General features: G+C 38.6%; 2 protein-coding genes, 2 long non-coding RNA genes and 2 other non-coding genes across 21 annotated transcripts; 1 reads left to right on the top strand and 5 right to left on the bottom strand.

Annotated features, from left to right (window-relative positions):
- Window positions 1–57969: 57969 nt before the first annotated feature.
- Window positions 57970–725236, bottom strand: LOC105081429 (uncharacterized). Its single transcript, XR_012499887.1, has 18 exons — window positions 719673–725236; window positions 708687–716983; window positions 706323–706421; window positions 700024–700169; window positions 699091–699167; window positions 698507–698661; window positions 695413–695507; window positions 690714–690772; window positions 663152–663236; window positions 643301–643490; window positions 539627–539757; window positions 418121–418205; window positions 343342–343460; window positions 108867–108921; window positions 78833–78889; window positions 72196–72293; window positions 59227–59328; window positions 57970–58941 (listed from the first exon to the last, which is right to left on the bottom strand). It is a non-coding gene; the product is annotated as an uncharacterized LOC105081429 (long non-coding RNA).
- LOC123617642 (U7 small nuclear RNA) lies at window positions 456528–456590 on the bottom strand. Its single transcript, XR_006725801.1, has one exon. It is a non-coding gene; the product is annotated as a U7 small nuclear RNA (small nuclear RNA).
- Window positions 459159–552664, top strand: MDFIC2 (MyoD family inhibitor domain containing 2). Its single transcript, XM_074344469.1, has 4 exons — window positions 459159–459644; window positions 460225–460312; window positions 544500–544721; window positions 551895–552664. Exons 2-4 carry the CDS (start codon window positions 460225–460227, stop codon window positions 552152–552154), a joined length of 570 nt encoding a protein of 189 aa, XP_074200570.1. The 5' UTR covers window positions 459159–459644; the 3' UTR covers window positions 552155–552664.
- A 2723-nt stretch (window positions 725237–727959) lies between the features above and the next one.
- MITF (melanocyte inducing transcription factor) lies at window positions 727960–937257 on the bottom strand. Of its 15 annotated transcripts, none has more exons than XM_074344476.1 (11): window positions 936980–937257; window positions 810211–810460; window positions 759229–759288; window positions 759061–759153; window positions 757935–758018; window positions 755718–755813; window positions 748008–748125; window positions 745119–745193; window positions 739756–739831; window positions 736256–736403; window positions 727960–731529 (listed from the first exon to the last, which is right to left on the bottom strand). In XM_074344476.1, the coding sequence occupies exons 1-11, from the start codon at window positions 937081–937083 to the stop codon at window positions 731128–731130; spliced, it is 1506 nt and encodes a 501-aa protein (XP_074200577.1). In that variant the 5' UTR covers window positions 937084–937257; the 3' UTR covers window positions 727960–731127. The 15 variants fall into 15 exon arrangements, with proteins under 15 accessions (XP_074200577.1, XP_074200578.1, XP_074200571.1 ...); XM_074344477.1 differs by lacking the exon at window positions 936980–937257 and adding exons at window positions 820068–820151; window positions 822096–822229 and having other exon boundaries at window positions 759061–759288; XM_074344470.1 differs by having other exon boundaries at window positions 759061–759288; window positions 810211–810457.
- Window positions 937258–956371: 19114 nt separating this feature from the next.
- On the bottom strand, window positions 956372–956478 carry LOC123615970 (U6 spliceosomal RNA). Its single transcript, XR_006723828.2, has one exon. It is a non-coding gene; the product is annotated as a U6 spliceosomal RNA (small nuclear RNA).
- A 24094-nt stretch (window positions 956479–980572) lies between these two features.
- Window positions 980573–1036419, bottom strand: LOC123615958 (uncharacterized). 2 transcript variants are annotated; one of them, XR_006723777.2, is made up of 3 exons: window positions 1036296–1036419; window positions 1002751–1002973; window positions 980573–982077 (listed from the first exon to the last, which is right to left on the bottom strand). It is a non-coding gene; the product is annotated as an uncharacterized LOC123615958 (long non-coding RNA). The 2 variants fall into 2 exon arrangements; XR_006723776.2 differs by lacking the exon at window positions 980573–982077 and adding an exon at window positions 998294–998559.
- Window positions 1036420–1089748: the final 53329 nt, after the last annotated feature.

The raw sequence follows: 1089748 nt of genomic DNA on the forward strand, positions 1-1089748 counted from the left end.
TTTTTTTTTTTAATTGAAGTACGGTTGATTTACAATGTTGTGTTAGTTTCTGGTGTACAGCCCAGTGATTTGACTTTTTGATCCCTTCCATAAATCCTGTCTTGCAGTTCCCCTTCCCAAGTATGAGTCCATCCAAAGAAAGAGGCAATAAATATTTGAGCATTTTGAGACGTCATTAAGTGGGGACATTAGCATGAGAGCTGGCATGAACAGCAGAACATCCAAGAATTACAAAAACCAAGCCCTTACCGCTGCTCCGCCTTGTCAGCCTCATGGCAGACATCACAGCCATCCTTCCTTCCCCACGGATCCCAAGGTGGCCCCAGAATTCTCAGCATCAGATTCCAAACACTTACTCACAACCCAACCGTGCTGACGGGTGAGTTATGACCGCTTTGCAAGCTCAGTTCTTGAGTTTACTGTCCTTAGCCACACCTCTGCCAGTGGGTTCAGGACTGCCGATCAGCCCACTCAGAAAAGGCTGGAAAAAGTCCTTTCCAGGTCAGGTGATCAACACTGCGGAGGCCTGTGGTTTTAACCTAAGTCTCCCGACCTATCCTCACTTGAATTTATGTAATGGAAACAAACCTGCTTCTTGTGCTAACCGACTTCCATACATAATATTTGTTTTGGGCCTGAGGACTCCATTAGCATTTAAAAGGGAGAAATCAAATACATAAGATTCCTGCTTTTTTTTTTTTTTTTTTTTGTTCAGGTGAATCAGAGAGGCCCTTTTTAGTTGCTGAAGTTCTTTATGTGTGACACAATTCTCTCAGTGGGGTGGAAGGGATTTTTTTTTTTTTTTGATTCAGAATTTATGGGAAGTAGGCGGGAGCTGTGAGGGACCATTTTCTTCCTCTCCTGTCATCAGTGCAAGTCTGTGAAATGGGGAAGATAAACTCACTCGGAACTGCTGAGAAGGAACTGGTCTTTACCCCGTTCCTCACTTGCTTCTCCCTCTCAGTTTCTGTTGAGTGGCTGTTTCTGTGACATCCATCACCCATTGGTCTGCAATTCTCTCCCATATATGGCTACTGTATTCACTTTTGCTGCACACAGGTGGCCTGTCTTTTGGGCATCGAAGCCACCGTGAGAAATTACCTCACACCTTGTATTTGGCTATTATCAAAAAAGACAAGAAAAAAACTAGCGTTGGTGAGGATGTGGAAAAAAGGGAACCCTTGTGCACTGCTGAGGGAATGAACACTGGCACAGCCACTGTGGAAACAGGATGGAGGTTCCTCAAGGAATTAACAGTAAATCTACCATATGACCCAGTATTTTCACTTCTGGGTATATGTCCCAAGGATATGAAATCATTACATTAAAGGGATATGTGTACTGTCATGTTCAGAGCAGCATTATTCACAATAGCCAAGGCACGGTAACAATCTCAATGTCTGCTGACAAATAAATGGATAAAGAAGATGTGATACACACAAACACACACACACACACACACACAAATATTATTCAGCCTTAAGAAAGAAGGAAATCTTTTCACTTGTGACAATGTGGATGGAACTCGAGGGCATTATGTTAAATGAGTTAGTCAAAAGTATATACCGCATAATCTCAGTTATATGTGAAATCTTGAAAGGAAGAAAGAGAGACGGGGAGGGAAGGGAAGGGGAAGAGAAGGGAAGGGAAAGAACAAAGCTAAAAACTAAGCTCACACGTACAGAGAACAGACTGGTGGTTGCCAGAGGCGTGGTGTTGGGAGGGGGAGCAAAATGAGCGAAGGGGGTCAAGAGGTGCAACCTTCCTCCCAGTTATAAAGTGAAGACGTCATGGGGCTGTAATGTACACGATGGTAACTATGGCTGATAATATTGTCTTGCATGTTTGAAAGTTTCTAAGATAGTAAGTCTTAGATGTTCTCATCCCAAGAAAGGGAAATTAAAAAAAAAAAGAAAAAGGAAATTCTGTCATTGGTGACAACATGGATGAACCTGAAGGGTAGTAGTATGATAAGAGAAAAGAGAAAGACAAATACTGCATGCTATGACTAATATGCAGAATCTTAAGGGAAAAAGCAAACTCAGAAACAGAGAGTAGAGAAGTGGTTGCTAGGGGTGGGGTACACAGGGAGAGGGTGGTCAAAGTGTACAAACTTTCAGTTATTAAGATAAGTAATGTCTAACATGGTAACTATAGTTGATAACATTGTATCATATAACCACAATTTTTTAAAAGGGAGTAGAACATGTAACATTCTTACACACACAAAAAAATGGCGACTATGAGGTGATGGATGTGTTAATGAACTGAATGGGTAATCCTTTCACAATGTGTATGTATATCAAACCATTACACCGTACACTTTAAATATCCTAAAATTTTATTTGTCAATTATACCGCAATAAAGGAAGGGGGAAGGGTATGGAGAAAAATATGAGTTAAAATAAATAACAGAGTATTACATTGTAACTCAAAATGTAAAAATAATATGCAAGGGGGAGGGTATAGCTCAGAGGTAGAGTGCATGCTTAGCATGCAGGAGGTCACAGGTTTGATCCCCAGTAGTTCGTCAAATAAAAAATTTTAAAATAAACAAATAAACCTAATTACCCCCCCTTAAAAAACAAAAACAAAATAAATATGCATAGGTCCATACTGATATAAATAAAATATTGAATAGACAAACAGATGGGAGAGAAGAGACAAATACTTCTTACAGAAGAATTCCAGGAGTAACCACTATCCTGTTTTCTAACAGCATAGACTAGTTTTGCCTATTTTTGTACTTCATATGAACGGAAGCAATTGTATCATCTTTGAATGTTTTTAAATAGGTCTATTACCTGCTTGGTACAAATGAGACTCAAGTGAAATACAAGAAATGGAAGGAGAAGGGCTCTGAGTTTTCATCACCTCTGGAAGATTTTATGTTTTCTTTTTCTCTTACAATGCCCATTAACCTCTGACTTGCAAATTTAACTAGTACCTAACAAAATACATCAGAGTTCCCTCTTGTTCATAAATGTGACGTTTCTATGAGATTTACAAAACTGCAAGCTGAAAACGGATTGGTGGTTTATGATGTAACAACTTTCATATTCATGGACAAAGGCTCCCCATGATTTAAGTTCTGTAAGGGACCAGGTTTGCACAAAAAACAGATGTCATTGTAACAGGTATTGTTAATAACTGCTTATCAGATTTGTCTCCACTCAGCTATCTCTTTCCACTTAGCACTAACCACTGCTTCTAAGCCTTTGTCGTCACTCTCATCGATACTTTGAAACACCCAACAGAATAATTCAAATTTGCTGAAAAGTCAAAATGTTCATCTTGGAAAAAGGAACAGTATTTCATCAAATTAATGAAAGTGATGTTGGAAAACTGCATTTTAGGGAGTCTGGAGGGATTCACTATGAGAACTGCTTTTGCACCACAAGCAAAGCCCTGGAAAGAACAGAATCTGGCAGAATTCGGTCAGTTAACAAGAAAAGGGGAGAAAATCAGCATGGGCGGGCATTCCAGAACAGAGAGATGTGTATATCCAGGACTCAGGGGAGGACTCTGGGATAAAAAGTTTGATGAAACTCTGGAATATTCTTGTAAAATATTTATGGCTGTGATACAAAAGTCAGTCGTGGAGTTAAGAGCCCTGTTTGGTGCTACCATAGAATAATATCTCCCCAAAGTACATCCTGTTAATAATTATAACCTAAATTTAGTTAAATACAGAAACTTAAGTTTGTACTATTAATTTCTTCTTTCAAAATAAAATCCCCATCTCACCCCTTCCTTTCCCTCCTATTTACTATAACGTTTAACATTTTGACTTTTTTACATTATATATCATACTGAAATTATGAGAAACTCTTCTTTAGATAGAACGAAGCTGTTCTGAAGGCTTGGTCTGGAAAAGGAGGGTCTCCTTAGGTAAGAGAGAAATTCTGATTTAGCTGACGGGACAGGAGAGTTTCCAGGTTTGGGAAAAGAACCAGAGTAACTGCCCAGCAAGAATGAAAAGCCAGGCTGTGAAGGGGGGGTGCTGGGTCCTGCGGCAAGAGCAGCAAGACCGTTTCCAGGAAGAGAGGATTCCTGCTTTAGAATGGCTGCCTGGACCACCCCTGCTCTGAACCAGGCAGCTAACTTGGCTGAAGAAGGAAACCCTATCTTGGAAAACGTACCGGAAAACTTCTTGCGGAAAATGGTGGCACAAAGGGGCTTACTTTACAAGACTACACTTTTCTGTTTATTGCACATTATCCACAAAGAAGAAAAAAATAGCGCTAAGAAAAAATAAAATAAAATAAATAGCACTGCATTTCTAAGAGTTGTAGGCTTTTTCTTTTGGCAATTCATTTGCCAAAGTCATGTTAAATGCTGCAAAAGAATCAGACACATAAGGGATTGTAGCCGATATTTTATGATAACTATAAACAGAGTAATAATCTGTAAAAACTGGAAGCACTGCATTCTATACTTACAACGTACACAATATCATACATCAACCATACCTCAATAAATTAATTAATTAGTGTACCTATGAGAAAGGCCAAAATCTAAAACACTAACACCCCCAGTTGCTGGTGAGGATGTGGAGCAACAGGAATTCTCATTCATTGCTGACAGGACTGCACGATGGTCCAGCCATTTTGGGAGATGGTTTGGCAGTTTCTTTGAAAACTAAGCGTACTTTTACCATATGATCCAGCAATCATGCTCCGTGGTATTTAGCCAAAGGAGTTGAAAACATTAAAAAAAAAAAAAAAAAAGGAATTAGACACAAAAGGCCCTTGAACCTATTTCAAAATCTTTCTGGGGAGTCTCTCTGACTTCAGCCACAAACATCTTTGCAGCGTTCTTGAAAATTTGTTCTTTAAAGTACTTGCCCATTAAGAAACTCCATGAAAATAGGATTCTCTTGTCAAATAAGGTTGGGAAATGTAAGCCCCATCTTCCTGTGTGAGATTCACAATGTATATTAGAATTAGGAAGGCTCCCATTCCTCTCCCATGAGAAATAAAAACTGATACTGTTAAACTGGCACATCTGAAGGGAGTTTCCCACACAACCTTGTTGCGCAGGCTGACCACGAACGGCCTGTCACAGGGCTGTTCTGGGACCACACTTTGAGAAACAGAGCCGAAACTCAAGATGCGTTCCTTGCTACTAAGCACTCCCAGCCTACCAGCCCCATGTCTCCACAGCAGGCAGCTCTGGGAACGCTCCGTCGGATACTCTGGACTCGCTCTGCTGCCCTAGAGGAGCACGCAGCGACACTGTGGGTGACAGCGCGCACCACACCAGGCTTCTGCTGCGCTAGTGGGCGGCAGGGATGAACGGAATCACAGGGGGGCTCTTTCACAGACAGCTGTTATCCCCGTAGCATAAAGGGCAGCTTTGGCTGAATGGAATGTCAGCGAACCTTTCGTTTCTTCTAGCCTGTTGGCTCTGGGTATCCTTCTATCCCACAAACTACAGTAGCTGAGTTTTCTGCTTCCTTTCTTCTGGCGTATCAGACCTCAAAGGAGCTGCAGGTGACGGGCTGCCGGGGACCCACTGCATATTCATGCGGCCGCCTCCCCACTCCACCCAGGTAAGGAGCTGCTCTCACCCTCCTCGGAGAGGAAGGAGGTGGGAGGCCAGCACGGCAGCGAGGGGTCTTTATGCTTCTACGTTGAGCAAAATCCTCCCAGAAGGGACACAGATCAGGGAGGAGGAGAAGAAAGAGGAAGGAGAAAAGGCAAAAACAGGGTCAGAGGAAGTGAGTGGTAACAAACACGTCTAAAATGCAGACAGCCTACTTGCTCTTGGTAATAAAGGTCACAGACACTCAGCAAATTAAAGCAATTTTTAAAAATCCCCAGAATGTCCAGACCATCCATAGGCAACCACTGTAAATACTTAGTGAATAATATTCCAGGTAAGTTATGTATCACATGCCCGCAGCACATAATACACACATGTTCCTGCTTTACATCCATCAGGGCACTGAGCAGCCACATGGGACAGACATTTCTCTTTCAGGTTACCTTTCCTCCCTAAACCTGAAGAAAGGCTGAGAATCCTTAGAGACACTACCTATAGAGTGGATTTGTCACCCTAACTATCCATGCTATTTATAATTGGCATTTTTTCCTTGTGTACTTGATATAGATTCACTTCTTTTTTCATTCGTGCGTGTGCATGGCAAATCTGAAGAGATCCGAATGAGTGCTCATTAAGTATCGGGCATTCGGCGAGATGATGCAAGTACAATGATCAGCTTAAGGATCTGTGGTTCTTATCCTCATGGTAGTTACGGTCTAATGGGGGAGACACAGGCATGATTCCACCCATCACACCACATACTGACATCCAACCATAGAATCATATCCAAAAATGTGATGGGCGCTACAGAGAAGGGCAAGGAACTGTGAGTACCTGTGGGTGAGAATTTAACCCAGTCCCAGAAAGCAGGCTTTGATTCATACCCTATCCAGAAGATCTGCTTTATCTTCTCATACGACTATATTCTATGTTATCCTGTGGACAGACCATAAACAATTATTTCCCTACCATTTTGCATTTTTTTCCAGCATTAGAAACAACGCTACAAAGAAATCTCAGTATTCATCTAGTTACCTGGATACACCAGGCCACTTCTTGACTCCAGACCTGCCCCATGCTGGTACTTCACCCCCACTGTCTGCATCTGGCCACTTTCTTCAAAAGCCAACTTAAATGCCACTTTGCTCACCGTTATCAGCCGACAGGTGCTCCTCCCTGAACACCTGACACCCTCCTGCTGAGCGCTTCTCTGGGTATGCTACTATAGGTGCCTTTGGTTTATACCTTTCCTGTCCCTGCCTCGTCCCAGTTAGACTGGATGCTGTGGATGGGGGCAACAGTGATGTAGAAGGCGTTTGATTCACATCTCCCTCGTATAATGTATATGACAACGATGAAAGCCATTCTGTGGAAGACACCACATCGAGGGAGAGGGGTGCGCTCTCATTCCCCCACAGATCCTCCCTGTGAGCTGGCACTATAACCCTCATTGCACAGATCGTAACAGACTGGCTACAATACTAATGGTATTGTTCCACGATGTTAACATATAATATGTTATACATGTATTAACATATGAATTGTTAATGCACGGTATTTATAATGGTCACAGAATAAGGAATTAGGTACGCAGCCCAAGGTTACATGACTAGCTGGGCCTGGAGTCAGACAAACCTGGGTTCCAATTCCAGCTGTCACTTACAAGCTGTTACTGTTGGTTCCCTGAAGTCTCCCGATCTCAGTTTCTTCATCTTTAAAATGAAGTTACTGACGATGCCTACGTCACAGGGTTACAGTGAGAGTTAAGTAAGAGGGCACATGCCAAGGGCAGCCACATCATTACACCTGGAGAAGTTACTGGAATCAAGACCTGCGTGCTTGGCAAAGGAAAGAGAGATGGAGAGAGAACTGAAGAGCACTGTCTGTCCTGCTCCCCATTCCAGACAAGGAGCGCCTGGTGCAGGGCAAACACGGAGCAAGAGAAAAAGCATCTCTCAGATTCTGTTCTCCAGTGTCTCTTATGCTTGAGCCAGCTGCCAAAACAAGTGTGATTAGGATGGTAAAGGGTTGATATCCTCCATACATTCAGTTCCTAAAACATTCAGTGACTTCCTCATACACTCAAGTGGAAAAAAAAAAAAAAAAAGCAGCAATCTGTTTCAATTTTGTGAGAAAACCTAGCCACCCTGGGCATAGTGAGAACCCAATGGCAGTCCCCACTGTGGGACCTTCCTAAGGATGAGCAAGGCTGATGACGACCCTACACTTCTTGCCTGAGGAGCCACCTTCAGTACCAAATGCTCCCATGAGACGTCATGGTACTAAAGCTTAACTGGTAGAGCTGGGGCGCCAACTGTATACTGTGCTGAGATCTGATCAAGTATTTCAGATTTCAAAAGAAGAAACTCAAGCTGGGGAAGAGGGCAGAGGAGGAGACATACCAGCACTAGGATGGTCAGGTTCTGGCCCAAAGACTTTTTTCTCAAAACTGTTGAAGATACGGGTCTATTAAACACCCAGAATACATCCTCACCTCCCCAGCCAGTCATTTACAGTCATGGAAAATATGGTCTCAGCCCACCCTACAGTTTCCCCTCTGGTATCCAGTGTCTGTAGACCTGCCCCGTCAGCAAGGCTGAGGAACTCATGGCCCACCTTCTCCCTCAATACACCTTTTTCTTCCCCACTTCTTTGCATTTGCTTGTATTTTCCCTACCACTAAAATGCAGTTTCTTGCCTCCTTACCAAGTTCAGTCCCACCCATGCTGTGGAATCCAGTTCAGACTGGGCCTCATGTGTGAACTTTTCCTATGGGTGCAGGCATCACTCCCAGTCATGCCCACTGAGCACTGAATATTCTCTGACCTGGGGAAGCCTCACTGGCTTTTCCCATCACTGCTTCCTCAAGGAGCAAGACCATATTACTGAGAGATCGATGGATAAACAAAATATCCATTCACTTATCCATTCATCCATCCACCTATCTATCCATCCACCCACCCACCCACCCATCCACCCATCCATCCACGTACCTACTTAACGTCTCTTGCCTTGTTGATAAAAGGCTGTCAGTTGGAGACCACATCTTGTCATTTCTCTACCCCTGACCCTGCCGCTTCTAGCAGATATTAAAAGACCCTAGTATGTTTGGTGGTTCAATGAGTGATTTTAAACACGGTCTTTGCCCTGTCCCCACACTCTCGCAGCTGGAAATCTCACGGCAGTGAGGTATTCACTATAGGCTAGAAGAGTAGGTTGGTCTCTAACTAGTTTCAAGGATTAAGAGTTTATTTTGAAAATTAACAGCTTTTAAGTAAGTGCCCCTCTCCTGGGGAAATGACTGACACGTGGTGGGGGTGCCCTGGTGCTCTGGGATGCCTTCCTAGAACCCCTATGCTTGGCCTGGCCGTCCAGAGACGGATGAGGGCAGTCTGCGGATCCTTCAGAACCAAGGTCTATCTGATCCCTAGGTGATGCAGCAGCCTTAGTTTTGGAGAAGAAAACATTTTAATCTACTTATAACTTACGAAACACTTACGCTGTGCCTAGCATCTTAATAATTTATGTAAGTTTTAAAGTTTAATCTAAGAACTCTTTGAGGTAGGCAGTGCCTGCTCCATTTTACAGATGAGAAAACTGATACTTGGGAAGTTTCAGTCCCCAGCAAGGCCACGCAACTCAAAGGGGCCAGGGAGAAAAAAATCCATCTTACCCTAACTACCTCACCGCCTTGGTCCCTACATGTGACTGGCATAGCACAGAGCTCTTTGGAAAAGACTGTCTTAAAGGCATCAAGGTGAGTATCAGGCCCTTATAATAAATTGTTTCCTTTTTTATTGACTTGAAAGAAAATGCAACTGTGAATGCTGTACATTAATAGGTTTTCTGTGTAACTAATGGTCTGATGGGCTGCTCCAATGTGTAGTACTACAGCAAGCAATCATTAGATTCTAAGAAGGGGAAAATGGGCTTCATTGTTAGAAAATGGAATCCTTTCTACAAGGTAAAGGTAGATTCAGAAGATTGATTTGGAAGGTCAGGGTTAACAAGCTCATTAATGGCTGGGTTAAAATCCAGCCCAATCTTTCCTTTTTTTTAAAAAAAGATGAATCAATCATTTAGCAAAGTGATGCCCTTTGCTGGTAGCCTGAGGCTTTTCTTCTAGTCCCAGCAGGAATCCAGTGAAGTCTGGTGCTGCGGAGAACCTGAGCCGAGAGGCTGAAGCTAGCTCCGCTCCTCACCGTCTGGGTAACCTCGGCTGCACCGCACACCCTCTTTGTGTCGCGCTTTTCTTAACCGAAGAAAACCAAGATAAAACCTACTTCTTCGAACTGCTGGGAGAACAACATGAGACAATTCATGGACCCCAAGGGGTCCAATTTCATGTATGCTCTCAAAATAAACATTAGCGAATATTATCTTCTAAACTCCAGGTCTGCAAACTCATTTTTGGAAAGGATCAGCTCGCAGATATTTCAGTCTTTGCAGGCTGATAGTCTGTCTCGGTTGCGACTCTTCAAATCTGCTCCTATAGCCTGAAAGCCACATATAAACAAATGGGCATGGCTATGTCCCCATAAAGCTTTATTTACGTAAGCAGGCTGCTAGCCAGATTTGACCTCTGGGTCATCCTTCGATGACCCCTGTTCTAATCTAAACTAGGTAGGAATACACTTTCCGACTGGATCATAGGTCCCCCGAAGATGGGCTATAACTGCCATGCGGGCGACACTTACAAGACAGGGCTCATCCCCACGCTCAGCTTGGAGAACCAAAGGACGGAGTCATGGCGAGTTAAGTGGGCCCAAATCAGGAGCTTTGAAGGGAGTTTTAAAAATACAAATTCCAAGAGCCCACCCAGAGTGTGACCTGGGAGTCTACTGGAGGAGCAACTGTGACGGGCAGCATCTTGAATCTTCAGGCACTGGGTACCGCAGCCCCCAGGGGAAGAACGACGGGGCTCCGTCGACCGTATTTTTCAAGCTTAACTGTCTCTTGGGGGTGAAGCTACCTTAAGGCACCCTGAGCTCTCAGGTAACCATGCAAAGGGTGTCAGATCTTTCCTTTGAACAGATCCCAAATCATCCCAGAGGTAAACTGAGCTCTAACTCGATCTGAGATCTTGAGATTCCTGAGGCAGTCTCCACGTGGGCAAGACGCATGTCAGCAGTGAATCTCCAACACCACCACGGCAAACTTCTTGTTACAAAACTGACAAAACGACTTTTAGCCACGTGGCCATGGTCTTCTGCAAAGAGCTTGATAAGGCTTTCTGACAATGTGCCGAAAGCCAAGTTGTTTGCAAACTTTTCCTCTGCCCATAATTTTATTTTTTAAACCATTGGCCCTTCGGGGTTTCTTACCTGACTGATGCTGCAAACCATGCTTTGAAGTACTTTTAAAGACTTCTATGTTTGGCATCCGCTCTTTCCTTTATTTGGGATGCTGAAGTAAATATGACCCTGTCACCCCATTTTCTGCTTTTTTATATACTAGATCTTATATGTTTATTTCATGTTCCCATTCGCCAGCATGTCACTTTGCTCCTAGGGATGGTTAGAGTCAAGGTTTAACTGCTACCCCAAATGAAGAGGGTGTGGCCCAGCCTCTTACCCTGGACTTTTACCTGGGACAACATCACCACCATCTTGGATTAGCTTGGGTCACAGAAAGCAAGAGGATTTTCCCATCTACCTTTGCAGCCCACGTAGATTAGAGGATTATTTGGGCCCTCCACTCTTCTGCTGTGGAACCCTAGAATAATCCACGACTGAGTATAAATGAGATTTCCTTTTCTTCAATGTCTAGAAATTAGATTTTTAAAATGTATTTCTCAATCTCTTACAGCAAAACAATTCTTTGTTGCTCAAGTGAGCTTTTTGAGTGAGGACAAAAGTGACATTAATCTAACCACAAATTGCTTAGCTTCATGATTTTAATGGAGCAAAGAAAACTGATTTATTAATAAAGTGTATTGTTGAAAGAGAATCTTCGTGGAATTTCAGACTGTGCAACGCATCCATTTTTATTGGCTTCGCTTTGTTATGCTTTCAGAGCTATTTATAATGTTATTTCACTGAAAATTCCTTTCTATATTGTCATTTGTCTTCCATCTCCAGAAAGCTTCCCATCTAAATTAAAAAGAAAAAAAAAGTGAGTCTTTCTTCTTTCTTCTACACCTCCTTAAAATGAATTGAATGTGGCATCTCCTGGGAATGGGTCCATCTCCTGTCCACGTCTGAAGAGTCTCCTGCTCCCAGCAGGGGAAAAAAGTGGAACTTCCTTTTCAAATGTTTGCTCCTTCCAAGAAACACACCTTGGGCAAAGGCTCTCACTCCCTCCTTACCCAGAAGTGATCTGCTTTAACATTCTCTTCTTCTAGCAAAAGAAATATGAGAATCAGAGCCGTCTTCTGGGGGGTGGGGCCTGAGCCATCACACAAGGTGCTGAGAAGGACCCCACACACTTGGTTTAATGCTCTGAGGCATCGTGAGCCTTACCAGTCTTTGAACAAGGGTCCTCGTGTTCTCATTTTGCACTGGTCCCTGAGTGTGACGTAGCCACTGTGGACACTTGTTCTAGGAGACAAAGTTGAAGGCATTCTCTCTCTCTACACTGATTTCTCAACTCCATTTCCACCACATTTCTGGCTTTGGAGGCACCTCCTGGCTGGAAGACTGCTCCTTCTTCCACTTTCACAAAACTCCTTGTCTTTTCTTTTTTAATTCTGTATTTAAAATGTCATGGAAAGCCCATTCAAAACTGTGTATTTGGTATGCTTTGTTTCTCTCAGCCCGATATGTCTTTCCCAGATGACACCTCCTTCTCAGTCTTCGTCCTTGTTATCCTAGTGGAAGTGCTCTCCACCCATCCCAGACAATCAAAATAACCCATGTTTGAATAACAGCATCCCAAAGAATTTTATGATAGATTCAGGGATGGGCAACTTTGTGGGAATCATCGTGAAAGAGAAGCATTTTTTTTTCCCTGCTGTGCTGGAAAATGTGTAGTTGGAACTCCTTGGGTCTTCAAATTCAATCAGAACCAAGAGATGGAGGAAGAAGTATTCATGAAACACTTGAACTCCTTGATCCATTCACATTCATTCTCTGGACAACTTGACTTCATAATCCAAGAAAATATTTCGCTTAAGTCACTTTGTTGAGATTCTGTCACTTGCAACCAAGTGAGTTCTGGTTTGTTAACAGCAAATAGTGACTGCACTTGTCAAAGAGAAAGTTTTCTCAACATTTGTGTGGAGGACTTGGTAAACTAGGGACCATCCATACAATCTCAACCTGTGCTTCTTCTTTAATAAATGGGAATAAGGATGGGCTCTGAGGTTAGGAAGCAGACACACTGAGAGCTGAAAACATTCTCAAATTCAAAGATCACGTGCTAAAGAATCTCTATAAATTTTCTTCCCTGATGTTTCTTGTTATTTCTTGTCAGTGTAAAAAGTAGTTTTTTTTTTGTCTTTTTCCAATTGTAGTACAGAATTTGTCAATATTTTAGGAAAGGTATTTACACGCTCCTTAAGGGAAGGGTCTAAACTGTCTTGGGTCATTTTGTTTTCCTGGTGCCTGGCTGGTTCCCACTATGTTGTACATGGCCCCTTTTTCTCTCTTTCTCACCCACACATGCGCGCACGCACGCACAAATTGCCCCATGAATGAAAGACCTATCAGAATTCCCTTTCCGCAGCCAGAAGGGTGATCACTGTCATCAGTGGGCTGAGCTGGTTTTCGAGTTCAGTATCAATCTGCATTTGGATGGAAGACATGAGAGCCTCTTCTAAACTGTCTGCTTCAAGTGAATGAATGGATACTCAGAAGTTGAAATTGCTAATGGCATTTGGGAGAACTTCAAACAAAATTACAAGAGTTTTTCTTCATTTCTTATCTATCAGAAGAGACTTTGCCCCGGGTACTTCATTTTTCAGATTCTGTCAAACACAAAGATTCTATTCTCAAAATAAATATGGAAAAATCCATACAGTACATTTGGCTCCAACAGAGCTGCAGTGAACGAACTTTTGTGCGGGTGTCATTTTGGTGACTCTGCACATATTTTCCTACAGGTCACATGGCTGACTTTGTCAGGCCAGGAATCATGGAGGGGGCACTCCCCTCACTCGCTAAGTGCAGTGCTGGCAGCCATCCAGTGAACGCAGGGTGTGCAGACCAGCAACCAAGATTATTTTTTGCTTTGGGATATCTAGACATTTGTTGCCTACATGTTTAAACCTCCAGAAGGCCAGCCCATACTTCAACTTTACTGTATGGACCTGAGTCATTTAAAGAGAAATGTCTCTTGCCCAGATACTCCCAGGAAACAGTGCGCCATCTTTGTACACCTCATGAATCCTTCCGGGCAGAGGGTCTTAACAAGATACTCTGAAGTAACAGGTGACGGCCTAGAGTGCAGACCTGTGTTGGGAACTTCAACTCTATTATAACTTCCTGTCTGTTGTGTCCTTGGCCAGGTACTTAGTGAATTGGATTCACAATTTTCCTTTCTGTAAAATGGAGGTAACAACACTGACCTAGCCGAATTGTTGCACAGATGAGAGCTGATGCAACACACAACTTAGTGTGGCTGGACACACAGGAGGTGCTCAGCATTTTCTCCTCATGTCATGTTCCTTGGATGCCCATGAACTACGTGGCACTCACTTCTATTCCTGGGCTCTGCCTACTTCTCCAGAGTAAGTTGAAGAACATGGACTTGGCAGCTGGAAAACATGGGCTTGAATCACAGTAACACTCCTTACGGACCAGGGAGCTAGATTTAGCAAATGGAAACCCAGGATGCCCCCTTCAAATGGAACTTCAGAGAAAAGACAATTTTTTTTTTTTTTAGTTTTAAGTATATCCTATGAAATATTTGGGATATACTTATACTAAAAAACTTTTTTATTTAAAATTCCATTTTAATGGGACATTCCATATTTTATCTGGAAACATTACCCATAGGCTATGCGACCCCTCAGCAAATCATGCAGTATTTTGACTTTCATCTTACATGAGGGTAACATTCACATCAATTGTTATATGCCACATAGTTTTCCAATCATTTTATCCTCAGAGAAGATTTATGAGCTAATTTTGTTATTTTTATCTTGTAGATGTTCAACAGCGGCACTGGGAGGCGAAGTAAACCACGTCCACACAGCTAGTAAGCAGTTGGACCAATTTTGAATCCAGTTGGCACAAGAGAGTCCACTGTGTCCTCCTGCCTCTCTAAAATGCAGAATATATCCACTAACTACTGACACCACATGAGAAGAGCAGGTCATACGTACTGGTTTAAGACTCATAAATCCAAGGTTCCCACATAGAGCAGTCTTGGGGAATCAAATTTTAAGGAGCAGGGTTCAACTGCCAAAAAACAGTTTTTAAAAATTTCATTAAAGAAGGCCCCGATATTTTAATAACACGGGTCAAAATTCTCTTCCATTTCCTCCCACTTCACTTGTGCTCTGCCAATCCTCAGGGACTTCTCGGCATCTCTTGGAGAAAAATCCTTCACCCCTTCTCTGAGACTTATTTTTCCTCCTCTTCTCCCCTCTTCTATTTCTCAGCCCTTTATTATGTAGATGCACTTGGCCCCTCTCCTAGAAGAAAGAGTCCATATTCCTTAGAAGAAAGAAGGAAGACATTTAGACTGGCAAGTTGAGAATTGTCTTTGGCAGGCTGGGGAGCTGCTCAAGTTCACGTACCTCCCCATGTTAGTAGTTTCTTGTTCTTTTATACTAGGGACTCATTAAATGTTAACTTCCTTCTGCTTTCCTTCGTTACTTGTTCATTTTTGCCCACTATTATGAGAGATCGCCCCAAGATCCAGCTCAGTATTCCGCACATGGCTTGACAGGTACCCGAGGCTCTTGGAAACAGATGGGCACTGAGGCCCAGCGTACCGCTGAGATTACTAGGTAAGAGAAGAGTGAGAAAAAGGCAGCCCAGAGAATAAAGGCACATCTCAAGACAGTGTGTTTCTAGGGAACCAAGGGGCAGCATAGGGTGAGAACGGAGTCCAAGAAAATGCCCTTCCTAAGTAGGAAGCCTCTGCAAGCCTAGGGTGATCTGTCTCTATTATTCCTTCTACAGCCTTCTACGTTGTTCTGTGTGATAAAGGGACAGCTAACCAAGGAATTTATTTGTAGCCAATTGGCTCATTCCACCTTCCCCCATATATGGCCCAGCCCTGTCCCCAGCAAGGGCTACGCCTGGCCTGTACGCTGGAGGTGTGTTTATGTACCCTCTAGTCACCATGCATTCTAGAGCATCTGGTACAATTACCTCTCAGTTCACTATGGCCTCTAATTCCAACAAAAAGAAGTTTCACTTTAGGTCTTGATAATCATAAGCATTTAAAAAAAAAAAAACACCACCACAAGATCTAGTGCAAGCATTTATGTGTCGAGGGGAACACTGAAACAATCCCTTATACTGCTTCTTTTGTAACTTTTATCAGCTTGTAGGTAAATCCTTGTGTAATTTTATTATTTTGCTATTGGAAGCTTTTCTCTGTCTCCTTTTCATGTGTCAATAATGCAGCAAAAAAAAAAAATCGTCTCCTTAGCACATGGGAAACAATGGTAACAGACTGTAATTTGTATAGAATATTACTTATTTTATTCCAAAAAACCCACTGCAGGGTTGTTCTGCTCTTGTTATTTTGCAGCTGGGAAAATGGTAAAGGTCTTGTCTGAAGTCACACAGCTAAGAGGCTCTAGCACTGAGACGAGAGCCCACGGCTTTCTGGCTTCAAAAACTGTGTCCTTCTCTTGACGCAGAGTATGACTCAAAACACATGACAAGGACTAGAATAGACATTTCTCCAAAGAATATATACAAATAGCCACTAAGCACATGGAAAGATGTGCAACATCACTAAAGCATTAGAAATTCAAATCAAACCACAATAAGACGCCACTTTCCACCCATCAGGAGGACTATTATAAAGATTATATACATAGTCTATATCTGCATAGAACAAAATAACAAGCGTTGGTGAAGACAGGCAGACCCCGGACCCCTTGCACATTGCTGGTGGGAATGTCAAATGGTGGAGCCACTGTACAAAATGATGTAACAATTTCTCAAAATTTTAAACCCAGAATCACCATCTGATTTAGCAATGCCACTTGTGGGATACACCCCAAAGAAGTGAATGCAGCACTCCCGCAGGTATCTGTAAGCCCACGTTCACAGTGGCAGCGTTCACAACAGCCAAAAGGTGGAAGCAGCCCGGATGTGCCAACCTCTCAGAACCAGAAGGTGGGAGATGTGGGATTCGTTCTCAGACTATCTGACTTCAGAGTCTACTCTTTCAAGCACCACTATGGGAAACCTAACAATATACATTTAAAAATTGTACTCAGGGTGTTTTCTGGTGCCCAAAATACATGATATAAGCTTCTGGAAGCTGGGAAAGTGGATTTTCCTAAGTGTTGTTGGAGATCTGTGCTTCTCGACCGGGGGGTGACTCCTTGTGCCCCCCCTCCCCGTGGACATTTGGCAAAACCTGGACACAGTTTTGGTTGTCAAAACTGCGACTGCTACATCATGCACTTGTACCTCATGGGCAGATACCAGAGATGCTACTTAAACATCCTACAATGTGCAGGACAGCCTCCATCCTTGCAACAAAGAATGATCTGCTTCAACATGTCAACAGAGCCGAGGTTGGCAAACTTTGGTGTGGAATACGCACTCAGACCTTCTTTCATGGAATTTCATTACAATCTCTTTTGGTAGCTGAACTATCCTTCTTCAAATTTCACTCCATTAAACTGAGTTGGGTAAGAAGCCCAGATAGTTTAAATTTGACCTTGACATCGTCCTTGAAGTCCGCTGGATTTTGCCGGTGACGTATTACGTATTCACAGCATACCTCTGTATTACTTATTTAATTTCTCTTAATCCAGTTGTTGTAGGATCTTTACACAGAGATCACATGTAACTTGGGGCAAAACATCATGCATCAATTTCCCCTTAATCAATACGTAAAAATCTTAGTGTTCAGCAACCTGCCTGTATCACGAAGTCTTCACAATGCACTCGTCCCTTTGGACTTGGCATGTTCTTTCCCTCCAAGTCAGTTTGCTTTTAGAGGTTAATTCCAGTGTAAGGACGACTTCATAACATGTGTGATGTCCTAACATTCTCACTGCCCTCCCCCCCCCGGGGTCTACTTTGGAACACCAATTTTCATCACTGAAGCTGAACTTACTCATTCAGGTGATCCTGAGGAAAACACATCTCTATGATTCCTACATCAAGTCGGAAGTTTTACTGGCTGTTGATCAGCAAAAGTGATCTGAGCTCCCCTTGGAGATATAATCAAAATTCTTCCAATGAAGTTAAACCACAGACTGGGGAGGAATGAGTTTCACAACCCAAACTCTACCAATCTCGGTCAGCTGTACCCCGAATCAGTCTTGCCATCAACAAAAGGAGAACAAGCAGAAACCATGTGCATCCTGATATAACTCAAGAGGAAACAGACAGCCCCGCCCCTGAAGGATTCTTGCCAAAAACATAATTTAACCAGAGCGTAATCAAGTCTCTAGATCTAACGATGCACTTACAGGAAACGAGGGAGATGGAGGAACAAATGAAATTACACGATCAGAAAACGAGCAGCCAGAATCAGAATGCGGGAAACCCACCAAAGGCAACGGACCTTGTTTGGATTCTGAGTCATACAAAGCAAGTACAAAGAGACACGTGAGACAAGAAGGAAAATCTGAACATGCGCTGGGCATTAGATGATGTTAAGGAATCACTGTTCATTTTGTCAGAGATGATAATGACCCTGCAGTTATGTTAAAAATAAGTTAGGCACGCCTAATGCTAACAATAAAGTTTTTCCAGACGTGAGACTCCACTGTCTTACATCAGATGTTCAGGATTAACTATGTTTTTAAACTGGGACAACACGAGCCCTGCCACACCCCTTGGCAGTAACATTTAACCATGGGTTACCTTCTAGTCATGAACTGCAAAGTGGGTGATGATGGTCTAACTGAGATGACAGGCAGATCGAAATGTTCATAGCATAAAGCACCTCGATAGAGGCAAAAGCAGGCTTTCAACACATTAACTGAATTAGCTACAATCGAAAGTAACATTCCGATGGGGCATGATGAAGAGAGAAGGAGAGCCAAATGCTGTTGAGGGCATGCGATGAAGCTGTTGGAGCCAAATCGTGTCAATGGGCACTGAAAGTCCCTGAGATGTGCTTGAGAGCATCTCCCCGATCTGTGTCTCCATCAAGACGTTGGAGCCGGAAAAAGGGCACTTCTGCTTACAGATCTTTTGGATGTAAAACATGACAAAAGGAATGCAACCCACCAGTGAATTAGTCAATATTTAATGATTTTCAGTTTAATAACTTGCCATTTAGTTGCATAAAAGAATTGCTCACGCTTTTCTTTTTTAAACGATACTCTTCTTTGGTTGGATTTGTGCCAATATCATTTTGGAAGCATGAATGACGTCATTTTCATCCTCAATAGGGTTAAAACTACTAGCAGAACCCCCTTCAGCCAACACTGTGACTTGGCCTCAAATATCTGACTTTAATCCAAGCCATGGGGATGAAGGCATCTAGGGGAGGAATCAAAATTTAGGCAGAGGGTGAACTCAATCACTTTGGGCTTTGAGGCTATAACATCAGTGTATCAACACACCTGCTCAAGGGCAACAAAGAAATGAGGACTCCCACGGGTTACCCAGCCTTAATAATTCAGTACAACATCACGTCTAATTTTCCTACTCAACTGAAAGTTTTGGGGAATGATTTAACACGTGGTTTCACATCAAACAGAACAAGAGCATGTAGCATGTCTTTTCTTGAGTTCGTCTTCAGTCCTTCTCCATGCTTCCAACCTGACTGAGTTCACTCCACCATGAGACAAGAGTGGTGGATGGCTGAAGAGGAGAAAGAAACTCTAATCCTGACTTGGCAAAACATCCATCTCACTGTTGACTGCATCTTTACCACTCAGTAAAAGAAAAAAAAAATCTAGAAAGGAGGTATAGATTCAAAGTGGGTTTTGGCTTTATTTTCTGATCCAGCACAGTCAACGGCTAGGACAACCCCTGATCAGTGATGGAGGAGCTCACTTCTGTAGTGCTGTGGGGAGGGGCTCACGCTCTGGCGTTAATCTGTTGTTATGAATACTTGCTGCTCCTCTCCGAGGAGGCGTATCTTTCCCCCTCCCACTGCAGCCAGGCTGGGCCACCTTTTGTGGTCAGTGACATGTGACTGGAGATGATGTGGCCCCTGTGGTTAGAAGCTTAGAAGCCTAAGTGCAACTTGCTGTGTTGCCCTTTTATTCTCTCGCGAGACAGGTAACGCTTTGGATAGAGACCTCTCCTTTAGCGTGGGTCCCGGAAGGAAGATGCTACGGGGCAGAGCTGCAGTCAGCACATGATGGGCAGGCAACACGAGTGGACAATACACCTGTGTTGCTGTAAGCCGCCAGTACTGGGGGTGGGGGGTGGTTGTTTTGTTTTACTAAAGCACAACCTGTCCCATCCTGAGGTATTCTCCCTGAGCAGCAAACCAGATTCGCGGTGGGGTGGTGAGAGGAGGGTAGCATCGCTTGAAAAGCCTCTCAGGTGATTCCAAGGAGCCCTACTGATCACGTCGAGGTAAAGACTGTTTCATCGAGGAGATGATCTTTTCCATGAACTATCAGCACGAGCACTGTGGTCTCAGACTTGTATCAGGCTTCGGCAATACGGGTTAGCTGCTCATCTACCGTTCAACTAGAAAGCGATCTTCCAACATATCGAGGACCTAGCTATTGATGATAAATGAGCCTAGTTCTTGGGGTTTTGTTTCAGCTTTATTCCCTCTTTTACTTTTTTGAATCTTAGGCAGTTTAACTGCCTTTTCATCATTATTGGGCTTTCTGGTCTTACAGCCAGTCTGGACTGCTTAGTTCTGAAAATAAAGTAACACAAGGTAGGTAAACAGCATATTCTGAGGTCCATTTACGTTCCCGGCCTTTGTATTGGATGCTGTAAGATACCACAATTGCTCTCACTTAACAAAAGAGGACATTGAGACTCAGAAGTGGTTAGGTTCTTTGCCTACAGTCTATCACCTGAGAAATGGAAGATCAGGCATATGAATACAGCCTAATTCAACCATCCATTCCCCCAGCGTGTGGCTCCCTTTACACACTGCTCTTTTTGAATGATCTAATCCAAAGAATTTCTTAGTAGGCATGGGTTCCTCCTTCATTTCCTTTACATTCTTTATTTCAGAGGGTTTCAAATTTGGCTCAGGATCAGGCAGAATATGCTAGTTTATGCTGCAATAAAAAAAACTCCTCGAGATCTGTGGCTTAGGGGAACATGACTTTAAACGCCACTCATGCTACATGACCAATGTAGGACCGCAGGCTCCCGGCTCCTAGTCACCCAACTGGGTCAATGCGTCTTGCCCCAGCATTCCATGATGGCCAGTCAGGGAAAAAAGAAATGCAATGCACCATGCACAGGCTTACTATTAAAGGTTCCCACTAGAAATAGCACGTATCACTTACATGTACATTTTATTGGTTAAAGCAAGACATGTGCCCTACCTTCAAAGGCAGTGGGAAACCAGTCCTGTCACACACATAGAAGGAGGGGAGAACTGGGATATTCATTAATACTAAAACATTTTTGAGGTACAATGCGTATCCAGTGGTGTTTCGTCATGAAACAAATAAAACGTCCTTTACTAAAACATAATATAGTAGCTACTGTGGGTATCAAGAAATTCTTGATGCTCCTGGGTTAGAATCGGTCAGACAACAGTGACTATCCAACTTACTCTGGGTGTGTTTTTCAGCACAGCTTCGATTTTTCAGATCTTCTCAATTACAGTCTCTCAAATCGGGAACTCATTCCTGTCTAAGCTTAAAGGCAGCATTTGATGGGCAGGAGTGAAATTCCTGTGCTGGGCTAGTCAGTGGGTCCTGACTTCAAGAACTGGTTCTACCCCACGGTCTTAAAACACTGTCTGTTTGTAAACAGGTTCAGAGTTTGGCCAATGCCGGTAAATGAACGAGATAGGCACACATTATAAATTATCTTATTAAAAATTAAAGCCAGATAAAATTGTATACATTTCACTAAATTACCTTTCTAGGCTTTGCAAATATTCTGAGGGCAGCTAATCTCTCCATTTTAATTAGATTGCACATCTTTTTCAAACGCTACTTACTGTCCTGATGTTTTAATATAAAAAGACCGTTCCTGTTTAAGGCAGAAATCTGGAGAGTTGAGAATTAACATTTACTGTTAACCTTTTCTTAAGGGGAATGATTTAACTTCAAGTGAGGAAGACCCTCTAGATTTGAACCACATTTCTGATTTTTAGAACAGAGTAGTAGCAAATGATACCGTCTGTCTGGGATGCAACCGAACTAAAATTAAACTCTCACCCTCTTCCTTTGCCCCTCCCCTAGTTCATTTTTACCCTGAGCTTTTATCATTACTCAACATGTTTTATGTTTTGCTTCTTTTTAAATTGTCCCTCTCCCTCACGGATTCAGGGATTTTTTTCTGGTTCATGGCTTTATCTTCAATGCCAAGTCAAATGCCTGGAACATAGTAGATACTTAACTAAATTTGTTGGCATGGAAGAAGGAATAAATGAAATTGCAGACCGTCACCATTAAGGAACACCTGCCACTTGAACATAAACTCTCCAAGAGGAGAACCTTGGTCAGTCTTTTCCTCCAACTCTATCTCTGGTACCAGAACACCTCCTGGGCTCCAGCAGGCTCTCGATAAATGTTAGTGAACCAAGGCACTAATGTACTCTGACAACAAATACAGCACAGGCTCATCTGGATGGCAGGCAGGAAGAAAGGAGGCCTGACACTTACAAACAACTTGAGCGCCACGTGGCACACTTTGCTCACAATGCACCGGCCACGCTGAGTGGCTTTCCCTGCCTTGTTGGTTCAGTTGTCCCCTAGCTTTGGGCTCGCACCCGTGTCCAGGCTAGGTGGGACTACCTTCCAGCCACTCATTTTGTGGGTGATTTTTTTCCTCCAGGACTCAGCTTAGACATCACTTTCTATAACCCAGGGAAATTCACACAAAATACTTGCTGAATGTATTAAGTCTTCAGCTTCAGGCCGCAAATCCTTGAATGATCTCTAACATCTGTCTCTCATCCTTTCATTAGATCCACTGGCAAATCCTGTCCAATCACTTCAAAAATACACTGAGGACTTGACCTCATTCATCTTCCATACTTCACGGCCACCTTACCGCTTGCCAGGGCTATCACCGTGACTTCCGGACGGGGCTTCCTGATTCAGCCACTGTCTCCTAACCAGAGTGATTCTTTCGAAAGAGAAACTGCCTTTCTGTCCTTCCACTCAGTACCCACCAGGGACTTTCTAACTCCAAGCCACGCAAGCTTCCTTGCAGTTTGTCAAACCCACCAAGCACAGCCCCACTTGGATGGTCTTCGACCAGCTATTTCCACTCCCCAGAATGTTTTTCTCCCAAACACTTGCATGACTTTCCTTTTGGTCTGAGCTCAGAAGTGCCTTTATAAGAACATCCTTCCGTGGTCATTCACTATGAAACAGCATCCTCAACCCACCTCTCACCCCAACGCCCTCAACTCACCTCCCACACTGTATTTACCTGCTCATCATTTGTCATCTTTTCTTCCCTCTAGAATGCAAGCTCCGGGTGACCCCAGTATTACCAATGCTTTGTGTTTTACAGAGAATATAAATTCAGTGAGTATTTTTTAATTGAACTGTTGAAATAGAATTAACAGATGTAGAAATTTTTTTTTTCCTGAGGATTTATCCAGCCTACAGAAACACTACTATCTGATGATGGGTTCTCTAGAAAGAATCCAGACCTTGTCAAGGGCAGTCACGTCCATGGTGATACAACTTGGCAGGGAGATTTTAAACCAATCCTAGAGAGGAGGCGGCACTGAACCTGTCTTCAATATGTAAGAATCTTCCTCATCATTTAGAGCTTGTTAAATTGACATCATCATTCAGAAACTATTTCAAAGTAAAGGACATTTTAGAAAAGCAGATGGTTGAGAAGCTCCCTTAGAAGGCATGCAGACAGCCTATCATGGTGGTCAAACGCATGGGTTTTTAAAATTTCAGCCATGCTCTTTCCTAGCTATGTGGCTGTGCACCACACACTTTGCCTTTAGAAGTTCAAGTTCCCTCACCCTGAAAGTATCACAATGGTTCCCGATGGGTGGGAACACACAAGACAGGCATCGCGCAGTGGCTGATGCCACGTGTGAACTAAACGTGACCTGCCTTTACAGTTACTGTCCTCACTGGTCAGGGCACTTCTGGTGCCCACCCAGCCATACTTAGTTCTACGCTCGACACGGAGAGATAGAAGACTTTCCATGGGACTCAAATAATGTCTTTTTTTACCCTACCCTTTATTTGCATCTACCCCCAAAGCAAACTTGAATAGCTCCCTCACTGGGTCTGGGTCTGTGGCCATTTGTGTGGGTGGGTGAAGGGCGGTCAAGGTCAACCCAGCCCAGTGCCAGGCCCATGGTTGCAGGCACGCTATAAATACCCACCCAAAGAACATCAAGAGCAGTTTGACCAGGAAAGAATGGAGTCTTCTCTCTAACGGTCAGATGCAGAGACACTGCGGCCTGAAGTTACAGCCAGATTCTCAATGTCAAAACTTTCGCATATACCCTTTATATGAAGAACACAGAGGAGAGTCATTTTTATCAATTCGTGCCTGAATATACAAATGCTATGCCTGAATATACAAATGTTAAGTGGATAGTAAATATTTTTGTAGGATGACCGCATGGTTCACGTATGCATTTTTGGTTTGACCAGGGAGAGATTTGAATCACATCACCACAAGCAGCAAACTGAGAGGGAGGGCTGAGAAGTTTAAACAATTCCTGAAGCACATGACGTTCAGGCTAGAGTTTTAAACGGGATACCCCTCAGATATAAAATTGCCATAATGACCCATAAGATCTTATCTTATATTGGTCCTAATTTTATCAAAGATCTTCTACTTAATTTCTCCTTTTTCAATTCCTAAATTCCCATTAATGCAGGGCCTTCTAAACTCTTACTTTCCAATTGTCTTTCTTTTTTCATTGATGTTCATTTTGAGGGAACTGTAAATTCACTGTGGTCTTAAGAAACAGCAGAGAGAGAGCCCTCATACACTTAGCTTTGTCTTCCCAATGGCAAAATTTTGCAAAATTATAGTATAGTTATTCAGTACAGTAGACTATCACCACCAGGATGCTCACATTGTTAGGATCCAGTGATTTTAGTCAGATTTTCTCAGTTGCACTCACATACGTGTGGGCGGGGATTAACTTCTAAACATTATTATCATCTGAGTACGTTCTCTGTATCCACCACCCCACCAATATACTGAATAGTTTCAACACTACAAGGATCTTGCCTGCTGTCTTTTTCACAGCCACATCCACTTCCCTCCCACCCTGGTGCCCAAGTCCTGGCAAACTGTTTTCTACTCCTAAAATTCTGTCATTTCAAAAGTGTTATAAATATAAACATGTCGTATGAAGCCTGTGGGATTGACATTTTTCACTCAGCCTAATTCCACAGAGAGCCATCCATGTGCTGCGTGTATCTATCCATCATTCGTCCCGATCGATGGCTGAGAAGTGTTCCACTCTATGCATGTGTCACACAGTTGGTGTATACTTGGAGAGCTGAGCTGAGCCCAGTTTGGGGCTACTCCAACAGAGCTGCCATGAACATTTGTGTACAGGTAACTGTGTGAACACGAATTTCATTTGGGGTGATAACGCCCAGGGGAGCAACTGATGGCTTGTCTGATGGTCGCGTGTTTAGTGTCTTCAGGAACTGAAAAATGGTTTTCTAGGGTGTCTGCACCATTTTACATTCTCACCAATAATCTGACGTGTAAGTGACCTGGTTTCTCCACGTATTCACCAGCATTTGGTACCGCCACTCCTATTCTCTTTCAGCCTGTCTGCTATCTGTGATCTCTTGTATCTGTATGCTGTGGTATCTGGCGGTGGTTATTTGCATTTCCTTAGTGGTGAGTCACATTGAACATCTTTCTATTTGCTCATTATCTTCTTCAGTAAAATGTCTGTTTATATCTTTTGTCAATTTTGAAATTTTATTGTTTGTTGCTTCACTGTTGACTTCTGAGAGTTCCTGACAGATACCAGAGAACCACCATCTTTTGCTGGATACAGGGTTTGCAAATACTTTTTCCTCTTCTGTAGCTTGTCATTCATTCCCTTCCCCTAAGCTTTTTCAAGGAACAAAAGGTTTACGTTTTGCTGCAGTGTTACTTACTAGTTTTTTCCCTTTAGGGGATTATACGTTTGGTGCCAAGCTCCTGAAGGTTTTCTCCTCTGTGTTTTTCTCAGTTTTACAGCTTTACATTTTTCAGTGAAGCATACACTCTATTTTGAGTTAACTTCCGTATAAGATGTGAAGATTAGGTTCCTGTCAGGGTTAGGTTCACTTTTTTTTTTTTGGTCTGAAAATGTCCCATTGCTCCAGCAACAAACTCATCTTTCCTTTACTGAAATGGTTTTGCACTTTTGTCACAGTCAGTGGGACGTATTTGTATGTCTTTTTTTCTTCCATTGCTCTGCAAGTGTACTCCTTCACCAACACCATGACTTCCTGATTACTGGGCTGTCTGTATCAGGCAAGCAATTCCTTTCACTGTCTTCTTCTTCGCAATTTAGTTATTTCAGGGTCTGTGCTTGACCATTTACATTTTAGAATAAGCTGGCCTATGTCCATGAGAATTCCAGGAGGTTCTTCACAGGAATTACACAATATATAGGTCAATTTGCGAAGAACTGCATCATTACTATGTTGAGTTCTCCAATTCATGAACACAGTACATCTCCCCATTATTTAGGTTTTCTTTGATTTCATCCACCAGCATTCTGATTTTTTTTTCATTGAAGTATAGTCAGTTTACAATGTTGTATCAGTTTCCGGTGTATGGCATAATCTTTTAGTCATACATATACATACATATATTCCTTTTCATGTTCTTTTTCATTCTAGGGTATTATAAGATACTGAATATAGTTCCCTGTGCCATACAGTAGAAAGTTGTTTAGCATTCTGATTTTTAAGCATACAAATACTGTAGATGTCTGCTGAGTGCTGGTTATTATACAGACATGTGACAGATTTTTTGGCATGTTGATTTCGTATGCTGCGACCTTGAACTCATTCAGCAAATAAAATTATTTTCAGACTCTGCTCTGGTCACCATATAGCTGAAATACAAAATGCTCAGGCAAAAGCCTGTGGTCCTTGGGGTTACTTATTTTGAAAGGGACCCAAAGACATTGTCTGCTTATTCATTCTTTTAGCCCTTCAGCCAACAACTGAGAGACGCTGCCCCAGAAGAGGTTTTTATCTGTTTTAACTTATCTGTGATCTGTTTTAACTGGCCTACTTTTTGCGGAGAACAGATCGAGCCTAATGACAGAGAAATGATCCCAGGTCAGCATTTTGGAGGGAAATTCATTTTCATTCTGGACTGACTTGTTAAGAAATCCTTGGTTTACTAGCTCACAGAAAATTAAGTGGTTTGGGGCTTAGAACCCACATTTAAGTTTTAAGTGATCTCAGAAGTTATAGAATGTGTCAAAGCCATCTTCTCCAGAAAATGTGTGGCCAAAGCAATGCTTTCCAGCCACTAGCCCTAAATAGCCCAAGAAGAAAGCGGATCCTGGTGTATCTTTCTTTCTTATGCTCTTTCCCCTCTAAAGAGTTTCCTATAAGAAATTCAACAAGACCAAATCCTCAACTTAATTTTTTTTTTCCCGCCAGGTCCCTAATTTTGATTCAGAACCACATCTTTGTTTAAGGGTTTATGTAGATAAACCTCAATTTGGTCAATCTCAATTTTGTCTAAGAAGTAGGATCAACTTCTAATTTTCAGTGTTAAATACTGCACTCTGCTTTCTCCTGCAATATTCTCAAGATGATTGCGCCAGGTTATGTCCCATCCTGGGCCAGACGTTCTCAGTAAACCAAGTCACTGTTCCTGCAGGTGCTGGGTGGCATCAAACGCTGGCAAGAACAGAGGGGAAGCCTGGACATGCTTATTGTCTGTGCTCTTCTCTGCCCATCTCCCGGAGGCATGTGGAGTTCTCCTGGGATAGCCAGAGGCTTCTCTGGTCAGACTCTGACTTAAGTAAAATTAATCTACCTGGTCATATTTGAAGGAGATGTGAAGCTTTATCCATACAGTGAGATCTAATACCTCAATGCTAGATGAAACTGGCCCCTTTGACTAATTGGTAAAGAATCCATTGAACCCAGAGGAAAAAAACTCAGATGCCTGGGGATGGATGGACAGGAAATGTACATCAACAAAACAAGTCTGCATAGAATAGGAGAGAACACTGGGGACCGAGGAAAACTTACAATACAACCTTGCCTAAGGTCAGCCCCCAATTTTTAAGGTATCGAGTAAGACTAGAAAACAAAATAAAACAAAACAAAATGCACCCGCCATCTAAATCTGCTTGCAAGACCGCCTAGTATAATATCTCTAGGTGGTGGTACAAACTCTGTAGGGGAGAAAGATACTTAAGACTTCAAATATCATTTCTTTGCAGGTATGCAAATATAACCAAATCTCAGACTGGTGGACTGGTGACTAGTTACTACTTAGCCTTACGAAAGACAGTTTCATGACTCCCTTTACTTTGGGTGGTACCCAAACTTCCAATACTACATTAGGAGCTGAATTCAAAGGATTGCCTTTTAATTCAAGCAAACAGACATTTATTAAAATGACTTTTCTGAGAAACATATTTATATGCATTATAAACAAGAACACTTTTTAACATTAAAAAATTTGAACTTTAAAAAATATGTAAAATGTTCGAGAGATGTAAACAGGAATTTTCATCTCGTTTTTCCATATGGTTATGTAAGCACCTTAAATATCAACACAGATCACAGACAGGCCCATTTACATTCATAGGAATTTTCTAAATAAGAAAAAATGGAAAAATTGTTTCCAAAATTAAATGTTATTTTTTGGCAGCTGAAGTAATACTTGTAATCACAAAGACTGAAGGATCATATGTGCTACATGTAAGTAAAATGTCCACGAAATTGAAGGGTTTTTCCCCCTTAAGAAGCTACTTTAAAATGTTTTAACATTTTCCGACAGGTTTCTGACTTTTTCTATTCGAAGATATGGAACATGAAATTAGATCGGCTTGATAATCCATGTTCTCATTAGAAACATCTCGAATTGGTCAGCATGTCTTTTCAGTTTTTATTTTCTTCATCCTCAATGACACTTGTTTATAGAAATTTATGCATTTATTTTATCTTCCCTGATTATCTCTACCAGTTCTAATAAAACTTCTCCACTGCAACAGGCAAAGAACCTGGACTGTTAGCAATATTTCTTAAATAAAAGTAATCACTGAATGAGATTTTAATCAATGAGGAAGTTTTGTTTTATTTTTTGCTGTTGTTAGTCAGATTTTTGGTTAGGGATTATGTTCTAGGTTGCTCAAGGAGGAACTCTTAGAATGACAGCTTTCAAAAGGACAATGACATTACATAGCTTTTGATGAAAGAAATCAACTTCTGTAAGTTAAGACCGAATGAAATCTCTGCTTTTGTGTATGGTCTCACATGTATTTTAAAACCTTATTTTAGCATGGGATAAGGTTTTAGGTTTTTTCTAACCACAACACAAACTTAAACTTATTTTGAATGAAAATGCTCAATACAGAACTGAAAAAGATGTGTGTGAGTCTTAGTTTCTAGGGCTGATGCAACAAATTACCACAAACTAAGTGGCTTCTAACGACAAAATTTGTTCCCTCGCAGTTCAGGAGGCTGGAAGCCCAACATCGAGGCATCATCATGGCTGACACCTTCCAGAGACTCAGAGGGAAGCTGCTCCCTGCCTTTCCCCTAGCTTTTGGGGCTTGTCAGAAACCCCTGGCCTCCCCTGACTTACAGCTGCCATCACGCCAGTCTTTTCCTCCACCTTCACACAGTATTTGTGTGTGTGTGTAAGTCCCGTTTCTTCTTCCTATAAGGACAGCAGTCATAGGACCCACCCTAAGAAGGAAAACTCCACCTTAATTTGATTACATCTGTAAAGACCCTATTTCCAAGTGAGGTCACAGTCACAGGTACCAAGGGTTAGAACTTGAACCCATCTTTTTTGGGGACCCAATTTAACCCACTTGATATGGATACATGTTAACTATTTAATATGTTCTACAGAATATACAATGTATACATAAATTACAAACTCTCATGATAAGTGATTTTACAGATACACAGGAGATAATCAACTGCAGATCGATTTTTAAATGGCATAACTTAAAAGTAAAGATCTCAGTGCCCTTCTTGGATAAAGCATGTAATCTTCCAAGCCAAAGAATCAAGTCAAAGTAAGTTCCAACACTAGGACACTCTCCATGCCGGTCACTCTATCTAGATTCGAAGTGAACACACTAATTAGAACCAACCCTCATAATTACTTTTATATTAATAGCATTATAAGATAAGCGTTCTTCTATCTGGGTTTTATCTCTCCGCTATAAACTGCATTGCTACTTTCTATCATGCCTCTTACATTATCAATGATTGGAGTCGCTTTTTAGACGGAACTGGGGCCGTGAGTAATTGTAGAAGCATCTGGTGGAGAGGGGGAGCTTTTTCCTTTTCCTTGTAAAGCTAGATCTCTGTAATGTGGCTATGAGAACACTGGTATCGGACAACCCTTATTCATTCCGGTAGTTTCTGGAACGCCAGTATAAAACCTATTGGACAGGGAAGGGGATTCCTAACAGTCTCTCCGGCTTCTGTTTAGCTTTTTCCCTGATGTCCTGCAAAGAAAGCACACATGTGCTTACTAACACGAGGAGTGTCTACGTCTAGGTGACTCCCTGGAATCCAGCGACAGCCACCGTCAAACTAGAACAAGAAACAAAGTTTATGCTTTTAGGGAACAAACCTCTCTTTACACACTTTTAAGTTCAACTCAGATTGGTGACCTTGAGGAAGACGACATCTGAGGCCCTCAAAATCCCCAGATTCTCCCATAAATCCAGCTTGATTCATTTGCACTCTTCCTAGCGGTCTGATTTATGCCGGCGGATCGTTTTTATGGGTATCAGGTTAGCTTTCTCACAAGCCTTTTTAATTTGCACCATTATCTAGTGATAATGGTGTAATGGGCCTGCGTCCTCTGAAAAACACCAAAGTGTGCTTCGCCACAAAACACTCCGAAGACTTCACGGGTGGAGGGGGAGCTCTGCTGGAGGCTCTTAATGGGATGGTGGCTGACAAAAATGTCAAAGACCTAAGTTATTGTTCCAGTCCACTTGAAACCTTAGAATATGTTCCCCCAGTCACCCTATTAATGGAGATATATTATCTCTCTGAGAATTTCCTGTCAAACTCTGTTAAGTAAATAAAGGATAGGTGAAATATCAGAAACAGAGCTAACAAATGGAGTGGAGGCCTCCGCTTGAAAGAGGAAAGCCAGCTGTTTACTGTGCTAATTCGAAACAAAATGAAAATGTATGTTTTTCATCTTGCTGGAATATAATTTTCAAACACAGATTGAACATTGGCTTTAGAAAAGATTTTTTTTTTTAAAGGGATATTCAGCGGTCTGGTTTCTGTGTGACAAATGTGACTAGGCTCTGACATAAGACAAATGCTTGGTTGAGCCTTGCATATTGCCTCTAAATTGAACTCAAACCACAAAGTAATGTTGGAATCGTTTAGCCGAGTTAGTCTCAATGTGTCAAGATCAGAATAGACTAGATTTTTTCTTCCCCTACATGGGGAAAAATATGGGACCCATGTTCATCACCACCAATGGCCAGGCAGGCCCCAGGAAGAGGGGTGTAAGTGAGCAAAGGCCCCCAGCTCTCTGGATCTGGTGATGCTCGCAGATCTCAACCCACAGAACACACACTCGGGATTTCGTCCTGGAGGTCAAGAGTTCACCTGGGAGTGAGTATTTTCCTCCCAGGGGACACTGGGCAATGTCTGGAGACATTTCTGGTTGTCTCAAGTGGGGAGGTCACTTCTGGTATCTGGGCCGAGGCCAGGGATGCCGTTGGACATGCCGAAGTGCACAGGACCGCCCTCCACTGCAGAGAGGCATCAGGCCTACCACGTCTACAGGGTCAAGGTGGAGAAACTCCACTGCAGGATAGTGGTCCTCACACCAGGACGTCTGCCAGAATCACCTGATAAACTCACAAGGAAGAGGCAGGCCCAGCCTCATTCAAGGAGGTGAGGGCCTATTTTTTGCCAGCTTTCCAGGTGATTCCCACCACAGTTTGAGAATCATTGCTGGGGGGTATTAATTTGGCTCAGAAGTTGGACGGGAATCATTATTCACAACCTTTGGGGGAGTTGGTCTACATCTCTTGCACAGGAAAGAACTCAATCCTATGACAAATGCTTAATCATTTCTTCTCTAGACCAGTATTTCCCAATCTGTAGGTTGTGAAGTTATGAAGTCTGTGAGCAAGCATGTGTGCAAGCACTGCTAATAGAATCGAAAAAATATTCTCTTATACACATAAATAGAAGAGCATTTTCCAGATCGCATAGATGATCTGATTAATAATGTGCACGTTCATTTAGAAGCATTACTCACCAAGAGCTTTCTGTTTTCTTTCAAGCAGATGAACACTAATACATAGCTACTGCCACATGTGGGTTCATGAAATTTTTGATATTTTGCAAGATGTCCTCTGAACTGACCATTACCTGCAGACTGCATTTCAGGATTTTTCCAAAAATCTCTTTTTTTTTGCCCAAGTATCAGTGATCCCAGTTTCTTATGAGATGCCAAGTTTTGTACCTCTAATACTAGGTTTAGAGCAGTATCTTGCCATGCTGAATTTTGCAAATATATCACCCAGGAACCTTGTTATCCTACAGATTCTAATTGGGTTTCTCTGGGCCTGAGATTCTGCATTTGTGAAAGGCTCCCAAGGAAATGCAGATTTCCCTGGTCCTCAGTCCACGATCTGAGCAGTGGGGATTCAGGCATGGCCAGTTCTTGATATGTATGCACTCTGTATACCACACGTCTTAAAATGCTTCGAGCGGATCTCAGTAAAACAGGAAAAGAGAAAAAAATACGTATCCACTAAATGAAATATCATGACTCACATTTAGCTTGTATAAACTTTACTGAAAGTCCTTCTTCATGAACTGAATTTTAATTTTTCCAACACAATAAGAACAATGGAAGAAAATTCAGGTGAGAACAAAAGCCCATACACGAGGCTTGGGCCACGAGAGGGCTCTATACACGGATACTGGATACGAACCACATTTCATTCCCAGTCAACTCTGGCATCACTAATTCTATCAGCACAGCCAGGGACAAACGTGCACAATTTGATGACAAGCAGGTGGCACTACTAGGGTCACTGTAGAGTCTACCCCGCCTCTTGGTAAAAGCTCCTAAATGTTCCTCCTTGAAGTTCTGCAGCTTTTATTTTGTTTTCCTACATGAACTTCAGTAAACTAGCAATTGTGACATCGCTTAGATTCTGGCTAAACGTTTTAATAGATTTTAAAAAAATGCAATCAGGTGAGCTTCCAGGACAATTAACTGACTTGTTTTTCTGCGGTGGAAATAAGACATTTGCAGAAGAAAATAGACATAGGAGAGGTAATCTGGTGAATAAAATAAGTTAAAGCCTCTGTAGAAGTAAAGGGCAGTGAACTGAAATACAGATGTTAATTGACAGGTGTACTTGGAAGTCCTGGGCTTGGGGGTACAAATTCTGTCTCCCCTCCAAGAGCCAGACAGAGAAGAAGCCATCAAATTAGGGGTACTATCCCCTCACTCCATCTAATGGGTATGCCAAAGGAATGTGACTTTCCACCCTCTCAATTTTTGAAGGTGGAAATCTGGATGTGTGTGTGGAGTCTTTCTGACTTGTAAGAGTGGAAAAAATAACTTGGAAAATTTAAGCCGCTACAGGGGAGACAGTCAAGTGAGACCAGAAGCTGAATTCGGTTTTCAGACCCCGGGTTGCAATCTTGGCCTCTCCAAGTGTGGTTCACAGACCAGCAGCACCCACATCGCCTGGGAACTTGTCAGAAATGCACACGCTCAGGCCCCACTCAGCATCCGCCCAGTGGGGCCCAGCAATCTGTCTCAATAAGCCCTCTACGGGACTCAGATACAAGTTCAAGTTTGCCCATCACTCATCTGGAGCTTTTCTGGTGCGCCTGCTCAGTTCCTTCCTGCCGTGAGCCAGAGCTTCTCCCTCAGTTTACCGTTCAGGGCTACCGTTCCAGGAGCTTTGAGGTACAGGCTGGTTCTCTGATACCCGAGCTGTCACCCCCGTGGGGCTGCCCCCACCTTCCCCATCCAGTCACTGGCTTGGACCCTACTTTAACCTGCCTCCTACCTGCCCACATCTCTAGCTGTAAACCCTTTGGTCCTTTTCCCGTCATGCCATGTGAATCATATGGAAATCTGTTTTTGGAGGTGAAAATCTGTTTCTGATGAACATATTTGGTAATATTTTTGTTTATGATGTACCTGCTTTCCACCATGCATATCCATCATCTCAGAGAGTTGTAAACAGGAAATAAAATGCATAAAATAACTAGGGTAAACCTGGCGCAGAGTGAGCGCACAGTAAACACTAGCGGTTACGACTTTCCGGTCCAAAATGGGAACAATCAGCAAGACAGTTCTCTCCTTTTTTAGGGGAATATATCAAGGCTCAAGGAATTATGTTGTCTGAGAGTTAGTCCTACAGCTAGAAAGAGGCAAGTGCTGGACTTGAACTTACACGTTTCTGCTCCCAAACCCTGTGCTTTATTTACCATGTAATATGGTCCTTCAGTCTGTCTCGGTGGGTAGTGCCACTGGGTTTGCTGCTTTGTGGACCTGGCATTGGACTTGTCAGACCCCCTTGTCCAGTCCTTGCCCCTCTGTCAGCCTATGATATAGATTATTTCTTTTCTCTTTTTTGTTTTTTTTAATGGCGGTACCAAGGATTGAACCCAGGACCCTGCGCACGCTAAGCACACACTCTATCACTGAGCTATACCCTCCCCCAAGTCCAGGATGTACTGGTAACAGCACTTCTGCCTCAAGGCATTGGGAAGGCTGGGGCGATGCCAGCTCTGAAGGCTACCTGTCTATTCCAGAGTGATTCCAGAGTGATTCCAGAGATAAAGAGGTCAAGGGGTAGAAGAGAGTCCCCAGATCTGACATCTTCTGGTTACACTGATGGGGCTGCTATGAGAAATGTTAGTTCTAGTGACTAACAGAACATCTGGGTTTCTGCAGCCAATAACCAGGAACCCAGCAAGGGTGGGTTATGCCAAGGGCTTCGGTAGGAAGCCCGGGGTCAGATGAGCTGGCCAGCAGAGGGCAGCATGCGTAACTGGGCTGTGTCAGTGAAGGCACTGCCCCAAAACAATATAGATGACCCAGCCACGACGAAGGTTTACATCTACCATTAACAGTGGTCCTCACCAAGGAGGCAAGAGACAGCCAAATTCTTGACTTAAACTCTGCCTGCCAAGCCAAGTTCCCATGGACTATCTCACCTTGAGGAGGGACCTTTCCCTATTTCTCTCAAAGACAGAAATGGGTTCACGCCAGTCCTGAGTCAAGTCAGTAGGGACAGGATAGGGAACAGGTGGAGACGTGGGTGATTTCAAACGTAACAGAGAAAGAATCCTAGAGGACCTTTGAAATTAGATGGCAGGGAGGAATCATAAAATGCTGGCACTCGCTGTATTGAAAACCATGGAACCTCTATTTATTCACTCATTCAGCACTTTGGAGGTTTGAACAAATTATGAATAGACTTCAGTTTTTAGAGCAGTTTTAGGTTTACCTGAAAAAAAAAAAAAAAGCGAACGCACAGAGTTCTCATGTACTGTCTCCCCTCCCCCTTCATCTTCATCTCCCTCCAGGTTCCATATTATCAACTTCTTGCAGGGACGCAGTACACCTGTTACAACTGAGGAACCAATGCTGATACACCATTACTAACTGAAGTCTACAGTTCACAATAGGTTTCATGCTCTGCGTTGCACATTCTATGGGCTTCCACCAATGTATCATGATGTGTATCTGCTGTTACAGTATCATACCGAAAACTTTCACTGCCCCCAAAATTTCCTGTGCTCCAACTGGGCATCCCTTCCTCCAGGCACTGACTGCTGCTCTTTTTGCTATGCTCAGTTTCACCCTTCTTGGAATGTAATTCAGCTGAAATCATGAAATCAGACTGGCTTCCTTCATTTAGCAGTATTTATTTAAATTTACTTAATATCTTTTCTCAGGAGCTCATTTCTTTTAATACTGTATCATATTTCATTGTGTGGGTATCACTTGAAAGCTTTTGATCTACAAAATAATGTGCTAAGTACCTGCAAAGACACAAACCTCACCTGAAGTTTTAGCCAATCAACCTTATGACCAGTGTTTTGCATGGTCATTTTAAAGCAGTAACTCATCTAATTCTCATCAAGTCCCTGTGAGGTATGCAATAGTTTCTCTATTTTCCATGTGGAAACAGAAGCTGAGCTAAGTTAGTTAACTTTTTCAACAACTGCATGTGGTGGAGAGCAACCGAACCAAGGACTTTTACTCCAGTATCGCCCACTTGTTTCAATATAAATCTATGTATATATATGGACTGTCATTGGGAGAGTATAGTTCAGTGGGAAATAAGAACTTTGCATTGCATGCCTCAGATTCCCCAGTCAATATTTGTTTACTTAAGCAAAGTTATCTTTCCTACCTCTTGTTTCTTGTCCCATCACTCCATCATAAACATCCTCTAAAAATCATGCCTAGTATGCCAAGCAATTCAGATCTTGCCCTCAGCTTGCATTCCCTGCCAGAAAAACAAAACCCCAGTAGCTAAGTAAATGGGACCCTTCCACCACATGAAACTCTCTCTGGCTCTAAAAGCCGTAATTTGCTCACTGTACCACAGTCCACAACTCTGAGAAAAGACCCAGGGACAGCTGGTAAACCAGACTCCATCTTCCTTAATTTGCCATTCTTAGCAACTCCGCTGTCATCGTGGCCAGATGGTTTGTTCCTAGTATACTCAGGAGGTCCCCTAAGAAGCGTTGGCAAGCTTACCGACTGGAGTTCAAGGTTGGAAGAGTAAGACAATGTATTTCCTCCTTTCCAAAAGACACCACCAGCTTACAGCTGCATGGGCCCCACTCTATGCTGGATACCCAGCCCCGGCCCTAACTAATCCCTTCTCTAATTCATTCACCTGAGGCAACAATATATCCAGTTTTCCCTAACCACTACTTTCAATTCTTTACTCCTCACTCAAAGATTGCCAGTGAAAGGAAACAAGGAAGTATTTTTACAGGGGAGAAGCCTGACAGATACTCTCTTAACCCAGTAATCAGAGTTCATATCACCAGGAATGAGACAAATGAAACTTCAAGCCACCCGAGAAGATGTCATGAGAACAACACAGCATCACTTCTGTGACATACTTGCCAAAGCTCAACTCCCCGAATCTAAGTCATGAAGGGTCAAAGGACAAACCTAAATGGAGGGACATTCTACAAAGATACTGGCCTGCAATCTTTAAAAGAATCCAGTCATGGAAGTCAAGAAAATGGCTGTAGACTGAAGAAGGCCAAAGAATCATGACAACATATGTACCACATGATTTGAAACTAGACAATTTTGATGTTAACGCATTTTGATGTTAAGATGTTAGTGCCAACTGGCAAATCCAGAAAGGGGTAAAGATGAAATAGACTGTGTTAACGCAACAATGTTAATTTCCAAACTTCAATTATTTGTATGTTGGTTATGTGGAGGAACGTTCTTGTTTGTAGGAAATATTTTACAAGCAGTAGGGGTGGTGGGGCCAACCATGTCAGCAACTTCATCTTTGAAATGTTCCTGCACCTTTGTTCTAAGTTTGAGGTTTTTTCAAAAAACAGTACCAAAAGATAACTCCCGGGAATGCATCCTTATCCATAATGCCTTCGGCTGATGTATGTCAGGACCTCTGTTATGTGATTCCACCCTCCTTTTATCCCGTGTGGCTCCCCAGGCTGCTGGCCATCTCTTTAGGGTTCCAGGGGAAGGAGGCTCCATTCCTGCCTAAGGCTTCCCTCAGCAGTCAAAAATTTCCCTCTCCTCCTCCCCTCAGTCCATCATCATCCTATCTGTTAGCCCAAGTCCAAGGTGATCACACCTTGTTAGACAGCCTTCCTGTCACATCAGCCCTTTGCATTACCATTTTTCTGATGAACTGTATCCTTAGCTTCGAGCATCCAATTTAGCATCTAGTTGTGTTGTTAGCTTCTAGCATCCAATTTAGCAGCTAGGTGTACAAAGATGTCTGTTACCTGCTAACTCTAAAGTACCCCTTTGGGAAGCAGTGTTCATTTCAGATAATTCCACGAATACTTTCTTCTTAGTATGTGCTCAATAAACACCTGGTCTCTGTCTGAACACTGCCTGATCAGATGTTCATTATAATGATATAAAGACCTATTTATGACTCATTCCTCTGAAAAAGTCATCACTTGACTAATACAAAGGATTCCTACTCTTCTTGGGCTTGACAGAAAATTTAAACCATGTGGCAGCAAAGATTCCAGAGCCAACTTTCTCAAGCCTAAGAAAACTTAGTAGTAGCCTCTTTGAAATATTCTCTAACAAACTACTAGAGCTTTGTGTCCATCTGAGACTTTTTCCATCTTTCTGCTTACTTTCCTCCTTGATTTTTATCTTTCCACTGACATTTGCAGGCATCAGTGTGTTCAGCAAATGCAGAACCTGAGAAGTAATAGAGCTATAGAATTCAGCCCACAGGCTGGGATCTTCCAAGAATACTAGACCCAACTATTTGCCACATAACAGATAAACACACACGCATGCCTGCTTACTGAAAACGATTCTGATCTTTTAAACATACATTGTCTTTAAGCAAAAAATCATCACAAAAAAAAAAATCAAGAGAATGGAGGTGGGGTGGTACTTGAGGCGTACAGAAGTCTCCACAGTATAAAACACCGGCACGTACTTCCGGGTGCACTGGACGTAACTGCACGTCCAATGGCATTTCTGCACATCTCACTTTCTATTTTGTGTCTCCAAACTCTGCTTGGCTGTGAAGACAGAGAAAGTCTCTGGCACTTACCGTATGTCTCTCTCTTTTTGTGGATACACTTACTCAACCCAATTTTGGAAATCTGGGCTTCGGTGGGTGGCTCATTTTTGTGTGATTGGTGCATAATGATACTCATCAGTAGCTTATTGCTATGTAATCAAAACCACTCAAGGTTTCAATGCTGCACTAATATTAACTTCAACCATTTACTCTTTTAATGAAGTGAGTGTTGATATAAACATTTGCATACTTATTTGTCAATACAAACAGATTTGATGTTGAGTAATAAGGTCATTAAAAGTAATCACATATTTACATCTTTTAATCCCCATTTCCCTCCACCTCCGGCTCCAATTCCTCTCCTCTGCACCACCGCACTCAAAACATTAACGACGTAACACTGGAACCACAGTCCAGGACCACCGTGAGCTTTTCCATTCCAGAATCTGTCACTATCATTCAAGAAACTGCCAGCGGGTACCAGCTACACAGAGGAAGGTCACATTCTCTAGACAGATCCCTATAAGAGGCTCAGAAGCCGCTGTGCTGAGCTGTGATTCATTTCAGGAATTTGATGCACTGGGTAAGTCCAGATGAGACAGGAAAAAAAAAAAAAAAAAAAGACTTACCAATAACCTGCACCTGGGTTGAGGCTACAAGCTCAAGCTATTTAGATGTATGCACCCTGCACCAACCTCCTACTCAAACCTGTTACCCTCCTTCTCCTTCTCACTATCAAGACAGCCCAGATAGAGGCGAGGGAGGTGTGGACTGGGGAGATGAAATAAACTGGGGCATGTAGATAGGAGGACAGAGGAAGCTGGAGACTCTTTTTGAAAGCCAAGGTACTGAGTGTTAGAGCCAGAAGGGATCTTTGAGATCCTTTAACTACAACCCTTGTTTTAGACATAAGTAGTGAGAGGCTCAGAGAGGTCATGTGACTTGCCTGAGGTCACACAGCAACTCTGGACTGTTCCTCGAAAGTACTCTTCAGAAGAATCTTTTGTCAAATGACTACGAGGTACTCAGCCATGAGATGCAGGATCAGTGGTCCAAAGTTGCTTCCGTATATGCACGTGTATACAGATATACTCAGACTAGCATTCATTCCTGCCCCACCCCCACCAGCCCCACTTGCCTTCAGGTCATAGCTCCTAGGATCTACTCCTTTTGCACGACAGTCTTGGGAGGACACTCAGTCAAGGTGCTTTGTCCTTCTTTCACAGACGATGGGCTATAACCCTGGGCCAATCCCTTTCTCTTCTTGGGATTTCTGTCTTGAGCCTTAAGAGACTTAAAGCTATTAGAAGATTCATGCTGAGGTAACGAACTGTCTATGAAAGATGGTCTTCTGGTCCTGCTCCCTAGAACCCAGGAACTACTCCAGCTCTCTATCTTTGGACCTGGGAGTGGCTCTATGCTGTGGGTAGATTCATTCAGAGGTTCTCAACTAGGGGTGATTTGGCCCCCAGGGGATATTTGGTACCTTGATACACGCTTGGTTGTTACAAGTGGGGAGGGGGAGCTACTGGCACCTAGTAGGGAGAAGCCAGATGTGTTCCTAAAGAGCCTTCAAGGAACAGGGCAGCCTCCGCAACAAGGAATTACCTGCCCTCAAATGTCCACGCGGGTGAGGTTGAGAACTCCTGGGCTAAGCCCACTCCCTTCTCTCTAGCCTGCTTTCTTTCAAAGGGTGAAAGTTATTCTTTCCAACCCTCTCTCATAGCTAAAGATGAGGAGTCCAAGTCATAGTTTTGACCAGTGAGATTTGAGCAGAATCTGGTTTCCTACTTAGAGAAACAGGAGCAGCTGTTCTCATCATCCTATTTAGAAGGGAGATAAAGCTTGGTGCACTGGCAGCCACTGTACGAACATGAGGCAAAGGCCAAGAAAATCATAGGTACCATCACCAATTCCAATGGTTATCTCCTTTCAAGACTTTTTTTTTTTCCTTTTTTAATTTGGAGAGGGGGGTAATTCAGTTTGTTTCTTTAGTTATTTTAAAGGAGGTAACACGGGGATTGAATCCAGGACCCAATGTATGCTAAGCACATGCTCTACCACTGAGCTCTACCCTCCCTGCTCGACTTCTTGCTGTTGAAGAAAAACCGAATCCTCATTTGTTTAAAACTATTCATCAACAAGTATTCCTCGATGTTCAGTTGAGAGCATTTCAGTGGTTATTCCTCCCCACAAATGGTTTCTCTGCTTATGTCCACGAGAGTCCATTTTTGTGTTTTTGCAAGGAAAGAACTGTACTTGATGTAGCACACTGCACACAAGCCTTTGTGGATTATGCACTGCAGCCAGCACAGAGCTGGTCCCTGTCTTATTATTCTCGCTGCTGGCTGAAATGTGGGCTCCACGCAGCAAGTGAACGTGGGCAACTCTTCACTAGCATCCAGCAGTATTTTTGGATCTGTGCTTTGGGATAAGATTTGTGATAAAAATGACTTTCTGCCTTTTAACTCTAGGTCACAAAAGATTTCTGCCTTGGAACTCTAGGTCAGAAAAATCCTGTCAGCTGTAGGGTCAGCGAGACGTGTTCAGGAAGCCCTTTCCAAGTCGGGATGAGAGAGGAGAGCTGAGGAAATGTGTTTTCTGCTCCTCTGTGGAGTGAGGACGAGGACACAGCAGCAGGCATTTCAGGAGAAAGGGAACCAGCGTATGTGGGTGGAGCAGAGGAAGGCGGGCAAGAGAGACCCACCCTCCCCCACTGCCCATCCCCCCTCCCTCCCAGTCCTGCTTCACAAGGTTCTCCCAGGAGCTGGGGGTGAAGGCACTGCTGGAGAGCATCCTCCGACCAACGCTCAAAGGCTGCTCAACCTGCATTTTTATTGTTGGTTCCAGGGAGTAAGTCAAAGAGGCAGAAGCCATCGTCCCTGATTCAGACAGGCACTGTCGCTGTCCCCTTGCCCAACGTCACAGCGGAGGCTCAGTCCCTCCCACAGTGCAGGGCTTCCTCGCCCTCCTCTCCCCTCCCCCACCGGGACCTGCCCATCAGAGCAGGGTCCCCTCAGCCCTCCTGGCTCACTCTCAGCACAGCTCCTTCAGACGCAAGGGGACTGGCTTATCTTCTCTGCTGACTCACTAAGGGCACTTGGGGTCTTAACTGCTGTTGGCTCCCTGGCTGTCTCCTGATTAGGGGGTGGTCAACGTTCAGTCATCTCTCAGGACTGCAGCATTTCTTGGAGGCAGCACGTGTGCAGAGGTGAGGAGCCCAGGTTCTGGAGCCTGCCCCGGTGTGTACACGGTAATGGCAGCAACAGCAGGTGATGTTAATAATTGACCGTATGTAACACTGAGCTAAGTGCTTGACATACATTATCCCGCTTCGGAGCGGTTTGACTTTCATCAAGTTGCTGGACATCTTTGAGCATCAGGTGACTCAGGCAAAACGAGGATAATAAGAGAACCCAATCTGGATGATTACAGGACCAAAAGGAGCAACACAGCAGAGCGCCTGACACCTAGTGAGCCGTCTTTTGATGTCAGCTCCTAACATTCGAGGTGACAGATCTTGACTGGTTGAAAGCTACCTGAAATTCCTATTGAAATGAGACACTGTAAAGCCAACGATCCGGTATGACTTATTTTGACTTTTAGAACAGAGAATCAGGAGCTAAAGTCTGGAACATCTCTCCTGCACATTCACCACCAACTCGCACAGCGTGGGTGCACAACCAGGACTCGAACCCCGGGGCCCTGGGGAGGCTACTAGCTTCCTTCTTGCCCCTGGAAACCTGTAAAGCTTGTCTTTGAGGCTGGATGGCTGGAATTAATAGGATTGATTGGAGTGTCTGAAGGCTCCTGATCCAACTGTTTCCTTCCTTTGCTTGCTAGAACAAGCTTCCGGTGGATAATTTAGAAACTGTTTGGCAAAAGCGCCCATTCCAGTGATCTGCTGAAGTTGGAGGGAAAGTGGGCTTCTGAACTGCGATGAGGTGACATAAATGATAATGATGAGGACAATTATTATGGAAGATATGGATGCTGGGTTATTACGGAGTGTCACTCACCACACCCCAGCTCTCATCAAGTCCAAATCCCCGGGAGAAAGACACAACCCTACTATGCTCAGGAAGAGTAAATGACTTACCCACAGACCCCCCAGCGAGGAATCAGGAAAGCTAGGACTTAAACCCAAGGCTTCTCCAAGTCTGGGTCTCAGAACCAGCTTGCTACAAACCAAGACAGAGGGTTCTACAGCTGCTCTGGGAAACCCCACTGCACAGGGGAGAAACTGCCCCACTCATCCCCAGTGGATGAGGCTGTGTGACCTTCTGGGATGTTAGCGCTGGCTGGGATGTAATGGGAGGCCCAGTCTGACTTCCTTTGGGCACAACCTGAGCTCTGAGAAGCCTTAACCAGGGATCTTTCACCTCGTAAATCAAAGGGATGAAAATCAAGTTACCCTCTGATATTAGAGTAGATCAACTTGGGAAAATGCCATCTCTTGTTCTACATCTGTGTCTGAAACACTGGGTAGGAAGCTCCTAGGGTCCTGCCAGGACTGGTGATCTCCAAGTACCTCCCTATGAGCTATGTTCTTGGTATAAAATGTATCTCATTACAGGTTATTACAAACTATTGAATATAGTTCCCTGTGCTATACAATAACCCATAATGAAAAAGAATATGAACAAGAATGTATAATTAAGTCACTGTCTATGATTATATGCTGAACACCAGAAACTAACACAACATTGCTAGTCAACTGTACATCAAAGAAAATACACTAATAAATAAATGTATTAATATATTAATAAAATAAATTAAAAATAAATTAGTTTGAAAAGGCAATGAAATAAGTGTATCCCAATAATCTCACGCAATGTGCTGGTATTTACCTGAATTTAGAAAAACGGTTGTATAGCAAGGCACACCGCACAGCTGTCTGGCCTCTTCGGCGTGTGCTTTGCAGAATCTGTGCTCCTTCATAAACAACCTGTCAGCGAGGTTCCGGCCAACCTCACCGGACGTGGATGCACTCAGCGCTGAACCTGCAACCCTCTCACTTCATTAGCCATACCTTTCTGGCCGCTGTTTATTATTCCTTGAGATAAATGAAAGTTTTCTATTTCTTGCCAAGGCTCCAGCAGAGAAACCTGGCTTTTTTTTCCTTTTTTTTCCCCCTTTCTTTGAATTGTCCTTCTTCAGGCTCAAGTATAAAATGAGTCAGAACTCTCAAAAAATTTTCAAATCAAGTCCAATTTACGAAAAGTGCCTTAGACTGTTAATTAAGTGAATTAAGTGAAAGAAATTTTTTATGAAGGGCTTACTAAAGGACCTTCAAATAGGAGAAGACATGCTTTTAGCTGGCAGTGATAAGAGGACCTGTAAGAGAGGCCAGCTGGTCATTAGACAAGACAGTAGATCTGTAGACAATTCATTTAGGTCTATGGGGACCCACAGATACCCGTCTCTCTCTTTTTCCTCCTTCTCCCTCCCCTGCTCTCTAGGAATCAGCTCTATTTGTCAAGTAGGGCAACCATGACATGCATGGTTGTGCAGGCTGTGCACTGCACAGTCTCACCACGTCAACAAGGTTACTGAGCAAAGCCAAAAAACCACGTTCTCAGTGTGACTGGAGACAGTTCATGTGGGGCCTATATTTTAAGGGGTCAGCAGGTTCTTTGACTTTCTGGGGCCACGACAACTTTTGAGACCCAGATGACAATGCTGGATCTTCTCTTCTGGAAAAAGGCACAAACCCTCAAATAGTTTGAATACAATTTAAAGGGATTCATCGGTTCTCAAAACCCATCCACAAGCTCTAGTACTTGGGCCAAGAAAGCCAAGTTCTGATAGAATCAGTTGAGAAGCCAAATGTGAATGAGAAGCTTGCCTGGTGAACAAATATTCCGATATTTAATGGTGTCAGACTAAGAAAACACGGTACATCTAACTCCATGCTGGGAAAAGCCTTACTTTGGCGCAGGATGACCCTCAGTCACAGGGAGGCTCCCTCCATGCCTTTGAGCATGGCTGGGGTGGGCAACGTCAACTCTGGATTTCCAGATGCTCGTCTTTTCTTGGCTTGGATGTCAGATCCACACTTACGCAAACCCTCTGCTTCCTGACGGACACATCCTTCCTTTAAATATGTTGATCCGTTTGGGCCTCACTGGCTGAGGGTCACTGGACTCTTCAAGAGATCTGCCTCATCTCTGTCCTCACCTCCTCTGTTTATCTTGCCTTTTAACCTCACAGATCAATGTCTTATTTCTACATCCAAATTCTCCAAGGAACCCCCTCACTCTAGTTTAATACCAGACACCACGCCAGACCCAAGACCTAACAACAAGAATGGTACCAATTAACCTATTTTGTTCCTCCTGTGCATTAAGCCCTCTGGCTATGACCTGACTCCTTTTAATCTCATAACCACACTTCACAGTAGGCACCAACTACTATTATCCATCCCAATCCACAGGTAAGGAAACTGAGGCCGAGAGCAGTTATGTTAGTTGTCCAAAGTCACAATGTAAACTGCAGCTTTGGAAATCAAACATGATCACCTGTACCTACCAGGGATTCGAAAACTTTTTGCTGTGAAGGGTCAGATGGGAAATATTTTAGACTTCATGGACCATATGATCTGTTTCAACTACTCTGCTCTGCCTTTGCGGTGGGGAAGAAGTCGCAGAAGCATGGAAAATGGGCACGGTCTTGTCCTCTAGGCCTTGGTCTGCCACCCCCTGCTCCACACCACACTTCAAGCTCCAAGTCTCAGGATGTGGTTACCTTGGAGCATGAAATAATCACAACTTGAACACGTAGAGCTTGTTACGCTTTTAAAGCAAATCTGAATTCTTACAGTTAAAAGAAAAAAAACTTAGGATAGTAAAATACCGATAGTCATAAATTTGAAAGTAACGTGCATCTTACTTATTGTTTTAGCAAATTTTGTATTTCAAGTCATGCCAGGCTTCTGAAACCCTCAGTTCTTGTTTTCTGGAGATGTGGGTTAGATCGGACACAGAACAAACAGTGAAAATAAAAGAACACCGAGTTCTCCAACTTCCTGGAAGACTTTGGTCAGGCAAGAAAGCAAGCTCCTTATTAAATACTCCTTTGCATGCTAGGTCTGGGGAAATAACATTTTTGTTTATAATAAATACCATTCCAAAAAGGATTGATTAAACTAGACACAGACGCTAACCAGAAAAGTGAGTGTTCATGTTTTCAAATCACACTTGGTCTGATTTTTCGTGTCTGCCTATTTGCTCTTCAGAAGCTCTGCCTTTCTATGTCTGCCTGGGGAAACTTGTCTTGAATTTAATTAGAGAGAACATTGTGACAGATCAAAGATGTGGTCTGCAGTCCCTCTCTCATGTTTACTGCCTCTGTTAGCAGAAGGTGACGAAGGCAGAAGAAGGCAAAGTAAATGGAGAAGAGATGATTAAAGCTGAGATGTTTGGAACTGGGTACGGAGATATTGAGCTATCCTTGCCTCTCCTCAAGGGAATGCCAGCGGTAGTGGGGTAGCCTTGGAACTATCAGAAGAGAAGGTGTATCACCCCAAACCATCACGTACCTACCTGGGTGAGGAAAAGGAGATGAGCAGGACGGGCTGGGGAATTCACCCTAGGAAATCTCTTCCCCAACATTTGGGCTAATTCCTTCCTAAGCCTTGAAAACTTTATTTAGGTTAAATGATATGAATAAATCCCTTTCTTTTCCCAGTATTTAAAGATAGTTCCACTTTACAGAATGGTGTGTCCTCTACCTTCCTGAAACAATCACACAAGCTCTAATAAAGCAGCAACAACACCACAGTAACTATGACGATAGCAACGGCCAGCTCTTATGAAGTGTTTCCTATGCACCAAGTACTGCTCTTAAAACTCCATGAGGTACAATTGTTATCTCCACTTTACAGAGGGAAGAACTGAGGTTAGAGTTTTCATTTCCCAAAGTTTCACAGATAGGAAGCCCATGTAGAATTAGACTGTATCGGGTCAAGAGAGCTGTCAGTGTTTCTCAAACTGCTTTCACTGTGATTCCCACAAATGCACAGGACAGATCGGAGGTTTTGAGGAAAAGCCAGAGATGAAGAGGTAAGAGCGATGCACTGTCATTCTTCTATCTTTGCCTTTTTTCCCTCCTGTATTTCAGATGGTGTTTAATTTTGTAGCTGTGTTGATATTAATATAAAAACAAGATTCATAACTGAGGGTACGAGAGGATGTTCCACCATGGCTTCAGGCACTCCCAGGGCGCACCTTTATCAGTGCGGGAAATGCAGCTTGAGTTATCACTTCCCAGCAAGGGAACAGACCCAAAGGCCAGGAGGGTCTGAAAGCAGCACTCACCATGTCCAGCCACACAAACTCAAGTACTTATTTATTCATCAGTGCTTTTACAAATAAATGGAAAATAGTTTTTTTAGGGGTGGAAGGTTATCAAATATAACTCCCTCTGTAGATTCCTTAAAAAACTAAAAAGAGTTACTACATGATCCAGCAATCCTACTGCTGGGCATATATCCAGAAAAGACAAAAACTCTAATTTGAATGGATATACACACCCCACTGTTCACAGCAGCACTATTTACAATAGCCAGAACATGGAAGCAACCAAGTGTCCATCGACAGATGAACAGATAAAGAAGACAGATAAAGAAGAAGAACAGATAAAGAAGACAGATGAACAGATAAAGATACACACACACACACAATGGAATATTACTCAGACATAAAAAAGAAAGAAACAATGCCATTTGCAGCAACAGTGATGGACCTAGAGATTATCATACTAAGTAGAAAAAAACCAGACAAAAAAAGTATCTTATCACTTACATGTAGAATCTAAAAAAATGTTACCAATGAACCTATTTATAAAGCAGAAATAGACTCACGGATATAGAAAATAAATTCATGGTTACCAAAGAGGAAAAGGTGGGAAGGGATAAATTAAGAGTTTGAGGATTAACAGGTACACATGACTAAGTACACATTACTGTACATAAAATAGATAAACAACGAGGATAGCACAGGGGGCCATATTCAATACCTTATAATAACTGATAATGGAAAAGAAATGGAAAAAGAATATACATACATATATCCTTATGTATATATTACTGAATCACTTTGTTGTATACCTGAACCCTTGTAAATTATACTTCAATAAAAATATACAATACAAGAGGAATTGAAAAAAGCAATCTAGGTCCTTCTCTCAGGGCACATCACCTGAATGCCCAGATGACACAGATCCATCCACTTCCTCATTCAACAGAATGTATGGAGTTCCAACACTTGTAACAGGCACTGGGGCCATCATGATTTGACCTCCAAGGAGTTTGGGGGTTATAGGCTTTGTGGATGCCAGACATCAGAATAGAGCAAGGCCAGGTGGTCCTGGAAATGGAACCCAGTCTTGACTCTGAAATGCCCCTTTCTCCTCACCAACTTTCCTCAAGGTAGTCTTGAAAGGCTGACAGTGTCTACCCACATTTGCTAAGTGTCTCATGAAAAAGGGGAAAAAAAAAAATCTAGTTTCTAAGAAACCCCCCTTTGAATGCAGCCTAAAGTCTCCATTTTGTTTTGAGAAACAAATGCTTCCTAATGGCCAAAATATTTATGTTTGAAAGCCACATAATGAAAATACACAATAGTTGCTACCCTCAACTTTTTTTTTTTATTCCAGCACTAATTTCCTTGTCACCTGAATGTGACTCTCGATTGTCACAATGACTCTGAGACAATGATTCGGTGCTGCCTGATGGCACAAAGTGAAGTTGTGAAGCTGATGCCAAAACTGTGTCAGCTTAACTCAGGAGAATGACAAAAGCTGTGAGCAATCTTGCCTATTTAGAAAGCGGCGGGGCCACCAAAGCAGCACTCAGGTTAGCTCCATCCAGTAACTTGCCTTTTTTGTTCAGTACCTGGATTGGGTGCCCCTCCCATCTCTTCACTGCGAAGGCGTCTCCATTTGATACAAACTGCTCTCTGAGATTCCTGAATCCAGGACTATGGAAGGCAAGTAAGCCAGGCACAGTCCCAATGGGAATTACTCTCCCCTCCCCCAACTCCCCTGGGGGGGGGGAATCTCACTCAAGTATTTTTAATGAGAGAATAAGATAATTTAGATTGTTTAAACTATTAAAGCCAAAAGTCAAAAGGCTACCCGGGCCTTTGTTTTTTCAGTCAGTTGATGGCCCAGAGGCTGCCATTCTCCACCACTAAGGCCCTTCTTGCCCGAGGACCCTGGATGTGACTTCACAGTCTTTCCCAACACAGTACCAGCCCCACAGGCTTCAAGAGCAAGAGACACAGCAACGCTCTCCTAGGGCAGTCTACCCAGGCATTAGAAATAAAAGGCAAAATATACATACGGGATCTCATTAAACTTGCAAGCTTTTGCACAGCAAAGAAAACCATAAGCAAAACAAAAAGACAAACTACAGAATGGGAGAAAATATTTCCATAAGATGAGACTGACAAGGGCTTAAACTCCAGAATATATAAACAGCTCATACAATTTAACAACAACAACAATAAAAAACTCCCCCAATCTAAAAATGGCAGAAGACTTAAACAAGCAATTCTCCAGTGAAGACATACAAATGACCAATAGGCATATGAAAAAAAAAAAAAGCTCAATATTGCTAATTATCAAAGAAACGCACATCAAAACTACAACGAGGTTTCACCTCACACCACTCAGAATGGCCATCATTCAAAAGTCCATGAACAATAAATCCTGGAAAGGGGGTCGAGAAAAGGGAACCCTCCTACACTGCTGGTGGGAATGTAGTTTGGTGCAGCTGTTAGGGAAAACAGTATGGAGATTCCTCAAAAAACTAAAAACAGACTTATCATATGACCCAGCAATCCCACTCCTAGACATATATCCAGAGGGAACCTTAATTCAAAAAGATACATGCACCCCAATGTTCACAGAAGCACTATTTACAATAGCTAAGACAAGGAAACAACCTAAATATACACTGACAGATGACTGGATAAAGAAGTTGTGGTATATTTATACAATGGGATACTACTCAGCCATAAAAAATAATAAAACAATGGCATTTGCAGTAACATGGATGGACCTGGAGAATGTCATTCTAAGTGAAGTAAGCCAGAAAGAGAAAGGAAAATACCATATAATATCACTTATAATGTGGAATCTTAAAAAAAAAAAAAAAGGACAAACAAACTTGTTTATAAAACAGAAACAGACTCACAGACGTAGAAAACAAACTTATGGTTACCGGTGGGGGGAAGGGGGTGGGAAGGAGTAAATTGGGAGTTTGAGATTTGCAGATACTAACTAATACACATAAAATAGATCAACAACAAGTTTATACTGTACAGCACAGGGAATGATATATATTCAATATCTTATAGTAACCTATGGTGAAAAAGAATATGAAAATGAACATATGTTCCTATATGACTGAAGTATTGTGCTGTACACCAGAAACTGACACATTGTAAACTGACTATACTTCAATTAAAATATATATATATAGATAGCAAGAGACAGAAGCTGCTCTGCTACATCAACAGTCCAAATTTTGGCCCCGTGGGATCTTTAGCAAATCTCATTCATTGTGTCATTCAGGACATATATGTGAAGTCCCTGCTCTGGGCCTCATAAAATGGGAGTAAAGAGCAGACTGACTTACAGTCCCACGGAACTGATAGTCTAAAGAGAATGCTGCACACAGGAAAAGCAGTTACACTAAGGGATGCTAGACTTTACAATGTGTAAGGAAGTTATCTTTGAAATTAAATCTAGAAAAAGAAGAAGTGACACTGCGGACAAGGACTGCAAGGGCTGAGGGGTGGGGGGCTGAGGAGGAATTCAGTAAGTACAAAGTCTGAGCAATCGATAGAAACAGAATCCACAGGAAGGGAGTGTAGCTACAAAGCTTGCAGCAGGAATTACACAGAGGAAGAGGCTGCAAGGTCAGGAAAAAGGAGTGAACCACCATCTTTCCCATTGTCACCTTCTGTTGAGATCTTATTCATGCTAGAAGGCCCTGCTAAAATGTCCCTTTCTTTCCTCTTCTCCTGGACTGTTGTACCAAGAGCAATGCTGCTGTAACATCTGACTTTATCACGTTAAAGGAGAGTTTGTTTTTCAAGTAAGTAATTAGGGAGAAAATTATACACAGTAAAAAACAAACTGCCCATCAACATGAATTTTAATCATCAGGATGGGGTTCCTTGCAAGCCCCAAAGCCAAATATTAACTTCCTCAAGATTCTCTTGCTTTCCACCTTTTGTTTTCACTAAGGCAGGAGAGTGCAAGGTCAAGTTGAAACAGGAAAGGGTTAAAGATGATTTCCTCCCCCTCTTTTCTCCTTTCTTGCTAAGCCTCAGAATCCCATTGCTTTTGCTTTGCTGAGTAATGTATGCTACCTGAGGGCACAGAGCTCCTATTGAGGAAAGTCAAGGTTTTTAGAGGAAATCTGGAGGAAGGAGGTTGGAGGAGAGAGAGAGGCTACAATGGGTAAATAGAATTAAGTTTTTCTCAGATGGTTCAGAACATAATCCTCTCATTTGCCTCATTAGGAAAGCATCCATAAAAATGACATTCATAAGCGATGCTTTAGGTATTTGGATTATGTACTGTGTGTGCTCTTGATGCATTAAGGACGGTGGATGGCCTTAAGGTAGGGATACAAAGAGCAAAGGCGGAGGCTGCCGGGAGCCGCACCAGCCCACCTCCATGACATTTGTTCTCAAAGACCGTTGCGTCACTGAGAGATTATGGGAAACGCGCGCCTCAGTCCGCCCACACAGTTGAACACAGTTCACTGGAAATCCTAAAAACAAAACCAACCTCTAACCAGCTTGGGTCCTGAACAGAAATCAGTACACTCCCGAACTTCAGCAAAAACAAAAGCCCCAAGCAGTGATACAAATTGCAACCAGTGTGAATAACACGTCTTTTACGGAATATTTAACCCGACCGCTTAGGCTGGATGAGAACTTTTATTCTAGAGAATTCTCCCCCTATCTTTCCGGATTCTTCTCTCGGAATCGCAGCATATCGGCAATCACTTGCTTTTGCCTGAATCCACGAGACTCTGAAATTAGGATTTCTGGCTCTTGTCTTGTTCACCAACAAATCCTTACCTAACACGCACTCACTGCTTTCCTCATTCCATAAACAGCGCACGAGCACCTATGCGTGGGTTGCCCACGGCTGCTGTAAGGAGCTGCCACAAAAGCAACGACTTAAAATAACACGAATGTGTAAGCTTACGGTTTGGGCGGTCATGAAGTCTCAAGTCCAAAATCCACCTCACGGGGCTTAAACCACGGTGATGGCGAGGGAGCCTTCCTCCTGCACGCTCTAGAGAAGAATCCACTGCCCTTCGTCGCCCACGCGCACAGCGCCCGGCCCTCCTCGGCTCGCGGCCCCCCGCACGCCGCCCCCCCGCACGCCCGCCCCCCTCGCCGCCTCTCCGCCTCGGACGCTGACCCGCCCTCCCGCCCCTTTATAAGAGCCCTTGATTACATTGGCCTCACCTGGCTGATCCACGCCGCCGCGCTCTCCGACTCAACAGGCTTCATTTAATCACACCGCAGCGTCCCTCTGCCAAGTAAGGAAACCTGTTCACAGGTTTTGAGGATTAGAACACAGCCGTCCTCAGGTCAAGAAAGGGGCAGTTACTATTCATCTTTCTACAACCTCCTACGTGTCAGGCATTATGCTAATACTACGAAGAACAAAACCAGATATAGGTCCTGTCTTCATGACGCTGTGGCCTAGACGGGGATACTTCTGAGAGACAGAATCTCATGAACAAAGGCTCTCGAGCAGGACTCAGAAGCTGAACTGTGAACTTGGGGGACCACGGACGTCTGTAGACCAGCGTGGGATGGAGCACTTGCTGCAGAGAGTGACAGCAGGAATGACCAGGGGTACAACCAGCAGGATTTGAGGTTTATAATTACCAGAGCAAAAGAAGCCAATGCAGCTTTTTAAACAGGTGTGTTGGCGGTGTGATGCCTGGGGAAACAACTCACTGCCTGGCGGATGTGTGGACACTAAACTGCATGGACCCAAGAATGCCATTAGTGGGGAGACTACTGCAATAATCCAGACAAGCAGAAGTGCTAGTGGGAATCAGGATGGAAAACAAAGATGGAGAGGAGTCACAGGACGGGGGATAGGAGACCATGGCCTGAAGGCCACATCTGGTTCACACCCAGTGCTGTAAATAAAGTTTTATTGAAACACAGCTACACCCCCTTGTTTACTGATTGTCTATGACTGCTTTAGCCTACAAAGGCAGAGTTGAATATTTGTGACCAAGACCATGAAGAACGGCAGAGCCTAAAACACTATCTGGCTATTTACAAAAACAGTTCACCAACCCCTAATATATAAGGTTAAACTAACATGACTGACAAAAGTTGGGGACCAGAGGTTTCCAAGAGAGGCAGGTTTCTTCACTGAGGATGGTACCCACTTGGAGGAGGTCCTGGTTTGGAGGGTGGAGAGAAGTGGTGGTGTTGAAGACCAGGAATTAATTTAAAAAAACTAGGTTAGGTTTGAGTTGACTTTGAGATTTCTTAAGGGCAATAGTCAGTAGATATGTGGGTCTGAAGCTCTGAGGATATATTCACAAGCTGTAGTATCCTGCCTACTTGGTGCTCAAAGACATATTGAAATTTTGGACTAAATCCCATAATAAAATTTCATTTAAGCTCTGTTTTAGAACTCTTACTGTGTTCATATTAATGGAAAAGACAACGCCAGCAACACTGGTTGAACCAGTGTGTCTGTGAGAGTGAGTGGATGTGCGTATTTGTGTAAATCAATTTGCAATTATTGAAAGACATTAACATTTTCATTCAGCTCACTGTGATTCTTGGTCATAATCTAAACTTCATAGCCAAAGAGTAGCCAATTCATATTTTAACCTTTTCTCAAATTTGAGAACTGTGAAAATCTATATTTTGTTATTTATGAGACTTAATATTAATGCGTGAGAAGTGAATGTCAGGAAGAGCCCATAAAGGGTACTTTTTATCCAAGCAACTGTCAAAGAACCAAGGGGATGGCAGTGACATTTCTCCTTCCAGTTAACTGCTCAAGATGTCAACTCTCCTTGACGCTGGTCAGTGTGTGAAACCAACTCAGCATGCAAAAAGTGGATGGTGACTCAATGGTTTTACCTGCTTTAGTTACAGGATTCACCAACTTATCTGTGTACGACCCTTCCCTTTTGGTCCTAAAATAACCTTACGTTTCTGATCAAACATTTCCACTGTAATGTTCCTGAAGGTGTCTCCCTCCCCTCCCCCCAACATGAGCACATACTCTGGTAAGTGATTCCCATTTCTAAACTAATCAAACTGCACCCTCGATCCTCCTCCTCCCCAGACAGAAGGACATATAGCCCTCTGATTTATTCCTCACCATTGTCCTGAACACCATTTAACAGTCTATATTTTACTTCTTTCATTAATTGCTTGCCTCTTCCCATTAGAATGGAAGCTAACCAACAGTAGAGAATTTTATCTTTCTTTGTTCTCTCTGTTCTAGTACCTAGAACAGTGCTTGGATTATAGCAGAAATTCTGTAAATATTTGTTGAATTGGTGAATGAATAGGCAATAGTTGCTTGAGATTCAAGTTTCATAAAAATCTGTATCTGTTTGATCAACACTCAACCATTATCCCCTCTTTTTAAACTGGGTAGGTTTTTATTAAAAAAAAAAAAAAGATTCTGGCACATTGTTGCTTAGTATGAAATAGAGTTGAAAATAAACTGTAGTGTTGACAAGACGGCTTGCCAAGGATCTTAAGCCTAGCACTTCTTTATTGAGCTGCAAGATTCCTGACCTTCATTATCAGTTTGGTAATCAGCCTACTACTTCCTTCTCATCTTCCTGAACTGCTCAAGATTTCAACTCGATGAGTCATAAGTCAAGGCCAATTTCTCTCCATTTTCAGATTGAACAATTCAAGATGAAAAATTTATTTTGAGTCACATGCTCATTCCTGGCCAACCAACATGGCAAGGTGAATGGGCTATGGTGAATGGCTGGTCTTGAGCCATGTATCCTTCCTCTTTTCCAGGAAAGCAACAGCCCCAGTGACCCTTCCAAGCTCCTGACTGTAGTCATGGTAAGTAGATTCCCAAAGGAAGAGTCAAGGAGGTGCTGGACAGGCAAAAACTAGCATCTCTCCGTGGTGCCTTTCTCACCCTCACTTGGACGTCTGCCAACCAGCCTCTCTGCCTATTTTCCTACTTTTTTCTGGGTTAGTCATTCTTTCCCTAACAGGTAGTATGATTAAAGCATAGATGAGATCACATCACTTCTCCCCTACATACTCCCCGATAGGCTGAATAATGCCTCCCCACCAAATACGTCCACGTACTGGTCCCCAAACCTCGACTGTGTTTACCTTTCATGGCAAAACAGAGTTTGTACATAAGTTTAAGTTAAGGATCCAGAGACAGATCCTACCCTGGACTATCTGAGTGGGCTCAAGGCAATCACAAGGGTCCTTATAAGACAGAGGCAGAAGGGTCAGATAGCTAGAAGGAGGCAATGCAACAACTGAAGCAGCCTTGGAATGACTGTGAGCCCAGGAATGTTAGCAACCTCTAGAAACGGGAAGAACCCAGGAACAAATTCTCTCTTGGAGCGTCCAGAAGGAACCAACTCTGCTGACACCTAAGCCTCATTTCAGACTTTTGACGTCCAGAATGGCCAGATAATAAATCTGCGTCCTTTTAAGTCACTGAGTTTGTAGTAGTTTGTCACAACTGGGTTAGGAAACAAACACAACTCTAATAGTTATTTATTACACTTCAAATAAAACCCAAATTCCCAGTTCCTTACCATCTGCTGAGAAGACTTACCTTCCTGGATCTTCCCTCCTCACTCCATCTATCTCAGCTCTCCCGAACTCCTCGTCCTCTGACTCCGCCCTGTCCAAAATGGTAGCCACGAGCCAACTCAGTTGCCGAGCACTTGCAGTAGAGCTGGTGCAATCCAGGAGCTGAATTTTTAAATCCAGTTACATTTTCATTCATTTACATTTTAATTTAAACACTGAAGCAGTGTAAGGGCTGTTTTTCCTTAAAACACAACTTTATTGTTCAGCAGGATTACACTTATCTATTGAAAACTTTGCATCCAAATTGAGATGTGCTTTACGTATAAAATGCGCACTGGATTTTGAAGACAGTATAAAACACATAAAAGATCTCATTAATAATTTTTATACAGATTACATGTTGAAATGAAATGACAACACGCTGCATATGCGAGGCTAAATGAAATACATTCAATTTAATTTCATCTGTTCTTTTTGCTTTTTTGGATGTCACAACTAGAAAATTTAAAAATTACATATGTGGCTTGTACTCTGTGTGTCCTGGACAGTGGGCTCTACTCTTCCGGCTTTTGACTTGTTTCTTTGGCTTGCAAAGCCATTCCCCTAGGTTTTGTAGGACTCACAGCTCCAGCCTCTTTCAGTTCACTTAAAGTTCAATGCCAGTGTCACCTAGTCAAGAATGCTCTCCCCAGTGCAAGAAGCCCCCCCACCCCCACTCTCTCTTTGCCAAATTCCAGCACTCTTATCCTATTTTGCATAATACATCCTGATTTATCTTCTTCCTAGCAACTAATAGCATTTGGCGTCCTTATTTACTTGCTTGTGTTTCTGTTGTCTGTCTCCCCCAGCTGGAATGCAAGCCCATGGGAGCAGGGTCTCTGGTGTTCCTTTTCACCCCTGCTCCCCAGCAGGTAGAATGAAGCCTGGCAAATTTCAGGTACACAATCATTATTTCTTGACAAGAACCAATCATACTTCCCAATGTCAAGTTCCCAGTGATTCACCTGGAAACTTTTAAATAAAAGTCCCTTGTTTTGTTTGAGTACCTTTCAAAAGGTTTCTATTACCAGCAAGCAAAGGGGCTTTGACCACGTGCAGTGGGTGCCATAAAGGGAGTGAAGACGTTTCTTCACTCTGTTTTTACACTTGGAGCAGTTTTGCAGCCCTGTTCAAAAATTAATGTGTAAATCAGGCAAATGATGAGGCAAAAGAGAGTAGTAACTGGCCTTCTTTTCCTTTCTCTCTCCCCCTTAAAGGGCAGGAAAGAAACGTTTTCACTTTATACTTGTTTTTTCTTGAGTGATGTAAGAGTTTGCTTTGAAAGGTTCTCCTCCAGGCTCCTTGATGCAATAACTTTGAACGAAAACCAAATTTGGGAAGGAGACAGAGGGCAGCCAACCTTCCTAAATCTACTTGCAGCAACTTGAATTCCTTCTTTGGTTCTTCCTGGGATTGCTAGCTTCCTTTTATTAGTTAACATGTGCTGTTATTTACACAGCTGTTAATAGAGCATTTTTTTCCTCATGTTATTTTTGTTTTTTTCCAGTTCTGTTTGTCTGGGCAAATTTGGAGGCTGACAGTTTATGTACAGCCTGGGATTTAAATCTGCAGTTGTCAGTTATTAAAAGCTACAGAAGTAACAGTTCATCCTCTTAAGATAGAGTCTCTGGGATGCAACTTTTTGAAAACAGGACTTGAATGACACAAGCAACATAAGCAACTTGGATTTTATATTATTAGTCAAAAGGGACATCTAGTCTCTCTGTACCTTTAATTTGAAGATAAAGTAGATTGCAAAGATAAGGTCTCCTTTATGATGAGATCTCCAATTATGGAAGGAAGTTCTTTGGTTTTTCCAATTTACATATTTTACTCTAATTTTACATTTTTCCCACTTCTCTTTTATCTGCCTATCTTTTCTTACTCCCAGTGCTCATAAAATACAGAAAGCAGAAGTTGGGGGGGGATCTGTCTGACATGGTAACACCAGGAACCGACCTATACAACGGATGCAGATTGACATCTTTTTAGCGATAAGTGGCAGTAAGTGAACAAGTTTATCTCCTTTTTTTTTTTTTTTAAAGTTTGACAAGTGATTTAATTTCAGCTGCAGAAAATAAATAGCCAGGCAGTCAGGAAATTTTCATGTCCCATTTTTCTCTGGGCAGGAATAAATGGGTTTTGTAGGAAGAGATAAAATTAATGAGGACCAGAGTTTCTGAGGAGGTGTCTACAAGGCCCCAGCTGAGATAGTGGACAATTATTTCATTAGACTGCAGTACAGGGAGGACTACTGTCTGCCTGACAAGTTCTGTGGGATTGTGAGCAGCCACCTTACCATGAACTTCTCCCCTCAGCCCTCTCTGTATAGGCTGCGTCCTCCAGGATGTATGTGGTCACATATGTGTTTTGACAACATTTTTCTTTCTTTCTTTTTTTTTTTTTTTTTACTGTGAAAGACAAAATGCACAAGACCCTCAAGGAAATCATTTTATTCAGTGCACTGCAATCAGGATAATGCTCTCAATCAGAAACATCTCAAAGAAAAGGAAGGAGCCATCGGGTCTTACAGAGACAAGCAAACAAGGGAGTTACCCCTAGTCTTATGGGAATCACGAGGAAGGATGGAGATGAGTCTTATCTGAGTCACTGAGGCAGGATGAAGGTAAGTCTTAGCTCAGAATAGGTGAGGTCCTAAGGCTGAGAGTGGTCCTTGAGGACAGCTCTTTCTCAGAACCCCAAAGGGTAGGGAGGAATTTTCAACTGTGTCTGGTTTTTTGGAGCACAAGACTCAGGCAAAGTTCAACACTGTCAGTCTTCCCTTTTGTTCAAGATGAATGAGTATAATTTGTCACTGAACATTTCAGAGGTGATCAAAAACAGGGTCTAGGAAATCGTGTCTTGAAGGATTCTTGTTTGCATTTCTTCAAACCCAGTTGAACCATCTGTTGAGAGGTGGTGGCAAACGTCAGTTTTCTTAGAGTTTGGAAATCAGGCATCTTAAAAGAGGAATGCATAAAATGAAGAAAAATTAATATAAAAGGTTGTATTCCAATAGAAAGCCAGGAATGGAACCATGAGGATAACTAGTTCACTGGATTCCGAGAACTCTGTGGAGGAAAATCTTCCGATTGTGCAGTTATGCATTTCTTGATGCCCTTGAGCTAGAACACTGATGCTCTGGGTGATGTTGTCCACAGCACTGGTTACCTCTAGTACAAGTGCATGCATGACTGGACTACCTTAATGGTCCAGACTGTTGACCAGAGAGAATTCAGGTCCTTGCACAAATGGCTGCATAAAGAGTCCTTTGAGGTTAATATCAAGTCTCTGGGCTTCAGCTTGCAGGACTTCTTTAGATTTTGGAGTGTGAGAGGGATCTGGGCAGTAGACTCTAGTTCTTGATGATGCCAAAGCAAAGGGAAGAAAAATTGGAAACACTAGTTTGGAGAACTGTAGCCAGATATCAAAGGAAATGGGAAGAACTGAAAATTTTGTATGGATTGACAATTTGAGCAAGGCAAAAACTGCAGTGCAATTTACAAGTAGGTACCAACAGAGATAAGATTTCTAGAACCCATTAATCTGTTTGAAGAAATCACCAAATAGTCCGGCCATGAAACCAAAAGAAGTCAGCACCTGAAATCAAGCAAGTACTCAAAGAGAATAAAAATCACATCCTTACCTTGTTGCCAAGGGGTAAGTGTCCAGAGGACAAGATCAGGAATCGGACTCAATGTTGGCTCCCCAGTTCGCCAGCCAGGGAAGGACTGCCTGTGCTACCTAGCTGGAAAAAGCAGAAATCTAAAGATGAGGTCTAATCCTACCCAAGCCACATCCCCAAACTGAAAGACAAAACACACAGGCCAAATCAGGAGATGATTCTATTCAGGCTATTACAATAGGGAGAACTTATTAATGAGGACAATTTCCAAGAAAAGAAGTGAGTCGAAGGTTTGAGAGAGGCAGGTAAACAAGAAACAAGGAGTCTTCTGGGAGTCAGGAGGAAGAATGGAGACAGATCTTATTTGGGAGGCAAGATAGAGGTTGGTGTTTTCTTGGAATATGGGAAAGCAGGGTAGTCCTTTGCGTTTAGCTGTTTCTCAGAATGCAAAGGAATAGCCGAGGTGTTGGTGGGGCTGTATGGAACTCTCAGCCATCATCTCCGCTTTGGGGAGCTCAGACTCAGATCAAGATCAACACTGTCTCCATTTTTCAAAGCGTTACTTCAATATTTACATTAACAGGAACATACACATGACTACTCAGGGAACAAACAATTGGTATGTAGTAGACTAGGTACAGTGTTAGGTCTAACCACTAGTCTAATACTTGACCTTCCCCAAGTGTTCTCCAGCTTTTTCTTGGACTCTTTTATTGACAAGGAAACCCATGTACCTGAGGAGGCAACTGATTCTACTTTGACTCACCTCTGTTACAAAGGTTTTGGGTTTTTTTCCCCCTCTCAATTTTGAAAATAACTTTTATCTACATGTCAGTTCTAACCACTGGGAAGTATACAATATTAGACCATAGAAACATTATCAATATGATACTGGAAAATACAAAATTTAGTTGGAAAACTATGATTGATTCCTATTTTTAAAAACCCTGCTCAGACTTCATAGTAGACACTTTGAAATTGCTAGCAAAATGGTAGCAATTTGGATTAATTAGCAAAAAGGTAATTTACAATTAATGAAAATTCTGAATTAGAGAATACAGTATTTAAAAGAAACTCTGGTTTATTACTTTCCACCACATTCTGTGACTCAAATTCACTAAGGGAACTTGCCTAGAAGATCATCTTAGGAGACCTACTTTAATAAGAATTACTTATAATTAGCATAATAATTTCATATGCAAATAGTACTTCTAAAGTACTTTAAATTTACTCTTAAGTATTTTATACATTGCCATTTGCAGTCTTATTTACACCTTTAATTTGAGCTTTCTATGAAGAATGACTTTTCCCTAATGAAGAGTCAACTTAAAGCCAGCTCCACAAACTCTGAGCTAGCAAACCCAAATCAATGAGATTTTACTTCATATATGTTAAATAGTACTATATATAACAAAAATACTGATTCTTAGTGATGTACAATTATAATAAAACTCTACTCCTATTTAAATTCTGTAGTGTTTATATATACATGATTTATGGTAGGTTGGGAAAGAAACTAACTTATTGCAAGTAATTGGATGTGAAAGGCTTTAAAATTCATACTGTAACTGCCGGTACTATATACCGTATATCTTCATCTGGTACTTTTAAAGAAATAGCACTTTTGAACACTATTTTCAGAAAATAGTTCTGCGATGCCCAAAATCTTAGCTCATCTGTAGAATCAATAGGAGAAAACTGTAACCAACAGCACATTAATAGGTCTTTAAAACAAATATAAACTAAAATGAAAAAAATACGTGTTTCCCCAAATTTACATCTAAAGGGTGAAAAAATATGCAAAATAGTTTCTAACTTTAGCTACCTGGGACACTATCTTTAATTTAACTCTGAGAGAAAATGCTTTGGACTGCTTTGAGGTTTAAATCCCCCCCCCCCCCCGTTTGGCAAGCATCATGGGCCACAATTTTAAAATCTGATTCTCAATCTACCTTTTGCAGTTTCCAACTCTCCCATCTATCTCTCGGGGCTTGCAGGCTGTGTTTACGTTATGCCAAAGAGCTGAAGCAAAAGTGGAATTCCAATTCATCACCCAGATGTTTCCAAACTCCATGGAGCCGTATTTGGAATTGTATATATAAAATATCCCTATAATTTATTAATTTTTCTTCCCCACCTGGATGTTTTGGCATCAAGTCACTTTATGTCTGGCAACTCCTGGGAATTTCATATGAAGGCCTGGGATGGGGGTTTCTTGCTCATCAGTCTGCTTTCATCTTGAAGTCCAGCCAGATTGGTGGGGGCGGGAGGGGCCAGACATTCCCCAAATGCCCGATGCTTAGAATTCAGGTATTTTTTTTTAAGAAGAGTGGGAATGCAAAACCAGGATCAGTAAAAAGTATGCTTACTGCTCCTGAATAGTGATCAAGATAGAAAGCTAATTTGCTTTTCATTACTTAAAAATAAAATGTGTATGCGTAAGTGTATACATGGTATACGTGTGTGTGTGTACATATACATATGGTGTCACTTTTGTCATCAGAATAAAAAAGTTCCTTCTTCTTAAAAGAAGTTAATAAGGTAGTTCTCGTCTTGGAGCTAGAAGCTCCAAGAAATTCGAGTCTGCTTCATTCCTTTCACAGATAAATAAACTATGGCCGAGACAGGTGAGGTGACTTCTCCAGGCGGGCAGAGTGCACTGAAAAGGAACTGAGACCAGAACCCAGGTCCAAACAAGCCGTGCACGGAATGTTGACGCGGTAGGTTTCTTTATTTTGCCACTGGGAACAACTATTAGGATAAATAAGGCTTTTATTACTTTAAATGCCAAATCATATCAGGATAATTCTCATATCGAAATGGGCTTAGAAAGCTTTCATGTTGTTTAAATGATACAAGCACTGAATCAAATCCTGCCTTTGGACTGTCACATGTCATTTATACTAGGGTCACATGGCAGTTAATAGGAACCTAGCCTCTGAGCCTCAGTTTCTCCTTCTGATAAACCAGAAGACGAATACCAGCCTCACAGAGTGGATGCAGAGGTGAACCAAATGTGTGTAAAGTCCCTGCCCTGGCACAAAGTTAAGTATTGAATAAATGGTCACGTGATGATGGTGACCTGTAAATTTCACCCTGGAAGGGACAGTAATGTTTCCATGAACATCTAGACGGAAGACCAAAGTGTAGGCTATCAATCTTCCACCACAGCAAAGTATGCAGTATCACACAGATTTGCTGAATAATGTGTCACATCTGGAAGAAACCAGCTCATGAATCATAGAAGAAGCTGCTGTGGTTAAAAAAAAACAAAAACATAAGCTCAACCGTGATAAAGAAATTGCTTTTACAATGCGGTGCAAGAGTGAGGTTTTTGTTTTTTTTTTTTAAATATACGAAGTTAGTATTCAAAAGACCTTTGCTAGACCTTGAGAGACTGCTTCTAACGCTGACAAAAAAAAAAAAAAAAAATGCACATTGCACCAAACAATCTAAGCTAACCAACCCACCAAAACTCTTCTGTCCTGGAGTAGAAATACAGTACATGGCACTAACAAGGCATTAGCACTGTACCCATATGTCTAATCACTGAACCCTAAGATCGTTTTGCAATCTCTTTCAGCTGCATCTTCTTAAGCAGCTGACCTACCGACTGTCTTTTATGAGAAAGTTAAAAATCATCCCCTTCTAGGTGAAGTGATGAAATGTCTATGCCGGGCAGAGGAGACTTTTTGTGAAAAGATCTCATCTGTCCTACAACGTAGCAGATGCTTGCCATTTAGGGGGGAATATATCTAGAGACCATTGCAAATACAATTTTGCTTAAAAACTGCAGTCAAGTACCACTGAAAAGATTTCAGAATGCCTTTGCATCCTTAGTAAGAATTTTGGCATTTGTGTAAAACAAAGTGTAAAGACAGTATTGTGCTATCATGATACTCATTCATGAATCAAGTGATGAGTTCTTGAACTCTAAGCTTGCTATACATAAAATTAATATTAGTACCTGTATTAGTCATACTGCTGCGTAACAAATCACCACAAACTTATAGCTTAAGCAACACACCTTTATCACCTCCCAGTTTCAGGCTGCAATCAAGGTGTCAGAGGAGGCTTGACTAGCAACAGTCTGCTTTCCTGTTCTGAGACTGTGGGGAGATTCAGTTCCTGGTGGTCGTAGGATTGAGAGCTTCATTTTTTTTTTCTGACTGTTTGTTGGAAGCCACACTCAGCAATTGGAGGCTGCCTACAGTTCCTTGTCACACGGGCTTCCCCAACAAGCCACTCATGGCAATGTGCTTCCTAGACAAACACAGCAAGCGAGCAAGCGACAGACATCCTAGCAAAGATGGGCACCGCAATCTTAATGCAATCACGTACATGTAAACACACGCAGCCCATCACCTTGGCTATATCCCACTGGTTAGAAGCAAGACACATCCCTTGCACACTCAAGAGGGGACTGCGCCAAAGTGTGAATAACCAGGGTGTGGGGCTGATGGGGGTCACCTTAAGAATCTGCCCATCACAGCATGTCTGCACAATTACAACTACCGGAATTACAGTATTTATCTCTTGAATAGTCAAAATTGCCAACGTTAATTCTGTCAATACCAGAGGCTTGCATTTGTGTAGCTCTGAGTGTCTATCCTGTAGAGTCAATCCACAACTTCTCTTGAGCAACAGCAGCCCCACCCTCCCAGAACTACAAATGGCTGGCCTATTGGTAGGCACACACACTCCCTCTTTTCTTCAAGATACTGTAGCGGGAGAGGATTTTCTGCTTGCTCCCTTCACTTGCCTTCTTATCCCTGCCATTTTCTTCCCCAGATCTGTGAGGGGAGCAAGTGCCCAAAGGCTGGGATATTCTTAGCTTAATAGCACACTAAAATGATGCTATGAGAGGTCATATGAGAGGTAAGAAAGCATAAACTTTGATACTCAAGTTTCCTCACAGCTAATTGAGTCCCTGGAAATGAGGAGGGATGGAAAATGCTAATGGGATGGTGAGCTATACAAGACGGATGATGCTTAAAGAGAGGAGAGCAACTTAATGGTACCCATGGACGTCGGGAGCAGGCTCATCTGATGTGCGACTTGATGAGGAAAGTGATGACCTGCCTTGCACCCTGCACCTTCCTCAGGACCTGCTCACAGGCGATGAGTTTGGCCTAGAGGTCTTGGGTATGTGGGCATCAGTAACGTTTAAAGTTCTAATTTCCCCCAAGTGAATGTGAGTAACAACTCCTTCTCCCTTAAAGGAACAAAGAAGGTTTGAACACGACATAGTTACAGCTGCACCCTAGATGATTTGGGAACATCCTTCAGGATGAGAGAAAACTCAGCCTCGTTACAAAGTCTCTTAATGTCCTCTCAGCAGAGAAAAAGACTCCTTGGGAGCAACTCTCACAGCAGAAGGAAGGTAAACTGTTTACATTTTCTCCGTGCCCTGCTCCCCTTGGAGCACAGCAAGTGCTATCTCGTTAGCAAAAACAAAGGAGTGGGTATCTTCTCTGCTCAGTACGTGGGGATTCAGACAGGCAGCGCGCATTAGTGTTAATGGGTGTTAGACGCGTAAAACCCAGCCCTTCAACATGATAATACATAATACACCCCTTAATTTTTAATTCACTCGGGTCTCAATTTTAAAGCATTTTCTTGTAGTTTGTCCTAATTATAATCATTTTTAATGACAGCTTAAAAATTTCATCCAACTGTCTTATCACATACGGTACTTAATTTCTCAAGTGAACAGTTTTACTGTACACCATTCTGGGAATTTTAAGAACTAAAACATAAAAGGAGAGAAAGTCCTTTGTATGGTGAAACTAGATGTTAATTGTTCTAATATACATAAAGAGACCAAAGCAGTTTCTTTGGAAGCGCGGGGCCGGCCTTCCCGCGGAGTTTACTCCCACCCCTTTCAAGGGAGATGCGCAAAACCCCAGGGAAAAACGAGAAGAAAAGGATTCCACTCCCCCTCCCGCTCCCCCCAACCCCGGTTTGGCTGGGTTCTGCCAAAAACCAGAACTGGGATTGAATATTCATCATATTCTACACGTTGAATAGATTGCCCTTGTTTGCTGAGAGCAAAGTGGAAACTTCCCAGTTAGAAAGAATCACAAGCAGACTCCCTCAGCCGACCAGCCTCGGCCAGGCTGTTTGTCGGGTCGTTTGAGGCACAAGGAGTTTTCTAACATCTGCTTGCCACTCTTTGGGTGAGTGGACTCCCTGGTATGTTCGCTAGCTTACTGGCACCTGGAAAAACAGCGGATCCCAGAGCTGTTACATGCTTCGCTGTCGTTAACCATGAGCCCCAGGTACGATGTAGGAGGGTCAGACACGCGCACACACACATACACACATACAGACATATTTTAAACCGACAAGAGAGAGCTGGGGGCCATCGTGTCTTCCCCATCTTCTGTGATGTTAACACGCCAGACCAGGGCTTCCTCCACTGTTTCCTGGGGTCCTTGATTTCACTGCCCTGATAAGTCTGACCTTCAGTGTTATCCTAAGGTCCTTGGACTGTGCTGTTCTCTCTGGCTCTGCTCTCTTCCTCCACAAACTGAGGTCTCTGCTCAAAGTGCTACCCTGCAAACAGGCTTCCCCTGACTGTGTTGGATCCATCTCCCCTATAAGCCTTACCCTTTTTACCCTTCTACAGACCCCTTGTTACCACCTGAAATTATGTTCAATGCTGTAAAGGGAAAATGCCCCCCGTTTTAGCAGCACAAGCCTAGAGGACACCACCGCTGAAGCGCCATGACCTTCACCTTGTGTGGCCCCAGTTCACCAGCCCTAGTGAGTCCTGGTCCAAGACTCTTCCCTCAACGCCAACAAAGGGCTTGTTTGGTCTTTGGACTATCACTTGTGAATAGCTCACCATTTACTTAGTTACTGTGTTTCTTCCACAGACTGTAAGCTTCACGAAAGCAGGCATTTTACTGTTCTACTTACTGCTGTGTTTAGAGCAGTGCCTGGCATGTGCCAAGCTCAGCGAGCCTGTGGAATGACTTTGTCTGTTGGATTGTGGACTGTCCTTACCTATGGTCTCAGCTGAGACACACCGATGGACCAGAGCAATTAAACCACACTCAAGCCTATTTCTAGGGTATAAAGGCAAGTGAGAACCGAGGAAAGGTTCTTTTTGAGATTTTGATACTATATAAATGACATAATTATTTGAACTGTCCATTTTCAATGTGATTTTGGGGGGAGGGGGTAAGCATTACATATATACAGAAAAGCGCCAAATTGTCAACGTATCACTGGATGCATTTTTACAAAGTGAGCACATCTCTGAGATCAGCACCCAGATCACGACACAGAACATTACCAGGATCCCAGAGCCCTTTGCTCCTCTGGACCCATTCGCCCCGAGTCACCAGAGTAACTGGGATGTTCTCCCCAGTGCAGATCAGTTCCCTAGGCCATGGCTGTATCGTAATTAGAACATATGGCTATTTAATATGCTAAATTAACTGCTGAGTTTGGAGGAAACTTTGCATCTTCTGCTTTTTTTTGTTAATATCCTAGGGCTCGAGTTTTGTTATGCTTCAGTCACAGATTTTTGGAGAAGCTGGAAATCTCCCGTGAATGCCTACCGAGCTGGCAGAAGTTTTCTGTGCTTCTCTCTGTCTCTAAGAAGCTGCACTGAGGGCTCTTTCTTTTCAGTTTAGTTGGGTCAGTCTGTTAGAGCAGGCAGATAGCTAGATATGAGCAGAGAAAGGGGGGTCCGGGCCAAATGACAGGAAACCATAAATCTTGTGAACAACGGGGGGGGGGGGGGTCCTTGGACAACCAGAGGAAAGCAAGAATCTCGGCACTGATAAGAGATCACACATTTTGGGATGACAAGTGTCCTGGAGGCAGGAAAAGAAAGGTGGGAAAATGGAGGCAGGAATCTCCAGTGTACCAATGTGACCCTTTGCTCATTATGCTATCATTACAATAAAATTAACCTTGTAGATAAGAAGTACCCGTCAGGCACCGAAGCCATCACACTTTGGATCAAAACTAAATAAGGACAAAAATCCCTCTTCCCCTCAGGAAGGTGGAGCTGGGATGAAAATCGGGGAATACAACCCCAAACCATCGCCTCCCCAGTGAACACTCCACCCATTCATTTTTATACCCTATGTAACCAACTTGCCAAAGAAACTCAGGGCAGCTGCTCACCTGAGTCTGCCCGCTTTCCCCCTGACAGTGTCCTACCTATTGCTTAATAAATCTTTACTTTACTTTCCTGAACTCCATGTCTTATCTCTGAATTCTTCCTGCAGTGAGACAAGAACTTAATTGCTAGCAACATCTTCTCAGATGACCACTAACTGGACTGGGGAAACTCCCCTTTATTTGTTGTGATTAACCCTGAGAACAATTCGAAAGAACACAGGAGAAACTCAAAAGCTGTGACATTTAAATTATTTAAGCTGTGCTACAGAACAAGCCACGCTCTACTCAATCTCCACACCATCTGTAAGGCAGGGGCTCATGACAGCCAGTGAGTACTGGAATCACTGAGCTACACTGAGGTGGGGTGGGATGCTGACTAAAAATGCACGTTCCTATGAATCATTTCCAAAGACCCAGATTTGGTGGTCCTGTGGGAGGTTTATTTCTATTAAGAACCTCGTGTGATTCTAAAGTAAGATGCTGTAAAGAGTGACTTGGGGACCTAGTTTCTTTGGTAGGACTTGGGCTGTGGTCAAAACAAACAAAAAAAAAAAACCAAAAAAAAAAAAACAAACCCCCACAATAAAAAGCAAAAACAAAACAAATCAAAACAAAACCCAATAACAACAATAAAAAAATTCCCCAATAAATGCTTTTAACTCTTCATCGGCAGGCAATTTCCTTTTCCTGTGAGAGAAACAACCACAATAACAGAGGCCCTACACACTCACACACAAACGAATTCTACACACCCACAACCATTTTAAGCTTAGCAACCACTTGCCAGCAGGCATTACCACAAGTTTTTATCAGGAGCGGGATATCAAAAGTGACATTTAGAGGGAAGTCTGCCTGGGGTTTGACCCTCTGTAGTTTGGGTACATCCAGATCTAACATAACTATTGGGAAAAAGCCGCACTTCCCCCCCATCAGTTTACTCCTGCCGGGCTCCTGTTCCAGATGGCAGGAAGGCACACACGCTATTTCCGTGCGTGTGGGTCTGTCTTCACTTCCTTTCGGGGAAGGCCCAGGTTTTTCTGGGTGGTGTGTACAGAGTTCATATTCAGCTATGTGTGTTCATTCCCCTGTGCACGGTTCATCGCTGCAGCGATGGTGGCCATGACCCTCTTTGAAACGGCTCTAGGGTTTGCAGTGTAATGATCAGAACCCAACGTTCGCCCAAATACGTTTACTCCCATCATGTGCCAGATGGAATGAAGCAGGCAGGCACAAACATTTCTCTCTCTCTTTTTTTTTTTTTTTGGATGCATCTCTCCCATCTATGTGCCTGTGCAGTCTGTTTTGACTTCTTTTTGAGAGAAAAAAAAAAAAAAACAGGTTTTTCCCATGTGTTTTATGCAGGGCCAATATTAAGACCAAGAGTGGAGCTCTCCCAATGGCACACATCAGTCTTCTGCTAGTACCAGCCACACCCCCCCCAACTCAAGCAGCCCCTGATACTGTTCCAGGGGTGCAGGTGGGTGGCAGAGCGGCTGTCCCTTCTTCTTTGGCCCAGCACACCCAGGGAGTGAAATCGAAAGCCACTGGCCACCCCGGCAGGTGAGCTCGTGACCACCAAGGCGGTGCACGAGAAAGCTAATCTCCCTTCTCCGGCGTGGCTGGGATGAGGGATTCCGTGGCCCTCCAAGCGGAAGGGGAAGTTGCACTCAGTGTAAATGCCTGCGGGTAAAAATCACCGCCAAATTAGTAGCTTCCAAATATCATTTTCAATAAAAACTTCACGATAAAAAGCATGTTAATACCCAATGGTTAGTGGTTTTTATGACGGTGTTAAACCATTTGTACTGAGGCTCTCCTGCTGGTGCCGTTCCCCTCGCCGAAGAAAGAAATTGGCTGTTCGTGCAACGTTGGTGCGCCTTCACTGTTGCTATAAAATCAGCCCCCAGGAGAATTTTAAGTCTTGAATTGCTTTTTAGCACAGACTAAGGAAGTAAAAGTTCTAAAACTGCCTGGTTACAGACAAATCACTTAAAAAGCCAGCTCTGTACTGGCAAAGTCTTGCTGCAGGAAATGTTTCAAAAGGCAGAAGATAACAATATGAAAGCTAAGTATTGTTATTTATTTAACAAACGAAGCCGGCTGTCATGGAAAACTAAGCCTCTGGGAGGAAACTCTTTAAGGTCATGTGAAATGCCAGATCCTTGTAACAGACGTCCTGCTATAACATGTGATGATGTTTACACACGTATGTCTTGGCTGCTGGACTTGTTTATAAATACACACACAGGCACATACACTCTATTCGATGAAAGTTCATTAATCCACTGCACGGTGATTCAAAATAGTACCTTTGGTGAAGCCTTTCTCCAGATGGCCAGAATCACTGCATCTTCCAATGAGAAATACAGACTAATCTAGGGTAGCAGAATTCAAATCTGATAGACCGAGAGGGAAACTAACCAGATTTTGTTGTACGTTACATACACCCAGTGTGCACAGTGTTTTTAAGAAATGGAGTGAGGCCGGATGGAAGGAGCCACTGTGGAAGGTGGGTGGCGTTCCAAAGGTGGGAGGACGTGACCTGATTTAAGTGTTGAGTGTTATCTATTCCTCTCACTGCAGGGTGAGCCCCTCCAGGACCGACACTGTGTGAATTCATCTTTCTCTTCCCGGTTCCTCGGCACCCATGGTGGTATTCTGCATCTAAACGTGTTCAATAAGCATTTCAGGTCAGAAAATAGATGTGGTGATATATTTTCTACTTCACTGGAAGGAGATTATTTCATTCCATTCATTGGCCAAGAATACAAAGATCATAATTCAACAAAATAATTCTATCAAACAAAATGAAACATCTAGGCTGGTTTTCATTGATTGGCAGTGAGATCCTCAGCCCAGAAATCCGCTTAAAAGTGGCCCAATGTAAGCCACCAGGCACTCTGCCGCATGCTGGAATGTTCCCTGGCTTACATGCCACGACCTTTGGGTTGGCCATCCACGCATATTCCAAACAACTTATCCTCCTCAAACGTAACAAAGAACTAGGGTGTTAAAATCCAGGGAAGACATTTGAGAAATGATAAACAACCCTGAGGATTTGAGTATTTATTCTAGGCTGCTTATGATGACATATTTTTATAACACTTGTCTGGGTGCCAGGTAATGGCAGGATGGAAAATTCACATTCCCCAAATAAGTGAAGGGTGTGTCACCCCAAACTGTTTCCATCTCTAGCAGACTCTCTGATAGCTGAAAAAGAGAGTTTAAAGGTGCAAGAGAGATTTAATTCCTCTCAAAATGTCTTTTAAGAACCTTATGTTCGGAGAAGCCTTCTTTTCCTCCCTTTTTCTTTCTCTTTCTTTCTTTCTTTCTTTTTTTTTTTACAGCCCACTCTCAGTGTTTGCTAATTTGTGATCTTTAGAAATGTCTAATGTGTTTTCAGGCCTTCTGTGTACCTTCAGTGAGAAAGGTTTCTCTGCTTAATTAATTTGCATTCTTTTTTTTTTTTTTTTTTGCCAGATAGGGTATTCTGTTAATTTTTTTTTTTTCCTCTAGGAAGCAAAGAAGGAACTGGAATCATTTTGCATTTCAGTTTTGGAACATTTCATTTGAGTAATTTGGGTATTAAGCTGATGAGAAGAGACATACAAATCAGATTCCTCTCAATTTTGTATGTCTGTGTTTCTGAAAGTCTTCACTGAAAGGTTAACTTAGTCTTTTTTTTTTTTTTTTGTTAGAGTAGGACTTGAAATTGGGATTCCAGCAGGAACCATGTATACCTTTTCAGTACACTGACACTTCTCATTGTAAAATAATCCATGTAAAGTTCCAAACACTATATAAGTTAGGGATGGTCATTACAAGATTTACCCAAGATGCTTGGATGGTTTCCTGTCAAGTAATTAAATTTACACATGCAAGTTAAAAGCTACCACTGAAAGAAAAACACAATTTGTGTAAAAACCAGGGCTGGGAAGTCGACCTTCCTGACTGAAAATTAGAATTCTCATAGCATGTGGAACTATCATACTTAACTTCACGCTGGTCAAGTAAGAGACTATTATTAGTGACAAGTAAAACCAGGAGATTTGCAATTATGACTTTGTCTAGTTAGGGGTTGAAAAGGGCAGACAATTTATGCCCAATACATCTGATTTTCTGCATTTTTGGATGTTAATAGTAAACTTGGCTTCCACATTTGCTGAAATTTGCATGAGGTCTGCCATAGCGCTCCAGAACAGAGTAAAAACTGCATTTCAATGACCAGAGCTAAGCTCATAACCTCCAAAGAACATGGAAAACAGGTTCCTTTGGGGGCTAAGGAAGATCATTTGAGTGTTTCTTAGAGATGTAGCACAAAAGAAGGCCATTTTCAGCCTTTTTTGAAGATCCAATACTGAGCATCTGAAGAAGACGTGGAGGTGTTTCAGGATGGACACAGGTGGACTGTGCCCATTTTGTGGGAATGTGACTTGCGTAGGCGCACTGGGCCCTCAACTCAGAAGGACCTGTAATTGTTCTGAGACTCTGTTGTCTCCACCTTGAAATTTTAAATCATTTTACCTTTGAATCTGTGCTTTGTAAGTGAAGTCCTACAAGATGACAGATCATGCGTGTGAACAGAGGAGGTAACGCGTAATACGTGTTCATCCTTCCTTGCCACCTTGTTTGCATATAACCTGCACGAAGCCCCTTGAACACAGGATTTTGGACGATCCATAGCGCATGGGGGTTGAGACTCAAAGTGCGTACGATGGGAACCTGTTAAGAAAGCCTAGAGATCCGCAGAGTATTGGTAGAACGTGGATGAATCAAGAAGTGAAATAAAAACAGGAGAGGTCATTTGGGGCAGTGTTTCTACTGCTCTGGTAAGAATGAAATACATACCCATACAAGAGCGATGAAAAACAAATTGTGTAACTGTAACGATTTCACGCATGAGTTGAATGTTCTTGCGTCTGCATTGAAGTCTAGCACTGGACAATCTGAAGATGAATGATAAAAATCATGCCAATATTTTACAGTTTTACTTTTTCGTAGAACAACATTAAATGGCAAATAAAAACCATGATGACAAGTTGAGAGAAAAAGGCCACGGGAGAAAGGAAAAAAACCCCACCACCACATTTTAGTGCCCATAATGGCACTTCACCTCTACTTTTTGAGCAAGAGGTCTTAACTTTCATTCCGCCCTGAGCCCTGTAAATTACGTATCTGGGGTTGATTAGGAAGACAGATACCATGTTAGCCATTTTGATGGAGACAATTTAATACGGGGAGTTAGATAAATACGTATTGATGGGCTAAATAGGCAAAAAGAGAACATGGAGGTAACTCAGATGGTAAATGTGGGCAACAGTCAGCACTCCAACGGCAGGGAGAACAGGGGGAGGAGCTGGGGTTATCAACGCCCAGAAGCTCAGAAGAGAAGCCTTGTAGAGCTGGGGCCCAGATGGCCAAGGAAGGGGCATTGACTGGCTGGTGCTGGTACCTTGAGAACTCAGAGGAGCAACCCCACAGAGACAGGACTCAGACCTCTGAGCAGGGGACAATGCTTCTTGTGCTGGTACCTCCGGTGGAGTGCACTGAGGCTGGTTCTAGAAACTGGATCAACACTGCTAGAGCCAGTTACTGTACAGGAATGGTCCATGGAAAAGGAGCAAGGCCCTCTCCTCCCTTCTGCCTTCCAAGTTACTTTTAGTGCTCCCCACCCTGGCCCATCTAGTACGGATTCAGCTGGGAAAGGAGAAACCTAGTCCGCAGAGTCCCCGTGCCAGCATCACAAAGCAGAGCATGGAAGGGTAGGATTGGGGCTGAGACACTTGCTTAATAACCAGCACATAAATGAACCACGTTGAAACCTCTAGGATATTAACCATTTGTTACAAAAGCTAAGTTTTCACTGGTGGCCATACACAACATTCATCCTGCCTGCATGACTTCTCTTCCTCATCACCAATTTGAAGGCTACCTGCTACTGTCCCTGTACTGAATAATCACATGAATCATACTTCTTTTATAATTTCTATATTCCCATGATTTTTTCTTAATCTAAAATCTATTAGCATCTCCACATTCCACTATTTACACATTATTTTATAATTGTTGCCTTAAATTGTCAGAAACGCTGACTCTCACGTTCGTGAGCGTGTACATCCATTTGTCCCCTAGGCGTTTCTAAGACTTAGATGAGATTCATGTTTTCATTTTTGTTTTCCTCGAATGTACATAGTAGGCATTTAATGAATGTCTATTAAACTCAAATAGGAAAATACGCCTTTAAGTGACAATCCTAAAGAAATTATGGACAGCAGAGTTGACATCTAATTCATTCTTCCTTAAAGGAAATTCCTGTTTGATGTATCTGAACAAACAACAGAAGTAGGGGTCAGAGGAAGCACAGAGAGAACAGGAAGCTACCTGCTTGAGATGAAAGGGTTTCCAGAAGGGTCCGCAGAGCTGAATTTTCAGCATTAGTGATTCGAACAAGGGAATAAAGAAGGAAAGGAAGGAAGAAAAGCAAGAAAGATAAAAGAATGGATTGCAAATTAAATCCATTTTTAATTTAAAAGAGACATGGAAATAAACAGAACTAAGAATTAGGGAATTCAATATTTTAAAATTATGAGCACAGTAGCCACAGTTCTTTTTAACGACATATTTCGAATCTCCTAGCTTTTAGAAGTTAACTACAACATAATTCCCCAAGAAGAAGGAAGATGGCAAAAACCAGGGTTCGGAGTCATCTTAAGCACCAGGGAGCACACACACATGTGATCTTAGTAACCGTTCCCAGCGTCCCTGGGCCCATTTCAGAGCATCGAGCAACCCTTTGCCCCTCAGAAAGTGAAACAAAGACAAGAAACTGCAGCACAGGACAGCGGTTAAGAGTTTAAGGTGGGAAATCGGACTGCCATTGAGTCAGACAGCTGGTGTCAAATATCTGCTTCCCCTCTTCCTAGCTGTGGGCCTTAGGCAACTTAGGGAAGGCTCCCGGGTGTGAGTCTAATAGTATCTCTTAGGTGGTTGGGAAGATTAAAGAAGCTACAGCATGGGAAACTCTTAGCACACGGTTTGGCAAGTAATAAACACTCAGTAAATGCTATGGACCGTACAAAGCAGCAGCCCTTTTGTCTAACCACCAGATGACATTTCCTTCCTTTTGGGGTTGCAGATTCCCCTATCAGGTGGTTATAAAGTTATCTGCTATCTCACGGTGGAGGGAGGCCTGCCTTCACATTTCAGTTTTATGAGTTTCCTGGCTGCCTGAGTGCTGGGAAACCCTTCATGTGCCCAACGTGCCAAACCCATCTCCCTGCAAACAAACAAAACGATGACAGTGTCCTGCTCCAAAAACAAAACAAATCCAGAGCCTGAGAACTAAGGCATTTCCACGGTAAAGAATAATGAGCGCACCGAGAATGTAATTTCTGCCACAGTCCAGGTGGCCTTCGAGGCAGGTGACAGCAGAGGCCAGGATGGTATTAACTTCATCAGAGTAGATAAGTCAGCGGGAGCTACTCAATCACTTGACAGAAGTCAATTCAGAAGGCATCTGAAATGCCTGGCTTTAAAGATAATCATGTTACGAATCAAAAAGGGGTCTTATGTTTGAGTCATGCCTTTCAAATGCAACAAATCATTATACCTGTCAAGATTTATGGACAGATGTATTTATGTTGACACTGGACCACTAATGCTTTGACAAATGAGGGGCCTTGACATACACAACAGATATGTCCAAGTCTATTTCCTGATTCAAAAAAAGGGATGCAGTAGAGAATGATGACAAGCTAGCGATGTGGGCTGGCCTGGCTCTGGGGGGCTTCTGCTGTCTGGCCACCCCCACTATGGCCCCTCGCCCATTACAGCAGGCCCAACGACGTTAAGCACAAAGGGCCCCTCTCGCCAATGAGTAAGACTAGAAATGGCTGATGTGAAAGTTGAATAAAGAATAGATTCCCCTGGAGGTTACCCCCACACAGAAATGAGTCTGATTCCTCAGGCCTCAAAGGACTTGTGGCCCTCTGTGAAGGAAGTGAGGAGAATTGGATTAGCTGCTGAGAAACTGAGTGTGGTGATGCAGCGGTGGCCTCAGCTCCTGATTAAGTTTATTAAGGACGCTAATTCCTGTCAGTGAATTAAAGTCAGGGCTGGATGCAGACCCAAACACCTGGAAGAAATTTGTTTTGGAAAGAAAAGAAAAGCCTGTAAAGAGGCAATTAGATTTATCATCTATCATCAGGAATTTGATAAACTCACGATGGTCAAAAGGGACTTTAGATGAGATTCATTAATGTAACAGGATCTGGAGCATTAATAAGAGGGGCCTTTGCAGATGGAATTGTATTTCTACCTGTGTGTTTTTGGATATCATCCCCTGAATTTTTTTTTACCAACTCACACCTAAGGCAACTAACTTCCTAAGGCCAGACTTAGGAAAATCCAATCTATAATAACATAGTCCCTGGATTAAAAGAAGGGATTTCTTTATTACAGGAGAATGCAACACACACCAAAGCTTTCTGGGAAGGAAACAAGAGCCTGGAATGACAACAGTGAGCTTCTATATAGGGTCAGAGATTGGGCGGTGGCCATTACTCCAGAGGCAGAAGGTAGCATCACTAAGAGGTCCCCATGAGACACAGCAGGTAGCTTCAGCCCACGTGTCTCCATGCCTGTGCACAAACACACACACACACCCCTCCTGAATTCCGTTGTGATGATGGAAGGCAGAAGGATTAAGAGGAGTTCCGTGTGGTAGAACAACCACTATCCCAACAGTCATTCATTCATTCATTCAGAAAATATTTATGAACACTTCCTGTGCTCTGGACACCAAGTCCTGAAGATACACCAGTGGAAGATCGCAGATAACACGCCTGCTCTCAGGCGCTGACAGTCCAGTGGTGGGTGGTGTGAGGGGAGAAGCATCAGCAAGGCAGATTAAAAGATAAATGCAGGGTGAGACAGATGCTGTAAAGCAAAGAACTTGTGGGATGAAGAGTAACGTGGAGGAGGGCACCTGAAGAAGACTTTATGGGAGGATGGCTGAGAGAGAAGATAGGAAGGAAGAGGATGGAACAGCCACACCGAGACCTGATGTGCAGTGAGCTGAAAACTCCTGAGGGAGGCAAACTCTTGGCTTGTTGGAGGAAAAGACAGAGAGTTGAGCATGAGAGAGAAGACAGAGTAAGTTACGGCAAAGAGTGAAGAAGAACCAGTCAAGTTTTATCATCAGATTTCACTCGAAAAAAATACATCTGATTGATCTGTCAGTAACCTACTGTAGAGAGGTAAGAAGGTGCGCAGGGATATGTACTAAGGCTGTTTAGTAATTCAGGCGAAATGATGGCTGTGTGGACCATATGGATGCCATGCGGATGGAGAGAAGTAGATGGATTTGGGATTTATTTTGGAGTCAAAACAGACTGTAATTGCACAGTCAGTTTCTTCTAAGGTTAGAACTTTTTTTTCTTCCAACCATGCACCTAAGATTTATATGGAGATTAATAAAATGGTATCCACACAGTGCTTTGAATTCCTTGGAGGGAAGCAAAGCATTATTATTATTTTCTTTACTCATATTATGAATTTATTAAGTTTTAACTCCTATACAGAGGTAGGCATTTCACTGACAGCTGGGGTCTCATTTAGCTAACCAGGTGCCCAAGTTAAACAAAGGTTATATTATTATTGAAGTTATTATTGGAAAAACATAATAGCTCATGTTGAATACCAATAACAAAATCTAATTTCATATAACTCCAGCAGGCAGCTTAGTTATGGGGCATGGGTAAGGGTACTCAGTGATCAGGTTTCTGATACTCAATGTTCTCTTTTTCTTACCAGCTTTAAGGGGGTTTGGGGTCTTGAATGGTTCCAGCCCAGTTCATTCTAAATGATAGTTTTGCACAGTGGTCAAAACCAAAAATTTCTCCAGAATTTTAAATTAATCTCTTAAGGAAGTAAAGGCCAGCATGTTGACAGGGCAAAGGAAAAAAAAAAAAAAAAACCCAAATTAACTGGTCCTTAAGAAGTAATTAAACCCAGGAAATTTGGTTATAGGAGGAAGGGAATTTTAGAATAGGCTTATGATTAAATTAAACAAAGCATAATAAATGTAGTAAGAATACACAGTAATATATTTTTCATAGTTTGGATGTGAACAAAATCAGAGCTAATATATTGCCTGAGACCATTCTAGTCTCCCCTCCCCCGCAAGGCCCTCCTCCTCCAAAATTAGATTGTACCAGGCATAAACTGCATAGTTAGTTGTGAGCTCCATCACTTAATAGCTGTTTTTTTTTCTAAAAAAGATTAGAGCTTGCAAACTAAATAATATGGCTTAAATGAGGCAACTGTGTGCAGAAATACTGGTTAATGGCTATGTTAACCAGGGTAAAAAATGTCCTTTAATATGGACTGGGCACCTACTGAGGACATAGTCGCTGCTGTTAGCATTGGTGTGTGTCAGTGAAGTACACTATTAGAGCCTGAAATGAGGGCTCTCTGAGAGTCAGGACATCAATATATGTATAGTTGGAAGATGGCCATTACCAACAGCATTAATCCACATCATAAGTCAAATGGGCAGAAGGAGAGTTTCCTCTAACTGAGTGCTAAGTTGTGAACTCCTCATACTCCTTCTCTAGGTCCAGGCCCTTGCTCTCATGTTTCGTGCTCCCTTCCACCATAGAAGACATTAGTCTTCCGTCAGCTGCCTACCCAATTTCCATTTCCCTTTTCTTCTTTGTTAACAGAGCCCTGATTTTGACTGAGGTTGTCATGTGCCTGGGCAAAGTGTCCAGCTTCCCCGATTCCCTTGCAGCTAGGGTTGGCTCCGCGAGTCACTTCTGGCTAAGGAGATGTAAGTGGAAATCTGTTGGATCAGGCTTCCCGGAAAGCCATTGTTTTCCTAATCGTAAGAGGCCAGACTTGACTGGCAGGTCTTTTTAAAATTTTAGCCAACTACCCTTTGTTTCTTTCTCTTCTTTGTGCCAGAAACAAGGACATGATACCTGGAGATGCAGCAGACACACTGACCACATAAGTTGTCAAGCAGAAGGATAAAAGCTAACTCACTAAGGATAGGGGAGAAGTGAGAATGAGTGAGCCTGGGCCCTGCCAGAATTGTTGAGCAGTGATAAAAATCCTGGACTGCCTACTTCCAGATTTGCTAATACATTTCTAAGCGACAGTTGGCTGCACTCTTACATACTATCCTGAAACACTGAGGTGGACCATCAGCTTTTACCTGATTTGCAGAGCAATGCCCCCCACTTCACTCTAAGTTTCCTGAGGGCAGGAACAAAGCTTTCTTTATCTAAGCATTCCCTATGGTGCCTAGCTAAGAGCTAAAGACCTAGGGAACCCTGAACTAATTTGAAACCTTAAAAGGGATGCAAGAAACCTAAGGCTTCCTTTATACGAGTGATTCTCAACCAGGAATCACACATCAGATTCACTATGTGTGTGTATATATGTGTAAAAAGAGAGACACAATCATATACAACATAACTACCTGGGCTCCATCTCCAAGCATTCAGATTTAGAAGGTCCTGATTGGAACTTCTGGCATCTGTAAAGAAACAAAACAAAACAAATGAACACACAAACAAGAAAACCTCTATAGGTGCAATTGAAATCCTTTCTTCACACAACTGCCAGGACACGGAGCTTTAACTTCATGTACTTTATGTACACATCCACCCATCTATGTATCTCACATACTCCCTTCCAGAAAAGTCCACCATTCGTGGGTTTCCAAATTTTTTTGCTCATACTTGGAACTTTAGTGGCAAGAATTCCTCCCCTCCCCCCACTTATGAAACATGGTATATTATAATATCCTTTTCTCTTTTAGCCATTTGAGAGGAACAGAAATTAGAATGGTCAAGAGCTAAACCAGGGCTAGTTAGTCCAGAGCTTCTCCAAAGAGAAAGCTTCAAGATTGTGCCTGGTAAGGAGCTACAATGATCATATCTCTTAGCAATTAAACAAGCTCAAGCTGGCTAAATAGTGACTGTCTCTGGAATGGCTGAGGTAAGAACATGGTGGCATCCAATCAGGTAGGGACGCTCTAGGGCTTCAGAGGGGGACTGTTTCTAAAAGTGGGGGGTTGATCCAGGCACATTTGCTACCTATATACCTTATGAGTGCATTAGAGACACGCTTATGAGTATAAAATATTTTGTAAAAAATACGGAGAAATTCAGGCAAAGGATATTGTAAGTCTTCTTTGATCAAAGAATATAGAAACAAACAAAAGGCAAACAACCAACCAAACAAAGATTTGTGTTTCATGCAAATTTTCCCCATCAGTGGATGATGCCAGTTTCCAGCCTTGGCAATTTTCTTTTCTACTACCTTAGTACACAAATTTTCCTGATTAAGGAAGTCCCCCATCATCAAATGTAAACCCTGGTCACACTGAAGAACTCATCTCTAAAGTAAGGAGTGTTTTATTTAGAGCAATAAGGGTATAATTACTTTCCATTGACCTTCAACTTATGGAAAAAGGGCAGGTCATGGAAGGCTGTAGATCTATCTTGTTTTATTTCAAAACAAATTCTATTTTTATTTTTTTCCCTCTTGGACCAGACTTTCCATGATCTGCACTGCGGGAGAGAGATGCAGAAGTATATAGATCCCCACAGAACAGGCAAACTCGCAATGGTATAATTTCAAAAACTGCTTACTTCCTGGCCAACCCTGAACCCCCTTTGGAGCAGAGCAGGACATTGTGTGCATTCCTTTCCTTCCTTCCTGAAAGTGATGGAGGCTAATGCAAGGCCGTGACGGGAAGTAAGCTGTAAAGGGTGTGCTACTCCCGATGGAGAGTCCATGGCTAACATTGCTAACTGATTGCAAAACTCTTCCCTACTGAGCCAAATGGAAGCAGAATCTACAACGCAGGGCCTCAAACAGTCCCCTCCAGTCTGTTGGAGATGGCATAAGCACATGGACCTGGTTGCCATCACCGGTGAAACTGAAGACCAATGCCCTGAGTGAGTGGGGATACTGAATTTCCCAGCGACCTATTCATACTTCTGCTTTATGACTCTCCCCTTGGCAATGCCAGCTCTCTAGCTGGTAGGTTTTTGAGATGTTACAGACCAAGTCCATCACACTGAGTGAGATGACTTCTTCAAATCATTCAGACCAATAGTTCTCCAAATGAGCGCGCATTAGAAACTCTTGGTGCTCGCCCACGCCCCTTGCCATAGATTAAGGTAAGTCCAAGGTAGAGTGCAGGTGATTCTGGCACAGGTAGTCCACACTTTTAAAAACACAATCCAAAACATAACCCAAAACCAAAAAACAATGTTATTTACTTTATGAACTCCTGTGGTTTTTTTTTAAAGGAGGAAAGGGAAGAAGGGTGTTTACTAGTTTGACACATATCTCTTCTTAAAGGATCTTATTGAGACTCTAAGTCTAAGGAAAATATCTTGGAAAAAGATGAGCAATAAAAGAGCAAGCCAATAGCAGCAGCAACCTGCCACGACCTTAGACCTAGGAGCTGGAGAGAGCAAGACACCCACTGGGGTGATGGCTACCACCTGGGCGAATGAGAGAAGCGGTCACTGCTGCTCACTGTGTCTCACCCCATACTAGGCTAACATTTTAAAGCCTCATTTAAAAGATGTATCTCAAGATAAACCTGTGCTAAATTTAAAAAAAAAATTAAAAATGAAAGACCAACAAAAAACCCCACCACCTTTGGACTGGTCTAATTTCTCTTCGGAGCGAGACTCTTTTCTGGTGGTTCTGGGGACTTAGAGGAGTGCCACGTATGGGGGGACAGTAGATACAGCTTCCAGTCCTGTTGCCCCACCCATTTGTTCAGACCTGAAAAGTGACACAGATGGAAGTCCTAATTATTTGTCCTATTTGTCTGGCCACTGATCTACCCAAGCCCACCTCTACCCCCTCAAACAATAAACTATGAAACAGTAGATTCTCAAAAACATGTTGAGTGGATGGACACATGAATCCAATTTTACTTCAGGAAAGAGCTCCCAGAGGTCTCCTGACATGGATTTGAGGGTCTTTTAAGGCCTCTGATTGCATCACCTGCACCACCTTTTAAAATATTTTTGCACGAAAAAAATTCTCTTCTCGGGAGCCCACTCCAAAGCCAATGCTGTCAGTTGGAATGCGCGTGGAGTGGCTTGATCAGGGAGCACTTCGGCTACGAATAATTGAGTAGAGCCTGGCTGCCAACGGACCCAGGGGCACAACCACTGTCTGACAACTTCCTCTGGTTCACAAGCTGCCCACTATGTATAAAAGAACAAAGGTTGGAGCAGATGTTTGCATGAAAGTTGTCCAGTTGAAAAATTGGCTCTAAGTCAAATTAAAAATAGGACTTCATAAAATAGATCACACTTGTTCGGTGACAGTCATTCACCTGTCTCTGCATTACTCAAGGTCAATGCTGCCGGCTGCTTTTTATATAGGGAAAGAATTGGCTACTGTTTCTCATTATGTCTTCTTAAATTTTAATGCCATCTTCTCAGCAAGACTGAATTCCACATAACTCTAGGACACCTAGCGTTGGAATGTAAGCCAGCCACAACCACGGGGGTCCATCTTCTCCTCCAGGGAACAAGTGAATTGTCCAGATTCATGGGGTGTGTACTTCCAAATAATGCCAGATTAAAATCTGTTTAGCTTTCATCTCAGTTCAGTTCAGTACATATTTACCGAGCCCCTACAATTTGCCAGGCTTTGTGTAAGGCCCTGAGGATCCGGTGGTGAATCAGTCAGACATGCTCTGGCCTCACCAGAGGAGCTCTGAGTCAAATGCAGGAATTCTTATCTCTTGGGAGCTACAGAGCCCTTCTGCAGTTTGGGGAAACCTATGAACCCTTTCGTGGGATAATATTCTTAAATATAATAAATACAGAGGGCTATAAAAAAATCAATGATAATAAAATTATCTCAATAATTTAAAAACCTGATATAATAATATATGTGCTTCTTTATTAATGTATTAAATAAATTCCTGTGTATTAAAGAAGTTCCTCTGATAGTGATGAGCATAAATATTTCAAGAGGTCAGTGATAACTGTGTTATGAAATATCTGCTCCATTGTTGACGAAGTCATAGCAACTGCTAACACTACTGGGTTCTGCTGCCTCCACACACACTGGAAGGAAATGATGAATTTCAGTTTGAAGTTAGTGAAAAAAAAAAAAAAAGATGTAATTTTTTCCACAGCTAAGTCCATAACCACCCCTGGAGCCCCCCTGAATTTCTATCTGTGGATCACTTGGAGATTTGTCTAGTCAGGTTAAGTCAGATTTCCTGGTAGTGGATTAGATGATGAATTCGGTAATTATTCCTCTATAGCATATCTGTATCTTTATATCTAAATAGAAATAAAATATAATGTGTGGCAGATGGTGTGATTGGAGAGTATAGGGCTATTGTAATATCTAATCGAGGAAGGCTGGGACATCTGGAAGAAGTCTGCCACTTCCATGGACGTTGGGACATAAAATACAAGTAGAATTAAACCAACGGAAGGAGTATAAGGAGGCGGAATGAAGCGCTGTTTCAGACAAAACAAACCATATATGCAAACTCTAAAGCAAAATGGAGCATGCAAGGAAGGGGTGAGAGAAGTTTCCAGAGCTGGACTGTGGAATGGTGACGCGCGTGTGGCTGGGGAGGGCTAAGAGCTGGCACTGGACTGGGGAAGATACCAGGTCATTAGGGAAGATAAGCCATGCTAAGGAGTTTGGCCTCTGTCCTAAGGCTGGCGAGAAACCACGGTTGGTTTTTAGGAAGTGTGTTAATTTCGAGATCACTTGGACTACTATGTGGAAAGCAGATCATGAGGGGAAAAGAAAACCGGCAGAGAGACCGCTGGAAGGCTGCTGAGCCAATCTGGCCACTGACCCGATGTGGAAGTGAGCAGGACTCTGCGCTTACCATGGCACCTTCCCTGAAATTGAGATTTCAAAAAGAGATGTGGGTTTAGGGTAAGGGAGAAATACTGAATTTGGTTTTGAGTGTGGTCAGTTTCATGTGTCTGTGAGAAATCCAAGTGGCCATAACCAGTGTGCTGGTGTATATCTGCATGCAGTCTGATGCACAGAAATAAAATATGGGCTGGAGATGTAAATTAAGATAATCTTTTTCTTGTTGGAAACCAAACCAAAGATTCTAAAATTGGTGACAAACTATACTGAATCACATATTACATAATTATTTTTAAAAAACTACCATTTAATGCTATGTTTCGGCACCATAATATATAATTTGTATATATTTTTTCAGTCTTTGAAAAATTGTATGATCTAGGTATATTTGTGCTAACTTCACAGACAGGGAACATCAATACTGACAGAGGCTAAGTGATCTGTAGGTCATATGATGAGTAAAAGACAGAACCAGACTTTAAACCAGGCCATCTGATGCCCAAATCCATGCTCTTAAATACCACGTTCTAGGGTTTCCCTAACTAATTGCCCTCCGTGAGAAAAAAGCATAACACTGCATTTACAGAAAAGACAATAGAAATTTCAGATTTTTTTCTTTCTCTCTTCCTGAAAATTCCACTAATCTCTATAAAATTTTCTGCACATTTTTGTTTGAAGTCACGGATTACATCTAATAAAATCTTTTTATCCACTTCATTGGTTTGTGTTGTATTTATGAAATAAATGGAAATACAAGTTTCACTTGAATTAGATTCATTAGGGAAGAAGAATATGCAGGAAAATGTTGTGAATCAGGTAGAATTATGTTAGTTGCAAGAGACGTACACCAAACCTGCTTCAAACTAGTTTAAAGAGGACAGAAAGATTCTCTTTAGGATGACTGGATTCAGGTATTGTTCAAGTGACGTCACTAGATTTGGTCTCCGTCGTTCCTTTACTGTGCTGGTCTTGTCACAAGGCTCCCTCCCAGTAGCTCCAGGTTGACATCTTCTTAGATTCATTTCCAGGAAAAAGAGCTTCTTTATTCCAGGCATTCCAGTATGATTCCCTGAATTGCATCTCTTTGGTCTGGCTGGGATCACACGTTCATTTGGAGCCAATCTCTGTGGCCAAGAGGAAAGATTCCAACGTCTGGCCGGGTCTGAGTCACAGGTCCACCCTTCAAGTGTGGGTGAGGACGAGGGTCCTCCCAAAACCATATTCACTAAGGGGATGATAGGGGTGGGATCTCCCCCCAAATGCAGCCCCTGTTAATACTAAAGGGAGGAATATGCGCTGGGCAGGCAACAAACAACAGATGTCCATTGCATTTGGCCACAGCAAAATAAGATTCTAGTTTGTCACAAAGAATGCAGTTTTTATATAAATATCTCTGTGTCTAGAGATAAGAATATTTCAACAACAGTAAGTTCCACAGTTAACTATTCAATCACCAGGTGTTATTTTATGAGTCGCTTTGTGATTTTTTAACTTGACTCAAATAACATCACTAAGACATAAAATTTTAAGGGCACCTAGCTGCAAAAAATGAAAACCACCATCAGCAATGTCATCTGGCCTCCTGTCAGGAATTTCTAAAGCTATATATTCTGTGATTTGAAGGAAAAAAATCATCCCGGACACCGGCGGAACTTCTGTGCCAAGAATAAGTGACTCATCTTAGAGCAAAATAAGAAAACTAGCTCTCATTATCTAAGATCTATTTGGTTCCTGGGTTCAGATCGCTTGAGTTATCACTGTGAGGGTCACTTATAATAATTTTACGCTAATAATTCTCCGTACTTGAGGTACTTAGGATAACTTTTACTTTGTGATGTTATCCTTATACACATCAATGACATACACAATTATGTAAATGTAACATTTAACAAAATAAGAACAAAATTCCATCCGTTAAAGATGAACTATAGCATTCTGAAGATGTGTGACAGTGTTAGTTTTGACTATAAGTAAAGGAAAAGCAAAAGGAAGAATAACTTAGTTACCTAATTGAACTCATTAGACACATACACTGTCTGCATTAACGTTGTATTTCTGTAGTGCCAATGTTAGGATGCCCGAGATGATAGATGTCTAGACATTTCTTAAAGAATAAGTTCATCTCACAACAAAGCAGAGCAAAATTAGATAAAGGCTTTTCTTCAGTATTTTTTTTTTTTTCTTTTCTCCCTCTCCCTTTTTTGTTCTTGGTACCCAGAGAGAGATTAATTAAAGGAGGAACAATAGGAAATTGTCTCAGGAAACTGATCAACATAAATATTTCAAGATCAAGAGAGGAAAATTAACAGGATGAAACTAACATTCACTGAACACCTACTACGTGCATGAAAATTTCCAACTAAGATAAAAACCTTTTTATTTTAAAGTAATTTTAGACTTACAAAAGAGTTGTAAAGAAAGTATAGAGAATTCTTATTTGTTCCTGAGCTACCCTCCACCTATGCTAACATTTTACACAATCGTAGAATGTTTATCAAAATTGAGAGATTAATTTCAGAACAGTATTATTAATGAAACTACAGACTTTATTTGGATTTAACCATTTTTTTCACTGATTATTTTTTCATATTCCAGGATCCAACCAAGGATTCCACATTGCATTTTAGTACAGTTCTTATAGATACTTATATATATGTCCTTTAGTCTGCATAACTTTCATACATGTTAAACAACAGAACTTAAGACTCCTGGTGGCAAGAACTCTGACAGCAAATGCTGTAACTTTTTATCCCTATACTTCACACTTAGCTTATAAATGAATAAACTTAGAAATTACATTAGGAATATTTTTGCTTAAATTCTTACTAATTAAAGAATTTTATATTCATACATTCAGAAATTTCCCCTTTAAAGAGTATGATACAGACAACTTCACATCCTGTATTGATCCAAAACTAGACAGTCAGGAAGATCAATATAGCACTTTAAGAAAACTATTAGTGTTTGATTAATTCAAAAGATAGGCATTTCTTTTCTAAGACTCTGAACAAATAAGCAAGAGGTGGTCAAGCAGATCTTGTGGTCAATTGCAGCCTCACATGCATTCCCGCTTTTTGATGTACCTTCATTTTTTTTGTTGTTGTTGTTGGGGGTGATTATAATCACCTCTTCCTACGCAATTCCTTATGATGGTTTCACACTGCAGAAGGTGAGGGATGACCTTCATCTTCCTCCCACCTGGAGACAGCCCAGCAGTAGCTACAAGACCGAAGCTCAACCAGCTACAAATTGCTTCCCAGAACTTTGGATCTTGAGCAGACAACATAAGGATAAAAAGACCAGCCAGAATTCAACAGCCATCTCACCATTCTATTTCTACCATTAAACTCCGGTTTCTGCTCTCCAGGGCTCTCTTCCTGCCGATTTCTAAGCCAAATTCTCTAGTGGCCCATTAATTCTGAGTCTCCACCTCACCTTTCCTTCCAATAAATTCCTTTTTACTTAGGTTAACAGAATTGTTTTCTGTTGCTTGCAACCATGTGCTCTAAGTAAAACATACGAGATACCCTCTGGAGACACTGCTAATTCCTCACACAATTAGAATGCTTTGGAAGGCTTCCGAACTCTTTCTTATCCAATCCTTCCTTAGTTTATAACCTGAATGTTTAAAAGCCCAGAATCCAGTACTCCCTGTTTGGTCATATTCATCACACTTAGTTTTCGCTGTCTGATTTCTGTCCTAAATGACTCTTGCCACGCAGGCAGGGCCTCGGCCCTCAGCATCTAACACTGCATCAGACACATGGCAGGCACTCATTAGACAAGAGGGAAAGAAATGCATGATTATGAAACAAATCTCTCCCAGTCAATAGACATCATTTACCGCTATTCACGGGAAGTCCCATTTGTACCTTTGTGATTCTGGTGAAGAGCCAACATTTGTGTCCAACCCCAACTTAGCAAAAGCAGATACAATTTCGCCAAACATTGAAGAAGATCCCTTTAAAGGGGCCAGAAACATTTTCGTCGTGTACATTGGAAAGTTGTTTACCAACTTTGACTTCACCAAATAGGCCCATATTATTACTTGGCCTAGGATACTTGAGAAAGAAACCACTTCCATATGCTATGCTGAATCTCATGATAGATCATTAAAACTCTTAAGGGAGACGTTATTTTTCTCTAGAGTTAAGACATATTCAGAATCATGGGCTTACAAGTTGGGGAAAAGCTACAGCCAACCAAAGCCATAACAACAATGTTTAGCAAATGAGCGTGATGTTTACAACAGGACCGAATGTGACAGCTTTCAAAGCATTATGTATATTTCCAGGCAGACACATGTAGAGCTCTGACAGCATGTCACTTACAATTTTTGGAATAACGTGGATATAATTTATTAGAGTTCAAATATAGAATAAACTGAGCACACACTTCAGCCCAAAGTACTAATTTGTCTATTGCTGACAGTTTTGTGTGTGTTTTAAGGAGAAATAAAGACATTCTAATTGAATAAACGTTTTCCCTTTGCTAACCATGCCCTCTCAGGGTTAACAGCAAGCAAATGGAATAATGTGGATTCCTTGCAAAAGTAACCACAAATAAGACAACTATGGGGGAGAGGTGGGTTTCAGCTTTCCTGGTCGCCTGCCCTAGAAGTTTGCTCATATGTGATTGATTGCCCTGGTGAGTAATACTAGTTGGCAGACATTAGTAACACTTTGTCTTACTTTTGGTACAGTTGTTAGCTTTTCTATGTTTAGCATGTTTTCATATTTTAATAAGAATTCTGAAGCTGTGTATATATATATATTCAGCATTAGCCTGAAACTTGACACTTTTGATTCTGGGGTAATTTATAGCTTCATCTGTATTTGACATAACTACAAGATGCTTTCAACATATGGAATTATGCTTGTAAAATTTAACCTTATTACATTCCTTTTCCAGCCCCTGTGCATTTTTTTACACACATTTTACTTTGCATTTTCAACATTTTGATTAGATATTGTTAGTGCGCTTGGCACGGTTTTGCAGGAGGCACGGAGGATGGGAGAAAAGTAGGGGCTACGTGGAGTTGTTTTTTTTTTGTTGTTGTTTTTTTGACAGTTGACCAGGAGGCTCCATTTCATTTACGACGCGAGATGGATGAGGTACCAGCCTGAAATCCTTTGTGATGTGGCCAACAACACGAGTACCAGGAATGTTTTTACCCCTGCCCTTAAGTATCGGATGAGGTGTTGGAAACATGCGGGCTCTTCCAGTATTTTGCGTGGTGCACTTGCTCCCTTCTGGGAGTTGGATCACATCCACCAGGCGAACCATGTGAAAGGCATGAGCCTTCAACAATGGTGTGATGGAAATTTAAATAGGCAAGGACCGGCGCCAAGTTTGCGGAGTATTGTTTCAGGCTGACTTTAAGCTCCAGCCAATGAGTGGCTTGGCTTGCCTACTTTGAGGCAGAAGTTGAAAATGGCTTATGGTTGTTTTGAAAGTCCTGGGAGTTTCCAGATACTTAATAGCACCCCGCTCCAACCCCCCCCCCCTTCTTCAACCTGAGATAGTTCTAAGGGCTAGCTTGATCTAGGAAATGGCACAAAATACCCCCAAGAAAGAAGGCTCTGAATGGTTTTAATTCACAACGACAAACTACAACCAAAATTAAGTGGATGATAATCCATTCTGTATTTGCTTTATTTCAGTTTATTGCAATGGAGAAGTGCATTTTAAATGCTTTATTATGTTCTTTCTATGGAGTTCAGTTAACACTGCCTCGGGCTCAAGAGGAGGGGAAACTTAGAGGTTTTTCTTAAACAAAAGAGAGGAGTGCTTGCTCCTGAAGCAGGTTTCCCAAGGTCATGGCCACTTCTAATTACGATTCTAATGAAACATAAGGAGATCTTCCCAGGAGATCATTACTTGGTAATTTTTCAACAATAGCTATACCATCTTCTTCCCTATTTGGAAAATACAGAAAAATGGCCCATCAGCGTCCCTACCATAGATTTCATTTTCATACTGGGTATTTCTGAATCCCTGATTAGTTCTCTGACAAGCAGCACATTTATATACAGTATGAAATATGAGCGTTATCTGTGCCTCAGTCTTAATTTAAAATTTGCATTATACAGTATTTATGTAGACCTTCTCTGCAACCTTTCAAGTACTCAAACAAATGATTCTCCATTAACAGAGTTTATCTTGAAATATCTGTCTGAGCATTGTAAATAGCATGTTACGGATCACGCGTTTATTTAGCCAAGTGAAATACAACATCAAAAGCTATAGTGGAAAAACTAGGCCAACATGGGCATTAAAAATATAGCACCATATATCTCGGGCAGGAAAGTTCTCCAGATCCCACATGCGATGAAGGGGAATATTTAGACTCCCTAGCAAAGATTACATGTTTCTTGATTCATCTCACAGCGCAAGTCTACTTCATTTGCAAAGTGATAACCTATTACCATAACTAAACCGCCTATTGCATGGAGGCTCAGATATAAAATAAAAAGATTAGCCAGTTATCTTATTTACATATATTGAATTGCAGTAATACAGCCCGATCTCTGCCTCTCATTTGATTCTAATTAAAGCGTAGCAGAGAAACTGCAATCCACACAAGAGCTTATTTTAATAGTCAGAGCTGGCAAAGTCCCAATATCACAATGTAGCAATTAACAGCACGGCTGTATTTGCTATTCATGGTTTGATGTAAAAACTTGTTTATTAAGATGGGCTGGAGGCGCTGGTGTGCAATAGACCTGCATGTAATTAGATTCCAATTATTTGTCTGTTTCTGATATTGTAAACTGGCACTTAGCACATCAGTTAAATTGACACACGGCGCTGCATGGTTTACTCGGTAATTAAAACATGTTCTGTTAATTAGATGATGACCACTTTATTTCAGGGCTCTTGTGTTTGGGTTTTCTAGTGTGCTCTGTTTGTATCATGAGCCACCAGACGCTCCTCTAATGAGTCCTTGTTTTGTTTCAATTACCACCTGCTGTTCAAAAGCAAAGCTTGTTTTAACTAAACAAAATTAATGCTTGTCTCTTCCTTTGTAAGAACTTAAACGTTAGACAAATTAATACGCTTATTATCGAAGTGCTAAGCTCTGGTTTTAAAGACTGCTAAGGCAATTAGAAGAAAGTTATAAAATGTTGTCGAGCGCGGCATAAATATTGTTTAGCGTATTAAGAGGCATTACAAACAATGAAATATTTGCTGGAGTTGAAAGGGAGCAGAGAGACTTAGCCTCCCCATCCCCAAATTAAATTAGCTCTTGCAACTGGCAAAGGGATCCAGAAACTAAAGATACCAGAGACTTTCGAAGAGAAGGAATCGAATGAAGTTAGACGTGAAGGTATGTGGCGTGGCTATAAATAAATCCATGAATGATACTGGATCATCCTGGATGGTTTCCCAAACTACATGTTTGCTGCATGTTCTCTCCCATGATACGTGCTCTTTCCATGCTAAACAATCAACGGAGCTGTTTCTTCAAGCTTTTACTGCAAACATTGGCAGGAAAGCCACTCTGTATTTTCTGGGGGAGTTAGGGCTTGTCTTATTAACTAAGCTTCTTATTCCACAGTCACCTCCAGCCACATCAGCACCTCTCCCACGGGACCACCAGAGCACAGTAGATCTTTATAACATTTCCACAGCCCTTCCATCCGAACAGCTTCTCAATGCACACCATGACATCATGACTACTGTTGGGAGTGGAGAATTATGGTGGTGTAAGGGTAGGAACAAAGGATAACTACTGATTTCCCACAATACCTTCCTCATCTGCTTTGGAGAACTCATTAATGAGACCAATAAAGTGATGTCAGGCAAGTAAGACACTGTTTAAGAAGCTACTCCAAATAGATCAGGCATTTTAGAATGGCTTGTAAAACTACCAGTTTGTTCCCCTCCACTGGCACCAACCAGACAAATCAGGAAGTAGAGTTGTCCTATATAAGATAGCTGAGACATAAGATGACTTCCAATGCACTCTTTTTAAGTTGCAATTCAGTTATTCAGGGTTCACGTCTCAGTGCTTTAGAGTTAGTATCTGTCATCTTTAGGGAAATGCACCAGCAAATTTGGAATGGCATATTCACGATGTGGTTCCCTGGAAAGGTATTTGAATTCCAAGGCAAATCATGTTCTTCTGTTGCAAGAATTGTTCTGACAGGTGTATCCTGGAATCATTTACACCAGATATCCAACAATAGCGATGTCACAACATGGAATGCAAATGTGAGTTTGTGGACATCAGCCCCCAAGACCACAGCTCCAACAGTGAAGGTGATACACGTGTGTACAAAAAGGAAATGCTGCACTTCCTCCTGGAACTTTAATTAAAAAAAAATTCACAGTAGCTGTTTTCTATCCTTAGGGGTACATTTCCAAAGCAATGGGCGGCAAGTGAGCTGCAAGACTTCTTTTGATATTAATGGCAGTCACAGAGCTAAATCACTGAGCACCACTTGGCAAACTTACTCCTTAATGCTGCGGTTGCCTTAAATTAATATTTTACAAAGACCTAAAGTAATTAGACTGTGTCTCACTAAATGCCCCATTTACTCATTAGGTATTTCAAAATGCATCTTTTGCTGCAGGCCCATCGGGGCACATTAACTACTCTAAAATATATAAATGACTTCATTGGGACCTTTTTAAAAATACTGGTACAGGGGAGGCGCACAGGCTCTTCACCGGTGACCAGTTAACATTGGCCCATTAAGGTACACACTGTTGGGGCTCAGGGGACATGACTTGATCCTGACTATCCAGATCCAGGAAGCCATGAGGTCAACTATGTCTCATGCATACATTTTAAAAGTAAGCCCTAACTGACAACCTTGTGGTAGACATTTGCTGGTTGTGGCCTTCCAGGCTCTATTCCCTTTGGACTAATTTTTCATTTGGGTTCTTTTCTTTGCCAATTTACACCTAGGGAAGCTGATTCTACTCTGGAATGAGAAGGCCAGGTTGAGACCACCCCTCTTGGCTGCAGTGATGGGTTCATAAATGGGATCTTAACCAGGATGGTCCAATCCCTGAAGCCAAGGATGTTCATTCAATAGGCGAAGAAAGAAATATTTTCTTTTCTGCTGGCTGGGGGCCTGGAGGGAAAAAGCCCCAGTAGTTGCTGGCTGACATCTTTAACTACATCTTTGGAGCAAAGAGTCAACCCAGAGGAAGCAGAGGCAATAGACAGAACGTGATCAAATCTTCCATGACCTGTATCAAACCGTGTCTGTCATCAGTGCCAGCCCTAGATTTATGTGAGCCATTATCTCCTCCACTACCTTCGCTACCATTGTTTTTGTTTTGCTTTGTTTTAGCATCTAAGCCAGTGAAGGATGGGTTTTTTTTCACTTGCACATAGGAAAATTCCCAACTGATACAATCCAACCTTTCTCATCACGCCATCAGTCTGTTTTACTCACTTGGCACGTGAAGCTCAAGAGAAGAATCCCTAAAGGCAGAGACTTCACCTGGGGGTCCAGGGATGGATTTCAGAGGATTAATCAATTCCCTGAAATCATAAGCAACATTTCATGCTATGTGCATTTCTCCTGGGAGTCAAAATGACAAAATAGTCCCATCTCAAGAAAGTTCAAGAATCCCCATTACCAGTAGCAAAAGTCCTGGAAGGTCAGCATCAGGAGGCACAACAGGAAGGAGGATTTTATATCAAGGTGTCAATTTTGTCTGACATCAAAAATTCAAGAGAACACATGGGGTCCTCTGAAGAAAACTGCATAGCTGAATACTAGAGTTTTTTAGAAAGTGGAAGTGGTTTCCCTGGAAGATAAAAGATGCAAATTGGGATTGCACAGGAATGAATAAAGTGGTTTTTTTAAACCCTTAATGATTGGCTTGACTTTTCTGCATCTATATATGTGATGTGTATAGAATATACTACATATATATGTATCTATATATATCTATATATTTTCCCCCCACATAAGTCCACACCAAAACGTCTACAGCAAGAAACAGGTATTTCTAGTGCACGGCAGTCTTCAAATGCACTTCGGGAAGGAGCTCACCACCAGGTTCTGTACTCAAAGAATAACACCAGAACAAGGCCTGAAATGGTTGTAACGCCACAGGCGTGGAGGAAATGTCTATTACAACACCTTCCCATCTTCTCTCAGATGTTCATCAACACCTGTTCCAGCTGATCTAAATGAAAAGAGATCCCTGCTACTCAGGGATGATAGGACAAGAAAAGCAAAGCAAAGAAAAACCAAACTAAGCGTAAGAACAAAACAGACCCAGTCCTGCTAAACTTATCATCACGTACACTTCGGAGTTCTGCCTGATGATTGTGTCAGAGTGATCAAAAGCCTGGACTCTGAAGGCAGATTGTGAATTCAAATTCTGGCTCTACCATTATCTGATAGGAGACTTTGAACGTAGCAATGAACATGTCTGTAACTTAGCTCACCGTCTAAAAAGTACCTGTAGGCTCAATCACATGAAATGGCTTGATCTTCATCTGCGTTTAGAGAATGAGCAGTTTTGTACGGTTCAGACCCATATCTCTACTGAAGGGCTGCCATAATAAAGTACCAAAAATGGAAGAGCTTAAAATAGCAGGGATTTATTCTTTCACAGTTCTGGAGACTTGACGTCCAAAATCAAGACGTCTGCAGAGCCATGATCCCTCTGAAGTTTCTAGGGAAGAACCCTTCCTTGCCTCTTTCTAGCTTCTGGTGACTGCTGGCCGTCCCTGGCGTTCCTTGGCTTATAGCTGCTTCACTCTAATCTCTGCCTCTATCTTTACATGGCTCTGTGTCTCTCCTTATAAGGAAACCAGCCTCATCCAGGATGACTCATCTTGATTACATCTGAAAGACCCTACTTCCAAATATGGTCACATTCACAGGTACTAGGGGTTAAGACTTAAACCTCTCTTTTCGGAGGATATAACTGAACCCACCATACTATCCTAGGGTTATTATAAGGATTAAAGAAATTAATGTATGCAAAGTATTGAGAGCAGTGTCTGGAACATAGGAAGTACTCAGTGTTGCTATAATCATTTCATCCTCTTCCACTCTGCCTGCATTTGACAAAGCTCTGACTCTCTTAGACCCTGGATACCTCCATGTCTGCACCAGAATCAAACAAGCTATTTTCTGTCTTCTCAAGGGAATTCCTTATGTACCCTGACTGACCCAGCTGTATAATCTCTCATCATAAAGATTTTCAAAAGATTTAGTAACAGAACTCTTTCTTCAAAGGGAGCGTTATTGGAAGACCACTTCTTAAACCACATGAAAGGGGAATTGCTCTTTGAGAAGAAGGTGGGAACTCGCAAGCTGGTGTGTTAACCACCACCGCCACCACTGTGTATCTGTTGCCTTATGCCCCTCCCCCAGTAGCCCCCAAGACATTTCTTTGGAATATAGAAGGGCCAGGAAACTACTTTTCAATCATAAATAAGCTCATTTCAAACATGTGGGAAGAGGTGGTCTTTGGACCCTCATCCTCTCTTTCAGCATCCCACCCCCCCATCCACCCCCTGCCCCTGACTCACCCCCAGCTCCTGTACCCCAACCAGGCCAAGGAAGCAAAGGTTGTCACTCTGGGCAGAATCTAGGGTATTTATTGTGCCATATTCACCAGCGTCACTCATACTACTGGTTCTGTAACAAGGCTGTGTTTATCACACAAGCCTGTGCTTCTATGTATTGGACTTGGCTTGGGATTTCCCTAGCAAGGATCATCCAACGGAGAAGGATGTCCAAGATCTAGATACAGCTGGGCAGAGAGGGGTAGCCTCGCTCATACCTTGGAGCCAAGTCATATGCTTCCCCATAGGGCACTGTGTTAGTTCATTCTGGCTGCTGCAACAAATAACCACAGACTGTGAGCTTATAAACAACAGAAACTTATTTCTCGCAGCTCTAAAGGCTGAGAAGTCTAAGATCAAGGCATGACCATGTTTTGGTAAAGGCCCTCTTCCTGGTTCATAGCTGGTGCCTTCTCACTGTATCCTCACGTGGTGGATGAGGGGAAAGAGCTCTGTGGGGTCTCCTTTGTAAGAATACTAATCCCACTCATGAGGGCTCCACTTGCATGACTTTAGCAACTCTCAAAGGCCTCACCTCCAAGTACCTTCTCAACAGGCATTAGCATCTCAACACTTGAAACTGGCGGAGAAAAACATTCAAACCACACCAGGCACTTAGGAAGAAGCCCAGCTGACTTAACAAGGGCAAAGTCTTTCTCATTTGGGTATTATTCCTGGTATATAAACCTCCTGTGGGGACCTCGGGGGAGAAGGGATAACTTCCCGGCCTGAGTTGGAATATTCCTGTGAGGACTAGCCAGTGTCGTCAACTCTATTTAAAGAATCCTTCCTCCTGTCTCTTCCAAATGAAATCTGGGTTCCTCCAGGGGATACTACTTGACCACAGGCTGCTTTTGTGCTGGAAGCTGCTTTTCCAGTACCCTGTATCCACTGTAGGTGTGAGCAACCATTAGGACCCACTGTTTATTCCATATTCTGACTCGTCAACTCGTTCAAAAATACCCACCATGTTATAAGATCTTTCCTCCCTCTCTGCTTTGTTTTCTTCTTTCATCCTCATCCTCATTCTTACCCCCAAATTCCTGTTCATGGCTAAGTTAGACAACTTGAGTTATAACTTTGTCTCACTCCTACTTTTGCTAACCATCTGCTCAGGCATTTCTTTCCCAAACCAAAGTGGTCCCAAGCGAAACATTGACACGTACTAGTCAGGGAGACCCAGAGAAACACAACCAGTAGGAAGTATATATTGACAGAAAGAGATTTGTTATAAGGAATTGGCTTATATAGAGGCTGAGAAGCCCTGAGATCTGAGGATGGCAAGCTGGGGACGCTGGATTGCCAACTTGTGGTTCCCATCTGAGTCCAAAGTCCTGAGGACCAGGACAGCCAATGGTGGAAGTTCCAGTCCAAAAGCCAGGAGGCTCAAGACCCAAGAGGAGCTGATGTTTCGGGTTGAGTCTGGAAAAGACTGATGTTCCTGCTCAAGACAGTCAGGCAGGAGGAATTTTTTCTTACTTGTATAAAGTCAGCATTTTAAATTCTGTTCAGGCTTTCAACCAACTGTACGAGGACCATTCACATTCAGCACATAAATCTGCTTCACTCAGTCTCCTGCTGATTTAAATGTTAGTTTCATCCAGAAACACCCTCTCGGATATACCCAAAGTAATGTTTGACCGAATATGTGGGCACCTTACGGTCCAGTCAAGTTGACACATAAAATTAATCACGACGAAGAAGGTTCTCTCCTCTGAGAGAATTTCTGCAGACAACCCTCATATTTAATGTTTCTTGCCACTCTCATCAGATTATTTTAAGTTTTCTAATTGGTTGCCCATTACCAATTGTCCCTTACCAGTTAATTTTCCATATAACTGGCAGACTACACTTTCTTAAAAAGCTGACCAAACCCTGTCTCATTCCTGTCTACTGTACCATTTCTTTTTGCAAAAAAAAGGAGGGGGAAGAAAATGAAAAAGAAAAAATAACTCAAAATTCTTAGTTTGACATACCAAATTAGTATATATATATACACACACACACACTAATATGTATAATATATATATATGATATATATATAATATAAATATATATATATAATATGTATATAATATGTATATATATACTTTTTTTTTTAGTCATTTTTCCATGCATCCTGCCCTCCTACCATTTTGAGTTTAAATTTTTTCCTTAGAAGCCCTTTTGGTCTTTTACTCCGACAGAAGGCTTTCCACTTACCTAGAATATTCTTATCCTCTTGCTTACTTGTTCTAAACTACTTGCTGTTTTATTTGCTGTATTTGTGAAACATGTTCTCCACATCATTATAACAAAACTTCCAATTTTTTGTTTATATATCTCTCCCTACCACTAGGCCAGCATTTTCCAAAATATGTACCTGACTATGGTAGCCCCAGAAAAATACTCCCTCTTAAAAAAGGATTTCCTATTAAAAATTGCAAAATGTGTCTATTATATTCTCTTGTAGGAATTTTGTAATGTATATGCTAGTGACTGTTAAGAAATTCTTCAGAAAAGAAGCCTATTTAACTTGGTCTACTTTAATATTTAGTCTACTTTAATATTTGATTTATTTTCTCCTAAGGGTGATTTATTTTGCATTTATACTAGCTAGAGGTTTATGGAGTCTCTTGGATCTATGGGATGAAATTTTTCACTTCATTTGGAAAAAAATTCAACATCATTTCTTCAAATGTTTTTCTGCTCTAATATCTTTTCCTTTCAGGGCTCCAGTTACACAGTTAGACTATTTGGTATTTTCCCATAGTTCATTGATGCTCTCTATATGTATTTAATTTTTCAACTTCTCTCTGCCCCTGGCTTCAGTTTGAATACTTTCTACTGACTAGTTTTTCTTTCTCTCTTCCTTGGTGTCCAATTTGCTACCAAGCTTCTCCTATGAACTTTTAAAAGTAAGAGATATTGTATGATTTGGGGTGCTAGATTTTTCATTTGTTCTCTGGAATTTCCATTTTCTTGCCAGAAATAACCTCATTATATCCACTTTTTCCTATAAGTCATTTCATGTATTTACATGAGTTTTTTTTTTTTTAAAGCCTCACTAATTTCAATAACTGAGTCATCTACTGATCTGCTTCTATTGACTGTGTTTTCCTTTGATTATGTATCACATTTTCTTACTTCTTCTCATATCTCATAATTTAAAATCTCATACTTGATTATATATAAAATGTAAAGGGTCTGAAAGATGAAAGGTACAGAGAACACAGTTGTGGCTATTCTTCTTCCCTTATTGTAGACAATGAAAATGGATGTTCCATTCTCCTAATCAAGTGTGGGGACTTCTAGAGATGTACTTGTAGAGATGATGTGTATTCAGGAAGTAAGGCGGGGAGCCCATTTCCTGGTTGGGCATTTGATTGTACGTTACCTTTGCTGATCTTTCTCCCGCTTTGAGCATGAGAAAATCAACAGGGGAGAGACAACAAACTAAAGAGAGAACATCAATGAAATTGCCTATTCTGCTACACTCAAGGCAACAGGAACATGTGAATTCTGTGTAGGTCAAGTGGACCAGTCAGGCTTGCACTGTCTTGTCATCTCACCCCTTTGGAGGGTTGCCTGCCAAGAGGCTGGGGTTAGGGACTTAGGATGGAAACTGAGGCATCAGAAATGCTTATGCCACATTGGGGAACTCTCAGTGAGATAGACTCTTGTAGGGCTTTCTGGAGAACTCATACATGGGTACCACTGATCCTTAAGGGACAGGACAGGAAACCAGATATGGTAAGAGTTATACCATTTCATGACTGTAGTACTTGTCAGGGTTTGGAAATGCTTAATAAACTAGTTATATTAAGTGTCTGTCTCCTATGATGAGCCATATGCCAGGGCTTGTGTCTGTCTTGCCTGCTGCCTTGTACAGAGACTCACATATAGTGGGTGCTCAGTGTGTTCCAAAAATATATCTTGAATAAATGAGCAAATGAAGTAGAGTGTCCCCACTTTTCCCTTACCCTCTCATTACTTTATTTTTATTCTTAGCATTTATCACATCTGACACATTATATGTTTATTTATGTACTTGGCTACTGCTTATCTTCCCCACAGAATGTAAGTCCTACGGAGATGGGGGGGGAGAGGGCTGTTTTGTTCACTGTGTGTCCCCAGGCCCTACAACAGTGACGAGCACCTAGCATGTGTTCAATAAAAAATTTTTGAATGGGTGCTTTGCTGTACATCACTTTCAGAACATAGATATTACGGGTGGGGTAGCTAAAAAGGTACTCTCAGGGCAAACATGTGACATGTATTTCAGTAGCAGAGATAAAAACTGAGGCAGGAGAGAATTTTTATACTAAAATAGATTTTGGAAATGAAGTATAAAGCTACTCCAAAGGACCTTTTTTATTAAAAAAAAAATTCCTCAAGTTTCAATATGTATCTTTAAACAGTCACCTTTGCTCAAACCTTTTACAAATTGTAACATTTTAATGATATATTGTATGCCAAGGATAAAGAAAGAAACAATTTCTGATTGATAGGATTACAATCTAAGAAGTTAGCTGAAGACTAAATATTTAAAAAACCAGTTGAAAAGACATGTGAATACTGGTTAACGTGAGGCTTCATACAGTAAGTACTGAATATACTTAAGCAGATACAGTGAATATTAGCTTTGGAGAGAAGATTTAAACAAAGGTTTAAATGCAAAAAGGAAACAATCTTATATTGAAACTAGAGAATTGTTTTAATCTAATAATGTACTTGTGATATGTATTTTGCTTAGAATATTTCTTGACTTACCGCCCTTTATCCTGCTAGTAGGAAGGGCACCAAATCGTAACCCAGGTGAGAAAGGAATCAAATCTTGGGTAGTCTGTGACTGTCAGAATGTCTAGTTCTAGAGTGTTTGTAAACAGAGCTTTGGCTGACCTCTACCAGGGTCACTGGCAGACGTATCATGGATAAGGAAGATTTTTTTCCCCCAGTATGAAATTGTTTTAGTGTTGGTATCTGTACAGCATGTGATGTCAAGATTGGAAGAAGAGCAAACGCACACTCAGTGAGACATGGCTATCTGAGACAAGCTGTGAGTGAATGGAGAAGAGTTCACATGGCTTCCATGCTTTCCTGGGTACCAGACAGCTCCAGGCCACCTCCTCCCCTGCCTCCTCTATGAATGTCTGTCTGCTAGACGGCAAAAAGAGAGGGGTTAGGCTTTTGTCTTAGGAGCCTAATCTTTCTGTCACAAATATCTCCCCTAAGTAAGCAACTGACAGTGTGGGGAGCCCGTGAGCTAGCTCTTTACTTCCCTATGTCATCATCTGATTGAGCTGCAGCTGTCCCTGATAGCAGGGTGGAGGCTTACTAAGTGAAGCCAGAAAAAGAAAGCAAAATACCCTATGATATCACTTACACGTGGAATCTAAAAAAAAAAAAAAAGACACAAATGAACTTATCTACAAAACAGAAATAGACTCACAGACATAGAGAACAAACTTAGGGTTACTGTACCCTGTAGGGGGTACAGGGGGTGGGAATGGGTAAATCAGGAGTTCGAATTTTTCCCCTCTTGGGGGAGTGATGGAAATGTTAGCTATCTTGATGGTGATGGTGGTTTCATAGGTGTATATACATCTATCAGAATTCATCAAATTATACATTTGAAACATATGTAGTTTACTGTATAGAAATTATACCACAATAAAGGTATTTAAAATATTAGAAAAAAAAATTTAAAGCCAAAAAAAAAAAAGGTAGGGTCATGGCAAAAGCACCAATCATAATACTATATTTCTTTCAGTCAAAGATTGTGGGTAAGTGGAAGAAACATCTTTGAGATTTCACTTGATATTCTTTATGCTTAGTGATAAACGTCAGGCCAACACTGGGACTTCAGAAAACCTATTTTAATAACCACACTTCCTAAAAACATGCTCTCTGATGTCGGTAAGGTGTTGTTTCACCACACAGGAAATTACCTAGAAAAAGAATCTGCAAGTGGCAATTTCTACAGTAATAGATGTTAATGAATATTTTTTCAAAATGTTCTGCTGATGCTTGACATCGTAATGAATCATGCCAGATTACATCAATCATGTTGTGTCACTTAAAAAAAACCAAAACAACCCCTAAACCACAATGTATCTGGTAAAGATGGAGTTTTAATGGGTCATAGTTAGGAGGTACCAATTTTTAGAAAGAAAAATATACTGTAAATACTTAATATGTAGTGCCTGATAACCAAATTAAGAAAGGCTTGAAAATTTTCTCTGAAAAGCAGAGAACAGTGTAAGGCTTCATTTTTAAAGATGAGATATACATTAAAGAAAAAAAGGATCATCTGGAAATAAATATTCTAAATACTACCAATTCACAAACTCACACTGATTGGGACCATTCTCAAAAGATGATTCAGTTCTCTCCAACTAGAACACAATTCGTAGTTTATCAACCAAATGGGGCTTCTAGAAACATTCCCAGGTAGAAGATAGCTGTCATCAAACAAGACCACTTGGGGCTGGATACAGGTGAGGATGAGGAAGATGAGATTATCCTGAAAGGTTCTGTATCACCCATCAAGTTCCTAGGGAAGGTCTTTCTTCATTTGACTCACTTAAGTAGTATTTCTGTAGGTTGTCAGTGCTCTCAGAATCAAGAAGTGTTTCCTTCTAAATCTTTCCTTCAATTGAAATTTAACTCTGCTTCCTTTTTACTTGTCCCTATAGAAACAGGATGGCATCAACTATATCATATATATTTTTTTGAGATGCAAAAATTGCACCTTTTTCTTCTTCTCTAAAACTATTATTTTCCAACTGCTCTATCCTAAGAAATCTCTCTTCCAATAAAGTTTTAGTATAAAATAGAGCAAAACTGCTTAGGCTGAAAGGGGTAGAGGATGTCCTTAAATCCTTCTTTCAGGAAATATTCCATTGACCCAGTCAGGTCTACATGGAATACGTACAGTGTGGCATGACAATTGTTTCATCCACCTTTGCATGTTCAGAGCCAAGTTCCCAATGTTAAGCATTTTTGTTACTCTTTTCTGCACACACACCCCCACCTTTACATATTCATACGAAAGCCTAAAACTAAAAAGTTTTGAAAAAATCATGCTGAAATTTTGGTGCAAAAAAAATAAATTCCATGGATGAACAATCTGATTAGGTTTAGCATGACTGGTTTCTTCCTTATTTTGCAGATGTATTTCTTAATACTCTGGGGGGCATAAATATCTCCACTGGTATATATTTCCCTGTTTCCAAAATTTGTGATTAGGTGAAAAGTTTTGGAAGTCTATTAAATATTTTTTTCTATGTTTTTTAAACTCTAAGCCGATAGATCAAATTCTTAGATTTTATACCCAGTAGCAACCATCCTAATATGTTCAGGAGGGGGAAAAAAATGAGAAAAGCACCCTATGGGGTGTTAATTTGACAAGAAGACTTCACATATCGGGGTCAGTACTGGAGGGGAGATGGATTCAATGAGATGTCTATACTCAGTCTGCCTGGAGTTCAAATCTTCACACTAACTACTAGTGGTAGAACTTTGGTAAATTATTTTATCTCCCAAAACCTGTTTTTCATCTGTAAAATGAGAATTTTACTAGTGGCTGCCAGTCAGAGGTACTGTGAGGAGAACATGACCTAGCACACACAAGACATTTGATATGGAGGTCTCACTCTTAGCCAGTGTACTTTTTTGGGGAAAACAATTATCTATTGTAATTTTTGCATGTCACTTTACATTTCTGAAGGTTCAAGACTATTATGAAATATTTTTTCTAATCTTCCTTGAGATGAAAAAATTCAATCTTAATCACAGACTTTTACTAGAGGATACAGTTGACCACCAAGGATTAATATTCCCATTCTAACAGGCAGAGAGGCAATGTAGTCTGAACGCAAGTCAAGGTTAGAAAATGCCTGATTCTTCATACCTCTCCTTTTAACCACGAGACAATATTTACCCTGCAAAAGAGTTCTCCCTTGTTATTGAATCTCTTGCAGCTTTGACCTTTGGGCACTGGCCGGTATATATTTGGATTTTCTTCAAATGACTGGAATAAATTCTTGGTTGAAACTGAAAGTTGGAGAAACCAGAAATCCTTCACGGTGCATTGTGGCCTGAGGCCCTTGGAAAACTCAAAAAGCATCACAATTTACCACCTGTTCTTACTTTCCTGCTTCATGAAAAGTGATGGTTTGTTGGGTGGGGGTGGCTTGGGACCGGTGATTTACAAAGAGCTGCTTCCCCTACCCAAGTTTTGCAGCATGTGAGAGCAAGTCACGTGGGAGGGACAGAGGACGTGGACTGCTTTGATGACGGTTGGCCATCGCCAAGGAAACTGCTCCCTTGGCAACTGTGGTCAGTACATCTGTCTAGTTGCATTTCTAAGACTCAAATAGTCACTACCATGGAAAATATGTTTTAAGACACAAACACATGAAAAAACAAATAAAAAGTAATGGAGTTGATAAGGAATTCTTTGCTTTTATGGCAAAGTAGTTTGGATGGAGTTACAGTGGTGCTCAGCAGAACACATTCAGGGGTGTTAACTCATAAATGGAAAACACGATGTCCCCAATTTAAGCCAGCCCATAAAACAAAACAAATCTAAACCAGATAATCATTGGGTTTACTATTCACAATACACATGGGTTTAAGACTTCACAAAATTGTTTGTAGGGAGCTTATTTGCAACGTTAAGTGCTTCCAAGTACAGTTAAACTAAAGTTTGTATAACGTTATCTTAAAAAGAGACGTAGGCAAGAAAGAGGGAGATAAAGATTGAACTAGGGTAGGGTAGAATGATAAGATCTGGCAAAAATGAAGAAAAGCAATTCTGAAGTAAAAAATCTAAGGTGGTAGAAAACCTGATTCTATTTAAAACCCCTTGATTTATTCACAGATCTTCAGGAATATAATCATGCAATATGGGAGGAATGCCTACATAGAAATGCCACTGACTAGAGACTAGACTAGGTTAGAGAGAGTTAAGTTTTGAACTTACAAAGTTTGAGTAAGAATAGAAACAAAGATTTTAATATATATTACCTACACGAATTTCATGGGAAGTATATTGTTTCTACAAAAATAACTTGTGAATTATAATTAAGCTCTTCATAGAAAACATAATTTGAAGAATTTACACCATGAAGGATGGGTATAAATTCCATAGGAGTGTTCTTTACAAGTCCTCATTTATACCAATGTAAAAAGCTAAAGAAATAAAAGATACGTTATGTGGGTTATATTTTATATTCTTCAAAAATTTTTTTAATATAATTTAATTTATTTTTACGGGAGAGATCATTAAGTCTATTTATTTACTGTTAGTTTTTTCTTTTTGGATGGGGGTAACTGGGGATTGAACCCAGGACCTAGTGCATGCTAAGCATGTGCTCTACAACTTGAGCTATAGCCTCTCCCCTGTATTTTATATTCTGAAAACACTAGACAACATTAGGGAATTAAGAAAAGTTGTTGGGCTTTGTTTTCACCTGCATGATCAACAAAAATTGTATTTAACAAATTCTTGATGTACTTTTCTCACATCTTATTGGGAAGTATTTTAACATGCTGCTGACCGGGCAGTGATGGTGACAGGGTTATCACCACCTGTGCTTGCTAATGAAAACTTTTTGCACGAGAGGGTGTCAGCAGCTTGGAGGAAAGTTTGGGGGACAACAGCGGCACGTTCTTTTAGGGATGCTAATGCTCATGATGGTGCAGAAGACAAGAGTAGATGGAAAAACACAAACATCAACAACTGCGTCAAGCGAATTCAGAAAAGTTGGACTATAAATGTGCAGAAATTTTAGGAACACTTTAACCAATTTATTTTACTTATGTTTTACTTTTTATGTTTGCACAAGTGTGAAATATGATAAAAAATGTGTCTAAGTCTAAAACTGTTCTTTTGGTAAGTATAGAATAAAAATTCTAGGTGATAGGAAAGCATTACATTATAGTTTAAGCAGTACTGTTTTTCCTTTCTTGGTAAATTAAAAAATGGCGCATCTTACAATGAACAGGACCTTAGATTCAATGAAATAGGGGCCTAAGTTTTGACATCACCCTTCACTGTCTAAGAAGTGAGGCAAAAAGAGAGTGAGAGAGACTGAGATGGAAATACTGATCAAGAAGGATACCACTCACTTCTCTCCTCCTCCCCAATAAATGGAAAAAAGCAAAGATAGTAAAAGGTATTCACTGCATTGCTGATTAGCAAAGACAAAAATATAAAGTTGGTAAGCATTTCTCTGTGCCAAAGCATGTCACAATTAAACAAATGATTAAATCAATTTCATAGATGACCTTGATGTTTAATCTTAGTCTGCTGCTGTCACTTAATCTGAAATCCAATTTAATGTCGGCTTTGTACATCAAAGAGCAACACCGGTCCATGCTACGTATTTTCTCAAAGGAAAAAGTTAAATTAAAAGAGAAAAAGTTTCCCAAATAGCAAGGTCGATGTAGATACGTTCGGTGGAGTACCACTAAATTTGGCAGTTCTATAGAAACTCTATCTGATTTTCTCCCAGATAAATTATTCTTCCAGAATATCTTCAATGTCAAGCCTAAAAAGTTGTCTTTACAATACTGCCAGTCAGTTATTGTACATGTTCTCTTTCAACTGATTTATCTAGCAGGGTCTTTGTGTGTCTATTGATTAAGAAGTCAACCCTGCATACATTTCGTTTTCCTGATCTATTTGACAGAATCTTGGGGAAACATTGAAGGAGAGAATCCTGCTTCCACAGTTACATCACTCTGAGATTCCATTGAAATTCAGCAATAGATAATACCAATTCCAACTTTATAGTATAACTTCCATTTAGTGGAAAGCTATTTTCATTTTGGCACATTAACTAGCAAGATATGAAAATGAAAAATCCGAAAGTGACTATGAAAATCTGTATACCCTCCAGCTGATCCTTCAAAGTTCATTTTCAAAATGTACTTGTTTTGAGATTCTCTGCCATAGGGACACTGTATTTACCAAACCACGTAGCGCATTCCTAGACAGACACAATACCACTAAATCAGTCCATTTAATGTTGGCACTTGCCTTCCTTGAGAGTTTGGTTTTTTGAGCATGGTTCTCCTGTTCTCACTGATAATACAATTTCTGGAGCATCTGGAAACTACTGGCAAATTTTAGTAAGACCTAACTGTAGCAGAAACAAAACCATCTGTGGCACTGGGAAGGCCACATTTCCTAGCCTTCTTTGCAGTCAGGTGTGATGGGGAACTCTATTCCAGTCAACAGAATGTGGACAGAACTGACAGATCCAGTTCCGGGCCTCATTCTTTTGTTTCTATGCTTGTTGGACGATAGGTCCCAATAATCCAGGGAGGACTCTTGAGATTTTAGAAAGGGATGAGCAGCAGGAGGAAGGAGCCTGGGTCCATGTCCACCTGTGTGCAGGAGACCAAGCCCCCATTCCCAAATCACTTCTGACCATGCCAAGAGTAAAACCTCAACTCCTGTTATGTCAAACTGCTGAAATGCTGGGACTGTTTGTTACAGCAGTGAGAGTTACATAACCTGACTAGAAATGATAATATAATAGACATAGAGAAGTCCCAACCTATATTCCTTAGTAACTCCACCAGATATTGTATAATATAGGTATAGGGCCTTTGTAACATGGGGAAACATTACCAAAGTGTTCAGTAACAGTTCTGGACACTTATGCCCTCACCTTGGAGATATGTTTGGGTGACTGTGTCTCAAGCATCGGGAGGAGTTCAGGGGATGTCCTAATGAGCTAAACAGACGTCATGCTCTTCCTCATGAAACTTATAATCCAGGAGGTAGACCCATCATGGCAATGGATCAAACATACTAATGTAAGATTATAACCATGATCATTTCCAGGACAGGAGAATCATAATCTTATCCAACATAAAAATCAAATTATTTGCCATAATGAGGGAGGCACCCATGAGGAAGGATTCCACGTCCAGGAGGACAGATATGCGATTGTCATGGGGAATTCAGACGGCAGGAGACAACGTGAAAGAGAGCCAGATGAGGTGGGGTAAAGAGATGAAGGGAATTAGCATAAGATGAGCCTAGACGAGAACGCAGGGGCCAAACCACGCTAGAATAAGGATGTTCCTTTTTGTTCAGATACTACATGATCAGATCTGCCTTTTGTCTTTTGAAAAACCCACTCTGGCTACACTGTAGAAGAATAGAAAGCACATGAACAGGTGCCTAGAGTTACATGAAGACAGTAGAGAGTATGTGATAACATGAGTATCACCTATCAATATACATATCCCCAGAAAGAAAAGGAAATAAAATAGTTCAGCATCAGAAATGCTTTTGGGATTGGATGGTTGTTAGGAAAATTTTTAGTTATTTTTAATTTTGTGCTTTTTTTTTTTTTTTAACAGTTAAGATCCTCTAGTAGTTCAGTCTGGTGAGTTTGAGGTAGGAGACATTTGCCTTAGGCCACTGGCAACATCCAAAGCAAACAAAATTGCAGTAAAATATGAGGCTGCTTTGAGTGAGATTTTTGTCTTCAGTGACTCCATCACTCAATACTCTTGGGAAATCTGTAAGTCACTCTCCCATACCAGCCACTGAGGGGGACTCCCTAGAAGAGACACTGGGATTTCCTGACTTTCATTATTGGGGTGTCATTATGACATATCAGTCTCTCCACATAATTTATAAAGAATTATGCTGAAAACATGAAGGAGAAAGACATCTTCAGCTTCCGTGATTCATGCAGATTTCTAGTATGGATTTCCATTTTTCTTAGACAATCTCCCAATTCCTGGGAGAATTTACAGGTTGATGTCTCCAATTTTTTCTCCTAATTTTTTTCCTCTCTGTATATGCAAACCACTGCTATAGAAGCTTGCAATTAAATAATCATCTTGAGATGTTCTCTGTTGGATTCTGGGCCCCAGTCTGATTTCTTGCTCTTGTGATTCAGGTGGTGAAACCTGGCAATCACCCCTTCCCAACCACATAAACATCAGAGCAAGTTCCTACTGGCCCTCTCCCCTCCATGCATGGGAGATCTGCATGCCCAGCCCTATGTTGCTTTTTGTTTTTAGACACACTACACCTTTCCAGAAGCAATATACACAGAGAATTCTAAATAGGCTCCCCTGCATTGAGTTGCATCTAAAAGATGTTGTTTCCCTGTAAGAAAGGATGATTAATTCCAAGTAGTTATTTTCTAAGGTACAACTGTAGACCTTCAAAGTCAGGCTGTTAATTTGGTGTTATTAACTTTTGAGTCACTTGACGAGTCAGTTTAGGAAGCAACAATTCTCTTAAAACTCTCATAATTACATTTGGACAAGTTTGCGCGTAGGACCGCAAGTCCATCAGCTTATTATAACCATGGCGCATTTCACACACCATCTTCATTATCTTGTGCTAAAGAAGAGAGCGCACACTCTTCTGTGGGTAATTTTAGATTGGCCACTGACACACTCCACAGTGTTTATAAAGAAAACAAAACTTGGATGTTGGCCCTTTTAATTATAACTGGCAGAATCGCTACACCCAAAAATCACATAATCTCTTCACCATATTATATCTTTGAAGACATCTGCTTACAAAGCAGTAACAAGGAACTCGAAATCTAAAAACAAACTTTGTACTAGATTGATTGGTTTGGCGAGCCATGCTTTTGAAGCACTGGCGGATTCTGAAAAGATGCATTCCTGAAGTTCAAAAAAAGCTTAAAATATGCTACGATGGAGCTACAGCAACTTGTCCTCAGTCTGGACAGGCGGATTGGAGTCTGTTATTAGGGTGCCGATCAACTGGCCCAGCTGAAGATGCCGTAAATTTCACCAGCCATTTTTGCTGTTTCGCAGTTTCCAAACAAACGTCTAGCTGATGAAACATTTTGGTAAGTTCGGGGTACTGTTTCACCTGAGAAATAATCACCCTTAAGGTGCTGTTATCTAGGTGTTTTATATAATATTTTGAGGACAACTGAGAACCCTAGACATTCACCAAAGAATGAAGGCTGATCTATGACATCATCTTGACTATTCGTCAGATACGTGCCTCTCTTCACACGGATTTGGACGTGATTTGCACTCGTCTTTGAGTTACTACCAAGTCACTTACCTTTGGGCGGATGATTTCACAGCCTGCAGAGTTCCTCAACTCATGGTACTGTAACCTGAAAGATAAAATGGAACAATTATTTATTAGTTAATCTGTGCTCTGCAGATGGGTAGGAATCTTTCTTTCTGTAGGTGACTTGCGGACACGTATTTGAATTAAGAGTATTAACCCCCCCCAAAAAAAAAAACCCAAACCCAATGCACAAGCCTGAATTTGTTGCCAAAATAAAACTGCCTACATCTTATGCAGTCATCTAATTCATAAGGTCCCACCCTCCTTCCACAACTCCAGCCAAACAGTCTGTTTTTCCTTCCCTAACAGTATTTTCTGGAACTCAGGACTAGTTGTTAAACACTAACGTGACTTAAGACAGCGGCTGGAAAAGTGAAAGTAATCTCATTGTGCTGCATTATTTCAACCAAAATGACTAACAAGTTTCAACATTTAGATATCCAATTGGACAAATATTTACTGCTCAGTTAGTAAGTTTATTTTAAGAATCTTAATCCAAAATCACTTTGCTGGTAGTAATGCCGTGAACACTGCCTATACTTTAATCAAACTGATTTTTATTCCCGATGTTAAAAATTACAGTTATAAATAGGTACACTGCCTAAAAATTACAAAACAGTGTGCTTAATTTTTTAAATGTCAAAACTGCTCAAAAAGCTTCAAAGATGCTGACATTTGTTGTCATTCTAATACTGATTTTATTAGTCAAAAGTATTTTTTCCCAAATGTTTTTTCTGAGATGCGCAGAGCACCAAACTATTAACTGTTAACAGCAGGGGAGTTTTCAGGCTCCAACATTTTAGTGCATGCTTGGATGTAAGCATTTTACTCATACATCTCCCTCTTGCAAATATGTAAGCCAAGACAGTTAGTAATTTTGATGTGAATTAAAAACTCCTGAAAGTCTTCATAAATGTAGCACAGACTTGGGAAACATTATTAGGACTAGCAAACTGCTAGGAGCATAGAAAGTGAGAAAATAAAACGAACGATTACAGTACAAATAATGATTTATTTTAATGGAGCCGGGTCAGCATTTCCATTTTAGTTATTTATAGTACCATTATCCAATATATTTTCTTTCTTTCTTTCTTTCTTTTTTTTTTTTTTTTTGGTAGCTCAAGTATGGAAGATTTCAGCTGAAGAAAATCAGAACAGATAAGAAATAATGCAAGAGAAAAAATTAAAACTATCCCATGAGGATGTCATTCTAGAACTTTCTGTCTCCCAGGGAGTGAGGCCATAATGTTTGGAGCTAGGTACATCTGGAGAGAGCTTTGGGTTCTCAGGACTTCCACAGAACACAGTAGGGGTAAAAAGACCAGCAGAGGCTTCTAATTAGAAGAGCTATAAGGCATGTGGTGATCTTTTCTTGCTTTACAGTGTGTGTGGTTTTGTGCCCGCAGATAGATGCCCCAGTTATAAGTTGTAGGTGATTTTTATGCAAGTCTGCTTTGCAGGACTAGTCTTCCAAGGTGTTTTCCGGGGGTAAGTAAAATCGTGATCATCGAAAAAGGATGAATGCATACGTCCCCACTCCAAGTTAATTTGCCCCACAGGCTGCTAACACACAAAATTCCTCTCAGGAGGAGAGAATCTAGAAAAGCCTGTGACTTCTGCACGGCCCTCTCAGATGTGAAGGGAGAAAGCACGGCTGCTTTCCGATTCTCATAGGAAATGTAATTTCTGCAGTGAGTAATGGTACAAATAAAATTATGTTTATTATTATTTCATTCAAGGCATTTAATTACAGAGGGAGATGGGTAGTCAGATAACAGAACAGCCATAAACAAGGGAAAGTCCCCTTCTCTCTTTTTAAATCAGGGCTCTAAAACAATTGGGAAGAGTGTTAATAGAATGTCCAGTGAGAGACAGACTCCACAGGTCTAAGTGTTCACTTGGGGTTCATCAAGTGATGGACTGTCAGCCTATTTTTCAAGCCATTTCTCTGCAGTAACTTGACATTTGATAGGATTACCTCTGGATTTTGGTCTGAGTCTCCGCTGTGCCTGAGAAGATTGTCATCTTTTGATTTAAAGATAACAGAGCCGATCACGTGAAAAGGTTCTGTACAGTCAGCCTGTGACTCATAACCAAATAGCAAAAAAGATTTTGTCTACAGTTTGCTTTCTTACCTCACTGTTGTAACTGGATCAAACTACCAGTTTCCATTATAAACACCATATATTCATTTTCTAAAAAAGCCTGACATTCTTCTGAGATGAAATCTAAGAGGATCATAAAACTCAGGGGCGATTCTTTTCCCCAGAAGACTCGGAGCATTTGCTGATTATAATTTCAATTTCAAAGTTTTACCAAGAAAAATGAATCAATTTTGCTTCAGCAGAACATCGAACAATTAAAAGAAAAATCTGCACGGGTCAGACATAGAGAAAACCAAATTACGAGGCAATGGAATTATATACAGGAGAACAAACAAAACACACCTAAACACTGGCAATGCAATTGACCATTCAAAATAGAGTTAATAAGTTCCCAAACATGCAAGTCTGAATTTTAAAATTAAGCCTCCCAATTGCCAATTTCAAAAAGTGTAATGAGTTTAGAGTGGCCTTTTTATTATGCATGGTTTTATGTCTTTAGATTTCAAAATTACCTAGCATGCATTTTCAACTTTGCTACAATTTCCGGGCTGTTTTCATTTCTATTTAAAAAAGGCTAAACAGTAAGATGTGCCTCTGCTTTGCATTCTAATTGCACGTAACTGATTTGCACTGCAGAACAAAAAACTCATTTTCAGATTAAGAATCGTGCACCAAGAAATAATTATTGTTCCACCAGAAAAAAAAAATTTCCCACTTCCTTCTCTCATTTACAGGAATTGTTTTCTAGGTTCCCCCCGGTTGATCTCTTTTATAGACCACCATGCATTGCTCTTTGGGGACGAAAATAATGCAAATAGAAACAAGGAACATACAACTGTTTTGAGTACATTCTTCTACTTGCAACATAACACTTGCCTTTTATTATTTTATCTTCAACAATCAAGGGGTGACTAAATGGTTGCAGGTGGTGATGAAAATAAAAGTCATCCATCATTATTTATTAGGCATGAAAAAGATACACAATAATGTAATTTAATCTCAGAGCAGACAATTATTTCCACATATCGATAATACAATGTGAAAACTGTCATGAATTCTAATATGATATTTCGGCTTTATTGGTGCACCACGGCCAGCATGGCAAATAATGAAACTGCATCAAAAAGAAAAAAACAAGGTAATTATGAGCGTATGTCAATATCATGGGTGGAAAACATATCACCAAATTTTTAAAGCTTCTTCATTACAACTTGAACAAGCCAGAAGTTTGATGTGGAAAAAAAGAAGCACATTTTCTGTTTTCGCTATTTAAAACACAATCTATTACATTCATACCACAATCTATAATCTGAATAAACACTGACTATGTAAGTGTTTTATCATATAAAAGTTTTGAAGACCAGCCAGTCTGCTAAAATATTTGCAAGAAGTATATATACACCATAGGGTCAAATTTCTAACATATTCTTTGTTTCACTGTAGTCTGGTAAAAATCTGCAGATGAAAACTCTGTGATCTCTACTTTGGGTAGCATACACATGGCTATTAAATGTAGCAAAGAACATACCTTTTAGCCAAATAAAGCAAGAAATGGTTGAAAATAAACATCTTTGGTAGGAAAAATCCTGACTGATGAAATGCTTGGTCAAAAAAAGTGAAAGCTAGTTTTTCGTTATGTTAAACGATTCCTATTTCTCCTTGGCAGTTAAACTCTAGCTCCAAATAGGACTTGGAAGGTGAAAATATGACAAAAAAGAAACAAACTATCATTTCATCTCTGTAGAGGGGAAGCAAAAACATCTTACGACTTATATTTGAATAGATTTTGGTTTCGGCCAGGAGAGTGATCACAATTAGAGACTTTCCTAGTTAGAAATAAATTAGAAGCTTTTTTATAACACACATTTATTCTACAGCACATATATACAGCTACGCTTTCTCAGGGTCTAATTTATTCACAGTTCACGTATATATTAGAAATATGAATGTAAGCTTATTGGATAAGATAAATGACCTTCTCTTAGAAAAATGCCTTTTTAGAATTATTAAGGAAGGAAAATATTTTAGACTTGGATTGAGTGGTGGACAAGACCTGGAAGAAAAAGTGTTTCTGAGTGATCACAACACTGTGACCATTCTGGGCTGGGAGAGAAAATTTATATATCATGCGGTTACTCAATTTTATAAAGGGAACCTAAGAACAAGTGTAGGCACTGGGTAGGAAAAACAAATGAAAGGAATAATTTAAAAAGTCAATAAGCCACAGGAAATCTGGAGACTGTTTAAAAACACCTTATTGGAAGCCTAGCAAAAGTATGTGCCAGAGATCAAAGGGACACTTGGAAATGTGGCCCAAGTAAGGAAACCAGGGAGCTCCGCAAACTGTGGCAGGTCAGGTGCGAACAAGAATGCGGACGAGCCAAAAGAGAATTCAAGAGTCCCTTGCAAGTGACTCCAAAGCTAATAAAAATGTTCTTCAAAATATATCCATGGCAGAAAACCAAGTAAAGAACTAATGGGCCAATCAAGTGACCCACTCTGGGCAAAAGAGATATTCTTCTTAGAGGATATAAACTCTTCTGACTATACTGAAGAACATTCATTCATTCATTCATTCATTCATACATTCATTCATACATTCACTTTTGTCCACTCATTCAATCATCCACCCATCTGATCATCTATTAATTAAAAAAAAGTACAGATTGCCTACCATGAACCAGACTTTGGGTTCAATACTAGGGATATAAAACTATTAAGTCATTCATTCATTCATTCTTTCTTCTCACTCAGTCACCAATTCATCCAACCATCATGTGTTTGATTACCCATTTATTTCACAAAAAAGTTACAGAACATGTATCATGAGACAGACTCTGGGTTAAACACTGTATCAATTCTTAAAACATCCATTCAGTCAGTCAACAAATACTTGAGAGTCTGCCATGTGCCCAGCCCTGATCTAATTCTTTGAGACAGATCAGTGAACAGCAGAGACAACAGCCCTGCCTGAATTGAGCTTCTTTTCTCATGGGGCGTAGCAGTGGAGGTAGGCAACGACACAACAAACAACTCATCACAAAATCAAAAGCAATCATTTAGAATGACAGGTATAGTGAAGGACAAGTTCAGGCAGTTGTCAGGGCCCAATGGTGGGGGAGGGGTGGGGTGGCAGGAAACAGCACCCTTTTGACAGACCTGAAGGAACAAGAGCAGGGAAGTCGCAGGAGGTGAGGATGAGGAGAAGGCAGAGAGGTCACATTATCTGGGACTTGGTACTCCACATAAAGAACTCTGGACTTAATCTGAAGAGCAAGGGAGGCAGTTGAAGGCTTTTAAGCAAGTACGATTTACGTAGGAAGTTTGACAATTCTTCTGTTCAAAACCCAGCAAAGGCTGCCCCCTACAAGCAGAGTACAGGTTGATGTACTTCCAGTGACCTACCAGACCCTCTATCTTCTGTCCTCTGTTAGATCTCTGGCTTCATTTTTTACCACTCTGCCCCGCTCACTTGACTCTAGCTACATGGGGCTCCTTGTGGCCACTGGCTAGTTCCTTCTCACCCAAACCAAATGGACGCATGCTTACCTTCTTCAAGTCCATGCTCAAACCTCACCTTGTCTACGGGGCATGACCTGAGGACTGGACTTAATACTGTAACTTTCCTGCCATCTCTACTTCTACCCTGCTTCGCATTTCCCCCCTGGAGCATTCATTCCCTTCTGATGGACAGTACACTTTATTTATTTATTACGTTTTGCATACAGTTAACCCTCTGTATCCTCAGGTTCTCCATCTGTGGATTCAACCAACTGCAGACTGAAAATGTTCAGAAAAAAGAATTCCAGAAAGTTCTGGAAAGCAAAACTTGAATTTGCCCCACTAGTTACACATTGTATTTGCAACAACTTACAAAGAATTTACATTATATTAGGTGGTACGCTAGAGATGACTTAAATTATACAGAAGGATGTGCATAGATTATATGCAAATACTACACCCTTTTATATAAAGGGCTTGAGCATCCATGGATGTGGGTACCAGCAGGCAGTCCTGAAACAAATGTACCACAGACACTAAGGGACAACTGCACAGACCTGCCTCACTCTCATTTTATTCTGCTCTGCTTTATTGCACTTCACAGAGACTGTTTTGTTTTTTTTTTTACACAAATTGAAGGTTTGTGGCAACTCTGTCGAGCAAGTCTACCTGTGTCATTTTTCCAACAGCATTATTTTTCCATTAAGGGATGCACACTGCTTTAAGACATACTACTATTACACACAATAGACTACAGTATAGTTTTAGTTTTAAACATAACTTTCATATGCACTGAGAAACAAAGAAACTCGTGTGACTCACTTTGTTGCGGTATTCACATTATTGCAGTGGTATGGAACTGAAACTGCAGTATCTCTGACGTCTGCTAATACTGTCTACCTCCCCCCACAGGAGAATGGAGTTTTCATGAGGCCGGAGTTTTTGACTTGTGTTCACATTTAGCCTTGTCGACTGAAAACTGAAATAGTGCTTGGGACATAGAACTCAACAGTCATTTGTTGAACAGATAAATTAATGAATGCATTGGATAATAAAACCATATTGGCATTTGAGATAATTACTCTAGTTAAGCTTGACGAATACGTTGAAAAGAGCTAAGTGCAGATGCAGAAAAACAAGAGGCTATGCTGAGTGTCTAATAAAAAAAGCAATGGCAATTTAGGCGAGGGTGATGATGCTAGAAGCGGAGAAAAGTAAACTGGTTTAAAGGGTTTTTTTAGTAGAATCATCAGGGCCTGCTTACAGTGGTGTGCTGGAGTTGGTGTGCAATGGCCTGCAAGAGTCGATAATTACTCTTCAGGAATTTTGTTAGGTGGTTGTTAAGCACAGATGTTATTAAAAATTAAATTATATAAACCTTCAATTAATTATATTAAAATAAAGCTAATAAATATTCAAAAGTAATTAATTCCTAATTATTTTACTATTATCTATGCTCACGAGGCTATTTACGTCTATTGTGTTTCTACGGGAAATATTACCTGACGCTGTGTTACTGTGCAACATTTTCCTACTCCACATTCAGTTATGTCACACTGGTAGCTTGAAATCAGTCATAGTGGGAGTATTTATTCCTTGGTAATTGTCAAATGCTATAAATCAGAGCTTGCTTTATTATCTTGTTGACTTAGTAGACTAAGAAAGTGATGGAGAAGGCGTTAATAATACAGATTAATTTAAAAAGTATGTCATGTCTGCAGATATTTCACTGTTTTTTTTAAACATTTTTTATTGATTTATAATCATTTTACAATGTTGTGTCAAATTCCAGTGTTCAGCACAATTTTTCAGTCATTCATGGACATATACACACTCATTGTCACATTTTTCACTGTTAACATCACACAAAACTGAGGAACTATTTCTCCAGTGCGTGAAAACAATGATCTGATTCAGCAAAGAAGTCATTCACATCATTGTTAAAAGAACGAAATTCTGACATACATCTATGTTGTGTCACCCTTGTCCTAGCTTTTAATGTAAAGAAAACTACCAATTAACATATACATCGGAAATACACTCACTTGTTAGTTGCAATCAACTATGGATCCAAGAGTTTTGCAAAAATCAATGAAAGCGTTCTATGAGAATCGATTGGCTATGTGAAATTTATAGCAAAAAATATTGTATACTTTACTATCATTGTAAACTGTGTACCACATGTCCTTTATATCAATAAAATATGGGATAAATTTAAATATGTATGTATACATTTTCTTTCTGGAGAACTGCCTTTTAAACAGCAAACCACTGGGTATATATGGGTCAAGAGAAAAAGAAGCACCAAAAATGCTGCCAGTTTCTGTCTTGTTCAACTGTCTAAATGACGACACCCATGCTCTTACACAGGGAACATTAGAAAAGGACTAGGCTTGCTGGGCTGGAATAGGGAAGGCAGTAGCATGGGTTAGTTTGGGTGATACTGAGTTCGAATAGACAGGCAGACACGGTCAGGAGGCCAGTTGTAGCCAAAGCTCTGCAGTTCTGAAAATAATTTGAAGCTGGAGCCATCATTTGGGTGATATTTGTGAAGATCAATTACTCAAAGACCTGAGAGTAGATGAAGCTATTCTGAGTGTGTCTTCCAAATTAACTTCCAAAGCAGAAGTTTGGAGGCATTTAGATTAAAATGGCAAGTGCTGAATGTTCTAGTACTGACAGGCAAATTAATAGTACACACATCATCAAGGCTAAACAATGTCCTCTAAGAATATTGGTTTCCATCAGGGATGTACAGTTCCATGACCAAAGACATGTCCTCCTTTATTAGAGAAGGATGTCTCAGTTAAATGGGTAGGGTCAAAAACACAGATCCCTGTTGGGAACCTGTGATGAGTACAAGATTACAGGGGGTGCCATATGTAAGTGGACTTGGGTTATTTTCTTGTTAGTTCCCAATGATTCTGTGCACTGTGAGTAGGATTAGTTAATTACTAAATAATAGGAAATTTGGGGGTCAGATTCTCAAAAACAAGACCTTTATTTGAGGGCTTTATATTACCTATAAAAAAATAGAATCATGGACACCCATTTCTGAGAAGATGTGGTTTTTCCCAATTTTCTCACTTTACACATAAAAGCCCTGGACAGTATATGTAACGTGTATGCTTCATCTCTGAAAGACAGAGAAAAGAAGGCAGATCAGCTAGGGTCTTTGGTACTCAAGGAACAAGGTAGAATTCAGTTTTCTGGGTTTTCCCTTTGTTTCATATATCCCAAACTCGGAGCTGAAGAAGCCAGCAATTCAGAAACACCAACAGGCACAGACCCTCCCACGCTGCCCCCTCCCCTCGCCCCAAATAAACCAACAACGAAACAAGAAACAGCTGCACCAAACAAAAGCCTACTCTCTCTAGTTAAAGAAGCAAGAAAGGGGCAACTTAAACAGGTAGAAAGCTTTGAGAAAATAACCACTCTACTCCAGCCAAACACTCCAGAAAAAAATGTGGTTCCACCCCATTCACATCAGCAAAAACCAAGAGGGGAGCATAGACATACACCTTTGTTGGACTGTAACAAGGCTCCCCAGCATCACTGTTGGGATGGTGTTAGAGAAGTTCAAGTAGGAAGTGCAGACTTTCATCTCCACCTATGGTAACAGACACCCCACCCCTCCCCACACTTATCCCCTGTGGTATTGGTGGAGACCACAAATGGACCTTAGAATTCCATCTTCGCCCAGCAATAATGTGGACCCCACCACCAATGCTGGTGTCAACAAAGGCTGAGTGCGGAGCCTGGACTTCTACCTCCAGTCGGCAATAGAGAGGGACTGCTTCCTTCCTTCTCTTGTTGGAGTCATACAAGAAGTAAGCTAAAACAGAGGTCTAAATAAAATTGAAACATAATACAAAAATGTCTAGATTTCAACTGAAAATCACTCATCGTACCACAAACCAAAAAGATCTAAATCAGAACAAAAGAAGACAATAAATTTTAACACCAAGATGGCAGAGATGTTAAAAACATCAGACCAAGATTTAAAAATAGCCATGATAAAAATGCTTCAATGGGCAATTAAAATATGTGCGAAACAAACGAAAAACATATAATAGCTCAGAAAATAAATAGAAAATACCTGCAAAGAGATAGAAGGTTAAAAAAAAAAAAAGAACCAAGTGGAAGTTTTCCAACTAAATTATACAATAACCCACATGAAAAGATAAGTGGATGGGTGCAACAGCAGAATGGGAAAAACAGAGAGGAGAATCAATGAATGGTAACACAGAATGACAGGAACGATCCAATCTGAACAATAGAAATAAAATATACTGAAAAAATTTGAGTCTCAGGAGCCTTTTGCTCATTTCTGTATCATTGCTGCCTCCAGTTACTATTGTGGGGTCCTCATTTCCAAAAAGAACCCTGTTTTGAGTTCTTGCTATGACAAGTTGATCTAGTCTAGTGAATGAGGCAAGTAACGAGGATGGGGATCAGGAAACTCAAGTTAAATTTTGATTTCTGCTCATAACATTAAGTAAATCTTTGCATTTACTTTTAAACCTTGTACCTCCAGGTATTGATTTCTCACAGTCCAGAGGGATGAGTGATGGGTTTGTTCATTTCATTTTCACTTGCAGATTGGACACTTTTGATGGAAAAAAGACAGAACAAATATTTTATTCCACAGGATGGCCAAATTTTAGATCCCTTAGGGCAAAAATATGTTTGCTAATGTTTCTATTGAGGGACCACAGTTATAGCTGCTTCGATTTTGTTTTTATATGTATAAAGAATTTTTAAATGTTGAGAATATATTTTTTAACACTGTGAACATTTATTATTTGTTGTCCACCATAAACAAATCTGTCAAAATGAAAACCTGTACTACTGAAGTCTGGGAGATTTACTGTACTTCAGGACTTTTATTTTGACTCTCTCTGCTGATTCATTTTAAAGTTTAATTTACTTCTCAGTCATCTACTTCTTCCCAATAATGTACATACCATTTCAACGGTTATTAAATGTGAACACAAATGAACCATTCTTATTTTTATTAATAATGTAGCTACATTTGGGCCAAATCATTGTTTGATAGGAGAACTGATGGACTTTGAATGGAAGACTACAAATTCATGAGAGTTTATTGTTTAAAATAAAAACAAAAAAGAAAAGAGCCTAAAATTTCTTTTGGTTGTAACCACAAAATATCTTGAAATTTTATGAAATTCAAAGGTAAAATACGGGAAATGTTGGCAAATTGTTCAGAGTAGCTGAAATTATGTATTATAAATATTTGTGTGTGTGTGTGAAATAACTGACATTTTGTGAGGATCAAAATTACCACAGAAATTTGGCCAAGTCAGCATCAAGTGATTTCACACAATTATTGAACTTTTCTCTGTTGGAGATGTTCCCGGCCAAATCCTTCCTTTTTGGAAATTTCCTGGAGCTCCCTCGTCTGCCACAGAATAGCACTGAATGTTTCTCATCCAACAACTGAGCAAGACATGAGTGGCTCCCTTTAGTTTTCAGCCAAGCCTTTGTCTTTTACCTCAGGAGAAGCTACTTATTTATTTTTTTTCTACTCTTGATTTTTGCCCGTTTGTACAGCTTTTTGAAGCGGCGCCTAGGATTGACCTTTCTCACTTATCTGCTTGGCTAATTCTGTATCTCAAACTCTAGAACAGCACTTTCCAATAAAACCTTCATGATGATGGAAATGTTCTACATCTTGCATTGTCCAACATGGTAGCCACCAGCTCCATGAGACTCTTGAGCCCTTAAAATGCTAGTGCATCGGAGAACTGAGGATTTGAATTTATTCAATTTTAAATTACTCTTAATTGAAATAATCACATGCTTCTACATTGGACAGCACAGCTCTACATGGTCTCTTTTCATAAAGACTTTGCAAAACTAAAGACTTTTAAAAACTAGATTATAAATTCCATGAATACAGGTCTACGCTCTCTCTGTTTTATGCACTGTTCCATCAATAACATATAATACTGGGTTTAGCATACAGCAGGCACTCAAATGTTTTCGTTAAATGTATGACTGACTGCATGAATGAATATAGGAACTTTAAGCATAAAGGTAAAATTCAAATGGGGAAGACAAAAAGGTCTATGTGTGCCCTTTAATCTTAGAATGTATTAAATCCATTCCTTTTTAAAGGTGATCTCCTCAAGATAATATTGCTGGTTAAACTAAACTGTGGGACACAAAGAAATGATGAATTTCCACTCATTGCGGGTTACCTTCTGAGCTCTATATAGTCCCTTAACTTAAAGGGACTGTGCCCAGTATGTACGAAGTTTTCACGGATCAGTCCTGCTCACAGGGTTGTTTTTATTAGTGGCTGGCACATACTCCTCTCAATAAATATAAATTCCTGGGAGATCTGTTGTGGCACCTGTAGACTGAAGCTTTCTTGACATCTGCAAGTATGAAAAAGACAGTGGGGAAGTGCAGGAGAGGCACAGGGCATGGTTTTCACGCATTAGCTCACTGAGTTCAATATTGCCACTTTCCACCTCGTGCTTCAGTACTAATGACCTACCATGACCAAATGTCAAAGAACACAACCGTAAATACAGAGTGAGCTCTCAGGCTGCGGAGTTCTACTTTGTTATAAGATAGGACAGTGCTATCCAACCCAAAACAGTTGTATTTGGGAGATAAGTCATATTCCAGATAAGACTAAAGAGATCAGTCCCTATGCAGTAAAGCCAAACAATTTTTAAAGAGTCTAATAGTGAAGGGAGGAGTGTACAGCAGGTAAACTGAGATTTGAGGGAGGCCAAAGATGATCTGACTCACTGAAACTACCTGAAATATAAACTTCAATTCCGCATTCTCCACAAGAATGATGCCAGGACATTTGAGAATGACATTTGATAAAAAAGCTGAAAATCTGGCAGAGATGAATAGGCTCTTACGGTACAAAGTTTAGAAATACCAGCTTCCTTTCAGAGAGCATTTATGGGCCAGACCTGGTTCTAGGTGAGTTGCATTTTTAATTCACAGATAATATTTTAATATCCATTATGCAGATGAGAAAACTAAGACCCATCCGTCCATAATCACCCAGCTGTTGAGTGGCAGAGCCAACAGGCAAACCCAGGGTTGTTGGATTACAAATGGCTATTCTTCCATCATTCCACAAGACCACTAAAACCTTGTGAATAATAGGTATGTTTTCATGTCAATATAGGTATGTTTCAATGCCATTTCCTGGTCTCCTTAGAATGGGTAGTTCTGGGTTTCATACTATCTGAACTCCTTCCATCAAATAAATATACTTCTAAGGCACTTTGGGTATTATCTCTTAAGACAGTTCTCATCTATAGGAGAGCTTCTCTCACTGAGTAAGCAGAATAGCTTCTGTACTCATTGACTATCTGTTATCACACTTTCTATCTAAATAATGAATAGGTTCCTTGTTCCATAGGCTAGAACTCTCAAACTCTAAATAAAAAGAAAAAGAAAGAAAATAAAAAGAAAGGAAGGTTGTTTACTACATCTGCAGGTCTGTTTCTGTTTTGTAGATGAGTTCATTAGTCTTTTTTTTCCTTTTTTTAGATTCCACATATGAGTGATATCATATGGTATTTTTCTTCCTCTTTCTGGCTTACTTCACTTACAATGACAATTTCCAGGTCCATCCATGTTACTGTAAATGACATTATTTTACTTTTTTATTGCTGAGTAGTATTCCATTGTATAAATATACCACAACTTCTTTATCCAGTCATCTGCTGATGGACATTTAGGTTGTTTTCATGTTTTGGGTATGGTATATAGTGCTGGTATAAACACTGGGGTGCATGTATCTTTTCAAATCTGAGTTCCCTCCAGATATATGTCCCCAGGAGTGGGATTGCTAGATCATACGGTAAATCTATTTTTAGTTTTTTGAGGAATCTCCATACTGTTTTCCCTAATGGCTGCACCAAACTACATTCCCACCAACAGTGTAGGAGGGTTCCCTTTTCTCCACACCCTCTCCAGCATTTGTTGTTACAGTTACCAGAGGGGGAAGAGGGTGGGAAGGGATAAATTTGGGAGTTTGAGATTTGCAAATATTAAGTACTATATATAAAAAAAGATTAACAAATTCTGCATATCACAGGGAACTATATTCAATATCTTGTAATAACCTTTAATGAAAAAGAATCTGAAAATGAATATATGTATGTATATGTATGACTGGGACATTATGCGTACAGCAGAGACTGACACATTGTAACTGACTGTACTTCAATTAAAAAAAAGAAAGGAAGAAAGAAAGAAAAAAAGAAAAAGTGAAAACTTCCAATTAGTTTCTTTCCACTTATTGTTCTTTGGCCTGCCAACAGTTTTAGCTAATCATATGCCTTTACTCAAAATGGCTTTTACAGGGAACATCTCCAAATCTATAACCAGTTACTGAATTTATCAAACCATGAAGGAGTGGCAGAGAAGACAAGAGTAGAAGAAAAACATATACAAACATGCACACAAGAGCATATACACTTTAATGGCCTCTCCAGGACCACACCCATCTATCATTTGGCCTTTCTACAAAAGATCTCAACTTATTTTTGCAAATGTTAGATCAAAAAAAAAAAATCCATCAACAACCTCATTTCTTTAACGCTAATCACTTGGAAAGTTCTATTGACATTATATGGTTATATTCTCAGAGGAATTTTCCCGTTCTCCAAGATTAATTTTCATTTTTCTCAGATGTATTTTCTGCATAGACCCAGGCAAAACAACATTCTAGATGCTCATGGAAAATTCTCTTTTTCCCTCTGCAAATATTATGCTGAAATCTGTCATTCATTCTATGTCCCAAATCAACAAATGGTAAATATTTCAATATAGTTGTCTGATATATTTTGGTATCTTCCTCTCTAAATTCTTTTTAAAGAAAAAGTATGCCCTTCACTTAACTAATGTATCTGCAAAGAAACTAAAAACCAGTCTGGGGGAAAAAAAAGTCTTTGTTCTCCTTTATTGTCTCATACAAGGACCTTTGTACTTACAATAATGCTGTGAAAAATGTCTCCGTGTTCTATCAATAATACATTGAGGTTCAGTTTATTTCATTTCATGTTGTTTTTACTCTGCTTGGCAAATAACGCTTTCTGGACTTTCTCATTCTAATCAAACTGTAGAATGTTAATAAAACAAACCCAAACCAATAAAGCCCATTTTCTCTATATTAATCCTCTTAAGGTTATCAGGGACTCACATCTCTATGTATGAATAGTACAATCAGACATAGAGTAGGCAGATAAAACATGGATAAAGGAACTATTAACATACAAGGGTAAGACAAAAACATAGTGACAAAGGCTGTACTGAACTTGTTGATGTAAGACATGTGCTGGGGACAGAGTCCAGTCTACAGGAAACATCTAACACTGTTGCACCCCCCATCACCTCTGCATGAGAATTAGTTCAGCGTTCAGAAAAAAATTTAATTTTTGTTTTTACACTGATCAATTTCTTTTGAAAAAGATTTCTGCCTGCAAACCACACATTTGATAATTGTTTTCCTCAGTGCTTAGGACTATTGAGATTCTTTGCTTTTCACAAAGAAGAATTTCCTCTAAAATCTAGTTTAGTTTAATTATAGCAGTCTGGGTGTGATTTCTGTTTATATCCCTCCGGTTGAATCTGCTCTGGTTGGGTTTGGGTCAGAGCTATTTCTAGGAAATGCTTGCTACTTCTTCTCAAACTAAAACTTCTCTGTGTTTTTCTTTTTTCCTGCTTGATGTATTTCTTACTTTGATAAGAGAACAGGTGATTCACATGCATGTCTATAACGAGGCATGTGGACCTGATACCTGACGCAGCTAATTCTAAAGGAGGCTGGTGAGTCTGTGGATATGGTAAGTATTTTCCTTGAACTATTAAAACCACTCCATTATTTAAGGCTCTTCAGTTCCAGGTAATAGCAACCAAGCTTGATTTCAGCAAAATGAACCAACCAACAAACCAAATGAAAAGCAAAGAAAGAACAACGCATGCTAACAATACAGAGGTGCCCTGTGCGTTCCTTGGCAGGAAATCTATTGGGTTTCAGGAAGCACTGGACCCAGGACCTCACAGGCAGCCTGGAATCTGTGGAGTACTCTCTCCCCTTCTCATGGATGACTGGCTCTATGTCTATTTAAATTTCTTCCCTGTCAGAACAGCTTTATCTGCAGACATAAGATGGTCCCCAACAACTCCCAATTTTACAGGTAACAGTAACTTTCCCACAGAGAAGTGAACTTTTCCTTCTTCCCACTTCCAAATTCCTAGGAAAGGAATCTGATGGGAGGCAAATTTGGTACAAATTCCCACTCCTTACAGTCTAGTTGTCCAAGCCACTGTGGCTAAGAGATCTAGGGACTCACCAGAAGAGATTCATAGGGGTAGATTAAGGTGACAGTTAAGAGTATTCGCTGAGAGTTTGGCAGTTGCTCTATAAAGTTTCCCTGTCACTAAGATGAGGAGAGAAAAAAAATCAAACATGCGACAGAGTAGTAAGGCTGACATGAGGCACACGCCCACTGGCCTGTGACCACAGAGTATTGTGAGCTTTAAGAATAACTCGGCTGCCATCTTGAGATGTTCAGCCCAACAACTGTCGTGCCTGAAGCAGTTCATAGTTCTTTTCAAAAGGTGGGATTTGGTCAGCATGTCCCAGTTTCGATGCTCAGCTGTACTGGTATTACATTCTGCCCCGATCTGAGATGTCAACTTGGCCCCCTGCCAGCTGACAAGACACTGCACTCTGAACACTGCATTTCTCTAAAGCCCAGTGAACTTTATTCAAGAAATGACACTGAATCTGATCCCATAAAGGAGATTTCATAAGGAAAATTTTCACACATCAGTGCCCCCCAAAATCATATAAAAAATAGAAACTTAAAAAAAAAAAAGATGTGGATTTAACAGTTCACATTGTCCCACCCATATAAGGCGGCTCCCAATTAAGAGATATTTTTCCTTTCTCTGCTAAATAATAAGAGCAAAATAAAAAAAAAATCCCTTTGGACTACACTATCAAAATTCATACACCTGTATCAATGAAAACCCACAAAAAATTTAAATTACACTTATTCCTTATGTTGTGATTTCATCTTTTCCTCACCCAAAGGAGGCACTGGGAACTTATGAAGGTGGTGGGTGACATTGGCAGCTGACTACAGAGCAACCAAGAATGACAGACACTTCTGTACAAATGCACATTTTCTCCTTGACTCTTTCTGAAGGAAGAAATGAGTCCCTATGCCACCAAGACGTCACTAGCTTTGGTCTGTAACAATCAGTGAGGGTGGGGAGATTTTCCTTCTCGCACAGTATTCAGTGAGTTACACCACGATTCTATGTAATTGCTGTGATGAGGAAGACATGGGAACCTGGAGAGGTGTCCTGTAATTTACCAGGATGCAAGAGCCTCGTTTCACACAGATACACTTTCTCCACGTTTTCCTTCGTAGGTTTATTAGGTTTTTTTTTTTACCATGCATTTTTTACCATGATTACTGGATTGATGTCTGTCTTTTCACAAGACTGCATGTTCCCTGAGGGCAGGGACTTAATACATCTTGCTGTTTAGTAGCAAGTCAAACCAAGAGCGTAGTGCAGTGGCAACTTAGTTTGGAGCTAGGAACATGGTCTTTGGAGGCCAAAGGTTTGAATCTCAGCCTTGCCATTTGTCAGCTGTGGGACTTTTGGCCAACTACGTGGCCTCCTGTGTCTAAGTATCTCACCTATAGAAGAGAAATACATCTATGTCATAAAGATGCTATGAGGATTGAAATGAGTTACATATAAAGCACTTACAAACTGCTGGCACACAGTAAGTGCTTGTGAGTGTTTGTTAAATGAATAACAGAGCCTCAAATATTTATTAAACAACTATTTAACAAATTACACAGAGAAAGGAATGAGAGGGGCAATTTTAACAATTTTACAAGCTCTGAGCTCTGGCATATGGTTTTATATTTTGTCTCCAAAACCCAATCAGTTCTTTTCCTGCATATTATTTTTATAATTATATTTAAATTGAAGGCATTATTTTTTTATCCCCAAAGTGGCTCAAGAAGCTTTGAGCTCTGATACAGGTGGATCTTAGTTTGTCTGTTCTGTGCCACCTATGGGTAGGGAATGGAGAGCATCTCTATTAAAAGAAAAAACATTATTTGTTTTCAATCACCAATTCTCTCTAGACACAAGAATTATTGTGTCTTAGTAAATTTAATTTTAGTTTCATCATAAAAAGAATACATGTTCATTATATAAATACTTAAAAGTAAGAAATGTTCATAGAGAAATAAAACAAAACACTCGTATTAATCACACTACATTGAGAGAATCACTGTTTTGTAAAAATGTTATGATATATCCCAGGTTATAAATTAAAAGTGTATTCACTTAAAAGTTGAGGTTATAGTAAACATTTTATTCTACTAGTTTCTTCGTTTATATCATGAACATTCCTTTATGTTATTAATAGTTTTCAAAAAGAGAATTTTTAAATGGGTGTGGATTTTCCCTCATATGGATAATTTATTTTATGATTCCAACATTTTTGGAAATATAGGATGCTTGTGACTTTTCTATTACAAATGATGCTGTGATCAGCATTCTCAAAAGAGGGCAAAACAGACTTTCCCTGAAAATATTAAGAAACAGGCAGGAAAAGAAATGCCCACAGAAAAGAACTGCTATCTCCTTTGCAATCAATCTTGAAGCCCAAGGAATATTTATTTCTGGTTTCTGACTTGCCTATCAAATTTAATTTAAATTTAAATTTAATCTTTTAACCTTCATATGCCTGCAAAATATTCCAGAAATACTGAAAAGAAGTTCACAGTGCCAGGATCACTATCTCTGCTCAAGAAATACATGCTGAATGATTAACCACTCTCTGTTTTCTCTGTGAAGTTTTAGAGTTGAATCCATAAAACAAGATCCAGAAAGAGGACAATTCGAAGATCAAGATATTGAAGCAAAGTTGAAAGCCATTCAAAAAAAGATAAAGGGAAAATGCATGGATGAGAAATTTCACTTTTCAACAAAAGTTTAACAATCAGGATATATGAGCTGGTAGTTTAATGAACACTTAACAATTAATTCTCTCTTTTACAGAGTCAAGAATTTTGGAGTTAAAAGGTTATGGATTCTTATTTGTCAGAAGAGGAACACAGAGGTGTGGAGTTTAAGTAATTTTTCTAAGGGTACATTTGGAATAAAATCTAAACTCTTCACCCAGCTTTGCCAAACCCTACTTGACCTGATCCGTGCTACTCCCTGCCACCCCCATCCCCATGCTCCTCTTCCCATTAAAGGCTACGTTCCAGTCACGATAGCTTCCAGGAAACCAGGAGCCCCAGATGGGCCCTTCCAGCTGGTAAGCAATCTCAAGGAACCTCACTGTCCACATACTCTGCCACCATCGCACCTTCCCTCCCCTCTAGCCCCCAGCATCCCTTCCCAGCCCCTCCTCCCTCTACTTGCTTTCTTTCTACAAGAAAAGCAGTAGTAATAAGAGGTGAAATTAACAGCTGCCTACTAGCCCAGGCACTCACTTATCAGACTCTGTACCCACATACCTTGCCTACTGGTCTGTAACCGCTCTGCACATTCCCTTTTTCTGGAATATTCTTTGTTCATTGTCACACAGTGGCTCACTCAGATACCAAAGACCTCAATGGGGTCTTTCCTAACAGCACAATCTAAAAGAGTCCCCAATTATTTGCCACCACTCACCCTATTTTCATAGTTCTTGTCATTTATATCTTATTTGTTACTTTATTTTTTATTGAAGTATAGTCAATTTTCAATGTTGTGTTAATTTCTGGAGTACAGCATAGTGATTCATTTATATATATATATACACACACACACATATACACATATGTGATTCATTTATATACATAAACACACATACACACACATACATATACCTTTTTATATTCCTTGTTGTTATAGGCCATTACAAGGTACTGAATATAGTTTCTTGTGCTATACAGTAGGATCTTGTTTATCTATTTGATATAGTAGTTAGTATCTACAAATCCCAAACTCCCAATTTATCCCTCCCTACCCTCCTTCCTTGCTGGTAACCAAAAGTTTGTTTCCTGTGTCTGTGAGTCTGTCTTTATTTTTACATATTCCTGGTCCCCAACCCCATTCATTCATATTCACCTCTGAATTTCTAGGACCTAGAACATTGCCTGGTATATATCATGCACAGTTTTATGATACGAAGAAAAATCACACAGTTAGTGTACCATCTGGAAGGTATTACACAAATCATATGTTAATGGCAGAATACAAGGGCAGAACTTTTTCCTACTGCAGGTCAAAACCTCCTTAATAGGTGTTCTGCCAACTTAGCAATCAAAAGAAAGCTAAACAAGAGGATAAAATATGATATTCCTATTTTTAGTAGGCTTTGCCATCATGATTTATCTGAGTCACGACCTAGTTTTCACACAAGGGGCTCAAACCCATGGAGTGTTGCACAGCTTCAGCTGAGCTCCTCTCCCGCTTCCTAGGATCTCTATTTCCCTGACAGGTCAATCATGTCCTTCATCGACATGTCCCTTACTGTTTACAAACACACTTTCTTTCGCTTCATTTCATCTGAACAAACATCTAGAGGATATAACCCATTGCCATTTAACCCCTGTTTCAATGCCTATAGACTTAGTAGGCAGTGAGGGAGCGTCCATTTTCCCATGCAGAGTTAAAGCCACGAAAGAATGGACAGTGACAGCATTCCACGCTTAACCACACCCTTCTTGGTATTGTATTATAGGCAAAGATGCTCACATTGGAGCTACACGTGTCCCATGATGAACACAGGAAAGTTGATGGGTCTCCATAAACGTGTAGGGGTTATGAACTCAGAGAAAAGTGCTCAAATGAGCCGAATGAGAGTGAAAGCAGAACAGATCTTCAGTTGGATGACAATGGATATATTGTAGGCGTGGATCCCCCATAAATCTCCCTTTTAGTAATAGTGCAAAGTTATGAGCATCTTGGTCCACTGAAAACATGGTGGTCTGTCACAGGGTAATTTGGAGGACTTGGCAAAGCCTCAGGATCTTTTGCTGAGTCACTGGAAGGCAGCATGCAGGCTAACATTGCTCATGGAAAGCGGCCTCTGCCCCACTCCCTGTCATTCCAAGCTAACGGGGCTGTCAGAGGGCTCACCTAAATGGCCCCTGTGGCATAGCTTCCACATGACCCTCAGGCATGTCCCCAATGCTGTTCCATTTCCTCTTCATGGAGTTGCCCCAGGTCAGCACTCTCCTCTCTGACACCTCTATGCCTGGCCTTCAATGTCACGGTCTCATCACGCCTCTGTCTCCCTTTAACCAATGTGACCCTCCTCTAATTGCTAGGGTTTTAGCCAGGAACACCATACATGTGTGAGACCAAATTGGAGGGGAGGAAAGTTTATTTGTTAAAATCCATGTGAAATTACCCATCTGAAGCAACACAGGAGGAGGCTGTGGCAATGGTTCTGAGCAGGTGAGGGAGGGTGGCAGTGAGGATTCCCAGCAGAGGGGAAGAAGGCAGGGCTGAGAGAAACTAGGGTTGTGGAGAGTCCCATGGATAGAGGCAGGAGACAAGGGTGGCCATAGCCCTCAATCCATAGTTAACCACTGGTCAACCCATCAGCTGTTCTGCTAAGTTGCTTTAAAAGAATAGAAAGGGGGCGGGGCAGACACTCTGTGAGCAGTTAGGTTTTAGAGAAGTGTATGCACCATTTAATAAAAGTCATTTAAATAAGTCAACACTTACTCCATAGTAAAAAGCACTTGGAATTGACTTGCCCCTGTAGTGAATGGCCCTTGTTACTGCTTATCACACCAGAAACCACCGTAGAGGGAGATCTGCCACAGGTGGGAAAATGATTTTAGCATGTGTGGTACAAAGTCATGGTTTGCCAGCCTGGCATCCTGTCCCTCTTCCTTTGGCCAAAGACCCATATTTCAGGAATGACCACCCAACACCGCTACTCTCAGCCCAGGGAGCTTTTACCCCCTGGTTTCTGTAAATGACAGTGACACGGGATGCAGGAGTGGTTTGAGTACCTTCATTCTCATAGTGAAGACCCCAGAGGTGGTCATGTGACTCAAGTCTATGAAACACACCCCCTGGGAGTTTTGTAAGGGCTGTAGGAAAGGGGGCTCTCTTTTCTACTGGAGTTAAAGCTGGACACCTATGATCACTTGGGGAGGTGGGGGCCACAGGGATAGGATTTGTCTGAGAAAGAAGCCGACACAGAGAAAGGCAGGAGGAAAAGCACATGAGGATGGAACATCATCTCTCAGGGCGGTGTTCAGTGTCAGACCTCCTAATGGGGTCAGTGAATAACACTCACTGCTGGCATTTTATTTGCATTAGTGAATGAGTGAAGGACTATAACCATAATCTGTTCACTACTTGCTATTGGTTTTGTTTTAATATTCAACTATAGTAGTGTTTTAAAAGTTAAACGAAGAATAAACTTGAATATAAAAGCTCAAAAAAAAAAAAAAGAGAGAAAGACAGAGAGATCTGAAGAAATAATTTGCACACTTGGATCCAGTTGTGTCTTGGTGATTTTTTAAGTTCATTGAGTCAATGAACCCCTATTGCTTTTGACTTGGGTTTCTGTCACTTGCAGTCAGAAGAGTCTGACAAATAATAGTATCAGCAGACACTCACACAGTGCTTACCATGTGCCGTCACACAACCTTTTATGTACGAACTCATTTAATCCTCTAAGAACCCTATGAGGTTGATGCTGGTACATCTCCATCTTATAGATGGGGAAGCTATGTGATCTCAAGATCCAGTAAATAAGCAATGACTCAGCCTAGCTTCAGAACCGGTACCCTTGAGCACTGCATCCCACTAGTCTAGTTGAGCACAGAATCAATTTGAAGAGCATTTATGGTATCCAGAGTGACTAGCCTAGGTCCAGCTTAACCAGGGCTGGAAAATTTCTTCGGGATTTTGACTTCAATAGAGTGGAACTTCCCACAGGGCAAGAATAACATTTCATTCTCTAAACCCCAGTGTCCAGCACGTGCTTGGCTCTTGACTATACCATCATGATGGATGCCGAACTGAAATGGAAGGCAAGATACTTTAAAAACAGCTCTATAGTTTGCCTCTAGGATAGAGAAAAAAGATCTAGAACCATGAAGCCAGGTAAAAGTGTGCCACACTCTTACACACACTTGACCATATGAGCAGTCTTGCCCAGGGACAGAGCTGTAGGAAGAACTGCATATAGGACTTCATAATGAATTGGAATTCACTTCCAAACACTGAACATTTTCTCTTTCTCTCTTATAATAGCCAGGGCTGCTGCTTAAGCCATAAAGGAAATCAATTTTCTGAACTGTCTCTCGGAGCCCCACGCAGGTTTCAACCGCACCCTCTGTCTGCTTGGCAAGTTCTATTCACTTTGCTGCCTCTACCCCGTGGATTCCAAGCACGGGTTTTCTTCTCTTTTGCTGCCCGTCCTCCCCCTGTTCCCCCTCCTTCCAAACGTCCGTTCTGATCAGATGGACAAGTCAGGCTTTGCCCAATTAGTCCACTTTAAGTAGCTTACCCTGTACTTTATTAAAAGCAAAATCCACATTGGGTTGACAAGATTAGAGGAAAATATAAAAATAAATTACTGTATTAAAATTAATTAAATGAAAAGCTGTATCTAATACCAGGAAATGATGGACTTCACAGGAGCAGTGAAGCCCTTAGTTCAACAAATGATTTTTTAAAAATCCTAAAAACTCCCAACCCAGGCCTGAATTAAATAGGCTACACCAAATGCAAAGGCAAAAAGATGTTAATTTTGGCTTTCTGCACAAAGTGAATCAAAAGTTCATTCTGCTCTTTGCTCTGCAGGAAAATTCTTTTGATTGCAACACCATTCCACAGGCTGGGTGTTATAAATGCACTACCTCAGACTTAAAGAGAGCAACTTTGATTTGAGGATCTCTAAGAATTTTGAAAATAGTTATCTAAGTGCACTGACAAACAAATAAATAAGACTAGAGGTTCAATTACTCAATTTAATATCGACTGCACCATTCAGGAGCCAGGTTCTGTGCAGAGTGATGGGCATGCTTGAAGCTGGAAACTAGAAAAGAGCAGTTAGAGAATCAGGATTAGAATCCAACACCAAAAGCCAAATGGTTTGAATTTTTATACCCTGTCATCAATTATTTTTATAGCTTAGTTCTTGATAAGATCAAATTCCTTCATTCATTCATCAACAGTAGAAGGAACTGAAGAAGGATTTTAATGAGTATGGAATAAACCGGGGGAAAAAATCAAGTCCAACATGGAATATAATAGAAATATTCAGATGTTCTTATTCTTCATTCATATTTTGGATTTCTGAAACTACATTTTCCCGTTTCTTTTCTATGTGTTAGTGCAACAGGGGTGAAGAAGTCAAATAATGGAATCGGTTTTCTTGGCTGCCTCTTCCTCTTCTAAAGCAAGTCCTCACCAAACGCCCCACACCCCAGGAAGGGAATGGAAAGCTGAGTGGAACTCAGAACCAAACACGGGGTTCGGGCAGCTCAGGTGGACTCCGGCCTTCCCACCACCTGCACCACTTACGAGCCCTGTGAGAGACCCCAAGGACTCAGTGCCTCTGAGACTTCGCTTCCGCTTTTGTTAAAAGAGGACAGATCATCAGAGCCTCTGCCTCCCACGCTGGCTGTGCCGGTACCACGGGTCTTGGAATATGTGAAAGTTCCAACACTGTGCTTGGCACGTGGTAAGAGCTTGACATATTTTAGGTCCCCAGCTGAGCTGGTACTGCTGTATTTTCTGGGCCTCCACTGAATTTCATAGAAATTCTCTTTTTCTTCTGGAATTTCCATAGAATGTCCTCTTTTCCTCTCCAGGAGAGGCCCGATCACTGTCTACTCCACAATCTCCCCAGTCTCCATCACTCTCTATCCCTGCACTCTGCCATATTTTTCCCCAAAGAACACACCACCAAGAACATACAAGTATTTGTATGTTTACTTCCCCACCTCCACCTCCCTGATGTAGTTACTATGACTCTTACAAATGAGGAAACAGTTGGTTTTTCACCCCCTGCCACCAGACCCTCAGTTCTGGGAGAGTAAGGATTGGTTTGTTCTTTTCCTGATGCATGCCCAGATTCTAGAACAGCACCTCGCAGTAGGCCCCCCATAAATATTCTGAGACTAAATGAATAAGCTAGTTGTTCTCAAGGGCATAATACTTCCTGGCACAAATCTGACCCACAGTCCCTTCTTCTGTGAATCTGAACCCACCTTGGAAAGGCTACATGTGTTCTATACTGCATTTGAGGAGATCTAAACACAGGAAATGCTGGATTCCTGATGGTGCAGTTTCCCTGGTGTACATGGTACCTTTTAATTCCATCAGAACATTCTCCTATAATCCCATGCCCTGGGAAGTGATCAGAAACTATCCACCATAGAAACTAGCCACCTGGGCTCAAAAATATGTGTGTGCGTGTCTGTGTGTGGGCATACGCACACTCACACGTATGTGTGTATTACTTAACGATTTCAGCAAATACATAAAAACTGGGAGATTTCAGGTTCCCTTTAAGAGGTCCAGAGCTGTGTAACACAGTCCCGGGTATCATTCCCTGGCTCAGAGTGGCTGTACCTTCATTTAGATGGAGCATGTGTCTCTGGTTTGCTACAGTCTTTGCCAATCCTTATTGAGTTTCTGCCATTGTGGGTAAGTGTCACAACCAAGGAACACTTCCTAAAATAGATAAATCTTCTGATCAAAAGTGAAAAAACAAGAAGACTTGGTGCTTCAGAAAATGGGAGAAAGAATTTTTTTTTAAGTAAAGAATGGATTGTTCTGATATGTTTGCTACTGAACTGCCCAGCAGGCTTGACTCTTTATGTCACGTGGCCCCTTTCAGTGCTTGTGTTTGCCATCATACCCTACAGAGTGAGGCCTATGGTGTGGACCACTCAGCCATCTTGGGGTTCTGCTAAATTGATGAATATTTAGTGTTTTTTTCTTGCAAAACATGTTTGGATATCAACTTACATTGTCATTTAACTTTATGCAAGCAATAGTTTGGGTAATACTGCAGAATATTAATTCACAAAGTCTCAAGAAATGGCTGTTCCTCCAGGATCAGCAATGATAATCTGATCTGAATGCATTAGAGCATTTTATTTCTAATTTTACTCATATACTGGGATATGTTTCAGTAAGTCTCTATTGGTAAGAGGCATTATAGGAAAAATAGGTTTGTGGTTAAATAAGACTAGAAAACATAAGATGAAATCAGATACTATGGATTCCTTTCTGTGAATTACTTTTGCTTTTTTTTTAAAAACAGACATTGTGAATCTCAAAGACTGAGGACTCAGAGGGATGAGGGATGGGAAGGGCTAGGGGCTGGTATGTATTATTTTCTAAACTTGTTTTATTTGGTTATAGACCTCCCTCCACACTTTTTAAAATCACAAAAGATCAGTTGGCAAGAACTACAGTTTTTGATCTACTCAGCATCAAGCATATTCTCTATGTTTTCCAGGTCAGTATTAACTGGATCCATGAAGATAACAATACAGAGACATCACTCACATCCTGGATTCCCAAGGACTTAACTAAAACATGCTACTCAACCTTCAGATAACTAATGTTTCACATTTATTAGGATCTTATTACTGCCGGACATTGTGCCAGGCTCGCACTCTCTCAGTCTTTACAACAACCCCTGCCCCGCCCCACTTCCAAGGCAGGTAAATACCATTCCCATTTTACATATGTGGAAACCAAGGCTTTGGGACATTAAGTAATTTACCCAAGGTCCCACCTAGAAGGAGTGAAGTTAAAGCATCAGGGAATGTTTTAGGTAGCTATGTTTCTGAACATCTATGCTCTTTAGTGATGAATAGCTAGCATTTGTTTAAATGCTTAAGATGAGTCTGGCACAGATGGATTTTATATGTATTATTTAGTTTAATTCTCCCCCTATAAAGTAAGTGCTACTAGAATTCTCACTTTCACAGATTAGAAATTAAGGTTGAGGGGAAACCTCATAAAAGACGTATCATCACAAAATCAGTAAGTTGTGGGGCCAACTCCACACACATCTGGAAGGATGCTGACATCCACATGCTTAATTGCTATTCTGGACGCTCCAGAGATATTCCTTACGCATCTGGGCCTTACAAAGTTCCACAATAAATACTGATACTTAGTCAGGGTTTAAAAGCACAGAGGAAAAGAGAAGGGTGCTTATCTAAAGTATCAGAAGTGTATCTCTAAGAAACGGCAAAAATTCTAGTCAATCTGCTTAACGACGTCATTGAAGTGTTTTCTAGTCTTTCAGTGTGTTTCTGAATCTCTGTTTTATTCTTTGTGTGCAAACTTTAGCCTAGTAGCTTTCGCTTATTAGAAAAAAACCCACAAAACTTGTCTTAATGAATTCCAAGTGAGAAATTGTATAACCCACTGCTCACACCTGCTCTCCAACAGGTGGCTGCTGCCGCCGGGGGAAGGTGGGTGTCTTGGCCTTGTCAATGTCTTCCCACACATGGAAGGGGGTGTCCTGGCTGTTAGGTGCACCCACCGCTGTCCTAAAGACGTTGACAGATTCCCCAAGAATGTAACAAAGAGCTAGAGGAAGGCACACTCGCAGAGGAAATTGGAAGCGAACGCCAGAGCTACAAAGAGTTCCCAAAGTAGGTCCTTGTAAAAGTGAATAATGAGCTGCATAGACTAGTTTCTTCACGCTGAGCTCAACACACATCTTTAAACATAAGATTGTTGAGGAAGCAGATACTCGGAAACCCTTTCATCTTAATTAAAGTTATGTGGGCTATGAAATACTTTCCCTTTACATTAAGCTCTTATTCCTGTGGAGAAATTTCTATTTGTTTTTATCTAATTTGAGCTTCAAGGTTAATCTTGGTTTAAGACTTTCACTCACTGGGAGAGACGGCCCATCCTGTTCGCCCCTGATCCCATGTATATGCATGTATCCACCAGGACCCTGCTGGGCTCCAAAGCCTCTTGCCTGTGATGCATTCTTTACACTGTTCCCTTCAACGGAAAGAACAAGCTGCGGATCCGGGAAGGATATAACGGAATGGGGAGGATTTTGCAAAAGGTCACACCACTTTCTATTTTAGGGAACCACATGCCACAATCCTTAAATGTGGAGTTTCTGATAAAAACTTACTCTGAGATACAGAGTCCAAGGTTTTTACAGTGGGGGAAGCAGGAGGACGCGGGAGACACTGGAGACAAAGAAGGGGAATGTATTTTCTTCCAGAAGTGGGTTTCTGTAGACTTTCAGACAACTGATAGATCGGATTCCTTGGCACACCACGCTTCCTAATTTTCTTCAATAAATAATATGTTGGGTTGAATTAAACTGATGATGGAAGTGACTTGTGCTTTTGGTTTCAAAGAGAAAGTAAGAACTCATAAATAAGTTGCAGAAGATCGAATGAACGATCTAATTGGAAGTTCTTGGAATTTTCTCTTTGAGGGTCTGCCTTCCCTATATGATGGTAAGTTATCTTAAATGCCATTATGCCTTTAGTGCCTGAGAAATACTATGTTCTGAAAAGTTGGTGAAACAAATGAGGGCAGATTCTGATGTACAGTGAGTGTTCAGCCACAACCTGAGACTGTGCCCAGGACAGACATCATTAACTAAGGATACTAATCATTAATCAATCATGATATTCTTTCCACCTGCAGCTAGATGAAACCTCAAAACCCTTGACAATGACCTTCAGTTCCCAGAATGAAGCAATTAACGGCAGCATAAGTCATGAAGTCTATTTATCACTGTAGGCCCCACATTTCATTTTCCCAAAGTATTTCAGAAATATTTGGCCTTTATGGAATATGCACAATTCACTTTCCTACTGAGCTGACCTCATTCTCGTCTCCTCCTTCCACTTCATTTTGCCTTTCTTTTCTTTTTGTTTTTTTAATTTTTTTTTTCTTTCTTTCTTTTCTCCTCCCAGTTTTATACAAAGCCCCCATCAGCCGGCTTGGAGTCCCATTCTCAGTACATCCTGCCATCCAGCTATTTTTACATAAGCCCATGAAACTCCAGACCACTGACCCAGGAGAAGACAGAATTTTCATCGAGACGTTCACATTTCTATATTATGATTCAGAATGGTACTGAAAGGATTTCTGCAGTTAGTGCATAAAGATTTATCTCCAGCAAACGCACTTCATCTGAGAGAACCAGGCTTGCTACACACACAATAACGTACTTGGAATCAGAAAACCCAGATGCATGTCCTGGATGAGATACCACATGTTGTGACCTTGGATAAATTACCACACAGATCAGGGCTTTGGTTTGCCCCATTTATGATGTGAATGGGCTTTATGTTTGCCAAGGTCTTTTCTTGGGTCTCCTTGGAGAAGATGTGAGAAGTCAGCTCCTCAAGCACATTTCCATGGCATCCCCTTTGCTATAGGGAACCACCTCTTCTCTGACCATGTTTCTGAAAGAGAACTTAGATGGTGATATCTAGATTTGGAGAGAAACTGGAGGGATTCCAGAGAGCTGTGCTTCATGGCTCATCTTCAGGAAGGTTAAGTTATAAGTAATAAATTTTTTTAGTTCTTTTGCATTTTTTTCTATTTTGAATGGTAATATACCCTGCAACATTAATTTCACCACATTTGAAATCTTTTTTTTAACTTTTTAATTATTTAAAATTCATTTTTTGTAAAGGAAATTTATTTAGTAGTTCAAAAATAGGTAAATTACTAATAAAATCACCTTCCTCACCTTCTTGTATGCCCTTGAATATAAATATAATTCCTCTCCTTTTAAAAACTAGACATATTACCCATGACATTTTTCACCAAAATAGAACAAATAATCCTAAAATTTATATAGAATCAAAAGAGACCTAGAATTGCCAAAAAATAGTGGTAAAAATAAAAAAGAACAAAGTTGGAGGCATAACCCTCCCAGACTTCAGACAATACTACAGAGCTACAGTAATTAAAACAGTGTGGTATTGGCACAACAGACATATGGATCAATGGAACAGAACAGAGAGCCCAGAAATAAGCCCACACACCTATGGTCAATTAAACTTCAACAAAAGAGGCAAGAATATACAATGTAGAAAAGACAGTCTCTTCAGCAAGTGTATTGGGAAAGCTAGACAGCCATATATAAAGCAATAAAGTTAGAATGCTCTCTCACACCATGCACAAAAATAAACTCAAAATGGCTAAAAGAATTAAACATAAGGCAGGATACCATAAATCTCCTAGAAGAGAACATAGGCAAAACATTCTCTAACATAAATTGTACCAATGTTTTATTAGGTCAATCACCCTAGGCAAAATAAATAAATAAATAACAAGTGGGATCTAATCAAACTTATAAGCTTTTGTACAGCAAAGGAAACCATAAATAAAATGAAAAGACAACCTATGGAATGGGAGAAAATATTTGCAAACTATTTGGCTGACTAGGGTTTAACTTCCAGAATATATAAACAGCTCATACAACTCAATAACAAACAAACAAATTGAAAAATGGGCAGAAGACAGACATTTTTTCAGTGAAGACACATAGATGGCCAATAGGCACATGAAAAGATGCTCAACATCACTAATTATCAGAGAAATGGAAATCAAAACTACAAGGAGGTATCACCTCACACCAGTCATAAAGGCCATCATTAAAAATTCACAAGTGATAAATGTTGGAGAGGGTGTGGAAAAAAGGGAACCTTCTTACTCTGCTGGTCGGAATGTAATTTGGTACAGCCACTATGGAAAACAGGATGGGGATTCCTTAAAAAGCTGAAAATAGAGTTACCATCTGATCCTGCAATTCCATTCCTGGGCATACACCTGGTGAAAATTCTAATTTGAAAAGATACATGTACCACAATGTTCACAGCAGTACTACTTACAATAGCCAAGACATGGAAACAACCTAAATGTCCACTGACAGATAGATAGATAAAGAAGTTGTGGTATATACATACAACGAAATACTACTCAGTCATAAAAAAGAATGAAATAATGCCATTTGCAGCAACATGGATGGATTTGGAGATTGTCATACTAAATGGAGTAAGTCAGACAGAGAAAGACAAATATACGATATCACTTATATGTGGAATCTAAAAAAATGACACAAATGAACTTATTTACAAAACAGGAACAGAATCACAGACAGAAAATAAACTATGGTTACCAGGAGGAAAGATGGGGAGGGAGGGAGTCAGGCATTGGCAGATACAAATTACTATGTGCAAAACAGATAGGCAACAAGATCCTACTGTATAGCACAGGGAACTATATTCAGTGATTTGTAGTAATCTGTAATGAAAAGAATTTTATATATCTCTCTCTTTATAAATATCTGAATCACTACACTGCATACTAGGAACTAATACAACATTGTAAGTCAACTATACGTCAATCTAAAAAACCCAAAAAACTAGACACACATACTTTTTGCACCTTGCTTTTTTTTTTTTTTTTGCTAAATATGCTTATCTTTCTAAAGCAGTACATGGGAAATTTCTTATTTTTATTTAAACTTTTTTAAACACTGGCACAGCATCTCATTATATAGATGTGTTATTCTTTAATTGGTCCTACTGGTGGCCATTTAGGTTGTTTCTGATTTTTTGGTGCCACAAACAATGCTGCAATGAATATTCTTAGTCATATATCATTTTTCATGTGGGCAACTTATTTGTCGGAAAAATTCATAAAAGGAAAATTACTAAATTGAACAACACATGCATTAATAATTTTGATATTGCCAGATTGCTTCCAGAGGGGCTATCCCAATGGACAATTTGACCAGAAATATATGAAATTTCCTATGTTTCCTGGCTTTCCAAGAGTAACTTTATAAAAACCTTTTTAACATACAGATAGAAAAGTACCAAATCCATAAGTGCATAGCATGATGAATTTTCATAAACCTGAGACACATAGTAATCCACAACCAGATTAAGAAACAGAACTGTCTCATGACCCCAGAAGCCTCCCTTCCAGCTCCAGCCATCATCCCCAACCCCAAGGGAATTTCTTTTCTGAACTTTAACAGCAGAGATTAGTTTTATAACAGTTGGTAAATTTTAAAGTGCTTACATCAATGGTGGTTTGCCCTAAAAATAGTCTTTGCTTCACTATGCATACTATACGTCTTGGCTCTAAGTACAAAAAATTTAGTCAGACCACTGTCCCACCCAACACGTGCTTTTTTGTCTAACAGGTCCAGTAAAGAGTTTCCCATTCTTTTATAAGATTGTTTGAGATGCTATCCAACCCAGCCCACTGTATTTGGGCCATCTCTTGTTGTAAAGCATTTGTGTCTTCCTCAAGCTGGAAAACTAAGCTGTTATAAAATGATGTTCACCAAGTTTAGCCAAGTATTTGGAATGATTTCTGATTTAAAATATAGAGTATATGGAGTAAATGGGATTCATTATTTTAGCAGGAGAATCTCAGAGAAATCCAAAGAAAAAGCCACCCATACTTCAGAGTACCTTAAACTGAAGTAGAAGAAAAGTAACTCTTGTTTGAGGGAGACTGAACACATATAATAAAGTGCTGGGGACCAGGCAGGTAAGTGCGGTTTTCAGTATGAACCCAAATCAAAGTCAGAGCATACGTGCTCCATGTTGCAGGTGTTGAGTTGTGTCCGAGAACTTTTACACAGGGGCAGTTCTACTGAGTATCCTCCAGAGTGACTAGCAATAGGAATTTATTGAAGGATGCCTAGTGATTTTCTTAAGGTTCACTGAGGCTGCTCAGTGATCTCTGGAGCAACAGAGGGGAGCCCATCTGTAATAAACATGATGCTGCTCTAGGCTACTTCCTTTCTGAAATCTCCACACTGGTATTATTGTATATTCTTGGCTCCAGACCTTCAGGTTTCCATGACTTTTCTAAGAACATCCTGCTTTGCTCTTTTGAGTCCTTCCTTTCTTGGTATTTCCAGTTTTCCCTTTCTCCTTTTCTATTCAGCCAACTTACCGTAGTCAAGAGGAGTCAACTGGATTGGTGGCATGATGCCTCATAAAGAAATTGTAAGGAATTCACAAACAAACCATAAAAACATGATATAACCTGCCCATCTGATTTCTCTGAAGACTTGCCTGGTTTATCAGTTAATATGAAAAAACCAGACTGCAAGGTCTCTAAACTAAAGTAATTTCATTTTATGTATTATATCTACTGGATTGTCTGAAGGATTTAGGATGACTTACAAAAACACATTATAGAGAAAGATAAGCTATGTTTGAATACGAAAGATCAGGAAAAGAAACAACATGGGTAGTGATACTAAATGAAATGAAAAAGGCAATTTGAACTGGAAATGTTTATCATTAAGTCCTTTGCACTTTGTGGATAACAATTTTGACCTTAAAATTTCTGGAAGTTAACAGCAATAGGAGAACATGAAAAGCTACAGAACTGGCTATTGTCCAGAAGATAAAAAAGCAAACCAGCTCTTTAGAAGAGGCACTATTCTTGTTACTAAAATAAGAAATAGAAGTCTGAAAGGGTTCTCATAAAGAAGATACTTAGTAATATGAATTACAAGGTCAATGTAGCAGGTGTAACAAAGCACTTCTAAAGGCTCTCGATCATCATCATCGTTAGATGGTACTTTACCAAAGAATAGAGTGGCTCAGGTCACAGATTTCCAACCAGCGGTGGTAAACATGAGCTGTTCCAGAAAAAAACACCTGAATCACATGTGCACCATCAGAAAATGGTTCAAAATTATTTTGACCTGGATGGTGATTTATCTGGGTTTCTACCTAGGGTTGGAGACGTAAGTTTTAATAGTCTGTTGAGCTGATAAAAAAAATGGTTGATATCTTTTTATTAAAGAAAGGGGCACTTAAGATGTTCACATAATTTCCCTGAAGGCAACTCAGCTGCTACTCAGAAGTAATCAGGAGCCTGGATTTTCCTGGGACCATGATTAAGATTGTCCTTAGGAAATAATTTTAGATCTACTCTACTGTACTGAAAAATGGGCAATGGAAAGGTCCAAAGATGCCCACTCTCGAGCCTGAGAACCATTAGAATCCACCTTACATTTAAAAGCAAGAAATCTCAACAAAGCCCCCAGGGGACGTCTGCTGTCCACCATGAGATCTCTGATGGGTTCTCTGAGACAGACTATTTGCCCAGCTTATGTTACTCTGAGGACAGAAATAAAATCTATAAAGTACTTAATCCGTACAATCATGCATTCTCCTAATGGCCAAGTCCCAAATTAGACACAATAAAAACCTCTTTCTACTAATTGCAGAATCTTTTCTGCTGAGAAGAAAATGCCATATAGGCACTGAACCCCTAACTATAGAAAAAATATTCCTTAGCAGAACGAAATATAAAATATAGATCTACTATTCTCTCTGCATTTGATCTTTTGTGTTTGATCATAAATGCACATTGTGAGGAGATGTCTCATCCCTCCAAGCTAAACACTGTTTGCTACTCATTAGTGATTTATAAATGATATTTTCTCCCTGGTGACATATCTTTTGATATGATTCTCTAATAATAACATCCACCAATATTAAAATAAGAACATCCCCATGTATTGTGATCATCTTCAACCACATTTCCTCACGAAAATTAAATTTTAGCACACCAACTGATATTGTATGCATATATTTGTCTACCGTCATTATAAATCTCCTAAGGGTCTCTATAAAATGATAGTTTTGCCTCTTTGCAGTAATTCTACCTAATGCTCCAAAGCAAGAAACTAATTACATGCTGACTTTTCACTAACTTTGATCTTTCAAATACCATGCTATGGAGGTTCTATAGGTAATCATATAATTACAATTCACTAAATGAGTTGAAATTAGCCATAAACCTTTTTATTTAAATTGTATTAACTGTTTCTTCAGTAACACTGTCGGCAATTCTACTTTTTCCTACATAAGTTCGCCAATATAAGGTTTCAAACTAAAATCTGATTATGGTCACTAATGTTTATAACAAATGCCTCATTATAACACCAGAAGCACCAATGAAGATGAATATGTGAAGAATTTCTTAAAATATGCTTCAGGAAAGGCCAAGGATAAACTGTAGTGCTATAAGGAAATGACTGAAATTTCTCAGGGGAATTTTCTAGTCGGCAAGAAAAAAAAATGACCTCACTTGTGTTTTCCCATTGAGTTGGTGCGGTATTTCCTGAAAGAAAAATTAAAGACAATTGTTCCTTTCAGTATACCACAGAGCTATGTATAGAAAGAGAAAAAAATTCCGGATTTCACTTTTGGAAAATATCAGTTTAGACTGATGAGACTATTGGCTAAGGATTGCCTTTAAAAAAAAAAAAAAAAAGGTTATTTAATTAAATTTCATTTATTCACAATAGTCATTTTTGTGGGGAATGTTTAAGTTCCTATTGCTATTTATTTAACAATACATATAATACTGTTTTTCTGGGTTGCTTTCACTTGGCACTGAAACTTTCTTCTCTCGTTAGTAACACTGGACCAGTGTCTCACAACTGGGATTGCTTTTGTCCCTCAAAGGACATGTGACAATGTCTGGAGACACTTCTGGTTGTCATAATTTAGGGGGTTCCACTAGCATCTAGCATGTAGAAGCCAAGGACACTGCTAAACGTCCCACAATACACAGAACGGCTCCCACAACAAAGAATCTCTAGCCCCAAATGTCAATAGCGCTGAGGCTGAGAAACCCTGTCTTTGACCACATAAAATAAAGCCAGTACAGATTAGTAAGTATTTTGAAAAGCCTTAAAAGGAAAGAAACAAAACAAAACAAAACTCAAGCCTTTTGAGTAATCAAACTGGTCATGAATTTCCTCTTGAAAGTTGACCCTCGACAGGTACAGAAAGGCAATGTTCCATTGTTTGGAAAACAGACCTCTACCGTTAACGTATTTATGGACCTTATTTACCTAACAACATTCAGAACTGCACAGAACCCTGACCACCACATTCTCGTTAGAGCTGAGTAAACAAAGCATGTTTTGACTTGTCATGAATCATGACATGTGATCACAGGGAATGTTGTGTGCAAGAGGCAGTTGTCTTATCTGGAGTCTCAGCCTTGAAAAAATCCAAAACAGTGAGGTTGTTTATCTGACACCGCTCTTGACCTGACGGCAGTGCTTCATTTTAAGAGAAAGTAAAACACACACTACTTTTTGATGATTTGTAATTACGTAGGAAGTCTATTTCCCTGGCGAATATTGCTGTGGTCTTAGGACTAGAAAGAAACAGGAAAAGCTTAAAAAACAAAAACCAAAAAACCTTCATGAAAAATGGGGTGAGCGTTAATTGTTATCTCCAAGCCACGTGTGGAACCGAGGAGGACTCACTTTTTTATAAGTTTTCAGAAGTATTAGAGTATTAGTATAAGAGTATTGGTACTAGTATTAGAGTGTTAGTGTGCATTTAGCTCTAGGAATTGCATGCTTTCAGCGCCCTTTGTTCCAAAGGATGAAATTACATACACAAGTATGATAACCTGACCACCCAGCCTCTGAGACCCACCTATAAACCCAACGACACATGCTGGGCTTCGTGCAGGTGGACAGCCAGCACTGTTTCAGACACATACTTGACTTAATTTCCAAATCTTACTTTCTCTGACCAGACTCACCTCTAATATCAGCTCCTTCCATTCTGTATGAAGATTGTCTTTTACTAACTTTGGCTGCCTAGGAAAGAAGTGTTTGTATCCTGGGGCATGCACTGACCTCGCAATACAGAGCTGAGCCACCTGACCCAGCGGAAACAAGACTGTGCCTTAATCGTGATTCTCCTACCTACCGGATGAGCAACTAACTTTAGCCACTTGGCTCTTCCAGTCAGTAATTCTCAGGATACCATCCAAAGCCCTCTTGGGCTGTTATTTGCCTTGATTCTTTTGGACAAATGACATACAAATTCATTTATTTCTTATTCAGGTCATTACAATTACTTACAACATTCTAATAAGTTATTGAGCAAAACCAAAACTTGGTTTTCAAGAGCTAAAAAGACCATGTAATGAAACTATCACTAGCATTCAAAGACGTAGGATTTTGAGACATCGGACTACAAAGCCTTTCCCCACACCACACGTGCCCACAGAAGAAATCCTAGCGGGCTCTGATGAGTGGGTGCCAGGGCCACGTTTTTTGTTTGCTTGTTTTCTTTTAATCATTTAGGTAGGATGTAGTCAAAAAACATACAGAGTCACCGTTCCAGTATCTGTTTCCTCGTCTTCAATTTAGGACAATTGGACTAGCAGATTTCCAAGCTACATTCCAATGATTTGAGCGGAAGCACACCTACAAATTCAGGTTTACCTTACTTCCTCTTGGGTCAAGCATACCTCGTCACTGGGTTGGGAAGGAGAGACATAAAACAGCAAAATGGGCATTCCATATTACATTAAAAAAGGCAATACTTGAGATGTAAGGATAGTCGACATATTTATTTTAATTCAGCGAATTTCTTTGATCTTACTGGCCCAAGGAACTTGACTCTTCCTTTCTCTGCTTAGAATGTGTTACCTGTGTCCACCCTGTCCAACACTGCTTAGTTTTGGGGACTTAGCTCAGCATCCCGTCCTCTGTAAAACTTCCTTCTGTACCACTCAGTCACTCCTTCCTCTTTTGGGAACCACAGCCCTTAGCATATATCTGCATCCATACATCCACACTATCATGCTATTCTCTATTTTTAACAGCTTTATTGAGGTATTTTTGTGTCATATCATAAAGTCACCATTGAAACACACAATTCAATGATTGTTAGTAAATCTGCAGAGCTGTGCAATCGTCACCACAATCCAATTTTAGGACATTTTCATCACACCAAAAAACAGCTTTCATAACCATTTCAGTCGTTCTCCATTCCTACCCCACCCTCAGACTACCACTAATCTGCTTTCTGCTTCTACAGATTTCATCATGTCCCTTGTACTTCCACTGTGCTTTTCCTTGAGAAGATTCTAAGCTCCCGGAAGACATGGATCGTGATTTTCTTTCTTAGCCTTTTCTTCCCAATTCTTAGCACAACTTCCAGAACACAGGTGATAAATAATAGTGTGTAATATTTATCAAAACTCCATAGAAAATAAACTTACGGTTACTGGGGGGGAAGGGTGTGGGAAGAGATTAATTGGGAACTCGAGACTAGCAGATACTATTATATATAAAACAGATATACAATAAGTTTCTTCTGTATAGCATAGGGAACTATATATTCAATACCTTGTAGTAACCTATAATGAAAAAGAATATGAAAACAAATATATGTATGTATCTGTATGAGTGAAATATTATGCTGTACACCAGAAATCGACACATTGTAAACTGACTATATCACAATAAAAAATTCAAAAATAAAAAAAATAGAGTTCTTGTGTAAAAAAAAACCTACAAACTTCCGTTAAGAGCATTATAAATTCTAATTTAATTCCTAAAACAGTCATTGGGTAGGTACTACTTTTATCCCCTTCAGAGATAAGGATATAATCTTAGTGTTAAATAACATACCCAGAGTCATGTCAAGATTTGAAGCCCAAGTTGTCTGACTACAAATGAATGAATGAATGAATGAATGCATTAATGAATAATGAGGATAGGAGATCTTAATCTGGAATAGAGTTTGGTCATTCTAGAGAGAATTCTGAGAGAAAACTCTAGAATGTGTTTGCAGGGTTTTAGGTGCATTATAGTATACATTGCTGATGTGATGTGCACAGATTTCAGTATTATTAGTATTTTTCATGATTATTTTAAAGGCAGCCATGGTCCAAAAAGTGACAGCGCCCCAAGTGTAGGTACTGAGAGGAGCCAGAATAATGGTGGGTCTTTGTCCCTCAACGTGCTTCGATCCTATCAGGATAAAAAGGTAGATGCAATCCTTACGCTTTGTGTGATGCGGATCACTATTTGAGCAAGGTTTTCTAAGAACTTGTCCCAAACCTTATTTTATGTTCATAATAAGGAAGTTAACCTTACCTCACGCGTATCAAAGGAAACACCTTCCCACTCTTTGTCCTTCCTTTGTTTCCAGCTGCCTGTCACGTCAATAAAGTTGTTGGGGGAAAAAAAAATTCAAATGGGAGAAAGACTATTAATGGAGAACCCCTTAGATCCTTTCTTCTCCCTGGCGTAAACTCTTCCTTTTCCCCCAGAGCAGGGGTAAGTTAATTGTATTTGAATGAATAATTCTAATAAAGCAGTGACCTTTAATGCCAACTGGTGTTTTTAATTTTGATTCACTGTCAGTCACTCCAGTGTGAGCCACCCCAGGATGTGAGCAGTGGAAAGGCCAGTATGTACAGAGAGGAGAAAAACAAACACGCAGAGCTGGGTGCTGCCCACAGGTAAACACGGAGATGGCAGATCTTACAAAGAGATGTGGCCTGGAGACTCCTCACAAAGGACTCAGGAAAATGGTGGAAATTAATCAGAACCACAAGCATAGTGAAGTCCAATTGGAAAATTTTCCTCCTTTCGAGAAGGTAACAATTCCTTACTCACTGTGTAAAATTTAGAAGAGACAGGAAAAAAAAAAAAAAAAGAGTGAGAGAGAGAGAAGTGAAAAAATAAAATAGAAAAAAAAAAGCCATCTGAAATCGCATCATTTAGAGACAACTACTGCTATGACTACTGAATATTCTCAAGTATATCCTTTCAGCCTTTTCCCAACATTTATATACATATATAAAATATATGTATACCCACACATCTATAGATTTGAAAACTGAATTATTCTGTGCATATTGTTTTATTGCTTACCTGAGAATCATTTTTCACTTTTTTCTTGTGACTTAAAATTGAGTTTTAAAATTCCTCAGTCATAGGAAAATAGTAGATGTCACTATCTGAAGGAAGAAAAGAGTTCAAGAGTATAGAATCACCTACAGAAGATTTCAGAACTCACATACTTAAAGGAGTTGGACTGGCATTTAACTGATGATAGAGACCCAGGTTGGTGCTCTGTCTCACTGAGACAGACCCTACTAGGGCACAGTAAGAATTTGGGCTCATTTTTGCCCATACATTGACGTCAAGTCAGAAATTCATTATTCTGAGAAATCTTCCCATTTGAAAAATAATAGCAACTAATTTAAATAAAAAAGTTGGACACTGACCAAATGAATCCTATCTCCAGGCTGGACTTGGCGGAGGGACTGACAGTTGTCAATTCCATTCTAAAGTAACACGCATAGTTCCTCCACCCCCAGCCCACCCCTCCACTCCACTCCACCATCACAGCCAGTCCAACCATCCAGCATTCATCCTTTCATAGAAGCTGGCTGATCTTACACAGTGTATACTAAAATTTAAACAGAATATAATTTAATATGCCATTTTAATTCCTTTTTTCTTTCATGGCTTCTCTGTAGTAATCTAGAACAAAAATGGATATGGTGTCTTCCTTCTGAGGGTCTTTTTCAAGAGGTGTTAGAGGCTTTACCATGGGAGAGGACTCCATACCAATATATTTATGTATATATTAATGACATCATTACAAGCATTTTATTTCAATCCAATGAACATTTCTTAGGCATCTACTATATTTAGAAATAAAAGAAACCACCCATTATTTCACATGCAAAAGTGTGTATATTTAATTATCTGTCCAATATGTCACTGAATTTCTACTGTGGTGACACTGCTCTCAGCACTGGGTAGAGAGAAGTAAATGGACAAAACTGTAAGTGTGTGTGTTCAAATACTGAATAAATGTCATAAATTTATGGGAAATAAAATAGTTTAGGACCTGTAGGCATCTTGATCCTATGGTACAATCCTTTCCTCTTAGGCGCAAGAATACGTAGTTCACAGAGGTAAAATCAGTTGCTCAAATCACACAGGTATGTCAATTTAAATGCATCTCAAAGATATTTCAATGAGGAAAAAGAAAATTAATAAACATGATTCCAGATATAGAAGGTGAAGGTGGACACCGTGGAAACAACAGCCAATAGCAGTGGCTGTTGTGAGCTACCTACATGTACTTGCCTGAACTCAGATGGGTTAATATGAAACATATCTGAAATCTGAGTGGCAAATATTCATGATTTCTTAGGTGACAATATACAAGTACAGCATCCTCAATGTTAGAAATTAAAACAAAATGAAACAGAAAACCCACATGGTATAGCATTAAATTCAAGAAGGTGTTTAATTTTTATCTCTGTTGGCAACAATGATTAGAATATGGTTTTAATGTCTAATCTGATTCCAAATGTATTTCTTAGTGAGAATCAAAAATGATTCACTAGATATGGTTTTGACTAAAATAATATTTTGTTAGACTCTAATAGGATGTTAATATCCCTATGAGCCAGGCTGGCTCCATTCAGTGTTCATCTTAATTAGCTAACATTAACCATCATTAGGATTTTATATGGTACAATGCACATTACTTCATAACTTCCACCCAGATCACATGGCGCTAGATCATAATACATGTTATCAATCATCAAGTTCCTGGGCTTTCTTAACACCTAGCTTTTATTTTAAAAGTTAAGGTCAATGTTAAGTGTTACACTTCAGCTGAAAAAGTTAAAAAAAAATCAATGTTAATTAACAATGTTAATTAAATGTTAATCATGTAAATGAAAGCATTTTCCATTCACTTGCCTAGTAAATTATACTCAGGTAGTGGCCCATGTATTATTTGAGATGACGTAGGAAAATGACACTCACGAAGAGGGAATGGGGAAGGAAACTGCATAAAATAAAACAAAAATTAACACACAGGAAGTAGGGTTTTGTTTTTTTTTTTTGACCTAAAGAAAATCTACCTTTATTTCCAGAGACCTCATTGAGTGATATACGGGAAGGGTATAGAAAAAATAAAGATGAAGCTTTTGAATAGTGTGATATTTGGAAGGTCTTTTTCCGACTAAACCTATCCTCGCCTGACACAAGACGCAGACCATATACACTTGGCTTCAGAATTTTGAGTTAATGAAAATAAGGTATTTTTAAACAGTATTTTAATATCTAAGAGTCTTACAAAGCAGGTAGGGGCCCTACAACCAAAAAGCCCATTTGGAAAGTTTCAACATTCCTCACGTGCAGGCCTGTTTTATCCTTGTCCTATCAGCAGCAATAATTGCTCCCAAAAACTTTGGTCTTCTTTGGTTTTGCAAACTGTGTTGTGGTTCTGAATTCTAAAGCTCCCAGGGAGAACTTTACATAATGACACTGATCTCAATGGGTAAATGCCTACTCTGTGTCAAATCCTGTAAATATATGGATGGGAATTTCATGGATGTGCAATCCTTTCTTATTCAGGTCCTACTAGTTAAAATATAAGACATCAGACTCTGAATACACACACACACAAACACACCCCCACACACAGAATTCAGGGGTCACTGAAGCTAAGTTAATTTCATAGGTAAGAAAGAGGAGACCCAGAGACGCTGAAGGGTGTAGCAAAAATCAGAGCTATGGAAGGCTGGACCCCAACAGTTCCCTGTGTGTATTTTTACCACGTAATTATTGGGTGTCATCTGAAAGGAGGCTTGCATTTGTTTGCTTATTTGAGCAGAAGGCAAAGGCCACTTGTCCAGGTTGTTTGTCAACATGGCCAATGGGAGAGATGACGAGAGTGGATGTTATAAAATGACAACAATACACATGTGAGGGTCATTTCTTTCACTAGGATTCTTCGATTGCAATCAACAGAAACAGTCTCTGACTTAAGCAGAGACAAGATTGGTTGAGGTTTAGAAGTTCCCAGGACAGGACCTTGCTCCCTACCAGCCTGTACTGGAGGGAAAGGGATGGAGAAGGATGGATTCCGTGTAGGTAAGATGTCTCTGCTCCACTCACCAAAGTAGATAAATTACTCACAGACTTTTACATTGTGATCATCATTAGCAAAATCGCCTGCATTGCACCTTATTTGAGACAAATTTATGTCGTGTCACCTCTCTAATCATTATGTGATTTTATGCTTTAGGCTTTGATTTCTAGGGTTAGAAAGTGGAAATGATGCCTCTCTCCCAGAAATGACCAAGGTGAATGATTTCCAAAAGAAAAATACTTGAAAGAGGGTATCTCTTCTTTTGACTGAAACTGGTTGTGAAGTCATTTCAGAAAAATTGAAATATCTAAGTCCTGTTAGAGGTTTTCTCCATTTGGAGGTTCTAATCCTACGGCAGAAAAGTGAGTGGGAGAAGCTATCCCTATTCCAAAACTTTTCACTTCTTTCTCATCACTCTTCCTACCTGGAAAACACACACACACACATACATGGATTCCAAGAGGAAATTACTTTAACTCCTGCTTTTTCAAAATCCAGTAACTTTCTCTGATCATAATTGCCTCCTGAAACATCTGGACATATCTGGTTCCATTATAAGAAAATAGGTTATTTAAGAGAAATTTTAGCCTTCAAGGGACTTTTCAATGCCTTCTCTTTAATAGTCAGATGGCAACACCATTTAATTTGCCAAACTACCCTGCAAATCAAATATAAGTCACTATGATTGGTGATAGCAATGCACCCACTCAGCTTTTGACTTTCCCCCACTTGGCCTGGGTAGATATATCAGTTCTTGACATAGTAACTTGAAATTTGTGTATTTGTTGTCAAAATGTCAGCTGTGGAAGACAGTATCTTAGGGTGATTTTTATTTGCAGAGTTCTGCACCCAGATTGGCAGCAGGTTTCTCAGGGCAGTTAACAGAAGTTGTTGGTGGGGTTCAGGTGGCAGCGGCTGGAGCAGAGGACTACCAGTTGGCAAGGATGAAGGTCTTGGGGACATGGGGTTAGCTCTGTGATTATTAACGGAAGGCACACATCCCAGACAGAACAGAAACTGGAACCCTCTGTTGTGCTGGGGACCAGAGAAGTGAGCAAGAGGTAATTTTTTGGTTTTGAAATTAGCTACGTGATGTAAGAAACCCTGGCATCCTCAGAAGCCTCGGGAGCAGAAGAGTCAAACGTTAAATTAATTTTTGCCTTAATCAAGAAATTAAGTCATGATCACAATGAAACCAGGGGAAAGGACATCTAGAAATTCTTAATTTTGTTCATTTGACAGACTTGTGTCATGGAGGCTCACACAGAATCAGAGACACACAGTCACAAGCAGCAGTTCTGATGCTGTGATTCACCACTTGCGGCTGAGCTTCTGAGATGGGATTCTATGTGGCAAATCTGTTTTTAAGAGGCCCACATAATTTGTCTTTGGAATTTTGATTCAAAAATGAGATAAGAGAAAGTTCCTCTTGGGAAATCTGTGTGTCTGAAATTGTTTCTCCTTCCCACACTGTGGCCCCAAGATAAACACAACCATCTAAAAGCAGTTCACTTCATTTTGGAAGCATGTTTACTTCTATAAACAAAATTCTAAACTAGAAAAAAAGAGAATGACTATCCACTGAGTGAGTCACCAGGAAATTTTAACCTGAGAGCATTTTGAAACAGAAGAAAAAACTTGCAAAATAAGAAAACAGCAAACTTCTTAACTGTATGTTATGCAGATGGGAACTGAACACATTAGAATTTTCTTCTTGGTCACTAATCAAATTCTTTGGTCATCAAAGCATTTTGGTGTTTGATTTGAAATATACTTTCTTTATGAATAAACTATTCCCATGTCATCAGAATCTCTCTCCTCAACCCCATCTTTCTCCATTCAGTCATTTAAAAACCCTTCTTTTTGACGGAAACTCTGGCCACACCCATCTTATAATAATAGAAAAGCATATAAAAACGTCTCAAGCATCTTTTACAGTGAAGAATAAACAATACAGGATTTCTCCTCTGTCACTCACTCATCAAAAAAATATCTGAATGAAAATTTTTCAATTCAAAGGCCTACATTTTAACTTAGGATTTTTCAACCCCAGCTTTGATATCATAAAAGAATGATGCACAAAAAGAAAACTCAGTTATTTTGAGTGATTTCTCCCTCTTCTTATTATTTCTTTTCTTTCTTTCTTTCTTTCTTTTTTAACTATTTGGCACAACTGGCAGTATAAATCTGTACTGTAATTTTGGTCTACAATGTATAAAATGTTGGCTAAAGAAGGATGACTTTCAGTTTGATGCCACGGGTTTTTGTTAAGGGAATAAACTTAATCATGTTGTCTTGAATCGCTGCTGTAAAACACCCAAAGTTTTGCAATCCCAGGGGAAAAGCTGTGGCCTGGTTAGAGTCTGAGCAAATACTGTTCTCTTTTTCTTTTTCAAAGACTTAGGCAGTTGTTTGCTTGTAGATTTAACTCAGTCGTAATTTGATTTCTTGTGCTTTTCTGATTTGCTCTGTTAAGTTACCAAATCCTTAATATCAAAGCATTAAATGAAAGTCTTAGAAGACCCAATTCTGAAAAGCAACAAAATACTGCATCCTTCCCTTTTCCCTAACTGTGTTTAGTCTTACATTGTCTGTATTGGCATCAACTTTTAAAAGCCAAGAACAGTAGACACTGGAAGTAACACAAATGTGAAGAAACTGTTCACATGTGCCATGTTTCCATTTTCATAGGACTGTTGAATGGCCACCCCTCCCCCAAAAAAAGGATTTCTCACAGGAAGACAAAAATCAGTAGGCAGATTAAGGAAAAGAGATGCTCTAAAACTGCAGGATATACTACAGCCTTCCAAGAGATCAGTCTTTGCAAATGCTGGCCTTAAGAGGGAAGAGAATGAACTCATTTTGGACAATGCAGCATTCCACAAGCTTAGTCATTCTTAGAAATACTGGCTATCGCCTTGGTGCAGACACAGGGGGAGCTAGTGCCTGGATTCCATAACAGAATGGAACCAGAGAGAATGATATAAAACATATCAACCCCCCAAGAGCCTCATGTAAAATTCTTCTTCCCTGATTTTTTTCTTTGCAGCATCTTAATAGTGTTTATTTCTACATCTGAGGCATAGAGAACTTTATTCTTCAAGTGGCAGCAGCTTAAACACAGAAATCAGAACTGCCACGAATAAGCCCTGCTCCAGAGTGTGCAATGCTTTACTCCAACCATAAAAACGGAGTGTTTGTTTTGATAACTCTTGAAATATTTTTTCTTTATTTTCACTCTGAGTCTGAGAACTTTGGCATTGGCCTAATTTACCATGCATTTAAGGCTGGTAGCAATATCGGGAAAGAAATATGATAATCACTTGCTGCCACAAAGTATTCTGTATACTGTTCTCTCTTTCAGCTCTGGTTTCACATGTGTTGGTTCAATGGAATATTCAATAGACATTTATAGGAAATAAATTGAGAGATGAATGTAAACCATATGGCATCTGGAGGTTTATTTGCAAAGTCCCTGCATCAAAGCTTTCTCCAGATCACACCATATTAGCTATGTTTTTCCAGTCCAGCAGAATCAGGAAGGTAACCACAGACTTCCTTGATGGAAAACACATGAAAAACAGAGCAAATCTTAATATGTAGCTTGAGTTGCTGGTCAAGGAGCATCCCTTAAAATAATTTTATTACCAGTGTTTTCAGCACATTGTTTAGAACTGCATTAAAAACACGAAGCACGCCGCTCTTGCCTACGATTTTCTTCAAAATTATAGGACACATTTCTATTTATTTATGCCCATAAAATTAAATCTCTATAGTAGCATTTTATTAAAACCTCAGGACTATTTTTTTTTTTGGCTTGGATATGTAAAGCTAAATTCCAATCAAAGAGAAACTCAACATTTAAATATAGCACATATACAACTGGCCATTAGAATTTTTATGAAAAGAAACAGTTGTATATGAATACTCTCGCCTATACAAAGGCCACCATGCTAAACTTTGTAGAATCACATTATTATAAGTAATAGTTTAAAAACACAGATTGGACAGAATGAGAAATGGTCCTCAAACTTAATTTCTATATATAAAAAATTTCCTCAACCTTGAATGCTCTCTGCTGGGTGCAGTAGGTTACAGCTAGCGTCACATCTGCTATCGAATTAATTTTCATGCAGCCTGTTATATAAATCATTATGAAATGTCAAAAGCTTGTACATATATATTTTTTAAGTTTTCACTTACTTTCCAAATAGTTTCCATTTTTCAGTGTCACCGGCTTTGCAACCACTCAGTCAATTTTAATGATTTTTTTTTATCACTCTAAAATGTTTCTCCCATTTACAGTCCATTTGTGCAAGCCTACGTATGTACATGCACGTGTTACACCAGAGGATGCGGGTGACATGCACAACAGGAAATCTGAAAAATTCTTCATTCTTTTCTTCAGTTCGTATTGAATGGTCAAATGATCGGCACAGGCAAAGAAGAAAATGTTTTGATATTGAAATATGCAACAGCTTCTGACTGCCCGTGATAAATAAATATTAAAGATGAAAACAACAGTAAATTGACTCCTTGACCCCTGTTACCCATCATTCCCATTTTCTAACAGTTGCTAAGGAAAATGGTGCTTTGCACTTTGTGGCGATTAACTCAATTACACATCTCAATGAAGGTCTCCTCCCTCTACAGGTTAAGCTTTGAAATTTATGGCAGTCAGTTAATGCCACTCACAACTTAAAAAAGAAAAAGTATATGAGCAACATCACTTAAAAAATATGTGGCTAACTGCTGGAAGCTATTAAAAACCAAATAAACAAAAGAGATTACACTTCAAAGAAATGTCAACAGTTTTTCCTCTCTCAGAACAGACGAGTTTTCTTTACTTATATTCACATCCACATCTGGAAAATGCTTATGGCTTTATACATCTTTTATGGTAAAATGAATTTATTGAGTTTCAAAATTTTCGTGATGGATTAATGCAATCTTCATAAAAGGTAAACCCACACCCTAGTAAGAATCTGTCTTAACGGTGAAAAATGATTTCCACAATAAATTAATGGTCCAATGTTCATTTCAAGGAACAAAATAATTTTGAGAAAGCATTTGGTTAACTAGATTTTATATTTTTTATATTACTACATGGAAATGAAAAGGCAATATCTTGTTCCTTATGACCTATCTTTATGCTGGCACAATTAATTCTTAGGTTGAGGGAGAAATAAAAGAAGCAGTGTGCAAAGCCAACTCAAAAGTTTAACTGAATATACCTTCTCCAATTAACTAACAATAGACTTAAAGAACACAGTAAATTTACCGATAGCAAGATCTCCAAGGGAAGATTTCAAAACAATTAATTTCCACAGTTCTTCACAAAATTATACAGCGTCGCTTTTGTGTATTTAAAAGGTGAGATATAGTTTCCCCAAAAATCTGTGCCTGTTCAGAGGGCCCAAACAATTGACTTCATATGCTACACAACATTCTCTTGTGGCCCCAAGGTGACAGCTTTCATTTGATGTTGTTTTACAATTAACTAGGTAGTAGCAACTTGCCCTCTGCGCAAGCTTGCCAAAAAAAATATCACCTTGGATATACAATCCAATATCCACATGTGGACAACTGACTTAAATGGAGTAATTTACAGTTTTGATGGGGGCACGGGGAAAGACGTGAAATATGGGAGAAAGTGTCATCTTTATAAGTCAGGCCAAGAATTAAGGAGGGGAGAAAAAAAAAAAACCAAACTAGAAGAATGTTTAAAATGGAAGAACATTATTTGGACATAAAGTAAGTGGTCTGTAGTCAATAAAAAAAAAAGAGAAAGAAAAAGAAAAATAAACTCCAACAGGCCGGCTGCAGAATAGGAAAGCAGATCTATTTTGTTTATTTTTAAGTGAGTAGCAAGTCGATTCTTTCACACTAACTAAACCAGACAGTAATTATAAACACAGGTTGGTTAAATTCCGTGCACCCCTATCAAAGGAAACAAGCTCCTTTCTTTTCCAAACATTGTCCTTTGTTTATTGAGCCTCTTTGGGGCTTGGCTTCATTTAAAACTATGTAAGCACACATCTGTTACCCCCAAACAATGTCAACCTTTTTAAGCCGAACCTGAATACTCATTATCCAAAAATTTGCAAGTAACCTAACAGCAATTCCTCGAGTAGCCAGTTAGCATACTGAGTAAAGAATTTGGATTATTTTGTTCCATTACAGAAAAACCTTACATTATAGTGTAATCATACAGGAAGCAAACAGTCACTGCCTCAGTAGTTTCGGATAATTAGTTACCTAAATTTTCTGAGGTGAATTCAATGTACTTAGATGGAGGAACATTACTGCTTATATTCTGCAATACCGCAATACAATCTTGGTTAACAATGAAATTATATAAATATTGGAGTAAAACGTCATTTTAGAAATCATTAGGTTTTATCAGTACAGTACAACTGAGTCCCTCATTTAAGCAACTGTTTTATTAAAAAAAAAATAAAGGGGGGAGCCTGTGATATTGCTTATATTAGCTCATGTAAGATATCAGATTTCAAAAAACTTTAACACGGTAGACACTATTAAAACATCATTATTAGAGTTGTCACGCTTGGGTGGTTTGAACTAAAGTGAATTTCATGTATTTGCTGGGAGACAGCACTAATAAATCCTGGAGTCTGCATTTCTAAGTTGTGACCTAGAGTCTTAGGGAATTGACTTAATGAACAGGACAACTGGATGAGTCCAGGGGGTGGGGGGCACTGTGGAGAGGGGCGGAATCTGACCAAAGCTCACATGGAAGTACACATGTCACCCCAACTCCCTCCGGCAATCACTCTAAACGGGATAATCTGTGCCTACTTTGACTTTTGTGCCACTCACAGAATCCACATAAGTGGCGATGATCTCAGCGTATCTAGTACTGCCTGCCTACCCTACTTCCGTCCCCCATGCAGACATACCTAGTTGATCACCAAACTCTCCCTGGAGTCTGAATGGAGAGTCTTGATCTTTCTCAATGCAACACACTAGTCAGCCACCTCCAATCAATCCATCTGCCAGCCCAGTGTTAGATGAGGAGTGAGAGTTTACAGAGCAACCCCTAGACTTTGCACCCCACCTGGAGCCTGTGGGAGGTACACAAATGTCTGTTCAGGAAATGATGACTTAACTTGCCTCAAATGGAAGAACAGAATAGTTGAGAGTACTGGCTGGTGCCAAACTGGGTTCAAATCCTACCTCTCCCACCTCCTTTTTCCTGTAACTTTGAGCAAATTACTCAACCTTTCTGTTTCTGTTTTCTCATCTATATAATATGAGGAATTAAGGAGTTAACATAGATAGAGTGCACAGAAGAGTGTCTGATATGTAATAATCTATTGTTCTTGGCTGCAATCACTACTTTACTTCTTATTGTTTATTGAAAGGTCTTGTCTAGGTGACAAAATTCCATGTAGCTCGTCCCTGCTCCTGTTCGCATTTAGTACACATTTGCTAACTCATCACATAAATGCTAGAGACATCCTTCTAAAACACAGATCACAGGACATTCATTTCTTTAAAAGCCTGAAGTGACTTCCCATTGGCGATGATACAACATAGTCCAAAGCAACCTATTTCACCTTCTAAAAGGTGAGGCCAACCTATACTTTCAAACCTACTTTTGGCTCCCAGACATCACCACCTCCCATCTCCCTACCAACCCTGCACCCCTATTCCTGGGTCATGCCTAAGTCCTTGCTCTGCGGATGAGCTACGAGCTCTCATTCATGTCTTCTGTTGAACCACTGTACTTTCTGTTCAGTTCTACATGGGCAGTTCCCTTGTGTAGCTGACAAACACAGACTTGTCTTTTGAGACACAATTCAAACACTCCCTCCTATGTGAAATATTCCCCAAATCCCTCAATGAACTGCTTGATTCTCAGCACATTTTGTTTATCTCATTATTTTACACTGCCTGCCGTTGGCTTCTTGCACTGACTTGTGAGTTTCTACCGTCCTGCTTACGTATGTGTTCCTTGCACTTAACACAAAAATTATTCAAATATTTTAAAATGAATAAATAACCCCAATCCCCAAATAATAAATTTTCTAAGGCTATTTTTTCCCTTTGTTTGTACTTAAATTGTTATATTTCAAGTACTCCTGACTGGTTGTGAAAACTTACAGGATTAATACATGACTACGTTGAAAAAAAAAAAGTGTAACATAGTCCAGAGCCATTCAGTCCTGCTCTCTGACCGAACCAACAGTAACAGAGCAGTGTACATCCTCACCTTGCTTTTTGCTTATGGGAATATATACAATCATACATACCAGGGGCCAACATTTTCTGTAAAAATCTAGATAGCAAGTATTTCAGTCTTCGCTGATAATATGGTCTTGGCGACAATTTCTCAAATCTGTCCGTGTAGCGTGAAAGCAATATAGAGGAGTCATCAATAGTTGTGGCTAAGTCCCTCAACTTTGCAAAAACAGACAACCAGCTGAATTTGGTCTAAAAGGCCCACTTGGCCACCCTGTGATTGAATATTTTCTCTGTTCATTTGCCTTTAAGCAACATAGCACCAAACCATACAAATCACACTGCAATTTGCTGTATTACATACTCTGTTAACTTCCAGTAAGTTAATGGAGTCAAACAGAATTCTTTTTTCCTCTAATTTCTTCGGCCATATATAAAACATATACAAAGTATACATTTATCATAGCTTTAAAAAAATGGGACATATCATTCCCATTTCTGAGGTGTGCGAATGTGTATTATTTTCTTTTTGGTGTGCTTCTTTTTTTTTTTTTTTTTTTTTTTTGCTTGCCTCTTGCATGCCATAGATCCTCTTAACACTCACATGCATTCTTCTTTATTTTCCTTAATGCTCATTTATCTGAGTATAAAACACACACACAGACTTCTATGCATATTGTTAGTGTTACTAAAACCGTATGGCATACCTGTTTCTACACCTTACTCTTTCGGTTCAAAGCACTCATGGAAACTCTCCCAAGTCAACTAGAAGAGGACTAATCCATTTCTTTAACAGACACGTTACGTGGTATACTTGTACCATAAATATTAATACCTATTCATTGGTTCTAGGTTTTTGATGCTATGAACAACACTCCAATGTATGTCTTTGTGCTTACAGATAAGATAGAGTCCCAGAAATGGGTTTGTTGATTTGAACCACGTACACAACTTATTTTCCATGAATGTTATGAGAACTACATTTCCACTTAAAACGTATCAGGCGGCTATTTTCGGTGCAACCCTACAAGCAATTGGTATTATCATTTTAAATAATTCCTGGGACAATCTGTTAGGTAGTGTAGTATCTCACAGTTACTTTGACATTTCTGAACACACATGATCTGGGATATCTTTTCATGGTGGCTGATCATACAGATATGCTCTTCTTCAACTGTCCACTCAGTTTTTGAAACCATAGCTTTTTATTAACAATAAGCTAGAATCACATTGTCTTCAGTTATCTTGATGTTTTATCTTTATCACTGTTAACTCCAGATAAGGTGAACAGCCTGGCTCTGTTTTTTTTTCTTCTCTCTCTTTTTGTAATCCTGCTATCTGGTATCTTGGTAGACGTACCCAAATTCTATTCACCAAGTGACCAAGGTACACCTTACTTTAACCATTGCTCATGTGGCCTAAATTCTCTGTAATATTTTCTTTCTTAAGTCTCAATTTAAAATTTTCACAGCCATTGTGAGTTTTAAAGGTGCACTGGCTGAGGTATAAATCTAACAGAAATGTTTAGGTTCACCCTTAAAAACTGTATTTAATCAGGAGTATTTATTGAGTTTTTGCTTCATAACAGACACCATGCTGAGCACTTTCTGTACAAGATCTTATTTAATACTCACAACAATCCTATGAGGTAGAGGTTTCTATCACCTACATTATGGTGATGGGCTGTTGAGGTCATGAGACTGTGAACAACTCGCCCAGGTTCACACCAATAATCTGATTCACTCCAAAGGTTCTGCCCTTCACACTATGTGATCCCACCAAATTTAAGACATCCAACAGACAGAAAGCATGGACATATTTTAAGTTTTTGTTGGAAAACGGGGACATAGCTTAAGTTTTGCCTTGGATAATTTGATTAGTCCAGCCTTTCTACTTGAGAGTAAAATTTTTGTCAATCCAGATGTTAGACGATTAGGTCCATAACTCAAATGTTCAATTGAGAATCGCACAGTAATTGTCAGGGAGCAACCTGTTACAATTAACAAGGAGAAAAAAAGCACTAGATTTGGAATTGGAAAACCTGAACTCGGGTCCTGACCAAATCAGCTATTAGCCACGCGACTTGGAACAGTTGACCTTGACTCCTTAGTCACATTATCCTCCTCTGCAAAATAAGGACATTGCTTTTTGTTGTTGCAACTTCACAAGGTTTTCATGAAGCCCCAACGAGATGAACTATAAGGAAGCACTTTTTGGTGTTTTTTCTTCTTTTTTGGGAGATTTAACAATTGGTTATCTTTTGCATATTTGCATTGTTATTTTTGATGAATTCTTTTAAAGAAATTATTATTTATTGAAGCATGATTTATTATTACAACATTATTACATGCTTCTTAACTACATCAGAATATATCTCTAAAAAAATAAGGACAGTAGGAACCACTTTTTAAACTCAAAATCATGAGTTCCGAAATAAGGTACTATTATGATTACTATACATAATGCATCTTGAAGAATCTACTTAACTTCCCTGTACCACTGAATTCCACCTGTGTCGTAAAGGCTCTGTCAAGAGGAATGTCAAATTCTTAGGCTGCTGAAGAGCTTCAGAAAAAAAAACAAACCCACAGTACTTATATAATCACCATCTATTCTTTCCATCTAACGACTGTAAAAAGAGAATCCCTCTCAATTATACTTCAGAAGTAGAGCACTACATTAAAAGCAGGACACATTCAATAACTCAAGTTAATAACGCATTCGTCTGTCTGTCCTTTCAAACACAGAAGAGGGAATTTAAAGTAAGCACAAGTAAAAGATTCTGCCACTTCAAAACATCTGAAGAAACGAAATAAGATGTAGACTCCTGGATCATAGGGGGGAAAAATTATTTCCACATCTTTGAATCTGCCCTATGTAAGCCCACGACACCTAGGGACAGCCCATGCTCCCTAGAGGAGCTCAACAAACATTTCTTGATGAAGATAAACACCTGCTGTATTTAAATACGAGATGAAGAAGTCAGAGCGTAAATGAATCTAAGAATAAACTGGGTGTGTATGCGCACACAGCTCCTATTAGCATTATGGGAAATTACATTCCTGCTATTATTATGATTATCATTCTAATGACAAAGGGCTACATACTGAGACAGGGAAAATTATCAAGAAGAAAGGAATAAATCAGTTAAAGAGGAGAGTGAGTTTAAAGCACACATATACTCTTACACCCAAGGACCCCCAAATAAGGCAAAAAGATGGGAGTTTTCTAATAGAAATGATGGCAGGGGCGGAAACAGCGGTAAACACCACGCGATCACAGTCGGAAAGAGCTAGAAACTGCGGGAAGAAAACGTACAGCATCTTCTCCACTAGGCTTCGATCCTCTCTCCCACCCGAAAAGCCTTTGTCCAGCATCTTCTGTTTAGCAGATGCTTCACTGCCATATTTTCTTTGTGGTTTGTTCATACCAATAATGACTCGAATCAGATTGTTCAAACCCGAGCGAAAGCAGGGTGGCACAAAGGTTTGCGTCGGCAGACAAGACACAAGAGACAGCACGGACTGAAGGGTGGCTAGGAACAATGAAACTTAAAAACCGCACTGGCTTGTCTAGCAGTAGGGTCAACTTTATCTGCTTCGGAAGCCCACTGTGAGCTGGAGTTCGAATTAATTAGACTGTTTTCTCATGCTAAGCAGTCACCGTTTCCACAAATAACCTCTTTTCTCAATAATATATTCCAAGCGAACACCATGATCTGAGAATCGAACTCTGGGGGATGACACTGTGAAATTTCCAGGACCTTGGTGCTTACATGTAGGTGCTTGAATGCACTGCATGTCGGGCAGACTTCCAAAATCCAGTCCAGGGGTGAGTCTACCTAGAATACTGTAGTATAATTCAGCCTTTCCTGGAGAGGGTAGATCTTTCTCAAAGTGACAACCACTTACAAACAGTACTTGAGGAGAAAACAAAATTACCTGCTTTCTTGCAACTGAAATGGCTCCCCAGTCAAAGCTTCCGGAAACACTTCCAGGGCAGGGGTCTGACAGGAGTCAGCAGGTCTGCAGATCTACTCTGACCCTTCTGGGTTAGGATGGTCAGACAAAACCAAACAAAGCGCTGCTCAGCACACAACTGAGTGGGGCCTAACGCCGGGAGGAAAGAAAACAGACAGGGGTACTGGGAAATCTAAGGCCTCTTATTTTTTAAATGCCCAAATGTTTACCAGCTGACCTTCCTCTTTACTGCGGTCTGGGAAGCAAGGTGCATACAATAAAGTTCAAACCAATCAACTGCTTTCAGCTGTTCTTGTGCAATGAATTTTTAAACATGTGGTCATTAAGCCCAATATATATGCAGGTCAGTTTTTGAACAGGATGGGAACAGTTTGGGAGCAGATGCCACGGTGCTGCCTGGTGGAAAGGGGATAGTAAGGGAGCACAGAGGATATTTGCGTGGCTCCGCCCATCAGGTTCAATGTCTCCCCGTTCTTTTGCCCCCCAGCCACCTCTCTACATTGCTTCAATGATCAGGAATAGTTATTAACTTCTGTTGTCACTTCTTTTCATTAACTGAATGGCAGCCTGAAGACCATAAAGAGGAGACCCTGGGTCAGTCTTCTCTTAAACTGAACCCTCCACGAGTAGTCTGAAGGTGGTGGAGCTGCAAACTGGCCCTGTGTGTTGGGTGGGTGGCACACTGATTTGTTAGTCTCTGAGCCATCTGTGCTAGGTTCTTCAACTTATTTTTGAACATCAATGGGCTGAAAGCTTTCAGGGGTAAAGAATTTAAATCACTTAACCATTTCCCTTTGTTGCATTCTGGTGGCCATATGTATGGGGGTAGCTTTAATGCCAATAGCATGGGGGTCAAACACAAGATTATACTGAAGATGGCAAAAAAAGAAAAAAAAAGAGAAGACACAGTATCCTACAAGTCAGTTTAAAAGGTTATCCTTGTTAGCTCAGACCAGCAGCCTATGGTTGCATTCCTCACAAGGATCTTCTAACAGCAGCATTCACCAAATTTTATAATACGCGTTGCCCCTCCACGCCCCCAAACCAGGCAGGAGGGGAGGTTGCTGGGGTTGATGTTAGATTAGGACATATATAAAATCTCATTTAGAAGTACCCCAACAAATAGAAGTCCAGCGTGGCCAGGTATGTTTGGATGGTGGAAAGACAACCAACCACAGCTTGCTGATAAAATTTTCAGAAGTAGTGTTGGGGAAAAGGCAACAACTTGCTTTATAAGGCACAGCTGGTAATGCACAGGGCTTTTTGTCTGACTATAGCAGCTGGCCATTCGGTTTAAATAATATCTGAATAGCTAGTAATCTTGATACTATCAAAACTGTAACAAAGCAATAAAGTCAGGGTGTTAAACCTTTTTGTGTGTGTGTGTGTGATAGCAAAATTCTGTACTCCACACAAACTATCAGAGACATAGAGTATTATTCAAAAGTGATTATTTAAGTAACACAAATATCATTTCTAGTCTTTTAAAAGTATTCAAGCCTGAAGATTTGTATCAAGAAAAGTCAAGGTGTTTTACTAGGGGAGAACCATTATGGACATATATCTTTGCAGAACAACTGTGGGAAGGGAGGTATGGGAAGAATTATCTATATTTTAGATAACCAAATATCTATAATGTGTTAATAGGCTGGTAGCGTGTGTGTCGACATTTGTAGGCACTCAACTATCAAAGTTTTCCCCTGTAAAATCAAGGAGAACTGGTCAGTCAGCAGCCTCAGGACACTCTAAATACAAGAAGGTTCATTGTGAAGTTCTCATTTGAGAAGCCAAATAATAGAAAACGTTGATAGGCAAAATCATTGAGCGGTCTCTGGGTTTTTCCTGGAAGAGAAATCTGGATGTATGAGAAAAAGAGTCTTTCAGTTTAGAAAAAGATATTGCAGATTTAAGACCAAAATTTCTAAGGAATGATGCCATACAACTGCTCCTCCCTGCCCCCTCACCCTCCACCACAACACCCACCCCCCAGGTGCTGATGCTCCTACCTGCTTGAAAAGAGAGAACCACCAAAGAACCAGAGCAAGGGGCACTGCAAGGGCCTTTGCTAAAACTTCATCAATACAAGGAGGGAAGCCGAGAACAACCATCAGGCCAGCTCACTTCTCCCTATCATCCAAATATTTTTCCTCACTCATTACTCTGTTTCTGACAGAAGGGTAAATCAGAAGACAGGACTCATTTCCACAGTTATTATCTGATCAGTGACTTTCAAAATCTAGCTACACAGATTTTTTTTTTTAATCTTATGTTATGCCACCTGAAAAGTTTATTTTAATACCCGCTTTTTATGTGTCACAAAAAAACAATGGTTTGTGCTCCCTCTGTTGGCTTTTCAGTAGCAGTTAATTCATAAATTCCGTTCCTGGAGGTCCCCTGGTATCGCTGGGCACTCCTGCAGCTGCCGCAAGGGACAGGATGTGTCAGTAATTGAACTTTATGTTCCCTTTAAACAGAAAGTCATTCTAATTTCATTTCTTGCAAATAACGCAGCAAGCTGAAGATACTTGGTAATGGAGCAGAGTTATTTCACAACCAAAGAAGAGTATGGATGCCCTGAAAGTATCAGGTCAGATTTTTTAAAATGTATAGAAAAATAGTTCTTCTAACCATTGGAGTTGGTGAGCAAACATATTAATGGAATAATTGATTTTCCATTCATTCTCTTAATTGTTTTTGTCCCCGTAAGAGCTGCACGCTTAACATAAAAGGACAGAGAGTACTAAAATAAGAAACAAATCATTTTCACACCCCAGTCAGGGTAATTTGAATGGAGAAAAAAACCTAGAACTTCACTTAATTTAACTTATCTTCCTATTAAAAAAAAGTAAGTTTCAGACCAAAATTATTCTATGTAATTCATTACTATTCACCTTCATTTAGCCTGGCAAGGCCTCCTAAGGCTCTTAACTTACTGAGAAAAACCCATTCACGATGAGTATGCTAGTCTAAGGTTTTGGGGTTTTTTTGTTGTTGTTCTTGTTTTTGTGGCTGTTGTCTAATTGTGGGTCTTACGCTTTAAAAGCTAGAATATTTACTTGGGAATGCCAAATCTCGAGTACACTGATATTTCAGGCTCCTGTATTTGTGGTTTAAATGATCTAATTATGTATCATGCAAGCCTGTTGGCCTTTGGAGAGAGCTTCTCAATGTTAGACAAGGGAGTTCTTTTTAAAGAGGATCAGAAAATCATCAGAGCACTACTAAGTGAGTATTTGCTATGTGCCAGGCACCATGCTAAGCTCTGCAGATGCGTTATCTCATGTCATCTTCAGAACAATTTTGCAGGGATTATCAGAGACATTACCATCAGACTCATCTGGCAGGAGTGGATGGACACTGAGGATGAGAGAGATCAAATGTCTCGGCTGAACTCACAAGCCTGCTGAGAAATTGGGCTGGGCTTCAAACCCAGGGAAAGTGATTCCAAATCGTTGCTATAGAACAGTGGTTCTCCAACTTGAGCAATCAAACAATTCACCTGGGGAGGTGGTTAAAACGCAGACTCCGTCTCAGTAGGGTGGGACCTGAGATTCTGCATTCCTAATGAGCTCCCTAATGATGCTGATGCTGGAGATCCTCCCAGCATAATTTGCATGACCAGGCTCAAGGTCGGCAGTTCTCAAACTTTAGTAACCTCAGAATCATCTGGAGGGCTTGTTAAAACCCAAGATTGTGGAGCCCCATGCCCCAGAGTTTTTGATTCAACAAATCTGGCGTAGACTGTGCTAGTTTGCATTTTGAACAATTCTTAGGTGATGCTGATGCTGCTGGCCTGGGTACCACACTTAGAGACTAACTGTCATAAAAGATGAAGTCCTGCCCATGAGATTTTAATTTTGTGGGCATTGAGAGGAGCTGGGAAGAAGTGTCTTCTCCACTCCTGCAGGTGATTTTTTGGGGGGAGTGGAAGTAATTAGGTTTTTAAATTTATTTATCTTTAATGGAGGTACTGGGGATTGAACCCAGGACCTTGTGCATGCTAGGCAGGAACTGCACTTCTGAGCTATACCCTCCCTGCCAGATGATTTTTAAAATCAGGTAAATTTGTGAAATACAGCTCTAATGTAGAATATACAAGTAGTTTGTTACATTAGAGTGTAGTATTCTATAGTAGGGCTGTCATAATACAGCATCCTTTATTACTCACCAAATATAATAATGCTTTATATTATTCAAAGAATATATGTACCACAGAGACACCCCCCCCCCACATTAAAAACAATGATTTCCTCTCCTTTTGGTTGGAGTGTCTTTGAAGTTGTGCAAGATTCCCAGAGCAGTTCTTGATGTGGAAGTTTGACATCTGGTGGGTTTTTCAAATTTTTGTTTAGTGTCAATGTGTCAATGTAGTCAGTAGTATACATTTCTCAAAATGCCGACTATTGAGCAAACATCCACTTAACCCTGCTTTTTGGTGGATTTCAGTCTGATAGCTGTGACACTGCAATTAACTTTGATGGAGCGTGTGAGATCTGTGTATGTGTTTGCTGCTCTGTCCAAGCTTGAACAATTAGAACGGGAACCCAAGTTGGAAAATCCTTTTCAGAATCATCAGCTGAGTCAAGGAGGCAGGAGATGCTCATCTGACTTTTCTGCCAACAAGCCCTGTCTGCATATGTGCCCGCGGCAAAGCACAGCTGCCCTCAACACTTGAGAAATCTTCCAGTTGGTAGGGCCTCTATCCTCTTCCTTGCCTCTAGCTTTGTGCTGGGCTTTGCTGCCCAGAGATTAAGTAACTTGGTCTCTCATTTAAACAGGCAGAAACCAAACTTTACTGCAAGAGGGGCACTGCAGGAAAAGTGGAGACAGAACGAATGTTCCTTCTGAAAACTATTTAAATGTCTACTCTGTATTAAAAAACAACAGGAAATAAGCCCCATAGCCCTGAGTATAAGCCTTATTCTCATTGATTAGAAAATCGGACATTTGGCAAACATTCTAAAATATTTCAGATATACAGTAAGTACGTAGAGCAATATGACAAATACAAGTGTATATACCACCTCAGTTAGAAAATAAATCATCACCAGTACAGCTGAAGCCCTTGGTGTCCTGCTCCTCGTTTACTTCCCCGAGCCCTCCTTGGTAAACAGTATCATGCAGAATTGATACTTGTTATGTTTTTATATTCCTGTATGCTATTATTCTACTTGTATGAATACTGAAGGAGCGGGTAACATTGCCTTGGAGGTATTTTAACTTTACTTTGCAGGTATTTTGAAAATATGCATTTTTCTGCAGTTTGTCTTTATCACACAATCTATTTTTATGGCAACTATGGCTCTTGCTCCTTTCTTTTCACACGCTTCGTCGTACTGTATGAGACGGCTAGACCGTAATTCATAAACCTATTCTTTTGTTGATGGACATTTGCATTGTTTCCATTTAAAAATTTTTGTAAGAAGGCTGCAATCACTGTTCTTCGAACTCCTGGTATAAATTTGCGGTGGGCTTCTTATACGGATTTTACTGGCTGTGGACTTGTGCTCACTGTCCAGTATGGTCGCTGCTTACGACATGTGGCCATGGAGTTCCTGAACTGTGCCTAGTCTGAATTGCAACGTCCTGTGAGTGTAAAACACACAATGGGTTTCTGAGACAGCATAAGAAAAATGAGGTAAAATATCGCGAATAATGCCTGAGATTGATTATATGCTGAAATGATAATATTTTGGACAGGTAAGTCTAAATAAAATGTTATTGAAATTAACTTGACCTGTTTTCTTTTACCTTTTTAAAATGTGGCTGCTGGAAAGTCTCTCTTCCATTTGTGGCTCACATTTTATTTTTATTAGGCAGAGCTGGCCCAGATGATTTCCAAAGTAGTTATACCAATTTAGCCTCCCACGAAGGATGTTAAGAACTCCCTCATACATAGTCTTGCTTACACATGGTACTGTTAAACTCTCATTTTTGCTATTTTAGCTGTGGAATAAGATCTATTCGGGGTAAGATTCTGCATTTAACTCATTATTTATGAGGTTGAGAATCATACGTATTAATCATCTATCTTGGTTTCTTCCTCCATTGATGTCTTTTGATCATTTTTCTATGGGGCTATTTTTTATTTTCTTAATGACTTGGAGGAGTTCTTTATGTTCTCCCAGTGTAGGTCTTAAAAGCTTTTTTTTAATTGTCTTTTTTGATATCTAGAAATGTTTCATTTAATGTATCCATTTACTGACTTTTCGAACTTGAGCTTCTCAGTAAATAACATTTTGAAATGTTTTAACAGGGGTAGAGATTTTTCAATTTGTTTTAATAACTGCTTTATTGCCAGCACCTAGAATGGGGCCTGGCATGAATAGGCCCTCAATAAATATTTCTTGAAGTTACATCGCCTTCTGTGGCTTTCTGAAGCCCATACTAAGCCTTTGTCATCAGATTCCTTCCCCAGGATCTAGAGTTGCTTTTCTGTGTAGCTTAATGGAGCTTGCTTTCATTCCCTTTGAAGCTTATTGGTTTCATATTTTTCACTCTGCTGACCATTTGTACTTATAGAGTGTTTCTCAAAGTGCATTGCTTCCAACAGCAGCTCCAGAGAATGTTAAAATGTTACGTGAAAAATAGATTCTCATAGACAAGTAGTGTCTGGCAACTAAGACGGACAGTTTCTGGCATTACAGTTCTTCTGGAGCCTTTGATATGCGAATATGATCGTGAACATCTAAGTGTGGGGTGGATACAGGTTACAGCGTTGCCCAAACCCATTCTACCAAGGGCATGCATGTTAAAAAAAATGTTATTGTGTATCTCCTGCTCCAAAGAATATGCTTTTTCAAAAAGCTATGGATGGACCTACTGGAGGACTGAATTAAAAACCCCAAGACGGCGATTACACACAGAGCAAAATATTGAATATGGTCAATAATTTGGAAATAACAAGTTTTGAAATTAACACACATTTAACTCAAAAATCTGAATTTTTCCATGTTAAGTTGTTTTCTTAATACTTTTAGATCACTAACCCTTCACAGTGTCTGGGTGAACATGTCAGCCATGTTAGGGGCTGTACTTTAAATGAACATAACCAATAGAACATACTAAAAGTTAGCTTTTTTTCAAATTAGAAAGGCTATTTTTGAAATAAGTGCTTTCTAATATGAAAGGTATTTCTGTACCTTTTGAGACTTCACTTGCATCAATAACTATTCTTAGTCCTTTTAAAGTATTTTTTCCTTTTTATTCTAAATTTAGCATTTGCCTTAAGAAGACGTTTTCCCTTTTAATATTATAGACACCAGGTTGGACAGAAAAGCATATGCTATGAACCTGGACACAATGGGCAGAATACGTTAAGTTTATAAAATTCTTTTTCATTTGTTTCTGGTTTCAGGCTGTTAATTTTCAGTTTGGAGAGGGTTAGAGATGGTATGATCAAAAAGCAGATCCAGAAGAAAAGAGATCAAATTGGTAGAGCCAGTTTGGAAGGCAAGTTGGCAATACTTATGAAAACTAAAAATGGACATTCCCTTTGGTCCAGTAATTTCATTTTTTTGTATCTACCTTAGGAAAAAAAGGAAATCAATGATGTGTTAGACTAGATATTCAGAAATATTCATTGAAATATTATTCATAATAGTGAAAAATAGAAAAAAATTATAGACTATTTAAATGTTACTAGGGGAACACTTGAAAACACTTGACAAAGACATACTATGGAATAATATGAAACAGTAAAAAAATTACAGCTGTATCTAATAGTAAGGAAAGACCTCTAAGATGTATTTTGAGTTGTAGAAGAAAGCATACAAAATGATCCCATTTTGTTTGAAAAAACACAAAACTCATGTATTTCTATAGTCACATGTGATCTAAATGTAGTCAGTAAATATGGTATGAAAAAGCAGTAGTGAAAAAAAAAAAAAAAACCAGAAAAGAAAAGCAGTAGTTATATCTGGTGACGTTAAATCTGCCTGAGTTGGAGAAGATGGTCAAGGGAGATGCAAAAATAATCCTTGTGTTGCTTTTGTAGTTATACATTAATGAAAAAATAAAAATATTACTTATTAAAATTTTTTTAGCCTCTTACACATTTAACTGTACTGCAGCTCAAATTTCGTAAAAGCAACTCTTGTTACCCGTCTTCGCTCAGTACAAAAAGGCACAATTGATCCTTCTATGTCTGTCATTGGGATATGCAGACTCATATTATTTTAAGGACTATTTCCTGATGATAAGGGGCAGAAATGAGGGAGAAAATGGAGAAGAAAAGCCTTTCTGTCTGCGAGACAGCAGGAGCACATTGTAAAGATTCTCCACTTGACAATTTTTCCCCAGGACAGGACATGTAGAAACGGATTTGCCAACAACAAAGCCACATCTGGCTTTTAGAAACAGAGAAAAATAAAAGCGGCCCTGAGAGAAATGCCTTTGAAGACGACCTGTTGTCCATTGTCGACGTTCTTCCCTTGGAAAAGAATCAGCAAATATATATGCGGTGGCTGCATCCCCAAACTGGGCACTAGATTAAAAACATGCCAGAGCAAAGGCACGAGACGCATGCCAAGATGGGGATACCTTGGGCTGTAAAAACAGGTAGAGAGGTCTGCTCAGTTGAAACCTGCAATTGGGTATTAGGGAGAGCAGAGCGGTGTTATGGGGGAATTTATGAACCTATTTGAACATCATAAGTTTGAAATTTCCAGACGAAATTGAGCCTGGTACGGTTCCATTTATCACACTTTCCATTTCAGGCTGGCGGAGATGGAAGGAGTTTAAGTGACAGCTGGCTCACCCTCACCCCCAGGCCACCTGATGAAATTGTGGAGCGGAGTCGGCCTGGCAAGTAGGAGGCAGAAGGGATGGAGCAGCAGGGGAATGTGGAATAAGGGAGCGCGTAGGGGTGGCACCGAGCAGGTCGAGGGCTTGATGAGAGATGGGGAGCGAGGACGGGGAGGAGTCTGCTAGGAAGACCTGACAAGGAGAAGGAGCAGAAGGCTTACAACTGAAGTCTTTGTGCCTAGAGAAGGATAAAAAGGGATGGAGGGGGAAGGCAGGAAGGAAAAACTAGCCCAGCTGTTCAAGCACCTTTAAAGTGACGAGGATGGTGATGGAGAACAGTCATCAGTCACAAAGGCCAGGACAACAAAAGAAACACAGAAAGGGACTGACTGCCTGGAGGAAGAAAGTCTCTTGCATTTTTATTACTGCTTTTAAAATGAGGGAGAACTGTCAAGGTGGGTGGAATGATTTCAGCATCTCCAAACATGTTGAGACCTGCCTGGCTATGGCCAGGATGTTTGCTTGGCCGCCTCTCATCTCTTGTTTCCTTAGAAAGTTGGAGAGTTAGCTTATCCATTCCCCTCAGACAGGTGGAAACTGTCCTTGATACAGAGGTAGCTCTCTGTGCTTCACCGGACAAGAAAAAGGGACAAAGAGTAAGAAAGTTCTAGCTTAGCGATTCACAGCATTTTTCCCCTTCTGTTTTACCCCCAGGCTACTATTTCTCTCTCCGCTTTGAATTTCTCTTAGTGTTTAACACACTAAGTATTTTTACTGTGTTTTTGTTGTATTTTTCAAAACCGCCCTCTCTCCCCCCAGAATAGTTACCTTTGGGAAGAAGGGATCATGGACTCCTAGAAATTCCAAACTGGCTTGTGTTAATCCAAGGCACATGAAAAAAATTTTTTTTCGGAGGGTCACTTGAGACACATCAATAGTACCAGTTTGTTTTGGAATCACATTTAGCAGAATTTTTTTTAAACCATGAATAAGTCTGTGTTTTTCATGAAAACAAAGAGCAGATTTTGCAAACAAAGGAGGTCATTTCTCCCCCAAATGAAAGTGTTTTGTATGTAAACAATATGACACTTTACCCGAGAAAATTAGTGATGAATTAATGACAGTAGATTCTACTTCTATCCACCCTCCCTATCTACTGGTGGTAAAAAAATTTGCCCATGAAAGAAACTGTAGTCCTTTCTCCTCACAGAGTCACAGAGATACCAGTCACTTTGTGAAATGAAAATTGATGGTTTGATAAGCAATTAACACGTGCTTCTTTCAGATACAGCCAAATGTTTCATTAGATTTTTAGATAACGGCATTTTGAGCCTTTTATTCAAGCTCACGTGTCGTGTCTTAGAAATGGTCCCATTTGAAGCTGTTGCTGAGACTACAAAGGAAGAACATCACTCTCTCCAGCAAAGCCCAACAATCTGCCCTTTTCACTTGCACTTTTGCACTAAAACTCCAGGTCACAGTCAACAACAATCGAGGTCTCATGGGACGGCGCAAGTTGAAGTGCTATCTGTTGGGTGAGGTGGTCGTGCAGAGCTGTGAGTTGCTTTCAGGTGCATCACAGAGGATGCACGCTCCCAAGAAAGTGAAAGGAGAATCTGGTTCAGGAGTGCAACTGATTTGAAAGTGACCTAACAATCTGAGTCACTCTACAGACTTGAGGCTAGCCCGTTGTTCTCTGAAATTCAGAGGGGGAGACAATAAAATCAGATGCTCCTTTGGAATTGAGTGTGCTGATTCAGCACTTCCCTTGGCTCCCTACCAAGAGCATAAAATCTGTGCTTTAAAAATGTAAGAGGCAATACCCTGATTGGATGGGATGCTGTAAGATACTCCGATGGCTTACACTTCACTTGGGATCAACTGGAAAATGTGTGTTAAGAATCTCTTTCACAATTACGAAATTTCACTTCCAACGCAAAAATATCTTGCCGGGCTAAATGAGAAGTAATACCACTCCAGAGAAAAGCATTGGCTGTCTCCCAGATTAATATGGGGTTATGATCCATGATTGGGTTAGATGAGGTAAAACTTTCCCACCACTCTTCCAGATAGACAGGAAATTGTTGTGCTTGAAATAGATTTGGGCTAAGCAACTAATTAAAAGAATTTGGATCAAGAAATGTGACATGGAATGTGATGTCGATATTTCCAGTTCTTATGCAGGAAACCTTATTGCAAAAAGGTTGAAAGATAATTGAGAAAATAATTTATATGGTGGTGAGAGTTATTTGTGTGAAGATAAAATACAGAGTCCTTTTCATTGAGATGGAGAAGCTGCCAAATAGCTCTTGGTGATAATTCTATGCGCAAAATTTTCATAGTGGGCTTCAATACCTTGCCAGATGAAAGCTTTTGCTCAGTTTAAAGTTGGAAAAGAGATTTGAGTCTCCACCAAGGATAATGTGTTAAGCTTGGTAATTAAAGACTGTTTTTCATAAATAATGCCAAAAGCACACTGGGAACATTGGGCTCATATATTACTGTACTTTAAAGAAATCTAGGGCCTAATAAATTCTTGATAGGATCACAGACACACATACACACACATACCCCATTAACATCAGGATATGAGATGAAATGACATAATTTTTCTAACTAAATACTATTAAAGGACATTAAAGGGAAACACACCTATGGTGTTTGTAAATAACAACCAGTTTTAAAAATACAAACTTTCAGCTGCAGGGTCCTGTACTACACAAATTGTTTTCAATGATCTGGGGCCAGTTCATAATCAGTCCACAAAAGATAAACACAGAAATGGAGTGTAATCATTTACAAACAGTTACAGCAATCAGACAATGACTGCTGAACGTCATAATTTAAAAATGATCTTGTGCTTCCTATCCTTTTCATTTTCTATTTTGCATCTATTCTATTTTATAAATGCCTTGGTCCACCATGCTAAAAAATATTTTCTTCCTCCACAGACAATTTGAGAAACAGTGACCTTAACTGTTCTTTTAAGAATCTCCATACAATTATTTGAATTCACAATACCTTTGTATTTACAGAAGGTGCATGATTTAACCTCAGTTTAATGAGGACAACCAGGCACGCAGGTGGGATCTGATCCAGACCCCTGCCACCCTCCCCCTCACTTACTCTAACCCCAGGCCCTTCTCTCTGTCCCTCAAGTACGTCAAATTCCTTCCTGTCTTTCAGTCTTCGCACTTATACTCCCCTTTGCCTGTAAGGCTTTTTTCCCTCTCTTTCTTCCACAAGCCAGATCTTTGCAATGTACATCTCAGCTCCCATGTCACCTGCTTAGGCTGGGGCCTCCCTAACTCTAAATGAAGTTACTTCCCTCCAAGTCATCTTGAATGATTCTTTCAGTGCCACCATCGTGACTACTATATATTTTTAAATTGTCTGTTGTCAGTTTTGCCACACTAGATTGTTAAGCCAGAAGAGCAGGGAACTTGACTGTTTTTCTTTTCATTGCCGTGTCCTCAAAGCCTAGGGCAACACAGAACACACAGGCATATTGGTTCACTGAAGGACTAATAGACCCTCTGAACATCTACAGTCTTCTAGTAGAGTGTAAGCCCCTCAAGGACAGGTTTTGTTTTATTCATGTATGTATTCCTAGCATTTGAACACAGTGCCTAGCACAGAGGAACTACCTGAAAAATGTCTTCTGAGGATGTAAGTGAATAATACCCCTCCTGGGAACATCCATCTGGGGGTCCCACGGGACTCAACGATTTGCATCTAAACTCATCGCCCACCTTTGCAGTCTTCAGTTTTCATTACCATTCACCCAGGCAAGGAACCAGTGTCAAAGCTGACTGTGCCCTCACCCTCATTCCTGATTAGCAAATTAAGGACAAATGAAACTTAATTGAAATTCCAATACTTCTTTTACCTTTGACTATATTCTTATTTTTGTTCTTGAGAACTTTTTTTTTTTTTGACGTAGGCAGAGGTACAATTTTTTTTCTTTATGACTTGGGCTTTTCACATCTTGTACAGAAAGTCCTACTTATTGTTTGTAGTGGCAGTTGCACTAGGGTGCTTTGCCTAGTTCCTTGGGTCCTTCTTCCTGCCTACCTCCCTGCTTCTGTATGCTTTGCTTCCAGGGGCTCCCACTTGCAACTTTGCTCAGAGAGCTGTGCAGGGGTTACTGGAGATGCTTGTACCCCATGTGCAAAAAGTCAGCAGGCCCTGGAAGTCTCTCCATCTCCTGTATGGCATCAATACATGCCTTCTATCGATGCATGTCAGCCCAGCATCCTTGCCTCGAGATGGGACAAACTCTGAGGGGTAGTTTATTCTCTAGAGCTCCCTAGGGATCGGACTAAGGCTGAGACTTCATTGAGGCTAGTTTTACATTTCACTAACTGAAGCTAAGCACATTAAGGAATCAGCAACAGAGTTACTTTTTTCCCCCCTAACCAATAGCTTATGAAGGGAATTACTTTTCATATTTCTTAAGGATACTAATGCTGTGGGGTGGAAAGAACAAAATAACAACCTAAATCTGTAAGTCGAAGCTTCCTATATACCCATGTTTCATGAAGCAATTCATTAAAATCTCTGCAAGAGAGAGAGAGGGGGTCACCTGCCATTGGTAAGGCAGGTAGGGTTTGAGGAAAAAGATGACAGAGAGCATCATACAATGGATTTGTCCTACAAAGCTGAGTGGGAAAATTCAGTTAAAGGAAAACAGACAATAAGATGTTACGGAGATAGAGGAAAGCTTCTAACCCACATATCTCCACTTAACTATATATATCTCTACTTAACTTAAAAGCCTTTGATACTGTATCCAGAACTGTACCTTACATAAGAAACAGAATCTAAAGTCAGTGTATATGGTACATGTTGTTCAAATATAAATAATAAAACAATCATTGTGGGGAGATAATGTTCCTACAAAAAGCACCCAAGAACTGAAGGCCGCAAATGGAACAACAGATTCGTGTTTCTCATCTAATATTCGCGCTAGGGTAGAAGCATATTGCGTGGATGATAAGCAGAATCGTGACATTTTTTAAGTTGTTAGTTTTCTTTGTAACACTTTGTTTCACTCTTGCTGACCTTCCTCTCATGATGAAACAAAACCATATACATTTAAGTAGATGAAACGTTTACATATTATACTATATTAGTAAAGTAAGACAATTCTATTCTAAGAAAATCAAATGGGTTAAAAATGAAGAAACTAAAGCGGCGGGCGGAAGAGTTCATGAAAGCAATTTTAGGAGAGAAAGGTCTTCCTGTGTCCACCAGAATCCCCCTTCCTGGGAAAGCGATTAAGACAACCCTGAAGGAAATAAAAGTTTTTCATTGTATGCTGCAAGGTCTAGAATTGCTTCTTAATTAGAAGAACCCGTTTAATTAACTTTTTAATTAAGGATTTTTAGCAGTAGGAAAAATTTGCACACATACAGGAAATGGATAATTATTTTAACATTTGGTGGCCTTTTATTAAATATTCTGAAAAATATAAACTCTGTAGATGCCAAATTTTGCAACATGATCTTCTTCAGTCTGTTCCTGTACAGAAGTAGGCAGCTGAGTGGAAAGAAAAGCAAAGTTTCTCTGCTCAGAAGAAAGATGGCTTTTGTTTATCTGGCCTCTCGTGCTTTTCCACTCACGGCTATTTTAGAAAGATTACACTTGTGAAAGGTTTACTCATGGCACAATCTTGGACCAGACGTATTAATAGATGTCTTTTAAAAAAATGATAAAAAATGAATAAACTAAACAACAATAAAAACACAATGCAGTTGGGTTTAATACATGTTTATCTTTATCAAAAATTAATATCTCCTGTACTGTTGATTAAAATTTCATCAGCTATGTTTCTGCATAGAAACTCAGTGGTTATTTTGATTTTTTTCAAAGAGAGAATAAAAATATACAAAATAATAGTACTGGACAGGAAACCCAATATAAAGCCCTATGATTGGAATGAAAAGCAGGAGTCTGCATTCACTTCTAGTCAAACCCGGCAACGTGGAAAGATAAGAGTCCGCAGGCATCCGACGTAGAGATACTGCCTGCCGACTTTGGAAGCTCTAGGTGGTCTAATGGTGTTCCTTACTACCTGGGCCAGAATTCTAATGTCTCTGAGCCTAGTCTGTAGGATGGGGATGCTACAGTGCAGGACCACTGTGAGGATCAAAAGCCGTGATGTGTGCCAAGCACTTGGCAGTATCTGATGTTGTATATACTTAATATAGGTTAGCTATTGTCAGTGCAGTGGTACAACTTCGGAAAATACTTTCCTTGTCAGGTATGTCTCCCCACCATTAAAATAAGATGGCTGAGCAAGATCTATGATTCCCAAAGAACAGGTTTGCAAAGCACTGGTATTAAAATCAAGACAATGTAAGGTGTTAGAGGACACAATACTGAATAAACTTGAATCTCAATATGAAAATGATGTTCCCATTGCAAATCTCATCCAAATCTTCTCATTAAGTCAAAGAGAACATCTTTGTTTAGTGTTAGAATGACTTAACAACTCCTTGTAATCTGGGAGGAAAAACAAGCCTTAATCCTTTGACAGGCAGTGACAAGAATTTGGTACCATGCTTTATTTTTTTTTTCATCATATTTATTGTTGATTACATTCTATTCATGATAATTGATACTAGTTTTATATTTACAATAATACTATAACATTTTCTTTTTAAAGTGTTATTTCAATAGCCACTGTTGAGAAAGGCAGTCTTGTGAATGCCACCTTTTGACCCCTATTCAGGTCTGTAAGCATAAGCCTTGAGTCTGGAGCAATTCCTTATTGATAGAGTCCTCACTGCCTGTGCCAGGTTTGTAAGCCTGTGTGGGAGTATCTGTCCCTGTTTCAGATTCAGTGTGTGCTTCTTTGTTCTGCTTGAGTGTGTGCATCATATGGTACCTGGCCAACCTCACTCCTGTATCTGTGTCCTGCAGGGAGAGGATGGGGTCCTTCATGCAGTGGCACAAGAGGGGTATGTGCAGGCCAGCTGCCCTGTATCAGCCGCCGGCAGGGCCTCTTTGGTCATGATGGACAAATGCCCATGACTGAAACAGACTGTCTTCTGCCTCTTCTCTGAGTCAAGCATTATTTCATCCAGTGCTTAACTGTACGTTTTCCTTGCTGACTCTAATGCCCAGATGCAATGTGCCTAGACTTCTATTATTGGCGATAGGTGATAGATTTTATTTGCTTCCCTCCAGACCCCAAATGATGAGTGATTTAAAGAAAAATAAAGTAAAATAATACAGGCAATGTGCCAATAGAGCAAAAATCTTAACCTTGGCTTGCTAGAGACTAAAGTTTGGAAAATGCTGGATTGATCTAACATTTTATATTTCTATGGGGAAGAACTAATTCTCTCTGGTGACTGTCTTGGCAAGACTGGCTTTAGGGTCAAGTGTATGCTGATGGCTTTACTTTATCAGTCCAGAGCTTAGTTGAGGGTGGAGGCTGGGTGTTTCTTTGTAGGGATCAGATAGGTAGAGAGTGACTTGGGGATCTTAAAGGGAAAGGGCAATTCTACTTACTGGTGCTTAAAAAAAAAAAAGCAAACGAACACACAGAGATAAACACAATCCGATCAATGCACTACACCGCTCCATGTACCACCAAGGAAGAGTGGGAAGATACCTAACCCCTCTACTTATTGGCTTTGATTGTGACCAAATATACCAAAAATTACCATCTTAATTATTTTTAAGTGTACAATTCAGTGGCATTAAGTAATTTACAACACCGTACAACCACCCCCTCCGGAACTTTTCATCATCCCAAATGGAACCTCTGTACCCATCAAGCCAATAACTTCCCATCACCCCGCCCTCCAGCACCGGGTAACCTCTATTCCACTTTCCATTCCTATGGATTTGCGTATTCTAGGTACATCATAAAAGTGGAATCATGTATTATTTGTTCTTTTCTGTCTGGCTTATTTTACTTAGTGTGTTTCCAAGGGTCATCCATGTTGTATCATGTATCAGAACTTCACTCTTTTTTATTCCATTGCATGTATATTCCACATTTTATTGTTAATGGACACTTGGGTTATTTCCACCTTTTGGCTATTGTAAGTAATGCTGCTAATGAACAATGCCCCTTCTATTTAACACTTAGATAATATGTTCTTCTTTTAAATACCACCCTTGAGCATTAGTCAAGGTGCTGGCAGGGCTGATTTCTTTTGGAGGCTCTGAAAGAGAATCTACTTCCTTGCCTTCTTTCGCTTCTCAAGGCCCCCTGCATTCCTTGGCCAGTTGCCCCTTTTTCATTCTTTTAAGTGCATCACTCCAATCTCTGACCCTCCTGTCTCCCTCTTATAAGGCCCCTTGTAATTACACTGGGTTTACAGAACAATTGAGAATAATCTCCACCATTTCAACCTCTTTAATCACATTTGCAAAATCCTTTCCACAATGGAAGGCAACATATTCCCAGGTTCTAGGGGTTAGGACCGGACACTTTGGGGACACAATGACCAACTTTATTACTCAGCCTATCACAGTGATTTTGACCACTAACAAAATGGAAAGAGGGATCTAGTAGGGGCAGTGATATTTTCTCATTACTTACTTGGGAGGAACTCAGGGAACCAATTTCCCTAAGGATGGCCCCCTGCATGAGCCAAGCAATTTCAGAATGTGGAGCAGAGAACGTCACACTTAAGCAGACCCACCTGGAACACCATCTCAAGGATAATTTGTTTAGGCCACTGAACAGATCGGAAACAAAGAGAGCAGATCAAGTATTTCTTCACTGCTTATTAGGTGCCTGGCTTGTGCTGTCTCATTAATCCACGCAGCACGACCCTAAGGTCACAGCAAGTACACAGTGAAGCTGCAGATTCAAATACATGGTATCTGACCCTGCTCAGCTTCTCTGTAGCTCCGCTATGACTGGGTTTATGTCACTTTAACTGGTATCAGCAAAGAGGGTTGTCGGTTCCTCAGAGCTCCGAAGTGTGGCAGAGACACACCAGGGATCATTAGTGTCTATACCTAGACGAGGCCTTCAACTGACCGTTAGGTTCCACAATCTCTTACCTACAATTTCAAAATGCAATGCTCTGAAAACGAAAAAATTATTTTCTTATCTCTGTTGGAAGCAAAAACATCACCAAGCTAAAAATAAGGTAATTCATAGATGTCATTTATCCCACTTGGTATGAATATTCTTACAATTTGCCGAGGAAATGCCTACAAGATTATGGTGTGCTGCTCCGAACCCCAGATCCTGAGATGTTCGTTTCATAAGGTATGGTATATGCAATTTTGTACCTTCCTGAAATCCAAACAGTTCTGAAGTTTGAAATATATTTGACCTAAAGGCTTTTGGAGAGAGGATGGTGGACTTGTACTTCTCATGAACGTCTCATAGTCAACTTTGAGACACAACGTGTGACTGCATTAGACTCTCTCAGCTCTAAGTGCTACAGACCCAACCCAAACTGCCTTAAGCACAACAACAACAACAACAACAACAACAACAACAACAACAATAAAGGAATCTGACTGGTTGTCATAACTGAAAGGTACACGTCAGGTATGGTGGGCTCCAGAGACTCAAACGATGTTTTTCCGGTGTTCCCCTACTAAGCCTGTTGACTTTATTCTTGAGGATATTCCTGTACCACAAGGCACGAATAGTAGCACCCCCAAATTCACATCCTTAGAGCTTATGATCCAAAAGGAAAACATTCCTCCCCTCAAAATCAAATATCAAATTTCAGGGAGTATCTGATGGACTTGATTACACATGCTGATCCCTAAACCAGTGACTCTGGAGGGACATGGTTTTCTGTCCGGCACCTGTCACGTGTGCCACCTGGTTACTGAAAAGCATAGGGAAGGGGCATGTGACTGACCCTATCACCAGGACTTCAGGGAGTAAGGAAAACTCATGAGCTCATAGAAAAGTGAGGCAGTGCTATAAGAAGAGGGAGGAGAGATGCTGGGCAGGCAAACTACATAAATAAACGAACAGATATCACTACTTTCTCTGTTTCACCATACAGTGTTTCTACAGGTTTACTTGCCACCAAATAAGGGACTACTGAAGCAAACTACTCTATTTTAAACAATAATTTGTGCAAAAAGTAGGTATTTTGTATTTTTCTCTCAACTCACAATGACCAACTTTATTAAGAAAGTTTCTTACTTTCCTAAGCTAGGCCCCTGGCAACCAAATTTGTGCTAAGGTCTCTTAAACATGTGATCCAGGATGAAGCAATCATGTTCTTTCTGTTAGAATCAGGAATGAGACCGAGAGGATATTCAGCATCTCGGCAAACTTCTTGAATGGAGAATGTATTCTCAGGAGTCTTTCTTCTTTCACACGCACAGAGAAGTTGAGAAAGTTGATGTGCAGCAAGAGGAGATTCAAGCAGCAGAGAAGAGAAAAGAAGAGACAAGAAAAAGAGAGAATGCTGCCTGGGTCTCTTGAATATTCAGTTCCTTACTCTGGTCCCTTCCAGAACCTCAGACTTTGCTGCCCTTGGAATTCATGAAGCCGTCCCGCATTTGTACAACAATCCCACTTACTGCTGAAGCTGGTTCTTGTTCTTCATAATAAAATAATCTTAATTTTATTAAGCTGATTTTTTTCAGTTTCTTAGATCTGAAATATTCTGGAAATAAATGATAGAAGTACTATATATATATTCCAAAACAAGTCAACTGCTAATCACAAGGATTCCATTTGTATCACACGAGGACATTTGCTTTAACTACTATCTAATTCAATATAAAGTAACCGGAGTTCACCATTATACAACACATTTAAGAAGACCCCTTCTTAATTTGATCAATAATTTTAGGAAAAAGAATCTTACCTTTGAGTAAGATACTAACTAGAGGATGATTTGATGCTAACTAACTAGACTGATGGCAAATAACTAGAGAGTGATTTGACCACTGTTAGGTGATCACATTAGTTCTCATAAGATGACATCATAACTTATCAGAGAAATGGAACATGCAGAACATAATTACACATTTTGCTACTCAGTACACTGCACACAGCATCTCTGGCCCAGGCTGTATGTGATCTTCCTGATCTTGAGGCTGGTAGAAAAACTCAATACAATAATGAAAGAGAAAAGCTGTCCTTAAGGTAATAAAGCCTCATAGGGCAAATTTATTACCAACCCACCCATATAGCTGCAGAGAAAGGAGAAAAATCAAGTTTAAAATGAAACTAGGAGCTTACAGAGAGCTTTTTATTCATGTGACATGATTTTGTGATAAATTACTTTAATGCTTTCTGAACCCTAGTAAATGGATTGACATGATAACAGATTTTGTTTGGTGGCTTATTTACTCCCTAAAATTAAATTATGAAGTGGGAAGGACATCAACTCTTTTATACCAATAGAAAATCATTTAGGGCACTGGGCTGGGGAAAGTACTAGGAATAAGGGCTTGAGGGAGGATTTCTAAGCCTCTTTATATACCTGATGACCTTACTAGAATGCAAAAATCACAAAGACAAGGGATGAGGAAACAAACACACAAATAAAGAACAGTTAACACTTGCACATATGAAGATTATGCTAAAATTCTGCATGCACGGTAACTGAAAATGTAAACCGGTGGATCTCAGCATATGGTCCTCACACCAGCAGCAGGGACATCACCAGAAAACTTGTTAGTTCTGCAAACTCTCAGGCCAAACCCAGGTCTACTGAATCCATAGTGCTGAATTATGTTTTAACAAAGCCTCCAGGTGATTCTGATGTACACCAAAGTTTCAGATTCACTTGAACACAGGTGAAAATGAAGGGCTTTATAGTTGGGCCAGTGTGGGTTGCAATTAGCTTTTCTTCTTACTCATCGTATTATTTTGGCCATTTACATGATCTCTGAGAGCCTAAATGTCCTCATCTGTGAAATGTGAAAAAGGATCCCTATTTCACACTCATGTACCGTTTATGAAAAGGCATGTCAAAACACCTGATACATTCAAATAACGGTACCATGTTATTAGTTCCATTTTACAGCAGTGGTATCTGGTGGACCCAGGCCATAAGTCTAGGTCAGCTGAGCCCACAATCCATGGTTCTCGGCTACAAAATGGATTGCTTCTCCTAGTGCTGAAATACTGTTTCCTCTTGCCACTCCACAAGAATCAACTTAATGGATTTATTTATTCTCTCCAATATATATAAGAAATATATGTCTAATGCAGGAGAGGACAGAAAAACAAAAAATGCAGACTTCAAGAAAAAGTCATCATAATTTTACAACTCAGAGATTACCACTACAGATTACAAACAAATCTTCTGTTATAAAATATCTTAACTGCTGTTTTTCTCCCACTCAAAATATTAATAATAATTAAGAGCCTCTCTGTCATCTTGATAAATGTACCTACGAAAGGATCAAAAGCAATCTGTGCTGTATGAAACGTTTTAGCATATATGCTGTATACAGAAAATAGTATACTTCCAAAGTTTTGAGTGTAACTAGAATGGGCATTATAGCTGTCATCCTGATATCCACTGCACTCCTCCTCAATTATGCCGCTGCCCAGAGATTAGAATGCTGCTGACACCAGGCCCAGCACTAGGAATGAGCCCTAATTAGTATAAAGCAATAGAAGTTACCACGTTTCCCTGGTCACATGATTCGTTTAGAGAAGTGCACTAATCAAGGCTTTTCTTGTAATTAGTGTGCTACTAATTCAAAGTTGGCTCATGAATGAACATGAGATCCAAGTTGGCCCAGTCAGAGGGAAGCTATGGACTTTTGCTTGAGAGCAAAAGGACTTCCCTCTGGACTTAAATGACAAAGGTGTGACCAGGAGGCACTGACAGTCACTATGTGACTTGGAGGAGAATCAGACTTAGATTAAAACTGAATCAAGAGATTGGAAGATGAATCTCACAGAATCCCTGGATCAATTAGTACTGAAGCTACAATACCACTAATTAGTTTCCTTATAGCTTAATTCAGTTTTATCTTTTCTATTACTTGTAACCTCAAGTATCCTAATGTATATAGTAAGTATAGAAGTAGAATCTAGAATTTGAGAAGAACCTAAGAATTTATCTAATCCAAGTTCCTTCTTTCCAGAGCCAGCCTAATTTTATACCCACACAATTCTCTTTCATCAGCTGGAGTAATTTAATTGTCCTCTTAACTTTAGCCCCGTAAGAGGTTCTGGGACCAAATTTATCTACATACAGATGAGATATTAAAAGACTGTGTTTGGTCATGACAGGGTAACTACACTGAACCAGCACTCTCCTCCTGTGTACAAGTATAAAATGGAATAAAGTGTATATAATAACTATTTTCAGATGTTGGAAAAAATGCAACACAGAACTAAACTGTGATCTTTTAGAGAATGCAAGTAAACAAGGTGAGACCCATAATCACCCTCTCTGCATAAAGATGTTTGCAGATTGTGGCACAGGGTGAGGAAACCCAGAGTATGGCAGTTATGCTGGATTGAGGAGACAGAGAACCAAGCTTGAGGCTCTAAGGTGACTTGAATTCGTTGGGGCGAGATTCCTAACAAAAGAGTTGGGCAAAGCAGAAGCTCTTAAAATCTGTGTAGGGGTCCCCCTGCGCCAATGACCAAATACTAAACACGTATTCACTCAATAAAATAGCATCTCATGTCCAGCATAAAGAAAAAAATTAGTAGACATAGGAATGGATGGGAAAATGCTACTCATAATGAGAAGAAACATAACTGAATTGAAAAACCTAGAAATGATAGAACTAAGGAACTTGCCAGAGAAGGATTTTAAAATAGCAATTATAAATATTTCAAGGATTTAAAAGAAATTATGAATATAATGAGGGGACAATAAAGACTCTCAGTAGGGAAATGGGAACTATGAAAAGAACCAAAGAGGACTTGTAGAAATGAAATTACAGTATCTGAAACTTAAAAAATTAACAGACAAGCCTAACAGCAGATTAGATGCTAAAGAAGAAAAGATCAATGGATGTGAAGACATAGTAATATAATCTAAGTATATATATATAAGCTGAAGCACATGGTGGGGAAAAGAGGCAAAACAAAATACCACACCAGAGCCTAAGGGAATTGTGGAATAATATCCAATTGACTAACATACATGTAACCAGATTCCCAGAAAGAGGTTGGAGAGGAAGTTTTTTTTTGAAAGAAACATCGTCCAAACTTTCCAAATTTGATAAATAATATTAACTCACATTTCCAAAACATTCAGTGAATCCCAGCAGGACAGAAAAAGAAAACTACACCTCAGAATACTTATGATTAAATTGTTGAAATCCAATGATAAAGAGAAAACCATTAAGAGATGTCAGAGGAAAAATATGTACTGGAGAACAATGGATAAGGATTTCTGTTGACTTCTTATTAGAAACAATGCAAATCAGATGGCCATAAAAATATTTCCTTAAAAATAATTGAAAGCCAAATTCTCTTAATGGTGGAAAAGTGAAATGTTTATGTTCACTCTTTCAGATAAGAACTATAATATGTCATATTTTAAATCTATTTAAAGGCATTAAAAACATCTAAGAGCAGACAGAAACCAAAGGAACGTTTAACTTAAAATACTGCTACCATAAGAGATAAGAATTTGAGTTTAAGAGTTTCCAGTTTAACAATATTGCTTAACTCTCACGGCTATGGCTGGCAACAAGGCACGGCAAAAAATGTAGCACATTGGCTAAAGATATTGGAGATCAGACTATACGTCTAGGAAAGAAGCTGGAAATTTAAAGGGAAAAATGAGACTTGTGAGAATCTAAGAAAATATGAGGCCCACACTTCAGAGTATAAACAATCCAACTCACTTGTAGCTAAACCATGGGAAAGTCTGAGAGTAGGGAATGCTTAAGAAAGCAGGTAGAGACTAGAGAGAAATAGTCTTAAAAGATAATACTACGTGGAACCTGATCTGGGAGTTTGACACTTAACTGGGTGTGTAACGAATGTGAAATGGATGGGCTTGAGATTTAGAGTTGGAGATGACTGAGTAGCTGAGAAATAGGGATCAATTCTTAGCAGCAGGGGACTACAGAGAGAACTATCCTTATTTCTAGTGAACTCCTTGGTTTTAGCCACATTTTGCAGGTACTGAGAAAAGATTTTAAAAAGCAACAATGAAGTCATAAAGTGGATATTATCAATTGTACATTTACTAAGAGTCAAAGTGTGCAATTTGAATCTAGGCAATTTTAATGTCTACTTCCACAAAGACACAAAACAACTTTCATTAATCCTCAAAATAAGATGCCAATTAGAACCATATATTGTAAACAATGTTCAGTTTTCAACCAAAATTTATCAGACATGAAAACAAACAGAAAAGCAAGGTCCAATATCAAGGAAAAAAAAAGCAGTTGAAAAAAATACTGACTCTGAATAGGCTCAGATGTTGGATTTACTAGATAATACTTCAAATCAGCTATTACAACCATCCTGTAAGTATGAAAATACTTTTAATGATTAAAGGAAAATATGATATTAGTAAATGAACAGATGGGGAATCTAAATATAAACTTGGAATCAATAAAATAAAAAGGGGGGTGGGGTAAACTTAGTGGTATAATGCATACTTAATATGCATGTGGTCCTGGGATCAATCCCCAGTATCTTCACTAACCAACCAACCAACCAATAAATAAAATTAAAAATAAAATAAAATAAATAGAAATTCTGGAGCAGACAAGCACAATAAATGCAATAAAAATTTGCTAGCTAATCTCAACAGCAGCAAAATAAATATTCCATAAACTTAAGACAGAGCAATAGAAATTACCAAGTCTGAAGAAAAGAGAAAAACAGGGTTAAAGAAAAAAAATGAACAGAACCTTAAATTCTTTCTCACACACACACACACACACACACACACACAGAGGACTATATATAGTGGGGCTTTACATATATATGATATATGTGTGTGTGTGTGTGTGTATCTCTCTACCTTATTTTTTAATGTAATGGCTTCCTTGCTGCTTTTGTTAGTCTGTTCCTTTGTGTCTGCAAAATATGGATACAACCAAGGAGTTGGATAGGGATGAGGACTGCACTCTCTGTAGTTTCCTGCTTTCAAGGAATTCCCCAAATATACAATTATCTGTATAATATACATAATTACTAATGTTTATAATTTCATACATATATGTACATAGTCTCAGAAAAGGAGAGAGGAAAAAGGCAGAAAAATATTTCAAGAAATTATGGCTTAAAACATCACACATTTTTTGAGAAACATTAGTTTACAGTTTGAGAAGTGCAATGGATATAATCAGGTTAAGTTAAAAGAAAAGTACTCCTACATATGTAATAGCCAAATTGTTGACAGCCAAATGTAAAGAGAAAATGTTAAAAGCAGCTACAGAAAAAGGATACCTTATATGCAAGAAGACAATAGTGTGATTAATGGATAGCTTCTCACTAGAAACACAGAAGTCGGAAAGCAATGTAATGACATATTCACAGTGCTGAATTAAAAGTTAAAATGGCAGTAAAGAATTATATATCCTACACAAGCAACCTTCAGAAATGAAGGCAAAAGAAATACATTTTAGAAAATAAAAATCCGTAAGCATTTATCACCATCAGACTGGCAATATAAGTAACACTAAAAGAAATCCTTAAATCTGAAAGGAAATCAAACCATAAATATATATATATATATATATATATCTCCATCTATAGCTGTATCTATGTCTGTATCTATATATCTATATGACTAGAGCTCTAGAAATAATAAATATGTTGGTATATATAAAAGATCATTTTTCTTGTCTTTTGTTAATCTACTTAAAACACACATGCCTTATTAAAGCAAAAATAATTCACATTGTATAGGTGGGTTTACAGTGTTCGTAATAACAACAGCTCCAAGACTGGAGGCTTCATAACAAATCCTCACAACTTGGTGGCTTAAAACGATTCCGTTTATTACCTCACAGTTCTGTAGGTCCTAAGCCTGAACTGGGATCTCTGTTTAGGGTTTCAAAAGTTGAAATCAAGGTGTCAGATGTGTTGTGCTCCTTTCTAGAGTTCAGAGTTTTCTTTCTAGCTTACATGGCTGTTGACAGAATTCAATTCCTTGCAGCTCGAAGACTGAGGGCCCTGTTCTCTCACTGGCAGTTGGCCAGGAGCCACTCTGAGCTCCTATGCATCTTTGCCATGTGGCCTTCTCTGTAGACCCTCTCTTGTTTTGAATCTCTCTGACTTCATGAAGGGTCCAGTCCCTTTTAAGGGTACATCTGATTATGCCAGGCCCACCCAAATAATCATCCTTTTGATGAAATCAGATTCAACTGAGTAATAATCTCATCATGAGAGTGGTATTCTATCATATTCAAAGGTTCTACCCTCATTCATGGAGAGGGGAATATACAATGTACGTACATTAGTGGACAATAATTTCAGGGGCCATCTTAGACTTCTGCCTACTAAAAAATATAATACAAATTAAAACCATTGTAAGTTTTTCATATTTTACCTTTGATAGTTATATCTTAGCATTAAGTACATTGGAATAAATTTAAAAGGCATATTGTAATCTCTATAGAGATTACATGCAAGCTTTTGGTGGTCTCTACAGAGATTACGTGTAAGCTAGACCAATCACGTAAGCTAGAAAGAAAACCCTAAACTCTAGACAAACTAAAATAAAATACTAAGAAGTATTCAAAAGAAGACAAGAAAGGAGTAAAAGAAGCAAGAAAAGAAATAAGACAAATAAAAAGCAAAATTAGAAAATGTTAGAACCGAATACAACCATATCAATAATTACATTAAATATAAACAGATTAAACACAAATAAAAAGGCAGAGATTATTCAGGCTGGACTGAGTAAAAAACAAGAAACAACTCTATACTATCTGTAAGAGATACACTTTAAATAAAAAGACACAAACAGATTGAAGGAAATCAGAGAAATAGATGTACAATGGAAATAATATGTATAGGAAACCTGGAGAGGCTATATTAGTATCAGACAAAGTATATTTTACTTTAGTGAGGTGATTTTATTAGATATAAAAAATAGATAGTTCATAATAATCAAAGAGTCAATAAATAAAGAAGAGTGTATGGTAAAAATATATTATGATATAAACACAAAATAACACACCTGATTTCACATCCCTTCCTCAATCCAAACTCTACTGAGCAGCCAAAGTTATTAAAATCAAAATCAGATTATGAGAGCCAAATAGACTGAAGCCTAACATAAAATAGAATTTATGCCTAGAATGCAAGACTGGTTCAACACGAGAGAAGCCATTTTGTAAATAACACGAGAGAAGCCATTTTGTAAATAGCCATTTTGAAGGAGAAAAACGATATGATTACCTTGATAGATGCAGAAAAAGCATTTGCCAGAGACTACTACCAGTTACTTATAATATAAACCATTAGTAAGTTAGGAATTGAAGAGAATTTTCTTGACAGCTATTCGTAATACCAAAAACCTTCATGAAACTTTATACAAAATGAATAAACTTTAGCTGCATTCCTATCAGGAATGGGAATAAGACTTAGATGTCCATTACCACTAATGTTTAATATTTTTTTAGATGTGCCAGCCAGCATATTTCTTTCCCTATATAAAGAGAATGAAAAAAAATATGAGGACTCAAAGGAAGAAATAATAGTGACTATCATTATATACAGATGTTTGCTCATTTCTATCAGCACTGTCCAAGAGAAATGCAATGTGAGCCATATTCTACACCATTACTAATGAACTAGAACATATAATCAAATACAGAATTATACATAATGGGCAAAAGAACCTACAAAACCATCTAAGAGTTAACAAAAATTAGTCTAGATCTTTTCAGAGTAAAGTTCCACACTAAATTTAAAAATATGCAAAAAGAACTGAATAACTGGTGAGACAGTTCTTCCTAATTTAATCTTTGAAGTTAATGGAATGTTAATCAAAATTTCAGAAAAAAATTCTTGCTTTAGGAACTCAATAAGCTTATTCAAAATTTAGGAAACCAAAATAGAACAGTGAATAATGGCATGCCCTACAGAGTAAGTCATGTTTTAAATCTTTACAAGACTGTTACCAGAATAGACAAACTGACCCATGGAACAGATAGGTGAGCTCAGCAAACTTAACATTTGATTGCGAGCATCATAAATCAATAGAGACAGCTTATTGAATAATGTTAGGAAATCCAGATCAGGTACATGGAATAAATAAAACTAGGTCCCTTTGTAACCCTACATGAAAATGTGGACCCTGGATGGATTAAAGATGGGAGTGTGAAAGGTAAACACGTAAAGTCAGTAGAAAATCATGTAGGAGAATAACTTTAGGACCAAATTAGGTAAAGATTTCTAAAATAAGTGCTCCAAAGTGCAAGCCATACATAAAAGAAAGCATAAATTTGATTGTAACAAAATCAAAATATTTGTTCAAATGAAAGTTACAATGGGTAAAGTTAATAGAGAGGTGGCAGATTGGAAAAATAAGTTTTCAATGTCCAAAACTGGTAAGAGAGTAATATTGCGGTATATTAAGTAGAATTTCTGCAAATCGAGAAATAGAATTACCAATGGAAAAGTAGGTAAAGGCTATGAACAGGTGTTACACAAAATCAAACACTCAAAAAATTGATAAACATATGTCAAGATACCGATATTCATTACTATTTAGAAAAATGCTTCTTAAAACAATAATGAATTATCAGTTTATATCTATCATATTGACAAGAATTAGACAGCTAAGTAATGCAAATTACTGGCAGAAGTCTGGGAATACGAGAGCCTTCAGACACCTCCCTTGAGAGTGTAAACAGGAGGAATCTTTCTTGGGGGGCATTTTGGAGTTGTTAGTTAAATACATTTACACCCTATAAAGGGACAATTCCACTTCTAGGTCTATATACCAGAGAGCATCTCAACACAGCTTGATAAGAGAACAGCTTGTATGAGAATGGTCCTCTTAGCTTTATGGCAGTGGAGAGTTGAAAGCAATCTACTTGTTCACTGCCCAATTAAAGGATATAAAAATTACCGTGGGTTCATGCTTCAGAATGTCATCAAAATCAACCAGCCAAAGGCGCTACAAACTGGCAAATATTAAGAAAATGGTGCTGAGTAAAAAGAAAACCTAAAGAAGTTATGTAACATGGTACTATATAAAACTACATGTAAAGAAAATGAACAACGCATGCTTTATAAGAAACACATGCTAATAAAAAACAAAAGAGGTATCAAACATATTACAATGACTATCTGTGGTGGAGGGCAGGGTGGGAGTGAGTTCTGTGACTAAAAGGGAACATAAATGTAAATGAAGAAAATGACTCACACGGGCCAAGATGGCAGTGTGTGATGGTCTGGGAAACACGATTAACTCGACCCTCTGCCCCTTTGGTCCAGCCTGCCTTATTCCCCTTTGTGTGCAGAAATACAAATCAGATTTTGTCAATTATAATTGTTCAATGACTTCCCATGATTCTTCAAACTAAATCTAGACACTAATCTGGACTGTAAAGCCCACTTTTTACACCCCAGTGCTTAGAACAGTGACTGGAATTACAGAAGCTCTCTATAAACATGCATTGTATATAAACAGTGAAGGAACAGTAACTCTCACTGGCCTCTTACCATATAATGTCTTATTTCACAAGCTGATTTGTAAGCCCAGGAAAAGCTAAGAGCTACCTACTTACTTGCCTTTTTGTGTTCCCAGGCAGTAGAATTGCTCATACTAAGTCAGTGAATGGCTTTTTCAGCATAGTAATCATAAGTAAAATTATACAGAACTACAATCGGTTCAGGAAAAAGCCTCAAAGTTGAAAATATTCATTAATGTTCAAAAATGTTACATGGTGATAATCACAATCACTCTTATTTATTCATTTAAAGGAGTTTTCCAAAGCGTTCTCTACTTGGCAACAGTTTATGCCCTCTGGTCCATTACAGCTCGAGAAGTATTCTGAATTACCAAATATGTCAGAAAGTTAGGATATATAATTTCTTTAAAAATATTCTATAATTCCTACTTTTCTACCAGTTAAGTTTCGTTTTTCCACCAGTTGGTCTAAATTAGATTTTACTGTATTTGGCAGTTCCTTCATGTTATATAAATCACTCTCTTATTAACATCCTCTCACTGCTAATTAGTTAAGGGACTTTAACCACTGCACACGTGGAACTCCCACTACCTTCATAAGGATTAAACATTCATACCTTAGGGCAGAATTGGCATTTAACAAGAGAAATTGTTTCATGTGAATTAACCTTGAGGATGGGAGATAAATAATCCAGAAGGTACATGAAGATTCCCAAGGGTCCTCACTGGGGATTCCATAATCTTAGACTGGCCCAAATACCAGTGGCATATTGAGAAATTTAAACCACCTGAACTGGCATACAGTCTTGTGCTATTTATGTTAAATTTTTCAAGTATCCAATATTTAAAGAATACCTGGTTATTAGAGTACATAGCTTGGTGGAATCCATACTGTAACTACAAGTGCAAAGCATATTCACATGTGACAAAAACTCTTTAATTTCATGCATTTTAAATTGTTCCAATTATATGTTGATGATCTGGATGTCTGGTTAATATTGAAGAAACTGGCACAAGTTGTTTTTTTTTTTAAAGCAGAAAATAAATTTACTTTGGGTAATTTTGTCAAAGTTTAGAAAGTGATGGATTTTGGAAACTTGCACATAGAGAATTCTTATTAATACTCTGTGCGAGGCATTATGTTGCGAGTTGTAGAAAAGCAGTCTCTAACCACAAAGTGTTATAGGATACACGCAGTGAGCAATGGAATGAGAGTCGTATCAGACCACTAGTTTGAAGAGAAATTCTGTCTGTGAGGGAGGGGATAGGGCAGGCAGTTCAGAAAGAATAAAAAAAAAGGTAATGTTTAAGCTTGATTTTAAATGGAAGAAGGAGGGGTGGAGGCGGGAACAGAAATTCCACATGGGAGAACAAGAAGAAGAAAGCCATAGAGTCATGGAGGAATAGAATAGGAGAATACTGGCAGTGAGGGGGGTTATGTGTCGGTAAGGCTCCTGCACAGAGACGGCGCGCCTAGGATATGTATACAATTCTGAGTCTGTACTATGAGGAACAGAAAACTAGTTTTAAAAATCACATGAACATTTTTTACCTCAGAATCTACTTCAGGGAACCGAACCTAAGCCAGATGGTTTAGATCTAAGATGCCTATTTGCTACCAAAGTGAAGATGTCAAGTATATAGTTGATTACATGAGTTTAGAAATCAGAGGAGAGCTCACGGCTGGATGAGAAAAACTGAGGAGTCATTAGTGTGTAGATGGTATTTAAAACCATGGCCATGGAAGGGATCATGACACATTAGAGGAATAGAAAGGAAGACCACTGTGACCAGAGTGCAGATGGAGGAGATAAGAGGAGACAAGAGAAGAAAGTAAGGGCCAGAGTGACGCAGCACGTTTTAAGTTTTGTAGGACTTGAGTCTTGTTCTGGAGAGTAAAACCAAAGGCAGCTTTCGAAGCACTATTCAGACAGCAACATGTTAACTTCTTATTTATACTCTCTTTACAGCTCAGGAAACACTACACAGAGAGGTAAAGTCACTTGTCTAAGATCACAGAGCTAGGAAGTAGCAGAACATGGCTGTAAACCCTAGCAGTCTGACTTCAATGTTTCCGTACGTATGCAGTTAATAGATTAATTCAAAATGTGATGATATTTCACATACGCAATGGTGGATTAGAGATAATCTGTTCCATGGCAATTCAGAGTCAAAAACTTCAGTAACTTGCAAATAGTTCATGGAGACAGAACAGGGACTCATGCTGGGGTGTCTCGACCCCTGGTCTGGTGTTTTTTGTCTAAATTTGATTGAGGTATAACTTTCATGCAAAAATTGCACCTACTTCAAGTATACAATTTGTTGACTTTTGAAAGATGTGTATATTCATGAAACACAGAGATACTCAAGAGACAGAACATTTCTACCATCACAAAATACTCTTTTGGTCTCTTTGGAGTCCATCCTTCCTTCCAGCTTCAGCATTCAATATCATGATGAAAATACTACAAAAATTTGTGTTGCAAGTTTTTGTGTGGACGTACACTTTTATTTCTTGGGTAAATACCTAGGAATGGAATGGGTGGATAAAATGGTGGGTGTTACATTGGACTTTCTAAGAAACTAAAGAATCATTTTTCACAGTTGTACAATTTTACGTTCCCATCAGTGATGAATGAAAGTTTTAGTTGCTCCACATTCTCTCCAACGTGTACTACTGTCAGGCTTTTCACTTCAGCCAACTGACAGATCCTCACTATGGGTTTAATTTTCATTTCCCTGATGCTAATGATGTTAAGTGTCTTTTAATTTCTTTATTTGCCATTTATTGTGTTCAACTCTTTTGCCCTTTGAAAAAACTCAACTGTCACCTATTTCTTGAGTTGTAAGAATTCCTTATATATTCTGGATATGAATCTCTTATCAGATAGGCATTTTGCAAATATACTTTTCCAGTCTGTAATTTGCTTTTCATTTTCTTCAGAGTATCTTTTGAAGAGCACAAGTTTTTAACTTTTGAAAAAAATCTAATTTATCATTTTTTTCTTTTTGGTTTGTACTTTTGGTGTACAACCCAAAAATCTTTGTATAACCCTAAGTATCACAGATTTGTGATTTTTTCAAAAGAAGTCATTGTTTTGGGGTTTTCTATGTCTATGATTAATTTTAAATTTATTTTTGTATATTTATATATTTTCTATATTTTTGTGTATTAGATGTTTACTTTGGGTGCATGCTGTGTTAAGCATATAATACACATTATTTTATTTAATCCTCAAAAAACTCATATATGATTGATACTATTATCTCCATCCTACTGATGTAGATACTGAGGCTTCGAGAGGCTAGGAAACTTACCCAGGGTCATTACTCTAATTATTTGAGGACCAGGAATTCAAATACAGATATTTTTATTTTGGAGTCTGGCTTTAACCCACTAAACTCTACCTACAGTGTAACCATATCAGTAAAATAATGAGGCCCTTCTAGATGGGTTTCTAGCCTGTTGTGCCTCTTAGTAATTCCAAGTACTTCCTAATGACTTATTCTGAACTATTATGGAGAAGGATTCATACTAAAACGTCTTAGTACTGTAGGTATTTATTCAGGAGTTGAGATGGGGATGCTTATCAATTACACAGAATAGAAAATCTTTTTAGCATAGAAAACAACTATATTTAGATTATCCTAATAAACCAGAGGCATAGCATTTTTTCCTATTTTTGTAACTATTTATACAATTTGACAAAAGGCATTTCAAACTTCATAAGTGAGTGATATCATAGAGTGGAAAAAATATAATCCCAAAAGATCAGTAAATCTGTTCCCATTCGAATACATACAACCCTTTAAAGTACAGTGGATTAGGAGAAACTTTGAAGATCCCACTTCTGGTTCTACCATTAGTTAAGTAACGTGGATTTATTGCTTGTATTAGTTTGCTAGAGCTGCCAAAACAAAGAACCCCAGACTGGGTGGCTTAAACAACAGAACTAAATTTTCTTACAGTTCTGGAGCCTAGAAGCCAAAGATCAAGGTGTTGGCAGGGCTGGTTTCTTCTGAGGCCTGACTTCTAGAAGGCTGCCTGCCCCCTGTATCTTCATGCTATCTTCTTCTGTACAGGTCTGTGTCCGAAGTTCCACTTCTTCTAAGGATTAAGGCCAACCTAATGACTTCATTTTAACTTTATTACCCCTTTAAAGACCCTACCTTCAAATAGAGTTACATTCTGAGGTACTGGGGGTTAAGACTTCAACATATAAATCTGGAGATGGTGGGGGGGCACACACTTAAGCCTATAACACAATCTAACCTCTGGGCTTCAGTTTATTTATCCATACAATGGGAATATTGAATGAGATCAAGAATTCATAACCTTGAGTTTTAGTTGGGTTAAGGAGGGTGTGCACAAACCCTGTGGAAATATTATACCACATTTTGTATGTAAATGTTTTCTAAGGAGGAAAGTCTACAGTGTTAATTAGATTCTAAAAGGGTTAGATGAGCACTCAAAAGATTAAGAGGCAATGTATGAGATAATCTGTACAGTTCTCCTCAGTTCTTAAATTGTAAGAGTCTACTCCATGTAAAGAGAAGACAGTATTTTATTCTTTCATAAGACTCAGAGCAGGAAATTCTCTGTAATGCCTTTAATAAACACTTTCCATTATAAATACAATTTACTGCATTTTGGACTGATTCTAGAACAAATGTAGTCAAGAGAGGTCACTGGTACATTTCTATTCTTTCAGAGTTTTATGAATAACGTCTCTGGTCATCAATGGAATATTGAAATCTAATTCCTTTGCTGTTCTGCTTGGAGCTGAACTCACTAATCTGCCAACAATTTTTGTTGTCCTTCTCTAGTCATTATTCCTGCTCTTTAGAAAGTTAATGTCTGATGAACTGTCATTCGTCCATGCACACCCCCCAACACACGTACCAATGGCCCAGCTTGAACAAAGACAAAATGAATAGAATGCTATGCTGAACATAGTAAAAGTTTAGCAACATTTGTTAAATAAAAAAATAAATGAATGAGTTGAATCCTAGGGAGAATAAATTAAACTTCAATTCTGTTAATCATTGAATAACTACTTTCAAAGCCCAGAAATAACACGACTGTACTAGTTAGACTTTTGATTATGAGTAATCACTTCATAGATCATTTCAGGCAGAAAACAAAAACCTAGAAAGATGATTAAACAGATAGAAAACAACAACCTAGAAAGATTATCAAAAGACTACGTGTGGATGTGTATGTACTAGATCTGCATGTACATGTATTTATGTATTACTTATTTAATATTTAGAAACGTGTGTGTGTATGTGAGTGGGTAATGTAATTAAAGAAAGAGCAGTGCAAACTGCATCTCTCTCACTGGTGTAACTTGTGCAGTGAAGCCAACTTGTTTATTTCCTCACCCCCAATCTAGGGCAAGCTGGCTGGATTTTTGTTTCACTGTAATCCCATGTTTACTGAGTAACATGTTAGGAAACAATGTACCGCATTGACATTTTTACACCTCTTGCGCAAGCCTTAGCTCCCCATGCTTGCCTGGGTGCGTCTGTGCGTCGTGGTCAAGGTGGGTATCACAAAAGGGACATAGAATCAAAAGAGAGGGCGGAGGCTGGTTTACGATGTTGACTTGCACCATTTACACAGGGGCTACATTTCCATAACACACGTATTTCTTACACTTTCCCAGCATATTTTACTGTCTGCTTCAGAATATGTAATGTCCAAAGGCCCAGGATTTGACTAACACTGGTGAGAAGGCTGGAGGTCTGGATGCTGTCATGGCTCCCAGCAGACTTGACTCCCATTACACCTGCTTCAGATCTTCCAGTGTTTGGCACAATGTGTCTTTTTCAACATGTTGAACCTCCCCCTCTATCATAAACATTCTCTCATGTATTTGGGGTTAGAGGACTAATGAGAAATATGCTTTGGATTCTGTGGTCTATTTTATTTGGGGATCATTAATGTCCAGAGAAAAGTTAAGCTTTCAAGGGTTTTGCTGAAAGATCACTGCCCTGTCAGGGCTGCATCACAGGCACTCAATTTATCAGCCTTCCGCTGGGGTGACCCGGCTCGGATTTGAACCTCCGGCTCCAGGGAGTCTAGGTTGAACTACGGTGATGGGGAGGCCACTCAGCCACTGCCTCCAGCCAAAAAAGATTAGTGTCATCAAAAATAGATTAGCGAGTCAGTTAAAAAAATTAAGTAACCCCTTTGTTCTAAAATATTTGTCAGAGTAAGCAAAGAAATTAGCTTTCATTTCAGATTAACTACAGAGTAAATTAGGATTTGAGGCAAGAACACTGTAGATTTTTTTTCCTCCTTCAACTATGGACATGGAGAAATGTGTAACATTTATAATAACTATCTTTGAAGGCACGAGCATCTATGCAAAAGCCTGACGCAGCTTACTGGAGCTCCTGCCTGTAAACTTTTGGTCACTGGAGAATTCCTGCAATGTAGACTCTGCCCTTACCATTAAGGAAAGAAAAATGTTTCAAAGGAAAGAAATGAAAAACTCACCTTTGGTTTCTTCTGATTCTGACTCCTAGAACCATGCGATCTCATCCCAGCTCCCCCACCCCACCCCACCCAGGATCCTTGACACAGAGTGAATTGGGGTCCCATCCCCACAAAAGGATAATGATACATCTGGACATTTAGTCAGTACAGCCTGGATGTCAGACAGGAAGAGAAGTGAAGTACCGACTTGCTCTTTTCAGGGAAGAATCTGGGAAATGAACCAAGACATCTCTCTCAACAGTGGGCTGTGCTGGCTTGGGCAAACAGAAAGGCGGTGCATTGCTCAGCTGCCTGACTTTGAAGAGAGAAACTTAGTCAGTCAGCATTCATTTATTCATTCATGAACAAATATTTACCAGGCATCCATTATACACCAGGCACTGTGCTAAGAGTTGAAAACATTCAGATGATCAAAAATAGAATAGGAACTTTAGAGCAGAAAAACTGAGATGATCACCTTCACCAAGTGATTAAACTGAACATCACCAGTCAATGAGAGACATGGACATCCTGTACCCCTGAAGAGACGCACTGATAAGGTATGGCATCACTTCTGTGGTATCCTTGCCAAAAATGGAACTCTAATTTTGAGAGAATGCCAGACAAATCCAAATAGAGAGTATATTAAAAACTGGTACCCTTCTAAAGTATCAACGTCATGAAAGACACAGGATGACTGAGGAGCTGTCACAGTTTGAGGAAATAGGTCAACCAAAGGCAATGGAGGAGCCTGGACTGGAGCCTGACCTAGGAAGAGGACACAGGTGGGGAAACTGGAAATCCAAGTAAGGTGTATGGTTCAGTAAAGAACATTGCTTATTGGGCTTAATTTTTTGGTTTTAATCACTGCAATCTGGTTATATGAGATGTTAACCTTAGGGGAAGGCGGGGGAAGAATATACACGAATTCTCTGTACAAGTTTTGCAACTTTTCTGAAAGTCTAAAATTATTTCTAAAGTAAGAAAAATTTTTTTCTCAATTCCAAAACTAAGACACATGTGGCCCCTGGCCTCAAGTTTGCCCTCTAATGGGGAAGATCTTCAATCATTCAAACACACAACTGAAAATGTATTTACAAACTTCAGCGCTTCCAAGGAAAGAAATTTCATGAGAGTATAACGAGAGTAATCACGAAGAGACAGCATTTATTTAGAGCTTACTATGAGCCAGAAATATCAAGTATTCATCAGATAGTAATCACTTCATTTGCCCCTTCACGTTAACTGCTATCATCTCAGTTCTGATGAAGCCCTCAGTCAATATTGCCTGTATTTTCCTGTGATATTTTTCACATGTAGACTCAACCACTGCCGAATGCCTCTGCATGGATATTCTAAGGATACTTCAAATTTGCCAGCTCCAAAGTGAACCATTACCTCCCCTCTAAAGAAACCTACTCTTCCTATCAAAGACCTTGGGTGACATCACTGTTCACGTGATCGCTCCAGTTAGAAACATCTCTGTTTTTCCCTTTCTTTAATTATGCTCTGAGAAAGTTATCTGGCAAATGCCAAACTTTCTAAAAAGCAAATCTGATCACACCCTTTGTTTGCTTGCTTGTTTTACTTCTGCAGTTTATTTCTATTACCTATAGGATAAATTCTAAGCTTTCTCATATGCAAATTACATCCTCTATTGTCTGCCCTTTGCAGACACCACTCCAGCCTCTTGTCTCTGCCCTCCTCAGTGGCCATCTCGTCTACCTTTGGGGTGGAGAGCAATGCCCTTCAGGCACTCACCTTCCATCCCTAGCTCACCTTCCTCACATTCTGAACGTCTTTTCTCAGGCTTCAAACAAGTACCTTAATTTTGTGTACATCAAAGTCATTTTCATTCCAGTTTATGAATGTGTCACAATTACACTTTAAATAATTGCTTTGTTTACCGGTAGGTGATTTTATATTCGGATCTTGGGTATAACTTTTTCAAAGCGTGAGGACAAACATATGTGGTCTAAAAACTCCTGAAGAGTATTTTTTTGTTGTTGTACATGTGTGTATGCCTGATTGGCCCCACTACCCTACAAGAGTCTGGTTTTTAAACATGTCCCATAAAAACCTTCATAGAAAATGAAAACCAACCACCACCATGGAGTTTTCTCAACAGTAGAGTCAGGTTCCCGTAACCACATCTTACTATTGAGATTTCCACCTGCTTGTGTCTGAACTGCAATCTGACTTTAAAATACTCAGATGAGAGATGAGGACAATGTTGCTTCTGTGAGCCACAGCTCCGAGCATCCAGAACCATTTCATCACTGATAGCCAAGCCACATTTAGTAAGAATTTCACGACTTTAATCTTGGTAGGAAACTTCTGCAGCTGCAGTGGGGGGCGGAGGGGGTGACTGACTCTTAAATACTCCATCATTGTAACATGTCAGATTTGTCCAAAAGAAACATTTTTCTGTCTCTGATTATTGTATCATGAGTTTAAGGTTTTGAGCTCCCAGGAAAGCCACGAGGGAGGGCGATGCACGCACACATCTATTCGATGGCTAATGCCTCCCAGACACTGAGCACACTGAGACAAACAAGGGATCCCCAGAGTGCTCATCTGCTACAGGACTTATTTCATACTGGATCAATTATGCAAATTGAGATGTGAAGATAGCTCCCTCTTTTAGCAAGGCGTGATTACTCCTGCACTCACAATTCTAACACAGCCTCACCGGAAATACCAGTCAGATTCTGAACCACCTGGTTCCATCTGGAGAATGTGCTTTCTTAATCGAGGGGAAGGGGAAAAGGATTTTTTTTTCTAATTTCCACAGCATTACTATTCATATACATTTAACATCATAAAATGTTTGCCATTAAGTGATCCAAGTAAAGATATTTACATATGTGTGAGTTTTGATTTTGTGATGAAAACTATAGAGGATAATGAATACTTATTTTTAAAAGTTTAACAATCTTAACTCTTAGGCATCATTTCAGAGACTTGAAAGCTAGAGTAATATGACAGGTTTATCCTTTCAGATACTCTTCTAAAAACCCCTTTAAGGAACTGCTATATGGAAAATGTTTAAAATGCCAAAGAGTAATTTATTGGGGCTGGGAAAATTAATAACGGTGGTGAATCAGAAAATAATGAGATGAGAGTTAGTAACTGGAGAAATGAAATCTGGTTAGAAAACCTTTTGACAATTATTATCGCTAGAAATGCGAATTATTCCTCTCCCTTTTCTCTGTGTATCCAATACTCACACTTCCCACCTTCCCTGTCCTCTATCCACATACTCCCCTCTTCATGGAATGCTTGTCTTGGGGGTGAAAACCTTCTTTTATTTTTATTATACTACCTAGTTGGTCACTTCTATGTCTTCTTTTCTGGGCAAGCCTCTAAAACTAAAAAAAGTAAGTTTAAGAAAACTAGGCACGTGCATTCTTGTACTGGGAAATGGCAGAGAAATCTGTAAACCTCCAAGGTACTGGTTTGACAGAATTCCGGTGGTTTGTCGTGGGTAAGATGTAGCCATTTTTAAGAAGATAATTATGACTCACAGTAGAGACCTACCATAGGGGGGCCCAAATGGCCCTCTTTTGTCCTGCTTTGATGCAAACCAGTCGCTCAGAGAAATCGGGACTATTTACCCACTTGAATAATTGCGTACTTACCTCATTTTCAAAATGACACACCCACATACAAAATTGACAAGTCACAGATATAAATCTCAACTAGTTGAAAGTCCTTTTATTTCAAGGCACATAAATCTTTCTAAGTCCATCCATTAATTTTATGTAGTTTTAATTACAGCTTCTAACCTCTGCAATTATGACAAGCCTGGATGTTTCCCCTTAAGTCAACAGATGGTAATGAGAAGTCTGCACGACGTAGCAACTTTGGCTCAGCTGAATAGAGATCCCTTGCCCTTCAAATTCCTCTGTGTTTACAGTTCATCTCCAGTCCCCTGCCTCAGTTTCCTTGCACAAAAGCTGCAAGTTCTGAAGCTTCTACTTGTCTCCCAGGGACATGAAAATTATTTTAGGTTTATAAGCTTTTTAAAAGATCTTTTTTTTTTAAAAAGCTCTTTCTGTAAGTGCTACCTATTGCTTTCAGAACTAACCTATATTTTATCAAATATAATGGAGTCAATTATTTAAAAATGTAGACTAAAACTTGTCTACGGCTGACTAAAATGAAAGGAATTAAAATATAAACCTTTTAGGGGTGTGTGTTTTATAGAGCTCCTAAAACACATGCCACCTGAAGTCACAATAGTAGAATTTTCCTGAAAGTTACCGCTGAACGTGAAAGTCACTTATACGGGAAGAATTTGTATTGCATTTGTGAAAGCAAAATTACAATAGCTGACAAAACATGAAAGTTTCATCATGGTGGATAAGAACGTTGCAAAGAACTCAAAGGAATTTATCGTTATTCAACATTTCAGCTAACATTCTTGTAACGTCTCTTCTGGGAGTAGATTTGTCTCCTCACTCTGTAGGAAGCCCATACACATAAAAAGGTTAGATTAGCGACACATAGTAAATAATATAACAAACAGTTCCTATCATGTTAGACTCCACTCAGCACAGAGCAGGCAGGCAAGCAAATATGTAATGTTCAGATCCCTGCTCTGCTGGCTGGTCTGTCGCCCACGCGGCGGGACGGCTCCCCAGTGTCTCACAAAGCTCAGCCTTGGATGAGGCACTGCCTTTCAATATTGTCGAGGACTGATGCCACTTTCTCCCTCATCAAACATAAATAATGCTCGCAAATTTCCTCTGTCCTCTGCTGAGGGTTTGACTTTAGGAAATGACATTAGGGGAAGAGAAAAGACTGAAAATGTTAGAAGATTTGGGTTAAGTGCTTCTCTTTGTTTTTTTACTTGGTGAAGTCTTTTTGTTTTTTTTGTTTTTTTGTTTGTTTGTTTGTTTTATGGTACTGACTGGATGTCACTTCCACTTTCCTTACAAATTCCTTCCCCTTCCCCAGGTGTCTTCTTATGCCCCCCATGCCCATCTCTTTAAAAGAGTACTGACCACACAGGGAGAGATTTGAAGTTTCTAGCTTGACTGTCTGCCACTAGACTACTGATTTTCTCATCTCTTGGGCTCATGAGTTCTGTCTTAGTTTGGGTTCCCCCAGAAACAGACCCAGAGACAAGGATTCCAGAGGGGAGTGGTTGACTTGGAAAAGGGTCCTAGGAAAGATGGTGGGAAAGAGGATGGAAGAGAGACAGGGACGAGGAGGTAGGCAGCAGAGTGGACCTTATCAAGCAGTTACCACTATGGGTAACTGGAGCTTAATCCCACTGGGGAACCCTCGGAGTCACTGCAGAACTGAATTGGGGGAAGGGCATAATTTTTACTTCCTGTCTGCCCTGTGCACGGTCGGAGAGGTGAGATCCAAGGGGTGGGAAGAAGAGGGGAACCAAGACAATTTGAGTAACTAATAGAAACGTGTGAGATCTCTACCCACTCCTCCCACCTCAATGTATACTGACTGAAGGAAAGATAGGAAAAAATAAAAACTAAACAAACACTTAAAATAGACCAGAAACACCTTGTAGGTAGAGTATACAGACCTAAGCATTGTTATATTTTTACTACCTGATATAATTTCTGGTTTGCAACAGGCTCTCCAAAACATTTGCTCGATGAATAAATAAATAGGAAAGGTGCAGAGATGGTATTTTCAAATTATTCACATAGAGAACATTTAAAATTAAGCAGAATTTTCAATTGCGATGGGAATGATCTTGGTTTTTGGAAACTCTGATGACTGAGATAGCCTTTAATTTATTCTAAAGCATGCAAAGATTCTTAGAGCTGGGTAGTTTGCCTTCCCAAGGCTAGAAAGATTATGGGGTTAGCAGTTTAGCAAGTAACTGTACAGAATATCAGTTCCCCATTCCAAAGATTTTGGAAAACTTTATATTTTAATTCACTTCCACTAGGAAAAACATGAATGAAATTCTAAGAATCCAAGGTTTGTGTGATTCTAAAAATTCTGGTTCTACATGGTCTTTGGGGACTGTGTATTCTGGGCCTCTCGGTCAGGTAATAGGGGTCCACAGTAGACAACTCTACTATATATAGAGAGAGTCTGGCCCCCTACTCTTCAGCTGCTGGAACTTGAGGATTCTAGCTAGGTCTGGTCAACTGGATGCTTTCTCTTGGAACATTGAATCTTGAGTGAGTGATGGATACTTCAAAATTATTCATGGGATCTCACAGAGCTGAGAGTTCATCAGTGACAGTGATGAGTGTCCAGGACCAGGGGGAGCGTCATGGAGCGTGACTTCAGATGTGTGCTCTGAATAGGCTCCCTTAGTTCCTCAACTTCTTGTTGGCCTCTTTTTCTTCTGGTTGACTCTATGAGCTATCTGATATCCTTCCAATGACTTTTTTTTTTTTTCCTGATCAAGTCATTCCACAGTTGATTTGTTTGTTTGTGTGTTTGTTTTAAATCAAGAGCTCTGATAAGTGTCCTCAAGAGATTGCTTCCTGGAAAAGAGTTTTTAAGAAGGAGATTGAAGAAAAGAACATAAGAACAATGGGTACCTCAGACTTAGAGAAAGAGACCTCCACCTGAGGGTTCAAATGCACAGAAAGACAGTTCTGGGGATACATGTGCCCTTTTTAGCAACTGAGAAAAATGGGTATTCCTGTGAGAGTTGCCAAATGAGATACCTTATGCTTGCTGCTGTTTTAAATTCATTTAAATTGCATCTGATATGCGTTAGTACAGTGGTTTTCAGAATCACGTAGGGTGTACAGAATCTCTCAAAGCATTTGTTAAAAAAGATTCCTGGGCCCCATCCTCAGAATTTCTGATATACAAGGTTAGGGTGGTGCCTGAGAACGTGCAATTCTAACAAGTTTCCAAGTGATGCACTTTGAGAACCACTGCTTAAGTAAACTCAGACGCCCACGGTCAAGGCAACCTAAGACTCCAATCAGCTAAAAGATGCAAAGGAATCCTGGAAGAACCTGGCCAGAGTTGGCATGGGTTGGAATGCTGGTTCTTTTACTTTATACTAGTTAGGTGACCTTGGGAAGTTCTCTCTGGACCATAGTTTCCTCGTCTATGACATTAGAAACACCCACAGATCATTCTGGAGATCAGCTAAATCTGAATTCCCTGAGACTCATATTAAAAGGCACGTTCTGGGGCACATCCAGCCCAGACCCCCTGAACCAGAATATTGTAGGCCGTTCTGATATTCAGCCAGGTCTGGGGATTCCTGGTACATGATCCTTCTTTCTTAAGCAGAGCAGAAGAGCATAATTTAGCTTTCCCTGGTGACTCAGGCTCATCTTAATGACCATCAATTACCATACAGCAGTTTTATTGCTTTGTCTTGTTGCTGTCTCTCCCATCTGCAGCTTTGTCCTTGCCTCTGGGGCGCCCCCACCCCCCACTTCTAATTTGCACTGACTAATGTGCCGTGGGATGATTAATCAGACTGCCAGCACTGTCAGTACTGGGGGTAAAATCTGAATCAGGAAGCTTTGCCTCCTGCCTGATGACCGCCTCTGGAACCCACCAGCTAAAGTGCAGGACTGAGGCTTTCTGGTTTAGAGCTAGGTTTTTGGAAAGGCGATGGTGTCCAAAGCCTGGCCTCCTAAAAACCACAGTCACATTGCCTCTGTAGAAGGCTGAGCCTCACCATTAGAGAGGCACTGCTTCTAGATCTGGTCCAAAGAACCACACCTCTCTTGAGGCAGACAGTGTATTGTCAATACTTCAATCCCCATACAAATATGTTCTATCATCACACGTTTACTGTCACCTTCTTATTAATAGCTTCCATTAAAGACACAGTAAGTTTAAAGATCATTTTTAATATTAGCATAATCTGAAATATTTCAATATTAAAGTATTCTCATGATGGAAACATATTTGGTTTTCACTGGGAGACTGATTTCTAGGTACGGAGGCTACCATGAGGGGGATGTCATAATCTTTCAGGTGTTGTAAACTCCAGTGCCTCGATTTCCTACATTTACAAAGTCCTGCACTCAATCTTTCATCACACAAAGTGACATTTACCTCTGCCACAGTCAACTGAGTGAAGGGAAGCACCAAGAGAATCCATTTTAAACTCTATTTCCTGTGGTTTTTATATACTATTCAGATTAAAAAATGTCTTCCCAAAACTCTAAAATCTGTAACAATATTTACTTTACATATGTTCTTTGTTCCCACAGTAAAATGATATTCTTGGTAATTTTACAAGAGCAACTACAGACCCCACAGAGCAATGACACTGTTTTGTCTCTTGCAATATGCTGCTAATTATTGCTCTCAGACAAAATGGTTCAGAAACAGACTTAGGTTCCTAGGCTGGGGGAAAAAAAAAACCCAGAAATGCATTATGAAAATGATGTATTTGCCCTCTGGGGACCCCACCCCCTCTATGAAAACTCTTGCCAATCAGTCCACAGAACAGAATCTGACTCAATTCTGGGGCAAACATTTGCCTGCTGCTGCAGCTCAGAAGAAAAGAAAGATGTTTCGTGTTCTAGTGCCAAGGAAGGTGGGAGAAAATGGGACTTAAATCTAGGGGGCAAATAAAGAAATATGTACATGTGTATTTCTGTGTTCTGTATTTTGGCTCTAATTGCTTCAAAGATTATTTATTTTTCAATTTTTTTCCTTTCATTTTTAAAAAAATACCTTCCAGCTTCTTAACATATTTTTCAAAGTAGGAGCTGGAAGGCATAATAAAAAGCAAGCAGGGATATGCTTTTTGAATAGAGTGAAATAATTAATGTAAGAATGCTTTCGTTTGGGCATTTTTTTATGAAGTGAAATATATTATTTTTCTTTTAAAATGGAGGTAATTTGTTACACAAAAGTGGTGTTTTCTTTAATCTGAAAATAATACTAATTATAACACTATTTGGGAGCCAGAGTTTTGAAGCCTAAAATTCCTTTTGTAGTTTGAAATTACTTAGCTGCCATAACTCTACTGGCCCAGCTTCCTGAATATTGTCATTTCTTTTGGCATTGTCCCTTTCCCGCCACCCGGCCACTCTCCTCCCTACATTTTCTATGGAATGCCTCCGAGCTCCCCAGGCTTTGGGCTACTGGTGTTTATTCTCTTTAATTTAATTTATTCCCTTTGCAGTTGGTACTGTTCTTTAAGCTATCCACAGCGCTTCATTGTTCAACACAAGAAGGGTTGTGTGGCAGGACTTCTGGTCAGAGAGTGGGGGAGTTCTGCGCTCAGAACCTTTCCGGACTTTGTCCTGTGTGTCTCTTCATCTGGCTGTTCACCTGTATCCTGTATCATATCCTTTATTAGACAACAATTTGGTAAATGTGTTTCCCTGAGTTCTGTGAGCTATTCTAGCAAATGACTGAATCCAAGGAGGCGGTCATGGGAATCTCCGATTTGTAGCCAAATCAGACAGCATTTGCGGGTAACTTGGGGACCTACTGTTTGTGATTGGTGTCTGATGTTGGGGAAGCAATCTGGCGGAACTGAACCCTTAACCAGTGGGGCCTGCATTAATTCCATTTAGTGGCAGAATTGAGTTACAGGATACTCAGCTGGTGTTGCAGAGAATTTCTTGATGTGTAGAAAACTGACACATCTTGTGTCGGAAGTATTGGGAGAGTGTTAAGTGAAGGAAAAAAAAACATAAGGAATATGTTTTTCCTAAAGAAGGGTCATTTTTGAGGATCGAATGAAAAGTACACACATAGACACACACGTAAAAATCTGTGAATCTTTAAAGGGATTCAGAGGTATTTCCCACCCAGAACCAAAGTTCCTCCAAAGGTTTCTTGGTTAAGAAGAACTGTTTATTGAACACCAGAGAGCCCTCCCTGTTGCATTCTTCTCTGTCCTCATTTTGCACTGTGCTCCCCACCACTCATAGTACCTCATAGTTTCCCTGCAATGGTACATGCTTGTTCCTGCCCAGTCTTTGAATTAGCTATTCTTAAAAAAAGAAAAAATTAATGAAGAACAGTTGATTTACAATGTTTCAGGTATACAGCAAAGTGATTCAGTTATACATATACATGTATTCTTTTTCAGATTATTTTCCATTGTAGGTTATTACAAGATATTGAATATAGTTCCCTGTGCTATATAGTAGGTCCTTGTTGTTCATCTACTTTAGATATACTAGTGTGTATATGTTAATCCCAAATTCCAAATTCATCTCTTTCTCCCCCTTTCCCCTTTGGTAACCAGAAGTTTGTTTTCTATGTCTGTGAGTCTTCCTGTGTCTGACTTACTTTACTTACTATGATAATCTCTAGGTCCATCCATGTTGTTGCAAATGGCATTCTTTTTTAATGAATGAGTAAGAAAGCTATTCTCACTTCCTAGAATGCCCTTTCCCCAGAAAGGCTCCACATTATCCTTTGGGTCTGACCAGTCACTGCTTCTTCAGAGAGGCCTTCCTTGACCATTCTAACACAAAGTGATGACAACCTTTCTTTTTACCACATCACTCTTCTTTATTGTCTTAGCAAGTATTTTATGTAACAGGAGGGCTCAAAACACTAAAGCAGAGTGATGTCTGTTTACTTCTTTAGTGTCTAAATACCTCCCCTGTCCTGTCTCTTTAATGTGTAAACTCCATGAGAACTGCTGTATCCCATTCCTGATAATGGTGCCTGACCCTCAGTAAGCAAATTAAGCAGAGTAGGAATGGATATTTAAATTACTAGATTGTGTGCATGGTCTAATCATGACTATCTGAGCTTTCACTGAGGGAAGCTTCGGCCCACTGATTAAATTTAAGGAGGCAGCAGGACACAAAAATAAATTTGGTTTATGAATAAATCCTATGAATTGTGCTTGTTTGACCTCTAGGTTTGTCTCTAGGCTCCTAATGCCTGGCACATAATAGAAAATACATATTCACATCATTAGATGCTTCAAAACTAATCTGTCCAAACTTCTGTATATTTGGGGCGTTATCTGCCATGTGTACAAAAGGAGATGAATTTTCTGTTTCATTCAAGTCACCAAAGAATGGGATGGCTTGCAGCTTCAAAAGTCTTTGAAACTCTTATAAATCATTTTCCTTAGGTTTGATTAGATTATAAGCTTTTCTACTCAAGATCAGAGCACAATACTTTTCACTTTCTCTTCTTCCGTGTGGCCGGTCATCTCCTCTATCAGTCACTTCCCATTGGCAACTCTGACACTACGCAGCAATTTACACAGCTCAGCTCAGCTTTGGTCTCCCACCAGGGCTTGTAAGGTAAAACACTGTAATCATTAGGTCCTGCTCTAAACTGGCAGGATGTGACAGAGAATCTACGATCCGGGATAAGGCCAGTGTCAACTAACTGTGACATTCTATCAAATAGAGCATCCTTAATGTCATGGAGAGTTACTCTCTGCATGGGTGATAAACTATGGGCACGCTGACAGGCTCTTGCTTAACTGTACTCATTGGCCTTGGTATGTTCATGCCAATTCATTGTTTTATAACAGATTGGCTCACATTGAAGATGAGCATTCAATTTGAGATTTTATTGTTAACCTTTAAGGTCCTTGGAGGCACTGTTGGGCTCCTCCGCCGACAGGAGCTAACTGGAGTTTATGCTCCCATTCGTCTGTGTCTATCAACCATGATTTTACGTTGACACGTCCACATCAGTCTCTCAAGCCTCTCTAACAACACTTAACACAAAAATTACTTATTTTCAGATTTGAATAAAATTTGGTGACTGGTATCCCATACTTGCTGTACTTTCTAGCAGACTTCATTTTTGGATATCAACCTACTTGACTTTTATTTTTATGCCTGACGATATTTTTCCCATTTAGGATTGGGACTTCAATCTGAACGGAAGTAGAGCAAGGCCTTATGAAGGGTGACTTGAAATACCACTCCCAAGCCACATCATGGAAGGAACCGCCACATTTCTTTTCGAGCATTCAACCTACCAGTTCTAAGGTCCATGGACTTTGTTAGAATAAATGATCACTACAAGTCTGAAATGAGTTGCAGGAGAGAAGAGAAAACAGGACACATTTGTTTTGAGGGACCACTAGGAGCTACTAAGCATGGGTTTTGAACAAAGTGCACCTAGAATTGAAGTATTTATTTTAGACCTGGAAGTGCTCACAATTCACTCGGCAACAATGGCATCGAGGCCCCTCAGGAATGATGACAACTATTCCAGCCAAATCTCAGCAACCCTGTACAAGTAAATAGGATGATACATGCAAAGCAGTCCCAGTTTCTTTGATGGAATGTTTTCTTCTTTTTAAAGCACTACAATAGTTACACAAGGTTCACTGGATTATTTCATTTTGCTTTATTTATGCTCTTTGGAGGCAAATGGATGGGCAAGAAAAGAGCACATATTCCTATAAATGAGTCAACTTATAAATAATGATCTTGGTTGTATAAAAAAAACACCTCTATTTAGAGAGATGGGTTTTTTTTAAATAAATGCAAATATTTCTAGTTTTTTATGTGCCCAGCCTAGATTTCTTAAGCTTTGGGCTGTTATCCAGCACAGCATCAGGTATGCAACGAGGTCTATTGTATTACATATTGGCAAAAAGCTTACTAAAGCAAAGCTAAAAGAGTGATGGCATGTAGCCAATTCTACTGTCAATTCTCCAGCTTGTTTCTCTGTTCCTCCCTTGGAACCCAACCATTTCCTCCCTTTCATTTCTATAAAGAACAAAGCAACCTGCCTCTATTAGGAGTTTTCGGGGTTTTTTTTAGTACTGTTTGTTATAATAGGCAGGATCAATGGCTGTGATAGCCCACCATGCTCAGAATCTGAAATGCCACTTTTCACCAGGAGGCTAAATTTCATTATGGGACACCCAAGAAGTTTAAGTATGTGAAATGTCAGAAACATCACAACAATATAAACGTGAGTTCTGAATTATGATTACTTTCGGCAAGTCCTACTATATGACTAGACTTCTAATAAGTGGGGAAAGAAATGAACTGTTTGTTGCTTAGCAGGAAGCCAACAATGTACATCTCTTTGAGTGACACCACTGGCTGAAAGATTCAGATCACCTCATAGCAGAGCAGAAGATTTTATTTTGGTGGTGGATACCTACAAAAATATTCTGCAATGTGTTAGACAGCTTCCATTTCTTTCTCTAGTTCCTCCTCTCCACTCTGTACTCTTTGCTCTGAGAGTTTGGTCTTTTGGCTTCTGGCTGGGTTCAGCCAATGGGGACACCCCTCCAGATGCTTGGTGGAAGTGAGAAGAGTAGGGTCATGTATCAGTTTTTGATTTCCTGGTTCCCTCTGTACGAGTCGCCTTGAGCGGGCAGTGTGCCTTTACAGAAGGTAACTACTTCTTTTAAAGTGGTCCATTCTATACAATTCTCTCCATCCACATTCCAATACCCAGGTTCTCTGCCTGTTTCCTCAGACCCAGCATGGGACTAGGTAGCAAGCTACCAGTCCCGGTTACTGTTGTTCTACACACATCCCTTTGAAAATTCCCTTGTTAATTAAACCTTCCTTAAATTATCCTATGTTAAGTGTCCCATCTGTTTCCTAATCTTACAATTTTGCAGATACACAGGGCAACAAAAAACTGGAAAGATGTTAAATACATATCTGAGAAATCAGGAATAATAAATTTGAAAGTAACGCTAATCAAAAGGGTGACTAGTAGATGGGGTGAAGAATAAGGTCCAAGTACAACTCTATCATTAGACAAAAGAAAATAAAATTTGTAGAAAAGGTAATGAATATATTTAAATGTCTGAAGAACTATTATATGAAGAATGGATTAAACCGAAGTGCCACTATACAGAACAGGATCTGTAGCATATTTGTGGAAGTAAGGGAGGTACTGAATTTTGATTCAATATAATAAAGCATTTACTTTTGTTTAGGACTGAAATAATCTGCCTCATCAGGAAATAAATATTTTACTATAAAACTCATTAAAAGAATACATTCTCATATTGGGAGAGGTACTGGACTGCTTATCTTTAAGATTTTCTCCAACTCTAAGATTCCAGAAGTGTTGTTATAATCTCATTGTAACCCAAATAAAACACAGGGCCTATTTTGGCTCATTTTAGGGCCACAATGAAAGAAAAAAGAGACCATAAATAGCAATGCAAGTAAAAAGTAAATATAATCTTTTTTTGAATTGCTTGGACACCATTAAATGGATTCAATAAATTATTTACACCAAAGACTTCTAAGTTCTTGTTCTTCCATTTCTGTTGTTTCTTCCTTCCCACTCAAAGCTGCTTCTATTAACTCTCTTTTTGTCTATTCTCAAATCTTTCCATCAACATTCTCCTAGAATACCTCCTCCCAAAGCATTTTCTTCTACTCCCCCACCCAACCTTTGTTCCTTATTTCTTTCTCTCTGTACTGAGATAATTCCTTACATCTTCCTCTTGATTTTGCTTTCCACTGACTACTTTGAGATACACAATAGGATGGACACAGCAGTGTAAAGTCCTGTTTTAGCAATGACTATGTGGGTGAGGAAAAGAGTAGTAGTACTGGAAAGAGAGGAAGAATAGGAAGTTTTGATTCATTACAAATTTTTGTTCCCATCACATGAGCTTCTTTCTCAAACAAATAAGCAATCGAGAATAGAAAAGTAAATTACTGCTAGTGTATTGTGTTTATATAACAATCTGTTTAGGAAGATTTTTGGACACAAGAAAAAATATTGATAAGAATAAAAGTTGAAGCGGATAATCACAAAGCCTTAGTTAAATCATTTTTAGGCTGAATTGCAGTGGCAAATTTCCACGCATTTAAGTCCTCCCATTTTATTTACTGTCTGCATCATCCACCACTTTGGGCCAGTTAGCTGATTTCTCCTCTACCTCAATTTCTCCACCTAAGTAACAGTGACAATAATAATAGTATCTGCTTTATGGGGGATACTATCAAGTTTAAGGGATATATTTCTCTATAGTACTTAGTATTATAGGAATGACTCATCAAAGGTCACCATAATTATTGCTATCACTTACAATTTTTATAAGTAGTATTATATAGCTACAAAGCTCTATATGATATACATATTAAGTTTGAGCTTGAAATTTTTTTAGGGAAATAAAGTTAATGTAAAAGTTCTGATTGTACATATGGTAAAGACTGGCTGGTTGGACATTCAACTAATTTTCTCTTCTTCTTAGACAATATTTCCAACATCTTCTGAAGTTAGGTGTGATCATACAGCTGAGATCGTTCCAATGGAATGAGATAGGAAGTAATACGTGTCCTCCTGGGACTGGCCCATAAAACTCCTCTGATACGCACGGCTCCAGGATTATTACCCTTCTGTGACATGACGGACCTGAGACGGCAACGTTGGCAGCTACATCTTGAAGGTGACAACCACGGGTGGAAGGAGCCTTGGGTCTTTGAATCACTGCTTGGAACAAAGTCACTTTGCCAGTCTGAGACACTTGTTTTAGACTTTATATGAGGATGAAATAGACTTCTATTATCTTCAAGGCCATTCATTTCTTAGGTTGGTTGGTTGGTTTGTTTTGCGGTAATACCTAGGGTTACCTAGCTAGCTCAGTAATATATTGAGCATAGTGATTATTTTCTTTGGCCTAAGTACCTTGTAAAAATCTCACCAAAATAATCTTATTAGAGTAAAAAGTCTTCGACACAATTAAGTTAAATCAACAAATTTAAACATTTTCATTTGTGTATCTTCCTTGTACCCTAAACATTTCTCTCAGTGTATTATTCAAGGCTTCTCCTCTTTCAAGTGTTTTAACCCTTTGCTTGAATATTATGTCAATATTTTACTTCTGCCAGAACTGCAGCTAATTTTTTCTTCTTGTATTTTTGATCATAAATATTTACAGCTGGTGGCTGTGCTTGGTGTGCACTAAAATGTCTTACAAGGAGGTATCAAATAATTTTGTTTAGTAATAAAGGCAAGGAAGAGGTAAGTGGAAAACAATGACAGAAATTTTTCCCCAAAGTCCATAAACTCAGTAAGAGGCACTAGTGGAAATGGTTTTGGCATTAAGTCAATGGGGAAAACACATGTTAATAAAAATATTTCTTTTTAGGACACTATGAACTCATCTACAAAACAGAAATAGACTCGCAGACATAGTAAACAATCTTACGGTTACTGGGGAGAGGGGGTGGGAAGGGATAAATTTGGGAGTTTGAGATTTGTAAATGTTAGTTACTATATATAAAAATAGATTAAAAAAACAAGTTTCTTCTGTATAGCACAGGGATCTATATTCAATATCTTATAATAACCCTTTATGAAAACAAATACATGTATGTATATGCATGACTGAGACACTGTGCTGCACACCAGAGATTCACACATTGTAACTGACTATGCTTCAATTAAAAAAATTATTTTTAAATTTGGTTGTAAAGGCATTATATATATTTAGTTTCTCCGTTCCAAGTGTTGTAAACTGAGTCACAGTCTTAGAAAGAGTACATGACCAGTTAGCATGATTATGATGTAACTTTGAAAGCAAACTCGTTCCACATTAAGAGAAATGAGGGCAGTAATAACATTCTCTAGGCTGCTTTGGGCACATGGGAGACACATTGCTAACACAGATACAGTGCTCTTAATTGTTGAGTAGTTGGGTGGTGTGACACTGTGATTTATAGTAAGAAATTTATATTTGGTTTTCAACCCCATTCCTGGCCAGAGCTCCTAAAACCCTTAGAATTTCCTAAGTGGTGACTGCTACTAAGATATCTTTTGTTATGTTAATGAAGTGACTTCTGGACCATCCCGAAGGATGGGGACTGGTTGCCAGGAGGACCAACCAGGTGACTGGAACTTTCAGTTTCACCCTTACCTCAGCTCTTCCACATATACCTCCTGGGAGGGGAGAGGGGCTGAAGGTTGGATCAATCTCCAATGGCAAATAATTTAATCAACCATGCTTTTGTAATCACGTCTCCACAAAAAACTTACAAGGATGGGATTTGGAGAGTTCCTGGGCTGATGAACACGTGGAGGTTCTGCTGGCATGGTGGACCAGGAGAGAGCATAAAAGTTCTCTACCCTTTCCCCACACACTGCCCTAGGCATCTCTTCCATCTGCCTGAGTCATACCCTTTGATAATAAACTGGTGACCTAGGAGGTAAAGTGTTTCTCTGTGTCCTGTGAGCCACACTAGCAAACTGATGGAACCCAAGAAGGGGACCATGTGAACCTTCAATCTATAAGTGGTCAGTCTGTCAGAGGCACAGGTGACCACCTGAACTGGGGATTGGTGTTGGAAGTTGTATGGGGTAGGGCAGTCTAGTAGGACTGAACCTTTAACCTGTGGAATCGGATGCTATCTCCAGGTAGACAGTGTCACAAACTGAGCTGAATTGTAGGACACCAAGCTGGTGGCTGAGAATTGCTTGTTGGTTCCCCGCTCCAACATACACATGCACACGAATTGGCTCCAGAACTTAGCTGGAGATGCTAAAAATATCTGAGAGAGAAATAGAGACCTGGAGGGGTTCAGGGGTGGGATTTGGACTACTGAGTATATAATTTTGGTTCCAAGTGCAGATTTCCATATGCTAATAATAAAAATAGCATCATCATTATCAATAACAATAGTTGTACTACTCCCACTATGCTTCAGAGTTAGGAAAATATTTTCATATTAGCTTGTTAAGTAACTTTGGGTAATAGCACTTACACAATTTTATGACTGTGGCTGACACTGGTTGTTTTCCTGGCTTCTTCCTTGTAACACAACTCTGATTTTGTTCTGTTAGTGGGTGATTCTACCTTGACCTCGGAAAAGCCGGCCTCTCCTTCAGCCTCTCAGGATGGATCATGGCTCTACTTCCATCATAGGAATTCCCTTCTCCTGTGATTGGGCTCGGGGTGGGTTTAAGTCTCAGCTTTGACCAATGAAATATAAGGAGAAGTGTGTAATCTGTTTCTAGAAAGGAACTGCAATGGAAAGACCAACGGAATCATAGAGGACCCAGAGCTTTGAATGAACCTTGGACCACTGAAGGAACAGGTTTCCTGTAATATAAGAAAAATAACTCCATTTTGGTCACTAGTACTTGAGAATCCTAACTGATATGGTGACATGGGCAGGTATAATTATCCATATTTTTGTTAAAGTCATTATATTAGGCTCAAGATGGAGCCACGTATGGGAAGCCCTATGTCAGCACACCAGAAATAACTAAGTCTGCACGCTGAGCTCTCCCAGGAAAGGAAGGTGTAGGTCAACCAACCAGTGCTGGGCTGCTAACCCTAGCTGCATGACCCGGCGACTAGACTTCCCTTTAACCCATGTAAGCAAAGCGATCCTGCTTTAACCAGACAGAACATGCCCAGTATAACTTCCTTGACCCTGCCCACTTTGGTCTAGAAAAATCTCTCACCTTGTACAGATCTTCAGAGCTTCCTTCTATCTGCTAGACTGGCTGCTGCCCTATTCATGAGCTGCTAAGTCAAATCAATTAGATCTTTAAAATGTATTCCGTTGACTTTATTCTATATCAGTGTAAAAGTGAGGAATCTAAGACTCAGAGAGGCCAAGTAACTTGTTAATTCTCATGCCTTAAAATGTAGGAATCCTGCCCTCATAAATTCTCAATGGTAGGGAGAATGTTTTTTATTCTTTTATTCCTCACCCACAGATGTGAACTTAATGCTAAGCCTTTAACTGATTATTTAACTTACATCTATTAAATACATGGAAATCTCACTCTTATTCTACACAGAATATGTTGAAGAAGAAAAAATAATATATCTTCCTAAGGACAAGCCATCTTGTACATAAAAAGCTATTTGTGCCAGTAAAGTTTTATTTTCATTTACTTAGCATTTTTTTCACTATTGAAGTTAAATGTGTTTAATGTCTTCTGTGTTTTTAGAAGTGTTTTCCTTTCTAATGCCCTTCAAGTGGATATGCACCAAGTCCTAAGAATTCTTCATGAGTTCCCATTAATTAGAAAAGAGAAGTTTGTTGGTGATCTGCTCTGCTACACTGTGAATAAGATATTACAATAGAAGTTATCTGACTTAAATCAGGTAATTTCATCCTAAACAAAGATAACTTTTTTTCTAGTGTGGAGTTTTAAAGTAAAAGTCTCATGATTTCAATTTCCTGCAACTCGGAACATTTCTCAGATTTTAATATATTTCAAACTGTCTATCAGAGTAGAAAGAGGAGGACTTTGGGCAGGGGACAGGAGAGGATTTGTATCCACCTTGCAGCTGGGGAAAGCAGGGCAGAAGAAAGTTAATCAACGTGACTCAAGTACACACAGAAAATCACAAAGCAAAGCTCTGAGAAACCGTGCCACACTTTTCCATTAAATGCTCACACTCTGTAAAGCTGCCACAGATATACACATCTTTTCAGAGAAAAGAGGTACTCTTACTATTTTTAAAAGTCTTTTAAAGTAGGGGGGTGGGTGTAGTCCAGCAGTAGAACTCATGCTTAGCATGCACGAGGTCCTGCATTCAATCCCCAGTACTTCCACTTAAAATAATTTTAAATAGAAAATCTTTTAAAATAAACATAGCCTTAATACTAAGTCGTTAATATTTTCAAAGACGCAACAATCTAGATGAATGTTAATGAACTTTATATAAATCTCTCTATACAATTTTATTGTAGTTTACTTAGTTAAATCGTAGTGTTTATTGTTCCTGCAGCCCCAAGTAATATACTCAGATTTCTTGCACTCTACCTCCAGCATAAATAAATCACCATCATTTTCACTTATACTGTTTTCTAAAACCTCATTCTTTTTTTTTTTAACAGTTTTGTTGTGGTATGATTTCTGTACAGTAAAACTACACATATTTCAGATGTACAATTTGATGAATTTTGATAGATGTATACCCCAATGAACACACCATCACAATAGCTAACATTTCCATCACTCCTCAGGAGGTACAAATTTCAAATTCCCAGTTTATCCCTTCCCACCCTCTTTACCCCGTGGTAACCGTAAGTTTGTTCTCCACATCTGTGAGTCTGTTTCTATAAAAACTAATTCTTAATTTATTTTTCAACTGCACATCAGCTCCGTCATGTCTATCAGTTTATCTTATGTCTGAGCATTCTGATTAAACTTTGATTTCCATCATCCTCCCCTCCCCCTCCCAAGGCATCCTCACTTCCACAGTGCCCTGCCCTCTTGCTCTAAACAGGATTCTCATTTTCTGGACTTGCAGCACCAATTCTATAATTTGATACAAAAATTACCTCATAAACGAAGATTATTTCTGTGAAACTTAAGGAGGCAGAAAGGGTATTACCCTAACAGCTGTCTAACTCAACACTTGTCTTTCCTTGGGGCTACACAAAGCTAAACATCCAGATGTAATGCGATCATTTCAGACAATCAGCTGGATGCCTCAGCACGGGAGAAGTGTGGTAGCTGAGAAACAAAGCAGCCTGACTGCGTGGCTTTTTCCCATTTGCATCTGGATATTCTGACACGATCCAGACGTCATCTTTATCATAACACGACCAAAAATGAACGCAAGATCTGGGTCCAATGACTGGAGGTGAGCACAATGTGCAACCTTATTCTCATTTATGGTGATTCCTTGACAGTGCTCATCCTGATTTTTTAGAAATTTCGCACCATGTTTAAAAAAACCTTGAGTGCTTATGTACTTGAAGAAAAATACTTTTAATTTGATAAAAACATTCACGCTAGGTTTGTTTTTTTTTTTTTTGCAAGGAGTACATCTCTTGAAAATTTTACCAACACCCATCTTGCCTTCAAAAATTTAGGTGTCATATTTTGTTGGGCAAATCCAGTTCTACTGTCAGGAAATGGAAAGAACTCCTTTATTCTTATTTATTCTTACTCCAAAGTTTCATTTCTCAGCATTTAGCCACAGGCTGAATAAAGTATATTATATTTACAATCATAATGGATTTTAAACACACTCTTAGCCAAAGCTTTCAACATTAAAAAAAAAAAAAAGAAATTAAAAAAAAATTAGCTTTGTCCAAAAACTGTTCTCTTTCCCTGATAGAACCGCCCAGCAGTGGTACCGTGGCATCCCGCTTAGTCTTGGAGTAAGAAAGAGAGGACTGAGATGTGAGTTACAGAGAGAAGGGCACCAGGATTAATGAAGCAGATCTTCAAACAGTATTTTCTAGCATTAAATTTGTAATTTTACAGTATCAGATGGAATTATATTCTGCCCCCTTTTTGGGGGGCAGTATTCCTTTAAGAAACTATTTTGATCTACTCTTCCTTAACCAGTTGGACACTCAGGAGAGCCAGATTTTATTGTCTCTCTATCCAGTACTGTACCTAGATGATAGTCAAAGAGGACGTTAACTTCCAGTAATCTTAACCCTTTTACGAGTGCAAATTGATCGCTTAACATTTTTTAAAAAGTCCATTTGGTATCTGACCTGGTAACCTTCATATGACGCCATGACATCTTAAAATCAGAGAAACTATTAGAAAAATTATGTCTTAAATATGGGCCTTTGTATCTTTCACACATTCTCTTCTCTAGTGGTTATTACCTAATAATTTTTGACACTGGTGATTAAACACAAAGTTTTACATTTTACGATTCTCTTTCAAACACACAATTGCTAACATATATATCAAGGCAAAAATTAAGCATTCTTAAAGAGTCTGTAATTATATTTATACATTAAAATGTCAACTGGGTAAAATGAATAACTTCAAACAATATTTTAATCTAATTGTTTTAAAACAAAACAATTAATCAGTATTTTATCATCACTCCTAAATAATCTCATGTTTAAAGAAATAGAAAGGGAGACTGATACCCTTTTTCATTAATTGGAGAGGTGATTATGATTAGGAAAAATTCAGTTAATTATCGGATATTTTCATAACCACATCCTATCTGATTAGAGAGTAATTTCTAATCCTTTACAACTTGATTACTGAAACATTCATTGTTCTATCATTTATTCCTGAATCTTCATATTTGAGGCTCCTTTTAAGGCTTAAGTCAGTGGTAAAGGTTTCATGTCTTAAAAGAAAAATTTCTGTTCAGATTGTCACATATGCCAGTAGTCTTGTTTGTACTCAGCTGGGAAACTCAGAGTAGGGAGGGACCTTCTGGGGTGGAAGCCTTGTTTTAGAATAGGAATTCTTTGGACAAAGTTAATCTTCCAGAACACCCAGCATTCATTTTCTGCACTTTCTTCCTTTTTTTGGTGGTGGTGATGGTGGTGGTGGGGGTGATTACATTTATTTATTTATTTTCAGTGGGGACTGAACCCAGGACCTGGTGCATGCTAAGCATGCGGTCTACCACGGAGCTATACCCTCACCCCCTTCTTCCTTTCTTGAGGATAAATAACATCCCTAGGTGCTGAGTGTGTTCATGATTGCTTTCTACTCTGATAACTTGTTTGCTGTATATATCTGCCCACTCCAAGGAAGATGGCTAATGGACTCATTCATACTGAGATGCAAATGGCTAATATTAAAAAGTTACCATTTGCCCTTTGGACAAACCAAACAACTTCAGCTACAGTTAGGGATATCCCAGCATTAGCAAGTCTGATTAAGCTCCTCTATTCAACAGGCAAACGTTAAGAGTCTAATATTCTTGGCAGAGTAGGAGATTAAAAAAAAAAAAGATGAACAAGACATTTCTGTGGACTTCAAGGAACTTATACTCTAGTTAGACTGATGAAACGGTAAAATAAATGAGATTAGATGCTTCATCCTTCTTTGAAAGTCTTTTTGCCCCTTGGGTAGCTCAGAAACTGCTCCTATAAGATCAATCTTGCCTGCTAGCCAGTGTTTATCTTCATCAGAGCCCTTAAAATACTTCACATGTCTGTTGATTGTGAAATCATGGACTCCTTGAGGTCAATGACTTTTTTATTTCTGAATATCTAGTATGTTATAGTAGGTTTTAAATAAGTGTTTTTAAATGGCTGGACATATAAATAAATTAATTAGCTATTCAATTACTTTGTTTTCTGGATGCTGTCTGTAGGAGGCAGTAATTGAAGCTGTCGAGGGCAGAAAGAAGAGGCTCAAGAAAAGAAAAGAGGACGATCTGCATATAAGGGACAAGAGGAAGTGGAGAAACTTGGACAACGGAAGCCCACAGTCCCCTCAGAGACATAGAACTCCTTTTACACAGCTTGAAATACCTGCTCATAGAACTGATTTTGAAACAGACATTTACCCTATTACCAAAGGGTTTGTAAATATTTCTTTAGAAAAGGTAAATCCCCAAACATGTAATGTAATAGGTGGCAATAAAGAGAATTATTCAAAGCAGCCAAATTTTAAAAATTGAAGAATTATCTCTGAGCTCAGAATTATGCATAACAAGCTAATTCATTTGCAGAAAAAGACAAATACTATATAATATCACTTACATGTGGAATCCAAAAAAGCAGAACTAGTGAAAACAGAGGGGAGAATGTTGGTTACCACGGGCTGAGGGATGGGGGAAATGGAGAGATGTTATTCATGCGTATAAACTTGCAACTAGTAGATAAGTAAGTCCTGTAGATGTAATATACAGCATAATGATTACAGGCGACAATACTGTAGTACAGACTTCAAGGTTGCAAAGAGACTAGATCTTGCTCTTACCACAAAAAAGAAATAATACGACATGACAGAGATGCCAACTGTACATAGCTAACACCAGGATGGTAATCATACCGCAGAAGATAAATGTATCAAATCAACACGTTGTACACCATAAACCTACACAATCTTATGTTTATTACATCTCCATAGAAAAAAAGGATTTTCCCATATATTTGGGAAATGATCAAAGAAAATATGCTCTGAAAAGCCAGACTCTTAAGTTTTTTTGCTACTTAGTTCTGGTGCTATTCATTTAGATAAATTACATTACCAAATAATAAAACTTGCTAGCATTATTTAATTATCCCATATTCATAAATTAAAAGCAACTCAATATTTGGGAACCATGTTTAGTCTTGACAATATTTAATTTTCTGGTGTTCTCTGCCTCTATGCTTCTCTCCTCCCCTCCCTCCCTCCCTCCCCACAGCAGAGACTGCTAGCTGCCCGCCCCACCCCTACTCTTCCCTTTCACCTCTGCAGGTTCATTTCCATCCAGCTAAAATACCATTATTTCCATGTCTCTCTTACAATCAGGGTGGCTGTGCATTTATGATTTGGTCAATGAGATGCAAGCAGGCATGCTGTATGAGGCATTCTAGGAATCTCCTTAAACAGGAGAGGGCTTGTTGGTCTTCTCTTCCTCCCTTCTACTGCTTGGAGCTCTGATGTGATGGCTGAGGATTAAACAGCCACATTCTGCAACGAGGACAAAGGTGATGCCTAGCCAGAGCGAATCAGGGTTCTAAGTGATTTGGAGGAGCTGCTGTTTCAGTCCAAGGCTGCTGAGAGAAATAAACTTACATCTTGTTTTTATCATTATTATTCTAGATTTTGTTCTGTTTTGTTAGAAGCAGCCTGAAACTAATCTTACCCGTAACTACTAATTATCTCCACATTCTGACTTAAAAATTAGCACATATTAAATATACATATATATACGGAAATATTGTCCTACTTCCTTAGAATAAAGGTAAAATTTTGGTAACATTGCCAAACTCCTTTATATTCTAATTTGGGTTTCTTCTCAACAATCTCCTTTCATCACATTCTTATGGAAAGGTGGAATGTGCTTGATACCTTCTTTGAAATTAGATGTGAGATAATGCATGTGAAAATGCTGGTAAATTATGTGGTGTTACACAGAGTTTCTGGGTTGTTATTTATATAAGTCCCTTTCCCACACACTGCAGTTCGAGAACATCTGACTGCATCCTAAAGTCTATCCAACTTCTAGAAGGGAATGAGTTAGATGTACAGGTTTAGGGCCAAATTTCTCATTAGTACCTCATGAATAGCTGTGGCAAAAGGCAAAAGAATTCTAGTCAAATTATACTCATGCTCTAATGGGAACCAGAAATCTTTTACTCCTATCAACTTATGATTTTGCTTATTTATGGTCTATGTGCCCAAGGGCTAGACAAGAAAGACATTTTATTAATCTACAAAATGAGCAAGTTCAATGGAGTTTAGTTAATATTTTGTACCGTATCAAACGATGACACAAACAAAATTTTGGCTACCTCACCGCCTATAAATAGGAAAATATACATACAGAGAGACTGAATGCTGGAATATATGACCATGTGGATAGCCAATGTTAAATTGTAAATGGAAAATCAATGGCCAGGTATCACCAAGAAGAAAATCAATAAATCATTCATGTTAAAGTGACAACCATTGTGACCACAGTGTCAAGGGCTCATTCCCTGAGATGCTTCTGAATTTTTAGACTTAAATTTGGAAATATACATCTAAAAGGGGTATAAAATCTTCATCAAGGTCTAACTGCCAAAGAGAGAACAAAATACATCTCAGGACCCTGCTTTACGTTGGCAAAGTGTAAACGGTCTTTGCAAATTGTAGAGATAATTCTATTTAAAAATTTTTTTAGTTAAGTTCTTTGGATTTGCACAGGAAATTCTGAATCATGTTAGAAAATAAGATAGGCAGAGGGGAAATAAGGAAAGCATAAGAAGAGACCCAGGAAGCAAGAGGAAAGAAAGAAAAGAAAATATAGAAACTTATTAGAGTTTCTAATAAGACATACAAAAAATAAAATTGCAAAAAAGGAAGGGGAGAATAAAGAATTATATGATGTACGTCCTGCACGGGAACGTGTAACCAGTTTCATCATTTCCAACAGATTACCATTTGATCCACGTATATTTGGGGGTTTCTTTCTCTCCCTTTTGAAACAAAAACACATCTGGCAAGAGCATTTTTACATATTATTTTCATCACCCGGCAAATGCTTAAAGGTTTAATGTTAAAGGAAAAAGAACAAAAGACTAGACCAGGGGCTAATTAAGTGTAGGTGGAAAGAAAGAGTGAAGAATGGGAGAAAAGGTCTGTAAGAACAAACATAAGATTTTTCTCCATTACTTATCATTATTGGCCCCATATTCTTTACGGCGCTAATGCTTTCAGTACTTATTGATTTACTGTACTGGTAATTACACTAACATCGACCTGCAGTTTCCCTTCCTGCATAAATGTTGAATTTGTTTAAAAACTGGTGTGATCAGGGAACTGCAATGCCCAAATATAAGTCAGTGGACATACTGAAGTCCTACTGTGTGCGAGGCTCAGCACTGGCACTGGGGAACTCAGCCTCAATTCTTAATTTGAGGAAGCTATCTGACCTACTTTAGAGATTAATTTTATTTTCAACGAAATGATCATCCAGCATATAGAGAATCATAAAAATATGAACACCGGCTGTTGGGGGTTTCAAAGAAAAGAGAGAGGGTTTGTTATAGACCAGAATATTTTAAAAGCACAACTTGTAAAATAGATGGCATCAAAACCGTATGACCTTCACCAAACTGCCTCCGCTCAGGAAACCTCAGTTTCCTGCTCCCTAGGATTGAGATAATAATAACACCTACTTCATGAGACTGTTTTTAAAGAATTAAGTAAAATACAAAGTACCCCAAACAGTGCCGGCACATAATAAACCCTGTATAATAAATGTTAGCTCTTAACGATCTATAATTATTATATTTATTGCTATTATTAAGCTTGAACAGGTAATCTCAGAATTCTAACAAGACCCAAGCTATTTTCATTCTATTTTTTTCATGCGCCTAATACATTAACAAAGAAAGGACAAATAGGGTTGTTAAAGGATGGAGGTGTATTTTAAACATTCACATATAAGAAATAAATGTTTTTTTTTTAACACCAAGACATATAATCACTTTCTCTACTTGACCATAATTGAAGGGAAATTTGAGGGGTTTTTGCGCGTGTAAGCCCTCAGGTAAATGGTCCTCCTCCCCATCCCATCATAAGCCCTGATACTGAAAAATGGACATCAGTAAGAATGTAGAGATGAAGAAGGGGCATTTCAGGTGGAAGAAACAACGGGAACAGAGGTTTGGAAGTAAAAGACACAGGGAGAGCCTGGGGAAGGATGAATTGTTTATTTTACTTGGGGCATAGGTAATACCTAAGAAAGCAAGATAGATAATTTTGGAGCACAAGGTGGTAGATGTCAAAGTACTCAATTCAAGAGGGAATGAGATCAGTTTCTTTAGTCTCTGTGTGTATGTGTATGTGTCTGCACGCCTGTGTGTGTGTGTGTGTGTGTGTGTATCTTTGTATTGGTAATGATAGTTATGTAATTAAAATTGTATTTTAAAGGGATTAATTTGCAATTGTATATAGTGTGTATCTGATAGAGATGGGTGGCAGTTAAAGTGTCAGGCAGAAAATTGGAGTGAGGACGTGGAAATGACACTGGCAAGAAAAAGGGACTTGTTTCACTAATGGATAAAGGAGATGTGGTATACATACACAATGGAGTATTACTCAGCCACAAAAAAGAAATTCGGCCATTTGTGACAATGTGGATGGATGTAGAGGATGTTATGTTCAGCATCTTAAAACTTTTGATTTAATTATCTTTTTTTTTTTTTTTAAAGATAGGAAAATTTATCCAAGTATCTGGAATTCTAGCTCCTTTAAAAAAATTGGAGCAGCTTAGTACAATGAGGCCCCATATCCGTATGGAAACAATAGCTAGGTCTGAGGTGATTCCCACACAGAGTTCTTCCACTTCTCACAGTGTCCATCCAGCCTGCTTTCCCCATTCGAGATGCCTGATAGGCTTTGGTGGGCATTTCAGTCTAGGGCCCCTGCAGCTTCTTTGGGAAACTAAAATGTGTTTAAAAGGGCTTTCCTGGGACACCAGCACTGTTGAGGGCTATGTTGCTGTGAGAATTTTCCCTTCTCAGTTAAGAATTGATCTCTGCCCTCGTATATCATGAATAATGTGCTAAAATTTAAAAAACCATCTGGGTAAAGCATTTGTTATATATTATGCTGTAATGGTCACTGTCTACTAAGGGTGCAGGCGATTAACTTTTACTTGGTGATTTCTTCAATTTTAGGGAAACGTTTTTGATTTGGTCTTGATGTAGTTTAAATGCATTGTATGAACTTCCTTTTTTTCTGAAAGAATATAATTTGGTTCATAAATTGCAGATGGTGGAATCATGCTAAATGAATATCCTCATTGCTCAGAAAATTAATTCTTTTGACAGAATCATTCACTTAAAATGGAGTGAATATTTAACTTTACATATTAAGAGGTCTGGATGAAGTATCAATGCCTTCATTTTCATATACTGCCTCCCTCCATAATTTCATAGTTCATTTCCCTTTTATTGAAGTTAGGGGTATTTGAGCCATATTTGTAAGTTCTCATTGCCAAACATTTTTCTTTCATTCATTTTCTCTTTATTTTTTTTCTTTTTTGTGTGATGTTTCTGGTTCCCCTGCATTTGCTGTCTGATGGAAATGGTCATAATCAATACATGTACCTTTAACAATTGACTTAGGCTGTACAGTGATTAAGAAAAGGGGCCTGGAATCAGACTGGTTGAGATTTAAATCCAGGAGTCTCCACCTTTTGCTATGTGACGTTGAACAGTCAGCTAACCCTCTCCGAATGAATTTCAGTTTCTTCATGTATATGGTGAAGACAATTGGCTGTTCAAAAGAAGAAATCAGGTAATACACAGATACAGATGGATATCTCTATCTATATAATACTTGGCCACTATTATTAAGATGATACTCATTGCAATTTCTGTATGCTGCTGCCAGCTTCAACGTGCTAAGGCAAATGACCCTGTATGCATTCAAATCTTCCAGGTCAAAGCCTTTTCACCATCACTGCCCACAAAATGGAATCCAGAATCCAGTTACTTTTCTAGTTAAGGTCTTCCACATTCTAAACTGCTCTTTGAAATTCTCTTCCACTTACTCCAGGCTCCCTGATTTTTGCTTTGTTTTGGTTTTGCTTCTGATCATCCTATGTGTCTGCCTTCCCTTATCCCTCTGCTTTTGCCATTTTCCTTGACTATAATAATTTTCTTAATCCTCATAATTATCAGAATTCTTTTTGTCCTTGAAGGTCTGGCTCAAATAACACCTTTTCTCTTAGACTCCTTCTCTCAAACGTAGAAGTCTTAATTTTGGAACTGTAAATTTGGCACTTGTATGTCATTTATCTTTTTTATAGTTTCTGTTAATGGAAGCAAATGGGGGGAGATGTGTGCAGATAGAAATAGATGGCCTAAATTTGGATAAAAGAAAATAGATGGATTTGAATTGTACAGGATCAGATTAACCATGGTTTAGCAGGTGCCTGGGAGTTAGTTATCTCCAAGCAGGTCTTGGCTGTAATAGCAGAAGTCAATTCTTAAGTTAGGGCTACCCTGGAGTGAGACTGAGATGGTGAGTCGGATGCAGGGGAAACTGGAAGACAAGAAAATGGGTGAATTTTCAGAGAAAAATAGGAGGAAATAAGGACAATCTAGATTCCTGACAACTTTTAACCTTAGTTGATTATGGTAATCAACCCATGAATGACTTACAGGGATCAGCAAACATTTTCTGGAAAGGTCCAGAAAGGAAATATTTTCAGCCATATCTTCTATGTTGCAACTAGTTAACTCTGTAATTTTAGCACAAAAGCAGCCGTAGACAATATGTAAAGAGATAGGTGTGGCTCTGTTCCAATAAATTTTATTTAGATATCTGGAGGCAGGCTGGACTGGGGTTGAATTTGTTGACCCCTATACTTATGAACAAAATATAGATCTTCAAGGACAGGGTTGTCTCTCTCTCTCTCTCTCCCGAACCTCTGTGAGTATAATTCTGATATATTTTATATATTCAATAAAGATGTATTATTCATTAAGGGTGAAGATTATTTGCGGCATAACACATCTCATTTATAATCTATATATGTTAATCCACTCTGATACCTGGAACGTTTTCCTCCATTACCATATTTGTGTTGACATTTACTATTTTGGGGGTAACAGTTTTACTTCCTAAATATGTTCTCCTACTACATTTTCTGAATGTTTCATTAGTTAAAAATAATATAATTCTTTTTATCTGAGTTTTATAAAAGTGCTTCTCCTGCTGATTTTTATTTCCAAAGACTCTGAAAAACAAATGAACATTATTTACTAACTTTAAAAAAGCAACAAGAGACCATCAATTTAGGTACCAACTAACTCCAAGTGGCTGATCCTTGTTGTCTGTCATTTTCTGATGATATGACATGAAGCTACTAGTCCCAGGGGTTGGAAAGCAGTAATTGATTGATACTGTTTGTCACAAGTGGGTGAAGAAGGTAGTGGTGATAACATTTAATTTATATATCTGGCATCCTTGATCCAAATACCATAATAAATTCTGCTGATCAACAAAAATATAATTATATTTATATTCTATGACTATGTGTTTATATTTGAAAGAAACTCACCAAATTATTAACGAGGGTAGTCTGGATGGCAGAGGATGCCATTTTTGATTTTGACTTTTATAGATTTTTCCAAATGTTCTACCATGAAAAATGTTACTTTTGGGATTTCTGCTTCAGGTAGTAAGATGGACTAGATACCCAGAAGAGCCTAAGATAATGCACCTCTAGAGTATTTTTAATGCATTACTGGGTTCTCAGGAAAGTTGGAAAAATAAACTAATCAGTTAAACTATTTGATCTCACTAGCCTAGAGAAGTCCTAGAAGTAAATGTCAACACCAGTGTTGGGACCAGAAGGCTTAACTGGGGGCTGCTACATGTTGATGGGGCTAAGTCTCTGACTCCTACACTAGGGCAGAAAACTGAAAAGTGCTAAAGTGGTCCCAGGGCAAAACTGCAAATTCCCTCTAGAATAACGAGTCCAAAATGTATGTCATCACTATTTCAACAGGTAAAATTCAACAAATTTTTAGCTCACAATAAAAAGAAAATCACCAAACACAAAATGAAATAAAACCACAAGTGAGAGGCAGCACAAACAATAAAGATTTAGGTCCTTACCTGGAGAGTACAGCTAATGGAATTATCAAACATAGAATATAAAATAGTATATAATACAGTATAAGTTTAAATAAATAAGAGGTAGAAGAAAAAATGAGCAATCAACAAAAAGTTACCAAGAATGACCAACCAATTGAATTTTTAGAAATACGAAAGGTAACTATTGACAATTAAACTCAATAGATGGCTTAAAAATAGATTAGACACTATCAAAGTGAGAACTAGGGAAACAAAAGGCATATCCAAGGTAACTACTCAAATATATTAGAGTGAGACAGAGATGCAAAATGCAAAAGGCTAAGATATATGGACATTAGAATTAGAAAGTTGAATACACTTTCAGTGAAAGTCCCAGAAAAAACAGACTAGAGATAACTGTGGAGAAGAGAAAAATGTCTGAGACTTTATGACAACTTAGGAAAGATAGGAACTCACAAACATAAGAAGTACAATATATAAAATACAGAGAAAAAAAAAAAACCTAGACAACTGTGGTCAGACTACAGAACACAATGTCAAAAGAAAAGATCTTAAAAGAGCCCAAGAGAAAGAATAGATCAAATGAATGTAAATTAGACTGGCAACAGAGTTCTTAGCAAGAACAATAGAGGCATGAAGGTGAACTACATTCAGTTCTAAGAGAAATGACTGTTGAACTAGAATTATGAACCCAGCAAAACTATCTTTTAAGAAAAAAAGTGAGATGAGAACAAACTGATTCTCTGGGGGAGTTTATTTAAAATCATATTTCTTCTTCAAATACAACTAGTGGCTTTATTTTAGCTTGGAATTTTCTTCGTTGCAAGTTTTATTTACATATTCAATCTTTAAAATAGATATTAAACTTTCAATTTCTTCTTGTATAACAAAAATTAGCTCTACTTCTCTGAGAATTAAAAAAATCTCATTTGAAGTTTCAAATTTATTAGCATATGATTTTCCAAAACATTATTATCTTTTGGGATATATAGTGATAATTATTTTTTCACTTCTGATATTGATTATTTACTTCTCTTTTTTTGTTTTTCTGATTCACTGAGGTTTCATCAACTTTTCTTTTTTTAAAAAAACTTCTTTGTGCCTGTTGAACCTCACTATTTCACTTTTCTTTTCTATGTTTAAGTTCATTTCTGCTCTTAGCCTTATTCTTCTTTCTCTGATTTTCTTTTTTAAGTTGCTGTTTCTTTTTATAATTCTTTTAGATGGGCGCTGAGAATGGATTTCACATCTTTTTGATGTTCTAACATGTATCATTTGACTCCACAGTTTTCAAAGTCAGTCCCTGGATTGGCAGCATTAGTGTTACCCAGGAATTTGTTAGAAATGCAATTTGTTGGGCCTAACCTCAAATCTATCACAAAGAGAATCCTGAGGGATAGGACCCAGCAATCTGTATTCTAGAAAGTTTGCATTTAATAACAGAACACTGTTCATGTTAGTTAATCGTTGTAAAGGGTAGACAATTAGACTAATAAGGTTAAAACTAGGCTTAAAAAAAAGTAAATGTAGGTGAAATCATTCTTTTTCTATCAGAAAAAATATTATTACAGAAATACATCCTGAACTAAATGTGGTTATGGAAACCCCAGCAACATCAATACCAAAACCAAACCAAACACAACACAAAATTCCTAACACAAAATTGAATGGCTGATCACGCTAATATTAAATAAGGCTCATAATTCAATCACAATTTTAAATCAACCCTGCTTTCTTATACCAAATGCTCTTCCTCCTAAACAATGGAAGAAAAATGTTCTTAGCCATTGCTATATATTTCAAATTACATAGAAGAAATTTCCTCATGATAATGAGGCACTAAGTTCCTTAAAAGGGTAATACTCAAAGAAGCAACATTTTAAGCTCTTTCATTAAATTATTAAAAAAAATAATTTTGACTGAACATTAACAAAAGGAAAAAAAGCCACCAGGAACATCATCTCAAACAGATGGTTTCAAATAGTTGGAATGCTATTCTTCGCCTGCTTCAGTAGCTCCTGAAATAACATGTAAATCCATAAATAAAGAGAAAAAAGCAAGCAGACAAATCAGATAGTACTGAACTTCACTTAGAATTGGTACGGAGAATGCCCTATTTTCAAAAGGAATGCCCACAACCAACAGCACATTATGCACTGTTAGGTTTAATATGCAGTCTTTATGAAGAAGAAAATACACCAGAACAGCAACACCAGCAGATAAAGACAAAACATTTGGTCACTTCAACTTTAAAGAAAAGGGTATCAGTGAGAGAAAACTATATATGGAATCTCAAAGTCCTATTAAAATCTGGAGCAAAAACATTGTAATTCACTTATCACCACTGAGTAATTCAGGCAAAAACTACTTGTTTGATTATTAAAACTGTATCTTGATTATCAATAACTCTTATCAAGATATTTTGTCAGTATACCTAAATTGACAACTTCTGAACTTTTTTTTTTACCAGAAAATCAAGTGAGTTTATACTTTACTATGGGGAAAAAAGTCTGACCAAGTCTTTAAATAAAGCAACTGTTTTAATTTTTAAGCTAAAATAAAGCAAAAGAAATCTTCTAATCTGTAAATCGTTCCTAGTTTGACTGTACAATTGTTGGCATTTGTCAATCAGTTCAGAAATGGTTTTTTTCCTCTTTTCTATCAAATCACTGAAGATTGAGTCATATTTCCCTTTTTTTTTTAACTTCTTCCTTTAAAAATATCTTTCCTTAAAATAGTTCTGAGACACTCAAAAGGGTAAGCAATGGAAGAATAGTAAGAAAGCAAAATTATCTGGATGACCTAGAAAATGGTAACAAGTTTTGAATTTATGTGGAAAGTTTAAATTCTATATTCTATATATTACCAATCACTAAGGAGATTATTAAAATCACACTTTTCTGCAAAGGAATTATATAGTATTTTATACCTTAGTAAGCCATTAATATTTCTACATACTAATACTTTGTGTGTGTGACAATAACAGTTTTATTCAAGATTCTGTGGATGTTTATTTCAATTACTGACATAGTAAAATAAGAGTATTTTATACATTTTACCAGTTGTATTAATGTTGTTTTATATTCAGTGCATATTTTGAAATAAAATGAAGGAACTTATCAAATGTCTTTGTTCATTTGTGCCTTAGTTATTAAATGAAGTTGCCCAAAGTAGATCTAAGTAAAAACTTTTATTATTCCTTTTATTCACCTAAATTTAATGACATGTAAATTTACACTATACATATTGAATTTTATTTGCCAAGTTTCTGCAGAATGAAGAAAAACCTTGAAAGATAACTAACACAACAAGGGACCTTTACCACTGCATGTATCCATTCTACCTAAAGAACTCTTATGGTCACTACGTTTGGGAAAACAGTTATACAGACTGATTTAAAATTCATTAACAGTGGTTTCATGGATAGAATATTTTGGTTGTTGAGAATACCAGACGGCACAATGAGTGTAAACCACGTTAAATGTTTGAGTATTAGCTTTGAGTTGGGCCAGTAAAGTAATTTGCTTCCTAAACTGTGTCAAGGTTGACAACAGCAGAGAGTGAATAAAACAGAAAGTAAACCATGTGTTAAAATAGAACAGAAACCAAGGAAAACAATGTGAGCTATCAAGGCAAATAAATAAATATAAACAGTGACTGTGGTGGACTACAGAGTCTTACTGTTTGTTCTTTGTCTAGGTCATCAGGTGAAGGAAACTCTAGTTGCAATCTATTCATTTATGGTAGAGGTGTGTGTATAGTTTGTCCCAGGGCACTGATAAACCCTCAGAGCCTCCAGGCCAAGGATTTTACGCTCCAATGGAGACATTTTTTGCCAGGTACGTATTTTTGATGCTATCACACCCTAAATGTTACTTCAAAGCCAATCACAGTCTGTAGAATTTATTTCCTTCCAAGATGGACAACTCTGTTAGTTATTATCAGTGTTTATATAATAAAGACTTTGGGACTTGGCATTTTAAAGAAGCTTAAAATACAAAACAGAAGTATGCTATTAAACCTGCCAGCCCTACTTCTTTTTAGTGCTGGCATGTTATTTGAAAAGAAATAGAGATATGGGAGATAAGAAACTTAGAAAAAAATCCATCATTGATAAAAGAAAGATGACTAGATTTGGAATCAGAGTAACTTTCTCTAATTTTTGAGAAAGGTCTTTAAATTTTCTGACTCTTAGATTCCTTATCTGTAAAATCAGAATAAGGATATGAGTAAAACATATGTGAAAGATATCTTAGGAAGTATAAATTGATAGAAAAATAAGAATTTTTGTTGACATACTATGTTAAATCTCTCTTGTTATTTATACATTATTTTTAAAATTCTATTTTAAATGCTTAAAAATTTATAATGTATGACATTATTTAAAAATTTTCTTTCTAGTTATCTCTCAAGACTTTTTTTTTCTTATTTTTATGGGTTTATTTTTGATACCAATCAGAGATAGGACAATTTTTATTTAACTAACTGCATCTGTTTGAGTTAAAAAAAATTCAAGATAAAAAATTAACAAAGCCATGTATTTTCAACTTCCATTAATAAATTCTTAAAAAGCAGCTTAACTTCTCTACTCACATATGTTTGAGGACTGAGTGTTGCCCCAAAATGTTAAACACACAGTGATGAGTATGACATGGCTCCTTCCCTTAGAGATCTCATAGTCTCACAGAGGAGACAAACCTATAATCATAATAACCACAAAAATTATAACATAAACATAGTCTCATGGATAAAGATGTACTTTTCATTTAGCCTAGTGGGTGGCAGGTAAAGAAAAGTTGGTTCACTTACTTGCTTACTCTGTACAAAGCATAATCTTGCTATGTGCCTAGTGCACAAAGCTTTAGTTTCTACAATAGAAAATCTAGGACAACAGTGGACGTGTAGCAGGGGTTTGGTTTGGGGCATGAATTAAAATGAAAGCAATCTTACCCACCCATTCTTCAGTAGATATATTTTATGTCAACTAACTATATGTAATTTATCCATGCTTCTCAGAATACTCAGAATTTACTGGGAGTTAAAGCAATCGAATCGCCCTTGATCATAGGACATAGAGTAAGGCTTTCTATCCTGGACTGATTAGGGCATGAAAGTTATGCGTTTCTGCATCAGTTTAAACATGACGTTTTGGATAACAAAATTCATTCTGAGTGAAAGAAAATAAATAACTTGGGATTTTATCCCAATTTTGTGTTACTAAAAATGGGTAAAACTGCATGGACTTCATGGACATTACTTTATACAGTTCTTTGTATATTAAATGAAAATGTTCATCTATTTTAGTATGTGTGTGAACAAGAATAGGTACTGATAAAAACATCTTAGTTCACTGCAAATATAAACAGTAAAAAACAGCATGTGCAAAGATTAAACAATATCCTATGTAAGCAAAAATCACTCTTTATTTCTTATCATGTTATGACATAAGGAGAGAAAAAATGTTTTGATTTAAAAATCTGTCAGCTATCATGTAATTTAATATGTAGTGACATATACTGCTAAAAGGTATATATTAACATTAAAGACCTAAACTCCAATGATTAATATTATAGTGATGACAGAATGAGAGTGCCTAATTTTAATCCACTGTTTATCTATGTGAGGTAATTTATAGATCACTCGACATGTTTTAATAGTAGACATAAAAAGATATCCTCTAATACCCACTTGCTTTCAAGATCTGACATTTGCAATTACAAATACAAAGAAATACCAGGGGTTGCCTTCATTGGATATGTATACAAATAGCTAGTCATCCCATACACAGTTTATAAAAAGTGATCTATTAATAACAAAACTGCTCCAAAGACCCAGGGTCTCTTAATATTCTAGTTGAATAGCAAGGGGTTGACTTAAAATGAGGGCAGAAACACAAAGAGTGGACAACACATTGATTTGCCTGCCAAATATAGTTTTACCATCATAAATCTCAGGCTGACAACTGCACAAAGCTTTCTTCACCCAAACACTGCCAAGTAAGGGCGTTTATTCACTGATTGGCTGATAGTTGCCATGACAACAGATGCCACAATTAGACAAGTACAATCCCACTTTCAAACATGCACACAATTCATTAATTCAGCAGGACTTTGTTGATGATACATTATGAAGGAAATATTTAATACTATTCAGGGACTGGGACATTTGTCCCTTATCTAGGGTAAAATAAAGTATAAGGAGTGATGAAAACAACCATTTAATTAGACCAAAGTGAGTCTGATGAGCAATTCAGTGAATTTAAATGTTTTTAATAATTCTGTACGTGTTTCATTCTGTAAACTTCCTATGGGCCCTTTTAAAAAAAGAGGTTGGAAAGAAGGTAAGCCTAATTTTCTACATACTAAATAAGATAACAAGAAATATTTCTTTGGCATGTGAGAGGAAATAATTTTACTCAATGTTGACTGATTATTGAATTTAACAGATATTCATCTGGAGAAACCCCAATGAAAATTGCAAAAGGAATTATTTCCTTATCCTTTGTCTACACAGAAACCATATTTACCAGAATCCTAAGGCAGATTAACCATGTAAATTCAGAATCTAAGTACTAGTAAGAGTAGTCTAATGAGACTAATGTACGTGAAAACTGTGTTTGTCAACTTTTATTTAATTTTAACTCAGCCAGTCTTATCAAACTATTGGAAGTGAAATGCTGAGATTTCTAAATTCAGTTCCTCATATTGAGATCCAACGTGAAGATGTGTTAATGTGAAGATGCAGTTAATGAGTTAAAACCCTATACATATATGTGTTAAAAGTTTGTGTTTCAGTTTCTTTACGTCTCTAAGAATACACAGTGAAAGGTGAAGAAAGCTAGATACCAAGTCGTTAATGATGTTTATTATTTCAGAGATGTGGGTTAGGAGAGGGAGCGGAAATAATTTTTCTTTATATATATCTTTAGTGATTAATTTAATTACAATGAAGTTTAATTCTTAACTTTCTAAGTACAAAATCCAATAAAGTACTGAAAAAGTGATCATGATATCATTAAAAACCTGGGTACCAAAGTATTATGTTTAATATGTGTGATCTCATTTTATTATATATGTACTATATATGTCAGTTTACATCTCTGTGTGTGTGGAGTGTATATTTGAGTATAAAATGGAAAAAAAAAGCCTAGAAGAATGTATACTACACATTTACCATTGATTATCCCTGGATAGTAGGATTACCTTTTATTTTCTTCTTTTTAATTATTTGTATTGTTTGTGATAAGAATGATTTAATTCTTTTATTAAGAAGAGTTATTATGTTATAATCTAGAAAAGTGAGTAAAGGAAACATCTGTTTTTTACTTTCTATGGGTAATGCTCATTATTAGGAACCAAAGGAGATGCCGAGAAGAGTCTCTGTTTTCAAGATCATTACCGTTTAATGCAGAAACACAGGACAACTATGAAAAATTGTAACACATTAGAGGAAGAATACAGACGATGACTGTATAGCAGCTAAAAATCGTGACCATACACCTTTTTCAAGATAAATATTTGCCACACTTATACTACCATTTTTGGTGAAGTGTTAAGGTTAAGTCATTTGATCCATGGATAATCTGAAAATGCATTTAAAGTAACTACCAAAATTAATTTGCTTAGGCAATACAAGAAGAAATGTAATTCTAAAACCACTTAGAAGTAGGACAACAATCTCTAAAAATTTAAACTTTTTAAAAAACCAGTCCTTAAAAAAATGAGACTGACTAAATAGACAAAGTTAAGAAATATCCAAGTGCAAAATATTTTATCTTTTTCTTTGACTCTGGGTGCAACCTAGAAGCTCATTTAAAAAAAAAATGGCTCAGGCTTTAATGAGGTTGTATAAATTAATACCCATATTTACTATCAGCTTAGCATGCTTTCATCCAACCAGAGATTCTCCTGAGTTCTAAACTAGTGACACAGAATATGGGAATGCTTGGAGTCATATTTGTGAATGATGTTGGGCAGGTCTAATTGTTCTTTGGTGTGAATATTTTCTGTAGTTCTTGCTGTAGGACCAAATAGAGGGTTATAGATTCATGCCTGCTTTCCAAGAAGGGTCCTCCTGGTTTCCATTAATTTTTCTGAGCCCCTTAGAGCCTGACAATAAATTGTATCTTGCCTAAGATTTACCAGAATCAGTTTCTGTTGCTTACAACTCAGAACCTGACCAAACTGCTACATCCCAAATTATATGATGCATCGTAACAGCATCCAAAATGCCTAACTTCCACATGGTTTTAAGTTCCATGTGGCTTATATGTGGTCATATTTCACCAAAATATAGGTTTAAAATTTATACTGTGCCTAAAAAAATTTTGAAATCCACATATTTAATGGAATTAATTAAAAATAAAATCTCAAGAGATTTCTTTTTCAGACAGTTGTGTGATTTTTATTCAATGGGAAGATTTACATAAAGGGTATCAAATCTGAAACTTCTTGTAGAGTCCATTTTTATGACATTTTCCCCTTAGAATCAGCAACTTAGAAGATGTAGTTAGCTTTTTGCAACGAGCAAACATCTTTGTGTAATAATGAGGGAGAAACATAACCTTTACTCTGAATGTTCACTCAACACACTACTTGCTTGGTTTGTGGCATCCTGAAAAACACTGCCTCAAAAACATTGCCTTTGCACACCTTCCAAATGCTTCTTTTTGTCATCTTCTGTTTCAGTTTCTAAGTGTTTAAGGGGGATACTTTCTGAGGCAACAGTCAGAAAAACAGCCCTCCAGCTTATCTTTTCTTTTTCTCTTGCTAAACACTTTGGTTCAAAACTGTAATGTCTTACACACCATGTAAAAAATAATACTAGTCTTTTCCTTGATGAGTTGTACTCTGTTTTAGGAAGCAAGTAGAGGACATTAAACAGCAATCCTTATTTACTTTCTTGTGTTTGCCTTAGCTGGACCTTAGAGTAGTTTAAAGTGAAACTCTTTGATTCAACAGCAAAAAATTAGAAAAAATCAAAACACCTCTCTGCTCGCTAACAGGATGAACTTGGGCTAGTTACTGATTTTCTCTGAACCTCACTTGTTTCAGTTTTAAGTAGAGAATTAATACCTGATGTTGCCTACATCAAAAGGCTGTTGTAAGACTCAGATGAGGTAATTATGTATGTGACAGCACATTATAAATTAAAAGTTTTTTTTTTAAATAAGGCTGATGTTTAGATAGTCAGAGACAACAGTGTCTGTGTAAGGCCAGCCCTGTCTGTAGCAATTTAATAGTTCCCACAAAAGCAAAGGCTTACATGAAAAAAATATTCATCACTACCACCTATAAAAGAAATGTACTTTCAAACCAAAGAATTATCACTTGGCTCTATTCCTTACTGTCCCTTACTCAACAAACTCAGAGAGCATACAGAATTTCCATGATGCTACTAAGTTTTCAGATAGTCCAAAGAATCTTGGTCTCAAGCAAGTCTTGGGAAATGCTATACTTCTTTAAAAGTCTGTCTGGAAAAGTTCCTAGTTTATACATCTTTGCATCTAATTTATATTTCAGAGGGGACAATCTCACTGCAAGCAACCCAGGAAGCTCTCTGCTTTCATGCCTCCGATGGAAAGAGGTCCACCTCAGAGACATGGGTGTTTTTAAGAGATAACACCATTATACTTCAGTCCCTTAGTGTAAGGTGTCCATTTCAGCCCTACCATAACATCACTCAGGGGAACAGTTTGCTGGCTACCATACCTGGCATGACATTATAGGCACGAGAGAGAGAGAGATGACACAAAAAGAGCGTTTCATCTAGTTGTGACATATGTAAACTAGCATGCTGGAATAAATTCTTCATAATTTCATTATTTGGAAGTCACACAATTTCACTAAATTCAGTGCTGTGTATTTTATTTTTCTATTTCAGGCTTCAAAGAGAATAGTAATGTCTGAATGTCTTCCAGAAATACAGAGATTACATATTTAAATTATTTTTTTGTCCATTTTGTAGAATATACACATTCAAAAAAAAATAGTGCTATGTGGGTCATGTGAAGAATCTCTCCAAGAAATCTGTTTAAGTGGCACAGCCATTATAAGGGGAAATCGGTTAACATGGCAATTTTCTGCTTAGTGTTGCTAACCAATGTCTACTCAAGTCATGGCACTGGAAAATGGGCCACATCAGCAAATGGACCACTAGATCTCTTCCTCTTCTTGAGGCTCACTCCCTCAGACGTTTCCACAATGTTTTTTGCCAACAAGGGAAATGGTGGTGATAATGGGGTGCATTCAGCTCCCAAACTCTAGAGGGACAACAACTGAAGAAGTGGTCAGCTTGGGCTGCAGTGACAAAGCTGGGATAACTAACGGTGCAAAGAAAGCATTTTCATTTTGGGTGGACAATGGCAGATCATTAAGAAAAAGAGGTTTAATGAGGAATTTCCAATGTGGAAGTGAGATTGGGTCTATGATAATCAAATAAGATGCACATGATAGGAAAGAGTAATAAAAATAACTGGGGCCAATTAAATGGAACTGATAATTCATTTAGTGCAGCTTTAAGGACATGGGAGAATTGAAAACTTTTGCAGTCAGATACCTAAATGATAGCAGGAGAGGAGAAAAAACTAGATGGTGGAGGTGGCAGACACTGGGGGAAATTTTGTAATTTTCTAAGTGAACTTGGAATGCAGCAAAAAGGCTTTTCTGTGCTGCCACAATACGTTTTGTGCCAACTGTTTAAAATTGAGGTTGCAAAGCTAAAATCCAGTGAGGGTGAGGTGGGGATGTAAACAAGAGATGACTATTATGTGTGCGAATAGGGAACCAGGAAGAACCTGGTGCACCAAAAGAAGGATGAGCCTTCCAACTAGAAGACAGGTCAGTACTCGGTGGAAGTCGTCACCATGCGAAAGCATCACACTGACATGATTTTTAAGAGAAGCTGAAAAGCAGGAATGTATGATTTTTTTTTTTGATATTTAAAACAGTGGATTGTGGGCCACAGTTTGTAACTTCCAACTTAAAGATAGAAAAGACATTTCTGAATAACATTTTAGTCATTTAAAAAACATGAGGTAACTGGTATGGAAGAGTGGCTATAATACATTGTTTCATGCAAAAAGCCAGTTACAATTCAAAATATACTGAATGGTTCCGTCTTATAAAAAACTGCATATGCATTTATGGGAGAGGCAGAACCAACTATTAACAGAGGTTTGGGAACAGATAATACCTACATAGATGTGTGCTGTTTGCTTTTTCCCAACATACATCACTTGTAATTACCAAACCTCACTGATTCTAAAACACATTTTTTTACATTTCTCAAAATTTATTTTTTCACATTTCTCAAAATTGAGGTTAGTCTTGTAATTCCAACTCACAACAGTCCATGAAGTAATAGTGAGTTATATAATCAATGCAGGTTAGATTCAGTGAAATATGATTTAAAAAGTTAAAAACAAAAAAAAATTTAAAAAGAAAATTCATTTAACTCCATTTCTTTGACATCTGATGCTTGAGGAAAATAATCTGGTACTTAGGTTTCTTAGAATTTATGTTTACATAAAAAACCAAAAATAATCAGATAGCAACCGGACATTCAGGTAACTCCTTGGATGACACATTTCTCCCTTTTGGAATGTATCTGAGTTACTACACTTTTTATTTTAATGGTTGAGGTGTCAAGGATCAAAACCCCAAATCTTCAAGACCCACACCATCTCAGGAGCAGATTCTGGTATATGTAAAAATTCTTGCTTCCAAAGAAGTTATGGCCCAAACTGTTGAAGACTTTAATTGTCAGAACCTCTAATTACCCCAGAAAGCAAAGAGATCTTTATTGCAGGTTTCAGATCAGAGGCATTATGTACTCCAAGTGGCTAACAGCATTACGGAGCTGGGCAGTTCCACTGAGCACCAGCTGAAGCATCCACGAGGTCTAGGGGTTGTCATGTTGCTAGATGAAATTATGAATAATTCGTAGGAAATACTTAATGAATAATTTCTCTTGCCCCCCTCCTATGTGCCATTATGGTCTAGATCCTAAAGAAATTTCTAATAAAAGTGTATCACATTTCTTCATTAGTAACCACAGTATGTATGCCATTGATGTCACGGGAGTTCAGTGTACATTTGCAATGAGGTATATTATGCAAGGTATCACAACAGCCAATATTAAAGTACAGCACACCCGGATCCAGTGATGTGATATATTTTTTTATGCTATAGACCATGAAATTATAGAATCTCCCATAGTTCTGACACATTATTTCTCCTCCTAAATCATTATAATCACCAGACCCATCTCATGCCTCAATCTCTAAATGATAATGGAAGCAGAATCACAGTATAATCAAGGAAGTTCTCAAGATTCATTTTCAGAAAAATATGATGCTCACCCTCACTAAGTAGAATTCTTCATTAATTAATAGTGTCATGGACGGTGTTATGTTACCCACCACCAAGTTTCTGAAAATCTCACTTTATGGCACCATAAAAATCAGAATCTGTGGAAAGTACTGTATGAATAAATAGTTATAGTATAGTCAAACAGGAACAACTGCTTGAAGAGATTCTGGAAAAACTCCTCCATCCTCCCTGTTTTCAGGAAATGGTTTGAACTAAATGCATAGACTGAATTGTGGCCCTTAGATTTTTACCAAATGGTGCCATGGAGAGGCTTATGGGAGGGATATGTACTCTAGACTCTGTAAGAGGAGGGTTATATGAACTTCACCTTCCCTGTCCCCTGCATGCTCAACGCGACTACCTTAGTCTCAGCTATTATCAGCTCACTCCTCGATTGTGGCTTGGGTACCGATGAAGCAAACTCATAATGCTTCTAGATTAATTACAGAGCAAGAATGAGACACAAATGCACAGAAGAGTGGTGCCTGGCCATAGCAGATATATAATAATTATCTGTTAAATCAATGATTTTTAGACATTGTAAATATAATACATACTCATTTGAGAGACAGATTAAGAAAAGCAAGTATAATCCTGTCAACTGTAACTCCACCCCACAATCTCCTCCTCCTTTATAGGTCCTACTTTCAACCATGTGTACAGTTGTGACTCTGTCCAACATATGCACATCTATACACACTTCATTCTATATCCTGTTTTTATCTTCATAACAAAGGTGACATCTTTCTAAGTACAGAGACCTGCTTCATTAACTGCAATGGCTGTATATGTGATTTGATATTATTTATCTGATCCCCTATTGATGGTCATAAAAATTGATCCCCGTGATACACTGTGGTAAACAATGAACAATATGTATGTTACAGAATACTTGAGCTTTTGTTGGGAGTTGAGTTCACTCCCATTTCTGTCCATACAACCTTGATGAAGTTTTCTCCTGATTGCTCACAGATGGTCTTTCACAGTGGGAAAGAGTTCAAGTTTTGGAGTTAGACATGTTTGTGGCTGAATCCCAGATCTGCTACTTACTACCTTGGTGGCCAAACCTCCCTGAGTCTTGATACCTCAAACCTCATTCCATCAAGGGAGGATTAGAGAATGAACTGCATGTGAAACACTTAGGACAGTGCCCGGCACAGAGAAATTCTCCCTATCGAAGAGGCTGCTGTTGGCAAAGCAACTTCTGCTACAAAATGGCTTGCTTCATGACCTGATAATAGCATATTAGAGCACTATCTTAGAATAAAGTAATTCCTTCATCAAATAGGAATTAACCCTGCCTGCCAGCCAATAGTACCAAAGGGTAATATACAACCAGCTGAATCCCATGACAATATCCCATGCAAGGAGACTCTAATCATTATTACTACAAAATAAGTGCATTTTAGATACATAATTTTCCCCTATTTATTTACTTTAATCCTAATTTATAGTCCAAGAAACTGAGGGTCAGTGAGGATTTAAAATCATATTTGTCTGACTTCATAGTCACTGCTCTCAATTAAAATGCTAACCGTTTTTCTTTATCGTCAACTTAAGAAAGAAGAATTTACATGAAAATGTGAGAAACTGCAAATACTGTATGTATAAAAAGTAAAATGATTATTGTGTTTTGTAAGAACTTTTTAGAGATAATAACTCACATACTGCATAATTCACTCAATTGAGCACTGTGTTTTAAACAAAATTTCCTGTTGAATAGATTAGTAACTTCATAGTAATGCTCAGTCTTTAGTACGTATTTGCTGAGAGCCTACTGTGTGGCAGGTCTTGTTCTGGGCCCTGGGGATAAGGCTTAACGCTGCAAATCAGGGATTATCAAGCTCAGCACTATTGGCATTTTGGGCTAGAGTTCTTTGTTGCAAGGCTGTCCTGTGCATTGTAAGGTACTGAGCAGAATCCCTGGCCTCTACCAGGTAGATGCCGGTAGTCCCTCCTCCTTAACTGTGGTAACCACCAACATCTCGCAACATTTACAAATGTCCCTTCAGGAGCAAAGTTATCCCCGTTGAGAACCACTGCTCTAAACCATACGGTCAAGCTCTACACAGGCTCATGGAGGCTTGGTTATGAGCACACTTTTCATACCATTCTTTGATTTAAACCAATGTATACAAATTACATACACATATTAACTTTCAGATATATTCTTGCATCCACACAGCACCAAACACAGCCTGCACCACTATGTGATGATGCAAATATTTGTTGACTCCCATGGCAATGAGGTTTCAGTCAGTTCTTTATCAAGTGGTTCCAATCACTACTTTGTTACACAACCTGCAGTATATTAGGCAATATATTCAAAGCCTATGATAATGTCAGAAATAAACAAAAAATTAAATTTCTTCTTTTGTATAGTTTGTGCTGTATCTCACACCAGTGAATTTATTTCTCAAGCATGAATTTATTTCTCGTTACATTTTGAATATTTGTATCAGAAGGTGCCTGTAGAGCTCCCCTACTCAGCATTCATGCAAAAGAAACAACAAACGAGTCAATAATTCAAAAAATAAAAGCTACTCTGTCCAGATAATTTTTCTTGTCCATATGCTGGATGGCACTGATTAATGCCTGCCTGCTGGCATTGTTTAGACAGCTCAAAATTTAAGGCCATTTTGTGGCCTCTGCCATGTCATTCCTAGTTTTAAATTCCTGAGCAGACCCCACTTCCCTCACATGGCTGTGCCGTCTGTCTTCAAAAGTCCCTACTTCCCTTACTGCCCACAATTCATGGCCATCTTTCTCTTCTGACTCCATGTAGTCAAAGGAGTAGAACGTGGCCAGAAATGATTGCTACATCCCTGTTTAACTTGAGACCCAGTGATAAAAGCCAAGAAAGGAAATTCTCTTTAAAGCGTGGCAGAGGAAAACTACATTATTCATTATTGGATAGTTGGAAAGGCCCCCGGTGGTATTTCACACAACTATGTGAGTACTCGGATATTGCATACCCAGTGCGCGGGATTCCCATTGGACATCCTTGATAATAATTCCTATCTGGAAATTACACAAGAACTATAATGAGACACCATTACCTAACAGCAACTTGACTAAATGATTGCATTAGTGAGGTGTAAATCAATAAATGGTGATTAATGAGGTTACATTTCATTTGTGTTATTTCAGTGGTGCTCAGTAAAATAAACCTGAGTTGCTTATACTAGGTAAAACAGAAACGTAACCATCAAAATGTTTCTTTCTCTTGTTTCACTAACATTTTCTTTTATGATTTGTTTAGTTGCCCATTTTTTTGTTTGGGGTTTTTTGTTTTGTTTTGTTTTTAATTTTTATATTATTTATTTATTTATTTACTTATTTATTTATTTCTGTAGCAACCCAAAGAGGAAAAGAAAAATGACTATTAAAAAGTAGGAATATGCCATATTGAGATCCTGCCATGGTCCTTCATTGCAATCAAATAGGCAAAGGTATATTAATAAGAATGTCTAGCTTCAGTGAGCACTTGCTATGTATGAGATATTCTGCAAAGAGCTTGGCATATAATTTATCTTTTAATTCTCACAACAGCCATATGAGATCATGTGAAAGGCACTCCACTGCATTAGTCATTAGAAAAAGGAATATTAAAGCTACAAGATAATACTTCAACCTATCAGAATGGCTAAAATTTAAAAAAAAAAAAAAAGGCAATGCTAACCATCATTGGTGATGTGAAATGCCTGGAAATCTCATATGCTGTTGGGAGAGTAAATTGGTAGAACCACATTGGACAGTTGTTCAGCAGGTCAACCAAAGTTAAATATACAAATACTCTCTGATCCAGCAGTTCCATTCCTAAGTATATACCCAACAGAAATGCATACATATATTTATTAAAGACACTCACAGAATATTTATGGTAAAATATTCAAAATAGTCCCAAACTAGAGCTCCAAATTTCTATCAATAATAGAATAGATAATACATTATGGTACATCCACAAAAAGAAACACTATGCAAGAATGATAATGAACCAACTATAGCTACACGGAATAACAAGGAAGATCTTCCCAAATGTAATATTGAAAGAAAGAAGCCAGACCCAAAGAAGTCCATATTGAATGATATTTTTATATATAAAGTTAAAAAAAAAAACTAGGTAATGCTGATCTACGATGCTAGAAGTTGTGAGAGTGGTAAATTTCGGTGAGATGGTATTGACCCAAAAAAGGTAAGAGGAGGACTTAAGAGATTTTGTTTCTTAATCTGGAAGCTGGGTACATGAGTGTGTTCACTTTGTAAAACATTGATTTAGCTCTATATTTTTAATCTGTGGATGTTTCTGTACGTGTGATACTTCAATAAAACAGTTTACTAAGACAATTTGAGGGGTCAGGGACTAACATTATTCCCCATTTTATAGATGTGAATATGGAGGGCTGATGAAGTTAAGTAACCTGTCTGAGGCTACAAAGAGAGATTGTGAGTTTAGGCAGTTTTTACCTCAAATCCCTTGCTCTTCACTGCTGCTCTGGAGGCTAGACAGGAGAGGTTCAGTTTTGTCCCTCTCTTCAGGACTCATCCCTTGTCTCTGATTATCCAGAGTTGAAGGAGTGGGGAGAATCAGACGGGTTCACTAGGGATGCCTCATACTGTGTCATGAGATTTCTACTTGATGAGTCCTCGGAAAAGACCTGATTCCGACCGCACACCAGCGATACCACAAGCCATTGTGTATTCAGTTGGTAAATGACATGTCCAGTTTTAGGTAATGCATTCTCCTCCAAGTTTGATCCCAAGTGGAGAAATTTAAAGCTGAAGACCTAGACAGATATCACTGAATACCCTGGAATATGGAATAAGAAAGATAAGAACTCTAAAAGCTTCTAGTGAAATCTGCATACCCCAAAATGAGTAGGTGATGGGACAGGGGCCCTCTAGGGAAGAATATAGGGAGGAAGAAGGAAATACGGCAGGTTCCTTGCCAGTATGAATAGAGGAAGCTGCTAAGGGCATTATGATGGGAAGCAGGGTAATGCTCCTTACGTGAATAATAGTCGGCGGTGATGCTGTCTGATGCTATCTGTATGGAATAGTCACAGGGTCATGGCGTTCAGCTACAGTATGAGTCAATGTGCAAATAAAATGCAGATTTGGGGACCTATCCTCGGTGATTCCTGTCTGAGGTAGAACTCAAGAATCTGAATATGCTTAATAATGATCTGATGCAGTCATGACACACTGAGCAATACTGGTTTGGTGAACTGCTACCTGAAAGAAAAATGCCTTGAATGGGTCTTCAGTGGGTTTCAGGTCCTTGAGGTAAAAGGGCAAGAGAGAAAATGGAAAGCAGAGAGAGTTAATTCTTTTCTCAAGCATCCCTTTTACATGTTAAGTTTTAATCTAGATTTAAATTGCTTGACAAATATAACTCTGATTAAATATAAGAAAATCAAGAACAAAAGAAAGAATAAAATAAATCCCCAGTAATCCAAGGTATGCAAACCAAATTCATTTCTTAAGTACACTCTAAACGCACACATACACACAATTTCTTAAGCCCTCCAGGCTTCCTAAATTTTAGCATGATGGATATCTTGGAGTTAATTGAAGAAGTAATTTAAAATGAGTGTTGATATATTCTGGGAGCTGAAAAAAATGACAGTAGTACCACTGACTTAGAATTTCAAAGCATGTTATGTATGTGACAATAGTTCTCATGTTCTGTATGCATATATACCGATAGAAAATACCAGTCCCCACCCAAGGTACTACTCACGATTACTGTGTGACAGCCTAGAAAATCAGCATCTGACTTAAAGTTTTGTTTAACTTTATCCTATGTGATTATTCTTACAAAACCTTAAGCTGTAATGTGTTTTAAAGAATTCTGCTTTTCCTGACTGAAGTGCCTAGTTAGTATTGTGTATGTACAAGAAATTTTAGTCCGAGTTATTAGTATATTTGTCATGGCAACTTACACAACCAGAGATCATTCCATACTTTTACAAAGCATGAGAGCATGAATAGTATGACATACATAAAAATGTTATCTTGTATTGCTTAGATTTTAAAGTTCCTGAAAATCTGGATCATGAGAGTCTGTTTCTGAGTAGGATGTAGTAGGTTACTACAGATGGATGGATGGCACTGACAGACATAACTGGGTAAATTGCAATAATCATGATTTTATAGGCAAGAGAAAACAAGAAAAACCAGACAGACTGCAATGTAAGAGAGAGGAGAACCAGTAGGTGGTAAGTCGATAGTTGATGAGTGGCTTTATCCTGGGGATACTCGTCATACTAGGCACATGATGAGATCCTGGTGCTGGTGGATGGTCACCATAGAAAGAAGGAGAAAAAGCAACGTTTTTAGTCGTATGATGAAGTCAAAATAATAGAATTTGGTAATGTGAGGGCTTTCATTGAGACAGCCCATTTTTACATGAGTTGATTAATCTAAGACTGTGTGAAAGGCTAAAGAAACACACCAAGAGATTCTGAAAGAGAGAATAAAAAAATTCCACAATCTTCCAGATTCAAGAAACAAAGACCTTCTCGGGGAGAATGACTGAAAACAAACTGAACAATATGGAAACCTTAAAGAAGGGTTGAGTTAGCACCAAAGATTTGCAACTAATGTTACCTGGGCACACTGATTCCAGATTCATCTGAAACTGAGGATTAAGGACAAAGGGGATAAGAAACTATGATGTTTTTGATATTTGTGTGGGACTGACACATAAGGTTAGATGCTTAAGACCTCTAATACATGGACTTAATATATTTACTCAGTTTTGAAGCTGCATGAGGTCAAAGATGAAACAGCTAAGCTGAAACTGAGTTTGCAAAAGTTACAGCTCAGCCACAATACAGCACAATCCCTGATTCCATGTAGCCAATCAGCCCCTCACATCATCTGCTAAAGCAAAGAGGAGACTTCTTTTGTGGAAGTTAACAACATTTGAAGTCTGTACAGACTTTTATACACAATGTCTCACATACAGTAAAAAAAAAAAAAAAAAAAAAAAAAGATTAAACACAAGAAGTGGAACAGCCATAAGCAACAACCAAGAGCAAAAAGAGACAATAGAAACAAACCTACAGATAATGCAGATGCTGACATTAGCCAACCAAGTCTTTTTAATAGTTATGATTAACATGCTCAAAGAAATAGAGAAAAAGATGGATAAAATAAAGGACAAAGAATTTCAAAATGCCTATCTAAATCTATAAAAACTGATTCAAATGAACAATTTAGCATTAAAAATACAATATATGAATTTAGGAAAGGGGATTCGTAAGCTAATGATAAGTCAATAAAAGACATTCAAATTGAAACTCCGTAAGAAAAAAGGACAGCAAGAAGAAAAAAAGAGTCCAAGAGACATGCAAGACAGTCAACAGTACTATGGTCGGTGGAACTGGAGTCTCAGGAAGAGAGCAGGAAGACAATGGAAAAGTCCCCGAACAAACAAAAGAAATCAACGTAAATATTAAAGAAGCTTAGAGAACCCTAAACAGATTTTAAAAATCCAATAGATTGTAAGAACCAGAGAGGGCAGGACAATACTCCAGCCAGCTTTGTATCTGTAGGGGGTCCAAGCACAGAAAAATGAACCTCTGTCGAAGTAATTACTCCCCGAACAGCCTCACATTACTACCATTATTTTTTCAACCATTTCTATAGAAATTTCACAACATGATTAAACCTGTGAATCAATTACCTCCTAGAATTGTGACTGTTCTTATGAAAAGACACCTTAGGAATCCCCTAGTAAATAGCTTTAAATTAAACTTTGCTGATTCCCAAGGCTTTAATTTAGTTCCACTGAAGAGGACCACAATGGGAAAAAAAGATATTGTGCAGGAGGGCTCTGAGGCACCCATCCCTGCTTTGTACAAAGTTTCCCTGCTTTTATCTGTGTTACTGGTTTGCACTCACATTTCATTTGGAAAAAAAAAATCTTCACATTAAAAAAAAAAAAGATTGTGGAATCATGAATCTATTGCACAAACCCCCACCCCCTTATATAAGAGACAATAAAATTGAGGCGTGGAGATACCATGTGACCTTCTCAAGGTTACATTGCTAATTAATGGCAGAATAGGTACTAGACTAAATGTCTCCTGAATTCTAATTCATGGCCATTTGTAATACATCACACCACTTCTCCTTATCTAAAAAATTATACAAAAAAGGGTACTTTTGCAACATATTCATTAAGACCATGGTACTTTCTACTATATTATTTGGACATTTGTTCTGAACTCCTATAAACTCATTATTTCACTTTCACTGCAAAATAGACTTAACCTAATTGCTCCTTCCATTCTTTATCTTTATTTCTATAATTTCTGCCTCTTTTTATCCTCCACCTTATCTTACACTTCCTTGAATGATGTGGCCATCAGCTTGCACCATGAGGATATGATTACGCCCACCATGTTAATACTTCCTGATCTCATGTTTAGTTTCAAGTCTAGCTCAAGACCTATTTAGTCTAAACCTTTTCTAAACAGCATCATAGGGTGGTCAGTTGTCATTTAAAATTTCCCTAGCATTAAACATGTCTTTTTGTATTTGTTCTTATATTGTCTTAAAGTAACACCTATTTTTTAAAAGTTAATTATACAGGCACAATAAATGCTTGGACAAAATTCAAAATATACAAAAGGATATAGAGTGATTAAAAAAAAAGTTGTAATCCCGTCCCTGTCCTATAGACAATGGACTCACCATCTCTTCAGGGATAACAAGTGTTCTTGTGTGTACCTCTAGTGATAACCTATGCAGATGGTAGCATATAGGTATGTATTTCACTTTTTTTTTTCATACAATGGGAATATACAGTAACACTCATCTGTACATTGCTGTTTTCATTTAAAAATATTCTTACACATAATTCTTACTTGTACTCACAGAGATGCTTCGTGTTTTTAATGTCTGTGTAGAGCTACACTGTATGAATGTACAGAAATACATTTATTGGGTTCTCTACACTTAGGTTGTTTCCATGGTTTTTATACAGCAAGCAGTGCTACAGTAAGTAACCTGCATTTTGCCCATATGTGAGAATGCCCTAGAAATAAAATTATGTGTATTTTGGGGATAGATATTGCTAAATTGTTCTCCAAGAGGATCATAATAAATTCAACTTCTACTTTTACAGTGCTTATAACAATTTATACTTACACCCTTGCTAACAAGCTGGTTGTAAAACTTTAAAAATTTTTACCAATATTCTAAATGGTATCTCGTTAAGTTGCATTTATCTTATAAAGAGTGTAGATGAACATTTTTCAAATATGTTAGTGCTAGTATATTTCCTTTTCTTTTGTCCATTTTCCTATTATGCTGCAGATTTTTTAACTGATTTGTAAGAATATTATATGTATTAAAAATCAGTCCTTTACTAAGATATGAGTTGGAAAAATATTTCCCCATGTGTTGTTTGTCTTTTGACATTACTATGATACTCTGTGGCTGTGTGGATTTTTTTCATGTTTATGCAACAGATTTTGTCATTTTAAAAATAGATTGAGTTTTCAGTTACACATAGACAGGCCTTCCCCTATCTAACACTAAGATTACATAAATATTTTAGAAGGTCCTTGTTTTCATTTAGTATGTTGATTTCATTTTGCAGATTTTAGTCTGATCAATCTAGAATTTGTTTTGCTGTAAGCTCTGACATAGGCATACAGCTTTTATTTTTTTCCAGAAACTATACTTAATTTTAATAGATTTTTCTCAATTTTATCATGACTTTTCTAATAGGATGTGACTTAAAGTCAGAGATCTATTTTTTAAATTGGCACAATACTGTGCATAAAGTTAGCTCTCAGCAAATGTTTATTAAACTGAAATGATGCAGACAGTATAGTACTATAATAATAATACACATATTATACATGTATCATAATAATCAGCTTCAGTAAAATATGTGGATGCCAGATCAATTTCATGTTGTATTTCTTCCCTTTTTAAAGCTCAAATGAATGATTTGATTCAATTTCTTTTTTCTTTCTAGTTTGTTGGAATACCTATTTTCACAAATTGCTTCTCAAATGTGAATAATACAGTTTTATTTGTATTTGTTATTTCCTCATCAGTATTATATATTTTAAACACAGAACATAAATCACTGTCAGTAGCTTGTGAAAATGAGTCATAAAGTGGAAAGTCAACCCACGACCAAGCAAATCACATACATTCTCTTAGAAAATGTAGAAAACATCTAAAAATTTTATTTCTGTGCTCATGTTAAAACCTCAGCATTCTCCCCAATATATATACTACAAGATGGGGTTTGGAAACCATAGTAAAAAGCAAACTTTATGCATTAGGTGAAGAATAAAGAAATCATAGTAAAAATATGCTGTCGTTAGAAAAATGGCTGCAAGAGTTAAAAAAGAAACGATAGTGACCATAAGTTACTAAAGTCCGGACAGCAGACCCAACACCCATCAATATTTTATGTATGTTTTATTTGCCTATTTATTTCACAGTTCAATAAAAATTACATGTTGCTATGGAAACATAAAAAAACCCATAGATACCTGCTGTACTCAGAGGTACGGCTTTTCACTTTCTTAATGAAACACACATATCATAGGGGCTTAAGCTCTGTATTTGGTCATAACTTTTGGAAAGTAAAATTTTTTACAGAATGAACAGTTATTTTTGGTACTGGCACTGATTTAGCAGAAGAGCTAGAAATATTCCACAAAAAATAAAAGATAAAATAGTATACATCTAAAACAAGGTAAGTAAGATCTCTGGGTTCCTTGAAAGCCTGAAAAAAATTTTTTTTAACAAATTTAAAAATAGTCTCTAGGTAAGACCCACCTGTGGGTCACCTAAGATTGTTTTTAAAAGGGAAAGCAACTGGTTATTCATTTCCATTCCTAGAAGGGGCCAGAAGAGCAATTGCCAAAAACACAAAGCCCCACCCTTTTTAAGCAGGCATACTTGAACTCTCCTGTATTTTCAGAATCCATTCCAGGGGGACGAAAAATTCCACACCAAGATTTCCTGGTGCCCACCACTGGTGCAAACAGTACCTAGTGATGTCTGCACAAGTGTCAGAGAGGTGGAGAAATCCTTCAAATCTGTTAAATGTGGAATAAAGAGGAGAATAACTTGAATTAAATTCCTGTCCCCACTTGAAATAGACTCTGACTGTGCCTCTGTACCTGGCCCTGATTTTTGCATGAAAATATTCCTTTTGTCCCTATCTGGTGCTAGCCTTCAAAAAGGAACAGGGTTTAAAAAGCAGGAAATAATGTGAGATTTTAAGCAAACAGTTCAATATTCTTTTAGAATGCTCTCTGTATTCAAAAGCACTTTGATTTATATCTTTAGGAGTCTTTGAAATTGTACCTCTTTTAAAAGACCATCCCTGATTTTGGGTCTTTGTTCTTTTATGAGCTTTGTCCCTGATTTCTAATATAGAGACCCGAGAGCATGTTGTTAAAGGAAGGAAAAATAATTTTTTAAAAAGCCTGGCAAACTGTGTTAAATATGCTTTTGAAAATTAAGTTTAATATAAAGTTCAGTATAACCGTCACCATTGAACATATTGTCTGTGCCAAGTAACTCTTCTGATAAAAACATCCTTTGTTTTCCTGTAATGTAATTAAAAGTGAGCCCAAAAGGGCAGCCATAAATCAAGGTGCACAAAAGCAGAAAAATATTATAATTAATATTTAACATAAGTTTTGATTGCTTTTAGAGTAAGTATTAAAAATATCAATTAGAATATATATTCAAAGTTTTCTTCCTTTCCCATTACACAGTGGAAGGGGCTATTTTTAATTCTGGATACTACAAACCAAATAATACATAGTCCCTAATTAAATAAAAGGCTACAATTGAACTGAGAGTTTCTGCTGATGTCATACATAATGAGAGCACAGCTCGAGGTATGAATGAATGGCAGCCGAACCCTGAGAATGAATTACAATGTTAGCATTCAATCAGGGACTAGGTATTGTTATTCGTAATAGATGTAAAATGATTATTATTATTTTTAAATACAGACAAAGGGAAGGAAATTTGAATTCAAAAATCTGAGACTAGGAGGCAGAAAGATTAGAAAGTATGTGATTAAAGTGAATATGCTGTATTGGAAAATGAAATGTACAAATTTACCAGTGAATAATTGCTTTATATATTATATATAGATAAATAGCTAGGTATAACCATATCCATATCTATGTGGGGATAGATGCGTGCAGAAAGCCTCTAAATAGAATAAGACTTTTAGTTTGCAGGCACTTATTTGAAAATACTAAAAAGAAACTTATGACATAATGAAAGGGTAAAATGGTATATATTTAACTTATCTAAGATTCTGCATAAAATGCTATGATTTACAGTCTTTATCAGAACATATCAAAGACTCTCTTTCAGAACCTTATCTGCAGAGGCACATTTTAATCTCTACATATGGTGAATTAAGCATGTAAAGCCAATATGGCCAATTATTTATTGTTGAGTATTTACTCAGCATAAGGCAGGGAAAATAAAGTGTCTTCTACCCTAAGGGGTTTCAGACAACGAGTTCTACCTCTTCTCTCTTCTCCCTCCTCCTGCTTCCTAAGTCAGATGATCACTGTAATACAAGTGCGCAAGAATGTCGTTCTCAGTCTGTCACTTTTTCCTTCCCTCAAATTTCGCTGGCCCCTCCTTCTGTCTTATTGCCAGATGAACAAAACTAGACTATAATCCATATAAGATGAATTCAACTCTAAAACGAAAGTATGGAAATTGTACTTAAAGTACCAAGACAGACAGAAAGTCTGAAAGTTTTGAGAGAAACAAGCAGAAGATCTAGGGAGCTTAGAAAAAAATTCAGAAAATTAAAATGTCAAAGCCCTGATTGATACCAATGAGGAAAAGTAATACAACAAAAGGATAATTCTATAGAAAAACTCCATTAGTCCTGTAGAACCAGTGTTCTCTTGTAATATACCTCAGTTGAAAATATTACTAGTGTAACAACTTGGCTTGCTTGTGTTCAGTGACTTGTCAATGTCACCTGTCTAGAACACAGCCAGTAATAGTGTTCCTGAGTAGTCAAATGCTCTACCACAACTGAGCGGTGAAATTCATGCCGTATGTTCTCAAACTTTGATGTGCAAGACAATCACCTCGAATAGTTGTCGACAACAGAACCCAGACTTCAACAGTCTTCACAGCTGTGTGACCTTAGCCATGTCCTATCCTCTCTACGCTTCCATGTCTGTAAAATGGAGATCATAATAGATAGTCCCCATCACTAGAGCGGTACGGTTTAAATTAATTAATATACGTGGAGCTTTAGAGCAGTGTCTAGTCCATGTTAAGTGTTAAATAAGTGTTAATTATTCATTACCATTAAATGATGAAAGAAATGAAGTGGGCTCTCTTTGATTTATCTTTACTGCTTAATTTTTTATTTTGAAATAATTTCAGACTCAAAAAGAGTTGCAAAAAACACAAAGAATTTCCCATACTATCTATCCTGTTTCTCTTAGTAGTGCCATCTCACATAACCATAATACAATGATCAAAATTAGGAAATTAACATAAAACTGTTGACTAATCTAAAATTTTTACTCAAATCTTCCCAATTGTTCCACGAACACCCTTTTTCTCTCATCCAGGATCCCCTGCTCCATTTAGCTGTCATGTTTCCTTAAGCCTCTCCCAATCTGGGACAGTTCTCCAGTCTTTGTTTTTCATGACTTAGACATTTTTGAGGAGTCTAGTTAGAATTTCTTTTTTGTTTAGTTTTTTACTGAAGTGTAGTTGATTTACAATATTGTGTTAGTTTCAAGTGCATAGCATAGGACTCGGTTTTTTTCAGATTATACTCTGTTATGGGTTATCACGAGATATTGAATATAATTTCCTGTGCTAGACAGTAAATCCTTATTGCTTATATATTTAATGTATAGTACTTTGTATCTGTTAATCTCATACTCTTAATTTGTCCCTCTCTACCTCTCCCCTTTGGTAACCATAAATTTCTTTTCTATGTGAGTCTGTTTCTGTTTTGTATACAGATTCATTTGTATTATTTTTCAGATTCTACATGTAAGTGATATCATATAGTATTTGTCTTTCTGTCTGACTTCACTAAGCATAATAATCTCTAGGTCCATCCATGTTGCTGCAAATGGCAGTATTTCACTTTTTTATGGCTGAGTAATACTCGATTGTGTGTGTGTGTGTGTGTGTGTGTGTGTATTATATCTTCTTAAGCTAACCATCTGCAGTTGAGTGGTTTCATGTCTTGGCTATTGTAAATAGTGCTGCAATGAACACTGGGGGTGCATGTATCTTTCTGAATTAGAATTTTCTTTTTTTTCTGTATATAAACCTAGGAGTGGGGAGGCTGGATCATTGGTAGCTCTATTTTTAGTTTTTTAAGGAAACTTTATACTGTTTAGCGTAATGGCTGCACCAACTTACTTTCCCACCAATAGTGTAGGAGGGTTCCCTTTTCTTTACACCCTATCCAGAATTTATTATTTGTAGACTTTTTAAAGATTGCCATTCTGGCCAATGCGAGGTGATAATTCATTTTGGTTGTGATTTGCATTTCTCTAATAATTAGCAATGTTGATAATCTTTTCTTGTGCCTGTTAGTCACCTGCAAGTCTTCTTTGGAAAAATATCTATTTAGACCTTTTATCCATTTTTGATTGGACTGTTTGTTTTTTTGATATTGAGTTGTATGAGCTGTTTGCATATTTTGGAATATTAGCCCCTTTTTGGTTGCATCATTTGTAAATTTCAGAAGCTGTCTTTTCATTTTGTTGATGTTTTCCTTTGCCGGGCAAAACCTTTTAAGTTTGATTAGGTCCCATTTGTTTCTTTTTGCCTTTATTTCTTTTGCCTTGGGAGACTGCTCTGAGAAAATACTGCTATGATTTCAGTCAGAGAATGGTTTGCCTATGTTCTCTTTGAGGAGTTTCATGGTGTCTTATCTTATATTTAGGTCTTTAAACCATTTTGAGGGTTTTTCTTTTTTTTTTTTTTGCATATGGTGTGAGGGAGTATTTTTATTTCATTGATTTACATGTGGCTGTCCAATTTTCCCAACACCACTTCTTGAGGAGACTGTCTTTTCTCCATTGTGTATTCATACTTCCTTTGTCATAGATTAACTGACTGTAGGTGTATGGGATTAGAATTTCTTTATATTGGTTTCCTATTGTAACAAATTACCACAAATCTGGTGGCTTGAAACAACACAAATCTATTATCTTACAGTTCTAAGGATCAGAAGCCCCTAATGGGGCTTAGAGGGCCAAACCAAGGAGTCGGCAGGGCTGAGTTCCCACTGGAGGCTCTAGGCAAGCGTCTGTTCCCTGCATCTTTCTAGCCGCTAGAGGCTACCCAGGCTTTGGCATGTGGCCTTGCAGCACTGCAGTCTCTGCTTCTGTGGTCACGTCTCCACCTCTGACTCTGAACCCCTGCCCACCTTTAGTAAGACCCCGTGATTACATCAGCCCACATGGAGACCCAGAATACTCTTCCCGTATCAAAATCCTTCACATAATCTTCTCTGCAAAGTCTCTTTGCCATGGAAAGTGACATGTTCACAGGTCCCAGGGATTAGGATGTAAGCATTTGGGGAGGAACATTATTCCATCTACCTCAGTCTCTACTGAATTTTTCTAATATCTGTTCATGTTTCAAGTCAATGGATGTGTTTTCTGGCATAACAACAGAAATGGGGTTGTGTCCTCCTCAGGACATCTCGCTGCTTTGCTTTTGTGAAAAAAAAAAAAAAAAGAAAGAAACAATTAAGAAAGATCTGTAATCACTTTGCTGTACACCAGAAACTAACACAACACTGTAAATCAACTATACTTCAATTTTAAAAAATTTGGATAAAAATTTATAAGAAAAAACGAAAAAGATCTACAACTCCTTAATCTACGATTCTAAAATTGAAAAAGCTTTGAAAATCCATTTTTCCCCTTGCCAAGTTCTGCACAAACTCATTAGGCAGGAAAACCTGACCCGAGTCAACAAAATTCTATGTACAGTTTTTATTTATTCCACTCAATGAGAATACCTATACATTTTCTCACAGAATTATTAACATGTTTGATTATGAGGTGCTGCCCTCAACCCTGCTTGGGGGTGGGAGATGTTATGTAATGTATAGTTCTGCACTAAATTACTTTGGTAAAATCTTAAGAATTCTAAAACATATATTGCCTCTAGGGTTTTATGCACAGATTGTGAACCTGTATATTTAAGCACAATTTAAATAAGAAAAGCTTTGTTGGAAAGAAACTATCATATACTCCCATAACTTAGAACATTGACTCTTGTCCCCTTGAAAAAAAAAATGCAACAAAAAGAATATATATGATATTCAAATTGTAATAACTAAGTGAATTGCTAAAATGACTTTTGTTACTCGTACCCTTTTGACATTGAGATAGTGATTACTACTTCAAAAAAATGTACCAAATGTTTTTCTTTTGGGGAGGTAATTAGGTTTATTTATTTATTATTACTTTTTTAAAAAATGGAGGTACTGGGGATTGAACCCAGGACCTTGTGCATGCTAAAAGCATGCATGTGCTCTACCACTGAGCTATTCCTACCCTCCTAAATTCTAAGCATACATATAGCATATAAACCACTATGTCAGTGACTTGATGGTTTCTTTTGGAAAAACAATTATGACAGATGAAATATACAGTAGATATGTCATAATTTAGTTTTGTGAATTTCCAATAATTTTTAAATTTGAATTTTTGTTCCCATTCCTCTGATTGAACTCCACAAATGCTGAGTTAAATAAAAAGTTAAAATTAAATACTTAACTTCTTCTAAGTTTATTTTAAAATTTGTAGATGCAATGATTTCAATTCTGTTAATCCTAAAATGCAACTGTGAAGAAGATTAAAGGTAACTTTATGGAATATTAAAAATCATAAGAGCATATTTAAAAAAATACAGTTTTCAGAAAATATCAATGAACTATTGTATTTTACTTTCCTTCCTTAGGCCTTGAATCAGCCATATTTCCCCAAGAAGCCCCAGTTTCTTTTAATAGGAAATAGTATTTCAGGACCATATAGCTACTTATTGTTCCTAGAGCTTTCCAGCACAGCCAGGAAATACTATATATATTTACACACACACACACACACACACACACACACACAGAATAGCTAAGATAGAATGCCTCATGATTTCCTACTGATATTTCCAATTCAAATTCAGGGTTACAGATTTTCTTAACCTCTGGTATATTTTATCTTACATGCTGAGAATCCTGGTTCTCAAAGACACAGAGACAGAATGACAGAAGTAACTCACAATCACTCATTGGCTTTATCTTGTACTACAAACACAACTATCTTAGAATAATAATACGAACACTATCGTCACCAGTTGGGTTCCTGAAATCAGATAAGTATATTTTTTTCTAATCGTTCTCCTGCTCGTCTGTCATTTGTTTTAGAGTTATACTATGTCTACATGGAAAGACCGTATAAGCTTAGTTTTATATATATGTATATGTTCACAAAAGTCGTGGGTTGATGTCTGGTCATTTTGGTTGTCAGAAATTCCCTCAGCTCTGCACAGATACCACTAGCAGGCAGATACGGTGGTTTCTGTTGTTCTGTCCTCAGCCTACTGCACTTTGGGGCTCGTGGCAACATCTCGTCACTTTCTCTTATTGCAAACATGGTCTACAGTGTTCTGATGTGGCTCTCTAGTTGCTGTCCTGTTTCTATGTGGGGACTGAGGAACATCTAAACACTAGACTGCACTACAGTCACCATCTTTCCAAAATTCTATCCTAAATGTTTTTGATGCATTAACTCACTTAATGTTTATAACATGTCTAGATATTAGTCTTTTAAAAAAATCAGTTTTAATGTCTCCATTTTACAATAATAAAAGCAGAAGTCTCAAAAATGATAAATACTTATCTAAGACCAAATAGCTAATTGATGATGGAAAGCCATTTGAACTCAGGTCTACCTGACAACTCAGGAGTGCATATTCTTTGCCCCAACATCACACCGCAGTAATTTCAAAACGAAACATTTTCTTAATATCAGACAAACTAGAGCCTTGAGACTTCTAAACAAGATAAACTTTCAGTGGAAAATTTCAATGCATTTCAAACTGTAATAATCTTACCATAACACAAAAAAATACTGCATAGAGAGCTGTACACGCACACAATTTTCTTTTAGAAATTCTATATAATCACCAAAGAAACTTCCATTGGATTATTTTTAAAAACTCCTTCATGAATGCTCTATGTTACCAGTAAAGACAGCTTTCAGCAAGTCTTTACTAAATACTAAGATGAGGCAGTATCAGTTGTGGACAGAACACAAGACACATGGTCAGAATTCCTAGGTTTCATTCTTGATTCTGTCATCAGCATACTGTGTGGCCTCCTGAAAGCCCATTTAGCCATATGATTATAGGCTCCTTCAACACTCCTGCAAAGTTGGTCTCTGGTATCTAATGTCCTTCGACATCATCTGGGGACAATAGTTGGAGCAAATACGATAAGAGGCACATAATGGATTATGTATCGATGACATAAAGGAGGCACGCATAATGCAGAGTGGAAAATAAACTCTAAGCAAGTAGGACAGTGAGGGGATTGTTTCATTCTCTTCAGGAAGAGAAAAAAAGGCTTTTTTATTTTCAAAAAGCCATTCATAGACAAGAGTTTCATCAATAAACTAATTTCTCTGATTGCCCTGGTCAGAATCTGAGATGGATTTTTATACATGAGAAACTTCCACAGAAAATAGCCTGTTCTCAACTTCAAATCTGTGGCTTGGCAACAACAGTGCCAAAGAAAACCCAAGGTGACTGAGGAGGAAACAGTTTTAGACATACGTATATTTTAATATTTTGCTTGCTAAGAGCTAAATACTGGGTTACATGTTGAGGGCTAAGAGTAAAACCATAGGGACAGCAGAGAGTGGTGGTGGGAATTCTTGGGGACTCTGACTTCAAAGCCTTGAATTTTCACACAGTTGCTCTACATATATGTAATGAGAATTATAAGGTAAATCCCTGCTCTGAAATCTTTTCTTTCTCCTTCTCCCTTTCAGAAACATCTTCCTTGAAGTCTGTTTAGAAACAAATTTAGAATTATTGTGTAATTCTTTTAGTACTAACATCTGTCTCTGCCAAGTGATAGAGAACATGGAAACAAATAAATCTCTCTGGTTTGGATTATTTCAAAATGACTCAAAAGCTTTACCATGCTTGGGGATTTTCTATGTATTCACAGGGAGGAGACACAGTGAAGGAGACAGCTAACAGGTGCAACGCTTTGGAGAAAGCAAAGGATCTAGGAATTATTTGAACTGTTCCCCATAACTCTGGTGATCTGGTTACCTAGAGTCATCCTTGACTACCTCTCCATCACAGTGAGCTGACATTTTAGAGAGAATTTTGCCTAATAGGAGAAAGTTTCCAAGTGTTTTTATTTTAAATATGTGAGAGGAAAAAAAAAAAAACAGTAATAGAATCACTTCACTTCATGAACAGGGCAAACTATGTTAATTCATTTTAATTTGAGGCTAATTATGTGTGGATGACATTGAATAGTAGTAATTATTTTAGATCCAAATCACAGTGTCTTCAAGCTATAAGACAAGTAGGGAGGATATAACCTATACCGAGACTTCCAAGTGATTCATTCAGACAGTTCAGAGCTCCTTTGAGACCACTTTTCAGTATCTAAAAGTTTAGATGCTCTAGAGATGAAGTGTGGTGGGGGATGTGTGCAGGAATAAGAAATTCTCCTGACTCCTCCCCACCCCTCAAAATCTATCCCATCCTTCTGCACCCTGGCATTTCTTCTGTTCATTTCATTCCTTAATCTCACTTTAAAAATATCTGCACCTTAACCATTTAATGGTTGAAGTTTTAACATTTTCGGGCAACATTACAAATGAGGAAATTCCAACTTCAGCCACATAACTGCATTAAACCCAGAACCAACAAGTTATATGGAAGAGAACAAGCAAAACCCAAGAGCATAATGTAAGTTTTGATGCAAATGGGAGCTTGGGTAGAGTTTTAAACACTGAATCTGCTCCCAAAGCAGCTAAAAGGGTATTATGAAGTTCCCTTGGAGCCACATGTTCAGCAGGATGAAAGATGATGATGATGATAATGGTGACAGTGATGACGAAAGATAATGCAAGAGAGGAAGAGTGAAATCACTTTTCTTAAATCCGGTCATTGTTTGTAAAGTCTAGTGTCCTCCACTAACATTCTGGTATCATATTTCTATTGGAGATAAACATCATTATTTTTATTTTTAAAGTGGCCTTCTTCCCATTGGGACACTGCCCCTAATCCATGATGCTCTGTTATTGTGGGACTGTCAGTTATAGAGCCCAGTGCACACAGCGTTGAGCATGTGACCCAGGGTGGATCAACTCTTTGGCATTTCATCTTTTTGGCCAAGGTGACTGATCCAAGGGCTAGCATATGAGTAAAGGTGGGACAGCCCTCTTACAGATTTAATATATAAATACCAGGAGAGAGAAGTTTCTCTTTCTTTTGGATGACATGTTACATAGGACTAGTTGCTGAAGCTAGCAGCAACCTTCTTCAACGTGAGAGGATCTGGACCATCTAAAGCAAAAGAAAAAAGCAAAATGCAAAAAGAATCTAGGTGCACCAAGAGTTGGTGAGAGAGCTCTGACACCATCTTTGAGCCCCTGAATCCAGCCCTTCCTGAAGCAAGATCAACATTCAACTTCTTGGTTGCATGAGGCAGTCAAGTTCTCTTCCAACCACTTCAGGTTTTTTGTTTTTTTTGTTTAATTTAAAGGTGGCTAGCTTGAGTCTGTCTTTGGTTACATAAAGCTAGAAGTTTTGACTAGTATGTTTTGACTAACATGACATGGAGGAGCAAAACTATTTTTTTCTAATTGCATAGTTAAAAACCCAGAAGATGATAAAAAATAATCAATTATGGTGTGTAAATTAATTTCATATCTACTTGAAATGACTCATATGACTATTTACCAATAACTTAAACATAAGTGGCAAATTTGCTTAATGAAATGGTAACAGACTTGAAAGTAATCCAGTTACAACAAAAACGCACATCACTAAAATATTTATGTGTATTCATTCACCTGGGGTTTAGATCACAGATTGATAAACTTTTTCCATAATAGGTCAGATAGCAAATACTTTTGGCTTTGCACCATACAATCTCTGTTACAACTAATCAAATCTGCCATCAGAGTTTAAAAAGAGCTATAGACAATACATTAAAAAGTAGTATGGCTGTATGCCAATAAAACTTTATTTATAAAAACAAGTGGTGAGCTGGATTTGGCCCATGGGCTGTAGTTTGTCAACCTTTATGTATTTATTTATGTATTTATGTATTTATTTATTTATTTATTTATTTATTTATTTATTTATGTATGTTAATTATTATTAGTTCTATTATCATCTCATATCACACAAAATACAAGTTTGTATTATCAAATTTTTTCATCTTTGCTGTCAACCTCTACTTAGAAGATCCACTTTGGACTCCTCTAAATTCACTTCACCATGAATTCCTAGAATAGCTACATGATATGAGGTGACATATTCAGCTCTACAAAAAAATCAAAAATCAGAGATATGTATGGAAAAGTTCCGACCTTCAAAGAACCTGCAATATAATAGGAAAGGTAGGCAAGTTTACTACTAAAGTATCATTCATACCAAGTATCGTGTGTCTTATAAATAAGATAAAACAAAATTATATGAAAGCCCAGAGATGAAGATTAAGTCTACGGAGGGCATCCCCCTGACCCCCAATGGCCTGGAAAGATATTATTTGCTCAGCACGACACTTAATCCCATGTCACTCTGTGTTGCCACAGGATAGGGAAAAAACATAATAACTGTACCCCTTTTCTCTTTCCTTGTCCTGAAAGGTAATTCTTTGCCCTGCTCAGAGAAAGAGATTGTGTGTGTGTGTGTGTGTGTTGATCTGAAATTAATGTTGGAAATATGGAATTAAAGTTGGACAACAATGACTGGTGGGCAGGAAGATATACAAGGAAAGTTTTCTTAGACAGTATACATTATAGTCGGCTCTCTACTCCCTGGAACTTCTCGTTTCCTGATCCAGATTTAGAACAAGATCACTGGGAAGAGACTATTTGTCTAAAAATCTCCTCTATCACTGCTGAATGTCTGGAGTCGGATATTTGTTGCTTTTGAGTGATAACGTGACAGAGGGCATTTAGATGAGAGAGAGAAAGCCCAGACTAAATGGATGTTGAATATATAAATGACACTGGATGTTCAGAGTCAGAAGTGTCTTTGGAAGCACAGGCAATATGTTCTTTTTCAAAGTGTTTTCTGCAGAATCCTCACGTTGAAGGCAGGTCATGAGCAAGTGGGCAAAGACATAAGCGGGAGGCTCTGTAGGTTGGACACTGGGACCCTTGCCCTGAACCAGAGCTAATGGGTTTGTTTTAATCTGCTTTATGTGCTAGGGTTTCAGGTAAGACAGTTGAAAAGAAATGGTCTAAGGCTGGAAGAAGAAATGCTTCTTCTTGAGAGAGGAGAGAGGAGAGAGGAGAGAGGAGAGCAGAGGAGATACTATTTATTTCTCTGATCAGTTTCTCCTCTCTCCTCTCTCCTCTCACCACTATCAAGTTGAACCAGAGGTGTCACGCAGGTTGAGCCAGAGCTGGGACGAGATCTCACAGTTTCCTTTTGACTCCCTGGCACTGCTCTTTCATGTGTATTCTCAAATAAGAAGGTGACTTTCCTGAAGACATAAAGGGACTGGGTTCAAATGATCATCTCTTGATTCACTTATTATATGTTGAGTATTAGAATCCCTGCTATGACCAAGCACTGTTCCCTGTTTACTTCGACCACAGGGCTATACACATATTTGTTGAACCAAACTGACAGTGTTTGTGCCTCCATACCTGATAAATTAAATGTACAAGTCTGTCTTCCTTTGAGATTCATCCCCTTGGAACTGGGCTTCACCTCTGCCTCTTGAATAACTGCTTCTACATTTTCAGCAAGAGGTCTTGGATGGCCTGCTGGCCATCTGGGAGGGGAGCCAGACTGACCTTCTTTTCTGTAGTACTGAGTCTTGGGACAAATGGCTCCAAGTGGATCTAGTTAGTCCCTGGGGCCATTTATAACTTGATCCTTTCACAGTATGGTTTGCTTTTTCTTTACTACCATGTTTTCATTCTGCCTTACAGAGTCAATCAAAGAGTCTCATGTGTTTATATTCACTTCTAGAATTAACCATACAAAATTATTCTGTCTTATATGAACTCTAGACTAACTTGCATTGATAATTTCCACCTGAAAAATTCTGCGAGTGGTTTTTGGTAACATTCCCTGATTCAGAGGAAGTAAAAGACGTCAACTCAATGAAGTGATACTATTTATTTCTCTGATCAGTTAGATATCTAATTGAGGAATAAAGCATGATTGTCCCCCTCTCCTGCCCCATCATAGAGGAATAAAGCAAGATCCTGGACCTCATCAACACAAATGCTAAAACAGTTATAAAGAAGAAGATGGCTAAGAGAAGAACAGTAGTGGTGAAAAGATTGGAAGGAGGAGGAGTGATTAGATTTGGCTGTCCACAAGTTCTCGCTCCTAAGACACATACCCAGAGATAAAAACCATAATGTCCAGGTCCTACTGATGTATTTTTTCCACTGTTTCATTAAACAGTCACCTTCAGGCATGCCTACCAAGAACATTAATCCAAAATCATTTGGTAATCTCCTTAGGGTTGACGAACAACAGTCCCCACAACTATAACCGCAGTAACATCAACAACCAATAATTCGACAGGCTGGCTGAGGTTCAGGCACTGTTCTAAGCACTTCAAGTTCAGTATCTACCAAGTGCCAAAGGAGAAGAATCAGCTCCCATCCGTCTCTCTTCAAGCTTGCCCTTCAGATGAAGAGCACAAAAAGGATGAGAAAGTAGTTCTCTAATCTCGGGTTCCATAGATCTTAGGAAAAACATGACCCACAGAAACTGAAGAGTACTGTGCTAGCCTCCAGGAAATTAACCAGTTTGAAGGAAAGACCACCACACTGAAGAACTGAATGGACAGTATCATGAAAGAGTCAATGGTGTATCTGTCCCTCTATTCTCTTTAAAGTTTCACCATTTTGAGCATTTGATGAATTTTATCAAGCACTTACTGCACTTTAAGTTTCACATGTTTTGTGTAACTATTCAAAAAGGTCTGTGTGATGTGTTAGCCACAAACCATTTACTGAATTCAGGGTAGATTAGAAACACTATGAATTAGATGACATGGGCCTTCAAGTAAACGAATTAAGTATGCATATTTAATTCTTGATGACTTTCAGAGGTGACGCTTACCTAAAAACAGGATAACATACTTGAAGAACAAAACTCTTTCATCAACAGTCATTTGCAGCTATAATCTTTAAACATTCAGGTTGCGGCAGGAAATACAAAAGTTTTAAGATTTCACTGAAAGACAAATGATTCTAAATGATTTTTTTTTTACATAAATATTTAGTTGTTGGCATAAAGGCTAAAGTATCAGAAGCCAGGGGGAAGGAAACTGTAACAGCTATAAAGGTAACAATAGGCTCAAAATATAAAAAGGACCAATTCAGCTGGTTTAAAAAAAGAAAAGAAAGCACAATAGCACACCAGTAAGTTCACCTATTATATAATTACGGGTTTTGTATACAAGTGCAGACAAGCAGACAGAATAAAAACCTCCTCTAGGAAATCCAAAAAACTTGGCATCTCTGGCCAGGTGGGATGTGATGCTGGTACCAACAACAAAAAGAAACAGACTGCAACTAGGGTTTGGCCTAAGTCTGAATTTGGCTTCTCTCTGCTAAACAGCAGTTTGCTGCAAAACTCGGGGAAACAAAGGGAAAAATGGAAAGTACTAGAGAATTAAGGCATAGAGATCGGGTAACGAAAAGAAGATGTTGTCAGTCACAGGCTTTGCCAGGCAATGCTTTTGCCTTCATTTATGAGAACAACTCACTTGAGATCTTTTAAGAACTTCAGAAGACAGGCATTTCATAAACAAAGCTCTTCAGCAGAAGGCAAAGGAGGAGACAAAGACAAGTGTTTTTAGAACATGAAGCTGTGGTGATGATATACAATAATACACAGATGCGTTTTAGATTCAAAGCAGCTCAGATTTGACTGGGGTTATGGCAACTGATGATTCCAGATTTGGGAAACCTCCAGGCAATTTACTTCCTTTCCTAGCGTGCATATTTTTTTGCCCAATTGCTTTCCACCCTGTGTTTACTTGTTATATAGGGCACTCAAAAGATAATCAATCCAGCATATCTATCTCTGGGTGTATACCCAAAGAACTCAGAGCAGGAACTTCAAGAAATATTTGCATCCCCATGTTCACAGCAGTACGATTCATAACAACTACAAAGTAGAAGCAGCCCACATGTCCAGTGATAGATGACTGGATACACACAACATATAATACATACAATGGAATATTAATCAGCCTTAAAAAGAAAGGAAATTCTGACATATGCTACAACATGGATGAGCCTTGAGGACATCATGCTAAATGAAAGAAGCCAGTCACAAAAGGATAAAGATTGTATGATCCCTCTTAAATGAGGTTCCCAGAGTAGTCAAATTCATAGAGACAGACGGTAGAACTGAGGTCACCAGCGGCCGTGGAGAAGGGAGAGTGGGGAGTTAGCGTTTAATGGGCAGAGTTTTAGTTTTGTCAGGTAAGAAAGACTGGATGGACGGTGGTGACGGTAGCACAACAATGTAATGTATTTAAAGCCAGTGAACTATACCCTTTCAAAATGGTTCAGATGGTATATGTTATGTTATGTGTATTTTAATGCAATTTAAAAAATATCAAGTATCTGAGGGTGTGGAGAGGAGAGGCCAATAAGTGATGACAGTAATGCCACTGAAGAAGATCCTAACAGCCAGAGACTGGGACCAACTGACGATGGACGGCTCCCAAACTGCAGCAGGTGCTGCCGGTGCATTACCCACACTGCCTCACTTACCACTAAAATGAGAAAGGGGGATGCTGCTGAACTAGGAAGAAGTTCCAGAATCAGGATCACTAAAAGTCTATACAACAAACAAACACAAAATCTTAAATTCTTGCAGATGAGAGGTGCAAGGCTATTAGAGGGCCACGCGTATATCAACTGAGGGTGTCTCTTCCCTTTACATTGGCTATGTCACAAAATGGGAACAAAACCTCTGTGGGGTCAATCCTCACACACAGAAATCAACATTAAAGAAAGGCCTAGCCAATAGAAATAAAAGCAAAAATGAACAAATGGGACCTATTTAAACTTAGAAGCTTTTGCACAGCAAAGGAAACTTTAAACAAAATAAAAAGACAACCAAACGAATGGGAGAAAATGTTTACAAATGATGCAACTGACAAGGACTTAAGTTCCAGAATATACAAACAGCTCATACAACTCAATAACAAAAAAACAAACAACCCAATCCAAAAATGGGCAGAAGACCTAAACAGATATTTCTCCAGTGAAGCCATACAGATGGCCAATAGGTACATGAAAAGATGCTCAGTACCACTAATTATCAGAGAAATGCAGATCAAAACTATAGCGAGATATCACCTCACACCACTCAGAATGTCCATCATTAAAAAGTCCACAAACAGTAAATGCTGGAGAAGATGTGGAGAAAAGGGAACTCTCCTACACTGTTGGTGGGAATGTAATTTGGTGCAGCCACTATGGGAAACAGTAGTATGGAAATTCCTTAAAAAACTACAAACAGATTTACCATATGATCCAGTAAATCTCAGTCCTGGGAAAATATCCAGAGGAAACTAATTCAAAAAGATACATGCACCCCAATGTTCATAGAAGCATTATATACAATAGCCAAGACCTGAAAGCAACCTAAATGTCCGTTAACAGGTGATTGCATCAAGAAGTTGTGGTATACATATGCAATGGAATACTACTTAGCCACAAAAAGGATGAGATCACATCATTTACAGCAACATGGAGGGACCTAGAGATTTTCATACTAAGTGAAGTAAGGCAGGTAGAGAAAGAAAAGTACCACATAGTATCACTTATATGTGGAATCGAAAAGAAAAATGACATAAATGAACTTATTTACAAAATAGAAACAAACTCACAGGCACAGAAAACAAACTTATGGTTACTGGGGTCAGGGAAGAGGGGGAGGGATAAATTGGGAGTTGGGGATTTGAAGTTAATAAACAAGATCCCACTGTAGGGCACAGGGAACTCTAGTCAATATCTTGTAGGAACCTATAATGAAAAAGAATATGAAAAAGAATATAAAAAAAAGAAAGGCCTAGCAACATGGTTGATGGCTGACAGAGATTCCTCCTGAGTGCTCCCAGTGCTGTACTAATGCACAAAATGACTTGTGTCCTGGTCAAACTCACCTAGCATGGAATTCAAATTTATGTCTCGGCAAAAAGACAAATTATTTAATATCGCTGAACTTTGGGGAGGCCCTCAAACGGTCACCCTTGCCATGGCTGACACTCTGAATTCCCTGGGCCTCCTGGGCTGGGATTTCGGGCTCTATGAAAAACACGATTGGTTGTCATCTGCATTGACTCATTTTCCTTCACTGGAACTTTTTTCTTGGCCACATTAAGCAGTGAGCCTGTCAACACTTACAAATGCTCTCCAGGAAGAACGGTCACTCCCTCTCAGCCTGCCTCGCCAGAAAAATCTTTCAGGGCTACCTGTCCAGTTCCTTGTTCCTCTTGGGAGACTCCGTTTGCTTCTATCACCCGGGTTGTTTGAGTTCTCTGCGAGCGTGACGTTAACAGGCACTGCAGGGTGTTACACTATCTGTTCCTCTCTCTCTCTCTCTCTGTTGTTCATTTCCAGACAATCCAATCACAGAGCTTTGCCTTGGCGTCTCTGATAATGGGGTTGGTTCCAGGGCAAAAAAAGTGGGGCCAGCAGTTGGTGAGAAAATAAGTGAGAGTCAAAAAGAAGACTCCAAGAAATCATTTCTGGCTTCTTTTCTAATGCTTGGATTGATCTGACGCAAAGATATCCTTGGAGAGGGTTGATTATTAATGTGTCTTAATCCTGCAGCTTCCATGTAGAATTCCACAAAGATTCCCAGGGGTGGGATCGATGGTAGTTCAGCCTCTGGCCCCAGTAATATGTTGACCAGACACCTATGATTAAAGCTTCGATTGTACCACTGAAAACGCCAGACTCTATTGTGGGGCTTTAACAATAGCTTCTGCGGCACCCGATTCTATTCCAACATGAGAAGAGCACAGAAGACTATCAGAACCTGTAGTTTTATAGACATAATTTGAAAAACCGTATGAGAGGGAAACAGTCACACATGATGTTTAGCTTTGAAGACGAGGAGCTAAGACCCTTTTGTACTGAAAACCAATGGGCATGAATTCTCACTCTATCCCTGCTATGAACTACAGCCTTGGAAGAGTTGCTTAATTCCACTGGGCATTAGTTTTTCCTGCCTTGTCAAATAAGGGGGTGCGCAAGACTTTGTCCAAGAACCCTCCCAGCTCAAGCATTCTATGATATCTCAGCAAAAATGAGAAAATATCACAAATATTATTTGCACAGAATGGGTTAGCCTAGTCCCCAATCACTTGATCAATGGCAAAAACACTGCTGATAGAGACCAAAAAAAGAAAAAAGTGGAAGAGATGACTTGCATACATGGGGTTGATTTGAGTGTGAATCGATAAATACCTTGTGAAAAAAACATTAGATAAATAGTTTTCATAAGCCAGTAAAATATACTGAAGTGTATGAAAAATGATTGACATGATTCTAAGTGGGAAGGGGGAAATTTTTAGGGGAGGAATTCTCTCTCATCAGATGTTCCACCATTTCACATGCAGAGTCGTATACAGTGAGACCGTTTGAGATCCAGAGAGCATATAGTTTTATTTACGAACATCAAACTGTTAATACGTGAAAATCATAAATTGATCATTGTTTTCATTAGAATGCTCTTCCAGGTGGACTCTGAGACAAAGATTTTGGTGCAGGTAGCTTATTTGGGAGGTGCTACTGGGAGGCTGAAGAAGGGGAGAGGGAAAAGTGAGAAGGGAAGAGAAAAGGGAAGAGAGAGCATGAATCAGTGGGTTGCCACGCTACCACAGTAACGAAGTTTCGCTCAACAGCACCGGCATTATTTTGAGGAATGGCACAAGAGTGATCCTCCTCAGTGACTCACTGAAGGACAGGAAGCACTGGGTGTTTATCCACTCACCCCCATTTCCCTTTGGTTAAAGGCTGTTGGAGGGGACAATCCTGGGGTGTGGCTGTCTGCTACCTTGTTCTGTCACCCTCTCGCAGCTTCAGGAAAAGCAAAATGGAGGGAGCCTCAGCCCCACTGCTTGCAGACCATTTGACAGGTACAAAGAACTGCCCACCACACCTGCCTTGACATCAGCTAGGCCAACTGGATGTGGCAAGGTACATCACAAGAGCCACAGTTATGTTAATCAGATGTGGTATATTTACATCTGAATTCAGTTAATGGGAAAAAGCACATGTGCTCAAGATTTTTAAAATCTACTGTAACAGTTGAGCTGGGGACTTGAAAAAAAATTATCTTTAATCCTAAATTAGAAATATCTTTCAAGGAAGTGGGCTTAGAGAAGAGGGGTGGAAGGTGCCCATGGTGGATGCGGATGTCTGTACTGAGCACTGAGGCCGACAGCTGAGGATGACAGTCTGGGTGTCTGCACTCCTTTTTACATCACAACTGCATCAACTCTGAGAGCTAGAGAGGCATAAGCCAGCACCAAACAGCTGACTGCCTACCCTTTCACCCTTCCTTCTAGACACATATTTGCCCCTCTGGATTTAAAACACTTGAAAAGAGGGAGGGACAATAAAAATGACTTAGAAAAGCTCTAAGCCCCATTCTTTGTACATCTTTATTTAGTATTGGTCAACCTTATCTGCTGAAGAATAAACTTAGGAAGCCTTGATTTGGAGTTTGATTTTCCAACCCTGCTGGTTTCCAGAAGGAGAGAGAGGGAAGATCTTTATCCAGCTGAAAATAAAGAGGATACTTCATAACTTCATGGGCTAAATAAGCTCCTTGTGGTTCAAGGATCAGAGTCCCCACTCAAGCTCAGATGAAACAAAGTGGGATTTATTTTAATGACACAACACAGATGTGGAGAGACTCACACATAGCACACATGGGCTTCTCAAGGACTAGAATCAGAAACTGAAAACTCTATGCTATCACTTATATGTGGGATCTAAAAAAAAATGACACACATGAACTTATCTACAAGACACAAACAGACTCATAGGCAAAGAAAACAAATTTATGGTTACCAAAGGGGAAAGAGGGATGGGGAGAAAGGATAAATTAGGAGTTGAGGATTAGCAGTTACAAACTACTGTATGTAAAACAGATAAACAACAAGGTCCTACCATATAGCACAGGGAACTATATTCAATACTTTGTAATACCCTATAATGAAAGAGGATATGAAAATATATATATATATATGTATAACTGAATCACTACGCTGTACACCAGAAACTAACATAAGATTGTAAATCAACTATTCTTCAATTAAAAAAAAAAGAAATGGAAATGAAGTCCTTCTCCATTTATTAAGGGCTGTGGTTTTCTCTCTCTCACACACACACTCTTCACCCCTCAACCACCAACTTCCTCTACTGATTCTTATTCTAGTGCCTCAAATAACCTCCACTCATAACCTTCCAGTTCTAGAAACCCTTTCCAATCAAGAATTTCCTGTTTCTCTAACACCAAGTTCCCGAGAGAAGAATCCACTGGAACCATTCCAAGTCACACTAGACCAGACAAGTCATAAATTGTTAGAAACTATACAGTTAGGTCAAGTTCCCATCTTCTGTTCAATCAGCTATTGCAAGGGCCAGGGTCACAGAGACCACACACACTCAGGAGGGCTGCGGGTGGGACAGGTCCCCCCAGAAGAGGGCATGTGTACGGTAAGCAGTAAGTCACATATCTAAGGCTTCCAGAATAGCCCATTAGAAAGTAAAGGAATAAATTACTTTATTTTCTATACTACTGTAGTTTATTGATATATTTTAAAATAAATTTAACTAGTGCTCATTAAAAGTCACAGTCCATCACTTACTTATGAGACCTAAGTAAATAAAACAACCTTTTGGAGTTTCACTTCTGTCTCCTACTCGTGGCAGAAATAATATTTATCCCCAGATCAAGGGTTGGCAAACCAGGACCGGGTGGGCCAATTCCTGCCAGTTGCCTGCTTTTGTAAATGATGCTTTAATGGCACATAGTCATGCCCTTTTTTTTTAAAATAAATTATAAGGTAACAATGGCAGAGCTGAGTACTGGGACAAAAACCTTCTGTCCCATAAAGCCTAAAATATTTGCTATCTGCTCTGAACTGAACTGTGTCCCTCCCAAATTCAAATGCGGAAGCTGTAGTCGCCCACATGATGGTATCTGGAGGTGGGGCCTTTGGGAGGCCTTTAGATTTCCTGAGGTGACGAGGGTGGGATGTTCATGATGGGACAAGTACCCTTAGAAGAAGAGGAGAGAGATCTCTCTCATTGTGCACGCACAGAGGAGAGACCCAGTGAACGCAGAGCAAGAAGGCAGCCGTACACAAGCCAGAAAGAGGGCCCTCTTCAAGACTCCAATCATCTAGCACCTTGATCTTGGACCTCAGCCTCCAGAACCGTGAGAAATAAATGTCTGTGGTTTAAGCCACCCTGACTATGGTAGTTTGTTACGGCAGCCCAAAGACACAATCTATCCTCTTACAGATAAAGTTTGTTGACCACAGCCTAAATTACCGGGAGATTAATTGTGACAGTGCCTCCCTAAGCACATATCCTGGAGACCACACACTTTCTCAATGTGTATCACATTCCTTGTGTTGCACTCGGAACACATTCAGGGTTCTAAGATCACATACCTTTGGAGGGAGAAAAGTAGCCTACAAATTCAAGATCAAAGAAATGGTTGTTATGCATTTAGTATACTCTTGAAATCTTTGCAGGTTTTCAGTTAATCTGTTAAATGTAGCAGTGTGTTCATAACTTAATTTGTGTATTTTAGCCATTTGCTTTAATGCAAGTAATTGGCAGGTACCGCATTAACACACAAAGGTATTTAATGCCACGTACAAAAAAAAAAAGTGTATTTAGTTCTTTATTATTTCTGCTAAATAATATAATGCACGAATCATAGAACTGAAGGGCCTGAAATGAAGTGTGAAGGTGGATTCATTCATCCCTCAGCTTCTGGGCAGCACTTCACATCAATTATTCTACAAAAATCATCGCACGTTAGTCATTAAAATCACCAGATAATGAGATTCCACAGAATCCCTTGGTAACATGCACCAGGGCCTCACAATTCCTTTCTTGGGGTATTTTCCTGAAATGGAGCCCCAATTCTTCCTGCTGCTAGGTCTTTCATGCTGTTCTCAAAGGTCTGGGCTGCTCTACCTGAGGTGGGATGTGGCGTACAGTCACTGAAATGCCTGCTTCATTCCTTCCCTCCCTGTGAACAGGAGTAACAGCCACGTTGTCCTCATAACCCCCTGGACCTTGAAGATGATGCTCGTACAGTCAGGGCCACGTTCGAGTCAGCGAAGAAGAATAAAGCCACTCCTCAGGAGCCTGAAGAGGGGAGGCAGGGAGGCTTCTGGGACAAAGAACATATTTTTCCTCTGTCTTGGACACAGGGACCATTGCCGTTTGTCTAACGATAAGGCAAGAAGGTCGTCTTTGTTAGAGTGTTATAAACAACACCACCTTTTCCACGGAAAGCGAGGCATCCCTTTGGGATGGTCTGTGATCTCTTAACATTTGAAATACATTTTCTTAAACCTGTATCCTCGATAGGCAGAGAAACTCCAGTTTCTGACAGTAAGATGCTTAAAAGTTTGAGAAAAATTAACTGCCTCAGGACCAGAGAGGGTGATCTATCAACCCTATCACACGAGAAGTTTGCTTTCCTGCAAACGCTTTCCAAGAGCATTAGGCTAGCTGAAGATATACTCAAATGCATCTTCATGAAAACATGGTAGCTAAAAGTAAAATAATCTAAGTGAAGGCATGATTAAAACTATATTTCTGTTGTCCTCTCTATTCTTAAGAAAGCATTTTTTTAAAAAAACAGGCATAAAAGCATACATTCATGATTTGAAATTCTTCTCATTTTAATTATTCAATTAAAATGCAGTGTTGGGGGTTTACCTGCCATTCCTTATGCCTCCCCTTTCCCGTGTTCCTGTAACCACACCCTATCAGAATCTCACCGCAGAGAGGCTGCTTCATTAGACTTGGCGACAAGAGGAGTGACCCACAGAATTCCCAGTTGAAGATGCACCTCTATGTAAAGGCAGAGAAGGAAATAAGAGTTTCTAGGAAGCAAGAAAGTTGCTGAAGGGGAGAGACCAGTGACATTATTTGATAAGACTGGTTCCCTAAAATCTGAGATATATCCACGCACCTCTATCACGGGGACTTTTAAATAGACAGTGGTGAAAGATGCAAACCATTTGGAGCATATTGACTGACACGGAAACAAACCAGTAAAAACTGGAATGTGTCTTGGCAACTAGGTCATATAAGCTAAACCACACTTTGTCAATATTTCTTTCCAGACATAAATAATTGTAAGATAGTCACTACATTCCCAGAAATATATGTGATTTTCAAACAGATATTTTTCTGATAACTTTAGGCCATACTTCACTCCTACTTAAGAATGTGTTTGTAGGTTCAGCCACTGGATAGTTCATACGAATGTTTAAATCACCGACCTAATGTATAGTTATCACCCAAAATGGGTCAGATCACTTTTACAACTGAGCCACAAGCTTGTATTTACTATATCAAGGAACTTCTAAGAAATAAATGAAAACAGCTTCATTTTGATCCAGGTAGAATTTTGAAACTTGAAGTTAGTCTCTTTAAATCTGTTTCCAATTTTAGAATGCTATCAACATCTGTGCCAAGACGTCTTCTTAGAGAAGAACCTAGGAGGACTTTTTAGGTTGGACAGATTCAACTTTCAAATTTGATTAATGAAATACGTTATATGTGAAAGGCTACTGATTTTTTAATTTTGTTCCCCATCACATACTCCCCAGAACACTGTGAGAGGCACCTTTAATCATGCTAATTTAGGCAGGTTCATAATGTCCTGGAGATTCGTATATTTTAAATTGAATTAATCATCACCTCCCCTCTACCCACCCTCTTAGCAAGCAGCCCCCTTTTCTATTTTTTTCCCCCCTATTACTGGCACCACCATCCTCCCAGCCACCCAGACTCAAAACCTCACAATGATTATCACATTTCTTTTCATGCCTAATATTTAACCAAATGACAAGATCATTGATGCTACCTTTATAACATTTCTTACATCTGCTCTTCCTCTTTACTGCTTCCTTTCAGTAATTCAGAGACTTACTCCCTTTGGCTCAAACCAGAGGTTTGTTCTGAAGCCCCCAAAGTTCTGATAACCCAAAGGTTTTTTATTTTCTGTTTTTAGTTTATTTGTTTTTAAATAATTTGTGACCTGAACTGACATGAGGCTTTTTATAGACACCATTTATAATATTTAGTTTGAGTTTATCTGGAAAAATATTAAAGAGAGCTTCGCTAGACCCCATTGTTGTCCAATATAAGGTATATGCCTTGTAGCACTTTTCTAAAATCTGGAAAATTCTGAATCCAAAATAGATCTGGCCTCAGGGGTTTCAAAGGACAAAATGTGGATTTTAATTAACACAATAACCTCTTGAAGAAAACTCTAATTATTATTTTTTCCTTTCTTTAATCCATTCTATACATTTCTACCAAAGGAACCTTTCTGAATATATTTAATCCAAAACTGTAGCTTTTATCAGATACTTCCACCTCCACATTTTGGCATTCAGGCCCTTTGTGATCTGGTCTATCTTTTCTGCTCACAGAAGGTGGGGCCTACAGGACTTCAGATTACATACTGACTAGCTTTGAGAAATACAAGACGTCCGAAGTTAAGCACCAAGCCCAATTCACTTTGTATACCCGTAGGTTGGCTGTTGAGTCCATGAGTACTCAATAAACATCTGTTGAATAAATAAAAGAATGAATAACTGGCTGAGAAAAGAAAGGCTGAATGAAAGAATGAACAAGTATTGATCAGAAAAAGTATGAATGATAATTGAAAGCGGCAGGTTTTTGTCCATATGTCACTGCTCAGGTTCTATTTAGGGTCAACTTTGGAATTCCTTAACTCAAGAGAGACAATGCAATTTTAGAAAAGATCTAAAGAAGAGGCAGCTAAATAGTGAAGTATTCTTAAGAAAATCTAAATAGGCTGGGTTTGGTTTTGTTTTGTTTTGAGTGAGGAAAACAAATGAAGGGAGTTGTAAGACAGGCAGTTGTGATGGCCCGTACTTACTAACTGCCCACGTGACTAGCTATAGAAAAGACGCAGCATCAGGGGACAGGGAGGGCCCACAGCCTGACACGCCCAGCAAGCATGTGCAGACACGGTCAGGGCCCATGGCAGGCTGTCTCTCTCAACGTGGATGCAAATTGTTTCAAACACAGTAAGAGGGATTTGGTTCTTACTAAACCAAAGTGAATACACGTGGACTGAAATTTGAAGGATTTCAGCTACACCTATTGAAGAAACCACCTCAAACTGATATAATATATAGAACAGAAAATATCAGAGTGACATATATTTGAGCAACCAATATATTTGAGTAATAAGTCAATAAGAACTTCATGAAGTGGGTTAAAGACATCGAAAGGAGTATGACAATTTTATTTTATTTTTATCGAGACTGCTAAAAGAAAAATAAAGACACATATCTTCTTGGAACTGTGTCGTTCATTCCAGTTTGGGAACAGACAAGTGAACCCCAGAGCTTTTTCCCTACCTACCTAGTGTTTTGTAATGTAGGAGTCTGAAGGGCTATATTCAAAGGGCATCAGAAGGGAAAAAAAATTTAAAAAGGCAAGCAAGCTACTGGTGACAGAAATAGAAGCAGTGGAGGGGTTTGTGATCCTTTTGACAATTCATAAGGGAAGCTTCATCTGCCATAACCTTAAGCGCAGTAGAGTATCTGTGAATACTCCAATAACGCTGGCTTATATCTGAATCACCTAGTCAGCAGCTCTGGTAGTATCAATATGACATATATGAATGGACCCACTCAACCTGCATTCCAATCATTCACTTCACTCCTAACCCAGGACTTTAATGACTGCCAAACCTCAGCATTCACTTGCATGCACTCATCACAGTCACGCTCTTCTGACAGCTCATTCAAATAAGAGGAATATGACTCAACTCCCAAAGCAGGACATAGGGAGTTCTAGCGCTGAAAAGCAAGCCAAATTTACCATTCAAAAAATAAATTCCAGCCATGTTCAATAAATTACATATTGCATACTCTAAGAATTACATTATGATTGCCATAATAATATATGGCTGTTATTAGAATTACAGCAGTAACATATGCAACTGCTAATGGACTTATAATGTAGCACGCCATTGGGAAATAAAAACGAACTATATTTTTTCCTGTTACCAAACAAATGTTGCCATAATCTATATAGTAATTTGAAACTGAATAGTTCTAAGTAGAAGTTTATACCCGTATTTGCTATGCATATATGGGCCTCTGTCACATAATTTTCAACTAAAGTTAAATAAGAGGAAAATATTACACACAGACTACTTCAGATACTCAAACTGTTGTGATTATTTTGATTGACTAAACTGGCTAAGTCAAGTGTTAAAAAGTTGAACTCAACCAAAAAGAGTCAGAGAGGTCAAAACAATAATCAAGTCAATCAAAAACTGAATTTTAAGTTCTTTCCCCCTGCTACCCTTGAAGAGATTGATTTGACTGGTCAAATCAGTCAAAAGAGTCAACCCAGTTTGTGTGTACAGACATAACCATAGCATTTAATCATACCTAGCTCAATGGAAAAAATAGCAACGATACTTTACATTTATTAGCTAAGTTGATATTCTTATAAACTCACTGAGATGGGTAGGACAAATGTTTCCACTCCTAGTTTTAAGCTGAAGAGTTTCAGAGAAAAGTGGCTGGCATGTGTCATCTACAACTGCCCTAAAACATAGTGACTGAAAATGATTTATTATTTTTCACAATTCTATGAGTTGAATGGATTCAGCTGGACAGTTCATTTGCTCCACTTGGTATATAGACTGAGGTCATTCATGTAGTTGCATTTAGGTGGGAGCTTGGCTGGAGATGGAATATCCAAGGTGACCTCTCATCCACCAAGATTTCTCCCCTTCTAGCTACTCACTATTTCGTATAGCTTAACCTCAGTTTCCTTCTAACAAGACGGTTGACTTCCAAGTGGAAACATTCCAAGAAGACAAGCCCCAGCGTGCAAGCATTAACTGAGTCTCTGATTGCTTCACACTTGCTAACATCCTGCTGTCAAAGCAAACCCAGAGACTGGGTGGGACGGGACTCCAGAAGGGCATGAACACCAGGAGACGTGATTCCTTGGGGGTCACCCATGTAACATTCTACCACAACGTGGCTATTGAGCTTGCAGAGCAAGGACTACAATTCTGGCCTCCTTAATGTGGTTTTCTTCCCATCAGACTAAGTTGACTTCCCAGTGTCACATTTGACCTTTCTTTTAACTCATGGTCTCTTGGGAACATATGTGCATAAACCTTAGAACGTATTAACATGGAGCTTCTCTACCTGCTGAGAGTTTATAGCACAGATTGATGGTGGTGTCTACGTGAGCATTTGAGGAGTTCCATGTCTTGTAGCACAAAGGACACCCCAAACCAGCTTCCTGGTCTCAAAAATCCCTTTAATTTCTAAAAATTATTAAGAACCCCAAAAAGCTTTTGCTATACAAATACACCTGTCAATATTTACTGTATTATAAACTGAAACTGAGAATTTTCTTCAGTCATAAGAACATAAAAGTATATATTCTGTTCACTGTCAGAGTGATGACATCACCACATCTCATGTGACTTCTGTACACTCCACTGTACCCTCTGAAGGGAATGGGAGGAAAGAAAAGGCAAATCCTATCTTGTTTATTATTATGGACATAGTTTTGACTCTGAAAGGGTCTCAGAGGCACTCAGACGCTCCTACATCACATTTTAAGGACTGCTGTTCTAAAACAATTTTCTCCCTGAAAATAATAAATGGCACTAAGCAGGAAATTACTAAACCTCTCTTTATTTTCTCTCCTAAACTGACAAGAAATTAAAAGCTATCCTTAGAGAATAAACCTGAAGTGACAGCACAAATGCAGAGCGGAAAGGGAAAACTGAGCCTGGGGTCCATCTTTTGTGACCATCAAATTTGACATGGAAAGATATGTTTGGTGGAGAAGTCAAAAGCACGGCTCAAAGCTGGCCCAAAGTGCTTGTTTCAATAGGTGGCAGCTCCACTGGGCTTTCAGTTTTATGCCAAGATCCCAAAGGGATATTGTATCTCAGCAAAAGGGTGAATGAAGGAGAAGACCTGCTCCTCAGAAAGGGACATGAGGAAATCTTCTCTCATTACAATCTTGGATGGAAGGAAAAAAATTCCTCTGAAAATTCATAACCATAGGTTTGCCCTTTTCTGGGTTTTCAGCCCATTTTTTATTACAAAGTTATCCCAGGTTGGTGGTGCTTCCAGGCACTTGGCAAGCACAAAAGCAAACTGGACCTGGAGGAATACACTTTTAACCCGGGCTTCAAAATATTCTCACACACAAGTGCCATTAAAAAATAAGCTCGTAATTAAAAAAAAAAAACCATGAAACACAAATTGCTGAGTTAGATGGGCAAAAACCACACTAAAAAGAGTATAAAATAAGAATGTTTACCATGCCTATTAGAAAAAAAAAAGTATGTCAAAGGACGAGTCTAATCTGAAAAGGAATAAAATCAAATTTCTAGATGAAATAATCAAATCACTTTGAGAAATGATAATATTTGAAGTTAAATAGCGCATAAGGCCACAGAGCAACTAGACTTCTCACATACTGCTGAGAGGAGGGTAAATTGGTAAAACCACTTTGGAAAACTGTTTGGCAGTATTCACTGGAGCTAAATGACATATACTTCACAACAAAGCAATTCTTCCTAATATAAACTCAGTAAAAATGCTCAACACATTCTCACCTCAAGAACTACGCAGTAAAGTGTACAGCAACTCTATTCATCACTGGTATAAGTGTGCATTTGCTCTATAAAAATTCATCTAGCTCTACATTTAGGATGTGTATATTTTTCTATATGTACGTAGTGACTGAATGAAAATTAACACATATACGTGTGTGCACGTACACACACACACACACACACTGAACAAAAATTCCTTAATGTCCAAAGAAGAGGACATTCCTGATAAATCAGAGCAAATACCACTCTGAAATGGATTTACTGCACAAAATAGAAAAAAGTCAACAAATGAATCAAAAAGTAAATCTGATACTTCTAAAGAAAAGAAAATCAGAAGTTACATCTAAAGGAATTATAAAATACGGTCCAAAGAGAGCATGAGAGACAGTATTTGAAATAAAGACTAAGAATCTCCCACAACTGATGCAAGACCTGATGCAAGAACGCGGAAGAAGATAATTTCCAAGGCTCGGCCAGATAAGGAAACACACACCAAAATGCATCGTAGAAAGCTGTAGAACAGCAAAGAAAAAAGGGAGGTCCTAAAGGCAGCAAGAAGAAGCAGGGCAGAATTTATGCAAAAAAAAAAAAATTTTTTTTTCTTTTTTTAGGCTGGCAGCAACAATGGAAGTCAGAATATCACAGAATGATGATTTCAAAAGTTCAAAGAGAAAATCATTATCAATCTAAAAATAGTCTAATTTGGGAGAGAGTTATGCAGAATTTGCAGAATTAAAGCATGTAAGTACTGTGTGTTGCCTAAAAAGATACTACATCGAGGTACTGTTCTTTTCACCATGAACTGCTGCAGAAAAGAGCATGGTATACTCTCTGGTTGTTTGTGAAATTTAAACATGCAGTTAATAAATTGCTCTGTTAATGAAATGTGCTTGGTCACCTACAATGAGCCAGATAGATGTGATCCATATAGTCTAAAAGTCCTTTCATTTTCCTGGTACTCAGCATTAGGCTACGTATGAAATAGATGCTCAGGTAATATACAAACAGAGGAAAGGATAAATGGATGAATGGCTGTTAGATGGATGAATGGATAGACAGACAGACGGATGGATGGACACATAGATGGACGGATAGACAGAGATATATATATACAGGCAGACAGGACATACATTTTGTGGACTAATTTTATCATCTGTATCTGACTCTCACCCTGAATATCTCTTAGGCAGAGTCTGATAGAACACAGAATCCTAAATGCTAATTTTCTGAATTTTCAGCTCCCGGATCTGATTAGTGTTTCTTGGACTAAAGGAAATGCAGGGAAACAGCTTTGTGTGTCCATAATGGAGAGCATTTGTCTCTATGAACACTCGCTGGGCGCCACCATTATGTTTTCCAGTGAAATCAGCTGATGAAAGATCTCTGCCAGGGTGGAGGTCAGGGTCTTTCCCTGAGTGAAATGTGACAGATGTTGGGCCAGTTGTGAATATCTTTGTCCGTGGCCCAGAACTTATTTATCTTCTCTGGACACTGACAAACACACACACACACAGTATGGCACACTTTTAAAAAAGTGTGTCACCGTTTCCTGAGAGAAATGATCTCCTCTCTAGGATGTGACTGAAAATCATGGGCAACTGGAAGTCTGGTGTACCCCTGTGGACTATTAGTCACCCTATAAAAGTTAATTTAAAACAAATTAATCCATAAATCTCCACATTGTCTGCAAATACCTACCACTATAAAAAACCTAATTTAAGCCCTTTCCCCTCTATTCTAAATTAGGGTTGCACTGCATTTTAGAAAATGTCTTCCCGACTCGGAATAAATTACCAGTTATTTCCTCTTATTGACGACGGTGTAAGTTCTAAGGGTGGTAGTAGGTCCAACATCACAATCCCTTCATACTCAAAGAGAAAGAATGCACAGTATTTTACAGGAGTCTTAATACAGAAACTTTATATATTGGAGAAGTTTAATTTTAAATGCAGTTCCTCAGGCCGTTCCTCCTGAAAGTCACTTAATAGAGTTTCTTAGTTAACACTTTAGTCACACTTAGCATGTGGAAGAAGATGAAATCAGAGAGGTAGATCTTTGACAGAGATAGAATTTTTACTTTTATCAGGATCTTTAATTACGGAGTCTCAAAGCAGAATAAATAAGAGTGGCCCACCCTTAGGGAAAAGGCTAAAAATGGCAACCTGAACCATTAAATGGTTCAGATTTCTACTGAAAAGCCAAAATACAGACTTTCTAAACTTTAGAAAACTGTTTAAAAATATTTGTGGAGCAAGGTGAATGACCAGGTTAAAAAAAATGTTTTTTATCTTTTCTAAGTTGATGAGATAGTAACTAGAAACACAGTCATTTAAAACACTAATTTATAATCCCTCCCACCCCCATCTTGAGGGACAGCGTGTTTAAAAAGGAACATTGCCCCCTCTGGTACTTTGGAACTTTTAGAAATGCAATTTTTGCATAGAAAAATCCTATTCTTGATGCTAAGTGGTTTTTATCCTGAATATTTGGGGAAAAAATGGCTACCTTCTAAGCCAGAGGAAGACTCAGGTGGCGAGTTCGTCAATTAAATCTAAATGTCCCCAATTCCATTGTCTATAGCCAATGAGAATAAACAAGAGGGTATTTAGCACATTGAGACATTTCACAGAAAGGTGTTCCAGGGCTGTCATTCCATAATCTAAAAAAAGGCACTTAGCGAACTGCTAATTATCAGGCTCCCCCACACCACTGTACTGATGTTAAATGGCACTGTTCCATTAGCTGTAATTATTCCATTTGTAATAAATAAGCATTAACCATTTTCAAGCATACACTCACAAATCATTTTTAAAGGATGAGTTTCATGCATTTAAAATCATATATTTCAAAACAGCCTCAGCGGCAAATCTACGTGAAGGCCTAAATTCAAATGAGAAGAGCATTTAAGAAATTAAAATAAAATATATTCAGTAACAGAAATTATTACAGCCTGCAACACCTTCAAAAGAGAGAGAGAGAGAAAGAGAGAATACTGCCACCAAGTTAAGGAGAAAAATGTTTCAATGTTCAACGGGGTGGATATAATAATTCTTCAAAAGGCCCAGATTTCTTTATATAAGACAGCATCTGGAACCTAGGAAGTGATTTGTATGAAAACAGACTGATAGTGGAAGATCAGATGTGGTCACATTAATACACAAATGTCTTTGACCTCTATTCGGGGAAATGGGATGTAAGCGACCACTTGCAAATGCGGAGATACAGATGTGGGCGGGCGTGACTTGGGGGGAGGAAAGGAGGAGACATAACAGACTTAGACCTTGCCCACAACTGCTACCTGGAGGTCATCTGAAGGAGCACAAGACTTACTGCATTCACCAGTCTTTAGACGTTTACCCACCTTGCTTACACTGAGAACAAAACAATTAATTAGCAGTACTATAAAAAGTCACGGAACCATATAGGTATGATGTGTGCACCTTTTCTGACGTATGCCTTCTTGCAATGAAATTTACAAAGCAAAGCAAAAACTGAATGAATAAATTATAAAGTGACTGTTACAAATTGGTAAAATCTATGTGTGGGTAACCAAAAGGCTGATGTGGATGTAGAAGATAAACCCTAACATTATTTTTTCAAAGCAAATAAAAAATAAGCGCTTACTTTATTAATGAACTTGGAGAGTCAAAGTTCTGTTTGCTATGAGTCTTGTACGGAAAGGAGGTACCTACATATTGGTCCAAGAGTCCTCAAAGTAGTTCTAGGTGTGGACTCCCTCAAAGACTCAGAGCTTTTAATACTAGAGTGGAAACTATTCAAAGGATTTTATGAACACTGAATATGACTTGCAGAAAATATGACTTGTTATGTATCCACAATATATGTAATACATATTCCCAATCATGAAAAAAAGATCGGTTACCAATAATACCAACACACAGGATTAACCTGCTTGCTATCGTGAGCGATGGCTTAGTATCGTGCACTGTCCAACGGAGCACTAACGTGGAGATTTAAATTTAAATTAATTCAAATTAAACAAAATTAAAAACTTAGTTCCCCTGTTGCACTGGCTACATTTCAAGTGCTCAACAGCCACCCATCGCTAGTGGCTATGACTTGGGGCAACACAGACACAGAGCGTTTCCATCGCGGAAGAAAGCTCTCACGGACAGCACTTTCGCCAAGCACTTTGTAACAGTCGGCTAAAAAGGATAGGCCCAGACAATTCATAGTTTTCTAACCAACAAAAGATGCTAATGAGTTGCTTTTACTGCTTAGGTTTTCTGCAACAAACACGCTTTTCAAATTTTGCAGTCAATCTATGCCCTTGAAGTTAAAGTTTATATTCCCAAGAAATGAAATCAAAACTTCAAATCTGAAGTTAAATGTCGTGGGGGGCCTTAGGCACATTTTCTGTAAACACTGGGAAGAAGAACTGTGATTTTTCTGATGACAAGAAACAGAACCTGTATAAATTCAAACTTAAACAGACTCTTTACCCCACTTTGCCTGTGCTGTCTGCTCACTGTGCTTCTGCACTCACTGAAATGTAAATATTTTCTAAATGTCTCTTTCTTATCTTTGCCTATAGGGTGAATAGCACCTTGTATTTTCAAATACAGGACCATGAGATCATTTTATTTCAAGTATTCTCATCAAATGCTACTGTCAACTCAAAGTCTTGATGCCTTAAGTTTTCTTCCACACTGTGAACATCAGTTTTCTTCTTCGTTTGCTGAAAGCACTTGGTTAACAATTTAGCACCCTGAGATAGCACTAAGTCACAGGACAGAATTTTTAACAGGAGCTGTTGAACTGATTTTCCACAACACGGTACCCAAATACTGACTCATAATTAAGCAGGGTCCACTCTGTCTAAAATACACTATATACAAACTGATATATTAATACATATGTTATATATTATATCATATATTAACCTATCTATATATGTATATAATATAATGTATCTCATATATTATAAAATGATAACTCAAAACATTTGTTTCGTTCCAATTTTTTAGCTGAACCCATAGTGATCCAGAAAATTGGCATAGAGTTTACTCTTTCAATTTATGGACTCTGAGTGCTAAGGAATGTACAGTGACTTTCTTCTGAGATCTGTTCTCCAGTCATAGGACTTGGGAAAGTCACTTAGTGTTATGCAGGAGAACTGTCACTGGCTGGTCTGGTCTAGTCGCCCTTCTACAGACCAAGCTGTGCTGGTGCCACATGTTCATTTGGTCCGTCCTGGAAAAACCCTGTTCTCACTTCAAGGCCTTCATTAGAAGATTTTATCCCTTTTTATACACTTGTCCAAAATAAGATGTTTATATTCTGAGTATTTAATCAGTTGATATCTTCTGAAGGCTTTATTTCCTTAAATTAAAAAAAAAAATTGTCTCTTTCGATAGCTGTGTTCCTTTTCCTCTCCCATTCTTTACTAAAATATGATTTTATCTACTCCTACGCAATTAAATCAGAATCCCTAGGGGTAGAGACCAGGCAAAAGCATTTTGGAAAAGTTCCTAGGGCAATTCTAAGTCACACTGATGGGTGAGAAGCTGTTCCAAACGGAGTGTGATTAATTTTACTCCTCAGTATGTGGGTGCACATACTGGTCCTGTCACTCATGATTTGTGCCAAGAGATCCCCCAACCTTCCTGTGCCTCACTGTCATCATCCATAAAAGGGGAATGACAGTGGTTTCCGATAATTGTTGAGAGACTTGAATGAGGTAAAACTTGCATTGTCTTCATGGAAATTGTACTTCTCATTCCCCTGTTTTTGGTAATGAGAAGGCACTTTCTAAGCTGATTTTGGGGAAGAGGTATATTCCTTCTTGGGGTTCAACGTGAAAGTGGGTTCCTGGTTGGAGAACGCCATCAAATGGCCCCGTTCACGTGCCACTCCCACTTGGAGAAACACAACTCTCTGCGGTTAATATTAATTACTTTCTGCCCAGTCTTGCAGTGGTTGCAAACTCAGTTCGTTTTATAAATTTCTTATCAGCATTCAGAGAGGTTCTGGTCATTTAAGAAAACCACGGGAAAGAAAAGGTTTCACTTGAGACAATTTGATGCATTTGCTTAATTTGATTTCGTGAACTCTGAAAAGACGATTATTCTATTTTAGTGTCAAGAGTACATTTCTTCTGCAAAAGAGCCTGGTTTGAGGACCACTGAGGCAACCTACCACATTTTCTGAGCTACTTAACTGTAGAAGAACAGAGGTCACATATAATTCATACTGGGGTCTCTAATATGCTTTGCAAAAAGAAAACACTTGGTAAATATTTAGGGACTTACAATTGAGAAAAACAAGCAGGTTTCAGATTTCAAATAGTAGATAGTCTGAAATTATTAAAAAAAAAAAACACTGGAATACACCTTCCATTTCACCTTCTAGTTATGATGGGCTCGAAAGGTTCTGGCTTCACTATGTATTACCTAAGCCCAAACCAGCTCAGAAAGAAGATGACCAAGAGAGGGGAAGATGCCTAGGGGTCGCAGTCTTCCTGGAACAATCCACGAGTCTTTTCTAATATTTCAAGCATTTATAAAGGAAAATCTCAGTGCACTGGCAGAACTGCTTATATGACAGCCTTGACAGACAGATCAATTTGACTCCTGACAGTGTGAGGGGGGGTCTGCTCATTTTTAGTGGAGTTACATGTAGCTCTGAAGGTGAAAACTTAGAATTACCCCAGATGACTTCCCCAGGATTCCACAGTGGGTCCAACCACAATCTAGCTAAACGACCAGGAGGGGTGACTGTCAACCCTGGTTGAGGGTTTTTTGTTTTTGTTTTTGTTTTTGTTTTTTTAAGAGAATCATGAGATGAAGACAAGATCCTCTATTTCAAAAACACTCTAGGAGCAAATTCTGTAACAAGCCAACATTTAAAAACAAATCTTCACAAATCCTAGAAATAGAGTGGCCTCGACTCATTTTCCAAATAAAATCAAAAGGGATGAGCCTCGGAAAACTGTGAAAGACATGAAATGTGCCTTCTTGCCTCTAACCTTTCTCACCCCACCCCACCCACCTCTCAGTGGGGCTCCCCACCCCAATGCCAGGAGCCCCCTGATTTCGTGTCAATCATTTGTGATGGCTGAGTGACTGGCACTCTCAGAATGAAACTCATTCACACCCAAGTGCCACCTTGAGCGCTCATGTGCATTTGAACTCTTTTTTCTTTGGAGTTGCCAGCATTTTGTTTTTGTTTTTGTTTTGTTTTCCCTTCCTCAAAAGATTTTCAAAAAATTTCAAGCAGAAGACAAAAGAGATCTGCTGTGGGGACTAGGGTTTATCGTCACCCCAGGTTTATTTTCCCAGGTCTGAAAGCAAAGCTCAGAGCACCTTTTATGTTTGGGGAAAACAAGAGGACTGGAAGGATGGAGAGATGAAAGAAGAGAGAGATGAAAGAAGGTAGGAAAGCTGGAAAGAAGAAAGGGAAGGAAGAAGGGGAGGAGAGAGATGATTTTGGCTTTTATTCTAGAGTTGAAGATTTCCTGTCTGATGTCCCTTTAGGGGTAGTCTTGGAAGTTAGAGAAGATGGGGGGTGGGTTCTCTTGGCAATGATTCCTCTAGAGCTTATCTGCCTTCCCCTCTCTATTCAAGTGACTTGGGATCTGGTAACTCTCCGGATTCCCACAATTTTAAAACAATCCATCTTATTCCACTCCTTTGACCCACGATATGACATATATGCATTTTGTTTGTGACATTTCTGCTAGGTGTTTTCCTGTGCATATATATTTGAATGATTTAAAATAATCCCTGTATATTATTGTTCCAGCCTCTGTTTCTGACAAAATAAGCCATTTTCTTCCCCTTCACAGCATCACAGGTATCATCACAGAGCATGCTGTCGTCAGTTCCTTCGAGCTCATCCACTTGGCTGAGCACTGGAGGGGGAAATGGCTTAAGACTAGGAAGACCAGAATGAAACCTCGCGTGGAAAGGCTGGCTCTCACACGCACGTCTCTAAAGGTGGGTTATGAATGGTCTGCCCAGCCCTGCATGATTAGCAGGAAAAACTGAGTAGCGATGTCTGTCTTGGGCCCAGGGTGACTGCAGGACACTTATTTGCCTCTTTCGTCTAAGCTTCTCTCAACAGTCTTGGCTCTGTCCCATCAGTGCCCAGGCACTTTGTGACTTTGTGGCTCTAGTTGCCTCTCCCTCTCTCACATTCATTTTGTGAAATCTTACTTGATTAGACTTCTGTCTGTTGTTAGTTAGGTGGCCTGAGTGAATAAAGATGACATTCAAATGCTCCAAGCATAGCATCCCAAGACATCAACTTCCCAGGGACAACTAACTGTAAACATTTGATCTAGCCTTTGGAGAGGTAAAGACGTAATGCAAAGTCCAGCAAAGGAGTTATTATGGAATTGCCAAATATCTCATGCTTCTAGTTCTGTGGTGGTGTTAAAATCGCAAATGTTTTATATCAAGATAATATTAATGAAGATGATGATGATGGCTAAATACTTATCTTTAAACAACAGACTCACAAAGCAAGACAGCCAAGACTGGCTGAGGGAACAGCAGATTGCCACCTCCCACCGCACTCTCACGCCAGCATGGAGTGGCAGGTAGAAAGACTGGCACTATTGAAATTAATTCCCCCATGCCTTTTTGGGGGGTTGTTGTTGCCAATCTTGTAAAGTTGAAGTTATCTAAGTTAGATGTTCTTACTGTGAATGTGTACTGTTTTCCCAGCTACACCCTGAGAACAACCATGGCATTGTCTTATGATAGACAAAAACAGGACATCAGTGAGCACATGTTAGTCTGCCAGTACATCCCCAGTCCTGGATGGCTTCCCTAAACATGTGCTTTGCTAATTAGAAGCGGAAGGGTCTGCATGGAGGAGTGATTGCCTCAATCAACAACAAAGTTAAAACACAAGCTATGAAGTAGGACAGATACGAGGTAGCATCCCAGCCCTGCCACCTATTAGTTTGTGGCGTTACATGGCTACTTCACATCTCTGAGTTCTTTTTTCATCTGTGAAATGGGTATAATGACACCTACCTCAGGGACACATTGTATAGTAGGTGGAAGGTACTTTTTTTTTTTTTGCATATGGATTCCAAAAATAACTGCATTCTGGTCATTTCAATGAGAGAAGTTGTTCTGGTGTAAGAATAACATTGGGCTGGTAGGGACAGTCATGACAGGGAAAAAAACAGGGACATCAAAAGGAGGGACGCTCATGATGCACAGCAGCCAACTTCTGTTTGGCTGGAATCTAGCTTAGTATTTCCAGATTTTCTAATTTTTCAAGGGGATTTTTTTTCCCCAAGGAAAATAAAAAAAATACACATTTTCATGTGAAAAAGTTCCCAGTAATTTGTATTTTAGAACCATACCAGATCAACTGGCTAGTCTAGAGAGAACCTGTGCTAGGATGTGATTTGGCCCTTGGTCTGTCTCTTTCCACCTCCAGTCTAAAAAAAATCACACTTAACATAAAACAGTGATTATTATTATCATTAGCCTCCACACCAGTAGAAAAACAACTCAAATTGGAAATTTCTTAACAAGTGTATGACAATTATCTGGTCATATAGTAACGCTGATGTTGGAATCTTCAAAATGAACTGAGGACCTGATGGCTAGAGGTCCTGTCTGTTCAGAGCTAACTATGAATTTATCAGTTACTACCTGAAAACTACAAGCTCAATCTCATCTAAGCTTAAGGAGACGCAGCCAAACCCAACTGGAAATTTGGTACCATCCTATGAACATAATAATAAAATGCAACACACATGCCAGCGTATGAAGAATGCATTCTACTTGGAAAGCAGGAGAGAAAATGAGAAGTGCCTATTTCTATGTATAAAGCATATCCTATAAGTGCTAAACGCAGTTTTACATTATAATAGTACATAAGCAAACTGCTTAGGATATATTTATAAACTTCCAGAGAGAGAGATTTGGGGAAAAAGAAGCAGTTGTGTTCAGTCACGATGAATTTTCATCCCCTGAAATGCTGAAGAGGCTTGTTAAGTGCTCAGAGGTACACTCAGAATTTATTGTGTCAAAGCTCTTCCCTTCTTTGCTGCGTGACAAGAGGTCAAAGTGACTCAATCTCTCTGAGCCTCATCTGTTAAACGGAAATAAATATTAGGTTCTACTTCAGAGGCTGACTTAAAACAATAAAGAAATTTAATGTAAAGCTGTTTATTTAGCACAATGCCCAGAACATAGTAAACGCTCAGAAGGTTAGCTGTTAGGATGAAATGACTCAAGTTTAACTAGTGAAATTCGTATATGGATAACTCGGCTTTTTTAATGGGCTAACATTTTTATTATGGTATCTCTCTGGGAGCAAATTACAAAAATAAAGACTTTTGGCATTTTCTAAGAGTAACGTCTATAAGGTACGATTTAAAAGCCTTTATCTAGGACGAACTGTTGGAATAGAGAGATTCTAATGCAACGTTTCAGTGTTATGAACAAGGAGCTTTTGCCTGGTAAACTCATGGGGTGAAATCCCATCCCCTGATCTTCAAAATGTGACAAAGAGCTATTGATTGAGAGCATATTGTCATTTAAATTACAATTAGGGATGGGTGAAAGGTGGTTATTCAACAATTCAAACCTTTCTTTTAATACTGTCAAGGACGACTTAACCTTCACCCAAACACACTTCTAAAACTTTTGAGTTTCAACATGTCTAAAATCAATTGCTCTTTTCTTAAAGTAAGAGAATCCTGTCATTACTCTCAAATGTCGAATTCGGTAGTTTTGAATCTGGTGGTGAAAATCTTTCAGAAAGCTTTGCTTGCAGTCACAAAACACGTGTGTCTCAACACAAAACCAGTACTACATTTGCACCTTAATATGAAATTAAATCATTCAGCACATTTTCCTAGAGGAGCTAGTTACAAAAGTATATGTATTTTCAAAAATCAAGCGTTCTGTGGGTGATGTATGTTTTAATTCAGAGTGTTTTAAATAGAAAACCATCCTTCTGAAGGCACAAATCGCTATGAACTTCATGTCTTTTATGATGGGCAAAACAATGCTCAATTCTAAAGGCATTAGGCAGTGCATATGTTAAATGAGCCAGTGGACAGAACGGAACCTGTGTGTGCGTGTCTGAGTATTTACGCTCTATGACCGACTTCCTTGCATTTTTGCAATATGAAGACACTTCATACATAATTTGCTTTGGTACTGCAAACACACACACAGACACACACGCTAACATGCTATGCCTGCATTGCAAAATGCGGGACTCAATCTTACAGTCTTGCCCCGGCCAAGTTCCCTGCAGCTTTCACAGGCATGCAGACAGCATGAAGACTGCAGCTCTGATCTCCTACACTGAAGTACATTTAGAATTTATTTCGTGAAAGCATCTCCTCTCTTTCTCTCTTTCTCTTTCTTCTCCTCTCTTTCTGTGATGCATGCACACCTGTCTGTTTCTCAGGAATGGTAGGCATTTACTCAGATGACTTATTATTCCAGAGATGCCTTTGGCAGCCTCTCATCCTCAGGGCAACCATTGTTCTGGCAGCAGTAGGTCAGTGAACAGTGCAAGGTCACCCAGCCCCACAGTCCTCCATCTCCTTTCTCCTGTATGCGGCACGAGCTCCAAGGTATCCTTCACTTGCTTGACACGTGAGGTCATGGAAGATAGTCTCCAACCCAGGAAAACACCAAGTAAGCCACAGCACTCACTGACAAGAGAGTTGGCGGTACCCATAAAGGGTAGGAAACTTACTACAGCAGTTCCGACTGAGCTTTCCATGCTATCATTAGATGATATCATCTCACTTGTAAAGGAAACCCATTAAAAGTGTATTTTTTTCCTGTACTTCAATGATTTGTCGGGCATCTGCTAAACAAGAGGGAGCATCCAATTTTACATTTTATTTGAAAACTCTGAGCAGAAAAATCACATGCGAATGCCATCATCACATAATATGATTAGGAAGAGAAAAAAATACATCAAACTTATTAACGTTGCTCAAATAGAACTTCTCTTATTAGAAAATTTACACGGACTCACTGTAACCTTGAAAAACAGGAAAGGAGTACTGCTTGTCAATATAAATAGGCAATTTATGTTATCAAAACTTTCAGGATTTTGATTCATCTATTTTAAGGAAAATTAATTGAGTATCATTAGGACCAGCTCATATTTACTAATGCATTCTGTTTGAATGGTGAAGCATCAACTTGAAGGTAGAAGAGTTTTTAGTGTTATTCAGGCAAATATAAAATCTAAATATTTAGAAAATGAAGACTTAGGAATTCAAGATATTGGGGGGAAGCAAGATGTTTTACTGCCGCCTTGTGGACAATTTAAAAGAACTGCGTATTTATTTAAACCAGTGGTTAATACACGAATCTTGGCCAGTAACAGAACCAGACAAAAACGGGTACAGGATAGATGTGGGTCAGAAACACATATCAATTAATCAAGTCTAGTCAGAGTAATATTTTCTTTTGTTTTTTAAACCCAAGGAGATCTGTAAGGTCTTCAAGTGACTATTTCACTATAGTTTGAGAAATTCCTGACAACCACAAATAGAAGATGGAGAAAAAAACGAGATAGTATTAAACATTGGTTAATAGAGTTTAATCAGAGTAACACCGTTCTGTTTTTTTTTTTTTAATCAAAGGCGTTTCATAGATTTTTGAATTTTGCCACTGCATCTCAAGAAAATTTACCAAATCCCAGTTCGTTACCATTGAATTAAATGCAGCACCAGAAAGCAGCGATAAGAAAAACTGGACATATTCTAGGGTTCAGTCCAGCAATTTAGCTTAGAATGTTTATTTAAATATAACTTGAGTTTATAAACTTGTTTTCTAGGGAGATTTATAGTGCTTTCTGATTTTGGCTGGACTGAAGAAGTCCAGCTTGACTTCCTGCAAAGAACACACTTGTATAAACCACCTTCTTACATTTTGACATGAAAATTTTTCATTAGATACATTTCTAATTACAAACAAATGCCCAGGTGGATGGTTAATTTAAATCTAGCTACCGATATCACAGAAGTAGCATCCTGAAACTTTTAGCATTCTAGTACCACATAAATCCTTGTTGACAAAACATCTAATAATATATTCTAATTTCCAGTTTCCCCTTGTTCATCTGTTGGATAAATATTTGATACGTCTAACTTATCCATTAAGAAAAAAGGTGCCTTAGCACTTGTGAGTTGTGAATCTAATTTAAAACTGAAAGAACAAATTAATAGGTTTTTAATTAAAATGTTTTTAAGCATATCAAGTTACACAATAAATGCTTTAAACTTCAGAATATGATTTTCAATGACTTTGCCACTATTGAATTATATTTTTTTCACTGGGGAGGAGAGGGGAGAAGTATCTTCAGTGAAACAATCTGAAGATCAAACAACAGGGTAATCTAAATTTTGCTAAATCATCGAAAATTCAAATTATTCATTTTTTAATGATTAAACTATCTTGATTTAAGTGAGAAGTGGGTATAGGAAAATTATTTAAATAAAATAACACATATTCTCTACTTAACAACAGTGAACACTTCATAAGCTACAGATCTGGGTGTAGTAATAGTCAATCTTTATCTTAGTACTGAGCATGACAAAACTTAAGTAAAGGACATTTTCAAAACTTCTGACCCATTTTTCTTACAGTAGAGAATGATTTCAGATGATTGATGAATATGCTCATCTCTATTATTAAAATAAGGGTTCTGTTTTAAATTATTTTACAAACATGTTCTTGCCTATTATTAGTAGACTATTAATCACTTATTTTTCAATGTCATGGAGTCTTCATTATATGCTGTATACCTTGGCTGCATTCTCATTACAGCCTCATTATGACCCATAAACAAATTATCTTCTTTTTAACAGATCAGAAAGTAAAGACTCAGAAAATAAAGGCTCAGAGAGGTTAAGCAGACTACCCATGGTCACACAGCCTTTCAGTGGTACTTCTAGCAGCATCAATGACTTTATGTACCTCTCTACTTCCACCAATCTTTGGGGAACCAACATCACCCATTTTTTCAGTAGGGTTTGGCAGTGCTTTGGAGTTTGGCTCTGGCTCATGATCAAAGGCCATCCAAAAATGTTCAGCTTTTGCAAGAGCAAAAGCTGTTTATTATCTACTAGTTAATTCATTTAATAAATATTTATTTAATGTTTCATGCTGGGTAAAGTGCCAGGAACAGGGGTGCAATAATGCCACACCCAGAACGGGAACTGGATTTTTGGAGCTTAACAGTTTAGACACTGAGGACGTTTGAGAAATGGAGAATGAGTAGGACCCAGTCCTTCATGATGAAGGGAAAAAAGCAGTAGTTCTGGAATCAAGTGAACTTCAAGCTACTCTGCTATCTTCTGTTTCTGAGAAAGTGAGAAGCCATTTGTCTTTCGTCGCTGCTTCCTCTTCTGTACGAACAGGTGCATTCAGAGGCTTAGCATACAACATATAATGTTCCTGGCCAAAAATAGTGTTCCATACACAGTGACAGTTATTACAACACGTGAGGGGGAGAAGGAGCTGTGTAAACAATTTAGTGAGAAGTCCCAGCCTAATGGTATTGACAAAGTTTTCTGGTAACCCAGGGGGCAAGGTGCTGGAGAAGGTTGATGGAAATGTCACATCAGAAGTGATACATGATGTGGGTCTATGAGGATAAGAAGAGGTCTGCTGGACACAGGAAGTTTCACGTACAAAGATGTAGATGCGTGACTATTTCGATGGGACCAGAAAGTTTGGATTGGGAAAAGAAGATGGGGAAAAGACTGCAGTCAGTTCTTGAAAGCTCTTAACTTCACAGTTTAAGGACTGTACCCTGCAAAGAACTCTGGAACATATTCTTCCTGTATCTTTTAGGAATCTTTGACTTCAAGTACAAGTAAATGAAACTCAGGTGAAGTTAAATAAATAAGGAATTTCTTGGTTCAGGTAAGTGGAAATTCAAAAGTTATGGTGGTTTCAGGTGAGGTTTGATCCAGATGTTATCATGCCCTGTTCTGCTATCCTCTCAGCTCTTCTGTCTTCCACGTGACATCATCTTCAGACGAGGCTTCACTCCTGGCACCAACAGTATCTGCAAGCAGTGAAGTCATGTCTCCTGGCCCTAAAAGGGTCATGTGCTCACCCTCTTACCAAACACTGAGTCCTAGCAGGAAGATGTGCTGATTGGCATAAGCACTCTCCAAGAGTGGGACCACTCCCACCTAAACCACGACGCTGTGAATGAGAGAGGTACAATTTGGGAGCTGTTCGCCAAAGAGAAAAATGAAACCAACCAACATCTAATACTCTCCTCTTATATGATGGCGTCTCAGTTGGAGCTGACCCCTGGAAAGGCTGGCATCCAAGTCTCCTCAGAATGATTAAATTAAACAAAAACAAGAAGAAATGGCTAAGTATATTTTCCTATTTTTACACAAGGAATTTATTATTGACACATGTTTGAGACGGCAATGAATGATATAGCTAAAGAGAATTCCAAAAAAATTTACTCTCCAATTCATCAACGTGTATCCACAAAGGCAGGGCTTAAGTCTGAATCAAGTACATTTCAAGGCCCTTAGAAGCACGTACTCCTTGAATTCCTTTTTAGTTCATATTTCTTTAGAGTCCACTTTTTTTTTCATGTTAACAGAGGCCAGAATGAGTTTAAATATGAGGGCAACAAGAAAATTGAAATAAAACATTTATTGTATTTTTTACTTTGTGTTTCCCCAAATGTTTCCCTTGCGTAAGCTTCTAATATCTATAGCTGTAGATGTGTCATCATTACTTAGCTGGAATGTTTGCATTATTAGAACCACATTAGGCAGTAAGCAAAAACACATGCCCGGGAGTCTAGTTATGAGATTTGTGCATGTTTTCTTTGAGTTGAAACAAAAGAATAATGACCAGCAGCATTCAGCAACTTAGCCTTGTCTCTATCCTATTAGGACCATATTCCCAGGAGAGAGCTCTGGTTTTAAAAGCTATTTGCAAATGTAGGGCGACTTTCTTGTAATTTTTCACCAAGCAGCTGCAGAATGGAGCACAAGGAGACACAAAACGTCATAACTTGAGGAGTTCCTTTTTTTTTTTTGAAATGACTACTGAATGATCAGAATACTAAGGAAAAATCATGATTTGTGTTTCTTATTTAGTCACGGAGGGGGACTGTTCCATTTTAGCTTGTAGAGAATCATCTTGGAACATTCAGACTGATGATGTATCTTGATTCACTGGGATTATAAAACAGTGCTTAAAATCACGCCATAGTTTCTTTTCATTCCTAAAACAGTAAACACGTACATTATTTTATGTGAAGTTCATAAATTAAGTCCACTGAAAAAGAACTTCATAATGTCCCTCTACGCAATGCTGTTTTCAATGTATCTTAGTAGAGATAGTCCCTAAAATTCTAACACTTTGAGACATCTATTCATTTATTGTACATTTATTGAGTCTTACTGTGTGTTGGGCATGGTTTTAGGGCTCTGCAGATGTGGAGATCAACACCACATCTCTATCTTCATTGAAATAACAGCAAAAGATAGTCAAGGAATAATTAATCACAAGTTTGAGGAACATTTTAAAAAACAACAAAGAGATGAGTAGAGGTATGAGAACACATGAGAAGTGGATTTCAGTGTCTGTGGGGCAAGTGCTCACAGAAGATGTCCCTGAGGAAGTAGCTTTTAAGCTAAGATCAGAGAGATGATGACTGAATTAAGAAGATGTGATGTGTATGTATATATGTATCTGTGTGTATGTATACACACACATATCCATATACTCACACAATGGAATATTACTTGGCCATAAAAAGGAATGAAAGTCTATAGCATGCAGCAATGAGGAAGGACCTAGAGAATATTATGCTTTGTGAAATGTCAGAAAAAAAAAACCCACTGTATGGTATCATTTATATATGAAATCTAAAAAAAAAAAAAAAAGTATATGCAAAACAGAAACAGACTCACAGATCTAGAAAACAAACTTGTGATTACCAAAGGGGGAGGAAGGGACAAATTAGGGGTGTAGGATTAACAGATACAAACCACTATGTATAAAATAGATAAGCAACAAGGATGTACTGTATAGCATAGGGAATTACAGCCATTACTGTGTAATAAATTGTAATGCAGTATAGCTGCAAAAAAACCGGAATTGCTATGCTGTATGCCTAAAACTAACACAATACTGTAAATCAACTAGACTTCAAAAAAAAGAAAAAAAATGGATGAATAAGAAGCACCTAGATCAAGCCTCTGAGTTAAGAGAGAACAGGATTCAAATCCGGATTCACAGAAGAGAGCGGAGCACCTGCAAGGATGTTCATGCTAGCTATGACCCTAGAGTGGTGTAAGATGGATCCCAGAGGGCCTTGAAATACAGGTTGTGTTGGTAATTTATCTTATAGGCAATTGGGAGCCACCATTAGATTCTAATTTGGTGGGTGATGTGAACAGATCTGAACTGTACATGGCCCCTCTGGCTGCTTTCTAGGGAATGACTTTCCACATGTGTATCGATTATAAGTGGAATATTTTCATTCTTGGTGTAAAACTCTATTTCTTTCTCCTTATTTGCTTCAAGATGGCAACAAGGACTCCTGACTTAACGCCTTCAGTTAGCAGAACAACAACCAGCAGATTCATCCCGACAACTGATTTCAACCAAACGTCTCATGGACTTGGGCAGTTTGGGGCTTTACGTGCTTTTTTTCCCAGACGCTATCTAAGTAGTCTGGTTATTGCCAAATTTAAGAACACATAAGGGATTTAACTGTGAAAGTTCTTTTTTGGAAACAGCCAAAATTAAAGCCAACAATTTCCAGCCTTTAATTTGGTCCCACTAAATTATCTTCTTTTAATTATGTCCCCCCAACCCCTATCATTGCCCCATAAGATTTTCATCATATGATATACAAAATCATCAAAAGACTGATTTTCTAATTTTCCCTCTCAAGAAGTCTATGCCTCTCAGTATATGTAATTATGAGAGAACATATACGCCTCCAGCAAGAGACAGAAGATTATACAGTGTAGAAGAATAGAAATGTTCCTCTTAATTCAACAATTCTGTCATTAACAGAAAATCAAATACGTTGGGCCTGATTATATAGACAAAAAGACAGAACTTCCCAGTTTTGGGGTGAATTATCTTTCCAGGGTGCAATTCCCTTTTTGCTGTGGCTGCTAGGCAACCCAAGGCCAGATTCAAGCTCATCTCTGCTATTGTAAATGACATGTAATATGCATTCAACAACCTCATACACCTAGAATTCACTTATATCAACTTTTCATCCTTTTGTCCAAGTTTTCTCTTTATTTACCTATTTCTATAAGTAACCTCAAGGAATTTTTTTTAACAAGGCGGAGGTATAAATAAAGATTTGAATGTCTTAAATTCTCCTAACAAAAAATGCCCTTCTACCAGGCCCTTTTAGGTGTATCAAAATATGTGTTAAGTAAAATTTCAAAATCATGTTTCCTACTTTAAAACAACTGTGGGATTGCAATGCTCCAAGGCAACCCAAAGAAATTATCTGCAGTAATTGCCCCCCTTCCCCAAATTCTCCCTGCATGCAGCCAACAAGACAGCGGACAGTGGAACTGGGACCCAGCCTTCTCAATAATTGATCTAAATGGGCTGTGTATCTGATCAGACCTTGGGGCCTCAAGGTCAGACTGAAGGAATTGACCTTGGTGAACTAGGCTGGAGAATATTTCCCTGCTGTGGCCACCCCTTCTGTGAGTATAAACAGGACTTCAAAGGGAAGGAAAAGGTCAGCCGGAAAGGGTGTTTGGCCACTGCCACTGTCAGCAGCCCCCTTTCCCTACCATCAGTTGAAATCCTATGGGCCCAGCAGTGTTTTTTAACTAGAAAGGAAATATTTTTGTCCTGCGGTCATTACAACCACTGAAGAGAAAGAGAGGCCATCCAGTTTTTATTCTTTCTTCTGTAATCAACAGGTCTTTTAAAGAGATAATATTCAATTAATCTTCCTTTTCTTTCTTTTTTTTTTTTTTTTTAAAAACATTAAACATTTTGGTAGTTTAAATGGGTTGAGTCAGTTCCAAGCCATGGCTAGTTACGGCGTCAGCAGGGCCCCCCAACCTAACGTCACGAAATGTTCAACAATGACTTTAAAATAAGTAGCTTTTTGGAAGTTATGTCTTTGAAGTTTCATTAATTAGTCATATCATCGGGAATGTATGGCTAAAGTAAATTACAGTGTTTAAAATATCTACTCTTTCAGTGTGAAAAATGAAAGGATCCCACTACCTTGTCTTTACACTAATGAAGATATTATTAATTGGTTTAGCAAAAACATAGATCTAACCATAATGTGCAACAGTTATTAAAGATAATTAACTACAGATCATTGGTTTGAAACATCTAGTCCAAAATGATTTCTGAAGGGCACATTATTCTACGAGATAAAATAATTAAATTTCTAACTGCTGCATGAGACAACTGTGGCATAGCTAGCGTTTTAATTTCTTTTGTTCTATTCTCAGGGTACTCTTACAGTTTCAGGTTTTGAAAAAGCTACCCGTGTTTCACAGTGAGCTCTCTGTACAGCGTGTTTTGCCGAACTCTTTCATGTCTATGGAAAAATTATGATTGAAAGAAAAGGATTACAATGACACTAGACCTCATAAAAAGCCCACATAAATTCAGCTTCTTTTTACTGGAGAGGGGAGTAATGGTAAATCAAACAAATAGAAAACTAAACAAGTTACTTAAATGAAATACCTTTCAAACACATCCCTCACTGAGTCTGTTTTTTAAAAATGGAAAAGTCTCACGTTTGCAAAATAAATAAGGGAAAATACAAGTACGAACAAATGCCAGGTATTTGTGGATTAATTCATAGCATCATTATGTGCATACACATAAAATTAAACAATTACAGTGAAAACAACTGAGGCACTGGAACAGAAGGTTGTTTATTAAAAGCTGTAAGATTAGAAGCAAAAAAATTCTGACCATATTTCTAAAAAATTGTTTTACTTGGTTCTTACCATTTGAAGAGCAGTAAAATTAAAGTGAAAAAAAAAATTAAGACTCAGATGCCAATCATAGCGGTTTTAGGAATCTTAAACAAAATTATGATAATACTTAACATCACTAGCACATTCAGATGTTCACTGATGATCATGTTTAAAAGGTCTGAAAAACATATTGCTCTGAATATGAGATGTCCGAATTTCAAAATATTTATTGTATTATCTTGTGACCGCAAACTTGCTTTGTATTAAAAGCCAACAGTGAAAAATAACAGGAGTGTACTTTCTCTTTAGAAATAATTCAGATTTATGTTGTCTAAATTCATAAACCGTGTCTTAATTTGTGGGAGGCCTGGAAAAAGCAATGTGTTTTGAGGCACAGCTGAAGGCTTAGGTATAAGTTATTATTCTGAGAAATATTAATATCTTTAATCCAGTAAGGGTACACCTGGTAAAATAGTTTTTAAAAACCATAAAAATAAAGACATTTCTTGCTAGGACTGAAGTTTAGAGACATGACTGAATATAAAGATTTTCAACTTGTGAAGTTTATGTTGATACTGATAATTGGAAAGAACAAAACCAAAATATTTAGTGCATTTTTTGGTCGATCATACAAAAAAAAAAAAAAAAAATTCCTTGGAAAAAAAAAAGTAACACATGGAGGGAAGTAGGTTGAGGCTAAAAATGAGTAAAGTCATTACAAGTTCCCTACTATAGATTAAAGTTTCTGAAAATGTGTGCTGTGGGCCACTAGTCCCCTAAAAAGAAGGAAAAAATGTTCTTTGGTGAAAGGTTTGAAAATACAGCATACGAAATGCCCCTTTTATAGATTTGCAGGGCACATGAGCAAAATCAAAGGTTCTGAAAAGTCCTGCAATGACAATATTCACTTAACCTAGCTCTCAAATGCTTATTTTCCTGAACACTGATTCACAGGGAATTAGTATTCTTTATAACACTTTAAAAGACGGGGCTTTAAGGTCCCTTGTGAAGGTAAGTTTGGTTTGATTTCAGGGCGTCCCAAGTCCCATTTTGTATTCCTCTGGTGTCACATTCTTTCACCTTCAGCCACTGATTTCATCTCTTCTTCTCACTTAAACTCATTTTAAAAAGGTTTTTGTTCACTATTTGCAACTCAGTGAATATTTAAGTTGCATTATTATGCTTCCTACAGATATTTACTTTTAAATGTCTTGTTCTAATTGCAGAACAAAAGATTTTAAAAATAAAAGACTCACCTGTCATTGCAGAGTTTGGGGTAGGGGATTTTTAAGTCTCCCAGACATTGTAACACACAGGTCACAGCACCTTCCTTAGATGGGGAGGCAGAAGGTCCTGTGAACAACAGTCTTGCCCTAGGACACGTGGCCACTGACGTCCAAAGCTGAGGCGTGACCCTCTGTCCTCTTACTGGCAAATTCAAGGCTGCTTCTCTCATATTTTCATATGTACATCTAGAGGTAAGTATCTTAAATGTACCCAGAAGTCCCAAACTTGTAGACTCCAAGCTGCATTTAGCATGTGGATGTATTTGTCCTCCTGGTGCTTCATTCAATAATTACAGAGAATGAGTTGGGAACAGTTAAAATTCAGCAGATACCATGTAATAACCAAGATTCCACCTTCTGAGGAAGTAGAGGATCTTGGGATGTCAGACCCACTGGCTGGAGCTGTGATGGTCCTCCAACTTAGAAAGGGCAGCCGCTCTGCTCTCCCTTGAGCCCTGGTCCCTACCAATCCTTAAAGCCCCACCTGGGCATAAAGCGAGAGTAGGCTGCCATTTATTACTGCCTTACTCATGTTGTTCATTTATACCAGGATTGCTTCATTGATTTACATTTTAGGACTTCCCCCTTTTATTTTCAATTCCTGCTCTCAACAACCTTATATGTATCACCTTTCTATTTGGCTCTTTTCTGTCTGAAAATCCTCTTCATTTCCCTAATAGGGGAAGTAATTTAAGTTGGTCACCAGAATGTTACCTTTAGATAAATAAGTGGAACCCAACTGCACTAGGTGAGATCAAGGGCTCACCCACTACTTTGGGTGACCCTGATTAAAACCTTTGTGTCAAAGGTAGCCTCCTCAGACTGCTGACTGTCACCCCCACCGACACCGTGGCAGGTGCGTGGCACTCACTCCACGTGGGGCAGGGAAGGCAAGGGTAATTTTAACCAGTGCCCCGACAGTGATTCAATCAGAAGACTGTCTTTCCCCTTAATATGTGACACATCCTTCATCTTTTCATCAGGAAGATATCCCAAGTAACTGGAAGAAGGGCTCGCTGGTTCATGACAAGTGAAGAATGCGGATGTCTCCTCCTCCAAGAGATTTCCCTTTATACAACCTATAAAGAATGTGCAGTGTATGTTTTCAGCTACAACAAGACAACCTTCCATGGGTCACATATTCCTGTTGCTGGCTCACCAGCAACTGATGAGTCTGAGTGAGGAAGGCAGCCTGCTTCTCGTGCATTCCTGAAAATCAGAAAACTGAGCGGTCAAGAGACGCATGATTAATAGCCCTTGAAATGCAGCCTGAGCTTTGAAACCCGAGCTGTGGCTTTCCCTGCCTCCTCTTTGGGGCGTCAGCCATACGTTCACTGCCTGTCGTCCTGTGTGGCTGCAGGAGCGAGTGGAGGGGAGGTTATGGATGTGCTGTAATCAGATGGAGAGGTGGAGCCATCTGCTCCAACTTTGCCAGTTATTGTTGGCTCAGAGGCTGCAGCTTTGGTTTGGGTCTTTTAACAGTTCATTTAACTGAAGAGGAGGGAGTGGATTCCGAATAGGAGGCCCTGGGCATCGGTGAAGTTTCGTTGCAGATTTTCTGCTCCTCTTTCTAAATGGCCCCTTCAAATTCCTTCTCTTCTCTCAAACCCACTCTTTTTCTCTTTCTTTCTTGGCAAGGAACTGCTACTCCAGGATGCTCACTGAGTCAGTTCTTCCCAGCACTGACCCCAAGACACTCACCACCAACTATCACTTACTCACGATATTTAAAATGCTGGGTACACAGTGTCTTCTCGGGTATTTTTGTTGCATTTGAATGACATCCAATAATACTGGTTCTTACCAAACTGTCAATACCACAGATGTGTCTTGTTAACTCAGGTTTTCTAGAGGTTTTAAAAAAAAGACTACCGAGCATTATTTCTATTGAACTATTTTCATAGCTTATATTCTGGGTGGAGGGAAGGTTACGTGAAAACTTTCATTTTTCAGCCCCCATAATTTGTCTTTCCCTTAAAATTTGTTCTGTATCCTCTCTCTCGCTCCCATGTCAGACACTTCACCTTCAGGAAAATGACAACTGTGTTTAAATGAAATCACAGTGACTCCAACCCATTCTGAATGTTACCTTGCTTTTGAACAGTGCAAGTGAATCCCCCCCCAACACACAAAATATTTGACTAGCTTCTGGGTCAGGGTCGTAACTGTACAAAGATCTCCCTCCCCTTTACCTTAGTAAAAAATTTTTTCTGGCAGTTTCCTTTTAAAATTTAAGGAAGCAGCAAGAGCAAAAGACAAAGAAAGAGGCTTGCAATTTGAAAATTAAGAGTCAGAAAATAAAGCATGCTGAGTGGATATTATTTCTTTTGTTATTAATTTACTATAGAAAACAATGTAAGAAAAGTCAATGCCGAAAGAGAAAGTACATACAATTGGAAATTCCTTCCAAGAGGAAGCTTATGTTACCAAGAAGAAAAACAGAAAAAAATGTGTCCTGACTCAAGTCACTGTTTAAAAAAATACATTATCACACAGGCCACCATGTTCTCCCTTCTTAGCTACAGTTTCTCGCCACTCAGCTCAAAACATCCTCAGATTCCTTCTTACCTCTGGTCACCTAGGCAGACAAAGGCAAAAGAACTACATGGACTGGGGAGATGGAATCCCTTTGACATTCCTGTGCTCTTTGCTATGACTTCTGATATCTTGACTCCCTAACCAACCAGTCAGTATCTGTGGATGGGAATCATATCTACATTGTCTGCTGTGTAGGTTCAACAACTATACCTTTATTTATTTATTTCATTTCAAATTTATTTCATTTCAAATGAACAGTGCCTTCTGCCATATGAAGGATCAAGGGTAAGAATTATGAAGACTGATGATGCTTTAAAAAGAACATTCAAATCAAGAGATTCGAATCTCAATCCTGCCTCTGGCAGTTACCAACTAACTGTCTGACTCCAGGGAGTCACCAGCATTATCTTGTCCCCAGTTTCCTGCCAAACAGTAGTAACAAAACAATGTTCACCTCACAAGGCAGGTTGTGGGAACTGAAGGAGACAATGAATACTAGGGTTGAAAACTCAAATAGGAGCTGGGCAGGTAACTCAAACGAGTAAAGTGGGCTGGGTGTAAGACACACAGCAAGTGAGAGTCTCTGATTCTGAGAGAGCGGTGCAGCCTGTAAAAATCTCAAGACTTTCTGTTCCTCTAAAGGGGCAGCTGTTTTATTGGGCTCCAGCCAGTTTTTGAAATGGAAAAAATGAAGGCCTGGTATTGCCAGATTTTTCCGGGAAGCTGGAAGTCCGGACTTTTCTGTGAAACCTCCCAACTTTTAGTTGCTGGCAATCAATTCAAATTTAGAGTGCTGGGAAAGCCAAACAAAACACATCTGCAGGGCCCAAAAGCCCAGGGAGCCTCCAAGTTGTGACCTCTGATAGGCATGAACGTGTCTGTAACAGAACCTGCCTCATTACGGATATTCCATAAATATTTGCCTCCTCTTTTCCTCGTGACATCCCGCATGAGAAAACAAAACAAAACAAAACAATTCATTTGGTCTTTCTAGAAAGGTATTAGGATGCCCATTCTTAAGGCTCAGATTTATTATTTAAGTCATAAAGTGACATGTTTACTGAAATCTTACTGACCAGGAAAACACTTAACCAGGGTATATAGCTTGTGCTTTGGAAAATTTAATCGGGTCCCCTGACTTTGTGACGGAAGTTTAATTTTTGTTAGAAAACACACACTTAAGAGACAGCCGAGACACTGCTAAATCACAGCAAGGAAAATTCACCCTTTCAGATGCTGAGTTCCTTTGGAATCTAGTAAATGAGCTGTTCCCATCTGGACATTTCTTTGTCTTCAGAGGAGCAGGACCTGGTTTTAACTGGTACATCTTCGTGTCACTCACTCCTTAAGTAGTTTAACTTACTTTTTAACTGTTACATGCCAACAAAACAGGTTGCTTAATTGGTTTGACCTTTCACAGTATTTTTTAATTTTTCAATCTTAGTTTCATAGTTCCATCTGGCCCTTTAAAACGACATCTGGTTAACTGTACTTAACCAGCTGATCACTGTACAGTTATTTTTAAATGTAATGTATGCTTAAACAGATGTTATTTTTATAGATGTGGATCTAAACTGCACTTGTGTACGTGCTATGTCTGCATAAACTCTTTCTGCAATTCAAATGTTGACACCCAAAATTACAAGCCAGAATGCTTATGAACTCCACTATTATGGTACTGCACTTTTGTGCTGCTTGTTAGGTAAACATCAATTCAGTTCTTTTTTTCTCTCTTCATTGCACATAAATAAAACATTAGCATTTAGTTTATAAAGTGATGAACATTTTGCTGTGTTGGATTTAGCTTTATAAATACAACTGCTGTCAGCAAGAAAAAAGGATTTATTGAATAAATAATAAGAAAGCTAAGGGAAAATGAAAATATATATATTATGCAAAACATGGTGTCTGTCAACAGGTCACAAAGGAGCCTCAGTGCTTTTGGTTTTGCTGTCGGAGATAATTCCATTGGTGGTACACTGCATCTGAAGTATTCCGTACCTTTCTCTCATGGTATGGGTCTTAGATTTAATCCAGAAAGCACACTAGAGGAAATAAATTTATTTTGTAGAACTCTGAAGGCTTGACTGTCCAGGGTGCAATTAACACTTAGAACAATTTAAATGTCTTCTTACTGAAGCAGGGAAGATGCTCAGAAATCTTGTTTAAAAAAAATCTGCCCATTCAATTCTACAGTTCTATTTTTGTGTTTTTTCTACCACAAAAGAAAAAAAATGATGATGACAGTAATTTGTGCATAGGTGGAAAGGTCTTCCAATCATGAAAGCACCGTAACATGCAGGGTACCTGGTTTCAGGGGGAGCGCAAGCTCACCAGGCTGAGAGCTCGGTAGACCGTTAGTGTGGGGAGTCTGCATGCGACACAAGGTTGAGTCTTACTTGAGACAAAGAAAGTGGTCGCTGTTGGAAATATTCTACCGAGAACTTGAAAAGTTTCATTCTCAAGGTTAAAAATTGCTGTTATACATAATACCCCAGTAATTGATAGACATTTTCTCTCTCCAGAGTCCATTTTCTCTGAAAAACACCGCATAACATCTGTTCACAAACAGTCCTTCTGTGAAAACACTGACACAGGTCTTGAGCTTCCACGGGCTCAATTCCCCCGCCACGTGCAGATGGCACGATGTATTTATACAGCTGAAGCCTGGGTAACAGAAGCCTGGCCGGATCTCCAGGTAAGACTTCAGGCAAACACGTGAGGCTCTTCTATGGCCTCACCCCAAGTTGTTCAAGGGGTTCCTTCTGACACAAAGACAAATTGTTTCCCCCTGATGTGTGAGATTGGTCGGAAAAATGACCTTCGGCAATCAACGTCTAACTCTACAGAGAAAAGGGCATTTCCAGTCTTTTAAAAAAGATTCCACGGAACACATTAATGAAAAACTAATTAGGTTACAGAGGTATTTGGGAAACTAAATAGGGATCTGATTATTCCGTTGCCTTTTTTTTTCCTTTTCCTTTTTTTTTTTTTTTTTTGGCCTCTATGCTTGATGTGTGATGTTTAACTGGAATTAATTATTACAACTAAAAGCAAAAAGTTTGGGGTCAAGGGTATAAATAATTCATGTTCAACATTTCAATAATGACCACAAGGGGGGAAGATGTCATTCCAATGAAAGGAATTATTTCCTGTGAAACTTCCTTTAGCTTCTCCTGATACACATGAAGTGGAGATGGGTACAAAGATAGAGCTTTTCCACTGAATGTTGACTGAGAAACATTTGAGAGACTTGCAAACCCAAGTGAACTTCCATTGCTTTTCAAATCTGGTTTCCCTATTGATTACTGTGATGTTGGTCCTTTGGCATCGAAAATTGTCCTTTCTTGCTCCAAATTCCAAGGACAGGCAGAGCCCACTTCTCAGGACCTGGAGAAACACTGATTCTAAGTAAAAGCAGGATGCCAGAGCTTTCAAAGGGTTGAGCGGCCTCAGAGATCACCCAAATAAACAGAACAAGGAGGCTGCACACACGCATAACCTGGGTTTATTTGTACCTGTCTTCGTGACACAGCTGCATTGCACGTGAGAGTCAGGATCAGAAAAACATATCTATGGTACCTTAATATAGTATAAACTGTTCACATGTTATTCTCCATGAACACCACAGGCAAATTTTTGTTATATTTGACCAGCTGGGATCAAAAATGTTATGCAGGGTTTGAAGGATTTTTGCCTTAGCTACACTCTCTAAGTCACCCACCAGCTTTCTGGTTTGCACATTTCAAAGATGTCTTCACAGCATTTATGAACCCACTACTTTATTCAGTAATCTTCAGAGTGGCTTAGTCCAGGCTACAGACTCAACTCTGGTCAAGATTTGCAAGAGAAAAAAAAAATTAGCCATTTGAGAATATGACGCTGAGGTGTCGTGTCTCACTAGAGGAAGGCAGATGAACTCAAGAACATCTGGAAAATTCTTTTAGGGGGACAATTGTAGGAGTCTGTTTCTATATGATGGAAAAAACTCAAGAGACATTTCCCGTTCACCCTTCTCTGGTTATTCCTCAAAATAAACCTCAGTGAAAAGAGAAGCAATCACTGAGACGAAAATCAAGTTTTACCTCCACATCATCCACCAAGACTGCTTTTCACTCAGTACTGAGCTGCATGATTATTCCAGTGAAATTATATAGTTAGGAGAAGTAGAAGAGATCAAACACAAACCACGTTTTACATTGAAGAAAACACGCATTACATTAGGCTAAATTTTTCTGGGCTTAGTTATTAAGTTCTTTTACTGATACTTCATTTTTTCCCCCAGGAAAATTGGAAGTTGTGGGAATGTACCTTCACTTCTACCTGATGTATGCACAAATAATAGAAGCTTAAATTTTTTGGAAATATTTTTTATCATATTCTATGTTCCCATAGTATAATAGGATCATTATGGCATTATTTATAATAGAGGAAAAAAATGGAAAGAACCCTAAGATCAAATAATAGAGGCCTGATTAAGTAACTATTGACATGGGAAAATTATGTCATACATTAAGTGGAAAATAGAAAAGTAACAAATTGCATATACACTCTGGAATCTCAACTAGGAATATGACAGACAGGTATGAGAAAGAAAATCTGGAAAAATATGCCAATGTTTTAAAAATTACTATTTCTGGGGGGTAGGTTTATGGATTAATTTTCATCTTTTTATATAGGTATTTCCTAAATGTTTTACACTGGACATGTATTACTTTAATAATCAGAAAAATGCAATGAAAAGCTTAATAAAAACATTTTCTCCTAAGAAAAACATTTGTTATCATAACAATAGGAGTTTTAGCATCTTTGGGCAAGAATATAAGTAGATATGGATTACACTGAGTAATAGAAAGAAATTTATGAAATTCAGGAAGAGATGATTTACGGAACTCTTCTTCCCAGTAAGGTACCTTTGGATACAATCATAATTTGCTGCCTGGATACTGAAATGATGCCCTAGGTCGTGACCTCCCTGACTTTACTAACCTCTCCCTCCTTCACTCCCTCCTTTCCTTCCTTCCTTAATAAATACTTATTGATTACTAACTCTGTGCCTGGTACTCAGGATGTGGGTTGATACCTAGGAATTTGTAGCCGAGGAAGTAAGATAGTCAGTGAACAAGCAACAGACTATACAATGAATACATGAATAACAGCATCACAACTGCGAGAGGCAGGTGCACCTGGGGAAAGCAGGGGTGAGCAGCCCTGCCATTTGCAGAGTGGGAGGGAAGTCCTTATATATGGCAGCAACATTTGTGCTGAAAACTAAAACACAAGAAAGAACTAACTTGTTGTACCCAGTGTGGGAGGATGCTAGCAGGAGTGTGCTGGTCTCATACTGAGTAGTTGGCATCCTTGTCTTACACCGTCTCAGCATCCTTGTCTTAAACCCTCTCAAATATTTATTGATAGGCTTGATTTGGAAGATAAGCCATGGAAGTCTTCAATTCAGTAGGACCAAGGCAGAATGAATCAAAATCCTACCAGTCTGTGGATAACCTTAATTCCACCTCTAAAAAGGCCTGCCTTCCATGAGGTCCATCTTACAACCAAAGATGCAATGACTCACTGCTCCTAGCTATGGAAGGCTTTCCTGGTAGACACATGGAGACTTTGGATAGTTTAAAATGCATTCTCCATTTAAGTGGAGTGAAAGGTTTTCTCTATACTGAGCCTTGATGTAAAGTCAGTGGTAAATATGAATATCAAACTGTGCAAAATTATTACCGAATTTCTGGAGTGTTCTAATCAAGTTTCTAACCATTATAACGTAAGTGCCAAAGAACCAGTTAGTACTGTCAGCACATGTGGCTAGCTGCTTATAATTCTTAATATTTTTCCTCAATAAAAATATTTGGCTTAATATCAAAATCACCAAAAGGACTAGACACAGGTTGGCCCAAATCATTCATTCTTTCTGAATTTGTACCAACTGCTTTCCACAAAGAAGATGCCCACTCAGCTGGAAGAAAGCTGGAAGAATGAAAGAATTTTTGCTCTGTCAGATGCCAAGAGTGGCTCTGACTGACTTCCTCACTGGGTTGATCAAATCAAGCATTTGCCTCCTTAAAAATATAAAGAGTTTTATGTCCCTCAGCTTGTTGAGGGCAATGATTTATCTACTACTAATGAGGGAACATCATACCCTCAAATAAGATCAAATTCAAGAACTAAGGAAAAATGTACTTTCTGATCATGAGAGAGAACACATTTTTCATAGAAGAATATCTGGTTAGAGAAGGGAGGTGATGATAAACGTGGGAAACGATTAACCTTCCAGCTCCAATGAAAACAAGATGTTGATCACGAAACTAAAATTTCTAGTGCCTAGTACTTAAAAATCTATCACAAATAACTATTGCCTTCCAGACATGTATAATTGATCCTGTCTGTATCAACAGTAAGTTACTTTTCAGTTTTTTCTTCTGTTAACTTTTTTTCTTCACAGGGTATTATTTTCCTTAAATGGCATTTCCACTGACAACCACACCGAATGCACTGTATAATTATCATGTCTTCAGTTTCTTTTTCTACACTTCTTTTTAATTACAAAATAATACCCTTTTGAAGCACGCATCTCTGATATCTTAACCATCGTTGGGTCAATACAGCAGCGTGCTCATTATCAATATATTTTAATTATTTCATTCTCTCTAATGCCTCGTTTTTGTTTTCCATGAACTGCCAGGTAATTATGTTTGTATCGGGATAAATAATTAACGTTCTCTGAAGCAGAACGGCTATTATTTTCCTTTCTCTCTCTCTCTTTTTTTTTTTTTCTTCAGCCATGGCAATGGAAGAAATAGGCATTTACCTGGATTGACTAAATGTGGTCTTTTCTGGGGGCAAAAGTAACTTACTGGTGATTCAAGAACTGGTTCTGGTGAAGCTCTGAACTACTTAGAGCCTCCTAACTTCTCTAAACAGAACAAAGCTGCCTTCATTACACAGTGAAATTCTCTTCTGTCCTACTTCATGCATTAAGTCATCCTCTCAAAACAGGATGCAGGGTGTCACGGCTGTACGTGCAAAGGCTATTTATATGCATAAAATTAATATATAGTCCTATTCAAAATAATACGCCTTTAAAATAAACTCTAAATATGTAAGGCAACAAAAACATGAGCATTTTCAAAAATACTTACTGAGAAGAACTTGTGTGTGAGTGACAAGGTCAAAGACAAAGTAAAATGAAGGTGATGTTCAGTAGGTGAGGCTTGAGAGAAAGACCACAAGGCAGATGAATGGAGCAAAGCCAAGCTGTGGCATTGATCATAGTTAATGCCATTTCCTCATTGAGTGAAAATTGCTTCTCAGTAACTTGGAGTATCCATTCCTCGAAGGTGCTATTCCAGAAGGAAGGAAAAGGTAGTCTAGTGCTATCTGTGTGACCTTCTGCAAGTTACTTAACCTCTCTTGCTGGCAGCTTTCTCACCTGTGAAGTAAGGCTAATAAGAGTGTCTGAGCACACTTTTAGAATGCCAGTTTTGTAATGCAGGTTGTTATCTAAAGACACCTTTCAAATTCCTACAGTCCTTCAAGCTAAACATCCCAACAGCTTCAAATCAGATGCTTTCAAAGATCCTCACCATTTTGGTCACTCTCCTTTTGTCTGTGCTCAAGTTTGAAGTTCTCCAATCAACTATGGATGCTCCAGAAAGAGTCTGAACTCACATACCAAGAGAAGATAACAATCCTCTCCGCTTTCATCCAACTATAAAATTTAAATACTCAAATATTCAGCTTTCTGGTTTTCTCTGTTTTTCTCCTTCCCTTTGTATTATTAAGTCTGACAAATGTGTTGTTGGTTCTTTTCAACGTCCCCACATCTGCCAATTACTGGGCTGAGCGCCAGTGGCACAATGTGGGAGCGCCTGTTCTAATCCCTACCTTTATGACAGTGTTAAACTAGAGAGAGCCAAGGGTTCACCTTTAATTTTGATAAGTCAATATTCTCATAGAAGGTGCAGTGATACGGTAAGTCAAATCCCTCACTAGGAATGAAAACATTCAGAAGAACCAGATTTTCCCTTTAAATAATAAGTGAGATGCAAGAGGAGAAGAACTGTTGATGGACTTTAAAGACCATGATCTGGGAGAGGGGGACAGCTTACTTCAGGCATCTCTAAACTGCTAATCTTGGACTGGTTGGTCAAAGTCACCATTATCACAAATACTGTAGAAAAAGACACTTCAATAAAAAAATTGAATTTTATGACTCCTACGGAACGATTCTGCCCCAGACTTATGTGCTAAGTAAGTATGGTCATCCCTAAATGATATGACAAACAATACTAACGCATTTTATACTCTGAACCCTAGAACTGGATTAAGCATTGAACACTTCCTAATCCTCACACGTCTTTCACTAAATTCATGCTTATGTATTTTCAGAATCTTACCTGTCCTAAAACCACATTCATTCTTTTATAACTCATACAAAAAAATATAACTGAGCAGCTACTGAGTGCAAGGGAATGGTGGTTTCTGATCAGGGCTTTTGTAAAAGCACTTAGTCAGTATAATGTCCAACATTATTATGTCATCTTTCATTAGGAATATGCAACACTGCATCCTTCACGTCCAAATATCTGCATTCTTTCTATGACCCTGAAAATGAGTTCAGACTCCACTCCTACCATTTTGCTATATTTAAAGAAGAGACAAAAAAAGAAAAAAATAACAACAACAAATAACTATGAAATAATTTCATGCTCAGTGAGATAAAAAGTGCTTCAGTTTTCACAGAAAGGGTTTTACGCTGGGATTTAGGTAAACTCCAGCGTAACAAGATAGCTGTTCCTCCATGCTCTAGCCATATGCAAATACAAAATTTTCAAATACTCATTTCTGAGGCAAGATATTAAACAAATCTTTAAAATTCATAGTTAATTTAATTATTATCATTTGAACTTTCTTAAGCAACCCATTCCTAATAAAAGCATTTAACAAGAGGAAATAGAAAGCATTACTAGGATTTTCAAGCTTTAAATCTGACAATTCATGTATTTAAGACAGCCTAGAGGGGAGAAGGCACAGCTCAGGGGTAGAGGGCGTGCTTAGCATGCACAAGGTCCTGGGTTCAATCCCCTCACTAACCAAACAAACAAACAAGCAAACAAATAAATAAATGTAATGACCCCTTCCCTCCTTCAAAAGGCAGCCTGAACCTCCTAAGTGTTGCCATTTGGAGGCTGACTACAATGTAAACGAATATTTAAGCAAGATTAGGCAACATAATTTTGATCTTTGTATGTTCATAAAATCACAGAGACTAATACAATTCAGGAAAATTAGACTTCTAAGGGAAAAGTTTAAAAATCCTAGTAGTAACATGATTTTAATAAAACGCCCTTCTATGTAAAAGCTGTGTACGATAAATAATATTTAGACAACACGGCATCCATTTTAAGAACTGGCTAAAATCCTCTAGCCACATAAAGAGTGTCGTTTATCTTGTAAAATCAACTTCAGAGCAGCAAGATAATGCTTAGTTTTACAAGATTCTTGCCTCAGTGATGGGTGTTTATAACCAAACAGCAGATCTAGGGCAAGATACCTACACAGTCAAACTAAACAGCTAAGAAATTTGATGGAAACAAAGGGAGAGTTGCACAAATAAGTTTTAAGCTTTGTATCTTGGAAATCAAATGACTCTGCAGTACTGCAGAAAGAGTCATCACGGAGCTGCCTTCGAACGGGTTCAGCTGTATCCAGCGTTTACACAGAGCCGCTCTGCTTTCACTATCCCCTGCCTTGTTTTCTCACTTTGTCTGGGACTTTATTTGAAAAACTGAGCTTCAGTGATGCTTGGAAATAAGCATTTTAAGCACCCCCCAAAGAAATAACTCCAACTAAAGAAAGACTTTAAAATATTTTTCAAAAAATCTTTGAACTTACAGGGCATAACATTTTTTCCTGTTTTCCAATAATATGAGGTTACAAATACAGTAATATACTTTCTCCAAAACTGTTCTTAGAAAACAACAAAAACTATACATGTACACCTTTTGGGGAAAAAAGGTGGAGAGTTCTGCCTTTAGCAGACAAACAGAAGGGAAAAATCTGTCTGAATAAACTTTTTAAAAATTGCTTCTTTTATGTTATTAAGTAAGTCTGTCCATACTGGTTCAACACAGAGAAGTTAATAACCTTGCACAGTACAACAGTGGTAGCAATTCACTAACTGAATAAATATTCCCAATAGAAGGATGCATTTTCTGTCAGAAATAATAAAACATGTTAAAGTAATTTTCATTGCAAAAAAAAAAAAAATAGAATTGCTTGTATGTATCTAAAGTGACAAAAAGGCAAATCAAGTGATGACCAGAAACAGAACTGAGAACAGTAAGTAAAAGTGGTGATCTTATCTCTCTCCACTTTCTGAACCAGTGACAATGGGGCAAAGGGGAACATCAGTATTCTGGATTCTGCCTGGCTCCCAGTTTTTGGAAATTTTTGGAAATTAGAGAGTATGTTGTCACAGACTACCAACCTTCATTTTTAAATGTAAAATTCGACAATAAATTTTTTCACAGTCTAAGAAGATGGAAGATGTCATTACATTATCTTCTCAGTAAGTTAATACCATGGAAGTTATCAGGGTACCAAAAAAGTAATGGAGTCCTCTATTTTCCAGTATTTTCTAACTTTTTCAAATAGAGAAAGAACACAGAAAAAAAATTAGCACATAAAGAGAAATTTAATGTCGAACGTGATAAAACAGAAAATTCTTTTCAAACTATAGTTTTCAAAATATTTGCCCCCCCCAAACTCTTCCTCTGTGCCCATCTATTTATTATTCATATTTAACTTTCACTTTGCTCAGACTATAGACCCTGGTATCAGAAGTTCTAAGTTTGAATTTTGGCTCCACTATTCACCAGCTTTAAAATCTTGTGCAAGGTATTTTTTCTCTTAAGGCTCAGCTCTACCTCTATAAAAATGGAAATCACAACCATATACTACTTTATGAAAAATGATCAATAAATGTGGTTGCTATTTTATCTTTTTATTACTATTATCATTACTCCTCCTCCTCCAATTATTAATCCTAAAATTCCCATTAAAATACTTTTCTGAAAGTAACAGATGGAATACTTTTAAATGTGAACAATAGCATAGTTATTTGAATGATTTTAATCTGTGTCCCAGCTATGTGAGGTATTCCATTTGTGATTAAAAAAAAAAACAAAAAACACAATTCCTAAATGAACATTTGGTTTCCTTTCTGTAAAAAGGGGATACGAATGTTTGCCTCTGGGTTTTGAGCGAATTAAGTAAGATTATGTATGGAAATCATAAACACCCTGCAAAGGCTAATAACTGTGAGGAAAGTAAGCAACTGCAACTTTTGAAAGAAAAGATATCACCATTAAAGGTCTATAAATACTGTGGCGGGGAAGCAATTTTTATGATTTATGTGGGTTTTATCTGCCGACTTCTCTTGACACACTGTGGTATTAAACGTATTACATTAAGTAGTTGAAATCAGATTGAATACAATTCATTCTGGTCCACTTGCTGAAACATGCCAATCGAATGTTTTCCAATTTTCTCACATAATATTCCTCTTGTCCTTTGGGGTCATGTGGTAATTTCTGCAGGGAAAACAGTCTTATCACTGTTAAACTGATCAAAGTGTGACTACGAATACTGCCTTAGGACAAATGATGTGAACCTTTCTATCATCAAAACATCTGCAAATTTCTCTCTTATATATGTGTCAATAAGGGAACGTATGCTGGTTGAATTTCCTTCCCCCTAAAACACCTGATATACACCTGGCATGTATAATTGAATTCAAGAAAAATTGGTGATGGGAACTTTTAGGAATTAATTAACAAATTCATGTAATAAGACAACGCCCAAATCTTACAAAGCCATAAATCATTTTCCAAAGTCTTAACTGTAAATCCATTTTGCAAATGTGAGTTAATATGCTGGTTCCTAAAATATTACTCTACATAAATATTGCTTTTGTACCTTTTCCAGAATTATGTGTGGTAGCCCAGAAACCTCCCCATGATATAGGCCACTCAAGGTCATTTACAGGCAGTTTAAAATAATCTCAGCCTGATTTTTGTCATGTACTGGTATAGTTCATGTTTTGTAGACATGTTTTTAGTTTAAAAGAAGACATATCTTATTTTGCTAAATGGGACCCTGATGAAAAAACTTAGTAAAATATTTGCTTTGGCAGTAATGAAGGCATTATATGTTTCTTTGTGTAAGCACGTGCACACACACCTGTGTGGAATACATATCTCTACCTGAAAATTAAGCTTTAAAAAAATAACATAATTGAAAATGGGATGATGTTAATTTTTGCCATCTTTTTGTTTTAATTGATTGTCATAAGCTAAGTCACTGTTTGATGCTTTGCACATACATTTGAAAGATTACAAATGAGGAGATTGGTCCTGGCCCATTCCATGTGTACATGTCATTTAAGTGGAGCTGCAGTCAAGAAATATGTAATAAAAATGACAGCTTCCTTTTGAAAATCTAAATGTGAAGCTATGCATGCCAACATAATTTTCAAAATGGCAAATAAGAATAAAAATAATGGATTGCAATTAGTCATAAAATAGAAAAATGTATGCATTCTTTCATTGGCAGGAGGTTGACTGCGCCCATTGAGTTAATTTGGCTGAATAGCTGGTTGGGTGAGTGCTCCCTTCCCCTCTCCTGATATGAGGGTTTCCACTGTCCCATCTAAGTTTCAGAACAATAGGAACCTAGGCCTTAGTGCAATGATCTTCCCTATTATGAGTTTTATTATCATTAAAAATATTCTGAAATCCAAATGGAATATATTCCAGAATGTCAGATAATATGGTCCATGTATATAACACATACACTGAGGGCTCCTTCTTTATTTAAATATCCAACATGTCATCTTAACATTCTGTTTAACCTAATGTTAATGCTCACAGTTCTAGGTTTTCAGCTCCTGTGGTTTTACTTCCACCGATTTATTACTGTTTTTATTTTTCTATATCAAGTTTCTTATTAAATTATAAATAAAAGTATATGTTGATGGTGGTATTCTAAACATATTACCTTGAATAATAGGAGTGTTTATTGCCTTTAAACTCTAAATGACATACTTTGTACTAGGTTAAATGTTCTCCAACAATATAACAAAATATAAATCATCTGGTGGAACCCACATCCTAAAATATAACCAAGTCTATATTCATATTAACTCATGGAAAATTCTTTTCTGCACTGTTTGAGAGTGTATGCTTAATGTTTTACTATTGTTTATTCTTCAATAACTAATCACCCTTCTTGGTCTTCCAAAGGTTCCTGGTATTTCACTAGTTTACACACTGATTGAATACTGTTCCCAGAATTGCTTGTGGCATAAGGCCAACAGCTGTGATAATCAGCTATAAGATTTATTCCAGGAGAGAAGAGTTGTAAACATAAGGCGGCACGCTAAAAATGAATACTGATGCTTTCTTTGAGATGGTTAAAAACTTTTGTGCCTTCAATGAGCACTAATGCCAGTCTTTACACTCTTAAACTACATGTGAGCTTTGATTGTGTGGGAAAAAGGCATGTTCATTAGATTTGGCGATTTGATTTTTCTATTAATCATTATTAGCCAGTGTAGCAAATTGAAATGATTTCTTTTCACAAAGGCAAATGCAGAAAAAATCACAGAGAATACTTTCAAAGCTCCCCCCCTTTATGGAAATTAAGGGATTAACTGTTATACATGATCTGACACATTTACTGCTATAGGATATGTTATATTGGTTGATGGGTGGAGTAAAAGTACAAAGGAAGCCAAAAAAATTCAAAGGGAAACAGTTGGCAGGTAAATGCACTGAGCTAGAAAAGAATAATAAGGAGAAATGAGGTGTGAGTGGGAAACAGGACACAATTATTTCTTAAATAAAAGAAATAAAAGCAGAGAAAAGTAACTTACAGTTTACAGAATGTTGAGAAGAAAAGGTTGCAGAATATTAATCTTAAGCAGGGGGAAAGAAAATAGATAACCACTGAAACATGGGAAAGGTAAAGAAATAGAATTCAATGAATTTGGGAGTTTGAGATTTACAAATGTTACCACTAAATGTAAAAACAGATTTAAAAAAAACCCGAATTTCTTCTGTATAGCACAGGGAACTATATTCAATGTCTTGTCATAATGTTTAATGAAAATGAATATATGTATGTATATGCATGACTGGGACATTGAGCCATACACCAGAAATTGATACACTGTAAGTGACTATATTTCAGTTAAAAAAAAAAATGAAGGTAATTCATGACTACATAAAGACAGGTGTTTGGGTGGATTTGAGGGGTTGCAGAAGAGTTAAGGAATAAGAGAATCTAGAAAGCCCGGAGTCAAAACGACAAGAGTACTATGATTCCCACAGGATCTGGTGGGCCCTATGGGTACTCTGAGTTCATCCAGAGGTCACCAAAACTTCCTCAAGAAAACATCCTCAGATTTGCCAAACATGTGTTGAAAGAGCTCCCTTTATTTTTCCTTTTGAGAATGTATCACCACTTCTAATTATTTACCTGTGTCACTGTCTAATTTTCTCTCACAGGGGAAGAGACACCACAGAAATCCTGGTAGGGCAACCTCACCACGACAGCAGCAAGCTTACTGCGGCGCCCAAACAACAGTAGGCATTCAGGAACGCTGTTTGAATGAAAAAACACACGAATGGACTAGCTACCCTGTGTGCAGAAATCCTGCTTGAAATTAGGAATTAGAGTAACAGGAAGAGAAATAACAGTTCAATACAAAGAAAGAATTCTTAGGAAGGGCTTGCAAATAAATGGGGAGGAGGCAAAAGAAGAAACCTAGGGGAAAGAGAGTTTTGGAGGTTGAAAAACATAAAACTAGACAGTGAGGGAGGTGTGAAATGAAGGAGGTAAACATGGAAATTAGAGTTTAAATCTAATTTCATGCCCAAAGAGGCATCTAACAAAACATGTGGCAACCCTTACATGTTCTGAATATGAAAATCTAAGATACTGGTAAATATTGAAAATATAAATGGTAAAATCATAAACTCTTATACATGAGGCTTTTCTCCAGAATACAGTAATTTTTTTTCATTCAAATATCTAATGAAATAATAACAGTAATTTTTATTTATTGAGCGCATATTCTGTGCCAGCTACTGCCTGATTCTCGCATGTGTTTTGTCTTCAAACACATGGGTGAGACTTACTATTGTGATCTATCTATTCCAGCTTCACTAGCTCACTTCTCTCTCACTCTCAAACTACCTACATCCCATATCCTACCCACCCCGCCCCATTCCTCTGAAATTCCTTTTTATGAAGGTTGCTGTGTCCCACCTGTTGCCAACTCTTCAAAGACCTTCTTCTACCTGCTCACAGTCTACAGAACAAGTGTGAAGGGAATCAGGCTTAGAACGGCACTGCCCGCATACTGCCTCCCTCAGGACATCTCTGGGGCCTTTCTCTGCAGAATGATTCCAAAGAGAAAGCGACTTATGTGCACAGCTGTGCTGGCCAGGTGCATCCGCATTTAGACTACAGTTGCTAAAAGCAGAAGTGGTAGGTGGCATGAAACGGTTGTGTGTGATGACTTCCTCTCTGCCTATCCGGTTAAGCCACTCTCCAGGCTCTACAGAGCGCCATAACACAACACTCCACCAAGAAGGGGAGACGTGAACACGGTCCCAGCCAGATGGACGTGAGTTCCAATCCTAGCTGCAATTTACACTGGCCGTAGGAGCTTGGAGAGGAGGTTTTTTGTTTTTTTTTTAAATTGAAGTATAGTCAGTTACAACGTGTTTTCCTTTGGGAAATAGAAATAAGGTCTCTTTAGCACCTACGTTGGTGCTTGTTAAGTTCTGAACAAAGGCTTGCCACGTCCTTAGCTGAGTGGGCCATTTAGCAAGTTCACGAAGCTGGGTTCTTTTTATACTTCTGTTACAAAAGGTGATATGTTAGTTTAAATGAGGGAAACCTTAACTGCTGTTCAAAAGTGTTAGCACACAGAGGATGCAACTCAACGTTTTCTGCATGTAGGAAAGGTTCATGCGAAATAGATCTGCCTTTTTACAATTCATGTACTAGAAGAGAATAATGACTATGATCACAGGAGTATCTTCACTGGCAGTGGAAGAATAAATGAAGTGCTCACTAAGGAATCTGCCTCCTGGATTTTCTTTCCTGGTTGTTTCCTGGCTCTGAATAATACTTTAAAGATACTGTCCCCCACATTCCCTAGTAGCTTCTCCTGTTGTGTGGGCCTTCTCTCTTTTCTTTTCTAAATGATCTATATTTTATTGTGCCATGGAAGGGATGACACACCCAGAAATATCAGAATGAGCAAAGGGGATTATAGCTGGATTTTGAGATTTTGAAAGCTTAATTTCCAGGTCAATGGGAAAGACTCACGTGCACAGCTAAGAGACTTGGGAGAAGGTAAGTGGGTAAAAACAAAAATTTCCACCTCACTCCTGAGAATACACAAGATTTCCTCAGTTGTAGGGCACTGGGAACAGATGCTGTGGGAACAGAGTAAGGGCCAGAGATGTCGTGAAGGGCCCCTCTCTCAGGAGTAGAGTTACTATCCAGCTACCCAGCCTTCATATGAACAAGCAATGCCCTGGAATCAACCGAGAGCTAACTTGGTGCCCTCAGAACCACACAGCTGCCATCCAAGTGAACGTCATTTATGCCACCTCAGAAAAGCCATGTTACTCACTGAAATTTAATTATTTAAAGTCTGTTCGCCACATGCAGAAAACACTGGAAGAGATTTATTAAGAATATATAAGATCTGAATGAAACAGATGTATCAAGCATGAAACACTACAAAATTATTGAATATATATTTACATAAATACATACCTCATATGTAGGTACTAGATATATACTGCACTTGAATTAGGGATCGCCTAGTAGAAAAGCCTTAAAATCACAAAAACGCCCATTTTTTTCATTTTAAGTCTAATACAAATATAATCAAAACTGTAATGGAAATTGGAGGAGTCGACAAAAACATCCTAAACTTCAGTAACTCTTCACACTCTCAGGTTTCTGTTCTCCTTTCCCAATCCTAACACACACAGGGGAGTGACAAAGGACTTTTCAATGTTCCCTGAATAAATGCTGTCCCCTTTCTTCCTGACCAGTAGTGAACTTCAATTCATTCCTCCAGACCTCTTTCATACATAAGTGCCACAGCCCAGCATTGAGAACAAGGGCTCCAAGAAACAGGCACCTGGGTTTATGCCTGGTTCTTCTTTCCAGATGTTGCGAAGTTGGACAATTAACTCACCTTCTCTAAGGCTAGTTAAGCCCAATTCTAAAGTGGGCAAATATCTACACCATCTACATCCAGACAGTAGACAGAAGAAAGCCTAGCAAAGTCCTCTGGAATGTCCACTGAACATATCCAGTCATGTTACCTGTCCCTGTCCACTTTCTTTTGAAAGGAAAGGCAACCAGTGCCCTGACTGCTCACTGACAGAGCAGATGCTGTCCTGGTTCAGGCTGTCTCTGGGTGGCCAATTAGATATGCCATGGCCCTGAGAGGAAAGATGACCTGTGAGACAATCGGATTCCACTTCTCAGGAAACTGAAGTGAAGGGACTGAAAGAATTCCCCTGGTGGGAACAGGAAGAGTAAAAGGAGAGTACGACGTGGAGACGGTCAATCGGCGTTAACAGAGGATCACCAGAACAAAGTCTTCGTACATCCTGATGCCCAATAACGTAGATGGGTGAGATCATTCAGACCCATCCTTCTGCAAGAAACAACTGAAAATACTGAAATAAATTTTAAAACACCTTCTTAGTCACAGGAACTTGCTGACTGTGTAGCAAGGAATTATCACAGCAGTATCTGAGTGGCAGTGGGAAGCCAGAAAAGTGGATCCTCACAGACCTTACAGAGCCAGGAGAACCTAACTGACTTTGGAGATGTCACAGAATGCAGAGAATTCAAAGCCGAGCCCACCCAGGGTAGGATGTCTAAGATGACAGCCTCCACCCATGCCACTGGGTCCCAGCAAGGCTTCATACTCTAGGTAAGGACAAATCAAAGGTACACTCACCACATCCCTGCTAAGCCCAAAGGTCTTACGTGAAGTTCTCTACCTGCTGAGCAGAGCAGGAACATAAAAAAAATCTCTGAGAAATTATAACAAGCCCCTTCTTGCTAGGATATTCCAGACAAAATATTAATACCTGGGTGGTCCAAAAATGTTCTTGCCCCAAAGTCCTCACCCCTTGAACTGTTTGTTATTATTATTATGACAAAAAAAAACATAGAACATAAAAATTTACTATTATAACTATTTGAAAGTGTACAATTAGTGGCATTAATAATATTGTGACTACAAGTCACAATATTATGTATCTATTACCACTATCTAGTTCCAAAATATTTTCATCACCTCAAATGGAAACCCCAAACCCATTCACTCCCCCTTCCCCCCTCTTATCAGTCCCTAGCCATTACTAACCTGCTTCCCATCTCCATGGATCTGCCTATTCTGGGTATTTCATATGAATGGGATCATATAATATGTGGTCATCCATGTTCAATTTATTTCAGTTAGTGTAACGTTTTCAGCGTTCATTCAGTTTGTAGCAAGCATCAGTACTTCATTCCTTTTAACGGCTGAATGATACGCCATTGTATGGATTTAGTATATTTTGTTTATCCATTCATTCATTGTTGAATATTTGAATTTTTTTCCCATCTTCCTTGAACTATTTTAAAAAGGTCTTACACTGGTAGTGGTCATGACTCTGGGCACTTGGCAGAAACAAAAGAAATCTGAGAAAGACATCTTGATCCAAAGAATTCAAGTAACTTAGGAAAATGAGCAGGTCATTAAAAAATAACCAACTATGTAAGGAAACAAAGCATCATGACTGAGCACCAGCATAATAAGCAACAGATAGCAGTAACAGAACTGCGAAGTTTCAGATCCTAGAATGAGCAAGTGGAGATTATAAAATAATAAAGATTTTTAAAAATTATATACAAGTTGGATTAACACAAAGATCTAAATAAATAATAATAGAGTTGAAAAGTAGATATGGAAAACAATGGGAAATTTGAATGAAAATGCATAAAGTTGGAGACACCAAAAATTAGACAATATCAGGTACCTGAATAACCATTCTATGCCTTGGCAAATGTATTTATTATTTTTAATTCCCTGAGATTCTACATCTGATCTTTCTCAAAATATTATTACTCAATATAATGTGTTTGATATTGAGTTCCTGGCCAATTATAACATTGTTCTTAGCTGAAAATATTATCAACTTTATGATATTCAGCACCTCAAACATTTCTGGAATGTGTTATGATAAAAGACAAACACTATTTGTGTATTTCATTCTGGAAACTCGAAGATGCATAGAAGGATTTGACAGTGGAGTGAAATCCACTATGTAGGGCCAAAAAGCAGTCATGAAATGTTAAAATCTGGGAAGTCAGGTAGTTATTAAAGCTTACTTTCCTTTAAATACAAACATGGACTCAAAAATAGGGGAATGAAATTTAACAGACAAGCAAATAATAGTAATTCAGGACGTTTTAAAAATTATGAGAAATATCTTGAGATGTTTTATTTGACTAAAATTTAAGAATTCTTACCAAATATAACTTAATTCCTGATCTCTTCCTGATAATTGTATGCAAAAGACCAAATCATACGAACGAAAAATGAAAACTTTAACCCATCACTAGATTGCCTCCAGAATGCTAAACATCCAGATGACTGATGTCAGCAAAGCTTTTATCCTGTTATATACCCACACTCAATGAGGAATTAGGTAAGCATTAAAGATTTCAAGGAAAAAAAATTTCACCATCCATATTAACATAGCGAGATACTCTGTAACACGACAAAAGCTTAGGCAAAACTGGTTCTGACTCCCACCCACCTAAAGAAAGAAGTATCAATTTCTTATCACCTCTAACCAAAACTATACAGAATTTTACATTCAAAACTCCAGACACATAACAGAAATTCAACAAAAATATTTGAATGCAGGCAATCCTTGCTTTGCATGGCATCGAGTTAACTGAAACTCCTGCACTGCGTCCTCTCTAAAGCAAGGACTGTCTGTATTCTAAACAGCTCACTATTTTGCACAAACACAAGCAAATGCAACTGTCTCACTACATGGGTGAGATATAGAACTCTTTGAGCTATTTAAAATATACTTTGTTTTCCCAATTACCATTCTGTTTCTATAAAATAGGGAGGGAGGAAGGGAATTTGATTTGCACAAAGTTACACTGATTAATAAAAAATTCTGTATTTATCTGAGAATATTATTCTGGGGTCTATTTAATGTGACTGAACAGACACAGATTACCATATATAACCTTAAGTGAAACTTAAAATGCTCATTCCCGCGAGCTTTATTTTATGCTCTGCATTCAGTTAAGTACATTCTATTCTGAAATGCGCTCTTTTAAAAAGGACTCTACAAGCACAAACAGACAGATGGATTAATTACATTAAAAACTGACATGTTAAATATAAAGTTAAAGAAGCCAAACTTATGCAAATAGAAAATTTATCATTTAATACCCAATTGAATCTAAATGAATTCTTTCTTACTGTCATCAGATTTCAAAACATTTCAGGCATGGGATAAGAGGTAATTTATCTGGCATCACAGAAATCTGAGAAAATAATTTCCCTTTCCTTTTAGATTTTGAGAAGAATCAACTATTTATAGACTAATATTAAAAATAATAATAAACCTTTAGGATAGAGACTTTTTTTTTAGAGAGAGTAGGTCAATGTAAGAAAAATATAGACCCTTCATTTCCCCAAATCAGCATTTTCTTTTCCAAACCTCATTGTCCTTATCTCATATTGCTAGAAAAATAGCAATTACTGAGTAACAGAAGGTTCACTTTTCTCCAGAGCACTTTCATGGGCAGAGTCACCAATTAAAAGTATTGCCAGATTTCAAACGATATCATAAAAGACACATAATTTTTTCTCTCGTTTTTATAAATCAAAAGGAAGGAACGTAACTATCTATAATAGCTGTAAATTTATTAAATTTCTCTACTTATAACTCACTTATTTGCCAAACTATAACTGTAACTACCCCCACCAGATACTTAGTGTAGGGGTTAAGAACACTGCCTCCACTTACGTCCCAGCTCTGTGACTACTACATATTCTCCTTGAGCAATGTTACTGAACTGCTTCCCACCTCAGTTTATGCATCAGTTAAATGGAATAATAATAGTTAATATCTACCCCATAGTTAAGAGGATTAAATGAGTTAAACCCCAAAGCATTCAGAGGAACATAATAAATGCTCAGTAAATACTGCAAAAATAGAAATAAAACATAATCACGGAAATCTGGGTGATGATAAAAATGATTGTAAATGGATAGATTTCCAGTCTGACGTAAGTTTTAGAAACTTCCTATTTATTTCTCATTCTATTTCTAATCTTCCTCCTCCAAAGTATCCTATTTGTATAACAACAGGGCAGGTCCATATTTTACCTTATCTTCCAAACTTTCTAAGTTAGTATTTCTCTGTTACAGCAGGAGGGGAATATGAGAGGAAAGGCAGGGTACACATCAGTATCTGCAGGGAGTAGGCTGATTTGTAGATGAGTTATCTGAAAGGGTTGGATGGTGATATTAATTCAAAGATGAGTCCTCATACACTGACCCCACCCCTTCTCTCTCCTTAGACCCAAAGAAGCAATTAGTTCCTCACAAAACAGCAGCATCAACAGTTTAGCAGGGGTCACGGGAAATGGAACTATTTTTAAAGCCAAGTCTACAATTGTAAGTCTTATAAAAAATCAATTAAAACAAGACTTGGAAAATTATTTCAACACATTTATCAGTAAGTATCTCACATTTGCACGTGCAAATCTGAAATCTCCCTTAGGAACATATGAAATGCGAACTTGTTTTATTTGCAATAATAACTTAATAATAATGGCTGCAAATTAATATACAGCAGCACTGTGATAAATCTGCTATATGGATTATGTCATTTCATTCATATCTCTGAGGGACAGTAACTATTAAACCTTATGGCATAAAGATTTTAAGTTACTCATCAAGTGGCCAGAGTCCACTTGATGGAAAATCAGATTCTTCTGACTTCAGAGTGCATGCTCTCAAGCTCTTTCCTATAGTCATGAATTTTTGTAAATTATTTGCTTGGTCAGATTCTCCTTGCTGCAGAAATGATCATGGCACTCTCTAACCTTGCTGAGAGGAGAGAATTCAGCTTTCTTTGGGAGAGGTACATCCACCTGAGGATTCTTCAGAGCACATCTCTGTCCCACCTGGAACCTAAATTCCCCCGAATTGGGTTTATTGTTACTCTAATTTTATTCTTCAGATGTCAGCCATGTCTTTGGACATAAAAGAGAATGAACTTTTGAAGTCATTTCCAAGGACTTCCGATCCTTTTCGCCTGCTAGAACTTTCAAGTACTAAGATTTGAATTCTTGCATCAAATTCTCAAATCAGATGTAAAAGCTCTGAAAGACTTAAACAGCTTTCATGTTGAGAGACTAGATATATTTGAAGGGGAAATGACATGTATTCAATTTTAATGTTAGAATTCAAGTTATTTAAACTGAGCTGAGGTGGTTAGCCCCAAGGTTTGTGTGTGGAAAACAGACGAAAATATTGAATCCATTTTAATAGTGTGAACATACGGACTAGATGGAAAATTTAATGGAGGCATCTTTCTCCTGGTTTCCTTCCTTGTTATTATATTTCAGGCAACAGCTCCATCCTGCCAAGTCATCATACTACACTGAATTTAGAACTCTTATGGGCACATGCTTTCAAAAGGAAGATTCCCTTACCATAATATTAGTAATTTCAGGCAGCTTATTTGAAAGTCAGTGGAAATTTAGGGTGCCCCAACAATATACTGACTTCCAAAAGTAGAAATGTGGTTCTAATATAAATGCTTGCAAATATTACTGTCGTCCTCTCTTGGGCTATATTTACTTCTGAAAAAATGAAAATGATAGTTTTATTTTAGCAAGAGCAAGTATGGAAATCTTTAATTTAAAAGACATTGGTAAATCTTGTGTAACTGTCGCAGCATTGAATTTAACACTGAATTTTCCTTGTAAACTCATGTATTCAAAGAGATGGGTAGAGTAAGACTCTCAGTGACAGTTTTTAAAGATTAACCATTTTGTCCCCATTGACCTAGTAAGGTATGGGGAATTCACGGTAGGTATAGGAAGGGCTGTTGTATGTACATACTTGGCTCAGAAGACAGAGTTCTCATGCCATGAAGGGAGACATTCAGAAACTAAGTGCACAAAGTATTTGTTGCCGAGGAAAAGGAGAGAGGTCTAAAAGTGATTGTTCTCTGAGCCTTTGCTCTATAGCTCATCTCAGACAGATAATACCAGTTGCAAAACTGGTAAAGGAATAAATAGTCGTATAAGGCAGGGTAGTTTTGTATTCTGATGTGCCTAGGAAGTTTTATTGCGCTACAAAGTAAGATACCTTTTGAAATGGGCATACACTTTTAAAAATAATTCATTATTTTAAAAAATTATTTTCCTTTTATTAATAAAAGTCTTTTCATAGTAGGAAATGTAGAAATACATACAAGAAGAAATAAAAACTGTAAAAACCACTTACAAAAGTACTTTCAGAGATAACTAGTATGAAGAATTTCATGCATCCTCTAAAATATCTGCATGCACGTGTGTGTATGTTTGTTTGTTTATATAAAGTATGAATGGAAACAGAAATACACACAATATTTTGTAATCTGCCGTCTGTATGTATGTTAGGAGCATTTTTCACAGAGATTAATTTTTTTTCTTTAAAACTTAATGTCTATCTGTAGGGCAAATAAGAAGAATTCAAATTCTGGACTTAATACTGGACCATCTTTCTTCCAGAACAACAAAGTGGCTGGAGATGTTGAAAAGCCATCAACTTTAAGGGGAAGAAATCTTGCTATACTAGATTTGCTGTAATCCAAAGAAAGGAATGCTGGGCAGGACCAGAAATATATTATTCATATGCTAGATACTGACAAAACTCCAGAGATGATAATGCTAAGATGTGCTACCAAATCTAAAAAGGATAATGACTCATGTTATTTCTAAATCTTCTTATCCACAGATTTATCTAAAGCATTCTTTTCTTTAATAAAAGTACAAATAGAAGTCAGGCTGCCTGGGTTTGAATCCTGAGTCCTAAGCCTCAGGGTGCTCTTCTGTAAAATGGGTATGAGTAATAGGTTGCTGTGAGAACAAATGAGACGGGGGCTCGGAACAGTGCCTAGTGCAATCCACGAAGTCCGTAAGTTAGGCTGTTGCTGTTACTGTTTGGTTAGGCTACTCTCCTTTGATTACTGGAAACTCCCCGACAGAATTTTTGAAGTAGAATTACCTTCCTCAAAGATAGGAAGTATAACTTGCTTACCATTGTATGGCTGGCTCCTATCACAGCTGACTTATAATGGGGTACAAAAATAAACAAATAGGCAAAACAAATCAAGCAAAGAAGAGCTCTCCTTGGACCTTACTTGCCCTGCAGGCTTTAATCCATCTTATGAGCTACCTGGTAAAATCTCTGATTAAATTTTAAAACTTAAGTTCGCCAGTATTGGTTTCTGCTGTTAGCAATTAGAGATTACCACTTCTTAAACTGACTCAGATGCTCCCAAGGCCAGCATAGATCTGTGTTCACTGGGGACAAATGTTTAGAGGCAAAGTTATTTTGTTAGTTGGCCAGTCCATAGGGAATCTTTTCATGTAATGACAATGTTTCCCTCAATATATGACCTCAACAGTGGGAAAGTGAAAAATTAAAATTGATGTAAGGAATCATTGCAATTAGAACCAAGCCTCTAGACTTGGTATCTGGGTTCTAAATCCTGCTTTACCCTGCACTTGTTGTGTATTCTGCAGCAAATTATGGAAATTCTCAGTGCTCTATTTCCTTACCTATAAAAGTGGGGATATGGTAATTCCAAACTTATAGGGTATTGTAAGTATACCATGTGCTTAGAGGGTTGTCAAACACAAGAACTCAATAAATGCTAGGAATAATAATATAAATAATGGTTAATAAGAAGAACAGCCTAGAACCAGCTCTATGTTGAGTTGGTTCTTTAAAGAATGATAGTGAAGTCCAGTGAGGGCCCTTAGTAAGTGGGAGTGGTACTAAACCCAACACTAATCTGATTGCATTCTCTGCATTACCAATACACTTAAACTGATGCTTAGTTTTGGAGGAAACAAAATTAAATATAGTAGTCATTAAATTAAATGTGAATGATTGACTTTTCCTATCAAAGGGCAGAGATTACGTCACTGGATTAAAAGAACCCTAGTTATATACTAGTTCTCATTTAAGACAGGAAATGTTAAACAAAAATAAAGAATGCTACACCAGAAATTAACACAACACTATAAATTGACTATACTTCAATAAAAATAAATCAGTTTTTTAAAGGATGTGCAAAGAATGCCCATGAATACATACAAAAGGCAAGTATTGTAGTAGTAATACACACAGCAGACAGGAATTCAGGGGTGAAAGCAGGAAGAAGGATAAAGAGGGACATTATGAAACGTAAAGAGGGACAATTTATGATGCACTTGTAACACATTTGCATTTCCAAACAAGCTAACAACTAACACTTACAGCAAAAACTATTTGCTATGCAAGATTTTTATAAAAATAAAATAGAATTTTCAATAGACCTCAAAGAATTGAATAGATCTACTAAATTAAAAATAAGTAAAGACATAGAGGACTTGATTAATAAATTGATTTAATAAATATACAGAGATATTTTCATCCATCAAATAGAGAATATGTTTTTGTATGTCCATGTACTATTTATAAAAATTAACCATTAAAAATATTTACTACATTTTTTTCAACTAGAGTTATATTTTCAGGCTATGCTTTTTAAAAATCATAAACCAATACAAATGTCTAATGCAATTAGATATAGACAAAAGATGATCAAAATAATTTTATATTTAAAAATAAATTTTCTAGATATTTCCTAGAAAATGAAATTAAATACAATCTAAAAAATACTGAGCTGGAGACTATTTCATCCCAAATTTAGTGGGTTCAGTGAAAACCATACTATTAGGACTAGTTCTAATTTTAAAAGTCTTCATTATTAGAGAAGACAAAAAATAAAACTATTATGTAGTACCTTAAGAAATAGTAAAAGAACAAGATAAACAAAAAGAAACCAAGATACACTTAAAATTAAGGACATAGAAAGTGAATATGAAGTAGAATGAATAAATAAAATTGAAAATTGAGTCTTGTAAAATGGCTAGTGAAATAGATGGCCTTCTTGTAATTATGATTGGTACAAAAAGAAAAAATATAAAAATAGATACAAGTAAGAATGAGAAGTGGGGCATACAACCCAGACATTCAGGAGAAATGAAACAAATCTTGAGGCTCTTCTGCCTGAAACTTTATGGCAACTAATTAGAAAACCTAGAGAAAATGGGTGACTACCTGGCCCAACACATTTTAACAAAATTACTTCTCAAAGAAAAGGATAATCTGGGTAGACCATTTATCCTTTAAGACATTAGATGGTGATTAGAAATGTGCCATGAAAAAGATTCTAGTTCCAGATGCTCTCAAAGCTGACTCTTTTCAATCTTTAAGGACATATACATTGTTACACAAACTTTTAAAAAAAATATGAAAATTCTTCCCCAGCCATTTTATGGAACCGAGTTTGTGTTAATACCAAAACCTCGCAAAGACATCACAAAAGAAACAAGACTACAATATTAACTCACTTTTAAAGACAGATGCAAAATTCTAAATAAAATGTTTAAAATGAAATCCAACAGTGTATCCGAGACTACCGCATGTGACTGACCAAGTGATGTAGTATCAGCAAAGTCTATCAAATAGTCCCTTAATAAATTAAAGGAGGAAAACAGATTTATGATAACGTTCATGGACTACAAGAAGATATTTGTTAACATCAACAGCCATTTCTAATGAAAACGCTAAGTCAAGCAGGAATAGAAAGTTACTAATTTAAATAAAACTCAATAGATTTACCATGAACCAATACAAGTGTTATCTGCAAATCATTTCACCTTCAAGTTTTGCTATTTTATTTCTAACCTATCCCACTGTATCTCTCCATTCCTTTCTCCTGTGAAGGAAAAATACTGCAAACCATATCAGTAAACAAAGAATGCTGAAACCATCAAGTTATCAGTGGCTGCCCACACCCCCCAGTGAAGACAAGCCTGCAGCCCAGCCTCTGCAGCCACTCACGAAGGTGCACCCTAAGGGGACTCAGAATAATAAAGGACAAGATACTGGTCCTAAATAGCTAGGTGCTTGTCAAAGGAATGAATTCAATGAGCCCAAATGTTTGCTTCCTCTCATACACAGAAAAGCACTAAATTCTTTAACTTGAGATGCCTGCTCTTAAAGAAGATAAATAACAAGTAATCTTTATTGTTCCAACTACCTGGTCTTTGTTGTAAAGCTCCTATATATCCTAGCTCCTCCCCTACCTCTTCTGAGCGGTCCCTCAGAATCCTCCCGCCTCGAGTCCTCCAGCCAAATAAAACATAACTCTCAACTTTTAGGCTGTGCATTTATTTCAGTTGACACTCCCTTCCATGAGCAAACATTGATTGTATGCCTGTATATTTCAGGCACTGTGCTGGGCCACAATGGAAAGAAATTAAATATATAATCCAAAAAGAAATATGAAAAATTAGCATCAAATGAAAACAATACAAAGTGACACACTAGGGGCAAGTTAAAAAACTGACTCCCTACTGACCAAGTTGACCTCAATTTCCCTCTTCTGAATTGGACAAGGATTGAAAATTAGCTTTTAGCATACAAGTTAAGACATTTTCTACAAATGGGGTCCATGATCGGATAACAGTGAAATAACTTCTGTTTTTCTCATATATTGTAACAGTCTGAACCAAACTAAAAACAAAAGCAAAATAGCAATAGCATTTTACCAAAGGGAAGAGTGTGCATTTCTCTAGCATTTCCATGGTCCCTGCACTTCTCTGGGATTTTCCAAAGTTTGCATTTAATCAGAGCACCCTGAAGTGACTGCAGGCAGGAGAAACCACTATTATGCTGCAGGGGTTGCTGACAGACAGCTTCAGGAGCGTTTAGTTAACAAATCATTACTTAGTGTTTGTAAGACTTCTACCTGAACCCAAACAGAGCGTGTAACTGTCTTGGAAGAACAAAGCCATCAATTGTAAAACAAACCTTGGTAAAGGCAGCTAGGATCAGCAGGGAGGGGAAATAAAGTAATTTATTCAAATTGTATATTTGAATAGTAAGAATTTTTTTTCTAAAAGTAACATAGATTTGGCATCATTTAAAAAATGTGAACGATAGGTCTTTGCTTTAAGGACAAAGAGTGTATTTGTTAAGTTGAAGGAGAGTGAAAATGAAATGAGAAAAGAATACTAATAAACCACTCAAGTAAGAAATGACCACGTGTACATTCTCCAACTTTTGTGCAAAGCATGTGGCAATGTTGGGTTTAGTTTTGTCACGGAAAAGAGAAAGGCAAAGTTTTAACGCTAACCTGTCATTGTGATATCCTAACTTCTGCCCTATTCAAGACACTTAATCATCTTCTAATTGCCAAGGCCACACATAGGCAGGGAAGAGGGGGCAGGGCTGAACCAAATGCAGAAGAGGAAAAAAAAGAAAAGAACAAAGCTCAAAGCAGCAGAGGTAACTATTATTTTTCAAAGACTACGCGAAGCATTGAAATTCTGATACCTCATTCCTGTGACAAAAATTGTAATGAGAACAGGAAATGGTACCCCATGAATCCACTGTCCTGACAATGATTTAATGAGAATGGGAAATGGTGAGAGCATAACTAATTCGCATTATGATCCTAAAGTTGTCATCTTGTGGTTCTGCTCAGATGCTGCGAAATGAAGGATGTCGGACATCAGCTGGGAGAGTGCGAGGAAAAGCATGAAGACGGTGACACTGCGTGGCCTGAAAGTAATAGCGGCATGTGTTAGTGATGGAGGGGTGCCGCGCGGGAGGGGCAGGAGGGAGAGATGAAGCCTGGCGTTGGTCTGCTGAATGACAAACTAGGAATCCACTTAAAGGCGGCAAGGGTGCGAACTGGAAGGGAGAGACCAGCAGGTAAGGCAAAGGCTGTGATGTAAAAGTGAGCGAGGAAGTAACCAAAAGGTCAAATGAGACTGCATAAATGGGGGAAATCTGCCGAGTCTGGATGTTTTGCATTTTATCTTCTCTTGGAGTTAGTCAAGTCTGTTAAAAAGCAATTGATTTTGTGGTTTTAATGTAAAGCCTCTTTTCCTCCTTTAGCAAATAAAGTTTTGCATTCAAATCTCTAAACTGTGCATTTTATAAGGGAAGCAATCAAAGGTACCCCATCTCAGCTGCAAAAGCTCTGGAATACAGTGGTCAGTGGGAGAAAGAATGTCATTCAGCTCGATTGTGCTGGTGGAAACCAGCTCTCAGGACATCAAGATTACTTAGAATCCAAATTCCACAGATGACAGAAAGTAATTTATTTCTTGTAAACAAATAAATTTTGACCATTTCTCTAAATAGCAACTCAGGTTCTAGACAGTTTTGAGGGCCAGATTATTCCAAAACTTCTAGACTTCACTGAGCATGCCAAGGCAATGTTCATCGTCTGCTTACATTTTGGGAAATATGTTACCATACATGGCATGGTTAAAAAATCAGCAGGTAAATGGAGAAATAAAACATCCTAACTATGCAAATTATGCATTTTCAAACATGACTTGCTCCTCAAAGAACTAGCCATTTAAAGTTGTTGCTTAAAATTTCGTCTGTAAGGCTGCCTTAACATTTAGAATGCTTCTCACAGGTGAATCCTCCAAGAATAAAGAAAACAGAGAGTCATGATGGAGATCAAATACTAAAAACCTCTGGGAAAAGAAACTGTATTTTACTGATTACAATACCAAAGCAGCATAGTGATCATGTTCCAGATTCATTCTACAAAATAACAAAAACAATAATAAAGAGTGGCATTTTTCCATGCAGTTTTCTCTTAGCACCTTTTATTTAAATACAACAATAAAGAGATGTTTTTGAAGATGAAAAGCAACTTAGAGAAAAAATGAAAATGACTGATTCTCTCACCACTAGTCAAAAACCTTTCAGACTAAGATAAATGACTCAAAGCCATTAGAAAAAAATTATTGCAAACTTACGTGTGCCTAAGCTCCCCCCTGCTTTGCATTTTGATTCATATTTAAAATATTGATTCCATCAAATGGAGGAACAGTTAGTGTCAGCAAGATGATGATGGAGAAAATGAAGTCAAAGGTGAACAATGTAAACAGTGGATTTATTTATTTATGCGCAGGTGAAGGTGCCAGATTTCACTTATATTGAAGACTTACTCAATTTATTAATTTAATCCTCCTAAAGCACCACTTTACAAAGCGATGCAATTTCAGATCAAACAGATCACTGCGTACTTGTTGAATTCACGGTTAATGATACACGAATTTGTAATCCAGAATGATACATAACTGAGTGAGCTACCTTATTTTCCTCCCCTACTACAGGAGAGGTGCACAACGAAAGATGATCATGTTCAAGGAAGAAATGTGAATGACATTCTCAAAAGTTGAACTATACTGAACAATAATAATGTCTAATGAAAATGAAATATTTAATGTCCATATTGAGGTCCTCAATCATGGATTATGTGGTCACGTAAGGGGTGTCAAATGCCAATGAGAATTTCAATCTGACCCAGCAAAAATGAAGTAAGCAACATCCAGTATTTCATCTGTTATGTCCATTTTCACAGTGAAGGATTGGTTCCATCATGCTTATTACTCAATCCAATGTCAAGGTCTTAAAAACAAATTTTGAAAGCACTTAAGAGGTTCTTTTAGCAGCTGTATTTAGTAACAAATGGCAGATATCTATTAATGCAAGTACATCTTATATAAAATATTTTAATATGGATTTTTGGTGAGAGTATATTCTTATTAACATCAGGTGGAAATTGACACATCACAGCAGCTCTTTGAGATGAAAGATCCATTTAGTCCCATCTTCAAATTATGGATTGATACAATATTCTATGCCATAATGGTTCCAAAAGCATTGTTAGTGCTATGTATTATTCATGTTTTTGGGTACCATTGTTTCAGCTCATAATAGAGTGTCTCACAGTTGTGAGTGAGGCTTATAATGAACTGAAGAAAATGATCTAACTCTAGTATTTTAACAGGTCACCTAGTTGGTGCAGAGGACATCCGGGCACTATATTTGTATCAGTACTTGGCACTGGACTCAAACTTGAGAAAAGAAGGATTTTAAGTTCTGAATGATCTACTTCCTCCCACAAGCACAATATGTTTACGAGGGTATTTTTAAAGATGCATATAGTTGTCAGGTATGATGGCTAGGGTGGGGAATTCAGTTTGAAAATAAATACGGTTTAAACATAGTCCAATATATGTCCATTAGGAATAAAACAAATTGTACTACTTAGCTATGGAATCGAAACATTGTAAAACTTGCTTCCCAAACTTTACCGGGCATACAAAATCACCTGGGCATCTTGTTCCCATGCAGATTCTAATTCAGGAAAGCGGAAGCAGGGCCTGAGATTTTGCATTTCTAACCAACTGTCAGAAGGTGCTGCTCACTGGACCAATGAGGAAGAGGATCACTGTGGATATCTAAACCACTACCCGCTAGTCTGGGATTTGCCACTCTGTGGACCTAGGATCCCAGTACTAACCACTTCATAAGGATGTTATACTGAGAGAATTAAATCAGAAATACACGCAAAGGGTTTAGCATAACAAACAACTACATCCTCACTGGCCGCTTTTGGAGGTTACCTACCTTGTTTATTCCTCAGGCTTAACACCAAAAATAAATGTTAATTTAAAAGCCAACTCTTGGGCAAGCTCTATTCTCTGATTATATGAGTCCGGTGACAGGTAATTATCAAGACCTTATAAGGCAGTAGATCTAATTATTAGAAAGCACTTCCTACTTTATCTGATATATCTGCTATTCTATGATAAGAAATACAACTTTTAGTTTTGTGTTTCGGAAACTGACCAAAAATAAATCGAATCCCTTTCTGTATGTCAGTAGCACTAATATTTTATGATATGCGGTTATTTTATTTTCCCCAAAATTTGAATTTTCAAAATATTTTTTGGAACAGAATACCTTCTCTTGGTTCAAAAATCAAAAAAGCAGCAGAAGGTATTGAAACAGATGCTGTGGGTACAAGGTCTACTACTCCATGCCTGCGACTGAGAGCAGGTGCAGCTGTGCCGGAGGGCTCCGCATCTCCAAGCAGTCATCAATCAGTGAGGTGCCCTTGCCCACTGCTGGGGTCACTCTGATGTGCAGTTCACACGGTTTGCCAGAGGTTGCCAGTGGGATAAAGCTCCAGTTGCTCATGGTGGTCACCTGTTTCATCATTCATCATCTACTGCTTCCTTCCCTTCCCTGCTGCCCTGCTACGCTTCCTAGGATCACCTCCTAAAATGCTACTTGGATGAAAATTGTCAGCTCAGGGTCTGCTTCTATGGGAGCCACATCAAGTCAGGGATGAAGTAGAAAGTTTCCCTCTAGTCCCTTTTCTATCCTCCCTCTGCCCAGTTCTCACCCCCAATAGAGAAGTTATTTCCTTCGTTTCTTTCTAAGTTTTAACTCTGTGAATCTCCAAGCAAGTTAAGATGCTTATTCCTTTCTATTTAAATAAAATATAACAAATATACTCACACTATGCTGCACCTGGTTTTTTGACTTAATATATCTTGGACATCTTTCAATATCAGTGTACATGGAGCCTTTATTCCTTTGCACGACTGTGTGGTATTCCACTGTATGTAAATGACCAGCTGGTCCAAACCCCTTTTGCCATTTCTTCTCCAGCGTCTACATCTCCATTTTATTTGATTACTGATTGAATGACAAGGTTTAATCATCTTAACGACCTCCTCTGGCCACAAACCTATATTTACGATGTCCTTTTCAAAATATTATCCCTCATAATAAACAATTCTCTTACAAGAGATCATCTCTAGCACAAGAGAAGTAGGATACTGTTCCTCCTACCCGAGACAAAAATAAAGTTGCAGACAGCTTGCTCACTGTGGTACCTGGGAGGCTGACACTGAATTTGTAAACAGGTAAAGCTCTTGAGACTTCTCCACACATAAGTTCTCAGCCTGTATTTATATAATTAACTTCTTTTAAACACAGGTCTGGAACTTTACCTTCTGGGTATATTATATGTCCACTGTTTTAGCTCCTTGTCCTAGACCATATTTCTAACACAATCATTAGCTTCCAATTATTGGACATTTAAAATTGCCAAGCCCTCTCATGTGTACTTTATACGTATCATTTTTTTTATCAGTTTATTAATTATCTTATAAGTTAATTATTGTCCCCATTTACAGAAGAGGAAATGGATGCTCAGAGAAGGTAAGTCACTTGTCAGAGTCAAGTAATCAGCAAGTGGTAAAACTCAGGATTGAGATGCTTCAGTCTTCATCCTATTGTCTAATGAACAAACTGTCCTTCCCAGCTTTCTGTCAAGGGCATAGAACAATCACTGCCCTCAGTTAAGTAGTTGATAAAATTACAAATTATAATATGACTAGGGAATGAGTCATGAATGGATTTCTATAGAGAACACTTTCCTGTTACACTAGCTAAAGTTCTCCAGAGAAGCAGAACCAATGGGAGAACCATACAGTTCTCTTATGACACATCGTATATATTTGTGTACAAACGTATACATATGTATAAGAGGGAATTTATTATAGAAATTGTCTCACACAGTTATGGAAGCTGGTTAAGTCCCATAATCTGCCATCTACAAGCTGAAGAACTGGGAAAGCCAGTGGTGTAACTCCCACTCTGGGACTGAAGTCTCAAGTCCAAGGTTCCAAGAAACCTGAAATCCAACATCAGAGGGCAGAAGGAAGAGGACATCCCAGCTCAAGAAGAAAGGGAATTCACCCTTCCTCCACATTTTTGTTCTACTGGGGCCATCGAGAGATTGGCTGGCGACCACCCACACAGGTGTGGGCAAATCTTCTCTACTCAGTGTATGGACTCTTTGACTGATTCAAATACTCAATCTCTTTCAGAAACAACCTCACAGACACACCCAGAAATAATGTTTTACCAGCTATCTGTGCATCCCTTAGACCAGGTGACATATAAAATTAGCCATCACACCTCTTTTAGTACTGATCAGTAATCAATACGCTTTAGATTCTGTCTTTCAAAAAGTTAATACGCTTCTACAGATATTATAATATATCCTTTTACCATTGCCCAGAAGAATATCATGGTTGTTACAGATTTAAAAACAGTAACATAACAACAACAAAACCCCAAACCCTTTACTACATTAACTTTTTCTCCTTTATCAGGTAAGGAAAAGGGATTTGTTTGGTATGACTTGTTTTTAGAACCTCTACTGTGGGTTGCAGAAAAAACGCTTTGCTTTCCAAGCCTCCCAATCTGCCACTTAAAGAACGAGTCAGCTGATTTTGCTAGGAATTAATGCAAACTTATTAGGCTGTCTCTTCCAGAATCTGAATTTTTCTACACTTTGGAGAATTTTAACAGGGTTTACTCAGTTCTCATTTTCTAACACGTCTCCCATCCTCCAGAATTCCTTGTAGATGACTGGGATACATTCTAGAATTATAACCACAACTGGCACCCTGGACAGAAGCCATCTGAAGCTTTAGGAAAATCTACTTTAAGGAGCCCCACACAGTCAGTTTACTCCCTCCCCTGGGCATCCTGCTTCCTCCTTCCATTTCAGTTTGAAGACAATTTCTGGTGGAGGAAGAAAGAGAGGTGGCATCCAGTAAGCTTCTTCCTCACTGTCATTAGTTATCGATACACCATCAGCCTCATCTCTTCCCAGTGCTTCCTTTTCCTCCTAACAATCCATAAAACCTTCTTTACAAAAATTATTTTTAGAGCATTTTGAAAGCTGCAGATCATTTTAGACACTGGCCTTTTATATATTGCTTTTCTGTTCCATATCATCATTTGTTCAAACTCTTTTTTTTCCCCCAGTGACTACATCATTGCAGGTCATTCTTTATAGACCCATTATTTCTATTTGATATCTTGTAAGAATTTAATTTATAAGAGCCTTCCATCTTGGAGTCACCTTTTTCTTCTGCTGTCATTGGCCATGGAATTTTCTGCATCATTTCCAACAAACTTAAACTTTGGTGGGGTCTAGGTTTATGGTTTTTAAAATGCCCCTTTATAATTTTGTGAGGAAAATGGTCAACTGCTACAAAGTAGGAAGCAGAATGATTTCTAGCAAATAGCACTGTGTTTTCCTTAATTGGGTATGTGCGTCAAAGTAAAACAAACACATAGTTTTAATATCTAATATTGTGTGATCTAGTGTTATACACTGAAAGTGCTAAGTGGAAGTAGTGCAACATAATAGTATTAATAATGTTTCACTTTATGGCAAAAAATTGAAATAACAGAAATTCTCTCCGATTTTAAAATTTAATCAGGGGCTGCAGTTAAAAGCAGGTAGTCTCAGTAAATTATGCTTACAATACTCTCATAAAAGATTCTTCACCCCCTTTGATGCTATCATTTGAAACAAAGAGTGGTTTATGTGCATCTTTAATGACTACTGTGCTCCTTTACAGCACTCTATACTGACTATTATACAAAAACACTTTAAGGCATCTTATAATAATCCACATATCTTTAATTAGCCCCCTATCTTTATCTACACATCTTTATTTCAAGTGTCTGAAGCATCTGTATTCTCATCTATTTCCCTGCACCCTCCTTGGTACTGGAGATCTCCCCATCTCTGAGGCTCTCCATCCTTTGTCCTACCCTCTTGCCCTGCTAGACCAGCAAGCATCTTTACATCTGTTTGTTCTACATGATGGTCCCTGCTTCAAAAGGCATTTGAATAACGGCTTTATGACTAACGAAATTTGAATACCAACTACCTAAAATCCTGGTGTAACTAAACTGAGTACTTTCTTCCTGAACTAGTTTAAACTACAATGAGACATAATGGAAATATGTGTTTTGACGATGTAGTTGAACAAATTTGCTTCATCAATCCACCCATAAAAATGTCGAAGGAGATAAACATGAAGACACAGCTATCCCAAGCCCAAGTAGAATTTACAGTAATTCCATCTTTTAGGGAGGCAAGTGGCTAAGCAAATTCTTGCTCTGTGAACCTGGTGTAAAAACAAAGTCCTCACTAACAGCATCTTACATCAGAGACAGAAGCTGTGCTGGCCAGACAAGTTAAGAGCCCATCTCTTAACTCTTTGCTGATCAAGTAGAACCAGAATCCTTCTACCTTCAATAGGTCCTCTTGGTAAATTCATTGTAAGGCCACAGAAAAAAAATTTTGATCTACAAAGATAAATGGATGTATATATATGGTCTTGTGGGATGTTCCCACACATTACTGTCTGTCTAGGATAGATCAGTCATTTTAAAATAAATAAGGACTAAATGACATAATAATTTTGAGTTAAAAACCATGTACTAATGTTCATCTGCTACATAAAGCCATTCTTTTTAAGCATTAATGAGCTCTATTTGAAAGTATACACAGAAAACCACAGAATAGTAAACATGTTCTCTAACAATACAGAATATAGCCTCTGAGCATGATAAACAAAATTATATTAAAATTAATCAACATTATAAAAACTAGACATTAAAGAGCTATCTCCATAAGCCGCCTAAAACTATTGGTCTCAAACAAAGCAAATACATAATTATAAACTATTTTGGAGACAACAAAAGTGAAACTTATTTACAGCATTTTGTGAGATTCCACCAAATACAAGTTGAGGAACAAATTCAAAATGTGGCATTTTATATTTAAAATATAAAAACAGGCAAATGGACCAGATTTAACCTGCCAGCCATAGTTTGCCTACTTCTGTTCTAAGAGATGGCACTGTTAAGAGGCATATGAAAAATTTAACAGGTGCTTTACTGTTAGCGAGAAGAAGTAAAAATGTGCAGGGGATGGGAGAGCTGAACTCTTCTGCCAGCACTGTACATCACCTTTGTCACTCAATCTTGAACATATATTAATGATAATGTATTATCTCTGGACAGATAAACTCAGCGCCATTTCTCAATGGGCCTGAATAAGGCCTCAGAATCCTTCTTAACCCATTTCTCTAGGCAGTCACAAACAATTAGAACTGACAGAAAACATAAAACCTTTTTGCCACTCCTAATCTTCTATACTCTTATTAGTGTATGTTATTGAGAATTTGACCCAGAACTTTGGCTTGACAGAATAGAGAGGAATCATCACCTTGCCTGACCTAAACTGTTGTAGCCTATGATCACAAACACTTTTGCAACCTCATCATGCCACTGACACACATTAAGCTAACAATCAACTAAAACCTTGAAGCCTTCTCCAAACCAGCTGCTGTTAAGTCATGCCTTAAATGCCTTCTATGTTAGATTCGAATGTATAATCTCCCAGCTTCAACTAAGTCAAATCAGCATGCCTTTGAACTTTATGCCATTTCAACATAAGACAATGGTCACAAACAGAATTCCTTAACACACCATTTGAAACTCTCTTCTTGATAACCGAAATAACCATGTTTTAAATTACTCTACCCATCAGGTGTAAAAATCTTTGTGGTAATATTTATATTCACACCATACATAATATCTACACACAAAAAATACTTTTTTGAGCATATAGGAAAATTTTTTTCAAAACCATATCATTGGTTTACTAAATTAAGCAATAAAGATAACTTCAAGACTGTTCTCCTACCTTTGAGCCTCAAGCACGGACTCCAGCTAGAAAAAGCTTTAGGCAAGTAGTGATTCCAGGAATTTCTTGTTTTCCAACTAAGTCTCTTGGTTGAGCAACAGAACAGAATACCTGTCATCCTGAAAGATAAAGAATGTACACAAAATTGAGTTTCACAGTGCTAAACAATAAAAAAAAAAAAGTGAGTTGTGTTACAGTACAGCTATCAAACATTAAATACTATCATGGAAGAGCTTTGAAAAGTTACAGGTGTTATACAAACATCAGGAATCACTTTTTTGGTATGTATTTTGTTGCCTTAAGGTGGACAGTGTTATTCCACCTGCATTTCTAGAAAAGAGATAGTAGAGTAGCATCCTGTAGTCTTAATTTATCATCCCGACTATATTTTCTTCATTTTAAGTTTATTTTCTCAAGATATAATTATTTTCCTTTTAGGTCTGATTTTCTTGGTGAAAAATGTAGCAACCCATTTGGTTAACACTGATTTCTTGGGATAACAGAATGCTTTTAATAGAGAAGATTATTTGGATGTATTCTTATACAGGGATCAGCACACTTTCGCTATAGTCCAGAAAGTAAACATTTTCAGCTTGGCAGGCTACGAAGCTGTGTCCTCAACTCTCCCTGAAATACTCACAGTCTTTTTTACGTTCTACATTTAAATATGTAAAAACCACACTTGGCTCACAGACTGTACAAAAACAGGTGGTAGGCCAGATTCGGCCATTATTTGGTGACGCCTGCTCCAGAATATTGCCTGTTAAACAAAAGTAAGACCACAGTTGCCTGGACATCCATCAAAACCTGAAACTTAGTCATTTCCTTTTGTGTGTTTATGGGACAAGACAGATGACACAGTTCAAAAATTACCTCCATTTCGATCAAAGAAATTCCATGAGACAAGTTTTGAATTCTTTCAATTGAGAAAATAGGACCCAAAGAATCCTAAAGTTTCTCTTTCAATAAACAAATATTAAATACTTATTGCCATTTGCCAAACCGTGTGCTGTGAAATGAAAAACAAAATCAAACCAAACCAACACCACGAACCCAAATAGATCCCAAGCCCCTTCCACTGAAACAGTACAGCATTTATAGATGACATCTTCCTACTTTACCTAGAGATACACGTCAGAAAGGACTATATAAAAGGCTTAAACATAGTTTTCACCAAAAACCATGAATGAAACTTGAAATCCTTTCTTTAAATTTTTCAAACCTGTTTCTTCTCCTACTCAAATAATTTCAATATAAATATCTTTAAAGACTTTGTAATAAATAATTACATAGCCAAAAGCTGAACACACACAGCTCTTTAGTCTGATAATAAACTGTAAAGTCAACGTCCACCAACGATGAGGAAGAGTAAGTCAAACTGCATGTTAAGTAAGTATAAAGAATTACAACAAGCTTCCCAAGTCAAAATTGTTTATTTCTTCTTTTTCAAAAAAGAATTAAACTTATATCTAACAACACAGAGAAACTTCTATGCATCCTCAGGCATTCTAGCTTGTCGCTGAGTAGAACCGTAGGGGTGTTCTGTCACCTTCTCTGCCTACAGTGCGCATTTTGAACATTCCTCCCATCCTAGAAGAATTCCTCATCTTAAGAGTCCTGCATCCCCATGATAGAAGCTGAAAACCCTGCTTTCAGAACTGGACTTTGCCCGCCTGAGATTTCACTTTGAAAGAAGCAACATGGAGAAGCTGGGGCCAGGTACACAGAGTTCACATCTGCCTGAGCGCAGAAGGGCTTGGCTCTCAATGGCAGGAAGGCAGACGTTCTACAATCTCATACACGCAGCAGCAGCGGCCACTGAAGCTGTGGTGTCCGTATGAAGCAGGAGTGGCTCTTCTTGGGAACCATCCCTTTGTGGTTGGGCGGTGTTCCTTGCTGTGCAGTCTCCAAGACTCATCCTCTGGCCCTCCCTGTGAGCTCCCTGACTTCGTGTGTCTCAGGTTCCTGCAGCGGGTTGATTTACGTCCCCCAGAAAAGACATGTGGGAAAGCTTAACTATTGGTACCTGTGAATGTGAATTTATTTGTGAAGTAGGGTCCTTGCAGATGTACAGAAGTCATGGGTCAGAATCCAGTATGGCGGGTGTCCTTATAAGGAGAGAAAATAAAAGACACACAGGGAAAATGCCATGTGACAATAGAAGCAGAGATTAGAGTGAGGCAGCTGCCAGCCAAGAAATGCCACGGATTGATGGCAACCACCAGAAGCTGAAAAGAGGCAAGAAAATACTTACCCAGAGTCTAAGAGGGAACATAACCCTACTGGCACCTTGATTTTGGCCTTTGAGCCTCCATGACGGTAAGAGAATACATTTCTGTTAAGCCACCCAAGTTGTGATATTTTGTTATGGCAGCCCTAGCAACCTAATAACAGTTGGCGTCCTCAGAAGGGGACCCTGAGACAAGGATTTAGTGCAAGTGACTCTTCAGAAAATGCTCCCAGGAGAAACTAGTAAGAAAGCAGAGAGAGCAGGACAGGGAAGGATTTAGGAGCCAAGTATGTACGAGATCTTAGGCAAACTCCCAGGAGTTTAAATTATACCCAAAGTTTGTCCTAATTGGAGGCAACCGAGCCGATTTTCGTACCTGGGAGCCAGTCAGTCATTGGCTGCCCCTCCAGACCTAATTTCCCTGGCACCTGGGGCTCTCTGTGCTGGGCAGGTATCTGAAGAAAGTTGCAGGTGCCAATCTGGGAAGAAAATTACTGGAAAATCTGGGTGTGAAGCACACAACACAGTAAAAGAATTTAGTGGTATTTGGGTGGAGAACGAGTTGCATTAGTATATTCATTAGTAGATTTCTTTACTGCTCAAATTTCCTAGTGTGAAGTCTGTTGTTTGCAACTAAGAACAAGAGTTGATATGCCACCCCAAAGAAGAAAATTATCTGTTATTTTTACACCTACAAAAATAGTTCAAAGTCATTCACCTTTTAAAATGTGGATGGGTTCCTAAAAATGTGGAAAGGTCCAGTTTTTATAAAGCAAGTCACATTTTAAGTGCATTAAGGGAAACTTGATATTGAAAGAAAAACTTGTGAAATATTGAGTAAAGTGAAGACTATTTCTATAAATATGCAAGCGTATCAGTTTTGTTATTACATATTTCTACAAGCTACTATTGTCTACAAATATGTTACAAGTGCCTCTCAGTTACAGAGTGCTACTTTGGGGACAATAAAAATATATGCTGTGCTTACTCTTTTCAAAGGTTCATACATCAGTATCCATATAGTCTTTGGTTAAGTCACTCAACACTTTTGAGCCTCAGTTTCCCTCCTTGTGAAATGCAGATGATAATGTTAATATGAACTGCAATGGAGATCATGATATAACTTATGTAAATACTTTTTTTGTGAGAATAAAAGATTACATAAATATAACGATATTGAGAAACATAAAAATATGGTATAAATACAAAGTCCCACAGGAATTCAAGTGAAGAATAATATCAAGTCCATGGGACCTGGGAAGTCCTAGTGGCAAGCAGATTTCTCTCAAAGATGTAGGTGCACTGGACAATTGTCAATGCATTCTAGAAAACCCTTGATGGGGGGGAGGGTATAGCTTAAGTGGTAGAGTGTATGCTTAGCACGCACAAGGTCCTGGGTTCAATCCCCAGTATCTCCTCCAAAAATAACTAAATTAATTATCTCCCCCTGCCAAAATAAAATAATTAAATAATATAATAGATAAAATATTAAAAAGATAAATAAAAATAAAAATATTAAAAAAAATCCAAACACTTGAGCCCTACATATCACTCTGCTGGCTCTAATTCCAAATACATCAGGTAAAATTCTAGTTACAATTTATCATCCCACAGAGCTTGCCTGCAAGGAGACAAAGTATCAAGCAGAGGACACATATGTCTGGGGCCTTGACAATTACATTTCTCAATGTACTCTGAGAAGTTCATACTCTAGTAAATAAGTTTGTGTGTTATCAGTTTGGTTAATGTGAGTTTGGCTTAAGAGATGACTCTGCTATTAAGGCACAAAGTCAAGTTTGAGAGACTTCAAAGTGCTAACCAGATAACTGAAACTTTTTCAATTCACCAAGATGTCCTATGTCTTGCCTTGGCAAGTAGCTATTATCCTCTTCCTTGAAATTTCCACTCTCTAGTACATTTTAAACATACTAAATGTTATAATTCTCTTTAGATTCTTGAGATTCCCTTTATTGAAACCTGCAGGATGCCTAGAGGACTCAAAAAGCTTTAATAGTCTGCAGAAAAATGTTCATCAGTTCTGAGAGCTAGTTTGAATACAGATAGTCGTTTCATGGACTTCTGGTTTCCAAAACAGAAACTACACAAACCCCCTGTATTATTTTCCCCCTCTGGATATAATCCCTTGTTCAATGATATTTGAAGTATGTTTATGGTAATTTGATTCTTGTTTGTTTTTTCAATCTATTCTTAGTGTAGAGGAATGGCAGGAATTTAAACAATCCTCTACTTTTACATCTAGGAAAACACCATTGAAATAATACCCGTTCAAGTTCAGTTCAGATTTTATGTTGAGATCCTGGTCTGGCCCCTCTAGCCTCAGAGAGAGTATTAAGTTTTCTTTCTTTCTGTCTGTTTTTCTCTCTCCTATCTTTTCTTTCCTTCGTTTCTTTCTCTTTCTAATATCTGGGTCATTGTTTTTCTTTCTGTATCACTTTTATTCTCTTTCTCTACCTAGGTTCTTCAATCTCTACTAATTTCACACACATCTTTCTTTACACATGCATGCACAGGCCTCCTCTGTTAGAAAGGAAAGAAAAATGAAGTGAAAGTGGAAGGTGGGGAAAAATAGAAGACAGGGAAAGAAGAAAGGATGGAAGAAACAAAGGGAGAAAATGAAGAGAAAACAACTGGATACATTTATCTTTTAGTCAAGCATGAATACATTACTACATTAATTTTTTTTTTTTATTAAATGCCTGTTATATGTAAGACCTTGGGCTAGGTGGTAGGAAAGTAAAGCTAAATTAGCCATGAATTTACCATCTAATAGAGCAGACATCATATCATTGTAAATAACCTAACAAAAGGCAAAAGGTAAATGAATAAGTTCCCTCAGAGACTCATAACTAAGTGACCGTTGACAGTGGAAAAGAAGGAGAGATGGCATTCAATTAGGTGGAGGATGGAGAGAGCAGAAAGGTCTCTTGGAAAGATGGCACTTGAGATGGGCCCTTGAGGATAAGATTTGCTTTCCCTTCAAATTTCTCCCATCAGTTTCACTACAAAACCCCTCAAGCAAGTTCTGTGGAGCCCCTTTCTCATCACTCCTTCACCTCCTAGCTAATCTGCCTTCTACTCTTATTCCATCCTCAAAATGGACCTTTCCAAGGATACCCACAACACTTTTACATTGAAACCCCACATCTTGGAGATTTTGATTTAAAAAACAAAACAAAATCATTTTTTTCAGAACAAAACTTGCTCTCTTCTTAACTTTTCTAACAGCAGTATTCCAAGTGTATTATCTTTGACTCAGACCAGATTCTCTAATGGAACTGATTTGGGGATTCCATCACCATCAGTATCAGGGATTTACCCTCGTACACAACCCTGAAAGACCTACTCAAAGATATAATTCAAGACTTAATGTCTACACTCTTCTGACCTAAGTGTGATGGCATCACCTTTGAAAACCTTGTTTTTTGATCCATGCTCACCTTTGACCAAGATTCAGCACATGAAGTCATCTCTGAAAAGCATATTCTATTCCAAACTACATTAACAATTAATCAGTATTTTACTAAAGATGTTGAAGGAAGACAAGAAATAGGATTTACATTACCTACCACTCAGGAGTATTGTACCACCACTGTGTGCTACCATTCTTCCTATAAAATGTCTTCCATTGGCTGCCCATGCCCCCTTCTCTATAGATGAAAATAGAAGGCTAAATTATCTTTGTCAAACAGAATGAAAATCATATACTCAAGTTGAGATGTGATATTATAACTAGGAGTATAAATTAGGAAGAGAAACATGGTGGAGAGAATAGGTAGAGAGAAAAGGAGGGTCGTAATATTTTCATCTTATATAGTATGGTGTTGAGAGTAGTCAGTGACCATGAAATGGCAGTTTAAACACATAATTTAAAGGTATAAAGTTTTTTAGAAGGCCAAAAATATCTATCAAAAATTGGTAGTAAATGGGGATACATGTGGGCAGGGCAGAACAAATGTGGTGGTATAAGCCTCTCATCTTTTATGTCCAGTATTTAACATTCAATTCTGATAAACTGAGACCTATTAATTAAGCATATTATTTAGTTTTTGGAGATAATCACTCCAAAGAACTGCATAGGAAACCATTAAAAGTGATTTCCTCCGTGTGCTAGCCTGAAGATACTGAGGAATGAGATGGCCAACTGCTACTTTAATTATAAGCCTTTTGTCCCATTTGTTTTTTTCAAACTATATACACAGATTCATATATTAAAATTTTGCAAAGGGAAAACATATTGGGAAGAATATTTTTAACATCAATTATTTGGTTGAAGGTCCTACCTGAAAATTACAGAGCTTTTTATTCTTAATAAAATTAAACATGTATTTTCATGCTAAACCTAGGTACCAGTAGATAAGCAGATTCAGACGTAAAGGTTTAATTCAGAAATATTGGGAGAACAATCTTGAGAGGGAGATGGTCTTATTGATGAAATATTCTTTTTCAGTACGAATTAGATCATTTAAAATTATTCAACTTCAAAAAATAATATTCAGCTTCAAATGCCTAGTCCAAGGGCATCATTTGAGAATCAATGTCCTAAATATTCACAGTTGGGTATATCTCACCTAAAAATAGACAGCTCCTATTTTATCAAAATAGAAGCCCCTGTAGGCAGTGGTTTGTGTCAGCCTCCCTCTGCTTTTCCTCTTTTCTTTCCCTTCTCTGTAGGGTGTCCCTAGTCTGTTGGGTGGTTTTCGCTCTCATTGATTGCCTGTACCTGTTCTCTTTTTTGTTTCGTTTTGTTGTTCAATTAATCTTCTTCTATTTGCCAATACACTCAAACCCTTAAAATTTTCTAATCTAAATGTCGCCAACAATGATTATGCCTCTGTGGGTTGCTTAACAGACGACCATATAAGTACATTAACGAATGCAAAGATTGACCCTCAAATCATCACCATTATCACTAGGTGATATTAAGTAGCTCTTCATAGTTAATAAAGTCTATAACATCAGATTTTTTGGCATTATACAACAAACTTGTCAATTTCAACATCAAACGAGATTGCAATCGGTGTGGATATGACCTCAGAAACCGAATGAGACATGTATGCAATTGTGATCATCAACTGTCTGGTTTAAATCCATGGAGGCAAAAAATCCTGTCTCTTCTAGGATGTGGACACTCCCTTACACAGCTTTCTTAAAGCTGGCGGGTTCTCCGGACAGGCAGGAGTACTTCAGTCTCATCTGTTCTAAGATTGTTTTAACAAAACTGGGTGCTTATCACAGATCACTGTCTTTTCAGATTAGAAGGCTTTTAGACCTAGACGAGTTATTTTCATGGTAATGTAATCATTAAATGTTATTAAGCAGGGGTTATAAAACAGCAATTGTTTCTCAGGACCTTGAAATTTAGGATTCTCTTTTGAGCTGCCCCTGATTCCTCTTTTTGTTGTGATCTTGGGATTAGTTATTTAGCTATTCTATATTCTAGCTTTTTATGCAAAATGAGAAAAATGCCACTTCTACGAGTAGGCTGTAAATTCCTAATGCTTAAAGCACACTTTAGTTCCTTTCATCTGAGAAAATTAAAGTAAATGAAAATATTTCATTATTAATAATCTAATTCTCTTTGAATCTCTGATTAATACCATTTTAATATATGAGATTTTCAAAATTGGGTCATATCCTATATAAATTTTTGAAAGTGGAAGCTATATACAAATAGAAAAATTTGAGTTAAAACTAATTCCCCTAAGAAGATCTAAAATGGACATAATACCTCATGAATTAAGCATAAAATAGCAGATTCAGGTACAGTTTCCTTCAAAACCCAGTAGTATATTGCTACTTTTAAGTATTTTATTTTCATTAGTGGTGAGATAAGCACTTTCACAACTTTGAATTTTTTGATAATATAAAAATTACATACTCTCTAATGAATATCTTTTAAATATAAGTCGAGTTTGTGTCAAAGTGGCACAGCACACCCGATGGAAACGGTACGTTCAGAATGTCATTTTGGATTGGCGAAATATTTTTCTTTCCCCACTAAATTGCTAACTGGAGTATATTGTGAAGTATTTCTCACCACTACACTCTTCTTCATGACGTTCTGTGTTAAGGCTTCAAAAATACGACACTTCAACATGAATGGATGTTTTCAGGGACTCTTAAGGAATATTGACATTTCAGTTGGAGCTCATTTGGTTAGTTTAAACTTTCTTAACATCCTTCTACGAAATGTGTAAACGTACTAAAATGTAAGGCACATTCCAAAGGAAGGGTTTGAAAGTGTTAAAGCAAAGTGTCAAATATGTTATAAAGTCCTACCACTGAACTCTGCATTACCCTTTCCCTTTCATATTTAACATGCACGCAGCTGCTCATGCCATGTAATCAACTGATTGTTACACAAGCATTTTCTAAAGCTATGACAATCTCAGATTTATGAGGTCAAGAAGTGCAGACTTAATCCATTCAATAGCTGCAATTTATCGTCTGATTATAATTGTATACACAAACACAGTAATGATTTAGATGACATAGTGTAAAGATGAAATCCGTTTATTTTAAAAGGGTTTCTAACCTTTAAAATATGTTGCCATGAACACCTTTCGATGTCCGCTTTTAACAACACAATTATTATTGTTTTATTGATCAGGGTTTTATTACGGATTTGACACTTATATTTCACACTAATCGAAAAAGGTGTAATTTTTCTGAGCAATTTTAACAAGGATATGACTGTAATTAATTATATCACTATTATGTTTTCAGTGTCAAGAAAGAAGTGCTTAATTTATCACACATGTCTTCTACAGCATATGGAAACCTCTTTTAAAAAGACAGGGTGCGTGCTCCTTCCTGAGATGATAGGATATGACATAGGCACTATATTTATAGATTTCTGTTGCCATGCTGACCTGGTTTTATAGTGACAGCTTCTCTGGAATGGGATTTGTACATTAGCAACTTAGCCAGCCTGGGTGGCACCCAATATTACCACCGTTTGGTCTTATAACACTAATTAGTGGTCACTCCCTAATGCCTTCATAGATCAAGAAAACAATCCACAAAGCCAAAGTGGTCTGGTTAAATAACACAACCATATATATTTCAGATTTTTTTTTCCAGTTTGCAAGTTGTAACAAATGACGAAATACCATTGCCAAGTTGCATGGCTATATATGGCAGTTTTGTTCACTTAATATTTACTGTTGTACATCAGCGGTTTTAAGCTATACCTACGGCATACACACACTATTATGTATGTAATATTTATACTGCTCTTTATTTTATTGTTAATGATCTTATTACTTTTCTAAAATATCATGGCTCTATCACACAAGAGAATTAGAACCCTTATATATAGCAGTATAATTTATGTTTCAAATGAAATTTTTAAAATAATTCGTATCCCCTGCTAATAAAGCCCACCTTTTTCCTGTTCAATTTTTATATGTTGTTCAATAATAACCTTATTAAATCACATAAATTTACATTTCACTTTCCATATCACCTACATATATGAATTGCATTTCATTACATGCTGCTGGGCATTCTTCAGAATTTTTATTATACGAATCCATAAATTCTAATTAATACATATAATTTGGCACATTAATATTTAGATACATAGCCTTGTATTTTCTAAACATGCTTAAAATCCTTATATATCAAAGGTTTGATCTATCCCCATATCTTTTTCCTAAATTTTCACTATGATGCTGATTATTTTAGTCTATTAGAAAATATTTGATTTAAGAACCTAAATGGGAAGGCATTAAAAATTAAAATAATTTATAAATATGAAATTCTATACTGAACATTATGTAGAATGGATGAAAAAGTATATAATATATTATAAGATGGCAAATGAAGTAAAATCAATAGCTGAATTGGTAGCAGGTTCTACTGTAATTAAACAGTCATGCTCACTTGCTTTTCTGCTGTTTTAAATAGAACAGTCCCAGTGGAGAAACACAGGCTAAGAGTTTTTCTTCACTCTTTGAAAGAACTGAATCAATATTATTATAATCAATATATCTTTATCTTTAATAGAATGGTCAGGGAAAAATACCACAAATAAAAATAATTATTTCCAGTAATTCAAATGTAAAAAGACAAATTATATGTGTTCCTGCCACATGTCATCGTACCATTAATAGATTTTTAAATTTTTGCTTTTATGTAAAAAGTCCCAATCTGAGCATTTTCATCATGGAAACCATAGTCTTAGTGTTAGGGTCTGGGCTGACTTGAAGCTTTGCTTTCCATTTTATCATTATCCTTCTAGTTTTAAGCCCACAATGTTGACAGTGAACTTTGAAATCATCAGAAACCCACTGCCAAGAGACTGGAAGGATGCGTCAAGTGCTGATTAATGGTCTTAATCACTCACTAGTATTTACTGGGCACCCACTATATTCCTGGCACTATTTTAAGCCCTGGCAACACATCCGTGAGCAAAACACATAAAGATCTCTGTCCTTGTAGAGTTTATGTTTTAGAATGGGAAAGCTGGGCAGTTAGCATACAGTGAGTAAGTTAACTACACAGTCGGTGAGAAAGTGAAAGTGGTAGGGCCAAGAAAAGGGGAAGAGGCCAGGGAAGTGCAGGCTGACATTTTAAATAGCATGGTCTGCACAGGGATTATGAAGAAGGTGTCATCTGAAGGAAGAGTCTAAGGAGGTGAGGGAGAGAGCCCTTTAGTATCTGCTGGGGGTGCTCCAAGCAGAGATGGTGCACAGAAAATATGGAAGTTCTTCTGATAGGTAGGAGGGACACCAAGTGTTGAGGCTGGAGCAGAGCTGAGAGTTGGGGGTAGGGGAGAGAGGAAAAGATGTGGGGAGAGGTCGAAGAGGTAAGAAGGACCCAGAGCAACGTCAGGAAAGGTCACTGGCTTTCCACTCCAAGCAAGATGGCACACTACGGCAGGGCACTATGTAGGAAGAAGCCTGATGTCATCTAACTCACATTTTAAGAGGATCATTTAAAGAAGGTGCTGTCTTGAGACTAGGCTGTCAGGACATATGCGTGGAGCAGGAGTAGATGGCAGGAATCCAGTGGAGAGAGGAGGGAGACCCAACTCCAGGTATAAGCAGCAACAATGGGATGGCAACACAACATGGGCTTAATTTAATACCATTCCTAACTGTTTACACATACTTAAGTATCTTTCCTAGGTAAAGCTAGTTGGAAAACAGAAACTTATGTCGGGTCAGACTTTCATTTTCAGGCCACGATCAAATTCAAGAATTTCTTAAAAGGCATAATTTATGCAAGATTCTTATAGATTCCTTTTTCCCCCCTCCTAACCAAAATGATTGTTTCCATATTATTCTTGTTTTACTATTTGTAAGTGATACTACCGTAATACATAGAATTATTTATTAACTATTTTCTTATCTCTGAACTTCCATATTAACTGATTATTCAAACAGATCTATGTGCTATCAACGACCTTCATAACCATTCATTCTTTCATTATATATTCTGAGTACACACTATCACAAGCACTGTGCTTGGCAGTTTCACAGGTGCTTTCATCCTAGTTCACCAAAGATGACCTGTTAGACCCTTTATTTGTAGCATGAAGTCTCATTCCATGCAAAGTATTCCTTAGGATTCACACCTTGAAACAAGTTGTAACAGCAAACAAAAAGAGTTCCTGCTCTTGGCCTGTCGTATAGGAAGGAGGACATGTATCTCAGCATCACACAAAGCAGAGGGAGAAATGCCAAGGTTAAGCCACGAGCATTATCCAGTGGCAGCACAGTGGCAGCTTTTAAAGAATGAGGAGGACTTTCTCTTTCCTACTGCCACAAGACAGAAGTGGTAATACATACTTGCAGAATCATACACACCTCTCCTTTTCTACCTTGGGATGATTTCTGCTATGTTGGGTTTGGACTATGTTTGGGAAATAGCTTTTTCATGAGTGAAACGAAATACATCAATTCTGCTATAATGCAACGTAGGCGTTGCATTATAAAAATCACCACATTATGCCAATGCACACAATAAAGACTTCAAGGCTTATATGGAAAATGGGGTTAGGGTGCAACACTCAAAAACTGTGACACATAAAAATAAAAAACTTTAAAAGGAACCTAATAAAAGCAGCAACGTAAGTGTACACATTTAAGAAATACAGAAATACGACAATAAATGTAGCATTTTACAATGGAAAAAAATGAAAGATTGCTCTTAGAAGTGGGTATTAGAAGACTTGCAGCTTTTATGTTATTGTGAATGGTAGAAAGAGGGTTGTGGGGAATCGGTTGAAAGGGTGTAACACCAGAGGTGAGTGGGTGTGGTGTATACAGCACGTGGGGAACTGGAGTAGATGTTTAAGTAAGTTTGTGTGTGTATTCTGTACGTAGCTTTGGGACTGGGTTTAGCTAGGGGCATTTCCTGCATTTATCAAGTGTTTCTTGTAGACAAAATCACATGTATGCAAAAGCAAAATTCCTATTTTGCTTGGATGTTCCCCAGTATATCATTCCTGTTGTAACAAATCATATTCTCAAAACAAGCATTACAGCAGAACTGCTATAGTTTGCACTCATTTTGAATTTAAGATTTAATAGAGATATACGGAGACAACTGACTTTTAAATGGCTTGAATAAACCCCTTCTGAACTGATGCAATCTCACTAGCAGGTTTTTTTGAGGGATGGTACCTCTGGTTGTAGAAAATAATGTTCATCCCTCTGGGGGCGCTGCCTGCTGAATACAGGGGAGGCTGTTCACATTTCAGGTTTACTTGCTTTCTCACCCAGGCCGATGTTATGCTAAACTAAGGTGAACTTTGAAGGGTTAATAAGCTAAAAGAATCACTGATTCCTTTGCCAGAAGTTCTAGGGTTTAATGTCAATGTTCTATTTCTTTACAAGTGTTATAGTTGTTTGTTGTAATAGCTTATAAAATAATTTATTCTGTGTAATTTTTAATGACTCCAAATTGTTAAGGTCCTAACCTATTTACTATTTCATTATCAAATGATGCAAAAGAATCCCATTAAAAAGAAGCCCAGATAAGACACAAAAAAACAAGAACCATAAAAGAAAAAAAAGTCAATGAGACTTTATCAAAGATAAAATTTCTCCTCATCAAAAAATAGCTTAATTTAAAATTGATTAATGTACAACTTTCACATCAACATGCTAAAAAAGAAAAATCATATGATATCAGTAAATGCAGAAAACATTTGACAAAATCCAATATCCAGTCATAATTAAAAAAACTCTCAGCAAACTATGAATAGGGGTAACTTCCTCAACTTGGTAAAGAAAATCTACAAAATACCAACAGTTGATATCACACTTAGTAGTGAGAAACTAAATACTTTTTTGCTAAGTTGAGGGACAAAGGTTTTCCTGCTAACCACTGCTATTCATCATCCTGGATGTCCCTACTAATACAGTAAGATAAGAAAAATAAACGGTATATGTATTTGGAAGAAAAAAATAAAACTGTCTTCATTCACAGATGACATGGTCGTCTATGAAGAAAATCTTAATCACCAAAAAAACTCCTGGAACTAATCAACAATTATAGCAAGGTTGCAGGATACAAGGTTAACATGCAAAAATCAACTGCCCTTTTACATACCAGCAATGAACAACTGAAATTTGAAATTAAAAACATAATATCATTTACATTGGCACCCAAAAAAGACATATGCAGGTACAAATCTAACATAATATGTACAAGATCCACATGAGGAAAACTGCAAAGTTTTGACTAAACAAATCAAACAACAGCTAAATAAATGAAGAATATTTCATGTCATGGATAGGAAGACCCAATACTGTCAACATACCAGTCCTTACAATTTGATCTATAGATAGAGTCAACGCAATCTTAATAAAAATCCCAGGAAATTATTTTGTGGGTATCTACAAACTGATTCCAAAAGGAAAAGAAGACCCAGAATAGCCAACACAGTATTAAAAGAGAAGAATGAAGTTGGAGGGCTGACACTACCAGACTTTAAGACTTAATATCAGGCTACAGTAATCAAGACATTGTGGTGCTGGTGAAAGAACAGATGAACAGGTCACCAGAACAGCCTGAAGAGCCCAGAATTAGACTCAAACCCACGGAGTCAAGTAGTATTTGGCATAGCAGCAAAAGCAGTTCAATGGAAAAAGAATAATGTTTTCAACAAATGGTGCTTTGCAACAAACTGGACATTCACATGCCCCCTCCCCACCCCCAAAAAATCTAGATACAGATCTTACAACTTTCACAAAAATTAACCCAATATGGATCACAGACTAACTTCAAAACTGTAAAACTCCTAGATGATAACACAGAAGAAAATTTAGGTGACCTTGGAGTTGGTAGTAACTTTTTAGATAGACGAAAAGCGTAATTCATGAAGGAAACTGTTAAGTCAGATATGATTAAAATTAAAAACACGTTCTCTGCAAAAGACACAGGTAAGAGAATAAAAAGATAAGCCACAGACATGGAAAAAATCTTTGCAAAGCATATATCTGATAAAGGATTGGTATCAAAAATATACAAAAAATTCTTAAAACTCAACAATAAGAAAAAGGCAACCCTATTAAAAAAACGGGCAAAGGATCTCAACAGACACTTCAACAAAGATGCAAATATGGATGGCAAGTAAGCATATGAAAAGATGCTCCACATTATGTATCATCAGAGACTTGCAAATTAAAATAACAAGTTATCAATACACACCTACTACAATGGCTGCAATCTGAAACACTGACAATACCAAATGCTGGCAAGGATGTGAAGCAAGAGGAATTCTCATTGCTGGTAGGTAAGCAAAACAGAACAACCACTTTGGAAGACAGCTCAGCAGCTTCTCATGAAACTAAACATACTCTTACTGTATGATCCAGCAATTGCACTCTCTTCTATTTAGCCAAAGGAGTTGAAAGCTTATGTCCACACACAAACCTGAACACATATATGTCTACATCAGTTTTACTCATAACTGAAAGCAATGAAAATGTCCTTCAATAGGCATATGAATTAACTGGTACATATATACAAATGAATATTTTTCAGTGATAAAAAAGAAATGAGCTATCAAGCCGCAAAAAGACGGAGGAACTTTAAATGCATATTGCTAAGTGAAAGGAGCCAATCTGAAAAGGCAACATACTCTATGATTCCAACTGTATGACATTCTGAACAAGGCAAAACTACAGAGACAGTAAAAAGATCAGTGGTTGTCAGGAATTTGAGGTGAAGGAAGAATGAATGGTCCCACTTAGCCTCAGTTTTGTTTTTATGGTTTTAGTTACCTATAGTCAATTGTAGTCTAAAAATGGAGAATTCCAGAATAAAGAATTCATAATTTAAACTGCACACCATTGTGAGTAGTGTGATGAATCCTGGGCTGTGCACTCCATCCTGCCCAAGATCTCCAACCATAGACATCATCTGCCCCTGACATCCAACTGCTGACAACATCACAGCTGGATGATGCAGGATCACCCAAAGGAGATGACACTCCTTCTGACATATCATCAGAAGGCTACGAATAGCCTAACACTACATCACAATGCCTGTATCATTCGCCTCACTTCCTCTCATCACGTGGCCATTGTATCATCTCACATCATCACAAGGAGAAAGGTGAGTACAGTATAATACGGTATTTTGAGAGAGAGGCCACATTCACATAATTTTAATGTAGTGTATTGTTATAAATGTTCTGTTTTATTTTTCATTATTGTTATTGATACTATGACTAATTTATAAATTAAAATTGATCATAGGCACATATGTACAGTAAAAATGATAGTATATATAGGGTTTGCTACTATCAGCAGTTTGGTTTATAATAACGTATCAGTACTGGGTCAGTAAGTGTAACTGTACCACATTAATTCAAGATATTAATAAAAGAGGAAATTGTGTTTGAGAGGCTGAGGGGTTATATGGGAACTCTTTGTACTTTGTGCTCAATTTTCCTATAAATCTAAAAAAAAGTCTATTAATCAAAAAAGAAAAAGTTAAAGAAAATTGAGTAGACAGGCTACATATTGGAATGTATATACATATATGTCTATGTGCACACATATTTTTGTTAAATATTTGGCAATTCCTGTGAATATACATTCACAGTACATTATATGCCTTAATATTTTTTTTAATGAGTTTTCTACTGTTTGTTTATTAGGCTCTTTCTCATTTACTTTGTTCTTGATGTTTCAGAGTTCTTTATATACCTAGATACAATCCCTTTATTAACTAGATACACTGTGAATATATTTATGTATGTACATGTGAGTTCATATGTATAAAAACACATAAATATATACACATGTATATGTGAATTCATATATATAAAAATATGTGAACATATATATTCACAGTACATACACTTGACAAAGGAACTGTATCTAGATATATAAAAAAAAACTCCTAAAGATGAACAATAAAAGAAAAATAGCCTAAAAACAATGAGCAAAAAAACCTGTAACAGACACCTCATAACAATATATATTAAGGGACAACAGGCACATGAAAAAACCCACAGTGAGTTAACACTTCACATCCACTAGAAGAACTAAAATAAAAAAGACTGATAAAACCAATTATTAAGAATATGGAATGAATGGAACCCTCCAGCACTGCTGGCAGAAATGTAAAATGAACCAACCTCACTGGCAAACTGGCTGTTTTTTACAAACATTCTCACCCCATGCCACCATGACCAAATAATTCTATCCTTTGATATTTACACAAAAGAAGTAAAAACATACGTTCACACAAAGACTTATGTCTGAAGCTTCCTGGCAGCATTATTCATAAGAGTGGAAAAGTGGAAACCATTGTGGTATATCTATACAATGTATAACCACTCAGCAATAAAGGATGAATGAACTACTTACATATGCAAAAATATGCAAAAACATCAAAAACATTCTGTTCAGCAAAAGAAGCCAGAACCTAAAGAACACATATTGTGTGATCTATTTATATGAAATCTAAAAACAAGTAAAACTATTTCTTTGTGATAGAAATTAGATAAATAGTTGCAATTGACATTGCCTGGAAAAGGGCATCAGGTGACTTTCTGAGACACATTCTTCATCTTGTTTGAGGTGATCATTATACAGGTTTATACAATTGTCAGAAATGAACTGAACATTCAAGACCTATGTACTTTACAGTATGTTAATTACAGCTAAATATAAATGCCCAGATGCCAGCACAATAAAATATATACACATGAATTAAAATGTTTCCTACTATAGAATCTGGGCAGACCCTGTTCCCAAGCTAATCATCTTGGAGACAGATTGAAATATTTTATTATATTCCTATTACTCCCAGGGATTCTTATCCTAGGAGAGTTTCATTCTATACTAAAGCAAAACTGAATGTCCCCAAAGAGAATCATGCAACATTTCAAAGTGTAAGAGACTAAGGAATGTTTTACTTAATCAGGTGTCTCAGAATTTTGTTTCACCCTAAACTAGAAAAGTTGATGAACTTCTATAATTATTATACCATATTTCTAACCAATATCATCACCTTAACATTGGAAATTTAAAACTTGCAAGAATCAACAGTTTAGTAAGGGCTTTCTTTCACTGAAAATGGATACTTCTTCAGACTTTAAAGCATTCTGAGCTTTTCTGAGGACTGCTCTATTTTTGTAAATGTTGCTTTTACAAATAACAAAAAATCTATTTTTGTAAATGTTCTTCTCATTTGAGCTTTTTCAGTGAGTTTCTACTCTTTTCAACAAATAAGTCCATAGGTTGTCCAAACTATTCTCTAAGAAACCAGGAGCTCAAAGAAAAATTCAGTGATCACTCGTCCATATCAAACCACTAAACAGTTGAAACATATTAATTTCTCAAGTGAAAAAAAAATGAAGTGAGGGCCCAAGTATTGAATTGAATGAAATATCCTCTTTGTTCAAAATCCTGGTAGAATTATCTCAAAACTAAAATGGAAAAATAAAATAAGACTGAGTAGAAATTATAACCTTATTGTGATAAGGTACAAATGCAAAACCACATCCAAAGTATATGTCAATCAATTTCTTGATGAATTTGATGAGATTAAGGACACCTTTCAAATCTGATCTTGTCTGAGTTTGTGCTTAATGGATAGCCATTGGTGCTGCTATGAACAACAAAAATAATGGACTTCATTCTAATGATTTCAAGGTTACATGTATACAGTTTAGGATGTGCGTTGCTTCTTTGGTTCTATCATCTCAAGGATTCCAGTTATGATCTTCCATATATTCTTTGCCTGGTTTAGACAAAAACTTAATGGCTAAGAACAACTCAGGTCTCAAACTAAACTTTTCTTTTTCTAAGAAATTCTTCCTAACTGCTCCCCCCTACTCTTTCTACTGGGTTAATCTCAAGTCACATGCTCTTCTAACAACATGGAATGTGTAATCAAACATAATATGAGTTTTACATAACCAGCATTGTAATGATTCTTTTATTGTGTTTCCATCACTTACTATCTTCAAAGGTCCATCAGGACAGGGATCATGCTTATCTTATTCTTCATGGTAGCTCCAATCTCTTTGATGAATAAGTGAATCATCATGATAAAAAGGAGGATGACATTTAAAAAGCACTCACCAGCCTAGGTGTCCATCAATAGATGATTGGATAAAGAAGATTATATATATTATCTCTATATGTCTATAGAGAGATATATACACACAGAAACACACAACTGAATACTATTCAGCCACAAAAATGAATGAAATAATACCATTTACAGCAACATAGATGGATGTAGAGACTATCATATTAAGTGAAGTAAGCCAGACAAAGACAAAAATCATATAATATCACTTATATGTGGAATCTAAAAAAAATGACACAAATGAACTTATTTACAAAACAGAAACAGACTCACAGACACAGAAAACAAACTTATGGTTACCAAAGGGGAAAAGAAGGGAGGGATAAGTTAGCAGTTTGGGATTAGCAGATACAAACTACTATATGTAGAATAAATAAACAACTAGGTCCTACTGTGTAGCACAAGGAACTATGTTTAATAGGTTGTAATAACCTATTGTGAAAGAGTATCAAAATGAAAATGTATATCTATAACTGAATCACTGTGCTGTACACCAGAAACTAACACACTGTAAATCAACTATACTTCAATAAAAAAAAAAAAAAGAAGCAGCCTTCACAAATCCTACACTAGTGACCTGTATCAAGTATCAAAGTAAGAAGAGAGAAATTACATTTGTAGACCGTAATATCCTCACTGGTGATACTCAATAGATTGCAAGTTTAATTTTTTGCCCATAGTATCCAATTGTTCCTGTACCATTTGTAAAATCACATTCTACTACATTGCCTTCGCACCTTTGTCAAAGGTCTGCGGTTTATCTATATGTGGGTTTATTTTTGAATTTTATTCTTTCCACTAATTTACAAATCTGCCTTAAAGCCAATTCTATATTATGTTGACTACTGATTCTTGAAATCAGGAAGTTTTAATCCCCCAACTTTTTCTGTACAATCTTTTTTTTTTTTTTAGCTATTTTAGGCCCTTTGCATTTCCACATAAAGTTGAGAATCAGCTGGCAATTTCTACCCAAGCCTGCTGACATTGTGTAAAGATTGTATACAACCTAAAGATCAATTTGGGGAGAAGTAATCTTGGTAATATTGAGTCTTCTGATTCATAAACAAACTATATATCTCCAGTCCTTTAGATTTTCATCAATTTCTCTCAGCAATATTTTACAGTATTCAATGTCATGATCTTTCACATATTTTGTCAGATTTATCCCTCAGTAATCTATATAGTTTTATACTATTTTAAAACAGTATAAAATTTTATTTCCTGATTGTTGGTTGCTAGTTCATAGAAACACAATTTATTTTAAATATTGATATTATCTCTTTCAACCTTGGAGGGAAAAAGGATTCTACACTGATTAAGATACCCTTGAAGTTACCAATGAAAGCAAGACATTCCAAAAATACCTCCAAAGGCCAGACTTTACAATTTGTGTGATGAGTAGAGATTGCTGACACATTTTTATGAGGATAGTTTCAAGTCACTACTACACTTGTATAGAACATTATGTTTAGTACTTTTACCTAAGTGAGAAAATATGGAAGAAATGCACACTGTGAACTTCAAAACTTTATACACATGCCAATTAGTACACATCATTAAGAAATCACACTTGAACGAACGAATGAACAGATGACTACAACGATGAAAGCTTGGAAGATCAACCCTGAACAGAGAAAAATTTTGTTTGCCATCACAGACTTTAGAATTTGCCGAACCATCTTAGTGGAAATGCAAATATCAAAAGGCTTTCCTTACCCATCTCTTCAATCTGATCACATTTTATGATTAACAACATGTGTCATATGATTCATCTTTGTTTTAAACCACATGTAGACTGAGGAGCCAGTGGTAACTTTTTGAAGAATTTACACTGTTCACCTACTATTAATATTTTACCATATATACCTTTTAAGCAGAAGTTAAAGTTTTATTCCGTCATTACCTTGGACAACCTGAATATAACCTATTTGGGAAATTTTGAATGTGAAGGTGACCAGATGTGAAATCAGTTGCTAAACTAATATGAGCATTCTTCTGGATGACCCAGCTAGTTAGGCAGGTTCAATTTTCTTCATAGTTTCACACTCATCCTTTCTATATCTAAGTTCTCAAAGATGCCAAGAATCCTAACAGACTTGTGTGGTTCAGGGCATACAAATAACTGTACTATCTTGTGAAAACTTTAGTCTGGGAAAGGCTAAAAGCTCTGTCTACTGGCATGGAAGTGATTCTGATATTTAAAAAGCTATTAGCGGGAGGGGAATTTAAACCATATCTTTTCTCACAGTTACTGGAAGAAGAAAGAGAAGGAGGGAGAGGGGAGAAGGGGGAGGGGAAGAAAGCAAAGAACAAAATCCTTGCCTTTTCATATTAAGCATCTAAGTTTAACAGCCTTAGAATTCTCAACCCAGGAGTCCTTGCAGACAATGAAGAATTTCACAGGGGAGAATTTCTTGATTAGAGTAGGTCACCTCCTCAAAATGATTTAGTGTGTGCAGTTCCTCTTCAAATCTCTGCTTCAGTTATCATAGTGTTTGTTAGCAATTCACTGTGGTTTCTAATAACAGATCTGCTCTGTTGAGTTTAAGGAATCCGGGGACAGGAACCTCATCCAAGCTGTCACATTTGGTCTCTTCACTGTCAGGCAAATGGTCAAGAACAAAGGACTCAGCCTCAAGAAACAGCCTATTGGATGACATAGGACAACAGACTTGCCAAGATTCTTAATATTTGTCATACTGTTCCATTTTCAGTAAAAAGACCCAGTGCTACTGAACTACTAAGTGATTTATCAAGCTTTAAGCAAACAGTTACCAAGCAAGAAAATATCCCAGAGGCTACATATCTCAACCTTTCCTTCAAATCCACATGACTTCTGTTACATTTTCAACAGGAACTACACATTGAGAACAACATAGGCCCTGACAATACCGCTAAGTTTAAAGAGTCACGGATGCAGATGCTACAAAAGTAACTTCAGAAATACTGATCTCTGCTGAACTTGATCCCTTACAGAATTACTAGAAATATTTCCTTTCAACTAACGTACAACAAAATTTTAGAGGTTACTCATCCTGAGTCCTCACATGGGCCTCAAATAAGAAGTAATTCTTGTCAGTACACAGCAGTTGCTAAAATTAGTGTTCCTAGGAATTTCCATGTATTAATATAGGAAATAGAATAAGCCATGAGTCCGCTGGTTAACAGAGTATACAAGCAAAATTTGAAGGCATGACAGGGAGCTTCTCAGTTCAATTTTCCTTTGTGTTACACATAGAGAAAGGTAGTGCTAAAGTGAGGTGGGAGAGCTTTAAGTCCAACACTCTTACTTGACAAACAGAGAAGCTGAGAACCAAGGAGATTAAGTGATGTGACCATATTCTCATGGCTCCTTCCAAACAGGAGAGAGATGAGAACACACATCTCTTGACCCATGGACTAGAGCCTATTAAGTCAAACTGCCTCCTACAAATCTTCTTTGTTCTTCTCTTCCTCTTTCTCCATCTTCCCCTCCTCCTTTCTCTTCTTCACTCCTTTAGTTCACTTCTTCTCTATTGGGGGCAATTTTGTTCCTCTGGGACAATGTCTGCAGACATTCTGGGTTGTCAAAACTGGGGAGGCAGTGCTACTGGCATCTTGTGGGTACAACCAAGGAATGCTGCTACACACCCTAAAAGGTACAGGACAGCCTTCCTCCACCCCAACAGCAACAAAAAAGATCACTCTGGAAGATCAAAATGTCTACAGTGCTCAAAGTGATAAACCCTGCCCTAGTTACATTGTGTAGTTATTAAAGATAGGTATAATTTAGAAGAGGTTTTTTTTTTTAAGGGTAGGATCTTCCATATTCTTAATGATCTCTTATGCATAACTCTAGTATGCAAATAAAAGCAGTTTTTGATTTGCATGGGTTTATTTGACGAGCACACACCCACAATTTTTACATACTACGGAGGCATTCAATGGAAGCTCGCAGTTACTGTGTCAGTGACATCCAGCGTGAAAAAACTTGCTATTTAACACATTTTAGTCCATTTGTTGTTTTTCATTATCATTTGAAAAAATATGTGAGAATGTGTTTAAAGCAAGATCTGAATCAAACATTTTTAAGATTCTTGAATTACCTCTACAAAGCATGAGAGTTCTGTGGACTACCTTTTGCTCTGATTTGTGTGTTATAACCCCCAAATAATATATTCCAAGGGTTAAGGACTGATTTTTCAAAGCAAAATATATAATACATGACTTTTATACAAATACAAAATTAACATGTCAAAAAAGTAATCAATTAATGAGGGAACCAGTAAAATTATCAAAACTGGTTCAAAGAGGATTCTGAATAACAGAAATTAATACACACAAACACAACAGTCAGAAATGTTGATGTGGCAGAACTAGTTACTAATTCATTGGGCAATAAAATGTAACATTTGGGGTTATCTTTTCTACAGGATGGGAATTAACTGCATATCTACTGGAAAAATTCATTTACTTTATTATGAACAGAATCACTGCAATTTAACCTCTCCTCCAGCAGAGCTGGAGACAAAGACCATCAAAGGTGCATATTCCTGTAGAATCTGATAATCCCAGACCAGGACGGTCTGCTAAAGAATGCCCAGTACTCCAATGAAAGAGTGTAGTCATCTTTTTTTGCCCATTTCCAAGTCACTGATACCTTTCCTTGGCACAAGCCAGTCCAGAAGTTTCTGTATTATGAAGAACCCTTGAAAGTATTTAGTCATTTCTAGGTTTTATTTATAAACATTCTACCCCCATCTAACCCCCGAACACATGGAGTTCTAAGAAGTCCTACACAATTAGGTCAGCTGACTCTGTACTTTTTAGACCTCATGTTAGTTAGAGAGGAAAATGTTAATTACTTAATGTAAAAATAAACCAGGAGAACACGTTTTTCTCACTGATTGCCTGACTGTTTTCTGGTACTTACAGCTGAGAGGGAAATTAAATTATCATCACTGATTGGAAGTTCAATGCTTGTTTTTATTTGGGGAGCAATCTGGAAACGGAGATGCTATTAGGTAGAAAGGTAAAATGTGATCTCCATGTTGAGTGCTCCGCATGCCTACCTGGGAGGATGCAGCAGTATTTCAGAAACTGAAATTGTTACAGGTAAGAAAACCATGTTGGTCCTATTTCTCTGTGGAAAGGCAAGGCAAATGGCCATTTTTTATAACATTTTATATGATTAAAAGAGAAACACATTCCTTCTAGAAAATTTGTAAAATATAGAAAAGCACAAAGAAGAACACAAAATACTCCTGTAATCCCCAGACCGACAGGTAAACATTGCTAACACATTAATATAAATTATATCTTTCCTTCTCTTTCTCTGACGATATATCTTTCTCTTTCAGTCTATTGTTTCTTTTTAAAATACACATAGCTATTCATGCAGACAAACTTCATTTTTAGTATACCTTGTATATACCGTTTTTAGTAACTTACTCTTTCATGTAATGGTATATTTTTCCCATATTCCTAAAAATTTTTGCAACTTCATTATAAGTGAGTGTGCGAATTTTATTACAAATAAAACATGCATTTTATTAAAATTATATAAAACTTATAATTGCTTGCTTTTATGTCAAATTTTAGGATGTACAAAAAGATTAAAATTTTAATTTTAATTATTATTTATATAGGTACCAACAGAAGAAAAAGTATACAGTATGTTAATCAAATTTCAAAAATCATTTTTATTTTAAGTTTTCTGAAATGAATTCTTGGCTTTATGATCATCCTTATTAGTTTTCATAGGTGTATCTAACAAATGAAATGAGAAAGCTTTAAGTTTGTTACATAATTTACAGGAATGGTTAGGTAAGGTTCAGAGTATAATGTGGATATTATTTAATTTTCTGAATTCAGGTACTATCACACAATATATTTGTGCCAAATAACTCAAACTGTTTTTCTGTGTTCTTCTAGTTCAAATTCCATTAACTCAGAGAGTGTTATAAATCAGAGATTATCAAATAATATGTTGTATAGAATAATCTATTGATTCATATGAAAAAAGGAAAGCAATTATATAATTAACGTGTGATAGTCAAAGATATAAACTATTCTCAGATTCTAAAACAATAGTTAGTGCTGACTGTTTTTTAGAGGTAAATCTGAAAAATTTCAGAAGTTGGGGGGATGAGGGGTGAGGCAAATGGGAACTGAAGAAGCTAATCTAAGAATAACAATCCATATTTTCCTCATTTTATTCCTCTGTCATCTTTTTTTGGTGTGACTTTTCCCTCTTACACTATTCAGTAGACAAAGTGCCTCTAATTTCTTTTTAACTCAGTTGAACATCATACCTCATCTAACACAGTATTTTTTAAAATTACAGTTTTATAATTTTTAACATACTAAATACAAGGTTCTTAAGTAGCTTATACTGACTTTCTCTCTTATGATATTTGTGGTTTGTTTTTTTTTTTTAACAGACCATGGATGAGTCAATTCCATCTACATTTTTTACTGGTGTAAAATACCAGCATAATTTATTTTAATCAATGTAGCCCTCAGCCATTTCATTTTCTTAAGGGAAAGGAATGGAAATCTCTAGAGTACGAGAAAACTGGAAAGTGTGAATCACCTACATTTCTCATTTACCCATGCTAATTAAGACCAGGCATATGAAAGTTACCATCTGAAGGAAAATTAAGCCAATTAACCCACTGATGAAGATAATTTTCAATATTCTATCAGGAGGCAAAACTCTTCACCAGCCCTTCTTATTCCTACTGTGGAGATAATTTTCATACTGTCTTTGAGCACTAAGAACTCAAATGAGTGTCACACCAGTTCTGTGGGTTCTAATTGCAACTTTTATTTAAATTCTGATTTTCTGCCCCACAGCTCGATTTCTGATTGGCTGGACCTGATTGCTTTCAGACCTGATTAGATTTTATTTGCAGACCCTTGGAAACTTGCATGGGTGAACATTCTTTGAGTTGAGAGGGAAATCCTCCTAAGATCTAGCTTTCCGTTTCAATTGGAGCATAAGAACCACTAGAGGTTCTTTAGGAAAAGAATTAATTTGGGAGCATTAATTACCAAATAATTATAGCCTATGTATAAGTCACTCATGAAGATGTTTTTCTAGATCTAAAGCTGTTTCTCAGATGAATTTATTCCTTTTTAATTTCAGCATATGCATTTCATCTTTTATTGTTTTTCTTTATGCCTGGAGTCTGTGGCTAGCATAAAAAAGACATTAAAGTAAAAATGCCTTTGCTAACTGAAATTGAGCAAGTAACTGAGCCTATTTCTTTGTAAAATCTTTCCTTGTTTTGATGAGGGGAGATTGAAAGATTAAAATGAGATAAATATATATGATTTAAAAATCCTGGAACTTTTTAGATATAAATGAAAGTTGTAATTATTATTTATCTAAATATTTAAACACATTTAGTATTCCAAACAACAATGAACTAACTTGCACAGAAAAAAAAATGTAAATTAAATTAAAATTGTTATTTTTACGTGTGGCCCTGTTCATGCTTTTACATTATCTGCAGGGTCATTCTAGGCTTTGAGTTTATGATACTTGCTCTGGGTTCTCAATCAGTGGCATATACTTCCACTCAGTCTTCCTGGTTTCCAGCTCAAAAACTTTTGGAAAAAGGTGCTCAATGAGGAAAATACACCAAAGCTCCCACAATCTCCTCCTGCACATTATTTCTGAAACTAGACCATTTTAAACTGCCCTAAATGCAAGCAAGAAGAGATAATAATGCTATGAATCTCTTCGGAGATAAGAGCTTGACATTTTATGATTTTTTTTTATACAGCAGAAATTTGGTTTTTATTTGTTTAGTATTTTTATAATAAACTTTTAAACATAAAAAGTTTAAGCAATTTGACTAGAATATGACTACATTTGAGACATTCAAATAGCCTTTAGGGAAATTCTGCTTTTTCCTAATCAATCATTATGATTATCTGTCAATGAAAATAACATTCAGCTATATTGACTACTAATGATAATTTATGAAAATAGTGGTTCTCACTGTACATTGATCCTTGGAAAATATACAGTCAGAGACCGTCACTCTCCACTTCAATCAGAGCAAAATCAAATAGTGGCCCCATGAGCTACCAGTACATTTCTTGAAACAAATGGTTCTTTCTTCTAAACACATGCAATGAACTCCTTTGGCATTGTGGTGAGTTTGGAAATGTCTACATGTGTGTCTCTCCTGCTTTGGGCTTAATGAGTTTTGTGACACTGAGTAGAAACAATTTTGAAAGTACACCAAAAACCACCAGGTAGGTAAGGGGACACATTGGGCAACTTACCATTCTATTGTTGGTTTGCTACAAGCCAGTTAGCCTATACGGCCGAGGCCATGGACAGTGAGTCATAAAATTGGGGGGGGGGGGGTCTTTCGCCAGAAAGGCTCTTCATACAGGGCATGTGTCTCTCTTCTGTCTCTTCTCTCTCAAAGAAGTTTTAGAAAACTGTTAGTTCCTTTCTTCAACAAGAAATCTGACAATAAACCAAGAGAAGGGAACAAGCTCTATCCATGTGTAATACCATTTCACAGAGAGGATAATTGTGGTGGGGTTTTCACATGCGGGGGAATCTGTTTTCATTTCCTATATAATCTATATCCTAGAATTGACTTTCTCAAACCCTTCTTCCCATCAGTGGCAGGTCAGCAGATATAGAAACACCTAGCACAGCACTAACCTGAAGGATTCATCCAACAGAAAGGGAACCATTTGAGGGCAATAACTATGTGGTAGGAATAACAGTGGATATCTTAAGGGAGACTTGCTACTGCCATGCATTACCTCATTGACTCAATGGAGAAGTTAAATAGACCAAAGAAAACAGAAGTCAACTTTCGGGTTTTAAGTTCCATCACAATTTTTTGATATTTAAAAGAAAGAAGATTATAGTTCACTGGTAAGAGTCGGCCATGGTAAAGTCTAGAAATTTGCTGTATTACAAAATTTTAATGGTGAACATCAAAAGCATCTTCTGAAAAATCCGACCATGTCTTTTATGAGGTTCCCTGGAAACGAACTCCCAGTCAGAAAGCTGCCTGAGGAAGGTTCACTGGGAAGCGCTCCTGACAGACACACTTGTAAAGCAGTAAGGAAAGCAGGACTAGCCTGACAGGCTGACCTGCAATGTGGTTGAGACCAGCCGAGACCGCACTGCTCCCACGGGGAGTTCTTCAGCTGGGGAGGCCCTCCAGAGTGGCCCCAGTCTGAGGTGAACTTTCTGTGCCTATGTACCCTTTTATTGGTCAGCTGCAGGCTGAGGGACACTCCCTGGGAGGGAAGGTAACCTTGGGGAGGCAGTTCACCACTGCAGGGAAACACCACTGCAGGTAAGCCATCTGCAGCCAATACCTGCAACGGGTGGAAGATGGATGCATTGGGCCCTGAACGGATGACCAGGTAAAACAGGGGCATAAAATTTTATAAATACTGGAAGAGGATGACATTAGCCGACCACCTCTCTTCCAGATAAAGCTGGCCTGGATTAGAGAGGAACAGTTGGAAAGAAAGGGAGAGAGCTGTATCCTACTGGGTTTCCAAGAATGGGTCTTACAGTCTGCCATGTTTCTGGGCTAAAACCCCCAGAGGGAAAGAAGGGAGGTGGATGAAGGAGGAGCTGAACTTCCTTATCCCCTGAGGGAGACTGAGAAGTTGGCTGAGAAATGGCTATTGGATTTCAAGGGGTCTGATGAATGGGAATGCGAGAAGACAAAGAAGGAGACCGTCCATCAAAGCCATTGGGAGGCACAGATGCCCCAGCCATTGCTAGCCTGGCAGGGTATTAATGCCAAGAACCTCAGGAGAAGGGCTGGATCTAAGCAGAGGCAAAAGGAGGAGAGCTGGGCCAGGGGGTAGATGCCCCAATACCCATCCCCATTCAAAAATAATACAGGAGCAACACCCCAGGAAGGTAGGAGGGTGGAGAGGGGAGAGCCACAACTGACAAAATGTAAACTCTAAGCAGTGAGTACATAAAGGTGATGGGGTTTACCTGGAACTTCCTAGATTAAGTTGTGTAATATCAGGTGCTTGACCAGACTTTTAGTTATAAGGGAAGGTACACTCATTGTACCTGAATTTGTTCACTTTCTCTGAAACAGAAGAATCCTTGTGATGTCAGCATGAGTGAGTACTATCAAAGACAGAAATACCTGAGGTGAGTAGTAAGATATGCTGAGGTCCTGGGACCAGAAGGGTGATGGACTACCTAACCCAGATGGACAAAAGGTGGCAAAGTTTTCCCAGCATCTCTTTTCTTTCTGTTATTTAGAGAACCTTCTATTTCTTAACAGTCTGGCCCTATCCCATCAGGATAAGGTAGATGAGGGCAGCTGTTCATCACATGTCCTTTTGTTCTTTCAATACATACTGGGGGCAAATGACTCAGTCTGGCTTTAAACCAAGTGTCATGTAAGCTGGAAGCAGGAATGTGATCAACTGGAACCAATCAGAATTCTCATCTGGGACAAAGAGCACCTCTACCCTTTGATAATCTAAGTCAGTGTAAATCCTAAACCTAAAGCCTTCCAGTTACTGGTCTTTACTGCCATGGGGAAAACAGGCTTCCTGAGAAGGAAGCTATCACAGAGAAAGTCAAAGAATAGGACACAGTGAGGAGAAGAGATGATACTTCTGACTGAGCCCCTGGATCCAGCCATGCTTGAAGTCAAGATCATTTTTTTTCCCATGAGGAAATAAAATTCCCATTTTTTTCAGTTGAGTAAGTTGGAGTTTATCTCTCATTTGCGACCTGATGACTAAATCTTCCTAAAACTCTAAATTTAAGAAAGGATTTAAGGTAGTATTATAAAGAGAAAGCTAAGGGAACCTCAAATTGACCATTGCCCTGAGGAGGACTATGGAAAGATACTTTGAATGATTTTACACTTTGTTCTGCTGAGGGCTCCTTAAGTTAATAATGACACTGATATTAAATGAGTCCTAAATCAATTTTACCTGATAAATGTTTTGGTTCTAGGAAGTAGGCTCACAAAGTCCAACGATGATTGCCTTTAGCAAAGGGGTGAAATATTCTGAGGAGTAAAGACTCTCTATTCAGAACAGGATGCTGGGTTTCACTCCTGTGCCAAGCTATTAGATAGCTCTGTTCCAGGTGGCTGCCTGGAACAGCATGTTTGAAAGTATTCTGAGGCTGGGTCTTGGCTCAATAGAAAAGTGGTCTCAGCCAATTACTGCTATCTGTCAGAAGAGTTGGAGGGAGAAATGGTATGATCGTGCTAGGTGTTTTTGCTATTTCTGTGTGGCTATAGAGTCTTATTCTCAAAAGCACAGCCCTTGAGCAATGGCTTATTCTAGCATGAATTTCCTGGGTCAGTGAAAAAATTCAGCAGCTTCTGTTAGCTTCTACTAAGTAAATTTGCAATAGCAAACATTACAACTAAAAAAATTTAATCCTTGCCCTGTAACTTTCCCATGGAAAATTCTTACAAATTTCACTAAATTGAAAGGGATGCTTCCTGGTGATACATATCCCTTTAAATAGTTTAAAGTGAGGGTGAAAGGTATGTGCAAGGAGAGGGTTTATATACCACACAGATGAGTAGTGATTCTGTTTAAATTAGCCATAAAATTATGTGGCTGATTAAAAAAAGGAGAAACTGACCAAAGTCTGCACAATACATGCAGAAAAATCACTTCATATTGTATTTAGATTGATTTGGATGACAACAGAAGGAGAAATGTAATGTAAAATACCATGACTTTTACCACCCATCCATGAGTAATACACTGCTAAAATATAGCATATTTACAGTAGAAAGAAGGAGTCCAGATTTGTCCCAATTAACCTTGTAACTAGATGTACTCCAGTGCTTATTAATGACAGTAATGAGATGCAGACAAGACAATGCATTAAACATCATTGGCATATAAATTAAATTTACATACAGTTTAAAAGGAATAGATACCTTTATGTACTGGACATGAAAAGAAATTATTAAGAAGCTATTTCATAAGAAAAAGCTAATTAGAAAGAAAATTCAATACTTTCTCTAGAGTTCATCTCCATCAGTGTTGGAAACAAGTCTGACCACGAACTAAGAAATTGTCCCCATTGAAATTACTGTGCAAGGTATGAAATTAATTTTATGATTGTCCCAATGGATGCTACAGTAGCTACAAATACTTATATGCCCATTATCATTTTCCTCTATATTGGCCTACATTTTAATTTGCTTAGGTTTCTATCCAAAGCTTATGAATAATTTAAAATAGATATTCTGCTGTCTTTACAGCAAAATAATGATAGATAGAAGAACAAGATAAGACATTTTGCTGTACACAGAATCCAAATTCAACAGCAAAAAAAAAAAAACAAAAAAAAAACCTGAACTATATACTGGAAGATTGTTTTAAAAGGCCATTTACAGGGCTATATAATTAAAGGTAGCTCAATATGCAACATTTTACAGCATGACTCTTTCAGTGTATGTGATAATTAGCTAGAAAGAATTCAGATGGAATTCAGGTGTTCTATGGTTTACTCTTTACAACACTGTGTCTCATATTTTAGAAGAAGCATCTCAAATTTTTTCAGAGCTAAGGACAGTGAAATTTGATTATGACACTGACCTCTCCTGACAAGTCTTTAGAAAATATCACCACAGTGAAAGGCTGAAAAAACTGGGTCTTCCCAATTGTCACAGGCTAATAGCTACTGCCTTTTTCCCCCGAGATCTAGCTAAAAATGGGATCCAGTCTTAGAACAATAGCAGCAACCAAAAAGGAGGGGGAACTCCTCCCACTCACCTATGTAGTAAACATCAGACAATCAAGTTGGCACTGACATTAAGTACAATCGTGTCAGAGCCCCCATCAGAAATCAATCAAAGACATTTTTCTTTTGTGTTGTTGTTTTTTTAAATTCACAGCAACTCAGAGCACCAAAGAAGAAAGGCAAGCTTCTAAACAAAAAATAAAATTAGTAACAGCAGACCCATTGCCAAGGGCAACATGCGTTTGACAGAAGATGCAATGATGACAGATGAGTCCTCATTCCCAGTCTAAATTTTGTCTACAAAATGAATTTATAATATCTTAAATATTATCAGCCATGCTTCACTCACCTTTGTTCTATAGAATGGAAGGGGGCTGTGTTGGCAGAAGTCAACAGAGATGTAATTTCCTCCATTTCCCCCTTCTGATCCTCCCTACTTACAGTTGACAGTAATTGTTATAGTTTGTCCTCCCCACCCCCGGCTCCCCTGCTCCCATTCTCTTCATTTTTTTCTCTATATTCATGGATCTTTTCCCTCTCCTCACCTCTTCTCTTACAAAGTTGCCGTTGTCTAGTTTCTGCCACTGGGACCATCCATTTTTTAACTGATTTGAAATACTCATAAGTAAAATGTTTCATTCTGAAATTTCTTTCTTTGAAAAATACTACTTTTCCTAGAATGCAATTCAAATAAATTTTTGTTGTTGTTGTTTTAAATACTAAAAGCTGTCAGCGTTCACCTAGGGCAGCTTCATTTTACAAATGAGAAAACAAGGATCCAAAAAGGTCACATTCAACACCTAATATTGGCATAGCCTCAAAAATTGTTTAGCAAACTGTTTTCAGTTGTGTTTTGCTCTCCGATTTGGATGATCTCCAAATCTCACGGGAAAATCAGGTCTCAGTCATTGCCACTTCATAAAGAAGTGTAGGCTCAGGGAAGATAATTAATTCATCCAGGGTCACAAACTAAGTGACAGCCTTGCTGACTCCAAGTGTGGACACCTCCCCGTGGGGTTCCCCCCTTACTGTGATGCCGTAGTAGGCAAGTTATTTCTAAAAATATAAATTCCCATTTTTATATTTCATATTAGAGTTTTTACTTTCATTTTCAGTACTTTCCCCCAACTCCAAAATTAATACATTAAGCATTTTTATAAACACTATCATCTCCTTGTATTTACAAAGCTCTAGGAATTCAGTTAGAAATGGGCCAGAGGTTGTTTCTCAATACTTACGTCAAGGGATGAGCTGAAATGACCCCATGATAATGGGGGTTTACATGTTAAAGACCAGAGCAAATCAGTTTTTTTTTTTTTTTTTTTACTTGTCAAAATCTATGCCCCTCACACAAGCCTTTACAAACTGTCTAATGATCAGAAACCAGAGATTTTCAGAGAGCTCTCAATAGAACAAAACTATCTAAGACAAATGTAGGACAGATATCAAAATTACTCTGGTATTCTATTTATTAAGCTCTTTCCTCCAAAAGACTGGATTCTCCCTCCTCCTCCTTTTTCTTTGCCTGATAAGCTTTAGAACAGTTGCTATAAAGGACTTTCAAGCTTTCAAGCACACTATGTTTAGACAGACGGTAAAGGTAACAAAAGGTACAATTAACCAGAAGCCACTGCAAACTAATCATGGCAAAGCTATTTATTATTGAATCATTTTCCTCTAATTTTAGAAACTGAAGAACTTTCCTTCTATTGTCCATATTTTAATTACTGCCTATTATTTTCCCTAAATAGTGTCCTCTTTTGACACGCTATTTATACACACAGTTTCTGAAAATATACAGAATATGCCTGGCAAGCAGAATCTCCACAAAATGTTTTGTGAGAAGTATTTGGGTCCCTTTTGTCTCAGGAATGTCTGGAGGACAAATTTGTAATGGTGCCCTCCTGGGAGTATTCCAGCTTTCAGCTGCTTTTTATGTAATTTTAATATATTTGATGTTGTATTTTGATTACTCTGCATACATTTCCAGCTTTTAATGATGAATTTGGTTTCCATAGGACGGGCTGACAATAAGCACTTCTGACTTTTTCTGGTCCTTTTCAGGGTGACTTTGCAGAAGCCCACTTGTGCTATCACGCATAGAAAGTGTTTTTAGAAAGCTTATTTACATGGAACAAATGACACAGGAATATTTGTCCAGCCTGAATGAAGTATAGCCGAAATGTCTTTTGAAGCAATAGAGTGCAGCTTGATAGAGAGAAAGAATAAAATGGAACACTGGAATGGATTACTAAAGAAGAAAGCAGCTCTCTATTGGGGGAAATCTAGAATTACAGTGCTTAAAGAGGATTTTCAGGAGAGAAGATTTGGAACTCACCAAATAGTTGACATCTTCTCCATCTGTTTAATATTTTGATTCCTTCTTTTCTCCATTTTCTTAAATTAGGAAAAGCAGGTTTTAAAAGACTTATTTTTAGGATACTTTCTGAAGAATGGCAGATTCTATGTTTTAAAAACATAGGCCTCCATTCTGAGGTGAAATGTCTTATCTTGTGGTAGGGCAAGTTAAGAATATATTTTTTTTGCAATCTCGAGAACTAAAACACTGGAATATTGGTGAAATGTTAAAAACACCTTTATTCAGCATAGTAATTTAAGCCCCTCACTTCCTTCAGGATGTCACCAGTTGCTTGATTCTAGGTGTATAAATGAGTTCCCCTGGGCTTCTTAGACGAATCAAGCCTCCCAACTATATTCTGTTTAATCTCTGCCATGTCACAGCAGGTGCATTATGCTGACATCGATGCAGGCAAAGGAGATACCGTGTTTAAACACCATGAACGTGCTGTTGGGCTGTGCTATTCAAGTCCTAGTCAGAACCCAGCAAGGACATCTACTCGTACCTTACTTTACAGCAAACACTTCTGCAGATTTCTTACTATAGGAACAGAGCCATCACTTAGTAAATTCACAACTCTTTATACATTTTTAAATGGGCTTTTGGCTCTATCACTTTGCATACCTCAAATCTTTTCCCCAGTTTAAAAGAAAAAGTGTGCCTCTAGGCATTTTACTCTTCGCTTTGTTTCAAAAATGATTTTAATGATCAAATAGTTTGTTACATGTACCATGCATTAAGACAATATGAAACATCTAATTACAGAATGGTCACAGGTCTGATAGGTTTAAACTAGGATGGATGTATAACCTCGGCTTCAGTCCCACATCACATCACATTTAAAGAAGTCTGTCTGATTGCTCTGGTAAGATAAGTCCATCACAGTTAATATGTTTTTACATATTCAATTCATGAAGTTTAACTGCTTTCTTTTAATTTCATCAGCATTGAATTAGTCCTTTAAAAGCTTCCCCTCATTAACGTGAAAGGAAATTGAAAGGAAGAGTGAAAAGAATGGGTTGTAAGATCGTTAAAATTATTCAAAACCAGGAGGAAATGTCCTTCTTGCTTCTAAACATCCAAAGTACTTTTTGTTAAGTACTTCATGGGTATATACATTTTCCTTCATTATAAGGCATAAGCAAAATCATTCTCATCATTATACACATACTATATCCACTTAGCATCAGAACCAAAAATTTAATTGTCTAGAAATAAACAGTGTTTTTGATTCTGTTATCATGAACCAACATGTTGAATGTTTCTCATCTAAGAGGTGGAGGAAAGCTCTGAATTGAAATATTCAAGAAGATTCTTCTACAAAATGCAATTTCTATCCACAAAGCAAGAATTCGTTCACTGATATAAAATCTTTCTCTCTAGAAAGATTCAAAGCTAAGCCAGCTAAAACAGATCAAATCTGACAAATAAAATGCAAACACTTTATTCGGAAATGAACCCTAAATCTCAATAAATCTGCCTTCATGTTAGCCTAAACAATTCTTCAAAATTCTTGTCTCTGTTGGCATCATTCAAGTACAACCACTGTACCATCCTTCCCGTCCATACTTGTGCTACTTTAAGTAGATCATTGGTAGACTTCAAAGGAATGGAAATCCAACTGGGGAGGTGGAATAGAGGGAGGTTCCAAGGTGATAGATGATATCAATTCCCCTGACTTCTTAGATGTGATGGTGAATGAGATAGCATTCTGGCCCTCAGTAAGTGTGCAGCCTGGGGAATGGCTACAATACAAAGAGGCATGAAGGGAGAAAATAAAGTCCAAATTTCTCTGGACCTTCTGAGAAAAGAGACATTATTATCTGTTAAGTCATTCCTAGGCCTTGTTCTTCTGAAAATGAGCCCTTGTAAAAAATCTTCAACCTTGATTTCACAGTAACTACTTTTTCTTTCTTTTTATGACAGTAAGGACAGGGTTGAAATGTAAGTTCATTTGGTTGCTTTGTTTTAAGCTACAGCCTCACCAAGCTTAGGTGACAGTAACAAATTACAAAACGGTGGAGCTTCTGTTTTATTGCCCTTTCACAATTTTCATCACCTCATGGAAGGTTCAAAAAAGTCCTGCAGGAAAGAAATTTGTTTTGTCTTCATCACCCCCGTGTCTCTCTCACTTGTTTGTAGTTGGTCCCCTTTTTTCCCTTCTCAAGTACCTTATATTTAGACATCCTGGGGGTCAGGGTCACAGTCTAAATACATCTTGGAAAGTAGACCTGATATTTGCTTTCTGTGTTCCCACTGTTGACTGTCAATGTCTTGTATCTGTTTTTTTTTTTTTTTAATCCTAGCCAATGATAAATCCAGGGGAATGACTAAAGAGTAGCCGTGAGTAACAATTTAAGCATCAAAACCAAGGGCTGTGCCATCTTCATTTCTGTCGATACAGAAGGAACAGAGTACCTAGTTTACCAGAATAGTACACTTAGCTTGGTGGGGGACAGGCTGTACAACAGAATCACAGGCAGAATCTAGTGAGGAGGTCAAACATGAATGCGAATTGCACAAGGCAAATGGAGAGGTAAAAAGATACTGGAAAATCAGCTGAAGAACAGTTCAGGGAGAAAAGCTTTGTGTTCAAAAGCCTGAGTCTTGAGGATCACAAGCCAAGTCTCCAAATGACGCCACAATTAAATATATCTCATTCTATGAGACTTTCTTTTTCTAATTTGTGAAGCCACGAAGTTTAATAAAAGTAGGAGTACGTTTAAAAAATTAGATAATTACTGATATGTTAACTGTACCTTAATTTGATTTTTGGTCCCAAAGCACCTTAATGATACAGACTCTCCTCCCTCTTTTTTCATAGAAGAGGAAACCAAATATCACAAAGGTTAAATGACATGGATAAGGTCACACAGATACCTGGGGACAATGTTGCAACCAGAATACATATCTACATCTTTCAAAGTCAGCAACTAAGTATTTAAATTTTTTCTTCAGTTCTTTTCTTCTAGGAAAAGCATCTTATTTTTCTGAGAGTTTGTTCTCCTCCTTAAATGATTTTGGTTTTGTCAAATTTGGTTACGTGTGATGATTTTAAAAATTTAATTCCTATTTCAAGAAATTAACCACCAAGAAAATTAAACACCTCACTCCCCAATTATTGTGCCCTTATGTAATTCCATTCATCTGTTACAACAAAATATATTTTGGGGAAAACGTCACAAAGGAAAATAATGACTGGTTACCAATAATCATGTTGGATCATCAGTACAAGCTCACAGCAAGACCCTCAGTTATCTGACCATTTAGTGTTACAAAGCTGCACTGAGTCTGTCATTTACTCATTGTTTTCTGCTTGTCAGTTCTGTTCTTTGTTCTCTTCTTCCTCATTTCCTGTCTTCTTTTGGATTGATTTTCTTTTTAGAATTCCAATTATTCTCCTCTCTCAGCCTGTAAGATTTCATAGCTGCACTTACTGGCTTTGTTTCTTAGTGGCTGCTCTAAGGTTACAGTATACATCTTTAACTTGTCACCATCTACCTTCAAATAATGTATTTTATATTATATACAATGTAACACCTTCCATTTCCCTCTATCATCCTTTGTGCTCCTGTTGTCACAAATTTTACTTTTACATATTCTCTCATTTTCTACACACTCTCTCAATACATTATTGCTATTTTTAAGTGGTTGACTGTCTTAAAGGCATTTTAAAAAGAAAGCAAAGTCTTAAATTTGCTCCACATATATTCCGTTTCTGGACTCCTTTAACATGTTTTGAAATACAAGTCTGTGGGCAACAAATCCTCTCAGATTTCATCTGTCTAAAAATTATTTTTATTTTTTAAAGAATAACTTCATTGGATATAGAGTTCTAGGGTAACTGTTTATTTTTGCTTTCAGCACTTCAGTGATGTTTTGCTGTCTTCTGGTAAGAATGTCTTTTAATGAGAACTTAGTAGTGATTCTTATTTTTACTTTCCTGTATTTAATATGCCTTTTCTTCTGGCTACTTTTAAGATTTTTCTATTTATCATTAGTTTCTAAAATTTTATTATGATGTGCCTGGGTATACAGTTCTTTGTGTTAAACCTATCATAGTTCATTGAGCTTCTTGGCTCTTTGGGTTTAAACCTCTGTGAAAATGTGAACAAATGTTGCCCAATATTTTTTCAGATTTTTTTTCTGCTTCCTGTTCAGCCCTTTCCTTCTGAACTCCAAGTGCATACACATTAGATTGCTTGATATTGTCGAAAAAATCACAGTCTGCATTCATTATTTTCATGTTTTTTTTTTTCCTTTGTGCTAAAGTTTGGATAGTTTCTATTCTATTGCTATATATATAACCTTTTGATTATTTTTTCTGCAGTATCTCATCTATTAAACACAGTTATTGTATTTTCATCTCTAGAATTTACATTTGGTTATCCTTTGATATCCATGTATCTACTTTTATGTTCATGTTCTCCTTTAAGTCATTTAACATGTTCATAATAGTTATCTTCAAATCCTATCATCTCTGTGTCTGTTTTTATTGCATGATCTTTCTTCTGGCTATGGGTCACATTTTTTTTCTGCTCCCTCTACCATGCTATGTATTTGCAGTAATTTTTTTTTCAAATTCTGATAATTTTAAATATTGTTGAGTATTCTGCTGAGTGTATGGTTTCTATCTGTTTAAAAAGTGTCAAGGATTTTATTTTATTGTTTTTCTTGTCAGCAGTTAAGCTTCATCATTTTTGTTTTATTTTAAAACTCTGCTAGGGTAAATCTAGAATAACCTTTATTAGGACTTGCTTAGCTTGCCTACTACTGTGGTGTGATCCTTCGATACCTAACGAGTGTCCCATTGTTAAATGAGGTTTTGGCACTTCAGTTGGTTGGAATTTGAACATCTCCCAGCCTTATGAGAGCTCTGAACTGTTCCACTTACAACTACCTGACAGTTATTTTTTTACTGGTGTTTTTCTTTTGCTAGCTTCATGGATTCTCACCCTGCACACTGACAGCTAGGTACTATGCCAAAGGCTCAAGGGAACCCTATACAGATTTCTGGGTCTCTTTCTCAGGATAGTTTCCTTCCCTCCTATGCTTTGCCCATCAATCTCTGGCTACTTCAGGTTCACCCAAACTCTGAACTCTGTGTCCTCAACTTAGGGAAACTGTTGTGCTTTGCTTATGGTTCCCATCCTACACTGTTCTCTGGAAGGGGCCTCATATAGAAATCTAGGGCAAGCCTAGGGTGTGCTTTTCTGTTTCCCCTCCCTTATGAATCACAGTCTTCTCCTGCATTTATCTGATTTCATTTTTTATATTTTGCTCAGATTCTGGTTGTTTATGACAGGCATGCAAATCTGGTATCATTCCTCCATCATATTCAGAAGCAGAATAGAATCATACTTTATTCAAAAAGACATCTAAACTAATTCAAACTATATACCATCCTTACTGTGGTTTTTATTCTTATGCTTGAATCCCAAGAAGATTAATTATATCAAGTCAGCATAGCTCCTTCCCATCTGGTCTTCCATGTCTACTGGGTATCTCTGAATCTTGACAAGATCAAAACTGCCATATGGAAGGATATCTACATGGGTCCAGGTCAATATAAGGTTCAAAAATGTCTTATATGTGTTAAATTTGATGCACAACATTCCTTGGTCTCAAAGTCATAGAAAATGAGTTACTTCTCAATTGCATGATCTTAAGTATCAACAAATCCTCCCAAAAGAATGTAAGTAAACATTGTGATAGGGATAGTAATGGTATCTGGAAACTAAGAAACTATATGACGATGTAAGAAAATACTAAATTGTATGAGAATAAGAAATCATGATGACAGCATGCTAAATTAGCTTAAATGTAATAGCAGAAAAAAAGTTTTAATCACTCAGCTATGCAAGATATTAAAGATCGAATCAAAAATCCATTCACAACTCATTTGAATGTTTCAATATAATCACTATCTTGAAAGTTGATGAAAAAAAACATTTGAGACTGCTTCCAAACATGGACCTTGTATTTTGAAAACTATAAGCTCTTTGTCAAAACCTGGTAATTTTATGTAGATACTAAAAGTGAAATTTGATAGAAAGCACAATATCTGTTCTGCATCAAGGTTTTTTTTCTAGCAAATATAAGTTTCTGCTAAAATACACACACATATACATACATATTACATATATACACACACATCCATATATCTGTACCTATGATCAGAAGATCAAAATGAGGACGTCTGGTATCGTATTATGATTTATTTACAGCAGGAGTCAGCAAACATTGGATGTTAAGAACCCTCTTGTGAATATTTTAGACTTTGTGGCCATGGAGTCTGTTACAAGTGCTCCACTGTGCAACTGTAATGTGAAAGCAGCCACAGAACATAAGTAAATGAATGTAAGTGACTGTGTTCCAATAAAACTTTACGCAAAAGGTGGTGAACCAGGTTTGGCCTGTGAGTCATGGTTTGCCTGTATAGCACAAAAATACCCAGAAGTCCTAAAGCCACTTGAAGACAGACGCATTATCTACAATAAGCTTTGAACCATTAAGACAGTCAAACTTGGGTACCCATCTCTTGCGTGAATGCCAAGCACAGGGTATGGATAACACTCAAGGGTTAGAAATCAACCCAGACACTTTCCTATCTGTTCTTATTCTAATTCATTTTTCTGCTTGTTTCCATCTTCCTTTCTGGCCCTGACTCCTGGCTCTGGGTATTTGTTTGGTCACTTCAGTAATTCTCCAGGGGGACAAAAAAAGTGACTGGGCCTCTTGTCTCCAGCTTTTCCTGCTCTGGACTGACTGCTTGAGGCAGGATAACCAAATATGATTTTGTCTCTGTCTTCAACCTTGGATGGGTCTACTCAGAGCAAGGTGAGGGGGAGGCCTGTGAGCTCTTAAGATCATACTTTGAATTTCATAGATTATTATGCAAAATAATGGTACCCAAACCATCTCTTTTTTCTATACCTCCTTAAATTAACTTCAGTGGCAAAATGATTTATGAACTGGCCATCTGTGACTATAAATTAGTAGTCTTGGCTACTAATACCAGGTTGATTCAGGGAAAATGTCCAGCATATACATAATTTTTAATTGTGAAATAAACACTCCTATAAGACTATATTCTATACTCCACCCATTTTGTTAAATATTTTTTAAAGTTTTCAGAAAAATATGCCAACTTAACCCATGTATGTTGAACTTCATAAAACAACATAGAATTGTTGTGATGTTTTAACTAAGAAAACATACAGAAAGTGCCCATGACAGTACATAGCATGTGGGAGGCATTCCAACATTAATTTCTTTACTCTAATGTATCAGATATAGAAGAAAATACCAATGGGACCAATTCCACTTACGAAAGTAAATGTGTATTTTCAGATGATGTTTCCGTAAGAAATTCCCTAAGCCTAGTTCAATTATTTCAGAATGAATAACAACTGAAATTATAAAGGAACCAAGATTCTGCCAATAACCATACATCGCCATAGAAGGTACTCTATATAAATATACACGTTACCACTGCAGAACAGATTTGAGATGATGGATAATATTGAAAGAAAAGGACATAACAGAGTAAGATTTTAGCACAGTATAAAAGGTCACACTTTTATGTAACCTGGAAAAATGAGGCTGGTTAATTATCTGTTGAATTTTAGTGAGCACTAAAGACATACTAAAGAAATATGATTAGGAAGAACAAGTAATGCTTTAGCCAAGGTTTATAAAAGTAAACTTCAGTATAAAGAAGAACCTTGTAGATGTTTGCTCATGACTTTTTTCAAAAAAGCAAAATAAAATATTTAATAATCTCTTTCATATGGCATAATTTAGCTTGTTTTTGCCTTAGGCAAAAGGGAGATTTTTGCCAATAAATTTGCTTTGAGCTTTTTCAAAGAGGAAACCTAAGCTAAAAGCTATTTCAGCAAGTAATAGATCCTCAGAATAAATCTTAACCACATTTTCAATAATTTTTTAAATTGCAAAAAGTGAAAATAAATAGGAAAAAAATTCCAGAAAAAGGTAGAGCAAATTTTTGAAAAATCAGAAGTGGTCATTTAGCAAGAATTTTTTTTTCTCAAAAAATAATCAGATTTGTACCTAGATTTCATTTTTGTACTATTTTGAGAAACAATAAACAATAAACTGTATGACTGAATTATTTTATCCCAATCACTAGGGATTATATTTGATCCAATGGACATTAATGGGAATTCTTTAACCTGAAGTACTAGAAACTGCCTAATCTGAGAGGAAGGTGAGGACCTAAGCTGAAATTTATATTCTGGGAAGGCCTAGAATTTCTGCAGCATCGCCAACTCCAGTATTTACCCAAGTTACTGCCTAATATAGAAAGTGAGTTGTAGCTCTTCATTTGGACTTTCCTATCTTTGATTATATAGCATTATGAAGACTATCCAGAAAAACCCTTGTTCACTGGACTCTACCAAACTTGTAAATGGGGAGAAAGAAAATATTTATTCTATAAGTTGCCAGGACAAAGTGGAAAAGAATTTGGCTTTAAAAAGGAAGGAACAACAGAGTTCAAGAAAAAGAATAAAGGCTAATTGAACAGTTTGAAACAATGGTGGACCATATTTCGATGTTAATCCTCAACTGTAATAGAAAATGATTATATATTCTCTTTTGAGATTCTCAGTGATGAGCAACTCTAACTCCACTCACATGAGTTTCTCTAGGTTAATGTTTTCCAAATCACAGTGACTCATGTACCACATTCAAAATTCTTGCCATGTTTGTATGCAAGGTCTACTATTATTTACTAATTGTTTTTCATCAACCTGATTTTTTCTTCATTAAATACATTTTCAAAGAAAATCTAGTATCACCATGAAATCAAGGGTTTGGTGTTCCAGAAATATTCTGAATACATATGAAAACAAAAACAGTATTATTTTTAAATGTTGTAACTATTATCACATAAAATTATCATACACTTTGCCTACCTGACTTAAAGAAAAACTACCCTATATTAGAAATAGTATACCTCACATAAATGAGAAAAACTGATATCCATGAAAGTGTTTTTATAATTGTGAACATTTTGGTAAAACGATATCAATAGATACATTTGTTGGGGCTTTCTTTTACTTGTATGGATTTCTAGTTGGTCTATAGCCTGAGGGAAATTTAATGGTGAATAATCAACTTTTTATTAACTACTATCATATTTACTGGCATTATATCACGCTCTGGACCGAAATACAATTTATTCACATGACAACTCAAGGAATTTGGTACTTCTGTCACTCCCATCCTCATTTTACAGATGAGAAAACTTTAAACAATTCATTTAAACAATTCACTTAGGAGTTTATAATCGGAATTTGCCCACGAGGCTGTCCTGTTACCAAGACTCCCCCTAAGAAGTAAAACAAGGATGTTGTGGAATGTGAGTGGGTGGCCCTGACAACCAGCAAAAGGAGAAAAAAGAGAGGGAGTGAAAGTGGGCTGGCTGCTTACTCCAAGTAAAAACATTTCTGTCTCTATTTCCATTGTAAATATCTTGGAGACTAAAACCACAAGATTCATGTATCGTCCTTCAGATGTTTCTAGCTCTAAAACAGAATGAGTCGAAGACTCACATTTTCAAATGATGGCCTAACGATGAATTAAGGTATACTTCTCATTTGGCCAAGTCTATTTTTTCCATCTATCACCTTGTCTCTATGGAGGCTCTCGTTTCGCAAAGCCATATAAATGGGATTTTGTCACATGCTCTTAATTTCGGAATTAGGAAATTTTGGCTCCAAAAGCCATAAGGCTGACAGATAGCTGTAGTAATTCCAACAAATCTATATTTATGTGTGTCTCAGCTGAGCATTGAGCATTTACATTTTCTACCACACTGCCTATGTTGTTGATGAAGTGAAAAGTCAAATTTGAAGGGATGAGGATAAAATTTACAGGACATTTTTAGGATCCCCAAAATTATGAAGAATAACTTTGGGTCATATAAAAGCCACTGTATAGTGTGTTATTTTTACATAAAAAAATGCTTCAGAAACATCTTCTATCTACTTCAATTGGTCAAACCAACAGTTTGATTAAGGATCACAAGGACATATGCTGTTGAGAAGGCAACTAGTAATACAAGACTGTGCTATGTTTATTTGGATTGTTAAAGAATACACAGCTTTTGAAATTTCTCTGTTGATTTGTCGAAGAAATAAGGCTTCGTAAATTATGGAAACAGCGAGAGATACATGTTAAGGTATGATCTACAAAATTATTTTGAATTCATTTTGGATGAAAAGCCTTTAATTTGACTTAGTCCAAAATATGTAAGAAACCTCATTCATTCTTTACTGAGATCAGTAAACACGATTCCAGGATAAGACCAACATGAGTAAATATCTTTCTTTTCAAGTGATAAACATGTTTAAACCACCTGTAGATACACATAATTTTGTATTTTTCTTTCAATATCTGCTCTGCTTTGTAACTCATGTAACTTGTTTCCACGTTGCCCTGGCATAGTTTTTGTGTAGCACAGATTTGCTTCCAGACATTTTGTTTTCAGACTCTGGCCACTATGATCACTGTTACTTAACACTGTTTTGGAAATTATAAATAGTTCAATAAGGAAAAATATATAACCATTAGAAATGAGGGTATAAAATCATAAATATTTGCTGAGCTACTGGAAAAGCTAAGAAAATCAGAACAATCACATTCAACATTATTCATAAAAAAAAATCCAAAAAAAGACTGCGATATTATATCTTGTCTAATATATCAGCAAGTAATAACCAAATATTCTCGTGTGGGTACTGTGAAATGAACTCGTTTTTCTCTGACGTTGAAAGTGTAAATGATATAATTTTTCTCAAAGGTATTTGATCATTCATAGTAAGATATTTATACCTTTTCATGCAGTAATTTCACTTTTACAATTTTTTCTAAAAAAACTGAAGTCAAATACACGTGTGTGTATATATATATATATCTGTATACATACATATATACACATGCATACCATTAATTGAGAAGTGGAGATGACTTTAGGAACTGAGGAATCTCTAGCAGATTCTCCTACATCCCCTCCATCAAATATTTATCTAACATTACAAATAATTTTTTCTAAACACTGTTAGAGAACAAAGGCTGAAAAATCAGAGGATCGTCTAAGAGTAAACTAAAAATGGAATACTAAACTCAAAACAGAGCAATGCTCAAATCTTGATTTAAAATTATATATATATATGTCACTTATAAAAAACTGAGAAAAATCTATTAATGCTGTAATGGTGACAATCTTTTAGTGGTGAGATTTGGGGTGAATGCTGTTTTCTTCTTTATCACATTATCTACTAAAGTGTATATATGACAATTTGGAGTACTTTTTCATTATTTTATGATTTTATGTAAAAAAAACCCACAATCCATATAAATGACTCATTAAGCATTAGCTAACTTCATGAAATTTTCTTTTCCACTCAAAGCCAAATTAAAAATTAGAAAGAAAAGCCAATTCATGGAAGCAACCTAAATGTCCATCGACAGGTAACTGGATAAAGCAGCTGTGGTGTATTTATACAATGGAATACTTCTCAGCCATAAAAAAATAATAAAATAATGCCATTTGCAGCAACATGAATGGGCCTGGAGAATGTCATTCTAAGTGAAGTATGCCAGAAAGAGAAAGAAAAATACCATATGATATCACTCATATGTGGAATCTAAAAAAAAAAAAAAAAGACAAACTTATTTACAAAACAGAAACAGACTCACAGACATAGAAAACTAACTTACAGTTACCAGGGAGGTAAGGAGGTGGGAAGGGATAAATTGGGAGTTCGAGATCTGCAGATACTAACTACTATATATATACATAAAATAAAAAGTTTATACTTTTTATGGCACAGGGAACTATATTCAATATCTTGTAGTAACTTTTGGTTAAAAAGAACATGAAAATGAATATATGTATGTTCCTATATGATTGAAGTATTGTGCCATACACCAGAAATTGACACAACATTGTAAACTGACTATACCTCAATAAAAATATATTAAAAATAAATAAAATTAAATTAAAAAAAAGAAGTCCAACTTCCAAAGATTCTCAGGTTTCTGACCAGGATCACTGCTGCTACTTGAACCCAAGCCATCAGCATCCTTTATCTCCACTCACTTGCAAGTGCCTCCTGTCTCAGCACCTTTGCACAGGTCTCCCTCTAATCCATTTTCCACATAGCTACCAAAGGCATCTTTAAAAAGTATTGGCTTGTACCACCTTCCAGCTTAAAACTCCTAAGTTGTTATTCGGCATATGCAGAATAAATCCAACGCCTCAGCAAACCTTGCTCTGCAGCCCCTGTCCACGTCTCTGAGCTCAGCCCCTACTTCTCTGTCTCATATTTTCGCTTTGCTCAGAGACAGAAGAGTAAAGCTTGTTCCCTCTTCCAGACCTGTGCATTGGTGGTCCCTCTGCTCTCTGCCTGTCTTACTAGTTCCCATTCCTCAAACTGCTGCCTAAGTCTCACCTCTTTAGAGAAGAGCACTAAATTATTCTTTTACAGCTAGTTTTTTTAAAAGACGCTTTTATCACAAACCTTCTGTAATTATATCATTCTATATAGGGGATTATATGCTTATTTTTCTCCACCTCCAGAAAGCAAGTGCTCCTAATTAAGGAACCACACTCTTGGCAACATTTAGCATTGCTTACGGCATACAGTAGGTGCTCGAACAACTTGCTGAATGAACAAACAAGTGATAGACCTTTTATGAAAAATGGTAAAACGGCCACCATTAGTTTCAATCAAGTGAGTACTAAGCATTGCACAAAGCATTTTACATATACAATCCCCTATTATGTCCCAGTTTAATGTGAGAAAAACGGAGGCTCAAAGAGTTTTATGGACATGCCTGAAGCCCAAAACACTGCAAGTTGAGCTTTGTGAATTAAACACCAGTGCATCAGTCTTTGAGAACCCAGAAAACATGTCAAGATTGAATATAAAAATTTGCCACAAGTATTCACTGTACAAGCCATAAAATGGCATACCATGGAAGAATGTATCAAAATCATACTCAGATATCCAAGCTTTTTATCAAAAGTATTCCCGTCTGTCCCTGCTCTGTTCCTGCTTGAATCACATTTCTTTGAAAGAGGTAAGAATTACCTTTTCTGAGCAAAATCTTCAGTGGAGATCCCCAAACAGCAAAATCAGCTCTGTGACGCAAACGAAAGCCTGCTCCTCTCCAAAGTCCGTACTTTCCCATGATCCCATGCTGCCCGGAGCTTCTGCCACGTGAATCCTCAGCTTGTTAAATACATTCACCTGTCCTGAGTCAGTTCTCCTCATTCCACCCCTATGGAATGAACAACCCACAGGTTTCCTATGGAATTAACAACACTAATGAGGTAAATACCCTCATTAGGTCCACTCTACAGCTGGCGTTACTGGGAATCAAATCTTTCAGTCAGAATCATGAAGCCAGTTGTAGAGGCAGCATTCAAACACAGGTGTGACTTTGCTAGAGCCTCCACTTTTAACTCTTTGGCATCCCTTTAAACATTCTTCGTATCGGCTCTGTTGCATGGCTCTTCAGAAAGGACCATGGTCTTCCAAAGAAGCATGGGCTAGAGTGAGTCTTACAACCTATCTGATTGAGCTCCAGATGTCTGCCGTTAGTGAATCCTTCTTCCGAAGAGGCCAAGTGTACATTATTTACTTGCAGGGGATCTGAAGTCAGGTAAGCCTTGTTGTCTGCTGCAAATTCCTGCGTGACCCCCGGTTAAGTTCCATAACCTCTCTGAGCCTCAAATTTATGTAAAGAAAATAGCACCTACCCCTCTATGGGATGGTGAGATTTTAAATGAGATAGAGAATGAAAAACAATTTGTATGGTGTTTGTCAGGGAGTAAGTGTCCAAAAATCAGAGGATTATTGTGATTCAGATCTTCAACCTTTTTTTTCCAGTCCTCGATTTGTATTTTCAAAACGAAGAAAAAAGCTTCCAAACGCAAAATCACGTCGACTTCCAATCTGTCTCAGGCTAGCCTAGGTAGTGCTGTACCCACTTCTTTCTATCGCTGGACACAGGAAGCTTGGTATTTGTGAGCAGACGGGCTTATCACTCATAGAGATAAATAGCAGGGTGTTCCTGATGCAACAGGAGACTATTTGGCATGCAGTAAGAACTAACAAATCAATCTTGTAAACATTGTTTTATGGATCTATTTGAAAGTGACAAGACTTCATTATTTTATACAAAATTTATCAAATTCTTACTATAGATATTGGCCACGATGGGTCAGTAAAGTTGCCTTGGTGTAACAAAAGCAAAGAGCAACTTCAGTTAATACAATTAAAAGTCTCATTCTTTTCAAAGGGATACATTTTAGCTTCACACCAGGAAATTGAAACAAATGAGCCTAAAAAAAAAAAAAAAAGTATGAAATTCCATTCCAAATCCCCTTTATTAGAAGAAAATAAAATTATTAAAATAAAAAGGAACCAAAACATAATCCTCAATACTGCTGAAAATCAAAGTTTGGCTATAGTGAACACAGACAATTATGCACATATCATTGGATTACAGACAACTTCCTCCTTGCAATTACAAGAATTTCCCTACAAATACCACGAAAGACACCATACAAAAACATTACTGGCACTACCCTAAAACACATGTTGTGCCATTGAGAACCCAGAAAGCAGGTGCCAAAGTGAAATGAACCTGAAATTGTACACAAAATACTATAAAATATTATGCCAAAAAGGGCATACTCCTAAGAATGCATCAACATGATTATAAATATTTATCCAGTTAATTTGAATCTTTTAAGTCCAAAATATTCCACTCATTTATCCATTCCTGCTTTAATTACATTTTTGTCAAAAGAGCAATAGGGATTTACTTTTCTAAACTTGTTTTTCTAAGAGTTGATCTCAAACAAAACAGAAACATCTTACATACATGTAATTCAAAATAAATAATTTCAGCTGCAGAGGTGAGGGGATTCTTTTTCTGCAATAGCTCTTAGCCTTTCTAGTCTAAATTACCACCAACCTACCCAAGACATGGCCTGACTGTAGTAACACATGGTAACATATTTTTTACAGATTGTAACAACACAATCGGGTCTAAACTTAACACAAATTTATTAACAGAATATCTTGCTGAATACACTAAACAATACATACTTTTATAATTTTGTATATAATATTTTTCATCTCCTGCATATACTCCTCCCACTTTTTAACTTCTATATTCCTCCAAAATTTGAAGAAATCCTAAGAATGAAGAATTATTTTTTATTTGGTACCTTGCTTCATTACACAGAGACAAAATACCTTATTTATTAAAATAATGTTTCTTGACATCAGCTTTTATATTTTATACCACATTCAAATAGACTAATCTGAAACAATGAGAACTATCAAATTTAAAACCACAAATGAAGAAATTTTATCAGGGCAATTACTCTAAAAGTGGATCATTTTTATTCATGTTACAAGTGCAGAAATTGAAATACATGGAAGATAATCTGCCAAGATATTATGTGTCAAGCATTAACCTTGCTTTCAGGAATCCTGTTTTTACAGTGAGTCCACACTGTCTTTAAACTGTAGGTTAAACCTAAGAATCGTATTACAGGACTCATAAACTGACATCATTTTTGCCATCTTGAAAAATTGTTCTGGTTATTTATTATCATCCCTCCTTCAGTTGCTCTTGGATTTTCAGGAAGAGATGAAAGTTATTAGTACTCATTTATACTCATTTTTTTCTTTCCAATTTAAAAAAAAAATACAATGTTCAGCCAGAACATTGCTCTGAACACTCTGTAGAGATTGCCATAATCTGGGTCATGAATGATATCCACCTTACTATACCTAAAGATCATTCCTGGTCCTCCTCCTGTGTGAACTGTCGGCAGCATTTGACACAGTTAATTACCCCTTTCTCCTTGGAGTCACTTTCTTGTCTTGGCTTCTAGAAAAATCTGCCAGTCCTCTTAACACCCAGATATCCCAGAATGTCACTTCTGCTGCATTTAACTGGTCAAAGCAAGTCACAAGGCCAGCCTAGATTCCAGGGGAGGGAGCAGACACCCCAGTGCAGAGAGCATGGGGAGGGGAGGGCTTGTTGGGAGCCATGCTTAGGGACTGCAGCACAGACCTCAAACATAAATAGAAATTAAACAGGTGGATGAAGGAAGAAGAGGATAGGAAGAGATACAGAGAACTATGTCCCATTTGGAGAGTAGTTATAATTTAATACAATATGTTTATAAATCAGACAGCCTATTTTTACTTTAGATTGAATTTGTAGCAACCCTACCTCCACATTTTCTTTCTTGCTACCCCCAACACTTGAGATTTGTAAGATTTTGAATTACAATTTTATATTAGATAGGCTAATTTATACTGTGATTCACAAAAATCAAAGATAATCAGGACTGGGGCTTTCACTCTTTCTTGGGGGTTTCTCACCTGCTCAGCACAGCCACACTGACTCTCCGCGTTCACACTCAGGACAAGAACGCGAGCAAGGGGTGGTGCTGGCTACGGTGGTTTCAGAATCTCCCAGCCACCCTTCATTCCTACATCAAGGACTAGAACTGAGTCATATGGTTGCCTTTAAGTATAAAGAAAATTGGAAAGTGAGTGTGTAGAATTCCCCAGTCTGTATTTTAGAGATAGCCGTGGAGAAAGAAGGTTGGGCTGACTTTTGAATCTACAGTGATTACTACACGTAAAAGAAGAAAACTGAAGGCAGAATATAAAGAAACAAAAAACTGTCTTTTACAGTGTGAGTTGGATAACCTTTTCTGTAAAGGAACATATAGTAAACATTTTAGGCTTTGAAGGTCATATATCTCTGCTGAAATGACTCAATTCTGCCACTGCAGTGCAAAAACAGACAGACACAATATGCAAAATATGTTGCAATAAAACTTTATTTATAAAAATAAGCGGTGGGCCAGAGCTGGCCCCTTGGGTCAGTCAGCTCACCTCTACTTTAGAACAATAACTTGAACAAACATTTGTCTAAATCATGTATATTCCCAGAATCCTACACCTCTACTCAAAGGATTTGCACAGTTACTAAGAACCACACTCCCTATTTGTACCAAAAAAAAAGCCTTCATCACTTCACTGCTCTGGGGGACCGGGAACTAACAAACCAGCAAAAACCAAACAAACAGAAACAGACTCAACTGTAGCAAATGTTAAGTTGGGATGTCATTAGAGGAATAATATATATTTTCATAATACATTTTAGTCATGTTCTGCAATAAAATTTCATGTACACACTTCAAATAACTCCTGTATCTTGATGACAGTCATTTGAGAGGTAGACAGAAGCCATGAACACAGCCCCTGTATGATTTACATCAACACAGCCACAGATAAGAAGGAGCATATCTATATGAACTGTGTACTCAAAAAACTGATCCTCAATAAAAAAAATTTCACTCTCCATTTTGAAGTTCTTCATGTGCCCCAATGGTTACATTTTGCCCTTTGCTATTCAGAATCTCTTAATTTCAACTCAACAGTATTTTTCCCAAGTATGGTATCATCATAATAGCTGAAAATGAAAACGATTCCAAAAATAACTTCAAGTTAATTGTGCAGGTGAGAAAATACATCCACCCACACATCCACCAGTGCCAAATTGTCTGAGTAAAGAAATTAAAGTCTGGAAAGAGAGCAACTAAGCCCCGATTCAAAAATATGCCATAATATATTTAGCACCACTTACTATTACAAACACCATTATTTAAAGCGTTCTATGGGACAGAGTTTCCTTCACAAAAATTTTTATCAGAAAAGTTCTTTTTAAAGAGTATGCAATGAGCAAAATTATTTGTACACCCTCTTCTATTCATCAGATTATTTCCAGGGGTTTCCATATATGGTATGTGGCAGTCATGATTCTACTTTGTCTTACATCAACATTCTACACTGTGACAATAACTGCTGAAATCTTTTTTTTTTAAGAGTTTAATTCTTGTGCTAAAAAGAGCTCTTTTGGTGATCTCATGAGACCAACTTCTGGCCAAGAGTTAGATATAGTCTCTCTCCTATTTCCTCTCCTTGCCATGCCCCCCTACTTGTTTCCAGAAAATCTATAATATGTAATGATTTAGAATTAATACCCCAATTCCCTAGATCTTTTAATGAATTCACTTACACTTGGGTATCTGACCAAGGCATCTGTTCATGAATAGTGGAATGATTACCAAGTCCTGATGGGGAAGGCACAATGCCATCTTTTCCTGAAATACATCCCAACTGAGAAATCAACTGCTTCATGCCTGGATTTCTGTGTGTGTGTCATTATTATTTTTTTTAACTAACTATAAAACTCGTTTGGAGATTTTCTTCCAAGCTATCTCCCTTTATCCTACTGTATCCAATACAAGGTAGAGAAAAAGATCCAGCATGTGAAACTTCCCTCATGCCTCTACACCAGGACTTTGAGAATGTAGCAGCCGAATCAATTAGTAGCCACTGTGACTCTAAATTTCAGAAATCATTTTTTAATGACATTGGGCTTAATTGACACCTCCAAATCTGCCATCTGCCAAACCCTGAACATGAGATGAATCATAGTCTAATGCCTGCAGTATTCCTAGTGAAAGCAGTTGATATTAGAGGGCAATATGCAATCTCTACTTCATTGGTTTGTTCCTTGCTTATCAAATAGTTCAAGCATTAAAGTTCAAGTAGATTTAGTGTTTTCATTTTATATACTTAAAAACTGAGTCAATTCCCTTCATAAACTGGATATAATCTCCACAGCTCATGTGTTTGACTCCAGCTGCCTCAAACCACCTGGGGAGGAATGGTGGCCACTAACCTAACTCCCCCAGAGACCACAGAGTCAGGCAGAGCTGTTGACTCTGAGATGAGGGACAAGGTCATGGGAGGGACCTGGATAATCAGTGGAGCTTCTGTCATTGTACGTCTGGTGTGAATTGAGATTGCTGACCTGGTAGCATAAGCCTGAGACTTTCACTCACCTTGTCCAGGCTGCTTCAAAACTCTCTTGCCAATGGTATTGGACAGTCTTGCTCCCTAAGCAGGGAGGCAAGCAGCCAGGGAGATTTCCCATGGCTAATAAATTTTCTAACTCTTGCAGATTTGTGACCCCGAGTTTGGATGTTTGTTCAAAAGCTTACCTCATTTGTCCTGGGCATTACACTGCTAGTTCAAAACTCATGGTGGAAAAGCACAGCTGAAAAGAGACTATTAATAGTGTTCTTCAAGCATTGTTTGACACTGGTTAATCTTTACCATCATCCATTGGAATTTTTTGAAAAACAGATGGTGAACTCTGCCACTATGTAAATCAAGTTAAGACAGCATATTTGTCCTTTAGGAGTATAAAATCAATAACAGACAAGAGAGAGGGAAAAAAAGAGATATATTGAATTACTGCCACTAACCAGGTAATTCTGTTTTTGACATCCGTCACCACATAGCTTAGGTCATTAGTCAAAATTTCTACTAATGATAAACCATTGCCCCAACCTCCCACCTCACATAATCACAGACTGTCCTGAACGACACACTCTAAGAACTCAAGAGCTGAGGGTACTCCTGGTATCTCCTCGCCACCCTCACAGTGCCTAGCAGAGTGCTGTGTCTGACCTGGTGCTAAAATGTACGTTGAATGAGGGGATGGAATACATCTAACCTCTGAATGAATTTACACATTTTGGCTGGTTTCCCAGGAATCCACCCACACCTACAATAATTAAAACTGGGTAACAGCTAAGCCCAATGTAGGCCTAGGTCTTCAATCACCAACGTATTTATAATGATTAAGAGGAAGTATTAACATGTGATTGAGCATCTCTTATAAGGCAAGACCTTTTTGTTAGTTGTCCTAAGAATATTTGCTTAGTTCTTCACAACAAACGAACAAAGTATTGTTACTCGTATTTCACAGAAAGTTAGCCTTAAAGAAAACTTGTCCAAAGGGCAAAATACCAGGACTGGAACCCAGATGCCCGAACTCCATCACCCTTGCTCTTTCTTCTACCTGGCCTGGCCTGTCAGAGTGCACAGGCCCACCTTTCCTCAGTGACAGTGGCTACATTCTGGGTTGGAGATGCCTACTATTTTGACTAAGTCATTCCCCTGACGCCTAGGCTGTATAATCCTATATGTTGACCCCTTAGCACATGTGGCCATTAAAATTAATTGAAATTACATAAAATTAATTTCAGAAGCAATCAATAGCCACCTGTGGCTAGTGCCTACCTTTACTGGGACAACACAGAATAGTTCCATCAGCACAGGATACTTCTATCAGGTAATACTTTCTTAGAAGAAAAATTCCTGACTTTCTAGAACTCTAACTAGAAAACCTGAATTCTACCACCTTTAGATGAGAGAGGAAAGGTAATTTATAGTAAGTTTGTTCTTTATTCTGACAGGGAGTAGGACGCTTCTGATTTGCACTATTGATTAAAGTGTGTATTTTTTGTTTACAGGTGTTGCTGGCCCCTTACTAGGTCAGATGCACGAGCGCTTCCCCTTGCTGGTGACAATGGAAAGGGATTTACAGTAACTTGTGCTCAAGCCCTTCTCTTGGCCCCTTACTTCTAACTTGAGAGTGAACTGAATAGTTTTGTGTCCAGAGGAGAACAAAACTCTTTCATCCACTCCAAGATCAAAGTAAAAAATACCTCAAATAAAGAGCTGACCCAAGGTCATGAAAATCACCCATATTTATCCCTCTGTTTCCAAGGAGGACAGCACCAAAGTTTTCTATATTATAATAAACATACAGAACTGCAAACAGACCTTGATGCAGTCATCCCATTTGGTTTTCCTTTTTCAGGAGGTTTTAAAAGGCGCACTGGCTGCCTTCAGATCATTTTCATTTCCCGTTAAGAAAAAAAAATTCCAATGTGTTTTATTAAAATTTTTCATCACACAGATTACACTCCAATTTCTATTTTTTAACTGAAAAGGACTGATTAAATCAGCAGGTAGCAACTGAATCGTGTTTAAGACTCAGTGTGACTGGAGTAGATTATTTTTTCCTTTTTTTTTAAAAAACAAAAAAAAACCAAAAAAACCCCAAAAAAACCTTGGGCAAGACTGGCTTTCTGCTCCTTTATTTAGTGGTACTGAAATGTTGCAGCTTTAACCGAGGGTTTTGTTGTCATTTCCCTCCCCACCAAGGACATGTAGAGTAAAAAAATTCAAAGTGCCTCTAATGACTTGGCTTAATAAAAACTGACAGGTAGTGTGGATACAAGAGAAACAAACTGTTAGAGGTGAAGCGGACAAGGCAACAACCATGCCTCGCTGCAGTACTGATGGGCAGATTTAAAGGCTTGCTGTAACTTGTAGCAAAGTTAAAATAATGCTTTCAGAGTAATAATACCTTACATATCTACAGTGTTTTTCATCTACAGTTAGCCTAAGGCTTTTTACATTCTATATATAGATTCTGCTTCAACCTCCCCTGAAATCCAGCTACCTTTGGGGTGGAACCCCACATCTTCTCTCTGCCAGCAAGATTACACAACAGTTTGCAGGAGGGAAAATGAGGAATAATTTCTCCTGTTGAAGCTGCAGGAGGAATTTCTGAGTGGGAAGAATGTAATTTCTAAGTTAGAATTGGCACTGACACTAGGACTTAACGCCCCGATTCATACGGAAAGTGGGCGTGGAAACATCAAAGAACACAAGGGGTCACCGCCAATAGTTTTAGTTCTCAAAAGATTAATTATAGCATTTATGAAAATGAAAGCTATTTCCCAATATGACTTCTAGATTTTACCTGTTAGGCTTGAGAGGACCATACGTTGTTTTTTTCTTTTATTTTTCTCCTGTTTTTAAGGGAAAACAACTATAAGAACACACCTACACTTTTAACCATGCTTCTAGAATGGTCAGCAAGGGTAGCAAATGTATATTAAGCCCTGCTAGGCACTGGTGGAGTGATAAATCTTTTCGCATATAGTTAATTATTTTGTAGGTTTGTGAATTTCAGAAAAGTATGAAAATTAAACGTAAAAATTGCAAATGAAAACTATGGAAAAACAGAGTAGAGATTTATGCTATCTAATCTCCCACAGAAAGGCCTTATCAACAGAAGTTACCTAATGGAAAATAAGCATGGACAAGAGGGTAAGGGGATGAAGAGAAAATGAAAAGGCAGGAAGGAACAATTTTCACTTGCTCAGAAGTAAAAACATAAACCAACATAAAAAACAACAGCAACCTTCACCTTCCAAACTAGAGAATGACTGAAATACTCTCTAATTTTCTCTCAAATTAGTTTTTTTTCAAATTAATCTTTTCAAGGCCTGCAAAGGAAAGGGCTTAGACATTTATCCAATTTACACCAAGAGCTTTGAATGAGGACCATATTTGAGTACTCATTACAGAAATTTTAAAAGTTGGCTTGACTAAAAACTAAGAATAAAAATGAAATAAAACTTGAGAGCTGAGAATCCCAGCATTTTTGATCTGTGATACAGCCATTACAACATAAAAGCCTCACCCTCTCAAACTCCTATTTTAATACAAATTACTGTACAAAAGTCCACCTGCTAACATACGAAACTGCCACCCCCTCAAAAAAAATTCTGATAAAAATTTTTAGAGTCATCAGAGAGCCATGATCTATCAAAGGTTTCTTAAAAATGTTTAGAGTCATCAGAGAGCCATGATCTATCAAAGGTTTCTTGGTTCAGCGTACCAGATTATTCCCATTTTCCTTCATTCATTAGTTTATTAATTAATTTAATAATTATTCACTAAATGCCAGTAGCACCTTCCAGTTGTAACAACTACAAATATCTCCAGATAATGCCAAGAATGCTCCCAGTTGAGAATCACTGATCTAATCTATGCGAGTTTAAGAAATCAATTTCTTTGAGAAAAAGCATCTCAAAGAGAAAACTAAAAATTAAAAGATAATATGCCAAAGTTTAAAGAAAGTGAAAAGAAATACACATATTAAAATAAAATTTCAGGTAGGTTTTCTTTTTAGCTTTCACTAAATTTTTTGGAAAAATATAAAAGTAGAGAAAATAAGAAAAAGAACCTTACATATCTATTATTATTATTATATACCTATTATTGAGATTGAAATTTATTTATATCTTCTATGTAAGATGTGTTCATCTATCACTTTTTAAAAAACAAACCTTAACTGTCATATTTTATCTAAATATTCACTATGTAATCCTAAAACATGAGGATATGTTCACACATAATCACAATACCAGCATTCCCTCTAACAAAACTGACAGTAATTACTTAGCATCATCTAATATAGTACATATTTGTACTCTCCCAATTGTCCCCAGAATGTCTTTTTTATAGTTTTTCATTTGATTCAGTATCCAAATAATATCAACAAATTGACTTAGTTGTTCATATCTTATAATTGCCTCCCTCCTTTTCCCCCACAATGCTATTGACCTGAAGAAACAGGATCTGTCTCCTCCTGTTTCTTTTGAAATGTTCCACATTCTGGATTGGTCCAGTTTCTGCTTTATGGTGCCATTTACCTTGCTTATCTCTCCCCTTTCTTCTTGTGATCTGTCTGTTACATCCAGGTACTTGGTTAGACTCAGGTGCAACTTAATTCATGCACAATATGTACTCCATATTGTCTCCCATCGGGGTGTACAGAATCTGGCTATTCCTTTTAGTAACACTAAAATTCATCAATGGGTACATAAGGGTTCATGTGGCAATAGCCTAAAAGCTCCACTGTGAGGCTGCATTTTGCCCCTTAGAGTTATCTGCAGTGGGGTTCTTTGGCAGCCTGCAAACAATCAGTTCTCCATTAGTCTTTCACACTTCATAGTTTTAGAATCAGTTGATTGCCTGAATTACTTCATTAAGAATTGCAAATTGGTGATTTTTAAAAATTTTATCATTCACTCTCCATTCTTTTCTTCACCAACCAGTCTTTATTTGGTTACCCTGGATCCATTTCAGAGGGGGAAGGCGGGATAAATGCTTACTCTCCAGTATTCAGAATGAAAAATCAGTTCCTACATCCTCTTAACACAACCAGATCAGTTTTTGAAAAGTACTCTGAATTCTCACACAACAGATTCTTCCAGGAGCCCCAAGTTCCTTTTAGAAAAGAATGGTATTTAGAGACCATAATCTGAGCAGTTTGTGCTCTTGGCAACCAGGTTGTTTCTAGAGCTTTTTAGTGTACAAAAAAACTAGAAAATATTCCTGTTTTAAAATGAGTCATTCTGATATTTCCATTTCAAATAAATGTTGCAAGATTTTTACTTAAGTTCTCTGATTTTTGTATCTGTATCTCTCTCTGCTAAAAATTCAAGTTTTCAACAATATTAGCATAATTATTTATTTATCCTACAATATACATACTACAGTCTCAAAATAATAATACTAATAATAAAGAAGTTTAAAATATTTTGTAGCCCTTACATTTTTTACCTTAGAATATATCCAACTAAGGTTACATGATCAAAACCCTTTTCTAGAATTACCTGATATTTTTTCTCTGAATTGTTAGGTCATAAATGCTTTGCAGAGACTTACTTATTTCAGTTTAACTTTTAGGGCCATTTTTTTTTCATCTTGGCTTTAATTTTATTTTTGTTAAGATAAAAAATTTACATCCAAAGTCAAAACTACTGAACAAAGTATATTCAAAGATATCTCACTTCCATTGCTCTATACTCTTTGCCATTGTTAACCATTTTTATTACTGTTAACTTATATTTAGTGTTTACTGTTACAAATATAAGCAAGGGCACCATATATTTTATCGTATTTTATGCAAATATGTATTTTATGAAAATCAAAGGCATAAAATACATCATACACTTCTCAGCACTCTGCTTTCTTCACTGTGAGGGATACAGAAGTTAGTCATCTGAGTTTTCTTTTGGAAAAGGACTTTTTGATCAGCTGCTGGGAATGGCATAAAGCAAATGGTCTTCAGCTGTCAGCCCCTTCAGGGGTGCTTCAGCCACAGAGAGCCACCTTGACCGCAACCAATGACTGACTGAGGAAGAAGCTGTAAATGCCCAGCCATTTAGGCCCAGTGGGGGACACTCTGACAGACTATTTCCTCCCTAGAGCTTGTGGGATCACCTAGGGTTGTCATTTGGCCTTTCACTCCAATATAACTTCTCCCTCTGCTCAGTCTTCTTCTGCATGATGGGTGTTGATACCAGGGACACTGCCATAAACATCCTGCACATTAAACTCCATCTCAGGGTGTTCTTCTCAAACATGGCTATCAAATCTAGCAGATAAAATTACAGAATGTCCAGCTAAATCTAAACTTAAAATAAACAATGATTTTTTTTTTTAGTATAAGTGTGTCCCCAGCAGTATCTGGAACATATACTTTAAAGAATACAAAACCCACTTAACAAGATATTCTACAGATGACTCTGCACTTGTGTATATATCTTTTCTTCATTTCTTTCTGCTGCTTATTATGAGAATATACTGGTACACATTTGAGTCACAAGTTTTGCTGTTATGTACAATGTCACAATGAATAACCTTATGCATATATTTTTTCAAACTTTTTACCCATGTACTTTAAGGAATATCCTTAGAAAGGGAACTGCCATGTTTACAAAGTAAATGCATATGCAATTTTGTTAATATATTGCCAATTCCCTTCGATAAGGATTACCAGCATGGTATGATGGGAAAGAATGAGAGAAAAACGTTAGCAATGCTTTTCTCCAGATCGGGTGGTTATGGATTAGCCTGATTACAGCCTATCTTGTTTTTTCAATGCACTGCGTATTTTAAATGATTATAGTTGTTTTTAAGTGCATATACAATATAGTTTTAGTTTTAAAACTGAAAAACTCTCCAAAGGAATGAAATTTCATGATTAAGTGAGAAACTAATAGAGGAGTAGAAGCAGGTAGAAGTTGGAAGTATTATTCTCTTAAAACTTGAATAGTGTATGGTAGGAATAATTTTTAAAAAGCATTTGGTAACAGATACCAGGCCCTCTTAAAGTACTTGTATATTTTAGTCTTCTGCTTTTGAAATGCCTTTTAAGAAGATACTCTGAAATATAGATGATTTACAAACAAAGTTGTTCATAGCCCAAGTTTTGGACCCTTAAGTAAAATATCATGCAGTTATAAAAACGAATGCTATTTTTAAATAATTTAATTCAAACTCACTGTGAAAATAACAATGACAACCCAAAGGAAAATCCTCTGGAATTTCATCACCCAATACATGTTTCCATTTTTATGGAGAACCCTTTAATATTTATGCATATACATGCAACTTGTGCAAAGTTACAATAAATTACAACTTGATATTCTACATTTTACAAAACATATCACTATGTTTCTATTTGCTACCGCCTTGATATTTCTTACCTCATTCTGACGCCATTAAGATTATCCTATTTATCAGTGGGTTTGCATCCTTCATCACCTTTCTCCAGGCTCAGATAATCCATATACACAAATTCAATTCACATGCAGAGGACATTTTTGTCTTTGCTTACTTTTATATAAATATGATCATTCTATAGACACTTCTTAATAACTAACTTTTCTCACTCAACATCATACATCATGGACATTGTTGTGGATGACCAGATATAGTTCTAAATCATTCTTTTTTACTAGCTGAATGATATTTCCTAATATGAATGAAACATGCTTTATTTCAACCATTCTCCTATTTATCGGCATTCAGGGTAAATGGGTTTTTGTTTTGCCACTCTATGCTGAAATAAACGTCCTTATACATATTTCTAGACATGAACAATTTGCTTTTGATAGAAAAGTTTCTTAGAAGTGGAGTTGCTAGGTCAAAGGGGATGGACTTCTTAATTTGAAATGCATATTTCCATACAGTACATTTTTAAGGTTTATACCAATAAATATTCCCACCAGTAGCGTATGAGAGTGCCCTGCCTCCACGTACTCACAAGCATTTTAATAAAATTTTTGCCAATCTCATGGGTGAGAAGTAGTATCTCATTGTTACTAATGAAACAAAGCATTCTTTCATGTTTATTGGTCTTTTGAATTTCTCCTTCTATTAACTGCTTATTCATATCCTCTGAACATTTTTCTATTGGGGCTCCTAGCTTTTGCTCAGATAATGAACTTTATATTATTATGGCTAACATTCTTTTCCTGTCATATGTGTTGCAACATTTACCTCCAGTTTCTCATTTGTCTTTTGATTTGGTATTTGGTAGACTTTCACATACCAAAGATACTTTATGGATTTAAATATCTCTTCTTTATGCCTCTGAACTTTTTGTCTTGCTCAAATTGCTTTCCTTTACCCTAAAGTTATCCAAAACATTCACTTAAATTCTCTTAGCAGGTTTTTAGTTGGATTTAAAAAAGCATATAACCTTTTTATTCACCTGGAATTTCTTTGTTTATTGTGTGAGGTGGGGAGTCCAAGAATACTGTTTATCCAGGTGGACAGCCAGTTGTGAAAACACATTTAATAAATAAATAAACCACTCTTTCTCTACTGAATCAAAGTATCATATTTATTATACTTTAATTTTCTAAGTATACTGAGCTATGTCTTTTCCACAGATATATTTCTCTGTTCCTCTGCTAATATCTTAGTATCTTGATTATCAAACTAAAATATAGGTTTTAATTTCTATTAAAATCTAGAAGTTAATAACTCCATATAATTTTTAAAATACAACTGTTAGAATTCTGAACATTTATTATTTTACAGAGATATTAGGATCATTTCACCTTTTTCACTCTCTTTCCAAAAACAATTTAAAAGAACTTTTGTACTTCTAATTGAGATGGTAATTTACTTATATATTAACATATTAATGTTTAGATCCTTGACATTTTTATGATAAATCTTTCGTACAGAATGATATGCCTTTCCTTTCTTGTAGTCTGTTTTTATGTACTTGAACAAGATTGAATAAGAATATTCAATGATTAGAATGATATTTGTGAAGACTTTCAATGACATCAAATAACATTTAATATTAAACCAAATAAAAGTAAAGAAATAAAATTACACGGACAGCATGATGCCAACTGAGTTAAAATGCATAGAAAAAGACTGACAGGAAATATTCTAGAACATTAACAACGTGACATGTCTGCGTGGAAAATCTGTATATGACCTTTATTTACCACGTATAATTTTCCATAGTTTTAAAATTTCTACAGTGGGCTGGACCCAGAGCAATACTCGGGCTAATAAAACGTATATAAATGCTCCTATCTGCCTCCTGAAAGAGGCAGTGACTCAATACTTGAAAACAAGCAGCACCCTTTGCCGTGTGCCAGAGTCCCATTCTGTCACAGAAGGACCTATAAAAACCTTCCATGACAAGGTGTCTGATGGATTCAGTCAAATTACACAGTACCGCTATATGTGTAGAATGTTCCTTTCCTTAGAAAACAGAAATTCTAAAATAAGCATACTAGTTCACTCTTCCAACATAAGCACGATGTTGGAGTTCATGGGAAGTAATGGCAATTAGTGTATCAGGCATTTATAATTCCATTCCAACATATAATAAATGCTTCATGAAGAAATTTTGAAAGCACTTTATCTGAAATCACCAACCAGTCAAAGAATGCACCGGATACAATGCTTAGTTAACTCAAAAGAAATTTCTGTGAAGTCTCTAGGAAGTATTTTGGTGAAGGCTAAACTGTCAATTGAAAATTGTTACCCCTTGAATAAACCTTACCAACATGTTCTTTCTTGTTTCATCTTTCAATATGTGTCCTTTTTGATTCTTCTGAAGTATGAAAATGAAAGACTGAAACATTAGGTAGTCAATAATATGCAGGTTAAAAATTTCCACTACAAAAGTGTTTCCCTAAGTCAGCAGTTTTTTTTTTAACCTTCTTCTCTTAGAAATCACATAACAGCAACAAGAAGACAAAGAAAGTCTGCAAACTCCATTTACAATGAAGCTAAGGTATGGATATAACCTAGAGACATGTATATGACCTGTCAGAAACAGCTTAGACTGAGAAAATGTGAGGAGAATTTTTTTTTAATGAGATTTTTGAAAAGGCCCAGCCACAGGGAATATCAGAAACAGTCAGCAACAACACACTTCCTGGAGGTGAGAGCCTCATCCTGTGCTGAAGAATTAAATTCACTGTTGGCAATAAGGGGTCAGAAAATAATGTAGACAGGACTGGAAACAGAAAAACTCTTTGACTTGGTTCAATTGAGAAAAGCAGATGAGGCGGGCTAGACTAATAATCACATTGACGGCAATATTTTTAGGAATGCTGTATTTACATATTAGTCCCTGTGGTAACAGAGAAGGAGAGAGTTTTCAGGCTGTGAACCTGGAAGACTTCCCCTTCTCTTCCCAGTTCTGAACCCCCTACACCACAACAAATCTCCTGCAAGTAGCCAGCTCACTCAGTGATGAGTAATAAGAAAATTCCAGAACAGTATCAACACAAAGATCTAACTTGAAAGCTGTAGCAAAGAACAGAGAACTGTTAGAAGATTCAAAAAACGTGTTTACCATAAAATATTTGTCATGACGCAGAAAAAAAGTTACAACTAAAAATATCATGGAGTATTCTGAAAATGTGAGGTAGCAACCACCTCTAGAAAGACCACAAAGGAAAATGCAAGAACACCTGCACAAATGCAAGAATTTAGGGAAGACACCGAGGGATAAAAAGAAGATATAAAATGTGATGAGTGTGAATAGAACATAGAATAGAAGTGGAACACAAAAACAAAAATTTGGGATAGACTTCACTTATAGCAAGATGAAGCAGATGTACTTTTCAATATTCCTCCCACTAAGTACAAATAAAAACTATATATAAATACACACACACAGACACACACATATATATGTGTGTGTATATATATACACATATATAAAAAACAATCACAGGAAGACTCTGAAAGTTGAAGAGAAGAAAGCAGACCTATTAGGGACCTTAGGACTCAAGGAATAACACAGTGGTGAGCTTCCTGGCTGATTTTTTGTTTGTTGATTTGTTTGTTTTATCTCATCTATATCAGACTGAATATTGGAAAGCCAGCAACCCAGAAACGCCAAAGGGTGCAGACAAAATAGTACCTAACAAAACCCTGCTCTCTCTAGCCACAGGATCAGGAAAAGGGACAACAAACATTTAAACAATGGCCACTTTACTCCAGTCAAATAACAGGAAAAAACTGTGGCCCTCACCCCAGCCATGACGGCAAAGGCAAGCGAGAGGCAACCCAATGTCCCTGATGGGTTAGTATTACAGAAGAGTCAGGACTTTCACCCCTTTTAGGCAACAATGATGCTTCTCTCTACCTTGTGGTATCAGTGGAGGTCACACAGAGAGAAATAACAAGGTACCCTCTGAACCAGGATTTTACCATCAAAAGTCTAGTGAGGAACTTGAAATCCTACTACCACTTAGCAGCAATGAGAAGCTCTCCCCACCCTGAATGTCAATAGACAAAGAGAGGAACCTGGACTTCTACCCCCGATCCCCAGCAGTAATGAGGCATCTCTCACTCCCTTATTGGAATGGAGCCACAAAAGACCAGACAAAAGACAGGTTTAAAAAAGATCCAGTCACCTAATACTTCAAATGTCTAGGTTTCAATAAAAATAAATCACTCATTGTACCACGAACAAGAAAAATCTTATCTTAAATGGAAAAGGGCAATCAATAAACACAATACTGGGGTAACAGCAGTGCTAGAATTATCTGGCAAAGATTTTAAAGCAGTCATCATAAAAATGCTTCAATAAGCAATTATTAACACAGAAGAAACAATTCTAAAAAGTAGAAAGTCTCAGCAAAACTGAAAGAAACAAAAGATACAGAGAAGGCTCAAATAAAAACATCTGAACTTGAAAGGATAACAACTGAAAAAAAAAATTAAATAACTCACTGGATAGGCTCAAAAGAAGAATGAAAGGAAAAGAGGAATTAGTGAACTTGAAGATACAGCAAGAGAAACTAACTGGTCTGAAAAATGACTGGAAAAAAGAATAGAGCTAAAGGACTTGAGGGACTATTACAAAAGAACTAGCCTGTTTGACATCAGAAACTCGTAAGGATAAGAGAAAGAGAGTGGGGCTGAAGAGATACTCAAAGAAATAATGAACCAAGTTCCCAGTTTGATAAAAGACATGAAACTTAAAGAAGCTTAGTAAAAGTCCAAAGGATAAATCCAAAGAAATACACACCAAGACATATCATAGTCAAACTTGTAAAATCAAAAACAAAGAAAAGAACTGAAGGCAGCAAGAAAGAAACAATACCTTACTTGTAGGAGATAAATAGTTCAAATGCAGGGATTCATCACCAGAAACTGAGGCCAGAAAAATGCGGCACAACATTTTCAAGAACTGAAAGAAGAGAACTGTTAATCCAGAATTCTATAAAACTATCCAGTGAAAATATCCCCAGGAATAAAGAGGAAACCCAAAAGGTATGCACACCAAACAAGGCAAAAATTGGTAGAACTAAAGTAAGAAATATTTATATCCAAAAAGAAGATGTGTTATATTTATACAATGGAATACTACTCAGCCATAAAAACTGACAACATAACGCCATTTGCAGCAACATGGATGCTCCTGGAGAATGTCATTCTAAGTGAAATAAGCCAGAAAGAGAAAGAAAACTACCATATGAGATCACTCATATGTGGAATCTAAAAAAAAACCAAAACAAAACAAACAAACAAATCATAAATACAAAACAGAAACAGGCTCATAGACATAAAACACAAACTTGTGGTTGCCAAGGGGGCGGGGAGTGAGAAGGGATAGACTGGGATTTCAAAATGTAGAATAGATAAACAAGATTATACTGTATAGCACAGGGAAATATATACAAGATCTTATGGTAGCTCAGAGAAAAAAATGTGACAATGAATATATATATGTTCATGTATAACTGAAAAATTATGCTCTACACTGGAATTTGACACAATGTTGTAAAATGTTTATAAATCAATAAAAATGTTTAAAAAATACATAAATGTTTATATCCAAAATTAACAGTTTGATATTTCAACAGCTCCCTCTTTCTCTCAACGATTGATAGACTAGACAGAAAATCAGCAAGGATATAGAATAAAATAACAACACTATCAACCAACAAGATCTAGTTCACATTTGTTGAACACTCCATCCATTAACAGCAGAATACATAGTCTTTTCAAGAGCCCATGAAATACATGCATTTACCAAAACAGGCCAAGTATTTCTCATGAAACAAATGTTAACAAATTAAAAAAAAAAAAGTTAAACCACTATGTTTCCTGACTACAATGAAGTCAAAATAGAAATAAATAATAGGTAACAGGAAAGTCTCAAAACACGTGGGAAACTAAAACCATACTCCTTTGACAAAATCCAATAACCATCATGATAAAAACTCAGCAAAATAGCAATGGAGTGTTAAAGGAAGTATTAAAACAACTTCCTCAATTTGATAAAGAACATCTACAAAATCAATGAAGACTGTAGCAAAACAATCTGAGTGCATTACAGATGTATAAAGCAACTCACTGAAGGAGTCAGGCAGAAGGTCCTGATCTAGGTGACTGTAACTGAGTAAATTTTTTCATCTGAAAAACTATATTCCTGTTGATAAAGTTATTTCCTACAGGGGTACTGGTTAGTAACTCTCATAACTTATCAATTCTTACTGGAATTAATAATAAAGTAAATGAATGGCAAATGGTAGGATTCAAGTTTCTCACTATTGTAGGGTGACTTTAGAGATAAGGAAGGGGAGGAGGCTCTACTGATATATGTGGTAATGAATTAGAGGTGGACACATTACTATGAATGCATGTTTAGTCTAATATAGATACAGTGGTTACATACAGAAATATTCATTACTATGAATTCATGTTTAGTCTAATATGGATACAAATAGTTACATATAGAAAAATTTCAGGTATGTATACATACAGGCATTAGTATATACACAAATATTTCCTTGGTCTGTCAGCTAGAAAAAAATACCCCCGTAGCAATGAGCCCACCTAGTTCCCAGATCTTGGTTTTTAATACCATTCTCCGGTAAAAGGAACAAGGGATCCTTGGAGAAGTGGCTCATTCTAGAACTCTGATGGAAAACATGTAAGATGAGCTTGGAGCAACTTGAAATGCCAGAAAGTAAGTAAGTGTTAAAACAAGCAAACAAAACAAAAGGAACCAGGATGATGGAAGTTATGTCAAATGGATACGAGAGGTAATTGAAAGAGCCCAATGGCCAGAGCATCAAAATCAAGTCAGAATGAGACTGTAGCCCAAAAAATAACATGAATACCTTGAGTCCACACTGTTATAAGTCAGTCACTGAATATGTAAATAAATAAACACACAAATAAGGGAAAAAAGACAGAGCTCCCATGCAGAATTCACAATAGTTTGTGCAGATACTTGGCCTTCAAGGAGGTGGCAATAACTTCCCATTTCTTGTGTACGGGCTGTGCATAGTGATTTCCTTCCTAATGATACAGTATAATAAAGGAGTAAAAAAGACTGACTTTATAGTCAAGAAAACTAACAATTGCTACCTCAGCCAGGTGCTCAAGGTCAACATCTACCTGTTGATCGTATGTACCCTTGACAATGATGTGGTAAAAATGACACCTTTACCTCTGTGATCTTCTTCCCCAAAACCCACAACCACAGTCCAATCTAAGAAAAGTATCAGATACATTCTAGTTGTGGAATATTCTATAAAATACTTGACCAGCCTTCTTTAAAACTGTCAAAGTCATCAAAAACAAGGAAATCCTGAGAAATTGTCCCACTCAAGAGAAGCCTAAGGAGACATAAGGACTAAATGTGGTATCCAAGATCAGATTCTGGAATAGAAAAGTGGCATTAGGTATAAGCTAAGGAAATATTAATAAAGTATAGACTTCCAGTTACTAACAATGTATCAAATTTATTCCTAATGAATGTTACTGATAATGAGAAAAACTGGGCATATGGTATACGGAAACTCTCTGTAGTATCTTTGCAATTTTCCCATAAATTTGAAACTGTCTTAAAATAGAAAGTTTATCTAAGAAATTGCTTTAAGGGGAAAATAATCAAACAATACAATTTTAAAAATGAGTGAAAGACATAAACAGAGATTATAATGAAAAGGATATACAAATGGCAAATAAGCACATGAAAAAATGTTTGATCTCATCTATTAGGGAAATGCAAAATAAAATAACAATTAGACATAACTACACACCTCTTAGAATGGCTACAATAAAAAATATTGATAACATCCAGTGCTGGGGAGGATACAGAGAAACTGGGTCTCTCAGATATTACTAGTGGGAATGTGAAATGTTACAGCCCTCCTGGGAAATGGGTCTCTCTGCATTATTTCTTACAGTTGCCTGTGAATTTACAATTATCTCAAAATGAAAAGTTTAATATACAACAACAACAAAAAACCCTCCAAAATGACCAGTGAGATGAGTATAAAACTGGAAGGAATACAAGAGAAAATCAGCCACTGTGGAAAGCATGGTAGGAGATACAGAGCATAGAGGTAGAAAACACATTAAGACTAGGACAAAATGAAGTTTAGTTAAAACCAAAAAAGCTACAGGATGTAGGGAAAGGAGATGCAACATCTATATTGTTAGAGTCCTCCAAAGAAGATCAGAATAAGGGGAAATTAACATACTTCAAGATTTGATGCAAAAAAAAAAGTCCTGGATAGAATATGACCTGAATCTTCTTAAAGGAAGATTATAACACGAACCACAGAAAACTGGCCAGAAAGTCAACACCAAAACACATCTTTGTAAATTTTTTTAATTTTAGAGCTAGAATTTAAAAAGCGAATCTTTGGGGATAGTAAGACAAAAAAGGTCAAGCTGTTAGTTAATGGGAGTAGAAATAAAGTTGACCTCAAATTTATTCGTGTTGACATTTTTAACCAGAAGAGGGATTAGCAGCATCTACAAAATACTCAAGGACATAAAGAGCGATTCCAAGACTGTATATCCCGCCAAGAACAAGGCTGTTAAAACAGACACACATAATATACACAGTTTTGAATACTAAGGAACATGGAGACGATGTTTCCCAGAAGCCCTTCTTGATGAAACTAGCAGAGGACAAACTTCCTCTAAAAAGAGATAATTAAGGAACTATGGTAAAGAGGCACTAGTCGGCCCTGAATAGATCTAACTGTAGAAATAAAATGTAAATGAAAACAGAAATTAATCATAAACATGTATGCTCTGCATAATAGGAATGATAGAAATAATAAGCATTAGGAAGGAAAGGAGGAGGGAGGACTGAGATACTGAGATAAGACCTCAAGAAAATGGAAAACATTTTCACGGATTTTAAAACCCAGAGTCAAACTAAATAGAAAAAATGTTAGCAGTATAATTTGCAGCTCATAATGGCCTGTGTAAAACAAGAAAATATTAAAATCTCAAAAAATATACCAGACTAGGTCACAGATAAATCTCTCTCTCACACATACACACGTGCATATAATGCAATAATGCAATAGACACTCTCAAACATGCTAGTGTCCATTTCACTGACCCCCAATTGGACAATTTCCTTTAATTGAAAATTAGAATGACTCTTTGAAAAGCAATGTATCAAATATTTAAAAAAAAAACTTGTACTACGACCTTCAAATGTTTATACAAAAAGAAAATATCTACACCCAGTAACTTCTTTTGGTTCTCTATAAAAAGATAATTCTAAACTTAGAAAAGGGCATATAAGAACACTGTAATTTATGAAATAGTAACTGTGCACTAAATATTTTAATCCTAATACCTCTGTGGTATTACAGTACATACCAGATACACAAAAAGATACATAACAATACAGAAATGCTTATACAATAATGTTAAGAGACAAAGCAGGAATATATCAAACATATACAGATATATTCTATTCTTTCTCCTGCATAAAAACATTTAGCAAAGGCACATGTAGTACTAAAACTCTGGAATATGTTTCCCAAAAACTTTGCCAAGTAATTTCTTTTATTTCTTTATTTTTTATTTTTAAGGGTTATTAGCTTTATTAGTCTTTTTAAACAATAAACTTTGGGTTTTGTTATTCTTTCTGTTACATTAATTTCTGTTATATATTTTTCTTTTATTCTTCTTTGATTTAACTTTTTTACTGAAGTATAGTTAGTTACAATGTGTCAATTGCTGAGTAATTTCTTTTAAAACACAGCTAGAGAAATAAGTAGGAGGAGGGGAAAGGAAAAACAGAGAGAGAAAGATGAAATTTGGAAAAACATATCTAGGGGACTTTATTTTTTTTTGTTTTTTTTTTTTTTAATTATTGTTCTATAGCAGAAGTAGCAAACTGGCTTCAATTTCACCATGTGGCCCACTAGTCAATTTTCATTGGCATTCTGTAATTAACATATGCTTCTCTATTTCTCCCTTTCCTACTCTTCTTTTCCTTTCAATTTATTATTTTATTCTTTCAATCCTCTTTTCCTCTACTGTGGTCTACACTTTAGCTCATATGCCTGATAGACCACTATGTTAGAATTACCTGGAGTGCAACCAACACCCAGAGAGATGCCTAGGCTCTGCCCCGGACCTGAGGTATCAATATTATTGGAGGTGGTCCAGGAATCTGCATCTAACATGTTTTGTGGGGGATTACTGCTCAGACTACACTTTGAAAACGACTCTTCAATACAGTTTTTTTCTTTTTATAACCAAGTTCAGGGACTTCAAACAATAATACCACATCAGTATTTTTTCCTATTCCTTACTTCAACCAGACTAGCTCTCTGCCTTTATCTGTTTCACACTTAGTGTTCCATGAAATTTTTCATTTAATAAAATGTTCTGCTTCTCAAGGAAAAGGCCTGAAAAACTATCGGTAAGGTTCTACCACAGACCTCTTAAACTGATTTGCCATATCCACAGTCCACAGAAATAGAAGGTCAAAGATAGACATGTTAAGGGCTTTAGTAAAGGAAAGAAAAGCAAATCATCTGCTCCCTCCTAGTTTTCTGAAATGTAGGACTGATTCCTGTTGAGAAATCCAAACATCACAGACTTTATTTCTTAGATCAATTAATTTCTTCTGTTTGATTTTAAACTTGATCTGTTAGGTCAACTGATTGCTAACTCCTCTAATGTTTGACACAAAAGAAAATCCAAACATCTACTCATCCTCCAAGAGTCAATTCAAATATTATATCCCCAAGTGAAGATTCACTAACTTCTTCAGTCATATTTAAAGAATCCTTCCTTTTTTTGCTACTGTACTTCACAGGCATTTAACACAGAATTGTAAATGATGGTTTACATAGCTATCTCCCCTTAGACAACGGGCAAGGTGTAAACATTCATCTTGGGAAATCCTGGCATAATAGGTACATTAAAATGATTGCATAAATCTAATTACAGAGTAAGAGATTCAGTCCTCTGCTCTAGATATAATTCAATAGTCCCTTCAGAACATATTAGGAAAGTGTTACCCATTTAAAATTTGTCTTCTATTTTTGGATTTATTTTCTTGCTTTTTGATCTTCATTTGTGGTGAAAATGTTAGGAGAATGATGTTGTCTGCTGCCGAGTTCATGTTGAAAAAGGCACTATATTGAGGTGCAGTTTGAAACGTGACAGCATATGTAAATGTGTTGGTGATGCTAAAAATATATGGATAAATGATGCATGACATCCACAGAGTATGCACAACTTTGTATTTATATAGTACCTACATGTAGACATTAGGATTCTATTTATGCATTTGCCAAGAAAGGGAAAAGTGTCTACATATGTCTCGTAAATATGGATCCGGGCTCATGCCCAATGCAGATGCTGCAGAGAGACGAGAGTGGGGAAAGGGGCGTGCTGCTCTGGGAGCAGCCTGTCTGTCAGATCATTTCCCCAGAATAGGTTTCTGGAAACATGAACAGAGATGATGGCCTGTAGACAACGGAAATTTATCCAAAGAGGATGAAAATTTTCTTCCATAGTGTTTCAGTCTTGCACATGATTTCTTATAATTCTTTGAAACTTGGTAATCTAGAAATGTCCCATGTGGTTGGTTTTAGTTAAAAGAACCCAAGCATCCTCGTTTCCCAAGTATGTAGACATGGGAGTTCTGCCTATTCCTTGTTTATAATCAGGATAGTGACTTGTAAGGAGACAAAGATTTTCCAAGAAAGAATGATGATATCGCTAGTGCATTATGCGTTTAAGACTTTTGCCCTTAGTCAGAAAAACCAGGTTTAGACTCTCAGTTTCAGCACTTAGTGTCTCTGTGACCTTGGGCCTGTGAGCCTGAGTCTTCTTATCTATAATAGGGGCATGATTAAGTACCCACCTCAGAGTGGAGTTTTTAAAACTCAAATGATGTAATGCTGGTAAAATGATGAGCACAATGACAGAACATTTTAAAATGTGAAACACTGTAGCTATTCATTATTTTATCTTCTACTAATCTTTCTCTTTGAAGAAAATAGGGTTTACTTCTTCATTTAGAATGACATTAGACTAAATTGTCACCCTGAAATATGAATGTATAATTTCAACAAAGTTTAGAACACACAGGTTTTCCCCCAAATCCGAATTTTTTTTCCACTTATATTTTTAAGTTTTATCATGTCTTACTCTGAAAAGATCTGGATTGTTTTATTCCATTCAAAACTTCCATGAGTAAGAGTTCGTCTTTTGACACTCAAAAAGTTACATCAAATTCCAGGTCTGCCATCCTACTCTGCTTTAAATCTTCCTTTCAAATGAGTCTGGGAAATGTGCTAGATGCGCCATTGCTGGTGGGGGCGGTAGAGTAGAGTGCATTTGGTCTGGTGAAGTGAAGGAGTTTCTATAATCCCCCTCCTTCCCTCCACAGCCTCAGTTTAAAGTAACATAACTGTCATTTTTACAACAGGAAACATGACTTACTTCTGTGGTATTGGCTTTTACTGCAAAAGAATTAACATCCATGACCACTTGATTAGCATTGTTTCCAAGAAGGTCTTGTCCTTATTGTATACTTAAGTCATAATGTTCAATGATGCAGAGTCCATGTCTTGAATTTGGAAAACTTGGCTTTTTACAGAGTCTAATCCGCATGAGGGACAAGAATGAAACACAATGGTGTGGGTAGAGGAGGGATCTCTTACTCTTCTCTTTTCTATTTATTCTTTGACTTGGATTTTTCTGTCACCCTCTCCCCTCCCTCCCTTCCTCTCTAATCCTCTTGTTGATTTCTTACATTGACGATGACATAAGCCGAATATAGTGCAGGAAATGAAGGCTCAGACATTAAACAGCAAATACACTGATGGAATTCTGTTTCATTTACTGGCTCAAATTCCACAGAGGAAAGTTTGATCTTTATAGTAAAAATATTTCAGCACAATACCATTCAAGGGTGAATCCCACAGTGCCAATTCACCACCTCCTCAACCTACCTGACAGCAGATCTCTAGTCTTCTAACTCCAGAGTGATTTACCAATATAGAAGTAGGTATATGCTGAACTAGTACATTATAAGGTCTGATATACCACAATCATTATTCTCTCTCAAAGAATTTTCTCTAAATATTACAAGAAATATATTCTTATTAAGTATACAAAAGCAGTATCTTTATATCAAAATTAGTGATAAACAAGTAATCTAATTATTTTAAACAAATAAATGGATATTCTTAAATGGGGTGGCTTAACTTACAGAACAGACAAAAGGCTCACTGTAGTTTTAAATAATAGCAATACAATTTTAATAAGGTTGCATTTTTTTTATTAGGTACATTTAAACTCTCCTTCTGATCTCTCATACTCAGCAGTTAAGCAGCTTTATTTGTGGAGCTTCTGTAACCACCTCATTTAACATTAGGTATATCTTTTACTTTAATTAAAGCATTCCTCTCCTTCAGTAATAGTCAATTGTTTTCAGTTCACCCATTATGTATAATTGTTTTCTTTGATCCATTCAAAACCTGGCTATTTTTCATGGCTAATTAAATCAACACTTGACCACTGCATTTAATGCTTAACTCAGTTTTATTTCTAATCTTGCATACCTGGGCTTCTGCACATAATATGCCTCAAAAAGATTGCGCACATTATATTAAGTTGCATACCGCCTGCAACTCATCCCTGGAAGTAGAGGCAAAGTGTATATTTCAGCAATTCCAGCAGAGGGCAGTCAAGCAAGAATAATCACTTTTGCAAGAGGAAAAATTGATGATGATGTTTCCTGATATTTTTTCAAATCAAATTAACATCAGGGTATGTGTGTGTGAGTGTATATGTGTGTTGGGGGTTGGGGGTGCGTGGAGAAAAAATGTATCCTTGGCGAGCCAACTCATTTCTCACTTAACCTCTTTCTCAGCTGAATAAGAGCCACTGTGTGCACAAGATAAGAGACAAGATATTTTCAAAACACTCCTAGTATTAAAACCAAAGCCATAAATTCTGTTGCGACAACTGACATTTTTATCACTCTACTTTGGCGTCTTTTACATTTTGTGGATTTTAAGACTAAGTTCACATCACTGAAGAAAGTAATCAAACTTTTGAAGAACATGATTCCTGGCCCAGAAATTATTGAAATAAACACATTTTATTTTAAAAGTAATAAGAGAAACAAGAGGAAGCTGGATTCAGCTTTCAGAAGAAAAAAATTAGAAGATATATTCTCTAGCAAGAGGTGGGATTTCTCACCCACAAATTACTCACAACAAGATTAACAACTCCTACCTGCCATCCTTGGTAGGTTTGTTCTCAATTACTTAACATCTATTTCTTTTCAAGGAGATCTTCCACCACCAATTAGAAACACTGAACCAGCAATCATCTGGCTAGGGATGTGGAAGTTCAGTTCCTTTTACTCTCAGACCCAATGAGACCAATAAACATTTAATAATCTCCTCTCGAAGAGGAAAAGGTCTTACTTTGTTGCTTCTGCCAATTTCCACAGTGTAAATACTCCAGCCTGGTCACCTCTGAGCTGCCAACATGAAGTCACTGAACACCAAGCTGGTAAGAGATGCAGGGAAGCACACTGTTAGATCACATCTCCAACCTACAGACACAGTAGATGTAAATAACTTCAATAACAAAGAAAATAGTAAAATGTAGTAAAATAATTAGGAAGTGATGAGTTTTGAGTATTTCTTACCTTTGTTTATAATTTATTTAATTATAAGTTTATACAATTTAATCTTTGATAATGGCTATGTTTAATAACTAGCTCACAAAATTACTGAAAATTTAACAGTCAGCTCTTGGGAGCTGATATGAACTGATCAGATCTGTCTGGTTCTTAGACCAAGAGAAGCAAGACAAGAAAACACAAGGCTGTCAAAAATGAGAATCAGTGTCCTTTTCACTTAGAGCATTTCATCATCCCTTACACCCAAGTTCTCTAGGCATGGAAAATCCTATCCCCTTAATGGATTATACCCTAACTTTTAAATTTAACTTTTTTTCCTACTAGAAGCATATTTTCATATTTAATAATTTATAGGCCACCTTCATGGTTTTTTCTGCCAGGCTATGAATGTAGGTTGTTACTTGACTCAAAAAAAAAAAAAGAAAGAAAGAAAAAAGAAAGAAAGAAAAAAAAAAAAACCTCTCAACTTTTAAACTTTAAATAATTTTATTTAGAAAGAAAAACATCAAAGGAAAAATCCTAATTATTTTTTATAAACAGGCATTAACCTAACAAATAAACGATGAAAGCAAACTGTTAGTAAATTCTAGCTAGACACTACTATGAACTGAAAGCTTTATATCTGAGGCTTGCCTCTTTTTATCAAAAAGATACTACAGCATGTTTTAATAAGTGTTAAAAACACATTAGCACTGAGACTTTCGCCTTGACATAACCAGAAAAACTGAAGCTTTTTCAAGGCTCATTATGTAATTCAACGTTGTTTGCTTTTATATCCATGTCCTTGTACATAAAATCCTTTAGAGTAGACTCTAAAACCATCTTGCCTTCCACTAGGAGTGCATATCCCTAGCTCAGGAGAACAATGATTCTACCAGTCATGTAGGCCTCAAATCCCCAGAATATAACTTTCCTCCTCTAGATTTGAGGCTTTTCAATTCTACCTCAAAAGTCAGTGTCTTTAGGCTGCATGTTATATATGAAAGTTGTTAAGAGAGTAAATCCTAAGGGTTCCCATGACGAGGAGAAAAATTTCTTTTTCTTTTTATTTGGTATCTGTATGTTTGGTGGATGTTTACTCAATTTATTGTGGTGATCATTTCACGATATATGTTAAGTCTGATCATCACGCTGAACGCCTTAAACTTATACAAGGCTGTAGGTCAATTATATCTCAAAAAAATGGAAGAAAAAATAAATACACATATGCTAAAGTTTCATTTCAAAATAAAACAGTGTCTCTGTATGAATTTGGGCAAATGACTTAATCTCTGAAAATCCTGAGTTTCCCAGTCAGTTGTTACGAAGATTAAAAGCACTTATCATACAAATTGCCCAGGAAGAAGTGTTCAAAAAAAGGAAAAAAGAAAAACACTAGCTATACTTACTGCTCTGGGCGGAGTTATGATTATTAATAAACTTAGCTATTTAGTTCCCAGTCTATAGCACATTAGATACATTAAATTAGAAATAGACATTACCCAGGATAACTATTCTTAAGGCAGAAAAAAAATCAGTTAATTCCTGATCATTCATGAGAAAACAACCCACTGGAAAAAAAAAAACAGAATCATGAACAGTTTGTTTGTTTGTCTGTTTGTTTGTTTTAAGAGCGAGCAGTAAAGTGGTCTGTGGAGCACCAAAGGCAGGGGCTGACACCTCTCTCAAAAGATCTTGAGAATGTCATTAAACAACAGTTGGGACCAGGACTCAGAGTTAGCAAGGAAAGTTTAAAATACATTCAATTATCTGTTTATTTAGCAGGTTAGTGTATAGCACATTTTGGAATTCTTATTAACCTGTTTACATTTACTAAAGTTGGTTAATGAAAATACAGTTCAATGATTTTGTTCTGTAGGCATAGACAAAAATTGGAAAAACATGTACTAGAAATCTTAGTATTTGTTATTTCTGAATTTGGGATTATGGGTGCTTTTTAATGTTCTTTTGTGTGATAATCTCCAAGTTTTTAAAAAAGAATATATGCTATTATACAATCCATAAAAAAAACCCTATGTGTACTGTTAAAAAAAAATTAAGGAATCAGTTCTTCTGAAACTTTGGTTAACATTGTATATGTTTCCCTTAATGTCACTGATTGAGTCATTACTGTTAGATCTTCAATCAGGTGTTAGTAATTCAGATTCATAATCAAAGAACATGTCATTTCAGATCTATTCCTGTCAATGAACATGGACTTAAAAGTCTCTGTAACGATTATGACAAATTTATGTCTTTTTTGGGCTTTATTTGCTGAGTGTTCTTCTGTTGAGCTTTTCTTACAACATGTGAAGAACTGTAAATCAAATGTAGTAAGAAAACCTGGATTACATAACTCAAAAACTGTTGAAGGAACAAGTGAAATTATGCCTGTGAATGTGATTCACAAACACGATCATAAAAACAATGCCATTTTATATTAGTATTATCATATACTAGGCTCAGCTCTAAAAGCCTCCAATTTTCATTTTCGGGTTTGTGAATGTGTTCTGAATAGAAGAGACTGTCAGACAAAGCTCTTTAGATAAATGAGGTTTTAATGGTATAGCCCAAATCAAATAATTGAGTTAACAAGTAAAAAGCAAATAATGTAAATCTGAGATATAATTTCAGGAATATTTAAGATTCCTCTCTAATTGTGGTTTCTTCATTTTATTTATTTATCTGTCTGCCTATTTATCTATCCATTCATCTATTTCTGTACCTATTTGCCTATCATCTACCCTTCCGTGCATCTATCCATGGATACATTCATCCATCTATCTATTCCTTTACATCACTCATCAGGAAAGTTTCTGAAAGCTCTGACTTTCCCTAAATAATGCACATTTATATAAAAGCTTATGAAACATGTCAAACGGTTCACAAACTAGCTATGCATCTGAAGAATCCCTGCTCTGTATCACGTAGTTTTCCATTTTTTAGACATTATCTCCTGTTTGGATATTTTAAGCATTAAAAAATGATATTGATTCTGTTTCATATGAAAGACTTACAGATATTCCACTACTGGTTTGCTGGAATTTCACAACAATGCGTGGTGTTTACTACTCTCCCCCTCTACCATTCCATACACTGAGCACTCAGTAGGCAGATTTAATTTGCACATTCTGGAAAATTATGTTGTATTATTTATTTAATCTTTTTTGGCCTCTTTTATCCTCTCTTCTCTCCTTTAAAGATATGTTGAGATAAATCTTAGAAATTTTTTTTCCTCTTATTTTTCTATTTCTTTCCTTCTTTTGTTCTCCTTTCTGGAAAATATCCACATCTTCATCTTCCAGTTTTAAAAATGATTTCTTTGCAAGCATTTTTCTTTTCTTTTCCAAGAGCTCTATTTTAATTTTTGGTTATTTATTTTTAAAAACAGCATCCTGTTTTATGGAAGTAATGTCATATATATGTTTGAGAGTTAGAAAGAGTTTCCTTTTTAAGTTCTTTTTTCCTGTTCCTACCTTATCCATACAAGCTACAGTTGGCTCTTTCCATTTATTGATTTCAGTATCTTTCTTCTTTGTTGGAAGCTTTCCCCAAGAGCTGGTGATCTTTGGTCCATTCATATGTCAGAATTAGTTATGAAAGAACTGACTGGAAACTTAGTCATGTTTGTTGACAGTTGGGCATGGAGCACCATAAGCAGATCTGGACATTACATATATTTAAAAGCCTAATAAGAAAGGTGGGAAAAAGAGGGAAGTGGGGCTAGAGGTCAGGGGCACTGAGGAAGTACATGGTTGTCAGTTTCCAGTTTTGTTTTCACCTCCTAATTCTACACTTGGAGCTTAAGAAAGTGACCAGTGAGAAATGCTTAATAGGAACAGACACACATTACATCAGAAGCCTGCTTTCTCTAACCCCAGGAAAGGGGAAATAGAGGAAGACAGAAACTTTTAGATGATATCATCAGTCTACTGCAGAAAAACACCACAGAAAAACTGTGACTCCATTTCCCTTCCAGGTCAGCGAAGATTCAGTAGGGAGTCCAGACTTCCTCTCTCACTAGGCTGTAATGAAGATCCCAAGTGAATTATAGGACATTAGAAATTATCTCAACAACAGACAGAAAATAGACTAAAGAAAAATTAATAGAACTTCAAGGGCCCTTGGGACTATGGCAAAAGATCTAGAATTCATGTCTTTGGAATCCTGGAAGGAGAGGACAAAGATGGAAGAAATGAAAAAGTAGTGAAAGAAATAATGATCCAGCTTCTCAATTTGCAAAGACATGAATCTACAGATTCAAGAAGCTGAGAGAAACACAAACAAGAAACCCTAATAAATGCAGACAAAGAACTATCATAGCCAAACTTCTGAGAATGAAAGAAAAAAATTCTATAAGCAATGAAAGAAATAAAATCTTATTGACAGAGGGAATATAATTCAAATGTAAGCAGATTTCTCTGGAGAAACCATGGAGGAATAGAGAAAAGAAATGTAAGAAGTATTTCTTTAAATTATAAAACATTTTTGAAACATATTTTCATTCCATGCCTCAAATCTTTTCTGCTATGGAACCTTGTAAAAAGCCCATACTCTTTTTTTTCCCCCTGATTACTTATCATTAAAGAAGACAAGCTCTGTCCAGGTATTTGGTCATGAAATTTTTAACCATTTTTAATTTCTCTTTTATACCCTGAGTATCAACTGATGTATTCTTAGAATTCTTCTCTGTTTTTGGGTTAGGGGAATTGTTAATATGAACCATACCTGACCAATTTTCCTATGTTTTCAGGTTTTATATGAGGAATTATTTTTTTTATCAATGATATTCAAATTTGTCCTCAGAGTACAATTTTACAATCACAGATTAATCACAATACCTGAAATGGAATATATTTTAGGTACGTATTTGGAGCAGTATGACATTGCTACTCTAGTCTTTCTGACCCTTCAGTATAACAAACTCACTCCAACTTAGGGGCTGCCTTACTATTCCTACTGTCTGAAGTGCTCTTTAATTATACCCCGAAAAGACTGGCTGTTGCTCACCATTCAGGTCTCAAACCAATGTCACCGTCTTAGAAATACTGTTCCTGACCTCCCAACCTAAAGTAGCCCAACCATTCCATCGTATTCCTGACTTCATAATGCTACATTATTTTCTTCATAGCATGTCTCAATATTTGAAATTATCTTGCTAATTAATTTACAATTTTACATTTGTATTCTATCTTCTCCCTCTAAAACATAAATTTAATGAGGAAGAGACTTTTAATTTTAATGAATGAATGAATAGCTAGTATGACACATTATAGAACAGTTTTATATTTATAACTCGTTTCAAGATTTTGAATTTGCATGAGGAAACAGTGAAAAAATATATGTGGGATTATCTTTCATATATAATTCTTAGCTCATTGTACAATGGGATCATGATATTTCAATATGATAACCTATTTAAATACACATTAAGAAAAAAACTCAGATCATAGAAACCATCACTGCTATTTAAAAAAAAAGAAAAAGGGGAATCTCTCTATAACTTCGGTAGCAAATCCTGAGGTAAATTATTTTACATATTTTGTTCAAACAGAAGAGCCAAAAAGATGACTGCTTTTTAGAATTTCAATGTAACTCTAAGGAAGAAAATTTTATCTATCTGTCTCTCTGTCTATCTATCTACCTATCTATTTATAGCCCCCCCTCCCCCCGCAAACCAGTAACTTTAGTACAGACTCTTGGGGAGATCAAAAAAAGTTAGAACAAAAAAACAGAACTATATTTTTAAATAATAACTTTGGGGAATAAGTTTAACATTCTGGAGATTTTAGTTATCCAGAGGATTTCTCTCTAGTTTTTTTACATAGATAACTTTGTTTAAATGCCTCTAGTGTCTTTTTTGGAATTTAGACCATAGCACATGGCCAGAACTGCTGTTCAAGATTAAGCACCCAAAGGAAAGAAATTTAAGTGGAAATTTTCCTATTTGTTTAATCACTGCCTATAGACTTTCTAATAGACAGTTGTTTTGAAGCAGCTCAGTGAAGTACTTGTGTTCATAAAAATGTATTCCGCATTGACATTTGTTCTTAATACCTTCTCCTGTTAAGTGTCTGTTGGGGTGCATGAGTGAAAGGAGGATGCGTTTGCTAAGCCAATTACCCATTATCGCTGAGCAGCCTCCCGAGTAAACACATGCATAATTTGTTCATAAGATACTGTGCAGGACTTTACCCATCCTGCCTGGGGGAGGGGACCTGTGGCCCTTCTCACTCACATTGTTTCTTTCCCATTACCTGATCTCTTCTCCCACCTCTACCTCCACTCCCATCTTCATATGGCCAAATCCAAACTGTCTTTCCAGCTCAAGTGTCTTAACGACCCACTTAAAAAGTTATTTTTCCTCCTCTCAACCCCTTCAGACTTTACCCAGACCCCACTTACCACAGTTATCTATAATCTGGGTGAGAAGATACTTATGAATACATTTTATTCTGTAGATTGTAAGTGACAGGAGGTGAACAACTAATGGGTTGCCAGCTTCCTTACACTCCTCCCACCAAATGCACCCACTTTCTGTTATTTGAAACACTCAACATGCATATGGTCACAATCTACACATATTTATATCTACATATATCTAGTTTTATTACTATAAGAATTGGTGGTTAATATGAAATGTTGCCTTTTAACAGACTGTTTTTAAAAACTGAAAATGTACAGGTTTTAAAACTTCTTTTAAAGGGGGGAAAAAGCCTGTTAAAAGGAGGCTATTTGGTAACATATAACACTTGACTATTTCATGCCTCATTCTGCTCGCCAGTTTTAGCAATCTGTTTAAATGTGTCTTAGAAGTCATAGATAGTAAATTTGAATTTATCTTTGATCAGAATATATGCCACTGTACATACAGATATTATTTAAATTTGTAAACACACAGTTCTCTGTGTAAGGTACTGTATATAAAACTCTTAATTGAAACTATTTCACATAGCAAAAAAAAAAAAAGTAAGGAAGTACGCTCCAGCAACCAAACTCAGCTACCAAACGGCAGCTCCTCAGGAAGCAATGCTTGGCTTGGGGTGGGCATGTGACCTCTCCTGTCTGTAACAGAGACTAAAAAGAAGGAGTGGGGGAAGAGACTGATTGCTTGGCTAATCTGTCTCCAGGTACCTCAGACAGTCAGACCTGACCTTGAAAGTGAATCAGATGATACTAACTACTATACATAAAACAGATAAACAACAGCTCATACTGTATGCCACAGGGAACTGTATTCAATATCTTGTAGTAACCTATGATGAGAAATATGAAAATGAATATATGTATGTAAATGTATGTACACCAGAAATTACATTGTACACCAGAAATTGACACAACATTGTAAACTATGCTTCAATTTAAAAAAGGGGGTGGGGGAATGAAGCAAAAAAAACAAACAAACAAAAAAAAACCTCTCTTGGCTCCCATGTTCCTTAGGGGAAAAAAAATAAAACTCAGTTCTTCTCACAGTCTGCAAAGTTCTACCTGACCTGTGGCCCTGTCACGTCTCTCCCCTTACCTCTAAATCCCCCCACTCTGCTCCATGCACTCTGGTTTCTGTGCTGCATCCCCGCACGCTCCACCTCGGGACTTTTGTACTGATCAATTCCTCTGCCCCTGATGCTCTTCGCCCAGATACCTGCCTGGCCCAAAACTCGCTTCGCTTTCAGTCTCTCTGGGCAAATGTAGCCCCATCACTGAAGCCGAGCCTGACACTCCGCCTACAACTGCAACCTCCCTTCCCTCTTCCCCACACACGGAGACCCCCTCAGCCTGTTATAATTCTTTCTACCTTTAGAATTGATCACCTTCTACCATGTTTTTTGTATCTAATTTTTCATGTTTATTGTTAAGGGTGTATCTCCACACACGAGGGTGGAAACTCTACGAGGACAGGTGTTTTTAGTCTCTTCTTTATTGCTGTCTGTTTTCAGGTACCTAGCACAAGGCGTAGAATGGTGAGTGCTCAATAAATATTTGTTGGATGAGTAAATCTACAACTGTTTCCTAGTAATATGCACAGGGAGTGGAAGAGGCCGGAGGGTAAAGAGAAGCATGAAATACACATACAAGAAGAGAGTCAGAGACGACAGGCAGAGGGAGAGAGCTTGCTGTGCCCTTTAGTGCCCAAGTTCATGGCTCCATGGCCTTTCTGGGGTCCTTCTCCACTCTTCCTCTTGTTATGTAAGATGCTCCTATAAAATAATGTTCCTCTCCTATTTAACCCAGTTCCAAAAAAATCACTATGGCTTGAATCAACAGTTTAATAAATTTAAGAAGGCAAAAGCCAAGTTCATTTATTTCCATTTTTTTAACCACTCTCCCTGGATTTGTCACAATGCCTTACATACAATGCACACGTTTGTGTTAAAGAAATAAATGCAACCTGGCTTAAATGAAATCTAACTTTCTAAGGTGTCTGCTGCACAGTAAGGAAGTCTTATATTGCCACTGTTTACAGTCAGAAATTCAGACTGATGATGTATTTACTTTCCTGTGTTATCTTAGGTTCACTGTTAAAGTAATTTCCGTACATGGCAGGTCAGTGTTTGTGTACCTTATTTTAGCACAGGGCAATCCACCTAATGACCCAATTCACGTGTTGGGCGGTGATCTCCATTTCTCTTCTGCTAAGATCTGTAATCAATATAACATCAGTGTGTAATCAGCATATGTCTTTGCGTAATAGTTGTGCATTAATTTCACTGCAAGATCTATTTGTGCATTCCTGAAAGGAGTCAACAGCTCAAGCTTAAGTGTAACACACCAGAGATTATCATTTCGCCCTTGGAAAAGGGATGTTCTTTGACTGGATTACAAGTACACAAAACACTAACAGCACATTTACAATGTCCAATTGTGTTCTTGAAAAAAAAAGACTATAAAACATATTCTGTAGGAAGTCTAGGATTAAAAATTGTATTATAAAAAAGATAGTTGTTAGTCCATCAAAGTGAAGACTTGGAACACTGAATCAACTCTGAAAGAGTTGTACCATCTTCCCTAAGTTTTAAATGCCTTCCTAGAAATTTTTGTTTGAGAAATGTTTTTTTTTCCTGAAATAAATGTATTAGACAACTTTTTCCTGTTCTTTCAGTGTACCTAGTACAGAGGAAAGTTTAAATGTAGTTGCACTGATAGTTTTTGAACAAAAAAGACTACAGAGGAAACAAAAGAGAAAACTGAAAAAGAATATTTTGGGGTTTTTTTCCTGTTATATTCTAGGACTTCTTGATTTTCTGTTGTTAAAAAGTCATGAAGAGAAGAAATAAAAACTGTCTTACTCACAGATGACGTGACTACTGATCTAGAAAATCCCAAAGATTTTACCCAAAAACTTCTGGAATGAATAACAAAAGAATAGCAAGGTTTTAGAATACAAAATCAACATGCAAAGTCAATTGTGCTCTTAGATAAAGGCAATGGCTATCAAATAGCTGGAATCAGAAATATAACAACAATATAATTTATATTTATGATAGACATTTGTAACAGCACCAAAAATACAATAATGAAGAATCAATTTTTAAAATATCTATAAGCCTTCTGAATGTGGAAAATTATAGCAAAATAATCAAGGATCAAAGTAAGACTCAAGGTCAATTCTTCCCAACTTGATCTACAGATTCAACATAACTCCATTCAAAATTACAGTGAGATATTTTCTAGATATTTGCATTAATTCTAAAGTTTATATAGAAAAGCAAAAGTTCTAGAGTAGCCAATAAACTACTGAAGAAGAGGAACGACGTTGGAAGACTCACACTATTCGATTTCAAGACTTAGTACAAAACTACAATAACCAAAAAATGATGGTTTTGGTGAAAGAAGAGACATTCAGCTCAAAAGAATAGAATAGAGAGCTCAGAAATGGATCACATAAACATAATCAATGGATATTTGACAAAGGAGCAAAGGCAATAAATGGACAAATGTAGACCTATCAGCAAATAATGTTAAAAATGGTACATTTACACGACAATAAATAAAACCTAGACCTTAATGAAAATTCACTCAAACTGTATCATACACCTTAACGTAAAATGGAAAACTACAAAATTTTTATAAAAGGACACAGGAGAAAATCAATGTGACTTTAGGTTTGATGATGGGTTTTTATACACAACAACAACAAAAAAAAAGTAAAAAAACCCTATTTAAAAATGAGCAAAAGGTCTGAAAAGTTACCTCTCCACAGAAGATATACAGCTGGAAAATAAGCATATGAAAATATGCACAATATCATTTTTCATTATGGATTGATAAATGAAAACAGTAATAAAAACAACATCCCTATTAGAATAGCTAAAAATCTTTTTAAAATACAATACCAATTGTTGGTAAGGAGACAGAGCAACAGGAATTCCAGTTCATTGCTGGGGGGATGGAAAATGATACAGCTATTCTCAGTGACAGTTTGGCAGTCTATAACAAAGCTAAACAGAGTCTTATCATACGATGCAGTAATTATTCCCCCTGATGTTTATCTAATTTATTTGAAAACTTATATTCACATGAAAACTTGCACAACAAAAATCTGCGATATTTATGGCAGCTTTATTCAAAATCACCAAAACCAAGATATCCTTCAAAAGGTGAATGGATAATCAAACTGTAGTACAGCCTTATAACAGAAAAATATTATGTGATAAAAAAAAAATGAGCTGTCAAGCCATGCGAAGTTGTGGACCAATGTAAATTGCTATTGCTATGTGAAAGAAGCCAGTGGGAAAGGGCTACATACTGTATGAATCCAATCATATTACATTCTGAAATAGATAAAATAGCAGAGATGGTAAAGTGATCAGTGGTTACCAGAGGTTCCGGAGAGTATGAAGGTAGGTGTTCAATAAATAAAGTAAAGGACACATAGATACTCTACCTTCCAGGAGGTGAAGCCTAATTCCTCACCCTTTAAGTGCCGGATTGGCATTATGACTTCCTTCCAAAGGGTACAGCAAGGAAAGGGGGGAGAAAAGAGTAATTTTATGGTGGAAACTTGACAAACATGACCACATCCAGGTAATCAAAGTTAACCTCAACAATGAAAAGCCATATTGGGAGTGTGTACCCTGGATATGACATGATGAGAATCAGACTTCACCCCTGTGGTCTTCTTTCCCAAAACTTATTAATGAGAAAAATGTAAGACAAATCCAGTTGAGGGCATTCTTCAAAATAAATGTGTCAAGGTCATCCAAACCAAAAAAAAAGTTTGAGAAACGGTCACAGCGAAGAGAGGCCTAAGGGGACATTACAAGTAAATGTTATGAGATATCCTGGATGGGAGTCTGGAACATAAAAAGGACATTAGGTAAAAACTAAGATATCTAAAGAAAGCATGAAGTTTGGTTAATAATAATGTACTAATATTGGTCATTCACCATGACAAATGTACCACACAACATAAGCTGTTAATAGTAAGGGAAATTAAGAGTGGAATTTGGGAACTCTATATTATCTTCTTAATGTTTCTAAAAAACTATCACTACCCTAGAATAAAAAGCTTATTTTTAAAAAGTAATAGGAATTGGCCTTAAGTACAAAGCTGTCTTGAAACAGTAACAGCTCCAGTTCCCTCTTGCTTGGAAGTTGTAATTCTTTCAGCAATTTACCCTCACCGCTGACTTTCAGTACCTACCACTCCCATTTGCCACATGCTGAATGGCTTAAACTATGTAATGTAACAGAAATTAGCCACCTCTTTACTCCAAATTGCCACAGTACACAAAAACTGGCCAAAGAAAAAGGGAAAGGGAGAAAAATATGAAAATGAAAGAGATAGAGGAAAAAAGAAATACAAGCACCTTTATGTCAAAAGTGCCAGGGTCATCAGCAGGGACCTTCCACAGTGCTGACCTCAGTCACTGGTTGTTTACTCCTGTCTAAAGATGTTTCTGGAAAGAAAGGGCGTACATCTCATAAACTCCCTGTTATATTCTATAGCAGAGTTTATAAAAGACCACAGGACGTTTGGGATTTCTTTGGAAAATGTAGCTTACAGTTATCCATTAATCAATCAATTTAGTGAAAGAAAAGTAGCATTTGGTTCCTTGGAAATTAATCAGACACTAAGATGAACACTCTGGAAAGAGGATGGTGGAGAGCCAACTATGCTGGTGTGCACCATCAATACATCGCAACTCAAAATTGTCATCAATTATTCACGAATTCTAAGCCAGCTAAGCAGTTATGCTAAGATACAGAGTCTTTAAAATTTTTCCACTTATTAACAAGCAGTGTCAAATATGACAGCAGGTGTTTACTGAAGCTACTGAAGAGATGAGTTTGAAGTGAGTCACCTAAAATTTCTTATTATAGACACCATGTGATCTTCTTCCCAGTTTTTGTAAAGAAAAAAAAAAAAAAAGAGGGCTGTCATCACTCTTTCGGCCTCAAATAAACTGACCCCCAAACACTCAATGGTAACAGTATTTTATAAATAAAAATGGTACATACAGAATAAAGCATTTCTATTAAAGGCTATATTTCAGAATGCACTTTGTGACTATTTTTCTAAAAGTGTTTGTTTCCTTGTAATAATCCACCAAGAAACCCATTCTGGGGATTTAGAACAAGGGTAGTTTTAAGCCAGTCTCCAGTAACCATGTATGCAAATGTTTGCTTTGAATTTGCCACATTCATTTATTCACAGGGATATCTATTAACAGACTGATATATACATATATATATTACTGATATATTTTAATATTGTATGCATCAAATATTAATAAAGCAATATTTTTACAGTTGCTCTTATTGGAGTCCCTGTTAGACATTGTGTCTCAATGAGGAAACACTGTGATGCACCATGACACCATTAAAGGCAAAGGTCTTTCTGTCTTTCTGCTCTGACATTCTTTAATAGCCTGTGTCCTCATGGACACAAAATGACCACTGTGCCTCCAGTTATCACATTCATGTTCTTGACAAGAAAGAGGAAAGAGGAAAGAGGGAAAGGGCTTTTGCCCCATGAGGCTTTGTCTTTTTATATTGGAAGGGAAATATTCCCCATTAGTCTTATTCTTCCATCTCATAAATCAGAAGATCGTCACCTGTCTACTGTTAGACCAATCAGTGGTCAAGGGGAATGAGATTATTTTATCACAATCTGTTTTTATTAACCAGGATTCATCCTCTGGGCTAGGGTAGGCACCTACCTTCACTGAGATGAAACAGTCCTACTCTCCCCATGAAAAAAAATATCAGGTTTCTGATGGTTATTAGCTGTCTGCTCAGCAGGAAAAAACCACCACCACAACAATAACAAGAACAGTGTTACTACATAGTTCTAGATTCCAGTTGGAAAGAACTGGTCACAGCGTATGCAAGTCCTTTCAGCTCTACCTTGGTTTCTTATGGGCTAGTGGAGGAATCACAGCAGGGCCAAGCTGAGAAAGAGGGGTGTCTTGGATGCCTTGCCCCACCTCCCACCCCCACTGCATCAAGAAAGCATATCCCAAAGTACCTGAAAAAGGTCTAACTTATAGGACAATAATTCAAAATAAAATAATAATAATAAAAATCATCAGAATGACAATAACTCATGCATGTATGACACTTTGCAGATACACACAAAGACATTTTAACTTGACAGCCACCCTGCATGGGACATGTCAGAATCATACACGTTTAACAGAGGTGTATTACCCTGCTCTAGATCGCAGTGTCAGCAGTCCCCAAACCACCCTAGGTTTAACAATTTGCTAGAAGGACTTCCAGGACTATGTAAGAGCATATGGTCACACTCAAGGCTATGGGTTTTTTTGTTGTTTTTTGTTTTTTGTTTTTACAGGGAGGAGATACAAAGCAAAATTAGCAAAGAAAAAGGCAAAGGAGAGAAATGGGGAGGAAACCAGGTGCATGCTTCCCAGAGTTCTCTCCTGTGAAATCACACAATGTGTGTTCTATTCCCCGAGTTGTGGCAACACATGTGAAACATGCACTTCTGGGGCAGTTCTTTAGAGATTCAGTGCCTGGAGTTTTTCCCGGGGGTTAGTTACAGAGACAATCTTTGCCTAGCACATCTTAAAATTCCAGATTCGCTGAAGAAAAGCAGCATAAACCACATTGTTTATGCAAACAATCTCGGCACATGCAGCCACTCTTATCAGTTAGGGTGCTGGGAACCCTCCCCAAATCCAAGTTCCCACACAACAGCCAAAGTCCAACATTTCAAGCAGAGCTTTCTACGGATAGCAGTCTCAGGCTTGCTACTGACTCTTTTCTGCACACTCACCTATCTAGAATACTCTACAAAAACCGGGGGCTAGGATCTGGGTGGGTCTTCTGTATCTATATCCTATCATCTCCCTTTTTCCTTTTTGAATATAATAAAGGGAATTTATACTATTAAAAACAAAAGGAGTAGATATCAGGATATTTGTACCTAGTTATGACTGAGAAAGTAAAGGATCAGACTTCCTACATCTTGCCCAGGGTGAAAAAGTAATCTTTGTGAGGGAGCTACAGAATGGGGATTTGAACACAGATTTGTCCAAATGTTAAGGTCAAATTTCGCCCCATGAAAACACACTGCGCTTTATGAAACTGATCATATAATAAATATATTGTACATTTTGATGACTGAGTAATAAAAATATATGACTATAATCTTTACATATTGGGATATATACAATCAAAAGGGTTTACTATTTTAACTATAATTTTTGATATCTACAAATTTATACATTTCAAAGGAACCAGAGAAATAAAATGAAACTGAATTTTAAATAAAAACCAGTCAATATCTCACAGTAACCTATAATGAAAAAGAATATGAAAACAAATATATGTATGTATACATACGCCTGAACTATTATACTGTACACCAGAAATTAACAACACTGTAAACTGACTATGCTTCAATAAAAAAGCAGAGATTAACTAACAGTACACAATGTACTTTATGGAGAAAAAATATAAAAAAACAAAGTCACTACTAAATAAAAGATAATATGAAAAATGTTAATGCTTTGATTTTTATTTATACAAATTTTCATTCAGAGAAACACATTTTTAAGATCAGTTTATGAATTGCACAATCATTACTTCAGTCCATATTCTAGGAGGAATAGAGGCACCTTTAAATATTAGTTATGGCATATGGTCATGCCAGGCAATAATAAAATCTCCCTAAATAAAGCTTGCAAAATGTCTATCATCACTGTAAGAAATTATAACAAACTCTGGACATTCAAGATGTTGAGCATTTATTTATTCCTATTCTTTGCTTGCTGCTATTTCCTGGGGGAAAATGAGCAGCTGAAATGTAGCCACAGTGCAGAATCTACAAGATGGAAAACAAGCACTTAACAGGGCAACTGCATTCCAACCCTGCTGGCCCGCTGTTAGGGCAGGAAGCTCTGACTCTGAGAGGAGTTAGTACTCTCTTTATGGTTCTAAGTCCTGGAATACCAGAGCAATTATTTTTAAATTAAATACCTAAGAGCATGAAATACAAAATTCCCTATTAAGTGTAGATATTATTATTAACTCACTCTAATTTTCTGTAACATGAGGAAGTATATTTGATTCACTGGTAGTGGTCTGGGAATAGCTAGCAATAGATAAACTACTATCTTTTGGTAAGGAATCTGCTCTTCAATGAAAGTAGTACTCTTCTCACCCCCCACCCCCCACTTACACACAAACACACACACACACACACACACACACACACGGACGCACACAAAGAACAGCAAGAACAACAAAACTGTCCATTATGTTTAACTCCTGCAACAAAACATTCCAAAGGAAAGAGGATGATTCGCCATGAAGAAAGGATTCATTGGGTACAGACATCAAAGAAAATAAAACGTTGCTAGGAAACTCAACTACTGAATTCTTCTATCAAGTCCCATCTCAGGCATCATACTGCTGTGGTTTCCTTATATGTTACAAGACTGATGAAGAACAAAAGTTGTTCATAGGTAAGGAGATGTCCATACCAATCAAAAGAACCAGAAAATGTTAGTTTCCTGAAGCTTGACTTTTTCTTATTCCTACAAGTTTCTCCCGCAAACCTCCCTAAGTAACAGGTATGTCTTTGAGTGGGAAAGGGGAACTCTATGTAACACGGAAAGATCTGGAAAAGAAGTAAACCCTTGCATAACCTTAGAGAGTCACATCACTACACTGATAACTCTTGTCTTAAAATTGCCAGTAGAAAAGTGTACTTGGGAAGGACTCAGTTTCCAAAGAAACTGTGATACAATTTGAAGAAAGTCATCAAATTGTTCTTGCCTTCAAAAACTCAGGCTCTACTTACTTTTTTCTCTTTTATATAACTTGCTATGCAGTTCTTAGAATTGACCCCAATTTTCAAGTGTGTGTGTATACACACACAAGTTATATATCTGAATCAAGTTATATGATTGAAAGATTTCCAAGTTCACGTGTTCGAGGGCTACTGTGTACAGTGAATCTTTTAAATATTAAAGACACTGATTGGAGATGTATTAATTTAAAACTTGAGGCTCTCTTCTTAGGAAGAACTTTCAGTCTCGTGGTGATGCCAATTCCTAACTTCAGTCTGAAACTGTTACACAGGAAGAATGCCTAGACTCTAATACCCTCTAGCCATGGAATTCTCTTTGGTTTTCCAAGGTGCAACTCTCTGTTTTGAAACAGTTATAATAACATAGTGGGGAAGATAAATTTGAGACTAACAATGCACTTCAAATATATTATTTGAGGAGGTGGAAGATTATGATCCCTAGTTTTAAGAAATCCAAATAAGCCCCTTTACTCTTTGCTGATGCTATAACGAAACTGTTTTTTCATTGGTGAAGTGAATTTAACTTGTGTACTTCACAAGCATCGTCTAAACCTAGGATATTGACTAAAAATTATCCAGACAGGAGCAGGCCCAAGTTTAAGGATTATAACCCTGGACAGTCCCACAGTGACTAAGTAAATAGACTGTCTATATTTCAAAGCAGCTACTTTGTTATTCAAGTTCAGAACAGTCAATTTTAACTGAGCTCTCTCTGTCTTAGAAATATTTTGTATGGAATTAAGAAAAAAATACTTAGATAAAATTCTGATAAAAACTGTAAGAAATATGACCATGTACTAGTCAAAAGGGACAAAAGCTGAACATATACATATCTTGTCCTGCTTACCACAATCATTCTCAAACAAAACAATGTTTAGAGATCTGAGGAATCCAGAAGCTAGCTACAGTGTTGCATCAACATGTACCATGTACATAATAACCTCAAAGAAACGAAATAGGAAAACAACCACACGTTACCCTCAAAGGACTTGCAGTCTAGTTGGAAACAAGATACACCCACCAGGTGAGAAAATTACAGTAACTGAACATTCATGTGTGTTCACGGCATTAGGTGTTTACTTATCCGAAGGATGACTTCGATGCCCATTCTAAATATAAAGGAACTACAGTTTCTTCCCTTTTATGGGTAAGGTACCAAGATTAGATTCTAGGTCAGCCTGAAATCAAATCAATTTTTCCCCATTACATCACACTGGCTCTGATGAGTAAAATTACATACCAAAAATATGTCACAAGGAAGGACACAGTTAATTTCCAAAGAAAAAGTAGATATTGTTTGTGCAAAACTTTCAGAAGGAAGAAAGATTACAGTAGGATGGCAGGTACTGCAGTTTCTTCATCAGAAATAAACAAGGAAGAATTCCAGCTGGTTAACAGGGTTACTGAAAATGTTTTTTAAAAAAATGTTTAAAATATCTAGCATGCTCTCTAATACATATTATATGCTTAGTTTTACATACTTATTTTTGTTGGTTGGTTTTTTTTTGCAAATCCCAGGGAAACATAGGAGTTGAGATTGGAAAAAGTGATACTTTAAAGTAGTATTTAAGGTTTAATATAACCTGGACCCCAGTTCTTTAACTTATTAACAGGATAGCTCTGAGGTTTTTCAAATCTTAGTTCCTTCACCTTTAAATATGGGAGAAAATATTTAGATTATAAGGTTGTTCACAAGGGACAGTGAACAAAATAAATGTCATCACACATAGTGCTTAGCACATTGTCAGGCACACATCGGTAAATGGGAGCACTTATTTATAATCATTTTACAACATCAAAGTAGGATCAGGATTTAGCTGAGTAGTAAAAGGAAGATGTTATCCTATAGGTCACAGGTGTCCAATTTATTTTCATTGAAAGCTGTACTCAGGAAACACAACCTTGAGCCTGGGCCCCTGATGCACATATGTTTACTTATATATTGTATCTGTATACTTCTTTTATTTGTTTATTTTTTTAGTAAAGGACTGTTCATTTACAGGGCTCTGTTAATTTGTGTTATACAGCATAGTGATTCAGTTATACTTACACATATTCTTTTTCATTAAAGGTTATTACAAGATATTGAATATAGTTCCCTGTGCTATACAGTAGGGCCTTGTTGTTTATCTATTTCATAGATAGTAGTTTGTATCTGCTAGTCCCAAACTCCCAATTTATCCATCCTCCCACTTTCCCCTTTGGTAACCATAGTTTCCTTTCTATGAGAGTCTGTTTCTGTTTTGTAAATAAATTCATTTGTATCATGTTTTAGATTCCACATATGTGATATCATATTTGTGTTTGATTCACTTCACTTAATATGATCATCTCTAGGTTCATCCACATTGCTTAAAATAGCATTACTTCACATTTCATTCTTTTTTTATGGCTGAGTAACATTCCATTATCTATCTATCTATCTATCTATCTATCTATCTATCTATCTATCTATCTATCTATCATCTTCTTTATCCATTCATCTGTTAATGGACATTTAGGTTGCTTCCATGTCTTAGCTGTTGTAAACAGTGCTGCTATGAACATTGGAGTGCACATTATCTTTTCAAATTAGACTTCCCCAGATGTATGCCCAGGAGTGGGATTGCTGGATTATATGGTTAAGTCTATTTTTAGTTTTGTAAGGAACCTCCATACTGTTTTCCACAGTGGTTGCACCTACATTTCCACCCACAGTATAGGAGGATCCACTTTTCTCCACACCCTCTCCAGCAATTATTGCTTGTGGACATTTTTATGACAGCCATTCTGACCAGTGTGAGGTGATATCTCATTGTAGTTTTGATTTACATTTCTGTGATAATTAGCAATGTTGAGCACATTTTCATGTGCTTATCGGCCATCTGTATGTCTTCAATGGGGAAATTTTTGTTTAGGTCTTCTGCCCATTTTTTAAATCTGGTTGTTTGGTTGTTTTTTGTTTTGTTTTGTTTTGTTTTGAGTTGTATGAACTGTTTGTATATTTTGGGAAATAAGTCCTTGTCAGTTGCATCATTTGCAAATATTTTCTCTCTGTCTGTAGGTTATCTTTTCATTTTGTTTATGGTTTCCTTTCCTGTGCAAAAGCTTGTAAGTTTGACTAGGTCTCATTTGTTTATTTTTGCTTATTTTGCTTTTGTTTCTATTGCCTGGGTAGACTGTCCTAGGAGAACACTACAATTTATGTTAGAGGATGTTTTGCCAATGTTCTCTTCTAGGAGTTTTATAGTATCATGTTTTATATTTAAGTCTTTAAGCAATTTTGAGCTTATTTTTGTGTAGGGTGTGAGGGAGTGTTCTAACTCCATTGATTTACTTTGTCCAGCTTTCCCAAAACCACCTGCTGAAGAGACTGTCTTTTCTCCACTGTATATTCTTGCCTCCTTTGTCGAAGATTAATTAACTGTACGTGTGTTCGTTTATTTCTGTTCTCCATTCTGCTCCATGGATCCAATGTCTGTTTTTGTGCCGGTATCACACTGTTTTGATTACAGATGATGAATAGCATTTTTAAGCAATAAGATATTTTAAAATTAAGGTATGTACACTGTTTTTTGACATAATGCTATTGCATACTTAGTAGGCTATAGTATACTATAAACATAATTTTTATATGCACTGGGAAACAAAAAAAAATTGGTGTGACTCACGATATTTACTTTACTGTAGTCATCTGGAACCAAATCTGAATTATCTCCAAGGTATGTCTGTACAAGGCATTTCAGTCTCCAAAGTGGGAAACAGACTCTTTCTACAAGGAAGGAGTAGGGATTACCTATTGGAAGCACAGTAACAAGAGAAAAGAAATTCGAAAAGATATAAAGTAGAGGAATTTGTGACCAAGTAGGACAGCCTGAGTGAGGACAACAAAGGACAAAAAATGACTTCAAGTTTTTTAAGGTTAAGCAGCCAAGGAAAGCTAATAACATGGGTATAATAGAAAACACAGAAGGACCCACGATGGCAAGAATACTGTCGCTCATAATAGCATCAGCTAGGAACTTACACAGTGCCCAACATTGTGCTGAGACCCTGCTCTCACTTAATTCTCACTGTAACCTTTTGACGAAATATTTTACACAACTTCTTCCCATAGAAGGTAATGAGCTCAGTTTAGGGAACACTAGGTCTGAGATGACACCTAGGCACCCAGGAGGAAGGTGAAGACAGGAGCTGAGTCTTGCTTGTAGCCAGAATGTGCCTAGGAGTCATTCAGAAGGAGCTTAACCTAGGGAAGGCCTGCTGGGCTGGAGTGCCAAAGAGGGAAAGAGAGTCAGTTCAACGTCATGAAGAAACTTACCAGAGTCAGCCTGTTTATGAGAAGGTTTTAGTAAAGAGAAAACAAAACACCAATCTGAAGTGAGCTTCGGGTCCTAGGACTTGTATTTCCAAATATATCTTTTCTTGAATCAAAGAAAGCCATCCTGAAATGTCAACTTGGTTGACTTCCATGACGGTGTCCTTCGAGTATTTGTACAGTGAAAGAGCAAGCAGCCCTCCAGAAAAAGTCTCGTTTATCTGAACAATGGAGCTTTTCATTTCTATATCATTCATAAGATGCATCAATACTGAATTCGCAAGTGCCTCACTTCCCTTTGTCTGCACAGACAGTAGTGAAACAGTAATTTAATTGTGAAGTTACTGTACCAATTCTCATGAGATTTTCCCCAAATCTCACACTCATACCATTTTGTTCCATTAACTTTTATAATCTCCTGGCATTTGATAAATTCTGAATTGTGCCATTATCTGAATATGACAGTTGACTGTGAAGAGAAGCAAGTGGGACTTCATTCATTCTGCTAATATTTCAATACTAGTAAAGACAAAGGACAGGGATGCAAATGATCTGACAATTTTTTAGAAACAAAAACAAGTACGCTTTATTCTATCATTTATATCAACAAGCTGCTTAGAAAAGTTTAAGTGAATTTCCTATCTGAAAAGAGTTAAGTGCACTTCTCTGGTAAGATTTCTGTGTGCAGACTTTGTTGTTTTATTTTCATCAACAGCATCTTGAATTTCCCACCTTATCTATCATAAAGTACAGTGCGGTGTCAACGGCTATGTGGAATGCTTAAGTCTAAAATAGATTGAATAAATTGGATTTGTGGGGGAGGTAAAATCTAGGGTCTGATATCAGGTGGCCCCAAGTCTTGTTCTGATAAGAAGGAAACAGAAAACACACATTTCTCCCCCTGGAGTCCCGTGATGTGATAAGCTGCACATAAGCTCTAGCTGTCCACGATATTAGAACATCCATCCACCAGCACCAATTAACTTCGTGGGACTAAGTTTTGATTGGGCCAAGTAGGAGGGTTCACGGTAGCAGAAAATCATGCACTGAAGAGAAAAAAATACATATAGAAGACTGATGGAAATAAACACAGTGCTACAGAAGCCATTCCTGACAAGTAGGATGAGAATCACTGGGCACATTTAAACAATCTTCAGGGTTCATGCTTTGAAGGATTTGTGCTTTGTCCACAAGGAGAAAAAGCTTCAATTTGGGGATCTTAATTTTCCCAAGGTTCATATCCCCAGAGGATATGTATATATATTTTTATCAACAGAAGTAAAACTAAATCAAGATACAGAAAATTTTAACTCAGCCTCATTTAAAAGGAATTATGCTTCCTTTTCACCTGTAAGTGTATAAAATCGTATGTAACAAATTGCCTGTAATTTATTTTCTATCACTACAATCATTCTGACTTTATATAATAAATATCTTTTGTAGAATTTTCTACACAAATTCAAATAATTTTTATTGTATTTGAAATATTTAATATGTGAGAAAATTATGGCATTAAATTAACCACTCACTATAACTTACTATGGTTTTTATATTTAACTAAAACCCCCAAACATCCTTCCCTTACAATTGACCTAATTTCCCAGTTTTAAACAAGCAGCACTGACTTGAATAGCATACTATCAGAGTACATAATTATCAAGCATGGCACATAAACAATTCTTTTTTCAGTGGTATGAAAACATTATAAATATGAGAATGATTGAATTAATAACTAAGCAAATACTGTAATACAGAAAAACAATGAATACTGTTTTTTTTTTCTTCCTTTGGTTATTTTATAGTACTCCTATAAAAAAATCTCAGGAAATCTAAATGTTGTATTCAATGGTGTTATATAGTGACAAATACAGTTAAACCATAGAGATAAAGATAGCTTGTCTGAAGATATTTAATGTTAATTGTTCATTTCACATCAGACTACTGATAAGTTCTCAAAGTTCTATAAGTAATTACAGAAAAAGGTATGTGGGTTTTGAAAGATTTAGATCAGTTCATCATTAAGATTTTTAAATGATTTGATTTTTTAAATGTAGAAATACATTTAAAAATATTAATATTATTAGTTATTCCTTGTATCACTTTTGAAGTTTCTCTTAAAGTTTGTATACCCTTTCTGAATCAGGCATATGATCAGTTATTATTAATTGTCAAATTTGTATAATTATTTACAGATTACAGATTACTCACTCTTTTTTTCAACAGAGAGTTAGTGTCCTTTTTCACACTGGAATCAAGTATTACAGTTGTCTTGTTATATAAACTTTGATTATGTTTTTCCCGAATTTTTAAAATTTAAATACCTAATAACTTTCTATTACATATAAAATCATCTCATGTTCCACCAATACTTCATAGGTATATGAAGTACAGCCAGGTATTTTTTGATAATTTACAAAATACAAAGATAAAAAGTCTCTATTAAAAATATTTATTATTCAATTAAGCTTTTTATTTCAATTAAGTTTTGAGAAACCTCAAGAAAGCAAACCATGAAATATAATGATCTTATTTGTTTCTTCAGAATTTAAAATAAAGTAAAACTTTAAAATTCTCTCAAGCATGTGATTTTCCTTTTATCCCAGATAATGCATCTACAAATGAGTTTTGTGAGACAAGCTAAAATTCATAATATCATTTTTTCTTGTAGACAATGTTTTCTAGTCTCTCTAGCATATCAGAATCACTTGAAAATTCTCCATTAAAACGGAAAAGTTTTTCTGTGAAAGTTAAACTTTCAGTAATATAAGCCCATGGATTTTTTTCTACTATGCAATACTTTAATACTAATTTTGCACAAATTCTCACTGAGATTCACTAGGTAGAATCAAGTTATTATTAACTGACTAAGACAGCCAAGCATAAATTTAATTACAAATCTCTTATAGCACTCCCAACTCAATAGTGTTTAGAAAAATTGAGTAAAATAACAGTACAACAGCTTATCCATTAATTTGTTCACAGATAGCATTTTTAGAATTTTTAAAATGAGAAAGTAAGGGTAAATGTTAAAATAGCTTTTAAAATCTCGTAACTTTTTAAAGATATAAGGTTAACCTTTCATTTTTATTCAGAAAGTTTCTGCCAAAAAGCTTAAGTTCTATGATTCTTATTTCTTCTTTAATTCTAGCTAATTTAGAAAGTTTATTGCTACTGTTATTTTAATAAGATGAATAACTATGATTGAATATATGAAGTAATTGATTGTCTAAAATTTTGTGCTGTGTTGCCTAAATTTTGCTTTGTATCATTTGAGTGCCCAAGGATTGTAAGATTGTAATTTCTTTAAATCTTTCTTGTAACAAACATTATTTGTAAGTATGATCCCTCTTCAAAATGATAATAACATTGATAGCTTAACCATTAAAAATATTTTTTGGACACCTGATTTCAGTTGAGACAGCCCCACTACCTGCAAAATGCTGAAACATGATATTCCCTGGCTGTAAATTAAGTCTTAGACTAGTGAAACAAATATAAAGATAGTAAAGTTTTTACATTAAGACTCTATTTCTTTAGAGCAGTTTAAGGTTCACAGCCAAACTGAGTAAAAGGTAAGTATTTTCTATATAATCGCTGCCCCCACACATGTGTAGCCTTCCCCATCATCTACAACCCCCACCAGAGCAGTACATTGGTTACAACTGATGAACCTACAGTGATACATTACAATCACTCCAAACCTATAGTTTACATTACAGTTCACTCTTGGTGTTGTATAATGTGTATGTTTGGATGAATGTATAAGAACATGTATCTATATTATAGAATCATATAGAGTATTTTCAATGACCTAAAAATCCTCTGTGATCTCCCTTGTTTTTCCCAACTCTATACCCTCACAACTTCTGATCTTTTTACAGTCTCTACAGTTTTGCTTTTTCGAGAGTATCATACAGCTGGATGCATATAACCTACAGCCTTTTCATATTGGCTTGAAGTATGTGAGTGCAAGATCTGTAGTCTGGTAGTCTGGCTACACCACAGCTGTGCTTCTTTGAAATCTCACAAACTTAACTTCCCACTCCATAAGGTAACGATGCCAATAGCACATATCTATAAGGTTTGGAAAAGGATGAGATAAAGAAAAGCATGTGAAATGCTTAACATATTGCTCTGTTAAATATTTGTAATGATGATCTGCTGATGATGAATTTACTCAGCTTTTTATGTCTGAAAAGGTCTTTATTTCACCTTTATTTCTGAAAAAGATTTTCACTGGGTATAGAATTTGAGGTTGATTTTTTTCCCCTCTCAATACTGAAAAAACTTGCACCACTGTTTTCCGTCTCGCATTATTTTAAATGAGATGTCTCATGTCCATTGTCTTTCATTCCTAGATGATTTTAAGATTTTCTATTTGTACTTTTTTTTGTCTTTTTTTGTCTTTTTTCCTATTTGTCTTTTTTCCTAGATGATTTTAAGATTTTCTCTTAACATTAACTTAAGAAACTTGATGTGCTTTGGGGTAGTTTTCTTTCTGTTTCTTGTTCTTGAGATTCACTGAGCTTCTTCAACCTGTGGGTTGATCTTTTTCATCAAATTTGGAAATTCAATTTCCAAAAAACTGGATTTCCAGCCATATTTCTTCAAATATAATATTTTCTGTCTCCCACTTCTCCATCTTCTTCTAAGCCCCAAGTATACATAAACAATACTGATTATATTGTTCCACAGCTCACTGATGTTTTTTCCCCCTAGTTTTTCCCCTTTGTGCTTTATTTTGCATAATATCTATTGCTATGTCTTTACGGTCACTAATATTTTCTTCTTCAGTATTTAATATGCTTTTAATTCTATTTAGTACAAAAATTTTCATCTCCAGAAGCTCAAATAGGTTATTTTTTAGATCTTCCATGTCTCTCCTTAGTGCATGCTTTCCTCTATCTTTTGCAACATGTAAAGTATAGATCTAATAGCTGTCTTGAAGTTCTTGTCTACTAACTCCATTATCCAATTCTAGGTCTACTTCTAATGATTGATTTCTTTTCCTATTTACTGCCAAGTATCTTCTCTTGCATCTTGGTGGGCCCAGTAATTTTTTAAATTAAATGTCAGACATTGTCTGTTGAGTGTTGAAGATTTCTTTATCCCTAGAAATAATTTGTTTCATTTTTGTTATGGGACACAAGTTATTTGGAAACCAGTTTTTCCTTTTGTGATTTACCTCTACACTTGTTAGGCTGAAGACTGACTCGATGCCCAGTGTGCTAGGTCTTTTTACTCTAGCTAGTGGGAATATAAACTTTTCCTGGCACTGTGTGAGCTCTAAGTATTGTTCTGCCTGCACTTTCCTGGATTCTGGTAGTTTCCTCACTTGTAGGTACTGAGCCATATTCAGCTGAAAACTTGAGAAGAATCATTCACTCTGTGCGTAGCTCTCTCCTCCCCAGGATTCTTCTATATGAATTCTATCTGCTTTGTTTTTCCTCATCTCTGAACTCTATCTCCTAAACTCTGGGAGACTTCCAGGCTTTGTTTGGGCTCTTCCACCCTGAAATGAACCTGTAAAATCTTCCTAGGCAGCAAGCTGGGGCAATCATAGGGCTCATCTTGTTTGTTTTCCTTCTTTCAAGGACCACATCATGCTCTGCACTGCCTGTTGTTCAGTGTCTGACTACTGTTGGTTATACGTTTGTCTAATTTTTTTCAGCTGTTTAAAACAGAAGGGTAAATTTGGTTCTTCTTATTCCGTTACGGCTGGAAGCAGAAGCCTTTTATAATATACTTATTGAATGTTAATACTAGTATAGTAGTAATCATCATCATCATTAAATATGTACAAAGATGCCAAAAACTAGTAAAATAACTTTCACCCACAATGGTCTTTCCATCATGACATAAACTATAGGTACATGAAATATATACTTACAGGGTAATTAAATAATGAGAATGAAGGAAAGGTAATATATATGAAATTGGAAAAATATCCAAAATTTGCTAAGACATGGAGGAAGAAGGCATGGAAGGATGATACCTCTAGTATAACTCTTTAGACCTTCCAAGCGTCTCCTCAGAACACAAGAGATAACCACTGCACTGAACTGCACGTCTAAGTGCCATGGACGTCTGCACTGACAAATAAAAAGAAAGTTCGTTGTCCTACAAAGAGGAAGAGAAGTTTGCCTAACAATAACAATAGCTATGAACATTTATACAGTATTTACTAAGTTCTAGTAATTGTTCTAAGCACTTAACATTTAGCAATCATTTAATCCTACAATGACACTATGAGATGGATATGGTTATTAATCCCCATTTAAAAGATGAGAAAAGTACAACACAAAGTGGTTGAATAACTTGTCCCAAATCAGAAAACATTAATAAGTGTCATAGCTGAGGAGTCACACTTGTCATTTGGGAACTATATTAAGAATCCCCATTAAATGTTACACTATGAGTGTAGATAAGAAAGACACAATGACAGAAAAAAACAACAGAAGGAAAGGAAAGGAGAGGGAAGGAGAGGAGAGAGGAGAGGAAGAAGGGATGGAGGGAGAAAGGAAGAAAGATGGACAAAAAGAGGGAGGGAGGAGAGAGGGTGTGTGTTAGAAATGAGATCACAAAGTCACATAATTCAGAAGTGCTCTGCAATTGTCCTGATCCCAAGAACATCAGGGTTGAGCTGAAAGCGAATCAAATTTGCTAGGATACGGAGAAAGGTACTAGGAAAGCAAACGTGAAAAGAAAAGGTGATATACAAAAAAATGTTGTAACAGTCAACCAGATTGTAAATATATGAGGGAAAAAAATTCAGCATAAGGAAAAAATATCCGTAGTGTTCTAGAGGAAGGTAAACCCAAGTGATTTATCCAATATTTTAGGTCTCTTCAGGCTATGCCAAGGCAGCAATGACAGCTTGGTCTTTTTGTGGAAATAGAAGCTAAGAGCTAGCATAGATGGTTACATGTCCTTGGTGGAGCTTCAGTTATTTTTGCTAAAGTTACATGCTCACCATTCATTTCTTCATTCACTCATCCACCCAGTCTTTTAGAGTCTCACTACTCAAAAGTATGGTCTGTGGAGCAGCAGCCTGGCCGTTACCTAGGAGCTTGCTAGAAATACAGAATCCAGACCTCTTGAATCAGAAATTGCATTTCAACAAGATGCGCAGGTGATTCTGCAGGCATAAGAAATGTTGAGGCCAGAGGGTAGAAAAGGGTCACAAGACAGGCAAAATCTTTGTCCCTCTCTCCGTCTTCTTCACCGTTATATTTCCAGAGCCTAGTTCAGGTCTACACATGATAAATGCTCACCATGAATTTTTAAGGAATAAACTGTGGCTACGCTTAGTAATACTTCAAGTGTGTGAAAACCCGCCTGGCTTCTTCCTTTACTACCTCAACTCAGTAAGATGAAGTGATAAGCACTACAGAAACTCTACAGAAATACAATTACCTCAGTTCATAGTGAGCTCCTTTGTGCTTTAATCCTACGGAGTTATTGAATGTGCATCTCAAGTTGGCACCAGTGAATATCATGCCATGTTTTGCTGGCTGCGTTTCCACATGCATGAGCCATTGCACGTGTGACACTCCTCCATCTAGAGTGGAAGCTCCCTGATGGTAGGGATTATTTATATTCCCTTAGAGTAGCCTGTTAAATAGCTGGTTATATTCAAAGATATCTAGAACACGCATACTCAAGTAGGAGAGCCTCCAAAACAAACTAGAGCCTCCAAAACAAACTAAAAAGACCTGTATACTGTAGGGTATAGTAGTAAAGCATGAGCTTAGATACTAAGCTGGGGTCACTTCTGACTTTCACTATTTCTCAGCATTAAATACATTAGATATTTAAGTCTTCTGAGCCTCAGGTTCTTATCTTTAGGATAGAGATAATGGCAGATTTCAGAGTGGAGAACTTCCAAACTGACATACAGCTCATGCTATAACTCATCAGCTCATCCTATTCTTCTATCTTTGGAGCTCTTAGTCCACAGAGATATGAAATGATACTGCAGAAAGGGACTATTACACCATTAACCAAGCAAGAATATTAAATATTTTTGCTTTGGTCATGTGTAGACAAGAAGCAAAAATAGGAAGCTGCCATTTTGTCTGATTACCTATTTTCATAGACAGTTTAATAGTTCAGACAAGACTTCCTTTGACAGAGACATGGTTTACAATCTGATGTACCTACTAGTTCTCTCCAAGTGCTGGCCCTTTGTTTTTATAAACCTGTATTTACAAAGATTAAATGTTGATGTTGCACATATTAGCCACTCTCATTTCTTGGAAAGGGTATATTGTGAGTAGAGGGACAGAGAGGGAGACAGTAGAATTTGAAATGAGCAAACTGCAAACCAAGAAGTATCTTAAAATTTCTCTCCATATAAGAGGATCACACTGCTATTCTAATAAAATGTTTTAATATATATTATATATATACATATTTCCCCCCTCACAACATCAATTAGTTAAGAGACTCTTTGGAGTTATTTCCTCTTTTGAAATGTAAATGAACACTTGAAAGTTGAGTCTTATTCAATCTTCCTGCAATAACTTTTATCAGCTAATCCACACCTAGCTGAGATACATACATAGTGAAGTGACTGGAATAGGAAAGAAAATAGCCAGAGCCAGACAAAGTACTTGCAGTGTGACTCAACCACGACACAACTCGTTTTGGGTAGGTCATTTCTTTATTGTGTGGGATCCTCCTGGCCTAACAGGATGTTCAGTATCCTAGGCACCTGTCCTTAATATGCCAGTGATGTTTCCCAGTGTTTCTGGCAACCCAAAGGACTCCTTCTGGGAACGGCTGCTTACTTCACCAAGAGAAAACAAGTGCATCAGAAATTAACCTTGTCTATTTTACAATTTTATGTTAGTTGGACCCACAACAATTAGTGTGCCACTGAAATGTCTCATCTACATGTAAACAGCTGAGCAGCTGAGTTAAGACACAAATGAAGTGTATGGACTGCTGTTAAGCAAGACTTCTCTCCATTTCACTGAAGGCTGACCCGGTTCCACCTTTCAATATCTGAAGCCTTTTCTTCATTATCTCTTTGTCATTTCTGCCATTCACATATTCATCGTCTAGCTCATCACTAAGAGGAAAGTGGAATGGAGATAGGAGAAGAAGTGTTATTCCCTCTATCACCTCTTTTCACTGTCAAAGTGTACTGTGCCTTTCCTATGCCAGCATGTGTTTTCTGCCACCAGACTGTCTCTTGTGGTTCAAGATCTCCCAAAAGAGGCTGGAATGAGTCACACTGCATGTCATCCAGCATTGTTCTTCATTGCATTCTTATGATAACACTCCTGAATGCATTTAATTTTGACTGCCTAAATGGGATTTTGAGTTACATCAACTCTGTACTTAGATAGCACTTAGAAATGATGAGAATCAAATGTTAAATGACTGAGCTTATCACAATGTATTCCAGTGTCTCTCAAAGTGTGTTTTATAACCACTGGTTCAAGGGCTGTTAACTGGTGCTACTTAAAAGCTGATTTCATGGTCAAACAAGACTGGAGAAGGTGGGACCAAACAAATTACTGTAGCGCATGGATTTACAGAACATTTACTGTGTTAAGGTGATACGATGTCAGTGCAGTGGTCAGAAATGATTTCAGGGTTTTCCAAATGCATTTGGCTATGAAGTCAATTTTCCCACCTACTGCTGGAGCAATAAACAAGAAACAAATGATTCTAGTCTTCGTGCCACTTAAGCTATGGCAATACAGACTTTCAAGCCTACTGATTCGGCCCCTAGGCAGTGTGCTGCAGGACATCAGTGGGTGCTGTCATTTACACGGTGCAATATCAACGGTGCACTTTATCAGTCAGAGTTCAATCAGAGAAGCAGAACCACTAGGAAGTTTATATAGTAAGGGATCAGTCACAGGGATTTGACCTCACACAATCTAGGAAGTCAATTAATCTCTATAAAGCTGTTGCTTTTGCTTATAATGCTGTAGCTTCAAGTTGGCAGAGCCAGTCATCAGAAAGACAAGAAGGCATTTAAAGTGGAGGATAAAAAGGGTAAATTGACACTCAGTAGCTGAAGCTGGAATCCTTAAGTCTGGAGTGGAAACTGTTGGTTCCTACTACTTCCAAACCTGAGGAAGTGGATATCCTGCAGGAGAAGCTGGTGCCCTTCATCACAGAGTTAAACATACAATCATCCCAGGAGACAGAGAAGATGGAAGAGGATCAGGGGAAGATGGAAAGTTGTGAATTGACTGCTGCCCACACCAAGAGTGACCCAGCAGATAAGGAACAATACGCAGAACTACAGAAGTGGCTATCCAAATCTTCTTAGTGTAAATAACAATAGAGCTGCTGCTACACTTGCCGTTCAAGTCTCCCACCAAAATATCCTTTGTGACCCACCCTAACTGGAAATATACAAGGGAAGGAATTCTGGAAAACAGTTCAGCCTCACTAAGCTGACATGTCATGTACCCTGAAGTTCTGCAGTGTACAGCCTAAGCAACTGCATGTGTCAGCCTGAAAGCATTAACAAAGAAATCACTGTGACGTTCCTACTGTGATAAGGAATGCAAAGAAGAAGTACATGGTGACATAAGAGATGACCCTAGTGACACCCTGCAGTCACACCAGAGCAACAGACAATTGAAAGAAATGAGCTAGTGGTGTTGAAAATTTCCCTTTGAATGGTATTAATTTAAGACTGGTAAAGCCTGCATGGAAATCCCAGTTTTGTCACTTGTTAGTATGAAATGAATACATTCAAAGTGATTTTGCTTCTTTCCACCTTTTACAGTAACAAAAAATCTTGGGGTAATCTTACATTTGTCTTAACTTCAACCAAGATTTATGAGAGAAGAGGCAGCTTTTCTTTCTCTTTTTCTTGCATCCTAAAGGAGATTTACAATTCAAGAAAAAGGACCTGCTACTTTTCATATATTAAAAAAACAAAGAAAATGACATTCTCAATCTAATGTATGGAAGGAGAAATTCGCCCTTTTATCATCTGTACCCTGTCCTTATTCCCATATTTAACTATTATTTTTTAAAACTCTGTCCACTAAAATTTTTTCATATCTTCTACAGAAAACCCAGTTTTTCCCCTTAGAATTTGTACATTAACAACTGTGTATTCTTCGATCACTGTGGCTTACCTATGTAGGTCCTATGTGGTTTTAACTTTATTAATTTCATAATTTACAGATATACTGATATTCTTTTCCAATTAGTCTCTACAGCTCTTCAAAGAATTATTTTATCTCAAATAACATCAAATAAAACAGCTTACAATTTTTTATTTGCTTTATAGTTTTTTAAAGGATACAAAGACATCATTTGTGAATAGCTGATCAAATGTTAGAATTTCTCTTTGAATCTGAAAGTCCTGTTAAACTGAAATTGTATTTGAAGTTCAATTTATCTGAATGTCCTGCTTTAAGACTGACCCATGAGAGGTGGTCTAGAGAAAAGACTGATCAAGATAACATATTTTATTTTCTTTCTCTCCAGGGTTAAAAAAAAAATGTATTCCACATTGATGTAGGTAGAAGACCAAGTACTGTATGAAAGAAATATTATGATTGTCCATTCTACTTGGCAAAAGAGATCTTGGAACTAAAATAACAAAGACGTAGCCAAGAAGATGACAAAGAACTTGAAGTGAGGAAACTCAAACAGGAGGAAAATAATGACACGTAGTCAAGAAATGCCTCTCCTCCAAAGAGAGAGACATTTCCAGATTTTAACATTTTAGGGTAAATTTTAATGACATATCATATCGATTATAGAGGACTTTGTTTTAAGCATTACCATACCACCATCAATAATATCTATTAGTTTACATAATTATTTAAAATAATTATTAAGAATTTAGCAAAAGGTACTCCAATGTAAAAAATCCAATAAATCAATACCTTCTTATTAATAAATAATTTAAAGTAATTCCTAATACAATCTCAGTAAGCAACGTTCTATACTGCTGTAATCACTATCGTCCAAATATTTCAAAATATCTAGGGTTTGAATGAGAAAGCAAGTTTGCTGTAATTTAGTTTTAAAATAAATTATACTAAGTGTTCTAAATGTAATAGAAGTTCAATTATCTTTTGAAAAAATAATGGGGCACATTTATGAGAAGGCAATATGCCTCTTCATTTCTACAATACAATTTAGAGAGGTTAAGGAGCAGTATCTGGTTCTTATTGTCTGGAATTTTATAAGCCATCTTTTTCCTCTTTAGAGGGTTTTTCAGCAGATATTAAGCAAAGATCTTATAGTTGTCAAATATAATGCCAAGATAGCTATAAACTCCATTTGGATGTCAGCTAGTCTCTTAAAGTTAAAGTTGTTATATTCTAAGATAAAATTAACTTTGTAAGATAATTAAGACTATTTTTAAAACTGTATTTTCTAATTATACTTTTTTTCTTAGGCTTTTTCTTATTTTCCCCTTAAAATTTTTAATTTGATAAATACTAAAACCAAAAAAATTTGTGTCACAAACTTGTACATAAGTGTTTACAACAGCTTTATTTGTAATAGTTATAATGGGAAACCACTCAAACATCCATCAACAGGTGAACGGATAAACAAATTGTGGTATTGCTCATACAATGGAATGTAGTAAAAGGAAGTGTGCTATTAACACAACAATATGGATGAATCTCAAGATCACTGTGCTGAATTTTAAAATTTAGCAAAAAAAAATACATACTGTATGATTCCATTTATATTTCATTCTAGAAAATGCAGACTAATCTAAAGAGAATGACAAAAAAAAGAGGATTAATGTTTGTCTGAGAATGGGGGTGGAGAGAAGGTTGGATTAATAAGGATGAAGCAACTTCTGGAGTAATGGAGATGTATGTTATCTTGATTATACTGAATTGTAAATGAGTGCCTACATAGGTCAAAACTGATCAAACCACATGCTTTAAATATGTATTCTACCTTTTGTATTTGAACTATATCTTAATACAGTTGAACAATAAATCACTCATAATGAACATAATTTCTAAGACTTTACTAAGTGTTTACTGTTTGTTCAGGTTCTTTTATAAGCTCTCTACATTCATTAACATTTAACCACCCTTCCCAACAGCTCCAAAGTAGATACCATAATTATTACCTTTACTGTAAAGATGAAGAAACTGGAACAAGTAAGTTGCGTACTTTGCTCTCCCTCAAATGCTCAAATTCTCTACCTTCTCACAAACCAAACAGGCCACCCTAGATGACATAGACAACCCTATCTAACTTAAATTGCTAAACCCTAATGACTGGATCCCAATTACAAATTTTGGGAGAGAGGATATTGGATTAGTCAGCTTGAATCATCTGTTTCTGATACCACCTGTTACAGCCAGCAGGGTGCTGAACCCACCACCATGAGGTGATGATGGTCATTATGTAAGAAGGAAGCAATTCTAAATAGACTCCCAGATAGCACTGCTAAATGCTGACTACATTGGTGAACTCATCTTTATAGATCTCAGGAGAGTAGAGGGAATGGAAGGATAAAGCAAGGCTACGTAATTTGACCAACAAAACAAATATTGTTTTTACTTCTCTTTAACTGAGATTAACTTAGCATTTGTGCCCACATTTCTGCTGATGGTGGAAAACAAATTTACAAATTCAAGGTAATTCAATCTCTTTCAGGAGCTTTCAGGCTATATACAATCCCTCCTTGATTTCCCCTAGACAGCAACTCTAGTACATGATAATCCTGTCACTGCTCATCTTCACTTAGAGAGAGCACTTTCTGATACCTTTTGGGGATCATCTCTTTCCCCACTATTTCTTCTCCCAACATAAATAACCATCCCCACCCCTCATTGCCTCTAGTTTGGACTGTCTATTGTGCAACATCCACTAATGGCATCTCTTATTGTGACCAATAGCCTTGTTTCCATTTACTGGCCCTTAGCACTTCTCTCAAACCTGAAAGAAGTTTGGAATTCACCTCAGGTGTTCTCATAATAAACTGTATTATGGAAATACTCAAATCTTTTCACCTAGTCATTCCATTTGCTATTGACACTTAGATGTCATATTGGATGCAGAGATTTTTCTCTAAGTCTTGAAAACTATTAAGGAACTTCTAGGAAACTGGGCAAAGATCTATTCTGCCCTAGTAATCCCCAGATTATCCAGAGATCCTACTGTCCCAATCTTTCAAGAATTATCTAAAACAATAATGCACAAGTTCTTATTTAAGGAACATCCAGCATCTAAACCATCATCACACATCCCCTTCAAATTCCCTTCCCACTCACTTGTCAGAATTTCACTTGGTGGCATGATTAGCTCAAATGCTACTTTTAAGCAATTTTGGATTCTTACCTAACATGATTTATGGCTTAAATGTGATCTCAGTTCTTTGGTACTATCATAAAAAGGACTTGCTTTCAAAACTACTGATTCTTCTAAGAACTTAGAATAAAATGAAATTTGAATCTCAAAAATGAGCCACCCTTTGTTCTAGTCTCATCTGTCCTGCATCAGGGGATGGTGAAACCTATCTCTGATGTCTGATTGATTGGAAGTTTAGGGGTAAATGAATTTTTTTTTAACACTCTTTCATTTTTCGGTCTCAATGGAATAAATGGCACTGGATGTGCATCTCTTCCTATATAGTTATGAGACCAGACAAAGCAAATGGAGAAGTTACCTTTAAGTATCAGACAACAGGCAGAATAGAACTGTAATTCTTGAGAGTAGGGAAACACAAAAGAAGAGCTACATATTCACTCCAGCTCTTGACGTGGCAGCCCTCTCCCTACCATAGCGCAAGTAGATGAAGCCCAAGAAGAGTGGCAGACTTGCTAAACTGAAGAGACAGAGACTGGAGTTTAGGCTTTTAAAGTGGCTAGAACATTCAGTGCAGGATTCTGGAGCAGATGGAGTTGCACAAAGCAGGTAGGTGGCAGAGTACACCCTAGAATTACTGGCTAGGAGCTGGGCTGTGCATATATAGGATGAGACCTGAAACATCTTGCAAAATGTAGCTTCTGTGGGACTGAGCACTGAATGCATGTACCAGGGTTATTAATACAGTGTTAGAAGACACTCTGGTCCAAACAGACAGGATATATCTGACTGACTACCTTGGGCATTTAGTTGAGACCTAAAAAAAGACATGTTTTGGCCATAATAACCATATATTTTAGCATGAGCTATATCCTAAGACTAAAATAAAAACTGAAATTGACTCAACACTAATAAAACATAAAACCACACCTGAAAGGATCCAAATGATACACCAGTAATTTAATGCTTTGCTAGAACAAAATTCAATACCCCTTAAGAGAATGCAGCATTGTCCACATTCTCCATTATGCATCATCCAAAATATTCAGTATACAATAAAAAATGATTAGATATTTGAATAACCAAGAAAGTAAGCAGTCAATAGAAGATCCAGATGGTGGAGTTACCAGTTAATGACTTTAAACTAGCTATAATAAATATGATCAAGAAATTAAATAAAATTGGTGATAATAAATGAGAGTTCAGTATTACCAGTAAATAAATAGGAACTATTAGACAGTACCAAATGTAATGTAAATTCTAGAACTGAAAGTATATCTAAAATGAAAAATATACAGGATTGCCTTAATAGATTGGGGACTACAGAAGAAAGGGCTAGTGAAATCAAAAGCAAATCTACAAAGATATTCAATCTGAAGGACAGAGGCAGAAAGTTGGGGGAGAAATGAGCAGAGCCTTTGAGACCTTTGTGAAAATATGAAGTGGTGTAACAAATGTACAACTGGAATGCTACAGGAAGAGAAGACAGAGAAGGGGACAGAAAGAATAACTGTAGAAATAATGGCACCAAATGTCCTGAACTTGGCGAAAAGCATCAACTTGCAAAATCTAGAATCTCAGCAAAACCTAAGTAGAAAATTTTTTTAAAAAAACTACACCTAAATACATCATGGATAAGCTTCTGAAAACCAAAGATCAAAAAAATAATAATAAAGTGACTAGAGAGGGGAAAAGGCATGTTAGATACAGGGGAACAGTGATAGGAATAATGTCAAAATCAAAATAAAGGGAGGAAGGAAAGATGGAAGGGTGGATGGAGGAAACTGGCAAACAAAAATTCTATATCCAGGGTAAATATCCTTCACAAATGAGAATGAACTCAAGAGTCTGGCACCAGCAGGCCTAAACTGCCAGAAATGGTAAAGAAAATTATTTAAGCTGAAGAATGAAATCAAACGAAAATTCAGGTCTACTAGAAGAAACTGAAGAAACCAAAAATGGCAACTGTATGGGTAACCTTAAAAAATTATCTTCCTTTTCTTCTCCTAATTTCTTTAATAGACAATTGACTATTGTCACATACACACACACACACACACACAGGAACACTGTCAGATTATAACATTTGTAGATGTACAGTATATAACAATAAAAGTACAAAGGAGAGAGTGCATAAATGGAATTATATAGTTACAAAGTTACTACATTTAACATGAAGTGGAACAATATTTATACTAACTAGGCTGTATTAAATTAAAGAATGTATACTGCAATCCTGAGGAAACAAAAATCTTCATAACCCATGAGTAAGTGTCACATGTTTATTCTTATATCTTTTCTCAATGCCAGCCACAGTCTATGTCAGTAAAAGAAACTCTATAAGGTGTAAAAATAATTTGTTCAAGGTAAGCAGCTTTTTTTTAATGGTCCGGCATGAAACAAGGATAAAACTTAATGCATTTTATATCCCTGAGTTTTATTTCTTAAACCTAAACTTGTGATGAGAACTAATAAATCCTTGAATTGGTATGTCTTGTGATGTTAGCTGTAACCTGGGAAAGCCTGTGTTACAAATATGGAATTTTCTTCTTGTTTTATTTACTTTTTCCTTTGATACTCTGGACCAATGTTTATTTACTCCATGTGAGCTTTTGTATAAAGGCTAAGTTATTTCAAAGAGAATTTTTAAATGTGAAACATTTGATGGCATATAATGATTATAAGAATGGCTACTATAAACATTCTAATTAACTGTACTAAATAATATAGAGATTCCATTCTGTAAACATACATTCAGAGGAGACATTCAGAAGACATACTTTCAAAAGAGGACACCTATACCATTTCCACTCGGATCCAATCCACTAATCCTGCAGAAAGTAGTACTACAGTAGTCCTCAAATCAAATAATCTAAGTTGGTGACTTCTCTACAAATTGATTAATATCATATTGTGCATTAGACATATAATTCTATCATTGTACAAACAATAGCAAGGGAAAATGTAATGATTTTGAAGACCATCACTAAAGACTAATACAATAGCATATAATCGCTAAAGAAGGCTCCAGCTTCACACATTCAATTTTATTATAGCAGAAACAAGAACATAAAACATCATGATCTTGCAAGGTTTTCTTTTGGCAAAGATTGCCTTATGCTGAATAGTCTGCCCAGCTCTACCTTCTACCTCTGGATCAGATTTTGATTAGGAACCAGAAAAACTGCTGCATGAGTCAAAATACAAGGAACAGAATTAGAAAACAAGAGTACATTCAAACTATCTCCTTCTAGAAAAGAAAACAAAAACAGAATTTAACAAGGAAACCTGAGCCTTGAGATCACATTCCTGGGTCTGAATTGTTTAGCTCAGTTTCTCCCCACACCACCCTAGGGGGGCTTTTCAGGGCAGGCCAGAAAACCAGCTAGACAAATTTTAAAAGACCTGTTAACACTTAGCTCATTATTTTAAATGAGCACAACAAACATAATCTGGACAGGTGATTCTTTTCAAAATGTCTTTATTCTCCTAGGAGCTTAGTCAGACCAGTCTATCTTCTGAGGCTGGCTAGTCATTTCTGAGCTTCACTGTGGACCATCCATTTCCAAGTCTGCTCTGCCTAGGATCCATCAGATTTAACTTCTCTTTATTTCCCATCACCAACTGTGGTTATTTCATTCATCCCAAGGCCGAGCCTAGTCCAGGAGACTAAATCCCAGTCCAAACCAGACTTCATCACCCAGATGGAGAACTCTGTGGCCCAAGTACATACCTAAGCAGATGAATGTATGATTTAAAACTTGACATCAGTATGGAATACTCAACACAACATCCAACCAGCAAGGACACAATACACAATTGATTCAGGATAAAGCACTTGGTGCTTGTTTTTATCATCTTTACCGATGAAGTAGATGAAAAAAATGAATATGATGCTTATTAATGTCTACAGTTCTCATAAAGAATGACTGCTAATAAAAAGACAGGAAAAGAATTTAAAATGAGTTGTCTAATTTCCAAAAATGGTGCTCTTCAAAACAAAACAAAAAATTCCATATAGAAAATTCAAATAATGTCACACAGTCTTCAAAAAAAAAAAAAGCCAATTCAAAGGGCAAAAATGAAATCAAAGAGCAGTGAAAGGCTAAGTAGAAAAATATGGTAAAATAGAACAATAGAAAAAGTTTGACTGTTAGGACATGTTTAAAATATATCAGCCAAAATTGGATAAGTTTCCCAAATTAGAAATGAATTTTTATCTTCATAAAAATTCCCCCCTTAGAACTATTCTTCTTAAGGTTTTTAGAGTTTATAATTTTCTCAACACTGGGCCTCAAATAGTTGTATCACAGTAACTACAAAAGTAAAACAAGTGGAAAATATGTTAAGTCAAGAATAATCGAAGAAGAAACCACAATTAAGAGTAATTCATAACCTCCAAAGTAAGGAATGTAGACAAGGTTTGAGTTACAGGTTGCTCTTGGGAAAATAACTGGAAACTAGTTTAGCTGGAGGTAAATAAAACATGTAAAAACAATCACAGAATCTGAGAAAGGCTTCACTACCACACACTCACAGGTAGGAATGGGTTCTCCACCTTAGAAACTGTGTGGAAGTAGAGATTATATGATTGTAAACTTAGAAAGACTGAAAACCATTTTGAATCTTAAAAAAAAAAAAAAGGTTTCTGTTGAGGAATAGTTAATAGTCATATGATCCAATATTAAAATACAACTGAAAACAAACTAGGAGGATAACAGGTTCAAGTGCGTTTCTGGCTCACCCCTCTCCTGAATACTTCAAATGATTTCTTCTCATCTAGACATATTTGCACCTTAGATTTTCTTTAGCTCTGATGTTGTCTCTGTTCATTGTTTTAAGATCACTGTGATTGTTATTTACCAAATGTCTTTCTGCCCCCTACTAAATAAAATTCAGATAACTTCTTTTCCGAAGGACACTGCTTAAACTACTAAGGGAATTAGATTAGGTCTCCAAATTTATGATGAAGGGACATAGAATGCTATAACTCTAAAGGAACTTTGTAATCAGGTGTATCCTACGACTTTGGGACAACAGAAAACACCATTTTTTTTTTTTTTGGTTTTTTTAATCATTGGTTTTTGATATGTTGGTTTTGTTTATCCAGTCATGATTATCTGCAGGTGATCATGTAACATACTGAAGCAGGATGCGTAAAATGCAGAGATGGAGGATGAGTCCTCTGGGGGATTATAATCTTGCTGGGAAGGTAAGACAGGTTTACATAAGACCACAAAGGGGTGATTGATTATTCCAGGAGTCCCAAGTGGGATCAGAGAAGGGATTGATCATCTCTAGATGAGAGAGACCAAGAAGGCTTCAAGGTAGGGGCAGAGATGGGATTTTGAAGAAACATTCTGGGATGTTAACAACAGAAGCAAGTTCAAGAAAGGGCAGCATTATAATTAGGTTAGAGTAAAAGGTTAGGTACCTCGGAGAAATCTTAAAACTTAAAGCCACAATTTGAAAATGATGTTACAGAATCTGACCAGTCAAGGTCTTCCTTGGCTGTTTAAGGAATATGAAATTTATCTTTTGGTACCAGTTCTATTGTCTTTAAAAGCTACACTAAGCAGCCAGTTTTCACAGAAAACTGGGAGCCAAGTACAAGAAGAAATGGAGTTAGGGAGAGAGGTAAAATGAATACCAGACGATCAGATAACAGACAGTTGTCCAGGTAAAGACACTGGAGGAGGCAAAAATAAAGATGATTTTTTACAGTAAAAAAATCACAACATTTAGGAATGTTGGACTATTTATCATCATGCATACCTAAGGGTAATGCTTTATGTTGTTAACTTTCTGTTGAAAACAGTATTATCTTTGCCTAACAATCTAATGACAAATCCTCTTTGGAATGCCATTCCAAATTCTTTTTGCAATATCTGCAGACTCTCAAAAGAACTTGAGATGTTTTTTTGTTGCCTATAAAACATTAGGAAAACGTGCTTTTCAAAATAGCAGCTGCAGGCTGAACTTCTAGAAAATAAACCTTTTGCGGTTTCTCTTCCGTTTCTTGGAGCCCAAAGAGTCTCCGTACATTTTTCAATCTATTTTTTCCTACATCCTTTAATAATAACCATAAGTGATGAATGGCGGGTGTGGAACAGGAGACAGGACAACTCTGTCAATTTGAAAAGAGTTCGGTCTTTTTACCTTATTTTGCAGAGTGTCATTTTAAATAAGTGCTAGCCTGGAGAAGGTTTTTATTGTTTTGAACCACAGGCTTTATATTACCTTAAAAAAAAAAAAAAAAACAAAAAACAAAAAACCTCTCAGCCGCAAGTTGGATGCTTCTGGCAGCAATACAAATCTAGCACCACCCAGGGAGGGAGTGTATTTGCTTCTTCGCTCACTTCTGGCAGGGCAGAGGGATGCTGGACATTGAGAGACAGGGAGGCTGCCCAGAGCACTGCCACACTGCTCCCCCGTCCCGCGCCCTGGGCCTCCTCCCGTGGGAACACACAGGTAAGTACATCGAGGTGCTGATACTAGTGGAGCATCCTCGCTCACTGTGAGAAGTCATGGAAGTCGCATGCCGTGCACTGAGGATGCATAAAAGGTCTCAACACCTTGAAAAAAAACAACGTGGCCTGGCTGAGGTCGGAAGAGTCTCAATCTACCCAGCACATGGCTGAAAAGGTCCTTCTGTATTTATTAGTATTTATATCTTTGTACATCCCTTTGCAGCATGCTTTTCTGTAGACTGCTAAGAAAAACATCAAGATGTTTGTTTTTGTTTCTTTCTTTCTTTTTAAACAAATCTCTGGCTAGTTGTTAATCTGTTATTCTTTTGTATTCAGAAATAAGAGTTTATAGCAATCCTGACTGCTGAAAAGTGAAATATCATCTGAAGTTTGATTTTCAATGTCAATGTTTTAAAATACTACAATTGGATAAAATGTAAGACTTACCATTAGAGAGGGAGCTGAAAAACTAGAGATAAAATGTTCCTATAATATGGCAGTTGTCTCTAAATATAAGGTTCCATGTTATAAATTTGGGTTCTTAATGAATTTTTTATATCACCAATTCTGTTTCCACTTAGATGTCAGAAACTCAGCAGGAAAAGATAAAAGTCAGAACAGCTGAGCATTTTGAAAATGATAAAAATAACACTTCTTGGTTGAAGGAAGGTAAGTCCTCTTGCTGTTGATTTTCTATCAATGTCAAAATTGTGCTTTTATTTATAAGCAAGAAACAATGTGGCAGAAGAAGGGAAAATACCCAGGCAGCTCAAGTGATGTTAGTACTTTTGATTTTTCTTTTCTTTTCTTTTTTTTTTTTTTTTTTTTTTTTTGGCCTAAGTGCTAGTTTGAGGGTATTTAGTATTGAAATGCTTTTTGTATTTCTTAGACCACAGTACATGCAGATGATTTTATTGGTAAGAGAATACACATTTTCAACTCAGATACATGTTATCCATGAGGTTCTTGTTGTGCTGTAGAATTTTCTCCTTTGTAGCCAGGAGGATGAAATAATTTGATGACAAGTATTATTTTTAAATAATAATCACAGAAAGGCGTGCAGGCTGTAGGAAGTCATGTCTACAAATAGAATTGCCATTCACTGCAATTAGAGAAGCCACCTTCCCAGAGGAGAAGACGGTCAGCCGCAAGCACGGCGTGCGTAACGTGGTTGCTTGAAATACACACACAAATCAATATGTCCTCCTATGAGGAATACAAATTTGTGCACTTTGGAAAATATTTATAAACTAATGATGATTTACTAGAAGGTTTGGTTTCATAGTCTTTTCTTTTTATGAATACCTTTAATGTCTCTTTGGGGAAACTGACTTGATAGATAAGTTGTGTCTTTTACAACATTTCATGAATCTATTTGATTGTAAAGAGATGGCTCTTAAGTAGTTGCCATTCTTCAAAATTGTTTGATAAGGTCATAGGAGACTTTAATAAATAAGTTTTACCACATCAAAATAGTAATGATAATGACATCAAACACGTTGACAACGTGCATTGGTGCTTATGCTGAATCATCAGAGGAACCCTCTGAAGCACTAATTATTCCTCATTTTCAGGTGAGGAAACAGAGTCTCAAAGAGTTTAAGTAAATTGCCCAAAATTACAAAATTAAGAAGTGACAGAGCTGGGATTTGATCCCAGCCTGTGTGAGTCCACAGCACATAAATTTAACTACCACCTTATACCGTGTTTCACAGGAAAGATATTTCGGTTACTTGCTTGGACATGATCTGTGCTCAAAAAGTTTCCGTAAAGTGTTTAATCAGTACCCCCACCTTCACATATACTCTCCCATCCACTCTTATTCTTAATCCTGCCTTACCCAACCCTCATTTTTAAATGTTCACTTTTTTAAAAAAAAGATCATCCTTCTGCCGCATGGCCCCCATAATCAAATTTAATAGCTGGAGCTCAAATTTAATAGCTGAAGACTATTTCAGGATAAAAGTTAGTACAGACATGTAGTATTCTCAGAATAATTTCCTTCAGAAAGCCACAGGGCTGATAAATTATTTCTTTCTTTCTTTATTTTTATGAAACCATCTCTTAAAAAGAATCATAAAAAAAAAATGGAGAAGTGAAAAAACTAAACTTGGTCCAAAGATACCCCTGTTTTTCTTCTGAAGACCAAATCCGTGAAGACAAAGGCATTTTTCACTACGACTTATACTGAAGTTTTTCTGATTTATTTTTGCTTTAATGGCCCCATGCTCTACATGTATCAGAGAGAAATGATGAAACTAAGAGACCAGTCAATTGTTTCCTGAAGACTTTTCTTTTTAAAAAAAATTGTGTCCATTAAGTACAATTTAGGCATTGAATTCTTGTAATCTATAAAATCTAATTTCCCAGGTGACCTGTTTTATCCCATTTGGACACTTCATTTAAGCTACACTCAAATTATGTTTACTGTATTTCATAAAAGGAAATCGAGCCAGATGCTAGATGACAACATCTTAATTGGGAATTATCAGGATGAGTTAGTTTTCGAACATAAATGTCTTTTTCTTTTAATGTTTAAGGAACTGTAGATGTGTTGGCTCATTTTTCTTAAAGAAGGCAGGCTGGTGCAGTGGAAAGAGCAGAGGATTTGAAGTCAGGCACGTGAAGTTTTGAAAATTCGTCTCAGTTATTGACTAGCTGTGTGACTGTGTCATGTTGCTTAACCTCTCTGAGCTTCAGATTCCCTAGCTGGGGATTATAATACCTGCTATGTGAAACTATGGGGAAGAGATTTCATCATTTGTGTGTCTTTTTTCCTCTTTAAGATGTGATTCAAAATCATATAACGTTTTCTGAGACCATGGTCCACACTCTGAACAACCTGCACTAGTCACAGCACTCTGTATTTTTACAGCATTGTCAACAGAAAGGACCACAAAGTATAAAGAGGCAAAACAGCAGTTGATTTGGGGTCTAGATTTGCAATTCTGGGATCACAGATTTCAAAGGAATCCAGAATAGTGTTCCACCACAGGAAAATGGGTAGTGGATTTTATGGGAAAAAGCAGGAAGTTCATGCAGGCTTAGACAAGTTGTTCACCAAAGATTTGGACTGTTCCATACATAACAACTGGGTTATCGAGAACATCTCATCCCCTAATAGGGAAAAGTTGGGTTTACTTTGTCCAGAAAGGTCCAGTTCTCAGCATACTTCTTTCCTTTTGGCAACTCAGCAGATATTCAGCAGTTTTATTTTTGAGCGTTCAGCCAAAGTTCAGCATGGGCAGCAAACAAGGAGGTCCTCGTTTCACACCTCAGTCTTTCCCACCATTGTTTCTTTCATAGAATTTCATATAAATGCTTTCTCTTGGTCCCTACAACCATTTGGTATGCAGTAGTATTGTCCAATTTTACAGATTAAAGGACTGAGGGTCAGAGAAACTGGATCATGCTCAAACTTGCAGAGGCGTTAAGTGGCAAACTAAATCTTGAACCCAAATCTTCCAGTTCCAAACTCTGTTCTTTGCCTTAAACCACTTTGTCACAGGGACTTCTCCAGCCATTATCAATCAACATTTGAAATTTATCAAACCCCCTCCCTCCCCCAAAAAAGAAAAAGAAATACAGTTGTCCTGTGGTATCCATGGGGGGATTGGTTCCAGGACCCCCTGCAGATACAAAAATCCAAGGATGTTCAAATCTATCCATAGATGTGGAAACCCATGGATAGGAAGAGCCAACTGTAGAGACTTTAAAATTATTCAAAGGTTTTTTTCATGAATGGCCAAAGTAACTGCTTCTGCCATCACAATGTCTCTTGCCTCCCTCTACAACCCTAGCTGAATACTGCCCACTGTTAAAATGCAGGGAATCAAGGCAATGCCTGATTAGGGTTGGAGCAAGTACTCACTGTGATCAGCTGAATAAACCACTGAGCATAGAACCTGACCTCAGAATGAGCAGGGGACCAATAAAAGTTACCACCATCACTGCTAACTTGAGTGCTGATATTCTTTCTAACTTCTCACCTTTAAACATTCATTTAATTTATCCAACTGGATTCAACATTTATTAACAGCGGTGTTACTGGAGGCAAGGCATGAGCATGACATTTTATCTAACTGTCTTGGTTTTTTCTGGAAGGTGAAGAGGCTCTTATTTGCCTTCTACTTTCTGTCTTTTGGACCATGGGCCTGATTTAGCAATTATACCAAAGAGCTGGTTAAAGCAACATCTAGAGCTTTTATTAACAATTAGGGTAAATACTATTTAAGAAACACACTAATAAACCTGAAAATGCACTCAGTGTAAAATTAACTGAATCCTATTTTACCTTTTATCAAACTATCAGGCAATCTTACACCATTACTGGTCACCTAACCTTTAAATTCTTGACTTCTCAAATTGTAGACTGGTCAGATTGCTGGGTCCCAACTTAAGGAATTCAGAAGAATACAGGTGGAACCCAGAAATAAATGCTTAAGACCAAGTAACACAGAGGCAGATGTTCAGGGACCATACTGAGAGAAACCTTGTTTTAAGACAGTCAGCGAAACAAAATATGACTTTGAAATATGCACCAGGCAAGACAGCTGTCTTGTGTAACTGTGGACCACGGCGGTCTGGAAGGTGGTCATGATCTGTTTACGTAGGTGGAGAGGAAGAGTTAACGCTGGGAGCAAAGGCGTCAGGGGCTGCAAGGTGCCTGCTCTGGTGCTAGGGCAGTGGGCATCTTGGAAACAAGGGGGACAAACTGAGTGCCAACTATAAGTTAAGTAGTTGGAAGTGGGATGTAAGGGTCAGGGACTAATATAGTGCAGTGTGATTGGGGCATATAAATCTGTAACTGGAGTACAGAGTGAGATGAGGCAGGCAGAGGAAAGTTTTAGGCAAGAGAGACAGTGATGACTAAGACAGCAATGCATTCAGTAGCCCTAAAGGGAGGTCAAAACGACCAGGAGAAACGTCCCAACAAGGAGAGGAAGAAAATAAGCCTAACAGTGAAAAACTTTATGAAAGAAAAATTGATATAACAAAGAAATTGGGGGGGGGGGGGATTACAGGTGGAATCAGATGGCATGTAATACCCCATTAAGCCACGGAGCATTCGGGGTAAGCATTTCAGTGCTTGCACCTTACACCATTTGATACGGAAGAGAAGCATCAGGATGAAGGGATGGAAGCCTTTAAATTGTTGCCAGTTGCAGTTTAAAACCACAGCATCACCAGTGTTTGAACTACACAGTTTCTTCCAGCGTCTCCTGATTTTCCAGGAGAAGTTGGATTTCTATGTGACATCTCGTGATTTCTAAAGGTTAAGTAAAAACAACAACAATTAGGGTAAGAAAGCACCATGCAGGGTAAATAAAACCAGGTTCTGTGAGTCTATTTCAGTCCATAGGCTACCAGTTTGTAACTTCAGTTCTAAAAGCTTGTATCTCTTAACAAAATCTATTACAATTTCCTGAAGACTGGTTTGCCATAAATATTTACATATATATACTCAAAGTCAAAACAGTTGTTTGACCTAAAAAATGAGAAATAAAGAGCATTGAAATACAACTGTTTGTCCTTCAAAAGACTAGTTACCTGTAATTGTTTTAGTGAAGCAGTCTCTTTATGGTTGTAATAAGTAGAGGGGAGAATAAAATTATTCCAAGGTACAAGTGTGCCCTCAATGTACAAAGCACAGTTTTATAATCTAAACTGGTGTTGACTCTGTCCCATAACTGCTACATTTCCCCACTGAGAAAATTCATATTACAGAAAAGATTTGACTTTAAAAAAGGATGGAGGGGAGGAGGGCAATGAATAAGCTTTTCTCTCAGCTTCCAAAAATTCCAGGAAGCAAAGAGCATAAGAGCTGAAAATTCTCTAGTTATTCTGAACTAACTATAGCTCCTTTTCTATAAGTGGTCACATGTTGACTACAGTCTTCAGTGATTTCAAATCTTAATGTAGATACGTTTTAAAGGAATCTCCCCTAAACTTATTTAGTACTGATGTAGAGGAGTCAGGTCACCAATGAGTTGGCATTTTGAATACTCTGGTTATTACTGAGTCAGAATTCATGAATATTAAGAGACTAATAATCCAAGATACTGGGAAACATCCTAGAAGCCCAAAAAGCCGTGCTCCACAAACTCCCTTTTCAGGATAATGTGGAACCGCAAATCCACAACACAAGAATCCCATCTCATTCCGGATCAAGGTTTACAGAGGAGCTAGAGAAAGTGTAAACCTTACTCACATTTACTGACATTCGTAAGTTCACTGAATCCCCTTAATTCTAAGTGAAGACCATTTACTTCATTTGCTCAAAAAATAATTTTGGATCATAAGCATTAAAACAATTCTGAAATATGTATTTTATGCAATTCAGTGAGCATTTGGTAAGGCTCCTCTTGAACTCCCAGACAGCATATTAAACAAAGAAGTCAAAAAATGAAAATGTCACAAGTTTTACCCTCAAGGAACTTGTATTTAAGTGCTTTATTATAATGACTAAATATTAATCGATCCTAATTCTCTCACTCGGATAATTCTTATTTTTAAAAGGGCTGTGTTCTTGTGTCTAGCTTAAAAATTAAGCCACACTAATACCTATTTTAAACTGTTACTTTCCACAAATAGCCTATCTTGATTTCCTTTTACTAAGTATACAAAGGAAACAATCATTAGCTCTTATTTTTACAGTCTCCACGAACTTGGGAAAATGTGTCACCTAATAACCAAAATACAAGGAAGGAGAAGGTAACAGTCAAACAGAATGTTGTTTTGTTTTTAATCAGAACTGAAAGGAGAGATGAGATGTGAAAAGATGTCCTGGCAAGTCATATAAGTAAAACAAGCACACGATCACATCACAGGGTAACTGTTTGCAAGCTTTGAAACAAGATGATGCGATACAGACTGGCATAGGGAACTCTCCTTTAGAATCAGTTGTCACAGAAGTCTGAGGGAGATACTGGAGTCAGGACTTAATTGACAAGAAAGAGCTAGCTGTGCAAAAATCTGGCAAGAGCATTCAACAGGGAAAAGAGGCTGTGTAAAGACAGGAGGGCTCAGAATGGCTGGATGAAAAGGAAGGATGAAAGAAGAAAGGGAAGGAAGAAAAAAGGCAATAGGGAAGGGAGGGAAAAAAAGTTGCAAATAATGTACAATCCTGCTGGCCACAGTCAGGAATTTGGATGTTTTTCCCTAATTTGAATTAGAAGCCACTTGAGATTCTGAGCAGGAGAATATGAACAATCATTAGTTATTGCACATGGTATTGCATGTAGGCAGAATAAAATAGAAGACATTGCAGTTGACCAAGCAAAAGATGGTAAGCGGGATAGGATACAACTGTGAAGGTCAGAGGCAGAATAGGATTCAAGACCTAGTCTAGAGGCAGAGCCAACAGAACTGGCTGGTGCACAGATGTGAGGCGACAGAAAGAAGCGAGGCAAGGCTGACTCCTGGCTTGAGACACTGCATGATGGTTGTGCTGCGTGAAGAATATGAGAAAAACTGGCTGGAGATGAAACAATCAGGAGATCTGGGGAGAGGGGTCAGGTTAAGTGTGAAATGCCTACATCCCCACGAAGATTATCAATCAAGATGTATGAGATCAGTTGTCCACTTTAAGTAATGTTGAAAGGGAACGTTGGCTAGAGATTTTGCCTTAGACCTGAAGATTGAGAAAGCATCTGCTGATGGGACACTAAAGGAAATGAAGTAAAATTTCAGGTAGAAGGGGTAGGGCAGGAAAGAATATGTCATGTTTCAAGAACGCAATGAAAACAAGAATGGCTGGAGCATTTTCACCCAAAAGAAAACTGACATTTAATGAGTGTGGGGAGTTTGCCCACAAACAAAGCCTGGAACCTTTCAGAGACCTTGGTTAACATTCTTTATTCCAATAAACTCCTTACCCTGGAAATGCCTACTAGAGATATATTTTATACTGTAGTAAAACACATCCCACTGCATTTTATTCTCGAAAGAAAGTTAGGCAAAGGACTATCAAAGGATAACATACTAATTTAAAAATTTAACAATTATAAGATGAGTTCTTATAATTATAAGAGTTCCAGGCCAAGCCTCAAGGTCTGAGAGCTAACGGTGTAAATCTTGGTCCAAGCAAGAAGTTCTGGGAACCAGGAGTGCTGATGTCCAAGGGCAGGAGACAGATGTCCGAGCTCAAGTGGAGAGAGCAAATTTGTCCTTCCTCTTCCTTTTTGCTCTATTCACCCCTTAAGAGATGGGATGATGCTCATCCACTTTGATGAAATAGATTTTCTTTCATCAGACTCTCAATTCAAGTGCTCATCTATTCCCCTGAAACAGCCTCATGGATGCACCCAGAAGTAATGTTTACCAGCTATCCTGGTATCCCTTAGCCCAGCCAAGTTGACATATAAAATGAATCATCACATAGTTTTTGACCAGAAAGTAATAGACAATCACTTTTTCTAGCTAAAGTTAATGAAGAGAGGAATTTATTGGGAGGCATAGAGTCAGTTTGCAGTCTAGAAAGAAAATTCAGGTCCAGAACGAGGAGGAATTAATTTGGCTCTAGTGATCCAGACAGCAAGATTTGTCAATATATTCAGGTCACCACTCCTAGAACAAATTAGCTCCACACACTTTTTCTGTCCTCTCATCCTCCTGCAGTCAAGGCTGCAAATCTCAAGGAAGAAAGCTCAACAGTTCTGGCTATGAGTCCCCATCCTGGCTAGGCAGGGTAGGCTAGGCAGGGCAGGTAACCTTGACTGACAGTACCACAAGAAGTGCACATAAAGAGTGAGAGACGCTTCTTCAGGGGGAACTCAGGTTCTAGCACTGGAATGGAAGGAGAACAGGTGCTGTGTGGCTTCCAAATAATGTCCAATCTAAAAGCCAGTACCCATGACCCAATTTCCAGTGCTTTTACCTCAAGGGATAATATTTTCTTAAGAACCTGACACGTACTATTGATAGAGCACTGAACATTTCAGGAAGGAGAGTACTTATTTTAAATGTATTGGCCTTCTACTGGAGTTCAAATGGCAGAATCATCTTGATTCTCTGATAACCTTATTTTACATTTAGAAAGTTCAGTAAAAGATGAGATCTTCTGTGTCCTCATAGGTCAACAAATTAAATTCCAGGGGCACGTCCTACAGCTGACGGTTGAAATTTCTCTCCAACGAAGCCTATAAAGTTGTAAGTTCATTTCTTATAAAATGATGATGCTGATCCCAATGGAATGGAAGGCCTAGAAGATGCCATGTCAGCCTGGAGACTATGACCAGATGAATTAATCAGTGCAAAGTCCCTACAAGTTGTTAAACAGCAGATTTAAAGACTCTCTTTCAATGATGATAGGACAGTACATCAAATCCAGAATGATCTTAGCTCACCATTATTAATTGCAATTTTATGAACTAGGAGCGAAGCAAACTGCAGAGACAAGGAACCAATCTTTCCTGTCTCAACAGGAAGAAGAAAATTGTACCTAACTATAAACTTCAAGAGATTTACTTCTTTCAACTGAGATTTTCAGTAGATGCACTCATTTTCCTAGATGTCACAACAGCTGTAGATCTGATTCACTTAATCAGCATTAGTATAAAGAGCAATCTTATAGCGAGAGAAAAAAAAAATCCCTTATGTTCTACGCCTCAGGAATAGGGACATTGCATTTCTTATAAATTCTACAAAGAGATACTTTATTTTTATATGATTATGGCCCATTTCTTTCAGCTTAGGAACAGCATTTAGAGGGAATATACTCTCTAATAAAATGCACCTACACTAGGTGTTCACCAGACCATTAGTAAAAAAAAGAATGTGACTAGAGCAAATGAAGACATCACTCTACAGGCATAAATCACCTCAACCATTTTAGCCATTATTTAAGCCTGTCGAAAAGTAAATGTGCAGCAAAGACGAAAAGCAAGGGCAATGACAGTAGTTTTACCAGTGTATAACTTCAAGAAAAAATAGAGAGGACAACTCACAGAGGCATAGTATTAAATAAGACATCAGGCAATTCCTCCTCTTGAGCTGAAATGCCACATCACTATGGATTTGGAAAGAAATAGCTATTGCAGAAAAGACAGTAAGAAAGGTGCTTTGTAATTTCTGTCTGAAACAACAGGCAACAGGAGAGGAAAAGTTGCACATGTCGATTTTATTTTCTTTATTATATTTTGAATATACAGCATTATAGATAGGAAACCAAGTCTCTTCTAGAGTTACCAAAAGATACACATTAATACTAAAATATCCTGAAAGTAAAAATCAGAAAAATATATAAAGTTTATATAAACTCTTTTGAAGAATAAAAAATAATAAAAAAATGACATTCAATAAAAAAGAAAAGATTTCACTCCTTACATGTGTTTTAAAACTAATTTCTTAGACCAATATATGAAAACTCAGATTGTTAAGACAAATCATTCATACCAGAAAAGCAGCATTTGTCTTATAAGATAATATAAAGTTCAGTAAACCAAATCAACAAATGCTTTGATTTCCTGCAAGGCACAGACTTAAGCAAATAGTATACCATGATTCCTGTGCCCAACGAACTTACAATTCAGTTGCAGAAAGAAAAGACTAACAGCACATCCTGTTTGCAGACAGGAGCAGGTGTTTTCAGCTGTATTTGAAATATAGTACAATACGCACATGCAATTCAGATGAAATTTTTCAGGATCAAATCTCTCACACACCAAACCATACAGGTACACTGGAATTCCTTATACAGATGAAGATTTCTCTTAAGATTAAAAACAGAGCTGGTTTGTTTACTTTGTTTTTAATGGATTTAGCAGATAGATCTGGGCTAAAACAACTGCACACAAGATTCACTTGAAAACAAAAGGATTCATTTAAAAATATTAACTTAGATTTCTTTCATAGCTCTAAAAAGAAATGACCTATTGTGCAAATAGTCTTTAATATATTACCCAGCCTTTTTTCTTTAAAAAAAAAAACTGATATTCTCACTTTAAAATGAGAAAAAGCTATAACACGAAGAGATAGAGACACTTAATAGACAGTAAGGGAGCTCACTTTTCCCAGCGAAATTCTAGTGTGAATGATTTATTGAGTAAAGAGGGAATACTGCATTAAGGGCTTTTTTAAAAAAATAGTAACACAACTTGGAGGCATAGTATATATTTATGGGACATGAATACAGTGGAGTGTCCAACATGTGGTTAAACCTCTCAATTCTGTAGACCAATGACCATTAATTAAGAAGTCACTCTCAGGCCTCTGAGTTCTAGGGCAAATTACTAAGTCTGAGTTCTGAACTCAGTTCACAACTTGCTCTGTCATAGAAGAATGTACTCTTTGCTTCAGTTTTACTTCAAGAAATCAGTCTCATCTTGGACTCCCCTAGTAACTAGGAGAAATAACTTGTTCTCATCATTTCACAGGTTAACAATGCTAATTAGAAATCAAATCTAATTTTTAAAAACATTGAACAAGGAAATTTTTACATGGTTAAAATTATATATATAATTATATATTGTATACATAGTTATATATAACACATATGTATATGGAACAAAATATTTTATTCTATCCTTCTCTCAGGCCTTCCAACAATGTATCTATTGACTACCTTCTATTTGAAAGACAGCAGGGTAGTTTCTATGAGAGAGTAAGACATAAATAACACTCTAGATGCCTACAATCAGTGTATATGTGGGAGATGGTAGTTAAGGAAAGTTCACCGTAAGTCAACAAATTTACCAGAGGAGAAATGTTAAATACATTACATTGTTAATGACTCAAGGGCAGTGGGGGTTATATGTCTTATTTACTTCTATATTTAAGCATCCAGATAGCCCCTGAAACACAGCAGATGTTCAAAAATAATATGAATAAATGAATTAATAAATAAATTCCAAAGATGATATGATATTCAGAAGTTAAAAAGAACACATCTAAAATTCAGAAACATTGGGAATGTAGCTAGGCTATAAATCATGAGTCCAGCTTTAATAGGCATTAGTATTACAAACTGATGGAATATGATGGTCTAAAGCAGAAACAGAAAAGTCCAGGGTGTTCAGAGAACTGTAGTTATGTTTGGCTGGGTACAGGGTATGTGTGGGACAGCAGGAAATAAACGCCGGCTATGTTATGAAGGGCTTTTAACACCAGGGTGAAGAGCATAAACAGAACGTTCTAGGATAAAAAGTTATCCTCTATCGATGGGGTTGGAGCTGGGAAGGGAGACAGGAGCTAAGGATGACAGAAAACTCTGTGTTTTTAGAAAACACTTTTTGTTTTTTTAGAGAACAGTTATGATTTGAGGATCTTTATGTAGATTGATTGGAAGGGTAGAAATAGAGGTGAAGGGCGGAAACAGGGTGACTAGTTAGAAGCTTGTTGCATCCACAGATGAGAAAGAATGACTTCTGAATTGGGCTACTGGTTGTCAGGACAATGGGGACAAAGGGGCTGGTACCCAAGATAATGTTGGCTCCAATGCCTTGGCCACGGACTACGTGTTTAGTGGCTGAGAGAGAGGAATTGTCAGAGAATCTGGAAAACCTTGGGGTTGAAATTGGAATTTGTGTGGGTGTGTGTCTTTATGTAAGCAATCTGTTTATTTTAGAAAAATTAGACAACGCAAGTGGCAAAAAATTACTCCAAATCTTAACACCCAGAGGTAGCCACTATACATCTTATATGTTTTATATGTGTATCAATGTGCGTATACACACACTACTTAGAAAACTTAATGAAGTCTATTATGCACTATATTTAATAATGTGTTTTTTACTTACAAATTAATGTCAATGCCTTTCCAGGTTAATAAATATAGATTGACAGCATCATTTCATCATTTCAATGACTCATTTCCATGACTCATTTTAATACACAGTATTCCACTACTGAAGTAACAAAATGTATGTAAGCAATTCCTTACTTTTGGCTATTTAGGTGGTTTCCAATTTTTTGCTTTTAAACCTCAAAAGGATACACTATAATATCTATTGGGATTTCCTTTTAAACAGACTAACCAGAAGTATCTTGTAGAGTCAAGTTCGTAGCAGCCATATTCAGGAAGAAAGTAAAGGTCAGAGAAGTTTAAACAATGCAGTCCAAAGTCACATAGGTAGACAGACCACAGCACCAGATCTCAAGCCAGGTATTCTAACCCAGACCCAGTGCTTTCCACCACAGACTCTGCTCTGAAGTATACTTGAAGGTAGATAACCAATAACCCCTCACCTGCACTCATTATCACAATTAAAATGAAAGGAAACTGAAAAGGTTTGGGGAAGTCTTGCTATTAAATTCATCTTTAGACCTCCTATTCATATAGTTGGATTCTCTAACTACCTGTCTTCAACACAGACATGGTGATTTAAGTGGAAAAGAGGACTTAGTTATGACATTAGGCAAAGATTCAGAAGCCGACTTATCTACAGACTGCAGTGATTAAATAGTTCAAAATGAATTACAACAGTGTAATATTACTGCATTCATATTTAAGAGATAAAAGTTGGAGTACAATTTCCATAATATCCAGTCATTTAAGACACTAGAGAGTTAATCATTTTAATATCTTTCCGTTGATGGTGGCTAACTAAACAAAAAACATGGCTGATGGAGGAGGGAAGTGGAAATCTTATTTTGTTTGCTGATCTTTGTAAAATAAGCACTTGAAAATAAAACATATCACATCAAAGTGTGGCAGGGAGGGAGGGAAATAACTCTGGTGGCAGAATCAACTATGATCAGATTAAGAAACAGCAATATATTTTTGCATGGCTAATAAACAGATCAAAAACCTGCAAACCTAAGGATATTTGGATGCCAAACTTAACTTTAATTTTCACATATCCTATCTGGTCATACCATCTCTCTAGCAAGAAAATTATATTACACACAGCCCTGCTTTCTCTTATTCAGCAAGCAGCACCCCATCGTCAACCTTAGACGTGACCTTGATTTTCCATGTTATGTTTAGTGTTTTTAAAAATTTGTCCCCTTAAATCTTTAAATAGAACTTAGCGAAGAATAAGACAGAGTTCTGTAAAAGCTTGAAGCCAGAAATGAACACAGTGCATTTCAGATGGCCACTGCGGATACTTCATCCATTGTATTTTTCAAACATAAATTAAATTCAGTAATACTTTGGTGATCAGAAGCCTGCTAGGTTACAATATTTTTTAGTTAAAATTATAAAGCTATTCTTTTGGTAATCAAATGATACTTTAAAATTACTTCATCTCCTAACATCTACCCCACAAAAGGAAAACAACAACAAAATACTTAAGGATTTTAGTTTCCCCCATTACGTAAAATGAAAAATTAAGTCAGATATTTTTTCACCCTCCGGGAAGAAGTTTAATGCAGCTCAAAGAATTCTGACTACACAAATGCACTTACTGCTCCACAAGACACGCAGACATACACAATAAAAAGCATCCCTAGTTCTGTCTAACCAATTGAAACTACAGTGATTGTATGAAATTGGCATTAGTAATAAGAGAAACTAAATGAATAACTTGGGGGTTAAACAGAAGTATAGTCTAATTACAGCCCTCTAGTGGCTCAAATACCTAAACTGTCTATTTCCACCAAGACATCCAGTCTTTGTGATTTGCAGCAATTTTCTTACAACTTCTGTGTGAACTTGGCCTAGCATATTCATGTAAACAGGTAGGCCCTTCAGTTCTTTTGCTTTGTTTCTGTAAGGACTCATTTTACAGTTATTACCCAGAGCCAGACAAAATAATCTGCACAATTATTAAAATTGCCCAATATTAAATTTAACAAGAAGAGAGTGCTTAAATATAAATTGAGTTTGTTCGCTTTTTAAAGTAAGCAGAGATCAGAGAGAAAAAGGTTTGCATCATTTTAGAAGAACATTTTGATAAGGAATAATACATACTCTAATTTGTCAATCAACAAACACTGGCAAAATCATGATATACTGGTGGCAGGTGGGTATTGGATCAAAGCCTGAGAATAAGCTAGACCAGAGAGGCAGATATGTGAAATAAGTTACTCTAAGGGCAATGGGGAAGTATTAAGTGGCCTTAAACACAAAGAGACCATTATTAGATTTGCCTTTTAAAAAGACCACTCTGGCAGCAGCGTGAATAAGATAGGAGAAAAAGTGGATTGGCAAAGTAGGTAGGAGGGCTTGCAGTAGCCAAAGTAGAAATTTTTTTAAAATGACAGTATGAATGAGAAGAGAAATTTTGAGAAACCACTGAAAATTAGAATTGTCAGGACTTCCCAGTAACTTTCTGTGGACGAAGGAGACAGACATCAAGGGCAGTATCCAAACTGCTGGGTAAATTATCGAGTTCTTTGCTCAACTGGAAGGAAACCCAGGAACTGGAGCACATACATCACTTAGTGTGAGTAAAATAACTAAATTAGTTTTTAACTACCTTATTTGGAAAAAGTATGTCAACCAAGAGGTTCTAGAAATCGGAGCTGAGTACTTTTTGGACTTTGGTTAACTAAAATGAAGTCCATCATATTTTTTGGTAGGTTCTGGATACAGAAGTTATTAGGGAGAAAGTAGGATTTTCAGAGTTCTTCCAGCCTCTGAGTCAGGGAGACAACAGGCTGAAAGTCTGGAGAGGGAAAAGCAGAACGGGGTTTAAATTAAGCTTCAAGGCCTCTCATGTTTTAAACTAAGATTTATTTGGGGGCTTAAGGGAAAAGGAAGTCTAAGGTTATTAACAGGTGTAAGCAACTCATTCATTTTATCTTCGACTTATTACAAAGTGAAAAAAATGTCTTGATAAACAAGGCTTTCACCCCTTCCCATCAGTAAAAATGCTGCTGCTTAGAATGAATTATAAAATGTAAAACAGATCTAGAATTCTCTTGATGTCTTCAACAAGTTGATTCACACGTTAGACACAATCTTAAGTGGGGTACACAGAGGCTGTGAGGTTTGCAAATCAATGTTGTTTCTATTATTATACATAGATTAACTGTATTGTTTCCATGAAGATAAAAATATATATAATGAGCAGGTATAGGAAGAGGAGAGAAAATAAATAGGGGCGTGTGAATTTATCAAACCACATTTAGTTTCATAAAGTAAGGCTTTATATTGACAATGAAAGTACAACATCTATGCCTGAGATATTCAACATGAATCAAAGATATCATGGATCAAAAATACAGCACTTGAAAATATTTCCATTGTGGTGTTTATACCATTTGGAACAATGCTGCTGAGAGCCGAGTCTTAGGAATCACAATGATCCGTATATAAAATCAGGATCTACTCCTAATTAAATGGTGACCTCAGTCAAATCAACTAACAACACTGAACTTCAGCTTCCAGAGCTAGAAATCAAAAATAATAAAGGCTGTTGGAGCAGACAATGTGCATTGTGTACTCAACATCCGTTTTCCCCTTCTTCTTAAGAAACTTCAATTTTGTTCAGAAACCTACCTATCTCAACGCAGTCACGCATTTCCAAGGAGGCTGGTTCTATCAAGAGTCCCAGGAGTGAGATGAATCCTGTTGGCTTAACCCAATCATGGCGGTACCGCTGCCTTGCCAGTGAACTCATTCTCATTGATTTATTCATATCAATATATACTGAATAAGTAGTATGCAGAATATATATTCCTAATTCTTGGGAGACACCTGCGAAGTACTTAGGTGGAAAGGTCGTGATGTCTGCAGCTCTTCCTCAAATGTTTCAGCAAAATAATAGCAATGACACATAACACACTTACTGTTTTAGACAACAGTTTGTGAAATAATTCAGGACAATGAGACATGAGTCTGCTGGAAAGTTCTGGTACAGGCTTTTGTTTTGTTTTATTCTGTTTGAGAGAGGGGGAGTTGGTTGCTTTATTTATTGGTCTGTTTATTTATTTAGATTTTGGGTTTTTGGGGATCCTAAGAAAGTCTGCAAGAAAAGTTCTTTCCACTTTTGGATGCTTTATGAGATATTAAGTCTTTATGTGATGCCTGTAAGTGGAAACATCTCATTATCATGAAGGGAAGCCAGACTAATAATAAAGCCACATATCTGACCTAGATCAACGCAGGAAAATAAAGGAAACAAAAATCTGTGTTCTTATGGCTGTTGCTGAGCCATTGATTTGATCAATCCTTGAGCCACCTTGCCTCTGAAACTAACATGCGGGAAATAAATTACCTTATTTTAAAGGCAAGTTTAAGTTAGAATTTTCTGTTATTTGCAGCTGAAGGCTACTCTGCAGAAGGAAAAATAGTGAGTGAAAAGTACTGAGCACGCAGTAACAACTACCGTTACTATTACTTTAACCTTTCTTCTCATAGTCACTTTTCAGCTCCCTTTCTCCCTTCTCCTGATCCTTCTGAAACCATCAGGAATGTGTGGTTTCTTATTCCTTTCTATATTCCCCTACATGCCTACACCAGTGTTTGCCAACAGTAAGTGCTTATAAATATTGTCGAAATAGAATAGAATCTAAACATTTTCACACATTGTACTGTAAGATCTATTAATGAACTACCATGGACAGATTTCAGTAGCAAAAGAGACTATTTCATAAAGAACAGTATGAGAAAAATCAATGCACTTTTTATTCCAAAGAATATACTTTTTATTCTGAAGATAAATAGAAATTTCTATGAATCAAGGTTTAAATGCTAAAACACTACTATTTTGAACCAGTGACACTTCTAAAGCTCTGAGGAAAAAAACAACTCAGATGATAAAACTTAAAACATGACAATCTCTTTGTAAAACCAAGCTGTATTTTTAATAAAGATTGCTAAATATTAAAAATTCATTCAACTGTTGTCTAAAGTACCATCCTTGATCTTATACGCACACTGCTGAGTGATAGCTTGTGCTTTTTATGTTTTCACACTCCCTCTTTCACCAGATAACTCCACTCGTTTTCTGGCTCCAAGAGTCTCTTTAGGTCTCAATGTGTAACACAAAAACAAGTAAAGTGATGAAATAGAAAACGGTACAGTTAATTGTACCAGTTAGCAGGCTCATGAGACCTTTTTTTCATTCTCTTCTCAGTAAGATTCAGATATTCCTTCATCATTTTTTTTTTATCTTTCTTAAAACTATCTGGATGAATTTGAATGTCACACACACAAAAAAAAAAACAAAAAAACTCTTACTTCTAGTTCAGTTCAGTGTCGTGCTGAAAAGAAATGGAGAGAAAAGGAACAGGCCTAACAAAAAAATCTTTTTTGGCAACAAATACCAAACTAATACCATGTTATATTACTGTAATACCCAACTAGAGTAGACATGTTTTGTTTTCACTAACCTCTAACTAAACTTTAGAGTCCTTTTCAATCATAAATAAACATCACAATAAGAGCACTGGCAACAACTGATTTTGTGAACAACAGAAATCATGACTATTTTCATATCACATTATAACTGTTACTAATATCTCAAAATGTTGTTTATTCTCATGCCATCATTAGTTATTCCATTTCTGGGTCTTGCTGAATTTATTTGATAAAATGCACATATATTATTGTATCAATAATTTTAAATATTTTGATAAATGTATGTAATTGGTTTCCTTATAATCCTATGCATTTTATGAATTTAAAACATGATTCTGAGAAGTGGTTTATAGCCTTCACCAAGCTTCCATGACACAAACAAATGTTAAGGACCCCTGAACTAAAGAAATGCAAATAAGCAGCACACTTCCAGAAATCTAAAATTAAGGGCAGGGGTGTTGGCTAAGACTGAACTGCTGCCCCTCCCATCACACAAAATGCTACACATTTCCTCTCAAAGGGCAGAAATCAAAGTTGACTGCACTTCCAACAAACAGCCTTTATTCCTTCCAAAAGATAAATCTTAAATTTTCAGAAATCATTTGTGCATGTTTCCCCTGTTAGATAATTTTGAATCAAAAATATTCTATGCGTATTTTGGAAAAGTTGATTACATCGAATTTATATCCACCAGGGTAATTCTACCTTCAAAAGCAAATTTTGAACAAATCTATTTTTTAAATACAATTCCAATGTATAACCATAAAAAGGAAAAGAAATCTTTATCTGCAAAGGATAGATAGATAAATAACACATACATCTATATATAGATATAGATGTAATATACACATTATAAAATAAGTAGTTTTAAACATTCGTACAACATTCATTCATGGAAATGAATTTTGGTTTCTGTCAAATTTTTAGGTGGTTTAAAAGTGTTAATGCTCCAAGAGAAGAAAGTTCTTCCCAAAATATTTCTATATAAAAAATACACAAAATACGTAAGAGATATGAAAGACTGCTAGGAAAAAAAGAAATCATCATCAGTTTATGAACTTTCTTTTCTTAATATCTCTGAAATTAAAGGAGCCACACAAACATAGCTGGAATTTCATCTCTGCAATTGCCCCCAGATTCATCCTCATTATTGTTAATAGTGATTAACAGTAAAGTAAGAGTAACTGCATTTACTAGGCACCAGGCACACTGATTGAAGTGTAGCTGTTAAGGGAAACAAGGCAGGCATAGTAACTATACTCAGAGACTCTGGTCTAGTAAGGCAGACATTACATATTACAGGTAATCTGTTAAATACAATTGTTAATATTATGAAGGAAAATCACAGGGTGTATTAGCTCACTTAATTCCTACAATCACTCTGTGAGATAGGTATTAATTATCATTTCATGAAAAGAAGCTTAAATTCAGAGACATGGAGTAACTTGTCCCATATCATAAGTGGGCCACAGAGATATCAGTGTAATAGAAGAGGTTGAAATACACAAATTTAATCATAAAGTAACAGCTTTATATTACAGTAATGCTTAGCTTCCTGAGGGAAGGGACCATTATTTGGGTTCAGCTTTGAAACCATCATGTCTTGCATAAGATAGGTAAAACTTAACAAATGAATGACAATAAAAATAAAACATTGTACGAAATTTAAGTAAAAGAGGTCAAGGATGGGAGAACAGGAATTACTACACTCAGACATTCTGCCAGGAAGTTACACACAAGGGCTGCAGACTATACATCTTGGAAGAAGGTTAGGTTCATCTTTGGTTAAAAAAAGGACTCTTTTGGTGAGAGATGTTTGTAATGGGGGAAGATATGCATGTCAGGGGATAGGGTACCCTGTCCCTGTACCAGAGATGAGGAATCTCTGTGGCTTTCTCTTGATTTTGTCGAAAACCTAAAACTGCTCTAAAAACTTGTCTGTAATTTTTTTTCAACAATACAAAATGAATACATAAGTAGACAAGGGAAACGTTAAGTATTATTTAATATCTAAGAGCATCTACTATATGGATAGCAAATACATTGATCTTTAACTCTTAGGTTCTAATCCACTATCAGTGATCCCTAGGTGGGCTGTGCTGAAGAGGTTTCTGACTGGTAAAAGGGCAGCAAGGCGGTACTGAGTACCAGAGTGGAGAATGACAGAATGTTTGCCAAAGGTCTGCCATTTCCTGACTACTGATGTTCTGATGCTGTGCTAATAGTATTGCCCCCTTTCAAGAGCATCTCAGAGTGTAGTGGGAGATAAGGTCAAAGAAACAGAAAAAGTACAGGACACCGTGACAGGTGCAGGAACAGAGCTGTGTTCAAGATTCTGTGTCAGATGAGAGAAGGGAGATAGGAATTCTGCTTGGAGCCATTAGTAACTCGATGTATTTGTTATAACAATAATAATAACAGTATAATATATTGCATTATAATTTTCCCAGCACTATACTAATCACTTACATGTTTTAATTCACTGAATTCTCTCTAAATTCATAAGGGATGCCCGCTATTATTATTCCAAAAAACCTGAGAAACAGTTGAGAAAACTGAGTCCTAGATAATGTAATTAACTTGCCAAAGGTCAATATATGGTGGGTGGAGAAGCAAAGTACAAACCTCAGATGGTCCAGAGCCCAAGATGGGAACCATTAAAATATGTGAAAAATACTTTACTTGCACTTGGTGTGTTTCCTCCAGAAACAATTAAAATTACTTTAAGAATATTCTGTTCCAAATAGGTAATTTGGAATCACAGTGATTTAAGTTTAATCCACATAACATTGCCAATGAAACTTCAAAAACATAGATCAGCTACAACAATCCATTTACTCTTGATGTTTGTCGCTCTTCAAATAATCCTTTTATTTGTTTGTTTGTTTTTGCTTTTGTTTTCAAATAGGTTAAAAGAGTTTTGCAGGAAATCTATGAAGAATTAAAGACAAATCTTGATAGTTTACCATTTGGAATCGGGTTAACCTCACTGGATAACATCGTAGGGCAGGATTACAGAAATAAATCATAGGGATTATCAAGAACAAATATCCCAGCCTTGGCACTTTTCCTGCTGGTTAATGTTCATTAAGTCTGTCTAATGAGATAAAAAATATCAATGAAGCACAACATGACCCTAGCTTTCATGGAACTTTAACCAGAACGAGGTAACAGTTTTAAGAGTCAGACTCATGAAAACCATTCTAATTGGGCTTTAAACCCAAGTTTTATTCAGGATTTTAAAATGCCATTGGTATCTCTACCACCCAAAGACATGTTAAGCCTCTTTTTCTGAGGGTGGGTAGATGGAAAGGCCACATATCGGAAATCAGAGGTAGACTTAATAATCTTGTAATAATTGTGTAAGATTATTAACTGCACTTATATTAACTACTTGATTTTTGACATTTTACACATTCTTTTAAAAATATATTATTCACTCACCACCCAGACTGAACAGATGTTAACATTTGGCCATATCTGCCTCAGATTCTTTTTCTTTTTTTCTTTTAAGAAATAAGTACCACATACTACTTATTCTTATTCTGTACAAAATAGGGATTCTAACTTGCATCTCCCTTGAGATTAAGACCCCAACCCTCAATTTTATTAGGATAATAGCTACAAAGGGTCGGACCAAAGCATCAATCCCGTTAATCTGTGCAGGCACCACGGAGGTGGGTGACACAGTCAAGCCCACTGTACAGATAAGGTAACTGGCACTAGGAGAGGCAGAGACTTGCTCAGCTAGCAAATGACACAGGTGGGATTGGAACTGGGCTCTGCTTGTCTTCAAGGTCCTTATTCTTTGAATGTATCTATAGTCCCCAGGAAAAATAATGATCTCCATCAATCTGAACAGTAACTGTCCCATCCCAGCTTCTCCCAAATCCAGGCCTATTTTTACTACCGTTATTGAGCATTTACCACGCGTCAGGCACAGTGCACTGAATAGGCAGGTCAACCAGAAAGCAATCAATCAGAACACTGCTGATTTTACAAGGCTTTTGCAAGTCTATTCCAGTGCCCTCCTCCCTAATAAAGCTGGGATTCACAGACATCTCCTGCCACAGGACCACTTATGCTCCCAATCACCCAGTGCTACTGCCTGTGCCAAGATAAATGGATTCTATTGCTTGATTTTTTAAAAAATCCCTTGGTGGAGAGAATTCTACTGAGGTTCCTAAGTCACTAGCCTCAAAAGCTTTGATGATCAGGATATATTCAACTGCTTCTGCAGTCTCTTGCTGCATTCTGCCCTGTTACCAGATTTAGTCTATTGTGGACACCCAATTGTTTCAAGACTCATCTTTTATTCCCCTTTCCCTATCTTCTATTGGTGAGGTCACGTTGGCAGATTCATTTATTCTACAAATATTTACTGAACACCTCATTTTACAGACACTATTCTAGGAACAAACAAAATAGTCATGATGTTCGTACGTTAGCGGAGAATGGCAAGTGATCAGCAGACAAGTAAGTACATAGTATGTCTGGTGATAAAAGGGCTAATGAGGGGAAGCAGGCAGGGTATAAAAGGGGTAGCCCAGGAAGGTCTCTCTGATTAGGTAACACCCCAGCAGGTACCAGAAAAAAAAGAGGAAGAGCCACGTTAGTATCTGGAGGGAAAGAATTTCCATCACAGCAAATAGCAAGCACAAACTCACTGGGTCATGAGAATTCTTGGCATGTTTGAACCAGTGGAGTAGGATGAGCCAGGTTGAGTGCTAAGAGCTAAGGCCAGAGAGGCTCAAAGAAGCCTTTAAATTTTACCTCAAAAGGAATGAGTAATCATTACCATGTATAAGCAACATGATCTAACTTACAAAATGTAGGTTGTAGAGATAGAACATATGGGCATTTGGGAACTCTGTGGGAGACCACAACAGATTCCATGTGGCTGAACACATCTTCTTGAATGATGTGTCTGTCCAAAAGGGCGTCCATTCCAATCCATGACTTGCCATGGGTGGTACACAGGGTGTTAAAGTAGGTCAAGGGGCCGCACACAAGGAAATCACCCAAAGTGCTTTCTCCATGAGCCCAGCTCTGGGTTTCTGTGGCTAGGACTAAAGAATCTGCATTTCAAACAAGGTGCCCTAGCGACTTACATGTGTAAGAATTTTGGAAAGCAGCTGGAGTCAGGGAAAGTTTTGCAGAGAAGATGATTCTTGAACTGAGTTCCAAAGACAAGAAAGAGTTAATAGGGCAGAGAGCAACAGGGGTGAGGATCCCTCAGGGAGAGTAACCATCATGGATAAATACCGAGAGACATAAAATATTATCTGACATATGATTCCCACCTGCAATTTGACATAACCGGAGCAACTTAAAAAAAAAAAGTTTTACCCTGTGTCAGACATACATGTGATCTCATTTTATGACCCCATCACTATTAAAGGGACTTCAAGGAAAGTGAGAATCAGAGACACTAAGTGGCCTATTCAACATTACTCAGTAAATGGTAAAGGCAGAAATAAGGCAAATGAGGTTTAACTCTGAAGCACGTGATCTTAGCTATTAGACTGGGGTGAGTCAAATAACAGAGGTCCTTGAATGCCTTTGTATAAGCCAAAGTGTTTGAATGTTGACATAAAATCCATGGGGAGTTATCTTGAAAAAATTTATGGAAGAAATTTATGTGATGTGATCAGATAGGAGTTTTGGTATATGACTTCTGGCAGCTGGAATATAGGCAAGAAGTAGTGATGGCTGGCATTAAGTTAACGGCCAAGATACTACCTTCATTCAGCCACTAGAGAAAACAGAGCCTGAGGCAAGGGTAAAGTGCTGATGGCTTACTTGCGAGGTACCTACGGCAGTGAAGGTAAAGAAATAAAGTAAGTGTAGCAGGCTAATAATGGTCACCCAAAGATACTAGATCCTAATCCCTGCAAAGGATCTTTGCAGATCTGTTTAAGTTAAGGATATTGACCACTGGATCATGGATTACCTGAGAGGGCCTTAAACTCAATCACAAGTGTCTTTATAAGAGAAAGGCAGAGGGAGATGTCTAGAAGAGAAGGAGGTGATGCAACCACAGAAACAGAGATGGGAGTGAAGCAGTCACAAGTTAAAGGATACATTCAGCCACCAGAAGCTGACAGAGGTATTAAATGGATGCTCTCCTAGAGCCTCCAGAGGGACTACAGCCCTGCTGATATGACTCTGTTCCAGTGAAACTGATTTCAGACTTCCGGCCTCAAGAATCAGGAGAGAATAAATTTCTGTTGTTTTAAGCCACCAAGGTGCTAATTTGTTACAGTAACCCTAAGAAACTAATCCAATAAGCTAGGAAGGAAAGGATACAAAGCAATGTGAGGTCATGCATTTTGATGCCTTGCTATGTTGGCCACCACTTCATAAAGAACCACACTGTGACATAGCCGGTGGGCTGGCATGCAGCCCAAGGGGCTTCTGGAAAGGTATACAAGGAGAAACAATCGTCCAGAGCAGCCCATGAGAGGAGAAAGGGTGAGGAATTTATCTGCCTGAATGCATCATCCAGCCCTTTGGCAACTATTCAGGAAACCCCATTCCTCACCCTATGGTGTGCATTTCATGTAAATGCAGAATGGAAGAGCTGCTTAATTCAAATAGGACTCAGCATGTGGTGCAAGAGACCCAGGCAAATCTGAGCCTTCAACTCTGATTCTGTCTGAAATGGGAGTTCACCAAGAGTGCCAATAAAGGTGACAGTGAGGTGATACATTTGGCAAGAACACTGTCAAGGGAACCTGAGAAGATGTACAGATTTGCATGCAATAAAGGGGATAAAGAAGAAACTACATATCCAGGGATGTGCTGGAAATATAGTCAAGAGGACTTTCTGACTCATTTGCAGTGCAGATTTGTAGCTGATCCAATGAGCACTGGAGTCCAAGAGATTTGGCCTCAAATCTCAGTTTTACCACCTACTCTACGTGTGATCAAGGATAATTTGATCTCTCAAACTCTCAGTTTCTTGCCATCTGTAAAGTGGAAAGAACAATATTCTTTGACAATATATGAGCAAGGTTCTTAGGAAGCAATATGTGTAAAGCATTTATCACAGTGTATAGCACATAGCACTTGGTAAATAAAAAATTGGAATGCACTCATTGTCATTACTGCATGGAGTGATTGAGGCAGAGGAAAGAATGAAAAAGGACATTCAGGAGGTGGGATTGGGCAACTGAGGATATTAGGAAGGAGAGGAAGCTGGATAAGGTAGAAAAAGAGAAGCTGACAGGCAGCTATATAGAGATGGACCTTCTTGGATCAACACTGTTTTGCTTGACCACTCAGACCACTAAGAAGAGAGAAAAGGAACTATTCATTGAGTCCTAGCTACATGCCAGACACTATCTCACTACTTTACATGTATCATTTCATTTGTCTTCATGACAACCCTTTGATTTAGGATGTTTTGCTATTTTTTACAAAAAAAGGACTCTAAGTCATAGGGAACATAAGTTACTTTACCCGGCCCACTTGTTTACAAGTAGGTAGAAACAGAGATCCCTCAATCTAAATCCCTACGATCCTAAAACTGGCCTTCTCACCACCTCCCCATGGCATGTAATAAGAAAACATATTCCCAAGCAAAATATCTTTTTCTTGAATTTTCTTTACATGTGGCATTTAAAAGCATTCACATCTATTATAACAATACTGCAACTGACAGTATCAAGTAGGCAACAACACAGGGCAACAAGCATTCACATGCTGCTTAGGTATGTTCATACTAGAATCAGTTAGGAAAACTGCTAAGCTGTATTTACCTAAAGCTAAAAATATATGCCTATTTTACAATGCAGCAATTCTCTTCCTAGGTTTATACCCAACAGAACTAAGTGTTTATGTCCACCAAAACATGTACAAGAGTGTTCAAAGTAGCTTTATTCAAAATAGCCAACTACTGGGAATAGCCTTCAGGTCCCCCAACAAGAAAATGGGTAAATAATTGTGGTATAGGCCTGCAATGGAATACTACACAGCAATAAAAAAGAATGAACTGTTGATACACATAAAAACATAAATGAATCTTACCAAACATGATGGTGAGCAGTTAAGTTAGGTATAAAAGATTATACATCAAATAATCCCATTTTACGAAGAAGAGGCAAAAGTAACCTATGATTGTAGAAGTCAGAATAGTTACTCTCTGGGGAAAAGTTGCTAACTGGGAGTGGATCACAACAGAGCTGTCTAGGGTGCTGAAAATGTTCTTTATCTTGCTGGGCAGTGGTTACATGGGTGTACACAAAAACTTAAAAAACCATCTGTACACTCAAGATTTGTGTACTTTATTCTACATAAGGTTATATCTCAATAAAAATTTAACTTAAAACATTAAGGAGGCCAATGAAATCTAGCCAGCAAGTTCTTAACCATCAACCTCTGATCAAAACTGAGTTCCGTCTTAATCGGATCTGACTTACCCTTTCATCCCGTACACCTAGCACATAGTAGAACTCAACAAGTATTTATGTAACAAATGAGCTCACGTCTAGAACACTGAGTAAACTCCCACCCATCTTTAAGTACATCCGTCTACGCTCTTCAGGTAAACCACACACTGTTGTGGCATCAGGCTCTGCAGCTCAGGAGGTGATGGAACTTTCCCCATAACTGGCCACACTTTTGTTAGAAGAAATAAACCATAAAACCAGGCAGCAGTTTTGCAGTATGACACAGCAGCATTGCTTGCATTAGGCCAATTTTCCACTTATGACAGCAGTAATAGCACTAAAAGCCAATAAAAGCAGTCTGTTCGTTCAGAGATCGGCTTTTATGGCTTATTCTAAATATTATCAAGCGAATCAAGAGCCGTCATTATAGTGTCTAAAAAGCCTTCATACCTTGTAAGCAAACAGTGTGACTCTGACAAATAATCATTAGTGTGCCTATGTGAGGCCAGTGCTAAGGGAAAAAAGTCAAACAACTGATATTTCCGTTTACATAAGTCATTAAGATAATTTTGATTAGTTTCAGAATAAACAAAATGGACTTCATATGCAAAATGATATACTATTGCTTTCAACAATTCCAGTATTCTTAAAAATCTTATTTCCAGGCAGCTGAAGATATGGGCTACTTAAATTGTTGAAGCTTTCTCACTCCTTATGAGGACAGAAGCAAAGTTCAATAAAACTGCTGAGGGCTCAGCCAATCATACAGGTTCAGCCAATATTTCTCAGCTCTCATTTAAAGTAAATATCAGTATTTCTGGTTCCCCTCATTTCAGGTTTGGTGATTGTCCACACCTGATGAGCTCAAAATGACTTGTTTGCAAGAAGTTTCTTAAAAAGAAATAAATAAATCCAGTAATAACCAAGACATGTTTGGATTGTTAATGCACGGACTTCTGGATTACAGTTGAGAATATAAACTTTCTGGAGGGTAATTTGACAAAATTACAATCTACCAGATCAGGGATTGGTGAACTCTCTTCGTAATGGGCCAGAGAGTCAATATTGTTGAATTTGCAGGCCGTACAGCCTCTGTCACAGCTACCCAACCCTGTCATTACAGTGTGACAGCAGAGACAACACATAAATTAGTAAGTGTGGCTGTACTCCAATAAAACTTCACTTTAAAAAAGACACTAGGTTGCATTTGACCCATGGTCCATAGTTTACCATCCTCTGCACTAAACTGTAAGATCCATGACTCAGGACTAAACCTGCTTTATTCACCATGGTATCCACAAGTAGGTGTCGAGAACACAGCACAGATTAGATATTTGGTAAATATTTACTAAATAAATATTAACTGAATAAGCCTAAGAATTCCATATAATTCCCTGGCCACCTCTACACATGACCTTAAGAAACTAATCAGTGGTGAATAAAAATATTTTGCTACAAGTATTTGTTACAATATTTGTTTATAATAACAAGACAACAGAACTAACATAAATATCCAATAATAGGGGAGTGGATGGAAAAATATATATTAATAAGATGGAATGTTACTCATTAAAATTATATGTGCTATTGTAAGAATAATATTTAATGTCTTTAAAATATTTTTAAATATATAAAAATAAAACATTTATTAGAAGTAAGTAATTTCCATTAAACAAATATTTATTGTACATCTAATATACACCAAGCACTATGTGGACACCGAAATACAGGAGGAACAAAACCAGCAAAAACTCTATTCACAAAGAGCTTGTATCATACTATCTCAAATCAATATGGTTGTACTGTCAAAAAAAAAGTATATATAAAAATATTTTTTTAACTTTGAAATGTCCACCAAAATATTTTAAAAACTGTGGAGGAACAAAATCCTGACTGTTTTTATCTATGTCAGTTTGATTAAGAGTATCAACCAAAGCTGACTAGTTAACATGAACTATATCAATAACAAATAATCTAATTTGATTTTAAGTAAATATTGCCTAATTAAACTCTCACACAGTAAGACATGAGTTTTAGAACCTTCCAGCAGAAAAGTCCCTAGTTCAAATGAAATTTATTGTATTTACCAGGCCCATATATAGCATTTATTTAATTTATGTAGTAAGTTATGTTAGACTCTGCTCTATGTACTTCATGAATATAAACTTATGTAATACTTATAACAATCCTATGAGTTAAGTATTATTGTTATCCCTAACTTATAGATGAGGATACTGAGGTAAGAGAGTTCGGTAAGTGACTTGCCCAAAGTCACAAAGCTAACCAATGACAAGGCAAGGGTTTATTTATTTATTTATTTTATTGAATTAAGGCCAGTCTGTACCATTCCAGGGCCCATATTTTTAATTATCATGAATACTCTTTGGAAATACAATACATAAAACAGTTAATAATTTATTAATATCAACTTTTTATAAGTTAAAGTTTCCAACACTGATATAATTATAAGATCAGTGAGAATAAAGAGCAGGCATTTCTGATAACTATAGGAATTTCTGTTTGGAAGTTATGAGTGACAGCTGCAGACTTCCGTCACCCTTAAGAAGCAGGTTATTTTTGCAATCTGCTTTGGAAGACAAAGTACTGTGAATCTCTTCTCATAGACAAGTAGTTTCAAGTAGTAGTAGATTTTATTCTCCCTTTTTATATAATTCATTTGGCAAAACTGGAAAAAAAATCTTTAACAAAACTAATCCAGAGCTTACAATAGGAACAGTTTAAAAAAAAAAAGGTGGGGGGCGGGGTTTAAAGTTAAATCACTAGCAATTCCTAATAATTTTTATAGTCTTCCTTAATGCATATTCAATTTAGAGGCTCCCAACTAATTTCTTTACTTAGTTTAACATTAATTATTCGCAGAAAATACTTTGCATATGTATCTTATAAGACCAAGCTGATGAACAATGTCATTGAAAAATTACATACTCATGCTCGTTTCTGTTGGATAGTCACTCTGTTTTTCAAGATTTAAGTTTACTTTGTTGAATATGATGTCTCTAAACCATGGTTCATTTTCATCAATCATAATTCATCTGCAATCAAAAGCACAAAAATATTATAATCTGAATTGCCTAACTGAACTGCCTGATATTAAATTAATCAGCTATTTTTCTCTGTCTTCACACACACACACACTTACCCACCCCACAGACAGCTATTTCTTCACTTTATCTATAAGGTTTCTACCAACCTCTTCCTTCTGAAAGGCCAATACATTTTGGTGTCAAAAGGCAAATTCTGGACCTCTGTATATCTGACTACTAAACAACTCTGAAAAGCTACCCTTTAAAAAAAACTATGATAATTCGTAATGCCTGCCATTGGTACCATACGTGGAAAACAGCAGCATATGTGTGCTAAGTAATTCTATGGCTTGCCCTGTTCCCCTTTGACACTATCAAAATGCCCTTATAAACTAAAAACAAGACACTTCACTTCTTTTTTAAAAACTATCCTCGTAACTCAGACTTGACACAAGGATTGACTTCTTCCCAATTAGCTGATATTAGTGTATTATCTGGAGTTTACTATCTTAGCAAGGATTCTGCTGGAACATATCCCGGGTGATGGCAATCATTCTAAAATACTCCTGGAGAGAAACAATTCTGTGATCTCATCCTGAAGCCTTTAAGACTTCCCTTTGGATTAAAGGTCTTAGCATCTCATTTTTAAGAAGAAAAAAGAGGTGATAAGTACTATATAAACACATATTTTCTTGAGAGTAATCTTCAGAGAAACTGTTGAGTCGAGTAAGTTTTAATGAACTAGCTGGGCTTAGCATACTTGTTATTCTACCTCTGGGACAAGCATTCACATCTGCACAAAGCCTCATGCATACCTTTCATGTCCCACTGATCACTGGGGTAAATCTTAGATTTGGCAGTCCTCTTGGGATCTCATTCATCTTCCTTTTACAGATAGCTTTTCTCAGACAAAACTCACATCTCTGGCTGGCCTTCCTTTGGCAATCAATAGGCAGGTGTGTGTGATAGAATACTTGAAGCCAGGAAGAGGAGGGAGGATACTCTGTGACCTGGATGGAGGTCTTAATGACATCACTTAAGAAGGCACATGGCCATAAGGAGCTCTTCAGTTTTTGTAGAATGTTGTCTCCAAGCCCTCCCTTTAGTTATTTATTTCAGTTGCTCTCCTCTGAATATCTTTCTCATTTCCTTGCCTTCCCAAAATCTTGCCAAAAGACAATTCTAACTCAGTGACACAGGATACATTCACTTAGGCTTTTCAATGAAAACTTGGAGCAAAGCATGGAAGAACTTAGAGGAACGGTAATAGGGTTTTGGCATTTCAGCAAAGTTACATATTCTGTCTAAACTCAAATGTGCCAAGCAGTTTTTTATAAAGTTAAACATAAACTTCCCTACAACCCACCAATTTCACCCCTATATATTTACCGAAAAGAAGAAATGAACATTTGTCCACAGAAAGACCTGCAAATAAATGCTCACAGCAACTTTCTCCATATTAGCCCAAAACAGGAAATATGCAAATGCCCACCAGAGAACAGATACATAAATTGCAGCTTATTCATACAAGGGACTGTACACCTCAGCATTACAAATCAATGAACTCCACAAAATGGGTAACTCTCAGAAACACTGTGCCGAGCAAAACAAAACAGACACAAAAGAGGACACACTGTACGGCCCAACTTACATGAAATTTGAGAAAAGGCAAATTTAATCTATAGTGACAGAAAACAGATTAGTGGTTCCCTGGGGATGGGCTGGCTGTTGGTGGGGCATGGTAACCGTCAGGGGGAGGAGGGAGCTTTGGGGAGATGGAAACGTTCTACACTTTGATCATGGCTGTGTTTTTGTTTGCCAAGACCTCACCATACACTTAGAAGAGGTACCAAGTTGACCAAAATAAGTGTGCTGAGCAACCTTTGGCTCATCATTATTCCTTTAATAAAAAGTGACTGAACCATCACAATTCTAATCACTATCATTCAGGGATAACATGTCATTCTTTCATGCCTTTTGATAGGATTTTCACTGCAACACAGCCCTGGTGACTGTGAGTCAAGAGGCACATTCAAGGGTCAACCTTGCCCCCAACTCTCTGTGAGATCTCCTGGATGGGTCAGTTACTTACACAGGTCTCAGTTTTCTCAGCTGTAAGATGAAGGTGATAGAGTAGGCCAGAATTTGCAAAATGGTGGCCTATGGGTCACATGTGGTCAAATTTGCAAGTCCAGTGCAACGGATTTCTTACAGTATAATTCTTGTTAAATAGATGAATTACCAATGCATTTAAAAATCTGAAATTTTTCATAGGCATTTTAGACTTTCAGCTTGTCTTGAAAAGCAAATATCTGATGATATTAAATCAGCATCCCAAATGGCACCAATTAGCCAGAACTGATTAACCACAACTATTTATCCATGCATAATACTCTCCAGTTCGCCTTGTTTTCTCCAAGGTCCTTTTCAGTTTACAACTCTGCTGGCCCCTGGTCACTTTTAGTTTGGACACCTTAAGCTAGATTAATGATGAATAACTGGGAAGCTCAAGATGTGAACAGCTTTGACAAATGACCTATGATCTAATTTTAGGAATAAATGTAAAGTATTAAAAATCAGTCCTGAGAAGCCACTCACTCAGGTATATACAGAGAAAACATTTGCAAGCTGCGAAATTCCAGCCAGCCCTTTGCAAACACTGCAAAGTAGGACTAGGACTAAGGAAGCAGCCACACGCGTGCTAGAGAAAGTTTCAGTAATTAAGAGACCAGGACTTACACTATGGTAATCAGCCACTGATCTGACAGGGAATGAAACACAAAAGTTAGCCTTGAAACAGATTCTGTATTTATATGGAACTGCTCTCTGTTCTTTTGTCTGTTTAATTTATCATTTGGGGTTCAGGATGATATATTCTTCACAACACTATATTGGAAACTGTTCTTATTTATTTTCCCTGCTTTAAATATTTTATAAAGTGCTGGAATTAGTTGTACCTTAGAAATATGAAAGGACTTATCCATAAATCAAGTGGTATTTGAAACTTCAACCGCTTTTTCCAAAGTTGCTAGTCTATTCTGCTTGTCTGCATATTCCAAATTTTAAAGTAATCTAACATTTCTCATTTATTTGCATAGGTAGTTCTGTGGTTTGCATTATTATATTTCTTAAACTTTGTGCTCTTAGTGTCTTTCCTTCCCTGGAGGAAAAATAAACTCTCCGATTTATTTATATTTGTATTCTTTTCCAGTTCTTATTTCTGCTTCAGCCTGTTTTTCTTTTCTTCTCTTTCCCTTAGGATCATTTTCTTTTTAAATTTTCTTGAGTTGGATACTTATTTCAGTAATTGCCATTTAAGAATAGTAATTTTCCTTAAGTTTATATTTGACTTGTGCTTTAAAGTTTGGATATTTAGTATCACTATCTTTGTTTTCTAAACACAGTATCATTGTGTTTTTATTCCTTCTTCGTCCTGGTAACAATCTGGAGAAAATATTTAAACTTTCAATTGGCTCGGCCTCTCTTTTTAAAATTGTTGTCATTAATGTCTAATTTTATGTCACCATAGTAAAATATGACCTGTATATTTGCTGCTTTGGGGAATTTACTGTATTTTCTTATGACCTAGTATGTAATGGGAGACTAACGTATAATTTTTGTAAATATTGAAGGTGGAAATTTCAAAGAAATATTCCACATATGTTTAAAAGGAATATATATTTTCTGCTATAATTTCACCTTGTACATTTTATTATTTTAACCTTTATATCTTTATTTATACACAAATATATGTATTTTTTTAGCTTTTGACAGACTGAATAAAGGATACTAAGATCTCCCACTATAACAGTATCTTCCTCTACTTCTCTTTATATTTGACCTTCGTTATAGGGAGCTGAAGCCTTCTTCTGGTTCAAAGAAGAGCAGTATGTTTTAATGGCTTCCATTGTTAATTATTAATAGTGGGCATATATGATATGTGCTTCAGAGAAACAGTTCTCATATATTGAGAGTTTATAAATCTACTGATACTAAATATTTGGTAATAATAGCTTAGGTTCTATTGTAAATGAGAGGAAAATATTTCTGAAGCAAATAATCACATGTAAGGTGGATACTTCATTGAGATACTTCTCTAAAAGAATTTCAAGAGACAGGAACAGATACTGAGAATTTAATGGTTTGAAAATGAATGTCAGAAATTAGAGCCAAAGCTCAAATTCCCAAGTCTACTTCTCAGAAGGTGAGGTAATCTTTTCCTTAGATTAGTACTCAGGTCAGTACTTTTTTACTTAATAGGACTTTTTCCCTAAAAAACAACTTCAGCTCTTACCTGGTGAGGATCTTTACAATAAACTGTCTGCTATTCAGCTGCCATGAAAATACTATCATTTAAGAAATCTGTATTAGAGAATAGAGTCCACAGTTCTATCAAGTTAGATTACAGTATTTTATAACATGACAAATAACTTCACAATATTAAGATGCATCCATTGGTTCTTAGTTTTCCTTCTGCACTTGGTAACAATAAAGCTTCCTTAACTATTTGAGATACAAAGAGGTCATTAAGTATAAAATCATTGTATAACTGATCAGAGAAAATTTATAAATTAGAAGATGGACTCTTTCTTCTCTATTCCCTACCCCACCACCTTCTTTTCTCCCCCCACCAGCTGGCAATTTGGGGGAGTGACATGACTTAATTCATATTGACACAATATTGCTCAGAAGAAAGCCAGATTGGTCATTCATGAGAGCTTGGATAAGGAAAACTAAGAGAGGCAAATGCTGGCAGGATCCATCTAAGCATGTCTACATCTGAAGGTTCCTCAGGCAACAAAGCTCCAATAATTGTATCCCACTGCCTCTTACAAAGATGGGCACGTGGTATCAACGTTTCCAAACTTCTACCTTAACGGTTTTTCACATATTCGTGCACATCTGTGCTGATATTTACTAATTTGGTTTAAAACTGATTCGTGTTTCAAAAATTAAATTAATTTATTTTAGAAGAAAACTATGTATCTCAACGACACATAAAACACAAAGCAGTTACAACTGCAATAAGATGTTTACATAAAAAAATTATAGTTTAAACAAAATGTCATTCAACTTCTTAAGTTAAAAATTGGACACTAGATATAAACAATTAAATAGGAATACTAAAAGAGTGAATCAATTTGTTTAAAAGTATAGCTCAAAATAAGTTCCTGGATAAAAAAACACAAATGTTTATACAAATTTTATAATAAAGGGACATTCTATTTAAGGCTACCTGACAGAAGACAAAGATATAAAAACCAAAATAATATAGCAGACTTCTGTTAAATTAAAATTTTGTTTCACAAGACAGAGATCTCACATTCCTTCTTCCTCCTAAAAATGACTACTCATTTGGAAAGGTTCAGTGGACATTACAGAAAATGTCCCTTATTCACTCAATGTTGCCACTCAAGTTTGGGACAAATATTAACGAAGCAACCTTGATTAAATCTATCCAGTGTCTCCTTATAATGTGCTAAACATCTTCATGGAGCTCTTCAGAGAGTTTAAAACAAGGCTGTTAAGAGAAGGGAAAAACTTTTTAGATTGGTTAATGGATGAATGAGTTTAATGAATCTCTCTTGGAACTGTCTTAGATCTGTCTCTGATGCAGGATAAAAAATATATATATAAGGCTATCAATCACTAGACATCCATTAGATATAAGGCATTGTGTTTAAACACATCTCATTTCAATCTCATTTACATCACTTCATTTAAATCTCATGATAACTGCAGGAGATAGGTACCATTATTATCCCCACCATATACCTAAGTACAACAAGTCCAAGATTTGCCTGTGGCTATGCAACACACGAAGATTATTCCAACTCCAGAGCTATGCTCTTAACTACTGCCCTCAGCTGGATCACATTTCAAGGCTACAATTCCTCCTGAGTCTTTCCAAGCCCCCTGAACCAAGGAATGGATATAGTTAGTGGCCATCTCAGGTACAGGGATCCTGGAACTGCTGTTTCTAATTATCTCCTCTCTTGATAGGTCAGTCCCACTCCAAAAGTAATAGGATGGTTGTGAAGGTTCATTCATGAACTGTGTATTAGTGTGTAGGGGTAGGGTGTTGAGGTGAGGCAGACTGAGGTAGGGCTTGAGTGAGGTGGGGCTGGTGTTCATCAAAGTCCCAAAGACCTGAAAACATAAACCCACTTTTAGATGATTCAACAAAAACATTTCTAAGAATGTAAAGATGTCCTACGCTGTGGACAATTACCAAAATAAATTCAACTGGGAAGAAAACTAGTATGCACCTGACAATACTTTTTAGAGGTCAAGGGACATCAAGAGAGGCTCAAGCCACTGTCATTTTCCCAGAGGTAATCTGTACACTTTAAAAAATGAAGAAATACAAAGACTTTATTGGAAAATCCATGCTGTATTTTAAATATTTATATTTTTAATCATTTTCAAAGTAATGTGTTATGAAAAATGATAAAATGCAAAATGACTGTGCTAGCCACAAGGTAATTACAGAATTTTAAAAGTAACATAATTCATAGTGAATCTAGTCCTTCCAGACATGAGGGCGTAGGAGGATGTGAATCATCCCTGCACTCAGTATTAACTAGAAAAGTGGACAAAATATAGTAAATAACTATTTTAGATACTGGACTACAGGAACTGCATAGCTAAGAGAGAAAGGAAGCAAAGGGAATCCTACCATCACCTAGATCTTATGCTTGGAGGTAATTTCTGGACTCTAGTGTAGAAAGCAGAACCCAAATGGAGTCAGGCAACGTCACTGAGTTGAGGAACTAGAGACTGAAGATTGGGGACCCCAAAGAGAACAGAATGTGTAGGGTAGAGAGCCCAAGAGGGGAAAGTTATGTGGAGAAATATTTGAGGAATTTGCATAGAAGTCCATTGAAGCATACCATTTATATGTGTTGGGTGAATCCCAAGAGGCTAAGCATGACAAAATTTCTGGTCAAGAACAATCACCAGAGATATGAAGCAAAACATTTTCCAGAGATTACTTTGGGCTGATAACTACTTAAATTCTTATCAGCCAAATTGGAAAAACTTCTGTGACTATGTGGACTCTCAGGAGAGATTCTAGAAGGGTCACATCTTATAAGAGGTACTCAATCAACCCTAGAGTAAATATTACTATATGACCACACTAAAAGAACTTAAAACTTAGAAGAATTATGCTGATCATAGTTAATTTTAATTGCTACTAGAACAAGTCTAATACATTTACAGGAATATACAAATATCAAGCACTCAATAACATAAAACTTACAATGTCCAGCATAAAATTAAAATGACTAGACATGTGAAGAAGCAGGAAAATATGATTCATAACCAGAAGGAAAAACCCAATGATTAAAAACAGAATCATAAATGACAAATAGGATAGAATTTGAAGTCAAGAGTGTTAAAAACAAAATCTGCTTCATATACTCAAAGATGTAAAGAAAAACACAAATGTAACAAGGAGAGAGATAAATTGTGTAAAAATAAACCAAATAAAACTTCTAGAGGTGAAAAATCAATCCTTAAAATTAAAATTTCCCTGATGTAATTAACAGCAGATTAGACACTGGAGATAAAAGGATCAGTGAACTTAAAGATAAAGCAACAGAAACTATCCAAAGCGAAGCCCAAGAGAAAAAAACACTGCAAAAGAAAACAGCCTTACTGACCTAAATCAATGTCAAACAGTCTAACATAAGTATAAATGAAGTTACAAAGGAAAGAAGAGAAATGAGAGACAGACAAGATAGCTGAAGAAATAATGATTAAAGATTTCCTAAATTTGATAACAACAACAATAACAACAACAAAAAACAAAATAAATATATATAAAGCTACAGATCCAAGACTCTCAAATAACCCAAGCAGGATAAATACAACACATGCACAAACCTAGCAGTACATCTCTGTATATATGTTACCTATAACTTTATTCAGAAATAACTTTTAAATTACTTTATTTGACAGTAAAATAAGGATCATATATATGAATGGCCTTCCAGGTCCCCCAAGCCATAAAATTCTCTGTATATACTGAAAATGCTCTTATTTCATTTCTACAGAAAGAGACTTACTAAGAATGTTTCTACATGTTTTAAAGAGCTTTTACTGAAGTCATCATCCATTCAACAACTTAAATATAAAAAGCTACATAAATTCCGTGTAGATTTTTTTCCCTCATCACAGCTTATTCTATCAGATGAGAGTCCTAACAATGCATCATTTTTCATTTTGCTTTCGCTCCCAGGGATCTCAGTTAAATCATAAGTCTCAGTGCTTATTTTCACTCTAAAGTTGCTGGTATGATTATTTATTCATCCTACCCTTTCCTCATATGGCTCTTGTTCTTTCATCTCTGTTTGATGGTTCTATTGAAGGTAGAAATTGTTGAAAGTTAAAAAAGCCCATTCAGTATTACTGTATGTAAACTTTCATTCACTGAACTACTCTATGTACCAAAGACCATGCTGAAGACTTTACAAGCAGTATCTCACCAATCCTCACAGCAGTACTGTCAGTGGTATTATTTCTCTGTCATCCAGATGAAGAAAAGTAGGCCTTTGAGAGGTGAGACACTTTCCAAAGTTAAAGGTTCAAACTTCTGTTTGGCTGACTCCAATGCTCATGCTTTTAACCATTATCTTATCTAGTCTCTGTACATTCTGGGTGCTTGACTGTAACAATCACAAAACAGTAGGGGTGATGGCAGGGTCATTATCAAGAGAAGAGGATTCAAATCTACATTAACAATTAGGAGGTAGAAACTGAAGAAAGGAAAATAGTCACAACCATCTGAGATGATTGTATCTGAGATGTTGAAAGGCCACTGCTGAAAGAGAGTAAAGTTGCTGAGATTTTGGCTCTAGTATACATGGATTCCACATGCCATTTGTTGAAACACAAATGTCAGAGTATGATGAAGAGACAAGCCAACAAAGTGGTGGGGAGAAAGCTATAGTATACTGACTCCTTTAATTTAAAAGCAATAGCCATGTTTTTGATTTGAAGAAGTAGGACTGACTCTTGTTAATGACTCAAAACTATGACCACCCAAGGTCTCTATTATATCTCTTGTAACTTTCTTTCCCTTTTTGGTTATTTCTCAATTTTACATTGAAATTTCAATAGCAGATTCACTGTTAGAATATGCTCAAAAATTTTTAAAGAAAAAAACCAACTATAGCCTTCACCCACTGTCAGCATTTTTGTGTGCTTCCTTCCAGCTTTATATTTTATTGGATAAATAACATTTTATTGTAAGGTTTTATGTCCCTATTGACAGCTACTTATATAATTTTAAAGTTTTAATTATTTAAAACATGCTCCAATGCACACTCATACATAGAGCTTTGACTGCACAGTTTTTGTTTTTTATGAATTTCCAGTAATGTGAGAGCTAGGTCAGAGAACACGAATATTTTAAAAGATTGTACTAATCAGAACTTTCCATCTGCAAACTGATAGAAATTCAGATCATACTAACTTAAAAATGAGATTCTACTGGCTCTTATGACTGGATGGTCTAGGGGCTGATCTAGAGTTGTGGCTGCATCCAGAGTTAATGAGTACCTGTGTGTGAGTATGTATGTGTGTGTGTGTTCTCAAATGACGTTCTCTGTCAAATAAATATACTGTATTTATTTTCTCCATCTATGACTTGCCCTTTTGAATTACTTAATAGTATCTACCAAAGAGAAGATATTTTTATTTCAGTAAGCCAAATTTATTAACTTTTTTAATGGTTCATGATTTTGAAGTCCTAGGAAATCTATCCCAGCATTCAAGTTGCAAAGACCTTCTCCTATGATTTTTCTAGAAGATGACAGTTTTTGCTCTGGCATTTAGATCTATAATGCATTTCAAGTTAAATTTTGGTGTATGATGTGAGATTAAAGTTGGGATTTATTTGTCTATATGAATATCCAGATGTTCTAGTATCAATTAGTTGAAAAGACTATTTCCCTTATTGAATTACCCTGGCATCATCTTTGTCAAAAAACAATTGTTCTGTAGATTTCAAAGTACAGGTCTTACACATAGGTCCTTAAATTTATTCCTCAGTATTTAAGTTTTTCATGCTTTTTTAAGTGATATTTTCTTCCAATTCATTTTCCAATTCTCTCTCTCTCTCCTCTTGCTACCTCCTTCCATTTTACAGCTCTGCTTGTCTGAATCTTTTTTCCCTCTTAGCCATATTCTCTCCTGTCACAAACAAGTTCTCTCTGGAGGAAAGATGGCCTCTGGCATTCCTAAACCCAATTCCTTAAAACTCATAGTCCAAAAGGAAAAGATTCTTCCCTGTTACCTCCATCAAGAAATTCCCCAAAAAGTCTATCCTTGAACTGCCCTGAGTGACCAAATGCAACAGGTTTTAAGAGATTAGGAAGAGTCTGCCAACAAAACCTCTTTCCAATACTAAGGGTATCGGGAAATCAAAAAGCATAGTTAACCAGGCCCTCGACAACAATCATAACATACATGATCAAATTACCTTCTAGAAAGGAGGGACATGTCTCATAACTTTAGACTTGCCTGTAAAATGCACTGTTTATTTCACTGATGGGACAGAAAGTGGCACAGGTTTTCCAGTATCATATTAATTTTGTTAAAGTCATTAGGATTCTAACACTTCGAAGAACTAATTGAACAACTGAGTCTGGCGATCCTTCAAGAGTTAATCTACCACCCTAAATTAGAACTGGTATTACAAGCTTTTAATAGTTACAGAGTTTACAGTCAGCATCCCACCTTAAAGAAACTGTAGATATTAGTTTATATGCTGGATCATTATAGAGAGGGTTGATAAATAGGCCAAACCATCTATCTCAAGTCATGAATATATTTCTGCATGACTCAGAGAATTTGTAACACAGATAGATGTTATTTTGAATCGTAGAAAGTGGCTTTACTTTTACCACCAGCAAACAATTTATAATATAATTAAGGTTTTAACATTTCCACCTGAACAACAGGGGTCCATCTTAGAGCTATTCCTTACGATGGGGAAACTAACAGACACAATTCTTTGATCTTGCTGGTTCTTGCCCCATTACCTAGAGCCCTGAATTCTCGGTCTATCGTTACTATTTGCACTGAAAAAAAATTCTGGGTGGTATTATTACCTGTAAATTGGTTCAATCTAACAGGGAGAGGATGGGATAGATCCTGATTTTAAATCTCATATTTAAAAATTTTACTAATACTCCATGTAATTAAATTTTTTTTCATAAAATGCTTAGGATCCACAATTTAGACATAATCAAGGAGTTAAAGCCTTTCATACAGTGACAGAGGCTTCCATCAATGGGTGTGTGTTGTTCCCCAATTCCCAGTGTTCAGAGGGTACCTAAAGCATAGTTGAGGAATAGTCCTGCTTACATACTCCTGAACCACAGAAACACCAAGCTCATTCTATATCTGCTTATTAAGAACTAAATGTTAAGAAGAGCTCAGACTCATCTACGGTCCTTTTATTTGCATGCTTGTGAGGACCATAAAATCAGAAAACATTTTTCATAGTTTTGTTTTACATAAAAAAATTACCAGTCATTAGGACAATCTACTCTTTTTCCTCTAGTATACTAATACTTTCAATTTCTTTTACTTGTCTTGTAATGACATATCTCAAAATAACTTCTTTGATACCAAAAAAGCAGCATAGTTTAAGAATTTCACCAGTTTACTACTTTGTTAATTGATTCATATACCTTTAATTGGTCCATAACGTTCACTTTTACTTCTTCTTCTAGTGGTTTCCCATTCACTCCCCAAATTATTGCAATCCTCTCTCAGTATCCACAGGGGATGGGTTCCAGGGTCCCTGCAGATACTAAAATCTGCCAATGCTCATATCCCTTAGATAAAATGGCACAGCACTTGCATATGACCTACACACATCGTCCCATATACTTTAAATCATCTCTAGACTACTTATAATACCTAATACAATGTAAATGCTATGTCATTCAAGTTCTGCTTTTCAGAACTTGCTGGAACTTCTTTTTCAGAAAATTTCAGACTCATGGTTGTTTGAATCCAAAGAAAACATGGATACACAGGATTGACTGTATTATAAAACTATAGGAAACAAGTTAAATGCCATAAGTCTATGACTCATCAAATGCAGAGAAATATTACAAAATCATTAAAGAAAATGTTAAAGTAAACGGAAAAAATAAAAACCACTACATATAATAAGCTCTCAGTTTTAAAGTAAAAACAGGAGTTGCTATATATGCACAAATCACGTATAGAAAACACAAGAAACTGCCCACAGTTCAACTACTATAAGGCAGGAGGTGACTGGACATCTCCACTGAAAAGAGCGATTAATGAGAGGACTTCTAATTTTCATTCTATAATATCAAGAAAAAGACTACCTTTTTCTATAACTGTGATGAATTTAAATAATGAACTTCTTGGTAATTACTGATTTCATAGAAGAAAATTGCTTTCTACATTTTGGCTTTTAAGTGCAATTACCTTTGCCACCTCACCATTGGGGAAAACAGACTTGTATTTATTGTTCCAAAGCCGCCTAAGTAAAAATTAATTTTCTCCGATGTTCAGGGGAAGGAAAGCCTCCAAAAAGTCTATTTATATCCTTTGTATCTAAGGTGGATAATGTTATTTCAGATTGTACTCACATCTGTTTATAATAATGTAAAACTTGTATAAAACAAAATAATAATTGAGAATAATTGCACAGATTGAATAAAAATAAGCAATTTTAGAATGTTTGGGGTTGAGCTTTTTTAAAAAAGATTCCTTTAAGTAGTCTTAAAATATGACTTTAATTTATCCATTAAATTCAACAGAATTCAAAAACAGACATTGCAGCTGTTAAAATCATGCAATTGACACTAATGTTTTATCATTACTACTTAGCATACAATTTTTTTTTATAATTGGAACGAGGTTTTGTTATGTACAATTACTTAAAAAAGTTAATGTTCTGAAAAGAATATTAAAAATATAAACATGCCTACTAAATACTTGCTATTTGAATCAAACTGTACAGATTCATAATGAATCTTATCTCAGTACTTGTTAACCCTTTTTTATTCTACTGAACTAGCTCAGTTTTACCCATGAGCATAATAGAAGAGCTTCTGGATTTTGTTTTGTTTTGTTTTTAGATATGATTGTATATTTTTAATAAATTTAATTATCTTTACCTTGTGGAACAGAATGTTTTCTTTTAAGTTTACTTGGGTTATGGCATAGTCTTGATAGATGTTTTGTTACCTTGCTTTTCTGCTGTTTTTCTTTTCCTCCTTCACACTTATCCCCATCTAAAATATTTCTTATTCTACTTACTTCGTTTTTTATGGTCTATTTCATGAGTCAGAATATTCATGCCATGAAGATTTCTGATTGTTTTGTTTACCATTGTATCGGTAGACTCTAGAATCGTTTTGAGCACAGAGCAGGTATTCAAAAACACTGCAGTGTCTGCATGACAAAACCAGTTGGAGCGAAATAGCTACTTCTTATAAATGGGGTACATATTCTTCAGTTTACCGTGCAGGTCCCGTTCCTACTACCTGGCTCAATTTATTGATGTCTGTTGCTGGCTTTGCTTAACTTTTGTGATATTCTAACCCCTGAATCACTTCTAACCTGTTACTCTAAAATCCACCTCAAGTGAAGATAAAGGTATACTGGATACTCATATATCTATATAAGAGTATACTTAATAACCTTTATAACCTTATAAACTTATAACCTCAGTATACACAGTCAGATAAAGTAAAATCCCAGATGGTCCCCTTACTACAGCAAAGATGAACTACCAACATAGAATATGAAGACTGAAGACCATGGTAAATTACTTTACCTTCTGGATATTAAGTTCTAAGAACTCATATGTTAGAAGTGAAACTGTGAAAGACTGGCATCTCAAAATCCTGAGACAGTATTAACCACAGAACCTGAGGAGTCACTGTCTCCAAAGATGTGGGCAGAAACCACCTTTCTGCAGTTTCTCTAATGGAATTACAATTAACCACATGGGCTTGTTGTGGAATAAGGCTCTACTGGGTATTAGAAGTTTGGCTTAATGAATACCATTCAATAGTGTACAGCACACTCTCTGAAAAGGTATTTAAATGGCAATTTCAGAAAATATTACTTTTAATCATATCACATCGGGATGTGTCATTATTTCTCTCAATAGATAAAATGTTATCGAAGATCACTTTTTCAGCCAAACATGCTATACAGTTTTGGTGAAGTCTTATTATTTGACAATCTGCCCTTTAAACCTGGCGTGCCCTGAAAAGAACTGTGTGTTAAAGAGGAAATACATATATTTATGTCTATAAATCCAAGAGGAACAATATTTTCCTGGTCCCAAATTGCAACATGCTTCCAGGACAAACAAAAGATTGCCAGTGGAAACTCTGGATATTAGTATTTGAAGTGTTCTGGGGAGGCTGGAAATTTTTGTGAAATAAAAACATACAGTAATTTGGAATTAGACATATTCACAGAATAAACCTTGGCCAAACCGGCTGCTCAGAGACTATTTTTCCACCGAAATAGTTTAATGGTTTTTCTTTTAAGTATTAGTTGAAAATATTTACCTACAATTTCCAAGGAATGTCCTATCATTCACTGAATTCAGTCAGAAAACTTTTAGTTTAAAAAAAAAATTCATTAGGAAGAAAAATATAGAATGCTTTCTTGTCAATAACAATTAAATCTGAAGCATAAGGTGTAGTAAATTCTCAATCACCTAAAAAAAAGTCATCAACAACAACAAAGTTACAAGTAACTTACAAATTATGTACGAAGAGAGTGGAATTAATAAATACAATGAGAGAGATTCAGGGTGTTAGCTACACGAGATGAGAATTAAGGAGCCCAACTCAAGAAGTTGCGACAAAGTGTTAAAACTCCAACTCCCTCCAAATATTTACTGAACAGAGAAAAATAACTTGTAACAGATTGAAAAAGAAATCCCTTGGCTTAAGCCACTAAATGAAAAAGGGACATAAAATCTGCACAATCTGACCATTCCTTTGTTTAAAAACAATAATTTAATAAACAACTCAAAGTCAGAAGTTCTCTCTTGACTTTCAACGGAAATAACTCAACATCAGCTGGACTAGTGGATCTAATTATGTGCTAAAACTTAGGCCACTTGGCGCATTGCTCCTTTTTTTGCCAGAAAACTCCCTCGCCCCCTCAAGAACGTTTTTTATTAGCGTTAGCAAATAAAGGAATTTTAGTTCTTTATTTTATGACCACTGGCATCGGCAGTTACAATTTGAAATAACTACTGTATCTTAGCAACTCTAATCTTAACAAAATAAATACGGCAAGGAGCAAATGGGATTCATGCCACACTAGCGTCTCATCAACATCCAAAAAAGGGAAAGGGGGAAATCAACGGAGGGTGACTCTCATTCTGCTGGTACAGTGGACTTGGCAGCTCTCCCATGGCCCAAAACACCACATTTCTTTCCACTTTCACAGCAGGGACACCTGCAGTGTTATATTTTAGGGAAAAATATACTAAGACCTAAACAGGCAGACATGAAAGAGGGAGAGAAAAGGATGATGTATCCAAAAAGAAAGATACAAAGGGCAATATTGAAATTTATTTCCTGCTCTGCTTCCTCCTGGGACTTGATGGTCACAACAATGGTGGCACGTTCTAAATGGCATGCAGACCAGTGCTCATCCTTGCACAGCATACATTCCTTCCCAGAGACACTAAAGCCTGAGGGAGCTCCAAATTATGACTAAAATAACAAATCTGGATGAATGAATGAACGACTCTATTTCTGTCCTTTCAAACCGGTTAGGAAACATTAAAGACACAAAGCTCTTGAAACCACTTCATACTCCTGGAGAGATTACCTCAAGTGTCCCTGATGTAGAATTAAATCCTTGTTCAACTTGGTCCAAACACATACATTGGTCTGAAGTCAACTCGAAGCTGTGCCATTGAAAGCAAAGATCAAGGACTTTGTGGTTAGATGGACCTGAATAGGGACCTCCCCACCATCATTTCCTAGCTCTGTGAACTTGCAATATTACATTTAACATCTCTGAGCTTCAGTTTCTTCTTCAGCCAAATGGCATAAAGTGGCACAGGCAAAGAAAAAAAAAAAAGCTGTGAAGTTGTCAGTTGGAATAATGCATGTAAAGCTATCTAGCTCCTTTCAAGGTAATCTACTGTCAACAAGCTGATTCAATTTCCTTCCCTTCATAGCCTTACCTCTGAGTCATACAAGCCACTGTCAGCAAACATATCACATAGGATAGCCAACTCAATGCAGTCCTGTTTGATGCTAACCAGGTTTATCACCACTCCTCAGAATGTGCAGCTGTTGAATTCTCTGGCTCATTAACTTCTGAATTTGTTACATCTTGTCCATCTCCAATTACCAACTTGTGTAAGCCTTAACTACCTCTTACCTGAACTATTGATAGCAAGAGCCCAAGCACTGCTTTTCTAACCTAACCTTGCCCCTTCCAATCTGCTGCCAGTATTCTTTCTAAACTTGACCATGTATTTCCTGCTTTAAGTTCTCTTTTATATGATATATGGGGCCTCCAAATTCTGAGTCATGACTATTTCTCAAGTCCCATTTCCTGGCATTTGTTTTATGCTCCAGTCAAACCAGTCTGTCTCTAATCCTGCTTCAGACTCAACACTTTGGCAACAGTTGTGTCCTCTACATAAACTGTCTTTTCACTTTTTTTTTTTGGCCAGTTCATAATTCTCTCAAAACTCAACCCAAGCATTATCTCCCAAGTGAAGACATTCCTGCAATTGCCTTAGAAGGGTGATACCATTCTACACAGGAACATGTCTGTACAATATATTACGTCTTTATAGCACTTAATTACAATTCATTGTAATCACTCACTTCCTTGTGCATCTCTCCCATTAGACCATGAGTCAAAGAGTCCTGAGGTCACACATAAGGGTTTAGCATTCCCACTGCCTGGCACAGCGCTTCCACGTAGTAGACAGTTAGCAGGTTAGGAAAAGTCAGTCTAGCTCCTCTACCACTCTCCTCCCAACCTTTCCAATAATACAAAGATGGGTTAAATTGGCTTGTTTTGATCAACTTTTATTTTGATCAACGTAACTGAAAATTCTACTTTTTTTATTTATTAATGTAATGTCTAACCTACTCTAAAAGAAGAGTAAGCATCTTTTAAGCAAAGAAGATGCAAACTTACACTTAAAGAAAAAAAAAACTGATGTTATTTTTGCGCTTGATGAACACGTCCAGCTTCTGTTTCCTTGATAACCATAATCCTATTGTGTATGTGTTATAACCTTCATTCTTTCTTAAGATTCTATCTCATTCTGCTTCTTGCTACCCATGCCCCACACCTCTTGCTTTATGCTTCCTTGGCAAATGCCCACAGCATGTACACCATACGAATGAAACCAGTGATAACAGGGATAAAAAGATTTCCCTTTTGCTGTTAAAGAGACATAAAATTCTGAGTTTTAAAAGCGATATAGTGTTATATATCAAGATTTTAACACAATGGAGTTGCCTCTTGGGTCTGTGGCTCAAAAGTGGGTACAGCACCAAAGATAAAAACCCTATATACTTCAAGTCCTCTAAGAAAATTCTTAACTTATTCATATGATGGATAATATACATGACACAGTAAAGAATACATGTGAAGTGCTCAAGAGTAAAACTGAGTATCTGAAGTTAAATGTTTCTGTAATACAACATTCCTGGTGGCCTTAAAAAAACACTTCACTAATTCTCTCCATCTCCATGAAAGTCTCAACCATCCAGACCTAATCTAGCTCTATCCCTGTAAGAAATACTGCCTATACCCTACTGCTAAGATGGTATAACATTTCACCCCATGCGTGCTGCAAATATCTCAAAATGGAAATTCAGCTATAGCGGGACTATTATCATGATGTCTGAAAAAGGAAGGAAATGACAAAAAGTTAGAAGGAAAGAGAGAAAATAAATTCAATGGTCAGAGGATAAATCCATTCAAGCAGCATGGATTAAATGCCTACCATTTGCTTGGCACCATGTCTGGTAATCAGGAAAATATATTTTTTAAAAATTGTCTATCCTTCATGGGCATCCAGGGAGACAGAGACACCAATTATTATGATATGACCTGAGTCCTATATTGTTTACATTACATTACACTGAATATTCTATCCAGGACCTATCATCATAAATTTTTGAGCTAAGAGTCATATCTAAATGTCATATTGTTATTATTCTGTAAGGAGAAAAGAGATTTACAATTTTTTAAGATGGTAAGGCTGTTTTAAGAGTAATGAAAAAGTTAAAGTTCTATTGTTTTTTTCTCTAAAAACTTTCTTTACCCCAATGATAAATCTACTTTCTAAACAGTATACAAGCCTTGCTTGGATGATGAGAACTGCCAGATTAAACACAGGATGCCTAGCTAAATTTAAATTTCAAATAAATGATGCATAATTTTTTAGTATTAGGTATGTCCCACATATTGTATGGGACACATTTCTCCTAAAACGTATGCATGATTTATCAGAAATTCAAATTTAACTGAGCATCCCATATTTTTATTTGCTAAATCAGATAACCCTATTTGTAGTGATGCCCTTCAATCCTGAAACTCCGTACTCTGAGTTCACTGTATGTGGTTTTAAGGGATGCGATGGATCACACAGTGAATGAGATACAAAGCAGTCTCCTCAGCCCTGCTTTTACAATATTGTTTTTCAATGACTGTGACGGCTAAGTTCCCAGCTCACTTTCTCCTAGACTACTTCTGGTTTATCACACAAGTAACAAAACATGACCTTTATTCTCCTTTCCTCCTGGAGAAAAACAGAAATTTTCTAAAGGGCTAAAAATATCCAAAATGAAAAATGACTACGAACTATTCCAGAATCTTGAGGCTGTCAATACTTTATGCTTTTAAAGAGTTGCCATGGTTCACCCCAGAAGCATCTGCATATTTCTGCAGTTTTTTTCATGGTGTGTAGTGAACTTTGATATCTTTGGGGAATAAAAGAACTCTCTATCTGTCTATCCACACATATATATTTAACAATGCAAGTTATTGTTATATAAATGTAGGCTGTTGTCAATTTCAGTTCCCTGCCTTATCAAAAGAACAAAGCAGGCAGGAAGAGCAAGAGGATGATCTAATATGCCTACGCTAATAACAAAGCCAGTGTCCTAAATTGGCAGTGGCAGCCCTCTTCTGCGGGGATTGTTTTTAACACCATAAGTAGACATTTAAAAAAAACTGAATGGTGACAGGAAGAGCACATTTTAAATTGTCAACCTTCATGATGTCCTTTTGAAGAATAGCAATTACATAACTCACGGAGCCTTATTTTGCATCTGAAAAAATATATATCCAAAGGAGTTTGCAGTGTTATGCAAGACTCCATCTTCTGAATTTTTTGTAGAAATTAAAGTCCCTTATTTTTCCCTATCAGCTCTTATCCTTTCATTACTCACTGGCTAGTTAAGGGACGAATCAAAATTAAGTAAGGAGTACAGAATTAAAACTGTTCTGGATTTAAATTAGTAACAAATTCATTTAGAGACGCCGTTGACCATAAGCCATCTCTTAATCACATTTAAAGTCCAGTTTATAATCTTCCAAGGGTCACATACTTTTTTCTCATCTCCATGGCATTAAAAAGTTTGCTTGTAATAATCTAATATTTTGTTAAAGTTTTAAGTTGTTTCCTCTAGGGCAATGAGAGAGGAAAACGCAAAAGGAATTTATACCACCAAAAAGTCAGTTGGTCTTTTTCTTCTAATTCTCATCTTTTTCTGAAATAATTTTAGGGGGGGAAGAAACTTAAAAATGCAGACTTAATGCCAAGAGAAACGCATCACAAGTACCCTAAATAGTTAATGTATTTTCTAAATGAATGATTTAAAATAGCTATTAAAGGAGAGGAAATGAGCTTAGGTTTCTAGTAATGACTTCTCCTCTTCAAAATGAAATCTGTAAATCCCTGATTGCAATTCCAAATCCCCAAAGGACCAGCAGTTCTGAGACCAGGGCTCACTGGCTGTATGTCTAATAGCACCAGATAAGCAGCATGATTTTTATATATGTAATTTGGGGAAATACTCAGAATTTCTAGTCCTGGGGACAATTTCTGAATGAATTCCCTCTTTAAAGTACATTATTCTAAAAGTCAACTTTTCCACCCAAATTGTAAGCAGAGCACATAGGAATGTGAAAGGCATGTATGTACAGAGACATATGTATAGATAGTTATATATGCATGCACACACATGCACAAAACATAAGTACCATTTTATTCATAAGAGCATAATGATTCAGCCTGTGATTGTTAATAAAAATGCATTTCTAACCATCAAATTTGAGTCTATTATTCTAAGTTAATTGCATTTGCCCTAAAGAGACTTACAGCTGGCTGTCAGCCTGTTTGTGTCAGTTTCATTTTATTCATCAGTCAATCTTGTCTCCTCTTCTCTTTACATCCCATATATTGATCAAATAGGTTTGTTAGCATACCTCCACAGACTTCACGGCATCAAAAATAATAATAATAGTAATAATAACTTCGATATTATCATCAGATGCATTTGATTTCTTCATGCGTTTGCACATTACCTTCACTGCTATTTCAGTAGCAAATACATGCCCTTTTGACAGGCCCATAAGATTGCCATTAAATAGAATAGATGTAACTCACTCAAAGAGCTACTGAGTAAAATTTAAACATGAGAAAGTCTCCACGGCTGAGGTTGGCGGCATCTCCACTTTTCAGGTGGAATCAAGGATACTCATCACGGTAAACATCAGTTCTTTACTGGAGTGTATAACAGACTACAAAGCACCTGGTTAAAATTCACCCTCGGAAGAGAATGTGTATTAGGTGGTGAAGTGGATTAAAGAAATAAATGGGCACCATGTTCCTGTCTGAGCCCAGGAAAACCAGTGGGGGAAACAGAAGAGTGGGGAGGTTAGGGTAGAAAAGCAGTTAAGGTGAAAATCTGAGAAGAATTAGAATCTTCCTTATGTGAGTCAAGTTGCGTAGAGGGGAGATAAAAGGCATCACAGGGTGAGGAGATAATTAGCAGATCAGAAGCAAAGCAGTTTAAAAGGTGACCCTCACCTCTTCTGTTACTCAGTCTAAGAAACTATAGACAATTATTACAGTATTTTCTCCAGGGATGTATGATACAGTTCCTCCACATATCGTCTAAGACACAAAGCTCTCTCAGCATTGTCACTGCATTGCTTGAGTTCAGTGCTTTTTATGGAAATTCCTTTACATCGTGCCAGCCTTGTCTTTCAACCTTGCTTTAGATCAGTGATTCTCAAATGGGGCAATTTCACGCCCCCCAGGGGACATGAGGCATACCTGCAGACACTGGGGGAAAGTGTTACTGACATCTGGTGAGTGGAGGCCAGCAACACTACTACACATCCCACGATGCACAGGACAGCCCCCACGACAAAGAACTACCCAGCCCTAAATAACAACAGTGCCAAAGTTAAAAAATTCTGCTTTAGATGGATGACTGAAATACACTAAAAACTCAAAACCAAAATCTACATCACAGTTCAGTGGCAGTGCAGTGAGGAGGATTTAAGCAACTCTAAGAGACAGAGAGCAGTCTGGCTGCTGCACACGGAATTTCATACTTGCCTATTAAATAATACAATTCATTACCTAGACCCCAGGAACAGTGGAGCAAAATACAACCCCAATTTTGAAGAGAACAAAGAAAAATGAAAATCATTGCTTGAAAGAAGACGTTTCAAAGACCACCAAGACAAACCAACTGAAAAATCCCCAATAAAAAGACTCAGCAAGAAAATTGTGTCACAGCCTCTAATCCTCAACAGACCTTAACAAGATGTTCATGAGCCGAAGTCTCATGTCTGCAGAAGACAAAAGGCACAGGAAACAATATAGTCTAGAGAAGGATTATCGTTAAAAGGCAGGAGAAAGATTAAACAGATTCCTCAACCTCACAATTCGAACTCCTAAAAAGAATAACCCAGAAATGCACTCAACACCATGTCATAGTAACTGCTATATCTTTCTGCTCTTGGGAAATTAGTATTTAGGTTAGGCCCGGGGCAATATTTTTTAAACATTTTTTCGATGAGTGCTTTTAACCCACCTGACTAGACACCCCTGCCACTAAACCACTCCCTGGCACAGATGGCCAAGACATTTGCTTTTTTAAATACTCCATATTTCCACCGCCACCCACCAGACAAAAATTAGATTACCAATGCTTGTGTAAACTTTCCAAGCTCTGACACAATAAGATTCCAGGAAATGTACAGGCACAGCTAAAAGCAGCATTATACATAATGCACTGTAATTCCAACAGACAAGTTGTTATCTTCGATAGATATACACATTTTCCATGCCAAATACATGAACGTCAATACATTTTTCTCAAGTTAAAATGGAAACCATTTAACAGATATAATGGGCACAATGAATTTCATTTTGCATTACTAATGCTGCAGAGGAGGAGGGGAGTTTTGGCAAGGACTGCAGCAAGACCAAGAAAAACAGGAAACAATTTAGAAGCTCTCACTGCTGTCCAAGCCATTGCCCCGAAGTGTGATCAGTCATGGAACCCAAGGGCCACTGAGATTTCAGAATCTCAACACTCTAATTCCACATAAACAAATTTTCGACTTATGGGAAAAAAGTAAAAAATGGATAAAATAGTGGCTGCATTTTTGCAAAAAGGTCCAAGGAGCATCACCATCTGTTTTTCCCACCGTTCCTGAAGAGATGTTATCATCATCAACTTGATTTTAGAGGAGATAAACTGGAGGCCAATGAATTAAATGACGTGTCATGTGAAAGAGTTAGGAAGACAATCCAGGAGCCCAAATCCACAGCCACTGCTTTTACCACTGGAAATATGTATCCCCCAAGACTCCTTTTCATCATGGTTAAAAATAAAGTCAAAAATAGCAATATACTTCACTGGCCCTTGACTTGATTTTAAGTCTTTCTGGCACCTATAATAGTTTAGTTCAGTCACTGCACACTGAAGGATTTTTTTGGGTGCTATCTACTAGATTTAGACAATAAACTCTGAAGCCCTAAACAAATGTTATAATGCAGTTTAGAATAAAGGTTTTGAGCACAAGGTTATGGAAATCAGGTAGACCTCACTTTCAATCTTATCTCGTCTATTCAGGGAGATGGACAAACTCAGAGAGCTTAGGCAAATTCCTTTATCAAGAGTTTGTTTCTCCATCCATAAAATGGGTGTATAATAGTCTTTATATTAATGGTTTGGGGGAAGAATTACATGGGGTCATGTATGTAAAGCGTTAGGTATATTCACAGCAGTGATGTTTAGCAACAGCAGAGACCTGATTAAACACTCTGACCACCTTCCTGAATTCAAATCCCTGCTTCCAGTTTCCTGGCTCTGTGAATTTGGAAACGTTACTCTGCCTCATCACATCTCAAGTTTCCTCACCTCTAAAATGAGGATAATAATATCTTAGAGGCTTGCTATGAGAAATAAACTGAGATAATAAACGGTTTAACAATTCCTAACATAAAGTGTGTTACATTTTACCTAGAATCATTCTTTCCATCACATTTACAAAGGGAATTTAACATCTTCGATATTAGTCTCCAAAATAATTGGTGAAAGTATCTCAAAATGTAAATGTATATATAAACTTGGGAAGAAACTAACTGGAGGAAGAACAGGAGACTTTCTTCATTATGTTTATCAGGAGTTCCAGCAACGATTTGGCTTTCTTTTATTTTACTTTTGCCCTTGGAAAATAAAAACACATCCCTAGATAGTGAAGTTTTAAAAGGGGAAATATGGTAATATTCAGGAAGCTCTGACCTAGCAATTCTTGAGAAATGCTCCCACTCCCAGCAACTGATGACCTTTCTGGCTAATGGGCCATATGTGGTACCTTATCTAATTACAGAAGTTAGCATCACCACAGTTGGTCCCATGGCTAAAAACAATGTGACAGCAAATTGGTTATGAGGTGTAAAATAATGGTGGACACAAAAAAATGAAGAATATCTTTGTGAGAGGTCAAGATGAGTTAGTAAGCTATTATTCAAATGATGAATCAACCTTTACGAGAAATATTCAGTGTTTTTAAACTGCTTATCAAGATCCTAATTCTGTCCTCCTAAAGGCCTAGGCTACTCAAAACTTTAGAACACCACTTAATATCTCTAGCTTATTTTTGTCTGCCCATGCAGAATAAACTTTTCAAAATGAGGGGCTTCTAAGGTGCACCACGTTTAGCCAGCTAAAAACTAAACCAGATTGGTAAGACAGTCAGCAATAGAAAGAGAAACAAATTAAGTATTTACAATTAAAGCTTGAGGAATGAAAGAATTCACACTTTCTTACAGCTATTATTTCAGACAGTCTGGTGTCAGAATTAAAAGCCAACCAGTGCATCTGTTTATATTGCCAAGGATTTTCACAGTAAGAAGGGCTAGGAAACACATATTTTTTAATTAGGGTCCAAATCCCAAAGAACACCAAAAAATAGTATGTCAAAAATAAATGTTCTTGGGATTTGTATTGTCCAATGTCTAAACAAAGACAAAAAATTATGTGTCTTACTTCTCCTTCATAAACACAAGTGAAAGGATAAAAAAAAAAAAAAAAGAAAAGAAAAAGAAAAGTAATTCTGTTCCTTTGGCCACAGACTCCTTTTTTTGTTATTCTGGTTGCTTCTGGCTTAGCTACTGCGTTTCTTTCCCAGGATGAAATAATATAGGAAAAGCCGATTAAGAAAGGCTTCATTCACACAGAAGGTTCACCAAGATGGCTCAGTTACCAGGCCTTAAAAGCTGAATTACAATGGCCACCTAAAATGACCATTTTATACTTTAAAATATATCCTCTATTTTTAAAAATCCAAGTTAACTCTGTTTATCTTGAGCTGTGAATTAAAGGAAAGTCTTCTTTAAAATCCGCGCTGCTGGCTCAAACACTGAAGTATTCAAATCTATCATTAGCCCATTTTTACCTCCCACTAGCAAATCAGAGGGATTTTCTGCAGATCACTCTTTGGGTCAATCGAAATAAAAAACAATGTAAAAAGTAGTATTCTGTACACAAAAGTGAACAGACTTCTTTCCCTCACCTATCCTCTTCCCATCACATATTTATTCAACGAGTATTTATTGATCATCTAGTATTTACCATACCCTGGGCTAGTAAGACATCACTGCATACAATCTTAACACAGGGTGATACCATCTCAAATACGCGGAAGTAAAGGTTCTGGATAGCACTTATCAGTTTAAGAGTGTAAGAACAGACTTAAGAGATGGTCGACTGACATGTCTTTTATTTGACAGAGGAGGAAACTAAAATCCAGAAAGAATGAGCTCCATAATCACAGAGCTCTTCAGTAGGGGAAAGAAAAAAAAAAAAAAAATCACAGGACTAGAATTCATGTCTCCAAATTTTAACCTCAACCTCCCTATAGAGCAACATACTTCTCCCCAGAAAATAATTTTCCCCCCAGAACAATACTTGCTAAGCCATGAATGTCAGGGCAGTTGACTAACAGTTGGAAATGTGCTTTAAGAGCAAAGAACAGAGTCAACACTCATCCGATTGCACAGCATTTCAGATGGTGGAGCGGGAGGGCTTAGTAGTCAGACCCAAATGGACCCTAATCTTGAATCTACTATACCTAACCTGCTAGTGACCCTGGGCAAAAATGGAATTCTGAGTCACTTGGGTTTTCTAAAATCTTTCAAATCAAGAAAATAATACCACATGAAAGAGGTAAATTTTATCAAAGAGCTGAGTAGAAACTCAATAAACATAAATTTTGACACTCTTACCACTCATGTAAATTGAACAGAACTGATGAAAAACCAGGTCAGCAGAAACAACATCTCCATTTCTTACTTTCTTCCCAGTCATTTTAGCATAAGATCCAGCCTCCAATTTTAAGCCATTTTTGTAAATCATTTTTGGCATACCTCCACAAAATCAAACATTTCTATACTGTGAACATTTAGAGAGATAGAAAGCAGAGACTAAACAATTGAATTTAGAGAATTTCATTAGCATACACCCTCGAAAGAAAGAAAGAAAACAGAGTCAGAAGAAATATGTTAATAAATTAATTAAGCCCCCTATATAATGTTATGAGCCTCTTTACAGATCATAGATACTCAACTAGCACAGGTAAAGGGAATTTGTAGATTCACATACCTAGGATGTCTAGGAGGAGACAAGTTTCAGGAATAGGTTAATCCAGGGACCCAAATGATGAATTCAGTGCCCTACCTTTACTTTCTTTTCTCAGCTGTTTGGCTCCTTATTTTGGCTTTATTCTCAGACTTTTTACACAAGGCAGGAAAGATGGCTTCTGTCAGTCACAAGCCTACATTGTATTTCTATCCCACAAAGGAGGCGAGAACACTCAGTTTCAGCATGCTAATCTTAGGTCTCAGGGAACAAGCTGATTGGTACCACTCGATTCTTACAGCCATCCCACCACTAACTGATATGGAGGGAAATAGAGGACTCCGGTTATCATGTCCCTGTGCATGGAGCAGGGATGGGCAAGACCAATCCACTCAAGCTACATGGACTAGATCCTCCATTGGAAAGTGGGATTCTCTTTCCTGAAAAAAAAAAGGGTAAAGGGATCCTGGAAAATTAAAAAAAAAAATGATATCCATACAAATATTTCTCTTTAATTTCCCTTCTTTCAGGATTATCTGGCTCAATTCAAAGTCCTCTTGAAGATCTCAGTAGGTTCATTTTACTTTTCTGTAATAGCTTCCTATATTGGCTAATGGGCACTTTTGGCGCAATATGGTAAGGGGAGAATTCCATCACTACCCATGTCCACAGTACAGCTGCCATGCACTGGCAAGCACATCATCACCTACCTGCATTATTCAAGGCATGCTGCGATCAGGTTTTCGGCTGAGGGCATTCATAGCCTACCTGTCAATACACATTAGGTAACAGAAGTTTAAAAATCATGCACTCATTTATGTAATACATGGATTCCTACCCTACGTAGGATCCTATGTTTAGCTCTGAGGGACTACAGAAACTTCAGTCTCTGTCCTCAAAGGATTGAGGAATCTCTTAAAGATACCACATTAAGCTGGAATTAGCGTAGAGGGCTCTGTGTCTAATTAACATTGGAGCTGGGGTGTGGAGGATGAGCAGAAGTTTCACTATCAGGCATGTCCAAAGAGGCCAGACAGAAAAGCTGAAGTGTGCTTTCTTATTTAGTTAAGAGATTATACACATGAGAGGAATGGGGAATAAATTGCAAGATAGCTTTGAAGCAGTCAGCAAGGAAAGTCTGCCTAAATCTGTCATGGTGCTTCTATAGACACAATACTATGCCAAAGTTCTCCAGGAAGAGTACGGCTTAACTGAACAAGACATATTAATGAGGGGGAAAAAAAAAACAGTTTCACATAAACAAATATAGCATGGCCCATTTATAGTAAGTAAAAATCAAACCTGCATAGGTTCACTAATGTAAGTAAATGTCTAGAAAAGAGTTAGCCCCAAACTGATCATAGGAATCACCCCTGCAAAGAGCAGTAAGACTAAGGCTGGCAGCGGGGATGAGGTGGGAACCCTGCTTTTCTTTTACATTTCCATGTTGCTCGAGCTATTTTTGTCACAATAAAATTGTATCTACATGTTGCTTGCTTATTCAATAAATATTGCCTAGATAAAAAGCAGTTTGTGATCAAAATAAGGGTCGAATAACACTGGCAGGATAAGGAGTGTGGACTTGTCAAAATTAATGCTCTTGTTATTTTGTGGTTGTCAGAGGGGCAGGGAGCTACCACACTGGGCTATGTATTAGGAAGAATAACATTTTGCAGGCAGGATTATCTTAGCGCCAATAAGCAAATAGGCAGATAGAAGTCTTTGGAGGTTATTACAAATATATATACATATATTTTGTATGTGTAGATGTATATATAAACAAATACATACGTTAAATATATTTTTATATAGGAGGCTATTCCAAATATATATAATAAATATATATAATAATGAATATATATAAATCAGTAATAAGAGTTAAGAAGAGAGAAGACTAGCTCTTTCCTAAGTATAGAAAGTTTCAGATATCAAAGATATGCCTTTGGGGGCGTTTGTTTGGCAAGTGTATGGAGGTCCTAATCAGCTAAGTCTGATGTCAGCTGAGACGCACAGTCATCGACACGGAGAGAGGTGAAGAAATGAATGAGGTCAAAGGGTCATCAGGGAATGAATGAGGTCATCCAGGGAAAGGCAAGGCTTTAAGAAAGATCAGCCAATAACAGAGGACGAACAGTACACTTGCTCATTCATTCACAGCTACTTGTTTTCAAGGACCCTGTGCCAAACACCATAGGTTCTGAGAACAGAAGAGAGCGATGGGAAAAATGGCATGGTGACTGCTCCCAGGGAGCTTATATCCACTAGAACGCAAATACCCACTACTGTTAACTGAGCACTTAATTACCAGCAATGGTATTGAAGTATCACATCAACCTTCAGAACAAAGCTATTATCATTTCCTCTCTACAGAAGAAACAGGGCTGAGTGAGGTGGGTAATTTGTTCTAAGTCATACAGTTATGAAACAGCAGGGACTTGATTTGAATCCCAAGTTTGTCTGCCACCACAACCCATAAACACGTGTAACACTGCCTTTTACAAAGTGGCCAGCCAAGGGGTCACAGAAGAAATATCAGAATAGGAGAAAAACCAGAATTCTGTGTTAAAGAAGATGGGGACAGAGTCATGGGCCCGATAAGCCATGTATCAAGGAGGTGGGAAACTAATTAAAGATCATAGATTTGATGATTAGAAAGTCATGTATTCATTTGTTTATTCACTCAACCAATATGTATTAAGCAGCCAGCATGTATTACCACATGGACTCGGAAAAATCAGCTTTATTTGCATGGAGATGGAAGACAATTGTGAAGGATTAAGGAAAGAGGGGACAGTAAAGCAGTATATGTTAAGGACTCCTCTGAGGAATTAGGTGATGGAAAAATTAGCTCAAGAAGGATTTGCAGGCTACAGTGCACCTAGGCAAGCATGCAGGGGGAGGAGGGAGTCAGTAGAGTGAGAGCAAAAATACCGGAAAAGGGAATGATGGTGGATAAAGACGCATCCTGTGGATGGAGAAAGAGAAAGGGATGCAAACTTCTGATGCAAAGGTTCATGTTTCAGAGGAGCAGGGTCCCTTCTCCACTGGGGAGCACAGGGGATAGCAGAAACTACAAAGGAACAGAGAAATGTTACTGTAAAAGGTAATCATAGGAAACTGTACCAGTAAGATTTTATTTGTACACTTGTGGACAGCGGTTCTCAACCCTGCTTACACACCAAAATCATCCTGGCAGTTGTTACAAACTGTGATGCTCAGATTCAACTCCAGACCAGTGAAATGAGAAAAACGTGAGGTTTCTTCAGGCTGAGGATGGCCTGAAGGCTTGAAAGAGGAGTTGGCAAGGAAGAAGGGGAAGCATTACGCATGATAACTTGAGCAAAATCTGAAAAATTTAGGACCCAATAAAGAAATTACTTTGCCTAAAATAAAGGAAGGAAGGAAGGAAGGAAGGAAGGAAGGAAGGAAGGAAGGAAGGAAGGAAGAAGTGGGGAAGAAAATAGAAACACTATTCTGTGGACAGATCACAAAGGATCCTTATGAATTTCCCAATTGCTACAAAGTAGATACATGTGCATCCTGTTACTTATGACCACAACCTGTCCTAAACACAGGTCTTATCAGCACTCTTCACTTTTGTATTCCCAATTCCCATCAGAGTCTCTGGCAGAGAGATGCTCAATACACATCAGTTGAATGAATAACTTGATAAACAAATGTATAACTCAGACAGCAGCCCTGCCGTCTCTTCAAGCGTCCAGAATCCTTGAGAAAAGTGGAATTGTCTCATACCCGATCCTAAGTCACTCACTGCAAAAACTTTCCATGTCTTACTCAGACCTATGTGGAGCCTTACCTGGCTTCATCAGATATGACTTCAATCTCTTCATTCCTAATGCTATCAATAATAGATTGTGTAATCAATTTCTATTAAAGTTTGATAGAAGTGAGAAAACAATGGGGAGAAGGGCTTTATCATCAAAGCACCAGCCAGCGGGCAATTTAAAATTAGCTATTAAACAGTCATATTGTTGGCTGTGTCACTTGGCCATTCTCATCGGCCATTACTCCATGCAGAGTCCTTGTCTCCTGCCATCTTGCTGCACCCCTATTCCCTCCAAGCTTCAGCAGTACCACCCAAACCACAGATTTCAGCTGTTTATTATATAAAGAGCAGTTTACATATGACTATCTCCTGCACCATGGCTTGGGGGAACTCTCTTTTAGTACCTAAACTTTCCCAGAAATTATTTTGCCAAACCAAAGGTTAGTTATTAACCCCATCCATTTTAGGGTCCAAACTTTCACAGGCAATTATGATTTTAAATGGTGGTTTTTTTTTCCTTCTTTCCATACAAAAGAATGAATCATCGTGGGAAGACAGATGGAAAATCTCCAACCCAATAATAAATGAGGCCCCATGAGGAAATAAACATTCATTATTGGAAGTCCACAAAATATGTATTCACATTATTATTGAGAATAATCCTTACTTTCCTTGCTGCGGAGCCTCAAAATCAATTTCTTTGTCTTTGAACGTCATCACCGTATCCAGTCACACAAGTAGTGGTGTGAATACAGCAGACACTCAACACACATGCACTAATCACAAGGATAAAGGGTAAAGATGAGACAGTCGCTGAGATTTTATACCTTATAATAATAGTGGTAATAATAGCTACTCTGTATGTCCAGAGCCGTTTAAAGGCATTAACATTTCACACGGCCACACATTCTCAGAAAGCAGATCAATATTTATTCTTCCAAGTGTGTCGAGTATATAGTTGGGGCACCTCGAGGTGAAAGCGTCACCCTGCCAGTGTCAGGCTCAGAACCTGGAAATCACATCCCTCAGTTCATTATGTCAGAATAACAAAGTGACCCTGGCCGGTTGAACGTATTCATTAATGGTTAGAGCGGGGAGCAGGGCGCAAGGAGCAGACAATAAGGCTTTGCGAACTCACAGCACTAAGCAGCGGTCAAGGAAACACTATTATTTGGCATTGCATCAGTTCTGGAAGGGAAAAAGGACAGCTACACACACACACACACACACACACACACACACACACACACACACACACACACACACACACACACACATATCAAAGCAGGCCTGTTTAGTTCTTCCCAATGAAACTATTTTTCTAATTCCTGATCCAAGTAATTTTATTGCCACTGATTGGAAGTGGAGAGAAACAGTAGGAGGAACTTCGTTTTGCACGCACTCTCTCCATCTCTCTCTCTCTCTCCCCTTAGTGTGTGTTTTGCTGATTAAGCAAATCAACCTTAATTAGTACCTAACTAGAAAGGAACTCCGCACGGTTTCCTTAAGCAGCGTCACAACGACCACAATCCGTTCTCAGAGCGCATTAAGAGGTAATCAACCAGCACAACTAACAAGTCACTCAGACCAGACTTTTGGAATTGGGCTCTTTTGTTCTGTCAGTTTGAAGAGTGCTGCGCGAGTGATGCAATTTAGAAGGGCGCTCTTTCAGAGCTTTCACTCAGGAAGGCGTCTGGAGCTCTGGGGGTAGAGCTTAGCTCAGAAAAAGCGAAAGAATGCAAGTTTGCACTGACAGCTTGATCCCAGAGAGAGGCGGAGGGCTGCTCCTGTCTGTTGGGTCCTCTGGGTGTGGATGAGGCAGGGGAAGGAGCCTTCATCTTAAGTGAAGGGGTGCCTGGGATATTAAAGGAACAATTACCTTCCCTTGCATTGCTCCCTGTTTGCCTCTGCTGTTTCCTTCAATAAAACCTCTTTTCACTTGCCAATTGGAGCCTGTCAGGCAGTAATATTTTTCAGGCACGATACACATACTAAAATGCCCTTGTGAGTTTTTAATACATTTACAGTTGATAACAATAAGGCTGTTATGTTAGGAAAGGTTAAAAAAAAGTATTTGCTACAAATGCAGAGCAATGACAAATCCGGACGTTCCAGCAGTGCTGTCTGTCCTTTGAGGCTGCTGGTCTCTCCTAAGGGTCAATCCAGCCCCCAAGAGCAGGGAAAAGAGATTTCTATTGTTATTCAAACATCCATTCAACTAGGGTTAAAAATATGCATATGTATATCTATGTCTATATAGAGAGATATGTCATCTATTTGCTTAATGGTAACGAGTTGGTAGAGATTTTGAGAACCAAATAATAGCTTGAGTGGTAAAAAACATAGGGTTTGATGCTAGCCCACAATAAATACTTATTTTTACGAGGGACATACTAGTGAAAAGAATTTCTGCTGTCATCCTAAGGGTGAAATGGATCTTCTACATGATTCTACAGAATAAGGGGAACTGTCCTGGCTGTTGTTAAACTATGTTTACCTTTATGAAAGGAGTAATATGATATTAGTTGTTCAACATATATTACGGTATCTATAAATGGGAGGCAAGGTACAGTTAAGTGGACAGCTCCCATGACTAACAGCATAGATTCAAATCCTAGCCACACATTAAGTCTATGCTTTTAAGTAAAATGTCTCCAACTCTCTGAGCCCCAGTTTCTTGACCATGATAGGGTGATGGCAGTAACAGTACCTACTATTATACTACTATATACTATCTACTACTATACTACTACTATAGTATCTACTAAGTACTTTACTTATAGGAGAAAATTAGATAATAAATACATTGAATTTTATACCAATCCTGGAACTCAATAAATAGTAAATATTTTTCTCATTATAATTCTATAATAACTATTGAAATGTATTTCTTAATTCACATATGAGCTGTATTTCAAATTAACATATTAACCAGATTGATTAACAGTGGCTGATGCAAACAGCAACCCTCAAGCTGCCATGGCCTAACTTAATAAATGTTCATTCTTGGCCAGGCCACACAAAGCTCAAAGCAGGTAAACATTTCTGGGTTGCCCCCCACCACCACTCAGGGATCCAGGCTTTTTTTATCTTGTGGTTCTGCCTCTGAGGGACCCCCACAGAGCTTTCTACTGTATTCTTTGCTAAAAGCTGTCCAAGAAGTAAAGAACAAAATGGGGACAATCATAGAGCATGTATCAGAGGACAAACTGGAAGTGAGACACATCATCTCCGGCCACATCCCTTCGTACAGAACAATTTGCATGACCCCACAGAGAGGCAAGTAAGCCAGAAAATGTAGTTTTCTCTATGTCCAAAAGAAGTAGATTTGGCTCAGTAGACATCCAGCCAGGCTCTGTTACCATCGTAAATCTTTATGAGCTAAAGTCAGTATAATTTAGAGGATTTTCCTTACCCATATTCGAAGCACCAGATATACAAAGTTATGCAAGTAAGGAGCTTTCTGAAAATGTAATGTTCCTATTACATGCACTGGAGCCGCTGACCACTGAATTCTTTTATACACTCACATTCCTTGGCAGCCTCTGGGTTTTAATTCTGCCCTCTGACTGTCCCTCCTCACTCTTCTTTGCTGGTTCACCTTCTAACATGTGTGCCAGAATGATGTTAACCGAACTTTTTTTTCATAAAAAGTTGGGTTTTTTGTTTTTTTACAAAACAAAATGTGCATTCTTCCTACTCATCCTCAGATTCAGCTCTTGACTTCTGTTCTCTGGGAAAACATCTTGTATGAGAGACTGAGCTGCGTGCCCCTCACTGGTAACCCCCAAACCTCTGTCAGAACGTGTTACATGGATTTCTCAGGGCCTTCTTCATGGACTCTGCTATTTGCGTGGAAGTGATCTAAAAGCCATTTCTGTCTTCTACCTGAGCTTGTCCTCACTTCATATAGTATCTACCACATAGCAGACACTCAATACCATTCACCGAATGAATTAAGGAATTCTGAGGTATAATCCAGCTGTCTATAGTAGTCAATAAAGAAAACCAAAATACAAATGAAACTTCAGTGCTACCAAAGAATAAATGAATCATGAAAAAGATGAAGTGGAGGAATATACATTTACCTTTATAAAAGTATAAAACTCTTTGGATTTTTTTTTTCAATTTTCAACATTTAACACCATACTTTTAAAAACAGTAAACAATCTTAAGTGTTTCACCAGGTTCCAGTAAAGTGATTTTAGAAATATTTGTCTAACCTATTTGTATTTGTATGCTAGAACTCGAAGGCAAGAAAAAGACACTTTAGAACAAGCCTACGAACTAGGGATCCTTCTCCTAAAACTTCTGTGTTATTGTTAAAGAAAAGAAAAGGTCATCTCTGAATCTCTATTAGTGAAACTTTTTTTTTTTGGCAGCCTAACATCAGTTGTAAGACAAACCATTGCTTCTAAGATGTAAGAAAAAATCCTTCTGCTAAAGACAGGTGACTTTTCAAATTAAACTTTGATTAGAAGATTTTTTGGTCAAGATTTTTCCATTCACTCACTCTGAAAATTATATAGTGTTTTAAATTTTCTTCAGTATTTTGGCATTACCATATATTTTAGATCTTACTATAGATATTCACCTCTAAAAAAAGTCTTCCTTCATAACAAAACTTCTAACACTTAAGGGTAGTAAACACAACTGTTAGCACCTAATTCAGTTCCAAATATTAAAATAGTTCATACTAAAGCCTAATAATTGTGGTCACCTGTTCAATCTGATATCAATTTCTCCCTTGCATTTAAGTTATATAGCCTATTCTATTACCATTACAATACTACTATATTATCCATATTATTTATCATATGTATTATGAATGCTATTATTTGCCTATTAAGTCTACTTGACCATAGGCAGGGCACCATAATAATTAAAAGATCATCTTCTTTTCCAGAACCAGACTTCCTGGGTATAAATCCCAGCTCTGCCACTCACTACTTGCAAGTACAATTCCTCGTACATAAAATGTAGATACGCGATAGCGCTTAGCCTGTAGTGTTGTGCTGAAATTCTTCCAGTAAATTGCCACCAAATTACCAAACTCCATGGTTTGCTTTCCATCCTGAAATAACCTTGCCTTTTTTGCAGCATATGGTCCTTTCAATCACACCTTTTTTTTGAAATGTTCTTATCTCTTGGGCCAGGAGAAGAGGTACAGAAAAATTCAGAGAGACTGATATTACAGTAGCCCAGGTAAAAATAGTGTAAGGAAAAGCTTGTAACTGGTTTACAGGTTAATGTGATAGAAAGTAGTCAAATAAGAATAATGAGAATCCTGGACTTCAGTTTACTTTCTCTATAATTCACCCACCATATTGGAATTTCTGAGACAAAAATATGATCTTGTTTTATTTCTGTTTAAAACATGTATTTCAGGCACTTAAACAGGAATTAAGGGAATCTGGATATAGTTTGTGTTTTCGGGGGTGGGGAATCTGTATTATATGTCTGTGTATGGTGCATTTTTCTAAGGAGAGGGGCCGTATATTTCCTTGGGGTCCTTTGCCCCTAAATCAAGAACCACTGTCCCAATGGCTGAAGTCTAAAATCCCCAGGTAAATATGAAAAGCCTTACCTAAACTCGCACAGTCCCACTTCTCTTCCTTCTCTCTCTTCACCATGCTCTTGCCATGCTCCGCTAAATAGTTTTCCATACTTTCATGTTTTATAAACTTTTTCTTCTTCCTAGAATTTTCTTGCTCTTAATTGCCACCTGGCAACTGAATACTATTTTTTTTTTTGAGATCCAGTGAAAATGTCATTTCTGTTTTGACATCTTTCTGCATTATATCAAGCATTATTGGAAATTTCTGAATTTTGCACCCACAAAACTGTGTACATACCTCTATTATCCACTTAGCATATGCCATGGAAGGCATCTGATTGCATATCATCCCAGTGAAGGGTAAACTCTGAAGGCAGAGACCAAGTCTTTGTGTATCTACCAGCAGTGGGCATACTGCTGAGTACCTTATAAAGAGTCCATAAATGTTTTCTGACTAAATGAGTGAATGACTGGTCATCATCTTGCTCTGAATTCATCTATTAGGTGGATATTGTATGGTATTTTCTGAGAGATCTTTTTTTTTAACATTTTTTACATTAAGTTATGGTTATTTTACAATCTTGTGTCAACTTCCAGTGTAGAGCACAATTTTTCAGTTATACATGAACATACATACATTGTCGCATTTTTTTTTTCGCTGTGAGGTCTTTTTTTTAACAAATGTTGGTTATTCCACATGACTACCATACTTCTTAATTCAGGGCTAAGGAGCTATGTTCCACATTTCTTCTAAATTCTTTTAAATCATCTAAGTATTCTATTAAAAAACAACTTGATAGTTGCTGATGGAACAAATACTTGATAGCATGATTTTTAAGTTCTACAAGGTCAGCATTTTTTCTACTGGTAACACTTGTCTAAACGGGACGCCTTGAAGTTATTTATACAAAAGTACCACCATATCTCTTGAACTGAAATACAGCATTGCTGCAGCAAAAGCCACATGCATAGCGAAAGAGGGAGAAACTGAGGCAGAAGCTGCAGCAAAAGCCACATGCATAGCGAAAGAGGGAGAAACTGAGAAAAGGATTTTGCAGTACAGAGAACATAAACAGTATACTGACTCTTGACACGTCATTGCTTTCTTCAACTACAATATTAAAAATTTGCAAATGAACAAAAGAGTAGGAGGTAGATACCTGATTTACAATGTTGTTGAGATAAAGAACACTATAAAATAAGATCAATGTGAATAATAAAGCATTGTTAGCTGAGTCGTGACATTTCTATTCTAGTGACGACTTGAACAGGAGAACTGCACATGAGCGCCTTGTGCCACTTTCAAAGTGGGAGGAAGACATATAATTATAATTCTTACAGTGACGAGAATTCAAGAAAATCTGGGGGAAAGTTTGCTGAAAAACATATTCACACATTAGTATTATAAATTACTTTCTCTTATTAACCCCTCCCCCAAATTCTTTTGTTGGCTAGTTCATCATGGCACAAGAGATATTTCATGAAAAGACAGATCTGCCTTGAAAATCCTTTTTTCATATATGAAGAATATCTACCGAATATTTATTCTGTTACTTGCTCAACATGCAGGATATATTAAAGAAATATATTTTCAAAACAGGTTTAACCTCCCTTGTCTTGAGCACACATCAACACTGTCATGTCACTTACAGAAAATCCTCATGGAAACCTTGTATTTAGTCAAAACTAATGAATCTGTTTTAACACCCTTTGCCAAAGGAAAGGAAGATACATTATTACGTTTTCACTTAATGTACATTTTCATCCCTCTCCTTTCTTTTTTGGATGGTTAAGAGGGAAAAAACAATACTGTAAAAATGACAGTGATGTTATCAACGGCAGTATTTTAATAGAGAATAGAACTGGAAATGAGATTTTACTGAGTGAACTTTTAAATGAATGGGGGAAAAACCAGACGGATGAATTTTCTGCAGGTGTTTAACCCCACTGAAGTCTCAGAGGGTAAACTCCCAAGTGTGGAAGGAATCTCTCTTACTGACCCCATGACTGCCTTCAGGACTTGTGAAGATGAAGGAGCAGCTGGAAAGTCAGACACCGAGTGAGCACTGCAAAAATCAGTGTCATGTTACATGTATCCTCTGCAGGATGCTTTCCTGTCTTCAGAGAACACACTAAGTGCTGCCAACGAGAAAACTAAACGTTTTTCTTCATGAAAAGTGCCACCTATTATGGAACGTCTGGAGCCCATCCAAAAGGCTTCCAGAATAGGTGGCAGAACGTAATAAAACAAAACACCTCAGCCATGGAGCTTTCTACACGTCCAGACTGATTCATCCACCATCATGACATGCTCGTAAGACTGGAGGAAGAACACAAGGTGCCCAGTTCATGCAGAATCCTGAGCTGGAAAGTTGACTCCACACACAAAATGCCCACTTACAGACTTAGAAAAAATAACGTATTTTGGCTATGTCTTGCAGTGTACTAATTCCATTTCATCCACACTCGATTTTTTCCCTCTGCTTGTTAGTGATAAAGATGCACATGAGGATTTGGCTTTTACACTAACCTGGTGTTGTCTGCATGGTCTGCTGTGATAAAGAATAAACTTAAGATACATGGGGAAATACACAAAGACTAGAGATATTGCACTCTTGTCTATATCCAACACAGAAAGTGTATCAGTTTAGTCAAGAAAGAAAAGGAGCCGCGAGGTTGAGAGTGGAGGGGAAAGACATTACAAAAGTCAGATTGACTGAAGGGTACCATGATAAGAGCACACTAAAAGAGAGTCAAAGAGTGGGTCCAAAAAAGTGATAAAAATAAATTCACTCCTGAGAAAAGAATTTTTCTTAAAAAGAGGAACCTAGAGCAGCCTAATGTTCATCTGTTATTTGTATGTGAATTAAATTGGTTGCGTGAAATCTTGGTACCCTGGTTCTGTCTTAGGATGCTCTTAAAATCGGGTAGTCTGTTGGGAAAAGTAGTCTCAGAATTAATTTTGGTGATGAGGGCACCAGTCTTTAAGTCTCATTCTGACAGTACAAGAATTCAATATATTTCTCATTTTCTCGAGGAGAACTTCAATCTTTCCTAATCAAGGCACAGCAACTAGTTTCCTTGAAGTCTTGAAAAGTAAGTTTTGCTCAGAAAGAAGAGAATCATTTCTAACTCAAACATCATCATCAAAGTATTGGACACAAGTCTTTTATTATCAGCACTCTGAGCTGATCTTGGTTCATTTTAAAGGAATGTGAGCAGAGAGAGAGAATAACAAAAGATAGGACTTCGGAGTCAGAACGAATTGGGTTTGAGTCTTGGCCATGTGACCTTGGACAAGTTGCTTCAGCTCTGAAATTTCAGTTGGCTCATAACAGATACACAATAAATGAAAACTTTGGCCAAAAGTTTCATTTTCACATATTAACATAGTGCTGCAGATAGACTAAAAAAGACCATGTAGAATAATGAGAATTATCTAAAACAGGCGGCAGAGATTTGGCCAAAAGATACACCAGGTTTTCCATCAATCTCTGTTTAATATAATTTCTTGAAATTAAAAATCCGCCCCTAACTCAGACTTACAGAATCAGAAAATTCAGTTAATTTCATTAAGAGTTTTTTTATACCTAACACAGCAATTTGTGTCTTAACAAACACCTTAGGTGATTCTGATGAATGCTAAAGTTTCAGAACCACTCTCCTAGGCATTATAAAACAGGATGGGGGAAGGGACGCTCATGCCAACAAGCGGTATAAACTATGCACAATTACCATTTGGGCTCAACAAGCTGATCACCTGTAAAGGCATCCCTCTCAGAGCAACTCTGACGATCACACATTTACCTCCTGTAGAACGTTAGCAGTATCTTTAGATGACTTAACGGAGCTCTCTCAGAGAAAGGAAAAAAAAAATACTCTTTCCAGTCTGCCACAAATATTGAACTGGAATCACCTAGTATATTTATATCTGTTTGTATCACCAAGGGACATCTTCAAAGTATGGCTGGCTCATTTCAGGTTTAAATATTCCATTAGCTAAGTGGTAAGGAAGCTCATGTGACCCAGAGGCCCTATGGGTTCCATCTTAAGTATTATTCCTTTAGAGTTTCTGTTACTGTTTTCAACCTTTTGAGCTTCTGCAAATGTATCTGGCATTCAATTAAAGTGAGATTAATCCAAAGAAGATGTAGTAGTAGTAAAGAATTGCTTTGCTGAAAGCTTACCCATCCAAAGTACTGAATTACGAGCACACAGACACAAACAAATCCATAAATATCAATTATTTACAATGATTTAAAATGCATAGCTTTATATAACTCATATGACAAAAATACAAATGCCAATGAGCTCTTCACAAAGGGCTAAAGTGACCAGTTTTATCTTCATGGCAACATAAAAGCATTTTAGAAACTGAGGACCTAGAATCTCAAAGAGTCTTCATCTCCAATTGCCAGGAACAAGCCAAATTTTACCCAAATCTCTAACTCTCCATCACTATGACTGTTCTCCTACCTTAGTGCTTAGATTTCCAGAGAAAGAGGTCAGCAGAACTTTGTTGTCCTATAAATTTGGGGGACAGTTTGTGGACCATAAAAGCACCTACAGAAATCTAAAGCATAAAGGGTGGGTGTGATCATAGTTAATATTGTTGTTGTTCTTTTCTAAGTGAGACACAGTCAGAGCACTCACCTCTGGACACATAGGATTTCAGCCAGGCTCAGTGGTTCTTTTTCTATGACAACCTAATTGATAGAGGCTCTTAAAGAGAATCAGGAGATTAATCTACCCAACTGATGGGATGAGGACCAACACTCATCATCTAATTCCACAATGCCCTGTAAATACTGAAGATCCCCTTAACAATGATAGCTTGACACAATCATATGCATCAGAGTCCTAGGGAGTGGGACATCAGCCAAAGTGCCTTATCTTCCATCATACAAGATCCATCTCATCATCTGTTCTCCTCCTTCATTTGAACCTTGGCTTCGTTGGGAGAATTCTGACCAGCCATTAGTCATTAAGGGGAATTTCACTGGTACAAAAATCAGGTTACAGATGGTATAGAAGGGATACCTGTGGACAGTCTATATGGTGACATGTCTGCCTCCTTTATAAATAGACCATAAAGTCCCCAAAGACACAACCATGCCTCTCATTCATCTCTGTATCTCCCCCACATACCACTGTGGTTCAGAGGAAGGACCATAGTCTCCAATTGCCTAAATTCAAATTCTAACTCTAATCTTTAATAGATTAGGAACACAACAATGAATAAGGCACAGCTGCCCTCCTCTCTAAACTGCAGTTTCCTCACTCGGAAAGCTGTACTTACAATAACTTCCTCATTGGGTTATTGTGACGATTAAATGAGAATTCATTTAAAGCACTTAGCCAGAGCTTCTCACGGTGTGAAGTGAATGTCAGCTATCATTATTTGTATTATTGTATTATTATTAGAGCAGGTTCTAAGTGAATAAATGGATAGATGAATTGGTGTGTGGAAGATGAAACTGACATCTATGGTTTAGTCAACATTTAAAATTCTATAATGCTATTCAGTTTCCAAACAACCTCATATATGAAAATTTATCTGAAAACATTTCACCAGTTCTGGCTATTATTGTACCTGTTTTGGATAAAATACAATATAGGGGGAAGCACACAGGACTAGAAGCCAGGAGAACCTGAATTTAAGTATCTCATTACCCACCACGTAGTAAGAGGACATTTATCTACATTCATTCAACCTTTATGCCAAGTGCTCTGCCAAGCTCAGGAACACCAACGCAAAGATCTCTTCCCTCACGATGGGAAAGATCCACTCATAACAGAATGTCTTGGAAGCACAGAAATGACCTTCCTTTTCACAAGTCAAGGGAGCTTCAGAGAAGGTGAAATGTCCAAGAGGATGGGAAATGGGTTTCATAAATTCCCATATTCCCTGGCAGGTTCCTAAGTACAGGAGCAGATGACAAACAGTTGTTCAATAAATCAAGTCCCATTTCCTCTGAGTCTGAGTGATGATGAGGAGTTGAGTAAAGGAGGCAAGGAAGAAAGGAACTCTAAGCAGAGAATGACACTTCTATAAAGGGCATTTACAAAACTGGGAGGTACAAATGTCTGTGTGTGGGGAGAGTGCTGTTGGGAGGAAAGAAATTACACATCAAATGAGACAGTGGCTATGAAAACACTGTGAACAGAAAGCACAGTCTTACTGCTGGACTGGTCACTGCCCTCATTCTGACCTCTAGAGAATCCCATATAGTTCTGACACAGCTTCCTCATCCAAACATTCACTGGCTCCAGTGTCTTCTTCAAAATCCCTAAATTCTCTCTTCCTCCTTTATGAAAATATTTTAGAGAATTACTGAAGATCAAAGACATAAATATTTGCCTTCATCATTCCTTTTATCAAACAAAGGAAATACTTGTAACACTTTCCAAAGAATAAAATTATCAATGTCTGCACTCTGATCACTCCAGCCACTAATGTTTCTGTTTGACTGTCTTGGTTTCTAATTCATATTAGCACATTAGTACTTCAGAGCATTCATTTTAAAGTTCCTTATTTTTAATGTGTCATTTTAAAATGAAATCTTTTTTTTCAATGAGGAGATAGATTTTTCTTAGCTTTTACAAAGAACTTTTTGCAGTGAAATGCCTGTTGAAAAAACCTGGAATAATTCCCCAAATTTGGAAAACCCATGCTTTTATAAACACTTGGAAAATTCAGAAAACGCTTTTGTGAATGGAGCTTTTATCAAAGAATCTTTCTTCTGTATAATTTTCAGGTACTGCCGTAATGAAGAATAAAACCTAAGAATGCAAAGGCTTCCTTATAATTACAGCCAGATACCATCATATAAGGAGAACAAACCCTTCCGCACACTTTCTGGTTCCTGCCTCTGCCGCTGCCCATCAGAGTTAATTGTTTTTTGTTTGGGGTTTTTTTTTTTTTTTTACATTTTTTTTAATTGAGTTATAGTCATTTTACAATGTTGTGTCAATTTCCAGTGCAGAGAGCAATTTTTCAGTTATACGTGAACATACATATATTAATTGTCGCATTCTTTTTTGCTGTGAGCTACCACAAGATCTTGTATATATTTCCCTGTGCCATACAGTATAATCTTGTTTATTTATGCTACATGTGCCTTTCAGTATCTACACAGTTAGTTCTGAATGCTGACATTCACCTCAATGCTTTCATTGTAATTTTAATTTTGTAATAATTGATAGTTCCTCAGGACAACTGTCATTCTTTCCTTGCCCCACCATCACAAAACCTGAGTTCCTAATTTTGTTTTGGCTCTCTCAGGAAGTGAGAATATAACTTTAAATAATTTTTTTCAAAAAAGGTTTTGTTGCTTTTCTTTATAGTAGTATATTTCTTTTGATAATGTATGGTTAAAGTATCTTATTATACTTTCACTCAGAAAAAAACAAATTGATTGGAGGATAAAATTGTCAAGGCAAAATCCTCTTCCCTCAAAATTTAAAAAATGCTGCATCGCTATTTTCTGGCACTTAGCTTTGGGCAAGAAAGATTTTGAGACAACCTCTGGACAATTCTTTTTTACGTTTTGCTTGTCTGAGTGCTTAAAAAAGATCTTTATTTTTATTCAAAATATTTTGCAGGATTGTTGGTCTCTTTTTACTAAATTTTAGACAGTGAGGTACACCCTCACAAATTGTTTCTACTCGAGGCATATACTTCAAGATTATCTTTAAACAAAGCTTGTGTTTAAATTGTTTTGGTTCCTTCTTTAGGAAACACTCACTCCTGGTGAGATCTCTGTTTCTAGCACCATTTTTATCACCTTAACTTTAATCTTTTGTCCTTACTTTTAAACCATGGGTAAGTTTTTCATATTTTCTCTTCACATTACTACTGATATTTTCTGCAGTGTCAATTCTGTGTCTTACTGCCCCTAATGCAGACTTTAATTCTGCAGTTATAATTTTGACCTCTTTAGAATCTCTTAATTCACCATGTCTCTTTGGATCTACCCTGCAGGCTTTTCATTTCAATTTGTTTGCTCCTGAAGGTGATCTTCTCTCTTCTCCACAGAGTTCTTCATGCAATCTAATGAGAACCTCACATAATTTTTGAATATTTTCTTTTTATTGTAACAAATCATATCTGGATTGGTCAGAGTGACAAAGAACTGTAGCACTTGCTCAGATCAAAAAGCATATCTCTTTAAAAGAGCAGGCAGTCCAGTTTTCTGGTTAACACAAAATACACAATTTCTAAACCAGGCACAGGGGAAACAAAGGTTGTACATTTCACTCTCAGCAGAGCTAGAAAAAGCGCCAGGCTGGATGCATTCTTCAGTTCAATTCTAATGAGTTGATACATTGTGTAAAATTTTCCAGAACAATCAAACTCATATTTTGTGGATGTGAGCATTTTTTTCCCTATTCTGTCAGAGGTGTTTTAGAAGGAAGCTAGGAGAAGTTCTATCAAGGATTGCTATAAAGACAGTATTTTAAACTTGGAAGCCATGACTACAGTGACTATTTGGCCTGTGGAAATAATTCTTTAAAACGTACTATTATTCATAAATGGAATAAGTGGATACTTGTTTAAAGGAGACTTTTTTTTCCCCTTGAAATGGCCACAACACTTCATGGAATTGTCCTGTTACGTTGAAGACCTGAAAATTTAACCTAACTTTGTGCTAACTTGTTTTAACACTCCAAAATATATTCAGAAGAGTATACCTTAACATGCTGGAATACTGAATATTTTATGTTTGGACAAAGAGCAAACTGTAGGTCTTTCGCCAAGCACAGTCAATGCACTTGAGTATGGGTTACCAAAAACGCTGGAGAATGTTTTTTTCTATTTATTGTTATAGCTCAAATCCTTGTGTCTCTGGTAGGCTTTAAGTGACATAAATATGCATTTCCATCTGCACATCCTTGTCAGGAATAGTTCTGTTGGGAGGTGTTATGCCACCCAAGTACTTCCAGAATAGAGTCTGTTAATCCTGTTACCACTATAGAAACTCAGAGGAAAAGTCTACTCAGGCCACTACTGCTGCAGCTGCTGTGGCTGAAAGTGCTCCAGCCACCACACCCTTGGTACCAAAAGGAAGCACAAGAAAACTGATTTTCCTTCAGGTGGAGAGGGATGGAGAGAGATGACCTCAGTCTATTGCTTAAACCAGTGGTCTCCAAAGTTTGTATGCAAACCTTTACTAGTAAAAAAGTGGGGAAAGGTCTGGCCCATCTTAGGCATCTATACCAGCACTACAGACACACATGCCCAATGGATACATATGTCAAAATATTAACTGCTATATATATTATAAAATATGCCAAAATAACTTATATGAGAATTTTCTTACAAAATAAATGTAAATAGCTGCTCTAACCTGCATCAGATACACTAGTACCTCTCCTAGGTTTATATACGGAGGGAGATCATTGGGCTAAACTTTCACCAGACGGGCCACCAGGAAAATAGATCTTAAACCCCAATTAGGTTTCTGACAGATTCCATAATACACTGGGCACACACAAAGGGCCACAGGAGTTGTCAGTGAGCACATGGTTTGCTCCCACACTCATTCCCTCCTGTTACCTCTTGCCCTTCCTCCTAGTGTGGTTGACTTCTGGCCTCCAGAGTCTCTGTACAGACCAGATACCTATCCTACATTTAAAAAGGCACATCCTGGATGGATACTAACCTGCCATGTTCTAGAAGCCAACAGGGATCCTCCAAAGTTTATCAACTGACATGTCACCTCAGAGCCCTCAGGACACAAAGGCAAGAATCAGCTAAACAAACCAAATCCAATCACCAATCATCCAATAAATATTTTTCAACAAAAATTCATTGATCTATAAACATAAAATAAGTGCCTTTAAATAACTAATTCCATATAATACAGAAGAGCTCAGAATTACCTATGAATCTAGATGTGAAACAAAAATTCTTCAGAAAGGAAGTGAATATGAAAAAAAAAACTTTCTCCTCTCATGATAGTGAAAGACTATCTTTTCAGATGTAGAAAACTAAAGACTTGGCTCAAAGTTCTTTTTGAATTGATAAAAATAAAATATTTTATTGGGAAAACAGAATCAGCCAGAGAACAGCAGACAAACTTCCCCAAATCACTCTGGTGTGAGTAGAAATTGACATGATCTTTCTGGAAGGCAATTAGCAAATTACATTAATAACTTTAGAAATTTGGCCATTAACTCAGTAAGTCCTTACCTATGAATTCAACCTACGTAAACATACAGATTTATGAAAAGAGTCATGAAAATAGTGTTTAAGAATATTTATAATAGCAAAAATTGGCAACAATCTTTATTTTTACTGAACAGGGGAATTGTTAAATAATTTGATATGTCATGCAAGAAATGTTATGCATTATTTGATTCCTTATTTATTAAGTACCTTCTAGGAGATAGCAAATAATTAATACAGACACAGGTTTCATAAAGGTGATGTTTTAGTCGATGGCAGAAGAGACATATACTCCACAATCAAACAAACAAATACATAAACATAGCATTTTCAGAATAACAGAAAGTGCTACGAAGACAGTGAAACAGTGATGTAATAGAAATGGCTGGTGGCAAAGACTTGGGACTACTTTACGTAAGGATTTCTCAACCTCAGCACTATTAACTTTGGAAACCATATTCTTTGTGTGTGTGTGTGTGTGTTGGGGGGGGGGGCGGGGAATCCTGTGCATTACAAGGTATTTAACAGCATTCCCAGCCACTACTCACGATACACACTCGCCCCAATCATGACATTAAAACATGTCTCCAGATACTGCTAAGTGTCCCCTGGGTGGCAAAATCTGCCCCAACTGAGAACCACTGCTTTCAATTTAGTGTAAGGGAAGGCTTTTTTGAGGAGGAAACATTTGAGCTGAGATGTGAGTATGTTTTTAAATAATCTTTAGGATACAGGCAAACATTCGTGATATAATGGTAACATATATATATATATTAGTACATTCAGTAAAATTCCAATACTGATTTTCTTTTTGGTTAGAAGCACAGACCTGGAGCCAGGCTGCCTTAGTTAAAATCCCAGCTCTGTCACTTTTTAGCTGTGTGACCTTGGGTAAGTTCCTTTCCATCCCTGTGTTCTTAGATCCTTATTCAAAAAAAGGGTGATAGTAGTAGTACTTAATAACATATTAGGACTTCTGAGAGGATTAATTGAGTTAATAGATGCAAAGGTCCTAGAATAGTGAGTGACACATCTTAGAAGCACTATGTAAATTACATACATACATAGTTTATATAATAATATATTAAAATTAGAATATTCTAATTATATCTAACATATATATTTTATATATATTCTGGATCTGATGTATGTAGATATATATGTCATATATCTATCTATATATATATACATACACACACACTAGATATTTCCATTGCCTGTTGTGAAACTAATAAAATAATGTGTTAATACTGGTAGAATTACAGGGGATTTTATTTTCCTTGTGTCTTTTTATAGTCTTCACAGTTTTATAGATACAAATGCAAATGTTGCTTTTACATCAAAATAAAAATCAATATGTACTTTAGCACAAAAAGAGAGAATTTTTAGACTTGCACCAGGATCAGCTGGCATTTCGAGAGTGGGGAGAAGAACAATGGAAGATGTGCCCAGAAAAAGGCGTCCCAGGGGGAAATGAGTCAATTGCCAATGGAAAGTCAAGACACCCCATGTTCAATCTGTCAGTCAGTTCATCAGTCATCTAAAATTTACTTAACATTTGCTTTCCGCCAGGCACTGTGCTAGGCACTGGGAAATCAGGGATGAATGGAGGGCACATTTCACCAAGGGGCTTGCAACAGAAAGGGGAAGAGAAATACAAACACAATTAACCACAGTACAACATACCAAAGTATAGGCCATAAGGAGGATACCCACCCAGGTCTCTGGGGGCTCTCAAAGAGAACAGTTAATTTCAGTTGGAGTGAGGGTAATGGTAGGAAGCTTCACCTACACTTGCATTGGTCTTTGACGGAGAAGTTGGGAAAATGCAATCATTTCTAAGAGTTCCTGCTGTGAGTGTACACATAACGTGCTTCCTAATCAAATACTAGCAAGATCAATTAACCTGAAGAGAGGAAAATCAGAAAGGACAAAGCAGTGACACTTCAGAAAAGTGTCTTGATCTCCTATCAGAGTGCCTGGTTTCATAAAGCAATTTGTGAAAGTCAAGTTTGACTGTCAGAGGAATTAGAAGGCTTAAGTTCAAGTACTGCCCCTTACCAGCTGGGTAATCTTAGGGAAACCATTAAAATCTCTGACCCTCCACCTACTTCCTCATTCATATAATAGTGATAATAATACTCTGCAAGACTGTTGTGAGCCTCAAATGAGATAATGCCAGTAAGAGACTTTCTGTGACATTCAAATAGTTGGGATGATAAAAACTCTGGTTTTAACATACCAGAGAATATTTTGAGTAATTATAGTTTAATTTTTAACATTTATATTTAAACACTAACAGTAAAAAAACAAAAAAAACAAAAACAAAAAAACAACTGTCTATACATTCCCAATTATACATGAGTTTATAGCCTGACTGACTTCATTCATTTTTTTCAGAGCACTAAACCTATTCCTAATCCAGGAGCATCAAGGTATTAAAAACTGCTGACCAATTTTTCTTTCCTGAGATAACATAATCTTTATTTCCTGAGACCCTTTATACTAACATTAAACTGAAGGTAACTGCATAAAAATGAAATGGAGACTCATAATTGCAAACTGTTTTCACGTCTGATGACGATTCAACCACTTCTGAGGACTGAATTGCTCCTGTTAGAGTTTAGGATCGAGCTATAAAAGTCTATCACTTAGCTGCTGTCTGCCTACAGGTGCAAAGCAGAGACAAGCAGAAAACTGCGGTAATTATCTAGAAGCATTAGGCCCAAAAGTCCACTCTGGCCCCAAAAGATTGAAGTTACTTTACAGGTATCAGGGAAGCTTGGGGAGGGGGTCATGCTCAACATTCTCTTAGTACTTTCTTCCTCTGGAATCCTTTTCACCTTGAATGCTCATTGGTATTACATCTGGAGAAATAATAGCCTTTTGCTTTTTCTCTCTTTAAAAAAAAAAAAAAAGATTTACTAAGACTGATTGAAAAGGCTTAAAATGTCCTCTTGTCAAGGCCCTTGATAAACATTTCATCTAACGTTTTCTGAGGCAGAGTTTTAGTTGAAGCACTGCGGGAGACAAATCAAAACAATGATACAGAAAACCATGGCTTTAACCTGAATGTCTTTAGAGGACATCTTCTAACCAGAGCTGGTATTTTAAAATTAAAGGAAAAAAGGTCCAATATGTTTAGCTCATTTATTTCTCCCCCCTCAAAAAATGGATTTAATGAACCCAAGATTGTGTTTCGCCTCATCTAACAGGACACAGAAATGGAACACTCCATGAATTAATTACTTCCATTCATTTCAAAAGGTGAGAATATTTTAGAATGTCTTCAGCCCTCACCTAGAGAAAATTATCCCATTCAGTTTCCAAAAAAGAAAACGTGATTTTTTCAAAATACCTCTTCTTTGAGGATCAATTACCTCTTATTATGCTTTTATGACTACTGAGGAATCTTTATCCTACTAATTTTGTTCTGTCTTTAGCCACGGTATCACATCCCAAATTTAATTCAGTATACTAAAAACCGTACTCTACATATCAAGAAAACAATTCTAACTCTTTCTAATAATTTTCCACGTTTGATCATGTTGAAAGCTTTTTTACATTTTGTGTATTGTGTTATCACCTACCAAGCTGTAGAGAATACAGTGCATATATTCTAACAATAACAACATTATATCATTTCTGACATTTGTGTGAACTTTACAAACTTCACATACCAAGAAAAAAACTTTTTTTCCCTCTGCAGTGTCAGCTCACTAACCATACTTATTTGTTAATGGTTCAGTAGCTTATACTCTGGAATGTTACTTGTCTGTTTTGATCTGATTTCAACCACAGATACTCACAGTATTAAATTCTAAGCTAGAATATAGCTTAAATTCAAAGGAAAATATAATTCACCATTACAGCCTTAAAAACAGTCCATGCATCTGAAATACACACTCACCTCAAATGTTTTGGTCTAGAATTAAAATTAACATCACCCTGCCTTAAAAGCTTATCTAATAATTTTCATACAGGTTTCTGGAGTTTACCACTCACAAGAAAAACCTAACAAGCTGCCTCTGTCAAAAGGCAATTTGTCAATAGAATAGATAGGCTGAGAATAAGAGAATGGGAAAATATTCAGGTAACAGTGAGCTATTGACATTTTGTGTGTGTGCTTTACTTTCTTTGTTTTTTTATGAGTAGTATGACCAGAACAATACTGCTAGCATCATTTTGCCTATACTGTGTAAGACGTCTTGGGCAGAGCTGTCACTAGAGCTGAGATCAATGACTACTGAAATACAGGCAGACCTTGTTTTATTGTGCTTTGTTTTATAATACTTCACAGACACTGCATTTTTTACAAATCCAACACCATGTTTTTCCAACAGCATTTTCTCACTTCTTGTCTCTGTGTCACATTTTGGTAATTTTCACAATTATTTCCAACTTTTTCATTATTACTGTGTTCATTATGGTGATCTGTGATCAGCGATCTTAGATGTAACTATTGCAAAAAGGTTACCACTCACTGAAGGCGCAGATGATGGTTAGCATTTTTCAGCAACAATGGATTTTTAATTAAGGTATGTATCTTGTGTTTTTAGACATAATACTACTGCACACTTTATAGGCTACAGTATAGTGTAAATGTAACTTTTATATGCACCAAGAAAGCAAAAAAAAAAAATCGTGTGACTCACTTTATTGCGGCATTTGCTTTCTCTGGGTCACCAGGTCGTCTGCAACAGAACAGGACTTGGACAGTATCCCTGAGGTCTGCTTGTAGTCCAGACTTGAGGGCACAGATGATTAAACCTGAGAGGTAGTTCTCCTAATGATGAAACAGAGATAGACCCGTGAGGTATTTAGAAGGAAGAACAAACAAGAACTGGTACATCATTGGATGGGATGGGGCAAAGCAAAGAATATTTTTAAGCTGAGGAAACCGGCAAAATGACAATACAATGAAAAGAAACTGAACTGTGAATTCTCCAGGGATATCCAGGATTACCTAGTTTGGGGAGGAGAATGAGAGACACTATAATTTTAAGGATTTGGCTGGTAACTCAAATAAAATACCCAATAGTCAGCTGCAAGTATGAGATGGCAATTTGTGATGACTGTGGGTCTTCTGAGGACCAAGACTATTTGCTCTTTGTCTCTGAATTCCCAGGCACCTAGTCCAGCCAGGTACATAGTTTACTCTCAGTAAAAGAAGCCTGCCTGGCTGGCTAGAGATCTGGGGGCCAATTGCACAAAGGAAATACATTGTGACTGCGAACAAACACAAACTTTAAGACCAAGGAACAAAGAAAGGAACTAAGAGGACAAAGTTTTGAGGAATAAATATACTAAAGGAACGGGAGGGAAAAACAAAACCAATAATAGAGACAGGGAAGGTGAGCCAAAGAAGTAAACTCAGAGAGAGGAAGGGGAAGGGAGGGGAGAGGAGAAGGAAAATTGAGAACAGAATCAGAGGAGCCAGGGGAGAAGAGATGTTACTTTTTCATAATTTGAATTCATATATATGAATTCATATATGCATGTGCGTGTGTGTGTGTGTGTGTGTGTGTATATATATATATACACTCAGAAAATGCATGGATGCAAAAATTATAAAGTTACATTTAGTGAGCAAAAATGAAAATCATTAAAATGTTTCCTTAAAACTTAAGGTAAATAAGTGACCAGCTCCTGTCACTTTGATTCATCCATTGCATGTGGGTACTTAATAAATGTTAACTGAATAAAATTAATAACATTTGCTCAATGGTAATAAAAAATTAATTAACTGTCTTCTCTATTACTTAAGTTTATGCCCATTGCTTCTGCAATTACTTCGAGCCCGAATAGCACTATTCTATTTCACTGACTGTCAATATACACTTTAATTTTTTTTCCCGAGAAATAAAGCTGAGATTCTAATTTTTGTCCTAATTTTGGCGATTTTTTTCCTGTTGAAAAAAATTATTTTCTTAAAGTTAATGTCAAAAACTATGTATAACATCCCAAATATAGTTTCACGAGTTCCTTATTTAATTTGGAAATAGTTTTCTCTGCAGAAGATGTGATACCACTTTTTATGTTTCCCCTTTTAGCTTATGTTACTTTATAATACTTTGGGTACAATGTCAAATAATACCGAAAAAGAAGGAATTTGGGGAAATTATTGTAACGTTCCATCTATAAAAGATGGAAGATGTCAGTTACATTCACCCCCAAATTGTGACTCATTTCAGATGTCAGAATTCTGGGTTGAACAGACTGGGTTCTGAAATGTGTGTATGTCAGATGATTTTCTAATGAGCAACAGATAGCTCCTGCTGGGGAATGAAAAAAAAATAAAAATATAAACAGAGATATAGAATTAAAATAACTTTATGAATGGCAGTTTAACTTCTCCATAAAATTCTCTCAGTACAAGCTCACTGTCTCCAAATGGTTGCTTAATGTAGCACACCACTTAGATTCAAAATGCTATACTTAAAATTGTCGAGAAATTAAAAAGAGAATCATATACCACTTGGCGGTATACTGTATTCTCCGCATGTTCTTATATGCCAGTAACCTCTATCCAACTTTTTTTTTGTTACTGAATTACTTTGTGCAAAAGCAATTTAAATTACATGCAGCCTGACTACGTGTGATAATTTGAACTGATTGTTAATTAATTCTGTAAGTAAATAGCTGCTGTAATCGCTATACTCATCAAGGCTTCGTTATCTATCAGTCCTTCCTGAGCTGCTCCTTAATGTATGGGATAAAGCAGCTGGAACTGAACAGGCAGGATTCCCTAAGTGTGCAAGAAGGTAGTCTTGCTTTGCAAAGACTGCTCAGGGAGAGGTATACCTGTAAGGTAATGTTATTTACAAGGCTCGATTTCGCGTAGGTGACTTATCACAGGAGTGAAGAGGGTTTTGCTGACATGAAGTCCCAGCAGCAAGGAAGCAAAGATAAAAGTTAGGAACAGACCAGAGGAAATGTTGTATAATATAAAGAGACAGGGATAAGAAGAAAGATTTTGGAATCCACCAGGCCTGGGTTCAAATCCCAACTACCAATTACTAACAAGGAAGCCTCAGACAGCTTATCTAAACAATCTAGCCTCGATTACACTCATTCATCTGTTATCCTGGTGTACCAATTCATACATTTCCTATCTGTTCTGGGAGGCTGACATATGCACCTCCTAGAGTCTTTGTGATGCTTAAGTTAAACAAGATATACATGGTAACATAGAACTTGACATAAAATGTATGCAACGTGTGTGTGTGTGTGTGTGTGTGTGTGTTGTGTGTGTGTAAAGCAATGGTCTGGTACTCATCCTGTATGACTTTGTCCAAGGAGGAAATCTGGTAGTATCCACAGACATTTCTGTTTGTCATGACCTAGGGCAATTAGTGTTACTGGCTTTAAGTAGGTAGAGGGTTGAGAACTGCTAAACATCCTACTATCTTTTCCATGACAAAGAATTATGTGGCCCAAAATATCAATACTTCTCTAAGTGCTAAAGCCATAATTTCAATGACTATTTGTAATAATAGTTGGTTACCCGACACTGTGATACCCAAGTAAGAAAAAATAAGCTAGTATTCTTTTTAATCATCACCATGATTATATCACTCAATGAATCTCTCTTGGGTTAAAGGAATCTAAGAGTTTCCCAATCTGTCGAGCTAATTCTATCTATTTGATATTACATTAATTGCTATCAACAATAAATGTTTCCCTTAATCCTTATTTCTGCCAGTCCCTTTTAATGTGAACCAAACTGCAACCAAGAGATGTAAAGCTAGTGGCATTAGAGGTAGGGAATAAAAGCAACCAATGTTGAAAGTCAAGGCTGTTTGGAGGCCCAGAAAGAAACAAAAATGGCCTAAGACAATTGTGTGCACCATACTGTCAGTTCCCATGCCAGTTGGGAGCCTTCCTAGAGCAATTTTCTAATGATTAGCTTCTGAAAAATCAGTGATGCACAAATCAGTGGTTTGTCATCTCCTTTCTCCACTCTCAAAAGCAGAAGGGCCCTGAGACAGTGGTTCCCAAACCTGTGTGAATGTTGGAATCACCTGGGGAGCTTCGCAAATCCCTCGGGGATCGTGATTTAATCTCTTGAGGGGTAAGAGGAGCTGCCTGACCTTTAAAAACTTTCAAATCTTTAAAAGATTTTCTAGATGATTCTACTCTGTACACAGGTCTAGGAACCACTGTCCTAGGAAAAATAACCAAGTAGAGGTCTCTTTCTACCCCAAACTGAGAAGTAGCTTCTAAAAGGACAATGAAAATGGACTTGGCAAGAATATTTTTCTTGCACCAAGCTATGTAAGCATGGTAAAATTAAACCAGGTGGCCAGTTGTTCTATTTACGTCAGTCCCTCAAGAGCATTACTGAGTCAGGCTCTGGGCTAGTGACAGGGAAGTAATTCTCCAGAAAACATCTTCACTGTCTCCCAAGAGTGCTGCCAAATCACAAGGACTGTTGCTTGTTTGGTCTTAAGAAGTCCCTGGGAATCAGCCTTGGATGCATGTTTGAGAATACCTTCTGTTAACTCTTCTCTCCATCTTAGTGTCACTTAATTGGTATGGATAAGCTATACACTAACTGCACCACGACCCAGTCTGTTCCCTCTCTAACGTGACTTCAGTGTGCTCCTCTTTATACACTCCTTAATATTGTCCTGCATTGCAAATTTGTTTGATGTTTTGGAAAGCCAGGGACCATGTCTGTCTTAGTCACTGCTGTTTCCCCAGCGCCCAGCTCAGTACGTGTTATAGAAGAGGCCCTCAATTATTATGTAGGAATGAGAGAATGAATATGGGAGTTCTGGAACACACGAAGCCCCTAGACCTTCTCAGCCTTCTCTGTGCCTCTCCAAAAAAGAATCTCAGTCAAGGACTTTGCTGGAGGTTTCTTCCCAGGTGGTTATATGGAAATAAAAGCATGTTCCCAAGAAGCACACCCCCAAAGTTACAGATTATCACCTTAACAGGGACCTAACAAATGGCAAGACAGACTAAAGAGTGGCAACTTAAAGAGTCTTTAAGGGAAGACATAGAAATGAGCTTACAGACTGCTTATGCGTGACCACTTTTCACATACAGGGGAGGAAACTGAACTTTGTAGAAACAAAGAACTAAGACAATTTGACTGTGATCACACACATGACTGAACAGTACTACTGTCTAGCATTTAAGACCCTTTTTCTACCTCTGAGATCCATAAAACATTATGATAATAAGCTGACAACATTCTATGAGATTTTTGTTAATCCCAGTGAATGAGTGTCTTGATTCTCTCCATCCACCACTAAAACAACCACTGTAGAAAAAAGTGTTACCAACTACTGTGAAAGGTGAAACTTGCAATGTGGGTAAAATCCTATAATGATTGCACTCTTTTATTCTCCCATATATTTCCAAAAAAATTCTGTTCAATAATGCTTTATTCTTTTAAATAAGATTCTAATCTTATAAAAGTCTAGAAAGTGTAATTTTCTGCAAAGATCCATTCTTGGATCACTAGGTCATGTCAACTATAGCCAGTCTGTGTATGTGTTTTCTTTTCTCATCTAGATACGCAACTCACAAACGAAAAGCAGGCAGATGAGAAAGCCATTAATGCTATCGTTATAAATTCAGTATCCGAATTCAGTATCACAGATGGACCAGCCAAGGAAACCCCCAGTGAGAAAAAACTGTCAGAATCCAGCACATCACTGTCCTCCCTTGAAGAATGCCAAACGAAATTTTCCTACCTCCAAACTGATGCTTCAGTTCATCCAAGAGACACTGATGGTATGTTTTTCACAATCAACCCGTCTCTAAATAAAACTCCCCAACCCCCAGCCCCTCGAAAATCATCACATATACTGTTAGGGGTAAAAAAAAGGTCTTTATGAATATTAAACAGGAAGACTTAGATCTGAAAACTCTGGTGAGTGACACATGTCAAGGTCACCTTGCAAGTAGGAGATGCTTGGCAGGTTGTTTGCACTCAAAGCTGGGAGTCTGAGGCCAAATGTTTTAAATAGCTGGAGTGAGGTATAATTATTCTTGCTATAGAGCTATGAAGTAGACTAAAAAAATGGTCAATTTTTTTTCTCTTCTTGGATCTGGGACTACTCAACCCATGGCTCTAGGCTGAGAGAAAAAAAAAAACAGTAAAATAGCTTTGAAAGCTGGAAATACATAAATACAGACCGTATAAAATATAAGGACGGTTACATCAGCAGCCTGTGAAAAAGATTTGGTTCCTCTAGGTAACATTTCCTCCTAGGCATTCAAATCAGGGCAAACCTACACCAAACCATCCCTAGATATGACATAAAAGACATGTTCTATCTGCAAAACGAATTTCAAATTAAGTTGCTGCTAAATGATCAACACAGTCAAGTTCAGAGTCACCAAGACACACGGAATTCTACTCAGGTTAACTTCGGAGACATAAACCGTTCAAGAGATTGGTAATATTCCATACTGACATTTGTATTTAAAGAAAGCTTGAAGTTTCTCAAAGGAAAACATCAAAAAGTATAGTTTCTGGTCTATATTTACATGCATATTATACTTTTTTTGAAAATAAGACCAAAACATGAAATGAACTTTGTGTAACAGGAAATATGAAATCACATCAGTTTAATTCCTGGCTCTGAAATTTATTAACTCTATAAAACTGGATACTTTTTTCTTCTTTACCATCCCTTAATCTCAGTCTCTCATTTATATAATAGAGCTAGTAATACACCACAGGATGTTCTAAGAGCAAATGAAATAACATGGGTAAAGCATTCAGTACAGAACCTGTCATGTAAAAGATACTCAATTTTTGCGTTTATGATTATTACAGTTTTAATAAATGAGAAATATTTTTAACACATGTTACATATGATCTTGTGCAAATGATGCAATGGATGCTTTAGACCAGAAGCTACAGACACAACTACCTGCAGCTGCCAGGAGATAATGTGAATGATGAAGTAAACTGGAGTTGAACAATAGGGATTGGTGACGACCATGACAAGGTGAAGAGCACTGCCTCTACTCAGAACCAGTGAATTGTTACTGAAAGGAAACTCAGGCTCAGAGTTGCCAGGTCTAGATTGCTACGTGAAATCTCTCAAACTTCTAAGCATTGGCAGTATTTTATTTCTTTTCTGAAGTCCCAGACACTCCCCAAAATACACAGCCTTTGGCCAACTCTGGCCTGTAGATTGCTAGGTTATGACCTTGAATCCAAGATGATGCCCAAATTCCTTGTTCTGATAGAGTTTGATGCCAATCAAGAAAACAGGACAGGAGAGTTCTCTGCATTTTGACAGTGGAGTATTTAGTATTTTATTAGATTGTATCAGGGATGCATGGATCTTACCTGTAACTGGTCTTGGTTGCAATGATCGTGAAACTAGGAATTACCATTATATGTATCCACATGGTACAACCCGGTGCCCCTCTAGAACCACTCTGATTTGTCTTATCAGGTATCTTGGCAGAATCTGAGGGGCCAATGCAGCTAGCATGATACTTGAACTCCTGTATTTCCAGGCAAGACCAAAACAACTATCCCATTAAAATGGTAGCCTACACTTAGGAGCCTCATGCAGGAAAAGAACCAACTACTTTGTCTTCAAAAGAGCAAAGGAGAGTCATGAAGACAACTGAATTAGATTGTTTCCTTAAGGCCTGGACTGAGGCCACTATGACCCAGGAAATTCCAGTATAAAGCTGACAGCATAGGTAACAGCCCATCCTTCATTGCCCACATTCTAAAAAAATCCCCCAACTGAGGTAAAAGCTTTTATAAGCTGGTTAAAAGGGAGCGTGAAACACCCAGACTAAGGCCCACAAATAGTGCTAAGAACATCTCATTGTCCTAGAGAGCAAACATCAAGGAAATAAAGAGTTAAGTCAGATTCACTTCATTTTAGGAAAATTTTGATAGTAATTAATATAAGGGTGCAGAAATTGAGAGCTGGGGTCATTGTTCGTACTGAGATAAATACAGAAGTATCTTTCAGGAACAGCAGGGGAAACAGAAGGGAAAAGAGAGGATTGCATCAACTTTCATGTAGTTTGTGGTTAATTTATTTTCAAATATATAAATGAGTGCATAGGAATGGATGCTTAATTGCTAATATCTATTATTTATATACATTGCCCCACTTAAAACAGGATGGAGAAGTCTCACACATGCAGATTTTGTAAAATGTGTTACATCCATTAGCACAGTTCATGGTGTGTGCTCTGATGGGAATTTAAAAGCATCTTTACTGCACATCACACACTATGTGCTGTGACATTACTTTATTATTAAACTGTGGCTCATGATGTGTGGTCCCTTTCCTGAAAAAAATGGAAAAGATCCAGAGCACTGTGTCTCTGCTTCTGCTTCTACGTTCTGATTGCAAAAGCATCCCTGTGGATGGTAAAGCCAGGGATACACATGATAGGAGAAAATAGTCTCCTTAAAAAGAACTCTGAGAACATGCCTAATTGATGTATAATTTTGAATTTGAGACGTCTCATCCAGGTGGATGAGGAAAATCATAAATACAAGATACCTCAAAAGAATAGTCTTAATTACACCATGGACTACTGAATAAAATGATTACATTTTCTACACTGTAAATTTCATACAATTAAATGCAATAATGTCACCTTATAAAATGTTTCAATTTTATAATTATTTCAGTTCATTTGCTCAGAAAAAAACACAAGCACAAATTTACTAAGTATCACCCAAATCTAGTCATTCTAGTTCTAAAGAAGTGACTTGAATGTTAGTTGTGCTTGTCTGAACTCAAATAGATCTTGACATATTTAAGTAGCTATTAAAATGGATAACATAAGGGATGATACCCCAGCTAGAGAAAGGCATTCAGTCACACTTTATTTATTCTCATTGTGCATTACAGACTTTTTTTTTTAAAGAACTTAATGTTGGGGGAGTGGGAATCAAATTTTATACTTTTTGGCCAAAAATTTTCAGTAAATCAGTTTGGGCACAGTGTCATAAATCTTTTCTCACTATTATGCCAAATTCTCAGTAATAGCACATTAATCATTAATGTATCAAAATCCTGGGTTGGGCCAGGTTCATCTTGCCTTTTTTTCTTACTTTGTTTTTTGGGGAAGAGGAAGGGAGAGTGTTGTTTATCTGGGGTCACTTCTGGAAGAACCATACTCTTGCCAGTTTGGATAATAGTTCCCCAAAAAGCAGGCGTTATGGTTATGGAGTTGGGGAATGCAACAGGGACTACAGCAGGCAACTACAACTACCTCTTGTCCCTCCCTCCTCCCAGTCCCAGGCATCACAGTGGGAAGAACATCAAAAGCTGGGAGGGCAAACTCAGGGATTACAGGACCATGAACGTGAGGCTGACCTCAAGTACATTCCTGGAAACTCCTTTGCACTGTTACCTTTTCCACTATAATTAAACATAATCTTTTGTAATGAAGCAGAGTCTCCCTCCTTCTCCCCTGGCTTCTTTTTTGGTACAGTTGATTTACAGTATTATGATAGCTTCAGGTGTACAGCATACTGATTCAGTATGTTTGCAGATTATATTCCATCATAGGTTATTACAAGACTGGGTATAATTCCTGATGCTGCACAGTATTTCCTTGCTGCTTATCTACTTTACATGTAGTAGTTTGGATCTGTAAATCCCATACCACTAGTGCCCCCCTCCCCACATTCCCCCTCCCCTTTGGTAACTACATTAAAAAGATGTGGTATACACATACAATGGAATATTACTCAGCCATAAAAAAGAATGAAATACTGCCATTTGCAACAATGTGGATAGACCTAGAGAATATTACACTTAATGAAATAAGTCAGAAAGAGAAAGACAAAGACTATACGATACCACTTATACATGGAATCTAAAAAATAATGAATGTATATACAAAACAGAAATACATTCTTCCTCTTAATTAGCCAATCTCCAGTTGTACATTAGCATCTCTGGGGCTTAGTCCTTCAGGGTCTTAAGGGTATTACTTAGCACATTACACTTAGCCTTTTGCCTGCATGTTCAGGAGCCATTCACAAGAGAAAACTAGAGAAGAGACAGGTTTGCAGAACCCAAGAAAAAGGGAATGATGCAATTTGACCTTCATGAGTGTGAGATGCTTTAAAGACACTGGGAGCGATGGGAAGCTGGCAGCTGGATGTATGGCACACTCTTCTGGATGGGCCAAGAGCAGTGCTAGTCAAGCGCTCTGACACTAATGCAAAGTTTATTAAACATTAAAGTCCCAGGTAATACCACAGGCAAAGGAAAACACATCCGTTTGGGAGAATGGAAAGTCCAACTCTCTTTTCAAACAGTTGCAGATTTCCCCCTGAACTGCTTCTGTCACTGCTGTGCAAATAAAAACTGGCCATATGCAAAACAGTTTTGCCTGCTTGTGTAGAATTATTTAATATGTCTTTCAGGAAAAGTGTGGAACACACTTGAAAGTGGGGGGGGGAAATCTGTTTTCAATTCATTAATGTTGCCATGTTTTTCTGGGCAACAGGCTCTGCCTTTTATAACCAAATAAAAAGGACTGACTTATAAACAGGGAAAAAAAACAGGCTCTATTCTCGAGTGCAAAATAGAGAGATGGAGGGAAAGAAATGCCAACTTGACCAAAGAGTTAGGCCAAAATGTATTTTTTTTATAAATAAAATCTATGGCATACATCAGAAGCAGAGAACTGTAGAGTCTGCTAACTTGAGAAGACATTGGCAGGAGGCACTGAATCAAACAGCTAGACACCCCCAGGAAATTATAAAGCCATTTTTCAAACAGGTTTTCACACTCTGATAGGAAATACCAACCCCCACCCTTACAGGACACTCTGCACCCAACCTGACTGACTTCCAAGCCAAACTTTCAGTCTCACACCTACAAAGGACCGGATCTAACAGGAAAATCATTTTTATATGGTCAGAGGGCTGAGTAAGCCTCTGACTCTCCAGCCTGAGAGATCAGGGAGCATGTGCTTGGAATATTTTCTCCTGAGAACCTTTTCTTTCCCAAGGGCGGCTAGAGCAGCAGTCTTGGCATTGAAGAAACTTGATGAGGCTTTATGCCTGTGATCTTTGACCACCAACGTGCCCTCCCTCAGAAATGCATATGCAAAATAGAGTCTATGGACTGTACTAACTCACTCCCCAATTTCTGTGGGTGGTTTGTAGGGACCTAGGAGATATGGATGAGTTGGCCACATGCTACAAGTTGGCTCTGAATGAATAAAAACACAGCCGGTCTGGCAGAGAGATGAGTACATACACCACAGAGGTATTTAGGAATATGCCACCTAAGCTATAAACACTGAGTAATGGCCACAGCATCTGCAACAATACATGTCAATTAAAGTGGCCATAAGAGTCATGGCGTGGTTCTTTTCCACCATCTTATTGGGAAGAAAATAAGGAAGGGTGAGAGGCAAAGACGGAGGGGAGGTGGGAGAGACCAAGAAGTGAAGGCAGATTTCTGTTGACCTAGATGCAGAACTCATTTTAGATCTTTATGTAAGTTTTTTAAAGGAATTAGAATGGTTTTATTTGTTCCCTTTCAGAGCAAGTTTCCATGTTCTCCCTTCTCTTGTAGATTAAGAAGTATATGAACAGTAAAAGAAAAAGTTTTCCGGAAAGCATAGTTAGAAGTAAATGAATGGGGATCTAAGGACACTTAGAACCTTGTGGCAGGTGACTGAGAGAGCAAAATCTCTCCTGCAGGGTTGTACAGTCTCAGTTGACTGAAGTCTGAAAACCAAAGGTTATTAACATTCTCAATGGGAGAAAAAAAACAGAAAGTCTAACTTTAATCAATTGATAAGCCCATCAGGAGGGGTGAATTTTCCTCCAATTCATGCTAGAATGTTACCTTCAACCATCAACAGTCTTAATGATACTGATTCTAACTAACTGGATGATACATCACATGAACGCTTACCTACCCCTTTACAAAACCCTCACATGTTTTTGAGACTTTCTGAACAAATTCATTTGAAAGGGCAAGAAAGAAAAGAAAAAAGAAAAGAAAGAGAGAGAGAAAGAAAGAAAGAAAAGAGAAAAATAAAGAAAAAAGAAACGTTAGAATTTAACAAGAGAACTGCTACATCTTTTAATTCCCTTTATGGAAACAAAAAATACAATAATCCATAACCCATCACAGCTGCTTGGCTAGCATTACCAATTACCTTTAGAGATACTTTTCAGATTTTCACAAGTTGGCATAGAAAATTTTTAAACCAATTTTCTTAAAGAGAATTGATAAGCTTTATTCCTTTTAGGCACATGATGATGTATTTCACTTAACTTGATATAAAATTAAGGCTTTACATAACTGAAGGAAGAAGGAGACAAGGATTAAAAATAAAATACAACCCCAAACAACTATGATTATTTTAAAAATCCTTTATGTGTGTTAGGTTTTGATATGTGCTTTTCCTTCATATTTGAATACGGGTGTGGCAGATTCACTGGAATTCACATCAAACAAATAAGAAAGTCTTGTAGCGAAGCAAGAAATTTGTATGATCTCTCCTTGTCCCCAAATCCAACTGCTCCCCCCTAACCCCGAAAGCTCCTTGCATTTGGGGAGAATCTACTGTTTTTCAGACAACTGCAAGGTTTCCAAATAGGTAGGTAACTGTATGGCTTCCCAGCACCTCTGCAGGTAAAGTAAATAAAGGAGTTTAGAAAAGTGACAGCACTTCAAATAACCAGATTATGTGGAATCAACAGGAAATGCTCAGAAAGTTAATAAAGCAATTACTTAAGTGGAGTGAGTGCTGGATGAGGAGGGTGGCAGAGGGCGGAGCTTGAGATAATCACGGTGGCCATTACCCCTGATATGGATAAATAATTTAGAGTTGGTGAAACAGTTATCAAGCACATCACTGCACATGCCAGCCCTTCATAGACATTCCCATAGGTGTCACTTTAAACTGTCTTTCTTTTTCTTTAAACAGAGGAGTGTGCCTCCCTCATCCTCACCTGTCTGTTTTGCCAGTTTTTGGATTGTCTCCTGATGCTCCCAGATACGTGTGAAACTGTGTGTACCAACTTGTGCTGCCCCTCTCACAGGTACCACCACACCTCGGATGAAAGCCACTCCCGGAATGACTGTAACTGCAACTGTGACATGGACTGCAGCCTTTTTGAATCTTGCCATGAGACCAGCGAGTGTCTGGAGCTGGCCATGGAGATTTCAGAAATCTGTTACCGCTAGCGCCACAAAGTAACCACATTCCAGCAGCCCCTTTGGCCCCGAGGGGAACGTTCCATTAGAGTAAGACTGTGAATTTCATGTGCTGAAATGTAAGGACTGTACACACTTCTTGGATGCTATAGACCATTTTATTCTGCACCTGTCTGGGAAAGCTAGTATTACCAACTCAATGGTCTTATTCCAAATTTCCCAACTGCATGGCTCGCTGAAAAGTAAGATCTTGATCACATGTGATGAACAAATCTTAAATACCTCTTAAATGCCATAGGTACAAGATGTTTCTGGACTATAAAATAGCATGTGAAACCATTCTGTTACTGCATTCACTGGCTTGCATCGTGGATTCAAGTTCATTCACAAATTCAGGACAAATTAGTGCATTCTGTTAGAACTGACATACATTAGCTCGTCTTTCTAATGGATTCATGCATAAACATTATGCATTGTTGGTTATTATTAATAATGCATTGTGTAACATCATTTTGTAATTAAAAATTTATTTATACAGTCTCTTAAAATTCACTTATATGTACAGTTTCAGTAGGAAAGGGAATTAAATGAATTAGAAACCATGTTCCTGTAATTACAACAGATGTCTCTAAGACATCTCCAGTGAATTCTGAATATGCTGTACTTTGAGAGAGTACTGTAATTCTAGACCATATTATTATATGTCTATGACTATGTCATAACAGGTGATGCATATTCTTAATTTGTTTCAGAAAGGCTTTTCTTTATTCTAATAAGCATAAACGGGAATTATGTGCAGGTTTCAAGAAAATGACCCCAGATAATCAATTCCTCATTTTCCTCATTTCTGTTTGTCAGGTACAATAAGCAGCAGGATATTAAAACAGAATCATTTCATTTTACTAAACTATCATTTGTGTAGGCACCCAAAAGAAATACATGAGCAGATATTTATTCAACACTAAGTTTCCTAATACAGCATGTGCTTCAGATACCCTATTTTTTTCCTTTTTCTGACAATTCAAGTAATTCATAATTATGTTGAGCACTTCCTCATACTTAATAAAAAAAATTTTAAGATATGATATAAACTTGGAGAGTGACTTTCAACTCAAACAAATGAGAAAAACAATTTGTGGGGAAAACACATCTCAGTTGAAGTTACCTAGTTACCTTGGAATCTTTACTTTCGTAGGCATGGCACTGTTTACTAATGTGTGCTTAAATTTTCCCATGGAGATACCTCACTATATTCATTGAATATAAAAAAGCATAATATATCAATAATCAAACAAAGAACACAGAAGTGAAATGGAAAGTCAACGGAACTTTTTAAAGATCTAGGCAAACAACAACAACGAATTCTAAAATACCTGTGTTTGCCTGACTTAGATTAATTCTGGGCAAAAGCAACATTAGCTTTGTTTCTGTAGTAAACTAGCACATTTTTCTACTCTGCAATAACTTCCTCAAAACACTGAAAACTATTCATCTTCTGAAAATACTTTTAAGCTGCCCATAAAAAGGCAGTGAACTGCTCCTGTCTTGTTCCTGAGAGTACAGCGCATCCATGGTGAATGTGGGCTTCATTCTTGTTTGACTATCACATTATCCACAAAGCACAGAGCACATCAGCACCGCATCCTCCCAATCCCCACCACCACTGCCAAACTCCTTATGAAATACTGCAGTCTCTCTGCTTTTCAGAAGCTCAGGGACAACGCTACACTCAATGCACAGAAGTTGCAGATCTCTGAGGGGGGAAAAAAGTAAATTCTAAGGAAAGGGACCTAGAGCTGCTCTTATCCAATGTTTTCATTTTTCAACAGAGAAAACAGAAGCTCCTCAGAACTGACTTACCCAAGACCATGCAGTGAGTTAACGGCAGTGTCAGGAACTCTAACTGGTGGTCCAATTTTCTAAGTACCCTGCACCACTCCAGGATTCTCCACTTCTTAGTCCAGCTGGTACACAGTGGTACAGCTGTTCCAATTGTTCAAATATTAAAATGCTCCCAGACTGGCTCATAAACAGTTGCTACTGTGAACCTCCTTAGAGCTTTCCCCATACTGCCTGCTCCCTGGCCCCTCTCCAAGTATCCCCACCTACCTCCCCCTGGTCCAGTCACTCAAGGAAGAACACCTGGACCTGTAGGGGGTCTCTGGGATTTTGGCCCAAAAATAACATACCTGGTGCCACTGATAAGACCAGGCCATATCACTGTTAAATAAATGATGTTGACCATCATCCCTTTATCCTTTCTAGTCTACATACCCTCAAATTGGGCAAAGATTATGCATTTCAAATGTGAATGGAACGCTTGTCAATTAGAGACCTAACAATTGTCAGGTCTTATTTTAGATTGTGGTCAGAACACTACAAGAGCATTCTGTGGCCTCTCTTTCCATGGTTTGTTAACTTGTTCCTCACTTTCAGAATTCATCATGTTACAACAGGAAGGATTGGTTATACAAAGTGCGAAATCTCTTTCCTTTATAACCAATAATAAAACATCACCCTTTTCGCAAACATGAACGGCTCTTTCCACTGAATTCTTACACAATAAAACATACCTAGCTGGCACAATGCAATTGCAGAGGTAAGACAGATGAAAAAAGGAATGTGGTTATTGATTAAATACAAATATCAGAATCTGAGAAGGCTCAGATTTTTTTCTGCAGTGAAGAAGGTCTGAGATTACAAAAAAAGATAATGTTTTTCTTTAAGGTTGGCTTCTTAGGGAAAAGAGTATTCTGATTTAAGGAAGCACATTAGATAAGAGAGATGTGAGAACATACAACCTTCACAGGGAATCCAGAACAGGGATTTTCCCACAGCTATATAACCAGATAAGTACATTGTCTTTGCTTTGCTCAATGGATTTTTATAAAATCACTGCTTCTCTAAAAGCCTACAAAATATGGAAAGCCATGAAGAAACGAAGTTACATTTCACTTGCTAATGAAAATTTCCCACTACATAAGCTGATAGGCCTACAAAATTAATTATCAATGCTGGACAAAGTTAATAAAGCAAAAGTCACTTCAGTTTTTTTCCAAGGGAGCAACACAAGATATTCATTCAAGGGAAATTTACAAATAGGAAACAATCACATGAAGGCATATCAGCATTTTTTCAAGGATACATGTGTAGATGGAAGTGTCTGAAGGACAGAATTCACTATCCAATGCCTCCAAATTTCTCCCTCTACAAAATGGAGCAAAAGAATAAAACATACACTTAAGTAAGGTAGTTTAACTAGAGGAATTTTGCCTATCAAATGCTAAATTCACCCAGGCTACACAAATTGATAACCTGTGATAAAATTATAAAATTTACATACTTGGTTTAATAGTGTGTTGGGTATTCTTTGAAAAAGATATCTGAGTTTAAACCGAAACAGTTGCCATATATAGCCAGACTCATGTGAGCTGTTTAGAAAGAAAGAGTACAAAATAATTTTCTGGGGATCACAATCAACACTGGACTAAAATTATATTATTGGGCTCCTGTACACGGATCTAGACAGGTCCTAACATTACCAGGAAGGAGTCCAGAATGTGGGGAACTGTGAGGAATGGAGGTAAAAGCAAGACCTACATGAGGATATGGACGGAAGTGCCGCCTTCTGGTCTACCATCCTGATATGCTGCCCAGTCCTGCTTGTGCCACTATCTCTGAAGCAGTGATTCTCAATGAGGGGTGATTAGGCAATTGTTCAGCAATGTGTCTGGAGACGGTTTGGTTGTCACAACATAAGGAAAAAGGATGCTACTTATATTCAGTGAGAAGGAGCTAGGAACGTTATTAAATATCCTACAACACAACGGACAACCTCCCAAAACAAAGAAACAGCTCTGAAAGCCTTTCTATCAGCCTCAAAGAACCATCACCAAACTGACCTTGAAAAACTGTTGGAGAGGGATTGCCAGATAAAAAAGGGATGCCCAGTTAACTTTAAATTTCAGATAAATAACAAGCAATATTTTAGTATAAGCATGTCCCAAATATTGCATGTGACATACTTATATTATGAAATGATTCCTCACTTATTTGAAATTCAAATTTAGCTGCTTGTCCTATATTTCTATTTGCTAAGTCTAGCAGCCCTAGTTCAGAAGACTCCACAATTTGAAAAGGGATCCCGGGAAGTGCTGATCCCTCAGCTCCCTCCCTTCCTCCAAGAGGGGAGACTGTTGATCTCTTTGCTCAGAAGCCAGGACATTCATTGGGCCACGTTTTACAAGGAGGTTAATTTAGGTTGTAGGAACCTGGCTTAAAGATCAGATCCAAAGCAGGACAGTCATTTTCCCTCCTGCCTGAGGCTGATGCTGGACCTACAGTCTTGGACTAAGCTGGTCATCCCTCGTTTTCTCAGCCTTACGTCTCTGTTGGCAAGTAAAGAAGCACTTTAGTCAAGGCCATCTCGATTAAAGACATAGCAAGCAGAGGTCTTCACTTAAGCCTTGATATCTAAACCATATTTTCTGATTCAGTCTTGGCTAGAAAGACCTGTCTTGATAGGTGCATGTCTCACTAGAAAGGAAGTATGTTCCCCTTCTAGCTATTTCCCTGTCCATATAGCTCCCTCTGCCAAAATTCTATAGGAGAAAAGAGGAATATCAGGGTGAGACTGAGGCATTTCTTGAACCTGGACTGCAACACCATGTGCTAACACCTGAACTGCACCATGCACTCTTAGCATACAGTTAGGAGCAGACCAGAGAGCCTCAAAGTGTTCCCTTTACTACATTATTCTTATTTATTTTACAGATGAGAAAAAATATAAAATAGAAAATATTTAAGTGCTTTATATACATTATCACAATTCTCTAAATATTCCTTAAAACAGGCTCTATTAGCACCCCCATTTTCCCAGGGGAAATAAAGATATAAAGAAATTAAGTAACTTGTCCAATGTCACCCATCAAATAAGTAATTGTCATAAGGCTTGAACCCAGGTCTGGGCATATCAAAGCCCATACTTTTAATCACTAAGCCTAAAAGTTATACATAAGAAAAATGAGCGAATCAAGATAAAGTTCAAGTGTTCACTTCTAAAGCAAAAGCAGTCAGAAAAATATAATGACTAAATTCAAAAAAACTCATTTGCTGATAGTAAATGTTTTCAAAGTTGTTATTCTATGCAATGATGAGAATTTGGAACATCTTCAAAATGCTTTTAAGAAATGTACCCAATAAGTAATACATGCAAAGTGAACGTATTGCAATTTAATTTTTACGTCAGTAGCTTTGCCCCATTCATTTATGGTTACAAAGGCTTACATTATAGTGCTCCATTTTAGCAAAGCAACTTTGATCTCTGCCTCAAGAGCCCATCCTGCACACAGAACCCAGGCCAGCCCCTCATCAGGATTCCAAGAGAGCCTTGATTGTTTTTAATCAGTCAACAACACTACGGTCAACCAAATACATTCTGATACTTAGACCTTTTATCTCAAAAGCTATGCAGAAACCAAGGTCACGATAACCTCTTTTATGGCTTATTGCTCCTCAAATGTACTTAGAGTGAATTTACAAAGCCACAAAATTATTTTGTGGATTCAGAGCTTTCACTAGGTTCAGCACTCTCCGACATCCTCTTTGTTTCCTCTTTCAGCACTTTCTGCCAAAGGGGTTTCACTGAACATCAAGTTCCCGTAAATTTTTTTTTAAAAAATAAAATAAGTATATTGAACAAGATTCTCCCAGCAGCTAAGCTACCCATCACTTGTAATTTAGGCTCTTCAGAAAGCTGCATTAACATTTCAAAACATCGCTGTACAGCTTTGCAATGTGAGGGGCAGGTCCCTGTGATGGGAGAGGAAGGCAAGAAGGTAGGATGGTCCAACGCCATCACTCTGCCATTGTTACAATCAAGTAACTGCTGATGTGGGCACGGCAGCACAGCACCCAGCTCAGAGGGCAAGTTTGGGGAACTGGCCCTGGAAGAGGAAATAAAGATAGGGCTCTGAAGGATGCAGAGCAGCCTCAACAGATCCACAAGCCTCATGAAGTTCCCTCCTAGCTCACTTTTTGGATGACTCTCATTCTAAGCAATAATAGGCATAAATTCATAGTCTCGATCTACTAGTAACACTTTTACAATAATGTATTAGCCGTGCATTAGAAATAATTTTGAGAATGAAAGTGTCTGTAAAGCACCAAAAGCCACCCTGCATGCTACCAGTAGTACTGGTACAAAGATATCAGGAAACCATAGATGCAATAAAGGCAAGAATGAGACAAACTAGGTGACCAGTTGGGAGGTGACTGTCCCATTCCAGGTAAGACTTAGAAGAGGCCTGGACTAAGGGGTTGGTTGTGAAGTGAGTGGCTATGGGGAAAGAGGAAGAGGCAGGTTTCATATCTAGAAAGGGCCTTGAAAATTAGTTTGCGACTGACTTAGGAGCAAATGAAAAGCCACTGCAGAATGGCAGGGAATTATATGATTAAAGTGGTGTGACAGGAAGCCAAACCATGCTGCTGTGTACAGGACAAATTAAAGCATGGAGGGACTGGAGACTAACAAAGGAGCAACTGCAACAAGGGATGGGGTGATGAAGGCCTGAAATAGGATGGTGACAGGAAAGACAAAAGGAAAGAGATGGATGGGAAAGAAATTAGAAAAGGACCATTAGTCCCTTCTCAAACTCTTCTTATTTTAAGACTCAAATATTCCCTACTGTCTATCACGTATATGAGTCATGAAGCCATTATTTTCATTAGGGAAGAAACGGGTTGGGGAGGGGAGAGTTTTATTCCAAGTGGAAAGTCAAGGTATATTTTTAACTACATTAAGCCAGCCTTCTGCTGCTCTGCACACTGATGTAATTCCAACATAAAACATAATCTATAATATTCTGGGGGAACAAATCCAATTCTTGGTCATATAAATTTTCATATAAGTCCATCACAATTCATTCCCAAAACATCTCATTCTCTTTGAAAGCTGGAGCTGCAGCAAGTGATCAAAAAGAGTAGTTTAAAATTGCTCTGGAATTTCCAGAGATGCTAAATCTAACCCGGCCGATGGCACAGGACCAATCCCCCAAACTTTAAATCAGAGGTAAAGCGTTTTATGTTTTAAAAGATATATTCCTCAAAGTTTACCGCAGTGTATTAAAGTCAAATGTGAGTTATTACTTACCAAATCTGGAGCTGATGTCTCCTCTTGATTACCCTAGGTAGGCGAGAATAAGTATCTTCCAACCAACATATTTTTTACCTTTTCATCTGCCTCTTGCTATTTACAATAGAGTGAAAAATAATAGCCAAGGAGTGACTTTTCAGGGTTGGACGAAGTGCAAATCCCATCTGACTATAGCCTGAATTGTATTCCAGGCCCCTGGCAAGTTCTGCTGCCTGGGGAAGGATAATGAAAGCTCACTTCTCAATAGCTGGGTTGGTCCTGTAGGAATAATCAGTGAAAACCCATCTGATGAACTTTCAGCACATTTGCATTGGCTTAGAACCTAGTGTGTATATGATTGGTCATGCTTGAAATTTACTTCTTTCTGCCCTCACCCTTGCTTTCTGCAAGAAAGAAACGGCGACGCCATGATCACGATGCCCTGTGAAACCCCAGAGCCAGTAGAAAATTTATAATACCATATAAACAGAAAAAAAAATTCATGTCAATTCTTCTAGTGTTATTTGTTGTCAACATAGCAATTATTCATAATCCAAGAGTCTTCCTAGGAGCTGAGGGAGGTGGGAGAATGGAGGATATCCTTTGGTTTAAAGTGATCTTAGATCATTTTTCTGTAGGTGTAGTGAGAATGCGATTACCAAGGCATTCTGATTTAGAGGAACATTAGCCAAAGATTCACCATCCCAAGGGCCCTCTCTTCTGGTCTTTGGGGGTGTTTGGGCTACCAGGGCATTCCTGCTCCAGAATGCCCTATTATAATGTAACTCTATTCTATTACATGGCTTTCTATTAGTCATATAAGTGGATAAGAAGGTTGAGATCTAAAGACAGACATGGATTTGAGTCCTTCTCCACTATTAACTAACAAAATGCACTGAGTTGTAGCTAAATGTCTCTGAGTCTCAGGTTCCTCATCCATAAAACGTGGTTATTAACACTTACCTCTGGGTCAGCGTGAGGAGTAAAAGAGATAACTCAGCAAAATCTTTAGTGCAGAGTCAGTCCCTAGAGTACATTCACTAAAATTTTCAGCTGTAATTGTTAGTAGCAGCACTACCTAGCTCATTTGTTTCCATAATACACAACAGGTATTTATGCTTCTGCAATATCCCACACCATAACGACTTTACCAATTTTCTGAGACAGAGTCATATGCCATCCTTTTCATTATTCCCTGCTTGCTCTCCCAGTTAGTGAGCACCCCATCTAATTCTTACATCTCTTTATTTTCCCTTCTCTTACGATATAGTACCCTCTCTTCTCAGGATTAGGTTAACAGTTACTACAGTAGAGGATTTTAATAAGCACGTATTATGTGCCAAGCACTGTCTGAATGGCCTTTCAAGTATAATCTCATTGAATTCCTCCACAAGCTCTGAGGAATATCTTGTCCCCACTTTACTGATAAGGAAAGTGAGGCCTGCATGATTTGAATAACTTTCTAATGCCAGGGTAGTATGATGGTAGAGTAGAGATTTAAACTTAGCAATTTGTCTGATTCCAAAGCCCATGCTGTTAACCACTTAAGCTGCAAGACGACCATGGCTAAAGTCCAGACTGGCCAATGTAAAAGGGTATGCAGAGGGAGGGTTTGCCTTCCTCTTTAATCTGGTGGCCAGGACTTTAATGTGTCCACTTGGAGAGCCTGATATGTTCCCCTTGTTTTGTGGGGAAGAAGTGGCCTAAGTTATGAACTGAGATTGTGTCTCTGATTTAAAGGCTATATGGTGGTGAAGAGTAAACAGAATGTCCTTAAGTTCACACCCAAGGGCCAGGGGAGGACTCCCTGTAATGAATAAATACAAGGATGGTGAGAGACAAATACTAACTTGCTCTTATGATTACACTCCATGAGTACTACTCATTCAACATCCTCTTGACATTTATTTCTCATCGCTCCATGGAACAAAGTTATAACGTGGAAGCTTCCTGGGGCTCCTGTGTGATGATCACATCTTATTTCAGCCAAGAAAGGTCCAAGCAGTTCAGTTTTCTGATCCTCTGCACAACCACCCTCCAACCTGCCACCACCAGTTAGATCCCTTCCAACTATTATGAAACTATTAGGTTGGTTTGTTTGTTTGGTTTTACTAAAACCATTGTTATTTTTCAAAACAAAAATTCCATCATTGGATATGAGGAGAACGTGATCAGGATTTGATTTTCTTTTCTAGTATATGGTCCTACAAGGTAAGGGAAACTGCACTTTCAATAAATCCTCTGGTTACTAGAGCCTATGAAGCCTTGGGTGGCATACGCTGTGATGAGGAAAGGATCTCTCTGAGTTTCAGGTAGAGTACTGAGGTGATGATGGAATTAAGGGGTCAAGCAGATCACTGTGAAGCTCCTGGCAGTGGTGGGTCAAGATTATGGTCTCACCTACTTGAATGTCCATGGAAGACTTTAAAACAGAAGTTAGATGTTGACTTTAGGTGGTATGTTCTGGATCTGCTAAACCGGATTCTTTGGCTTGCCATGAAAAGGGGTTTCTAAATGTAAGTATCGGAGACAACCCAGGGGTTAGCCAATATCTAGATACTCTCTGCACGGTTTTCAATGCTCTGCCTAGAGGAACGTAGGAAACGTCTATCACTGAAGAGTTCTAGGCCCGAAAGTTGCTACGGTCCCATAATCAGGAGGAGAAAAGGCAGAATGGACATTCACAGCTACTGCTGAGCACCTGTGTGAAACCCTCAGGTGAACATTCCAGCACGTGGAAGAGGTGCTCTGAGCCTTTTTATTATGACGCCTGTGGTTAGATGTGCGTAATGGATGAAATTTTAATATGGCCCCTCCTTTTGTGAAAAATCCAATGAAGGCTTTCTTTGGAATGGAGGCAAATTCACGCTTTGTGGGGCCTGATAACTTAAAACTTGGCAGAATCTTTTTAAGAATCAAGAATGCAAAAATAACTGCAGTTTTTTTTTTCCTGAGGTAAACAACAAAGTCCTACCTTAGAGCACAGGGAACTACATTCAATACCTTAACTCTGCTGTTCTATAAAACATATTAACGTGCTGAAAGGGGCTCAGCACAAGAGAGCCCCCCTCCCCCCGCCAAAGAGTAAGTGTCATTAGCTTCAAGGTAAAAACTGTTTCTATTTGGGATACGAGAGAACAAGTTTTTCTGCAATCTGTGATGGAGATCTAGACATCACAGAGCAAACAGCTTTACATCTAATGAGAAAGGGTCTCAGCAGATGTGCATATGCTAGTATCGTCTTTTGATGGAGACAGTCCTGTCTTAAAGGAAAAGAGCACAGCAAACTTGGCCCACCTGGCTTCCTAACAGTACACAATGCATTCCATTAGTCTCATCTGACAACTTGAGAAGTAAAATACAGCATGCCAAGAGGTACCTCAGGCTCCATTTCAGGATTCTTCCCAAGGATTCCCCAGAAAGGTGACATAAATGCACGGAATTATTCCAGCAAGTGCTTACAACTAAATTATTCAGTGAGAGCTGAAACTCCAAATTTCAGTTCTAACTTACCCTACTGCTTTCATTTCCTCTTTTACATCTTTAATTTATGGTTGTCGGAAAAATATAATTAGTTATTAATCCTTAGGAATTATGTGCTCTAAGCATGGTAAGAAATCAAAAAAGGACTAAAGTGGAGGAGAAAGAAGAAGAGTTAACTGGGAAAAAATCATTCATAAGGAACATCTAAGTAGGTGCGGGCTTAGGCACAATAATCCTAAAAATGAAAAAGAGACAGTATTCCAGCATTTCCCTAAGACTGTTTGGCAGCCCAGTAGTTTCAAGCAGCTACACAGTGGAAGAAATATTCTAAGATCGAGTGGTAGATTATTACTCCTTCTTAGAGACTCAGAGGGCATATTAAAGGCTCTGAGAAGTCCTGCAGTTAAAAAAAAACAAGTGTTTAAGTCAGCATTTCCCAAATACAGATTAACCAAAGAATCATGTCTATTAACTTGAGACACTGCTTTGGCCTTTTATTTAATATTTCTAAAGCATCACGCATGATGCCCTTCAAGGGGTATTATAATTCTTTCAGATAGTTACAAAAGACAGTTCTTCAGAGAAAATCAAATGACCCACCCCATCTTTGTAACCACACTGCTTCAAACAGGAATCTGCACCAACATGGAACACCCATCTGCTTTAGTTCACAGAACTGAGATTTGGGAATCTTTTCAACAAGACATCCAAAAGAAGATTTTGATTCTGCGACGAAGAAGTAGTGACACGCTCTCTCTTCTTATCTTTCTCTTTGTTTCATGGCAGGCAACTTGCTCTCTCCTGCTCTGTCTCACCATCCTTCTAAATAGATACCTACGCTCTTATTGTTTTTTAATCTGCTCTCAGTTTGAGCACTGGGAAAGAGCTCATGTATTTATTGATGCAGTTCACAGGAATAAAAAAGAGTCACAACTTCGGGGGCCCTTACTCACATGATGTTATGTACATCATGACTAGCTTATTTCAAGATGGCTCTACCTTTCCATCACAATTCTGGCACCCCAGGGGATCTTAAGTATCTGCTGGCTTTCAGGGAAAGCTGCTCCCAAAATAATAAAGAACTGTAACTTACATATTAATTAGTTAAATCAGAGATTCAGATGCATATTCAATGATTCCTCTGTTTTAGAAAGGCATGTTTTAACCCTTGAGAAACTCCCTGCTCCTGGAGTATGGAGATTTCTCTTTAACTCCATTCCGGGATAAGTCATCTTACACAGGCCAATGACAATAGAGAAGTGGGTGATACATTTACTCTGGGAATATTTTGTTCTTCACAGTTTCTGAAAACTTTTTTAAAGGACCAGACAAGTAAATTTATAATGTATATTCATAATGATCTCCTTGGGCAAGTCACTTAAATCTCCGATGCCTCGATTCCCTCATCTAAAACATGGAGTTAAAATATGGAGCTCGAACTCAGATCTCACAGTTACAGCAAAGAGAAAATGAAAAAGTACATGAGATGTCTTCAGGAGAGTGGCTGGCACGAACCAAGTCTTCAGTGAAGAATAGCCATTTAAATGCAAAGGTCTGAGGAGGACTCAAATGTCTACTTTTACCTAAATTGTCAGAATAAGAAGGACTTTTTATGTTCAAATATCAGTTCTGATTAACTCTCCTGTTAGAGTCTTTTTCTTTTGCGTCGTTAATAGATAGGCTCCAAAAAATCTGATTAGTCGATTAGTCCTTTGAAATTATGAAATTATGAGCCATAAGCACGATAAGGAACAACAACAACAAAAAAGGCTACCGAGAAGGAGAAAGACGAATCATTAGAATCATTAACTATTAAATGTCCATTCATAACGAACTTGTATGTAGGTGGGAGCAAAGCCATAGTTGTTCTAAACTAGCGAGAAATTTACATCACTAAGAACGATTCTGCCGTTTCCATTACTTGGAACTATTAGATTTATGTTTAAGTAAAATTGAGCTAAATTGGGCTCCTGTCACATTTGAGGGTCTCACTATAAATTAGCCCGTGAAATCACTGAGATGGAGGTGAAATTTCCAAAAGCTTAGTCTTCTCGGGGAAAATGAACAGACCAACAATCCCTTGGCGTTAGCTCCACCCAACTCCAATCTGTTACTTTCACATCCACCGTCAAAGGCAAGCTCTCCTCATTCCAATTGTACCCTGAACGCTCTCCCCCATAAAATACGGTTTAAAGGCCAGCTGCAGTGTGGAGCCTTTTCTCGGAGCCTACAGTTTCAAACAAACGACTGGGCAGAAGCCAGGATCTATATGGGCTCACGAAGACTGTAAAACATTTGGTGCGGCGTGGAAAAAGACGCCCGAGAGCTCTGCCAGACGTTTTCAGCTTTCTTGCACCTGTGCCAAGTGTTTTTCAGCTCCCCTACCCCTTTCTTTGGAAAGGGGGGTGGGGTGGGGGCTGGGGAGATAAGCAAGCTTTCTGAGGGCATATGCCACGGGAACTGAAAAACTTATTACCACCATTAGACACTTGTTTCTTGCCCAGTCCCTTCTCTGAAGGCAGCATGAGGACCTCCAGCCAACCTGAGTACTGAAATTTTGAGTATTTGAGCCCACTTGACATTTATTTCATCCTATCACACATCATCCCGGATTCTGCAGACCACCCCCTCCCCCAACATCCCCCTACCCTTCCGGCAGTCTGTCTGAAATCTCTTTCTTGAACTCTCAGTTGAATCACCCCTGCCCATCACCGACACCAAATTGCCAGTTATTTCAAGGAAATAATTTACACATTGAGACAGTTTGTAATATGCAAAAACGTGTGGGGAAGAAAGTATATGTTTCTTAAAGGAAGAGCACCCAAAATGTTTTCGGATGAAAGTGTGAAAATGTCTAAACATAGATGACATGATACAGATCATGAGAAAGTCAATTTGAAATGATCCTGGAACGTTGTGATAATGTTTTCAAAAGAAGGAGAATTCAGGGGAAGGGAGATGCTTCTCGGACCCTGCACAGTAGCATTGAGGATAAAGAGTTCCACCACGGGGTACTTATTCCTATGCATTTTTTCAGTTAATTCAACAACTTATGAATTGTTTTTTCCATTTACAAATAAGGAAACCAAGGGTTGAGAAGATTACATCACAGGTCATGCTTCTAGGAAGCTAGCCTTGGACTTGATCCCTGGTCTCTTTATCTCTGAGCTCTCACTGTTAGCCAGGCCACATTCCTCTCCAAAAGAAGCCCCTTCAGCCCTTCAAGTTGTTGATGTAAGGGAAATCACACACAGAGATTCATTCCTTTGGCTTAAACTTGGATCAAGACAAAATACACAGCTTTATCAGCCACTTTACCTGATCAAGGTTGAGAATATTTGATCCTTTCTCTGGGCGCATTTTACTACATAGGGCAGAAGCATTACTGGGCTGCTGCAGATGGGAATGGAGCAAGAAGAGAGCAGCTGCTGGTGGAAGGGATGGAAAGGAGTCTCAAAAGTGGAGGGGAAAAGTAAATGTTTCACTTCTTTGCTCCTCCAATGAGCACCCATTGCTCCCTAATTAACACCAAGCTCCTCATCATGACTTAACCATGATCCTTGCATAAAGTCTTCAGCCTCAGCTGAGTAACAGTCAGTCTCCCCAGTTCAAGGAGCTCTTTTCTACCTGAGGCCATCTGCATTTGTATTCCTTCATCTGGCTAGCTTTAATCAACCCTTCAGGTCACAGATTTTTACTCTCTCCCCCTAAAATCTCAATCTCAATTGGGAGGCCTCTGTTTCACTGTCTCTTAGCACTTTTCTTTTCCTTCCTGCTACTGGATTAAATTTGTAACTCTGTAGCAAGGGCAGGAAGAATGTTTTTTATACACCACTGCAGACCCCACAACGGTATATTCCTTGTACATAGGTGGCATGGATTTAATATTTGGTGGAAGAATGAATAGACATAGGGAAGAACAATCCACCTTGGTCCTCCCTGATTGTTCCAGGAGGAACAGCATGGCTGAAAGTTCAGCCAAGGACTCAAATACTTGCTTGACTGGATGCTAATGCAAGTAAAGGAGATTCTTGCCTACGTAAGTATCTTAAAAGTATATAAAAGAGACTCTGTCCTTTTAAAAAAGCTTCAGGTCTTAGATACCTATCTTCTAAGGCCTAGGTGTTATACATACAGATATATAAAACACCCATATACATATTTATGAGTGTGTGTGTATATATATATGTGTTCTATATATCATCTATATAGTATATATTATGCATAATATACATATATATTAGTAAAGATCAATATGATTATTATTTTGTCATAATTATAATTTTGCCATTAGTTATTATAGTAGCTCCCACTGGCCTGAGAACTTGCTGTGTGGTAGGCACTGGCCTAAGCAACTGATATATATTACTTAGTTCAAGCTTCATAATAAAACCATGAAAAGGGATTAAAACCTTCATTTTACAAAGAATTACTGCTTAGAACAATGAAGACAATTGACCAGGATTCTTTTAAAGCTAAGATGAAAAGTTGAATGTATTCAAAGCCATTTATCTTCAAGGACAACTGACTTCTACTTCATAATTCCATCATTCAAAAACTCAAAAAATAAAAATCAAAACTCCCTCCCCTTAACCCATTTTTCTCTTCTTTCACACACAGACCAAGCTTAAGTAAAACAACAAAAACCCATCCTGTGATAGGAGGAAAAAAGACACACACCAAGAAAATAAAGATCACAGGATAGTTGAAACTGCCCATGAATATCTTGTTACCACATTCATCCATCTGCTTAACAAGGACACCTTCCTTATAACTTGAACTTTTTCTTAAAGACTTCTGGATATAGTAAACCTATAATTATAATCCAAGATTTCATGTAGAAGCTTACAGGCTCCATTCAGATATAACAGAAGGTATTCTAACACCCAGGAGGCAGTTAAGTGAACTCTAAGTTTTCCTCCAGCTCTACGACACAATCATCCTCATACACAAGTAGAGACCTGACTAAAAGCAAAGCTCAGGGTGTGTAGATGACGATCCTGGTGATAACTGGCCTTCAGCAAGTAAGTCTAAGTCCCTCAGTAAAACGAGACATCAAATGCCATTAGTGGTAAACTCACCATGGAGCTTTGGCAGCTCAGTGGAGACAGGGTGGTGGCTGAGGGGAAGCTGAGTGGACAAGATGCCGGCCTGCTCCTCTTAGGTACTGTGGCCCCTCATGTGATGTCATTTACATTCAATGAACACTCATTCACCACACACCAAAAATACAATTATTGAGCATTATGCTCCAGGCAAAGTTTAAGGGGCTACAAATTCCCCTTCTAAAAAGAAAAGGAGCAGGGGGTTCAGAAGGGAGGAAGAGACAGAGCAAGGAAAAAAGACCAAGGGGCACTGATGAGAAACAGCACCATGACATTCTAAGTCACACGCTCACTTCACCTCTTGAGTCTCAACCTCCCCATCTTTAAAATGGGGATAGTTACCTTGCCTCAGGCTTCATGAGACTGTTAGGCTGTGTGACATCAGAGAAAAAAATAAACAAACATAAGATGAAACTGCTCTATCCATTGTAAAGGTCCTACTGCTACTCCATGAGCAATACAAAAATCATTTTCCTAGTGAGGCAGCTAATATTTCTCAGCACCCAATCCAGGGAAGATTCAAGACCCCCGCAACAATACTCGCCGAGCTGGAAACTCGACACAAATGCTCCCTCCGTGGTACCACACCCCAGTTGTGAAACATTAGCCTTTCCTCAGTGTAACGGATTTTCTTGCAGCGACGGCTCCACTAACAGGCAGAGGTGCATTAGTGGGAGATTTATGCTAATACCTCAGCACTGGAAATCAGGAGCCTCACTATATTCTCATTCGGTCCAAGACAAGTAGCCAGGGTCTGTCCTTTAACAGGATTTCCAGGAAGGCTACTGCATCTTAAGAAATGCTGATTTGCTGGCATTTATATATTCCAGGAAGAGGGCTGTCTTAAGTGTATCAGAGCCTGCAGCAGAAAATTATTTTAATGCCCCTTGCCTCCCTCCACACATCTCCAGCATAAGAGAAGAACAGAAAATATCTGTTGGCTACAGAAACGCTGGCATTGGAGAAGAGGTTGGAACCATTTTGAAGAGCCCTCATAAGACAATAAGACAAGCGTCCTGGAGAATGGGGTTGCCATCCATTCCCAGCAACTGCTCCTAGGAGGGCCCTGCCAGCATGTGTAACGGCCAACTGGTTCATCTTGCTAACTATAACGCTCAGCATATGGGGCGGGAGTGTTTATAGATATATACATACACCATACATTTTTCACAGCAAGTACATATAGAGACCATCCAACTGTATATTTTGCAGACATACAAACACGCACATATATTGTCCATATGTTCAAACAATTTTTAAGCTCTATTATGAACAAATAAGGCTCTCTTTACACAAAGAAGTTCCTAAAGGTACCAGAGTGAACACTTCAGAGCATGTATTTTAAAGATTAAAAAAAAAAGTGGGCCTGAATTTCAGCCTTACCTTTTCCAGGGATATGACCTCTTCTATAAAGTGGGAATAATACTGAGATCTTCCCCATACTGAGGACTACACGGGATTATGAATGTAATGTACTTAATAGCACACGATCCAGGATAAGGTAAATTCTCAACAAACGCTGGCATCGTTAATACTGGATACCAAACCAAGTTGTAATCACCAAAATTCTTTCAGAATCAAGAGAAGTCAAAACAAATGGCAAGATATTACACAGTGCCCATCTAGGGCTGTCAATAACTTGATGTCCCTTGTCTACTTCTAACCAGACTCCAGGCACACGTCCATCACTGTACTTCGCCTACTGTACCCTCCTCCCTTCATTAAACTATGACCTTCTGGAAGTCAGAAACAGTGTTTTTCATCTTTGTTTTCTCAGCTTCTGGATTAGAGACCAGTTCACTGTAGGTGCTCAATGAATACTGACTGAACAAACTTATTAATAGATGATATATCATATGCAGAAAGATCTGTAAGTCGGACAAGTCTGACTCAGTCCATCAGGGAGATGCACATATGTAAATTATAACAGTAAAAGCTGATCTCTTAAAGAAACACAGATAAAGAGGAGTGTTAAAAAAAAAAGACTGTGTTTACTTTAGATATTTCTTTCACTGAGACTATATTAGTGGACATATTTTAATTCGTCTTTTTGGGTAATGCCAAAGGACAAGTAGATGTTTGATAAAGTCCCACATCATTTTTCTTGCATATACCACCTGCTTAATGCATAATCTAAATGTTTAGCCTTAGCTCCTAAAGAACATACAGACCCTTTTTGAGAACCTGTGTGAATAATTCTTCCAGATATTACATTTTGTATGTTAGTGAATTTGGTGAATTCAAATTCCTACTAAAAATGTGGCTGCCTACTGCATGGACATATTATGAGTATGGTGAATCTGAGTCTCAGAAATATCACTGGATGAAAGGTGCTCCCGAGTGGCAACAATAAAAAAACAAATTAAGTGTAATTATGATATGCAAAGGGGTTTTGGCGGCACAGTGCAAAGGGCAACTGTGAACAAGCAGGACACCCCATCTTAACACTAGCTGTCTCTTAGGGGGTCACAGAACCCAACTGTTTACCATCATCAAAAGGGCATTTTATACTAAGAGTTCCTTGTTATAATGCAACAGTCCTGAGAAGCCAACAAAATGAAGTCATTCTAAGCCATTATCACCTCATCAGGAATTCATTATCTAGTCATTTGGCAGAGTTTCTGGAGAAGACTGCAGAGGGAATGGGGTAAGAGAAACAATAAATCCAAATCCTTAGATGATATCTATGAAGTCCCAGCACATATCATCATCATTTTTTTTTTTTAGCACAACAAATTTGTGGACCAGGGTCAGCTCACAAAAACCCACTTCCCTGAGATGGACACTATGAGTTGTCTTGTCTACCCTGATCTACTCTTTTTGACTCTCTCTAAAGAAAACCTCTAATTTCAATCATGTATCCTCTCCCTCTCATATAGCTCAGGTGACTCCAGGGACACAAGTGAAGCTTCAGGGGTAGTGCCTGATGAGAATCAACCAATCAGTGTAAGGCATTTTCCTGATAACTCTGATTGGTCCAAGACTGGCCAGGTGATCCAAAGTGACCCATTCGGACTGAAAGGAAGGATTTATATATTAGGCTAAGGGGAATGGAGCTCTTTGTCACTATCATTGGCATGAATAAGGAACTAAGGTGCCTTGGTTGCTCTCGACACCAACTGATGGCATGATTAAATCAATGCCATCTCTCTATTCCTATCACTGGCAGAGAAGAGGTGACAAGAACTAAGGTCCCTGATACTGTTAAACCACTGTGTCAATTCAAAAGCAAACCTGTTCATCTCTAGATTTTCTGTTAAGTGAGATGAATTTCCTTATGCTTAAGCCAATTAAATACCAGCTTTTATAATATAAAAGAAAAACTACTACATTAAGTGTCCATATTGATTTTAAGATGTAGTTCAATTTGAAAACATTAAAATGTATAATGGGAAGGTGGGGGGCAGTACTTATTAAAATTTGGGAAATAAGCTATAATACAAAAATATGTTAGCATTGGCTTGGTTCATGATTCTGAAATTAGAATGTCCACTTAGGATTTATGAGCTCTAATTAGAAGTGGTTCCAGTCCGGTGGCTACTCCTTCGTAGATGGCAGCCTAAAAATTCTCAGACCTTGTTGATATTAATTGAGTAGATAATTGAAAGGACAGAAGATTAACCTTTCTAGATTTTTCATCTGTAGGCATATGAATACAATAAAACTAGATTCTATAAGAAAAAATAGATTATTGAAAAGAGTTGAAAAGAAAATTCTTTTCATGAAGTAACTCTCACATAATTTTTTAAATAATTGATAGCCATTTTATCTAAATCTAGAGTTAATAAATATCTGTAACCACTTCCAGGATCCTCTATCTCAACATTTATAGCTTGCTTAGCACTTCAATTCTGCGTGCCTTCATGTATATTCCATCTTGGCTCAGCTCTGAGCCTGAGTTTCAGATACAACCACTTCATAAAGCAACTAACACTTGTCTTTCTCTATTCAGCCACTTAAACTCTTTAAAATATACTTTAAAAGATATCAAAACATGATTACATTTACAATTTAGACTTTTTCCAAAGGGTGAAATAATAGTTTCTTAGCACAAACAATTTTTATCCTTATCCTGCTCCAAACCATCTGATTAAAGATTCAGGTGTAGAAGTATTTGGTTAAAGCCTGAAAACAAGTATAAACCAATATAATCATCCAAAAAAATAGGAATTCAGTCAAAAAATAGCACCTTATTCACTACCTAGTTAAGATGGAAGAAATTAAACTGGACAGGATACCTCATCAAAAAGAAGCCCAAATAATCAAAGAGAGGGTATAATTTAGGGGTTCCTATCTTAAGTAACTGTCCTGGAGAGTTGTTTATGTTTTGTACTTGTTTAATCAGCCATTCTGATTTCCAGTCAGTCTGCATCCCCCAGATACAAAAATGTAAAACTTGGTAACATGTTATAATACAGCTAGATCATTTGCCTATAACTTTAAAAACATAAAATCATTCTTTATACTGAAAAGTAAGAAAATAGCACCTCCAGGAGACAATTTTATGAGTACTAGGGGGAAAAACTCTAATGAATATATGTGTTAATATTTGTTAACTTTTTATTGTCCCTACAGAACAAAATTAAACAGAGACAGAGGTTTTACCTGGGTAAGTAAGTAACAAGATAGTGAACACTGTAGGCAAAATTTTAAGAAGTATCAAGTTGAGTCATTTTGGTACATGATCACTGTAAGTAATCTACAACTCAGAGAAAAGTGTTTTTAAAAGTTTTTACAACAATTAGCTAATGTGAGCATATATAAATTCTACTATTTATTAAAAGCACACACAACAGTAGAGGTGGGGGGAGGGGTGTCAAGGATAATATAACACCTAAACAGGTGACTTACAAGTTATGACACATACTTGCTTTCTTAGTTAAGGTAGATTTTGCTTTTTACTGCTATGAAAAATCTGGGTAAATTTTACATCATTTCTTGAAATAGTTAAAAGTCATTTTTAAAAGTGGACTCTGAAAATACATGGCAGAGAGTAAGCACTGGATAAAGTTTTTAAAAATTAAGCTGATCAATACGGCACCACACAGGCCATGTGACAAAGAGAACAGAGACTATTTTACAGGTAATTCATGCTGAAAAATAAACGATGAAGAAACAGTAGCCTGTATTACAATCTGTTGAACTCGATGCATTAATACAACAGGAAATAAGATCTCTATCAGTATAAATTTAGGCCGCTTATATTTATCTAAGAAGAAAACTACAGCAGGCTGTCAGTGGTTAAGTATGTGAGCAATAATTTATACGTCCTCCTAAACCCTGCATAGCACTTGATTATCATATATGGGTGGTTTCTATACTCTAGGTAGGCAAAGAACGAATATGAGATGAATTTATAAAGATGCTATGAGGCAACGTTAACTTAGGTAGAACACCCTTAGAGAATAAAATTTCCAATTTTATTGAAAATTTCCAATTTTATAAGAAAAAATAACTTAGGTGTAAAACTAAGATTTGACCTGAAATGATGTGTATTAAAGATAAACTAATAACTCTTATGGAAAATAAAGCTCTCTAATACTGTTCCATTTTTTTAAACCAAGAAATCAGATTTTGCACCCAGCTAAAATACTGAATTTCCCAGGCTCCCATTTGGTTGTAATGGGCCATGAGAAATAGTTATGTTCAATGAGCTTTTAGGGAAAATACGGTTATCTTTAAAAGGAGCAGGTCCCACAGGTACTGCCTTTGCCCTGAACTCCTTCTCAACATTGTGTTTAAGCCACTCACATTTGAGTTTTCTTACCTGCAGCCAGAAGCCACCCCTCACCCAAACAGGGGTGAGCATCTAATCTAATTCTGACTTCTAATGAGCAATTTATTGTTATGAAATAGGATGCCTCTTCAAATTCCATGAAAATAAACCAGCACCTATAAGAAACTAGTGTAATAAACTTTTTACCCATTTAAACAACATGAGATAGATGGCAATAGCAGCATCTTAATGACACAGAATTCCCAAAGACTTAAAAATGAAGCTTTATTTTCTCTTTCTCACAATGCAGGTGAAACCATAAACTTTTTCTATCCTGACACAGAGAACTCCCCGTGGCCAAAATGAGACTGTCACCTAAAAACAAAACAACAACAACAAAAAACCCAAAAGAAACAGACTACTCATGAAACAAAGTAACAGCTTGAGGAGGACAGATTTGTTTGGGTTCCAAATACTAATCAGCCTATAAGGAATTTTAAAATATTTTACCTGGCCTGTGGTTCCCTATTGAATAAAGACAAAGTAAGTTAAAAAAAAATTTAACTGAACAAAGCTTAATAGAACGTTTTTTGAAGTGGGTAGTATGTGTCTAATGGATTCGACCAGCTGTCTAGATTAAATCATTGTCATTTAGATACTATCTGCTTGTCAGGTTAGTTTCCAGAGACAAAATGATCCAGTCACTGCTTACTTTTCAAAATCACTTATCAGCAAGAACTAAATCACTTCCAATACAGCCTTAAAATACAGGAACCTGCAACTTGAAGCTTCTTCAACTTAATTCTGTATTTCTTGTTGTCTAATCTGCCAGGTGTCTTCCTGAATCTATGGCGGGGGTGCAGGATTTGTTCATTTTGAACACCCAGTAATTCTTGTTTTGATTTTCTGGGATAGTGATTATGTTCTTTGAAAAGAATAGAGGTTTAAAGGACAACAGAACAAATTTCTAAATCCAGTACATGAAGTTACAGTAGAAGAATATAAACATCTCTCAGGCTTTTTTTTTTTTTTTTTTTTTTTTAATGAAGATCATTCATCTTTTAGTAAAAACCTGGGAATAAAACTCCTCCAAAAGACTATGCCTTTTAAGTTACACCAATGTCCGGTTTTTTGGTGCTTTTTCAAAATTATTTCAGCCAAAAATAATACTCAGATTTTCCATTTTCTGCAGTGCACATTTTGAAAATGTATTTTTATTTATAGCATTACACATAAAGCCTATAAATGCTCTGAACAGTATGGGTTTGATATGTCTGAAGATTTTTTTACTTATATTCACAATATCTTCCAGGAGAAATATATGGCAATGAAGTTAAGCTTCAGCTAACCTCCTAGGCATAACTCTTAGGTACTCCCAGACTTGCGAGTGATCAATTCTCCACACTTGTGAAAGCACAGAATAGTCTTTGACACTTTGATAGACAAATTCCACTTTTAAAATTATGCTGTTCATAGAGTTGCCTGAAAGAATAGACTTCGTAATTTGTGAGAAGCAGAGAATAGAGAACAGGTAACAAGGGGATTTTTTTTTAACATGTGTTTTCTGGACAGAAGGCAAGCAAGCAGTTATTTCTGGAACTCTTTCATTTCATTAAAATATCACAGAGCCAAATTCTGCCCTCAAATGATTTTTCTTAAACTTACTTGAGTCCATATGTTTCTAGAAGCTGAATTTGCTTCATTGCATTTCAAGGTCTAATCTCCCAGTTATTACACAGACAGAATCTCCATGAAATCGAATTTTTGTTTGTGTAAGAACAGTGTATTCAAATATTTCCCAAAGCAAAATGTGGTCAAAGACTATGAAGAACTAGGGTCAGTGGCAAATAAATTGCAGATCAACAAAACACCTCTGAACTGACAGATTTTTCTTACCAGATTCTTCCTTCTATGTGAAAAATGCCAGAAAGACTTCTGAGAATAGAGAAAGGAATACCTAGAGAATTTTTACTTACAGGTACCTCTAAAAAAATTAACAATGTCCTTTACAATTCCCTTTAAAGATGCTTTTTATTGCCATTTAGCTAGTGAATAAAATACAAATGTCTATGCAAAGCATCGTAAATACAAAATAAGAGAAAGGAAAATCTAGACTGCAAGTGAGCCTGCTTGAAACTGTTATTTTTGAAAGTCTGGTTGCCAATTTAATACCATATGGCCATTAATTGTGCAGTATAAAGTAAAATATGTGCTTTTCTGTATAATTAATGAATCAAATTTGAGAATTTAAAAGAGGCAAAAAAATTATTCCACCAGATTCCAGACATTCAGGAACCTCTATATAATATCACAAATCTTCTTTTAAAGTTTCTGAACATTTGTCATTTTTCCTGTAAAGCTATATTCATCTTCATACCAAAAGTACCTGTTTCATTTTGCAGATAATAAGGGGAGAAAAAAACTCTCCTACATCTGCACAAAATATGTCTATCCTCATTAGAGCCATTTTTTCAATTAAATTCAAGTTTCTCTGTCCAAAAGGCATAAATCTGGGTATTGATTTAACTATAAACTCATGAAACTCCCGGTAGTCTTCTAAAACCATTTTACTTGGATGAGCATATAAGCTTTTAAAATATCAAGTTATTCCAGTATTTAATACACATAACTGCTTCCAGAGGGCTAAAGGCAATAAGGCACAGCTGCCCATTCCGTTTGAAGACCTACAACTAGACTGCTAGCCAGTGTCTCGTGACTTTCTGGGTTTTTTTTTTTTTTTTTTTTTTTTTTTTTTAGCGTTTGCTTCTATTTTATTCAGCATGAGTTTGATACCTTCTGAACATGAACCATATCACCAGCAGCCAAAATCAATAACCTATCTAATCAAGGCCCTATAAACTAACAACAGACTCTCCATGCTCTGTTCCTATAAAATGTAGTTCATTCTAAGTCTTTCCTTCCAAACCAGTCTAACTTTAAATTTATTATCCTCTACTGACAAGGTTAGAGCATTGTCTACCTAGACTTCTAGAAAGACCCTTTTGGGGAACAAATCAATTACCTCTTGAAAAGAAAAAAAAAAAAAAAAAAAAAAAAAAAAAAAAAGACCTCTCTAAGCTCTCTTTGAAATCTTTTTATTTTGCTTTTTTTTTTTTTTTGAGAGCAAGGAATCTTTGCCATGAAGCTTTCATGCAGCAACCAGCTACTTCTTTTCAAATAAAAATCATGTGTAAATATTTCACAGACACGTCTCTACTGTGAGTTGCACAATATGAAAAGGAAATGGTAAAGAAATATTTCCCTATATCGAACCAAATAAGAATACAAACATTTGCCTAAATCCATGAAGTTTTGAAGTATAAGCCACAAATTCTCCCTGTATAAAAACATCGTATGTTTTTTTGAGATCCTGTAAGCTGTGGCTGAATGGCCTTCACTCAATGACTTCATAGTGTATCTGATACTCATGTTTATTTCAAGCTTCTTCAAATGATATTTTCCATCTTAAAAACTGAGAAGGATTTTTGCCTTGAAAGATTATTCATAGGTAGCAATATAAGCAAAACCAAAACTTTATCCAAATTTTCTTTTCTCCCCCAGATCTGTGACATTAAACATATGTGTGCAAAAACTCTTTTCATGACAGCAGTTTTCCCTGTATATTTTAGTTAATGAATCTTTCTCCCCAGCTAGATACTGAGCTGTTTGTGGATGGTAACCTGATAACTTTACCTTGGTGCTAAAATGTTTCTCTTACTACAGCAATTGTAGCACAGCTAGTGATAAACACACAGCTATTGAACTGGATGGAAACTAGCAAATGCATAAAACAGCTGGAAAACTTGAATCAAGTGTCAGCAAAGACACTGGTGTGAGTTCCACAGGTAATCCACTGTTTGCTGGTAAAAATATAATCAACAAGCCCCTTAGAATAGTACAAGAAATCAAAATTCACTGTAAATGTAATAATGAAGAAATGTGCTAATAAACTGATGGACAAGCAGAAATGATACTATCTACTGAGAACACTCTTAAGTAAGCCTAATGTTGGAAAAAAGGAGGCATAAATAATTATTGATATGGAAACCTTAATGCTGATGCTGGCTACAGTCTAACAGTATCTTTATCTGCACTCATTGATCTTACCAGCTTGTGTTCTTTTAGAATCTACTGATGGCCCCATATTTCAAAGAGCTAATCTCTTCTGCTGCGTTTGTTTACTGGCTTTGCATCCACCCCCAGATTTAGCACCAAGGCATGCTTTCACTGGAAATTCACCATGATCCAATTTATAAGCATATGACTCTTCCTGACGGCATAAGCTCCACATGCTGTTTTTCTTTAGAAGACGCCACCTCTGACCCATGCTCTATAGGTTATGAGTTGTTTTGCCAATAGGGGTGATGGATGGTCCTTATCTACTACCCCATGTTTCCTTAATTCCCTTGGGGTCAAATACACACTCATTTAAGACAGCCACTGGAGGAATGAGGGGGATCTGTGGCTGGGAAACATTGAAGTTCACCGGTCTATATGATGTTTGAAACTGTGCCCTTGAAATCTTCACGCCTCCTTACAAATGCTCTAACCATGCTATCCGAAGATGGAATAGGGAAACTTGAGAACACTCTCTGTCCTCAATTCAGAATGTATGAGTCTTTCACTGAGCATAGATTTCAGCAAAGAAACACCACTTTATTTTTCACTCCTTACAACTGCTTCTTTGAGGGTGGTATTGGTCCCTGTAAGGGCAGCTCTCCAAGATTCAAAACCACCATCTTTCTCACATTCAGATGTAGGTAAAAATCAATAGCTTTAGCCACTCTTATTACAAGCTGTGCAAGTGATCCTTCAAATTCAGTGATAAAAGGACACTAGCACCACCTGCAATGACCACGGGCTTCTTTCAGTATGAAGCCTGTCACTGCAGCCATCTCCAGTGTGGCCCATTACCATGAAAGATTTAGCAGCTAGAGTGTCATAATGCAACAAATGCTGATTTTCATCTGGTTTTGTGATGCTTATTTGTTTCCCCTAACGCTCTTTATGCTGGCAAGAAAGCTCATGTATTTTGTTGACTAAATATCTAAGAGATACAGATCTACGAGAAAATTCAAGAGGAAGTTGATGGACTACACTGGCCATATTTTTCTCTGGTCAATCTCTCGGGCACCACGTTCTCATAGGCATCTTACTGGATTTGTACTATTCAAAAGACAAGATATTGCTCACCATGTCCAAAGGCTGTAAAAACACAGGCTCAGCTGCATTTTGGAAAATACTGTATTTAAGTATGGTCTTTATTTTCATGTATAAAATGTCACAAGGTATCTATTAGAAGATGGTAGAATGCTGCTCAAGTGTTATTTAAATACAAAAGTCAACAACTATATATTCTATACCTATTACTATGCAGCAAGTAACAAGCCACTTATTTTCCACCAATATAGTTTTTTAATATTTGTTAGCTAACTAAAGTTTAATATCCAAGTATATAGAACTGTACTCTCCAATACAGTAGCCAATAGCCACATGTGACTACTGAGGACTTGAAATGTGGCTGTTCCAAATTGAGAGATGCTGTAAGTGTAAAGTATAAACCAGATTTCAAAGTCTAAATACCAAAAAAATTGTTTATATTGGTGACAAGTATAAACAATAATATTTTGGATATACTGGGTTAAATAAAATGCAGTATTAAAAATAATTTTACCTGTAATTTTTTTACCTTTTTAATGCAACTATTAGAAAATTTTAGATTACATATATAGTTCATATTAGAGGCTCACCCTATATTTCTGTTGGACAGGGTTTATACAGAAGATAAGGCTAGTTCAGAGGTCAACAAAAGCAAACAATATCAATAAAATACAATAATTTCCAGCCTTATTTATTTCCAATGTTCTTTTTCTCTGGAGGAAAAGGAAGAGAAAATCTATTAAGACATTAAATGTACAAACTTCAGACCTCAACAAGCTAGAATTTACTAAATATTTGCCCAGGTGAGTATTCAGTGTTGAAGATTCTAAAACTGTCACTTCTTAAAGTGCCACAGTCAATTTTGACAACTGGAATAAGAGCGCATCTATGAAAAACTTACAATGAATATCATACTAGATATGAACAAATGAAGCAAGTCCCCTAAGACTGAGAACAAGGTGCAAAATGCCTTCTCATCACTTCTTTTCAATGTTGTACTGGAAGTTCTAGCCACTGCAGTCAGGCAAGAAAAAGAAATAAAAGCCCACCAGATTAGAAAGAAGAAGTAAAATTGTCTGTATTTGCAGATGACACACCTTATAGAAAGAAAATCTTAAGGCAGCTACACACACAAAAAAATTGTTTTCAAGCTGACAAACAGATACAGCAAGTCACAAGATACAAGATCAATATACAAAAATTAACTGTATTTCCATATACAAACAAAAATCCAAAAATAAAATTAAGAATACCTTTCACAGTAGTATCAAAAACAATAAAATGCTCAGGAATAAATTAGGTTATTTCCAAATTTTGACTATTATGAATAATGTTGCTAAGAACTTTCATGTACAGATTTTTGTGTGGACATTTGTTGTCATTTCTCCTGGATATATACCTAAGAGTGGATTTGCTGGGTTACAGGGTAAGTAACTGTATGTTAGCATATTGAGGAACTTCCAAACTGTTTTCCAAAGAGATGGTACCATTTACATTTATGTCAGCAATATTTGAGGGTCCTACTTTCTCCACATTTTTGCCAGTATTTATTACTGTCTGTCTTTTTTATTATGGCCATTTTAGTGAGTGTAAAACTGTATCCCATTGTGGTTTCTATTTGTTTTTTTTAATGATTAATAATGTTGAACATCTTTTCGTGTGCTTATTAGCCATCTGTATATCTTTGGTGAAATGTCTACTTGAATCTTTTGCCCATTTTTGATAGAATTGTTTGTCTTATTTTTGAGTGCAAGAATTCTTTGGATATTCTGGATATAAGTCCTTTGTTAGATATGTGTTTTTCAAATATTTCATCTCAGTCTGTTGCTTGTCTTTTCATTTTCTTATTGATATCTTGGGAAGGGCAAACATTTTGAATTTTGGTGAAGTACAGTTTATCAATTTTTGCCTTTTAATGGATCATGCTTTTGATGTCGTTATCTAAGAATTTTTGCCTAATCCAAGGTCTTGAAGATCTTCTGTTCTCTTCAAAAAGCTGTATTGTTCTCACTTTTACATTTAAGTTTATGATACATTTTGACATTTTGAGTTAATTTTTGTGTATGTTATGAAATAAATGTCTGCATTCCTTTTTTTTTTTTTTCTTGGTAAGTGGGTAGTTTATTGTACCAGCACAATTTGTTAAAAAGGCTATTATTTTTCCAGTGCACTTCCTAGGTATGTTTGTTGAATATATGCTAACCATAAATACAAGGATCATTTCTGAACTCAGCTCTGCTACTTTGATCTGTATGTCCATCCATATTCGAATTCCATCTAGTGTTGATAACTGTAGTCATTAAGTTACAGTAAATTTCCAAATTGTGAAGTGAAAGTCTTTCAACTTTGTTCTCCTTTTTCAAAATTGCTTTGACTATTCTAGATCTTTCCCATTTTCATATAGATTTCGGTATAAGCTTGTCAATTTTTGGAAATCTGATGAAAATTTGAAAGTGATTGTACTGAATCCATAGATCAATTTGGGGATAATTACCATCTTAACAATATTGAGTTTCCTAGTCTATGAACATGGAATGCCTTTCCATTTATTTAAATCTTTAATTTCTCTCAGCAGTATTTTGTAGTTTTTACTGTACAACTCTGGAACTATTTTTGTTGTTGTTGTTGAATTTATTCCTAAATGTTCATTAACTGGTAAATTAATAAGCAAAATATGGCTTATCCTTACAATGGAAAACTATTCAGCAATAAAAAGGAATGAGCCATGAACACATATCACAACTTTTAGAAGAGAAGTCTTCAAGACCTTGGATTAGGCAAAAATTCTTAGATAACGACATCAAAAGCATGATCCATTAAAAGGCAAAAATTGATAAACTGTACTTCACCAAAATTCAAAATGTTTGCCCTTCCCAAGATACCAATAAGAAAATGAAAAGACAAGCAACAGACTGAGATGAAATATTTGAAAAACACATATCTAACAAAGGACTTATATCCAGAATATCCAAAGAATTCTTGCACTCAAAAATAAGACAAACAATTCTATCAAAAATGGGCAAAAGATTCAAGTAGACATTTCACCAAAGATATACAGATGGCTAATAAGCACACGAAAAGATGTTCAACATTATTAATCATTAAAAAAACACAAATAGAAACCACAATGGGATACAGTTTTACACTCACTAAAATGGCCATAATAAAAAAGACAGACAGTAATAAATACTGGCAAAAATGTGGAGAAAGTAGGACCCTCAAATATTGCTGACATAAATGTAAATGGTACCATCTCTTTGGAAAACAGTTTGGAAGTTCCTCAATATGCTAACATACAGTTACTTACCCTGTAACCCAGCAAATCCACTCTTAGGTATATATCCAGGAGAAATGACAACAACAAATGTCCACACAAAAATCTGTACATGAAAGTTCTTAGCAACATTATTCATAATAGTCAAAATTTGGAAATAACCTAAATGCTCATTAACTGGTAAATGAATAAGCAAAATATGGTTTATCCTTACAATGGAATACCATTTAGCAATAAAAAGGAATGAACCATGGACACATATCACAACACTGATGAACCTCAAAAGCATTATGCTCAAATAAATTTTCTACAAAAGGTCACATATTATCCAATTATATGATTGTATGATATGATTCCATTTATACGAAATGCCCAGAAAAGACCAAATCATAAAAACAGAAAGTAGATTAGTGGTTGCTAGGGTTGGGAGGGGGAGCAGAGGGGAAGAATTAACAGTAAATGCACATATGGGGATATTAAAAAATGTTCTGAACCTGGTTTACAGTGATGGTTGCCCAACTTGGTAAATTTACTAAAAATGTGTGGAATTGTACACTTTGGAAAAGGCAAATTATCTGATATGCCAAATAAATTTTAAAAAAACTTACAATCTGCAATTAAGACCCTACGAAGTGGTTTCATCTTATCCAGGAACCACCCCCCCAACAACAACAACAAAAAAAACTATGTGGATTTAAGAATGTGGACTCTAGAGTCAAAGAGATCTGGCTTCAAATCTGACTACCACTTACCAGCTGTGTGACTTGAGTGAGTAATTTCACCTGAGACTTATAATTTTCATCTGTAAAATAGTTAATAATGGTGTCTCCTTGGAAGATCATCATGACAATTAGAGGCAGGGCATGGAACAAAGTTAGGTATAGAGTAAGTGCTCACATTTACCAAGTTGTGCAACCATCACTGTAAACCAGGTGGCTAGAATTATTACCTGTATTTCCAGGGTTTTCCAAAATGAACTCAGCTTCAGCTACTCAACTGCCCCCTGGAAACTCCTAATTTGGCATGCTGTTGTATTATCATTCTCTTCACTAAAGGTCTCTAGTCCCCCCGCCCATCAAAACTACTTATCCTTCCAGGTCCATTAATCCCCTCAGAGCATTCCATTCTACTAGGCTGATTCTCTTTTAAACTTCTCTTTCTCTATAGATAGATAGATATGTATTTAGTAATATACATATATAGTAGATATATATATATAGTATATGGTTATATATATAGGTAGGTATATAGTAATATATATGTAATATACATATATAGCAATTTATATATGTATGTAATATATATACAGTAATATAGCTCCTGTGTGTGTATATATATGTCCTCTGTATATATTACTATATACATATCACTTATGTGATTCATAAGCACACAATCACATTATCACCAGCTACCTTGTCTTGAGTATATGATTTGAACCCAGCCTCCCATACTCCCCACCTTCCTGAAGCCACGAAAAATATCTAACCATGGGACTCTTGCCTGGCAAGTTCAGATGTAACGTCAATCCTTCTTTACCACCATTCCAGGTAGCCATAGTGGTATGTTGTTTGAAATTATGTATTATCCCTGCATCTAGATTAAATCTTTATGAGAACACACCTGCAGCAAGAAATGCTCAATGATCATAGAATGAATGAATCAATGAATAAATAAACAAGTAAGTTTAAGGAGAGGCAAATGTCCTATAAAATACATTTTTAAAATTTATCTAGGTTATTGTTCTATCTTCTCTGGCTTCTAGACAGAGGTCCAAGCCTACTGCTTATCCTGCTTTCCAAAATGTTAAGCACCCAAGAAGTGAACTCAGTAGGAACAGGCAAGAATAGGAGTTTGGGTGTGTCAAATACTTAACTTATAAAGAAATTCTGCATCCTCTGCTCTTAAACTCTCTCAATATACTGCAAACTTTCAGCAGCGCTTTTGTGAATGAAGCAATGCTTGATTGGCACAATTAGCCTTCCTTATTAACAACTTAGCAACTTTTTCTTAAAATAGAAACATACATCTTAGGAAATTTTCCCCTTATTTTACCTCCTACAGTTCTTTCAAACAAACAAACAAAAAAAATCAGACATTTTCCAGGAATTTTGACATCAAAATTTCAACCCAAAGACCTGTCTTTATCAAAAGAAATAACTGCTCTTGCTAAGATTTTTATTCTTCAGAGTATTTCTAAATTGCCCCTTTCCTTTTTTAAAAATTACATTAGAACAAATAACGACCTCCATCATTCCAGTTTTTGTCACTTTTGATGGAATCTTCTCTTTTCCACTTCATTCATTAGTCTTGTCTCTATCAAAATATCAGTTATTGAAATGTTTGATAGAACTTCCTCATTGCTCTGGTGAGAGGCCGGGAGCAGCATTTTCCTGGCCTGGCATCAGCACTGACCATGTGAGTGACCTTAGATGAGTCTCTCAAAAATACACTGAAATCAAAATACTCAACCCACCTACTTCAAAGGTATGTTGAGAGAGTAAGTGAGACCACAAGTACGAAAACACTTTAGTGATTTGGGATAAAATTCAAAACTGCCATTATGCTTATTATATTTCTTCCTTGGCTCTGAATGGGTGGATCCACTAGGGACAAATCCCCATCCATCCCCTGAAGTTCAAAGGAACCACTGGGTTAGTGGATTTCATCTTTTCTTTTATTCATTAAGTAGGGGAATGGCCTTCATAAATTAAACGTGGATCTCTCCATTTGGAAGGAGGTAGAGATTTGGGGTAAAAGGTTTATTTTGAATCTTGGCTCCAATACTTAGAGCTCTGAGCAAATCATTCGACCACTGGTCAGTGCCCTCATCTGCAAAGTGGGAATGAGTATCAAAGGTTATAAAACCCTTAAGCACTGCTCAGACGTAAATGCTTATTACATATTTAGTAACTCGGTTTCAAAAGGAGGCATGTTCAATATTTGAGGAGCTCTCGCACCTCTCAGCTTTACTGTTTGTTCCATTGTGTACTTCCAAATCACTCTATCCTGGGCAAGGACTGAATTTTCAAAACAGATTAGTTTTGCAGGAACAGAGAGAGAGAGATTTACAAATACAGCAACACTGAAATGAGATTTCTTGAATACCGTGCCTGTTCTTATAACAAAATATGGGATAAAGGGGTTAAAAAAAAGCTTCATTACTGCCCAGGCCAATTTGACTCTTACAAAGAGCTAATTAAACATGTCTTGAGTCTATAAAATATATCATCCCCCAGATAACAGCATACTGTTAAGTTCTTCATCTTATTAAGAGCTTGCATTAATGCTTCTTCAACATAAATTTTATACCCAGACAGGTACTGTTTGAGAAGCCTCACAATAGAAATGACCTAAATTAGGGTGACAGAGGCAAAAGATGGATTACCGGTGCCTGTCTCAGCAAGAAGAGGAATGAGGATTCCCATCTCCCATTACTGTCTGATTCTAACGTGCCAATATTATCTTCCGAAAAAGCTTCCTTTCCCAAGCCTTAGGCACCTCTGGAGTTCTGCATCAAGATAAGGGATTTCACAATCCAGAGGACTAAACCCCAAACCCCAGAGTCATAAAGTCAATGCTGAAAGGCCCTCAGAGATCCTTGAGACTTCATACTTTGTAAATGAGGAAAAAGAGACCCTGAGAGCTGACATATCTGTAATTATAGGCACCTGATACCTAGTATAGCATTTCAGAGAGAAAAGAAAGCTAATGTAATAGAGTCACCAGAATGTATCTGAGTCCTAACAATAAAAATAAATAAAGGTTTAAACATTCATCAATGAATTTCATCAATTGATTTGATTGGTCCAAGCCTCTTACTTTCCGTTATCTCCCTGACCGTCCTAAAGCACTCTTCTGGTTCATGAATGAGCCCTACCCCGTGGGTAGAGGCTCTCCAACACATCGTTTCCCCCAGCCTATATTTAAATATGCCTTTTTTGGTGTGAACTTCCCCCTTTTGGGATGACACCTCTTGGAGGACCAAAGGGGAAGCTAAAGTTAAAACAAACAGCACAAACTCACTATCAGATGCTACAAGATAATTAGGAACCAAGAGCTTTACCAGACTGAACTTCTTACAAGAATCTCTGCTTATATAACTCCCCTGAACTTATGTGATTCTGCTGCGTACATCGAGGAGCAACTTTTTTATGGAGACTGATGTTCAAAGCTATTTATTCAGGTACCATGGCTCATTTTCTATCATTTTTCCTATGTTCCACTCCAGGGGTTCTCAGCTTGACTATATACCAGAATCATCTGAGAAGCTTTACAACACCATGAGTTATCAGACCCGACCTCAGCCCAGTTCAAGTATAGGATCTTGTTGGGGGGAGGGAGTGAGAGGAAACATAATACAGTGATTAGGACCACAGCCTCTAGATCCAGACAACCTGAGCTAAAAACTAGGCTACACAACTCACTTGTTACACAATCACAGGCCAGTTCCCTAACCTTCCTGTGCCTCAGTTTACTCTCTATAAAATGAGGAAAATGATAGACCACTTTTGTAGGGATATTGTAAGAATTAAATAAATGAACACATGCGGAGCACACAGAATGATGCCTAGCACATGGAAAGCCCTAAGCAGTGATCCTATCATTATTATACTTGAAGATGTAGGATGGTGACTTGTCTTTAGGGATGAACAGATTTTTCTGATTGACATTTAGTCAAATGTTGCCTTAAATAGCCCCTAAAACTGTGTTGGGAAAAAAGTTAGTTTCAAGGAGTGTTTTGTTATCACAAAAGCTTTACCATTTAATATGGAGAATAAACATCCTGGAAAAAAACTGCAGGATGGATAAACCTTCGAGACATTAGGCTAAGAGATTTAAATAAGCCAGACAGTAAAGCACAAATACTGTAAAATTCCACTTAGATGAGGTACCTGGAGCAGTTAAATTCATAAAGACAGAAAGGAGAAGGTGGGACTAGGGGGAAGAGTGGAATGGGGAGTTGTAGCTGATGGACACAAGGTTTCAGTTGGGGAAGATGAAAAAGCTCCGGAGATGGATGATGGTGGTGGTGACTGTACCACAATATGAAGTCCTTCATGTCGCTGAACTTAGAATGGTTAAAATGGTAAATTTTATGTTGTGATATTTTAATAAAAAAAATATTAAAAGAGTGAAAAGAAGTCACTGGAATGTACACTGTTGATTGTAAGAGTTCCTTCAATCTATTAAAAACCCTTTTATATTCTTTTATGTTTCCCAGATTAAGGCTGTATTTCAGTAACTTTTTTTTTAATGTATGACCTCATTTTTAATAGGTACAATGGGAAATTGACCCAACCACGAAAATCTCCATCAGTGATCTCCATTGCAATGAACTGCAGCCACAGTGAATGCCCTATGACTTACAGGGCTTCCCCAAACAGAAAATCCTGAGCATTAATGGTAAATTTTCACTGACATGGTCAAGTTTCTGTAGAGCTGACATCTGACTGATGCTGTGACAGCTTTTTCAAACCCTACATACTGTCAGTGCAACCATATAAGAGACTGCTCTTGACTTTGTAAGTCATTTTAAAAAGTTGAGGGGGAATAGGTAAGGATTAAAAAACACTTTATTGACATCCCAAGGGCGCTTACATATTGACAGAATAATGGCTCTCATTTTGAAAGAAAAAAAAAACACAGAGATTTGTGTGTATACCTATTTACATACATACGTATATGTATACGTGTATTTACATAGGTATGCAAACACACACACATACCTTCTAGGGACAAATGCAATTCTAGGGAATCTACAACTCCTTCAGATTCATTAACGGGCCAATGGAATGGCGACTCTACATAAATTTACACACTGTGTGAGGCACTTCCACTGAAATTCAATTGTGCCTATGAATTGCTTCAAACCAGATACAATTTTAACATTTTCTGCTACTGGAGTGGGAAGACCAAATAGCTATTTCGAATTCACATTTCCCTTTTCCAGTTGATCATGGCACTCCCCCTGGAACGCCCCCATGCTACAAGAGCTCTAACTTTCCAATTCATTTTCATTGGAAAAATCTAAACATGAAGCAATACCTTCTACTCTACCAGTCACTGAGGTTCCCCTAAGGGTATTTTTGTGTTGAATGAAGTCACCGAATAGCAGACTGATAGCTTTTTGTCTTCCGAAGCTCATTGACTAAGAAAATAATACACATAAAGGCAGTCTATTCCAACAATCTCCCAAGGGGAAAATAATCAACTGCCCACCTCCTTTTAGTGATGAGGATGGAGAGGGTTGGAGAGTAAAACACCCTGGGGGTCTACAAAAGATAACATGCCAATACTCTAATGGAAAAAAAAAAAATCATGAGAACTGTGCCTCTTTAGGAAATAGAAAAAGTATTCACTGTCACTTCTGATTAGAAGACAGTTGGAAAAACAAGATCTATCCCATCATAGATATTTCACTAAATTTGTACATTGCTTTACTAAATGAAAACCCAAACACCAAAGGGGCATCAAATGACACTTTGTTAATCAGAGAACATAACCTATCCATACTTCCAGAAACTGTCAATGCTAAAAACTATACATTTGAAATGGTGACACGAAATTCTCCCTCAAATTGTTTGAATGACTTTTTTTTCCTTAATGGTATTGTAAACCAAGTGTTCGTTTTCAATTTAGAAATACAAAATTTGGAAGATAAACATATTTCTGCATCAGGTGTCATAACCATACCTTATTTTATAAATATTTTTACTTTTACCTGCTTAAAAGCAGTATATTTAAGAAAAAGGCTCAAGCAGCAGGAATTATCTTTCTGTTTACAATTTTATAAACACAGCTATACTTTCCTTTCAGTGCTATGATCTGCAGCTGTAAACCATCCTTCACACTCTGTTAACAATCTGATTTTACTTAAAACTGCTTCCTTCCTTTTCTGTATTTCTTAAAAGAAAAAAACTTATTTGTATCTATTTTAGAGAAACTGAGAAACAGTTCACTCATCTCCTCAAAGACAAAATTTCTGGGCTTTGAGTTCAAAACGACAATATTATCAGGAAGTACATACAATAAGCATGTGAAGAAAAAAAGGAATCATTTATTTGATCAGATGACGGGAGTGTAAGATATTTTGTCTTAGATTTCTCTTATTTCAATATTGTATTTTGAGGTAAAGTAATGCTTTAAAAAGAACAATAACAATACCCTGAATTTACTTGGTGTTTTATCACTGAACAAGTGTTTTAATTTTTTCTTTTCCAAAGACAACCACCAAGACAGGCAGAGCAAAGACTATTGGTCTCACTTTACAGATGAAAACAATGAAGTTATTAGAGATGAAGACAAAGGAAAGAGGTAAACACATCCCTGTAGCATCTCAAATCACAGGGCAAATATCCGTAAATGGTTCCAGTTGAAATCCGGATTGGACCATAACTCAGATAAATAGGGCTCTTCACTTGGGGCGGGGGCGGCAGCAACAGTCAGCATCCGGCTTCTTTCCACATGCCCAGAACCAGCCTCACTGAATGGTATTCAGAGGTCCTCTCACTCCAGACAGCCCCACCCATCCTCAGAGATCTGAGCTCCAGCCCCAGGGGGTCCCACCTATAAGCTTTTGGATTTGAGAACCTCACCTTCCCTTTGTTCCTCCCACCTCAGGGGTAACAGCTGCTTCCTGTACTCAGTTCTCCATCACCTAAGTTTTCCGATTGCTTGAGTCCTCTAATACCTGCTTAACCGGTTTCCTTTCTGAAATTCTTTCTGTTGAAATACAGAAAGTGGTTCTGGTTTCCTGATTTGATCGTGACTAACACAGACATGTCAGCCACAAATGAGAAGTACTGATTTGTACATTTCTGTCAATCCAGTAACACAGAAGTTCTGATTTTCAAGTCTAGCCTGACTCAAGAAATTAAGTATTCATTCGCCTAATTTGGTAATTTCATGTTCTTGCAGATTTGCTATGTGTAGCCTCCACAGGGATAGCAAACGGCCCACCTGGGTTCTTTCCGTTTCCCAAGTTCCAGGGCTAAATGGCCAGGTTACTTCTCCTCTAATTGTAGTAAAGGAGGCCTCTGCATCACTGAAGCGAAAACACTGTACTAACATGTAGTTTACTCTAACTCATGTCCTTTATCATTACCTCCAATACCATACATGTGACTGCACCCAGGAGTACAAAGCATATATTTCTGAAATAGTAAAAAGAATCCTACTAATCTATTACATCTTTAAACATAAGGCATTTGGGGCCAAGTTCAGAAGGAAAGCCAAATATGGTTTAACTTTTCTAAGCTTCAGCTGAGTTTATATTTTGTAGTGTTTTAACTAACATCCTATTTGTAAAGATTTTAAGAGGTACGTGACACTTGGACAAGAACTAGTTCAAGCAAAATAATATCCTGATGAGTTAAGTGTAAACGAATCAGAAACATACTAACTATAATTCCCTTGAAACACATAGGGATATAAAAGTTAATGGAAAAAGTGCCAGCAACCCACATTTAGAGTTTTTATTGAAATCAGGATGTTTGAATAAACATTAGACATTCAAATAACTCACAATGAAACGGGGTTCACCAATCCTTAATTATAACAGTGCTTTAAAAGATGAGGAAACATGTCACATTCACACATCAGACATAAAGCCTTACTTAGCAGACATGGCTCTGGTTGGAGAAACCTCTGCAGTCCTATTATGACAACCAACTGAGATATTAAAACAGACAGTGAAGTTTTAAACTTACTTTGGCAAGCACCATGAGAAAGTAACTACCAATTGGAAATTTTTTTACAAGAGTGTCAGGAGTGTAATAATGAAATACTGAAAGGAAGTTAGCGCTAGACACATAATTTTGAAAGAATATTCCTTCTTAAATGGGTAATAATGAGCTTATCACATAAGAAACTAAAGAGTGTTATGTATTTGGGTTCCTCTTTTCTGTTCTGAGGATGGTAACTTGAAGCTGCAAATCAAAATGGCTTCTAAGTAGGACATGAACAGATGTGTGATGGAATTTTTATTTCTCAGATGCCTAATGCTTGAATTAAGCTAGCAGTTGGCTGAGAGGACTTTCTGTGACCAAGTGGTCAGTTTGTGACTGCATAATGTGAATTCCCAATGGACTGAAAATCACATCTGGGGTTGTTCAGAGCCCTACTTGAAATAAGTTAGAAGCAAAACTAACTACATGATCGATACCAAACCTTAGTATGCATCAGACAAACAGCAGCTTGCATGAGAATTGCCAGAAAGGCTTAATGTAACACAGATTATTGGATCCCACACCAAGAATTTCTGATTCAGGAGATCTGGGTGGAGTCCTAGAATTAGCGTTTTCAACAAGTTCCCAGGTAATGCCCATGCTGCTGATCTGAGCCATCCTCAGGGAGGCTCTACTACTACTAACTATAGAAGCAAGTTTACAAGTGCTTTATACGAGCACCTCACACTACCATCCTAAGAAAGGGCTTTGGGCCTCCAGCTCTACTTTGTCCCCTAATAGACCAGACCCCCTGAAGGAATTTGCTGGAATATAAATAGATGAACAATTTTACAACAGAATCATCATAAATATTTTTTCTAATTTTGGAGGGGGGGAGAGAGGTATTATAAAGTCAAGAAAATTTATTTCCAGAGGTTATGACACAGAGCTCTCCTAAATTAAACATGCACACCTACAAAAAATATCTTAAAAATAAATGGAGAGTAATTCTTTCCATCCCATTTCACCTCCTACTGGAGGGTAATATTCAGAAATTCAGATTAGTCTGATACTTAAGGGTCCAAAATTGATCAATCTTGATCAATCTCTAAAATAACTATGATTGCTCCTGTACCTTGTGAGAGACAAACTGATGGACACTTCAGCCAGTCTGCACTGTTCCTCACCTTGTAACAACAGATGTTTTGTCATCCTCTGGCTCCTGGCTATTTCATGGAATTACAAATGAAATGACCTCAGAAATCTAACAGAACATCTCTCTTTCTACAGGAATCATTTCTGTAAGCGCCTGGGCAAGAGTTTCCATCCTTTTCTTAAATGTCTCCAAGAACAGGAAAACCACCATCATGCATGGCAAAACACCCTTTCTTAGGGTGAAAGAACTTGGTGGAGGCCCAACAGCAGGCTTTTGCATCAATATGAAACACTTAATTCTCACTCCTAACAAAGATCTCCTTCTCATCCCTTGCATCCAATGAGTCTCCAGGTCCTTCTACTGGTTTTACTGCTTCAATATCCCCATCTCCACTCTGACTACTTAATTACTCTGCAGTAAAATGGACTTTTTGCGTGCACACTTCTATAAACTTTAACACAATTCAGATTTACATAACCACCACCACAGTCAAGATACAGAACAGTACCAAAACCACAAAAAATTCCCACGTGCAATTGCTTTGATATTACATTCCTTCCTCTCCCCTAACTACTGATCTATTCTCCATCACTATAGCTTTGTCTGGTCAAGAGTATTATATATGAAATCCTAGAAAAATGTGACCCTTTGAGACTGACATCATTCACTTGGTATAATGCACTGAGATTCATACCAGCTGTCGTGTGTATCAATATAGTTGGTACTTTTTTATTGCTGAGAAGTATTCCCATGTATGGATTTACCAGTTTGTTTATCCATTCACCTGTTGAATAACATTTGGGTTTTCCCTGTTTCGGGTGACCATGAATAGATCTGCTATAAAAGCTTACAGATAGTTTTTTTGTGTGAAATTTTTTCCCTTTTACAGATTATCTTCTTGTGTTGTACTGAAGAAATCTTTGCTTAACCCCAGTTTGGAGAGTTTTCTGCTAGAAGTTTTCTAATTTTAGTTTGAATCTATGACCCATTTTGAGTTACTATTTGTGTAAGATGTGATGTTTAGGTCAAGGTTATTGTTTTTGCACATGAATGTTTCATTGTTCCAACACCCTTTGTTAAAAAGGTTATCCTTTCTCCAAAGAACTGCTTTTACACCTTTTTAAAAAAAATCAAGTGGCATATGTGTGTTCATTTATTTCTGGACTCTGATTTATCTGTATGTGATCCATTTGCCAATAATACACCATCTTGGTTACTGCAACTATACAGTGAGTTCTAAAAGTGGGTAGAGTGATTCTTCCAACTTTATTCTTTTTTCAAAATTGTTTTTGTCTATTCTAGACGTTTTGCCTTTCCATGAAATTACAGAATGAGTTTCTCTCATTTACAAAAAAATCATGGTAGGATTTCAAATGGAATTGTACTAAATCTACAGATCACTTAGAAAACAGCTGCCATCTTTCCTGCAGATTGGAAAACTATTTTGGTATGTTTAGTCTTCCAGTCCATGAACAAGGTACATATCTCCATTCATTTACTTCATTTTTAATTTTTTTATCAGCATTTTGTAATTTTCAGCATATAGATACTGCAGATGTTTTGTCAGATTTGTACCCAAGTATTTCATTTTGTGACAGCTATTACAGGTGGTAATTTTTAAATTTTGGTTTCCTACTTTTTATTGATAGCATCTAGAAACACTATTGATTTTTGTGTTGACCTTGTACCCTATGTCTTTGCTAAACCACCTTAAAATTTCTGGGAATATTTTGGATATTCCTTGCAATTTTTTAAATAGATGATCATATCATCTGTGAATAGGTGACAGTTTTATTTCTTCCTTTCCAATATGGATGCCTTGCCTGATTGTACTGGCAAGGATTTCCAGTATAAGGGTGAAGGAATTGGACATACTTGCTTTGTCTTCTGTCGTAAAGGGAAGGCATCCTTTTTAAGACAGGGTGTTACACATGATGTTAGCTATAGGGTTTTCTAGGTTCTCTTCATCATGTCGAGAAAATTCCCTTCCATTACTAGTTTGCCAAGAGATTTTTATCACGAATTGTCAAGTCCCCTTTCTGCATCAATTGATACATTTATGTGGTTTTCTTATTTAGAATATTAATATGGTAGAGTACACCGATTAATTTTTCAGTATTGAATCAGCTTTGCAGTCCCAGAATAAACTCCACTTGGGTATAGTGTATTAATTCTTATATATTGCTGGATGTGGTTAACTAATTTTTTCTGAGGATTTTTGTATCTATGTTCATGAAAGACATTCGTCTGTAGTTTTCTTTTTTTGTACTACCTTTGGTTTTTAGAATTGGGGTAATTCTGGTGTCATAAAATGTGTTTGGGGTGTTCCCTCCTCTTTTCTCAAAGAGACTGGGTACAATTGGAATTATTTCTTCTTTAAATGATTGGTAGAATTAATTAGCCAGTGAAATCACTTGGACCTAAATAAAGATTTCTTTATCAGAAGGTTTTAAAGTATGGATTTAATTTCCTTAATAGTATAAGACTACTAAGGTTACACAGTTCTTATTGGTAATATAAAAAGTTGTAGGTGTTTTTAAAAATGGTCTGTTAAGTTGTTGAGTTTATGTGCTTCCAATTGTTCATAGTATTCCCTTATTGGCCTTTTAATGTCTGTAGTGACAGTCTCTTATTCTTGATATTAAGAATTTGTGTCTTTCCTGTTTTCTCTTTGTCATTAATTCTACTGCTGTTTTCAAGAACCAGCTTTTCTTGAATTTCTTTATGGTTTTATTTTAAACTTCACTAGTTCCTCCTACCTTTATTATTTCCTTCTTCCTGCCTCCTTTTGGTTAATTTTTCTCTTCTTTTTCTAAGTTCTTAAGGCAGAACTTTAGATTATTTGCTTGAGAACTTCTTTTTCACACAAGCATTTAATGTTTAAAATTTTCATTTCAGTACCACTTTAGCAGTAACCTTCAAATTTTTTTCATGTGGGATTTCATTTTTGTTTAGTTCAAAATCTATTCCAATTTCCCTTAATATTTCCCCTTTGATCCATGGATTATTTCAAAGGGGGTTGTTTAATTTCTAGCGGAATTTTTCTATTATCTTTCTCTCACTGGTTTCTAGTTTATTTTATTTTTTATTTTCATTTTTTTTCGGTGGAGAGATAATTAGGTTCATTTTTTTTTTAATGGAGGAACTGAAGATTGAACCCAGGACCTTGTGCAAGCTAAGTACATGCTCTACCACTGAGTTATATCTGCCTCCCAGTTTCTAGTTTAATACACTATGGTCAGAGAGTATATTTCGTATGATTTTAATTATTTTAATGTGTTATGGTTTGTTTTATGACCTAGAATATGAGCCCTCCTGGGTAAGATCCATGTACTCTTTAAAAGAATGTTATCTGTTGTTTTTTGATGAAGCGTCTGCTAAATGCTAATTGAATCTCAGATGGTTCACAGTGTTGTTCAGTCCTTCTACATCCTGGCTGATTTTCTGTCTACTAGCTTTATCAATTACTAAGAAAAGAGTGTTGAAGTCTCCAATCATAATTGTGGAGTCTTCTATTTCTCTTTTTATCTCTCTGCATTTTTATTTCATGCATTTTGAACCATTGCTGTTGGTTGGATCTAGCCTATGAAAGCATGTGGAAGAGGGTAACTGCACAGGGTTCTCAGTGACCAGAGAAGATCTGCTACGGCCACAGGAGTAGTGGGTAACAAGGGAGAAGAAACAGCAGGAGGTAACGGGAGAAAGGTGGGGAACAGATTACAAATATACGCCAGGAAGATGTATAGTTGGTGGTGGGCAATGGGGATTAAGTGAAGACAGTTGAGGAGAAAATATCATAATCATATTGTTCTTTCCTAAGTACAGCTTGGAAAACACTATGGATAAAGTACAGGATTCCTTGGAGGGAAATGTGAGTGCCAATTAAATAAAAGTTAAATTCTAACTAACAGACCTGGGAATTGAAATATAGTAGGATTAGAAGAGATGTGATTTAGTCATTTAGGTCAGAAAACCCTTCAGAAAGAAATGGACCCCATATACATACAACAGTCCTGAGGCCTAGTATAGTTTTTAAGCTGTGGGTAGACGGGGAGAGAGAATTATTTCATATACAGCAGTCTAGCGTATTCATTACAAATTTAACATTAAAAGTTTAATGCAAAGGCCAATTGGCCAATTTGCTGCCTGTCCCTGTGACTGGCCTTTTTAATAAATAATGCATATTGTTTAATGAGAAAAATGAAAGGCAAGGTAAAAATGTAAAACATTTTAATGAGATGCCTTTACAAAAGGTCACTGCCCTTTCTAAATATTTTTTGATGATTTCTTCTACCCAGGAATGCTGTTTTTAAAGGCATACACTTAACAGCATACAATTACTCCAGCCGCTTAAGGATATCTAAGTGGACTTTGAGAGGAATCCAAAGTTGTCTCCAAAACTGCTTAGCAAGAAGAGTAACTATGGTCCACTACTTAAATACTTACAAGCTCTATGAATAAGAATAATGAAAAATTACTCCTCATGAAAAAAACATATAAGGCAGAGTCCTGGCAGGATAGCAAAAAATACCTGCCACATCAAAGGAACACTGAAAAATATTTGGAAAAACAATTATTTACAAAGATGTGGGTAAGGGTCAGGAAAATTAACAAGGAATGGTGAACCCCACCAAAGCCAGCAACAGCAAAGACCGTGCTCTTTGACCAGAAGGGTTGAGGGGAAGGAGTGATTTCTCAATGTTTCCCAAGAGTACCTACAGTTAAAGAAGAGGATGTCTTTTACTGCCCTCTCCACCACCCAGCCAGGTGTTAACTCACTCTCCCACTCCTCACCCCTACCACTGACCAAACCCAACAGAATGTGATTTAATTCATAAAAGTCAGCCTCCCACGGCCCACAGCTGAGTAATAAACTGTAGTAAGTGAATGGGGGTGGAGAGGGAAATTGAAAGCATTGACAGGCACATGAAATAAAAAAATTGGTTGGGCATATTAGAATTGAAATAATTCTACCTCCACTACCAGTTTTTCACACTCACACACATATAGTCACTTACTGGTTCTACTCATTAAGAAGATATTTCTGGATCTCACATTTATAATCTCTTTCACTCAAATTCAAGCCTTTGATTCTCCCAGTGCCAGCTGAAAGACTGATGTTGCATATTAGCATTCCAAGCCCAGATGTTTCATCCATGGAGAAATTATATTATTTTCTAACATAGTACAAGAACTGTAAGTGGACTGTGCCCATCATCTTAACTGACGGGGCTTGGAGTAGGGACAGCAAATGGTCAAGCAACAAGTCTAAAAATCTGAAAATCCAAAAGCACATCAGATCATGCAACTCTAAAAGTAGCTAAATGTCCCAGCGATTTAAAGTGCTTGAGGCTTTAAGTGGTTCATTCAGAAGGCACATCGAGATCATTCTGAGTCCTTGTCTTTTTTTATCATCACTTGATCACAATCCCTCTAATGAGATGAAGGGCTTCTTAGCGAAACAGAGACTCAAGCATGCTTAAAGCAATTGAATTATGTTTCTTTTGTACAGGTGCTTCACCAATGTGCTACCTTTTATATCCCTCACGCATTGACTGGGGCAGGAACCCATTGGTCTTTTTCACTACCGAAGCTATAGGACCTCACACAGTGCTTGGTAGACAGTCAAAGTCCAGCAGGTATTTCTGAATAAATTAACAAATGAACCAACTAAGCAGGCAGTATGGTACTAGGAAGAACACTGAACCTTGATCCAAGACTTATTCTATGTCCTGGCTCTAACCTTCTAGCTGTGTGGTGTCTTCAGAGAGATATTTAACTTCCCTAAGTCTATCACGTCAGAAATAAATTAGGGATAAAACCCATTCTACACGGAGCTGCCAAAGCATCATGGGAAATAATGTGTCTGAAACTGTTTGGAAATCGCAAGACATTCTAAAATATACACTATTTTTACCACTGAAATTGGTTACCAAACCCAAAAAACTATGAGGATTTCATATTAATACAGATTTTTAAAGTGCCAACAAAAATATTCTTTTTCTTCTGGAAAGAACACTGAGAGAAAACAATACAGAACAAAAACTTTTGGGGAGGATCTACAACTCACGTGCTTTTATGCTTGAACTTCACTCCAAAAACAAATTCTTGTATCTGTTAAAATTAATGGCACCCAGGTCTTGATGCAACAACTCTACTTCTGGTACCCTAAATCCTATAGAAATGAATACGTATAAGGACACGTATGTTTATAATGACAATAACAACTGGAAACAACCTGAACATCTATCAGCAAACTATACATTAAAAAAATATGGTATATCTACCCTACAGAACTACACTGATCAATACAGCAGTCACTAGCCACACGTGTCTATTGAGCATTGGAACTGTGGCAGTTCAAGTCAAAAATGTGTTGTAAATGAAAGATACACAGTGGATATCAAAAAGTATGAAAAATAAGCACATAAAACATCTCATTAATAATTTTGTATATTAATTCAATGCTGAAATGATATCTTAGATGTATTGCATTAAAACATAATACTATTAAAATTAAATTTTCCTTTATCTTTTTCCTTTTTTAAAAATGTGGCCACTAGAAAAGTTACAGTTACATTTGTGGCTTGCATTGTATTCCTACTGGATAGTGTGCCATAGATCAGAAATTGGTAGGGCCAGATAGTAAATATTTTAGGTTTTGCTGGCCATGTAGTTTGTTGCAACTACTCAACTAAGTTGAGACAATATATACACAAGTTAGCATGACTCTGTCCTAATCAGACCTTATTTATGGACCCTAAAATTCGAATTTCATATAATTTTTACATATCAAGAAATATTAACCTTCTTTTGATTTTTTCCAACCATTCTTAAAATGTAGAAAACATTCTTAGCTCACAAACCACAAAGAAACAGGTGGCAGGACAAATTTAGCCCACAAGTCATAGTTTGTCAATCCTTGTTTTAGACTATTAAGCAGTATTAAAAAGAATGGATTAGATCTGTATGTACAAGTACTTTCTCTAAACTAAAACAATCTACTGCAGAACAATATGTAGAACAAGATTTCATATATGTAAAACAGAAAATTTTGTGTTTATATATTTACCTAATTTCACAGGACCAGAGAGATAGGGAAGGATGGATACACATCAATCTGTTTATCTGCTACCAATGGACATAAGACTGAGGGCAAAGAAGATGGCATGTGTCTATGTTAAGTTTTTCTAATTACACTATAATCAATTATAACTCATAATTAAAATTCTGATAAAAGTACACAAATTTTAAAACAAACATGAAGTTCCATCCTACAGCCACAAAGACTTCACCACTGAAATGTTGATATTCATGCTTATTTCCTCTGAACAAGTTTTCTGTTTATCATAACTACAAAAACTGGGGAGAAAAACTTAGAGCACAACCAAAACTAATGATACAAAATATTTTTAAATGAAAGATATCATTTCCCTTCTTTGCATTGTCTTCCCACTTTTGCATATAATTTGCCTCAAATTCTACCCTTTGAATGAGTGGTAAGTACTACAACTAAGTGAAATATTTAGACATTATCTGGGCTTTTGATAAAGATATAGTGTCCGCATAAGCTTATTCATTCAGAACATACACAGACCTGATTTAGCAGACACCTTCATTTTTGGTTTGTACTAGTTATTTATTGCTGCATAGCAAATTACCCCCCAAACCTTAGGGGCCTAAAGCAAAAACAATGTACTCTCCCACAGTTTCCGTACATCAAGAATTCAGGAGCAATTTAGCTGCTGGTTCTGGCTTAGTCTCTCAAGAGGCTGCAAGCAAGCTATCAGCTAGGGCTGCAATCAGCTGAAGGCTTAACTGGGGCAACCGGATTCATCCAAGATGGTTCACTAAAGGGACTATCGGCACAAGGCCTCAGTTCCTTGACACATAGACCCCTCTATAGGGCTACTTAATGTCCTCCTGGCATGGTGGCTGGTGCCACTAGAGGGAGTGATGAAAAAAGAAGATGGTGGAAGCCGACACACCTTTTATGGACTAATCTCGAAGTCACACATCCACAATTTCCTAACAATACATGGGCCAATTGCACTTAATGGAGGAGGGGACCACACTGGGTATGAATACCAAGAAACAAGAATCACTGGGTATCAACTGAGAAACTGGCTACCACAGTTGTCCAAAAAAATTTATGAAGACAGCTATGGGCATGGCTTAAATCTAGCTACTGACTATGTTTTACAAATGGAAATCTGATATGAAAAAGTATTTTAATTTCGTCTGTAGGAAAAAAACTTTGTTACATTAAAAGGATACTTAACTATAAGTTGTCAAATATAGGACAACCAACAAATCAGTGCTTTTAAAACCCTTAGGGAACACAGGATATTTTAATACAAGCAAATTACCTATCTCTGTATGCCACATGTGCAAATGAATAAATACAAGAAGGCATTAGTGGAGAAAAACTGTATTGTAAAAATTGCCTGCTTTAGCTTATTATTTTCTTGACAAAGTGGTATAGCATAAAAAGTCATTTGATAAAAAATCAGGGTATCACCCAGAGCATAAAATAAATTTTTGGAAAAAAATTATTAATGCATAGGAAAAAAGACTGGAAGGATACTCACTGACATTAAAGTAGTCTCTGAGTGTTTGGATTGGACATGGCTGTTTTCCTTTTGGCTTATATGTTTTTATTTAGGACGCCCACAGAGAACATGCTTCATTCACTTTTATGATGAAAAAAGATGTATGTAAAAATGCTCAGAGTCTGTTCTTCTGGCTGGCTTTAAGGAATTTCTGTTCCCTAAATTGCCTTCTGACGAATTTTGAGACCCAAAAAAGGTTAAGTTACCTATTCTAACATTTATTCCTGAGGCTATCAGAAGCTAATTGTGAATGGGTGAACTAAGAAGCAAATTTCATCTACATCACCTGACTTTTATGCTCAATAAGGTCAAAGGTAAAGGTTTTGTCTCTCTGGTCCATAAAATATAGATTGCTGTTTTCAAAGAACATCAACAGTAGTAACAGCTATTCCCATTATTCAGTCATATAATCTGATGAAATACTGACATGATAAAACAATGCAACTGAGAAAAAAACAATAGCATACACATTTTATAAATGCATGGGCTTAAATTGTCTCTCACCAGCTTTCTACCTGATTGACATGTTATCAGAAAAATAAAGATTTAAGCTGGCCAAGATCAATGATTTCAAAATGATTCTTTAGTGCTCCATCAGATAAAAATACAAATTCAGTCCAATCATAATTCATATTTGGGCTCACGCCACTTTGACAGTTACATTTTATGGCAAAATGTACTTTAATTTTATATTCAAACCTTTTCCCAGCTTTTCTTCAAGAATTCACTTTTTAATTTATGATGCTTCCTTGCTCAATTCAAGCTTCATTCACTTTTAGATACTTTGGAAGAATAAATAACTGACATACTCTGCCATTCATGAGTAATGGGCTGCCTGTAACTTAAGAAAATAAAAGAGGTGGCCAAAGAGATATATTTGTTTTAGAAATAAATATGTATCATATGTATCAGTAATAAAATAACAATAAATTAGAAACATGTCATAAAAATGCTTTCCTATTTTACTGAGCTTAAATTATACACTGTAATATACGGTTAGGTCACATACATTTTAAGAATGAAATACCTTCGTTGTGACTTATGCTGAATATAACTATATTGGACTATAAAGCATGCAAGTTAAGCCGTATGTTTACATCTTATCATAGACTTCTATTTTCAGTATATACCCATTGGGAAAACTTTTTTTTTTTTTTTGGTAAAACACTATGTATTATCACAACACTAATCAACAGCAACAACAACAAAAACTTGAAAAGCAAGGACACCTCCATGTAGCACTTAAAACCTTTCTCCAATTCATAGGTCATGACATAATGAGCACTCCTGATAAAAACTGTAACAGCAATCATTTACTGAGCGCTCTCCATGTATCAGGAACACCACTGAGTTCCTCACACACTTCTGTCAAGGTGGAAAATATCTCCACTTTACAGATGATGAAACTCACACTGGTCTAAAGCCAAAGCCTAAATTCTTAACAGCTACACCACAGAAAACTAATCAATGTGTCCACTACACATTTGTGCCCAATGTCCTTGGTTTTTCTCAGTTATTCACAGGTGGGATCATGAACAGAAACACCATCCACCTGTTGGCAAGGGTGCATATTAAAGTCAGAGACTGAAAGCTTAAAGTAGCCTTCAGAGACCTGTCTTACAAAGCCAACCTTAAAAGAAATTTCAAACACTGCACATTACCTCCTATTTATTCTCTAAATATGATGATAAGCAGGACATTTACAAGCGTAGTCTAGAACTGCAAATTCTGTTACCTGGAGTTAATTAACCAAACTTGTTCTTCTACTTAGTGAATGGAATGAAGTAACAGAAAGAAACAGTGAACATGAAGGTGATGTCCCCCTATCCATCCTGCCCAGGACAAATGACTAAGTCATTCACAGTAATTCCATCCTGCCAGTCAGTAGTAAAAATTTTCAACGGGCAGTGAGGTATGTGGGGAAATCTCATGGCGGGGGCGGGGGGTCACTTCTACGCAAACTTCCAACCCTAAGAAGGAAGCAGAGAAAGAGGTCATCCTTTTCTTTTCTTTTCTCTACATATTATTGTGACTGAATAAAAAGTTTAGACTTCTAAAACATGTTGCTCCCAGACTGAGATAAAGCTATCCCTGAGAATGGCCCCATGTAAGTCCATCCATGTAAAGGTGAGAGAAGAAAGACATCACCCATGATAGAATGGTGTCTGTCTCATACTGTAAAAATAGCATGTGGAGTGGAATATACAGAGATGTAGCCATTATGGAAAGCACAATCTGCTACAACAAGCTTGGACATCTGTTTGATTATGAACAATTTTATGTCTATAGATTGTAATCTATAAGCAATCCCAAAATCACTGAATAAAATGCACTGGCTGGATAAAAGAACTGAATCTGACCACTGGCTGGGTCATCCAGCACAAGAGTCAATTCCTCTGTAAGTCTCAGTATTGTTATTAATTAAAAACCAGTATTAATATTTATAAAAGATTTTTTTAAACAGATGATCTTTCCACGTCAAATACTCTGTAACTCATCTATTTTAAAAGAAACATAAATAATTTCCATCAGTGCTATCTGTGTAATTTTTGTTACTTAAATTTGCTTAAACATCAGTATCCTCATCTGGGAAGTTATTACAATATTGTTTCCCTGTTAAGGTCACCATGGGAATGAAATGATACATGTAGAAAAGCTTAGAGTAAAACCTAAAATATAGTAAGTACTCAATACATTTTGCCTAGTATTTAACAGAGTATTAAGTCCCATACTCATTTGACCATTTGGGAAGCATATAAGTTACAAAAGAGGTGACTTTTATTAAAATAATAACTGAGATATGTATATCTCCAGTCTCAAATAAATGTGAATAGAAACGATACTTCTTCGCTATTTGTAATAGAAAATATTTATTGATCAGGTTTAGTGTTAAAGATCTATACACGTTTGATGCTTACATAAACTTGTAAGGTAGTTTTTAGAATTAAAAATTACTACCTTTCCCTGCTTTGTAAAATAATTACTTTCCACATTGCTATACATTCTCTCCGCTTTTAATACTTCTCACTTTCCTGCATTTCAGATGTACCAGGCAAAAGTGTCTAAGAGATACTGAAGGTTACTAACAGACATCGTTAGTAACAAACAACAATGTTAATTTCATGCCCCAAATGACTCTTATCTTGCTCCTGATTGAAAAGAACTCCTTGTCTGGCCCTCTCAGCCTCATGTCACCCCAGAGTATAGCCAAGGATCGGCTCCTTTTCTTAAAGAGTTAGACAATCTAAAGGAGAATAGGAAATGGCAACTTTTCAAACGAGAGTTTCTAAAATAAGAGAAGAGATTACTAAAAGAAGAGGGACACAGAAAAATCTTCCAATCATATGACATCCTTATTCCAATCCTCATCTTTTGAATTACCAAACTACTTTTTTCTCTTTTCAAAAAAACTGCAGTAAAATTAGTAACATTATATAAGTTTCAAGTATACAGCATTATAATTTGACATCTTTATACATGACAAAGTGATCACCACCAAAAATAGAGTTACCATCCATCACTGTCCATTTGATTCCCCTTCAGCCACTGTGCAAAACAGTATGGAAGTTCACCAAGCTACTTTTGAAAATATAAAATAGTTTAAAAACATTAAACTGGTTTCTCACCCCAGGACTTTTCAAAGCTAACATGTGAGAATCTCCAAGAGGCATTCATGAAGCATATCCCATATATGTTTACACTTGAAACTAATTTTTATCTTTCTTGCTAGACTAGTATTCATTGGATTCACAGACTGTTGGGGTGGACTTATCCATAATTCACATAATAGTGTCAGGTAATCAGATTGAGAAATGGTAATTCTGATTTGGAAGAAAAATAAGGGGAACTGAGGTACCTCTGCAGTAGATGGTCCCATACTGGGTAGCAATGAAAGTACTACAGACATCAGTATCAGCAGAAAGACAAGTACGCCTGGGAACTGAGAACAGGAAGAGGGAAGCTCCCCCAGATAAGTTTATCTCACTTTATACTATTTTCTTTGATCCGACAAACTTCTCCAGGCCATTCAATTAATTTATCAAGTGAACTCTAAAATACCTGATCCAGGACTTCATCCAGGCCAGTCCCATCAAATCCTTGCATTTAAGAGTGCAGACTATCACCAAAAAATGGGAGGCACAGACTAATTCAAAGTTAGCAAGTAGGTTTTATCCCAATTTCTCAATGCTGGTCAATCATAGGCACTTTCATATCTTTTTTGTTAATAATAATTTTTTCAAAGATTGTGAAATCTTCTATCTCATTTGCAGTATGTTGGGAAATGGAGCCACGATCAACCCCCCAGGTCTGCCTTGGCTTCGAGTGGAGAAGTTACAATGTATGGTCTTCCTATCTGCCATCCTGCAGCAGAGGCTCATTAAGTTCTGAATGCTTATGATGACGAGCCTAATAAACCCATGGACAGCTTCTCTCTGGATGCTGCTCCACAGTCTTCCCTAGAAGGAGGAACATAATGAGAGGAGTCTGAAAGTTAAAGATAATGATCTGACAATAAAGCTTTGGCTATATCATGAAAAAGCCCACAAACTATAAATTCTGGAGAGGGTGTGAAGAAAAGGAAACCCTCCTACACTGCTGGTGGGAATGCAGTTTGGTGCAGCTATGGAATACAGTATGGAGATTCCTCTAAAAACTAAAAATAGACTTACCATATGATCTAGCAATCCTACTCCTGGGCATATATCTGGAGAGAACTCTAATTCAAAAAGATACATGTACTCCAATGTTCACAGCAGCACTATATACAATAGCCAAGACATGGAAACAACCTAACCATCCATCAACAGATGACTAGATAAAGAAGCTATGGTATATTTATACAATGGAATACTACTCAGCCATAAAAAAGAATAAAATTTGCAGCAACATGAATGGACCTAGAGATCGTCATTCTAAGTAAGGGAAGCTACAAAGAGAGAGAGAAACACCATATGATATCACTCATATATGGAATCCAAAAAAAGAAAAAAGACACTAATAAACTTACCTACAAAACAGAAACAGACTTAACAGAGTAAACAAATTTATGATTGCTAGGGGGAAAGGGGTGGGAAGGGATAAATTCAGAGCTTGAGATTTGCAAATACCAAGTACTATATATAAAATAAATAAACCACAGGTTTCTTCTGTATAGCAAAGGGAACTACATTCAATATCTTATAGTAGTAAGAATGAAAAGAATGAAAAAGAATACAAAAATGAATATATGCATGTATGACTGAAACATTATGCTGTACACCAGAAACTGACACATTGTAAACTGAGTATACTCCAATCAATCAATCAATCAATCAGCAAAGGGAAAAAAATAAAGCTTTGATTTTAAACATTTTATTCTTCCTTTTTGAATAAAAATAAATAACATACCATTATTTGTGAATTTTTGAATTAGATACCAAATTCTCACAGACACAGAAACACACAGCCTTCATGGGGATAGTCTTGGTCATTATTTAAAACAGTCATTCACGTAAGTCTAATGTATACTATCTACCATTGACATTTCACACTGTTTCACTTAATTTTACTTGATTAAAATTGTCATTTTTAGCCTTGCTCAGCTTTCTACAACTGATCTTGCCATACAAAGCTGGTAGTCCAAATAACAGAGAGAAATTTTACAAGTGTTTTTCAACTCCAAAAAGTTATATGAAACTTCTTTGTGATAGATAATTTTTATACTAAAATGTACTCAATGATCTGTCTACTCTACTTGCTTTTAGGCAAATTTCACAGCGAACAGGACCCTCAAATTTGGCAGATACAATATTTTTATAGTCTAATAATGAAAGAATGTTTCCATGTCAGATAAAAATGTTTTCAACTTACATTACAAGACTTTGATTTTTTTTTTATATATGGGATTCTCCAGCATCTAATGAACTTTGTGAAAGATATACTTTCTTCCTCAAAGGATGAAAATCTGTGATTAGTCACACCTCTACCTTAACAGGTCTATTCATTAATTCATTCAGCATATAGTTATGGAGTATCTACTCTGAGCCGAGTACCTGGATACTGACTGGAACTGAAGAGAAATACATACATTAATTTCATTCATTCACTCAAAAGACCTTTATAAGAGAGGCTCTGTGCTCCATGCTGGAGATACAAGGGTGAGTAAGACAAGATACAATCTGGGCAGAGAGACAATCAAATCATCACAGTGATAAATCCAAGAGATAAGAGAAAGTTCAAGCAATCAAAATCAAGGCACTTAGTGACTTAAGCAGGGCATTTAGTTAGTTAGTGAAATCAGCCTTCTTGGCATATCCCTTAATCCTGTTCAGAGGTAACAGTATTGAGAGTGGCTCCCACTGAGTACCCAGTGCTGTGCTGTGCTGTAAGTTCATTTCATTCTCTGAGATAATGAGTCCATTTCACTCTGACATTGTCTCAAAACTACTTTGGAAAGAAAATCTTCAGAGGCCCTCCAAAACCTCCAGGCTTTAATCTTTATGTTCCTCCCCTTCTCCCCCAACCCCTCCCCTGCCCCACAAACCTGGAGGCATCTTACAAGTTTCCAACTTCCTGGTTCAGGTCCCTGCCCAGGCAACAAGTGAGTGGTTAATGTCCTATGGAACTATTACAGCAACACTGGTTTCCAAGCCTGGCTGAACACCAAAACCACCTGGGGGTACCTCAAAAACTGAAGTTTCCCAGAAAAGCATGATACAGGTTGAGTGGTTTCCAAAATATGGTACCTAGTCCAACGGCGGCGGCAGCAGCAGCAGGGAACATATCAGAAATACAGAATCTTGAGCCTCATCCCAGATGCACTGACTGAGAAAATATGGAGGTTCAGCCTAGTGATCTGCTGTGCTCTAGCAAGCACTCTGGGTGATTCTGAGGCTCTAACCATTCTGAAGTTATAGCGTAGGTGCTAGTAATTATATTTTAGCACCCCAGGTAATTTTGAAGACGAATCAGTTTGGGAACCAAAAGGAGAGTATTCCTCAAAGCTCACAACACCATTTGGAATGCCCCAGGGAGGTGAGATAAACAATGTACAAAACAAAATATTGGATAAAACTTTGGGGAGGAATAAACACAGAGAAATTTGGCAGAGGAGTCACAAAATGAAGGTTGTGCTATCAAGTATGGTACATTCAAAAGTTACACAACAGGATTTTTTTTAAACCATTTATTTTTGCAAAATAATCCTATTTTGAGACCTATAAGCCTATTCTTTTAAATTTTTAAAGCCATGATTTTTAAAAGAAAACAATTTAAAGAACCCATGCCTGAAACAGATAAAAATGTTGTGTTAAATAAATGCTCCGATAAAAAGCCAGAGCTTCTTATCTTGGATAAATTGTATGGCACTTTTTTCCTATTAGTTTTTCTCTTTACATTTAGTGCTTGTTGAAAACTGTAACTGTGTTTTAAGTATTCAGAATATGATTATATCTGTGTTAATTAAGCATATCTATGTCCTCTGTGTTCTTTAATAATTGAAAATAGGAAAGAGGTAAGATCTGAAAAAAACCCCACACTCTTCATTGTAGACTGCATACTGTACAAGTGAAAATAAAACCTTCAAGGGCTATAACTTTTTGCTACCTGTTGATTGCAAAATAAATGTCCAGCAGAAGCAGTCTAATAAGACACACTTTGTATCCCAAAGGATAATTGCTAAGTCCATGTCTTTGGAGACCCTGGTTAATAACATCGTCCCTGAATTTCACATGTCTGGACTGTGTCAAATGCTTTACGTGCACAACTGCCCCCTCAACGAAACCCCACTGTATCATAAGAACCCTCCCTGAAGATAAGACAAGTAAAGCTTGAAGAGGGTAAGCCACTCGGCTGACTCAGCTGATCCCAGGTAGCCTGTGACCAGTCCATGTCCCCTCCCTGTCACTATACTGCCTCCTTCATGCTTAACGTGGTACCAGGAACACGACATGTACCAGGAAAGACAGGGCTGTTTCATTTGCTTGCTGAGCACATGGCTCTTGTCCGGTGGGGCTTAAGACTTAAAGAGCCCCAAAGTACTGAAAAGCTGACGTCTACCAAATTTAAAAACCATACTCAACTATAAAGTAAGCCTAAGAAAGTCCAACAAAGTTCTTATTTTTCTCATGATGACTACTCTGATGCTGCGTTAAAAAATCCAATGTAAAAATTCCTTGAAATAAATATTTATTGCTTTGGCTTCTAAAAACATACATATGGCACCATCCAGGGCTGGCCTATTTTCAACCTGATACACTGAAGAGGGGGTTAGTTTTTTATAGACACTCTCCCAACTCATGGCTCATCCAAGGGATGGCTAGGGGGCAGAGAAGGAAGACTACTTTCTATCCAATTTCTGCTTAAGTACATCCCTGTCTCAGCATCCAGGCATCACTAGAAATCTGCAAGAGGGAGCCAGGTGCTAGAGCCGTCTCTCCTGGGGTGTGAATATCCTAAAGCCAATGAGGTTTAGCCATCTTAGTCAGAAAGATGTTGGAGTGTCACCCCAGGACATTTGCTCAAGCATGGGGCAGAGCCACCTTCAGTGCTTGCATGTGTGTGTGCCTGTGTGTGTGCCTGTGTGCAGGAACTCCTGCTGGCATTGGTACAATGGCTCCAGAGTTGTGAGCACAAAGCAGGCTACTACTGTCATCATGATATGCCAAGAAGAAATCGGCCTTTGACAACAAATCAAATTAAAAAACTGTCCAGCTCTTAGGCTTGGCTGTCTTGGGAAAATGCAAATTCCTCACCCCATATAAGCACTCCACGATTCGAAGCCTCTCAGGGCCTTGCCTGACCAACTCGCTTTCTAAAACGCAAATTCCTAAATGCCATATACATCCATGTACTCTGTCGTGAACTCCTCACCTTGTTCTGAAGCTTCCACATGAGATGTCTTTTGTGACAAGTGTGGGGAAAATGTAGCGAAGAGTTAAAAGTGAATCTCTTACCTCTTTGAACTGTTTTCTTCGTACTTCGTGTACACAGATACACTTTTGATGTGTTAACTAGAAAATCTGACTAGAAAAGAACAAAGCAGCTGTCACTGGAAGGAAGACACTGACAAAAAAAAAAAACCACACAGCCCTTTATTGAAGAACTGTCAAGCCTGTCCTATAGTTCTGGGTTTGCCTGTGGTATTTATCAAAGACCTACATCTGATGCAGGAAATTAAAAATAATAATAATAATAAATCTGTCCACTGGACATTATTAAAAGAATCTAAAATTATATTACATTTAAAATAACTAAAAAGAGTATTTTAAGAATTCAGACACAAGGTTGTTTTTATGAGTTTAATATATTTGTATATCTCTGTGCACACTTTTCTAACCAAAAACTGCATGTCTATATTGGTAACATGTCTGCATAAAAATGAAAAGCGTATGTTTCTTCTATGAAGTGACTCTTTTAATGCTTTTGAATGTTTTTTTCTCAGTATAACTTTCATTTGAATATTAGATATAAAATTCAATTTTTTAAATATTTCTGGAATTAGCTTAAACAAGGTCCTTCTAGGCAAGTGGATTTCTTCATTTCATGTTGTTCTACTGACTCACAATATTTTACTGAGTATTATTCCCAGTTTTAAAGTAATATACAGGCTTTGCTTAACTCCATATCTTTACATACTGATTATGAATTTGGCCTCAGTTCTAACTACTGTATTGCATGGAAGTTAATAATCTTTTTTCTAAGCAAACATACTATATGTAATGACTGTTGCATGTGCTTTTTTTTTTTTTTTTTTTTTTTACAAAAACCCAATAGCATGAACATGAGGAGAAAAGAAATCCACTAAAAAGTACACAGAGGAAAAAAAGGCAAAACATAGACAGACACTATCCATGTATTCAAATGAATGTGTCTCCTTGTATTTTCGGGTCACAGTGACAGTTTATAAGACAGAGCTTCAGGCTTGGCTATATCACTCAAGAGTTGTATGACCTTAGAAGGTTATCTTACTGCCCTAAGCCTCAGCTTCCCCATCTGTAAAAAAGGGGTATCTACATCACAAGGGTTGATTAGACAAGAAGAAGTGAGCAGAGTTTCTCATGGTTAAGTAAGTTTGGGAAGTTCATTCTACAGTGAACAATGGAGAGCAGGTTGCAGAATAGAATGCAGAGCTTCTCAAAGCCTTTCATAAGCTCATGTACCTTTTTCATCATAAATACAATTCAGTAATTAGAATTCCACATAATTACTCAACCTGGAACCCATTTATGTTAAGTATTTCTAGAGATTAGTGTTTCCCAGAGAACAGTTTGAAAGGGGGATGGGGATACTAAGGGCCATCTTAGGTCAACAGAAACCCTTTTATGGTCCACCTGGACTTGTGTGCATAAAGACCATATGACAAGAGCTAGGAAACTCTGATAACTCAGGTCATTGCTGCCTCAGTTGCAAAGTGAGTTTTCATGCCCTGAATTGACAAGTATACTTTTCCTGTGTCCACTGAGAAGAAACTCTCTGGAGGACAAATCATTAAGCAAATAGATGGTTAGGGAATTTTTTTACACTTAGATTTACATTTCCATGGGGCTGGAGCGGGAGGGGATGGGGAAGTGCAAAATAGGGGAAAGGGATTAAGAGGTACAACTCTCCAGTTATAAGATAAATAAGCCATTGTATATAATATACAACATAAGGAATATGGTCAATAATACTGTAATAACTTTGCATGGGGACAGATGATTACGAGACTTACTGTAGTGATCATTTCATAAGGTATGCAAACGTGAAGTCACTATCTGGGCCACCTGAAACTACCATAATATTCTATGTCAACTGTATTTCAATCAAAAAAAAGAATTTGAGATTCCCTTTTAAGTAATTTATATGTATTTATGTATCTATAAACATCCAGTTGGATTGTGGACCAACTAAGTATCTAGATTTAGATCAGGACAAGCACTGGGGAGTTTGGTGGCGAGTGAGTTGACCTTTACAGTCCTTTCCCCAAAAACAAACCAAAAGGAAGATTTGCAGGGGTTTGGAGTTGAAGTCCACGATTCCCTGTTTATTTTTAATTCTCAAAAGCAAAACAGTGCACTGAACAAGGGCTTTAACAATCTGTCTAATTTAACTTCTCAGTCACTTGAAAACAGAAAGAATTGATGATTAATTTCTCTCCTTTTTGAAAATTCTGTCCTCTGAAAATTCCAACATTTTCAAAGGATCTGATAAATAATACCAAGTTCATTGGCATTTCAAACAGACAAGACATTTATCTATTTTAAACCATTATGAATGTCATATTTCCATTCAAACTTGGGAAGATCACATTTTCAGCTACCAACCAACTATGGAAAAATCTTTCAGACAACAATAACCTCTTAATTGAAGATTTCTCTTAAAATTATTTTTATAGAATAATGTGGGAGTTATACTGCTGAAAAACAAAATTACTTTTAATGAAGCAGTTCAAAATCAGGGCAGGAAAAGAGCAAAGAGTTTCCTTGAGGTTCTGGTGACAGTATACATAAAAAGATGTTTTATTTTCTCTTTGCAGGGTGTAAACCATCATTTTGTCTTATTATTCCTGACATTCAGTTCATCATATTAGCATCTTTGTGAGAAACAAGAAAGCAATTAAGGGTTTTGCTCTTTATTCTTTGGGAGACAGAAATTTGCTTTCCCTCAAAACTCTTAACAGTGAGACAGACCTGGTCAAACACCAAATGCACGTATTTTAAAATGCAATAAAGATAGAGTTTTAATAATTTTCAATTACAGTTATTCTGCAATAATGTTAGCAAATCTCATCTAAAAAGTAAATTATTCATTGAATAGGAAATGGTAAAGCTCTGGGATTGTGTGACTCTCCCATTAAAGTTTCACTAAGATTCTCCTTGATAAGGTCCTTTTAAAAAATTACACATTTTATACTTTGTTTCTATCCCTCTTCTTCATTCATGATGCTGTTTCTACTTTTTAATATACTTTTCTAACAAAACACGGTAGTTATAGAGTGGCCATTCAGAGAGATCTATTCAGAATAAGTATTCATTCACTTGCTGCCAGAAATACTGATAATATGATTTTTTTTATTTAGTTTTAAGAATACATTTTTCATCTTAAGCAAATGAAACTTAGAACCAAATAAAGAAAACTGTCATTGACTTTCATTATAAAATTGGTAGGAAAGAGTCTTTCGTGTTGCCTTTGCATTAGCAAATCTCACCTTTCATATAAATAAATAGATCATTTATTGGGAAGTGCACAGAGCATAGTGCATATAGCAAAACTATAGAATTCCAGAAAATATTTTAAATCAAAATATGACAAAATGAAAAAAGGGCAACACAGAAGATTTTCTTTAAAAAAAAAAAAAAAAAGAGAACCATTGCCCTTCTTACTGAACTTGAAAACAAGTCATTAACTTAGTCATTTTCTATATTCCCTTTGCAATACTTTCCAATATTTGTACTCAGATAAATGTTAAGATTCTCTATAATCTACCTCCTTACTCTGCTTTCTCTTGCCAGCAATTTAGTTATATTTGTTAATCTTCCTGCCTTAAAGTTGAAGAGGGTGTCACATTTAACTTGGTGATTAGCTTTGTACAAAACTCTTGCAACGAAACTCGTGACTGGAAAACTCTGTGTTCAGAATTCTAGAACACATTCCAAACTTCCCCATGATTTATGAGAACAGTTCTTGAGTTCAGTAACACATAAATTTGAACATTTCATCCAATGACTATCACCAGTCTATCTCACAAACCCAAGCCAATGTGTTTGAGATGGCAATGCTATGGGAAATTTGAAGGCACATGTCAAATTCAGTGTTTTCTGCTGAATAGTATTTTAAGTTCATGGGTCTTTTTTTGTTTCGTTTTTCTAATCTTGTTTAAGAAAAGCATTTGCTTACTGTATAGCACTGGGAAATATATACAAGATCTTGTGGTAGCTCACAGCGAAAAAAAAATGTGACAATGAATATATGTATGTTCATGTATAACTGAAAAACTGTGCTCTACACTGGAAATTGACACAACATTATAAAATGACTGTAACTCAATAAAAAATGTTTAAAAAAGAAAAAGAAAAGAAAAGCATTTGCTTATCTACTTTAATGGGTAACTAGATTAGGGCAAGATTAAGTGTATTAATTCCGGTATCTGTGGACCCTGTTCCAACTGGAATAAGAAATCCCTTATAACTGCCTTCATCTTCTAATTTCATTGATTCCATTTTATAAAATGCTTTGAGTTATTACCATGGCATATACTTAAATGACAAAACAAAGAAAAAATAGAATCCACATTTTCCCTTAAGGATCATCTTTTCAGCACTACCTCTCCAGATAAGACATGGATACTTAAATCTTCACTAGCTTAATTTAATTTAGATACTAATATATATATATATATATATATATTTAAGTATCTATCAATACATGAATATTAGATAAATCATCTTTTTCATTAAATTACTCATGAAGAAACTTTGTAGCATTAACTTTTATTTTAGAAACCTTTTTGAAAAGCTCTTTACTGAGGAAATTTAGGTAGACCTAACACAGCAATTACACACATGGTTCCTTGGGTCCAAGAGTCAAGGGTTCAAGTTCTGGTTTGACCTAGAACCAGCTACCTTGTGGGCTGTTAAGATGACTAAAGAAGACAAACACATCTAAGGTACTCAGACCAGTACCTGGCATAGAGTGAGTACTTAATGAACAGGAGTTAATGACTAGTGAATTATTACAACGAACAATCAGAAGTAATAAGGCATCTTTTGCAATCTTGTCAAAGCTGACCTAGGTTAACAGAAATTATGGTCTTATGTACAATTTGGTCTCCTTCAAATCCAGCATTGCCTATTTGACTCTACAATTCTCGGTATGATTTGCATGGTCCTATTCTTTATTTCTCCCTCTCTCTCGCTCTGTCTCTAGGGAAATATTGACATGTTTCAGATATGACAAGATTACTGTTAGTGACAATAAAAATGCTCAGTAAAAACATGAAGAAAGTGCTACCTGCTACATTAAAAGGAAGAATGTCCTAAAGTAAGCCATATCTTAAACGAAATTTGAATATTCATTTAAATCTCCACTTGAATACTTAGTACCTTTGCATACAGTAAAACTCTGAACCCCACAGTATGCTCGAATCACTATGAAATATTTTCTTATCTCAGAGATTCATTGTTCAACACCTCTATACTTGGTTTGTCAAAGTTATTTTCTTAAAAATCTTTTCCCAATGTCCTGACATCTAAAAACTTCTACTTTTCCCTGATTTCATTTTTTAGGTCAGAGATATAAATGAGAACAGACTAAACAAAGTTACCCATGAGCACTAAAATATATCGTGAGCACATTTTGGGAAACTAAGTGACTTCTACAAGCTTTAGCTTAAGTAAGACTCTTGACAAATACTGTAAATACAAAAAGTCACTAAAAATGCCTTTGATTCATGTGTTTTGATGCCCAGTTTCATAAACAACTTATGTTTGACTACTTCCCTTTCAAATTCTATTCATATTTTACTATATTACAAAGAGGTTTAGTTGGAAGAAGAAAATTATCCAGTATTTTCTACTTGACGCCAAAAGGGACTTCCAGCTAAGATACAGGATCTAGGTGTCCTAACAATTCCTCCTGAGAGCCCATTAAGGTGAAAAACACAGGGTAACCTACTCATTGTCATGCTCAACAATATGTAATGTAAGGTTTGGTTTTAAACATTCTCAGAAACACATACAAGTAGACCAGCACACACCAGAGATTCAGACTTAGATTTAGAGGCGGTTCCCAGGCTACCCGAGGTTCAGTCCCCCTACCCACGGTGGGTGTAAAATTGAGATAGAATGAATTAGTGCTTCCAATGTGATCCACTTGTCAAGTCCAACCTCATCAAGGAGTCCGGGTGTCTCAGTCAGCTCAGGCTGCTGTAACAAAATACCATATACTGAGTCACTAAAACAACAGACATATATTTCTCACAGTTCTAGAGACTGGAAGTCCAAGATCAAGGTCTTGCCAGATTCAGTTTCTGGTAAAAATCCTCTTCCTGGCTTTGCACCATGTACTCAAGGTAAAGAGGGACAGCTCCAATCTCTCTTCCTCTTCTTCTAAGGACACAAATCCCATCATGGGGGCTCCACCCTCATGATCTCATCTAAACATAATTACCTTCCAAAAGCCCCACCTCCAAATACCATCAAACTGGGGGTTAGAGCTTCAATATAAGAATTTGGGGGAGGTGCACATTCAGTCCCTAACACCTGTTTCAATGTGTCAGGGTACCATACCCCACTTCCAAAACTCATAGCAGGAAGAAATAAACTTGTACATATTATTTTTCATTTATGAGTGTGCTAGATGAAATCCCTAAGGACCCATTCTTCCTTCATGAGTTAAATCAGTGGTCAAGCAAAATAGAAATAATGTCTTGAGATAAATATTTAATGAGACTTGATTACCCACATTTTCAAAAGCCATCTAACTTTGACTCTGTATAGACAGACATTTTATGTAATTGTTTGTAAATTTGGTTTGTGTGCAGTTACATGAATATAACCTGGCCTATTATTTACTCTGGCTTTTAAGAACTATGTGCATGATCAAACTATCAGCAGGCTTAATAACAGGGAAAAATTGATTCAGCAAAAACAACAGTTATTCCTCTGCATTATCACAGCTAATTAATGCCTCCATGCCATTTAAATTTCTATTTTATCATTAACTATGGTGCAGTAAAACTTCCTAATTTAAATAGCTATACCATGCGCTGTTATATGTGTCCATTTTGTTCTGAAAAGAGATTTATGTGTCCTCTCATGCTTTATTCTCAGCCATCTGTGACAACTAATCCTGTGGAAAACACACATCAGCAGTGCTTCAATCTGAGGTTGTAAAGTGTTAAAATACTTGGAATCCAACATCCAGCCATGCTCAGTTGCTATGATTTCCTGTTCACAGAAGCCACTCAATACTCCAGAATATGTATGTGTGCATTTTGGCAAGTCTATCACGAAAAGGGTGTTTGAGTGACTTCATCAAGACTCTCAAAGATTAGAAAGAAATCTAGTCCACTATGTCAGCAGGTGCCTTTGTATTTAAGGTCTAAGAGTACATAACTGGGATTTTTTAACCAATGTAAATGTGAGACTGTCAACTGGCAAACTGATTCATTTACATTAATTCTATTTATTAAAATACTTTGACTTATTTCTGCATTTAATTTGGAAAATAGAAAATATTTACCGTGATTTTCCTTTGCCCCTCCCAAACCAAAAACAAATTTTTTTGTATCTTCAATTTTTACCATACTTTCTTAAAGAACAGAAAAATTTTAGATGTAGCCACGAGCAACTGAACTCTATTTGTGTTCTGTCGTGGAATACAGTGGCTCCACACTGTTCTTCATCCTCTATCATATTAGCATGTTCCCCTACATCAATATCCTTTCAGGTTAATTCACATCATTTCCAACATCTTGGTTCACCACTGCTTCTTCTAGTGCACTCTTTCCTTCCCAAGCTTCAATTTTCCTCTTCCTAAAGTCCATCCTCTGGTAATTATTTAGCAAGCTTCTATGAAGGCAACATGCTTTATGTCATCATTTTTACTCCTGAGCAGATGATTAGCTGGGTGCATAATTGTAGGTTGATAGTTAAATTCCCTCAGGACTTTGCACATATTTTATTGTCTTTTGACACCTGTTACTACTGTTGAGAATTCTACTCTTAGTGTATGGACTGCTCCTTTGTAGGTATTCTATCTTTTCTACTTATTTTCAAGGTTCTCACTTTTATCTTTGATGTTCTACAATTTATGATATTTCTGAACGTTGATTTATTTACCTTGCTCAGGATTCAATATAACACTTCAATCTGAAGAATCATGTCTTTCATTTATACTTAAAATTATCAACAAAATGTAATACAGTTTATCTCTTGATCACTAAATTACTTCCTTCCAGAAAGTCCAGTGAATTTTGGAACTTCTCATTTTATCGTCCATGTCTTTTAGTGTCTCTTTCTTATTTTACAAATTTTTTATCCTTCAGGACAGAAATTGGTATTGTTTCTCTAAATCCCTCCCGTCCCCCTGCCTCCCATATATCTAATCTGTTATTTTACTTACTCATGGAGGTATATTTTATGAACATATTTTTCATTTTTGTGACTCCTGACATCAAAATTACTTGTTCTTTTATTCATACTGTCCCTCCTCATTCGTGAAGTCTTTCATCAGTTTAAACTCTCTTGTATAAAACCCTCTTATAACCTCAAGTTTGTTTCAGTGTCAATCCTCCTGTTTGTAGAATCAGCTTATTCTCTCCAATAATGGATCACCTCCTTGAGTGATTTGTAAGTTTTTACTGTAAACACATTTTGAGATGAGATTATTTTTCCACTGGAGTTCTACACACTGTAAGTTATGAAAACAACTTCATGAGACGGTTTTTTTCTTTTTTTAGTCTGATAAGTAGTCTAATTTGTGTCTTAAGTTCCCACATCAGGGTTAAGAATCCAGCCTCTCATCATTAAAGATTATACACAGATCTGTTATCCTGCTAACTACTCTCTGGATATGGTTCCCTCTATTTATAAATCCCTGGCACCTGGCTATTCTTCCATTTTTCTTTTTAACTCAGCTAGAAATGTTTTTATTATTACTTTTATCTAGCCTATCCATGTGTTCACATGTGGTGTCAGAAAACTCATTAACTCTGTTCCTTGTATCACAAGAGCTATAAGTTCCTACACCATATCATTATGTAAAGATCTAAGATCAATGTAACATAATACTTGGCGAAAATTATTATTTATCATGAGGTTAAACCAAAGGACATGACTGATCAAATGGGGAACACAGGCTGCTAGGTAAGCCAGGGACATTGTGAGCAAATGGTTTTAGAAGGGTCTTAAATTTGACCAGAGAAAGGTATCTTCCTGGTTACTAATTTCTTGTGTCCTAGGAGAGGGGTCCTGCCACACACAAGAGCTTTTCTTCCAATTGTACAGGTAGGTAGGTGGCATCACTTCAGGTTATCTGTCCAGTTAACAATAATTTCCCCTTTCTCTGGGAACTGCATTTCACCACCTCTTTCCTATGTCCACAAGAATGGGTCCTCAACAGCCATGTTTCTACTGACCCACCCTGGGCCAATCAGCTCCTCTCTTCTGGATATTTGGAATTGAGACTAAGTGAAGCTAAGTTAGTCTTACATGTGGCTGAACCTACAGTAATAAACCTGTGAGGTGTGAGGTGGCAGGATTCCACATTTTGGAGAGAGACAAATATAGCAGTTCCATCAAGAGAACCAGAAATGAAAAACAGAATTCTGACATTTTTCAGTTTCTGATTCTAGTTTTCTCCTGAGGACAGCTGTATTTCTACACCTAATTTCCATAACACACCCTTGTATCCTGATAATAAATTACACATCTTCTCTTAAATTAGATCAAATTGGCTGCCGTGTCTTGAAACCAGAAGAGCCTTAGACAGGAGTCCTGGGGACACAATCGGAGTCTCAGGTGGGTAATGATTAAAAAAAAAAAAAAAAAAAAAGAGTTGAGAAACACTGGCAATAGATAAACTATGCCAGACTTGATGCTGGCTGAGCCCATTCGTAGCATTTACGTTGCTCTATACACTTGGCTTTTCACATTCTTCATTCAAAAAGTTACTTTCCTCTTGCTCCTATGCCTGCAATACCACAGGCTTCCACCAAGGGGATTAACAGAGTCAGGGACTAGCATGTTTTTTAAATTCTTTATGTATACCTTTTTTTTGTTATAATAAAAAAGGCTCTTAGTAAAAACACTCTAACACAACCAGCATGGGTAAACATTTAAAATGTAAAGAACAAGAGGAAATATGTTTAAATCTAAAATAGTACTTCTGATTTATTGTAGACTAGCATTAATTACTGTAAAAATTTAAGAATAAATATGATTTTTTCTAACATATTTTAAAATTTAAATTATATACTGTAGAGCAAAACACTGAATGAAACTGATAATCCAGGAAGATGGACCAGGTTTATCCTTCCCATCTCACCTAACACATCGTAGGATACCTCTGACTTATGAGGCATAATTCAAATACTTCCTAGCTAAAACTCTCCCCATCTCGGGATTATCCCTTCATTGCAATTTACGAGACAGAGCTACCTCTCAGAAGGCAGTGCATAGAATCCTTCTTTCCATCTTCCATAACCTATTAATTCCTAGGACAACTATAACTTCCTTTCATAATCTCTTAATTTACGGACTTCCAAAAGAAATTTGAGAAGAATTAAAATATCAACTTACACATACACACAAATAATTCAAATGAAAAAGACTAAAGAAATCCTGAAAGTAAACTGAGAATAAGTGGGTTGGGTAAGGAACAGCTTCCTAGTGACTACTAAATTCAACCCAAACATCTTTCACTGGATTCTGAGGTCATTCCATTGGTAAACTCAATTTTCCTTTCCAGGGTTATTGTTAACCAAATCCCTGCGTGAAATATGCACTTCAGCCAAACTGTAACTATTCCCAATTTATGACACACAGGCTACTTTTCCTACCATATAGTTTCTCAAACTTTCCTTCCCTTTAATATCGTCTCACCTCAGTCCACACCCCACACCCCACAGCCCCATTTCTACACATGCAATCCCAATAGTTCAAGCCATGGTTCAAATGCTACCCTCTCCATGAAGACTCTCTTGGGCTCTGCCATCAGATGAGCTTTCATTCTCTTTCCCTTGAATCCAATTAACATTTCATTTGGGTATTTAATATATCATCTTAAATTATCTCCATTTTATGCTGATTTTCAAGGGTATATGCTGTGTCTCCCTCATCCCATGATGGAGGTTAAGCTTCTTGGTTGCAGTCATGTGCCTTATTCAACATCATGATTCCACACAGCCCTCAAGTGAACACACTCTGTGTATTAGGTGTCCAACACTATGGGAAGCTGCTCTATCTGTGGCTCAGGCTATATAAGTGAGTGGTGGATGTCACTGAGATTGGAAGTACTATTTGCAATTCAATGTGAGCTCTTAGGAAAATAGCTCTTATTAGGCAGGGATTTTTGTGAGTCATTAACAGGCAGCAGCAGTACGAGGGATTAATTTTAAGAATATTTCTGTTATAAAATTCAAAGGCAATCTTAACCAAAACATGTATATCCCAGACAAGTGCACCTGTTGATAATCACAATGACCACAGCTGAATTTTAAAATGCCTTCATTGGAAAGATATATGAAGCCTTACCACTTGAAGTGTGATCCACAGACCATCAGTGTGGTTCAACCGAGGAGCTTGTCAGAAATGCAGAATCTCAGGGTACCTGCCAGACCCACTGAATCAGATCAGCATTTTAACAAATATCCATATTGAAGTTTATCAGCACTAGTTTAAACGTCTAAATGGGCATTTTTTACACTGTAAATATCCAGCTGTTTCCATTCATTTGGTCATATATTTATGTCCAACTATATTATGTCCCTAGATTTATGAAAAGGGCGTATCATAAAAGCTTCTTCAGTATATTTAGGAGGATTTAAAGTCAGGAAGTTAATTGCATATAACATAAACACAAAATAAAAAGGAATTAAAATACCATATCAAATCACTGTTTTTTTACATTTTGCCTTCAGTCTTTCAAAAAGCAGCGAAGAAAAACTGTTAAGAAATGTGAAGCACCAACTACATTGTTGTTTCTGAAATTTTTCTTCTCTTAAAAAAAAAAAAAAAGAAAAAACACTAAATACCAACATGACAAGGTTGGAAGTGAAGAGGCGTCGTCCCAGGTGGGGCTCATGAAACCCAAATTGTTTGATTCAAGTCTTCAAGGGAAGGAGGCACTTCTCTCTCTAACCTCCGAGGAGAGCTGAGAAGACCCCTGAGAAGAGGAGAAATGTGGTCTCCCTGCCACGCTGACACCCTTAATTATGGCTTTTGAGCTTTTGATGTTCTGACATATAAATAGCTAAAAATTTGCTTTTTCATTTTGTGCACTTGCAAGTTGGAAATGTCATCAAGTTTCATCAAGATTGAAATGGGGTCCAATTTGCTAAAAATGCCTCATGCATAAGGAAGTTTTGTGCTCTCTCCCACATGGGAGTCAGCCCGCACAATGCATTATGCACCTCGAGTTGGAAGGATCTCGATATGCCACTCAAATACTAGAAAGGAGCAAGCAGTCTCACTTCAGGGTCTCTGCCCTTTCAGAGGGAGGGGTCACCCTAGCCCTCAAATATTCAATACCCAAATAAAATAAAACGGTTCTGTGTACTCACTATGTAAGTACTGTGTATAAACTACACCTACAGTCTCTCCCTACTCATAATCTCTGAAGCACTGACCATTATTCTGTCATGGTGCACCCCCAAACAAAGAAATACAGGTTAATGGCAAGAAACAGTTGCTATCCTATGCTTTTTTCCTTTTAACAAAGTATAAAATCAACAACTTCTTTCTCCAACAATAGGAAAGTTGAAATGACTTAGTCCAGGGAAAGACTACATCCTTATTATCCCCTTTATTTTTCTCATTGGAATTACATTTTCCCAGATTCTGTAAAGAATCTCTGAGATTCTGGACCTCATAACAAACTTGGAAAAATGCTCGACTTACTCCTTGGGTAGATATGTTTTTATTTCCTTCTCTAATGGTGATTCTTTTTCCTTCTGCTTTTCCCATGAATCTACAGATAATTACTATTTTAAATACAGTGTGGTTCAGGAGACAGAGAACCTACATCAAAAAGAGTCTCTGCTGCCCAGTAATTTATATCAAAGGAAAGGGGGATCATAAAGTTGTCAGGTATTTCCCACTGGGCCCCCTGCATCTGAAAAACAGGAGCCAAGAAAGCAGGGGGCCTCCAACTTTCCAACCTACCCACTATCGAAGACAAGCACCCAAGGCATTTGCATACAGCTCGGTGAGCTCTCACAAAAGCAAAATTTCTGTGAAACTCTTGCTGCAAGCAAAAACTCCAAAGAATTTTGCATCCTTTTCCCTTAACATATCTTTTTTTTAAAATTTTTTAAAATACTGTTAAGTGCCCTACCACAAAGTGTAACCATCACTCTTTGAAGGTTCGCTGAGCTTTCAAGTACATCCTGACCCATCTCTTCTTACCATGGAATTGCTCCTTCCTCTCCACCCTGAAAATTCAGGGTCTAGAAGATCATAAAGAGTTTTAAACATTCGATTTTATCTAGTGCTTTTATGTCTATCAGCATCATCAAGATACCAACAGCCAACATTAACTGAATATACACTGTATGTCAGGTACTACGTAAACTCTTTGCACACATACTCTCATTTAATAGTTAAAATAATCCTATAAGCAGGAACTGCTAGCCTCAATGTACAGATACAGAGAACTGTGGCTTAGAGAAGTTAAATAACTAGTTATCAGTGTCGCAACCAAGAAAGACAAGATTTTGAGGATTACTGTGATATACAGCCTGTCCATACCTGTTTTTCACACAACCTCCACAGACTTTATTAGACTCAAATTCCAAAGAGGAAACCAAGACTCTGAGCTTCACATCACATGGTGAATACACAGCAGAACTATCCATTCAAGATCCTCTGACTCTAAGACTATGGGGCTTTCTGTTCTATCACAGATGCTTAGATCATTTTCAGGTTTCTATTTCTAGGAGTCATGAGAGGGAAAAAAAAAGCTTAAATGAATCAACAGAACAAGATGAAACTTGGAGTCTTTATTTTCATGCAAATAGCCTCAGAATGAAGGTCAAGACATAAAGATTCAATGACCTTAATTGTAAAAGAATTAGAAATTCCATTAATAACTATCACAATTTAATAATGCTCATTTTTCTGTAAGAATGGGTGATAGTTACAGGAAATTATAGCAACCTCCTAATTTCTAAGAGTATTTTTTCAAGTGCATTTTCCTAGTTAAAGATTAGGTGACTTTTTCAGCTGCCAATAACAAAGAGGTTAAGTTAAAAAAAAAAATGCCATTAAGAGCTTTCCTATCTTCAGACTGGTTGAAACAGGAGTGGGCTATCTTGTACTGTAGTAAGTTCCCTGTCTCTAGGGGAATTCAAGGAAAAACTAGATGACAATTTGTCAAGGATGTAATAGAAGAGATTCACAATCTTTTAGGGTGATACACTTTTTCAAGAATGTCCTAAAAGCCATGGACATTGTCTCCATAAAATTGTAGGGATGTGCAAAATATTACATACACTGGGGTAAGAAGCTGTACTCTGCTGTGTCCATATGGCAGGAAACCACTTGGTTTGGGGTAAATTTCATGTATGTAGGTATAGATAATAACATGTAAACTGGGGAGCTTTTCTCCGGGCTTTGACCCATTGTCTTCCCTCAGACTGGTTTCCAAATACCTACGGAAAAAAGGAGCTGCAACCTGGCATATTTTGTTTGGCCTACAGGATGATTTATTTCCTTTATTTTTTTCAATTTGTTAAATCACAAGCTCTCACATAAAAATTCTGATTTCCGGATGCTGATGGAAAAAAAATCAGAAGTTCAAGATATCCGTGGGCATTCCAGCAGGAGGCCAATTTGCTGAAGCTGAGTGGAGATCACAGACTACGCCTTTAGATGAGGCAATGCCAGCTGGCCACAGTCCACAGCACTCACTATTTTTCCACCCTCAGCCTGATTTACTCACGGATGTTTCTTATATCCCTATGCATTTCAGTTTGCGATCCCTGAAATAGAAACAAGTCTTTGGCCCCCAATTTTCCAATTGGCTTTTCAAAGAAGCTGGTATTCTTCTGTTTAACCATAGTCTCTCTCAGCAGAGATACACACAATACTTAAGGGAGGGGAAAGGGTGCTCTTAGAGCCAAATCAAACACAAGAGCAGAGACACCTATGACTTTTGCAATCAAAGTCTAAGAAGCACACCTATTAATCTTCACTCTTCATGGCCAGTTTCTCCTGATGACTACAAAGACCCAGTTAGCATGCCTTTAGAGACCAGAGACAAGACACAGTTCTTCCAACCAGGAGCCGACTCTCCAACTCCATTGACTGTGAGCTGGAACTTGGAGCTGTTCCTATAGGAAGAGAGAAGGATTCTGTCTCCTTTGCCCCATTCACTGTGTAGAACAGAACTGTCAGCTCATTGTTCAAGGAGGGAAGAAGGATCTGGGAAAGAGGAAGGGAACTGAAAGGGAGATGCTCCTCCAGTGGTCTTTCCACTCAACCACATACTGGGACTCCCAACGAGACTTCGGGGCACCTAGACACATGATTACAGGTGGTCCTCAAATTTCACAAAGCCTGCAAGTCAGCGTGTTACACACTGACAGTTTCAACATAGTGTTTGGATGTCACATCCAAGTGTTTTTACATTACCCAGTGAACAGACATTTCTAGCAGTTTCATGATGGTTCTGTTACATTTCCTCTGGATAGCAGTAGATGGTCATTGATTTGAGTTGTATTGGTTCTTACCTTATTATTTCTAAGAATAAAGAAAATCAGGAAATGATGAAATGCTGATTCTAGTAATACAAACTGCAGACCTCATCAGCTTAATTCAAATAAGACAAAGATGGAATCACTAAACATCATTTCACCTCAACTGAATGCTCACTGGTCTTACGCTGTATGTTAACTCTGAAGGAAAAGACCTACTTAAAGAACATAGAGAAAATAATGAAAATATATCCAAGAGAGAGACCAATGGGAGTCATCAGGAGACTGATCATTTATTTCTAATACTCTAGTACTGGAACCCTGACAGCTCTTCATAACTTGTAAGCAATAGGCAACTTTTCCGCTTTCTCCATTCTGTCTGTGTCTGCAGGAAGGCATTAGGTACGAAGTCAGGGAATTACAATTTCAGTTTTGTTATTAATTGATTTTTCAGTTTTGTTCAAGCCACATAACTTTTTCTGGACTGTTTCCTCATCTGTTGAATGAGGGATTCTATCATCCCAGGGATATTGGAAGGAAAAAAATCTAATAGTGGATATCAAAATGCTTGGGAAATACAAAATGCTATCAGATATAAGGTATTAGTAATATATCAGTGTGTTATGTAGATAATGCTTACTGTCTCATATAAAAATCTAACTCATAAACAAAAAAGTGACTTTTTTCTCAATTATGGTAAAGAATCAAATGATGTTTATTTTCATCTTACTCTAAAATCTTCTTTTAAGATTCTCTTAAGTTCTTTTTTTCATTAAAGAATGCCCCTAATATTCTCCCAGGTAAAATGATCAAGATGCAATTCAGAAAATAAGTGATTATAAACACTTAATATTCATTTACTTCTTCCATCCTGTCATTTGTTACTGCAACACTTACAGCTTTAAATATTAGTCCCATCTTATTTAGAACAACATTGGGTGGCACTCCTCATTTATCTATTTAAAAAAGGCAATTTGGAGGAGGGGTAGCCACGGTGACAGCAATTTGTCATTAACAGCAGTTCTAATTAAAAAGCCTCATCTACACATTACTGCACCATCTTGTGCATTTTCCCTAAGACAAAATATCTTCTAAACCTGAATAATCCACCAGATCAAAAATTCAGCTGCTTATGAAAGTGAGAAAATAGTGATTTACATGTTACACTTTAAAAGCTTCATCAAAGCTGTAATAATTTTGTTGGATAAACAATGCAATTCTTGAGATTAATAAGAATTTCTAAATATGAACAATATGTACCCTGAGGAGAATATTATCTAACAAGAAACTGATAAATTATGTTGGGCAAATAATCTGCATACTAAAATATGTATAATGGAGACAGGAAATTAAATATTGAAATGTGTAAATAATACAGTTTGGTGTGTTGGGTTTTTCTTTTTCCCCTTCCATTGGGTTAAATCCCAGCTTCACAATAACAGATGTCCCGGTGCATGTCCTTGTCATTCACACAAGAAAGAGAACTGAGTTAACTGACATGAGTCCCAAACCCAAATTCACCTTGGGTAGGAAACAGGAAGTTCTCTGACAAGCTCCATGTGGAATAGATACCTGAGAAAGAATGGAGAGAATTATCCATGCAATTCTTTTCTAGGCTTCCAAAAACTATATTTGGGGCTTTTTTTTCTCTCAAGTGAATAACTGCCTTTGAAAATTGGAATCAATGTTGCTGATTCGAAAGACTATGATGACACGGAAGGTGATGGAAATAAATCAGCATGTTTATACAGGACCTGGATTCTGTAGCCAAGCACTGGCTAAAGAATTCTTCAAAAGGCCATCTCACCACCCATTCTGGTAGGCCATTCAGGAAGACCTCAGGAGAGCCAAACAAGTGGGTGGCAACCCCACTGGACATTATTTTCTTTTTCAGGACAGTTATTTCTGGGAGATCCAAAGCTGAAAAGTCTTCCCAGGTCAGCACCAGGAGCTGTGCAAATGCAGAGAAGAGATGCAAGGAACAGTGGAAGGGGAGTGGGGCAGGGGCAGCATAAGCTTTCCAAAAGATTGGATTGTGAAAGAATGATAAATGTTAGCCAGGCAAGGAAGAGGTAACAGCTTTCCAAGCAGAGGAGACAACATCAGCAAGAACGTAGGAGGGATGACAAATATATGCCAAAACATAAATCAGAGATGCAAAATGTTTAGAAACAAGACTATAGGAGAAATCAAGGCCATGTAACCCACAACTGTATTTGCCATGCTAAGAATTCTAGAAAATTTTAACCTCAAGGCAATAAAGAACAAACGTGAAGATATGAGTACTACTGGCAAAACATATAACTGACAAATGATTGGTATAATGAATATATAAAGAACACTTACAAATCAATAAAAAGACAATCCAGTTGAAATACAGACAAAACTTATGGACAGGCAATTCCAGAACACAAAGACTACACAACTACAAAAAAAAATTTTTTTAATATGTTTTTGCTTTGGTAGTAATCAGAAAAATGGAGATTAAAACATAAGGTACCATTTTAATCCCATAAAATATAAAAATCTGACAATACTAAATGTAATAAAAATGCAAAGAAACCAGAACTCTCACACATCATTAAAAAGTATATTGTATACCACTCTAGGCAAAAATTTGGCAATAATCAACAAAAGTTTAAGATACCAATGCCATTTGATCCAACAGTCCCCCTCCTTGTAATATACCTTAGAAATGTCTCATAAGTGCATATAAATATATGTATGTAAGAATCTTTATAGTAGTAGGGTTTATGGTTAAAAAAATATAAATCACTTAAACATCTATCAACAGGAAATAACCCAAAAAAGCATGGCACACTCACAGAGAGAAATATTAAACAGCAATGAAAATGAACTAGATCTCACATATCAAGGGTTAATCTCCTAAATAAAATACTGAGGAAAGAAAAGGCAGGTTGCAGAAACATATACACCTTATGATGCCAGTCATATAAACTTTTAAAATATGCAACATGATAATCTGTACTGCTTGGAAATGTACATACGCTGTACAATACAAAGACTGTAGGACACAGGAATGATCATCACCACACTCAAGAGAAGGGTGTTTTACAAGGTAGAGGCAAAAGACCCTGGGAGTTTCTGCTTCTATTGGTAGTATCTTATTTCTAAACCAAGGTGGGAGAGATATGAGAGCTCATAATAATATTCTTTGTACAATGTTATACATTCAAAACACTTAAAAGTCAAATAATAAAAATAAAACTGAGTTCATATGGAGAAAAGGCAAGGAGAACAGGAAGTGGTAACATCAGCTTAAATTTGCAGAGATTCCTGCCATTAAAGCAATGAGACACAAATGCTGCACTTTCCAAGGAGGATTCAACAAGAGGCCAACTTTACCTGGACTTCTTTTTTTCTTTTTCTTTTTATTGAAGTATAGTCAGTTTACAATGTTGTGTCACTTGCTGGTGTACAGCTTAATAGTTCAGTCATACATATACATACATATATTTGTTTTCATATTCTTTTTATTTATAGGTTACTACAAATAATGAATATAGTTCCGTGTGTGCTATACAATGTAAATTTGTTGTTTATCTATTTCATATATAGTAGTTAGTATCTGCAAATCTCGAACTCCCAGTTTATCCCTTCCCACCCCTTTCCCCCGGTAACCATCAAATTGTTTACTATGTCTGCAAGTCTCTCTGTATGGTAGATAAGTTCATTAGTATTCTGTTTTTTTTCTTTTTTTTTAGATTCCACATATGAGTGATATCATATGGTATTTTTCTTTCTCTTTCTAGCATACTTCACTTAGAATGATGATCTCCAGGTCCATCCATGTTGCTGCAAATGGCATTATTTTATTACGTTTATGGCTGAGTAGTATTCCATTGTATAAATATACCACAACTTTTGTATCCAGACATCTGTCAATGTACATTTAGACTGCTTCCATGTCTTGGCTATTGTAATTAGTACTGCTGTGAACATTGGGGTGTATGTATCTTTTTAAATTAAAGTTTCCTCTAGATATATGCCCAACAGTGGGATTGCTGGATTATATGGCAAGTCTATTTTTAGTCTTTTGAGGAATCTCCATACTGTCTTCCATAGTGGGCAGCTGCACCAAACTGCATTCCCACCAGCAGTGTAGGAGGGTTCCCTTTTCTCCACACCCTCTCCAGTATTTATCGTTTGTGGACTTTTTCATGGCGGCCATTCTGACTGGTGTGAGGTGATATCTCATTGTACTTTTGATTTGCATTTCTCTGATAATTCGCAATACTGAGCGTTCTTTCATGTGCCTATTGGCCATTTGTATGTCTTCACTGGAGAATTGCTTGTTTAGGTCTTCTGCCCATTTTTGGATTCAGTTGTTTGTTTTTTTCTTATTAAGTTGTATGAGTTGTTTATATATTATGGAAATTAAGCCTTTGTCAGTCTCATCTATTGCAAATATTTTCTTCCATTCTGTAGGTTGTCTTCTTGTTTTGCTTATGGTTTCCTTTTCTGTGCCAAAGCTTATTAGTTTAATTAGGTCCCATTTTTTAATTTTTGCTCTTATTTCTATTGCCTGGGAAGACTGCCCTAGGAGAACATTGCTAAGATATATGTCAGAGAATGTTTTGCCTGTGTTTTCTTCTAAGAGGTTTATAATGTCTTGTCTTATGTTTACGTCTTTAAGCCATTTTGAGTTTATTTTTGTGTATGGTGTGAGGGAGAGTTCTAACCTCACTGATTCACGTGCAGCTGTCCAGTTTTCCCAAGCCATTTGCTGAAGAGACTATCTTTACTCCATCAAATATTCTTTCCTCCTTTGTCACAGATTAACTAGCCAAAAGTCTCAGGGTTTATTTCTGGGCTCTCTATTCTCTCAAAATTAACAAAGCAAAAATCCTATACTCAAAACTACCCACAAATGAGTAACTTTGGCAAAAGAGATGCAAACTTAAAGGTAGACAACTACCTGCTTAAGGAGACAACTCCATTGTTATTCAAAAGGAATACGAAGTTCCCTATGAGAGGGAAAAGCTAATTTAACCTTTCAACCCTTTGCTCCATATTTATTATGTGGTGATAATAATATGAAGGATGTTGTGAGGATTAATAAATTCATTTCTCAAGCTTTGTAGATAAAAATTTGCTCCACAAGTACTTTAAGAACTATGAAATGGTTTGTTTATTCCAGTGTCCCATTCAGCCATTCCTTCAACCTTATCTCCTAGTTCTGGGTTTTGAGATGAATATAGGGTCGTTTAAATGACTGCTAGTAACCTTTGAGGATTATGCATTTTTAAGCACTGGTTCACAATGAATATGTGACCAGATATATGTCACATAGGAGAAAGTCAAAAATATAATCCCTAAGAGGTTAATGACACAAATTGTACTTAGAGTTTCAATTTGCCTCAATAATTCTGAACACTTTAGAATAAGTGACTTTGGCCTTAGTACCCAATGTCTGTCAATACAAAGACATCCTGATTGGGGGCCTATCAGAAATAAGTTAGGGTTTTGTCTGGAAGGCAGCAAATCAAGCCATAAAATTCAACAGAAATATATACACTATGCTCTTCATAAAGACAATTAAAGAAATTTCTTTGAGTAGTTTTCCTACAAGCAGGCAATAGTTTATATCATTTCATCTATACTCCTACGCCTCGCCTCCTTTTGGAAAAAGAGCACAAACTTGGAATAAAGCTGGCCCACTTTCAATAAAATTAAATTCTGTTTTGAACTAACAACTCTGGCCACTTTATGATAACTCTAAATGTATTCATTCATCCCCCAATTGTGCACCAGCTTTTTATACTTTCCTTTTCACAGCCACAGTAATATCAGTGGTCAGAGTAGCAACTGAATATTCCAAGCACTCACTATCTACTTTCTCACTGAATCCTCAAAACAGCCCCTAGGAACTATCATTATCCACATTTTATAGGTGAGGAAACTGAGGGATTCCCTGGGATCCCGTTCCTGATAATTGGCAGAGCTGGGTGTTGGACCTGTTTCTAAACCAGGGCGCTACAATGACATTAACAAATGTAAAATGTACACTCTGTTGAGTTCTACAAAGAAAAGGTATGTGGCCTTAAGACTGTCTATAATTGAGATTTAACCCAGCCAGGGAGTAAGAGACACTTGAGCTGAAATCTGAAAGATAAGTAAGAGTTTATTACAGAGAGAGAAGCATCCCAGGGAGCAAGAACAATAAATGTCAAGGCTCTGCAGGAAGAGGGAATGTGTGATGGCAGAAAGAATGAAATGAGACTACTGGGGTAGGGCCAAGACATGAAGGAGAGATTAGAGAGGTCAGAGGCATCAGACAATGCAGAGTGTTTGCCACAAACTAAGGAGCTTTGTCTTCACTTTGAGAGCAATGGATAGCATATCACTGGAGGTGTTTAATGAGGATAAGAGGGAGCAGGAGGCTCACATGATCATATTCACCTTTTGAGACTATCATTCTAAACCCTAGAGTAGAACAGATTGAAAGAAGTCAAGAAAAGATGTCTGACATAGAAAACAAACTATGGTTACCAAAAGGGAAACGACAGGACAGGACAAATCAGGAGTTTTGGATTAACAGATACACAGTACTATATATAAAATACATAAACAACAGGGTTCTTCTGTATAACACAGGGAGCACATTCAATATCTCGTAATAACATTTAATGGAAAAGAATCTGAAAAAGAATAGATATAGATATACATATATGTATAAAACTGAATCACTTTGCTGTACCCCTGAAACTAATACAACAATGTAAATCAATTATATCAATTTTTTAAAAACTTTAAAAAAATTAAGTTAAATAAAAATAAAATAAAATTGCAATCTGGGGTAAAAAAAAACTGATGTCTGGGGCTATTATATTGGTCCACGCAAGAGATAATGGCAGTGACTGAACAAAGTTGCTGGTGGAGGGGCTGGAGACGCGTGGGCACAATCACGAGCTATTTGGGTGATGAAAATCAACAGAGCCTGGGTAAAGGGAAATGAGGGAGAGATCAAGGACAGGCAACTCATAGGTTTCATTCACGCACAGCTTGAATCACACAATGTACACCAACTGCAGGCTGATGGTTGCACGATTTCCAAAGTCAAAGGCAGAGCCTGAGGAAAGCGAGCCCCCTGAGTCAGGTTTGTGGTTTCCCCATATATCACAACATAAAACATAGAAAACTTGCTACAGAAGGTTAGGAGTTGCAAAACATCCCCCCAAAGGCACCTAAGGGCTTTGACTGAGGACTTCAATCATTCGTTTAAAAATCAAATAGCTCTGATTTTAGCAAACAGACTTTTTCAATGAAGGGGCTAATCTGGTTTTGCTCTAGGCATCATTTCAAACACTCTCTGCATAAGTATTTCTGAGTCTCAGTTTGCATCTCTAAATGAAAGTACCAAAGAGATCTGGGCCCACTCCACCCCACCAGATGGGCTGCGGGCAATTGCACGAATCCAACTCTTTCCTTCCACTGTCCAGGGTTCTCTTCTGTGCACAACATCCCAAACCCCACCCCCACATCCAGTGGGCAGGACATTCTTAGATGCCGCACAGAGAAGAGCCCAGATTACATAATGTAAATAAGAAATACACTTAGAGGTAGTTTCTTTCATTAAAAAGATGGTTATAGCACAAGTCTAACACAGAGCAGGTTATCTTGTTTCCAAACAACTAAGCCAATTTCTTTCTTCAGGCACAAAGACCTACAATCCAAGCTAATGCCATTATGGGAGCACAATATTCTAGAGTCTTAGGACTAGTCCAGAGCATCTGTCTAGCTTCTATTTAGTTTTTGTTAGTCTCTATTTCCTTATCTGTACAATGGGTATAATAGGCACCCAATGAGAACTGAAGCACGTAATCCATGAATGACACATTGCTTGAACAGAGGATGTTCTTTAGAATGTTCACTATTATGATTATGCCCCATCCAGTGAAATTCAGAAAAGAGGGTAAGAACACTGAGGTCAGAGAAAAGACAGCCCTTAGCTACAGGAGCTTCACATTCTAGTGAAAGAGACAGGGGACAAATGAAGGTTTGTAATGAGGAAGATCAGTAAAGATACTTCATCATGCCATGGGCCCTCTCCTCCCTTGCTTCTCCCAGCATTTTCACAGCTCCAGCCACAGGAGAGTCCCCACGGAGACAGGCAAAAATCTGCAAAAGGAAATCTGAACACTGATTTGGTAGAAAAAATACTAGACATCCAGAGACCCTCGCCTAAGAACCTGATGAAACAAATCACTAAACTTAGCTGTCTCAGGTCCCCATTCCACAAACAAAAGGGTTATAATTTCACCTGCACACAAAAGCACATTTGCACTGAGGGAGAGGATAAGATGAGATGCTAAGTGAACTGGCCACTAAAAAATAAAATCAATTAACCCAGTGTACATTAAACACCTACTACGTGCTCAGCCATGAAGTGACTGCTGAGCAGAATGCAGAATGAGTTCATGCGAGGTCCCAGCTTGGGAGCAAAGAATGGTTCTTCTTTGGGTGGGACAAAGAATAGCAGTTTCAAAGCTAAACAATACCAGGCAGAACAAAATAAAATGATAAATGATGTAATGGAGATGATCATGTTACAGGATTTTAGAGCAATGAGAGAACAATAAAGAGAAAGCTTTATAAAGAACAGAAGGCATGAGTTGCATCAAGAAAGATGATCCAATGGAGAGCAGAGGCTGTTGTTGTTCCAGAGACAAATAACCTCACAGTTGACCCAAAGGTGGGAATGAGCCAGGCATGTCTGGAGGAAATTTAAGCATCTCTTATGAATATTAAAAACTTACACATAGCTTTAAAGAAGTGTAATCTTTGAAAACCTCACCTAATCCCACTTCCATTTCATCGTTTAATTTCAGAGCAGGTATGACTCTGCACATGAGCACACTGAGACCAAGAGAGGTTCATTTCCAAACCACAGCCAAGCAGCACAGTGGGGACAAAAGTCTAAAGCCCAGATATTCACTTTCTTATTTCTAGACTTATCTTGGATATTATAGTCTCAGACTCCATGAGGAAAAAGTAAAATACTCTCATCTCTTTTTTACTTCCTCCATGAACTAAAAGAAAGCAGTCAGGGGTCCCAGAATGCAGGCAACTGGCATGCAGCTGAAGGTTTCATCTCTCCTATATTATTGAGACAATACGATATTCCTGATAACCCTACATGTGCACTGTCATATCTATGTTGTAGGTCCCATCTTCTGCCCTTTAGAAGAATACACGTTAGAGTGTCACAGGCTGCTCCGGCATCTGTAATGTGCTTGTCCTCTGAGTCTTTAGTTTCCAGGGACATCACCAAATATTTGTATGTTGCTCCCAGTCAATGGTGTTGCCAAATCTTTCCACTGAATGACAGTCTCGTGAAGGTTGTCTTGCTTCTTAGACTATACATACATATCAGCATTCTTCAGTATCGAAAGTGCGTACTTTCAAGATGCTTTTTTAATGCATTTGAAAGGTAGTTCTCAGGTGACTGACTGGGATTTTGCCAAGTCAGTGAATGACAGCAAGTCAATCCTGACCAATCAAGTTCTACTTCAAATTAGCAACATGCCACAAAAGTAGACAAAAATTGGATCTGCCTTTAGCTGGCAGATGTGCCCAGGGTGGTAACTAATCTCTGGACAGACCTTGCAAACCAAGTGAATCCCACAACCTTCACGTCACTGCGGGCTTTTTTTTTTTTTTCTTTCTTTCCTTCTTTCTTTCTTTCTTTTTTTTTAATTGAAGTCCAGTTTACAATGTTCTGTTAATTTCTGGTGCACAGCATAATGTTTTAATTGAAAGCTCTCTGGGTGAGTAGAGAGAGATCCAGGAAATACAAATGTATTCGTGTGAAAGGCAGCGGCGACCTATGCCTAAGGTCTTCACACACACCATCATTTAGGATTCTCATCTCCCAAATGCCTTGAAATAGCTGGAAATTATGCAGGCTGGGCCATGCTGCAGCCTCATCAAAAACAGACTTGTACGTCTTTCCCCCTGAGGTCACATGTTAGGTCACCCAACAATACACAAAGCCAGCCAAAGCATCAGTACACCCCATCTATATGTGGTCCATGACGGATGGATGAGAAGAGATTAAACAAGACCCCTTTCTCAGAGGCTAACATAAGTTACAGTCCCACTTATGTGTCAAGCCTAAGTATAATATTAACATACACATTGATCCTGTGTTTTCAGAAGGAGGGGGTGGAAAAGGATTTCTAATCATATGCTACTGCATGCAAAATTTATCTAAGTAAATAATTATTTTTAAACCTCAGATTTAGGCAGCTTTACCATTACACAATATGCTAATGTTTGACAATTACTAAGTGCGGGTATCAGCCAGTGGTATTTTTTTTTTTTTTTAGTTTAATTTAAAGCAATTTGACATGGAAAGGTTATTACTTTAGTTGCCAATAAAAGCTGTACTTTTAACATAAGTGTACAGTAGGCCCCAGGGTACGTGACTATTATCTTTTCTGCAATTATGTGGTGTTCTACATAAATGTTAAAAAAAAAACTTAGAAATATCAAAAGTACTAACTTAGATACAATACGAAAGTTGAAGAGAAAGAGAGCAGAAAACCCAGTTATTTCAGACACAACATGGGTTGAGGTTTCCTCCTAGAGGTTATATTGGGAACAGCACCAGCTGGCTTTGAATAAATTAATTCAAACTATATCTTAAAAACACACACTTAGCAACCAGAATATCGATTTTATGAACATTCTGTCTTGAGATGCAGTTGTTCAATTTCACAAGCTAAATGCCATTAACAGTAAGAGCAAGTCTCTGAACCAATTAACCTATTTTCTGGAGTTGCTGTGCCACTAAAGTAAAAAGAACATTTCTCAGATGGTATTTGCCATCCTAAGATTTCATATGTCCCTGAGAAAAGAAAATAATTTATTGCTAGTAATTGGGTAATCTAAACTTTTCTTCTTCCCTTGATCTTTTAGCAAGATGGGACTTTAACAAAACAAACAAAACAATAACAGTTTGTTCTTTAAGAGACAGACAGCCACCCGACGCCAGCTCACCTCCTTTCACCTTTCTGCATTTATCTCAGAGGTGTTCATATTTAACTAATGGGGGAAAGTCAAGGGAAAGAGGCTACAAAAGAATTTAATCAATAGCCCATGTCAATTTTTCATTATTATGGGATACTCCCTTCCTATAATAGGAAATTACTCAAGAAAAGTAAGGCCAGCAAAGACAGGGACATTCACCCAGCCATCTGCTTAATAGGAATATTTAATCCATCAAAGGAGGCCCAACAGGGGCTCTTGGGCTGAAGAAAGTTCCACATACTGCCTGTGAAGATGGTTCCATGGGAGCAAAAGTGGTATGTAGACAAATATTTTTTAAATACTGAGTAAATTATGACTTATTATTATTAACATCACATTTCTTGAGAATATCCCTCTCTAAAAGCCCTGACATAAAAACCTTAAAAGCACTTCCTTATTATGACTCAAGAGAACCCAATGGGGGTACGTATTGAACTTACAAGCATTTCCCATATGAACATGTCAAGGTTCCATGAATAGCAGTGGTCCTACTGTGAGTCCAACCCCAGTCAGTCTGCCTACAAAACACCCAGCCTTCAAACAGTAAGGCAGTTGGCATCAAAAGCTTTCTGTATATGAATCCTACCATCATAATTTCCAAGCTGAATAACCTCAGCTAAACTACTCTTGGTGTGAGTCAGTTTCCCTGTCCATAAACCGGGGATAGCAGTTATGCCTCCATCATGAGGTTTTGAGGACTGGCTATGATGATGCATGTTAAGCACTTAGAACTAAGGACATTGATAATAAATGCTATTTTCATATATCATGATTGCCTTTTGGCACATACTTACTGAAGCCTACTTTAGTAAATGTCTTCTACTCTTCTCTAGGCACTCTGAGAGAAGCCCAAATAAATGAGTCTTCCAGGAACAAGGTTGGAATACAACTCAAAATAATGATAGGATATGTTTCCAAAGAATCCTCCACGGTAAGCAGGTTTTTTTATTTCAAGCGTCCCCTTTTATTGCCCCAATTCAGAACAGAGGAGACGTGTTTTTAAATTTAGTAACTTCTATTTTGACTTCTTCAGTGACCCCAATGATCTGCTGGTCATCTTGCCAAGGAAGAAACTTGCATCACATGAGAGGTTTGTGAGTGAAAATAAGTCACTTGCTAATGAAGGTTTCTAGTTACCTGCCCAACATCCACCTCCCAGCCACCATTATCAACAGTAACTTTGTCTGAGATCTGAAGGGATCATTTATATTTCCTTATCATTTCTACTTCACTGTATAGAGAGAATTGCACACCATGGAGATGTCTGCAGCTTTGTGACCATAAGGGACTACTATCACACCTTAGCATTGTTTGACGTCTATCCCATGAATATCCCTTTGGATACTTATAAAGCTATTATAGAGATAACACTATACACAGTTTCAAAAGAGAAGAAAGTGAGGCTCAGTAACTGAACCACAATGATCCATCAGTACCTCCACAAACTATCCCAAATTTAACAAGGAAGAGCCTGGCCAATGTATACATGAGACTTTCATTTTGATCTTAACTATAAGCCTTTCTTTCAAACCCTACTTGCTGGAAAAGTAGGACATACCATGGTGAACATCTGTTAAATTTGCCTTCCTCCTTCTTGTAATAACATCCCAGTTTTCCTTTTCCATTCTCAGTTCATGTGACTTAGTAGGACTAACCTACCCTCAGCTCCAAGACTGGGCATGGGTACTAGGTTTGGTCAATCAGAGCACACGAATCTAGGCTGAAGACATTGGTTCAGGGACTGGTATGCAACACAAGCCTGACTACTATTCCACGTCTATTGGACGTATTAGAAAAAAGAGGTTGTGTTTATCCTAGAGTTTGGTCCAATTCTAGGTTACAAGTCTACAGCATTTGGAGATCTTAAGTGAAGAGAACCTACCTGCAAATAAAGCCATCACAGAGGAAAGCAGACCCAAAATAGGAAGAAAGCACATTCTTCTATCAATATTTAAGTCCCTAGATTCAGCCATACCTGAAGCAATGCTATCCCCTAGACTCTTTTGAGTTCTGTGAGCCAACAAAACCCCATTTTAAATTACATCAAAATGGGTTGTGCGTCTTGGTGTCCTCTCTAATACACTCATCCAGATGTGCCTGTATCTCTGAACATGGTGCCCTCCTTCTGAGTTGTGACCTGCCTCAGTGCATGTCTGATGCAGACAGCAAGGGTCTGGAGAACTGACAGGCCCTTGGTTCTCTTCTGATCATTCCTGGTACATTTCTGAGTCCTTAGGCAGTGTGGATGATAAATAACAAAGATGATGCACTACCTAGCCCACACCATTTCTTCAAAAGGAAAGCCATCTTTCTCTTCTCTCCCATGCTTGACTGAAATAACTCAGGTGTCACCTCTGCTAATGGGAACAAAGTTGGCTGCCCCACTTGGATGTCAGAAGACTCCAAGTGAAAGAGAGCCTAGCCCATAAGACTACTGAGGGAATTAAGTTGCTTCTTTTCAAATTTGGGGGTTATTTTATGCCTATGTGTACACAGAAAAAAGTTTGAGGCTGGGACCCCTAAGATGGAAGGATTCCAAATTGCATGGCACAGCTGTTACACCTATAACATACATGTGCATCTACTGGGAAACTTTCTAAAAATATTTCTCATCAAATTAAATACACTAATGTTTATTTGCAAACAGGATTCTGGTCTGGGAATTGGTCACTCAGGAAGACAACTTAGGATCCAAAGCTAGGAAGACAAGGTCAGAGGTTGAGAAGGTGGTCTTGGCCAACTAGGTTGAAGTAGGGTACTAGCATTTCACAGTGGACACTGGAACATTCCTGAGAAACAGAATATGGCAGAGATTCAGAACGTGGCAAGAGGAGAACTTCAGTGTAGCAAACCCTAAGAGTCCTTGAGGAGAAAGGCAACAGCCAATTAAAGATGGCCTGAAACTCAGAGATGGACTCTTTCAGGCTCAGAGAAAGCAGCTGTGTGTTGTATCATCTTCTCTATCAGAGAGCCATGGGCTTGAATCTGCCAGAGCTGTGAGCTCTGCAACTTCAGGGAAGTTGTTTTCCAAACCTTACTTTTTCCCCTCAGTGAAATAAGACTAATAATACCTTGTTCAACTGCCATGAGGATTATATGAATGAGCCCCTGCATGTGTGAAACACTGCGGACACTGCTTTACATATGGGAAGTGCTCAATAAACATGAATTAGAAGTTTAGTAAAAGCGTGGTCATTCACTCTGAATAAAGTGATTTCAGATCAGCACTTAGTTGAAAATGGTACCCACTCCATGGTTTGACTCGAGAGGCACGGGAAGCCATCCCACTTCCAAAATATGATCTCTTGACCTCTTTTTAAAAATAAGGTAAGTAACCCTCTTCCCTACCCTTTCACTTACTCCTCCACAAACATCACTCACCCCTACTCTCCACCCATTCTTGAGGTAGGACATCTTATTTTCAAGAATGTACAATTACAATGCACACATTTTGTCCAGGAGGGATTAATTTGCAACTCATTGCTACAGATTCATTAATTTATCAGTTTAATTTGTTCAATAACTCTCTTATGGTTCAATTTCTATCTGTAAATTGGGGAATGATAATGGTACATACCTTACATAACTGTTTGCACATTAAATAATTCATGCAACGTGTCTGGAACTCAGTAAGTGCTCAACAGATGTTGGCTCATTTTGTAATTGTTGCTATTGATTGTAAGTGATAAGCTGCAAAGTCTCATGGTTATGACTGTAGAATTGAAAAATACAGAAGTAACAGGAAGGAAAGTTCTGTAATGCAGGGAGCTGCCTAGTTAAGCAACACAGGGAATGGGGACCAGAGATAGTGTAGAGAGGCATGAAGGCAGGATTTCTTATACCCTTTTCTGTTACTCTACTTCTGAGATACTTCTACTTCTACCCTCTCCAATCCTAATATATCATTTGAGAAGGGGGGGAAAGAAAATAATCTCTTCAAATTTCATTAAATGGTTCATAAGCCACTTATTTTTTCCCCTTCTAAGTAAAACCAGACTGCAAGATATAAACACTCCTAATGAAAGATTTTCTCAGCTCTGTTAATTAGCGTCAATTGCAACGGTGGTTTTTGTTTCAAATCCATTCTCGTTCGTCACTTTACCCTTACATGATGCTAGACAAGGCTGCAGTGGGCAAGAGGTAACCCCTAATGAATAATCCCCAGGCAAAATGGTTTGGATGCATTCCTGAGGGCCCCAGGGAGGTTTGTTTATTAGCCTCATATGGGAGAACAACACAAAAAAGTGAGAAAGAGGCATACAATGAGCAACCGGATGCAAACCTGTCACAGTGGAAAGGTGTGACGGAGAATAGACATGTGTTTAAAGTGCATATGCTGACATATCTTGTAGCAAACACCAAGGTCTGTGGTGGAGATTCCAGTTAGGACTGGATGATTGTAATGGCTAACAGTAGGAAAGATACCTACACAAACATCATTCATCTTCCCTCATTCATTCAACCCATATTTACAGAGCTCCTACTTGGGATGCAGCTCACAGTTTTACTGGTAAGACAGTCATCGCAATGAATCATATGAAAGAATGAATGAATGGATGGATGGATAGGTGGATAGACAGATAGTTAATGGTACTGGGTTAAATACAAGAAGGTTAACTAAAGATGAGATGACAGTTCACTATAAAGGAATGACTAATTTAGGGAAGGGAGATTATATTCTAAAGTGACACACAGAACTAAGATCCAAGGGGTAGGCAGCAGTTAGCCAAGGAATGTTTGGGGAAGAAAAGGCACCAAGAAGAGTAAGAGTCTTCACTGCACGGAAGCAGAACTCTTCCTTCATCCCTGCAACACCAAGCAGCAGCCAAGGAAACCCAGCAGTTGTGGGAGGACAGCTTATAATCATAGGTCCTGATTCTGTCTCTGGAGTTGGTTGGGCATGGCAAGATATGGTGACTCTAAGGTGGGATGAGGCAAGATACGACAATGTCAGTGCTCCTCCCAGTTGCTAGAAGTCATGGCTATAGGAGATGTAATCTGTGGGTGAGAACAACTTTCCAGAGTTCTCATTTTAGCTTAAATAAGAAGATAAATGACCTGTAACACTTGCTGTAAAGACAGGGAGCTGACATGTAAATGTTAAGCTTCAGAGTAATGATATCCCTTCAAGACTATTTATGTTACAGTCACATGTGGCTTTGGAATGAAAACCAAATGGCAAACAATAAAAGTCTTTCAAGACAACCAATTCTGCAAATAACTGTAATCCTGAGCGAATGCTTCTTCTTCCACTAAGTTATGTGCCCTGAGTGGTTCCAAAGACCAACAAAGGCCTTCGCAGTCCTAGACTTGCCAATGGCCAAGGGGATGGCAATGAAGATTATTTCAGTTTCCTTAACTGGACGCTCACTCACCCAGCTGCTTTACAAATCAAGAGTTAAATCACCTCAGTTATATGTAAAGAGTACAAGTGTCCACATGTTTCAATTTTGGAGTTTTGAATTCTAATTTAATTCTCAGTGCATCTATACCAACAGATTTTGAACATTTTAAATTAAAGCTGAAGCAGATGCTGATTACATTAACAGAGAGCAGCAGCACTGTTCTTATTTAAGCCAGAGTAGGTCTCCTAATATGCACCTGCCTGGTCCACTCCCCACCCTGCAAACAATATGACTATGCAGCCTCTGAACGTGGCCCTTGGGAACCTTCCAGGGTTCCAAAGAACCCAGTTTGAAAACACAGCCAACACTAGCACAGATGTGACTGACACCTTCAATGCCAGTTACCTCCTCCTGTGCTGAAATTACAGTCAAACCAGGCTCTCACAGCTTTAAACCTTCACAGTAAAGCAACTCTGAGGTAGACCCATCTCGGAGTCAATCCATAAAGCCATTTGAGTGTCACACTAATCATTTTAGCTATAATCCCTACCTTAAATTTATTCTTCTCCTCACAACTTGAATGTACCCAGAAAAAAGAATTTGTGGTGTACTGCATTTAATCTTAATAAATAAAGTAAAATCTATTTTCAATTTTAGATGTGGCATGGATGCCATATTTTTTACATAAGAACTAATTTCAGGAAAAAGACCCATGAATATACATTTGCACTTTGTAGAAAAGTACAAGATTTATCCAGCTCAAGTAAGTAAAGCAGCTGGCTGGTAAGTTTCTTTAAGTGACTTCATTCATTCACTCACTCTAATAATATTTCCCTTTTTTTTTTTTTACTGGAGTATAACTGACTTACAATATTATATTAGTGTCAGGTGTACAACATATTGATTCAATGTTTTTACACATTATAAAATGATCACCATGATAAGTCTAGTTACCATCTGTCACCATACAAAGTTATTACAGTATTCTTGACTACATTCCCGATGCTGTACATTACATCCCAGTGATTATTTATTTTATAACTGAAAGTTTGTAGCTCTTAATTCCCTTCACCTATTTTGCCCATCCCCCTGTCCTAAAATATTCTTTGAGCCTGTACTATGCCACTGTATCCCTGGAAAGTCTACACACCTCATTTGTTCTTTCAGTCATGGCAACATACATTCATCGTGTGCCTGTCACATGCCAAGACCTTGCCTTCAGGGAACTTAGAGTCTTTCCAGTTAAGAAAGATTGCTTTTGGGAAACAAATCAACTAGAAAATTAGAAATACTTATGAGAACTATGAATAAATTAAACAGGGTGAGAAGATAGACCATGACAGTGTATATAATAAATAGAGCTAAAATATTTTTGGAGACCTACCAATATAGCAATTGAAACCTGTTGAAAGCACAAGAAACAACTTTCGGAGGCAATGCCAACAAACCGTATTTAGCCGCTTCCCTGAGCAGCAAATCAGCTGTATCTGGAAAATTCTTAGATTTCAGCACTTAGTAGGAACTACAAGAACTACATTTCTAAAGCCATACTTTTTTTTAAACTGCTGCTCAGAATAATTACTACACTATCATTATGATATTCCCGTATCGCTCAATCTATTCAAGTAAGTTAACATACGATAACAAGTTTCAGGACATAGACACATGAAAAGGAAAAGAAAAATTCACTTGGCAGAGAAAACAATGGAGTCAGGAGATAGGAGAATTGTGTGATTTAATTTAGAGTGAGGACTCAAGATTCAGAACGCACCAACTAGTAATGGCTTTACAGGTAAAATGTTCTTGGGGAGATAAAACTGCCATTTGAATAAGCAGCGAGAAGCAGAGGCTGTATTTCAGATGAGCAGAAGAGCATATATAAAGGTACAAAGGCTATATGATCTACCTTTCCATATATCTGTTTGTCCATCGACACATTATGGTTTCAGTCCCTGTTCCAAGTGCTTTGCATGCCTTATCTCATTTAGTCCCTAAAATACACAGTATGTCGCAAACAACTCATTATTACACTCATTTGTTTGAGACTGGGTTTCTTTTAAGTAGAGCAAAAAATCAGATTTTAGGTGAACGTGACTTACCGGGATCAGCAGAACCCAGACAGGGTGAGAACAGTGAGGCGTCCAAAAGCAAAATTTTAGGAAGCACTCCTTCTCAGGGTTGGGCAACTGGCATGACCTTGATGGTGAATGTTTCCTTAAATTCTGCCCTCTAGGTGCTTCACTCTCCTCATCCTAGTCCAGATCCTTGGGCAAGCTCTTTAGAACAAACCTGTAATGTAAGGAGTGAAGCAGGATAGTGAAGGTGAGAGAGCAGATGGAGAACACGGTCCTAGGAAAGTCCAGCCCTGGGCTGATCCACGGCAGGAGTGGTGTTCTGGAACAACACAGAATGGCGCATGGGAGCTGGCCTTTTGTACCCCCTCTATCCACTCTATCCAAGGTCACTGCCCGCCCTTGAGAGGCACAGGTATAAGCTATTAGCTGCTGGAGTGGAGGGCTTGGTGCCACGGTGACTGAAGTGGATCTGGATGGGGCACTAATGGCATCTAATACATTATTTTGAAGAATCATCATCTAATATTTAATGGAGGCAGCAAATCTTTAATTGCTGTTCTCGAGGAAGTCCTGATGGATAGCATATACCTATTTGCCTAGTGTAAATACTCCCACCAAGGCTGATTTTGAGCTACCAACATGATCTGTGAATGTGCAGTTTGCAAGAGAGGTGCCCAATCTCCAGGACCAGGGCATGGTGCTTCAGCAACTTAGCAGTCAGAGGGGAACCAGAATTTGACCACAGGTTGTCTGACATCACACATCAAGGCAAATCCACAGGGTCACAGAGCACAAAGCAGCCAACTTTTCCTGTCAAGAGCCAGGTAAGAAACGAGTTCTGCTTTGTGGTCTCTTGTCACAAATAGCCAATTCTGCTGTTGTAGCGTGAAAGCAGACTACAGACAGTACATAAAAGATATGGCTTTGTTCCAATAAACTTTATCTACAAAAGCAGGCAATAGTTCACACTGAGACCATGGGTTGTATTTTTGTCAACATCAGCTCTAGCTGTTACTTAATATTTTTCTTAATATTTGTATAATAAATAACATCTGCTACTTAACTGTTGAACAGGGTCAACATCGCAGTTGGGGAAGAGAAGCACCTAGAACACAAAATCTGCCTGCCCCTAGGCCTGGTCCCATTAGAGAGTCACCCAAACTAGACTGACAGGCCTACTGTTCGGGGTTCAGTTGTTCAAATCTGAACCACTTAAGCAGAAAAGGATGTAACCCATGGAATTAAGGGCTTGCAAAATTGTTGGAAGGGCAAAAGAAGCTGGTGAAGCAAGGCAAGCAGCCCACCAGGGAGCTCCTACATCGCCTCCCTCAAGAATGTGAGCAATCAGGAGGCTGCCAGTGGAACTTCTGAGTTCAAAGACACAGGGACACAAGCATGGTCCAGGATCAGGATCACCACCACTTAACCCACAGGAAGTCAGAAAATGGCACTAGAACACTGCTGCAAACAAACCCAACATCTTTAGGCTCAAGCCTACCAGGAGCAAGAGCTGGAGCAACAAGAAAGTGCCCCTCCCTTGCTTCCATCTTCCAAATACCACCTGCATGCACCTGTGTGAACCTAATTTTCTTTCAGAACCCTAGCTGCAAGAGAGTCAGAGAATTGTAGATTTTAGATACTCAACTGATGACTCTAGAAGAAAGATGAAATAAATGCTAAGTGACAGCTGACTGCATTCACCACAGTAGGCATCCTAGGAAATACTTCATTTGATGAGAACTTAAGGCTACTTGCCCAATAGGCATGAGATTTCCCTACGACAAATCTAGTTCCAATCAGAAGTTCCTGCTGGTAAAGGAAACACCATTTGTGGCCCTAGATACACATACATACACACACACACACACACACACACACACACACACACACACACACACACTCTCTCTCTCTCTCTCTCTCTCTCTCTCTCTCTCACATGGGCCTAGAGTATATGATGGGATTAGTGATGGGGATCAGAAGTTTATAGGTCAGGGTTGGAGGATGAGAGTCTAAGATGCAGGGGAAGAACTGCATCAGGCATAAAGAACTGGGTCAGGGAATATCAGGAGTGGTGGCAGTGAGTAGAAGTAGTAAAATGAGGAGCCTATAGAACAATAGGAGTTGTGAAGGGGTAAATGCCAAGGGAAAAACTGAGAAAATGTCTTGCACAGGTCATTCATCTTAAGGGAACCACTGCTTTGTGACCGCCATATCTGTTACTAATGGAAGAAAAATACTAGCATCGTTCCCCGAGGTCAGAGATGTGTGCAATTAAGTAATACTAAGCATGTTACAAACACACAGTGCTTTACAGACTGCAATTCATTAAGTACTGCCGTGAAAAAAAATTTATGAGTCAGTCGAAATGGAGCTATTTCCTTTAAAAATGTTTTGCATTATGAAATAGGATCTAAACAAACATATGCTACATGCATGTGATTATGAATTAAAATAACGAAATATTCTTGAATCCACCATGTCGCTTAAGAATTTTACAGCTGGGGCTGCCTGGGTGTGTTCACCCTGGTATTTCTGACCCATCCTTCTTCTTCATTCCCAAGCTTATGATTTTTATTCCCTTGCTTTAAAAAATACATAGTTTATCACACATACATGTCAACTGAAATTATTCCAAGTTTGCATGCCTCAATTTATTTCTAATTGATAGAAATTAGTATTATTGCAAACAAATGTTTTTCAAAACCTATTTTCAGAATTAAAAAACAAACATCAGTCTTCGGTATTTACAAAAAGGATGGATAAAAGAAAAGCAGTATCTTCCTTCCATGAATGCTTAATTCACCTAATAATTCAAGCAACTCTTCATTTAAAAAAATCATTTAATCACAAAATCCTTTTAGACATATTAGCCAACTAAAACAGTGGCTAATTTCCACTGTTTTTCACAATGGTGAGCCAGTCACATAGTTAATAAAATTAAGCTTCCTTCATTTCTCTCACATTCGCCCCACAAAGGAGAGCTGTCACCAACAAAATGCAGCCCAAGTATGTGGCTGTGCTGGTTTCCAGGACTTGAGCCATCACTGATTTGTCACACCGCCTCTTAACAACATATTTGTATTTTGCAAAATGCGTAATTTTTTTTTAGCCCCTGAACAAATATATTTACATAACTGTGTCTAACGAGAAATTACATTTAACTTCTCAGAAATGACAATAACTAAAACCTGAACTGCCAATTCCACTTCATTAGTGTGGAAGAAATGCATTCCAAATGTTAATAAAAATTCCAACATGCTGATAAATTAGAGCTTCTAAGGAGCATGTGACACCTTGGTTAATATATTCAACCTCAATTATATTTCTCTTCAGCACCCTGTTATCTGGAACCTTTGCTGGCAATCAGAGGTGCTGTTTTTCAGCGGCCAATTTTCTAGATAATGTAGCTTATCAACACTGTGGGTAAACTTGCCAATGGAATCAGGCTGCACTGAACCACACACACGCTAATTGCATCCCTTTTTTATGCATATTTACAGACTGTCACTTCAAAGAAATCAGTGGCCCATTGAGGCACCCAGTTAGCTGGAAGAATTGCCTCTTGCAAATGAAAATTAGCAAACAAGCCAGTGATAAATATGAAATGAACAAAGTAGAAAAATCCTGTTTTGTTCCGAAACTTCCTTGTCATCCCAATTTACACTCCCAAATAGAAGGAGTTTTGAACACAGGATGTGCCTTTTGTTTCAAATGAAGACAGAAAGAATTATTCCTTCAACCCACTAACTAGGTAAAAGCCTATTAGCTTTTTCTCTCCTCTCCCACGCCACCCCCAACCCAAATTTCTATTCACATAAACAGGTTATTAAATCCCGTATTAGATTTGCTTTGGAGTTTGAATAGACAAATGACATGTTAACACTTCAGAAACAATTAACCCCGGGAACTTAATTAAGTTCTTCTGACTTTAAGGAAGCATATTTCAAAATAATATTTCTAAACTCTCCAAGTTTGCTCGAAAATAGCATTGCTTTCCTTCCTAAAGTGTTCATAAGTTCTACTTAACAGAAGGAAGCTTTGCCTGGCTATATATGGATAAAGGTTATGGTGTTATGAGCCTGCTCTAATTTGACTAACTCAGGGTGAGTATAAAAAGAGACAGGTGCCAAAAAATTAAAATTTTTTAAAATTTCCTAAAGCTCCTAACATTGGCCATATATAAAAGAGAAAATGATTTTATAACTATGTCCTGGGAACTCCACACAAACGAAAGCACTGAGATATGGGTTGTGTGTTTGTCTGAAGTCCTCTCCCTTGCTTTTTAGAATAACATTTTAAAATCTTTCACCACTAGGACAATGTTTTTAAGGCAATATTAGGTTTTGGAAAACATGTCATTTTAATATAAGCAGATCATTTTAATATAATTTAAAATAAACCACATACCAATTGAACTATAAATACTTTCAAAGGGCTTGTGCCAAACTGAGCAATTCAGAATGGCAAAACTCAACAAATAAATGGCACTTAACGTCTTAGCTTACAGCCCAGGTTCAGTGATACTTTATTTGGTTTGGAGTACTGAGCATCATGCCTGCTGTATTTCATAGTTTCAACAGACTCCTAAATTCCTAGTCACTAACATGAGATATACAATGTCATTGGAGAGGTGTTTTTTTTTTTTTCCTTAAAGAGCACAAGCAACAACATAAATATTGATACAAACACTGCGAAAACATCGCTATTTTAACAAACACACTACACCTACATGCCTACTGCTCATTTCCTCCCTCAGAAAACAGGGTTCTGTAGTAAATTAGCTTTCATCTGTGTGCACTAATTTAGACAATTGTTTTATATCGCTTTCCAAATTGACATATCACTGCGTGTTGATACTTGTGTCTCCCAGCCCAGACTGGGAACTCCCTGAAAACAGGAATATAGTTTTGCGGAAAGATGACTAAGACATAGACCCCACCACCAAGCAGTTCAAGATGTAGGGGGGACAGGGAAAGACACTGACTTCCGCAGCTACCCTGTACCAGGGAGAGGAACAAAGAGCTATGGGACCCAAAGAAAAGACCAGTTTACTCTGCCCAGGGGTCTGGGAAAGAAATCACATAATTGATGACATAAGAATCAGATCTTAAGAGATAAGTGACACTTCAATGCGGCAGGGAACGACCTTTCAGGCACACCAAGTAAAACAGAAGGCAGAAGGGTAAATGGACCAGTCGTGAGAGAGATTTTTGGCAATGCTAAATCTTGGGGGGGGGGGACAGGAGCATCTGCAGTATAAAAGAGAAAGATTTGAATTCTGTATGCTGCTGTGTCACCTTTCTCTTTTGTATCTTTTTGCTCTGGGGAAAGCAAAATGTGGGGAAGGCTGTGGGAGCACTTCTAAAACAGAAAAGTGCTCATGAAGACTGACCAAAAGACAACCTGATTAAGAAAAAAAAAGTCTAACAATTTTAATTTTTCAACTTCACCTGCAGTGCTATCCAATTATATAAATAACATACCCACCCAGCACTGCTATTGAGTTTGTCTTTAACACAGTAAGACTGATTTCACGAGACACAAGAAGATCTTATCATGTTACTCTATATGGACACAATGAGGAGTATGTCTCAATCACTCATGAATCAAACTAAATACTAATAAATTTCCCTGTCTCTTAAAAGGGCTAACTAAAATCTGGCTCCATCTTTAGTCCTCAAAATATTCAGAGGAAAAGACAGCAAGCATATCTAATGTGGTAGAGTTTATCTAAAAACCTAGTTTATTGAAAATGGTTTTGAATTTTAACAAAAAACCTGCAATGGTAAATAGGCCAAAAAAAAAAAAAAAAAAACCTAACAGAAGAAAAGGCATTATGTAATATCAAAGCTAGATGGTTGGTTTCAGAGAAAATTTTTCAACTGATGAATACATCATTCCCTATTTCTTGGCTATTTTATAATACAGACACTGTTTATGTCCAAGACATAAAAGGTAAAAGAATCATTGTAATAGTAATAATAATACAATAGCAGCTAACAAGTTTAGCACACTATCTGCCAGGAACTGAGCCAGTGACTTAACTTACAGTTTGCCATCTAATTGCTAGAAGATTCCTATGAAGGAAGTATTTTCAGCCCTATGTTTTAGGTAAGAAGAAACTGAAGTCTCTGCCCTTGGACAAGGCTGTGAACTAGCTCATGGCAGGGCCAGGATGCCAATCTGAGCCACACCTTTCTAAGCCTAGGAGGGTAACCACTATAAGATGCTGCTTCTTGTTAAATAATGTTAGGCTGTTTCTCTCTTTCAACATGAGCTTGGCTGAATTCTGTTTGGAAAAGAAAGTTCAAGCAGGAAGGAGAACAACAAGGGAACAAAAGGAGGAAACAGAAGAGAAAGAGAGAAGAAAGTTAAAGAGAGGACAGGGAGGAAAAGGAGGAAGGAAAGGAGAGGGAGGGGAGGGAAGAAACGGAGGAAAAGCCAGTTAAAGCGAGATCCTCATCTTCCTAGGCGTTCCTGTAACACTTGCTACTCCTCATTCTCCACAGTTTCTTTTTAATCGAAGTATAATTGATTTAAAATATGATGTTAGTTTCAAATGTACAGCCAAGTGACTCAGTTATATATAGATACTATTTTTTTCAGTTTCTTTGCCATGATAGGCTACTATGAAATACTAAATACTGTTCACAGTGTTATACAGGAAATCTTTGCCCATTTTCCACACTTGCTCATTACTTTTTCCCCTGGTCTGTCTCTCTGGTAGATCACAAGCTCCATGAGGGCAGGACCTGTATCTGTCTTGGCCGCCACAGGCTCCCCTAAGACTAGCAGAGAACTGGCAACAAGGGGGCACTCAATAAATGAATAAGTAAAACACAGTATGTTTTCTTTCCCTTCATGGCTTGAATATTTCACTTGTCAACCAGTTGTCTTCTTGTTCTCTACAGCCTCAAAAAGAAATATATCAATGCACAGAATGACAAGGATAGGACAATTTCATTCTACTATACCAACACATGTGCGATCACAAATTATTTAGGTCTTAAGAGGGCTGTTTTGTTGCGGCCATTAGTGAGAGCTTTGTTAAGTACACCAGCTGGACTCCTGGACTCTAATGGTGTCCTAATTTTCTATTCATCTCTGACTGGATGCTGGACAAATGTAAATCAAACAGTAGAGTTCCCCTGCCTTCTAAGTTTTTAAAATACAACTCTCTGTAAGGCAGTTTGAAGATCCTGCCATAACCAGAAATGGCACCACTCTCAACATTCCACAGACGTCAAAGATCATTTTAACCCTACTGTTGTAACCAAAAAACTTTACACTTAACCCAACTAGGAATGTTCTTCAACAGGGATACTGCCCCAATTTATACTATCAATCAAAAAAATAAAAATAAAAACCCCACAGGTTTCAAAATATAAACACATGCTCTCAATTCACATTTGCAGAAATACATATTTGCTTCATAAATGAAATTAGCTGTTAAAATGCGTGTCAAAGATGTGCACCTTATATTGCTGAGTTTGCTTTTTTTTTTTTTTTTGGCTTAAGCTTCATCAGACACCTGTTTTGTACTGAAATCTTCATGAAAAGGTTTTACTTTTTTCTATTTTTTTCCCTTGCTGTTTTTTTTTCTTTTCTCTTTCCCAAGCCCTTTGCTTTTTGGATTAAAGCTGCAATTTTTATCTGTATTCTCAGATTCCTCTTTCACTGGTCAGAAGGAGAGTTTTTCTTTGTGTTAGAATTATTCACAGGACCCATGGAATGAAGGCTGAGTACAAAATAAACTCCAGCTCAGGGGAAAAAAAAAAATGTGTTGTTTGAAGAGGGTGGCTCTGGCAAGTTCGCCAAGCTCAGGACGAAATAAACAGAACTGGAACTAACTTGGGAGCAAGAATATTCTCCAAGCAAGCAGCCAAGCTGGTAGCCAGAGCAAAACAGAACGTCCTGAACATCTGTTTTGTTTTCATTTTAGGAATTTGGAACACCTTAGTCCTCACTGATTGTTGTGCTCTGGGTAATCCATTTGGACTTTTGCTAAACCCAAAGAAAACCTGGGACAACTTGGATAAAATGTGAAAATGCAAAGCGTTTACTTAATATTTAAAAGAAAGAAAGAGACAGAGAGAGAGGAAATAGAGAGGTACCTTTGAAAGTTTTTAAAAATTAGGTAAAATGCAATTTGTCCTGACTATCTTTGACACAAGTCACCCTATAATTGCCACTTCTGCAAGGTGTCTGAATTACGATAGTACAATGTGGCTGTTTAAATGCCTATACATTTGTCTGAAAAGAGGAAAAAGCCACAACATTGTCTATTAAATGTCAAAAAGCCTTTTCTTTAACTATGGATGAGTTGGACAGAACTCAGGAAATACTTCAGTTGGAAAAGAAATGTTAAAAGCTACCCTTCAAGCTCTTGGAAAACCTATTATCAAATGTTAACACCTTTAAAAAAAAATCCACCAGTATCCCGAGCTGGATTACATATCTTTGTTTAGCAAAGGGTGATCATCACTGAAAACTAAAGACAAAATAACAATAGATGCAAACTACCGGCTCATTAGAAATTGTGATGTTTACATTAAGAAACTGAAGAACAGGTATCTGATTACATGTGTTCTCTTGAAACAGGAACCACAGTTACTTACAGAAAATGCCGAGCATGTTTCTCTTTATCACATCTCTAAGTCAAAATGTCAGCACTTTAGATGCTGCTAGCTGTCACTGTGCTTGAGAGCGTAAGGAGGAGGGAGAAAAACCAACATAACTTTCCTTCAGAAGAAAAACAGTGTAGAAAAAAAATACAGTGTATATGTATATGCAGACAATCTTTCACATCTTTTTCTCGGTTCACAGGACATAGTAAGAATTCATTAGCACATTCCTAAATCATTTGCCCCAATTTCCTCTCTAATGTGTGTATCTACAAATAACTACAGATTTTGTAAAGAAAGGATACAGAAACCAGAAAGCTGAGGTCAGAGGCAGAAGCACAGACGTACAGATGTACGTACGTATCAATGGATGTTCTGTGATTGTGTCTCTTTGTGATGCATAATTACAAACGATTTTAATATAACCCCTTCACTCTGAGCCATCCTTTTCCCCCCTGTTCTAAATACAGTACCTACAAACCCCCCAAATTCATCTTTTACAGACTTTGAAGATTTAAAAACTTCTCCAAAATGCCACATGTCAGTCAAAAAAGAAAATGATTGGCTTTTAAAATTACAATTTAAAGCACAGTGATGAGAGGGTATGTTTTCATTAAAATTTAACCCCTTTTTAAGCTCTTGTGTCTAGGGCTTTGGGGAACACACTGAAAACTTGGGTTTTTAATCTGCATATCCTTCTGAGAAAAAAAGAGCTACAAAATAAAAAGCACAGAATTACAATGAACAGTAGCCCATGTTAATATAAGGCCATGTCCTTTAATACGAACCTCAAAAGTATTCACTGCTCATTGTTTGAAATATGCAGAAAAATCAAGAGTCTGTCACTTCGATCTGTAAATGTTTAGCAATTAAATCTAATAAGTATGCTTTAAGCCACATGTGTATGGGAACCTTGTTTTTTTTTAATGGAATCACTCTATATTCTCTGAGGGGAATCATTTTCTATAAAGTGCAATCTTTTTGCTAAAATTCACACTAAAATTCAATTAAAACATGATTTATTTTAAAAGGGTAGACTATGTGACAAAATAACCCAAAAACATAACAATGTCATACCAAGAAACAACTGATGGTTGAAAACACTTTATATTTCCCTTTTTCTTTGTGCCAGCCTTAAAAAGCACTAACTCCTGGCAGTCACACAAGTCTATACATGTGATGAAATTTTACAGAACTATATAAAACAACAGTGTGCATCAAAAAGACGACAAAATCATGTAAGGTCTATAGTCTCAATAGTATTTTGTGAAAGTCAGTTTCTCACTTTTGAAGGGTACTATGGTTATGTAAAATGTTATCATCAGGGGAAGCTGGGTTAAGGGTATGCGGTACCTCTCTGCTGTTTTTACAACTTCTTACATATCTACAATGATTTCAAAAGTAAAAGCAAAAAATTACCTCTGTACCGGTTTTATAAGTCTGAATTCCCAGACACTGTGTTGGACTTTCACAGTGCAAGGAATCAAAGAGATTCTCTCTAAAATTTAGATCTACAATTCTCAAAGAAACTGCTGAAAGGTTCAGAAATACATCCTTCAACTGACTCAGATTAGAGGGAAGTGTGGTTCAGTATTATCATCTTCCAAGTTCTGATCAAGAGCATGTCTTGAACTGTCTCTGATCGCCTTATCCTTTCTTTGCCCCAAACTCTATACCTATCCACCTTCCAGGTAGAAACAGTGTCTCTCTCACATCTCACAGAAGTCAGATTTAGTGGTTAAGAGCCTATATTCAGATTGCTTCTCTGAACCTACCTGCCTGATTTAGTCAAGTTGCTTAAACTCTCAGAGCTTCAGTTTGCTGACCTGTAAAAGGGGGATGATAAGAATATTGACTGCACAGGGTTGTTGTGAGGGTTAAGCGAAGAAATGGGCAAAGAACCTAACAGGCAGAGAGTACTTTATCTAGGTCAGCTGGGACCTAGCGTCATGCTTCATACATGCTCCCACTATAGTGAGTGAGTGAAGGATAAGGAAGAGGAAGTCTGAGCCACACAGAGTTTCCTTTAAATGCTGGCCCCTCCTCTGTTAACTACTCGATCCACCCTCTCTCCAAGCCCCAGCTCCCTCATCTGTATAAGAGAATCATGATGCAAAACCAGGAAGAGAAAGCTTTTTTTGAAAGTGTTGTATCTAACACCATGTTACAAGTATTTCTTCTAACTCTCTCTATTTTGCTGCACTATGAGATCCTGATAGGCAAAAGTCAGGTATTATTCCAGCTTTCTGTCTCCTACCTTATGTCAGCACTAAGGAGATGATGCTCCATCAAGGTTTGTTAAATAATAACTTTTAAAAAGCTAACGATTGAAAAATAAAACTCACCATTTGAACCATATCACAAAGGATCCCAGGAATGAAAGAAACATTTACAGAGCCACTTTGGTTGCTGAAAACTTTTTCCTTTTATGATTATGCTACCTCTCTAAGTTGTCAGAAGGTGAATTTGTAAAAGTAACCCTCCAGGGTAAGTTCCAAGTTCCGAATCCCAGTAGGCATCTGCCAGTCATCCTTGCTGGGAACGCTCCAGTCCTAGAGGAACTAAGGAGGTGCAAGTTCCACTGATGGAGGACACCACAAAAAAATGATACCACTTCCGTGTCTTTATTAACATATTCCAATATGCTACTGGTTAAATAAGACTCTTGAAAACTGAAGAACTACCACAGACATGGCCTTGGATGCCACGGTTCTCTGTAACATTTATTCCTGAGCTCTCACCTCTTCCTCACAAAGGGGTCTTGCCACAATCCTAAAGTCATTTGGACGACTGGAAAATCGCAATCAGGAAATAGTTGGTTTTCTGTCATGTCTTTATCGACTGTAACTTGTGAAACCCTCATACAGATAAATCCAACACCACAATAATTCAATATTTTTTCTCCAAAACAAAACCATTAGCATTTTATTAGAAGAAATATTTCATCTCCCTCACTTTCTATTTAAACACGCCACAGATGCAGCACTCTGTGTGGGTTGTTAGAAAGTCAAAGAATATAATTTCTTGATTAATTGCCATACACAGGATCCAAGTTATGCACAATTTTGGTAGTTAACCCCACCACCTCCCATAAGCAGTCCTGCTCAACCTTCCAAATAAGCACATTTCTGATAAATCACTTGGAGCTGTTTGAATGGATCAGGCTTTAAGTTATTTCTTGGGATAGATCATGTCATTTTCAATGTGCGGGAACTACAGGAGAGAAATTCCACAGTAAACTTCTGCTGTGGTATCTTCATTTCCCTTGCAGGCTTTAGGGAGTCTCAGTCAATATTTCTTATCTTATTTTTAAATATCTTGTGGTCTCAGAAATGGATGGTGATTCAGAAATTACATCAAGAGTCTAAAGACAGACTTCAATAAACACAGCAGTTCTATAATAGGAAAAGAAAATGCCTGTTGGTTTGAAGACTATTAGGAACCAAAGAGTTATTCTTAGTTAGGCCAGTTACAGTCAATCTCTCCAAAAGCAAGTTACCTCTTCTGCTCAACCATCCATCCATGTAACTGGGTGCTTGAATATAAATCACAAGGGTCCCTGGATACTGGTATAGCTGAATTCTGAGCTATGGATACCTTTTTATGGACTTTTTTCCCCACCACTGGGGAAAAGAAAGTTCTTGGGACAGTTTCCATATTGGTTATTTGACCAATGGAACGAACGATTTCCCCAAAACAACAGGGCTGACATCATTAAAGTCAGAGGGAAAAGGTCAGGTCACAGGTGACCTGAGCTGGAGGATGCTCTTTTATGCCATCCTACCTCAGTAAGTTACTATCCCACATTTTTATCAGGCAACCTCCAGCATGAAAATTCCTTGCAGGTGATCCTATATACCTCAATTATGCACTTCTTTTTCCAGTACACATGTAACTATAAAAAGTATCTCCTTATATTTCAAATAGGATTAGTCAACCCGCACATAAATGGCAAGTAACTGGCCTCTCTTGCCTTCATGGCCATTTCAGACCATCAGACAGCTCCTCCATTTCTCTGAAAATTTATCTTCTTTAACACTGGAGGAGTGTTTCCCTAAACGTGAATTTATTTGGGATTTATCCAGATAACCCTCCCTTCTTTAGTTCAAAAAGTGGGAGGGGGGGACAAGAATTCTGTTACAGATGACAGTCAATTAATCATGACTTTCCAGTAAATAAAGAATCACCCTTGGTACCCTTTTCTTGAGTCTCACATCCTTCTAATTCCGGGTCAATATATGTTCATTTAAAATAAAGAAAATTGCATTTATTTTTACTATTCTTTTTGGCTTGTATTATTGAAATGTTCCATAAAATTATATATATATATATATATATATATATATATATATACACACACACACACACACACACACACACACACACACACACACACACATAAATACCATATAGAAAATACCATAAGGAAGTCTCCCTGAAGCCTGTGCCAAGTTCTGTTTGCTTTGTTGTTGTTGCTTAGTCTTTTTCCTTTTTAAGTTTCCCGGACCATCCTGGCTTACCTTATTATTAGACTACAATCCATTCCCTAATTGACTCTTAAAAAGTGTTTTACTGAATATGCAAAATGAGAATGAAAGAGGGGGAAAAGGAAAAAAAAACATGAGCAAAAATGTCCTCTAAGTTTTCCTACACATATCCTATAATTTTCCAGTTGGCTTAACCACTCAACATATTTAAATAACCAACCAACATATTTATTTAACATTCGGCAGATGGACATGATAGAAACATCATGATTTTCAGATGTACTTTTATAACTGCAAGGTTTTCTTCGTGCCAGGATCACAACAGGTTCTTAAGGTAAAGCTGCCCCTACCTGCTGTTTCTTCGATATGAGAGCAACTCGCAACCTCAACATGTCCACTCAGACTAATTTAAATCCCTGACATTACAGTGGAAATCAAATCGTTCCCTTCAATCTATTTTTTACCCACAGCATAAAAGAGACTATTTTACATGTTAATAGTAATCTGATGTGGTTGTATAAATCTGATATAAATATGATACTCTGTTTGGAAATGATGCTAATTTAGTTTAAAATGGAGATTACATTTCAACTTGTAAAAGAGCAGGATGGAATATTAGTATTCATGGCTGTTATATAATTTCCCTTTACACTACACAAGTGTTACTCAAAATCCTTTCTGAGCCTCTTTGTCCAAAGATTTCCCATTCTTCCTATAAGAAAAAGGACTTCTCTATTTAACTACAAGTTAAACAGGTGGTACAGACCCTTGAAAAAAGATTAACCACAACATTATAAATGCATTTTTGAAGAAACATTTAAAGTTACAGTGTAATAAACTGAACAGAATGTCATAAGAATGTCAAACTGGGCACAGTAAAAATAAATGTTATTCCCAAGGAAAATAAAAAGTCTGCATATTTATGTAACATTCAGCAGATGGACGTGATATTAATATAGGGTTTTCAGTTGTACTTTTATAGCTACTAGATTTTCTTGCCTAACTTGGCAACCCGAGGCACCATTTGAGTTTTGGATTTGGACAATACTGCAACAGATGTCCAGACCAATAAAATAAATTCCTCAAGGGCTCTGCTTAATTTGTGTAATTGATCAATTTTGGTTACACAGGCCTCAGCTCACCAGCATGTAACTGCCTTCCACAAAAGCTCTGCAGTGGGGATTTCGTTCCATATGTTACAAGGGTTTATGGACTCTCTCTGACAAGGCTGCAAAGAGAACAGGGCCTGTGGTGACACCTGTTGGCAACCAGCGGTGAGAAACAAGTACCGATACGGTGGATGGTTCCCGGGGCAGTTTTTCTCAACCTCAGCACTCCTGGCATTTTGGGCCAGTTTTTGTCATGGGGGTTCTGTGGTGCACTGCAGGATGTTTAGCAGCATCCCTCACCTCTCCCACTAATAGAACCAAAAATGTCTTTAGACCTTGCCAAATACCCCCAAGACAACAACATCTCCCCAGGTGAGAACTGTTGCTATGGTAGGGTGGATTCTTCTGGAATGACTTAAGATTGCTCAGTTTTATAAACAGAACATAGGACACTTTTCCCCTCCTTGCAGTGAAGTTTCTCAATCTAATTGCAGTTTTACAGACAACTCACAAAACCTATGGCCTGATAAAGGATAACCACAATACTCGTGCGGGAGCACAGCCCCATCATTGCATGCAGGCCGGTGGTAATTAAGACATGAATTTTGAAACCCAACTCTCAATGTTCATCACTCACCTATTAAACTTGCCAGAGTTGCTACGTTAATTATCTCCCTGTATCCTTGATTTAGCATAATACGGCCTGCAGCCTGTGACAGAAATTAAAGGAAAGACCGGTGACCTCTTTTGTGATTGTGCTAATAACTACATGATAATAAATTAGTTTTCAATTTTCGGAAGACTTTACATGGTAAAAAAAAAAATGGAGCAAGTACAATACACAAACTTAAAAGAAGATGGCTGAGCAGCACCAACTTTGAGACTGTTTTTAGAAATTTGTTTCCAATCAATGACAACAGGAAACTCGAACAATTGTGATGTTATTTACCAGGCAGGAAACATTACTGGATATACTAGTAATGAGATGATGTCAGTTTATTTCCTACATTGGATGTTGTAACATTAAAAGCCTACTCATTTGATGTTTTCAGGGATAAAGGAAATTATGATACCTACACACTGTACACATAGCACACAGGACACTCACACAAAAGATTTCTGCAGTCAGACATATTGACTTGAAGGATTTTTACTAATATCAGAATAAAAACATGCAAAGTAGAATGACTTATATAGTGATAAAGAAGGACCATGACTTCTTGGAATGTTTTGTGCCTTTCTTACATCTGCTCCTGCCTCTAACAGCTTTCTTCCTTTGGCTGACAAAACACAAATAAGAATGTACAGGAAGCATGCCCTCACTCTGATGTACAATAATATGTAGCTAATTAGAAGAACGCCAGCTCATTATGCTAGGCAGTAGGAAGTAAGAACCTACATGAAAGCATGACACTTGCTAAGCCCTAGGATGGTGTCAAAGCTGAACTGGCCTCACTTTCTTCTATTTCTTTATAGACTTGGTTGGAAGGCAATTTCATTCCTTTAAAACCAAGAGTTTTGACTTTCAGGGAGAAGGATCCCTTGAACACTGCACCATCTTCTGGCCAAATACTAAACTACAAGTTCTTAATTAAAGGGTAAAGTTACAATTTTCTAAGAATGTCTGCTGGTTTAGCACTTGGTATACTTTATTACTCCTATTTTCAGACAGCATAACAGATCGATGAGAAATAAGAAACGTCTTCCTTCTAATTAAATGAAAAGGTGGTGGAACTGTCTTTTAAAACAGCTTTGTGTTTCACAGTCTTAAATAATTTTTGATCCCACAAGTATTCATGGAAAGCCCTGTATATATTTGGCATTTACAATACACTGATTGGGGCCCAAAGAGGTATACAACATGGTTCTGGCCCTCTGAAAGCTCACAACCTATCCATACAATGACGCACTGTAAAATGGGTGAATTCTGAAGAGCCTAGACCAGAAATGATTCAAGGGGAGATCTGAGGACTGACCTTGGTGGAAAAGATTTATTCCAGACAGTGGGTCTTGAATCTTGATGAACAGTGATGATGTTGCCATTACTGATGCTTAAAAAATGCAAGGCACTGTGCTAAGTCCTAACAAATATTACCTTAATTAATCCTCAAAACCACCTCATCTTGCTGACGAGTATCCTGGCAATGGAGTGGAAGAGATTAAGACTCAATCTTAGCTCAGCTAGACTCCACAGCCCATGCTCAGAACCACCTTGCTTGTACTATCTTCCATGATAAGGATTAGATTCTCAGAAAGGATGACAGAGGGGGTTTCTGGAGGAATGGGACAAGTTTAATAAAAGCGCAGAGAGAGGCAAGTGCAGGGCCAGCTCTATCATTTCCCTCTAGAAGAGATGCAGGATAAAAATCTCTTCGGGGGAAGGTAAAGCTGAGGGACTTACCTGCTTGAAGCTGCATTCGCAGAGGAAGCAAACAAACAGATCCTGCCCAGAGAAAGTAAGAGCCAGTGGGACCATGGGAAGGGCTAACCTCCAGGCCATCCACGGATGCTGCTGCTGAGAGCACGTGCTCCCTTCTCAAAGAAGAGTGAGGAAACCAGTGGAGGTAAATAGCTATAAGGTTCAGAGGGCAATTCGAGGAAACTAGATGGGAAAAGCAGGTTGGAAAAGACAAAACACGTTTAGAGAGCTAACAACAATATGAAGGTTCCAAAGGAATAAATAGTAAGCAGTAGTTTCCTTCACTGGTATAATCATTCATTCAGTCATCAAAATGATTTTGTTCAAGAGCAAAGGATCTTAGGAGGTGGCAGGATCAAGTGAGGATTTTGCCAGTTAAGGCTGACCTGGTCACTATCCACAGCAAAGAAAGTCAGTCTAGAGAGAGTAAAGGGAGATGCTACAGAAATAAGGCACAGTGAGAGAGTATAGGTAGGAAGAGCACGGTAATTAGCAGAGATTGATGGAGCCAGTCTCCAGAAAGGTTCTTTTCAAAGATACGTAAATAATTCGATCATAGCCTACAACAGGGACCGCAGACTCAGATTTGCCGCCAAGTAGTAAATGTGCACGGTGGCCTGGCCAGGTGAAACGAGGAGGGAGTGGTAGAGGGGTGGCAACCTGGAGGCATCGTGCCCTGTCTAAAGGGGACAGCTGAGCCTCAGCTCAGGCCAAAACAAGAACCCAGAATTGCCAGATGCTCTGATATTTCAAGACAAGCTAAAAAGACAGGTTTCTAAATACAGTCTCTCAATGTGTATGTTGTAAGAAATTTTAAAGAATTTTAAAACACTATGTGAGCCAAACAAAACACATCTGTAGTGCAAATGGGGCCCACAGGTTGCCAATTTAGGACCCCGGGCTTAGAGGAAAGATGTGAGCGTGGTCCTCAGACCTGGTCATGGCTCTGAGTGCCTGAGTTCCAGTTGTATTTACCAGAGAGGGAAGTGGTCTCAACTGGAAGGTCTTGCCAGCATCTGGACCACAACATGCCCAAACCCAAATTCATTTTCTTTCCCCCACCCCCCTCCTCCTTGCTGTGCCTATCTGTTCTGGATACCACTGCCAGGGCCAAAGTCCTCACCTTGGAAATGGCTTCCCTCTTTCCTTTACTCAACCTTCCAGAAGTCACATCCAAAAGTCATATCCTCTGCAGTGACTTGCGTACATCCTTCTTTTTGACCTATCTCCACTGTCATCATCCCTAGTTGAAGCTCTTGTGACTTCCAATCTACACCTCTGAGATAATTTCCACACCTCCACTCCCTCCCTGTTCTTCTCATGCTACACGTATCACTGGACTCATCTTTCTAAAATATAGTTCTTTTTTGCCACCCACTTCAGACTCGGCCCAGAAACTTGTAATGACTTTCATCATTACTTATTCACATAAGCACAAACAACTTCAGCCAACCTGCATCCATTATGCTTCATGATAAGGCATCATAACACAGTCACAACAGCCCAGTATTTCTTTCCAACTGAAATGCTCTTCCATATCTGTACATATCCTAAGCTTCTGAAAGTGTGAATGACCCAATTTCCAAATGCTGCCCAAGTTTTCATGTATGTGGATCAGAGTTTCTCAGTGTCAGAACTACAGACATTTGGGGTCAGATAATTTTTTTTTTTTTTTGAGGTGAGGGGAAAGACTGTCCTGTGCATTGCAGGATTTTTAGTAGCATTTCTGGCCCCTATGCACTAGGTATCAGTAGCATCTCCCCCTAGTTGTGACTACCAAACAGGATGTGATGGAAACAGCTGAGCCCTCATTTCTCTCAGGATAACCTTCAACTTAACTTGAACTCTCTAGATCTTCACCAATGGGTAGCAGAAAAGTTTGCTGAGAAACAGCCAGAGTGACTAAGGAAGGCTGGCCACTGATGAAATGTTATTGTGTATGAATTATAAAGAGTTAGCACATCTCTTGACTTTTTGATCTCTTATCAGAGTAAAACCACTTCCCCCAAGAGGTTTTGCCTCCTTGAGTCCTGTGCTAGGACAAATTCCCTTACTCTAGGTTCTCACAGAACAGACTTATTATTATAATCACTCATTTAATGTTGGTTTCTCTTCTGGGCTGTACCATCCATGAGGGCACAGACCTGTGTGTCATCATCACAGGCTCCTAACACAGTGCCCGACATGGAGAGGGCACAAGCTAATCAACCTTCCAATAACAGAGCTCCCTCTCATCAAATTCTAGCAAATCCCTAGTCTCTTTTTCCTTTCAGATGCAGCTCAGGAAAAATTGATAAATGATATCCATGAAGACATCCCTAACACACACCAACCGACAATGACCTTTCTTCTCCTATAAATCTAGACAGCGCTTCTCAGTGCTTGTTACTCGTCGGTTTCCATATAGATCATGACCACCAATGAAATTCAAGATCTTCAAGAGAGTCTCTATCTTCAAGTTTTTTTTTTTTATTACCACCTTTAATAATAAGTATACAGGTGATAGTTCAAAGTATTTGCAGGTAAAATGAATAAATGATCGTGTTAGTCACTAAAACGGCTGAAAAGCTTTCCATAACCAAATGGAATCTTGGAAACCAAATTTTGAATTCATGCTGTCTAAAATGCTTACCTAATGTTTTCTTCCCGTATTTTAAAATTAAATTTCTATTGATTCAAGTTCAATTATTATTTACTTGTACAATAAATATGTCACTTTACAAATAATGTATATAAAAACCTTCCAGCAGCACACATTTTTATCATCCTACAAGTCTGTGGTCTGGTGGAATGAGTTCTTTGTTATAAAAATACATAGAGTTGTGAATTTAAGCAGGTCAATTAGCATTCCTGGTTTCCTCAATCCATAAAATGGGTACATTAATATCCGTCTGCTGTCAAGGGTAGTAAAAATACCTAGAAGCTTAGGGTTTGGAGTTCTACAAGTCAGATCCAAAACTGTATTCTACCTCATGACAGCTGTGGGCTCTTAGTCAATTATTTATTCTCTCTGCCTTGGTTTCTAGCAGATATAAACTTCTATATATAAAATAAACAATAAAGTCCTACTGTATAGCACAGAGAACTATATTCAGTAGCTTGTAATAACTTATAGTGAAAAAGAATATGAAAAAGAATACATATGTGTGTAACTGAACCACTACAATACACACCAGAAACTAACACAACATTGTAAATCAACTATTCTTCAACTAAAAAAAAAAAATAGAACTTACCTATTGAGAGACATACATGATGATGTTAATTGCTGGGAAGTTGCTGGTAATCAGCAAGTGCTCAGTGAATGCAGGTCTTCTATAACTATAGAGAAAGAAATGAGAGAATGTAATCAGAAAAGAATTCTGGACAAGAATACTTTTGAGGGGTGACCCATTTCTTGATGATTGGAAAGTTAAGTGATAACAAGATTAGTTACCTAATATCCATTTAAACAAAATTCTAACTTCTCAGTCCTGTGGCCACAAAGTCAGCCCAGAGTTTTTGGACTGAGACTGGATCTGGACCCAGGACAGGCAGTATAGTTCAAAGGGTATAAACCTGTCATTTTCCCCATTGCTCTTGGAATTTCAAGGACACCTTTTCATTAAATCTGGTGATTCTAAATATCCAAATCTCTTCTGAGTTAGTTGGACTTTGCACCAAAACGGAGGCAAACTAGAACTGTAGGTTCAAATTCATGTCAAGCAGAAACCAGCTTCATGCTACAGAGTTCAGTGCCCATTCCAAGCCCTGGTAGTGAGACCCTTTCACATTCCACAAACTGGGTGGAGAGAATAGTCTTCATCCATCTCTTGCTCCTCCTGTGCAGTACAAGCCGCGACTCCCTCTATTTATGTCTGTAAACCTGCCTTTCCTCATCAACTCTCTTAAGCCTGAATGAAATTCAACTAAATTCATGGGTTAGATAGCATTTTTCTCAAAAGGAAAAAACAAGAAATATCTTGACCAATTCAGATCCCCAGTTTTTTATATGTGTATTTCATTCACTCAACCAATACTGATCTTCAATTGAAATATCAAATAAATGTCTCAAATTTCCCTTTCACTCTGGCTCTGAGGCTCTGGATTTTGTTTGACCTTGAACAAGATTTTACTCTCAAATTTCCCATCAATAAAGCAGAGATAATGACAGTACTTGCCCACTGCATGGGGGAATTGTAAAACTTAATTAATTGAAATCTTGGATGAAGTGTGCTTGCAACACCAACGTTCTGCATTACTTCCTGACCTGTATATGAATGAGTGTTAATTTAAAAAGACAAATTCTCCAATTTATAGCATGACTGTACAGTGGAGTTTTACATACACACACACACACACGTGCTCATCCATATACATATGTATATGCATATGTATCGCTTGGCATTTATACGAATGTGTGATTTCAGCAGCAAATCAGCCAAAGGAAAAATTAGCTCCAGTTTTTTCCAAGGGAAATAATTTTCTGTTCATGTTCTGTTATTTTCAAAAGACTCTAATGCTGTTATTTCAAAACTAAATATCCTCAAACAAGGCAAAGACAATTCTTCGTTGAATTATGCCTACAGATGCCAAAGTTTTAGTGTTGTGTTAAAGTCCTACAGGAATAATCCAAAATTTTGAAAATGTATATGGAAACATTCTTTTAAAATGAATTTAAAATATTCCACCCTTTTAGGATCAGATAACCTTAGAAAGAAGATAAATAAACATTCAACAAGAGAGAGGGATGGGAGGAGGAAAGACAGAGAAGAAGGGCCTGAAGAACTCAGTCATCCCTTTCCCCTCCCCAAGAGAAAATTACAAATCACCAATAAAATTTATTCTGCATTCTTGCTCAACTAAAAGTTAGGCAGGGTCGTTGTGAGACAAAATAATAGAAAGGAGGCGCTCTGATGTCATTTAGTAGGAGTATTAAGAAGCTATGTCTCTTTCTCTTGGCACAGATCTCTGGCTATCACATCAGTAAATTCCAGCCTGCCTTTTTTTAGGACACAAACAGATTAGATATTTCTTACAGCTAAATGTTTTCTCTGGATGCAGCTACTTTCATAGTTGATTAGTTGACTAAAAGTCATAGTATTTTTAAACTAGTTCGTTTATATAGATAAGGCTTTTTTTTTTTCCCCCAACATAACACCAGTTAACTTTGGCGTCAAAATACGGCCTCCTGTCATAGGAAAAGTACATGCAACTGATGAGGACTGAACACTGCCTAATACTCACAGTGGGATGAATACATGGCTTAATAAGGCTGTTTATCTTCTAGCAAGAATGAGGATCTTTTATTAAGTAATACTCTATCTTAACACCTAAATAAGTGTCAGATGTGAAATATAAACATTTTTATAGATATGCTATGAATTTTAATATCATTTGACTTTATTATTTTCTACCTACACAGTATATATTCATTAACATTTTTCATGGAGAGAAGGACCACATATAAAACACCAAATAGTTTTTTTAAAAAGGAAAAGAGGGCAGAGTTCTCTCTAAATAAACAAATTCAAACAGAAAACAAAAGTAGAAAACCTGAAACAAGAAATAATTGTTGATGAACTAATACAGCTTTTAAGAAGCTACTAAATTCTTCTTTCTATTGTTGAAATCATTTTAATTCATATTCCTCATTAATTTAAGGCAGGAATTTTTGTGTTTTGTTTACTACTAGATCCTCACAGCCTAGACCACTGCCTGACATACAGTAGGTGTTCAAAAAAATCTTTGCTGAATAAAGGAACAAAGGAAGAGAGCCTGTCAAGTCGGGACATAAAATCTGAAATTGGTCAAAAGCAATAGGGATCCCAAGGATCCCTTTGTCTGTCACTGTGAGATTTCTTAAGAAGAAGAAAAAAAACATATGAAAATAATCAGTAAATGAGGCTCTAGATCAGTCTACAAACCTGACAATAAGAAAACAGAAAGTATGCAAAAGATAATTGGAATATTACACTCCTCTTTCACAGGAGTAAGACAACCTCACTTTCATCAAGAAAGAAGTGGATTTGAAGTAGCAAGAAGACATCAGATGAAAAAAACTGCCACAGAGTAAGGGGCTCAATAAATACCTCTGAATAAATGAAAGGGTATCCACAAACCGTAACTGTTCTCAAAGAGCTCATGGTCCACAGGGTAAGAAATAAATAGGCAGATTCAAATCCTGATAGAAAAGAAGGTAAAAATAGGTGAGAAAGGTGACAAAATTAAAAGGAAAACTGATCCTTCTTTTTCCAACATATGACACATTTGGAATTTGTGCAAAATCGCGTATGTCTTCGAAAGGACACAATGGATCACTAGAGGTAAGTTCCACAAAGCGTCTCGGAAATACAGATTAATAAATCTTAGAATTTTTATATGAGAGAATAACGAAGAACTCAAAATCTTCTGGAATGATGAAAGCTCAAGGGAATACGATTGGAGGTTGAAAAATGTACAAAATAAATGGCATGAATAAGCACCTGTCCAAAAAAGCTCAAGAATTGTGGAATGAGAGATAGCTCACACAGTGTTACATTGGTGCATTTATGATAAACTTTTAAAAATACCAGAACCAAATATAGCACAGACTGAAAATATAAATGTATTGGGGCATATATAGAAAAAAATCACGATAAAAGATGACTCTCATAGCCTGAGGTAAATCTAACCTATGGCCATGGGTTGTTTTTTTTTAAACTCTTTATTACAAAAACATCACACATATACAAATTTAGATATGCATGTATTCATCCATCACCCAGCTTCAGTAATTATCAATCCACAGTCAGTGTCATTTCATTCATACCCCTTGTTTCATTTATATCCACTTCCCTGCCCTAACCCTTGGATCATTTTGAAACAAATCTCCAACACTGCATCATTTATCTGTAAAGATTTCAGTAAATATTTTAAAAACATAAGGTCACTTAACAAAAAAAAAAAAGCTAACTATAATACCAACAGCACACCCCAAAAAACGAACACTAATTCCTCAACATCATCAAATACCCACTCCATTTCAAAATTCTGATAGATACGCAATAGCATTTTTAAAAATCAGTAATTTATTGTCACATTTGAAAACAGAGCTATTTCAACCAAGTCTAGGTTTCTGACTTCTTTCTCTCTTAATAAAAATATCTAGCAACTCTGGGTAAACATTCTGGAACAGCAACACTGAGCAAAAATGACGTAGCCACTTTCCCTTTTATGCAGGTCTTGCACCCTGCAGCCCACCCCACTCCTCACCACTCCCTGCTGTCCTGCCCACTACACAATCCACACATCTACATCACCTGTCTGTCTCTCAGCCACAAATGAGCCTACAATCCTAAATCTAAGATAATAGAAATTTTGGATACTTGGACCCCATCCTATAGCTTTGAGGTTAATGATGTTGTAAGTGGTGACCACACTCATGATTTAGCTTTTCAGACTTCAGTAAGTCACAGACAGAACAGAAAGGAACAACCCTGAAGACAAATGCTCCAATTTGAGGGTCAAACCACGGGCAGAACCAGAGAAGATGCAAAGTCAACAGACAAGGAAGCCAAGAGGTGGGGTATGGAGGAGTTATGAGGCAGACTGATTTGATTAGTTCAAGAATTATTTGGAGAACCAAATTATGTGTTGGGCTCTCCTCTCAGCAATGCATTCCAAGATCTGGAGATGGGTAATGTTGCTTTTAAAGGAGTTATGCCAAGTCCAACACTACATAAAGCCTTCCCTTCTTCCCCATTCATTTGTCAGTTCTGAAATGTGAGAATGCAAGCACAGTAGGTTAAATTAAAAGTGTAGTCACTGGGGCGACATATTAATGCTCTTAAAATTGAAACTAAAATTAAAATCTAAAACAAGATCTCGTACACTCACCTATATCTTATATGTGCACTCCTTTTCAGACACGTTGGAATGCTCAGCACTCAGTGGAAGAAAATAAAATGGTGTGTGTTTGACAACCAGATGCTATTCAAAATTAAAAGAGCTTAATTTTAAGACTGGCAGAAGAGAAGACGTATAATTTGCTTACTGTGCACACAGTAAATTAAAAACTAAAAAAAGGCAATGAGTATGAAATATTAAGTATTTACTTCTCAGGGTATTTTTGTGCACTTTGATATTAATGGCTAATAATAATTACTGTACCTTACCCAAGACACACCTAGACTGAGAAATTAAATTCCTAGCATATGGGGAGATATACCAGTCGATGCACATGCTTAATTCCCATTATGTTAATAGAACCAGAGGAAATGCACCCAAGGGAAAAAAAAAAAAAAGAGATACCAGAAACTTAATATAATGGGAAATCTGGAAGGGTCTTTTTCCTTGGAAGTAGGTGAATTAATTTTTGTTAAAATGTCTCAAAATAAATATGTATCCAGGACAGAAAAGCTGAGTACATAAATGACTTCATGGAAAATAACTCCCACAATTGACACTTGTCTCCTTGTGTATGAAAATGTGAACATGGCCTGGGACTCCATAAGGATGCTTAGACAAGGAAATCAGTCATTCATCTGAGACCCCACCACTGCTCACGTCTTTAAAGGGGAGATGTCTTGCCTTTTCTTTTCTATTTGTTAATTCTAATTCCCTATTAAAGAGTCTGACCACGGGGATACAAACTCCAGTCACTATCAGAGCCATGCCTCCATGTCACACATGGAAAAGGCTAGAGGCCCTGGAGCAGGTAACTTGGGAGTCAAGAGGCTGGAGCTCTAGAGCAAGCCACTAGGATGACCTTGATCTTGACCTCAGTATTTATATCTGGAAAGAAGGATGCTAATAAGCCCTATCCACTTACTTGACAAAATCAAAAAGTCTCCAAAACAATGCCATGTATGGATGAAGGTAACTACACAAGGCAGAGCACTCTACAACTGCAGGGACCACAAGCAGTTTAGTGCTGTATGCTCTGCTTTTCAGAGCTTTGATTCATTTATTATCAGTTTTTTGTCTTTTGGCCTTTTTTCAAATATAAGAGTAATACACATCAGTATAAACAAATTAGAGTAAGATAAGCAGACAGAAGAGGGGGTATTATTCACGTTCCCACCACACCAAAATAACACCCATTAACACTGTATGTATATGTAACATATATATATACACACACACACATATACATACGCAGATATATATATACATCTAAAGCCAGTGTTGCCCCCTACCCCTACCCCAGGTGACATCTGGCAATTTCTGGAGACATTTTTGGTTATTCACAATACAGGAAGAGGTGGATGAGAGGTGCTAAGGACATCTTGTGAGCAGAGGCCCAAGATGCTGCTGAACCTTCTACAATGCGTAACACAGCCATCTGCAATAGAGAATTACCCAACCCCAAATGTCAATAGTGCTGAGGATGACAAACCCTGATCTAATACACCTGTGTATAGGTGTACATAGCATCATATACAGCACTGATGTTAGAATGCCATTCTGAAATGTCTTTCACCAAACTGTGCTAGGTGGAATGGCAGTCCCAGAATCCCACAATGAACCAATGTTTGCTGCTATGATAACAACATACCAGCAATAAGTGAAACTTAACACTGAAATTATAAAATATTTCTCCATGTACATTTAACGGAGGCAGTGTTTATGATAATACGACACCATTTATCATTTGCTCTCCCAAATTCTTCAGTAACTGTAGGAAGCTACTGGGGTGACAGGGATGAGGAGAGCTAGGATGGCTCTTGCGGGATCAGACTGAAGGCTGCTGCTTTGTCACTGACTTCTACAAAATACATTTCTTGATATCCTGATACTGCAGCTGAGGCACACTGACATTAGACTGACCATCAAGAGTACACAAGAGATTCAGATTACTAAGGGGGCATTGGTAAATTGTGGGCCATTTTTTTTTTTTTTGGCTTTTCTTATGAATGAGTAGTTAAGAGTTAAGAAAATAAATAAGTTATATATTTTAAATTCTCTTTAATAAAAGTAAATATCACTTTTACACAGCTAAGAAATCAAACAGCAAAACTCTATCAAAATAAATTGAATAATTAAGTTAATAGAAATGGAAAGATATCAAATAGAAAAGACATTCCACAATTTCTTCTTAAAGAACACTGTACAAAAAGAGACCAGTTAAATGAGATCAACCTCAAAATCAAAATCAGAAGTATTATCTTATTTTTGACTTAGTAATATACAGTACACACCTTTACAGGTTATGTTTTATATATATATCATTTAACACCACAAAAATATATCATTGTATAGGTACTTATAATTTACCTAATCAATAACTTACTGTAAGTATTTACATTATTTCCAATCTTTCATTAAATTAAACATTACTCTGAACATCTTCATTGTGAAGTCCTTACCTACATTTTGAATTATACTGTGAAATTGGTAGAGTTGAATTAAAAGTCAAAGTGTAGGAATCATACCTCCATTGCCCTCCAAGAGATTTTACTGGAAAGCAAAATTCAACCTCACCTTGATACTTACTGTTTTACCTTCTCTAACAATCGGACCCTATTCATGAAAGTAGTGCCCACTTCAGTTCCTTGTGAGCAGGTGTGTTTTCAGTGACAGGGATTATTTTAGGCAATAGGAAATAGGCCACAGCTTGTCTAAACCTGCCTATATTAAAGTGACTGCCAGGTTTTCATTCAACCGAGTACTAACCACTTAATTATCATTCAGGTAAAAGTTCAGAGACAGACCCATAGCAAATCTGATTCAGCCATGAGGGAAGCCCTCATTAACAGTCAAAACTAACCTACTAACCTCATCCAACTATGTGTCAATTCAATTTTCATATGTAATTAATGTTTAAAATGTCCCCAAGCACCACATACAGGCCTCCTCCTTCTGATGGGTTCTCAGCAAACACTCATGGAGACAGACCTTATCTGAAGTTCCAGACCTTTCTTTTGTTGTCCCTATGGTTAAGAATTTGGCCTTTATTCTTCTTCTGGGAGCTGCTCAGCTCAACTAGAAGACACTGGAAATGGTTTGGCCAACTCAATGCAAGACACATGAGGTTCCCAAGGCAGGTGTCTTTTAAGTCATTACAGCAGACTGTGTTCACGCTTGGGCATATATGCCATCTATACAAAACCTTTCTTATCAAGTGGAAAGGGTTCCTCAAATGTGAAGAGGGCTCCCTGTTTCAATAACATGGACTGTGATGTCATGGTATTGCAGTTGTCCTCTCCGGCCACTAGGGTGCCGTTTTCTGCTCCAAAAAGGAACTGGCTAGATGGGGCCTCCAGCCTATAATACCTCCTTCCAAGTGTGAATGTATTCTTTCCCGCCTCGCTAGCAAGTTTTACTTTTCCAGCTTGGCACATAGAATCTTGCAAGTCTCCCTGGAAGGTGACTCATATTTAAATATGAATGGGGCAGCTGGCTTCTGTTATCTTAAAGGGTTACATTATGTCATTGCACATTTTCAACTGGGGTAAAAACAAACTGTGCTCTTTCTACACATCAACTCCAGTAATATATATATTTGTACAAGATCACAGGGACTTATAAACTGTCTGAAAATTTTCCAGCTCTAAAAATTAAGACCAATGTACTACGTTTCTTAGTAATTCAGCAACAACTGAAAAAAAAATCCTTTTGTTACCTGTCAGGCTGTTTAGGATTATTTCTAAAGAAATGATGATAATGATCATGATGATGATGGCAAGGATGATACTGACAAGAGCAATGATAATAAATCATGTTAACATTCACCTTACACCCAGGACTATACCAACAGCTTGACATGTAGTCTTCGCTACTATCCAAAGAAAGAGGTACTCTTGATTGTTCCCAACCTTCAGATGACGACACTAAGGGCTCATTGAGAAAAAGGTCAAAGAGTTAGAAAATGGTAGAGGCAGGGTTTGAAAGTAGCCCATTTTAGCTCCAAAGCCTATGCTCTTAACCATTATGATACACATTCATCCACAGATCTTAGTAAATAATTTTCTAAGGCTCTGGGGTAAGCAAATCTTCGATTTTCCTCAGGATACATTTCTTTTAGGAAACACTTCCCGGCCACCTCAGGCTGGGTGAGATGTCCTGAACTCTCCTAGGTACCACATACATAAGCCCTCTGTTAGACCAGGCAGCATCCTCAGCACCCTCTATTTTAACAACCCCTTTGTAGTCACTCCTGCCCCTACAATAGAGTGAGAAGTTCTTCAGGACACCAAGCTTAATTTCTTCTAACAGCATCCCATACCTGGTAGCCACTTGGTAAGTGTTTGATCAAAGAATGAATATTTGAGCAAATATGTGATATCCTTTTTTGTAGAGCAGAGAAGTGGAATCTCAGCCCTGTATTCCTCTTCTATTTTCAAATCATCCTCCATCATGAAATTTACCACACTGGAAAGTTATCCCACAACCTGTCTCCTTCCAAAGAATGGCGGGCACTGCAGCTGGACCACCTGGGTTAGAATCCTGGGCCACCCTTCCCTTGTTGTAGATCCAGGGTTTAACCGTCTTGCGTCTGTTTCCATAACAGTGAAATGGGTTCTTCAGCAGCACCTAATCCACACTACAGAGCTGGGAGATGGGTTAAATATCATAATGCAGGTACTGTGATTAGATTAGTGACTGACAGGGAGCAAAAGCTTAGTAAAAGCTAAGCACAGTAGTAATAACAATAGTATCAACAGTTGTAGGGACAAAAACAATAGTATTAGCAGTAAAAGTATTCTCTGAAAAACTGAGCATAAGAAATCAAGGAGGAAAGCTGAGGACACAGCTTCGCTTTTTAAAAGTGTATATGCTACTTGGTGCTTTCCCTGTAAGGAACGTAACTAACCTTATCAAAAACAGTACACATCTTTAAATACCATCCCTCCCCCCCCAAAAAGTTATAATATAATCACTTTTACGTGCCAAGGACTATACTAAACTTTAATGAGCATTATGTAATTTAATCTTTATAACAACATTTCAAGGTAAGTCCTGTTAACCTCAGTTACAGATAAGGAAGTAAAGATTCAGAGAGGTATAGTCATCTGCCCAGACCCACACAGCTGGTAAGTTATGGAGCCAGGAAATAAGCTTGAATTTATTTACTTAATGGCCTGTCCCTTCCGCTAGACTGAAAGCACCATAACTATTCTGTTCATTATGGTATTCACAGCCCATAGCATGGTGCATAATAGCAATACGGAATTTGGAATTTGTAAAAAAATAAAATGAAGGAATAAATAGATGAGTAAATCCAGAGCCTAAACTCTTATGTGAGATGAGTGACACTTTTGTCTAACACATCACTGGCAAAATGAGAAGCTGGCTGAGAGATTTTATAATAATAGTAATAATAATACTTATTGGGTACCTACTATATTCATAGTTCCTATGCTAAAGGCCTTATAAACATATCTCTAATCCTTCCATCAATCCATAAGTTGGATATTATTACCTCTATTTTACAGATACCTTATGTTACCCAGCTATGCAGGATTTGAATGCAGATCTTTTCCTAAAACTCAAGACTTCTCTTTGGGACACCAACTCTGAAATAGGGACAAAGGCAGGTGTGTGCTCTATTCACTCTCAAAGAGACACATGTGATTTATGCCAATCAAACCCCAGGAGTTAAAGGAAGTTTCATAATTCCACTGACTGGGCCTGAGAAGAATCGTTCATGACACTGATTACTCCAGGTGCCCTCTGTGTGCTGAACTCTGTTTCATCCCCTCCCAGTATATTTTACAGGGTTGAAGGAACATTCAGAGTTACATACCTTCTGCTATCTGTTTCCTTCAGGGAACAGGTGTACAGGTTTGCACTTTGACTTTTGAGTATGAACAGTTTATTCCAACACCTGATGTTTAGTTTTAAGTTACTGGAGCCTCATGCCTGTGGCAAATGTTACACCAAGCCATGGATTTGCTTATAAATATCAGTCAGTTCCTACCAAACCTCTCCACTTCTCCACTAGTAACCGAGCCCAAAGTGCTTTCCCACTTCTGCTAAATGCTCTAATAATACCATCCGACGAATAAAGACAAGAATCAATCCATTCATTCATTTTCTCAACAACTACTTAGTGAGTGCTTACAATGCATCGTACATGGTCACTTTTGTAAAGGGCACAAAGAAGGCATCAAAGAAAATCAATGGCAGTAACTGCTGTTGCTGTTAACTTTATTCATCCTTTCATGCACAGAGGCAGAATAATGGTCCCCCAAAGATATCTACATCCAAATCCTTGGAACCTGTGACTACATTGCCTTACTTGGAAAGGGGGACTTTGAACATGTTAAGGACCTTGAGACAGGGGACTGGCTTGAATTATCTGGCCCAACCTAGTCACATAAGTTCTTAACAGAGTCTTTTCCTGCTGAGGTGAGAGGCAGAGGAAGATCTGACTACGTAAGAAGAGTCAGAGGGATGCAATATGGCTGGCTTTAATGATGGAGGAAGTGCTAAGGAACTTGGGCGACCCCTAGAAGCTGGAAAAGACAAGGAAACAAATGACCTCCTTGAGCTTCCATAAAGGAACACAGCCCTGCCAACACCTTGATTTTAGCTCAGTGAGACCTTAGAATGGTAGGATATTAAATTCATACTGTTTACAAGTGATCCTGTGTTACAACAGCAGTAGAAAACCAATACACAATGTAAGCAAAAAAGAAAAAGTTCTCCTATGCTTCCAAATAGTAGGGAAACAGATTTTCTAGAAATAGATCAAGGGTAAAAAAAAAAAAATTGACTTAATTTAAAAAAAAAAAATCAACTTTTATGCTTAAAAACTAAAAGTACAAAAAGGTACTGAATAATAAAATAAATATTAGTACTGGATACACTTGGTACCAGCTGCAAAAATACCTATTACATGTATCACACTGCAAATCTTCCAAAATCAATATGCACATTAGAGGATTAAAATGTACTCCCTCACCAGTTGGGGTAGATGGTCATTCCTTATAACCATTCGGCAGAACTCCAAACGGCTCACCAAAAAGTTCTGCAGCAATCATTTGATTTTCATTTTTCCCCTTCAAATATTTTCACTGGTCACATTCACCTGTAAATTTGTTCTGTCCAAAAAATGTGTTTTCCACTCAGATCATTTCATCCACTGGGAGGAGAAAGGAAAAAAGGATTGGAATTGTGCCGCAGAAGAAAAGAAAACTAACTTTCTTTCTGTGGAGGATCTTGCTAAAATGAAACATCTTTCCCATGAAATGGAGGCTAGCACAACACAACAGAATACTAACAAAGTCTTTTCATAATATTTTTCCTAAAGATCACTTGCATTTTAAAAACTGCCTTTCTAAAGCCCCACAAGTGATACTTAAAAAGATAGATCACTTCTGAACAAGTGTTACTTTTTCCTTACATTTCTGGTTAACTTACATATGCTTCTGTAAAGTTACCTTTACTCAAAAGAATTTACCAGAAGAAAAGATCATGTAGAGCTAAAAGAAATAATCTGAACGATACAAATCTCCCAAGATAACACACTTAGATGGCAAGCCCATATTTGTGCTTAACAACTGGAGGAAAAAGTACTTGTGTTTAATATTTCACAAACAATATATTCATTTTATGTGCATTTAATACATGCAATTTTAGACTCAGGCTTCTAAATATTCTTAACAGTCCCTTCATAATGAAAATTGAATGCATCATGCTTTTAGATCTGGTGGGGGGGGTGGTGAGGAGGATGTATAAATTTTAAAGGAAATATGTATCTACTTTTTCCTCCCTCAAGAAAAAGGAAGGTAGATAAAGAAAACACTGATGGTGTCAGGGTGTTGGGCCATTGGTGAGCAGGTGTGTGCTGTTGAATGGATCTCTAGTGAACTGGAAGCTTTTAAAAGAGATTGATTCTCTCGCTTAACCAGTTATTTCAAACATGCTTTTAAAGGTATTAATTACTTTGCAGGAAAGAGTCTCCATTTGCTTCTAAATTGTTTCTTTAGGTGATTCTTTGCTGGCAAAAATGTCTGGGGGAGAACTGAACATTCTGCCATCATAATTTTAAATAACATTTAAATAATATATTTAATTAAATATTACATTAAATGTTATACTTAAAATTATAGAAAAAATTTTAAAGAATATTCAAAATATATTTATAATATATTCAAAATAGATTTCATATTTTATAAAATGTTTAAAATTACTTGTTTTAGATGTATAACTTATAAATTTCTATGTAAAATAATTACATGCATTATTCTATATATACATAAATATATGCAAATGCTAGAGGGAACAGCTCTTTAAAAAAGTTCACTTTTTGTTTTATTCGTGCATGTATGTGTATGTTACGGAACTCTATGTAAAGGTCTACTATTTGGTTTATTTTGCCAAATTCTGTAAATTATAATCAGACCTTCACTACCTTCAGCATCTTCACTACCTTCAATACCTGTCCCAGGGCTACAAAGTCATTTACTCAATGATTTTTCAGTTTAATCTGCTGAAGGCATCTGAATCTGCATCCAAAAAAGCATCTTTATTTAGCCCCAAATATTTTAAAATACATCAAATCTAGTATCACAGGGGTAGACACCACTGTCATCAAGTCCTCAGAATGTTAAGCACAATTCTGTAGTGCTTTGTGATTTAATTCTTCAGTTTTAGCAGCCTGGGGCGTCCAGGTTCGCATGAAAAAAATTTTGCAGCCCCTCAGGTACCACATATTTTCATAGTGCAGAAGGAACACTTTCCAGTGACAAGAGGCCATTTTGCCAATTTGCTGTCCAGAACAGACTAATGAGTCACAGACAGCAGAATAAAGAAATTTAACACTCTTGGCATTAATGAGTAGGGTAAGGATTACTCATTTTAAATGATCCTTAGTAATGCCATAAAGTAACAAAATAACACTTTAAAAAACCCACAGGCACCTTGATGTTTGAGCAACTTTATTTTAACCCAGCATCTGGCAAAATTTGTAGGAATATATTCTCTATGCCAAGATTTCTATACCTTTTTCCACACAGGCATTTTGCAACAACAAAAAAAGAATACTGAAAAGAAGAGTAATCCCATCAACTGTGTTCACTCCTCTTAGATTTTAAAATACTACAGCAACTCACTATCACCCATCCAGAGTTTTAAAAGCTTCACTGCTAATGTGAAGTATATAGATAAGTGAAACACACAAGGAAAAAATCAACATCAAAAATGCATCTTTGGTTGACCCAAAATACATTTTAAGACACTGAATGAATATCTAATTGTTAAAACCAACACAAAAGACTGAAGCCTTTCTATGTTCCCAACAGAATAATGCAGTCTAACAGTTTATAAACACAAGCCAGGAATTAAAATTTGAAACTACCCCAGGTCAGAAATGAGACCACTTTATAATTAGAGAAAAAAACCTACTGGTCCCCAGTGGAGATTAAGAAGGAGATGGTTTCTGAAAACGTACATAAGAGCGACAAAAATAAACAACTTCCACAGTCTGGTGGCACAATTCTGTTCCCTTGTGATGGAAACACAAAAAGGAGTCTCTAACAAGCTCCAAAAATATGTGTATGTGTATTTTAAGTAAAATTTAGCTTTCCAGACAACTACGTTTTTCTGCTGGAAATAATGAACTAACATAAAAATGATACAAGGATGTGTGTTAAAAGGACATTTAAGTGAAACAGTTTGAAGAGCTTCATAAATTTACCGAAGATTATATTAAAGCTGAGTACGTAAGATGTAGTGATAAAACAATTTGGGGTGGTTCCTTCTTTAAGCAAGGATGGTTTGGGCTTTATCAGAAACCAGGCTTGCATAACTAATCAGTGGCATGACCAGCCTAGGCTCTGAAATGAGAGTCCCAGGCAGCCCCCTTGTAATACATATACGTTCAAAACTCATTATGTTTGATATGCCTTGTTCTTGACCTAAATGCAATAGAAATTCTTCCTTGGGGTGCATGATACACATGAAAAAGTACAACTTCTTTTTAAAACGCCATTAGAATATTTTATTGTGTGTGGACATACACTCTTGTTACTCCTAAATGCTATTCTATTGAGTACAGTTTATATTCACTGACAAAGTGAAATCTCCAGGGAAGCCAGAGAGGGGAATGCAATTTCTAGTAATAACAGCTCACAACAGTGAATACTATCCACTTATCCCCACAATTTCCAGCTATTTTGGACTCCTTTCTGAATTAACCTTTCATATCAAAAGGAGCAATTCTGCACACTAGAGACTCCGGCACAATTTCATGCATAATTTATTCACTCAGTTCAACATTAAACGCACAGTCCTTGACTTTGTCAAGGTGGATTCTGTTGGCAGACTTCACGAGCAGCAAAACAGGAGAAATGAGATCTACAACTCAACCTCTTCACCTGTTCTGTCTGGTGAGAGTTGGTGGGTGGGGGTAGAGGAAGGGGAAAACAAGACAAGATGGCAGCACGGCATGCTGGCATCCAGATAATCGAATCACTGGCAAGCACACAGTATTTTCGCACTGTTAACCTCTCAAAGGGTTCGGTTTTGGTTTTTTTTTTCAGTCCAGAAAAATTGAAACTAGCTTGAATTCTATTTCACCAATGAAAAGTCTGGGGTGATTTGTTACCTTCCTGACAACCCCAGCATTCGTGGGAAGCAATACTTTGATCCTGAGTCCCTCAGTAGGCGCTGTCGGAAGAAATGACTCAAAGCCGTTACTCAGACTCAGACATTAGCTTGAGGTCGTATTAGAAGGGCTCGTTTTAGAAATTTAAATAACACAGACCTTCCAATGAGATCCCAAATCCCAGATCTGCACTCCCAAATTGGCCTTCAAGAACAGAGACATTCATTTTCTCTCTTAAATGATCCATTTGAAACCTCAAATGAGGGATGTGTGAAACCAGTTAGAAAAACGGAACACTGATATACTATGAAACTGTGAAACTGTTCCTCCGCCTTTTTGAGCGTCAGCTGACGCTCAGAGTAGACAGAACATCCATTCAGTCTCCTTCAAAAGGCCACCTCGCTCAGAGCCATTCTATCCAGACACCTCAACCCAACTATTGTCCAGAGACCCACAGATTGCTCTATTTCCCAATATCCCGGATTACAAACTATGTGGTTCATCCTGTAACAGATGTTTTTTTTCCCTCTGTTAGTAATTATTCTATTAGGACTTAATATATGCCAGCAAGTTTGCCGGCATTACTGAGTTTATTCCATGTAAACCATGTCCCTCTCAGGCCTCCCTCTGCCTTGAAACCCCAATTGTGAAACTAAAGCAATAATTAAATTTTAGCACCGAGACCGAATAAGTGATTTCCCTGAATAAGAGACAAAGTGAATTGCTTCCTAACTTTAGCATTTGCCCTTTAAAATATTACCTCCCAGCAGCCACGGCCCACTTTCCAAACCTGTGGATAATATGAGGCCTAGGAGTATACAGAGAGACGGCTTTGGAAATTTCACAAAAAGCTGGAAATTTTCACGCAGGACCCTTGGCAAAAGTCTTTGAATTTCAACTTTCTTAGCCAGCTGCCCCCACAGGCTAGTTAGAAGCCCAAAGCACATAAATTGGAGCCTTACCAAAACCGAGCCTTACTTTTATAATTTGCCTTTAAATTTATTGCAAGACCGTGAAAATTAAATGCCTCTGGTACCGTCCAAGTAGCTCACTGAGAGTTCAGCCGTCTTCCTCAGTTACCATTCAGCAGCCTTTTTATTGTCTCCAGATAGTTTCTGGATTTGGACCAAATCATTGAAACCTGTGAAAACCCTGAGGTGGAGCAGGTTTTCTGTTGACGACCTTTTCCACCTCAGAGACGTTCGTTGATTCGCATGCCGCTAATGACTCACCAAAACGAAGATGAGAAGCATGGTTCTGCCCTCGATTCCACTGACCAACGTCCCCAAAACATCGAGCCTTTTGAGGCAAACAGCAGGTAGGTGGGAAGAGCGGGAGTGAAGGCGGCCACTCCGCGTTCGCCTCAAGACGCAATGGCGGCGGCTGGAGTCCCGGATGTTCCCATCACCCTTTGCGGCACATCCCAAAGGGCCATGCGCGCTCACGGCCGCGGCCTGTAAGTCCCGACACCTGGGGCAGGACCTCATGCTTCCGCCGTGACAACCAAGCCACAAAGCGTCTGGAATTCGATTTATCAGAAGCCAAACGGAGCTTTATTTCCTAATAGACACTTGGAAGAACGCCCGCTCTTCCCAGCCCGGTGACCCCCCCGGGCATGTGACTCTTAACCCTTCCGCACCTCAGTTTCCACATTAGGAAACCCGCGGAATGGTATCTCCTCTAGAAAACTATGGTGAGATTTAACGGGATAACGCTTTTCGGTTTCTTCGCCCCCTGCCTGGCATGAAAGAGTTCCGTGTTCGTGCGTGATGTTTATTTGCTCTCCGTGTGTGATCTCGATTTTCATTCTAACCTTCACAACACGTCTATGAGGTAGTTACTGAAATTATGTGTCATATAGATATGGACTCAAAACCCAGAAAGTAAGTTACACGTGTAATTGTTGCCCAGCGGGTAAGTGGGGAGCCGGAACGTGACCATGTATCTAGTTGATTTCAAAGCGCAAAAAGTTTAAATCACCGTACTATGGTGCCACACTAATAAATGTTTCTAAAAGGAGCTTTGCAAGAACTAACAGAGTACTGAGGAGGGATTTGTGAAGGGCTGTAAATTTAACTTGCAACTAAATAAATGTAATTCACTACTCTTTATTCTTGCATCATTTTCCCAAGCACCCCATAAAAGGGGTGTCCAAAAGCAGGCTCCCAGAAGGACATGGGTGCTTCCCCAAATCCCCTTTCTCGGCTGGTGTGTGGAGCCACCAGCTATTCCTGTGACCTTCGCAGGAGGCTTGCCCTTGGCAGACAGAAGCCACCTCCCCGGAGATAGAGACTTCCAGTTGTGTTTTAGTCAAGATTCTCTAGAGGAATAGAACAGATAAAATGTATAAATGGAAAAAATGCATTATAAAGCATTGGCTCACATTGTTATAGAGGCTAGCAAGTCCAAATCTGGAGCATGGGGTAGCAGGCTGGGGCCCAGGAGAGCAGATAGTGCATATGAAGTCCAAAGGCAGTCTACCAGAGAACTCCCCCCTGCTGGGGAGGCCAGTCTTTTTGTCAGATTTCAGCCTTCAACTGATTGGACAAGGCCCACCCACATTATGGAGGTCAAAATTACTCAAAATTCAGGAATTGAAATGTTAATCTCATCCAAAAATGTTCTTGACCAATAAAATTAACCATTTCAGGAGGTTATCCCCCAGGCCCTCCATTTTCAGATGGCCAGTGACCAGCACAGGATTCAAAGGGCCTAGGCAGACATCTTTCTGGACCAGACTGAGGCTATAGTTTATCTGAAATCATGTTCTCACTTGGATTTTCCCCTTCCCTATTCAGTTTCCATCTCTCTCCCATAGGTTTGCTATCACGCCCTGCCCCTCAACAACCACATACAACATAACCAAATCCCTGTCTCAAGCTTTGCTTCCAGAGAAACCAGCCCAGGACAATTCCTAGTATCCCTTGACTAGCCCCTGAATCATGCCACACTTTTTTGGTTTTACTCCACTCCTCTCCTTGTGTTTGCTTCACCCTACCTGTTCTCCTGTATGAATTATGCTATGCTAACTCCTGCTTCGTCTGTTTGACAAACTGCCCCTGCTCACTCAACACCTTCTGACTCACAAAAGCTTCATCTGAGGGTGGGGCTCCAAGAGTCCAATCTGAAAGCCAGTGCTCTAAAGAAATTTCACTTACTTACACATTTCTATCACAGGTTTTCCACATTTATTGGAACTGTATTCATAATGAATGACAGTTACCTGGACCCTTGTTCTAAAGCTATATTTGGAGTCCAGGACACCAAAAATACCTTTTGGTATAAACTGAGTTATGCTAAGATCCCTGAGAAGTTTTTAAACCCTCTTGATGGAAGTTAACAAGAACCACCACAAATAAGTAACTTAACACGTACCCATGGTATATTGCCACTCCACAGCAAATTGGATTTGTATTTTAAACTGGCTAACTCATCTTCTCTGACCTTTTTTCTCAACTGTAATAACTTGCAATATGGAGTGCCAGGTTAATAGAATCCAACATCTTAATATGACATTCAAATCCCTCTACACTTTGAGCTCCACAACTTTATTTACCTGACAAAACATCCTTCCACATTGAGTGGTGTCTTTGTCCATTTGGGCTGCTATAACAAAAATAACATAGATTCAATGGCTTAAACATCACTTATTTCTCACAGTTCTGGAGCTAGGAAGTCCAAGAGCAAGATGCCAGCAGATTCAGTGTCTGCTGAGGACCTGATTCCTGGTTCACAGGCTGCCATCTTCTCACTGCATCTTCACCAGGTGGGAGTGACTAGAGAGCCCTCTGGGGTGTCTTGTATAAGGGCACTAATACCATTCATGAGAGCTTCACCCCTCATCACCTAATCATCTGCCAAAGGCCTCAAATACCAGCTTGGAGATGCTTATAACTGTCCAGGTAAGAGAGGATGAACAAGGGAGGTTCAGATGTGAATAAGCAAGAAGGGACAGATTGGAGTGATGTGGAAGCAGTTCACTCAAGGGATGTGGTGACTGCATGGAAAGCTGAAGGAGAGGATGAAGTTCAAGTGGTCACTCAGCTTTTAGCCTGCTAGATGAGGTGGATGATGATGCTTCTATAGGTTGAAAACCTATAGAAATACTTTGTGATGGTATGTGAAGCCTGAATCAAGGACTTGTGTGCAGGTGGTTTATTTGGAAACTGATCACAGGAAGCAGAAGAGCAAAGAGGTAAGATGGAGAAAGCAAAGGAAAAGAAGTAAAGAAAGCTGCGGTATGGAGGTGATCACTAGAGACAATGTGAGGACCTTTAAAAACCACACAAAAACCTTCTTAGAGTTGTTGCTTTAAAGGTGGGGAGACTGGGGCATTGATCTGTTGACTTTTCTTCTCCCATCAGTGGAAGGTTGCCCCTCAGGGCATTAACTACCTGGTCAGTTCTGCACCCTACTTCCAGGTCCTGGTATTTCAGAGAAACCCTCAGGCAGCAAAGCAGAGAGGCACACCCATGCTCTCAGTGTGTCAGAACTCTCCACTGCCCCAGCAACAGAATCAGAGGAGCAGCGAGGGGAGGTGATGAAAGGCCCCCAGAGCACCTGCCCCATCTTCTCTGCAAAGCTTCCTCCTGCTCCTCCTAAGACAGGAGTGTTCCACTGCACCACTTCTGGAGTTTATTGTGACTCTCTGTCCTTGCTGTCTCTCCCCAGCTTAGGCTGTGTGCTCCTAGAGGACTTGTTCTCCGAGTAGAGCCCCTGGTCCATCCTAGAATTCCTAAAACACTTGTTAAATAAGTCGATCACTAAAGCTTATCCTAAGCCATTCCATGATTCTAAATGTCTGATGCTACATATTTTGAACACAGATCCAAAGATGCCAACTCATTAATACGAAGTTTAAGATCTACAACCCTGCTGTCAAAATATGACCAAATACTTTAGACTCAGTCCAGAATGCTACAGTGCTTTCTTCCTGGCTTTTCTAATTTTAAAAGTAATAAGTAAAAGAGACAGAAAGCGACATTCTCTAGGCTGAAGGAATTTAAAATGTATATATATATTTTTTAAGTCACTATTCAGTACTTCTTTACTATGATTTTTTAAATTTTTGTTGCTATAAACTCAATCGATAAAATGTTACCTTTAAAATAATATAAGCAAGTGGCTATATTTTTTTTCTTTTCCACTCTCATTCAAATTAATTTGAATGATTTTTTTTCTTCTGTACCCTTCTCCTCCTGTTTGCTTGATGTGCCCTGACAGAAATTCAATACAAATATAGGTGGTCGTTCCAAGGGGCAGCCTAGAAATGTTAATTGGCCGATCACAATAACAGTCTCATCCTAATTCCAGACAGCTCTCATCCCTAAAAGAATCATGGTCCCAAATTCCAATAAATGTAAAATAGAATTCTAGTGCCCTTGAGCGTGCCAGTTTGCATTATTTCTTCCATTTTATAAAACATATGGCTGGGGAAAATGTATATTGCACAAAAAAAAATTTGCAATACACAACTTATAAATAATCCTTAAGTTATTATGTTGCTGTTGGCTTTTGGTAAAGTTAGGCTTGTCATTCAATAGTTACTTGCTCAGCACAGACTATGTGCTGGCTCTGTGCTTGTGGTTGTATTTATTATTAGTGACACAGAGCCATTCTTCCATTTCAGACTCCAAAAGTCCACAGCGTTTTAATAGCTTATCACCAAACTCTCTTGGAAAGTCAAGTCAGTTCCATTTAGCAAAGCTAACCGATATCCCACTAATTATGCACACACCTAAAATAAGGATTTTTTTTTCCCTTTGAAAATGTTTACCATCTGTTAAAGCTGATAGTCACTACAATTTTAACCCATCTCTATACTTAGATTTGTATTTTAGTTCTCACCTAGTCTTTTTTTTTTCACCCAGAAGTATTTTAACCCTCTCTGCATATATATGTATATGGAATACATATACAAAATATATGTATATATAAAATATACATATCTAAAGTTATGTGGCAATTTAGTGTACAATTTAGTGGCATTAAGTACATGCACAATGTTAAGCAATCATCACCTCTGTTTCCAGAACTTTTTCATCATCCCAAACAGAAACTCTGTACCTTTTAAATAATAACTGTGCCCTCCCCTTCCCCAAGACCATGGTAACCCTTGTGTCTATGAATTTGCCTATTCTAAGTACCTCAGATAAATGGAATCAGACAGTATTGGTCCTTTTGTGTCTGGCTTATTTCACCAAACATCATATTTTTAAGGTTCATCTACATTATAGCATATATCAGAATTTCATTTCTTTTTGTGGCTGAATAATATTGCATTGTATGTATATGCCCTATTTTGTTTACACATTCATCTGTAGAGACACGTGGGTTGCTTCCACCTTTTAGCTATTGGGACTAATGCTGCTATGAACACTGGTGTATAGGTACCATTTTGAGTTCCTGCTTTCAGTTCCTTTAGGTACATACCTAGGAGTATAATTGCTAGATCATATGGCATTTCTATGCCGAACTTTTTGAGGATCTGCCGAACCGTTTTCCACAGCAGCTGTGACCATTTTACATTCCTACTATGAATGTTGTGGTGGTGGTAGTTGTTGAGTTGCAGGAATTCTTTAGTCTGTATATGAATTCCTTATCAGATATCTGATTTTCAAATATTTTCTCCTATTCTGTGGATTGTCTTTTCACTCTCTTGATCATGTCCTTTGATGTTCAAAAGTTTTTCATTTTGATGAAGGCCAATGTTTTCTTTTGTTGCCAGTGCTTCTGGAGTCACATCCAAGAAGTCATTGCCAAATCCAATGTCGTGAAAATTTTTCCCTCTGTTTTTGTCTAAGAGTTTTATAGTTCTGGCTCTTAAATTTAGGTCTTTGATCTATTTTGAGCTAATTCTTGTATATGGTGTTAAGGTAAGAGTCCAACTTCATTCTTTTGCATGTGGATACCCAGTTTTCCAGCACCGTATGAGAAGAAACTGTCCTCCCCCACTGAATGATCTTGCATTTTTGTCAAAAATCAAGCGACCAAAAATAAAGGAGCTTCTTAATATATTTGAATATAGTCCCAGTGAGTCAGTTGTTAACAATCACCACTAGAGAGCAATAATTCAATTAATATCACACTCTCCGCAAAAAAAAAATGATCTTCAACACTGCACAAAACATGGGATTTTTAGTACAGCATTTTCCAACACTATTTTGACTCCTTATTTTCAAAAAGTCAGATTTTACAAATGCTATTATTATTTAACTCCAGGTCTAAATATTTCATGCCACACTTGAGTGAGAGAGAAGCATGGCCTCATAATTTCACTTCAAGGTAAGGACAGGTTTTACTGAATTCACCTTTTAACCACACTGGATAATTTCACTAATGAGCAAAACCTATTCTAGCATCTGTGGCTAGAAGTTACAACTGGTGGTATATTTCAAAATAACGAGTTCTAATTTCTACATTTAGTTGATGCTACAGCCCAATTGAAGTCAATCCATCATGAATTATTAGCCAAGGGATTCTGTAAACAGGTCAAGGTTCAGATGAAGTCACACTATTCCTTGGACCCAGAATCAAAGGTAGAAGTGAAAGCATCTCAAATTTCATATTGAATATGGTGTTCTCCTTTGATCACCTTACCTAGCAACAAATGAAGAAACAAACCAAAATAAATAAATAAATAAATAAATAAAATAAAAGTTGTCATGAAAAGCAAAGGAAACGACTGAGGTAATTCATGGCCAGGATTTCCCTAAGTGAAACTATGAAGCCTGAGGCTCAAACAGGGAAAGGAAAAGATGCTCAACATCACTAATCATCAAGGAAATACAAATCAAAACCACAATGAGACACCACCACACATCTGTTACAATGGCTATTATCACAAAGACAAGAGACAAGCATCAGTGAGGATGTGAAGAAAAGGGGACCCTTGGGCATGGCTGGTAAGAATGTAAATTGGTACAACTAGGATGGAAAACAGTATAGAAGATCCTTTAAAAACTGATGATAGAATCGATATGATTCAGCAATCCCACTTCCAGGTGTACGTTATGAGGAAATGAAACACCGTCTCAGAAAGAGAGCTGCACCCTCATGTTCGTTGCGACACTACTTACAATAGCAAAGACAGGAAAAGAACTTGTCATCGTCCACAGATGAGTGGATAAAGAAAACGAAATAGATATAAAAGAAATAAATCCTACCATTTGCAACAACATGGGTGGACCTTGAGGGCGTTATGCTAAGTGAAATTAATCTTTAAAGCTGAACGCATAGAAACAGAAAGTACAATGGTGGTTGCCAAGGCCTGGAGGTAGGGAAAATGGGGAAATATTGGTCAAAGGGAACAAACTTTCAGTGATAAGAGGAGTAAGTTCTGGGGAGCTAATGAAGAGCATGATGAATGTAGCTAATAATACTGTTTTATATACTTGAAAGTTGCTAAGAGAATAGATTTAAATGTTTTCACCACATACAAAAATGATAATTATGTGAAGTGATGGAGATGCTAACTAACCTCATTGTGTTAATCATTTTACGATACACACCTGTATCAAATCATCATGCTATACACCTTAAACTTGTGTAATATAATATGTCAATTATACCTCAGTAACGCTGGGGGTGAGCGGAGAAACAGAGAGGTGAGAGAGAAAGAGAGAGAGGGAACAACTCTTCAACAGTGCTTCGTAAGGTGCTTGGGGAAGAGATACAAGGGGGCCAAGGGTGGTAGAAAGTGCAAAGAAAGAGATTTCATTGTTGCTTTATAACCTACTTTGCATTGCTCCTGTACTACCAACATCAAAACATTCTAAAATTTGTAACTTTAATGCATTCATGACTGAAAACATTTTTGTTAAACACTTTAAATATTTTATTAATAAAATGTTTAAAACAATGCATGTAATAAAATGTTTTTTATTGAATGTGCATTGCAAAACAAAACAAAAAATGAGAAGAGTTTGCACCACTATCCTTAGCTGAAGTTTCTGAAACATATCTAAAAAGTTGGTAGTACTGAGCAATATCATCACAGGATTTGGCTTTAGACAAATACATATTTACTTGTTTTGGAGCCTACTGAAAATACCTGATCCTTAGTTTCCTAATTTCTAAAATGAGGTTGTTAATAACTACTTCATTCATTCAGTGGGACAATATATGGAAGCCCTCGGAGCAGTGGCTGGCAATGCACACTACATTTTAGTGATGGTTACTATTGTTATTCAAGAAGGAATCTCTGTTGTGTGGATGACATTTGGAGCTACATTTCTTTCCTTGGAAAAACATTAGATACATCTTATTTTGGATATACCTAAAGAATAGGTGTGACACTACCTGGAGAGGCTTCATCCCCAAGCAGTAAGAAATGGTTCAGTCACGTTTTTGCTGTCTTTAGCACCAAAAAACAACAAACAAACAAACAGACAGACAAAACAAACTGCCACGCTGACCCAAGGAATGACTTCTACCAAAACATTCCATTAAATGTCTCATTTTGCCTCTTCTTTCCTCAAATGTATGGTTTTTCCTTTCCCAACTAATAAATAACCAGACAATTTCTGGGCAAGGATGTGACACAAATCTGTGGCACACACAAGAATGAGCCATCCACCCACACACCTTTTGGCAGAACAAGTCTCCCAGCCACAAATTTCGCCAGTTAGTCCATCCGTCTGGCTGCAATTGTGGTACCAACAGCCTTGGGAACATATCTCCCACTCTAAGTAAAGAGCTCAAAGTAAACGCTACATATTCAAAAAGTACATCATATCCACCGAGAGAGAGAGAGAGAGAGAGAGAGAGAGACAACTTCAGGTGAGAGATGTCCAAAAAATTTTTTTAAATTAAGAAAACCCTGAACTCCCATGAGGGAAAGCATTAAATGGGTTTTAAGTGAAAATGAAAAGCTATTTACATTTACCTCAATATTACCTAAGTGTCTGCTGCAAAGGCCTTGAAATACCATGTATTTCAATATTATCTCCAAGTGAAAATGGTTTTGAGATGCCTTCTGTATTCTTTGCTGGGGCCTGAAAAGAAATCACTGCCTTACCTTGCATTTGCTCTTAGAGTCATTAGCCTTAGACAGCATCATCATTTAAGAAATTTATCATCAGGGCTGTCCTTCACAGAATATATGAGAGCAATACATTATAAAAGCACCTCACTCTGATGATGTATGACTCCAAAGATGGCAACATCTGGGGACGAATGGGTCTAACAATAGACTTGATCTGAGAATAATGTTTAGACCCACCTCGGTAGTGTCATTCTGAAATAAACCAGTATTTGTTGTTCTCAACCAACTCCTCAAACACTCATAATAATCTAAAAAAATTTCCCTGATTAAAGAATTTATTCATAACATTAAACTGAATAAATGTTTTATGACAAAGAAGGAAGGTTTCTAAAATTAGTGGGTTGGTACATTGAGAGATAACCTAGCCCAAGCTGGATGATAAATTTCAATCGTGGCTTTCAGGAAAACTCTAATTTAGTCCACCTTTCGCTCCCTTAAATTTTTCAGTAGTCTCCAAAGGAGAGAGAGGAGATTAACATCTGATGTCCTCAAGGGTATTAGAACAAAAAGTGATTCACAATTAATTAGTCTATACCAAATTCTAGCTTTCTACATGGCTGATGATACATTTTCCCCAAAGCTCGGTTCTCCCATTTCCATCCTTCAAAGTCCACAATGGTGTCCTCTCCATTACTTCACCTAAACAGGACGCAAATATTTTAGCTAACTACTGAAATAAATCACGATGAACATTCAACCTCAAAGACAGTGATGGCAAATGAAAATACCTCCATGACTCCATCCACGCATGCTAGGGTAACCTGCAGGGTCACAGACTTCTTTGTTAAAACGGGTCCAGAGTGCCCGCTTTAGAAACTTCCCAGCACAATTTGGGGGCTGGGCTTATTGTCCCATCTGAAGCGCTGTGCCTCCAGGAATCAGCATTAAAGTGATGCCCCAATCCAACTTGCTGCTGAATCCCATCCTCCGGTGATGCTTCCTGAACTGGAGTTAATCAATATTCTCTATGCTAAGAATAAAGGGAAAGACTGAGAGGCTAAAGCACCATGTTGGCACAGCCCCACAATTGAGTCCATGACGTGTATTTCCTCCAACTACACTGACGTGCCAACCAGTTCGGCATCTTAGTGTGGTGAACTCAGAAGCCTCCAGCTCTTTTTACTCCACACCCACCAACAAGAATCTGGAAAGAGCCTTGCATCTCTCCCTGTCTCTCAGCCTAGCAGGAGATTGCCTTATCATCTGACCTTAACAAGCCAACTATTTTCCTCCCACAGGATGTTGCAGAGGGAGAAAAAGCTTTAGTCTAGACTACTTGTCTGTGGCGATCAGGGACCTGATATGTTTTCAAAGCTCCTGCAGCCCATCCACTTTGGTCTCTGCCAAGGCAATACCCAATGTTATTTGTTACAGATTTACTAAACCACCAGGAAATCTTGGTTTCTGGGGGAAAGAAACAGAGGCAAAAAGAAATGCAGACAAGTTAGAGACTAGCGAGAGAGTCTAGGCAGAAGGGAGGAAGAAATGAAAAAGAAATGGATGAAAGAAATCAATTGCTGCACTTCCAATGGGTTTCTATTTAACGAGCTCACAACTATCTTAAATCAGAAATCCTATTCTTAGAAGTTAAAAGCGAATCTATTCAATGCCTGGAGAGCCACACTGAATATCATCTTCCAACGACATTATTTCCTTTCATGAAATACATAGAGAACTCTGGCAAACTAAAATAGTTAATTAAGGAACATATCATTGTGTCATGGAATAATTTTCCAAAATTATTTCCTCCTTTTTCACTTGGATGAATTACTAAACTTTCACTGTTTGTCATTTCCATTATGCCAGTTTGTTCTCCTCACTGTTTCCTGTTTTCTAAGTTCTTTTCCGAGAAGAGGATTTCTGATTTAAGGTGGCTGTTAGCTTATCAAATACAAAGACAAACGAAGGCTCAGTATTAGCACAGACCCTGTAATTCCAAGATACCTCTCCTCCAGACTCTTTTAAGCAAGTGTGCCTCAAAATCTTACTAGGCTCACCAAACCTTAAATATTATGAAGTTTAGTCAATTTCATCTTAAAGTCACATGTCCTCAGCACCCAAGAAGTTATGAGTCCACAGTGGCCTCTGGGGGAAGCTCAAGGCATCTGCCAGCCTCTCTCACCAAGAATGGACCAAGGTCATAACCACAACAGAATGCAGACCATCTTTCTCACATCTCTTCCCACAACTGACAAAGCAAACTCAAGTTATCAAATGCTCTTGAATTTTCTGCTCTTACTTATTTTCCTCTGTCTTTCTTTGCCATCAATGTTAAGATCCAAGATTGCTTGTAATAACCTATAACGAAAAAGAATATGAAAATGAATATATATGTGTATGTGTGACTGAAACATTATACTGTATACCAGAAATTGACACATTGTAACTGACTATACTGCAATTAAAAAAAAAAATCCAAGATTGGCATGAAGTAGAGGGAAACAGATTATTTGGTTTCACTCTCATCTCTGGAAGACAAAACAGCCTTCCATGGGGATCAGCCTAAATGGCAAAGTTTTACACTGAGCTTTGGAGTCAAAGTCCCAGCCAGCAGAAGGGCATTCTGATGCCTTTCTTGGCCTCTTCCCCAAGGGTATCTCCTGGGGACCTTGTGAAGAACAACAGAGATTAGGGAAAAACAAAACTCAGCTGGGAGGCAGCAGAGTGTAAAGGCTGAGTGCTCCTCTGGCATCAGAGACTTTCCCCTTCTCTAGCTCTGTGCTTTTGGGCAAACATCTCATTTTCTCCATTTTCCATTTCATTTAGTGGCAGATGATAACTTGTGGATAAATATCTGCTAATTTTACTATTATTCTTAAGATGCTGGTCTAATGCCATTTTCGAGCTCCTCTTCCAATCGGAAAGGATATGTCTGCCCCATTTTGAATTTGAGGCAAAGAGGTAGCTTTGAAAAACCAAAAGGATAAATCATTAAAAACTACAGCAAACTATTATGTTTTGACCATGGGGTATCAGTGAACGCTGGGAAATCATGCATCAGTTCCATTAATCAGATACTTGTTTAATATTAAGCACCAACTATATGTCTAAACTGTGCCAGTCACTGTCAGAACACAAAAGAGATATGGGGGCATTGTTCTTTGAGTGTAAGAACTGCCAATCTAGCGGAGGAAACAAGATGCCTGACAGTGATTGAGGCAGACCTGAAACCAGGGACAGGCTAGTGTGGGCGTGAATGGTTGGGAAGAGGACAGGAAAAGGAGGTTTGAACCAAGCCTGGATGGGAAGGTCAGATTGAGACAGGCAGAAGGAGAGAGGGTGGGCATCCTAGGAGAAGGCTTTGATGTGAATGGAGAGACAGAGATGGACATGAGCATGGTGACAGCTGGAAAAGGGGAGCCGACCTTGCTGCAACAAACAGATGCAGCTCAGCTTGTGACAGTGGACAAGTGGGAGCCACTGATAGTCACCGAATCCCAGAGAAGTGTGAGGAGAGGGTGCAACAGAGTCGGGATTCAAATTCTTATATACTATGAACACTGCCTCCCAGATGTGAATTTTGAACAGTGGCTATGATAACGAACAGTTCCATGATTAAAGAAAAAGAAAAGTTGTGACTATGGGAAATAAAAAAACAGATAGGGAAAAAAAACTATTGTAAGATTTTTGGTCCCAGACACTGAAAATTATTTGATTGTTTCCACTAAAATTAATATATTTAAGGAGCCAGTTTCAGGAGAGAGATTATGAAATGAGTTGAGATTTTGCAATTCTGATGTTACAAATGATGTTTTTGAATCTAGTTAAGAGAGGTTTGGATTCAATTCCTCCAACCATTTTCTTAATCCAAGGCAATCATATGAAGATATCAACCCCACTTTTTCCTCACAAGAAATCTATCCATGCAATCTTTCCTCCATCTCCAGAAGAAAAAATAAAAACAAAAATATTTTAAAATGACAGAAGCTATTCCATTTGAAAAGGATGGTAGCTACCATTTTCGTTCAAGATGAGAAAGTTAAAACAAAATTGAACTTTAAAAGTCCTACAAGCCCTTCAGCTGTGCACCGAAGCAATCAGAATCCATGAATTCTTTAAAGATATTCTCAGGAAACACCCTGAGATGACAACATGAAATGGTGAGATGCTTAAGTCCACAGGGCCCTCACTTCCTCTGGTCAATTAGAATTGCCTTTGGAATTTATGATGACAGCCACGTTACTACATAGATTTTGCAATAAGAAATGAAATTAGTCTCATAAATGTTCCCAACTGAAAGACCAAAAGAACTAAAAAAAAACAAAACAAAAAAAAACCCAATGAAGACTATTCAAAATAACCATTCGTTTCTAGCCTGTATTGGCTATCTCACAACACAGTTCCTTAATGAAATCAAATGATGTACATTTGGGGGCCAGTGGGGACATTAAGTTGCCATTTGAATCCTCTGAGTTTCTGTGGAGAATCGGTTGGGAGAAATCTTCATATATTTCAGCCCCAACTCAGGGACCACACATTACTGGAGGAACAAAATCTTTAAGGTTGGCAAAAACACAAGGCCCTTCTTGTTAATATGTTGCCTCCTAGCAAGCACTACCTCTCAGCAGGTGGCATGAGACTCTGTCACCTTCCATCTCAAAGTCTTTCTTCTCCTTGATAGGGACTTCTTCTTTAAAAATGTTGATGAAGATTTCACAGGTTTCTTTGAAACTAATTATTAAAAAAGAAATGGCTCCCAGGCTTTTCCCACACCTAGCAATAAACCTCAGCTACGAGCAAGTTTTTTAAGTCAAGATTTTTGCTTCCAAAAAGGAGATTTGTAGAAATGCATTTAAAAACCTTATTAATTGGAGGAGGCTGCAGGCCAATTACTTCAGTGGCTTGAAAACAATTCCAAAATAATAAAATATGTAACAATGATGATTTTTCCCTCGTTCATATCACCACAATCTGAGAAATCCGCTGAGATGCTGCACCAAAAGTGATTTGGCTCTTTAGTGACAATTAATTATCAAAAATCAAAGGGAGGTTTCAAAAAGTAAAAAAAAAAAAAAAAAAAAAAAAATCAGGTATCGTATTCATACATTTAGCATTATTTAAATAAGCTATGTTTTTCTTAACAGCTCTTTTAGTACTGGCCACTTCTTTATTTTGCCACAGATGTTTCATTTTTTAAGTGGATAAATTTAATATAGGAGAATCCAAAAGGCCCCCTGCTGAATGGGAGAAGATATTTGCAAATGATATGTCTGATAAGGGGTTAATATCCAAATATACAGAACCCATACAACTCTACATCAAAGAAAAAAACCCGATTTAAAAAATGGGCAGTGGATCTGAATAGACATTTCTCCAAAGACATACAAATGGCCAACAGACACATGAAAAGATGCTCAGTATCACTAATCAGTGCAAATCAAAACCACAATGAGATATCACCTCATACCTGTCAGAATGGCTATTATCAAAAAGACAAGAAATAACCAGTGTTGACAAGGATGTGGAGAAAAGGGCACTCTCGTGCACTATTGGTGGGAATGTAAATTGGTGTAGCCACTATGTAAAACAGTATGGAGATTCCTTTAAAAACTAAAAATAGAACTACCATATGATCCAGCAATTCCATTCCTGGGTATTCATTTGAAGAAAACAAAAACACTAGTTAGAAACAATACATGTACCTCTATGTTCATAGCAGCATTATTTACAATAGCCAAGACATGGAAGCAACCAAAGTGCCTATCAATAGATGAATGGACAAAAAAAGATGTGAAATAAATTGTGCCATTTGCAACAACATGGATGAGCCTGGAGTGAAATAAATAAGTCAGACCGAGGAGGACAAATACTATATGACTTCACTTACATGTATAATGTAAAAAACAAAACAAATGAACAAACATAATAAAACAGAAACATAGCTATTGATACAGAGAATAAACAGGTGGGTGACAGAGGGGAAGAGGGTGGAAGAAGGAAAGAGACAGGTGAGGGAGATAAGGAGTCACAAATTCCAAATGCAAAACAAATGACTCACAGGTAGAAAATGTACAGTGTGGGGAATATAGTTAATAACTGTGTAGTATCTTTGTATGGTGACAGATCGTAACTGGATTTATCATGGTCATCATTTTGAAATGTACAGAAATTCCAAATCACTATGTTGTAAAACAGAAACTACCATAGTGTTGTAAGTCAGTTATACTTCAAAACAAACAAACTCATAGAAAGAGAGATCCAATATGTGGTTACCAGAGGTGGGGGCTATGGCGAGGGGGATGGGATTGTTGACTGAAATAAATGTGCAACCTAAAAGTTGAGAGTTACGTTTTATTTGGTGGACAATACTAAGGACTCAGCCCAGGATGACAGCCTCTCAGATCACTCTGAGGGACTGCTCCAAAGAGGTAGGTGAGGACCTAGGATATATAGGAGCTTTACAACAAAGACCAGGTAGTTGGAACATTTAAAGATTACTTGTTAACTGAAGAAAATGAGACATTTCAAGTTAAAGAATTTAGCACTTTTATATGAATGGGAGGAAGCAAACATTTGGGCTCATTGAATTCATTCCTTTGACAAGCACCTAGCTATCTAGGGCCAGTATTCTGTCCTTATTCTGAGTCCCCTCGGAGGGCACCATTGTGAGTGGCTGCAGAGGCCGGGCTGCAGGCTTGTCTTCACTGGCAGGTGGCGGCAGCCGCTAATGACTTGATGGCGTCAGCATTCTTTGTTTACTGATATGGTCTGCAGTATTTTTCATTCACAGGATAAAGGCAGTCAAAAAGCAAGACTTCTAGTTACAAGATAAATAAGTAGTAGGGATGGAATGTACAATAGTCTAAATATAATTAACACTGCTGTATGTCATACATGAAGATGCTAAAAGAGTAAATCCTGTCTCATCACAAGAAAAAAATTTTTCTATTCCTTTTATTTGATACCAATATGAGATGACGCATAGTCACTAAACTTACCTTGATAATCATTTCATGGTATACGTAAATCGAATCATCATGCCGTACGCCTTACACTTACACAGTGATGGACATCAATTTTATCTCAGTAAAAACTGAAAGGGGAAAAACGGTAGACTGTTAGATACACAGCAAAATGTTAACAAGGCTGAACAATAGACCATATGCTAGCTTCTTTCTTGAAAAGTAAATGTATCAAACAGAAATAAATGAAAATCTAATACCAAAAAAGTACACATTTTAAACTCAAAACAAGAACTCATTATACTAACTAGAAAAGCAGGCAATGTGTGTTGCTAACCTCTTACTAAGTAAAGAGTCTTCATGTCCTCCCTTCCCTTCCCACCCCTCCCACAGACACACATGCGTACACACGTACACACACACACACACACAGAGGAAATTTTTCCTATGACCCAATGATACAATGGAAAGAGAAAGATCTCTACAGTCATTTCCCATGAAAAACAAAATTCTGACTTTTAGCTGTCTTCTTGAAGCTAAGGCATCGTCATCTCCAGAATGCTCATGCTACAATACAAATACTACAACTGGCAGGGTAGAACGCTTTACTCACCATCAACAACTCTTTTGTAACTTAGTACTGCCATTCCCTCCTTCCATGGAACTGAGAAATTTACTTAAATGTCCTACATCTGAATCCTTTCATGGGTAAATAAAAATAGATATTTATATAACAACAGATGTTATATATAGCTGTGGGGGGGGGAGGTGGTAGGAAGCGATGCTGGGATTTGCATCAAGCCTCATGAAATGCAGAGGTGCTCACTCAACAGTATCTGCTACTGCTATGATTATTATTATTTATCATTCTTATTATTATTCCCATTAGCTAACAGGGAGGAGCAAGGCCCAGGTTGGCTCAGGCAGACACGTAGCTAGAAGGTGGAGAGGAATGCATAGCTGAGAGTAGTGGCAGAAGGGCAGCTCGAAGGCTCTGGGTCTCATGACACAGAAGGGAGGGAAAAAGTCTAAGATGAACACCACCTCCTTGTCCAGTTTGCCTGCAGCCAGGCCTGACTGTTGACTCACTTGCCACTGCCACAGATGTCACAGTCTCCAGACTGGTGGGTCTAAGTCCATGCGGGCTGCTACAACAGCAAAACCATAGAACGGGTGGCTTATAAGCAACCAAAATTTATTGTTCACAGTCCTGGAGGATGTGAAACATCAGTCAAGTCCAAGATCAAGGTGCTGGAAGATTCAGTGACTGGCAAAAACCTGGTTCCTGGGTCACAGATATCCTTCTTGTGTCTTTAAATGGCAGAAGGGGCAAGGGGGCTCTCTGGGGTCTCCTTTGTAAGGGCACCAACTCCATTCATGAGAGATCCACCCTCATGACCCAAGCATTCCCCAAAGCCCCACCTCCTAATACCATCACCTTGAGAGCTAGGTTTAAACATAGGGATTTGTGGGGGACATAAACATCAGTCTATAGCAATCTGCAGCACAAGAAGACCTGTGGAAATATGGAGAATTTGGATAATTTCAACTCCTTTGGCCATTTCCTCTGAAATGTGAAAGTTGGGCTCTTCCACCTAGGGTTCTGTTGAATCATTCCATCCCTTTGAATTTGTGCTTGCCTTTCTAACCTTTTAGATCTTGATGGGAAACAGAGTTGAGCGGACAGAAAGAAAGAACAGGATAAAAAAGAATAAAGGTAACTTTTAGATCCAAATGTATGATGCTTAGTGTTCACTTTTTCAAGATTAAGCCGGGGAAGTGCCTAATCACATACTCACAGCTGGTTTTCAGCCCAGGATCCTCTACTCCACGGAAACGCCAGCTTTTGTCTGGCTGTGATGTACACAGTGCACTTTTGAACTCAGCCCTTAAAGTCTTTGGATACTCTTTGCTTATAATTGAGAAGCCAAGCAAGAATTTCCTGGCTTCCAGTTCCTGGACTTGAGGCAGCATTTCTTCACAGGGAGTGTTCCAAATGTTAATAATTGTGAGGCAAGCTGTCTATCAGTGTAAGAAGGGTGACGTCAAATAAGGCCAAACAGAGTCTTTTACTGCAAGATTTCTCAGAGCCTTTAATGTGCTCACAGGGAACATCAGTTCCCCAGAGAGGTACTTCCTTGATCATTCACCATTTTTTCACAGAGCAGTTCAAGGACTTAGCAGTCTCCTAAAAACTTGGGGAAACGCTTGGAGAAGGCCCAAGATGGTTTTATATTTTGATTTGCTCTTTTTGTTTTAAATTACTTAGAGTTGGTAACCCAAGTCCATGTTATTTACTTAAGGGAGGAATTTAGAAACCCAGTAATTCTTAGTAATTCTGGTACGATGTTTAGGACGCAGGGCTCTGGATCTTAACTACAGCTACGAGTCCTTGAGAGATACAGAAAGATGGACAGTGCACACCAAATCACACACCTGACTTCTATGAAAAACATTTTTCTCAAATTCCACTGTAGACCCTTGAAGATTAAGGCCGGAAGTTACACTGGAGCCTGGAGGAAAGTCAAGGCAATTGGTTCTGTCCCTAAACATATTCTCCGTAAGTGGCACACTTTCAGACTATGCAGAAGGCAGTCACAGGTGGGAGCCTCTTGTGTGTGTTCAGTCCCACCACTGCCTGACAAAGTGTAGCCAATACACCTGGATTTGGCTAAAAGGTGTGGGCTCAGAGAAAGACTGGTTTTGCTCACAGTTCAGGCAAATATATCAAAGAAGAGAATAAATGTATGTCCTGAGGAATCAGGGAGCATGGTCCCCAGATGCAAGCAATTTTTCTAAAGTCTCCTCATGGTGGACAAGGGTTGATTTTGCCTGCAAACAACCAAAGACAACACAGAGGAAAACAAACATGGAAGATGGAAAATAAGGACCCCTGATGACAGTGGTAGGCCCGCTGGATCCAGCTCCAAAATACAGCCCTCTAAAGTTTCAGATTCCAGGAGCTGTAATGTCTTTTCGGCTAAAGCTAGTTTGAGTTGAGTTTCTAAAGCTTCAATAAGAAAGTGGCTGAATAATCCACTCCTCTTCTTAAAAATTCATGGAAAATTTGCATTCTCCTTCACAATACATCCATGTTTATTTTCAAAGAAAAATATGTTAAATTATTTACCTTTGAGTAAAGTTGACTTTCCCAGAAGATGTGCCACATGTACATAGTGTCTTCTCACCTGCCCCGGCTCACTGCTGAGGACCCCAGTTTTGAGTTGCCTGGTTGTGGAATAAAAATGCAATTGTGCCTTCTTAGTTCTTTCCATCTTAACTGTCCTGCAGACAAAGAAAGGAAGAGCTGAAGAAGATGGAGAAGCATTACATTCCAGGGAGGCTTAACCATTGACTCCTGGCCTCCTTTGCATGGAGCCCCACTGCCTGCAGTATGGCTTAAGTTTACTGAGCCTTGTCTACCTGCCACATGCTTTATGTGTATTGTCTTAGCTCTCATAACATTGGAGGTGGTTACTATTATTAGCTCTAGTTTATAGATGAAAAAGTATTGGGATTCACTCAGGTTTAAAAACATTGCACAAGATTACAAACCTAATAATAGAGCCAGCATCAAAATCTACACAAACCATCACCATCATCATCATATTTATTATGTTTCAGGTACTCTTCAAGTGTTTTACATAAATAACTCATTATTTAGATACTGTTATCCTTTACTCAAAAATGGAGAGACAAAGCTTAACATCTCACCGTGACTATGTTCCAAAACCGGATGGTCTTGCCCCAGAGTCTGCAAATTTGGCCAGTGGACTGTTTCTTTCCTTGGCCTGGATGGAAAGAAACAACAGTGCTTCCTTCCAAGGTTGAATGGGCCCCAGGACCCTGATGCCATCCCACCCATGTAAGAAACCAGAACTTCTAAGAAACCAAAGAGATCACAACTTCTCACTGAAAACTAAAGGTGACTTTGCCACACGAAACTCCACCTTTCTCTATATCACACTCAAAGTTGCATCTTCTAAAATGTGGCCTGAAACATGTCCTCTGAATTGACTGAGGGATAGCCAGTCTCCTCGTGCGGGCAGAGTGGAAAGGACCAAGTAGGTATACTCGTTTTTATTGTTATTTATTTATTTATTTATTTTTTATTGATTTATAATCATTTCACAATGCTGTGTCAAATTCCAGTGTAGAGCACAATTTTTCAGTTATACATGAACATACATATATTCATTGTCACATTTCTAATTGCCACTTTCACAAGTCACCACAAACTTAGTGGCTTAAAAGAACACACATTTATTACCTTCTGGTTCTGGAAGTCAGACACCTAAAATGGGTCAGTCAGGCTGTATTCCTTATTCCTTCTGGACAGTCTAGGCAAGAATCTGTTTTCTTGCTTTTTCCAGCTGCCAGAAGCTGCCTGTGTTCCTTGGCTTGTGGTCTCTCCCTCCGTTTTCAAAGCCAGTGGTGTAGCACCTCTAAGCCTCTCTTTGACTATCCTGCCTCTCTTTCACTTATAAGGAGGCTTGTAATCACACTGGACCCACCTGGGTAATCCAGGAAACCATCTCAAGATTCTTAATTACATCTGCAAAGTCCCCTTTGCTATGTAAGGTATCATGTCTGCAGGTTCCAGGGATTAGGACCTGGACATCTTTGAGGAGCCATTATTTTGCTTACCACAGTAGGCAGAGGAGGTTTTAGCATCCCCAAAGGCCAACAGATACTGCTTCTAGAAAATGATTTCAAGATTGAATGGCATCTCTTTACTCCAGCTCACGATCTTGGGGCAGAACCAGCAGGCCCTCTTGCTTTCTGAAAGGGATCTAAGACAGAAGGGTGGAGACATTTCACATAATTATCCCTGTCTCTTCTAGGCCAAAGGTCATTTTGCCTTTTAACCCAGAGCACTGCCATTTCTGGTTGCCAGGATGCAGTTGCCTGCGGGAATTAATTTCATTTGCTGCTTACAGAATACGTTTCCACAGGTCTCTTTAATAAATGTGTTTCAAAACACAATATGAATAGTGATTATCTCCTTGTTTAGGTCTGAGATCACTGCCTTTTCCACACTTCATAATAGTAAGTGATTTATTTGTTTTATAGTTTGCTTTCTTGGAGGCTCTCCCAGGTCATGTTTAAATGGGCATTATCAGATTTCCCCAATCTATGTTTTCTTTGCTATTAGAGAAATGGAACTGAAATATCCACAGTTTTTATTTTCAGACACTTCTTAACCAATTGACTTCATTTCTATAAAATGAACTTTTTATCAATTTTAAAAATTAAATCTATGTTCATTTCAGCCTAGCATACAGTTCTGAGATCTCTTCCCTCCCGTGAATTTCCAATTAAATGATAGCAGTCATGGGCCAAAATTGGCTTTTGTTAAGATTAAAGATGAATGACTAACAGCAAAAAACACTCTCCCTACCTATACGTTGGGCTGGGGAGAAGAAAAGACCTACATTTAAGAAGGCCATTTATTAGACACTAACTTCAAAAATTTGGCCAATTCCTTAAATATTCAAAGGATACCTGGAATGGAGTTAGAGGAAGAGTGAGGGAGAAGAGGGCTCCTCTTTCCACAAGAGAATGGAGGCGTTTTTGGTTTTGGTTTATATCTTCTTAGAAAGCAGTCATAGACCATAAACAAATACAATAATGGTCTTTCAACAAACTACAAAAACAGGTAATGGGCCAGATTTGGCCCACAGCCCACCGTTTGCTAATCTCTGATGTAATTTTTTAAACCACTAAATTCACCCCCACTCCTGACGTATTTTTTCTTTTTTGCTTGAGCCGGATGAAGTTAGGGTACTGAGTTACACCGTGTTTCAATACAACTGGTTTCTTTTGCATTGCATGTAGAAACATTAATGTGAGTTGTCCTCAGCAAACTGCCAAGGCATCTGAAACACACACAAAAAGGTTAAGATCCTCTGAGTAACACTCCAACGTGTGAAACCAGTGCTCTGTATTTACACCTCTCAGGAACAAATTTATTCCAGACAGATTATATATGATGAAATTACAAACCGGTTATTCAAAGTTGGGAGGCTGAACAGAAACCATAAGACGTGAGAATGACAGCCATGAGGACAGCAACCCTCCTCTCCTAAGTACCAGGGTGGGAGCATCAGTAGAGCAGAATGGACTCAGGACTGACCACAAGTGGTACTTCTCATGATAAGGTATGATTTCAATTCTGTTTGAGATTCAGCATGGGAGCAGGAAATCATAGGGACTTTGTACAGCACCAGATCCTGGGTTTTTAATCCCACTTCCGTCTCCAGGTAGCTGTGGGTCCTTGGACTGAATACTTGATCTCTGTGAGTCTCAGTTTCCATCTTGGGCAAACTTCATAGGGCTCGTAAAAATAACCAAGGAGAAAACACAACAAAGGAATGACAGGCGTTCAGTTGATGTTCTCTTGCTCCTCTGTTTGCGGTGGTTATTGATTTCTTTTGGATGGCTACTTAAAACAAGAGGCTGCAGCATTCCACAAATGGGTAAGAGCACACAGCAGCTCATTTCAGGTTTTTATTCAGTGATAAGACTTATATTCTGTAATTGGCACGTGTTCTTCTTTTTGCCTAATGACACTAATCTGTTCTTATCTTAGTCATTTAACTGGGTTTCGTGATTAGCACAGGCAAGGTTTTAGGGATTTAGATCATTTGTTTGATGTTTTAGCTTTTAGCCATGTTTGATTATTTATTAAAATCGATAAAATCAGCTGTGTCAACTAGTTATTAAAACTATAATTCTTTTATTGGCTAATACCAGGAAGGCGGAAGCAAATGAAAAACTAAAACATTACATGAATTCTTGATTAGAAAGCCAAGCTTCTATAGGGGTGGCCTACATACTTTGCATTAACTGCAGCCTGTTTAGAACAAGTCTGTTCTATCTTTAGTCCATAAGGAAAGGACCAAGTGGGTAAGCATATGCGCGACTCATGTTCTAATTTATGCTTTAAAATAAATACGAGTTTGAAAGAAGCAATGTGTTCTGGTCTTCAGAAAAGAAATATGAAGTACTTGCCAAGGGAGAGTGGTGAATAGTATCCAAAGACGGCTTCCATCAATTCCTTCTCCCCGCATACAGGCATGTCACTCCAACCACCAAGAGACGGATTTTATTTCCCTCCCCAGAATCTTGGCCTGCCCTGTGATCTGCTCTGACCAGTGAAATATGGTGGAAGTGACACTTGGCCAGCTTTGCTCAAGGTCTTGAAGAGACCTTTAAGGGCCTCTTCTTTGAATGTCGGAAGCCAGATGCCAAGCTCTAAAGAAGCTTAGGCCAGAATACTAAGTGATGAGACACCACATGGAGAGAGAAAGGACACATGGAGAAGCATAGAGAGGCAATGCCAGACACGGAAGTAACATCTTCTTGTACCTTTTGGCCCAGCCTACCCCATATGGAACAGAAGAATTGCTCAGATGAGCTCTACAAGAATTCCTGATGCAAATACTGTAAAAGATAATTACTCATACTTGTTTTAAGCCACTAAGTTATGGGTTGCTCAGTTAACCAAAAATAGATAACTTAAATGAAGGCAGAAGGGATAAGGAATGAATACAACTTTTGATGTAAGTGCTGAAAATAAAATATCTAGTTGAATGAGTGAGCTTCTATTGACCTAGGATTATCTCTACCCTTCAAAACTATTTCAAAAAAACAAACAAACAAAAAAACAACAGAGCTCCCCTTCTGAAATACTGCTGGGAAAAGAGAAATATCCAAAGTGTCACAGAGTTGAAGAAAAGATGTTGTTGGTTCAGGAGTTTGTAACATGAAATCAGAGTGACTAGCAAGAACAGTTGGTGGCATTACTAATGTGCTTGTTCATATAGAGAGTTCATTTATTAACCATAGGCAGCTCTTAGATGGGTTTCTGTTTCTTTGTGTATGAACAAGAAGCAGATAAGTTTCCAAAAGCACACCTCGTATTTTAACCTCAGTTATGTGAATTATGTAAACTCTCCTCATTTCCAGGAAAAGAAAAAGTTCTTAACCTTGTAAGAAATTAAGTACCTAAGAAAAGAAAGAGAATAGTAGTAAATATATAAAATATATGCAAATTAAAGCAGTATAATACCATTATCCCCTGTCAAACTGGCAAATTAAAAAAGTTAATTCCCAATGTAGGCAAAATAAAGGCATTTTTATTCTAAAAGACTAAAAGAATTTGTCACCAGCAGATTCTCACTAAAGAATCTATCAAAGAGGATTCTTTAAATAGAAAAAATATCATCCAGATGAAACAACAAAGATGCAGCAAAGAGTAAAAAGAAACAAAACCAGTAAATACGTGGATATGTCAAAATGGATATTAAATGTACAAAACAATAATGCTAATGTTTTACTTGCTTTTGCAATATATAAAATTAAAGTGCATGATGTCATATTAATTAGGAGGGGATACACAGCATTCAAGTAGCTAATATTAAAGTCTTCAGATTATACATAAAGAGTTTAAAAGATCCTAATATTTGACTTTGATTAAGTCAAGGACGTAATAACTATAAAAGTAATGAAAGAATATGAGTAAAACTTTCAAACTCCTAGAGAAAAATGAGACAATTAAGAACTCTTTACGGAGAGGGTATAGCTTAAGTGATAAGAGTGCATGCTTAGCACGCATGAGATCCTGGGTTCAATCCCCAGTATCTACCCTAAAAATAAATAAACCTAACTACCTCCCTCCCCCACAAAATAACAACAACAACAACAACAAAAATCTAAAAAAAAAAATTACTCTTTAGTTTAATTCATCAAAAATATACCAAAAAAATAATAATAATAAAGGTAAAGGATGAAAGAACAGGCAGGACAGATAGAAAATACTCTGTAATACATCAATAATTACATTAAATATAAATGTACAAAATGCTCATTTAAATGACAAGGACTACTCAACTGGATTAAAAAATAAAACTGATTTCAAGCTGTTTACAAAGGATAACTATAATGGGTTGAAAGCAAACGATTTTAAGGGAAAGAAAATGTTAAGCCATACAAAATAACAACAACAACAAAAAAAGCTGTAAAATAACACAGAATAGATTTTAAGTCAAAAACACTGCTAGAGCTGAAAAGGGACAATTTAAATAATGAATATTTAACTCACCAGGAAAATACAAGAATTCCAAATACGTATGCAACTGATGGGGCTCAGAGCAAGCTATCCCAAAATACACAAATGTTCACATATTGATTATTTTGGATTAAAGTTATTTCTGAAACAGCTGATATAAGAAGAACCCCCTGACCCTCCTTTGTTCCCCTGAAAGCAGGAAACAAAGTTCCCACAGAAAGGTATCTTCCCTGTGCTGGGAGGATGGAGGGCATCCTCATTGTCCAACATGGGGAACTCAAGGCTGAGAGAGCTGTACAAATAGACTGTTATTTCTTCATTATTTTGCTACCCCGATGAAAAACTCCCTTATTTTTTCAATCCTCACAGGTATTTGATTCTTTGTTTAAAAAGGTACACAGACAGCCTGCTTTGGTCTTAGATCCTATTACTATGGGGTTTCTGTACCTATAAAATTAAATTTGTTTTTCTCCTATTAATCTGTCTTATGTAAATTTGATTATTAGATCAGCTGATAAAACCTAGAAGGGTAGAAGAACAATTTTGCTCCCATACATACCTAACAACTGAGCCTCAAAATATATGAAGGAAAAATTGATAGAATTATAAGAACGAGACAAACCCATAATCATAGTAGGAAATTTTAACGTACCTTTCTCTGTTACCAACAGATCAAGTAAACAAAATCAGTAAGCATGGATAAGTTTTGAACAGCATAATTAGCAAACCCAGTTTAAAGCAAGTACAAAGATTATTGCCCAAAAGTAGAGAAGACATTCTTCAAAGACATACATAAATGTAACCACAATCAATCAGGTAGTGGTCCTCAAGGCAAGCCCCAGCAAATTTCAAAGGGTTGAAACCACACAAAGTATGTTCTCTGATCACTAGCAATTAAATTAGAAATCAAAAACCAAAAAGTTAAGTAGAAAATCCGATACATTTGGAATTTAAGAAATATATTTTGTGACCTCTATTTCCAGCTATGATAGAATCGCTTGTTGATAATAATCCTCTTCAAAAACACACCTAAATGCTGGGTTAAAAAAAAAAAAAGATGATAAATGCAATTCTACCACTGTGAGGGATAGAATTAGAAGTGATATGATGGCTGGCTTTTCATTGTGTTTATATCTATTTTCCCAGTTTTATAAAGTCAGTAAGAATAACTTTTTCTAAATTCAGTAAGAATTATCTTTTCACTTAGCAACCATGAAGAGTTGTTACAAATAAAGTATCACTAATTTTTTCCCATTATTTACATTTTCAATCAATACTTATAAGAGAACAATTATTCTCATGTGAGGGCCTTTGACACTGTTTGATGATGTTGAAAATGTACATATCTTTTGATTCAGCAGTTTCACTTACAGAAATTTATCTGCCAAAGCATATGCACACATCTGTCTAAACACAGATATACAAGAATATATATTGTGTATAGATGTATATTCTGAAGTATTTTTTGATGGGAACACTAAAACAATGTCTGCTCTTAGGAGATGGTTAAATAAATGGTGATACATGACTTTAGAGAAACACTATTCAGGAATTAACAAAGAATGAGGTAGGTCTATACATGCTGATGGACTGTATGCCTTTGATTAAATATCTTTGGTTCAAGCAGCAAAAATCAATTCTGGAGTACTGGAGCAAAAATGAAATGAAGTGGAGCCACAGGAGTTGGTCCACAGAATAGCCAGGAGGCCGGACAGCAGAAAAGACACTGGCAACCCCAGAGCACTCAGCACCTCAGGTACCACTCCACCATCTTCTCTGGATGTTGGCAGTGCCCTTCTGATGTTGTTTTAATCCTTGAGTCACTCCTGTTGAGATTCACTCTAAAGAGAGAAAGAGAACGTGGGTTGCATACCTCATCCTTGGCTACCAGAGGACAAAGGACTTAATTGACATTCCCACGAGGACTGTGCACAGTGAGAAAGAGGTGATTCCCCCGAATAAGATCAGCGTGCTGTTTGGAAAGGAGAAAGAATACTGTTTAGTAAGTTAAAAAAAAAAAAAAGTGTCCTGTATAAACTGCTACAGGAATAAAACAAAATGTAAAACATAGTAAATCACCATACATATTTTTTAAAATGAGAGAAAGAATATATATCACAAGTAACATATAGAAGGTATTCCTAAAAACAAACAATGAACAAAAAGAAAACCCTGCTAGAAATGGCACATCCTTATCTCCCATTAGGCCCTCTGCTCCACAGGAACAAGAACCATGTCTGTCCCAGGCTGTATTTTCAATGGCAAACACAATAAACAGTTGCAGAGTGAATGCAAGAATGTAGTTCTAAGGAAGAGAACAGGGGACCCGAGGGAAGAGAGACTTACTTTTCACATATTAATTTTTTAAAATCAAGTGCCTGTCGTCCTTTTACAATTAAACAAGAGTGTAAAGAGAATCCGTAATCATAATACACACTTTTTTTAAATATGAAAATGTCTTCCCCTAGGAAGTTTGGGAATCGCTGTTATAAACAATCAGCCTCACCCCCTCTCCCTGGACCATCTCATTGTTTCCGCGCCCAGAGAGTGGAGCAGAAAAGGCTGCATTGTCCAGTGGAACCGCCCAGCTTCAGCAGGGGAAGCTCCCCCACTGCACCGCACACAGTGCAACTCAGCTACTCCGGGGCCCCAGGAAAGAATGACTGGAGAGATAAATAGTCAAGGCCGATTTGGTCATCACGCTGGGGCTCCAGCTCTTTAGAAGTCTGCACGGATAGCAAAAACATTGCTGAGTGTTTAAACGATTTGAATGATATTCGTAGGGAGACCCTGAAAAGAGGAAAACAATGGCTTGATGACAGCAAGCTGACAATGGAAGAGAATTTTGTGGGCTGAGATGATTGTGGAAGCAAACAATGGTGATATTGTCCTTCTGGTGTTATTGTGGGACGCCGTAATTTATGGATGAAGTGGGATTTCAAACAAGATAAACAGACTTGAATTTGTTAACTAATACAGTAAGCAGAGAACATTCTGTTATATGAGGAGAGAAATGGGGATGTTTTATACACCCCTGCTATTTGCTAAACAGAAATATGTTTGTATTTGGGATAAAGTATTGCTTTCCATTGTTTCTGCTAGTTTGTTGAGAACATCCTTTTTCATGTAATCTTGAAAACAGAAAAACCTGGGTGAAAGAGAACATTGTCAATATATGTCACTAGACAACTATTTTTTTGGTTCTAGAAGTTAGAGAGGGTGTGAAAGTGTCAACTAATTTACTCTTTTCTTTGCAGATGTAATGCCTGTCTACTCACAGATACTGAGAGGATGTAATGGCAATCACAACGATAACTACTTCTCTATCACAAGCAGTTTATAACGTCGTGTTGAACAATTTAGTTTCGATTACACATAGAAAAGAGGGACCACTTCTCTCTAAACTATGAAAACCAGGTTTATACCTTGGTAAGCATGGTTAGTGATAAATTACTACTATTTATGGAATTACTGGATTAACATTTGTAAACTGGACAGAGGGCAAATTATGTATCTTACATCTCAATCCTGGAAATAGCGTCTGGCAGGCAGTAAAGAGTGGAGTTCTGTTGAATGAGTAAAAATTTGATTCTTCTATGGGCAAGGGAGTCTAAGTTGGGGATACATCTGTCAAAGATAAAACTTAGGCTGAGACAAAAGCATCAAAGACTATTCATAATCTTGCAAGGGGAACTATCAGCAGGGATTTTAGGGTGTGAGAAAGGAGACGGCATTTGATACAGTGAGAAAGGAAAGGCTCAGACAGCCCCTGAGTGGCAATAGTTCTTTTAAGGTGGGATTTTGGAAGCCAGGATGACTTTCTACAGGTACATTTGGCAGTCCTTGGCTAGCTGTCATGGGGCAAGCAAGCATTTTGGGCATGCTCTTAAAACAGGTACTAGTGGTGGAGGGTTTTCTGTGGCCAGTCATTTCCTAGAACATGTGGTATTCAAAGAGGTGCACTGTTTACAGTCAGATTATCCTGATGGTACTTTATAAGAAGATGCCTACAACCTAGGTCCACTCTTTCTTACAGAAACAAACAAACTCTATCTCTAAATTGGCAAAACAAAATAAAATTGAAAGAAGCTAAACAAAAAACACCCACCTCCTAGAAAATCTAAAAATAAATAAATAAAATGTCAAGTTCAAAACTGAAAAATACCACTAACACTCCCCAGTCCTAACTGTAGTAAAAATACGGGTGGTATCACTTCACCTGCTTTGGAGAACTCACCTGATGTAAGCAAACTTGCATTTTCATTCCAGCTTTTTTCGGTTATAGATGTAGACTCAGGACAAAGGTAAACAAATCCAACGTTTGACTGAAATTTGGATTATATCGGTGAAACACTTTCCTGAAGACTGTAGCGCCTGCTTTCTATAGGTGTTATCATGTTGATTGTGCAAAACAGCCACCTTAAAAAAAAAAAAAAGCTTGCAAATGTTATTTAGAAGTTAACCGTGAGGATTCACAACCTTTCAGATGGCTGTGTCTTTATTTATTAATTTATGAAACTGCCAAGGGACCGGTGTGGGGAAGGGGCAGTATTAGTGACCACGGGAAATTTTAAGAAATTAAATAGACCTCTGGCTTGGTGCCCAGAGGAAAAAAAAAAAAAAAAAAAGTCAGTCCCTGCGCAGAAAACCAGGCAAAAGATAAAAAAGATTCCATTATGTCTATAATACAATCTTCTTATGGCTTTAGTACAAGTTTCTTCTCTGCTAACAGAAGTCCCTGCAGAAGGTTTAAACAATCCCTACAATTTCATTATGTGAGTGTAGCTAAATCCAATAAAGAAAAAGGCCCTGCAGAGCCGTCCCATATGCTCAATTCCAGACCCTCTCCTTCTCGGGGAAGTCAGAGAACTTGGCTGGCTGGAAACAGATTCTATTCAGACTGCCTGGAGCACAAATCTTGCTTTGTTGACATCAATGCAAGCTCTCCTGAGGACACACAAAGAAGAGAAGAAGCTATTAGAATTTCTCGTGACCCTGCTCCGGGCCAAATCCAGCTTTGCTTAAATGAATGAAAATGCTTGTTACATGGCCCAAGAAGCTACTTTGTCCGTTTGAAAATTAATTAGACCGTAGCTAGATGAACAACCAGAAGATGCTTTCACAACGTTTGTAGATGGATGACCTTGGCTGAGTTCCCAATTTTAACAAGTTTACCCTAAAGCAAAAACATGGCCTTTTGGCTGAGCTAATGCCTACAATTATGATGCTTTCCTGCGTGGTAGCCAACCGTTTGGCACAATCCCACCAGAAAAGGAAGTTAAGAAGAGAGGAGTTAAAACGTTTACATAAAAGTGTAATAGAAGAGGTTCTCGAAGGAAATTTTTTGTCTCAAGTAGCCAACTTAGTTACCCATTTCACAGCTGGACTGGGAGAAAATGTTAACATCTTTTTAAAAAGTATTTCTTTTTTTTTTTTTTAACTAATTCTCTGTTTTATTTGGGGGGGATGACAATTAGGTTTATTTTTATTATTTATTTATTTATTTGTTTGTTTACTCATTTATTTCAGTGGAGGTACTGGGGATTGAAACCAGGACCACGTGCATGCTAAGCATGCACTCTACCACTGAGCTAAACCTCCCCCCTTTAAAATCTTGTGTATGTCATGATACACTCTTGATCAAGACTCTGAGAGGACGCAGATTCTGTTCTTCCTTGTAGCACTTTAAGTATAGAGGGACCAGAGTTGGCAGGTTGGCAGGAAGCATAAAACACTGATCCATATGTAAATCTGTTTTTCAAGTGTCAAGTTGAAGGTGTCAGGGAAGAGAGGGGGGAGGGTATACCTCAGTGGTAGAGCGTGTGCTTAGCATGTTTGCTTAGCTGGGTTCAATCCCCAGCACTTCCATTAAAAAAAAAAAAAGATTTTCATGGATGAATATGGATCACCTTTGAGTGTAAGATTCTGAGGCACTTCAGTCACAAAGAGAAGAATAGCTACTTTAAAAAGTAATCTGCAAATTGCTACATTGAGGAAGGTCCTTTAAATATATTAGGGATGAGACTATACCTGATGCTTAACTATCTTGTAACTTGAAGTTGAGGGCAGAGGTAAGAGGAATTGGACACATTGTGTGGAAATAAAATTCCCCAGTGTTCACAGCAGCACTATTTACAATAGCCAAGACATGGAAGCAACCCAAGTGCCCATGAATGTAATGGGATTAAGAAGATACCGTGTATATACATATATATAGAATGGAATATTACTCAGCCACAAAAAATAAAACATTGCCACTTGAAGCAACATGGATGGACCTAGAGAATATTATGCTTAGTGAAATAAGTCAGGCAGAGAAAGACAAATACTATATGATATCACTTGTATGTGAAATCTAAAAAATAATACAAACAGGGTGAGGGTATATCTCAGTGATAGGGCACATACTTAGCATGCACAAGGCCCTGGTTTCAATCCCCAGTACTACCATTAAAAAAAATAAATAAATGAAACTAATTACCCCCCAAAAACAAACAAAAATAAATAAAAATAAAAAACAATACAAATGAATGTATATGCAAAAGAGAAACAGACTCACAGATAGAGAAAACAAACTTGTGGTTACCAAATTAGGGGTATGGGATTAACAGATACAAACAATTATAATAAAATAGATATGAAAGAAAGATATAACATAAGGCACAGGGAATTATTCCCATTATTTTGTAATAACCTATAATGGAATATAATCTGCAAAAATACTGACTCACTATTCTGTACAGCTGAAACGAACACAATATTATAAATCAACTATACTTCAACCAAAAGTAGAAAAATTTTGAAAAGTTTCCCCAAACCACCACTTCCTTATTTAAAAAAAAAGTCTTGAAAGTTGTATCTGACCCAATAACAGCTGACAGGGGCAAGGATAGACACCTGACCTTGATGGAGCCAGTTCATTGACTGACACTGACCAATGACATCCTTCTCTGTCTTCGTGGGGCTCTCTCCATCTCTTCTGCACATGCTTTCTCTTTCTGGGGTAGACAATGGAGCATCTTTAGGCATAAAGATGACTAAAGAGAGACATGAGTTGGCCTGGGTGGAGGAGATTACTGCAGGTATTGAGGGAAGGACACAAACAAGAGGTCATGTCACTTTTAGCCTCTTAATTATAAAAACCTAAGAAGAAAAACCATGGAAGAGGCCACTAAGAACCCATAAGGAATCTTTCCTTTTGTCCACCTCCCACAAGGAATTTATACAGTTTAAGTGCAGAGACATAAATGTACTTTCTGCATTCTCGTAATGTAGTGAATTGTTTTAGGACAACCCTTCCTGCCTCCCCTAACTCCAGGTCTCTTCTATGTCTTATGTGACTTAATAGTTATCAAACATCATCCCTCCACACACTCCTCCCAAAAAAAGTTATGTAGGTCTGGGCTCTGGGAAATCTAATATGGTCAAAAATCTTTTGGTGTTGCAGTTCCAGGGATGCTAGAGGTGGGTGACTCTGGTAAAGAAGAATATTAAATACCTCCTCTTAATGCTGCACACAGAGGAAAGGACGTGTGCTGATCTATAGAAAAATCTGGTTCAACAGGTAATCCATTGAACAGAGTTAGAGAAGTCACATTATTTCCTCCTGTGGAAGTCACCTGACTCCTCCAGGATGAAACATTTCCCAGGTTCCATGACAGGAGTGGCCACTTTTAGATTAGCTGGAACTCACAGGAGGTCTCCTCTGCTAGCAAGGAGAGTAACTCGGTTTCCTTAGGAAAGGCTGGCAACTCTGGATTTGCCAAGATGCCCCTCTGTCATTTCAATGAACTTTCCTTGGTAGGCTCGCTTATGTCAGATTTTGTCCCCACGTTTTTTGCCCAGAGTTTGAGTGTTTTCACCCTCTGCCCAAACAACCAAAAGTAGCACAGAATATCCAACACAAATGTTTAGAACTGAAGATGGTTTCAAGTCCCTAGGTTCTGTATTTTCTCTGCCATTTAGTATCTTCTCTTTCCTCTTCTACTTTTCTCCCCCAATTGATGTTTCTGAAAAATCAGATCCGTAAGGCCAAATATGTCCTAAATGAATGTTTCTCATAAGAAATGATTATGGAAACATTACCACAATTTCATGCTGGTCTTTTATTTCAAAGACCATCACAGACCAGTGAAGTCCAAGGGTCCATCACCTTCCCATCTAAGTCTTCTTTATACCCAACATACCACTCTTTGATTTCAAAACCTTAACATTTAAAAATGTATCACACAGAAGGGATCATTTACAAAAGGGGGAATGACCAAGAAAGAACTATGAGGAGACAACGTAGAGCCCCCCCGGGCTGGCTTATGGGTCCTGGAATGAGCATGGAAGATTAAACAGAAAGGCTTATCTGACAGGTACGCACACAAGACCCATTACAGGCAAATTAAAATGTCGAACATAAAAATGCAAAGCAATAATAATAACAGCAATTTGTATTTTCCTGTGATGCTTTATAGTTTTCCAAACACTTTCAAATGTCTTATCTCAACAACAGGCAGTTAGCTACTATCACCACCAGATTGCAGATGAAGAAACTGGTCTTCCAAGAGCTTAAGAGACTTAGCGAGAAGAGGGTGGCTAATTGTGGGTAAGAACACACACACCGTAGAGGCAAAGAGACTGGGGTTGGAATTTTGGTTCCCACTTTAGCTGCAAGGGGCTTGAGACAAGCTGTTTCACCCCTCCTTACCTTGATTTCGTTATCTGTAAAACTGGGCCAATTTATCACACCTAAGCACTGCTCTAAAAGCTACAGATGCATTAAATATTCTTCCAAAACCCCTATGAAATAGAACTCCCATTTTACAGATAAGAAAATTGAGGCAAGTGAAGGTTAAGTAACCTGCTAAGGAGTACAGTCAGCAAGTGACAGAAGTAGGAATCATGCCCAGGCATGGTGTCTCATACCATGCACCATCGCCAGACAACGTCTGTACCCCGTCTCGTTTACTGGGGTGAAGAGTAAGTGGCCTCATGAAACTACTCTGTGTCCGGTGTAGTAAAAGGTCACTACAAGCAGCATTCTTTCCTTTTTTAAAGAGCTTCTCTTATTTATCGGCTGTCTTTCACTATAGAATGGAGGTGCCACAAGGGCAGAGGTCTCTGTTTTGTCCTTCATTATGGTCCTTGGACCTAGAATAGTGCCTGATACAAAATAGAAGCTTGGAAATTATCTACTGAGTGAAGGAGTGAATGAACAATGAAAGGAATAAGGCTCATATTGAGAGATCTTTGGGGGAGTTGAAAGAGGAAGGAGGCAGAACACAGCATGAGTTATTGCCTCCTAGCGTACTTTTCAAAAGTGGTTGTGTCCTCAAAAACTAAAGAATTACCATTAATGTGAAAGTTAAGACTGTGATGAAAAGGCGTCTTTGGAAGCAGTGTAAAATATACAATTGAAACTTCGGTGGTCCGACCTTGTGACAGGTAGATGGGTCGGAGAGGGCTGTTTGGGGTACGTGTGCACTTGTTCACCTGCCCGTGGTGCAGACTCTGCCTCCCTCTGGCTCCTCACCTCTCCCGCCATGCACACACCCCAAGTCCAGCTGCCAGTCCCAGAGTTCAGAATCTGGCTGCATCCCTGCACCCACTGGACCAGTTTGGGAGCTGAATGGAACCTGAGCCTCCTGGTTCCTATCTCAGTTTTCCATCACCACTGGTAACCTTAAACGCCCTCAAAAGAATTCCATAAAATGGACCAGGATCCAAAGGAAAGAACTAGATTGAACTTAGGCAGAAAAGTGAGAGTGTCCTTTAAATGCCAATAGGCACTGCCTTTGGCATAACAAAGGAGTTAAAACATAATTAAGATCTGAAGGCTGATTACAGGAATGTGTATGATTATTTTTATTATTTTTCCTCTTTCTATCTTTGCGAGAGGATGTGATCAACCTCTGCCATGCTCCGTTGCTTAGTAGCAGACAGAGTTTTAATTATACACTAAAATAAGCTAAAGAACAGAAAACTGCTTTATGTCTAATACGTATATATCAAGAAAGGCATGTGACAGCATCTAAATTGCTTTAGTGCCTGATAAAGAGTGTCTCCGGTAGGGTTGTCATCAAAAGATCACGGATGGAGTAGGAAAGTATTATTAATAAAGCTGCTACTCTATTTATATGTCCTCCATTGTTTGTGATTTCTTGTTAGAAGCTAGAAATGAATTTTTATCTACCACTAATTTCATCAGGTTTTTTTTTCTGAGTCAGAGGGAAAAAAAAAAAAAAACTTTTGTCAATTGCACTGCCAACCCTAGTCCTCCAAATAGAATTCTTTTCACTCCTTCAGCTCTGCAATTCCCAAAATATTATATTTCACAATAAAAAATTAAAGAATTAGTCCATTCAGTCTTTCAGCATCCAAAAAAGCCACATTCCAGCAGCAAACCCCAGAGGTGTGCTCTGCCCTCAGAGAGATTTAAGGGAAGAAAGAGAAAGATGAAAAATAAATAAAACAATGAACAGATAATGACAGACTATAACAAGGGTTATAAAATAAACAGAGTATATTATTTAGGATTATGTTTAGCTGCAAGTGACAGAAAATTCAAAATCACTTGGCTTTAGCCAAGGCTGTGATTCAGCCAGTATGTATGGAGGGAGTTACAACAATTTTTTTTTTTAACACTGCTATCTATTCTGACTGATCAGGGCCCCCATTCCCTTTGATTGGGTCAGGCTCATATGCCGGACAAGTTGCTATGTATGCTGAATACTGACTGTAGCTTAAAAAGGTTATTTCTTTCCCTCACATGAAGGAAGGCTCTTCAAAATGGGTCAGGCAGCTTCGTGAATTCATCAAGGACCTGGGTTTGTTGTTCGCCATTCTCAACACACAGCATCCACCTTATGGTCCAAGATGACTGCTTGGGTTCTAGCCATTACTTCTAAGTGAAGAACAAAGGTGAAAATAGAGCCAAATTTCCTCTCCTTGAGGATATGTTAGTGTTTATTCTAATAACCAGAATATAGTCAATGGCTACAAGAGAAGCTGGAATACCCAGCCTTTACCCTAGGTGGTCATATGCCCACCTGGAAATTAGGCAGTAATTCTATTACTAACAGAAAAAAGGAGAACAGATAGAGACAGGTAGTAGACATTGTCACACAGGGTGACGTGACAGAGAGTAACTGATACAGAGAGGACTGCTTTAACTAGGGTGGTCGGAGGCCTTCTCGGGAGGTGACAGTTGAGCTGAGGCAAGTGAGCTTGTCATATGCACGGGAGGAGGACTTCAGGCACCAAAAATGTCTTTTTTTCAAAAAAGATGGACTTCTGCTCACAGAATGATTTGTACCTCACTTTATAAGTAATATTATACAATTATGAAATTTTCCTAAACTGACAGATAATCTGTTTTCTTCCCTAATTCTTAGTTGTCCAAATCTCAAAGCATGTTACATTATGGGAATTTTTGAGCTATGGCAACAGACGACGACTGTCACCCCGTAACGTTGAACCTGGTAGGAGGATAGCTGAGACGTTCTTTAGTAGCAAAATACTACCTGATGTATTATTTAGGGGGTGTGTCTACCAGGGTGGGGGTGAGGTAGCCAAGCCAAATAAAGTGTGCATCTAGTAAGTCTTAGTAACCACTATGAGTGGCGTAAATAACATGTTAGACTCAGACAAAACCACTTACAAATTAGGGTATTAAATCACAACTCAGATTACAATAACATGATTTGGTTTTCTGTTCACTGGAATAGAACTGATCGTATGGAACTAATGTGATGTTTTGTGTGAATGTCACATTAGTTATGCATTTGTTACGTGATTTCCGTGGGTCCCAGAATGTAATTCACTGGAATAAACAGAAGAGCCTAGTGGCATGAAAGCCTAAAGCTATCAAGGGGGAATGTGTCTTCCCACACTGTAATTAAGGTGACATCACATCCAGGGCATTTTCTTAATGAGTATCTTACACTGACATCAAACAGAAAAAATAGAAAAGAAATCACTTAATACTATGTATTTCTATAGATTGCACATGAACAAAGGTGATTATAAAACAAGTAGATTTTGTCTAAATACATCTTGCAACGGCAACATGCCCTACTACAGAATGCGGAGATGGTGTGTGTGGATGTGTGTGCGCGTGGATATGTGTGTGTGTGTACTTGTGTTTTAAGCCTTCTTCTTGAGTCTGTTGACCAAATCATAGAAGAGGAGAATTCCTTTGGAAATCATTATTTTGGGTTTGGAGGAAGAACCTCTGAAAATACACTTTTTCTAAACTGACCAGATTCACACCCCCCCCCCCATCTGTATGTGTCTAGCTACAAACGTAACGACCTCGTCTATGGGACCAAGAAATCACGTCTGTTCCAAAGCTGTTCGAGCATGGGCTTCATTTTCAAGTGCAAAGACTATGCCCTTTTTACCTCTGTAACTCCAGCAGCCAACACGACGTTTGACGTATAGTACTTGCTCAGTAAGTTTTAAGTGAATGGACGGTAACTCTCGTTCACAACAATATCCATTTACTCAACAGCTGTCCACGTCCTTATCGATGTATTTGACAGAAATCTAAGACATAATAAAATTCCAAGACCACAGAAATTAGAAGTGGTTATAGAAAAACCAAGGCCTTACAGTATTCTATCCTATACATCCACTTCTCTCTAGAAACCTATCTCAATAAGAAACATTAAATGTATGGAGTAAACATGGATGGCAGTACACACATTTAGGTGTGCAAAAAAAAAAACCCCGAAAAATAGAACTTGTTTTATTTTTCTAAAATTAGACTTCCTGTCTAATTTGAGTCTACTACCTCTTATCAAGCAGGTGGAGGGTCATCTTTGTAATTTGTGGGGGGTTCCCTTCCTTTTCCCATGGGGTTTTGCCTCAGTCTCAGGGGCAAAAAGAAGCATTGGGGGAAGCAAAGCATCAGGTCCTCAGTGTCATTGTCTTTGGTCCCTGGTGATGGGTCCGTATGGGTTACCAATCAGTCTTCCCTCATCCTCCTCTGCATGGTCCTTCCATGACTGGTTGTTTTCGTCTTTAATTCCAGGTCTTTCTAGAGGGTGGTTATTCCACCTAAGGCCCCCATCCTACCCAAATACTCCAGTAGTCATGTTTCCCTCTAGGGTACTGCTGCCTCTCCAGAACCCACATGGGGAGACCTTCACATCCTCTCTGCTCCCAGATGCCATAAAAGTACTTGAGATTTTTGCCACCTTCTGAGGCTTTGGCTGAAGTAACAGTGCACAGGGCCTCTTTCTCTGGTGCCTACCAACACCTCTGCTCTCGTTAACCTCCCTCTGACCTTCTCTTCACCCCTAACTCGGGAATCTTTTGGGAGTCTGTTAAGGAAACTTTTGGATCCAAATATTTGTCCTGTGCTATGAGCCTTTTCTATTTCATTATAAAGAGCCTCCTCTGTTTTCCACTTTCTGAAAAAAAAAAAAAAATCTCTTTTCTGAGTCCATGAGCATAGAATAATCAAACTTCATGAAGTTGTGGATATACCAAGGAGGAAGTTTGTTTGGTTAGTGTTACAAACGTATTATTCTACCCAGTAAGTTTTTTGTAGGCAGATGGAGTTGTAGCAAAGCAAGGAGGTGTGACGCAGGGTACAGGGCGTGGGCGGTAACAGGGAGTGCTGTCTGGGCTGCGGAAGGAGCCAGTGAAGGTTAACAGGAGGATGTCCTAGGGTCCAACTTCTAAGTGTTATAATTAGTCAGAGGTACACAGCAATCAAGAAGACCTGGGACCAGTCACCAGAAGACCTCGGGTAACAAGTACTAAACGATGAAACTATTGACTGAAAAACACACAACCTAAAAGTTGAGAGTTATGTTTTACTCAGCAGACTTACTGAGGACTTCAAACCCTGAGATAGCCTCTCAGATGCTCTGAGGGACAGCTCTGAAGAGGTAAGTGAGGAGCCAGGATATATAGGAGTTTCTGCAACAAAGACTGGGTAGTCGGAACACCAAAAGAATTACTGTTAATTTAAAGAAAACTAGACATCTCAAGTTAAGGAATTTAGCAATTTGCTATGTGCAGGAAGATGCAAGAGTCGGGGCTCAAGAAATCATTCCTTTGGTATGCATCTTAGCTGTCTAGGGCCAGGACCCTGTGCTCTCCCATCCTGAGTTCCCGTCAGGGGGCACCACTGGGGGTGGCTGCAGCAGTTGATGGATTGAAGGCCACAACATCCTTTGTTTCCTAATATGGTGGGTGGCATTCTTAGTCCACAAAACAGAGTCAAACTGATGAGGAAAGTTTGAAAAAAAAAAAAAAAAGGAAAAAGACCTCAACTCTTTGACACTTCTCCCATCCAGAGGGGAGTCCATGTCCCTGCCTCTGGAATCAGGGAGGGCTGGTGACTGCCCTGATTGGTAGTGGAAGTGATGCTTTTTGACTTCTGAGGCTGCGTCATAAAAAGCCCACGCAGCTTCTGTCTGGGTTTTCTGAAATATTCGTTCTTGGGTTCCTCCTGCTCAGACACCCGCCACCATGCGGAGAGAAACCCAGCCACATGGAAAGGCCATGTGCGGGCACTTGGGTCAACAGTCTCAGTGGAGCCAAGTGTCTGAGTCAGCCCGGTGTGGGCGCCAGACTTGGGAGCGAAAGAAGACTCGGGATGAGCCTAGCCCTCCGCTGCTGAGTCACTGCCTGCTGTTGGCATCCTCCCCGCCGAGGCCTCAGACATCACGGAGCAGAGATAACACAGGCCGTCCCAGCTATGTCCTGTCCAAATTCCTGACCTGTACGACCCGTGAGCAGAATAAAATATCTTGTGTTTCATAGAGAACAGACTCATAGTTACCAGGAGGTAAAGGGGGCAGGAAGGGATAAATTGGGAGCTTGAAATCTGCACCCCTTGGGGAGTGATGGAAATGTTAGCTATCTTCATTGTGGCGGTGGTTTCACTGGTGCATATGTCTAGCAAAATCCATCAAATTGTACATTTGAAATATGTGTAGTTTACTGTACAGAAATTATACCACAATAAAGGTGTTTTAAAAATGAATAAATAAATACATTAAAAGATAAGAAAAAATAATAAAAATCATGAAAGTCCCACACCAAAAAAAAAAAAAAATCAGCGTTTATGGCACAGTAAGTGCTGACATCTGAATGGCAGTCTGTGACAAGTCTCTTTGACATGTATTAATTCATTGAGCCTGGCGACTGTCTGAGTTAAGGAATATTATTGATCGACATCTTACAGACAAAGAAAGAGAAGTAGAGTGATGTTAGCTACCTTGGCCGGGGTTATAAATTTGTAAGTGGAGGGCACTGAATTCAACCCCATCTGTCTCCAGCATCCACGCTCTTGAACCTGCTGTAGCCAGAAACTTGTAGGTCCTGCAGCAAAATCTGCCAACCTGTTTGAGAAGATTCTATTAGCATTTTCAACAAAAGAAAACCAATGATTGGCCTTTTCCCTTGAGGACCTCTACTTGAAAGATAATGAGCAAAACGAAGCTTGATGTCTTAAACCGTCTCAAACACTTTCTATGACCAAATGCAACCTGGGCTTTATAGCCACTCAGATATGTTGATTAGTAATAGCGTTATTTGGTATGGAGAAAAGACAACTATTGTTTGAAAGAAAACACTGTGGTATAAATACAGCTGGTGAGAAAATACTAACAGCCATCAGGTGCTGCTAAATGTGCATTTTTCTTATTAATCTTCATTTTTTTTTCTTTTCTTTTCATTTTTTTTTATTTTTTCTTATTTTTTCATTTTTCTTATTAATCTTCACACCAGTCCTGTGAGATGGGCATTTTAAGTCCACTCTCTAGAGGAGGAAACTGAGACTCAGAAAGCTTAAATTATTTGCCAAGGAAGGTATCACATATCCCAGAGCATTTAAAAATGATGAGAAAAATGCTATTACAGGCTTCTTTTCCCACAATGACTCATAGCACAGGCAACAGCACTTGTACTAGTTTCATTGTGCCTTGTATAATTTTCAATTTTGGGCAACGTGTGTATATATAACACTCCACATTCAGCAGTTCCTCATCTCAAACTAGGTATGATTAAAGAAAAAGTTCAGCTGACAACAAAAGAAATAAATACTCAAGGCTGTTAACCAGTCTTTTATAATAATCCGAATAAAGAGATAAAATCTGCCTACAGTTTTCACTAACCAAAGTAAGATCTACCACCTCCCGTCTCCCATGGTTGGCATGTTTGGTTTTGCTTTTTTTTTTTTTTTTTTTTTTTGCTTCCTGTTATTACAGAAGAACAACAATATCTCCTAAGCCTTGTTCAGAAAACATATAAAATCCTTAGATGGCTTTTAAATGCTAATTCAACTCTTCTCATTCAAGCTACAAAGGGGAATTTCATCTGTTTTTGCTTAAGCAGAGAGAAAAATGCATTTACTTAGATTATTTGTATAGTAAGGCCAGTTAGCAGTAAGAAATAGTGAAAATCCTCAAATAATGTCTTTGAAGAAAAGGATGAAGAGGAGGAGCAGGAAAAAGAAAAGGAAGAGGAGGAGAAAGTGTTTCTTCCTTTTAATTGTAAAGCATATAGTCTATTTGTGAGCACAGCTAAGCTGTAACAAAAGATATCAGACTATAGACTTTAAATGAGTCTGTCTCTTTCACATACAGTCCAGAGATGCAGCGTGCCAGGCTGGCGGGCAGCTCAGCCACAGTCAATGTCAGGCATCTGTCTCTGCGTCCCAAGGGGCTGTTTCAGCTCCCCTCTTCCCAAGTCGGTAGGAAGTATGTGCTAAGCTCAAATCCAGAGCATTCTGTTACTAAAGGGAAAAAGGGAAAACTGGTACCAGGGGACAATTATCCATCTAGGCTGCAGTCGAGAAGTTTGAAAACCATGGCCCAATTCTGGCCCATCACCTGCTTCTGAACAGCCTGTGAGTTGAGGGGCTTTTACAAATGAACATTTACAATCAATCTGATGTTAGGAAAACACTAACTTCAAATCCCAGCTAAGCCAAGTTCTGTTCCCCTCAAAAGAGTTCCCCGCTCATTCTGAGTAGATCTGGGTCACAAACGCTGTACCCAACTATTATTATTAGACGTTGAATTTCACCAACGAAAAATGTGTGGAAATTGGTTTTCTCTCGTTACACAAGTACTGACATCATTTCTTTGATTCTCGTCTCTTGACCTGCAAAGCCTGCAATATTTACTATCAGGCCCTTTACAGAAAGGTTAGCTGACCCCAGTCACAGTCTGAACTGAACCAAATTAGTGGAATTCCTGCAAAGCACAGAAAGAAGAGCAGCTTACGACAGGCATAGCAAAACAGAACCCCCGTGACCCCAGGGAGTCTGGTCTGTGTTTCTAATCATAATAAAACCTCTTTAGTCAGGTCACAAATCCAGCAACTTCTATTAGCTGAAGTCCAATGGGGTGGAAAACAAAACAAAACAAAATAAGAAACTAGTGGAGAAAAAGTTCTGTACAGCCAACACCAAAGCACTAAGGTTTATATGCTGCACGTAAAGAAAACTCCCAGATCTTCACACAGGGCAGATTTCCCTCAGACAAGACCCAATTCTGTTAACCGTTAATAACTGGGTTCGTAGTTCACCTAAACTTACGGCAGAGCCCTAGCAGTAAATTTGAAGGGGTTGGGGAGGAAAGGAGATGGGGTAAGAGCACTGCTCCCCGGGGCCTCTTAATATAAGGACCACCACCTCTGTTCCATCTCTGAAGCCCCCAAGGACACCTCCGTACCATAGCTCCGTGAAGTAATGATCTTAAAGATGACTCTGTAACCGTCGAGCACAGGTACAATTAAAGTCATTACATTCTGTTTCAAGAGGCAGAGAATAATACACTTGAGGAAGTCGATCATCAAAAATGGTGAAGAGAAAATTTCGGCCCTTTTAAGAGGTAAGTTATGCGTAATTTAATTCATATGGGACTTTCCTTCTCCCAAGAACCCCTGTAAGTAAGACGCAATAACATGTGCTTGTAAACAGATATTTCCACGGTCCTAGCAGACAGATTTTTAACCTACAACTTTTTTCCAATGTTATCTTTGACTTTTGTTTCTTTGTTTTAAATAAGGCTGCATTCTTACTGACAATATTGTGGTAGAACTTGCCAGTCCTGGTCTACTGGTCACAAATTTGATTACTGTATACACTGGAAACCAGCTCAAACTGATTTAAGAATGGAAAGGGGGAGGGGAGGAAGGGGAGGGGTGAGAAGGAGGAAGGAGAAGGAGGAGGAGAAGACGAAGAAAAATATGGGCTATGAAGGAAATAAACAAGATAATGTGTTAAGCAAACACTAATGGAGCTTCCTTTCTGTGAGGTAGTCAGTACCCTCTTCTCTGAGGAGGTAAAATTTAACCTGAAACCTAAATGATCAGGAGCCAACTATTGGAAGAGGAAGAATTAGACATTCACAAGTAGAAAGGACATCTGAACAAGGGCCACGGAAGTGCACCTGCCAGCTTGCAGGGCTGCCCCTCTGCCCTCCAGAGGGACTGAGTCCACCTGGCTCAAGGAGGGTGATTTGTGGCTGGGTGTGGCTCATCTAGTCCCCGCCCCCTGCCAACAGTGATTGGTCCAGGAATACATGTATCTGCCAACTCAGGACAGGGAGACTCTGGGAGGACTGGGAGGACGGAGATACTTTTCCAGGTTGGTTGATAAACAGCAAAGGTGGTTTGGGGCCATCGGCCGTTTTGCCACCTCACAGGGAGAGTCTGGCTAAGAATGAAGCCCACAAAAAGGAGAGCAGAACCTGGAAAGACAGAGAGCAACCGACTTGTGAGGTGTCTGAAGTCACCATTCCAAGTTTCACACCTGGAGTTTTTTTTTATGTGAATCAATAAATACCCCCTTACAGTTGAAGTGAAAGGGAGTTTGGCTTCTGTCATGTGCAGATGAAAACATCCTAACAACCCAGTGGTCTTTGGAAATGACAGAAATAAGAATCCATGTGTATTTAGAGAAATCTGTGCTTAGTGGGTCCTCTGAATATCTTATTGAAAAGCTTGGGTCTTAGGATCTCCATCTGGTAGAGGATTGAGTCAGGGGCAGGGGTGAGAGCTAGAGAATCATTATGAAAAACTAGCCATGAATGATGGTGAGGAGGGAGATGCAGCTCTAGGGATTTACTACCTTCTTTCCCTCCCTTTCCATCATCCGCTGGTTAAGGTAGAAGAAAGAAAAATCCCAAATTGATGCTTCTGGGAGCAGCAAGAGTTTGGAAAGGCAGAGCTTGCTCAATCCTCTCCAAATGTACAGTGATGAGTATCTGTTGTTTTGTCTACCTCGAGTCCTCTTCTCCCTCTTTTAGGAGCAGCACCACCCTTTAAAATCTAGGTGAATCTCACCTACCTTTCTCCTGGACCATATAGTTTAGGCGTTGCTCAGGGAATCTACCAGAGTGGACCACGTAACACAGACCATGTTCCATCTTTGGGCCACGGCAGCCATACTCAAGCAGGCCTGACCGGAACTAATACAGGAACTTTGCCAAAGCAACTGGGTTAACAAGTGCTGGCTTTCAAACGAACCTTGAAACTGCCAGAGGAGTCCTTACGGAGCAGAATCACGTGCAGACAGGAGGGCAGAGATAAGAAAACTATAGAGAAGCAGAGAATGCCTTGTTTGAGCTCTTAAATTCAGACATACAGAAAGTTGTATTTGCCATTGTGACTTTATGGTAATGTGAGCCAATGAATCCCTCCTTCCCACTGGACAGAAATTCCTCTTTTCACCATTTCTTCCCAAGCAGAGAATGGGGACTGAACAATATGAATGGCAGAAGTTTCTGATCTCATTTATAAAGAGTGGAAAAAACATGCTAGTGTGTTTTCCCTCAGACTCTGTACTACTGGGTTTTTCAATTCTAGAACAGCCTGAGGAAGTACTATAATATACTTCAAGTTCGTGATGATTAATGTAGCTTTTCTGGGTTGGCCTGCAACCAGTTACAAACTAAGCTTTTGAGATTTAACCTGGTCCATCTGTTAGGAGTCACCTGCATTAAAAAAGAAATCATTGATAAGACGATGACAATTCTGAACACCATACAATTCTTCTTAACCTCATTCCTCCAAAACACCAAAGACCTAAAGTTATAAACCAGTTGTACTGTACCCAAGACCTCCATTCTAATTCCCAAACACCAGGGGTCTGCATTATAAAGGACTTTTTTTAACCACTCATAGGAACAATACACTGAATATGAGCATAATCAGAATTTATATATTTACTAAAAAATCAAAATATACTTTTTCCCCCCTTTGGGGGGAAGGTAATTAGCTTTATTTATTTGTCTATTTATTTATTTAATTATTTTTCTTAATGGAGGCACTGAGGATTTAACCCAGGACCCCATGCATGCCAAGCGAGCACTCTACCACTGAGCTGTACCCTTCCCGCTAGAACATACTTTTTGAATTCAGGAATAGTAATTTTAGTGGCAATAGCTTCCTTAACCAAAATTTTATATTTTCATTAGAAATGAAAACCTAAGTTAATTTGCTTATTCACGAGTAATAACTTTTTAGTGACAATATTTTCTTCCTACAGAATAATAAAGAGATGTAAGAATACTTACCTTAGGAAAACAGAAGAAATTATTCTTATCAACTCTGTATGTTTTCTGTAAAATCTTCAGAATTTCCCAAATTACGTTTTCTGGAACCATTAACAGGTGTTTTATACACACACACACACACACAATCCTGTGGTCAAAAACACTGGGAAACATTACATACCATTCCCAGTCCTGCAAAGGCTCAGTGCCTATTTGCATATTTTAGAATGTGAACAGTCTTGCAGTAGATACCCGTTCAAATTTGATTAACCCAGTATTTCCCAAAGTTAACTTTCTGAAAATTAACTACAGCATTTTGCTTCCCACCCCCGCCTCCAAACCCCTATTCCCCAAAGCAACTTTTGGAACAGCTTGTGGAACTAGTTCCTTAAAGCAAAGTTTGGGAAACAGTAGTTTACTGGCTTCTATCTACACAGATTTTGCTGTCTGAATAATATGTAAGGAACTTTGAGTGACAATTGCACCCATTTGGATATAACTTCAGCTGACTCCATAATTAGAAATTTAAAATGCAAATTTTTCTAAAGCAAACTGCCTTTACCATTTAGACATGTTGCAGAGATTTATTTGGATTTGGGTTCAGTCTTATCACTTTCCAGTATATCTGGTATAGGTAATAGGCTCCAAAGACCTATAAATATTGAGCACAAATAAGATTGGCCATGTCCAAATTTTATATATAAACAAGTCTGACAATTTTAATATGGCAAATGTACTCTGTATTTTTTGGGGGGGTCGGGTAGAGGGGAGATACACGTCTTGGGAAAACTGGGAATGGAATGGAAGCTTCTTCATTTATATTCTGTACAAGATGTGTATTACGGATTCGTGTTAGGATGGGTGAGGACATGAAGCCATTGCTACTGAGCTTCAGATGTGGCAGCAAAGAATTAAGAGATCATCACCATCTCTCTCTAAATATAATGAAAATCTAACTTTACAACACTCCTCTTAAATGAGCTTTCCTCATGCTACTTGGCTATGCATTAAATCTTGGCATACACAAAAAAATAAAAACATGGTAGTTCTAAGGGTTCATTTATGTTGGCTGGATTATGAAGATTAACTCCTCAGATGGTGTTCCAAAGAAGTCATCAAATGTAAGGATAATTGAAAATAAAAACCTGAAAAACATTTAAATATTGATAGGAAAGTGAACAGATAGGATACAGTCAAGACACCACGCTTTAGATATATAACATCAGTGTATATCATAAAGGATTAAAAGATTTAATCCTCTAAGGAATATAATAGAGATGTCAGCTTCAGCAAGGCAAATTTTCTTGAAATAATATAATAATTCTCATGGCAGAGGGAAACATGCAGCGTATACAGGTTTAAAACAATTTAAATTTTAGGTCACTTGTGCTGAAGTTGTTTTTAAACTGTGATAAATTGGATTTTTAATTAATTCTCTAAAGTATTCTAATCTTGGGTCCTAGAGACAGACAGGTCCTCTCCTCCAAAGCAACCTGTGGTTTCTGTCACCTTGCCAATTCATAGAAAAAGTTAGCCGTATACTAAAATGCAGTGTTGCTCAAAATGTGAATGTTTCTGTTGATATATATGATGATTTTAGATGGTTCAGGGGGTATTTTTCTTTTTTAATAGTGGGAGTGATTATGATGATAATATAAAAATAGCTACCATTTACCAAATACTTACTATATGCTGCCAAGCAAAAATTCTAGCTTGTTAATTTTAATGGTCTTCACAAGACCACTCGTTGGTAGCTGCTATTATTATTTCCACTGAACAGAAAGGAAATTGAGGCACAGAGAAGCTAAGTAAGTTGCTCAAAATCACACAGCTGGAAGCAGGCAGAGATAAGATTCAAAATCAGGAAATTTAGCTTGAAAGTCCATACTTCATAATTTCACAGATATATCTGTTTTTTTTTAAGTGGGTTTGCTTAATAAAAAATTTAAGAAAGTTTGTGGATATGAAATAAAATCATACAACTTAGAGGCAAATGTCTGATGTTCAGGTAACAATGGGGGGGTGGAGCTAGAGATTAAGGATCCTGATAGATAGTGAAGGAATGTTTATTAAACAGGTCAGAAACTTGGGTTAAAGTCCTGCTACAGACCCCCTAAGAGGAAAAGCCCCAACTTTCAACTTACCTGATTTCAATGTTGCCCAGAAAATTCTCTTGTTCAGATAGGAAATCTTCCTACTTAGACACGTTTTTAAGACATCACACAATCACATTTCTATAGGAAACATAAATGATTCAAATAACTCTGAAAAAGAAAAGGCTTGATTATTGTATATTATAATTTAAGAAAAAAAAATCAAGCTTAAGGAAAAGCTGACAATCAGATCAGAAGCATCACAGCAAGTTTCTTGCTCATTTTCTCCAGAGGTTAAACCAGAAGATTTTTTTAAAAGGGCAGAAGTTTAAGGTCTAGCTAGGGAATAAAGACATGTTTTGTCTGACATTTCCCAATTCAAATCCGACATTTATCAAATGATTCTTAAGTACTGTATTTAAAAAAAAAAAACAGCCAGGAGCTGGCAACCTGGGTATATTAAGCTTTCATTATCACAAATTTGTATTTTAAAAACCCAATCTCTTTTTCGTAAATATGCAGGAGTTTCTCTGACAATTTCTCTCTTTGTAAAACCACCTCTCGCTGAAACATTTTAAATAAAACTCCTATATCTAAAATGAATTCTTGGCATCTGGGAGTTTTAAAACTCCCCAAATTCAGAGCAGGAGATGGTGGGGGGCGGATAGAAGCTGCATAATTATAGTTCAGCCGAGTGCAAGTCATAAAGTAATCAAAAATGTTTAAAACCAAAAAGTAATATCTTAAGAGTGGCATTTAAAACAAACAAAAAAAAGTACTTACTGGCATTTAAAATTTTTTCCTGCAATTTGTTATTCATTAAATCAGAAGAAAATGCGTGCTACTGCTTTTTGATAAGGCAAACAATATTTGATACTGGTATTAACTAAACACAATTGGCCACCACTATGTGAAAAACCAAATGCTTTAATGAGGCTACCAAGAACAACAGTTCAATTATTTCATTGGATACATTAATATCGATCCATCATATACAGTGCTATGGACCATACAGAAATTATTGCTGCATCCGACAGCAGGTGACTAGTATTAACATTACAGTACCAAGCGTCCGCAAGAGACAGTCATTTGTCATTTTTTTTCAAGAAATAGGGTTTTTTTAATATACTGTTATCAACATCAACTTTTCCCCAGTGCATTTTAAAAAAATATTAATAAGTGCATTCCTTTGTGCTTTATATCTTTTAACTTCCTATGTATTTTATTTGTTCTTATTGCTTTATTATTTTAAAACAACCAGAAAGAACTGTCATCCTATGTATGATCAGGTTGGTTGTACGTTTTTTGGCAAAGTCAGAAGGTTTGGTATTTCCATCGCCTGACCCAGAGGCAGGTGACAAGTCTGGCATTTTGGTCGCTCCATATGGAGACACAACCCTGGGTCACACAGTTCTGCACCCAGGAATGGGGGGATTGGTGTGGACCATCCTCGTGGTCACAAACAGTGAGCCCAGAACACTGCCTCTTGGCTTAGCTAGTCCCTACCACGCACCCACACTCTAGTTGGCAAAAAAGAAATAAATAAAACCACCCCCGAGGTTTTAGCATTCTCCTGAGTGTGCTCACCTGCCCCTCCCAGAAATTGTCTCTTAAGTAGAAAGGGATGGGAAAGCAGGCGGTGGTGAGCGCAGGAGTTGCGAGAGTCAGGGCAGTGGTACAAGATGCCATGCTTTCTTTCAACAAAGCTTTCTGTAAGGTAGCTTCCCCCAAGCCCAGATCCCTGAGCCAGGGGTGAGTCAACCTTGCTCTATTTTTAAGAACCCTCAAAATCAGCTAAGGAAAACTAGCGTCACACCATCGTGATCTCCGACCTTTGCACCCAGCTCCCCTCCCCCCATATAAATATGAAGAGAAAAATAGACAATGTTATGATTGTATCAATGAACACTATGGTACAATTAGCTGTTCATGCAGATTTGCGTCACTAATCTAGGAAAAGAGCTATACAATTAAGGGGGTCGAAAGAATGGGAACTAATTTTCCCTACCCCCTTAAGTCATAAAGCTAGAAAACTGATAGCATCATCACTGCTTCCAAGGATTCTCACTGCCCAACATAGGTGGGAACTATGCGGTTGATTATTTTCATGTAAGCCATCCACTCAGACATCTTAACATTCATTCCTTCTCTCTGAACCCTTCGACACCCCAACACCAGTTCACATTTGACATTTAAACTGTTTTTCTCTAAAACGAAACAAAACAAACAAACAAAAAAAACACAACCTCCTGAATAAGGTTTCCTGATGAAAGAAGTTGGCACTCTGTCACTAAAATATATTTCATATTAAAAATATCTGAAGGAAAAGTTGGAAGCTCTTATATTGTCTACAGAGGCACCATGCTACATGTTTCTCTTGATTATAGATACCGCCTTGAAACGTTCCCCTACATTACAGTTCAGTCAGTGCTAGAGACTACTGCTATGTTTAAGGCACTTCATTCTGAATGGATATGCTTTATGCCACTTGCTATTCAACTGTAGGCTGCTACCAAGAAATTCCATTCAACAGCCTGCCTCTTAACACCATATGTCATCTGTATAAAACATCTAGGCCTGACAGAATACATGTAACACTACTGTTATTGCATAGGACGATACAAGTGGATAATGCACTGAAACTAACTTTACAACATTGCTGCTTGTTAAAACATTGTTATCAAGTAACAGTAATCTGCCAATACAGTATTTCTCTTCAAAAAAAAAAAAAATTCAGCAGGTTTGCTGAAATAAACCCCGACTTAAATGACCGTAACAGGGGTCTTAACGCTGTGGTTATCAGTCTCCAAGAATATTGCTATTTTTATATCACTAAAAATAAATATGTAAGTTTGTTTCTCTCTAGAAAGCCAGTTTTAACCTATTAATACTACACCTTAAATGTGTGGAAAAACGGTTCCGAGTGAGACTGCAATATACAAAATATTCACAAAGCTCTCTTTAAACGCAAGACCTTGCATAAAAGTTTTCTTCCACGTGTGTACAAAGAATGCGGAAAACCACCGGTGAGTTGTAAAAATATCGAAAACTTGCCATTTTAAGATGCATATTCTAACAAATTAATACAAACACACTGAAAAGAACGATGATAATAAAGAATCTGTACAAATCAAATGAACAGTAATACATAATTTAAAAATAAAAACAGTAAAGCCAATTAGAAATGTGCCCAGTTTGGTTTTCTTATCAAAAGTGAAATTGAAGAGGAAAAAAAAAAAAAAGTAAAGCTTTCAGTGCTCCTGAATATTTTACTTTGAGAGGACATTAATTTCCATTTCAAAATAAAATATATCTTAATGAAAAACTGAATCCCACTCATTGATGAGGAAAACGGTAACAGAGCACAGAGTGAACAAGAGCAAGATGAGACTCCATGTTTCAGAGCTTCGGTCTGCATCTCCCTTCAATTTCAGCTGCTCCTAAGGTATCGGATATGTTTTCTAATCGGACAATCCACATGAAAATGGCTGCATTTTTTTTTCTTTTATGGAATACAGTATTTCTTTAAATAGTTTGTAGTACAAAGATGCTATAAGGGTACTGTGTCTTTAAGGCAGTACCAATGAATCAATACATTTACAAAATGGAAAAGGGTTAGTACGATGGATTTCCTTTTCTCCCTCCTTCCTCTTTTTTTTTTTTTTTTTTTTTTGGTTGCTTTACATTCTTTCAGTTAAACTTTACATTTAATTGCCAAGGAAGCCACAGGCACACGAATCGCAAACCAAGTTTGCCCTGAATAAAAACGGACAGAAATGGCTCTGATGCAAAAATCCTCTTGCTCTGAAAGCCAAAGTCTGGGGCGAATTCAGTTCACAGATACTGTACACCTACTGTACAATACTTTGGAGGCGTGTGGAGTTGTAAAATAGAATATACAAGTCTGTTTCACAAAATTCTAAAAATAAAATATATCCTGGGCTATTTGATAAAGCATGAAAAAAAATCTTTCATATTAAAAGAAAATGATCAAGAAAACCCCTTCAGGTAAATTATGAAATCTGCTAATCAAGAAAGGAAGCAGTCTGTGAGAATGCAGAGCAGGGGGAATTTGCTAGCAAGCATGCTCGGTTTCTTCCATGCTCATACTGCTCCTTCGGCTACTGGTTTTGGATGCTCCGGGGGACACTGAGGAAAGAAGCGGATCAGTTATGCCAACAGGAGAAAGCGTGTCATCCATGAGGATGTCTTCCAGTTTGGATCCCATTTTCATGGGGACGCTATAGGCTTGGTTGCTCTCGGTCCCGGTTCCCAGGCTGTTGTTGAAGGTGATGGTGCCGTCTGTGAGATCCAGGGTTGTGGTACACGTCAGGTCTGCGTGATGCTGGAGGAGGTCTTGGCTGCAGTTCTCAAGAGCGGGTTCCTGCTTGATGATCCGGTTCACCAAATCTGGAGAGCAGAGGCCCGTGGATGGGATCAGGGAAAGTCCATGTGCTCGAGCCTGCATTTCAAGTTCCTAAGAGAGAAGAGAAGAAGAGACACTTAAAGAGGTGGCACGGAGGATTTTAGGGCAGTGAAACAACTGTACAGGAAGCTATCATGCTGGTTACATGTCGTTACGCATTTGTCCAAACTCAAAAGATGTGCAACGCCAACAGTGCACCCTAATGTCAAGTAGGGACTTCGGGTGATAATGAGGTGTCAGTGGAGGTTCACCTATTGTTAAAATGTACCACTCGGACGGAGGATATGCCGAGTGGGGGAGGCTACATACCTGTGGGAATAGGAGGTATATGGGAACTCTCAATACCTTCAGCTAAATTTTGCTCTGAACTTAAAATTGCTTTAAAATGTAAAGTATTTTTTTTTTAAATCAGATACTTGAAAAACAATAAATTAAAATAGAATTTTTTGCTATTTCAAATTGATAAATGCCATATTTATAAAAGTACATAGAGTACCACTGGTAACATATGAAATGATTTTTAGGTGGTATACGGATTTTGTTAAGTATTAAATACAGAGACAGTCTCTCCTAGATGTTCACAATGAGGATAAGTTATAAAAATAAAATGTCAAAATGTGAGCTGATGAAAGGAAAATATCCAGTAAATAACATAGTTCCATGGTCCCCAAACTGTGCAGTGATATCCACCGGTACTGCCATGAATTCCCAGGGCACTGGGGATATCTTAAAATTTCAAGGGGAATGCACTCTGCTGTGAGAAGGATCAAACTCAAGAGAGTTGTTCAGTTTCAGCATTAGACTGTGCTGCCTTCTTTTCTATCACATCATATCAACACAAAGCTGGTCTCAGCTGGTTGCTATGATTTAAACAACAACAAAAACAAGTACTGCATGAAAATGTGGAATGAGAACGAGAAATGAGGAGGGCAGTGCCCGATCGGACTCCAAGGCTGGAGAGGTTGTGCAGTGCCCAACAGGTACACACATCCCATTAGCAAGTAACGTGGTTACTTGGAGCTAAAGTAAAAATGCAATTTTTCTCCCAATTGATATGTTTTATATTTCCAAATGGCTACTGAGTTGTTAGGACCCAACAAGGAAATGGAAGGCAGCGAAAAGGTACTAGGATACCAAGAGCACCACACACTAATGAAGTTTGGGTAGTAACGGCTAAAGTTACAAAAGTTCCATACAAGGAACTCAAGTGGGAGAAGCGCTGTTTCACCCATCTCACCGCGGCAGAGGGAGTTATTTTTTCTAATTTCACAAGAAAGTTCTCATGTGGAAGATGAATAATCTCTCCCTGCGCTGTTTTCACATCTTTCCTAAAATGGACTGAATTGTGTCCCCTGCCCCAAATCCAATATTGAAATCCTAACCTCCAGGGCCTCAGAATAGGACTATATAAGGAGACAGGGTCTTTAAAGAGGTAATTAAGTTAAAAGGAGATCATTAGGGTAGGTCCTCATCCAATATCCATGAGGACTCATGTCCTCATAAGAAAAGGCTATGAAGACACAAAGACACATGGAGGAAAAACCACGAGAATGGGAAAGCACACAGAAAAGATGGCGTAGGAAAGAAGCCACAGAAAAACCAACCCTGCCCACACCTCGACCTTGGCTTTCTAGTCTTCAGAGCTGTGAGAAAATAAATTTCTGCCGTGTAAGCTGCCTAGTCTGCAGTATTTGTAACGGCAGCCCTAGGGCCTAATTCACTTGCTGAGTATCAGAGACTTGCCCCACTGCCTCATTTCAAATACCTTCCAAACCAGCTCTTCCCCTTTCCCCTCTCTGAGTATCCCTAGACTCCCCTCCCGACAATGAACTGTAGAGACCCCCAATTGATTCCATCTTTCCATGTTTGTGATACAATAAAAATAACAGAATCTACATCTGAAACAAGTCACCCCACATCACGAGAGAGACGGTAGAGAGAGGGAAAAGTACTCTCCACCATGACACAACCTCGCGACCTTTGCCCACAAGCCTAGAAACCCATGTTCCTGAAAAGTCGTGTTCAGCCTGTGTTAAAGGTTGTTTGATCTGCAAGGCAGTCCAAGTGGGAGATGGGAGCCTGAGATGTCACCCAAGTAGGTGCATGTTCCTTTACACCATCTCCAGACACCCGAGTTTCCTGGGCATCATTCTAAAGCCCTGGGCCATTTAATAAAATCGCAGTTCCCGTGATATTAAGGCTTCATGTTCCTTCTTCTGTGAACATTTCTGCATGCATCACTTAGAGTGAAAATGAAAGGAACCCCTTAGGCCCAAGCTGAAAACAGGCACTACACTAAAGCTACACCCACATAATGAGAGCAACACCCCTACATGTGTCATTTGCCTTTAAAAAAAAAAAAGTTAGATTAAGAGAGGCCCACGTCTTACTTTCATCTTTTGTTGTTTAATTAAAACTGTTTACCAGCTGATTAAAGCATCAGACTGCTAAATAATGTGATAAATCTCGTCTAGAGAATGCAGGCTCGCTACCTGGCAGAACCTAAAGAATAACGCTTTCTTTGACACGCAGAAGTTCTAAAGGCTGCTTCACTGTCACTAACAGAAACCCCAAGACATTGTCACCGTGGAATTTCTAATTCCTATTTTTCACAATATTCTTATTTCACATGAATAGATATGTGCAGAACCTTAAAACAAAACAAAGGCTCTCTTTCAAAACAGTGATTTTATTTTAATATTTGTATAAGGAAATAACACCCTAGGACAAGTTGCTTTTATAAATGGGTGTATATACTAAGTCCAAGAGACTGAATGAAGACTTGTGGCTACTTATTGAAGAGACAGAACACAAAACAAGCAGCAAAAGCAAAAAAAAGCAAGAGTGAGAGAAAGGGGAAGGGGGATTTTCAAGTGACACATAGCCTCTATGTCACTACCAAGATTCTAAAAGGCAGCCCTGAGAGAAGAACCATCTTCCGCCTCTCTGATCCACGGCTGAAGATTACTGGAGTGAAGTGAGAGATGGGACGCCTAGAAATGTCGACAGTGTTGCAAGGTATTAAAATATCGGAGATCATTATTATGGGTAAATTACTCTGTTAAGGAAGTTCACCATCAGGGAATAACATCACGGGATGGTCTCTAAAGTGCCATACTCTGCACTGCTGTTCCACAGGCAGTGGCGTGCGAAACCTGAAAAACAGCCACTGCTCTGTGGCAGAGTCTGGTACAAGTGGGTCCAGCTACTGCAGGAGAAGGTACAAGGTCACTGATCCTTACTGGCCGGGTGTGTTCAAAGTCAGCAAGTAAATTATAATGACCCTTGCAAAGTCCTTTAGTCATTAGCAAAGAGACAGCTCTCCTTTCGCTTCTTTAAAACAGTTTCGGAGGAAGTCATGTCTTTATACTCGGCGTGAAAGGCCAAGTAACTAAGAAGCAGCAGGAGCTGATATCAGACGGATCTCCCATCTTTTGTTTACACTGGTATGTTCATTCCCGAATGGAAAGACTGATGAATTCCACGTATGATTAAAATTAGTATTTCTCCAAGAGTATGTAAGGTAAAGTTAGGTATGGGATAACTTCATTACCTGTAACAATTTCTAAAATTTATATCCTGATGATAAGATCTGGGTGTCCCCAGGTTCCCCATAAACACGAGCTATGACCATGGTTGGCTTGCCCCTCATTACTAAGGCACCTCTGTATTTAACAACTACTGTCAATTCTCATTATTTGCAGTAGTTACGGCTTTGGACTGAATGTCTGTGCCTCCTAAAATTTGTACCCAATGTGATGGTATGTGGAGGTAGGGCTTTGTGGGGTGATAAGATCACAGGAGGCCCTTATGAATGAGATTAGTGCCCTTATCAAAGAGACCCCAGAGAGCTCCCTCACCCCTCCTGCCATGTGACCTTACAGCAAGAAGACAGCTATCGATGAATTCAGAAGCAGGCGCTCATCACACAGTGAGTCTGCCAGCATTGTGACTGTAGATTTCCCAGCCTGCAGAACTGTGAAAAATAAATGTTTGTTGTGTAAGCCACCCAGTCTATGGAATTTTTGTTGTAGCAGCACATTGGGCCAAAGACAGTTATGTGCTATAGAGCTGCCATGAACACTGGATGAGTGAACACTAAACCATCGCTCCCAGAGGAAACAGAGGATTAGGTTCCTGCAAGCAAGCGGTCACAACATCTCACAAACCAATCAACATGCAACTTTATGTGTGTTTCTGTTTAAAGACACCTTGTTTAGTACGTGTTGTTGATTCACTAAAATTGAACTCATGGACAACAGGACCATAACTCACGTTTGAAAGAAAATTATCTCCGTAAGGCACATCACAGCCTTCTTGTGCTTAGAAACACGAGATGGCATTTCAGGGCTCTGCTTAGAGGCCATTTTAAATACCAAAACATGCCCCCCTCCAAAAAAAAAAAAAACCCACAAAAATATGAAAAACATGGCACTGAATAGACAGCAAAGAGGACACTTGTTTACAGTACAAGCTGAAACCAGAAGGGAGAGCAATGCCTTGTCCAATCGTAAGTGGGAACAAATGCACCAGACATGCCAACTTCACCACCTTGCACATGTCTGCAAATGAGCATCCCAGTGCCTCAAGGGTTGACTTTGGGGTTTCAGATACATTTTCACGAGGAAGCAAAAGCACAAAGTGGAATCCACAAATAATGAGTACAGACTGCGTTAGGGCTCCATAAGTCTACTCCCTCATGGCTCATTATACCCTTTCTCCTTCTATCTTCAAGTCAGTGACAAGCAGTCGACCTCACCCAGCCCCCACCGTGTACCTGGATTCTGAGTAGCAGATGCCGATTGGCATGCTCCAGCTTCTTCTGTCTGTTTTCAAGCTCTTTCGCACGCTGCTGTTCTCGTTGCAACTTCCGGATATAGTCCACAGACGCTTTTAAAATGGTTCCCTTGTTCCAGCGCATGTCTCTGGGATGAAAATGGAAGGAAAGAAACTCTTTTTTTAGGATTTGAGGCTCCGTGAAAATTCAATATTCAGAGCATTCAGTTTCTAAAGATCGGATAACTATGAGTTGATCATCTTTATCACTCACTGAGGGCTTGACATGCAGTGGACACCGTCTAACCCACTTGTTCTACAAGGTCTTACTCTACCTGGACAAGCGCCTTGAGAGGGAGGGATGTTGTGTATGTGCTGAAACAGAGACTAGTCAACTTGACCTAGGTCCCTGAGCTGTACATGGAGGTGGAGTCAGGACTTAAATTTAGCTCTGATGATGACAAAGTCAATATTCTTGAACACTACGTTAAATAATTATATGTCTTCAGAGCTCTAAAAGTTAACTCATTCAGACAGATGGAATAGCTATGGTAAAAAAAAAATTCTGTGAGATCTCACTACTTGATTGTATGTGGCACAAAAGTAGTGTCCTTGGATTGTATCATGAATATTCATGGACAAGTTATCAACCTCTCTTAGTCTCTGCATCGTCATCTATAAGATGGTAATACTATACTCATATGAGCAGCCTCATAGGTATGCTGTTAGAATCAAAGGAGGCACTTCATATGAATATCCTGGGAACAGTTTATAGAGTACAGTTCAAACAATGGAACAGACACTATGTTAACAATTCACCATGGTAATTACAATAGTTATCTTAACTAGCATTTACTGTGTGACAGGTACTTTTTAAAGCATTTGACAGCTCATTTAATTGTAACAACCTCAATGGGTAGCCACTAATATTATCCCCACTTTACAGGCTGGAAAAGAAAGGCACAGAGCGGTTAAGTAAGTTGCCCAAAGTCAAACAGCCAGTAAGTGGTAAAGCCGGGAGAAACTTGCTTCAGACTCCGTGCCCTAAACAACTCTTCCTCTTATGTCATTGAGTCCTCAAAACAAGTAGACGAGGTAGGAATATTCTGTTCTGCCCTCCCCACCTTTTTAAAAAAACTGATGAGCAAAATGAAGCATGAGAATTCAAGTATCTTGCCCAAGGTCAGACATCTAATAAGGGACTGTTTTGGAATTCCAACCCAAGCAGCCTGAGCTTGGTGCTTTCAGTTTTTAATCACTGTAGCTCTAATGTACTCATATATGAGAATATTAAGAATGCCATTAAAATGTAGGCAAAAGTGAGTTGAAAAATTCAGAGTGCTCCAGAAAAATAATTAAGAATAAAATTATAACTACATAAGTAGTATTCCTGTAGTGCTTTAAATTAACCTGAGCTCTTTTATAGGCAATATTCATGATGATAACGACAATGGTGAAAACAAAAACAATTTAATGTATGGAAAACCTCCTACCCCATAATCTACGGCTGCTAAAAGCAGATCGGAAGTATCAGCTGGGATGTGGGAACGGAGGGCCATTAAAACAAGCCACCACGTAATTGATCCTCATATGGGTTAGATGAAGAAGAAAACAGAAGCCCTCCCATGAGAGGCCGAGTTACTGCCCCCAGAGAATTCTCTGGGGTTGATCCCTGGGGTCTGAGCACCCAAGATGGCAACCCAGGGAGGTGTCCTCGGATACCAGAGTGAGCACAAAGCCAACCTGCCTCATGTTCAGGGCTGAGAAGAAAGTAACAGAAACTTCAGCAGCCACAGAGAAATAAAATTATAGTGGAAGATGCCTTAAGTAGGCCAGTAAGGTGGGAAACCAGCATTGAAACCTATTAGCAGCCACTCAGTTTTTAAGAACAGACTATTCCAACCAATTATCTTGGGTGTTACTTCCTTGTGAGACCCAATTAATCCATTATGCTTTGGGGTTTTTGAACCTTTCTTTTTTCTTTTTGCAATGAGAGCAACCCTTTTTTCACACAAAAGTGTAAACAGATCCCCAATATCTAAATCAACAAAAGCAGATCTGCTGTAGGGCAGGAGAGGGTATGGGGCTGAGACCCTGACCAGCTAGACCATATCTCTACTGCAGCCTCAAAGTCTGCTCCAGAAACCTGCTACAGGGAAGCCCCCGTAACAGATGATAGTCCATTTTATCTTCAAACAATGCCTACAATTAAAGATCATTATCAGTTCAGATTATAAACACATAAGTATTCTAATACAATAGGGAAGGAAGATATGCAAATAGAGGCCTTCACTACAGCCCCATAATTTCATAATATGTTGCTAAAGAGACCCACGTGCCACAGTTTAAAAGAATACACTAAAAAAGTGAAAGCTGATAAAGAACAGGAAAATGGGAATTCAATTTCAACTATCATGCAAGACTGACTATTGGAAATGAAGGTCACAGCCCCTTCGTAGGATAAATTTGTGTGGCAGAACTGAGAATCTGAATGTTTTGAGTTTCAAAACGGCTTTCCTTGAAACCTGGGAAAGCAAAATGGTGATGATGGAAACCGTGCTTAAACATCCATCAAAACCACCTTAGAACGGGCAATGGTTTTATTTTATTTTGTCACAAATTCCCCAACAATAATGTGAATAGCAAATTTAATAAGCCTTGCATGAATAATGCTTGATTTCATCTTCACATTTTATTAGGGAGCTAAAAGGTCACAGTCAAAGGCTAATTTCATAGAATGCCTTCGGAAGCCATTAAAATGTATACACCCTCTAGCCCCTTACTTCAAATGGGCCAATTTCTAATGGATAAAAATTGTGTATTTGTTGTCCAATTTGCTGATGTTGCTGGTAAGAAAATTATCTTTACAACTGTCATCTCTGAAAGAGATGAGATTGAAAGCTGAAATCCAAATAAGCTAACCTGTACTTACAAGAGGATTAAAAATTACTTTTTTTCCCCTAGATAGGTAAAACAAACAGAGGGCATGTTAAATTTTTGAGGAAGAAAATGACCTTTTATCTGTTGAATATTGTTAAACTTGAAATCTTCAACATCAGCTCTTAGTGCCCGTAGATACTGTGTGAGTTTAAGGGCCAATAAATAGACAACAAATCTTGCTTTATCAGCCACTGAAATCTGTCCTGTATGATACTGATACTCTCTGTCTCAGTATGAACTGATAAAAGAATTTTTTTAGTAGCTTGGTGTTTATTTGCCAAGGATTCTCAGATTTCAGGGAGCCACCTCCTCATATCCAAAGCTGAATAGCTCATGTCCAATAATCCCTTGGAACAATTCAGTTTATTTCTCTCGAAATTTCAGATTGATGACACTAACCAAAAGAAAGGGGCAAGAATACGAGTATTCACAAAGGGAGCCTAAGGGAGAGGGGGTACTTCTTGACTCTAGTTTTTATAACTGCGTTTTTGCAACATATGAAAAAAAAACATTAAGGTAAGAAAAAATATTCGATGCAGATTAACATGCAATTGTACTCACGGATCATTTGACTTGGGAATCAAAGTACCTAGTTCCTTGATGCGGTCATTTATGTTAAATCTTCTTCTTCGTTCAACTTCAAGAAAAGAGCACAGGAAAGGGCTATTAGTAATGGTATCAGATACGCTGGGCATATCTCATTAAAGGCACGTGCATATTAACTCTGCTGGGTCAGGACGATGGAAACCTGAATCTGTATTTCCCCATTATTTTCCTGTTTTGGGTACCGAGATTAAAGGACTTTAAAAGATGAGCTACCTTTGGGCAGAACTCTATCATTTACCAAGTCCTGAGATTGTAATTTCTCATCTGATCCTAGTAACTCCTGAGATTGGAGTTACCATCCTTGGTGACAAATGACAGAACCACCTTGGTGATATTAGGGACTTGGCGAGGATACCCAGCAATAAATAGGGAAGAACCTGAAATCAGTTCTGATCCCCAAGGCGACCAGCTTTCTGCAAAGGGCCAAATAGTGAGTACTTTGCAGTCCAAACAGCAAAAGTAAGCATATTATGTATATACTTACACAGCAAGAGAGAAAATAAATTCCTACAAATTTTGTGTTGACAAAATTGAAAATGTACTACTATCAACTGATACAATTTTTTGCAATGCAAGCCTACTGACAAGAAACATCTGAGATGTTGAAATTTGGATTTTATACAATTTTCACATGTCACAAAATATTATTCTTCTTTTGATTTTTTAAAACCATTTAAAAATGCAAAAAACATTCTTGGCCTGTAGGCCATACAAAAACCCCTTCTCAAGCCCAGTGTTGCCCAATAGGAATAGAGCACAAGTTTCATATGTAATTTTCAATTTTCTAGTAGTCATGTTAAAAAAGTAAAAAGAGGTGAAATTCACTTTAATACTTTTATTAAACAATATATCCAAAATATTATATAATTTCAATATTATATATAGATTACATTAAAATTTTATAAGTTAGATATTTTACATTCTTTTCTCATACTAAGTTTTCAAAATCCAGTGTACAATGTACACTTACAGCATGTCACAACTAGTCACATTTCAAGTGCTCAATAGGCAGATGTGTTGAGTGGCTATTGTACTGGATAAAATAACCCTAGAAATCAAGCATCTTTAACTATACTATGCATTCTAACAGCGTTCCTCTTTTATAAATCCAATTATACGTTCAACTAAATTATCATCTTCTTAAGGGAGGGTGAAACAGTGCACATATGAGTTAATAAATGTTTTTAATTTACCTGGTCTGGCAAATAAATTCCAAATAACTTAAAGTCTAATAAATTGGATTAAATATATTAATATTTTACTTTACACATATTATAACCTAATACGTATTTATATTGGACTCACTAATATTCTGTACACTTTGATAAATAATATTATTCAGTACTTTCTCAATATATATTGCATTTTTCTTAGCTGAGTGATTATTTCTATGATTAAATCAGGCATGTATAATACTGTCTTAGCATCAGACTTTTATAAAAATAGAAAAAGTAAGTGATACTCAGTGGCTCTGAAGAAGCTTTTGGACCTCTGATCTTCTAGCTAAACTTCCTCCAAAACTATGAAGCATGAGCTGTTTAGTTCCTTTTTCCAAGCATATTATAGTTACAAAAAATTAAACAATACTGAAATCAATAAAATGAAGTAAAAGTCCCCTATTATCCAGATACCAGCACTGCAACATTTCTGATGTATCCTTTGTGATTATTTTTATGCTCTAAGGATAAATACATGCAGCCTAGATGTCAATTCAGAACACAGTTTCTGGGACTCTTCCTGATCTACATTCACTTCACGGTGATCTCATTTGGTTGCATAGATTTGAAGAACACACGTACACTGATGACTTCACCCTTCTATTTCCAGCCCAGACATCCCCCCAGAATGCAATGCTTGCAAGTCTGACTGCTAGATGTTTCCATATGGAGGTCTAATGGGCAGCCCTAACACTCCAAACTTGAGCTCCTGGTCTTCCCCACTCAAACAGCTCCACCCACAGGCTTTCCCACCTCACTTAATACAACTGCGTCCTTTAAGTTGCTTTAGGCCAGAACCTTGGAATCAATTCTATACCTCTATTTCTTTCCCATCTGCTCCATCATCAAAATCTGCTGTCTCTACCTTCAAACTATTTCCAGAATCTGTCCAACTCCAGCCTCCAACCTCCACTGCAACTTGACAGAAGCCAGCATCGCCTCTTGCCTGGATTACTGCAATCCTCCTGGTGGCACCACTACTTCACCCATGCCCACCGCTCCCTACCTCTTTAGTATCTCTGAAACACAGCAGCTGTTAAAAGATAAGCCGGAGCATGCCAGTCCTTCACTGAAAACCCTCCAATCGCTTCCCTTCTCACCTAGATAAAACCCACCTCCTCGAGGCGTCCTACAATGATCTGGGGGCTCCCATTCATTTGACCGTATTTCCATTCCTCTCCCTCTGTGACCACATTCCTATGCTGACTCAGCTGTGTCCCCCCTACCCCTCACCTGCCATGGGCTTCTTGCTCTTCCTCAATCAAGCCAGACACACTCCCCTCTTTAGGACCTCACACTGCTGTTCCCCCTGCCTGGACCACTCTTCCCCCAGATATGCGAATGGCTCTGCCCTCACCCCCCTCAGGTAACGACTCAAATTTACCTATGAGCCTTCCCTGACTATCTATTTAGAAGTCAACTACCACCTCCCATACCCATCCTGACATTCCAGACCCTTGTCTGCACCTTGGTTCCTCAAAGAACTATCTACCATCCACATGTTTCTTTCATTCATCCACAAAGCTCTATACCATCTAGTATCTGCATTTTTTTTTGGCCTGTTGAGTCATATGTTTATTCCCTGTTGCATTCTAAGTATCCACATGAGCCTGGCACATTATACACCCCTCAATAACTATGCACTGGATAAAGAATGACACAGTCAAAGCAGAATTACACTAAAAACCAATCTGCATCTATCTTTTCTCACTTACCAGCACATAGCTGACACCTTCCACAGTCAACATTTATATGTACTGCATTTCATTTTTAATTCAGTGCCAACCCACCCCAATTAGTTTTTTTTATTATAAAAGTGATATATGCTTGCAAAAAAAAATTACAAAACATTCAGAAGTGTATAAAGAGAAAAAGAAAGAATCAACTCTTTATACCATCTAGCATCTATATGCCTGAGGAAATTGTTCATGGTATGGCTAGCTCCTAGATCTTACACACACACACACACACACACACACACACACACACACACACACCCCTAGACAGTGTGTTCTTCTACACAATGGGATCCTATACATACTATTCTGCCGTTTGCTCTCCTCGCTTAGTAATATAGTGTAGACAAACCAACCCCATTCTTCTTAAGAGCCAGTGAGTACCCCTTACAGAGATGCACCATGATTTATTTACAAATCCCTACTGCTGAATATGTAGACTATTTCCAATTTCTCCCTCTTTTTCAAGGGTACAATGACTGCTTCTGCCAGTGCTCACATGTACTTCTCATTCCTACTGCAGTATTTATCCTGTACTGAAAACACCATCTGCGTGTATCTGTTTGCACACCTATTCTGTCTGCCCCTGACTCGAACGTAAGCTCCTCAGGGTGGGAGAGCTGTCTGTCTGGTTCACTTCTGGAAAAAGGTGCCTTGTACGTCATGGGGCTCACTAAGCAGCTCTGAATGAATACACTAATGTGTCCTTCTGCCCATTTTGGCAAGGACTCTTACAAGATAAATTCCTAGAGGAGGAAAAGCCATGCTTCCGGGCCATCGAACCTTAAGTATTAATTTCCAGTGGTTCAATGAGATCTTCAGATTGTTTTCGAGCCTTCAGAGTTGGAGCTGATCATGTTTGCCCTTTACTGACAACCCTGAACTTGAGCGTTTAGGTGACTAAGTCAAGGCAGATGACTTGTTTTTGACAAGATCCAGCTTACTTTTCCACATTTCAGTTAGGAGAAGTTTTGGATACTAATTATCTTATTGTTAAGGTATTTTAAAAGAAAAAATATCTCAGAGTAAAATTACTTGGAAGCTAGAGGAGGCCTTAGAAATGTTAGCCCAAATCCCTTGGTTAAGAGATGAGGAAAGCTTCTTACATGTGGAAGGGGAACTGGAAAGGGCAGTATCTATTAAAAGAAAAACTCACACACACCCTTCCCCCGGAGAGCCAGCGATTCCATTTCTTAGCACTTAACCTGGAGAAACAAACTCCCCTGGACCCAGAGAGGCGTGTCTGCAAATGTTCACTGTGGCACTGTTTACAGTAGGGAGGAACTGGAAACAACACAAACACTGAGCAGGAGGAGGATCACTAGATATCACAAGTCACACTGTGGAATACTATGCAACCGTTTTTATAAAGGAGGTAGATCTAGATTCATGGCAGCAAAAGGTCTTTAGGACATACTGTTGAGTGAAAAAGCAAGCAGCAACAGATGCAGACAACAGGGCACTGTTTGTGTTAAAACATCCACAGAACAATGCTATCACATTCTCTGTGTGCATGGGTAAGGCTGTGTATTCCTAAATACGCGGAAAGAAGTTGGAAAGATGAACAGCAAATTGAAAAAAAAAAACAAAAAACCCCAATTATTTTTAGGGATCAAAGGAGAACTCTGGCCTTTTGCTATCCTTTTTATAAGGACAAATTGTTTACATATAACTTATATTCTTAAAAATCAATTTAAGAAAAAGAGAACAGGAGGCCATGAGATAAGAAATTCACACACACACACATACACTATTTTTTACGTCCAAGCCCAATTCCTTTTTCTCTTTTATTTCTTTATGAAACAAAAACCTTAAGTTTTCATAGGAAAAAGCTAAAAGATTTGATCAAGAGTAAATCAAGCATGCAAAAAATTTTTTTTTTCAGTGTTAGAAGGCTCCTTTTTTTCTGTCACAGCTACCGTCAGAAATGTGGGAGGCAAGCTCACCCAGTGACTCCCCTCCAGATGTTTCATTTTTTTCTTTCAAATCTCACTGGAGAAGGTGATCCCATAATTCCCTTTTGTTAATAAGTTCCATTGCAAGCAACTTATAATTGGGTAGTTGGGGATCAAGACTCCTTCTTACCAAAAATAATAATAATAATAAAAAACTACTTCAGGTACTAAAAACAAGTGCATGTGTTTGTGTGTGTGTGTGTGTGTGTGTGTGTGTGTGTGTATAAAATTCAATTTGATCTGAGACTAAAATACAGGGAAAATATATACTTTAGTCTCTCAAAAACACAATTTTCTTCCAGAAAATGTACGTTCAATAGATGAAATCAATTTCCTTCCATAATGTCTGGAAATTTTTTGATGTAAGAGGGAACATCAACTCCAGTAAAATGAACATAAAACCAACTTACTCAGGTTGTGATTGTCCTTTTTTTGCCTCTCTTTGGCCAATGCTCTCGCTTCAGACTCTGTGGGAAAAATACACGCTGTGCACGTGAATGAAGCAATTAGAAAATAGAACTGTTGAAGGCACACAATAATGTAAACTACAAAATACCTCATTTTTTAACCAAATGGATGCTTATCTGACTTAACTCTAAATAAAAATAGGGTTTAACATTTTTTCACTTTTAAAAGGTTTGCTTTTTTTTTTTAATCAATAGATACAAAATAAATACAAAAACTCAGCTTCTACAAGATGGTAAAAGACCAGTAACAAAATGTCTGACTCACTGTAAACATACAGGTATGAACAAGGAGAAAACAAAACAAAACAAAACTAGAAGCTATGGAAATGTGCTGTTGATAGTGTGTTATCAGGAGTCAAATTTAGGCAAGAGAACTTTTCGGTCTTCCTTTGATGCCTTGGTAACACACTTATGTGAAAACTGATTCGTGGAAATGAACTCGTTATTTAAGAACCTGGAGCCAGGTTCTGTCAGAACCTGCTAGGATGAAATTATTCAATGACTCTTAAGGGCAACTATTTACTAGTCTGAGTTTATAAAAACAAAAGCAGGCATAGAGTACAAAGGCATTTATTTGGTGGCAACCCCATTTGTAAAAGTCTATTTCCATAGCAACTCTTGTGATATCTCTGTGGTAAGGGATTACTTTCTGCCTTACAGAGAGCAAAATAAAACAAGAAAAACAACAACAACAACAAAAAACCTAGAACCATGTTGTTTGACCAATCCTGGGATTCAGGAACCTCTGTTATTTTTCTTTTCAGGAGTAATATCCAAAACATTACACTACCATACTCCAAAATTTAATTTCAAAATAGAAATCTTTTCAGCATAACATGTAGCATATTTATTATATGTGTTTTATATATATATATATATATATATATATATATATATATATATACACACACACACACACACACACACATATACAGATATAGATAGATAAATAAATAATTCAGAAGTTGAATTACATCAATTGGGAAGATCAGTCTAAATCATTTTCTAGGTTTTTTTCCTCACATGGAAGCATGACAGGTCACTTTTATTCACACATCCCCCACTTAGGCATCTGAACTTTTTTGTTGTTTTCTTTTTTTGCTTTTTGTTTTTTCAGCTTTCCAGTCCCACCCCACAGTTCTCTGCTTGTTAACCTCAACCTATCAACTCTGGACCAGCTCTGGTCAAGGCAACCCAGTGAGCCAGGCAAGCCATCTAGTGCTTGCAAGCACACCCTTCCCCCTGAGGCTGGATCCCTGACCTTGGGGAGGACAGCCCTAGGCCATGCCTGGGCACTCTCCTGCAGCCTTAGGGTATTCTTTAGTATCTGTCCTCTCTTAGCAGCTGATTGCCCGGCCAAGGTTGAGGATTCTTTATTTTAACCCTTTCCTGTTCAAATCACTGTGTGGTTTCTGCTTCCTGACTGGACCCTAATTGTGGTGGGAAAAGTGGGCTTAATAAAGATAGTATTTTTCCCCCTAGGTCAGATCTGTTGACTCCCAAGCCTATTCTTTTTTGTCTACATCCTGCTGCTTCCAAGCTATCAGCAGTCAGAACCCCATTTCCTGTCCCCTTTCTCCTTTTCCTGACATTTTACCCTGGACCACTCCAGACTGGTCATTTTGTAAGACACCAGTGACTCTAGAAGCATACTGTCCATTATATCTGCTTTTGGTTCTAGTTTAATAAATGTATACCCCCTTCCCCCATTTCTCCCGCATCCCCCCCAAACCTGCCCGTTGTTTTCTTTTCTTTTTGAAGAAACAATCTTATACATAATTCAAAACTCCACTCTGCACTCAAGTAAGAATTTTATGCATATTCCTCGAACCACATTTTATCATTATCTAACATAGATTTCATTTAACTATATTTTCTAAGACTTCATTGTACTTTCCCTTCTTGGTAGGGTACTATCAATGGTTTTTATGTATTAATTCATTAATCGTCTTTTTAAAACCGAATCAATGATTTAAAAAAAAAAGTCTTTCTCCTGCCACAATTTTCTGTAGTATTTTTTAAAAAGACATTCTTGAACAGAACAGGCATTTTCTGTACCAAATCTCTATTCCATAGTCTCAGTCTGTTCACCCAATCCTGTCTGATGCAAGGACCAAATAATAAAAGGGGGATGAGGTAAAGGCCATAAAATTCCGCATGGTAGGATGCCAGTTCTAATACAGTTTTGTCATGTTTTAATGGCCAAATGTCTTCCTTAGAGCGTTAAACAAAAATGGCGAAATAGGTAATTTCACACTTGCCTCAGGAACCAGAGATACCCATTGCTCCATTTGATCATTTATTTTTTCACTCAATGTAATAAATCTTTTGTACATGATAGAGCAAAAATAACAGGAGGCATCCGAAGATGGAAGAAATATATTCCTACCCTATCCTAACTGTGGGCTTGAATGTGTGTCAAAGGAAAGTGCAGACCAGGGTTCTCAAAATCAAACACTTCTAGGGGCCGGGCAAGTAAGGAAAACACCAGACTGGGTAGAGACATTTTATAATTGAAAATGCTGCCTGCTGCCTGCTGCCTGCATCCCAAAGGGACAGCCACCACAGGCACAACGATGGGTGTCTCGGAGCAGTAGCGCCATGGATTGAAGGTGGCTTGATTCCCCGGACTTCCAGCAACACTGGAAACCAGGATTTTCAAATTTAAATCCTCCATCTTAAAATACTGCTCAGTGTTTTAACCACTGCTGAGACCTAAAAACATATGTCTGAAAGTTGGAAACAGTTCTGGAGGTCACAATTTGGATAACTTTGCTTATCAGAAAATTAACAGAAAATCCCCAGTAAGAGGCACATTTGCTGGGTATTTACCTGTGAGCTCCCTTTTTATGTTGGGTAGGTTGGCTGGACAGGAGTTGCTGATGGTGAGGCCTGGGGGTGGCAGGCCTTGATTTCCATAAAGGTCAATCAAGTTTCCAGAGACAGGTAACTAGAGAGAGAGAAAACCAGTAACGGAAATGAATTGTTGAACAATTCCTAAGTTATTCAGTGAGAAAATCCATATCCTATTCCAGACTTCATTTAAAAGAAATGGTTTGATGTAAAAAGTCATTTTTAGAATATGAAAACAAATATATGTATGTATATGCATGACTGGGACACTGTGCTGTACACCAGAAACTGACACGTTGTAACTGACTGTACTTCAATTAAAAAAAACTCAGTTTTAAACATAGGAAAACATGAGATGTTTACCTTTTCATTCATTCACAGATATATGGTCTCCTTAGTGGGTTCCCTTGGAGAGAGGAAAGGAGGCAGAATCTCACACCCAAAATACCGCTATAGCACCCACGTCATTGGTTTATTTTGAGCAGGAAGACAGTGGATAACGTGGTAAAGTCATTATCCAGCATATTTAGTAGCTTATGATAGATGTTCAGTAAATGTTGACGATTATTCTAAAATAGGGATCTATGTGGCATGGCTTTGACACTAAACCAGGTTTTTCATCAAAGTAAATTTTCTTCCTTCCCTCTCTTCCTCTCTCCTCTCTTCTCTCTCTTTATAAGGAAAAGCAATGGAAAGTTTTCTTATTGGAAAGGAAATGGTTTCCTCATTGCTAAAGCTGTTTTCTTAGAAACTGAAATCTTTCACAAAGCCACAAGAGGGAGCCCACTGACTTTCATAAAAGAACAAAATTTCACACTTAAAAAAAAAAAAAAAGAGAAAGAATGAAAGAAACAGTCGTCACAAACTAGCTACAAAGTGTTTGCCTCTGGTTCTGAACTGAATCCTTTCAAGCAGTGAACTTGTTTCCCCTCCCGCACCACCCCGACGTTGACTTCCTTTATCTGCATATGCATTTCCCTGTAACTATAGGTCATGGTCTTGAGTTTGATGCACTCAGTTTTGTAGATGTAAGAGATCCAAGACATTCCCTCTTCCTACTCTCTGAAACAAAGTTCTAAATACTAATTGCTATGAAATAGTTAAGTGACCTTTCACCATTTCCACTGCAGAAGCGTCCCATCTTAACTCAAATAATTCCTGTAAGACGTTACATCATTTAGCCCTTCCTTTACTTGATTACACATTCTGAATTTTACTCAACATCTAAAAAAAAGTGAATTTAGATAGCATTTAAGTATGATTAAAATGTTCAGCAAGCAAGAGGTACCTAAAGATGGTACTGCAATATAGCACGTTTCTTTCTTCCAAATAACCACTAACGTGCAGATGGAAATATACCAGGAAACAAAGACAGAATCAAATGTGTTTCCCCTCATTGGTGGCCATCAGTCATCTTGTTCCTATCATGTCTTCTAAATAAAACCTCTATGAACTAAACTCCTAGCTAAAGAGATGGGGTCAGGGCTGTGATACGTTTTCCAGCAGGTTAATATGACACTTGTTCTAATGTGGCTGGGGCTGGGGGCAGGTAGGACACACATCAGCAGAGCACATCTCTTTTTTTCCACTGAGTCTTGTGCTCCTTTGTGAAGACAGCATACAAATTACACATATAAAATGTAACACACATACCCCACTATGCATATGCAAATGAACAAGGCACTGTGATAACAAAATGCCCTTGAACCACATTTCAAGGCCTGCTAGCTAAAGAACTGATAAAAAAAAAAAGTGACTCCGATTATTAGCTGTCATTTCATTTAGTGGTTTCATGTGAAACAGGTCACCTTCTTAGGGTCAGCCCTGCCCTATATGTGTTCAGGTTTATTCTTGTCCAATTTAATGCAGCAAAGTGGAAAGCGCTCACATGTCTCAATGCAGCACTGTAAACAGGCAGAGAGTCAAAACTTAGAAAGCTGCTATGACATCTGGTAACCCCTCGAGATTCCGAAGCTTTATCCTCCTATCCTTCTGGAGTTTCGGATTTGGGGAGAACTACTGAGTATTAATAAACCAAGAATGTGACTTCAGATTCAATGCAACAAGCTTAAAAAATTATTCCTATGACTCTAGAAATACAATTATATGTATTATGTTTCATATGCAAACTGCATGCAAAACATGCAATTCTGTTATTATGATAATTTGTTAAGGATAAATAATAAGCAAGTGATAAGTTCAATTAGCTTTAAAAAAAAAAACTAAGTCATCAATGGATGTACAGTGAACAGATATCTAGTTATAAACTTCTCCAGAACAAGAATATATTTTCTAACCATATTCTAAGGAAAATATTACATGGACATATACTTAATAAATGCAGAATCACAGAAAGAGAGAGGGGAAAAAGGATGAAAAGAATCAAAAACTGCGAATGAGACAGAGACAAAGACACAAGGGACAGGGTGGAAACAGGAAGAGAGACACAAATGCAAGGTGGGGAGAGAGATGGAAAGATGGCTAGATGGACAGGTGAGGTGGGGGCGGGGGGGACCCAGAAAGAAATGGATTGGGATGGGGTTAAAAACTACAGGGACGATCACTGCAACTGGCACGGACTAACAGCACTGCCGACCAAATAGAGAGAGGAATTAAAATCTCTATAACAAGACGCCTTATCAGGCACTCCACTGGGGTCAGACATCATTACCTCCAGTTGAAAAGGTAGCTTATAACCTTCTAGAGAGTTCTCTAAAAGGTTTCCCACTTCGGCTGCTTTTCCAATACTTGCTAGTTAGGACTGGGCAGCGTAGAGCCTGCCAGAATATTTTGCTGGGGAAAACTTCATTTTGTGGGTGCCTACTCTGAGCCAGGCACAGAAGTACAAAGGTGCTTTGTGTAGATTATCTTGCTGATTTCACACACAAAAAAAGTCAAGGTTCTTGCTATGTTTGAGAGGAGGTTTTTGACAGGAGGTTCACATCCCATGTTAACAGCAGTATTTGGGGGTCAGTATCAACCTGCTGATATTAACCAATTAGAAACAGCAATTTTCAATTAATCGCCAACCCAACCTGAGCAAATAAAAACCCAGTTGCTCACTAACCAAGTGTAGATATTCAAATTTACAAATTAACAGTGCAGTCCTTTATAGCCTCTGTGTAAGAGTCTTTGACCTGGGTTAGAACCTGCCTCTGTCACTGACCAACTATATATTAACGTCTCTGAGGTGAGCTGTCCCTCTTTGAAAAGTGGCAAGCACGTCACCCATCTCACAGGGATTTGTAAAAAGTAAATGAGATAAAGCAGGTGAAACAGTACCTGCTTCTTAAGTGACTGATAAACTGCCATGTCTAGTAATACATCTTTCTAGAAAGTACTATACTCCTAGTCCAGTTTTTGGACAGTCAAGCTAATTTTCACTTTGATCAACAAAACCACCTGCCATGTTAATTGTCAAGCACCCTGATGACCATTATACCAGTTTACTGGACTGCAAATCTATGCACAAGAATCAGAGGATCTGCAAGGCTAAAGCCACTACTCAGTATCCTCTATCTTCTCCATTGGGGGCGATTTTGCCCCCTTTCCCCAGGGGACATCTGTCAATGTCTAGAGATATTTTGGGCTGTCACAGTGAGATGGCCAAGTGCAACTTGCGTCTTGTGGGCAGAAGCCAAGGATGCTGCTAAACATCCTACAACGGATGGACAGTCTCCACAACAAGGGATTGTCCATCCCAAATGTCAATAGTACCAAGGTTGAAAGACCCTGCCCTAACGATGGCTATGTTTTTTGTATTAATGGCTGTTATTTGTCGAGGCTACTGAAAGGAAGGCTGATTAAAATAATATGGCTTTCTAATTTAAACATTAGTCTCCTAGTCATGTAAATTTAAGAAACGAGGCTGTGGTTCCCCTTTTGAGTTAGGAAAATCCCCCCCCTAAACACATAACATCATAATTAGGTCAAAATAACACTTTGGGAACTAAGGAAGCAGAAGAGGCATCTTCGGTTCATGTGGATACATTGTGCCTTTGCTGGGTTCTTATCCAGCACATTAACCTCATGGACAAGATTTCAGTCCCAGGGCACCAGCTACACAATGGACAGATGGAAGCCACAGCCTAATTAGGACAAATAAAGAGAAGGTAGACCCACATGGGGATGTGCCCTAAACTTGGTCTGAATCAAGTTCTTCAATGTTCTGCTCCACCAAAATGAATATTTTTCCAAGTAAATGATAATTGTGAAATGTTATTATTTTTTTCTCTCTGGATGGTCCTGTTCTCTGAATATCAATCGAGCACTGTTAGCACAAGTAAACTGGGACTTTTATTCTTTGTTTGTGATGGTACAAGAGGGCCCTTGTGCTCTCAGAATGGTTATTTCTAGACTCCAATTCCCTTAGGATAGTTTCCTGTCTAAGTGTTCCTTCCACTTTAGTAGTTAACTTGAAATAGACCACTTAAAAGAATCAAATAAGAGGGATAAATGCACAACATAAAAAACATTAAGTTTAAACTTTACTGTGGGAAAAAAAATTATAACATTAGTACATTGTAGTAGCTTTGTTATTTCATTTTGACAACGCAAGAATAAGAGTTAGTCACAAACATCTACAGAAACCTTATCAGGACCAGAACTGTTATAAACATTTTCCGTAGATTAACTCTCATAATTTTCACATAGATTCTATTGTTTTAGGTGCTATCATTACCCCCATTTTCCAGAGAAGGAAAGTGAGGCAGAGGGGTCAAATAAGTGATTCCAGAGTATCAACTGGACTCAGATGTCTGGCCAGAATCTGTGTTTCTATGTACCTCTGTGATACAGTGTCTTTTCGCTACTAGTAAAATGCTGAAATTGTCTGCGGTGGGAAAGCTCTGATGGGTGGGAACCTAGAAGAGAAATGGGTGCCGGGACAAAGACGAGACTCACAAAGGAGGCGGAGGCTACTCCTCTCCTGACTGGGAATTAATTAAAATCTGCCTGGGGGCTCTTTCCTACCTGGGAGCCCCCCTGAGATGGCCTCTCTGCTCCTGAATTACCCTTCCCCACCCAAGGTCTGAAATGTTCTCCCTTCCCAGACTCATCTGTATCCACAGCATCTCACCCAGGGTCGGGCATACACGAGGCATTTAATAAATGCTAAATCAATCTTACAATTAGTCCAGGAGCAACTGGACAATGAAGGACTAGGACACCTACTCTAATGTAGACTGAGGGGACATGGATAGTCAGTCTGAAGGTCATCTTCAGGAGAACTGTCATGAGGACAAGCTCTCCAGGTGGCGGACTGGGGCCAATAGCTGGAACTCACAGAGAGACTCACTGTGAGAAATATCTGGATTATTAAGTATGATATTATTCTAATATGGAGCTTGACATGTCACAGGTGCCAAGGGGATATCACCTGGATAAAACACCATCAAAATTATTTCAAAGTATAATAAATCAGTAATTTAATAATTAATAATAAATTAATTGATTAATAAAAACTTAATAATTTAGATAGTGTTGAGTACAAGTCACATTTCCAATGCTAAACGCCACACATACTTTATGAGATGACCATGTAAGGTAAGTACAATTATCAGTCCCATTTTCCAGATGGGGAAACGCAGGAATTCAAGAAGCTAAGTAACGTGCAAGGTCATGCAGTAAATGGCAGACTTGGGATATGAACCCAGGTCTGATCATAAATCTTCAACTCCTAACCGCTGTGCTTCACTGCTTCCCTTGTGAGCTAGTACACATCCCTCAGTGAAGGCTTTCAAGAAGCTGGATGCCTGAATTTTTGTGGGGGGTACAAAGGATATGCAAGAGGAGGTTAACGTATTGAGTTGTAGGTTGGCTCACATGATGTCAAAGGTCCTCACCACTGGGGAGAAATAGAAAAGGAATAATCTTTTAAAATCATGTCCATTCTACAGACCTCTGAGTGTGCTCAGCTATCTACTTGATGCCACTGGAAAAATGACCACCCTCATCAGCAAAGCTCTTTTGAGATGACTGGGCCATTGCTAATGAATGCTGCAAGGGTGTTGTGTGTGTTTATAAATTCCCCAGTGCAAACTCCTCCAAGGGTTTTGCTCACGCTCATCCTAGGATTGTGACTACTGACAAGTGCAGTCTGCCTCACGGGATGCCCGAAGCTGGAAGCAAGAGGGTTGCAGAAGCCAACTGAGGACTCAAAGAAGGTGGGAAAATTCTGTCATGGAAACATTAGTCAGAAAGAATATTTAGTTCTTTCAAAATCAGGGGGTGAGTTTAAATGAGTAGGAAAAGGACAAAACTAAGGATCCTAGAAAAAGCTTTGAGGCTTCAAGGAGAGTCCTCACTCCTCAGGACTTCAAGTAAGTGACTTAAAGAACTGGATCAAGACAGAAAAGAAATTAACTACTGTGTATAAAATAGATACACGCAAGTTTCTACCGTACAGCACAGGGAACTATATTCACTATCTTGTAGTAACCTATAATGAAAAAGAATATGAAAACAAATATATATATATGTATATGTACGATTGAAACATTATTCTGTATACCAGAAATTGACACAACATTGTAAACTGACCATACTTTAAAAAAAAGACAGAAAAGGTTAACTACAAAAATTTGGTTTTCTAGGGATTTTAGAATAAATAAACGCTACCATGTTCTGTTGCCAAGGGAATTTATTATTGGAATCTAGTCTTAAAATTTGTTTTTTGCTGTGACAAAAACAAAAAAACATATTTACCAGGCTAACCATTTTTAAGTGTACAGTTCAGGGGTGTTAAATATATTCACATTGGTGTGCGACACATCCCCCAAACTTTTTCATCTTGTACATGTGAATCTCTATACCCATGAACAACAACTCCCCCTTCACCCCTGTTCCCTTGTGGAAATCAGTCGTTCAAATACTAATTGCTGAAGAATAAGACTGCCTCGTGGCACTGGTCTCACAGAAGACAGCAAAGGACTGGACTAGGCACTCAGAGACGTACTGCAGGGTCCTGGCTCTGACACGTCCGAGCTCTGTAATCTCTGGCAACACGAGCTAACCCTTCCTAATCCTGAAGCTGAGGGCGATGATACCACCCCCACGTGACTCAATAAATTGCTGCAAGGACTAAGTGAGATCTGCAATCAGACTTTGGCAAAACGGGAACACAGGACACAAATGTGAGGAGTGAAAGAAAAGAAGTGCTCCAAGCAAGGCTCCAAATTCCAGAGAGCAGTGAGTACCAGAGAAAAGCAGATATGGGCACTGGTTAATTAGCTCACACGGGAGTAAATCTGCTGTTGAAGAAGGGTAACTCGAACGTCAGTCTATTGTTTGTGAACAGGAAAGTAACTCTTTTAAAAACTGCGTGAATTTTTCAGGCCAACTGGAATACCGCTGTAAATAATGCAATTTACAGTATTTCCCTTGGCAGCAGTGTACTAAGTTGGGCATCAGATGGTAAGGGAACTGGAAGAGCTAAGGTGCTACTGAAGGTGGACCTGGACTCCACGGAACGCGGAGCTTAATCCTGGGGTGACTGATAAACTCAGGAGAAATTCTTAACTTCTGATGTCCAAGTCATTTATTTGTGATCCTGAGAGAATTCTCTGTTTCATTATGAATAAATTTCTCCATGAATCACTTGCAAGGATAAACAGAAAATTCAGGGAAAGGGAGCAAACACTGGAAATGATATCTCAAGATTTTCTTTTAGGAAAAACAGGTCAACAATACCGTATTTGCCATTTGCAAGGCAGGATCCATCAAGCCCAGGATTTCTTCATTGTAACTGGATTCTAGGCTAATGATGTCATCAATTACATCATCCATCTGAAGGAGAAAGCCACAGAAGAGAGACAGATATAAGCAAAAACACTGTGCAAAGCAAGCCAAAAAGAGATCCAAGGTCTTTTCTTATCCAAAGCAGTAACATTCTTTAGTTAGACCCTAAGAGGTAATTGTCCTCTTCCTCCCCAAATGAGAACATTATTGAGGACCACTAACACTAGCGGGTGATGAGGCTGACATACATAACCAGAGCTTTAGTGAGTGATTACCAGGTGCCAGGCACTGGGCTCAGGGCTTTTCATGGGCCAAGTGATTTACCCTGACAATCACCCTATCAGCGTAGGTGCTATGATTATAGCAATTTTCCAGGTGAGATAACAAGAAGTAACTTGCCCAAAGTTACACATTGGAGAAGAAAACTTGAACCATACTCTCAACCATCATGCAAAACTGCCCGCCCTAAAGAGGAAAGATGAACCTGGAAACTTCATCTTGAATGACAGACTGCTTTTTGCTCTTTTCTATAAAGACTCTGCTCAGTACCCTTCCCACACCCTCCTTGGAGTGAAAAAAAAACCAGATGGCAATTCTGGCCTTGGCTCCCTTAGGGATGAGTGGGGCACCATGGCTCCCAGGACACTGGGTAGCCCTGCACTATTCTTAAAGTGACTCGTAGAATAAAGCCTCTCCTTGTACAGCTCCTTGGCATTCCCGGAGGAGTATGCCAGGATGAGGTTATCATTACACTCGTGGAGCTGACATTCCCTCTAGATCAATTTTATTCCTGAAGTACCAAAACGTCAGTTATGATAATAAACAACAGTGATTACACGTGCATCGCAGCAGTTGCAAAGACAAGACTGTGAAAACATTTCTTCATAAACACCTTATGTATTTGAGCTATCTGGCATGTATGTGTGTGCGCGCGCACATGCCCAGGTCTTAATAGTAATTCACAAACACACAATGCAATCTCAGAACTCAGATGGGTGCTCCTTTGTCTTTTTGCCATTTTCAATCAAAGAAGACAGGCTCCAATGTCATGGGGCTTATTGGAATCCTGGTTCTCCCACATTATGAACTGGGGCAATGCTGCTAATGTTTAAGAGCCTCAGTGTGCCAATCTGTAAAATGGGGTTAATAATATTCATTGCCTCACTGGATTCTTGTGACATTTTAGGATAAACCATATAAAGTGCTCATAGTACCAGGAATATAGTAAACACTCAAAAAGAAAAAAAAAAGCGTGGTATTAAGGTGACCCCTGAGAAGAATAACTGGAGGTCAGTTTTCAAAAACTGCCAGCACGTTGTTTATTAACTTCCATTTCTAGGTACACCAGTTTTATCTGTTTTGTTTGTTTTTAAAAGATGATTTTTCCAAATGGCTTGGCGAACAAGAAAATGGGCCTATGAGCAACCTTTCTTTGTAAAATTTTTATTTTATTTTTAGGGAAATGAAATTAGTGGGTTTGGTATAATAGAATTTTTTAAATAATTTTTTTCTTATGAAAAGTGTAATGTATGTTGGTTATAGGCAGTATAGAAAAGGAAAAAAATAAGAATTTTTGTTGCTTATTCATCTTTCTCATATATCTACGCACATATTTTAAAATACATAAATATATTAATAAATGGATGTAGCATGATTCATATTTCCATTAAATAGGATGTCACAGAGGAACCTTTAATTACTTGGGAAAAATATCCATTAATTATTATTAAATGAATAAAGACAGTTTCAAAATATATGTTCCATGAGATTCCACTTTATAAAACAACATATGTCACACACACACATCTTTTGGTTTTACTAATATCCGATCAAAGTAGCTAACCTATAAACTTGTATAATATGCTTTGATGATGGTATCTAAATGCAGTACAGCAGTTTATACTTTATTTGTTAAAATTTATGTATTTTTAGCACTTTTTAATGACATAAAGCAACTTGAATGCATTTTAAGTATCAATTCCCTAGTAATTTTTTAATCATGAGACACCATGAAAAAAGGAGGCCTGCTCATAGCTTTTTCTATTAAAAAAAAAATCAATGGGGGTAAAAAAAAAAAATCCCTTAAGTCATCAGGAAGGTGTGATTAGCCACAAATATAGATCCTCATTACCATGTGTTACATCCCCGGGCTGCCAAGTCATTCAGTACCTGCATGCACGACGCTCGTGAATGCGTGTTCATACTTGGGCATTCGCTCTCCGCCCTGTTTTGCTCTTCAAACTTATAAAATCCCTGCAAAAACACAAGCAAAATCAGCTCATGACTTGGATTTGCAAATGACTTTTCAATGACATGTTCACACGAGCCTGATGGCACGGCAACAAGAGGAACAATAAAGGTGGAATCTGACGAAGAACCGAAACAACGAAGGAAGAACTTCCCATCCAATCAGCTCGATAGATGACAAACACGGACAGAGAAGAATAAGAAGGTTGGTTTGGGCAAAAGGGAAGACTGTGTCCCTCTAGAAATTAACATCAACCAACTTCAGGAAGTCACCTCTGAAATCACATAAACGTTTCAGAGGACAGTAAAACTCCATTCAAGTGAAGCTCATCGTCTCATAATTTGTAAACAACAGGCATCAATCTCCACTCTCCTCTTAGGTATGCTTCCAATTTTGATGCAACAGTCAGCTTGAGGTCTGTTTGAGTCTTGTCTCCAACTCAGCCTTTACAAAAGCAGATCGAACCAGCAGCAGCAATTTAGTAGGAAACCGAATTTACTCAGCAACGACACCTTTGCTTTTCTGTTACATTCTCCTGTGCTGTATTATTGCAATCCAGCCACGCACATTCTGCGCTTTCCACCCCCCCCCAACTCAGGGAGAAATAAAAATAATATTCCAGACATTCACAACAAGCGGAACTTCTAAACCGCCTGTCCCACACCTTTTCTATTTTTGCTATTCTTTTTCCACCTTCCCTCCTCTCCCTGCATTTTCACTGCTTTGGAAACGGAAAGGCCTGGAAGACAAGAGAACATTCAGCTAACGAAGCGGAAACAGGGTGGGAGAAAAAGTGTGCTCGCCTCCACATTCCGCTCCAAGGGGACCAGGGCTCCTGCTACGAGCCACGAGCCATAAACCCAATAACCCAGCGATGGCGGCAGTGGGAAGAAGTTGGAGGGTGACGGCTCTGATGGGGAACCTGGGACAAAGGCCGGTGAAGGTGGCCACGTGGACAGACTAGAGTCCGTAGTCAAGTGCGGGAGTAAGATCCAACAGACAGTCATTCAGTGTAAGAAAAAGGAGAGGGGAGGAGACATAAATTACCTCTTTTTCACAGTTGGAGTTAAGTGTAAGCATAGCCATGGGGCTGTTGGGTGCGCTGCTCCCCGGCACCGGTGGCATGACATGATCGCCAGGCTGGTTTGGACATGGCAAGCTCAGGACTTGGTTGGCATGTTTATTGGCTAAAGTGGTAGAAAGGTACTGCTTTACCTGCTGCCTTTGGGCTTGCTGTATGTGGTACTTGGTGGGGTTTTCGAGGTGGGTCTGCACCTGAACATAGCCACGGAGGGAAGAGAAGAGAGCGCTGTTATTTGCGAGTTCTGGACAGTTCTTTCAAGCACAAACATGAGACGGGCCAGGCCAGCAACAGAATCAATGATTAAGCCCCTGTTAGGTACCAGGCACTGTGCTAATGGATTTTGATATTACTGAAGTCTCAAGGCTAACTCTTAGGATTTGGGGTTAATACTTTGCCCTGTTTCATTTCCCTGCTAATTAGCGGTACATGCCTTTAAAACCCTGCGCCCGTCTTCTCATGTCTAATAACTGAAAATGTACAACTATCTGTAGGGCAAAAATTTCCCCAACACACCTGGAAGAGTTTATTAAGATCAAAACAATAATCTAGAAGAAGGTGCATAACTTGATTTATTTCACTTTCCTTTGGCAAACAGAACAGCTTTCTGCTTTAAAAAAACAAAAACAAAACAGAACAACAACAAAAAAACTCCTTTAGAAACAAGTGTAAAACGGTTGCAGAAAATAAACAGAAATATTCTGATGATTAAATCAACTGGTTGTGGATTAATTCCTTCTACTTTCATTTGGACATGATTATTCAACATTTTAATTAAGATTTTAAACTCACAATAAAAGACAGTTCCCACATTAAACAGTTCCTTTCAAATGCATAACACCTCTATGCATGTGTTTTTAAAAGCATGAACATTAAGCCACCAGGAGATTTTCCCCTTCTTTCTTATAAACATTAATACAGAATAAGAAGCTTTTTTTTTTTAAATCAATGATACTAAATTTAAAGTAATTTTTTTCCCTTGATAAACACAGTTTAATCTTATGAGCTACAAACAGGAGCTGATGGAGAGAGCACAGCCGTGCACCAGGGGGAAAAAATTCCTACTCATATTTACTCTGTTCAAAACTACATTGAATTACTGCTTACATTATCAGACAATAAACAGCATCAAACTGGTAAGACATGTACTTACTGAGAGCTGTGTGTCTACTACAACAACACGAAGAGGTGAAACACTCAAATTTATTGATTAAATTTCAGAGACTGAATATGAATAAGAATAAAGCTCACCTGATAGTGATTATATTCTAGCATTTCCAGCATAACAACGTTTTTCGTGGCCCCAATCCAACGAGAAACGGTAGACTATTCACTCCCTCTACTTTCTATAATTCCGATTTGAAGACTGGCATAGAGAAGGCACTACAAGGTACCTTGAGACACCACCGGAAACTTTATCACAGCAGCCCTGCTTATAATAACCTAAGCTAATTAGTTATGCATGTAAAAAAAAAAAGTTCACACAAGGGGCTTTTTTTTTTGGAAGCCCTACGAGTTTGATCTTAAATATTGATATCAATCCCATCCCACCCCACCCAGCTTGACGTCACATTTTTTTTTCATAAATATAAAAGAACCTTTTTAACTGATGAGCTATCAAAGTCAAACTCACTGTCACATCAAGGCCAATTCACTATTCATCTTTAGTTCCAGTAGTATTAATAGACAATGCTATTTCTCTTTCAGCAATAGGTTAAGAGCCAGATGCCCCCTTTGGAGAGCACTGCCTATAAGATGCACATGAGACTTTTCTACTGGACAAATAACTGCCACTTCCAAATGCAGAAAGAGTGTCTTTTAGTATGGAGACGTCTTCGCTGCTTCCAAGTTCAACAGCCTCATCTTGCATCCAAGATGAATGGGCATCTTATTCTTAGTCGGACAGATTCATAAATTTCCGACTGACCTTACATCAGGAAGAGGGGGAGCAACTCTAAACAGAAAAGGGAAAATACATACACACACACAGAGGCACTTTTGCATATATATTCATCTGGAAAATAAGAAATATACATCTCCCCAATTTAATCCTCAAATTAGGAAACATAAACATTTTTACAAAAAATCTTTTAATATAATTCTTGGTGCTAGAGAAGAATAAGAGTTATATACACAACGGATGCATTTATATATTTGGTCATTTACTCCATTATTTACTGTTACTGTGTGCTAAACACTGGGCAAAGCAGAGAACACACACTAGGAACAAGTAGATATGCTTGCCAGCTTTGTAACAGTCTGGGGTGAGGCAACCCAAGAAAAAAGGCAGACAAATACATATCTAAAAATTATGGTAATGGGTGACAGTCATTGCTGAAATGGTGAGATATTTTAAGCACAAGAATTTGACATTCAATAATTGCATCCAAATGCCCAGGATAATGAAGTCCTTTAGTCAGCAATCTCAAATTGTTTCAAATGACTGATCTAACATGCACACAGGGGTTCACAGAGACATTTTAGGGTTTCATAAAGGGTCCAGACACGATAATGATGAGGACAACAGACATGACTAAAATAAACATAAAATGAGGGCAATGGGTGTAATGTGCTTATTTCACTATTGCACTTAAAAAAGAAAGGGCTGAATGTTTAAAAATAAATGTTAATTCACTGGCAGATCCTTATTCTTTAATGAATCATAATTTTAGGCATTAGTGAGGAAATAAGCAATCTGTTCTCTATCTGGCATCGTCAGTGAGGTCTTTACTACAACCAGGCTGGGGTAATCAGGGTGGGATGTATGTTGCCTTATTACTGTCAGGGTCTTTTAAATAAGCTGAGAACAGATTGTCTATAAACACTACAGAGAAGACTAGCTGTTTTCAGTCCAACACTTAAAACAGATAACATAAATGAGGTCATGTTCTGTGGGGTGTAATAGGGAGTGGTGAGGTCTGTGGCAAACTAGAGGACACAGGTCTCATCTAAAAGGAACAGCTGACATAATCTGCAACTGACTGTAGCCATATGGGAAAACCATTCCAGTCTAGCCAGATCTTATACTTTTTCAATTTAGCTGGCAATCTGAACTTCTTGTTTAAGTGAAATTTCCCAGATTACAAAAATGACACCCAATGGTTTGATTTTTCATACAGTATAAGAAAAATCAAACCCATCTGTAGGCTGGACTCAGCCCACAAGTAGAATGTGGTCTCTGCTTTACATTGTTCACAAGGAGAATCTTCATATCCACATTCCTGAGGCAGGGGGGTGGCCAAAGTTCTTAGAAGTCAGTGTCAAGATCCAGGCACTTCCTGGTGCTTCTGTGAGAGGCAACAGCAGTCAGAACAGAGAAGAACTCGAAACCTGGGTTCAAATTCTGACTTTGCAACTTACTACTTAGGTGACCTTTTGCAAATCATCAACCTCTCTAGGTCTTCCTCTCCTCATACTCAAGGGGGATGACGACAGAACCTGCCTTTTAGAGGTGTTTTCAGCATTAAATGAAACCCTGCCTCTACCAGGCTTAGCAACCATCTGAAATAGCAGTTCTCAAACTTCCTTTTGTCTTAGAACCTTCTTAAACTCTTGGAACTTATTGTGTTTACATGGGTTACTTCTACACGTTTTTATCATCTTAGGAATTAAAACTAAGACATTTTTAAAACACAAGATTACCCACTAGCACATATTCCACTGGCCATCAGAACAACACCATTTTAACACATCAAGTGGCCTTGGTCAGACTGTTCCGTCTACAGTCATCCCTCGGTATCCGTGGGGGATGGGCTCCAGGACCCCCCACAGATACCAAAATCCACAGATACTCAAGTCCCTGACATAAAATGGCATGTAGTATCGTACTCAACGGATAAACACAACGAAAGGAAAAGAACACCTTAGCGTTCTTATGAAAGTAGTTTTGACCTAGCCGAACTACAAGAATCTTGGAGATCCCCTGGCCACTTTGATGACACTTTGAGAACCGCTGACCTGGAACACAGCTGGCGCCGTTGCATCACCTCCACCCAATCCTAGCCATACAATTCCCAGCTGTGTGTTGCTGGTGTGTGACACAGCCTCTGAATAGTGTCTTGCTTCCCTCACATCCAGAAGATGCTGGAGGAAAACGCTAATTGCCCTAACTTTTTATGGCATTATTATGAAGCTCTATACTACTGTCCTTTGAATATTTTAAAAGCCATGTAAATATAATGTCCTGTCTTCAACCATTCTAAACCATAACTTTTTAGTTAGTGATTTCTGTTTCACTCATTTAAAAATAGCCAAACAAGCATGCAGATGAAAACTTTTATGTGGCATTCAACTTCTGCATCATTTCCTGATAATTTTTGCATGTTTTTGACCTTCAAACCAACTATCCACATTAAGGAATTCAGATACCAAAAGTTGGATATTACTGGGCACTTGAAGCACACAGACCACAAAATAAAGCTGGGATGCTTCTTACTCTATCAAAATACACTATTTTACTGGCATAATTTATATTTCACATAAATAAAGTATGTTAGCTATCTTGCTCAAGGGCAAAAATCCAAAAGCTTTGAAGCTTTTTTTTCCTGGTTACAACTACTATCTTTTTGCCCTTTTTCCTTTCTTCATTCAGATCCTGAATTGATAGCAAGAGAATTGGAATGAATCACCTTCTAACTGTCACAGTTTAGCCTCACCACTTCCCAGGTGACACTGACAAGTTGTTTCCCATCAGTTTCAGTCTAAAGAGATTCTGGAGCACAGCGCGTAAGGCAGTATTTGTAGATACTGTCATCTTGGCTGACAAAGGAGTTCACTGGAGCAAAATAAATCCCCATCTGATGTCCACTGTTCTTCGAGTCCTTCTAGTATTTGTAAACCAGAATATAAATAAAATTGAATGAAGATTCCTGTAATCCTTTTAGTTTACAATTGATTTTACTTTTTTTTAAACAAGTCAATGAAGTGTTCAGATTTCTCAGTATGTGGTTTAGAGAGAGAATGTGGACTTTGGCTCAGTAAGCTTAAGGCATATTATAAAAGGATGATAATTCAATCAGTTGCTATACACTCCCACCCAAAACCACCATTCTTATACCGTCTTTTAAAGGACAAGGTATAGAGAAGGTTAGTTATGCAATCACTATCCCTGAGAGAATGATGAAACAGAGAAAGCTAGCTTTCTGAAACGACTGGACCAAAGTCTTATCCAGGGTCACCTCTGAGAGGTGCCAAGATTCTTTTCAGTCCCACAATGATAATGTGAGCACAAAAGCAAACACCAGCCCAGAACACATGTTCTCACTCAGTCATGTTTTCTGTACAATCTGTACAAAGGTACCCTTAACCAAAAATGAGGACAACAAGGATATGAATCTTGACCTAGGAGGGAAGAATCAAAAGCATATGCAAACAAAAAGCAAAAATAAAGAGTACTTAAATAAAGGCAAGTCAGAAGTGACCAAGGGTGACACGCCCAGGTCCTCTTCCCTACCACAGGGACCTGCCCACCAGCCCCTCCAGGCCTGCTCCCCATTTGGGGATGGCTTATAAACAAAGAATAATTTTACATTTCTAAATGGTTGAAAACCATCAAAAGGATGGTATTTCATGATGCATGAAAATTCTATGAAGTCCAAATTTCAGTGTCCATAAATAAAGCCTCCTTGGCACACAGCCACGTCCATCCGTTCGTGTGTTGCCCACGGATGCTCTCACACCAGAGCCGCAGAGAAGAGCCGCTGTGACAGAGCCCGCCTGGCTCCCAGGGCCTAAAACATCTACTATCTACATTTTTACAGAAAATGCCAACACGCCCTGTAAAAAAGCTTTACCCATCTAGAATTCAGCTTTCCTATATGTAGAAGCTTCGGCAAGGCTTGAAGAAAAGAAAGAAGTGATTTTTCTAAAGAAAAACAGTACATGTACACATCATTTCATAGTTGTTTTTCCAAATGCTGTCTAAACTGAACAAGCAGCCACGTAAGAACACAGGATGTGCTTCATTATTCCTGTTTTGAAGATAAAACAAAAACAAAAACAAAAACAAAAACAAAAACAAAAAACCCCTGCAATTCTGAAAAGAAAGTTAAAAGACTTGCCAGGGTTAAAAATCAAACCAAGGGCCCTACCATCCTATCCCCAGTTGCAAGTGATGGAAACACCTTCACTGTTGATCAGTTTTGATCTAGGACTTTAATTGAGTAAAGGGAGAAAGATAAAACTGTGTAAAACCGGAGGGGTACTCCCACACCCTATGTGTGCACACACGAATATGCATAAATTTATACCGTGCTGTTACTGGTCTGCATACTTTCACACCACTTTGTAGGATCTCTGAATTCAGAAAAATGAGTCATAAACGTGTACAAAAGGAAAGGAGGGCAAATCCATTTTTCTGTCATTTTAGTGCTGCAATAGAATAAAGTAGACCAGCCAGACCCAAAAGTTTTAGCAGGCTTCTTATCCTTAGCTAATGACCTAGAAAACACTGTGCTTATTATAAACCTCAAGGTGGGCATGCTTTGCATTTAGAATAAACAATATTTAGCAGCCTCAGAAAAAAAGAAAAGTATTATCATAAAAAAAACTCCTTCTATATGTAGTGTTTTTTCTCTCTCAGACTAAAATAAGCCAAAGGACTGAATATAAAAAGAATATCAAGTTTTCAATTCAGCCAAATAGAATTATGAGAGAGTAAAGAGTGGTAGCTGTCTACCTGCAGAGTATTTATAATCCCAGAATAAAAACGCTACTTATAAAATCAAATTCCGTATGAGAGAAGCAGCAAGAGCCAACAAACTTGATCCATTACTCATTTTAAGAGACAACCATGCACTGACAGGTCCTGGATTTTGACGATCGTATCAGTGGTTACCCGTGGACATGTCATATTATATACCAAGATTTTGTAAAATACAGGAAACAGAATTAGCATTCACTCACCCAGAATTGTCTACCACGTATCAGGTGCTGTGCATTTTATATTCACTCCTAGCTCAGGTCAGTTCAAAATAAAACCAAGAAATCACTTGGATAACCATATAAAACATTCTTGAAAGCCTCTTCATGCAAGTTTATTTTTAATCACATGATAACAACTGATTGAATACAGAAGCAACTACAGACTCCCCGGTTCTGATAGTTTTAACCTCTTATTTTGAGTCGCTGTCATCTGAGAGAACATCCAATCACCCTCTTGCCATGGATACATAAAGAACTAAATACAGGATTGGGTGCAAGCCTTAATGTGTAGGTCTGGGGTGGGGCCCAAGAGCCTGCATTTATATTATTAGGTACCAGGGGATGCCCACCTGGATGGTCCATGAGCCAGACCACACCTTGAGCGCAAGGCTTTAATACATTCTCCTGCAGACTTCTACTCCCAGCAAAAGAGTTGTAACTTTACCATTCGTTCAGCGAATATTGTTTGAGTACCAGCCAGATGCCAGGCAACCACCCTCATCTTACACAGGCTGTTCAGGGAAGGCCTCATCAAAAAAAAACCCAAAAATGACATTTAAGCAGACCTGAAGTTGGGGAAGAGCATGAGCCAGGCAGATGGGTGGGAGGAACATCCCATCAAAGTGCCAAAGTCCTCAGGTGTGGACAAGCTTCCCCTGTTCAGGGAACAGCAAGGAGGCTCTCCACACACTTTTTCCCTTGGCTTCTTATTTACCGCACTCGCCTGGTTTTCCTTCTGCCTCTTTCATTATTTCTTCTCAGTCAGTGGCCTTTACTAGTTTTCTCATCTTCTCTCCCTCTTAAATGTCAGAGCGCCTCAAGGCTCAGAGTTTAACTCCCTCTCTCTGCACGCACAGCCCTGGTGATGGAAGCCATTCTCCTGGATTTAAACCCCCAGTCCAGATGTCCTGAACTCCGTACTCATCTCCCTGTGCTGACTCCAGTGGCAGGACTGCAGACATCTCCAACTTAACATGTCCAACCTCTCCTGCAAATCAGCTCCCCTCGTGGTCTTCTCCATCTTAGTAGATGGCAACTCCATTCTTCTTTTAGGTTGAAATATATGAAATTACCAGTGTTTTTTTTTTTTGGGGGGGGTGGAGTAGGTCAAAAAAATGGTCTTCATGTGGTTCAACCCCATTGCTCACTTCCAAAATCTGGGTCACCTCTGATTCACTTCTTTCCTTTACACCCTACATTCAATCCATCAGTAAGTACTGGCTCCATCTTCAGAATACATCCAGAATTTAACTGATTTTCACCACCTTTACTGATCCGGGCCATCATCATCTCTCACCTGATGACTGAAAACCTCTAGACTCTTCTATCTGCTTCTGTCTCTGCCCTCTTGCTGCCTATGTTCAACACACTGGGTGAGCCTTGTAAAATATGTCCGATTGTGCCACTTTTATACACACACACACACACACACACACACACACACACACACACACACACACACACACACAAAACCCCCAGACCCTCTGCAATGGCTCCCTGCTTATGTCTGAGAAAAAACAACTACTTACAAAGGCCTACATGTCCCTAAACCAGACATACCCACAGAGCTCCTTAGAAATGCACATTCTCAGGACCCACCCCAGAGTCAATGACTCAGGAGCTCTGGGTGAGGACCAGAAATCTGTGTTTTAACAAGCTCTCCAGGTGGATTCTTATGCATAGCAAAGTCTGAAGACTCCTGCCAGCTGGGCCTATTTCCCCCTCCACCCTGGGGTCATGACCTCTCTGAGCTTATCTCCTACAACCACCGTTGGAACCTATTCAAAACCCTAACCCTCGCCCTGCCAGTTCTCTTCATTCCTGCACCCTGCTCTACTTTGCCCAGAATAGGTCCTGGCGCATAGTAGGAGCTCAGCAAATATTTGGAGAATCAATGAATGAACGGAGGCAGTGTGGCTGAAGCTCATGAAGGAAGGGGAGACTAGAAACTAAGGACTAAGGGTCAGATTGTGCAGGGCCTTGTACAGGTTGGAGACTAGGATCCAGACAGTCCCTGAAACTGTCCTAAGGAAATGGACAAGTGGTAGACCCTCACTCTTCCTGACTAATTCAGAAAGCTCTGGAGGAAATGTCTCCAGGCCAGGCAGATGACTCACAAGTGCACCTCCCTACTCAGAGCTATAACGCTTCCTTTCCTATAGGGATACATAGCCAGAGATTGCCAGACCTTACAGTTCTCATCCATAACGCCCTCCCTGCAGGTCTAACACACGTGGCCAGGAGCCAGGTGATATGCCTCCAACTCTAAGCTGTAGACCCCTTGGTAAGTCACAGTTAAAGCAGAGGTCCCTGAGCCGGGCACAAGTCCACAGGCATGGCTTACTGGGCCACCAGGTATTTAATTAAAAATGAGGCGTTTTCACACCAAAATCTGGATTTCTGGTTTCTCTGGATAAGACAGATCAGGCAACAATGAACCACTTTCTAGTGGGCCAGCAGGTGGCAAAGCTGAGAACCAGCTTCCCACTTTTGATGGGACACTTGCTCTTCATTTTGCCACGTTCCCACCACTTCTTATTCTGACAATGACAACTGGCCTGATTTACTCATTAATCTGCTTGACTCCTGAAGGCATTTAAATTGGCAAACCCTGCCTTAGTCTTTCACGCTCCACATTCCTGGAGGTAGCTCCAAATCTGATGGAATGGTGCTGGCATAAACGAGTCAGAGTAAGCCACACTCAGTGAGCAACCTCCTAAGATGTAGGCGAGAAAATAAAATAAATTGATGTAAACTTTTAAAAGGTACATACATGTTCATCCAGCAATTTATACTTTCAAGAATTTTTCCTAAGGAAATCACCGGGTATAGGGGCAAAGATTTAAGGACAAAGATGTCCAACAAAACATTACCTAGAACAAAGTAGGCAAATTACTACCAAGGGCCCACCACCTGTTTTAGTAAATAAAGTTTTATTGGAACACAGCCATGGCCATTCATTTACATACAGACTACGACTGCTTTCAAGCTATGACAGTACTACAACAGAGCTGAGTGACAGCTCTTAAATCCCCCAAAGCCTAAAATGCTGACTATCTGGCCCTTTATACAGAAAGCATGCCAACCATTAATTTCTAATAACAAATATTTAATAGCAGGCAATGCATTAAATTAATTACGAGGTGGCCGCGTAAGTTCAAGATTTCCCAACTTCAGCACTATGTACCCCATGGCCAGGTGCCAGGTACCCTGTTATGGGGTTGCCCATGGATTGTAGGATGTTTAGCATCATCCTTGGCCTCTGCCCAGTAGATGCCAGTAGCACCCTTCCCACACCAGTTCTGACAACCAAAAACATCTCTAAATGTCCTGGGCTGGGGAGGAATTGCTCCCAGTTGAGAACTGCATACAGATGGATACAGTGCAGTCAATGAAATCCATTTTTTTTAATTGAAGTATAGTTGATTTACAATGTTGTATTAGTTTCTGGTGTACAGCATAGTGATTCAGTTATACATATATATATATATTCTTTTTCATATTTTTTATTATAGGTTATCACAAGATATTGAATATAGTTCCCTGCACTACACTGTAGGACCTCACTGTTTATCTGTTTTATATAGAGTAGTTAGTATCTGTAAATTCCAAACTTACAATTTATCCCCTCACCCTTTCTCCTTTGGTAACCATAAATTTGTTTTCTATGTCTGTGAGTTTGTTTCTGTTTTGTTAAGTAAGTTCATTTGTCATCGTTTTAGATTCCACATATATGTGATTTATCATCATATGATATTTATCTTTCTCTGTCTGACTTACTTCACTTACTATCATAATCTCTAAGTCCATCCTTGTTGCTGCAAATGGCATTTCATTCTTTTTATGGCTCAGTAGTATTCCATTGTGTGTGTATGTGTATATATATAATCACATCTTCTTTGTTCAACCATCTGTCAATGTCGATGTCTTGCTATTGTAAATAGAGCTGCTAAGAACATGGGGGTGCATGTATCTTTTTGAATTAAGAGTTTTCTCTGGATATATGCCTAGGAGTGGGATTGCTGGATCATACAGTAACTCTATTTTTAGTTTTTCTAAGGAATCTCCACACTGTCTTCCACAGTGGCTGCACCAAATTACACTCCCACCAAGAGTGTAGCAGGGTTCCCATCTTTCCACACCTTCTCTGGCATTTATCACTTGTGGACTTTTTAATGATGGCCATTCTGAGCCATGTGAAGTGATACCTCATTGTGGATTTGACTTGCATTTCTCTGATAATTAGCAACACTGAGCATCTTTTCATGTGCCTATTAGCCATCTGTGTATCTAATGCAATCCATAGTTTATGAAACTATTTAACGAGGGGGAAAGGTCATCATGTAAGTAGGAACACAAAGCAGGTTAGAATCACTACATACACTGTGACCCTAAGTTGACCTAAAAATGCTGTTTATACATATGCATAGACGAAAAAGACCTATTACAAATCATTCAGCCAAAGTGTTCATCATGACTATCTCAGAATGATTAAATTATAGGTGACTGTTACTTCATTATTATGATGTTACTTTTTAATAAGTTCTACAATGCATATAGCACTAATTCTGTCATTTTAAAAAATCTATAAATTCCACAAAAATTAAAGTCTCTGGATCTGGACAAATAAAAATATACTTGGACAGAATTCCTCTACTGAAAATTCTGCACACCACAAACCCATGAAGTTGTTACAGAATGATGAAATCTGCCTCGTTTCAATTTTTTCTTTAAATATTTGAGCAGACAAAGAGGACCCTCTTATTTAGGAAATTTTTGGTCTAACATTCAAGCTCAGACAGTTTGAGCTTGTATAGTGTTTGACACATTTTTTATGGTTTTGTAAAAGGCCACAATTACGTGGTTCAGTGGTGACCTTACAATAATAGCTCATTGTGAGGACCCTCCCCGTCCTCCCCTCTCCTGATGGCAGTGGTGAGCGCAGCATTCCACGTGCTGTAACTTTTTCACGTGCCCCAGTTTAGCACTGCCTCAGAATCGCAGATGCCTTTTTGTTTTGGCATCCCTCCCGCCCAAAATGCCCCCATTGTTTGCAGTTTATCGGGTATTAGAGATCATTATAGCACAGGCAGCAAAACTCCTTTTCACAAGGGCAGACACTCTTAAGAAACTGGCAGGGGTCAAGTTTGTCAGAGATGAAAACATTGCTCTGGGCCTAAGCAAAAGGTCAGATAGAAAGGAGAACTGAATGCTGCTGGTCTGAAGGTCAAGTCCACATGAGCTGAAAACTGGCAAAAAACAGCCGCCTGTTAAAAACACGGACTTCAGGGCCTAGATCATGAGACTGAGGGGTCCTCCCAGTTTTTGAGGAAATGCGTGATCTTGGGCAATTCCTAAGACTGACGTGATGATGAAATTCCAGTTTGGGAATGAACAACCCCACCAATAACAGGAGCCGCTCATGAGTGCTTTCTGACTGTGCAGATGCCGTGCTGAGAGTTTTACTCACAGGTACATCATAACCACCCCACTGAACAACCCAGCCACCCGTTCAACCAGCATTTACGAAGGCACTGAGGACAGAGCAGCCACTAAAGCAGACCTTCAGATCTGACAAAAGCCATACGATATTGGGGAAGTGGAGACACACATGATGGAGACAAACCAACAAAGAAGGAACTTCACACAGTGACACGAGTACAATACAGAAAAGAAAAAAAAGAAAGCCACTGGGAGAGAAGAAGGCTACTCCATGGTGGGGACATTCCAGCTGAAACCTGAATGATGGGAAGAAGCCAGGTATGCTGAGAACCACAGGAGCTTAAATCCTGAGCTGGAAGCTGCACAAGAGTGGCGTCAATAGCCAAGCCAGCAAGGCTGGAGTTGGGACCAGGTCAGCGTGTGAACTGAGAGAGGAGGCAGGGCCAGAGGTTATGGTGCTTTGTAGACCTCGGAAAGTAATTTGATCTTTCTTCTCTGCTGCTTGTGAGAAGTCTTAGGGAGGTTTTAAGCAGAGAAGTGACACGATCTGCTGAACATGTGTAAAACATCACTCTGGGGTCGATGTGGATGGGAAGGAACAGTGGACACACGAGGGACAATGAGGAGGCTCCTGCTGCCACATCCATGAGAGGTGATGATGTCTTGGACTGAAATATTAAGATACTGTTGGATAAGAGATACAAGCTGCTATCTCTTGTCTCTGGTGGCTTCTTGGCTTACATCAAACCTAATTTAAGAAGAGCACATACGTGAAAAGACTTTCTTTCACAATGCTCTGAAATGTCTCACATCACCACCAAGAAGTAATTATAAATGCCGCACGTGGGTGTAAAATACCCCTTGGCTACCCGCTCAGGGCACACAAGCTAAGCGTACAGGCAACCGTCAGAGTGCAATGGAGAGAGGTGGCGTAGTCTTGTTAGTATCTGGCTAGAATTTCAGAGAGATCTGACTTTCAAACCCTAGGCAAGGTGCTTAAATACTTTGAACCTCAGTTCTCTCTTGGTAAAACAGGATCATGAATACTGCTGACCTAGTAGTTAGTCATTTTATTGATGAGTTTAAGTGATCCAAAGCATGAAGAGCACTTCCCATGTAGTTAATGCTCAATAAATACATACTGCTCCCGATTATTGTCAGTCCTGGATTGTTTTGTCTTGTTGTTTTGTTTTGTTTTGACATTCACGTTGATCAATGTTAGATCATTTAGCTCATCCATCTCAAAAAATAAATAAATAAATAAAGCCGCCTTGAAGGACTTGGGGGCAATAAGGAGGCAGGCAGTTCAGCCTCTTTCAGGTATCCTTTTATCTTTTTCTCTTTGGCTGACACAAGTGTCACAGGTGGATGCCAAAGGTAAGAGTAAAAGGGGAGAAGCAAGAATCTTAGAGCATCGGACACTTGTTGCCTGGAGTATCATACAGAAGGCTTTTGTGAAATCTTTTTCTCTCTCCCACTTCCAAAGGAGCTAGCTCAGGTACTGATTATTAAACTGGGCTTTAGGGAAAGTAGGAACTCCTGAAAACTATATGCAGACTTTTGACTGCTCATTTTTCCAGGAAGAGGTCTAACATATTGAAACATTTAAAGATGAAATCACATGTAGAATTTGCAGGTAAGAGGGAGGTATATACAGGAAACAAGACAAGTCAGGAGTTGATAATTGCTGAAGCTGGGTGATGAGTACAGGAAGGTCTCATTATATTACTTTCTCTACTTTTAAGTTTGAAACAACCTTCCCAAGTTCACACTGAGCATAGACAATTTATGTATGAGATACTTCATTTGCATTCATTTTCTATCTTCTTTTGCTATAAAAGGAAAAGTCAAGCACTTGGTCAATCTATTAACCTACCACAAGCATAAATTACTATTCAGGATCTTTGCCCAAAGCTGTCTTCTACAGGAGTTGACTTTATGTTCCACGAACTGATCATGGATTTAATACGATCCGTGTCATTCCTCTGTAGTGCTGTCAGCCTGAGCACCTCTCAGAGAAACATTTTGTTAACAAAGTAAGTTGGATTTGCTCACGCCGTGTTCTCATGAATAAAATCATGTGCGTATGTTAGCCACAAATGAAACATTTATTTACTTGTGCAGAGGGTACAAAACTGAATTCATATTGACCTTTTCAGATCAAAATCAGGACTACCTCTTTCAAACAAAATGTGTGGTGATCTATAGTTGATGTCACAGCAGAAAAAAAATACAGCCAACTGAAATTTGAACTTATAAAAGATATTTAGGAGGAGTTTTGATTTTCATCATTTAAAAAAAGTCCATTTGCAAAAAAAAGAAAAAGATTTATCGCATTCTACAAAGCAAACTTTCAGAGGAATTTAAGATTTGCTGCAAATCTATAAAAATGTATAAAGAGAGGGCACATCTATACAAAACCAATATATGTAACTGGGATAGCCCCACGTGGATTTCTTTGTGTGACAAAAATAATGGATAAAATGTGTGAAGAGGAAAGGGACAAAAATATTTTTGAGAACAGAAGTGGGAATTTTGAAAGAGATAAGAATATGGTAATATAGTGGGGTTTCTCATAATGAAAAATAATGAAAAAGTGAAAATGAAGTAATTATTGAACACTTACTATGCACTAGGTAGCTTTTCTAAAAGTTTTCAATGGATTTGCTCATTTAATGTTCACTACAACCCTATGAGGTAGGCGCTGTTATTATTCCCATTTTAGGGATGAGAAAACTGAGGCTCGCTCCTGATCACTATACTAAATACTGGCATGTTGTGGGTTATCTGTAGAATTTATATTTCAACATAGTATTGCTGACTGTGAAACTGTACAGAGTCCATTTGTAATGATTTTTTCATCTGAGTACTTGTTTTCACATTTTCTTTATAAATAAGCCTCTCTTCAATATATGATCCTCACCTGGCTGCACACTAGGCATTAAACCAAAGTTTTTTATTCCTAAGAAAACAGAAGCAGACATTGGGGCCAGCAGGGGACCAATGAAGACAGAACTTCACATCAGAGAATCAAAGTGAACATCCATTATGGGAAAACTGCCTCAGGACTTTGAGTAATTCAAGGGTTGATGCCTTTTCTTTCTTTTTTTTGGGGGGGGGATGGAGGGGGATGTGTTCGGGGAAGGGGGGGTGTCAGCACGCAAACAGAATCTTCCAGATTCAAAAGGAATTTTTGTTAACCAAAAGCATCTGCATCATGGGATTTTTAAAGGAAAGGTTAAACCATTGTACAGTATAGTAATGTCTTTTATAAGAAAGAAAATGGGCCATTGTTATCATTGAAATGCCAGTCGCCATATACCTAACCAAAATTAAAAAAAAAAAAAGTTAGGGGAGAGAAGCGCACAGATTAATCCTTTGTTAAATGGCCCAATGTACTGTATGGTTTGGGGGGGTGGAGGGAATGGTTTAGTCAGTCCCCAAAAGTCTGCATCTTTGTGTAGAAGATAGAAAGAGGGACCTCGTTGTGAAAGAACATCCTCACTCCTCTCCTCCAGGAGCTTACAGATGGACGGTTAGGGTGGGGACAGGAGAAAGGGAAACCCATACACTCATTTACTTATAAGGTGCTCCTACCTTTAAGACAGTGGCTCTCAACCGCAGGTGATTTTACTTCGTGAGGAACATTTGGGAATGTCTGGAGGTATTTGCAGTTGTCACAATTCGGGGTACAGGGGGGTGGCTGCTACTGGCATTAAGTGGGTGGAGACCACCGATGACGCCAAACATCAGAGTGCACAGGACAGCCCCACAACGAAGAACAACCTGGTCCCAATCTCAGCAGCGGAGACACCCGACACTAGGTAACGTTGTGTCAATTCACTACCGCAAACCGCTTTAGGGGAGATTTCAGAAAAAAAGGGCAACAAGACCAGCCAAGCCAAAGGAATGGTGTAGACAGCTCATAAACTACTGGCAGGCTTCCTTCTTGTACGAGTTTCATAGTCAACAGTTATTTCCCGTCTCGTCTTGACATGCAAAGGACACCTTTCCAGTTAAATGGAAGGAGGAGGAAATGTCCCATCATCACTGTGAAGAGCTGAATTCAAAATCCAAGACTTCAGATCGACCTTAGTTCCAGACAGTAATGTGGTCGGGAAAAGTAAATTGAGAATTACCAATTCAACACAATTATGATCAACTGTGCCCTAAAACTAAACAGGACAAAAGTGAACAATTCAGATGATTTAAAAAAAAACACTGGAAACTTGCTTTGGTGTCTCTGAGTGCATCAGCAACTGTGAGTGCACTGGTGACATCACTTAAAAGTCCCTTTTGTCTGATAAATATTAAAGGAACACGGCTGTGCTCAAAAACAAAACCAGAGGTCATCAATTCTTAGTTTTACAACGTTTCACATAAATCCTCTTTCTCCAAAACTACAATAACAAAACAACAAATAGTTTTCATCTGTTCATTTCCTACATCTTAAAAAAAAAAATTACTTTCCTCAATATATTTTAACAACTTTCAAAAGTTACTAATTTATAATTTTATATCTGATGCACAGATTTTATTTTCTAACTGCTTTTTAAAGTATAAATAGAACTTAAGCCATTGCTGCTATCTGTCCAGGCTGAATTGGGGCAGAAGGAAGCTACGTGTGCTATTCTTCCTACCTCTGTGTGTCTCAGACACTCTCCATCATAAAGAATTATAAACAAAGAAAAAAGTCTAAATGGTTCTTAAGACATAAAAAAGAAAACACATACATAATTGCACACAGACAAATGCTGCCTCAGGTGTTTATATAAAATAATTTAATCCTAATGACTTCAGTGGCCAATTCTTTATGGTCTTAAAGATTTTAGACCTGGCTTTATTTTTGCTACCTGCCTCCCCATCAGCTACATTTAAGGGGAAAAAGCTATGAAACACTCAGAAAGAAAAAACAAACAAAAAGCTAAAGCGGTAGAAATAGCACTAAACAATATCTTCTCAAAAAGTTTTCATCTCATAACGATGCCTTAAGTGCACCACAAAAGTGCAGACTTAAATGACCATGAATGGACTCTCAGTTTTTGCAAAGTGGTAAGTGGTTTCAACTGCCAAACTGAAGCTTCCTCACGTTGTGTTTTATCTAGCTGGCACTCTAGAAAATGCCTGCATTGCGGTGACTGAATCTGAGTGTTCCCTTCTCCCTTAGCACGGAAATACAGAATGAGGCAGTTATACCCTTACCACTGAATATGCTCACGAACTTATCGTTTGATATAAAATGGTGAGGGGGGAGGGAGAGAGAGACAGAGAGAGAGAGAGAGGAGAGAGAGTGCTTTCTTGAAATAAAAGAAATTATTAAAGAAAAGCATGTCATGTAAGGCCAGGTAATGCAAATATTATGGTTGGTTTTCCTTTAGATGGAACATGATTACTTACTTAACGACAAGCCATGTAATTTTTCCATATTCAAAATGGTCATCGGAGGGTAGGAGACTGAGTTCTAACACAATTTTTACCCTCTCTGTTCAAAGAGAAGAAAATTCGGGAAGAAAATGAATTTTTCTTGAGCATCTCTTCTGTAAAAGGCACAGGCTCCCGAGCCTTCACAGATGTGAATCTTACTTGATGCTCGCAACAGTGCTCAGTGCTATCACTAGGCTGGTGTACAGATGAGGAAACTTAGCACAGAGGACAAATCACTATTCCACAGTCACTTGTCTGCTCTCACACAGTCAGAGATCGAAACCCAAGTTTGCTGGGTTCCAAACCAACCAAACCATGCAGGACACACCGAGGCTTCACTTCTCAGGAGTGAGTAATGGCCTGTTACAAGTGATGGGGCAAATATGCTTATGCAAAGACCTCCAGAACTGTCACTATGGAAAGGAATGTACCAGAGGAAAACCACTCAGGGAATTTTACTGAACTTAGTATTGCCCTTAAGACTAGGGAGGAAACAAAAATTGCATGACTTTTCTTATTAAAAACTAACAGATACGGTTGGAGAAAATTTAGAAAATAAGGATGAGGAAAGAGGAGGGGGAAAAACCACACACATACAAATTCCGTCCAGAAAGATAAATCCTGACAGCAAGATAGCACTTATCTTTCTATGGATCAAAGTACAACTTTAATGTGGTCACAGGCAAAGTTAGCAGGACTGGAGCAAAAGTTACCCTGTTCAGAAAGACCAAGCCCCCATTTTTCCTCAAGGGGGAATATACTCATCTCTAAAACCTAAAACATACTTGCCAACCTGCCCACCAGCATCTTGCAACACTGCACCCAATTTAATCTCTCAGAGTAGAGTTCAGATTTGGATTATTAACTTACATTACATGTTGCTACTCCTGATTCTTCAACTATATGTTGTTGGGTCCCAATTCTAGGAAACAGGTGGAGCTACAAACAGCTCCATGCCAGGTCTCAAGGGAGTAGAAGTGAAATCACCACTAAGAAGAGCACGAGGAAGGTCATACAAGGAGCGATGTAATGCTGAAAAATCCTATGCTTTCCCCCAACCCTTTCAATTTCATCACACTCACATCTTTTACATCATGTCATAAATGCAACCACCTCACCTAAGAGAAGACTTGCAATCCACACTAGGTTCAAGGGCCAACAATGGCAAAAAAAAAAAAAAAAAAAAAAAAAAAGGAGGAGGTGGGGAACCATATCGAGTCAAATAGCCCCATATTCCAAAGTTAAGAAGGGTGAGCAATACCTAACAATTTCCCAGACTTATGACCTCCAACCACACACACTAACCTAAAAAATGCCAACAACTTAAATACACACAAATGAGATTTTTGGGGGTCATTATCCCCAGAAACAGTCAATTGTGGTTTTGCAAAAGCATCCTTACACATACTTTTCTAGACCATAAGACCATGTACCGGATGAAAGCTGACTGATGGCAGAACAGACATCCTTCTTGTTCTTGTACCTTAGCACTTAGTACAGTGTCTGACCTGCACTGCACGGCATGTTTATACTGCCAATAAACAGTATGTCAAATGAACAAGAGATGATACCACAATCCTACTCTTCTAAAGATTAAAGTCTTCTAAAGATTAAAAGTGGTAGATGGACAGGTTCACCAAGGGAGCTGGCTAATAAACTATGTTATGTTCTTTTATGATAATATTTAATTCTAAAAGAATCCACTTGCACATACTGTCATTAATTTAAAAAATCCACAAGGAGAATATCATTCCAAGATATGGGATCTGGATGAAACTGAAATGTTTTACTTTAAAAAAACATTAGGAGACGAGTGTTAACACTCATATGAAAGCCACAAGCTTATTATGATGTACATCAAATTACTTCGTCTAGATACAACTATTCATTATTAGGCCACAGATTGTCTTCCCTGATATTAAATTAAAAATCAGTGCTATTTAGTAAATCTTTGCTTATCAAGCACAGCTTGCCTACATAAAATGATTTTAAAAGTTTATACAGCCCCAGATGTAACTCACTCAATTCTGAACCTATAAAATTCCACAGCAAAAGGAGTCAGGAGTGTGTCTATATCGAAATTTGAGAAAGGTAAAAGTTACATATATTGATTTTTCTTATTAGGGAATGGAGAGTTCATAAGATTTTGCTCTGGCTTCTTAACCCCTAAATCCAACGTGCAGACGCCAAAGCTCTAGATATGAACATACGGACCCCATTATTTTTCATAATAATGAAAATATATTAGCAATCTCCAACATCAGAAGAATGACAAAGTACACTCATTTGCATTATTACGTAAGTAGTAAAAATGATACGTAAGGGGAGTATACAGCAATATAAACACACATGATACGGAAAATAAAATGCAGATGCGAAAGTATAAAAGCTATTATTGCACTGACACAAAAACACAAGTTTTTTTATAAATGAAAACTATTTTAAAATACTTTTGTATCGGAGCAATGGAGTATGATATTTTCATCTTCTCTACCTTTCAAACTTTCCGATATGATTATTACAACAATTTGCCAATTTCTTTGGGTTGCAGAGCCAGCCTCTGACTAGAGAAGTGAGAAAACGTAGGTATTTCTTTTCCTGCCTCCCTTGCAGCTCAGGAGTGAACAGGGCACTTGGGATCCATGAATCGGTACTTGCACGGGACTCAGGAGCTAGAGATAAGGAGTGGGCACCCCTGGGGATGGTCACGGTGTGGGGAAAGGTTGGCTTCCTGGCACAGAAAGGGCAACATAGCAGGCTTCTGTGGCTGTTCTGCAGACCAGTTTTGTGCTGTGGTTTGAGATACTGCTCCTGGCTTCATGGCTCCAAGCCTGGTTCTCTTACCCACATACCAACTCTGCAGGTATCCCAATATCCTGTCAACAAATTTCTTTCCTTCTAAAGTTAACCAGTGTTGCTTAATGTTGCTAGCTATTAAAAACTCTGACATAGGGCTAAGCTCTGACTACTTTTATACATACATACATAGGTGTGTTATAAATATATACACTGTAGAAATAAGTACATATGTAAATATATATGAAATATGTATTTATGTACACAAATATATTTATTAACATATATATAAAGGGGAATTTTCATCAATTTTTAAGTTAGGAACTTTTCACACAAACAAGAACCATATAGTATGATTCACTTTTACTCTGCCTGATTATGATGTAGGCTTCTTGCATTTGAAGGAATACAAACTCTGGTTTAAAAAAGAATTATATGGTGAGGAAAAACCTCAAATGAATGGATTCTCTTATGATTTCTTCACCCAGAAGCAAGTAAAATGAGCTGTTAGCATTTCTCTCTGGGCTAATCTTACAATTAAATGTAATTGTAGTAAATGCAGATAGAAGGGATCTTTGAAGTAAGTAACTCTGGAGAAAAGAACAAGTGATTATGTTTAATATCCATGTTTGGTTCTATGTATTGCACAGTTACTGACCCACAGAACACAAGAGTGGTTTGATACATAAAGAAGGACAATTAGTTTATGATGTTTCCATTTCATTAGAACCAACAAAACTAGGCTTTATATCTCCTCCTATGCTCAGTACAACACATTGCTCATAGCAGATATGCAATAAATATCTGTTAAAATACTGAACTGATAATGAACTATCCTGAACTGCTCACTATTCGTATAGGGTAAGGCCCCTGAGACTAGGAAGACAAGCTCAGGGTCCCTCTTCTTGGTCTCTTATCTTAACAACCAGCCAATTATTACAATCCACCTCTTGAAACCACCCACCCTTGAGCTGTCACCCTTTCTCACGTACTTACTCATCTGACCCTGTACAACAATGGCTTCAACCCAATGCTCCTGCGGGGCAGGTGAGTGTCACTACTGCCACCTCATGAGTGGACAAAGCACCCCTAAGTCATTTGTGCAAAGACAGACAATAAATACGCAACAGAGTGTCAAGTTCCTCGGCTGGAGGAGGTTCACTGCTAGCCGAGTTCAAATACCTTCTTCTGAAGTGCAAAACTGTTCCTTGAAAACAAAATCGTTCAATTCTGGTAGCAAGTATCCATGACTATGAATCATGTGTCTGGCTGTGTAATAAAGGAACAGGAGAAGGGGCAACCACAAGGCAAACAAGTGGGGAAGGTCCCAAAAACAACTTCTCCCAAGAACTAGCATTTCCTTAATTCACATTGCAAAAAGACAGAGAATCCCCCTTCTCATTTAAAGTGCCACAATCCAATGTGTCACAGTTAACAAAACGCACAATATCAAACTTATATTGCATTCACGGAAGCCGATGACAGCTTTCTCTCGTCCTGGATACAGAAAGGCTGAACAGGCACCACCACCAAAACAATTCAAGGGGCTGCGTTTTATCATGCTATTAACACGTGTGTTAGGAAGATATAAAAATCACTGGCTCAGTTTACGCGCTGATGACCCCCGTGGAACTGCCTGGCTCTCCCCTCCTGTCCAATGAGCTGTGCTATTATTTCTACCTAAAAAGAGTCAACTGCATTACAACAAATGAGATGCAGCTCACCACTGCGCCCAATGACCAAGTATCTCAAGGGCTGAAATCTGAGTCACCTTCATGCAAACTCCACATGTCACTGCTCCATTACCTTGGCTTCTTCTTTGGAACCTTAGGAAAATCCTACATTACAAATGCAGGGCAAATGAGAGCTCCTGAGGAAGGATTTATCTCCTGAAGAAAAATAATGGTGTAAAACATGAAATGCAAAATAGGACATGCTTCCTTCACATACTTGGACAGAAATGTCATGCAGACACCAGTAACGCTACTACATTGCTCATTAAACAAGGATAAAACGAGCTCATTAAAAAAATCTTCAAATGAAGACAAACATAAATCGAGACCAAAATGCCCCATCTCATTCTTCTCTTTGATTGCTTCTCTTTAGAAGTAATTACTTTTAGTGTTTACATGTATTTTTAATATTTCTAGGCTAATTAAAATAGAATTAAACAAGAACACAATCACATAGGTACGACACATGCATGCAGAACACTTGGTTATGTGATGCATATGTTTCTATAGTTTGCTTTTTTAAAAATATGTAGTAATATAATACAGACGACTAGATCTACCTCTTTTTTTAAAAGCAGCCACCTAGTGTTCTATTCTACTAATAAACTTTTAAATCATTTCCAGATGAAAGGCATTTAGGTGGTTCCCAATTTTCACTATAATAAGTAATACATAATTGAATATTCTTGCACTCATGAACATACTGCACCACTATATGGTCTTTGGTGGGGGTGGGGTGGAGTCTTTAAGGTCGAGGACACTTGGGCAAAATGCAAATGTCTGTTTTGCATTTTGATAGATGCCACTCAAATTCTCTGCAAAAAGGCTGTTCCACTCATACTCCCACCAAAAGAGGCTCCGAGGGGGCCACCTACCCACACCTTCCCCAACGCTGACTCCGACAGGTTTGACGAGCTTCCTAACAATTTTTACAGGCAGCTTAATGAATGAGTATCACATTTTCTTTAGGAAATTATTAAGAAGCCTGACAATTAAAGAAATCACAGGTAAAGTTCCTGCCCTAAAGATAATTACAGTATAAGGGAAAACTGCAACAAGGAAGACAACTAAAATACACCCAAGGAAGCTAACTAAGCAAAGAGAGTGATGATAAACTTCTATGATAAACGCTTTGGCAGTCCCCTCCGTTGGGATGTGCCCCACTACTTTTTTTCCTTTAAAGAGTTTCCTCCTTTTTTTTGTTTCAATTTTTAAGATTTATATACAATGATATCCTAATGGCTATCCCCTAGCTCCCGGGAATGAAAAAAAAAAATATTGCTATGTGTGCTTTAGTTTAAATGTTGGAGATAATAAGTCCCTTAGGTTCCCCTGTCCAGTCCTGTTTCCCTTTCCCCCTCCCCAGAGGCAACTATTACCCAGAATTTATTGTGTATCCATCCAGTCCATGCATTTACAACATAGCACCTATAAAGCATTGTTATTTTGTGTGATTTTCTTTAAAACATACACAAACATTGACCACATGTATGTCTTAACCAATTTGCTTCTCTCACTCCATGTTACGTTACTCAGATCTGCCCAACGATGATATATCCATATCCAAACCATCTATTTTCTTGATGTTGTGATGTAATCCATTCCCTTACTGATAGACATTTAGTTTGCAATTTGTTACAATCACAAATTGATCGCTGCTGTGAACATTCCAGTGCCTGTCTCCTTTATGGCTTCTTTAGGGCATTAACCTTGAAGTGGAACTGCTAATAGTAGGTTCTGGACATTAAAGACTTAAAGGTGTTTGGCCTTTAATCAATGCTCCCACCAGCAATGGATGAGGGTTCAGATTTCCCAGTTCTGTCCAAACATAGTATTATCAGTCTTTTGAATTTTTGTCAATCTCATTGTTTGTGAAATAGTATATGGTTGTCATGTGAATTTTCAGTTCTCTTAATTACAAATCAGGTTGAGCTTTTGTAAACTATCTATATTCCACGCCCTTCCTCTCAGCCCACTGTGTTTCTTATTGATTTTTAAAAGTTCTTTATATATTCTGGGTACTATGCCTATTATTTATGTTATCAATATTGTTTTCCTATTTACTATTTATCTTTCAGCTCCATGTTTCTGTTTAGCTACATCTACCTTCCTTGAAAACAGATTAAGAGTAAAAGCCATAGGAAAAAATCTTCCATTTTCAGGGTTTAATCAGGCTTGTGACAAGTACTTTGAAGTCACTTCCTAAATGTCAAATAACTATATCATTAAAGACCATGAAAATTCAGACTTAGAAAAAAATTAAAGATTAAACAAATGGATTTGTACATAACTCACCCCTCCGTTACTTGGGAAAGTTCTGAAATGTCTCAGTTAAAGAATCTTAAGAGAAAGACACTTAGCAAAATGCGGGACCATGGCATTCATTAACCAGAGTGAGAAAACAAAGTTTCAGTTTTACCTCTCTAAAGACTGTCATCATACACACAACTAATAACAACTGAATTTTACTTTAAAAAGTAACAACAGAAGAACCAATTAGAGGGTGATACTACCTGACTTCAAGACTTACTAGCTACAGTTTGGTATCGGTGTCAAGATAGACAGACCACTGGAACTTAAGAAATAGACAGACTTACGTATTTATGATCAACTGATTTTGACTAAGTGCAAAAGCAATTTAATGGAGATTGTCTTTTCAATAAATGATGTTGGAACAACTGGACATCCACATATAAGAAAATGAACTTCAATCCGTGTCTTCCAACATATATAAACATTGTTCAGAACAGATCATAAAACCTAAAACTGTAAAACTTCTATAATAAAACATAGGAAGAAATCTTTATGAACTTGGGTTAGGCAAAGAGTTCTTAGAAATGACACCAAAGGCATGATAATAAAGGAATAAACTGATAAATTGGGCTGCATCAAAATTAAAAACTTTTGCTTTTCAACAGGCACTATTAATAGTTTGACAAGACAAAACACAGACTGGGTAAAAATATTTGCAAAGCGTATATCTGGTAAAGGACTTCTAGATCAAGAACAAATAAAGAACTCTCAAAATAAATAAAACAAATGACCCAATTTTAAAATGAACAAATGATTTGCACTGACACTTCACCAAAAGAAGGTATACAGATAACAAGTAAAGGAGAAGATGTTCTGCATCATCAGGGAAATGCACATTAAAACCACAATGAGATAGCATTCTATGTCTATCTGTATACACACCTCCCAGAAAATGAAAAAGACTGACCATACCAAGTGCTAGTAAATGTAAGTAAAGTCAAGTAAAAATTTTTTTTAAAAATGGAGCTCTCACACACTGCTGATAAGAATACAAAGTGGTGCAACCACTTTGGGAAAAAATTTGGCAGTTCCTTAAAAAGTTAAATATATGCCTATTACATGCATCACTGGGTCTGCTCTCAGATATCCACAGAAGAGAAAAGAAAGGATACATTTATACAAATACCTGTACATGAATATTTATAGCAGCTTTATCTGTAATTAATTTGTAATTCCAAGACTGGAAACAACCCCAAATGTCCATCAATGGCAAATAGATCAACAAACTGTGGTATATCCATATAAAGGAACACTACTTAGCAATATAAAGGAACAAGTTAGTCACACATGCCATGACACTGCTGAATCTCAAATTAATAATGTTCGAGTGAAAGAAGCCAGACCCTGCCTCCAAAAAAAAAAAAAAGAGTACTTACTTGTATATATCCTTACTTACTAAACTCTAAAAAATGCAAACTCATCTATAGTGACGAATCACATCAGTGGTTGCCTGGGGATGAGGAGAGAAGGGCTGAACTGGGTGGGAAGGAGGGATGATAAAGAAGCACAGGCAATTTTGGGGTTAAAGGGCATGTTCTCTGTCCTGACTGAGGTAATCATTTCACAAGTGTATAATTCATCAACATTTCTCAAAGAATACACCTTCACAATATGTGCATTTTATTTGTCAATTATGCCTCAATAAAGCTGTTTTTAAAAATAACAATAACTAGCAGTTATTGAAAAAATACTATGTGCTGTGCCAACATTCATATATACAATGTGTGTGTGTGTGTGTGTGTGTATGATTGTATCACTTGATATATTCTTACCACACTGTGAAGCAGGTATTACTCACTCCCATTTTCAGAGGAGCAGGGAGATATAAATTGAGAAAGAAGAAGAAATCTCAATTAACTCTGCATCATACTGACTACTGAATATACACTAGGAACTGTCCTAAGAGCCAGGATCATGCAAAGATGTGGAAGTCATGTGGTCCTGCTGCCTCATTACTCACAGCCTATTAGGGTGAAAATAACTAACGGCAGTAGAAAGGATAAAGTGGTATGTGCTGTGAGTGGAATGCCCACACAATTCCTTGAAGGAGGTGGGCAGAGACTGGAGGAGAGGGAGGTGGAGGGGAGAGCAGAGGAAGTCAAGGAATGTCTCACATAGAAGGCAGTGTTCGCGCTGCACCTTATTGGTTGGAGAGCATTTGGCCAAGGATGGATGGAGACAGAAAGGCAGACCAGGAGAAGATATGAGCAAACTGTCAACATTTCTACTGCTATTTTTTCATGCTGGTCAGTGCCTGGTGTAGGCAAACACACAGAATCTAAAAATGATTACGCATCTCAGCTCTTCTCTGTCTTCAGTACGGTTAAATGGTGGGGCTGTCAAAGAGCAATGGAATGTCAATTTTTAAACTAGCAGGTATGTGTTGTCTCTTTGGTTCACTACATTATTTTCAGAGTCTAGTACCCTGCTTGGCACACAGTCAGAACTAAGTCAGTATTTGTGAAATGAATAAAAATTCCAGAGTTTAAAAGGAGACAATTATTAAGGAACAATTATGAGTAACAGTGCTTCAAACCAATTGTGGCAAGTTGTCTCTGGAGCTTTCATTCAAAACTTATGGTAATAATAATAATAGCCATTTACATTTAGTAACACTTTTTTTGCATACATAGGCATTATCTCATATCTCCAACAATCTTACATTATTATTATTATTATTATTATTATTATTATTATTATTATTATTACTATTATTACTCTATGGCATTTACTAACCACAGTAATAAAGCAAAGTTTTGGCTTTATCTCTCTAAAGGCTGACATCACATACTTCTCATTTTGCCAATGGTAAAACAGAGGCTCTCAGAAGTTAAGCAATTTTGCTGCCAAGATCACACAACAAGGGCACGAGAGAGGCAGAATCCCAGGCAATCTGATTCCAGTGCCTTTTATTCACACATTCTTGGAATACCTCCTACACCAAGGCAGGGTTAGAAGCCATGACTCCTAGAAGGGAGGTGAGTTTCCGAACTCCAGCTCCAGTGCATACTGGAGAGGACTACTGAGTCTCAATTAATGGCAACTCCACAACATCCCTCCACTGACCGCTAATTTAAAAAAAAAATGAAAATTAAGAAAGAAGCCCCAGACACAAAGCTGCTGCTTGACGTAGCTAACAAAATGAGCTGCCTTTAGAGAAGAGAACCCTAGGTGTCTAGGGATGCAGGAGCTGGCCAGGGTCAGAAGCGGGTCTCAGGTCACAGAAGAGGGCACAATCAAAAGGCCAACAGACAAACCACATTCATGACCTTGATCCAGTGTTCTAAGCCAGGTTTTGCTTATCAGAAACTATGAGGGAGTTTGTTTTTTTTTTTTTAAATAATAATTGAAAGGGTAATTCCACAGTCTACGTCTGGGTCTAGCTATGTTTATTTTTAAAAGCTCACCAGGGGATCCCAGTGATTAGCTAGTTTGGAAATCACTACTCTCACCCGCAAACTAGACCCACTTCCCAGGGAAAAACTGTTCTTACCATATACCTTGAATTTTAACCTCTATGGTGCCATAATAATTGAAACTAAAACCCATAAAATGTCGTCAACTTAAAAGGGAAGTCTAATTCCTAAACTCTTTGAAGACTCGGAGATCATAGTTTATATTCTCTACAAACAAAATAAGAAATGATGAAACATCATAGGAAGTACCATTATTGTATCATTTTAATTATTCTATATTTTTGTAAACTAAAAATAAAACAAATCTTAAAATTCAAAAACAAATCCATTTGTATTGGGGCTGTGGTTTTTTTTTTTAACCTTAAAATATAAAGTATATATTGAAATGTTACAGGCAGAATTTCAGCTAAATGCGATGAACTGCCAATAACCAAGCCAAAAGGCAAGATCTTTAAAGACAAAGACTTGAATGTGTTGCCATCCCAGTGTTCCAGAGGTTATAAGTGTAACAAAGACTGCACAGTAATTAAAAGTAGTATTTTTGTCAGAAGATCAAACCAGCGTGTCCTATATTAAAAAAAAAAAAAAAGCCTCAGGCTGGTTTTCAAAAGGGTCTATTTTATACCAGAATAACCTATGAGCTGTCTGTTTCACCCTTCATTTGGAGGAAAACATAAATCATCCTCACAAGCCCACTGCAGAGCTAGGTCACTCAAACATAAAAATCAAGGGGTGGAGAGTGAGTCGTGGATTAAGCCACAATTCCTTTCAATAAATATTTATTGAGTCCACTGAATGTCCCAGTACTCTTTTGGGTGCTGGCACCCCTGCACGTAGCCAAGATCCATGTCCTCATGCAGTTAGAACTGAGCTTTAAGAATAAATATATTAAGTAAGGAATGCTCATGAACTTACAGAAATGGAAAGATGGAGGAAGCACAAGAAATGACCCATTACTGAAAATACGAAAGAAAAACTAGAAAAAGGAACAGCCACACAACACGAATGTGATTCTTCCTAGTAGACATTATGACTGATGTAGAAAGGTCTGTTTCACTGATGGTCACCTGCCCATTTTTATTTTCACCAAGCATGGGGGACACAGTCTAGAAGTCAGGCCCTCTCTCCTTCACTGCCAGTTGGACAGGGGCCACGTCTCAGTTTCCAACACAAAGCAGTTCTAAAGCCAATGGCATTACTACCACTTGCCCCCAGCTCGCCAGCCTGGGCCAGGTCGCCACTCCCCTCTACTACCCCCATGCAGGCAGAGTGGCCAACTCCAAGTCTGTAACACTTGTATTTGCAAGGTTGACACAGGCTGGGATAAATACATCAGCTAACTGCCTACGCCACACAAGCTCTTAATGACATGGGATGGGAAGTTATACCCAGAATACAATATATATCTCAGAAGCTCAAAGTACCACCCAAGTTTTTCTGCAACTCTCCAAATTAGACAGGTGGTGACATGTTAAATGCTTATTTTCAGAATTTACCACAATATTAATTCGTTTCTTCATCTGATTATAACCCCTAAAGAAGAACAGCTACTCATAGGATAGGACCAATTGCCCTATCTCAAACACGAGCTTAGACCATGAACTACTGGGAGAAAAATAACTAAGCAATAGCTAACCTCCACGGGCTCATGACTATTCTTTCTAAGTGCACTCCAACAAACAGGCATTCATAAAGAAATCTGAACCAAGAGCCGTTGGGAGAGGGACGGAGGGTGAGTACAAGACTAGAGTCAATGGCTCAATGGCACAATGGCTAAGAACTTGACTTTGTAAATTGAAAACTCTTTGCTCAAGCCCATGAAATTTATCTAAACCTTGGCAAAATGGAAACTGTAAAAACTGTTATTACAAAATTGTTATTAAAAAATCATTTAAACAAAAGACCCAGAACACTTGCATGATTCATAACCACTATCATAATTGAATAGTGGCTCTAACTGAAGCTAAATATTACCAATTTTAACACAGGGGCAAAGTCTTACGAAAGAGATACTGGATTGTAAAAAATCACTTTGGCTCATTTCGCTGCTAATTTGGTTAAAGAGCAGTTCCTTTCATCTAGCTGATCTGGGAGGATGCTTCTTGAAATTACAAGCAAAACCCAAGTCATACACATAAAGTTATACTGTAGCAACTTCATCCAGAGGGCTCAATGTAGCTCACACATATCTCATTCCATCCTCACAGGTTTTTTGTTTTTTTTTAATTGAAAGAACTTTTCTGGGGAGATGTGCAAAGGTAGACTTCTGGTGCTTAACATATTTTAAATTCACTTTTCCTAGGTAGGTATTACCTTTCCAAGCAAATCCTTCTAGTTTTAATAGGTAACGAATTCAGGACTTACACAAAGTATTACCTTTAAAGTCAACACTGTATAATTACGTCTCACTCTGTCCATCACTGGTAAGGTATGGTAATTCTACCTTAGGGGGCACTGTCCCCGTTCCTTTATTTGTCTTTATTAGGTTACTTCTGTTTTGAACAAATTATCCAGTCAAATATTCCCCAAACACTCACAACATAACTAACTCTTATTATATTTACCTAGCCTACCTACTCCTTAATGAAAAAAAGCTGGCTGCAAGCTTCCATTCACCCTTTTCTACCTTCTTGTATCACCTTTCGTCAACTCAAATTCCAAAAAGAAGGTCATTGGTGTACCAAGTGTCAGCCAGTGTCACCTTATGAGTCAATCAGGATGTGCTTAGAAAACAAAGCTGTGGGAGGTGTTTGCTTCAACAGCGCCAGGAAGGATGAGAAGAAATTCAGGTAACTGTACCACACGTATTTTGCAAAACTAATTAAGGAGGAACTCTGGAAAAAGTGAAAGACACAGAAAGGGTTTAAAAACAGGAGAACACAGGGAAGAACAAGACAGGGAAGTATCACAAGTTTTTACTTTCGCACAGAAAGGTTATCACTGATGGCAAAAATAAACTAGCTGCCACTAGCGGGGTGAGTGAGCCTTAACTGGGAGCAGAGGAAGGGGCACCTGCGCACTGTGATGGGCAGGGTGGTAGAGAAATCTCTGAAAATCCATCAGTTTCCCCTCCTCCTCCATGCCAGCAGAAGTTAAGTCCTCTTAACATATATAGACTTGTTGGTGGGGGAATTGTGCAAGTGCACTACTCTTAGCAAGACTTTCTTGATTCATCAGATCTAAGGACAGGAGTGCGGAAGTCAGCAGGCCTCTGAAAACACGTGTCTGCTTTGCGGTCTTGTCCTCATGTCCCCAGGAAGACACCATGGAGAGACACCAACCACAGGTCAACTTGAAAGCCTGGTGGCCTTTAAAATCATTTCTGTCCAAAGTCATTTTTATTTCTTCTTCTTTTTGCCTGAAGTTGGTTGATCCAGAAATTCAGGTCTCCTGAATGTACACAGTCAACAAGGACAGTGCTCTCTCCCCGGGAGAATGTTCTCCCAGTGATGTCAGGAGAAACGTTCATGTTGTCGTGCTGGGGCCGCACAGGTTGCAGAGAAGTGAGGGTTTCCCCACAGAGCTTTGGTGCGCACACTCTTGGAGGATGCAGTGACTCCTCCTGAGAGGAGAATCCTTAGATTACCTGCCCACGTTGGTAGAGAATGGTGTGACAAGCTCACGCTCTCTCTACAAACAGGAGACAGCACTTCCTAAACTTAAGACTGGTTACCCTGCCGTGGCTTCCCACTGCACTTGGGATATAAAGACATGACTCCTACGGATGGTCTGCAGGCCCTGGGGCTCTAGCTCGTGCCCACCTTTTAGCCTGTGTGACACAATCCTGACCCGCACTCTCGGCCCACAACCACCCAGACTTGGACTCTTTATTTCCCAGAGCTGCCAAGCCCTCTGGGACCCCAGGACCTGGTCACAATCGTTTCCTTACACACTGAAACGTGCCCTCCCCACAGACTTCACAGAGTTAATACCTATGCTGCCTTCAGCTCCAGGATCACGTAGTCAGAGAACTCCTTCCTGCACGAACCCCTCCCCTCTCTCTTGTTCTTTGTTCCCACAGAAACTTCTTTCTTTCCTTCATAGCACACACATTAGTTTTAAATTGTCCATTCTCCTTTTTAGGTGGTGCTGGGGAAACTGCATGACTGAGTGTCCTTCTCCCCCACCTGACAGCAAGCTTCCCCACGTTGCCCTGAAGCGCCACAGTGGGTCCTGGCCAACCAGGCTGGACCTAGCTGCCCAAACGTACTAACAGCAAGGAAGGAATGGGTGTGTCAGGAGAGGGGGCAGCCAACCAAGAAGCAAAGAGCGAGGGGTTTGGAGGGGAGAATCTTGGGGAGGAGAGCAAGGACTGCGTCTGGTTTTGCTCAGCTCTGGATCCCTAAGACCAAGATAAGATGCTCAGTAACTACTTGTTCAATAAATGAATGAATACATACTCGTTTCCTTTTCCTCTCTGCTCATTCATTCTACAGATTGGCAGCTCCATTTTCCCTCCCACCCTCTGAATCTACTCTTTCAAAGGTCACAGTGACCTCCCAAGGGAAGAGTCCAACAAGGCACTTTTTAGTTCTTCACTTCTTGGAAGCACATGCCAAGTCTACCATTGATCAGCTGTTCTCCCACCTCTAACTGTTTCTGTCACTCCAGGTTCTCCAAGTTTTTATTCTGAGCTTTTGTACCTCTTCATAGGTTCTCCATACTTTGTGCTTCTCTAGTGGTGTGTTCCAGAGTTCTTCCCAAGGCCCACACCTTCTCTCACAACACCCTCTCTGCTGACTTCATACTCTCTCTGGTTTAAAATACTATACTACTGAGCCCCAAATGCATAGCTCAAGTTCAGGCTTGATGGATTCCTGTATTCGGAACACAAGACCTTTGCCCATTTCTCCAGTCTCACTCCCAGTATGGCCAGCCTTCTCTTTGTTCTGTGTCTTCCCTCTGCTGCCACAGGGCCTTTGCACAGGAAGACCTCTGCCAAGCTGAAGTCTATTCACTCTTCAGACCATAGGACAGGTGACTACAGGAAAGACTTCTTTGACTCTACACCAAATCTTCCCATTACCAGTTCCCATAGAATTGTGCCCTTTTCTTGCCTGGTACCTGTGGACACCTGCAACTGCACATCACTTCTGTGATGATCTGATTAACATTTGTCTCCTCTATGAGCAGTGAGTTTCACAAGAGCATAAAAAATCCTCACATCAAGAACAATGCCTTCTACATTGTTGACACTCAATAAAATATTTGTTTTATATATGAACTCCTGCTCGAAATCTTAGACATAAGATACTGAAGATACAGGAATTAGTACAGAATAATCGTGAATAGCACAAGCTGCAAATCAACCAGGTCTGACTTTGCTAATGTGTTTATTCATTGACTCATTCATTCACTCAGGAGGAGTTTATTTATGAAGGCTTACTATGTATGGGACACAATGTAAAATGTTCAGGATCAGAGGTAAACAAGAGAGACAATCCCGACTCTCAAAGATTTAAATCCTAGGTCTAGAACTTATGGACCATGTGCAGAGACTAGCAGCCAGCGAATTCTTCCTGTAAAGACCCAGAGAGTAAGTATTTTCAGCTTTATGGGCCATGACTTCTCTGTTGTGCTACTCAACCCTCCACTGTGGTGCGAAAGCAGCTATAGACCACAAGGAAATGAGCGAGCATGGCTGTGTTCTCATGAAACTTTACAGAACATGCAGAAGGCAGAACTTGGCCTGTGGACACTGTTGGCCAACCCTCCTTTAGACCAATATCTTCATTTCTATGTTCAGTTTCCTTCTATGTAAAATGTATATAGTATCACGCATTCTTCCTTCTCCTTTTTATCTAGTACGTTTCCATTCACTTTATCCCTTAATTTTTTTCACTAATGCTTTCCTCTTATGTCTCCTAAGACTTCTAGAGTCAGTGCTTTCATAATTCATTTTCCCAATTATTTTGAGAGCTTCCCCACCTCCAACCGTATTCCTCTAAAACTCACCTCCCACCTCCACCAGCAACCAGAGGCATCCACTTGACCATCCCTCTCCTTCTCGAAAATGTAAATAAATGAAAAACACATGGAAACAAACACAAATACGCGCGCCCTCAGCGGCTGCCCAGCACCCGCGACATCAGCTCCAAGACCTCCTGGGGTCACATCCCAGCCTTGTATCACCTGGCCCCCCAGCTCACCCGTCCGTCTTCGCCTCCCAACACTCTCTCCACGTCGCCATCTACTGCCTCCCACCAAAATCTAGAGCATGTGCCCTTGGCTTCTTCCGCTCCCTATGCTCCCTGATTCTCGTCTTTCTGGAATGACCCTACTTGTTCCTCAAGGTTCCACTCGACAGTAACCACGCGGGGGGGACCGTCCTCACCTTCTGAGGCAGAAGTGCAGTCCTTCTGCGCGCGCGCGCGCAGCACCCCCCACGAGGCAGGAGGGCCGCCGTCACCGCCGGAGGAAGTGCCGTGCGAGAAAGCGGAGGGGCACGAGCTAACACTGCGCAGCGCTTTCCATCCTCTCCTGCAAGACTCCGAGCTGCGCAGTGTACTCCGCACACGTTAACTCACGAGATAATCACGCCTCTGAAATTGATTCAGGTGTGTCTGCTCTAACCCCGTCTATACCGTCCTGAGAAATGTCACATTCTGCAAAATCACCCACTCTGAACAAGAGGGCATGGAGGAACAGGGAAGGTGAGGGGCGACCCCTCAAAACCTCTGGACCTTTGTAAGCAGAGCATGAATAACAACAGTCAGTAAACCCTAATTCAACGCCAGCTGGTTAAATTTCTACTGGCGTTTGCAACCAGCTTCACAGATGGTTTTAAACCCTGAGCCTCCAGCTTCCTCCCCTTCAGAAGGTAGATCTTGGTGGGTAAGTGCTTCTTGTGTAGATCATTTCTTTAAAAATTAAAATCTGATCCTGGACCTAGCCTTCTCTGTGAGTTTACTGTGTTAATACAGAGAGAAATGTCTCTGCAGCTTTTCCTCTGCACGCAAATCTCTAGAGAGCACAGCACCAAGACAGGCAAGCAGTTCTTGCCGCCTAGATTTCACTAAACCTGCAGAGACATTCGGCTTACTGTAAAGTCTTCATCTACGGCTAAGGCTTTCGCTTTAAATATCATAAAGCTTGCCCTGGACTCCTTCAAACATTTACACACTGTGGAAAAGGAACAAAAGGAATTCACGTTACACCAGCGTGAGTTCTTTCTTTACCAGTAACACTGGAGGGATTCCCACTAAAGAAAACACACTGCAATAGAATAGGATGTCCTGATACGACACCCATTTTACAGATGAGGAAACTAAGGACTCGTCTACAGACTAAATTACCTGCCCCAGATTACCTAGCGACAGAGCTGGGATTCAAAGGCAAGCTGTGTAATTCCAGATTTGTGCATTTAAGGAAAGAAGGAGGAAGGGAGGGAGGGAAAAAGGGATACAGAAAGCAAAGCAGGGAAGGAGATTAACATCTATAAAGGTATTCTTCAAGAGAAAAAAAAGGGAAAGTCTTTGAGAGAAAATTAGTCATTTCTCTCTCTCTCAAGAAAGTTAAAATGAGTATTAAACTACAGAATAATTAACAAAAAACACACAGAAGTGAGCCACATGCTCCTGCTCCCCATACACACTGACCAATCATAAACAAACATCCTGAGCCCAAACTTGTTTTCTGTTTAATAAAGAAAAGAACATAAAAGCTAGCGAACATTCTGCAACCACAAATCATGTCAGAAATGAATTTTCATCTTACAGATTTAGTAAACCCGAGAATTCAGTCTGTAATATGGATTTTAAGATGTGCGTATAAATAAACTCAGGGCAGTCTGGTCAGCTCCCTCACCATCTATTTCTAATAAGTCTGAGCTCAGTCTCTGCTTAAAAAGCCTTCAGGAAAGTCCCTGAGATGCAGTTAAGTGATAGCCAATATTTATTATTTTTATTATTATTATTATTATTATTATTATTATTATTATTATTATTATTATCATCATCATCATCATCATCATCAGAACACACAAAGACAAATAACAGAACAACTAAATAACAATAAAAGAGACTTTTCCAACCCACCTTTTGCCACCTTCAAGGAGAAACAGGTCACTTAAACTACCGTGGAACTCTAAGCATTCTGTACACTGGAGTTTCTTTATCATGACAACTATTCTGTGTATTTAATATTTAAAGCAAATCTAGTGTTTTTTAAAGTCCGTTGTCATCTTCATCTTATCACGAATGCAGTATCAGTGACTTGTAGGTGGTCACCTCTCAAGGAAAAAGTAGAGGCAGTTCACTGAATGGCAATTAGGAGCGAAGTCTGAGACCAGGTGGTTGGCTGGGGAGATGGAGGCCCAGAAAGGCAACTTCTCCAAGGTCAAACTCCTGGTCCATGCTTGGGCACGGGTACTACGCATGTATGTTTGATTTCAGGGCTGTAGTGAACATTGCAAGATAGGTTGAAAGAATGGCCTTTGGTCTTATCTCAAGATAGTATATATCATGGAAGTAAGATAAATGGTTTAGTAGCAAAAACAGAGGTCAGCAAGTAGGTACTATTGAGTACAGAACACTCAAGGTGACATGTTTCTGAAAGGTAAAAAAATTGAAAGAAAAGATTAAAACGATATAAATTACAAGTAATAGGGGTGGAGCAGCAGGATCTTAGACCAGGAAAAAAAAAAGTGGGCAGATCATGTAAGGAAGAAGTCAAGGGATCCCCGAGCATAGGAATCAAAACACTTGCAAACTGCATAAAAATAACTGTGCAACTTGGTTAGCGATGAAAACTTTCTCAGCACAGATAAAGGTTCCCATCAGTTGACTGGCTCTACAAAGTGGGCCCTGGGGCTCGCAGATGAGAGGCTGTGATTAAATGTATTTTGAATCTCTACTTGCCTAAAAATAATAATGCTTGCAAAAGTGAATAGTTAATAAAGTCATATATGATCACTTACCTTGAACCAGAGTTCCAGAATCAAAATTGTTGATTTCTTGGCATATAAATGAAATTTTAATTTCAGAATCAGAGCACTATGACAGCTTCTGACATCTATTAATTTTTCTTGAAAATTTAGCCCCAATTTTAACCAATTCCCCAGAATTCTCTTTAAGTAAGGATTTAACTGTTGCCTAATTTGGCTGTCAATCACCAAAACAACTTCTAACAATTTTAAGTAGTGGGTATAATTTGGGGAGAAGTTAAAAATTTGTGGCCAAGCATCCCACTTCCCCCAAGGGGAAAAAAAATTACTGTTAAGGGAGCCTGAATAGTCAGGTGATTCTTAAGAATAAAAATTCCTTTTGCTGCTGAAATGTAACTCAATTGTTACTGGTTAAAAGAATCTTTACATATCTCATATGTTTCTAGAGAAATTAATTCCAGATCCTATGTGGAATCAACTTTCCTCACCTTTTGCCCAAACATTAACCCTCTGATCACTTCTCAAGAACCCATTATGTGGTTGAATCACTGTGTGCTTAGTGTGTGTCTCTGGCTGAAACACTGATGACAGTGATCAACATTAGTAAGTACTGTGCCAGACACGGTGCTAAGTGCTTTGCAAGGATCACGTCCCTTATTTCTCACAGTAGCCCTATAAGCTAGGGGACTTCTATTATCCTTCTCATGCAGACAAGGGAACTGAGGTTCAGAAAGGATTTGGGGACTGACCCTCTCACACCAAGCCCACACCCTTAAACAAGGACGCTGCAGCCACAGGGCAGGTACAGAACAAAATCAAACGTCTTGGGGCAAGAGTTCTTTGAATGAATTCTCAGTGAAAAATGGAAACCCTAACAGAAAAGCAAAGTGAGTCCAGGCAACAAGGTTCATGATCAGTGCAGTTCATAAGGGCATCTTTGGGTTATTTCTGATTTTCCCCTCTGACTAGGAGTGAGGTAGGAAGATAAATAAATGTCTTCTGGTGGAAGCAAAGGGCACTTCATGGCTCCTATGTGAGTCATGCCTCTTCTAAAGCTGGACATGGGTCTGCATGCTGGGTGTGCAAATTAAGGATGCCAGCAACAGAAAGAGTTGGTCTTTCCCTTGGCACTTCCAAAAATGAACATTTGTTTTAGTCCAACCCTGAGGCAAGATGGCCGCATGCACTGAATATACTGCCTTCTAGCAGACAACTAACACTGAAAAAGAAAAAGAAAAACACTTTCTGTTGATGTCAATGCTCCAGTGTAAAAGGCCAAGCCAAGACTACGGCCACATCAGTAAAGGCCTTTGATGTCAGAGACTGGCTATCGAGGGGCTGCTGTCTGTGAAATGATAAATGATTGGGTCCCTAGGACCCTGAAAAGGCCATTCTGTGTTACCATTAACTAAATCCCACCTACAAAAAGGAAAGAAGGGTCCAAAAGTGGAATTTAAAGAACACTTGAGAGTTTTTTTTTTTTTTTAAGTTTCCTAAAAAGAAGTACCTCTTAACCTTTTTTAAAAGTCAAATATTCCCAGGCCACATTCGATTAGGAGTTGTGCTTTTAGTTTTTGTTGATTAAGACAATGTGTAAAAATAAGGAAGAAAATGAAAGCTATGCCCTTGCTATCAATCTATACTTTGTTCCCTAAAGCAGTAGTAACACTTATTTGAAAAAGAGATGGATACGTAAGGGAGGTATGTATTTAATTTATAAATGTTGGCGGACTAATGGATTCATTGATCCCCCAGAGTTCCTACATAGGCACAATAGTTTCTGTAGCTTAAAGTGGGAACCACCGCATAATTTTAAAGTTTCTTATTATTGTTTTACCCCAACTCATCTCCCCAAGAATTGGCAGGATTAACCTATTGTTATCAACCTTTCATAACTATATGGGATTTGCCCTGTGTACAAAGACTCTAAGGAGCTACTGGATATTTTGTAACTTCCGCTGATCAATTTTACCTGAAAGTAACATTTTCTTTGCTTGTCTTCCTCTTCCCCTCCTTCGCAAAGTACCTACCAATTGTACCACTGTTGGAGACTTTCCATAACTCTTGATATGTTTACTTTCCATCTAAGAGGTTGACTTTATTTGCACAAGTATTTCTCAATTTTTCTTATGTTTCTTACAAATTAACTTCCAGGTTTCTACAACAGTGATTCTCAAACATGAGTCTGCATTAGAATCTTTCAGATTAATGGGCCCCACTCCTGGGGTTTCTGGCTCAATAGTTCCAGGCAGACCCAGGGAACCTGTGTTTCTAAACAGCTCCCAGGTCATGTGGGGGCTGCAGGCCCCAGACCACATTTTGAGAACCACTGAGTTACAGAAAACTGTCCCAGAAACACCGTTTGGAGTTAAGTTCTATACACCTTCGCTTCGTGTCAAACTGAATGAGGACTTCACATCAAAATTAAGTGTCCTTCCAGAATGTTCAGGTTTTTTTCCTCATCTATGAGATACCAGTGGTCCTAAGTGTCAGTAAAAATGTGCACAATGTCCCATACTCTTAACTCTGCATTATGAACTCTATCAATATTATGCCAATTAATGAGTTGAAAAACCTCTTTAGGCATATGATTTTAATACAAGTTTGGAGAGCTACTAGGAAAATTGAAATCAACTTTACAACAGCATGCATGTTTATTAACTTACATTTTTTTTAAGATGATAATAAAATAAGTAATAAACATTGAGAAAATAGGTAGTTCCAAACTCGGGAAACCAAAAAACCTGACAATAGAAACGTTTTTCTTTCTGGAACTCATGGCATGGTTAATATTTTTGCTCCCTTGGTTTTCTTGCTAAACTGAACAAGAATGTAACTTCACACACTCTTAGTATTTATATGAAGAACACATTAAATCCCTCTAACAAAGTTTGCTAATTCCAGTATCATCAACTCGTTGTTTGCATTAGGAATGATGAGGTACCCAATAAAATTAAAATGATCGTTTTAGGTGTATTATTTCCTGTTTAACAAATGGTCATAAACTAGCAAACAGAAAATCTAGGTGCCTGGTATATAAGGAGGAAAAACTGTTTCATGGAGTTATCAGCTGTGCTGAAAAATTCCTAAAAATACACTGCAGGTTAACTGAGAAAAGAAATTGCCTTAGCAACGTTAGCATGAATAAAAATCATATATACAACTCCTTCCCCCAAAAAGTAGTTTTTTAATACCTTATATGTTTATTCAGCTACAATTAAATATATATATATATTTAAAGAAGAACTAGGATTAACGGGTCTCCTTTTCCTTCCATGTCTTTTTTGCATCATGAACATTGACGGGGTGCTTCCATGTTCCTAAGGCTTTAGACATCTTTAACACGCAGAGCAGGTGCCATGTAAGTGTGGTACGTGTAGGTTTGAGAAAAAGCTGGATTGGAAGGATGAGTAAGACGTGTGACCGATGAGTTAAGAGCTGTCACTGCTCAAGCCTGAATGGAAGGCTGTTGGCAGAGACGGGTCCAAATGCCACATTACCAAGGGTGACTCTGCTGTGCTCGCCTGGGAAAGGGTGTTTGGACAGGAACTATCAACCACACATAAGGTACGTCACCTAACCTGGGCTACAAAGGGTTGTGAGAAAAAAAGGACTAACTTTTTTGGTCTCCTTTGGTGGGGAGGAAGGCAGCGGGACAGCAATCGTTTTGGGCAGGTATAAATGGTGGCAAATGAAGATGGCAACTTGGAGATGATAATCATAATTACTATATTTAGTGATTAATAATTAGGAATTATTATTTTATTCATTATCAACAACAATAAAGCAGAATCCTTTGCCGGGTACTTTCCATCTACTCAGCACTGTGCTAAATGCTTCAGATCTGTGCTAATACAGAGGCCATAGGCCACATGTGCTACTGAGCACTGGAAACCCGGCCAATGTGACTGAGAAAATACATTTTTTTATTTCATTTAAACGTAAATGTAAAGACTTGTACTCAACTTAGTTATTGGAAATCTTTTAAATTCGTTTGAAGCAACTTGGTAAGTAGATATAAATCCACTTTTCTGACTGTAAATCTCACAAAATCTAAATACAGATCGAGTAACTTAATGAAAATTCAGCACCCAAACTGCAATGCTCGTGTAAGTGTAAAACACATATCTGATTTTGAGGACCTAGTGTGAAAGACTCAACATGAAGACTTAACACAGAAAAAAGAGAATGTAAAAAATCTTAGTAACTTTTATATTGATTATATATGGTGAAATAGTAACCTTTTAGATATACTGAATTAAATAAACCATATTATTAAAGTTGACTTCACCTGTTTCTTTTTAATGTTTTTAATGTGACTACTAGAAAGTTTAAATTCATCTCTGTGGCTCACATTTTATTTCTGTTAGAGAGCACTGCTTTAGGTAAATTATCTAATTTAACCCTCACAAAAATTCTCCAGGCCACTGTTACCTCCATTTCACAGATGGGGTCACTGAGACCCAGAAAGAACAGGAAACATGCCTAAGGTTCCCCAGTTAAGTACTGGAGACTACTTTATCTGCTTCATATGCTCCAATTTTGAGTCCTCCAATCTAATCCCAGATTTTTCAGCAAGGATGCCGATTAGGGTCGCATCTCAAAGCAGAAAGAAGCACACCGAGTTGGCATTAAAGGGAATTTGGCGTTTAAAGAATAACTTAGAGCTGTGTTTGGATACCAAGGCTACCAGACTGAAGTCATAAGGTTCTGTACTTCTCATAAATTCAGTCTTTTAAGATTAACCTGGCTGTCATAAATATCACCAAACACTTAACAATGCAGGAGGACCAAAGGCCATTACGACAGCCTGTCTTACCAGACGAAGGATTCAAATTAAATTCCATCAAATCACACTGAGTCAATACACTTTGACAAGCACATCACATCCAAAACCTCCAAGAGCCTGGAATTTTTTTTTTTTCTAATTTGCTCCCCCTTTCTCTTCACCAGGAGACAAAAGAAAGCCCAGGAAAATGCTGAATGGGGCAAAAGAAAATGCAACAAAGTTAACAGGGGACTACAGATGCCCTTCAGAATTTGTAAAAACACAAAAACAAGAGGGCGCGTTTCCATCCCTGCACAATATTGCTTTTGTTCAAGGGCCAAGTCTCAGTCGTGAAACGTGTTGGTAATAAATCAGCAGGCATTATTTTAAATCAACCGGTTTTATGAAATAAGCCAAGAGTTGAAAGAGGCAGGACTAATTACCAACATTCCTTGATGAATTACTTAGCGGCGTGTGCTAAGTCAATGTGCGCCTACGTCTTGATCCCCAATTTTATCCCGGACTTATTTCCCAGGAGGTAAAAAGAACATGTGGCTAATTAAGGCACCGATCTCCACAGCCAGAAGGACTCAAGGTAAGATTCCTTTCGAAAAAAAGAAAAGGTTCTTTGCCTGGTACTTATTAATCTAATTTTTACTACTTCACTAGAAAAACAGAGCTAATCTTGTCACCTTTAGGCAGTCTGAACTACCATGCAGTGTTCAGAAAAAATGTTACATATTTGTAATTTAGCCAATAAGAATTTCTTAAGCCTTTCCTAACCAGCAGGAATGTCTCTGGTTTGTCGCTTCTAATTAAGTCTCAACAAAATTTCTAGCTCCTAAATTTTAATTATACAAAACTCAGGGCCAACAGAGGAGATTATGACAAAGCTATGCCTGGTGATAAGGTAGTAGAAATCTGAATTTTGCTTTTCATGTTGGGCCTCTTAACTACTTTTTAAAATTATTCATAAACTGGTGATTCAAATCCTTTTATTCATTTTTAGTTTTCAGGACCCTTACACCTTGCCATCCTTCCTTTAAGAAAGTAAACTCACCTGACAGGAGAATTGTGCTGCTCAAAAGAGTTATAGGTGAAAAGAACTTTGCTAAGACTCCTAAATCAAATGTTTTAAGAGATATTCACTTTAATTACATTAAGAATGTAAGCATGTGCTCTCCTGGTTAGAAAATATATAACCACCACCATCTCCAGCCCCAAAACCCATTCCAGCGGTAATCAGTAAGAACAGTCTGATGTAGATTCAGCTAGACCCTCTTCTAGAACATTACCTAGTTTTTAAAACACTGATTAAAATAATTCATTTTTCTAGGACCATTCTGCATTTTAACAGCCTCCTATTTTATCTGTTTCATATACTCCAAGTTTGATTCATATCATTTTTTTTGCAAAGCTTTATACTAATAGGCAAAAACATCTAAACTTTATAAACAAGGCCTGAAAGACTAGTGTATTATCGGGAGCTAAATTTTCCTTAAAGTTTAGGCTAATGCTCAAAGAAGTCAATAAAAAGAGACATATTCAGGGCAGGATCCAATATTCCTGTACTGACTGCAGCTCTAACCTTGTGCAAAGCCACCGTACTCATTTACATATTTTTAGACACAGATCCCACCCACTTATTTTAGTAGGGCAATGTTAAAATTAGATTTTGCTTGCACATGTCCACAGTCTCTATTGTTCAGGAACATACCTATAGAAGGTAGTCTTTCAAACCTAAGTCCTTCTTTCAATTGTTGCGATAACGCAGGTAACATTTGTGAAGAAGACTCGCGTAACATAAGATTACGGTAACATAAGATTTATTACAGCTGACATTGTCACATAAAAGCAAGTGGAAAAACAACCAGAACTGAAGTTTCAGTTTCATGTCCTAAAATACAGTAACAGCTATATAATACTGTAGAGGGGCAGGGGAAGAAAAATGCTAAATGCAACCATAATTTCAGGAGAAAATTCATATTAAAAGACATGTGTGAGTCTATCAAATTGAGCATCTCAAAATTCATTTATACTACAAATATATTATTAATATGTATAGAACTATAAAGCTTATGAATTGTGAAGTCTGGTCCAACAAGACTTTTAGAACATAAGTCGTCTTGGGTCAGGATTTTGGGATGTTGTTACAGAAACTTTCACTGTAGAGCTTTCTGACCAATAACGATGACTATAACCAAACCGTAAATTACCATAGTGGTCAGTGTGGCTAGGCGGTATTTTCATACAGTAAGAACATATCCAGGTCTTTCATTTGGCGTATCGTGGAGACTCAGGGATACATTTATTATTCAGTATGGATGGCCCCTTACTAATTCCAAATGCTTAAGCTCATGTGTCCTTCCATTAAACCTATGAGACTCCTCTGCAGTTTCTCTTGGACCTCCCCCTTTGTTCTAACGTAGTCTGTTACCGGTGATTCTTTAGAAATGTTTACAGTCTGTCCCTGAGCTGTAGAAAATATAGAGGAAGCTGGGTATGTGGTCCTAGGTAGATAAGGTAGGCTGAGGAGCCTAACTGTGTGACTTCAGGGACAATCTCTCCATGCCTCCATTTCCCCATGTCAAGGGAGGGATTTATCTTACTTATCCCACAGGATTGTTAGAGGGATAAATGAGACAAAGGATATGAAGGGTTCAGCCAAACACCTAATTCAGCCAGTAATTAATGTCTCTGTAGCCATGTGCCTTTCCTCCATAGTACCACATTTACACTACTAACTCCTATAAAAATTTTAAGCTATGGCCTTAAGCTCTGTAATAAACATTTACTACAGGTCCTAGGCTATCAAGAAATTTGGGTCATGCAGTCCAACTGAGTGGGTTCAAATCCTGACTGTACCACTTGCTTCAGCAACTTTGGATGAGCTACTTGATCCCTTCACCTCAGTTCCCACATCTGTGAAATGGGGACACTAATAATAACTACCCAGTGCTGGGCATGCTAACCATGACTGCTATTCTAACAGCTATCCTGGGAAGATGGAGACTAGCTGGAAGGCAGGTGTCACATCTGTCAGAGTCTCTCTAAGCGTTCTCTAAACAAAACACAAAGAGAGGAGTTAAGAAAGATGCTGAACTGTTTACAATAGCTGAGACATGGAAGCAACCTAAATGTCCATCGACAGACGAATGGATAAAAAAAATGTGGTATATATACAATGGTTTTTACTCAAGCATAAAAAAGAATGAAATAATGCCATTAGCAGCAACACAGACGGACCTAGAGATTACCATAGTATTTTTAACAGGTACGTATACTGTATCTCTGCTTATGTACTATGGCCCTTTAGAGGGCCACAGACCATTATAACATCTCAGACTTTGTTGTCCTCCAAGAGCCGATTTTTTGCTCTGCCAGGGGACAGTATTACCCCTGCCAAGGATGGAGGCTCTACAGATCTCAGCACACTGAAAAGAAATGATTATTCAAAGCCAGATAAAAAAGAGGCTCGCTCCAGTTTTCAGTCCTCACTCCCAGACGCCAGACCTCAATATTCTTCTTAAGATGCCACCCTGCCCTCCAGTCATGGAATTAGGGGAATTGTGTACATGAGAGGAAACTGCTCCTATCAGTGCGACTTTTTGTAACAGCAGACAAAGAGGAGCTGAGCAAGTGCCCCTCATGCAAGCCCACAAAGTGACTTCAGTGATGTCGAAGCAGCTCATTGAGAAGATAATAAAGATCCTCGTCCCTTAAGAGAAGGTGACCTTCCCAGACCTGCATGGTTCAGGTATCCACTGAACACGGCTGACTCAATACACAACCTGAGGAGATCACACCACCGAGACTCTGTGGTACCCTTTGGCCGCATAAAAAATGGCCATGTCTCACAGTGGGAGAATTCATTTCCATCTTGTAGGTCAAAATTACCAACTGAACATGGGATTACAGCTGATGTTTCCATGTTTCCGGAAAAGTAGAATTAATTCCTAGGCTTAGCTGTGTCCAGGTTGACTATTTTGTTTTAGACAGCTGCTCCCCACAGAGCTGCCCTTCCAAGTGGACCAGGCCAAAAATCTAAGCAAAGATGACTTTCTTCAGCCAGCATTTCATTACGCGTTCCTAGCCCCTAAACGCGGTGCAGGCAGAATACGACGTCTAAAATTAATCCATGCACATGTCCTGAGATGCTCACCCCACTGAGCCTGGGTTAAGTCAGATTTCACCTATGTACAACAACCCTGTGGAGCACTTTCTTATGCCAGCCCTGAGGCAGCTAACCCTTTACCCACAAGGTACACATTCCTATTTGCAAGGGAAACAAACAGGCCACAGCTCAAGGCCCAGGGAAGCTGGCACACACTTGTATCACCAGGATGACCTAAGTGTTTTCAATACACAGGGTAAGAGGTTCCCATTCTGCCTCAGGAACAGTGGAGTTTGATGCAATATTCTCAAAAATACAGACAACCCAGAAGGAGGAGAAACTATTTCTTTTGTTCCATTTACAAAGGTGAACAAAGAGAAAGAGGGTTTATATCCACTTGATCAAAACTGCCAAATGTATTTCTTTAGACTTCACTCCCACAAAAGTTAATGGCTGGAAAGCAGCAGAAGCCAGGAGGGCTGCCCTCTCAAATGCTAAGAGCAGCTGCCCTCCTAGGAGCTCAAGAGAGGCAGGAGGGGGAGGGAGGAATGGAGAGTCTCTGCTGGTGTCTCCTTCCAAGCTGTTTAAATCTGTTCCATGTTTACAAGAACTGTCTATAATTTTTAATTATCAGTGAGTTTTAATGGGAAAGAAAATTACCTTACGTGTGACACTGAACACATCAAAGTGATACAACCAAGAGATTCAAAGACCCTATATGGAAATGAGGTTCCTAGGAGGATGAAGAGATGTCTGCAGAACCTGGAAACCAAGTCCCTTTGTCCCGGGAGAAGACGTGGTCTTGCAGACAATAGGTTTGATTCAAAAACAAAAGCTCACAGGGTGTTTGTGGTAAGTCACATGGACTGGAAAAAATATATGATGGCCCATGGACTATGGTATCAGAAGAATTCTCAGATGTCCTTTTTTATGGGGACAGCGCCTCTAGCAAGATTTCCTAAGGGGACTGAGACAAGCCAATCAGATACAGACTGCATCTGTTCCTGCTTCTTTTGGCCAATGTGATGCTAATAAAGTTCTGTGTTCCTGGCTAAATAAATTGGCAACAAAATCAAACGTATAGTGGGGTACAGGAGCAATCCCTTCTGCTAATCTGTAAGCAACCAGTCCACTTGTAACTCCACACACTCTTTTTCCTGTTTCTGTGTCATGCCTAAAGAATAAGCCACACCTTCACAATTCAACACCAGGTCAATTGCATAAATTACACAGAAAAGGCCAGCAATTCAGTTATCCAGCCTTTCCCTCATCAGCGAAATCACGGAACGTCGGTTGTGGAACAGGGTGACAAGGAAGAAGGACATCCATCCAGCCTGACTTGCCAGAATCTCTGTCGAAACAGGACGCTGCACAATGAGACATACACCAAATAAATGCCAATGTAAATTCAATTTACAATGCAGAGGGCGCTGGCAAAGTGTCTTTCGGTATTTGATGAACGGCAAGTATCATTTCTCATTCTGCAGCAATCTGCCCAACTGCTTAAATTACCTGAGATGACTTGGAAAAGGGGGGAAATTAAAAAATAATTCCTTCAAACTACTTAAGATAAAATATCCTAAAGTTATCAAAAATACATTTTTTTCTTTTAAATTCATATAACCTTTCTCCCAAGAAGAAAAAAACTCAATATACAATTTATTCCAGAGAGGACATCTTGCCTTTAAAGTTTTAAATTCCAAGGCAAAAGAAGGAAGGGAGAGAGGAAGGTAGAAAGGGAAATCCTTGAGAATTTCCTATAAATTTCTAAACAGAGAAATGTTTTCAAACTATACACTAATGTTTTCAAGCTACAGACTGTCAGAGTTCATATTATGTGAGAGTGGGGAGAGGAATTCTGATGAACTCGCCAGTCTACGATCAGAGCAACCAGGTGTTTCCATCATCAGTCAGAGTTAGAGAGATGACATAGTGAAAATGCATGCTTGATGGATATATGGACGAGGATGCAGTGGATGGTATGTGACGCTTCTATAGCCATGAGACCTGACATGTGTCCACAAGGTCTGTGCCTGGTTCCCCCACTTTTGTTTGAAAGAAACAAGATCAAATCTCAAACCTCAGGCATGCATGTCAATAAAACCCACCTGTGGAAGAAACTGCTTCCACTAATGGTTCTTAATGCCATACTTTGTTAATTCACAGTTTGAAACACAGAAGGTGTTCACTACTGTGAAAAATGCATTAGGCACTCAAAAGCACTGGTTATTTATGACAAAGAAGCATCCTTAAATTACAATACCCAATTGAATAGGGCTGCTCTTCAGAAACCTAGAGGAGATCTCTAACATGTAAATACAAAGCAATAAGACTAATGCCACGTCATCCAACATAAAAGTCAGTAACAGAAATAAAACCATAAATTAATCAAATCAATATAAAAACCAGCAACTAATCCTCCAAAGCATCATGAATTTACAGACTGAACGATGACCATGGGAAGAATAAGTAATTCATATTTCCAATCCCTGTAAATTCCAAAGACTGCTCCTAACTTCCTAGAAGCTATCAACAATTTAAAACATACTTTTTAAAGCTTCATATTTTAAGCATAGCTCTGTGAAAGAAAGGGTATTAACCAGAAAACACTATTAAGCTTTTCAAAATCAGTCATTCAACCCAGTGACAGTAAAATGTAGGTACTGTGAGTCTGTGTGTGTGACTTCCTATCAAATTTTTGCAAACCAGTGGGAGTTGGAGAGATTTACCTAGAATTCTCCAGCACATGTTAGCATGTCAGACCGTATACATCTACCTCCACTGAGAAGCAGATATGTTCTGTTTTAGCAATTTACATCTTTAAAAATTAAATGAAAAATCTACTTTGGCTGTACTATTAGAAAAATTACTTATTCAATATAATCTGTATTGTTATGCATAAATTCATACACTCAGTGTTACTAATTTCATGGAAATGTATATTCATAGAAAAATGGTCCAAGATTAAGCAAATTAACTGTTTTTCTATTAACAATGTGCTTCATAATACTATGCTTAGGATTTAAAAACTAAAAAAGAGAAAACAAGAAAATTATCGTATTTCTCTCTTTTCATAATAAATATTTCATATTTTCATATATAAAACTTTCAAAAATACGTAAACTATTTTTATAAAGTACCAAGTCATTAAGTATTTGAACTAATCATTTATATAATACTCTCCTTTAAAATGTAATATGAATCTCTTAGAATGTCATCTTATATGAAGCCATTTATTTTTATTTGGTCCTCCACTTAAGGATACTAAAATCTGTCTAAATAGCTATCAAACCTTTCCACATTGCTATGCCTACAATTCTTTCTTTTCATTTTTATGACACACTTCACTATTTTATATAACTGAAATATAAAAATGCACAAGTTACACAGAGATAAACTAATTCAGCATTAAATATAAATTTACCATTTGTTCATTTTTATTTAGATTAGGTCTTCCAGTTCTCCTAATTTATTTGTGTTTTAACTTTGGACATATTTCCGGCCTAACTAAATTGAGGGTTGCAGCTAAGGCAGGTGTTACCAGAACATGGCAACATATAAGGAAAAACGGGTATATTATTCAAACCATTTAGTATAGATTTTAATTTTAATCATTTCAAAATTACATACTTTAAGTAATAAAAACATTTAAAAATGATGTCCATCTTTAAGATGATATGGAAATGATGGTTCAACATATTTGGGTAATTTCTCCCTTATCGGATATAACTGCCTTAATAGGAATATAGATTTCAACTAATACACTTTAATGTAATATCAAGCATTACCTTCAAATTGGACATAAACCACTACTAACACAAATCCATGTCATCTCTTCTAAAATATGCCCTTCAGATTAAAAAAAGACTATTAAAGAAAAAAAAAGACATATTTCTCCACATTATTATTATTTAATTCATACAACTTTAAATAATCTGTGGTATAGACAAAAACAATTATGATTCTTATGAGCACAAGACAACTTAAATCTTAAATAAATCTTACATCTATAGACACCTAGTGACTGTCAGTTTGCACTCAAGCAGAACAGAAAGATTTCATGTAGAATCTATTTCCAAGAGAAAACCTTGCCTTTACTGGGGGGAAGGTGGAGGGCAAAAAACAATCATTAATTGTGGCAATATCCAGAACTTCAATCACAGTAGAGTAACATTTTACGCTAAACCATTTGGATCTTTTTCGCCCTAGCAGAATAATTGGTTTCTCTATGAAAGAGTTTCACTAGTTCATCACTACATTTTAAGAGTCTTTGCAAATAAGAAAACAACTTTTATTTTTGAAGAATCCCCTTCCTACTTCCTGGAAAGGATCACAGGTTGCTTCCCAAGTATAAAACGTCATTCCGTCTATGCGTTTTAATAGTAAACTTGAAATAGTGGGAGATGTACTTTCTGAGCACAGGAATGAATGCAAAGACCAACAAGGAATTACCAGTGGGTACAGTTCACCTTGCTTAATGAACAGTAACACTTGGGACTCTTCAGGATGAATCAATCAGGTGAATGGATATAAAAGAAATTAAGAAGTAAGGAGGTCCCCTTACTTTTCTTTTAACTTCACTTGCATCAGTCACATTTAAGAGTTGTAATGTTTATCTTTAAACAAGGAGTACCTCCCAATGTGATGTGGAGGATACGTGTGTGAGACGGAATTCTATTCTTAGACTTGTTACAATTTTTTTCAGTAATTAGGAAGCTATATGTCCCTGATAGAATGATGCTAACAGGCTCCTGCAGTTTCTACTCTAGCAAGAAATCAAAGAGACCCAAAACAGACAACTCACATCAGTTAAAGGATTACACAGTCTGGTTACTAAAGGGTAGAAAGCTCTGCTACAGTTTTATATCTGAAGAGACTTTCTAAAAAGATTCAAATTCTACAGCCAAGTTTACTTACAAAGGACAGAAGGAAACTAAAGAATGGCCCATGCAATGTATTTAGGAGAAAAAAATTACATACAAATTATTAGAAGAGGCTCATTTCAGATAATTTGTACATTAGGAAACTTTCCCAAAGAAAGAAAGATATCATTATAACAAACACCTATCCTAACTTGTAATTTCTCCTGGAACATCATTTAGTGAGGGTTACTACTAAATCTACAGTTAGTTAACATCCTTCTTTGAAAACACAAAGCCATGTAGAAATCAATAGAGCTGACATTTACAAATATGATTCCGATGGTTCCAATATAACCAAATACACACTGAGATAAATAAAACAGCTAGAAAATGGAGAATGTTGAAGAAGGCTTGGCCCAACCAACAAGGTGACACTCACATACCTTAAGGACTTCCATCGGCACCTGGGTGGCAGAGGGAAGGGTGGTGGGCACACTGACGTTTATGGCTGGTGTCTGGTTCACGGGCACTCTCTGTTGCATGAACTGGGCCGCCTGCAGCTTCTGCTGCTGCTCCCTGCGTTCCTGCTCCTGCATCTGCTCACGCATGAGTTGCTGGCGTAGCAAGATGCGTGATGTCATACTGGAGGAGCTTATCGGAGGCTTGGAGGCCCCGGGATGCTCCTCGGAACTGCTGTGGGAAAACCAAAAGACACACATTTACTTTTCTAATGAGACCCTGCGTTTGCATTTGGGGGTACCCTAAATTGCACCAAACTATGAAATGAGCCTGTGCAAATATAATCAAATCGCGGAATAGTACTCCACCTAATTGAAAATCAAGAGCTAACAGGATTTAAGTCATTAGTAGTTGAATTAAAGTAAGTCGGCTTGATTGCATCTAGGCATTTTTATCATGCGGCTTTTTTTTTTTTTTTTTGACATTTTATACTGCAGACTACTCATCACCACCAAATATAGTGCCACCATCTGAAGTGCCAAGAAGCAAGGCGTCTTAATGGCACCCAGATTTCCACAGTTAAAAATACATCACTTGATTTCCTTTTTTATAACCGAATCTAACCAAATACCTACTCCTACATGCTATCTAAATTCCTTGGAGATATCTAAGATGTTTACTAGCACAGAATGGTTTAAAGAATAGGTAAACTTTATCATGGGGACATTTTCCTATGATACAGGAAGTAAAAATCATTAATGAAAGAAGCATCTGGACCCAAATGTTAACACTGAACTCGACCTCAGCCTTTGGGAAAGAGCGCAGAATGCAAGCTGGTTTGACAACCCAATTCTTCTTTTCTTGGTTTTCTTTGTACTGTTTTTTCTTCTGATTCATCTTGGCTTGCTCTGCCCTACACGTGCTCGGTGAGTTCCCCATGAGGCCTGTTTCTAACGGTGCTGATACTGACCCTACCCAAAATTATTTAAAATGCTTAAACACTTGTCCTAAGTCAAAAGAGAAAGGACTTCCTGATTTTCCGAAATACAGTTTTTTACTGCTTATCTTGCCAGCCCTCCAAAATCAACCATTAAACCTCTCTCTGCCCTTGTTACCATATCCAGAAAAGAGAAATAGAAATAACAGTAGGTTTTTTTAATCTACCCACTTATCAAAGTAGGAGATATTTTTTAAACGTCTGTTGTATCATTTATACTCTAAAGCCCTATCTCTTAGGGATTTTGGGAGGATTAAAGAAAATAATGAAGAAAATGATGCACACAAATCCCCTAATACAATGATCGCCATGCAGTGCTGCCTCAACAAATGTTATTATCCAGAAAATTTAATTGTTTCCAGTAATATAATTTTCTTTAAAAAAAATCACTTTTTAGGGCCAAGAATATAATACCTTAGTTAGCAACTGGCAACAGAAAAAGAGTAATATTTGAGAAAATATTCACTCCAAAGTTATTCTTCAAGAGAAGTATTTGCACCTTTAAGCTTCCTTCTTTGAGTATCAATCCCAGTCTCGTCTTTATCCTCTAACAAAAGGCAAAATAAAGCCTTGAAATCACTGACCATCCTTATAAACTCCTTAAAGATAGGAAACTTCAAACTCTGCAGGTAAAAAAAAAAAAATCAAAAACAAAAACAAACAAAAATCTCCACTCATAATGGATGAAGAAATGTTTGCATTTCACCCTCAGAGTTCCAGAAAACTACACAATAAAAATTATACTAGCAGATAACTCATTACTCAGCACAGAAAACTGGTTCAATAAACTGTGATAGGTTCATATAACTTAATACCATCCAGCCACTAAAAATGGTGTAGAGATATACTTATTGTTGTGAATAAAACTATGTAATATAATAAACTTAGAAAAGCCAGTTGCAATAAAGTATTCCAGGTATGATTCAATTTAAAAAAATGCTCACTGTAAGAAAAAGTGCAATGTGACTGGGACATTATGTTGTACACCAGAAAGTGACACATTGTAACTGACTATAGTTCAATTTAAAAAAAGAAAAAGTACAAAGATAAAGTTACCCTGAGCCACTGTTGGTATCACAATCCCTTAAGAAAACAATATTATCAATTTGATTCAGAAATTTCATTGATGGATGATTTTGAAAATAATTCAAAATGCAGAAAAACTGCACTACAAAGCTGTTTATAAATTGCAAAATATTCTGAACCACCTAAATCTGTTCCCTTGTATGAGCATGATATGTAAATTATAAGTGGAGATATGGGTCAAAGAATACAAACTTTCAGTTACAACACAAGTTCTGAGGATCTAATGCACAACATGGTAACTATAATTAATAATACTGTATTGTACACTTGAAATTTGCTTAGAGTAGATCCTAAGTGCTCCCACCACAAAAGAAGAAAATAAATAGTAACTGTGAGGCAATAGATGTGTTTCACAATGTATGCATGTATCAAATCATCACATTACATATTTTATAGATATATCATTATACACATTAAATACAATTTTTGTCAGTTATGACTCAATAAACTTAGGGAAAAAACAAAACCATTCAAAAGATTTAAGTATAAAGTTGGTTAAAAAAGTCAACTATGATACATAGATTTGATCATATATTACCTGTTTTTTTAAATGCACAAGTACGGAGCAAAGTGAGAAATGCATGTTGTAAGAGTAAATTAAAAAGTAGGATTCAAAAGTTATTTACATTCTAATTTAGAATAAGTAGAGAGAGAGAGAGAGTGTGTGTGTGTACAAATACATGTATGACCAGCAGGGTGTGTATAAAGATAATCACAGTCAGAGTGGCAGTGGAATTACAGATCAATCTCTTTTTCTTTGCTTTCCCCCCTCCAAGTCATAATAAAGCCGTAATATTTTTTTAGTGGGAGGAGATATGCCACTAATTTCAGAACATGAAGAACATGAACTAATTCACAAGCGTGAAGAAATGACCAGAGTGATCAAAGGCACCATTTGGCTAGAAGAAAGGAGACTTGGGCCATCACGGGCAGGATTTTGACAATAGGATGGGAGAGTAGTGACTCGTATCCAGCACACTAGTTCTCCTGGAAGTCTTCAGTATCCCAGAAAACTTTAACTCTCTTTCCTCTATAGTTTCCTACAGATGCACACAGACTGAACAGTATTAATACCCTGCTTATTATTTTCACGTCATGCACTCACTCACACAAGAAAAATACCTAGCCAGGACTCAAAAAGAATCCATTCACCTGGTAAGGTTCAACTAAAAGAGCATCAAAAGAAGACGCATTTTTCCACTTTTGAGTCTGTGTTCAAAGCTCACATGTACTTTTCCAAACCAGGGAAAGAAGGCTATTTAAACATAAATAAATAAATAATAGACGGTCTTACTATTCAAAGCCTGTCAGGTTAAAACATTCCCAGAGAGACTGATCCTTTTGATAAAAAACAGGAGCAAACCTTTGTGCTGTAGCAAATGCAGCTGTGGAATAATCGCACTAATTAGCTGCTCAAGACAAGCCATTGGCTGTGATACTGGGGGAAAAAATCCTTTCAATTAACAGTAAAGCATTCTTCAGACATCTTAAATTAAAGTTACTAGGTATCAACCGCACTAAGGTTTCAGACTTTAAAGTCAACAACAATATCATTGAAAACATTTACTGGAATGTCCTATCAGGAAAAGAAATACAGATTTCTATGGCAGACGCATATAAAAAAATTAAAACCCCACTAAAGAAAATCTAACAGAGCTCAGCTGATTGATATTATTTTAATAAATCTTCTCAAGAAAATAAAAGAAAGGAAGAAAACCATGCAAAGGAAGATGTAGCCACTTCACTGCACACACTCCCTGCGGGATATTTCCATGTTAAAGATGACTCTCAGATTTTCAGCTTTACTCTCAGTCTTTCAAATATCACTTTCTCTTAGAAATAATTGAATCCGCAATTATCACCTTACAGACAAAAATGAAGATATCTACACTTCAAAATGCTAGCAGGTCAAATGAGAATAATGTTTTAGACTCAAAGTCGAGGTTTATGTGAGAACATCACCGGTGGCCAAAAGCTTATTTTTAAAATGAGGACCTGATGTTTAAACCACTAATGATAAGCGAGAAGAGTTGTCCAAATGTATTTAACTTTAAAAGCTAACTGAACTCATCCAGGGCCCAGAAAGCTCAATCTGCATTAGGTAATCCTAATTCCATCAGTCTGATTCCTTTTAATCAGATTATGTAAAGGTCATTTATTCAACAAATAGTTATTGAGTGTTTCCTCTGTGCCAGGTGCAGGGAATACCTGGTTTCTAATCTCATAGAGTTTAAAGCCAGGGTCACCTAATTTTTCTGAGATACCTCCAAATTAAGTCAATTATCTAGATTATCTGACTCTCAGCTAGTTCCACGTGGGAAGGTGTATGCCTCACCGTAAGAAATCACTCTTTGAAAGCCAACTTCGGGAGGCAAATGCCTTTACTGGCACTTGCCCAAATCACTGAAGCCAGACACACAACTTCTCTGAGAACTGGGAACTGCTCAGTGGTGACTCAAGAAGGACGGCCATCAAGGGGACACAAGTTCGAGCTCCATTACTGCTGAGCAACTGATCTTCAACAAGCCGCTCAACCTCTCTGAGCCTCTCCTACATGCACTGCAGTGGTTGAATGAGCCATCGTCAGCTAACTTAAAGTGCCCAACACACTGGCTGTAGCCATGAATGTGACCTGAGTTCCTATCTCGATGGCAGAATTTACACTTTTAGCTTTCAAAGCCTCCCCCTTCTCTGTGATGGTGTAAGTAGGTGGACACATGCTCTGAACTATCCGGTATATTCCTGAATTCAAATAGTTAATTCCACTGCCTTGATCAACCATTTAAATACATCAGAAATTCCATGGCATCCAATACTTAGCCATTCAAACATCTGCATGACCATCCCTACCTTTGACAGCGATGCAAACGCCCCTTCACTAAACCTTATCAGTCAGTCTTTGGTCTCTGTATCTTGGTCAACCAGGACATGAATCTAGCTGTCAGGTGAAATAGTTAGTTTCTAGGCTGAAAGAGCTGATAAACTTTCCCCTGCATTTCCTCTCTTCAATTTCTCAGGCAGGATCCAGCTCTGCCACTTACTAACCTGTGACTATGGCCAAGTTAGTCTCTTTGAGCTTTGGTTTTCCTTATTCATAGAGTGTTTAGTACCTCTGCCTCTCAGCACGGTGAGGAGGATTAAAATTTGTAATAGATGTAAAAAGCTTAGCATAATGACTGGAACATAGGTCGGATAAATTGGAACAAAATTCACAAATTGGCAGCAAAAAAATAATAATATGAAACCATGAACATGCTACCTCTTTTTTGGTGCAAGGAAGCAGTTTTTTGTAAGCCTATATGCAAGTTTGGACCAGAGCAGATCTGACTGTGAAGGTTTAGGCAGTCTCTGTCTGATTCAGAGGAAATGACAAAGTTCTACAGGGGTGGAGAAAGAAGACAATTTTCCCTGCAATTCTCTCATGAGATAGAAAGTAAAAATCCTAGAGTTTTTCTCCAGGAAAAAACTGATCTTCATTATAATCATTCAATTAATAGAGCTCACAGCCTAGCATTTGCCAGAACTGGATACAATGTCATTATGTCCAGCAAAGCACAATGGCTGATGTTCACATACCCAGTGGGGACATAAGAAGGCATAATAATTAACTTCATGCACAGGTGAGAAAGCCGTGTCATGGGTAGGTTAGGCTACCAGCGTTTCCAAATGCAAAAGGCTGGCTCCCCCAAAATCAGCTGAGGACTGTGTCTAAAATCAAAATGCCCAGGCTCCATCCCTAGACATTCTGATTTCAGGTTAGGGAAGGCCCAGGAATCAATATGTCTACAAAAACTCTGCAGCTGATTCGGATGCCACGTTTGGAAATTAAAACACCCAAGATCACCCATCTGTTTCAGAGGAGAGCTGGGACAGGAACCTACATCTTTGATTCTTGACCAGAACACTCTCTTCCATGTCTGAGGAAATTCACATCCCAATTCCTACCTCCAGTAACCCTGACAAGAGCTCTGATAACTGAACCCAACATGTTGAATGGAATGGAAAGGGAAGGACTACACACTCCTGCCAAATGGGCTGAAACACCAAACTAAAACAGCTGTCCAGATACCACCAATGACGGTTACAACATCTGTAAGGAACCTACAGGCTGAATCTATAAAAATTGCCCCAAACAGTTTGCTCTGTTAGCTAAAAGTCTTTAAAAAGTAAGTTCAAGTGCAAAAATCACTGAAATAAGAGTCAGTAAATGGATACATCTTTTTAAATGTCAGTCAGGGGATCTAACATTTCAGAATGATCAGTACTTCCATTATCTTAACCTTTACCTTCCTTTCAAAGTAATCACGTTTTAAGCGTAAGGATGAGTTTTTCATCATGTATGATGGAACCAAGCACCAATAAGAGAATATACTGTTACTTGTATAGAGGATATATATGTGAAATACATGGTATGTCTGATGTGTAGTATATATGATATATGATACATATGATAAATATGTATCACACTTAAAATAACTGAGAGTATAATCCATATAAATGTGAAAGTACCAGATTTCACAGTTTGGCTTAAAAAACTGAGGTCTTCTGGACTTCAGTCATCACTAACCTTGGTTTTAGGGGTCAAGAAAAAAAAATGAAAACCTGCCAAACGACTTTTTCTGGTAACATTACCAGCTCAGACAATAAATACTACAGGTTTCTGGCACAGAGAAAATAAAAAGGATTTCAAAGTGCAGCTTGTCTTTCTCCTCTTCTTTCCTTCAACAAATATTTGAACATTTTCCAAGGGCCAGGTTCTGCTAGACAAGAGGATATCATGGTGTCCAAGGCAGACGCTACGCCTGTCCTCTGGAGCTCTGTAACTTTCATTGCACAAAAGGACGAAAACATTCTAAAAAGCAAGAACCCCCAATCATACATAAGTCAAAATCTGAAATCGTTACTTTTCAAGACCTGGACCCCAATGAGTTTGAAAAAAAATGTAGACTCTCCATATATATTCAGGCTTAATTATCTTTAAACTGGTCTTTCAACAAGTGCCAGAAGAGTAATCACCATAATTGCTTAGATCAAAGAGCAAAATAATAGGGCTCCCAATATACCAATATTCTTCAAAGGAGGGTACAAAAATGATACCCTGGGGTGCAGAAAAAAAAGATGAGAACATTTGTATTGATTTTATCCATCATTTCCACTTTCTATTTTTGCGTATGGTGGATATTATAATACAGTACTAGTAAAGGGGACACATGTATATAATTTCCAAGTAAAATAAAAACATGTTGAGAGAGTTTGCTTTGAAAAAAATCTTACTTTAACTAGGAGGGATGACCAAAAATGTTTGGAAGAGCTCTGTAATATCAGACCAGTATTTTTCCAGAAATTTTTCATCACCAAATTTTCTTTAAGTTGATTATCTTCACCACTCCCAAAGAGTCTTGCACTTCTAAGCACTCCAACCGAGGAAAGTGCCGATTTCTTTAATATTAAAAGACATTTTCCAACACACATAGGAGGATGCCATTTCCTCATTTTATGACCATGACTGTCCTCCACTTCCCACTGATGGGTTTCCACACTTAACATTCACACAATGCCCTTCAAGGAAATTATTTCCGACAACCCACTATCAAAATGTTATAACGCAGATAAAGTTGAGGTGCCCCACATTCAAGCTTCCTCCTGTCTCTCCTATCAAGCTGCCTTTTACTAGACCACATTTTAGAATTCTTGTTTACTCTGTCCAACTATGGAATCTCATTCACATCTAAATGCCGTGTTTTAAAAGGCTCTGAAAAATTCATCCCCTAAAAGGTGTAAGTAATTAATATGGCATGACAAGATATCCCACTTAAGAGTATTTTAAAAGGAAGAACTTTTTATCCAAAACTATGACAATCTAATGACAGAATTCAGAAATGAATGTGAAAGTAATTGGAAGGATCTTTTTAAAGACAGAAAGCTCTTCTATCTCTACTCAAATAATTGCCCTAGTCACAGGGCATGCTCTGTCCACCTGTCCTGGCAACATCACAACAGGTCAGAGAAGATTCAAAAGCCTTAGACTGCCAGCACTTAACAATTACTGCATGTCTAGGATGTATCTACCAAAATGCAAAGTTTGCAATACTGTGTGGAAATCAAGACAAAAGGACCGATTACGGTCTCAGGAGCAGTGCATGGGTACACCTGTCATAGCTGAAGGGACAGCCTTACAAATAATGGCAATGACTTAAGGTGGTCACATGCTACTTATGCCTGCCCAGCATCCTGTCCCACTTCTTTGGCAAAGTACCCCCCAATTTCATCTTTGAAAACCAGCCTCCTCACTGTCAGTTCATGAGGTAGCTTATAGTGATGCTTCTAACTCCAGACATAGAAACACAACAGAGGCTCAACCAGTCACCATGTGTATCAAATGGGTTTGTGCTCCAAAACAGCCCAATAAGAGTCAGCCCTGTCTTTGGCTAGAATTACTGGGGTAAAAGAACTCTCTCTATACTAAGGTTTGGAAAGATGCTAGGATGTAAATCTGGAACTTCCTGGACCTGTGTGCAAAGAGAGCCAAATGAGGTGAAACAATAATGTGAATTGAAAGAGGAAACAGAGGACTGAGGAGAAGGAAGAATGAAGGCAGAGCCAGTGTTTGGATGACACCAGGCATCTGGATCAAACCATCTCTCTAGCCTTGATAACCCTGGACATTGGGAACTGACTCACAAGTGACAGTCTCCATTTTTGTTTGAGCCAGTTGGATGGGCTCTGGCCCTAGACCACAGTTCATTTTTGTGACATTTTAGAAAATATCAGTTATTCCAAAAGAAATAATCAAAGTTTCAGCCTAAGATCTACAATTCAGACAATCTAGTATCCATTCTATTTTCTCCTTGCTTCACCTGGTACACTGCCACTCACATTTCCCAACTTTCCAGGAGCTAGGTTAGCTTCATGCCTAAGTTTTGCCAATGAGACTAAAGCAGAAAGGTCATGTGGTATTTCCAAGAATTCTCCCTAAAGAGATACCCGTCTTTGCACTGCCTACTATCATGTCTCCTAGAATTTAGTTGTAATGGCTGCAGCTCCAGCAGCCACTTTTGACCATGAGGATGAGTCCCAGACTTAAGGATAGAGCTGGAATATTCCTGGCCCTTCATGACCAGAAAGAGCCAAGCTCCACAAGGGCAGAGATTTTTCTGTTTTATTCACAATAAATTCCCCAGCACCTAGAAGAATACTTACCACATAGTAGGATGAAATAAATCTCTCCCCAATTAGTAAGTTTGGTATCTCTATTCTATCAAATACCTCACCTCCTCCTAAAAGTAGGTAATGCTAGAACCTTAGTGTTGGAAGACCTTTAGTCAAACCATTTACTTCAGTTCTCCAAGGACAGAAAACACATTTTTTCCAAAAAGCTCTAAGCTCTAGAGACCTACTGTATTAACTTAATTCTAATACAAAATTTCCCTCCACATTTTAAGACTTCTCAAATCAGAACAGGTCGTATAATCAATGTATATATTTAGTAGAGTTCTCTTCTCCCCCCAACAGTTGCCTTAAAATCAGTAGTGAACTGGATACAAGGAAATACGCTTGAAAGATGCGTACTGTGGCACTGAACTCATTCTGGCCCCTCGGAGGCTCAAAGGAGTTATAGTTTGGGTAATTCAGAAATCTGGGCATTGGATTAACCAACTCAGTTAAAAGCAGAGGAAGAAAGAGCAATTCATTTAGTATCTGAGATAAGAATCCATATCACAGAACAGAGGAAAGCATAAAGCCCTGGACCCAGAGTACCTCTGCAGAAATCTCAGCTCCATCATTTCTCAGCTGTATGACTTGGACTGGATCTTTCACCTGCCCGAACCTCCATTCTGTCATCTGCAAAATGGAGGTCGGAAAAAAGTACCTTTGTCACAGAGTCATTATGAGAACTGAAAGTGTTAATGCAAGTAAGAGTCTTAGAATGGTGGCCAGCACACCATGCAGACAGTTAAGTAAAAGTTATGCAATGACTCCTGAACTGGTATCCTCTGAACATCTTAGTATCTGGTAAACTAGTGAAAACTGACAACTTATTTTCTAGAAAGCCAAATCTCTTACAATGTTGCCTTCTGCTCTGGTGGTCCTTTGCTTTCTTGGAGGAAAATACAAAAGAAACAATTAAACAGTGTGCGTCCTCCCTAAAAGAACAGGCACAAAGAGTTAATCGGCAACAGCTCAGTGCACAAGTTTTGTCAAAGATGTATGCTAAGAATTTCATTCTGAGAATCTGTCAGGGAAGCCTGCTCCTGTGGCAAGTATTTTAGTTAACCAGGGGGAAAAAAATCAAAATCAATTAAGCCAATGTAGTTGAAATTAAGAATTAATTTGGGTATAAATTCAAGGATGACATCACTACTGCCCTTATGCTGCATGAGAATGGTATGGTGCATCCATTCATGACCTCCATTAATTCGCTTTAAAATAATATTTTAAAAATTGGTAAGTTATGGAGGACATTCTTGTGGGGTATGAATCACAAAGAACAACCCTCATCTCCCTAACTGCTATCTGATTTACAAAGCAGAAATTCATAACATTTCTAACATGATGACATTTTAAATACATAATTACGTATACTCTGTTCATAAAATGTTCTATCACTTTAGAGACATGAGTAAACTGTTTTAATGACATGTACAGTGGAAAAAAAACTATAAAGGCAAACTCAATACAGCAAAAATAGCACAAGAAATCAGAAATCATTCTAAAAGCTACTGTAAAAACTTTTAAAGATATATCTACTGAATATCAGGAACTTATGCCACACTTAAATCTGTGGGAATTTTATTTTTTTAAGAATCAAGTTCTAAAAATAGTTCTGCTACGTTTAGTATTTTTCCATTATTCTTGCTGTCTTTAAACACACCTTCACAAGCTGCTGAACATAATGCTTTTCTGACTTAATCAAAACCTCTCTCATGACCCAGGAACGTTCAGTAAATAATTATTAAGCTCCAGAGGTGGCTTTTGCTTAAGTTGATTTGCTTGAATGCCTATTCACTTAGGGAAACAGCTTTTAGCATTGTTTTCAAATCTTACCACCTAACATTGAAAGAAAATGTTGGAAGAAGAGGGGAGGGGTGGGGGGGAGTTATCATCCATTTAGCATTTCTCCATTTTAATATTTCTTTGAAATGCCCATTTCAAACTTGTTCTACATTCTATGCCAGATAGAGGATTTTGAGGTTTGGATGTTTTGTTTTCCTCTTAGAGAGACCAAAAAAAAAAAAAAAAATCAATATACAGAAATGCAAATGAGATGTTTATTAATGCAACTAATCCTATTCCACAGTCAGGGGGGAAAAAGGGAGAAAGCAAAAATCCAGAGTGTTTGCAATGGGGCAATTTTGACAAATGTCACTAAGCACCCTCCTTTTCCTGAGGAAAACCCTTTTTTATTCATCACAAACCTGGGCTGCAGCCTACCTTGTAATCATAAATCAAGCTCTGTTCTCACTCAGGTTTTTCAAGCAGTCATTTTTTGGCATTATTAATTTAAGACCAACATTCCCTTTTAAACAAGAAGGCAGAGCTAATGGGCTAGCATTTTGATTCCCCCCACAAATTAGTTGTTATCCTTGTCACAGCCACCTACTAGAGGTTACAACTGAAGCCGATTAAAGCCACAGTCACAAAGTAACAGTTCCAGTATTTTTAACTACCAATAAATCTTCCCTTTCTCTGTCCTCCCCTTAAAAAAAAAAAAGAAAAAAACAAAAACAAGAACAAAACTCCTGTTAAGTGGTCCCAGGATTATTTCCAGAATAAAACTTCACTTACAGATATAAGCTTTCAAAGGAACAAGGCATGAACATCTGAACTCTAAGCGCCTCCATCTTTTTTCCTTTAAGGTGTTCTGCAAGCCCTTGGCGAAGAGTGAAAGTCAAAGTTAGTTCTGGCACTGGCTGTGTCACTAGGGGTGGCTCCTGATAAGGCCCTGGAAACTCCAATCCAAACACAGCTCGTGCTAGAACGGTGCCTGGTGTCTGTCTGCAACCGCAGACCTGTTTAATCCAGTACCTACTGTACCTGCAGGACAAAAATGCTGCCTCACTCTGCAAAGGGGGCTATGCAAGGACCCAGGCGCCGCCAGAAATCCAGCCCAGCAGCCAAGCGACACCTCGGGATGCTTGCTTAGCCCTCCCCGAGCGCAGGGACCGGTTGAGGCTTGCAGCGGCTGCGCGTTATTAGAGAACTTGAAAGGAGAGGTAATTTCACATACCGGTGAATTTTTAACACTTAAGAGAGCCACAGAACCTAGGAGGGCTGTGGGACTGCTTGTGCCCTTCTCCACTAGGGAGATCTCCGGCATCATCACACGCCTCTGGCTGCTTTGCATCCGTGCACAGGCATTTTTGGAACCGGGGCTTAATCATTGAACATACTCTCCTGCTGACAGGCTAGAGATCCGGACAGCATTCCTCACCCTCAGACCCCAAGAATATCAGGAAGGCTCTCCTTGCCCAGGACTAGTGGAAGTCAAACCCGAGCTGCTTCTAACTGCGGGCACTATCTTTTGGGACATCTTTAGGCCAGACATCTGTGTATTCTTAGACTGCCATCCATTTAAATTCTGAATGCACTGGTATACAAGAAGAGAAAAAAATAATGACAATACGTATTCTCAAAAGACACCTTACAATTCTGACGTGACAACATCAATATTATCAAATACGAATGCAGCTCCTACAGACTCAGCACACCAAACATGTTCTGCACAGTTAGTGAAATGTGTCTGTTTCTCCCTACACACAATTCAAAGGTCAGAACAAAGACATCTGACACTGACTAGCTGTGTACCCTGGGAAAGTTACTTCACCTCTCTGTGCCTCAGAGTCTGTCTCCAAAGTAAATGGCTGGAAGACAATGCAATTTCTATAAGCCACAAATCAAACTTGCATTCCATAATGTAGTAAAATTATGTTTTTTTTAATTTCCCTTTAATACAAGGAAATATCCAGCCAGGAGTCTCAGACAAACTATTTCTGTCTCCTTTTATTCTTTGCTCATTTTTAAAATTCATTCTTTCTTTTGTTGAATAAATATTTACAGAACACCTATGTCCTGGACACTGTGGAAATTCTTGGGGTTTACCGTCTAGCGGGACACATAGTAAATAATCATCCAAATATATAATGAAAAACATGATGACTGCCACAGGGAGCTGGGAAAGCATAAAATGTAATGGTCAGAAAATGCTTCCCCTAAGCATGGCCCTCTGGGCTGATAAGTGAGTTGGGGTGGCAGTCATGGGGTAAGGGTGTGGGGAGGGCAGGGAAGAAGAGTTTTCTGAGCAATGGGAACAACATATGCAAGAATCCTGAGGTGAGGAGCTGAAAGATTCATAGCAGCTGGAGGACAGAGAGTAAGTGAAATCATGGCATCTGTGAGACTAAAGCAGTGACTAGGACCAGACCATGCGGGATCTGGGAGATCAGGGAAGGGTCACTGATCTTGTTCAAAGATGAACAGGAAACCATTGAGCAGCTGTAAGCAGGGAAGAGATGGGCTCAGATCTGAGTCTTCAGAAAGGTCCCCCTGACTGCTATACTGAGAACCACCTAGAGGAGGGGCAAGACTGGCCACTGCGATGGTCCTGATAGGAAGGGATCACACTCTACTAGGGTGCGGTGGGGAGTGAGGGGAGAAGGAACAAGAGTGGAGAGAAGTGGCAAAAAGTGGCAAATAAAAGATTATTGGTAAAACTGAAGACCAATAAATGGAAGGAATAGGGGTGGGGTGGGGAATCATTCAGTCATTCATCACAATAGTTACTGAGTACTTTCCACACAATGGGCATTGTGCTGAGTGTTAAGGTAAACAGAGGACTAAGATGCCACACTATTTCCCTTACCAACTTCCTCCACACCTCTCTTTTACCTCTAGCACAATACAGCATAAAAATCAAGGATACAGGTTCTGCCACCAACGTATCCAGGTTCAAACCCCACCACTTACTAGTTCTCTGACCTTGTGCAAATTTACTCAACTTTTTGTAACCCAGTTTCTTCACACAAGAAAGGGGAAATGATAAATAGCTATCCTAAGTTACTGTTAGAACTGAAGGAGAGAATATATGCAATGTGTATGGCACACTCTCTGACATATAGCAAGCTCTCAATTAAAAAACAGCCCTTATGATGATGATTGTGGTTGGAACTGTCTATTTTGGATGCACATTAACCAATCTAGAGAACCAGTGGAAATGCAACGGAGGAAAAAAAAAAAAACACACATAGAAAAAGTGGAAGATCAAAAAAAATGGAGAAGGTAGGAAATTATTGTATCAGGACCTTTAAGGGATTACTTTTTAAAAGACCAAGCTGGACTCTCTCCCACCTTGGACACTATTTGAAGCTGCATTAAGTTACAAGGTATCCGGGTAAATTTTAGAATTGAAACCCTGATTTATTACATGCTTACACACAGGGAAAATCTGTACCCTCTGTGGGATCTCAAATGTTGACCATGAAACCAATGGTATCAATTCCAGCCATTCCATCAGGGGCACAATGTGGTGCCAAAGGCTCCCCTGGCACGTTCAGTCAATGATGTCGCCTGACATTCTGTCCTGGACAATCTAACTAACCCCAAGAAGGCTCTCCATTAACTGTTTATGTAAGTGTTTAAATAAAATCACCTTTAAGGGGTATATGTTCAACCTATTCATGGTCCTTCAGAAATATCTATATAATACTAGGCTTCTTGGGGAATCTTCCTAAACACAGCAATGAAATACCCACCAGAAAATGGAATAAAGTTTGACCTACACATCTGACACCCTCTACAAAATTCATGAAACATTACATAGATTTCCAAAATATTAACATGACTGCCCCTTGAGTCGTCACACAATTACTCAACAGACGTCTTCTGAGCAGCAGGAACTATGTCTGTTTGGTTTACCATTGTATCTTTAGAACCTAGTAGAATAAACAGTCCATGGTTGATGTTTAATAAATATGTTTAAAATGGATCAATCCATAATACATAAGCAACTCTCTCATGCACATTTGTACTATTCAGATGTGCATCCTAAGTGCGTAGACATATGCATATGTAAACACACACACACATACACATAAATCTTAAAATTTAAACACAAACTAAGAATTAGTAGCAGAGGAAAAGGAAAAATACTATATTTTTAAAAATGAAGCACTGAATGCAGACTAAAAATATCACCTGTACTGCAATACATTTCAAATCTTAATTACTACTCCTTGCCCCAAATTCCAGCAAACCGACTAGAGTCATCACAGTTCTCACTGACCTTCTTCAAAGATGACCTTAACTAAAATGGAACTTAAAACTATCAAACATCCAAGTGACAGCCGACTTTTTCTTTTCTTTCTTTTTCTTTTTTTTTCCATTGCTAAATTTGGGCCTTGGAATCTTTTTGGAAGGGAAAATTCAATCACTAGGTTGAGCAAGTTAGAGAAGAGATAAGAGCTTTTACTTGTTATCATGTCCAAAACCCAGCGGAAGAAAAGTTGAACCATTGTTTTATCACAGTCAGAATTCCTATTTTATTTTATCTGGGTATCAAATGTTGTATTGCCTCCAAAGCATACCATTTTCTTGTGCCTTTTCTTTTGATAGTCACTGCTCTTTTCAGTAAATTCACACTTCTACCCACCACCCACACAGTACTTACCATGTGAGGACTAATACGTGCCATGAACTACCTCCTATGTACAATTTAGGAAGCACCTACCCAGTCTTCAAATATTTCATTATGATCCCAGGCAATAGTTTCCAAACCTGCAATGCATCTGGGGACCCTTCTCCCCACCCCAACCCCTAAAATCAACCCAGGAGCGTTTAGAAATATAAATGTCAAGGATCTTTTCCCAGACAAGTGACTGAATGAGACTCTCCAAGGGTATGGTATTGAATTCCGTATTTTTATATATTCTCATAAAAGACTAATGTGAAGTCAAGCCTGGGAACCACTATTATATAACATAATATGTATGATTATATACAATATACTCTATGTAAATGATCTCTCCAAGAATGTAAGATCCCCTAATTTGCTGAATAAAGAAGTCTTTACTTGTACAGTTTGATTTTTTTAAATGTCCACTTGGCCTGACTATGGATATGCTTTGAATGTTAAGTGAAAGCCTTACTTATTACATGGTAGTTAACAAGCACCATGAAAGTGGTTATGAAACTCAAAAGGTACTCTCCAGAGTAACAAACACATCCTCCCTTTCCCCCCCATACCCTCATGCTCACATTCTGGGTAAAATCAGATGCCACCAAAAGGCCCTTCAGCTCATTTATTGATTCGTCCAGCATCTGAGAGGCACTTCTCAGTGCTGTGGGGAAGATACAAAAACAAGATGCAAGAGGCTCTGCTTTCCAGGGGCTCACACTGGAGAAACCCCAAATTCACACACCAGGCCCCGTGGTAAGAGAGGGGAGGGAGACCAGAATGGCTGCCCCAAGGACTCCTTCCCAGGGCTGCTCCCCCTCATCTCTCAGATGACGTCTCAGGGCTTCCGTTTCTCCCCCAAGGAGGGTGTCCCTGCCCACCCTACCTGAAGCACAAATACCCACTTCCGCGACTTGCTATCTCAGCAAATGTTTGTGTCTTTCTTTTATACAATGTAACCCAATTTTTAACCATTTTATTTGTCTGTTTCATTGTTGTTCATCCCTGAGGGCAGGGTCCTTTGTATTTATTTCATTCCCAGTGCTCAATAAAGACTTGCTAGATGAATGGATGAGTGGATGGAAGGAAGAATGGATGGATGAGTGACAAAATGAAAATACATCGGGTAAGGAAGGAGCCATGAAATATAATTTGAAGATGGCATTTAACTCATTAGGAAGGAGGTTAATAGGCGTCAACTGTGTGGGACACACAGTTGTATACTTTTCCTCTGGAAGCTTCAGTTGTTGAACACAACTCGCTTTCATGGATAAAAGCATGAGGACAAAAAGTTACCAGGAACTGGCCCAGCAGTTCTAATTTGAAACTCTCACGGTGTGACTGAAGGGAATTTTGAATGACTACCTATCTGCAGAAATAACTGTTCAGTAGCACTCAATCACACTTATCTCTTTCATCCTGTTTCTATTTTCTTCTACCACCAATAACAGATCTTCCTGTAACAATGATGGTACAGCATTTTCTGAAAGACGGCTCACTATACCGGCTCACAAAGAAGCCCTTTAAGGTTGAAAAGGAAAATGCAGACAAGACCAAGATAACCCCAGGTAAACTTGATCTAGGCTTACGTCAGCATTATGAAAGAACTGTTTAGATGCTCATACACACATCTGGAGGAAAAAAAATTATTGTTTTTTAAAAACTGTTTAGAAAATTCTGCACTGAAAATATAAATATAAATCTACCTTGAGGCATCTCAAATCCTATCTGAAACACTGAATGAAGGAAGAAGTACATGAAGTAATAGCTTGGTTTTTCTTAATGTAATAATCAATGTGAGAGATTAATTCGTTACCTTGAGTGCTCTGATATTGTCTCTGTTAGAGTTCACTTCAAAGGAAGTGACTGCCCTGCCTTAGAGGCAATTCACAGGCCGTTTCTTGGTCTCCTATAAATGGCAACAGGGTATGACCACAATCTACCACGTAAGTCAGGTTCCTGAGACAGCACAAACTTGAAGACAGAAACACTGACTGAGATTCTGCCACTTTGACGGCACTTCCTCAAAGGAGGAATTTAGTAAAATTGCAACTACTTTCCTTATGGAGGTAAATACACAGGAAAAGGTAAGGAGGTTGCCGGGGGGGGGGGGGGCGGCAAAGTTCCTCACACTAGGACTTCATAATAAATCAAGTCTTCCACTTGAGGACTTTAAAATCATGGTGTTTTTCTCTCAATTTAGTGGCTAACTCCTAACTTATTTAAAAATAAAAATGTAGACTTCTCTTTTACTGTAGTAACTCTTTTATTAAGTAATTAAAGACTGAAGAGCAAATAAGCAACACAGCAAGTCTCTGCCATCCTTCTAACGTGGTGTTGAGGACAGAAGCAGGAGAGGGCACTTCCGCCGTCATCATCAAGACATCAGTTTCATTCTTCTTTCAAGCAAGAGCCAAGATACTAAAATATTTTAAAGCAACACAATATTTGGCTATTAGAAGTGGCCTCCACAGATCACCTAGCTGAGGTCCTGGCTACTAAGGAAGGTGAATCCACCCTTCCCCAGCCTCCGTCTCTGAGTGAGACACAGCAGGGTACCAGGAGCTCAAAGAACCACCTCATCCTTTATGGTCCAAGGGGGAACTGGAAAAGGGATGAAGATAAAGAAGAAAAGGATGCTCTGCCAGTTTGACTTCCTATTCCATTCGTGAAAATTCAGTATTTGTATTTCAAAAACTGAGCTGAGGGAAGAGGAAGAGTCTTTCTCATGGACAATCACAATGCTACCGTGGAAGGTGGGACGGAAGTGCAAAAACTCTCATTTGGACAAGACACAGTAAGAATCCAGGGCAGTGGATTCAACCTGAGGGCAGCAAACCTCTGAGAGGTCCACTTTTATAAATAAGTGAATAGCTGATACGTCTCTCTTATGGGTATAAATTTAGCAACATTTTTCAACAGGAGAGAGCATAGCATGGTGGTGTTCTGCAGACACACACACATATACCACACACTGTGTTCATCTCGTAGCTTTATTTTGGGCAACTCATTTCATTTCTGAGTCTCAAAGGTCTGCATCTGTAAAATGGGGATTATTTATATCACCTACTTAATAGATTAATGTGATTAAATGAGGTAAGGTATGAAAAGGACCTAGGACAGTGCCTGTAAAAAATAGCACTCAAGTGTTGTGCAGGGGAAAAGGACTATTTCAGAACAGAGTAGGGCATGAGAAGTCAGCCCTTATAGCCTCAGAGAACTTCAAGTCCCAGGACAAATAAAATTATTAGGAGACAACAGTGAAAATGCTTTTGAAACTGGATGTTTGAAGAGGTTGTGCAGATTGAAAATAAATGTAAGCTCAGGAAAGGTCTAGAGATATCTGTGAACAACATATTCATTCATAATGAATAACTGAAAACTAGGATGTTGATGGTGATGTGGAACTTCTTCTGATAATGGACAACTCCCAATGGCTTTTCAATGGTTGTCTTAGCTACAGGCACAATTTCCAGCCCAGGAACCTTCAGCTCTGACTCAATGTGTCAATTACATTTTAAATTTGCATTTTTAGTATATAAATATATTCAGAAGTCAAGCAGGAAATAATGCACTCAAATAAGCAAAACTGTAACAAATCAAACTTCTTTGTGTACAGCTCACTGGATGCTAAATTTATGTCAATAGTCAAATTTCCCGAACTTCTAAAGCATCGCAATACTCACACTTATACTAATGACATCCTGTTTCAGTTATGCTGAGCAAACAAGATTTGAAATGAGAAAAATAATATTTGCACAGAAATCCTTCCTGTCTGTTGATTAAATCCAATCAATCAAAATAAACTCAATACACATTAGCGTTCTGTATCTGATTTACACTCTAGGGAGTCTTGCCTATAATCCAAGTGTATATTTATGTTGATAGTAAAATGTTAAAATCACCAATATTTTAAATTAATAGCCTGTGTAATTTCAAGTAATACTGCCATGAAGTGACATAAAAGAAGTATTAAATCTTGGCTTGAAAAAAATTAAGTCATGTGCCCTTAAAAAAAAAAATAGTGCCTAACAAAGCTACCTAATTCTCTCTTTGACATTTACCAAGTATTTATTACCTGCCAGGTTTTACAGATGAGGCCGGTGATGTAGATACAGAGAATCATCACCATTCCCACTCAAGCTTATTGGGCTCCTAATATTAAATAGCACTGTTTTTTTTTTAACTGAAGTATAGTTGAAATATCAATGTTGTGTTAGTTTCTGGTGTACAGCATACTGATTCGGGTATACACACACACACACACATATATATATATCTTTTTCATAATAGGTTATCACATTGTTTCATTTTTAAGAGATACACGACAAAATCATGAATAAAAGACAGAAAAATCAAAATATCCTTATTAAAACTCATTCATTCAACAAATATTTACCGAGCACCCACTATGTTCCAGGCACTGTTCAATATGCTTGAGACACATCAATGATACACCACGGACCTTCGATTCTGAAGAGACAAATGCTTTGGAGTAACTCTGAACGTTCCAAATCATTCATTAATTTAGACAATTAGGAAATTGTGTGAATTTGTGATCTTTAAGCGCCGTCCACAATGATATTCCTGTTGACAGGGATGTTTGCTTTCTAATACTGGATCAAGGATTAATGTGTTTTCATTTCCTAGTGTGCCAGGAAAGAAATTAGAAAATCTGAAAAAATAATGAGATTGCGTCTCTGCCTCATTTTGGGGGGCAAAAAAAAAAGGAAGGAGGAAGAAGACAGGGAATTCATCATATGGTCACAGTGATAACTGTACCTTAATTTTTGCATATCAAACCTTATGTTTATTTAATCTCTTTTCATTTAAATTGAGAAGCAGAGGGACAGGGAGTGAGGTGAGTAACTTGCCCAAAGTCAAGACATTAATGGGTTGCAGATCTGGGGTTTGAAACTCCAGAGCCCACGCACCTCTCACTACGGTTCTCTGTTCCAAGTTTCTGTGAGTCACTCAACAAACACAGAAGCCAACTAATTCTAAAATTAGAACCTTGCACTGGAGTCGCCTCCTTACTTGTCTGTTCCCCACACCCCACACTAAATTCTGAATTCCATGAAGGCATAAACCATGTCTGTGTAGTTTACCTCTTCACTTTTTAACCAGGCACAATTCCAGACCCAGAGAAGGTACCCAATAACTATGCGTCAATGGGTTAAATGATTAATTAATTGACCATGGTGCTTTTTCTGGTCACTTTCTGACTATGATCTACCTTTAAAAAAAAAAAACAGGAATAAAGCTGGCATCCCTGAGTATTTATACCAAGCATGAATTAAATTAATGGCATTCACTAGAAACATAAAGAAACACACAATGTTTGTCCTCAAATAGTTGAAAAAGAGAGTGAGAAAATGTGAAACATCGGCACAGTTTCTACTTGTTAACAAGAGAAGTACAGAAGTGCTCAGAGGAAAAAGAATTATTCAAAAAGGCTTTCAAGGGCAAGAGGGGAGAATGCTAAACTTCCTTTGGCAAAGATGGTAAACATGGAGTGAAGTTTCCCAAAATGTGGGATACAGAATGATCTCAGATGGAGACACACAGACTCCACATTAAATGACCATGGAATTACAAAGTGAGAAAGGCCCTTTCACATCTCTTTCATCCCAGGAAAAGTCTCCGTTTGATGCTAATATGTGTTCAACCTCGCAACACTTGCCCTTTGTAACCAAAAAAGCTCTGATCTCAGGCTCGGGCCCTTCCAGACAACACACCTAGTGAGGATCTAACAATTCTTTTTCCCAGTTTCATTACATTCATGATACACATATATCCATCTGTCATTGCCATTTATTATGCATTTCCTTTCAAATATATTTTTAATTTATTTAAGCCTCCCTATAGAATATGTGGGCAAAGGTTAGTATGAGAATGGCTCAAATTTGGGAGCTCTGATGGACAGAGATGAAGAATGTGCCAGAATCCTTCAGCGGACACATGATTAAATACAGCCCAGAGATAGTGACTACTCTATTGCACTGAGAAGCTAACAGCTACAAAGAATTCCAGTCTGATAAAGAAAACCGTGTAGTCCACGGGCCTAGCCCTCAACGCTTCCTAACTGTGGAAAGTGAGCATGACTGTTAGATAGGATTCCATACAGAAAAAGTGGGGGCCAGGCCAAGTAGTACTGAGACTATCACAATGGAAGTGATACGCCACGTTTGCTGATAATGCTGTAAACAGGACCTCTGTCCAGAAAGAAAAAAAAAACATAATAATAAAGGCCGGGCTGTTAGAACAAAATGTTTGGCGAGCTTGATGTTGGTGTTTCAATGTACAATGACCTCTTCTCTCACGCTGTGAAGGTCATTTCTGCCTGTGTTATCTCCTGAACTTACAGTCCAGTTTTGCTCTGGTTTGGCTTTTTCTAATTTCATAATGAAGTACCCAAAGAGAACCCTAGTGTAGAGGATTTTTTCTCCCCTTAGCTGTATAATACTTTCACACACTAGATGGAGCCAACTTTGTAATGCTTTGGGATTCATGTACAGGTTTGCGTTGCACGTGAAAAAAAATCCATCCACAAGGTTATGGGAGAGACATGTACCACCTAAGTAGATTTTAACTTCAATTTTGAAGATCAAAATTTTAATTTTTAAAGATCAAAAGGTCCCCTCAGTTTACCATTCTGCAGATTTTCTGTAACGCCTAACCTCCAATTAATATCAAACTATCATTAATGCTTTAAAAATGTGTGTTTGAAATATATCCATCTTATAGTTCACTGGCATTTTTAACTTTGGTTTATTAACATGTATTTATTACAGTTTTTTAAACTAAGAATTTCAAAAAATACATTTTTTCCTTTGCTTTGGGAGAAATGGAAGTAATTTATAAGTACAATTAGCATGATCCTCTCATCAGACCCATAAAAGTAAAGACTACCTCTAGGGTAGGAGAGATCAGAGCAAAGAGAGTTGCAGGTAGGTAGAATATAGAACATGTATGTAGGATATACAGAATATAGGTCCACAAGCACATAGAGAAAAGTCACCCACAGGAGATGAAGCTGCTAAGGCGCACAGGAGATGAAGCTGCTAAGGCGCTTGCTAGAGGACATGGCTGATCTCCAGGACCAGGAAGGTCCGCTGCCAGAGACAAGAATATGCCACTGCTCCAGTGCCACTAACCTGGGGCTGGCGTGGGGCAGCAGGGACGTAAGAGGAATGTTACAGTAATGATTCTCTCACATCAGTCATATTAACTCAATGCCTTTTCATTGACTTCTAATCCTTTAAAGTTGTGGTTCTCAACCAGAGATAATTTTGTCCCCAGGGGACATCTACCCATGTCTAAAGACACTTTCGGTTGTTACAAACAGGGAGGCCGGTGCTACCAGCAACTAAGAAGCAGAGACCAAGGATGCTGTTAAATATATTACAAGACCCAGCAGAGCCTTCACAACAGAAACAATCTGGCCGCAAATGTTCAACAGAGCTGAGGCTAAGAAACTCTATTTTTAAAGTAAGCAGCTCTCCCATACAGGAGACAAAGTGGTTCCAACTCGTTGTAAGCATTAAAGAATTAAGCAAAAACTTCCGTGTGTTTATCAGACAGCTTTTCAAGCCTGGGGGACACAGTACATTGATGTACTTGAGTCAAATATGTAACAGTAGTTTGGTCAATGTGCAAAAATTATTTTGATTAAAGCCGTAACACAGAGAGAAAAGATTAAGGAGAAAAAAATCAATAAATTGAGGATTATGGACACAATGAATTAATACACAAGGGTGAAAATGAATGAACTGCCACTATATGCGTCCACATGGATGAAATTTTTTTAAATGTTCCCAAAAGGCAAGTCACATAGAACAAGGCCATATGGTTCCACTGTTTAAAGTTCAAAGTCTAGTTTAGACATGCATTCATAGTAAATATATAATGAAAAGCATATAATGAAAAGCAAAGGAATGATTAGCATAAAATCCAGGGCGGGGGTTAACTCAGTGGGGGGTGTGACAGAGAGGAGGATATAATCAAAGGTGAAGCCTCCACAGAGTGTTTTATATCACAGGATGAACAGTAGGTACAAGCTTATCCATCTTACTGTCCTTTACTAAACCAATAGCTTTAGACACTCTTCTATATGTATGATATATTCAACATTTTTTAAGCATTCAAGAGAAGCATAAGGAAAGTGAAGGTACAGAGACAGCAAATACAGGTCACTCACTAGGAAAGATAACAGTAAATCTGGACCTGTCTGGCTAAGGTACTCCCAGGTCAGAGGCATCTCTCACTCTCCTCTGCCCTTAACCCTCCACTTTCTGGTCACTCATCACATCTTACCTGTCCACACCAAATCGTATCTCCTCTGCCCTCACAGTTACTCTGCCACGATCCAGCTCTGGCCTGAACTGCTAAATCATCCTCCCCACTCCCCGCAATACATTCTACACCCGCTGCTAGATAACTCCTCCTAATGCAGGGCTTTGCTGTTTTCATGCTACTACCTTAATAAAATCACTAGTTCATCAACACAGAATGAATGAATTCCAAATGTCTTTCTTAGACTGGCAATCAAGGCCAGCTCACCTTTCTAGTCTTAACTACTGTTAAGTAGTGCAACCAACATAAACAACATACAGCAGCAACACCCCCCGGCTTTTTTATCCATGGAAGATAAGTTCCAAGACCCCAGGGGATGTCTAAAACCGAGAATAGTAGTGAACCCTATATGTACTATGCTTTTTCTTATACATACATATTTACGATGAAGTTCAATTTACAAATCAGGCGCAGCAAGAGAATATTGGAATTGCCAGCATCACTACTCTTGGGCTTTGAGGCCATTATTAAAATAAAGGTGCCCTGAACATGATAGATGGTCTGATGACCTAGATGGCTACTAAGTTACTAATGGATTGGATATGCTGGACAAAGCGACACTTCACTTTCGGAGCAGGACGGAGCATGGCAGTGTGAGATCTCGTCACGCTGCTCAGAATGGCGTGCAACTTGTGACTTCTGAATTGTTTATTTCTGGAGTCTTCTTTTTAATATTTTTGATGGTGATTGACTATGGGTAACAGAAACCACGCAGAAGAGGGGACCAAAGTACTCATCCTCCAACCCTAGCTGTATGCTCTTGACTGGACCATTCCTCTTGCCTGGAGGACCCTTCATGCACTCACCATCCCTTTCTACCAAAAATCCAACACAATTCTTAAGTAAAATGAAATAGAAACATATCACCAAATGCTGGTGAGGAATGGTGCAACCGGAACACGCAGGTGCTGCTGCTGGGGATGCAAAGTGGCACAAAGGCTTTGGACATGGTGTGCAGTATCTACCAAAAGTAAACACTTTATGACCAACAATGCTACTCCTCAGCACACAGCAAACAGACACATAAATGTATGTTCACCAAAAAGTATACAGCAATAATGTTCATAGCAGCACCACTGGTAAGAGGGCAAAACTGTATGCAAACCAAATGCCCATCAACTGCAGAAGAGATAAATAGTGATACAGTCATACAACGGAACATTCCATGGGAACAAACTACTGCCATATACAACAACGGGGACAAATCTCACACTCACAATGTTGGGCAAAGGAATATGGACATGGGGGTACAGCCTGCGTGGCTCCATTTGTATAAAGTTAAATAACTCCCAGACAGTATTAACCTATGGTGTCAGAAGTCAGGATAGTGCTGATACTTGGGGGAAGGGTTGACGAGCAAAAGGAACAAACAAGGATGCTGGTGATAGTCTGTTGCAGAGACTGGACGCTGATTACTTGGTGACAGGTCATCAGGCAGTACACATAAGAAGGGTATACTTTTCTGCAGCCACATTAGACTTCAATTAAAAGTTTATTTAAAAACTACCCATTCTTCAAGAGTGTACCTTGATAAATCTCCCTCAATTTAATAAAAAATCATCCATGATCTCCTCTAAATTCTCATAATATAATCATAACCTTAAAATTACCTTTTATTTTTTTGTGCATGTTTACCGAAGTCAATTGTTACACCACTGAGCCCGTAGACCAGTGTTTTCCTTTATGATTTCCTATAAAGCACTGCCTTGTAGTAGTTAAAATAAAACCTATTCATGAGATTTTAATGACATGTGTGATCCCTCTCTAAGCAAGTCCACAATTCTCTCTGAGTGTGTCGGGTACATGCTGTCACCCTTTTAAAAAATTATTTTATTTTTATTTATGTAACATTAAAATTCACCTTTTTTGGTGTACAGTTGTGTAAGTTTTGAAATGCGTAGATTCGTGTAACCACCAACCATCACAGTCAAGACACAGAACACCTCCATCATCTCAAACACTCACCAGGCTGCCCCTCTCAAGTAAAAACATCACCCACTCCCTGACCCCCAGAAACGACTTGTTCTTATTCCTGTAGCTTTGTCTTTTTCAAAATGTCACATAAATGGAATCATATACTACATAAACTTTTGAGTGTGGCTCCTTCCCCTTAGCAACTGTACTTGAGATCCACCCATGCTGCTGCAGGGACCAGTACCGATTTGCTAATTAGTATTCCACTGTATGGATGAACCACGGCTTATTTATCCTTTCACCAACGAAAGGACATTTGGGCTGCTTCGAGTTATTGGTAATTGTGTATAAAGCTGCTATCCTTTTCTAAGATATTTTTAAAATGAATATTTGCAAATGACTCACCCAAGGTCATACAGATACCAGTGATAAAAAGGAACGGTATATACTTTATCATACTAAGTGAAGTAAGTCAGATATCATGGTATCACTTACATGTGGAATCTAAAAAAAAAAATACACACAAACTTATTTATAAAACATAAACAGTCTCACAGACATACAAAACAAACTTACGGTTACCAAAGGGGAAACAGGGTGGGGGGTAAATTGGGAGTTTGGGATTTGCAGACACCAACTACACATAAAACAGAACAACAAGGTCCTACTATATAGCACAGGGAACTATATTTAATAACTTATGATAAACTATATTGAAAAAGAATATATATATATATATATATATATATATATATATATATAAAACTGAATCACTATGCTGTACACCAGAAACTAATGCAACACTGTAAATCAACTGTACTTTTAATTAAAAAAAAATCCAAGTGCAATCTTTAAAAAAAAAAAACAACTGACTATGGGAAAATTAGGAGTCGACAATTTTTCCCCTTATATCAATGAATCCAGCTCACAATATATTTTCTATAAAGAGATTTCAAGCTACCTTTTCTATATTTAGTGTGCATTAATGGGCCAGAGTTCATAAGTGTCCAACTAAAGCACTTTTCTAAAGTCTGCTTCTTGCCAATGTGACCCTAAGGCTGCACTATTATAAATAACATGTATGTCTTGATCTGTGTACAGCTATTCATCAGGGCTACGTAAATAAGTGATTATGTCCTGCCCGCCTCTGCCTTTCATCTGACCTACTGGACTCACCTGTGATGCACAGAGGGGACAGTAAGTGACAGGCCTGGCACTCAGGGGCTCCAAGAACGTGCAAGGAAAAGGGCTACTTCAACGATTATGCAGAGGGGTGGCTACAGCTGCACTCTTTTTCTGTTGATTTAGACACAAAAAGCATATGTCCAAATCCTCTGGGGCAGAATGCCCACATCACAAAATTTCCATTAGCTGGCACTTTCAGGTGTACGTCTGTAGAGCCTGAGCCACGCATGGCCAGGGGCGAGGCCACGGGGAAAGGAAATGTCCAAGAACAACATTTCAGGGGGGTCTCCGAGCTGCACCTGCCACCCTGGCTAGAGAAACATGTTGGTTCTAAGATTTTAAAACTCAAAGTGGCATGATAACTCTTTTTCTAATGTCTCCATGACAGTCACTAGTAAAATCAGAACCTCATCCTCCCGCCCCTTTCAAAAGTTCTTGAGTAATAATAATCATAACAGCAGCTAATTGTGGGAGGTATGCTATGCAATCCTGTGTTAAGCATTCTGCATGCTGTACCTCGTATTACTCTTCAGTAACAACCCTCTAACTTAAATACTATTAAGATGCCCCTTTTATCAGTGAGAAAAGAGAGGCTTTGAAAGATTGTATCACTTACTAAAGAGCTGGCAGAGAAGGAATTCAATCCAAAACACGGCCTGGTTCTGGATCCTATGTTTTTAAGCCACAGGCTATGCACTACCCCATGGCCCTACTTCTATATACATTCATTTATCCAGGTAATCAAAAAATATTGTATTATTATATTTACCCAAGGAAATAAATGTCCATATGACAAGCTCATCCCTTCTACTTAGGTCATTACTTGGAGGAGGATGGAGAATCCTAGAAATAATACCTTAACTTTTTTGGTCAACTACTTTTCTGAGAATCGTATGAAAACTACAGACTGTCTCCAGAAAAAAAATTCACACCAATATAGACACATAAAACTCATTGAGTGCTGGGACCAGAGTCTAGGAATCCTTGGAATACTTAAGTAGCTGACTATTAGCTGCAAAGGATTTTGATTAAGAGAGGAGCAAAGTATTGGGAGAACTCAAAGAAGAAAGCTCAGAGTACAGAAGTCCTGAAGATTGAGAAAAACTCACTAGGCAAAGAAGGAAGGAAGGGGGACTTCAGTGAAGAGGTACGTGCTTCAGAAAGCTGGTGGCAGGAAAAAGACCTAGAGAGGAAAGAAGAGGGAAGCAGGGAAATAGGTACCAGATCACTAAAATATTCCAGACAAGACTTCCTCTTCCTAGGAAGGATGTGGTGAGAATGAGGGGTGAGTCCAGGCTCTGGGGTCAGAAAGAACTGGCTTCACATCTTGCGGTCTGTATACATATCGAGATACTACTCAGCCATTAAAAAAAAAAAAAAAGATGAAATCTGGCCATTTTTGACAACTTGGATGGACCTTGAGAATATTATGTGAAGTAAAAGAAGTTAGATGGAGAAAGACAGATACTGTATGATTTCATTCATATGTGAAATTTTTTGGAAAAATGAACAAATCACATCAAACACATACACACAGATACAGAGAACAGAGTAGTATTTCCCAGCAGGGAAAGAGGTGAGAGGCAGGCGAAACGGGTAAAGAGGGTCCACAGTATGGGGACGAATGGAAACTAAAGTTTTGGTAGTGAGGACACTGTAGTGTATACAGAAGCCCAAATATAATATTGTACATATGAAACTTATATGTTATAAACCAATAAAAGATACATAAACACAGGCACACCTTAGTGATACTGTGGGTTCGGTTCCTGACCACCACAATGAAGCAAATATTACAATAAAGCAAATCACAAAATTCTTGGTTTCCCAGTGCCTATAAAAATTATGTTTATACTACACTATAGTCTATTTAGTGTGCAATAGTACTGTATCTAAAAATATATATATGCACGTTAGCTACAAAATACTGTTAAAAAATGCTGGCCATCATATGAAACTTCAGTGAGCCGTAGTCTTTTTGCCATAGTAACATCAAAGATCACTGATCATAGATCACCATAACAAATATAAAAATGATGAAAAAGTGTGAAATATCACAAGAATTACCAAATATGACACATAGACACAAAGTGAGCTAATGTCGTTGGAAAAATGGTGCCGATAGATATGCTTGATGCAAGTTTGCCACAAATCTTCAATTTGTTAAAAAGGCGGTAGCTGTGAAGTGCAATAAATCAAACCATGGTAAAATGAGATGTGCCTGTAAAGTCTTCTGCAATGAGAAAAAGAGAGGGAGGGAGAGAGAAAGGAAGGAAGGAAAGAACTGAGTTCAAATCCAGCTCTTCCCTATCTCAATAGCTTTAAGCCCAGGGGAGAATTGAGCCCCTCTAAGCTTCAGTTTCTCTGTCAAATGGGGACAAGAAGAGCCCCAACTTCACAGGCTGTTGGGAGGCAATCCAAGGAACAATGCATAACATGTACTTTGCACGGAATCTGAAACAGTGTCAACATTCAATACAGTGTAGCCATTATTATTAACAACTCCGTCCTCACTGCCACCATCCTCACCCGGCCTGATGCTAATCATACGGCCTTCCCAAAAGAACTCCTCCAAAACTGCACCAGAAGTTAACTCCCTGGTTCAGGTTTGGGCCAACCTGCTGCATTCTTAGACCCAAGAGGTGCTGTAGAAGGAGCTTTGCCCAAGTAAAGGCCCAGTGCAGAAAGCCACCTCTCCTCTGAAAATATTCCCTGTGTAAACAACTTGTACACTCACACCCAGTGAATTATTCTCACTAACCACGTAAACATGTGAGAAGTACACTGCAGAGCAGGAGGAGAAACAAATCATGGCAATCCTTGGGGTATCTGTGGTGGGCTTGGTTTGTATTTTTAATATTATCAGCATCTGCTCTTTTCTCCACTGAGAACAGACACTATCAAGAGCTACACAGATGTTACATATTATTGTCAATAACATCACGGTCGTAACAAGAGTCTGAAGACATAAATTCTTGCAAAGCCCTTCGGCACCTGGTTTGTCTAAGTTACCGTTCCTGGCTTGGCGTTACTGTGTAGAAAAAAGGAAAACGGTACAAAATATTCTACCCAAATCTTCTCAATCATGGTGCTTTCAGTAACAATTTATTTTAAATTCTTCACATGGTCCAGGAGCTAGCAGACAGGTAACATACTGCAGCCCACCCATGAATGCTCGAGGAAATGTGTGGAGAGTGTTTTGTTTTGATTCCTCGGCCATGGTAATAGACAGAACATTCATGAAATCCTTGCACTGAAAAATGTTCCATGGCCAGCCAATATCTGCCAGAATGACACTGCCATACAGTCAGAGCTGGAAAAATAAAGTCATGAGAAAACACAATCATGCAGCTCCTCTTCCCCAGAAAGCTGGAAGGGATACCTGCTTCCCTCGGCCACCGAGGCTGAAACCAGCTACAAAAATCACAGCGTTCCCCTCACCTGAAAGGAAAATGGAAGGATTCCAGTGACCCTCCCTGAACACTACAGACTGTTAGAAACTCATCAAGGTTCCTTTCACGTTTAAGTTTGTTCTCCTGCAAAAGCACAGTAGTAAATGAGTTCAGGCCGTCAAAAATGGAAATAAGTGGTAGGAAAACCCAACTGTCCTAGAACAGGACGTAGAAACGCTTGTCCATGAGTTGGGGACATGAGCTGGGGACAGAAGGGAGGAATTGAGGCTGACAAGAAGATAATGTTGCTGGCATGTCATTGAACGTGGCTGTGATGGCAAGGGCTGATAGGCTGTGAAGCATGTGGAACGTGATCTGGCATTTAGAAATCACCCACGTCTTAAGCAAAGTCGAAACAAGGATTCATGTCAGGAAGGGGTTTCCAAATGGTTTTCACAAACCCTGAACAATTCTCAAGAAACTGAACCAAAGCAATCTTGGAGGTGGACAAAAGAAAACTTGAGAAGTGTGAGTTACGAAGCAGACCTTTCTCTCCATCTGAAACCTGTCCATCATGTGTGATAGAAATGTCTGCCAACATTAATGACCATCAGTTACCAATGCCACGAACACAGTCCATTTAGCTGAAGTGAATTCTTTTCATACTTCTGTTTCTATATCCAATAGTTATTTTTCCCAATAAGCAACACATCCTAGGATGTTAAGAACACAACCCCTGGACTTAAACTCCCTGGATTTGCCACGAGCTCTAAGCCTCCATTTCCCCAAATGTAAATGAGATAATAACTGAATGAGTTAAAGGAAGTAAGACACGTAACACGTTGCATGGCCTTGATGCCATTTTAATCTTTTTAATCTTCTCTAGTCCTAATGCGTCCTTCTTGGGAAGAAAAGAGGCAGAAGGCATATCTCTGCAGTGTGACTCCAACACTGCTTTATGAAAGAGTTGAACATGTACACTTGCTTTGATTTTATTCACTCACTAACAAAGATTTATTGAGTTGCTACTATGAGCCCAGAGGTACTATGCTAGAAGCTGGGACATACCGATGAACAACGAACACAACAAAGAAGACACAGTCCACGTCCCTTTCCTCCATCATACATTCCTCAGCTTTGCCATGCAGATGTAACTTGCTGAGCACGGAGAATGTGCAGTCACCACTAAAGAAAAATTCCTGGTACATACGCTTCAGAGCTGGCCATGTTCAGTCATTAATCTGCGGGACTGTGACATACACGTAACTAAGATCCTGCTTTTGGAACCCTTTAAATGCTTCTATAACTATTTATATGGCCATCTGTTAACTGCATATATGTTTACTGAACACTTAACAACAGCCAAAGACCAGACTTGACCTTAAGGAGAGACAAGTGATAAAGGCATGGTCTTTCTCCAATGTAGAACCTCACATTTTAATGTAATATTTTTTAATCAAAGTGTAGGTGATTTACAAAATTGATGTCAGATTCAGGAATACAGCACAGTGATTTTTTTTTTTTTCAATTTATATTCCATTATCAGCTATTACAAGATACTGGGTTTAAATCCTGTGCTATACAGTAAGTCCTTGTCGCTTACCTATTTTATATATAGTAGTTTGTATCTGTTAATCCATTTTATTTCATTTCATTTCATTTTATATCTTGCATTTTAGACATGAGTTCACAGACATGGTCCAGAGGGCACCAGAATGCCAACTGACCCTAATTCATACCACAACGAGGAGCAGCAATGAAATAAAAACCACACCTAACGCCAAATGCAAGCATGTTCCCTCCTCAGGGATTTTACTCTTGCTGCTGACCCCTCGGCCTACAATGCTTTTCCCCGGACAGCTGCACAGCTCACTCCTCGGTAGTTAATTCACATCTTTGTTCAAAAGGAGCCACAGAAGAGAGTTCTGACCTATCAGCCTCAAATGAAATAGCAACCCCTCCCGCCTTTATTCTTCTTCATAGCACCGACCACCCCCTACCGGAACGTAAAGTCCAGCAGGGCACGGATCTCTGCCTGTTTTACTCTTTGCTCTATCCCCAGCACAGGAACAGCACCTGAAGAGGGCAGGTACCCAATAAATATCTGCCACATGAATGAGCACAGGGTTCTTTCTACCTACACTCATGCACAGCCAGGATGTTCCTGCTGAGGAAGCTTACAACCCCCTGAGACTGGGGAGAAGAGGGACGATGACAAAAATCCAGTTCATTAAACTGGAGGGGGCGTGCTATGGGAAGAGCAGAGAGGCTGGGAGGTGACTACAGCAGTTAGAGAACACGGCCGAGTCTGGCTGAGGGTAACCAGCGAGAGGAGTCAGGGTGGTGCACCCACACGGCACGCGGTATCAACAGGTTAACAGCGAGAACAGGTAGGGACGCAGGACAAAATGCATTCAGCCTCAGTGTCATGGAGACAACTGGTGGTGGCAGGGGATGTGAACTGGACACAAACCCATCCAAGGACAAATGCTGGCCAATGTTTGTTATGTCTTCAGATTTTTCAAAGGAATATGGAAATCCTGAAGAGTGTATCAAAATTAATGATGCCACATTTTGATCAGTTCAGAGCTGTTTTAAACACTACTCAGGCTACACTCACATTCAACAGCCAGATTCAGAGCAGAAGGTCCCCATACCAGCAGCAACTATTATCTCCTCTGATCATGTCCCCAGGATTCACAGCAGTGCCACACGTAGGACACTGAATGACACCTCCTTGGGGCCTTCATAGTTGGCAGATAACCTCTTGGAAGGTTCGTGGTGTCCTAATCTTCTCTCTTAGAACTCAATGAGCAAATCTTCCAACTTACTTAACTTTTCAGTTCTTAAGGCAAAATCATGGGAAGCCAACGACTCTTAGGTACAAAACAATGTTTTCTCAGACCCCCTATGGAGAATTACCAAAACTAAACCCAACAAAACCAAGCAAAACCGCAGCAAAGAATCTCAGAGCTCTGAATGGTGCCAGAATCAGGTAGACTCTAAAATAGGTCAGAGAAAGAGCTGAAATTGTTTTAAGTTCTTACCAGGCAAAAAATAAAAATAAAATGATCTGACAGGAAAAAGTCACTCTCCTATTTTTATGTATTTATACCTTGTTTCTTACCCCCCCCAAAAAAACTTAAAGCAGGTTATGTAAAAGCATACAACACCCCAAGTGAAGCAACAACAGAAACCTAATGTGTGTGGGTAAAGAAAACAGGATGAAAGAGAACTGAAGAAAAAAATATTAACTGACCCTAGGAATGAGATTAATTCACAAAAGGCAAATAAGCGCCCATATGTCTTCTAAAGGTGAGTCACAAAGGGCTTTCTAAGCCACAGGGCACAGAGTCCAATGTCTACAAGGGCCAGGCAGTTCAAGGAAAGAGGTAAAACAAAGTGAAGAGTGCCCGCTCTGCTTTAATGAAAATGGAGACATGTGATTCCACTGTTCCCAGATCTGATTTTTCAATGGATGCTGGAAATTCAAACACATGGGTGCGAATTCTCAATTTCCAACGCTGGCAAACTAGTTTGTCTTTTGGTTTAAAAAAAAAAAAAAAAAGTCTGGGTAAAGAAAACATGCCTGTGGCCGTAAAGAGGAAGAAGACACGATCAGTTACATGACTAACTGTATCCATAAAATTAAAACCCAAAGTTGAGGAGAAGTACAGTCATTTGTGGTATCAAAACCATAGCTACTTCGCCCAAGAATCTTCATGAAGAGGGCACTGTAACAGCCACAAGATAGGCACCCCGCACAATTAAGATTCACGGGGCTCTATCTCATAATGACCTTCAAGGGGTGCAAAGAGCATAAAACTAAGTGTAACGTAATAAAAATAGTCAGTGGAGTTTCCAAATTCTCAAGTTTGGAAATTTCTGCTGGTCTGGATTATTTCAGGTATAGTTTTTTTTTTTTTAAATCGAAGCATAGTCAGTTTACAATGTGTTAATTTCTGGTATACAGCATAGTGATTCAGTTAAACATACATATATATACATTCCTTTTCATGTTCTTTTTCATTATAGGTTATTACAAGATATTGAATGTAGTTCCTTCTGCTATACAATAGGACCTTGTTATTTATTTTATACATAGTAGTTAGCATCTGCAAATCCTGAATTCCCAATTTATCTCTCCAACCCACCTTTCCCCTCCTGGTAATCACAAGTTTGTTTTCTATTTCTGTGAGTCTGTTTCTGTTTTGTAAATAAGTTCATTTGTGGGTTTTTTTGTTTGTTTGTTTTGTTTTTAGATTCCACATACAAGTGATATTATATGGTAGTTTTCTTTCTCTTTCTGGCTTACTTCACTTAGTATGATGATCTCCAGGTCCATCCATGTTGCTGCCATTGGGATTATTTTATTCTCTTTTATGGCTGAATGATATTCCATCATATATATATATGATAGATAGACAGACAGATATGTCTCACAACTTCTTTATCTAATCATCTGTCAATAGACATTTAGGTTGCTTCCATGTCTTGGCTATTGTTAGATTTTTACATTAGATTTCCCTTAACTATTTTTTAACCAATGATCCCTTTGGTAAGTGTAAAACCCTCACACCTTTCTTAAAGGTTATTTGACAAATCAAAGTAAAAGCTACCTTGGAAAAAGGTTTTTGAAATGACATTCCCTTCCCTTCTCGTTGTTTGAGAGTACTCAGAGAAACAGACAAACATTTTACACTTCAGACTGTAATCCATAAACACTGTATGTTACAGCAGCATTTGAGAAGTATTGCATAGTACCGTGTGAGAGGTCAGATTCCCTGATGAGAACCTAGAGTCGGGTATTCCATGGGGCCATTAAGTTCAAGGCTGTTCACTTTACTGGACAGTCCATCTGGCAGTAGGACTGAACTTTATAAATGCTGAAGAACCTGGCATGCCTCCAGTCACCAGCCAAGGAAGGCTACAAAGGTAGGATCAAATGTCTCCACAAAAAAACACAAAACATTGTTCTGTATCTGTTCCAGGTCACTAAGCAAAGGACAAGCAAGCCCTACATCACACAGAGATGGTCCCTGGGGCCCCTGGGACGGTGAAGGGCAGTTGGGTCCCAAACTGGGCTCTTGACGTACCTAGAACGAGTGCAGCTTTACTTCATCTGTCTCATATATAGTTAGTTCTGCTATAATGCTTGTTCTGAAAATGCAAATTTGTTCAAACATGACTGAAACATTTAGGGGACCATGTGAGCATAACTCACAGGAATTTTGGATTCCCGATGGATGATTTTGTCCAAAAGAAACACTAGGTGAACACAGAAAACCACACCCAGCTGAATCAGGCAGTGGAGAATTACACAAAACATACACACCTCAAACATCTGCCCGCTACCCCAGTTTACCTGTTAAGTATCAAAACCACCCATATCTGGGGCTACAACTTTCCACCTGATTTCAGAAGAGCCTCCTTCCAACACGTCATTGTTTACAAGCTGCAAACCTTCCCACACCCACTTCCACAAGCAAATACTAGGTCTTTTCAGGGCAAAGTGCCAAGTTTATATTGTATTTGCCTAGTGCTTAACCACTGAACAAGTGTAGAACTCCACTGTTTCTCTAAGGTTCCCATCTTTCCTTTTTTTTTTTTTTGGATTCCCTGAGGCACTGATGAAGTTTTTGAGTATGGTGCCCCTAGGTCCACTCTTCCCAAACACTCCATGGTATCTACTGCCTGATTTTGCAGAATCTGGTGATGTTTTTTAGAAAAGCATATGTTGTGTTAGAGCAGAATTGATGATACTGGGATACTATATAAAACGTTATTTAAAAAAAAATTGATTTCACTCAAACGTAAGTCCTACTTGAAGCTACTATGCTGCCCAACTCCAGGGACAGCATTCACATCATATATGACATGTGTCGTTTTTATTATAAATTAATGAACTCGACATTTAACAGATCATTATGTGTAGCCTAACATGTGTCATGAAAGTAATGTGTTTCATAGAATGCATGGGCTCCCTTTGGAAAAGTAAAGGAAAACAAAAAAAAAAAAGTATAAAAAATAAAAATCATTCATCATCATCACACGCGAGCATTTTGATGTTCTTCTTCTCAGTCTTTTCTCTTTGTACATAATACACCACTATCCCTGCCATGTGCCTGTTTTGCCTGACCTATTTATCTTGACTTTAAAATTGACCTGCCACTTCTAAATCAAATATGCTTACGTTTCTAAAAAAAATGTTTAAGGGTTGCCCAATTGACTTAATCAAGTACACACTATCTGCTTAGCACTATGCTCTGTGACATACAAATCAGAATATTCAATAGGCTGGGTTTAACTACTGAGAGAATTTCTTAAAGTTTCCAAATTTGGCATAGTTGCAACGTTTCTTGCCCTTAAGATTAATTACTGTTTTCATTCTAGTTCTAAGATTTGTTAAAAATATAAATTATATAAATAGCACATTTGGAAAAGAAAATGGACTGGTATTATCAGCCTCCTGCAAATTACAGCTTCAAGTACTGCATTCTGCCCTTTTATCTGTCACCTTTTCAAATACTGTGCCACCAAAATTAACGACACAAAACAAAGCTGTATTTGAATATTTCTAAGTAATAAATACACACATTAAAGTGTCATGAAGACTGCCTACTAATTTTCCCTCTTTATTTCTTCTAGCAGGGTTATTTTAAGATTTCATTTTGTGCATGTGTGTGTGTGATTACGGATTTAAGAGTTTAGTACATTCCATGGAAGGTATAGATAGATATAGATCAGAAACATACAAGTGTGTGTATGTATCCAAGACTAAGTTCAAACATGTATATTCCTGAATTTTCTTTCCCACAAAATGAGAAATGTATGTGTCATTCTATATATTTAAGTTAAATTCCCTAACAAACAACCAGACATAAAAAGCTACAGGGGGTTGCATCTTCTCCTGTCCTTTGATGAGATGCTGAGAAATGTTGAGAAATGAGGGCAAAAAGGACAAAATCAAAAGAGGCTAGATAATTCAAACACAAAATAAAGTGCTCTGAAATCACCGATAATTGATTTTACTCTTCTCTTAAAAAAAAAAAAAAAAAAAAGAAAAGAAAAGAAAAGAAAGCTGCTTAGGTAAGTCATTATTCAGGTTCCAAAGCAGGGAGGGAGGGAACACTGGAAAAGGTCACAGGGTTACATCTTCAGGTGCCATTCAGGTGCCAGGCTCCACTACATTTTATGCTTCTCCCTCTCGCAGGGAAAAAGACCGCTGTCTTATTATGATAAAAATTTCCATGTGGTAGCTAAGCCTTCAGTCGAGATTCCTGTCCCTTTCAAAGTACCTGTGTGTGTGACATGGTGGATTAAGTGTCCAGGTCACCCAGGGCAATAGCTTTTCTCAAACCTCACAGCAACTCACCCTTTTCTATTCATAGAAGTCTTCTCAGAAAGATTGCATTTGAGAAGGGGCGAAAGCAAACCCCATAACTTTTCCACCAAAGCACATCTCAGCAGAGGAGACACCCTTGCTTGCAAGGAGCACATGGTCTGAATTCACCGTCAGCAAGGGAGATGTCTCTTTGCTGCCTCACATTTTATCTCACACCCTAACCTGTAATATACCCTTGCTTTATCAACAGGAAACAGTTCCTAAATTACTGACCAGTTGGATTACTGAAAGTTTGCCCCCTTCTCTCAAATATTCAAGAATTACTGATGCTCTAGAAAGATGAACCACATTAATCTCCAACTTCACACAGCTCTTGGCCCAGGGCGTCAGACCCTGGGGGATACAAATATTTTTAGGTGATACATATACTAAGAACATGAGGGCTTTGATTTCTAAATGATTTTCATTTAAAAAGAAATCAACTGAAATTCCCTACTCTTTTTAATCTATCAGTCTTGCTTGAGGTAGGACTGCATTTAGAGCAGATCAGTTTTCTCCTTGGTGGGTACTGAGCACTAATGAACGGAAATCTTGACCCAAGTTCCCTTCTGAGACCACAGAGATGTTACCGCCACTCAGTAAAACTATCAGCCACCAACATGTCCCAGCCCTCACATTACAGTGACCTCCATCAGCCTGAGAGCTGGAGAGGGAGGGAGAGGGCATTATATCCACAGCTGGCAGACGATGCCGTTAGGTTCCTCCAGCCCCTTGAGCCCCTCCAGCCCCTCCAGCCCAGGCTCCTGCTCATCCCCTTCTGTTCAGAGAGCTTCTCAGAACCCCTTATTCACCAGTGTCCTAAAAAGATACAAGAAGACAAAGTCCTCAACTGCGCTAGACACTGGAAGAAAAAAAAGCAGCCACAAAATGAAAACTGCCCTTTAAAAGTAGCTATGGTTAAACATTAAAAAAAAAAAAAAATCACATGATTTTGCTCTCCATACTATAGCTAATGAAAAGGGGCATTTAACATCTAGTGGGAAAAGCAATGTTTTATAATATCATCAGCAATTACCACAAAGCTCATTTGTGAGAACTTGGCGAATCCTCACTTTTTCTGACCTCAAGAACCAACATTCTCTGAGGTCAGAAGCCAGGGACTTATTCTAATGTTGAATGTTCCCCTGAGTCTCTTTAAAAAGAAAAGAAAAGAAAAAAACTTCACATTGACTGATGCATGACGTTGTTTTAACACCCCCCCCCCTCAAAGTGCCAGTTGAAACCATTATAACATGTCATAAAGCATCAGTAATGGCCACTCAGCAAGATCTAAACCATTTTTAAGGTCATAAACAAGCACGTAAGCGCACTACACTCATTTATTAGAAACATCCTCTTTAAAAGAAAGGGTCACAGAGGGCTGTGGGCAATCACAGGGCTCTCTGCACGCCAGCCGCAGAACTTACTTATGACCTTTGCAATTCCCCTTGCAAATCCTTTCAGCACTCAGACATTTCACTTTAAAAATTAGGGGCAGGTGAGGCAAAGCTATAAAAATCAGTAGCAGGAACCCCAGGATAGGCTGGAATAAGATAAATGTCTTTCTCACAGAAGAAATGCAGGCACAATTAAGCACAGAATCCAATGCAAAAGGCAACTAGTCAGATCTCCTTGACCACATAGATTTTTAAACTCAGAAAAGCAAAATCAGACTTACCCTGGGAAGCCATCCTATAGGCTGACTCACAAAAGTAGCCTGTTGACAAGCCAAAAACAGCTACAAACCAGGGCTCCAAAAACTCACTGTGTTTAATGCTCTCATCCACCTACTAACCCCTGCTACTACGTCTGCATCTGGCTTTTGGTAAAGCACTTCTCCAAATGTACAGAGGATGAGTAATCGTCCAGACTTCGTAAAACAAGCCAAACCCATCACTAGTAACAGGAGTTGCATTTACTCATGATATTTTTGAGTGCCTTGATTTTATTTTTTTAAGTGAAATTGGTGTTTTTGCTGATGCAAATTCCCTGCCACCAGAGCACGCACATTATCCAAGAGGCAAGAAGCTGCTGGTGTGTGTTTAACGTTTTCTGGGTCCTTGTCAGCAGTCAGTAATGTTGAACTAGGATGTGAAGGCAGAGCCTGCTTGATAAATTGTCTTTTAACGTTACTATTACCACTATTTTCCTACATGCAATAAAACCTCCAGCCAATTCTCCTCATTTCTTTCATTGAAAAAGGCAATCATCTTATAATAATAATTAGGAATACTGAAGAATAAGAATAAGAAGAAATATGGGAGCATAAATTCATCTCTCACTGTCTCCCCCATCCAATCCCTTCTCTTAGAGGTAATCGTTGCTGACAATTTTCAAGGTATCATTCCAGAAATTTCTATGTACAGAGTATGCATGTGTGTAAACACACACACACACACTTCAAAAAAAACAAAACTTTGGTGACTGATGGGTCTTAGATATCAGAATTTTCTAGATTTTGTAACAATAACAAAGTATATACACAAAATAATATCCCTAGTGTGATCAGGGCAGTAGCTAGTAATCAACTGCATTAATATTTCTGCAGAAAACATGAATATTCAACTAAGAGGGATAATAAAGACTATAAATAGCCTCATGTCATTTCAGGTCAGGTAATTCTGCCAAATGAGAGTCAAAAAAAAAAAAATTAACATTCAAAGACTTCAAAATTTTGGGAGTGTGGATAAGGGATTTCAGCACAATAGCATTTCTCCCAGTTACTTACCAAGTTTTGAAAACTTAATTTTTTATTACAAATGTTCATAACAGGAGGTTTTTAAAATATATATGAATATAGTTAAAGTCAGCGGTAAAATCTCACCACACAGAATTGAGCTTTTATTCACTCGTGTACTGAGTACCTCCTGTGAGTACAGGCTCAATTCTCTGGGCACACTAAAAAAAAACTAAAGCAAACACTAGGCTGTGCACAACACTGTAAATCAACCATACCTCAATAAAAAATACATAAATAAATTTTTTTTAATTTAAAGCAAATATAAATCCTATTTTCAAACAAGGTAGAAAGTAATGCCTGTTTTAAAAAATTAGAAGGGATCATACTACCAAAGTTCAAAGGAGCTGTTAGGAGAACACGTACTATATTTTAGGCTACCTAGCACCTTTCAAGACACTTTGTGCATTTGGAGAATTCCCATCCTTATGAGTTTAGAAGGAGACAGAGACAGCTTTGATCTTGGAAGCCAAACGTTCACTATCCCAGACTCCCTTGCAGCTAGGATGCAGATGTGACTCCAGTTCTGCCAATCAGATACGCCGGGGCCAGACTGTGCAGAACTGTGTACACTGACAAGGAAAGAAGTAGCTACGTCTGGAAGGCCTCAGGGCTAGGGCTGCACAGCCAAAGGGCCATGTAGTTTAATGGTCTGTGTTAGTGGGATCAGCGATGGCAGTATCTGGGCCCAGAGACGGCAACCTCATTATTCCACTGGATCAGTGCTCGTGTGTTGGGACATGGCTCCAAGCTGCTCTGCCTCAGGTGTGCTCCTCTGGCCTCCCAGGCACCCTGAGCTCCTGAAAATCCTTTAATAAACTCTCTGTTTAAATTCAAGACAGTTTAGTTTTCTGTTGATACAGTGAAGAAATAAGACTGCTACGAGGAGGAAATTTCCTTTAACAAGGTGAGGCAGCATGAGGCAGTGAAAAGAATCAAAGATAACTGAAAAGAGCAGCTTTCAAAATGGGCCTCTTACCTCCACCCTGTCCCAAATGTCTCTAGGCCCATGGACAGACTTACTAAATTATTTGAATATCAATTTCCCTATCTTTAAAATAATAATATCCACCTTGCAGAACTGTTCATGAAAAAGATATGAGCTCCTTCATTTCCTCATTCACTGATTCAAATATTTACTGAGCTTCTATTATGTGCCACACACTGTGCTAAATATCAGGTACCTGGGTAGCCAGATGTAGCAAATAAAACTCAATTTAAATTTGAGCTTCAAATAAACCACAAATATTTCAGTATAGCATGTCTCGCATTTGAGACATACATTTTAGATTTTAATTATTTGAGATACATTTGTTAAAGTCCCATACTTGAGACACATTTATACTAAAATATTATTGGTTTTGATCTGAAATTCAAATTTCAGTGGGTGCCCTAAATTTCATGTGGCAACACTACTTGGTAAACAGCAGTGCATGAGGGAGGCAGAGTCCCTGTTGTCATGAACCCTCAGTCTCATGCTCGGGGGTGGAGGAAGGCAGGTGGACAGGTAATAAACTACACATAGTGTGCAAACAGAGAAGAGAGCTAGGGAGCCAATAAATGGAGCAATAAGATGGAAATAAAGAAGACGGTGTATTCAAATACAGGGTTGTTAAGGAAAGGTTTGTTTAGGAAGCTAACTTTGAAGGGAAGATCATACTGAAGGAAATAAAAACCTTATATAATAGAAGAACATCTTGCACAAGGTCTATCCCACAAGAGATGCTCAATAAATGTTCATTTCATTCCTTGGCAGGGCCAGGACTTCCACATCTCTTGGCTTGCCCCAGTCTGGCCCTGTGCCTTGGGATGGAGAAAGACAGTAAGATGGGGTATATATTGACCACCAATGGTACCCTCTTTCAGAAGGTCTGGCAGCCACCAACTGTCTACAACCTCATGAGAGGTCCTGCGCCAGAACTTCCCAGCACAGCCCCACTGAATGCCTGACCCACAGAAACCATGATTGATAGTAAAATGATAGTTACTGTTTTCAAACACTAATTTGAGTATGACTGGTTATACAGCATCAGTAACCAAGTGTTGGCAAGAACGGGGACCATGCAGAACTCTCAGGCACTGCTGGTGGAAATGGAAACCGAGGCAAATGCTCTGGGAGACTGTTGGCCCTACCCAGGAAAGCCAGACACCTGGATACCCTGAGCATCACCCCAGCTTCCATTCCAACCAGCGCTGCTACACTTCCGGTTCCTGCCATTTCCCACAATCCAGCCCCCGCTCTCTTCTCTGCTGGGTTTGCAACACCCTCTCCACCAACGACCCACATAGTCCCCAGACTGATCCTTCTACAGCTCACCTTTCACCAGGCCATTATGCTGCTCCAAAAGTCTTCTGCATATAAACTTAATAAACATTTGCTGATTGATTATCTGTAAGATTCAAATCTGAGGCTTTCACTAACTTGGCCCTGAGGAGGAAAGGACGGAAAGCAAATAACCGAGGCATTCAGAGATTTTACAAGGCAGCTCCTTGAAACGCCTTCCAAAAAAAAAAAAGAAAAAGAAACCATTGCCAGAAATCGTGATTGTTGTAAAATACATATGTGGAAAGACATCTCAAGGACCTACTGCTATCCATTCAAACAGAACGTCACAAAAAAAAAAAAAAGAAAGAAAAAAGACTGAGTACCATGATCATGGTGACAACTGGGATCAGATTTGCACAGCAAAAAATGAATTTCAAACTTGAAATTCATTCCATTACAAGGAAAGAGAAACCGTGCATGGAAAGAGGAAGAAAAGAGGAAGAGAAAGAAGGACAACCCTCAACCTTCTCTAGAATGTTCTGTTAATGCCCTACTCTCTGGGGACTGTCTGGGACCATGTCATTAGAGGTGGGAATCATGGGAGAGAAAAATATAATTGTAACAATGGCCATTTACTCTGTGTCTGCCACATGCAGACATTATGCTGAGCCATAAGGTACTTTTATTGTCAGGAGGGAAGGTCTAGCTCAGGGGTAGAGAGCATGCTTAGCATGCATGAGGTCTTAGGTTCAATCCCCAGTACTTCCAGTAAAATAAATAATACCTAATTACCTTCCCCCAGAAATATTTTTTAAAAAGATACTTTTGCTGCCATCAGCATTAACACAACCAGTATATTCATGCCAGGCACTGTGCCATCATCCACCTTACAATTATCATCTTATTTCACCTTCACAGTAATCTTGCAAGGTCATATACTATTATTATTATTATTATTCCCATTTTACAGATGAAGAAACTGAGGAATGGAGAGGCCAGCTAACTTGCCTAAAGTCTTATACATGAACCCTTCGAGGGTCTAGGGTAAAGTAAAATCCAACAAACTGTGAAAAACAGCAAGAAAAAATGAAAGTGCCTCATAGGAATATTTGAAGCATGGAAAGAAAAACAAGGAGGTCTAGTGAAAGCCGATTTATGGCAACATAAGAACTGAGATTCATGAAACCATGACCAGTAGGATGGAATACACACAAAGCAACGTGAGGAATCTTAGCTAAAGTGGCAGAATTTAAGCTCCATGTGGTACACTTTGAAAGTGTCAGATTCCCATATTCGATCATTTATTCATTTATCCACTCATGAAATATTTATTGAACACCTATTATGTGTCGGATACTGGTTGAGGCAGCTGGGGATACAGCAATGAACAAAGAGACAAAAATCTCTATTTCTGCGGAGTATCAGGGTGAGAAGGGGAATATGGACAATAAACTTGATAAATAACTAAGCCATCTAAGATGTTAAAGGTAGCAAGTGCTAGGGGTAAAAACAAAGCAGCAAGGACCCAGACAGGGGCAGGAGAGGGATGCTGCTGTAAAGTAGCTGGGGTAAGGCTGGAGGGTGATGGAGCGAAGGCTTAAAGGACGTGAGGAGATGAGCTCTGTGGGTGGCTGGAGGTCGGGCATCCCAGGTGGGACCACATGTGGCACGCTGGAGAAAGAGCGAGCAGGCAGGTCTAGCTAAGGCAGGGAAGCCCAAGGGACAAAGCAGGAGGAGCTAAAACCAGACGAAATAATAGAGGACAAAAGCCTCTTTGGCTACCGAACAGCAAAGATTCTTTAGCGTTCAGGGTCATGAGCTACTTGCACAAGCTGATGAAAACTAGGAGCCCTCACCCCAGAAAGTACACACGCACACAACACTGTCCTAATTTCAGAGGACTGACAGTTCCCTCCTAGATTCTCAGGATCTGAACAACATCCTACTGGAGCCACAGTCCCTCTGGCTGAACCAAAGAAACACCCCGGAACTAACTCTGTATTTAACAACATCCCAGGGGGCAGCAGTTCAGGACGGTGGATACGAAGGTTACTCCCCCAGTCTCTGAGGCTCCACTGGTTCCACCGTCCTCACCAGTCTAGGGAAGCCATGCTCAAACACCAGTGGCCCTGAGGGAAGCCACCAACACTTGTCACCTGGGCACTCTGGGCTAGTCACAGGGTTCAGCACAAAACCACATCAAAGGTGACCTTAACATCCACCGAGCAGAGGAGCGCATACAGGCATGGCCCAAGTGGAACTGGACAACACTGGAGCCAAAACACCACCATGCGGTTCATTCATCTGTGTATGTACACATGTGTGTATACATATGTTTACATATTTTAACTCTTTCCATATAAGTTAAAAGAGAACAGGGGATTGTTTTTGGTTTGGTTTGGTGACTGCTGAATTTCCAGTGCTTAGAACAGTGTGGGCAAACAGTCAAATGCTCAATAAACAAATAACAGCTGAATGAAGGAATAAATCCAAAGAATTACTTTTTTGCAAATCATTCTAGGAAATCAGTGGATTGAAATGTCACAATTAAATAGGCAGAATAGATATGTTAGAAAGATTACGGGATATGGTTAACGAGGGATTAGGAAAACTCAATGCAAAACACAGCACGAGCCACAGTATTCCGCATCGTAAATCACGTCTTTGGAAGATGAGAAATTACACTGTCTGTCTCGGTAATATGAGTTTCTCACCAACGCTTCTCAAACCATTTGTGATTTGTGGTTTGCACCAGTCTGTCTATTTTTTTTTTAATTTCAAATCCAATACAGATCAATCCTTTGGTAAACTATAATAAAAATGAATTCTTAGACAAATGAAATGAAAAACAAAACAGATACACAAATATGCAAGCCCAAATTTACATTTAATTCAAGAGACCTACAATAACTCTGTCCAACTGCTATAAAGGTTTTTGAACACTCAGTTTCTGTCTGTACCTCACTGCAGACAGACAGACAGTTCATGAACCAGTCTAGTCCACGGACCATACTTGGAGTAGCACAACTCTAACATCATAAACACAAACACACATATGTTGGAGATTTCCATTTTCAATTCAGATGCCAATGCTTTTGCTTTTCAGCTGATGAGAAAAATGGTGTTCTGTTTCTTATGACATTTCTGTCAGACGCTTATTTCAACTATCTAGGGATAAAATTATCAAGTCCATGATGCTCATAATATCATACTCCAAGAATACATTAATATATTGACTGTGCCTCACTTCAAATTACCCCAAGATTTAAACATACAAATTAGGAACAGATTTTTCATTTTATAACAAATACTACATTTTGTAGAATGATTATAATGAGATCCATTTTATGTATCTAAATACGATGATTTCATATTATTCCATTTATAAAATATAATCTCTATGTATTTATCTCCTATATTTATGCATCTGCAGCTTTACAGAAATGTATTTACTGTGCAAACTAGTATGAAGAAGTTTTAAAAATGCTACTAAAATGATGCATGATTGGTCCACAACTGTTTTCTTTTACCTCTTCTGATCTGCTAATATTACCTACTTGAAATTTATCATATATCCAACCTAAATAAAAGTAGATTAAACATAATTTATAAACAAAACTGACATATGACTCTTCTAAGAAGCAAACAGGTTGCCCTTTTCTCTTTTTTCCTTTTCATTAAAATAGCTCCAGATTAATGAAGGATGCTAGCTAATCTTATTAAATTATCCTTTATCTCAATATTCAACCTTTGAAACTATACAAACATAATCCTGAAATCTCTAGTCATTTACAGAGCTTCCTTAGGTTGGGATGAGTTAATGATTTTCCTGAAAGTCCAACTAAATGTGCATTCCAGAGGAAAGCCTGCTTGAGGCTGAACACAGAGTCAATACTCACTGACTGACTTATTAGCTGGCACCCAGGCAAGTAATCTGAGCTTTGGGCCGATTATAAATAAAGGCGAGTATGTTACTGATGGTACTTATAACATGTATTTTCTAGAGGCAGGATTTGACTGTTGCCTTTAAGCCCCACACAGCTTCCACCACACCATCTGGCGGAAGGAGTAAACAGTTATTGAATTACAGAATGAAACTGTTGATTCCTCATTTTTCACAGGTTGCCCAGGTCACTGAGGTGCAGGCATACAAACCCCTTATTGTAAGGATTCTACATCTTTGGGCAAAGCAAAGTGAAACAAGGTGAGCTGATGAAGGCAAAATAAGAAAAAAACAGTAAGCAAATCGTGTTATCATGGTGAGCCTACAAGGCAAAAACTGAGAAGAAAACTCAAGAATGATGTCTGGTAAAAACTTCTCTTCAGTCCCTGCCCCCAACCTGGATTACAACAGGCAAGTAATAAGTGTAGCATAGGGGAAGGGAGAGGGGAGAAAGGATGATTCAAATAAAGCATGGGCAAGCTCTGAAAAAAAGAAAAAAACAAAACAAAACCCGAAAACACTGTGTACAAGCAACAGAAAGAAACGGTAAATTATGCTGGTGCTTTGCTACTATTTATAAAAGCTTAATTTGAAAAATAGCAACTTCCATCCTTTGAGAACTTACAATGTGTCAAATACAACGTAGAGCACCTATGATGTCACACAAGTTTTTCCAAAACCCTGCAAGACTGGAATTAGCACGCCCATTCCAAATCAGGAGAAGGCTCAAGGATGTAAACAACTTGACTTAAGATCAAAGTTAATGTGTTTGTCTAATTCCAAGCTTGTGCCCTTGGCCTCATGTTTCCCTATCTCTTAATGCCCAAACATTAAAAAATAATTGCAGAGACAAATGATCACAGCTGCACTGTTGGTAAATGCCCCAAACTAGAAAACTCCCTAAATGCCCATCAACAAGAGAACAGATAAATACACTGCAGTTAGATTTATTCCGTGAAATACCATATAACAATGAAAATGAATCAACTACAATCACCCACAGCAACACAGATGAATGTCTCAGATGTGATTATGATCAACAGATGCCAGCATAGGCAAGGGCCTACTGTATGACTGTATGACTGATTCCATTTCTATAAAGCAGGAAGCAGGCACACTTTCATCTATGCTGTTAGGAGTCAGGACGGTGGCCACTCTTGGGAGCGGGGAACGATTAAAGGGCCCAAGAAGGGAGCATCTGGGGTACAGATATCATTTGACTGATTGATCTCAGAGCTGAATAACAGGAGTCTAGTTTCTAAAAAATTCATCTTGCTCTGCACTTACAAGTGAGTGCCCTTTCCTCAGAATAGATTACACTTCAATAAAATATTTTTAATCAAAAAACAATGCACCTACTCAAGGCATTTTCTGCTTTATCTTTTTAATGTATTCAGACTCAAATATTCTTTAATAAAGCACATATTGTATTTTTGGAGGCTTCAAGTACAAATGTAAGAAAATAGGGGGAGGACATAGCTTAAGTGGCAGAGTGCAAGGTCCTGGGGTCAATCCCCAGTACCTCCATTAAAATAAATAATAAACAAATAAACCCCAAAAAGAAAATAAATCATTACAGGTTTGAAAGTAAATAGATTGGAAGTGGGAAAAAAAACTGACTAGGAATAAAAAAAAAAATGTATCTTGGTGTATTCTTCTGTTCTCTAACTAGATGCATACTCCTGAGAGGAAGGCATTTAACCTCACCTGTGGTCAGTTTGCTCATCCCAAAATGGGAGGAATCAGCCCTGATAATCCTCAGGGCACCTTAGTCTAGTCTACTCTTTTTTCCTGAGTCCTACACTTGCTGCTATCACACTGCTGCAGCACTCACACAGAAAAGGGGAACAAAAGAGCAACTGCTTGCAACCCTATCACATGCTACAAGGGTAGAAGGAAACACACTTGACATGGACATTTAATCAACTTCAGATTATCAGTGTAGATATCACAGCTCTGCAGACAATCCCCAGGAACTGAATTGTACCACTTACCGCTGGGTCCCACAGCAGCCTCGTCCACACATCCTGAAGCTCTCACAGAAAGCAGAACGTTCAGTTTGTCAGACACCATCTTCTGTGGAACTGTTTACTCTCGGCTCATCAGAACCATGAACCTCCTCCTTTACTACAGATAATTGCAGATTTCCAGTTTTTCCTAAGACTTGGTCATTCAACCAGAAGAACACAAAGAAATGTATACGAGCATATACATTCTTATTTCATGCTCCTTTGTACAAATCCTTTAGACTCTGTTACCTACTTACTTCTTGTAAGAACAGAACCTAATTCTGCTGATGGGACCCTGTATCCTTCTGGGTCCAGTCAGGAGAGGGGAACCACACAGCAGTACTTTGAATGGGGAAAGTTTAATATAAGGAATTATTAACTATAACAGCTAGTAAGAAGTAAATAGAACCTTAAAGAATATACAAATGGCAGGTATAAGGAGCAGAAGCCAGGTAAGCGCACACACCTGCTGCAGGAAGGAGACCGCCTTCCTCTTGTAATGTCTCTCCAGGGCCCTCACCTGACAAAGCTCAATATCAGGCCAGTCGGCACAGGAAAAACATTCAGAATCCAGATCCATTGTCACACAGCAGGTAACAGAGGGTGAATAAACCTGAGAGACAATAAATTGATAACTAACCACACACCCTATAGGAAGCAATTGCCGTAAATTCTAATAAGCCAACATCCTACATGCGTGCTACAGATATTAACTTCATCCTGGGAGTACTACCCTGGTTAAAGGTAACAAAACTGACTTGGAGAGAAATTCTTGTTAAGAGGCAAGCAAGCCTGATAGCAGCAGGAATAACAGAACTACTTCCGAGGCAGGTGCAGGGCTCTAATTTCCTGGGATACATCTAAACTGTCTTCTTTTTACGCCTTTTTTTCCCCTGAGTTTGTCGCAAATCACTTTTTAACGGTCCTTAGCCTGGCACAGCACTAATAATACCAATGTTCTGACAAACGATGACGGAGTTCAAATATCAAATCGCTCACTGAGCCATAAATAACGTTGCTCATATTCTGACCTTTGCTTAGCTGTTCACACGCATGTGGTGACTGTTCTGTAAGAGGATAATTCCAGGCCTGTGTGTCTGTCCTTCGTGGCCTTCTGTCCAAGCTCTGGTCCTTCTGCGAACCAGAGTGCAGGCCGGGGAGGGCATCTTCGGAACCAGAACAGAAATCACACTCCACTACTCACATGCTCAGGAGAGCAGGATTAATGGTCAGGTAGTGCCACAAAGGATTCCAGCAACAGGACAGATTCAAAATAAAACCAACAGTGGTTAATTAAACTCGCTAAGGAGCAAATCACCAAATGCAGGCTTTTCAGAGAGCATCAGGTCTGGGGAAGGGCCTTGATGCTAGAAGAAGTAAAACAAATCGTGACCCCTATTTCCAGAAGAGAGGGGGGTAGGAAGCATAAAAGACTTAGGTTCAAAACCCAACTATATGCTACATACAAGCAACTAGCCTTAAGTAGAAGGACACAGAAAAGCTGACTGAAAGGGAAGGATGGAAATAAGTATTCCTGGTGAAGACCAACCTAATTTAGGACTCAGTGAGCTTGAGTTGAAATCATGAATTTCAGTTGGGGCTAAAAGAGATCTGGGGAAAGAAATAACATAGAAAATAAGGAAATCACAGGGAAAAGCAAACAACGTTTTGTGCTTATGTGTGGGCGGAGGGGGATGGGGGTGAACGCAAAGTCTGGGAAATAACTTAGTCACCGTTTCACAGCACGGCCCACGGAAGGAGGAGGAGAGGGCGAGGCACACAGCTCCCTCTGTTGTGCCCCATCTCACACTCAGCCGCTCTGTCCGCCCGGGACTTAATCTTCCAGTTTCCTATTTCCACTGGGTGTGCTCAGGTTTGGTCTTTCTTCCTCCACAGGAAGGTAAGCTTTGTGAAGACAGGAATATCTTTATTTTTTTTAACTTTATTCCCTAGTATCTAGAACAGTGCTAGGAACAGAACAAATACTCAAGAAATATTTTTTGGGTGAATTAATCAAATCCAAGAAAAGAAGTTTTACTTGATTATACATCAAGTTATCATGTTATCTAGCAAGCACATTCTAAACCAAGGGCAGTAAATATTTTAGGCTTTGTGAGAGCCATACGGTCTCTGGTGTATGGTTTTTATTTTTGTTTTTACCTTAAATGGTTGAAAACAACTACTAATTGCAAAAGCCACTCTTGGTTCTATGGCTATACATGTACACACACACACACACACACACACACACACACACACACACACACACACACGCCATCAAGACAATGTGGCTTGTACTTTGCTTTCATGGATAGATTTTTTTTCTTTCCTATTCTACATGGAGAATTCAGGAGCTAATATTAGCCTTGTTGCTATACACTTATGTTTCTTTTAATTTTTTCAATCTAAGTCTAATTTCTATTGAAGGAAAACCATGGATTCAAGGGCCTGAAACAATTTAATGGAAAGCGAGTAAGTTGCAGGACTGCAGCAGAGCGGCCACCTCGAGTCCGAGCACCAGGTTTCTGCCATCTCTCACTGTTCCCCAGACATCCTGCCCATTCGATTTTAGGTTTCAGCAACTTCATTAGTTTTCTGGGCTTTATGACTCAAGCTTAGAGGGTGGGGGAGAGGGCAGCGACCCATAAAACAAAGGCTTCAATGTCTCCAGAAGCTGAGAAAATCCCAGCATTGTTAGGGCAGGCACTATTTATAACCCGCTTCATGTGCACGCTCCTGAATGCATTTTCTACGGCGAGTAACTGACCTACCCTCTGCGTTCCCGGCTTTCGCAATGGTGAAGAGGGCAAGGCGCTAAAAGTCTGACGACTGAAGGGGACAAAAATGAACTCGCTAGCACTGCTTTGTAACATCCGGCGTCATGGGACAGAATTAAAAGGTTCCCGTTTTTGACTCACCTTTGACAAGAAAGTGCCTCATTGCTATGAGCTTTGAGCTGAAGTTACTGGAAAAATGTAGGGCCGGAAAATATCCTACAATGAGGCTTTAAGGAAAAAAAAAAGTTATGGAAAACCTCATCTAACTTTTTTCCAGAAAAACGCACACGCACAGGGACAGATGCCAAGCAGTCTTACTGAATGTGTGTATGTATGCCCTCTAATTACACGTTCCTATTTCTATGTTTTCGCTTTTAATCTCCTGCACCCGGGTAGGGTTCCTTGGAAAGACGTCTTGATGCGCTGCTGTCCAAAGTGCAGGGGATGGGCCGCCCAGCCTCCCCGCAGAAGCTCTGCGCTGGCTTATGACAATGGACTCTGCAAGCCCTGCACATTCACGGAGCCCAAGTTCATTTTCTCCTGTGCCAGTTCCATCACATCCCCTGGGCTCACAAAGAGGTTTTACCAGGCCATCGGAACCCAAGAGGGGGTGAACATTTTTGTCCTGGTAGAAACTTAAAATAGGGCTTAAAAATAAAACAATGGGAATGAATTTTTAGCTCTGCAAAGTTCTTAGTTTCTAAAACTTCTTTCACAACTGAAACAAAAAAAAATCCTACTCTTGCTTTTATTCCTACATTTAAACTGCAAGTTCTTAAGAAACTAATTTACAAACTCCAAGGTTTTAGATACACATTACTATATATAAAATAGATAAACAACAAGGATCTTCTGTGTAGCACAGGCAACTGTATTCAATTTCTTGTAATAACATATAATGGAAAAGAATCTGAAAAGAAAAAAAAAGTATGTATGTATATATACAAAACAGAATTGCTTTGCTATATACCTAAAACATTGTAAATCAACTACACTTCAATAAAAAAATTTTTAAAAGGTTTTAAAAATTCCAAGGTCTTAATTCCATATCTGAGCTGACATATTTCAAAGTGCACAGTCATGTCAAAGTGACAGTGGGACCAAGTTTCATGTACATCCCCAGGGAAGATTCTCCCCAAAACAGCACTTTTTACTGAAAATATAAAGCAAGCCACATACATAAATTTAAATTTTCTAGTAGCCGTATTAAAAAAAGAGAAACAGGTGAAATTAATTTTACCTTATTTAACCCAGTGAGCCCCAAATATTATTTCAACATTAATCAAAATTAAAAATTATTAATGAAAGTTTTTTTATACAAAATCTGGTGTGCCTTTTATACTTAGAGCATATCTCATCTTGGACGAGTCACATTTCCTGTGCCCACAGCCACATGTAGCCAGTGCTACCATATTGGACAACACAGCTCTAAAGGCTTCTCTCAGGCATCATGGAGTTCACTCTTCCAACCCAGAAAGTCCTAGTTGCAATGACAAGGCTATCATTGGGAGAAGAAGATATTCTGAGAACTGCCTCAACTTCTTGGACAAGTTCACACTCGGGCCTCACTCTCTGGCACGTCCACACTTCGGGCCATCTGTTACAATGGAACAATGCCCACCCGAAAGAGGTTACCAGCTCCTAGAACCAGACCTGCAACCACAGCAAGAAGAAATATCCTAGCTTAAGCAGTTCCAAATCCTGAACTTCTGAACTTCCATTTTCCCAGGTGCTGCATCTGGACATTTAGCAGGGCTTAAATTAGTACCATTTTTGAGATGCTGTCTTTGATGGAGGGGAAAAAAACAAGGCTGAATCTTTTTTAGGATGGGCCTTTAAGGAATGAAGGTTAAAAGAAACACAAGCTAACAATGCAAGAGACACTGAGCCTTTTACACGGCGTTTAAAAAAAAAACAAATCACGACTTAGAAAGTCTCTTCAGTGTGAACCTTCATTTCCATCACACCCTCAACTGCACAACTGCAGGTGCTTTTCCTAAACCATTATAGTGTTCTTATGTACATACATAGATATCTTTTTCCTCTTCAAGGTGAATCTTACTAAAAGTTCAACCTATTAATGACTCAGGATTAGGAACAGAGGAGCCAACAAATGCCACTTTTCATTTGAAACACTCAGACTTCTTTGATTTTTTCCAAGCCATGTGCTACTTGTAAGAAAAATTTAAATCAATTTGTAAAAGAAAATGAACCTATTTCAATGCCCACAGACTCTAACATTACTTCTCTGACTTTAAAATATACCTTTTACAATGAGGTACCACCTCACACCAGTCAGAATGGTCATCATTCAAAAGTTCATAAATGATAAATACTGGAGAGGCTGTGGAGAAAAAGAAACCTTCCTACAATATTGGTGAGAGTGTAGTTTGGTGCAGCTGTTACAGAAAACAGCATGGAGATTCCTCAAAAGACTAAAAATAGATTTACCATATGATCCAGCAATCCCACTCCTGGGCATATATCCAGAGGGAACCTTAATTCAAAAAGACACATACACCCCAACGTTCATAGCAGCACTATTTGCAATAGCCAAGACATGGAAACAACCCAAATGTCCATCGACAGATGACTGGATACAGAAGTTGTGGTATATTTATAGAATGGAATACTACTCAACCATAAAAAATAATAAAATGCTGCCATTTGCAGCAACATGGATGGACCTGGAGATTGTCATTCTAAGTGAAGTAAGTCAGAAAGAGAAAGACTAAAACTATATGATATCACTCATATGTGGAATCTTTAAAAAAAAAAAGATAAACAAACTCATTTACAAAACAGAAGGAGATTCACAGACATAGAAAACAAACTTATGGTTACTGAGGGAGAAGGAGGTGGGAAGGGATAAACTGAGAGTTTGAGATTTACAGATACTAACCAATATATATATATAATAGATAAACAACAAGTTCCTATTATATAGCACAGGGAACTATATTCAGTAACTTGTAGTAACCTATGGTGAAAAAGAATATGAAAATGAATATATGTATGTTCATGTATGACTGAAGCATTGTGCTGTACACAAGAAATTGACACAACACTGTAAACTGACTATACTTCAATTAAAAAAAAAATATATATATATATACACACACACACACACACACAGAGCAGCATTCTGGACTCTTGAGCGTAACTTTATATTCTGGAACAGTCTTGGGGTAAGACACAATAACTGAATTTTATAATCACATTCCCAGAAACATCCCCAAAAGCCTTGATTTAACATGAACCAAGGCACTAAAGCAAAGAGCTTTTGTTCCAACTTGAACACTGTTGTTATTCTATTTGTTTTTAAGATATGTATCAAACATACAGAGAAGAATCTAACAAAACCCCTCATAAGCATCATCCAGATCTTAAGATGTTATTCCAAATATCTAATTTGATTTTTTCAGAAATAAAATATCAGATTCAATTTAAGACCGTTTAGTATTCCTGCCTGTTCTCTCTCCCACCCATTTCTCTCCTCAGAAAAGAAATGCTTTTCTGAAATTGCTGTTTCTTTCCAAACCACGTTTTTCATACATGACATACACACACATGTTCATTACGAGTATAGGTATATGGTAACATTCTACACATATTTTAAAACTTGACCTAAGTGAGAGCTATCCTATCCATCATATCGCAATTTATATAATTAATTTAATAGTTTTTTTTAAACATGCACATCAGGATTATTTGAAGGGGTAAGACAGCTGTTTACAGTTATGGAACATTTCAGGTGTACCAAAAAGAATGAGGACAAATATAATAAATACACCCGTCACACAGCCTAAGAAATAAAACATTAAAGATATAATCAGGTTGATTTTTCAAAGGCATTTTGCACAAAGTCTTTGGGAGTTTTGTGTCCCTCAAGGCTGTGTGAGTAATCTCAGAACAAGCATCAACTCTTCCAGCCGCCACGGCTAGAAGTCATTAATGACTTTTTCTGTAACTTCTCTGACAATCTTACAAGCAGAGAAAAGGAAAATGTCTATGTTCTCCTTGATTCTGTCACACGTCGGAGACAATTCATTGCCATAACACTTGTAGCACCTTGACTTTCTAATATAACAGCATTTTTTCCCAGTAACACCCTCACTTAATGATGCAAACAGAGCCCAGTACCACCACCCTCATTACCATCATCATCATCATCATCATCAAAGAATAAGCCTTAATATATGTCACAAGTTACACTAAGCATTTTACTTGCACTATTAAAACTAGTGCTCATAAAACCCTGTGAATTAGATATTTTTATGTCCATTCTGCAGATAAGGCAACTAAGTGAGAGAGACGTTAACAAACCTCCAAAGATGAAAAAGAGTAAATGCTGGAGACTAACTCTGAACTTTGATTCTCATCCCCTGATCTTAACCACTACATAAAAATTACATCAGGAAAAAATTACACTTTCAATCATGCAGAGTAACTGGTACCAGATGACCTCTCCCCACTGTAACTAACTAGAAAATCAGAAAAAAAATACATGAAACAACAGTTTTCAGTCACTAAACAACAGGCATTTCATGACTGTGAATCCGAAGGAAGAGAAACAAAAGAAACGAGCAACAGAGCTAGCTAATCAGCATTCTGTCTAGAAGTACTTTCCAGATTGTGAGGCAGAGGGAGAAGCTGAGCAGAGCAGAGCAACCCCAATGAGTTGAGAAGAAAAGGTTGGAATTCGGGGAGAATGAGGTGACTGGAATCTGTAGGACAGAGTACAAGAAAGGAATGAGCTATGTAAAAAGAGAAATCTAGAAATCTTTGTATGGGTCTCCCTATATCTTTAGCTAAAGAGCAATATACCTAAGCAGAGGGTGAGATTCTGCAAAGCTGGGCAAAGACAAACACCAGAGGAAAATAACTACCAGGAAAAAAACCTCTACTGGGAAGCCCTCCACTGAACAGCTTTCAGAGCTCACAAAGGGCTGGGGGCAGTCAAGGTCCAACCTGCCAAAGTGCAGACTTCATTAAACACATATGGCATTTAGTAGACACTCCAGAAAGGCCATACCTTGAGAGCCAGGGATAAACCAAGCCTACAATAAGGATACCCAAGATCCTCTGTCACAAAGACTAAAAATAACCTCAAAAGAATCAAGCTGATTCCCCAAGTAAATTAACTGCCTGCCAGGACATAATGCAATACTTCTTAAAAGAGGTAACAAAATCCAGAGACACCACAGTGTAACACTCACAGTGACCAGCATCTAACAAAATATTACTAGACACGTGGGCAGGAAAGACTGACCTCAGCAGGCCTGGGTTGCTCAAACCCCGCACTTTCCAAAGGAAGGCCTCTCTTCAGGATGGACATTCACTGGCTTCTAGGAGATAACCTCTGAGCCCTTGGAATATTCTGCTTGGTAAGAGTGTTTTTGTAGGTCTGAGGTCTTGAGTCACATCGTCTTGTGGTGAACATCTCTCTTTGTATGCCTGAGGCCTTGGGCCATACTATACCAATTTACTACAAAACTTTATCCTAGAAAAGTTTTCCTCCCTTTTGTTCCCTCTTTAAACTTTTTTTCTAACTTTTCCTAACTTTTGTGATTTAGGGTGCATACTTGTTTTTGCTGGGGTAGGGAGAGCGGGGAGTGGAGTACAGTCTGAGTAGCTGAGATCAGTCACACGGGCCTGGCATGACCTCCAAAAAGATTTCCAGACACCAAGGCTCAGGTGAACATCTTTGGTTGGCAATACTTTGCATGTGTTACTACACACTGTTGCTGGAAAATTAAGTGAATCTCGATGTGACTCCATTGAGAAGGGACTGTTACTACACACTGTTGCTGGAAAATTAAGTGAATCTCGATGTGACTCCATTGAGAGGGGACACCTGAAAGTATTACTGTATCTTGTTCCTAAACGCACCAATAGATTAATAGCTGGCCCATCTCTTTGGATATAAAGATACCAAAATTTCAGACTACACAGAAAAATGGTAGTAAAATTGACAGGTTAAAAATACAGAATGGGAAAAGACTTACTGAATGAGTCAATGAATCAAAACTTAAGTTATACTTTATAATAAACAACACTACAAAGCCAGGTCATCAGACACTGTGAATGCATCAAACTATAAATCAAAAAATAAATAATTAATCAATTAATTTAAAAATAGATAAATAACAAGGTCCTACTGTATAGCACAGGGAACTATATTCAGTACCTTGTAATGACCTATAATGAAAAAGAATATAAGAAGGAATATATATATTTTTATATTATACACACACATATATGTATAAATGAATGAATATGCTGTACATCAGAAATTAACACAACATTGTAAGATCAACTATACTTCAATTAAAAAAAAAAAAAGGTCAATGGAGAATTGATTTTTCGAGAGGGATATCAAGAAGCTATCCTGTCACACAGTGACCTGACCAAAGGTATGTAACTCTTCTACTAGTTTCTGTGAGGCAATCATATACCATTTAACCCACAGACAGAAGGTCAGACAAAACAATACTCAACCACAATGTTAAGTATCTAGTATCTTCCAGGGACACTTAACACCCAATGGCCCTCCATTAAATTTCTGTAGTTAATGTGTCCCTAGAAAATAATGGACTAGCAATCCTCTTTCAGTGCCCTGTTACAGTATTTTATCTATGATCCTTAAGTATTTTCACTTTTTGTTCAAAACACCAACCAAAAAAAAAATAATAATAATAAAAATAAAATAAAGACACCCTCTGAAAATTACTGATTCTCCACTGAACTTAATTCTATAAACCCTAATCAACTTGTCAGTAAATTTCTTAAAAGAAGACTATTGCATCCTCCATCCATACATCACTGGAAATAATAAACCTCATGCCTTTTAAAGAAATCTTAAATATTTGGCAGTAAGGTAACTCCATAGAAGCTGCTAATGATTCAAGCAACATGTGGTCCAATGTCAGATCTATGAGCAGCATTTGATGACCTTCCTTTTCCACTAAAGTAAGAGAAAACAATTTGGAATACAAGGAAAAATAACCTAGGTCTTTCTGGTGGTAAAATCTACAAAAATCCTTATACTTTTGCCTCTGATATAAAATGAATTTGTAAGTGGCTCCAAATAAAGGAATGATATTGAAGTCCAAATATATTGGGAAATGTAACAGCACTTCCACGACAGAGAATTATTCCACTTGGTGTAAATGAACGCATAAATGATAGCAAAGACCTATGACCAATCTAATCTTCCTTTCATTTTTTTTAACCTTATCTTTCTCAGTTTCTCAACTGTGTCAATGAAAAGTTATCTTGTAGAGTAAGGTAGAAAGATGAGGAAATCCTGTCTGAGTCAGGTTTCCAAATGTTCACTGCAGGGCCAATTTCCCTCAGCCCTGAACTCTGGACACCCTTACAATTCCCATCATAAACCTCTCCCATTGTCTCCCCAGCCCACTGAGTGGCAGACAACAAAATGATTTTAGGATGTGCCAACAGAGAACAAGAAGGAAACCAACCAGCTAAATTGTTTGCATGCATGACCCAATTCTTGCTCCTCACTGAACCCAGAGAAAAATAGTAACTTTTGTTATTAACTTAATAATACACAGAACTCTTTTACCCATGTTTGCAACAGAACCTCATGAAAAATATTGAACTGTATCTAAAAGTATTAGAAAAAACCCTATGAGATAAGTTAGACAAGAAATAATTAGAAATTCTAAGGATGAAATAATAAGCAGTGAAAGAAAAATCAAGCTGTGGAAATTTAAAATGGACAGAAGGAAAGAAATACTTTATTTAGAGTTAAATCAATACTTTAAAACTTTGTCCTTCAGGCATATTTTATCATTCAGCCTCTTTTCTCTACTATCTCTTTCTCTGAGAGCTAACATCTCAAAACTTGCCTTCTCCAAATCTCAGTTAACAAGGCAATCCCCTCACTGACATGCCCTTTTACCTTTTCAAAGCATTTCCACAACTGTAATCTAACTTTTCACTACACCATCCCTAGGAGATTGCACCATTCCCGTTTTAGACCAGCCCACTAGTGTCAAGCACCTTGGAGAAGGTCACTGAGCTATTCTGGGACAGAGCTGAGACTCTAACTTACTACCCTCATTCCTTCCACAACATGGCACTATTCTGCTCATTCTACCTACCCCATTTCTAATTTTATCATTGCCCCATTTGTTTCCCCAAAGTTTCTACTAACCTAATGTTCTACTCAAAGCATACGAGGTCGCAAAGGACAGAAACTCATTGAGGGGAGCACGAGGAAGAAGAGATGATAAAGACACAGCAGGCCACATCACAGGTGTCTGAGGACAGAAATTGCACAGCCAGGGCCCTGGGGACGGGAACTGAGATGAGGTCAGAGACAAAGCCCTCCTTGCTGTCTGTCTCATGGATCATCTAGGTGCATTCTCATGAAATCTGTGCCCCATCTTGCACATCTGCTCTATGAGGTTCTCTTTACACAGTTGGCTTCAGTCCATACGTGGTCCAAGGTTATCATCAAGCTCCCCACCCAGTCCTCATCCTTCCATGCTTCATGGACTATAGTCATGTTTGTATCTTATTCAAACTCCCTCAAGAGTGAGTTAGCTGTCTGTTGGCCAGATCATGGTCTGGCAGGCTTCAGCTGGATGTCCACCACTGGTTTGATCTGCTACGGGGAAGGTGAAGAACAAGACAGCAGGTCAGGAAACCATCCTGGTAACAGGTAACTTACAGACTGGGCACTAAAATCATAGATTATAGCAGAGCAAAAGGCTGGTACTGACATTTAACTGTATCCCTCATTCTAAGGATGAGAATACCAAGCTCTGCACGGTAAAGTGACAAGGGGACCCAGACACACTGCGGCAGCCACGCCTACAGTCCACATCACTGGTCCTCTGAAGCCACGTATTTTATTCTGAAACTGATCACTGAAATTGTTCAATCCACAGTTAATGACAGAGCTCCTCTCACATCAAGCCATATATCCTGATACACAAATAGCAAATCTATCATTAACCATAATCTGTAAATACTCACCAAAGATTCCTACCTTTAAAACTACATCTCAACCACAGCTGCCCATTAGAATTACCTGAGGAGCTTTTTTAAAAATACCAGTGCTGCTGTCTCCCACTAGACCAACTGTATCAGAATCTCTGAGGACAGCCTCCTGACACTGGTAATGAGTTTTTTTAAAGGTTCCCCCAGTCATTCTTATGTGCAGTCAGAGTTCAGAATCACTGCTTTAGAATCTTAAAATTAATGTGCAATTATACCTACAGAAATTCTTCAACATCTCTAATTTAACTCAAATTCAAAATCTGGAAAATTCTCAAATAAGTTAACAACATATTTTAGATTACAAGTTTGAGGCAAATGTTGGATAGCAACAATTAGAACTACTGATTTATTGACCATCTATAATGTGCTTTACAAATAGGAAGTAGAACATAAGCCCCATGAGGGTAAGGAATTCATGCTGTTCTCTGTCACATCCCCAGCGTCTAACACAGTGCCTTGTACACTGCAGATGCTTAATATTTGTTAAACAAATAAATGAATGAATGATCTTACTTATCTCTCACAGTGACCTGTGAAGGTAGGCTTTATTATTTCCTTGTCAGTAATAAGGATTTTTAAGCTAAGAAGACTCTAATAAACTTAAAGTAACACATGGGCTGCACTTATCATACAGATAATGTTGAAATTACATGTCTTTTCAGGGAATTAAAACTGATCTTTTGATCCGAGATCAAAAAATGGTACATTAAAAAAGTTACTTTTTAAAACATACTTTAAATAATAGAGTTACCTGCTCTGTAATTTAATTTCAAAAACTGAGCATATTGCCACCAAACAGATCTTTTTGGTCTGTCCAAATGCATCCTGGACAGCAAGCCAAGGAACCCTGCTTATGGCAAACACAGTTTAAACTTAAGCCACATATCTAACTCAATGTGTATAAAGTTTCAAGAACTCAATGGAAAAAAATTAACCACACTTAACCTACATTATGATTCAATGCTTAGTCAAGTAGTGAGTTGGCAAGTAGCAGTCAAAGCCACCTGAATTATTCCTGAACACTGGTCTCAGTCATTCCCAGTATCAAATCCTGCAATGTGGTATCAAAATCTGTACTAAGCTTTTGAAACATAATATCCAAAATTTTCTGACTAGCTAATGCCAGGCTGGGGATGAAAGACCAAAGTTAGATAAATATGCTCAGAACACTCAACTTTACAAATTAAAAAAAAGAAAAGAAAATTTCTAACAACATCATTCTTCACCTCTGGTCAAGCAAGAAAAAAAAAAAAAGACTGCTAATGGAAACTGGATCTCTCTATATAAACTGGGGTAGAAATGTCACAATTTGCTGAGATCAAAGAGCCAAGCAAAAGCAGCAAAGAGAAATCTGTCAAAAACCCTGTGCTGCTTCTTATTTCACTGAAACAATAGTTTTAGAAGAACATTCAAGGTACCATCTCAAGAATTTTAGGATGCCACAAAATTGGTATTTAATATCCAAGGAGTAACCAGCATGTTCCTTATGTCAATGTAAATGTTGATGTTCTCAGCATAGCATCTGAACTAAGATTGCAAGATAGCCCCAGAGACAGGCCTGGTTCAGCTGTTGCTACAAAGTGTGCCCACGTGTCAGCAGTAAAGGCAGAACGAACGAAACACAACCCAGAGTGTAGACGGGGAAGCAAACTACTACGAACAACTACTATTTCGTCACTAGGCAAATATGTAAATAACAGTGTCAGCCTGATGCTACAGCACGTGCAAAAGCAAAAGTCTTCTACCCATAACATCATGGCCTACAAAGAAAGATATACTTAGTTCCCTGTTGTTTCTGCACAGTCACGTGACCCTGTGGGTTTTTATTTTTAATTCGTAAGCTCTCTTACATCATACTTTAATATGAGCAACGGCCTTATAAAAGAGCCATGGAATAAACTAGTTGGGTCCAATGTCTAAGATGCACCTTGACCATAGATGAAGCATCTGGAAATCCTTACCTTCACTCCTTCAGTGCACTAGGGTATTATTTAGAAAATTATTGTTCTAACGTCCTAAATGATACCTTGGTCATGGCTAATTGAGGAGAGATCAGGGTAAGAAGTCAATGACACAGCAATACTGGTTGGGATCCTACTATTTAGTTCAACTCTTGCATAAGGATGTACAAAGCTGTACTCTGCCTCCCCGGACACACTTCATTCTTTGTGGGATACTTCCGCCATGCGCTACATAGTACGCTGTTGATACCAAACAATTAAGATAGTTTCTGAGTTTCTGACTTCTCATGAACTATCTCCAGTCACTCAGGGACGATCTCAGAAGTCAGTGTGGCTAGCTCTATCTGTTCTATGATTTCTGCCCAGTGCTCCCATTTTTAACGTATAAAACAGGCTGACTGGACACAAGAAAACCATACACTCTTATAGGTGGGCACAAAAGAATTTTAAATCCCCTTCATTCCCTATAAGACTCTGTTTCCAAGTCCCTTTGAGTTTTGCTTCTAAATACCTCTCAAGTCCAATCATTTGCTCCAACTCCACTGTTACCACCCTAGTTAAAGTCACCATAGTCTCTGGGTTGGACTAACACAAAAACTATCTCACCACTCTCCCCAGGTTTCCTTCTGCCCCAGCCCTGCTTTATCACACTCATCCCTGCTCAATCTCTTCCTCACTGGAGCCCAAGAGATCTTTTCAAAAACCAAACTTGATCACGTGACCCATCCACCTAGTTAACCCCCTCCCTACTTTAAATTCTGTAATGGCTTCCCATTTTGGTTCAGGGGGACACCTAAATCCTTCCCAGGGCAGTCCAGGCCCTGCGTGGTGTGCTTCCACCAAGCTTCCGGGCCTCACCCAGCACATGCCCCGCACCGAGGCCCATGCCTGAGTCACTCTTGTCTTACCATTCCCGGAACACAGCATACTCCCCACCCTAACACCTTCTGCACTTGCTTTTTCCTTCTGAAATATGCTATTAGAACTCAGCACAAAACTTACCTCCTTAGAAAGGCCTTCCCTAACCCCATGACCAGGTCAAATTCCCTTATTATATGGTCTTGTACAATTTTTTACAGCTATAAACTGGTATTTGTTATCTGATTATTGGATTAACCTCCATCTCTTCCACTGACTGTGAGCTCCATGAGGACAAAGACCATGCCTGTTTTCACTAAAGTGACCCCTAAGTCCCAGATTTGCTGAAACAGCCTCAGTTTACACTTGGTGTCATAGAATAATGACTAAATGTGCTACCTTTGCCTCCCAAAGGTATCTGATTAGACTAAAATTTATATGGTTATCCTCGCTTGATTCATCACTGACTCTCCAGTAGCAGCCATATAAAATAATCAGTAAATACTGATTGAACTACTACTGAGTATAAAACCCAATATAATCTTGATATATATTGACATCAAGGGGGAAAAAAAATCTACCACATAGCTTTCCAATATACCAAACTGCTAAGCAGAGAGAACCATCAAATACACAGCCAAGTCTTAATAGTCTTTGGCGTTGAGAATAACTATGCTTAGGTACTAAATACACAATACTTCAGATTAACTCCAGAGAAGCACCATTGTGTGCACGCTGTTCAGAAACGGGTCACTGGAAGACTGACTGCTTTGATGAGGTCAGTACCTCAAAGGCTGTATAAAGAACATTTTGACCCATATCAAGGTATCAAAGTGGTTTATCCGCCACAGAAGTGCAGCAAAAAGTGTTCTGCCTTAATTATTGCACTCAGTACACGAAAGTGTTGCCTGTATGTACACCAGTGTAGACAACCAAGACTTACCACACTCAACCACAGGTGAGGAAGAAATTAAACTACATATCCATTTATTAATTGGCTCTAATCAATATAAAAGGCCTTTGTTGAACAACTACCTTTGACAAGGGAAATGTAAAATTAAGCACAGTTCGTGATCTGCTTTGAATACTAGCCAACATTTGATCATTAATTCCATCAAAGCCATAATGGTTTCGGTGAACTGTCTCCTCACTATAGCTCCAAATCCCCCATTAGTCAGACTGAAGAGGTGAGAGATCCACAGACTAAGGTGATAACATTCCATCCAAGCTCCTCAGGCCTGAGGTGTGCTGTCATCTCTATCATGGCTCCAGAGAACTGCAATGCACCATAGGGATTTTAAAGCAAAGAGAAGTCAGGCGGTAAGACCACCCACCCACAAGCTGGGGGAAGTCATGGAAGTTAAGAGAGAATCCGGCCCAGCTAGAAATACCTTCCTGGGGAGCTTCCCCAAGGAAAGGTAAAGCACTTCAATGGCTTTTCTTTTATGTTGAAAACTCAGAATAATCTATATGCAGACACGATAAAAATCTTCAACGGAGAACTAGACAAGGGATGAAATGTGTAAAACGCTTTTCAAAAGGGAGCTGGGCGTCACAATTTCCATTCATTACTCATTTTACTGGCTGGTATTTTTTCCTGTCTTAATTACACATGGAACCAACCTAACAATAACTGCGGTTTTGATTACAAGTCCATAGGTTCACAGGGCTTTAAGGAAAAGAGCTCTGTCTTTAAACTACCAGAGGTTTGTTCTTTACACAGAGCTTGAGAGAGAAGAGCCTGAGTTCTCAGCAAATGGGTTCAAGGGTCCACCTATAAAGGTCCATAAATCTTATTGCTGTGTGCACAAATTTTTAATGGGCTACATTAATATATTTTTCCAAGAAGGGATCCTTAACTTCAAAGTATAAGTTGGCTCTTGGCCCTCAGTGTTAACAAACATTTTATTATCAGATGAACTCCTCACTAAAAAAAAAAAAACTCTCAGTTTAAAGAACAGTAAAATGAATCCCTCAGTTAAAAAAATAGTAAGTTTATTAGTACTGTAAACAGATACCCTGCACCCAAAATTTGTTTTTGCAAGGTAGTTTTCCCACATAGCTTGTTTACATTAGATGGGCTGAATTATAGTAACTCTATATCCATTCTTCTAAAAATGCATCTACTCACTCACCAAATATTTATTGTCTATTATATATCATGAATGTTTGCAGTATTGAGGTACAGTGAACAAAATTAACATTAATCCTGCCCTTACAGCATGTATAGTCTAGCGGAAGAGATGACAATAAACAAGTAAATAAGTAAATGATTAAAATATATGGTTAAAGATGTTCTTAGTCACTATGAAGGAAACCAACAGGTAGCTACGATTTAATGTAACACCAGGTACTCAGGGAAGGCCTCACCTTTTCCCCTCCACCCCAGAAAAAGAAAACAAATCTTTAAATAATCAGAGCTAGTGGGGACTGTATACAGCTTCTTGTTTTTAGCTGAGAGTACCTTTAAAATACCAAGTTACCTTTAAAATTCTAGGGGAAATAGTGAATATTTGTTAAAATATTGATTACTTTTAGATTCTAGTTTCTATCTGATCAAGAACAAAAAAACTGCAAATGGGGAAGAAATAGAGCGGACATTAAGAAACATGTGGCAACAGATGGGTTATTTTTCCCATCTACACTGGTTAGCTGAGAAGGCACAAGGAAATTATAAGGTCAGAAAAAGCTACAAGATGAAATTATGTCATTTTATAGACTCCGTTTCTTGTTGGTTTAAGCAGAACAAGCTTGAAAAGTCAGAGAGTGATTCCTGTAACATCTGTCCCAAGAACACATCCAGAAGATGGCAAGCTTTATTTGAAACCTAGAGTTAAATTCCTAGCAGTACCTGTGCACTAGAGAAGTGGGACCTGCACGTATATCCCAGCATGGTCCCATTGTTCTAACAGGCAGAACAGATTGTTTCAGGGCTTTGCAAATTCAAGGGACAAGATGTGCATGGGAAGGTCTTAGGACTGTGCTGGCCTTGCACAGGATAGACAACACCCCATGGTTTCCTTGCACTCAAAACTCCCTCCCTGGCTGAGGAAGGTCTCTGCCCCTTGGGGCCCCTCTGAGAGCCTTCAGAGGCTCCAGAAAAGCAGAAGAGAAAGAATTTGAAAGTACACGCGTTAGGGCCAAATGAAAAAACTTGCCCTCACATGTTACAGAAGCAAATCACATTTTGAAACTATCCCTTCTTAATTGTGTTTGTGTACGTAAACTTTCCAAAATTCCATTTGAAAGAATACACACAAGAATAATGTCAAGGGCTAATGTGTCTTTTTTAAAGAGACATAACCATAAATAAAAGTATTCAATGTTGGACATGGAAGAATCATAGAGAAAAAAAGTAAAGGATAAATAACAGGGAAAGGGTGAGGGGAGCCAGAATTTTTTTTTTTTTTTTTCAAAAAGAGGTCTCAATGCCAGGAGTGTGCAGAGGGTTCAAAGAAATTAACTGCCGACATGGGGGGGCCAAGGAGTTGGGGGTGGGGGGTACAAACCAAACTGACAAAATTGATCAAGAAACAAAGTATGATACTACAGGTCATAACAATGATTTACATATTTTTGGAACTTCAGAAAGATGGTAGAGTTGGCCATCCCATAGTGAAGAATTAAGTCACTCAGGGTAGTACGTAGATTTCAACTGTTGAAACAGCTTGGACGACACAAGAGTGACCAGTGGAACCGCTCTGTGGTGCTGACTCAGTGCTTCCTCCTGGACAGCGCAGGGTCCGTCTGCCTCACAGAGTCTTTCTTCTATTTCGATTAGAACAGAACCAGACAGAAAAATAAGCCTAGCTCATCCATGATGAATCTACACTTCTAAGGGACTTCCCAGCATCAAGGAAACTGTTGGCCTCTTCCTCACTAGGGGAAAATTTGTGGTTAACTTAAAAAAAAAAAAAAAAAAAAAAGACCGAGCTATTGGGTCAATGAAGTTCATAATGACAATAAGAAGAGTAATAATTCTTGCGTTTTCATGGGATAGAAGTACAAACTGTTGAGCATCAAGGCCTTTGATTTATCTTTTTGAAGGTGTGTGTGTGCGAGCACACGTGCACACTTGCTTCATGTCATTAAAGGAATCTATCAGAATAGAGACATTTTTAAAAAACAGAATTGCTTTATTCCAATCTTTTTTTATAAGGCAAGCATTTATTTTATTTTGAGGGAAATTAGGTCTTTTATGATACTTCCCACAAAACCCAGCAATCTATTTCATACTAAAATAATTAAGAGTAAACCACAGAGCTCAGTCAATATCCAAGGAAGATTCCTCCTTCCCCAAGCATTAACCTCAATTCAAAAAGTCATCTGAAACACAGACCAATACATCTCCTGTTTCTAGAAAGATTTTTACTGGTAATGAGAATGATAAAACTGTAAGTCCTTTCTGAGGGTTATACAAGGATTTATGGGAAACCAAAGAGAAGATGGATTTCCTTGAGTGTACAGTGCCAGGACCAAACACAGTTCTTAGCAAGGAGATGCCAGTGGCATAAATGTATCTGAGAAGTCAATGAATCAACAAAGGTTAATGTGAGGGTTCAAACGAGACAACTTCATTAACTGGGATTTTCATAGACTAAATCTTCTTTCTTTCACTTCTTACGCTACATTTCAGAAATGGTCTCTTCCACTTCTGAGAGATCGCTGGCTAGAGGAAGAGAAGCTGTATGAGAAAGAATACGGACCATCAATGACCACAGAGTCAGTGCTCACTAAGTGTTTGGAGAATTAACGATCAACACATGAATATCAAATCAATACACGAACGAATGAATGGGAAAAGAATAAGTGGATGGCGTTCCCTCCCACATCACCTCAGTTTCTCTGGACTTGGTCTGTCACCCTCTCCATGAAGCTGTAGTTGAGTCCCAAGCCATGAGACCATCTTAAATGGGCTTGCAAAACTCACTTTATTTCACTCCTTGGATTCTCAGGAAGAAATGAAATGGTTTCAAGAGGAAAAATATAAATGTATGACTCAGAAAAGTTGGTTCAAATCCTCCTCCTCTACCTAGAAAGTCCATGACTCTTGGCCAGGGTTTCTCAGTCTTGGCACTACTGACAGTGTGGGCTGGATAATTCACTGTTGCAGAGGCTGTCCTGTGCGGTGTAGAATGTTTTGCAGCATCCTTGGCCTCTACTCAGTAGATATCAGTATCACCCTGCACCCCAAGTTGTGACAACCAAGGACATCTCTCTAGACATTGCCAATGTCTCTTGGGGGGCCAAAACCATCCCCCAGTAAGAACCACTGCTGTAGGAAAATTTTTTGATAATCTAAGCCTCATTTTTTTCTTATTTAAAAATGTGTGTAATACCACTTCCCATAAGCAATGATTGTAATAATTAAATTTAAAATAACTGTAATTACAAACAATTCTGACAAGAAGACTATAAATGTTATTTGAATGCCCATTAGTGCCAGGCACCAAATAGAGGAGTTATTCAATTTGATTCCCTCCAACCCTCACGACACCCATATGGATTGTGGGTACTCTCATTTTCACCATAAATGCATAAGTAAGAGTTGTTACAGCCAAGGTTCAAATTGAAGCCATCCGACTCCAAGAGACCCAGCTCTCATCCACCATACCCTACAATCAACCTCCGAGCACAACTTGTCATCCAGGAGACCGTCAACAAATATTTGTCTCCTTCCAATATTTTTCTTATTTTCTTAACCCAGAAATTATCAGTTCGGGGGTGTGTTTCCCTATTGCATGATGTCTGTATGAATCTGAAAATGATGTTTTAAAATTCCCATGTCAATTATATCATAGTTGCCTCTTCCATCCTTAAAATTACTGATCTCCTCCTGCCTGATATGTGCTGAAAATGCTTTACATTCACGGTATTGACTGGCATCAATGCTCTCCGTATTCAACTGTAAGTTCCTGAAGATCAGAGACCAATTTCCATACATAACAGAAATACTCATTACACGTCTATGGGTGATGCTGGTGATCTTATACCAGACAGTAACAAAAATAGACTGCTTTTGATTTGGACATTGTCAAAGTTTACAATGAAAAGCCATATACAGAATTTTAGAAAGGGTTAAGACAGCTGAACTGCAACTGAAATTGAGCAATTTTATTTCTTTAAATACTAAATCACATCTAATGAATGGGAGGAAAAAGAATGTATAATTGTTTAAGCTTTCAATGCTGGGCCCTGAGCCATGATGTTTCCACTTGAAAAAACAAAATAAAAACGGGGTTGGCTAGTGTTAGCAGAGCTTTTTCTACAGGATTTAAAAGATTTTACAAGATTCATCTACAAATGAATAATCATCATGGTAACAGCATATGAAGAATAAGTATTGAGTTTTAAAAAAAAAGTTAAACACAGAAAAGAAACCAAACCACAGAGGGACACAAATTTTTATTACAAAATTTCTTTTTGACTTTTTTCATATAATGATAGGTTTCTATAATTTATACATGAGAATATTTACTTGAGGCTCAGAGTAAATCCTAACTTGTAAGCCATAGCTGCTATTTTCCAGTTCAGTTAGTTTCTCTAAGCATGTTGCTTTCCAATCATAAAGTAGTATTTCAAATACTATTCAAGATTCCCTGAGTCCTAGAAAAGGCTCATTTCAGAATCTAGTTCTAATAAAAATGAAAAGAACAATATCCACTTTTTTTTACAGAAGAAAGGAGGGTTTTGGGGTGGAGGGAAAGAACTAATCAAATCCCATCAGAAACCAGGTCAGACATAATGACCACTTCACATGCCCCAGAATGGTTTTAATAAAAAAAACAAAAAACTGAAAATAACAAGTGTTGGCAACAATATGGAGAAACTAGGAACTGGAGCCTTAGGACATTTCCAGTGGGAACATAAAATAGTACAGATGCTGTGGGAAACAGTCTAAAAGTTTCTTAAAAGGTTGAACACAGAGTTTACATGATATGACCCAGAAATTCCACTCCTAGGTAACTAGCTGAGAAAAAAAAAAAAAACACATTCCTACATAAAAACTTACACACAAATGTTCATAGCAGCATTATTCACAATAGCCAAAAAGTGGAGGCAACTCATATGTCCATCAACCAAGGAATGAATGAACAAAGGATGGTCGATCCCTACAATAGAATATTATCTGGCCATAGAAAGGAACAAAGTACCGACACATGCTTCAACAAGGAGGAACCCTGAAAACTTGAAGCAGTGATGACTTCACAAGATAGTCAATAAACTAAAAACTATGGAAGTGTATACGTTAAAATGGTGACTCTGATGTTATGTGCATTATATCTTAACACAACACTAGAAGAAAAACTTAAGAGACTAAAAAAAGAAAAACACTCAACTGAGAGACTTCCAGTTAGTTCCACATCAGCTCCAACCACAGAGCAGCTGACAGTGGTCTCAGCAGAGCTTTGTGCCCTGAAAAATCTCCCCCTTCATGACAGACAGTGACACAAACAGCTGAAATGAGAAACCAATACTGAAGCTTTAAACATAAGAAATGGGAAGGGAAGCATAGGAAGTAGCTTTAAATCTGCTTCAGAGTCAAGAACCACAAGAAAATAAAAGTTTACTTTTGACAGAAGAAATAATAAGGCAAGGAAGGAAACTGACAAAGGGGCAGGAGAGCCTGTCCTAGGAAGGGTGGTCAACATCAGGGCTACCTCGCCACTGTTCTCTGCTCATTTTTGGTGTATAAATTGGTCTATGTAAATAAATGGACATGGCATCCTAGGGGTGGGGTGGGAGAGAATACTGCGAAATCAGACTTGAAAAAAAAAAAAAACCAAAACCCAAAGGTGTCAAACGCACAAACCAGAAAAATAAGAACTACAAGAGAGGAAATAAATGCACAGTTTTCTATCAAGTCACTTCTCAGTTATTTCCTCTTTCCAATCCGCCAACAACTATTTCCTGCTAAGCATCTTCCTTCCTCCCTGCATTTCTTCATTTGCACAGTTTTTCCTCCTGCATAAACACACCACTCTTCCTCCATGGCATGCCAGACCATGAGCTAACCCTAACCCGCCTTCATTCTCTGAATTCCCCAGGGACGACCCTCACACCCCACCCACTACCTCCTCTATTTCCTCAAACGTTGCCCAGTTATTTTCTCTTCCCATCTCAGTCATGCATCCAGGCAGTCACTCCCTCCCACAACAAACGAGTGTGGAGGGGAACTAAGTGAAGACACAGTGGTGATCCAACTCTGACAGTATCTCTGCTCTTTCAGAGCCTACAGTCTGCAGGGGAATTAATTAAGTGAGCACACAAAAAACATAAAATGACAAGTGACTTAAAGAATTGAGTACAAGGACCTCTGAGGGCATTTAGTAAGGGGATGAGGAGGGAAGGGAAGAGGTAGAAGGGATGGGGAAAAGAGGTCAGGACTATCCCAAGGAGAAAAACAAAAACAGCATATGCAAAGGCCCTGTGGAGGGAAGGAGGATAACACATAGGAAGAAATGAAGAAAGTCTGTGGTGGCCCCCGAGGTACAGAAAGAACTATGGGAAAGCGATGGGGGAAAACGGGGGCGGGGTGGGGAGGGTGCAGCAAAGGCCAGACCATGATGTAGGATCTTTATGCCCACATGGGGAGAAGGGTTAAAGGCCTATTACAATGATCCAGGGAGAAGTAACAGTGGCTGGGTTATGGAAGCGGCAGCAGAAATTTTGCAACATAGACATGTAGTCAAATAATAATAAAAATGATAATAATGACACCCATAATAATAACAGCAGCTATCATCTGCTGAATGCTTCTGATGCGCCAAGACCCAAGCTATGTACTATAAATATATTATCTTTTTCCTTCACGACTCTGAACGGTAAATATTAGGATTCCTCTGTTACAATCGAGGAAACTGAAACTCAGAAGCAGTTAAGTGATGTGGCCGAGACCCCATGCAGCTGATATGTGATAAAACAGGAACTGAATCAAGCCTGCTTGGCTTACGCTAATACAACACAGTTTTCTTACCATAAAAAATTATAAAAATATCAACGATTATGGAGCCAGGAAAAGTCACAGACCTGGGATTCGAACACCATAAAGAAAGTAAAAGTTCTTGAGGGTCCTTCCTTTTCAGTCAAGATACAGATGGCTTAAAAACTAAAACTATGAGTCACCACTTTATCTGTCATCTGTTTAAAGCCCTCTGGAAAATCTAAAATGCTTGCTGCTTCTGAAATCCACATTCGTATTTTTATTGTAATCTCTGACCCACAGCATTGGGAGTCCCAGATCTGTATCGCTACAGATGTCACCACACCACTGACAGCTCATAAAGATTAAGATAACCTTGGTTAGATGAAAAAATACAGGGTTTTTCCACCAAGATGGGCAGAAGAAATGACTTTGACAATCAACTCATCTATGTGGAGTTACATTATTTTTCTCTAAACATACAGTGAAAGGTATCAGCACTTCAAAATCAAGACTGAAAATAAATGTCACTTAAAATCAAAGAGGACAATATTAGATCATGAGAATTTAAGAAAACAGAGAAGAGTGAAGGAGGCTCCCTGAATTTCCAATTACTCAACTACTATGACCTGTACCCCTTCAAATACATAAATCTGCAACAGGATTTATTTTTTTCCTCCCACTGAATCCAAGAAAATAGAAAACCTTTCCTGTTTGGCCAAAAAGAATCTTTTTTTTTTCTTTCTGTAACCTAGTCACTCCCCAAAATTACTGAACGAATGATTTTTAGTATAATAGCAGATGCTATAACAAACGTTCATTTATATGATCTGCAGATACTGTCAACCAGGCAACCTCTGTGAATATGAAGAATTTGAGAACATGGGTTAAAAAAACACCTACTGCTTAGGCATAGAGATTGGCATTGTATGTTTCCCTGTATCAGCCTAACCTCCAGCTACTGCGACAGATCCAACCCAGTTTTCATTCACATGTGTCACTAAATTACTTTGATGAAAGCCAAATAAGAGGTATACCCTTTGGACTAAAATACAGTGCGAATTGCTGCATATTGCTGTTAAAAATAATGTGTAAACTTAGAGCAGGAGAATTTCTCTTTGCTAATGCATTTAGCTTACACTAGAGACAGAAAACCTACAATGAAAATCTCCTATGAAGTGGATACTGAATACATGTATGTATATGCAAGACTGGGACATTGAGGGTCCTTCCTTCTGGTGCTGTACACCAGAAACTGATACATTGTAATTGACTATACTTCAATAAAAAATAAAATAAAATAAAACAAAACAAAATAAAATAAAATAAAATAAAATAAAATAAAATAAAATAAAATAAAATAAAATAAAATAAAATAGAAAAAAAAAGTGGCTACTGTTTCTGCAACCTTTATCATCTAAACGTGGTCCTGGTGCTTCTGCTTTAACGGCATAACCCCCGGGCATCACTTGTTTGTGGCATCTGCCCAAGTATTTTGAAATGTTTAGTTTGTCGTCAAGGCAACAGATGTGGACAAAGTAACAAGTCAGTCTGTCCCAGGTTTTGTTTCACAACTATCCCAAAGAGATGTTGCTTGTCAGCCTCACAAACTACAGTGCATCCAAATGACATTAAAAGATTTACTACCTGGAAAACGATTTCAAAAGATTCCTCACAGGCCCTGAAAGAAAGAATCCCGACAGGTCATATTCCCTTTTTCCATCAAAAAGGACAATTGCCACATTCTTCAAAGGAATACCAACTAAACCCAACCTTCAAAAATAACAACAGAAATGAACACAGTGCTTCATACCAAAGGATTTTATGTGATTTATGATGTAAGGGACCCTGTTCTATATAATCTGGTACGGTATGGCCATGAGCAAAAATAAAGAGAAATCACAGATAAACTAAAAATGTGTATCGTATACATAATTTCATGTGCATTTGAAAATATGTAAGATTGATTTAATATACTTGCTATGTACAAACATTTCAACTTTATGAAGAGATTGATTTTTTTAAATGAGATAAGAAAACTCATTATCTATTTTAAAAATCAAAGGTGATCTTTTTACCATATGAAGAGTGATTACTGATTACATAATTTTCTTTTTCTTTTTTTTTTTTTTAATTGAAAGTGTTCTAGATCAGGCTTTCTTAAAAAGAGGCAAAGGAACAAATACAAATGATTCCATATGAAGTTCAAAAATAGGTAAAACTAAGTCAGAGGGATAGAGGCCAGACTGATGCTTTTTCTTTTTGGGGATGGTTACTGGCTGAGGGGGACACAGAAGAACCTTCTGCAGTCCTGGAAACGCTCCAGTTTTTGATCTGGGTAGTAGCTATATGGGTGTGTGGGGGGGGTGCATAAACAAATAAATAAGTAAATCACAATTGCAAAGCATATAAATTTTAATGTTTGCCTATTACTGTCACAAAAAAAAAGTTAGTGCAACGAAAATGCCAACAAAGGACATGACAACAAATCTCAGTCATCTTAGCTCATTATTAAGGTCAAAAGAAGGGAGATGAACATGGCTTATTCCCCAGCCTATAATCACCTATCTGAAAAAGGCGCTAAGTCAGACCAACACCAGATCATCTGAGTTTGGTTAAAAAAAAAAAACCCACACACTCATAAAAAGCCTGATGGTCCAGCTTTGTTCAGATATGATAATAGACACCCTTTTAATTAAATAAATCACCCATAAATAGTCATATAAAACGGGAAGCTACTTAAAGCATTACACAATTCATCTTTTTGCAGAGAAAAGCTACAGAATATGCGGAAAGTGGGGAACCTCCATGATCCTCCCAAGCGGGGTTATTCTGCCCAAGGTCCAAGGTTGGGGAGACTCTGTAGAAGAGAGGCAAGGAGAGGCAGCAGGTGGTTGGCTCCCTGGGTGCCACCTCCTACACACTTGAAATATCTGGAGTGCCATAGGCAGGACTTTGTGCACTGCAAAAATAGCAAACTAGAAAACTGAAAGACTTAAGCTCATAAAACTAGATAAAATTGTAAAGTAAATAAATAAATGCACAATGAAAAATAAAAAGCCCTTTAACCTTCCTTTTCAAATATTACACAGGGGAAAGAAAGGCTTTTCTTTTTTTTTAATTAATTAATTATTTTTAAAATTGAAGTACAGTCAATTACAATGTGTCAATTTGGGAAAGGCTTTTCAAAAAAATACGCAGTTAAAATAAGCAGCACTGTATGTTTAAGTGGGAGGAATCTGTAAACAATCAGAATCAACCAATAGGGGATTATGTGAATAAATTATGATAAAATCATACAATGAAATATTCTACAGCATTAAAAAAATAACATTTTTAAGCTAATGGTACTGATTTGCAGAGATGTCCACAAAATAGTGCCAGGAGAATAAAGTTACAGGGCAATGAACACAGCAAGAGTCTGTTTTTGTAAGAATTGAAACAAACAAGTTTCTCTGTATATAGAACATATCTGCATAAACAGGGGAATGACTGCTGATAACAAACAAATTATTCATATTGATTTCTGTAGGAGGGCAGGATTTGGAATGGTGAGGAGGAAGATTAACAAGTTTTTCTTTATGTTATTACTCTTTTGGAATTTAAAAAAAGATGATAAAGAAAAGTCAGCTTAGGAAAGGAGGGAAGGCAAGGAGGATCAAAGAAAGTAAAGAAGAGGAGAAGGGAGGGGAAGGAAGAGAGAGTATCACCAACAGCTGACAGCAAAGCTTGAGTGTGTCGTTCCCGTTTTTACCAGTGAGTGCTGCTGTTGACCAATGGACAAAAGCAGTGAAATAAAATTCGAGAAAGCAACTCCAGACGCCTGTCACTTCGTTCACTTTCTGGTCCCTTCAGCTAGCAAAGCACAGTCTGGTTCAACTGGCTTGTTTGGTTTGGTTTCTCTGATCTGCTGCTCATCTTCAAAAATTCTGCACCAGGCAGTGATGGAATCAACTACAGATATCTCCTTGCAGTAACAGAGACACCAACTCCGCTAGATGACAGCCTCACAGCTGCCAAGCACAGATAAGGATTCCGCGCTTCAGGCTCCCCTTTGAGGAGTAACTCTCAGGGCACAGCCAACTTAATTAACCGACTTTCAGCACCCAGAAAGTTATCCAAATGCCTCTACTCCACCAGCACTGGAAACAAAGGCGCTCTCTGCGGTTGGTCACTATCATTCAATGCACGCAACTGCATTTTCCAAGTTCTACTGCACAGATGAAACAGACCCAGCATGAAACATACAGGCATTTCTAATAACACTTCATGCAAACACACTTACACACATACACGAATGTCACGCAGTGTGAAGCTTTGAAAAATATTTGAAAGTGCTGCTTCTCCAGTATTTCACCCCTACTTACAATGGACACTGTTAGCCCTATCTTGAAAGACTAAATAATAATAAGATTTAAAAGATACAAGGATGAAAAATTGGGCCAGTGTGAACTTTCAAAAGGCCAAGATTTTTATATTTTGCACGAGTAACAATTTTTAACATATCAAAAGGCTGGCCCTTGGGTCTCTGGATTTCTTTCTATAGACTGGCACTTAACTGATGGCACAAAAAAAAATCAGAAAACACAATTTGTTTTTGCTCACAAAAATGATTTATCACCGTACTATTAATCTAGCACTAGTAAAATCAACTAAGGAACATGTATTTTTCTTTTCTAAGTTGTGACACTTGATGAACCACCGCACGGTTAAGAAGAAAAACAACCGGGAGAACTCTTCAGGGGTCAGGGAGCTTCTTTCAACTCCGAGCTGAATCACAGTGGCGATGGTGGATTTCACAATCCCTCCAGGGTCTGTAAACACTGGTGCCAATCACAGCATTTGCCCTGATTAACAAACTGGCTTGAGACCCATCAAAAACTTTCACCTTTGAAATTTAACACATCTATACTTAGAACATGATTCGTAGGACAACATTTGCTGCAGGCAAAACAGCAAAATAAACAAAAAAGGGGGGAAAAAAGCTGAGGCTATATATTTGTTCTTACAGAAAGGACAGTGATCAGAACTCCCAGACCTGAAAGAGCATAGGCTAATTAGAGTGCAGGACCAGCAGAGCATCCACAGGTCACTATTAGCAGTGATAAGGCATTAGGAGTTAAGGAGTTAAATACTTGTGGAAAATACTGTGGCCAGGAAGTTAGGATATATACAGTTGACCCTTGAACAACATAATTTTAAACTGCATGGGTCCACTTATACATGGAATTTTTTTTTCAATAGTAAATACTATAGTACTAGACAAGCTGTAGCTCCATAAATCCCCTGATGCAAAGAGCCAGTTATAAATTATACGTGGATTTTCCATGGCATGAAGAGGGTGGATGCTCTAACCCCTGCACTGTTCAATGGTCAACTGTACATGAGGCCCTGGACCTGACACAAGAAATTAGGGAATGGGAAAGATGTGGTGTGAGTCTCATGCCCAGTCTAAAAAGAGATTGGCTATTTCTCAGTTTCAGTCATTCGTTGACTGGACAAAAGTTGGCCCCGTGTCCGGATTTTCCAGTCTTCCAAGAGAAGCTAGAAGTAGAGATTTTAATGCAAAATTTCCTAATTTTTTTAAGAAAAGTTGACCACTAATTCATGTTTTGTCAAAAAAAGATCACGAGTCCATTTGAATATGTCTGTGGGCCACATTCAGCGTGTAGCCTCAGGGTTTGCAACTTCAAGCAAGATGTTCGAGTGTCTCAATTAAGTAAATTAGTACCAGGAAACAAATAACAATATTTTTTCAATTCTAGTTTAAAAAAAAAATACCTATCATAAAACTTACCATCTTTTAAGTGTTCAGTTCAGTGATGTTAAGTACATTCACGTTGTTATGCAACCAATCTCCAAAGCTTTCTCATCTTGCAAAACTGAAACTCAATACCCTCTAAAAAAAAAAACTCCCCTTTTCCCCCTTCCCCAATCCCTGGCAACCACCCTTCTACTTTCTGTTTCTAAGAATCTGACTAGTCTAGATACCTCATGTAAGTGGAATCACACAGAATGTGTCTTTCCACGACTGGCTCATTTCACATACCATAATGTCCTCAAGATTCACCCATGTCGTAGCATCTAAGACTTCCTTTTTAAGGCCAAATAATATTCCATGCCATGTATATATCAAATTTTGTTTATCCATTCATCCATAAATAGACATGAGAGTCGCTTCCACCTCTTGGCTATCGTGAGTAGTGCTGCTAAGAACATGGGTGTGAAAATATCTCCTCAAGATCCAGCTTTCAATTATTTTGGACACAGACCCAGAGGTGCAATCGCTGAATCATATGGTAGTTCTATTTTTAACTTTTTGAGGAACCACCACACTGTTTTCTATAGGATTTGTGCCACCTTACAATCCCTTCTAACAGTGCACAAGGCTTCCAGTTTCTTCACATCCTTGTCAACACTTGTTATTTTCTGGGTGGGTTGGTTGGTTGGTGTTTGACTGGCTGGGTGGGTTGTGTATTTTTGCTTTTATTTTTGTTTGTTTTTGTTTTAATACTAGCCATCCTATTAGGGGTGAGGTGGTATCCCTTTGTGGCTTTCATTTTCATTTCTTTTATGATTAGCAATGCTGAACATCTGATCCCATCCTTGTTGGTCATTTGTATATCATCTACGGAGAAATCTCTCTTCAAGCCCTTAGCCTATTTTTCAATTGGGTTGATTTTTTTTATTGAGTTGTAGGAGTTCTTTACATATTCTGGATAGTGACCCCTTATCAGATACATGATTTGCTATTATTTTCCATCATTCCACAGCTCACCTTTTCACTCTGTCGATTATGTCATTTGATGCACAAAAGTTTCTAGGTTTGATGTAGTCCCACTTGTCTAGCATTCCTTCTACTGCTTGTGCCTTTAGCATCACATCAAAGAAATCATTGCCAAGTCCAATGTCATGAAGCTTCTCCTCCAGGTTTTCCTTTAGTTGTATAGTGTGGGGTCTTATACTTAGATCTTAATCTATTTTGAGCTAATTTTTGTATATGGTGTAAGACAAGGGTCCAACTTCATTCTTTTGTATGTGGATATCTCCTAGCACCATTGGTTAAAGAGACTGTCCTGTCCCCACTGTGTGGTCTTGGCACTCCTCTCAAAGATCTTCTGAGGATACATGTGAGAGATTATCTCTGAGCTCTCTTTTCTTTTCGACGGGGATATGTGTGTGTCTTAATGCCAGGACCATACTCTTTAAATTACTGTGGCTTTGTAATATGCTTTGATATCAGGAAGGATGGAGTACTGCAGCTTTGTTTTTCTTTTTCAAAACTGTTTTGGCCATCAGAGAAAATGCACATTTTTCCATGAAAGGCTCAGGTTTTTCCAAGACCCATTCTAGTTAATGCACTTTTTCAATACTCTACCACTACTAGTGCATAAAAGCACTAACTTCAGGAGGGTTTAAAGACATAAAGCAACTTCTCGGGAATTCCAAATACTAAAAGGAGTAGACCCAAAGTATTCCTGGTTTTGATAGTGTAGGGAATAGTGATTAAAAGGACAAGGCCCAGAGCCAAAGAGATCTCTGTATTTTGGCTCCACAATTTCCTGTCCATGCAATCTTGTGCTTATTACTTAATCTCAGTCTTCCCGTCTATAAAATGGAGGTAATGACAGCACCTCCCAGGGCTGCTGTGATAAACAAACTGAACAACACAGATAAAGCACTCAGCACAGTGCTTTCCTGTCACAAAGTCAGCACTCAGTCCAACTGTAACCACTACAGGAAAATCTTAAGAACTTAGACCTCTCAGTATTAATGATTTTTTTTTAATCATGGTGTCATTTTTACAGAATAAAATGTCACGTCAGGCATCTAGGAGACCCATGTGGAAACCGATATCCTTTATTCAGTAGAACATGAAGTTTGAAGTCAGAAGCAAGGAGCAGTCACGGTGAGATCAATACGAAGGAGAGAGTAATAAACCTAGGGTAATTTATACGGCCTTAATGAAACTTCAGACTCACTCATCCAAAAGGCATCTGGTACAGAAAACCACTGGCCCCACCAGAGACTCAACTTAATGCTTTCCAAATTCAAAACCAAAACACCAAGACTCTTCAATAAGCTAAAAGGGAGAGAATTCCTGAATGTGGCATAGTGTGGAGTGTACTACTGAGAAAGAGAGCAGCTTAAAACTAAATCCTTCAGAAGTTAAGTCACGATCTAGGCCTCTTGTTCATTAACTGGCCAGTTTCTCCTGTAACTGTTAATATAAGCATATGAGAGAAACCCGTCAGGTGAATTGTGTCATGAGTCTCAACAGTTTAAATCTCCATCCATTCTCACTTACTCTGGAAACCACCCGACTTTCCATACCTTCTCTGCAAAGCTCAGGCCTCCTTAGAATCCAGGAGTGGAACATGGCACCACTGTCTATACCAATCAGCCTAATAAACCCATTTCCTCATCAGAGGCACTGGCTCATAAATGGGAACATGATTTAAGTCTGGCCAATATGAAAGGTTTGATCTTCTTCCTTGCGATTCTCAAAGAGCTTCCAGAATATGCCTAATCTCTCAATCTCTCTCCCTCACTAGGAATGAGCCCTTCAATCTCAGTCCCTCTCTCCCGCTCTCCCTCCCCCCCTGGATGTGGAAGAAGGAGTAGGTAGCCTCAGGAATATCTGGTGGACATCTGGACATGAAGTAAAACCAAAAATAGACTAAAGGTGATATGTCACCATGAAAGCAGAGTGAATTGGATCAGAAACCAGACGCATGATAGTAAAACCAGGCCTCTCAGTCAAAACAATCCTGAAGTTCAAACCAACCCTGCACTCTTCACCTCAATGAACCAATAAATCTCCTTTTTTGCTTTAGCTGGATTTTATGTCATTTATAACTGAATGGGTTTTTCCCTGATACAGTAATCAAACTGTAATGTTAAAACAAAACTTTGAAAATAGCATACACTGTCAAGGATGTATGCCCTGATGTATGCATTTGGGTTTCTGGCCTCAGATACTTGGACCTCAAAGGTTAAGACCACACAAACAAACACATGGCCCCCAGTCTTACAGGGAACTCAACATTAACGTTACTCAAGTGTCATGAGCAGTCATCTCAGGGCCACCTACAGGAGCCTGAAGATTCGCCTCCAGGGAGCAGTAAACATTTTCTAGATATCTCTCCTTTCCTCCCCTAAATAAGCTATTCAATCTGTCCTGCTAGGATTCACATTCATTTCTCAGTGTTAGCCAAAATGAAGGCACTCTGGGTATTTGACAGGACAGTATGGAGACCTAGGACTTCAAGAGCTTCTTTCTTCTAAGAAGCTCAAGGAGCTTTACAGTCATTTACTGTCAACATTCCCACAAAGTAGACAGAAGCAGGTACTCCTGCCCCTGGCGGCAGCAAGACGGAGCCCTGATGAAGGTCACTAGACACTGGGCAGTTACAGAATGAAGTCAGACCCTCAGGGAGTCTCTGCTTTGGTTTGAAAATACATCATGTCTCAAACCTACGTTTGAGGGGAAGCAAAGTCAGAATAAAATGATTCTGTCATTTGTTATTCCCCCAAGCACATGGAGACAGTCTCCCTTCACCCCTCCTCTCCTCCAAAGGCAGGAAAGGTCTGCATCAAGGAAGTCTGTGAAGCACTGGACAAAGATAAACAAGTCTGCTGACTGCTGGAACTTTCAGAACCTTTACTAGGTTGATGCACATTATGACACTTGAGATGGTTAAAGAAGTAAACACAAATACACCTGAGACCTGAGACTGGGGCCTGGCACATATATGTGTGCTGAGTAGATGATTCCAGAAGAGGTAACAGTAGCTAAGAGTCCAGTGTTGTCTAGGGCCAGACTGCTTGGGTTAGGATCCCAGCTCTCCCACACAGTAACGGGATGACCTTTCTCCATCTGTGTAACTGGGATCAAAATAATACCCACCTTGCAGTGTTGGCACATCTAAAGTGCTTCAAGTGCACGCAGGAAGCGCTCAGTAAGTGTTAGGTGCTATGGGTGCTTTGGTTGCTGCAGCCCTGAGATGAGTATCAGAATGTAGTTTTACCAAATTTATTTGATCACAGAACCTTTTTTTTTTTTTTAACATAAAGCATCCTATGGTGTTACTACTTGGCTGATCTCTGACCTCTAGTTCTTAAATTATCTTCAATATCCTCCTTCTCCTCTCAGAAGATAGAAATCACCCTGGATGTGTCCACCTGTCTGCCTCTTTCTCTCTTACCCAACCCTCCCAACCTCTCCCCCTACAAGATTCCTTTTATCCCTCAGCCACTCAGTAAATGGACACGGTCTCAGGCCAAAGGCCATGCTGTTTCCCAAGGCTGGACTTTCTCATGTCGTATTTACCCTCTCACTCAAAACCTAAACTCATTAAAAAAATAAGAAAACAGAGACTTCGGGAGCATGGATTACTTGGTAAAAATGACTGTAGAAACTGACTAGGATGTGATTTAAGGGGGGAGGGGGAAAGTTGGCGATGGTGTGTACTTCAGTCAGAGAGCGCGTAGTGTTGTTAAAGGCATGCACTTGGGAATCCAAGAGATCAGAGTTCAAGTTCCACTTCTACTTCTTACTGCTTGCCTGTTTTTGAGATGATTATCTATAGAATGCAGATAAAAGATAGTGCTTAGCTCCTGGGACTGGTGCCAATTTAAATGAGATAACGCATGGAAGGCACTCAGCAGGGTGCCCGGCACGTTGGAAGCATCAGTAAATGCCTGGCTGGCTACTGCTGTTAAACTGTTGTTACTGCAGCCGCCGCGGTTATTCCAGGACACAACTGCCCCAGCACGCAGTGACTCACAGCCACTCAGCTGGCCTGCTCAGCCCTCATGAGGAGCGCACCAGCCCCTTGCAGGATAGCCTGAATGATACTCAGTGCCACGTCCATCAGCCCAGCTCTACAGGATTCTCTGTCAATACAAAGTTCTTGTGGAAGAAACGCAGCGGGAAGATAACAGATTTGTACCATTAAAAACAGAAGAAAATCCAACTGCAGCACTTAGGAAAAATAACAGGCGCTCTCACTTGTATGAAGTAGCCCAAACAGAAACCAGACAGTTCGGTGCTGCAGCCCAGTATTTCCAGATTGCAGTATGGGACCCTTGAGATTGATTTGAGAGTCTCCAAGAGAAAACACACCTTGGAGCCCACACTTCGGAAGAAATCACCACAAGTTTCTTAACTTTGTAACACTTAAGTTACCACTTTCCTAGGCTAAAAAAGTCCTCTTATAGGTTGGGAGGGTATAGCTCAAGTGGTAGAGTGCAGGCTTTAGCATGCATGAGGCTCTGGGTTCAATCCCCAGTATCTCCTCTAAACAACAAATAAATAAATAAGCAAAGCCTAATTACCTCCCCCTCAAAAGAATTTTTTTAAAAATTCAATTTAAAAAAAAAAGTCCTTTTGTAAAGAAGAATCTGCCTCTAAAACCATTGTCTGGATTAATATACCTTTAGGCATATCCATCCACGGCACCTGGAAAATTCCTAATCTCCTGGAATCCAACTAGCCATTTACCATGGATTAAAGTGGAGCTGGCTAGTTCAGCTCCTCAACAAAGGAATTTCTCTAATGTCGGGGAGAGGGGAAGGAATTCTTCTGTCAAGAATACTTTTTTTTGGTTAAAAACTTCCTATTTTTTGAAAATCCATGAAAACCTTTAGTTTTGTGACTATTTCCTACACTTATAGACCTCAAAGTCCTCAACACAGCATGCTGAGGGAGTCTTTACCACCTGTTCTGAGATCCCATAAAACCGTCGAAATGATTTCTCAAAGATTTGATTCCTTTCTCTCACCCCATAATATAGTAACCTCTAGAAACTTTAGAAATGTCTGCACTAAATTCCAGGATTTATAAAAAGGAAGAGTCACAAATTGCTGAAAAGCATTGATTACAACACCCATTATCAAAGAGAGCGTGGGTCATCCTGAGAAAAGAACAAACAACATTTTGTTCCTTCCTGGAGATTTGCTGTGGAGAATAGAGGGTATTCAAAAAAGAAAAATTCTTCCCCAACGGCTCCCTTGATACAGACCACAAAGGAAAAGATGGAACTGTATACTCCTAACATGAACAGTAAAAAATATATGCCATTAGAGTAACCCTTGAAATAGTTTTAATTTATTTGAGGGAAGAGGGGGAAGAGAGACAGACAAGAGGAAAGTGAACCAAAAAAGAGATAATTGAACTGAATTTCATCCTCCTGTTTATACATTTGAGAGTGCTCAAACAGTGGTGTGCCGAAGAATCACACAGGAGCTGAGGAAAATACAGTTTCCTGGAAACCTCGAATCAGTAGGGCTGGCGACCCAGGACCCCAAAATTCATATTTTTAACGTGCTCCCAGATGATTTAGAACACAGTGACCCTCAGACTACACTTTGTGAAACACTGCTTTTAGACATACAGGGAAAAAAGAAATACATTCTAGAGTACTTAAAACATCCTTTATTAGAACTTTGCATATAAGTAGAAAAAAGTATCCCACAGCTCCTGCCAAATGCTTCAAGTAGGGTGGGAAAATCTTTCATTTTTACAGTGCTGAAAGCAACAAAACCTGACGTTCTGTTGTTACAAAGGCTGTGTGTGTGTGCGTGTGTGTGTGTGTGTGTACATGTATATGTATGTGTGTCTGTATGTATACTTGACTAAGTATTCTGTGGTCAAATAAAGCACCTTATCTTTCTTTCCTACTTGCCCTACATAAACTATTAGTTAAGAATAACCAGGATTTTTAGAAAGATGACTATCATTAACTCCATCATCCTGTCTGCAATCTCATACTGTACCGAGGGGCAAGAGAGACAAGAAGCATCCAAGCAAAAGATAATTTCTGGCATCTGCACTTGTCCATAATCCATCAGAGGGTACTCAGCCTCTGCTTCCAAACCAGCGCTGTGCTCACACCTGGAAAAGAACCTGTCTGTTCACATGCATGAATTTGACTGGACTGTCACTCTAACGCAGAAAGAGAATCCTAGTTTCTACCTGGGAAAGAAGGAACAAAGCAAAAAGCTGTCTTTCAAGAGAATCGGTCTCTCCATTCTTTATACTGAAAGCATTGTAAACCAGCAAAGAGTCAATTTCCTTATCACTGTAGGAAATTCTCTGCTGATGTTTTAGGGCTCTGTTCTCTGTGTCAAGGAAATAAGTTAACTTTTATGTTCTCTTAAAAGTCTGTAAAACACATAGCTCGAATAGAATTCTATTTACCATTTGTAATTTCAATTAACTCAGGTTGCACATTCCTAGATTTATAGAAGTGGATAGCAATAAAGCCTATGGAAGGCCTGGTGGTTACTTGGAAAAGATGAAAGAATCCTGAGAGAAATAAACCTGGGTGGAGAACATTTAATTAGGGAAGGATCTAGGAAAAAAAAGAAAAGACCCATGGTGAAACAGGCTTTGAATGGTGAATTGTTATATGCAAGCATTCCTCTAAAAACACAGTGCACACCCTATGCAATATTGCTTGGGTTTGGAAACCAGACAGCACTGGATTCGAATCTCAGCTTGTCACTTAATTAGCTGCGTAACTATGGGTACATCACATAACCATACTTGATCTCAGTGTCCTCATCTGTTAAATGCAAAAATAACAGTAACTATCTAATAGAGTTGTTATGAAGATAAAATTAGATAATGCATGCAGAGTTCTTAGCACATAATAAGCATTCAATAAATGTTAGCTTATTATTATTCTATAATAAGGGTCAGGAGTGTGGGTGTGAGGGTAATTTGACCTTGGCATCCACTGACTGATGGGGATGATTAAAAAAAATTTAAGAGCTTATGATGCTACACGTCAAGGGCCCAAACAAGTAATTCAAAGTGGCTCAAGTATTATAAAAAAAACCCAGCTCCACAAACACCTCTCTAAATAATTACAGCAGACTGAGATTCTTACAGGGCAAGTCCTCCATGCAGGGCCACTTGGGCTGTGCAGTGAACAATGCCAAGGCTGCCATTCCTAGACCACAGTCTGAAAACACCCCTTATATGGGTTGAACTGTCTGTCCCCCAAATTTTATGGTGACGTCCCAACCCTTGCTACCTCAGAATGTAACCTTATTTAGAAACAGGATCATTGCAGATACAATTAGTTATGATGAAGTCATAATGGAGTAGAATGGGCCACTAATCCAATGTGACTGGTGTCCTTATAAAAAGGGAAAATTTGAACATAAACACACATGCAGAGAGGCCACATGAACACTGGAGTTATGCTGCCACAAGCTAACGAACCACCAGAAGACAGGAGGGAGGCCTGGAACAGATCACTCCCTAGGGCTTTCAGAGGGAACGCAGCCCTGCCGATGTCTTGACTCCAGACTTACAGCCTCCAGAACTGTGAGACAATACACTTCTGTTGTTTAAGCCACTCAGTTTGTGGTACTTTGTTTTGGCAGCCCTAATAAACCCCGTGAAGTCAGGCAACATGGCAGCCTTATCTAGAGTCCACCAACTGCCTTCCAGAGATGTTGATCCCCAGATCCCTAGCATGATGAATGATGCTAATGTCTGTTCCAAATGAGTTTAAATGCCCATCCACTGGACAGGCGATCTGTTCTGTATGCTTCAGAAACAGAGTTCAGTAAAAAGGGAGCAAGTACATTCAGGAGAAGACCTGTCAAACACTCAGCAACGCATACCATCCCCAGTGTTGGGGCCACTGGAAGTCAGGAAGCCGGATGGCAGAGTGTTCAGCCTGATGCTTGCCAAGACCAGCTGCTGTGGCCAAAAAGTAGACTGCCTGCTTGGGAACACAGACCTTTTCCAACACAAAACTGTCACCTTTTCTAATTTGTGTAAGCAGTTCTTCGAAAACTTTCCTGGGTGTCTATATCAAATGAGAATTTGATTCTAGAGTCAATGGCCCTCTAATGGAAAAACATACTTTACCCCAACATTGCCCACATTTCCAAGGGTCTAAACAGGGTCAGCCTGATGGGTGTGTGACATGCAGTGAACAGGGCTCGGGCTTGGTTTCATGCTCTGCTGTCACCAGCTTGAAATTCTTACTTTTAAAATAAGGGGTCCCACATTTTCATGGTGTATGGGGCCCTGAAAATTATATAATTATTATAGAGCTGGTTCTAGGTCTCAGGAATACAAAAGTGCCATGATAATGGACATCTGCACCTCTTTGGGGCCAGTAAAAATTCAGAATTCTTATGCAACAAACTTTATGTGAGGGCTTCTTTCCTAAAAGGATACAAGATTAGGAACCAAAGATTAATTAACAACCTGGTCACATATTTGAAAAATACACACTCACCAAAACCAGGGGTAATCTGTCTTGTCACTTAACAGTAGCACTTTCTAAAAGAACTAGAAAGCAAATAACTACCAATGAGTTATGTTTCCAAAGGAAATCATTGTATTAAAAATTAAATCTTCTCTAGAATCACAGCTACCATAAAAATAAAAATAAAAAAACTTTGTATTAGGCAGGTCTCACAAACTTCAGAGTAACATGGGCTGATAAGCAGAAGTATTTGCCCCGCCTTCCCACCTTATCTTGATAAACACCACCACCAATAACTGGACATCCAGACTTCAGTCGTAGGCAGCCTCCAAAGATGGCCATCAATGAGCCAAACCAGGACTCCCCCTATTCACGCCCATGTGTAATTTCCTCCCCCCCACCCCCCACATACAATAAATCCGGGCTGGCCTGTGACTTGCATTAACTAAAAGAAGGTGGCAAGAGTGATGCTTTGACAATTCTAGACCCACCTTAAGGGGGATGTTAGTTAGCTTCCTTCCACCTAGTCTCTCCTGGAACATTCACTTCAGAGAGCTCTGAGCCACCATGTGAGAAATCTAGTTACCCTACTAGAGAGACCACATGGAGAGGCCACCAGAGGCCATGAAACTCTATGTAGGAAGAGAAAGTCCCAACTGTCTCAGGGCCGAGACGGATCTCCAGATTTCTCTATCCCTGGTCATCATCCACCTATGACTCTACCTACATGAAGGACTCCAAGGAAGACCAGGAGAAGAACTATCCACTTGAGCCCAGTCAACCTCCAGAAATGAGAGATGTAATAAAAGAGTTACTGTTTTAATCTGCTAAGTTTGGAGCGACTTGTTACACAGCAGTGGATAACTGAAACAAGCTCTCAATATTCCACTGAGAAAACAGAGGCTAGGAACCAGTAATTATGAGGTGATTCTAGGCCACAGATGAGAGTTAACTGGTGTGCATCTTTTTTTTTTTTTAAGTTGTATTCAGGAACATTTAAAAATTGGGAGGTCTCACATAAAATTCTAGATTCCTGGCTTCTGAGAAATCAGAATACCAGCCACACTTGATCTCCATTCTCACATGGTCATAACCAGCAGCAGCAGAACAGCAGTTACCCCCTCTACAAAAGGCTCACAGTCTTTTCCAGCGTCACATAGCTTTACTGGGCCCACCTCCCCTCAGTCACACTGCCTGGTCCCTGTCAAATCATCTTGTAACTCCTACAATGTCTGGCAGAGTGACTGTCACACAGCTGGTCCTCAATACCTACTTGCTGAGCTAATGCGCAAAGCATCAAATGCTCTTATCATCTCGGATGATAGCCCAATCCTATTATTACTACCTTGGGTATCCCCTCCTGCCCAAACCTATTACCATGGTCTTCATGTCCTTCTTAGATCATTGCAAGAACCTCCTAAGGGTCTCCTAGCCTCCAGCCCACTCCAGTCCACCCCACGAGGATCACCCATTTAAAACACAGACTCGGGCATGATGGACCCCTCTTGAAAGTCTCCAGTTGATTTCTGGTTGTGATACTGTACTAGATGTTACCATTGGGAGAAACTGGCCAAGTACTTGGTATCTCTCGGTACTATTTCTTAAAACCACATGTTTTAGAAATCTACCATTATCTCAAAACAAAAAGTTTAATTTTTAAAATCTACAAAAATTTTAAATGTACATATTTGTTGACCCATAAAATCCACTTCTATTAACATTATATTTGTATGAATTTTTAAAGTGTCTTTGGTTGCTCCCCATCACCTATAAAATGAAGTTCAAACTCACTCAGCCGGACTTTTGAGGCTCTCCTCACTGTGTCCTTTACTGAAAACAATACATCTCTGAAACCCTCAAACACACCCTGCACACTATGTGCCTGTGCTCAGCCTGGGGTCATTCTCTATCAGCCTGTAAATCCTCTGCATTCTCCAACACGGGGTTCAAACCCTCCAAAACACCTTTCTAGAGTCACCCAGCAGAAGTTAATCTCTCCTTATCCTACAGCCCTCTATATTTCACTTGCATCTTCAGTGTGCCCCTGATACCTTTGTTTCAGAGATATTTTTGTATATGAATGTGGTAGGGACCATAAAACCACTGCCTGCTCTTATCCCAACTTCAGGAAAAGACAAGTTCAGAGAAGGTAAGTAATATTCCCAAGATCACACAGCACAGTGGTAGGCTTGAATGCCCCCTTCCAAGATCCCTGCTCCTTCTGCTCAACCTCAGGGACTGAAACATGATTTATCTTCACAACCACTCTCGGCTAAAACAGTCACTGAGAGAATCCTGCATATATTAGGTGGTGAGACTCTCTTGAATTAAACTGGAATAGAGGACAAATATTTGCATTTTATGATACCGTGAATAACGTTACCTTCAAAAAGAGTGAACAAACATTTCCCCTCTCTGGTTTTAAACACAGAATAATTACATCCTTCACAGATACCATCATGCACCCCCTGCTTCTACTTTCATGTCAGTAACTGAACACCAAATGGAATTTTCCTCATTTGCTCTAAACCCAAAGAGGTCATCTACTGAGAGAGCTTAGGAATAAAGAGAATTTGGAATAAATTTGAGAAAAACGTCTTCTACAGCTTGAGAATTTTAATCAGACAGGGGGAAAAAAGATGTTTGATGTATTTTAAAGACAATTAGGAGTTATATGTGTTTGAAAGTAACAAGCAAAAATATAGTTGAAGTTTAAACACAGTTCATAATTTATACGTTAATAAGAAATGACAGCTTGGAGCTGACTACAGAGTTGAGAGGAAATGTGTCCATTGAAATTTCTCATCCATGTGGTTAAACTTTTCCATGTCCTCAAACATTTCAAACCCCTTCATCCCATACCAGAAACCTGACTGAGGCAAACCAGGCAACTATCTGCATATAGAAGTTCCACTTCCCTTGCTTCCTACTAACAGAACCATAATTTGCCCAGGACAGCAATGTGCCCAGTAAAGAGCTACTATGTGCCACAGTTCTGACCAGTGAGATGCAAGGAGACATCCACAGGGAGTTTCTAGAAAGACCTGTGTTGTTCTGCTACAGGTGTTTCCCCTTTCTTAAAGCAGATGTGATGCCTGGAGGAGCAGCAGCCACGTTGCAGTCACAAGGTGAAAAGCATCAGAAAAAAGCCAAGGCAAATCACTGCAAGGACGGTCCGACATCATGGAAACACTCAAAGAATGGCAGTGGTCACAGACCCCTGGGCTTCTTGTATGGGAGACAAATGGATCCCTATTTGTTTCGGGAACTGTTAACTGGCTCTTGAGTTTCATGCATGAAAAGGTAAACCTGATTGAAACATTAAACTCTACCCCCAGAATTGCGCCTGCCCTAATGCTCTCTCAAGTGACAGCCACTCCACCTGACACCCCGTGTACAAAGAAGAACTAATACCCGCCCTCCCCAACCTGTTTCTCTCCCAAGAGCTTTGTCTCTGCAAACAGCACCGTTGTTCCACCCACCTGCCCGGGTGAGAAATCTGAAAGCCACTCTTCTTCCTCAGTCTCTCTCTGCGTTAAGTCCAACCAACCACCCAGGCCTGTGCTGCTTCATCTCCAGGATTTCCCAGCGTGCGACCACCATGCAAGTCCAGGCTGGCATCATCTCCTGCCTGAACTGCTCCTCATCAGTCCTCTTTGTCACCACCATCTGCGACCCATTCTCTGTGGCAGTGACAGAGTGATCTCTCAGAAACACAGATAGCATCCTTTTAACTCCTACTTAAGACTTTTTCATGCCTTCCTATTGTCCTTTGAAGAAAGCCCACTCTTCAAATCATGGCTTAAAAGGTCCTCCATTCTATGGTTCCAATGACACTGAACTCCAATTAACTTTCTCTCCAGGTTCCAGCCTTCAAACCATCCCATACTCTCAGCAGATATCTGCACATGCCAGGAGGAAGTTTTCCCATGTATTTTTGATTAAAATAATTCTACTCATCCTTCCACGACATGTTGTCTAGGAATTCCATCAGCACCTACACATTTTGACTTGAGAGTATCAAACAACCTAGGCCTGGTACAACCATTTGCATTTCTCCGTACATTCAACTGCTCGATACAACTTCCCACCTACCATTAAAACACAGGGGACTTCGGGTCAAACATGAGACAAAACCTTGCTTTTCTCAAATGCCATTTATAGCTCTGTATTATAACTGCTGTTGTTTCTTCCCTGACTTTTCTTAAAAAAAAAAAAAAAACAGGAAGTTGAACTGAAAGATATATTGCAAAACAGAAAGGTTTAAATATGGACACTGTAGACACAGTGACCCAAATGACTCAAGTGGAAAATGTTAGCAGCACTGGGATCAGCGCGTATCCATTTCCGGTGATGCGTGGTTATCAGTCATAAATCAGATTTAACAACAGAAATTCAAACATGGTCAAAACTTTATGAACACAAAGCCTGTTAAGATACAAGATAGGGTACAGACTTGACTTACATATGGTTTATGGGATGGCTTTTATTTTTTTGTTGTTGTTGTTGTTTTAGAAATTTTAGTTCCTGATGCTTCCTATGAGTCATTTTCCATGAATATAAAACTGTCCACCTAACACTGACCCTGACTCACTTCGACCTTCTGTGACCTATAGAACTGTAAAGGCACGCTGACCGGGCTCTTTCTGAACATTTTCTATCTGCTGGAATAGCTCCATTTAAATAAATACACCAACTGTAACAACAGACTTTAACATTATTTTCCACATATTAAACAGGCTGATTTCCATAGCAGGTTTGTGGAATCCACCTTAGAATATATGTTCTATGTAAGACAGAGATATATTAGCCATAAATTTTTAAAATGGAAGCAACACTAGTGATGGTAACAACAATGGTAAGAAAAGTCCCTGCTGTAGCTATGACTTACTAAGTATTTTCCATGGCCCAGGCCCTATGCGAGTAAGCACTATGCATATGCATTACCTCACTGATTTCTCATAACTTGGCACTACAACTACAATCAGTCCCATATTACTTAAAAAAAGAAAAAAAAAAAGGAAACAGAGGCTCAAAGAAATTAGCCATTTCTTCACGGTTGTATACCCAGTACTGATGGAACCTGACTTATGACCCCACACCACCTATCTGTAGGACACGGGCTTCTTAATCGCAACTGTAAACATCTACATAGCATTTCTCATGTACCAGGAGTTGATAAACACTCAGTTAATCTTCATAATAACCCTGCCGAGCAGATATTATTACCATTCTCGTTTTACATTATGAGGAAATGCTAACATGGAAAGGTCAAAATGCTTTGCTTTACCAGGTCGAAACTACTTTACTAGGTCAAAATGCCCCAGACAATAAGCTGCAGATCCAGGATTCATACCCAAGCCAGGACCTCCAGAGTTTGTACCTTTAACTACCACCCTATCCACTGTACCATCCCCCAAGTAATAATACCTTTAGGGCATTTATCATGTGCTAGGCATTGTGAAACTTTCCATACATTATCTCATGAAATCCTCAAATAACTCTGAGGTAGGTGGTCTTTTGAATCTACACTTGACAGATGGAGGTTCTGTGGCTCAGAGAAGTTAATTCAGTTGCCCAAGGCCACACAGCCAAGTGCCACATTGGAGAATGTAAAGCTCAACAGTTGGGTTTTGCTCCCCACCTCCCCCAGTTTTTCCTGAGGCATGAGTGGCTGGGAAACAGTATGCATCAGACTTTCCACCTCTTTAAAACTATTTAGTTTACGTAATTTAGGGTGTGACTATTCAGATACCTTCGAGCTAATCTACGGGAGCCAGTGCAACCACAATGCACACTCCAGAACAATGCATGCTTTCTCTATAAATTAAACATGCCAGCCCAGCTTTGGAAAAGTCAATGTGATATGAACACTCAGGACAGTTTAGTTTTAGAAATAAAGTCCATTGTTGTTGTTTTTCTTTCTTACACACACTATGGAACTTTGCTCTTTCTTCTAGAGAAAGTACCTCTCAGTTTTCTATTTTACTATTCACTTAAAAGTTCCATTATTTAACCTAAAACAAATCTCTCCAAAATAACATTATGAATCCTAGTAAGAAAAAGCACTTGTTTCTTTATTCATTTTTAATAAGTAGAAAGGAGTAGGATCTAAACAGAATTAAAGCTCATTTCTGGAAACAAAATTAAGGAATAAAAATGCAACTACAGCAAAATACATTGATATAGCCCAACATGTCAAGCCCACACCAATTAAAGAATGCTGATCTGTGCGTGTCACTGGGTTTTGGTTTTTGCAGAGACAACTTTAATAAAATTCCACAAAGCCACAGAGTCATGCTGGAGACAAAAATCACATCTTCAGCATCCTCAGTGACATACAAAGTCAATAACAGTTGTTACCGTAGCCAGGACAGGCAGAGACATTTAATATGAATAGACAAGAGAAAATCCAGAGTCTGCCTTTTAATCATTTACTCTTTCATTTATGGACTCATTTAATCAACAAATATTTATATTGTGTCTGTCTGTGAGCTAACCTCTGGGATCACAATGATGAACAAAAGAGCCATGTTCCCTGACTTCATAGACTTGGGAGACTGGAGACACGGATGAATATAGGATAATTATATAAGTAACTGAGTATGTAAGTAAGCAGCATGAAAGAAAAGACCCAGAGATCATAAAAGAATAGCAGAGCAAGCTAATTCAGATGACGGGGCAAGGATGTGGCTCAGGAAGCAACCTTTAAATTGAGACTGAAAGATGGAGAAGAAAGTAGACCAAAGAGTGATCAGAAAGTGTTCAGGATGGCGGGAAGAATCTGTGCAAAGGCCTGAGGCAGAAAAAAATTAAAAGGAGGCAGTGACACAGGGGTCAAGAGCTCCTGGCTCTATTTTCAGCTCAACCACTAACCTGGGCAAGTCCCTTCACCTTTCCGGACCTCAGTTTCCCCTCCAGCTCCAACAGCAGTCATTGGCACAGTCACTGGCCCCCCCAGGCATTACCATAGGGACTGCCTAGGTGCTGAAGGGCTGGCCTCACTCTTCTGAGTCATGACGCTCTTAACCATGGGAACTCCAGTTGGCAGCAGTGCCTCCAAGCACCCCACTCCCCAAAACATGGCAGGGACTCAGCAGAAGGGCCAGTCTAGGCCAGCGGCAGCCCTCCTACCCTCTTGGGAAGTTGTTTCCGGAATCCTCAACCTGGAAACTTTCGACATCTCCAGGCTGCCCAAGACGAGGCCAGTTAATAGAACACAAGGAATACATTAAGTCAGTGGGTAAAATGACTGGGGCTCCACTTTACTCCTGATGAAGTGTTCACACTGGAAGCTGGAAGATCAGGCAAGGCTAGGGCAATACTTCTCCACAAGGGAGACAGAGGACCTGACCAGTCCACATGGGGCACTAAAACATCAAAGGAAGTCGAAGAAACAGTCTGACAGAAGAGAGATGGTTGAGATGCCCAAAGGACATTCTCTAGGAATAAAAGGTGGTCCCTATGCTGCCTTCTAAAGAGGGCTGATTACAGGACCTTGATGTGCTGAACAGCGTGATACAAGTTTGGGGCAAAGCAAAATCGCTCAGGGCTGCAGAAGAGAGGCTGCCGGGCCTCTGGCACCTCCCACCTCGCATGGCACTAGGTCTAACTGGGTGGTGGAGACAGACTTACAGAATATTGGTGTGAAGGTTCACCTGGATTATCAGTCTGCCTGGACTCCCACGAGCCTCAGGCTGGCCACGACTTCCTGCCCTCCTTCCTAACATGAAATCTGCCTTGTACTTTCTTAACCAGGCCTGTCTCCTCCTACTCAGCTCCTTGAGGGCAGAAGCTGTGTCTTGTTTACCGCTCCATCCCACTGTAGTGCTCACTGTAGCACTCGGTAAATTAGCTCTACGTTATGTAACCGAAAAATAGGATTATGGTTATATGATAAAGCTTATAATCTGTGTGTATCCAGACCAATTAGGCTGCAAGCAATCTTTAACATCAATACATGAAATTACTTTATAGTTTACAAGGTTTTCAATGTGAGATGTTTACGGAAAACTACAAAAAGGAAGTGCAGCATGAGAATTCACACATCTGAGGTCCTGCTCTGTGTATGCAGATAAGTAAGCAGCCACAAATATGAAATCCTCAAACACACTGAGATGGCGGGGGACAGGGATCGGTGAATGCAGAGAGGCCATATCAAACACTGGAAGGTCATTTACAATTATCTAGTCCACCAGCATTGCTTTATACGCTCAGAATGCTGAATTAATATGCCCCCACCTGGAGACAAAACCACGACTTAAATAATGACCTCCAAATTCTTAGATCATTGTTTTCCCCACCACACTGGGCTGCCACCTGCATTACTCAGTTTACTTTACTCCTCGAGCTGGAAATCTGCAAAGGCTCTCCATTCTTCTTGAGTAAAAGGCAAAGTCTGTAGAAACCCCTAGAGGGTCTGCCTCCACTTGGACCCCATTTCTTCTGCTATTCCTACTACTCCCCTCTTTGCTCAGCCTGTCCCAGCCACTGTGGCCATCGTGCTGTTCTTGAATCAGGCACATTCCTGTCCAAGGTCTAGGTGCCAATCCTTCTGTCGGTCTGCTGAGCCTTTCTCCTAAATACTGACACGATCCACTCTCTCATCTCCTACAGATCTCTCCTCAAATGTCCTTGTCTCAGTGAGGACTTTCCTGTCTGCTCAATTTTAAGTTACAAGTCACCCCAAACCCACCACCTGTGCTTTATCTCCTCTACAGCACGTATTACCATTTAACATATTTTACTTGGTTTCATACTTATTTCTACAACTCTCCCCTCCCCCCCATCAGCACAAGGAGTCTGGCCCACTGCTCTGTTCTTCAAATCCAGATGAGTGCCTGGCACACGGCAAAACCTCAGTCAGTATAAGTGGAATAACTGGTTATATGGATGGATGGAGTTCAAAAGTGGCTCAAATCCAGAGAATTCAAGAGCTATGAAATGTCTGAGAGCATCTGGCAGCCCCTGGGAAACAGCTTGTGGCCTGGGTGTCATCTACCATCACTATGTGCCCACTCTAGAACTGGCATTCACTGATACTCCGGGTAAAAGACAGTAAACTAAGGTATGAAGTGACATGAAGACTTATCAAAGCAACCCCCTTTGAGGCTGCATGACCCTAGGTTAGAAAGGCAACTCGCAAGCCAAGATTTTTAATCAGAAACCAGATGCCCTTACATGTACAGATGCAGAAATCACTTTTGAACTGCTTCCCTGTGCCCTTCAGCTTGAGTAGAAGGGGATGGCTTACTCAGATTGGACATCTCAAAAAAGAGACCAGATTTCAAAGGTTTTTGGGCATGAACCAACATTTGCCATTAAGCCTGAATGGTTGGCACAGCTGAACCTCCATGCATCATTCTAAATATAAAACACCAAGCTTCAATTATAACTTAATGACAGATATATAAAGGAAGGTATTAAGAGTAGCCAAAACAAGGCAGTAGGAACCAAGGGTAGATATTAAAACTACATAATGGTTGGCCCCACCATCAAGGAAGAAAAAAGTAGCAACATTCAGACAGACCCAAACCAACATAAGCAGTTTATGGTCTTTCATGCTTAAGAATCCAATAAATGTTTGCATCCAGGCTATACCTCACCCCACCAGTACCTGAAATAGCAAAAACATTCACCAGGAACTACCTGTCTGAACTTGAAAGACATGGACTACTCCTAACTTACAAACAAGAAACACCAGAGATCACTAAAATCCTTGCTAACTTCCAGTCTAATTCAGAGCTTGACAGCCAAACAAATAGAAACATTGGACACTAGAGTTTTCCATTCCCAGTCTCAGCAGTCCCTCCCATGCACTGGACCTGCTACTCAACCCAACGCTTTTCACTACATCCCTTATTATTCATTTACCAGTCTGTACCCCCAGTTACATTTTCATTCCTTTCCTGGAGAATCGGGGGTGATCTCCACAAGCCCCAAATATTGGGGCCATTTTAAAATAGCATTAATTGCACACAGAATCATTTCAGGGAAAACAAACAAACAAAAAAAGTAAAAGTCCTAGAAAAGAACTGGTGAAAAATATTCCAGAATTGACTGCAATGGTTAACTCTTACTTTCTTATTCGATGCTAAAGCTAAGACAAGAATAGCTGGTCTCTTAAATCTACAACGGCTGAAGCAGGAGTGTGTGTGTGACACACCATCTGTAGAAACCTCCCCATTGGCTGATGGCACACTGCTGGAGACTCACTTGGGACCATTCAAAACCATTAAGGCTATTAACTCTGACTTGGGCCACGTCTAGTAAACAAGTGTCACCCCAACAGGAAATGAGTTAAGCTGGCCTTCAAAGTCATTTAAGCAAATACTCATAGTCAGAGTGCCTCACAAGAAGCTTCTCATTAAATTCTTCTGCTGTTGATTTTGTCCAATTTAAATCAGAAATCACTGGAAATGTTCATTTTGGGAAAAACATATATTTAAATGGAGAGACTTTCAGTGGGTTTTTGAGGTGACTAATGAAGAGTCTCTAAACATTGCTCAAGTCTTTCTGGCCGCCTCTTACATGGCGACAGCAGGTGCACGAAAACACATTCAGGAAACCAACATGGAATGAATCCAGCTTCACCTACATGAAGTCAAGTTTCTGATCTGGAAATTCTAGACCATAAACAGTCCCACAGGGCGGAAGAGGTCCCAGCCAGTTACGGTGCTGGGGATACTTCTGTCATGTCTGAATAACTTGCTCATTTGAAAATGTAGCCATCTCCATGCTTTTGTTCACGCTAAGAGTACACCTAGGACACTTCATTTGCCAAATGAAATCATCCTCATTGTTGAAAAGCTCTCTCAAATCTGACCCTCCAAGGAGACATTCTTTGTACTATGGTGTAACCCACTCCTATTCCACGTGCTCTTCAGGTGTAACCACTTCCTACATTCAACCGTCTGGGACCTGGTTTTCCTTGCCTTAGACCCCGACTTTATTTATTCTGTCTTGTGTCATAATCGTTACTTGCCTTACTGCTCCACTTAACACTAAGGATTTGGGGGACCAGAGCCATGCTTTCAATTCCTCTCTACTTCTACGCAGTTGCTTTATGCCCAGTAGATACTCTAAATAAATACTGGTTGAATTGAAAGAATCTAAGTCTTGGATTAAATTCTTTAAATGTCTTCAAATAGTCTAATAGCTCAACGACCAAACCTACTTAAAAATTAACTTAAATTTTAGGAACAATGAAATCACTCTAAGTTATAAATAAACACTCGATGTGTTTATTTTTCTAGTTTGGAAAACCAAGCCAGCCATAGGCAATGACCTTCCCTGGGTAGGTGGCTCAAAGAGTAATGAAGTCATTTCCTTCAAAGATGATGAGGTTTTCAGGATTCTCTGGAATGCATATCTACCCATTAATGTGTCATTAATAATAGTTCCCTCTGGGTAGAAACAACCCTAGAACATGTCAGAATTTTTGAGCAGCTCTGCACTACACAGGACTCAGGTGTCAACACAACCTCAGTGTGAAGGCCCCACTGCTTATAGTAAATCAGGAGACATATTTCCTAGAGATACTAGGAAATATCCCATCAAATCTGGTGGGTGTCATTCACTGTGTGTGCACAAGCATCCATTCACATTTATGTGAATAAAGAAGATGAATAAGGGAGTAAAAGGGTAAGTTTTACCCCAAAACATAGGTTGCCAGATCTAGCAAATAAGAATTAGAATGGCCAATTAAATTTAAATTCAGTGGGGAGGGTATAGTTCAGTGGTAGGGTGCATGTTTAGCATACACAAGGTCCTGGGTTCAATCCCCAGTTCCTCCTTTAAAAAAAACAAACAAACATAAAAACCTAATTACCTCCTCCCCCTAAAACAAAAAACAAAAAAAAAATTTAATTCAGATGATCAAAGAGTAATTTTAAGTATAAGCACCCCATGAAATATTTGAGGCATGTTTATACTAAAAAATTATTCTTTGTTTATGTGAAATTCAAGTTTATGTGAACATCCTGTATTTTACCTGGTAACTCTACTTCAAACCCAGAAATTGTATTATTGAGTCTTCAATTTAAAAAAAAAAAGATACAACAAGTTTCCTCTTTGTAGCACAGGTAACTATATTCAATATCTATAGGAATCTATAATGAAAAAGAATATCAAAACAAATATATGTATGTATATATATGACCAAAGCATTATACTATACACCAGAAATTGACACAACATTGTAAACTGACTATATTTCAATAAAAAAAAGTTAATACAAAAAATTTATAAATTTAAAAAAGAAAGCACAGAGCAATAAATGCATTTTGTGAAGCCTTGATTTTTAGAAAGAATACAAAAAAAAAAAAAAACAACAGCAAACAGTGTTACAGAACACTTTAGAAAGCTCAGTATAGTGATGGCAGGAAACACAGCAAGTAAGGTACACTGAGTACTAACTATGTGCCAGGTACCATGCCAAACCCTTATCTCATTTAATTCGGACCACATCCTTATGAGGCAGCAACTATTATTATTATCAACATCATCATCACCACCACCATTATTATTATTTTTATTTTTAAAGATAAGGAAGATAAGATACAGAGTGGACAAGTTACCCAATGTCACAGAGTAGTAGGGCAGAGTCAAACCCAGGCAGGTGTAACAAAAGGGCTTATATGCTTAACCACTACCACATTTTACAGGTGAAGAAACAAGAATTTTAGCAATGGCCCAGTCTCACACAGCTGCTCATCAGTTCAGCTGGGATTTGAACCCAGGGACAGTCTGACTCCAGCCTCTTCACCTGAACAACATACCTCCTCTCCAAGTCACGCACAGTGGGAAAAGTACGCCTCCCTCCTAAACCACCTGTGATTATCATCGTAATAAGTTAGAACACTTCATCTTCAAAGAACAGTGCTTGAACCCAGAATGCCCTCCTCAGAATTTTTATCAGATCCATCCAGTTGAATTTTGACTCCTTGTAACCTAAAGGTTATCCTGAGTTAGTTGGAGAATGTGGAGAAGAGTTCTTTTTGGAGGAAGAATTTGTTGTTACTGTCATTTCTGTACCAAAACATCTCTTTCAAATAAGCCACTTATCTGATGTCTACCAGTCTTGCTGCCTTGAGGCAAATTCTTCCTCCTGCACATGAATCCCAAACACTGGCAATAACCTGGAACACAGACATGAAGGTCAATTTGAAGGAACCACCAGAGTCAGCTTCAAGATCCAACTGTGTGTGGAAAGATCCTAAGAGCAAAGATTTTTTTCTGCTTGGATCTGGAACCAAACAACCAGGATTATTCCACATAAAACATCAGAGTTCAGAAAATATCAGAAGCTATCAAGAACTTTACCTGGAGCAGATTTACCTATGGTAACCCTCATGTCTTATTCTAGGTACCACTGGAGAGAAGACAGATATCTTTAGTAAGACCGTGTGTGTGTGTGTGTGTGTGTAAGTATGTGCAACAGAAAGCACGTATAATACAATGCTTTAACTAAGTTTACCCTCAAAACTCCCTGTAGGAAGCAGAGAACATGCTGGTCAGAACATGAGTTAACTGCAGGAAAAGAACGGGGTTGTCTATGGACAGAATGGACACAGATTTTTTGCTCAAGTAACTTACAAATACACAGTAATCTATAACTGTCTGTGTACTTAACTGTGTCTCTCATTAGAATATAGGCTTCCTGAGGGCAGGGACCATGTCTGTTTTATTCACCATTGCATTTCCCAGGCACCTGGTGATGCAACGAATGAATAAATGAGCAGTTACTACTGCTACCAGTAAGCAATATGCACACAACCTTACTTTTGCCCTCATTGCCCTTAAAATCTGTGACTGAGGTCTGTCTTGCAATCACGAGCTCTCTTTGGGGTTGAATGCTGCATGTGTATCATCATTCCTCACAAAGACTATTAAGCTGGAACCATCGTAACTGGCCTCCGTGACACCAGACCTTGGCCATCCTCCAACCTGTTCTTCATTTGGCAGCCAGAGTGCTATTCCTCTGCTTAAATCCAGCCATGCTATGCTCCCTGGTGCTCCAACCACGCTGAAAAGCTTACACTCTCCCAAAGGCACCACACTGCACTGCCCTGCCACATCTCCTGCCTCCCCGGAAGGCCCTCCTCTCATCTGCTTGGCAGTCATCTTCCAGTAATGAACTCAAACTCTATTTATTCTGTGAGACTTTCCTCTTCCCTTCTTCACCACTCTGTCTTTTGTCCCCAAAGGTGCAATTACAAACCCAGCATCATATTCATGTCACTGCGAGTTACAAGAAGGCAGGGTTCATGTCTTAATGGCTGGCCATGCTATCGCTAGGACACTGTCTGGCATGTAGCAGGTGTTCAACAATCACTGCCTAGATGGATCAATGGGTTTTGGAAAATAAGGGTGGAAAACTTTGTTAAGCTTATCATTTATTGGCCTCCTACTCCACTGGAGGAATATTGTCTGTACCCATTCATTCAGTTCTACCTTTAGCTGCTAAGTCTACCAGAAAAAGGGTAGATATTATTGAACTGAGGGACGATGATGCGTGCTGTTATTGTTTAAGTGAACACCTGCTGACCAGGAACCTCACAGAATATTGCCTCCTTTTAACTGGGCTTGAGGTATCAAAAACAAAATGACCCCAAATCAAGGAGCCGTGGTAAGGGCCCTCAGAGAGAAGACACTGCTGAGACAACAAGTTTTGCCTCTAGTGTCCAAGGTGAGACGTGGACATCTGGTGCACTAAATTCAGCTCCTTCTGTGTTCACAGGACAAAAGGAAGTGATTGTAGGCAACATTTAGCATGGCGCAGCCAGAGGAAGGAACAGCCAAGTACCACACAGGCCCTTGATCTAGTCCCGACCCTTCAATGAACATAAGAAGAGAAAGAGTCTTCATACACACTTAGCTGAGGGTCACACGATTACTTGGTGGCACAGCTGAGCCTGGAACCAGGCCTCCTAATATGTTCATTCATTCAACATTTATTGAGTGACTGCTAGGTTCTGCATGGTACCATTTGCTGGGATAAAATGATTAAAGATATTCATGGTCATCAACCTAGTGAAATTCACAGTTCATTTGACGCCTAATCCATAGGCCCCCTTCTACCTTATAAATGTCTTTCCAACTCCCACCTCCTCTCAGCTACAAAACTCTCATTTTTTTTGACATTCCGACATTTCCTACATAAATATAAAAATTCTTTTTTTAAAAGTACCTCATTCCAAATAATTCAACCAATTCGTAACCAATCTTTCTTTCCCCTCCATGACTCTATTTATCCAAACTTTTAAAAACTCACATTTAACCAAAAACTCCACAGTGATCTTTGAAATATTTTTCAGATAGCTGTATCATTCCCAAATCTTATCATCAAAGAACTCACCATCACAACACTAGAAGGAAGTATCAGCTAAGCGTATAAGAGATCCTATAATTCACATTTTCCAGAGGTTAAACAATCATCACTTATACTCAGGTACTCAAACCAGTGCTGGTTTTTACAGTAAGATAATTCTTTTATTCCTAATCCAAATCCTACCACTAAAAGTAAAACTAAATCCACTGTATCATCAAAGACAAGAGAAAAACCCAGGCACCATCTTAACACCAAAGAGTATAGTACATGATTTTGGTCCACAATTCTTCTCTTTAATCTTTTTCTCTTTAAAAATTAGAAAAAAAATAATTAGTCGGAAAATTAAGCAAGAAAAGGGACTGCTCTGAAATCTTAAATAATTTAGACAAAAAAAAATTTTTCAAAGGAAGTAATTACCCTGAAAGAAATATTTATGTACCTATAATTTTTCACTAAGGACTTTCCATTTGATTCTGGAATAAACACATGATTTTTCAAATTCATGGTCTGCAAAATCCCAAGGCACTAAGCAGCCCTTATTTCCATAGAGTAAAAAGACACATTCTGGTCTTATTCTAAACAGGACACCAGAAAACAAAACTAATCCTGTGAACAAACAAATCTTAGCTAAAACTCATTGAAATAATCCAAATGGTTTCCATTCCAGGGAAAATAGTAAGTCAGCAGTTTGCATACGGCTGCCTTTTCCAAATACACAAAATAAGCAAAAACACCACCAGAGGAAAGTGCAAATGCTGAACCCTTTCTATTTCTGTTTCCAGGGATGGCAGTTTGATCAATACAGCAGCCCGCGCAGCGCTCTGCCCCCGTCCACGCACACCTGCAGGTGGCCCCCGCTGTCCCGCCCAGAGAGCCCCGAGGACTCCCAGGACGAGGTCCAGGGAGCCATCCATCAAATCACAAAGAGAGAGACAAGAAAGCCTGGGCCCCAGATTCCACCTGCTACAGCAAGGCCAGGAAAGCCAGAAAAAAATTAATGTTTGAAGATGTCTAGCAACCAGAACTATCACCAAGAACACACAGACTCTACACCAGAAAACAAGAGAGACGGAGGTAGACAGTCCTTAAAGAACACAAGACTCTGGAGGGAAAAAAATAAATAAATAAATGAATCACAACCCTTCACCTACTACCATTAACAGCCTGGAGCTGGCGAAGGACTGCTGAGTAAAAATCTTCTATATAAGGAAACCTACTTAAGGGAAGTATTCAAAACCCTTCACCCAGAACAGAAGACAACCCAACGTGCAAAAGCCTAAGGGGGGAAAGTCTATCTGAGGTTATCAAAGAGCCTATTAAGGTAGCATCCTAAAAACTACATTATTTTTTGAACAAACAACATTAACAGAAAAAAGGAAAATTGCTGCTTTAACTTCAATATAGAGAACTTACTCCCAAGTCCTCCTACAGAACTTGAAAGGACAATAATTAGTCAAGAAAACAGCAAAATGAGGAAGTGGTATTCTCTTACAATTTCTGTTAATCCCCACCAGCTGTAATTTAGGAAATTCAGTGACATCAGCATTTACATCGGATCCAACAAGAAAGACAGTCCTACGACTGCGGAATCATATGAGAAGGCGGGGGAAAGAAATTTGGGGGCGACTGGAAAACACATTTGAAGACATGGAAAATTAATTCACTTTGCAGTGAATCACTTCAACAGCTTCAAACACCAACACTGCCAAAAATAACAGAAAAAGTGGGAAAGGAAGCACCAGCACTCCAAACCTAATCAAATGAAGCCAGTGGAACTTCTGAAAAAAAAAAGTTCACTGAAACAAGTGAACTGAGCATTTCTGAAAACCAACAGAAAGCAACCTACCCACCTGTGAATGACAAGAACTGAAGACTCAATGCTGTATAAAGACTGTCACTCTTGGGGAAAAGAAAAAAAAAAATCTCCTAGACAAGAACTTGTAAAAGTTGAGTTGCTTTGGTTATTATTTGCATTACCTTCTTGAAGACAGGTAGAGTCCATTCCATGGTCTCCTTTTCCCCAGAGAGAGAAAAGAGCTCGTAAGAAAACCACTGAAGTACTTTCGAGGGGCCCCATCCAAGTTCAGAGATGGACCCAGAACAGGTCTGAATTCCCAGCATAAATGCCAACCATCAGCTTTTTCACTCGAGTCAGAGTCAGAGGGAGAAGAAACCACACCAAACGTGATTGACCAAACAACCTGGAGAAGAGGTGGGAACACTCACCAGGGCTGCCTTGGCCCTTGGGCGGAACATTGAGTCCACTGAACCGTCTCAGAAAGGAGATTTTTACCCAGATGCGACTGAGGCTGCTATGCCGCCCGCTTACAGGCACCTTCTCTCAACACTAGGAGGGCTGGATGAGAGACGGAGTGATAATTAATAGGATCCCCGGCTGCGGGAGCCAGCTTCTTTAACAAACCATAATTGTTGCCTACTTAAAATGACAGGGAGTGCAGCCAGGAAGGAGGGAGGTGCTAACAATGGGAATAATAAAAGGTAAAATAGACTTTACATCAACAGGTTACTTGGCTGCCATTCAAAACTACCTCCTTATCTACAGATTCAGTTACTAATGACGGCAAGTAAATTGAAAATCATATGGAGGATGACGAGAGATCAATAATTCTTCCAGAAATATTACCGCAGACATAAGGTCTCCCCTCGATGCATTCTCTGACCCCTCAAAATGTCGAAAATTGATCATGAAGATAATTATCAATTTGTACATGATACCATATTGCAACATTTTTTCCTTCAGTGATATTTTCAATTTGGGAATCATTGGAAAATATCCAGCCTGTTGAGAAACTGTTAACAGCAGCCACAGACAGAGTGTACGTTTCCTATTCTGAAATGAACACAATCTCCTTGCATCCTCTCTGGGAAAGAAAAAGGATTTAGCTCAAAAGTTTCTTTTATCAGAATAACTAAAGATTTCTGGCAAGGTAAAAGACAATTAGTACACAGTGTCTCCAGTTTCTCCTCCCAACCCCAGGAAATTAGACAGCCCATCAACCTGTAAGACTGATTACCAAACATTCAACTAAACAATATCCCCCAGAGAAGACCAGTATCTCCTACACATGCTCCACCAAGAAATAGACCAATGTACCTCTAACATCTTTAGATGCCCGGTGACATGGGGAGATGAGGATTCTATCTTCTGCCAAGAGGAGACGTCTACAGAGAGAAACCAGGGCAGCAGGCACATAGTTTCAACATGACTAATGCTGACCAAAACTCTTCATAAAATCAACTCCACAGGTAAAGACCCACCTCGTTCAGTCACCCAGGAAATCCCTGGCTCTCGGATGGTACTGCAGAAGATACCCTGATGCTCTTCAAAAAAACAGATCATTGCAAGACTAAGGGCTTCAGCCCAGGAATCCCTACTGATAACATCTCATGGAAATCTCCAACATTTCTCATCGTAGTTAAAGATATATGGGAGATAGTAAATCAGGAGAAGCACTAAAAATTCAAATTGTTTATGTTTTTCTTAATATGCATGAGAATTAGGTGCTTCTTTTTTTTTTATTGTTGGTCTTTTTTCCTTCCCACCAATAAAAAAGAAGAATGCTTTTACATTCATCCTGTGAATCTCTAGCCCATCACTCCTGGAACCCACTAAGTATACGGCTCATCATTAAAGCCATCAAGTAGTATTTTTATAACTTCTCCCTCTCTATTAGATCATTACAGCCTTTTATTGAAAATATTTAACTCAATACTTTGCAATGACTAATGTTCCTAACACCCACATGTTAAGGCAGAAGTTATGTTCATTACACAACATTATGATGTTTCAAGACCTTTGGCATTCAAAGATAAACAGTCCTAAATGTAATCGACTGGCTACAACTTCATAAAGACATACAGGAAAAGCAATTAACAAGCCAGGCTAGAGAGGGAGAGAGACATATATGGGAAACATCAAGATGGTAGGAGCTACATGTTCAGTGGTAGACCACAGGTTACATATGTAGATACGACTCCTTGATGTCATCAGCTTGGGCCATTCAAAGAAGATCTTTAAGGAGGAAGGAGGAAAATCTACAACTTACACACCACACCCGTGTGCGTGATTAAGTATTCACCATCCCACCTTTTGTTACCTTTCTTGAAGCCTTCACAGCCTACCTCCTTTCCATCATCAGAAACAGCTTTGAAACAAAGGACTATGCAGCCAAGCATTCTGTGAGCACCTTTAATAGACAGATCTATTTATCTTGGATTCAGATGTTCAACCACACCCAGAGTCTGTGTCTTGACTTCATCAGAAACCTTGTCCTCTTTCTACTCCAAAATCAACATAAGCTGTTGCCCTTATCACTTCCTATCCTGCCTCCCCCTCCATACTACAGCATATGCAGTCACCACCTCAGCAGGGTACCTATGAGGGCACGCTTTTTTTTTTTTGGAACTATAGTCAGTTGCAATGTGTCAATCACTGGTGTACAACATGTTTCAGTCATACACATACATACATATATTCCTTTTCACATTCTTTTTCATTATAGGTTACTACAAGATATAGTCAAGAGGGTAGGCTTTGAAGTCAAACAGTCCCTTGTTTAAGTCTTGGTTCCACCCTTATTTGAATGACTTTAGGCAAAGTGACTTACAATGGCCAAGCCTCAAAGTCTTTACCTATAAAATGGGATCCTACCTACCTCATAGAATTAAATTACATAAAGCATTTGAAATGTAGGTGTCTTAATATGTTTCTAATGCAACTAGATCTGAATTATTCATTCCTGTTCTTTCAGCTTCTTGACTTTTCTAAGACAGGAAAAAATCTGAAAAAGTAAAATTACATAGGTATCTTCCTCATCCCAGGACAAAGACAGATGGACACACACACACACCATGCACATACACACACCACGCACGTACACATACAAACTAAAGAAGCCATTCTTTTTATAATATGCAAGGATACATTATGAAAATGTGAAAGGTAGGCTCCAGATGCAAGGCAGAAAAAGAGGCAACTTTCAATCCTTTAACTGCATTATTCTACAATTTTCACTACTTTAGTAACCCTACAGGGCTTCAGTCTCCAAAATGTAGACGATATTAAAGCACCAATGGAAGACACAGCCTGTTGTAAGGACTTGGGAGATGCTAGGAGCTGCTGTATTGTTGTTGCTGTCCATGTTTCTTTGTTGTTATTAAATTGTCTGATCTATCTGCTATGCCACTCGAAACTACCAGACCTACTGAAGACAAATCTCTTCTTCCCTCCTTCCTAAAAGAATTCCAAGCATACTCAACAAGTACTAAATTAATGTTTACCATCATGACTATGCTTACAACTATCTTATGCCAATTTTCAATACACTGAGAAGTCAGACGCATCACCTTTATCTTCTAGGGCCATGAGTAAGCTGAGCCTGGTTACTTCAAAAACAGCCTGCAGGAGAATTTCTAAACCGTTTTATTGCTTTCTGCTGGATTCTTCAGCAATGGTCCCCATAATTTCTCTGTGTTCCTTTCATAGCTCCCCAGTCTAACTCTTCATCTTCTAAAGAACAGTAGAAATTATATCAAAATAAACAGTAACATAGATGAACTGCCCCACATTAAAGATCTATAAGCGATGGGCCATTTTTATTGGCAAGTAAACTGGTAAAAGTGGAAGCCCAGGTGCCTGGAACACCTTGCTTATTGTGGCTTCATGCACACTCCACAACAACGTTGGAGCAGACAGTGTCTGAAATTGTTTTCCCTGGTGAACATGCTTTTTAGCTCAGAGAAAGAACTGCCAGAGAAAGACAGAAGCTAGAAATAACTTTTAATATAGTCGACCCTCATTATTTGTGGATTCTCTGTTTGCAAATTCACCTAATTGCTGAAATTTATCTGTAACCCCAACATTAATATTCGCAACACTGTCACAGTCATTTGTGGACAGAGAAGTGAGACATTTGAGTTACCCACAATGTGAATTCCCAACTGAGGTCAAACAAGGTGACTCTCTGCCTTCTTGTTCCAGCTCTCACATGGGAAACAAGTGTCCTTTGAGGGGATTTATTTAGTGCTATGCTTTTTGTGGTTTTTTTGTTCATGACTTTACTGATTGCCCCCCAAGCCTACCTACTTGTAAAGTGCTGTCTAGTGTTGCTAAGGCTGGGTGGTTCCTTACAGAGAAAACACAGGTGTTAGACAAGCTTCCCTCAGACAGGACTTACCAGGCTGTTGGCTGTGAGTTCAATGTTAGTGAACCAATAATTATTAAATAAATGTCTTATATAACAAGGTTATATATCAATCGGCTGACAAATATGCTGTGACCACAGGCTCACAGGAACCTACCTATTTCTTCTAGGAGCAATGGTTCAGTGTTCGAGAATTAAGTGTTCATCGTGACTTTATACAACAGAACTGCACAAATAACAAGAGTGACTGTGTTTATTTCCTCTCTTACCACCAACAGCAGTAACAGCAATCAGTGCCCCTACTAACTGAATGTATTCAGCATTTCACATACAGCAGGCATGTGACACATGATCTTCTATCATCTTCACAGCTATCCAAGAAGAAAATACTTTTATCCTCACAATTTAGGTGAGAAAACAGGTTCAAAAAACCTTAGCAAGGGTCCACAGCTAATAAGAAAAAAGAGGCAAGGTATTTTCTTACACATTTTCCTGATAGAGTTTAACAGAGTTCCCTAAAGTTACTGATCCTTTCCAGCATGCCATTAACACCTCATCATTGTGGTCATTCTTTATGCAAGAAATATTTATTAGGGGAAAGGGGGTAGGAAGGGCTAAATTTGGAAGTTTGAGATTTGCAAATGTTAGCCACTATAAATAATAATAGATTTTTTTAAAAGTTTCTTCTGTATAGCACAGGGAACTATCTTTAATATCTTGTAATTGAGGCGGGAAGCCCCATAAAAAGACCTGCAGGACCCCCAGGCAGGGCCACTACTCTCGTGCTGGAACCACCCGTTTCCCTGGCCCAGAGGCTCTATCTCACTTTTTGCCTCTGAAACGGCTAACTTACGCCTAAAATGCTATTGGTTCCCTGAGCTCACTTCTGATTGGTTATTTCCTTCACTCCTGATTGGTTATTACTCTCAATTCTGATTGGTCCACTTCCCCAACTTCTGATTGGTCCATTTGTAGTACTTCATTTGCATGGAGCTCACTCCTGATTGGTCATTTCTCTCACTCCTGATTGGTCTATTTCTACAAAGCTTGTTCCTAGTTGGTCAACTTTTGTTATACTTTATTTGCATATGATGTTGCAAAGTGTAAACTAGCACCCTACAAAGGCCTGTGTAAACCTAGAGATGGGGTTCAGAGCTTGGAGTGTCAACTCCTCTGGGCCCGCTGGCGTAAAAAACCTGAGTTCTCCAACTCTCCGAGTGCTGCTTGGTCTCTCGCCTGGATCCAGGTTGCTGTCACAACTGAGCTGTAACACCGAGCTGTAACACTGAGCTGTAGCACATTTTTCCACAACATAATAATCTTTAAAAAAAAGAATATCAAAATGAATATATGTATTTATATGCATGATTGGGATATTGTGCTGGACACCAGAAATTGACACATTGTAACTGACTGTACTTCAATTAAAAAAAAAAAAAAGATTGAAAGGAAAAAAGAAAAGAAATATTTATTGGAAATTCACTGTCCTGGATCCTGCAGGTGACCAGTGAACTAACAACTTCCCTGTTCCCGTGGGTTCTCTTTCAAGTGAGGATGGACAGACAGTAAAGTAGTATTACTTATCAACTTATATATAGGTAGAAAACACTTGATTTCTTAAAATACACAATAAGGGCTTCAAAATAGGTGACAGTTAAAGGCAGTCTTCAGTGAATATCAGTTTAAAATATATTTCTCACTTATATAGGAGCTCTTACATTATGTATGATTTCACTTATATGTGAAATTAAAAAAAAATAGAGCTCATAGATACAGAAAACAGAATGGTGGTTGTCAGAGGCAGGTTTGGGGGTGGGTGAAATGAGTGAAGGTGGTCAAAGGGTGCAAAATTTCCAGTTATAAGGTAAGTCAGTCATGGGAATGTAATGTACAGCATGGTGACTCTAGTTAATAATACTGCATTGCAATAAGCAACAAGGGTATACTGTATAGTACAAGCAATTATAGCCATTATCTTGTAATAACTTTTAATGGAATATAATCTGTAAAAATATTGAATCATATTGCTGTACACCTAAAACTAATATAATATTGTGAATCAACTATACTTCAATTAAAAAGTTAAATAAACTGTTTAAAACAAAAAGCCAGAACAGAACAAAACAAAATACCATATTGCATATCTGAAAGTTGCTAAGGGAGTAAATCTTAAAAGTTCTCATCACAAGAAAAAAAATTTTGTAACTATGTACGGTGACAGATATTAACTAGACTTACTGGGGTGACCATTTCCCAACATACACAAATGTCAAATCATTATGCTGTGCACCTGAAACTAACATAATATCATAAAGTCAACTATACCCCAAGAAAAATAGCAATTTTTACATTGATTACATTCTGACTTGGTAATGTTTTGGATGTACTGGATTAAAAAGCATACTACTCGCATTTAATAGTCACTTAAATATATTTCTTCCCCAGGGTAAGTGATGTGACCACCAATAGGCTCTTTTCCTCCTCCAGAAAGAGCTCCTCTGGCCCTTGATGACCTAATCCGGGTTCCATGCCAGCCCTTGGCAGCCACCCATTTGCCAAAAGCAACAGCAATTGAAGATTGACCTTTTTTGTTCACCATTATCTCCTGACTCCACAGTAGACTCAAAAACTATTTACTGAGTATCATTCTACCTCATGGGCAAGGAAAATTTGCCCAAGGATCTTGCAAATAATTCCCAAATCATGACTCTGAGAAAATAAGAGTCGGATTTCTTCACATCAATCCACTGAGACATCCAAGAAATAAACCTACTCTGAAAACTCCCCAAACTGCCTTACCCATTTCCTCTTCCCCTAGTTATGGGTGTCGTCATTCTCAGCTGCAGCCTACACCACTTCATCCTGCTTTCTTGCTCAAATGCAAAGCTCAGATGCCCGTCAGACTGGTCCACTCCTGAGCAACCTTCTCAGGCTTCATTCTGTCCTATGCTCATGAATTCTCCACTGTAAAGCATCTAACTCAATGCATCTTTTGCTTCTGTTTGTGAATGTGTGGGTGGGTGGGTGGTGGGGTGGGAGGTGCTTCAATCACTCAGGAAGAGGAAAACTGTAATTTTCCCTGTTTCTTTATAAAACTCAGGAAAGGAACTGTTTGGACAAGAATTAAATTTCAATTGGTCAGGACAATACTGGAAAAAGGCTGCAAATACTCTGGGAAAAGCTGCCTTGAGAATCCTATATGTGTTTGTATAAATTTATGTTTCTCGTAGAAGATGTCTCCCGTTAATTGGTGATCAAACTAGTTCCCATCCCTCTGCACGCAACAGCTGATAGCTGGAGGAAGTGGTCCAGAAGACTGCTGAGTGACAACCAAGTGTAAGTCCAGGTTGGAAAACTTACTGCATATATCCCAAATATGCGAGAATGGACCACATGGTTGGGGGTTTTAAACTATAGAGAGTCTAATTGTTCTTTATGTACTTAACAGTGACAAAACCCTGGCAGAGTCAGCAGCACCTGCACAGGTGAACCACGTCTTTGATTCTTATATAAACCCCTAAATTCTTACAGCAGTGACACCTGCAGGAGCACCTGGGCGCAGCAGCAGGCAGAGAGCAGCAACAATGCAGGTAGGGCAGCAGGTGTAGCGGAAACCGGGGCATCGGGGACAGCAGCCAGCACCCACTGCACCCTTACTACAGGTGGTAGTCTCACTACCTCACTGCTTCTTCACAGTCATCCAATGTGGCAGGCACCCTCGTTACCCAGGTAACACATCGAAGCTATAAGTGATCATGCACCCACTCATGCGTGCAATGTAATGGGAACTTTCCTCCTGAGAAAGAGGATATCTTCTTCAAGGTATCTGTCTTCAAGGTAACACCCCTTTCTGCTTTCCAGGGATCAGTTCAGCCACAGGTTTTGGGGGGAACTTTGTGAGGCTCAAGCACACCATGCCATCTGATTGTCGTGATGTCACAATGTACACATCTACCAAAGTATCAAGTTACGCACCTAAAATTTACACAGTTCTTACTTGTCAATTATACCTTGATAAAGCTGGAAAAAAGAAAAGCAAGCCATTGCGTTGGTGTGGATAAAAACATTTAAAACTTAGGTTCTAGACTCTAAAATAGCTCTGCATTGCTGCTTGGAGGAGAAAACCCTAGAAAAGTGAAAGATATAAAGATTTTGAGATTCAAGAATACAGGGTATTAGGGCTTATACTGGAGAAACAGAACTGTATCAGGAGGCTGTCTGGTGAAATGTGAAAAGATAAAGCAGGAACTCTCTACAGGCCAAGTTGAAACGTGACAGTTAGGAATGATAGGGAGTCTTGAGGACACCACCGTGGAGCTGAACGGCTACCCTGCATGGTGTTGCAAAACCCCAGTTAGTGCATCTTATTATTTATTCCTCCACCTGGCCATAGTCTATCATTATGATGAAAGGAACCATGCTGATACAGACAGAGATTGTTCTGGGAACAAAAGTAATGCCTTACCTGTAAATAGCACGTGCTATCTCTAAACACCTCCCTGTTAGGCACCCACAGTTCACCACTATTTGACCTGCACCAACTCCCAGAGATCCGGATGCTGATCATCCAGCTGAGGGGTGATTTGGTCCTACTCCGCTTCTCTTCAGTGGGCCCTCTTCTTTTCCTGCTGACTGCCTTGGAGTCCTTTTCTCTTAATAAAAGGATCCAAAACTAAAAATTAATTTCAAGTCCAAAACCTTGTTGGTGCTGGGGACACAGATGGAACCAGAATGAGGGCCTGGTTATGAGGACAAGAGCCAGGCTCTGGGCTGAGCACTTCACCCACGTATTTCTTTTAATGCACACAATTACACTACAACCTAGTTCACACAATTACCCATTCACTCCACTTAGTCCTCTGTTGAAATAAAGGCTACACGAATAACTTGACCAGAGATTTTTTTAAAAAAAAGCCAGTAGGTGGTCAAATTGGAATTTAAGCTAAAATTCCTTTTTACTCTGAAGGTTAAACCCAGAACTCTAGACTTCTTAGACTGGTTAGGGCTCTTAACCAGTTTACAATAAGAACAGATTCTCTGCCAAAGAGCAGCAGGGCTTTTTGTCTGGAGGAGGTCAGCATGCAGCAAAAGGAAAAAATAAAAATAAAAATGCTTGGGTCTACGTGGATTAAACATCAGAGGAGGTCAAGTGTCCTGGTGAGTAAGGATTCCAGCAGTGTCTTACAGGCCCAATTTGCCTGACACAGCACTGGCCCCACCCTGCCCTCTCCAGGACGTGGACAGCCTGGTGAGACTCACAATGAGGGGAACGATCTGTTATGTCAAGACAACCTTACACACAACAAAACAGAGGCTGGCTGGTCGCAGTCACCCCGCCCCTCTGTTTTGGAAGCTCCCACACTCTACAAACTGTCTGGAATTCATTAAGACGGGAAAACAGGCTGACAGTCGTATTTCAAATTTTATTCAGCAGAAGTTTCGTGAAAAACAATTTGGTCATGTGGGCACACTCAAAACCACCATCACCCTGTTTCTCAACCAGATCACTCAGTCAGGTGACTGCAGTGTGCTTCGAGTTCCACACTTCATGAGCCTCCACTAAACTACAACCCTCTGACATCTGGGCCAGGGCTCCTTATGGGAGTAAAGCTAGGTTACTTTACTCAGAGATCACATGTGGACAACCAAGAATCCTACCTGGTTTCACTAACATAAATCTGATGGCTAACCTTCTAGAGGGGATTTTCCTTTTTTTTCTTTTCTTTTTCCTTTTTTTTTTTTTTTTTTTTTGTTTTGTTTATGGAGGTACAGGGATTGAACCCAGGACCTTGTGCATGCTAAGCACGTGCTCCACCACTGAGCTATACTCCTCGCCCCCCCCCCTTTTTTTCCTTAACCAATGAGTAATTACTATCAATGATCGTCTCTGGCCTGACCATAACAAGCAATACCCCAATTTTTTTCTTCACAAAATGTATTCCAATCCACGGTATTTTTCATTCCAAAAGAGTAATACAAAAATAAGTCAATGTGGAGACATAGGATTTATGGTAAAAGCATTAGGGAAGTGGTTTGCAAACTTCCGTGTGTATCAGCACCTCCTCGGGGGCTTGCTAAAAAACAGACTGCTGGGACACCCGCCCACCCCCACCCACCCCTGCCAACACCAACCATTTCTGGTTCAGGAGGTCTGGGGTTGAGTCTGAGAATGTGCATCTTGAACAAGTTTCTAAGTGACACCGAAGCCGCTGCTCTGGAGGCCACATTGTGAAAACCACTGCACTAAGGTGGTGGTGGCGGTGGTGGATACAGTGCTGTTGTCAGAAAGTGGGGTGGTGATTTTAATCAATGAACCGGGAATAGGAAGCCTTGCATAGAGGTGGGATTCAGACAGTGGATCAGCTCAGGCAGTCTCCATTCGGGTGGTAGAAAATCCAAATTAACCATGTTTACTCAGAAAAAGAACTTATTGGTTAAAAAAAAAAAAAAAAACCAAACAGAAAAGTCTAAGGATCAACCTAACCAAAGGTGGGCACAACTTGATCCAGGAATCAAAACCCTACTACGAGAGCCATGGCAGTGATGGCCAGCTAGCCACCAAAAGGGTGATCTCTTTTCTCAGGCAGAGTTGTTGCTGCCCAGCTAGGGTCTCTAATTCCCACTCCCCAGCCCTGCATCCAGAAAGACATATGAAACTGGTCCTTGGCAAGAGAATTTGAGCAGAAGTGAGGCCTGCCACTTTTGGACCTTAGTTATACCTTATCTTCTTCCTTTCCACCACCAGATACAAAAGATGCCAGGGTTCTAGGGCAAGTGCAGAATCAGAAGACAGAAGGAGCCTGGGTTCTTGATTAGTCACACGGAGGAAAGCCACCTGCCAACCGGGAATTACTACACATATGACCATCGCCTGCCACTTCGTTACAGCAACTAATATTAACCCAATACAAGAACTTAGTTTTTTTCTGCCTCTAAGGTAAGATTTTGTTCTCAAGCAGAACATTTCCCAAGTTCAAGATCAATGGAATTAAAGGGAGACTCTCTTTCTGTTGGCATCCAAACAAATTCCTGGGATTCGTGCTCATTAGTCAACACAGACCTCTCTAAAACATGCTAGAGAAAAGTGCCTAGGCCTGTGTCAAACGCTCCACTCCAAAGCCATGAAACCGAAGCACATGGGCTAAGAATGTGGGGAGAGGCTGTTAAAGGAATTTGAAAAAGTGACTATGGGCAGGCAAAATCAAAATGTCCACTAGGAAACACAGAAGGAAAGGGAAGTTGGCTGCCAGTGAGATGTAGTTAGAAAGATGTCAGGTATATGAACCCAAGAGTGAGAAAAAGGGGATCCCTAGGCCAGCAGAGTGACATGTGACATCTCTGACTCCAAAGACAAACCCCAACTAATTGTTCTTGCCATTCAGCCCGCTGCCATTAAAGCTCACATTTTCATGACTGTGACACTATGAAGTGCCGTCAGACCCTCTGGTTCATTTCTGAATCAACAAGGATTTAAAGCATCCATATGTAATCAGTATCATGAGAACTGCATTCCTAGATGCCATCACTTAGCATTTACACGTCTAGCATTTATCTAGATAAGACATTATTAGTGTTTATCTACTTAAAGACCAGTGGATAAATGACCATGCTAAGGTGATGCAAGCTGTGGTTCCAAAAAGTCTACCTGCCGATTGTCCAGTACACCCCAAGCCAGGGGCCAGTCTCTCACAAGTTGTTCTCCAAGCATACTTCCTTGCAGCAAATGGGCAAACTTTTGTTTGAAATGTCACCAGGAAATCATGGCAATGGCTTGTATTTTTAGAGACTGTTTTATGCAAGCAACTGTAAACCCTTCCTTTAACAATATATAGAAGTTTCAAGAATGCATAGTTAGTGTCATCCTCTTCCCTTGAAAGTAACTGACCCTAGCTGGCCCCTGGTGTGTATATATAAATATAGATAGATAGATAGATAGATAGACAGACAGACAGACAGACACTTACCTACCCAGTCCTTTTGATGGAGAAGGGACTGTTACGATAGCTGTGTGTCTACCCAGGGACTCAATTCTAGAGAACGAGGTCCAGCTGTTTGGGACAAGTGCATGCAAGAGAAACTATGTGGCTGCATCTCATTGAGGTGCCCTGGTACACTTTATAAGGTCTGTGCTGGGTTCCAAGTTAAAGCGGAAAACCATCCTTAGGATTTCTGTGTGCTTTTCCTTTCATCAAGTTTCAAATCTCTAGTCATAAAAATAAAATGTATGTATTGAAAACCACACTTTCTACACAGCGAAAAAAAAATGTGACAATGAATACATGTATGTTCATGTATAACTGAAAAATTGTGCTCTACACTGGGATTTGACACAACATTGTAAAATGACTGTAACTCAATTTAAAAAAAGTAAAAAAAAAAAAAAAAGAAAAGAAAAGAAAACCACACTTTTTGGAACCAGTTAGTATTTAGGAACATATTACAATAAAGGTACCAAAGTAAATATACAGTGTTTCTATCTGCCAATTATTTCCTAATTTCACATGGTTTATAACCTCAACCATCAGGCTAAATAAATCTTCTCTGCCTCTAATCTTCCTCCCATGGAAGTCAAGCTTCCCAGAAGGAAAACCTATCCTACAAACAACAGCTATACGTGCTCCTAACAGTGGGGATGACTTGACCACTTCTCATCTGCCCTTGACCACGTGGGAAAACAGGGGAAAGGGTATGAGTGATTCAGCAAGTTATCCGAGTCTGGGGCAGAGGCGGGGTGGGGAGGGCACAGGCCACAGACGCCCTCCTGAAATTGCGCAATAACCCACAATCTTCTTATAGAAAGGCATGATTCTACCGGGGCCTTCCGCAAACCTGCATGTGGACCAAGATTTTTCCTTTGGAAAGTGCCCGCTCCATGGGCCCTTGAATCAAAGAACACAGCTCCTGAAATTTGAATGCCTTGAAGATCTGTTTCATAAAATGGTTGAATCAAACACGCCATTGCCTGTGGATGTCAAGGCTGATGAAAGCTGGAAGTGGTGAGTAGGAGGAGAGGCTACTTCTTTCTCCCTTCGCCACCAACTCTGACATTTTCACATCAGTGTAGACAGGAAGCGTGTGATCTAGGGGCTGAAACACAGGACTGGAGTCAGGAGTTCTACAGGGGTCATTTGTTTGTGGTGTGTGTGTGTATCTGGCTAAGTCAAACTTGAGCTTTACTTTTTAATCCTAGGTGACTTGAACCTCTCCTTTGTGCCAAAAAGTAACTCCAAATGCAGCCAAAAACCATTCCTGAACTAAATGTAAGGGAAGTAGGGCCAGACATGAATGATCTCAATGCAACAACAGTGACATGGGCAAGGGGACAATTTGAGTAAGATGATCCTGGCGCAAAGAAAGGATAATAAAAATAACATGACCCATCTCCACGTTTACTCCAGGGTTAGATTTGTGAAGACAAACATTAATCTCTGACTCACTCTACAATAGGAAAACACTTAAGACCAAGTTATAAACACAGGGAAAATTAACGTCTGTATTTCTTTCTCCACTATTCACATATTACCTTAAAATTATCTTAAACCAGTCCTACATGTCATCTTGAGCAGCTACTGTTAGCTGTTTTACATTCATTACCTTTATCTTCAAAGCAGTCTTGCAAGGTAGCTAATGCTCAATTTTAAGAGGAGGGAACTCAAGTTCAGAGAGGTTGGCTAATTTCTCCAAAGTCACACAGCCAGTGAGGGGTAGCACCAAGATCTCACTTTTAATTCAGATAGTCAGTGCCTCAAAAACACTTTGTCCATGAGGCCATTCCTAAAGACCCATCCAATAAAGCCCCTTGTTTCCCAGTCACACTCTGTCAATATTCTATTTCGTTTTCATTGCACCAAAACGTATCTTGCTCATCTATTTGGTTTGTTATTAGCTGTGCACCCCCACCTCCAAGATGGGAGCACTATGCTGGCCAGGAGCCAGTCTGGTTCTACTTTTGACTCTCTATGGCCAGCACAGAGCTGACACAGTATAGGCACTTACAGGGAGAGAAAGGAGGAAGGGAAGGAAAAGAAAAACAAATGAACCCAGGTCCTTCTCACCCCAAAGTTATACTGCCTCTGCTGAAAGTGACTGAGGGATGTTTTAGAAGCAACTTGGGGAGGACAACTAGGGCTCAGAATTCTGAGGTACCATTTATTTCCCGGTGTGTCTTATTCTTACCATTATCTCACCACTCCCCAAAGCACTCCATCCCCATCAGCCTGTCCTCGTTCAGCTTCTGGCTCCAACGGGAAACAGCCAGTGGGCCACCACCTGTGACATACTCCAAACAGTGCCCAGTGCTTGAGAAGCCCCGGAAATGTTGGCCATTGAAGGGAAGAGCCCCATTGTTCTGAATTTCAGGGCAGATGTCTCCTGTGAACACTCCGAAGGTGTACATCCTCACTCTTCATAGCGTGTGTGAAAGACCACGGGAGGGAGGGATGCAGCGAAGAAATAGAAGCCACATTTAAGACCCAACCTAGAGGAGTGGAGAGCCTAGTCCTCCTCCCCAGGTCCTCAGGAACAGAACAGGAGACGTGGGAATTTCAACAGAGATCCCAGACCTGCCTGCAGGTCTTCCTGCCCTCTGCGCTCACCTGCCTCAGGACAGATGCAGACTTCATGGTTTGCTGCAATTCCTTGCCCTGGAGTACACAATGTTCACCAGACTCGCAGAAATCTCCTTATAAACTCCAAACTTGTCTTTCCAATATCAAAAGCCTACGGTGACTGCATTGACTATCTCTGACCTGCCTTCTTGATTATTTTCTCCAAATAATGCATATCTGGAAACGAGTCAAACATATTTTTATAATTTACCCCGATGAGACAAACCTAACAGCAAAGTACATTTTATACCTAAAACCCCCACACAAGACAAATGAAACTCTTGCTTACTGTCCTTGAAAACTGACCAAACAACAAAAAAAATCTAGCCAAAGGGGTATTTTTCCTATTATTTATCCTAATAACTGCCAGTTCTGAAACAAAGCAGTTGGAGGGAGAAATTTAGTAACTTTGATTTGTCCCAAGATACATTTTTTTACACTGAGGTCCTATTCCTGACAGTAAGCACATGTGACCTGTTCTAAAAAAAGGATATTTTCCACTTCTTGCACAACTGGAGCAGATATAAACATCAGCCTGTGCAAACGGCACTGCAGAACTCAAAGGGAATTAAACACACACACGCTTAAATAATTCTATAAATAGGAGTACTCGGGAAAAGGAAATCTCCAATAACACATGAAACCAACACTTAGAATCCCACTTTAGTCAAGTTTGCCACCTAATCATACCACACAACTAATCTGCATAATAAGATCTGAACATCTGCCAGGTTAAGGCACGTCAATCTTGTCTGTTTTGCTTTGGGTGCGTAATTCTGCACATGCTTTAGTGTTGTTAGGAGGAGGGGGAAACTACGATGAGGGTAAAGGAGAAGAGAAGGACTAGCTATTACTTACCAACATGAGCTATGCATCCGCAAAGCCCTTTTACACATTTTATCTCAATTTTAAAACTTCTACTACCAACTCTAAGAGGACGGTTCTACTGATCCCACTTTACAGGTAAAGAAATCTAGACTCGAAGAGGCTAAGCGTCTTGTCTTGAACGCGGGCACAGCATTTAGTAAGCATGGCTACTTCTGGGCCTGTCCATGTGCATTCAGTTTCTGCCCTCACCCCCACCCCCGGGTGCTCGCAGACCACGAGGAAGAGCCGGGACTCTGGTTAGAAGTTTAAAAGGCAACCAGAAACCCTAAAAGTCTATTTTAAGATTATGCCCTCCAAGGCGTCTAACGTTTTATTTAATGCTGTAGAGAAAGATGTTTGATTATCACTCGACCTTCAAGGCCAAACTCAAATAATCATTACTCATTCACGACACTGCCCCACAATTTCCCTTCCCATATTAAATTCCCATTGCTGATGCCTGACCCTGATGGTGATCACACTCCGTCTTGTATGTGTGGCTGGGTCCCCCATGTTCTGCTTCCCTCCTCCCACTGGGGCGAGTTTTGGAGAAGGTACAGGTACAGGATCTCCCACAAGCAGGCACGGTGCCTTTCACAGGGAGGTACAGATTAGTGGATGAGAGTGCAGGGCAGAGCCAGACAGCCTCCGTGTAAACCTGGGCCCATCTACTGGCCAAGCGTCAGTCCTGAACCTTCTCTGTAAAATGACAATAACGAAAATACACACAGCCAAGGTTGAATTGAGAATTCACTGCGTTCATACAAGTAAAATGGTCAGAATCATCCCCGGTATCTAATAAATACCGCATGAATGTTAACCTGTTCTTAAAATTAACATTATTATTCTTATTTATTACTCTCATCTCATGCAGGTTTTGCAAGATTAAGTTAACAAGTATAAAAACGCTTAGAACAGTGACTCAGTATGGCGATAAATGTTAGCTGTGTTTACTGGTATTAATTTGCATGTACTCATCAGACATGTGTTGAATATGAATTTGCATGTATGTGCTGATGCCACCACGACTGCCTTTTTTTTTTTTTTAAGACCAGCACAAAGAACTGTTAAGGACTGGATCAAAGTTATAAAATGCAAAAAGTCTATCTCCAACACCTCATTAGGAGGAAAGCAAAAAAGAATTTACTAAAATTGTGGTAATTTTATTGCATAACAACACTGGCCTTAGAAAAGAAAGCCAGAGGCAACAAATGCAAACACTTTCTGGAAAGTTAGGACTCACTGCTAAGTAATAAAGAAATAACAACAGAAACAACATCTGCTAACATTTAGCGAGCACTTACTATCAGCCCAGCACCATGCTAATACTTTCCTGTAGTCAAAGTCACAGCTAATGTCCTTAAGACCCCTCGGAGGCAGGCCCCCATTTGCCAGATGCTGAAACTGAGGTTAGAGGTCACCCAGCCTCCCCAAGGTCACCTCGCTTGTGAGAGACAGACAGACATGCCAGAACAATGCTTTTAATCTTCAAGCAAAGTAGTTCCCTGAAGATTGGACAAGCAGAAAAATCAAGAAAACTTTCAGAAATCAATAAAAGATGGGCAGTTTTGTTTTGCCAAGAATGGATTATCATTTCATAAACGAAAGGGTATTTTTAATAGGAAGATGGGAGGGGAAAACCTCAGAATAAATCCAAGAAATAAATGGCAGTGGCCTTACACAGAAACATGTGCGTGCGACACAACCGTCTTTTTCTTTCTCATTTCAACACGAACCTGCAGCAAGTTCACACGCCTGCTCTTTGAATCGGCATTCAGGAACCACTGCTTTATCTTATTCTGCCATTACAAACCTATTCCCACTTCTAATTTGCAGGAGGTTAAACAACAGTTAGCTAAACCATTAGTAACACTTGGAGAAGAGGAGAAACTGGAATTAGATTAAGCCAATTCTGAAGTGTGTCCAGGAAAAGGGCATTAACAGCTACAAAGCCAAAGAATTTAGCACTGAAGTCAACGAAACAAAAGAACAATGAACCTGAAAGATGCTACCATATTTGTAAATGTTTTTTCAGGACCCAAAGCTGTACAGAGAGTCCCTTTCCTGCCAGGAGCCCATTCAATGGTCAGAGCCTGACCCTGACCTGCCTGTGTGAATTCTGAGCTCAGCCCTGATATTCCGCACTTTTCCTCCACCACACACAATTCAGGGTTCATTCCCAGGAAAACCCACAAAGGTTTCAAAAACCTTTTGGGAGGAATCAAACTGCAAACAGTCCCTCATTAGGACTTTTTCTCATAGCGTGTGTATTCCCACGACACAGCTTCACCAGGCAATGTCACCAAGATGGGGTCCCCATCACCTAAATCCCCCAGCCTCATAGTCATAAAGGCCAGGAGGTCTAATCTGGGTCAGGAATGAAAATGTCTTTCCTCAGCAAACACCTGCACATCTGAGCTCAAATGAAGAATATATAAACTTCTCTTTGGAAAGACCCTGGTGGATAGCCATTTAAAAAAAAAAAAAAAAAGGGCAAGGTTGAATGCAAAAACCAGAACAAAATGCTTCATCCTCAGTGGGATTCGAAGGGAGAAAACAACACACACTCAAATGACAAACGATCACTGGGCCAGGCATCATTCTAGACCAATCACTCTGAAGCAAGGGTGAGTCTGCCCCCCATGGACATTTGGTGGTGTCTGGAGACATTCTCGGTTATCATACCTGGGGGAGGGGTGCTACTGGCTTCTGGCAGGTTGAGGCCAGGGATGCTGTTAAACATCCTGCCATGCCCAGGACAGCCCCCACAGCAAAGAACAATCTGCCATGCCCAGGACAGCCCCCACAGCAAAGAACAATCCGGCACAAAATGTCAACAGCACTGAGATTGAGAAATTCTGTTCTAGGCTCTGGGGACACCACAGAAAACAAGGAAGAGACAGAAACCCGTGTCCCCTTGGACCCTGCAGTCTAGCGTAAAGAAATATATCACAAACATGACACATTAGGAAACTATAGACTAGGACATAATGTAAATGCTGTGGGGAAAATAGAGCAGGGGAAGGAATAGTTTGGAGGGAGAGCCACTGTACACAGCACGCTCAAGGTAGGCTTGGCGAGAAGGACATGAAGTGGGTCGGGGAGGGAGCTCTCTGGACAGAGGAACCAGCAAGTGCAACATACAAAGGTCCTGGGATGGAGGGGCCTGGAGTGTTCCAGGGATGGAGAGGTGACCAGCTGGAGCAGAGGGAGCTGTGGGAGTGGCAGCAAGAGACACACTCAAAGCTGACAGGGAGCCTGCCCATACTGTCTGCCTTGTACCATTTTAAGGGTCTGGAGTTTTATCAAAACTAGGAGCTACTGGAGGGACTTGAGGAGAGAGTGTGACACATTGTAACACAGGGCTTCTCAACCTCCCCAGTGACAATTTGGGCTCAGATAATTCTCCACTGTGGGGTTGACCTGTGCACTGGAGAAAGTTTAGCAGCATCTCTGGCCCTGACTTACCAGAAGCCAGCAGCAACCCCCATCCATTGTGACAACCAAAAATGTCTCTGCCAAATGACCCTGGGCAGGGGTAGGAGGGGAAGGGGGTGAAAATCACTCCTAGGCTGAGAACCAGTTTTAACAGAAACATTGCGGCTTCTCAGTTGCAAATCCAGTAAAAGCTGGTAAGGATAGAGGCAGACCAGGTTAAGAGACAATCACCCAGGCGAGGACTGGTAGCAGTTTGGACCAGAGTGGTAACAGAGGAGCTGGGGACGAGTGGGCAGATTCTAGACATATTTTCAACTCCAAGAGACAACCCAGAGAATTTAACTAGATAGAACAAATAGCTACAGCAGTCTTTACCTTCCAATTTCAACTTTTTCCAACCCAGACTTATAAGAAGGGTGGTGCCCCGGCAGAGACTTCAGACAAAAAGCCACAAGGAGGGCCCTGAACAAGTTGCCCTTGTAAAGTTGCACAACAGATGTCGATGACAATACGTTAGACAACTGTGGAAAACAGTACTATGGGGAAATTTTGCCAACCCCATATATTTATTCACAGATTTTATTTCACTGGTTTATTTCAAAGAGCATGTGTCTGCTCCAGAGACAAGCTTTACAACTTTTTTAATTTAGCCTTCCTTTGCATACTGGTTCTGCCCCGCACCTGCTTCTAGCTTCAACATGTGAAGCCATCGCTTCCCACGTCCCCACATTTTCCCTTACACGTGCAAGCTAGCTCCTGAGGATGTTCAACCCTTGCAAGTCATTTTTTGCCGACTCTGAAAAAGAACAGGCCCCAGTCCTCCAACACGAGTTTCATGGCATGTATGTGGGTTTTTCCAGATGGCATTTTCCTCACTCTCTCAAACTCATTTAATGTTATGTATCAGCTACCATCAAAAATGTTCCAAACAGTCCGGTTAATTCATTTCTTTCAGGACTACACACACACACACACACACACACACACACACTTCCTCCCTCATTCTGGCCATGTAAGCATTTGCTTATAGAAGCAAAAGCAGAGACTGCTCGGTAAAACACTGGTCCCTTCAGCCGAATGCAGATAAAGCCCCAGTGAGCATAGCCAACAATACCCTTTACACACTATTACTCCAAACCCCCAAGCCCCAACACACACGATCTATGCTCACACACAAAACAGCCATTATGAAGTGAAACCACCAACTAAAGGCTGGTTCGATGCCTCTAACTGCATAGGAGGTTTCTGTCCAATCTCCGTTAAATATCTGCAAAGAGGCTGCTTCAGCCACCCAGCAGTGGGTGTGCTGTTCCCAGATTTTCCTCCCCAAAGTGGATTCAGAGTCTGACACAGCCCTGAAGGAAACAAACTTAACTGCACTTCTGCCTAGAACAAGGACCGGCCCCGTGCACCCCAGAAGCTAAGATCACACCACCTCACTCCTGATTCAGTTATCCCTCTTCATTCACCCTGATTTCTGGACCCTCTCTGCCTCTGCCAGCGGGGACCTTCACCCAGTCCCTACCCACAGTGAGGGGCAAGCAGGAAGGTTTGAGATGGGTGCAGAGGCACTGCTGAAACTTCCAGTTACAGCCTCATCTAATCTCACAACTGAGAGGGGTGGAAATAAACCTTCTCTACTCACAGCCTCAAATGACCATCTCCCTCTTAGTAAACATTGGGTATGTCCAGAGTGGCCAGAGGACAGAGAAAGTAAGACACCCAAACCCTCCCGACGGACAAGTGGGAATGGAGGTAGCATAGGAAGGGGGCACTAGGGGTGGAAGAGGCACCAGATGAGCAGGTGTCTTCACTCCTCTCCCCAAAAGTTTTTCAAGTCCCCAGAGAATTAAACACGTGTCTCTGCCAAACAGAGGACACTCCCCAAACCCTCCAATCCCAAAGCTCTTTCTCCTCCAGGGAAGGCCTGGATTTGAATGGGACCCTATAGCCCAGGGAGTTCAACCTGGACGAGGAGACACGCCCACCCCGCTCCCCACGCCCTCACCCCCTCCCCTCCACCCCGCGCTCAGGTGCTGCGGTTGGGAAGGTGAGAGGCGGGGCTCCGGAAATCTCACCTGGAGGCGGCTGGGGCGTGTTTTCCCAGAGGGGCCGGACTCCTATGAGGCAACAACACAGGACCTAACTGCTTCCCACGAATGTCGCGCTCAATCCACCCTAAGCTCTCCCTCTCCAAGTCCTCAGCCTGCTGGGACCTTCAGAAAAGAGGTTCACCTGAACTCATTTTTTTCCCTCCTTCCCACCTGGACAGCGTCCCGGCCCGGCGCTCCTCCTCCCCCCACCTCAGCGCCAGGGCGCTCCCCAGCCCCCACACGCTATCAGCAGCTGGTATCCCCAACCAAGGGTCCCCTCGCCAGCGCGGGCCGTCCCGAGCTGCCCACCGCGCCCCCAAAGTGCGCTCGAGCGGAGCCCCCCGGAGGCGCACCGACCCAGCGGGCGCGGCCCCCAACTGCGGGGAACAGTTCGCCCTCTGCCCCGGGGCAAGGGCACGGGGTCCTTGTCCCAGAGCCCGAGCGAGCGGCTTTCCTTGCCCCAGCGTGCGAGGCGCGGGGTCCCCCAGCCGCCCGCCGCTCCTCCCTCCAGCTGTCACCACTCACCTGCTCTTCAGGGGTTGACTTTTGAGTTCGTAATAGGTTTTGGGCTCTTCGTGAAACTCCTCCCCGACTTCGAAATCCGGCACGATCCCCGATTCCGACTGCATGGCTCTCGCTTCCCGTCCTCCCACTGCTCCAAAAGAAAACCCAGCCCGGGGGCGGAGGGAAGGTGACGGGGCCTGGGTCCCCGGAGCGGTGCGCCCCCGCGCAGTGCAGAGCTCAGCCCGCTGGCCCGTGCGCTGCCACCCTCTCCGGCGCCGGGAGTTTACACTCGCACCCCGGCGGGAGGGGCGGCTGCCTGGCGCCGCCTGGGATCTGTAGTCCCCTCGGAGCGGGACAATCCCGGCTCGCCAGGGGGGCTGCTCTCCCGAAAACTACAACTCCCAGAAGGCCAAGCAAGGGCAGAGGCAACGTGGTAGACACCGCTAGTGCAACTCCTGTTTGGATTCATTGTCAATGTCAGCAGCTCCTCTCCCTCCGCTCTCTCCACTTGCTTCAAGGGTACAGACTTGGCTATTTAATATTAATAAGAACGGACTCAGCCCTACTCTCCTACCATCACTCCTCCTCCCAGCTCACACATTCGCGAGGGCACGCCAAGTCTTTATTAAAAAAAAAATTAAGTGAAGATTTTGGCACTAGAAAGTTTCAGCCTGAAAAGCCTCCCTTAAAGTAAAAAGACTTCCTATCAGGCTTCATGCTTCCCAGCGCTGCTGCGACAAATTAACTTGTCCTCGGACTGGAACAGGGTGGAGGAACTTCCCTTCACTTTGTACCTAAAACATTACTGTAGAAAGTGTTCTTGTGCGTTTCTTTTCCATAAGTAACTCATTCTGGGCTTTTACAATACTATTCATCCAGTGGAATAGCTCTTTTCCTTTATCCAATTAACCACTTCTAATCTAAAGCGGCACTTAAAAGGTTCGGTTAATTTAAAAAGGCACAGTTAGAAAACGGCGTCGTCACTGTCTGCTTTTAATTTCTCAGTTGGCTGCGAGTTCAAATGAGATTGTCCTAACATTTCAGAGGTGAAATTGGGGAGCACATAAACTGTGCAAGTGTCAACCCCCGCCCCCCAACCTGAGCTTCCCCGTACTCAGGTAACAGATTAACAGGCACTGTTGTGGCTCATATTCCTTCTTTTAAAAGTGTCTTGAGGCATCAGGAAAGAAACAAGAGTCTTAGGGGGTGGCTCTTACAGTTCTAAGACCCACAGTTGAAATCCCGAGTCCTTCTCGAAAGTGCTGTGTAATCGTGGGTATATCACTTGATTCCTAGAAGCCTCCCATTTCTTCATCTATAAGAGGAGGTTGGCAAACTTGTTTTTTGGAGATGTTGCAAGGCCAAATGCAAGAGAGTGATTTGTAACCTATAAAAAATGCTGCTCAATGGTCATTCTTTTATTTATTAGCTCTTGAAGATAATCCTTTCAGACTTCTTTCAGTTTGTCCTTTCAAAAGCAGTAAACTAAATGATCATCCTACGAGAAAAACTATTAAGGAGGCTAGACTAATGATTGGTCATCTCCTAAGAGCTGGCTGTTTGCTTGTTTTGCCTCAGATGAAATATTTTAATTTCACATTAATTTCTTACCATTAAAATATGATAGAACCTCAACACTGCAGAGAAAAACAGGCTTTCTGTGCTCATGAGTGTGGGATCCCAGATTTCTTGATAGACATACTGCTGGAAATTAGACTTTAAAAGTAAAAAAAAAAAAAAAAAAAAAGGTGTTACTCTCTGCCAGAAGGAAGAGGAAGGAGTAAAACATGGAAGAAACATGGAGTCTAAACTCCTAGTCTCATCTTTCTCAACTGCAGGTGGCTGGAATGTAGTAGGCGGGGTTGATTATCATAGTAACTTGGGGGTATTGGAGGCAGTTAAGGGGTATGGGCCTAAGATGCTACCCATCTGTCTTGTCCAGAATCATTGGTACTCGCATTGAGAAACACCAGAGTCTTCTTAATCTTAGGTTCAGCAGAAGCCTTTTACTCTGAGGAAGGCTATAGACCCTCTCTCCAGGAAACATAGATGAAAACAAGATTCTTGTGCTCAATGTTGGTCTGTTGATCTTTGAAGTCTATCAAGGACTTCAAGTTAGAACTGCAGTTTATAACCTCTTTAGACCTGTAATGAAACAGTCCATTTTGCCATTCTTTTTGCCATTATATCCAACAGTGACCAGCTAGACCTAAGGGACCAAATCCCAAGGGGAAACAAACTTTCAAGAAAGCTAAGACACCTGAACTTAGCTCCAACTAAGCATTTTCCACAGAGATCCCTTGACACAGAGCTCTAGCTGAGCTTGCCCTGGGGTACACACAGATAGCTGTTATTTTTTTCCCTGCACCTATTCTTCTGATCTCATCTTACTCTCAGTTCAGGAAATTTTCTCTTCCATTACCTCTGTCAGGGTTATCAGTTATGGTGTCATCTGCTACCCAGGGATAGTGGGTGTGTGACCTAATCCTGACCAACCAGTGGGCCCATTTTCCTAGCCATGGTGATTTCACGAGGGATGGACCCAGGACCCTAACATGACTAGCAGTCCTCCCTGGAACTTTTCTTTTAGGGCAACTGGGAAAGATTGTCTAATTCTTGGAAGCACAGTGCTGAAAGGAAGGAAACCTAGAGCTTATTACTTATGGCCACATAGTGAAGCTGATCAAAAAGAAGAGAGAGGGAGATAAGATCAACCATCGAAGAGAAGCAGAAACAAGCAAAACTGAGAAACAGAAAACAACAATAACATTGTCCCAGCTCCCTGTTCAGCCATACTTGAACTCAGAGATCCTTGGGCTTTTCATATATATGAACCAAAAAATTTTCTTCTTTCGGCTGGAACTTTTGGTTTAGGCTTCTCTCAGTTGCAACCAAAAGAGCTTTGAGTAATCACCCTAAAGATCTTTTACTCCTACTAATGGACAATTTTCTGTGGGCTGCCACACCATTAATTCATGTAACCAAAAGTTGGCCACCTGGTAGATGGCCCCTGTAATCCCCCTTCATTAGTGAATTGAACCCTAGGAGCAGATACCTCTTCTTTAAAAGGTGATAAAAGTCAAGCTCCATACATTTCTACCAAGGACTATGCCTATTAAAAGCACAAAAGCAACGGCCAATGATTATAATTATTTTCATTAATAATATAACCTATATTTATGTAATACTTTACTTTTTTACACATGCACCTCTTATTGGAGCACATAAAAATCCAGTAAGGATAGACAGGCAAGGGTCCCCATTACAGTATGCACTGAACATGCACTGATTATGAACATAGTGTTGTGTTAGGTACCCAGACTACAAGAATGTAGTTGATTTCCTCCCTCCCCTTCAAGAGGCTCAAAGTCCAGGAGTTGAATAAAGGCTTGTAACACAATGAGAAACCACACCCGAGGCAGCAAATGTTAAGCAGCAGATAATGGGTGTGTGATTTATACTTTTATGTTCATTTAGCTAAACAACTATTTGTGGAGCCCCTACTGTGTGCCAGCCACATTATGTGCTAGATATGGGGGAAATGGCAGTGACGAGCCACCTGTACTCCCTGCACCCAAGATGTGGTCCTTGCCTTTTTTAGGAATAGGAATGAAAATGATTTCATGGATAAATAAAGTGATAGATAGGTAGATCCTACAACTGTCTGAAAAAGGAGAAACCACTGAGCAGGAAAGAGATGAATTCTTGGAGAAGTGACAAAGCTACATCAAGAGAGCATAAAAGAGAGAAAGGAAGGAATGAGGGAAGGAATGAAGGAAGGAAGAAAAGAAGGGGAAGGAAGGAAGAAAGAAAAATCTAGGACATAAAATATGAAAAGTACCACCAACATACAGAAAAAAAAAGAGAGAGAAATTTAATAATACCACAAGGATGTAATCAGACAAACCCAGAAATTGAGAAATTCTACAAGACATTGAGAAATCTTCAAAAAATAAATATGAAATAGCATGAATTAAAGGGGAAGGAGGAACTGCTATAGATTTTTTAAAGATTTAGAAGTCATATTAGGTATGTGAATGATATCTCAATTTAAAAAAATGAATTGAGAAAAAAGAGACATATCACTCAAATACATTTTGTAGACTTTATCTGAGTTCTGATTTGAACAAACGAAAAAGGATGATCAATAAATAATCCAATGCAAAATCTGTGAAGCTTGGATTTGAATATAAATGGTAATATAAATGTATTAGAGAAAGGGCTGGCTGAAATCTGGAGGGTGATTTAAACGACTTTCGGAAGGGAAATCTGATGAGTCTCCGGAATAGCTGATAACAATGGAGCAATGGGATAAGAGCTGAGCAATGGGTTTTGGGGTACTTTTACCTTGTCAAAAGCTGCTAGAGAAGAAACTGTTTCGACACTTATTAAGAAACAGTAAGACCAACTTTATTCAGGAAGACTTGCAATAGGCGTAGGTACTACTGCAATGTGGTATTGCAGTAGAGGTAAGAGATTGGGCTCAACTTCATAAACAAGGAAAAGCTGGGGATTTATATCCAAGAGGCAGAATGTGTGTTGGGGAGGGGGGTGGAAGGTGGTCAGTGGGTAGAAAATCAGTAAAAGAGTACTGTAATTCTTTGCTTAAACTGACCTAACAGTATTCTTGCTGAAGGTAGGCAAGGGTAATCAGGTATTTCCTAGGGGATGGTGGGGATGAAGAAGGTGATCAGATATCAAGGGTGGGGGATGCTGGCTAAACTGACTTGACAGGATTCTTGCTAAAATTGATCAACACAAATGCAAGTCCAAAAGTCAAGGTCTAGTTGGGAAGAGGATTCAGAGACTATGTTGAGTCAGGGAGAGATTCAGAGAAAAGATGTGCCTATTACAGGGTATAGGGCCAATACTTTGTAACAACTTTAAATGGAGTACAGTCTATAAAAATTTTGAATCAATAATGCAAATGCTGTACACTATGTTGTACACCTGAAACTAATAAAATACTGTAAATCAACTATATTTCAATTTTTTAATTACAAAAAATTTTTTTTTTAATTTTATGAAGAAGTGCCTCTTGTAGCTCATAAGCACCAAAGCCAGGCCAGTGACAGCAGGTGGCGGTCACCCCACAGCTATCAAGGCAATGGAGGAAGAGCGGTTTGACCTGTGTGTGGACTTTGACTCTAATGCAGAGCAATCAACCAAGGTCAGGCTTTCACTCTTGTTCCAAAGTGTCTTAGGTCACAGGAATTGAAGTAAGGGGAACACCAAACATTCCGTAAGATAATACAGCAAAAAGAAGGAATATACACTCCAAAGTGGGCGGTCCTACTTCTCTGTCTTCCTCTAAACAACTACCAAAGTGAGATTACTGGCTTTTCTGTAAAACATGTAAAATAGGTTTATCTTCTAATCGAAAAGTAATACTTACTTTTAATTAGAAAATGCAGATAAGTAAAAGGGAAAGAATTTTAAACACTCATAATACCACTATCCAGAGATATTTGCACCTAGGTATTTCATTATATTATATAATGATTATATAATATATATATATCAGGAAATATTCAGAAGGAGATCATACTGAATATACCACTTCATCACCTACTTTGCCCTTTCATGTAGTATTATAAATAGCTTTCCCTGTCTATAACATCATTTTTGTTTTTAAAATATACTTTCCATTAAGTAAATTTACTAGAACTTATTTTTCTAATCTCTCTATTGCTGGACCTTTAGGTTGTTTTCAGTTTTTCACTATTGTAGGTAAAGATAATTCTGCTGCTATCCTAGTAACTAAATCTTTGCTCCCATCCACAATAATTGCCTAGAAATCGAATACTAGACAAAAAAGCAGGCATGTTTTTGAAAATTTTCTAAGAGGGATCTCTCTAGGACACAAATCTCATCTTGTCTTTTCCCTATTTTAAACCCTCTCAGAATCCCCATTGTTCAGAATAAAGTTCAGGCTCTTTAAACAAATGCATGTATGTATATGCATGACTGGGACATTGTGCTGTATATCAGAAATTGACACATTGTAACTGACTGTACTTCAATTAAAGAAAAAAGAAAAAAGATCAGGCTCTTTAACATTGGATATCCAGCTCTCCGTGTCCTGGATCCTCCCATCCTCTTGACCTTTTCTGAGATCACTCCCTGACTTCGGTATTAAGTTGCTTTCAGTGACCCAAACTGCCAAAGTTCCTGGAATATGCCATGTTGTTTCTCTGTGTCTGGAGCACCTTTCTTTCCTCTTTGGCCCAACACACATCTTTAGCCTTTAAGACTCAGCTCACATGCTATCTTCTCCAGGAAGCTTTGCTGTACACTGCCAGCCTTCATCAGGCTCCCACACTGGTTTACAGGCCCCATCCCTAAGTTCCCTAGATACACTGTCGTCAGTACACAGTATTGTAATTACTTGCTTAACTTTCTATACACAACTACCACCACCTTCACAACCCCTACTCCCACCACCACCCCCGCCACACACACACACACACACACACACACACACACACACACACACACACACACACACACCTAAAACACCCCTATCCTTCCTTGCCCAGACCGTGAGCGTCTACAGGCCTGGGACCATGCTCACACTGGATATTTAATAACTATCTACTGAATAAAACTAATGGATTAGCCATCAAGTAAAAGAAAAGATGTTTTCTAGCAAACTCACAATGTTCCTTTTTGTAAGGACAACAAGGATGCTGCAAATGAAAATAGAACTTTTAGTAGGTTCTCCACAGTGCTCATTTGTACACGTAGGCAAATATTGATTGAACAAAATAACTAACTTCTCCATCACTAATGTTCTATCCTAGTCTGAATTAATTTATCAGAGCAGAATTTAGCCTGTCTCCCAGTGGCAATGCTGATAAGGACGCTGAGATCTCTTCATTAGAGCAATAAGCGGACATGTTCAGACTTGCTAGTGGGAGACCCGGAACAACACCATGCTCGAAAATAACCGAATGAATCATATTTAGCACTTATTAGAGGAACTAAAATCAGAAATCGAAATAAGCCAAGACACATGCACATTTCCTGTCGTGAAGCCTGCAGGGGTAAACCTCAAGGGATTTGATGTTCCCAATCATGTTGACACAAAACCCGTAGAAAGTTTTAAAACACAAGGACTCATTTGTCAGGTTGCAGATGAAAATATATTCATCTTTATTTCCCCCTAGAACTCAATAATGCATAGGGAGACTCAATGCACTGCTGTTAAACTGACTTGCCAAAGTAATATGCTAAAATATTAAGCCCCAGGGGTCAACGGTCAAGTAGCTGGAAAAACAGAAAACTTCTGGCCTAGGGACGGGAGAAGAAGGGGAGGTCTCCAGGGACTTATTTCTTAAAGATGTATTAGACTGAATGTCAGAGGGTGGTAGGAGGACCATTAAGGAATTCTACTTATAAAACACACAGATAGTGGTTGGCAATATGACATACTCCACACAAGACTTTTGTAAATAAATAAAATAAATAAATCTTTATTTCTTGATCCATTTAAAAAATACCTGTGTAGTACTTACTCTGTATCAGTCACACACTGAGAAAGATGAGTTGATTGATTCAGCTAAAGCTTTCCTTATATATACTTATGGTCTTATAGTATATACACTGATATATTTTTATTTCCTTGTACTTATTTCCTTATATATACTTATTTCCTTATGTATAGTTATAGTGTGACTTTCTTTTTTTTCCTTGTGATGAGAACTTTTAAGATCTACTTGCTCAGCAACTTTCTTTTTTTTTTTTTTTAATTGAAGTACAGTCAATTACAATGTGTCAATTTCTGGTGTACAGCACAATATCCCAGTCATGCATATAGATACATATATTTGTTTTCATATTTTTTTCATTAAGGTGATTACAAGATACTGAACCTAGTTTCCTGTGCCATTCAGAAGAAACTTAAAAAAAATTTTTTTTATATTATAGGTTGAGATTTACAAATGTTAGTCACTGACATTCTTTTCTACATCAGAAGGGAGCACTGGCTGGCTTCGATCTCTGGCTCCACCACTTACTGGCTGTGTGATGCTGAGTAAGATTCCTAAATCACCCTAATTCTCAATTTCCTTATTTGTAAAAAATGGGGTAATAAAACCAAATTGGTGTTTGTAAGAATTAAATAAGGAAATCAGTATTATGCACTTTGCTGTGTGTTGGCTGAAACTCGTAAGAATTGTTGGCTAATTTATGTTATTGTTAGCTCCTGCTGTTGTTCTTTTTAGTCCTCTTTTGACCACACCTTAAATTAGCCTTTAGGAATCCACTGACCTGTGTTTGAGGCATAAAAGAGAACAGAACGCTTTCTGTTTCTCATGTCAATTCTCTTTTGGTTGAATGTTTTCAGAGACCTTTTCTTCCCATTATGAAATATATTACACTTTGGAAAAGTGCATAAGACATAAATGTATTCTTTCACAAATAATGATCTCTGTCCACTCACAACAACTTCCCTCAAAGAGGTAACCGCTTTCATGGTAATCATTTCTTTTTCTGTAGTTTTACCACCTAAGTGTTCCACTCTAAGCAGTATAGTTCATTTTTGCCTATTTGGGGGTTTTAGAGAAATGAAATTATGGTAGCCAGCTTCCAAGATGGTGCTCAATGATCCTGATGTCCTGATGGTCTCTCCTCACATTAATTCAGGGCTAGTTTATGTAACCAGCTTCTACAGCTGTCAGAAAAGTTTATTGCAACTTCTGCCTAGTTCTCTCAGATTGTTCAAGCTGTGGGAAGCATGAGGAAACTACAGCAGCCCTGTGCAGAGTCCTGATCCCCCATCCCAAGTCAAACCTTCAGATAAGTGTAGCCCAAAAGGGCATTTGGCTACAACCTCATGAGCCCCCCGAGGCAGAAATGCTGCAAGCCACTCCCAATTATCTGACCCACAGAAACCATGAGTGATGATAAATGATTTCTGTTGTATTAAACCAAGAAGCACTGGAGTATAATTTGCCATAAATAATAGATTAAGTAATCAGAAACTGAATAGTATGAATCTGAGGATTCTTCTACTCAAAGTTTTTAAAAGATACATCTTTATGATAATGTGTGTGACTTAGTTTGTTTTTATTACTATATAGCATTCCATTGTATGGATACATTTTGGTCTTTTTTTTATAAACATTTTTGTCTGTGTGGTAAACTCTTAATCAAAAATGTTACTTTTCGATTGGAGGGAGTTTTCTGCAGATATGGGAGGGGAAGATAAATTGCATTTGACACCTTTGAGGCCAAATATACCATTAGTATTTAATAATCCAAATACCTTGAATAACCAAAAACAAGAAGTTTTTGGAATGAGCCTTATCTCTTTTCACTGTCAACATAGTGATCCTGAGTGACAACCTTACTAGTCCTTCATATCACCTCAGAGAGACACTAGACTTCTCTGCCTTTCTCAAATAGAGACTAGAAGGGAGGATGGGGTGAAGACATACTCTCTGTCCCCTGGGTTATATTTTCATCTTACTGACAATTAAAATAAAGCAAGCATGCTTTTAAACTGTTGCAGACTCAGAAGCTCATATTTTTCTTTACATAGTATATTTTGAACAGCTTTTCATCTTGAAAATATACTTATCATAATGATTAAGCCTAGACAGTATTCTATTACATCAAGAACATATAAAGTGGTTATGAACAACTCCTAGATTTAGAGGTAAATTTTTAATGGGTTTGCAAATACCCAAAACATTTACGAGAAATTGTATGTACGATGTATGCACATTTTTTCTAGCAAAGGAGCCTACATTTCTTCTCAGATTCTCCAAGAATTAAAAAATAATTAAAGAAGTGGGGGGAAAAAAGAGCTGAATCACTGTATGAAAAGCTGTACAAGAGATGGCATGACTCTCTAATCAGTCTCTTCTTGATCACTTCGTTTGCATCCAGTTTTCACTGTTATAAACAGTGCCATAAGTACATTTAGGAGTTTTCAGTTTCACTGTCTAGGAAAACATGAAAGGCATGGAGCACTCCTTGTGTTGAAAAACTGGTGAACATGCTGCAGTTCAACCACCTGTGCAGAAGGCATTCTCATCAAGTCATCAAAGTAGAGATTAGAACCCCCCAGACACTGAAACCCCATGAGCTCAATTACACAAAGCCTGTTGTTGGCTGCCAAACCTAAGACAGTGACAAGCAGAAGCAAAGCAGAAAATTCAGAATAGAAAAGGAGAGAGAAAAAGACAGTAACAGGATGGAGGAAAAGAAGGAAATTCGTGCAGTGAACACTGGTTTTTGACTGAGTCAGCCTTCCTTCCTTCTTTCCTTCTGCTCCTAAGGGCACTCCTTTTTCCCTTTGGGAAACTGCCCCACCTCCATCACAGGTGCCATTGGTACAGCTGTCAGTCAACAGTAGCCAACTCCCTCTGGTCAAAGGAGTGAAATGCTGACCCAACCTAGACCAAAAAGCTTCTCTCACTCAGAAAGCTGAATCTCCTACAGAAACCCCAGGGCGAGGAAGGCCCCTGGAGCTGAGTCATCCAGTAGATGCATCCTACAAAATCAAACTATGAGTTCCTGCCACAGAGAGTCACCCAAGGACTCCTGGTTCCTCCTGCACTTCCCCAGATGTGACTGTTTAACTCCTTCTTCTGGTCTTCAAGCTTCACAATATTCTTCCAGTTAATTCCTTCTTTTTGCTTCGGTTAGTGAGAGCCAGTGTCTGTTGTTTGCAAGAACAGAACACAAGTCCTAATACAGTTAGAATTAAACCCAAAGGTACAGTGAAAACAAATGGCCCACCCCTTGACTTTTGTTGTTGTTTAAAACACACCCCCCTCCAAACACACACAGGTCCTAATGCCAAGATATCCATCTAAGGTCTCACAACTATTGGTGATGGAGACAGGATTAGACACAGATCTCTCCTCAATAGAATATAAAATTCTTAAGGACAGAAACATTGTCTTATTTCATGGTGAGTACTCCATCCCAAAAACAGTGAGGGGCACAACCTAGGTATTCAGTAAATGACTGCTGTGAATGTTGTGCTGTTGTTGTTTTTGTTTCCTGACTTAGAAGCAAGGAGAGATATACATGAAAGACATACATGAAAAAAAAAGCACTTTGCAAGATGCTATGTATTGTGTGACCCTATTTTGGTCATTTTAAAATGTACTATAATATTTATAACTTCATTGTGTAAAAAAAAGATCTGGAATTAGGTTCCCCATCCTACCTGTTAAGAGTGGTTATCCCTGGCAGAAGAAAAGAAGTAAGCAATTTTTTAACGTTTCAGTGTTATTTGAATTTCTTGAAGTTTAAATATATCACTTTTGTGATATAGAAAATAATTGTTTAAATTAAGGAAAGGGAAGGAGGGAAAATAAAGAGAGAAAGAAGAATGACCCTTACTGGTGGCACTCTGCCACGGATTCCTCATTACAATGACCATCAGGACTGTTCACCAAGATTCCATTTCCCTCCTTTCAGGCACAGGGTAAGATTGAACTTCCCATACACTTGAAATCAGACTTGACCACATGTCTTGCTTTAGCCAAAGAAATAAGAACAGAAGCAAGTCATTTGGCATCCAGGCAGAAGCCTTTAAGGGTCAGTGTGTAATCTGTCATATTCTCTTCCCTCATCTACAGCAATCACCAATGGTGGAGATTCCTTATGGCCTGGGTCCCTAAGTAACGATGACAGGAAAATAGCTTCCCCACCAACGCCAACTCATGACAGACATGGAGCATAAGTGAGAAATAAACCTTTATTTAAGCCACCGATATTTTGCAATACGTATTTTTATAACCTCAACATACCAAGTCATACCAAGGTAATTGAACTGCATGCCCTTGGCCATATGGCTACTTACATCTTCCTAGGCAACAAATTCTTGGTTCAAAGCACCAGACGACCCTGAACAGCACTCTCTCTATTGTAAATTCTAGGGACAGAGAAACTGATTGGCTCTAAATAGGTCATGTGATTGACCACTCTGGTCCAATTAATGTGGATGAACTCAAGTTGTAGAAATATGGCTGCCTGGGGTCCAAACCTCTGTATTTATGGAGAGGGGCAAGCGGGATTTTGAGAGGAATAGGGTTAACATGTAGATGCAAAAATCCTCAGCAAAATATTAGCAAACCGAATCCGACCACACATAAAAAGGTTCGTACACTATGATGAGGTTGGATTCATCCCAGAGTCACAAGGTGTGAAATGTAGCATGTTATGTTTCAAACAATGGAGTTCTTGGCTATATAATCCCACTCTCCACGTGTGAAGGAAAAACCGGGCTGGTCTAACAAGATAACTCACAAGTCTAGGAATGTGAAGGAGAGGCTGGGCTGGTCTAACAAGATAACTCACAAATCTAAGTATTTGAATACTGATCTGAGTTCTGCTGGACTAACTTGTAAATCTAAGTTAATTAGTGTTGGTTTGCTGTTTATGTGTTTTTGCTAGCCAGCTGGATTTTCAAAGATACATATCTGGCTTTGGAATGTCGGTTTGCTGCCTCCCCACCTCCACTTTTGTGATGATAATGCTGCTAAAGCTGTTCCATGCCTATTGGCCGAATACCCCAAGCTTGTACTTTACCCTATAAAACCTCATGCGCACATCTTGGAGGTGCTCAGAGCTTCGGAGCAGAAGCCCCTCTGAGCCCGCCGGGGCGTAATACATCTGAGTACTCCAACCCTCCGAGTGGTGCTTGTTTCTTGACTGGCCTGTCGTTTCCGTAACACATGGACATACAGGGATATTTTCAGCCCAAGACCCAGTAAGTCTTTGATTTGTTTGTCAGTAAGGTGAGAGCTCTTGCAAGGACTGCTTGAAAAATAAATACACCATTGGTGAACTCCTTGAGGCAAAGGGTGAACAAAGGAACAAGTGTCAGGATGAGTAAATACTAAGCTGGGAAGGAGTTCCCTTGGGGTTTCCAGATGGTGAAGAAGTCTAGCTCACTCTACTCAACGGTGTCCAGCAATAGCAGGATGTTAACAGCCAGTCCTGTTCAAATCTACCTCTCTGCCGTGAGGCATTGGAAATGACAAAAACTGTGTCACAAAGTCACAGTCTACAAATAGATACAATTTCTGACACTGCAATGATGAACTAAAATTAGCTTTTACAATGTAAGAACTGCCTGGGACTTTCAATTGTTTTGATATTTAATCTAGATGCAATTAATACACACACACACACACACACACACACACACATTAAAGTGACTGGAAAAAATACATAACAAAACCAAAATTACTAACTCAGGTCATGTGCAAACACTTACTTCAATGCTATTTAAAATATCCTTGGGATTAAGGATGCAAAGTGAATCCCTTTCAAGTGCAAAGTTATCTTGTTCAGTTCACAGCTAGTCTCCTGCTAATCATTGCCTCCAGATCCTGTAGAGAGGGCTGATCACATGGATAATCAAGATTTGCTAAAAACCAAACCGAAAAAAAAAAATCTTTTGAGTCATCAGGTTGTAGCTGGAAAACTTAAGACAAGAGCTGCAGACTGCTATGAGTTTAAAAAGATCCCTGTTACGTTTAAGCCTGTTCTCTTGAATTTGACTCTGGAATGCCAGTGCTTCTCTTCTCACAGCTCTTATCTTTAGAGACAGAACCACACCCCAAACAGAGGCAATAATACATCTATCACACGAATAACACCCTTACCACCTATGGGGGGAACACCCAGGAGACACCATAGATGACAAGGAGCAGCGGGTATGGCTGGGACCTTATTGGTCCTGTGCCTTTTTGCTCTCAGCTCCATTCCTTAGGGAACCACACTCCTCAGGCTCGATTGCTCTCTGGTTTTCAGGCAGTTTGGCCAATGGGAGGCACCTGCGCATGAGTGAAGGGCAAGAGGAGGTAGAATCTGCTGCACTTCTCTCCGCTCTCTGCTTCACAGGGTGCCTCTGACATGGCGCTGTCTCCCTTGTAGCTTCCCGTCTGCGGGACAGCCCCTCTCTCTGACCCCGGTTCCTGCCTGGCAACCTCTTAGGGTTCCAGCTTCCAGCATATGGCCCCAAATCATGGGCTTTGGTAACTTACACTAAATAACTTATTTGGAAACTTTCTCTCCCCAGCCCTAAGGCTGGAACTGGCTTCCCACTATTTGTAATCTCACGCCCCTTGTATCACTTTTCAGCTTTTTCATTCCCTGAGTAACATGTTCCCTATGATAAATCCTCCCTGTGTGAGATATCTAGAGTAGTCGCAGTTGTCTTGTCTAGACCCTAAATGATGCAAGGACACAACACCAACACACACGCATTCAAGTCGAAAGTAACAAAACTAGAATTAAATGAGTAAACTGGATAGTCCAAAAAGTGTTCGCAGAAGGCAGAAATCAGAGAAGCCTAGACATTAAGTTTTCCTATGGTTCATCCTGGTTCCCAGTGTGACCTTCCTTCTACATCTTGATCTTACAGCTTCAGTGTCTACAGATAATAGCCTTTTCCCCTTAGCATTATCCAGCCAAATTTCTGAGGACTTACCAAGTGATGCTATTCTTGGAATAGGACACTGGGCAGTCTATTCACTGGTTTTCCTTACTTTTGGTCCAGTCAGCCCTGGCCCCAAGAAGACTGAACACAGCAATAATACTAGCTGACATTCATTGAGCATTAACCCTGGGTAAGAAACTTTAATCCAGTTATCTCATTTATTTTATAAAATGACCTCATAAGGCAGGTGCTATTATTGTCTCCATTTTTAAAATGGGGAATTCAAGGCTTAGAAATTAAATATTCTGTCTCTGAACCTGGCTGCCTACTGCTGAGTCTTCTGTGAGGACTGCATCTTCCCTGGCCCTGTACCTCCTAGAAGGTCCAGGGAGTAAGTTCTAGTGGATAACTGGGAAGAGTGCAGGGACCCACAGGAGGGATCCTGGCTGTGGGATGTCTTCCTCATCAGGGCCTGGCATTTAAACATTCATTAGATTCTCCATTAAGAGAATGATAATAATAGAAAGCATAAACTTTTGTAGTTAGTAGCAATTGATTCCGTTTGGATTTTTTTTTTAATAAGAAAGTCCTTGGCCTGCTTCTAGAGGGATCTGAAGACCTTCTCTTGTTTAAAAGTGAACTCTATCAATACTGTATTCAGAGCCTCCACATGAGTGCTATTATTTGAAGCTCATTTGTAAGTTCTATCATTAAAAAAAAAAAAAGGTGGAGTTACTAGATTTAGAAACTGAATAATCACATCCTCCCTAAGTAAACATCATGATCATCTACCTCCACCTTCACATAACATGTACAAAAAATACTGGGGGTTATTTTTACTGGATGCCCTAACTACAGCGCAATGCCCTTGCAGGGATCTCTCCTGCATATTATGCTGAAAAGAGTAAATACTTAATTGTTACACAGAGTGATAGATAAGCTTGTCTTTCTATACAGATACCAGCTGCGGCATTTTCCTTTTTCATATAATTGCACCTGTTCAAAGCAAAGACCTCTGGGGTTTTGAATGAGTCAGCAAAAAGCAAAATTTAGCCCACAACACACAAGCTCCCCCGCAACACATACACGTTTACACAGGTATATGCCTCGATCTGATCCCCTGGTTGGAAGACAGAACATTCAAACCTGCGCTTCTACCCAGGGGTGAGGATCTATTTGGAGAATGAAGGATGAAATCAAGAATTTAAAAATACAGTCCAATGAGAACCGCAGCCCCTTGTCAACCCCGGCTGTGCAGAACCACAGGTGGTCCAGTGAAGAAGACTGAGGAGGAAGTCATGTGACCATCATTGACATTAGCTCTCCAGAGTCCTGCCAGCTCTTTGGAGCAGAGCATTCCTGCAGGAGGATGGAGTCCCAGGTTGGAAAAAAGAGAAACACACTTCCATACTTGATGTACATCAAGAAAGCCAAGAAAAAGTGTCTTGTCTGCCCCCATGAGCAGGAAGTCTAATCACAGTGTCAGTGGTCAATTCAAGCATCCTTCGTTTAGAATTTAAATGCCATAATATCCCATTTCATACCATGAGGAGGAGTTCTGAGGAAAACAGACAGTGCATCTGAACCTGGGTTAGTTTCAAAATTAAAATTCATTTCCTTAATTTCCAAATGCCATGGTGTTGTGAAAGGACACTATTGGAAAACTTAGCCTTATCTTTAACTCTGCAGCCTGGCACATTACTTGATCTCAATTTATAAGATGAGCATATTAATCCTTGCCGAATAGGCAGGGAAAGTTTTCAGTCATTATGGGCTGGTGTAGACCAATACAGCTGTACCATGTGTTAAAATATTTAGATATTTTTGCAGTGGTTGTTACAGAGCTGCATTCCTTGACCTCATGCCTGATCACTGTCCCCAGACTGCTGCCCTAGCCATCCAGGCTTATTTCTCAGAGTCTTCCTGGATTGGACCTGACCTAGATCTCTCCAGCAGCTAAGGAGTTAAAACCTGACCCTGCAGAGGGCCCCCTGAGACCCTGCTCCACTGCCAAGGCCAGTGTGGGCCCTAACCGGCCAGTGGTGCTCACCCCGATATTGGTTATCAAGTGGTTTGAACATGACCTTCACAGGCTGACTGTGGAGATGAAGTGGCATCATGCAATTGGACACGTATTAAAAGTCGTTGAACTCTCTGCACATCGTAAATATGTCCTAGAGAAAAGCTGTTTAGTTGCACAAGCTCACACTTAAGAGTAGCTGCTACGCTGAAAGAATAACATGGACTTTTAACTTCCAGCCCAGTGACATCTGCGGAAAAGGCACTGTTCATTTCACAAAGTCACACAAGACACAATCATCACCTTCAAGAAGCCTAGACTATTCTGGAGACCAGTTTGGAGAAAGGACATAGAAGCCAATCGAAAGAGCCTCCAATGACCAAAGTTTAAAAATTTGGGCAACACGACACATAACAATAGTACTGGATTATAACCCAAAGCATAACAAATATTTACATGTATGTAATGACATAAATACATGAAGAATAAGCAAATAAATGGGAGAGAAGAAACACATCTTCCTTACAGAAGAATTCCAGTAATACACGTTGATATTTTTTCCTCTCAGCTAACACCTCTGCGCTAGATTTTCCATTTTGGGAACTATTTTACTCCAGGATGGTGTTGTTTGGTTGCTGCTGAGCATGCGATCCCTCCCTCTTCCACTTCACCATGCACACTTTCTGAGTAGTATTTTGACCTCTCTTTTTTAGGAATTCACCATTATTTGTAACCATGGGGCTGGTAGACAGGGATGGCTATTCCCAGAAGCTGCCTCTCGCTGCTGTTTCCTGAAACAGAAACGGAGGAGGTCAAACCTTGCCCTCACCCCAACACATACATGACCACGAGGCCTATCTCACACTTTAAATCTCACATGTGTGATGCAAAGATGGTGGAAACCACTGGAGGTTGAAACTTGGGTGGTATCTTGACCAGAGCTAAGCTACGGTACCTGCTGCCAAGCCTGTGAGATTTTCTTATGTTCTATTTTTCAAGCCTGTTTCTCTAGCTTTCTTTTAATCCTGCAAGCCCTTGGTATCCTTCCCACTGGTTAACTCCCTTTCGACCTAAATCTGTTGCTTGCAAACAAGAAGCTGACGAATGAAGCTCTTTTATTCATATTTATCCACCTAGCTAGCGCAATTGTTCTCAAACTTCAATGTGTCTCAGAATCACTGGGAGTACTCGTTACAAATGCCCCACTCCCAGAGATCTCATCCACAAGGTTTGAGAGGGTGCCCAGGAGTCTGATTTGAGTAAGCATTGAAAAGCACAATGTTTTTACAGACGGCCAATAGGTACATGAAAAGATGCTCAATATCACAAATAATTAGAGAAATGCAAATCAGAACTGCAATGAAGTGTCACCTCACACCGGTCGGAATGGCCATCATTTAAAAGTCTACAAATAATGAATGCTAGAGAGGGGGTGGAGAAAAGGGAACTCTACTATACTGTTGGTGGGAATGTGGTTTGGTGCAGCCACTACGGAAAACAGCAGGGAGGTTCCTTAAAAAACTAAAAACAGTATTACCATATGATCTTGTGATCCCACTTCTGGGCATATATCTGGAAAAAACTCTAATTCGAAAAGATATGTGCATCCCAATGTTCATAGCAGCACATTTACAATAGTCAAAACACAGAAGCAAACTAAATGTCCATTGACAGATGAATGGATAAAGAAGATGTGAGAGATATATGTGTATATATATATATGTGTCCTATATATATATAGGAATACTACTCAGCCATAAAAAAGAATAAAATAGTATCATTTGCAGTAGCATGGATGCACCCAGAGATTATCATGCTAAGTGCAGTAAGTCAGAAAGAGAAAGACAAATAGCATATAATATCACTTATATGTGGAATCTAAAATATGATACAAATGAACTTATTTATATAACAGAAACAGACTCACAAACATAGAAAACAAACTTATGGTTACTAAAAGGAAAATGGGATAGGGGAGGAATAAATTAGGGATTTGGGATTAGCAGATATACACTACTATATATAAAATAGAAAAATACCAAGATCCTACTATATAGCACAGGGAACTATATTCAATATCTTGTAATAAAGCATAATGGAGAAGAATATGAAAAGAACATATATATGAATAACTGAATCACTCACTATGCTGTACACCAGAAACTAACAACATGGTAAATCAGGTATACTTCAATAAAAAATTAAAAAAAGAAAAGCCCAATGTTTTTACTTGCTGGTCTCCACTGCAATATTTTGAGCACTATACATGGGATTCACTGACCCATCCTCTTGCCTAGTGCAGAGCCTGGCTGGTGTGCCGGCTAGAATCACAGGAAAGTACTTTTAGACACAATGTTCATCCTCAGCCCCAGCAGCACTCCCAGGTGAATGCAAAACAACCTTCACTTTTGATGCCAAGATTGACCTCCCCCTCAAGGGCATACAGTATAATCTTGGAATTTAAAGCCTACTAAACGGTATCAATAACATATCATACAAAAATTAATTCTCATGGTCAAAGAAGTCTGGAAAATGCTCTGTATTATCGTGGTCCAAGAGAAATATAATGCAAGCTACATATGTAATTTTAAGGTCACATTAAATAAAGGTAAAATAAAGCAGGTGAGATTAATTCTAATGATGTATTTATTTCATCCACTATATCTAACATATTCCCATTTCAGGATGTAACCAATAGAAATGTTTAATGTCTATTAATGTTTGTCAAATGTGAAACTTTCACAAAGAAAAGATTCTCTACCTTGTCTTCCGTACTACATTGTGTATTTTCCACTTTCAGCCTATCTTAGCTCAGATCTCAATAGCCATGTGACAAGGGGCTGCCTACTGGGCAGCACATCTCTACATACAATATACCTATCTTAGGGAACACGGAGCACATTAATTCATTAAAAGCTTTGAGAAATTATATCCTGAGACTCTATCCTAAGATCTACTTAACTTTAATTTCTTTTTTTTTTTTTTTAATAGGAAACGCTTCACAAATTTCCATGTCATCCTTGCGCAGGGGCCATCCTAATCTTCTCTGTATCATTCCAATTCTAGTATATGTGCTGCCAAAGCGAGCACCTACTTAACTATCTCAGAAGTTCTAAAACCTGTTTCACCATGGAACACATGCGCACGTGTGCGCACGCGCATGCACAAACACACACACGCACACACACACACACATGCTGATTTTGGAATACCTATTTAAATCTTACAGAATTAGTCCTTCTGAATACAATACTTTCAAAAAGAAAATCACTACTTAGAGATCAGCCTATGCAGTAGAATCTAGATGACATGGTGAGGGTGTGCACACAAGGAAATGTATGTCTGAGGGTGTATGTGTGGTATCTGAGAGTATTTGTAGGTATACATGAGCGGGGGTGTGTCGGGGTGTGGGTGTGAGGGTGTGTATGAGGCTGTATGAGCTGTGTTGAGAGAGTTGTGTGCTTGCTGGAAACTGTCAACAGAATTTTTTTTTAAGTAAAAATGAAATGTGTTGTTTTTTTCCCTCATGAGAGTCCCTAAGGTAAACTATTATTTGATCTCTTTGTTTCCTCATGAAAATTACATTCTTCAGATAAATACTTTAAATTTTTAGTCTATTTGTTTCTTAACACTAGAGGTGAACCAAAGAACAACTGCTTGGGGAAAGTAGGAACTGTAGCATGGATTTTCTTTCTGCTTTTGTGGCTGCGGTAAGATTAATAGAGTTAAGGCTACCTAGGTAGAATTGGGAACAAAAATATAATTAAGAAGCATACATTGAGCTTCCTTGTATTCGTGGTTAGAATGATACAATATCTTCAGGAGCTGGATTCCTGTCAAATGTTCCTTCTTATTAAAACAAAAAATTCCAAAGCACTACCACTTGCCAAACAAATCCGGAATCATCTTCCCAAAGGCAGAAAGATATCAACTCGATTGTTTTTTTTATTACAATAGAAGTAAGAATACACTCCAAAGGAAACACAATGAAACAACTCCCAGGGGAGGGAAAGACTGAGTTTGCCACGTGGCGTGAGTCCTTAGCTCAGAACATGCAATGGGAATATGGCCAAGCAGGTCTCTAAGGTGTTCATTAGCACTAATGGGAGGGACGTGGCCAAGACACGTAATAAGTGTGCAGCTTCGGAAGCGTGGGATTATTCAGAGAGGACAACTAACATCTGAGTGATCAACACTTTGAGCATTTGTCATCTCGGGGCCTCTTCCTTTTCAGAGAATGTCCCCCTGTCATTTTTAGTTGAAAAATAGAAAGTAGAAGAGTTCTCCAGACATGGATAAAATGGTACATTATTTTACTATAATTACCAGACTGGCTGAAAGAACTCAAAGTCCTCAGTCCTTCCCTTATTCCTTTTAGATTCAGAAGGTGGACTTGGGGGGGGGGGGTGGACAAACATGTGGTACCATTAAAGAATCATTTGGATTTTGCTTTAGAAATTTGGTGACAACCACAACTCTTCTGCCAAGGACTTTGATAGATCACTGGAGCCTAGATTTGGTGGAGACTGCTGCTGGCAGCGTGAGGTTGGAGTAAATGACACATATGATGGGACACAAAAGTACAGAGGAAGCCAAGTGTTCATGTTCTGATACGGCCTCATGACGCACGGTGTGACCTCGAATAACTTTTCTAACACAGCTACCCTATCCATCCAATGGGTAACAAATTCATACCTCACAGGGCACTGAAGCTTCATTAGTATACATAAAGCCAAACTTGGAATTGTCCTGGTGCTGTTTATTACTCAGATATTCAGATTTGGAAGCACAGAAAGACAATGTAACTTAGAGGACAGACTCTTAAGCCCTTTGTAAGTTCCTCACATCAAGATGGCTGTTTAATACTTCACGTGTTTTGACAGTTACGTCAGTGACACTAGCCGTCAGTGGTAATCAGCTACAGCAGACGTGTAAATGAGCAACGTTCACCCTCAGTGGAACAAATGACGCTTTTCAATCATCTAAGTGATCAGGCCTGTGTAGTTCTGTTGAAATGATGATACAAATAAGTTCAAAATAAGAAGCTTCTTATGTCGTGAATTTGAGAAAAACAGTGATGAGAGTCTGAAAATGTTATTAACTAAGATTGGAAATAAATCTGTTTCTCTGATGGTATAGTAGACGAGGTAAGTAAATTTTAGGGACTATTTTGTACAAACGTCTTTCTTTGAAGTAAGGGGAATGGGGAATTGCTCATTTTTTTGCTTGTGTGTGTGTGTGTGTGTGTGTGTGCACGTGCGCGCGCGCGGTATACACAGGTTGAATTTGCTTACGCTACAGTTCCACTGCTAAGCAGCTGGAGGTCAAGAATTGTGTTCTTAATACCCACTACGTAGGAAGAAGCATTTAATGGGTGCTTATTAATGGCTTTTGGTGTTAGTGCAGTAACTAATTGTAGCTTTTTATGTAATTACTGATTAGAACAGCCTGTCTGAGCTACTGAAGAAAACAGAAATGTGCTATGTCAGTGCTCTGGAGTCCCTGACAAACACATTAGAGCATCCCTATCAGAGTCTACTAGCTCTTGATTCTGGTTCCTTCCTCTTCCCTCACTGCCCAGATTCACGCTAGCAAAGCTCCTATCCCACCCTCCCTGTCCAGATCTGGCCAGTAGCCATCATGAGGCTGTTGGGAGGCAGACACCAAGGACCCCGTCTGTCTGCTATGCCTACAGTCTGGCCTGGCCCACGCTCCAGTTCCTCACTCTTCGCTTGTGACTCCACGGTCACACCTATGATTTCAGGTATCTGGGTCCACAGGCCAGTCTGCAACCTGCTCAGTTCTCTTTGTTTGCCAAGGTGGGATGTGCTGACCATGGGAATGTGAACCACAGCCCCCCACACGCAGGGAGGATTGTTGGCGAAGCCTCTGCTGCCATGTCTGAAGTGCATCAGTGTGCCTGGGCTCAGGCCACGCTTCCCGTGGCCAGTGACAGAGTTATGGCAGGGGTACAGGACCCTGATGGGGTGACTTTGGCTTGAGAACTCCTGATGGCCTTGCCATAGTTTCCTTAGAACTGTACCCAGAACTTCCCTCTCTCCTTCATCTGAAACAGATTTGCAACAAGGTCTGATGGCTCTCCCAGCCCCTGTTTTCTCTCACAGCTGTTTCCCCAAATACGCTTTGTAGGTTTAATCCCATGTTAGGATTTGTCTCTGAAAGGACCTAAATTAACATATTGAACATGGGCTTTTGTACAAGGGATGGCAAATTGTATACAGGGATGTTAATCCTATGAAGAGTTCTGGCACTGGACCTGAAGCCACAGGGTTTAGGCAAATATGCTACCAATCCTCCTTTCTGTACCCATGACAGACATTGGTAAACAAGCACACCTATGCATGAAACAGAAGTGCTGAGTTAGCAACTGGCCATCAGCACAAGTGCTTATGGACGCCAGGCACTTGTCATTATGTTTCAGATCTGTCTGCAGAACCTAAGTGCAAAAGCGATGAATCATGACGGTTTGATGTGAGGACGTTCGGTCCTTCACCAGGATTCTTTTGTCAAGTTTTTCCAGCAACTCCCAGGGAATGCTTGCATGTTCCAGGAGCCTGTGCTGGTTGGTGCACGACATCTCCATCAGTCCTCCAGCTCTGCATCTCTGCACTTCCCCCTTGCCACTACCACTACACAGCAGGCCATTTTCTACCACTTCTAACTTTTTTTTTTTTATCAAATGAGATTTTAAATTTTTGTATTAAATAAATGCATGCACATGACTTTAAAAGTCCCACATGGGCAGTACTTAAAGGTTTATAATTTTTAAAAAATTTATCCCTTGCACTGCCCTTCATTTATGTCCCACAGAAGCAACGCTTTCTTAACTCTTCTAGCTACTTCCCCTAGTATTTACCTTTGTATTTCTAAAATTTTGCAAGTACTGCCATTTCTGGTTGATCAATTTAAGAAAGTATCTACTGACTTCCCTACATGCTACATTAAGACTTAGCTCATCGCCATGTCCCACCATTTTCTTTTTTCTCAACACTCCAACAGAGTCTTATGTTTTACCTAAACAACAGTCAATGTTTACATTATTAAATTTTGCAAATCTTATTCAACTCACTAGAGTTATGCTTCCTTTTCTTATTGATGTATAGTCAGTTACAGTGTGTCAATTTCTAGTGACCAGCACAATGTCCAGTCATGCATACATACACATATATTTGTTTTCATATTCTTTTTCATTAAAGGTTATTACAAGATATTGAATATAGTTTCCTGTGCTCTACAGAAGAAATTTGGTTTTTGTCTATTTTTAGAGTCATGCTTCTTCTATGTCCAAACATATATCTGCTGAGTTAATGCTTTTATAATGATTATTATCATTATTATTATTAATTTTCTTGGTTCCTAGAGCCCTCCCTCCAGGAGCTCTCTGTCCTCCTGATCCTTTCTGGGCTGATTTTTCTCTTCACTTGCTGAAAAGCTGCATTCCTAGGGCTGTCTCTTTGCCAGTCTTCAGGATGATATCCCATATTTTACTCTGTCTCATCATCTCCCTCTTTCTTGGTTTACCCTTTCATTTTGGTAGGCTGTCAATACTCAGTCTGTGGCTGATGTTCCTCCTTGAATCATTTCACTCCAGGATTTTCCAAAGATTGAGAAAGACGTTGGTTTATTAACTCCTTGCCCACGTGAAAATGTCTTTATGCCATCCTTGCACTTATTTAGATAGTTGTGTATTTCTAGGATGAAATCTATAGTCTAGAAGTAAAGCTAAATCTAGGATGAAAACGTTTGTTCTCTTTTTAAAAAGGCACTTTTTAAGATTCCAACGTTGTTGTTGGGTTGAGAGATCTAACGTCATCCTGTTTCCAGTTCATTTACTGTTTCTTCCTCCTTGGAGCTTTTAGGATCACCTTTTCTCCTTTGAGCTATGAAATATTACCACAGTATGCATAGGCATGGCCTCAGCTTTGGCCAGAGAGAGAGACTGTTGTGCAGAACGTTTACTGGGGACTGCTCTTGGAAACGACACCTAGGAGGGGTAGGGAAGGTGGGATGGGGCAGAGGGAGAACTTGAACTGTGACAGAGTTGCAACAGAGACTTCAGTCAGTTCTGTGGAGAGCTCTGACAGCCAGCAGGTCCTCCTCTGTGAGGAGGGACAGCACTTCAAAGGCAGCTAGGCTGAGCCTTGATGCGCCCTTCCCCTGTTGACTACTCATGGATGTGGGCCACTCCGAAGAAGGGACTGATCTTGGATGAGGCAGTGCCCTTGAGTCAACGTTAACTGTTCCAGAGAGAATCATCAGCCACCAGCAAAGCTGGGTTATGGGGAAATGAGTGCCTCAGTCCTGCAGGGAAATCTGGGTAGCACACAACGGTACTCACTGTAACACAGGTCTTACTTTAATAATTGCGCTGAGCTCTTGCTGGACTTATTCAGCCTGAACAACTATGTCCTTCAGTTTTGGGAAACCTTCTTCTGTTTGTTCTTTATAGTTTCTTCTCTTCCTTTTTCTCTTCGTTTTTTTTTTTCCTCTATGAGTCATACTTTGCTTCTGCAGAATTGACCTTCTAATCTCATCTTTCTTTTTCCATTGGCTGTCTCTTGGTCTTTTCATCCCAAGATGAACTTCATTTTCCAATATGCTTGCTGTGGTCATCTAATAGCATGGTGAAGCTGAGAGATATGTGTGGGGACACCAGTAGCATCTGCTATATGGATTAATAACTCACTTATCCCTTCAGGGTCATTTTGTGGAATTTTGGGAGAAGGAATATACAAGCACAGATGGTCTACCTGACATTCTGAACCAGGAACATGAGTTACAGACTGTCTTTACTCAGTCTGCTGCTGTTCCTCTTTGAATCACCTCACTCCGAGTGTAATCAAAGAGAATCTATTCAACTCACCGTGAAGGCTGAGATCAAGCTATTACATTCAGCAAGACTTTACCAAAGAGTATCTGAAGTGCACTGCTAGACAGAGAAATCTTAAATTAGATGTTAAATTTGCCTCCTCTCAGGAGAGATGCATCAACTGAGTGTTCGTTTAATCCAAACTTTGTCCCATGTTTCAGGGAACAACTCACATCTCCTCTCTGTGGGCCCTTGAGTGCATCTCTTCCACTGTGTCTACAAAAGCCAAAGTGAGGAAGGTCTCCCTTCACCTGAAGTCTTAGGCTTTCCAGTGCAGTCTTTATTTTTAACCCAGGACTGGCCTCTTCCCAGGATGACTCGTGGTAGAAATTCCCATTCTCTCCAGAGCTCTAAGGCCTTGAACAGAGCCATGTTTTCCCCAAGAGTGACGTCAGGATGTCTTAGGATGTCTTCCGCAGAAGTACTGTGAGATGTCAAGAGTTTAGTCCAGGGAAAGCACACACAACTCAGGGATTCCTTTGGCTCATTTTGATAATCAATCTACACCTCCCTCCAGCCATTTTATTTTCTTGGCTCTCTTGCTCCAGCATGCAACTGTTTAAATAATAAAACACACACACACACATACACACACACACACACACACACACACTCCACTCCAAAACCAGGCGATAATATATAGACCTTGTAGGAATCAGGGCCTGCAGACATAAAGATTTTCACTGAATAAAAGAGTCTTACATGTTCTCCTGCAGAACAGTTAAACTCCTCAAACAACAGTTCCTCCAGGAAAGGGTCTTCTGTCGCATTTGTATAATCAGTGCTTTCTCCTAACCAAGGGACCTTTAGCCTCAAAGTAATAGCATGTCTATCTCCTGCAAACAGAAAATTATTCCATTGAAGACATTAGTAATTTCAGGATTTCTTTTTCCATGTACTAGAGCCTCATGTTCACAGCCAATGAATGTGACGTCAATCAGCAATGAGTTCAAATCTCAGCTCTGTAACTTCCTAACAGTGAGTCCTTGGGACAGTTATTTCATTGTCTTTGATTCACCTTTCTCATCTGTAAAATGGGAATAGTCAAGACAACCGACCTCAGATAGATGTTGCTAAAGTTAAGGGAGGAAATCCATGCAAAAGACCTTCACACAGGGCTTCATGAAAAACAGAAATATTCAATAAATACTGACTACCACTATTATTAATTAAGAGTGCAGCTGCTTTTTCTGCTTCACGGTTATCACATGTTGAGTAATTGGTTGTGTATTAAGACAGGACACAAGTGATGTAAACTGGAAAAACCTCGGCCATTACATAGAGACTACCAATTAAAACCCTGCTGGGGGTCAGAGGTCAGAGTAGGTGTTTAGCCCCCACTAGTAAGATGGTCCCCTCATGTGGCTTGAATCCTGTTTCAATGAGTTCAAGAAAGGGGCCCCAAATTCTGCAGCTTTTTTTTTTTTTTTCTTCTCCTCCTGACATGAGGGAGAGGCTGCAGGAATCCTTGGCCAATTTAAAGCTTGACCAGTTGAAGGCTGACAATTGCCTGCCAGTCTGCACTGTGCAAAAGATGAGTGATAATGAGGAGTTTCCTAATTACCAGGGCTTTGGGCTTGTCAGATTATAAATCTCTTCATGAGATGCAGCTAATTGGCACTGTCAAGGGGAGAAATTTAGAAAGACCTAGATAATAAGCAGATATTGAATTTGGTTAGGGATGACTATTTCCTATTGTCTCTGTTTGTAGCCCTCTTACATAATAAATCTCCCTCTGCTCATGTGTCGGAAGGAAGGGGGATTCCCCCCTCCTCCGCCTACCTCAATGGTGTGTTGGAAAGAACAGAGGTTTGTGAATATTATTCCTCCTCCTCACAGGAGGGTTTTAAAAATCTGAACTTGGAATGATGGAGACCATCTCACTAGATTAGTTTTGGAGACTCAAGTACCATGTCTTGTGAAAGAAACCTGGATTTTTTTTAAATGGAAGACACATTTCTACTCCCACCTTGTAACTTTGTAACACATGGGAACACGAGTGGCTTACATCACTACTTGTATATGCTAAGTCTGGAAGAAGGTACCCCAAACTGGCACCCCTGAACTCCACTGGAGAGGCAACCAGGGAACTTTTGGTTATGAGCCAGAGGGAAATTTTCTTTTGTAGAGGCTTTGAATTTTCACAGACATATGCATATTTTCTTTAAAAAGAGAGAGAAAGAGAAAAAGAATGTGAGATAATCTGTAAAAATGTCTATGTCTCTCTTCAGGAAGCCCTTTCGAAAGTGCTATGAGACTCTGGAGTTGGGGAATTTCAGAATTGGCCAGAAATGTAAGATTATCTGTAACAGGAATCCCAACCCTGGCAATTTATGAGAATCGCCTGGAGATCTTGTTAAGCATACAGATCCCAGGGCCAGATCCCAGGCTGCTGATACAGAATTGAGGTGTGTGGCAGAAGGTGAGCATACGAAGAATTCACACTTAAATGTAACATTCTTTCTTCCTGACAAGCAGACAGCTTTGGAACTCACTGGCCTAGGGCAAAAATCTCTCTGTGCTTTACCCACTCAGCTATTCAAACTGTCTTCAGGTCACAGCACTGTCGGGGCCCATGGTTGGTGGTGGCAGGGGATGGAGGAGATAGAAGTGAAGCTAAGGGGAATTAGTGGAAAAGGATGGAGACACACACACATACAAAAGCCCTGCTTTCAATTATTACATATTTTGGGAGATTACTGGAAATTTCTTTTGAGGAAGAGATTCTACTGCTAAAAATATTTGAAAATTACTGTTCCATCTGGAGGAAATTATTCCCTAGGCATCATTTCCAAGCGACGGTCCATCCCCAGGTAGACAGAGAGCCAGTATATTTTCCATCTATCCTTATTCTACAAAATACATGTATGCAAAAATATGTGTGCACAAGTATTCATTCACATATATGGCATACGATATGTGCACGTGTAGACGTCCTGCCATAGGAACAAAGGTTTCTTCATGGATACATCTTCCACCACAAAGGACAGTAAACTTTTTCCATAAAAGACAAGGGAGTAAATGATTTAAGCTTTGCAGATGGTACAGTCTCTAACCTAATACCTCTGGCACTGACGTGTGAAAACAGCCATAAACAATCCATACGTGAATAGGAATGGCTGCGTGCGGATAAAACTTTGTTTATGGACACTGAAATCTGAACTTCATATAATTGTTTTAAAGACTTCATTTTTCAGAGCAAAACTGAGAGGAAGGTAAAGACTTTCCACATACCCTTTCTTCCCACAGATGGATAGCTTCTTCTCCCATTATCAACACCCCCCCCCACACCAGAATGGTATATTTTTCACCAACAGAGAACCTGCATTGATACATTATAATTACTCAAACTCCATAGTTTACCTTAAGGTTCACTCTTGGACAAATACATAACCTGTATATGATTGTACATCACTATAATCTTATACAGAGGATTTGTACTGCCCTAAAAATCCCCTGTGCTCTGCCTGTTCCTCTCACCTACCCCACCACATGACACCACAGCAACCACTGATCTTTTCAATGTCACCATAATTTTGCCTTTTCTAGAATGTCACAGAGTTGGAATCATATAGTATGTAGCATTTTCAGATTGGCCTTTTTCACTTAGTAATATGCATTTAAGTTCCCTTCATGTCTTTTCATGGCTTAAAAGCTCATTTTTCTTTTTTAGTGCTGAGTAATAGTCCATTGTCTGAATGTACACTGTCATTATTTATCCATTAACCTACTGAAGGACATCTTGGTTGCTTCCAAGTTTGGCAATTATGCATAAAGCTGCTGTAAATATTTGTGTACAGGTTTTTGGGTAGAAATAAGTTTTCAACTCCTTCGGGTAAATACCAAGGAGCATGATTGCTGGATCATATGGTAAGAGTATGTTTAGATTTATAAGGAACTACCAAGCTATCTTCTAAAGTGTCAACTTCATATAATTTTCAAGTATCATGAAATATTCATCTTTTAATTTCTTTTCTACCATTTAAAAATATAAAAACCATTCCTAACTTGTGTAACATACCAAAGAGAGTGGTGGGCTGGATTTGGCAATCCTGTAGTAACTTGTCAACTGCTCCTCTATTACCTAGTTTAAAAGACATATTTTTCCTTCTTTAGCATTGGACAAAGTTATTCATCTCTCTTAGCACCAGAGTTCTCATCTTTTAAATGGAGTGGTTAGTGGGCCTAATATAACAGAATTACTTGAGAATTTTGTTGAAAGATGGATATCTGGTACTCTTCCATCTCCATACATTAATACACTTACATTTTCTTAGTGTTTTATTAGTCAGGATTCTTTCAAATGAAAATAATAATAATAATAATAAAATTCACACTGACTTCAACAATAAAGGATATTTGTTAGCTTAAACAGCCAAAAAGCTCACACATAGCTGCACCCAGAGGTTTAAGCACTGTCACTGGGGAGAGATCCCTTTCCATCCCTACATACTATTTTCCACATTGCTGACTATATGGTCAGACAACTTCTCTTCCAGTGATGTATCTGGCATCTCCAGGCTTACATCATCCCAAGCTTACGTTCAATAGAAAAGGAGTGTTATCTCTTTTCCAGGTGCTCAAACAAAACATCACAATTAGCTCTGATTGGACCAGACTGGCTTGACTTAGGGTAAATATCCATCTTTGAACATATCACCATGGTTGCGTGGATGTGATATTCTGCTGATTGGTTCTTTGTCACACATCTACTCCCAGAGCAGAGGGCCGAGGGGAGATGAAATCAATTCCATTCAAAGATATGAACTAAGAACAGGAGACAAATGCTCCTCCAAAACAAAATTAGCATGCTGTTATCTGATAAAAAGAATGGACTTGGACAGCAAAACTCACAAACGTAAACTTCAGAGTTCTTACTCACAGAATCTGGTATCATTAAGAGTTTGGCTTAATTTCTTTCCAACTCTGGGGCAGTGGAGTGAGAGATATTCACATAACTGATGACTCTTGTTTTTGTAGCTGTTGACTTTATTGGGCGTTTTGCAATGTTTCTAAGAGATGTGTCTTTGCAGTCTTTATGTTGTTTGTCTCTCCAGAGAGGAATGACTTCAGAGAATTAGATCTCTAAGGTTTAAACTCTCCCAAGAGGCCCTATGTGGACAGTGCTTTTCTTTCTTGTACCATTTCTTTATTCTCCACAAACGCCTTCCTTCCAATGGTTCTACTAGACGCTGAAAGTTCAACCACAGGAAGTTTAAACTCTCTCATCAACCACGAGGCATTCAGCAGACATTATAAAGAGTAGAACGGACCTCGGAATGCCCTCTTATCCACTGCCTTTCATTAGGACACAGATCATTCAAGACAGCCTAATCTTTTTCTTTGGAGATTTCCCTACTGACAGTCCAGGATTAACATCTGAGATTTAATAAAATACAAAAGGATATCCCATAAACTATAACCATTCATTGTAGCAGGGCTGACTTGAGTCTTTCTTCAGTCTCTGCCCTTTTTCAGCCATTAATATGCATCCTACCTTGGTTCTTTTCCTGTCATTCCAATTGGTCTGGTTCTTCCTCTTTCCTGTTCTCATTCTTGCATTCTCTCTCTCTCTGTGAATCATTTCCTTTTTTCTACTCCCTCCCTGTCTTCTCCAGGATCACCTCTCTCCTCTTTCTCTACTTACCCCTTTATTGTTTCCATTTGTTCTCACAGTTCAACAATCACTTCATTCATCCTTAACAGTACAAGCTATAGTTTATGGAGTGTCTTCTGTACACTGGCTCCTCTCAGTGGCTCTGAGACGGAGCTGGCATGACTTACATCTTACAGTAGGATCACTGACTTCCTAAAGGTCACAAAGCTAGTAATTGGGAGGCTTGGAGTTCAAGACTGCTCTATCTGCTTCCAGAGTCCATCCCCTTCCACTACACTTCACTATATGAATTCTCTTGGTCTATTACTCAGCCCAGATCCCTTGAGCATCTGCTTTGAACTGACATGGTGTATTAGGAATTGCAAGAGGCCCAGTCCCTGTCTTCAAAGAACTCATAGACTAGTAAGGGAGATAAGCAGTCAATTTAATTACTTTATAACTGCTATGACAGAAGCATGCATACATTGCAAAATTACCTCTACAGCCTAGACCTCTTGTCTGAGTTCCACGCCCATATCTCCAAAGACCTGTTGAACATTTTCATTTGGATATTGTTTTTATTATCTATTGCTGCCTAACAAAAATCCAAAGCTTACTGGCTTAAAATAACAATGTGTTATTATTTCTCATAAATTTCTGAATTAACTGAGCTCAGCTGAGTGGTTCTTCTGCTGAAGTTACTCCCAAGCCTACACTCCACTGGTAGTTTGACTGAGACTGAAACATGCAAGATGTACTCTCAACAGCCCTGTATCTCTCCATCCAAGACCTCTCAACGTTCTGTGGTCTAGCCTGACCTTCCTTATGTCATGGTGGCTGGTTCCAAGAGGTTAAGACTCAATGCACAGACACTCATCAAACCTTTTCCTGCATTGTGCTAATGTCTCATTGGCCAAATAAGTCACATGGCCGACCACAGAGTCAATATGGGAGGGGACTATACCAGAGCATGACTACTGGAGCCATGGATTGCTAAGGGCCACCAATGAGATGGTCCACCACAGGTGTTCCATTTTCATCTCCGTTTCTTAAACTGGAATCATCATGTGCCTTCAAAACAATCTCACAGTGCAATTTTTATTTCTAGTATCACCATTCTCAAGACAACTCACCATTCCAAAATCTACTCTAACTACATCTAATTAGTTTGCAATTCTTTTCATTTTTTTTAATGTAAAATATCTCACATTCTTTCCTTTCTTTTTCACATACACCACCACTACCTGTTTTGTTCAGGATGGTCTGCTAACTTAGAGGATCCCAGCTGTGTGCTGGTACTCACTGCTATGCTGTAAAAAGGTTATAAGGTATGAAGGAGAGGGTGATCATCATTTGAGGATCTTGGAGTGAATGTCTAGGGCAGCTAGAGTCTCTGGGCTGGTCACTCCTGGCTAGGAGGTGTACCGCAGAGAGTAACATACATGTTATTTTTCATATGTGTCATAATATAAAAACATTTTGGAAAACACTGTTGTAACTGAATCTTCTGCCTTCTATCCACCTTTCTTACCATTACCAGGTTAAATGTTTTTACCATCAAAAGTTAATGGCTTCCCACTTAGGAAACCACTTCATATTTTACTCTTCTCTCAACATCATAAGTTACTTATTACACACAGTACAAGTTGGCATCCAAAAATTTCTGCCACCTGACTTAAACACTTGCTTTTCAGCTTTCTTCCCAGTCCTCTACAAAAAATACACTTCTACCAAACTGATCTGCTTAGCATTTCCTAAGAATGCCTTATTATTTTCTGCCTCCCTGTCTCAGGGCAAGCCCACCCTCTTAGAGAACTTCCAGACCCCAACTATCCTTCGAATCCATTTTGAGTTTCTCACCCTCCAGTTTCTTCTGGCCCAGAGTGATGTCTCTGTTTTGCCTCTGACCTCCAAGAAGATATTGTTTATAATACCACACTGTCCAATAGGGTAGCTACTAGCCTCGTGTGGCTATTTAAGTTTGAATAAAACTAAAATTCAGTTTTTCAATCACACTAATTGCAGTTCTAGTACTCAGGAAATACAGTGACTAATGGCCACCATATTGGACACTAAGATACAGAGCATTTCTGTCACTGCAGAAAATTCTATTGGAAAGTTAAGTCTATGCTTTGTTGCCTCTCACTAGAGAGCCTGAAAACCCCAGATACTTCTGTTTCCAGACCCCCTTGCAGGTGGCTTGTCCTTGTGCCCAGATATGGCCAATGCAATTTAAGAGTATGCTTGTTGGGAGGGTTTCTGGGCAAAAGCTCTTTCATATGATCAAAGAGAGAAGTCTGCAAGAAGATCTCCCTCACTGGGTACCCCACTGCCTTTGGATATACCCATGCGAGGATGTCTTACCTAAATGTGTAACAGCTGTCTCATGATCCTGAGGTGAAGACCAGGACTATTTCAGAAACACCTACCCCTGAAACGATTAAACCACTCAACCAACTCTAAGACTGCTAGCCCCCAAACATATCGGTATGTAGTTAACATTATTTTACTATTTAAGTCTCTATTCATTATAATATTAGCTATGATTCCTAATTTTTATGCAACAACTGCACCCTTAGTAAACTTACGTATATTTTAAGCCCTGCCTTTTTAACCACACTGCAAATACATTAAGACAAGAACATCTTTATGACATCTCTCTGACTCATCCATAGCACACAGCAGGTGCTCAGTAAACTCAGGGGAGCTGAATGATTTCTTACTGCTTTGGAAAATCAGCAATCGGGGGTTCCCGGGCTGGACCACGGGCTTGCAAATTTCTCTTCTGAAACTCTTTAATCTTAGACTATGTGAAGAAGTGTGTCATTTTTACAACAGCAACACTTCAATCTATATTTGGACCTGAAAGTTACACTAGAAAGGTGAGAAAGGAAGAAATACAGTTCTTCATTTTTACCTCCAAGATACATCCAAGACATATCAATTTTAAAACACTAATCTGGCCGCGTGATGTCAGCAACAATCTGAAAGGAAGCTTTTGAGTCTCATTGAAAGCTTTGCCAGTTAATCCAGTCACACTTAGCTTCGAGAATCATTTGCAGTGTATTGTGTGTGCGATGTGGTATCTGTGTGTGTGTGTGTGTATGGATGTATGTGTTTGGTGAGCTCTCTTCAATGGCTTATTATCAAAGATGTATGAACTAAAACAGGATGTTATTGAGTTCACTTTATCTGTTTCTTTAAGCTTTTTGCTTTCCAATTCATGTCAAAGTTCCAGGTCTTGACCAAACAGGAATTCTCATTTCATTCATTTAACATCCATCATTGAGTACCCAGCATACACCAAAGATCTAAAAACGGAGAAGACAAACTTTGCTTCATTAGCATTTTTATAGTGCTACCATTTAGAAATGTACCTCCTTTGCTCCATTCCCCAACCCTGGCGTGAGGGATGGCTCATGCCCCCAGGTATGGGGCTAGTGCTAAGCCTGGCTCTAAGGCTGGAAGTGACTGGCCCACAAGTGCACACTGAAAGCTGGCAGAGTGAGTCCCAGAACTGACACCTTGATTTTCTAAACTCTGGTTTTTCCTCCCTTCCACGCTGGGAGGCATCATGGGAAAAGGTTTTAGGGTATTAGCTCTGGAATCAGAGTCAAATTCTTACGTCTGCCTCGTGCTAGGTGTGATAACGGTGAATAGCATGACCACTGTAGGCCTCTGTTCCTTTCTCTATTAAATGGAGATCATAATAGTACCTATCTCACAGAATTAGTGGGGTTATATAGGATATAGTCTTTTTGATGAGCACATATTAAGTGCTCAATAAATGCTAGACTGTGTAGTGAACCATTTTAAAGCATCAGTTAATGTGAACCAAATGTACGGTACAATGAGGAAAAATGTCTGGAGGTAATCATGTGTGTTCACTCCAGATTAAGTGGACAACAGGCTAGCTGGGATCAGATTAGAGGCGCCCCCTTCTCCAAGGAGGGGCTGTACTCAGGCTCAGCTTCCCATGGGACCAGCGGCTCCCTTTCTCTTATGAGAGAGACTGCAACATTCCACAGGCTCCAAGGTCTTCAAGCGCCAGGCAGTTGGTATTGCCAGCAAACTCCTTCTGCGTTGCTGACCCTCAGATTCAGACTGCCCAGTGTCCAGACACCTGTGATTCCCCCCACAGGAGAGAATGCAGCAGAATACCCTGACCTGGCATGGACTTCCATGGAATCACGAGAGAATGGGGACTCAGGCCTTCTTTTCTCTTGCTGACCTTGGCCTGTGTGTCTCCCTTCTGCAACAAACTATTCCTTAAACAGTGGAGTTTGTCTTAGACTCGGGTACATGACAGGTGGAGGCTCAGAGGGACCCAGCTCATCTAATAAGTGGGTGCAACGTAGATGCTAACTGACTGGGTGGCAACTGGTCTACAAGACCTAGTGTCTCTGCAGGAGAAGAACCAAACAAACTTTGAGAGAAAAAAACATCCAGAGAAGCCCAGCATACGCCAAAGGAAACATAACTTGAGCCCCAAATTCCCCTTTTCTCATTCCATCTATATGTTCGCTTCCATACACATCTATATTTGTGACTCTGTATTCTTTTTCTTAATGTTGTTTCACCGCAAGAGGAAGGAGAGTGGCTGCTTACAGGTCACAAATGTAGCCCCCGATCATGGGAACTTTAATCTCCCCTCCTCATGTTTGTATCAGCAAAACAGTATTGAAGGAACACGTCCAGCTCCTCCCCCAAGAAACAGGTTAACATTTCTAACGTAGTTTTGGGAAATGACTAAGTGTGAGGGCCCTGGAGCCAGAGAGGGCTCAAAGTTCAAATACATAATCTGTCGCTGCCTTAGTTTCCTCAGCTGTAAGAATGGAGCTGGTGATAACTGTCTCATGCAGCCACTACAAGAACTCAATGAAGTAGCGCGTGTAAGCCCTGAGAAAGTCGGCCGGCACCCAGAAAGCACTCGGTAAATACTGGGTGAAGGAACAGGGCAGCGTGGTGCTTGACCCTCTTTTGCCTTCTGGTTCTGGATCGACTGCACTTGGGATGAAATGGGTGTTTTACATTCTGTTTCTACTGCCAGGTAGTAGGAATGTAAGAGTTGAGCCCAGGACTTCCTTCAAGAATCAGGCTCAAGAATCCCTCTTTCTCTGTTCCAGGAAAAGGGCAAAGCAGTGATTCCATGAATAGGAACTCTTGCTTGGGTGAGATACATCAAGGTCTAGAATTGAGCAAAACACTTACTAGGTCCAGGAGTGGCTGCAGATCAGGCTACTTTCTTCAGTTGACTTTTATCAGCGACAACAAAAAATCTGGATTTAGATCTACTTCTTTCTCATGTGAGCCCATCTTTTACTTGCTTATGAATGGAGGGGAGAAAAAAGTAGGAAGGTGGTGCTACCCGTTGGTCTCCTTCAAACACCAACAGAGGTCAAGTCAACTCTACAACTTAGGGCAACTCCAAATGTAGTGCTCTTCTCATGGTTGGAGTCAGAGGCTTTCTGCTTCTCCGTCATGTTGCAGGGCAGAGGAGTCATTGCCATGGCCCGAGCTCCAGGGCCAAATGTCAGGGTGCAGCCTCCCTGGTGCCCCATGGAGCCATTCCATTGTGAGGTCTTGCCAGCCCCACACTCCCCACCCAGGGCATGGCCAAACAGTGGGCTTAGGTCCTCAAGGTACTGGTGGGACACACAGACCTCTAGCCCTTTCCTAATGTTGGAAATACTGTTCTTTCTCTCTTTACACGTTTTTTTTTTTTTTTTTTTTAACACTCCTAGCACCAAGCATCACCAATTAGTTATAACCTAGCCTCCCATGGGATATTATCACACACCTTTTGCTTCTGTCCCAATCCGACCTTCTTCCTATTTCCCAGAGCATGAACTCTACAGTCAGGCAGTCTGAGTTAAAACCCCAGGTCTACCCCCTACTTGCTTTGTGACTTAGGCAAGTTACTTAACCTCTCTGTGCCTCAGTAGCCCGATCTATGAAGATCAACCTAATAAGAGTTGTTGAAAGGATAATAAGTTACTATATGTAAAGTATTTGGAACCTCCTGGTATGTAGCTAGTTGCTGATTATCATCACTCAGCCTTCACCAAAACCCCAAGAGGTAGAGCTTTATAATACTAATTTTATGGACCAGGGTAAGGATACACTGCTACTATGGGAATTGTGTAGACATTGATTTCATTTATATTAGGTACATATTCCCATAGGGGGTTTTAAAAAGGGACTTAGGCAATGTCCAAGTTTATTTTTAAAGCTGGAGCAAATTATTCTCTAAGTATAATTAAGCACTTTTGAGAGTCCAGTAGGAAATGATTATTCACCACTAAATGGTAATCTTAGTAATTCAAGATAATTAAAAAAAAAAATCTCCCTCTGACTGATCCTCAGGGAGAGACAGCTTTTTCAGACAGCTGGGAGCCAGTCTGTAAATCTCAGGTAATGTTATTCTTGTAATTCATTATTTATTTACACGTAGGCAGATGCTGACTCAACGGGCAGAAGTTAGGCCATTACTTTATTAATGTCTCATTATTAATCTCATTACTTCCAGTATCTCTATCTTGGTGACAATTCCCCAGATCTTCTGGGACAGCTCTGATTTTAAAGATCCTATTGTGTTCTCCCTCAAATCATCCAAATCCTTCTCAAGGAAGTGCCAGTATCTGAGCATCTCAAGTCATCACCTGGATGGATACTGGCACTCACAAGTAGAATTGTGTTTTCATCATGCGTGCACGGATTTCAATTTGGAAAATATCCTCACCAAGCCCCACAGACTACCGAGGCAGTAAATTTGAGAACACAACCGTGAAAGACGTCCCAGCGTTAGCAGAGTCTGGACTATGGGAGCTGAAGGTCTAGGATGAGACCTTCCCTTTGCAATTTAGCTGGGAGACCATAGGTAAATTGCTCAATTCAAGTTTTCAACTTGAAAAATTAAAGTCTGTGGCCCCGGCCATTTGCCCTTCTTCTACTCTAAAGCAAAATGTCCAAGTTCATCTATAAACTGGTAACAGAAAACAAACGCAAAAACAAAAGGCTATGTTTCCATCTTAGGCTGAGTCAGGAGTCCTTAGTTAAGACAGAGAACGCAACGCAAAATAACAGCTGTCTTCCTTCCTGGTTAGGCCAGCATCGATCCTGTCTGCTCATTCTCACCCTGCACTGAATTTTATATATTTTGGCGACATCCTCTCCTCCTCCTCATTCCCCTAGTTAAGAGAGGTGAGGTGTATGTGAGCTCTGGGGTCAGAAAGACCTGGATCTGACTCCTGACTCTGCCTCCCACCAGCTCTGTGATCTGCGGCAAGTTACTTAAGCTCTATTGCCTTAACTTCTGTACAGTGGGGGCAACGGTAGACACTACTAGACATTAAATGAGCATCAAGCTCAGTTTTTGGCATAACATACACAGCAAATAAATGCTTTCTATTATCATTAACATTAAAAAAAAACCCTCAAAGTCTCCAGCTATAAAACAGAAATTAGAAACCTGTCCAGTAGGAGGATTAAAGGAAAACCTCACAATTGTAAAGAAAACTTGCACTTATAAAAAGGAAAATTAAACCGAAAAGCAGCAGTGGCAGCAGCAAAAGAAAAAGAAATGTAACCAAAATTTAAAAGTTGCCTCATTAATGAATACTATTCAGTTAACCACATCAGTGTAATTATAGAATATCAACTTAGCTAAATATATCACATTAGATCTACCCTGGGAGCGTGAGTGAAGGGGAAGGAAACATTTAAGAGAGTAAACTTCACTTGTACCATAAGAGGCAGTCAATAAATATTAAGAAAATCGATTAATCAAGAAAAAGCGTATCATGTAGTAATGTGGATACAAATATGGGAAGAAACAGCAGGAAGTGTTGTACGTGGCTGGGGAGTGGGACATAGGCCAGACAACAACCATGTTGCGCCATGAGCCTTTTAGCACTATATTAGTTAGGATGGTGCTAGGCTGCAAGTCATGACAGCAACAAAATGCATGCAAGCAACAACCGCTTAACTATAAGAGAGTCTATTTCTCACTCAGGTGAAATTCCATGGGGGTATAACTCGGTTCTGGTGTGGTAGCTCCATTCCATGAATGAAACTTGGGAGAACAAAACTGCTCCCAGCTCACTACCCTGAGGAAGCAGCCCTAATCTTTGCAGTCCAAAGCCTCCTTCCTCCCAAGGAGGTAGAGAAGGAGCTAAGAAGAAAGCACATCAGGCTGGAACTAGCGGTCCCTTTAGGAGGCTCCTTGAAGCAGCCATTCAACGCTCCTGCTTGCATCCTACTGGCCAGAACTTCTCCCATGCCCACGTTTGGCTGCAAAGGGAGCTGAGAAGCATTGTGTTTATTTGGGACAGCCACATGCTTGACTAAAGATTTCCTGCTGTGGGAGAACAGGAGAATGGATGTGGGATCAACTAGTTGTTCCTGCAAGCGCTGACGGATTACTTTAAATTTCGGACACTGTCATCAAAATGAAATCTAAATGCAAACCAAATCCAACACCATTGTGTTATGTGGTAGTTAAGAGTTCAAGCTCTAGGATCAGAGGGCTGGGGACTGAATCCTGTATTGTCCACTTCCTTGCTGGAGGTGACAATTAAAGGAGCTGATACTAAAAAGCGCTTACAGTAATTACTGGCATACAGTAAACATTCAGTGTTTGTTGTTGTTTTTGTCACAAACATTCTACAATTATGAAAATAAACAAGTACCTAAGCCTCAGATGTCCGACAAAAACCAATAAAAGGGAGGGCCAAAATAAACAAATTAACAACTGACTCTCCAAGGAACATTTAGAGAATCATTCAGCACATAGATGAGATAAACAAATTTCAGTAGGTAACCTTCATAATATTCAAGAAAATACTATATGCATAAAAAAGGAAATAAAATGCATACAAAGGGGCATCAAGGTGGGGAGGGTAGATAGCTCAGTGGTAGAGCACATGCTTAGCAAGCACAAGGTCCTGGATTCAATCCCCAGCACCTTCACTAAAAGGGAAAAAAAAGGAGGGGGTAACAAGACAAAATGAGATACAACTCATACAACTAAGGTATAGCCTCAGATTCTCCAAGCTTCACCAGTTTCACAGACACACAGTAGCACCGTGGCCTCAGCCCACCTAACACTATAGAAACTGCTATGCAGTTATATAATGTGAGGGCAACCAGTGACACCCCATAGTTTCTGGCTTCTCCCACCACTTCTGGAAATGGCGTGCATTCTGGCTTCACCCAGAAGGGACAGGTGATATGACTAGCATTGGGGCTGGATTAATTCCAGTGGGGTAAACTAACCAGTGAGTGATCAGAGACAAGAAGAAGCTAGACCATAAATATGAGTATAATAAATATGCAATAAATGGGCTCACTAATTTTCTCTTCTTTTGAGCATGGAAAAGGTATCAAAGCCCCAAAATTAATCACTAGAAAAAACTGAAAAAGTAGAGCTAACAAAACTGGGGAGTTTGTTGGGTAAGGAGCTAGCAAAGAGACAACTAGCTATGCTATGGGGAAGTTGCCAAACCAAGAACTAATAGCATAAATACAGTATATAAAGTTGTAATGGTAAATACCAGCAAAAAAAAAAAAAAAACCAAATATGATTTTGGCAATTCTTTCTAGGTATTAAGACCAGGAGAGACATAATTTTCATATTATATTATTCTATGCTATTTAATACAAACTAATAATACTCAGATATTATGCTTATATAGCTTCACATATAGATAATTACTTTTTTAATTATCAAGGACTACATAGAGACTCTTACATTGGTTGACAAGGCAAGGAGAGGTTTTGTCTTAGTTTTGTTTCACTTTATATACCTTTGGGTTCTTTGAATATTGATGTTGATCACATCTGTCATTTATGAATAAAGTTATTTGGGGAGGGAAATTGACACAACAATATAGACACTGCCTGGCATGGAGTGAGCACGTGGTTAAGGATTCAATGACACGATGTATATAAAGCATTTAGCACAATGCTTGTTGCTACTCAGTGAACATGGTTATTACTATGATCTTAATATTGCTGATCATTGTTTGAGGTTCTAGTTTTAAATGAACTGAATCACATCCCACACGAAACTTTCATAAACAAATCTAAAAAAAAAAATTCCTTCCTTCTGTCAACTCAGGATCCAAAGATTTTTCCAAAGACTTTATGGGAAATTCTGGTTCCCTGCTTCACTTGTGATGAGATGCTGAGCCTCAGCTTCCTGATCTGAGAAATGGGGACAACAACAAGATGTAGCTCAAGAGTCTGTCAGTGCAACAATGTATCTAGTACCTGGCACACAGTAGTCTCACTATGTGGAAGCTACTGTTCCTGCTGCTGTTACAAAGAGCTGTGAATCCAAATTCAGCTAACACCTTGAAGAAGGAAGAAATATTCTGACAAGGACTCAGGTCAAAGACAGATTCTTTGAGACTGTTCTCTGCAACTAGGAAGCACAAGGCCTGCATCATCCAAATTCCCTAAGGCTACCATCATCACTAGGATCTGCTGCCTCCCTGTGGAACTTCACAGACACAGTCATCAGACCAGCAAAGCTTCTGGGCATGACTTTATCATCAAGCCAAGTTCAGAAAGATTTCCCTTGGCTTCCTCACTGTTTTGTTCATGGATTATTAATATTCAAGTCTTTACACAATTGTCATCTTCTCAATGAGCCCTGTGCAATCTTCTCTACTTAAAAGAGAAACTCACTCCCCACCTGCTCCCAATCTTTCACACTATTCTAGTGTTTCCATTCTTTGTTGCATTTATCACCTTCTAATATACTATATAATTTATTTACTCTTATGCTTATTATTTGTTTTCTCTTTTCTGTTACTTCACAAGGGCAGAGGTTTTGGGGGTTTTTGTTAGTTAGTTTGTTTGTTTGTCTGGTCTAATTTGATTCCAAGTGCTTAAAATGGCACCTGACGCATACAAGGAATAAGTATTTCCTGACCGAATGAATGCATTCATGCTTTCTCCTGCAACATGATGTGAAATGCTTGGGAACCTTGAAGATATTAAGGGGGTTGGTTGCACTGAATACGTATGCATAGAAAGCCACAGTCCATGGTGCCAGATGGTGGGTTTTTTTCTAATACAATTCATACTCTCTAACAGGAATCATTTCAGCAACTTAATCTCTGGGTCCTGCACAGAGAAGCCAAGCAAATACCTCCAGTACTTGGTCAGCAATAGAAATGCATGGACACAGGAAACTTCAGTTCATACTGTCCCAAGTAGACAGTGCTTTGTGGGTGTGCGTGTGACCAATGCAGGATTTTGAAGATGAACAATATGTGATAGGAAGAACTAATTTCTTCTCTGATGATTAGATTGTAAAAAGAAGAAAGAGGGAGAATTTCATAAATATTCAAGACCTTTATCTTCATATTTTTAGCCAATGTAAAATATTTAAAACTGGGTTTTAAAAAGCACAATCAAAACAGGGATGGGCAGATTGGAGTGAGATCTGAATCACTTTCTAGTCTAACATAAGCCAAGTCCAGGATATAGGTAATGTAAGGCTTTAAAGTTAGGGTTGGATTCAAGTCTAGCCTCGGAGACATCAGACAAGTCACTTTAACCACCATGAACTTCAACATCCCCATCCATCAAAAGAGTATCACCATTTAATCACTGAGAATTATATGAGATAATGAATTTATAAGTCAACCATTCGGTGAATCAAACCCCAAAACTCAGCTCTTTGAGTCACTTTCCTTTATATGTTAAAAAAAAATTCTTGGCTCAAGTGCCCCTTCCCATCTACACTGTGAAATCCAGAGGTCCTTGGGTTGGATTCAAGTGGGAGAAGGTTACTTTTTTGCTAGTAGCTTCTTACTCTGGTTCCCTATTTTCTCTGAACTGTGACTGGTCTTTGGCCGCTGCTGTCCTACTCTGCCCCTTGTTGAAGGAAGAGTTGTCTCCAGCAAGAGTTAATTAGCACAAGGCAACTATGTGGCCCATGCCCAGCAAAAGCTGGGGGCAGCAGAGGAGACTTTCCTCCCAGCAAAGTACAGCTGTCAGGTAAACTTACCTGTTCTTAAAGCTTCATGAAACATCCCCCATGGAAATCTGCCACTGGATGTGTTACTGCTGGGGACACACCCTTCCCCAGGCCTCATTCACTTTTTCTTTCTCTTGGTCCCCGATAACCTCTTCCTAAATGTTTGTCTCATCACCCGCCTTAAACAAATCCTGCACCTGCATCTGCATTTCTAAAAGCCCGTAAGGGGCTCTGCTCTGCAAGAAGCTGTCTCACAAGGACCCTCACCTTCCAGCACAGCAAAGCAGCCACAGAACCTGCAACAGACATCCATTCTTCAACATGACTGAATAAAGTCTCAGGTCTGACTCACCATCCCCTTTGCCTTCACTATGAGGAATAAAGTAGAAACAGTTATCCCCACGCTGATATAACTCATGCTAGAGCCGTTAGAGGAAAGGCTTTTTGTTGTTAGACTAAATTCTTTTCCCCTGTGCACCTCGGGGGAACAAGAACTTAAAAGTCTGCTGCGCCTTTAGCCATCACTTTCCTATCATGGGAAAGGGGAAAGAACGACTTTCATTGCTTTCATTGTGAGCACACACTGGTGGAGACGAATCCCCTGGGAGTTCCCAAGGAGGAACTCAAACTTCACAAGAACCAAGACAAGAGATATATTTCTGTCTACAGACAAGATAACTAAGATCAAGAGACCTAAAGGTAGGTATATGCCCAAGGTCACTCAGCAACCAATGAAAAAAAATTAAGCTTTGAGTCCAGGCCTTTAAAATCCCCAAATGCTTGCGCTTCCATCACCCAAGATGAAATGAGGAAAACAATCACAATCCAGTCACACAGGCAGCTCTGCTTGTGGAATATTGCACTGCCGGGCAAGCAACGTGGCCGGAGATTTGTTTCTGTGCTCAGTGGGGCTTGTGATCTTTTTTCTTTCCTTCCCTCCTTATTAACTACCCTGCTCACAGCCTCAGGCCATCTTTGCTACTTGTAATACCTGCAGCCAAGAAGCAGATGGTATTTACTTTAAGCCCACACTGGCCTCAAGCCATCAATGCTGTGCGGGCCCAGGAAGGGCCCCGCAGACAGAAGGACTGAGAATAGGGAGTCAGGGAGGCTGGGAGTTGGGTAACTCATTTGCTAAACTTTGAGAAGCTCCACATTTATCTTGCTCAGTTCTCTAAACACACACACACACACACACACACACACACACACACACACACACAAACTCTCACACACACACCAGTCATCTGCCTAACCTTTCCAACCTGGTGGAGTGAGCCGGGCTGGAAGCAGGATTGGCAATTCTCTCCTGTGTCTGAGACTTAATAGACCACGAGAAACCTTCTGCTGGACCAGACCCCGCACTAGTAGATTTCATTTTATTTGGAAGTTTCTGTTTTTCTGTTAACTTCTCTTTTCAAGAGATATTTCTATGAGTCATTTGCTGGCTTGTCTTCTCTTAAGTCATCTGACTTCCATTTAGATGCTACTCCAGCTTCACAATGCATTTTCTCTTACAGCCATTTCAGTGGCACTTAATTGGTTCGGTACAGGCTCTCGCTGATCTTTTATGCTTCTCCTCATTTTATAGGTGCTGGATTCGCTTCACTTAGCCAGGTCCATATTTTCTTGTGTACTTTTTTTTAACTTTTCACTCCTTTCTCCCCTACTGTTTTATAATCAATCAACTTTAAATCTTCATGGCTATTTCACTTGGCTTGATTTTTCCTGGTTGAATTTTACTGCTCTCTATGTGCTTATTTCTCATTTATTTCTCAATAGACTTTGTTCTTCTCCTGCTTTGGGACTTTGCTGAGGGACTCATGGCTTTTCAGCCTCCTGGTATGAAGTCCTACAAGTCGGGTGACCGTATATTTTCGTTTGTCTTGGACAGCCCTGGTGTGGCCTGTTGTTCTGGTGTCCAGTCCAAGGATCCTTTTGAAAATGCTCCACTTGGGGGGATAAATTACACGGTCACTCTACCTGAAAGTGGGTTCGTTCCACTTTAATCTGCAGACCAGGACTGAACACACTTGGATCCCATGGGGCCAGGGACTGAAGACACATCCTTTCACGTGTTATTCTCTGTGGGTTTCCCTATAGTCTGAGAAAGTTCCCTTTCTTTTCCTGAGGTTGTATAACAGGGCAAAGTTGTTGATTTACCCGGTGGTTAAATGTAAACTTGGGATTGGGCATCCAGGTAGAACATGTCTGTGAAAAAAGGGCAGGATTTGATTAGAGGTGGGAAATGGGAAAAGGCAGGGAGAGGCACACCATTACACCTACTGGTTCATTTAAACTAAGGTGTTGAAATTAAAGCTGCAATGTCCTAAGTTCTGTTTCCATATTTTCCACGAAAATAGGGGATCCTGGGGTCCCCTCCCTCCATTCTTGCATTTGAAAGGGCTTTGGATGGCTGATGTGGATTTGAATCCTGGCTTTTTTCCCCCCACTAACTGTCAAAGCTCAGACAACTTACTGAAGCTCTTCTGGCCTTTTCCTGCCACTTGAAAATGCACATAACAAATATGTGACCTTTTAGAATATTGTTAGAATAAAAACTTATATGTGGAACTAGACAGAGGTAGTAGTTGCACAACATTGTGAATGCACTAAATGCTACTGAATTGTGGGCTTTCAAATGGTTGATTTTTATGTCATTTCCACCTCAAGGGAAATTTTAATTTTAAAAAAAAGATAATGTAAGTGGAAAGTTCTAATGCACAGCAGGTGCTGAGCAGAAGTTCATGGCCCTCTTTCTGCTCTTAATAAAGAGTCACAGGCCATTTTTGATAGTTTTCAGTGGGACCTGGTGGTCACAAAGCCAGGTGAGCCTTCCCAGGCAGGGCAAAACACAGCTCCAGCAGCGGCCATTCTCATTGCAGAACTAGTGAATAGCGCCCTCTATTGTTGTGTGGCATTCTGGTCCTCCGTTCAGAAACTTGGATGGTTTATATCAGAATTCCCCGAGTCAAGTCATAAAAATGACAAATGTGCAGGTTCTACCCCCCGGCGAATCTAATTCAGTAATTCTGGGGTGGGGCTCCTGATTTTCACTCAACACTCTCCCTGGATGAATTCTACAAGTGTGAGAATTAGCAAATTAATACTCTTTCATCTCACTGTGATTTTGGAACCATTATTTCACAGTCACACCTGTCGGCTGGTTCTTTAAGTAGGATACTAACAATAAAGCCTTATAGTTTACAGTATTTTATACTCAGTCCTCACAGGCCTTCTCTCCAGCTGGCTGGGCAGGACTTACTGATCCCATTTTACAGATGTGGAAACTGAGGTGGAGGGTTTCATCCACAGTCACACAGCTCTGCAGGGGTGGACCCAGAACTCGATTCCTGACCGCCCGACATTCATCCACTGAGACTTTCCTTCCTCTGAAAATAAAATTATTCTCATTTCTTCCAATGAACTTTTTCTTCTTTGTTTCTGCTTCTTGGCAATTTTCCCCTTGTTCTTTCTATCTTGCCTTCATTTTTTTTTTCTGTTTAAAATGTTGGCTTCTTCTTCAAATATCACCATTATTCCTCTTCATTTATAATACTTTTTTTCTCTAGCAGAGCATTCAGAGGGAATGGTTATATGAGTGATCATACAACTTTACAATTAATGCATATGCAGCCACTAAAAAAGAGGGAGGGGGGAAGGCTGCTTAATACACTGAGACATGAGAAAAGCAGGTCACAGAGGAGTGTGTGTGTGTGTGTGTGTGTGTGTGTGTGTCTATGTGAGCCAAGTTATGGAAGTACATTTATATATTCATAGGAAAGATACAAAACAAACTGTTATCGGGGATGTATCTAGTAGGTAGAGTGAACAACCATCCCAATTTGCTGGTAGTTGGAAAATAAGATTTTTGGTTTTAAAACTGGGGAAGTCTCCAGCAAATAAGTTTGAGTTGATCACCTTACCTCCTGGGCAGGATGGGAATGGAGCAGAGCAGGGTTGGGGTGGGGGGTGAGGTGCAGGGGAGCGCAGAACTGTGGCCCTTCTACTGTTTTCCTTAAATGACTTCTTCGAACCCCAGGCTGTTCCAGTAGTTGCTGTGCACATAGCTTGGAATCCAACTGCCTGGGTCCACTTAGATGCTGGGTGATCTCATCCAAGGGAATTCCCAACTCAGGGCATCAGTTGCCCCATCTGCTAAAACAGGGCTAGTAATAATCACTTCCGTAGAGTTCAGAGAACTGAATAAATTAATATGCTTAGAATGTTATTTGGCACATAGCAGGTACTAAAAAAGGGCTGGGTATATCACATGTCTGTGCTATTTGAATATTTTATAAGTGGCATTTATTAATTGCATCATTTAAATCACAAAGTTATGGGATTTTTTTTTTTTTAAATTTCAGGGAAATAAGACTTAGAAGAAAAACCCTCTGGTATCCTGGCACCATTCTTTGGTCTGTGCCCTAACTATAACTGTGTGTGTGTGTGATTCTCTGTGTATCATCTTCTAAATATTTTCCACAGCTGTTCTTTTTTACTCTGTTATTAAATAAATCTGTTTGACTTCAGTCTGTCTCAGTTCTCAAAATATAAAGCAGAGTCTCTCTTTTGTCACAAGCAGGAATGGGTCCCGGCCTCCTTATTTGCTTATTTAAAGAGTGTTTGTTTCCTTCTTTATCCAGTAGAATGGGATGTTTGGCCAAAACAAGCAAATGTCACTTTATTTAACTGCCAGCTGTGGCACTTTTCTTTGTCTTAAAGGCTGTTTCTCACCCGGAGGTGTTTGGAGGAAGACTCAACAATGGGAGACAATTAACTCATTCATGCCACAGGGTCCGGTTTATCCTTCCATTGTCTGGGAAACTATCTATTTGCTTAACTGGAGGTCTTTGGGTTAAGCTGGTTAGTCAGGGACGCCTGCTTGGAGATCACAAATACGTGACAATTGTGGGTCTGGGGTTTCCTGAAAGGTTCCCTCTAACAAATCTCTCCACGTTTTCAGCAGGACAGAAGGATTTAAACTTAGCAAAGTACAACTATTTATTCAAGCTGACAAACATTTTTCTTCACAATGGAACTGCAAACAGGGTTTTATTTCAGCAGTTTGCTGTTCCTTCAAATGTTGCCTTTAAGGCAGAACCTGTTACACACTTACACTCTTAAAAAAAACAAGTTCTTTTTTTTAGCCAACACAAATGCCACCTGTGCACATTACCCAACTCCTTTCTTATCTTTTCATTACTTGTTTTTAATGGCTGTTAACGCAGAAGGCAGCAGAGCCTAGTGGCTGAGAATTCAGGTTTTGGAGACAGACTGCCTGACACCATGCATTGGCCCAGCAACATCAGGCAAGTTCATTCACCTCCCTCCTGTGTAATCACGGTGATACTTTATCACACAGAGTCTTTGGAGGAACAAATGATATAGCAAACACAAGTGACTTAAAACTGGGTTTGGCACTTGGTGAACAAACAAGGGCTGATTTCTACTGTACCTGTGTATGTATTTAGACCAGGTGGAGTGGGGATTCTGAAACTCTCAGAAGCAGAAGTAGACTCTTGGGGGGCCATCAGGTCTCCACGTCCGCCCAGTTCTCTCACTCCTTTCTCTGGTAACAACTTCATTCTTTGTGAGAAATGCTTCCAGTGGGCCTGCCCACTCTAGCACCCTGGGCCCAGCAGGGTTCCCGGGCCCACAGCCGGCTAATCAAGGCCTGGATTTTACAAAGAAGACACTGTCATCATGATCATGATGATGACAGTGATGATTCTAATAGCAAACCCTTATCAAGAGCACTTACTATGTGTCAAGCTCAGTCCTAAGCACTTTATATTTATTAACTTACTTAACTGTCAGTGACAACCCAAGGAAGTACATACTACTGAGATAGGCTGGGACCTGGGACCCTTGACCAGAGTGCTTGCACCTGGACAAATGCCTCCTCCAGCAAAAGAATACAGAGACTAGAAGGGACCAAAAATAACTGCACGCATGTGCAGCTGGGGCAAATTGTGAAAAGTAAGATACAAAAAGGCCACAAACCAGCAGCCACTTCTGCAGTGCCGAGAGCAAAAGCAGGGCACTGCGCATGATCCCTGCACCCAGCACCACCAAGGGGGTGGGCAGAGCGCCTAAGCCACCTCTCCAGCCCAACCCACGGACCTGCCCTTGTGGCTACTCCTTTTAAGCTTTATGTGCAATTCTTGTCTGGCCTCTTATCAATTTCTATTGATGAAAGAGTCCAAGGGTCTGGTTCAGTAACACTATGATTATTCCCATTTTACAGATCAGGAAACTAAAGTTCAAAGAGCTTAAGTAGCTTGCTGAGGATCATGTAGCTGATGAAGTAGGAGTGCTAGATCTTTTTCTTACCACTGCCCAATACTATCTGGACAGTTTCAGAGAGTCCCTCTTTCGTCTGGGGTTCCTCAGCTGATGATGGAAGCCTGGATCTATGTGAAGCTGTGTGCTACCCCCTTTTACTGCCACATAGTGGAAGGTGACCTATAATAGGTGGGAATCAGGCCAATATTCCAAGGAGAGCAAAGGTGAAAGAGGGAGGAAGGGAGGAGAGGAGAGAGAGAATGAGGATGTGTCCTACCACACTGTCTCAGTTCTCTACCTTTGGCTTCCCCGTTTTGTGATATAATGAATTCCCTCCCCCACAACTCCCCTTTTTACAACCAACTGGATTTGACGCAGTCCCCTGCAAACAAAAGAATACTGGCTAACTCAGGTAACAAACATGGGTTTGGTCTTGTTTTCCATAGTGGTCAAATACACATAACATAAAATTTTCCATTGGTGACATCCAGGACACTCACAGTGTTGTGCAACCATCACACTGTTTAAGCCCAGAACATTATCACCACCCCAAGAGGAAATTCTGTGTCCGTTAAACAACAAATCCCCGTTCCTCCCCTCCCCCAGCCCCCAGCAACCACTAATCTACTTTATGTCTCTGTGAATTTGCCTCTTCTGGTATTTCATATAAACAGAATCATATAATAAAAAATTATGGCTTCATGCAAAGAAAGGCTTTGGGGGCCCTCAAAGCACACACCTATATGCTGTATTTACAGTTTAAACATCAACCTTCTATAAAGCTCTCACCCAAGCTTTGCAGGTGGTATAAAAGTGTCCGTCCTCAAAAAGCGTGGGATATAACACAGGCTGTAATTAAGTTGCCACTTTTAGGTCAAAAATTGGTGTTTATATGGACCATTTCATATGGTACAGCCTAACACAAAAGCAGTTATAAAAGTTAACTTGTGATTTTTAACTCTTCAGCGGTGTGCTGTTTTCATAGAATTTTACAGCTTAATACGTATATTTAATTAAGGACTCATCTGAGTAAGTGACAAACATTTGGGGGAAGAAATGGCCCCTGAGATGGGCCAGATATGGTGCAAAGGGCCAAGAATACAGATCCCGCTGAGCTTACTCAGTCTAGTACGAAGCTGGAGCAGTACCCCAGCCCCAGGGACCTTCGTTTAGTGACTGGAAGAAGGAAAATGTGCTGAAATGTTAGGAATATCTCTTTCTAGGTTATTGGATTAAGAGTCGTTTTTATCATTCTCTTCTTTTAACTCTCATATTTTCTAAGTTTCTCTGGAAGAAACTTGCATTGCTTTAACAGTTAGAAAAACAAACATTTATAAATCCATTCTCTTAGGCAGGCCATAGAGAGAGGAAAAAAAATCCAGTTTCAAACATTTGTTTTCTTGTTCCCATAGATTCACATTTTGACCTTTTCTAATTCTGATTCTTATGAGATTATTGCTTTGAGAAATATGGTTACTCCAATTAAAACCCTTACAGTAAGTTAGACCGTGCAGACCAAGGTCTTGCTGAACACCATTAATAAAAAATTTGCTCTGGGAAATGTGTCCCTTTCGAAGATTTCTATTCCTTGAGGGGGGACAAGCAATGGAGAAGTTCAAGAGGTACATTTTGAGTAGTCTATTTTAGCATGAATGCATTCGAATGTAGGTGCTTTCTTCACAAATCCAGTTACTCTGTAGTGAGGGGTTCCTCTGTGCCAGGCACAGGACGTTGGTTAATTTGTGCAGCCCTCATAATATTGGATCCCTCAGTGAAAATTCAGGGTAAGTAAAAGCTATCACCAATAATAAAACACCCAGAATTCTGTGAACACCCCCAGGGCTCTGTTGTGGGGGCTGTCCTGTGTGTTGTGGGATGTTCTGCCCCTTTCCTGGCCTCTTCTTGCTAGATGCTGGTATCATTCCCCACTTACAGTAACCGAAAATGTTTCCAGGCTTTGCTAAAGTCCCCTGCGGGGCAAAATCATCCCTGGTTAAGAACCATGTACTAAATCAGATTCACATTATTTGGGGGGGAAATGATTAGCTTTCAGAAAGGTAGAATGTAAAGGAATTTCCCAAAGTCTGCTTGCCGGAGCCCATGATTTTGTCAACATGAAACACACAGAAGCAGATACTGGAGATTTGACAATATTTGGTCTGGTGCAGACAGCTCAGTGAGGGAATCGAGACGCCAGGGCAGCCTCCTGCCAACTTTCCCCTTCATTCACCACCCTGCCTCTGGGAATAACAGCACTATAGAGCAAGAGTTATGTCATATTGATACAAGGAAAGAAGACTTTTCATTGTAACATACAGGATAGAAACATTAAATCAAGTGAGAGAAAAACCCAGAGAAGCAGTCAGGCAGTTAACTTTTTAGAAATGCCAGCTCAGTGATGGCCATTGTTCTAGACCCATTGGTTTCCTCAGGAGATCTGTCATCGAGTTTGAAGTCCAATAAGGAAGACAGACATCAGGCAAAACATGTCATGAAAATTAACTAATGACGTATATGCTGGGTTGCACAGGATGAATCCTGGTTATGCTTTTCGATGCCAGGCCAAAAAGCACATGATCCCCATTCATGCTAGGTATCAAGATACTGTCTTTGAGCTCCAGATCCATTTCTCTACATTCTGCTCTCCGGTTAAGCACAAAATACACTTCCCCAGAGGCAGGTGGCTTCCTGCTGGATTCTGTTAACAGGGAGGGAACTCTGAAGGCAGGAGGAAGTGAGAAGGAAGTAGGAGTGCAGGGGAAGAAACTTCCTTCTCCCTCTTTGCTTACCGTTCCTAAGTTTCCCCAGCAGTGGCCCTTCAGCCCACAGCAGCCACAATTTCTAGCCTCCGGTTCCTTCTGGCATCCCCAGGACAGCCTCATGACCCTGGAGAACCCAACAGTAGATAAGGTATGTTCTTCCTCAGAGCTCTTCAGGGCTCCTCCTCTAAGCTCCTAAATTCTGAAAACCTCAAGCTCTCCCCTTTTGTTGCACCAGCTCTAGGGGATAATTCACTGGATTAGCTCAGTGCAGACTCTTTTTTTCCTCTTGAATTCCTCCAACCTCTGTGTATTAATATCCTATATTAAGTCTCCTTTGCTAAAATACCTACTGTGTTTTCTATTTCCCTGAATAAACCCCACCTAACCTATGATTTCATTTTGAGTCAAGCGTCATCCACAAAGTAGAAACACAGGTGTTCTGCCTGTGAATCAAGGCAAGGAGAAGACAGCGTCTTCAAGTCTTCTCTATTTTAGCAGGGCAACTTCATGAGACAGAATCAGTGGGAGATGGCATTGGGACAGAGCAGGGAACCAAAGTCCCTGCCCCCATGAAGCTTGTGATCTAGTGCAAAGAGCTTGACAATATACCAGTAAGTCACAAATAAGTGACAATGATTTGGCAGGAATATTAGTTTCCTGGAGCTGCTGTAACTAAATTCCACAAGCCAGGTGGTGGATAATAACAGAAATTTATTCTCTCACAGTCCTGGAAGCCAAGAATCCAAAATGAAGGCTCTGGGTGGGGGGGTGCTCCCTGTGAAGGAAGGACACTTCCAGGCCTCCTCCACCTTCTGATGGCAGCAGGCATTCCTTGGCTTGTGGTCATATAACCCTCACCTCCGCCTCTATCTATCTTCACATCACTTTTTCTTCTTTGCATGTCTTTTATAAAGACACTTGTCATTGAGGCGGAAGGGATATCTCAGTGGTAAAGCGCAAGCCTAGCATGCACAGGGTCCTGGGTTCAATCCCCAGTATCTCCATTAAAATAAATAAATAAGCCTCATTACCACCCCTGTGCAAAAAACAAAAACAAACAAAAAAACAGAACAATAAAAATGCTTTAAAAAAGACACTTGTCATTGGATTTAGGTCCCCCTGGACAATCCAGGATGATGTCAACTCAAGATCCTTACCTTAATTACATTTCCAAAAATTCTTTTCAAAAAAAAAAAAGTCACATTCACAGGTTCCAGAGGTTAAGATGTGGACATATCTTTCTGGAGCCACCATTTTACCCCCTACGCAGGCTAAGGAAGAAGACAGTGGGGGTGGGGGGCAGTGTCAGGCAGGCAGTTTGAGATAAGGAGGTCAGGCTCAGTGAGCTCAAGGTGCATCCCTGGAGATCTGAATGGGGCGCTTTCCAGATAAGGGAAAGAACAGGTGGGAAAGTGCCCCCACCCCTCCTTCCCCACTGCACCCTAAACACAAAACCTGTTTCTGCCTCATGACCTTTTACTGTTCCCTCTGCATGGAACTCCCTCCCCAAGATCTGCTGCCGTGTGGCAGAAACCTACCATGCTCTGCTTCCCATGCCCCTCGACCCAGCTCTGCCCTCTGCCTCAGGTGCAGTGGACGCTTCTGTGAGCTCAGATTCATTCTGTGTCTGCAGCATCGTGCCCCAAGCTCCCAGCCTCTCCTTCCTCCTTGTGCTTCGGGCCGCCTCTGACTCTGCGGGAGCTGCTCAGCTGGGGTCCAAGCACAGAAGTGTGAGGAGTTCACGCCCCAGAGTCTGGAGCCGGTTGATAAACACTCCATATCCTTCAAGTGGACCTTCTGCCAGGTATTTTACACACCTGTGTCTCCTCCCATGGGAATGAAGTCAGGGACTCTCCTGACTTCACATATCCATGTATCATCAATTGACTTGACTCCTGTGTGCACTGGTTATTTCCACGACTCTTCATAACTCAGGGATTAAAATCCCCATTTTTTTTTTATCAGACATCATCTCGGTACTATTTAACCTTTGCTATTTTGAAATCTCCTAAAAGTCTTATCTACCATACTTTATTAGGGAAAATAAATTAGAATTTCAAGGTAGGTTGTCATAATTACACCTCATCCAAATCTTTGTCAAAATAATAGAGAAAAGTGGAGTAAGGCTGTAATTTCTGTCAAAATTAACTTATTTTTAAAATACAGTTCAAAGATTAATTTTTAAAATCCCCATTTTACAACTGAAGAATCGGAGTCTTAGGCAGTTTGTTAACTCCCTGAGACTGCACCCCAAGATCTTCTCCGAGAAGTGAAATTTAAAATCAAGTGTTTCAGATTTCCAAATCAACACCTTTTCACTATATTATGTTTGCTTTCACTAAGTAATTAGACAGAACTTTGGACAATGCTGGCCATCAAATAAAACCTGATTAATTCAGTAGGGGCTGAATTCCTTTTATTAAACTGTGTTTTTCCTAGGTTAACTAGGGATGGGAATTAATGTTTATTAAGCATCCAACTCAGCATTATTTGATTTCCTCACTAATCACATAATGGAAGACGTGCTTTATAAACCCTGAGAGTAATCTGGAAGCCCTTGATTTGACAGAGAAGCACTTTCTTCTGCTGGTACACTGGGAGTGATGGTAAAAAAAAAAAAAAATTAACCTCATCAAAGGTGACAGCTTAGTTGCCTTCAGTCACATCAAGCCCAGTTGTGACAATGGCAGTAACATCATCAGACCAATGACAGGAGGTACCATGTGGCCAGATGAGGAGAATACTGCCAGTCACTGAGCGATTCAAAGTAAGTACACTAATACAAATTACATTTACTTTGGCTCTTATTTTTAATCATGGTTTTGATCTCTATTCTGATCTTATCCAAAGTAACATTTACAGACGCCCGGCATTCTGCCCATGACATGTACCTACCTTAATCTATCCCCTCAACAACCTTGTAGGTGTGTACCATTAAAATCCTCATTTGATAGCAGGAGCATAGGAAGTCTTACCTTTGGGGGGATAGGGGAAGTTCTAGGCTACTCTGAAAGTCTGATGAAAGCTCAGGGACACTTTGGGAACAAAAATGTGTATCATCAAATGACACACACTCACATACGCATACACAACACATAACTTTCAGAGGTGTTCATGGAACCCCATAGGTCCACATATAAAGTTATTAATGAGCTTGAAGTCCAGCGTAGAGACAGGCTCAGAGAGCCATACCAGCAGAAGTAACGTGCATGAGGTCACCGAACGATGAAGGTGCTAGGCATGTGGAGACTCACATCAGAGACAGCTTCAAAGCCAACACTGTGTAATTTCTTGAGAAGAATCAGTCAATGCAAACCCAAGCACACTCACTTAGATTAAACTAGAAAGTCTGCTGGTGTCCAGACTGCAGGCTATTAACTTTCAGCAAGAGCATCAAAAATATTAAACTCCATTAACCTTGGGCAAAGTGCACTTGCCTTCCAATTCAGGAAAGATCTGAAAGCGGCAGCCCATTTGGCTGGGGTATACCCCACAGCAGGACAGTCCACTTGGCCATTGGGCATGTCCTGGCTGTGCCTCGCTAGTGCTGGTCTGCGCACCCACCCCAGAGCAGCCAGCTGCCTTTACTGTTGATCAACTCAGTTCCCAAGGCCTGAACTTCACAAACTGCTGAGCTGCTGTGACCATGTCTGAAAGAGGTGCAGACTAGGACACACTAAAGACCAGAGTCACCACTGGGCTCTGGGTTGAGCTGAGCAAAGGCAAGTCTTTTATTTCAGACTCGTCAGTTTTTATTATCTCCACATGAAATTAAGAGGGAGTGCTGTGATTGGCACTTGACAGAGAAAATTAAACTAATTTAGCTGTAATCTGGGAAACTGCAGAGAAGCTAGGGCTCTGGGCTCTTTAATTTGCTGATTTAGCCTCATGAAGATGTTTAAATGATAATGATAATCTTTTTTTAATGAGAAATTAAAAAAAAATCTGAGACTGGTATTTGTAGGGAAACCATTCACTCAGTAGTTTTGGTAGCTTGGAATTTTATTTATACTGCATTAATATTCAAACATAACTCTAATTTGGATCCCAGGTTTTACATGAACTTGAAAAAAAAGAATTTTGAGCACGGTTATAGTTTTGAGTCGTCCAAGGTTGCATTTTGGAAAATTACCAGCAGATGTCAGTATCTGACAAAGAGTTTTTATATTTTTCTCCCCTTTCCCCTCCATCTAGCCAAACTTTGCTTTCAAAAGCCATGGCAAATAGATGCAAAAATACAGTTAATGCCTTACAAATGCACACTGCAGCTGAAACCAGTTGTTTCAATCCTTTGGAAAAATAAAAATAATTATCTGAAATCTTTTTCTAAGTATCCCAAATAATGGGTTCAATGTATTTCAATGAATAAATACTGTAATTATGAGACTAACTTGTGGTAATATAAATGAATTTGCATCAATAATAGTAATATTTTAAAAATACTGATTTAATGGAGATGTTCCATCTTTTTCTGCATCATGAATTTCCAATAGTAATAATATTAGATTTTGTTATTATTTCAATTCAATTTATTATTAACGTGTGCCAGGCACTAAATTACACTCAATCCGCTAGACAGCTCCCTTTCTGGTAAGCACAAAGAAATAATAAACAGAAAAATAATAATCAAGAGTTAGGAGGAAGGAATTTGGAATTTAGCGTCTGCCAGTTCTGGTTAGAACCCCAGTTTTACTTAACCTGAAAATGGCATTTCACTATCACTACTTTTTTTTTCACAGCACTCCCTGTTTCCATGTCTGTCTGCCTGTGTGAAACTGTATCTCAGGAACTGTGCCTTGCAATAAAAATGACACAATTTTATTCAACAAGTATGCTAGAAATTGAGGATACAGTATTACATAAGCCAAGTCCTTCCTCTCCGAAGCTTGAGTTCTGGTGGGCAAAGGCAAACAATAAAGACGTGTACAAATAATATACGAGTCTAAGCAAAACAAAACGACAACCTACGGAAGGGGAGAAAATATTTGCAAATGATGTGACTGACAAAGGCTTAATTTCCAGAATATATAAACAGCTCATACAACTTAATAACAAAACAAACAAACAACCTAATCCGAAAATGGGCAGAGGACCTAAACAAGCAATTCTCCAGTGAAGACATATAAATGGCCAATGGGCATATGAAAAAATACTCAATATCACTAATTATCAGAGAAATGCAAATCAAGACTACAATGAGTCATCACCTCACACCAGTCAGAATGGCCATCATTCAGAAGTCCTTGAACAGTAAATGCTGGAGAGTATGTGGAGAAAAGGGAACCCTGTTACACTGCTGGTGGATATGTAGTTTGGTGCAGCCATTATGGAAAACAGTATGGAGATTCCTCAAAAAACTAAAAATACACTTACCATATGATCCAGCAATCCCACTTCTGGGTATATATCCAGAGGGAACTCTAATCCAAAAAGATACACGCACCCCAATGTTCATAACAGCACTATATACATTAATCAAGACATGGAAGCAACCTAAATGTCCATTGACAGATGACTGGATAAAGACGTTGTGGTATACTTATGCAATGGAATAATACTCAGCCATAAAAATAATAAAATAATGACATTTGCAGCAACATGGATGGACCTAGAGATCGTCATTCTAAGTGAAGTAAACAAGAAAGAGAAAGAAAAATACCATACAATATCACTTATATGTGGAATCTTAAAAAAAAAAAAAGGACACTATGAACTCATCTACAAAACAAACAGACTCACAGACATAGTAAACAATCTTATGGTTACTGGGTAAAGGGGGTGGAAAGGGATAAATTTGGGAGTTTGAGATTTACAAATGTTAGCCACTACATATAAAAATAGATTTAAAAAAGTTTCTTTTGTATAGCACAAGCCACTATGTTCAATATCTTGCAATAACCTTTAATAAAAAAAAAGAAAACTAATATATGTGTGTATATGCATGACTGGACATTGTGCTGTACACCAGAAATTGACACATTGTAATTGACTGTACTTCAATAAAAAATTTTTTTTTAAATAATAATATATGAGTCTCAGAAGTGACGACTTGTATAAAGAAAATAAGCAGGGTCAGGAAATATGTAGTGGAAATGGAGGTGGTCTGGCAGGACCTTTAAGAGTTGTTGACTTTTGAGTTGAGTCCCAAATAATGAAACTGGTGATACGATCTGGGGGAAGAACATTCCAGACTGAGGAACAGCAAGTGCAAAGGCACTGAGGCAGGAAGGAATTGAGTATAATTAAGCAACTGTAAGAAGCCCATGTGACTCAGCAAATTCAGTGGGAGATAGTGACAGAAAATAGAGTTGGAGAGGGAGGCTGAGATCAGATCATGAAGGAGAACTAGGTCAAGGAATCTGAATCTAATTCTAAGTGCATGGAGAGTCACTGAAGTTTTAAAGCAGGGGAGTGATAGGGTCTGAGTTACCCTTTTATAAGACTTCTCCATGAACTATCATTATCCTCATTTTATAGTTAAACAAAGTGAGGAGTAGAGGGATTAAAAAATTTGCTAAAGGTTGCCCAGCTAGGAAGGAATGGCTTAACATGGACAAGAGGTTCACTCATGTAAGCAACAAGCACTTACTAAAAGCCAGCTTTGAGATCTGCACTAATAGTCATGAAGAATACTGAGAGATGCTGTCCTTGACTTGTAGCTTTAAAATTGATTGCAATTAGAGAGATTCAGAAAGAGGGCACAATTTGAATAAAAACTATTATATATCAGTTGATAGAAATGACATGAAGAAATGACTGCATTAGCCAGGATGCCACCATCAATTAATTCGATTTGGGCTCCACCAAAGAAAATAAAGGCTTACCTAGGATTTTAGAAACATACTCTGGTGGCCTCATCCTAAGATGATTCCCCCAAGATGATGCATGCCTTGTATAATTCCCTCTCCTTGAACAAGTCCAGGACCTGTGACTTGCTTCTAACCAGTGGAGCATGGCAAAGATGATGGGATGTCACTCCTCTGATTAGATGAGACATACTTGTCTTTAAAAAGAGTCTATCTTAGCAAAAAGGGTAGAGACTCTCTCCTGGGCTGGCCTTGAAAAAGCAAGCTGCCATGGTTTCTATAGCTGCAACGAAATGAATTCTGCCAACATCATCAATAAGAGAATTGGAGGAGAATTCCTCCCCAGTTGAGTCTCTGCTGAGACCTCAGCCCCAGCCAACTCCTGGATTGCACTAAAGTAAAGAACCCAGTTAAGCCATGCCCAGAATTGTGACACAAAGAAATGGTGAGAGGTTGTTTTAAGCAGCTAAATTTGTTATAATTTGTTACACAGCATAGAAAACTAATACATGCACTAATGTTCAGGAAACATCCTAGGGTTCTTGTAGCTTCATGCCAGCCTTGTCTGCGTCCCTTGATGCTTGGGTATAACCTCACAATCCTCAGGTAGGAAGACCCAGGTGTCACCCAACAAATAGAAAATTCACTGGTATTCTAGGGAGGGGAACAATACCATTGGAAAAGATTATCCAAAAACTAATATGGAAATGAAATAAAAAGGTTTTCTGCCTAAGACTGAGCCCACCAAGACTTCAGATAACATGAGCTCCCCATTTTGAAAGCATTGTGCAATGGAGATTATTATATAAAGTACAGAATAGCATTTCCCAAATTGTGTTGGGCAGGGAAATGTCCCCAAAGATCTGAGTAAGTTAAGAAAGGCAAAAATGCTTCAAGGTACAGTCATTGTGGGATTCCCAATGCAAATGAGTCTGTTAAGGACCTGACAAAATACATGTCATAACATAGGTTTAATCAAGAATTTCCCCAACCTCACGTGGAATATTCACTTCCTCCCTCTTCAGTAGGGATAAATAAAGATATACATATATACATACACACATATATATGTGTGTGTGTGTGTGTGTATATATATATATATATAAAATTCCTCTTGATAGTCACCAGAACTAGTGTTACCTGGAACATAGCTTGGGAAATGCTAGTAACAGGCATGGGTATGACCTACCTGACAACTTATAGAAGACATTTCGGTAACAGAAGCAAGAAAAAGGCTTCAATAATACTCAGTTTGAAACAAACATCCCCATGAAGTGGACGAAATATATGATGCAAAATGTGCTGGGGTGACTCTTTGTACCTTCCTTAAAAGGTCAAGTAGTTGAATGTTGGGCTATTTGTGTTATGATGATAAGTTGGTTTGAAGCAAGGTGGATTCAGCTCCACAAGGAACTAGTTTTATGGTTACTTACCAGATACTTACCAACAGCTTGCCATGTGCCAGAGGCTACTCAAAGGACATTACAAACATTTTTTCCCCTGTCTTACAGATCAAAAGAGAGCAGCAACACACCAACTTAGGTACATATGTCAATTTCCCAAGCTTATGCAGCTGGAAAGTGGCAAAACTGGGATTTGAACCTGTGCTCTGCACATATGAAGTCCAGCCCTGAAACTCCTTTATGAGACTGCCTTGCCATGCTGCTGTTCCCTAAAGAGCCACTGAGATGATGCTGCATTTGCAGAAAGTGCCAACTTCCAGATACCATGAAAGAATAAAGGGAAAAGAATCAGAATGAAGCCCTGTATGATTCTATTGTTTTTTAAAAATACATATATATATATATATATATATATATATATATATAGTATGTATAATATACATGTATATATCTCCAAGGCATTCATTCTTTCTCTTTTGCTTAAATTTTCTAATTTTTTAATGAGAATATACTGATTTTAAAGAAATTCTAATCTTTGTATTAGATAAAATATTTTAAAATAGTGAATGTATACTGAACACTGCTCTAAACACCTAGTCTGGTCATCACTCAGAACTAACAAATGTCATCCCCATTGTCACATTTGCTTCAAATTCTTTGATAGAATAAGTGCTACATCTATCATAGCTCCATTATATAAACATTACATACCCACTATGAAAAAAATGTACTTGAAATCAAGACTAAAAATTAAAAGGAAAAACTCTATTTTAATCAAACTTCTCATAGGTAACCATTTTACTTTGGCAAGCAACTTTCCCAACCTTTTCTTTGTGTATGTCCACATCTTAAAAATAAAAGGGAAAATTCAATACTGTTATTAACCTGTATTATATCTGAAAACTTTCCTCTTCGACACTGAAGGAAAAATACAAGTTTTTGAAGTAAAAAAAATAACAGGTTGCTTTTAACTTCCAGACCTGCACAGTCCAATAAGGTGACCACTAGCCACATGTGGTGACTGAGCACTTGAAACGTGGGTAGTGTGAACTGAATTGTGCTGTGTCAAATACACCATGGATTTCAAACACTCAGTACAAAATAAGAATGTAAAATATCTCAATAATAGTTGTTCATGTTGATTACATGATGAAATGACATTTCTTCATCTATTGGGTTAAATACTACGCTATTAAAATAATTAAAATTGGTTTCACCCTGTTTCTCTGGGTTAAAGAACATGTTATCATATATTAAGACATCTAATATTAATTTCATTGTTTCTTCTTACTTTGTTTGGAGTGGCTGCTGGAGCACTTGCAGTGCCGTATGTGGTCCATTTCTGTTGGACTGGTTGGCCTACTGCTCTCTACACCGGTGTGCTCTCTCATGTACATCCAAGGCACCCTCGGTTCTGGTTCTTCCTTCCACTCCCTGTTCAGCAGTAAAGAATAATGTGGAAATAACAACGCCATTTCCTAATTTGGAATCTGCACGTGCTACCTTAGCAGATCTTGACCGTGAGGTGTAGCCTATGTGTGAGAAAACTCTAAATCTGGAGCCTTCCAAAAGGTCTAGCAAACTCACAGAAAGCTTTCTTGGCATCCTTTGCTCCTAACCATGGGCCACGCTGCACACAATCACCCCGTCCAGCTCAGTATCTACGCCAGTCCAAACAACATTTGAATGAGATGTGGAATGTCGGCTCACATTTGGGGAGCATTTGGGGTCTTACTGCCTCTTTCTGGCTAATCTCCCAGCCCAGGAAGACAAGGGAAGGCTGTGCCAACGTGCAGGGAAGCCCGGAGCTCATTGCCGTGCCCTGGGGCATTTTCAGGATTTACACTTTCCTGCAATTCACACCATTTCCTCTCCACACCCAACAAACTTCCGACAGTGCCAGCAGCAGGTGACAGCCTCCCGCATCTCCTTCCTGCAGCGCGTCCTCTTTTCCCAGGAGCCAGAGGCAAATAGCCTTGATGTTTGCTGGGAAACCAGCTCCGGGGAGCAGACAGAAGGCTCCTGAGTGTGCTAGATCTTGATAAACATCCCTGTAGCTGCCAAGTCACTCACTGTCTCCCTCAGACACAATACAAACAAGCACTTCACATACTGAGAGCCCTCACAAGGCCTGTTTCCAGGCGGGGACTAGGAGTGGAATTTCTGTTACCTCCCACTGAATTGGGAAAAAACCCCCAAAAAAACAGAACATGATGAATTTTCTGTAAGTCATAATTTAATCCACTGAACTGTCCTCTATCCTTTATTTATTTATTTACTTTTTATTTTTTTGTGGGGGGAGGAGGTAATTAGGTCCACTTATTTATTTATTTTTTAGAGGAGGTACTTGGGATTGACCCCAGGACCTCGTGCATGCTAAGCATGTGCTCTACCATTTGAGCTATACCCTCCCCCATCTCTTTATTTTTAATACTAAGATGTCCTTAATTTTATGAAATAATAATGATAATAATTAGCATGGATGTGTGTGTTTAATGTCTCTACTTGACATCCTCACGTTAGCCCCCAACTATGGGATGTGTCATTACTGATCCAAAGACACAAATGTCTGGGAATCACTGGTCCAGGCTGACACTGAGGGGCAGCTTCCATAAGCTAAAGGCATAAAATCTCTGTTTCCTGTAACAAAGACAAGCCCTTAGATTTCCATGGAACATTATCAAATCCTTGCAAATAGAAATTGCCCTTTCACTCCCCCATTTTATTCCCACAGGGTGGCCACAACAGTGCCAGGTACACAAAGGTTCTCAGTAAATACATATGGACTTCTGTAACGCAGTAGGAATAACTGCTGATGGTAGCCAACTCCATTTGATGTGTCGATTTTCCTCTGATTCTATTTAATATTTTAACAGATTCCAGAAAAGGGAGTTTTAGTGCTCAGAAGTAGCAACAATGCCTTTTATAGATAATTTCTTCTGAGTATCAGTTGCCTTTACTAAGAATTCTCTGTGTGTGTAAACAACCAAATATAAGATATAAAATATGTAAATAACAAAAGCCCTTGAGCAGTCTTCAGTCGGCGTTTTTAACTCTTTACAGACTCTGTGAAGAGGAGCCGACCAAATCTTTATTAAGGGGCTAAACAGCAAGCATTCTCTGGGCTCCTGGACAGAGCTGAAGAACAGCTCATCCCTGAGAAGTTTAAGTCGCTAAGGGGGAAGCAAATATTAACCGGGGGATATCACGACAGTGTGATGAGTTTTACAGCCGTGAAAAGGACTCGATCTGAATTTAGAAAACTCCTAGACAAAGTTATCTAGTTAAAAAAAAGGAGTGAGGAGGGCAGATGGGGTTGTTCAAGTGAGTATCGAATTAGTTTCCAAGAGAGTGTGGAGGAGGGGGAAAAAGACATTTTGAGGTGGGGGAGTGGGGTCTGTGAAGAAGAGGGGAATAGAGATCAGTGAGGTCTACATTTTTATCTTGTGGTTCTCTTGATTGGAAGCTTGCTGGGAGAAAACAGGGTTATTTTGAGATTTCAGTTTTGAAATCCTGAGTGAAGGAAGAAGGCTGCCCAGAGGTGGGTGGATACATCTGTGCAAATATTTGGAAGGAAAGGAGACTAGGCCAGACCAGTTGTGGACAGCTATCCCTTGCAGTAAATGGCAATGATGGTCACTCTGCACCCTAGGGAAAGAGACAAGTGACCTTAAGCCAATGGAGTCACCAGCCCATTCCTAAGAAAACACCATTGTGAAGAATTTCATTTGGCAAAACAGATCTTAAAAAGTTGCTGATACATTAGGTAACAACATAAAGGCTGTTCAGTTTTGTTTTACGTGCATCCAGTTTTCCTGCATTCACACTCAATAACAGTGTTTTGGAAAATAACGGGATGACATGGGCATAAGGCAGATCTGTGGACCTACTTAGTAACATTCATGAGAGACTTTGATGTCTCCTGGTTTCTATCAGGCAGCTGCTGGAGTTTATTTAATTACTTTGCTTATTCTCATCAGAGTGATGGTCTAATGAAAAGAGAAGGAAGGAGTAATGGATTCTGCTGTCTTGATCAATGGGTCACCCGAAAGCCTGCTTTGAAGGTGTCAGGAGTTTGAGCGCTGTAGGGGAGGAGGTCTGCTCTGTCTATTTATTTTAAATTGGAGTAGAGTTGATGCTATATTACAAAACATCATGTCATTTTCTGTTTCCATGGAGCAATCAACCTAGTCAGTAAGTCAGAATAAGTGAAAATGTAAACCACCGGAGGCTGGGCCGGGAAGGAGGGCTCGGACCTCTGTGCGTAAGTGCGATGCAGTGAGTGACTGAGTTGGAGTCCACATACTGCCAGCTGTGGGATATTGGACACAATCTTCCTGGGCCTCAGGCTGCTCATCCACAGCCTGGGTATGAAGATCCCATCTCCCTCCCAGGTTACTGTGAGGAGTAATGATATTAACATGTTCCTGGTATTCCTCATGGTGCCTTATGATAAATAGTAAGCACTCCATAAATGATTTTTAATATCATCATCATCATCATCTCTGGTGGGGAAGGGTCACTGCTGTCTTATAATTTTCTCTTTTCAACCACACAGCTGTGCATATATCTGTTTCAGATATTGAACTTGGGTGGAATAGTTCATTTGAAAGAAAACATTCCCTGTTATCAAAATTTTTAAAGCTTGAGAAACTACTGATCTAGCTGAACTCCCTCAATTACAAGTGAGGAAACTGCAGGAAGGAGTTCGGTCTTTGAGTTCCTCTTAACCCTGAGTGACCCTCTCTTTTTTTCTTTTTAACTCTTTAAAAGGGAGAATTTTGAATAAATACAAAAGTTGGCAGAATAACAAATTCCCATGTTCCCATCACTCAGCTTCTACACTATTTTATTTTGTTTTTAAAACAAATTTGAGAGTAATCCCACACAGAAGATGACATCATTTCATAAATATTACAGTATCTATCTCTAAATGATTAAGGACTTTAAAACACACAATCCCAATGGCATTACCTCAATAACAAAATTAAATAATTCCTTCCTATCATCAAATACCTAGTCAATGTCAAAACTTCACATTACATCGGTCCCATTACAGTAATATTTTTAAAAAAAATTTGAATCAAGATCTAAATGCAAGCTACATATTAACTTCGGGTAATAAGTCTAAGTTTTAAAAAAATCTATGGTCTTCCTCCATCTCTTTTTCCCCCCACAATTTATTAAATAATCATCTCTTTTGACTTGGAGTGTAATGACAGTAATTTTTAATTTTTTTATTATATAGTATTTTCATATATTTTAATAATTATAGTGGTGTTTTACAAAATTTCATGCTGTGCCTCAGGATTAAAAATAGCAGCAATCTAGTTTAGCTTTTATTGAACGTTGTTCTATGTCAGGTATTTACGTGGATTCTTATAAATCAGTGTGAGGAAAATGCTGTTACTATCCTAATTTCACAGACGAGGAAACTGAAGAATAGAATGGTTAAATCACTTACCCAACAGGCAAGGGGGTGATCCAAGCACTCTGACTTTAGAGCTTGGGTCCCTGACACAAAGAAAGACCACCCAGGAATATGTCAGTAGAGGCTGAAGGCATTGCTCTGGGGGCATACAGAGACTTCTGGATGTTTTGCTTTTGTTGGTAGCTTTTACTTACCTTGACTTTTCACGGAGGGATCCATTTCTCCCTCAGCCTCACCATGGGCAGAATTTATAACCCAGGACTCAGGCAGTGAGCACTGGACACAGAGGCTGAAAGTGGGCATGTCACCGGAGCTGGTCCACGAGATGAAATCTAAGAGTTTTATGGAAATGTTGGGGAAATCTTTCCTTTCTTCTAAATGCGAAATTTCTGTCATCATCTTGCCATCTCATGCAGGCTGAGAGAGAAAGAAACACACAGGGGACATTTAAGCTAAGCTGAGAGAGGGAGAGATATCAGATCCTGGTCACTTTGTTTAAGCCCTAAACAAGCCATGCCTGCAAGCAGACTAGCCTTGGTCTTTTAGGTTGTGTGATTCAGTAACTTCCCTTTTAGCTTAAAACAGTTTGGCTAAAGGAATATAAATAATACAAATAAGATAAGATAAGATAAGATAAGATTAAAATAAAATAAAATAAAATAAAATAAAATAAAATAAAATAAAATAAAATAAAATATACTCTAACAGAGAACTCTGCAGTTAAAAAGAGAAAAATCCCTATCTCCTCCTTTCACATGGCCAGTCTTTCAGTTGCTGGCCTGTAAAATCATGAATAAAATTTTGACCATAATGTGATATTGTCACATGCAAAGACTAAAAGATCTGTAGGAGAATAGCACATGATACCAAAAACACAATCAAAGGACACCTCCAAAACGTAAGACTAGCATCATCTTCATCGTGTTGCTGTGTTGAGGTAGGACTTTAATATCTTATCCCAGCGGGCTGAGTTTTTTTTTTCACTCTGTGGCTAATCATTGTCAACTTCCTGAAGGGAATACAATTTGTCCCTTGCAGTAGATCTTAAATGTAATCTGTTCTTCGTGAACTCAACCACAATTCAGAGCTATTCATTTGCTATTTGTTGTCTGTATGTATCCTAACCAAGATACATTTTCATTTTTGCTGTTTTTTTTTTTTAATACAACTTGCTGGGCCATATTATAATTTTTATGGACCCTAGGCTCTTTTTGCCTTCATGAGCCCCTTACTACATAGAAAAAATATTTAAAAGTCTATGTTATTTCTACATTGTTATTAAGACAAACATAGTCCAGATTGGACTACATGCATTTTAAATCTGATTTTAAAATAAATGATAACATTTTTGTGGGCCCCTAAAAATGTATCCTAGTCCATAGGCACAATCCCTAATCAAGTCTGTCCTGAGTAATTATCAGGTGCTTCCCAAGGTATTTTAGAATTCGCACAGATGGAAAGCCCAGGGTCTAAAACTTGAAAGCAGCCCCTTCTTGTCCACTATCATGATTCAGCAAAAAATTACTCTTTTTTTCTTGATGTAAATGAGCAGGAGCTTTAAAGCCAGATATGACTGGGTTCCAAGTACTGGCTCCCACACTTCTCACCTGTGTCAATCAAACCTGTCTTGTTTGTGTAAAAAAAAAAAAAAAAATCGAGACTACGAAGTTTGAGAGCTTAGTGGAAAGAATTCACATAAGAGCACTTATGACTGTGTCCGGTTCACAAGAAGTGCTTAATAATAACGCTAGTTACGTAATACATTTTTGATCATTCCAGGCAGAAGCAGCATGGCATGGAGGCTGAGAGCGTGGGCTTAGGGATCAGGTCCCAGGGATTCGAATGTGGTCTCTGCTCTTACTAGCAGAGTGACTTCAGGAAAATTAAGTTAATTTCTCTCAGCCTCTGTTATTTCCCCTTTAAAGAAGCCACAACAGTATCTGTCTAGATGATTCTTCTAAAGATAAGAGATAAGGTACATACAGTGCTGGGTACTTAATGAGTGAAGCTAACATTGCTATTTATCTTACCATTCCTCAGACTATCTAAAAACCATTCTCAGTTTCCCTATTTATTTTTTAAAAAATAATTTTTTAAGAAGATAATTTAAACTTAAAAAAATTGCTAGAATAGTACAAAAAAGTCCTGAATTTCCTTTCCTTGCATTCTCTACTTGTTAATATTTTATATCCATTGTCCATGTTCTTTATACATATTCCTACTATCATCAGTCAAGATAATGATAGATATGATATTTCATTATCCCTAAACACTCTAGTGGGTTTCCAAAAATAAGGACATTCTCTTGCAAAAGCAGCACCTAAAGCTTCCCATCAGCACACACAGATCCAACGCTCAGATCCCTTTCAAATTTGCCAGCTTCACAATGTCTCTCTTTTTTTTTTCCTTCTGGTCCAGTAATATGCCTTGCATTTAATTATCATTTAGTTGTCACTTCAGACTCCTCCAACTTGAAACAGTCTTTTCCCGTATGTTATGTCATTTACGTTGTAAAAGTATAGAAGGATTGCAGGCTTTTCGTTCTGTAGAATGGAATTCTATCTGGGCTCACCCAGTAACTCATGATCAAACTCTGCCCCTGCATTCTCGGCAGGAATACCCCAGAAAGGATGCTGTGCTCTTTTCTGTGCATCACAAAAGGAAGCGCACTATCTCACTGAAGATGTTCGCCTTGATCACCTGGTCAAGTTGGTGTCTATTCACAAGCTTCTCTCAAATTCACTAGCTTCTTTTTGTAATTGATTAGTATTTTGTGGGGAGGTTTTTTAAAAACTACACCCAAATCTTACTTCTTACCAAATCTCCCCTCGCCATCATGAGCATCCATTATTAATTCCCACCTAAATCTACCACCTCTGTTCCCACATTTATTACTGATTTATTTATGTCAGTATTGAGTCATAGATTCTAATCTGTTACTATGCTGATGCTCAGGATTTCCCCTACTTGGTAAGTGGACAGTCCTTCAAGTTGACTTTCGTATGTTCTTACGTTCTGGCACAGCAAGATGTTCCACGCTCATCTTGAATGTTCCCTGTCCCCAAACCCTGGAATCAGCCATTTCTCCAAGGAGCCCTGGTTCATTTTAGAAAGGATGGTATTTAAAAATCAAGATCTGAGCACTCAGTGTGCTCATTGCTACTGGGGTGTTATTGCTTGTTGAGTCCAAAAGTTAGAATTAGAAAATATAAGTATATATACACATACACGTATGTATATAAACACACATTTATACACACACACACACACACACACACACATAATAAAACCGTAAGTTTATACTGCTGTATTCAATTCCAATCCAACACTGCTGGGTTCTTTCTAGCCTTCTTTCTTCCATATTTGTAAATATCTTCTCTGGCAGTGAGAAATCTGGCTATACCCAGTATACTTATTTATTTACTTGCTCAGCCACCAGGCTGACTTCAAATCAGGGAGGGAAGAAAAAGGAAAGGAAAGCAAGAAGAAAGGGAAAGGAAAACAGGAAGGGGAAGAATCCCCCGTTTTTATTTAAAAATAATACTGAGTTCTGGCTTCTCGAATTCAAACTTAAGCCCTAAAGTTCTGCACGAAACTTGAGGGTAACTCTACCATATCCAGTTTAAAATTCTGCCTTGGAAATTTCTAAGAAAGAGAGGCAGCCTTCCGAACACAAGTAATTATCTTAAGCAGTGAAGTGAAAGAATAAACTGATTCATGTCAGCCAGTGTGGGAAAGACATCTTCATCAGTGTATGTATCATTGGTTTTATATTTCCCAGGAAATACTTTGAGAAAATCTGATTGATTTCAACAGAAATAAAACTGATATGCCTAAAAGTACACTAAAGGTTCACTGGAATATTTTTTTTTCAACAAAGAGAGCTTCTTTCATTTGAGAGAGAAGTCCGAAAGCACTTAACCAGTGTGGTTTTAAATTTTCTCTTATACACATGTATTCACTACAGATATTACAGAATGCATTTGGAACATTAGCACAGCAATGATAGTAAATCATCACCAAGAAATGGATTTGTCCTGAAACTATGGCCCTCCTTTGAACTGTTCACTGACCCCAGTGGACAGATCGGGCACTGTACATCTTCAGGGAGGCACCATTCACATAAACTCTTGTAAGTCCCTAATGTAAATGGTCCCCTTAACCCTGGGAGATCTACAGAGCACGACTTGCAGAGCTGCAAACAGTGGCCCTGATGTTGATCATTATTATTTCCTCTCAGTGCCTTTGATGTCTGTTGTGTGTGTGTTACCTATTTGTGTTACTGTGTGTGTGTGTGCGTGCACGGGCCCTTCTTGCCTGCCTTTCCATGACCACTCCAGTTCATGGTAATAATCATCCCTCCGTATCTGCAGGTTCTGTATCCCCAGATTCAACCAACCAAAGTCCAAATATATTTTTCCAGTAAGTTCCAAAAAGCAAAATTTGAACTTGCCACAAGTCAGTAACTATTTACAAGCATTTACATTGTATTGACAACTATTTAGACAGCATTTATGTTGTATTAGATATTATAAGTAGTCTGGAGATGATTTAAAGTATTTAAGAGGATGTGTGTAGGTTATATGCAAATACTACATCACTTTACATCAGGGACTTGAGCATCCTTAGATTTTGGTCTCCATGGAGTCCTAGAACCAATCCCCCTACGGACACTATGTTCTTACACCTCATATCCTCCAGCACCGTTGCCCAAGTCAGCATAAATTACCTTGTATTTGAATTTAACTTTAAACCTACATGGTGGTGGTCCCAGCTCAGGCCAAGGCTATGATTCAGGTGTGTCAGGTCCAAGTTTGAAGACTTTGTGAGACAGGCCTAATAGAAACTTATTTACATGAGTGACTGAGAAATCGTCTGCTAGAAAACTTGTCCCAAGTGCAAAAGGAGCAAGAACGTGGTTATCAAGGGTGAGTTTGGGTTTTGGCTTGAAATGAACTATGTTAACCTTAAGCCAGCCCACTTTTGCTTTATGGCGAGGTGAAGTTGAATCTGATAATTTGAAGGTATTCTCAAACTCCAATATTCTTTAAACATAGTTTCATCATATAAAAATAATGCATATTATTAAAAAAATTAGAAAACATCAAAGAGGTTAACAAATATATACTCATGTAAACCTATTACCCAGACAGAATCACTATTAATACTTTGGCATATAGTCATCCAGACTATTCTATTAATTTTATCCTATTGGATTCTAAACGTACATACATTTGTTTTGGGTATCAGGGCATAAATGAAGTAATCACAAATGGGGCCACATTATGCGCACTCTTTCACATGTATGTATATGCATGCATATGACAAAGCTATATATATATAAATCATACACATACATATATGTAAGTTACATATGTATATGTACATATATCATTTTAGGTCTTTTGCATCTTTTAAAAATTAATATATCTTGGAGATCTTACATAACTGTTTGATCTTAAAGTATTTCATGTTTATCTTTCCATATTAATATACATATTCTCACACAATAATTTCAAATTACATCATAGTATTTCACTGTGTAGGTGGATCTTAATTTCTTTAACCAATTCCAATCAAGAGACATTAAAAATTTCAATGTGTTATGATTAATAATGAGATGGACAGCATTATGCATAATATATAGAAGTATCATTATGTATGTATAATATATAAGTTAAACTTAATGTAGAATATATTACGTTAACAACATATAATGTAATGATGTTTATCTCGTTCTTTGTAACCAAAAAAAATTCTAGCAACTTAAACAATTATGTGATATGTAAATATGTATTGATTATTTCTGCTCTTCTCTTATATTTTCTTTTGTATTAGGTCCTAGAAGCAGGGGTGCTGGATCAACAGCTCTACCATTCCATTGTTTAAAAATTTTTATTTATTTATTTTTAAATGTGTTTTTCTCCACATTTTCTAGGTGATTTTATTACTTACCTTTTTTTTAAGCTTTTTTGGGGGGTGGTAATTAGGTTTACAAAGGAATATTACTCAGCCATAAAAAGAATGAAATAATGTCATTTGCAGCAACATGGATGGACTTAGAGATCACCATACTAAGTGAAGTAAGTCAGACAGAAAAGCAAATAAATGATATCACTTATATGTGGAATCTAAAATATGATACAAATGAACTTATTTACAAAACAGAAACAGACCCACAGACATAGAAAACTTATTGCTACCAAAGGGTAAAGGGGGTGAGGGAGGGATAAATTGGGAGTCTGGGATTAGCAGATACAAACTATATAAAACAGATAAACAACAAGGTCCTACTGTATAGCACAGGGAACTATATTCAATAGCTTGTAATAAACCATAATGGAAAAGAATATGAAAAAGTATATATGTAGAGAGAGAGAGAGACAGAGAGAGTGTCACTATGCTTTACACCAAAAACTAACACAACATTGTAAATCAGCTATACTTCAATTTAAAAAAAACACAGAATTCCCTAGGGTGGGGGAAATGTTTATCCAGATTTAGATTTAGATTTTATTATTTTCTTAGAGCTGAATGGAAAAAAAATTCCAAATTTTTCCCAAGCTGGAAGTCACTTTCCTTTTGCACTGGATTTCTTCATGGAGTTTCATGTCTGTTCTGACCTTTGAATGGAAGCAACAGAGACTCAACATGTTACTCCAAATAAACGGGTGTTCATGAAAATAATGGAAATAAAGGTAAGCAGCAAAAGAGGCAGGAGTCCCAAAGATGGAATAGGATTTCCTGGGGCTTATTGAGAGCTAGTTTAGGGTCAAAAACAGGAAGCTGTACCATCAGCAATGGGAACTCATGGATTCCCTGCCATGACGCTGAACCCTCCTGTATTTCCATCACTCCATAGCTTCTGCTAACTCACAGCTTTGCTTCCCTCATGCCCTCAGAATTTTCATGGCCTTTCTCTGGATATCTCTGTAGCTTCTACTCCTGGAAGTAACTGCCAGCTAGCTCTCTCCCTGCATCTTAGTACTTGACATCATTTTAACACTGAGGCGGTGTGTGAGGGGTGGTTAAAAGAAAAGGAATGAAATTTCTGAGTAACCACCATAACTGTCTGGATAATGCTTTCATTACAGTTTACCTCACAAGTTGTTAGCCACCCTGCACTTTGGCTATTCCTAGGTACACTGTCTACTTCCAGTCTGTGGTTGAGATTATCTGGTTATAAACTCGTGTGTAAGGAATAGCTGGGGTGGGGATCCCCTGGAAGGGAGAGATGGCAGAACAGACACCCCATCCACGAGACCAGGACAGACTGGCAATGAGAAAGGGGCCAAAAGAAAGGAGATGTGAAGGCCTAAGGACGAAGAAAACCATGGGTCAGTGACTTAATGAGTATGTTAGATGTCAGCCACGTTTAACAGGAAGGTCCTACTAGTGCTGTTCTCTGGACATTGAGAAGTAAATTGTACTTAAAATCTACTCTCGGATCTGAATCCCTGGTCTATCTCATATTAGCTGCTCAGCCTTGAGGAAGGTTACGTGTCTCTGAACCACAATCTTAGAGTCTGTGTAAAGGGCAAAAAAATGCATCCTTTGTTGGGCAGGCGAGAAGGTTAAATGAGGTAATGAATACAAAGCACTTGGGTAACAGGAGCCTAATAAGTGATCTTGTTCTTATCCTGCCAGTCCTTGGAACATTCTTTGTGAATCCCAACCTTCTTAAGCTGAATCTGAATCTGAAACCCAGTGACATTCCAGGGAAAGCTGTTGAGAAGCAGGATTCTTGCCCTTTACTGTAGAAGGTGAAAGGGCTCAACTAAACTTAGCCAGAGGCTCTCCTCCTTACAAAGGTCAGAGCTTGACTCTCCAGAGGTGAGCTGTAAAGGGAGACTGTAGAAGGCCAAGCCCCGGTGCTTTCTAGATCAACTGGGATTTCCAGTTTTCTACAGTCTCTTCACCTCTGAGCATCCTTCTCCTCTTTTTATTGCTCCCCCCATGAAGCAATAAATACTACATGGGTCTTGAGGACGAGAGGTCTTTGTTAAGATGGAGCCTGACCGGCAGCCTGTATCCTTTAGGGTTGCTTTTGGAGGGATTTATCTGGATTCCTTCTGAAAACAAGCATTTCCCGAGGAAATGTTAGTAAAATATGAGGCTTTAGATCTAATCAGATGTAGGCTTAAATATCACCTAATGTGTATGGACCTTGGGCAAGTTATTTCATCTCTCTGAGCCTCATCTGAAAAGTAGAAAAACGGCACTAACAAGACCCACCTGCAGGATGCTGCGACGCTTAAAGGAGGGCATATATGCGCAGTTTCCAGCATCACGTCTGGTAAGAGTGAGCGAGCGCCTCAGTACACGGTAGCTTTAATTATTCACTAAGCTTTTCATTCCTATCATTTTCAGGGTGGCCTTTAAAAATATCCAGGTGACACTGTTACAGTGACCTCAGCATCCTCAGGTGACAATTGTTATTAAAATATGAAGCTTTAGAATCAGATAGTCCTGGGTTTACACGCTGACTCTGCAACTCACCAGCCAGGTGACACAGGCAATTATGTAAGCTCTGTGAGGGGCAGTCACTTTAACCACATGGTGGGGATCATCACACTTACTGCAAAAGTTTCTTATAGGTAAATGGTACCTAATATAGCAACTGGCATATATTAAAGGCCCCCAAATAGTAACTCAGGTGATAACCATGTTGTCAGTGAGGAGGAAGAAAGCAAGAATGATGCCGCTAATAGTTGCAAAAAAAACAGAAACAGAATTTCATTTCTGGTTATTTCTAGCATGTTCACTAGAGGCTGCACGTTCTTGGCAGCAGGGACAATACCTGATTTGCTTTCATTTTGTTCTCTGTACTTAGCAGCTAGTACCTAACAGGAGCTCAATAAATACTTGTTGACTGAATCAGTGAGTTGATACATCAATGAATGCTTTGGTGATAGAAAAAGAAATTATTCCATATATCAACAGCTCTGGCTTTGGAGTCAGACAAATATGTGCTTGTGTCTTAACTTCATCATTTACTATGTGAATTTAGCTAAGTTACTTATTTCTCTCTGTCTCATATTCCCTACCTATAAAATGGGAATAATAACAGAATTACTTCAAAGGGATGTGAGAGTTAAGTGATACCATATATGCAAAAAGCTTAGTACTGAGCCTGAGACACTGTCTGTGCTCAATAAAAGCTAGCCACTGTGTGTTGCTGAGACAGATGCCCATTTGACCCAAACTAGCCAGAAAGGAGGCTAATGTAACCTGGCTCACTTGAACTCATGCCATGTTCTCCTAATGTGCCACAATAGTCTCCCAGGTTGAAAGGGCACAGAGGTTGAGAAAGCCTCATCATTTTCTAATACCCATCAAGATGGCAAAAATAAATGTAGAGGCGAATTACCTTCTGTGAAGTGCTCATAACCCCCACTCAGTAACTCGGTCTCAATGCACCATTACAGTTAAACATGCAAATAGCAGGCCTTTCGATTCTTATCGTTTCTGGTAAGGATGAGCATTTTCAATCTGCTGCATTTGCATCCATTTAGATAATGATGATGATGCCAACAGATCCCTTCCATTCCTTTCTGCCTTTCATTCAGAGACTCAGGCCCAGAGGTGCTTTTAGAGACCACAGTTATAGATTAATTCCATTATGATGGAGCTGCAGGAATCCCTGGGGTAGCAACAAGCACATATTAACTTTCGCCAATGACACTGCACAAAGACCAGATTATAAAAGCAAATGGTAAATAACTCACCCCCTTGAAAATGTAAGGAAAATTTATGAGGCCCAGAAAGAAAGGAAAGAAAGAAAGAAAGACAAAGCCACAACCAGCAGCACTGTAATTTAGCTACAGGTTTCAAATAACAAGGAATCCACAAACTACTGTCACTTCCCCTGGCACTCCACATGTCATGGAGAGACTGGGGGAAATGACTCAACAGGAAGGGAGATGAATTCACCTCATTTGTCACCACCCATACTCCCTGTCATTCCAAAATTCCACAATGGAGAAGAGAGTGAATTAACTAAGCACTGGGGTTGAAATGCATGCTACTTTGGTCTAAATCTTTCTAAGCACTGATATTTTGAGTGTCCCCCACCTTTAAGGCAGACACAGGACAGTTCTTTTGACTTCATTCTTCAAGGACAATAGTACCCACTCTTAAACACTAGTGCCCGTCTTTTAAAAGCCCCCATTCTCCTTGGATTTGTTTTTTGTTTGTTCGTTTCGTCATGCAGTAGAAAAAGATGGACCTGAGTTTACTGAAGAGACTGAATTACAGCAGTAACCCTACTGTTACATCACACATACCTTTGGGAACATGCTGGAAGCATGGACCAGCTACTCAGATAAAAGGCACAAATACCCACGCCCAGAGTCAATCACAATTTCACATTCATTTTAGAAGAAATTCATTGGACACCTGCAGTTTACCTGCAGATGCCCTGGTCAAAGACAGCTGTTCCAATTGATCTCTAAGACTGTGTCTCTTGTTTTTACTCTTTGACTGATTGATTGATTCATTCATTAAAGATTTACAGAGCCACCATGTTCCAAGCACACCATGCTAGGTTCTGGGATTACAAAGGTAGATAACGCATTGCCTCTGCTTTTGATGCCTCCATAGTCCGATGGAGGGTGGTAATGTGTGATAACTGACCCATCAAGGTGTAAAAATACATTGAGGGTGGGTAAGAGGAAGGTGCCTGAGGTTAGTCAGGAAGTCAAAGAAGGCATTGTTGAGGAAGTAATATTTGATCACAGTGTTCAAGATGTAACCCACCCAAGGGGTGGGAATGATGACAGGTGTTCCTGGCAGAAAGAAACCCAGGGGCAAAAGTTTGGAGTCGTGAAAAAGGCTGGCGTAACTGAGCAATACTAAGAGTTGGACTGACAGAACACAGAGAATGTAAGGGAGAAGTCAAGAACATGCAGTTGTTGTATGTTTACATGAAGTTTAGACTCCATCCTTCGGGTAATGTGGGAGCTCCTGAAGGATTTTAAAGATAGAAGAACAACAAAATCAGACTTATGTCATACAAAGATGTTCTATCGTCTGTGTACGAAGGAAAACAAACCCAAGCCTTTATGATGGCAATGAACCTATTATCGCCCTCAACTTTCATTGCAAGGGACACAAAATAAAAGCAGGCAGTTAAACCAGTATTCAGACTACTCACAAAGCCCAATGGAAAAGGAAGTGTATTTTTAGAGTAAGGCTGTGTCTGGTACCCAGTGGGGATGGACATACAATATTAACAGATGATGACAGGAGCATTACAAATTCAAACCAAGAAAAAACAGCTGCTACCTTGAACTAGTCATGAATGATATTTAGAGTTAAGCACTAGCCAATAGCACTTGGTGGATTCCAGGGCCACCAGTGAAAAATGTCAAAAGCAATTTGTTATAAACACAGTGGAACTGCAGTTTAAGATGGTGGGGGTGGTGGGAGGCAGAGGGAAGATGTTGCCTAAAGCAAAAAGTAGTTACAGCCAAAATGACCCATGGAATTTCCTTCAACTGCCCATGAAGTACAGTTAGACACATGCAGTATAGATCTGGAGCATTATTTATAAATGCAGTCTGTGCACAATAAGGTTTCTAAAAGGGCATATATTAGAATGTAATTTTGCAGGGCTTTTTCTGTATCAATGGCTTATTTGAATTTACATAAGTTAAATGCAGGTATAGTGTGAATGCTGCTATAACACTTAAACAGTAAAATTGGCAAGTAAATGTAATTTTAAAACATAAATTAGAAAAGCTTCAAGGCTGTGGTCCCCACAGTAATTTATTTGTCCTACATCCTGATATGCTGTCCTGAGTGGCAAACAGCACAGCCAGAAACTGGAAATATACAGGGAACTTACATTGCTCACAATTGCCTTGGACTGTAATGAGGTTAATAGTTACTATGGAGATCAGAGATTATTGTGGGCCTTTATTTCCCATCAAAATATTTTGGGGTTTGGTCAAAATTTGGGTAAGTCCATTGAGTGGTGCCTTATATTTGAATGTTTGTCATGTGTCCTGAAGACAGCAGCTGAAAACTACTGATAAACTGGGGCTTGGTATAAAGACTTTCACAGAGGGCAGGCAGAGTGACTGGAAAATCCTGCACAGTTGATACTGGGATCCCAGATAACACTAGGTCAACACGAACGGTTCCATTTCAGGGCTCATGTGTGTCACCCAGAGGTCACCCTCTGGAACCACCCCCTTCCCTCCAGCTGCGTGGTGACAGGTGGCGGAGGCCCACCCGCTGCCTGGCGGGGGCTGGCGGATCTCCGCTGGGGGGGGACTCCACTGCCAGGACAGCCCTCGGGAGAGGTCATTCCAATTTCAGGGGAGAATATCTTTTTCTGAAGCTCAGGAGGTTGACCTCAAGGGCTAGTTTTGTGTATATCTGAGTTCAGCGATGACCAGAAACTGACTTTGAAAGACCTTAATGAGAAGTGTTTTTCCCTCTTACTATAATTCCCACTGTTGCAAATGGTGAAGTGAGTTATGCCTCTGAGACCTGTTATGACCACGAAGACTGATGCACCTTTAAAAATACATTGTCACCTTCCCGTGCCTCTTCCTCCCTTCTCCCTCCTCCTCAAGTCTTCCCTCCACATTCTTCCTTCTTTTTTTCTTCACACACACACATGCAACACATTCACACAGTATAGTGCCTGAAATTTGGATTCAGTACACCTGGATTCTAATCCCAGCTGGATCCCGAACAAGTTATTTACACTTCACTCAGCTGCAAAATAAAGCTAACCATTCCTACCTCCTAGAGTTGCTTTAGGGAGTGACTAATAAAGTGCACATGCCATGCTCACTACAGTGCCTCCAACAGGAGAAAGGCTCAACAAATACTATTATTATTTATCCCTATTGTTATTTTTATTGTAATTATACACCGCCTTGTAGCCTTCCAATGTTTAATTATGATATACACTGTGAACATTTCCTTCTATCAGTAACATCGTTCTAAAGTATGATACTGAACGGTGGCACGGAAGGCCATTGTGCAGGTAATGTAAATTAACAGTATAATTTATGTCTCCTTACTCCTATTTCTTTTCCTCAGTAAGCAAGAAGGAATGTTCCTAAGGCTGCTGAATGCTTAGCCATATGCAACTAACATACAGATTTGTTTTCTTCTCATTTCAATTAGAGAGAGAAGCAGAAATTATTTTTTTGCTAGATTACTTTTCTCGACAGATCAGTTTGGATTCAGTATAAAGGAAGAGGCCCTGCTACAGGCTCCTGGCTTTGCAGTAAAGAGTGGGGACAGCTTTGCCATTTCACAGAGTCTCAGTGGATGACCTGAAAAGATGATAGTCATCTGAGCTCTGTGAAACTGTTAACAATGATGATGCTGCTGATAATAACAAAAAAAAAAACACAGCTAGTATGATTGTGGAGTCATTATCTGCCAAGCCCTGCTTCAAGCATTTTACATCTACTAATATATTCACTTTTCCCAAGAACCCTTTGAAGTAGGTATGCTATTTCTTCACAGTTAACAGCTGAAGAAACAAGAGGTACTATTTCCTCATCCGTAAAAGGGGACGTTGCTGTCCACTGGTGAGCATCACAGGGCAGAGTCAAACCCAAATGCAGTAATGCTTTAAGATACTATTCACATCTCATGGCTTAAATAAAGCAATGATGACAACCTTCATTTTATGGACAAAACACAGACATGTTTTGACATGATTAGTGACCAAGTTGTGGCTCATACCTGAGTGTCTCCTGGCTCTTAAGTCCCAGGGTGTTTTTGGCAGACACACACTGTCACGTCTCACAGGTTTCTCTCCTTCACAAATCAATAAACCCTTGACCAAGCGGAGGAACTCATGCCCTCATGCTAGCAAATAATTAAGAAACACTCTTGGAGAGTAATGGAAATGTTAGCTATCTTGACTGTGGTGGTGGTTTCACTGGTGTGTACATCTATCAAAATTCATCAACTTGTACATTTGAAATATGGGTAGTTTGCTGTACAGGAACCATACCATGATAAAGGTGCTTAAAAAAATGGTGTGGGTTTTGCAGAGAGAATAATTTTTCTGAATAAAAATGATTTTCAATGATAAAAATGACATGTGATCTTTATAAAATATCTCAAAAAATGATGAAACATGAAGAAGAAAATAAAAATCACATCTCTGGAACGTAGAGAGGGCAATTGATCACATTTTGATGGTTAACCTGTTAGCCGTATGGTTACACACACCCAACCACACGCTATACTGACACGGAATTCTTGGCAGCTCTGTGACTTGTTTTTCATGCAACAATATTAATTTATTAATATTAATGTTGATGTTAATAATTAATTAAAATTAAAATTGATCTATACCATAGTTTTTAATATCTGTATAGTTCAGTTAGCCATAATTGATTTAACCAATCTACTTGATGCATATTATGCTGTTTTCCTTTTTTAAACTATCATAAAAATTTGGTAAAACCACTTTGACATCATCCTTTATATACTCCTCTGATTACCTCCTTAGAGTAGACTCCTAGATGTGGAGCTGCTAAGTCAAAGGATATACACGTTTTACATTTTGATTCATAATTAGGGTCTTAATATCTACATAGTTGGTCTTCCCAAAGATAATGTAGGGAAGCTGCCCATTCTTCCTGGTTTGTGGTAAACAGGAGAGAGCTAGCACAGATTTAGCAAAACACCTTAGTACAATTTTCCCAGGTAAACAAGGTCAGAGGGCACAAATCCCAACGGGCCTCAGGATTTAGCTCATCCCTGCCTGCCCCACTCCTCTCCTGTCCGTGTCTCCTGAGGGAACAACAGTTTGCAGTTTGGATTAACTCAATAGCCTGACTCTGAAATACTGTTTCCAGCACCTGCAGAGATTCATGCTGGGATCCCCAGATAATACAATTGATGGATCTCATTGCACTCAAGGAAGAAACTACTCCTCTGCTGACTGATGACATTTAAAACTTAAAAAAAAAAAATTTCCAGGTTGCTGCAGTGAGGTGCCTTATGTATTTACACTGTCATCTTTGTTTCTAGGAAGAACCAGTCAGCTATTCTCAGACTATTCACTATGACATCTGGGATAGAAATAAAATCTCCATGGACCTCCTCAGAAATGCAGCTCTTTAAGTGCACAGATAAGCATACTTGCCTTCTTATAAGCAGTGGGAAAAAACACCACACCCCATGGCCTCATGGATGTCTTAAATTTTAGAATGACTCGACTATTTCTTGAAAAGTCTCTCTTGCCTTACTAACTCAGTATCACTGTATAAAAAGCAAATTCTCAATGCTTCCCCACTCTGGGGTGACACACAGCACAGATGTACTGAAGAGGGACACGTGGGTGAAGAACATTTTTTTATTTGACATGCACTGTCTCATTGCATTTTAATCACATTCACCCTTTGGTGTCTAGGCATGAGAAGAATATCAATGGGGTTTGAAATGTTCCAAAAGCTGAAGAGCTGAAAATATTTAATCTCCAAATTGTGTGTTTTCCTAAGAGTTTAATCCAGTGGTTTGGCAACATAGAACAAGCCAATAAATTGTGACATTGGGGGAAAAAAAATCAGTGACCCTTTCCTTGAAAAACAAATATAGCCTTTTTTATTGTTTACAAATTTTCCCTCTGGCCCAGTCCTGGATGGTATATATTCTTCTCCCTTGACACTCTCTCAGGCGAAGCACAATGGGCTTCTATAAAATTGCAAATGATGAGCACACAGACAAAAGCATAAAGGGGAAGAAAATTCAAGTTCTGGGAGGTTGGGAAGCAATAAGCAACCCGTCCCTTTCAATTTCACCAGAGAAGCGCATTTTGTCTTCCAAATACCAGTTTCTAGCAGTTGTGAGTTCACACGGTGCCCGCAGCAAAGTCTCACAGGGAGGAATGAAAATATCCTCCCTTCTGCTTCCACCCAGGTGGATATTTCACCAGAAACTAATGACACTGCATTCATAGAGCCCTTTACAATTCTGGAAGTACCTTCACTAATCTTATCTCATTTGGCCCTCAGATAGGAGGTGGCAGGTGGGTGGTTATTAATAGCTCAGTTTTACCAGGAAAGAAAAATTAGGCTCAGAAATACCTGCCCAAAGTATCATAAGAAATATAGCCTAGATAATGCTTGGCACATGGTAAGCCTTCCAGTGATGCGAGCTACTATTATAATTATTACCATTAGTATCATTACCGCCAGAGATGGCCTTAACAACACCTAAGCCAGTGGTTGACTCTCAAAAGTTCCTAATTTTCTTTCCCCAGGCTAGCATTTTAATGCATCTTTCAGAAAGATGCTGAAAAATCAACAGGACCTTCAACTGTATTAATGTATCTTGATTTATGAGTATATCGCACGTCTGATGTTCAAGTCTTACTATAAACAGAAGACAATGGAATTAGTTATCCCATGATAAATCACAGTCACCATCTAACTCACGCTATTTTAAAGAAAAGACGGGGGAAAAATTGTCTCTAGGATTAACTGATTGGGTCACAAGAATTAACACTAAAATATTTTATTGCTCAAAGTATGTTTGTTTAAAACATATATCATATTTTTAGAGCATTTCCCACAGCTTTATTTTAAAGATCAGGTGTTTATTTCTTTTCTTTTTTTTTTATTGTCTTTGGCTGTTTTTATTCTTTTTTTTTTTTAACATTTTTTATTGATTTATAATCATTTTACAATGTGTCAAATTCCAGTGTTCAGCACAATTTTTCAGTCATTCATGGACATACACACATTCATTGTCACATTTTTTTCTCTGTGAGTTATCATAACATTTTGTGTATATTTCCCTGTGTTATACAGTATAATCTTGTTTATCTATTCTACAATTTTGAAATCCCAGGCTATCCCTTCCCACCCTCCACCCCCCGGTAACCACAAGTCTGTATTCTCTGTCTGTGAGTCTATTTCTGTCCTGTATTTACACTTTGTTTTTGTTTGTTTGTTTTTGTTTTTGTTTCTTAGATTCCACATATGAGCGATCTCATATAGTATTTTTCTTTCTCTTTCTGGCTTACTTCACTTAGAATGACATTCTCCAGGAGCATCCATGTTGCTGCAAATGGCATTATGTTGTCGGTTTTTACGGCTGAGTAGTATTCCATTGTATAAATATACCACATCTTCTTTATCCAGTCACCTGTTGATGGACATTTAGGCTGTTTCCATGTTTTGGCTATTGTAAATAGTGCTGCTATGAACATTGGGTCAGGTGTTTATTTCTAAAAAGTAACACTGTAACAGTTTTCATTTCATTCTAGTGCATATGTATTTCCAATTATTCTAGTATAATATATGTAGTATGTAGAAAATTTTAGGTAGTATTAAATAGAAAATAATGTGATGAATATTCTCTATTTTTGCCTATACCCCAGACTTAGTGTGAATTTCAAAGAAGATCTTTTATAAAAGTGCTTTGAAAAGCCAAAATTGCACCTTAAAAAGTGATAATAAAAGGCAAATATTGTATGCTATCACTTATATGTGGAATCTAAAAAAAAAATGATACAAATGAACTTATTTACAAACTAGAAATAGACTCACAGACATAGAAAACAAACTTATGGTTACCAAAAGGGAAAGGAGTTGGGGTAAACTAGAAGTTTGGGATTAGCAGATGAAAACTACTACATATAAAATAAACAAGATCCTACTATCGCACAGGGAACTACATTCCGTATCTTTAATAACCTATAATGGAAAAGAATCTGAAAAAGAATATATATATATTATGCGTAACCGAAGCACTTTGCTGTACACCTGAAATTAACACAACACTGTAAATCAACTATACTTCAATAAAAAGGGTAATAATGCCTACAATGAGAAGTATCATCTAGAAATAGGTAATGGTCATAATTATCTTTGTGGTTATTTTTACAATAATATGTAAGAGTGAAGTGTGTATGTAAAGTACATATGATTTACATATGTCACCACATGTTCTTTTTACTACAATTCTATTTTACAGAGAGAACTCTGCTTTGTGAGAGGCTACATGGCAAGAACCATGACAGTCTAGACAGTGAGAAGGGCCGCCAGCTGACAGCCACTAAGGAAACCAGTGTTTCAATCCTACAATCCAACGAGTGCAAGAAGATGAGTTCTGCCAACAACCTAAGGAAGCTTGAGGGAGACTCTTTCCCCAGCCAAGCCTCCAGATGAGGATGAAGCCCCAGCTGATGCCTGGATTACAGACAGCTGAGACCCAGGATCCAGGAATCCAGGTTCGTTCGCCATCTGTGCCTGGATTCCTGGATTCTGGACCCAGAAACTGTGAGATAATAAACAGGTGTCATTCTAAGCTGCTAAATTTGTGGTAGTTTGTTACTCTGTAAAAGATGACCAACAAATCCAACACCTAAAACTTGAGAATCGTGGCACAGTGGTAGAGGACACAGGCTCTGGAAAAGACAGACCTGCTTTAAATCCTAGGTCTGCCCCTTCTCAGCTTCATGACCTTGGACAATAGCAAACCTCTTTAGGCTTCAGTTTCCTCACTCATCATTGTGAGAGTCCAGTGAGGGAGGGCCCATCCATCCAGCACGCAGGGCCAGGTGCCTAGTAAGAGTTCAGCACATTCAATTCCTTTCTTTATCAGAACTGTCCAAAGTCTAACAGAATCTAAAAATGTAGACTCTCCAAAACAGTTTCTCAGAGTGGGACTGGGAGTCCTTTCAACAACTTTTAGGATTACTTAAACAGGCAGAGCAGTAGGATCATGATAGAACCATAACTGTTGATAGGTCCAATCAGATACCATCTGTGTACTCAGCTGAGCAATTAGTAGCCATCCGCTGGTATCACCACTTAGATCAGATGCTAGGAAACACAGTGGATGATTCATTTGATTTGAAGTGGGGAGGATGGAATGCATTCAAAAGGCAGAGTGTGTGAACAGACTAAAAATAGGCAGTTTTGTAACACTTGGCTATGGCTCTTCCCAAAGGTTAAAACAGCCAACTCCTGAGTGGGTTGAGAATTTCAAGTACCTCAAGTATAGGTCCCTGAATGCTATCTGGCCTAGAAGAACAAAGCATGCATTGCAGGTTGCGTGTTCAGGGAGACAGATTCTGAAAAGCCTGGAGGTAGGAAGTTTATCAGGGACAACTCTCAAGATCAGCCGTGCCAGGGAGTGAGGGCCACAGAATGGGCAAAGGAGAAATCAAGCTGCAACTGCAATTTGAATCAAAAACCAAAATGCAATTACAGTTAAGACCTTAGCTCTGAAACTCAGATGGCCCTTTAAAAGTGCCCCAAGTTGTGGGCGGATGTCACAACTTTATACTTCTGCATCCACCAGTCTTTGGACCCAGGCTGTCCCTGAAAAGGGGCTTGATCTTGGGCAAGGGAAATTCCTGATGAGGGCTGACTACTGAGAGTTGTCAGACAGTAACAGTCCTAGAGGCAGAGTTGGGGCCACACAGTACAGTAACTACTGAAATACACAGTGCATTTCATACAATGTCTAGTACATGGTTATTGTTAAAATTCATTTTTATTATTTTATTTAGTGCATTTAATGTATGTTGTGCAAAGAGCATGCTTTGCACTTAAAATGCAACTGCTGTTATAGTCTAAGTGGAAAAATTTTATCATTGGTTATTTAGTCACCCATTCATTTGTTTAAAAAAAGAACCCTTAAGGCTGTTTATTCTTAAGAATATATAAAATAAAAATAAGGATAATTAAAAACTGAGATAAAAAGAAAAAAAAAGCAAGGATAGTGGCACAATGTGACAACCCAATCCAAGCATCCTGCGTTAATTCCGAACACTTAGCACTATTTAGAACTATGTTAATCACATGACAATTTATTTAATGTCTGACTCCTTTAGTCCAAAAGTATCAGAGGATAAGAATCTGTTTTAAAGAGCATTTCAAATCTCTAGCATAGTATTTGACACATCGATACTCAAATATATGTTGAATGAATGCATGCATGAAAAAGGAAACAGAAATGAAGCTAAGAAAAAGGACATCTTAATGAACTGACACATTTACTGTGAGCAGAGTGAAAATCTGAGATCACGTTTCCTGGCTGCCAATAAAAAAGGAGAACCTGATCGATTAAACAAATCAGGATCTCTAATATTAAAAATAAATTGTTCAGAAGAACAACTGTTCCTGGTACTGAGAACTGATGAAAAATTTCCCGAGCGATCTTCATAAGGAGGATACTACCTGTTGTCAGCAGCAACCATCAAAAAAACACCCGTAACATACGTGCAGTGGTGTTTCATGAGGCTGTTTCTGAGAGCTCTCCCGTGATATACACTGCTGGCTTCACAGGGAAGGGTTGTTAGCAACAGCAGGTAACCAAGTGTCTGCTGTTCTGGCTTGATCCAAAGTACAATTTTAGAATATCTGGAAGAGAAAATGGTTATATTCCCTGGCAACTACCTACAGCCCTCTCAGCCAGTGTATCATACACACTTCCATGCTAAAAAGCTTTCATAGATGTGCTGTGAAATTGTGTCCAATATCCAGAATGATTACTGCGTGTGGTTATGGCATTTGAACGCTGAACCCAGTGGGTCACAGGACGTCCTGTAGAAGGAAGTACACTTTACTGCAAGATCAGACAAAAGAGGAGCCTGTGGCTGCTGGAGCCGGCTCGGGAGAGTGGCTTGTGCTGTCTCTTTCCAAGTTCCTGTTCAGAGACTTCATGTTGGTCACTTAAAATCAGTGTTGGTGGGTGTATTTACTCCATGGCAATCAGCAAGCACTACAAATAAGGGTTTTATTTCTCCCTCAAAGAGTCAATTTACCAGTACACTGCTGGATGTCACTTAAAGTGAAGCCCAGGATGAATAAAGACTGACTGATAAATGCGTTTCTTCAGTATACAAGAGAGCGCAGTCAGAGCTGATGACCGTTCTACCCGAACTGTAGCACAGCACAGAGAGAAGATAAAGCAAACGGCATTCTAGACACTGTGAGAGGAGCTTTGCCATAGCAGCAACAGTTTTGTGACTGCCCGTGACCTGCTCAGTGCCATCTCGAGTCTCCTGATTCCCTTTAATGAGGCTGCCAAACCTCTGCCAGTGAAATCCCATGGCCTCACTGGACTAAAGGAAGACGAGAAGGAGAAAACAATTTAAAGACAACGAGTCATTCACTAAATGGACATGCACTCCATGAGCATCCTGAGGTGGCAGACACTAATCTGTATCCTTCAGTTGGTTTCCCGTCCCTCGTGCTCCTCAAAGAGTGAGAATCGCCTCGTCCGGAGGTGTGATTCTGGCATATAATACGACATATTTCTCAAACAACATGGCTCCTTAAGTGCAAGCCAACTACTTCATCTGGTGTCAACCACAGAACCAGCCATCTGTTCCAGGGCTGGAAGAAAAACTGCCTGTTGGTATTAATGATGGAGAGAATAACACTGTACCTTATGGTTAACTCCAGGGATTTTTTTTTTTCAAGGGGATTTTGACGTCACACAATTTTTTTAACCCCTGCAGAAGATGTGATTCCATATACTAGGAAGCAGACAGAGAATACTGAATGGGATCTTAGCTGCTGGCCCAGAAAGAAGCTGTTCTGTATCTGGGTGACCTCAGACCTGAATGAGTCAGGGGAAACCTAACTGGAGGTAAGGTCCTTTTATCACCCTCTTGTGAAAGTCGAGAAAACTCTGGAGGATGTACAGAATGGAAGACAACCTCATTACCACACAGAGAAGAGCAGGAGGAATAATTCTCTCAGGCAATGAAAACCTAAGTGCCTACGGAGCAGGGTACTGCCCTGATCATCACCAAAACACCTGCATTTCATTATGTAACTGTCGATGTAAATGCCAAAACACCTTCTCGTAGAAAGCAAAGTCAGTTTCCTTTAATTTAGCGCCCTGGTTGCTTTGCGAATGAAGATGCAACAAGCAGGCATCATCCTGACAGTATTCTACGTTTTCTGTCATATATTCATTATACTGGTCTAAATGGAACTTCAAACTATCGCTGTCAAACAAGGCCATCTACACAAGAGGATTCCTTATCAGTGGAGCCGGAAAGTGCTGGCTATAGCCTTTTGGGTTCACGGAATGGCAGACACCAAGACTGAAGAGAAGAATTATTTATGTCAGAATTTTTTTACCTTTCACATCTCTCCCCATCTTTTCTGCTCAGTTGGCACTATTTAACAGAGAGTAAATGGACAAAATTATGTGCCCTAAATGGCTTTTCACTGCCTTTCAATTACGGCATTGATTTTAATGCCTCCCCAGAGCATAGACGACTTGATATAAATTTTAGCTACAGAGCTCCCAGACTGATGAACACATTTAAGCCAACAGAGGCCTCTTGAGGGAAAACGCCAACCTAAAAACTTCAATTCAATGTAAAATCTCCCCAGTCAATACACTGTCTTTTTAGGAGTGGAGTTAACTTGCCTGGTTTGTGGTTGTGGGTCTGACTGTTCACTCAGTACAAAGGAATCTCCTGGGTTCACACAGTGACAGGATTTCCTGTCCCCTTAGAGGAGAAAAAGCAGGCTCAGATGGTGACATCTGAAATATGACAGCTCTAAAAGAGGCTATGAGAATGCCGCCATCTCTGTTCTAGGAAAGTCAGGAAACCGCTCTTTAATTACTAAAGAACCAGTGGGTGGAGGGGGGGATAAAAACAAACTTGGCACAAACAATATTTAGCTAATTAAGAGCGTTTGGAAATAACAATGGGAATGGCTAACATTCATTGCAGGGGCTTTCAAGCTTTCTGACTATGATCCAGTGAGAAATACATTTTACAAGGCAGCTCAGGATGTGCAAACATTAATATATATGAAAGAAACCTAAGGTTTATGAAACAGTACCCTGATACTTTCTATTCAATTCTGTTTTTAAAGTGCTGGTTATGACCTAATCAGCTGATTTCATGACCCAGCAGTTGAACTACGACCTGCAATCTGAAATCCTGACTTATAGCAGGCATATGATGAGAAGAATGGTAAAGACCAAGATTAAGACACAACGGTAAAAAGTGCTCTGGGGTCAGACTGCCTCTGCTTGTGTACTGGCTCTTCTGCATACAAGCAAGCTTCCTAACTTCACTGTGCCTCAGTTTGTTCATCAGTAAAGTGGAACTGATAATATTTCAGAAAGTTGTTGTAAAGATTTAATGCTATTACACACATAAAGCTTCTGGAACAGTACCTGGCACATAGTAAGCATCCCGTGGATATTAGCCTGTTTGTTGGTTATCTATGGCCACAATAGCGCTGCATAAGGTATTCCCAAACTCTAAGCCCAGTTAATTCAGTTCATGAGTCTGTGGGGTTCAGCTGGCTATTGGCTGACCAGCTCTGCTCCATAGGTCTTATCCTCCCACAGAATAACTAAGTCATGTTCTTCTCATGTTGATGAAAGAAAGAGCCAAAGCAAGTTCAGTCTCCCAAGCATGTATCTGCTAACAGCTGCTGGCTAAAGAAATGACAAGTCAGAGTGGGAGGCCACTAGAATTACATGGTATGTGGCATGGATATAAGAGGGGTGATAAGTCAGGGCCACTTGTGCCATTAGACAGAGCTGTGATGACAATCCTCAAGCCATTCTCACTGTGCTAAGCGCTTTGCATTAATCAAGTTCAATCCGGACAACAATCCACGACTATGATAATAAAGATTCTTGATTGCAGATGACAGAGAGCCCATACAAACAATTTCAAGCGAAAGTCTATTTATCTGGGAAGTAAACCAGTCAAGGTTCCATAACACGTCTGCATTGCAGCAAGGTTGGCTGTGGGAGCCCAAATGTGATTTCTGTTGCTGTGTCTCTCCACATTCCTCAGCTGTTTTCCTCTGTGCATTGGATCCATTGTGGAGACCACTTTTCCATGAAGCCCCTTATAGCAACTCCGGGATTAATTCATTCTTACGGCGATTTGGATGACATACTATCCTCAGTAGGACTGAGAGGTTTCCTGGGATGTGGGACATTCACTGCTAAAACAGAGCAAGCCATCGGCAAATAGACAAACTGGCCACCCGACTTGCAACCCCAGAGGAAGAGAGGGCATTTTCCTAATGGATTTGGCAGAAAAGTCCCTTGGAGGACTCTCATCAGCCTGGCCTGGATCACGTGTCTATTTATGGACAAATGATCATGCCAGGATGATGAAGCCTCTGGCCAAGATCAGGTCATTATTCAACCTGTTGTGAGTTAACTTTTTCTGAATCTTATGAGAAGTGGGTAGACGAGATAAGACTCTCAAAGGAAAGGATCCAGGATATTCAAACAATGTAAGTTACTTGAATCGTCACCATTTCATAGACGAAGAAATAAAATCTCCAAAAAATAGAGTCTCTGAGAGGTTGAGTGACTTTCCAAGGTCACGTAACAAAGACAGTAGCTGAGCCAGGATTTGCATCACGAACTTTTTGGCTTTCAAGTCTGCACTCTTCCCACCACCCAGGCTGCTTGCCTGCTATAATAGTAACACACATTTTCTGAAAGCCTAATGTAGCACTTAAAAAGCAAAACTATACTTATACAAATAGTGAGAAGCTGTAAATTCCCTACTTTCCAACTCACTGGGGAAAAAAAATACAGAAATAAAGGCCACTTGCAGGGAATTTCTCCCCAAGAATACTTTTTGTCAAAATATGAACAATTAATTATACAACTTAAGAATTCTTTTTGTGGTTGGACAACTTAAGGGGTTTTTAAGTGGTTTTCCATTTTTTTCAGAGGTATCAAGAAAATTTTCTCTCCCCAACCCTCACCCCCATATCCAGAGGGAGACTGAGAAGAATTGCCATTGGATACTTTTGAGCCACACTCAGGTTCTCATTGGTTCCTGACACTTGAGACACCACCTCCCCTATCCCAGTTCCTAGAGCAGCCATTGGCCACATCCAGCCTCAATCAATCCCCTTTGAGGACTGAGATACTACGGATCATCCCTATTGGAGGAGCACAGAGGAGGAAAGTTCTGTTGCTTTAACTACAAGAAATGGGGACTCTCCAAGTCCCATTCTTTGTGGATATTTCTAGCATCTTGGCTCGAACAAGCAAAGACCAACAGCAGCCAGAACTGACAGTTGGTGGTATGTGCACCACAGAGGCTGGCGGCACTGGAAAAACACCACATGGCTTATCCCAACCATGCTGTGTTTTGCCAGAGTAAGAATGGCCAGGGCTCTGTGAAACAGCTAGAAGAAAAGAATAAATGGCCTTTGTATCCTCGGTGGGTCCTAAAACCACTGCTGCTCTGCCCAGCAAAGACGTGAAAGCAGCAGCTGGAGTCGTGGCCAAAAAACAGACAGGACTCCTAAGCTGGATGAAAGGAGTGACAGGTCATTGGTTCCTTTTAGTCTCCACTGTGTCGTACAGAGCCTGTCACCCCGCCGGCAGCAAAGAAGAAAAACAGCTATGGGTTGGTGGGTTGGGTGTTTATCTACTTAAAAGAGCAGAGAGCGGCCAGAGAGAGGAGAAATAATTGTCATGGATATAATGTTAAAAATAATAGGCCAAAACATGCAAACATTTCACTTCACTGTTTTACCATGTACTTGTATTAAAAAATAAAAACAAAAACAAAAACACACCAACTTTTAGTTATTAAAGGTCTTGAAAAAAATTACAAAATGTTGGTGAGTCCACAAAAACTCCTCTTAACATGGAAGTTCTATAAAGTGATTTGGATCCAAGAGGAAGGAGAAAAACATCTACTGAACTCCAGCTTGGTACCGATCACATTGTATCCAGTATGTAATGTAAGCTTACAACAACCCCATGAGGTAAGTATCACTAGTATAATCTTATCTATGAGAAACCAGGCTTATACAGGTTAATAAATGGGGAACTAGAACTTGAATCCATGTGTGCTTGGCCACAAAGCCCAAGCTGGCAGCCTCCCAGACAGAAAGACCATTGGGGAAACTTTAACAGAAAATGCAACTCAAGAGTCAAGATGATTTGTTTTTGCAATGTTATCTTTCCTCCTGCCCTGTGATTGCTAAACAGTACTATGTAGACAAACACAGCTGGCTCAGTTGAGAACATTCTGAAAGCATCTTATCATGCCTGTTCAGTATTTTGCAATGGGTTTCTTCAAGACCATTGCCAAGGTGAGATAACACATGCCATGGCTATAGCCATGACTGGCGAGGTAAAGGCTTCATCGTGACCTGAGTCACCAGGGCAGATTTGGGGGAATAGGTTATTTCCTTCCAACCAATTAGTTTGGCCAGTCAGGATGGCAACTGTCAAATATGGACTACTATTTTTTCTTTGCCAAATCAATGAGTGAGGATCCAAAATATTAATTACAGTGTAGAAATCACCGACTACACATTGCACGAGCAGCATGAGGACTACCACGGGTATTCCTGCTGTTTGTTAACGCGAAGCCGGGAGACATGTCAAAACAGAGGGATAAAAGCTGTCAGAGCTCAAGAGCTGATGTGAACCCATCCAGCTACACATCTGCTGTAGAGGATAATGGGTCTCATTTCAGACAAGTAAACATGTCATATTCTCATTAGAGAAAGCAGCAATGGATAATTTGTACCTATAAAGGTAATTAATGTGTGCATACAATTTCCTTCAGAGCCTGTGCCACGAGTATGGAAAGTCTTGGAACAGAAAACTATCGTGAATGTTAAAAGGTTGCTTCTGGGTCAGATAATTCCACAATATTAATTCTACTGGGTCACCTTCATTGCTTAGCACTAACAACATACAACATGCCCTTGAAAACTTACCTAAGACTAGGGTTATCCCTTTTATAGAAAATGGAGAGTTTCCAGCTTTTTGAGCTTAGACCATATGGTGGCAGGGACGTGAAGCAAGTTTTACAATGCTTAGTTTCCCTAGTACCTGGTGTAGTGCATGACCAAGGGAGGCTCCTAATAAATGTTTCTTGAACGAGTGAATGAATGAAGCATTTGTGACTGTTCTGCTTGTGTTTACAAGGTTAGTTCAACAGATGCTGCTTATTTCTGTTTAAATTTTTTAGATCATATTTTGTGTAGCTGCCTCTAGTTGATTTGTAAGATACTTACACCTCTTTCAATGATGTTTCTTATATGTGTCTCATGTAAAAGATGACTGCTTTTTTAGTTACATATTGAGGGCAAAAATAAGCTAACAATGGCATGCATACACCATTCCTCCCTTCTGTATTCACCCACGGCAGACATCTCTGCCAACACCAATTCCTCTCTGGCTTCAAGATCCCTCTCAGGCTGGCAAATCCAGGCAGCTACCACCAACTGGCTGGATTCGGCATAAAAGACCCGCCTATTGATCCTCCTTCAGTTAGGATTTCCTTTCGGGATAGATAAATTTGAGATGCTCTAAGTGTACGTAATAAAACCAATTAGTGAATTTAGATTTCCTACACAAAATGTAATTCTCCTGGCAATTCAGTTCTACTACAAGATGGATTTTCACTGTTTCTTGAGTATGCAGGTGATAAGCTCAGAAGAACTGTGGACTCTGCTTTGACCGGGCTCCTACCTCAGCCAGCTTCTAAGTGGTACTGGATTCTGAAGTGTCCTTATCCCAGCTCCTTGTGAGTGGCACATGTCATGAGACATGAGAAATAAAGTATATGGTATGATATGGGGCTTTTTTTTTTTCCTAATGGGATTTTAGCACATGTGATGCAAGAAAAAGCTTGTAATGGTTTTGGGCTACTGAGCTTGCTCTCAGTCAGCTATCACCATGGGATGACAAGAGGTCGTTCATTCCTTAAAGATTAGCTCCAGTGTGGAACCTGAAACCCATGTCAATGAACTTTTCTGTTTCATTAAAGTATTCTGCTTCATTAAAATCTACTGGTCTAACTTAACCATGTGTGATTCTGTAACATTATGGATAAACCACACGAAATACTAGTTCACTGAGTTATGTAGATCTTCCCAATGTTGCACATTTCACTAAAATATCAAAAATTACATATGCAAATATCCCCACCAATCTCATGAGAAGAACCTCAGGTTTTAAACTCATGGTATCAAGCTCACAGTGATGCTCTATAAAATTTTCCAAAATTCTCATTTTTCACTTGAAACCTCCAGTTTTATCATCGGCAAGAGATACTGTCAGTTGTTTTCTGTGAAGTGGCAGCCTCATTTTGTTCATTCTCAAGGAAAAGTCTGCCAAATGTCCAAGTCTGGATAGTCACAATTTGTCTATCAGTAGTTTTTCAAGCCGAGATCCCATTCCATCAAAAAAGCACTTAGTTCAGCTGGTCACTCAAATAATCGCAGAAGTGCTTTTCCTCAGGGCAACCACAGCACTTCCAAATTAGGCAAAAATACTTCAAGCACAATTCCCATTTTGTCACACAGAATACCAAGGGTCAGGATTCAGTGAAATTACTAATTTGCTTCATCAAGTTCACTCTTCAGTGAACCTTATATTTATTATTTTTGTTTAAAAATTGTTGTTTGTTCCTGTGAGTGCACGGCAGTGAAGCATGCAGCGACTGCTAGAAGCGTGGCTGCCTTCATTCATGCGAAGGCCCAGAGCTTTCACTCATCACTGCTTTTGTACCAGATGCACAAACAGCAAAACTATTGTTCCGGGACTGAACCGTGACGTCCAAGAACGTACCTAAAATATGAATGTTTTAGCGCCTTTTTGTATTTGACGCTGAGCTCTCACCAGAAAGATACTACGTGATGATGAGTCGAGGCTGAAAGCGGACACATCCAAGCGAAACAGCAAGCCCGGCTCATCTTCAGAGTCAACCATTTACAAGCTGTAATGCAATTTTGCAGATGAGATATTAATGTGATCTTTATGTTTGCTGCTAGATTTTTTAATTGATGACGCAGTAGGTCTAAGGTGTAAGTATGTCTCTTCTCAGAGATGAATTCAGTTTGTTCTCACTACTCTTACTGTGTTCTCACTAACTATGATGGCCTCACAGACGTCTAATAAATTATTTCAAAATTCCTAAATTTTGCTGCTATTTTACTGACTTTCCAGGCAGCCGGCATCCAGCAATGTCAACGGTGGAGGATGTATGTTGTTTATCAGCTGTCGTGTGTGCTTCTCCGACAAAGTTCTTACCCCATAAGATGCTTCAATAGCTGTTTCCTTTCTAGTTTAAAAATCTGTAACAGATGACTTTTGATTTTAAAGAGCTCAACATACCTATGCTTAAAAAAATTCAATTCCTTTTTCTTCAGACTCTTAATGACTTGTCTCAAAGTTATGTCTCCACTGGCACCAAAATACTATTTGAAAATGTGCTGTTGTACAAACCACAATAAGGTAAATTATTAACATCTATAAATATGGCACACATTATATTTTTGTTTCTCCCTTCCATGAGGCAGAGAATTCTCTGATCTGCAGTTTTATCTTTTTCAGCATCTTTAGACATACACAGTGTGGTTAGGAGATCAGAAAGCAAGTTTATTTTATATGCCAACAATACCTCTCTCAACACAATAAAAAAATAAATAAATTTTCTTTCATTTTAGAATGAACTATAAATTTAAAAATAATTCAGGTAAAATTTTAAATTGAGGAGCTTTTTGAAAAAACTATAGTATTACTGCAAAATAAAATAACAAAATGTATTCATTTCTAATTTCACCTTAGTGTGTGTACAGGGAAAATTTAGGAGTTGTGAAATAATTTATTAGACATCAGTGAGGTCATGATAGAACACAACAGGAGTAGTGAGAACAAACTGAATTCATCTGTGAAAAGAGACATACTTATACCTTAGGCCTACTGCCTTCAGAAAGTGTAGACATCACAAAAATAGACAAGCACATATCCCGTTATCTGTTAGAGTGATGACACTATCGCTCATCACGTCATTTGGAAAACCACTACATTTGTGAAAGAATGACTATAAAAGGCAAATATGTTTTAATATCATTATGAAAAAAATCTGAATTCATAGATCCCCTTGAAAGGGTCGAGGGGAACCTAGAGGTTCCTAGACTAAACTTTGAGAACTTCTGAACCGCTTCATCTTACTTTTGGAGATAGAAAAAGAGATTCAAATTAGTCCCCGAAGTAGAATTAGCATGCAGATCTTCTGGCAGCAACTACTATAAGGCCTGTGTGCCTCTCTCACTCTCCCTCTTCCCTCATCCTCATTCTTCTTCTTATGAAATAAGTAATAATTACAAGTTCCACAAAGGTGGAAACCTTCATATGTATCTCTATGTCCCAGCACTTACTAATCAGAGCCAACTGATACTCAATAACTGATTTGTTGCATTGGATTCAAGATTTGGTGATAAAGGATTGCTACTATACACTGATGTGAAAATTAAGGCTCAGTTAAAATGACCATATTTTTCCTGCAGATCGTGTGGAATAACCCAAAAGTTCACCCAGTTTAATCTTTGGATGTAACACACAGTCTTTCCATTTGGTTTTTAGTAAAAATGGTTCCAATGACCAATGAAAGAATACTAGTTGAAACTAGCTTAAACCACAAGTGAGTTCACTGGCTCATGTAACTGTAAATCTTGTGATGGGTTTGGCCTCAGGAACAGGTGGATCCAGAAGATGAAATCCATGTTTCTGGACACTGCTACCGCTCAGTTCTCATTTCTCTTCTCATGGTATTTTGGCTTCATTTGCAGAAAGATTATTTCTGCAAGTAAGGGAAGAAAACTCAGCCTAAATCTATATCCCTATAGCTCATAATTCAAAAGGGAGAGACATTCTTTCTCTCTCCCAACATTCATTTGTCAAGCCATATGAAGGGACCTGTACTGGTGTTTTCCAGGGGCCACAAGCCTAGCCCTGGGTGAATCCCTGAGTTAAGGATGAAGTGGTTCTATGATTGGTCCAGATGTCAACATACCTCTAAAGGCAGCGGTAGAACAGACCACACTGTTGACCACCCTCCTAGTTTTACATGGAGTGGACATGGATGCCAAGGGGAAAAAAAAATGTTGGCTGCATTTTAGTTCATAATATACTTTTCCTGATTATAAATCTAATATATGTACTGGGTAATATAAAAAGAATAGTAAGAAAAAATAAAACATGTAATGTTATCACACAGAGAGACTGTAGGAGACATATTTTATGTGTACTTTTCCAGTTTTCCTATGGGCTGGAAATGAAAAAAAAAAAGAGACCTGCTTTTACATTTAAAATACATTAAACCACCTCACATTCTAAAATATCCTTCTACAACCTAACTGCAATGACTGGTTCAAAGAGAAGTCTTGGGAGGTATTCTAAGGCTCACAAACCTCCCTCTTTCTTAAAAGTTATTTCCATCTTCCCTTCGTACGCGACGTTACTATGTTCTCCGTAGTGTTCCTTGGTGCTTAGATAAGGCTACAGGGCAGAACCTGAGCCTTCTGTGGAAAGCACTTACTTCCGATGCACAAAAATAAATCCCTATTAAAATACTGAATCTACAGAAAGACTGGAGTCACATCAGCAGGCACTTGGGCTTGCAGAGGTTTGAAAGACAGCTTGGCTGGACACCTATCTGAGTCCTGTGTGTTGCTTAAAAGGCTGTGGGCCAGAATTACATGCGTCTGTGCATGCTGAAAGCAATGACCATGTTGCCGACCCAACTTGAGATTTCTGATTCTTCTTTCTACTTGTTAAATAATGGAATAGTAAAAATCTACAGGAGACATCCCTAAATTTATATGAGCCAATCAATCATGCAGCCAGATGCTAAAACCTTCAGTGAAAGTCATGATAATCTGGTGTAGCCAGATGCTAAGACCTTCAGTGGAAATGGATACGCTGTATACCTTGCATTGTGAGACAGGGTTCCGTCAGCAGTATGCTGGCAAATTTTTAACAACTAGTTCTCCAAATAAAACAGCCATTAGCTGCCGTGTTTGTCAATTTCTATGGTGTAGACACTCCCACAATGGTTGGTCTTGTCTTAAACTGCCAAGCTGACATCACTGAATATGTTAGGAGGTTAGGAAGAAAATTGCACAATTGGTTTTCATGAGCTGATACAAGCCAGCTTCAGCACAACACCCGACACAGTCATTCCTTCTGCCAGATACTCAGTGAGCTCCTGTTCTGTGCCAGATTTTGTGCTGGGCTCTAGGGATGCAAAACACAGATGTTGTTTCTACTCTCTCAGATTTGTCATCTAGCGGGAGAGACGTGAGTCACAGCCACAGAAACAAAAGTTAGACTAAAGCAATGGAGAGCTATGGAAGCAGAGAATAGGAGGCTGTTACCTTGTCCTGGAGTCTGGAAAGACTTCCCTGAGTGTTATTTGCCTGTGGTCCAGTGTAGGGGACTGGTTTCAAGCCAGAGGAAAAGCAGCTTCTGATCTCTGGGTAACCAATTTCTTGCATCATATCCCTGTGTTTGAAATTCCTAGGATGGATTCTCTTCTCCTAACAAGACTCTGACAGATGTACTGAGGGAGTGATTGAATTGAAATCTTTTTTTTTTTTCCTGAGCAGACAAAATTCTAAGACAAGGATTTGAAGGCAAGTAGGGGAGTGGAGAAGTAAGACAAGAAGTGAAGGAAGTGAATAAAGAAAAGTGCATTATCAAGCAAATGATCACTGCAAGCACCTGGCACTTAATTTTGCCTGGGACTGTGGAAGACCGGGTTGAAAATGCACCTCAGATTTAATTCATGCTGTGGGAGAGGGTGTTGGAGTACCTACGTTATGTATCCACCAACTCCCAACAGCCATGTGTTAAAGGCTGCTTTGGAGGGGTATAGTTCCCAGCATTTCTGGCCTGCTGTGCACTTGGAAAGTGTGGGCTTTGGGGGCACAGGAAGACCACAGGCAAGAAGACTCAGGCATGGGTATCTGGAAGTCAAGCCAAAGGGTCCAGGAATGGTCAGTGTCAAAGGGACATATGCAGGGCACCGACACCATCTGCTACAGGTAAGGAAAAATTAAAATGGTATGTGTGCAGAGGCATGACAGGTAAGCGAATGTCTTTGTAGAGAACATGTATGAGGTTGTTTAAAGTTGGCTCAGAGTGCAACTAGAGACGCAAAAGCAGCTCGTGGTTATACACTGGGGTTTAGCAGCTGTGCATGTCTGGACACCACTGTAATAATGTGCCCTGAGCCAAAACGAGTTTATGTTGCTACCCCTAAACAGCCCTTGAGATTTCCAATCTTTGACCTTTGAAAAATGTGCACTTTGTGTTGCACGGTAAGTGCTGGTTTAATGTCATTCTTCAGCTTCATCTCTTGACACGTCCCTTTTCCCCACGGAAGCCCTGTATGCTATATGACGTCGTCACCAAATTACCTCCCCTTCCTCTGTTTCATGCCTTTGAATTTTCACAAACTATACTACCTGTCTGGTGAACCCCTCCTCATCCTTCCAAACCCAGCTCAAGCATCAGCTCCTCTGTGCAGCTACCCCTGGCCCTCAGGATCAGGTAAGTCTGGGTTTACGACTTTACATTCTAGCGGTATAATAGCAAGAACTCTTAAAAAGAAAATGCTCCCCTTTTTATTGAGATAAAATTGATGTAACATAAAATGACCCGTTTTAAAGTGTACCATTCAGTGGCATGTATATTTACAATGCTTTGCAAGCATCATCTCTACCTAGTTGTGAAATACTTTCAACTCCCTCCCCCGCCCCGGGCAAAAAACTCTATCCATTAAACAGTCACTCCCCCATCCCTTCCTCCCTTCAGCAGTTGCACTAAACTGCTTTCTATGAATTTATCTAGCTTAGCTATTTCAGATAAATAAAATTATATCAATATTGTCACCAGCAAGACCCATGAACAATTTCCTGAGGAATAAAAATAGAACTTGGGTAATAAAATAAAGCCCAACCTTTTTTTTTTTTTCTTTTCTTTTCCTTTGTGCTTCATCTAGTTTCACTTGCTCACAGGATGCCATGTGCAGAGTTCTTGCCCCCAGGCACTTCAGACTCGAGTTCCTAGTGAGAACGGCGGTGCCGGACACCTCAGCGTGGAGGGCCGTGTGCTGACTAGCCGCGCGCAGAGGCGTTGCCTCGGACTCTGCAGTTCAAGATGGCGGCGGCGGGCGGTGTGCAGAGACGCTGCGCGCGCACACTTGGAACTGACGCCTATGAGCAGCACAGCTGCGCCTGCGCTGGGCGGTGAAAGCCCCGCCCCTCCGCCTGCCCGGATGAGCCCCATGAAGCAGCCCCGCCCACAGCCCTCCCGGGAGAACCTGTGCTCGAGAGCGCGAGCTCCCACCTCTCCTTTCATAAGAGAATAAAGCTTTCCTTTGTTTCAGAACCAAACTCAGTCACGTTCTATTGGCTCAAACGACAGGGAGCAGGAGGACCCTTGTTGGGGACCGACTCGAGAGGGTAGGTAACAATATGTGACTGATTTTTGTGTCCGGCTTCTTTCACCAGGCACGTTTCTGAGGTTCATCCAAGTTGCAGCGAGTGGCAGGACTTCATTCTTTTTGTGGCCAGAGAATGTTCCATTGGATGGATATACTATATTGCGTTTCTGCTTTCATCAGCTGATGGAAATTTGGGTGGTTTCTGCCTTTTGGCTGTTGTGACCGGTGCTGGTATGAACCTTCACGTACAAGAATTTGTTTGAGTACCTATTTTCAATACTTTTGGGGATTCCCCTAGGAGTGGGCTTGCTGGACCATGTGGTAATTCAGCGTTTATCTCCTTGAGAAACCATCAAACGTTTTCCGCAGTGGTTGCACCATGTTACATTTTCACCAGCAATGTCAGAGTGTTAACGGTTTCTAGAACTGCCTGGTTTTGAATCTCGGCTTTGCTACTTACTAACTGAATGAGCCTTGGGCAAAATACTCCCTGTGCCCAATTTGCATCATAAATAAAGAAGAATAGAATAGTACCTATCTCATATGATTGTTTTGAGGATTAAATGTGTTAGTATCTGTAACACTTAAATGATACCTGGCCCAGGGAAAGTACTAAGTGCCAGATGCTTCAGTTATTTACTGTTCTAATTGCACTTAAACATTTCAACGTTAAAATGTGAAGCCTATCCAGTTTTTCAGATTTTTATCTCCACTTCTTGGCACATTATCTGGCAAACAGAATATGGTCAGTAAGTGCTTGGAGAACGAACTGGATGATAAAAGTTAAGGAACTTCTCAAAAATAGTGAATAGATATATGCCATATTAAATATTACAATATATGGCAACAAGTGTCTAAACCATGTAGTTCTCACATAATAGACACATTGCTGAATGTAATAAGTAACTAGTCCATAAGAGACCCTACTATGTATAAGTTCTTAATATATGATGGACATATGATAAATGATAGAGAAGAATGGATTATCCAAAAGGTGTTGCATAATCATCTATACACAGAAAAGGATGAAGACGATTATATTTGACACCTAATACCAAACTAAATCCAAATGAATATAAGTTTTTGTATAAAAATTGAATTATAAAAGACTACAAGAAAATTTAAGCAAGTATTTTAAACTTTTTTTTTGTATTTCTGCCTGTAGAAATAAAAGTATGAACTAAATCCCTCTCAAAAAATCAATATATTTGGCTGTTATAACAGAAAAAAGGCTCTCTGTTTCAAAAAATATATAAAAAGGCAAACAAACTGAGAAAAAATATGTGCCGCAAGTCTTAATAAGAGCATTAGTTGTCTCTGCCTTGTGGGATTATGGCTAGTTCTTATTGAGACTACATTTCACTATGTTTTTAATTTTCCATGATGAGGATGCAATACTTACAACATTTATGCAAAAAAAATTTATAGTAAGTTTGCTGACCTAACCAACGGATGGTTGGATTAAATTTTTTTTTTTTTTAGATTTCGCATTTTCACAGTTGTTTGCAGCTCTCTGTTGTACACATTGTAAAGGAGGAGAGGAGACATTAGACAGAGAGAAGGCAAGGTTTCAATTGTGCCAGCTCTTGAGTCTCTCAGATCTAACACATTTTCTTTCTTCAGGCCCTAACATCTTTTATGAAGAAGCAAAATAGAATGCACTAAACTATAAATAAAACTGCTAGCAAGAGGAAGATATTAGAGATTGCTACCATAAAGTCCTAAAATAAACACTTGACCAAAAGAATTCTGCAGGTAAAAGCCTAAGCTCCTCCCTTCTTTTACTGATTAATCATCATATTTAGAGATACCACATCAACTCTGATCTCGCTAATGTTTTTGCAACTCATGCTGATATTCAGGTACTTGTGACATGTCAAAATCCTGCTCTTTCATACAGTGAATCAGTCAACATGCTCAAAAGAGTGCCATTTACACCAGGGTGTGCCAGTTAAGTGTTCAAACCTTTGCACCAAAATGGATGTCATTTTACAGAAAAACAACTCAGCTAGGAATTTTGATGTAAGAACAATACTGATTAGAAAAAATGACCTCCTTTGATTCAGGGCCCCAGGTCTCCCCTGGAGCCACAGCTTAGTTACAGCAGTTGAACTCTAACATTTCCATCTTCAGCATTTGATTGCCAGAATCTCAGCCTGGCATACAAAAACATCCGAACTCACTCCCCCTCCTCCCCCCAACAGGCTGTTTGTTCTTCTTTAGCGCAGTTTTCATTTCCCCTTAGAGACATCATTCTCTTTGGCCTTTTCAGTACTACTAGGCTACAGAATGCCTCAAAGCCTAAAATGATACTTTACTGAGATTGACAGTCTATGGGAGTCAGGCTTTCATGCTGGCTTGGCTGAGTCAAGTATCTCCTTGATGACTGTCACGGAGCACAATTATATGGTCAGAGACATTTCATGCTGTTCACCAGCGTGGTGATCCTAGCAGTGAGCACCATGAAAGGACTTCTTGAATCAGAAAGAGAAAGATACCAATATTTCTGACGAGCTACCATGTCCTAGGCTTTACACAGTATTTGGCCATTTCTTTTCTCCCAGCATCTATCTCTTCCTTCTACACCAAAAGCACCCAGTTTTCCTTTGGGGAATCGACACTGTATTTGTAGCCATGAGGCTTAGGGAGGATTGACTTTTCCTTTCTTGGCATGGGCTACTATTGCTTTAAAAAAAAAAAGATGTATTTCTTTCCTCTGACTACAGTGACTGATTTGGGAGTGGGTGGGTAAATACAACACACTAATCCCAGGTACTGAAAAAAGAAGGTGTCTCCCTCTTCCATGGAAGCCACCAGCAAATAAGTTTGGCTAAAGGGATTGGTGTGAGGCTGTGTGGCCTGGAACTTCTGCAGCCATTGTTGCATGATGAGGTGAGCCACTTTGGGCACAAAACCAACATACAAAGAGGGCTGAGAAGCAGAGCTAGATCCCTCAAGATCCCATGAACTGTGGATCAAACAGTAGCTGAAGCCAAAACTCCTCTGAGTGTTTTAAGATCAATGAACAATTAAATATGATTGTTTTTCTTAAGCTAAGTTGGATTGAGTTTCCTGATTTTTGCAACTCGAGATTCCTAGCTGATACAGTATCTATAATTTACCACGCTTCCCTTACCATAAGCTTGTGAGTAAGTATCACTGTACCCATTTTACAGCTGAAGATATCAAGTCTCAGAGAATCTCAGTGATGGTGAGGCTAGGAGGTTAACTTAAGCTGTCTAAAGCCCATGTTATCCACCTCTATGCCAGCTTTTCTCAAAGTGTGGCCTTGGAACTCCTGAAGGGGGTGCCCCAAACTCTTGCCAGGGATTTAGAAAGTCAAAACTACTTTTATGATAATACTAAGACATTATTTGTCTTTTCTGCACTCATTCTCTTATGAGAACACAGTGAAGTTTTCCAGAGGCTTATGACTTGTGATGATGTCATTTCCCTGGTGGCTAATAGAATATGTGCTTCTGTGTTCTAGTGCTTTCTAGAATTTTCTAAGGCAGCCTCTTTGGAGTTCTCACTATTAGAGTGTAAAGACGTCTCAAGATTAAAACATTTGAAAATTCATGCTCCAAGCTGTACTGTATGATTTGAAATGCTCAGAGCATTAGCAGTGATATGTTATATCTAGCATAAATAACTTTTATAAACATTTTACATAAATTAGATATCACCTTATTACCATTTCATGTAAAGTGGAACAAGTGTTGTGTTAGATTCTGGTGAGAATTTATAATTTTTCTTTATATTTAATTACATATTCTCCTTGTGGAATTCTGGAATCTGTGAATTTTAGAAATTTGAGGGCCCTTTCTGAGCTTATTCTCAGGCTCTAAATATAAACTGTTCTCCTGGCCAAAATAAAAATTTTCTGAGATCAGTGTTTCCAAACAGAGATATATCAAAGTGGGTGCAGTATGCCTGGATACAGGCAATAAAGGGGTGCATTTTCTGTAGACGATTTTAAAACAATACTAAACTCAATGCAAAAGCTGTCTGCTTTTTATTAGGAACATGCTCTGACAATCCTAAACAATGTCAGTAATAAAATACTCCTCCAGCCACTATTTCAAAATAAAAAATACTTGGACCTGAATTGATACCATAGAGTTTGAACTGTTACCCTGAATTCCATCCCACCATCATCTCCCTGACTTGGATATGAAATCACTTCCTTCAGTTCTTCTCTTATAAACTCAAAGTAATGATTTTAAAAATACTCAATATTTGTATAGCATCTCTGTCTCAGCATTTAAATTGAGGACCTTCTCTGTTCCTCACAGCCCACCCTCCTCTGAAGGCCTCAAAACACCCTAGACGTGCTGACTCATTGTATCCCAAAGTCCAATGGGAACTCCAGATCACAAGGTGTTTGGGATGGAAATCAGTGTCAAGTTTACAGGTGCAAACTGCAGAGAACCTTCTAGTATACTGCCTTCACCCACTCCCCCATCTCGCCTCAGACTCTCTTCCCCTCCCTCAATACAAAGCACATTTTTCCATGCACTCCGCTCTCCCACCTCAGGCCTTTGCACATCCTGTTCCTTTGGCCTCGCTTGCTTTTCCCCGACTCTCCTCCTGGCTGGCTTCTTCTCATCCTCCAGGCTTCAGCTTAAATATCACTCCCTCAGGGCCCACCCCGTCCAACCCTTCAGAAGACTCAGTCCCCTGTTACTCTCTTTCCTCATCTCCTTTACTTTTCCTTCAGAGCACTTATCACCATTTCTACATGTACTTGGTTTTTGTCACTCTCCCCGAGTTGAACTCCTAAGGTTGGTCACCAGGTCCATTTTATTCCTTCTTCTCCCAGCTCCTCTAGACGCCCCCTAGGCACATGGTAGCCGCTCAATACATATTGTGTGCATGAATAAATATTTGCGTGAATGAATGCTCCTCTCTCCAAAAAACACAAAGCTCCACTCAAAACCTCAAGAGGAAGAGGCAGATTATTGTTTTAAAAAATAAGACTGCTCTTGGGTCTCTAAAAAATAAAAAAATAAAAAAAATTGGAGAGACCAGCAGTTTGGCCCAATTCCATAAAAGAATAATTGAGTGAAAAGAAATCAGTCTTACCTTAGCTCCTTTGGCAAGGTAGACTTAAGAGTACATGCTGTAGATTCTATGTATGAGTTTGTAACCAGGAAACACTAATATATGGTGAAAGAGGTAAAAGTATTGTTTACAACTAAGTGGATGGAAATGCTCTATATCTTGATCAGGATAGTGATTACATGGGAAGATATATATAAATATTCATCAAGCTGTACACTTAGAATTAGTACATACTGCTGCCTGCATTTTACATCTCAAGTTTAAAAAAAATCTTCTTTACTTAAGTTGACAGAAGAAGACTTGACCAAAATTGTTGACCATACCAAGCTGATGAAGCTGTAGCTTCTAATACTACCAAGCAAATTGCTTTATCAAACTTCAGCTAAAAACCATGTCATCAGTTCCATCCCTGGCAGGATACACATCACATAATTGAGACACAGACACTTAGGAAGAAAATATATATTCATTTTTAGGAACATTACAGAGTCAAACCAATATACAGTAACCAAAAAGAACTCTGCTTTGAAATAAATAATTTAGTGTTCACTCTTGAAATCATTTTCCTTGTCAAAGAGCATAAGTGGATATCATAACTTTGAACTTGGATTGTTTCCAAAAGAGAGAAACAATGCAAGTCACTGGCACACTCAGATGCTTCCAAAAGATGCTTGCCTTTGACAGACAAGTGGCTCATAAATTGATCTTTTTACATGGAAATTATGTTGCACTTAATTTTTCTCAGGGCCAAAACTACAAATAGAAAACAGGTCATTGTATCATGACAATAACTTATCCTTATTTATGCACAATGAAGATGAGAGAGTGACTTGCCTTCATAAATACCTTTTCTCCATGATTCAGTGAATTCTTCCTGACCCATGAATAATGAGTTCCCTAATTTCCTACAAAGAATTGGGGAAATGAAGACAAAGAGAGCGTGGGAGGAGCCTGGAAAAAATTATTGAGTTAAGAATTTACATTTTTTACATAGCATGTGTATGAAGAATGTTCCATGGCTGTCTACACTAAATCGATGCTGCATAATTTGAAAAATAGCAGCCTGATGCCTCTTTATTCCCCCTTGACAAGTGCAAATGCTATTATTTTAACAATGGTGCTGAGTACTTTCTTGAGACTGCTTGCTCTGTGAAAAGAGCCTCCTTTGAGAAGTGCTTGTTAAGTACATGCGATCCAGTCATCTTTCATACAAAACCAGCAAAAAGCCTGTTTTGTCTGTACAAACACTGTTTGTTTGCTCCAGACTTTAAAATAAGCATTTAAAAATGGTGTTTTCATTAAATAATGAAACGCTCAAATAAAATTGAACTCTACTCTGCCAAATGCAACATTCAACAGGAAAAGACACTGTGATTAAGAATTGTCAATGAGCTTATTAGATGATTTTATGGGAAGAAGAAAGAAACGTTGACTATTTTTCTTAAAATATGTACCAATAAATTCATTAAGATGTGAGGTGCTAGAGTCATCCTTTGTCTCTAGATAATCAGAAATATGGGAGAAAAGCATTTACAGGAGAGAAATAAGAACATTATTGTAAAGTAATCTCACCATATTTATGATGTCAGTAAATTCTCATAGTGTCATGATCATTTCTAATTTGTAGAAGAGGAACAGTGTAATAAAATACAAAACAAAAACGAGGTTTCTTTTACTTTAAAAGAACTATTGGAGCCATTCTAGACAGGACTTTTTTCCTCTAACAACAGGAAAACAATAAATGTAGTGGAACTGAGATGAGACCCTTGTTTAATTAGAAAAGATGATTTGTCCGCTCTCATACAGTAAGATCTCCTTATTTCAGACTCCGCTGACTTGACATTCATCATCATTTGGGTAAGTGCTCAGTTAAAGTTTTCCCTTGTGGCTTCCGATTTAGAACAGCATCTGATTAGCAGACCCTGATTCAGGCTCTCACAATTTCCCATTAAAATATATATAAAGACTTGGAGCCAGGTGAAAAATCAGAACAACAATCCAAACTAGAGCTGATGATCTGTCTAGACCAATATATTGTATACATTTCAACTTATTTGTTATAATGATTGTTAATAGGAAGTAAAATATCTTTATTTGTCAGACGTTTCCGAAATACCAGGTTAGACTTACTGGTAAACTATGTCCCCCTACCCTTTTTGAAGCAGTCATATTGGTGCTTTTTCATTTATCCTCAATCCCTTCCTACCCAAGTAAGTTCTCTCTATTTTACATCTACTGAAACCAAAGTTCCCAGAAATCAAATGGACAGGAAGTTGAGAGGGATGACAAGAGAAGACGTAGGAAATTCCCCTGCCTGGGATTTACCATTTTTCATTTATTTCATCAAACCCTAGGTAATGGTAATAGGATGAGGTCACATCAGGCCAACAGAGAGATGCACCTGTTGAAACTGTGCAAAGACACTGAGAATGGAGGTGAGAGCTGTAGACATGACTTTATTTTCCAAGGTTATATCTTAGGCCTTTTTCAAGTCTGCTTTGCCCAAAATAAGAGTTTCTTTTAAGACCCTCATATGTTAATGGCATACACAACCAAGGGAACACACACTGTGTGGATTCATTGGCAATCCTTACATGCTATTGATTAACAAACAAGAGATCAGTGAACAATGTCATTCTTCTAAGTAAATAAACAGACAAACAGCAAGAACAACAACTGGAATCTATGAAAAAAATGGTAGAAAAGGGAAAGGAATCATTATCCTGCAGATTCAGAAGAACTAGCCTCTGAAAATCATTTACCTCAAAACGGGGGGAAAAAAGAAAACTGAAACTGTCCTTTACTGAATGCAAGAAGCTATGACCTCCACGTGGCAAGGAAGGCTGCCATAAGGAAATCAAACTGACATTAAAATAAAATGCAATGCAATGAAAAATGATATTAGTGGGCTAAGGAGGGGTAATAACAAAATTAAAATTGCAATGGCAGAACTTAAAACTTGTTACAGGATCAAAACGGAGATAGTCATTGTTGGAAATTAAATCACTGTTGTTAGGATGAAGTTTAGATGCTCCTCTAGGCACAGGAGTAAAGGACAAAGACAATAAGATAATTCAGTGGACTTGGAATGGGAATTATAATTAATTATCAATAGTTTCTTCTAAGGGAAGAGCCAGATCATTTTGAACAAAAGCAATCCTGAATGAGTTAATGGAGTAAACCTTCTATCAATGAAGCAAAGTAACCGATGTGAAACCCTGCATATACAGCTGTGAAAGGGTTTCCATTGTTTCTGCTAGTCAGTGAGAAACTTAGCATGGACTTTTTGAGTTCCAAGAATAAATATATAAATCCTAAAAAGGCTTAACATGGTGATGAGGGCAAGGCTTAACATGGTGATGAGGGGTTATAATGAGGAAAGGCTAAGTACAAAGTAACAAAGAACTTACCATCAGACTTCCCTCCAGCAGTAAAGCAGTATAAATATCAATGTCTATAATATTTTATGGGGAAAATATTTTGATACAAAATTGTCCCCGAAGGAGTAATATGCATTTTTATTAATCATTCCTTCAAATTGTGACCTAGAAATATATAAGTGAAACGCTATTTCATAGAACTATTCGAAACAAACTTCCCCTGACAGAAGGTGAGGGAAAGGATGGAGAAGAAAAGACTTTTGACTTTTTGAAGAGACTAGCCATCATTTTCCTAACATTTCTGTGATAATTAATTTTTGTGTCAACTTGCCTGGGCTAAAGGATGCCCAGATAGTTGGTAAAATGTTCTTTCTGAGTGTGTCCCTGAGGGTGTTTCCGGAAGAGATTAGCATTTCAATAGGTGAACTGGGTAAAGCAGATGGCCCTCCCCAATGTGAGTGGATATCATTCAGTCTGTTGAGGGTCCAAAGAGAACAAAAAAAGCAGAGGAAACATAAATCCTCTTTCTGAGCTGAGTCATCAATCTCTTCCCACCCTGGGACAGTGGCATTCTTGATTCTCAGATTTCTGACTTGGACTGAATTGCACCACTGACTTTTCTGGTTTTCCAGCTTGCAGATGGCTTCTTAGCCTCCATAATTGCATGGGGCACTTCCTATAATAGATCTCCTCTTCTGTACATTTCTATATATTGTATTTGTTCTGTGTCTCTAGAGATCTCTGAATAATACAAGTTCAAAATCCTGCTTGGTGTAGAAGTGGAGAAAGATGATTCTCCCTTTTGCATTATACAAACCCCAAAGCATGGTTTCTGCTGGCCCAGTATTTCCAGCATGAAGACCTGAGATTTTCTGTCTTCATGCTCTCCTCTATTTTCTGCAAAAAGTTTTGGATGACTAGTATTCCTTTAAATATTTCACAGAAGGTGCCAGTGAAGCTTTCTGACCTCAGACATTTCTACAAGGGAAGATTTTTATTTACTAATGTGATTTATTTACCTTACATAGGTCTACTCGGATTTTCTGTTTCTTTTCAAGTCAGTATGGTAACTTGTATTTTTCTAAGATTTCATCCATTTCCTCTAAAATGTCTAATAGAGTCGTTCATGATACTCTCTTAGAGCCTTTTACTTTTTGTGAAGTTGGTTGGTAGTAATGATACGTCTTTCACTCCTTGTTTTGATAATTTTTGTCTTCTGTCTTCATTTCTTTTCTTCCCAATACATGTATGTTTCACAAGTTTATTACACAAGATGCATAAAGCTCATTTTAAATTGCATATCATATTGTTACACATGATAAAAGCTCTAGATGTACTGCCATCTCTGTACAGTTGGTTTCCAGCTTGCTATATCTGTCTTCATTTCTTGGTCAGTTTAGCTAAAGGCTTCTCAATGTTTGCCACTCTTTCTTACACACAAACTTATGGTTTCATTGAATCTCTCTGTTGCTTTTCTGTTTTCTATTTCATTGATTTCTGCTGAGGCTTTTTTCTTCCCCTCCAGTTTTTTGAGATGGAAATCTATATGACTGGCTTGAGAATTTTTTTTGTTCTGTTCTAATGTAAGCAATCAATGCTTCAAATCCCCTAGGTCCTGTTTTATCTGTATCCTACGAGTCTTGGTTTGGTATACATTTATTTTCATTCCATTTAAAGATTTTCTAATTTCTCATAGATTATTTATAAGTGTATTGCTTAATTTCCAAATATTTGAAGATTCAATTTTCTTCCTGTTGTTGAGTTCTAATATAATGGTTTTGTGGTCAGAAAACATACTTTGAATGATTTCGAATATTTAAAATTGACTGAAACTGTATTATGACTTAGCATACGGTCTACACCAGAGAATGTTCCCTGTGCACTTAAACGTGTATTCTGTTGCCCCTGGGTGAAGTATTTTGTAAATGGCGGTTAGGTCAAGTGGTTGAAAGTGTTCAAGTCTTCATTCTCACTAACAAGATTTTCTGTCTTGTTATTCTTTTATTTACAATGGAATATAGAAATCTCCAACTATAAATTTTGAATTTTCAGTTTCTCCTTTCAATTCTGTCAGCTTTTGCTTCAAATGTTTTGGAACTCTTTTGTCAAGTACATATACATTTACAGTTGTACTATCTTCATGATATATTGACCATTTTTTCATTATTAAATCTCTTTTTTGTCTCCAGTAATATTTCTTGTCTTAAAATCTATTTTGTCTGATACTGACATTGTAAGTCCAGCTCTTTTATGGTGACTATTTGCATTGGTGTTGTAATCCATTATTCAATCTTATAAGAAGTTAGGAGTAGAAAGGGAAAAAATATATCCATATAATCTTTCATATTTTACCTACGTATTTACTGTATCTTGTGCTCTTCTTTTTTTTTTAATGGATTTGAGTTACTGCTTGGAAATATTTCAGTTTAGCCTGAAACACTTCCTTTAGCATGTCTTGTAAGGCAGGGCTCTAGCAATGAATTTTCTCTGCCTTTGTTTATCTGAGCATATTTCTGTTTCGCCTTCGTGTTTAAAAATTTACTTATTTTTATTTATTTTATTTAAATTTTATTGGGGGGAGATAATTAGTGGGTTTTTTTTTTTTTAATCAGAGGTGTTGGGGATTGAACCCAGGAACTTGTGCATGCCAAGTATGTGCTCTACCACTGAGATAGACCGTCCCTTCTTAATGTGCCTTCAGTTTTTAAGAATAGTTTTAGTGGACATAAAATTCTTGGCCAATCATTTTCTTTTAACAACTAAGGGACTTCTGACATCCACTGTTTCTGATAAGAAGTCAACCATTAATTGTTTTTTTGCTCCAATGTATGTAATGAGTCATTTTTCTTTTGTTGGGATCAAGGTCTTTTCTTTGTCTCTCAACAATTTGCCTATGTTGTGCCTAGGTTAGGATTTCTGTGTTTATCTATTTAGAGTTCATTGAAATTCTTGGATCTGTAAATTAATAGTTTTCATCAAATTTGGGGAGTTTTAGGCCATTATTTCTTCAAATGTTTTTTCCACTCCTTTCCCTCCTCTCTCTCTAGGTATCCCTTATACACGTGTTAATGCACTTGATGTTGTCCTATAGATCTCTGTGGCTTTCATTTTTCTTTCATCTTTTTTTCTCTCTGTCCTCCACACTGGGTACTTTCTATTGCTTTGTCTTCAGGCTCACTTATTCTTTCTTCCACCATCTCAGTTCTGCTCTTGAGTCCATCTGCCTAATTTTTCATTACAGTTATTGTATTTTCCACTTTAAAATTTCCATGTGTTTCTTTTTAACAGATTCTACTTTTAGATGGATATTCCCTACTTGTTGAGTCATTGTCATCATATTTTTCTCTGTTTTTTAAATATATTTTTCCCATTATTTGAACATATCTGTAGTAGCTTCTTTGAGGTCTTTTCTGTTCTATCCAACATTTAGACCCACTGAAAGACAGTGTGTTTACTGTGGTTTTTTCCTGAGTATGAGTCACCCTATCCTGCTTTTATAGCTCTTATAAATTTTTGGGGGTTGAAAACTGGATATCTTAGATAATATTATAGCAACTTTGGATATTTTTTTTGCATTCTTTTTTATTGAAGTATAGTCAGTTTACAATGTTGTGTCAAATTTTGGTGTAAGGCATAATGTTTCAGTCATATATACACATACATATATTTGTTTTCATATTCTTTTTCATTATAGGTTACTACAAGATATTGAACATAGTTCCCTGGGCTACACAGTATAAACTTGTTGTTTATCTTTTTTGTATATAGTAGTTAATAGCTGGAAAAACAGACTCACAGACAAAGAGAACAAATTTATGGTTACCGGGGGTAAAGGGGGTGGGAAGGGATAAATTGCACATTTGAGATTTGTAACATTGGATTTAAATTTTCCTTTTTTTTCTATCATTGTTTTAATTGTTACTCTTTTTATTAGCTTGTTACAATTTTAATTTGCCTATACTTAACTGCAGAATCAGATTGTTACCCCACAGTGTGCTGCCTCTGATGTCTCTGCCAAGTTTTTATGTAATTTTAGTTTTATTTTTCAGCCTGTTTCTGCAGAGCCCAGCAGTCAACCAATGATTGGTCGGTGGTGTGCACAAATACCTTCATCCCCAAAGGCTTCCACCCTGTGCTGGTGGATACATGTTTGGTTTGAGGAAAGCATTCGAAGTTTGGGCAATTTTCAAGTTTGTCCTAGCATTTGCTTTCCACAGGGCTCTCTCAGTTCTCCACTGTGCATGAGTTCAGGCTTCCAGAGAGCCAGGGAGCCGTGGAATGCTGATTAAGCCTTTCAATGGCTAACTCATTTCCCTTTCCATGTTCTTGATAACCATTCAGTCTGTCATTCACCCTCATTGGGACCAAAATCTCAGGCCAGATTTGGTACAGGCTTTTCTCATTCACTAGTGGTCACAGATTTTCCACTCTCTGTTAGAAACCAAGTTAAGCCCCTCCAACATCAAAGCTGCTAGTCTTCATGATCACTCCTGTCTGGAAGAGTTACTGAGGTGACCAACTTGGAGTGGAGTGTAGAAGCAACCACACACAAGAGAGCCACACATTCTAACTGTTATCATCCGAAGTTCAGCAGCTTTTCATGAATATATGCTTTTCAATTTGTTTCCTTTCAGTTGATTTCCAGAGTCCTGAAGGATTGTTTTGACAATTTTGTCCATTTTTACAGTCAGTTTTTTGGAGACAGGGTTTATTGATTTCTCTACTCCTTCTTAGCCAGAATCCACACCAACTCCATCTCCATATGCTTTTTTGTTTTTTGCTTCCAGGCTCCTCAAACCGTATCATTGTCAGAGCAAGTGCTAGGATGCCAGCAACTTTTCTCTTGCAGATTCTTGCTTGAAAACATTTTATTGTCTTTTGTTGATTCCCGAGTGATTGGTTATATAACCCATATGAGCACTGTATCTTATCCAACTCTTATAGTCTACCCTTCCCTGTTTCCCCTGCACAAATGTCTACCATCCCCAAAGCACAAAGGAGTGATGGAACATTTAAGGAAGTTTTCTTAGGAAAGATAAAGGAGAGGATATACATTTTTAAAATCACACACCATTCAGGAAAAAAAAAAAAACCTACAATAAATCCCCATTCATTAGTCATTTCTAATCTCTGCAAATTCCCACTTTGGCTGTGCTGCTGGAGGGAGGTCTTCTGCCCTCAACTTTCTACTAAACAATGCTTAGTTCTGTTACTACCCTCCTGAAGATTCTCTCTACTCATCCTCCAACACACACCAGATCCAATTTCTTCCTTTCCTTAATTATGTAGACTAGCTTCCCTTTCCCGTGAGAAAACTGGATTCAAATTCTAAACCTAGATCCCAAAGGCTTGCAGTTGGTTCTGTCAAAACATTTCCCAATGTTGGATCTACCTCTACAAAGATTTTGTACCACGAGTGAAGGAGATAAAAACGTCTTTGAACTTTAAGCTCTTTTTATAATCACATTCCATCCCCTTACACTTGGCAGACAGTCCAACTTGTTACTTTGTTCAGAAGCTGGAACCTGTCTGTCATCCTGTCCATGACGCTTCCCTTGGGTCCCAAAGAAAGGAGAGCGGGTCTCTACGTCCATATTTACACCAGTTAACATTCGTTTGGTTGCATTTAACTTAATGTGCTTCTGGGTAGTTCAGGTAAAGATTGATTTATCCAAGAAAGTGAAAACAAGGCTTCGTAAGGACCTTGGCAGGAGAGGCTCCGGTTCTTTCCTCTCGAGTGGTGTCATGAAACGACAGCCCAGACTCTTTTGACACTGAGTCTCTGCTCAAGTTTCAAAATCTCAGAGGAAGCAAGCTGACCGGCTAACCTTGGTTCAGAGGCCCCTCCACAGACAATTCACAGTGCAGTGGAGGGAGGTGACTGTCTGTTACTGGAGGGAAAACGAGAAAATGTGCTAGATGAGAGCAGTCCTGCAGGGCTACTGAATGCACTTGTCCCCCCTGGCTTTTCCACAATTGTCTCCCATCTCTTTCTCTACATCATCAGTTTCTCTCTTTCACTTAGATCCTTCTTTGTGTCTTCAGACAAGTACAGATATCCCCTAGGTTGAAAGAAAAAATTCTTAACCTTATAACCTTCACCTCTCATCTTTTTTTTCTTTCTTCTCATCAGAATTCTCTAGTGAACCATCTCTTCTGGTCCCCCGGTAGCTGACTCACTCTTTAAAGAGACCTTGCAAATACTCTTCCTCTGCATATTCTTTGCTATCTCAACCTCTACCTTTAGCTGGAAGCCTTGCCTGACATCTGCTCCCTCCCTTCCTTCCTCCGTCCCTGAACCAAAAACTTCTAAACCACAGTTTGGTTTTAGCAAACATTTTTGCCTACAGTAAATGCTGTTCATTTGGATTTTATTGATTCTGTAGCTTGTCTTTAATTTGCTTATTTGCTTTTGTTTTATAGTTACCTAAGGGCAATAAGGAGTTTATAACATGCTTTTATGTTTGTACATATTTAAAATAATGCAAGTCAACTCTGGGAGCCTGAGAGAACACTTTTCTCTAAGAGGTCCTCAGTTGCAGAAAATTTAGATCAATGTATCACTGACTCACATATTTCTTGGTAGCATATTTAATCTCATTGGTAATGTGCCACACAAAAATACTATTAATTCTCCCAAGGTAGTGACAGTGAGGTTTGTACTTCTTTGTGTATCTACCTCCAAATATGTAGTAATATCTCAAAACTGTATTTTATTGGGTGAACACATAGAAGCTTTGATTTCTGAAGAGTTGTTACGAAATTCTTTTATGAATAAGAGCTATCTTTTATTGACTGCAGACTTTTATTAAGTGCAAGAAATTGGGCTATGTGCTTTAGATCAGTATCTCAATCCTCAAAAGAAACCTACAAAATATGACCTAATTAAGATAGCCATTTGACAGATGAGAAAACTGGGGATCAAAGAGATTAAATACATTGCCCAAGCTCATATACCTAGTAAATACCAGAGCTGGGATTGCATATGAAAAAATGATTGTTAGAGAACTAAGAACAGTATAAGTTTTATAATAATTTTAAAGTTCTTTTTATTTTGTAAAATATTTATATTTAATTCAGTCCTTAGTCAAAATATTGGTAGTTTGATTTCTTTTTCTCACTGAATACTTGTAAAGTGGTATAAAGTTAGCTAGCATTTTTATAGTCATTCCCCTTAATACGTTTGTAGTATTATCGTGAGCACTAAGAAATTTATATTCATTTAGTAGAACAACTTTGTTTAACTTCAGTTTGTACTTGATAAGATGATATTTTAATAGTTTAGGCTGTGTTTCGTAATATAGGAAATGCCATGCCAACACATCATTAACAGCACATTCCTGCCCACTGATTTTCCATCCAGAGCAAGGAAATACGTGTTGTGGTGATTACTGTACAGAGAGAATCAATGTCACTAATGTTTAAACAGTGTGTAGCTTTATAAAACATATTATAAACAAAATCTTAGCATAAATGGAACAGGCACATCTCAGCTCTATCTTGGCCTGATAATTGCTGCATTTATCAGTTTTCAAGCAGTTATACATTATAAGAAGTCATTTCCAGGACTTCAGCTCTCAATGACTTTGTTTCACATTCCTGACAGTGTGGATTAGCTAACTGGAAGAAGAGCGGTGGGTGTGAATTAATGCAGAGCTTGGTCGTGGCTAGGTTTTCCACTCCCTATGGCTACAGACAAACATGTGGTCAAAACCATGCTGCCCCATTAATTATGCTACTCCTGCTAATATTTAAACAAAAAGCCTAGGAGTTAGAGTGGTCCTTATTTTAAAGAACAAATGTTTAAAGAGAAGAGGCTGACTTTCCACGTTGTGAGGGGAAACAATCCACTTTTTAAAACTTGAAGTATAGTTGATGTACAATATTATATAAGTTTCAGAAAATCCAGAATTTTTATCATGGTTGAGGAGTTCCTACTCGCTCTAGACCAGCCTTGGTAGCACTATTTGCCTCTCTGTGACAATTTGTATAACAAATGCAGTTTTCTCTGCCTGAGGCTCTCTCCCATTCTCCTGCAGGACACCCATCTTCCTCCCTCATTCCTCATATCTCAGCTGAAGTGGGACTCCCTCAGAGAAGCCTTCCCCAAGTAAGTCAGAATGTCCATCATTGCAAACTGAATTCATATTTGGTAGCACTTATCACTAGAATTAGGTATTTATTTTCAGAGCAGGCACTTTGTCTGTCTGGCAGACAAAACAACAGACGTTCTTTCAATTCCACCTGGAGAGAGGGGAGAGACAGAGATGCAGGCAGAGAGATACAGGGAGAGAGAGAAAAGGGGAGAGGAAGGGAGGGGAGAGCAGAATAATATAGTCATGCAGGGAGAAGTAAAGACCGATGGTGTGCCCCCCCGGGGGGGGGGGTGGGGGGGGAGGGAGAGAGAGAGAGAGAGAATCGCTGCTTGACTCCATAAATACTACCCATTTTTTTGTTTAGTCCAACCTTCATTTCCTGCTTATGACAGAGGCTGTTAGTGCCTCCTAGTACCTGTGTTTTCCCCTTACTCCTGGGCACACACTTAGGCTACATTTCTCAGCCTCCTGTGCACTTGAGTCTTACCATAGGACTGAGTCCTAGCCAGTGGAATACAGACAGAAGGGATGGACACCACTTCCAGACATGGCTCCCTAATTCTCTCCCCGGTCCTAGACTTTCTTTCTTTGCTCAATGACTGGTCAGTTAACAGGGTCCAGCAGAGGACTCAGGACCCAATAGAGCCATTAGCTCGAAGGAGCCCATATCCCTGAGTTACTTTGTGGAAGGCCACTGGTGAAGCCCCAATTGGCCTGTGGAATGAGTAAGAAACAAACCTTTACTCTGTTAGGCCATTGAAGATTTGGTGTTCATTTTAGCAATGAACTTTAACATCCATGAAACGTCATTATTTTCATAAAAAAATTCTTTTGTTGATTTATATTAGTTTGAAGCACATTTTAATTATTTACTAGCAAATAGCCTTGACTAAGATAGCTACTAAATATGGGTGACTTACACCACTGATTTAGAAGAATCTTACTATTAAAACAAATACACACACACACACACATACATATATACACATATACATACATATTTCCCTCCATATCCATGCATTCATTCTGTGTCTGCATCATTCTCAACCTGCAGATTAGATCAACCTCAGATCAAAAATATTTGGGAAAGAAATTCCAGTAAGTTTCAAAATGCAACACTTGAATTTGTCACACACCTGCAACTACTCATATAGCATTTACATTGTACTAGGTATGATAGTAATCTAGAAATGATTTAAAGTATATGGGAAGATATGTATAGATGATATGCAAATATGATGCTGTTTTATATAAGGGAGTTTTGCATCTGTGGATTTTGGTATCTGTGGGCCTACTGGAACCAATCTATATCTATAGCTAGAGAAAGAGAGAAATATACTCCTATAAGCATTACCATGGGAAGGGCGAATTTAAAATCAGTGATACTCAGTGAGAGTCAAGTGTAATATCTACTACTCTATGACCAAAGAAGTCAAAAAAGGCAATCTAGGTGACCAATAATATAGTCTGCGAATATTTATTGAGCTTTTAGTTCCAATACACATCCAGGTTGAGAACCATTTACCCAGAAGGGTACACACCAAACCACTGGCAGCCTTTATGGTGGAGGAGGGGGTCTGGAGAGGAGAAATATTTGACCGAATCTTGTCCCTACATGGTTCTGCACTATTGTCACAAAAAGCATGTTTTTTAAATGAAAACTTTGCTAAGGTAGTACACACATGATACAAAATTGAAAACATACAGCAAGGTTTGTAATGAGAAACGAGCCTCTCTTAACCCTCCTGTCTGTAGCACTCAGTTTCTGACCTGGACCTTAGAGGAAGCCACTGTTAGCAGCATTCTGTGTATTTTTTCATACTTAAGCTCTTATGTATGTATGTATGTATATATACACATATAAAATATTTTTATGTTACATATATTTATATATTTATTTTATATTTATGTATGTATATTTCCATATAAACAGAAAAAACTGATTAATTTTGAAAAAGAGCTAAACAGGAATGACAAAATTACTTATGTGTTGAATTTATAAATCATTCTAAATAACCTAATTTGATTAGTACAGGATTTACATCACAGTGGCTCTCTTAGTCTGAATTCATTCTATTTTGATATATTCGCAACTTAATTTGAACTTTTCAGATACATATTACAGAGACCTTTTTCCTTCCTCTATGCCGCTCCCTCTCCCTTACCCCCTCCCAAGCGTGGTCTGTTTCCAACCCCGCCCTTCACTCTGTGCACGTGCGTGTGCACGTGCGTGTGCGTGTGCACGCGCACAAGTAGTTCATGCGGGACGTGACCCTAGGGAGCCGGAGTGAGAGACGGAGAGGGACACAGAGAAGGGGACGACAGACAGTGTCAAGCCGCTGCTCCTGGTGATCACGGCAGGGTCCCCTGGGACCATCGGGAGAGCCTTGCGAACCGCCTCTCACCACTGTCTGCGGAGGGGAACAAAGGAGAACGTATTTCTCCTGGAGGCGCCCATCGCTCACTGTGGACCATTCACTTTTGGATTTGCTTCTTAATGGTCCCGAGGCAAAACTGTCTGCTTGCACAGATGTTAATTATTCGAGACTGCTCTTAATTAGTTGTGTGAGTTACTCATTCTGGAACCGTGACAGAAAGCCTCAGCCGGTTTGCTCTCTGAAGACGCAATCCCGGAGCTTTCCAGGAGCTTGGTTTGTGGCCCCTCCCCCATGTCTCTCTTCCCTCTTGAACCAGAACATTTGAGTTTAGTCAAGCTCACAGAGGCCACCCCCCCATGGGGACCTTTAAAATTAAATGTTCAGGATGTACATGATTTTTAAAAGCCCCTTGCGCAGAGGAGCCGAAAGCTTCGGTGTCGCTGCCCAGTGAAAATATTCAGCGCCTAGTCAAGTGGCATTGCGGAGGACCTGGTGGGCTCTGACTGTGAGATGACCATTCATTTTCCTTTGACTTGTAATTTCCCTTGCTCTGGTGATTTGCGCATTGTGCTGTGCAGGGTATTAAGCACGTTAGCTGCCTTCATGACCATCTAAATAATTAAAGCTTTATTGAGGAGAGCATGGTACAGCTTAGTGCATTAAATACTAATCTGATTGTTCATTACAGCCTCCTACAAGCACAAAACTGGGAGGCAGGAGGCCCCAGCTGGTATTAAAATTGTCTGTTCCCCATAAAAATACTCACATGGACAAAAGGGATCACAGAGATGATCATTCTGAAAGAGTGTACTGGAAGACATTGCTGGCCCATCCATCTGGGACCTCACTTTTTTTCTTAACAGAACAATTGGTAGCAAAAAAAAAAAAAAAAAGCTTCCTTCACACTGAAGACCAGCTCCAGGCAGGAGGAAATGAAGTACTCCAGGTAATAAAATATATGCGAGAGGAAAATGACTTCCACTAGAGTTATACCATGAGGGGAAATAGACCAACACTCATTTTAAAGAAATTCGGACCCAGCATTCTTTTTTTGAGCCTGTACGAGGGTTTGGTCAGTAGGGGGAAAAGGAGAGTAGGATGCGTTATGATCATAACTTAAACTCTGCTTTACAAAATAAAGTAGATTGTTAAGAAAAATGAGGTAGTTGTATAAATACCACTATGGAAAGATACCCAGAATATGATAAAATACAAACAAGAGACAGAGTAATAGGTATAACATAATCCCATTTGTGTAACATCAGATTATTAAAAACTTTATAGAAAGTGTATTATGTTTATAAATGTATCAAATAATATCTGGAGGGTGACACACACCCGGGCTATTTTTCGATTTCCTCCTGGAGAAGCAGTTGATAATAGGGGAAGGAAGGGTAAGCTTTTATTTGTTATATTACATCAAAAATTTAAAAATAAATGAGTGAACACATTTTTTAAAGTTAGCTGAAGAATTTTATTATTGCAGAATGTTGTTGTGACAGAATCCTAAGACATTTTACAGCAAAGGAATTATAGGGAAAATTGATTTAGGCTTCATAATTTTCAGAGATCTTAAAAAGATGAAGCTGTTTGGTAGCAAAAATGTTAAACTACAGATTTGAAGAAAAGTTTATTTTTTCAGAAACCTCCTTTACTTCCCTCACCTCTCTCAGAAATACTCCTCTTGCATCAAAAGCAGTGCAGTGATTTAGAAGAAAGTATGCATGGGGTTTGGAGTCAAAGAGGATTATGGTCAAATCCTGCCTCCCTTACTTATTAACTACGTGACTCAGAGCGACATCTCAGTCTTACTAAGCCTCTCTGTTTTCTCATCTGTAAAATGGGGAGAATAACAAACCTGGATCATTGTAAAACTTAATTAAGATCATGTTTATAAAGGGCTTCACCTATTGGCCGCTGTAAAATAAGCATGCAATAAATGTTGGCTATTTGTAGGTTTTGTAGAATATATTGTTGTTCAAAACAGCCCATATACCTTCCTTGGGAGGTTTATATATCCCAGTCCTCTTCTACTCAAGAGTGGCCAAATGACTTGCTTCTGCCTGTGAAATCACACATAAAATTATCACTTCCAAGAAGATGCTTTAAGAGTCAGTTCATGATTTACATTTTTTCTCTTTTATCTCACCCATGACATCAGCAGTGTGTCAGATAGGGGCTGTGCCAAAAGCCCGAATCCTGGAGCGAAGACACACACGGAACATGCAGCCCATCAACAACCTCCATGATGTCTTGCATGAGTGAGAAATAAACTTCGATGGGTAAGTCACTGAGATTCTGGATTACTTGTTACTGACACTCAACCTAGTTTACCTGACTGATACACACACCTTCCCTCTTGGTAAAAATTCCTGGGCAGATTTCTTTGTGACTAGCAGTTAGACTTCTCCGTTGTAAATATTTGAATTCTCTCTAGTTAGTTTAAGCAGAGATGTAGTTTAGTGTAGAATGTTAGGTGGCTCAGTGCATCTCTGGATGGCCCAGTAATAAAGCTGGGGCTACTCAGCCAGGAACAATGACCAAACCATTTTGATTGTCACCTTCAGCAGAGATGACACAGCTGATGCTCCTAAAACTTTGTAGTTTGCACCTATGTCTGACCCTGATCTTGGTCCTTTGACTCTATCATTCCCGCTTCTGGTAGCTGGAAGTATCTGCCACCATCTCACCAAAATAGAGTCTACTAGTGTCTGCATCTGATTGGCAGAGCCTGCATCACATGCCTGCATTTAGATACAAGGGAGGCCGAAAAAGTGTCTGACTTCTACTTTGAGGAGACACAAACTCATAAAGCAGAACATTGCTCAAAAATGGGAATAGTGTTCAAATATGACACATTTCAGGTAGTCCATTGCCACGTGTGGCTGGTGGCTGATGTAGTTGGAGAACACCTCCATCACTGCAGAAAGTCCCTTTGGACAGTGCTGATACAGGGAACTGAGTCTGATGTGTTGAACTAATTGGCACCATAAGGAGATGGCTGTGTGGTGCAGAGAACACAGCACTGTGAAGTGTCCACAGCCTCCAGTTTCCAGTGACAACACCACCCCTCTGTGACATTAGGCAGATCTTTCAGTCTTTTCAGGACTTGATCTTCACATCTGTCAAACAAGGGCATGGTGATTGTCATGGAGTAAGTCCCCTTGGGCGGCCCCCATCCCCAAGACTCCACTATTTGACCCCCTGCTGCCACGTGTACTAAGTAGATTCCTGGATTGCGGGGCATGCAGTGATGATGAAGGGGTGAGGGGATGGATTTCTGCTCTACCCATGAACCCTTGAGGATCATAACCTTAGCTCCTTTTCTCTTTTGGTGGGTACCCTCTTGTCCCATTTCCCCTGCAGAGCTGGGTTCACCATGATTTTGGCTAAGTGCATAGGGATTTCCAGGCAGGCACTGTAGTACAGACAAGGCTGATTGTCAACCACAGCCCCATCTGGTACAGGGAACAGTTTCAGGGCTCAGTGTTGGGCTTCTTTTTCACTCCTGTTGACAGACTAGTGCTTCCTGCCTACAGCTCTGCTCTTTCTTCCTGATTCACCCGACCTTCTGACCCAGACTAAGGTCCTCTCTTCCTTTCCCTCCTTCCCCAGCCCTGGAGGTTCAAGGCCCCTTTCTCTTTGAGCATCACTTAGCAACAAGACTCCAGGTAAAAACAAGAGCCCATTCTTTCAGTTCCAACTCAACCTGAATCCGTTTACTTCTCTGTCTTCACTGCCACCTCCCAGACCAAACCACCACCATCTCTCATTGGGTCAACCGCCGGCTTCCCTCATTGACAGACTCACTAATTAAAACCTTGAACAGATGTTTATTTTATGTCTGTATGAGGGTCATGATGTTCCCCTTTTTTGAAAGTTACTTTTAACACTGCGTTCCAGCCACGTAGTTGTCGCTATAACCGCATAGCAGTTCATTCTTGACCCAAGAGCCAAAGTGGTCCTTGTCAGTGGGTAGACAGAGCATGCCTCTCCCTGGCTTTAAAACCTTCTCAAGGTTTCCTGTTTCCCTTAAACTTAAATCTAAAGTCTGTAGGTGGTCAGGGGAAAAAAATCAATGTGTCCATGGAAAACTATACATTAGCTAGACTCTAGATGACACCTGCCCAGCTATCTGATTTTGATTCCATGGAATTTGTTTCACAACTCTGTAATTTGGCAATGTGAAAATAATCTTTGTCTCTGGACATGCAGATATGTTCTGTCCAGATCAATTCAGTCCCCTCTCACTTGTGAGAGGAGCGGGTTTTGCCTCTCTCCATACATTTCTTTCAATATTCCTTTATTCCACACAAACTTGTGTAGTTGTGGCTTCTCCTTTGGCACGTTCCACCATTGATTAATAAATTAAGTCCTTACCAGATCTTTATTTTATATCTGTATGAGAGTAATGATTTTACCTTTTTTGGAAAACTATGTTTTGACATCCCATTCCAGCCACCTGGTTCTCCTTTTCCCTCAGATATTCTAGTTTACTCTCGCCTTGGAATTTCTGTACTTCTTGTTAGCTTGTTCCAAAATTCCCTGCTCAAAGGCCTTCCCATGGCTGACTTCAGTTTATTTAGGGTTCAGCTCATATGTCACCTCCTCAGAAAGAACTTCCTTTTCCACTCTCATTTTTAATCTGTCTATTCCTGTCTTTTGTTTTTTTCTCAACACTTACTAATTATCTAAAATTTTCTCTTTGATGTATTTGTTCAATTATTTTTTGTCTGGTTCCCTCTTCTCTCTACTGCAAGGAGGTACACTCCATGAAAGCTGGGACTCTCTATGTCCTGGTCATTACTTATCACTTGTAGTGCCCCCCACATAGTAGATACTCAATAAACTTATGTTTGTTTGAATGACTGGATGGATGGAAATGATTGAACACCTTAACTTCATCTGAAATTACTCAACATTTCTGAACCACACCACAGTTTCATCAATTATAAAATAAATAAATGATATGATAAATCTAATTTGCTTCAAAATAACAGAAGAGGAGAAATAGATGGAATTATAGAGAAAGAAAACTTGGCCATGAATTGGTCATTGTTGAAGCTGGGTGTACCAGCGTTCAAGATATAGTCTACTGTGAAATATAATTGAAATTCTCCATAATATAGAGTTTTAAATACTACAATGTATGCTGATTTCCTTTGCCTATTTTTAAAACATGTGATTTTAAAATCATGTGACTTGAGAGGGATCTTTTGGTCATGGTAGTGCTAAACCCAGGTGACACTACTTGCAAATCAGCACTCAAGGATCCCGAGGCAGCTTCTCCCAAACAAAAATGGCAGCTGTATTTCTTGGAGCATGATACCTGATGAGATGAAATGATCTTGGAATCGGAGCTAAAAGTCAGGAACCAACAATCAAATGTCAGAACCCGAGAGCTCAAACAAAGTTGCGATTCCACATGTATTTATTGAGTCCTAATATATCTAAGCACTTAACTAGGTGCTGGAGGTACTGTTAGGACAAATGTGGTTCCTACTGTCAGGGAGCTTAGAGTCCATCAAAGGAGACGGAGGAGGATCACATCGTTACTGTACAGGGAAGGAAGTTCCATGTCAGAGGGCCCCAGACAGGAGCTCTTAGCTTCAGCCCAGAAGAGAGGAAACGAAGTTTAAGGGATAAGAATCAGCAGCTAACAGGTAGTAAGCTCTTACCCTGTGCCAGGCACTGCGCTAAACACCTGACATGTTTTAACTCATTAATCCTCACAAAACTTTAGCTGAGGAAGCAAAGAAGTTAAATCCCTTGGCCAAGGTCATAAACACAGTTAAGAAGTAGACTTAGAGGTTAAATCTAAGTGACCTGGTTCTGGAGTCCACCCTTGACACCAGGATGCAATGCAGCCTCCCAGGTGAGGTTAATCAGCGAGAGGAGGCAGGGCAAAGAGGGGTCTGCTCGGAGGGAATGGCAGTGGTAAAGCTCTGGAGACAGGGGAGCACACAGCATGTTGGGAGGAACCCAAAGTTCAGGATGTTTGGAATCAGAGTGGGAGAGAGAACTTGAGAGGAGGCTGTGGAGATAATCTGGACAGAGATGACTAAGGAGAGGATCTGGGAAGAGCAAACAGTCAGCAAGAGGGAAGCCAGGTCAAAGGCGAAGGGGCAGGGGCTGATCTTCTGCCAGCAGAATGCTGCCTTGTGTATGTTTCTCAACCTGCTGCCCATCCAGGGTGAGGCAACTGCTTTCCACTCTCCTGGCGCAGTCTCTGCCCTTTCCTTTGGTCTCAACTTCTTGCCTTGTATCCTTCAACATGGTTACCACTTTTCAGCTCAGCCTCTTCCATGGATGCTGTACCAGAAAGACGCATTGCTTGGTAGTCGAAAGCACTGAGATCAAATGAAATCTGGACTTGAATCCTGGGGGTGCCACTTACTACCTGTGTGAGCATGAGCAAGCATTTTAGCCTCTCTGAACTTCGGTTTTCTTATCTGAAAGAAGATAATACTAATAGCCTTAACTCTAGGGATTTTTAAGAAGATCCAAGTAAGATAATGTATGTGAAGAATTTAGCCAGTGAGTGGCATGTTTTGAATGCTCAGTAAATCAGGACTGTTGACTTGGCTTTATCCTCGGTTGCTTGTTGAATGTTTGCTCCTGCTTCACCCTCTTTCTGGCCACATTGCAAGGACATTACATTAGCTGTCATGGAAAGTAAGGCTTGTGAACTTGAAATGCCAAAAGGTGCTCTTTACTTAAAATGAATAACTCATATTCTCCCTTCCTGGTGAGATGCTGATAGAAGGTAAGCAGGACATTTCTCTCTCTCTCTTCTCGGTCTCTGTTGGATGATGGGCTTCACGCTGTCCTCCTTGGGAATTCCTCAGAGGCCTTCTATCCCTAGGTTTCTAATAACTATGAAAGTATTACTGTGAGGAGCCAGTAGGTAAGACAGAAAGGAGTTCATTTGAATCTTAAGTTTAGTTGAAAATATTTGTGAAGGTAAAAGGACGTTGACAAATGAGACAGGGAGAAGTGTGATGGAAGACAGAACAGTTGAGCATTTGGAAAACAGCTTGATGGGGTGGGGGAAACTGACATCAATTTTCATTTCAAAGTGAAGGATGGAATTAAATATGCTGTAAAGCCGTCTTATGCTCCAAAGCTAGCATATTGACTCAGAACGGTTGTGTTCCTAGAAAGGGAAGCATATGGTCAGATTCCCACTCAGAAAAACCTGACGGCCAAGACAAATAAACATGAACATTATGTCTGCAAGTAATATACGAGGGCTGCTAGTTTTCATTCTTTCCATGATTATGATTCTCAAGTAGAATCTGAGTGTTATGATCCTGTATTGCTGCTCACGCGTGCCCCAGCCCAGGTGAACTTTTGCTCTTCTCTGAGTCTTTATTTCTCATTCATGCCATTCTCTCTCTGAAAATTCTTCCCAGAAAAGACCATGAAATGCATATCTGAGCCTCATTCACAGGTAAAATAATGACCAAATCCATGTACTAATGAGTTGCATGTAATGGGGGTAGTTCTGTTCCTACAGAATGAATGGGATACATAAAGTATGTTGCATGTATGTTTGTTTTTTCCACCGTTTTTTATGCTGAATATATGTTTTTAAGATGGGGGATCGTTCAGGGTGGCAGATTGTGGGAGAAGAAAGTATAAGAGATACCATTGAACCTGAGGGGATCAATTTCTGTAATAAGAGGTACAAACGTCACACACCTGACACTGTTCTGCTGAAAAGGAGAGACGTGGCCATCTCAGTTGCTTCGTTTCTCTCCAGGCCAGCGTGGCCCTGAACTACACTTCCTGGGAAGAACTCTGAATTGTTTGCAGTGGAATTCTTGTCCTGGTGGTGGTCTGCAGGACCAATCATGCATTCTCTACACCTTCATTCTTCTCGTCCATCAAGCAGGGGCAGGAGGAAGTTGTTGCCTTGTTAGTTTCAGCCCTGATGCCGGTTCTGCATGCTGGCTCTCTTTTGCTTTTTTAGGTAGGGGAAGAAATAATTTTGACTAACATCTGAACCTGAATTGGAGGGCTAAGACAAAGGAAGATTTTTATGTTACATTATTTTATTTTAGCTGTCCTAGATATCCCCAACAAGTGAACAATGTTGATGATCATAGTATCGTCACAGGAAAGGGTAGTCAGCAATAATTAAAAATAACATTCACAGAATCTTACGGGCCTGGGAGATTGCTCTAGATATAATGTTAAATAGAGAAAAAAATCAGGAAACTAAGTGGAATAAACAGAATCACAGCAGTGATAAAGATTATAGAAAAAGATCAATGTCCACCTTTTAACAATGGTTGTCTCTTGTTCGTGGAAGTATGTCTGAACTGTGTTCTCTATTTCTCTGTTTATGCTTTTTCTATACTATTCTATATATTAAATATTCTTTGTATACATTGTTCATTTCCTAAAAGGGGCAGGTTCTATTTTCTAGGCAGTGGCTTGTGCTTTGAGCAGTCTTCCCTAGCCATGGGTGATGGATTTCTGTGTCTGGAGCCTACAGTTCCTTGTGAAAAATGACAGGAGCCTGAAAAACAGCCAGCTGGGTTGGAGATATAGCCTGTGGTCACTCGACAGAGCAAAGCATTCCCAACTAAATAGCTATTGAATCCCTGGCCTTGGTGTTATTAGGGGCCATGCACCACCCAGATGAACTAGCCATCCGTAAATGACTTTCAAACTATTAAAACTGAATAGATTTCCCTGAGCTAGAAATAGGTCATTGACACTGTAGGTGGTTAGACTGCAATACAGATGTTTTAAAGAACTTACTTATGATACAATAAATACTCTTCCTCCGCTAAAGACAAGACAGTGGCGGAGTTTAGTGCCAATAGGCATTCATTGAATGCGTGCTTGTGCCGAGCCCTGTGCTAAACACTGAGAATATAGGATGGATAAGATCCAGTTTTGCTCACCAAGGAACTCACAGTCTAGTACTTGATACAGACATAAAAACAAATCATTATGCTACCGTGCAATGAAATTGGTAATGGGAACAGGCCCAGGGAATGGTGGGAGCGCAGAAGGGACGTTCTGAGTTACCCAAGGGATGGGAGAGAGTATGAGAACTCTCCATGCAGGCAAAGGTCCTTGAGCTGAGTAATGACAAAGTTGAAATTGGTCTGGTGGCCAAGCTGAGGAGAGAGGAGACATGCCAGGTAGAGGGAACAGCATAAGCAAAGCTGGGGGGCAGGACCAACAGCACAGAGCAGGACCCTATAAGCCATGCAGCTTGGCTGACGTGCAAAGTGGGAGGCGGATAGTGGTGAGAAATGAGACTAGAGAGGAGGGGCGGGGCCAGATCAAGCAGGACCTTGAGGTCTTCTCCTGTGAGGGGAGTCGACTAGACCAGGGCATGGCACACCAGGACCCGCTGGCCAAGTCGGGCCCATCACAAGCCATGAGTTTAAAAAAAATTTTTTTAACCATCTTAAATAACTGTCTTTTAAAGATTTCTATAACTACCTACATAATAGCCTCAACTTTGCTGTGGCCTGCAAAGCCTACGTACTGTCTGACCTTTATCAAGTGTTTCTTGGACAGGAATACACCCTGAAAGTGAGAGGAAGCCGTAGAGGGGCACGTGGCAGGGAGAGAGCTGGAAGCTGCTGAGGGAGAGGTGAGACACAGCTTTGTGAAGGCAGTGCAGAGAGAAAGCAAGGAGAGATGCAGTTCTGAGAAGGACCTTGAGTTCAGTTTGGGATGTGTCTCCCTGGGGACACAGGTGTGGAGAAATCCCCACCTGCTGCATATATAAATCTGAAGTGCTCTGAAGAGAGGTCAGGGCTGAGCTCCAGGCTTAAAAGGCATCAGTAAATAGACGGAGACTGGAAATATGCAGCTGGACAAGATCACCTGCAATAAGCACGTGGATGAAGTGAGGAGGCCAGAGGGCCAGGAGCAGAATCTCAGGGCTGACAATAGTCAAAGTGCTGGAGGAGGGTGGGGAAATCGTAAAGGAGAAGAGAATGAGTGGGCAGAGAGTTAGGAGGAGAACCAGGCATATGTTTTCATGGAAACCAAAGAAGTAAATTATTTCAAGAAGGAAAGGTAGATCAAAGAATATTTCTGAGGGAGGGGCTTCAAGATGGCCGAATAGAGGATGCAGAGCTCACCCTCTCCCGCAAATACATCAAAAATACATCGACATGTACAACAGTTCTCCCAGAGTACCTACTGAACTCTGGCAGGAGATCTTGTATGAGGGGAACTACAAGGAAAATCATCATGTAACCAGATAGGAGGAAAAAAAGAAAGAAAAAGGAAAGTGGGATGGGACCTGCCCCCCGAAGAGGGAGAGCTTCGGAAGAGTAAAAGCGCCCTCACCCTGCGAAGCCCCCTCTCTGGGAGGAGGTCAGCGGGGACAGAAAGGGAGGCTCAGAGCCTCCGAGGAGAAAGCTACAGGTGCTTGGCAGAGAGAAACCAGCACACAGGGTCTGTGAGGTCCCCAGCCTGAGACACAGGTCGGGTGATAAACAACAAGGTCCTACTGTAGAGCACAGGGAACTATATTCAATACCTTATAGTAACCTATAATAAAAAGGATGTGATGGGAGGTGGGTATAGCTCAGTGGTAGAGCATGTGCTTAGCATGCGTAAGGTCCTAGGTACAATCCCTAGTTCCTCCATTAAATAAATAAATAACCTAATTATTCCCCCCCCCAAAAAAAAAACTAAAAGAGAAATAAAAAGAATATGAAAAGGAATATATATGTATAACCCAATCGCTTAAGTTATACACCAGAAATTAACACAAACATTGTAAATCGACTATACTTCCATTAAAATAATTTTTTCCAAAGCAACATAGACTTCCAAAATGTTAAGGACTGAACAAATGTCCTTTGAATTTGACAATTGGGATGCTTTGGTAAAGTTATAGAATTCTCCATAGAGGAAAGACTGGATTTTCTTAGAGGAAAGGTTGGATGAAAATTTTCCCATAACTTCTGTCTAGATTCCTGAAGTTGCTTGTTGGATTTTGAGGTTTCTAGAGTCATGGGATACTCACTACCATCTGTAAGAAAGGTTCACAGAGCACCCCAAAGCATATTAAAGCAACTTGGATAGGTGAATGGAGCAAAGACTTGAATCATAATATTTGGATTAGTGTTAAAATAGTTGTTCCGGTAGATGTATTAGATACCTCATACAAAGATAATATGAATTGCCAAAGTCATGATTTAAAATAAAAATACAATTTTTTTTGAAGCAGGTGGTATAAATAAGAAAGCTAACACTGAACCTGTTTGTGGAGAAGAACAAGGAAGCAACCAAAATCAAGAATGCAACCATGAGTAAGATTGGAAAAATTAAGACAAGAAAGCAAAATATTGATAAAGATAGAGTTTGGAGTGTTAGGAAGTATATGAGTTTATGAACAGTCTTACTTTTGATTGCCCAGAATCCACTCCAGACAAATCCCATATCTTTCCACTGGGGAGGAAAGTCTTTGTGATTCAGAAGAAAGAGATGCCATTCACAGTGGAGAGCTGCTTAACCCATAGTTAGTGAGTGCTCCCATCTCCTGCTCCACAATGATTGGTTCAGTGATGGGCTCCTGATCCAACCCTGAGCCAGTGAGAATCAGAGTTGGGTGTTTCCCTGTCACCGGCTGCAAAAAGCCACCTTCTTTCCCCTGGAATTGCTAAACCAATAGGGTGCATGCATGGAGCCTCTGGTCACTATATTTGCCACTCTGGCTACCTGAGAATGAAACCCTCAGAGAGGAAATGCAGCCAAGAGAAGGAGAGAGGCACTTTCCTGAGGGCATCATTTTGGTCACAAGATCCTGCCTTGCCAGAAGCAAGACTTGGACCTTTCAAGCACAACAGCCAAAGAAATTAGCCATTTCCTCTTAATCTGATTTGACTTCAATTTCTGCTATTTGCAATCAAAATAATCAAGATTGATAGACCAAGCTAGGGATATTTGGGAATGAGAGGTAACTCACTCTAAGGTAGCCCCAAATCATAAATTTTATATGTATTCCAAAATATGGTTGTTAATTTAGTCAAGGGTTTAAAGCAGGGAAGACAGTCAGTTTGCTCAAAGGAAAGGAGTTTATTGTATCCAGTCAAGGGTCGCTTACAAAATCCAAGGGCAGAAATTAAGGTCAGGCATCACAATGGAGAATAAACGACCTCTAGAAAGTCGGCAGGAGCTAAGAGAGTTAGTCCCTCTGCTTCTCTCTCTTTCTGGGTTCACAGGATATCTCTATTGCTTCGCAAACATCTGTTCTCTTCTCATTTATTTGGTCCCTAAGAAACCATCTTAATGCGATTTCATTTGTGATTGATGTATACATATCCGTTCAGCACCTGCAGGTAACTAACCCCACCTTTTCAAGTACCAATTCTAGATACCTGAGTTGGGGGCATGGAGAATGCGGGGCCTGAGGGGCTAGGGCAGTGAGAAAGAGAGAGAGAATGAATTTGATTAGCCTAACGTGGTATAGGTGTCCATCTTTGACCCAATCCACTGGGATGAGAGGGCTCTGTTGCCCAAAGGGGTCAAAGCACCTAAACGTACAGAATTAGAAAATAAAAAAGACATGAGGAAGCACGGTGGCACAGTGGGGAAAGCCCAAATTTGTTAACTCACATTCTGGGCAGACCTGGCTGGGTGGTTTTCAGTGGTTCACTTTGCTTCTGGGCGCCCAGATGCCTCTGCCCTGCCATGCTCAAGCTCTTCGTGCTATCAGCACCGTCCAATGAGACCATGCGTCTGAAAAAGCAATGTGAAAAAAAGTCAGTTATTCTTAAGAATATAGGAATATAAGTATGTCAAAACAAAGGTTCTGAATGAATGCACAGAGTAGAAAGATTGTAACTTTGGAATCAGATAGATGGACTGTGAATCCCCAAAGCTAAACCATTTCTGGTGGTGTGGCCTTAGGCATGCTCTCTGAATATTTTTTTCTCAACACAAAACAAGGATAATAATACCTAGGTTATAGGGCTAATGTAGAAATTAAATAAAGTGTCCCCATATATGAATTGTCTAGCCGAGTACATATGGCGCTTAGTACATTTTAGCTGTCATCATTGTTTGTTATTAAGGCACATTATTGTTATTTCTAAGATGTGTCCACCCTTAATCTAAAAAGTCTTCCACGATAATGCTTCAAATGATCACTTCTGTTGGACATAGCCCTGTAACAGAAGATTTTCTTTAAATGTTGGTTCTTTTTTTTTTTTAATTGAAGTATAGTCAGTTTACAATGTTGCGTTAATTTCTGGTGTACTGCATAGTGATTCATTTAAATGTATATATATATTATTCCTGTTCATATTCTTTTCCATCATAGGCATTACAAGGTATTGAATATAGCTCCCTGTTCTATATAGTAGGACCTTGTTTATCCATTTTATATATAGTAGTATGTATCTGCAATTCCCAAACTCCCAGTTTATCCCTCCCCTCCTCCTTACCCCCTGGTAACCATAGTTCGTTTTCTATGTCTGTGAGTCTGTTTCTGTTTTGTAAATAATTTCATTTGTGTCATTTTTTAAAGATTCCACATATAAGTGATATCATATAGTCTTTTTCTTTCTCTCTCTGGCTTACTTCACTTAGAATGATGATCTCCAGGTCCATCCATGTTGCTGCAAATGGCATTATTTTATTCTTTTTATGGCAGAGTAGTATTTCATTAAACATCAGTTCTTAACCAATAGAAATACCTGGAGAACTTTTTAGAAATACCAATGCGTGGATCCCAGGATATACCAACTGAATCAGAATCTCTGAGTCTGGGACACTGGCATCTGTATTTTTGAAAGCTCCACACTAGAAGATTAAAAGCTCACTAAATGTTTATAGGATGAATGAAGAAATGTGTTAAAGAATGCACAAATGACTAAATGATAACCCTATAATGAGTATAATGTATTTATAATAAATTGGGGCAAAAATGTTAAATTCTGTCCTCTGATTTATGTTTTAAAAGTAGATTTACACACAAATAAAATGTTTAAAGCAACTGCACGAAAGAGTTATGCTGGGGGTATCAAAGTATCATGCTTGTTTCTGGTCAGCATTTGTGTTTTCTTCGGTTAGAAACCCAGAGGTTTTTGGTGAAAAGTGCATTGCCACAGTAACAAAGGGAACAGTACAAAACTGCTGTGTGGAGAACACAGGAGGATAGAAAGGCCTCTGCTTATCTACTGCTGTCTTTGCTTTGCACTTGCTTCTTGGATTCTCACACCTTCACAGAGATGAAGCTGTTGACAGGCTGGAACGCCCCAACCACTTCTACTCCCTGCAACGTGTTCCCATCTTTTCGCTGACCAAGTTCTTGAGTTCTTGAGTTTCATTTACAATTGGCATGCGGACCACTTCTTTTTCAAGCACTTCATCTACCAAGTGCCACAAGTCAAAATAAAGACACTTGTAAGAAGAGAATTCAAAAAAGGAAAGGGCTTTATATAGATTCGTCAGCCCAGTTTAACCCATAAAAGGTCAGGAGGGAAACAAGTCCTCACATAATTCCTGTGACGTACAATTGATATGCCCTTGCAGTGCTGTTCAAACCTACAGGCTGGGAGAGCCTGGATATTTTATGGCTTAGCCGCATATGACTTTCAGAAATGGAGACCCTAAGGAAATAAGCCGTGAATTGAAAGGATTTTCAGATGCAATAGAACACAGCTATTGGAAGAAGAAAAAGGAAAATTGGTTTCATTTTTATTGAAATTGAGTAAGTTAGCCTGCCTGAGAGATCTAAAAAATAAGAAAAAAATAAAATTGTCGATTTAAATGGATTCATAAATCACTCTTTAAAATTATTGCACGGATGAGTGAAGAGGAAAAGTCCTGAAGAAATACACAAGGATGTTAGAAAACATTCAGAGTCAAAGGAATCAGACACACCACCCACCAGGGGTCACAGAGTCAACCGTCTACAGGGCCTTTGAGCAAGGGATGTGAGTGTAGGATAGTAAGGAGTGCTGGGGACTTGGGCAAACTGGAGTGTGCGTACAACCACCTAGTTCCAGTCATGTTGCCATGCAGGATATAAGCCCACAGGCTCTAATATTTTATAGAGAAGTTGGAAATAAAAGCTTTTTCATGTAAAAGACTCTCAATTTTTAAATGTTGAAAACAAATTCAAATATTTTAGGTGTACTGTGTTGGTGGTATAGTGGTGAGCATAGCTGCCTTCCAAATATTTTAGGTATACTAAATTAGCCAAGTCAAACATGTCAGGGGGTTGGATCTGGCCCATGGATTACCATTTTGAGAATTCTGGGGTATGGATCAAATACACATAAGCCTTGAACCCTTTTACAACTGGGTTTTAATCCTGTCCACCACAAACCAGCTGTGAGACCAGGGGGGAAAGAATGACTTAGCCTTTTAAAACATCAGTTGCCTTTTCTATAAAAGAAGAAATGATAACATGGATCTTCTTTGTTGTGAGAATTATACAGGAGCGCAGCATCCAGGGGCATGGATTTCAAGGCAGAGAACAGAGAGAGCATATCAGATCCTATGTGTTATCATGGGCCCCCATTCCACGGTAAAGGCCTGTGAATCCAAGGAAAGAAATACTTATTTAAAGTTTCATAACATAAAGAACCTTAAATGTAAGAGTGTATGAAATAAAATATAGATATGGGAAATTCTGAGTCATGATTTCTTAGGTGATGATAAAAATAACTCAAAAAAAGTCACATTATAATGTAAAAAACAACAAAATTAAAATTCAGCCCTCCTAAAAAATAAAACAAAACTAGGAGCTAACCATCTCTTAAAATGGTGTTTCTCAACCTTTTTAAAATAATTGGCCTCCTAAAGGAGCCTTTTTAGACATTTTTTTCCTAACCACCCCCCAAAATTTAATACCATAGACACTGCATATCTGTTTATATCCTGTATTATACCTGTGCTTTATATACAAAAAGAGCAAGTTTCTTAATGGATTGGAAGAGTTAATATTGTTAAAATGTCCATGCTACTCAAAGTCATCTATAGATGGTATTTTCCACTGGTGATTTTTTTTCCCCACAGAAATAGAAAAAACAATACTAAAATTTGCATGGAATCACAAAAGACCCCAAATAGCCAAAGCAATCTTGAGAAAGAAGAACAAAGCTGGAGGTATTCCCCTTCCTGATTTCAAACTATGCTGCAAAGCTATAGCAATGAGAACAGTGCGGTGCTGACATGAAAAACAGACACACAGACCAATGGAACAGAATCAAGAGCCTAGAAGTAAACTTGTGCATATGCATGTACAGTCAACTAATATTTGACAAGGCAGCCAAGAATACTCAATGGAGGAAAGGTAGTCTCTTCAATAAATGATGCAATGATGTTGGATGTCTACATGCTAATGTATGAAACTCATCCCCTGCCTTACACCACTTTCAAAAATTAACTCGAAATGAATTAAAGACTTAACTGTAAGACCTGAAATTGTAAAACTCCTAGAAGAAAATATAGGGTAAAATCTCCTTGACATAGGGACTTGGCAGTGATTTTTTTGGATATGACACCAAAAGCACGAGCAACAAGAGCAAAAATAACCAAGTGGGACTACACCACATTAAGAAGCTTCTTTCTGCATCGCGAAAGAAACAATCACCAAAGTGAAAAGACAATCAATGGAATGGGAGAAAATATTTTCAAATCACATATCTGATTAGGGGTTAATATTCCTAAATATATAAGGAACTCATACAGCACAGTAACAAAAACTGCATAATCCAATTTAAAAATGGGGAAAGGTCCTGAATAGACATTTTTCCCAAAGAAGATATATAAATAATCGACAGGCACATAAAAATGTGCTCAGTGTCACTAATCATCATGGAAATGCAAATCAAAACCACAGTGAGATATCACCTCACAGCTGTTACAATGACTATTATGGAAAGAAAAAGGGATAATAAATGCCCAGGATGTGGAGAAAAGGGAATCCTGGTGCACTGTTGGTGGGAATATGAATTGGTACATCTGCCATGGAAAACAGTATGGAGATTCCTCAAACAATTAAAAATAGAACTACCAGGTGATCCAGCAATCCCACATCGCAGTGTATACCTGAAGGAAATAAAATAATTGTCTTGAAGAGATAGCTGCACCTCTGTGTTCATTGCAGCTTTATTTATAATGACCAAGACATGGAAAAACCTAAGTGTCCTTTGATGAATGAATAAAGAAAATGCAATATATAATATATACATGTATATATGATATGTAATATATACGTGAAAAAAGGAGTATTTTTCAGCCACAAAAAAGAAGAAAATCTTGCCATTTTCAACAACATGGATGGACCTTGAGGGCATTATGCTAAGTGAAATAAGTCAGATAGAAAAAGACAAACACTATATAATTTTGCTGATAGATAGAATATTAAAAAAAATTCATAGAAACAGAGAATAGATTGGAGATTACCAGGGACAGTAGGGTTGGGGAAAAGGGTAAAAATGTCCAGTTATAATATGAGTAAGTTCTAGAAACCATAATGTACAGCAGAGTAAATTTAGTTCCTAGTACTATATTGTATACTTGAAAGTTGCTAAGGGAATGAATCTTAAAAGTTCTCACAGGAAAATGGTAACTATGTGAGGTGATGGATGTGTTAACTGGCCTTGTTGTAGTAATCATTTTGCGATATATACTTGTATAAATAGTCCTGTTGTACACCTTAAACTAATACCATGTTACACATCAGTTATATCTTGATAAAGCTAGAAAAACAAAACACAGCAACAGCAACAAAAAAGAGTTAAATTCCCCTCACCCCTAAACCAATTTTCACTTCTATGGGGTTGATATTCCCTCTGAAAATGCATATTTTAAAAAGACCCACAACACAGATGGAGTTCCAATATTTTGTCTCACTTTGGAATTAGAGATAATGGATACAAATCTTACTGTTAAACGCCTGAAGCAGTATTGATGCACAATAAATTATGGCTATTACAATAAATGTCAGTAAGATACATGGAGATGTAACAGGACAATTCCTTGCAAGCACTGAGTGTCCTGAGTAGACACGCCCACTTTCTGTGTTTTATTGCCTGGCTCCCAGATCTTTATGAAGGCAATTTTATAACAGATCAGAAACTCTCTAGCAATCCCTCTGGAGTTATCACTTCCCAGGAAACCATATTCTCTAAAGAATATTACCAGTATTGCTGTTCTTCTTTACAACACTCAGCATATTTGTAAAAATTCAAGGGGAAAAAAAAGTACTCTCAGCAAGTATGTCAGAAAGAATAATCATCTTTGCTTAAACTTATAACACACTCTCTGACTTGTTTTGCAGCCAAAAGTCAATCTTTATCATCTTAGCCAAATGAAATCTAAGCCCCAAAGCCCTGAAGTGTATGAGAGGGTTCCTCTGCTTGGCTTCATGCTTTTGTACTGGTTTTCATGGTGCATTCCTTCCAGGCCTGCTCCGTTGGTGATGGACAATTAGCCAGACTCCAGGGGGAAAGGAGATCCACTGTACTGCAGCCTCTTAGTGGTCTGACTATTGCCTCATGCTTGGCAGTGCTTCTCAGTAACAAAAGTATAAATTGAACCATGAGGACGTTAGGAAATCGTGCCTCATGAGGAAATGTCTGAGGATGATGTCAGAACAATTAGATATTAGAAGTTGCAGACTCCACGATTATTAACAAGCTCAGGAAAACTAATTAAGGAGGGTGAGTAGATGCCACCTGGCTTGCTCAGAGGCACAACTTGCCAATGAAGATTCTTTACCTAGAGATTCAAGGAGTAACCTGGGAGTTTCCAACTGGGCTAACAGCTGAGGACTGGGATTGATGACAATATACGTAGAAAAGAAACACAAAAACTTATTATTCTGAGGAGACCTCTGTTATAGCTCTCATCTTGTACTTCGATTGTTTATATCTGTTTTTTTCAACCAGCCTGAAGACTCCAAGGTGGAAAGACTGCACTTTACTACTTAGTTCACTGTCAGGAAAATTGCTCTTAGTAAAAGCTTATTATAATGATTATTATTTATCACATAAACGAATATTTACCATCATGGATGAGGGAATAACTATTAGTATTCCCTCCAAAGAATGTATGCTTTTAAATCAGATGGATGAGTTTAATTTTTGAGTTTAATTTTTATAATGTAGTTAGTTCACTGCTTGGCACATAGAAGGTACTTAATAAATGATAACTTATAATTGTTATTATTATTACAATTGCTCTGAAGTCTCGTCTTATGAAGAGATAAGCTTTCAAAGTCAGGAAAAAAGCAAAAGAAAAATCATATGTATTCAAAATTTCCCTTGAAGATTCATTAATTGTCCTTAAATCAACAGACCACAGGCTCCAGGAAGATCAAAATCTAAGAATTAACTTCTTGTTGTTTCTTTTGCATTTTGGCTGTGGTTTCTCTCTTCCTGAAGCAGTAGAGGCCAGAAGCTAGTTTGAAGGGTGGAAGAGAGAAGGAGTAAATTAAAGAATGTTTTTCTTTTGGCCAAGTTCACATGGTTGAATTTGAGCAAGTTGAGCACATGTGTGATGTGATCCCCCTGGTCTAAGCTCTTGTTTCTATTGAATGCTGACTTTGAAGCAAGTTGTGGTCTCCACACATGGAGCAGTGATGGCTCATAACAGAGGGAAATATCTGATAGAGAAGGCTGAGAAATCAAGGTAGGTAGGAAGCTACCTTGCCATTTGTTTGTAGGCCCTTGAGTATTTTGTTATCATTCCCAAGAGCTTCAAACAATAGATTTTCCAGTTTTGTGAAGTAGCCATAATTGACTGTCCTTATCTTAAGCTCAGCTGTGAAATCTCCACCAGTCTTGGCCATTTCCCTCCCAAGAATGTCAACTTGGGCAGACTTCATCATGCCCACTATTCAAATAACATATCTAGAATGTCCCCTGGCACCTCTGTCAGCTGTGACCACCATTGTAGGAAACAATGGATTGTTTTAACTACAGGGAACTGGCTCTTCTGGTCCATCAGCCCCTGGGAATTCTGGGAAATGAAGGAAGAATCTGGTGAGAAAGAAGGGTGGCAGGACTGGCGTGGACCTGTGCTCTTGGGAGAGCCAGAGTCTTGCAAAATGGCGGCTCATGGGCCAAATCCAGCCCACAGACTTACTTTGTTTGGTTCACACAGTGTTAAAAAATTTTTTTCAGCTGGCTGCCAACATTTAAAAATCAGGAGGTATCTCTTAACTTTTGGAGTTTCTGGCTTCCCTTGAAAAATCAGAAGTGTTGCCAGTTCCAGGCCTGCATTCCCACATGGTTCCCAGTTGGCTTCAGCTGAATGGCAGTTGCTCCCCGGATCGGGTATCCTTCTCCAGTTTGCCTCCATCCCCAGCACTCCCTGCTTTTCTCTTTGTTACACTTATACTCTGTATGTAACACTAATTGTTACATTTCCACATTAGGACTTTTCTCATAGTAAAGGGAAAAATAAAAAGTTCCCTGCACCCGTGTTTCTACTCAAAGCAGAGAATAGAAATGACTATGTGATTTAAGATTTTTTAAAACTATCTCTCTCTGTCCATTCACATCACATTCAGCTGATATACACCTATAGGGCACTACTGGTTTGTAAAATAGTAAAGTATGTCTATACTCATCATTAAAGAGCCATTTGCCCCATCCCCTCAGTGTCCTCCACTGCCCACATGCTGCAGCCCCTCCCCTGGGACCCAGTGATTGAGGGTTGATACCAGCTCAGCAGAGGTGCTGGGTGCCCATAACACAGCTCATCTGGTAAGCTGACAGTGGCAGGTTCGAGGGCCTATGTTTGTCCTTATTTCTGCGTCTCTAAGACATCTCACCTCTGGCAATATTCCACACTGATAATGAAACCCATGGTGCTCCAGCTAGTCCCAGCCCTCCAGCCTAACAGCTCTCAAGAGCTTCTGGTTCTCACTGGCACACATGCAGGGAAAAGGTATGAACTCCTCCTCAAAAGATGGTGTCCCTAGGAAATGTTACAGTGATGCTTCTGGCTTCAGGGAGGAAAGAGCCTATGACCATCTGCTTAAGAACTCCCAATTTAAACACACGCTTCTATTTTGCTTCCTATTCTTTCCCTATTTTCAGTTACCCAAGTGCCATCCAGGATGTCGTCCATCATGGTCCCTGAACCGAGGAGAATCTTCATGATTCTGCTACCCAACCTTGAACTCTAGACATTTTCACCAGGCTAACTCCTTCTTACCTTTCGAGTCTCAGACTCAGTACTGCCTCCTCCAGGATCATTTCTCCCAAGCTGATGAGGTGTACCCCCGACCTAAACGCCCGCCTCACCAGCCACGTGTTGGGGCTGCCTGTTTGCTGTGCACACTTCTTATACATCATTTATCTCCAGCTCGTAGCGCACTTCAAGGCACCTGGCGGAAACTCAAAAAGTATTCCTCAAACAGATGGTTGATTGAATGAAAGAAGGTTTCAGACTCCATAAACTGCATGTGCTGTGACACATCGAGACCGTGAAGCCGTGCGAGTCCCCGATCCCCTCAGATCCCTATTACCACTAACGTCCGCTGCTTGACCCTTAACTCTTCCCACCTTGGATAGAAAACCAAAGTGCCTGGGAGATCCCTCCCTTCATCCAGAGAAGCCAGTGGCTGAGTGGTGTAGAAGTCTAAAACCCAGCTCTGTTCCCTCCAGGTGGGGTAAGGTCTGAGGGGGAGTTTCTGCTCTAGAGCTCCCCACAGGGTGGTGCCGCACCTGGGGCTGGACCTGAGATTTCACCCTTGCCTGGCCTTGTTCCCTTGCCTGGGCCCCCTCACCCAACTCCCTCATCAGCTTCTCATGGGAGAACCCGATTCTTAGCTCAGGGTCTGCTTCTGGGAGAAGCCATTCTAAGAAGAATTGGCTGGTGAGCGTGTATGGAACACCTCCTGTAGATAGAACATCATTATCAGTAACACCAGAAAGTCAGTAGTTTTGTGCTTGATTGCCTTTGGCCCACATCTTTAGGGACAGTGCAATTCTAAAAATACTGGACCCTCAATGATGCCGTTTGAGCTAGCCCTTACTTATTTTGGTACTTTTAGAATAAAAACTTACCACCACAGTGCATAGCCCATTAAAAAAAAAAAAAAAAGGACTCCAGAAAATCAATCGCCTTTCCTCTGAAGACCTGGAGAAGGTGCCAACACCGGATTTCCTTAGATGACTCTTTGGCGGGGTGGGGGGGAGGGTTGCTTTCACTAGCTACAGTGACGTGGTTTTCCCAGGTACCAAAATAGAGAAGTTATTTTGAAAGGTCAGTAATGTAGTCTTTATGTTGAAAGTCTTAATTGAGGAAATATTGATTTCCTCATTAATATTTTAACCTGCATGAGAGGTAAGAAAACAAAGGCTACTCTTGTTTTAAAAATACTCTACTAAAAATGGTCTGTCAAATACAAATACCTTTGATTCCATTAATGCTAGTGATGAAAAATCGTAGATCAGGGTTTCTCAGTCTTGGCATTATTGGCATTTGGGGCCAGATAATTCTCTGTTGTGAGGGCTATCCTGTTCATTGTAGGATATTTAGCAGCATTCCTGTCCTCTACCCATTAGACGCCAGGAAGCACACCCTCCAACACCTCTGCGGCCAACTGTAACAACCCAAATATCTCCAGGCATTGACAGATGTTCCCTGGGGGCAAAAGTTGTCCCTGGGTGAGAACCACTGATCGCAGATGGTATATTCCAGGGAAATTAAAGCCAGAGATTTGAGGTTCAGGGGTGGCAGAGTGGGTGTCAAATAACAGAGCTCTTATTTCAGTTCCATTAAGTGTAATTGGCTGAAAGATGTCATCTGGATTCTGGAGATTATAAATAGACCCCTCTCTGTAAATCAGTGAATAGTTAAGATCTACTTCATGGCCAGTACAGAGCACTTTTACACAGTGTTCTTCTCTAGTAAAAGAGATTCACATAGTAAAGAAGATTGTTTAAAAATGTGTCGTGATTTGTCTGGAATGATTACAAGACTGTCTGGGAACCTGGTCGATCAAATCTAACTACTGCTGAAACAGATTTCTCCCTAACACTTCTGGGTCAGCGTCTCTTGACTGCCTTAAAAAAAAAAAAAAAAAAAAAAGCAGGTCACAAACATCTGTTTTGAGTCCTTGGAAACTTGAAAAGATTAAAATCAAAAATAAGAAGAAAATAAACAAAGATTCTTTTACCATCTGTTTCCCAATGGTCTCTCACTTCAAATTATTGCCGTTGTAGAGGAGGACAGAAATTTTAAGTCTTCTAATCCCCAAAGCAAGCCAGTAAAGAGGCCTCTGCGGACAGCTTTAAAGGCAGCGAGGATTACGCTAAATCTTTTTTTAAATTCAATTCAAAGCATGTATTTCCAGTCTCTTGGTGATGTGTATGTTTGCATGAAGTACGTTGTCCGCCAAGCGGTCTACGCTACATCAGGCCTCTGTCAACTGCGATAGACTCTGTTGGTGAAAAGTGTAAACTCTAAAGATGAATTCTTAGATATCTTGGATTCTTATTAAAATTTTGGGGAAACAATCTGTAGGACACGTGAACGTTCCTTGCTTTGTTTTGGTCTATTTAACGGTAGAACGAATAAACTAAGTTCTCTTCTCTGGACTCATTCTTCAAAAATTACTTAAAGAGGTGGAAGGAGGCCTTTGCTCTTCATTACAAAGAGCTGCACTTTCTAAGGAGGCTGTCTTTTGACCACGACTTAACTCTTCTGGCTTTCCTTTATTGTAGGTAGATGTGAATATTCATTCTCCTACTTTGTTGAACTCTGTTCTTTTCTCACACGGAGACAATACCCACATTTCCCCCTCTCCAATGGAGAGGGTGCTCTTTTTATATATATTATGCCTCAGGTCCTTTTGGAGTGAAATGATTTATCCCCCCCCCCATCAATACCCAAAGCCACAGGTACATCACATCTTACTTACAATAATGCCACAGCAAAGTTCTTTTCATGTGTTTCTGTGGTTGACCATTTTATATATTAATACTTGAATATTCTCCAGTGTTTGGCTCTTTGTATTTTGGGCTTTGCGTCTCAGGTTCTGTTATGCTTGGTTAAATGGTTAAATATCTACTCTGCTTTGTTCCTACCAAGGAGAACTATTGTTTGACTTGTTTCTAATATAAAACATTACTAACTCCATCTAGCAGCTGGCAAAGTAAAGAGCTAAGTGAGCTGCCTGGTGGTCCTAATTGTAAAGTGACTGGATAAAGTTTCATGGGTTTTAAATCCCAAATTCTAGTCATTGTTTTATAGTCTAGTAGGAGAGATGGACATTAAGCAAAGAATTACACAAATAAATGTAAAATTACCAATCTGCTTAGAGCAAGGATTCTCAGTCTCAGTACTATTGGCATTTGGGGCTGGATAACACCTCGTTGAGAGGCTGACCTGTGCAGGATGTGTAGTACCTTCCCTGGCTTCCACATACTAAGGGACCTCCATGCCCCTCCTCTCCAGTTGTGACCACCCAAAATGTCTCCAGACACTGCCAAGTGTCCCTGGGACGGAGGGCACAATCACCCCTGAATGAGAACCAAGAGGCTTCCAAGAGGAGAGAGAGATTCATAGGATCATCTGGAGGGTACAGTCAGTGATGTGACCCAGCCTGGATCACCTGGAAAGATTTCTCAGAGGCTGTGATGCCTGAGCTAAGATCCCAATAAGGGGATCTTAATTAATTAATTAATCCCAATTAATAAGGGTTAAAAACACAAAGAAAGAAGGGAAAGTATTTAACTCACCATCATTCATTCATTCTAGCTGTACTCAGTCTTAATAAAGTAAAACAAAGTTGGAGGAACCACACTACCTGATTTTAAGCTTTATTATAAAGCTACAGTAATCAAGACAGTGTGGTATTGACTAAGGGATATGCATAAAGATCAGTAGAAGAAATTGGAGAGTCCAGAAGTACACAAAAAATGGCCCTTGGAGTTTTTACAAAGGACTAAGACAACTGCGAAATGTTAGCCTTCTCAGTAAGTGGTATTGAAACAATTCGATACCAGCATGTTAAAAAAAAGTACCTCTTTCCCAAACCTCATACTTTATGCAAAAATTAACTCAAAATGTATCGTAGGTCTAAATGTTAAATGGAAAAGTATAAAACATTTAAAAGAAAACATGGAGTCAAATCTTCATGACCCGGAGTTTGGCAGAGATTTTAAACATTATGCCTAAAGCATGATTAAAAAAAAAAAGGAGTACTTAGAGAATGCCTGCTATATGCCAGTTCTGTTCTAAGTGCTGGTGGTACAGCAATCAATAGACCAAAATAAATTCTGTGCTTCTTGAAATTCTCTTGTCGTAAAGGAAGGCAGTTAATAAACAGGGGAACAAATAATACAGAGTGTAGAAGACTACTTTATCTAGAGTGGGCAGGGAAATGCATTCCCCTGAGGGAAATGAAATCCAGACAGGGGTAGCAGCATGCAGAGAGATGCTGTAGGGGAGAGTTCGAGAATACCCAGGATCACGTCACCTTTACATCCCTTTTGAATCCTGACCATATTAAGATTGAGAAACTGAAAGCCAGAGCTGTTCAAGGGCTAAGAAGTTGCTTCTATGATACCTATTTCCGGTGTCCACTTAGGCACAAATAGACTTGTGCCCATCTCACCACTGGCACAGTAGAAATCAAAAGCTATATTGTTAGTGGAACTGGTATGACTGTTCAGGACAGTTCATCCAAGATCCCGTTGTTTGGTCTACAGAAAGCCTTCACCGACTGTATCTGTTCTGTGGCTAAAAGAAAGAACCCTTAAAATGTCACTGGCTATGAATCTGGACCCCTATCCTGAAGACAAAACTTACAAGACAGATAAACAGCCTGCAATTCCAGTTAATAGAGTCTACAAGATTGCTTTATAATGAGGAAGGCAATTGACAAGATCATTTAAAAAGAAGTAATGTGGCAAATGCATCCAGAGGCTGTGTTTTCTAATAAAAAAGGTTGCTTTTGATGACATGTAATATTTAGCAGAGCACTTCCTCTGTGTTTATTTTTCTCAAAATAGCAGCAGCTCCCAAATGCTAGTTCCCTATCTCCATCCTGATCATTCCCCAAGGATTCCAATGTCAAGGATGCTGTTAAATTTTAGAGCTAGCGGTAGCCACCCATCTTATTTTACAAAGAGAGGATCCAAGGCTCAGAAATGTAGAGGGACTTGCCTAAGGTCATAAAATAATTTGTAACATTGCCAAATCAGAACGTCTTTCTGTGAGAATTCCAGTCAATGTTTCTTGCCTTTCACGAACTCACGCCTCCATTTTGCACAGATTGCTCATTGAAGGAAGCATCTTACAATCTGAAATCTATACTTCCCTTCAGCACTGCTCATCACATTAAACCAGTGCTATTTACCTGGCTAGACTTTGCCCTTCAAGGGACATCTGGCAATGTCTGGAGATATTTTGGTTATCACAGCCTGTGGCGAAGGGTCTACTGGCATTTAGGGGATGGAGACCAGGGATGCTGCTAAACATCCTATAATGCACAGGGGAGCTCCCACAGCACAGAATTATCCAAGCAGACTGTCAGTAGTGCTGCATCTGAGAAGCGCTGCCCTGGGCTTTGGCCTTGGCTTCCTCATAAAACTTCTACGTGCGTGAGAGCCGGGGCTTTCCTGACTGACTCTTGCCGGGACTACCGGCATTTGGTGCATTCTCCGTACTTCATGGTTGAATTTAATTTCATTGTAAGCTACAATGAGAGATGAAAATTCCTTCAAAAAATGGTGATGAGAGGCAGAAGAACTGCAGAAGGCCAATGATGACTTCTTATGAGAAGTTGGGTACATTTCAAAATAATGATTCTCAGATCAACTCTGAGAATCTCACAAGGGCTTTGGATGCCTTCTTACTAAAATTACCATTCATAACACATTGGCATACAATAGGGCCAGGGATATACTAGGGAGGTCAAGGGTTCTGGATCTAGAAAAACATGTGGATTGTTTTCAACTCTTCCATGCCCTTTAGACAGTTTAGGAAACTACTGGTTCAACACTGGTTGTCTTTTTTCCCCCCAAGAAAATTGGTTCCTGCTTTAAATATTTTAAAATAAAATGATTCAACTATTGGAAATGTCCCACATAGCCATCAAATGACATGCACAGGTCAAGTGTAAAATATCGTACAGAGGTTGAAATAATGAACTGGATCCACATCCATCAACTTAGATCAGTTTTCAAAAAAAACTTGTTATTGAATGAGATGCACAGGCCTTTCACAGTACCTTTCATGTGGTGTGATATCATGGACGTAAATTTAAAAACACAGATGATACAGATAAAACAGAACTATACACCATTCAAAGAAACATATATCTATATGGAAGTTTAGAAGGATTCTTTCAAAATTCAGGATGGTAATTGCTTCTGGGGAGTTGAAAACAAAAATAAGACTGGGAAGAGGAGGCAATCAGAATGTCAACTTTTCTGAAAGGCTTTATTTCTTCTGATTAAAAGCAAATGACAGTGGGCAAAAGAAGCTGAAGAGTCCAGTCCTGACCGGTAGCTGCAGGAGTGTTTGTCATATTATATTCTGAACTAGTCTGTATTTTGAAAAAAATTCTAAAAGAGGAGAAAAAAAAATTCAGATATATAATGGAGGTTTTTCAGTTAGTGAAACTCAGAAAAATTATCCTACTCCTTCGAGGGGTACTGGGTTCCTTACAAGTTTTCTGTGTATTATGTTTGCTTTGGCAAAACAAGCAAACTGCCCTGAAATGCTTTGCATGCATGGCTTCGTTTTTACAGTCACTGATTCACAGTGTATTTTTCTTTTCCTGCCCACCTAGTTCTCATTCATGGTAGAGAAGTCAACATGGTCCCTCTTAAATATTTTACTTTTTCTCTGTATTTGGCCAGGTTTAATAAAGAGATGAAGGGGGGAAACATGTAGGGGAGTAGAGAGGCAGAAAATTTTCTTAGTGTGTGAATTGAAGTAGATTTATACTGGTCTTATAAATGCTAGAACCAATTTAGGTTCTGTAGTCACATGACTAAAAAGCCATTTATTGCAAATTATGTGCTCCAAAGCCAGTGAATATCATCATCATAATTTTTTTAACAATGTGCAATACTTGAAATCACATAATTAGGAACATCATTTAAATCTTAGCAAGAAAATAGAAGCAGATGTTTGTATTGGAAAAGCCCTAGGCTAGAAGCCAAACAGCCAAGATTCCCCTTCCTGTTCCAGTGGTAAAGAGCCACATGCTCTTGGCAAGTTACCTTCACTCTCTGAGCCTCAGTTGCCTGATCTGCAGAATGACAGGGTTGGAATGGATCAGTGGTTACAAAGTGGTGGCCCCGCAGTCACATCAGGCCAGCAGATATGTTTTTGTTTGGCTAAGTGTTTAAAATGGTTTCAAATTAGTTGTCAACATTTAATAACTGGGAGGTTTTAATAAAAATCCAGAATCCTGACTTTTCTTGGAAAGCAAATCTAGCAACACTATTTCTCAGCAATGGATCATCACTGAGTATTGAGTATTGAGGACCCCTATAGACTGGTTATATGCTTTCCAATTTGCCACAGTCTCCACTATTCCCTATTGTCATATACTTGACCCATTACACTAATTTATGTTCTCGCCTGGCACCTCAAAGCCTTGAATTTGTAACCTGTGGACCAAAAGTTTTCTAAATTCCCTCAAGTCTTATCATTTCTTGACACCAAGAGAAAAGGGGATTGCAGCAAGGCCGCAGGACAAACTGAAACAGACATAATGGAAAATGAAATAATGCCAGGACCAAATTGGAAGAGCCCTTCTATTCATTTCTGGAGTAGGGAGGGAAACCATGCTGAGCTAATGGAAATTTTGTTTCCATGTTTTGTTTATTTTTAAGGGAAATCATGAAATCATGAATTTTTAATGAAATAATCCTAGAAGTATGAAAAGGAAGTCTAATTATTAAAGAGTAGCCTGTTTATAGGAAAACTAGCATGTCTAGAGTAACATTTTAACAATCTGGTTTTAGAAATAATGGAACAGCATCAAATTATATAGCCTGGATTTTTCACCTCTCCTCCAAATACACCCAGGTACATCCACGCACGATTCCAGATGCTTATGATAAAGTATCCAAGTTTTAACCACCAGCAACTTAGAAAACACCATCCAGGCCAAAACACGCTTGCTTGTTTACAACCTCTCCAGTGAAAAAGAGTTATTTCCAAAGTCATTACCAGATTATCTACCCTAACAAGATTGGGATCTTTGTGATTAGGTAACATGACTGCAGAATTGCTAAAGAACATTCGTTTTATTTCCCATGGAGGGTCCTTACCCTTTGGAAGGAAAGATGATACTCTCTGAACAATCTGATTTAAGATTCCCCTGGACCCCAGTGCTCATACTACTCGCTAAGGAGCTAGACTGCAGTGCTGGCCTCTTTCCAAGATGTTTCAGCCAGTGAAATGCCAACAGAACATTATTAAAAAGCATTTCACATAAAAAAAGGGTTCAGTGATGTACCCTCAAAAGACAGTTATGCGTGCATTGTTGTGAGGTTCCCACATGAGCGGGTGACTTCTGTGATCTGGAAGGAGGGGCAGGCACAGTTAGCCCAATGACACAAGCTCACATTCACAACTCGTCATCAGCAACAGCGTCACACGAGGTTGGACCCTGTGAAACTAATAATATTTGACCTTTAACCACAACAAGGCAGTTTCCTATGATTTTACCTAATCTTAGCCTGTGTTTAAATGTAGTCAATTACGTTTTCTTTCTTTTCTTTTTTTTTTTTTTCTTAGTTTCAGGGCATCATAATTAGCAGACTTAAAACAAAGTACTTATTTATGTTGATTTACATCCCGTGATGTATTCAGAGATTGGAGATAATGACTTCATGTGCTTGTGCTACATTTGACTGTAAAAACCAACAGCCTTAGTTAGGTTAGTGAAAGGAGAGGATCTTGTTTCATCATGGGCTATGTGAAAAGGCCCTGGGGTTAAATAGAAAGATGAGGCATCAGTTACAATAAGCACTCCCCATGGAAGGCCGGAAGTAACAGGTCTTCCTTTTGTCATTTACGGATGTGTTAAGTGCCTTCAGGAGCAAAGTGTGTCCAGAGCTTACAGAGAACTTCATGACACACGGTACCTTTTAAAAAGGGGCAAAGTAACTTGGAGTGTATCAGAGATGGTCATTATTCTCATTTGTGGGGTTCTTGGTTATCTGCTGACTGCACAACCATTGACCTTGAATAACAGAGTAACTATGCAAGTGTGGTTGTCGATTTGTCTAATATTTCTGAGATTTAATTTTGTTAAGTCCTTACGGAGAACCCAGAAAATAGTGCCATCTATCAAAGTCATTACACTAATAACGGAAGTATCAAAAAAAGGCGAGGTCTCCTGTCATGGTGGGCCAGCCCTCCGTTCCTAGTGTCAGAAAGACCCAGGATCAAACCTGAGCTCCTGACTTATCGGCTGTGTGATCTTCAGCAAACCCTTTTACCTCTCTGGGCCTCAGTTTCCTCCTGTGTAGAATGGAGAGAACAGGGTGCTGACTTCATATGGAATATAATAACTGAGACCACATATATAATGTGCTTAACAAACACAAGCACATATTTTTCTTATCATAAACTAGTAGACATTTCCCCTACTCGCAAGCTTTTAGCTACACAATATGCAAGCCATTTATACGTTCTCAACCCAAATCTGAGTTATCAGCAGGAGATCTTTGGAAAGCACAAAGTCGCTGAAGCTATGAGGACCAAGTGCTGCAGGGGTGGTGTGACCTCCCTTTAACTTTGGTTTTAAATTTTGCTTGAAACAAACAAGCAAAAAAACCAAAGAAGCCCAGTGATACACCAATACATCATACGTATTGGAGACTGAGTAAGGGACTGAGTGGACAAACCATCTACATCAATATAATGGATGATCAGGACGTGTGTTTGCACTTTTTTTCCCCAACAACTAGTATATCAGTTAGGATTGTGTTTGACTGAATGTAACAAAAATACAGACAAAGGTGCCTCAACCAAGCAGGGGTTTATTTAAAAAGAAGTTCAGAAAAAGTCCAGGAAAGTGCATTCCAGGCTGGCACAGCAATTCCATGATACTGATATCTAGGACTCTTGTGTTTTGCTCTGTTATCCAGTTACCTTTATTGGTTCTCATTTACGTGGTGATTTCACGGTCACAATAGGGCTGCTCCCACCCCACAACTGAGCAACAGAAAGAGAAGGATGTGCGGGGGAGCAATGAGGAAGACAGAGAAAGCAAAGCACCCCAGAAGTAGGGTAAGGTTATATTATAGGCCAAAGTTGGCTCTGCATCACTTAGCTGCAAAGGAGTCTGACAAATGCAAGTTTTCTTAGCAGAGTTTCCCCAAGGAAAGAATTACATTGGGTTGGGGTTGGAAATATGAACAGTTGGATGGGATCCACGCACATTTTTAAAAGTCTAGGAGTATATATGTAAAAGGTGTTCACTCAGGGTGGTGAACTTGCGGGTAATTTTCAACTTCTATTTTATATATTTTCTTTGTATTGTCAAAAACTTGTCCAATAAGTATATATCTACCTTTAGCACAAACACATACATACATAAATGAATCTGCCTTAATTTGGAAATAAAATATTTATGAAGTATGTTCTTATTAATTCAAAAGCTGAATCTCATAACACACATAATAAAACACATGCCTTCATACTGCACAGAACCAAGATAAAGAGCTTAGAAGGAAGAGCCTAGGGAATTTCCAGCCCCATCTTGCATCACAAAGCGCAACCTTCCTCACTGTCCTATGTACACAGCACTTGGCGAGGCCCTCATTTTGTACCTGGAAAGCCTGTATTTCAGGACAGAATTGTTTCCTCTTATTGCTTACTGCTGTCATTTTGTTCACATGCCTTTGTCTTATCAACTCGATTTCGAGTTTCTGAAAGGCAAGGCCCATTTCTTTTATCTCCATTGCTGCAGCATTTCTACACAGTTCCCAGCCCACCCTGAAATCTTTTCTAATACAGGGGTTGTTAGTGGTTTTTTTCTCTGGATGTGATTCTTCCAGCCTGTCCAATAATGGTGATAGTAAACCAGCGATCCATTAGTGGATATGGCCTGCAGACATGTTTCATTTCATGTTCGGAATATTTGAAAAATTTTAGTTCGTTGTCAAGGTTTTTTAAGCACTGGGAGGTTTCATGCCAAAATCCAGATTTCCAGCTTTGGTTTAAAAAATCAAAACATCTAATCAATTAGATCAGCAGTCCCACATGACTGAATTGGGCTGGGAATGACAGTGGCTGCCTCCTTTAGATGGGGAGAATGCATTCTCCAGTTTGCCACATTCCCCACCATTCCATTGCTTCATACCTGTCTAGCTCACTGACTTGTTACTTACTTGGACCTTGAGTTTGTCACTCCTGAGAAGCTCTCTGGTTGATTCTTCGCACTTCTAGTCTCTGGGGGCTTCACTGCTTTGTCCATACTCTGTTCAGGCTTTTGACCATGCTCTCCCATGACTAGAACAATTTCCGGAAAGCGACTTAGAAGAGCTGCCTCCTTCATGAAACTGTTTCTGGTTTTCCTCATCTAAACGCACCCTTTGAATTTCTCTTATGTATGTATTTTCCATCTTGTCTACAGGTAAAGAAAGCCCTTGTTACAGGGTCTTGCCCACTGTAAGCCCTCAAAACATGGTAGCTTTATGATTACAGCCATTCCTGTTAGCATCTTTTCTTCCAGACTGTGAACTCCTTCTTCGCTAGCATGAAGGGTTTGACTCATCTTTAGATCTCAATCAGAGTGATTTGTACAAAACTGGTGCTTAATTAATGTGCATTGAATGAAATAGAAACGCATACACAGTGTTGGATTCATCACAGGAATTTAGCGATCTAGGGTGGAAAAATTCTGTGAGCCAGTAAGGTTGTATGGGCAACGAGGGATATAGGGGAAGGGCAAAGCGGGGTTTCTCATTCAATGAGAATAAGAGAAGAGCTTGTTAAAAATTCAGATTTCTGGTCCGTTAGCCTTCTGGAGCTGGAGTCCAGGCATCTTAAGGTTTTATCAAGCTCTGCAGGAAGTTCCTGGGCCTACCAGCTTCGCAGTAGTTGTCAGTCTTGACTGTAATTAATCTCACCTATGGAGCCTAATTCCACTTTCAGAGAAATATTAAAAACAAAAACAGAAACAAAACCCTTTGCTTCTAATAAGCAGCCAGAATTGATAATTCTGTCCCAGGGTGAGAGTAAGTTGAAAAGTTTTCTTTGTTTGTTCTATTGTGTTGTAGCTGTTTTTGGTATTTTATAAACATTTATTTCTCAGAAGATTCAAGTTGGAAAGAAAGTTACCCCCACTTTAATAATATTAGCTGACATTTATTAAGCATTGACCATGGCTTAGGCACTATTAAAACTGCTTTCTATGTAGTAACTAATTCAGTCCTTACAACAACTTTATAAACTTGGCATTATTATTACCCCGATTTTAGGTGGAGTAATTAGAAAAGCTGGTCTTTGAACCTAAATGGAACAGCCCTGGAGCTCCCATTGTCAAGCCAGAGCCCCATTGCTCCAAGAAATCCAGTAAACATCCCATATCTTCCAGAAAATTCTTCTGGCTTTCTGTGACCCAGATCAACCCTACTGAGATCTTTTATATTGCGTCTTGCCTGTTCTAGTCTCTGTCTAGTTTTCCCCCCCAAACATATACTGAGCATTATGCTATTCATCTCCCCTGCATTGCTCTGCTTTGCCCTACACTCTTTGTGTGGTTCTCTAGGGACTGTGTTACATGTACCAGCTTCCCTCTCCAAAGAAATTATGTGCACTTCTGAGGGCCCAGCAAGCTATTACTCTTTGCACTGCCCCCTTACCTGGGGTTCTTATGCTGCTGTTTATGCTGAATAGGTATATTGTGTGTTGGTTAGGGAATCGTCAGACCTGAGTTTAAAGACAGGTATGAGCACCTTCTAGTTTCATATTCTTATGGATCAGTTAACCTCCCTGAGCCTCAGGTTCCTCCTCTGCAAAATGGGGAACTTTTAACTCAGCTGACATCGAATGAGTCGTTGTGATGTGCCAGAGGTTGAACTAGGCAGACACAGACCCTATCCTCA

This window comes from Camelus bactrianus, chromosome 17 (genome assembly GCF_048773025.1).
Source record: "Camelus bactrianus isolate YW-2024 breed Bactrian camel chromosome 17, ASM4877302v1, whole genome shotgun sequence".
Taxonomy (NCBI): Eukaryota; Metazoa; Chordata; class Mammalia; order Artiodactyla; family Camelidae; genus Camelus; species Camelus bactrianus.

Coding starts and splice junctions, on each gene's coding strand:
- MDFIC2 (XM_074344469.1), top strand. CDS start 460,225: ATGTCAGAAACTCAGCAGGAAAAGATAAAAGTCAGAACAGCTGAGCAT. Junction 460,313..544,499: donor CACTTCTTGGTTGAAGGAAG/GTAAGTCCTCTT, acceptor TTTCTCATCTAG/ATACGCAACTCACAAACGAA. Junction 544,722..551,894: donor TCATCCAAGAGACACTGATG/GTATGTTTTTCA, acceptor TTCTTTAAACAG/AGGAGTGTGCCTCCCTCATC.
- MITF (XM_074344482.1), bottom strand. CDS start 937,083: ATGCAGTCGGAATCGGGGATCGTGCCGGATTTCGAAGTCGGGGAGGAG. Junction 758,019..759,060: donor ACTCCAACTGTGAAAAAGAG/GTAATTTATGTC, acceptor GTGTTTTTGCAG/GGATTTTATAAGTTTGAAGA. Junction 736,404..739,755: donor ATTCCCAAGTCAAATGATCC/GTGAGTACAATT, acceptor TTTTCATCCCAG/AGACATGCGCTGGAACAAGG.